The sequence below is a fragment of the Cladophialophora immunda genome (assembly GCF_000835495.1).
Source record: "Cladophialophora immunda strain CBS 83496 unplaced genomic scaffold supercont1.2, whole genome shotgun sequence".
Classification (NCBI taxonomy): domain Eukaryota; kingdom Fungi; phylum Ascomycota; class Eurotiomycetes; order Chaetothyriales; family Herpotrichiellaceae; genus Cladophialophora; species Cladophialophora immunda.
Genome location: NW_015622542.1, coordinates 1,459,770 through 2,486,309, shown reverse-complemented (window position 1 = coordinate 2,486,309; position 1,026,540 = coordinate 1,459,770). Strand labels below are relative to the sequence as shown.

At 53.5% G+C, this 1,026,540-nt stretch overlaps 318 protein-coding genes and 1 non-coding gene across 344 annotated transcripts; 161 read left to right on the top strand and 158 right to left on the bottom strand.

Moving 5' to 3' along the window:
* Positions 1-10,638: 10,638 nt before the first annotated feature.
* Positions 10,639-11,985, top strand: PV07_03155 (uncharacterized protein; the record flags this gene model as incomplete). Its single annotated transcript, XM_016389824.1, has 3 exons — positions 10,639-11,160; positions 11,210-11,498; positions 11,549-11,985. The coding sequence occupies 3 exons, from the start codon at positions 10,639-10,641 to the stop codon at positions 11,983-11,985; spliced, it is 1,248 nt and encodes a 415-aa protein (XP_016251726.1).
* Positions 11,986-12,317: 332 nt separating this feature from the next.
* Positions 12,318-14,728, top strand: PV07_03154 (uncharacterized protein). Its single transcript, XM_016389823.1, has one exon. The coding sequence runs from the start codon at positions 12,533-12,535 to the stop codon at positions 13,694-13,696; it is 1,164 nt and encodes a 387-aa protein (XP_016251725.1). The 5' UTR covers positions 12,318-12,532; the 3' UTR covers positions 13,697-14,728.
* Positions 14,729-14,883: 155 nt separating this feature from the next.
* Positions 14,884-17,619, top strand: PV07_03153 (uncharacterized protein). Its single transcript, XM_016389822.1, has one exon. It carries the CDS (start codon positions 15,074-15,076, stop codon positions 17,222-17,224), a length of 2,151 nt encoding a protein of 716 aa, XP_016251724.1. The 5' UTR covers positions 14,884-15,073; the 3' UTR covers positions 17,225-17,619.
* Positions 17,620-17,876: 257 nt separating this feature from the next.
* Positions 17,877-20,284, top strand: PV07_03152 (uncharacterized protein). Its single transcript, XM_016389821.1, has 3 exons — positions 17,877-18,579; positions 18,823-19,275; positions 19,371-20,284. The coding sequence occupies exons 1-3, from the start codon at positions 18,456-18,458 to the stop codon at positions 19,874-19,876; spliced, it is 1,083 nt and encodes a 360-aa protein (XP_016251723.1). The 5' UTR covers positions 17,877-18,455; the 3' UTR covers positions 19,877-20,284.
* Positions 20,260-22,971, bottom strand: PV07_03151 (uncharacterized protein). Its single transcript, XM_016389820.1, has 4 exons — positions 22,571-22,971; positions 22,126-22,505; positions 21,769-22,063; positions 20,260-21,709 (listed from the first exon to the last, which is right to left on the bottom strand). Exons 1-4 carry the CDS (start codon positions 22,785-22,787, stop codon positions 20,745-20,747), a joined length of 1,857 nt encoding a protein of 618 aa, XP_016251722.1. The 5' UTR covers positions 22,788-22,971; the 3' UTR covers positions 20,260-20,744.
* A 772-nt stretch (positions 22,972-23,743) lies between these two features.
* PV07_03150 (uncharacterized protein) lies at positions 23,744-25,633 on the top strand (the record flags this gene model as incomplete). The annotated part of the gene is made up of 3 exons (XM_016389819.1): positions 23,744-24,040; positions 24,113-24,752; positions 24,807-25,633. The coding sequence occupies 3 exons, from the start codon at positions 23,744-23,746 to the stop codon at positions 25,631-25,633; spliced, it is 1,764 nt and encodes a 587-aa protein (XP_016251721.1).
* Positions 25,634-25,695: 62 nt separating this feature from the next.
* Positions 25,696-27,191, bottom strand: PV07_03149 (uncharacterized protein; the record flags this gene model as incomplete). The annotated part of the gene is made up of 2 exons (XM_016389818.1): positions 25,696-26,447; positions 26,781-27,191. 2 exons carry the CDS (start codon positions 27,189-27,191, stop codon positions 25,785-25,787), a joined length of 1,074 nt encoding a protein of 357 aa, XP_016251720.1. The 3' UTR covers positions 25,696-25,784.
* Positions 27,192-27,865: 674 nt separating this feature from the next.
* On the bottom strand, positions 27,866-28,557 carry PV07_03148 (uncharacterized protein; the record flags this gene model as incomplete). The annotated part of the gene is made up of 4 exons (XM_016389817.1): positions 27,866-28,006; positions 28,080-28,263; positions 28,316-28,367; positions 28,419-28,557. The coding sequence occupies 4 exons, from the start codon at positions 28,555-28,557 to the stop codon at positions 27,866-27,868; spliced, it is 516 nt and encodes a 171-aa protein (XP_016251719.1).
* Positions 28,558-29,226: 669 nt separating this feature from the next.
* Positions 29,227-32,223, bottom strand: PV07_03147 (uncharacterized protein; the record flags this gene model as incomplete). The annotated part of the gene is made up of 2 exons (XM_016389816.1): positions 29,227-30,839; positions 30,888-32,223. The coding sequence occupies 2 exons, from the start codon at positions 32,221-32,223 to the stop codon at positions 29,227-29,229; spliced, it is 2,949 nt and encodes a 982-aa protein (XP_016251718.1).
* A 462-nt stretch (positions 32,224-32,685) lies between these two features.
* On the bottom strand, positions 32,686-32,757 carry PV07_03146. The gene has a single exon. It is a non-coding gene; the product is annotated as a tRNA-Met (tRNA).
* Positions 32,758-33,096: 339 nt separating this feature from the next.
* PV07_03145 (uncharacterized protein) lies at positions 33,097-34,969 on the top strand. Its single transcript, XM_016389815.1, has 2 exons — positions 33,097-33,881; positions 33,931-34,969. Exons 1-2 carry the CDS (start codon positions 33,377-33,379, stop codon positions 34,662-34,664), a joined length of 1,239 nt encoding a protein of 412 aa, XP_016251717.1. The 5' UTR covers positions 33,097-33,376; the 3' UTR covers positions 34,665-34,969.
* A 1,532-nt stretch (positions 34,970-36,501) lies between these two features.
* On the top strand, positions 36,502-36,813 carry PV07_03144 (uncharacterized protein; the record flags this gene model as incomplete). The annotated part of the gene is made up of 1 exon (XM_016389814.1): positions 36,502-36,813. One exon carries the CDS (start codon positions 36,502-36,504, stop codon positions 36,811-36,813), a length of 312 nt encoding a protein of 103 aa, XP_016251716.1.
* Positions 36,814-36,868: 55 nt separating this feature from the next.
* Positions 36,869-38,561, top strand: PV07_03143 (uncharacterized protein). The gene has a single exon (XM_016389813.1). The coding sequence runs from the start codon at positions 36,939-36,941 to the stop codon at positions 38,412-38,414; it is 1,476 nt and encodes a 491-aa protein (XP_016251715.1). The 5' UTR covers positions 36,869-36,938; the 3' UTR covers positions 38,415-38,561.
* Positions 38,373-40,187, bottom strand: PV07_03142 (uncharacterized protein). Its single transcript, XM_016389812.1, has one exon. The coding sequence runs from the start codon at positions 40,103-40,105 to the stop codon at positions 38,591-38,593; it is 1,515 nt and encodes a 504-aa protein (XP_016251714.1). The 5' UTR covers positions 40,106-40,187; the 3' UTR covers positions 38,373-38,590.
* A 289-nt stretch (positions 40,188-40,476) lies between these two features.
* On the bottom strand, positions 40,477-42,665 carry PV07_03141 (uncharacterized protein). The gene has a single exon (XM_016389811.1). It carries the CDS (start codon positions 42,637-42,639, stop codon positions 40,594-40,596), a length of 2,046 nt encoding a protein of 681 aa, XP_016251713.1. The 5' UTR covers positions 42,640-42,665; the 3' UTR covers positions 40,477-40,593.
* A 5,261-nt stretch (positions 42,666-47,926) lies between these two features.
* PV07_03140 (uncharacterized protein) lies at positions 47,927-49,293 on the top strand. The gene is made up of 2 exons (XM_016389810.1): positions 47,927-48,023; positions 48,073-49,293. The coding sequence occupies exons 1-2, from the start codon at positions 47,981-47,983 to the stop codon at positions 49,185-49,187; spliced, it is 1,158 nt and encodes a 385-aa protein (XP_016251712.1). The 5' UTR covers positions 47,927-47,980; the 3' UTR covers positions 49,188-49,293.
* A 221-nt stretch (positions 49,294-49,514) lies between these two features.
* PV07_03139 (uncharacterized protein) lies at positions 49,515-51,141 on the top strand. The gene is made up of 3 exons (XM_016389809.1): positions 49,515-49,685; positions 49,797-50,061; positions 50,217-51,141. The coding sequence occupies exons 1-3, from the start codon at positions 49,592-49,594 to the stop codon at positions 50,443-50,445; spliced, it is 588 nt and encodes a 195-aa protein (XP_016251711.1). The 5' UTR covers positions 49,515-49,591; the 3' UTR covers positions 50,446-51,141.
* A 53-nt stretch (positions 51,142-51,194) lies between these two features.
* Positions 51,195-53,070, top strand: PV07_03138 (uncharacterized protein). Its single transcript, XM_016389808.1, has 2 exons — positions 51,195-51,778; positions 51,834-53,070. Exons 1-2 carry the CDS (start codon positions 51,632-51,634, stop codon positions 52,764-52,766), a joined length of 1,080 nt encoding a protein of 359 aa, XP_016251710.1. The 5' UTR covers positions 51,195-51,631; the 3' UTR covers positions 52,767-53,070.
* Positions 53,071-55,589: 2,519 nt separating this feature from the next.
* PV07_03137 (uncharacterized protein) lies at positions 55,590-56,128 on the top strand (the record flags this gene model as incomplete). The annotated part of the gene is made up of 3 exons (XM_016389807.1): positions 55,590-55,715; positions 55,810-56,006; positions 56,071-56,128. The coding sequence occupies 3 exons, from the start codon at positions 55,590-55,592 to the stop codon at positions 56,126-56,128; spliced, it is 381 nt and encodes a 126-aa protein (XP_016251709.1).
* PV07_03136 (uncharacterized protein) lies at positions 56,124-57,627 on the bottom strand. The gene is made up of 2 exons (XM_016389806.1): positions 56,919-57,627; positions 56,124-56,845 (listed from the first exon to the last, which is right to left on the bottom strand). Exons 1-2 carry the CDS (start codon positions 57,256-57,258, stop codon positions 56,232-56,234), a joined length of 954 nt encoding a protein of 317 aa, XP_016251708.1. The 5' UTR covers positions 57,259-57,627; the 3' UTR covers positions 56,124-56,231.
* A 555-nt stretch (positions 57,628-58,182) lies between these two features.
* On the top strand, positions 58,183-61,802 carry PV07_03134 (uncharacterized protein). The gene is made up of 4 exons (XM_016389804.1): positions 58,183-58,765; positions 58,816-59,575; positions 59,665-59,891; positions 59,950-61,802. The coding sequence occupies exons 1-4, from the start codon at positions 58,323-58,325 to the stop codon at positions 60,305-60,307; spliced, it is 1,788 nt and encodes a 595-aa protein (XP_016251706.1). The 5' UTR covers positions 58,183-58,322; the 3' UTR covers positions 60,308-61,802.
* Positions 60,535-61,524, bottom strand: PV07_03135 (uncharacterized protein; the record flags this gene model as incomplete). The annotated part of the gene is made up of 1 exon (XM_016389805.1): positions 60,535-61,524. One exon carries the CDS (start codon positions 61,522-61,524, stop codon positions 60,535-60,537), a length of 990 nt encoding a protein of 329 aa, XP_016251707.1.
* An 8,645-nt stretch (positions 61,803-70,447) lies between the features above and the next one.
* PV07_03133 (uncharacterized protein) lies at positions 70,448-73,260 on the top strand (the record flags this gene model as incomplete). The annotated part of the gene is made up of 6 exons (XM_016389803.1): positions 70,448-71,693; positions 71,753-71,945; positions 71,993-72,163; positions 72,227-72,687; positions 72,753-72,956; positions 73,043-73,260. The coding sequence occupies 6 exons, from the start codon at positions 70,448-70,450 to the stop codon at positions 73,258-73,260; spliced, it is 2,493 nt and encodes an 830-aa protein (XP_016251705.1).
* Positions 73,261-79,125: 5,865 nt separating this feature from the next.
* On the bottom strand, positions 79,126-80,767 carry PV07_03132 (uncharacterized protein; the record flags this gene model as incomplete). The annotated part of the gene is made up of 3 exons (XM_016389802.1): positions 80,203-80,767; positions 79,762-80,147; positions 79,126-79,706 (listed from the first exon to the last, which is right to left on the bottom strand). The coding sequence occupies exons 1-3, from the start codon at positions 80,667-80,669 to the stop codon at positions 79,126-79,128; spliced, it is 1,434 nt and encodes a 477-aa protein (XP_016251704.1). The 5' UTR covers positions 80,670-80,767.
* Positions 80,768-80,923: 156 nt separating this feature from the next.
* On the top strand, positions 80,924-82,543 carry PV07_03131 (uncharacterized protein; the record flags this gene model as incomplete). Its single annotated transcript, XM_016389801.1, has 4 exons — positions 80,924-81,086; positions 81,130-81,627; positions 81,679-81,899; positions 81,959-82,543. The coding sequence occupies 4 exons, from the start codon at positions 80,924-80,926 to the stop codon at positions 82,541-82,543; spliced, it is 1,467 nt and encodes a 488-aa protein (XP_016251703.1).
* Positions 81,372-83,195, bottom strand: PV07_03130 (the record flags this gene model as incomplete). Of its 3 annotated transcripts, XM_016389800.1 has the most annotated exons (3): positions 81,372-81,663; positions 81,740-82,801; positions 82,857-83,195. In XM_016389800.1, coding segments are annotated over 2 exons (347 nt in total), but the record flags the coding sequence as incomplete, so codon positions are not given. The 3 variants fall into 3 exon arrangements, with proteins under 3 accessions (XP_016251702.1, XP_016251701.1, XP_016251700.1); XM_016389799.1 differs by having other exon boundaries at positions 81,372-82,801; XM_016389798.1 differs by having other exon boundaries at positions 81,372-83,195.
* Positions 83,196-83,577: 382 nt separating this feature from the next.
* On the top strand, positions 83,578-87,458 carry PV07_03129 (uncharacterized protein). Its single transcript, XM_016389797.1, has one exon. The coding sequence runs from the start codon at positions 83,659-83,661 to the stop codon at positions 86,980-86,982; it is 3,324 nt and encodes a 1,107-aa protein (XP_016251699.1). The 5' UTR covers positions 83,578-83,658; the 3' UTR covers positions 86,983-87,458.
* A 7,469-nt stretch (positions 87,459-94,927) lies between these two features.
* On the top strand, positions 94,928-96,872 carry PV07_03128 (uncharacterized protein). Its single transcript, XM_016389796.1, has 4 exons — positions 94,928-95,405; positions 95,495-95,656; positions 95,734-95,956; positions 96,016-96,872. The coding sequence occupies exons 1-4, from the start codon at positions 95,295-95,297 to the stop codon at positions 96,129-96,131; spliced, it is 612 nt and encodes a 203-aa protein (XP_016251698.1). The 5' UTR covers positions 94,928-95,294; the 3' UTR covers positions 96,132-96,872.
* Positions 96,011-97,558, bottom strand: PV07_03127 (uncharacterized protein). Its single transcript, XM_016389795.1, has one exon. It carries the CDS (start codon positions 97,405-97,407, stop codon positions 96,607-96,609), a length of 801 nt encoding a protein of 266 aa, XP_016251697.1. The 5' UTR covers positions 97,408-97,558; the 3' UTR covers positions 96,011-96,606.
* Positions 97,559-97,781: 223 nt separating this feature from the next.
* PV07_03126 lies at positions 97,782-99,627 on the top strand. 2 transcript variants are annotated; one of them, XM_016389794.1, is made up of 3 exons: positions 97,782-98,406; positions 98,524-98,823; positions 98,873-99,627. In XM_016389794.1, the coding sequence occupies exons 1-3, from the start codon at positions 98,196-98,198 to the stop codon at positions 99,355-99,357; spliced, it is 996 nt and encodes a 331-aa protein (XP_016251696.1). In that variant the 5' UTR covers positions 97,782-98,195; the 3' UTR covers positions 99,358-99,627. The 2 variants fall into 2 exon arrangements, with proteins under 2 accessions (XP_016251696.1, XP_016251695.1); XM_016389793.1 differs by having other exon boundaries at positions 97,782-98,823.
* Positions 99,628-99,807: 180 nt separating this feature from the next.
* PV07_03125 (uncharacterized protein) lies at positions 99,808-103,027 on the top strand (the record flags this gene model as incomplete). Its single annotated transcript, XM_016389792.1, has 1 exon — positions 99,808-103,027. The coding sequence occupies one exon, from the start codon at positions 99,808-99,810 to the stop codon at positions 102,880-102,882; it is 3,075 nt and encodes a 1,024-aa protein (XP_016251694.1). The 3' UTR covers positions 102,883-103,027.
* Positions 103,028-107,409: 4,382 nt separating this feature from the next.
* Positions 107,410-109,187, bottom strand: PV07_03124 (uncharacterized protein; the record flags this gene model as incomplete). Its single annotated transcript, XM_016389791.1, has 3 exons — positions 107,410-107,957; positions 108,005-108,450; positions 108,508-109,187. 3 exons carry the CDS (start codon positions 109,185-109,187, stop codon positions 107,410-107,412), a joined length of 1,674 nt encoding a protein of 557 aa, XP_016251693.1.
* A 791-nt stretch (positions 109,188-109,978) lies between these two features.
* PV07_03123 (uncharacterized protein) lies at positions 109,979-111,329 on the top strand (the record flags this gene model as incomplete). Its single annotated transcript, XM_016389790.1, has 5 exons — positions 109,979-110,396; positions 110,469-110,798; positions 110,849-111,084; positions 111,140-111,202; positions 111,267-111,329. 5 exons carry the CDS (start codon positions 109,979-109,981, stop codon positions 111,327-111,329), a joined length of 1,110 nt encoding a protein of 369 aa, XP_016251692.1.
* A 788-nt stretch (positions 111,330-112,117) lies between these two features.
* On the bottom strand, positions 112,118-118,706 carry PV07_03122 (uncharacterized protein; the record flags this gene model as incomplete). The annotated part of the gene is made up of 10 exons (XM_016389789.1): positions 112,118-112,126; positions 112,188-112,248; positions 112,298-114,369; positions 114,423-115,206; positions 116,631-116,904; positions 116,967-117,625; positions 117,696-118,031; positions 118,086-118,162; positions 118,250-118,484; positions 118,597-118,706. The coding sequence occupies 10 exons, from the start codon at positions 118,704-118,706 to the stop codon at positions 112,118-112,120; spliced, it is 4,617 nt and encodes a 1,538-aa protein (XP_016251691.1).
* Positions 118,707-119,182: 476 nt separating this feature from the next.
* Positions 119,183-123,256, top strand: PV07_03121 (pyrimidine utilization protein A; the record flags this gene model as incomplete). The annotated part of the gene is made up of 8 exons (XM_016389788.1): positions 119,183-119,908; positions 120,047-120,406; positions 121,741-121,824; positions 121,869-121,906; positions 121,965-122,109; positions 122,165-122,498; positions 122,547-123,091; positions 123,143-123,256. The coding sequence occupies 8 exons, from the start codon at positions 119,183-119,185 to the stop codon at positions 123,254-123,256; spliced, it is 2,346 nt and encodes a 781-aa protein (XP_016251690.1).
* Positions 123,257-124,204: 948 nt separating this feature from the next.
* PV07_03120 (uncharacterized protein) lies at positions 124,205-124,972 on the top strand (the record flags this gene model as incomplete). Its single annotated transcript, XM_016389787.1, has 2 exons — positions 124,205-124,630; positions 124,719-124,972. The coding sequence occupies exons 1-2, from the start codon at positions 124,252-124,254 to the stop codon at positions 124,970-124,972; spliced, it is 633 nt and encodes a 210-aa protein (XP_016251689.1). The 5' UTR covers positions 124,205-124,251.
* Positions 124,973-128,442: 3,470 nt separating this feature from the next.
* PV07_03119 (uncharacterized protein) lies at positions 128,443-129,399 on the top strand (the record flags this gene model as incomplete). Its single annotated transcript, XM_016389786.1, has 1 exon — positions 128,443-129,399. One exon carries the CDS (start codon positions 128,443-128,445, stop codon positions 129,397-129,399), a length of 957 nt encoding a protein of 318 aa, XP_016251688.1.
* A 152-nt stretch (positions 129,400-129,551) lies between these two features.
* PV07_03118 (uncharacterized protein) lies at positions 129,552-131,620 on the top strand. The gene has a single exon (XM_016389785.1). It carries the CDS (start codon positions 129,923-129,925, stop codon positions 131,543-131,545), a length of 1,623 nt encoding a protein of 540 aa, XP_016251687.1. The 5' UTR covers positions 129,552-129,922; the 3' UTR covers positions 131,546-131,620.
* Positions 131,621-131,660: 40 nt separating this feature from the next.
* PV07_03117 (uncharacterized protein) lies at positions 131,661-133,047 on the bottom strand. Its single transcript, XM_016389784.1, has one exon. It carries the CDS (start codon positions 132,894-132,896, stop codon positions 131,757-131,759), a length of 1,140 nt encoding a protein of 379 aa, XP_016251686.1. The 5' UTR covers positions 132,897-133,047; the 3' UTR covers positions 131,661-131,756.
* A 5,408-nt stretch (positions 133,048-138,455) lies between these two features.
* On the bottom strand, positions 138,456-140,764 carry PV07_03116. Of its 2 annotated transcripts, XM_016389782.1 has the most exons (5): positions 140,691-140,764; positions 140,529-140,635; positions 140,190-140,468; positions 139,685-140,122; positions 138,456-139,630 (listed from the first exon to the last, which is right to left on the bottom strand). In XM_016389782.1, exons 1-5 carry the CDS (start codon positions 140,730-140,732, stop codon positions 138,586-138,588), a joined length of 1,911 nt encoding a protein of 636 aa, XP_016251684.1. In that variant the 5' UTR covers positions 140,733-140,764; the 3' UTR covers positions 138,456-138,585. The 2 variants fall into 2 exon arrangements, with proteins under 2 accessions (XP_016251684.1, XP_016251685.1); XM_016389783.1 differs by having other exon boundaries at positions 139,685-140,468.
* Positions 140,765-141,080: 316 nt separating this feature from the next.
* PV07_03115 (uncharacterized protein) lies at positions 141,081-142,238 on the bottom strand (the record flags this gene model as incomplete). The annotated part of the gene is made up of 4 exons (XM_016389781.1): positions 141,081-141,585; positions 141,639-141,811; positions 141,869-142,021; positions 142,062-142,238. The coding sequence occupies 4 exons, from the start codon at positions 142,236-142,238 to the stop codon at positions 141,081-141,083; spliced, it is 1,008 nt and encodes a 335-aa protein (XP_016251683.1).
* Positions 142,239-146,533: 4,295 nt separating this feature from the next.
* On the top strand, positions 146,534-147,777 carry PV07_03114 (uncharacterized protein; the record flags this gene model as incomplete). The annotated part of the gene is made up of 2 exons (XM_016389780.1): positions 146,534-147,076; positions 147,139-147,777. The coding sequence occupies 2 exons, from the start codon at positions 146,534-146,536 to the stop codon at positions 147,775-147,777; spliced, it is 1,182 nt and encodes a 393-aa protein (XP_016251682.1).
* Positions 147,778-151,562: 3,785 nt separating this feature from the next.
* PV07_03113 (uncharacterized protein) lies at positions 151,563-153,438 on the bottom strand (the record flags this gene model as incomplete). The annotated part of the gene is made up of 10 exons (XM_016389779.1): positions 151,563-151,591; positions 151,650-151,731; positions 151,789-151,847; positions 151,914-151,956; positions 152,016-152,125; positions 152,187-152,666; positions 152,771-152,969; positions 153,030-153,078; positions 153,131-153,312; positions 153,409-153,438. 10 exons carry the CDS (start codon positions 153,436-153,438, stop codon positions 151,563-151,565), a joined length of 1,263 nt encoding a protein of 420 aa, XP_016251681.1.
* A 370-nt stretch (positions 153,439-153,808) lies between these two features.
* PV07_03112 (uncharacterized protein) lies at positions 153,809-155,416 on the top strand (the record flags this gene model as incomplete). Its single annotated transcript, XM_016389778.1, has 1 exon — positions 153,809-155,416. The coding sequence occupies exon 1, from the start codon at positions 153,965-153,967 to the stop codon at positions 155,414-155,416; it is 1,452 nt and encodes a 483-aa protein (XP_016251680.1). The 5' UTR covers positions 153,809-153,964.
* Positions 155,417-160,072: 4,656 nt separating this feature from the next.
* PV07_03111 (uncharacterized protein) lies at positions 160,073-161,074 on the bottom strand (the record flags this gene model as incomplete). The annotated part of the gene is made up of 1 exon (XM_016389777.1): positions 160,073-161,074. One exon carries the CDS (start codon positions 161,072-161,074, stop codon positions 160,073-160,075), a length of 1,002 nt encoding a protein of 333 aa, XP_016251679.1.
* Positions 161,075-170,246: 9,172 nt separating this feature from the next.
* PV07_03110 (uncharacterized protein) lies at positions 170,247-173,066 on the bottom strand. Its single transcript, XM_016389776.1, has 8 exons — positions 172,987-173,066; positions 172,834-172,916; positions 171,794-172,780; positions 171,536-171,735; positions 171,345-171,477; positions 171,049-171,276; positions 170,846-171,001; positions 170,247-170,797 (listed from the first exon to the last, which is right to left on the bottom strand). The coding sequence occupies exons 3-8, from the start codon at positions 172,639-172,641 to the stop codon at positions 170,299-170,301; spliced, it is 2,064 nt and encodes a 687-aa protein (XP_016251678.1). The 5' UTR covers positions 172,642-172,780; positions 172,834-172,916; positions 172,987-173,066; the 3' UTR covers positions 170,247-170,298.
* Positions 173,067-179,893: 6,827 nt separating this feature from the next.
* On the bottom strand, positions 179,894-180,889 carry PV07_03109 (uncharacterized protein; the record flags this gene model as incomplete). Its single annotated transcript, XM_016389775.1, has 1 exon — positions 179,894-180,889. One exon carries the CDS (start codon positions 180,887-180,889, stop codon positions 179,894-179,896), a length of 996 nt encoding a protein of 331 aa, XP_016251677.1.
* Positions 180,890-181,480: 591 nt separating this feature from the next.
* PV07_03108 (uncharacterized protein) lies at positions 181,481-183,568 on the top strand (the record flags this gene model as incomplete). The annotated part of the gene is made up of 3 exons (XM_016389774.1): positions 181,481-181,858; positions 181,916-182,894; positions 182,961-183,568. The coding sequence occupies 3 exons, from the start codon at positions 181,481-181,483 to the stop codon at positions 183,566-183,568; spliced, it is 1,965 nt and encodes a 654-aa protein (XP_016251676.1).
* A 667-nt stretch (positions 183,569-184,235) lies between these two features.
* Positions 184,236-185,288, top strand: PV07_03107 (uncharacterized protein; the record flags this gene model as incomplete). The annotated part of the gene is made up of 1 exon (XM_016389773.1): positions 184,236-185,288. The coding sequence occupies one exon, from the start codon at positions 184,236-184,238 to the stop codon at positions 185,286-185,288; it is 1,053 nt and encodes a 350-aa protein (XP_016251675.1).
* Positions 185,289-187,214: 1,926 nt separating this feature from the next.
* Positions 187,215-189,145, bottom strand: PV07_03106 (uncharacterized protein; the record flags this gene model as incomplete). Its single annotated transcript, XM_016389772.1, has 3 exons — positions 187,215-187,388; positions 187,444-189,049; positions 189,100-189,145. 3 exons carry the CDS (start codon positions 189,143-189,145, stop codon positions 187,274-187,276), a joined length of 1,767 nt encoding a protein of 588 aa, XP_016251674.1. The 3' UTR covers positions 187,215-187,273.
* Positions 189,146-195,904: 6,759 nt separating this feature from the next.
* Positions 195,905-196,687, bottom strand: PV07_03105 (uncharacterized protein; the record flags this gene model as incomplete). Its single annotated transcript, XM_016389771.1, has 1 exon — positions 195,905-196,687. One exon carries the CDS (start codon positions 196,685-196,687, stop codon positions 195,905-195,907), a length of 783 nt encoding a protein of 260 aa, XP_016251673.1.
* Positions 196,688-197,266: 579 nt separating this feature from the next.
* PV07_03104 (fumarylacetoacetase) lies at positions 197,267-198,211 on the top strand (the record flags this gene model as incomplete). Its single annotated transcript, XM_016389770.1, has 2 exons — positions 197,267-197,686; positions 197,744-198,211. The coding sequence occupies 2 exons, from the start codon at positions 197,267-197,269 to the stop codon at positions 198,209-198,211; spliced, it is 888 nt and encodes a 295-aa protein (XP_016251672.1).
* A 2,113-nt stretch (positions 198,212-200,324) lies between these two features.
* Positions 200,325-201,175, top strand: PV07_03103 (uncharacterized protein). Its single transcript, XM_016389769.1, has one exon. The coding sequence runs from the start codon at positions 200,393-200,395 to the stop codon at positions 201,125-201,127; it is 735 nt and encodes a 244-aa protein (XP_016251671.1). The 5' UTR covers positions 200,325-200,392; the 3' UTR covers positions 201,128-201,175.
* A 1,850-nt stretch (positions 201,176-203,025) lies between these two features.
* Positions 203,026-204,402, bottom strand: PV07_03102. 2 transcript variants are annotated; one of them, XM_016389767.1, is made up of 3 exons: positions 203,950-204,402; positions 203,638-203,891; positions 203,026-203,561 (listed from the first exon to the last, which is right to left on the bottom strand). In XM_016389767.1, the coding sequence occupies exons 1-3, from the start codon at positions 204,239-204,241 to the stop codon at positions 203,271-203,273; spliced, it is 837 nt and encodes a 278-aa protein (XP_016251669.1). In that variant the 5' UTR covers positions 204,242-204,402; the 3' UTR covers positions 203,026-203,270. The 2 variants fall into 2 exon arrangements, with proteins under 2 accessions (XP_016251669.1, XP_016251670.1); XM_016389768.1 differs by having other exon boundaries at positions 203,026-203,891.
* Positions 204,403-204,787: 385 nt separating this feature from the next.
* PV07_03101 (uncharacterized protein) lies at positions 204,788-206,402 on the top strand. Its single transcript, XM_016389766.1, has 3 exons — positions 204,788-204,955; positions 205,014-205,395; positions 205,453-206,402. The coding sequence occupies exons 1-3, from the start codon at positions 204,836-204,838 to the stop codon at positions 205,575-205,577; spliced, it is 627 nt and encodes a 208-aa protein (XP_016251668.1). The 5' UTR covers positions 204,788-204,835; the 3' UTR covers positions 205,578-206,402.
* Positions 206,403-209,056: 2,654 nt separating this feature from the next.
* PV07_03100 (uncharacterized protein) lies at positions 209,057-209,689 on the top strand (the record flags this gene model as incomplete). Its single annotated transcript, XM_016389765.1, has 2 exons — positions 209,057-209,278; positions 209,342-209,689. The coding sequence occupies 2 exons, from the start codon at positions 209,057-209,059 to the stop codon at positions 209,687-209,689; spliced, it is 570 nt and encodes a 189-aa protein (XP_016251667.1).
* A 5,347-nt stretch (positions 209,690-215,036) lies between these two features.
* PV07_03099 (uncharacterized protein) lies at positions 215,037-217,871 on the bottom strand. The gene is made up of 2 exons (XM_016389764.1): positions 216,417-217,871; positions 215,037-216,361 (listed from the first exon to the last, which is right to left on the bottom strand). The coding sequence occupies exons 1-2, from the start codon at positions 217,311-217,313 to the stop codon at positions 215,510-215,512; spliced, it is 1,749 nt and encodes a 582-aa protein (XP_016251666.1). The 5' UTR covers positions 217,314-217,871; the 3' UTR covers positions 215,037-215,509.
* Positions 217,872-218,559: 688 nt separating this feature from the next.
* On the top strand, positions 218,560-224,110 carry PV07_03098. 2 transcript variants are annotated; one of them, XM_016389763.1, is made up of 4 exons: positions 218,560-218,752; positions 218,812-219,175; positions 219,346-223,555; positions 223,610-224,110. In XM_016389763.1, exons 3-4 carry the CDS (start codon positions 219,495-219,497, stop codon positions 223,647-223,649), a joined length of 4,101 nt encoding a protein of 1,366 aa, XP_016251665.1. In that variant the 5' UTR covers positions 218,560-218,752; positions 218,812-219,175; positions 219,346-219,494; the 3' UTR covers positions 223,650-224,110. The 2 variants fall into 2 exon arrangements, with proteins under 2 accessions (XP_016251665.1, XP_016251664.1); XM_016389762.1 differs by having other exon boundaries at positions 218,560-219,175.
* Positions 224,059-226,006, bottom strand: PV07_03097 (uncharacterized protein). Its single transcript, XM_016389761.1, has one exon. It carries the CDS (start codon positions 225,549-225,551, stop codon positions 224,499-224,501), a length of 1,053 nt encoding a protein of 350 aa, XP_016251663.1. The 5' UTR covers positions 225,552-226,006; the 3' UTR covers positions 224,059-224,498.
* Positions 226,007-226,096: 90 nt separating this feature from the next.
* PV07_03096 (uncharacterized protein) lies at positions 226,097-227,532 on the bottom strand. Its single transcript, XM_016389760.1, has 3 exons — positions 227,387-227,532; positions 227,291-227,330; positions 226,097-227,089 (listed from the first exon to the last, which is right to left on the bottom strand). The coding sequence occupies exons 1-3, from the start codon at positions 227,424-227,426 to the stop codon at positions 226,477-226,479; spliced, it is 693 nt and encodes a 230-aa protein (XP_016251662.1). The 5' UTR covers positions 227,427-227,532; the 3' UTR covers positions 226,097-226,476.
* Positions 227,533-228,061: 529 nt separating this feature from the next.
* PV07_03095 (uncharacterized protein) lies at positions 228,062-231,813 on the bottom strand (the record flags this gene model as incomplete). The annotated part of the gene is made up of 3 exons (XM_016389759.1): positions 228,062-231,471; positions 231,518-231,568; positions 231,642-231,813. The coding sequence occupies 3 exons, from the start codon at positions 231,811-231,813 to the stop codon at positions 228,062-228,064; spliced, it is 3,633 nt and encodes a 1,210-aa protein (XP_016251661.1).
* Positions 231,814-232,626: 813 nt separating this feature from the next.
* PV07_03094 (uncharacterized protein) lies at positions 232,627-233,182 on the bottom strand (the record flags this gene model as incomplete). The annotated part of the gene is made up of 1 exon (XM_016389758.1): positions 232,627-233,182. The coding sequence occupies exon 1, from the start codon at positions 233,158-233,160 to the stop codon at positions 232,627-232,629; it is 534 nt and encodes a 177-aa protein (XP_016251660.1). The 5' UTR covers positions 233,161-233,182.
* A 240-nt stretch (positions 233,183-233,422) lies between these two features.
* Positions 233,423-236,196, top strand: PV07_03093 (uncharacterized protein). The gene has a single exon (XM_016389757.1). The coding sequence runs from the start codon at positions 233,536-233,538 to the stop codon at positions 235,894-235,896; it is 2,361 nt and encodes a 786-aa protein (XP_016251659.1). The 5' UTR covers positions 233,423-233,535; the 3' UTR covers positions 235,897-236,196.
* A 680-nt stretch (positions 236,197-236,876) lies between these two features.
* Positions 236,877-238,885, bottom strand: PV07_03092 (uncharacterized protein; the record flags this gene model as incomplete). The annotated part of the gene is made up of 3 exons (XM_016389756.1): positions 237,921-238,885; positions 237,429-237,852; positions 236,877-237,340 (listed from the first exon to the last, which is right to left on the bottom strand). Exons 1-3 carry the CDS (start codon positions 238,770-238,772, stop codon positions 236,877-236,879), a joined length of 1,740 nt encoding a protein of 579 aa, XP_016251658.1. The 5' UTR covers positions 238,773-238,885.
* Positions 238,886-240,056: 1,171 nt separating this feature from the next.
* PV07_03091 (uncharacterized protein) lies at positions 240,057-242,213 on the bottom strand. Its single transcript, XM_016389755.1, has 4 exons — positions 241,951-242,213; positions 241,555-241,892; positions 241,036-241,495; positions 240,057-240,974 (listed from the first exon to the last, which is right to left on the bottom strand). Exons 1-4 carry the CDS (start codon positions 242,155-242,157, stop codon positions 240,192-240,194), a joined length of 1,788 nt encoding a protein of 595 aa, XP_016251657.1. The 5' UTR covers positions 242,158-242,213; the 3' UTR covers positions 240,057-240,191.
* A 745-nt stretch (positions 242,214-242,958) lies between these two features.
* Positions 242,959-244,340, top strand: PV07_03090 (uncharacterized protein). Its single transcript, XM_016389754.1, has one exon. It carries the CDS (start codon positions 243,015-243,017, stop codon positions 244,314-244,316), a length of 1,302 nt encoding a protein of 433 aa, XP_016251656.1. The 5' UTR covers positions 242,959-243,014; the 3' UTR covers positions 244,317-244,340.
* An 878-nt stretch (positions 244,341-245,218) lies between these two features.
* PV07_03089 (uncharacterized protein) lies at positions 245,219-247,814 on the bottom strand (the record flags this gene model as incomplete). Its single annotated transcript, XM_016389753.1, has 3 exons — positions 245,219-245,244; positions 245,303-246,643; positions 247,511-247,814. The coding sequence occupies 3 exons, from the start codon at positions 247,812-247,814 to the stop codon at positions 245,219-245,221; spliced, it is 1,671 nt and encodes a 556-aa protein (XP_016251655.1).
* A 444-nt stretch (positions 247,815-248,258) lies between these two features.
* Positions 248,259-249,846, bottom strand: PV07_03088 (formate dehydrogenase; the record flags this gene model as incomplete). The annotated part of the gene is made up of 4 exons (XM_016389752.1): positions 249,585-249,846; positions 249,310-249,485; positions 248,682-249,226; positions 248,259-248,605 (listed from the first exon to the last, which is right to left on the bottom strand). The coding sequence occupies exons 1-4, from the start codon at positions 249,744-249,746 to the stop codon at positions 248,259-248,261; spliced, it is 1,230 nt and encodes a 409-aa protein (XP_016251654.1). The 5' UTR covers positions 249,747-249,846.
* A 1,090-nt stretch (positions 249,847-250,936) lies between these two features.
* Positions 250,937-252,921, top strand: PV07_03087 (uncharacterized protein; the record flags this gene model as incomplete). Its single annotated transcript, XM_016389751.1, has 3 exons — positions 250,937-251,263; positions 251,315-252,422; positions 252,496-252,921. The coding sequence occupies exons 1-3, from the start codon at positions 251,244-251,246 to the stop codon at positions 252,919-252,921; spliced, it is 1,554 nt and encodes a 517-aa protein (XP_016251653.1). The 5' UTR covers positions 250,937-251,243.
* A 14-nt stretch (positions 252,922-252,935) lies between these two features.
* On the bottom strand, positions 252,936-254,667 carry PV07_03086 (uncharacterized protein). The gene has a single exon (XM_016389750.1). It carries the CDS (start codon positions 254,169-254,171, stop codon positions 253,032-253,034), a length of 1,140 nt encoding a protein of 379 aa, XP_016251652.1. The 5' UTR covers positions 254,172-254,667; the 3' UTR covers positions 252,936-253,031.
* Positions 254,668-259,503: 4,836 nt separating this feature from the next.
* On the top strand, positions 259,504-261,792 carry PV07_03085 (uncharacterized protein; the record flags this gene model as incomplete). The annotated part of the gene is made up of 5 exons (XM_016389749.1): positions 259,504-259,620; positions 259,687-260,253; positions 260,333-260,478; positions 260,564-261,097; positions 261,264-261,792. 5 exons carry the CDS (start codon positions 259,504-259,506, stop codon positions 261,790-261,792), a joined length of 1,893 nt encoding a protein of 630 aa, XP_016251651.1.
* Positions 260,381-263,747, bottom strand: PV07_03084 (uncharacterized protein). Its single transcript, XM_016389748.1, has 4 exons — positions 263,260-263,747; positions 262,860-263,202; positions 262,355-262,770; positions 260,381-262,208 (listed from the first exon to the last, which is right to left on the bottom strand). Exons 1-4 carry the CDS (start codon positions 263,558-263,560, stop codon positions 262,063-262,065), a joined length of 1,206 nt encoding a protein of 401 aa, XP_016251650.1. The 5' UTR covers positions 263,561-263,747; the 3' UTR covers positions 260,381-262,062.
* A 1,145-nt stretch (positions 263,748-264,892) lies between these two features.
* PV07_03083 (uncharacterized protein) lies at positions 264,893-268,396 on the bottom strand. The gene is made up of 4 exons (XM_016389747.1): positions 267,487-268,396; positions 267,394-267,425; positions 265,880-267,313; positions 264,893-265,823 (listed from the first exon to the last, which is right to left on the bottom strand). The coding sequence occupies exons 1-3, from the start codon at positions 267,591-267,593 to the stop codon at positions 266,493-266,495; spliced, it is 960 nt and encodes a 319-aa protein (XP_016251649.1). The 5' UTR covers positions 267,594-268,396; the 3' UTR covers positions 264,893-265,823; positions 265,880-266,492.
* A 677-nt stretch (positions 268,397-269,073) lies between these two features.
* PV07_03082 (uncharacterized protein) lies at positions 269,074-269,882 on the bottom strand. Its single transcript, XM_016389746.1, has one exon. It carries the CDS (start codon positions 269,520-269,522, stop codon positions 269,181-269,183), a length of 342 nt encoding a protein of 113 aa, XP_016251648.1. The 5' UTR covers positions 269,523-269,882; the 3' UTR covers positions 269,074-269,180.
* Positions 269,883-273,000: 3,118 nt separating this feature from the next.
* Positions 273,001-274,764, bottom strand: PV07_03081 (uncharacterized protein; the record flags this gene model as incomplete). Its single annotated transcript, XM_016389745.1, has 2 exons — positions 273,001-273,929; positions 274,018-274,764. 2 exons carry the CDS (start codon positions 274,762-274,764, stop codon positions 273,555-273,557), a joined length of 1,122 nt encoding a protein of 373 aa, XP_016251647.1. The 3' UTR covers positions 273,001-273,554.
* Positions 274,765-275,891: 1,127 nt separating this feature from the next.
* On the bottom strand, positions 275,892-277,944 carry PV07_03080 (uncharacterized protein). The gene is made up of 4 exons (XM_016389744.1): positions 277,838-277,944; positions 277,761-277,782; positions 277,202-277,697; positions 275,892-277,144 (listed from the first exon to the last, which is right to left on the bottom strand). The coding sequence occupies exons 1-4, from the start codon at positions 277,857-277,859 to the stop codon at positions 276,491-276,493; spliced, it is 1,194 nt and encodes a 397-aa protein (XP_016251646.1). The 5' UTR covers positions 277,860-277,944; the 3' UTR covers positions 275,892-276,490.
* Positions 277,945-278,404: 460 nt separating this feature from the next.
* Positions 278,405-282,311, top strand: PV07_03079 (uncharacterized protein). Its single transcript, XM_016389743.1, has 2 exons — positions 278,405-279,137; positions 279,203-282,311. The coding sequence occupies exon 2, from the start codon at positions 279,622-279,624 to the stop codon at positions 281,980-281,982; it is 2,361 nt and encodes a 786-aa protein (XP_016251645.1). The 5' UTR covers positions 278,405-279,137; positions 279,203-279,621; the 3' UTR covers positions 281,983-282,311.
* PV07_03078 (uncharacterized protein) lies at positions 282,059-284,942 on the bottom strand. Its single transcript, XM_016389742.1, has one exon. The coding sequence runs from the start codon at positions 284,796-284,798 to the stop codon at positions 282,315-282,317; it is 2,484 nt and encodes an 827-aa protein (XP_016251644.1). The 5' UTR covers positions 284,799-284,942; the 3' UTR covers positions 282,059-282,314.
* A 226-nt stretch (positions 284,943-285,168) lies between these two features.
* Positions 285,169-286,585, top strand: PV07_03077 (uncharacterized protein). The gene is made up of 3 exons (XM_016389741.1): positions 285,169-285,426; positions 285,598-286,004; positions 286,096-286,585. Exons 1-3 carry the CDS (start codon positions 285,291-285,293, stop codon positions 286,243-286,245), a joined length of 693 nt encoding a protein of 230 aa, XP_016251643.1. The 5' UTR covers positions 285,169-285,290; the 3' UTR covers positions 286,246-286,585.
* PV07_03076 (uncharacterized protein) lies at positions 286,449-289,196 on the bottom strand. Its single transcript, XM_016389740.1, has 2 exons — positions 288,981-289,196; positions 286,449-288,930 (listed from the first exon to the last, which is right to left on the bottom strand). The coding sequence occupies exons 1-2, from the start codon at positions 289,107-289,109 to the stop codon at positions 286,642-286,644; spliced, it is 2,418 nt and encodes an 805-aa protein (XP_016251642.1). The 5' UTR covers positions 289,110-289,196; the 3' UTR covers positions 286,449-286,641.
* A 185-nt stretch (positions 289,197-289,381) lies between these two features.
* PV07_03075 (uncharacterized protein) lies at positions 289,382-291,103 on the top strand. The gene has a single exon (XM_016389739.1). It carries the CDS (start codon positions 289,538-289,540, stop codon positions 290,522-290,524), a length of 987 nt encoding a protein of 328 aa, XP_016251641.1. The 5' UTR covers positions 289,382-289,537; the 3' UTR covers positions 290,525-291,103.
* On the bottom strand, positions 291,076-292,793 carry PV07_03074 (uncharacterized protein). The gene is made up of 2 exons (XM_016389738.1): positions 292,046-292,793; positions 291,076-291,983 (listed from the first exon to the last, which is right to left on the bottom strand). Exons 1-2 carry the CDS (start codon positions 292,544-292,546, stop codon positions 291,339-291,341), a joined length of 1,146 nt encoding a protein of 381 aa, XP_016251640.1. The 5' UTR covers positions 292,547-292,793; the 3' UTR covers positions 291,076-291,338.
* Positions 292,794-293,153: 360 nt separating this feature from the next.
* PV07_03073 (uncharacterized protein) lies at positions 293,154-298,123 on the bottom strand. Its single transcript, XM_016389737.1, has one exon. It carries the CDS (start codon positions 297,412-297,414, stop codon positions 293,605-293,607), a length of 3,810 nt encoding a protein of 1,269 aa, XP_016251639.1. The 5' UTR covers positions 297,415-298,123; the 3' UTR covers positions 293,154-293,604.
* A 277-nt stretch (positions 298,124-298,400) lies between these two features.
* PV07_03072 (uncharacterized protein) lies at positions 298,401-301,087 on the top strand. The gene has a single exon (XM_016389736.1). The coding sequence runs from the start codon at positions 298,784-298,786 to the stop codon at positions 299,156-299,158; it is 375 nt and encodes a 124-aa protein (XP_016251638.1). The 5' UTR covers positions 298,401-298,783; the 3' UTR covers positions 299,159-301,087.
* Positions 301,088-304,142: 3,055 nt separating this feature from the next.
* Positions 304,143-306,125, top strand: PV07_03071 (uncharacterized protein; the record flags this gene model as incomplete). Its single annotated transcript, XM_016389735.1, has 1 exon — positions 304,143-306,125. The coding sequence occupies one exon, from the start codon at positions 304,143-304,145 to the stop codon at positions 306,123-306,125; it is 1,983 nt and encodes a 660-aa protein (XP_016251637.1).
* Positions 306,126-306,714: 589 nt separating this feature from the next.
* On the top strand, positions 306,715-308,301 carry PV07_03070 (uncharacterized protein; the record flags this gene model as incomplete). Its single annotated transcript, XM_016389734.1, has 1 exon — positions 306,715-308,301. The coding sequence occupies one exon, from the start codon at positions 306,715-306,717 to the stop codon at positions 308,299-308,301; it is 1,587 nt and encodes a 528-aa protein (XP_016251636.1).
* PV07_03069 (uncharacterized protein) lies at positions 308,241-311,747 on the bottom strand. The gene has a single exon (XM_016389733.1). The coding sequence runs from the start codon at positions 311,411-311,413 to the stop codon at positions 309,326-309,328; it is 2,088 nt and encodes a 695-aa protein (XP_016251635.1). The 5' UTR covers positions 311,414-311,747; the 3' UTR covers positions 308,241-309,325.
* A 193-nt stretch (positions 311,748-311,940) lies between these two features.
* PV07_03068 lies at positions 311,941-315,857 on the top strand. 2 transcript variants are annotated; one of them, XM_016389732.1, is made up of 3 exons: positions 311,941-312,501; positions 312,571-315,240; positions 315,304-315,857. In XM_016389732.1, the coding sequence occupies exons 1-2, from the start codon at positions 312,320-312,322 to the stop codon at positions 314,249-314,251; spliced, it is 1,863 nt and encodes a 620-aa protein (XP_016251634.1). In that variant the 5' UTR covers positions 311,941-312,319; the 3' UTR covers positions 314,252-315,240; positions 315,304-315,857. The 2 variants fall into 2 exon arrangements, with proteins under 2 accessions (XP_016251634.1, XP_016251633.1); XM_016389731.1 differs by having other exon boundaries at positions 312,571-315,857.
* Positions 315,858-315,966: 109 nt separating this feature from the next.
* Positions 315,967-317,781, top strand: PV07_03067 (uncharacterized protein). Its single transcript, XM_016389730.1, has 2 exons — positions 315,967-316,942; positions 317,050-317,781. Exons 1-2 carry the CDS (start codon positions 316,069-316,071, stop codon positions 317,271-317,273), a joined length of 1,098 nt encoding a protein of 365 aa, XP_016251632.1. The 5' UTR covers positions 315,967-316,068; the 3' UTR covers positions 317,274-317,781.
* A 762-nt stretch (positions 317,782-318,543) lies between these two features.
* PV07_03066 (uncharacterized protein) lies at positions 318,544-320,337 on the top strand. Its single transcript, XM_016389729.1, has one exon. The coding sequence runs from the start codon at positions 319,032-319,034 to the stop codon at positions 319,848-319,850; it is 819 nt and encodes a 272-aa protein (XP_016251631.1). The 5' UTR covers positions 318,544-319,031; the 3' UTR covers positions 319,851-320,337.
* Positions 320,338-320,471: 134 nt separating this feature from the next.
* On the top strand, positions 320,472-322,129 carry PV07_03065 (uncharacterized protein). Its single transcript, XM_016389728.1, has one exon. The coding sequence runs from the start codon at positions 320,634-320,636 to the stop codon at positions 321,798-321,800; it is 1,167 nt and encodes a 388-aa protein (XP_016251630.1). The 5' UTR covers positions 320,472-320,633; the 3' UTR covers positions 321,801-322,129.
* Positions 322,130-322,144: 15 nt separating this feature from the next.
* PV07_03064 (uncharacterized protein) lies at positions 322,145-323,936 on the bottom strand. Its single transcript, XM_016389727.1, has 2 exons — positions 323,565-323,936; positions 322,145-323,476 (listed from the first exon to the last, which is right to left on the bottom strand). The coding sequence occupies exons 1-2, from the start codon at positions 323,692-323,694 to the stop codon at positions 322,434-322,436; spliced, it is 1,173 nt and encodes a 390-aa protein (XP_016251629.1). The 5' UTR covers positions 323,695-323,936; the 3' UTR covers positions 322,145-322,433.
* A 243-nt stretch (positions 323,937-324,179) lies between these two features.
* Positions 324,180-326,615, top strand: PV07_03063 (uncharacterized protein). Its single transcript, XM_016389726.1, has one exon. It carries the CDS (start codon positions 324,802-324,804, stop codon positions 326,581-326,583), a length of 1,782 nt encoding a protein of 593 aa, XP_016251628.1. The 5' UTR covers positions 324,180-324,801; the 3' UTR covers positions 326,584-326,615.
* Positions 326,616-327,367: 752 nt separating this feature from the next.
* PV07_03062 (uncharacterized protein) lies at positions 327,368-329,033 on the top strand (the record flags this gene model as incomplete). Its single annotated transcript, XM_016389725.1, has 4 exons — positions 327,368-327,417; positions 327,446-327,881; positions 327,947-328,081; positions 328,138-329,033. 4 exons carry the CDS (start codon positions 327,368-327,370, stop codon positions 328,825-328,827), a joined length of 1,311 nt encoding a protein of 436 aa, XP_016251627.1. The 3' UTR covers positions 328,828-329,033.
* A 177-nt stretch (positions 329,034-329,210) lies between these two features.
* Positions 329,211-331,836, top strand: PV07_03061 (uncharacterized protein). Its single transcript, XM_016389724.1, has one exon. The coding sequence runs from the start codon at positions 329,254-329,256 to the stop codon at positions 330,559-330,561; it is 1,308 nt and encodes a 435-aa protein (XP_016251626.1). The 5' UTR covers positions 329,211-329,253; the 3' UTR covers positions 330,562-331,836.
* PV07_03060 (uncharacterized protein) lies at positions 330,293-331,878 on the bottom strand. Its single transcript, XM_016389723.1, has 8 exons — positions 331,658-331,878; positions 331,458-331,599; positions 331,243-331,392; positions 331,091-331,198; positions 330,902-331,042; positions 330,776-330,838; positions 330,648-330,726; positions 330,293-330,594 (listed from the first exon to the last, which is right to left on the bottom strand). Exons 1-8 carry the CDS (start codon positions 331,705-331,707, stop codon positions 330,572-330,574), a joined length of 756 nt encoding a protein of 251 aa, XP_016251625.1. The 5' UTR covers positions 331,708-331,878; the 3' UTR covers positions 330,293-330,571.
* Positions 331,879-332,560: 682 nt separating this feature from the next.
* On the top strand, positions 332,561-334,793 carry PV07_03059 (uncharacterized protein; the record flags this gene model as incomplete). Its single annotated transcript, XM_016389722.1, has 2 exons — positions 332,561-332,654; positions 332,704-334,793. The coding sequence occupies 2 exons, from the start codon at positions 332,561-332,563 to the stop codon at positions 334,791-334,793; spliced, it is 2,184 nt and encodes a 727-aa protein (XP_016251624.1).
* Positions 334,794-335,957: 1,164 nt separating this feature from the next.
* On the top strand, positions 335,958-339,031 carry PV07_03058 (uncharacterized protein). Its single transcript, XM_016389721.1, has 7 exons — positions 335,958-336,402; positions 336,468-336,763; positions 336,825-336,894; positions 336,957-337,105; positions 337,156-337,561; positions 337,622-338,257; positions 338,316-339,031. Exons 2-7 carry the CDS (start codon positions 336,635-336,637, stop codon positions 338,318-338,320), a joined length of 1,395 nt encoding a protein of 464 aa, XP_016251623.1. The 5' UTR covers positions 335,958-336,402; positions 336,468-336,634; the 3' UTR covers positions 338,321-339,031.
* A 410-nt stretch (positions 339,032-339,441) lies between these two features.
* Positions 339,442-339,950, top strand: PV07_03057 (uncharacterized protein). Its single transcript, XM_016389720.1, has one exon. It carries the CDS (start codon positions 339,541-339,543, stop codon positions 339,922-339,924), a length of 384 nt encoding a protein of 127 aa, XP_016251622.1. The 5' UTR covers positions 339,442-339,540; the 3' UTR covers positions 339,925-339,950.
* Positions 339,928-343,102, top strand: PV07_03056 (uncharacterized protein). The gene is made up of 3 exons (XM_016389719.1): positions 339,928-340,412; positions 340,482-341,777; positions 341,833-343,102. The coding sequence occupies exons 2-3, from the start codon at positions 340,691-340,693 to the stop codon at positions 342,831-342,833; spliced, it is 2,088 nt and encodes a 695-aa protein (XP_016251621.1). The 5' UTR covers positions 339,928-340,412; positions 340,482-340,690; the 3' UTR covers positions 342,834-343,102.
* Positions 343,103-343,533: 431 nt separating this feature from the next.
* PV07_03055 (uncharacterized protein) lies at positions 343,534-346,169 on the top strand. The gene is made up of 2 exons (XM_016389718.1): positions 343,534-343,980; positions 344,057-346,169. Exons 1-2 carry the CDS (start codon positions 343,735-343,737, stop codon positions 346,004-346,006), a joined length of 2,196 nt encoding a protein of 731 aa, XP_016251620.1. The 5' UTR covers positions 343,534-343,734; the 3' UTR covers positions 346,007-346,169.
* Positions 346,170-346,840: 671 nt separating this feature from the next.
* PV07_03054 (uncharacterized protein) lies at positions 346,841-348,672 on the bottom strand. The gene is made up of 2 exons (XM_016389717.1): positions 347,480-348,672; positions 346,841-347,329 (listed from the first exon to the last, which is right to left on the bottom strand). The coding sequence occupies exons 1-2, from the start codon at positions 348,280-348,282 to the stop codon at positions 347,125-347,127; spliced, it is 1,008 nt and encodes a 335-aa protein (XP_016251619.1). The 5' UTR covers positions 348,283-348,672; the 3' UTR covers positions 346,841-347,124.
* Positions 348,673-349,037: 365 nt separating this feature from the next.
* On the top strand, positions 349,038-352,345 carry PV07_03053 (uncharacterized protein). Its single transcript, XM_016389716.1, has one exon. It carries the CDS (start codon positions 350,532-350,534, stop codon positions 352,038-352,040), a length of 1,509 nt encoding a protein of 502 aa, XP_016251618.1. The 5' UTR covers positions 349,038-350,531; the 3' UTR covers positions 352,041-352,345.
* A 665-nt stretch (positions 352,346-353,010) lies between these two features.
* On the bottom strand, positions 353,011-354,554 carry PV07_03052 (uncharacterized protein). Its single transcript, XM_016389715.1, has one exon. It carries the CDS (start codon positions 354,373-354,375, stop codon positions 353,134-353,136), a length of 1,242 nt encoding a protein of 413 aa, XP_016251617.1. The 5' UTR covers positions 354,376-354,554; the 3' UTR covers positions 353,011-353,133.
* On the bottom strand, positions 354,534-355,763 carry PV07_03051 (60S acidic ribosomal protein P1). Its single transcript, XM_016389714.1, has 3 exons — positions 355,613-355,763; positions 355,304-355,526; positions 354,534-355,217 (listed from the first exon to the last, which is right to left on the bottom strand). The coding sequence occupies exons 1-3, from the start codon at positions 355,679-355,681 to the stop codon at positions 355,171-355,173; spliced, it is 339 nt and encodes a 112-aa protein (XP_016251616.1). The 5' UTR covers positions 355,682-355,763; the 3' UTR covers positions 354,534-355,170.
* Positions 355,764-356,636: 873 nt separating this feature from the next.
* On the top strand, positions 356,637-358,860 carry PV07_03050 (uncharacterized protein). The gene is made up of 2 exons (XM_016389713.1): positions 356,637-357,080; positions 357,146-358,860. Exons 1-2 carry the CDS (start codon positions 356,697-356,699, stop codon positions 358,790-358,792), a joined length of 2,031 nt encoding a protein of 676 aa, XP_016251615.1. The 5' UTR covers positions 356,637-356,696; the 3' UTR covers positions 358,793-358,860.
* Positions 358,861-359,151: 291 nt separating this feature from the next.
* On the top strand, positions 359,152-363,173 carry PV07_03049 (uncharacterized protein). Its single transcript, XM_016389712.1, has 3 exons — positions 359,152-360,063; positions 360,125-361,994; positions 362,049-363,173. The coding sequence occupies exons 1-3, from the start codon at positions 359,341-359,343 to the stop codon at positions 362,174-362,176; spliced, it is 2,721 nt and encodes a 906-aa protein (XP_016251614.1). The 5' UTR covers positions 359,152-359,340; the 3' UTR covers positions 362,177-363,173.
* PV07_03048 lies at positions 362,001-364,387 on the bottom strand. Of its 2 annotated transcripts, XM_016389710.1 has the most exons (8): positions 364,061-364,387; positions 363,911-363,963; positions 363,734-363,804; positions 363,422-363,624; positions 363,049-363,347; positions 362,691-362,993; positions 362,464-362,637; positions 362,001-362,414 (listed from the first exon to the last, which is right to left on the bottom strand). In XM_016389710.1, exons 1-8 carry the CDS (start codon positions 364,227-364,229, stop codon positions 362,208-362,210), a joined length of 1,479 nt encoding a protein of 492 aa, XP_016251612.1. In that variant the 5' UTR covers positions 364,230-364,387; the 3' UTR covers positions 362,001-362,207. The 2 variants fall into 2 exon arrangements, with proteins under 2 accessions (XP_016251612.1, XP_016251613.1); XM_016389711.1 differs by having other exon boundaries at positions 362,001-362,637.
* A 434-nt stretch (positions 364,388-364,821) lies between these two features.
* PV07_03047 (uncharacterized protein) lies at positions 364,822-366,147 on the bottom strand. The gene is made up of 2 exons (XM_016389709.1): positions 365,303-366,147; positions 364,822-365,188 (listed from the first exon to the last, which is right to left on the bottom strand). The coding sequence occupies exons 1-2, from the start codon at positions 365,396-365,398 to the stop codon at positions 365,072-365,074; spliced, it is 213 nt and encodes a 70-aa protein (XP_016251611.1). The 5' UTR covers positions 365,399-366,147; the 3' UTR covers positions 364,822-365,071.
* Positions 366,148-366,241: 94 nt separating this feature from the next.
* PV07_03046 (uncharacterized protein) lies at positions 366,242-368,790 on the bottom strand. The gene is made up of 3 exons (XM_016389708.1): positions 368,293-368,790; positions 368,170-368,230; positions 366,242-368,099 (listed from the first exon to the last, which is right to left on the bottom strand). The coding sequence occupies exons 1-3, from the start codon at positions 368,550-368,552 to the stop codon at positions 366,360-366,362; spliced, it is 2,061 nt and encodes a 686-aa protein (XP_016251610.1). The 5' UTR covers positions 368,553-368,790; the 3' UTR covers positions 366,242-366,359.
* An 831-nt stretch (positions 368,791-369,621) lies between these two features.
* PV07_03045 (uncharacterized protein) lies at positions 369,622-371,103 on the top strand. Its single transcript, XM_016389707.1, has one exon. It carries the CDS (start codon positions 369,929-369,931, stop codon positions 370,976-370,978), a length of 1,050 nt encoding a protein of 349 aa, XP_016251609.1. The 5' UTR covers positions 369,622-369,928; the 3' UTR covers positions 370,979-371,103.
* A 1,701-nt stretch (positions 371,104-372,804) lies between these two features.
* Positions 372,805-374,106, bottom strand: PV07_03044 (uncharacterized protein). Its single transcript, XM_016389706.1, has 3 exons — positions 373,731-374,106; positions 373,650-373,678; positions 372,805-373,589 (listed from the first exon to the last, which is right to left on the bottom strand). Exons 1-3 carry the CDS (start codon positions 373,782-373,784, stop codon positions 373,037-373,039), a joined length of 636 nt encoding a protein of 211 aa, XP_016251608.1. The 5' UTR covers positions 373,785-374,106; the 3' UTR covers positions 372,805-373,036.
* Positions 374,107-374,717: 611 nt separating this feature from the next.
* Positions 374,718-377,233, bottom strand: PV07_03043 (uncharacterized protein). The gene has a single exon (XM_016389705.1). It carries the CDS (start codon positions 376,706-376,708, stop codon positions 375,035-375,037), a length of 1,674 nt encoding a protein of 557 aa, XP_016251607.1. The 5' UTR covers positions 376,709-377,233; the 3' UTR covers positions 374,718-375,034.
* An 855-nt stretch (positions 377,234-378,088) lies between these two features.
* Positions 378,089-380,551, bottom strand: PV07_03042 (uncharacterized protein). The gene is made up of 4 exons (XM_016389704.1): positions 379,585-380,551; positions 379,377-379,536; positions 378,755-379,330; positions 378,089-378,700 (listed from the first exon to the last, which is right to left on the bottom strand). Exons 1-4 carry the CDS (start codon positions 380,434-380,436, stop codon positions 378,675-378,677), a joined length of 1,614 nt encoding a protein of 537 aa, XP_016251606.1. The 5' UTR covers positions 380,437-380,551; the 3' UTR covers positions 378,089-378,674.
* A 624-nt stretch (positions 380,552-381,175) lies between these two features.
* PV07_03041 (uncharacterized protein) lies at positions 381,176-382,724 on the top strand. The gene is made up of 3 exons (XM_016389703.1): positions 381,176-381,364; positions 381,474-381,720; positions 381,822-382,724. Exons 1-3 carry the CDS (start codon positions 381,263-381,265, stop codon positions 382,295-382,297), a joined length of 825 nt encoding a protein of 274 aa, XP_016251605.1. The 5' UTR covers positions 381,176-381,262; the 3' UTR covers positions 382,298-382,724.
* Positions 382,616-384,866, bottom strand: PV07_03040 (uncharacterized protein). The gene is made up of 2 exons (XM_016389702.1): positions 384,356-384,866; positions 382,616-384,301 (listed from the first exon to the last, which is right to left on the bottom strand). The coding sequence occupies exons 1-2, from the start codon at positions 384,527-384,529 to the stop codon at positions 382,886-382,888; spliced, it is 1,590 nt and encodes a 529-aa protein (XP_016251604.1). The 5' UTR covers positions 384,530-384,866; the 3' UTR covers positions 382,616-382,885.
* A 563-nt stretch (positions 384,867-385,429) lies between these two features.
* PV07_03039 (uncharacterized protein) lies at positions 385,430-386,896 on the bottom strand. Its single transcript, XM_016389701.1, has 2 exons — positions 386,266-386,896; positions 385,430-386,207 (listed from the first exon to the last, which is right to left on the bottom strand). Exons 1-2 carry the CDS (start codon positions 386,583-386,585, stop codon positions 385,703-385,705), a joined length of 825 nt encoding a protein of 274 aa, XP_016251603.1. The 5' UTR covers positions 386,586-386,896; the 3' UTR covers positions 385,430-385,702.
* A 1,398-nt stretch (positions 386,897-388,294) lies between these two features.
* On the top strand, positions 388,295-391,250 carry PV07_03038 (uncharacterized protein). Its single transcript, XM_016389700.1, has 5 exons — positions 388,295-388,876; positions 388,934-389,131; positions 389,187-389,349; positions 389,398-389,611; positions 389,662-391,250. The coding sequence occupies exons 2-5, from the start codon at positions 389,015-389,017 to the stop codon at positions 391,154-391,156; spliced, it is 1,989 nt and encodes a 662-aa protein (XP_016251602.1). The 5' UTR covers positions 388,295-388,876; positions 388,934-389,014; the 3' UTR covers positions 391,157-391,250.
* An 887-nt stretch (positions 391,251-392,137) lies between these two features.
* Positions 392,138-395,011, bottom strand: PV07_03037 (uncharacterized protein). The gene has a single exon (XM_016389699.1). It carries the CDS (start codon positions 394,931-394,933, stop codon positions 392,225-392,227), a length of 2,709 nt encoding a protein of 902 aa, XP_016251601.1. The 5' UTR covers positions 394,934-395,011; the 3' UTR covers positions 392,138-392,224.
* A 170-nt stretch (positions 395,012-395,181) lies between these two features.
* PV07_03036 lies at positions 395,182-397,835 on the top strand. Of its 2 annotated transcripts, XM_016389698.1 has the most exons (2): positions 395,182-395,444; positions 395,559-397,835. In XM_016389698.1, the coding sequence occupies exons 1-2, from the start codon at positions 395,300-395,302 to the stop codon at positions 397,265-397,267; spliced, it is 1,854 nt and encodes a 617-aa protein (XP_016251600.1). In that variant the 5' UTR covers positions 395,182-395,299; the 3' UTR covers positions 397,268-397,835. The 2 variants fall into 2 exon arrangements, with proteins under 2 accessions (XP_016251600.1, XP_016251599.1); XM_016389697.1 differs by having other exon boundaries at positions 395,182-397,835.
* PV07_03035 (uncharacterized protein) lies at positions 397,753-399,049 on the bottom strand. Its single transcript, XM_016389696.1, has one exon. It carries the CDS (start codon positions 398,905-398,907, stop codon positions 397,891-397,893), a length of 1,017 nt encoding a protein of 338 aa, XP_016251598.1. The 5' UTR covers positions 398,908-399,049; the 3' UTR covers positions 397,753-397,890.
* A 73-nt stretch (positions 399,050-399,122) lies between these two features.
* On the top strand, positions 399,123-400,946 carry PV07_03034 (uncharacterized protein). The gene is made up of 2 exons (XM_016389695.1): positions 399,123-399,524; positions 399,569-400,946. The coding sequence occupies exons 1-2, from the start codon at positions 399,220-399,222 to the stop codon at positions 400,872-400,874; spliced, it is 1,611 nt and encodes a 536-aa protein (XP_016251597.1). The 5' UTR covers positions 399,123-399,219; the 3' UTR covers positions 400,875-400,946.
* Positions 400,947-401,133: 187 nt separating this feature from the next.
* PV07_03033 (SUMO-conjugating enzyme ubc9) lies at positions 401,134-402,304 on the top strand. Its single transcript, XM_016389694.1, has 3 exons — positions 401,134-401,365; positions 401,420-401,604; positions 401,659-402,304. The coding sequence occupies exons 1-3, from the start codon at positions 401,331-401,333 to the stop codon at positions 401,910-401,912; spliced, it is 474 nt and encodes a 157-aa protein (XP_016251596.1). The 5' UTR covers positions 401,134-401,330; the 3' UTR covers positions 401,913-402,304.
* Positions 402,305-402,879: 575 nt separating this feature from the next.
* PV07_03032 (asparagine synthase (glutamine-hydrolyzing)) lies at positions 402,880-405,639 on the top strand. Its single transcript, XM_016389693.1, has 2 exons — positions 402,880-403,425; positions 403,591-405,639. Exons 1-2 carry the CDS (start codon positions 403,400-403,402, stop codon positions 405,335-405,337), a joined length of 1,773 nt encoding a protein of 590 aa, XP_016251595.1. The 5' UTR covers positions 402,880-403,399; the 3' UTR covers positions 405,338-405,639.
* Positions 405,640-405,787: 148 nt separating this feature from the next.
* Positions 405,788-407,707, top strand: PV07_03031 (uncharacterized protein). Its single transcript, XM_016389692.1, has 6 exons — positions 405,788-406,003; positions 406,063-406,136; positions 406,224-406,272; positions 406,333-406,363; positions 406,452-406,954; positions 407,081-407,707. Exons 1-6 carry the CDS (start codon positions 405,953-405,955, stop codon positions 407,228-407,230), a joined length of 858 nt encoding a protein of 285 aa, XP_016251594.1. The 5' UTR covers positions 405,788-405,952; the 3' UTR covers positions 407,231-407,707.
* PV07_03030 (uncharacterized protein) lies at positions 407,524-409,058 on the bottom strand. The gene has a single exon (XM_016389691.1). It carries the CDS (start codon positions 408,967-408,969, stop codon positions 408,064-408,066), a length of 906 nt encoding a protein of 301 aa, XP_016251593.1. The 5' UTR covers positions 408,970-409,058; the 3' UTR covers positions 407,524-408,063.
* Positions 409,059-409,197: 139 nt separating this feature from the next.
* PV07_03029 (methionine aminopeptidase 2-2) lies at positions 409,198-411,032 on the top strand. The gene has a single exon (XM_016389690.1). The coding sequence runs from the start codon at positions 409,250-409,252 to the stop codon at positions 410,600-410,602; it is 1,353 nt and encodes a 450-aa protein (XP_016251592.1). The 5' UTR covers positions 409,198-409,249; the 3' UTR covers positions 410,603-411,032.
* Positions 411,033-411,045: 13 nt separating this feature from the next.
* PV07_03028 (chorismate synthase) lies at positions 411,046-412,948 on the top strand. Its single transcript, XM_016389689.1, has 2 exons — positions 411,046-411,793; positions 411,869-412,948. Exons 1-2 carry the CDS (start codon positions 411,397-411,399, stop codon positions 412,744-412,746), a joined length of 1,275 nt encoding a protein of 424 aa, XP_016251591.1. The 5' UTR covers positions 411,046-411,396; the 3' UTR covers positions 412,747-412,948.
* Positions 412,949-413,217: 269 nt separating this feature from the next.
* On the top strand, positions 413,218-416,908 carry PV07_03027 (uncharacterized protein). Its single transcript, XM_016389688.1, has one exon. It carries the CDS (start codon positions 413,520-413,522, stop codon positions 416,649-416,651), a length of 3,132 nt encoding a protein of 1,043 aa, XP_016251590.1. The 5' UTR covers positions 413,218-413,519; the 3' UTR covers positions 416,652-416,908.
* Positions 416,909-417,319: 411 nt separating this feature from the next.
* Positions 417,320-421,005, top strand: PV07_03026 (ribonucleoside-diphosphate reductase large chain). Its single transcript, XM_016389687.1, has 4 exons — positions 417,320-417,623; positions 417,727-417,884; positions 417,938-420,476; positions 420,555-421,005. The coding sequence occupies exons 1-4, from the start codon at positions 417,605-417,607 to the stop codon at positions 420,596-420,598; spliced, it is 2,760 nt and encodes a 919-aa protein (XP_016251589.1). The 5' UTR covers positions 417,320-417,604; the 3' UTR covers positions 420,599-421,005.
* A 483-nt stretch (positions 421,006-421,488) lies between these two features.
* PV07_03025 (uncharacterized protein) lies at positions 421,489-423,785 on the bottom strand. The gene has a single exon (XM_016389686.1). It carries the CDS (start codon positions 423,388-423,390, stop codon positions 422,212-422,214), a length of 1,179 nt encoding a protein of 392 aa, XP_016251588.1. The 5' UTR covers positions 423,391-423,785; the 3' UTR covers positions 421,489-422,211.
* Positions 423,786-423,925: 140 nt separating this feature from the next.
* Positions 423,926-424,802, top strand: PV07_03024 (uncharacterized protein). Its single transcript, XM_016389685.1, has 4 exons — positions 423,926-424,114; positions 424,187-424,302; positions 424,365-424,418; positions 424,483-424,802. Exons 1-4 carry the CDS (start codon positions 424,006-424,008, stop codon positions 424,576-424,578), a joined length of 375 nt encoding a protein of 124 aa, XP_016251587.1. The 5' UTR covers positions 423,926-424,005; the 3' UTR covers positions 424,579-424,802.
* PV07_03023 (uncharacterized protein) lies at positions 424,639-426,837 on the bottom strand. The gene has a single exon (XM_016389684.1). The coding sequence runs from the start codon at positions 425,957-425,959 to the stop codon at positions 424,724-424,726; it is 1,236 nt and encodes a 411-aa protein (XP_016251586.1). The 5' UTR covers positions 425,960-426,837; the 3' UTR covers positions 424,639-424,723.
* A 1,445-nt stretch (positions 426,838-428,282) lies between these two features.
* Positions 428,283-430,633, top strand: PV07_03022 (uncharacterized protein). Its single transcript, XM_016389683.1, has 4 exons — positions 428,283-428,713; positions 428,883-428,960; positions 429,078-429,942; positions 430,010-430,633. The coding sequence occupies exons 2-4, from the start codon at positions 428,906-428,908 to the stop codon at positions 430,308-430,310; spliced, it is 1,221 nt and encodes a 406-aa protein (XP_016251585.1). The 5' UTR covers positions 428,283-428,713; positions 428,883-428,905; the 3' UTR covers positions 430,311-430,633.
* Positions 430,634-432,226: 1,593 nt separating this feature from the next.
* PV07_03021 (uncharacterized protein) lies at positions 432,227-433,384 on the top strand (the record flags this gene model as incomplete). The annotated part of the gene is made up of 2 exons (XM_016389682.1): positions 432,227-432,894; positions 432,990-433,384. 2 exons carry the CDS (start codon positions 432,227-432,229, stop codon positions 433,240-433,242), a joined length of 921 nt encoding a protein of 306 aa, XP_016251584.1. The 3' UTR covers positions 433,243-433,384.
* A 1,032-nt stretch (positions 433,385-434,416) lies between these two features.
* On the top strand, positions 434,417-436,415 carry PV07_03020. Of its 4 annotated transcripts, XM_016389679.1 has the most exons (8): positions 434,417-434,591; positions 434,668-434,717; positions 434,772-434,800; positions 434,857-435,020; positions 435,086-435,393; positions 435,460-435,756; positions 435,811-435,942; positions 436,013-436,415. In XM_016389679.1, exons 1-8 carry the CDS (start codon positions 434,564-434,566, stop codon positions 436,217-436,219), a joined length of 1,215 nt encoding a protein of 404 aa, XP_016251581.1. In that variant the 5' UTR covers positions 434,417-434,563; the 3' UTR covers positions 436,220-436,415. The 4 variants fall into 4 exon arrangements, with proteins under 4 accessions (XP_016251581.1, XP_016251580.1, XP_016251583.1 ...); XM_016389678.1 differs by having other exon boundaries at positions 435,811-436,415; XM_016389681.1 differs by having other exon boundaries at positions 434,772-435,020.
* Positions 436,416-436,776: 361 nt separating this feature from the next.
* On the top strand, positions 436,777-438,887 carry PV07_03019 (uncharacterized protein; the record flags this gene model as incomplete). Its single annotated transcript, XM_016389677.1, has 4 exons — positions 436,777-437,047; positions 437,678-437,838; positions 437,915-438,022; positions 438,168-438,887. The coding sequence occupies 4 exons, from the start codon at positions 436,777-436,779 to the stop codon at positions 438,885-438,887; spliced, it is 1,260 nt and encodes a 419-aa protein (XP_016251579.1).
* Positions 438,888-438,923: 36 nt separating this feature from the next.
* PV07_03018 (uncharacterized protein) lies at positions 438,924-442,626 on the bottom strand (the record flags this gene model as incomplete). Its single annotated transcript, XM_016389676.1, has 3 exons — positions 438,924-440,517; positions 441,286-441,696; positions 441,977-442,626. 3 exons carry the CDS (start codon positions 442,624-442,626, stop codon positions 438,924-438,926), a joined length of 2,655 nt encoding a protein of 884 aa, XP_016251578.1.
* A 3,664-nt stretch (positions 442,627-446,290) lies between these two features.
* PV07_03017 (uncharacterized protein) lies at positions 446,291-447,717 on the bottom strand (the record flags this gene model as incomplete). The annotated part of the gene is made up of 3 exons (XM_016389675.1): positions 446,291-446,692; positions 446,742-447,371; positions 447,424-447,717. The coding sequence occupies 3 exons, from the start codon at positions 447,715-447,717 to the stop codon at positions 446,291-446,293; spliced, it is 1,326 nt and encodes a 441-aa protein (XP_016251577.1).
* A 452-nt stretch (positions 447,718-448,169) lies between these two features.
* PV07_03016 (uncharacterized protein) lies at positions 448,170-450,410 on the bottom strand (the record flags this gene model as incomplete). Its single annotated transcript, XM_016389674.1, has 6 exons — positions 448,170-448,622; positions 448,688-449,604; positions 449,653-449,972; positions 450,030-450,137; positions 450,195-450,250; positions 450,327-450,410. 6 exons carry the CDS (start codon positions 450,408-450,410, stop codon positions 448,170-448,172), a joined length of 1,938 nt encoding a protein of 645 aa, XP_016251576.1.
* A 929-nt stretch (positions 450,411-451,339) lies between these two features.
* PV07_03015 (uncharacterized protein) lies at positions 451,340-453,589 on the top strand (the record flags this gene model as incomplete). Its single annotated transcript, XM_016389673.1, has 1 exon — positions 451,340-453,589. The coding sequence occupies one exon, from the start codon at positions 451,340-451,342 to the stop codon at positions 453,587-453,589; it is 2,250 nt and encodes a 749-aa protein (XP_016251575.1).
* Positions 453,590-453,784: 195 nt separating this feature from the next.
* On the bottom strand, positions 453,785-455,727 carry PV07_03014 (uncharacterized protein). The gene is made up of 4 exons (XM_016389672.1): positions 455,527-455,727; positions 455,018-455,422; positions 454,379-454,935; positions 453,785-454,296 (listed from the first exon to the last, which is right to left on the bottom strand). Exons 1-4 carry the CDS (start codon positions 455,607-455,609, stop codon positions 453,959-453,961), a joined length of 1,383 nt encoding a protein of 460 aa, XP_016251574.1. The 5' UTR covers positions 455,610-455,727; the 3' UTR covers positions 453,785-453,958.
* Positions 455,728-455,821: 94 nt separating this feature from the next.
* Positions 455,822-458,239, bottom strand: PV07_03013 (uncharacterized protein). The gene has a single exon (XM_016389671.1). It carries the CDS (start codon positions 457,709-457,711, stop codon positions 456,581-456,583), a length of 1,131 nt encoding a protein of 376 aa, XP_016251573.1. The 5' UTR covers positions 457,712-458,239; the 3' UTR covers positions 455,822-456,580.
* Positions 458,240-459,937: 1,698 nt separating this feature from the next.
* On the bottom strand, positions 459,938-462,034 carry PV07_03012 (uncharacterized protein). The gene has a single exon (XM_016389670.1). It carries the CDS (start codon positions 461,762-461,764, stop codon positions 460,442-460,444), a length of 1,323 nt encoding a protein of 440 aa, XP_016251572.1. The 5' UTR covers positions 461,765-462,034; the 3' UTR covers positions 459,938-460,441.
* A 1,803-nt stretch (positions 462,035-463,837) lies between these two features.
* PV07_03011 lies at positions 463,838-467,937 on the bottom strand. 2 transcript variants are annotated; one of them, XM_016389669.1, is made up of 3 exons: positions 467,815-467,937; positions 467,430-467,763; positions 463,838-467,370 (listed from the first exon to the last, which is right to left on the bottom strand). In XM_016389669.1, the coding sequence occupies exons 2-3, from the start codon at positions 467,529-467,531 to the stop codon at positions 464,938-464,940; spliced, it is 2,535 nt and encodes an 844-aa protein (XP_016251571.1). In that variant the 5' UTR covers positions 467,532-467,763; positions 467,815-467,937; the 3' UTR covers positions 463,838-464,937. The 2 variants fall into 2 exon arrangements, with proteins under 2 accessions (XP_016251571.1, XP_016251570.1); XM_016389668.1 differs by having other exon boundaries at positions 467,430-467,937.
* A 685-nt stretch (positions 467,938-468,622) lies between these two features.
* Positions 468,623-470,686, top strand: PV07_03010 (uncharacterized protein; the record flags this gene model as incomplete). Its single annotated transcript, XM_016389667.1, has 1 exon — positions 468,623-470,686. One exon carries the CDS (start codon positions 468,623-468,625, stop codon positions 470,684-470,686), a length of 2,064 nt encoding a protein of 687 aa, XP_016251569.1.
* A 983-nt stretch (positions 470,687-471,669) lies between these two features.
* Positions 471,670-473,717, top strand: PV07_03009 (uncharacterized protein; the record flags this gene model as incomplete). Its single annotated transcript, XM_016389666.1, has 2 exons — positions 471,670-471,838; positions 471,892-473,717. 2 exons carry the CDS (start codon positions 471,670-471,672, stop codon positions 473,715-473,717), a joined length of 1,995 nt encoding a protein of 664 aa, XP_016251568.1.
* Positions 473,718-474,443: 726 nt separating this feature from the next.
* Positions 474,444-474,728, top strand: PV07_03008 (uncharacterized protein; the record flags this gene model as incomplete). The annotated part of the gene is made up of 1 exon (XM_016389665.1): positions 474,444-474,728. One exon carries the CDS (start codon positions 474,444-474,446, stop codon positions 474,726-474,728), a length of 285 nt encoding a protein of 94 aa, XP_016251567.1.
* Positions 474,729-474,962: 234 nt separating this feature from the next.
* Positions 474,963-475,472, bottom strand: PV07_03007 (uncharacterized protein; the record flags this gene model as incomplete). The annotated part of the gene is made up of 2 exons (XM_016389664.1): positions 474,963-475,142; positions 475,203-475,472. The coding sequence occupies 2 exons, from the start codon at positions 475,470-475,472 to the stop codon at positions 474,963-474,965; spliced, it is 450 nt and encodes a 149-aa protein (XP_016251566.1).
* Positions 475,473-475,496: 24 nt separating this feature from the next.
* Positions 475,497-476,281, bottom strand: PV07_03006 (uncharacterized protein). The gene has a single exon (XM_016389663.1). The coding sequence runs from the start codon at positions 476,132-476,134 to the stop codon at positions 475,541-475,543; it is 594 nt and encodes a 197-aa protein (XP_016251565.1). The 5' UTR covers positions 476,135-476,281; the 3' UTR covers positions 475,497-475,540.
* Positions 476,282-476,790: 509 nt separating this feature from the next.
* Positions 476,791-477,633, top strand: PV07_03005 (uncharacterized protein; the record flags this gene model as incomplete). The annotated part of the gene is made up of 2 exons (XM_016389662.1): positions 476,791-476,928; positions 477,005-477,633. 2 exons carry the CDS (start codon positions 476,791-476,793, stop codon positions 477,620-477,622), a joined length of 756 nt encoding a protein of 251 aa, XP_016251564.1. The 3' UTR covers positions 477,623-477,633.
* On the bottom strand, positions 477,339-480,375 carry PV07_03004 (uncharacterized protein). Its single transcript, XM_016389661.1, has 2 exons — positions 480,128-480,375; positions 477,339-480,063 (listed from the first exon to the last, which is right to left on the bottom strand). Exons 1-2 carry the CDS (start codon positions 480,149-480,151, stop codon positions 478,063-478,065), a joined length of 2,025 nt encoding a protein of 674 aa, XP_016251563.1. The 5' UTR covers positions 480,152-480,375; the 3' UTR covers positions 477,339-478,062.
* Positions 480,376-481,328: 953 nt separating this feature from the next.
* Positions 481,329-482,812, top strand: PV07_03003 (uncharacterized protein). The gene has a single exon (XM_016389660.1). It carries the CDS (start codon positions 481,339-481,341, stop codon positions 482,698-482,700), a length of 1,362 nt encoding a protein of 453 aa, XP_016251562.1. The 5' UTR covers positions 481,329-481,338; the 3' UTR covers positions 482,701-482,812.
* A 271-nt stretch (positions 482,813-483,083) lies between these two features.
* Positions 483,084-484,268, top strand: PV07_03002 (uncharacterized protein). Its single transcript, XM_016389659.1, has one exon. The coding sequence runs from the start codon at positions 483,130-483,132 to the stop codon at positions 484,225-484,227; it is 1,098 nt and encodes a 365-aa protein (XP_016251561.1). The 5' UTR covers positions 483,084-483,129; the 3' UTR covers positions 484,228-484,268.
* Positions 484,269-485,931: 1,663 nt separating this feature from the next.
* PV07_03001 (uncharacterized protein) lies at positions 485,932-488,276 on the top strand. The gene is made up of 4 exons (XM_016389658.1): positions 485,932-486,781; positions 486,850-487,329; positions 487,390-487,531; positions 487,594-488,276. Exons 1-4 carry the CDS (start codon positions 486,345-486,347, stop codon positions 487,999-488,001), a joined length of 1,467 nt encoding a protein of 488 aa, XP_016251560.1. The 5' UTR covers positions 485,932-486,344; the 3' UTR covers positions 488,002-488,276.
* PV07_03000 (uncharacterized protein) lies at positions 488,128-490,589 on the bottom strand. The gene has a single exon (XM_016389657.1). The coding sequence runs from the start codon at positions 490,477-490,479 to the stop codon at positions 488,725-488,727; it is 1,755 nt and encodes a 584-aa protein (XP_016251559.1). The 5' UTR covers positions 490,480-490,589; the 3' UTR covers positions 488,128-488,724.
* Positions 490,590-490,745: 156 nt separating this feature from the next.
* Positions 490,746-491,895, top strand: PV07_02999 (uncharacterized protein). The gene has a single exon (XM_016389656.1). It carries the CDS (start codon positions 490,799-490,801, stop codon positions 491,540-491,542), a length of 744 nt encoding a protein of 247 aa, XP_016251558.1. The 5' UTR covers positions 490,746-490,798; the 3' UTR covers positions 491,543-491,895.
* Positions 491,896-493,059: 1,164 nt separating this feature from the next.
* Positions 493,060-494,155, bottom strand: PV07_02998 (uncharacterized protein). The gene has a single exon (XM_016389655.1). The coding sequence runs from the start codon at positions 494,120-494,122 to the stop codon at positions 493,196-493,198; it is 927 nt and encodes a 308-aa protein (XP_016251557.1). The 5' UTR covers positions 494,123-494,155; the 3' UTR covers positions 493,060-493,195.
* Positions 494,156-495,019: 864 nt separating this feature from the next.
* Positions 495,020-496,758, top strand: PV07_02997 (uncharacterized protein; the record flags this gene model as incomplete). The annotated part of the gene is made up of 1 exon (XM_016389654.1): positions 495,020-496,758. The coding sequence occupies one exon, from the start codon at positions 495,020-495,022 to the stop codon at positions 496,595-496,597; it is 1,578 nt and encodes a 525-aa protein (XP_016251556.1). The 3' UTR covers positions 496,598-496,758.
* On the bottom strand, positions 496,749-498,487 carry PV07_02996 (formamidopyrimidine-DNA glycosylase). The gene has a single exon (XM_016389653.1). It carries the CDS (start codon positions 498,256-498,258, stop codon positions 496,909-496,911), a length of 1,350 nt encoding a protein of 449 aa, XP_016251555.1. The 5' UTR covers positions 498,259-498,487; the 3' UTR covers positions 496,749-496,908.
* A 179-nt stretch (positions 498,488-498,666) lies between these two features.
* On the top strand, positions 498,667-500,162 carry PV07_02995 (uncharacterized protein). The gene has a single exon (XM_016389652.1). It carries the CDS (start codon positions 499,005-499,007, stop codon positions 499,596-499,598), a length of 594 nt encoding a protein of 197 aa, XP_016251554.1. The 5' UTR covers positions 498,667-499,004; the 3' UTR covers positions 499,599-500,162.
* On the bottom strand, positions 500,040-502,273 carry PV07_02994 (uncharacterized protein). The gene has a single exon (XM_016389651.1). The coding sequence runs from the start codon at positions 502,086-502,088 to the stop codon at positions 500,271-500,273; it is 1,818 nt and encodes a 605-aa protein (XP_016251553.1). The 5' UTR covers positions 502,089-502,273; the 3' UTR covers positions 500,040-500,270.
* Positions 502,274-502,433: 160 nt separating this feature from the next.
* On the top strand, positions 502,434-504,284 carry PV07_02993 (uncharacterized protein). The gene has a single exon (XM_016389650.1). The coding sequence runs from the start codon at positions 502,498-502,500 to the stop codon at positions 504,172-504,174; it is 1,677 nt and encodes a 558-aa protein (XP_016251552.1). The 5' UTR covers positions 502,434-502,497; the 3' UTR covers positions 504,175-504,284.
* On the bottom strand, positions 504,169-505,597 carry PV07_02992 (uncharacterized protein). The gene is made up of 2 exons (XM_016389649.1): positions 505,508-505,597; positions 504,169-505,458 (listed from the first exon to the last, which is right to left on the bottom strand). Exons 1-2 carry the CDS (start codon positions 505,554-505,556, stop codon positions 504,377-504,379), a joined length of 1,131 nt encoding a protein of 376 aa, XP_016251551.1. The 5' UTR covers positions 505,557-505,597; the 3' UTR covers positions 504,169-504,376.
* Positions 505,598-505,709: 112 nt separating this feature from the next.
* PV07_02991 (uncharacterized protein) lies at positions 505,710-506,684 on the bottom strand. The gene is made up of 5 exons (XM_016389648.1): positions 506,509-506,684; positions 506,372-506,451; positions 506,184-506,309; positions 506,051-506,130; positions 505,710-506,002 (listed from the first exon to the last, which is right to left on the bottom strand). The coding sequence occupies exons 1-5, from the start codon at positions 506,579-506,581 to the stop codon at positions 505,942-505,944; spliced, it is 420 nt and encodes a 139-aa protein (XP_016251550.1). The 5' UTR covers positions 506,582-506,684; the 3' UTR covers positions 505,710-505,941.
* Positions 506,685-507,736: 1,052 nt separating this feature from the next.
* On the bottom strand, positions 507,737-508,552 carry PV07_02990 (uncharacterized protein; the record flags this gene model as incomplete). Its single annotated transcript, XM_016389647.1, has 1 exon — positions 507,737-508,552. One exon carries the CDS (start codon positions 508,550-508,552, stop codon positions 507,776-507,778), a length of 777 nt encoding a protein of 258 aa, XP_016251549.1. The 3' UTR covers positions 507,737-507,775.
* Positions 508,553-509,252: 700 nt separating this feature from the next.
* Positions 509,253-511,205, top strand: PV07_02989 (uncharacterized protein; the record flags this gene model as incomplete). The annotated part of the gene is made up of 2 exons (XM_016389646.1): positions 509,253-510,608; positions 510,702-511,205. The coding sequence occupies 2 exons, from the start codon at positions 509,253-509,255 to the stop codon at positions 511,203-511,205; spliced, it is 1,860 nt and encodes a 619-aa protein (XP_016251548.1).
* A 580-nt stretch (positions 511,206-511,785) lies between these two features.
* PV07_02988 (uncharacterized protein) lies at positions 511,786-517,375 on the top strand. The gene has a single exon (XM_016389645.1). It carries the CDS (start codon positions 511,839-511,841, stop codon positions 517,101-517,103), a length of 5,265 nt encoding a protein of 1,754 aa, XP_016251547.1. The 5' UTR covers positions 511,786-511,838; the 3' UTR covers positions 517,104-517,375.
* On the bottom strand, positions 517,247-519,421 carry PV07_02987 (uncharacterized protein). The gene is made up of 5 exons (XM_016389644.1): positions 519,042-519,421; positions 518,504-518,976; positions 518,430-518,454; positions 518,188-518,304; positions 517,247-517,896 (listed from the first exon to the last, which is right to left on the bottom strand). The coding sequence occupies exons 1-5, from the start codon at positions 519,259-519,261 to the stop codon at positions 517,763-517,765; spliced, it is 969 nt and encodes a 322-aa protein (XP_016251546.1). The 5' UTR covers positions 519,262-519,421; the 3' UTR covers positions 517,247-517,762.
* Positions 519,422-519,518: 97 nt separating this feature from the next.
* Positions 519,519-521,838, top strand: PV07_02986 (uncharacterized protein). The gene is made up of 2 exons (XM_016389643.1): positions 519,519-520,931; positions 520,985-521,838. The coding sequence occupies exons 1-2, from the start codon at positions 520,716-520,718 to the stop codon at positions 521,441-521,443; spliced, it is 675 nt and encodes a 224-aa protein (XP_016251545.1). The 5' UTR covers positions 519,519-520,715; the 3' UTR covers positions 521,444-521,838.
* A 270-nt stretch (positions 521,839-522,108) lies between these two features.
* PV07_02985 (uncharacterized protein) lies at positions 522,109-523,635 on the bottom strand (the record flags this gene model as incomplete). The annotated part of the gene is made up of 1 exon (XM_016389642.1): positions 522,109-523,635. One exon carries the CDS (start codon positions 523,633-523,635, stop codon positions 522,109-522,111), a length of 1,527 nt encoding a protein of 508 aa, XP_016251544.1.
* Positions 523,636-524,243: 608 nt separating this feature from the next.
* PV07_02984 (uncharacterized protein) lies at positions 524,244-527,227 on the bottom strand (the record flags this gene model as incomplete). The annotated part of the gene is made up of 3 exons (XM_016389641.1): positions 524,244-524,383; positions 524,438-526,869; positions 526,923-527,227. The coding sequence occupies 3 exons, from the start codon at positions 527,225-527,227 to the stop codon at positions 524,244-524,246; spliced, it is 2,877 nt and encodes a 958-aa protein (XP_016251543.1).
* Positions 527,228-527,699: 472 nt separating this feature from the next.
* On the top strand, positions 527,700-529,078 carry PV07_02983 (uncharacterized protein). The gene is made up of 2 exons (XM_016389640.1): positions 527,700-528,353; positions 528,441-529,078. The coding sequence occupies exons 1-2, from the start codon at positions 527,888-527,890 to the stop codon at positions 529,001-529,003; spliced, it is 1,029 nt and encodes a 342-aa protein (XP_016251542.1). The 5' UTR covers positions 527,700-527,887; the 3' UTR covers positions 529,004-529,078.
* An 834-nt stretch (positions 529,079-529,912) lies between these two features.
* On the top strand, positions 529,913-532,309 carry PV07_02982 (uncharacterized protein; the record flags this gene model as incomplete). Its single annotated transcript, XM_016389639.1, has 4 exons — positions 529,913-531,192; positions 531,249-531,445; positions 531,498-532,027; positions 532,093-532,309. The coding sequence occupies 4 exons, from the start codon at positions 529,913-529,915 to the stop codon at positions 532,126-532,128; spliced, it is 2,043 nt and encodes a 680-aa protein (XP_016251541.1). The 3' UTR covers positions 532,129-532,309.
* Positions 532,310-533,897: 1,588 nt separating this feature from the next.
* On the bottom strand, positions 533,898-535,918 carry PV07_02981 (uncharacterized protein; the record flags this gene model as incomplete). Its single annotated transcript, XM_016389638.1, has 6 exons — positions 533,898-534,244; positions 534,301-534,558; positions 534,617-534,732; positions 534,788-535,560; positions 535,630-535,844; positions 535,909-535,918. 6 exons carry the CDS (start codon positions 535,916-535,918, stop codon positions 533,898-533,900), a joined length of 1,719 nt encoding a protein of 572 aa, XP_016251540.1.
* A 6,799-nt stretch (positions 535,919-542,717) lies between these two features.
* On the bottom strand, positions 542,718-544,604 carry PV07_02980 (uncharacterized protein; the record flags this gene model as incomplete). Its single annotated transcript, XM_016389637.1, has 4 exons — positions 544,075-544,604; positions 543,965-544,019; positions 543,092-543,907; positions 542,718-543,025 (listed from the first exon to the last, which is right to left on the bottom strand). Exons 1-4 carry the CDS (start codon positions 544,453-544,455, stop codon positions 542,718-542,720), a joined length of 1,560 nt encoding a protein of 519 aa, XP_016251539.1. The 5' UTR covers positions 544,456-544,604.
* A 429-nt stretch (positions 544,605-545,033) lies between these two features.
* On the bottom strand, positions 545,034-550,093 carry PV07_02979 (uncharacterized protein; the record flags this gene model as incomplete). Its single annotated transcript, XM_016389636.1, has 5 exons — positions 545,034-547,611; positions 548,539-549,176; positions 549,239-549,361; positions 549,418-549,736; positions 549,798-550,093. The coding sequence occupies 5 exons, from the start codon at positions 550,091-550,093 to the stop codon at positions 545,034-545,036; spliced, it is 3,954 nt and encodes a 1,317-aa protein (XP_016251538.1).
* A 6,793-nt stretch (positions 550,094-556,886) lies between these two features.
* PV07_02978 (uncharacterized protein) lies at positions 556,887-557,387 on the bottom strand (the record flags this gene model as incomplete). Its single annotated transcript, XM_016389635.1, has 1 exon — positions 556,887-557,387. The coding sequence occupies one exon, from the start codon at positions 557,385-557,387 to the stop codon at positions 556,887-556,889; it is 501 nt and encodes a 166-aa protein (XP_016251537.1).
* Positions 557,388-557,455: 68 nt separating this feature from the next.
* Positions 557,456-565,996, bottom strand: PV07_02977 (uncharacterized protein; the record flags this gene model as incomplete). Its single annotated transcript, XM_016389634.1, has 4 exons — positions 557,456-559,346; positions 559,404-561,621; positions 561,674-561,894; positions 561,945-565,996. The coding sequence occupies 4 exons, from the start codon at positions 565,994-565,996 to the stop codon at positions 557,456-557,458; spliced, it is 8,382 nt and encodes a 2,793-aa protein (XP_016251536.1).
* Positions 565,997-567,509: 1,513 nt separating this feature from the next.
* On the top strand, positions 567,510-572,089 carry PV07_02976 (uncharacterized protein; the record flags this gene model as incomplete). The annotated part of the gene is made up of 10 exons (XM_016389633.1): positions 567,510-568,146; positions 568,202-568,830; positions 569,919-570,014; positions 570,069-570,549; positions 570,605-570,702; positions 570,753-570,845; positions 570,902-571,315; positions 571,367-571,527; positions 571,576-571,696; positions 572,057-572,089. 10 exons carry the CDS (start codon positions 567,510-567,512, stop codon positions 572,087-572,089), a joined length of 2,763 nt encoding a protein of 920 aa, XP_016251535.1.
* A 14,173-nt stretch (positions 572,090-586,262) lies between these two features.
* Positions 586,263-588,132, bottom strand: PV07_02975 (uncharacterized protein; the record flags this gene model as incomplete). The annotated part of the gene is made up of 7 exons (XM_016389632.1): positions 586,263-587,102; positions 587,166-587,231; positions 587,281-587,352; positions 587,408-587,536; positions 587,593-587,759; positions 587,816-587,882; positions 587,959-588,132. 7 exons carry the CDS (start codon positions 588,130-588,132, stop codon positions 586,263-586,265), a joined length of 1,515 nt encoding a protein of 504 aa, XP_016251534.1.
* A 613-nt stretch (positions 588,133-588,745) lies between these two features.
* On the bottom strand, positions 588,746-590,001 carry PV07_02974 (uncharacterized protein; the record flags this gene model as incomplete). The annotated part of the gene is made up of 1 exon (XM_016389631.1): positions 588,746-590,001. Exon 1 carries the CDS (start codon positions 589,742-589,744, stop codon positions 588,746-588,748), a length of 999 nt encoding a protein of 332 aa, XP_016251533.1. The 5' UTR covers positions 589,745-590,001.
* Positions 590,002-591,106: 1,105 nt separating this feature from the next.
* On the top strand, positions 591,107-594,941 carry PV07_02973 (uncharacterized protein; the record flags this gene model as incomplete). Its single annotated transcript, XM_016389630.1, has 2 exons — positions 591,107-591,186; positions 591,237-594,941. 2 exons carry the CDS (start codon positions 591,107-591,109, stop codon positions 594,877-594,879), a joined length of 3,723 nt encoding a protein of 1,240 aa, XP_016251532.1. The 3' UTR covers positions 594,880-594,941.
* A 581-nt stretch (positions 594,942-595,522) lies between these two features.
* On the top strand, positions 595,523-596,251 carry PV07_02972 (uncharacterized protein; the record flags this gene model as incomplete). The annotated part of the gene is made up of 6 exons (XM_016389629.1): positions 595,523-595,569; positions 595,624-595,661; positions 595,713-595,808; positions 595,858-596,009; positions 596,058-596,183; positions 596,237-596,251. 6 exons carry the CDS (start codon positions 595,523-595,525, stop codon positions 596,249-596,251), a joined length of 474 nt encoding a protein of 157 aa, XP_016251531.1.
* Positions 596,252-596,906: 655 nt separating this feature from the next.
* On the top strand, positions 596,907-598,207 carry PV07_02971 (uncharacterized protein; the record flags this gene model as incomplete). The annotated part of the gene is made up of 2 exons (XM_016389628.1): positions 596,907-598,063; positions 598,126-598,207. 2 exons carry the CDS (start codon positions 596,907-596,909, stop codon positions 598,205-598,207), a joined length of 1,239 nt encoding a protein of 412 aa, XP_016251530.1.
* Positions 598,208-599,093: 886 nt separating this feature from the next.
* Positions 599,094-600,849, top strand: PV07_02970 (uncharacterized protein). The gene is made up of 3 exons (XM_016389627.1): positions 599,094-599,404; positions 599,486-600,346; positions 600,399-600,849. Exons 1-3 carry the CDS (start codon positions 599,402-599,404, stop codon positions 600,525-600,527), a joined length of 993 nt encoding a protein of 330 aa, XP_016251529.1. The 5' UTR covers positions 599,094-599,401; the 3' UTR covers positions 600,528-600,849.
* Positions 600,850-601,313: 464 nt separating this feature from the next.
* PV07_02969 (uncharacterized protein) lies at positions 601,314-603,265 on the top strand. Its single transcript, XM_016389626.1, has 2 exons — positions 601,314-601,781; positions 601,834-603,265. Exon 2 carries the CDS (start codon positions 601,896-601,898, stop codon positions 602,745-602,747), a length of 852 nt encoding a protein of 283 aa, XP_016251528.1. The 5' UTR covers positions 601,314-601,781; positions 601,834-601,895; the 3' UTR covers positions 602,748-603,265.
* Positions 603,266-603,323: 58 nt separating this feature from the next.
* On the bottom strand, positions 603,324-605,584 carry PV07_02968 (uncharacterized protein). The gene is made up of 2 exons (XM_016389625.1): positions 604,845-605,584; positions 603,324-604,778 (listed from the first exon to the last, which is right to left on the bottom strand). The coding sequence occupies exons 1-2, from the start codon at positions 605,396-605,398 to the stop codon at positions 603,677-603,679; spliced, it is 1,656 nt and encodes a 551-aa protein (XP_016251527.1). The 5' UTR covers positions 605,399-605,584; the 3' UTR covers positions 603,324-603,676.
* An 876-nt stretch (positions 605,585-606,460) lies between these two features.
* Positions 606,461-607,225, bottom strand: PV07_02967 (uncharacterized protein; the record flags this gene model as incomplete). The annotated part of the gene is made up of 1 exon (XM_016389624.1): positions 606,461-607,225. The coding sequence occupies one exon, from the start codon at positions 607,223-607,225 to the stop codon at positions 606,461-606,463; it is 765 nt and encodes a 254-aa protein (XP_016251526.1).
* Positions 607,226-607,964: 739 nt separating this feature from the next.
* PV07_02966 (uncharacterized protein) lies at positions 607,965-609,945 on the bottom strand (the record flags this gene model as incomplete). The annotated part of the gene is made up of 3 exons (XM_016389623.1): positions 607,965-609,372; positions 609,420-609,796; positions 609,856-609,945. 3 exons carry the CDS (start codon positions 609,943-609,945, stop codon positions 607,965-607,967), a joined length of 1,875 nt encoding a protein of 624 aa, XP_016251525.1.
* Positions 609,946-610,376: 431 nt separating this feature from the next.
* PV07_02965 (uncharacterized protein) lies at positions 610,377-611,703 on the top strand. Its single transcript, XM_016389622.1, has 2 exons — positions 610,377-610,807; positions 610,859-611,703. The coding sequence occupies exons 1-2, from the start codon at positions 610,448-610,450 to the stop codon at positions 611,582-611,584; spliced, it is 1,086 nt and encodes a 361-aa protein (XP_016251524.1). The 5' UTR covers positions 610,377-610,447; the 3' UTR covers positions 611,585-611,703.
* A 259-nt stretch (positions 611,704-611,962) lies between these two features.
* Positions 611,963-615,277, top strand: PV07_02964 (uncharacterized protein). Its single transcript, XM_016389621.1, has one exon. The coding sequence runs from the start codon at positions 612,157-612,159 to the stop codon at positions 615,097-615,099; it is 2,943 nt and encodes a 980-aa protein (XP_016251523.1). The 5' UTR covers positions 611,963-612,156; the 3' UTR covers positions 615,100-615,277.
* A 125-nt stretch (positions 615,278-615,402) lies between these two features.
* On the top strand, positions 615,403-617,691 carry PV07_02963 (uncharacterized protein). Its single transcript, XM_016389620.1, has 2 exons — positions 615,403-615,592; positions 615,750-617,691. The coding sequence occupies exons 1-2, from the start codon at positions 615,535-615,537 to the stop codon at positions 616,547-616,549; spliced, it is 858 nt and encodes a 285-aa protein (XP_016251522.1). The 5' UTR covers positions 615,403-615,534; the 3' UTR covers positions 616,550-617,691.
* PV07_02962 lies at positions 617,042-621,074 on the bottom strand. Of its 2 annotated transcripts, XM_016389618.1 has the most exons (3): positions 620,696-621,074; positions 617,537-620,639; positions 617,042-617,370 (listed from the first exon to the last, which is right to left on the bottom strand). In XM_016389618.1, exons 1-3 carry the CDS (start codon positions 620,870-620,872, stop codon positions 617,225-617,227), a joined length of 3,426 nt encoding a protein of 1,141 aa, XP_016251520.1. In that variant the 5' UTR covers positions 620,873-621,074; the 3' UTR covers positions 617,042-617,224. The 2 variants fall into 2 exon arrangements, with proteins under 2 accessions (XP_016251520.1, XP_016251521.1); XM_016389619.1 differs by having other exon boundaries at positions 617,042-620,639.
* Positions 621,075-622,900: 1,826 nt separating this feature from the next.
* PV07_02961 (uncharacterized protein) lies at positions 622,901-624,909 on the top strand (the record flags this gene model as incomplete). The annotated part of the gene is made up of 5 exons (XM_016389617.1): positions 622,901-623,213; positions 623,293-623,512; positions 623,601-623,895; positions 624,005-624,671; positions 624,752-624,909. Exons 1-5 carry the CDS (start codon positions 623,078-623,080, stop codon positions 624,907-624,909), a joined length of 1,476 nt encoding a protein of 491 aa, XP_016251519.1. The 5' UTR covers positions 622,901-623,077.
* Positions 624,910-628,145: 3,236 nt separating this feature from the next.
* Positions 628,146-629,694, bottom strand: PV07_02960 (uncharacterized protein; the record flags this gene model as incomplete). The annotated part of the gene is made up of 4 exons (XM_016389616.1): positions 628,146-628,202; positions 628,256-628,733; positions 628,826-628,951; positions 629,006-629,694. The coding sequence occupies 4 exons, from the start codon at positions 629,692-629,694 to the stop codon at positions 628,146-628,148; spliced, it is 1,350 nt and encodes a 449-aa protein (XP_016251518.1).
* Positions 629,695-634,477: 4,783 nt separating this feature from the next.
* Positions 634,478-636,957, bottom strand: PV07_02959 (uncharacterized protein; the record flags this gene model as incomplete). The annotated part of the gene is made up of 6 exons (XM_016389615.1): positions 634,478-634,848; positions 634,966-635,240; positions 635,372-635,664; positions 635,727-636,267; positions 636,331-636,580; positions 636,636-636,957. The coding sequence occupies 6 exons, from the start codon at positions 636,955-636,957 to the stop codon at positions 634,478-634,480; spliced, it is 2,052 nt and encodes a 683-aa protein (XP_016251517.1).
* A 476-nt stretch (positions 636,958-637,433) lies between these two features.
* PV07_02958 lies at positions 637,434-639,426 on the bottom strand. Of its 2 annotated transcripts, XM_016389613.1 has the most exons (3): positions 639,074-639,426; positions 638,699-638,942; positions 637,434-638,644 (listed from the first exon to the last, which is right to left on the bottom strand). In XM_016389613.1, the coding sequence occupies exons 1-3, from the start codon at positions 639,188-639,190 to the stop codon at positions 637,572-637,574; spliced, it is 1,434 nt and encodes a 477-aa protein (XP_016251515.1). In that variant the 5' UTR covers positions 639,191-639,426; the 3' UTR covers positions 637,434-637,571. The 2 variants fall into 2 exon arrangements, with proteins under 2 accessions (XP_016251515.1, XP_016251516.1); XM_016389614.1 differs by having other exon boundaries at positions 638,699-639,426.
* Positions 639,427-639,911: 485 nt separating this feature from the next.
* On the bottom strand, positions 639,912-641,088 carry PV07_02957. Of its 2 annotated transcripts, XM_016389612.1 has the most exons (3): positions 641,036-641,088; positions 640,659-640,851; positions 639,912-640,593 (listed from the first exon to the last, which is right to left on the bottom strand). In XM_016389612.1, the coding sequence occupies exon 3, from the start codon at positions 640,499-640,501 to the stop codon at positions 640,070-640,072; it is 432 nt and encodes a 143-aa protein (XP_016251514.1). In that variant the 5' UTR covers positions 640,502-640,593; positions 640,659-640,851; positions 641,036-641,088; the 3' UTR covers positions 639,912-640,069. The 2 variants fall into 2 exon arrangements, with proteins under 2 accessions (XP_016251514.1, XP_016251513.1); XM_016389611.1 differs by having other exon boundaries at positions 639,912-640,851.
* A 144-nt stretch (positions 641,089-641,232) lies between these two features.
* PV07_02956 (uncharacterized protein) lies at positions 641,233-644,338 on the top strand. The gene is made up of 2 exons (XM_016389610.1): positions 641,233-641,547; positions 641,601-644,338. Exons 1-2 carry the CDS (start codon positions 641,457-641,459, stop codon positions 643,757-643,759), a joined length of 2,250 nt encoding a protein of 749 aa, XP_016251512.1. The 5' UTR covers positions 641,233-641,456; the 3' UTR covers positions 643,760-644,338.
* Positions 644,339-644,688: 350 nt separating this feature from the next.
* On the top strand, positions 644,689-646,688 carry PV07_02955 (uncharacterized protein; the record flags this gene model as incomplete). Its single annotated transcript, XM_016389609.1, has 2 exons — positions 644,689-645,991; positions 646,042-646,688. 2 exons carry the CDS (start codon positions 644,689-644,691, stop codon positions 646,686-646,688), a joined length of 1,950 nt encoding a protein of 649 aa, XP_016251511.1.
* Positions 646,689-647,074: 386 nt separating this feature from the next.
* Positions 647,075-648,178, top strand: PV07_02954 (uncharacterized protein; the record flags this gene model as incomplete). Its single annotated transcript, XM_016389608.1, has 1 exon — positions 647,075-648,178. One exon carries the CDS (start codon positions 647,075-647,077, stop codon positions 648,176-648,178), a length of 1,104 nt encoding a protein of 367 aa, XP_016251510.1.
* A 39-nt stretch (positions 648,179-648,217) lies between these two features.
* PV07_02953 (uncharacterized protein) lies at positions 648,218-648,987 on the bottom strand (the record flags this gene model as incomplete). Its single annotated transcript, XM_016389607.1, has 2 exons — positions 648,218-648,844; positions 648,895-648,987. The coding sequence occupies 2 exons, from the start codon at positions 648,985-648,987 to the stop codon at positions 648,218-648,220; spliced, it is 720 nt and encodes a 239-aa protein (XP_016251509.1).
* Positions 648,988-649,403: 416 nt separating this feature from the next.
* PV07_02952 (uncharacterized protein) lies at positions 649,404-651,656 on the top strand (the record flags this gene model as incomplete). Its single annotated transcript, XM_016389606.1, has 12 exons — positions 649,404-649,549; positions 649,619-649,784; positions 649,832-649,863; positions 649,913-649,946; positions 649,994-650,396; positions 650,448-650,546; positions 650,596-650,610; positions 650,663-650,797; positions 650,862-650,931; positions 650,992-651,116; positions 651,191-651,434; positions 651,524-651,656. 12 exons carry the CDS (start codon positions 649,404-649,406, stop codon positions 651,654-651,656), a joined length of 1,602 nt encoding a protein of 533 aa, XP_016251508.1.
* A 925-nt stretch (positions 651,657-652,581) lies between these two features.
* Positions 652,582-654,297, bottom strand: PV07_02951 (uncharacterized protein). The gene is made up of 2 exons (XM_016389605.1): positions 653,784-654,297; positions 652,582-653,682 (listed from the first exon to the last, which is right to left on the bottom strand). The coding sequence occupies exons 1-2, from the start codon at positions 654,183-654,185 to the stop codon at positions 652,780-652,782; spliced, it is 1,305 nt and encodes a 434-aa protein (XP_016251507.1). The 5' UTR covers positions 654,186-654,297; the 3' UTR covers positions 652,582-652,779.
* A 1,291-nt stretch (positions 654,298-655,588) lies between these two features.
* On the top strand, positions 655,589-656,382 carry PV07_02950 (uncharacterized protein; the record flags this gene model as incomplete). The annotated part of the gene is made up of 3 exons (XM_016389604.1): positions 655,589-655,653; positions 655,762-656,019; positions 656,097-656,382. The coding sequence occupies 3 exons, from the start codon at positions 655,589-655,591 to the stop codon at positions 656,380-656,382; spliced, it is 609 nt and encodes a 202-aa protein (XP_016251506.1).
* A 378-nt stretch (positions 656,383-656,760) lies between these two features.
* PV07_02949 (uncharacterized protein) lies at positions 656,761-661,541 on the bottom strand. Its single transcript, XM_016389603.1, has 2 exons — positions 661,285-661,541; positions 656,761-661,222 (listed from the first exon to the last, which is right to left on the bottom strand). Exons 1-2 carry the CDS (start codon positions 661,404-661,406, stop codon positions 657,541-657,543), a joined length of 3,804 nt encoding a protein of 1,267 aa, XP_016251505.1. The 5' UTR covers positions 661,407-661,541; the 3' UTR covers positions 656,761-657,540.
* Positions 661,542-663,586: 2,045 nt separating this feature from the next.
* Positions 663,587-664,342, bottom strand: PV07_02948 (uncharacterized protein; the record flags this gene model as incomplete). The annotated part of the gene is made up of 2 exons (XM_016389602.1): positions 663,587-663,765; positions 663,883-664,342. The coding sequence occupies 2 exons, from the start codon at positions 664,340-664,342 to the stop codon at positions 663,587-663,589; spliced, it is 639 nt and encodes a 212-aa protein (XP_016251504.1).
* Positions 664,343-666,152: 1,810 nt separating this feature from the next.
* On the top strand, positions 666,153-669,341 carry PV07_02947 (uncharacterized protein; the record flags this gene model as incomplete). The annotated part of the gene is made up of 4 exons (XM_016389601.1): positions 666,153-668,084; positions 668,527-668,678; positions 668,765-668,889; positions 668,948-669,341. The coding sequence occupies exons 1-4, from the start codon at positions 666,377-666,379 to the stop codon at positions 669,339-669,341; spliced, it is 2,379 nt and encodes a 792-aa protein (XP_016251503.1). The 5' UTR covers positions 666,153-666,376.
* Positions 669,342-670,330: 989 nt separating this feature from the next.
* Positions 670,331-672,889, bottom strand: PV07_02946 (uncharacterized protein). Its single transcript, XM_016389600.1, has 2 exons — positions 672,001-672,889; positions 670,331-671,780 (listed from the first exon to the last, which is right to left on the bottom strand). Exons 1-2 carry the CDS (start codon positions 672,191-672,193, stop codon positions 670,402-670,404), a joined length of 1,572 nt encoding a protein of 523 aa, XP_016251502.1. The 5' UTR covers positions 672,194-672,889; the 3' UTR covers positions 670,331-670,401.
* Positions 672,890-673,039: 150 nt separating this feature from the next.
* On the top strand, positions 673,040-676,105 carry PV07_02945 (uncharacterized protein). The gene is made up of 2 exons (XM_016389599.1): positions 673,040-673,374; positions 673,487-676,105. The coding sequence occupies exons 1-2, from the start codon at positions 673,296-673,298 to the stop codon at positions 675,643-675,645; spliced, it is 2,238 nt and encodes a 745-aa protein (XP_016251501.1). The 5' UTR covers positions 673,040-673,295; the 3' UTR covers positions 675,646-676,105.
* A 248-nt stretch (positions 676,106-676,353) lies between these two features.
* PV07_02944 lies at positions 676,354-682,167 on the bottom strand. Of its 2 annotated transcripts, XM_016389597.1 has the most exons (3): positions 682,031-682,167; positions 677,150-681,587; positions 676,354-677,099 (listed from the first exon to the last, which is right to left on the bottom strand). In XM_016389597.1, the coding sequence occupies exons 1-3, from the start codon at positions 682,038-682,040 to the stop codon at positions 676,919-676,921; spliced, it is 4,629 nt and encodes a 1,542-aa protein (XP_016251499.1). In that variant the 5' UTR covers positions 682,041-682,167; the 3' UTR covers positions 676,354-676,918. The 2 variants fall into 2 exon arrangements, with proteins under 2 accessions (XP_016251499.1, XP_016251500.1); XM_016389598.1 differs by having other exon boundaries at positions 677,150-682,167.
* A 311-nt stretch (positions 682,168-682,478) lies between these two features.
* Positions 682,479-685,861, top strand: PV07_02943 (translation initiation factor RLI1). The gene is made up of 6 exons (XM_016389596.1): positions 682,479-682,742; positions 682,797-682,821; positions 682,894-682,905; positions 682,968-683,370; positions 683,425-683,586; positions 683,645-685,861. The coding sequence occupies exons 1-6, from the start codon at positions 682,723-682,725 to the stop codon at positions 684,835-684,837; spliced, it is 1,815 nt and encodes a 604-aa protein (XP_016251498.1). The 5' UTR covers positions 682,479-682,722; the 3' UTR covers positions 684,838-685,861.
* Positions 685,862-685,962: 101 nt separating this feature from the next.
* On the bottom strand, positions 685,963-689,117 carry PV07_02942 (uncharacterized protein). Its single transcript, XM_016389595.1, has 2 exons — positions 688,697-689,117; positions 685,963-688,596 (listed from the first exon to the last, which is right to left on the bottom strand). Exon 2 carries the CDS (start codon positions 688,554-688,556, stop codon positions 687,357-687,359), a length of 1,200 nt encoding a protein of 399 aa, XP_016251497.1. The 5' UTR covers positions 688,557-688,596; positions 688,697-689,117; the 3' UTR covers positions 685,963-687,356.
* Positions 689,118-690,973: 1,856 nt separating this feature from the next.
* Positions 690,974-694,878, bottom strand: PV07_02941 (uncharacterized protein). Its single transcript, XM_016389594.1, has one exon. The coding sequence runs from the start codon at positions 694,180-694,182 to the stop codon at positions 691,627-691,629; it is 2,556 nt and encodes an 851-aa protein (XP_016251496.1). The 5' UTR covers positions 694,183-694,878; the 3' UTR covers positions 690,974-691,626.
* An 858-nt stretch (positions 694,879-695,736) lies between these two features.
* PV07_02940 (pre-mRNA-splicing factor clf1) lies at positions 695,737-698,181 on the bottom strand. The gene has a single exon (XM_016389593.1). It carries the CDS (start codon positions 698,009-698,011, stop codon positions 695,969-695,971), a length of 2,043 nt encoding a protein of 680 aa, XP_016251495.1. The 5' UTR covers positions 698,012-698,181; the 3' UTR covers positions 695,737-695,968.
* A 111-nt stretch (positions 698,182-698,292) lies between these two features.
* PV07_02939 (uncharacterized protein) lies at positions 698,293-701,220 on the top strand. The gene is made up of 2 exons (XM_016389592.1): positions 698,293-698,703; positions 698,789-701,220. Exons 1-2 carry the CDS (start codon positions 698,374-698,376, stop codon positions 700,271-700,273), a joined length of 1,815 nt encoding a protein of 604 aa, XP_016251494.1. The 5' UTR covers positions 698,293-698,373; the 3' UTR covers positions 700,274-701,220.
* PV07_02938 (uncharacterized protein) lies at positions 701,044-702,932 on the bottom strand. Its single transcript, XM_016389591.1, has one exon. The coding sequence runs from the start codon at positions 702,431-702,433 to the stop codon at positions 701,264-701,266; it is 1,170 nt and encodes a 389-aa protein (XP_016251493.1). The 5' UTR covers positions 702,434-702,932; the 3' UTR covers positions 701,044-701,263.
* A 25-nt stretch (positions 702,933-702,957) lies between these two features.
* On the bottom strand, positions 702,958-705,322 carry PV07_02937 (uncharacterized protein). The gene is made up of 2 exons (XM_016389590.1): positions 704,811-705,322; positions 702,958-704,762 (listed from the first exon to the last, which is right to left on the bottom strand). The coding sequence occupies exons 1-2, from the start codon at positions 704,818-704,820 to the stop codon at positions 703,558-703,560; spliced, it is 1,215 nt and encodes a 404-aa protein (XP_016251492.1). The 5' UTR covers positions 704,821-705,322; the 3' UTR covers positions 702,958-703,557.
* A 304-nt stretch (positions 705,323-705,626) lies between these two features.
* On the bottom strand, positions 705,627-709,417 carry PV07_02936 (uncharacterized protein). The gene is made up of 2 exons (XM_016389589.1): positions 706,920-709,417; positions 705,627-706,861 (listed from the first exon to the last, which is right to left on the bottom strand). Exons 1-2 carry the CDS (start codon positions 708,983-708,985, stop codon positions 706,618-706,620), a joined length of 2,310 nt encoding a protein of 769 aa, XP_016251491.1. The 5' UTR covers positions 708,986-709,417; the 3' UTR covers positions 705,627-706,617.
* Positions 709,418-710,740: 1,323 nt separating this feature from the next.
* On the top strand, positions 710,741-713,038 carry PV07_02935 (uncharacterized protein). The gene is made up of 3 exons (XM_016389588.1): positions 710,741-710,965; positions 711,016-712,703; positions 712,800-713,038. The coding sequence occupies exons 1-3, from the start codon at positions 710,938-710,940 to the stop codon at positions 712,806-712,808; spliced, it is 1,725 nt and encodes a 574-aa protein (XP_016251490.1). The 5' UTR covers positions 710,741-710,937; the 3' UTR covers positions 712,809-713,038.
* A 1,152-nt stretch (positions 713,039-714,190) lies between these two features.
* On the top strand, positions 714,191-716,962 carry PV07_02934. Of its 2 annotated transcripts, XM_016389587.1 has the most exons (3): positions 714,191-715,131; positions 715,229-715,313; positions 715,362-716,962. In XM_016389587.1, the coding sequence occupies exons 1-3, from the start codon at positions 714,970-714,972 to the stop codon at positions 716,666-716,668; spliced, it is 1,554 nt and encodes a 517-aa protein (XP_016251489.1). In that variant the 5' UTR covers positions 714,191-714,969; the 3' UTR covers positions 716,669-716,962. The 2 variants fall into 2 exon arrangements, with proteins under 2 accessions (XP_016251489.1, XP_016251488.1); XM_016389586.1 differs by having other exon boundaries at positions 715,229-716,962.
* A 496-nt stretch (positions 716,963-717,458) lies between these two features.
* On the top strand, positions 717,459-719,417 carry PV07_02933 (uncharacterized protein; the record flags this gene model as incomplete). The annotated part of the gene is made up of 6 exons (XM_016389585.1): positions 717,459-717,539; positions 717,626-717,714; positions 717,765-717,931; positions 717,990-718,095; positions 718,149-719,119; positions 719,182-719,417. 6 exons carry the CDS (start codon positions 717,459-717,461, stop codon positions 719,415-719,417), a joined length of 1,650 nt encoding a protein of 549 aa, XP_016251487.1.
* Positions 719,418-720,645: 1,228 nt separating this feature from the next.
* PV07_02932 (uncharacterized protein) lies at positions 720,646-720,981 on the top strand (the record flags this gene model as incomplete). Its single annotated transcript, XM_016389584.1, has 1 exon — positions 720,646-720,981. One exon carries the CDS (start codon positions 720,646-720,648, stop codon positions 720,979-720,981), a length of 336 nt encoding a protein of 111 aa, XP_016251486.1.
* A 1,824-nt stretch (positions 720,982-722,805) lies between these two features.
* PV07_02931 (uncharacterized protein) lies at positions 722,806-725,593 on the top strand. Its single transcript, XM_016389583.1, has one exon. It carries the CDS (start codon positions 722,905-722,907, stop codon positions 724,777-724,779), a length of 1,875 nt encoding a protein of 624 aa, XP_016251485.1. The 5' UTR covers positions 722,806-722,904; the 3' UTR covers positions 724,780-725,593.
* Positions 725,350-729,257, bottom strand: PV07_02930 (uncharacterized protein). Its single transcript, XM_016389582.1, has one exon. The coding sequence runs from the start codon at positions 727,509-727,511 to the stop codon at positions 726,099-726,101; it is 1,413 nt and encodes a 470-aa protein (XP_016251484.1). The 5' UTR covers positions 727,512-729,257; the 3' UTR covers positions 725,350-726,098.
* PV07_02929 lies at positions 727,967-731,210 on the top strand. 2 transcript variants are annotated; one of them, XM_016389581.1, is made up of 3 exons: positions 727,967-729,235; positions 729,737-729,801; positions 730,229-731,210. In XM_016389581.1, the coding sequence occupies exons 1-3, from the start codon at positions 728,243-728,245 to the stop codon at positions 730,260-730,262; spliced, it is 1,092 nt and encodes a 363-aa protein (XP_016251483.1). In that variant the 5' UTR covers positions 727,967-728,242; the 3' UTR covers positions 730,263-731,210. The 2 variants fall into 2 exon arrangements, with proteins under 2 accessions (XP_016251483.1, XP_016251482.1); XM_016389580.1 differs by having other exon boundaries at positions 727,967-729,801.
* Positions 731,073-734,684, bottom strand: PV07_02928 (uncharacterized protein). Its single transcript, XM_016389579.1, has 2 exons — positions 733,302-734,684; positions 731,073-733,242 (listed from the first exon to the last, which is right to left on the bottom strand). The coding sequence occupies exons 1-2, from the start codon at positions 734,081-734,083 to the stop codon at positions 732,117-732,119; spliced, it is 1,908 nt and encodes a 635-aa protein (XP_016251481.1). The 5' UTR covers positions 734,084-734,684; the 3' UTR covers positions 731,073-732,116.
* Positions 734,685-738,792: 4,108 nt separating this feature from the next.
* On the bottom strand, positions 738,793-742,019 carry PV07_02927 (uncharacterized protein). Its single transcript, XM_016389578.1, has one exon. The coding sequence runs from the start codon at positions 741,482-741,484 to the stop codon at positions 739,028-739,030; it is 2,457 nt and encodes an 818-aa protein (XP_016251480.1). The 5' UTR covers positions 741,485-742,019; the 3' UTR covers positions 738,793-739,027.
* A 354-nt stretch (positions 742,020-742,373) lies between these two features.
* On the top strand, positions 742,374-745,908 carry PV07_02926 (uncharacterized protein). The gene is made up of 6 exons (XM_016389577.1): positions 742,374-744,234; positions 744,284-744,476; positions 744,527-744,654; positions 744,702-744,947; positions 745,023-745,072; positions 745,129-745,908. Exons 1-6 carry the CDS (start codon positions 743,968-743,970, stop codon positions 745,817-745,819), a joined length of 1,575 nt encoding a protein of 524 aa, XP_016251479.1. The 5' UTR covers positions 742,374-743,967; the 3' UTR covers positions 745,820-745,908.
* Positions 745,426-746,636, bottom strand: PV07_02925 (uncharacterized protein). Its single transcript, XM_016389576.1, has 2 exons — positions 746,417-746,636; positions 745,426-746,353 (listed from the first exon to the last, which is right to left on the bottom strand). Exons 1-2 carry the CDS (start codon positions 746,464-746,466, stop codon positions 745,849-745,851), a joined length of 555 nt encoding a protein of 184 aa, XP_016251478.1. The 5' UTR covers positions 746,467-746,636; the 3' UTR covers positions 745,426-745,848.
* Positions 746,637-746,767: 131 nt separating this feature from the next.
* Positions 746,768-749,294, top strand: PV07_02924 (uncharacterized protein). Its single transcript, XM_016389575.1, has one exon. The coding sequence runs from the start codon at positions 746,977-746,979 to the stop codon at positions 749,134-749,136; it is 2,160 nt and encodes a 719-aa protein (XP_016251477.1). The 5' UTR covers positions 746,768-746,976; the 3' UTR covers positions 749,137-749,294.
* PV07_02923 (uncharacterized protein) lies at positions 747,968-750,439 on the bottom strand. The gene has a single exon (XM_016389574.1). The coding sequence runs from the start codon at positions 750,377-750,379 to the stop codon at positions 749,279-749,281; it is 1,101 nt and encodes a 366-aa protein (XP_016251476.1). The 5' UTR covers positions 750,380-750,439; the 3' UTR covers positions 747,968-749,278.
* Positions 750,440-750,546: 107 nt separating this feature from the next.
* On the top strand, positions 750,547-752,622 carry PV07_02922 (uncharacterized protein). The gene has a single exon (XM_016389573.1). The coding sequence runs from the start codon at positions 750,691-750,693 to the stop codon at positions 752,545-752,547; it is 1,857 nt and encodes a 618-aa protein (XP_016251475.1). The 5' UTR covers positions 750,547-750,690; the 3' UTR covers positions 752,548-752,622.
* A 166-nt stretch (positions 752,623-752,788) lies between these two features.
* PV07_02921 (aspartate-tRNA(Asn) ligase) lies at positions 752,789-754,814 on the top strand. The gene is made up of 2 exons (XM_016389572.1): positions 752,789-753,870; positions 753,920-754,814. The coding sequence occupies exons 1-2, from the start codon at positions 752,875-752,877 to the stop codon at positions 754,592-754,594; spliced, it is 1,671 nt and encodes a 556-aa protein (XP_016251474.1). The 5' UTR covers positions 752,789-752,874; the 3' UTR covers positions 754,595-754,814.
* Positions 754,815-754,895: 81 nt separating this feature from the next.
* On the top strand, positions 754,896-755,708 carry PV07_02920 (uncharacterized protein). Its single transcript, XM_016389571.1, has 2 exons — positions 754,896-755,517; positions 755,605-755,708. The coding sequence occupies exons 1-2, from the start codon at positions 755,107-755,109 to the stop codon at positions 755,638-755,640; spliced, it is 447 nt and encodes a 148-aa protein (XP_016251473.1). The 5' UTR covers positions 754,896-755,106; the 3' UTR covers positions 755,641-755,708.
* A 62-nt stretch (positions 755,709-755,770) lies between these two features.
* Positions 755,771-757,196, bottom strand: PV07_02919 (uncharacterized protein; the record flags this gene model as incomplete). Its single annotated transcript, XM_016389570.1, has 3 exons — positions 755,771-756,588; positions 756,641-756,718; positions 756,770-757,196. The coding sequence occupies 3 exons, from the start codon at positions 757,194-757,196 to the stop codon at positions 755,771-755,773; spliced, it is 1,323 nt and encodes a 440-aa protein (XP_016251472.1).
* A 28-nt stretch (positions 757,197-757,224) lies between these two features.
* PV07_02918 (uncharacterized protein) lies at positions 757,225-758,400 on the bottom strand (the record flags this gene model as incomplete). The annotated part of the gene is made up of 2 exons (XM_016389569.1): positions 757,225-758,083; positions 758,180-758,400. 2 exons carry the CDS (start codon positions 758,398-758,400, stop codon positions 757,225-757,227), a joined length of 1,080 nt encoding a protein of 359 aa, XP_016251471.1.
* A 345-nt stretch (positions 758,401-758,745) lies between these two features.
* Positions 758,746-759,513, bottom strand: PV07_02917 (uncharacterized protein; the record flags this gene model as incomplete). Its single annotated transcript, XM_016389568.1, has 1 exon — positions 758,746-759,513. One exon carries the CDS (start codon positions 759,511-759,513, stop codon positions 758,746-758,748), a length of 768 nt encoding a protein of 255 aa, XP_016251470.1.
* Positions 759,514-759,961: 448 nt separating this feature from the next.
* On the bottom strand, positions 759,962-761,182 carry PV07_02916 (uncharacterized protein; the record flags this gene model as incomplete). The annotated part of the gene is made up of 1 exon (XM_016389567.1): positions 759,962-761,182. One exon carries the CDS (start codon positions 761,180-761,182, stop codon positions 759,962-759,964), a length of 1,221 nt encoding a protein of 406 aa, XP_016251469.1.
* An 862-nt stretch (positions 761,183-762,044) lies between these two features.
* Positions 762,045-764,891, top strand: PV07_02915. 2 transcript variants are annotated; one of them, XM_016389566.1, is made up of 3 exons: positions 762,045-762,760; positions 762,816-763,471; positions 763,522-764,891. In XM_016389566.1, the coding sequence occupies exons 1-3, from the start codon at positions 762,661-762,663 to the stop codon at positions 764,515-764,517; spliced, it is 1,752 nt and encodes a 583-aa protein (XP_016251468.1). In that variant the 5' UTR covers positions 762,045-762,660; the 3' UTR covers positions 764,518-764,891. The 2 variants fall into 2 exon arrangements, with proteins under 2 accessions (XP_016251468.1, XP_016251467.1); XM_016389565.1 differs by having other exon boundaries at positions 762,045-763,471.
* A 349-nt stretch (positions 764,892-765,240) lies between these two features.
* Positions 765,241-769,447, bottom strand: PV07_02914 (uncharacterized protein). Its single transcript, XM_016389564.1, has one exon. It carries the CDS (start codon positions 769,301-769,303, stop codon positions 765,512-765,514), a length of 3,792 nt encoding a protein of 1,263 aa, XP_016251466.1. The 5' UTR covers positions 769,304-769,447; the 3' UTR covers positions 765,241-765,511.
* A 270-nt stretch (positions 769,448-769,717) lies between these two features.
* PV07_02913 (NADP-specific glutamate dehydrogenase) lies at positions 769,718-771,245 on the bottom strand (the record flags this gene model as incomplete). The annotated part of the gene is made up of 4 exons (XM_016389563.1): positions 769,718-770,482; positions 770,532-770,587; positions 770,641-770,739; positions 770,792-771,245. 4 exons carry the CDS (start codon positions 771,243-771,245, stop codon positions 769,718-769,720), a joined length of 1,374 nt encoding a protein of 457 aa, XP_016251465.1.
* A 1,457-nt stretch (positions 771,246-772,702) lies between these two features.
* PV07_02912 (uncharacterized protein) lies at positions 772,703-773,221 on the top strand (the record flags this gene model as incomplete). The annotated part of the gene is made up of 1 exon (XM_016389562.1): positions 772,703-773,221. One exon carries the CDS (start codon positions 772,703-772,705, stop codon positions 773,219-773,221), a length of 519 nt encoding a protein of 172 aa, XP_016251464.1.
* Positions 773,222-773,345: 124 nt separating this feature from the next.
* Positions 773,346-775,604, bottom strand: PV07_02911 (uncharacterized protein; the record flags this gene model as incomplete). The annotated part of the gene is made up of 1 exon (XM_016389561.1): positions 773,346-775,604. One exon carries the CDS (start codon positions 775,602-775,604, stop codon positions 773,346-773,348), a length of 2,259 nt encoding a protein of 752 aa, XP_016251463.1.
* Positions 775,605-776,524: 920 nt separating this feature from the next.
* Positions 776,525-776,940, top strand: PV07_02910 (uncharacterized protein; the record flags this gene model as incomplete). The annotated part of the gene is made up of 3 exons (XM_016389560.1): positions 776,525-776,678; positions 776,740-776,842; positions 776,907-776,940. 3 exons carry the CDS (start codon positions 776,525-776,527, stop codon positions 776,938-776,940), a joined length of 291 nt encoding a protein of 96 aa, XP_016251462.1.
* PV07_02909 (phosphoglycerate kinase) lies at positions 776,938-778,964 on the bottom strand. Its single transcript, XM_016389559.1, has 2 exons — positions 778,409-778,964; positions 776,938-778,359 (listed from the first exon to the last, which is right to left on the bottom strand). The coding sequence occupies exons 1-2, from the start codon at positions 778,472-778,474 to the stop codon at positions 777,172-777,174; spliced, it is 1,254 nt and encodes a 417-aa protein (XP_016251461.1). The 5' UTR covers positions 778,475-778,964; the 3' UTR covers positions 776,938-777,171.
* A 263-nt stretch (positions 778,965-779,227) lies between these two features.
* Positions 779,228-781,030, top strand: PV07_02908 (uncharacterized protein). Its single transcript, XM_016389558.1, has 3 exons — positions 779,228-779,672; positions 779,756-779,872; positions 779,922-781,030. Exons 1-3 carry the CDS (start codon positions 779,607-779,609, stop codon positions 780,528-780,530), a joined length of 792 nt encoding a protein of 263 aa, XP_016251460.1. The 5' UTR covers positions 779,228-779,606; the 3' UTR covers positions 780,531-781,030.
* Positions 781,031-781,696: 666 nt separating this feature from the next.
* Positions 781,697-782,910, top strand: PV07_02907 (uncharacterized protein; the record flags this gene model as incomplete). Its single annotated transcript, XM_016389557.1, has 2 exons — positions 781,697-782,518; positions 782,542-782,910. 2 exons carry the CDS (start codon positions 781,697-781,699, stop codon positions 782,908-782,910), a joined length of 1,191 nt encoding a protein of 396 aa, XP_016251459.1.
* A 627-nt stretch (positions 782,911-783,537) lies between these two features.
* Positions 783,538-784,851, top strand: PV07_02906 (uncharacterized protein; the record flags this gene model as incomplete). The annotated part of the gene is made up of 1 exon (XM_016389556.1): positions 783,538-784,851. One exon carries the CDS (start codon positions 783,538-783,540, stop codon positions 784,849-784,851), a length of 1,314 nt encoding a protein of 437 aa, XP_016251458.1.
* Positions 784,852-786,895: 2,044 nt separating this feature from the next.
* Positions 786,896-789,718, bottom strand: PV07_02905 (uncharacterized protein). The gene is made up of 2 exons (XM_016389555.1): positions 789,192-789,718; positions 786,896-789,138 (listed from the first exon to the last, which is right to left on the bottom strand). Exons 1-2 carry the CDS (start codon positions 789,545-789,547, stop codon positions 787,185-787,187), a joined length of 2,310 nt encoding a protein of 769 aa, XP_016251457.1. The 5' UTR covers positions 789,548-789,718; the 3' UTR covers positions 786,896-787,184.
* A 1,838-nt stretch (positions 789,719-791,556) lies between these two features.
* On the top strand, positions 791,557-793,940 carry PV07_02904 (uncharacterized protein). The gene is made up of 2 exons (XM_016389554.1): positions 791,557-791,703; positions 791,774-793,940. The coding sequence occupies exon 2, from the start codon at positions 792,319-792,321 to the stop codon at positions 793,474-793,476; it is 1,158 nt and encodes a 385-aa protein (XP_016251456.1). The 5' UTR covers positions 791,557-791,703; positions 791,774-792,318; the 3' UTR covers positions 793,477-793,940.
* A 442-nt stretch (positions 793,941-794,382) lies between these two features.
* Positions 794,383-796,826, bottom strand: PV07_02903 (uncharacterized protein). The gene is made up of 5 exons (XM_016389553.1): positions 796,379-796,826; positions 796,168-796,288; positions 795,542-796,105; positions 794,889-795,492; positions 794,383-794,833 (listed from the first exon to the last, which is right to left on the bottom strand). Exons 1-5 carry the CDS (start codon positions 796,431-796,433, stop codon positions 794,711-794,713), a joined length of 1,467 nt encoding a protein of 488 aa, XP_016251455.1. The 5' UTR covers positions 796,434-796,826; the 3' UTR covers positions 794,383-794,710.
* A 315-nt stretch (positions 796,827-797,141) lies between these two features.
* Positions 797,142-798,812, bottom strand: PV07_02902 (uncharacterized protein). Its single transcript, XM_016389552.1, has 2 exons — positions 797,723-798,812; positions 797,142-797,672 (listed from the first exon to the last, which is right to left on the bottom strand). Exon 1 carries the CDS (start codon positions 798,583-798,585, stop codon positions 798,061-798,063), a length of 525 nt encoding a protein of 174 aa, XP_016251454.1. The 5' UTR covers positions 798,586-798,812; the 3' UTR covers positions 797,142-797,672; positions 797,723-798,060.
* A 263-nt stretch (positions 798,813-799,075) lies between these two features.
* Positions 799,076-803,642, top strand: PV07_02901 (uncharacterized protein). The gene has a single exon (XM_016389551.1). The coding sequence runs from the start codon at positions 799,230-799,232 to the stop codon at positions 803,553-803,555; it is 4,326 nt and encodes a 1,441-aa protein (XP_016251453.1). The 5' UTR covers positions 799,076-799,229; the 3' UTR covers positions 803,556-803,642.
* Positions 803,643-803,835: 193 nt separating this feature from the next.
* On the top strand, positions 803,836-806,467 carry PV07_02900 (uncharacterized protein). The gene is made up of 3 exons (XM_016389550.1): positions 803,836-804,263; positions 804,313-804,366; positions 804,422-806,467. Exons 1-3 carry the CDS (start codon positions 804,110-804,112, stop codon positions 805,927-805,929), a joined length of 1,716 nt encoding a protein of 571 aa, XP_016251452.1. The 5' UTR covers positions 803,836-804,109; the 3' UTR covers positions 805,930-806,467.
* Positions 806,369-809,017, bottom strand: PV07_02899 (uncharacterized protein). Its single transcript, XM_016389549.1, has one exon. It carries the CDS (start codon positions 808,866-808,868, stop codon positions 806,772-806,774), a length of 2,097 nt encoding a protein of 698 aa, XP_016251451.1. The 5' UTR covers positions 808,869-809,017; the 3' UTR covers positions 806,369-806,771.
* Positions 809,018-809,675: 658 nt separating this feature from the next.
* PV07_02898 (uncharacterized protein) lies at positions 809,676-812,194 on the bottom strand. The gene is made up of 5 exons (XM_016389548.1): positions 811,629-812,194; positions 811,377-811,571; positions 810,964-811,313; positions 810,474-810,907; positions 809,676-810,409 (listed from the first exon to the last, which is right to left on the bottom strand). The coding sequence occupies exons 1-5, from the start codon at positions 811,891-811,893 to the stop codon at positions 809,767-809,769; spliced, it is 1,887 nt and encodes a 628-aa protein (XP_016251450.1). The 5' UTR covers positions 811,894-812,194; the 3' UTR covers positions 809,676-809,766.
* A 6,135-nt stretch (positions 812,195-818,329) lies between these two features.
* PV07_02897 (L-lactate dehydrogenase) lies at positions 818,330-820,137 on the bottom strand. The gene is made up of 4 exons (XM_016389547.1): positions 819,876-820,137; positions 819,730-819,821; positions 819,379-819,665; positions 818,330-819,314 (listed from the first exon to the last, which is right to left on the bottom strand). The coding sequence occupies exons 1-4, from the start codon at positions 820,082-820,084 to the stop codon at positions 818,928-818,930; spliced, it is 975 nt and encodes a 324-aa protein (XP_016251449.1). The 5' UTR covers positions 820,085-820,137; the 3' UTR covers positions 818,330-818,927.
* A 630-nt stretch (positions 820,138-820,767) lies between these two features.
* Positions 820,768-821,208, bottom strand: PV07_02896 (uncharacterized protein; the record flags this gene model as incomplete). The annotated part of the gene is made up of 1 exon (XM_016389546.1): positions 820,768-821,208. The coding sequence occupies one exon, from the start codon at positions 821,206-821,208 to the stop codon at positions 820,768-820,770; it is 441 nt and encodes a 146-aa protein (XP_016251448.1).
* A 1,937-nt stretch (positions 821,209-823,145) lies between these two features.
* Positions 823,146-824,649, bottom strand: PV07_02895 (uncharacterized protein; the record flags this gene model as incomplete). Its single annotated transcript, XM_016389545.1, has 2 exons — positions 823,146-824,563; positions 824,616-824,649. 2 exons carry the CDS (start codon positions 824,647-824,649, stop codon positions 823,146-823,148), a joined length of 1,452 nt encoding a protein of 483 aa, XP_016251447.1.
* Positions 824,650-824,869: 220 nt separating this feature from the next.
* Positions 824,870-826,936, bottom strand: PV07_02894. Of its 2 annotated transcripts, XM_016389543.1 has the most exons (5): positions 826,529-826,936; positions 826,222-826,469; positions 825,370-826,173; positions 825,268-825,311; positions 824,870-825,219 (listed from the first exon to the last, which is right to left on the bottom strand). In XM_016389543.1, the coding sequence occupies exons 1-5, from the start codon at positions 826,707-826,709 to the stop codon at positions 825,021-825,023; spliced, it is 1,476 nt and encodes a 491-aa protein (XP_016251445.1). In that variant the 5' UTR covers positions 826,710-826,936; the 3' UTR covers positions 824,870-825,020. The 2 variants fall into 2 exon arrangements, with proteins under 2 accessions (XP_016251445.1, XP_016251446.1); XM_016389544.1 differs by having other exon boundaries at positions 826,222-826,936.
* Positions 826,937-827,198: 262 nt separating this feature from the next.
* On the top strand, positions 827,199-829,411 carry PV07_02893 (uncharacterized protein; the record flags this gene model as incomplete). Its single annotated transcript, XM_016389542.1, has 7 exons — positions 827,199-827,361; positions 827,461-827,737; positions 827,792-827,840; positions 827,900-828,122; positions 828,174-828,510; positions 828,557-829,065; positions 829,125-829,411. 7 exons carry the CDS (start codon positions 827,199-827,201, stop codon positions 829,220-829,222), a joined length of 1,656 nt encoding a protein of 551 aa, XP_016251444.1. The 3' UTR covers positions 829,223-829,411.
* A 5,347-nt stretch (positions 829,412-834,758) lies between these two features.
* On the top strand, positions 834,759-836,785 carry PV07_02892 (uncharacterized protein; the record flags this gene model as incomplete). Its single annotated transcript, XM_016389541.1, has 3 exons — positions 834,759-835,081; positions 835,130-835,192; positions 835,246-836,785. 3 exons carry the CDS (start codon positions 834,759-834,761, stop codon positions 836,783-836,785), a joined length of 1,926 nt encoding a protein of 641 aa, XP_016251443.1.
* A 2,185-nt stretch (positions 836,786-838,970) lies between these two features.
* PV07_02891 (acyl-CoA thioesterase II) lies at positions 838,971-840,219 on the top strand. Its single transcript, XM_016389540.1, has one exon. The coding sequence runs from the start codon at positions 839,012-839,014 to the stop codon at positions 839,975-839,977; it is 966 nt and encodes a 321-aa protein (XP_016251442.1). The 5' UTR covers positions 838,971-839,011; the 3' UTR covers positions 839,978-840,219.
* Positions 840,220-840,578: 359 nt separating this feature from the next.
* PV07_02890 (uncharacterized protein) lies at positions 840,579-841,513 on the top strand. The gene is made up of 2 exons (XM_016389539.1): positions 840,579-840,829; positions 840,900-841,513. The coding sequence occupies exons 1-2, from the start codon at positions 840,718-840,720 to the stop codon at positions 841,190-841,192; spliced, it is 405 nt and encodes a 134-aa protein (XP_016251441.1). The 5' UTR covers positions 840,579-840,717; the 3' UTR covers positions 841,193-841,513.
* A 5,856-nt stretch (positions 841,514-847,369) lies between these two features.
* On the bottom strand, positions 847,370-848,056 carry PV07_02889 (uncharacterized protein; the record flags this gene model as incomplete). The annotated part of the gene is made up of 1 exon (XM_016389538.1): positions 847,370-848,056. The coding sequence occupies exon 1, from the start codon at positions 847,970-847,972 to the stop codon at positions 847,370-847,372; it is 603 nt and encodes a 200-aa protein (XP_016251440.1). The 5' UTR covers positions 847,973-848,056.
* Positions 848,057-849,049: 993 nt separating this feature from the next.
* Positions 849,050-851,571, bottom strand: PV07_02888 (uncharacterized protein; the record flags this gene model as incomplete). The annotated part of the gene is made up of 7 exons (XM_016389537.1): positions 849,050-849,448; positions 849,501-849,581; positions 849,685-850,002; positions 850,186-850,659; positions 850,707-850,839; positions 850,899-851,035; positions 851,104-851,571. 7 exons carry the CDS (start codon positions 851,569-851,571, stop codon positions 849,050-849,052), a joined length of 2,010 nt encoding a protein of 669 aa, XP_016251439.1.
* Positions 851,572-853,037: 1,466 nt separating this feature from the next.
* On the bottom strand, positions 853,038-855,615 carry PV07_02887. 2 transcript variants are annotated; one of them, XM_016389536.1, is made up of 5 exons: positions 855,026-855,615; positions 854,157-854,932; positions 853,935-854,093; positions 853,336-853,875; positions 853,038-853,286 (listed from the first exon to the last, which is right to left on the bottom strand). In XM_016389536.1, the coding sequence occupies exons 1-4, from the start codon at positions 855,419-855,421 to the stop codon at positions 853,392-853,394; spliced, it is 1,815 nt and encodes a 604-aa protein (XP_016251438.1). In that variant the 5' UTR covers positions 855,422-855,615; the 3' UTR covers positions 853,038-853,286; positions 853,336-853,391. The 2 variants fall into 2 exon arrangements, with proteins under 2 accessions (XP_016251438.1, XP_016251437.1); XM_016389535.1 differs by having other exon boundaries at positions 853,038-853,875.
* Positions 855,616-867,417: 11,802 nt separating this feature from the next.
* On the bottom strand, positions 867,418-868,872 carry PV07_02886 (uncharacterized protein; the record flags this gene model as incomplete). Its single annotated transcript, XM_016389534.1, has 7 exons — positions 867,418-867,666; positions 867,784-868,147; positions 868,212-868,242; positions 868,358-868,535; positions 868,584-868,628; positions 868,766-868,794; positions 868,848-868,872. 7 exons carry the CDS (start codon positions 868,870-868,872, stop codon positions 867,418-867,420), a joined length of 921 nt encoding a protein of 306 aa, XP_016251436.1.
* An 806-nt stretch (positions 868,873-869,678) lies between these two features.
* Positions 869,679-871,567, top strand: PV07_02885 (uncharacterized protein; the record flags this gene model as incomplete). The annotated part of the gene is made up of 4 exons (XM_016389533.1): positions 869,679-869,899; positions 869,977-870,380; positions 870,439-870,650; positions 870,734-871,567. Exons 1-4 carry the CDS (start codon positions 869,739-869,741, stop codon positions 871,565-871,567), a joined length of 1,611 nt encoding a protein of 536 aa, XP_016251435.1. The 5' UTR covers positions 869,679-869,738.
* Positions 871,568-871,888: 321 nt separating this feature from the next.
* PV07_02884 (uncharacterized protein) lies at positions 871,889-872,992 on the top strand. Its single transcript, XM_016389532.1, has one exon. It carries the CDS (start codon positions 871,992-871,994, stop codon positions 872,808-872,810), a length of 819 nt encoding a protein of 272 aa, XP_016251434.1. The 5' UTR covers positions 871,889-871,991; the 3' UTR covers positions 872,811-872,992.
* A 515-nt stretch (positions 872,993-873,507) lies between these two features.
* Positions 873,508-875,858, bottom strand: PV07_02883 (uncharacterized protein). The gene has a single exon (XM_016389531.1). The coding sequence runs from the start codon at positions 875,535-875,537 to the stop codon at positions 873,885-873,887; it is 1,653 nt and encodes a 550-aa protein (XP_016251433.1). The 5' UTR covers positions 875,538-875,858; the 3' UTR covers positions 873,508-873,884.
* A 328-nt stretch (positions 875,859-876,186) lies between these two features.
* PV07_02882 (uncharacterized protein) lies at positions 876,187-877,648 on the top strand (the record flags this gene model as incomplete). Its single annotated transcript, XM_016389530.1, has 3 exons — positions 876,187-876,388; positions 876,451-876,647; positions 876,701-877,648. The coding sequence occupies 3 exons, from the start codon at positions 876,187-876,189 to the stop codon at positions 877,646-877,648; spliced, it is 1,347 nt and encodes a 448-aa protein (XP_016251432.1).
* Positions 877,649-878,552: 904 nt separating this feature from the next.
* Positions 878,553-879,572, top strand: PV07_02881 (uncharacterized protein; the record flags this gene model as incomplete). Its single annotated transcript, XM_016389529.1, has 2 exons — positions 878,553-878,786; positions 878,844-879,572. 2 exons carry the CDS (start codon positions 878,553-878,555, stop codon positions 879,570-879,572), a joined length of 963 nt encoding a protein of 320 aa, XP_016251431.1.
* On the bottom strand, positions 879,388-880,557 carry PV07_02880. Of its 2 annotated transcripts, XM_016389528.1 has the most exons (2): positions 880,366-880,557; positions 879,388-880,298 (listed from the first exon to the last, which is right to left on the bottom strand). In XM_016389528.1, the coding sequence occupies exons 1-2, from the start codon at positions 880,394-880,396 to the stop codon at positions 879,595-879,597; spliced, it is 735 nt and encodes a 244-aa protein (XP_016251430.1). In that variant the 5' UTR covers positions 880,397-880,557; the 3' UTR covers positions 879,388-879,594. The 2 variants fall into 2 exon arrangements, with proteins under 2 accessions (XP_016251430.1, XP_016251429.1); XM_016389527.1 differs by having other exon boundaries at positions 879,388-880,557.
* A 63-nt stretch (positions 880,558-880,620) lies between these two features.
* PV07_02879 (uncharacterized protein) lies at positions 880,621-885,149 on the top strand. The gene is made up of 2 exons (XM_016389526.1): positions 880,621-880,845; positions 880,900-885,149. The coding sequence occupies exons 1-2, from the start codon at positions 880,765-880,767 to the stop codon at positions 884,791-884,793; spliced, it is 3,975 nt and encodes a 1,324-aa protein (XP_016251428.1). The 5' UTR covers positions 880,621-880,764; the 3' UTR covers positions 884,794-885,149.
* Positions 885,150-888,024: 2,875 nt separating this feature from the next.
* On the top strand, positions 888,025-892,131 carry PV07_02878 (uncharacterized protein; the record flags this gene model as incomplete). Its single annotated transcript, XM_016389525.1, has 10 exons — positions 888,025-888,380; positions 888,443-888,586; positions 888,650-889,237; positions 889,905-890,110; positions 890,158-890,483; positions 890,540-890,620; positions 890,682-891,244; positions 891,343-891,525; positions 891,574-891,960; positions 892,041-892,131. The coding sequence occupies 10 exons, from the start codon at positions 888,025-888,027 to the stop codon at positions 892,129-892,131; spliced, it is 2,925 nt and encodes a 974-aa protein (XP_016251427.1).
* Positions 892,132-897,970: 5,839 nt separating this feature from the next.
* Positions 897,971-898,648, top strand: PV07_02877 (uncharacterized protein; the record flags this gene model as incomplete). Its single annotated transcript, XM_016389524.1, has 3 exons — positions 897,971-898,048; positions 898,104-898,154; positions 898,212-898,648. Exons 1-3 carry the CDS (start codon positions 898,036-898,038, stop codon positions 898,646-898,648), a joined length of 501 nt encoding a protein of 166 aa, XP_016251426.1. The 5' UTR covers positions 897,971-898,035.
* A 2,614-nt stretch (positions 898,649-901,262) lies between these two features.
* PV07_02876 (uncharacterized protein) lies at positions 901,263-903,167 on the bottom strand (the record flags this gene model as incomplete). Its single annotated transcript, XM_016389523.1, has 2 exons — positions 901,263-902,616; positions 902,719-903,167. The coding sequence occupies 2 exons, from the start codon at positions 903,165-903,167 to the stop codon at positions 901,263-901,265; spliced, it is 1,803 nt and encodes a 600-aa protein (XP_016251425.1).
* A 180-nt stretch (positions 903,168-903,347) lies between these two features.
* On the bottom strand, positions 903,348-904,517 carry PV07_02875 (uncharacterized protein; the record flags this gene model as incomplete). Its single annotated transcript, XM_016389522.1, has 1 exon — positions 903,348-904,517. One exon carries the CDS (start codon positions 904,515-904,517, stop codon positions 903,348-903,350), a length of 1,170 nt encoding a protein of 389 aa, XP_016251424.1.
* Positions 904,518-904,941: 424 nt separating this feature from the next.
* On the top strand, positions 904,942-908,953 carry PV07_02874 (uncharacterized protein). The gene is made up of 2 exons (XM_016389521.1): positions 904,942-905,430; positions 905,478-908,953. The coding sequence occupies exon 2, from the start codon at positions 905,554-905,556 to the stop codon at positions 908,506-908,508; it is 2,955 nt and encodes a 984-aa protein (XP_016251423.1). The 5' UTR covers positions 904,942-905,430; positions 905,478-905,553; the 3' UTR covers positions 908,509-908,953.
* Positions 908,954-909,200: 247 nt separating this feature from the next.
* On the bottom strand, positions 909,201-911,719 carry PV07_02873. Of its 2 annotated transcripts, XM_016389519.1 has the most exons (3): positions 911,456-911,719; positions 911,181-911,362; positions 909,201-911,107 (listed from the first exon to the last, which is right to left on the bottom strand). In XM_016389519.1, the coding sequence occupies exons 1-3, from the start codon at positions 911,591-911,593 to the stop codon at positions 909,658-909,660; spliced, it is 1,770 nt and encodes a 589-aa protein (XP_016251421.1). In that variant the 5' UTR covers positions 911,594-911,719; the 3' UTR covers positions 909,201-909,657. The 2 variants fall into 2 exon arrangements, with proteins under 2 accessions (XP_016251421.1, XP_016251422.1); XM_016389520.1 differs by having other exon boundaries at positions 909,201-911,358.
* Positions 911,720-913,103: 1,384 nt separating this feature from the next.
* PV07_02872 (uncharacterized protein) lies at positions 913,104-914,239 on the bottom strand (the record flags this gene model as incomplete). Its single annotated transcript, XM_016389518.1, has 1 exon — positions 913,104-914,239. Exon 1 carries the CDS (start codon positions 914,118-914,120, stop codon positions 913,104-913,106), a length of 1,017 nt encoding a protein of 338 aa, XP_016251420.1. The 5' UTR covers positions 914,121-914,239.
* A 5,859-nt stretch (positions 914,240-920,098) lies between these two features.
* Positions 920,099-921,662, top strand: PV07_02871 (uncharacterized protein; the record flags this gene model as incomplete). The annotated part of the gene is made up of 3 exons (XM_016389517.1): positions 920,099-920,750; positions 920,836-921,534; positions 921,613-921,662. The coding sequence occupies 3 exons, from the start codon at positions 920,099-920,101 to the stop codon at positions 921,660-921,662; spliced, it is 1,401 nt and encodes a 466-aa protein (XP_016251419.1).
* Positions 921,663-922,340: 678 nt separating this feature from the next.
* PV07_02870 (uncharacterized protein) lies at positions 922,341-923,315 on the top strand. Its single transcript, XM_016389516.1, has one exon. The coding sequence runs from the start codon at positions 922,368-922,370 to the stop codon at positions 923,187-923,189; it is 822 nt and encodes a 273-aa protein (XP_016251418.1). The 5' UTR covers positions 922,341-922,367; the 3' UTR covers positions 923,190-923,315.
* A 248-nt stretch (positions 923,316-923,563) lies between these two features.
* PV07_02869 (uncharacterized protein) lies at positions 923,564-927,974 on the top strand. Its single transcript, XM_016389515.1, has 3 exons — positions 923,564-924,094; positions 924,145-924,582; positions 924,645-927,974. The coding sequence occupies exons 1-3, from the start codon at positions 923,707-923,709 to the stop codon at positions 927,797-927,799; spliced, it is 3,981 nt and encodes a 1,326-aa protein (XP_016251417.1). The 5' UTR covers positions 923,564-923,706; the 3' UTR covers positions 927,800-927,974.
* A 669-nt stretch (positions 927,975-928,643) lies between these two features.
* Positions 928,644-929,426, top strand: PV07_02868 (uncharacterized protein; the record flags this gene model as incomplete). Its single annotated transcript, XM_016389514.1, has 1 exon — positions 928,644-929,426. One exon carries the CDS (start codon positions 928,644-928,646, stop codon positions 929,214-929,216), a length of 573 nt encoding a protein of 190 aa, XP_016251416.1. The 3' UTR covers positions 929,217-929,426.
* Positions 929,427-930,115: 689 nt separating this feature from the next.
* On the bottom strand, positions 930,116-932,737 carry PV07_02867 (uncharacterized protein). Its single transcript, XM_016389513.1, has 4 exons — positions 932,077-932,737; positions 931,936-932,015; positions 931,457-931,879; positions 930,116-931,397 (listed from the first exon to the last, which is right to left on the bottom strand). Exons 1-4 carry the CDS (start codon positions 932,114-932,116, stop codon positions 930,246-930,248), a joined length of 1,695 nt encoding a protein of 564 aa, XP_016251415.1. The 5' UTR covers positions 932,117-932,737; the 3' UTR covers positions 930,116-930,245.
* Positions 932,738-933,078: 341 nt separating this feature from the next.
* On the bottom strand, positions 933,079-935,444 carry PV07_02866 (uncharacterized protein). Its single transcript, XM_016389512.1, has one exon. It carries the CDS (start codon positions 935,216-935,218, stop codon positions 933,206-933,208), a length of 2,013 nt encoding a protein of 670 aa, XP_016251414.1. The 5' UTR covers positions 935,219-935,444; the 3' UTR covers positions 933,079-933,205.
* A 721-nt stretch (positions 935,445-936,165) lies between these two features.
* On the bottom strand, positions 936,166-937,397 carry PV07_02865 (2-deoxy-D-gluconate 3-dehydrogenase). The gene is made up of 2 exons (XM_016389511.1): positions 937,083-937,397; positions 936,166-936,984 (listed from the first exon to the last, which is right to left on the bottom strand). Exons 1-2 carry the CDS (start codon positions 937,209-937,211, stop codon positions 936,322-936,324), a joined length of 792 nt encoding a protein of 263 aa, XP_016251413.1. The 5' UTR covers positions 937,212-937,397; the 3' UTR covers positions 936,166-936,321.
* Positions 937,398-937,699: 302 nt separating this feature from the next.
* Positions 937,700-939,894, bottom strand: PV07_02864 (uncharacterized protein; the record flags this gene model as incomplete). Its single annotated transcript, XM_016389510.1, has 2 exons — positions 939,530-939,894; positions 937,700-939,473 (listed from the first exon to the last, which is right to left on the bottom strand). The coding sequence occupies exons 1-2, from the start codon at positions 939,772-939,774 to the stop codon at positions 937,700-937,702; spliced, it is 2,019 nt and encodes a 672-aa protein (XP_016251412.1). The 5' UTR covers positions 939,775-939,894.
* Positions 939,895-941,367: 1,473 nt separating this feature from the next.
* PV07_02863 (uncharacterized protein) lies at positions 941,368-942,039 on the top strand (the record flags this gene model as incomplete). Its single annotated transcript, XM_016389509.1, has 1 exon — positions 941,368-942,039. One exon carries the CDS (start codon positions 941,368-941,370, stop codon positions 942,037-942,039), a length of 672 nt encoding a protein of 223 aa, XP_016251411.1.
* Positions 942,040-946,885: 4,846 nt separating this feature from the next.
* PV07_02862 (uncharacterized protein) lies at positions 946,886-949,608 on the bottom strand. Its single transcript, XM_016389508.1, has 4 exons — positions 949,143-949,608; positions 949,069-949,096; positions 948,542-949,021; positions 946,886-948,491 (listed from the first exon to the last, which is right to left on the bottom strand). The coding sequence occupies exons 1-4, from the start codon at positions 949,583-949,585 to the stop codon at positions 947,226-947,228; spliced, it is 2,217 nt and encodes a 738-aa protein (XP_016251410.1). The 5' UTR covers positions 949,586-949,608; the 3' UTR covers positions 946,886-947,225.
* Positions 949,609-950,308: 700 nt separating this feature from the next.
* Positions 950,309-950,891, top strand: PV07_02861 (uncharacterized protein; the record flags this gene model as incomplete). The annotated part of the gene is made up of 2 exons (XM_016389507.1): positions 950,309-950,519; positions 950,572-950,891. The coding sequence occupies 2 exons, from the start codon at positions 950,309-950,311 to the stop codon at positions 950,889-950,891; spliced, it is 531 nt and encodes a 176-aa protein (XP_016251409.1).
* A 1,697-nt stretch (positions 950,892-952,588) lies between these two features.
* On the bottom strand, positions 952,589-955,062 carry PV07_02860 (uncharacterized protein). Its single transcript, XM_016389506.1, has 2 exons — positions 954,624-955,062; positions 952,589-954,570 (listed from the first exon to the last, which is right to left on the bottom strand). The coding sequence occupies exons 1-2, from the start codon at positions 954,691-954,693 to the stop codon at positions 952,913-952,915; spliced, it is 1,728 nt and encodes a 575-aa protein (XP_016251408.1). The 5' UTR covers positions 954,694-955,062; the 3' UTR covers positions 952,589-952,912.
* A 361-nt stretch (positions 955,063-955,423) lies between these two features.
* Positions 955,424-955,777, bottom strand: PV07_02859 (uncharacterized protein; the record flags this gene model as incomplete). Its single annotated transcript, XM_016389505.1, has 1 exon — positions 955,424-955,777. One exon carries the CDS (start codon positions 955,775-955,777, stop codon positions 955,424-955,426), a length of 354 nt encoding a protein of 117 aa, XP_016251407.1.
* A 558-nt stretch (positions 955,778-956,335) lies between these two features.
* PV07_02858 (uncharacterized protein) lies at positions 956,336-957,088 on the bottom strand (the record flags this gene model as incomplete). Its single annotated transcript, XM_016389504.1, has 2 exons — positions 956,336-956,414; positions 956,601-957,088. 2 exons carry the CDS (start codon positions 957,086-957,088, stop codon positions 956,336-956,338), a joined length of 567 nt encoding a protein of 188 aa, XP_016251406.1.
* An 892-nt stretch (positions 957,089-957,980) lies between these two features.
* Positions 957,981-959,822, top strand: PV07_02857 (uncharacterized protein). Its single transcript, XM_016389503.1, has 2 exons — positions 957,981-958,381; positions 958,457-959,822. The coding sequence occupies exons 1-2, from the start codon at positions 958,319-958,321 to the stop codon at positions 959,483-959,485; spliced, it is 1,092 nt and encodes a 363-aa protein (XP_016251405.1). The 5' UTR covers positions 957,981-958,318; the 3' UTR covers positions 959,486-959,822.
* On the bottom strand, positions 959,698-963,942 carry PV07_02856 (uncharacterized protein). The gene is made up of 2 exons (XM_016389502.1): positions 963,680-963,942; positions 959,698-963,626 (listed from the first exon to the last, which is right to left on the bottom strand). The coding sequence occupies exons 1-2, from the start codon at positions 963,846-963,848 to the stop codon at positions 960,175-960,177; spliced, it is 3,621 nt and encodes a 1,206-aa protein (XP_016251404.1). The 5' UTR covers positions 963,849-963,942; the 3' UTR covers positions 959,698-960,174.
* A 148-nt stretch (positions 963,943-964,090) lies between these two features.
* On the top strand, positions 964,091-967,254 carry PV07_02855 (uncharacterized protein). Its single transcript, XM_016389501.1, has 3 exons — positions 964,091-964,373; positions 964,424-964,591; positions 964,641-967,254. The coding sequence occupies exons 1-3, from the start codon at positions 964,241-964,243 to the stop codon at positions 966,533-966,535; spliced, it is 2,196 nt and encodes a 731-aa protein (XP_016251403.1). The 5' UTR covers positions 964,091-964,240; the 3' UTR covers positions 966,536-967,254.
* A 977-nt stretch (positions 967,255-968,231) lies between these two features.
* PV07_02854 (uncharacterized protein) lies at positions 968,232-969,459 on the top strand. Its single transcript, XM_016389500.1, has 2 exons — positions 968,232-968,671; positions 968,729-969,459. The coding sequence occupies exons 1-2, from the start codon at positions 968,414-968,416 to the stop codon at positions 969,224-969,226; spliced, it is 756 nt and encodes a 251-aa protein (XP_016251402.1). The 5' UTR covers positions 968,232-968,413; the 3' UTR covers positions 969,227-969,459.
* Positions 969,460-970,817: 1,358 nt separating this feature from the next.
* Positions 970,818-971,498, top strand: PV07_02853 (uncharacterized protein; the record flags this gene model as incomplete). Its single annotated transcript, XM_016389499.1, has 1 exon — positions 970,818-971,498. One exon carries the CDS (start codon positions 970,818-970,820, stop codon positions 971,496-971,498), a length of 681 nt encoding a protein of 226 aa, XP_016251401.1.
* Positions 971,499-973,164: 1,666 nt separating this feature from the next.
* On the top strand, positions 973,165-976,683 carry PV07_02852 (uncharacterized protein; the record flags this gene model as incomplete). Its single annotated transcript, XM_016389498.1, has 3 exons — positions 973,165-973,351; positions 973,569-974,370; positions 974,430-976,683. 3 exons carry the CDS (start codon positions 973,165-973,167, stop codon positions 976,681-976,683), a joined length of 3,243 nt encoding a protein of 1,080 aa, XP_016251400.1.
* A 670-nt stretch (positions 976,684-977,353) lies between these two features.
* On the top strand, positions 977,354-980,153 carry PV07_02851 (uncharacterized protein; the record flags this gene model as incomplete). The annotated part of the gene is made up of 5 exons (XM_016389497.1): positions 977,354-977,823; positions 977,879-978,264; positions 978,314-978,787; positions 978,842-978,944; positions 979,832-980,153. The coding sequence occupies 5 exons, from the start codon at positions 977,354-977,356 to the stop codon at positions 980,151-980,153; spliced, it is 1,755 nt and encodes a 584-aa protein (XP_016251399.1).
* Positions 980,154-981,128: 975 nt separating this feature from the next.
* PV07_02849 (uncharacterized protein) lies at positions 981,129-984,480 on the bottom strand. Its single transcript, XM_016389495.1, has one exon. The coding sequence runs from the start codon at positions 984,328-984,330 to the stop codon at positions 982,798-982,800; it is 1,533 nt and encodes a 510-aa protein (XP_016251397.1). The 5' UTR covers positions 984,331-984,480; the 3' UTR covers positions 981,129-982,797.
* On the top strand, positions 981,260-982,633 carry PV07_02850 (uncharacterized protein; the record flags this gene model as incomplete). The annotated part of the gene is made up of 2 exons (XM_016389496.1): positions 981,260-981,691; positions 981,833-982,633. 2 exons carry the CDS (start codon positions 981,260-981,262, stop codon positions 982,631-982,633), a joined length of 1,233 nt encoding a protein of 410 aa, XP_016251398.1.
* Positions 984,481-987,516: 3,036 nt separating the features above from the next.
* On the bottom strand, positions 987,517-989,154 carry PV07_02848 (uncharacterized protein; the record flags this gene model as incomplete). The annotated part of the gene is made up of 1 exon (XM_016389494.1): positions 987,517-989,154. The coding sequence occupies one exon, from the start codon at positions 989,152-989,154 to the stop codon at positions 987,517-987,519; it is 1,638 nt and encodes a 545-aa protein (XP_016251396.1).
* A 1,977-nt stretch (positions 989,155-991,131) lies between these two features.
* PV07_02847 (uncharacterized protein) lies at positions 991,132-992,503 on the top strand (the record flags this gene model as incomplete). The annotated part of the gene is made up of 2 exons (XM_016389493.1): positions 991,132-991,249; positions 991,338-992,503. The coding sequence occupies 2 exons, from the start codon at positions 991,132-991,134 to the stop codon at positions 992,501-992,503; spliced, it is 1,284 nt and encodes a 427-aa protein (XP_016251395.1).
* Positions 992,504-993,854: 1,351 nt separating this feature from the next.
* Positions 993,855-995,147, bottom strand: PV07_02846 (uncharacterized protein). Its single transcript, XM_016389492.1, has 2 exons — positions 994,928-995,147; positions 993,855-994,850 (listed from the first exon to the last, which is right to left on the bottom strand). The coding sequence occupies exons 1-2, from the start codon at positions 995,056-995,058 to the stop codon at positions 994,103-994,105; spliced, it is 879 nt and encodes a 292-aa protein (XP_016251394.1). The 5' UTR covers positions 995,059-995,147; the 3' UTR covers positions 993,855-994,102.
* A 310-nt stretch (positions 995,148-995,457) lies between these two features.
* On the bottom strand, positions 995,458-996,548 carry PV07_02845 (uncharacterized protein). Its single transcript, XM_016389491.1, has one exon. It carries the CDS (start codon positions 996,269-996,271, stop codon positions 995,903-995,905), a length of 369 nt encoding a protein of 122 aa, XP_016251393.1. The 5' UTR covers positions 996,272-996,548; the 3' UTR covers positions 995,458-995,902.
* Positions 996,549-996,738: 190 nt separating this feature from the next.
* PV07_02844 (uncharacterized protein) lies at positions 996,739-998,452 on the top strand. Its single transcript, XM_016389490.1, has 3 exons — positions 996,739-997,238; positions 997,326-997,830; positions 997,918-998,452. The coding sequence occupies exons 1-3, from the start codon at positions 996,974-996,976 to the stop codon at positions 998,111-998,113; spliced, it is 966 nt and encodes a 321-aa protein (XP_016251392.1). The 5' UTR covers positions 996,739-996,973; the 3' UTR covers positions 998,114-998,452.
* Positions 998,303-999,776, bottom strand: PV07_02843 (uncharacterized protein). Its single transcript, XM_016389489.1, has 3 exons — positions 998,922-999,776; positions 998,725-998,811; positions 998,303-998,598 (listed from the first exon to the last, which is right to left on the bottom strand). The coding sequence occupies exons 1-3, from the start codon at positions 999,420-999,422 to the stop codon at positions 998,509-998,511; spliced, it is 678 nt and encodes a 225-aa protein (XP_016251391.1). The 5' UTR covers positions 999,423-999,776; the 3' UTR covers positions 998,303-998,508.
* A 463-nt stretch (positions 999,777-1,000,239) lies between these two features.
* PV07_02842 lies at positions 1,000,240-1,001,669 on the top strand. 2 transcript variants are annotated; one of them, XM_016389487.1, is made up of 4 exons: positions 1,000,240-1,000,403; positions 1,000,523-1,000,651; positions 1,000,846-1,000,913; positions 1,001,035-1,001,669. In XM_016389487.1, the coding sequence occupies exons 1-4, from the start codon at positions 1,000,386-1,000,388 to the stop codon at positions 1,001,225-1,001,227; spliced, it is 408 nt and encodes a 135-aa protein (XP_016251389.1). In that variant the 5' UTR covers positions 1,000,240-1,000,385; the 3' UTR covers positions 1,001,228-1,001,669. The 2 variants fall into 2 exon arrangements, with proteins under 2 accessions (XP_016251389.1, XP_016251390.1); XM_016389488.1 differs by having other exon boundaries at positions 1,000,240-1,000,913.
* Positions 1,001,513-1,003,285, bottom strand: PV07_02841 (acyl-CoA thioesterase II). Its single transcript, XM_016389486.1, has one exon. It carries the CDS (start codon positions 1,002,856-1,002,858, stop codon positions 1,001,740-1,001,742), a length of 1,119 nt encoding a protein of 372 aa, XP_016251388.1. The 5' UTR covers positions 1,002,859-1,003,285; the 3' UTR covers positions 1,001,513-1,001,739.
* Positions 1,003,286-1,003,294: 9 nt separating this feature from the next.
* PV07_02840 (uncharacterized protein) lies at positions 1,003,295-1,004,907 on the bottom strand. Its single transcript, XM_016389485.1, has one exon. The coding sequence runs from the start codon at positions 1,004,570-1,004,572 to the stop codon at positions 1,003,550-1,003,552; it is 1,023 nt and encodes a 340-aa protein (XP_016251387.1). The 5' UTR covers positions 1,004,573-1,004,907; the 3' UTR covers positions 1,003,295-1,003,549.
* Positions 1,004,908-1,005,097: 190 nt separating this feature from the next.
* Positions 1,005,098-1,006,262, bottom strand: PV07_02839 (uncharacterized protein). Its single transcript, XM_016389484.1, has one exon. The coding sequence runs from the start codon at positions 1,006,027-1,006,029 to the stop codon at positions 1,005,343-1,005,345; it is 687 nt and encodes a 228-aa protein (XP_016251386.1). The 5' UTR covers positions 1,006,030-1,006,262; the 3' UTR covers positions 1,005,098-1,005,342.
* Positions 1,006,263-1,006,646: 384 nt separating this feature from the next.
* PV07_02838 (uncharacterized protein) lies at positions 1,006,647-1,012,899 on the top strand. Its single transcript, XM_016389483.1, has 2 exons — positions 1,006,647-1,012,578; positions 1,012,665-1,012,899. Exons 1-2 carry the CDS (start codon positions 1,006,794-1,006,796, stop codon positions 1,012,766-1,012,768), a joined length of 5,889 nt encoding a protein of 1,962 aa, XP_016251385.1. The 5' UTR covers positions 1,006,647-1,006,793; the 3' UTR covers positions 1,012,769-1,012,899.
* Positions 1,012,900-1,017,113: 4,214 nt separating this feature from the next.
* PV07_02837 (uncharacterized protein) lies at positions 1,017,114-1,017,884 on the top strand (the record flags this gene model as incomplete). Its single annotated transcript, XM_016389482.1, has 1 exon — positions 1,017,114-1,017,884. The coding sequence occupies one exon, from the start codon at positions 1,017,114-1,017,116 to the stop codon at positions 1,017,882-1,017,884; it is 771 nt and encodes a 256-aa protein (XP_016251384.1).
* Between the last annotated feature and the right edge of the window lie 8,656 nt (positions 1,017,885-1,026,540).

Here is a 1,026,540-nt window from a genome sequence, read left to right as displayed (position 1 = left end):
GTTCTCCTGCTTTTCTCCAGGTACGCACGATTCGGCAAGCCCTACCATAATCTCTCCCGGAATAGTCGCGACAGGCTGTGACGGTTGGGTGGTCAATGGCGCTATCTTGCTAGGAGCGGTTTGAATGCATGCGAATCGCCTCGAAACTGTTATATACTACAATAGTATTCTCTTCTTCTCGTCAAGGTGGAGCTAATGTTAGATCTTGAACGTCCATTTGGCCAAAAACAATATAGGAGTAGTGGAAAGAGGTCGGAAGGAATGTAAGAGGCTGCACCGTGGAATGATGTTGAAAACGGTGTTAGACTCAAAGAAGAAATTTTGAAGTGTCGTAATGCATAGCACTAGGATTTGTTGGCAGACCGTGCGAGCTGTACGGTGAGTCCAGCATGTGAGAGAGCGAGAGGAAGAGGAAGGAGAGTATAGTATATCGTCACCTAGAAACTCTCAACCGTGGGATACAAACAACTGCCAGTTGGAAAGGTGGCTTTTCTCGTGCTCTTGCTTTTGGATTGAAGTATTTTTTATCGAAGGATATTCAAGAGAATTTCAATCTATACGTATGCGGAGAATTTCGACTTAGTTGTCAACACCTGCACATGTGTATGTGAGGCTTCATTGACCGTCCAATCACCAACATCAGCTATAGTTTGGGGTTCAATATCCAGGGGGCTCGTCACAATCTTCCGCTCTGCGTCACAAAAAGTCTCGTTCGATAGAGTCAACATGGACAAACACCTAGCTAGCACTCAGATTGGTTTGCATCCTTTTCCGATGCCTCAGGTGCTACAACCCTTGGCCCTATGGTCCTGTAGTCTGCACCATTCCGTTAGTATCTTCATATCATGAGTTTCTTCTTCCGAGTAACTCACTTTTCCACTTGCGTTTTGGCAGCCCAGAAGCATACAACTCATCGATTTCCCCGAGAGTTCTACTAGCCGTCTCAGGACTGTACGAACTAGTTAGACTCCAATATTTTGAAAGACAAACGATGACTTGCTTACTAGTAAAAGTAGGTCCAGATGATCGTTAGCAACATGAAACCGGCAAAGATCAAGAATGCCTTCGCGCCCAAGTTACCCCTAGATCATATCAACGGACTGTCTCAAATGTTATTGTGTCAACGGTGGGGAAACTCACGCGTCCGGACTTGTTATTTGCGGCGCAGCGAACGAGCTTATGACCGCAGTGCTGTAAGCCCATATCAGCGACCAACTCTGTGCCGGTTCACGTAGAGCCGCTGTAGGAATCTCGGTCGGGGCTAAATAGCAGCTACTACGGGGTCAGCATCTCACGTCCGGAATAGTAGAGGTTCTCGGCTTACAGCGATTGAAAAGAGAGTGCATCAACGAAAAAGAAGATAATACAGAGTGAGGCCAAGGCCAGACGCCGAGGATTAGTGGTTAGACCGGCACATGCTATTCCGCCCAAAGCGACGTCGAGAAGAAAGAGGATGGTGAAGCAGTAGAGTGCAACCGGACGCCGACCGACTTTGTCGACCAAGGGAGGGCCGATAACGGTGCCAATTAGTTGTGCCATGTAGATAATGACGGTAATCTTAAATGGATCGGCGACTCCAGCTTGGACGAGGATCACAGTAGAATAGGTGGATACGAGGATCTGACCACTCGATTGAGACGTACAGTAAAGTGCTCCAGAGGATAAAGTTCTTTCGAGATGTGGTGGTCTCAGGATATCCCAGACGCTTCTCGTCGCTCGTTCGTCTTGTTCGGTTTTTAGAGCATCCGAGGCAGCTGTGACCTCGGCCTCCACCAATGTCATGTTTTCCGCACGTAAAGATGTCAGAACAGCTCTTGCCTCATCGATGCGCCCTTTACTGATCAGCCATATTGGGGATTCGGGGATGAAAAAAGTCAAAACGAATAACAGTGCAGGGACAGCCGCTTGAATCGCCAGCGGAATGACATATTGGCGGTGATCGTCGATCTTTGCGGTCGCCCATACAAACACCGTAGCAAGGAGAGCGGATGCAGCAAAACCTGCAACAGTGAATCCAACGGCTCGGGCTCTAACATGAGCAGGGACGAGATCCGATTGATATATGGTGGTGACGTTGGTCAGTATGCCCATACCGAGGTCTGGCACAAAATCAGAATTCTTTTCATTCGTCACGTAGAATTGAGGTCTCACAATTCCAGAACCTCCCGAGAACAAACGCGGCGAGATTGGGGGCGAAAAGCTGTAAAATGGAGCCGGGAATGGAGAGTATAGCGTAAGCTAGGAGAAGACTCCTCTTTCGTCCGATTCGTCTCTGTAGAGGAGTGGCAACAAACGCGCCGATAGCACCTCCGCATACGGGAAGCGCCACGAGTAAATCCAAGTTTCTCGCCTTGCATATAAGTCAGTAATGTAATTCAAAAGCGGAAGGGGTCTTTTTCTTACGGAAAAGACGTATGCTCCATCAAATCCAGGACCTTGATATTTGGCTACGAAATGTGGGAGCGATATGAGAGGAGAGATCAAAGCTCCATCATAGCCCCAAAGACCCTCCGCAAGGCCGATAATGATCACTGGACACTCATATCAGCTCATCAGTGAAGATAACAGAGATTTGGGCTTATACTTACAATTTCTGAGCACCAGCCAGTTCAACCATTTGTGATGGGGAGTCGGGGAGACTGGGGAATCAATGTTCGAATCTATGGTCTCTCGAACTTCAGCAGAAGCCTTGGTCGTCGCCATTTTGCTTTCCAGGGACGAAGTCAAGTGTGTGCATAGTTGCTCTCGGGATTGTATTGGCCATTTGCAGATACTTATCCTCTAGCAATACCTTGGTCTGGCTGGGTTATCCATATCAAGAACCGGATCCCAAACATACGAGTGATGAAGAGGAATTCCCCCGCCGACTTTGCCTGCTTTTAGTTAGCCTTCAATTAGCCTCCCGAGCATGCCTCCGAGCATGCCTCCGAGTGCCCTTCGATCATGAGGCTAACGTTTCTCTCTGACGTCCTGCATAGAGCGCAGAATGAGGAGAATGAATTGGCTAACCCAAAGAATAGGCAGGAGTTCTACGGATAGCGGAAAGAATGGCGTCTGAAGGGCGAGGGGTGCCAGGGGACTTAATGCTTCATGATCTAATGTGCCAAGTCAGCCGATTATCGACCCCTCGATTCCCACCTTAGAAACATGAACTTCGACAGGCTCTCATTGAAGGGTCAGTTCTCTTCTCGAACATCTGGAAAAGGCAAGAACGTGTACATCAGAAACGCTACTGCGTTCAAGGAATCAGGAAAATCAACATAGCGATTCCTGAAGGATAAAGCCGCTCATTCTCACCCCCCAAGATCTGGGTCGTGCGGTTAACAACCCCGTCATTCGCTGCCGATCCCCAATATCATCCTTCAGTGGCGTCAATATCAGTTTTTATTCTCCTACGGCACTGCAAGCATGGAGCCGCGCTTTTACCCCAGAGACTCAACGCCTCGCAGTACGAAGAATGAAGTTATCATCGGCGGACTGAAAGTCTACGTCTACGGACTAACCGAAGTGAAGCAGCAGGGTCACTCCGAACTTGCGATTCTGTATGTAGCTCATGGCCGAACTGGCACTTATCTCGATGTGGAAGACGTCGCGCATGAAATCCTTCACCAATACCGAATAAACGGGCGAAATAAGAGGGCCGGCCTGATTGCCGTGGCTTTCAATATGAGAAATCACGGAGATCGCATCGTGCGTTAGCATCTCTTCTGCGATCTTCCTGGAACCTAACAAGCATTCAGATTAACCACAAGGCGAATCTGACTTGGAGTGACGGTAACGATATGCATGCGTATGAACGAGACCCTACTGTCGTGCTTTCGGAGAATTCGGCAGTTAGACTGACAAATGGGCATTGAATGCAGACAAGATATGCTCTCTTCCATTGCTGGCTGCGCTCACGATCTTGAGCTCTTGATCGACTATCTTCCGCTCTATCTCCCTAGTCACTTTGAAAACTTTTACAACGTCGTGTCTGGTATCTCCCTCGGCGCACATATTTCGTGGAGGATGGCGACATCGAGCGCCGCAGCACGAGGCAAAATTCAGGGTCTAGCAATCGTTGCGGGCTGTCCCAATCTCACCGCACTCTTTCTTTCGCGTCTCGGTGTCAACATCGCCGAGCTGGCAGTTCCTTCGAACGAACTGTGTGGACTTCAATATGACCAGCTCTCTGCCTGTCTGACCGATGAACAGCGCCAGCGATGGCCACGTGCTGTGAGTGAAATACTGGGCGAGTTGGATCGAGTGACGTACAAGGCTTTCCCTTGTAACAATCCTACCCTCGTTCTTCATGGTATGCTAGACCAATTGGTGCCAAACATAATCACCGAGACCTGGCTCACGAAGAAAAGGGCGGAAGGGGATGCTAGCATCGAATATTTTGTGTATTCTAATGCTGGGCATACATGTACGACGGAGATGGTCGATAGAATTGCGGAGTGGCTGACCGTGTTATTTGGATGCAGCAGCGAAGGAGCATGAATTGCCAAATTCACAGAGGTTTAGTTGAAACAGATGTTATAGTTGGGACGACAGGTTTAATCGATCGCTGGAGGAGCCAGATCAAACCCGCTTCATGCACGCTATCGGGCTCCTGATTGTAAATTAACCCCCTTATAAAACGGAGGTGTAAGCCTCAGAATTCCGAGGCGTTTCATTGTAGTACGACAGGAATAGATGCATACGCAATGAACTTGACGAGTGAATTTTCCAAGTCGAGTCGATGACAGGCTCTTAACCCCCTGTTGGCTAGGACACCAGTCATGCCAACCCCACTATTCAGCCTTGCATAGCCTGATGATAGATCGGGGGACAAGCTGCTCTTCGTGCTGTGAGTTTAGAACCAACCTTTGCTGAGGAAAACGTCAACATCGAATATATGTCATCCGACCCCCGAACAACTGTGATACGAGGTTATTGGGGCGCCTCAGCAATCAGTATGTACCGGCCGCTGATTTCAACACTGTTCGGGGCTGCGTTGTTCTCGCCTGGCGCAGCTTTGCAGTACTTCAACGGGACGAGTTCCAACTCCAGTGTTGCCAATATTATCGATCGTCTGGGCGGCACTGAATCGGCGATTATACGGTCTACAACTGACTCTTGGGGAAATGTTCGAATCCCGGCATTCCACTTGCTTCCAAAGTTTAATCCAGCGGATTCCGAAGGATGGATCGATGTGCCGACTGATGAGATTCCCCCATACGAATCGATCATCGGAGTTCCACTTCGCCAACTCCCTTCTAGTGGCGTTGGAAATTTAAGCTTCACGATAGAAACGGACTATCGTGCACTTCAGGTAAGGTTCCTCTGCTTGGGGATTATATACACTGAGGGAAGACTGACGCTTCAATTCCATGACAGTGCTCTGATTGGATTGTACTCACGGGAGACAACCAAACAGCTTGGCTTGAGCAATTTGGGCCTACTTTTCAACTGAACATATCTGAGAGTCCGTTCTCTTTGGGAGCTACCGGGTTCTTTCTGGCGACTCCTGAAAAGACCTCAGGTCGGTCACAAATCATCCAGGAGAATGATACAACTTCGACCGCAGACGTCAGGCAAATCCTTTTTGGATCACGCGGATATGATTCGACACCGGAAATGAATGTCGTTGCTTCTCTGACGGTTTGCAACGTCACGATGGAATATATCGAAGTTCAAATCAATTGCTCCCGACAGACAGAGAACGGCCAATTGGCCTGTATGGCAACGGCACTTCGGCCATCACAGCTACCTCACATATCGTCCAACTTGACAGAAGTTGATTAAACTCCCAGTTATGTGTACGCCCAACTGAAGTACATTGCAATCATATTTGGAAGTCAACATCAAACGACGTCCTCACCTCAAGAAGTCTTCATGCATGACCCAACCACAGCCTTCACCAGCGAAGCGCTACTTGCGTATGCCGTTATGATGCACGAAGTCCCCATTCAGGTCTTTCAAAGCAGACTGGCCTTGATTTACAACACCCTTTGGCGAGCGACAGTGGCCCCCGCCATCGTCACTGGAGGGGATATCAGTAATACGAGCGCATCCAAGAACGCGCCCGCCATCATGACCGAAACGAGTGCAAGTTGGCAATACCTTATGCCGCGAGTATACCGGCTTCATGTCGGCTGGATCGTACCGTACCTTGTGGCCGTCGCCGTACTCTGCGCCTGCGCAATCGTCACGGTCGCGGTCCGATTTCAACTGCGAGTCCCAGAAATATTGGGCAACGTTTCAACCTTGACCAGAGATTCTCCCTTTATAAGGATTGAAAGCCATGCAAGCGTGCTTGACGGGGACGAAAGAGGAAGATTGATTAAGAATTATTGGATTCGACTTCAGGATATTCAACCTGAATCTCCGGTCGGAAGAATTGCGGTCAGCTCAAACAAATTGCTTTCCAATGTTCGTCTTCAAAGGGGGAGGCTATACTCATAGCGTGGTGTCGAACCGTCCTACGCAAATGGGCTTGAAGTCGTCCTTACAGGGTGGGTCGGAAGTGGGCAGGTCGTCCAGCGTGTGGACCTGACTCCGGGATCAAAGAGCGGCAGTCGTCGATTAGATGTTTATACTAGAAAATGAAGTATGCGTTAGGCTATCGTTCATAGTTTCGACCTAGCCTTGGGCAAGGGCGGGTGGTACAGCGAGGCGAAGACTCGACTCCTCCAACTCCGACTCCGGCTCTTCGGCCACTATACCCCAGAGTCGAGGAGACTAGAGCCTAAATAGGAGTCTCGCTAGTATATGAGAGAGTAGAGCTGCGCCGGGGAGAGAGATGAGGGAGTACGGTAGTAGTGGGCTAGAGCTGTAAGGGAGTAGAAGAGAGTAGAAGGGGAGGTAATAGAGGTAAAGGTGTCAGGAACTCTAAAAGTGTTCAGCCCAATTCATTACACGCGAGAGACAGAGATAATCTTCTAGCAAAGAGACAGAGAAGAGTCTATACCTTGGGAGGAACTGGAACTCAAGCGCCCAGCATGCATGCTCTAAGCGAGTCTGCTACTGTTCGGGTTGGGAGTGGCCTTTATCACATTTCTGTCTCACTCAAAAAGGGAAAGGTGGAACGCAGATCTCTCGATGTAGAAGTGTTGAGTTTGGTTTTTGCTGTCATTCGAAATCACTGTCCTCTCATGGAATAAGAAGCGTATTGTTGGATTGTGCGCGCTTCTGCGGTGTCTGACGTCCTCAACACCACAGACCTCGCTGTCGCCCTATATAAGTTCAGCCTTGCGCAGCCTCGTAACCTACCGAGTTCGGCATGGGCACATTCCACGGCTTGGATATTGTCTCAGTTACCCTTGTTGTGGCGTCTTTGATGGAATATTGTCATGAATGCCCTTGGAAGGACACAGAACCTTCGGTACGCTCCTTTTGGCAGTCTGTACGTATATAAATAGTCCTTTCGAGGCCCGTCTGTCAGACAGGACAACACCTTCAAGTCAGTCAATTCGGACAACACTAGGCTGCACCAGCTATGAACGAGTCAACGCAAACCTCAGCTTCGGTAGGTAGAATAGTATGGAGTGGAAGATTGTAGGGAGAGCTGCTGATGCAACAGGAATGACCAGAGACTGAAAAATCCTCGTTGGGGATTTTAATAAGGTTTTAGGACATCCAGACCAGGGCTAGGTAGACTTACTATGACCCTAAACGGGCCCCTCTAGGAAATCCAAATTGAATGATTTTCAGTTGATCAAATGAGACCCCTGAAAACCGCTCGCATGGAACCCGGGGTTCCAAGCCCACGGTGAGCGTGGCGGAGCAAACTCCTGAGCCATCTGAGCCGAGTGAAACGATCAGAGCGAGCAGTTTGTCGAGTCGCAGTACGAAGGGTTATATAACCGTTGGTGGGTTGGCGTGGCGCAAGGACAGGCCAGCGGCAGGCAGGTATTCTGGCGGGAGACATGTGCCAAGGCTACACGTGATAGCATCGTGGGCGCGACCTGACTCCTTTTACCTGGGTACCAAAGTAGTTGCGGAGTTGGGCTCGAGAGCCTCCCCTTTGGCTACCTTAGAGAGGCCCCGGGGTGATAGCTCACTAGTCGTAGGCTCACTAGGCTCACCCAGCTGCCAGGCACCGGGGTAGTTATTAGGTAGGTATGTACGGACTAGTAAGGGGTGAGTTCCGGGCGGTATCCCCTTAGCCGAATAATAATCATGCAAGGTTGAGCGGGAGCAAGTTTTGACGCATCTTGGCCGAATCCTCTCCGCACACGCACCCTATTTTCTTTTCTTCAAGCATTCTTCACACTGATGATGGTGTTGATGAGTACCACAGATGCTTTGAGGCACAACAAGTGTTTCTAATCCTTGTATCAAATTCCCTAACCCCAGAGTAAGTCCCCAGCGAGCATATCCTCAGCTTCGACTCCTCCGCCTGATGATTTCCAAAGTGAATTCTGCAATTCTGAAAGATGCTCAAAGTCTTGATGCGGAACTTCCTATCTACACTTGATCTGATCCAACCACACAGCCCTTCCGTGATTCTTGCAGCAGTTGAGATGTCTTTTGGCTGACTGTCACTTCGATAGGTGCCGTCGGGCGTGGATGGCCACTTGACGCTGCGTGCACTCGATAACACAGAAATCCTGGGCACAATAATGCCCAGTCCTCGTATGATTCACTGGAATGCCTGCCGAAGTGCAGCATCATCACATCGTCATGTTCCGCTCGAATTGCGAGCCAGATTCCTGCGCCGAATTTTACCTTCACCTCAGCTTCTAGAAGTTATCTCGAACACTGCCTATCTCACAACTTGGCAAGTTGGTTCGCCGCGCGGGCTCTCTTGTCGCTATGCTTCCCTATTCTTACGTACAACTCGCGATGCCCAGAAGACGTGCCATGCACACTGGTCACACCACGAGGAAATGTCGGTGAGTAAAATGTGGCTTTGAGGCTTCAAGCACCACGTGAAAGACAGCTGGCCCTGGGCGGAATGTGCCCAGCAGCGTGTAGCTCAAGATCCTTTGCGATGCTGCATTGTTATTTACAAAAGACCACCCTGCTTCCATATAGAGCATATCCGACATGATTCTCGCGACGTGCACTGGCAGTTTGGGTAGAGATAGGTGAACAGACATATACGATATGCGGGACAAAGTACACACTGAGCACCTAACCTCAGCATCCTTCCTTTCCACTCGGAGACTTGCCGAAGTTCTCCAGATCCTCCCGCAACTCAATGTGCTTGACTAGTCCAGCCTGAAGATCATGGGCTTTTGAACCTTTTCCCTCGTCTGGAAACCCTGGGACACATAAAATGCAGCATAGTGGCATGTGTACTCCGTACTGGTACCACGGAACAGATAGGACGAAAGGACGCTACTTTGCCTGTTCTTCTGGCACTTCTCCTGCCTCGGCGCCGTTGGTCCAGCTAAATTGATTCCCCAATCATCAGCAGCAAGCCAGCCTCGTTTCTTCTTCTCAGCTCCACTACGGAGGAAATATGCATCGGGCAGAGCTTCCGAGCAGCCATCTCCCCTCTCTCTCGTGCTCCCCAACGGCCTTGCAAGCATCCTCCTTTACTCTTTACTCCATTTGGGCATTCGAGCAGGGGTGGTCAGCCAGCCATGTGCCCCTCCGCAGCGCCAGATACCGTTGACGGCTGGTGAAAAACACCAGGGACCACGGCGGGTCTGTCAAAGCTTTACGTGGATTTGGCGGGCTTTCATTTTCGCGAAGGAATCACACATCTCGCGCTCCCCGACGATGCTGGGTCCTGCAGGCCATCGTCACTCGTCACTGTCTCAAATTGTGCCTTCTGCAGACCGACCAAACGTGCAGATTGGACAGGAGATTGGGCCTTTCGAATACCAAGACTCTCAGCCGCAAGCAGCATCTTGATTTGGACCTGCCAGCCTGTCCACTGTCTCCCTCCCCGTGCTACAGGCATCCATCGTTGCCAGGACAGTCATCGCCTTGCCTCGCGCGCTTGTGAGACGCAGACGCTCTCCGGGACCCCGCAAGCTCTCTTGTGGGAGGCGCTTGAACTTTCTTCGAGCCTTTGAGTTCTTCACTGAGTACGGGGAGGCGAGGAAAGGGGCGATCCTCCTGAGCCTTTGACCTGGGGTAGCATCGAGAAAGATTGCGTTCCTGTCATCGGCGCTTTACCCATCCAAGATTAACAAGGTACCCAGGCTGCTTCCACGCGAGCAGAGAATTCTCTCGATGCAACTGCCATTGGTAGAGGCACACCCCCCACTCACACTCACAGCTCGACCCCTTTCGCTTTGACTCCTACGCTAAAATTGACGAAGAGATAGCCTCCTCCAGGACAGCATGGAGCTCCATCTTCACGTACTCGTACGGAGGAGGGTGCTCCACTGGCATGGTGCTACGGCGCCGTTCCAACAATCTAGCAATCCCTGCACGGCGTGAAACGTGCCCTTGCAGACAATGACAGTTCACGGGCCTGGACGCCAGGCCAGGCATGATTCCTTTCCACGCTCTCGTCAGCCTGCCATCTATTCGGCGTTTGCACCTTCCCTTTCCATTGCGGAATCCCGGTGGTGCTTGTGACGGTTGAGGTGCAACTGGCTTTAGGTGCTAGGGTACCGTGTCCATGCTCGGTTGGTATACATCTAATGGGTGCCTCCCTCGTATTGCTCTGTAAGTTGATTCCGCTGTCAATCTGTCGCCCAAACGGCCACAATGGCCGCAAGCTCGTCGGTCTCTCTGAACACCACGTTGGATCCTTTACCTTCAGTCTTGCGGCATGGGCTGGTAGCTGTGGCATTCTTTGGACTTCTTTCACTCATCTCCAGTGTCGCTCTCTTCACCTTCCTGACGTATCGACTCTGTGTATGGTATCACCGAGGGCAACTCAAGGATGGCGCCAATCAGTTCCTGCTCCTCATCTACAACTTGGTGCTGGCAGACATCCAGCAAGCCATGGCTTTCGCGCTGACGTCGGTATACCTTTCCCAAGATAAGATCCAAGTAGGAACCACGACATGCTGGGCCAACGGGTGGTTCGTCTCGACCGGTGACCTTGCTTCGGGAGTCTTCATCCTCGCCATCGCCTTGCACACATACTATGCCGTGGTGAAGGGCAGGCGGGTGGGAAACAAGCTCTTCTATGGCGGTATTATTTGCCTGTGGATATTTGTCTATCTAATGGCTATCGTTGGTGTTGGTATAAATCCCAGAATATACGTCCGAGCGGGAGCATGGGTATGTGCCTAGGCCCTTCTGCCGCTCAACCAAGCTGACGATCACAAAGTGCTGGATTGACAAAAGATACGATAAAGAACGACTGTGGCTCCACTACTTCTGGATCTTCATGTGCATGTTTGGGACAGTTGTCACGTATATCCTCATTTTTGCTTTTATCACAGCCAAGTCACGGAGCCGCTCGAATCCGAACTTTCCCAACGATGATGGCACCGACCCTGCCGCCACAAAGCGTGCTGCGAAATACATGATCATCTATCCTGTGGTGTATGTCGTTTGCACATTACCACTCGCAGGGGGCCGAATGGCCGCAATGACAGGGATTTCGGTACCATATTGTAAGTCTTCTTGTCGCTGCTGCGGGTTGCCACATGACTGATTGTAGCAGGGTGGTTCTGCTTAGCCGGGGCGGCCATCAGCTCCTGCGGATGGTTAGACGTTGTACTGTACGCGGTGACCCGACACGTCTTGATATTTGGCCGGGCTCCTCCACCTCCTCAAGACCTGGGTCTCGACACCTTTGGTTGGAAGGACGTCGGCGACAGTTTCTGGGGAATGAGGACTACCATTAGTGGCCCTCTAGGAGACCCGAACGCTCGAAGGCGTGACAAACGCGACTTCCTGGGGCGAAGTACGTCACGTCCGCTTCGCTCGCGGCAGTCGGATGAATACCACTTTGCCAGCCAGCCGGAGGGAATCATCACGGCAAAGACCACGATCGAGGTTCGATCAGGCCCCATCATTCATTATGCCGACTCAGATATGAGTGCGATTGAGATGGAAGACAAATCAGAGCGAACGCATTCGCATTCTCACAATGAGTAATGCGACGGGACTGGGACATGCGACCACGATCATAGCAATGAAAAAGAGGAATGCTCTGCGAGATATTACGGCCGGTTGCTGCAAAGAGAAGGGGCCACAAACGATTGGGACTGTTCAATATGTCTGTAAATGTGTGACAATTACCTGTGCATAAAGATCGAGTGAGGTTCGGATGCGGTTGGTGAATCCTCATTTGTATACTGAGTAGAAGATGTTGTATGTGGCGGGCGTAAACGCAGCGCGGAATTTATTTGTTCCAGCCCGCCGAGCCCTGGAAGCCTCACTGGCCCAATCTCCCCCGGCTGGAGCCCCAACAACCTAGCTTGAGAGCAGACGGTGCTCGCTTGCTCGGACTCACGGAACTGCGTCAACAACCCTCGAACTGGACGCTTTTTCGTTCCCATCGTCCAGACTCGCCAACGGCCCTGATACTGAGGTATAGCTCAAGAGCCGTCTGTCTGCACTAACCGCCAGTCTATCATAATGTGGTCGAAACACCCTGGCCTCTCGTGAAAAGCGACTTCCTGCACACCCAAACCCCGCAGCCATGTATCGACCTCCTCAAATAGCCCTCTTGGGGGTCAAACGAAGCCTGCGCGCTTTCCGGACCTCTAGATCCTATGTCTCAACTTCGGAACCTGTTCTTCGAACAGCCCTCTTCTTTCCCGGTCATGGCGTCCAACGAAAGGGCATGACGAGACCGTGGATCGAAGCTTTTCCCCGAACGTGCAAACCGTTCTTAGAAGAGATGGATGACATAGTGCATTGCAAGCTGTCCACTCTCATCGACGAAGGCCCCATCCTGCAGCTGGACAAGACGGAAAATGCCCAACCTGCAATAATGGCCGTATCCATCATGATCTTGAAGGTTCTCGAGCAGGAGTTTGGCTTCAAGACGGAGCAAGCGATCGACGTCACGTTGGGACACAGCCTGGGGGAATATGCAGCACTGGTCGCTGCCGGGAACCTGGAGTATGCATATGCTCTCGATCTGGTCCGGAGACGCGGCGACGTCATGGGAGAATGCACAAGAAAGGCAAAAGAGGAATCAGGCGAGGAATTCGGCATGATTGCCCTGGTCTGTGAGCCGGGCCAACTGGACCCGCTGATTGCGGCCGTCAGAGAATTCCTGAGCCAGGGCTCCGAAGGCGCAAAGGACGACTCTAGTGCTCTACCGGCATTCCAACAGATCTCCATTGCCAACGTCAACTCGAAGAACCAAATCGTGCTCAGCGGCAGCTTCCAGCGGATACGGAATCTGCTGGTCCACATCCGAGAATTTGGCGGACATGACCCCCGAGCTGTCGAGTTGAAGTCGCGCTCAGCCTTCCACAGTCCGATCATGATGCCGGCTTTTGAATTCATGAAAAAGGCCCTCACCCCGGATAAGGTGACATTTCCCGGCCGGGTCCCTTGCATCAGCAATGTCACCGCTAGGCCGTTCAGGTCGAAAGACGACCTCATGCAAAATCTTGCCAGGCAAGCTGTCGACACGATCCTCTGGTGGGATTCGATCAAGTATCTGGATCAGCAGGCTGGTTGCCGCCGGTGGCTCGGTGTAGGCCCTGGCAAGGTCGGACGGAATCTTGTATCAAAAGAGGTTGGCCGTTCGTCGGCGAAAGGGGGAGGTGTCTGGTCCATTACGGAACCGCATGAGATCGAAGAGGCCCTGCGCGCTCTGGAAGCCACTGCGAAAGAAGAAGACAAATAAGGGTATCACTGAGGGATTCAGGGAGCAGCTGGGAGCAGTCTTTTTCGCACTGGAGATCCATGCTGCCATGGTCCGGTAACGCCAACGACGCGAAGCGATGGTTGAGACGTGGTAACGGTCACGCCATCGAGGACAGGTGAAGGGAAGGTCGAGTGGCCTTGGCGAGGCAGAAGTGTTAGCAGGTCTGAAGCATTGTACAATGGCTGTCGATATGTCTGGCAGGAAAATTATGGGGCACATGTGATCCCAAAAAATTCAAAGGATATATATTTAATCCAGAGATTTTGTTCACAACACCAAGACCCCTACTGGGAATACTGGACAAATCACTTCGGCGATCCATTCAACAAAGTGAGATGCACAGCTCCTAGTAGGCGATCCCTCGATTCCTCCTCCTTCGATCGACCGAGTCAGAGAGAGTCCCAGGCATGTCTGGATACCTTCAAGGTATTATCAAACTAGCAACCGGGCTAGCAGGCACCATGTCTCGATTCTCCCTGCGACCGAGCGACCGAATGAACGAGCGAGCGACCGATCAATCGAACGAACGAACGAGCGGCCGACCGACCGATCAATCGAACGAACGAGCGAGCGACCGATCGAACGAACGAACGAGCGACCGACCGACCGACCGAGCGGAAAAACCTGCTGCGATTCAGCGGGTTTCACTTCCCATCACCCCCATTCGACGGGGCTGATGGAAAAAGTTTTTGTCAAATGGGAGAGTGGTGGTGGTGGTGGGGGGTTCGAATCCCCTTTTTTTCTATTGTTTTTGTTCTCACTGTGTATATTTTTCTTCATGGGGATCGTGATGTGTGTGTGTGTGTGTGTGAATTTGTGTGGGTGTGGCAGACTGTTGTACTTCTGCAAGGGCTGGTCAGATCGGTGGAGTCAGTGACCATCTTGTACAGCGCAACCCGTACAAGTGACTGGAATTCTGTCTGTCTGGGTCCAAGTGGAAGGATAGTGTACAAGGGAAATAATCAGCAGGGCCTTCTCCCATTGCCAGAGTGTGTTTGTATTCGGTTGGTGCCAGTATGTTCCTCCTCCGATTCTCAGCCTTGCGCTCGCGTGGAGTAAGTGGCTGACGAGGCTGTGATATGTTGACGCACGTGCCACAACACCGGAGAGTCTCACATGTCAACCTCCGACTGAACCGCAGCATCTCTGTGCCAGTCATCCTCCCACGACGTCAGGCCGGCTTCGTCTGGCACCAATGACCCCCTTTCCCCGTATTTCCATTGCTCTTTGCCTCCTACAGTAATTCTGGGCCTCGAATCTGGTCGTCTGCCCTTCCTATTTGTCTGGGTCGAGACACAGACACTCCAGTTTGCCAAATTCAAATCCATACTGTAGCATGCTTATCTCTCGGCTTCAATGAGTGAATATCTCCCCTCGTTCATTGTCGAACCTGTCCTGCGCCAAGCGAGGCGATTCTCCCGCCTCAGCGGCACCACTGAAGAGTCGCCCGGTTTCTTCCCTGCCGTGCCCGACCTGCAACGCTGGAGCCCTTCTCGCCTTTGGAACACCTCCCCTCCGCCTTCGCTCGAAGACCCTGCCGTCGAGCCAGAGTCAGAGCACAGAGAGACCACTGTGCAATCCATAGCTAGGACCATCCAGCTATGGGCCAATCAGCTGAACAGCTTCGACTCCATTCCCTCCCCTCCTTTAGAGTCCGAGGACGATTCGAGACGACCATCATCCGAGCCCTCTCTTCGACAAGAGCCCTCGACCACCGAGTTTCCTCCTCTCGAGCTCGACGCTTCACAGCCGCAGCGCCCCGTCTCTCTCCAAAATCTTCGCACGGACAGCGAAACCTCTCTGAATCCTGCCAATGAGCTGCCGTATCGATCCCGCGTCCACGAAGACAGTGCGCGGCCTCATGCAGCATCTGATCCGCTGAGGGATTTGTCAAGAATCGCAGACGTGGCGGGCACGCAAGACGTACAAGAGAATGGCGGCGGCCGGAGGAGGGATGGGTCAGGAACTCTACCAGAAGACGATGGAATGGGCGCTCTCCGACAGAAGATCAACGCTGTGTGGTCAGGCCCTGGCACGGCTGCGGAGAAATCAAAGCTCGTCCATACGTTGATGATGGAGCGGTATCAGAAGGGTCTCGCTGGCAAAGGCATGTTGTCCAGATCGCTGGACCCGTCTCAAAGACCGGCATCACCCAGTTCGACCATGTCAGGGGCTGGCCAGGAGATCAACTATAACCTCACTCCAGAAGCCCTCCTGCCGACCTATGCACCTCTTGATCCTGATGACATGGACTCGTCGGGTGAAATCTCTCAACCCGTGCTTGGCTGTGTCCATTACAAGCGAAATGTCAAGATGCAATGCAACGTGTGCGAAAGATGGTATACCTGCCGACTCTGCCACGACGAGGCCGAAAATCATACTCTGCCGCGTCGAGAAACCAAAAATATGCTGTGCATGCTTTGCAACACCCCACAAGCCGTTGGCCAGTTCTGCAAAACGTGTCAGGTTCAAACGGCGTGCTATTACTGCCCCATCTGCATATTGTGGAACAATGATCCCGAAAAGTCCATCTACCATTGTGACGACTGTGGTATTTGTCGACTCGGTGAGGGTTTGGGCAAGGACTTCTTCCACTGCAAGACATGTGCGGCTTGCATGTCCATCCAGGCCGAAAGCACCCACAAGTGCATTGAAAAGAGCACCAAGTGTGACTGCCCCATCTGTGGTGAGTATATGTTTACGTCGAATAAACCAGTCGCGTTCATGCGCTGCGGTCACAGCATCCACGAGTCTTGTTTCTCCGAGTGGTGTAATACTAGCTACAAATGCCCGATCTGTTCCAAGAGCATTGCCAACATGGAGAGCCAATTTCGGCGCCTGGACCGGCACATTGAAGAGCAACCGATGCCGGAAGAGTATCGAGACAATCGAGCCTATATCTTTTGCAACGATTGCAATAGCCGCAGCGTGACCAAATATCACTGGCTGGGACTGAAATGCACAATCTGCGAATCGTATAATACAACTCAGCTGGAGCTCCTGGGGGCTGAAGAAACCCCACAACTACAGGAGCAACAGGAACGAGCGCAGCAAGCAGGAACCTCTGAAGCAGCCTTGACAGCCAGTCAGAGCCACACTCCGACAGAGCAAGCGACTCAGCCTGTGGATATAGTAAGAGCGTCAAACCAAGCCGTCCCTCATCCTATCGACATAGGAACAGCGTCCAATACTCCCAGAAGCCGGTCCTCTTGGCTTCTGCCTCACTCACCCACAGCTCGCTCGGCACGATCTGTTTCCCCGGTGGTCGGGAGTTATTTTGGTACCGGGCAACGAGCACCAGGTACACCCGAAACACCTAACCGCCGAACAACATCTATGGATAACGATGACGATGACCTCGATTTCTGGGGTCGGCCCAACTCACCCCGGCAACACGACGCGGCGGAGGTTGAATCAGAGTCCGAGTCCGAGAGTGAGCGTGACGAGCCAATGGAGGAGGATGGAGAGGAAGAGGAAGATGCAATGGACTTAATCGGACACAGATGATGAGCTGGCGGGGGGCATAATGGAGTCCGAGCTACACCACTGGCCAAAGCAGAGAAAAAGAATGAGACATGACCGAAGAAATGATGCGTCGACCCAGGCTTGTCATGGTATGGAGTTTTTGCATATGGATCGGGTTGAAGAGGCAGGCTACGAGTGTAAGCGCTGACTTGGGTGTTGTGATCGTGGTTGGGGTTTGTTTTGGGAAAACGAAGAAAAAGGAGTTTTCGCATCTCCGTCTATACCTACGCACCTGTATCATTAGGGCACGTATTGATGATTTGGTATTGCGAGCAGTTTATGTGATGATCTGGGGATTTCCATGGGCTGGAGGGAGCATGTGACGAGGGCGTCCAAGGCTGTGCTTCGTAATGCTATATCTTGTCCTTCTTTCTTCTCCAACCACGACATCTGCCTCTGTGACTACAGCGCCATCATTGGACGGTAGATTCCGTCCACCCAGCCCATCACCCATCGAACCATGAATTACACCTTACACCTTGGCCCTGACGGGCTGAACGAGCCGGTGACGGTGACGGTTGACGGTGAGCAGATGGATTTTATCTCGACCTAAGTCCGCTAATACCGAATCAGGGCGCCACACCCTCTGCGTCCTTCTCGCAGCCCGTCCATCCTCTGCAGCTCTCTCACTTCTCACTGGACCGCAGCCAGTCCCCCTTGCTCCCTCGCGCACCTTTCTCCAATGGCCCAAACCCTCCCCGACCGAACCGGTAGCACGCACTTGGCATAGCCGAGAGCGCTGCGGGGAACCAGGGAGCTCGAGGAATGGGCACAATCCCAACACCCTGGACGCGAGACTACGAACGAACTGGTCCTCACACGGCAATTGCGACGTCGATGCCCGTGCCCGTTGGCCAGCCAGTGTGTGAGGGATAGGGATCCGCCCTGCAATTTTCCACTCGATATTATCCTGAATTCATCGCGACCGACCGGCCTCCCACCGGTGACGAGACGAGGTAACAAGGTATATATTCGTGGGCTCTGCTCCCAAACACACCTCGTGGGAAAAAAGACGCAAGAAGAGATCCGACACTTTTGTCCCCTCCCCTCCCACCAAGCGCAAGTTCCCCCGCCCCCCTTCGACGAACCGAGTCTTAGACAGTAGTGTTCTGATCCTTTGCTGTGCACGCCATCTCCATTACAAATCACCTTTCCCCCTCGATACAACAGCCTAGTCTATCCAATCCCCTGAAACGCTTCGACAAACGTAAAGATGGGTGACGCCGGTATGCCTCGATCGCTCCGGGAGAGCTTGGACAACACAAAGGTCAGCTATGTCCAACTCGGCGCTTCTGGCCTGAGAGTTTCCATCCCCATCCTAGGCGCCATGTCCTTTGGTGAGTCCAGAGTCTCTGCTTCTCTTCTGGCGAGCCTAAATAGTGTCATCACCCTGCTGTGAACTGAAGGTCACATCCATTCAAGAGCCAGCAGACGTAGTCAGTGAAAAGAGCGATTGAAAAGCTCCAAGGGAACCCTGCACTGCTGTCCCTTCCGCAAATCTTTCATCTACGCACGCTTCCGAGTGAAGAGAGAGAAACCAAACCACTAACTCATTTTTCTCCCCCTTTCGAAAACCACAGGTCACAAAGACTGGCAACCATGGGTCATCGACGATGAGGCAGAGGTGGAAAAGCTGCTCAAGGGCGCCTACGACCGAGGCCTCAACAGCTGGGACACCGCCAACGTGTATTCGAATGGCAAGTCAGAGCGCATGATCGGCCGGGTCATCAAGAAGCACAACATCCCCCGTCATAAACTGGTCCTTCTCAGCAAATGCTTCGGCACCGTCGGCGAGGAGCCTGCCGTTGTGCACATCAAGTACCCCGATCAGATCAAGAAGAGCAAAGACTACGTCAACCAGGGCGGTCTGAGCCGTGCGGCCATCTTCAATGCCGTGGAGGCGAGCTTGGAGAGGCTGGGCACGAGCTATCTTGACGTACTCCAGATCCACCGCTTTGATCGGACTGTGCCGGTCGAGGAAACCATGAAGGCTTTGCACGACCTCGTGCAGGCGGGCAAGGTTCGATACATTGGTGCGCAATCCCACCACATCCCCTTTACTCCACGTCCTCTTCCCCCTCCTCCCCACTTTCGTCCCCTGGACTAATCTTTTTCTCTCGCTCTGCAGGTGCAAGCAGCATGTGGGCGTACCAATTCGCCAAGATGCAGAACTGCGCCGACGTGCACGGGTGGACCAAGTTCGTGTCGATGCAGAACCACTACTCGCTGTGCTACCGCGAGGAGGAGCGCGAGATGAACCCCTACTGCCACGAGACGGGCGTGGGCCTGATCCCCTGGGCGCCGCTGTACCGCGGCCTGCTGGCGCGGCCGCTGGGCTCCGAGGCCACGGTGCGCGAGGAGAGCATGAAGGGCAACCCGATGTTCGGCGGCCTGGACCCGGCGGACCGCGAGATCATCAAGCGCGTCATGGAGCTGGCGGACAAGAAGGGCTGGAAGATGTCGCACGTCGCCCTGGCCTGGATCATCCAGAAGGGCACCATCCCCATCGTCGGCTTCAGCAACCTGGCCCGCCTCGACGAGGCCGTCGCCGTCCGCGGCAAGGTCCTGACCGAGGACGAGATGAAGTACCTCGAGGAACCCTACAAGCCCAAGCCCATTGTTGGCCATTCGTAAACACTCCCCCCCTGCCTCTTTCTTTTCCTGCACGAGCCGTTCTCCCCGGGAGTGAGGGATTGAGATTGGAGAGTAGCGTGTCCATTGGACGAGAGAGAGTGTGTGTGTGAGAGCAGAGACCTTCTCTACGTCTGTCTCGTCAGGGGAAAAGAGTAAACAGGGCAAGAGGAACACCAATGGTCAAACTCCGCCAGTTTTGAGGGATGAGATGGATGGACCAACCAAAGACTCGATGGGGGCCAATGGATGGCAGCACTCCAAAACCAGAGCAAGTAGGGCAAGTCAAGGACACAAACAACCACACAGAAACATCTAGAATGGAAGGTATCAGGGTAGACAATCATCAATGGCCAGAACAAAGTCTCAATCTGAGAACTCCATTCGAACCGAGTATATATTCTTCTTCAACGCGCATCCTGTATTGCTCCGAGGGATTGTGGATATCATTGATACCTGGATGGGGGCGAGGCTGAGTTCTGCGCCGTATTGCAGGGAGATGCTATACTAGCTAGTATCTCACCTAGGTAGGCTTTGCTTTGCTGTGCTGTGCTGAGCTGCGCCATGGCATGATATGCTACATCGCTAGAGCTATGTCCTTCCACCATTGTGGACCTTTGCACATATACGGTGGTGCATGGAACGCTTGAGGATGATAGTGATGGAGGTGCTTCTCTGGTAATTAGGTGGTCGGTCGTGAGTCCCTTTTCATTCCTATCAACACAACAACCCCTCAAAAGTATAGTTGTGCTTGTGATTTCTGATCCTTGGTGGACGGACCATCCTCCTTCTGCGATTACAGCTCCCCTCCTCGGTGCGTGGCCGCCTCCCCTTTTTGGACCGTTGTTACTTCCCATCGCCCTTCTCCTTCCTAAGAAGAAGGAAAAGTAGCCGCGTCGTTCGCCCGGGCGATGCGCCCGCTTCCACACGCGCCAACACGCAGTGTCCGCACAGGGTGCTGTTCAAACACCCACTGCGCGCCGTTCTGCAGGACGTACTGGTACGCGACGGTCTGGCCGGCCTTCAACCACAAATCGACGTACCACTGTGGCGTGGTGGAGGTGTAGTTGCCCGGGTTCAGCGGCAGGATGATGTCGTCGGCGTTGTTCAGTGCGCCCCCCAGCTTCGTGACGTTGCCCAGGATGAAGATGTTCTGGCCAAATGCTGTCGTGGCGTTGACGCTGAAGATCACCTCCGATTCACAGTCTTTCGTGACGTTCGGGGCGCCAGCCGCGAGGGCCGGGGTATAGTTCCCCGTGGCGTTGAAGCTCGTTCCGCGACATTGGGAGCTTGTGAGGTTCGTGTTGGCCAATGGATTCGAGGCGCCCCAGCTCAAGGGGAATTGACCTGCCCGACGGCGTGACATGGTGACGAAGGAGGCGAATGACCACGTCAACTTGGATGCCGAGGTGGAAAAGCCGGTGGTGCGGTCGAATTGTTCCGAGATGCTGCCGTTGGGGGGCAGATGTGGCTGGACCGCAGAGACAAAGCCGTCCGCATAAGTTGTCATGTTGACCAAGATTTGGTTCAGTACGTCTCCCGTATAGCTTCCGACGCTGATGGTGGGAGAGAGATCTTTGAAGAAGGGAAGGCTGTACTTGTCGACTGTGAGTTGCCCGACAGTTCTGATCTGGTGGACTGCATCGTACAGCATTTCTGCGGCGCCCAGTGTGCACAGTGCCCAAGGGTTTCCGCCATAATAGGTGTCCTCGGGGTATCTGCCGATCAGGACCGCGTTAGGAGGCTGCGCGTTGTTGTTAATCGGGTAGAGACTGCGGAAGCTGTCGACCAGGACTTTGTGTGTGGCAAGCATCTTTGAGTTGCACGGCTGGAAGTCTAAAGAGGGATTGGTCAGAAGAAAGAAACAGAACCTGTAAATACCAGGAATTGCTTACCGCTAGCATTGCAAGTAGCGTTCGCATCAAAAACCGAAATGCTCGCCAGGATGGGATCCGAGTTGATACCACTTCGGACAACGTTGTTGACATTCACATCGGCCGTAAGGTATCCTCCTGTGGCATTCCAGAAATTGTTTTGCAAAAAGCAGAGGATTTGAGGGGCCTGCGCGCATGGTTGACAGGTCGTGTTGAGCTGTCTCGCCAAGAGAGCTCCTTGGACAAGAGCGCGGTGCTGATTGGCGAGGGTGAAGAAAGACGAGCCGTGGACTTCTTCCCAGAGATCGTAGCCAGTCTGAAGCGATTGAGAACTTAGCTGAACGGAGCAGTTGGTTGACAGAATGCCGAATGACTTACCTGGTTCCAATACTGACCCACGTATCTGAGGTCGTTGAGGACCAGTGGCCAATAGATCTGTTTGTATAGAGCTGTTTCGTTCAAGTTGAATAAGACAGGGGCCAGTTCCATAAATGTAATGGCTCTCAAGGCGGGACCATCACGCTGTGGCCTACCCCAAGTACCGTCGAATCTGGTCAGATTGGTGTAGAACTTGGCCTCCCCGAGGCCGTCACCTGCTGGCCATAGCGAGCCCGAGGGGTTGGTGACAGTCTGCACAATGGCCTGGGCAGCGGTATAGTCCTCGATGGTTTTTCTGAGGGTCAAGTTACCGAAGATCAGTTCCTCAATGAGCATTCTGTAGGTCAAGGCCGAGTCACGGGTCCAGGTGTAGAAGTAATCTGCGCGCACATATCAGCGTGTCCGCACTCTTCCCGTTGGACTACAAAGAGGCAGTGAAACCCACTTGGATTGACTGTGGAGGGAGACGCGACGACAACCCCAGGGCTGGCACCTGGAACCAGACTGGAGTTGAGGCCTCCGATATTGGCTAGGACACCTTGGATGGCGATGGCTTGCTCCTGGGAAACAAATGTGGACAAGGAAGCTTGTCGTCTGTCCAGGGAAGGAGATGATGCGGTGAGAGTCAAGAGACTCGCCAGCAGCAGTGAGGAACACAGCATTGTGACGAGGGCGAAGGCAGATGAGCAATGTAGCACCAGCTGTTCTAGTACAGGGAGGAAGATAGAGAAGGAGAAAGAGAACGGCAGCAGGCTGTGACTTGGGGCTATGATGATGACGGCTTCATTGTCAAGCTGCAAGGCGTCTTCGACCTGCGTAGGACGGAGCTTATGCAGGTGCGTATTGGGGACAATTTTAGACGGTGAAGCATGCAACAGAGGAAGTTTTCGAGCTGTACGAATAGGCCAGATCTGGGGAAGTAACGGAGCTCCGATGCGAGAATGAGTAAGAAAGCGAGAGGGCATTGGGCATTGGGCATTGGCCCACCAGGGGCGACATTCACAGATTAATTGTACGTAGAAGACGGTGGCCAGCAGCGGGCATTGGCTGCAGGTTGATGGCGGTTGCTGATGGTGGAGGAAATTAATTGCCAGCAGCAGCAGAGCGAGTGGTGAGTCTGGTGGGTGGAAGGCACTGTTGACGTCACAGGCAGACACGGGCAGGCACTACCAGGCACTAGGCACCGGCCCACGGCATGTTGGCGCCAAGTCTTTTCACTTTCATCTCACTTCCGTCTCACTCACTGGGCCTCAATTATGTATATCGTATTCTCTGAGAAAACAGGTGTGTTGAGCTCTGTATCCTCCTGGCTTCTTGGATTACTCTTCTAGCTGCCCCTTGTTGCGATGCTCAGATCTATTCTGTTGGAGAGAGGGGGGAGTCGCCCGAGATGCGCAGCGTCGCAGCCAGCACTTGCATCTGCACCTACAGTACACCGGCATCTGCCCCTGCAAGCACCATCCCAGAACCCCGGATCGCTCGGTGTGCTTCTCGTCCGTCCTCTCCTCCAGGCCTCCAGTCACCCATTGGATACATTGTATAAAATGCCCCTTGCCATGTCATCAGCCCCTCTCCTCTCTTTCTCTCTCTCTATACTGTGCATTGGGTGTCCGTGAAAATGCCTGCAGACTCAACCACTCCTCCTCCCGGTCGCCGTCTCTTCCCCGACGCCATAGATGAAATCGCGGAAAACGACCCGACCAGACCGTGGGCTTCGATTCCTTTATCATCCAATCTATCCCATGGTTATAGAGATGTCTCGTTTCGCAGTTTTGCCAATGCCATCAACCGCGCTGCATGGTTCATCGAGTCGACCTTTGGCCACTCGGCCGATTCTCCAACTCTGGCTTATGTCGGCAAGTCTGACATGAGATATCACATCTTGGCCATGGCAGCCGCCAAAACTGGCTATCAGGTAAGGTGAGAGCGACTGTTGCTTCAGCCATTTCTAGGTCAAACCGTCGCTCACCGATGCTTTTGCCGCCAGGTTCTGTTTTCCTCCCACATCAACAGCCTTGCAGCCCACTTGAATCTGCTCCAACTATGCAAATGCCATCTTTTCTTGTCTGCAGAAGGCGTGGACGTCTCGGACATATTAGCTGCTCGCTCCATGAACCATGCCGTCTGCCCGGAGTTGGATGAGCTCCTTGACCCTTCTCCCGCAGACAAGTACCCGATGCCCAAAACTTTCGACCAAGCTGCCCGAGATACTTTCTTGATCTTGCACAGTTCAGGTACCACCGGCCTCCCAAAGCCCATTCGCATCACACATGCTCAGATGGCGGCCAATGACCAAATTACCCAGCTGCCTGAGGAGTGTCAGTGTGGAGGCCCTGGTTTCCGCAGGCTCAACCCCATCAACGTTACAGCGGGGCGACTGATTGTACCATTTGCCCCCTTTCATGTCATCAGCGTCATAATCCTTATGTGTTTTACTGTCTTTGGCAAGACCGTTTACGTCTTTGGACCTTCGGACCGGAGCATGAATGCATCGGACTTGCTCGACGCTGTTGAGTATGGTAACGGAGACTGCATCTTCTGTGCTCCAGCGCTGCTAGAGAAGTATGCGTCCTCGGAACAAGATCTTGCCAGGCTAAGCCCATTATCCAGCATCACATATGGCGGTGGTAAGATCGAGCAATTACGATTCGAATTTCCTATATAGCTAATTGTGCCCCCAGGCGTACTGTCACCTCGAGCCGCAACCATCCTTACAACCCGCCTCAAGAACACTACCTTTACTCAATTCTTTGGCGCGACCGAGAGCGGGTGGTGGGCTCTGTATCAAGTAGGCACGGAGGATATGGAGTATGTATCGGTAGATGCATGCCATATGGGCATTGAATGGCGGCCCGTAGCGGCCGACAGCGACAATCAACCACCGATCGACAGTGACTCGAAGTTACAGCCGGCCGCCAACACGCTGTACGAACCGGTTATAGTCCGTTTTGAGGATCCTACAGCCGCATCTCGGCAGACCATCTTCCAAACATTCCCGGACTTGAATGAATACGCGACAGGCGATCTCTTCGCGCCTCATCCGCGTCGACCCAATACATGGAAATTCGCAGGTCGAGTCGACGACCTGATCCTCTTTGGCCACGGCATCAAATTTCACCCTGCGGGCATCGAGGCCAGGATTCAGCACAGCCATGACCGGATCCAGGAGGTGCTGTTGTGGGGAGACAGGCACCAACAAGCAATCACATTGATTGAGCTGACGGACGAGGGTCTAAGGGATATGGAGCGCGGAGGGCAAGACGCGGCGCGGCTGCGCAGTGAAATAGACCTCCTGATCGACAAGGTCAACGTTGAGGCACCCCTAATTGCAAAGCTCGCCAAGACGCATGTTATCTACGTCACGCGAGAGAAGCCTCTTCCTCGCACGTCAAAGGGCAGTTTGCGCCGCAAGGGGGCGGCGCGAGTCTACCAGGCCGAGATTGATCAGGTATACCGCGACCATGGAGACCAGATGATGGGTAGCATGATGTCGAGGGTGCACAATTAACCAATCTAGGTCGTTCCTAAACGGGCTCTCTAGTTCTAGAAATGATGATGTAGAGAACTTGACAACCGGCCAACACTACCTGCCTTCTTCAAAACATCGTTGCCTCACAAGAGCCCACGCCCCGCTTCTGGAACAGCACTCACTCCAAACCTCAGTACTGCATGCGCGCCCTCATGGCGGCGTACTCGCGCTGCGTGATGGGCTCGTACTTGGGGGGATGGTCGGCGTCGACGCGGAGACACTCGATGACGGTGTCGGGGTCGGTGGTGAGGAAGTAGGGGATCGAGTAGCGCGCGCGGGTCAGCCTCTCGTCGCCGGTGAACCGGTCCTGGCGGGGCGGGAGCTGGACGCGGTGGGCCGTCGAGGTGAGGAAGTCGTTGCTCCAGCGCATGAGCAGGTCGCCGACGTTGACGACGCAGGTGCCGGGCAGCGGGGCCACGTCGACGAACCTCCCCGACCGGGCCGGGTGCTCGACCTGCAGCCCGCCGCAGTCGTCCTGGAACAGCATCGTCACGCTGCTCCAGTCCGTGTGGGCGGGCATGCGCGCCACGCGCCCGCCGGCCACCTCGCCCGCCGCCACGGGCGGGTAGTGCAGCAGGCGCAGCTGGTTGTGGTGCCCGTCGTGGAAGCGCAGCAGGTGGTCCGCGTCCGCGAGCCCGATGCCCAGCGCCAGCGCGCGCAGGATCTGCCGCGCCGCCGCCCAGCACGTCCAGTAGAACCCGCTCATGAAGGGCCGCCACTCCGGCAGCACGTCGGGAGGCGGCCACACGTTGGGCTGGTCCGGGTTGGTCTCGGAGCCGACTTCGTAGCTTTCCTGTTTGTCCGTCCAAAGGAGAGGGGAGGGGAGAAATTATTGTATTATTCGTAGGGGGGGAAAAGGAGGGGGGAGGGGATGTTCTTTTGGCACGAAAATCTTAATTCAAGATGTGGGAAAGGATGGGAAGGGAAGGGAAGGGAAGGGAAGTGAAGGGGGAGGAGGGGATCTTGACAGAATGCATCCCACCACCAAACAACCCCTTGGTCCTTCCCTCCATAGGCAAAGGATGAAGACAACAGAAAAGAGGCAGGCATGGAACAGAGGAGTAGAATGTACAAACAAAGGACGCGAATGGGTAGTAGGTACTGTAGGAGGATAGGACACACATACCTTGAAATCCTGCACCTCCCTCAACTTCCGGACCGCGGCCTCGTCGTCCTCGGCCGCCATCGCGCTCGACACCTTCTCCAGCCCCGGCCACGAGTAGCCCCGGTGCACGCCCCAGCCGGGCGGGTGCGGCGCCCTCATCTTGTCCTCCCGCGGGAGAGCGAAGAAGCGCTTGGAGAGGGCGAACGCCCGGTCCAGCTCGGCCTGCGGCACGCCGTGGTTCCTGACGTAGACGAAGCCGACCTCGCGGAACGCGCGGACGAGGTCGTGCGCCGCCTTCTGCCGCGCGGAGGGGGAGCAGTCTGTCGAAGGCGCAGAGGAGGTGAATGGGGAGAGGTCGACGATGGGGATGTTGGCGTCCGCACCGGCCTCGCGGGTGGCGCTGGTGTCTTCTGATTGGGAGATGGACCCCATGGTTGCGCGAAGGTTGGGTGGGGGGGTTTCGGATTCAAGCCTGGCACAGTGTCGATGTGACCTCCAGGAGGATGATAGAGAATAGAAAGAATGGTAGACGTCTTTTAAAGGAGAAAACCACCCTTTAGTGATCTCACCAGCTTGTACCACGCTGTGCCACGATCGACACAGGCTCAATAGCGAATGGAATTGCAACTCGCTTCGTCCATGCAAGGCGTTCCACGAAAGCCAAATATGAGCAACAATGCCTAATTCCGGCAAAAATGCTTTTCTTTCTGGCACAAACTAGACCGTAGCTAAAAGGTCTCAATTGGGAAGGTTCGCATTTATTCGTGGCCGGGTTTGCGGCTTTATCACAGGCGATCAAGGTCGACCCATACGTGCTTGTGAGAGGAAATCCACCCAAATCAGTTCAAGGTAATGTCATTGCTGGTCTAAGCTAGCAGATTGAGAGCCATCTGGGTATCCACCACCACAGGGTTGAGCAAACGTCGCCAGAATGAGTGAGAAAGAGAGCCCGCAAAGCACCTTGCCATGCACACCAAGCTGATTTTCTTTTGGAATAGCATATATGATCGTAGTGGATCAGTGATTGTGTAGTGGTACGAAGAGCCGGTCTTGCCGCTCAGCCAGGAGCGGCCTGGTCGTGCACATTGGAGTTATGGTCAACAGGTTTACTCATCGCCACCCTTCTTCTTGGATTTCTTGCCGACTGGGAGCCCTTCTTTCTGAGTGTGGACCTTGAGTCTCGTCCATGACTCTTCGGGGTCCCATTCGAAGCCTTTGAGGTATGGCTCTTCCATCTCGTCATCAGCCTGCAAATCAAAAATGTCAGCATGCATTTCGACCAATAACCGACTTCCATTGGCGACGACGGAGTAGATCTACCTTCTTCTTGAATTGCTTATGAATGGCATCCAGTGCATCCTTTATTGTGACACCTTTCAGGTTCCTTGCAGTGACCTCGAGACCCAAGGGGAAATGCAGATCGATCTTCTTGACAGGGGGAGTAGTGAGCAGCTTCTTCAGGATTGAGGGATCTTCGACCGTGGAAGGCGAGGTGTTGATTTTCCTGACTGCGTCAGCTCCAAGGCGTCAATAGACATGAGGAATGCCACTCTTACCATCCGGTCTTTTGCGTCTCAGCAGCAACGGCGATCTTTGTTCCCTCCTTCTCTGGTCTATTGTGAGCAAGAGTGATTGGAGGTTCCAAGGCATGAAGCTTACCAAGATCATTGATGTTCATGACACCGGGAGCGCTGGATGTTGTTCTTCGCTTGGTCTCCTTGGCTGCCTCCTTGTGCGCGGCATCATCGACACCGATGGCAGAATCGACCTTTGTGAGATCTGATGTGTCGGCAGACATGTTGGCTGTGAATGGAAGGAGGTTGGGTGATGGGTGAGTGAGTCTGAGTAGGGGCTATTGTCAGAGTCAAGAGCAATGAGAGGCGGGAGAGGAGGTTGCCAATGTAAGGTTCAAGTGATACTTACCAGGAACCAATAGGTGAGGTGGGAGGACAGATACCCGATGGAGGGTAGATGGTAATTGATGGGACGAAAGAGTTGGCTACACGCGGGATAGCAGGATGGTTGGGATGAAGAAGGGGGAAGTGAGCGAGACAAGAGGAGAGAGGTGGCCAAGCCAGAGCAATTGAGGGGTAGGACGCAGGACAGAGAGGTACGAGGCATCCCATGTTCCACTGAGAGTCAAGTGACCCGAGCAGCAGCCTTGACGTAGCTGGGTGGTGAGAGCTTCCCACGGCATCTAAACCTCACGCGACAAGCACCTCACCCTCCTCCACTCAGCGCCCAAGTTGCCCCTCCCGGGCCCCATCCAGGCGGCGCCATCCCCGCACTTCCAGGTAAAGGACGCCTAAGCTGCCTGGTGAGACCCACCCACCTACCACCGCAAAGCGTCACAGGCTGCTCGGAGAATCCAAAAATCCGGGGTAATTCCCTCACCCCTTTTGGCAGGCCTTGGCATCAGCATAAGTTTCTAATGTGCGTTTCAGACCATCACCAGCCTGCGCGATATCTAAAAGCCCGCTCGTCTCTTTTGTCCCTTCTTTCCCTTTTTCTCTGCTTGTCTGGTTCCATAAGCACCCCTCTCTGGCTGCGTCATGCTGAATCCCGGGATTGCCCCTTGACCTGGGCCGGTCGTCTGACTCGAACTCGGTGCGGCTGGCTGACTGCTTTGGACTTCTCGCAGTGGCAGGGCGGCGGCCTTTGGTCCACTGCTGATGTCAGGTAGCAGGTTTCGTCGCATCACGACTTCTTGACTGATGAGTTGAGTTCTTTCCAATTTCCGTTGGAGGCGCACCGCAGATCTCAGAGCCTTCTTTCTCTCTTTGGGATTCAACGACTCAGCTGCCATCTCCTCCTGCGCCAGCTTCATCATTTGATTCGTCTGCTGGTAGGAATAATCTTCTGGGTTCTGTTCAATGGATTCTGGAAGATGGACCAAGATGTTGGAGATAGTAGCTTGATGGTCCAGCAATAAAGGTGGCACGTCGTGACGAAATAATGCATAATTGCGCAGACGGGTAACTGCCCGTTCCTCTGTATCTGGGAGAGCCTCGGGCGTCGGTGCCTGTGATGCTGTTGGATCATCTGAGTCCAGACCCAGGGATGGGGATGGACCTTCGCTGTCCTGGGTCGGTGTCCAGTATGGTCCTGGAGAAGCGGGCGGAAGTGCAGCTATCCCAGAGGTCAACACGAATGCGCCGAAGAATGCATCTCCCACTATTTGGCGGACCAGCCTTTCGCGATTGACCCGACCTCGATCTGTGACCTGGTTGGACAGTGGTTCGAGATATTCTCTGACTAAACCCTCATAAATGTCAAGAAGTGTATGTCTGCGTGAAGAACTTGGTACACCTCCTATGACCTGCGCAGTCGGTTCGACCGTGATACCAGCCTGAAGAGCAAGAGTATCAAGCCATTCATCTGAGACTTGAGAATCGTGTTCCACGTCCGTGATTCGACAGCTATCGGTAATATCTGACAATAGATGGATGGGTGTTATCTTTTTCTCAACTTTGAGGTGTTCCAGATATTCAATGACCCGCTGCAGGGCCAATTCGAAAGACATTCTGTCGTCGACATTCTCCTTCAGCACTTCGTACTGCAGAAGACGTTGCCAATCTCGAAAATTGAGAGAAATACGTTGCGCATCTTGCGGAGTTGTTCGTGCAGAGCTGGCGTTCCCGGCAAAATCGTCTGTTCCTCCGCTATCCGGCACCACAAAATCATCTAGATCCTCGTCCATGACATATTTAGCACTGATTGGATAGTTGTCCAGCGACCGTGGCAATGGTAAATGCGAAATCGTCTCTGGCAGGTGATTCGACAGACCAAACTGGCCGAGTTCATTCTTGTACAATGCTTCAATGATCTCTCCTGTACCTAAGCTGGCGACAAGCTTGATAAGGCCAAATCCAACGGCGCCGGCATGCTGATTTTGGTCTGAGAAGGCGACTGGACACATCGTGATGTCAATGACATCCTTCATGCGTCCTTTGAGCTGCTGCGAGAACTGGAAGGTTGAGGGGTCTTGCATGGAGACAGTCGTTGAAGCCACCCCCTCTTGCCCGAAGACGTACAGGATAGCCAAATGGCTGGTGGCTGAATAGAGCAGTACCCACGAATCTAAGGCTGTGTTAGACGCCGCTTGTACATGACAAGAAACACACGTACCTTTTGAGGATTCAAGCACGCTCATGCGGAGACCCAGATCATTCCGGTCTCGGTAATGGTTCCAGGAACACACCAATTCCAGCACTTCGCCTGAGTCTCTGTCATTACCACTGCTCTGAGGTGAACTGAATATCAAGAAGCGCGATGTGGTCAGGACAAATACGTGGTCGCTCCGACGGCCACTATTTTTGACCTCGAGAATCAGGTTCCGATCGAGCTGAGAGCCCAGACGCATGTCGACCTCACCCAAGAACGATCCTGTCCGATCAAAAGCTGCAGCAAAGCGTCGATTGCACACTAAGAGTCTGTCCATAAATCCCTCGGGGTCCGCCAACCAGCAGACTCGGTGCCATGTGTCCTTGTATGTTGAGACTTTTGAGGACAGAGATTGTTGTCCAATGCTCCGTATATTGTTTGAGGCTTTCAGAGATACCTGGTGTAGGATGCGGGCCGACCTTGAATTTCTTCCCGTGACTTTCCAGATGCTCCATTGCCCACTGGTGTCTACAAGTGCCACGAGACTCTGATCATGGGGATTGAAGGCGGCATGTGCATGAGGTTGGGCTCCTGTCCTCGAATGCGGAATAGTGACTACTGGACGTGGGTCTAGAAGCCCTTCTGACGCTTTCGACGTTGACAACATCGGCCGCAAAATGGTCGTGCTGCTCGCCTTGACAACAAGAAACTGTGTGCCCCTGGAATGGCTCGACGACGCCACCTGAAGTATCTCGTCTGTCGAGTCGGTCCAGCATCCTGACACTTTGCTTGCGATGGAAGGTACTATGCACAAATCTGACAGACCAGCCTCGTTGGGGATTGCAACTTGACGCGCCTCGATGACCAAGAGCTGCAGAGTTTCGCGCCTTGAGCAGGATCGAATGGCGACAATAGGAGTGTAGGGTGCGTTATTGTGCAAGGTAGAGTCAAACGGACGTCGAGCATGCCCAAAAGCAAGCGCATTTTCTGATAGTTGATGTCTCCTCGATGCGACGGTGTTTGGCGAAGCGGGTAACTCGACGGCCACGAAGGCAGCATCGGGAACTCGCTTCAGGAAGAAATTTTGTAGTCCACGACCAAGTCTGGCGTCTTGCACTGTTCGAGATGCTTGCGCAGATTCTGGCGCGGGAATCCAAGTTCTTTCGTCTGCCAACAGGAAGTGAGATGAGCCGTTCCAGCTATGCCGCGCTCCTCCTAAGCCATCTGCTTCTCGAAATTGACCCTGGCGCAAGAACCTCCATTCGTGGTGTCGTTCATCGTAAGTAGCAGTACCAAGGTGTCCATAGCTCAGCACCCTTGTTTCGTGAACATGGTGACCGCTGCGCCGGGCATCAGTCATTGGAACGAACTTTTACCAGTTGTGAATAAAGTTGGGCGTGTGAGAAAGACATCGTCGGTCTCGACGCGCTGCTTCAATTTGTAATCGAGATGGAGCGGATTATTCCAAACCAGCCACGATGATAGCCGTGTTGAAAATGAGAATTGAGGCAGAAATTCTGACTAGGGTGGATTTGCCTCTATGGCAATAGGTTAGTGTAGGCTGGACGTACCAAGTCCTCTGCTCGTACCTCCGCTGACCGGATTGTCTACAAGTAGATGAAGACTTTTACTGGCCAAACTCTGATGTCTTGGCAGCCTTGTGCTTCTCCGCACGCATTCCCCGCACGCACTTGCACAATGCGAAATGTGCCTCGCAAAACGTCTCGGGCATCTAACGACTCTTGGATGACTCAACGGGATCAAAAATAAAGCCAATATTTTTTTTTATGGATCAAAAATGGTAGCCATAGGGCTTAAAAAATAGCAACGCTTGGTTTCGATCCAAGGTCCTCCGGGTTATGAGCCCGGCGCGCTTCCGCTGCGCCACGTTGCTTTGTGTGACGATTTGTGAAAGACTTTTGGCGTTACAAGAATATATAGCACCTTTTTCTGCTAGTGGGTCTGTGGCCTGCCAAGGCTTTTTTTACCTCTAGTGGCTGTCGGCATCTTAGTTCTTCCGTCGGGCTTGGCAACTCCCTCCATCCCTCACGTTCTCTTACCCATCACCCGATGTTCGATGATGTGCTTTGTCAGTCTTTACCACTAAGGTTGGTCTTATGATCCAGAATGGGATCGTATCCGTCCTCCAGACCGGCAATTCCCCGTCTCTACAAAAGGACCCTCAGCATACAGCTCGTCCGCTTCGGCCGATTTATGGCAAATACGATGGAGTGTCGAGCTCTGCAAACTCCTAAATCGGATCGTGGATGCTTATTCTGATCCAGACAGATGTATCTCCGTGCTACTAAGAAGTCACTGAATGTTCTCCACCTCCCTATCTGGGTGTGTACATGGAGGCGGTTTGGAGACAAATGGTGCCAATGGATATTTGCCCCTTGTGCAGAGTCCTGCTGCGCCTGGCTCAATGTACATGACCACTCTATACGAGGTGGTTGTACGATTGTGGTGAGGTGATGTTTTGGGGAACATTGTACTTAGGGCGACAAATATAAATGTGGGCGAATCATGAAGAACGGTATGTTGGCTTTCATCTGCTGTCTATTTACTCGAGTAACCACGAAGGCTGCACTACAACAATGTCGACCAACTTCCACGCCCTCGTCTTCGGAGCATCTGGTATATCGGGATGGGCCCTGGTGAAAGAAGCTCTGAGCTATCCCAGTCCCGCCACTTTCAGTCAGGTTACCGCCTTGTCCAATCGACCCCTGTCGATCTCAGATGCCCAGTGGCCTAACGATCCACGACTTCACCTGGCCAGCGGCATTGATCTCACTGCCACGGTCGACACTGTTGTTGAGGCGCTGAAGGAAAAGGTCTCGAACGTCGCCACTGTTACCCATGTCTTCTTGTTTGTCTACCTTGACCCAGGGAAGGACAAAAAGACGCTCAAGGAAGTCAATACCAACCTTATCAAAACCGCGGTGGAGGCTGTGCAGAAGGTCTCGCCTAACATCAAGAGCTTCATCCTACAAACGGGAGGAAAGGCGTATGGAGTGGGTATGTTTGATTTGCGCTGCTCCTGGGACTTGACTAATCATCATTGCAGAACGCCCGGATGTCGTCAAAATCGTGCCTCCGCTCAAAGAAACGTATCCTCGCGTCCCGAAGCCGATTGCGGACGACATCTTCTACTACTCACAATATGATGTTCTTGATTCTCTGTCCAAGGGAGCCTCTTGGACCTTCACTGAAATCCGGCCAGATGCCATGATTGGGTTTGTGCCAGGGACTAACGTCATGAATATGGCACAAGGCCTGGCCTTCTACCTCAGCCTGTATCGCGAGGTCCATGGAGCTGAGGCCAAGGTCCCATATCCCGGTGCCGAGCATGGCTATCGTCACAAACACACCGACACATTTCAGGACATTGCAGCAAAGATGGAAATCTATGCGGCGTTGAACCCAGAGAAGTGCGGGTCTGGAAAGGCTTTCAATGTGGCAAACGGCGACGTGGTGACCTGGGCTGATGTATGGCCTGGGATTTGCGCTTACTTTGGCCTTGAAGGAATTGGTCCTCAGGGCACTTTCGAACCACCAGCGGAGTTTGTGAAGAAGCACTCTGAAGCCTGGACCAACATGGTCAAGAGAGAAGGCCTCAAAGCCAGTCGATTGGACTTGTATTACTGGCCTTTCATGGACTTTTTGATGGACAAGGCGTTCTTTGATCGCCAATACGACCTGAGCGCCGCCCGAGCCGTCGGATTCAAGGAAACGATTGATACCGTCAAAGCCTATGCGATTGCTTTTGACAGAATGAGAGCGGCCAAGATCATCCCATAGGTAGGCAGAAGGACGATATGATGGTATGAAGCTGCTGGGGGCGGCTGACCGGCATGTGTGCCTCAGCTTCCACGTCGGTCTTTCTCAACCGGCTAGCACTGTGAAAGTCACTCATTCTACTCCGAAACAAGCACTCTCTTTGTGAAGGAATAAATCAATCCATCGGCCCGTTGTGGAAAGCAACAAGTTCAAGCTTCGCTGTTGGGGGCTCACCTCTAACTATTCAAAAGACCATGATTTTGTCATTACATTTTATTTCTCAATGTGTTGATATGCTGTGACGTCACAGCCACTTTGTGCTGCTCGTCGTCCGTCACCGTCTTCATTGTTGTGTATGCTATTTTGTTGTTGTGGATTGCATAGACAAGATGTGGAAGAACCAAAACAGACGCTGCCGGTGTATAGGTTGACGATATCGACCATGATTATTCTCCCAGCGTCCACCAATATACTTGCACTGCGGACCTTTTTTGACCAGCTACTATCGCTCTGGCTCTCCATCCAACCCTATCGACATGAGCACTGCATGGGAGGGTCAGCGAGATGAGGAGAAATTGCATTCTCGGCCGATGCAGGAACAGCGGCCGGTGACGAGAGAAAGACTGAATCACTTCACATGGGCGTGGTTCTCGGCGACCATGGCCACCGGTTCGCTAGCTAATGTCATCTACCAGACGCCATACAAATTCCATGGCTTGATCACAGCCGGCAAAGCCATCTTCATCACTGATCTGATCATGTTCGTATCCTTCACAGCAGTGATAACGCGGAGATTCATTGTGGCGTCCGGTTCACTTAGACGATCGTTCATCCATTCTGGAGAAGCCTTCTTCGTTGGCACATTCTGGGTCTCGGTCAGCCTTATCATCCAGGCTGCGGACTCATATGGTCATTACGCTGGTTGCGGCGTCTGGCTAGACACGGCGATCAAGACATGCTTCTGGGTGTACTGCGGCTTTGCCCTGCTCTTTGCGATTTTCCAGTACAACCTCCTGTTCGTTACTCAAAGGATCAATATCCGAGGGATGACGCCGGCCTGGATCTTACCCGTGTACCCTCTCATAGTCGCCGGTCCACTGGCTGGGGTGGTGCTGCAAAACCAAGAACCTGCGGCCGGGATTCCTATTTTTGTCGCTGGAGTTACGTTCCAAGGGCTAGGGTGGATGGTCACCATCTTCCTTTACGCGATTTGGGTCATTCGTCTGTTCGTTGCCGATCTTCCAATGCCATCTCTGCGGCCTGGCATGTATGTCGCAGTTGGGCCGACGGCATATACTGCAGCAGGCCTGGTCATGCTTGCCGAACGTGCACCGTCCATCCTCCCGGCTGAGTTTCTAGGTGTCCAAACTGTTTCGGCACCCGAGGTTCTCCGCGTCACTGGTAGCATTGCCGGAATATTTCTTTGGTTGCTTGCGTTTTGGTACTGCGCCATCGCCACCATCTCCGTCTTCAATGGGATCAAGACTATGAGTTTCACACTCACGTGGTGGGGTTTTGTCTTCCCTAACGCAGGCCTTGCGCTTGCCACGACTGCAATTGGGATGGTGCTGGATAGTCCTGGTGTTAAATGGGTCAGCAGTGCTATGACTGCGATATTGTTCGTGTTGTGGCTCATTGTGGGGTTTGCGCATGGTCGAGCGATTTGGAAGGGCCAGATATTGTGGGACGGTAAGGACGAAGATGCCTGAGTGGCTTCATATATCATTTATTTATCTATACACAAGTAATCACAACAGAATATTGGGGAGCTTCATGAAGGGAGTGGGGGACATAAAGAGGAGGACGCTGGTCAACGGTCTTGACTGCGAGGTGGTCGTCGCGCCTCCTGGACGCTCCGATGATCTCTTTGACCGACGTCTACTGTCATCTCCTCGACAAGGGCATCATCTGTTATCCAGGATACCTTGCGGAGGACCAATCGACAACTCCAGACTCCGCAGTCCATGTCCGCGCCGCCATCACCGGCGATTTCCGGCAGGCCACACGCAGCCTTGAATCCTTTGACACAGCTTCTCACGCCGAGCTGAGCATGTGGAAGCGCCTCACCGCTCGGCAAGCAATGCGATTGGGGCCTAGCAGTGCCCCGCGAATCCCCTCGCTGATCCCCTTCGCTTCGCTGACGAATCTCGTCGACCTGGCCTCGGATTGAGCTCAAACCAGGCCCTCAGGGATCGACCTCAGCTGAAAGCTGCAGCTCTAGCCCCGTGGTTCTCATTCGCTGTCAATCGCATCTTGGTCCCTTTTTATCTCTATTCGTCATCCCCAAGAGCGCCCATGAACTTCCTTCCGTCCTTTCGAAAACCTCGACGACAACAGCGGCCGCCCAACATGGCGCCCCCCGTTACTATCCGCAATGTCAGCAACAATCCGCTAACTCTGGTGCTGGTTGAGCATTTCGATCCTGCACCAGACGAGGGCTTTCAGATGCAAAATGTGACGACGTCGTTGGCGCAAATCACCAATGGGCTGGGCCTAACGAACAACACCACCCGCAAAGCGGTACCCCAGATCCCTGCGGACGCGAAGCCCTTTGCGACGCGAGAGGTTTCGATCAAGCTGCCGCCGTTCACGTTAGTGCCTACGGACATCAAAGCAGTCATCAACAAGCCCAATGAGCGGCTTCGATTGACTTTCCAGACGGAGATGGGAGGGAAGCATCAGATGTACTGCCCTGTGCCGACGGCCGAGACTGCATCGCTCGTGGCTCTGGCTCCCAATCCCAAGTTGCGCTTTACTGGCATCTTCCTGCCCGACACGTCTTTCGTGGCTCTCTACAACACCTCCCACATGGAAAGCTGGATGAAAGACCTCCCGGACCACACCCCGCTCGGCGTCCTCTCAGTTCCCGGCACCCATAATTCGCCTACACACTACCAGGCGGCGCCGTCGGTGCGTTGTCAGGCGGTGTCGCCCAAGGAGCAGTTGAAGAACGGCGTCCGCTTCTTCGACATCCGCGTGCAGGTGCCGGAGCCGTACGACCCGAACTCGGACAAGCTGATGCTCGTGCACTCGTCGTTCCCCATCTCGCTGACGGGCGCCAAGCACTTCCGCGACCTGTACAACCAGATCCTGGAGTTCCTCAAGGCGAACCCCAGCGAGACGCTGATCCTGTCGCTCAAGCGCGAGGGCACGGGCAAGGGCACGGACGAGCAGCTGTCGCGCATCCTGAAGAACCACTACACCAACCCGCGCGAGTGGTACACGGAGCCGCGCGTGCCGGCGCTGGGCGAGGTGCGCGGGCGCATCGTGCTGGTTCGGCGCTTCGTGCTCGAGGAGCCGCTGCGGCACGAGTGGAATGGGCGCGGCTGGGGCATCGACGGGCACGTGTGGGCGGACAACACGCCCAACTCCATGTGCCCGTCGGGCGACATCTGCGTGCAGGACTTCTACCAGGTCATGGAGAAGCCGTCGATCGAGCAGAAGATCGCCTACGCCTGCGACCACCTCGAGCGCAGCGGCTGCTGCCTCTTCCGCGGCCAGAACGTCGGCGACAAGAAGTACCCGCTGTACATCAACTTCCTGAGCGCCAGCAACTTCTGGAACGTCAACTGCTGGCCCGAGAAGATCGCCGCCGAGGTCAACCCGGCCGTCGTCTCCCACCTGTGCCAGAAGCACATGATCGGCAACAACGGCCACGTCAAGGACGGCGACTGGAGCACCGGCATCGTAGTCACCGACTGGGTCGGACAAGGGGGCGATTGGGATATTGTCCGGTGCATTGTGGGCATGAACGCCAAGTTGATCAGCTAGAGACATTTTCCGATAATATACCATACTATTTTGCTTGAAACAACCATGACATTAGCCCTCGTGGGAGCTTCGGCGTCTTGATCTTAAATACTAACGTTGTAAAAGATATTTTACGTATCACAGACGTTTTCAACCCCCCCAAAAAGCTCAAGGATATAATCTATTCCTTTTTTTTATTAGCTCATATCGACAACCATTGTCCCCGGCTCCTCGAGATATTTCTGCACCACCTGCGCCATCCGGGCCATTGTGGCGCCGTCGACGACCCTGTGGTCCGCGCTCCAGCTCAGGTTGACCGTCTGCGCGGGCCTGACGGTCACGCCGTCCTCGGCGAAGACGGGCACGGTCTTGACCTTGCCGATGCCCATGATGGCGAGCTGGCCCTCGATGATGACGGGGCCCACGACCTCGCCGCCGATGTTGCCGATGTTGCTGACCGTGATGGTGCCGCCGGTGAGGTCGTCGCTGCCGAGCTTGCCCGCCTGCCCGAGCTGCGCCAGCCGCTGGATCTCCTGCGCGACGGACGCGATGGACCGCCCGTTGACGGCCTTGACCACCGGCACGACCAGCCCGTTGGGCGTGTCCATGGCGATCCCGACGTTGTGCACCGACCGCATCATCAGCTGCGGCTTCTTGGCGTCGCTGGCCAGGTCCAGCCGCGCGTTCAGCAGCGGGTACTGGGTCATCGCCAGCGACACGGCCTTGACGATGAACGGGAGGTACGAGAGTTTGGGGGTCGTCGCCGCCGGGTCGCGCGCGGCGTTCAAGCGCCTCCGCATCGACGCCAGGTTTGTGATGTCGATCGTGTCCGAGTACAGGAAGTGCGGGATGCTCAGGGATCCCGTCATGCTCTTGAACATGGCTGCCTGGATCGGCGTCAGCCTCTGCGCGGTCTCGGTCTGCTTCGTTTCGATGCTGGGCTTCGATGGTGCAAATGATGCGGGTGCAACAGCAGCGGCAGCGGGAGCTTGAGCCGAGCGTTGCTCGAGATATCGCTGCACATCCTCCTTCAACACGCGGCCGTCCTTGCCTGTGCCCGTGATGTCTTCAATCGCGATTCCGTGCTCCTTCAACATTCCCCTGACGGCTGGAGTGGCCAGAGAGGCGAATTTGCCTAGTGCTTTGGGCGCTGCAGTAGAAGGAGGAGGAGCCGACGTGTCTTGCTCCTTGGGCGAAACGACTCTGTCACCACCACCCTCTGCCGCCTGCTCCTCAGCCGCGACCTTGCCCGGATCGTCCTGAGCCGGAGCGGCGGGGGGTTCCACCTCCTCTTGTTGTGGTTCGTCTTCATCCCCTTCCACCTCGATGTCGAGCATCGCGTCACCCACCTGCACGACGGCATCCTGCGGGAAATGGATCTTCTTGATCACACCGCTGTACTTGGAGGTGATTTCGACCGAGGCCTTGTCGCTCTGCACCTCGCACAGCGGGCTCCATTCCTCGATCGGGGCCCCCTCTTCCACGAACCACTGGATGATCTGTACCTCTTTCACCCCTTCGCCAATGTCTGAGAGCGTGTGTGTTTCTATCCTGTCTAATTGGGCCGTCGCGTGGAAGTGTCTGCTGCTGGCGCCCGCGCGGAGGAAAGGGGTGTATGTTCGAGGGAGACGGGCAGGACGCGTAGCCAGGCTTTGGCTCCGTGCCAGCGTCTGCAGCCAGCGCAGGGCTTGTGGTGAAGGGACGTACTTCATGGTGCAAGCCTGAGGGTCAATTGTCCAGAAGACATCGAGCGACTCCTTCTTTTTCGTCCAGGTTTTTTGGGGGGGCTTCTCGGGCACTGCAAGTATTTGAGCGAGGTGAGATGCTGGAGGCCAACCGCGGATAACCGAGAGGCCGAGTTGGTGGACGATGGGTGCGAAATCGGAGACCCCGCCGCCTCCCCAGGTGGAGTAGGCGATGACAACTGAGGAGTTGTACCTAGACAATGACCGTCTCGTCTCGTCTCGACTCTTCTGCCTCGATGCTGTCGTTCTACATGGCTAAGACACAGTGATGGGTCGTGAGCCAGGATCGCCCGGACGATGAGAATTGCAGCGGATGTACAGCGTCAAGACTTCGTGGATATCAGGTACAATGTGGTCTGAATAACCATGAGATTCACTTAGAGATCTCATAACAATAGAAATTCTTTAGACGGGAGGGACATCGCTCCCACAATCGACCTTGTACTCTGCTTCGACTAGGCACCGCCCTCGGTGAGAACCCTAGTCCAGTCGAACTTCCTCCACGCCTTTCTAAAACCCTCGACTCTACTATCCGTCCCTCGATGCCATCGTCCTTGCCTCTTGATCACATCTGGTTCTAACCCAAGCATGCCGCCAATGATCTCTCGCGCAAATAGATCGCCCCTGGGCCACCGTTCCTGGTCCTCCACTACATGTCCAATCCCACCGTCCAATTCGAACCAGACGTGGAAATATGGCATTTCTTTCACCAGGCTCCTCCGGAACGCCAGTTTACCCAACCCCCCAGTCTTGGCCTTTGCGAGGGTGTCGATGATCTTTTTGTGTTGAGACCACTCGTCTTCCGTGCTCAGAAAAGCTTCTTTGAAGAACGCGGGGGCGGTTTCTCCCAAGCTGTAAGGAAGCGGGATGACACAAAGAGCGGCGTGCGGCTTCCGATGCGGAAACGCAGCATTCTCGTAGAAGATGACGTCGCGTCCTTGGTCGTGGTACATGCGCGTGAGGGACTTCATGAAGTTGCGGATCTCTTCCCATTCGTCGTCGTCGCATTCGAGGAGGTTCGTGCGGTGCTCGGTCGGCACGATCATGGTCGCTTGCGGCGACAGTTCCGGCTCGGTTGGGAGGGTGAGATACGTTCTAGTTGCGAGTGAAACGACAGGAGCAATGGGGGGAGTCTCCGTATCTTCGTGATGGCAGAGCGGACAATTCTCCAGGATCTTATTGAGTTTCTGATACTCGTTGATGGCCACATTGCGGAGGTTGATTTCGGACTTGTGGACCCGCTTGGCCAGCTTTTCGGCATTCTCGTCGAGGTAGTCAAGATCATTGTCGAATTTGGCGTCCTTGGCAATCCTCTCTGCCAGTCGTAGACCCTCGCCTCCTTGCTGTCCCCGGCTGCGACGTTCCTCTCGGACCATGTCTTCAATGCTCATGTCTTCGTTCTCCTCGACCTGGCCGCGCTCTGCTCCACGGCGGTTCTGCACTGCCTTGACTTCATTCCGAGGCGCGGACGAGAGCATGCGATTGTCCATGGCAGAGAGAGTGATGACCGTGGGATCCTGTGATTCGAACGCAGCAAGCGCATCATCGTACTCCTTTTCTAGATCTGCGGCTTTGGGATCTTTCCGGATTTTGGCTCTCATGAGTTGAGCCTTGAGTTTGTTGAGTGCCGTCTGGTCGATTTTTGGGGTAGAAGCAGTGGTTGCCGGAACAGGCATCTGCTCGAGCAATATGTCAGGGCTGGTCTCGGTTTCACGCGGATGAGGTTGTCTGATGCCAGCGTCCATCTTCCGCTCCTGGAACAGCTCTCCGCTAGGCTTGTCCTTGCCTACGTAGCCATCGCCATAGGTCTTGCGGCGATCCAGTTCAATCTTTTCTTCCCTCGCATCGTCGAATTCTCGGAGGCTGTCATACCGTTCCAGGGCAACGTCTTCCACCTTGCGACCTGTCTCTTCAGCTTGCCGGTATACGGCTTTTAATCTGGTCATCCGCCATTGGGAGCCAGCATCTCCAAAGCTGTAATCAACTTCATGGGTGGCGGGTTCGGCTTCGAGGTCATTGACGGGAGTGCCGTTCTTGAGATCGCGCAGGTGATGGTTGAGTTCTCGCTCGTGCATCTTCAGCCCAAAGTCGGCTTCTAGAGAACCACTCTTCGGCTGCAGCGACGGCTCAGGTCTCTTTCTCTGAATGTAATCGATATCAAGCGCCGAAGGGGCCTCCATCCACGAATCGCGCTTCAATTCCCCCGAACCCGAGCTGGTTGCAGGTTGCTTCTCCTCTTCTGTCTCATCCTCCTCTCGACTTCGCCTGCGGTGGTGGTGTCTGTGTTTATGTCTGCTTTCTGATGCGTCATCGTCTCTTGAATGTCTCGTTCTCTTTGACCGGTGCCCATCTTCGTCATCGTAATGCGAGTCGTGATGTCGAGAACTTCGATGGTGGTGTCGGTGCCGGTGATCTGATTTTTCATGTTCTTTGCGCCTGTCGCGCCTCTTCTCCGTCTCTTTCTGCTCTGCCAGCTCTCTCTCGAAGTCTTCTAGCGTCATTCTGACTAAGTGTGGTTGGATGTGTTGGTTTGGTGGTGTGAATGAGCGTCGAGGAAATCTCCAAACTGCGGGCAAAAAAAAACTTTTCGTCTGACGAGGAATTCCGACCCAGCCAAATGTAAATGACCAGACGACCGAAGATTTTCAGAACATCACTCAACGGCTCACTCAACTCCTCAGCAGAGCCAGAAGGGCTTTAGGCTTCGAGGGCCTCGAGCAGACAGCATGATTCCCATTCCCTACCCTTCACGAAAGCGTCCTACCAAATGCGGGTATGCGACATTCACAGTAAACCCTGCGCGAATGAAGCTACGGGCGTCTTCACTTGTGGATCTGGTCACTTCTATATCCAGAGATATGAGAAGGAAAATATGACGGCAACCAGCGTAAGGATCTCAACTTTATCATTGTCTGGGAACACTATAGCTTTCAACCCTAAAGAAGATTTTCGGTACTTCCGACCCGATGCTGCAAAGCAAATATCAGTCGACGCTTCCGCATTGTCCCTCTAACGAGCACTAAGGGCAGGCTGGACCAGATTGCGCTAAAATCACCTTTCTCGCCAATCGATGCAGTCCGCCAACTGTTTGAGTAGGACCAGGTTGCATTAGGCTTAACCGATAGCAGTACAGCTCCAAGAAGTCTGGATGGTGCCACCAGGGCCGAATATCTCCTTGAGGGATTGAATAGCAGACCAAGAACCCATCCCGGAAGAGGCCAAACCACCCAGCGCGAACAAGATCGACGGAACAGTGTAGTACCAGCTCTTGCGAAGACCACGCATGTATCGCGGCCAGCCCTCATCATGACGAGTGGTAACACCGGTATATGGGTCGAAGCCCTCGCCAGGCAGTGCAGCAGCACTCTGGACGGCCCAGGCCACGTACATGATGGCGGGGATACTGTAGGTGAAGTTGAGACTGAGAAGGCCGCCGATGAGATTGGTGATGGCGGTGAAATTGGGGACGGAAACAGCAAGCACCAAGGCAATGATCCAATACAAGGGTCCCAGGGCTAACCAGAAATAGTATCCCTTCTTCGTGCTGATCGGCGGCAATCCGCAGAGCTCCTGACCAACTTCCAGATAGACCGTCTTCATGCCGATATTGAAATACAAGAAGATAGCAAGAAAACCGGTCACCAAGGCCAGGATGTTGCTGACAAGTTGCAGACCGTAGGGGCTGACGACCTGCGTGATGCTGGTGATGGAGTATTGACCAATGTAGGTGTAAACGAAAGCGCCGAAGAAGACATACACGACTAGGATGAATGTTTGAGCAAGAAGACATCCCTTCCAGAAGTCCATGGGATGACGCATCTCGGACAAAAATGCAACGAAGAGCAGCGCCCCTGAGTACGCATAGACGATGGTGTCAATACCATTGAATTGTGCTGCAAACAAATTTGTTGTCTGCTGTTGATATTCGGCAGGTGGCGTGCCAACAAAAGTCTTGACGGGGTCGAACGTTTTCAGAAGGGTTGTCTGGAGAGCGACGGTGGGATCCGGGCCATTCAGTGCAGCAGCGGCACAAATAATGATGAAGCTGACAATATTGAACCAGACCGCGAAATTGCACAACCAGCCAAGGTGTTTCAAAGATCGCAGCCAGCCCGAGGCCATACCGATGACCATGTTGATGATGACGATGGCAATGTAGCAGACCTTGGCATCGGCCAGCTGCGACAAAATCTGTGAGTTGCCCATGAGCACAACGCAGACAGAACACCACATCTGGAAGGCCTGGGCAACGTTGATGAAGTGACGGGTTTTACGACCGAACAGCCGGAAGAAGGGGTCGCCGAAGCTCAACATGGGGTAGCGTGAAGAGTCGAGAGCCAGAAAGACCTTCCAGATCATCAGGCCCGAGGCGGCGGCGGCAATGCCGAAAAGAACGAAAATGCCCACACCAAGCCCGTAGCCACAGCTGGCGAAGACATAAGGAGTCTGACTCCAACCGAGAATGTCGGTGGTGATGAGGTAGAAGATGGTGATCCAGCCAGTTGTGCGGAGGGCACGGGCGGCTCGTCGCCACTCGGCATCCAAGTCGTGGGTGCTTGAAGGCGCAATTGGGGTAATGCCGGTGTCGTTGTTGGCAATAACGGCAGTCCTCTCCTTCTCCTTTTCAAGATGGCCATGGGTACTCTCACTTTGTGTCACTTCTTCATGAGAGCCGGCAATGCTGGAGGCATCTATCTCAGTGCTGTTGCTGAAATAGGCCTTGATGTAACCCATCATGCCTGCGCCCTTGAGCCTGGCCATGTATCGGCGGTATTCCAAGGCCTCCATCTCGCGTTCGATCTTGGCCCAAAAGCTGTATTCCTCAAAGGTCACAGTAGGGTCCAAACGGGCCTGCAGGCCCCAGAGACGTTGGCGGATGCCCGGGTGGGCGCCGCTCTGCGATAGCTGACGAAGTTTATCCGGCTCCTGAAGCTCACTCAACTCCTTGTTGCCTGTGCTGATGGCCATTGGCCCGGTTGGTATGATCGACATCTTTGGCGATGACCAGGCGACGCCGAGGTCGCACAGGAGAATGAAAAGAGTTTGGATAGAAGTGAGAAGAGGAGGGAGAGTGGGAAATCACAGTGGTCGCGAGCTTGCTTAAGTATGGCAAGACAACACACCTGCCGAACAGGTATTGGTGGCGCTTGCCATACCAATGTAACTGGGATGCCCTCGCCAACAGGGAGGCAAGCTCGACCCGGGAATAGAGCCACATGTCGGCTTCCACCACATGCAAGGATTGGCATATTTTGGAGGGCTGGGGTAGGATTGCCACCCGGCAGCCATTCGGGTCGCGATTTGGAGGTCCAGAACGATTTGACCGGACGAACGAAATCACAGGCTGTTATCGAAGGGAAGAAACGATTCACCGGCTGGAACAGATACCTAGGTAGGAGCGCGGCCGATCAGTGGCAACCGAACACATGCCCCATTGATCCATGGACGAAGTGGCACGAGGTATCGAGTACTGCTCCACGAGCGAGCTGGTCCAGAGATAACGGTGCACAGCAATGAACTTGCAAGAACAACGAGATTGACTGGGGTAGGAACAGAGATGTGAACAGTATTTCTTACCCAGTCAGGCAGGTGCGCATGGATTGGCATCCTCGTATGTGGTGCTGGTCCATTTGGCTTTTCGTTTGACGCCGTGGCTCAGCACTACTACGAATAGCCTGGAAGTCCGTTTAGTCTCAAAGGGATTTAAGCTTGTCCAAGCAATCACCAAGCAGCCAGTGAGCGGCGACCAAGCTTTGGACAAGCAGCCGCTAGAAACCACCCGGGATCCACTAAAGATCCACCGGCAATCCACCATGTATACGCCCCTGGTCGCTTGTTGATAAGAGCAGCGCTCGAGCTTGCTCAGGAAGGTGCCATTGGCAGAAACCCGGTGACGCCGTGGTCTGTGCAGCACTAGATCAATTCCACGATGCCACCTTCAGGTACTACAATACCCACTGATCGGCATCGAAGCTCGATGGAATCCCTAGAACCGGCGGGCAGATCTGATAGCGACCGCTCTGTCAGGTGAGGCGCTCCTCAGACGCCTTCCAGATTGAGCGTCGCTAGCACGATTCTAATCTTGCACAACTCACCAGATGCCCTATCACAAACCTTATCGTCGGATTCACGGAACGGAGAGGAACATTTGGAATCTTCCCACTGCGTATTCTCGTCGCCCAGGCCCATCTTCAGGCGAGAATCTCGAGAGTGGCGGCGGATTGTCCTCAAGGCAGGTGTCCAAGAGACTGGTTGGATTCATTTGGAGAGTTCGGGTCTCTCCGAGGTATCGAGACAAGTCAAGATTATCAAGTGATCAAGCCATCCTTCCTCTCTAAGAACAAAGATTATTCTCATCACTTGCCTGAACAGGATACTCGATTACAGACTCTCCAAGCCGAAGAGCAGTCAGCACTTGCAGCTCAGCAGTCGTCCGGTCACAGGAAGGATCAATTCCATGGTTGCCCTCGCAAAGCTCGCCTTCAATGAAATGCCTCTGCTGTTCTTCATCCTGGTTATGGGGCCGGATATTCTCGGCCGGTCACCCTACATATCATCACGCCCATGAATAGAATCCCCACCGATGTCGTGCTCCTTGTCCGCTACGCTGTTCATCATTGTCACGGAAGACTGCCGTGGCATGGGAACTCGGTTAGCCATGTCATCCTTTGGCGAACAGAGCACATCTTCTCTCAGCTCTGGAGTTCGGAAAGGCGGAACGCAGGACAATTGACAGCTGTCTTGGCCTGAACTTTGAAAAACACCAAACTCGGCAATTATAGACTGGGTGCCAAATTGGGGCGTTTCGCCCCCCACCAATGCAACCACACAAATCTAAGATTTACCGCACGCTAAAATTTGAGATTGTTGTATCGTATCTCTCATGTGCTCTGTTGGCATTCTGCTAAGTCTAAAGAAACAGCATAGACAATAGAAAGCTTCGGACAGGTGGAGTGCGTGTAAAGGCGGGAATAATGCTGTGCTGCCGGCTGAGATTGTAAGCGGTAGGAGTATTTGGGTTTCTGCGGCACGGAGCGAACCCCTGTCGTGACGATAACTGCGTGAGATTTCGAGAAGTCTTGATATTCATCGGCATCTGCTTGTGCGAACGCCGAAAACGAATCAGGTTCGCAACGTTAGAGCCTGCGGTCTTTCCATCAGATGTTCTGGAAGTCGCTATGTGCGAGCACCCGTTGTGTTCGCCTAGCGCTGATCGAGACAATCACGTTGGTCTCGGCAGGGTTGTCTCCTGCCCGCCTGGTGGAGCTGGATTGATAGACAAGATTGTATTGCAGAATGAACGGAAGAGATCTTATCGTGAAGAGAGAAGCCCACGAGGAGACAACCAGAAGATAAGGAAATACAATGCCCCGGAGAGAGTGCATGGAACACTGCTTTATGATGTAAAATTTGATCTGGGGAAGGACGTAAAAAACTGCTGGAAGGCCGGCATACTAGAACTGTCACAATACTCGCCTCACGATGTCGTCATGTCGAGGGTTTCCGGATGCTAACTTCCAGCACGTCTGTTGAAAGGTGTGTTTTCTCTCTTGGTCAAGTACTTTTCAGGATGGCGCCCAGATGAACCGCGAATACCTCGTAGATTGTGATTGTGTCAAAAGCGTAGTGCCAGTAATTGTAATGACAAACCTCAGTTTCTCCGCAGTCACGTGCAGCGGGGCCTGTAAGAGCCGAGAGAGAGCTTAGGGCGGCATCGGCTTCTTCCCGAAGAGGGCGAAAGCGCTTGGGAATTTTACAAAAGTTGCCAGACTCATTCAACGTGATCGGATTCCCTCTGTCTACATATAAGCATCTTCATTACCACGGTTCTGATCAGGCATCATGGCGACTTCTCCCGTCGCCGTCGTTTGCATTGGCATGGCTGGTATGGCTACTAGAGGAATTGTGATAGATAAGTTCTAACAGGTCATCAGGATCCGGCAAAACTACCTTCATGCAGCGCATCAACAATTACCTACATGTCAACAAGAAGAAACCATACGTACTCAACCTGGATCCTGCTGTGATCAATGTTCCGTTCCAGCCCAACATCGATATCCGCGATAGTATCAACTACAAAGAAGTCATGAAGCAGTACAACCTTGGTCCCAACGGAGGCATCCTGACATCTCTGAATCTCTTCGCAACCAAGATCGATCAAATCATAACTCTACTTGAAAAGCGAGCAAATCCGCCGGCCGACAGTAAAGTACCACCACCGAAACATTTCTTGGTGGATACGCCGGGCCAAATCGAGGTCTTCGTATGGTCTGCTTCCGGCAGCATTCTCCTCGAGTCGCTTGCATCCTCCTTCCCAACTGTCATTGCCTACATCATCGATACACCGCGCACCTCATCCACATCCACATTCATGTCCAACATGCTCTACGCGTGCTCGATACTGTACAAGACAAAGCTTCCAATGATTCTGGTGTTCAACAAGACGGATGTGCAGGATGCAGAATTCGCAAGAGAATGGATGACGGATTTCGATAAATTCCAGGAAGCTCTCAATGAAGAGCAGAACAAAGGTGTCTTTGGTGGTGAGGGTTTCGGTGGAGGGAGCGGCTACATGGCCAGCCTTCTCAATAGCATGAGTCTTATGCTGGAAGAGTTCTATTCTCATCTAAACATGGTGGCGGTCTCGAGCATGACCGGCGAGGGTGTCGACGAATTCTTTGAGGCTGTCGAGGAGAAGCGCAAGGAATTCGAACGGGACTATCGGCCGGAGCTGGAGAGGAGAAGGAAGGAGCGCGACCAAGAGAGCGCCGCGAAACGAGAACACGACTTGACGAAAGTAATGAAAGACATGAAGATGGACTCTGAACCAAAGGCAGGAGACCAAGCCACTTCAAAAGATGAATCTGATAATGATGACGACGACGACGAGCTTGTTGATGCAGACGATTTCCCCGACGCAGAACGAGACGACGATGAGGAAGGCTTGAAGCAACGATACAAGAACGCCTTGCGTGAACAAGGCATCCAAGTTGATGATGATGATCCAACAGTAGCACGATTGCTGGCAGAGACACGGCGAGCGGGATGAGTGGTAGAGAAAAACAGAGGATGTTTATGAAGAGTTTTCGCATTAGCATAAGATACCCAGGCCCGGAGTTGGGAGATAGGAAATTGATTTTGTTCATGCCACTGAACGCGACTCTGCACCTGCATTTTGAACAACTTACAAATGTGATCCCGTAGGATATGAGATTCTTTCGCAGATTCGTTGGTCAAGAAAATTCAAGTACGGCATCGTTTGAGCGAGCCTCGTGGCGGCCCGCAAGGCTGAGGTGCCCCCTCTCAAAATGCCAAGCCACGCACAAAACCAGTAGGGCTTGGCACTGGGCCTGCGATTTTGGGAATTGGGGAATTTCTTGAAAGTGCGGTTTTCCCGTGCGAGACGACTCTGCGTATCCCTCTCACAATCAATCGCCCACACCGCTGCCCAAGATGAAGTACATCTTCTCGCAAGAGCAGCTGGTCATCCCAGAGGGTGTCAGCATCCACATCCGCTCACGAATCGTCACGGTCGAAGGTCCTCGAGGTACGAAAGACAATACCCATGCCCACCCGGAGAGAACAATGGGAAAAGACACCTGCATTGCGAGGGCCGAACTCGAAAGAGAAAGAGACTAACAGGCTTTTTGTCGCACAGGCAAACTCACCAAAGATCTCTCTCATATTGCCGTCACCTTCACGGTCGGAAAAAACAAGCAAGGGCAACAGCTCGTTCAGATTGAAATCCACCATGGCCAAAGAAAGAACGTCGCCGCTCTCCGAACCGTCAAGTCGATTATCCAGAACTTGGTGATCGGTGTGACCAAGGGATACAAGTACAAGATGCGATACGTCTATGCCCACTTTCCCATCAACGTCAACATTGAGAAGAATCCCGAGGGCTTGTTTCACTTGGAAATCAGGTAAGAGCAGGCAATTTCCCCTCAGCTTTTCTTCGCGCACGCCGACGTCAAAAATTGCTCGAAAACAAGAGGAGGAAAGAAAAATCGCTCAAATGGCATCTGGACAAAAGAGAAGCAGACCGAGCAAAATGCTAATTGTCATTTGTTATGTGTAGAAACTTCTTGGGCGAGAAGATCGTCCGACACGTTACCATGCACGACGGCGTCACCGTGGAAGCCTCGAAGGGTGTCAAGGACCAGATCGAAATCACCGGCAATAGCCTTGAGAACGTGTCACAATCCGCCGCCGATATCCAACAGGCCTGCAGAGTGAGGAACAAGGATATCCGAAAGTTCTTGGACGGTCTGTACGTGAGCGAACGGGGCAACATTCTTGAGGAGTAGAAGGCGGACTTAATCACCTGCTGCATTGATAGCGTGCTTGTGGTTGTGGGTTGGTGCGGAGGGGTGGTGGTCGTGGTGGTCGCATGGGAACAGGGCCGTGAAGCGCGGAAAGACAGCCTTCTCAAACGAAACGCAGCATGCATGATGGACAAAAGGTGGAGGCGTCATGATCTTGCAAAAATGTCCCGCTTGCACGCTCTCAGAAGAACAGTCGTCTTTGCAAGGGAAGTGCCGAAGAGCCCTATGTCCTCTCTGCCCTCCGCGAGACGTTCAGGACCCGGCGAAATGGTCTAGACGAAGAAATCAAAACAAGTTTCAGAGTTCTGTGATTTGAGCAATCGAAGGAGATCTCTTCTTTACAGTTACTTGTTTTCTATTTGCGTGCTTGAACATATGGTGGGTACGGTCTGACAATCTCTGCCTGTTCCTTGGACTGAGAAGGAACCTTGACTGGCACCAGCCTTGGTCAACGTTCTCCGATGGCCTTAGCAACCGTCTTCAAAGAGTGTAGGATCCAGGAGGAGGGAGTGTCTATCACCGTGGTACATACCCTCTGCACTGTAACTGCCCTGATCGCCTGAGTTGCCGAGTCTCCTATTCAAGCCAGCACAGCCAGTTTGTCCATCATTGACCAGCCAGGTAAGTCTGGCCTTCACGTGCCCAACTACGACTGTTTTGGAACAATTTCTAGCCCAGGTACTCCTGAGAACAAGAATCTAATCCTTTCATCTTCATTTAATTACAGGGGTACACACGACGCCTTGGATTCTAATCTTTTTCAGCATCCGCTCGCCCTCCATCGCCAATTGGACCACTGGACGCTGATCGAGTACGGGAGTGAGATGAAGCGTTGTATGACAGCGTGGCGACCCTTAGTTTAGGTCAACGTAACTTCTACCCTTTTGGGACCAGAACGGCATCGGACATCGTGTCGGGATTGCCGGCCTACGCTTCACGCACACATAGTGGAGGGCTTGGAATAGGGAATGCATTCCTCGGGTCGTTAACTCCTCCAGCACTTCATGGACATGACCTGAATTATCTCCGTGAGGGTCTTGTCCAGAAGAAGGACACGACCGTCATATAAATTGACCGGCGGGAACCATGTCCTCCAAGACGTCCAGCCAGAACGCGAACTGTTACATTGCACGACAGTATCACACACATCGATTGGACTTGGAGCAACATGACTGCAGTCACTCACGCCGAATTTCACGCTGACACCGAGAGCTTGGACGTTGCAGACGCCTTTGCTGGATCGATTCGTGGAAGAAGCATCATCATCACGGGCGTCAATAGGGGAGGGATTGGCTTTACTACGGCTCAGGCATTTGTACGAAAATCACCCTGAATTGGTCACTATGGCAAAAGCTAACGGTGGCCGGCAGGCTTCTCAATCCCCCTCCCACATTATCATCACTGGACGTTCCCCGACAAAGCTTCAGGAAAGCATCGAAGCTCTGCGGAAGGAATATCCCAGCGTGCAATATGTTGGGCTCAAGCTGGACCTGTCGAATCAAAAGTCCGTCCGCGAGGCAGCGGCCGAGGTCCTGGCCATGAAAGACGTTCCCACGATTGATATTCTGGTCAACAATGCTGGGGTGATGCTGATTCCGGAGCGAACACTCAGCGTGGATGGGATCGAGATGCACTTCGCTACCAACCACGTCGGCCACTTTTTGTTCACCAACTTGATCCTGCCCAAGCTGATCAAGGCCGCAGAGGGGAGGCCCAAGGGCGCCACGCGCGTCGTGAACGTCACCTCGTCGTCCCCGCTCTCGGCAGGCGTCCGCTTCAGTGACATCAACTTCGAACGGGCCAACAAAACTCTGCCAGACGACGAGCAGCCGCAGTACGAGGCACTCAAGAACTGGGGTGAAACGGACCCGGAGAACAAATCGTATTTCCCGCGCGAGGGATACAACCAGAGCAAAGTGGCCAATCTCTTGTTTTCGATTGGGTTCAATGCTCGCTATTACGACAAGTACGGACTCTTGAGCTTAGCCGTCAATCCAGGGGTCATCGCAACGGAGCTACAACGACATTTCTCGCCTGAGACGGCCACTGCGCTCCAAGCGTGGGCGAAGAGTGGAGCGGTCCATATGAAGACGCAGGGTGCGGGAGCCGCCACGAGCTTGGTGGCTGCCACAGATCCTGGGCTGGGGCTGCCAGTGGTCAAGGACGGCAAGGAGAACTACGGAGCGTACTTGAGCGACTGCCAGATCAATGGCGGGGCAAATGCTCGCGCCGTGTCGAAGAGCAACGCCGACAGGTTGTGGAAATTGTCTGAGGAATTGGTAGGAGAAGAGTTCCCTCAGTAAGGAGAGAAAGGTCAAAAGGGGTGTCTCAATAGACTGTCTTGATGATTGGTGTGGGTGGCGGATTCCTGTGAAGTCGTGATCGAAAGAAGAGGAAACTCCAAATGCCTTGATGGACTCGAGTTCCAACACGAGACCGGAATCGGGACATGAGCCGGATGCAAGGCTGACAGTGGGATTCCTGCTTCCCCGTGGCTTGATCTGTGGTTGAGGGTAGGGGAAGACATAACAGGACCAGAGAAGGCAGCTCCCAAGATTATTGCCATTCCCCTCTAGTCTTTGCTAAGTGTTTGGTGTTTACTCAAAGACCATGGCCAGCAGGTCCAATCCCCCAGCGAGTTCTGCAGAGGATCAGCTACGAAGCACTTACCACACCTGTATCGTGGGCAGCCATATACTGCACTTTCACGGGTGAGAGCTCTCTCTATACCATCTCACCCATCTACGATCGAGTTGTTCTGAAACCTCATTCCAATCCCAGCGTCCTCGATGCGTATGGCCATGTCTCTGCCCGGCACCCGACCGACCCAACCCTCTTCCTCATGCCCTGCAACCTGGCCCCGGCCAACGTGGTGTCGCACGGGGACATAGTCCAGTATCGCATTGCGGATGCTTCGGCGGTCGATCCCGACGCCCCGCGAGGCTACGTTGAACGCTTCATTCACAGCGAGATCTACAAACGGTTCCCCGACGTCCGCGCGGTGGTCCACAGCCACGCCCCAGAGATCCTGCCCTACGCAAACACCGCTGTGCCTCTGCGGCCGTGTGTACACATGGCGGGGTTTCTCGGCAAGTATTTATTCCGTGTTTTGATTGATCAGTCAGTCGCCTGCCCAGAGAAAGCGTTCGACTAACCAATACATGGCGATGTTGGCCCACGACAGGCGAGGGGATTCCGACCTTTGACATTTCCATACACTATGCTCCGGACGATGTTCGAGACCTGCTGATCCGCAACGTGAGACTTGGGCGCGACCTCGCCGAGTATCTCTCCGCGTCTGCCACGGGAGCTGCTTCCCCGGCCCCCGCCCCGGCCCATCCGGTCGTGCTCATGCGAGGCCATGGGTGTACGGTCGTGGGGTCCAGCGCCCAAGAAGCCATCTACCGCGCCATCTACACGAAGCAGAATGCGGCCATCCAATCGGCGAGTCTGGGCCTCGCACGGTCCGGTGGAGAGCAGGTCTCGGGGACGGATGTTCAGTATCTAAGGGAAGACGAGTTGGCAGATACCTTGGACATGAGCCGGCACGGATGGGTGAGAGCCTGGGGATTGTGGCTCCGCGAGGTAGAGGCAGCCGGGCTGTACAGGTACTCAGAAGAGTGAACAGACATCTGCCAACAAATTGTGCGCGACTTTCTTCAATGGGAAGGAAAAGCCACTCTGACGGATCAATCTCCTTTGCTTTTTTTCCAGCTACCTAAGCACCCGACATATTGATATCTGCTGGCGTGGACCGATGTCTAGTCAATTCGCCCCGTGAACGTCGCTGCATTCCTCATCAAGCCCAGCGACTCCACCATGGGGCGGTCATTGATGGCCACCAGGAACGCCGCCTTCCCCTCCCGTGAGGCGTTGGTGTGCGTGACCTTGCTCCAGGCCGGAACGGCAAAGGTGTCCCTGGCGGTCCACTCGATCTTGCGCGCCGCCGTCTCCCCGGGGGCGAGGATGGTCGAGAACCCCTCCCCCTCGACGACGTGGTACACGAACGACGCCGTCTCCTGGGTCTCGGGCGATGAGGCGCCGGGGGCGACCCGCTCCGCCTGCACCGACAGCGTCAGCGACAGATGCGACCCGTCCGCGTGCCTGTAGTCGTAGCGCGCATACTTTCCGCCTGCCGCCGTGAGAGCGTTTTCCACCGGCGGCCAGGGAAACTGGGACGTGCAGCGGGCGACCGGCGTGCTCGGGTAGCGCGGCTGCGGGTAGGGGTTGCCAAAGTTCAGCGGCACCGCGCCGAACAGGGGCAGGTCGAGCCCGTCGAGCCAGATGACCGGGCCGGCGCCCTCGTTGCCGTGGTCGTGCCACTGCCAGCTCGGGGTGAGGATGACGTCGCCGCGGCGCATGGCGATCTTCTCGCCCTCGACCGCCGTGTAGGCCCCCGCGCCGCTCTCGATGACGAAGCGCAGCGCAAACGCCGAGTGCCGGTGCGCCGGCGCCACCTCGCCCGGCAGCACGAGCTGCAGGCCGCCGTAGATGGTGTCGGTCGTGTGCGGCGCGCTCATGCCCGGGTTCACCAGCATCAGCACGCGCCGCTCCGCCTCCTCCACGGGCACGATCCGGCCGGCCTCCATCAGCGACGGCAGGATCTCCTGGAACCGCCAGATGGCCGGCGTCGCGGACGGGTTGGGGAACGGCGGCACGAACTTGTCGAGCTTGAGCCAGAGCGGCTCGACGTGCTTTGAGGGCAGCGATCGGTAGAAGTCTTGCATCTCCTCCTCTTCTGCTGCGGCTGCCGCAGCGGGCTTGTCGTGGATGCCGTTGGTACGGCTGTGCTCATTTAGCGTCGTCATGTTTGCAACAAGGTCGAAGATACGCCGCAGCCAGAGCCTCGTTCTTGGGCCTGGGGGAGCATGTCGCCCAGGTTAAGACCCAAAGGCTAGTCCCTGCTGCTATCAATAGTCTCCTTGGTCGTCGGGTTCCGGAAGCTGATGCCGCGGGACAGCAGACACTTCCGACGACGACATGCCGGTCCAGAGTCGCCTTGCTCCGAGAATCGCAGGAGAATTTTCTCGAGGCCGTTATCAACGTGTCCACGGGTTGGGGTCCCCTCATTGCGTCTCACTTGTACACTGTGTTACCTTTGCTGACTTCCGTAACCTCTGACAGCCATGGCCGAAGCAAGTGGATCCTGCTTGTGCGGCGGTGTCACCTTTGATGTCTCCGGTTCGCCTGATGCCGTGATCCAGTGCTACTGTGAGCATTGTCAGAAGAATGCCGGTGGCCCTTTTCAAATTGTATGTTTCCCAGCCAGTCTCCGCCTCTTGGACCCCCCATCCCCTCCCCTTCATCTTGGCAACCGTGTTATATACTCACTGTTCTTCCGCGTAGGTGGCCAAGTACGACAAAGGGCTGGTGGACGTCAGGACTGGCGAGGACCTGCTCACGCACTTCGTGCTCACCGACACGCAAAGCGGGTACCCGAAACACAAGGTCTTTTGTCGCACCTGCGGGTGCACCATGTGGACGATTCCCATGAGGCATGGCGACCAGTTTCGCATCGTGCGTGTTTCGTTGATTCAGGACGGGTGAGTCGATTTTCCCCCAACGCGATCCTTTGTGGGGAGAAGAGGAGCTGAAGGAGCACCACAGACTGGCGCGGTACAAGCCGAATAAAGTCATGTTCGAGGAGCGCAAGATTGCGGATTAAATCGAGGCTAGGCATCTTATTGCATAGACAGACATACTATATCTCGATATAGAATGCTGCCGGCTTCCATCTATTGCTTCTATGACATCTTCCCGATGAACCGCTATTCAAACTTCATCCTGTTCTTCACCGAGCCCAGCTGCTCAATCCGCACCTCCACCACCTGCCCGTCCTGGAGGTATACCGGTGGCTTTCGACCCATGCCGACCCCCGAAGGAGTGCCGGTCATGATGACGGTGCCCTTCTCCAAGGTCGTGCCCTGGCTGACAAAGGCGATGATGTCCTCGACGTCGAAGCGCAGATCCGCGGTGGACGAATCCTGCATGGTCTCGCCGTCCACGAACGTGCGGATGCGCAGGTTGTCCGCCTTGCCCACGACGCGCGGCGACACCAGCACGGCGCCCACCGGCGCCCACTTGTCGAAGCCCTTGCTGAAGCACCACTGCGGGACGCCGCCCGCGTACGCCGGGTCGCGCTGCCACTTGCGCGCCGACACGTCGTTGGACACCACGTAGCCGGCCACGTAGGCGAGGGCGTCTTCCTTGCGGATGTTCTTGCCGTCCCGGCCGATGACAATGCTCAGCTCGCCCTCCCAGTCGACCTGGTCGTTCTGGCAGATCGGCGGGATCGGCACGTCCTCGTCGTGGCTCGCGATCGAGCCGCGCGGCTTGACGAAGAAGGACGGGTACGGCGGAGGCGTGCGGCCGGCTTCCTTGACTGCAGGGGGTGGTGTTTTAGTATTCGGGGTACTGGTAGTCACCCTTGATACCACTTGGGTGGGGAGACATACTGTGTGCCGTATAGTTCAACCCAATGCACTTGACGATGGGCACGTCACGAGGGTATAGCAGCGGCAACAGCTTTTTGGCCTTGACCTCCCGCGACGTCGGTTGTAGGTCAAACGGACCCTCTCCCGTGAAAACCTTGACGACGAGGCTCCCCTGGTCGACAAGCGTCTGGACATCGTCCGCATTGTCGACGATGGGCTCCCCAAACGCCTCCTGGCCCGCCTCGTCTTCAAACCGTATCAGCCTCTGCCAGGACATGGTCGCTCTGTTTCCTAGATGTATTGGGTGTGTGAAAATCCAGAGAAGAAGAGAAGTCGAGAAATACCGGCATCCAGTCGACATCAAATGTTTCTGGGGGCCGATTTCCGGAGGGTGTGGTAAGAACTATGGCGCCACAGCGATCGAGCCGACGGCTTGACTTGACGGCGTTCCGAACACAACCTCGCGCTTCATCTGGTTCTAGGCTATAGGCGTGCCAGTTGCGTGATCTTTCTGAGGATGACTATCGAGGTCTCTGGCAATTGCATTGACCATCCTGTCCACAGCCGTCTATTGATGTTCTCCTTGCGAGTCGCTGCTGGGCAGTGTTTCCGACGAAGCCATCTGCCGCCCACCCGTCCGCCCGCCGTGTGTTTAGGTTCTATCGAGTTTTTGGTTTTCCTCCAGAAAATGGGAGGGAAGTTGACACCCCATGCGTATTGCCGTGTCGCCTCTTCTGCCCGGATGCCAAAATATATAATGATAAAAATCCCACATTTTCAAGCGGAGAGAAAGAGACAGGGCCGTTCGCGCTAGTCGGCCTCGTTGCGCCCATGGTGTGAGGTTACAACAGCTCGCTTATGAAGTCAACTCCTGAAACCGACGTGCTTGGGGGCGCTTTGTTAGGCTTGAAACCCGCCTGGGGTGCGGGCTTATCGACACATCGCTACGGACAACTAGAACCCTCTGATGGTTGGGATTGGCTTGTGTTGATGGCACGAACAGAAAGCTACTTTATGCCTATCCTGTGAATTTACCCAAGGCGCACATTAAGGGGCCGGGTTGTCTCTGGTCCCTTTTGTTGGGTGTCTCAGCCCGCGTTCGCTTGTGAACCGTTCAAACCAGTCGCGCGGTTTCACCGTCGGGCTGCAGTCAGGCGTCTGCAACAGATGAGACATTGTGATTTGGAATCTCAATGGCCCCCAAATTTTAGGCTCCAAGCGGCTCTGCCTTTCTCCCTCCCGATTTGGAGCGACAACCAACGCGTGAACCACAGCCTCACAGCTGTTTGAGTCTAGATCCTTGACGAAGGACTCCATCGTCGCCGGTGACGATCGTGAGGCGACTCTGAATATCTTTAGAGCAGATAAGGCTCTTCTGAACGACCTCCATCCTTCGAGGGAATTTGGGCAACAGTACTGGCCGACATGGCATCAAAACGCGGTCAGGATGTCGAAACCGAGATGCTTCATCCTGGGCAACACGGTCACAGAGACGGCACAACGCCGCGAGCACCGCGAACATGGATGGTCGCGGCATCGATGGCTTGCTCGATCATAGTTGGGCTGGTGTTCGCCTTGGTTCACCACTTCTTCTACACCTATTGGAATGGCAAGGTCGTCTCAAGCGACTCACAGCAGCGTTGGATCATACGAGGCGGAACTGCTTTTGCCTTTGGCTTAAAAACAGCTCTGGCTCTGGGCACCGGCATCGCTTATGTCCAATACTTCTGGTTGACTCTTTGTTCCAAGGAGTTTCAAGTTGGCAAGATCAACTCGATGTTCAAGGTGCTGGGCAATGCCTTTGAATTGTGCGATTTGAAGCTTTGGCTTCGACTGCCCGTCCTGGCCTCATTGGCCGTTGTAACATGGTCAGTCTTGCAGGAAGTACATCCATTACTAGGGCTAACCCTTGCCGCAGGACCCTCCCTATTGCAGCCATCATCTCACCCGGCACACTGATAGTGACTCCCTCGACTGGGAACAGAACACAACTCCTCGGAGTGCCACAGTTTGACTATCGAGATTATACCCCATTCGCCTCACCCCTCACCTCCGATGACGCCAACTTTGCTGGAGCCAGCAATAAACTCGTCCAACTGGCTCTTGGAAGCGCCACGACCCAGTCCATTCTGTCTATATCGCCGCCAATCGCCAACTCGACTTACTCGGTCAAGATGTATGCTCCTGCCCTGACATGCCAAATACCTGCCCTGAACGATTCGATCGCTATAGAAGCTGCATATGAGAATTTTGCAGACACCTCGGGCGGTGCCGGCGTCAACTATTTTGCCTGGGTCCCATACGGTGACGGCGCCGGTAACGGATGTCAGAATGGAAGCATTGCCATTCCGTCGGATTTCACGAGTAGCAAACTGCCCAGCACAACCGATAGTTGTTATGATGGATACAGTGCCAAACTCAACGTCTTCATCCCCGTGGCGACGGCCAGCGACGCTACCCCTTACGGGTCTTCTGTTCTGCTGAACTGCTCCCTCATGAACGCTTCTTACACCGTAAACTTTGACTTTCGTGATCGCGCACAACTTGTGGGCGTCCAGAGTCGGGAGCTCTTGAACGGAGTCCCAGTTTTCTCGAGTTACGAGAATATGGTTGTCGATGTTGGCTCCACGGCGGTATTCTCACCCATGGCCAACAAGCTAATGTCCTACATCTCCATTGTAAGTTCCTCTAACTAATAACTAATAAGAAACCGTGCCGAATTTTATATTCTTCCCTCATTGTCGATATAGGCTAACGGAATCTGCAGATGGATGCATTTGGGCGCATTATGGTGGGCTCGGTCAATACATATCACTACGGGACTATTACGCCGGCCTATACGCTTGTCCTTTCCACGGCGCTCCAATCGCAATTGTCTCCAGACACGTCTGGCAAAATTGATGCCAGCAACACGACCTTTGCGCGCTCGGTAGAGAGTCTGTTTGAGAACATCACCATGAGTCTCCTCAGCGCCAATGATTTCATTGTTGACTTGTGAGCCGGCCCCCGTCCTCTCCCCCATGCGACTGAACACTACTGACGTGCGCCTTAGTTCAAACGAGACCAAAGCCGCTGGCACCCCCTTGACAGCCGTGACCATTTACTACCCTCAGAACGTTTACACGTACGAAGCGGAGCAGCTTTGGCTGGCCTACGGGGTCGCCATCCTCGCCAACGTCCTCTGCTTGCTGGCCGGCACGTTCGCGATTCAGCGCAATGGACTCTCCTACAACAATGACTTCACAACCATCATGAGAACGACTCGCAATCCGAATCTGGACCTCCTGGTTCCTGAAGCCGAATCGAGCGGCGCGCAACCGGTCGCGCCACGGACGACGAAGGGGACACTCACGTATCAACGCTCAAATGAGTACGGGTGGGCGGGCTTTTCAGTCAAGGGAATGCAATAATCCCCTGTTTGGTTTTAAGTCTTGGGCGTTGATGTCCAAATTAGGGGCTGCGAACAGACGGTATCTCCTGTTGTCCTGGATGCTGCCACTACTTTCCACTTTGATACATCGTCGCAGTTTGCATTCCAGTGCAAATCTGGCGTCTCTACGGGAGAATGGTCAAACAACCCTAGCTCTACAAGGATCTCTGCCCGAGCGAACCCCTTTTCCGCCTGCGTGTCGTTGGATTATCCTTCGCTCAGCCTCGCCTCAGCCTCAGCATATCTTCCACCCTGAATGGGGATGCGTTCAAGGACTTGATCGAGCTTGTGCAAATCCTCCTCGGTCAGCTTGATCTCCGCACAGTTTTCCGCCACCCACTCGGGCTTTTCCGCGCCGGGGATGGGGATGATGACGCCGTTGCCGTTCCGTTCGCTCTGGGCTCGCACCCAGCCGATGGCGATCTGCGGGACCGTGCAGCCCTTCTTCTTCGCCATCTCGTGCACCTCCTTGGTCATCTCCCTGTTGGCGGCCAGGGCGTCGCCCCGAAACCTCGGGTAGCGGGCGAGGTGCGCCGGCAGGTCTCGGTGGTCCCCCAGCACCTGCGTGGTCAGCCCGCCGCGACTCAACGGCGCGTAGGCGATGATGGGGATGTTGAGCTCGGCGCAGGTCTTGGCGACGCCGTTGTACAGGATGTCCCGCGACCACAGCGACAACTCGACCTCGACCTGGGCGATCGGATGGATCTTGGCCGCGCGGCGGATCGTCTCCTCCTTGACCTCGCTCAGCCCGATGCCTTTGATTTTGCCCTCCTTGACCAACAGGCCCAGCACCCGGATCGTCTCTTCAATCGGCGTGTTCGGGTCGACTCGGGCGCACTCGAAGATGTCGAGGGTTTTCTTGCCGTCCAGGAGGCGGACGCACTCGTCGACCGATCGTCGCACCCCGGCCTCGCTGCCGTCGAAGATCAACGTGCCCGGCACGCGGCCCCCCTTGATGGCGAGCACGATCCGTGACGCCCGCTCGGGGTGCTTGGCGAAATATGCGTGGAGGAGATGCAGGCTGTTGTGGTCCGGCGTGCCGTAAAACTCGCCTCCGTTCCAGTAGTGGGCGCCGTGCTCGAACGCGGCGTCCATGGCGGCGAAGGCGTCTTCTTGGGGGATGGGAGCCTCTGGCCTGGTCAAGCCCATGAGGCCGAAGCCGATGGCGTTGACCTTTTGGCCGAGTATGGTCGCCATGGCTGCTGGTTGGGAGGAGATTGGGGGGACAACAATCCCACAACTCGGGTGTGCTCGTAGTTCTAGAAGGCGAGCCTTGAATCTCTGGGCTCTCCGATGTAGTTTACGACCCTCGATCCCTCACCGGTGAGATTCTTCCTGGCTGCAACGGGCACTTAACTAAAGGCCAAGGCCGGCCCGCGGGCGTATGTCTGGATCGGCCGCCCCACTATGGATGTCTGCTGCATGTCTCGAGATTAGGCTAGGATTCCAGAAACGGATACATGTGTACGGCAAGCCCGCTCCCTGTGGCGTGTTCTCCGGAACGGTCCAACGCAGCCGCGGCATGGGGACGCCATCAGCCCGGCGGGGCTTTTAGTCCCAAGGAGCAATCCATCAAGCCTATTCATGGCGGGGACATCGGCATCATTGCAGTAGTTACAATCTCACGATCCCTGTGCACACTCTATACACGCTCTGCACCGTCGGCCGCGTAACAGGGCGATCTTCGCACGACTTCCCCGACATCTACCCGACGGTATCTTATGCTAAGCTCTATCGGCAGTAAGGATATTGTTTCGGAGAATGCGGGTGCCCCGTGGGGATGTATCTACCCGTACCCTCCTTCCCCGCTGGCTGGAAGTCGTGGATTGACAACCTCGAGCTATTCTAGCTTCAAGTCGAATAATGTCGACTGAGCACCCCTTGGAGATCCTTGCTCCAGCCGCTTTGAGACCACCCGTTCAAGCTCTGCGGGTATTGCGGCATGGTGCCGACCAAGAACGAATCGTGCGCGAGGGCGACAAAGACGCGGTCTGTTTTCTCGACCTGCCGGATCTTCGCCAACGTCTCCCCCGCCACTTGGGGGTCGCTGTGGAAGCAGCGGCCCATGGGGCCCGAGGTCACGCTCATCGGGCGGCTGCCCACCAGGATGGAGCGGTGGTGGCAGCAGTCGCCCCCCATAAACACCCACTCGTCCGGCCCCGTCAGCGCGAGGCCGCCCAGATGCCCCGGCATGTGGCCCGGCGTGTCGACGAGGTAGAAGCTGCCGTCGCCGAAGAAGTCGTGCGCGCGCTCGAACGGGCCGAGCGGGGCCCACGGCTCCGTCGCGAAGCCCAGCTCGCGGAATTTGGGATGCTGGACCAGCGCGCTGGAAAACGGCGACTGGGGGTTCACCGGCCACCCTTCGCCGTTGGCCGCCTTGGCTCCGGGCCCGACGATCATCTCCGCCTCCGGGAACTTGGTGCAGTCGCCGATGTGGTCGAAGTGGACGTGGCTGAAGACGACGGCGTCGATGCTCGCCGGCGACACGGGGCCTCGCGACAAAATGTCGATGGGGTCCTCGGCCACGGACGGCTGGATGACGTGGAAAAGACTCCGAATCAGCTCCGGCACTTGATCAAAATCCTGTAACTGGTCAGCACGAGCCGTCAACAGATCCAATATAAGTCGGGCGTACCTTGGTGAGGCCCAGGTCGAACAGAATGTTCTTGCCGGACGGATGCCGGATGAGGAAACTGAAGTCAGGATAAGGGTGTCGGGCTCCCATGACGTCTTCGTCGCCGTCTTCGAAGAGCCAGCGGTCTGGATGGTTCAGCTCGCCGGTGGCAAGTGCATGGACTTCGACGGGTCTTGTGGTGTTGCTTGGTGGAAGCGACGGCATTGCTAATAGAAGTCGATATGCAAGTGAGTGACTGGAGTGGTTTCCTCAGCCCTCGAAGGCGCTGTCAGCGAACGTAGGCCTCAAAAACCATGGGGATTCGACTAATCGATTCGAAACGAGACAGGTCTTCCTCCAAACTTCAAAGCACCAAGATCATTGACGACTTTGTCGCGGGAAATCCGATTGGCTCCGCGGGGATATAGACGAGTATCCGATAGCCGGAACTGGCTATACCCCCGGCTCCACCCCGGCTTCTACCCCAGGCCGCAGCTGTCCCTAGTGGCGTCTTCTAGCCAGTACACACCACGGAGACCCAATAGAACACACATGAGAGCGCCTCTGCTGTAGACGCTACTGCATTTCCCCAGAGGAACTCCGGCTGTTCGGTACCGCTGACCAGGTTGCGGTGTGCAGTTATTGCGGGGCTGCCTCCGGAAACAAAGTCCTGTTGAATCTGGAGTAGCACGGGGTTCTGGTCCACGATGGTCTCGGCTCACAGGTGAGAGAGATAACGTGGTTGGGAAAAGCTATTAAATGCGGGTTGAATCCCTGCCTGGCGCGGCCTTCTCGTGAGACCCTTTCCATCCGCCTCGTTACCGAATCCCAGCTGCAAGTGAGCTCTCAATCTTTCCATTCTCGGAACCTACTCATATACTCTCACTATTATTCCGGGCTTCAGCGACTGAGTAGCCATGGCGAACAAAGAAATCCCTCGTGGAGAAGTGCAGGAGCGTGAGGAGGTCGTATATGATGTCGACGAAGTAGGTATCCAACCGCTTCCGACCACAGAGCACAAGCTGACCTTGAGCAGATTGAACCACACAATGGTGAAGTTCTCTTGACCGTCGACTCCGAGGGTAAGGGTAATTTGCATCTCAAACTAGCCAAAGATGGCCGGGTAAGAGGGACCTCTGATTCTTGCGTGCTGTATGTCGCTGACATCTCCAGACTATCTTGATCCCCCAGCCCACGGATGACCCAGATGATCCACTGAACTGGAGCTCCTTCAAGAAGCATGCGGTGCTGCTCCTCGTTGCATTTGGTTCCTTTGCTGGAGACTTCGGCGCTGGTGCCGGCGTGCCTCTGATCTTCCTTCAGGGAGCGCAGTGGGGGCTGCCACCCACCGAAGTCAACCGGGCAAATAGTCTGGCAGCCGTCATGTGCGGTGTTTCCGGGATCATCTGGATGCCCCTCCTGAACTCCTGGGGGAGGATCCCCGTACTATTCTGGTCCGGCGTCCTAGGCTTCTTCTTCACCCTCGGAGCCGTCCTGGCCCCAAACTTCCCCGTCCATTATGCGATGAGGACCCTTCAGGGAGTGACGCAGAGCACGGGGCAGACCATCGGCCTGGCTTTCATCGAGGACTGCTTCTTCTACCATGAACACGCACGGAAGATCGGAATCTGGTATGCCATCTATATCTGCTCGCCATTCCTGTCTCCCCTCTTGGCCAACTTCATCATCGGCAAGACGGAGGATTGGCAGATCATCTTCTGGTGCACGCTTGCTTGGTCGGGATTTTTGCTCAGCTTGATCCTCCTCTTTGGCGACGAGACCTATTACAATCGTACCGTGCCACGAGAGCGGCAGCCTCACCGGGGCAAGGGACAAATCAACCGCCTGCTGCGCGTGACGGGCATTTGGCAGATCCAGCATCACTCCGGCTATTTCGCCACCGTCCTGAGCTCATACATTCGCCTCGTGACAGTCTTTCTGAAGCCCGTCATAGCACTAACCATGCTTTTCTACGCGGCAGTCTTCATGTGGATGATCGGGCTCTTCCTCTCCTCGGCGGTTCTGCTGGCCACGCCCAAGGTCGCAGGCGGCTACGGCCTCTCATCCATTTCGGTCGGGTGTGTGTTCTTCGCGCCCATCGTCGGCGTTCTCCTGGGTGAACTCTTTGGCCATTTCTTCAACGACTTTATCGTCAAGTTCTATGCCCGGCGCCATGGAGGACACTTTGTCCCCGAAGTGCGACTGTGGACCACGTATATCGGTCTCGCGGTGATCGTCCCCGGGCTGGTCATTGTGGGTGAGACGTTCCAACACCAACTCAGCGTGGCGGCTCTAGTCTTTGGTTGGGGTATGGACGTCTTTGGCGTGTTGGTGACTTCGGTGGCCACCATTGCTTTTGCCCTGGATTGCTACCCGTCAGCCTCGGGAGAGGTGTCAGCCCTGATCAACATGGCCCGTGTGGGGGCAGGCTTCGCAGTCCCCTATTTTATCGAGGAGTGGACGGCCAAGCAAGGGTATGCAACGGCGTTTGGACTTCAGGCCGTCGTGGTTGTCGCGGCGTACGCCATTGTCATCTTCATCCAGCTATTTGGAGCCAGACTTCGCGCGTGGGCTGGTCCCGCTCGCCACTTGCGCCTGAGCAAGTGAGCGGTCCTCATCGGAAAGATTGGTCATATCTAGGATTAGGAGGTCTCGTTGAAAAGCGTCTGCGTCACACAGATACCGGAGACAAGGTGGGATTGCTGCACTTTTGCGTAGGAATGTGCAGAGACAAGTTGTAGGGTGAAGATAGTGCAGCAATCAACGGCGGAAATATGTTCACATACTTGCCCTTTCCTACGGACATCATCTTCATCTAATTGGGTGAGGTCAACTCTTGGCTTCACAAGGATTTTCTATCCTTGCACTCAAGGGACGAAGGCGATAGGAATGAATCTATCGGCATCTGAAACTCGTCAGGCTTCACATTAAAGGGGCAAGTGGACAGCGCAGTTCCCGCAAGGCTGTCAGCCGAGGTTCCGGCCTTGCTGTCATTACATCTCTTGACTCTCCCTAAGTCCCATAGGCCTGGCCGCCTGGCAGCCTTCCCCACATCATACCCACTACGCAGAGATACATGAGGTCTTTTCCTGGAAAGACTGAGGACCACGGCAACAGCAGTGGGCGAAGGGGAGCGAGGGATGTTGTTGTCCAAGCTTTCGCTTTCCTCGGCTCTGGCTCGATTTGCTGTGACCCCCTCCGCTCATGTCTCGGGTCTCGTCCCGCTTGCGTGGCGATTCCGACGGCTGCCGTCCTTTCTAAGCCGACAAGGTTTCTCGGCTCTCCACGTTTTCAGCAAAGGTGGTCACGATAGGGAGGCAGCTTGGGGATGTGTAGCAGAACGGGGGGCCCCAGGCGGAGGAGAAACTTCCAAGCTGTGAATGACTGGCACTCAGTCAATATATATCCTCTCCAAAAGCTATAACGTGGCTTTCCTCGAACTTGGATCATATCGCCGGGGAGGAATTATGGCAGTTCTCAATATGGGTTCAAGCTTGTCGCTTCCCATACCCAACAGCACGCTTGGGCTCACCACACTGATCGTATCCTTGGTAGGAGTCAACTTCATTTGATCCATGTCGGCGCCCAGCCATGATGATGATTTGACTAACAGAACTCCTGTAGATACTTTTTGCTATTGTGGCTTACGGCCTCTACAATGCTTTTGTGCACCCTCTGGCCAAAGTCCCAGGGCCGAGACTCTACGGCGCCACAAACCTGCCGTATCTTTACTGGCTCCTTCGAGGTCGCTGGCCCTTCGTCCTGAAAGAGCTCCACGACGTCTACGGCCCCGTCGTTCGCTTCACGCCAAGCGATGTCTCATTTACCACACCGACGGCGTGGCAGACGATTTACGGCCACAAGAAGGCTGGCCAGCTCTCGTTCCAAAAGGATAAGCGCCTCTATCGCAGTGCACTCACTCCAGCCGACAACATCCTATTAGCCGGCGACGCAGCCCACAGTCGGCAACGACGTCTACTCTCCCATGCCTTCTCGGAAAAAGCCCTCCGCGGTCAAGAGGGCATCTTGAATGGCTACCTCGACCTTCTGATCCGGAAGCTGACGGCAGAGGCCGAGGCGGGAAAGGTGGTGAACCTGGTGCAGTGGTACAATTTCACCACGTTCGATATTATTGGAGACCTTTGCTTTGGAGAGCCGTTTGGATGTCTCGCAGCAGGCGTCTATCACCCTTGGGTCGCGACAATCTTTGACGGATTTCGGCTGGCCGTCTTCAACCAGACTATGAAAAGATTGCCAGTGGCGGCACCCATCTTCCGACGTTTCATTCCGCAATCTTTAGTCAAGGGCCAGATGGATCATCTTCGATTGAGTTTCGAAAAGGCCAAGAAGAGACTAGAGAGTGGCCGGACCGACCGTGAAGACTTCATGTCCTACATCCTGCGGCATAATGACGAAAAGGGAATGACCAAGGACGAGATTGGCGAAAACTCCAATATCCTTATTCTGGCTGGGAGCGAGACCACGGCAACCCTTCTGAGTGGCACGTCGTATTGGCTTCTCAAGAACCCTCGCATCTATCAGACGCTGGTGCAAGAGATCCGCTCGACCTTTGCCAAAGAAGAGGACATCACCTCCGTGTCTGTCACCAACGCCAAATATCTCCTTGCTGTTCTCAACGAAGGTCTGCGCATCTATCCGCCGTCACCTGGAGGTCTGGGCCGTGTGTCACCTAGTGGAGGCTCCGTCGTGGATGGCTACTGGATACCCGAAGGCGTGAGTAACTATGGCCTGGTCCGCTGAGCTTTTTGTCCCTGACCTTTGCAGACTGTGGTGTCCGTGCCTCATTACGCATCCTATCATTCGCGTCGCAACTTCGCGAGCCCGGATGACTTCCACCCAGAGCGCTGGCTCAATGACGCGCGCTTCAGCAACGATGTAAAAGAGGTGCTACAGCCGTTTCAGTTCGGACCTCGCAACTGCTTGGGCAAAAGGTACAGTGACCATGATATATGGACGCGTTGGAGATATTAACTAATAACTGATCTAGTCTCGCCTATGTGGAGATGCGGCTGATCCTCGCTCGCATGTTGTGGAACTTTGACATGGAACTGATGCCGGATAGCGAGACTTGGAATGAGCAGCACATTTTCTCGTTCTGGGACAAAGGGCCTTTGAACGTGAAGCTGAAGCTCGTTCACCGGGATGCAAACCCCAATGCTTGACCAAGAGGCAAGTTGGAGTCACAGATTACAAAAGTGCTGCCACTCGATCCCTATAGCAACGAGGGCTGCAGGGTGATTCTCCTCGATACTAGAGCAGGACATTTAATCTGTGTTGTCTAGAATAAGCGGCTAAAGTGGAGTTTTGGATATAGCAACACGCCCCAGCCGAGATGAATAGTCAAGACATATCATGTCTAACGAAAAGAGTTCACTCCGATCCAGGATCAATAGAAGTCTGAACAACACTGTTGAGAGTTTAGAGTGATCATTTGCATAATGAACAATGCCTCCACTCTTCGTAATCACACGAAGCATTTGATGGGATAGGTATTGTCTACGAGGTTGCTGGCGAAAGAGTCAAAGGGATGGTCGCCTGCACGATTCAGTCCCTCGTTCAGCATGCAGAGCCTCCCCTTGGAGTGAAGACTTGAACCGGACCGCGAATCATGCACTTGCACCGGCGTCGGCTTCCTCATGCGGCCACTTCCAATGAAAACCGCAACAGGAGCTTCTCCGCCGTGGGAAGGGAGTATTCCCGACCGGGTATGTCGGAAAGCGCGAGGCCGGAGGAAGAAAAGGCCCCCAAGGCGTCTTTCATTATAACCATTGCAGTGTCTGTTTTGGCACTACTCATCAATCGAGCCGCGTCCAAAGGGAAATTGTCGGCATTGCTTACTGAAGTTTTCATCCCATTGGCTGTCTGAAGATGAACTTCCCTCTGCCAGAGATATTGCCCACAGTCGAGGAGTGCCTGCCGCAGCATCGCGGGCTCTACTACAACGGGGCATGGCACGAGCCTATCGACGGACGCTATGTCGAGACCTTCAACCCAGGTAAGGGCACGGTGATCACGACCGTGGCCTATGCCGGCGTCAAGGACACTGAAGCAGCACTGGAAGCCGCTCAAGCCGCCTTCCCTGGGTGGAGGGCCACGCCACCTCTGAAGCGCGGGAAACTACTCAAGAAGGCAGCCCAGGTCTTTCGAGATCACGCAGTCGAACTCGCCCTCCTCGATGCCGCGAACATCGGTAGCCCCATCACCATCATGGCAGGCGACGCACATTTCGCCGCCGAGTACCTCGATTTCTACGCCGGCCTGATTCCGGCCGTCACGGGCGAGACGAATGATCTGGGAGAGGCTACCTTCAACTACACCGTGCGAGAGCCCATCGGCGTGGTCGCGAGACTCGTGGCGTCGAACCATCCCTTGATGTTTACCGGAACGAAAATGGGCCCTGCTCTAGCCATGGGGAACACGGTGGTCATCAAGACGCCCGAACAGGCACCCTTGTCTGCTCTCCGGCTTCTCGAGCTGCTAGGTGACCTATTTCCTCCGGGCGTTTTCAACGTTCTCTCGGGCGGTATCGACTGCGGCAAGACGCTGTCGACACATCCGATTGTGAGGAAAATAACGCTCATCGGAAGTCTTTCAACTGGCCGTGCCATTATGAAAGCAGCCGCTGACTCGCTCAAGTTGTCCGTCTTCGAGCTGGGTGGAAAGAATGCTCTCATCGGATATCCAGACGCAGATATCGATCGGCTAGTCGATGGGATTGTGGAGGGCATGAATTGGTCGTGGTGTGGGCAGTCGTGCGGCTCGACGTCGCGAGTGTTCCTACACGAATCTATTTACGACAAAGTCTTGGATCTCGCGAAGACAAAACTTGAAAAGGCCTACGTTCCAGGTGATCCCCTAAGCAAGGCGACGACAATGGGGTCTATGGTCAACAAAGCTGCCCAGGACAGAGTATTGCGATATATTGACATTGGGAAAAAAGAAGGCGCCCGGCTCGTTCTCGGCGGAGAACCACCGAGCACTGAAGATACGAAAGGAGGCTGCTTCGTGCTCCCAACGATTTTCGCAGACGTCGAGCAGACGATGACGATTGCACGGGAGGAAATCTTCGGACCCGTCCTATCGGTCTTGAAATGGACGGACGAAGAACAGATGTATAAGGATGTCAACTCCGTCGAGTATGGACTTACCGGAGCCGTGTTTACGTCCAACATGTCGACGGCACAGAAGGCTGTGCGGAGGATTGAGGCTGCCACAGTATGGGTGAATACGTCGGCCACCCATTACCTGGGCATGCCGTGGGGAGGATACAAACAGTCCGGGATCGGAAGAGAAGACTGTTTTGAGGAAATGATCGAGATGACACAGCGAAAAGCGGTGCACGTGAAGCTGTGATTCCACTACTCTAGACCGTACCAAAAGTAGCACCGCTTAGCAAAGTCTTGAATCATCCTCCATCAATGACAGAAAAGTCTTCTCAAAGCAAATGCAGATGCTATAGGACCACGTGACGCCGGAACCGGGGCTATGATTCCGACGTTCCGAGGCATCGTACCTTCGGACCTCCGCACATCGGATGAGTCCCGGTTCCTCCCCTCCCCCAGAGACCGACCCATCCCCCTGCTTCCCCAGACTCACCTCCCGCAGGGTCGCCAGGCGGATGCTGGATCCTACACCTCGCCTGTACACAGGGACCGCAGCGAGATGGCCTTCAGGTTTGGCTCGCATGAGTCTGAGGACTCACCTGACAACCGGGCAGACCGACGCAATCAACGCCGCTTTGACGAGGACGATGGTCGAGCAAGTAAACGACAACGTACCGCGTTGGCTTGCAACTCGTGCAGGTATCGCAAGTCCCGCTGCAATGGCGTGCACCCCACGTGTTCGACATGCAGTGACTTGGGGCTCGAGTGTGTCTACAGAGGCCCCGCTCCCACGCCCCGATTCCAGTCTCGGGACCTGCAGTCGATGGAGAGGAGGCTGCAGAAGTTTGAGGATCTGTTGCTGGGGATCGTGACGAACCAGCAGATGAGTGGCAACTCGAACAACAACAACATCACCACCCCAGCCATGTCGCGATACCCATCCCAGCCTCAAGGCGGTTCTTACGTCGAAGCACCGCCTCTACAAAACACCTCGGTGCCAGCCTTTCCCAACCTGGTGCGCTTCCAACCAGAGCAGGCGACGGCACAGCGTGACCAACCAATGTCCAAGCTGTGGCCGATGGCACAGGAGGACACCGTCGACGGGATGGGGAGCATCATCTTCGCGGACGACTCTAGCTCGGGGTTTTTTGGTCCATCCTCGAACTCGGCCTTCTTCAGCAAGATCGCCAAGGTCCTGGCTCTGGGAATACGGACCATGCCCGAAGGCAGAGACTCGACGCGAGATCTGGCGGGGGCCTTGTCGCGGCCTGCATCCCCTGCAGCGCAGAGCAGAGGCAGCGCCCGCCCCGTCAACCCTTACAAACTGCCCTCGCGAGCGGAGATCTCTCGAATCACTGACATTTTCTTCTCCCACACTGGCCAGTTTTTCCCTTACATCTCCAAGACCAGCTTGACGGAGATGGTGGAAGAGCTCGAGTCGACCAATTTCAGCAACGTTCGGAAGTCGGGCTTGTGCCTGCTGAACGCCGTCTTAGCCATGGGCACGAGTCTGGATAGAGGGGTGGGTCGTCATCCCAAATCGATCGAGATCGAAGCAGACGTCTTCTTCCAGCGCGCACTGGCTCTGTCTCCGTGGACCATCTCAAATACCGCCAATTTGGAGACCTGTAAGAACACACGCCATCACCCGTCTCTTCCTCTACCGGAGCTGACCCTTGTCAAATAGTGCAAGCGCTCACGGCCATGACCCAATATCTACAAGGCACGTCGAGATCTGCACAGACCTGGAAGCTCCACGGCCTACTTGTGCAGGCGGCGTTCCAACTGGGGGTCTATACCCAGGATCCAAACGCGAAGATCTCGGCCTTGGAACGGGAAATTCGCACCAGGATCTGGTACACATGCATCATCCTTGACCGGTAATTTTCCCGCATCCTCGCATGAAGACTTGGCTGAGCGCTATCAGGGTTTTCAGCACCACCTTCGGGAGGCCACTCTTGATCAACAACGAGCTCATTCACATTGACTTGCCGTTGGACATCGAGCTCGATCAACTCCCAAAGGATCAATCCCAATTCGAGATGCCCCAAAATCCCGAATCGAGGCCTTCGCCGGGTGTCATCTTCATCCCAAGCATGTAAGGGCAATCTTCTGTTCTCCAACACCCTTCTGTACGGACGTGCTGACTGTCCACGTGTAGTAAGCTATACCGTCTCCAGGGCGACATTATCTGCGACATTTACAACCACAACGTGATCTCCTCGCACACCGTGCGGTCCGACGAGCTCTACAGCAAGATCATCCAAGTCGACCACGCGCTGGAAAAATGGAAGGCGGACCTCCCCCCCATTTCCGCGCTGCTGCCGCTCGAGTTTGTCGACAACATGGACACCGAGAGCTGGGCGTACACCAAGGCGCAGACCACGCTGACGCTCCGCTACCTCAACGTCCGCGCCCTGCTTTTCCGCAAGATCCTGGAGCGCTCCCTCGACCACTTTGCCAAGTCGAGCACTTCGGCCGTGCCCCCGAGCGGCTCGTTGCCCATTGGCCAGATCATGATCCAAGCCTGCGCGGACGCGTGTGTCCAGACCATCGCCATCATCCGAACGACGGTCTCGAAGCCGCAGGTGCTACCTGCGTGGTGGTATACGGTATACTACGGTAAGTCTGACAGTGATGGTTTTGAATGATTGGGGAACCCTGCTAAATCGTCATGGTGACCAAAGTCTTCAATTCGGCCTTGATCCTGTTTGGCGTCATCTGCCTGCAGACCCTGGGCAAGACGAACTTCGGGACCAAACCCGCGGCCGAGCTGGTGGCCGTCATCCAAAGCGGCCTCGAGGCACTGGAGATCATTGGGAAGGAGAGGCGCATTGTCCGCCGGTGTTCAAAGTACCTGACCAAGATCATCCTCGTGTCGACCTTGCTGGGTAAGAACCCCTTTTTGTTGTATACGCTCTCAACGGCGGCCACGTAAAGGATACAATGCTAATACTGTGCCCGGTGGGCCCCCCAGTGCGGAACCACGCGTCAGTGCAACAGCTTCCCGCCGGGGTCACGGCGCTGATCAATTCCCTGCCCAACGGAAATCCTCCCCCCTCCACCAGTGGCGGAAATACACCCTCGCCGCTGCAGACGGATTTCGGACAGTTCTTGATCGACGAGGACTACGCCTTCTTGGATGTCTGGACGGACCTTGTTCAGGACACCTCGACCGCATTCCCCAATGCTTGACACGTTGCTAGACCAGGTGTGAGGGGAAGGTTGCCCGGGTGTCATGTGTAAGGCCGTGTAAAAGGAAAAAATGTTACTATAGAACAGGAAAAGGGCTGGAAAAGGAGCGTGGAAGGACGACGAACATGAGCAGATTATGCTCCCGACTTGCAGCCCGCTACTTTCCCTTCACATATATAATGACTATGACATCGAGCAGCGCTATGGAGACGGAAGAGTAGCTGCTCCTCTCTTCTGCCTTGACAGGCAAAGACCTCTTCGTGAGCGAACTTCGCTCAACGATCAAACTTCCCACATCGTGGTTTTACTTATAGTAGCTCGTACGTCTGTCACTCCTGCCGGATTTCGTTGTCTGACTTGGAATGCAAACAGCTTCCGGATCCAGCAATCGGGGGTCGCTGTCCGCTTCGCGCGTAAAGCGCAAGGTACTGCGGCGACCACAGCTGTTGTCGGTGCGCCTTAGGGGCAGGCCCTACAAAGATGAACCGCTCGGGGGACGCCTCGTCAACCGGCCGCACGACGAAAGGGTCCTCGCGCAGGTCGGTCAGGATGAGCTTGTCACCAGGCCTGCAGCTCTCCGAGACGAGGACGCGACTCCAAGCTGACCCCGGAGCTGCGCCACTCTCGTCGATGCGATGCGTTGCGACACCGCTCGCACAAGGCTTCTGGCCGGGTTGACGAGACCGGACGACCGTCCACCCGCGTCATGGAATTGGGAAGCCGGCCCGAGTCGTATATTTTGCAGAATCTCGGGATCCTCTGGCTCCAATCGGTGACCCAAGAAGGTAATCTCAGATCGCGGTGTCGTCGACTTTCGTAAAGCACCGGAAGCGCCTTGAATGCGTTCGTTTCAACAAAAAACAAGACATAAATCCTGAAACACCTGTGATAGTGTTTTCCTGTAGTCGATGTGGAAACGAGCCCACGGAAGCGTTTGGCGTCTGTGGATCCAGTATGTGAGAGGATCCCCAGCGCTCCATAGATGATGGTCCCTTGGATCAGACCAGTTCAGCCACCAACTTGAAATGAAGAGGCGAAGAGGCGTTCCAACCGCGCCAGAGTCGGTCTGGGCCATCTCACCCATCTCATTCCTGAAGTCACCGTTGCCATACCGATTGATCAGATCTATGCTGTCCAGATGATTTTCCGGATCCTCGAGCCGGTAATCGCCTTCAATGTGGAAAGCAATGTGGCTCTTAAGTCGTTCAAATGTCATGAGAGATTCACCGAAGGCCACGAACAACTCCCGGGCGGCGACTTGGCCATGCAGGCGAGGGAGACAAGGCTGGCCCGGCGCAGCTTTCAGAAAAGAGGTCGGTGGTCGGGCGAGACAACGGAGTATCCAAGTCCGTTGTCTATCGTGGGCGTATACGAAATGGGGGCGCAGCTCCTTCTCATATACAGTGGCTGTGATGTTTGGGGTCGATAGGAGCGGACCTCGGACTTACGTGGTAGTAGGAGTGCGATTCAGAACGAAGCTGACTACTAAGCCAGGCAAATGACTGTAACTAGAAAGTCCGTGAGTATCCCTGAATATGTTAACTTACTCTGTTGGGTCTATAGCGCTCTGTAAGAGCTACTAGATCCAACGGAGCCTCTCATCCCGAACCTTCTTCATATGCAGGGTTCTTCGGGCACCCTTGCCCTTCCTCCACGGACCGTCCCGAAATCGTAACAGTAACAGGGAAAGTTGACGATATTTTATTACACCTTCCCTCGTAGAGGGCCCCATCGGCGTTCTCATTCAGTGTCGTTACAAAATTCCGAGTTGAGTGTCCAGTTCATTCTGCGACGCTGCGACGCCGCGCTCAATCTTCTTCAGTGCTTCGAGTCTTTTCTCGAGGACCTCAAGTGCCTCTAGTTCATTAATTTCCTCTTGTGGCATAGGATTTGGTGCAGGGCTTGTTGTGAGTATTGTCGTCTCCTCGATTTCTCTTTGACAATTCTCAAGCCTTTCATGGAAATCCACCCCCCTACTAGCTGCTCTGCCTCTTATCTTTGCTTCTAGGTCCCGCTCTCGGTTTCTGAGTTGTGTAAGTCGAGTTGGGGCTTGCGCATGCCGGTTCGTTTCCGCTAGGATGTTTTTTTTTCTCGCCTCGAGCTCCTCCTTTCTCTTCTTGCGTGCTTTAAGTACAGTTTTGGGCTCCTTCCCGAGCTCTCGAATGCTACGTAGAAGACCGTTCATGGGCTCTTCAAGATCCCGGATCCCTTGCGTTACATTTTGTGTAACTTGCGTTATGTCGGCCATTTTCGCTACTGTGTACTAAATCCGGAAATTAGCAAGACCGATCTCTTTTATAGCGTCAAAGAAAAGTGAAGAGTAACTAACCCAAGTTATGAAGACTCTTCAGTCTTGTTAGTAGGCTTCAGTGACTGGCTTCGGATGCCGTAGCCGCTCCTAAATGGAGAAATATAAATAAGGATCGTATCGACGGGGGATAAAGTATAAAGTTTTAGCCGCTTACACCATTTGAACACCACCAAGAGTCCAAAGACCTATGAGGGTTAAGTAATGGTTCTGTAACAAGCAAGCCTATATAATACTGAGGAGGATAAGTCTCGGGAGGCGAAAATCAGACTCAGTGAAATTCGTCCAGCTTATATAACAGTTGACGCCTTCGTCCCTGGAATAATTGTGTACTCTGGATGCACTGCTGCCTGTTTTTGCGACGGCTGTAGTGATCGGCAAGATTGGGCATTTATTTGTACATTGCAGATTGAAAGCCAGTCAGTCGAAGTCAGCCTCGAAGCATGCCCAATATAAGCGACCCTCCCTTTTGAGAAAAAAAAACCTCACGTCTCTATTGGATAGACATCGCACCATCATGTGCACTACTAGTAGTACGAGTAGTACAGCAGTACGCTAACGACCGGTGAGCAACAAGGCGGCGGCTTCACCCTCGTCTAAAGGTTTCTCCAAACCAAAGTCTGGGGGCCCTTTCTCTCGGGTTTCACGAACTCAAGGCCCTACGAGAGCTTTGTAATCATTAGAAATTTGATGCACCACTACCTGGCAGGAGAGGGTGCACAGTGTCAATTTGGGAAGGGTTCTTCGTCTGTATCCCAGTGTATTCGTCTAAATATTTTCCTGCGATTAGACAAACATAGGACGTATATCTAAATGCGAAAAATATATCATGAGACTACGTCGATTATATTGTTCTAAGATAGTGATGGTTCTCAATCGTCTTGAACGTCAAGGGTCGTAATTTAACGGAGTACCTACCGTTCGTTCGTGACGGTGGACTAACACGACTCCGCCTACCTCGCTTCTCTCCTCTTACTTTTTGGCAATTCGGCTCTTGACTGCAAATCAACTCTCTCGCAAAACAGAGGTTCAAACCACAAGTTGCTAAGGTGTCTCATTGGTAGTTCGATGGGAATATGTGCAGATGAAGTCGATCCAGAGACACCTTCTGCGGTCAGGATAGCGCAAGCATCGCAGCGCGTTTTCGCGCTGAGTCGTGACAGGGATCGACACGCCGCTGCAAACGAGAACTGCATCTAGGACTGCGTCGCACCACGCGTAGGAGACTGCCTCATACTGAAGCACCACGCCACTACTGCGATACTGACGCCGTCGCCATCCAACAAGTCCACATCCAACAGATCGCACCTCACAAGATCATCACCACACTCGGGATGGATATCGAGCACCCGAGTCTGCCGACGTCTTAGCCGGTTCTAGAGTGGATGTGCGACGTCCCGAGCGATGGATTTCATCCTTCCCTGGGAGACAGAAGGGGCTACTCCAGACAGCGTCCACGGAGCTGGGCAACCAGAAGATCAATCAGACTTGTTCACATTTCGAGAGTTCGGCTGTTGAGCTTGGGTGTTTCCCAATTGTCCTACAAATTCTTCGAACATTCGGACCAGAAGCGGTGGGAAGTGGATACTTCAGCTTTGCGATCAGTCGTAACTCTTGAGACGGGAAGTGAATATGCTCTGCTGGGAACCGGATGTAAGCTTGCGAAAATCATCTTCTACGAGGCTGTGGAAGCGGGACAGCTTCCGTCCGATGGCGATCCAGAAGCCCAAGTCGAACTGATAAAGGGCTTGCGGCGGCCAATGATTGCCTGCTCCCTTTGCGTCACGCTTTGAGCAACGGTGTTAAGCAATACCCTAATGGGCTTAAAGGGAGCCATAACCGAACTGGACAATATAACCAAATACTGCAGAGCTCGAGATGGACCACATACAAGTACCGATTTGATATACTGTACAGAGTACCCGTTACTCATCTCCCTTTCCATCACAAGGATCAGCACGTGTGCACATAGCAATAGCAAGCTGCCAGCTCCAGCGGCAGATGCACCCGGCGGAGACGGTTACAAGGACACCATTTCTATTGAAGGTCCAGAACGATTCTTCCCTTGACCTTGGCGTCCTTCAGCCGCTCAAACGCCTCACCTGCCGCATCCATCGGGAGCCGCTCTGTCATGGGCAGGATCTGGTGGTGTGCTGCAAAGTCCAGTGTGTCTTGAATGTCTTGGAGACGGCTGGCATTGACGCCCGTCACGGTGTAGCCGGAGTTGATGATCTCGAGCAGTTGGAGCGGGAGGGTGAAAGGCCCCGCCGGTAGACCAATGCACACGAGGGTGCCTGCTGGGCCCAGCATCTTGCAGGCCTGCTCGTACGACGACGGGCTACCTGTGGGCACGAGCACGCCACGGGCGCCCCCTCCCGTGATGCGGCGGACCTCAGCGGGGATATCGGGTGCGGAGCGGAAATCAACGAAGCGGTGCGCGCCCATGAACAGAACAAAGTCCTCCTTGTCGGCCGAGTCGATCCCCACGACTTGTAGCCCCATCTTGCGCGCGAGCTGCACGCCCAGGTGACCCAGGCCGCCGCCCGCGCCGGCGATGACGATCCAGTCGCCTGCGCGAGCGTCGACCTTCTTGAGCGCCCGGAACATGGTGACGCCGGCGCACAGCAGCGGGCCGACCTTCGCCAGGGGCAGGCTGTCCGGGATGCGCGGGGTCGTGGTAGCCTGCGACGCGACGTACTGCTGCAGCGAGCCCGGCGAGGCGTGGCCGTAGATGGTCCGCTCGGCGCAGAGGTGCTCGTCCCCGCGCCGGCACGAGTCGCACTGCCCGCACACCCGGCGCAGCCACTTGGTGCCCACCCGGTCGCCCACCTTGAACTTGTCGCCCACCTTGGCGCCCACGGCGACGACGTGGCCGACACCCTCGTGGCCCGGCGTCTGGTTTCCCCCCGTCATGCCGAAGCCCAGTTGGCCCCATTCGCCGTATGCAAAGGCCACGTCCGTGTGGCAGATGCTGCTATAACACAGGCGGATGAGGACCTCGTCGTCGCCGTACGAGGGCACGTCGGTCTCTTGAATCAAAAATTTGGCGTTGGGTCCGGCATCCTGGACGACGACTGCCTTCTGGCGCCTCGGGGCGGCCAACTCTGGTTCCGTAGAGCCCATTTTCTAGGCTGTTACTGGAAGCCGAATATCGTGAAATTTTGTCTTTCGGTGGTGATTAAGAGGACCTGGACTGGCCAGACACGATTCGGCGGCCCTTATGGTCTCAATCCACTGAACTCTTCCGCAGCCTTGTCGCGGATACCAGACGAGGCTCCGATCTGGGTTCTGGCGGATGCCATGCATCTTCCTATTGGACAATCGCGCACCTCTTCAAAGTGTTGGATCCACCAGGACCCACTTGTTGAGACCGCGATGGAGAAGGTGGATGTAGAAAGAGGTCACTAACTCTCTACGCATTGTACTTGCATGCGTTGAATATGTCAGATCGAGCAAGGGAATGCTTTGATGCGCAGAAGAGAAGTTTACTCGGCCAGTTCTGCATAAATTAAAATGGTACAAACATGGTTTGCTCGCTGTAGACAGGCGGTGGGTGCTCACGGGCACAGACAGACGTGCTTGTTGAACATGAACTCCTCTACCCCGTATCCTCCTCCGTTGCTCCCCCAGCCCGAGCCCTTGTACCCGGTGACAGGAGCAGTTGAGTTCACGTGGATCGTGTGCGCATTGACTTGGACCTGGCCAAAGTCCAAGTCGCGAGCCATGCGCAGCGCACGGGCGTAGTCCTTTGTGAAGATCGACGCTGACAGTCCAAAGTCCGTGTCATTTGCCATTTCCACGGCCTCGTCGTCCGTAGTGAAGCTGGACAGGGAGGCTGCGGGTCCCCAAGTCTCCTCCCTGTTGATGCGCGAGTCGGCTCTGACCTTCGTTACAATCGTCGGCTCGAGAGAAGAGCGGCCCGTCATCTCATTCTTCCCGATGAGCAACTCTGCGCCCTCGGCCACCGTCTCTGCGATCAGGTCGTGCACGCGACGAGCACTCTCGGCCGTTATAGCGGATCCTCCCGATGGTGTGGCCCTCATGGCCTGGGTGAGTTCCTCCACAAAGGCGTCTTTGACTTTGTTTTGGACCAAGAGTCTTTCTGTGCCGAAGCAGACTTGGCCGTGGTTTGCGATAACTGCGAGCAATGTGGTCAATGGCGAGGCGACATGGCGAGAAACGACTTTGCTTACTTCCAAACACGCATTTTTCCGCCGCCGCTTTCAGGTCCGCATCCTCCAGGATGATGGCAGGACTCTGGTCACCCAGTTCCATCAAAACGGGCTTCAGGTATTTGGCTGCAACGCTGCCGATGATCTTCCCGACGTGAGGGCTTCCGATGAATTCAATCTTCCGCAGCAAAGGATGGCTGATAATTGCCTCGGTAGCAGCCGGGGCGTCCGTCCGCGAGCACTGAATCTGGTTGAGTACACCATTGGGCAGTCCAGCTTCCTTGAAGACCTCGAGGATGAGCTGGTGGGACCAGGGCGACAACTCTGACGCTTTCAGAACAACTGTGCAGCCAGCGGCGAGGGCGGCACTGATTCCTCGGCATGCCATGATCATGACGGCGTTCCATCTGACGAAGGATTAGCAACGCGGGAAGAGACTCGAGGAGAGCGGTGATATCTCACGGCGGGATGATCATGACCACACCCACGGGCTCCTTGAATACCAGAGACGTAATCAGAGGGTCGTCGGGTGGAGGGATTCGGCCTGCAAGGGCCATTGCAGTTGCGGCGTTCTGTCGAATCATGGTGGCCGCCAGCGAACAGTCGAACCTGGGCCAGCCATCCTCACAGCTCGTCTCCAGGGTACATCGCTCCGTCGCCTCCGCCACCTTTTGTTCGAGGATCTCTGCGGCGCGGTGCAGAATATCACGGCGCTTGGTCATTGGAACTCGCTTCCATGACTGAAACGCCTTTCCTGCCGCCTCGACCGCTTTGACGCCCACCTCGGCAGTGGCGCTTTGGGCATAGTGGACGACATTACCAGTCTTCCCCTGAACGACAGCGAAGTTCTGCGATTCGGGCAGCGAGACTGCTTCTCCATCGACCACGCATGGTATGACAGTGCTGGAAGTCGATTGTTGGGTGAACATGGTGACTTGTCATTCGCCAGTCATGTGCTGCAACGGCAGAACATAGCTCCTGGAGTCTGTTCCACCACATATAGCGGCTTTGTCCATATCTGACCGATGTTTTTTCCTCCTCTCTGAGAGCAATCGAGAGGATGGAGAGATTCCAGCGGAGAAGGCTGGCCAACCGGAATCTGCGAGGCTTGCCCCGGAGTGGCGGACCCCGGAAAGTCCCCCATGGAGCCCCGGAAAGACATCCCCGAGCCAATCTGCTAAACATGGGTGAACAGCCTTCTGGAATGCTTCAAAATGGACTGGATGACGCTACCGGTGGCAGTGACGACGAGTCCAGGCCGCCAAATAGAACTCTTCTCGACTGTCTGCAAGGCTGGGCGATATGTCTTCGGCGAACAACCCTCCAGTTAACGGTCAATTTCCGCTGTAAATCTGAATCTCGATAAGTCGGTAGCTGACAATTTCATAGGCAGTGGTGGACCCAACGCCCGTCACGGTCAAAAGCTCAAGATTGTGATTGTGGGAGCAGGTATTGCGGGCTTATCACTAGCTGGACTTCTAGGACGTTCCGGACACAATGTGATTGTCCTTGAAGGAGCCCCAGCAATTGCAGAAGTGGGTGCAGGAATCACCTGCTCTCCCAACCAGACTCGTCTGCTGACTCGATGGGGTCTGGACGGTCGGCTGCGCAAGCACACCGATACCCTGTCGAACGTCATCTTGAGACGGTGGGAGAATGGCGAAATCCTCGGCAAGGCACCTCTCATGCCCCAGGTGGAACAGAAACACGGTGCACCTCATTACGTGATACACCGTGCGGACCTGCATGGTGCATTGATGGAGGACGCTGAGACGGTTGCCGAGGTTCGTGTTAATAGTATGGTTGTCTCGATTGACTTTGAGAAGCCCTCTGTGACCCTGCAGGATGGTACAGTGGTCGAAGCCGACCTGATTGTTGGCGCAGATGGTTGGTTTCTGTCAAACATTTCCTTCTGAACGTTTTCTAAGCTTCTGTCAGGAATGAAATCGACCTGCCGGAGGATCATGTACGAGAAGCTGGGCCTGGTGGACAAGCCTACCCCAACTGGAGATGCCGCGTTTCGAGCTTGCATTCCCGTCGAAAAGGTCACAGATCCTGATTTGCGTGAATTTGTGACCAACCCCCTTGCGACGAGGTGGATGGGCGGAGGCTGTCACATCCAAGGGTACCCAATCCGACACGGCCGTCTCTACAACCTGGTTCGTGCGACCTCCTATGTGACTGAGGGAGATGAGGTAACTAACCCGTGCCTAAACAGGTGATGTGCCACCCCGACCCTGGTTTCACCGAGGAATCTTGGACTACAAAGGCGTCCAAGCAAGATATCCTAAATCAGTTCGGTTCGTGGGATGGTCAATACCTGCGCAGATTGGTGGATCTGATACCAGAGGACAATGTCCTGGTGTGGCATTTGTGCGTGCATGATCCCCTGCCCACGTGGGTGATGGGCAAAGTCGTCTTGCTCGGCGATTCATGTCATCCCATGCTTCCATACGTTGCGCAAGGAGGAGCGCAAGCTCTTGAAGACGTTGCGGTCCTACATCTCGCCTTGGACCAGCTCTCGACGATCGATGACCTGCCCGTGTACTTGAAGGCATACGAATATGCACGCAAACCGAGAGCCGAGCACATCATGAGTATTGCCGGAGTCAATCGCGATGTCTTGCATCTGCCCGATGGGCCAGAGCAGCAAGAGAGAGACCGAAAGTTCGCTGCCGTCGCACAAGGAGGCGAGAATCCCGACCTTCTGGGCCACGCGGAGATTCAGCGATACTTGTGGGGTCATGACCCTGAGAAAGAGTACCTTGACAACGCCGAATGTAGGTGTCTATTCTTCTGTTGATTGACGACTTGCCAATTTCTGACCGAGGCATTTAGCACTGCTTGAGCAAGCTCGCAAGTACGTTCAGAAGCAAGAGCAAATAGCTACCAATCCATAAACGCTCGGATGAGGCCGAAGCTTCTCAAGGAAAATCAGAGTCCCGTGGATGGAGACACTGTTGTTGCATGCGGCAGGCTTGTCCGGTCGCAGCGCCAGCCTGGGCCGTCTCTGTAGCGCCGGCGTGGGAGGAGCAGTTGTCTCGTTGGGTCCTCTAAGAAACTAGGATTGGACAGTTAATATACTTAAAAGATAGAAAAGTAATGTCCTAGGGTACCTATGATTGTGTTTATGAAGCACGAAGTTATCCAGAAGCTCACGCTTGCTGTAGTAGCGGTGCGACGACGACTTCGAAGGACGTTGCTCCCACTCAAGTGACAAGGCTGCGCTGCAAGGGGTGCCTGCGTAACTTGCATCACATCACAAGTTGACGTCTTGACTGTTTCGAAGAGAAGAACAGTGGTTGTCATCGATCTGCCGCTAAGAGGTGATTGAGAACAGCTCTTCTCCTTAAGCTGCCTGAGATTTTGCAGGGACAAGGCCCATTCGACATCAAACCGACCTTGCTCAACGCCTCTATTCCTTGACGCCCTTTGAGGAGAATACCAATATTGCCAACATTTCAATGTTACTTCTTCAACACAGGATCGTCTCTACTTAAATGACGTTAGGTTGAGATTCTGGGGATCTGGCCTTTGTCCTTTTTCCCTCATGTGGACAGTGCTTCCACTGGTCAGCTGCAAAACGGGCGGTGATATGTAAGCCACAATTTAGCCTCCTGGCCTGTCTTGAAGGACAACTCAGCCCCTCCACCGCCACAAAATCCACCTAGCCTTCTCGCCCAGCTTCGGGAGACAATGAGTTGGCAAGGCAGCCACCATCCCACATGAGGTACAGCCTGCCTCCGAGGGCTACTGCGCCACTCCCTGTTCCCCCTCTTTCTCAACAGGCACACGCCTTCAGAGCAAAGGATGTTCATATTTCAATCTGACAGACATCTTCGTCCTGTCTTCCTTATGGCAAAAATATGACATCAGGTAGATCATGCAGCCTAGTTTTCCCGCTGTTTGGCCACGACCATGTCTCGGTTCTCACGCTTCAAGCCGAACAGTTGGGGTCAGAACAAAGCTCAAGCAACCCTTGCCGACTCCGACATTGAGAGCTTTCCTTCTGGGATCAAGATCCTTTTTGACCCGCCAGATGCAGCTTGCGATATCGTTTTCGTCCACGGCCTGACCGGCGATCGAGAGCGCACATGGACGAGCCCCATTACTGGTGCGAGTTGGCCAAGAGACTTCTTGCCGGTCTCTTTGCCTGATGCGCGGGTTTTGACGTTTGGTTACGACGCATATGTTGTACGGAAGCACGGATCAGTGGCACAAATCGACATTTCACACCACGCAAACGACCTTCTGAATGCTCTCGCCAACGAGAGGCAAGGACACGACTCAGCTACTAGGCCTCTCATCTTCGTGGCTCACAGCCTCGGCGGCGTCCTGTGCAAAGATGCCCTCCGCATCTCCGAGGCTAGCGGAGATGCGAATTTGGCTGCCATTGTCCACCACACCCGCGGTATTGCTTTCATCGGAACGCCACACGGAGGTAGCTGGCTCGCTTCTTGGGCAAAGACTCCTGCGGCGATACTTGGTCTCGCGATGCGCACGGATCTGAGTCTTCTCTCATTGTTGAAACCCAACTCTGAAGTACTGTCACGTATTCACGACGATTTCCTCTCCATGATCCGACGCCGAGGGTCACAACACCACGCAGTAGAACTGGCGTGCTTCTATGAGACTTTACCTCTAGTCGGGAGAACCCAAATCGTTGACCAACTGTCCGCCACAATACCTGGCTTTAATAACATATCAATTCATGCAGACCACAGAGACGTGGCGCGCTATCACTCCGCCGAACACCCGGGTCTCAAAAGTATTGTCGGCATACTTGAACGTTGGGCGCGACCTCCTGTTACAGCTGGCGGCTTGAGTGCTGACGCCAAAGCATTTCTTGAGACGCTCTCCTTTTCGGAGATGGGTGTTCGACAAGCTACCATTGAACACGCCCATGCCGGCACGTGTCGCTGGATGCTGGAAGACCCGCACTACAAAGCCTGGGTAAATTGTCAGGACCTCGATAATTCGCACGGTCTCCTATGGATCAAAGGGAAACCAGGTTCGGGAAAAAGCACACTCATGAAATACATTGCATCTGAGGCTCCCAGGCCTAAAGGACTGGTGAGACTTGCTTTCTTCTTCAATGCCCGTGGTGGTGAAGAAGAACGCAATGCGCAGGGGCTTTTCAAAACTTTCCTCCACCAGCTCGTGCAAGAGTCTCCTGCCATGACTAGTCGCCTTTTAACGCATTTTAGAAGGAAGAAGGCTAAAGTCGGCAACCGCTCCATCATCTGGAGCCCCGCAGAGCTGCGAGACATATTCTTTGACACAATCCGATTCAATTCCAGAACCCCGGTTGAGATCTTCGTCGATGCTCTGGACGAATGTAAGGAAGAAGAAGTCCGCACCATCATTGCTGCTTTCGAAAGATGTGCAGCCGAAACCGTGGAGCGGGGTTCTCGAAATATAAAGATCTGCTGGTCAAGTCGACACTACCCTCATATCAGCATCGATCACGGATTTGAGATCAGAGTTGAGCTTGAGAACCTTGGAGATATAACCCTATACGTCCAGCGTCATATGGCCAGGTCAAAACGGCAGCAATCGTTTCGATCTCTAGAGGAGAAGATCGTCGAAAAGTCCAAAGGTGTCTTCCTCTGGGCCGTTCTCGTGGTCCACAGAATATGTAAACTTGCCGATAAAGGTCTTCCCATTGCCAGAATCGAGAAGGTCATCCACGACCTGCCATCAGAGCTGAGCAAGCTCTACTCGGAGATATTTTCGACCCTCGACCCAGAACTGGCAGAGGATACTGCTAACCTGATGTACCTTGTCCTGTACGCAGCCAGGCCCCTAGATACCGACGAACTTCGAATCGGCATCGACTTCATGAGAAGTATCTGTCCTTCCTCGTTGGAAGACTTTGCAGCATTGCCAGAGCAGGTCTCTTATTTTCGTAACTTCGTTACTGAGCTCTCTGGAGGACTTTTCGAGGTCATCGACTCTGGTATTCCTATCGGCACTCAGCATCCTGATCTGGAAGAGTCACTCAACGTAAAGGATTCTGTGTTTGATTGGGACGAGGGCTCTCGGGAAGCATGGAATAGATATATGGCACGTGCAAACTCGAGACGTCCGCTAGCTGAGAAGCAGGACATGGCCAACATTGTCGAAACCAGATGGGTGGTTCAGGTCATTCACGAAACAGTCCGGGGCTATTTGATGAGAGAAGGCTTGTGTCACCTCCCCGGGAAGTCTTTGCCTATCCCAATGGACGCTCGCACCGGGCACCTTCACCTCTATCAAATGTGTCGTCGTGTTCTAGCTACCAATGAGATGAGCTGCGTTTTCCCCAAGAAGGAGTGCGCTGCGCTCCTTCGCTGCATTCCAGATCTTGTTCGGTTAGGTTTACGATGGTTGGAAACGACAATCATCCAATACGCCCTTGAAAATATCTTCTTGCACCTGAGGAGCTCCCTGTTCTTTGGCCCGAAAGATCAGTGCGGGCCTCAATGGGACTTGCTCAGCCCAGCCATTCAACGCGATGTGCACTTAACAGAAATCAGGGAAGCCCTATTGCGATGGGAATGCATTCGAGCTTCTACGTCCATCCTCCAACCGATGAGAGGGACGGCTTCCCACTTGCAAAATAACAACTTTGACTCGATCATGGATCGAGATTTGTCGCCTGTACTGGCGGCAACGGGCCTCAGCCTGGCGGATTTCCAGGCGTGCGCTTCCAATTTTCATGTGGCTCTCCTGACCCTTCACCGCCACTCGTTTTCTTTTGGGGATTCAGGCTTGAAGGCAGCTATTGCTGCTGTAGCACATCACGGCACTGAAGAAGAACTGCGTGTCCTGCTCAAAGATGCTGATCCTTCGGCATGCCTCGGAAGTGAGGGACAAGGGGCACTTTTGATGGCAATTGAATCGCGCAGAACGTCGATTGTGGAGATATTACTGTCGAAAGGCGCCCCGGCAAACCCACCTACTCATGGTGGTGAATTTCGCAAAAAGACTCCCCTGTCTGTGGCCATAGAGTGCCGTGACGTTTCGGTGCTCTCTAAGCTGCTTTCGTATGGTGCCGACGTGAGCGTGACAGCCAATGGTTTTTTACCACTGGCACTCGCCGCCTCTCTGGGGTACAAGGACGTTGTATACCTTCTGCTAGACCGCGGTGGACGGACCATGACAGATTTTTCCGTCTTGAAAAGGGCAGCTAAAGTTGCAATGCTCGGAGGGCACCAAGAAATTGCCACAATACTCATGGAAAGGGCTGCTTGCCAGTAGACCGAGCGCACGAAACAAAGGGGTCACGAAACACTGCAACGCTTGGCTCTGGATGTGGCCCAGCGACACGACGAGACCAATTTGTCTACAGGACAAGATTACGCTCAGTTCCTTCACATTCGTGACAGAAAATGATGTTTGCCATCAATTGAAGGGTGGTAGGAGCGAGCAGCGGCTCATTAGGTGAAGCCTTCAAGGCCTAGATGAGATGTGGTTTTTTTGGGATGTACGCCCTCATCCTCCCTTTCGGATGAGCAAGAATAAGAACCAATGAGGGAGCAATGGCACTACAATGCAGCGAGAAGAGTGGTTGTATATAATTTTGGCAAAGTCTCGGGACGGATCATGGCTCTCTGCTGACCTGGGGCATGCTGCTGTGATACCGGGTCAGCCACAGCAATGGACACAGTATACGATCTGTCCAGCTTTGTAACAGTTGTTCGCACAGCCCATGTACATTCCCTGTCTTGTACCGCACACAGCGGAATCCCTTCACCGGGAATAAGCTTCAGTTAAGCTCCTCGGGTAGCGGTACGGATAGAGCCTCTCTAGGAAACTTAATCGTGTCGTACCTGACTTGTATCCCTCGCAAGGCTGCACGCAATAAGATCATATCGGACCGTCTGCCGACGCAGGCTGCCGGTGTGAGACCAAAACCGCTCTGTTCAGACTCTCTGCCGTCTGTCTGAAGAATACTGCCGTCCCTTGTTGTAAAAGGCAAGGCTGCGAGTTGCGAACCTATCCGGTCCTGCCAAGTTAATACGAGGCTGAAAGTGCGAGCTACCTGTGTCCCGCCCCCGTTTTCTCTCGTTTACAAGCAATCACCACCACCAGTTTCTGTCCTGATCTTGCACAAAAGATCTGACCATCACAAAGAGCACATCTGTCGAGAAATGGAGCCCGACGTCCTCCAGTTCCGGTCATGGGGCTTCGAGCTGTACGTGCCGCCGACGCCCTTCGCCGCGCCGCCCGAGCAGCGGCCCCGCTTCGTCATGCTCGACGACCTCAACGACGTCTTCTACGACGTCGACTACGAGACACCCCTGCTGGGCAACGCCACGCCCTGGGAGACGCTGCGCCTGCACCAGGTGCGGGACCCGGCCATCGCCTTCCCCCCCGAGGAGCAGGACATGCTGCACCTGGAGCGATGCGCCACGGGGCTCCTGGTCTCGATCCAGGCCCGCCACGCCCCCGACCTCATCGCCGCCGTCACGCTCGGGCGCGTCCACGTCAAACCCCTCCCCCGGGAATTCATGAACTGGTCCGCCCTGCGCGGGCTGAAAGGGCCCCAGCTCCCGGCCGAGATGCGCGCGGGCTTGCTGCGACGGGTCTGGGACCGACGGGGCCGCGCCGATCCTCAGCCCGTGCCCTTGGTCACGCCGGGTCGCATCCTGAACGACATGCCGCGGCTCTGGCACCGTGACGGAGCCGTGCTGAACGATGAGCTCGATCGACGCTTCGTAGGCGCGAGACCGTTGGGGCCTCCCTCGCGCTGGAAGGTGTCGGGCCTGGATGCGGAGCAGATCCAAAAGTCCAGGGAGCGGGCGGCGGCGTTCGTGGAGAACTAGTATGCTTCAGCAGAACGGCGGAAGTGTACTTTAAAAGGCGAAGGCGTTGGTCACTGCTATTGTTGCCCTTTTGCCATTCGTTCATCTTTCAGTCGCATATAAGGCTTTTTAAAGAACTATGTCACTCTGAACACGTCCATCCATATACCACTTCGTGAAACCCCCTCCAGCCGACGTAAGTAGCCCCCCCCCTTTTCTCCTCCCGGGGATGCAATCAAACCAGCGTAATCTCCCTCAAGTCGGCCGCCACCAACTTTCCCGAATCTGGCGTGACCGAAAGGCGATTGTGCCACGCATCCGTCTCAACTAAGCCAATCCGCCTGAAAGTGTCGGCGTGACCATGGTCCGCGTCCGCAACCCGATCCAACAACAAGAATACATCGCCTTCCCGGCCGCCATCATCAAAGCTCGCTACCCTCAAACACCAGCACCGGTAGTCCTCCTGTACAGCCACATCCGGCACATCCAGCGTCACCAAAACATTCACGGCCGAGCAGAACCCCGCCTTGACACCCACCTCCTCCCACGCCCGCGTCCTCACCCCGGGATGCCAGCTCTTGTCCACCAACACTTCCTGCAACATCCCCTTGAGCCGAATCCTCCCCCCGCTGCTCACTTTTCCATATGTCCCCGGTAGGACTTCCTCCACCTCCGCGGCCCCTAGGACTTCCAAGTTTGGCGCTTTGCAAGACTCCTTGACGCGAATATCCACGTACGTCAGCCGGCCTTGTACGCTCGCCCAGCTCCAGCTGGGCGTAGGATCGCCCTGGTAGCGCAACAGCGTCTCTGTGCGATTGAACCGCTTCCAAAGAATGCCTCGGACGAGGTCCTGTTGCCATAGGCCCGCGGCGTAGGTCAGGTTGAAAGTCAGGCTAAGGGTCTGGGCCATGCCAGCGACGGCGGGAAAGCGGTCGAGCCGGTCGTAGAGCTGGCGTTCCGAGTACGCCGAGACCCATTCGTACCAGCTTCGGAGGATGGCGTCGCGGACGGTTGCCGTCTCGCCTTGGTGCTGTTTGTCGGACGTGAATGCATCGGGGGCTAGAGCTGAAGCGGCGTTCAAGACATCCCGCCACTGCTTCTTCCACGCAATGTTGTGGTAGCTCTGATCCTGCGCCATCTGGATTCCTTCGGCGCACTCCCACACCATGCCCTCATCCGTGTAGTGGAGCGTGGCGGGACTGACGAGGCGTTCTTGGAACACCCAGCCTCGGCTGGCGAGATATTTATCCTCCAGGTCCAGTGCCGGCAACGGCAGGCCGACATATAGGTCCTGCGTCTCATACCCTCCGCCGTCATCGTTCGTAAACACCACGCGGCCGACTCGGACGGCTTGCGCTGTGGCCCGTCCCAGGATGCCCCAATCGCTATGTTCGCTGCTGGAGGCACTGATATTGAGTCGTGACTGCGCGTAAATCTGCGTCATGGCGGCCGACTGTGTGGCCCAGTCGTCGTCGTCGTCCTGGATAATGCAGACCGAATCGATCCAGAGAAAGTCGAACTTGAGGTGCTGAGCGATGTGGATTGCGCCCTGAAGCGTTCGAGGGAATCGTCCAATGTCGATCCCGGCCTGATGGCTGGCGATAGTGAGGTCTGGGCGAGATGGATCGTGAGCTTGGGTCTTGAGGCGGGAGTGGGTAGAAGCACCCCAGGAGTAGGATACCGTGGCATAGGTGCCTCTTTCGTTCGCAGGAGGGAGGTAGAGAAACACTTTGTTGGTTTGTGCAAGCTGTGCGAGGTCGAGCACGCGGGTAGGGAGTAAGGACTGTTCCATACTGCACTTCGCGTGCTTGAAGAGACAATCCGCCACCCATGTTCGAGCTTGATGCAGTGACTGCTCGGAAGAGAAGTCAAGATCTGCAAGTCGAGGGAGCCTACGGCCGAGTCGGCTCGACGAGTCGTTCGTCTCGTGGACCAATCCCTCCGAATTTTGGTTTCGTGTCCAGAAGGCATCCTTTCTGAAGAGCTTCAATTCGTGCGAGGGCCGATTGGCGAGGTGCTCTCGCCTCCAAGCACAGAGTCGACAGCTAAGACTGTCGGAGGTGGCAGCAGGCTGCGCCAAACGCGAATCACCATCGTGTAACTCGTTTGCCGAGTATCCTCCTGACTCCGGTACCTGCGATTGTAAGAGATCGAAAACAAGATCATTACAGCTCTTGCACAGGGGCTCATCGATAGCAACCCTGATTTTGATGCTGGCGTTGGACCACAGGGAACTTGCATCATGCGAAGGAGGCTCAGGCGGAGATTTGAAGGGGGACCATGGCGTTTCTTGCAGCTTAGGTCGGGAACCAGTTGGTTGCTGGGCAAGTTTTGACACATGGTAATCAAACAAGCTGTATGCGCTCTGATCTGAACCTCCGGCTGCGGCTGGAGGAGCCATAGCAAGGTACTAGGAAAACTTGAAGGTATGAGGGTTTGGAGGGACTATACCTTCGTTGTTGGTTTTTGCGGAGATACTTAACTTGATCCAGATTCGCTCTCACTTGGAGGGTAGTCAGTGTAAACGATGACAAAATCTTGGTCTGAGCTTGAGCAAGTGAGTGTTCTTTGATGCTGTTCTACACCAACCGATAGAACTCTCGCCGGCTTTGTGTCACAGTTCGAGTCGCTTCTCTAGTAGAGGTTGTAATGGCATGGCCTTGAACAAATTTTTGACGTGCATCGGCATAGATTTCCTTTGCTTGATGCCAGAATCTTGTTAGCAGGGTCTAAATTGTGTATAGGACAATATTTGCGTACGAGCCAAGCATATCATCCCAGTACGAGGTGGGCTCGCTGAGCGGTATAGTTCTGTCTAGAAGGGAATTCAGTATCAAACCATACACCTGTGCCGTAGCTTTTCCAGTCACTAACAATTCCAGATTGATAATGTCTGAGAAAATGGTCTCGATGGCAACTTGGTCTCTATCCTGGCCAATTGATGTAGCAAACTGCGCAGCTGAGTGCGACGAAGGAGCGGCATGGAGCTAGAGGTGTTAGACAGTGCTCTGACGACGGCTTTAAAGTTGGGAAGTTCGTAGATCGTCGGTGGATAAGGAAGAGATCTGAGGTCTGTCCTACAACAGCGGCTGTGGATGCCCGTTCTCATCTCTCAGCTGGTATTTGTCCAAAGGCAGCATCCACACGGCGCAGGTCACTGTCGAAAACTTGAGGCTAGCAGGATCCGTGGAAATCACAAGGGTAGTTGGGACTCACTCGTCAGTAAAAGAGATCGCAACATCAATCAAGTCCTCTACTCGTCAAACTACCATGGCCCTCGGGAGATCACCTTCGAGATCGTGGGGAGCAACAAAGCCCCACCGTCATATCAGGTCCCGCACAGAACAGGGACTCCGCTAGTCTGTCTATTGACATGAACCAATTGTCTCAGACCAACCTTCGGAGCTTTTGTTACTGCGTAGCAGGCCGGTCCCAGCAAAGAGCAGGACAGCCTTCATCGCGTGCGCGGGCGACACGGCCAAAAAGAATGACGTCAGGTGCAAGCTTGTTTGGCGAGGCTGACTTGTTGAGAACGAGTACAGCCCTGCTACTATTCTTTGAATCATCCAGTCACTTGATTGAGATCTAGCATGGAGTAATTGAGCACACCAAAGATTTCAATGAATGGGTAACTCAATGCTCTCATCCCATGCACACACAATTTGCAGTCGTGTAACTTGGTGTGCCTTGATACTTACACGTTGTTCCTGCCCCTTTGTGCCATTTCTCCTCTTCTTCCACTCGTTCAATTCAGCATTCACGAAAACTCTCATCTTATATCAACAAGCAAAAGCATATTCCTGTGAACTATTTCTCGTATTAGAGTGCGTCGTGGTTGCCATTGAAACTTAACACTCACAGGCACAGCGCTAAAGCTATGGGTTGTTGCTGCTCAAAGGGGAGCAAAGCCAACCCATCGACCGCCTCGAAACCCATTACCTCCTCTAATTCAACTGCACTCACGACCGCGCCGAAGCCCATCGCCGTCTCTGATTCAACTGTTCGCACGAATCCCTCGGCACCGCATAAGAATGCCGTTCCAGTTCCTGAACCTATTGCTTCCAGCTCTCTCCATGCACCACAATCCGTCGGTAATTCGCATGGCGGGACCAGACACCAGGGCACAACCTTCGGAGTAACATCTCAAGCCTCCCAGCCCCGCCAGTCGTTCGCTACTAAGACAGCGCATGGTATGCATCACGTACATCCACCTCATTACACAATTCATGAAGCGATTGCGGCGAATCCCAATGGGATTCTAGCTCAGCAACAAGACGGAAGATTAGCTGCCAGTATACAAGCCGCAGCGACACCTTTCTCATTTCAACATGGTTGCTCGACATTCCATCACGGTACGCGAAGCTGTGGAAAAAGGTAAACTGTTTCGCGCTGACGAAGAGTAGGCCACCTTGGCTCACAGTTTCATCACGGTACGAGAATTTTTTAGAACAGGTTGCAGTGTGTTGCACTGACGAAGAGTAGGCCACCTTGGCTCGCAGTGTCATCACGGTACGAGAACTTGTTAAAACAGATTGCAGTGTGTTGCGCTGACGAAGAGTAGGCCACTTTGGTTCACAATTCCATCACGGTACAAGAACTTCCTGAACCGGGTACAGTGTATCGTACTGATAAAAGATAATAGGTCATCATGGATACCTTGGAGGATGCTAGCGAAAGCCTTTGACCAGAGACTCAATCGTTCACAATCCAGATTTGGGTGGCTGCAAGAGTGGGAGAGGAGACGCTACAAAGAAATGAGCGGCGTGGATGCAGGCAATACTATTGCATTGTCAACTTCTGCATGAGAAAACAGACTTGAAATACACTTGGACGGACTTGCCAGTCTGCAGTCCACCCAGGAGCAGGCAAAGGCTATCACCAGAATAGTGCTTCGACGACACTTTACCAAGTTAAAGCAACACTCCACAGTTGCTGGATCTAGAAGGCATACTGGTAGGCTGTGGCCGGAAAATGGATCTTGCTGTGAGACACAGAGTGGCTTGGCGCAACAATTCAAGGAACAGCGAGCTGTCGAGCAATTTCTCTCTACGGTTGACAGGAGCTTGGAGGAAGAGAGAGGAAAAGCACACGCAGGACGAATTACACGCCCGGCGTGACATGACGAGACTACCAAGCAAATGATGTATCCGTCGTCAATCGTCATATAAACGGATCACCAGCTGATGAAGCTGTCCCAGAGTGAATCGCCCAATTTGCGGCCAAGCAAGGTCATTCTACGGATACAGTCCTCAGCACGACTATACAAGTTTTGGTAGCTGTTAGCAGCATATAGCCACCCGTGGTTCGGATCTCTCCGATCATCATAAATTGACAAATGCCGGATTTAGAATTTGCAGGCGCTGCCTATGGCACGCACCGAGCGGCAAATCAGAACGGGGACGAGGGACGACAGGTCTGTCGACTGAGACTACCTGGGTAGTGTCGCTAGATATAACATGAATCAACGTCTTTGCTTTCGAATTTGTCCGTTTCTTCCCTCTAGAGGAACTGAAGCTGCAAAAAGGAGCAAAAGCTAACGACAGACAGCCTTTTGATATTTTGACGTCGGCCCCCCTATTCTTGGCTCAGAGGTAGGCGGGCCCGACCAAATCCGCAATCGGGCAACCGAGCCAGAGGTGTTGGGGGAAGAGCTTACTGCCGACCTCAGCCTCGCCCATTTGTCGCAGGATTCGTCGACTATTGTCAGGCACCGTGCTCCATGCTGTGTGCTACTCCTCCTCTCTGAGCCAGGTCTGGTCAGCCGTGGTGGCAGGGATCGCAACCAGCAAGTCAGCGCCGCTCATCGGCCGATCGGTTTTTATTTTTGGCGATGCGGGGCAAGTCTCGGTTGGCAAGATGGCATCTTGAAGGCGAACGGCCGCTGGCAAGGATAATGGTCGTCTGCGCTCGTACTGTAGGTTAGACTGCGGTTCAAGGCGTTCACTGGAGGGGATCCGCGGAGGCAAGACTCGAGGGGTGTTAGGCGAAACAGGCACATGTGCAGGATTGGGTGGCCACGAACAGACCAAAGGTCACCATGTGGAAAGGCGTCGAGATATCGCGGGGAAGGCCACTGGTGTGCATTTCAGATTTGCCAGCGGGATGAAATGAGGTTTGGGCGATTTCCAAGTCGGGCCTTTGGAGCGGGAAAATAATAAATCACTCCACTTTGCGCCGGGCGAAACCCCACCACCTAATTGCTATTGTCAAGCCTCACTAGCCCCCGTAAGAGCCTAGCATTAGGCTGGTGTAGAGGATCCCCCCGTGCAACTTTCAGGCTGGAAATGCATCGCCACGGGCATGTGCTTGCTCAAGTGGTGCCCGCCCAGGGCCCACCCAACAAGTTGTTCACCTGAGGCGACTGGCATTGCCCATTATTTCCATCCACCTCGCCCGCAGCCGCAAACCACACTGCGTCAACGGTTCCGTTGGACCCTTCTTCTTCCTCTTTGTTGGATCTGATTGACATCTCGACTATCTCTACTCCATCCTCCTCTTCGCAGATCTCCTCAACACCTTCCTCCTCGTCTCTATAACCTATTCCTCCTATCCATAGTATCCTTATCAGTCCTCCGCCGCCGTCCCCGCCTTTATCAGACCTCCCTCCCGGCGGAAAGTCTTGCCTCACTTCCAGGTTGTCCGATTCGCAATCTCCGCAACGCTCATCTCGAATACGAGAGCCACTGCGAACCTCCTGCGGCGCGCAATCCTCCCTAACAACAACACCTGTCGACCTACGATAACTCGGCGTTCAACAAGCCCAGGATGCCTTTGTGCGGTGGTAAGAAGGTGGTGCAGCGCAAACTCGTCCTGCTGGGCGACGGCGCCTGTGGAAAGACCAGTCTGCTGAATGTGTTCACTCGCGGCTTCTTCCCAGTTCGTCCTCCATGCCTGTCTCTGCGTTCGACGGCTTGTGGAAAGGCCTGTCCTCCTTTGCGGTAGACGCTGACGTTCGTGCTTCCTAGACTGTCTACGAACCCACGGTCTTCGAGAACTATGTCCACGATATCTTTGTTGACGGCATTCACATGGAATTATCATTATGGGATACTGCTGGACAGGAAGAGTTCGACCGATTGCGATCTCTCTCATACGATGACACGCAGGCCATCATGTTGTGCTTTAGCGTATGCCGCCCTCTTCCACAGCCTACGCTCCTCCTTCACGCCCAACGAGACTGACGACTGAAAATCATGATTTGCAGGTTGACAACCGTGGCTCCCTCGAAAATGTGTCCACAAAATGGATCGCCGAGATAAATGAACACTGTCCCGGGGTCAAGATTGTTCTATGCGCCCTCAAGTGCGACTTACGAGAGGAGCACGAAAAAGACGATGACGAGGAGAATGGGGCTCCCCCGAGACCTATGATCCAATATAACGAAGGATTAGAAGTTGCGCGACGCATCGGAGCGCTGCGATATCTTGGTAATACCATAAGTCACGTCTTATCAGCAAGTGCAATTCTAACAGACTTGTTATGGCAGAATGCTCGGCGATGCGAAACCGAGGCGTAAATGAAGCTTTTACAGAGGCCGCCCGAGTGGCGCTGCAAGTCAAGCCGGCTCGCTCGAAAGACGACTCAAAATGTACGGTGATGTGATGAAGTCCAGGTTCGACAACACTGTCAACTTTTCCACCTTGGCCTCACGCCCAGGCTTTCCTCCTGCCACCTCGCATTTGCCCTCTCAGCTGGGCCTTTTCCCTATCCGCGCCTCTCGAGGACATACTATCTTGTGTACATACCCCTCCCTTCGCCTCATTCGCGCCTTTCGCCGCCTTTTTTTAGAGCAAGAGAAAGATTTGTCGGTTCTTAGCGTTGCAGTTATTTTTGGTTGAACCTTTTGGAAAGCCTGAAGGCATTACGATCTGGCGTTTTGATGTTGGTTGAGTTCCAAAGTTTTGGACATTGCAACGAGACGATGGCGAGATTTTTTGATCGGTGGCGGGGACCCATTGGGAGAAAGAATCTGTCCCGACTCAATTGCGCGGTTCGTACAGCGTGTTGATCAAGCGATGAGGCATCCTGCCACAGCTCGAAATCTGATCCTCGGCACGAAAAAGTTTTGATAGATTCTTCAATCTCTGATCCCGTTCACCAATGGTTGACCATTACTTCTGCCTCTCTCCCCTGTGGCAGGATGCCCAGGAGCACTTGATGGTGGAGCATCTTCATCGACCAGGACCCAATCTTTGACACCTCCCTTCCAATCCGCTATCCTTCCTTCACGCACGGGAACAATGACCACTCTCACATCATCTCCTTCGATATAACAGCTACTGTTCTCCGCGTCGGCATGGGCCGGCTGTCCGCTGAAAAACCCTGCCTCTTGCGTCACTTGACCGCCGAATGTGTTATTCGCCAGATGGGCCTCTTTGCACCACTTCTCCTCCTCACTGCCTTGTTCGAGGAATCTCGCTTCTCCTGCTATAGTGGTTGATATTGAACTTAGGGCCGATGTGTTCAGATTCAGAAGGAGAGTGGCAAGAGACGAGCGAGCGGCGGCAGCGGGCGGAGATCCGGCTCGTTGCTCACCACCCACTGACGTGGCTGTCGGTGGTCTGTGGGACACCCAGTCGTGCACCAGGATCGATACCTTTGGATTGTGCATCAGGTTCTGAGTTTTCATGGACTTTGCATTGGTGGTCATGATGATGACGGGACCGTGGTGGTCGTATGAAGGCAGGAAAGTGTAGTTCATCAAGGACACGTGGGGGGTCGGTGGGCTGGTCTGGCTTGCACTTATTGTTGCAAGATGCAGGAAACGGGCATTCTTGAGGCATTGTGATACTTCTGGGGGTAAAGCCGTGGAGATCAGTGGGTTGGTGGTGGTGTTGGAGGCTTCATAGTTGAGCGGCGGGTTGTGGGCGTCAGCCATGTCTTCTTCAGATGGACTGCTGAACACTGTCGGCTTCGAGTACGTCGGAATTGGTAGTCGATCGACCGTGAAGATGTGTCGAGGTGTGTATGGGCTCGACTTCGCAGGTGGAAGGATGTTGGCGTGGATCTCCAACCTGCGACAAAAAGAGGTGGGCTGATAGAAGGCCGCCAAAGTCAAATCCTCACACATGCGTCTTGCTGAAGCATTGGCAGGTGGCACTGGTGGTTTTCCCCCCCGCAGTGCCCAACTCGCCCGCTCCCAGCGGAAGCTTCCCGCTAACAGGGAGGAGTCCAAGATGCCAACTGGCCCCCGGGCTACGAAGCTCCAAGTGGTGACGTCGATGGTCGCTTCTTCCTCCCTGCACATTGCCTACTTCTGCAAGGTAAACCAGCTTCTTACTTTCCAATCAACACCCATCAGCTGCCACACGCCTGCCACCGACTGCCAACCCCAGGCCATCAATACCACCACGCAGCTCCTCCTCCTGCAGACCATTTTCCCCGCGTTCTGCTCAGAGCCACCCGAACCCCAGTCTCTCACGCCTAAACAATCTGCAACTTCGTCCACGTTGTCTTGACCATTGGGGCTTTCTCCGGCACAATAACCTCGTAGCTCCTCTGCTCGCGTGTTACCTCGAGTCCTTGTTCTTTGTCGGACCTCTCCAAAATTCAACAAACCAACTGTATCGACCAATACAAGTCTCTTTCGACAGATATTGTTCTCAGCCAGCCTCTGCTCTGAGCTTCTTTGTATTTCCAGCTCAAAGACCCCGGGATTTGGCGATAATGCTCGCCCGTCGGCTACTACCCCTCTCTTCCTCCGCCCAAACTCCCTCGTTGTTGCGCGCCTTCACTACTACCTCCCTATTACGAGACCCTCCTCGCAGCCCTGCATTGAGCGATCTGACTTCCGACGGAGCGGACGCTTTCAATACCAAACAGAAGGAATTCCGAGATGGACTTGAGGCTGCCCGGAAGAGAAAAGAACAAGCTGACAGTCAGTTCCTTGATGCTTCTACCTCTTCTTCTGATAGATCCCCAAGTCTTACTGCTGCTGCATCCCGCGTGTCTGAAACCTTGGGCTTGGGCTCACTATCTACCGCACCCTCTACAGAAGAAGCAAGACAAGCCGAAACCGACACCACCACAAAGCGAACCGGCACTCTCTCTAGCCTCATCTATGGCACCCCCGAAGGCCAAAACCTAGACAAAGAGATGGAAAGGTCGTTCTCACAGGTGTTGGCTAGGGGCAAATACGTCCATTCGATCGTCTTTCACGATGTCAAACCGGACAAGGTCGATGACTACGTAGAGTTGGTGGGCAATTGGTACCCGAGGATGGCAAATGACCCGGAGAACAAGGTCCATTTGGTAGGAAGTTGGAGAACAGAAGTGGGGGACTGTGAAACTTTTGGTATACTGCATTCGCCGTCAAAGTGTTTTGACTAACAGGGTATTTGCAGTTCACATCTGGGAATACCAGCGATACACGGGATACCATGCCTCGCTGCACAGCATCGCACACCACCCCGAATTTCCCGCCTTCGAGAAGAAATTGCAGACTTTGATTACATCCAAGAAAATCTCACTAATGCAGGAATTCTCATTTTGGCCGACCACCCCCCCTCGAAAACTTGGTGGCTTGTTTGAATTACGATCATACACCCTTCACCCTGGAAATCTATTGGAATGGGAGACGCATTGGCGGAAAGGACTCAAAGCACGCCGAGAAGTCATGGAAGGCGTCGGCGCTTGGTTCGTGCAGATTGGAGATCTGAACACTGTGCACCATCTATGGCAATTTGCCGACCTGGAGGAGCGGAAATTGAGACGAGAAATGTCGTGGGGCATCGAAGGATGGGGTGACACTGTGCACAAGACAGTGCCATTGATCCAGAGCATGAAAAGCAAGATCCTAATTCCCATGCCGTGGAGTCCTGTGGGTTAAACCATTCTGGAGGGAAGTGAGTGGGTGAGAGATTGAATCTTGGGCAAGAGGGGACGTGATGAAGGAGGGCCAAACACTGAGGAGGACCATGGTGTTGGAAGACGTGTTTTCAACCAGAGTCAAGCAAAAGTGTCAAGCTACCGCTCTGCTCAGCAGGCCTCTAGGTCTGCCAGATAGATATCCAGTCGTCTTGAGGCGGACTGATGGATCAAATCCAAAGCCTCACATATGATAGCAACCCACAATGGAACACAGTTGCGGCAAGGCGGTGTACTCAAGATGGTCGATGGTCCTCAATAGTAGTTCCACAGTTGCCCGTCCTCAACCAACGAGTCGCCCTCTAAACAGCGGGAGGTAAAAAGTCCGCTTTAGGAGACGCGTGATTGGAAGGAAGCCGGACTTTGGCCTGGCGCCAAGGAACTTGGGCAATTGGAACTTTTTTACTCTGCCATGTTCTCCAAGTCGTCCAGAATCACCAGGGACCAAACTGTACAGCCAGGAATAATGCTGAGTCGGGCGAGATCTTCAGGTCTGTGCCATGGCTGTCGCCAGGATTTCCAAGTCTTCTTTGAAAATGGATTTTGCGGACCAGCTGTCACCCTGAAGAATCGAACAACGCCACTGTCCCTGCGTTCGCGAAGGACATTCGCACCTCAACAACTCAGATCCTTCTCTAGGAAATCCACGATTTTCCAACGACAATCTCCTTCAGAATCCGATCAGAGACAGGGAGAATTGGAAAGGGAACGTGTACCCGCAGTTGATGGCGACCTGGAAAAACTGGAAGTCTTGCAAGAGCTGGAAAAGGCTTTGGGGCGGCCTATAAATGAAGCCATTGACGAAGATCGAGCTGGACGCGTATCCATAAAAGACATATTTCCAGACAAGCAAGTAGACCTGGACGATGACCCGGACATCGTCGATGGCGCAAGCGATCCGCTTGCAAGCTTGCGAGCCGCTGGTGCATCCTCTGAAGACATTGCGCGAGAGGCGAGGCAGATCTACGGAGACAGGCTCCCTTCCGTTGCTCTGCGAAAGGAGGAGTTGAAGATGTACACACGACTCTATGGAAACCCTATTTCAACATCTTATGAAGAGTTTCTGGATGAGGAGGAAGCAAGCACCGTCGCCGAGTCTCGAAACCAGCTCTTGGACAAAGAAGGCGAGCCAATCGACTACGACCCAGAGCCAGCTGTATTTGCACGATTGGAAGTCACCAAGCAAGAGGAGTCTGCCGGCAATATCCCGAAGCCTGCGCAAGGAGGCATTGACTTGAGAGTGACCGGCCAGCACAATCCAGCACTTTCGTTATCAGCTGAAGAAAGAGCAACGGAAATAGCTCGGTTGCTTAGTGGCGAGATTGTCGGAGATCAGCAGGAGGAGACTGAGCAGGATGAGCAAGATCACAGCATGCGACAACATCCATTCACTCGGCTTGGAAAGTTCGCGACTGCCCCCAGCAGCGTCCTCCTCTCCCAAGAAGACTTTGTGCAACCCGTTCAAAAAATCCTAGGTCGTTTCTCCAACAAGCATCTGAAAGAGATGTGCGAAAAGACCTTCGGAGGACCTGGCTTTCCTGACTCGCCTTTGACACCTAGATCAGGACGGTCGAGACCCCAAATACCCATCCCTCTCGATGCCTCCCAACATCTGATGGGCGAGATGGAAGCCAATGCATTCATCACCACCATCATGCCACCCACGTACGCTGCCATCATGTCCGTCCTAGTTGAGACACGCAAGCGACTAGGCACCACATGGCTGAACAATCTGATTGCAAAAGACGGAGGACCACGAGTGCTTGATGCCGGTGCTGGCGGTGCAGGTATCCTTGCCTGGCGCGAAATTATCAAGGCGCATTGGGACTCGTTACACACTTCTGATCATGACCCCATCCCTTCACCTCCCCCAACGAAAGCTGTCGTCCTCACCGGTTCCGATACATTGAGACATCGGGCTGCCGCGCTTCTCGAGAATACAACCTTCATCCCACGCTTGCCCGACTATGTACACACTCGCGATGCGCCGACCCTAGAAGACGATCGACCGGCACAACAACGGAAACAGTTCGACGTCATTATCGCACCCCATACGCTATTTGGACTGCAAGAAGATTACATGAAAAAGCAATATGTGCAGAACCTTTGGTCAATGCTCAGCCCTGAAGGCGGCGTTCTGATCTTAATCGAAAAGGGCATACCTCGTGGCTTCGAGGCGATAGCTGGCGCGAGAGAACTCCTACTCGAGAGGTACATTGCTGTGCCGGAAGGCCGAGTGACAGCATACAGCAAGTTGCATAATGATACAGAAGACATTCACACGCGAGAAACTGGTATGATTGTGGCGCCGTGTACCAATCATGAAAAATGCCCAATGTACAATATCCCTGGTCTCTCAAAGGGTCGCAAAGACTTCTGCAGTTTCCAGCAACGGTACATACGACCCAGCTACCTGCAGCGAGTTCTTGGGGCAAAGGATCGCAACCATGACGATGTGGATTTTTCGTACATTTCAGTGATGAAAGGAGAGGATCTGCGACATCGACAAGTGCACTCGTGGCGAGGGCTAGAAGACTCTCTTTCTGCTCCGCTCCATCCAAATCCCCAGCTTGCGGCAGGGGACTATCAAAATTGGACTGAGCTTTCTCAAAGCGGCTTTGAGGAGGTCCATCCAACAACTAACGTCGCTGACGCTCCGTCAATATTCTCCGACGCGGAGAAAATTCCTTCGACTCTGCCCTTTACGCACAACCTCCCGCGGTTGGTTTTCCAACCAATGAAGCGTCGAGGCCATGTGCTTCTCGATGTCTGTACTCCGTCCGGAAAGATTGAGCGCTGGACCGTCCCCAAATCTTTCTCAAAGCAAGCTTATCGCGACGCGCGGAAGAGCCAATGGGGCGATCTGTGGGCTTTGGGTGCTAAAACACGCATACCAAGGACGCTGAGGCTTGGTGGTGAAGATACAAAAGAGGCAAAGAAATCGAGAGGGCGCAAAGAGCGGCTGAAGCAGCAGGCTGAGGAGTTGATGGAAAAGATGCATGAAGAGCAGCTGGAGGAAATGGAAGACCAAAAGGAGATGGAGAGGGCTTTCCGGGAGGGGAGAATTCCAGGTGAAGACGACTATGGATTCGAAGGTCGGGAGGCAGTAGGAAGGACGTCTCGGCCAGGCAGGATCAGGCGGGAAAAATCAGCCAGCGGTGTTGAGAGCTTCCGGATCGAGGATTTCGACATGGACGCAGTGAACCCACCTCTCTTCCCAGCAAAGACACACGGCGCGACCCCGACGTCCACACATGAACCTCATCGTCCTTTGTTGAAGCGATCACAGACCGCCGCAACGGCAGACCAAGACGAGCAGGGAGATCTCACAATTGAAGAACTCCAGACCCTGCAAGAATGGAACGAACAACTCCAGGGAGGAGAGGGCGGCATCCCGACCAAAGGTGGGAGATCGATCCGACGATATTCCAAGTTCGCGCCCAAGGGCTTGAAGACGATCGCGAGGAAGAGTGGGAAAGTCAGATGAACACTCGAGGAAAGAAGGTGATGAATATGCCTTCTGTACAACAAGTGTATTATATATATATTATATGTACATGAATATGTAGTGATACCAGGCACCTAGTCTCCCCTTTGTATATCTGCTCAGCTAGATATATATATTATATACACCGAACAGTACTTTATCCCTTCCTATTTTCGTTCAGGAAAGGGAGCGAGGCCGCTTTAATCGCGCACGTAACGGAGTGTCGAGGAGGCCCAGCCGTTCATGGGAGAGCCTCGTAGGAAGCCACCAGTAGAGTATGGGGGAGCGCGCCCAAGCACTAGGCAAGTTAACAGGGAGCACTAAATCCACCATCCACTTGATGCAACACCCTTGTAAGGACCCCAACCTGGGGCGGTGCCTGGAACTGACCAATCAGAGAGCAGGATTGTCGGCCTGTACAACGAACAGGCAAATCACCCAGCCTCGTCGCTCGCCCATCTACCACCTCAAGCCTCCCAAACCTCTCCCATTACACTAGTAAAGGTCTCGTTAGTATCAATTACCTTACTCCTTCACCTCTAGGCCTTCGATCGATCTTGTGCTTCAAGGCGATAAAATCTATCTCACAATTATCGGCGGGAATCATGATCTTCTCCGCAATCGTAGCCAGAGATCTTTCCGAGCGTGGGAATAGCATTGCTACACATACAGTCTGAGCCAGGCGCGAGGGTGTGATACGGCCAGTCTTGTAAAGTCAACTCGAGGGTGAAAGCGAGAATCTGCCCCGTGATTCAGTGAGCGAAAGAATTCTAGATAATTTTTTTGGCACTGTGTCTATGGTTGACCTTAAGATTGTTCCAACATTTGCAGCGCTGTCTCAAGTGAGATTACATTAACATAGCTCTTGCTCGCAAAACTTTGCAGATAATTTTTGTATTCTTCATTGTAGGAAACTGGCACTTCCGTTACGTTATCAGAGATAACGTAGATATTATAGTCGAGGTCGTAGAGGTGATAGATTGTGCTTATGACACAAGCTGAAATGCTCATTCCAGACTAGAGAGAGATAGAGAGTTAGGGGTGCTCAGAACTCGGGGCCAGAAGACATACGATGATGACCGTGTCAATGTTCTGCGACTGGAGAATACGTTCCAGGGCATTGCCACAACCTCCATACCACCTAATCTTCTGAAGCATAATATCCTTCTCATCCGTTTGAAAGCGGGAGTCAACTGCGACGGCAGGGGTCCCTTTGAGGAAGGGATCGAATTCCTTGATCAATTTCGCAAAAGGTGATTTCTTCTGTAGTTCAAATTGAGAGGCGGTTGACAAGAACATACTTGTGAAAATGGTCAGCGGCCGAGATTCTTTGGCATGCACTGCATCATTCCACCGCGCGCAGTTGGAGATAAACGCCTTGCCCTCGAGGGTATCTTGGATGGCCTCAACGAGTAGCGCCATCAGGTCCAGGTTGAGGACGGCATAGTTATTCCCAAAGTCCGAGGGGTCGTCGACGGAGCGTTGCTGCATTGTCGTAGTGAAGTTCAGATATGTCGCAAATGCAAAGGGGGAATTCAACGCAATTCTGAGGCTACGTAAGGGCACTGGATCTTATATTGGGTAGACTGCCATTATTGACATCCCGCGGTGTCTTTCTCTTTCCACTCTCCTTCTAACCTCGCCGGCACAACTTGAATTAGATAAGGAAGCCGCACTGACATGTCTCAGCGTCTTATCGCGCCAAATCCCGACCGCCGCCCCTAGTAAGTTTATATGGTTGAGAGCCTGTTAAGCCGATATCGCGTCTACACCCGACACTAGGCTCATGAACCAGCACGCTAACATAGCAGCCTCGCTCCCGCCCGACGACTACTCACACTATTAATTTCCAGGCGAAGATCTGGGCTTCGAACTGTGCAGATCATTACTCGAGATTTTTGAGTTTTGGCCACTCGAATCAGGTATTTAGCTGGTGTGCAGTTCCTTCACATCATCACAGCCTACCCATAGACCATAGTTGACGCATACCATCACGGCGCACACAGGGATCACAGCCCGGGCATCGATCAAGTCCACACATAGGACGTTATAGTGAAGATTCATGGCTTCAACGGATCATGATGAGACAACGTCAACTCCATTCAATCCGCCCGCTGCAACTGCGTCCGACGCACAGAACAGCAAGACAATGCCACCAGCCGAAGAACTGTACAGCATTTTCGACGACCGACAAAAGGCCTTGATCGTTTTGATCGTTTCTGTTGCTGCAACATGTGGGAATCCCCTGTCCCTCGAAGCGATCTAGCGAGCGAATTGCTAACACCCCTCAAGTCTCGGGCTTTGCATCAAACATATATTTTCCCGCACTCCCAACTATCGCTCATGACCTGGGTGTCTCGGTCGAACTCGTCAACCTTACTGTTACCTCCTACCTTATTTTCCAAGGCATAGCCCCTAGCCTCTGGGGTCCAGTGTCGGATGTGAGGGGACGACGGGTGGCATACTGTTGCACCTTCATTGTGTTCTTCTGTGCATGTATCGGCCTCGCAGAGTCAAAGAATTACGCAAGCTTGATTATCCTCAGATGTCTGCAAAGTACCGGTAGCGCAAGCACAATTGCAATTGGCTCAGGAGTCATTGGCGATATTACAACTCGTGCTAATCGAGGCAGCCTCATGGGAGTCTTCCAAGCAGGCCTGCTAGCACCAGTTGCTATAGGACCTGTGATTGGTGGAGCATTGGCTGGATCCCTGGGATGGAGGTCTATCTTCTGGTTCTTGACCATCTACAGCGGTGTCTTTCTGCTCTGCTTGATCCTCCTCCTACCCGAGACACTACGCTCCATGGTTGCAAATGGCGGTCGGACGCCGTGGAACCCAATGGCGAGATTCCCTTTACAATTCTACCAAAAGACGACCAAGGCGAAGTGGGATCGAACAGCTGCGGCCTCAAGCCCTGCATCCAGAAAACGTATCGACATCCTGGGTCCTTTCCGCATCCTCCTCAGCAAGCAAGCCGCGCCTCTGATTGTGTTCATTGCCGTGTACTACACAACCTGGCAAATGAGCATCACTGCCATGTCAAGTCTCTTCGAACAAAAGTACGGACTTAGTGAGACACAAATCGGGCTTACCTTTATTGCCAATGGCGTGGGATCTATGGTTGGCACATTCATTACTGGCAGGCTTCTCGATGTTGATTATCGCAAAGTCAAAGCCCAGCATGAGTCCCGGACTACAAAGGCATACCTTGGACGTGATCAAGAAGTACGGAGCGCTCGAGCAGCCGAAGGAGACGAGTTCCCATTGGAAAAGGCCCGTCTCCGTCTCGTTCCCATCTTCTCTGTCTTACAGTGCCTGTCTCTCATCCTGTTCGGCTGGACCATTCAGTACTCTTCTCGAGTTCACATCGCCGTACCCATCATATCCACCTTCATCACCGGATGGACCGTCATATCTACCCAGTCTATTGTCATGACATATCTCGTTGATGTGTTCCATGATCGCAGTGCTGCTGCCAGCGCAAGTCTCAATCTCGCAAGATGTTTGTTTGCCGCAGGCGGCACGAGCTTCATCATGCCCATGGTTGACTCCATCGGTGTAGGCCTGGCTTTTACCGTTTGTGTTGCTGTTCAAGCGCTCGCGATGCTGATTTTGGTTGTCCAGTGGTTATTTGGGGCAAAATGGAGACAGGAATCCGAGAAAAAGAAGCAGCATGCTGAAGCAAAGGAATAGAACCCTGGGAACAATTGAACCGCCAGTGCAATCATTCTCAAGTGTTCAAAGTCTGTAACGTGGTTGGGGGTGTAACTGAAAAAGTCCAAGTTTTGTTATTCAACACCACTATCTCAGATAATTAAATCAACAGATACCATTATGTTGCATTCGAGCACGCCAGATAATAGATGTATAGATTGCACGGACTTCGTTTTCCCGGTGGCTCATTGCCTTTCCTGCTCTCCTCCATCGCCACAATAGATAGTCTTGATCAGATTATCTCGCACCCATGCCGTAAATGACTTTTGAAACCACAGTGCATCAAGAAAAACAAGGGATCCCTTCACAGCTCTTTCCAATGAATTGACCACCCCTACAACCACAAGAAGCAAGTCAGTGTACGTTGTTGTAGGTTAAGATAGCACTCGGCCATGACACAGCAGTCACTATTGTTGCAACACCTGTAGTAATACCCGGAATAGCTTATCGCTATCTCCCAGCTCTACTCCAAAGCACTCTGATAAATCAGCTCTTCTTTGAGGCATAAATTTATCGTATCCTGGTCCTACAACCACTGCTCTATTCTACAGCCTTACATCCTCCGAGACGCCGCTGAAGGGCAAGTTCGCAGGACATTCCCTCACAACCAAACCAAACACCTAGAAGGGCACACGTACATGGCAACTACCCAAAATAAGTCTCGCATGGTTTCGATCCATGACCCCGGGTGAAGTGCTCAAATTCTCCTTGTTGTCATCTACACAGCTGTTCTTATAATAAAACTTCTCCGACGCTCACAATGTGTTCATAAAGCACAACTCAACAAGTCTGTACTATTTCTGGATGCATTTCAGATATTTCGGTTCTCCATGTCAATGACAATCCGTTTCCCGGATGCTACGCCACTTTTTAACAGGTCAAGGGCGTCATTCACATCCGACAAGCCACCTCCCTGTCGCACAATGACCTCGGGTAAGATCAAACCGTTGTTTTGTAACAGTGCCTCCAACCACATACTCAAAGATTCTCCGAGTGCAGGCACTTCATGGAAAGTCTTGATGGGGACGCTGTGATATTGAATATAGTGGTCTCTTTCCTTGGGCAACCCGGTCATTCCCACCAGATGGGCACGAGTGCCGCCCGATTTCCGAATCGCGAGAGTACTCTGGAGAAGGGTAGCTGTATCTCTGCCGACCATATCGATGCCAAACCGAAGATTTCCTGCGGTCACACCGTTGATGATCTCCACAGCCCGGGTCACATCTTGCCGGTCCACCAGGACATCGGCCCCGGCCTCGTGAAGCTTTCCCCCGTGTCGGGCAACGTCGGCCACGCAGACCACCTTCAGCCCATACATTTTGGCGAGTTGTAATGTGATATATCCAGTTGTAGTGGATGCTGGCTGAATTAGTATGTCTCTCAGCTCAAGGGATCGCTTTCCTTACCGCCCCAGATGGCAATCCAGTCCCCTCGTTTCATGCACTCTGATTGCGGTGTGCTGAGAAGGCACTCGTCTCTAACATCTGCCGAAATTTGCTCCCATTCGACCTCCCTTAGTATCTGCCGTAGATTGGGCCCGGGGACATTGGTGTGAGAGGAGAAATCGAGCCCAAACGAAATTCCGAGCGCCATGGCGGCCGCGACAAACGCAACGCCCAATGCAGCGCCGTGGTGAATTGAAGTGCCTTGAGGAATCCGAGTTGCATTATAGTGTGCTGCAATGGCATACTCCTGGAAAGCCGCCTTGCGGATATCTCTGTAGTCGGTAGACGGAACCAGAACAACATCACCGACCTTGACACGGGGCGCTTTCGAAGGCGCTTGGACGACAACGCCAGCTAGATCGCGCCCAAAGACCCATGGTAGACCGGGTACGCCAATGTTGAATGCTCTGTTGTCATTAGACTGGAAAATTCTTGGTGATAGAGAAAATAAACAGCAGACTTACGGTCCCTTCCAATCGATTGGGTTCAGACCAATAGCAGTGACTTTGATCAAGATTTCTTCGTCATGGATGATGGAGGGTATAGCATGGTCATTGACGAGGGTATACTTTTCCTTCAATGCGTAGAGGAAGAGTGCATTTTGGGTGCTCTTGAGGCTTGTGCCACCATTTTCAGCCTCCATATCAACGTCGGTCAAGCTTATTTCGTCTTCAGTTTGCACAATGGCACTGTTCACCGCATCAGGAACGACAACGTCACTGCCAGCGACTCTTTCCTTTTCCATCATAATGGAGTCATCCAGAATGATAGAACTAGCTGGACTGGTCCAATCAGCCTTGCTGGTCGCCGGAGACGTGTTGTATGATGTAGGACGACTGTCTTTCCATAAACCTGTATGAGCTTGTTCCTCCATCATCTGTTTCGTGAGCTTCTGGGCATGGGAAGTCATCGCTTTTCGGTGGTAAGCTGGCCCGCCAGATTCGATAGCCCTCTCTAGGCTGGTCCAAGTCACCGTCGTCGTGGTTTCCAAGACTTGCGCTGTCTCTCCATTCCAAGAAATCAGAGGAGAATTCTGAGCTTCACCAAGAAGCGCTCGATCGTCAGGGAGCAACTCTGCACCAGGCCGCCTTGGAGTCTTTTCAGTGACCAAGTGCCCCGTGGTAAAGCATGTTGTGTTTGGCATAATTGGTGGTCCGTCAAATAGTCCCAGCCTGTGGGTTATCGATGCGCCGCCAGCACTCCACGATGTGTCTTTCTATGTCTGAATATATACCCTTAAATTGTGAGGACAAAATTAGAAGACCCATCAAACTGGAGCAGGTATGCGAACCGGCGTCAAATCCAACAGTGTTGACAGGGAAATCGTCCAGATCAAGGAGAGCCGATACCGTCATTCAAAACGTGTATATCGTTAGATGCCTATAAAATCTTGGCTGCTGATGAAATTGGCTGGGTTGACAGTCCTTCAGCTGCATCTATGGTATCGGTCGGGTTTAGGCGTGGCGCGAGGAGTAGTATAAGCTATAATAGATCTTTGGTCTGGTCGGGTCGGTGTTATGCGTCGGGCGATCTCGAATACGAATGTTTAAACTTTAACCACGCTTTGCTTGTCGATAAACGAGGACGAACCAATCAAGGTATCCATGATAAGATAAGCTAGCCCGTACCGGTGGAACTAGATGGGCTGGGTCGACCAAACCGAAAATGACGGCAGGGGAAACTCGGACAAGGGCGCATCTAAACCTCTGGAACATGCTCGAGGGGTAGACTTGAGCAAAGACACACAGTTAGATAGCTGGTTCTCGACCAGCATTGTAAGAGCCGGGGCCCTTGCCATTCCTGGCTGACTCCCCACGGCATCGAGCCCAAAGGTATATCTTTCCTCCTGGGCGCAGAAAAGAGACGGCTGCTCGTCCTCTCAACACTCAACACTCAACCCAGACCTGCAATTATCTTCTGAAACAGAAGCACACCATGTCGGACACAGCCGTTGTTACGCAGCAGGAGCAAGCCTCCGCCGAGCCACAATATGTCCACTTCCACTACGATGGCAAATGGGGCCACAAGCGTGAGGTGTTGCACGGCGACAAGATGAAAAACACTTTCTCCAAAATCCCAATTGTGGATGTGAGCGGCATGTTTAGTGACAAGTTCGAGGACCGCAAGAATGTCGCCGAGGAGATCACCAAGGCATGTGAGGAGGTTGGCTTCTTCTATATGAAGGGGCATGGCGTGGAGCAGGATCTTTTGGATGAAACCTTCGCCGTATCCAAGGAGTATTTCTCAATGCCAGTGGAAAACAAGATGGAGCGGTGGATCTACACTAACCGAGACCTGAGAGGGTATGAGCCTGTCCATGGAGCAAACCTCGATGCCACCAAGCCGAGGGGAGGTATGTGCCCTGATGATTTGCCTGTGCCGGCAATGATTTCTTGCCTGCAAGCTGACGCAGTGCTGCATTTAGATCGTAAAGAGTCGTTTCTATGGGGCTATGATCCTGAGTACGATGTCGTGAAACCGACACTTACGGACGAACAGAAAGCCTTGTTAAACACCAATTGCTGGCCCGAGGACTGGCCGGAATTCAAGCAACAGATGATGAAATACCACACGAGATTTCTGATTCTCGCTCGTCAGCTGGCCCGCTGCTTCGCGCTGGGCCTGGGTTGCGAGGAAACAGCGCTCGACCACCTGTTGACAGCACCAAACACATCCCAGAAGATCTTGCACTATCCGCCGCAAGATCCAACCGTCAAGGATGACACTGGCATTGGTGCTCACACTGACTTTTGTCGTAAGTTGCTTGCTTGGTCCCGCTAACATGGGTTCTGATGGATGGCTTAGTCTTCACAATCCTCAACCAGGATACCAGTGGCGGTCTGGAGGTTCTGAACGCAAATGCTCACTGGGTCCCTGCAACACCGATCCAAGGCACCTTTGTGGTTAATGTGGGAGATTTCCTGATGCGTCTCAGCAACAATCGCCTGGTCTCGACAGTGCATCGCGTGATAAATGAGACTGGAGCGGCTCGCTACTCCATTCCCTTTTTCATCAGCCCCAACGCTGACGCGGTCCTCGAAGTAAGTGAGCCCTACTCGGTTTTCTGTGAAAGATTGAATCTTACTGTGGCGGCAGTGCCTTCCGACTTGCGTTTCCATCGAGAGACCTATACAATATGAGCCACTTGCTCTTGGACCGGTGCGTCGTTATTTTTGGGCCCAGGACAGAGTCGGTACAGCGGGGCAGCTGACAGATATCACAGTACCACCAACATCGTTACCAGTTGCTGCGTGACCAGTTCAAGGCGAGACAGCTTGCAAAGTAGATTTTATGGTTGACATGCCGAAGAAGGTAACGAGCAATTCGGATTTAACTCTGCTACCCAAGTAAAAACCAATGCCCAACTCCACATTTCAAGCCTCGCCTTAGACCGTAAAGCATCAATGAGCAGTTGATCCAGAGACTAAACCGCCTAGAGCCGTTGATGAGTGCTCGGCCGCTCGCTGTAAAAATCGTAATTCATTCCCCAGGCCGTCGGAAAGATTACCCTTGTCGATGCTTAAACACTCCAGAAGCCAGAGACATGTTTCAAGTGCTCGCTCCAGATGGGCCGGTTTGGGCCCTGAGCTGGTTTCCCTTGCGGACAAGTGTATCAGTACTGCTCCAGACAAAAAGAGGCTGTGGGCAGTCGTCCAGAAGACAGGAAATTTGGGTGAAAAGGTTGGACCCTGACTTCCAGGGGATGGCTCCCGGTACAGGATGGAAAAGCATTCGATAAGCTGAACAGCAAACCCACAGGCCTCATCCGGTGAAATTACCATTCCTCTGGAAGCCCTGTACAGTAATAATGTAGCCTCACAGTAGGAAAGGGTACCATATGTCTCAAGCAACGACAGTTCCTGCGTTTTTAGAGAAGACAGCATCCGTAAAGTGCTAATATGCAAATCCCAGGTCGACACGAACTTATACAAAAGATCCTTCGAAGCCGCATATGAGAAATGTGATCCTGCTTTCACTGAGTTTCTTCCGGTAAGCATTTGAAAGTTTATATCGTGTTTCAAAAGCGCAAGTTGATATAACAAATACGACGTCCGCAGGGTCCCTTGGTTAGATTCATATGATCTGACTTGCTGATTGATCCTCTGTTAGTGCGCCTGCAGTTTTCGTCGTGAAGAAAACTTACAGCCGGGACAAAATCAAGCTTTCGAAGTTGTGACGGTCGACCGTACGCAATTGCGACTTCACTGTCGCCTGTTAGTTGATGCAGATCTGCTTCTTCTTCGAGGAGCTTACCATTCCAGACGGAAGACAGTACAATACAAGGTCCAATCGATCTGCTGGGAACGTAGGGGTGATGAGAGCTCCCATCGCAGATCAGTGCAGAGCCTACAGGCATAGCCCAGAAGACGCCACACATTTCCTGCCAATGGATCTAGCAGTAGATAGAGACTGAGCAGAAGGGTCAGTCGGAGCCCCGTTTCACCGGGCTGCTGACTCAACCGACGGAATGCGTCCGAGTCGGCCATTGCTGTTCGAAGATATGCGGCAGAGATCCCAGCCAGTCGAGAGTCCCGTTTACTTCGCAGCCTGGTCGATATGGCAAGGATTAGCAGTACCAGAATGCGTTCATCACCTGTTGGAGGAGCATGTTCGATATTCTGAGCAATTGCCAACATCGAGGCCATGGTCTGGTCTCCAAGTACAGGGAATAGCCGTTCGATGCTATTGCGATATGTTTCAACAAGTTTTTTTGCAGTTCTGCCAGTTGGGAGGCCTTGAGTCGACGAGGCCGTTTCTATATCATTCAATTCATCATAGTCTTCGATGGACTCGTCGTGGTTGGTTTCCTGAGTAGAAACATCTTCCAGTGCCGTCTTCAAATGATAGATTGGGCTTGAAGAACCGAGGAACGTCGTGTCTGCTGCATGATCCCCTCCAAGTTTCCCAAAGGATATCAGGAAACCACGTGATTCATGTTCAGAGATATTTGCAGTTGGTACTGCTTCTGTTCCAACCAGAGAAGGATTGAAGGACTCCGAAGCAGCGTTGTGGGAGATTTTTCCGAGCAGCTCATCAAGTCTCTGCTTCAGCGCAAAGAGATACGGCCGGGGAATCTCTTTCGACAAGAGAGGGTCGATGATTCGACATTGCTTGCCTGTTTTTACACAGTAGCCACAAGAGGGAAAAACCCTGTCACACCTTATTCGTCGCCGTCGACAGTCGAGACAAGAGGGAAGTAGATTCATGGCCTCCTCAACATAGCCCGAGTCAGGAATGTGCAACTGCTCACAACCGCGCACCCTTTCAGGGGTTGAGACTGGGTTTTGGAGACTCGCCGGCGAGTCTGGCGACAGCAATCGTAGATGCTCTTGGCTAAAGGAATTTGGCAACTCGCCTGCTGTGAGCGTATGAGGCTGGCCCTGAAACCCCCAACTACCAAATGAATTGAAGACATCAGGGGTCAATTCGAACCAACTATTTGTTAGCTCGTCTTCCTCCTGCATATGTGATGGCTTGCGGACAAATGTCTGAATGTCTGTCTGCGACGACGTTTGTGACTGCTCCTTTTCGACGGGCGCAGAGCGAGCCAAATTATCTTCGAGAAAGATAATGTTACGTAACATCCCTAGGAGATCGGGATCTGAACGTTCAAACGAGCCAGTTGAGTGAGCCCGTAGTACACGCGCTTGAAGACTCTCAAATAAGTCTGTAGTGTGCTTTGCTTTCGGCCAGAGTTCGCATATGATCGGAAAGACATCAGAAATCAGGCCGAGTACCTCTAGCGTCTGCTGGAACTCGACGTTGTGGGTCGACGAAAATACCTTGGGGTGCGACATAATGTTATACAAGAGAATAATTCCTGCTTCGAAACAGTTGTGGAGGCCGTGAAACGGGAATTTGAGAAGGCCGTGTCGAGCAGTATGACAGTACGCTGACACCAGATGGGCGGCAGCGGTGATGCAATACTTTATGGACACCAAATCTGGGGCTGAATTGGCAGGACAAGGCCGGTGTAGGATCAACATATTATACCACGGCCCGTAGTCAAACCAGTCTGGTGCTAGTTCCTCCTCTGACAGCGCATTGCGTCTCAACGATAAAATCCGCCCAGCAGTCCGGGTCATCCATTCTTGGTAGTCAGCTTGCGAAGTGACTGGGCGATAGAATTGCTTGGAGCTGATCTCGGATTGAAGTTTGCGGTGATGGATCGCATTCACAAATTGCACCCTCGATTTACGGGTCATATGTCTCTCCCTGGTCACGGTATGTTCATACACAGAGGGGAGAGCGACGTTGATGTGTTCATCAGCGATCACAAACGGGCGTCGAGTGGAGGCGTTGACCGATCTTTCCATTGCGTACACCTGTCGTTGATTTAGCTTGATTTTGCATTTGAGGGGCCCAAAAGTGTCCTAACCTGCCAGAATATTCGTCGGCGAAAATCTGAACTCTCAGCATCCATCTGCATTTCTGGATGCTCAGTGTGGAGTCCCAGTTCAACGGCCATTCTCATTGCTTCTGCAACTAGATGTTCTAGTTTTCCAATGTGAGGAAGAACATATGCCAGTTGGGCAGTGAGCAGAAGGCTCTGCAATGAGGGAATACTGCTTGTCGTGCAATTGAAATGATTTGTAGCTTCCTGACGTAGTGAATCTGCAAGAGACATGGGTTTTCGAAGATCTTCAAATCTCGATGACATGGTGCTTATGGCAAAGATCATCAATATCACAAATACCTCATGGTCGTCTTGCACTCGGCCTGAATACACTCTGTGGTAGATTTGACGCAAATCGCGCTCTAGAAAGATAGGATGGTAGGGAAGGATCTTCTCGACATAGACATTCAAGAGCATCTCTGCCACAGCGCGGGGAATTGTGTTCAAACCTCTGCTAGAAGTGCAGACGTAAAATGGGTCATCGTCGTTGCCATCGCTTTGGAGGGTAGGCTTCGGAAGTTCCGACTCTGCAAGCAGGACGTCTTGGTACACAAGTCCGGTTTCGTGTCGAAGAGCTTGTCGACAAGCATACATCATACATTTTCCAGATGCTTTCAAAACATGTTCCTCAACCGTACCAGCAGGAGATGAGGCAGCCTCCGGAATAACATCGACCTCACACGAGTGATGTGCCGATACATCATTCTGAGAGATGCCAAGTGCTTGCTCAAGTCGAGCCACTGAATCCTCAAGGTATGAGACGAGACTGTACCCGTGGTCAGCAGGATGGACTAGCACCGGCCTCTGACTAACCTCGACTGACCTTCTTGGAACTCCCACCTCTGAATGTCGATTAACGGAGAAGCACTCTAAACCCGCCTCCTGGCAACTACTACACGACGGATACTTGGCATCACAACGCTTCTTCCGCCGAGAGCAGCGTGCACAGGAAAATATCGTTCTTCGTCGCATCTGGCTGGTTCTGGTTCTCAGATGCCTGCAGAATTGACATTCGCTAACGGTCGCTGTGCTGCGCCGGCGGAACAAGAGGACGCGGTTGATCGAAACCCTAGTGGCCTGGGGCCTTTGGATACCACTCAGGATTACATATATCGGCCTTCTGTCTTGCCCCGCTTGCGGTATCTTCAGGCTGCTGCTGTTGTAGGCGGAATTGTTATGAAAGAAAGTGTTGATGGCCAGAGAGGTTCACATCCAAGGGCAACGACTCGAGCGAGCTGTTGGACCAACCATAGCTAAGTAGAGCCCTTATCTTGGGAGTACCGAGTAGAGGAGGGTCCACTGATAACAGGCGCTGGGGCCTCTGGTACATGATGGACTTGTATGTTTCCGGGCCATTGCTCGAGGGAGTTGTTTGACGAATCATATCCAGGTTGGGTTTCTCCGCATATCCACAGATAGCATGGTCTCGACACGTGTGTGAATTCGGCTGTACTTCAATTGCTGAGCCGCGGGTAAATTGATGCATTCTAGAACCCAGAATCTGGCTTCATGGCCCCTCTAAACAGCCCCCGCAGGGGCTGTAGACCAGATCAGAGACCGCGAGCGATTATGTACACTCTATATCAACAACTGTGCTAATTATATCAAGTGCAATCAAATGGTCAGGAGAGGAAAAGCTGTTGCTCGATGCGATGGAGGTATCGGATGGAACGGCTATGGATTGGCTGATTCAATATATTGCCCTCTTCGATAGATTTATTTTAGTTTTTGGTTCACTCTCTACGCTCAAGGGAAATTGGTAAAAGCTCCCTTGGGCTTAGTGCCCCCGCGCGACACGCCCTTAAAGCCTCTGGGCATTCTCAGCCTGACACAAGGACCAGAAAATGTTGTTAATTTTAGATTCCTGTTGTTGAACAAGGAATGGCCATGTCGCCGACGACAGCAGTTTTACTATAACTACACAAGATACTACAATGTTGGCAGATTGTTGGGTTATAGAGGCAGTCATATCTAGTACAATTGACTCCGCAGAGACTCCTGAGATAGCTGGATGACAGTCAGATACACCAGGAAACCACCAGGTTTGGATTATATCTATTACTGAGCCCTGGTTTAGGCTTATATTAGGCTGTCTATGAGTTGATCTTCCGTTCCTTAATAAAAAAGGCGAGAACGAAGGCAAGAGCTAGAGCCACCGAGATGGTGTCGAAGGCGGTTATGGCGGCTAACCTGTAACAGTTGAGCACAGTTTCTGCCAATTGCGGCTCCAGCTGGTTGATATATTCGAGGCTTTCTCTCACACGTCTTTCAAGATCGCCGGCCTGGTTGCTGTCGCCGAAACTATCTAACAGTCTTGTCTTGAGGCTTTGTTGGAAAACAGCCGACAGGATACTAATCCCAAAAGACGATCCAAGCGAGCGGAAAAGATATGAACACGCAGTCACCACGGCCATTTCTTCCTTGGGCGTGTTGGCAAGGAGGCCGACGAGTGTGGTCGTAGTGCCTCAAATAACGTTAGCAACAAGACCAGTGGCAGAGTCCTTGGGTGATTTTCGCTGCACTCACCTGCTCCCTGGCCAATGGAGACGAGTATTTGTCCTATTATGGTTCCGACCATGGAGGCAGCCATATATTGAGGCTTCCAGGCCAGCGCTGTCACAAACACGACAGGACAGAGAAGGCAAAGGCAATAACATGTGATAGCAGCCTTATAATAATGCCCGGTTCTCTTGATAATCAAGCCGCTACCAAGAGACCCCAACACAGCCGACACCGATCCGGGAATTAACAACATTCCCGCCTGAACAGGAGACAATTCGTAAACAGCTTGATACAGCAGTGGCAACAGAAACAAGGCAGCCATGTACCCCGCTGTGCTGAAAAAGTTGCATGCGTAACACGCAAACAATGAGCGATCGAAAATGATATGTCCAGGAGCGAATGGGTGGGCAGCGTACTTCGACTCGACAAGCATGAAGAGAGCGAAGAGGACAGGACTCGCGCTCACAGGCAGAATGGTATGGAGCTTGTTCCATCCCTCATTGCTGCCGTTGTCGAGCCCGATGAGGAGACAGCAGACCGCAGCGATTAGCGTCAAAGCGCCGACGAAGTCGACACACCGTAACTTCTGGGCCCAGCGGTCTGAATTGACTGCTGGCACATCCAGGACGATGTAAACAACCAAGAATGCTAGGATGCACAATGGTATTTGACCCAAGAAAGACCTTAGGGGGCACTATGCTTAGCTCGGCGCCAACCAAATCACAGGAATGATGAAGAGATTCATCGACTTACCACCTCCATCCTACAGAGTTCACAAGAAAACCGCCCAGAGGCGACCCGGTCGAAGTCCCCGCCGCGAATATCAGGTTTAGATAGCCTTGCCAGATGCCCCGTTCTCGCAGCGGCACAAAGTCGCTCACGATGATACTCACAACACTGCTCATCCCTCCGCCGCCGATTCCAGCAATGGCTCTGGCACCCACGAGCTGCGGCATGCTCTGTGCTATCCCGCAGCCCAATGAACCGAACATGAATATCATATACGAGGAGAGAAGGCACTCCTTACGTCCGAAAATGTCACTCAGCTTACCGTACAATGGCTGAAAGCTCGTCAGAGTCAGGAAGTAGCTGTCGTGGCTGTTAGCTCTCTGCGCTCCCTCGATCGGAACACATCGAACTTACGCCGTCGCAATCCATCCTGTGCTGTTCAGTGCTTTCAGGTCGCTGCCAATTTTCGGATACGTTGCAACAATAAGAAGCTGGTCAATGGCACACAGGAAGACTTAGGAGTTCATTCAGTTTCTTGAGCTCGGTACGCACATGACCGGGACTTCTGCGTGTCTTACCCCAATGGCAAGAGCTGGCAGCAAAAGTGGAAGCTTCTTCTGGAAATCAGCTGGTATGTCTGCGAGTTGACCGGGAAAAGTTGGTGCAACATCGATAGAACCGTCGTCCCCCAATACTTTGTTCATTGTTACGCTTGGGGTTTTCATGTTGGGTTTCACTTGATTAACATCGGCAACCGGTGACCCCAGTAATTGCGTGGTCTCCGTTACCACATGTGCTTCGCTGCTTGTCACTCTGGCCGACATGGTTATGGTTGTTGCAATATCAGAACAGAGTTCACAACTTTATTTTCTACTCTAGTGGGCCAAATCGTTTTATATGCACGTCACCTGCGTTTCAAACTTACCCATATGAACTTCCGTCGGCTTTGATGTGTACTAGTGCGAGAGTAATTGTGATGGACTCAATCGCCTCGACGGGCTCAGCTGCGATCGGGTACAATCCGCGACTAGCCATGGCGGGTATGGATCCACCACTTCTTGACTGTCGGCTTTAGGCGCGTTGGTGTGGGGAAGGCTTGCGCGATAAGGCACAAGATACGGAGTACCGAGATGGCGTCGTAGTTGCAGAGAGGACGAGACCTCCCATCCCACACAACCTCCGCCGTTCGTCGGCCAGACAGCGCCCGATGTCCCTCCGCTTTGGCACAAACCTAATTCAAGCTGCGGAGCGAGCACTGACGCGATAACAGAATCTAGGGTCGGTCGAAGCAGAGGAGCGTGCGTGAGAGCAGTGGGTGTGAAAAAGCTTTCACGCCACTTGCACTCATTTCAGACTCTACGATTTCAACATGTTCGGAATACCGTCCGGAAGTCCGGCCTTGACTATATAATTTCTTGATAGTGAAGAGGCGATTTGGACATGTTGTAGCGTTCTGACTCTGTTAATTCGCTCGTTCCTCAGGCTTTTAGTCGCATTCTCCAACCTTCAAAATGGTCAAGCCCCTTGAAATCGGGATCTTCATCCCTATCGGCAACGATGGCTGGCTCATCTCGACAAATGCGCCACATTACAAGCCGACCTACGAGCTCAATCGCGATGTCGTGCTCAAAGCGGAGAGCTATGGCTTCGACTTCGCGCTGTCGATGATCAAACTCCGTGGCTACGGTGGCGTTACCGAGCATTGGGATTATAACCTGGAGTCATTCACGTTGATGGCAGGCATTGCACCTCTCACCAAGCGAATCAAGTTGTTTGCCTCGAGCGCCATTCTGACCCTACCCCCTGCGATCGTCGCTCGTATGGCCGTCACCATCGAGAACATGTGTCCAGGCCGATTTGGTGTCAATATTGTCACCGGTTGGCAAGCCGCCGAGTACGAGCAGATGGGCTTGTGGCCAGGCAATGAGTATTTTGGGTACCGTTATGACTACGCCGAGGAGTACGTCAAAGTGATGCAGGAGCTGTGGGAGAAGGGCAGCTCCGATTTGAAGGGCAAATACTTCACAATGAACGACTGCAGACTGCTCCCAAAGCCATCCACCAAAATTCCAATCATTGCAGCCGGGCAAAGTGACCGGGGAACTAAGTTTGCCAGCGAGTTTGCTGATTACAACTTCACGATCGCCGTTGGAATCAATACACCTACAGCTTTTCGCGAGTCAAATCAGCGATTGGTGGATGCGGCGAAGGCGACTGGCCGGGACGTTGGCTCCATGGTAAGCTTTGCCCTATTGTGGGCATTCCCATATCTTGCAGCGTGTTTCTATCCCAGCATGAGTAACTCACGAGGCTTTGTCGAAACGCTTCTGTCCCCAGTCTATCCCAGTGTACCGGTAGCTGACGAGTTTATCTAGATCCTTATGATGGTGATTGCCGATGAGACCAACGAGAAGGCACAGTCCAAATGGGATCACTATTGCGCCGGAACCGACGAGGGTGCGCTAGAATGGGCTGCCAAGCAGATGGCGCGCGACGAGAAGGCGGATGCACGCTCGACGGCTGGCATTATTGTTTCATCAACCGGCCATAAGGTAAACACGAAACAAGGTGTGTTGGTCGGCTCGTATGAGGTTGTAGCCAGTCAGCTCGACGAGATTTCTGAGGTTGAGGGTGTCAAAGGCGTCATGTTGATTTTCGATGAGTTCTTGCAAGGCCTGGACAACTTCGCAAAGTACATCCAACCTCGCATGAAGTCGCGCGCGAAGGTGAACGGGGTGAGTGAGACTTCGTGAGCACTAGATTGGAAGAAAATCAACAATCACCCACTGTGAGGACGTTGCAACACTTGTTCCACATCAAAATTCAGGATATTGTTGCTCCAGAGCATAAGTCATCATCGTCCTCATAATGTAGGCCAAATCTCAAGACGTGCAAAACCTTGACTATCTCACAACAATAAATGATTCTCTACAACGCAACACCAGGAAGGAGGGAGAAAGGAAAAGGGAAGGCGTGAAATACCGCCGAATCAAGAAAGTAATCGTCCTGGTAGCTCTGCTCACCAGGTACACGGGGAGCCCAATTCCCTCAGCGTTGATGGTTCCATCCCAATAGGAGTGCGATTCCTGGACCGCATCTGCGGAAGCAAACGCTTGGAATTCTTTGACTTGGATGCGTGGTGAATATTACTAGATTGCTCAATTCGGGCAGAGCATTGAGCAACTCCGAGATATTGGCCAAGATAGGCCGATTTTGTAGAATGCCAACACTATTGGCTGCCTACTCTTATCAGTGCTACGGTTCGCTTCTCGTCCTGGACCTGTATTCCCGTTTGACGAAATCTATCAAAGACATTCGACTCGCAAGTGGAGACTTGGACATTTCAGTTGCGCTTAATATTATACACGCAATTGGTTGACCCAGTATTGTTTTTGGCGTATCATTGTCATCAGCAGGGATGTCGGTCCTTAGCGACGGCTATCTTCGTTTTCTTGAGATGGTGTGTACAAGTATGCGTGTGCAGAAAGAAATCCTACTATCACTGGGCTTTAAGCGTTCCGTAGAGTTCAACTGGTCGAACTCCTAATTGTGATCCTCACCCCACTGCTGCTTTATCCCGACGCTTTGATGCCACTAATCACGCGTTTAAGTGCGGGTCACCCTAGAATACTTGATAACCGCGAGACTTTAAAGGCGATGGAGATAAAGGGAGCGAGTCTAGAACCCTCTGACATGACTGTTGTCAGTGATCTAGACATTGATACGGAGAGCGATTTATAGATAATAGCCAGGATCTTTCAACATCTCCTTGCTGTTGTCACAGTTCTGAACAACATCCTTGGTGAACAATCAGTGCTGAGCATCTTCATTTGCGAAATGGGTCCCGAAAACTGGAAGTCTCATCTTCGTTGGCATAGGTGTGTACACACCTCACACCCACGTTTTATTGGATCGAGAGAAGCTGACGTCTGTTGAATGCAGTCCATTTGTCCAGAATACCTTCGCTTCCCTATGCTTGGGTCTAACAGCTGGAATTTATGTTGCGCTTGCATCTCTCGGAGCAGGCGGTGGTCGACCTGAGTCTCAGCACATGATTGACATTGCACAGGCTAGCCTTGATGGCTCTGCTTTTCTTGTCGGTCTCTTTGCCGGAGTCCTCCTAAACCGGCTGGGTCCCGCAGTCTGTATATCTGTAAGTCATTCATTCCACCGAAACAACACTGCTAACGGAAGAAGGTCGGTGCAATGGGATATCCCATCTACGTTGGTGGATAGTAAGCCTCAGCCCTCCGCTTGAAATAAAATTGAGACCAGAAACTCACCAGTGGGTAGCTGGTATTTTGGAGAGAATGGCAGACTTGTTTTTCCCATCGCAGGAGCCGTCATCCTCGGTATGACGGCCAACCTCATCAACGCCGCCGTCGGCTACATCGCCATTTCCTACTCTGAGGAGCGTTACAAGGGATTCTACGTTTGCGTGAGTGAAAACCTTGCTCTGTTCAACACGGCGAGATACTCATCTACAAAATTAGTGGATGCAAGTCATAATCTATACGTGCAGCATGGTCGCATCCATCATTCCTCTTGCGATCGATGCCAATGATCCAAGTGCGGATCGCGTTCCGACCGCGGTCTACGGAACTTTTGTTGCGTTGATGTGCTGCGCCGTTATCCTTGGAGTTTTTGTTCTGCCAGCAGAGAAGATCAAGCGAAGTGACGGGACCGATATTGCCAGAATTCCCCCCATGACTTTTATGGCAGCTATCCGAGGAAGTATCAAATGTTTCAAGGACTGGAGACTCCTCCTTCTTGTTCCTGGCATGATGTCCTCCGAGATCCACCTTGTCTACCTTGGTGTTGCGAATGGTACTTTCAACATCTCATGATGGTGAAGGATTCTGCTGACGACAATAGGTTGGCAAAACAACAGCCGTGTCCGCGCCCTGGATAGCTTTGTCGCTCTCTTCCTCTCGATCCCTATCAATCTATTCCTCTCCTGGCTCTTGGACAACAAGCGCTGGACGCGTAAAACTCGCGCCTTTGTTGGCACAGGCTTCGTCGGCATCTTTCTGCTCGGGTCTTTCATTGCGGAGATGGTGATTGTCAGCAAGTGGCACCGTCACGGCGTGGCTCCACAGTTGGACTGGGACAGCGACGGCTTCGCCGGTCAGCTCATCCTCTTCATTATCGCCTGGAATGCCGGTGGCCTAGTTCTCAATCTAGTGACATGGTATCTCGGAGCTATGAGCAATGATCCTCTCCTATGTGCAAACTACACTGGACTCCTCCGATGCTTGATTTCTGCAGGTCAAGGTATGATGTTCGGCATAGACGCATCGGCTGTTCCATTTGTAAATGAAGCCGGGGCTATGTTTGGGATGTTTGCTATGTCTATTCTTGGGATGTTGGCCTTTGCCACCTTCTGCCTCGAGGAGACCAGATATTTTAAGGAAGAACACGTGAGTCATTCAAAGAAGGGTTTTGGTTGATTGGAAGCTAATGGAGTCCAGGTCATTGTGCCATTCTATGCTCAAGAGCAGCTCCATGGAGAGGAACCGCCAACGGTTGAAGTTGTTCAGCCAGATGATTATACCTATAACTACCCTAAGGGGGCTACATCCTAGGGTAAATATAGCCTAGGGAAGTAGGGCGCTACGAGGAAGGCATCACGACGGGCTGAGTGACGCGGAGGCCCTGAGCCCGGCGCCCACATAGTGACGAGGCGGTGCAATGGCCTACATATCCTCGTCGCTGCCAACAGGCAGAACTCATAATTTCCTATCTATACAAAGTTATCAACGAGGAGTTGATGCAAAGCGGGTGCAATTTATTAGCAATAGTACTCCATTCTACTATACAGGCTCCCAAATAGAAAACTTGGGACGGTGGGACGCTTGTGGAGGGGTTGAGACTTGTCTACCGCACAAAAAATGGGTACAAAGGCTTCAAAGAACTTGATAAAGAGCACGCTTTCTCGAGGCCTATGCAAGCGATATCATTGACATCTTCGGCGAGCGAGATCTCTGCCCAACCTGTTCATTGGCCAAAACTCCCACGGGTACACCACCACCAACCCTATCTCCACGAGCACTTTTCTAGTCTTGCAATCTCTCGACGAAATTTATGACAAACCAAAAGAGAGAGCGAGAAAGAGAGATAGGGTCTCCCCGGCATTCTAATCTGGCGGTCCCGAAAACATGTCACGGGGACTACGACAATCATAAAATCGAACCCGAAAACTTGGTCAAAGGATCTCACAGGGGTTTGATTAACTCTCCAAACGGGAAAGGCTGTGATATTGCGCCATTCTATGGTGAGGGGGGGGAAAGTATAAAAAAGCTGACAGTCCCACATATCGGAAATCTTCAAGTATTGCACAAAAGGCGCGCTTTTAATCTTCCCGTTGTTCACGATAGAGCATCCGCAAGAGATTTTTTGTACTACTGATTATCTTCGGTCACTCTACAAATATCCCGTACAAGTCGGAGAAACCATTCCACCCAGTTGCACTGTTGCACCACTTTCCACACCAGATGTAATGCAACACACACACACACACACACACACCACCAACAAGCTTGTTTCCCAGCCCATTCACGGACTTAAGGAAATCCGAAGCATGGCTTCCTCTCCGTCTCTTGACTTATTCCTCTCCGCCGTCGCGAGCCGCATCTCCTGCTATGCCCTGACCAAACACTCCCCAATTCCGGACTCTGAAATCCACTCCATCGTGCAGTTCGCGATCAACCATACTCCGTCGACGTTCAACGTCCAGTCGGCGCGTGCAGTGGTGCTTTTGCACGCCGAGCACGAGAAACTCTGGGATATTGGCGACGCGAGTCTTCGTGTCGCGCTGCCCGAACAGGCGTACCAGAGCCTGGCGCCGAAAGTGCTGGGGTTTAAAGCCGGCTATGGGACAGTGTTGTGGTTCGAAGACGAAGAGGCCATGGATAAGTTGAAGGAGAAGAGTGCCGGAATTCAGCATCTCATGGATGATTGTACGCGGTTCTCTCCTCTCCTCCTGCCTCCCCAATGGCCGCGCCGTTTTGTTCGATAAACTGACTTGGGATCCGTGTTTAAACCTAGGGTCACTCCATTCTTCGGGCATGCACCAATTCGTCGTATGGACCGCCCTGGAGCTGAAAGGCCTGGGGTGTAATCTGCAACACTACAATTTCATGCCCGACTTCTCAACCCAGGTGGCGCGTGAATGGAAGCTGCCCGACAGCTGGAAATTGCAGAGCCAATTGGTTTTCGGCGCCCCTAAGGATGGTCACCTGGTGAGAAGCAGAGAGAGGACCTATCTGCCTCTGGAGGAAAGAGTGAAGATCTTTGTCTGAGAGAGAGAGAGAGAGAGAGAGAGAGAGAGAGAGAGAGAGAGAGAGAGAGAGCATGAACAGTAGATAGGAGGGACTTGTCTGGAATTTCAGAGCATAAAATGAGAAATGGGTATTCCATCGAACGCTGTGCGGCGAGGAAAGTTGCAAGTTATATTTGAAATGGTATGATATCGTGATTACTTGGGGTGCTCCGCATATACCGGGAAATCTCGTTACAAAATAGACAACAATCCTGTGCTTTGGATACAGATAGACGGACATATTCGTCCGATATTTACTCTTCAGCACTCGTGGCGGTTCTACTTCTTCTCGAACGCCCTCACGGCGTTAACTAAATGACCTATTCGCGTACCCACCCACGACGCATATGCCGGAATGCCTCGAGGAAGGCTAGCCCGGCGCGACCCTGAGAAGTTGCTCAGTGAATGAGTCGACGCACACTCTATTTCGTCGACACATCCCTTCTTTCATGTCGGGTCGGTAGAAACACGCAGTTTGAGGGGCTCCACGCCCGATGCGTTCTTGCTTGGTAGCGTACCAATTAGGAATTTGCATGCTACAGGTGTCTGGGATTGAACTGGGAGGATTCTATTACGATATTACTATATTCTAATAATAATACATCAGATACAGTACAAATACAGGCAGATGATGCCGCCTCAGATCACTATTTCTATGCTACCCGTGCCGTGCCCGTCGCTACGCTACGCTGCCAATGCTAGGCTGGACAACAATCCTTGTTGCCATTTTGGCCCTGTCCCCTGTCCCCTCCTCCGTGCTCCTTGGTCAAAAGAGATGGAAAACAAAGAGATAAATCCCGTCTAAGGGCAGTTGCATGATCCGCAACCCAGGAACACAAAGCGTGTCACGCCAGGGCAAGCGCCCGCAATATTCGGCTCTGCCTCACGGCCCACCAGATGTGGAATCCACCGTCCGCCGAGACGGGCGTGTCCACGACGAAGCAGTCGCTCCAGCTCGCCCCGGCGTCGGCAGTGGCGGTGCCGTCGCCGAGGGTATCGGCCAAGGGCCCAAAGGAGTCCATGTAGAACATTCTGATCGGCTGGGTCTCGTCGAGGACGTGGACCACGATCGTCACGGCCGCGAACATGAGGAGGGCAACGAACGCCAGGACCGTCATGCCGATGGCGCGCCCGGGCATCTTGTGACTCCTGGCCCTTTCGGGGCCGGGGATGGCGTCGTAGCGGAGGTCTCGGCTGCGGGGTCCCGCGCGGTCCATGGTCAGGGCCTGCAGGAGCTCGGACGGGTGGCGAAGGACTTCCAGGACCCAGCGCGAGGAGAACAGGAGGACGATGAGTCCGTACAGCAGGCCGACTCCGCCGACCACAATCTCGGCGAGGACCATGTAGGTCATCATGTTCGGGTCGATATCCTTGTCGCCCGCCGCGTCGCTGGAGAGCAGACACGATTTCGGATACGGCATTCGCTCCAGCCCGTCTGAGCCGGGGACGGTGTTGTTCGCCCACAGGTATTTCGAGTTGCAGCCGACCACATTGGGGAGAGGCTGCGTGAACGCGGCGCACGACTTCATGTTGCGGCCGGTCTTGTAGCCCAGCAGGCACGGGCAGTTTCCGCCGCTGACCGCAAATTCCTGGTAGGACGTGTCCTTGTTGTGGAGGAAGGACAGGAGCCCGAGGACCAGGCTCGCGTAGATGGCGCAGAGATCCACCAGAATGAGCAGGTACAGGATCCGGGGCATGGCGCGAGTGCCCAGGTATGTCTGCACGGATGTAAACATGATCACAATGCTGATGATGCCCGGGTATGTGTGCCCCTTTTCTCCCATTGTGATTTGGATCAGAACCGCGAGCAACGCACCGGCCCGGATAGTCGACCACCCCAGTCCTATAATGCTAGTGATCAAAGCGCAACGACCTAGGCCGCCGTACTTGTTGGTTTCGTCTAGCGACGAGATGGTGGTGCTGCTGCTTGAGCTCAAACCTCGCTGGTGGAGGGGTAGATACCCTTTCGGGTCTGTAGGTGGGTAGAAAGGGATCCCCGTTTCGCTGTTGCTGGAGCGTCGCACCTTTGGCTCCCACGACTTGTATGACGCTTGAACTCCTAGAAATCCGAGAACGATGGAAAGTGTGACACTTGCCAGGACCCAAGGCCATGGGGTTGGATGGTTGATCCAGTCTGAATGTAGGTCTGATGTGTGATCCTGATCGAGGAAACCGTGCAAGACTGCCTGGGAGGTGCCTGATGCGGTAGCCATCTTGGTCGATCTTCCAGCGCGTTGTATTGGGATCGTGCACCTCAAGTCTCTGTGTCAGGATACACCCTAATTCTGAGGCGATGACTTGAAGGTAGTGCCGATGATGAATTTGAAAAAGCAGAGCTCTCCTCTATATATCTTTGAGAACCTCCAGCGTCAATCAGGCTGTAGGCGCCAATTATTGATTGCACACGGTCAGAAAGCGAGGGGGCCAGAATAAAGCCAAACCCCGAGTGCGCCTTGCTGAAGAGCAACAAGAGCCATATAGGGTTTCAGCTGCATTGGGCAAGCGTTCGCTTTGGAGGAATGAATCATCCCGAGAAGTCCAAGAGTCCGGAGGCTCATCCGCGATTCTTGCTGCAAGGGGGCCATTTGGCGACCCTTACGGACATCAGACAGACCACGACTTGCCCGGCGTGGAAAGGGCCCTCGAGTCGCTCTCCTGCAGGCCACATGCCTCTTCACGGCCCAATACGAAGCTCTCTCGCAGTCATTGCCAGTTTGTGCAAGCGAGTTCGCTATGGCCAATGGGAGACAATTCTGGTGTCCAGCCTGACCCCGTATATGCAGCCACTTCCGTCTTGGAGCTGAAATATTGAGAGTTTTGGCAAAGTTCGGCAATCTGCCTTGGGCATATCATTGGCAGTTCCTTGGAGCTAGACGACGTGAGGTCCAACATCTCCCCGGCTGTCACGCATTCGGCCGTTTGTCATAGAATGAGAAGCGGACTGTGTCTGTGAATTCGGATTTTGAGGGACATAGCGTTGTAGCAGCTGATTCATGCAGATGCACTCTTGGACCCGGACCTACCTATCGAGGCATGAGCGCCGTGGATACGAATGTTTACTTTTCGCCCGTATTGATGACGAGTGATGAGAGCATTCAATCACGAAAGCAGAGAATGAGCAACTGGTGGTAAGAAGCACTCGAGTCTCAGCTTGCTCACCCCGAATCGGGACAAGGCCGATGCCGCTCTATGCAGTGCTCTGCTCGCCCGAGTCGAGCTCAGTGGTCAATTGCGTACCCCAAAAGCAGCGCCTCTGAATTTACACATTAGGACTAGCACGGTATTTCTCTCCTAAACTGGTCCAGCCAGGGAATGGCACTCCGACCATCTGCCATCTCACATGGCATTGCCCATGTTCGGCGTACACTTGGTTTATGGACAGTTGAACACACAGTCCCTGATCTATGCAATGTTAGAATCCTGAGCTGATTTCGAACTTTAGAAGGCACAATGGCGAACAACAGTCTCAACAACTCTGCTCTCTGGTTTCGCCAATTTGGCGAACCGCTCCAGGCGCTGACTTTCGAAACAGCCGAGTTAAACAGACGCCCAATGTCAAAATTACGGGTTCGCATGTCAGCTGCGCCCATCAACCCATCTGATCTGATCCCAATAACAGGATCTTATCGCCATAGTGTGACTCCGCCACGAGTTGCCGGCTATGAGGGGGTGGGAACAGTGATTGAGGCAGATGAAGAGGCCGCAGAACTTATTGGGCGTCGGGTACTCCCTTTGCGTGGCCCTGGGACCTGGCAAACCTATGTCGATTGCGATCCCAGTTGGGCGGTTCCAGTCCCAGATGATATAGATGACGCACTGGCTGCGCGGAGCTATATCAACCCCCTTTCAGCATATCTGATGTTGAAGAGATGGCCAGTCAAAGGGAAACGGGTCCTTCTGACAGGAGCAGGTTCGGCTTGTGCTGGTCTTCTTGCTCAATGGGCATATGATGCGGGAGCAACTGAACTTGTGGGCGTATACCGTTCGCCTGAACGTGTTGCCTCTTTGACCCGGCTCGGGGTAAAGCCGATTAGCATAAGATCAGTCGCAGAGGGTCACGCAGTGGAAGAAGCAGACGTTGTTTTCGATGCGGTCGGCGGCGTGATAGGAACATCTATACTGGCCGGGATGAGCCCAGAAGGAGATTTTATATCCTACGGGCTTCTGTCAGGAGAGCCATTGCAAGCCACAGCCAACGGTGTTCAAGCACGACGCTTTCATCTGCGGGATTGCCTAGAAACCACTACACCGGCCGAATGGCAACAGTGGTTCTGCGAGTTGTGGCCTCTTCTTAGACGAGCGGAACTCCCAGACACCACCTCTTTCCCTCTTGAAGCATGGCGGGAGGCTCTATCGCTCTTTAGTGTGCCAGGCCGGTTGTCGAAGCCGGTCCTCACGATGGGATAAAGTGATGATGGACGGCCGCCAAATTGGAAGGGGGGTCTGGGCAGTTTGATCCACCGTAATTTGTACGGCAAGGTATTAATCTGCGCGTTGCGGTGGCAGCTCGTTCCGCCTGCGCCTCGTCTAGCTTCTACCATAGAGTCGGTACGCAGCAACTCACTTGGACTGCTCGGCTCGTCAAGGCCCGATCGTCTTTCTTCATTATCTCTTGGATGTGATGGAAGAGGTTCCATGCTCCTTCATGCCGTCGACGTCCCCTCAAAGTTGCGGTTGAGGGGTGATATCGCCGCTCCAACTCCAGAGCTCCATGTTTTTTTCCACTTGCCGAACAAACACGATGCGGAGGTGGGGTCTGAAGATGTGGATCACCGGCAGATACTGTGAAAATACACCTCTGGCCCCCGACCATGACATGTCCTTCGTGTCAGCACAAGAAGTCTATCGATTCTGGGTGTCGTGATTAGGCAGAGAAAACCACAACCGCAGCACTTGATCACCACTCTTGTCGCCAGTGTCGTTCTGCGAAATGGCCAGCCAATCCCAGCAAAGCCAGGACGTCTCGGTCCAGATAGGCAACTTGGAGGTCCAGGGTCTGATGAACAAAACAAACAAAGTTGCAAACTACCTGGGAATCCAATACGCAACTATCCCGGCAAGATTTCGCCAGTCCAAGCTCGTTGATCACTCAGAGCAGAGCGGTGTCCTCGACGCAACTCAGTACGGACCCAGATGTCCACAGATCACAGTAAACCGACCGGAGACAGCGCACCTATATGAGGGTGTACGACGCAGTTCCGAGTATCCTGTGGATGAGTTTGGGTGCTTGCGGCTCAATATCTATGTTCCCAAGGGCACCCTAGGTCCGTTGCCGGTGTTGGTTTGGATCCATGGCGGAGGATTCATCTTTGGAGATGGCAACTCTGAATTTGACGGAAACTACCTCGTGGAGCATGCCTTGGAACAAGGAAAACCAATTATTTTCGTGGCAATGAATTACCGATTAGGATTCTTTGGATTCCTCGCTTCAAAGGAACTGAGAGCAGAAGCGACTGCGAGCGGTGAAACCCCATATTCCAACATGGCAATGCATGACCAACGAGTCGCTCTCCTGTGGATACAAAAGCACATCCAATATTTCGGCGGCGACCCATCCAATACCTGTATTGCGGGTGAATCTGCAGGTGGGTGGTCGGTGCTCGCACACCTGCGATCGGACCTACCGGTTTGCCAAAGAGGTATCATTTTATCGAGCCCCAACCTCGATTTTCCACGACCGGAAGAGGCTCAGGAGACTTTCGACGAGCTTGTCGCCAGCACGGGGGTGTCACCTACTGCGTCTGCTGAGGAAAAGCTCACAGCTTTGCGTAAGTTGGACTCGATGGAAATAGTTCGGCTCATGGTACCTCGATTGGCTACACCGCTCTGGGACGACAAATGGTTCGTGTATCAAGATGGCAACAGGCCTATTGCAGGCCCTGCTCCATTCGCGCCGTGGGTGAAGGGCGTCATTGCCGGATCCACCAAGAACGAAGCAGCACTCTTTGGCGTCACTCAATGGCGAACTTGGTCCTCCCAACAATTTGTGGATCGTGTGAGATCCTCCTTCTCAACTGCCGAGCTGGCCCAAGAACTGATGGATGCATATGGCATCTCTTCAACGGCGCCTGCCGAGACGTGCCTCCAGGGGTTCATTGATATGGCTAGCGACAGCATCTTCTCCGGCTTGCCCTTCATCATCGCAGAAATCCCCTCTGGATCCTTGCCAATTCATCTCTACAGATTCGACCAGGCCGACACATTCAGCCAGAGCCCTCTCAAAGGATATGCCTATCATGCACTGGACAACTCGTTCTTCTGCCGACTACCAGCCGTTGCTGGTCCCGATGCCGACCCGGAAGTGAGAGAAACAGCGAATAGACTCTCTGCGGCGGTCATCGATTTTGCGCGTGGAACGCAACCATGGGAGACATACAGCTCGAAGCACAGGATTATGGTGTTCAATGGTAAGGAGAGCGGTATTGTGGAGCTCAAGGACAAGGACCGTTGGAGGCGGATTACCATGTCAGGAGACCTGGCGAGAGCGAAGGGAACGTGGAGGTCTGGCAATAAGCTGCTGGGCATCCGCCACAGTTCGATGGATCGAGCGTAAGTGGGTGTAGCCACAAGCATGGTCGGGCCAAAGTCGATAGCATTATCACTTTTCCAGGGCAAAAGAACGACATGACCATTTGTTCTCTGTAATTTGCGGATTTAAGGATACCGAAGACTGCTCCAGCTTTTCCCTGCCTCTGTTTTTGCCAGCAGCTCTTGGTCTTGGACAGGTTTTGGCATAGACCTGCGCCTACCGCTGATTGCTCAATCTACTCATTCTTTTTCAACGGATTCCTCTTGCCCCAAGGCCACGCCCTCTCCTCGGGCAGCTCCCGCGCAATCCACCTCAAGATAGCGACGTTTGTCTCCTGGGGCGCCTCCAGCGCCACCCAGTGGCCGGCATCAATACTCACGGTGGTCAGTTTCCTACAGAAGCTTTTCATGGGCTCGCAGATTTTCGAGTTGTACGTGCCGGCGACGGCGTCGTTCAGGGCCTCGACGAACAGCACGGGGACGGAGACGACGCCTTCGTTGACGGACCAGTCCTCGCACCATTGGAGGTTGACGTCGTGGTTGAGATTGTATGCGGTCGGGGCCCAAAAGCCGCCCCAGGAAAAAGCCTCAACCAGGCTCTTGTGCGTGTCGTCGTCCAGCAATCTCTCGCCCAGCTCCTCGGGCTCAGGCAGTGACTCGGCGCCCCCGAACCACCCTCCGTCCTTGACTACGCTCGCTGTGAAGGCCGGCTTGTCTCTGTCTTGCGCGGGGTCCTTGGGGCGCGAATAGACGAACTTCAGGAAACCCTCGGCGTGCTTGTCGAAGAAGGCCACGGCCTTTTCGAAGTTGTCCGGGTCCTCGTAGAAGATGTGATGCGCCCACTGCGCGTGCGGGTATTCGTCCTCCGGGTACAGCTCGCGGTTGGCGTACTTGAGGAGCTCGCGCACGCCCATGTCCAGCGTGCGGTAGGGGATGGCCATATTGGCGACCCCGAGGCAGACCTCCGGGTTGTGCGCGAGCAGTGCCCACACGACGCCGGCGCCCCAGCCGTGGCCGACCCAGACGGCCTCGCCGCGGCCCAGGTGCCGGAGGAGCGCCAGCATCTGCCACACGACCTTTTCCAGCGCGTAGTCCTCCTTGTCCTTGCGCTTCGGCCCCGACTGCCCGTACCCAGGCAGGTCCGGGGCGACGGCGCGGAAGCCCAGGCCCGCGAAGGCGGTCAGCTGCGGGCGCCAGATCGCGGCGGCAGCGGGCCAGCCGTGGACGAACACCAGGAGGGGGCCATCCTCGGGCCCGGCGTCGAGGTACGAAACGGTCTTGTCGAGCTTGGTGAATTCGTGCCGCGAGATCTCTGTTGTCGTCGTGGTTGAGGTGGAGGTGGAGGTTGAGGGTGTGGTTGAGGACGTCGTCATCATGATTTGAGCATCCCTTCCTACGTATAATCAAACACGCTGGATCGAGGAGTGTCCCATGTCCCGTGAACCTCGTAGCGTCAGACGCGGATGATCGGGCCTTATTTACCCCCTCTAATATGCGAACCCCTCTCCGCCATCTTCCCGGTTAAATACCCAGGTTACTCGCTAATTTCCATTTACACTTTGATCCCCGAGGGTGAGCGAAGGCCGCTTTAACCTGAGCTTTAACTGAGCCTTCAGCTTACGATCGCTGAGGGCTCCCCGAGCACTCCCTGAGCAACACGCGGGGGGCCAAATATGGCCCCTAGCAATCGGCTAAACCTGCATGGCTAGGAAGGAGAGCGGCAAGGCACAAAATTAGTAAGGCAAGGGGATACCATGACTAGTCACGTGGAAAAGTACCAAAAAGGAAAGGGGGCCGGGGTGTTAAAATACAATGGAAGGCAGTCTGACACTAGCGCGCCAAGAAAATCGGTGAACTCGAATCGGTGTCAACCAATGTGGTGGCTTGTAAACAACCAGGGCTTTCTTGCCCTAGTGCTTTCCATTTTGGGGAACAAAGCGTTGCAGGCAACAAAGTCTCCTTTTTATGTTGTAGGAAGCTTCTCTTTGGCATTGTTCGACTCATAGTGCTTAGATCAGAAATTGCTACCATGTCCCAGCGCCGAGTTGCCAGCTCTAAAACTACATCGAGGCCCAGAGGTGCAGCTACGGCTTCGCCTCCTATACGCCAGTCCAAGAAGCGTAAACTCAATGCACTATCGTAAATCATACCTCACCTACTATGGTTTGTGGAGATGTGGGTTTACTAACATAGAAACTTTACAGCATCGCAGATCAGGAGATCGTCACGGTCTCCGTTGAGCCTCGTGGAGAGGAGCCTCATCAATTCAAGATTCACAAACCCGTCCTGTGCAGTCACTCCCCCCGATTCCGTGACTTCTTCGAAGATGAAGCCGAGGCGAAAGTGATGGTCCTGTGGGAAGTCAGTGTTGAAGGATTTGAGACCTTTTCGAGGTGGCTGTACACCAAGAAGCTGGCTGTGGAGGAGATGGAGCAAGAGATGGAGAAAGCTGGGGAAGATAGTGGTGAAACTGCAGAAGACTCCGACGACAGTGGAGAGCGAGGAGACCGCGGGCTAGATGAAGGAGAAGAAAGAGATGGCGGCGACACTAGCCTGACCAATGGAATGCAAAAAAATCAAAACTTTCCTCGCGAGGCTGACATCGAGGCTGACAGCGAGACCGCAAACGACAGCAAGACCCGGTATGCAGGAGTCAACCGCAAAGGACGTGTGTTCGCTCGGCTGTTGGATCTGTACATTTTTGCGGACACGTACAAAACGGTCAGCTTCAAAAACGTCGTCATGCTCGGATTCCAACGTTACGTCGCCTCTTCAGAAATTTTGCCACATCCCACGATCGTCAAACACGCTCTTGACAACCTTGACTTCGAATCACCAATGTGCAAATACCTTACCCGTTGCTATGGTCACTACACCGACTTCAAGAAGGCGAATAAGAAACGCTTCGCCACGCTATCTCCAACTTTTCTCACAGAGGTGCTACTGATTGCTTTCCGAAGGATCGATGCGCCTGATGTCGATGATTGGGACGATAACTGGTGCGATTATCATGAACATGAGAGTGATCAGAGTCGCGCAGACTGTAAAAAAGAGAGGCCTGAGGACGCTGATATTGTGAAGAAGCAGCCGAAACCCCGCCGCCGCTGGGGAGGTTGTTGTTGAACACGTCAGTCTCGAAGACTCGTTTAGAAGTTGGAATGATAGACCTTTCGGATTTGTGCGCTTCCAGCCCTTGCAGCACCAGCAGTGCCGGCACAGTTATTCCAGGAGGGCAAACTGGTCTTCTACTAGGCACTCGAACGAAGTAGGTGGAAATCCATCGTTGCAGCCTAAGGGTATCATAGGAGGAGCCCAACTGTACAGTCTAGGTAGAATAGAAAGGCGGGCGGATTAGGACCTCCTAGCATCCCGAATGAATCCCATCGTGTGAAGTTGACCAAAGTTAGTGTTGAGTGAAGAGGGAACGTCGAGGCTCAGGGGAGGCTCTGGCGAGCCGACGGTGAACAAATCGACGAAGGACTTTGTCACGTGGGGAAGATGGGTCGCGACGATTTTCGTGCGACCCTACGCTGGACTACCTCTATTACTCGAGAACGAAAAACCTAATTGGCATATACGGTTTGATCCTAGAGGGTGGGTGAGGGCTACTTTAACCTGAGCTTTGCTGAGCTATTAATTGAGCATCACTGAGTGCTCCCTGGGCACTCCGCGGGCGACACGTCGTGGCCCAATCTGGCCCCATAGAACCTAAAACGAGAGGAGCGCGTTAGACGTAGTAGTGAGAGAGGAGTAGCTGTTGTCGGGATTCTAGTCTGTTGACCAGCCGAAAGCCTGGACAACGTAGTCCATAAAATCGAGCATCTTGTGCAGTCGACGGGCAACGAGCGCATCAGGCGCCTACCGTAGGTCGTAATATATTGTAGCTCGCTGTGAACACCTAGCCAGGCCTGCTACGGCGGCAGCTATTTGCTATATCTTAAAATCTTGCGATGCGAGGTAAGCTGAGTTTCAAATATCACTTGCACTGCCGCGAAGTCGACAGTACAGTCTCTACGGTGGAAGTACAACACTCCTGCTGACAATCTCCTACATTTGTCGCCACGCATTGAGCCGTACTAGGCGCGATCTTCATCCGTCCCCGTCGATCTCATCGCCTTCAATCACCAGAGAGCACTGGAACTATGCATCGTCAGCTACCTATTGCGGAAAAACTGATGGATCATCTCCAACAGAGAAACAGTCACGTATTGCGGCATAGCCACTAGATCTTCATCAGTGGCGGGCGAGCATCGTGAATGCTACATCAAAGCATTCACGGCGTGCTCGCTTCCGAGCTTTCTTTCTTTCTTTCTTTCGTTCTTTTGCTTAATCAAGTGCTGCCCAGATGAGTCAAAACTGCTTGCACCTCAATGCGGATTGGAGACGGGGTTGAAGCCGCCCTGTGCCGTTATGCCTCAAATCGGGCTTAATGTCCCGGCTAGTCGCCAATTTATTTCATTCAACGTACGGAATACTCGGTGTATAGACCTTAGCTGGATACACATCTATACGCCTCTCTGTTCGTACACGTATATTCCTGCCCTTGTCACCATCATCGGGCAGCCGGTGGATGGCCGCCCCAACTGTGGTGACAGGGTGGATCGGCAATAATCCTTGGTGCAAAACCGAAAGTTCGTATAAGGTAAGGCGTTGCCGAAATTCGGGACCGACTGTGGAGCATTCGGGTAACGCAAACAGCAGGGCATAAAGATCTCAGTTCAGGCTAGTGAGACGGGAGGTAGAATTGCCAGTGCAGTGAATTGTCCCGTGAGGAACGTGGGCCACAGTTACTTGATGTTGATTGAAGACAATCTTTCAAGGTGTACTGTGCTGTGGCCGGTACGAAAATTCGCCGTCATCGAAAAGGCCTATTTGGATAACATCGAACTACTACTACTCCCCGGTGATCATGGTATTGATCTCTAGAATCCAGCTACAATGCAGGTAAAATCCGCCACAGACGAAAAGAAACCCAGTGGTCAATGCGATCTGGTGCAGATGATCCCAATGAACGGCGATATCGATCCTCAGACAGTTCCGACCGTGCTCTCGACCACTATCTCCTCGACGGAGGTGTCTGCCCCTGTTCATTCAGTTTTCACCTCGAATCGAAAACGATTCATCGTCTTCATGGCATCATGGGCTGGCTTCTTTTCTGCCGTCTCAGCCAATATCTATTTTCCTGCCTTGAATAGACTCTCGCGCGATTTGCACGTGTCGGACACTCTCATCAATCTGACCCTCACCTCATACATGGTAAGTTTCGCGCAATTAATCACAACTGATACATAACTTTTGCAGATGGGATTCTAGCTGATTGAGTCTAACTACGTAGATATTTCAGGGTCTGACGCCTGCGTTCATGGGAGATTTTGCAGATTTTGCAGGACGACGTCCTGCTTATACTGGTAACCGCTTGTTCCGCCCCTACTGTCTCCTACTCACTTTGGCTCATGTTCTAGTATGCTTCACAATATACATCGCAGCCAATATCGGCCTGGCCCTGCAAAACAGCTTTACAGCCCTCTTCATGTTACGATGTATGCAAAGCGGCGGTAGCAGTGCGACCATTGCCATGTCCAGTGGGATCGTCTCCGATATCGCAACAGCGGCAGAAAGAGGCAGCTACATGGGCTATACACAGGCTGGATTGCTCCTGGGGCCAGCCATTGGACCCGTTATAGGGGGTTTATTAGCTGCCCGACTTGGGTGGCGAGCTATCTTCTGGTTCCTGGTAATCCTGGGCACTGCATTTATGAGTGTATTTGCTGTTTTCTTTCCAGAGACAGGCAGGTTCAACGATGTCTTCAGACTGCGTAGTCTGAGCCTTGGTCGCTGATATTTTTCTAGCTCGAAATCAAGTCGGAAACGGCTCGATTCCCCCGAAGGGCTGGAACATGTGTCTTATGGACTACCTGGCCCTTCGCAAGTCTCGAAGCTCCTTGAACCCGAACACGCGCGGTTCCCAAGGGAAAATCAAATTACCCAACCCACTCCGCTCCCTCTATATCATATACGACAAGGAGAACGCATTGTTACTGTTCTACAACGCCTTCCTCTTTGCTGCCTTTTACGACGTCACAGCCGCCATTCCATCGCAATTCACAGAGATTTTTGGTTTCGACGAACTTCAAATTGGGTTGTGTTACATCCCTTTCGGTATAGGGTCAATGTCAGCTGCGTTGATAAACGGGCAGCTACTTGACCGCAATTTTGCGCGATGGTGCAAGAAATTGGGCGTTCCGATCCGCAAAGGGAGGGACCAGGACCTGAGCCATTTTCCGATCGAGAAGGCTCGTCTTCAGATCGCGTTAGTCGCCGTCTACTCGACTTGTGTCTTCGTATCCATCTTCGGTTGGTTAATTCATTTCGAGTGCCCCTTGGCGCCTGTACTCGTGGTCCTCTACTTCTCCAGTCTCAGTATGTCCCTTGCGTCTAACGTCACGAGCACGCTTCTTGTCGATTTCTATCCTCGGACCCCGGCGACTGCCATTGCTGCGAATAACTTCGTCCGATGTATCCTAGGGGCCGGGGCGACCAGTGCAGTCGTACCTATGATTAACGCATGGGGACGGGGTTGGACCTTCACTTTCTTGACGCTCTTCTTGGTCACCGCGAGCCCAATGTTGTGGCTACTTTACTTTCGCGGAATGAAGTGGAGGACGCAGCGGAGGCAGAGAGAAGAGAAAGTCCACAAGGAGACTGGAGGGGAGGCCATCGAAACTGCCTAAAAATATCCCCGGCAGTCTTGTATGGACCCTATTGTGAGATCAGACATCCAGGTGGTGAATCAGGAAACGGTCTGGGCGACAAGCACGTGAAGGGATTAAAGGTTGAAGAATCGAAGAAACAGATGTGATGCCGACCCCAGGATCAAGCCTCGCATCACTAGTGGTGAACTGCATGCTCTCTGGAAAGATGGCACAGGGGAGCTCCCGCAATTATCTGAACAAATACGTACATATATACGAAGGACAAGAGCCTGTGCACTGACAACCGAAGGCTTGCTCGGCCTTATGCTGATATACTCACAGAGCATGAGAATGATTCATAGTTGTGACATATCTACTCCCCAGGCACGCCCCACCAAGGCGGCTCCACACTCAAGTCCCAGCACCGCCATGCTGGGTCTGGGTAGGTTGACCAGTCTTGGATGCTGTATGGATATAAATTTGGATTAGACTGAGCCTCGGCCATCGCGACGCCCATATCGTTTGTAGTTGAAAAAGCTGTATCCAATTCCTTTTCCACCGAGCCTGGTGGTCCATTCAACATCGAAGATGAAACGTCGCTTCGAAGGTTGTCCGTGTTGCTGTCTCTCTCGCGGGTTTTCGGCATCGAATTCAACCGGCGCCAGTGGATCGCTGAGGCAAGTAGCTCAAGCCATAGTGAAGCACCCAAACGAGATTCAACTGAGTACCTGCCGCTTGCGGACTCAATGACCCCCTTTTTACAGAGAAGTTCCACCATACCTGCCACTCTCTCATACTCGTCGCCCTCTGTCGTTGAGCACGACTTGATTGCGCAGTGACCGAGACGGATAGAATTATTGACCTCTCCTAGCTCTTGCGGCGAGATCTGATTGAGCATCGATATCTTGAGCAGCGTCAGAAGAGCTGCATAGACGGATCGAAAGTAGAATTTATGACAGTATTTCTGCAGGCATAGTCCGGGATTAGAGGTGTTCAGGGTTGGCAACGGCGAGCTCACGTAGATGTTGATTAGTCGACAGGCGCACTTCGCTACCGAGCTTTGAAGGAGAGTATGATCCAGGTCTGGGGTTGACGCCGAGGGAGGTTGGCGCAGCGAAAAAGCGTACATATTGAGGCGGATGCTCAGGAGGACGAACTCGACGCTGCAAGTCCACTGACCTCGTGCTCGCCGAAGGGTTGCTGCCAAATTTTCGAGGTCCTTGTCCAGCAGACGGGTTGTCCTCGTTCGATAATTGTTGTCCTTCGTCTTGTCTCCCAGAGAATCGTTGATACGACTGATGTAAAGAGCTAATCGCAACTTCGAAAGAAAATCTGGTGGCAGGCAGGCTTCGTCGACGGGTTTAATGTCCAGACTATCGAAAGGGACAAGACAAGGGAGGCCAAATTCACAACTTAGCCTGGAGAATAATTAGAGCTTGAAATATTAGCCTAGCCACGGACGGAATGCTCACATCGCATTGACAAAACACCATGCTCGCCAGATTCGTGTGTGTTTTCGCTCGTCCGCAGAGGACTTGGAATAAGTCAATCCATGGTATTCTTGCTCGTAGCCCACTCGATGAAAGCCCGCTTGCATTGCCATCTGCATAGCCATGCCGCTATGCACCCAGCGCATATCGTCAGATTGACGATTGACTGGAAGAGGCCACATGCTCAGAATAAGCAATGCTTGCATAGTGTGTACAGAGTCATCCCGTTGAGACATAAGCTTGCCTAAAAGCATAGGCATTTTCTTGCACAAGCTTTGAAAATGAGTATGGTGGGACTCAAGATTTCGGGTCGCCGTGAGAATAATGACCCAAAATAGCAGGGGACTCGCATCAAATACTGCGGGCGCATCGATGTCTTTTTCTAACATGGGCAGCTGGTCGTGGTAGTACATAAAGAACCTGGCGAGGTATGGTCAACAGACACAGCTGTCCCCAGGAATTGTGTCCCAAATTGCTGGCTACTCACTCTTGGAAGAGCTCGCCGACGTCACTTTTGGAAAGAGTCAAATCATTGAGCTGAAAGGTTTGGGTCATAGCCGAGATTCTGGCTGGACTTGTCGAGGTAGATTCTAAACACGTGCCCTGCGTGGGAGTGGTATTGACACATGGGTTGGTGTGGAGTTGAATAGACGGGAAGTTGGAATCATTCAGAATGTCAATCTCTCTTTGCTGTGGCTGTCTTTGCTGCTGCCGAGGGTGGGCGCCTGCCATCCTGCAGAGCTCCCGCGAGAGCAGCTCCATTCGGCTGCTCAAGGATGTGTGTTAGCAACAATGGATATCGGTGTAAATTAACCTGGATGCTGACTTCACTGTTGATATCCGTCTGTAATTCGCATCTATCTTGCACGTACGGTTGCGAGACGCACATCGTGCACAAGGGTCTGGAAATGTGGCGGAAGCGTTGCAGCGCAACTGCGGATTGCTTTAGCAAATCTGAGGAGCATGAAAATGTCATACAGGCACCTACCTTGTCCTGGCGGCATAAGATGCATGCAGCAGGTCGCGTCATGATGCCTCAAGAGATATGTTCGTGGTTCTGAGATGGTCTGGTCAGGATGCAAAAGACCGCGCCGTAGGGCGCCATTTCGAGGGGAATAAAAGATGGAGGCGACGCCAAGCTCAAGCGTGCCCCGCGTTGTGGGCAGTGTCTCCAATCCACCCTGTACGATATGCACTTTAAGCATGCAGCCAGAGCGTCCTCAGGGAGAGAAAGGGATTGGCGGATGTTCTATGCATGCTATTTTCCGTTCTATTCATGATGCTCCTCACAAACACAAGGCAGCGACAGACTTTAGCATCCAGGTTTGTAAATTTTCCAAGCGCGTGCATGCTTTTGCTTTTGAAAAACTCGATGTCGTTACATCACCCACCCCGCACCCATCGACATCATCAACGCCGACACATGCTCATATACAGTGAAGACAATTCCTCCGCTGAAAATCAGCCTTCCCAGCCGCATTGTGCTGCCCCGCCAGAAGCCTCTCACCCCGCCATCCTTCCATATCCACCGCACCGCCTCGCTGAGCGCTTGTCCCTGCACGCCCTGCGTCCGCGTTTTGACCGTGTCAAAAGGCTGCGTCGCGTACACCGTGATCGTCCCCGCAGCGGCGCCCATGGCGAACGTGACCAATGTGTTCGGAATCTTCGACGTTACGCCGTCGTTTTTGGTTTGCGAGGCGGCCACCACCTCCTTCAGAACATTGTACGTCCCCATGCGCACAGCTGATGTTGCTGCTTGCTTGAGCGTTGTCGATAGAAGGCCACGATAAACCTCGGTGATGCCGCGCTCTGAGACGATGGTGCGGAGGGCGTGGAAGCCACCTCGATGGCGCTTCGCACCGGCAGAGGATGCGTCGTCGATTCTGTAGTCATGGCAAATCAGCACAAATCTGCCGAAGGATTGGGGAACTCTTACAAGGCTGTCTTGATGCGCTCCGTAGGCGTCACTGCCACAGCACTCTCAACGACACCGGCCACCATGCCGGCCAGGATGCCGCGCCCTGGAGACAACCTTCCATCCTGGTCGATCAAGAGATTCCGTATGGAGTCAAACGACATGAAGCGAACGCCTGCCTTGAACATAGTGCCCTGTTCCGCCGGTCAGATGACGTGGAGAACGACTTCTGGAGACGAGGCTGCACTGACTAGAATCAAAGTCGAGCACCCGGTGTAGATGGCCGACACGCCGTCCTGACGAGCCACCTGGGCGAGAACAGCGAAGGGGTTCTTTGAAACCACGGCCCCAGGTTGAACGTTTCGGTGCAATTGTGACAGTGTCTTGGCGAATTCCATCGGATACTGTAGGACGGCCTGCCGTCAGCTCTCTGTTCTCCGTTACCCAACGATTGAACTTGGTTTTGGGGGAGCGTGCCGTGGCTGTGGCTTCGACGGCGCCTGCGATGGCACCAGAAAGCAAGGAGACTCCAGGAGGGATCATCTGCTTCCTGGCTTTTTCCACTGGGTGAGGGTTGGCCACTGGGGCTGCAACGGGCAGGAAGGCTGCATTGCCAGCCATGATGGAGCTCCCAAGATGTTACCCTTCTTCCCAACTCAAATGCATGGGACAAGTCGACGGGGACTCGAGCTTCGGGGGAGACAAGAAGTGCAGCATCTCTATACACTCAATGTCTTGACTACCACAAGGCTGCAGATAGATTAGGGAGAACGGCTAACACGGGAGATTTGACCCCCTGCCAATGGATCAACTGGCCCACGCACACAGTACAACTCCAAACAACCACTGTCACCCCGCAAATGGCTCATTGCCGACTGCTTGTGGTCCGAGTGGGCACTCGGCCTATAGCCGACTGCTAGTTACCAATTGAATATTCGGCTTATTGCCGACTGCTTATTGTCGAGCTTCAGTGTGGTGATATATGTGTCTTAGCGAACCCTTGAGAAATCCGCCCCAACAGCCTCACTGGAATCAGGGCAGACTATCGACCGATTAGAAACCTAATCCGAAGAAACCGAAAGACCGCAACAGACTACGAAGCTGATATGGCGCCACCGACTGGATCCTCGCTTGGCCTCTTCGTAGCCCTCGAGGGCACTGGGCTGGTTGAGCTCTCATTTGACCCTACCAAATCCACCCAGGAGTCTTTGTCGGTCATTTCAGTTTGCACTGATGCCGGTCACATGCCAAACTGGGTTACTTCGCACGGCAACAAGATTTACAGTATCAGTCGCACCGCTTATCCTGACGGCCGATTCAGCTCCGGCGGCGTCCACAGTTTCCAACACGACGGGACCCGCTTGACTGCCATCAGTCACACGAGCAGCCATGGCAAGGGGGGATGCCACCTCAGCGTCAGCCCAGACGGAAAGGCTCTGGTCGCTTCCAACATCGCCGGGTCTACCATTTCAGTCTATCCCTTGGCCGAGGATGGGTCTATTGGCGAGCCAACCTACGTGTTCGACTACAACAAATCGGATCCCGACTTTCCAGCGGCCCATCCTCACCAGACATCCTTCGACTCATCTGGGCGGCTTATGATAACCTCGCTTCGAACCATGGATTGCCTGGATATCTACTCTTACGAGAGCCCTCAGGACATCAAGAAGATCCAAAGAATCGCCCTACCCAAGGTCGTGGGACCTCGCCATTTCGCCATCAGGTCCATCAATCCTTCCAAGGCCTTCTTGTACGTGCTGAGCGAGAAGGACAATTCGATCCGTGTGTTCAGCTTGGATACGAAGGATTTGGACTCGCAGATCACCGTCGATCTCAAACAGGCCATCTCGACCATGGGCAAAGACCTTCCGCTCACCCCACCAGATTTCAAGGACTTGGCTTCCGAGATTGCCTTCAGCGATGACGGCAAATTTCTCTATGCCTCTAACCGAGGCTTCCAGAGCTTGGAGAATGACACCATCACAGTCTTCTCGATCGACGACGGATCTGCTGAGCACCATTTGACACATGTAGACACTCAACGAAGCTACGGCAAGCATCCACGGATGTTTGCCTTGTCCAGGGACAAAGACAACCAGTGGGTGGCGGTGGCCAACCAGTTCAGCCAAGACCTTGTCATCTTTGAGAGGGATTCGCGAACGGGCCGCCTGGGCAAAGTAAGAGGAAAGATGGACGTCAGGACCGCTGAAACCCGCCAGGCTTCGCCAGACAAGGTCAAGTTCGTGCAAAAGATGAACCTGGAAGGTGTGGTAACTATTCGTGATTGTCTGAAGGGGCGATTGGAGGGGCCCATGTGCGTCTCGTGGAAATAGGTTGGTCGGCGCACCGTCAGAGTCTGCCGCGAATGAGAGACGCGCCTCGTTAGAACGCATCAACCGACACGATGTTCGCGATCCTTTTGCGCCTCTAGCCTGAAGCTATGCACAGGGCTGCCTGATCGTTGCTCAGTACGACAGCTCAGTGAATCCATAAGGGGGGCCTACCTTTGTAAGTCGAGGCGTGCGATTAAACTAGATAGTAAGGGACATACATTTTCGCAGTATCTGGCCCTTTCAAAATCAAATCCTCGCACGTTGACAAATCTATATGTCTCACAGTAAGGAAAAAATCAATTTTCAAAGCATCTGCGCGAGGTGTACGCTGGTTTTCGCCGCGAAAAGCCCGCACATATTTTCGGTGTGCCACAAGGCTTAAAGCACGATCCCGGGGCGGATAGCTGCGAAATAAAATATCATTCTTAGGCAACGGCGTTCCCTTACTCAGAAAATGCTTCGAAGGATTGGGATCAGTTGAAGATCCTTTACTCATCGGATGTATGTTTAGGATCATGCAGAAACCACAAGAGCTAAACGCATGCCTGGTTGTTGCAACTTAACAAAGTCGCAGCACCATGGAAGAAAAAGGATCGGCTACCTAGTCAACTATCATCTGGTCGAAAACCGTCTTGATATCCTGGCTGTCAGCAATAGTGTTTGCAATCTGCCACACCTTGTCCGTCTTTTCTCCCAAGGTCGGACCAGCCAGCTGCTGGAACTTGACCTTGATGTCGTCCCGGTTCATCGGGTTCAAAGGTACGCCCTTGGGGCTCTTGCAGTGGACCTCGCGCGTTGTGCCATCAAGGAACGTAGCAACGGCTCGAATCTGGAGAATGCCAGGATACTCGGACTCGATCTTGTCGTCGACCACGACCTTAACCTTCTGCATCACCTGGCGCACGTGAGGCCTCGAGAGCTTGTCGTCATCGTACGACCGTAGGTCGATATTGCCGTCCATGAGTGCCGTCGTAAAGATGTAAGGGAGACTGTGGTCGGCAGTCTCGTGCGTGGTCGGTGCCCACTTGGCCGGCTCGCTGCCAGACTCGTGCCAGAGGAAGCGCGAGGTGTGCAGCACAATCTCGCGGATTTGCGAGGCATCCAGACCCTTGCGCAGCTCTAACGCGGCCCAGATGCTGATCTGGCAGTTGGCCGTTGCAGGGAAGTACTTGAGTGCGGTCCGTAGGATAGCCCACTTGCCAAACTCCCCCAAATTCATCGGGCCAGCCTTGCCCTCGAAAATCTCAATATATCCGTGGCGGCCCTCGAAAGGGGCTGACGGTGCCGTCAAACCGCTCTCAGCGAGTTTACACGCAAAGACAGCGGCGCGAGAGCTCACCGCGGTCGCCACGCCCTTATAATGGGAAAGCTCACCTGCACGGCTCGCCCGGAGCGGGAGCCCGTTTGTGGCAGCCAGCGACACGGTGGCCGCCGTCTTCGCCTTGTCGTACTGGAGCATGTGCGCGATGCCGGCGGCCGATGCCGTTGCCACGTAGAATCCCTGGTCTATGGACAAATTGTCGACTAGGGCGCCCTTGTGCTTGTAGTATTGCCTGCTTTTGAAGATAAGTAAGTGGAACACTTCGTAAGCGACGGCAATGCCACTGAGCAAGGTGCGGCCAGGAAGCCGGTGGGCGCCAGCGACAGCAATGAGGGGTCCGAACATATCACTAGGGTGGCCACCAGTCAGGGAGTCGTTGCAGTCGGCGTATCGAATCATGGACGTATTCCAGAACGCGGCCATATCGAGTGTCGCAGAGGCCTTGGTGCCAATGATGGTGCCCGGAGTGCCTCGCGGAATGTCGGTTATAGCGGCGGCCACGCGCGCGCCAGGGCATTGGAAGCCTGCATAGGCGCAAGCCAGAGAGTCAAGGAGGATGTCATTCGCCTTTTCCAGCACGTTGGCAGGGATCTGCTCAGGCCGGACGCTGGTGGCGAACTCGGCGATACGTTCCAACGTCGCGTCCATGGTTGTCGATTACTTCGGCTGTGCGTGATCCGAAGGAGACCCGTTGGAATGAGAATGAAAGTGAGCCTCGACCAGAGCCACGTTCGCAACGATATCAGGTTTATGAGACAGTGGTATGTCCTTCCACGACGCCCATTATTGTACAGCGGGCCGCGAAAGTTCTTTAAGGAGTCGGGTTCGGCGAGAAAATTTGCTCAGTCAAGACTAGGCATGGTGCAATGGATGACTCGACTCACTTAAGTTCAGTTTGTCAATCTTTGCCCCGATACACTGCGCTGGGAGCTTCGGCTAACTGCCGTGTTGCTTTGGTTTACGTGCTGGAGCAATGACTATGGCGGCGCGTGCGCGTCGGAGGAAGGGTGCAGCGGTGGCCCTCGGGGTGGGCCGGGGATTCTCCGAAGTCGGCTAGCGTAGAAGTTGAGTTGGTCGGACGATTAAAGGGAATGGACCGTGCAACGAGGTGTTTATGAAGTGTCCATTGGCTTTCCGTAAGTGACTGTCCCCGGTCATTTTTTGACAGTGATACATTGACGTGTTTCGAGCATCAGGCTCGTCGATGAACATTCCTTCGTGGAGCTACACCACCCACGTTCTCTGACCACACGACCTTCGCCATGGCTCACATCGACCAGGTCGGAATTCCATGCGCCTACATTCGTGGTGGCACCTCCAAAGCCGTCTTCTTCCACGAGAAAGACCTGCCAGCACCGGGTCCTTTGAGGGACACGGTCCTCAAACGACTTATGGGCACGCCAGACTCGCATCAGATTGACGGTATGGGCGGAGCGACGACACACACGTCTAAGGTCGCACTTATTAGTCCTCCTAGCCGAGAAGATGCGGATGTCGATTTCACGTTTGTCCATATTTTCATCGAGAGGGACGCCGTATCCTACACCGGCAACTGCGGTAACATCTCATCTGCGGTCGGTCCATTCGCCATCGACGAGGGGATTGTCAAGGTCCACCGCAAAGGTCGAATTATCAACGACAGCTTAACCACTCGAGAGGTCCGTATTCACAACACAAACACTAAGAGCATCCTCATCTCTCACGTTACTGTCGACCCAGTCACTGGATTCTCTCTCACAAGCGGTGCATCCAGCATTTCCGGTGTGCCCGGCACGAGCGCGCCCGTCTTAATGGATTACAGTAACGTAAGTGTCCTATATAGAGACCATGTCGAGTACGCTCAAAGCTTATGGCTGACGCTTCACAGAATACAGGAGGCGTTCTCGGCAGGGGTTTACTCCCAACCGGCGAGGTTCTCAATCATGTCACAGTGGAGGGCAAGAGTATCGAGATCAGCATTCTCGACGTCGGAAACGTCACTGTCTTTGTGCGCGCCGCGGACCTAGGTCTAACGGGCACCGAGCCAGCGGGCCAGATCACCGCCAACCGCGAGTTCATCGCTCGCTGTAAAGAGCTTCGAGGCAAGGGTGCCCGGCTTGTCGGTATGTGTACAGACTGGAGACTCGTGGACGAGCAGGCTACTGGCTTGCCGGTCGTAACTTTGGTGGCCCCGCCGGCACACGAGCAGGTCGACGTGAACGCGAGACTAGTGTATGTGAACCGCTGCCACGACACCATGGCTGGGACAGGCGCAATCTGCTTGGCAGGGGCAAGCCGAGTGGAAGGCACCGTGGTCTGGAACACGCTGAGTGACAGCAGTCGAGCTAGTGATGTCCTCCGAATTAATCATCCTGCCGGTCCGATGCCGATCAAAGTGACCAGAGCGCAAGGAGAGAAGAGGGAACAAGGTGCAGAGTATGAAGTGCTGGCGTTTGAGCGAACATCTAGACGTTTGATGACAGGGATCGTTTTTGTCCCTAAGGAGGTGTGGACGGGGCCAGCATGATCAGACATGTATGAGCTGAGATTGCCTCGTGATCTGTTGAAACCATAGTTATTTTTGATCTATTGTCGCCCTTGACTGTGAACGTCCCATGGATGCATGTCTGTGCATCAATCAGCTTTTTCATGTAGCTTCGGACCGGGTACAACCTCTGCATCTCGTCGTGTCGTGTTGAAGACTTATTGAGAGACGAGATCAGGCCCAGGTATATCTGATCCACGGCGTACTACGACTTGTGGTGAGGAAAATTCTCTTAGCGGGTCACTGTATGCCCAACCAGCTGTGCAGCCTGCAGTCCGCCCCGCCCACTCAGGTCCAAAGCACCTAAATGGCCAAGTGGTGTTGCCTCTGCACTCAAAGAACTGGGACCATTGACTGCCCGAGAACTTCGAGGAACGAGGGTTTTGGACTGTCCAGCGTGGTCCCCGGGCAGCTAAACCCTGATTTTGGTCGACAGTCCCGCACGCACGCAGTATCACTCAACTTATCGAGCTTGGCGCTATCTCGCCGACACGCGGGCACAATCCTGGTAAGTGATTCGTAACCGACTTTACCGAATTGCGGGGCAACATTCGGCTTCACCCCGAACGAGGCAGGGGGGCATCGTCCCCAGAGTTCTGGGCCGTGCCCACAAGTATACCCCAGTCCCGCAGTTGGCAAGACTTCGACCTCAATTCAGTCGAGCATCACATATAATACGACCTTCCGCTCCCTGAGGATTAGTTCACCCAACCTCAACCTGCACTGCCATCCTCCATCCTCTATTCACATCGCCAGCCCTTGTCTCACCCTCCTTGTTCTTCTGCCTTCTCTTCTTGCATCCGCAAAGATGTCTGATCCCGACGCCGACAAGGGCGCGGCAAGCAGCGCTGTCTTTGTCGAGCTTGCCTCTGGCAACAATGGCGAGGTGGATGTCAAGCAGCAGAGCGGTCTGGCTCAGCATGTGAACATCGAGAAGACGCCGGAGGAGATTGCGGCCGAGAAACGCTTCCTGCGCAAGTGCGACATGCTCATCCTACCCTTGCTGTCCACCATGTACTTTCTAGCCAGTCTGGTAAGCATGCCTCCCGAGATACGATGCCACAGCAGGCAAGGAAAGGTCTAACACTCGTCTCAGGATCGTGGTGATATCGGTTTTGCCGAATCAGCGGGCATGAAAGAGGCTCTCAATCTCACCCCCCACAAGTTCAGCAACGTTGTCTCTTTCTTCTACGTCGGCTACATTGTCTTCCAGATGCCCGGTGATATGTTCATGAAGAAAATTACACCTCCGGTTCAGCTTGGCATTGCCTTGATTTCCTGGGGGACCTTCACTACCCTGTATGTTCTCTTGCTTCCTCTCGAGCTTACTTTTCATGTTCCGGATGCTGACAAAGACAGGATCGCTACGACCAATACCTACTCCCAGGTCGCTGGACTTCGATTCCTCATCGGCGTGGGCGAGGCCTTCCTCCAAGCTGGACCTATCTATCTCACGCTCTGGTACAGGCGCGAGGAGTTTGCTTCGCGAAGCGGCTGGTTCTTCGGCACCGCTGCGCTCGCTGGTGCCTTCAACGGAGTTATCTGTTATGGTATCATCAAGAACCTCGACGGAGCAGCTGGTCTTCCCGCCTGGAAATGGATCTTCGTCATTGAAGGTGCGAAGATCGTGAAAATCTGTCCACCCGGGCCCACGTGGCTTTTAAAATAGCCCAGGCTGACTTACTCCAGGTGTTATTACGATTGCGTTTGGGTTCGTCATCTTCTTCCTCCTTCCAGGGGCCCCCGAGAGGCTTCGGTGGGGTTGGACTGCGGAGGAGAAGGAATACGCCATTCGCCGGACAAGGGAAGCCTACAACATTGAGGGAAACAAAATTCACCCCAAGCACATCCTTGACCTTTTCAAGACCCCTAAGCTCTACCTTTTCCGTAAGTATTCACCCTTCTTAGCCGAGCAACTATGACCCTCGACTCATGCACTCTAGTTACCCTCTTCTGCACCCTTCAGATCAACTGGAGCTGCTTTCAGACTTTCTTGCCTGTTCTACTCGAGACATTCGGTTTCTCGAAGCTCAACACGCAGCTGCTCGCTATACCCGTCTTCGTTTCTGGCGCCGTCTCGACCGTCCTTCTTGGTTACGCATCCGATCACTACCAACAGCGCGGAATTTTCATGTTTGGCTGCCTGACATGCGACATTATCGGTTGGATCTTGCTCATTTCAAGCCACACGACTGCACAATCCCTTGTTGGATGCTTCTTGATAAGCCTTGGTGCGTTCCCGGGTATCATACTCTTGCAGGCTTGGGTCAACGCCAACACCATCGGCTTCACCAGAAGGTACGGCAGTCGAGGCTCCACTCAACTTTTCCCAGTGGTTGGATTCGTTACTAACAAGCATCTGCAGGGCTGGCGTTTTTGCCATTCTTTCCATGGTCGCCCAATCCTTGAATATTGCGGCTGCTCAGATCTATAGCGATGCGCCTCACTACTACCGAGGCGACGGCTTCGTGCTGGGCGTTGTAGTGCTTGGTCTTGCCACCGCTATCACCCTCCGGTTCTACTTCATGAGTTTGAACAGGAAGAAGCAAGAGAATTGGGACTCTGACGAAGCCAGACGTACGCGCACTATGGACATTGAGACCATTGGTGACGCTCATCCCGATTTTGTTTACTGGTTGTAAACTGGGATAAGAGCACACGATCAAGGTTCTGGTTCGCGTTAGTGAACCGCCCTGACAAGGCGAGGAATATCCGTCTTCGACACAAAGGCCAATAGTTGCAATTGAGGATTCAGTGTTGCAAGCTATATTTGTAGTCAGTGAGAATATTATCTACGTGCCCTCATTCCCTGGTCCATTCTTTCCACCAAAAAATAGACTGTCATTGTTCGTATATGCACCATTGTTATGGACTAGATCATCTTGTTGCTGAGCAGCCAAGCTGTCTGCCACAGAACATATGAACCTTGTTGTCTTGTCAAAGGGGCTTCACATCTCGCACCCAGCCCCAAGTGCTCACCTCGGACGATATGAGACGGTGCTTTTCAAGCGGGCATCGAATTACCGCATACTGTTGCATATGGTCAATTTATCGAGCCTGGAAATCCGAGTCATGACAACCAAAACGGACAGGACTCATTTCGAGTGAGCAGCGGAACCATGTACATGTCCGAATTTGCTTGTCCTCGGATGCGCCTGTACCGAAGTGAGAGGAATATGAGATCCTTTCCGTGTCTAATGAAGTACATGTCGGTTTTCAAAAAGTCGAAGTCTTGTTTTCAGGCTCAGATCTACTAGGGTGCTGCGACGCCTTTTCGATTAAGACCATGTACATTACTCGTACTCTATGGCGTGAAGGTCTTGGCGTGGAACCACTCCTCACAGACTCGCAACTCCCAGCTATCGAAAGAATTGTTGAGCTATGACTGGACCTCCGAGTCGGGTAGACGACATCTGAAACACTAAATTCCTTTGATTGCAGTGTTCGACAGCTTGACTGTTTGTCGCCTGTCTGATGCGCATCAGTCGTGCGCCAAGCTGCCTTTGATTTCTAGTGTCTAGACCTGCTGAGTACCAACTGCCTCCAGTATAGTTGTTCTGTGTTGCGATGTCGCAATCTTGGCAGCCTGTTGCTCCCATCTCACCTGTTCCTCTTTGCTTTTGATATTAAATCCCTCGTCCAGCCCTCGGGGGCAAGCGCTGTGGTCCCCGGGCGGTCCCATTCAAGGCGTCAAATCTCCTTTACGTGACCAAGGGCTCTTCAAACACCCTTGGTTCCGCTCCTGACCAGGCACGCTTTGAGGCTTTTCAATAGAGGACACGTGTCTTGACACAAGCTGGCAGTCAATACATCAATTTACAACATTCAGTAAGTGGCGGTATGGTCGAACTTACAGCTGAGAACCCTGAGACTCTCGTAAATATTGTTGATCTCTTTGCAGCGTACATCGCTAACATCAGCAACCAAGTATGCCATCTTTGCCGGACATTAGCATATTGGGACCCTCCATGAATCGAGTCGAAAGTTACTCACATCGCCTTTGCTGTCGCTGATTTGCTTATCGACGTTATGATCACCAAGAATCTCATTTACTTTCAGCGGGTCAGCCAAGAGGTCGCAAATTGAAGGCCGAGAGGCCAGGTTGACACAACGCTTACCTCTGCGTAGAACGCCAGGGAAATTGCGATGGATATAGATAATCTGCATTTCCGGTCAGGTGGTGCTCTTTCCGGGCGAGCGCAAAAAATGGCTGGACGAACCCGCACATGGTCTGGTTCATCTAAGGTCAACGAGCGAAGCTGAAGGTCTGGTAGATTGACGCTGCCCAGGGTGATGCCCTGATTAATATAGCGCACGAGGGCGCCTCCAACTGCGGGCTAGTCATCCAAAAGCGATATGGTACGCATTTACGACATGGCAAGATGGCGTACCTTCGATGCCAATGGCTCTTTGTGCTTCTTCGGTATTGCGACCAACATGAGGCGTCAGAATGATGTTGTTGAGGCCCCTGAGGTCATAGATCCACGAGTTTAAGTTGCCGTTGAAGTAGTCGCCATTTTGTGCTGGCTCACTAGGATACACGTCAAGTGCGGCGCCAGCAAGTTTGCGGGAGCGCATGGCATTGACGAGAGCAGGTATGTCTACTACGCTCCCACGACTGGCGTTGATCAGGTACGCCCCGTCTTTCATGCAATCAAGCTGGGCGGTGGAAACCATGCCCCTCGTTTCCGGGAGGTCGGGCACGTGAAGGGTGACGAAGTCGGCCTCTTGAAGAAGGACATCAAGCGTGGGCATTTGTCGTGAAGTACCCAATGCCATCAGGGTCACAGCATCGTAATATATGACAGCCATACCCAGCGCCTCGGCCAGAACTGAAATTTGAGAACCAATGTGGCCGTACCCAACGATACCTGTAGTGTGATGCGTTAGGATTCGCGATGCATGCCAGTATGTGGATATATAGCTGGGGTGCAGAAAGGTAGTGAAGCAAGAGAGATGAGAGAGAGGACCATACCGAGCGTTTTGCCTCGAACTTCCCAGCACTTGGCATTGACCTTGTTCCAAGTACCGCGATGCATCTCGTTGGACCGGTCACCAAGCTGGCGGGCAAGAGCGATGGTTTCAGCAACGACGAGCTCAGCAACACTACGCGAGTTTGCAAAGGGTGAGTTGAACACGGCAATGCCATGAGCCGCGGCGTAGTCGAGGTCGACCTCGTTGGTGCCGATGCAAAATCAACCGAAGACAAGCAGACTCTTGGCTTCTTGCAACACGCGCTTGGTCAGTTTGGTCTTGGAGCGGACGCCGATGACTTGGACGTCGCTACGCACGGTTCGGTCAGCTCAGAGGCTCCAACACGCGTGGCTTGACTCACCGAATCTTTTCGATAAGCTGATCCTCAGGCAGCGATGTCTTGAGGGACTCCACCTGGTAGCCTTGGTCCCTGAGGAGATCCTGCCCCGTCTGATTGACATTTTCCAACAACAGGATCTTGAAGTCCTGAGTATTGAACGGTTTAAGTAACTTAGGCGCACTTGATCGGAGTGAAGCAGCCCCCTAACTCGACGGCGGGGTGCGTAAAGTAGCCGAGGGTGATGTCGAGAAGTTGAGCTGGTCCTAGCTGTTAGAAATAGCACGCTGTGGCCTTTGAACATGATCCTGAACGTCTTGCGCCAAGGTCATGGTGGTCGTAGATCTGTCTAGATCTGGCACAGATCGCTCGTGGTTGCGGAATCCGCTGATCAAAAACTGACGCGAGACTTATTTCCATGTGTATGGCGTGCGGCCACAACAGTCATAGCTCGACAGATCTTTTCGGAGACGATCATTGACTCAGATCGGTCAAGTCCAAAGCAGAGTCTCGCATATTGCGTCGGCACCGACCCACATTCAGCCCCCGGCCCACTTAAGTCGAGTAGCATCAACCATTCATTTTTTGCCGATATTCGGCCATATGCCGAAGATGTGAGCAGGTCGTAGAACGAAGCCGACCGTCAAATACAACCACAGCTGCCGCTACTGAGATCCGTGATGAGAGATCCGAGATCAGAGCTCCGAGATCAGGAACAAGAAATCAGAAACCAAAACCAGAGATCTTCATCAACGCCACCACTGCTCTTGTCGTGCTGCCTTTGTGCTCGACTGTCGCTAGATCTCACGGAATCAACTCAACCCGTGGCACTCGGCGCCCTCCTAGCTTGATACAAACATGTCGCCTGGTGCGGCCACCAACGCCACTGACTTTGGCCCGACCAAGAAGGTGTCTCAATGGATCGCGTCCGTCAAGTTGGAGGACATTCCTGAGGACATCCGCACCCGCGCCAAGTACCTCATTCTCGATGGCCTTGCCTGTGGCCTCATGGCCGCACACCTGCCCACGTGCGAGAAGGCAGTCAATATCCTCGCGGCCCTCGAGCCAGCCGCAGGTGACGCCGTCCTGTTCGGCTGGGCCGGGAAGAAGGTCACGCCGTTGACCTCCGCTCTGCTCAACGGTACCTTCATCCAGGGCTTCGAACTCGACGACTGGCACAGCGAGGCGCCCCTGCACTCCAACAGTATCATTTTGCCCGCCCTGCTGGCGGCCGCCCAGCACTTGAAGATGGAAAAGAGCGTCTCCGGCCCCGAGTTTCTCCTCGCCACCCTCGTTGGCTTCGAAGTCGGCCCACGCGTCGGCCGCGGTCTGCACGGCGCCCACATCCTCTCCACCGGTTGGCACTCGGGGGCCGTCTTCGGCCCTTCCGCCTCTGCCGCCAGCGTCAGCAAGCTCTTCGGCCTCAGCGCTGAGAGTGTCGAGGACGCTCTTGGCATCGCCTGCACCCAGGCTTGCGGTCTCATGTCCGCACAGTTTGAGAGTGAGGTCAAGCGCATGCAGCACGGCTTCGCGGCCCGTAGTGGCCTCATGGCCGCCTTCCTCGCCCGCGGCGGCTACATCGGCATCAAGAATGTCTACGAGAGGGAGTATGGAGGCTTCTTGAAGCAGTTCAGCGGCGGCAACGGCAAGAGCCCCCAGTTCCTGCCGGAGGAGGTCAGCAAGGATCTCGGCATCAGGTGGCAGACCAACTCTATTCGCGTCAAACCCTACGCCTGCGTCGCCGCCGTCCACGGCGCCATCGACTGTGTCCGCTTCCTACAGCAGCGCTACCCGGAGCGTTTTCGAGCCAACCAGATCCAGGACATCAAGAAAATCCACATCAAGTCGGGCCCAGTCAACTTTCACCACGGTGGCTGGAAGGCCGCCCGGCCCCTCACCAATACCGGCGCCCAGATGAGCGCCACCTTTGCCGTCGCCACCCAGATCATCCACAACCAGGTCCTCGCCGCCCAATTCAGGAATGACATGCTCGAGAATAATGACGTTTGGAAGCTCGTGGACCTCAGCGACTGCGAGCTCGCTCCGGAGTATCCTCACGGCCAGCACAGCATGACCATCGAGTTCGCCGACGGCAGCTCGGTGTCGCAGCTTGTGGAAAACTCCAGGGGTGTCAAGCCGCCTCTGACCAACGAGGAGATTGTCGAGAAGTGGAGGAACCTCACCAAGGACATCATGGACTCGGAAATCGTGCGGAAGATCGAGGAGATCATCTTGTCGCTGGACACACTGGGTGACATTTCGCCGCTGTATGAGCTCTTGAGCACAAAGACCACGAATCCCATAGCATAGAATAGTCTCGAGCATTTCTCACGGATTGACTAGGTTTAGCAAGCTTTCCCGTCTTGCTACTTGCCTCGCCTGCCAAGCTGGCGATCTCCCGTTCCTTCAAACATTAAGGTACGATGACTTCAACCGGCGCAGCCACGACGGAGCGTCCTAACGAGTCGTTGCCCAAACGGTCTGTAGTAGGAAAAGAACGTTGATGTGAGGTGTTACATTATATCACGAGACGCGTACCGCGACGCACCCAGCAATGTGCTCTCGGGGGTGATTCCAGTCTTGGCTCTCCTGCACATAATCAGTGGCTCACCAAGAGGTGATGGACGGCGACGCTCTACCCGTCCGTGTCCAATCCCATGCGGCAGACCCTTGAGTCCAGGAACCGCTTGTGCGTCGATGAATGGTGGAGCCGCCCATCGGCCCCGGACTCGGCCCGGTGATTCTTGAACTTCATTCGCTCTAGTCCGGAACTGCACAAACCACCAAACAGGACAAACGAGAGATCAAGCATTGCTGAATAACTATCAATCATTGGCGACAACAAGGGCCCAAGCCAGCATGCTCGTCTCTTGCGTTAAGGGCCCATTTGACAAACGCTGAAGGCTCAATTCGCCACGATCGCTGTTTGCAGATGTACCTGTCGGTCCTGCGTTTACTTGGAACTCGACGTGAGCGACTTCTAACAAAACCACATTCTTACCTCCCGCAGCCACTACCTGCCCAATTACGACTTGGTGTCTTCTTCCTCCTACTCCTCGTCATCATCACCATCATCATCTCGCCTCCGCCGTGGGCTTGAGATTGACTGCAACCTTGCGTCATCGGATCTGGCCAGGTCAAACCCTGACCTAGGTAGCCTAGGTAAGCCCCCCATCGTCGTTTCTTGACCTTGCATGGATTTCCCTACACTTTTATTCCTGTGAGGGAGGGAGGTTGGAACAGCAGCAGCTTCCCTCTTACCTGCATTGCATTCTGTCACGTCAGGCCGGCTAAAGGCTTAACAAATAGCCTTATGTGATACAGCCGAAAGTGTGAAGAGGGGCGCGCTGCCTTTTGTCCTACCAAACACTTTGTGACGCTCGTTCAGGGTCCACCGCCACACCATCTAGATTTTCAACTTGACATAGCCTCGAGGTCGAAAATGGACAAATCGGCCAGTGGCAGGGCGAGGAAAGGCACCACTTGCACGCATTGTCGTCAAATGAAGGTTGGTGTGCCACGTCCATCTCTCATCAGAGACAGCCAACCTTTTTCGCTCACCACTGATCCGTTCTCTCCTATTGTATCTAGCTGAAATGCGATGCTGCCAAGCGGTTCCCTGCACCGTGCTCTCGTTGCACGAGGATGGATAGATCGTGCTCCCAGCTGCCTCATCTCAAGCAGCCAGGCCGAGATCAGATCCCAAGCGGGAGTTTCACTGCTGCCGCGGCGGACGTTTCTCTATCACCCTCGTCGAGTACGGCCATCGTTCCGGTATTCGAGACTCTCACAGATTTTGAGGGCAACATGAGCGACGTGGCAGCATCTATAGAGACAGAGACGCTGGAAGACATTGAATGCACCCCGGATCTCTTCCATCAGCTTTTAGATGAGTGCGTGACTCCCCCAGCTTCTCTCGCCGATGGCATGGCTTGGCTCTGCTCCGAGCATGCTCTGGCCACTGAACAGGTTTGGCTGACAGGTATGACCCTATTAGCTTCTGGACCCACTTCCATCCCAGAGTGCCATTCTTCACTTCGAAAGAAAGCCTCACCAGTGATTGTGTGACCTGTCCGCTCCTGTTCTGGGCTATCGTTGGCGTCGCTGCAAGGCTGCAGGAGGGCCACCGGGCCCTTTACCTTTCCTTACCGTGGCCCATCCGTCGCCTCGCCATGGAGCAGTCTATTACGGTCTTGCCTACGGTCCCCCTCATACAAGGACTTCTGCTGCTGTGCCTCTGGCCCTTGCCCTACGGAGCCATGATCGATGATCCTGGTGCCATCTTCTGCAGCATCGCCACCCAGAAGGCCATGCAGATCGGCCTTCATCGGCCGCAGAAGCCCTCCGACTTCATCTGGTGCCTGAAGCCAGAACCCGAAATGTCGACGACCAGGGCGAGGATCTGGGGTCTCTGTTTCGTTATCAACAAAGCGTGAGTCCTCCTGTTCCTCCCCCCACACCCCCCACCCACGATCGGCACCTTTGCTAAATAGGCTGGCTGACATCGTCACAGCATCAGTGCGTCTATAGGCGTGCCCATGTTAGTCCGACCAGACCACACGATCATCTCTCTGCAGAAGCAGGCCTCGGAGGAGATCGACCCGATACTGAGAGACCTAGTCACATTGGCGCATCGCCAATACATCATCTCGCAGCTGTTGGGGAATGACGACAGGGCTCCGGACGGCATCCGATCCAGCCCCCTTGCTCTTTTGGACGCTCTAGAGCTCAGTCTCTCCAGCCTTGAGTCGTCGCTGACCGAAACGCCGTCTGGTCACATCAGAAGACAATATCTTTTCGTCAAGTTGGTCATCTACGTGTTTGTCTTCTCCATGAATGAAGAGGAGCGGAAGGCGTCCATGGACGCAGCCAGCTATACCTCCAAAGCCTACCTTTCGGCATGTGAAATCATCCGAACCTCCGTGACAGACCAGGAAAATGTGAGACTATGGACACGTCTGGATCACGAGAGCATCCTCATGGCGGTGTTGGTCCTGCACTTTATCTTGAGACAGTACCCCTCGGCCTCAAACCAGGTTGAATCCCGGGACTGTATACAGAAAGCATGGACGATGCTGAAAATGCTGAGCGACGTCGAGGGAGATCACTTCAACCGAATCTGTTCTGTGATCGACTGGATGTCCAACAGTGACTGGACGGCTGACCTGACCGTACTCGCTGACACCTCCGAACTGCTGGTCCGGTCTCGAATGGAGTCAAACATCGTGTACGATGTGATCACCCGAGCCAAAGCCAGATATCTCATGGGGAAAGAACAACGTCGCCAAGAACAGCTCCCCGACCACAAGCCCCGAGACTCAGGGTCCCATGGCATTCTGCGAAGCTCGAGGCCTCCATGTTCAACTCCGGCTGGGTCAGAAACAATCGATCTCAGCACGACTTCGGACCTGACGCCCAATTTGGAACCTTCTTCCTTTGCCGTCTTGGACCAAATGCTATTTCAATGGGAACAAAATCCGTCAGGGCTGTTCAGTGACTACACGTATGGTGTTTGACGCCGCTGGCTAGGCAGCGGAGCTAGCGGATCAGTTCTCAGCCCGGACCCGTCCGCGCATGGAGCAGCCGATAAAGAATGAGACAATGTTAGGCCCCATAGCCATTGGGCTAAATGCCTTGCCTACTCCTGCCAACTCATCTCAGTTATCGTGCCCAACCCTTAGCTAGATACACCATTATACACCCCTTTGTTCGTATACGTATTCTGCATTTGGCCAGAAACGACGAAGGGGCGTGGTGGTTCGCAGTATTTCGCTAATTGAATAGACCCTGCGGACAAGGGGCAACTGGACAAGTCCGTGGGGCGAGGGGCTACCAAAGCTTCGTATTAGACCTGCGGATGGACATCCCCTCCTGAGGTAAACCTCATCTAAGCCGAAATCCTCAGCCACGTTCGCTACTAGAGCCTGTTGCCAAGGACCGCGAGAAGATCTTTGCATGATTGCATGAATAACCCGATCCTGCCCGAGCAGATGGACGGTTTTGTCGACTGAGATCTCGAGGCTGCCCACGTACCACCATCAGCGACATTGACAAACGGCGCGTTGACTTTGCTATGGAACATGGCTTCGCGGAGATGCGCATGGTGACGACTCCCAAGCGGTCCGCCGACATGACCGAGCAACTGGCCGGCGCTTGTGGTGTTGCGGACGATATTGCTTCTCTGAAATGGCCCAGCGGCGAGCCAGTTGGGAAACTGCACGTCACCTTTGAATGCACAGGAGTTCCCTTTTGCGTGTAGAGCGCCGTCTCTGTAAGTTACTCTATCCCCTCACTCATCTCCAATCACCCTCTAATCTTGTCCCCAAGACTACGTAATCAGGCGGCACAGTCACGGTCTCGGGAATGGGTACTCCAAACTACATCCTGCCAATCTCTGAGACTTCGGCCCGCGAGATCGATCTGATCCAGACCTGGAGGTAGGCGTCGAGCTATGAAAAGGCGATTGAAATCATGGCGAACAGCGTCCGCGGGTCTGCCAGGCCGGATGTCGGGAGCTTGATCACTCAATGGATCCATGAGCTGGAGTGGGCCAAGGAGGCGTTTGGGTGGCGGGCCTTCCGCAGGACGATAAGGTGGGTATAGTGATCATGGTCATGGTGCGCAATGGAGATGCCAATGCTCAAGACTAGATGATTGGATCCAGGCATGCATCTTACCACGATGTCTACATACAGATAGGTATCAGATGTCTACATACAGATAGGTATCAGTCCATGTCAATCAGTCAAGTTGACGAAGATGTATCTTGGGCGGTCTTTACACTTGACCAGATTGTAGAACCGTGAGTGGGCCAAGTCAGTCAAAACAATGTCCTAGAAATCTTCCATAATCACATCTCGGCTGTGACAAGAATAGACGCAATCCCATCTGCTATTTTGAAATCTATGGTGTCCAAGCGACAAGACGTCCATAGTCTTGCCAAATGACCCATTAATTCCGGTTCATTCATGGTGTAGGACAACTCTGCAGCATCCTCGCCCGGAGTTTCTCCCACGAGGCTTTGCCACGCCTGGCATTCTGCACGGGGCCATTGGCCTCTTGTTCCATCCTCCGATCAAAGGTTTCCATTGACACCCAGCCCGTGAACGCGATATCCAGGATAAATGCGCGACTGATCTCCTCCACGGGCATGTATGCACCGTACTCGGTTTCGAGGGGAAACGGTCGGGCTTGGTTCGACCACACATGGCCAACCTCGAGAGTCGGGTCGTACCACGGATGGGACTCGCTGTAGGGCGGATCCAGAGGCTCACCATCGGACAACTGGACATAGAAGAGTTTGTCCTTCGGACAGCGCTGGACGAACTCCTGCATCGAGGCCCGGAGTTTCTCGTCGCCGTCCACTTGACGCCCATCCGACGAGTACGCGTCGGCCCACAGCACGAGGGCGATGTGGAAAGTGTCCAAGCAAAGGCCAAAATTGTCTCTGTCGACCTCTTGGACGATTGCGACCGCCTCTTGCCACAAGGAGCATCGTTTGGCCCAGGCCAGGTTTTCATACGCGACTTTGATCACAGGCTCAAACGTGGCGGCCAGCTCGGCGAGCTGTCGAAGCTCCGCGACCATGAGTTGATGATCGTCGATGAACTCGCGCTGGTAAATGGACGGGATCTGCAGGTGCTCAGCGCCCAACAAGTGTGCAAGTTGAAGCCAGTCCCGGGCCTTTTGGAGTCGGCCCTCAATGGGCGACGGGTTGCCTTCAAAGTTTTGAAACGACGCAAACGACAAGACGTGCAGCTTGTTTTCGCGCATCAAGGCCCCAATTATTCGCGCTGTATCTTGCATCGAGAGCCCCTGGCTGTCGGCATAGGTCTCGAGATCCAAGCAGGTGATTTCCAAGCCCTGAAACCCGGCGTCGACGGCTGCGGTGATTTTTTGCGGCAGAGTATGCTTGGCATGTTGACCCAGCGAGACGCTTGCGATGGCAAGCTTGTTGTCGAGCATCATGATGTCCTTGAGGTGATGACACGAACCAAGAAGCCGCTAAAGCCCTCTGACCAGGGCGGCCATCTTCGCAACCTCCAAGGTTTTGACTGGTTGCGAATACAATTCACGATGGAATAGGGATTCCGAAGACAGAGTTTGCGGTGGGTCGCCGGGCTTCTGGACGCTGAACCTTCCCCGCTCCTCCGCACTTGCGCAGAGTCTTCAGGGCCCCCAGACCGGGTAGAGCTTGGCATAGGAAGCAACCTGAGCGTTTTTCCGTGTGGTACTGCATGATCTGTCCGCTACGCACTGCAGTTTCGTCTCATGTCTCAGTGAGCCCTTGCTCATGTCCTTCAGATGGACCGCTCGGCCCTCGAGAGCCAGGAGCCAGTCGGGGATCTCGTACGGGCATTTTCTCCGGATTGTCGCGTTGGTCGGAAGGGACATGCTGGCCGTATTTGTTCTTGTAGCGTCGTGAAATGTATCAAACTCGGCGAGGGCGTTGGCAAGGCTGGTCCGAGGAGCGCGCACTATATTGGCCAACTTGCTCAGAATGGTAAATTCCAGCTTCAGCTTCACACCTCGTGGCATATCAGACCCAAAGAACGCTTGGACTGGCTTAACGTCTGTTACTTACTGCAGATAAGACCCTTCCACGTGCGTTCCATGAGGGTTTCGCCAGAGTATTCTAGAGCTACCAAAGCAATGTCTGCCATAACAATTACGACATTGGTAGCAGACAGTTCAACCATGGCTGGACGTGCGCCTATCAGGAATGGTCTGAGCGACTCAAAAGCTTCTGGAGAGTTAGTCATGACTCACCTTTCTTCTCGGCCACTTTCAGCAGCGCAGTGGTCTCCCACAGGTAAAGACCCGAGATGATGAATTCTTTGTAAACAGAATCCTGCACAGCATTTCAGTTTTTGGTCTGACGGCACTGGCGGGAAACAGACGCTGGCTGACTGGTCATTTGCAGTTTCTCAATGTAGAAGAAAGCATGCAGGAACTGCTTTGGGTGCGATCCGTAGGATTTTTCATACCGGGACATCGTCGTAGAGGTGTGCAATACGCCAGCGTCGACGATAATCATCCATTTGACGGCACGCAGGTTACGACGATCCTGGAGGATCAGGACTATTCGAGAATACAAGACCACAGCCTAGCCGGTTATCTGGCAGACACAGCCGACAGCACTCAAGAACATACACGCCCAGAAGACAAGCAGCTCGGAGTACTCCGTAATGAAGCCGATGAAGTAGGAAAACACGCTGGCGGTCGCAGTAACGAGAGAGACGAATAGCAGACTCCGTCGTTTCTTCACTCGGGACGTGGAAAATCTCGATAGAGTTATGAGCAACGGCTCAAAGCCATTGTACAGGCCCACGGTCGCCGCCGTGACCACGATGATGGAATCCGATTCCTATAGCCGAGAACAGTGCTCATGGTATGGGAGGAAGCAATTACTGCGAATCAAGGAGACGGGGTGAGTCCAGGAGGAAGAAGCGCGAACTTGAATAGACGGCAGCACGTCGATAATAAACGGTCCAGGGAGTCCAGCTGGACGGTTGAAACTCAATATCCAGCTAGACTTCTCTGACTCGCCCATTGGCAATGTGTTACAAGTATCTCGCGTTTTTCACTCGATGAGCGCCTAACTTTTTGGCACATCTGGAATCTGTATATACTTCTATCCGTCCGCAGAACTAATTAGATCTCTCGTTCCAGCCAGTTGACTTGACTGTGCTTGTTTTTTCTTACAATAGACGACCCGCATGGATACCTCCTGTCACCAAAATATCCTCCGAAGTCTGGTAAGCGCTGGCATCGGAGAGCAGGTAGACCAGTAACCCTTTCAAGTCGGTGCGGTCACCCATACGCCGCATCGGAGGCTCGGTGGTCATGATGGACGCCAGATGGGGATTCTTGTCCGCAATGTCCAAAGTCATGTCGGTCATCATGTACCTGGCACACGTGCATTAGTCGAGATAGAAACAATGGCCACATCGCTTACCCAGGCGAGATACTATTGACCCGAATTCCCTTCATAGCTAGTTCCACGCCCAAGGCCCGGGCCAGAGAAACCACGGCACCTTTACTGGCGCAGTAGTCGCTAGTACACTGGCCCTTGCTAGCCACGTAGGCGGCAATCGAGGCGACCATGACAATGGAGCCTCTACATTGCTGATCGCTTAAGGGTTCTTGCCTCATCATCTGCGCGGCGGCAAACTGCGCCGCAAAATAGGTGCCCAAGACGTTGATGTTCATGCACCGCGCCACCGATTCGGGTTTTCGCTCGACGAAGGGCTCGTCGGGGCAGACACCAGCCGCTGTCACGCTATTCACCCCATCAGTTCAAACAAACTCCCATTTCACAGTCTCGTGGACAATGCGGGGGCCGCGGAAAACTCACAGTCCATCGATCCGGCCAAAATCCTTGACAATCTCCTCAAACGTCTCGCCGAGGACTTGATGTTTCGTTACATCGCTCCTGTTTCAAGTCAATAGGTGATTGCAGACACTTCAGGACGAGCCACCAACTTGTAGATCTTGACTTTGACGCCGTAATCCTTCTCGAGCTTGTAGTAATGGGGATGCGGCTCCGTCAGCAGATCCAGGAGCGCGACATTGCCGCCGGCTTCGGCGACAGCGAATCCAAACGATAGCCCAATACCTCGAGCTCCTCCGGTAATGACTATCGTTCGACCCTTGAGCGAGAAGAGATCTTGAACAGTCCGGCGCAGAAATGAGTCGGCGTCTCGATTCAACGTCTGCGCGGGTTGCACCACAGCCCCGTTCATGGCGTCCTTTTGAGGTTGGAAATGGAGGCTGAAGCCGCGGAAGACTGAAGGGATGCACAGGAAGAGCGAGCGTAGTGTAGAGCTTAGGCGTAAGATTTTCTCAAAGTGAGAGGAGGGGTCGAGGAGCCAGTTCATATAACCGGGGGACACGTTCTTTCCCCGCCATTGACCGAGCTTTCCGCGCGACAACATTCGAACTGATCTGCACTTGGGGAGACGGGCAATCTCAAGACGTGCCAGCCTGAATCACGCTCTGTGCATGGGAGTCTGGTTCGCGCACTGAGCTTTGAGACAAGACGCAGTCGTTGAACCATGCCTCGGAAAAAGAGTTCCGATTGTGTTTCTGAGAAAAGAGAAGGGGAGGGAGGGGATATCGGAGGGCCTCACATGGCCTCTGGTCCTCCACAAGGGGGAATTTATATTCCAGCGTTTGGATTTCGTTGGTCGACACGTCTGGAGAAATAATTCAGGCCCCGAGAATAGTTCGATTTTGCTGTTGTAAGTCGCCCCGGTTTTGAAGGCGAGGCTCTATAGTCTGCCCGCCCGGCCTATCGACAAGGCATCTAGTCTCGGTCATTCTAATCATTGAGGCCCCGGGGCTAGCGTTCAAAACTCGTTCGTTCGCTGTCTCCTTGTAGACCAGACCCTACTAACCAGATCTGAGATGGTCGTGTCAAATCAGAGTCGTAAGTTTCCCCACGCCGCCAAACCAAGTAAAGTGCAGAGGCACGGTGCTTGATTCTCCCGGGAAAGGTTTCCCACCTGTCGGAAGATATTAATATGGGACGCCGACCTGGGGAAAAAGGCCAGTCTCAAGAGAAGGAAAGCACGGTAGTCTGTTGAGGAAGATATCAAGGGGAAATCACGCTCGCCAACCAATCCACATGATTGCCACAGGTCAGACCGCGCCTCTTCTGGGCCAGAAGCGCATCATTGTCACGGGCGGAGGTCGTGGCATTGGACTTGCGCTGGTCGAGGCTATTCTCGAAGCTGGGGGCCAGGTTGGCATTCTTGACATCCTGAAGGATCCGCACCCAGACTGCAAACAGCTGGTGGAAAAGACAGGAAAATGCCATTATTTCCAGTATGAACGCCTCTTGTTCCGGGTCTTTTCTTTTCCTGCACCACGACAGAATGGCTAACCAATGCGACTTTTTAGATGCGACATCACTAAACGAGAATCTCTTGAGACTGCGTTCGCCGATTGCGTGACCGCGATGGGAGGTCATCTGGATGGACTGTTCGTCGCTCTTGTTCTGATTGCCTTTTCCACATCTTCTCTGACCGCCTTCCAGGGTTACCAACGCAGGTATTGGCACCGACAAGCCATTCTTGGAGCATACCGTACGCTGCCCCTGCACTCTTGCCCACAGTACGACGCCAAGGTCACTAACCACGGGATTGTAAACAGTGGGAAGATTACGAAAGAGTGGTCTCGGTAAATGTACGAAGGACCAGTGCATTCAATCTTACTTCGGCAGCAAAAATACTGACCCGCCCTCCAGCAAGCCGGAACTTTTTTCCCCGCGCAGTTAGCCGTCCGCCAATTCCTGTCACAACCAGAGCCCGCGCAGGCCGGGACCCGGGGAGCCATCGTGATGATTGCCTCGGCGGCGGCGACGCACGATTGTCCAGGCCACATGTTGACCTGCTACGGAGGGACCAAGGGCTTTGTCAAATCGTTTGGCGTCCAGCTGGCCCACGAGATAGCCAAGACCGGCATCCGAGTCAACAGCATCGCTCCGGGGTAAGCTGCATGTGTATACCTGTTCGCTGGGATCAAATACTGATGTTTTTTTTATTGGCAGATACATCGACACGCCCTTGAACCAGGAAGTCGCCGACAGGAGACCTGATATCAAGCACTACTTTTATAACGCCCCCCCGATGAAGCGTCTGGGTCAACCAAAGGATATCGCAGGAGGAGTGGTGTTTCTGTTGTCTGACACGGCCTCGTACGTGACGGGCCACAATCTGGCCATAGACGGAGGCATGAGTACTGGGAATGGGCTCACGAGATAGTGAAAAGGTGGTACCGGACACCAAGGAATGCGTTTAAATAGAGCAGAAAAAAAAGTGGAGAAGTACTTAAATATCAGATATGGCAAATGTGCTAGTGATCAGTGACGGTTAGTCTGACTCTAGATGTCTACTTTCCGACTCGTAGAGCTGCATCAACCGGTTTGCTATGCCCATGGTTGTGCATCGCTTTGGCACCATTCATACCATGTGGGCGTCGAGAAGTCTTTTCTCGACTGTGCTTTGAACTTCTATACAAAGTACCTTCGTCCCTGGCAGGGATCTTTGGTGTGCCCCTGCACTGTTCTGAACTTCTGACTGTAACTGGTCTCAAGGATATAACATTCGGATTCTGCACCGGAAAAGACGGGACGGAATGTGTGCTACCACAACATCAACCCCGACGGACGTATGACCATCTCTCTCTCTCTCTCTCTCTCTCTCTCTCTCTCTCTCTCTCTCTCGCGCCAGTACGCCTAATCTCTTACTTTCCGGTCCACCACAAGAAAAGCCTCTCTCCTTATCCCGCTTCCGCCCTCTCTCTAGCAGCCCGCCAGGTGCAGCCGATGAAAAGCACACTCTTCGCCAATTCTCATTTTTCTTCCTCGTTCCACCAGACTCCTTTGTTCTTGACCTCAGCTTTACATCTTAGAGTCCTCCACGTGGGCGGGGATACCTTTATCGAACATCTCGGCTGGCGAGTGAGTCTCGGCGGGGACACAGGTTGCGCCCTCGGCTCGGTAGGATTTTTGCATCTCGCGCTTGTCGCGGCGCATTAGCTTGGATTTCTTGACGCCAAAGTTGTCATTGAAGAGCGTAAAGGCTTCGTCAACAGAAAGGCCCTCTGTAAAAACATAAAAAGGATTAGCATTTTATGTGGGACGATAGTTCACCAAAAGTAGCAGGGATCAACTTACTGGTCTCGGGGTAGCAGAAGTAGGCGAGGGCGAGACCGATCAGGATGAAACAGAGGTACAGGCCATAAGTGCCGCTGGGTGTCAGAGTCTCGAGCCTATGATCAGATTAGTTGGATGTCCTCGGGAACAAATGAGAAAAAGAAGATGAAACGTACTCGCTGAGGAAGGACACTGCAACAATCAGGTTGGCCGTGAAGCTGGCCGTGGTGCTGACGGCGCTGCCGGCCGCTCGGATCTCGAGAGCCAGATATTCGGATTGGTACCAGCACAGATGGGCATAAGTCGAACCAAAGCCCACAACGAAGATGACTATGCCCGCAATGACCAGGCCGACCAGCTTCTGCGAGTACTCATGACCTTCAACCAGGAAGCCGCCCGTGGGCTTGCACATGTAGTAAAAGGCGATGAGGCACCAAGTGAGACCGACCACCATGATAGGACCAAACTTCATCAGCAGGCCTCGGCGACCGATACGGTCCACCATGACCATACCGCAGAGAAGGAAGAAAGTGTTGGTGATGGACGGGATCAGCCCGCCTACCGAGGGATTCGAAAGCCCCAGGAGTCCGAACAGTGTGCCAGCGTAGTAGAGCAGGGTGTTGTAGCCGGTGAATTGGCCAAAGATTTGGATGAAGCTGACAGTGAAGATGGATCGGCGGTAGGGCTTGTGCGTCCAGAGCTTCTTGGATCGTTGCAAGAAGGGCATCGAGCGTTGCAAGGCCGTCGTGGCGGCCACGTGGTCTTTGACGACCTTCAACTTGAGCTCAATCGTCTCGGGCGAGGCGTACTTGTAGATCTTGCGCAGAACGTCGCGAGCCTTGTCATCCTGGCCACGAAGAATGTGGACACGAGGAGATTCCGGCATGCTGTGCATGAGGCAGAGCTGCACGACAGACGGAACGACACCCAGGCCGAAAAGGATGCGCCAGTTGCCAGGGACGTGCTGCATGCCGGAGCCGATGGCGACCGCCACGGTCTGTCCAAAGGGGATGCAGAAGCCGTTCGTTCCCACGCAACGTCCTCGGGCAGCGGTCGGGGCCAACTCAGTGATGTACAACGGGCAGATGACGGCTGCACCACCGACTCCGACGCCCAGAACAAGACGGCCGACGATCAGCTGAGGTAGGGAGAAACTCGAGGCAATGATGATGGCGCCTGCAGTGAAGAACAGGTCTGAGATCAAGAGGCAGAACTTCCGACCCCATTTGTCGGCGAACAGGCCCAAGAGGGCGGCGCCAAAGATGGAGCCGATGGTCGTGGCCGCGGTGGCAATCTCTTGCTGCGAATACGTGAGAGTCTTGCCGGTCAGCTCAGTGCCGACATAAGGCAGAGCCACGCCCACGACACCGGTGTCGTAACCATAGAGAAACCCGCCCAATGCAGCCGAGAAGATCAGATAGGCCAAATACGGCGTCATCTTGTCTTCGTTTTCGGCTTCAATCAGGTGCCCGTCCTGAACAAAGATTTGAATCAGTATCGCTTTTGCCCATGGCACACCCGGCGGGGTACTTACCACGAGCGTATTCTGCTCCAAGTGATCCGTCCATGCTTGGGAGACTGAGAGCTTCCTCGACATTCTTCTCTCTTGCTCCATAGGGCTTGCCACCTCCACGATCGAGGGATTGTGGGATGCCATTCTGTCTTTCAGTGATCAGTCCAAATAGTTATCTCGAGCACAAGCGCGTAGACAGAGATTTCTGGAACTCATGGAATCAATGTGGGCTTTCTCGACCTATTTGTATGCACGAACCGGCTTTCGCCCTTTGCCCCCATGGGGATGGAAAGGGGGACGATCGGGGCTTCTAGCCTGAAAAACTTCCGTATCATCCTTGGGCCCCGTCATAGCTTGGGATTAAGGTTAATGGAAGACGTGGATATTGTTCTTTAACAGAGTGTTTAGCCAGCCTGGAATCTATTTTCCCAGTCGCCCAGGCCCCTTTGGGGTTGGTGTGCCGTCATGTGCACTGACCGGCCAAGATTGCGGAGACCCGCCCAGGAGGAATCTAGATTCCAAGGGCAGTTCCCGGGGGGGCCCTCGTGCTGCTCTGGAGCCTGAGCAGAGTGGGTGGTTAGGACAAGCAATATTATCGGATACAGCACCATATCAGGGACAGGAATAAGGAGTAAGGAATCAGATGTAAAATGTTGTTGCCGCCCGCCCGCCACAGGATCCATGGTACGGCTCCGTGGCCAGAGTCCAGGAAGCTCACCGCTAAAAAGTCTATAGTCCAGTCTGGTCTTACGACTTGCCATCGACACCGGGTGGATTTTCTCCCTGAGTCAAGTTTCGTCGGTGGACCGGCCCAATCGTGTAATCATCTCGCTCGAAGCAAGCAAGTTGTCGCGAGCACAGGCGGCGTCTAGATGGGTCAGGGGGGCACAGCACAGCCTTCCGGAACGCTCTCACTTCGGACAATGTTTTCCATACACTCATGGCACAGATCTGGCGTCGGCATCATCCCTGCATGTAATGCCATGCCTCGTATATGAACCATCTTCCGACAACGGTCAAGGCTTTGCTGTGTGGTCGTACCTGCATCAAAGGTTGCAGGACCTCAGGGTATCTCGTCTTCTGATGATCCAGACTTTGCTTTTCATCTCCGTTCCGCTGGCGTCACCTGGCCCCTTTTCTTGTTGAACTTTCCTGCGCCATGTCTCCCCTTTTCACCGGCCTCGACAGGGCACCTGATTACGCTGGGTCTCTGCAGATGCTCAGGAGATGCTTCGACCGAGCTTTGTTTGGTGAAGAGGCTCCCCAGAATGCAAAAAATGCCTTCTTGAAGAGCGTTGATACTGCCAACACCAAGCACACTAGGCTGACAGACCCGAAGAACCAACCGAGACGAGAATAACTCTCTTCTTCCCCAAGGCTTGAGGCGGACAGTCCGCAATTCCATCAGTGAGTCCATTACTTACCAGGGACGCCGGTGCACCCAGGCTCACAGTCGCTCTGTAGCGTGGACAGAATTATAATCAATTTCTCGTTTTGTTGATGGTCGATGTCCTCCAAAGTCAACAGAAAGGGCGATGCGACAGAGTGCGTCCCCTGGTGCGACCCCCGGATCGTTGAGTGGCTCATCCATCTAAAAGGGAAAGTCTGGCACAATTCCCTGTGCCGTCGTCAAAGGCCATGTTTCTTCACTACCGTCTCAGTGTCCAGACGAAGCTTGCGTTCTGGGATAAGCCGGCCGGTGCCGCATATGCGAAGTTTTCTCGGAAACTTTTCAAGAGCATTGACGGGATTGAAGAGCCACACCCGCTTGGTCTGTCGTGGAGTTGATGGTCTCTGACGCCCGAAACGAACCGAAGTAAAGGGTGTGTCTTCCGATGGACACCAGGCAACTGCTAGTAAATTGACGACACTCAAGGCGTTCTTGTAGAAGCATTCGTCCTTCGTGCCTACCTCCACACTCTCAGAGCTCGGCCTGGTAGGCACAACGTCCGACCTTAGCATTCGGTATCTCACAATATATAACTTAAGCATACTTCAGTTGACCAAGAAGCCATGTTACTAGATAAGCTCTGGGCCCGAAGAGACATCCCAAAGCTTTTTTTGCAGTCCACGAGCTCCCATATCCGTCGAGACGGTGCTGCGTCTCTTGCGGCCGGCCCCAGAGACAAGCCTCGACTGCCAGGTTCGTTTAACAATCAGGAGGGTGTCGAGACTTCTCGTGGCATTTTCAAAGTTCTTTCCAAGTTCAGCGAGAGCATCACAACAAGTAGCAAGATGGCCGGTGAGTGTCGCATGACGATGACGGTCAGTCTCCAACACGGACGCATACAACAGGATCAGCGCTGCTGTGAAAGTTATGTAGACGATCTGGGTGTGGGCCAGGCGGACAGCGAATCGTGAAGCATAGTCTTCTAGAAGACGTGCAATCGCAATGGCCGACTCCAAGCACATTCTGCGGGCATGGTGAGGGCCATCTCCCCGCGGCGGGTAAGGTTGCACGCTGATTTTGGAGATGAACGGCCGGTGTTGAATAATGATGAAAACGTAATACTGCATGCTGTGCCATTCGTCAGCGGCGGCACTCTCTATCAAGTGTGATACATACTGTAGCAACAAGACGTGGGGAGTCACCTGAGGCGATTTGTCTTTCACATCGTATCGCAGCTGTGGCGGAAGATCACGCTTCCACTGACGCATGCGCCGGAAGGTTTCCACGCCTAGATCGACAAGATGCTCCTTTGTAGCTACCCGACTGCCATAGCTGGTCCCTGTCAGTCGCAGAATCACGAAAGAGGAAACCAGACTCACAGCGTGGTGGTTAATGATGATACGGTCTGACAAAGAGTGACCCAGTATCGGGCCAATAGATCTCGAGAGCAGTCCAAAATTGGAGGGTTATCCTCGTACTCTCCGCCGCTGAACATTCCTCTGGGTGTCCACACGTGCTGCGTATTTTGAGGTTCTTGAGGGGACGGCAAGGGTAAGCTGATCTCTTGGGTTGTACTCCAAGGTCGCCCAAGGTAGAAACCCCACATTCTAGGAACATGTAAGAAGCTATTCATGCCGGACTGGATAACGAGCCAAGAAGTCTAGGAGAGACAGACCGATCAGTGAGAAAGCTTCCCCAAAACGCGACACTGCGAGCGTGCGCTATGCGCGCCGTCATAGATCCGTCCGTCACCCGGACGGTAGTGTCAAGATGCAGCCCAAGATCTAGGGAGATACGAGTTGCCGCGCCTGTTGCCCTGTGAGCTCTCTCTGCCGCAGGGCTCCTCTGGGTGAGGAGCATTCTCACCCGCGTATAGCCAGCCTCTCGAATCTTTCGTGTAGGTGGCTTCGTGCCAGCTCAACAATGAAAAGGTCTGCACTGTGGTGATTTTGGGGTAGTCTAGCTCGTACTCGACCAACGTCTTGGCCCGATCTGCAAAAAACTTGGACAGCGGTCGAGGGAGCTTCGCATACCGATCGGTGTAGAAAAGAGCGCCCAACGCACATCTGCGCAAGAGGGTCAGCCATCAAGTGGTTAAACTAGACAAGAGTGAGGAGAACAGACATGACGTTTTCCAAAGCCGCACTGTACAATGGACTCTCCCTTGCACCATCTTTGCAGGCTTCTCGTTCTTCATAGAAAATGGGCTTGTCGACCACGTGACAGGAAGGGTCCTGCCAGGTAAAGTATAGGTCAATCAGTTCATCGAGCAGACCAGGCTCGAGGTTTTGTCCCAGGCCATCTCGTTCTAATTTGGCAATTGCTTCCTTGGGCTGGTTTGTGAACGACAAACGGCTCTCGCGAAGCAGTCCACCCTCGGTCAGTGTAAGATTCGAGGTGGGACCATAATATTTCAACTCGCCCGCATCGCTGATCAGTAACTCGCCCAGTCGGGTCGACAGTTGCTCGATGATGCCATCGTCGTGTTCGTCTTCCGACGAAGACGCGGCGTCCCCCACCTCTTGCAAGTTCTGCTGCATACTCCCCTCTGGTACAGACCTGACTAGATCTAGTCGCACTTGACCGGCGGTGGCGGTCTGGTGTGTAGTGACTTCGGTAAGGTCCAACTTATCGCCAGGAAGCATCGGCATGAATGGATTGGTCTGAGGCAGCGACCACATCCAGTCCTCGACTCCCGTAGTCAGATGAGGTTGAAGTTCCGGATTGGGTATCATGAAATCATACGCCTCATGAGAGAGTCCAGATCCCGGTGAGTTCGAATTTAACAGAGACTGCATCATCGGGTTCTCGTCGGCTGCCATCACATTCGAGTCCAGGAAGTAAGGGGGTTGGAGGCCAAATAGCTCAAGACTGTCATCAGCCTGGGTCGTGGATTCCAGGTTAAAAGGAGGCTGGGCCGAGTCCTCTTTTGCCAATTCCGAATTCGTGGGAAGATGGTTGGGCAACTGCATGGACTCGGCAACCTGTCTCAGAGTGGCGGCATCACTCTCACTGGGGGGTGGGGGGATCTCAGCGCCGAGCGACAGGATAAATTGCTCCAACTGGAGCACACGCTTCGAATATGCATCGGACACTTTTCGCAGGGAGAATCTGATGAGCCAGGATGGTGAGCGTGGAAAAAAGCACATAATGGATTCGCTTACTGGCGTCTGTCTTTGCCCAACTGGTATTCGCACTCGTGGCCCTTGGTCAGACAAGTACCACAGGTTGGCTTTTGTCCATCGCACTGCATCACCAAGGAGAATTGTAAGCGCCAGGAATCGCGCTATGAAATCCATGGTGGCAGAATGATGTACCTTCAACTTGTTTTGTCTGCAATTCGTGCACGCTGTGGTTACGTGACTTCGACGTGGTTGCGTCGTCGACTTGTTGGCGGCCGGCATCTCGGTCTGGCTGACGGGGCTGACGGGGCGTTATCGATGTGTGAATGTACTCCAGCCTCCATCACGCATCGTATACAGGGTCAAATACCGACCGTGGCGAGGGGTGCAATTTTAATTCCTACGGAGGTGGTGTCACAATTTCAGAGAAGCCTCTCTGGTTGAGCGAGCTTGAGACTCTAGACCTTGCCGCGTTGGGGTTAATTGAAAGGTCACATGAGCACGAACGCGGGGTTGCGGGGTCGGGGTCGGGATCGGGGGTTCAGTCGCCCTTAGCGGGCGAAGCGCGGGGCGGCCGTTTAGGCGCCGGGTGCCTAAAGGTGCTACTGGTAGATGGATGTCTAATTGTTAGTTGTTGGGTACAGAGTACAAGTACAGGTACTGGGTATCAACTCGAACAGCCAAACCTCGCGGTGATGCTGTTAGCGTTTTTCAATCTGGCAGGCTTTCTTCAATGCACATGCTCTCACCCAAATTTGAATCAAAGCTTGCGATGCCGCAAGGGTGCGACCGTCTGACTATCAATATTTTTTTTTCAAGCCTCGGGAAATGGATCCCGGATTGTGGGCGCCGCCACCACCATCCCGAGGGCTCGTAAGACAAGGATACATCCAAGATATTGAAGGAGCCCATTGTTCCCTAGGTACATAAGGCATGTAGCTCACTCCTTATCAGCGACTTTCGCGTGGAAGAACCCATGGCGCTCGCCAGATCCGCGAATGACCGAGTCCGGTCATACCTGGCCACAGTCACCTCCGACAACAACTACGATGGATATGACACCCCGGTTCTTCGCCAGGTCACTTTCGTCGGCGCCGACGTCGAACAGAAAGCCACTACATTCAAGTTTGTGGTGGAAGACTTCATGTCCAACCTTGACGGCAACCTACACGGGGGCGCTGCTTCGACCATTTTCGACAATCTGACCTCCACGGCGCTGTTCACCATTGGCAAACCGGGGTTCTGGGACAATCTCGGCGTGAGCAGATCGCTCTCCGTGGTTTTCCATCGACCCTTACCGCTGGGCACCTCTGTGGTGCTGAGATGTCGGGTAGTGTCGGCGGGTAGAAGACTCACCCATCTCGAAGCTGTGATGGAGACTGCCAATGGAAAGGTGTGCGCGTCGTGCATCCACGAGAAAGTGAGAGTCGAGGTTCCGACCATGTAGCCTCGTTCCACACACCCAGCACTGACAACTTGAACTTGCCGCTGGAGCTCGGCGACCCGTTCTGTTATCGCGTCTCTAGTCGCGGTGGTCACGATTGCTGTTCCATTTGGGGGTTGGATATGGATTTTGTGGCATTGCAACGGCATATTTATAGGCATACAAGAAAGTGGCAGGAGGACTGCGCCTACTAGATGGTACGAGGTAGACGAATCTGCCCAAAATCAGAAGACAAGCTTCGGGTCATAAGGTTCTTATGTTCGAAAATCAGAACGGCCGACCTTAAGTTAAAGAGAATCATGAAGATATTGGTAAGGCAAAGACCAATTAACCTTTGTCGTGTGGCATTTCTGATATTGACTTGACGAGGCTCCGCGGTCTTCCACATATACACGCTAGAGAGAACGAGCGCTGGGATAATTACATTCTCTGTACAGAAATTAGGACATTCTCCTCCCCCCCTTTTGCCCCACTTGAAAATGATAGTGTCGCTATCGGAACATCGTTTCCTGGAATTTTTTGTCAACACCGACAACACAACCCATCGCAGCCCGGCTAGACAAGGAAGACCCTTTGTTCCAAACTGCACCCATATCTCCAGGGGGGTGTGGATTCCGATTGTTTGGACTGAGGTTACGGCAAGCTTTTCCATCAGATCCTAGAATCACATTACTCAAATACACCCGTCGCATCCGAGGATTATCAAGAAATGTTTAATCCACGGACTTCGCTCCTTCTGGTAGGACGCACAGACATCTCTCACCGCTGTCCGAACAAAGCTTTCCAGCCACGGAATCGGGACTTCAAAATTGTGACACTCGCGCCCAACACCGTCTTGACGCCAACCACCATGTAGACTGGCTGTTCATAATCCATTTGCTGAAATAATTTCTTACCTTCAGTTCCGCTATCGCAGCGTCAATGGACTTGCGGCTCGGTTCAAACTATTCCGTGAGCGTGCACTTGAAACTGTATGTCTTAACGTGCTTCCTATCGTAGTTGATACTCGCATCGCCGCCCAGACCGAAGATGGACAAGAATCTGGCAAAGAGTCCGAATTCGCCTTTGTGACCTTTGCTGATCGTCTGGGAGAAGTCGTATTTGTCGGTGGGAAATCTTTTGGTATCGATTGCGGCGACATCGGGCGTGAAGAGTGTTAGCTGAGGCTGCAATGGGTCGTCAATCACGGTGCCAAAGGGCCAAGGTCAAAAAGCCGACAGGAAAGTCCCATCCTGGAACTAGGAAATATGTCAAGGACCCTGGTTACGGCCACGCTCTAGTAGTGGCTATGTGTCATGAACAGGATAACTGCTAAGACAACCACACCAGCGACGATTAGAGGAGGCCACGGAAGGAGGAAGACCCGTTAGCTGAGCTAACGCCGAGACATTGATGAGACACGAAACGCTGATTAGACACGGACTAAGAGGCTAACTACTCACACACATAAACACGAGAAGCAAGGGGATGAAGGCCTTCACGCATGCTCCTTGCACGAGAGACTCTCCCTCCTCTCATTGAACAGGGGCTAGGCGATCGGCCTGAAGAAGGAGGAGGTAATGAGTATGGCAGAAGAGCAGCTGTAAGAGAAAAGACTGAGCTCATAACTTGATATCTTGCTTGAGTGCAAACTGCTTGGTTGGCATCCGTGTTGTCTATTCGCCTGTGTGTTGCTTCTCTATCTAAAGGAAGAAAAAAGATGAAAGGAAAAGGTATTTCTCAGAGTGCGGCCTTGCGGCCAGAGCCGACCAATCAGAGCGCAGAATGATTTGCCTGTACAATGTAAAGGCACGCTAGCTCAGCCTCGTGTCTCAAAACCTCAGTAAATCATGCTCGAAGTCTTGTTGTAACTTAGGTTAAGGAAGGCTTATAGAGTATGGAATTCTAGTATTACTTTGCTATTGCACTCTGCCTATCTACATAGGCGTTCCTAACAGCGAGGGAGGCGTACAAGGCAAGTGTCGGTTGATACTGCGCCTAGTGTGGGGGGGGGGGGGGGGGTGGTGCGCCTACCACGAGGCACTGCGGTGCCGTCACGTGCTCTGCAGCGCGCACAACCTCTTGTTTGTTCTCTCTCTCGGATATGTTTGATAGCAATCAACCGTTGTTAGTGATTCTCTCTGCGCACACGCTGTGCCCGCTACATGGAGGAATGTTCAGGAGCTCAAGGCCTGATTCAGATTACAGGCAATTTGTCTATATCTCCTAGAGGTTCTACCTAAGCAGAAGAACCAGACATCATCAGCACTTCAATTCAACGATTCCGCAGAGACATCTAAACGCACACAGTCACAGGTTCAGAAGCGTCCCAGATCGCTCACGTGACCAGAACTGTCGCAGTTCAACAACCGGAGGTCAAGGGAAATACTCAACACTGATTGATTACATGATCGTTCGGTTCTGCCTATTCATCGGGCCGATCCCTCACACTGCCACCGTATTTTGAAATTCTTCAAACGTGTGAGCTTCCAGTCTGTCTAGGCTATGCAGTAATTGGTGCTTGAGTTGCCGGGGCTGCAGGGTTTGGTGGAGCTGGTGCAGCTGCTGGAGAGAGTTGTTGACTCTTCGCATTAGAACCGTTCAGGTAAGGCACGTGGCCGAGAAGTTGCCTTGCAAAAGGGCTTCTCTGAAATTTCAAGCCATTCTTCTTTAATGTTTCACACAAGTCAATATAGCTTGGATTCTCATCCAGCATGGCGTGAATGTTCGCAGGGAACAGCTCGACGTGAGCATTTTCGGGTATGGACTCGAGAGAGTGGACCGCTGCCTCTTCCAGAGTATTCCGCTTATCTTCTGGCCAGATCCTCCCACTCGCAGGACGACAAGCGAGTAATCCCTGAGTCAAATGAGACGACGGGGCTTGCCCTGGTACCGGCAATGGTGATGGCCCCGAAGTGTTTGGTGATATCTGTTTTCGGTATTTTCTGAGCTCACACACCCGGAAATTGGTCGGAAAAGTGACAAGACCCATGCCTTCCCGCGCCTTGAGTGACAAATATCCGACAATCTCCAGATCCCGGGAACGCGGAGAGCAAAAGAGCTGAAAACTCTTTTGAATTCTGGAGCCCCGAGGCTGACCACACGGTGTCTCATGTGACCGGGATTTTATGCATTTCCCCGCAATCTGGGGTCCGTCAATTTCGCCTGTGTGGAGCGGCGGGGAGTCGGGCATTCAAGCGATTAACGTACTTGCTCGGTATACTCCTGGTGACCTGGGGGGGGTCATTGAAGAAGAACCCAGTCTGAGGTGTTTCTAGGGTGTCTATCCAAGACTATATCAATGAGTAACTGTTCCCTGGGACCGAGCGTGACAGCATCCACCGATCTTCGCGTTACAGCCGTCACGAACGTCTACACACGTGAAGCAGCCCAAAATGCAATCAACACATGAGGTGGAACTGAAATCCTACGTGGCCCATGAGGATCAAGTGGGCATGGACGAATGTGATCAGGATGCTCATCTCACCAAGCGTGTGACCGATGCTGCACATCTTTTCCAAGGTATAAGCAATCCCACCCTCCCATTGATTTCTTCACTGAAAGTCAGCAGAGGACAGCGAAGGCCATGTGCTCGTGAGACTTCTCATCCCGCGTCCGACCGATGACCCAAAGGACCCGCTGGTAATCTCGTCACCCCATGCTCTCTCGGGCCAAACAAGCACTGATTTCGGTTTGTCGTTATCCTAGACGTGGCACGTGTGGCGAAAATACCTTGCTACGTTCTCCGTCAGCTACTTTATCTTTCTGTCGTACTATATTACCAGCTCTCTCAATCCCATCCTGGTCACTATTGCGACACACTTCGACGTTAGCGTTACAAGGGCGAGCTGGCTCATTAGCTTCAACGTGCTTTTCTTAGGGATCGGAAACCTCCTCTGGATTCCGCTCGCGCAAAAGATAGGCAAAAGACCCGTCATCCTGATCTGTACAGCAATGTTCTTTGCTTCGAGCATATGGTGCGCCGTGGCAAATACCTACGGGTCCATGCTTGGAGCACGAATCATCCAGGGATTGGGAGCCAGCGCCAGCGAGGTCCTAGCTCCGGCTGTTGTCGCAGATCTTTTCTTCGTACACGAGCGCGGCCTCTGGGTTGGCGTGGCCATGTTTAACATTACCCTTGGCAGCTCCCTAGGAGGAATTTTCGCCGGCCTGGTAGCCAATGCCAACTCAAATTGGCGCTGGGTGTTTTGGATGAACACGGTCCTGACAGGCGTCTGCTTCCTCGTTGCGGCTCTGTTCTCCCCTGAGACGAATTTTCGACGGCCACCGGAGAACGAAGGTGGCGAGGGCAGGCACCCTTCGGAGCTCGAAGCTATTCGAGCTCGAGCGAACAGCAGCTGGATGAAGTCCATCAGTGTCACAGGCTGGTACGACCGGTATGATCACATCACCATGGGATCGTAACGTGTAGATCGCCCCAAGCTAATTTCATCGCAGAGAGACCTCCATCTGGTGGCTGTGGTTGAGACCTTGGCTCACTCTGAGATATCCTGCTGTCCCATGGGCCTCGCTTCTTATCGGACTGAATCTTGGTGCGTATGTGATGATATCAACTGCAAATTCAGCCGTCTTCCCAGAATTGTACAATTTTACCTCCCTCGGTGTCGGTAACATCGCGATTGGTGTGAGTCATCGGCTCTTCCGATTCAATCCAATTCTCCATCGGCTGACAATCGCGCAGTATCTCATATCCGGTATCTTTGGGTGCCTTGCCGGGGGGCCCCTCAGCGACTGGCTTGCTTCCACCATCACCAAACGTCGAGGTGGCTACTTTCTCCCCGAGTTTCGCCTGTGGTGCCTGATCCTTCCGGCTGTCTTCGTGCCGATCGGTCTTTTGATGTGGGGAGGAGGGCTGGAGAACCGTTTGTCACCATTTGTGGCAATTGTTGGCTCAGCCATCTCATGTGCTACTACCAATGCAGTCGTATCCACCTGCATAGCCTATGTGGTCGACTGCTATCGCCCGTTTGCTGGAGATACCATCACCGTATTTACAGCGTTCAAGAATACCGTGACATTCGGTCTCACCTTCGCCGTATTTCCCTGGTTGGCAAAGTCCGGCCCTCTCAAGGTAAGCTCAGAAGTGGCGCCTTCGTCGGATTAAGAATTCCCTTACTAATGTCGACACAGTTGTCCGGTTACCTGCTCTTGATAGAAGGAGTAGTGTTCCTGTCTGCCATTCCAATGTACGTCTATGGACATCGCTTGCAAAAATGGTCCACCAAGTTTGCGATTTGAGACCCATGAAGTCACATGGCCGACTATAGTGTCAGTCTGGATCAGAGATTTCGAGATCGAACCAACGCCGATCTCATCCGAGTTGGAAAAAAGGACTTGAACGAAGAGAATGCGGTGGGCCCGATGGAGTGGTCTCGCATCCAGATAGAGGTTGCAAAGACGGGGTCTATATGATTCTTGTCAGAGATGCTGGACGCATCTACAGGGTTCATATGCCGTGCACTTGATGTAACACCCTATGTTGGAAGCAGACGAGAGAGTTGTTTGCCTGAATTTGCGGACTTTAACGTTGATATATGACCTAAAGCTGTAAAAAGGGACGGTCACCACATGGTGCATAGACATACCAACCGTGATGGCTTTGCAGATGATTCATTTCCACTTCTGATCCTCTTAACGCGCTCATTGTGAAACAAATCCTCAGGATATCATGCATATAATCTTGCCTTTGGTAGTATTCGCAGCCAGCAACTCATGAGCCGCTTGAATATCCTTCCAATCGAACACTCTCTCAATGTAGACCTTGAACGATCCATCCACGAACTTGGGCAAAGCTATCTCGATGATGCGATCGCGCAGCTTTCCCTGATATTGCTCATTTCTCGACCGCAGGGTGCTGCCTTCGTACCTTATCCTCTTCTTCAAGAACCGACTGATGTCGACCGGCTGCTGTATCACTGCTCCGCCTAACGTGCCCAGGCTGACGATGTGACCCTCCTGCGCGACGGCTTCGAGATTTTGGTTGAAGTATCCTGCACCGACGACGTCGATTATCAGGTCCACTCCTTTCCCATTAGTGTATTGTAACAAGTCTGCCGCCCAGTCGCCGTTCTTGTAGTTGAATCCTTCGGTCGCCCCAGCTGATTTGCAAAAGTCAATCTTTTCCTGCGTGCTAGTCGTTACGTAAATCGCACTCGCGCCGTCTGCCTTTGCGAGTTGGATGCCAGCAAGTGCAACACCGCCTGCACCAGCATGCCATAAGATACTTTGTCCGGGTTTGTAGCCACCAACGAAATACATTGCCTGAAGAGCGGTGAACCAGGTTTCGGGAATTCCGGCCGCTTCTTCCCAGGTAAGGTTCTTTGGTTTGTGGATCAGCGTATGCGTGCTCACGGCAATATATTCAGCGTACGCGCCTCCATATGCGAGCCCGAATACTTCGTCTCCGAGATTGAAGCTGCCTTGCTCCGTGGCGATGGCTTCGATCGTCCCTGAAAACTCCACGCCCAGTGTTGATGGTGCCTGTGGAGGCACAGCATATCTTCCCTCACGTTGGAGTATGTCCATACGATTCAGACCAAATGCTCGGATTCTGACGAGTGCTTGGTTCCTTGTGGCCACAGGTTTGGGGGCGTTCTCGTTGATAAAGAGGGCCGAGAGAGGCCCTTTGCCGCCTTTGATATCAATTGCTCGCATTGGAGATATCATTCCGCTTCTTGTACTGAAGTGATCTTCCTCCTACAGATATTGGAAGGTGTATAGATTATGACTATGGCTTCATTATCGACATATCACAGCGAGATATCTTGAGGATGGAAAGCCTTCTTGGTAACGAGGGAAAGGCAGAAGGGGATTACTACTCATCACGAGTACAAATACTACTTTGGTAAGCTTCTGCTATGTTTCCTCCAAAACATCCACTTTGACACCGATACATCTTAGACTATGACGGACATAAGAAGGAAAGTTTGAGCCTTCAAAGTTTTTCACCGACACCAGCTCATGACTCCATAGCCAAGTGGCACGTGAACGGAAAATATAAGAAGCCCCGCAATGGCTGCGAGCAGGCATGCCCAGATATGCCCCCAGAAATTCCCCCCAGAAATTCCCCTAGAGCAACACAGACTTGCTTCCTGCTCCACGATCAAGATGAACACTCGACGGCCTCGGACGAGCTGTACAGCATGTCGAGCCGCGAGAATTGGTTGCGATGCAGCTGCTCAGAAGCCCGCTGCTTGTAGCAACTGTGTGCGCAGGGGAAAATTCTGCGACATTAGCACGACTGCTATGCACAATGTCGCACGACGAACCCAGGACGATACGGTCAGCACGACCGCATGGGAGTCATCCAACGAAGCGGCTTCTGAGGACACAGCATGGCACGATTCAAACGATAATTTTATGCCGCAAGCAACGTCGAGAATCTCGGCGGAGGGCATGGCGCAGGACGCGGCTTCTCAATTCTTCGCAGCGAGGCGTCCGGCGTTTTCTGATCCATTTCCCGCTCCAACATCATCTACCTTTGATGCCAACAGCGTCGCATGTCGCAGAATGCATGCAACTATGCTGAATGGTCTTTTATGGGACATATACTTCAAGGTTTTCGAATTGCGGTTTGCAATCTGGCTTGGGAACAGTTGTCGTCCCTATCTGGACTTTACACCCGTGAGGATCATTGCTTCACGCATTCATTACCCATGAGCTGACTCTTTAGCGTTTCAGAAACCCAAAGCCTCCATCATACAACTGATCCTTGAACTGGACGGGTGTGAAGACTTTCATGGGCCCAGTTCGCAGAAATATCTCCCACACGCTCCAAACACACTTCTCGATGACACTCGCAAGAGTGTCGACGCTGAACGCATGATGAACGACGCCCTTCTCACTGCCATCTATGCTTATGCCGTGCGCTGGCTACCATTACAGAGTGCGTATCGAAACACAGATGATCAAGGGGCGTCCGAATGTCAAAGCCGAGAACAGGACGTCCGGTCATACATGTGGCGTCAGGCCAAACAGGCCATTTTACATGCTTTGACTCGACCCAGTTACAGATCCATATTGGCTTTGTTGTTGTTTACTTCGACCGAGATGCCGACCGAAGACGACGATCCGGGATTTGTTCAGTTATGCAACCAGGCTCTGTTCAGCCACTTACATATATTGAGAAGCCCGGTTAAATGGCAGGCAAAGACACTATCACCCAACCAGCTGGCGGCTTCGTCATCCAACGACCGGGTCGTATGGTGTGTCCCGGAGGATGGTAATGCGAAGCATAATCAGGAGCCAGACAATGTATTCTGGCTGTGCGTGGTGTTCGGCTGCTCTCGCGCCCTCCTCCGCCTGCAACCGTCTTTTATACTGCTTGGCAACTCAGGTGACGAACAGGTCTGGAAATTCATTCGCGAACGGACGGTGATATTCGACCAGTCATTTGGAACGTTAAAAGGATCTCAGACCCCGCTGACGCCGGACATTGCAGAGACAGTCCTCCAGCATGCAACAGCGTGCAAGACCATGTACATCGGCGTCATCACCCAACTATGCGACTCTCTTTTTCACCACAAGCTCTTGCCCGTTGAGATAGCATCCCAGGCCGTGATTGATGAAGCCCAGCGGTTCCACGACGTCTTTGACCACCTATTGGCCATGTGCGCCCGTGACTATATGTTCCTCACGTCTGAGAGTCAACTCAATTATCGTAAGTCTCGCAGATCAACATCAACACCACGGTCAACGGGCATATGTACTAACCTACCCTTTATAGTGCTTCTCGTAACTCACTATCATCTGGCCTCGTTAATTCTTGCAGACATTCTTGACAGTCAGGACACCGTCTCAGAACATTTAAAGAACCCGGTACTGTCACGCTCTACTTGCTGTCAAGCCATTGTAAATGTATTAAGCCTAGTTTTGACCCATGATCGACATTCTACCGTCGACGACTTTGCCTACGGAAGTAAATTGCTGCTTGATCCTTCACCTGAGCTCATGGCTGAGGTCCTGCTTCGAACGGGCAACGCTATCCTTGTCATGCATACTTCTGGCGAGATCTCGACGTATACAACGCAGACCATGTTGTCCATCATCTTCAGCGCTTCGACGATCGTATCGGAGATCTCTCGAAAGGCTGCCTTGGTGTTGTCCATCTTACGTCAAGCATGTGCAGCACGCAACCTCAAGGTTTTCGAAGAAGACCCGCGATGTACCTTGAGGGCTCCTACGACCGATCTTGCCGTCCTCGCTGCCTGCGACCTAGAGGCCGTCAGTAGCTTCTTGCAAGAAATGGAAGTTCAGTCCGCCTTGCATGCATCTAACTTGAACAATATGGTCAAGCTTTATGAGGAAAAATGGATCTACACGGCCCAAAGTTGAAGGTGTTTTAGAACGACTGTCAGCTTGAGAAATCAAGGGATTTCATGCGAATATCCATCATGTCTACTTTTTGAGCAGAATCCATATCATCAGGGAGCTTGGAAAAGAGCGAACTTTGTTCCACTCCTCCCGGAGCCTCGTAATTTTACCCTCAGATTCAAACTCGGCAACGGTCGCGGTATAACGTGCCCTCCTTTCGCACACCTCCGTACACGTTCAATTCTCCCTCCAGTGCGATAACGCTATGAAGCCCAATAACGCGTCGCTTCGTCCGAGAGGCTGATGGTAATCCCGTCAAGTTCTCCTATTTCCGACCCGGAGATAGTGCAGAGAATCAAAGACGGCTTTCACATTCCACATTTTCCGTGCGACTGACTCTCCGCGCCATAGCACACCGATTGCGAGCTTTATGCTCAACTAATGCGTTACCTTCGTCAAGAATGCCGCTGCTTATTATTAATGCGTGAAGGTACCCGTCTCGTCTTGACGAATTGATGTCCCGCTCTCGGATCCTCAAGGGTCACCATCTAACCTACACGATTCCATACCGTTAGGCAAGCAGCCTCTTGTACGCCTTCGTTCGGTGTCGCTGTCGTCACGCTCTCTCATCCTAGTCCGACAATCTTCTCTCTTCCTTGCGCTCACAAAATCGCATTGCCTCACAAAGATGAAATCAGCACACGTTTTCAAGACGTCTGACGAGCAATTTGAAGTCCGGATCCAGGACATTCCCATTCCGAAGCCCGAAGCAAACCAGGTTCTCATCAGAGTCGTCGTCTCAGGCACAAACCCCAAAGATTGGAAACATCCACTACGATTCCCAGAAGCTAGTGGGATGAACACTGGTGATGACATTGCCGGGTATGTCGAAGCATTCGGCTCCAATGTCACCGAGTTCAAGGTCGGCGATCGCGTTGCAGCGTTCCACCAAATACGCACTCCGAACGGGTCTTTCGCAGAGTATGCAGTTTCGTGGGAAAAGACGACTTTCCACCTGCCCAATTCGACCTCGTTCGAAGAGGCGGCAACGATTCCCCTCGCTGCTATGACGGCCGCCGTGGGACTCTTTTGTCGACTAGGCATACCTGAGCCATGGGTCACCGTGTCTCAGGCACGCAAAGATGCTCTGGCGGGAGGGGTGGTCGTCTATGGCGCTGCTTCGGCCGTAGGAGCATTCGCTGTCAAACTCCTCGTGCGCTCGAAGATACACCCTGTCATCTGCGTGGCAGGTCGCGGAACCTCCTTCGTCGACGGTCTCATTGATAGATCTCAAGGCGACACCGTTGTCGATTACCGTGCCGGAAACGACAGTGTCGTTGCTGGAATTCGTGCTGCTATCCCCCAAGGCCAGAACCTCATGTACGCCTTTGACGCAGTCAGTGAGAAGGGAAGCTACCAGAACATCACGAAGGTTCTCGATTCTCGTGGGCACCTCAGTTTAGTCCTTCCTGGGCAAGTAAGCCCAGAGACGATCAATAAGACTTTGACCATAGTCAGCGTCGTGCACGGTGGTCCGGATGACCCCACGGATTTTGGGTATGCTTGGTTCCGCCTGTTCAGTTTGGGCCTCAAGGAGGGTTGGTTCAGTGGGCATCCCTATGAGGTTATTCCCGGCGGACTGAACGGAGTGAAAGTTGGGTTAGAGAGATTGCAGGCTGGTAAGGCGAGTGCTGTGAAATACGTATATCGCATCGATGAGACTGCCGGTATTCGATCGTAGTTAGACAGAGGATTTTGTATCAGTGACTACAGGTGCTCCAGGAGCATGGAAGAATGAAGGATTGTTTCCGAGAAGAATAAAGTTAGCTTGTGACTGAGAGCGAAGAACCTTTGTCAATTATTAATAGCAATCACAATCTACCAGCCGCTGGGGCCATGAATGCCAAAGCCGGCGGTATTATCCGCTAAGCTCGTAGGACCCCCATTCAAGTGCCCACGTATCATCTATTCAATCAATTCTTTCAGCCTCAGAGGGACCAATGCCTCCGTTCCACAGGACTGGGGTGATCACAATGTCAATAAACCTCAACTTTTTCTGGCATTGACCATGAGGCGCTCTACTCACTACCATCCAGGGTTTCTCGTGAACAGCAGCCTCTGCCGATCAGTTTGCAAACGCTCGATTTCAGATGTTCGCAACACATCCTTGAGCTTTGGGAACAGTTCCAGGGCATTTGTGCGGCCAATCTTCGCCACATCTGTATGGCTAATCGGCAAGGTGTCCACCCACGTAGCACCTTCAGTGATGTTCTCATAAGGGGTATCAACCGAGAAGAGCACTCGCCCGATACCGATCTCAGTGATTGCATGGGCAAGGGTAGGGGTTGAGAAGAGCCCGGCCGTGGTGATGTAGATGTTCTGCTCGAAGTACTCCCTCAGTGTCTTTTGCGAGGGTAAGTTACGCCCTCGGCTTCTCTTCTCGAGCCAGTGGTCCATGCGAGTGAGGTGATTGAGGATCATTTCGCCTATACATTCGAGAGTGACATAGTCAGCCCGGATCGTCACTAATATTGAAGGACTTCCAGGAAGTTGAAGTAAAGTAAGCTGTGCGTTTGAAGACGTACCCATATGCCCCAGGATGATCTTCACCCTGGGATATCGATCGAACAAGCCACTCGTGCACAAGGCAAGGGCTTGGAAGCTACAATCTCTCGCGAAGCTATACACTGGGCCTACCAGCCACGGTCGATGTTTGTATAGACGAGCAAAATCTTTTGGCAGTGGCAATTTTGGATGCAGATAGATTGGAACATCGAGTTCCTGTACTTTGGCCCAGAAAATGTCGTACTTTGGCTCATCAAAGCTCCATTCTTCGACCGCAGTGCCATCCTCTCTTAGATACTCCTGGCCACCGTTCAACATTGCTCCGAACATACCGAGCTCGTTGACGCATCGGGATAGTTCGGCCACCGCCGTGTTTGGATCGTGCATGGGTAGGGATGCAAATGCCCCGAACCGCTCAGGTGATGTGCGCACGAGGCCGGCCAGATAATTGTTCGACTTGATGGCAAACTTTTCCGACTCAATGGGGTCGTGAATACCCTGAGGTCCGCTTCCGTTTTGCGAGATGATCGCAAACTCGACCCCATTATCGTTCATCTCCTTCAGTCGAGCCCCATGCAGATCGACCAGGGCTCGGAAAAGCGCGGTGCCATCGCGAGCGATGAGGTTCAGTCGACCAATGATGTCCTCGTCAGGCATCGAAACATGTTCTTCGAGGATGATCTTGCCTTTCATTCTGAGCAATCTGGTCTTTGTTACGAAACAGAGCACTTGCAATCTCACTGTTAATCTGTTGCTGGAAAGGCGACACAACGAATTTCATTAAAAGGCCCCCATATAACTGCTCAGTGAAGGGCTTCGGTCTGGCTTTGGAGTGAGCCGCCAGCTTTTGATCTGAAAGGCTTTCACTCCTTGTATTTCCGTTCGGTCAATGATCTGTAGAGGCCGAAATCCGATCACGTGGAGTACCTGTCCTGCTCGAATTTACCTATACCCTGTGCTGTGGCTGATAGGTGGGTATCCACGAACGGAGTATTCAGCGTAGTCTATCCAATCCACATCGGCGCAATCAAAACAATCTGGAATATTCTACAGAGGTTTTTAGGCTCCGTTCTCCCTTGACGGCCACGCGCCATCTTCACTACCTCACTAGCACGCCCGTTCCTTTCCCAGGTCCCGTATTGACCATTTAACGCCCGCCTCTCAGAGACGCTCTCGACCGAGCGTATCACGACGCCCATCTCGTAAACCATACTTCTCCGCAACCTTTTTCCATCCGATTTGGCCCACCAAATACGCTGTTGACTGGGTGTGGTTGCTATTCAAAGGTTAGCTCGCAGCTCTTCAAAAGGAAGACTGGGTATGACTCGTACTTGGTCAAGACGGGGCACACGCTGAGGTCAACCACTCGTAAGTTCTTGACTCCCCTAACACACATGTTTGTATCAACGCAAGCGGTTGGATCGTCTGCTCGTCCCATCTTCACGGTGGCGACAGGATGCAAGACACTCCCAAGTTCTTTCCTAATGAAAGCCAGCACATCTTCTTTACTGTCTGTCTTTGGAGCGTGATAGCGACCTCCAATGTACTTTGAGAGGTGCGCCGAGTTCACAAATCTCAGCAATTCTCTTGTTCCATCGACCAAGGTTGCGCGATCGTAAGGGTGTGCCAGAAAGTTGCCGTCGATCACCGGCACGGCATGAGGATCGTTGGAGCTCAGAATCACACTGCCCCGGGACTGAGGATTCATGAGCATGACACACATGCCTATCGCATCCTCCCCGTTTTGTCTTTCCAGGACCCGCGGGACATCGCCAGCCAGAAAGACTTCAAATTGAGGAGCGTCGGGTTGGTTGATTCGCTGCTGGACTTCGCGAGGGAGCTTGCTGAGTTCCTCTTGCGAATAGAGCTTTTTGTCTAGTTTAAGGAATCCCACCAGGTTTGCCAGTTCTCTGAATGCTTCGCTGCCCGTCCGACTCCGCAGCCATTCCTTACGAGCTGCGAGCAAGGCTGGTTTGTTGCTAGCATATGCCATCTTGTCCGACAACGCAGAAGAGCAGCCCCACCTCAAAGGCAAGAAGACATGGTCGAGCATGTCTTTACCGACCCTAGGAAGGTTGACGCGACAGGGGATTCCCAGCTCCTGCAGTTCGTCCTTGGGCCCGATGCCACTCAATAACAGAATCTTGGGAGTATCGATAGATCCAAGGGATAAAATCGTCTCGGCCTTGGCTCGCACTTCTCGTCCATCGGCAAGAACAACGCCAGCGGCCCGGAGTACGTCTTCCGCCGGATTGTCTTCCAAGATTATCCTGTGGGCGATAGTGTTCGTCCAGATATGGAGGTTTGGTGGCAAATTGCTTAAGTATGCCGTTGCACTGGTTGTCCTGGAGCCTTCGTATGAAGTGGTCGTCACTGCGGCAAGTCCAATAGGATGGCCACTGTTCTGATCTGGATTGATGGGCCAGCCGAAATCTTGAGCTGCTTGCATCAGAATGTCATTTCCACGGGGCCATTGTTTTCGAGGAAACAATTGTAACCCTAGTGGACCTTTTGTGCTGTGAGCGCCTTCCACCAGCTTGACCCACTGGTTCTCGTCATTGTCGTCCTCGAATGACAGATTCTCAATCTCCTTGTAACGTTCGAGGACGTTGTCCCATTTATAAGCGTCATCTCCCACCATCGAAGCCCATGTGTTGTAGTCCGATGCCGCACCGCGTATGTAGCCTAGGTAGTTAGCAAGGCTGGACCCTCCTAGACCTCGTCCGCGGTAGTAAGTCAAGATTCGTCCATCGAGATGCTTTTGAGGCGTTGTTTGATAGTCAAAACGAATGTCTGGATAGTGATGGACACTGGTGTATCTCTGGCTGGGAAGATATAATTCTGGACGCTGGGCATCACCACCCGCTTCGATCAACAAAACATTTGGTGCAGCGTTCGAATGCGCAATTTTCGAGGCGATGACAGCACCGCTATTGCCTGTGATACGTTGAGCGCATTCTGCGCTGTGAGAGCTTTCCCACACTTACCCGCGCCAACGACAATGAAATCAAAGGTTTCCCTGTGAGCGGCCATGTTGTCCAAGAGTATAGTGAGGGATCGAAATGCTCTCCAAGGCCGGACCTTAAAAGTGATTACTGAGACTGTGTCTCAGTCAACCCCCAAAGTCCTCTCATCCACAGACAGCAAGAGGCCCGACTATTGATGCTGAGGCCATCATGCATATCCTGCCACCTATCCGATTCCGGCCTACCAAGTGCCAACCAATCTGGAATCTTGCTCAAAGGCTCCAAAGGAGTTTGGTGGTCATGTAAATTTAGATGACATTGAGTCCCGAGGTTTTTTTGATTCTCCGCCAAATGGAACAACCTCGGGCAACACTGGCCCATTCCCCGGCCACGTGAATTTTCCTTCGTGAATGTGATCTACCTTGCATGGCACGCCAGGTTTAGCTGCTTAGACCCGTGGTAGTAAGATGCTTGGGTCGTCCCCATACCTTTCCGCAGAATCATAATAAGTCGACCTTTCGCAGCTTAGAGTAAAGTTGAACCAGCAATTAGGTAGTACATACCTATGCTTCCTTTAGTTCTTCTTCTCACTTCACCATGGGTTCCATTCAGGAAACGCCGGGAGGAACATACGTTCCCCATTATGCGAAGATCACCAGATTTTCTCTCAGTTCGGACGACCCTGCAGACTTCTTCGAGGTCCACAATCCAGCAACAGGGGAAGTCATCACAACGGTAGCAGGATGCGGCGAGAAGGGGGTAGAGAAGGCTGTAGCCATTGCTCAGAAAGCTTTTGACGATTTATGGAGGTGGAAAACACCAAAAGAACGATCAGAACTGTTGCTGCGCGCGGCCGACCATCTGGCAGCTCACAGCGAGGAATTGGCGTATCTCCTGTCCATGGAGAACGGGAAGCCCGTTACCCAAGCAAGACAGGCCGACATCACATTTGTGGTCAACATCTACCGTTTCTTCGGATCACTTGTTGACAAGCTGCCTAGTGAGCTCTACGATCAAGGCAGTATTTATTCCTCAATCATCCATGAGCCATACGGTGTCGTCGCGGGTATACTGCCATTCAACTGGCCCGCCATTCACTGTGGAGGAAAGTCGGCGCCCGCTTTGGCAGCGGGTAACACCATCATTCTGAAACCTGGGGAACAGGCACCCTTGACCGTTATGCGGATTGTCGAACTCGTCTCCGAGGTGCTACCTCCAGGGGTTATCCAGGCACTTCCGGCCGCTGGAACGAACATACCTGCGAAACTCGTTTCACATCCGACCGTTAAGAAAATCTCCTTCACCGGCTCAACTAGAGGTGGAGCAGCGGTGAGCAAGCTTGTTGCAGACAACATTACACATGTTTCGCTTGAGCTTGGTGGCAAGAACTCTCTCATTATCTTCGATGACGCTGACATCGACTTGGCAGTCCGAAGTGCCATGGACGGCGGCTACTTCAATCAAGGGGAAGCCTGTACTGCTGCATCCAGAGTGATTGTGCAACGAGGGGTCCACGATCAGGTCGTAGCCAAGATGGCTGCTGCCGTAAAACGCCTTGTCGTCGGGCACGGAGCCCGGGAAGAAACACATGTCGGCCCTCTGATTACCAAGGAACATGCGAAGAAGGTGGCAGCTTATCTAAAACTAGGCGTCTCTGAAGGAGCCAAAATCGAGGCGCAAGCAGCGCTGCCTACGGACCCGGCCCTGAGCGATGGCTACTGGGTAGCCCCCACGCTATTCACTAAAGTTACAAGAGATATGAGAATTGCACAAGAGGAGATGTTCGGGCCCATTGTTACCGTCAACGTGTTCGATACATACGAAGAGGCTATTTCGATTGCCAATGAGCCCGAGTACGGCCTCGTCACCGCCATTTTCACCCAGGATACCACCAAGGCTCTCAGAGCTGCACGAGACATTGATGTGGGAATGGTCTTCATCAACAACTACACCAGAATGGCCCTTGGCACCCCTTTTGGCGGCGCTAAACACAGCGGGTATGGGAGAGAGCACTGTATTGAGACCCTTCGAGAGTACAGCCGTCCAAAGAGTATCCGCATTCCGACGGGACGGGCGCCGATTCCGGGTTGGACGAAACTTGGAACTCTCTTTGAGCCTCTGCCTAAAGTCAATGGCGCACATCTTTGAAGAGCGTGAGGAGTAGATTTGTTTTTTTCCGTACCAGGCCAAGAGGGAACCGGTGCTGCTAAACTCAGATGCGCTCAACGTTATCATCTTTTCACAATACACAACGTCCATAGCTAAGGACACGCGTCGAGTTTGATCTGCAACAGGCATTAATGTTGCAGGGCACCTGCGTATTGGACTAATGTATGTAGTGTTTGATGGAAAGGACTTGCATCCATCCAAAGGGGTTTATAAATGAAATTGGACGGGTAAGAGTACTAGTTCCTGTTTCCTTCAAGATATATTGGCACCTCTCTAACAGTATGGTCTAACTAAATCTCATTATGTATCCTGGAGTAGTAACAACATCATCTTCTTCCGATCATAAATGGAAGGTTCTACGCGCTGATAATTGTCAACATCATTGTGTCTTTCTCGATATGCGATATGGGTAACTAACTTGGAATCGAGGCCACGATCTTGCTCTGGTCATAGCCAAAGACTTTCATGGCCCCGAGTTTCGCCTCGTGCAAATCAAGTTTGTCAATTTTTGCTTGTAGTGTTGCTCGCGTTTCCAGCAGCTTCTCGGCCACCTCGGGCCATCCCAACTTCGCCGACGAGATTGGAAGAAGTGCCTCAGCACTAGCATCAGGAAGGATCGGCAACAGCTGTCCCTCCTTTTTCCTGACGATGCCATCAACAATGGTCGTAACAACATCTGCGGGTGTAGAATGCATGACGATAGCCGTGACAGGATCCAGCTGTGCTCCACAGATCATATTTGGTGTCAAGGCATCGAAGACAATAATATCTGCGAGTTTACCTTGAGCGATGCTGCCAATCTGATCATCCATGCCAATTGCTCGGGCACCGGCTATCGTGCCCAGTGCGTAAGCCTCTTGCACGGTCTTGTATACTCGGGCGGGTTTTAGTTCTCGCTTCAGGAACTTCTCGTTCCAAGTGCCCCTGGAGCTCTGTAGTGCCATGCGCATCTCGGCCGGAATGCTTGCGAGAACGACGTTATGGCAGTCTATGCCTAAGGACGAGTGCGACTGTATATCGCGCTCCGGATCGAAACACGCAGGCGTCCCAATGCCCATTTGTAGTTCGACTGAAGGTGTAGTGGAAATGTGGGCGTTTCGCTTCTTGATCAGACTGATGTCTTCTGATGACAAATAGTTCGCATGTGCAAGAACTGTAAAAGGGCCGAGAAGTCCCAATTCATCCATTTTCTGAACCGAAGATTGCGCGCCTAGAAGACTCGACGTTAGAAGAGTGTTGTATTTTGTTTCTTTTTGGCAAAGGACGGGTGAATGAACTGACCATTCTTGGGAGGAGAGTTGTGTGTGGTCAAGTATTTTATCCCGAGCTTCCTGATACTATCAAAAAATTCTGAAAGTGTTTCTTTTGGATGAAACCAACCATCGAAAGCGACACCGAGCTGTACCCTGCCATCCCCAAACGGAGCGCGCAGTGAAAGAGTTTTCAGATAGTCCATCGCCCAAGGTGCGATGAATGGTTGTTCGGTCTTGAACGGGGACCAGCTTTCTACCCTCGCATTAAAACAATAGCCGTAGATCGCGCGGAGCCCGGAAGAGGCAGTGGCAGCGATGGCAGCTTTGGCTGCATCCACAGCGTTATTAGTCGACCTCACCGCAAGTAAAATATGCGTTTGTCAGTAACGTACGGTGGTCTGCAGAATAGTTCAAATGGCTGTGATCCACCACTGTTGTCGTGCCCGCGCTGATGCATTCCAAACACCCGGCTAACTGGCCCCAGTAGATCTCTGTAGGGTCAAAATTTGCGGCTTGGAAAATACCTGCGGTTGAGCATGAGCATATGGCTCTTGTATTAGTCGCTAAACATGGGGGCTGCCGGTTATGTGCATACCTTGGGCGAGGTAATCCTCCATCAGGTTGTCTCCATGCCTTCCTCTTAATGCGATCGAGTACATATGCCTGTGGGTATCGATGAATCCCGGTGCCACTATCTTGTTTTTGCAATCGATGATCTCGATACCAGGTTCTGCTTTGATGTTTGCGGCAATACTGTCGATCCGGTTTCCCTTGACGAGAACATCTACTCGAGTGGCCTTCGCGCGATCTTGTTCATCATGGATGATGACGACGCCATCTTGGAGCAAAATCCGTCGGGTACCATCCGCCATTACGCACGCTGGCTCGGTCGACGAGAGGAGAATCTTTGTTAACAATATGAGCCGCGTTGAATATGCGTCGATGAGAGGCCTCAATTTCTTCTTCCCTCCTGAGTAACAAGAGACGATTTCAAATTCCTTTTTCCTGTGCGGATGGTCGGATGGACGTCCACGTGAGCGTGAAATTAACCCCCAAATGAATTTACCGAGGCGGCTGAATAACGCTGAGATCTTTCAAAGCTAGACTCCCACGAGGATGCTTGCTGCGCGCTTAAGCCTAGTCATTCAAAGGTCATCTTGAAGAGAGGATTTCCCTCATTCCCATCCCACGAGTCAAACTTCCCAGTAGAGAGTGTCTTGGATTTGAACGTAAGGTTCCATAATCTTGCCAGTGAGCTTTAAAAATCACCTTGTCACCATCTGATGTATGACGATGGACATGATGAATGCACTCTTGTACTCTCTCTTGGGGCTTGTCTGTCTTGCAAGTCTATACGTATTGCGAACCGCTTATCGTCAAGGGATCCGGAATGTGCCAGGACCATGGGCGGCCAAATTTAGCATATTATACCGGCTATCTCTAATCCTCAAAGGGAAAGCCCCTGAAGAGTACGGCAAGCTTCACGAAAAGTACGGACACATTGTGAGAGTCGGACCATTTCACGTCTCAATCAACGATCCTGCTGCCATTCCCCAAATTTATGGCATATCTAGCCGGTTTGGAAAGGTAGGCTGTCCAAGAAAAAAGTCCTTCATTCAGTGCTGGCTGATAATACTTCAAAGTCAGAGTTCTATAGCGTTTCTCCACCGTACTATGATGGAAAACAGCTCGAGAACATGTTCACCACTCGGAACCTGCAAGAACATAGGCAGCTCCGCAGTGCGACAACGTCAGTCTACTCCATGACAAACCTCAGGAACTATGAACCTCATGTCGATGAATGTACCGAGATCTTCCTCGGGATATTGAAGAAATATGACGGACAAGCAATTGACATAACTGAGTACATGCACTTTTATGCACTCGACGTCATTGCAGCCATCACGTTCCAGAAGCGCCTTGGATATCTGGATCATCAGCAAGATGTACTTGGGCTGGTGGCCAGTCGAGGTTTCAGCGCCAAGTACTTCGGTATTGTGGGCCAAATCCCCTGGATTCATCGGTATCTTCTTGGAAATAGACGACTGGTGAAATGGCTGGCGAGGTTGTATCCTGACACTCCAGACCCTCATGGAACGCTCTTTGCCGTGAGTTGAGATATTCTTTTGACCTTTCCGGTAGCGCTTGACTAATCTCGTCTACTAGGTGATCGAGAAACAAATTGAACAATACGATCTTGAAAAGAGGCTGTCTGATAGAACCGACTTCCTCCAGCAGCTGAGACGTAAGGATGATCCGGACAGGGCAAACCATAAGCGTGATCTCATGAATCATCTATCCAACAATGTGTACGAGGCCCGCATTGGATTTATTGTTGTTTGCAAACTAGGTGACTGACTTGTTCCTAGTACGGCGGGAGGTGACACGATCGCAATTGCACTTCGTGCCATGCTCTACTATCTCGCCAGAACCCCCGCGGCGTACAAGTCTCTCGTCCAGGAGATTGTGAATGCTGATGCTAACGGGGCACTTTCACCCCTGATCACCTTCGAGGAAAGCCTAAAACTGAAATACTTGTGAGAGTGTGAATGTGGATTTTGGGGCGAAGCTGATAGAATTCAAGACAGGCAGTGATGAAAGAAGCCATGCGGTTACACCCCTCGATCTGCTTTCCCCTGGAACGAGTTGTACCTCAAGAAGGTGCTAATATATGTGGCTACGACTTACCTAAAGGAACTATTGTGGGTGTTCTAGCCCCCTTGGTCAACCGCAGCAAAGATATTTTTGGATCCGACGCTGAAATATTCCGTCCGGAAAGATGGCTCGAGGTTGAGCCAGACCGCTTGAAGATGATGGAGCGAACTTTTATGACTGTATACACTCCTTTTCGATCATCATCGCCTCTGTTGTTTGGAGCTAACTTCTTATGCATCTCTAGTTCGGACACGGCTCGCGTGGCTGTGTAGGCAAAAACATTGCAATGCTGGAAATGTCGAAAATTCTTCCAGAGATCATTCGACGTTTTGAAGTCGAGTGCGCATCCGAGGAAAAGCCATGGACCACGGTGGCAGGCTGGTTCTGGAAGCAAAGAGACATCGAGCTCGTATTCAGTTCGCGCCAATTTCTCTCGTGATGACATCCACTCAGAGGGAGTCCTGGTTGATTTTTCAACAGCGACTGTGATTCTGCCAGTACTTCTCGTAACAGACGGGAGTCTGGGTGTTGAGCAACAGATTACGGTTGAGCATCTGGGCCGTGAGACTCTTCAGACCTAGTTGTGGTGTTGTTCACGCACGGCACCGATCAGGCCTCTAAAGTGGATCTGAGTCACGTAGACGGAAAATGGGAGAATTTCCCTGTTGAAGGATGGTACACCCTTGATCTAGTGCCGAAGAAAACCGCGGTATCTCGTGCCGTAACGCTGCGAACTTCTCCATCATTGTTCAAATTTTCTCTCCAACAGATCTCCGAATGTAGTTCGCAGTTTCAACCGGCATGCTGAGGAAAGGGCTGTGTCCAGACTCCACAACTTCCCCACGGATCCTCAGGCTCGAGCCCATGCTTACTAACGTGTTGTTTGCATCATCTATCATTTGTCGTTGTAGAGACGGCGGCACTACCTGGTCTTTCCCGCAGATCAGATAGTGTGTAGGGATGTGGTGCCATCCTACTCCATGTGCAGAGGGCGGCTTGATGTTGCATATCCATGAATGTGGTTGGAGTCGTGATGCCCACAGACCAGCTTCTTCTGCGGGAAGGTCATTGTAGAGTAGAGTTTCTGGTCCAGCACCACCAACTTCAATTAGATGTCCTGTGCTATCGAACTTATGGAAGCCCGACTCCGAAGTGGTCGGATGCTTCTCTAGCAGCGCTACTAATGAAGTCTTTGGCGGAGGCAAGAATGCTGCAATCATTGCTATCCCCATGACGCCAGGAGATGTCCGGTCTCTGAACGAGTGTGTAGCGCTTGACGCTGGGATTCCACCGTAGGAATGGACAACCAGGAAAACATTTTTGCCTGTCGATAAGATGTTCTCGATGGTCGTGGATATAATTTCCGAGTCTGTGTCTGCGTCGTCGATGGCCGGGTTCGCAGGGTTCACGGTGGCAAGCTCCATGGTCTTGCACGTGTATCCGCAGGATTGAAGACACTCGATCACTTTGCCATAGCAAGCTGATGAGTGCCACGCGCCCGGGACGAAGACCAGCGTCGGCTTCTCGGTCATGTTCCTGCTTATTGACAAGCTTACCAGGGTGGATATTCTAGCAGCACGCCAAAACAACCCTTCTGCTTATATCTTTAGGAGAAGGGACCTTCTTAAGAGATCAGCCGCCCTCGGATGGATGCCGACAACTTACAAGGAGTATCGTTGAAGGTGTGACATGAGGGAGTTAAAAATTCCTGTCTTAAGCCATAAATGTAGCACTTACCCGAACAGGTGCTTGTTTGACTCGGGCACGGATGGAGATGACAATGTTATTGGTCCCTAGAAATACGGCTGGCTCAACCAAGTCAGTGTAGCGATCGCGGAAAATCTCCAATTCCCCGGACAGCATCAACATAATGTGTCTACCCTGGGAACCGGGGCATCCCGTCGGTAAATGCGTCGACTCCCCTTACCAATTACGATGAGCGCGACTGCATGGAAAAACCAGAGCATAAACGGCAAAGTTTTAAAGAAAAAAAAAATCACAAAAAGGAATCTATTAAATTCACCGATCGTCAAAAGTCGCATAGTCAAGGCAATACATAGCACTATCGTGCAGCAATATTCGACCTGAAGGACACTTTGGTGATTGCAAAGATGTCATCATGGGTGTCGACCGATGCGCAACCTGGATTCTCATTACAGAATCTCCCTTACGGCGTCTTCAGCACTTCGGATGACTCGAGGCACCGCATCGGAGTGGCAATCGGGAGCAATGTGCTCGACTTGAGAATTCTCGCTCAGAAGCAGGTATTCAAGCCGTTGGATTTCGACCTGAGCAGTTTGGAGCAGGCCACATTGAACTGTTATGCAGGCCTCGGACACGAGGTACACAACAAAGTACGACGGTTCTTGCAAGAAATATTAAGCTCGGACACCTTGTCTGCCGACATCCTCCGAGACAATGCTGAGCTTCGAAATGCAGCACTTATTCCAATGGAAGAGGCCCAAATGCATCTTCCAATGGCCATCGGTGACTATACTGATTTCTTCACAAGTCCTTACCATGCCCGAAATGTAAGCGCGATAGAGGACATTGCTACGGGGACAATGGAGAGCTGACTATCGCACAAGTGTACCGAGATAGTCAGGCCAGGTACGCACCTACCGCACAATTTCTGGAGAATGCCACTGGGCTATCACGGCCGTGTCTCTTCCATTGTCGTCTCCGGAACCCCTATTCAACGGCCAAAAGGCCAGTTTTTGTCGAATGATTCACCAACCTTCGGACCAAGTCAGAAGCTTGATTTCGAAGTCGAATTCGCCGCTTTCATCGGTGGAGGAAATGAGATAGGAACACCTATTAGCGTTGATGAGGCTGAATCCCACATCTTCGGCTTTGTACTCCTGAACGACTGGTCTGCACGTGACATCCAGAGGGCAGAGACTGGACTCATGGGTCCTTTAAACGGCAAAAATTTCGCGACGTCCATCTCTCCTTGGATTATCCCTTTGGAAGCACTGGAGCCTTTCCGGACTGCACCACTACTGGAGGTCAGTTTATCCCGCGTTATCATTGTGTCGATGGAGTTCTTTGCTTAAGTGATGACAATAGAATTCTCCACTGCCCTACCTAAAGGCAACGCAGACGGAGTCAGTCTACGACATCCCAGTTACCGCTTTTATCAAAGGTAGATGACGCTGAACCTTTCCTCTTGCTCTCAGAATGTATTGACACTATTTAGTCGGATCCCAAGAATACCAGCTCGGCCAGTGCAACACCAAAAACGTTCTCTTTTCCTTCTCTCAAATGCTCGCTCACCACACTGCAGGTGGGTGCCCAATGCGCCCAGGAGATCTCCTCGCGTCTGGCACGTTGTCTGGACCGACGACAGCCGAGCTCGGGTGTTTGTTGGAGTTGGCCAGGGATGGTACAAAACCTTTTGAAGCAGAGTACCGGGGTGGACGGATTAGTCGCCCGTGGCTGCTGGATGGAGATGCGGTGAGCTTCAGAGTTGAAAGAACTCATACAGGGGAAGCGTTCCCGATTAGCTTTGGAGTCTGCGAAGGGAAAATCCTGCCTGCAATAGGCACAAAATAGATTAAAGAGACAGCCTAGACCACAGCCTTCCACGCTAGCATATTTGTTGAGGTACGGGAAATTCGCATCGACCTCGGGAAATGGTCTGGAGAATTCTTGATTAAAACGCTCCATCGACGAAAACTCATTCTCCGAGGCCGGAATGATTAGCAACAAAGAATCACGCAATGCTTTTCGTCTGGGTTCGTGGGATTTACGGAGCATTTACTCGTCGTGAGAGCGTTTCGTGGGACTTGTTCCTTCACAGCTTACCCTCGCTGACTGCGCAGAGTCTCCCCTTGGTGAGCCATGTCTCGCGCTTGAGAACTGGGAAGACCGGTTAAAGTCATAAAAGATCCTTGATCTTCCAACAGGAACACCGAGGGCATCGTATTAGCATTTCTATTTATGCCTTCATCTGCTCCTTCATGACCAAATCGTCTCGACCAGACACAGCGACGCATCTCAATCGCAATGGGCAGCAATAGCAATAGCCTCAACAGCACAATGAACTTCACCGAGGCTTCTATTTCCGGTATTCCAGGGAGTCAGCGGCTGATAACGGCACACAATGGAGAGGGGAAAGCCGTTGCCGGGTCCATTGAGCCAGTCCAATGGCAGTCAATGCGAAACGGTGCAGTCTGCATGAGTCTCATCTACACAACTTCCGAGCCACTGCCCAACCTCAACGAGGATGCGGACATCAAGAAACACAACGAGAAAGTGGCAGCTGGAAAGGTTGGCCTTGTCTCTCCGGGTGGCAGTGTGTGCAGACTCACCGACTTCTCACCCAGCAATGATCCGCAGATGCATCGGACGAAAAGTCTTGATTATGGCATCTTGATGGAAGGAGAGATGGAATTGATATTGGATTCTGGGGAGGTCCATCTCATGAAAAAAGGGGATGTCGCAGTTCAGCGGGGGACAATGCATGCGTGGAGAAATCCAAGCTCGACTCAGTGGGCCAGGATGTTGTTTGTGCTGCTAGATTGTCAGCCTTTGGAGGTGGCGGGCAATAAGCTCGGCGAGGTCCTCGCACCGGGACAGCATGAAATGCCTGCCAGCGGAAACGACACCAATTCTGCGAGAGAGGGTCATCGTTAGATTTTACAGGAAGAACTCTGGATCTAGGAATGGTATTCCAGACCAAAAATAGCGGCCCTGTACTTCTTGGGCAGGCCCCAGATTAAAGGCTCAACATACGCCATCGAATTTGTAGCAAGAACATCAATAGTCACGCCAACTTCTCGTGTGCAAAACGTGTCGAGATTGAGGTTCTGGTAGCACAGAGTATTCAATGCGTAGTATTGATGTACTCAAAAGCCGGCCTCACTGAAGTGATCGATTATACAGTCTGTCGAGTTCTTCTCAAGCTCGATGAAATTCCGCGCTCCCTGTCAACCCGGCCCTTGGGTAGGAATATTAGAAATATTGAACGCCAGGGATACGGGCATGGTCGCAACAGAAGGTCTCATGTGACAGGAAAAATGCAACTAAGCAGCGTCGCAATTCGCCGTTTACATTTTGCACCATTTCCTCTTCATCTGTCTGACAAGCTCATTTGCCGCAGACTCAGCTTATATATTGACGTGGAAATATGCTGAATTAATCGGCCAATGTTCCAGTCTTTAAGCCCTCTGCCGTCCCTGCACTTCACAATCAACACTTTCCACCTACTGAAAACCTAAGAAACTAAAACACGAATGTCTGCTGAGAGAACAATTGCACTCATCTCTGGTGCCAACTCTGGCATTGGACTTGCTGTTGCCACTCAACTTGCCCAGGATCATGGATTCCATGTCATCGTTGGCTCCCGAAGCGCAGATGCCGGAGGAAAGGTTGCAGCTTCCCTGGCAGCAGCTGGAAATTCAGCTTCCTCGGTCCAGCTTGACATCACCTCAGACCAGTCAATTGAAGCAGCTGTTGGGGCTGTCGAACGTGAATTCGGAGTGTTGGACGTGCTGATCAACAACGCCGGCATCATGCTTGATACTCGGAAAGATGGTCGATCGACACGTGAGCTTTTCACCGAGACTTTCAACGCCAATATCATCGGAGCGGCCTGCTTGACGGAAGCATTTTTGCCGCTACTGCGCAAATCCTCATCAACACGAGTTTTATTTGTCACGTCGCGCATGGGATCGATTTCTGAGGCGACTAACAATTCGACCATGTACTACAACCTGGACTACCGGGCGTACGATTGCAGCAAAGCCGCCCTGAATATGCTGGCAGTCAACTATGCCAGGATCCTTGAAGACGTCGGAGCCATGGTGAATGCGGTATGCCCTGGATTAGTGAAGACTAAGCTTACGAACAACCATCCATACGGGTCTTCGCCTGAACAGGGAGCACAGCGTATCGTTGAGTTGGCGACTGCTGCGAAGGGAGGCCCGACAATGACGTTTTCCGATAAAGATGGTGATATCCCTTGGTAGTCATTGCGATCATAGAAGAGTTTATTGGACCGCGAGCACCACCGAGTCCGCCTGACCCCAGATTTTAGCCCTGTTAGCTCCAGGGTAAGTTCTATATAAGGAATCAGCCTTGTTTAGCCTCATAGCTTACGTAGTTTAAAGGGTTCGGAGAACGGTGCGACAGCGCTAATTCTTGACTTATTATACATACCCCGAATGTGCTTTATCCCTTGCCATTTTTGTTCAGGAAAGGAGCGAGGCCGCTTAAATCCGGCACGTAACGGAGCACGGAAGAGGCCTGGCCGAACACGAGAGAGCGTCGAAGGAGCCACAGCAGAGCATGGAGGGGGAGCGCGCCCGAGCACTGGGCGAGCGAGCCTTGAATGGCATAGGTCGAGGCGAGATTGCCAATAAAGAGCAGCCTAACTCTATCACTTGGACATTAAACTCTTACGCCTCCTTCCACCGGCCCTAATAGATGTAGATTAAGGCGAGATTGGCCATGCTGGCCAAACATGCCGGAGCCTCTGCGCATCGCCTTCCGAATTGGTAAGTCACTAGCCACATTGGACTAATAGTGATCCATTAACCGAAACGGTTCGGCACCAATAGGCTCTCTCCAGATGCATCGGCTCGTGCAGTTCTTGACGAAAAAGTGGCTTGAAATTCGCGATAAGCTAACCCAGTGGCAGGAGCGATATGTTGACATTCTAGGGGCGGCATTTCCCACCGGGCATTACGCCAACTGTGCGACATGCCAGGTGCTATCCCCACACGTCGAAGCCACGAAAGGATATCAGCTGACGAGTCAAGAGCATCTTCTCATATGGGCGACTATCCAATACCGAGGGACGTGGTATAGCTCGGCGGTTGGGCGATATGTTGTGGCCGAAAGGATGGCGCGTAGCAGCTTTGAAACTCGAGAGGCGATTTTAGGAGTCAGTGACGCTCAAACCTTAGACAGTATGGCCAGACTCGCGATATAGATGAAATGTCGAGGGAAGTACGAGGAGGCAGAAATGCTTAATCGATAGGCGGTAGCAGGGAGGGAGAAGGAGCTAGAGGAGGATCATCACGAAACGTTAATAAACGTAAACAATCTAGTAGTAGTGCTATAATGTCGAGGGAAGTAGCAGGAGGTGGAGTAGATAAATCGACGAGCGCTGGCGGGGAGGGAGAAGGAGCTAGGGTGGATCACCCCGACACGTTTACGAGTGTCTACTGCCTCGCACATCTACTCGACCAACTCCGGAACTACAATCAAGCATTCGATCTCTATGACCGTGCAGTCATAGGGTATGACAGAGTCCTAGGTCGGACGCATTCCACCACATTGGCTTGCCAGAGACAACGGGCGTCACTATTGGAAAAGTTGTGTCGCTCTTAAGAGGAGAGCAGAGAGGCGAATAGTGCCTATACGAAGCTACGATTGCATGACAGACATGATTCAAGATCGGGACCCGAGATATTAATAGGGAGCGAGTAACGAGACTGTGGCATGAGTAGTGTTGAATAAGGAAGTCTTTTTCAGACGGTTGGAATAAGCAGAGAGTCCCATAAGACATGTGTGCAAATATGATGTGAATATGATACCAGTGCGGAGCCTGACCAGGTGTGTGCGCCTCGGCGAATAAAAGACTACAGCCTTGTGGCGGGTGGCTCAGCCTTGTGCAGGAATGTCAATGGCTCAAGGTGTTTGCATTTAATTGGTCGCGCTGCGATGTGCCATGGAGATAAGCTGAAGTAGGAGGTCCTACTTTCTGGACCTCAATCTAAAATAAGCTCGGCCTGGATCAGGTGTGACCCGAGCATTTAAAATGACTCGTCAAAGTGGACATGGTCAGTCACTTGTAACCGTAACAAGAAGTCAGTGGTTAGTCGTACCGTCTGATACTGAAAATCTTCAATACGAACAATCTGCCAAGCATTGTCAGGGTGTACTCGGAAACAGCCGCCAGACCCGCTCAAACACTCGTACATATGGGCCAGGCGTGGTCGTAGGCGCAGACCAGGCGCCGATGAAGGACGTCATCGGTGTGCCGAGGCCTGGACTTATCTCGACGTCCCAACAAGCTGAAAAAGGTGCTACGGGTATGGCGAACTGGAGCATTGCTATCACCGAGGACTACGACGTCCACCCGACTTAGGTTCTCAGTCTCCCTCCTCAGCTTGTGCCTCCAACGAATACAACCTGCACACTGCCAAATGCTATAGTTGCAGCAAAAATCTCAATTCGCTTTGCATTAGTAAAAATAGCCAGACAAACCGAAAACATTATTGAGAAAACCATAATGACAACCAGGCGCGCTAGAAGATTGTGAATAAAATACAGCCCAAATATTGAAGCACTCGGTAGAAGGGAGGACACCACGATACTAATGACATTAGCGGCGGATGTGATTTTCGAATCAGGATAGTCAGCCAGTCCGCTTTTCTCGTAGGTCGAGACCGATTTCTAAAACACAATGAAAGGTTAGCAACAGTCTCAAAATATGTTGTGAACAATGCAAAGGCCAAAAGGTTGGGTTAACCTTATATCTATGCAAGAAAGATTTGTGAGCCAATGGTACCACGGTCTGAGACACCCATCGGGTAAAAAGATCATCAGTGGCTTGATGTTTAGAAATAGCAATGAGATCCGAACTGTCCAAAAATTCATCTTCAAGGCCACGAAAGAATTGATTTCCACCTTCAGGGCGATTGAGCCAGTCTTTTAGGATTGATCTATCATGGGACCGCGGTTTTGGCAACGAGTGAAGGGCCAGATTCTGAAGTAATGCCTCATCTTTCGGCGGCTGTCAGCACGCGGCAGGCAGTAAATACCCCCCAGAGGGAGTGCTTACTATATTCTCGGAGACAGTTTCGTATCTCAATCACTTTCTTCCATTGATTCGCATCGGCTCCCTGGGCACGCCTCATGTTGTATGCGTATGTTTGAAATGATTGACGTGTTGCGTCGTCAGACTCGCTATCTTCTTTAGCGATGGTGTCCAGCTCCAGCTCCAGATGAGCAAGCTCGCTTTGCATGTAAAGTAGGTTTTGGGCATTGAGACGGGCAAAGCGACGATACATGGCCATTCCCGGATAGTGGCTAACCAGATGTGCATATTTCGGATACCCGTCGAGAAGGTCCATGGTGAATTCGAACTGAGCAGCAGCAGACGCCGTAAGAATCAGAGGGCCGCCAAACAGCTTGTAGATTTCGAACAAAAGGATGGCTTCCAGCTGGAATTTACAGAAAGTGACTATTTACCCGACAACAGACTAGCGCCAAAACTGCCACAACACGAGGCGGGACAATTCTTTACGCGCACCGCCCTGTGAGGGATGGAGGATGAAATTTAAACAATCAGGAGGCTGCCTTACTGGCGCTGTCTGTGAGGCGATGCAGGAATAAAAATTGACCAATAGCAGGCCAGCGCCGACACTGCCACAATGCGGGAATACTCTTTACGAGCACCGCCCTGTAAGGCTAAGGACGATAAGGCTACCCTGGATAGCCATCACCCAATAGCAGGGCTACGCCGAGACTGCCAAGAACGAGGGTGCCCCGATAATCTACGAGCATCGCCATCTGCGCAGAACAACTTTGATCATGTGCGTTGGTGGCATGGCGCTACTCACTTTGCCCCATTCTTTCATAAAATCGGGGGCTCTGCTCATGACACTGACTATGGTCATGTCAAATCCCAACTCTCCAGAGCCGATTCAATATCCTTGTCCATCATTATGGATCCTGTTACTATTGCGGCGACCACCTTGGCACTCCTTCGCCCCTCTTCAGTCGCGATTGCGATAGAATTCATCTCAAAAATTCTTGATCCAGCGTTCGATATTGAAGTAGAAAAGGTAAGCTATAAGCCCACCCAGATAAAATGCACCCAGTACTTAGACATTGTGAGGACAGGTCGAGGAGGATGTAGGTTTCAACCGCGCCCATCTTCAGGTCACAGGGCCAAATGGCAGACGAGGAAAATTTTTAGCGCTATTGGATACTGGTGCAGATGCAAATTTTATAGATGTCGACACCGCCAATCTACTCGATGCTCCAATCAAGAGATGTAGCGAAGGATTGTCCTTCGACACTGCGGAAGGACGCACCATCACTCCAATTGGTGAGATCACAGTTCGGTTCAAAACCGCCACGTCGTCAGTGCACACTCAGAAGTTTTATGTGATGGAGAAGACAAGATATTCTATTATAATAGGTCATGAATTCATCAAAGAAGCAAAGTGGATGATGCGCCATCGTGATTACAGCGTACTGACGCTGGCAAAGCAGAGTGAGGGTCCGTTGTTCACCCCTAACAGCCTATTGATGATTATTTCACTGACGCTCTTGACAGCTTCCAAACAACAAGAGAAAGCCAGAAAGGCCCAGAAGGAGGAGGAAAAGAAGCGTGACAGAGATGCGGTTCTGCGAGATATGAAGAAAGATCGAACGAGTCGAGATACTCAAAGCCGAGATTGACAAGAATGTTGACAACATGCTTCGTGTCAGACGTTAAGCACGGAGCCAGCATCCGCGGGAATCACCCGAGAAGAATGTGTAACGAGAGAAGGATACGTATGAGCCATACACGTCAGGGAGTGATCTCTTGGGGGTGACAGGGAGGGCACTGTTACCAGCGGCTGGAAGCTCGTCAACGTGGAGGGATGATCCACCCCTAGCTCCTTCTCCCTTCTGCCAGCACTCGTCGGTTCATCTCCTCCGCCTCCTCGTACTTCGTACAAGGTTGTGTCCGGGGACAGGTTTGGCTGAGGACATTTGCTTACCTATACTCCCTTACTATATTCCTCTTCCCCATGTGGCTCGAGTACTGCCGAGAGTCCAAATCCGCTCTGGAGCCCGAAAGTGTCCAGACTACATTTATAGGGCGGGACCTTTCCATTATCTATGATTTCTATATGGAGAAGAAGGGTCCATGTGAGCATGCTTCTAGTTTGCTAGCGAGCCGGTCCGTGCCATTCTTCATGATATCCCGAGAGCCAAGCTCGGATGGAGAGATAGGTTCACTGGTGTTCCTGTTGACTTTTCTTGAGCCGATCTCGAATACCCGGGCTGCTGTCGAATACGAGTGCCCCGTCGGCGGAGGCCACCCACTGTGGCTTACTTCTCGCAAAACACTCCAACACCGGCTTTGGTGCCTCTGGGAACAGACCTAACGAAAGGACTGCAAATACAACTAGTCAGCATGCTTGAGGGTTTTGTTCTCGGGATACCCTGTAGCTTACACGACTGTCCCGGGAAAGCAATGGTATACCCCCGGATAGGGCTAATGTCCCGTCATATCAGTACGATGGAGCGAGCTTCGGACTCTATAGGATCCCTCACCATCCGCAGTTGGAGCAAAACTGCCTTTCCAGTTTCCGGCCGCTGTCTGTGTGTTCGTCGATCCACGAATGCGGATTCCCTTCCAAAGAGACATCGGTGTCTGGGAGCAGAAGGTATTCCATACCAGCTAGACATTCATCGAGCAGTATCAGCATCAAGTATTTGGCTGTAGACAGCATTAAACTGGCTGGGTAGGCCACTTACTAGGGCCGCCCACCCTATTGCAATGGGCGCAATGGCACCAGGTGCCACCTTTAACCATCAAGCTGGCGACCTTGGTGTTTATGACGACCTTTATCTGGCCGCAATTGCACTGCCCTTTCAAGTGAAGATCGTTGACGCCAGAAGACTCGTTGACCGTAGTTGCCATCTTGTTCTTGCCACGATAACAGTAGTTGCATTTAAGGGCCCATTGATAAAATTCCTTGAACGCTGCTTATATGCGAAGCGTTCTGCTGCATTTGCAAAAATATCTCGGATTGTTCGGGTCGTCATCCGATGAGGCCACGGCCCAAGTTTCTTAAAGGCTACCCAAGGACCGCTTTCAGGCTGGCGAGGAGCTCTCGCGGTGAGTCATTGACTCATTACTATGATTTCGTGTGGGCTGAACATGATACGCAACAGCATTTCTATGAACTCGTAGCTAGACTCGGGCCGAACGGTACGAAATGATACACATTGGGTCTCAAGATGTCAGGAGTCGGACACACAAGCAATGGGGGGTCCGATCGTACAGTCTGGGGGTTGGTTGACTTTCAGGATGTATATATGAGCGGCTTCTTCATTCGAGCATAAGTGGCTTTGACTTGATCAAAGAAACCAAATCCATCATGGGCTCTATCAATCTGCAGCAGCCACCGCCACCTTACGATCTATACCACAACCCCTTCTCCATTTGCGCTTTGCAAGTCCGTCTGTGCATTTTGTTTGGAAAACTCGCAGGACTCGAAGTACCTGGAATCGAATTTGTAGAACACGAAATCGACATCTACAACTCGGACCAACTGCAGGAATTTTATCTCCGTCAAGTCAATCCCAGAGGCCAGGTAGGGAGACACTCGCTTCGAATATATCCCGGAAAATTAGATGACTGACTGGTGATCGAACAGGTCCCCGCTCTGGTCAATAAAGCGGTTCTCCCAAAACCTATCGCGGACAGCATGGAGATCACATACTATCTTTTTGAGTTGTACCCAAGCCTGTGTCCTCCACAACACGCCGCCACGATCAGGGAATTGATCCAAGAGCTGCATGGGATCAGTTTCCTGGCTTTGGCGTTCTTCAAACCGCGACACCAGGCCTGGATAAAGAACATCACTTCATACACCGATGAAAGGCTGGCCCGCGCCGACATCTCAGTAGAATACAGAAATGCTCTGGAATGGAAACGCAATTAGTCAGTCCCGGATCCCTTTGCGTTCGAATGGCCTGTGTCTCATTCCTGCAACGAGCCCATGGCTGACCCTTTTTTTTTTCTCACAGCGATACGTCCCAACAGCAGCCTCAGGTCGATGACGAGTCCTGCCGCCAAGCGAACGAGGACTCGAGGAAGTACCTTGAAAAGGTCGAGGCGATTCGCGTTCAGCAGGCGACTGAAGGGAGCCCGTGGCTTCTTGGCGGAGAGCATCCCACGGCTCTCGACGCTCACGTGGCGGTATTTGTTGCTCGTTTGCAGGAGACGGAGCATGAGGACTTGGTTCCCGAGGGCATGAATCGATGGGCCAAGCCAATCATGGCTTTGCCTGAGTGGGAAACATTATTGAAGGGGAAGCCGACCCACTACGGCGTGTACAATCGGACGTTTTGAGCAATGAGAAGCCACAAATGTGTTCGCACCTGGCCTCATCCCGTTTGTACTGGAGCACGTCACCTAAATGACGAAGGAATAGCTGGTTGAAAGGGCTGTTAGGGCTGTTTTGAACGACGCGAACTCGTGAGGATGCCCATGCCAAATATGGATGAAATTACTGTAGGAAGAGACTCTCAATGAATCAAAGTCGCCGCATTCGCTCCGAGGCATTGTGGTGTTTATGGTGATGGCTTCCAACTATGACAATGATACCTCCTTTTGCGATCCAGATACTTGCCCCGAAGGTCAGCTCATGCTATAGAATTGAGACAGATGGGATCGTAACAAGCCGTCGTACGGCCTCAGATCACCAAGCCAGGGCCCTTCACCCAAGACCGGGGTAGCAAGTGAGCACGTCCAGAGAGACTTTTAGCGTCTGGTGCTCCGCGTCCCACTTTTTCGGGTCGTGGACGGGCCGGTTACCGAGTGTTGTACATAGCGCACATCGGAGCATGTGTACATACCTAGAGGTAGATATCATGCCATTGGAGAGTGTTGGCCCAGGTGCTCCATTCGGTCCGAACGTCCGAACATTCAGTTTTTAGAAATCGACTCTAAACCTCTCGCTGAAGACAATTCTCTGCCAGCAGTCCAAGGGAAAGTACGAAGTGGCACCGTAGCTAGCTCGTCGGCTGGTGTCTCGTCAAAGATGAGAACAACAATAAGTCATCAGCTTCCCAGAGAAAGGTTTGTCTGCCATTCTCTGGGATAGATGCATTGGAAATCTTGCAGTTCTCTCAGGCTTTGTTACAATATTGCACCAACCATGTCTACGAACCAAGCCATCCCCAACAATCTTCCCGTCGGTAAAAGGCTGATAACCTCTCACAATGACGCAGGCCAAGCAGTTTTTCACACCGTCGACCAAGGTCATCTCAAGCCCGTCCTGGGAGGTGTTGCTCAGTACAACACCGTCTACAGCACGGTAAAGACACCGATAGACCTCGAGAACGAAGAGGACATCTGTGTGAACGAAGCGAACCAAGACGTGAGTACTTAACACTGCACGCTCGACAGTCACAGATGATTGACTCGGAGATCTGTAACATAGCTGCCCCTCTCGATCCGTGGTGGTTCGGTGTGCAGAATCGTGGATATGGAGCCCGGAGGCCGGGCCCCCATGCACCGCACCGAGTCCGTCGACTACGGTATCGTAATCTTCGGAGAAGCGGAATTGATTTTGGATTCTGGAGAGACGCAGTTGATGCGCCCCGGAGATGTGGTGGTCCAACGAGCCACCAAACACAGCTGGTACAATCCGAGCAAGGAAAACTGGGTTCGGGTGGCCTTTGTTCTCCTCGAAGCGCTACCGGTCCGGGTCCAAGGCCAGGTGCTGGGTGAGGAATTGTCGGGGCTGTCGTCAGATCATCCCAGCACGGCGAACTTCAAGAGTCACTAAAGAGATTGTTATACTACAAAAACTTTCTGCCAAAATTGGCGAGATCCAAGGACTGACTTGAATGACTATAAATTTTTCCTGTTATGAAATAGCCTCACTCTATCGATGGTGGGAGAGTAATTGCTGCTGGACCTAGTGGGCAGCCGCTGGGTGTGGCACACGATACTACCTACATAGGCTTGCACAGATTCGGTAAGATCTAGATTTTGCTGGGACCCCGGATCACGATGTCCCTATTCGTTATGATAGGACCGGGGCAGCCGCTGCTGGGCCTCGGACCCGCAGTTATACAACCTGCACGTAATCTTCGGGTCAAGAAGATGCCGTCCTAGCAAGCCAGCTCGCCAGGTCTCGGTGCCAGGTGCGACCAAGGCTCCCCCTGACTTTCCCTCCACCCCTCGATCCCTCGACATCCCTCCCCCTTCTGCTTGTCAGCGACCTTTGTGCGGGTTCGACTGACCTTTATCGACATCACCAACGAAGGCACACCACATCGTCTTGATCCAAGTCCTGGACGTTCCAGATCCGCACCGATGACGCAGTCAGATGTCCAAGATCCTCACTCTTCAAAGTCTGCTACCGCTTGCCAGCGATGCCGTCGCCAGAAGGTACGTCAGCCTCGATTTCCTGGAGCAGGTTCACGTTCACGTTCACCTTCGCGTGGCCCCAGCCGTCGGAATGCTGACGACTTGATGTATTTTCATCATCTAGCTTCGCTGCTCCCGTCAAAAGCCACACTGTACCCGTTGCATCAAGCAAGGTGCAAGATGCGACTACCCTCTACCCCCCGATCGACGGTTTCTCGCCTCATTTCGAGCACTGGGGGCTGACAACGGCCATGGCTCTCGTGATGCCAATCATGACGCGACTCCGCAAGAAGACTATCCAAACGATGGTGCAGCAAGTCAGGCGTCGCCTTCCTTCGTGCGGCGGGAGCAGAATGATATCGAGGTAGTTCCCATGCTCTCTACCAATTTTGATGTTGCCCCGTAGTGGCAGATTCATGCACTATTTCATCACTTACCCCGTTGAGATAGTCGCCCCCAAGCAAACGCGTTCGTACTTCCAACTCCCGTGGGAACCGTGACGATCTAGCCAGGCCTCTTCAACACATTCCAAAAGAGCTTGGCTTGCTCTTGTTTGAAGTCTATTTCTCGCGCATCCATAACGCCGCCTTGCTTTTTGAGCACGAATCTTTGATTGCCAGATATCAAGCAGGCGAACTGCAAGAACATGTCAATCTAAGTATTTTTGCTCTAGCTTCTTTGTACGAGATGGGGCTTCGTCCGCCTCCTTTTTAGCCCGTCCAGTTACTGACAAATAGACAGGTTTTTCAAGAAACCGGCCAACGAGGAGATAAACAGGGCCTCTGGCTTACCGGCATTCTTCTCTCTCCATTCCACTGGGAGAACTTGGGCAGACCGAGCCGGTATCACGGTTTTGCAGATATCCGACCGGCCATGCTTGGAGGTTATTCAAACTTGCGAAAATCTATCTTTGTATTGGCTTGCTATGGGAGACATAAAACGCAGTGGCGTCCATTCCAGTTGAGTATTCCCGTGCTCAGAGAGTACCAAGCCGCGGGCTGGGCCGGTGTATTAAGACTTAATGCCAATAGCGCTGTCATACACTACCTGTCAACTCCTGGGTCTTAATCGACCATCCAAACATATCTCCAACCAGGAAAGAATCAGAAAATCAGAATTGCTTCGCAGATGCTTCTGGGCCTGCTGGATTACGCAATGCGTTCGGGATCTGCCACTTCACCCACGCGACAATATTCGTTCGATCTGTGATCTTTGCCTCCCTGTGAATGATCAGGATCTGGTAGAGGCTGCGACAGACAGTCGACTTATCCCTGGAAACTTGGCTACTGAGAGGCTGTCAGATTCTTTGCCCGAAGAGGGCTGTCGGAGCAACAAGACATCGTTAATGATCCGCGCCCTTACGCTATGGTGAGCCTATAACCTATTCCCGCAACCTTGATCTCTTTCAAAAGATTGCTAATCCATTATCTTTCGCTACCTGCCCAGGTCTGAGATCAAAGAAATGATCAAGGATCAACCCAAAGCAGATTCTCCAGTCTTTCTGTGCAGCCTGTTGGCAGCGGACGGTAAGATTCGCCAATTACAAGAGCGCATAACAACATATACGAACACCATGGTCGAGGAGACAAACTCTTCTCCCGACGCATGCGATCTTTCGTACTGCTTTTTCTATCTGCAGGCTGCATATTATCAGTGCCTCATATTCCTCCACGCATCTCTCATTCCGATTTTCTCGGGCCAACAGCAAGGAGAGGAGAACGTCGATGCTGTTCCTCCATCAATGCTCGAAACGTCCATACGAACCGTTCTCACGGCCGCGACTCAGTTCACATTCATGTTGCTGGACTTTCTCGCCACGAAACCGGATGTAACAAGGATACCACCCTTCATTGGCTACTGTACCTTTGCCGCGGGCTTGGTCCATTCTACTCTCAATTCCCTGTCTCCGAGTCTGCCAGTCGCCGACGCACATTGCCAGCATATGCAGGTGGCACTGTTGCTCCTGGACGAGCTCATAATCTACTGGCCTATACTGACACCTTTGGTAAGTTCTCTCCTTGATTTTCGCACCGCAATGTTGCGGGTCTTCTAGCCGGAGTTTTGCTGACATGTTTCCTTCTTCTCCTTCGTAGCGTGAACGCATAGTAAAAGGCTCGAACTCCACAACCGAATCCTCACCGTCGCTGCAAAGCATCATCGGTCGACTGCCAGCAGAGCTACCAGATCGGACCTCCAGCATCGAAGGTATCTGCAGAGCCGGCTTGATGGCGCTCATGAATGGGTCCTATCGTCACACCATTCGGCGCCATCCCAGGTCGAGGACAACTGCAAGCGTTTCAACCTCTCCTCCTGAAGAACAAGGCCCCCCAAGACTACTCGGCATTCCCTTCATTCCCTTTCCTACTACTCAGATCGAGGGTGAAGAAGAGTCCTCGCGCTCTCCTTCACCTTTAGGGAGCTTTAATAGAAAGAAGAAAAACAAGTCGGGCGTCGGTACTCATCACAACTTTATCGCAAAAAACCTGCAGCTGAACCAGGCATCGTTTCATCAAGAGAGGAACTCGAGCTTAGACGCCGGCGATGATTTCAATCACCTCTCCTGCCCCAGTATCAGTGATTATGCTGTATCCTCTGCCGAGCGCAACGACAGAAATTCCAGCCTTCCCAGTTCTGTTTCCACGAGCCGGCCCGGTCTTCCTGGCGCCAGTACGAACATGGACTTTTCGATATCTGCTTACTTACAACCCGGACTGGAACCAGTGCTTCATCCGTCCGATCAATCCTATGATATCGAGCCCGAACAGTCTCACATGAATTGGTTCAGCGTGCCGGGAGCCGAGCTTCTCTCTATGCCCGAGCTCAACGAGAACTACAGAGGGATGGCTGGAGGGCGTGGATTCGGCGACGTGTGGCAGTAGCACGTTTGATTTGTTCGGCATTGCGAGCTGAGTCGGGGTTTAGATGCCCCATGCGCACTAAACATGTAAAGACTATAGCACTACGGATTTGAGCTTAACCAAGACTTTTGCCTCAATATAGCCATTTGCCTTTACTCATGTGCCGCTCAGCGCAGCTACAGGACCCTCCACCGCTCCCAGCACGACCAGATAGAGCTATACGATCCTGCGCGGTGGCACCGACAGTGTGATCGAGTATCAGGAGACCTAGACCAAACAACAGGCTATACCGACGGCCGAAATAGTCGCTGAGTTGGCCGGCTATGTTGATGGAGATACTGGCCGCGAGAGACCATCCTGATGCCATCCACTTGACGTTCTTAGTGTTGTGTTGCAACTCCAAAGCGATCGGCACAAGAATCGGAAACACCGTGAGCAGAGCGAAGCTCAGGGAGGATTGCAGGGTGAAGACCAGGAAGAGGACCGCTGCCCATGTCGATTCGCTGACTTTGGCGTCTGGCTGCGCGTCTTCAAGGGCTGCGCGGTGAGGATCTCCATGGTCGCCATAAACGTGAGGTCGAGTCGTTCCTTTCCGGCTTCTCCTTTGTGAAAAGACCCGATCGCCAGCTGTGATGTGATGTCTGACACCATGGTGACGAGCAAGGTGCCGACTCAATTGATAGATAGACCTGGAGCAAAAACTTGGGGCCCCACCCGAACCCCTGATCTATAAGCATTGACTGTCTTCCCATTGAAGCAGAACAATAGACGGTGGTCGTTCGGTCCGAATGCCAGATGGCTTGCTAATAGCGAGCTAGGGAAATCGTACTGTGTGGCTAACGCGCGTTCGGTCCAAACAGTCACGTTCGGGAGTGGAATCGCAGAAACGAAGCCTAGACTTTGGTGGCATGACTATCGAGAGTGTGGTCAAACCACTCCAGGTATCAGCAGTCCGGCTTGTGGTTGAGGACGAGGGAGCAGGCGAACAAGTGGACCAGCAAGACGAGCTGGAGAGTTCGACTGACTGGACGCTTGGGTAGGTAAGCCGATACCTACATCACGTGAACTAGTAATGACAGTCCACGTGACACGCGACCTGTTCGCCGTGACTAGATGTACGATTGGGGGCATGTACGAGAGTGAGAGAGGCATTTCCCGAGGCATTCCCGAGGCGTGAGGACCGGTCATTAAATCACGACGTACGATTTAACCACGTATCCTATCGCATCGCTACGCCCAAGCTTACATAGGAACTTAGGCAGCAGCAAAAGGGTAGGGAATCTGCCAAGTTCCCTGACGTCCAGCTCCCTGACGTCCAGCTCCGTGACGTCCGTCTGAAACAGATGCATAGCCGATCGCAAGGGGCCAGATTAGGTCCCGGTGTGTTTGCTTAGGGAGTGTGCTCAGGGAGCAGGCTCAGCCAAAGCTCAGGTCAAAGCGGCCTTCGCTCACCCTCTAGGATCAAACTGTAAATGGCAGATTGGTTTTTCGTTCTCGAGTAATCTAGGTAGGTAGGGTACATACACATATGAACGGGGTAATATGCATTGAGCTGGCGATGGGACCTCAATAACCAGCCGCCCACTTGACCGCCCACTCGCATGCTTACCTAGCTACCTAGCGACTTTTGCAGAGCAGCCGGCAGGGCAGATCATGTCTTGCATGGGTCCTGGGATCGTGCGGAGTCCAGAGTACCGACGCATGTTACGGAGTACGAGGTACAACGTCGCCAATGCATGTGTCCGTATATGTCCCTAGCATACTCCCTGCGCCGCGGGGACCCCGCTCGCTCTCGCTCGGTGGTGAGATTTGCTTGCGAAAAAGAGGGCGGAGAAGGCGGGCGTAGTCGGCCATAGGAGTAAAAGGGGATGACTATCCTGTACACGTACGAGGCAAGGTACTCGTTGTTCCAACGGCTACTCGGGGCTTTTTATAAACTACTCGTAGGTGGTGGACTTATCATCTATGAATGGGCCCGATAGGAGATGGATTCATAAGGATGGGCGAGATCTGTTCAGCCTCTCTGCTCCTCTATCTTCGGCTTCTCCTTGCATAAGAAGTGGCTCATGAACGTCACTAAGAAAGACTTGCGTATGTTGGAGTCCAGAACAGGAACAAGTCTTCCAGACAGTGGTCTATATTCTGTGACGCTGAGGGTTCCCCCGTTCAAGGACCGAGTGTGTTGTTTCTCGACTGCCCAAGCTAGCGTTCGTCCTTCCCATGTCTCGCTCATCCGTCGCAGGACCTGATCAGCGTTCGCACGGTGGGCTGATTTTGCAAAATCCACATTGAGCGTCTTCTTTCTCCCACGCCCAAGTCGTCTGTTGCAACCGCATCATGTTCATCACACTTCCAGCGCTCGTCCTCGCACGTCGCTACGCAAGCGAGAAGTGTTTCTCCTTCTTCCACCCCTCAACCATCAACACCAACGTCTTTGTCGCTGGCTTTTCTTGCAATTCTTTCGGTAGCGTCCTGGGGAAGTCTACTGCCACCTGCCTCAAGGCGGCAATGCCCGCCGCCCCGAAAAACAACACGAACCTTTCGATCGCATTGTTCTCGAGCATGCTCTTCAACAAGACCAGATGGCTGGTCTGCACCTCTTGTGGAGGCGTATTGGCAATGTGCGCGAGACTGGCCCAATAATGCACCGGCGGCCAGGGGTTGGAGACCTTGGCTTTCGAAAAGTTGCGGAGAGCGATCGAGGCGTAGCCCACCCCGAGACCTGTGAGACGGTCATAGTGCTTGTTTTCATTCACAAACGCTTTCTTCGAGTCGGGGTCGTCTGTGATTCTATCAAGACGCCAGCCGAGTCGGTGTTTGCCAGCGGCAGTGGATTCGCGCCCGTAGATCCCGAAAAGTATCGGCGCCGTGGCGTGGAATTTGCTCATCAGGATGGAAATGAGGGAGACGCTGGTCGGCTTGGAAAGCTGTGATGGGTCGGCTGTGGATGGGACATTTCGTGGGAATTGTAGCTCAGGCATCGAGAAGATCTGTGCAACCAGCGTGCCAATGGGTTCGGCCGCCTTGGGGTTGACGGCACACTCACCCACAAACCCACTGATTACAGCCTTACTGAAGATGGAGAGAAGGTACAGCGCAAGCGACGGGATCGTTGTCGTGCCATTGTCGCCCAGGTTGAGGTGTGTCGGTAGGTACTCGCTCACAGAAACGGGAGGTGACGGCCGATCCTTGAGAGCCTGCTGCAATGTAGATCTGACTCGGTCATGCTACCATGGTTAGTCGGAAAACTCGGTCAATCGAGGTGATATCTTCATCACTTACTGCCTTCTTGTTGCCAGCCTTGTCATCTGTCAACTGGCCCACGCTGGTTCGAATGGCCCGTCGCATGTCTCCGACATGGGGCTTCAAGCCAGGATCCTTCTTGGCCGCGACCCAGAAGTCGGCACGGAACTTTTTCAGCTTCTTGTGGAGAACTAGGTAGTTGGCATGTTGTGCCTCGACCTCTGATGCCCGACTGATGTCTTTGCCTGGGCCAAGGGCGGCGGGTTGAGGTGTTGAAACTTTGGCTGCAGCAGCTTTCTCAGCTTCTTGTTTCCGCAGTGCAGCTTCTTGCTCCGCTTTAGCTTTCTCCTCTCGTTGCCTCTGCTCGGCCGCGGCCTTCTCCCTTCGGTCTTTTTCCTCTTCTTCAGCCTTTTGCTTTGCTTGACGTTCCGCTTCTTGGCGGGCACGCTCTTCGCGTTCCCGGCGCTCGTTCTCTTCACGGGCTCTTCGCTCCTCTTCGGCCCGTTTACGTGCTTGTTCCCTTTCCTGGGCTTGCGCCTTTGCCTCTGCCTCTGCCTTCCTCCGTCTTTCTTCCTCCTCTAATCTCCTCCGCTCCTCTTCTTCACGTCTCTGACGATCCTCTTCTTCCTGCTTGATGTAGGCCTGGAGGACCGCCTCGGCCTGTTTCCGTACGACTTCATGCTGAGCTTTCGCGGCATTGAGCTCTATCCGGTGAGCCTCCGCTTGCGCTGATTCCCGAGCATCAAGCTCTTCCTGCTGTTGGCGTTTCTGATAGGCGTGAAGTTTGGAGCGCTCAATCTCGTGCAGATGGATTTGGCTGAGAGCACGTTCCAGTTCCCATTGTAGTTGCCTGGACGGGCTGTCGTCGGTCCGACGACCTCTGGGGCTGTCTCTGGCTGAGAACGGTGAGGATGAGTGAAGCCTTGCCTGGGCCATGGTCAAAGCACGTGACTTTTATTTTCCGCTGACCACCCCCAATTGACACGGTCCAAGAATGTTGGGAAGGCGAGATATGGAGACGGAGTGTCTGCGATGGTCTCCCTGATTTAGGTGATGACACTGGCGAAATGAGGAGATTGTGATGGCACCGAGATCAAGGGCTCGGAAGTTGGAATGTTCTTTGTCGATATGGACGCACAAACCGCGACACGGGTTCGTAAGGAGGTAGCAGGAGACAAGTTGCCTACCGAGGCAAGGCTGATATCCAGTCCAAGACGCGTTAATATTTAGCCCATGTCAATAGAAGACTTCCTAGGCAGAGATAAAGCACTTTTTCAGGCAAGCCGAGAGAGCTCCAGGCCTTCTTGGTGTTCAAGGAGGGATGACTGGAGGACCGGACCAGTGTTGATGGTGGCACCGAAGGTTGGACGAGGGAGCGACACAGCCAATTGACACTTGATGTCTGGGAAGTGAGAGTGCTGCTGTCCAAAGTGCCTAAAGGGCCAGAAATGGTGAAGTTTCATCGAGGAACTTTGAGTGGGAGCAGTGCAGTTGGTGACGAGGTTGGAGCACCAGCCAGAACTCAGACACGGGTTTCAGCTTAGGCAAGCCTGGTGGAGCAGTCCCGTGCAGTCTAGGTGCCACCAAGCTGGCCCTCACCCGGGGGATGTGCGCCAAACCCAAGGCTTGCCTGGCCTGTGGGCTGCTACGCGGCACTAGGCCCGCCTAGGGAGCCAAGGGGAGCCCATTACCGCCCGCAACATCTCTTGGCGCATCAACTGTTCCTCTGTTGGCGGGCGACTGCAACGTGAATCACAACCAGCTGCGCTGTGGTAGAGCAATACATAAAACCATCAGGAGAGCTAGCAACGACCCCGTTGTTCATAGTCCCCGCCCCCTGAACAGCAAGTACGATGTATCAGTCCGAGGACGATGCTTACTCTCTGCATCCCCGACCAAGGATCAAGGTGGTGCCCAGAACGGAAAGATATCAGAGTTGTCGTCCTTTCTAATAGAGACCGAAAGAGGGGGGCCAAAGGTGATCAAAAGCCCAACAGACATGGCCTATAGGGCAAGTCACCCATGTCCAGGTAGCCCTACGCTGCACCGCATAAGCGAGTGAGCAGTGAGAACGTTAACTAGACACCTGTGCTTGGTGGTAGTCTTGAGCCTGCAAGGCCCTTCCGCCCTTCACCAGCCTGCGCCCACTAAAAAGGGCACCACCACCAATTACCCATACAAAGCCTCTACCAAAACCCATCCCTCAAACATTCCCTCTCTCTTCCCCTCTCCTGCCGAGTTGCTTCTGTACCTCTCCCCTTCATCATCCTGTCCCTCTGTTCTGTCCTGTCCTTTTCCACATCGCTTCAGCGTTCACCAGACAGTCCTTCAGCCCATCAGAGTCACTCTCTTGTGTGCTCTTATCCCTCTCCGTTGTGGGCACCCGTCCCCGTCCAGTTCCGTTTTCCTGTCCTTCCCTGACCCAAGAAATAAGTCTTACGTCAAATCGAGCCTGCCTTCCGCAACCTCGACTTATCTGCCTGCGCCCATATTGCGCAGTCTGTGGTTGCAATCACTACCGAGCCCCTCGAGTTGTTATTGCCATTGCGACGGCCATCAGCTCAACGCTACAACATCACCTTCGTCGAGCGATTCCTCACGTTGTCACTGACACCGCCTTGTCACTCCACCCACCACTGCACCCCGGCCCGCAGGCTCTCGACTCGACTGTCGACCGCAATACGCAACTGATTAGGATTCGTGACCATCTTTCGTCCAACATTCGAGATTCGCTGAATCTACAAAACTCTCAAGGGCGTCAAGAGCCGGCTTCGGTATATCTCTCGGCACCGTTCGAGGTGAGTTTCCATCACCGTTGACGAGACTTTATCAAAGATGTTCTGCATTTACCCCAAAATCCCATCACTGTGTTCAATCCTTGTCTTCCACATTCATTTTTCCTGGTTGCCTCTCTACTGGGACTTTCAGTACTGATTTTCGAGCGTACTAACTTTCATTCCTGTTCCAGCTCCGTCTGCTGTCCCTCCTTGTGCACGGATTCACCGAGGATATCATTACTTCCCTCTTTCTTCCCTTTCGAGGGCCTCCCCCGGGCCGGCCAGCCTTAAACCGAGTAAGAGCTAGGAAACACAGCTACTCACTGAGAACATCTCCACAATGGCACAGCCAGGCTCATCTGGTGTGCCCGGCCCTGCAGGGCGCAGACTTCATATCGCCCATCGACGCAGTCCGTCCGAGCTCACTCCGCTCATGATGGAACAACTGGCTCTTCAGCAACAGATCGAGTTATTACAACAGCAACAACAACAAATCGCTGCTACTCATCAGCAGTACGTCAACATGGGCATGATCCAACAGCCCTTGCAAGGTATGCCTACCTACTCTCCCATTCAAGGGCAACCCAATCTTTCCGGAATCTCACCCAACAACACCAATTTTCAATTCCCCCAAATCCAGCAGCAAATGGCTATGCAAGCAAATGCTCCTGCACAGCCCGGTGCTCACCGCAGAAATCAATCCGCGCTTCCGGGTATGGCCATGGGTCCTCCCCCAGCACCATCCGCTGGCACTGCCGGCGCTGCCTACGGCGACTTCAACCAGCAGGCAATGGGCCAGAACCGTGAAAACACCAGCGGTCGTGGCGGAAGAGGAGGTTCTGCACAAAGTGGACATACTCGACGTCATTCGTTAGCTCTTCCCGAGGCAAAGAAGGCCGCTGAACTCGCAGAAAAGAAGCGGACTGCTGCTGGGTTCCAGTTCCCCATTCCAGGAGCCGGAGGTATCGCGGAGAGCCCTGTTGCGGCTACTCCTGCCGATGACCGATTGAACACTCCCATCACTCCCGGCGGAGGCCTAGGCCTGCAGCGTGCTGGCAACGCACGTATGGTCGGTCACAGTCGAAGCCAGAGTATGGCTGCTGGCGGTGTCCGGGGAGGAGGTGCGGCTGGTCGTGGAGGCGGTGCATTTCAGTTTCCAACCCAGGGTGATGCTGGTGCAGGTAACCAGTCAGACCTGCAGCGTCGTGGTAGCCAAAGCAATCACACGAGACAGGGATCCCGCAACTTTGAAGGCAATTGGCGTCAGCAGAATAATCAGCAGACGACAGAGCAGTCGCCTCAACAGATGGGTCAATTCAGCCAACCGCAGGCTATGGGCGGTGGAAACTTCCAGCCAGGCCATCGCGGGCGAGGATCAATGAACCAGTCCATCGGCTCTATGAGCGGATTTCAATATCCCGGCCAGCCACAGCTGGTGCAACTCCCTCAAGGCCAAATGATGATGGCACCTCAGATGTTCGCTGGCCAGCAACTGAACGCCTTGCAGATCGCTCAGCTCCAGGCAATGCAAGGTGCACAGCTTGGTGGTCTTCAGGCCAGTCAGCATGCTCCTCCGATGGGCTTGCAACAGCAGCAACAGCAGCGAAAGACGCTGTTCACGCCTTACCTCCCTCAGGCCACGCTCCCTGCGTTGCTCAATGACGGCCAGCTGGTTGCGGGTATCCTCCGAGTGAACAAGAAGAACCGGTCTGACGCCTATGTCACCACAAACGATCTCGATGCAGACATCTTCATTTGTGGTAGCAAAGACAGGAATCGTGCTCTTGAGGGCGATTTGGTTGCGATCGAACTGCTTGACGTCGATGAAGTCTGGGGCCAGAAGCGCGAGAAAGAAGAAAAGAAGAAACGCAAGGACATCACCGACACTCGCTCGTCGGGTAATACCCAAAATGGCAAGAGTGATACGGCGTCGACCTCTGACACTACCTCGATTGCGCCAGATGGTAGCATCCGACGACGTGGCAGCTTGCGTCAGCGTCCAACGCAGAAGAAAAATGATGATGTCGAGGTCGAAGGCCAGAGCTTGTTGCTGATGGAAGAAGAAGAAATCAGCGATGAACAGAAGCCTCTCTACGCAGGTCACGTTGTCGCTGTTATTGAGCGCGTCGCCGGGCAAATGTTTTCGGGCACTCTGGGTCTACTTCGACCAAGTAGTCAAGCCACGAAGGAGAAGCAGGAAGCTGAGCGTCAGGCACGGGATGGGGGCCATTCACGATCCGAATCTCGCGCACAGGACAAGCCGAAGATCGTGTGGTTCAAACCCACCGACAAGCGTGTACCCTTGATCGCCATCCCTACAGAACAAGCCCCCCGAGACTTTGTGGACAAACATATGGACTACGCCAACAGAATTTTTGTGGCCTGTATCAAGCGTTGGCCGATTACCTCCCTGCATCCGTTCGGTACTCTGGTTGAACAGTTGGGTGAGATGGGAGATCTTCGCGTCGAGACAGACGCCTTGCTCCGCGACAACAACTTCGGGTCTGATGAGTTCTCTGATGCCGTGCTGAAGAGTGTTGGGTGGGATGACTGGTCGCTGAAGGCTGAGGGTGAGGAGAGTTTAGCCGCACGCCTCGACCTCCGCAATGAGCGAACTTTCACCATTGACCCTAACGGCACCAACGAGCTCGACGACGCCCTCCACATCAAGCAACTTGACAATGGTTTAGTCGAGCTTGGCATTCATGTCACGGATATCGCACATTTTGTCAAGGCGAACTCATTGGTTGACCGAGAAGCCAAGAAACGGGGGACTGGCGTTTATTTGATGACCAGAGCCGTCAACATGCTCCCATCGAAACTGTCAGCAGACATCTGCTCGCTGGTTCCAGGCGAGGGCCGTCTAACCGTCAGTGTCGTCTTCAAAGTCAATACTGAGACAGGACAGATCGAAGGGGAGCCTTTCATCGGCAAATCTATCATTCAGAGCTCTGGCAAGCTCGGATACCGTGCAATTGATGCTGTCGTCAAGGGAGGCGAGCATCCTGAATTGAACGGGCCCACAGTCGAGGACATCAAGACTTTGCACAAGATTGCCAGCAAATTCCGAGAAGCTCGCTTTGGCAACCGGTCTGCAAACATTGCCCCTCTTCGCTTGCTTTATCAGCTCGATGACGAGAATATCCCCGTTGAGCAGAATATCTTCAACACATCTGCTGCTCACGAGATCATGGAGGAGATTAGCTGCAAAGCCAACTTCTTTGTTGCGCAGAAGATTTTCGCTGCCATGCCTGACAAGGCGTTTTTGAGAAGACAATCACCTCCCAACCCGCGACGACTCCTGACGTTCGTCGATCGTATGACCCGAGCTGGCTATGATATTGACAGCTCCAGCAGTGGAAGCTTGCAGAACAGTCTCTTCAAAGTGGGAGATCCAGATCTGCGCAAGGGCATGGAAACTCTGTTGGTCAAGACTTTGCAACGTGCCAAATATTACATCGGTGAACAAGTTGCGGAGGAGCAGCGCCAGCACTATGCCCTCAACCTACCTCTTTACACCCACTTCACCAACCCTTCGCGCCGATATGCCGACATTGTCGTCCACCGGCAGCTGGAGGCTGCTCTTTCCAATGGTGCTGTCGAGTTCAACGAAGACATGGAGAGCTTGGCCAAAACCGCCGAGCAATGCAACAACAAGAAAGACTCTGCTCATTGCGCCCAGGAACAGAGCGTCCATATCGAATCTTGCCGACTCATGGACAAGAAATGCAAAGAAATGGGCGGCGACCTCATTAGTGAGGGTGTTGTTATCTGCGTCTACGAGTCTGCATTCGATGTCCTTATCCCAGAATACGGTTTCGAAAAACGTGTGCACTGCGATCAGCTTCCCTTGAAAAAGGCCGAGTTCCGCAAGGAAGAACGAGTACTCGAACTTTACTGGGAGAAAGGGGTCCCGTCATCAGCCTACATTCCTGAGGACGAGAGACCCCGTGCCTCAGGCAGTACTAGAGGCACGAACGGTGCGACCGAGTCCGCTCGAGAACGGGCCAAGGAACGATACGAATCCCAACGCAAGCAGACTGACAGCAACACCATGTCGACCGACGATGTTGATGCGCTCTTTGATGACGAAGACAGTGCATCAGAAATCACCGAGATGGCTGCCGGTGTGTCTCTAAATTCGCCAGTCGAGCGATCGTCTCAGAGCATGCCACCGTCTCCAGCCCGTAACGGCGGTTTGAGCCAAACACCAGCCAGAACGCAATCCGAGTCAAAGATAGTCAAGCCAATTGGCGACATTCCCGAGAATAACCTGACCGACAAGGAGAAGTATCTCAGCTACTTCAAACTCCGGGAAGAGGGTGGTGAATACATTCAGGATGTGACAGAAATGACTCGAGTGCCCGTCATTTTGAAGACTGACCTGACGAAGAGTCCACCGTAAGTGACCCGGAATCCAAATTCGTCCATGCGGCAACTGACCTTTTTGTCTAGATGCTTGACTATCCGGTCCATGAATCCGTATGCATTGTAGTTAATGCATAATTACCAAGTAATTACCCTCAGAGATAACAAATCAACACCAAGCAGGCGATCGGTCTTTACAGAGTGGGAAGGTCTATTAGGTCCAAAGCATCAACAACAAGGCGGCCGACAGTGTGGACAACACATCTTGCATCGATTGAGTTGGAGCTGCATTGGTAGCTGGACACGCAGTCGGCGGCCAGTGGTATTTGGGGGAGGCTGACATCGATGGCGGGAGAATGCAAACAACCTCTTTGGTGATGGGACTGAGAAGAGAGACTGGACCTGAACCCGAACTCCAACCATCACCCAGCATGTACGAGTGGCACAGCACGAAACATCCGTCAAGGCCTGAGCGAGCGTTTGTCCGGAAGAAGAACACGCGAACAGGTCCAGGGGCCAAATCGTGTGTCTCTGGAGTCAGAGTGCCTATTGAGCGTAGTATGAATACAAAAAGTTTTTCTATGTTGATTTTCTCGTGTCGGATCGTTGAATCGTATCTCTGGGCGTTTCTAAAGTATGCTGCGACCATTGTGAATGGCGCCAGTGCGCAATGTCTCCTTATCCATCCCACCTCTTCTAGAATGTAAGTGAAGACTCCCCCAAACAGGCGGACCTCTATACATACTATCTACGAGACCAAGGTAACAATGTCTGCCAGCTGAGACCCTACCGAGCAGAAGTTTCTGCGACCCTAGCTCATCTTGCGGGTGTCACGCCTGTCTCATGAAGGGGGCGGCTGGGGCAGAGGTCGCCGCAATCCCATGCCAATGTGATGCATGCAATCAATCGTGACTGTCTCTCTGCTAGGTCCTCTTTTCCTGTTACCGCGTGCGTATGTGATCGGGAGTATCAGAACTCATGCGCCCTTGGTGATGCGCTCGAAAACACCGACTCCATATCGGCCCAGCGCCGACGCGCATGCGACAGCCTCTGCTCCGACCTTCCGCATCCTCTCCGCGCCGTCCTTGTCTTCCACGCCTCCGACACCAATGATCATGATCTCTTTGGTTGAAGGATCTTGGTCGAGCAGTTTTCGGAACGTGGCGACATTGCCCAATGCGAGGGGGTGAAGTGCTGCTCCCGCCAGACCGCCCAGCCCGCTGCCAGACTCGTTGCTTAGCGCTGGGTCGAGGTTCGAGTTGAGCAGAAGGCTATTGCCCAGTGTGTTGGTGCATGTGATGAAGTCAACCACGGAACCTTCTCCAGGCTCAGAGGATTTCGCATTGCGAAGAGAGTCCACGGCCATTTCGAACTGACCGGTGTAGGTGTAGGGTGGAAGCTTTATACCGACTTTAGGTACCGAATCAGGGGTCGCCATGCGTCCCCGGTACGTGGATTTGGAATCGCTTATCGCCTCAAGGTACTCATCTAATTGTTTCTTGTCGTATGCTGGTGGAGGGGCGGACGCGATATTGGGGCACGAGAGATTGACCTCCATGGCTAGACGGAGATCTTCGTCCATTTCGGCGGCGTTGGCGATGAGAGCGTAGGCCATGGCAATCTCGTCCGGTGTTCCCGTGACGGACAGAATGAATGGTTTCTTGGTCGGCGTGTCGGTGCCCAAGTGGCGCTGACCGACGATCTCATTGATAATGCCCAGGTATTCAGAGAGAGTGAGCGGGGAGTAGCCCAGCGTGTTGAGGGTTGATACTGGTTCTGATGAGTTCGACGAAGAAGGCTTCGAGGCCTCACCTTTCGGGGCGTCGCCGGGGATGGTCTTGCCGGGCGTGAAGAAGATGTATTGGTGGACAGAGTCGTCGTGGGTGAACCCCTCCAGTAAAGAGGTTCGAATCGTCACCGCGCCTGTGTAGGGAGTGTCATAGAGGGCTTTAATGTCCTCGAGGGTGGTGGCCCAAGGACAGGCGGAATTGAGCAGTGGTGGGTTGATCTTCAGTTTTTTGGCCGCCATATCTGAGGATTCCACGACTTTGCTCTCTGGGGAGATGGGAATGAAAGACCGGTCTCGTAGTATGTCCCTCTTTTTTCTGTTTGTTTGATACCGTCCCTGCCCCGCGTGGTGTGTTGCCTGGCTCACCGCTTTCTCCGGTCAGGTTTGGCAGATCAGAAAAGGTTCGAGGGCTCTGACGATACTTGTTGTCACACCGGGCTGTGTAGGTACCTTCAAGTGGTAATGTGAAGAGGCGAGGAACATGCGCAGACGAGGATGCGGTGGCTGGCTCAAACGGCGAGAACGACCATCATCGTACGGAAACTCCACCTCTAACTAAATGTCGCCCTTTCTGCGGTGTCTTGTGGAGGCGAGAAGGCTCAAAGCACACAAGGACGACCACAGACAGAAAAGAAAAACCAGCCCAATGCTGCTATAATTATACCTGCTGCAAAGTCATGGATATGGTTGTGCCGTCTTGCTGGTTATAGAAAAAATGAGGTACGTGGCTGACTGGACGACTCCGGATCTAGCACCAACCAGCAAATCATGAGGCCGCAAAATGTCTCAGATCTTGATAACGTCTTTGCAGGAACTCGCCAAACACACGACACCATCCTCTAACAAGGCTGTCTACGGAGGGGACTACAGGTACCGGAGAAGTAGAGCTGCGCCAGCTGTGGGTCGAGAATGCTCGTCACTCATCTTCGTGGTTTTCTTTTCGTCTATCATCAAGTTATGTAGAGGGAGAATGCCATCGCTCTAAGACAGTCCAACAAAGCCGTGCCAGGCAGGAATCAGGCCTCCACCACCCCGAGACCGGGCAGGGCAAGGCTGGAAACCCCTTGGACAGTTTCGAAATCTCTTGACCTGGTCTCCGTGTCACAGGCAATAAGAGGGGCGCCCGTCATCCTTTGACCTCTTCTCCATGTCCTTGCATGTCTGCTTACAGCTTCTGCATGGCAACGACATCGGTGGACTGGACGTGATCCTCGTCACCTTCAATCTCCTGCTGCAGCTCGTCCAAGGACACCTTCTCGTCTTCGACAACCAAGTTGACCTGCAGCTTCTTGATACCAAAGCCAACTGCGACCAGCTTGTGCGCACCCCACACAAGGCCGTCCTTCTCGATCGCCAACACGTTCTTCACCAACTCGTCCATATCCGTCTCGTCATCCCAGGGTTTCACATCTAGTGTGACGAGTGACTTTGCGGCGGGCTTGGTTTTGCCTTCCTTCTTCTTCTTGTATTCTGCCAATCTCTTCTCCCGCTCAGCCACGACTTCAGGGTCTTCCTCTTCCTCGTCAGAGCCGAAGAGATCAACCTCGTCGTCGTCCTCCTCGGCCTTCTCCGGGGCGTCCTTGGGATTATGGGTTACAGCAACAGCCTCAGGGCCGTAGGTGGTGAAAGGCTTAGATGGGTCGCCGGGCAGTGTGGAGAAGTCGGCCTCGTAGGACTTGACATGGTTGTACCAGCGGTAGGCATGAGGGTAGCGTTCGACGGCAGGGGCCTCTTTAAGAGCCTTGAAGCTCACGACGTCGGCTTGAGATGGCTGGAAGCTGCAGAGAATGAGTCAGCGACCACAATAAACTTGATGTTTTTTGCGAAACTGTGTTCATTTAACCAAAAACTCAGAGGTGCAAATGCATGCGATTGGAAGTAGTCATTTTGCGGTGTCTTAAGCCGCCTCATCAACACGGACCAATTGATTCTCATCTTGACAGTATAATGACAGGGATAGCTCGAGGGGAATCACGTACCCAGCGATGTATGAACGGGTCTTGAGCCAGTTGTTCAGGACTGTCATTGAGTCAGTAGCATGATTTGGAGGGGCTCAAGGGGGCAATAGGACGCACGTGTGAGGCCACTGTCGGAGACAAAGTCGGTGAAACCCATCTTGGCTGCTGTTTCAGATGCTTTTGGAAGACGTGAAGGGGATCAAAAAGCTTTGCTACCGTTGTCGTGAGTGGTTTGGGTGGGCGCAGTCAAAAATCGATTCTTGATCGATGCCCAAATTCGAAAAAAACACGAGCCGCCATGCCAAGGACGGATGCCGCCAGCCTTGCCGCTTTAATTGCCATCTGAATTCTGACCCTAGCCGAAGCCCAACTGGAAATAAAATGACACTGTCCGACGCAGAATATTCGCTGCTCCTAACGACGGCGAGGTGGCTGCTCCGTCCAGCTCTACCAAATACCCGAATATATGAAGGATGGCGTCGCTATTTCCTCAGAAGCGACAGCATTTATTGTTAATGCCAAGAGCCTTTTGCACCTTTGATTGAGTACAAGGCCTTGTTCTATTTTGCCATCAATCAACGCCAGCTCGACCCCGTGCCACGAGCTTTTCCAACTTGGCCTGCGAGCTACCAACTTCGGATGCCTCCTTCATGTAGCTCCGGCGACGAAAAAGAAATATCATACACGTAGGAGAAGACTACCTTCTTCTCGTAGACCTTTCTGAGCCGCCTTGCTCAACCTGGTGTCCATGTTCCGCGCGGTCTGGAGTTTTCAAGGTGAGCACCGTCCACATCAAACACTCAACTTCATCGCTTTGCAGACCAGCTTGTGTCGCCCTTGCTTCCAATCCTTGACCTGGCACGCTTTCGAACAGTACTGAGCGACCTTACACCCGCCGCACTTCAGCAACTTCTGCGATTCGGAGACGTGTCCGTTGCATCCCCAGCAGCCCTGTTTCTTCGGGTCGAGATTGGCTATTTTCCCGTATATATCGAAGGATCCAAAATCGGGAATAACCCTCTCCACCAAAGGAACCGAGTAAGAAGGTGGAATGGCCACGCGGACACAGTATTTCGCTACACTCTCCCATACCGGCACATCTGGCTTGTAGTCCCGCGGAAACTTCCCAAGGCCGCACGAGCAGAGGATGTTGCCGTCGGCGTCCGCAGTGGGAACGATAGAGGGACTCGGTAATGCGTATTCGCATGTCGCGGTGTGCTCCCAGTCGCGACAGCGTTCTGCAAAGGCCGCAGCAGCGTACTTCCACAGAGCAAGTGTTGCGTCATCGCCATGGAATACTGTGGCTTTGTTTTCCATCTGAGTAAGCAGATCCCGCACCTCTCGACCTTCAAGCTTTGCTGTTGAAGGTAGCATCGCCGCGTCAATAGTAACGCTCAGACTCGCCAAATCCAGCCGCAACGACGAAATAAAAACCATGATGAGCGGGACTGTTTCTCCATAACGTGTAAGCCCAAACGCGTTCTGTTGCTTCTTGCCAGCGAGTCCTGCATAGCGAGTGAAGACATTTATGAGCATCTGCTTGAAGTTGAAACGTGGATCCTTGTTTCGCAATTTGTGGTCGAGGAGACTGTCGGCCACCTCCAATTCTCTCGGTGATAGCATCGACATCAAATGGGGATACATCCATTCGACTTTAGAAGTGTCCGAGACGTCGACGGTTGGAAGTTGTTCCAGACAGATGTATCCAACATTTTCGAGGATCGGTTTGCCGCAAACCAGAGACATGGGATAAAGAGAATCCGGGTGGGTTGACAGAACATCTGGAGCTGCAATCGTGGCAATGAACTCAACATATGCGGATCTTCGAGCAATTTTGGTCCTGGAACCAGAAGTGGTCAACGAAACCGGGAGTCGAATCTGCTGACGAAATGTCTTTGACCCCGAACCGATATTGAGTTCGAGGACGAAAGAAGACAACAGCTTAAACTCGATGTGATCCTTCGACTGCAGCAAAGGTTCAGCGTTGGTGGAGGAGAGGTCGATATGCAAAGTGAGCTTCTCTACCCTAGTCGCTTCCTGGTCGAACATCATGTGGAACGACACTTTTCCGGTATCAGCAGTACCTACAGGTTGTTTCCACATAAGCGCGCCAGGAATATATGGACAAAGCATTCGTCCCTTCATGTTTGGGGGGTTTTGCGTGACGAAAACGCTCTCGTCATCCAGGGATGCCGTATGAGCCGTAATGGCCTGGCGAAAAACGTCCGTCGCTACACTTTCCGGGACTGCTCTCGCACCGGGGGGTTCGTGTGTTCTAGGCATGAACTGAATTGCCACCGTCGAGGAGCGGAGATGTTCCAACAGTATGCATGCAGGTATAAGAGCCGAGACAATCAGAAGGTTCGGTGGTTCCATTTCCCGTTCGTCAGTCTCGATTTCCACTGCATAGCTCGAGGTGTGTCTCGTTCCTCTCGTTCGGATTACGCCGAAGCCAATCTGCACGTCAGCGAAGTGAGACCCGCGATCGAGATTTGGAAGTCGCAAAGAAAGCTGGAAAAGGGGCCATGTATCTGGCTTCGGGATAAATAGAAGAGGTAACCACTTCGAATGCGGAACGGCAACACTCAGATAGACTGTTGACGACATGTCAAGCCAGTTTCGAAAGGGATTAGGTTCCAAAGTTTGGGCATTCTCGATATTCTCGCTGTGTATGGTTGGGGTGCACAATCCGAATTCATGCAGATGCAGGTCCAGCGATTGTGCGTACTGTGAACCCGGCATCTCCTGGGCCAAGCCACTGGACAAACAGGCATGAAGACGTTCCAAAAACACTGTGAAGTCGACGAAGTTGGCGTCTTTGATCAAACTCAGAATGACGGCCAGCCCAGCGCGCGTGTATTGCGGAAATTGTATTCGCGCCAATCGGTTGGCGGCTTTTGATGACTGAGTCGTCGGCTTTTCATGTTCGAACATCCGCAGATACATGCTGTACACAAAGCGTGCGAGGTGGTCTGGATCAAATTTGACTCCGAGCATGTTCGCATTCTTCCATACCATGATGAAGCGAGCTTGACCTCCTGTACCCGGTTCCGCCATAGACCGCGCCATGGTTTCTGGGTGTGACGAAAAGGTTGTTGTGTTTGTCCAGAATTGGATGGGATTGAGGCCAAAGAGTAACGATACAGTAACAACATCGCCACACAATAGCCCTTTGGAATACGGCTCGAGACTCTCATCGCGCAATTGCAAAAGTTCCATGTAGATGGTGGAGGTGGTTCCAGGTTTGAGCAGAGGCCTGCAGGCTGCTAGGATATTCAAGGAACCCCAGTGATCGACAAGATTGGAAGTATCAATCACATCGAACATGTTTTCGGCGGGTAGTCTTGAACGATACTCCACCGGGTCAAGGACAAGTTGCTCGTACCGTAACCTATCTCGATATTGAAAGGCACCCTGGCTGTTGTGACGGACCGCATGATGTTGTAACACGTGGCAGAAAGCCAGAGCATCAGAAGACGTAAATCGTATTGTCAAACGATTTTTGGCTCGTCGAAATGTTTCCGCCCAGGTTTGAAACTGCCTTGTAGCGGCTTGGGCTAGAGGATTGAGTCTCGGTAATGTCCTTGAGTTGGGAATGAAGGGGGAGTCTTTCTTCAGCGGCGCATAAGCAGTCGCCAAGTGGAAAGATTGTAATGGCTCCATCGATGCATAGACCAACGAAAGTTCATGCATGGTCGAGAATGTTGGATTAAGGCATGTGGATGTGGCAATGAGTTTGGCATCATGGTCGGTCAACCCAGTCACCCAGTAACCAGGCAGAAGCGATCCCATATGCTCCACGACCAGGTTTGAACAGGGAGCTGCCGAACGAAGAGTCGAAGTATTGCAAGACCATCCCATAATCTTTTCATGAGAGCTAAGTGCCATCCTGGACATGTACTTGAGCCGCTTTTGTTGTTCTTCGAAGGCAGGCCCGTCTTTGATATCAAGGGCATACCATGTCCACAACTTGACCACACGGTCAAAAGTGCTTTGGTCGCAGAAACGTAGGGCCTTCCCGTATGGCTGTTGACGCCAATTCTCGATTGTTATGCCCAAGTCCGCCAACTTCCGCGCCTGCTTTTGCAACAGATGTAGTGAATCTTCGTCCAGCATCGAGTGATAGTAAATATTCCAGATGCGACCTGTGTCCGCGCCGTCCACATCATCAATGAGGAGCGTGTAGAGGAGGATATTTCGAGCTGTAGTGCCATTAGCTCGGCCACCCCTACGGAAGGATGACCAGACCAATTATTTCAGTACTGATATCGCAGCACGTAAAGTTGAGGTGACTCTGATCTTTACGCAGTTAGTCCGAGCAATGCGCGAACCATCTTTTGCACAACAACCCTGACCACTGTAGAGCACTTACCTGACGATGGCCGACAGTAGAGCGTAAATAGTAGGTTGCGAGCATCACCGCAGCCGAGTAGTAACACCTCGGAGTCCTGGCCTGGCGGTATAGATTCTAACACATCGACCGGAGGTGTGTTTCCCACTGGGTAAAACCCCGACATGGTCGGGGTCACAGTCGGTCCTAACATTGTGGACGTTGTGTGTGTGGGAGAAAATCAAGAGCCGTGAAAGAGAGGAAGATGAGTTTTGTGTGATCTGAAGGTCTGTTCAGCTGCCAGACCTGCTGGGGGAACTGACCTGGGTGAGGCTCATTCGAAAGATTCAGTCTCGAGAAGTGAATTGAATATGAAACCAACCCACTAGAAGAAGACTCGCTTCATAACACAAAATGGGTTCTTGAGCGGAGCGAAGCATGACCAAGTGTTCTCGTTTCTTTCCAATACCAGGGTGGTCACAATATCAGTATTTTCTCGTCCTCCCTTCCCTTCCTTCGTTACCGAGGGAGCTCCTTACGATATCCATGGGTTGCAACGAGGTTTGATAGGTGTTGTACTCTGCAAGTCCCTTCAACCTTTGATTTACGTCCAGTCTTGACACAATCGAGGCAGAGGCCGGGTTCAGAGTCCATCAAAGTGGACAGGTCCTTTGTCAATTTTTTCTTCATTGAACCGTCTCGCGATGAAGCGAGTTCACAGCGGGAATACGAGCCGTTCGTGCAAGACGCCTCTCCTGCGAGACTGTTTGGTAGATTCGAGACTTTATCGACTACTTTAAGTAAGCTCAGGTGCTCGAACCCTTCTTCGTAGGGTGCAATTTTCTGATTCCGTAGAGTGGAGAGGTACTTTGTCACTCCCTCGGAGGAGGCTCGACAGGAACAGCCTAAGAGGCGGGAGACCGGATGCATGAGGATTTTCTCCATTTTGCGATTGATCTCGACTCTCCTGGTATTTAGCACATCTGCGCATGTAAGCATTGCGGAAATGTTACATGGGTTACAACCTCTACCAACCTAATAGAGAGCATGGAACAGTAGGGTGGTCCGTTAGACCAGGTAATGTTTCAAAGGGCCCTGCCTGTGCCTGCATCAACCTCCACGAGATATCTGAAAATGCGGTGGGCAGGTCCAAGAGGTACGCCACCAGCAGTTGTCTATTCAGCTCAGCAGCGAGATAAGTGTCTGAAATCCTCTGCAGCCATAATGCCGCACAGTGCCTCATGGCGACGGTGCATTGATATTTGTCACAGACCAAGGCCAGGTTCTCCAGTGAGTCGATTTTCAGCTCTTGTGGAATCTGATCGAGCTGGAAATGGATGATTTTACAGATAAGCTTGAAAGCTTCAAGATCGTCCTCCGGCAAAGGGATGATGCGAGGATTGTCCTCTACGGTCTGCAAGGATCCTTCTTTGAAGCCTGAGCTGAGCATTGCCCCGAACACCGGGGAGGCTAGAGAGAGGACTTTGGACGAGATTCGGAGGCGCTCATCCTCAATCTCAATGACGAGGTCGCCGACGGGATCGATGTCGATAGTCGCCATGGTGGCGAGCGACCTAGTGAGGAGATGAGATTTCGAAAGAATGAAGGAGGAATGGTTTGTGAGGATTGTAGGCAAGTCCGGTCCATGTAGTGCCGCAAGCCAATCAGCACAGGTACGAGAGACCCGCACTGAACCATCAACACTAGACCATAAATAGAATAGATCAGGACGTTTATGAGCTATACTGTATTTGGACATTGTACGTGCGGGATCATTCGATGTGGCTCGAGGCTTCCAGAAGACCCAGACTATACTCGGACCAGAAACTATTTACCACTGCTCCTCAACCGTACGGTCGACATGCCTCCCTTTGTCCTTGATCATCGATAGCATTTCTGAAGCAGCCTTGTGCTCTGCATTCCCAGCAAGACAGCCATGAACACCGCAAGGTCGACGCTCGTCCGACGAGCAGTTCCTTCGCGAGTACTACCCTCATCTCTGCTCCGTCGACGAGCCGCCCCTTTCCTAGTCTCCGCTACAAGCTACCCTGCGATCCCTCGAACCATTCTCCCAGCTGCCACGTTCGTTCGCACGTACGCCAATGGCCGAGCCCATCCACCGGGCGGAACCCATCGCATGAATATGGGAGGCGAGCCTGAGAAACCTGCACTAGAAGAATACGGCGTCGATCTGACAGCCCGAGCCAAGGAAGGGAAACTCGACCCGGTCATCGGAAGAGATGGGGAGATCCACCGAACGATACAGATCCTCTCACGTCGAACGAAAAACAATCCTGTCTTGATCGGTGCAGCCGGAACGGGCAAGACCGCCATCCTCGAAGGTCTCGCGCAGAGGATAGTAAGAGGAGATGTGCCTGAGAGCATTAAAAATAAGAGAGTGATCTCTCTGGATCTCGGTCAATTGATCGCTGGTGCTAAGTTCAGAGGCGATTTTGAGGAAAGGTTGAAGAAGGTTCTGAAAGAGGTACAAGACGCACATGGTGGAGTCATTCTTTTTGTCGATGAACTGCATACTCTGCTCGGTCTTGGAAAGGCCGAAGGGTCGATTGATGCGAGCAATCTCCTCAAACCAGCTCTATCTCGTGGCGAGTTACAATGCTGCGGTGCCACCACCCTCAACGAGTACCGCCAGATCGAGAAAGATGTAGCGCTCGCGCGTCGATTCCAACCGATCTTGGTTGGTGAGCCTTCAGTCCAAGATACCATCTCTATCTTGCGTGGTATCAAAGACCGTTACGAAGTTCATCACGGCGTTCGCATTACAGACGGCGCTCTTGTGGCGGCCGCAACCTACAGCAATCGGTACATTACTGATCGTTTTCTGCCCGACAAAGCTATAGATCTTGTGGACGAGGCAGCCTCCGCTCTCCGCTTGCAGCAAGAATCTAAACCTGACGCAATCCAAAAACTAGATCGTGAGATCATGACCATTCAAATCGAACTGGAGTCTCTGCGCAAAGAAACAGACATTGCCTCGAAGGAACGACGGCAAAAGTTAGAAGAGACACTCGCAGAGAAGAAGAAAGAAGTAGATCGCCTAACCGAGATCTGGGACCGCGAGAAAGCAGAAATCGAAGCCATCAAGCGGACCAAAGAAGACCTGGAAAAGGCACGACAGGAATTGGAGCAAGCCAGGCGCGAAGGAAACTTCGCCCGCGCGGGTGAACTTCAATATGCGACCATACCAAAACTCGAATCTCAACTGCCTAGGGAGGGCGAAGAGGTCACCTCGACGACGAAGAATGGAGAGACCCTCATTCATGACTCGGTGACTGCCGACGACATTGCCAGCGTTGTCAGCCGAACAACAGGAATCCCAGTCAACAAACTTATGGCTGGAGAAGTTGAAAAATTGGTGAAGATGGAAGACAAATTGCGAGAGCATGTCCGTGGTCAAGACGAAGCCCTTACTGCGGTGGCCAACGCGGTCCGCATGCAACGAGCAGGTCTCAATGGTGAAAATCGCCCACTCGGCAGCTTCATGTTCCTTGGACCTACCGGTGTGGGAAAGACAGAGCTTTGCAAACAAATTGCCAACTTCCTCTTCAGCACCGAATCCGCCGTGGTACGGTTCGACATGTCGGAATTCCAGGAAAAGCACACCGTCTCGCGACTCATTGGCGCCACCGCAGGCTATATTGGGTACGAGGATGCAGGACAGCTAACTGAAGCGGTTCGACGCAAACCGTACGCAGTCCTCCTGTTCGATGAGTTTGAGAAGGCCCACCGTGACATTTCAAGCTTGCTGCTGCAAGTGCTCGACGAAGGATTTCTCACAGACAGTCAAGGTCACAAAGTCGACTTCCGCAACACATTGATTGTCTTGACCAGCAATCTCGGTGCCGAAATCCTGATGGGCAGCGGCGCAGATGTGGAGACAGTGACACCCGAACAAAAGAAGGGAGTGATGGAGGTTGTTCAAGCCTCCTACCCGCCCGAGTTCCTCAATCGAATTGACGAATTCATCATCTTCAACAAGCTGTCCAAATCTGCTCTCCGAGACATTGTGGACATTCGGATCCGCGAGCTTCAAGGACGCCTTGATGATCGCAGGATGAGCCTGGATGTTTCGTCTGAAGTCAAGGACTGGCTATGCGAGAAGGGCTATGATCCTCGATACGGCGCCAGGCCGCTCAACCGTCTGATTCAGCACGAGATTGGACGAAGGCTGGCAGACAGGATTATCAGAGGCGAACTGAAGACGGGAGACACCGCGAAGGTTATCTTGGGTAAGGACCGGGAGAACCTGGACTTGGAAATTCAAGCAAAGGCCTGAAGTTTGAAGGCGCACAATGGCTGGACTGACGGTACCATTTTCCACTGCTTTCACACGCCCATGTCAAGCTGAGCACAGCCGGCCATCGCATCTTTGGAGAGGTAAGACAGCATTTAAAAGTTTCGGAGGTTATTTCAGCACGAACTGTACGACAGGCACGATGAGCTCTGACTCTATGGGACGAACGGCGTATTTGTGTTTTGTGGATGATACCCCACTCTATGCTACAAACTTGTAAAGTGATGGGTGGCATTGTATATGTGTATATCAAAATGTACAGCATTTTCTACTCATCAAACACCCTGATTCTCAAGGATACTAACTCCCCCCACTCTACACGCTCCCTTTCAACGATCCTATCCCCTACACTAACAACCATAACGATGGGCCGGCCTTCTCTGCATGTACCTTGACGGCTAGCATCGGCGACTATTCGCTAGAACGTCTCGGGCTTGCTGGCAACACGAGGCACCCGACTTGGACCACCATCGAAAATCAAAGTTTCCACGCGGATCGTTCGGAACTGGTCTTGTACCTGACAGTGGGATTGCTCGACCTTGTTGCCGGGCAATGAGATTGACCTGGAGTTGGATGATGTTGGGTTTACGGGAGAGCAGTGTGTCGCGGAGCCGGTGTGACCGAGGGCCCCGTCGTTTTGTATAACTGTAATGGAAATCGCAAGACCATCTTGGCTGGAATCTGCAAAGCCCACGTTTGCGTTATTGCGAGAAGGGGGAATACGGTCCAGGACAGGCTCTCCCAAACCCCAATTGGGTTCGATCGGGCTCTTGAGCCGGATCAATACGGCCTCGCTCTCTTTCCTGAATGAAAAGGGCAAGGGACAAAGCACCGTTCGGTTTATATGTAATACACACCCATGTATATGTCTCTCTCTCTCTCTATCTATAACTTGAGCCTGTCTCTGCCGCGCAGCCGCTCTATAATCAAAGCCACGGTGATTCTTTCTTTCTTTTCTCCGTTCACTTCTGCACCACGATTTCTCGCTGGTCCTCGTGGACTTTCCCTCCCCCATCGGGACTTTCTTCCTCGTCGCCGCCCCGCGCGGTCGTGGTGTCGGACACCGCCGTCATATCCGAGACCCGCCGCCGCCCGGCGCGCTTGTACGCCTTGACCTGCCTGTCCGCCTTGCGCACGATGCTCCACTGCAGTCTGCTCAGGAGGCCCTTCTTGTCTTCTCCAATATCCTCGGTGTCGACCTCGTCGCTGTCGTCGTCGGCGGGAAGGGCGACCGTGGCCCCGCCGCCGCCGCTGTGGTTCAGGGTCGAGGCTCGTCTGCGCTGCTCCTTGTCCGCGAAGAGCGTGTCGATCGCCTCGAGCGGCTGGCCGCCGGTTTCCGGGTAGAAGAGCCAGACGATGATGGCATTGGCGAGGTTGAGCACCGCCCAGACGATGTAGAACCTCCAGCCGAGGTTTTTGACGCCGTCTAAAAGAGAAGAAGAGTCAGTCAGCGTTCGCATAGATCACAATTAGTGAACCAGAAGGTCGTTTTCTTCTAGAGGGCGGGGCCTTACCCGGCGTGACCTCGACGACGAGAAAGTTGCCCAGGAAATCCGCGCCGGCGGCCAGCGCGGCGCCCTTGGCTCGGATCTTCAGCGGCAGGATCTCTGGCGGGTAGACCCAGACGGTGGCCATCCAGCCCCAGGTGAAGCAGGCCTCGAACGCAAAGACGAAGAACACGGCGGCCACCCCCGCGGAGGTGTTGTGGTAGTGGGCGGCCTCGATGCGGTTGACGGCGATGGCTTCGGCCACCAGCACCAGACACATGCCAAAGGCCATGGAGATGAAGAGGAGCCGCCGTCCCACGCGGTCGATCGTGTACCATGTCAGAAACGAGGCGATAATATACCACAGTTGCAGGAAGCAGCCCATGAGAATCGACATCTCCTGGGTCATGTTCAACGACGTGGTGAAGAGCGTCGGAGCGTAGTATGTCACCTGGCAAATGGAAACCGTTCTGTCAGCCATGTAATGCTCCCGCAGCCTGAGGCGGACAGTGCACTTACAATGTTGATGCCCGACATCTGCTGCATAAATTGGATTCCCAGCGCGAGGTAGAAGCGCTTGTTGGCCGAGATGCCGTTGCTGCGGAACAAATCTGCCCACGAGCCCTCCTCCTTCTCTTCGATGGCAATGGCCTCCATGATCTCGTCCTTCTCCGTCTGCACGAGCTGGTCCTTCTCATCCCGTCCCCTCAGTCGCGCGAGGACCGCGAGCCCCTCCGCCGGGGTGCGATGTCGCATGAGCCAGCGCGGGGTGTCGGGCAGCCACGGAGCGACCAGCATGATGTAGATGGCAAAGACCAGCTGGAAGGCGAGGGGAAATCTCCACTGCGCGCTGCTGTGGATGAAGAAGAAGCCGTAGTTGATCCAGTAGGCAATCATCAACCCGCCGAGCATGGTGGTGAGCTGGCAGCACACTTGCCATCCGCGTTGCGCGGCGGCACTGATCTCCGCCTGGTAGACGGGCGTGACAGACGTGATGTACCCGATGCCTATTCCCGTGCAGACTCGCGAGACCATGAACTGGATCCGTTCGTAGCTGCTGGCCATGAGGACCGTGCCGATGATCAGGATCGTGGTGCCCAGCAGCAGAGTCCTCTTACGCCCCAGCTGCTCGCCCGTGAAGGCGGCGCCGATGGCCCCAAACACGGCTCCCACATCATACAGCGCCGTCATGGTGCCGACCATGAGTGAGCTCGGGTGGTCCATCTGCGCCAGCCAGTACTTGGATATCACCACGCCGGACATGACGCCCTGGTCGTACCCGAACAACAGAAAGCCCGAGGAGCATACTGAAGTGATGGCGGCAATCAGCCACCCACCGACGAGGTGCTTCGTTCCTTGCATCACAGACATTCTAGAGGACACGTTGATTTTCAGAGAGAGAGAGGAAGGAGGAGAAAGCGACAAAACAGAAGCGGTCCATGTTGATAATAGCCGAAAGGGCCGCTGGGCTGCCCACTTTATGGGGGAACCAGGAGTGCGAGCCCAAGCTTTTGGTCAAGCATTGCAAGCATCGCGAAGCACTGCAGGGATCAAGAGATGCGACCTGCTGCATTGGGGACGTGATTGACGTTCTGTGACATTGACGCGGTAATGACGTGTCGGGACGTTGCCGATGGCCAATGATGCAAAGGACAGTCGTGGGGAGAGATGATCGACAGCGGGCATCAAAGGGTCGCAGGGCGGGATGAGGAGATGGTGTTGTGGGTGGTGGAGGTTGTGGAGGTGAAGTGGTGATAGTGGTGATGCTGAGCGTAGATCATTCTTCCTCCTCGGGTGGCGCCACGCCGTTGGCGATCAACGGCCCCAGCGGCGAACAGTCCGTCGGCAATTGACACAGACACCCTTCCTGGTAGTAGCCTTCTATCACGGCTGTCAAAAGGCATTGGAGTCAAATGACTTTCAGATTCTCGGCTATCAACGAATATCTGACTCGGTAAACGAAGAGGGCATCCTTGGGCCTGCACCAACAGAGCCCCTTCGACTGCGCCCCTCGCACCCTTGATCCCTATGCTTTCTATCTCGTCCACTAGCCACGCAAAGGAATTGGCCTGCAACGATGATGGGAGCCAATACAAGTCGTGCAGCAGCTTCCATGACGGACCAGAACCCTGCGCCTTGCACTACTGTCGTCGTCCTATACCACTTTCTCCAACGCGTCGTCTAGCACATACCCTCTCTCTCCTCTGCCTCTTCATAATCCCCCAAGCCTCGCAGAGCGTGGATAGCATTCTATTCTCGATCCCGTTGTGCACCATCCTGGCGTAATGACCCGAGTCGTTGGGGCCAATGCACGCGGTGCAAGGAGACTCCTTGGTGTCTTCTGGCGACTGGTTTGAGGATCGCGGTCTAAAGGCAGGTCAAAAGATCTTTGTGGTCGCGAGCCATAAATATGACGTCGGACGACGAGGACCGGCAACGACTTTGGCACAGTGCAAGCCTGTCGATGATGGACGGATGGCAAAATCCAGAGCCGGAATATGGTGAGTTGCTTTGATTCTCTTGGACATTTGGAAACCAACCTTGCCCTAGGGCTGGATGTTCTCTCAGCACAAGGCGCAAAGTTTACCTGAAAGGGTGATCTTTAAGTCGCAGCCCAAGATCTAAGTCGGGCTCGAGGAAAAATCCAAACCCAACGTATCTCGAACTAAAGAAGTGGCACTGTTCGGCAGGTATAAAGAAGGAACCTCGTTTGATATAGAGAGCAAGAATATCTCCGCTCGATATCGCGCTGACGTGGCCGTGACTTACCATGACCATTCTATGCAGTGCTTAGGCGGAGAGTTCTTCCCTGCTCGCAACGGTAGGTGCCGGTTCCAAGCCGTCATGCCCGGCCATGTCGACCTCTCTCTTGTCTTTGATCCCAGTCCGAGTCTCGGTGTGCTCTTTCGCCAGCTCCTTCTTTGTGACAAGCCCACCGGCAAGAAGCCCACACGCGGCCATACAAGCGGCCATGATCCATATGTTCCTCAAACTCCACGCAAAGGCCTGTTTGACCGCTAGCTTCTGGGCCCGATCTGAGATGGTCGCGATGAGGTCGATATTCGTCGCGGCGTCCGGGCCAGAGAAGGTCTCGACCAGGTCTGCCGGCAGTCCATGACCTCGCAATTTCGACCTCTGCAGTTGCATTCCGTTCTGGAAGATGATCCCGCCGCCGACGATCGAGAGCGCGATACCGATGTTCCGGATGAAGCCGAGAGTTGCCGTGGCGGTTGCGGTGTCGTCTTGGGAGACGAGAGCTTGCAGAGCGATGAGAGGAGGTTCAAACAGAAGGCCTGCGCCCAGCCCGGCCACGACTTCGAACGCCGCAATCGATCCTATCGGGGACGTCGCGTTGAGATAGATGTAGAGCCCGTTGCCGACGGTCAGCAACGCCACACCAACCCAGATGAGCTCGACATAGCGGCCCGCACGGTAAATGAAAAGGCCCGCGAAGATTCCAGTAAGTGCCTCGGTGATTATCAGCGGAAGGAGGAGGAGGCCAGATTGCAGCGGCGAAGCCTCCTTTGCCGACTGGAAATAGAGTGGAAGATAGTACTCGGCCGCGTTGATGACCTACGTCGCCGGTTGTCAGTATAGCTGTATTCCCCCAGAAGGTCTTTCTGCGAACACCTACGAAATGCTGTGCAAAGCCAATCGCAAGACATGCGGCATTGGATTTGTGGCGGAACAGGCCCAGAGGCATGATCGGGTGCCGGGCGAGTCGGCTCTCGCTGAAGAGAAACACGACGGCCATCAAAGCACCGACCGCGACCAGGCAGATGACCTTCGGCGAGTCCCACGGATACGCCGTGCCTCCAAAGTTGAGACCGAGAAGCACCATGACCATGACGGACACGATAGAAAGACTGCCCGCCCAGTCGATCGCCTTGACCCCGTCGGCGAATTTGGTTTTCGGGTTATGCACGTCCAGGAAAAAGAGCAGCAAGCAGAACGCCGTCCCCGAGATTGGGAGGTTGATCCAGAATATCCACCTCCACGAAAGGAGCTGGGTGAAGGCCCCGCCGAGCACCGGTCCAAGGCCACCGGCAACAGCCCAGGTTACGTGAAGGAGACCGAGGAAAAGAGGTCGGCTCCTGCAAGGGACGATTAGAGGTGCTGGGTCATGCGCACGGGGTTACCAATTGGCACATACCTCATGCTGAACAGGTCTGAAATGACAATGGTGATGAGGGAGGATAGGCCGCCCCCGGATACGCCCTGGACACTGCGGCTCGCGATCAGCATGCCCATACTGCTCGAGACGGCGCAGATGATGGAGCTGGCAAAGTACAGCGCCACGGCGGTCAGCAGAATCGGCTTGCGGCCCCATATGTCTGATAGCTTCGCCCATATGGGGACGACAGCGGTGGTGGTAATGACATATGAGGCCCCGATCCAGGAGTAGCCGGCGGCGGAGTGCAGATCGGAGCAGATGGTCGGGATTGCGGTGGCGACGATGGTGGTGTTCAGCGCGGCGATGAACAGGGCAGCCTGGACGGTCACAGAGTCAGGAATGGAGCCAGGAGACAAGAGAATATATATTCCGTACAAAAAGAGCGGCCATGACCGTCAACGTCCTAAATCTACTCCGTCGTTGGCCCGGCTCAGATGAGAGTTGAGTCGGCGTCTCACGAGCCGTGACCTCCGCACTTGGTGTCGAGTTGACAACGGCCGGGGGAAGTGGCCGTGCTACTGGTAGTTCGATCGCCCCGATTACGTCCTCCATCTCTGCGATGCTGCCTGACGCTGTTGCCATGATGAAAATGTATCGTAAAGCGGGAAAGCGGTCGTTGAGAGGGAAGAGATGGAAAGTTGACGTTGTTACTTCTACAAGAAAAGATAGGGGGTTGAGAGCCTTATCTAGATAGCTATACAGACGATACTTTCGGCCTAGCCCAAAATGGCGGCCTACGCCCTTACGCCTTGGCACAAGATCAACAAATGCGCGCCCTGGATAGATTGGCATCAAGGCATGTATATACCTGCCGAGATCGACCTCTTCCACTTTGATCCCATAGCTCCAACATCAGTTATCAATTCCATTAAATGCAGGTTACCTAAGCAATGCCTTATGCTCCGCGACAGTTCAAAGCTAGCCCCCGCCCAGTCTAAACTCTTCTGCCTACCTAGCGGTTCAGCTGTCTAGAATTGGATTCAAGCAACCAGGGACTAGTTCCGAACAAATTTGATCACAGAATCCTCAAGTCCCGGTGAACTTACCAGGTAACGATGAGGCACCCAGAGCGATACCAAACCTCTCCTCTAGGCAAAACGGCGAGGAGGAATGGGAAGCCTTGCACTCCTTAGTGCTTATGCTGCACTCCTTCCGGCTGTCGAGAGTAAAACGCCCATGAAATGTGCCTTTGTTGCATTGTACCTTATACTATCAGCCCCCTTTTCTTTGCAGAAGATCCATCCATTACTGAGTCAGCAGATTGAGGCGGTCAAGAGCCGCAGAAGTCGCAGACCCCGAATTGCTGGGGCTAGCTGGTGATAGATATTGCTGTGAGCGACCCTTCTGATCAAGGAATTCTTTCCTCGTACATGCCTGATCAGTTTGGTATTTGTCTCCCTCATACACCACCGGGCCATAGTCGTGCTTCTCGCGCCGGAATGGAGTCTTCGGGTACCGTTCTGGGCCTTCTTGAAGCCTTAGCTCAGAAAACACAGACATCCGCCGCACAAATCACCCGGTTCCTCAACGAAGCTCACACAAAAGGGCCGGTCGACGGACAGCCTGGCTCGTTTGACATCCCTCTCAACTCGCCTCCCGAAATCAATGCAGCGAAAGCGGCGATACTCGAATCGACCATGCTGATGCAACAGCTGGTCATGTCTGCGACCGACGTCCAGCAACAAATGACATTATATACCCAGCAGATGGCAGCGATACGTTGGATCTGTCGCTTCGACGTCGCGACGCATGTTCCAGCCTCGGGTACCATCTCCTATGAAGACTTGACTGCAGCGGCCAAGGTGCCACAGGGCGAGCTCATGCGCATATGCCGCATGGCGATGACGGCGGGCTTCTTTCAGGAGCCAGTTCAAGGTCACATTGGACATACTCCCATTTCTCTGGACCTCAGATCCTCATCCCCGGTGCACGACACTTTCCTGTTCATGAGTGAGACGGGCCACACGGTTGTGAGCAAAATGCCCGAGATGACCGAGGCCAATCTCAAACTTGGCCCCGGGGCGAAACCCAAAACAGCATTCAACATTGCCATGAACACGGACATCCCTTTCTTCAAGTATATCATGTCGAACCCAGCTCTCGCAAAACAGCAAGCTGCGCACATGAAGACCATCGTGGCTGCAGAGGAGTCCCACATTCGACATACAGTCAGTGGATATGACTGGGGCGCCCTCCCGCAGGGGGCGAAAGTCGTCGACATGGGCGGCTCGACAGGCCATGTTAGCATCACCATTGCACGAGAGTTTCCTCACTTGGAGTTTATAGTGCAGGACCTCCCACAAGTTCTGTCGCAGAGGGCATCGGTTCCAGCAGAACTGGGAGACCGGGTCGCGTTCGAAGCGCACGACTTCTTCCAACCTCAGCCTCCCAGCCATCGTGGTGCGGATGTTTTCTTCATACGACAGTGCCTCCAGAACTGGTCCGACGCCGACGCCGCCAAGATCTTGCGAACACTCCTGCCGGCGCTAGACAAACGCAGATCAAGAATCGTGATTATGAGCGTCGTTTTGGCGAATCCCAATGACGCAGGAGTTGGCCAGAGAGAGAAAGGGATAAGCCGTATGAGAGACCTCTTCATGATGCAAGCCATGGGGGGCGGTGAAAGGGATCTGGCTCAGTGGAACGCGATAGTCAAGGCTGCTGATCCTGGGTTAGAGATCGCAAATGTGAACAAGCCGCGGGGAAGCGTGCTGAGTGTCCTTGAGGTTAGATACAAATGATGAGAAGGAGGAAGTTGACTCGGCCAACGACTACATTGTTGTCTGTAGAGAAGTATTAACCAAGAAATAGCACCGGCTCGCGCATGCGTGGCTGGATGCTGGTACTAAGTAGGCTGATCCGCAATGGAATGTTGGTAATAACTAGTCAAGGCCTTGATCCTCTAGCCAAGCCGTTGCTCAGCATTGGTCACAAGACTCTTGAAGATACCCAACCTGCATGCTGGGGGACTCACGGCACTCCAGAGGTGGGAGGCCGGTAGCGAGGTTCTTCCAGAGATGCAGTGATCACCTCCACTCATTTCTCCTCGTAGACCCGTATCTTCGACCTCCTTCTTCCGGCCGTCGTCGCTTGTATTCAAATGTGTGTGGCGGGACTTTTGGACATTCGTCCCGGCCTCGTCGCCGCTGTCGCCGGCTCTCGAGCCGTCTTTGCTTTCTGGCCTCGTCGTCGGTTGACCAAGTATCGCGGCCGCCTGACCATGCATGTTCCCTCTTTCCCCTTGGACGCCAGTGTTGTGCAGATGGTCTATCCCACCATCTCATGGCATGCCCCAAAACAGCCTTGAATTTCACATTCACCTCAACGTTGTGGTGAAGAATCTTGGATGAAACCTCTGAAACAGATAAACTTCCCTGTCCTGGGTACTCTTGGGTAAGATAGGGATCCGCCCCTTCCCGAACAAAAAGACTCATCATTTCCAAACAGGCTTCAGGATTATCAGGTTTGAACAAATAAACACGCCGCAACAATTGAGCCCACAGTGTGCGCTTTGCTCCCGGAAAATTGATCTCGATATTAGGACTAAGTCCTCTGGCAAACAGCAGACCATATGTTTCCTGCACCAACCCCTGAAGCTGTGAATGCCTGAAACAATCCAGGAGATCTTCCCAAAATTTACAATTCAGATATGCAAAGTCCCGTCGAAACCTTGCCCCGTGTTTGAGCAACAGTGTTAAGAACGACCAGAAGTAAAAGGCAGACGTACCTGCATCGTAGATACCGTAGTCGTCAAGCAGGATGTGCAGTATTGGCTTTCCGTCAATCGTTCCGTTTGGATCGGCCCCATTCTCGAGTAGGAATACAGCCATCCTACATGAAGCTTGCTTGACATCATGTGTCTCGAATCTGGACGACCGCAGGAAAGCTATCATCAAAGCTCGTGCATCGTGGCCCACGAACAGATCTGGTTGTCTTTCAAGTCGAGCTTGAAGGTAGGAGACGTAGTGATACTCAATGGCTTTCCCGAGCAATGAGATTGAATGTTTACCACGGATCTCCAAGCTATTTCTGAATAAGGACAACGGAGCGCATGAGTCAATGACGTCGTCCATCCCGTCCATCAAAGGTGTGCTGGGAATGCCTCGCTCTTCCTCTGCTCTTTGAGCAAACGCAACGAAATGATTCAAGGCAACTTGGCCAAGGCTAATAGGGAAGGATTTGACTTGCTGAATCAACGCTTTACATATGCACACAGACGCATTGAAGTTGACTGCGGAGTATGAAGCAAACAGATGTTGCATTTGCGTTGTGGCTAGAAAGTCGCGAACAGTTCGATGGAAAAAATCGACTTCCCTGGATCCTGGTTCACCAACTGGTTCCAGGAGCCCTTTATAGCGGCCATTCAGTTGTCGACTCATTGCTTCTTCGGTCTCGAAGATTTCCCGATTGGAGAATGAGCCTTTGTCAGTTCCTCCGGTACTTGGCCTGAGAATGTGAGAACCCTCGTCAATAAATGAATAAAGAGTAAGTCGAAGAGGTTCAGGTGTTGCCAGCGCCACTCGGAAAGTGTGAGCCATCCTAGTTCGATAAACCTTATCGACGGATCTGATGAGTTTCTCGAAAAATTCCTCAAGGTCAGATGGCATCTCCACTAATCTCTCGTACAACAGAGTCAAAGAATCGCCATTGATGAGGCCTTCCCTAAGAGATCGTGAAACCAGATACACCCAGAGAAACACTCCTTGGGCGCGAGACACGATTTCTGATATCAGTCGCTCAATCTGGACGACATCTTGTCGTAGCAGTGAAAATTTTGGAACCTCCTCTAGCTTCTCCTTCACGTACAGAACAATGTCATCTCTAGTGAGGTCTTGCAAGTATAACTTATTTTGAGCATCTTGACCAAAGGCATCTTCAAAGCAGTTCCAGGGTCTGCTAGAAGCACAAATTTTGACATTGTCGATCTGAGCAATATTCTGTATTGTTTTGATAAGATCCAAGGGGTCGCCATGGTATTCGTCTAGACCGTCGACGAATAGGCAAAGCTTTGACGAGTTTCCGGGGCTCACAGTCATTAGACTCATTTCGTTGAAAGCCCCTTTCAGTTCTGACAAAGACCATTCAGTTTGCATTTGGAAACCATGTCGAGATGTTGCCCATCTTTGTGGACAGATCTTTGGGGTCCATTCCGGAAAGCTTCTAAGTATCTCGAACAAGATCTGTTGAAGGAGACCGCGTTGAGACTTCTGCATGTCGTTACCAGATATTCAGAAGAAGAATCCGGCCATGACAAGACGGTCATTGTTGGCCCAGACTTGGAGACATTGTTTTGTCTGCTGACAATCACGAAGATACTTCATCAAAGTGCTCTTCCCACTACCGGGTTTGCCTGAGACCCAGTAGATCCCATCACCATGAGTGAACCATTCATGAAATCGTATACGCGACCGTGGATCGCACGATGGCCACCTGGAAGGTTTGAATATCCATTTGAACGTATTCTCGTGCGCGTCAGAAATGGCAGCATACCTAGGTGCCATCCTCTCGAACATTAGACTTTTCAACACACTCGCTTCCTTTCGCAACTTTGTGGTCTCATAATCAGAGCTGCGCAACTTCTGATCAATTTGCGCTAAATACTGCGCTGTGAGCTCCCGACCACTTTGTACGAGGCCACATAGCGATTCGAGCATGGGTTGGATTCTCTGTAGCCGAGCTGAGTCGATCTCTAGACATGCAGTACGAGCACCTTCCAGGGATCGAAGAACCTGGCCCTGGCGCACACTAAGGATAGTCAGGATGAACTGTACAGGGCTTCCAAGCTGAGACTTTTACCTTATGAAAGAGAGTACGTGAATCGACAAGTTGCTGCGTGCATCCTCGAGCCTCCTCTGCAGCCTAGCAATTTTATCCTTTTTCCAGATAGTGTTTAGAGCCTGGCGAAAACTTCGCCACTTTTTGTACGGGCCCTCACCGATTTTGAGGTTCTTGATGGTTGCTAAGAGCTCGTCTGCAATGGAACTAGAAGAGGCTGCGATTTTGACAATCTCCGCTTCAGCCTCAGAGATAGCGCCTTGGGTGGGATCCAGTGGTTTCATCAGCGTCGAGCTGAGACGCGCAAGGTTTTCGGCGACACCCTGAAGCTCAACATTGTCGGCTGTTGCCCCGTTTGCTGAATGATATATCTCCTTGGCATCTGATATAAGCTCACGGCCGAAATCGATGAACTGCACGATATTCGCCGCCAGGCCGATAGCGGAGAGCGGATCGAGAGGCATCTTGCGATAATTGCAAGTGAGAACTCTGATGGAGATGAAAGGAAAGAAGAAGAATTCGGGTTGCCAAATGGAAGGCGTGAGGCTGGAAGTAGGTTCCAGCAAGCTGGGCAGTCGATGCTCACGTGCACAGCCCTCCTCGATGTTCTGCACAGCCTTATCTGCCTCGTTAGCCTTGGGCAGCGTCCCGGATCCATGGTCCAATCGGGCTGCAGGTGAAGGACACATCGACCAGCCTTTTCATCAGACAGACCATTCAGAAAGAGTAGCGTAGAAGACCACGACGCCAACCGTCGCTGCAAGGTTGAACGATTCAAAACACTGCGGGTGTCAAATCACAGACTTTTTCTCCTACATTGAGAGCCCAAACGAAGAACGTGTCACCTATGCTATGGTATATACGGCTACCTTTATGGCCGCCAATCCTAGTTTTCTTCATGTACAGAATCAATTCTTCTTCCTCTGACCATATGAGCGTGTGGCGTAGTCTCCCTGGTATACAATCAGGTCTGCGGGCTCATAATCATGCGTACCACTCAGGTAGCTCTGCAGAATCCTCTTCACACCATCGGCATAGCGCTTCTGGGCGTCCAGCGAGCTGCCCGACATATGGGGAACCATCCCGTTGCCTCCTCCAAGAGGGTTCTTGGCATAGCGAAGCGGGTGGTCTCGTGGCGCGGGCTGAGGAAACCAGACATCTCCTCCGTAGCCGTTCAAGTGGCCCGACTTCAGCGCAGCGGCAATGTCGTCGGCAACCACTATCGCACCGCGGGCAGTGTTGACAATCCATGATCCTAAAGCATATTAGCACTGAGGTCACATATAGAGATACTGCCGTTTCCTAAGTCTCGAACGACTGCAAAGACCTACCTTTCTTCATCTTTGAGATCAACTCCTTGTTGAAGAGGCCAAAGGTCTTTTCGTGTAACGGACAGTTGATAGTGACAACATCACACTGTGCGACCATGTCCTCCAAGCTCTCCACTCTTCGGCACCCGATTTCAGCTTCCACGTCGGGATTGAGAGGCTGGTAGTCGTAGTAGAGCAGCTCCTTGCAGTCAAACGGCTTCAACCGCCGTAGGACACGCTGGCCGATGCGCCCGATTCCAACCGTGCCCACCACCTTGTCTTCCAGGTCGTACTCATTGCGTGCGACTTGGGCAACATTCCATTCACCACGCTCAATCTGTTCGTGGGCTGGAATCCAGTTACGGACCAAGCCCAGCATGGTCATGACCACATGCTCTGCGACGGAAACAACGTTGGAGCCCGTGACCTCTGCGACGGTGATGCCACCGTTCGTCTTATTCGCGGCATTGAGGTCGATATGGTCTGATCCGACACCTGCAGTGACAGCCAGCTTGAGGTTCTTGGCCTTTTTCAGTCGGTCGGCGTTCAGATACGCCGGATGGAATCTATGGGCCAACACATAGATTAGCACATTGTAGATGCAACTGTGTGACCCTGTTGAATATTTGGGGGCGGACGGGTGACGTACGGGGTGGTGATGAGAATTTCCGCGTCCGGAAGCTCTCTCTCAAACACCGAGTTGGGACCTTCTTTATCAGAGGTGGTGATCAGAGTATGGCCCTGATCTTCAAGCCACTTCCTCAGGCCCAATTCGTTCTCGGTTGTCCCTAATAGTCGCGGTTGCTGTTTGGCATGTTCTCCGCCCTACGACCGTTAGTACCCTCATATGTAGACAGGAGTGCTGAGGGGTTTCCCTCTGGCGTGTGTAGAACTGTGAACGGGTAGAAGATGGGCGGGACTCACGTCATATAAAACAGAGAGGATCTTCACATTGCGGTTGGCTGACGCGGAGAAAGATCTGATAGATGATGGTCCAGGCTTTTGACACAGCAACCGTGAACCCGCTTTGGCGCACAAGGTTGAAGAACCTGAGAATCCGGTTCTGACCGCTGCTGTACGAAGCATTTCCGTGGCAGCCCTAATGGAGCAGTAAATTCCTTTCAATACCGGGCGAAAGATCTCGTTGTTGAAAGCGAACGAGTGGGCTTCGAGACTTGATGGACCAGGGATTGAATACTATCCTTCGACTATCAGCAGAAGGTGCCGTTTTTAATGGCACAGCTCGGTGATATCGCGGACAAGGCTGCACTAGAACTGTGTAGAGTATCGAGAGTTTTGGAACTTGTTCTGAAATTCAGCCGGGTTTTAGGTTAATGAAGTCTCTAAAAGATTTGGGATAAACTGTCATCCATGTTAATGGAGTAGGTACTAGCATCTAGAACACAGCAGGGTGTACGATAGGGGTGCTCCTCGCTCAGAGTATCCTGGTCTGGAAAGGTCGACAGAGGACGGCAAGGTCCCTCAGTAGTTGTCACATGGTTCGCTGATGGCCCAAATAGGAAGAATATACTCATTTGGACTTGGAGGCTCTCCGCACTCCATACTGGCACTCCGCAATGAGGTGATAAATGATCAACCGGCCGGCGAAATGCTGGCGAGCAGGTTAAACGTGAGACTGGGAGAATATATCAAGAGACTGGCCAATAGGCATAGTGAGACTGCCGATTCTGCCGATCGCGCCGATTGGCCAGATGCAGTTGGAGGTGGATCTCAGCAATGTTCCTTCTCCATGGTTTCTTTGCCCCGCGTCAACTTCCTCCACATCCAAACATCCCCAGAGCAGTCGAGGCCAGTAGGACTGGATACCTGGTGTGAGGACGAGCAGCTGTTAGCTAATACAGGTGTATTGTTAAATTTTTCAAACTTCTAGCGTCAGCCACAGTCAGACCACTGAGGACGTCTGTGCGCGCAACCCGCTGTTCCGGCAATTCTTTTCGTCTGAGGCAGAACGGGCACCTCCTTATTCAAGCGATCAGCGAGTGAAGAAGTGCCATTTGGCTGCCGTTCTAAGGGCTAGCTGAACGTCAGGCACGACTTGGAGACCTTCTGGATGCGGTTACTTGTGGACAAAAGCCAACCGGAATCGCGAATCTACCTTTCATGTCAGCACGTTCCGCGGCGCCTCGAAATGCCATCGCCTGTGTTCCGTGCCGAACGGCCAAACTGAGATGTTCTCATCATAACCAAGCTCCATGTGATCGTTGCCGATCCGCTGGACGGGCGGCTTCCTGCTATTTTCCTCAAAAATGGACATCCGCTTTACATCGGCAGCCGAAGAAGCCGCGCCGTGCTGTCCCTGTTCAGCAGCCCCGAAAGGACAGTGGACTGGGCGCTTCTGAAAGCTTCATTCCCGCTGATGAACAACCGGGACGACTGGATCCAACCGAAGAGCTGGACACTCTTCCTGCGGAGAAACTCCCAACAGACGGTCCTCTGAGGTGGTTCACAAAAGATGTGCAGCAATGCTATCTGCGGTGTACTTACAAGTGGAGTTTCCACCACAAGCCAAGGCTGTTACAGCAGATCAGGCACGGAACTCTTGATACGGCTTTGGCGTGGGCCATGCTCACACTTGCTTCCAGGTGCCGTCCTTCCTGTATTGCATGTAGTAACTCTTTGTTAATCCCTCTTAGGTATTCACCAACGCCAGCGTGCTTTAGCTCTCCCCTTGAAGCCAGCGATTTCTTTGCGCAGCGAGCGTCACGTGCCGTGCAGCTCCGTATCACTTCCCCAAGTCTGCCCCAAGTACAGGCGCTTTTGCTACTTACGGGACACAAGTGGGGTGCTGGCGACGGACAGAGCGCATGGATCTATCTCGGGATCGCAGTGCGCATGGTGCAGATGATGGGGCTCTGTTCAGAATCCCTGAACACCTCCGACGATGTATCGGCGTCAGAAGCATTCATTCTCGCCGAAGAACGTCGCCGCACTGCTTGGACGTGCTTCCTCATGGAGAGCCTCCTCAGTGGCGGCGGCAGCCGCGCACGTATCCTCACCTCCGAAGATATGAGGATTCAGCTTCCGTGTGAAGACGAGGCATTCATATTTGGGATACCCGTGCAATGTGAACTATTGAACGACGCATTCTCGCAACAGAAGCGCCCTGACACTATGCCAAGTCTGTCTATCCTTGCTTATACGGTAAGAGTGGCAGATATATGGGGTCATGTGGCGAAGTGGGCCTCATGCGACGAGTCCGTCACTGAAAGTCTCGATCATCAGGGATCGAGGGTGCACAGCCTTATCTCGTCTCTGGAGCATTGGAAATTGACATTGCCAGACCGGCTGCGGTACAGCCTGTTCTCGCTGCAAGCCCACAGCGTGCTTGAACAGGGCCAGGGCTTCTGCTACATGCACTGCATATATTTCATGGCCGTGATATTCCTCCACCGCCACGATCTGCCGCACCTGGGTCTCTCGAAAAGCCCGCGGTCTCTGGACGGTCTAGACCAGGAAGCGTTCGGGGACTGGGCGGGCCGGTCGTCGTACACCCTCTACGACACCGCGTCCACGGTGTGCGACATGTGCGAGGAGATCAACCGGCTCGGCGCAGACTTCCGGAGAGGGTTGGTTCCATGGATTGGCTTCACCGTGTACACCACGATCGGCGTCATGCTCTACTTCCAGTCCTTCCCGCTCGAGCCCCGTGCGGAGTTTCTCACCAAGACCAGACACAGACTCCACAGTGCCTACTTGCTCCTCAAGGAGATGAAAAACGAATGGCCCATGGCCAGCCGATGGGTAAGCTGTTGTACCTTCGCATCTCGGTCCCGCTTCAAGAGACGAAACGCTGACTGGATTGATTTCACTTTAGCTCGAAAACATATATTCACTGCAAAAATACCACGCCTCCCGGGTGCAACAAGCCAACCTGTCCGTGGAGGAGCTCCAGAGTTTCCGCAATCTGATGGTCGACTATGGCGCCCTGCACGACACGCCGGTCTCTGATCCCGCCACGGTTTCCGTTCGGTCCACAGGGAATACATTGGACCTGGCTTCAGAATCAAACACTCACTCGGGTCTAGAGGCTAGACAACGGAGCTACGCACAGCTAGGGGATACGCCTCAATCCGCGAGGACTGGGTCAGCGAGCGATGCGTCATTGGTAGACGTCTTGCATGTGCCAAATGATTTCGATGGTGCCGACTATCTCGTCTCAGAGGAGGAGATGGCGGGGATCTTCCAAGAGTTCTGGACCATGTTCCCTGGGGAGGTTGGCGCGGGTAACATGGCTTTATAATGACCGCGCGTGGAATCCAAACAGTTCGAACACAAAGATTGATCACGTTGATCCGAGACGGAAAGAGACATCTAGCATGCTCTATAAAGGGTGGAACGGTCAATATAAGTTCATTTGTGAAACAACTTCAGCACCCCTCTCAGGACCTGATGGGCCATCAGCTGGCTTGGAGGCACTCTTGGACCAGTGTATCCCTTGATAGGCGGCTCCCACATTGGGTTTGCTCCATTGTTCAAGGCGTGCTCAACCTCAGCAAGCTCAAACCATTTAGCCTCTTCCAGCTCCGTCTCTGGATAGGTAATGTTCTCTCCTCCCTCGACGCATTGGCCGATGACGCCGATCAGCATTGTCGACGGGTACGGCCATGGTTGACTCGAGTGGATCTGTACCCTGTCGATGTGGACACCAGTTTCTTCATAAGCTTCCCGTCTTGATGCCGTCTCGATGCTTTCGCCAGGCTCGATGAAGCCGGAGAGACAGGAGAAATAATTGGCAGGCCAGCGCTTTCCGCGGCCCAGGAGGACGCGCTTCGCGTCGGCCGATATGGGGGCGATGACTGCCGTAGGGTCGGTCCGTGGGAATGCCTGGTTGTGAAGCCCGATCCGGGTTGGACACGCACGCTGGCGGAGGACGCCATTGTCGGCAGGTGGACAGACCACTTTCGCTCCTCCATGGGTGGACAACATGCGGCCACCACAGCTAGAACAGTAGCGATTGCGATTATTCCAATCGATCAAGGACCGTGCATGGCTGTATATAGCTGATTGCGCGTGATCTAGTGTGAGGTCAACCCTGGTGGGCACGTATTTGAGGCCGGTGGCTGTTTGCGACTCCTTGACCAGGGCATAATGCTTCGAGCTCACATCGAGAGCAAAATAGGGCACACCAGCATACTCGCCCAGCTGAGCGCTCCCCCCAGCAGTCGCAGATTTGTCTTCCAGGTCCAGGCCGAGAAAGATGAGGGTTGGGTGATGATGATCCGGATTGAATTCAGCTATCTGGGTCTTCTCATCTTTGGCGTAGGGACGACCAATTGCATTGGCAACGTCCTCATATTTGCTGAAGGCAAGCTTCCCATTTGGTGTCCGCAGAGGGTTTAACTCATTAAAAGTGAGATACTTTGCACTGGCGTGGGTGGAGGCTTTGTCCAAAAGCTGGTTATTTAAGCGTACGAACGAGAGACGGGTGATGGGGCCATTGGAGAAGTAGGCGTTATGGCCCTGGCCAAATATCTCTGACAGACTGGACATGATGGTTAAGGAGGATAAAGCAAGCACCCCCGGAGGACCGACATTGTAAGAGGGCGGCGGAGTGGACGGGGTGGGATTTATTGATCGACGGTGATATATTTAAGCGCTCGGAATCGGTGGAGAATGCTTCTGGCCGTGCATCGCTCGCTTCCTGGATGTACTGGATGTACTGGATGTACGGAGGGATTCCGATGTGTGGGATAAATTGCTAAAGTTATTTGTCACAGTCATACCCGTGTCACCCGCAAGGCTGGCTTAGTACGGAGCATCTTGAAGCACCATCTGTAGTTAGCCTTTTCATCGCCATTTGCCTCAGTTTCGTACATTGTCTCTTGGTGGGTTTGAGGCTCCTACAGGCGGCGCGCCGCCCCATGAAATCTCCGAGAAAGTGCACTGAGATCTTGTTGCCGCCTTCACCGAGTCTGGCCTTGAGACTTGTGATGTTGTAATTCAAATGTTCTTTGGGTAGAGGATATCAGCTGGACGGTAGGACGGTCCCATGCTGGATCATATCATCTCGACGAGGTAGAGAAGAGTCAAGGGCTGCTATGTGAACATAATGGTACGCGTCACGTGGTGTCACGGGACTACGCGTCCAAGTCAAAAGGCTTGGCAGACATTGGCGTCTCTCTTTAACGCACCCCGACGCGTACCATATTGTCCGTTTGGCATATTCCGCATTTGAGAAAGGATTCAATCCCAGCACTCGTAAATCACATCAAGTCCAATCACGCCCGCATTGTGACTGGCTGACGTCCCGAGTTCTCCCCCGCCCGCCTCCCTCACGATCGCCTTTCTGATCGTAAGGAGTAGCCTCTCGCGCCGCGGGGCGGACGTCGAACACCACAACACTCTTCGTGACAGATACATCCTTTCGCCATTCGGCAGCTCAAGCGTTCAATGCTTCTCCCAGAATGATTCGGTCCGTTACATAACCTGTGACCGCCGCGAAGACTGCCTTGTGGATCAAATCAATGATTTGCTCGTTGACAGGCCAAGTCCTGTTTTGCATGGGCACATGGAGTCAATGTATGATATGAACTGATGCGACGAAATGCAGGCTTCCATGCCTCTTGAAAGAAAGAGGAGCGGAAGCGGAAGAACGGAGGTGCGGAAAAAGGATATACATACCACGGCAAAGCCCCGACACCCGTCCAATTCTCCAATGTCTGGTCAACGAGCAGCCTGACGCCCATGAAAATATAGCTCGCAAAGGGCCCAACGACGCCGTAGTATGCCATGGTGCCGCGAATGCCCGCCGCGAGCATCCCCTGGCCCCAGTGCATCGCATGGTTCACTCGGTCCGGATGGGCGTGGAAATCGAGATCGAAGAGGCGCGAGAGGGTTTTGCCTGGTACGTACGAGTTGGGCCGGTGCGTGAGCGATTGTTCGGCTTTGGCGCTCAAGGTCATCCTGGTATGTCGGTCAGAGTCAACGAGGGACACGATTAGTAAGTGGATTTTGTGAAAAGAAAGCCCCAAAAGAGGGAACAACAACTACATCATTCTTCATCCGTATCTGGGCTTCGCTTTTTCCCAAGAGCTGTTCAATACATACGCTGCAACACCCACTGCCCCTGCCCCGATCCCTATGGCGATACATTCGAGGAGCGAGAAGCGGATCTTCGGTCTTGCCGAGTTAGTATAATGCTCTGGCATGGCGGATAGGTGGCGTATTTGTCTCCCTTTTCTCTCAAAGGAACGGTGGTGAAGTTCACCTGAAGACAAGTTCCGACGGAGAAAATAGAACAATAGCAAAGCAAAGAAAGAAGAGAGTATAGGCTCTCCAGCGAGGGTCTTGGAGCTGGCAATTCAACCGCGGTCTGTTCATGACGTCTCATGGCGTCGGACACAGATTCCGGGCGTAGGGACTTGACCTCTGGGCTCAATTCCCCCTTTCCACGGTGAGAGTGGTGCTCATTGCTACACTATCAATTGATATACAACCCTTTTCCGTTCCTTGGAACTACTCCTGTGGCGACTCCTGATTGTCACGGACTAAACCACACTGGCTAAAGGTACTTGCTCATGGTGACAACTTAGAACCTGTGCGCCGTACGCGAGTTAGAATAACCCATACCCACCCGTTCGATTGATACGCCGGGTATGAACGCGATACATTCCATTTTTTGCTCCATGTTCCTGACTGCGACATTTCTCAAGATTCGGCAGCAATCTTCTGTCTCGCCTTTGCACTGTCGTCAAAGGGCTGCAAGCCTCCTTTGGCCGGGCCGATGAGTTGGAGTCCTTCGGGACTGAAGCGGCTGCCGTGGACCGGACAGTCCCAGCTCTTCTCGTCGTTGTTCCAGCACACGATCCCCTTCAAATGAGGGCAAACCGCACTCATGCGGTGGACCTTGCCGTCCTTGTCTTTGTAGACGGCCTGAGGGCGCGAGGTCTTTGGGTTCAACACGCCGCCTTGATCTTTCCCGAGGTCTTCGACGTCTTGGATATCCGAATGCAACAGGCGCTTGTATTGCGTGTTGATCTGGACGTCGTGCTCGATCATGCTCGGCAGCTTGGACGCCACGGACGCCATGCGTTGAGGGTTGTACACCTTCGCCCAGGGGTTGTCGACGCCCTGGATCTCATCCGCCAGCAGTCTTCCGGCCAGCACCCCGTGAGTGAGCCCGTTGCCGGAGTCGCCGGTAATCACATAGACACGGTCGCTGCCCTCGTTCCTGCCGATGAACGCCATATGGTCGACCGGCTCGAAGATCTGGCCGGACCATGTGTAATCCACGCTCCCTGCGTTGGGGAAGCGTTCTCGCGCCCAGGTTTCCAGTTCCTTGTACCGCTCGTCCCACTCGTCTTCCTGGCCCACTTTGTGATCACAGCCGCCGACCACCATGTAATCGTCCTTCTCGTCGCAGGCAGTCATGCGAGTATACTTGTAAGGATCGGCGGTGTCATAGATCAAACAGTCCTCGACGGTTCCCTTGGGGATGCGGATGGCGATGCAGTAGGTGCGGTTGTACTCCATTTCGGCCACGACGCTCAGCTTCTGCAGAGGTACGCAGGTGGCCTGTATCGCGTGGTTGCATCTCACTGTATGCCCATTCAGAGTCGAGACTGTCACAGTCTTCGGGCCCAAGTGGACATCCACCAGTGGTACGTGGATACCGCTTTCGGCACAGTCGGTCACACGTGCATGAGTGTAACATTGGAAGTTGGGCTGCTCCTTGAGCCACTTCAGCACGCCTACCAGGTATTTGGTAGGATGGAACGTAGCTTGACGGCCAACAATGACTCCTCCTCTTTGATCAGGTTTTCCTCTCCAACCTTTGACGGTGAGGCTCTCGTCATATCTCGAATCCAGGCCGAGTTCCCTTTGCAGTGCAGACTCTTCCTCAAGTTCCGACATGTCATTGTCGTATTCCTTGGTGCCGATGGGATATTGGGAGAGGTCATAGGCGGGGAGCATACGGTACTCGCAGTCGATTCCCAGCTCGTTTGAAACCTCACCGACATGCTTGAGCGCCCAGTCGTGTGACTCGGCTGCATGTTTTGCCCCGTCGGAACCGAACAGCTTCTTGATCGCCCCATAGCCGTCGTCGAGGTCTGACGACAGGTGACCGGATGTTCGACCACTTTCTCCTGCCACAGGGGTCAATATTATTATATGTCACTTCCCTAAGCTCCAGTGAAGCATACCTGAGAGTATGTCTCTTGCTTCGAGCATCACAACATTGACGCCCCTTCGCACGAGCTGTTCCGCGGTCGAGATGCCTGCAATGCCAGATCCGATGACGCAGACATCGGTCTCCAGGTCTCTTTCCAATTTTGGGAACTGAGGGCGATTGGAATACGGGTCAAGATGGACCCAGACAGAATCATGGTGGCCAGAAGTCCTCATGAACTGGTTGGGATCTGGAGACATGCTGATGGAACGACAGGGAACCGCGAGAGGGTGGTATTTGGGTGTCGAGGACCAGGTAACGGGTTTCCGAGAGAAGAGCAGCGTTCGTGAGAGGTTCGGCACACGAAGTCGCGTCGAGACCGCACGTGAAGCTAGACGTAGAAACAAGAGTCCTGCAGCAAAGCCCATTGCTAGACCCCCGCCAACACAGCTACGAGGAGATGGTCTTGGTTATGTAGAGACTCACCGGCATATTATGAGGCTCGCTAAGAGGTCACTTTGCATTACGGGATTGGCCTCGACTGCAGTTTGTTGTTGACGATAATGACTTTGATTTGAATTGCTCGAGAAGGTCAAAGGTCCGCATGTTGCTTCCGGTTCCTTTCATTGCAGGCAGTTCAACGTCAATGACTCTGGCCACTCAGATGAGTGCTCAATCGTGATCCCACCAAGCCCAGAGCTTCTTGAGTGGCCTTGTCGTAGACCCTCACAAGCAAATCAGCTGCCCCATGCTGAGATAGAACATCACCACGTGGCCCCCTGGTGGCCCGGGGGATGATGCTCGTGAAGCGACTCGCCTGACCTCAGACCGACGTAATCTTCACTTTGTGCGACACAGTCTGCCTGGGGCCTCATCTCCAGCCAGTGACCGGTGCCACCCCTTCTAAGGCTGTGTTTCTGCACCCAACATGGATGCGATTGGATTGGACGTTGGGCGCTGCTCGTTGTCGGTCAGAACCAACACATTCATCGATTGAGGCTTGACCCGTTTGGTCGCTGCCTTCACATATCGATATTAAGGCTACCAGCTGCCATCGGTAAAAGGTCGGGAAATGTTCAATTGATAAACAGCCATCTACCTGGATGTTGTACAGATGCATGAAGACGTCCTTCTCCAGGCGACACTCTTGGCTGCCTACCTGTTTCCTCCTTGTTTGTGCTCCTCCTTTCCCCCTCCCATTTCCGGGCGAAGATGGTTTCAGCGAGGATGAGCAGCCTGGATATGTCAGTATACAGGGTCAGGGACTGAGTGGCAGGGCTGACACTGTGACACAGGCGGGCGCCACCATCCAGACTCCAACCTTGGGACACCCAATCCTTTCTAACTGCCCGCAGATCTCCCGCGCAACATATTTCCGAGGCCACGATGATTGACTGGTAGGGTAGACAGCCTCGGAAGCAATATCCCGGAGGATCTTTGGTGAACTGGGATTGGACTTGTTGGATGGCGGTTTCGTCATAACATCGGAGATCTGGATGCTGTGTGCCAAACCTGAGGTCATCCATGCCACCTGCGAAAAAGAGACTGCGATGCCTGCGATTGCCAGCACTGCGACCACTCCGAAACTCCCATTCTGATTGCCCCCCCCCGAACCAAGATCCATTGCATAACATGAACTCCGTTGTTCCCTTTTGCCCAAAACAAAACCTAACCCTGTCCTTCACTTGTCGGTCGGTTTGAATGGTCGCAATCATGTCCCGAGAACTCGCACCGCCCCCAGACACCGACCTTGAAAATGCGCTCCGGCCCTCCACATCGCGCAAGAAAGTGAGTCTCGCGTGCCTCGCCTGCAGACGGCGTCGGACCAAGGTACGTCACGCTTGATTTCCCGCGCAATGTTGGGTGGTGCCTTGGGGAGTGGGCTGACTGTTCCAGTGTGACGGGGGCGTGCCCTGCGCTTCCTGCCTTTCACGAAATACCGAGTGTGTCAAAGACGAATATGATGATGGACGGCGGAAGCTCGCCGTCAAACGACGGTTGGAGTCGCTGGAGAAGGACCGCCACCTGCTAGACGCCCTACTCAATGCCCTGGGCACCGGAGGGCCGAACCAGCTGCATGCTCTTATCAGTCTAATACGAAGCAGCGCCGGACGGCAGGAGCTCGCCAGCTTTCTAGAAAACGGGTTCGGCGGCATCGGAGAAGTCGGAGTCCAGAACCATCGCCACGAGACGTCGTCGCCGACGTACAGGAGACATCGCGCTCGCCTGGGTCGGATTCAAGACATTGTGAATCCCCCAATATCCGTCCCCGCCAACCCGTGGACGACGGTGACCGACGACGACGACTTTGTCTCGCATCTCATGTCCCTGTGGTTTACCTGGGCTCATCCGTGGTGGCACTGGGTGGACGAGGCTCTCTTTCTGGAAGCAATGAGATCGGGCGACACCTCCAGCCTGATATGCACCCCCTACTTGGTCAACATGATCCTCGCCGACGCCTGTGTCAGTCCCATATCCCCCCCGCGCCAGCAGTAAGCATAAGTATCTTGACAAGAGGCGAACTGACATCCGGCAATTCTAGCTACTCGACACCCTCGAAGAAGATGGCACGGATCCCAACATGGTGATTCGGGAGCATTTCTACAACGAAGCCAGAAGGGGGCTGGATGCCCAAGAAGGCGAAGTGTCGCTGGCCATGGTGGCGACTTTGGGGGTGCAATGGACATAGTACGTCGTTGGTGTTACCCGGTTTTCCCCCTTTCCAGTCTCTTTGTCTTTGCGCTCACAAAGAGGTTCTCTTTCGTCCCTCCAGCCTGAACATAAACGGTCAAGACAAACTAGGGAACGGCGTCCTGTACCAGCAAATCTTCCTCTCCAAGAGCCTGAACAAGTGGCGGCAAAGGATCGCCCAAAGGTCCTCCATGACCCCCGAGTTCCTGGCCAAAATCGACTTCTGCCTGTGTCAACTCGAGTGGACCCTGTACGCGCTCAATCCCCTCATCGGCCTCGCGTTGAAGCAGGTCCGGGTCTTTGACCGGCCGTCGCGACCGAAACCCACCTCCCACTCCGTCGGCTGTGCACAACACCAGCCCGTGTGCTGGACCCCGTACCCGATCCCCTACACGAGCGTCGAGTGGCACCCCACCTGCCACTACCTCGCCTTCATCTCACTCGCGGAGAAGGCCACCTTGGACGAGACGCTGTTCGAAGAGAAACAGCAAAGCGACAGCGAAGTTGCCAAGGACAAGTTTGCAAAGGTCTACCACGAGGTGGAAGACTGGCCGGCGCATCTCCCCGGGTGCATGAAACTGCATGACAGGGCCATGCCCCATGTCATTGCCTTACAGTAAGTTGGGAATCTTTTGCTTCGCTCGCGTAATGACACGCAGCCACTGCCCTAATCTTGGTCAAAACAAGGGTTGATCCTTTCTGCCCCCTTTCAGACCGTACATCAAGAAGCCAAGGTTGCCTCAGTGCTAACCTTCTCTGCCTATTTTTTCGGTTGTTGGTAGCGCACTTCACAGTTGGGTCAACGTGACAATTTCTAAGCAAACAGCTGCCCTCGACGCCGGACACTCGAGCCGGCCGTCACTGGCAGAGACGCCACAATCTAGCGCGCAGAGCCACTGGATGGAAGTGTGCATAGCAGCGTCCAAAAATATCAGCAACCTCCTCGAACAGATCCGGCTGAATTGGGGCGCAGACCACTTCCCCGTCATTATCATGCAGCCTGCGACCATCGCGGCGTTCACCTTGCTCGAACAGCTGAACGACCGACCCGAGTCTCAGGAGGCCTTCTTCAAACTGTGCGTCATCCTTCGCGCGGCGAGCCGGAGGTTCCGCGTGAGTCGGGGAGTCCTGCGTTTGTTGCGACACAAGGTCAAGGAGAACGGCGTCGTCCTGTCCGACGAGTGCTACCGCTTGCTGGCCGACTATGACACCAGGATGGACGTGGATCAGAAGGTGAGGGCAACCATGGATAACATCGGGCTGGAATATCTGCTGGAGAAGTGGGATGATTTGGATCTCGATGAAGTATGATTTGTTATGTTGGCGGTCAATTCACATCAAGGAGTAAGTGCTTCGCGCCCGGGTGATTTTTCGTAGTAGATTTGTTCGCCGGAACAGCGAACAGGGTTTTTCTCGGGTCCCCAATTAAAAGAAGGCGGATGATCTCCGGTCAACTTCAGATACCTCTTGTGTTGTGTTTCAGAAATAGTGATTTGCTTGGGTTCTTCTTGCCGCTCATGGATGCTTCAGTGTTCAGAAAGGGTATGCGTTCCCCCACCAGGCTGCTGGGAGAAATACTCTTCACAACATGCCCACGATTCTGCCCATTAACGTCGTGACCTGCGGCGTGTCCGTCGCGCAAATGAAGGAGTCCGCATGTCTCGGCTGGCCTGGCGACCTGAATCTGTCCGAGATGTACTGGCAAGCAGCCGCGTAGTCGGAGCCGCCTGATACCATGAATCGCCGACGTCAAGTCAGCAACACCGACTCTTGCAAGACCGGGGGGGGGGGGTTCCGTTGGCACATGGTAACAAGAGGAGAAGGGGGGGCAGAGGGGTTGAGTCTGGGAGCGACATATATGCGGGAATCTCACCTTGATAGCCCGGGAAGTGGGCCTCGAGGGGCGAGCGAAGCAGCTTCTCCTGGAAGAGATCGGTCTTGTTGAAAACCAGTTGGACCGCGGTGTTCGTGAACCAGCGCGAATCGCACACGTTGCGGAACAGGTCGATGGCCTCCTGCAGCCGGTTGACGGAGCCGTCCTCGTAGAGGGCCTGGTCGTACTCAGACAGGGCCACCAGGAAGAGGACCAGGTCTACCTCCTCGAAGTAGTGCATCCACTTCTTCCTTTCGGACCGCTGCCCTCCGACGTCGATGACACGGTAGATGGTGTCCTTGTTGGCTGCAAAGGCGAACTCGGCGACGCCCGTGGTCTTGTGCCGGGACCGGAGGATATCTTGGTCATTGGGCACGAAGTCTGAAGCGGCAATTCGATCGATCGAGTCAAAGTAGCTGCGCTTTGGTTTTCAGTAGAGGACTTCCAAAGGGCCATTGAAGGTGAACTGTGTGTCTACTCAGCCCAACAGTGTAAGCCCACGTACTACTGTGCAGAATCGCAGACTTGGAACTCGCTGCAGCGAGAAAAGCACGTCTTCACGCCCGGGTCGGCCCAAAGCACACTGACCGCGAGGTATATCTCAGGAGATAGCGCTGTGGCCGTGATTTTTTGTCCTTGTGACAAGATTGCTGACGCGTGCCGGTCTACCGTGAGGTTTGTGAACGGGATGCCAAAGACGTCCATCGCTTCCAAGATGGCTTGCATCGCCTGAACGATATTGGTGAAGATGATGGCCTTGAAACACCAGCGTTCGTCAACGGAATAACCACCTCCGTTGATGAGTTTTAGTTGCTTCAGCACAGTGGATTTTCCCGAGTCACCAGCCCCTGTTCAAAGTCAGAATCGGAGCAAACCTGAAGGTCCGTGGACATGGACGCACCCACCTAGCATGAGGATTTTGACTTCTTTCCTCCGGGCCCTTGAGCCGTATTTGAGCAGCCTATCGACCTGAATGTGCCCTGTTCTCCTCTCTCGATCCTCCTTTCCCAGAGCAGAACCCATCCCATAAGCAGTACCGGCTCGGTTAGAAGCAGTCTGCGTAAGAAGCCGTGAATGACGGAGGGATTCAGAAGGTGGAGCAGAGGCCTGAGGATGGCGAGGGAGCTTGATGTTGGGGAACTCTTGGGAATCCCTAATTCTTAACGGCATGTTGAAGCTGGGTGAGGCGTCCAGGCCACCTCCCATATTCCCTGCACGACTGCCACCCTTCCAGGCAAATTCGAAGAAAGTCCTCCTGGTAAGTGGAGATCCTCAAGATGGAGCTACGCCTCTGCGCTGTGCCGCAAAACAGTGCCCGAGCAATCAGCGTATGCCACCATCGTCCGCGTCGCGGAGAAATCCAATGGGCCGTGGTCGAATACGACAGCCATGAATCATGATCCTTCTTTTTTAGATCTTCCGGCCCACAGCAACCCCTGGTACTTTCGATCTGGACTCTCCGCAGAAGGGTGATTGAGCTTGGCCCGCGCTCGAGTTCATTGGCCGACTGATAGAGGCTAACGTGGGAAGGGGCGGGCTGTGTCGAATCTTGGTTCCTCGTGGACAGGGGCCACTCGCCAAACTGCGTTGTGGTAACATCTGGTGCCAAGGGCCTAGTCCGTAAGAGGCAAGCATTGGCGAGAAACAGTTCGGAGGGCTCCGAACTGGCTGTCCATGTCCAGAAGGGAATCTCACCCGAGGCGGGGAAGGGAAACAGGCCCGGGGATCGAGCCCAGATCGGGCTCTCAGCAGGTGTGTGGAGCAAGTACGGCGATATTACAGGCATAGATATAGCCCCGATAGGTACTCCGCATGAAGTCCAGGTTCAGGACATACAAATCATGCGTCTGAAAACAGGTTACATTAAGCGCAGGGCTGCGACGGAGGGTGTCAGGAGCTGCTGTGACTCGAATTCAAAAAGAAAGATGTTGGATGTAGTCTCCAGCAATGAAGGAATATCCACGGATCATAGCTAAGACCACAGCTAAAACACGTCCCCGTCCCTGAGTCGAGGAGGAGTGCGCATCATGGGGGAGCACCCGTGGTTCCAGTGAGATCAGACCAGTCCGCGCTGATGCCGCCTCTGTCTGATTTTGGATGTAATGGGGAGATTACCTTGCACGGAATTTTTATGGCAGGCAGAGACCGCCGTATCGCATCTAAACCAGGCAGACCAAAAGTCCGCCGGCTTGGGGACGACTCGATTTCATGCGAAATTGGATTCCCCTCTCTTTACAGAAATGCAAGCGCCCTTTGGGGATTCGATGTCCTGTGACATGTAGCCTTCTCTTGCGGAAAGCATGCCCTCGTCCCGGACTGTTCTTATTCTCTCTGTAGAGCTTGAAGAGCCGCCCCGGAAATGAGAGGCCATAGCAGCGGTGCTCGCAAAGGATGAGTGCGAGCGCGTCTTAGGGCGGGGCACCTTTGTCCCTTGTCATCGGAGCAGTTTGCAGAATAGATTCAGAGGGGTCATTGTTGTCCGCCGCTGAGGGGTGGGTGGTTGTCGTGTCAGAGGGTGCACCGGCAGAAGTGTTAAGCAAAAGTGAAGAAAACGCAAAGGCTGAAAATGTCTTGGTGAAATGGCATGATGAATGTTGGAGTCGCGACGGGAAAGGACACAAGGGCTGTACTAAAGCGGCAGGTCGAGATACATGACGTTGATTGGACCATCTAGTCCTGCTTAAGGCTCAATGGTCGATATACCATTGATCAAATCAACTGTCCATAAATGGTCCAGTCTGAATTCTGGTATCTGACTGGGCGTCTCCTCCAGCCCATCGCCCTCTTCCCTGGGCAGTTGACGTGGTCTTCCAATGGAGCATTTAAGCCACGTCTCTCCTAGACGTTCTCGATCAATATCAGCTGATAGGAGCATCTCTTCGAACCGGTCCGTTGTAATTCTTAGCGTGCTGCACCAGGTACGGGTCCTTTCCACTGAGATAGGAGGATTAATGCCTCATTGACTAACGGGGTGAGCTTTGGTGTTGTCTGGGCCGCCAGTGCTTAGCCCGGTCGAAGGTCTTGTTGATCTGGCCGGAGACGGTCAATATTCGTCCAGGTAAGCATAGGCAGGATTGACTGGATGGATAAATCCTCAGATCTAATGGCCTTGCCTCCATCTGAGACCTGGAGATCCGTCGGCTGGTCCAGAATCGGTCGAGCAAAATCTTTTCTTGCTGCCAACGGATTGTCCTCTCGCGAACTCCAGCCATGACTCGAATTGGGCCCGATCTTTGGACAACAGGGCCCTTCGCTCAATCCATATGGTACTATTGACGTGGAAAAACAGGCCGTTTCGTCATTCATGATGTCGCGCAACTTTCAGCATGATGAGTGTGCCAGATTTGTAATGCAGAAGGTAACAGCAGGTTCTGTACGTAAAATCCGTCAGACCAAGATAACCCAAACGAATTTGTTTCAAAACGCGTGCAACTGCGCTTTTCGAGAGCACTTGATCACAGAATAGGACCTCGAAACCAGTCAGATTGGAAGTAGGAAGCATCATCTTGAGAGAAGCAAACTTACCTTGAAATGGCCATCTCCTTCCTTCCTCATGTTGAGCATCACTGACGGCCTGATTTTGCAGGGACATCCCGCCATCATCCAGGACGTGGTGACTGGACTCGGAATCTCCACAGACCTACAGTCGCCGTCTCAAAGACGCTCTCCAGTCCTTTCCGCGATAAATGCGACGCGAGTTCCTCATGCAGCACGAGACCTCCATGACATGTTCCACCAGTCGAGGGCCAGATCCGATGTTGCACCATAGCAAGCAGGAAAGGGATCTTTTTTTTCCATTATTATACATAAAGGGGTAGACAAGAGTTGTACAGTATGGACTTGGACAAGTTCAAGGGAATCGAAAGGGCGACCTGCGCCCGTTTCCAACACGGAATTGAAGGGCGGGCTTGTCCTGGAGAAAGATTGCGAGATGAACTTGCAACTCGAAAAGGACTGGCTTCTGCCCGTCAAGACATCGAACTAACTTGTAGGCGATGAAGTCCCATCAATATATCCCAACATTGAATGTACCGTGTCCCCAATCTGCCGTTGACCTGACCTGCGCCGTGAGATCAAGACAGTTTTTCAAACCTCGGGCCTGTCGAGAACAAGCACCTAAAACCTGCTCGTCAACTCATCAGTCGTAGCCTGGGAGAATCGAGACTCCTCGTTGACGTCGCCAAAAGTTGGCTCTCTGACCCCATTCAGAGGTGAGAAGCCAGCCTCCCCAGCGTTCTAAAACGCTCGCAGAAAATTCCCAAGAAAATTCATTGAGCCAATCTTCCCCCCATACAATCATCTGTCCTGTATCTTCAATGTCGCATGCTATTGTGCAAGCCTCTGTTAAAAATGTATTGGCATTCGCAGGACCAATCGCAATGAGTCGGTCTCTGAGACTGGGAGAAGGGATCATGTCTATATAGGCATGATGTGGCGTAGACAGCTGGAGCGGCGAAGGCTTCAGAGAACTCGGTAGTGATGGTTCCAGGGCTGCCAGAGTGGCCAAATGCGTCTGTGGATTAGAAATGACGGGGATCTCGAGAAGAGGGGAGAACATCTGGTGAAGTGACCGACGAATTTCGCGGATGTTGTTGGGCACCACAACCACGAGGGTGCTGGGGTCGCTGCTGGCACTCGATAAGGGAGTCGTGGCCGGTTGAGGCACCGAGACTGGAACAGGGCCAGGGACGTATGAAGGAGCTCCGGAAACTGGACCCAGGTAGCCACCAGGCGCAGCTCCATATGCCATGTAACCCGAAGGAGATCCTCTGACCTCACCAGGGCTCATTGTCGGGCCCGGTGAGCTGGCTTGCGACCCGTAGGCGGCCTTCAAGGACTCATTCTCTTGAGCGAGTGCCTGGTTCTCGCGGCGAAGTCGCTCGACCTCTTCCACCTGGATACTGTTCAGTTCGCGCTGGGCGGCTTCAAGTTTGCTCAAGTGTTCCTTGCGCCGCTGGCCTGGTGGGAAAAGTTAGTGCCTGGTTCGGAGGCAAATTTTGGGAGGGCCGTTCCGCGGGAGGCGTAGGGCTACCACTTACGGAACACTCGTTGGGCGTTGCGATTGTATTCTCTGATAGTGTATCAGCGAAAGAGCGAGACAAAGGAATGAGATCAAATGCGTATCTACGCACCTCTTCTTTGCTGCCTTGCTTGCTTCACTGCCCGACTCGGACATGGCGACAATTTGGATGATTTCACTGTTGGTCTGATGGATGATCTCTGTGGCGACCGACATCATTCAAGTACCTTTGGGCAGTCCTCGCATTGACGTGGATTTCTTCCAGCCCGACCAGTACGTAAGGCCGGGCGCAAAGGGGAGGGATCCGCAGAAGCAAAGCGTGGTCGCCTGGCAAGAGAGATCCTCCAGTGAGAGATCAAGGACAAAAAGCTGAGATGCGCAGAGCCCTTGGAGATTGTAACGCCAGGTCTGGAGGAAGCGATATGTCGAGAATTAAAAGGAGATGAAATGGTCCGAATCAGACGAGTGTTGCCGGTCTGATTGGGCAGCCGTGGGAATCGGGAGCAGAATAGCGCAACGGCCACCCTGCGAATAGTCAAGTTTAATCGAATACCGCCAAACGGTTATAGACGAGTCGGGACCTGAGGATCTTGTTTGATTCATGAGTCTGGCGGACACTTCCCTATATCTGTGGAGATACACTGCCCTGAAGACCCAGAAGATTGACACAAATAGTCTACCAAACCTTGGGCAAGGTGAGTGTTCGCAACAGAGACCCGCCCTACCCGTCTAGGAAGCCAGTCAGGACCATGTCCCGCGAGCCAAATGGACAGTGTAGTCAGCCACAGCCCTTTTGGTAGGGATTGGTTTGTCTGCCGTTGGCCGAAGTGGATGGGGACCCAAGGCAGCCGACCTTTGCACAAAGAGACAGCAAACAGCGACCAGGGATCCCAGGATGGCAGTTGAATTCTCATTCGAGTCTCGGCAAAACGTACCTGGTCCAGCTTGGGAATGAGGCACGCAGGGGCATGTAGTGAGGCCATTGGAAAGGGAGGGTACAACGAACGAAGGCTATCGGCCAGGTGAGCAAGGGTTTCTCGCCTAGGACCTCATCCTTGGTCCGAAGCCTGTGTAGGCTTCCCATAGGGGGACGTCAGACGCGAGATCGCCGCAGTCCGCAGGCCGGGGCCGCCGTTCGGCAGAGTGCGGGCTGCTACAAGAGGTAAGACCACAAAGGGGTGGATTCGGTACCCAGTCACACCTCAGGTGGTTGTCGAACACGGGCAGCGCAGGCGCCGCGCAAAAGGCAACCCCGGGAAAGAAGGGGATCTCAGATTTTGACGGCAGGGAGGCTGAGATGGGCATAGTCTGAGAGCCTGTTGCAAAGCCGTGTCCCAGACTGAAGGATTTTAAGTGTGAGGATACCTCACTACTAGTCGCCAGTTTAGTCCTGAGATTGGCTCCCAACCAAGCCAATCAAGCCACTGACCCATGACGAGTGGTCGGTGGGCCTTTTGCTGGTTTTCAGCCGCGGGAGGCTCCAAGAACTGCCACTGAAGACACGAGCAGCCAGACGGAAGCCATGCCAGGAGAAGCATATCCGACGAGAGTTTGGGGAGAATTGCCACGCGGTCCAGCTTGCATTGCAGCGCTGGGCACCGTTAGCTAGTTGTACGGAGCATGGGCTGACCATTTCAGCTGTGATGGTTTGAGATCCGTCGATGTACCCCAAGGCCCTAACCACCCACAAGGGCCACTGGTATGACGACAACAAGGGAATCAGCAACAGGGCAGGCCGTTTTTTTTTTCCGCTGCAAATTCCCCTCGCCCTGTCCACTATGGTAGCGCACCACACCCGTCTGAGCATCAAACTCGGTTTGACACAGCATCCCGGGCCCCACCGAGGGCTTTGGGGGACTTGTTCTCCGCATAGTTAAACCCGTAAGCGAACCTCTTTCTCGGCTCGCCAGGCTGCTGGGGGCTGCCACTATGAATTGACCGAGCCCCTAAGTAGAGGAAGGTGGACGAGGGAGGATGAGCCCCTTGCGCAGGACTGTATATGGTCATGTTGCCGACCAAGACTAGGCTCGCTGGGAGCCGCAGGATTTCGCTTACATCAATAGATTGATATCGACAATGGTGGAGTCGGTTGATCGAAATCAGTTGCCTGTGACAAAAAGACTTGGAGCCGGGGCTGATGTTTCCCATTGTTCTTGAGAGTGGGATAAGAGGGTCTAAGCAACGTTGGACCTGTACATCGCAGGTCAGCTACTGCGTACTAGCTGTAACGATTAGAAGTTGGAGACGGGAAGGACATGGTCGAGTGGATGCTATGAGATAGGATGTGCATGTTGCCTGGGTAGCTAGGGCTGCCACAGCCTGCGCGTTCTGCTGCTCATGTGAATTGTCCTTTCAAAATGCGCATGCTTCTATTTGGGGCACCGGCAGCATGATGCAAAGCTGTTGCGCAGCAGACAGGGGGGCGAAGAGAGTTGCGAGGGGACCACTAGGTGACTAGGAACTGGAGGAAAGCACCCAAATGGTCAGTTTGTCAGATGCATCCCATCATGGATGGTGGGAGGTAGCACAAAACCGAAAAATGCAGTAGAGGAGGAGGGAGCGTGGGCCCCATGGGAAAAAACGACGGCCGCCTGTCGTGCCACGGGCCACGGCGGACTGCAGCCCAAGATGGCTGTGGCAGCCGACCTCACATCAAATTTTTTTTTCCCTTTCCTCCTTGGGTGTTCATGATGACCCAGTTGTTCTTACTCAGAAGTCGTAGGTGGTAACCTCCGGCCCACGAAATTGGGCATCTACTGTGAAGATGACAGCGGGGGGATCCAGGGTGCTGCCGAGCTGCCAGCAAGCCCAATCTATCCGGTGGTGGTAGTGGTGGTGGCCCCGACAACAAAGCAGAAGGACAAGTGAATCCCAGCAGACACGCCCTGCAGCAGCCACCCAAGGGCCCCCAGGGCCTCGACCGGGCGAGAAACCCAGTAAGGTCGTGTCATAGAGTTCATCTTCCTGCAAGCCACCTGCAAGCCCCATGCACGTCGACCAACTTGGCGCAGCGCAGTATGAGCTACTGTGCAATTTTTTTCACCTTGCAAACAAAAAAACCCAGACAGACCCATGAGCACATGAGGACACAAGTTGGATTCCTGCTCAGCCGCACTCAAACTGTCATGTGAACTGCTCCTACATACCAGGCAGACAACGAAGGCGCATGATCCACCAACAGGTAAAGTCGGAAGAACGGTGCACCGGACGTTAGAATCCTCAATGCTTCACTTACAAGTGGGTAGCTAGGTGGCTACCTACTCCATACTCATGGCCCTACGAGCCCTGCCCACTACCCATCTCGATTCCCTGAGTTCCGACAAGGTGCCCCCCCGGGCCTTTTCCGCCTACCAAAACCCAGCCTGAACGGAACCCCCATCCAAAGCGTCAATACAACCAACCAGGTTGGTGTCGGGCCTTTGCAGCAGGGGACGAGAGTGTTTTGAAAACAACATCCCGCGCCAACAACTTTTGACGTTCCTGAATTGCAAGCGGATGCAAAAAAAAAATTTCATTTCACCGCCGCTTCTTACTTCCCTCTACTGCCAAAATTACCAGCAATCATGCCTACGCGGCTCTTCGTGCTGGGAAGAACAGTGTCCCACGGGATTTGCCGAGTTCCTGTACATCGGAGATCGGGATGCAGAATTGGAACAGCCCATGACGAGTAGTGATGAATTGGAAGAGGCAGATTGATTAGCGGGCGTCGACCATACCTCTTTGGACCCAGGGTATCCTCAAACCGCCTCGCCTACGCCTCCATTTCCCGTCCTTCAAGCGAGCAGCCTAGTTGGCTGTCGCTCAGCTCAGATGTTCCCTCTTGGTATGAGCGGCTGGGACCCCTCCTGCTTCGTTGCTGGGTCAAGCGTTCAGCCTTTTCGGCCTGTAACAAGATCCAAGAGGAGTGCTTCCACATACTGCAGAGCAAGCCTAGCGAGCCTTATCGTTATAACAAACATATCGACGCCTGCAGGGGACTTCTGCCGAGTCCTACAGGGGCTTTGCGTTCAAGTTTGCCACTTCACTCCTAGTGGGACATCTTGCCAGCTCATGGGCCGGCCATAGCTTCGAGCTTCCAAGTTGACCTGTTTACATGCCGCTTCCTGTATCCGAGTTGCAAAATGTCGGATTTGAGACTGTGCCGGGCTCCGCTGAGCGGCACATCAATCTCTACTGACGTCGTCAAACATTTGCTGATCTGGATCAACCGAGGATGCCCACACCGTCGGTCCCATTGAGATCACAACTAAGGCCGATCTTTCTTCCATGTTAGCGACGAGTGTGTCTCTCCCGGAAAGGGGTGCATCCCTCGATATTGTGCCCGCCGCAAACAAGTTTCAGGTCTAGTTCAGATCTAGCTTGTGACTGTCGATCATTTCCCAGAATTCCCTGGAGCTGAACTTCGCTTAGGCGATCGTCTTCCCTAATTCTGCCATTCCTGCACCTCTAGACGCCCCCAGCGGTGGCCGCAGCAGCAACCTATTCCGTTTACCGGATCTGGAGACAGGAGAGAGAGCAAAGGCCCCTTGGGAAAGACCACGGTGTATCCTTTCTTCACACGACCCCAATTTGAGACTATGTACGTGAGACGTCAGATTCGGTTTAGTGCCAGCCGGGGCCACCACGGTCGTGTCTGCGCCCAGCAGATGTCGATCTTGACACCAACCACCAGCTAAGCGATGCATCATTGACTCCAAAGACTCCTGAACGCACCCCTTTCGAGTCATCGCCCAGGATTGGAGAAAATTCTCCGGTTGTTCCCTCCCCCCCCACCATTTGCTCGTTGTCTCCCTCACCTGAGTTGCGTATTGCGTGCTGTCTCGGCTGATGACCGACATGTTCAAGCCATCAAAGCCACACTAAGCCTCAACTACACGACCAATCAAAGCCGCCAGTCAAAGAGCTTTTCATCAGCCCGTCTTCGGACACTCCGTCATCAATGCTAAACACTCCGCGGATTCGATGTGTGATCTTGGACTTGTTGTATGTAAACCACAGCCTCCCCCAGTTTTCGACAATCTGAGCTGACCATATCTAATCAATCAGGTCCCATCGGTCACGTCCCCGTGACGCAGCCGGCGAGACCGAAGTCCAATCCTCTGGCATTTGACACACTGAAAATATCCCTCTCCTGGACCCGGCAAAGCTGGAGCAAGGTTGGGGTACCCGACTCACTCCAATGCCTTATTATTGCAACAAAGAGACACGCGCTCAAACTTTAATGATGCCCTGCCTGCGAGTAATCCAGGGCGGAGCAGCAAAAAGAAACACGTTTTGCTGTTCCCCTGCGCAAGAATAGGAGAATAAACTTGTACGTAAGGCAGGAGAAACCGAAGCCGCACACTGGGGGACTCGATCGATCATCCATGCGGATGAGGTCTGAAGATAGACTCGGAAGTCTCATCCAGCTGATATCATGCCACGCATTCAAGCACTCGTGTCAACCCAAGGTTCCTTGACGCCGGCCACCCGGCTCTGGCGCCGCGAACTGTGGGCTCCTGGGAGTGAGGGCAGCTGTAGGCGACTCGCAAAAGCCTCGCAAACTTTATCCCCTGAAGCTAAGGATTGGCAGGAATCTGAATCAGTGGCGACAGAGACGACATGTTAGACTCCTGGGACCACGTCCCCAAGAACCCACAAACAGACCCAAGCCGAGGGGCATTGATGTGCCGTGAGGGAAATTTCTCCATCAATCATTCATCTTTTAAAGTGGAAAACACTTAGGTAGGTACACGGGGGCCGTTTCTGTCAACGGTCCAGCAAAGGACATGTTGATCCATCTACGAGTCATCGTCCGCACCGACTGCTCATTGGACTTTGACTGCATGGCAAGCACGTTTTTCCCTTTGACACCAAAGTGAAGAAATTCCCGCACCGCTGTCCCATTCCAACGCCCAATCCCACACGGCGGCCACCCAAACCAACAACTCATAAGACGACTGCGTGGGAAGGCAACCTTCATTTGCTTGACATAAAAAGGACCCGGCACGCCTAACGCATCCCCCCGAGTCTTGATCCCAGTGAACTTGGTAATTTCCAGAAACCATGAGCTTTGCTGCTCATTGCTCGGCCAATGAAAGTCCCTATCACGGGTCCGAAGGTCCTCCGAATCAAGGAATGCTGCATGGCGCTCTCACCCGCTTTGCTGTTCCTCAGACAAAAGCAGACGAGAGGGTACCTTTACCCTACCCAGACCCAGATGATGCCGACGACCACATCCAAGCCCTTGCTATCGGCGCCAGGGTACTTGAAGCTCCACATGCCATCCTTTTCGTTGTTCCAGTAAGCTCCACTTGCCGCGTGCATGCCTCGACGACCACTCGTTTTCTTTGCATCGTCGCCCGCCGAAGCCGGGGAGGAGACCGCGTGCTGGATGATTGTGCTGTTCACCACGTATTTGTACTGTGGTTGGCTGGAGGCCGACGATCCAGGAGTGGCCTTTACCGTGGTCTCTTCCACGAGGGCGCCCAGGATGCTGTTGATTATCATCGTGTTCCATCGTTCAGTGTCCGGGTGGGAGTAAGACGTTACCCCTGAAAGGGCGGCTTCGCATGCCTATCCGGCCGAGAGGCGAGAAGTTAGCGCCCTGCACAGTGCAGCTTTTGGACACCCTCTCGGTGCCTGGCCGCCGTGGTGTACTTACATTTTCTGTGATCTCCTTGAGACGGGTATAGGGCACGGGAGGGGGAGCTTGTTCCGATGCCATTTTCCTGACTGCGATCTTCCCTCCTGCCACGTATTTGGTGATGTATGTATCTTGGGTCTTGCAGATGAGATGCTTCAATGCAACCGAGGGTTTGGGTGGCGAGTCCGCTTTGAAGAGCGACAGCTGTTCGCTGACACAGAGAGTCGTAGCAGGGTCGCACGGAGCAACTGTTGTCACCGAGGACTCTCTTGTGTATGGCTGCTCGTTGGGCTGGTCCCCTGCAGGTCTGCACGCTTGCTCTTCGGCTTCAGGTCTGGTCTCCTGGGCTGTGCTTTCTCGATGTCCCTGCGACTTAGTGTTTCCTTTTTCGCTTCCCACCAGTGCTAGTTCCCTAAGCTTCTCTTCTGCCTTGATCGTTTGGTCCTGTTCACGCTCTCCCTGTCGCCGTCTACTTCTCAAACTGAAGGTCGAGGCCTTTCGCGCAAGTCGGCGTCGAAACTCGGTGAGAGGCCCGCGGTCAGGGTGTTGCTGCTGGGTCTGGCGCAATGTCACAGTGCTCTTATTGAGACTCGCGTCAAGCAGGTTCGGATTGGAGCGGTGGCGCTGAGAAGATTTTCGCAGTCGGTGTCGCTTTGCTGGCTTGCTTGGACGGTCGACCGGATCCAATGCACCTTGAGGTTGATTATTTTGAAGCGGGTCGAAGACAGCAATAGTTGACCTAACCCTCCGCAGTAGGGTCGACATTTTTCCTTCCCAACCCCCCACGGCGAAGCAGATGGCCCCTGGTGCCGCCAATTGCCAGTGGGAAAAGGAAAGCCGAAGAGCACCCCCCAAACAAAGCTTGGGAGGGGCTGCGCGAATGAGAAGCTTGGATGCAAGCAGGTGCCTTACTTCCCCCGCAGAAGATTGTTTTTTGCTGGTGAAGTTGCCCTGCGGTCACAACAGGGAAAGGGAAAGGGAAAGCTTGTCCATCGAACGTATCCCAAGAAACTTGCACCTTTTGGTTTTCCGCAGAGTAACTCGTACCAATTATTCCTGCAAGGAACGACAAGGATACGACATATGTTATTGCTTTCATAGCTTTTTCACCCAGACCCAAGCTCCCATTACCACTACTGTTCCTAGTTATAGCTACCAGCGACAATGTCCGAACAACCACTTCTTCAAAGCGCCCCCGGTAAGCTCCCTCCGTCCCTGCTCCCGTGCTCCCTCCCCGTCTTTGTTCAACCCATCACAGAAATCTTCCCGGACTAACAGTTTCATCTGGGGGCGCCGCGCACGCAGGCAAACGCATCGCCCTCCCGACCCGCGTCGAGCCCAAGGTCTTCTTCGCCAATGAGCGGACCTTCCTCTCATGGCTCAATTTCACCGTCATCCTCGGCGGGCTCGCGGTCGGGCTCCTGAACTTCGGAGACTCGGTCGGCCGCATATCCGCGGGCCTCTTCACCTTGGTCGCCATGGCAGCCATGATATACGCACTCATCACGTTCCACTGGCGAGCGAAGGCCATCCGAGTCAGGGGCCAGGGTGGGTTCGACGACCGGATCGGCCCCACGGTGCTCGCTCTCGCCCTCCTCGCTGCTGTCATTGTCAACTTCGTGCTTAGGGTGGTCGAGTCGTAAGGCATAGCGGCTCGAACTTTGAGGACAGATGGAGGTCCGCGAGAAAGGAGGGATTAAACGGTGTGGTTGCTGGTGTTGAAAGAGATGGAGGGATAGAGGGACGTGTGAGAGAGACTGTGTGTGTGAGCTCCGCGAAGCGAGCACGGTTGAGGGGAGAGATGAGGAAAGGACTGGCGACAGTTTTATGCTGGATACATTGGTGCGTTGGATGTGCCCCGGCTTGAAGCCCTGGACCCCGCGGCTTCTTGTGCCTTTGCATTATACAAGGATCCCTCATTTGCAGGTGTTCTTTTATGGTACTATATGCAGACCCTGAAAAACAAAAACAAAACAAATTAATAGTGCACGATAAGAGCATACTGAAACCAACGGCAATACCTCCGTAGTCAATATTCACTTCAACTCTGGTACAGTGAGCTATTGTATCCTTGGTCGTAGAAGAGATGACTAGCCAACCTCTGCTGGGGTACTACTCCACAGTGATTGATGTTAGGCTCCGTTAACCGTATGGCCCTTTGCCGGTTGTCCTTTGACTACTATTCAAGCAGAAGAGTCTTGTCAAACTCCGAACCCCAGACCCCATATCGCGCCCGTCTCAAGAGAAAAAGCAAAAAGCCACTGAACGACCCGTGGCTGCACGATTAGTGCCTCGAGTCTGTCCCTCGTTTTGGTGGTGAGCGCGTGACAGAGCTTCTCTCCTTCCCATGTACCTTACCGTGACCGGAGCGGGAGAGACTCAACCCTACTCCACCATCCTGGTCGTCCTCAGTGTCGAGCCCACCGCTGCCATATCCATTCTCCTCGCACTCGAACCCATACACGCCGTTCTCCACCTCCCAATCCGTTCCCTAAGGCGGATTGCTGTAATCATTCAACGCAACGCACACTGCCCCCCTGTGGTGGCCGCTATACTGCCTGATGATCTTCCCCGTGAGAATCTCCCACAGGCGAGCGTAATGGTCGGAGCAGACGGTGACGAGGTACGCGGAGTCGGCGCTGAAGGCGCAGTCCCAGACCCAGCGTTGGTGGATGTCCAAGATGGCGTGACAAGGGAGGGGTCGGCGGATGGAGATCAGGTCCGTCATGGGGCGGAATTGTTGGGAGGCAGTCGATGCGAGTGATGGAGTTGAGTGGGACAGTTTAGGGTCAGAGGAGTCGTCGGCGTTTTTATCAATCTCAGCACTAGGGAAAGAGGGCTGGGAATGTGAGAGCACGATCGTGTTGGGGTTGTTTGGGGTCGATTCAGTGTGGTTGGCTGATGGGTCATGCTGCTGTTGTGATATTGGCGGGGTTTGTGGTTCATTGATGTCTTCGAGATGTTCCTCGTTCATATCGATCTTCCAGACGCGCACGGTATGGTCGGAGCTACATGTCGCGAGGTATTTTATATCTGGCGACAAGAGAAGGCGGGTGAGGTAATCCTTGTGGGCTTTGAATGCGCGGCAAGGGAGCAGGGTGGTTGAGTCGTGGTTTTGGTACACGCGCCAGATGTAGACGTCGCCCTGGAGAGATACTGTGAGCTTTGTGTTGTTCTCGATGTTAGACGCCTTTCGACCTACCAGATTGTTTCCAGCAGCCAGTAGAGAGCCATCGCTCGCAACGCTCACGCTGGCCATGGAGATGTCTTCCACAGGCACAAGTTGATGGGTACATCTACTTGCGCCCAAATCCCAAATGCGAATATTCCCTCCTCGGTCGCAACTGACCAGTTCCCCCTGGTTTGGATGAATCACTACGTCGTTTACCGGATGTGAGTGTTGATAGTTTCTCTGGACCATGCCCGACCTGGTATCCCACACTCTTACTGTGCAATCTTCAGAGCTAGTCACCATCCACTTTCCTTCACAGTGAAATGCGACTCCAGTCACATTGTTCGTGTGGCCCTCAAACTGCATGATTGGGTTCGGGTTGCTGGACTTGATGTCGTAAAGTCGCACCATGTGACGGCCTGCGGCGGCCAGGTACTTTTTGTCTGGGGTAATGCATAGTCTGTTCACCTGGGATTCCGGATGCTGAATTGTTCTTGAACATATCCCTGAGAGTGCTTCCCAGAATCTACAATCCACGAGAGAAGGTCAGTTTGGAGGCAGAGGCGGCGAAAGCAGAGAGGGTGCGCACCTAATAGTGTGGTCATAGCCGGCTGAACTGGGAGTTAGCTTTTTGTCCAAGACTTGCAACGGTCAGAAAGACAGTACCTGTACACAATATGACGCTCATTGTGGCGGCTCATACCCCACAAGCACCGCCTACAGTGTCGAGCTTCGGACAGCCTTTGGTTTTGTGAATGCTGGTGTGTTGATGCACAGGCTGCAGATGGAGATGCGGTGCGGGGATGGATCTTTTAGTGACGAGCAGCCTCGCAGCCATTCAGAGAAATCCCGCCGCCTCAAAGGCGGTACGGCTAAGCGAGCCAATTGACGGCACGCATTCGATAAGGCTTCGTTATCGCCTAAGCTTTGGAAAGGAAAAAATGGCACAGTCTGACAGAGAATAGTTACCGCCTCGGAATCTAGCCAGTCACTCAACGGCGACGAGGTGGCCTCCAGATCAAATATAGCGAATATTATTAATAAGGCTGGAGATGTCACGATTCCTCAGGATAGAATAGGCGCCTTTTTTAATGATGGGTATCTTTGAGTCCATAGTGAATCACTTCTCTTTTGCTGCTGCAGGACTATTTCCCGTCAGACTGTGCCACTTATTTTTGACATCGGCTAGCTCCCTTGTCGTCCCAACTTCATCTGTAAACATCCCTCCGTCTGCTTGTACCTATATATCAGAAATATGTCCGTAACTGTTCCTCACATGGCCACCATCGCTCCCAGAGCTATGCACCAAGTCCCCCACTTACCACAGCACTCCAAGAGACCGTCGGCAAAGTTGACCATCATGCTATTACCCCAGACGTGGACAGCCCAAACGAGGGTCCCGCTCTTGGAGGAGCCAGGCGGGTAAACAACGGTTGACATGGAAAAGATCTGGTTCAAGGCGAAAAAGGTTGCATATGCTGGGTCGAAGAGATGAGTCTTGTGGTTTTTGTGACTCGATATGCCGTGGACTGTTTATTGGTTACTGGCTGGTGGTTCCCGTCGCTGCTGTATGGTACAAAAAGGACAGTCCCAGCTGGTGGACTGTTACTTTGCTAAAGTAAGGAACCGTCCAGCTACCTGAGGACAGTCTGGCCGCCGAACCAACGTCTGCACACGGCACCAAACTATGGCAATTACCCGCAGAAGGTTCCGGTCTGGGGCGCAGAGCAGGCCCTCGACGAAGCAGGTGCCCTTTTGTCAAGTCTCCAGACACTTCTTTCCTCGAACTGTTCTTCATCTCTTCTGTCACAAATCTCCCCATACACGATCCTTTCGGTGTTCAGATTCACCTCATCAGACACAATATCTCCAGCCGGAATCTCCAAGACCACCAAACGCATGAAAACAGCGTCCTCCTCAGCGTCGTTTGCTCCTCCGAGAACCCGAGTTTTGTGAATTTTCACAGGTCAGTGAACTCAACAATATGCAGACTGCCTGATGGGGCTCGCAATAACGCCTGGCTCCAAGCAGTGAAGACTCCTTTATTCCCGAGCCTCGTGCACCAACCGAGCCGTCACTCACTTTGAGACCCACTGGTCAAATTTCGGGACACGACAATCACAGATCTCATTCAACCTGTTCACGGACAACCCCGGCTGTTAGCAGCTACATTGAATCTTTAACGAGTCTTGCGTCGACAAATCCACAGGACCCCTCCAAGCTCTGGTAAACAACTTCAACTTGACCTTGCAGCTAGAAGACAAATACAGCCAATACACAGCTCTGAGCCACGATCCTGGGGCACTGGTCTGGAAACGATCTCACTTGAACGATCTTATCAGAAGTGCGGTCGATATCAGCGCCCATCCAGATTCCAACGTAGACGAGCAGATTGTGGTTCGGAACACTTTTTATCACACCACACGAATTTCAGTCAGAACGCCAACATCATGGGGCCCGACAACAACAATCTTTCGGCAAATCTTGGACCCAGAGCACCAATCACTCAGATCCCGAACCCTTTGAGCAACGGAAACCTCGTTCAAAATCATTTCATGGCAATGCCAAACCCTGGACCCCAGAACCATCTTAATATGATAACTTCTTTTCAGCAGCATTCTATGGGAATTCCGGATCCCATGGCTCAGAATTCAACTGGTAATGGAAGCCCAATCCGACATCAACATATGGCATTTTACAACCTCACACTCCAGAACTCCTATGCGAATGGTAATCCTTTTGGAAACGACGATTCTCCAATCCTGAACAATCCGCTTCACTGTCCGGCCGAGGACGCCGTCGGAATTCATGGCAGGCAAATGTCTACCGTCATGGCCTCAGAGCCCTTCAACAATGGATATTTCACCCAGAACGAGGCTGTGGGCATGCAGGGTCTCCTCTCACAGGACGTGATGAACGATAACGGTTTTCCTGACCTCTGTGTCAATTTGTTCCCTCAGAAGCAGGTTCATCTCGACCCTGGGTTTACGGACTTTCAGGGCTTTCCCCAAATTGATGCCCAGGGAGGCTCTCTCCTTCCGCAAGGGCAGTGGAATACCAACAGTGGAGAAGCGCAGGCCCAGAAGGCTGTGAACAAGCTGCGAGCTAAACTGCAGACATACCAGGACAAGGTCTCCTTGCTTGTACAAGAGCATGGCAAGAAAGTCGCGGCGCTACAACAACAGGTCGACACACTCAAAAGAGAAAAAGAGACGCTGACCAGAGAGAATGTCGTAGTCAAAAGCTTCTACAACATGCTTAAAGGGCATTACGACTTCATGATCGGACCAGAAGGCCGACTCTTTCCAATAATCCCCGATACCAAGGAGCGCGCAGTTCTGGGGCTCAACAAACCAAAGTCACCACTCCAACAGGCATACGACAGCAAGATGCAGCAACTCAAGCGGGAATACTCCGAAGCAATCTTCAAAGCAGATATTTGCTACTTGTGTCCGGAGCACCACGGCAAAGAACTCAAGCTACTAGCTCCACAAGTCGAACGTGCCGCCCTCCAGTTCATTGACCTCACCGGCGACGATCAAGAACCTGGACCAACTTTTCTGAAGGATTCGATTCAAAAGTTTCTGTCCCGTGCTGCTCAGGAGGAGGTATTGGGGAGTAGCAGCCGGGATAAACAGACGATAACTCAGGTGGATGCCACAACTCCCGTTCAAGAGACAGCCACATCGGAATCTACAACAATTACTGCAGCACTTCCATCGGCAACCCAAGCTGCAAGTATCAATGGAGGAAGCACTCAATCTCTTGCAACCGGGTCCACGAAGCGTCCAGCGCCACCCGTAACGCCCCCCTCCGAAGTCGAAGACGCCTTTCTCTCGAAGCATCAAAAACGCAAACAGTCCGAATATGGTTGGATGCAACCAAGCCAGAATCTTGCTTTGAGGAAGGCAACCGGTGATCTTCCTCATCCTCTAGAAGAGTGGAGTTTTAAGCAGGCTGCGGGTGCGGCTGCTGGTGTTTCGATCCGCGAAGTCGTTGCCACTTATAACGTCGCAACAACCGTACCAACTGCGAACCATCAGTCATCCATCTCAGCTCCCACACCAGAACCAGCGGCACCGTCTGCATCTGCTGCTCCCAAGCCTTCAAAGGCTTCAAGAGTCACCAAAACCAAACCTGGAACACCAAAGAAGTCGAACACTCGGGGAAGGAGCAGGGCAAAGCCCAAATCATCTGCAGCACTATCAGCGGCTCTCACCAACGCGCTCGCTGGTTTCAACAGTGCCACTTCCACAGCCGCCAAGATTTCTGGAAACAGCAGCTCCTACAATGCGCTCAGTGTTGACATTCTCCCCGAAGAACCCACCCACTTCCCTGCTCGAAGACCAACCCCTCCGATTCCACCTACCGCTTCGCCAGCAGATATAGATCCCGAATATGAAACCGAGGAGGAGAGAGCCGCACGTATGAGAGATTATGACTTGATGGTTATAGACCACAACGATCAATACCCACTGCCTGATGATGGCGACATGCCTCAATCAGCTCCTTTTACGGATGCAGACGACGAAGACGTGGCAGATATTATCGCTCTGCTGGAGGAGCCCGACGAGCACGACAACCAGCAGAACAAGTCTTCGCAAGCCAAGGACATCGAGAGCGATGGCGTTGAGAACGGCCTCGCACAGGACACAGCGAAGGCTACTGGAGACGTCGAAAAGGAAGCTTCGAACGACAAGGCCGGGGGAGGAGACGAGAATTGGGACGTCGACAGCCTCTTCGGCGACACGGAAGAGGACATCCAGGTGCCATGGCATGATGAGGAAAGCGAAGTGAGCGAGGAGGAATAGGTGGAAAAGAAAAAGACGGAAGAGGCTGATTGATGAGTGATGAATGACGAGCGATGAGAGGACCATTGTGAATATCGTGAAGTGTTGCGCGGCCAGTGGCCAGGGAGCTAAAATTTGGCCCATAGGGCAATGTATCTGTGAGAAGTGTGATGATCGTCATTCGGTTACAGCTGGACAGCAGAGACGGGAAATTGAACGCGCCCTGAGCGGGCTCGGTGGACTTGGGTACTGGTGGAAGAGTGGTGTGCTTGTTCAAAGAGTCGGGCGGCTACATAGGCAGCATTCAATCAGGCCATACAATTCTCAATCAGATCGAGTTAGCTACCGAGCATTCACCGTCTCTTCTTCCTCCCAATTCCACTTCGATTGCTTCCCGCGCGACTTGCCGCAGATATGACGCTTGCAGAGCGCTTGTGTGCGCGTGGTGGAGGGCTGGGAGCAGCTGGTTCTTCATCTGGCTCTTCCTCAGCATCCTCCGAGTCATCGGCCTCTGCTGCGGCGGGGACATCGTCCTCATCGTCTTCCTCGTCCTTGTCTTCTTCATCCTGATTGTCAATGTCGGCTTCATCGTCCGAGCCTGCGTCGTCCTCGTTGCCATTTCCTTCCTCGTCAGACTCTGCCTCGACTTCTGCCTCTTCATCCTCATCCTCATCCTCGTCCTCATCGTCATCTTCATCCCCGTTGTCCTCTTCCGCGTCGCTCTCATTCTGCGGTGTTGCCGCAATCTCGGCATCCTCTTCCTCTTCCTCTTCCTCCTCATCAAGGTCAGCTTGAGCTTCGTCCCCGCCTTCGTCAGAGTCGTCATCTTCCTCCTCATCGACGGCTGTGACTCCTTCGTCGTTCTGCTCATCGTCTTCCTCGTCGTTGTCTTCGCCTGTTTTAGTTCCTTCGCTCTCTTCTTCTTGATCCCCCGGTTTCGGAGCGGTCTCTTGGGCTGCATCTTGATCCACATCCGCTTCCGCGTCGGCATCTGCTTCCTCTGCTTGTTGTTTCACTTTCATAGAGCTCTCGTCCCCTCCAGCTTCTGCACCAGGCCTCTTCTCATCGACCTTTTGTTCGGGAACATCATCCTCGGCTTCAGCGTCCTGGTCTTCCTCAGCGACAGCAATCGAGTCATCTTTAGTGTCTTCAATCTTAGAATCGTTTGCCACCTGAGAATCATCGACTTCCATTGCGTCTGTAGTTGTAGGAAAGGAAGGCTGGGCTGGATTATTAGAAGAAGCAGGCTCCTCTCCATCTTTTGGCAATCCCAACCTGATTCGCCTGGCCTCTTCCAAGATCTTGATCTCGGTCGCAATCTTCTCATTAACCTTCCTACAATCAAGCAGCACGTTGATCTCAGTCACCAATCTCTCGAATTCTCGACATACTCGCTCTGTGGGCATAAGCAAACGAGGTGGAATGCCTAACTCGGTCAACGCCGCTTGAATCTTGGTGGTTTGAGTTTGGCTCTTGGCCATGGTGAGGCGATTGATCTTCTCATGGCGGAATTGCACACCACTTGTAATTCTTTCTTGTGGATGCGAAACACCAAACCTTGCCTCCTCCTGAGACGACAAGACTCGAACACTGGGTTGAGACATCGAACCTTTCTTTTGTGCTCCGGATGCTTCTTCAGTCGCCTGGGTGTCGGTAGTATCCCGCCGATTATATTGGGGCGGGTGTCTACCCTTATCGTATCTCTGCGATTCGGTGGGAGTGGAAGCGGTGCCGGTCTCGATGCTGCCGGGTAAAGGAGGTCGCTTGAGCCTCTTCTCTTTGGCGAGAAGGCTCTGCAGTAACATAGAAAGTCCCCCGGAAGTTTGATACATGGCAGTAGACTGTTCTTCCCCCCTTTCAGTTCTTCTGATAGGCGCCACAGGTTCGAGCCTCGAGTACAGATCCCGTCTCATTTTGATGAAGTCGTCCTCGTTCTTGGTGATGCGGTGAAGTTCTTCAAGAAGAATTCGTTCCTCATCGGCTTCGTCTTTCGTGCGCTCGAATAGTTTTTCCGCCATCGCTTTCCTCATTGTCTCAGTCTTGGCATCAAAGTTGCGCATCTTCTCCCAGAGTTGGAATTCAGCCTGGGTCATTGTGCTTGCTGGCGTCTGCGCTTCCATCAGCTTTGCAGCAATGGCGTAGTATCGTTGCTTGAGAGCTTCCATAGAGCGATTGGGGTAATGAGGTTTCACAATAAGCTCACTGCCATTGGCCTCCCCATTTTGAGTGGCCGGCTTGGGAGCTGGAATATCTTCTGGATTGTACCTGTCGGCGATTATGATCCATCTCAAGTCATAGTCACGGCATAGTTCCATGAGATAATCGGTCTCCTGCCGCGTCCAATCCTCCAACTTTAACATATTCTCATACTGTTCATCCGTGTAGGCTGGTACTTGGACCTTTGCATTCCATTTGTGAGATGGGTACTCCTCCTCAAACCATAGTTCTTGCACCGGCGGGGATGCCTTTGATTCATCTGTCATTTCAACATCGGCGGAGCCATGCGCAACAACCGGGGCGCGGGCGTTCGAGCCAGGAATAGATCGTTTCCAGTGTCTCAGCACTAATCCATCAGTTCTTCCCCCATGCACAAATGGTCTCTCCTCCCAATGACGCGGCTTGAACAATTTCTGAGAGATGGACGGTCTTGACTTGTAGGAGCGCTGTTCGACGATAGCAATGGGAGGGACAGAATCGCCCATAAGAGCTTGTACTTCTCGCTTCACACCAGTGACGCGCAGTTGAGGTTCAACGTGTTTTTTCTTCTTGGGCGCAGGCTGGCGAGGCCCTGCCTGGCCCAGGTTCATTATGTCGCGAATGTCGCTCGTAGAAGCCATCTTGACGGGAGGGTCGAGGGTCGGTTAACTGAGAGCGATCTTTCAAATTCCGCCAGGTACTGCTTCACCCATCGACGAACGCTTTATAGAGTGTAACACACCAGTCAAGCGGTAAACAAATGGGAGCGCAGGCAGGAAAAGAACCCAAGCGCGATGAGAGGGAAGGACTGAATGCAGCCAGAAACTCCGAGATATTTGAAATGACATTTCACGTGACTTCTATGTCATTTGAAATAGAGTAGCGAGGCTGAAAAAGGGCTGCAAGGCTGCGAAGCCCTCACACATGCTGATATTTAATTGGTCGACCTGGAGCATAAAGCAGCGCTCACCTGGCCCGCGAGAAAAGGGGCCTGCGCGCCGCATCTAGTGTGCGTCCCTGGCATTGAATTGTGGACATTTTGTTCAATCGACTTTTCTGCGCCCTTGCCATTGTCCTTCAGAGCCAATACTGCGTTCCAATCAATTGTGACAAGGTGGAAGAAGGAGATCGAAATGAAATCCTTACTTGCGACTTTTGTCGCAGTTACATCCGTCCTCATTCCTTCAACCCAAGCCTTATATTTCTATCTCGATGGCACGACGCCCAAGTGCTTCTATGAAGATTTGCCAAAGGGCACGCTGGTCGTTGGTACGTCAAGAGTCGATAGATGCTCTAGTTCGATTACTCTCGGTCTCCCGGGTATCAAAGCATCGCTATTAGGAACAGCGCCAATGCGAGCCCGCTTCCTCCAGCGCAAGCCCTGAAGACGAGGCAGAACATTATGAGCGACCAGACACTAATTTGACGCTGGAATTGCAGGGACATACAAATCCGAAGCCTACTCCCCTCAAACTCAAACTTTCTCAGCCACGCCCGATCTCAACATCCACTTCACCGTCGAAGAGACCTTCGACAACGACCACCGCGTCGTAACCCAGACCACGCAGTCCTCGGACCAATTCTCGAAATTCACCTTCAGTGCCGCGGACGCTGGCCTGCACAGACTCTGCTTTACACCTTCTGGGCCTGCCGCGATCAGCGTGAATGGGTGGTTCGGAAACGGTGGGAATGGGTTAGGAGGGGTGAAATTGACCGTCGACATGGCGATTGGAGAGACAAGTAAGATTGAGAGCGAGGACAAGGGCAAGATCGACACTCTTGTGGGCAAGGTGAGGGAGTTGAACGGAAGACTGCAAGACATCAGGAGGGAGCAGAAGTTTCAAAGAGTAAGTCCAATCTACCACGCCATCATCTCTTCGTGTTTCGCGATGGCGTTTATTTGTCCTGGAGAGTCGCTGATTCAAAGCGCCTGGATAGGAGCGAGAAGCAGAGTTCCGCGACCAAAGCGAAGCGGTTAACGCGAGAATCGTACGGTGGACATTGATCCAGCTGGGCGTGTTGGGCGTCACTTGCGCATGGCAGCTGTCACATCTGAGATCATTCTTCATCAAGCAGAAATTGACATAGGCTCCCAGTACAACAATGAGCATTTCACGGCGTTGAAACGGATACAATGGACTGCATCCAGTGTTTCCAAATTCTGCATGGGGCTTCGAATCTTGATGTACGAAACAAACGAAACGCTTCCAGGGTAGACCGACCTGGCTCTGTTGATCAGCAAGTCGTTGTGGTCTTCCGCTTTCGAAGCTCGACAATCTCACCATGTCACAAAGAATGCCAAATTTATGGGTCTTGAAATGAGAACAAGTTCATAATATGCAACGCTAATGCAATACGAGGCCCTGCCTGCCGCTTTCTGCTTTCCAATCCTTTTATGCTCTAATATACCACACACAATGAGAATGCCTCCAAACATAAACGTGATAACTCCATACACAGTCTCGCTCCGGAACAAAGTAGCCGTCAAAATTTCCGTCTCGCCCTTGGTCCCGCGATGCTTGACCCAGACGAAGACCCAAGACCCATCCGACTCAGCGTAGCCGAGACGCCTGTGCTCTCATCCCGTGAGATCCTGTTGTCCCTATCCAACGATAGACCATCGATGCCCATTAAGTTTTGATCCAGGCTTTGTGGTTGGCGGTTCCGCTTTACTGACGACCTTGTGCTCGCTACCGCTGACGGAGACTTGGATGGATCAAAGTAATCAAATCGATAGTTTTCCGCTCGCGGGGTCTCCCATGGCCCGGCGTCAGTAGTGGTCGGTATCGACAGTTGAGTTTCGATTGATTCGCTCGAATTTGTTCGTGGAAGCTGAGGCATTGGTGGGGCAACAGCACTGGGGGGTGGATTGATGGACTTCTGTGCCTGCGGTTCAGGGAACGACTGTAGTGGGACGTATTGGTGTGAGGCGGTCGAATGGCGACGTTGAGATGTCCAGTTGTAACTAGTCAGTGCCAGAAACTCCTGAGGGAGCAACAGAGCGACGACCGCAATGGCAAGCTTGTCCCAAAGGTTCCGGAAGAGGTCTCCAAATCGGCCCTGGACCATGGCAACCTCCATCAACATGGTTGCTTCGAACAGATACAGACATATCTTGGAGGTTTGGCCTTGGATACCATTCAAACAAAGAATGATTATGATGTGACCAAACGGTATAACCACACTGAGAAGGACGGTGTAGTAGCCTAGTTGGGAAGTCTTGGTCCTGATAGCAGCTTCAAAGATCCACGCGGCCAAGCCTACTACGAGTGAGAGAATCGACAAGCAGCTGAAGAGCCTTAGCGCCGGCAGATATCCACGCTCGTCTGGCTGCTGGCGACCGGCTTCTTTCGTAGGTGCAGCTCTGGAAACCTTCGCATCCGAAGTGGAACCAGACTCAGGTTGATCCAAGGACGAATCCTGAAGAGAGAAGACTGTGTCGAAGATGTTTTCCAGCCCCGTATCAACTTGTCGATCGTGACCGAAGAACTTTGGTTGTGCTATGGCTTCGCTAGCGGTTTCAGTTTGACGAGGAGGAAATAACGACTTCTGCGACTTTTCGAAAAATCCTGGTGGGAGACCTATGGCCTCTCTACCCGTTCGCCCTTGATTTTGGTTTTTGAGAACTCCCTTTGCGTTTAATGCTGGTATTGTTCCGTAGAAGGGCGTGGGGTCGGTTGCCATATACCGAATCTGCTTGAGGTCCGGTTGGAATGTGGGCTGAGAGGGTGTCCAGTCCATTGCTTCCGCATTGTCCGGCGGAGGAGTGGGAGGATTCCATGCCTGGTAAGCTGGTCGTCCAGGTGTTGCCAGATTTTCGATGTTGAACGGCTGATTCGGTGGTCGCTGTGTCTCTGGTTGTTCAGAAGGGGGTGGAGGTACGAATTGGCTGCTCGACAGCAAAGGGGCTGGATCATCGTGCCAGTTGATTTGAGGGCCAGTCCTGACTGTCGTAATCCCCAAAATCGACCATCCTGCAAACACTGTGATGGCAACCGCGAAACAAGCATGCAGAATTGCTTTCATCCGCAATGAGATAGGGACGTGAAACAAGACTATCCAAGCACTGAATCTCAGCCCCAGGAGGAAAAACTGTGCCAGATAATACTCATTCAGGCCTGACAATCGCCACTCATTGTTAGACAACTTGTGCCGCCACTTTGGATTCCACCAGATGCAAAGCAGTCCAAGCACCAAAGAGAGTCCCACGAGGGGCTCCATCATTTCTAAACACTCGGGCAAAGGGCGCCATTGGGAGAAACACTCAGCAGGTCGGAGTTCCAGATTCAACGAAACGCCGACCACTTGAGAGCCATAAAGATGCCAAAGGACTTGCAAAGCCAGACTGACGGTATAGCCCAATCCGGCTGCATTGAGAAGAAGGCTTCTCCACCCCCATCGACTGGCGACTCTTCTTTGTCGTGATCTTTCCAGGACCCGTCGAAGGTGGTCGCTTCTGGCGTTGTAGGTAGCCTTGTGCAACTGCGCTCTGACTTTAGGCTCGCACCTGGCACAACACTGGGGGTAGCGCTGTTCGAGTCCTTTCTTGTACTCTGGAAGTTGGGCCTCGAGTTTCTCGTACTCGGGGTGGTCAGGATCTGGGAGGAACTGGGAAAGGTTGTAGGTGTATAGCTGCTGGTTCTTGAGGCATGTCGAACAGAATACTGAGTTTTGGGGGGCAGAGTCGTCGGGGAGAGGATTTGCGGGGACGGGTTGGGCGAAGCGCTGAGCAGGGGCAGCTTCGTCCAAGGGGACATCTGCTATCTCGCCATTCTAGAGCATGTGTCAGTCGCATGACATCTTCAGAGATCAAGTGTGCGTACCTCGTCGAAGAAATTGACGGCAAGGCAGTGCTCGCATTGAAACTTGCGACCAGGCTTCTTCCCCGCTGGCAGTTTCGATCTGCGTCCGCAGTAGTGACAGTCCAGGCGCCGGCGGAGTGTAACAGGCATGACTGCGTTTGCATGATTGTAAATGCTATTCGTTGGGTGCCCAGATTGCTTTTATATGGACTTGGCTGTCGGATAGCCCGTTGCAGAAGAAGAGGAATCAAGAGAGACAACGCATCAGAATTCGTCCCTGTTCCAAACTTTTGGAGTCAACGTTCTACTACTTTGGGTTTAGCCCAAGACGGGGATAAAGATTCTATCGCCGAACAAATGAAACACTCCGTCCCTTCTCAGCCTCGTCAGCCTTGTTCTCAACGCCAACGACCACGCTGGCATGGCGATGTCTTTGTTGTGCAAATTGCTATATCACGGAGCGGGTTGACTATGTCCCAAACCTCTCGCTTCGGGACTTGCTCAGCTCCTGGTCAGAAACAAATACAGAGACGTTGACTCAATCTCGAATTTCAGAACGTGATCCTGTCTCTTCCATCATGGAGATCCAGCGGACACAGTTCAGACAAACGCGAGGCATTTTCCCAGGCGGCGCAATGATCTGGATGGCCATGTTCACACCGCTAATCACTATTTCTCCAGGCCGCCAACCGCTACTCTTCACTTTTGCTAGCATTCTCATCTTGTCTAGCCTATCGTTCTTTCGCCTTGTCCAGGTGCTCCGCCGGCAACCAATTTCTCGACGACCTCGACCCTCATCGAGAAATCCCACCCATTTGTTAGTTGTGCTCGGCTCAGGAGGACACACCGCAGAGATGCTCATCATTCTGAGCCAATACCACCGGTTACAGCTTAACTTCACCAAGCGGACCTACCTGGTGAGCTCAGGAGACGATTTCTCTGCAGCAAAAGCAAGAGAATTTGAGGCTGAGATGCTGTCGAACCTGAAAGAGTCCTCATCCTTGTACAGCTCTGAAGAGCCTACTTCAAACTACAACGTGGTAACAGTCCACCGGGCACGACGTGTTCATCAGTCCCTGCTTACAGCTCCATTTACGAGCCTTCGATGTCTGTGGGATTGCCTCAACGTGCTTCGCGGCACACATCGAGATTTCCAATCACAACCAGGAGACGAAGATCCGGCATCCTATCCGGATTTGATCCTGACCAATGGACCCGGAACTGGGGTAATCGTCGTCCTTGCATCCATCATCCTCTTATTCTTCGGCTTTTCAGGCCCCTCCGCCATGCTCCCGCGCTCGCAGGACGCTTCGGCGCGCTCGAGGCCTTCTGCAAATGCTCATTCAACACCCGATACCTCCACTACTGGCTCAGGGGAAAGGGTTTCGCAATCTGGGCAGATGCGGACCATCTTCATCGAATCTTGGGCCCGCGTGAAAACGCTCAGTTTAAGCGGGATATTATTGAAACCATTTGTGGACCGGTTCCTTGTGCAGTGGCCTCAGCTCGCCGAGAATCAGGGGAAAGCCAGGAACGTGGAATTTGTTGGGAGTCTAGTTACTTGATCGCAAGACTGGGCGACTGGTCATTGACCGAGAATTTGTTCGTGTGACGGCATTTTGCTCTGTATATCCCGAAGAATGGGAGACAACAGTTCTTGGCACGAGACGTCACTGTGGTCTTCGCAAGAGGGTGGGATGATGAAAGAGCCTAAGGCAGAGAAGAGCCTCAGATGAACAGTCCCAGATGATTACTTCCGACGGCGAAACGATGGAACAGCTGGAGCAGCCTTTTGCCTGCGAGTAATTAACTCTCAACTTGCATGTGCTTTCCTGCAAGGCACCCGAGCCGGGAATGATCGCAATGAAAGTTTACCTGTCCGAGAAGTCTTGATCCTTCTCGTCGTCGTTGCAGATCGAGACCATATTGCAACCTCTGGCAGTGATTTGGGGTGGAACCAGGATCCGAGCTCGTTATGAGACGAGACACGAGGTGCAAAATGCGAGCCAGCAACGTCACTGAAATCATTCTCAGCGTTGTCCACCGATCCTGACGTGACAGACAAAGCATATGAGGGAAACCACGATGAGGCGATGAGACGATGAGACGATGAGACGAGCTAATCCACAAAAGATAGAGACTACCAATACTACGACTAATTGACCGTAAAACTTTCCGATGCTGTCGTCCAGGGGGAGTGTATAATATTCTAGATGTACAACGCTGTCATCTGGAAGTGACAAGTCTTCCCATCCGAGTTGTTTATTTTACATCCAAATACAAGCTTTGGTGCGCACATCAGGCCCATATAGCCATCGCGCAAGAAGTCGGACACAGAGTTTGGCAATGACATGCCACTCAGCAGTCGGATCTCGCACATCACGACGCGCTTTTCTGTCTCCTTCTCCCCCTTGCTGCACTCATCTCCTCCAATAAGACCTTCCTTGTCTCTTCGCTCATTCCGGCTTGCTTAACTGCTTCAGCCCGCTCTGCCACCGTCTTGAGTTTCTCCTCAGCCATCTTCGCCAAGGGGCCTTGAATTTTTCTCTCCTTGAACCACTCTGCACGAGCATCCTCCAATATCTTCATCCTCACATACTCATCTTCGTGCCATGCTCTGTCTCGCCGATACTTGTCATCTTCTGTCAGGTCGTCAAATATCTCCTGAGAGGGAAGAGGGGGTTGGTAGATTGTGGGCGTCCAGGTTTGCGACTCGACATCGTAGCGTGTAGTATCTCCCTCGAAGGCTTGATACGTGGGAGCTTCGACTTCGGGCCAGGGGATCTGAACATCTTCCCCTGCAATGTAACGTGTATGTCGCGGCAGAGGCGAGTTAGGTTCGCGCTGGAAATACGGAGCGCCACCACGGATGTGTTTGACAACGACATCTCTATCGCGGCCAGTAGCAGGGTCGGTTAGGCGGTAAACAAGACGTACATCGGCTATAGGCACAGGTAATTCGAGGGAAGAGTAGTGTACTTTGTCGCGCTGTTCGCCAAAGCTCTCCGGGATCTCGACATCGGCCTAGTTGAAGTCAGATTATCATCGCCAAATTCGGTGCATAGCCCGGGAGAGGATACCCATACCATATTCAGACCTTCGATTCTCAGCTCCTTGGAATCGTTACTGACATCCTTTACTTTGCCAATCTGCCCGATCAAGCCGTCCCTCCCCTTCACAATGCAAACCCGATCTCCTTCCACAATGTTCCCTTCGTTTCCGAATCCCTCCCACTCTTTCTGATCCTCTTCCGATCCTTCACCTCCGACAGGATCCCAGCCATTACTCCTAGGCCCATGCCTGACATTTGGAGGGAACACTGGTCCTTGGTAGAGCAGGTTGCTCACAGTGCCGTAGAAATCTTGCTTTGTGCCGACGTCTCGTTTCGGTGCCAGAGGTCCCATAACCCAATCCTCCCGCCGGGCTCTGCGCTCTGCTTTGATGTGGGCATTTTTCACTTTCTCCGTCTGGATTAGACGGGCCTCGTATTCTTTCCAGTCTTCTCGTAACTTTTCATAATTTTTCCGACGGGAAGCTTTGAGGGCTTGGTTGCGGGCTTGGAGATTTATCCTTAGAATGCGCTGCATTTTGCAGGTTCCGAATGCGGTCGGTGTATCCCCTTACAGTGCCGCCAGTGACTTTAATTCAGTCACAGCGGTGAGTTGGGTGGTGGAACGCGAGAGAGGAAAAGTGCATGTGAGAGGTGGTCATAGCATGACTGGCTCCTGGTTGGCGCTGCGCATGTAAACCACGACGGAAGAGGAGGGGCGCTGGGAACAGCCTGTATCAAAGAAATGTCGAAGAAGGCTCTGCTGAGTTGTAACTACGGCAAGCATGAGCAATTGCATTGAGCAGATCGCAGCAGCTTGGCACCTTTGCATCTTCAGTCAAGGCACGTGAAGCATGCACCGAGCTCACGTGAGACTCAGCCTGACCCTGCCCCTTTCCCATCCATTCCGACACTCGTGCGCACCTCAAGGCTCAACGTGATTTCTGCTAGGAAGATGTCAGTAGTAACGAGCAGAGCCATGTAATCCCGTTCCCCTCGCACTTCCATGGCAAAGGCTAAATAGCTCCGTCGCCTGTTGAGCATACAATATGGATCACACGTTCTTGCAGTCAGGAATACGTGTTTGATGGCTTGGTTTGAACTTCAGCCTTGTCTCCAACAAGGAAGATTAGGGCTTACGATATGTTCTGTCCAGAGCGTTCTTCATTGGGATCGTCATTGTCATTTCACCTTTTGACCCAGGGCGAACCTGGGGAATATCACTAAAGCCCCCTTTGTCGTTGAATCCCTTGTCGCCCGCTCAAGCTACGCAGCTAAATGTACATGGAAACCTCCTGAGTCGAGATGAAAGACAGCATGCACTTTTCCGCATGTTTGATATACATTGCCCATCAGGACTGTCCCATAAACCAAGCACAGACACCCTACCATTTTGGAGGCCTTTCCTGTTTCCAGCCCCCGCTCAATGCCCATGCACAAAAATGCCTTGCGCTTTACGCCATTGCTTTGTCTCTAAAAGCAGGGGTATCTATCGAAAATTCGAGCCATGTTCCTCGTCGATTGCAAAAAGAGTGTGGAAAGTGTCGTCACTGGTGTTCGTGTATTTTTACTGGAGTTCCTTTATTGGAGAGAACATTAAAACTTCTTGTTTGTAGAAGCCGGCATCATCATTCCGTCATCTGAGTCGTCGTCGCCATCGTGATCATCATCGTGCGTTCTATTCTGCCAGTGCTCAAGCGCCGGGGCGGTCGCGATCTGTGCAGGTCGGCCGTGTTTGGTGATTGTGTCCGCAGTGCGCATGAATTCAGGAAGTGGCTCTTTACCGAGGGCAGACACATCTCTGGGCGCTTCCGTGTATGCTGAACCCAGAAAGCCTTCGCCTGGGGGTGAAGAAGCACCAGAGATGACTCCAATACTTGGATTGGACATACTCTGCGACACACTGCTCGCCCCGTAGTCATCTAGAGACGACGCGATAGTGCTTGCGGACGGCCCCCCTTGAATGGCATTAGAGCCAAGTGAGAAGGCCACTGGTTCACCGGAGACTTGTGTACGCTGTTTCTCGAGGAAGGCAATGTCGTCTGGTGAAGGAGGACATTCATCGGTCACGAGGCTCTGCGGTTTCGAAATCGCTTCCATGGCCGCTTCGAATTGATGATGCACTTCTTGTAGATGACGCCGCTGATTGACTTCTTGAGCTTGTTCAAAAGCCTCTTGGCTTGATGTCGGTGCTCGAAATGATGTTCTATGGTCACCGTGGGTCATCACATGTGGGGTCGGCGGAGATACGTTCTGGTCAGCGGTTAGGGCAGGATCACGAAGGACATCAGGTGGTTCAATAGCACCTGCAGCCGAAGCCGTGCTCATAGCGATGCTGGGCTCTGCGCGGGCGTCACTTTCGGATGAATGTCGGCTCGACGCTGGCGACCGCTCATCTCGCGGGGCACGTCGTTCTCGACTCCCAATGCGTGCCAAAGTTTTTGTAGTTCCCTCCCATAGCCCGTCGACTCTGGCTCTGAATCCTCTGTCGAGGGAGACAGGTCGGTCGTCACGCCCTAGGCCCGACGATGGCAAGGGCAATCGCTGCAGTTGCGAGGCTCTGATTGTCTTGACAGAATCGGCAGTGGATACGGTTGATGTTGCTCTATCGGGACCAGGAGGTCGTGCTTCCCGTATGGCTATCGGAGTGCAGGCTGAAGACGCGGCTTTTTGGGTTGAGAGTGGCTCGCTGAAATAATGTTCCTGCCCGGTGGAGACTGGGCTGGCAGTCTGACTTTGTGCCAGTGGATGCTCGGTAGTTTCTCTCGAAGTCTTCAGGGCCGTTAGAAGTTCGTCACCGCGCAGACTAGATCGACGGGTATCACGGATCTTATCTCGCTCGGTCTTCCCAACGGTACTTGCACTGGAGCCTGCAGGCGAGGCAATGGAGTCGCTAGAGTGGCTGGCCGATGTGGCTGCACTAGGAGCACGCTTCCGTGTATTGCTCCTTCCAAGCAAATTGCCTGCGATGCGTCCGGCCGTGCTGAGCGCCCGCTCGATGATATTCCTCCTCACAACTGCGTGTGACATCTCCCTTTCGTCCACATCCAGGATTTTCTTCTTGCTGTCCTTCCCCAAGTCAGCACCTTTGATCCATTGTGACGGATCCTGCAAGCCCTCGACAACCCATTCATGCTTCTTGGCTTGTTCGATTGTCATTCTCTTTGCGGGATCCTTGATCAGGAGTTGACGAATGAGGTCGCGCACTGCATCCGGGACGACCTCAAATTTGAGTTCATAGTCGAGTCTCTTGTTACTATTGATCGAGTTTGGCACCTCGGAGGTTGGTTTGTCTTGAGATGTGTCAACCGGTACAAGTCGAGTCTTTGGGAGAAAGACTTCGGTCCTGCATACTGCCTCATGAAGTCCCATGGTTTCACTTGCGTAGAACGGCAAGCGGGCGTAAACCATACAATAAAGTGTGATCCCCAAAGCCCAAAGGTCTAGTTCGCCAGTGATCTTGGGCCCTTCTTTTTCTTCGAACATGGATGGATCTTCATAGCAAAGTTCAGGAGCCCAGAAAGCAGGCGTCCCGACCGATCTTGCCAATTCCTTTTCGTCGTCTAATGCAGATACATCCTTCTCAGTCAGCTTATAGTCAGGGTCCTCGGGATCCTTGGGATGTCCGAGGTATGACACGCCGAAATCAGATATTTTGACAGTGCCGTTGCTTGCGACCAAGAGATTTGCTGGTTTGATATCACGGTGGATGATGCCAATAAAGTGCAGAAACTGAAGGCCGGAAAGCGTATCTCGAAAGGCTCGGCGGGCTTCCTCCAGCGTCAAAGCTGGAACATAAGCATGTTCGTCGTCGGTCTCATCAAAATTCCATTCCGACGACATGTGCGAGAGCGCGCCAACGCTGGCTGCGATGCTGAAAGTCCGACCGCGGTAGGCATCTGGAGCATAAGCGCCATACATGCTGCCCGCTAGAGCTCCTTCTGCGTACTCATCATGAGAGCTGGTTCTACTGGGATTGTTTGACTCGTAGAAATGCCGTGATGCAGAACGAGAGACCTCGGATAATTCTTCATCCTCTTCGAAATCCTCACCTCCGTGCTCGAGGCTCCAGTTAGGAGTTGGGTTCGTGTTTAGAGCACGGGCTCTGTCTTGCAGCTCATGGCGTCGTTTAGCTTGACTGACACTGAAAAGATCTCTTTCAGTTGGCTCCAAAGGAAGGTCGATTCCCACTCTCTCTTGCTCGAATCTGGTGTTGTTTACTGCTAGGACCTCGCGCACCCCTGGCTTTCTCCACTTGATTTCGCCCTTTTCGACGTATTCGAGAATGAGGTAGACTTTGTTCTTGTTGGGGTCGTCGATGACTTCCAGGAGACTGACGACGTTTGGGTGCCTTGCTTTTTTCAGAATGGCCACCTCGCGCTTTGTCCGATCTTCTGGGGTTCCAAGACGGCCAAGTCGCCTCTTGCCAGAGTACCTAGGGACGATCTTGACCGCGACGATGGTACCCTTCTCGATGTCTCTTCCGAGTTTGACTTTGCCGTGTTCTCCGCGTCCTATTTCCTCGATAATCTCGTAGTTATTGACGAACTTATTACCGGAGAAGTGATCATGATCGATCTCGACGGTGTGAGTTTCTTTGGGAGGTTGGAGATGGTGTGGCTGACGGTCGGCGTCGCTGAGAGAGGAGGTTGAGGGCACCCGGTCGCCCGAGAGGAGACCGGGACTTGACATTGGAGTATTGTCAGCAGTCATTGCGGTTGGTGCGTTAGGCGATTGTCGTTCTCGACCTTGCCTAGTCCACGTGGACATTTCGTTGTAAAGGAGATTTTGGGCTGGATGCGAGCTTCTCGTGCGGAGAGGCCGCGCTGGCCGCGGAGCATGGAACTGAGCTTGCAGTGCTTCAAATGACTGAATAGGATAGGTCGGATGTTCGCTATTGGAGAGACGGTTCGAGTTTTGAAAAGAAGTCGAGAAGGATTTAGAGTGTGATGGACGACGGCCACGAATTTGGCCGTGGGAGGATTTAGTCGAAAGGGCGCGGTTGATTAGTGAAGCTGCTGAACCAGGCGAGCGATCCACGTCGCGCTCACCAAGAGCCTTCAATGAGTTTGAAGAATTTTGGGTCGACGACGGGAGGGATTGCTGGGACTTGAGCGGGGCAAACCCAGGCGATGCAGCGATCCCATACTTTGAGCTCCAAGTTAACTCATGGAACGCATCCTCATCCACTGGTTCAGTCGGGTGCTGAGCAGAAAGAGCGGTAGGAGTATTTCGTTGAGTATCGGACTCTGTACCGAGACTCTGGGATAGGTCTTCCGACAGGACGTCGTCGTTGACGCCGGTCCCACGACCCCCTTCAATGTCACTGATGTGTCCAACAGTGTTTGCAGTGTGAGAGGCTCGCTGCAGATCAGGAGCCCATTTTATGCCGATGTTGTCTGGCATTGCTCCAAGATCAACTGTGAAAACCTTTGTCCCGTCAAGAGGGCGCTGAACATGAAGAGACTGTGCAGAAGACAGTCTCAAACTTCAGCCGTCAACACCTCTACTCAAACACCAGCCCTTTGGCTAAGATTTGTGACTGCCATCTGAACTCTTGTATGTTCCCAGAGAACCAAGATCTCCCCCCAGAGACCTGCCTGAGGCAGACTGGTTGTCTTGAGGGGGGAAGTGTGTGGTTTCGAGGCCGACTGCACTTATGGGCGAATCCAACACACTGGGCGAGATAGTACGTCAATTGGTCTTGCAGGCTCTGGATCCCCAAGGGAAGGAGGATATGCCTCTCAAGTCGTGGGTGCGAAGGCCCCGAGTTAGTGTCGGGGAGGGGTGCGGACGCGGATGGGTGATGCTCTCATTATCGGCAGGCCGCTAATGGCTGGAGAGGGGGTAGACAGTGTTTGGCAAGCCAACAGGTGATCGAACGAGAATCTTCAATGGGATGAAACACAGAGTTGTTCAAGAGATCTGTGCGAGGTACAAAAGAAAAGGATGTGGAAGAACAAGAAGAGAGTGGGCGTTGCGAGTGGCAGTTGATCGTCAGTCCGTCAGGTCAGTCTGTCAATCAGTCTGAGCAGACTGTTGGATTGCGGATGGGGACAAATGCAAGGACCAGCGGCGATAACTAGCGAGCAGCAGCAGCCCAAGAGTGCCTCTGGGCTGCGGTGGTGTGCAGCAAAAAAGATGACGGAGGGGGGTGGGCTACTTTTGGTGGGATCACCAGCGCCCAGTGCACTTTCAACTGGTGCACGGTGGAGGCCGGACTTGATGCCTAGCCGGCATCTCAGTGCCTATTCAGGGCTGGCGGCCGCAGGCCTAGTTACGTCTGGCACTCTGGGCAACAAATGGGCTGGAGCTAGACTTTTGCCGACAGCACCACAGCACGAGGGAAAACCGCCTGCGGGCCGCTCTCTCTTCACAGCTCAGCAGCCCCGACGGAACACCAGCAACAGCCATATCGATGGCGAGCAAGAAAGACGCAAGAGAAGGACAAGGGAGCAGAGGCGAAAACAGAACGGAGAAGACGGGATTGTTTGCTCGCAAAGTGGCATGCCTCAGACAGCCACCATCCCTCCAAGAACAAGCCACTACTTGACGCCTGCATCGCTACGGCCCTTGGTGTCCTCTCAATCCTTACTCCTCTCACCCACTGCGGCAGGCCATCACTCGCATAATCCCAGCTAGCCCCCGTCGCATTCACACTCGATCAGGTTCAAGGGTACTTGTCAGGGATGGCAACTGGAGAAACAGTGCAGAGTATGGCCCCAAGTGCAGGCGAGTAAAGGAATCTATAACACGGGATAAAGGCGTTCATACAATGACGCTGATGAGAAAGGTAAAAATCTCTCACTCCGGCACGTCGGGCCCTTTTTCTGCCCGTGAAAGGGTGACACGTTCTCGATTCTGCAGGTTGACAAGTGAGGCAGCTGTCTCCGTTTTGAACATGCAGACTGCAGCAAGAATCTGCATTGGCTTTGCCGTGCGAACACTGACACAACAAGTTGGGCTCCTTGGGCTTATCATCAGGGCTACGTTTTGGGACACGCACAGTCGCCACAACACTTCCAGACCACCTACGAATACGAGGTGGCAGTCGACCCAGCACGGATTCAGACCATCTCGATCGAGCTCAGATTGTACTTTGCCTCGACCGACACTCAGACGGAGCCAGCTTGTCGACGTCGTGGCCTAAGCCATCCTGAATGGGGGATTCAACATGCATCCGCATCCCCTCACACCATAAGATGATGTCGGAACACCGTACATTTTATTTTAATGACGCTCTTGTGCCTCGCTACTGTACTCCAAGACGGAGATGCAGTAGCTGCATGGATGTCAAGGACTTCCATGTTCTCTCCACAGGCGTCGCAAGCAGAGCGCTTTGCGTCTGCGGCGTGTTGAGCGCGTGCCGTTCCTGGCTGTCAGAGTAATGACGGCCAGCGAAAAGTGTGGAGAAGATGCAGAAAGTCATGCCAGGGCTCAACATACCATTCCTCAAACTGGTTGGGGATCAAGGGCTGAGCAGCGAATGGAACATGCCGCCGAGAGCAAGCACAGAGACTAGGAGAAAGCCACATTGAGCCAACAAATCCTACTGCTGCTGCCCGCTCTGAACTACTCGGGGCCACCCAAACAACAGACTTTGGCCCTGCCGCCCGACGTCACGTCAAATCCCTGAGGAGATTGGTCCTTGTATTGATGGTCGCAGTTCAAGAAAGAGGAGAGCAGTTGAGCCCCATGCCGGTCTGGTTAACTCTGGTGCGAGGAAGAACGACATGACTACCTATGGTTTGACTCTGAACCTTTCACATGCTTCAAGTTCAACCGTGCAAACCTTGAGCATGCGATCGCCGCGATCGTTTGAGATCAGCGGAAGACTACCCATGGTTTAGCGCACACTGCCGCACCTAGCCCCTCTACCTGTTCGCGTCCAGTGCCGACAGGGTTCCTACGAACCGCGCACAAACTAAGTCTCAAGGCTCATTTTACGTCCATGCCCGATACCGACGTTTCTTTGAGGGTTGATAGTGCTCAACGGCACGAAGAGCCTATCACCAACTGCCTCGAATCATAGGCAGTTCAAAACCTTCGCTGCAAACATGTGTTGGGCTCCGACCGTTGCCACCACGCACCACGGTGGGGATTTGCCTCAGAGTTTCGCCTTCCCTTCGCTGAAGGGCTATCCAACGCCTCCACCGATGGTCTACTTTGTATGAACGAGATCCACCTCATGGTGGACCAGCTTGGCCCCATGTTGCTTCACACATGCTGGAACATGCAATCCCAATTAGGGAGACTCCCACTCTCAGGGGGCCGGATTATGCCCTCCCTAAAATAACAATGAGGATTGACATATCCTCGTGTGCCTAATAGCCCGCCCGCTTGTCGCTCCAGGTATTCCAGTGTACGAGGTATCAACACGGAAACTGAACACTTCTACCACGAGTTATTTCTTTGCGTCAGAACAGAGGGGTAACGACCAAAAACAGCGAAAGAGGAGTTCAGTGCCAATAGCGCTCTGCTTCTTCGAATTCCTTGCATGCGACTCTGGTTGTTTAATCCTCCCATTGGCACGTCCCTAACACGACTGGGTATGGTAGCGCCAGCAAGCTGCTGGCAGGTTATGAAGGACTCCCCGCATTTCTGGCGATCTCCCTGCCCTCTGTTCCGCCACCTTTTGTTTGAACCAAACCTCGGACGGACCTTCGGCTCCATCCACTCGCGGCACAGTTCGGCATCTTGTTTCGCGAAGCCGTCTCAAGCCATCCCAAGCCATTCGCCATCTACTATAGACGAGTCATGCCACCTTCGAGAGCCTTGGCAGTGACCTCTTCAGCCAAAGCGGACACGATCAAGAGGGTGGCGAGCGAGAAGAATGCACACACATCCCTCTCTTTTTTGGCTGACCCATGATATGGACGTTGATAGGTCTTTGCACCAACCAGGTCCGGCTTCCGGAATTGCTGCTGGCCATTAGTGTTGTACCCTTCTGACATATGCCTGTTGGTACGACAAAAAGAGGAGATGGACAACATCCTTGGGCTCTTGATCAGCCACATAGATCCCGCCTGGCACGCTCCACAAGCGCCACTGCGGATATGACAGCCGTCTTATGCGCATCATTGTGTTTCCCCTAGCCATCCCGAGCCGCCCTCTCACTAACTTTAGTGGGTTTGTTCTTTGTTTCATGTTGAAAGGGGGTCCATGTGGTTCCAACACGTGTCAGCGTCGCCCATCCCATTTAACGCAATTTTCTCCCCTGCCGGTCTGTTGAAGGATTTGACGGCTGTTTACATTTGGAGGCTGTCGCATTTGCTGTTAAAGTGAATTTCTTCATACCATGACTGGTCAAGGTAGGTGACCATGCTGTTGGCGGATATCAATCGAAGGGAAAGAGTTTGGCTTGAAGAACACAGCTACTTCAATCCGCCATCGATTTTCGCTTGTCTCGCTGAGTCGAAGCAATTTGAAGCCTTTGAATTGTATTCCCGGTCAACATACCGAAGGTCAGCTCTCAACTGGATACTTGCACCCCGTTGTCTACGTGATGGCGCACTTCTCATTTGATATGGTCCGATGTCTGCAAGGTTATCCCTCCGGGGAACAGCGACAGTACGGGGCGTGAGGAGTCTCGATCAAGTTTCGCAGTCTTCCTGTAACAACTGATGGGTGTACAGGCAGCCTAGCCGCCGCTTCACCTAGACCTATCGGCATACGACTCGGTGAAAGAAGGGCCATGAGAATTCACCAACTTGCACGTCGTTCAGCCTCCATCGCAAGTTTTGGCACCCTCCTTCCGTGGGTGTACGTGGCCCTTTGAACCAAGGGCGCGTTCTTTCTATCGCTGCGTCTATTGCGTGGCTTATATCACATGGCAATGTCTTTCCTGATGGGGATGCACGATGGGAGAACGGGTATACTAGGCTGGACAGGGCAATGTTCCGTCTTCTGAGAATGGCAGAAATGGTGCTGCTCGCGGTGGGTTGAGGCGACTTCGTTCCCCGTGCCTGGCAGCAAGTTGCTGGTGACTTTGAGGACAGTGGCAATAGAACTGTTCCAGGCGAAAAGGGATTCCTTTCATTGAAGAATCTCAGCAGTTAACAAGTCTCTCGACAATTCGAGCTGTCAATGCGCCCGTGGTGGTGTGACCCAGTCCATGTTTCAAACCGAGGAATTGTCATGCTCAATGCGGATTCTCCAAACGACAACAGCCGAACAACCAACGCAACCGCCTTTTCCCTTTCAAGTCAGATGAGCCCAGTACCGCTGGAGGCCAAGGAAGCTTGCATCGGAAATTCCCCCATGCTAACCGCCAGGAGGTCTCTTCTTTTTCGGACGCACTTTGGCCTCTCGGGTGCCGGGCCATATTGCTCGACTGAGCCTCGGGGCTGGTGGTTTTAAGGCTTGTGACAAATGTCTCCCTGCGTATTGACCTAGTCTGGTTAAAGGGGTCTTTTTTGGCTGCTAGAGGCCTGCAACCGGTTCGTGTCTCGATCTGGTGCAGTCACATTACAAAGACAATCAGACAACATTTCCCAATGCGGATATTGCACAAGGCTATATAATAGACCCACTCATCTGGCCGAGATAGAGGCACACTCTTTTGTTGTTTGTCTACAGAAACTCGCTCTGAACAAAATCCCTTCCAGTGGCAGAGAGAAGGCGCCGTCCTTCAGACTGGTCAGTCGTATCATAACTGCTGGCTCTGACCAGAACCACTTTCGTTGAAATCTTCGCCGTTATTCTTCACACCGTGCGTTACCTTGCCAGCATCTGCGCAATGCAGGACCATCCTGTTCAAACCTCGAGTATCAGCCGCACCACCACCATCTCGAGATATGCCATGTCGCGCCTGGGAAACCGCATCCCTGCCACGGCTGGTTACCGGGTTCAGGCACATGACTCGTGTGCGTCCGCGTCGGCTCAGGGAGCTCCAAACATCTTCAGTCGGTGGTGTGGAGTGAATCCTGCCGGGCAAAGTCATCCATCAAGACTCCTTCGAAGCGCCGGCTCGATGATTGACCATCGCAGGCAGGCTACGAAGCCCTTCTGATCCTGTTCCTCTGCGCGAAATCCGGCCGAGAAAAAAACACTACGAGGAAGTGATTTGAGGTTACCGCGTCGCAGGGTCTACAGTCACCCCCAGTCAAGAGCAGGGACTGTCCGCAAAATGGCAGCCGACCAACCGGTCTACTGAACAAGGAATCGAAGTCTTTCACCATGTTATTTCCGTGTTGTTGATCCGGGGAATTGGTCAACGGGCGCTACGGACGCAGTGTGCAATGACAAAGACCAACGACGGGCGGCGCAGCTTCGGCACATCCAAGTTGCATTGGCCAAGTTGCTTGAGCATCAGGGTTAGTCACCAAGGCCTCACAGGTGCCCCTCTCCTCCGTCTCGTTCTCGCTTCTCTGCGCATCCACTGCGCTTCCTCCTCTCCAGCTTAGCTAATTCTGATTGATTACAGGATCACCACTGGGCTAATGGCGACGCTAGACCTCACCAGGAAAGCACACGGCAAGTTTGATTGAAGAGAATGACGAGGGTCTGACTTAAGCAGTTGCGGCGCAGCCATTGCACACCTTCCACGACTGGCGCTCGTGTCCGCCCGATCCCTCTGGTGCCAGACACCAACGAAAACACCACGGTTCGAGCCGAGCGAGCGTGGATTTGAATTCCCATGGGACTGTGAGCACGCTGGTTGTGTCGGCGCATTTTCCGTGGGCCAATGTGCTTATGTCATTGCTCGGGATGTCCTCGATACATGCCACGACTTACTGCATCAAGCAACAGACGCTTGTCTTTCTGGGCCTTAGGCTGCACCTTCGCACTCCCGTCGGCCGTCAGCTGGTTCCTCTTCCGAGAGAAAAAACGGTCGTCTGTGGTCCATCTGGCTCAAGATCGCATTGAAGCCTCTCCTGAAACCTGGGACCGCCTCCAATAGAATTGCAAAGCTGCCCTGCAATTATGGGTTTAGTCCTGGCACCACTGCTCCAGAAATTGGCGCCTCGTGTCTGGACCTCGAGGGCTTTGGAAGATCTGCGATAGCTTCCATCGCAATCCAAATGCTCAGCTAAGTATTTGGAAATCGCTATAGAACGACCTACCGCCTTCTCGCCTGTCTTCATCATGGATTCTCTCCTTCAAAACAGCCGTGTCGACGCCTCGCCCGAAAGATGGCCACTACTCTCGTATATCAGCATTCCCTGGTGGACGACATCGCCCATCAGCTATATCAAAGATCCATGTCCAAGGACAAGCGTTCCCCGGATCAGCCAGCTCCCTTCAAGGGCGAGTTCTCCTTTGTCAACAAGGACGCCGGCAACATTGACTCCAAAGACCACAATGCCGCCGTGTCCTGGCATGTGATGAACCGCTACGAGCGTTGGAAGAAGCAGGAGCAAGCGAAGAAGCTACGAGCGTCTGCCAATGTTCCCGTGGGGCCGCTCTCCCCTCCTTCGCAACAGCCACAACAGACACAACCCCCGCTGCCACAGCTGCCTCTGCCGCCGCCGCAGCAGCAGCCGCCGTCGCTCCCGCAAACACAGTCTGTACGTCCATTTCCATCTGAGCATCCTAACAGGAGGGCGCGGTTGACACGCACCTCACAGTCGAGAGCCATCCCCCCGGTGACTCCGTTTGGATTTGACCCATGGATGGCCGAGCAACCCCTTCAGCTTGGCTATCCTGGCATCAGCTCTGGTCAAGCGTCGAGTAGCGGACTGCCGACGTCGACTACATCGACGCCGTCGACGCATTCTAGCATGATCGAGGATGATCCTACGTCCATGTTGAGTTCGATCAACAGGCCACTAGACCCCGGTTCAAGCCCATTCGAAGCGACTTCCGTGTCCATGACGCCCCTGGTGAATAATCTCATAGCGTTCGCCTACGAAGTCTTCATCCCCCAAAGCTGGCCCAAGGAATCGGATAAGAACGAAGGGTCCTACGAGGTCGCCAGGGGTTGGGACGACACCGCTCTAATCAACCAAGACGTCTGTTACGCCAATGCATACCTGAGCCTTCTGGCAGCTGCCATGGGCGTTCTGACTGAGGATGAGAGTCTTGCATATCAATCCCGATATTTTCAAGGCCAGGCTATGACAGAGTTGAGGCAGCGAGTGGCTCGTTCTGGACCGCAAGACCTGGCCACCCTCAAAGCCATATTGAAGCTCTTTTCGTCCGAGACTCTTGTAGACAACACCTCGGTCGCGCGCATGCACCTAAAAATGCTGCGAAATCTCGTCAATGCGGCCGGAGGAGTCATATTGATGGATGCTTGGTTCCGCGAGGATCTACTCTCCAGCGATTGCTACTTTGCTCTCAAATATGAGACTCGCCCACTCTTCCCGGCTTCAGAGTGGACTCCAGGGCCTTTGAGTCAACCCTGGAAGGCCCGCCTGCTGTCGGCAGGGGTTTTCGGAGACCACGCCGCTACCATTGATCCGCTGGTCGAGCATCCTATCATGAAAGCGGTCATTACTGACTTGCGGGAACTTTTCAAAGCGCAGGAGTACACACAAACTCACGACGTGCCGAGCGACGATCAGTTGCTGAGATGGAAGCAACTGCGCAAGTTCGACTGCATCTCGCGTCTGGCGGATCATTACGTGAATGTTGCGATCTACCCTCACTTGTTCCAGCGGCCACTGACACAGGCTTACACTTGCGTTGCGACGGCGTTGATGACCGCCATGGTCCTAGGCTCACCGGAACCGGTGCGATTTGGGCTCAAGCTCATCACCGATCTACGCAAGAAGTTGACGGAGAGTGCCTCAGAGGATGACGCTGCGCAGTTCCGACGACTGCGACTCTGGGCGCTGTATGTGGGATCATTGGCGGAAAAAGTGCATCCGGTGAGCCCTGCGGACGAGCACTGGTTTCACGAGCAGTATCAGAGTCAATTCAGCGAAATGGGCTTGTCAGGTTGGGAGGACACGAAGAAAGTGATCCGACAATTCCTGTTCTCCGATAAACTTCACCAAGAGGTCGAATCTGGACGAGCTCATCGAGCGGCCGATGCTAGGCAAGGACTCTACACTGCGTCGGGCTGCAGCTGGCGAGAGCCCTGGTCGGATACGAATCTGGACATGCCGGAAGTCGAGGAGAATGTTGGCGGGTCGGTATCTGCAGGCAAGCGGCGCGCAGACGATGATTAATCTGGGCCTGTGGCTTTCCTGAAAAAGTTCTTTCTGGCCGAGATTGCGAGGTCTGGAGACGGAGGTGCATATGCATTATTATTAGCTTCTGTGCTATTTATGCATCCGCAGCAAGAGTTGAGAACCGGGGAGATGGTTGGCCGGCACGATTTGCCAAATCGGTTCTAGAGGCTTGAAGGAGCGCAGGAGACGAGGGGTGAGCATTCAAGGGGACTCGGCGTCGAGCCCAAGGTGCCAGTCATACATATGCAGGTCGGAGGAGCCTGAGGATGGCGGGGGAGGACGAGAGGAGGAGGATGGAGAGGGAGAGTCTTTTTGTTTTGCCAAAGTACGAACTGATACCCTACGCAGCGATGCAAGCAGCCATCCATCCTGGATATTCATGACTATGACTTTTGAGGAAAAAGAGAATCGAGAGACGAAAAGATGCTTGTCGCTCACTGGGCCCCCAAGGCTCCGCTCAACCTTCCCTCTGTGGCCCGTTGGCTCTGCGCGTAACAATGCACGTCTCGGCCTCTGCTGGGCTCTGCGTCTCCAGTGATTCTCCCTCTCATGGGAACTGCTGTTCTCGACTTGGCTTGCTTGTTCAATGCGGCCAGCTCAATGGCTGCTCCTGACCTCGTCGACCCGGGCACCTCTCGGCCGGCCCACGAAGATAGCACGGGCTAGCCTTCGGAGCGCAGTCCCTTGTCGTGTCCATCGTGGCACCAAATCCGACCCAATTCAAGCACGGGATCCCAATGAGCTGTCCCGCGTCTCGCACGAGACGGGCCCTTTCATCTTCCACCTGACCTCGGACAATCCGTACCTCAACCTCTCGATAGAGCACTTCCTGCTCACCAAGTCGCATCCCGACTCGCACATCCTCCTGTTCTACACCAACCGACCCTGCGTGGTTGTTGGCCGCAATCAGAACCCATGGCTCGAAGCGGACCTTCAGAGGTTGCGAGAGGGGATACCTGTTGAGAAGCCCGTGGCGGCGGAAGCATTCAGAAGACGAGACGAGAACTGTTATACTTCGGCGACGGGCTCGCCATCGAGGTTTCCGCACGGCCAGGGCAATGTGTCCTCAGGCGTCGTGCCCGTCGACCTCGTCCGCCGCCGCAGCGGAGGCGGCACTGTCTTCCACGATTCGGGAAACCTCAACTACTCCGTGATAGTCCCGAACAGCAAAGCCTTCAAGAGGAGCACCCATGCCGAGATGGTGGTGCGGGGCCTCGAAAGCCTTGCGAGTGCGAGTGCGAGTGCGAGATTTACGTCCCCGACCTGGGGTGCCACACGCGGGAAATACAGCTTCAGCTCGGTGCGGGTCAACGAGCGCAACGACATCGTCATGCAGCAATCAGCCGGAGCCGAGTGGGTGAAGGTCAGCGGCAGTGCGTACAAATTGACCCGGGGCCGCGCCCTGCATCACGGCACATTGCTCTACTCGAGCCCCTACGTGGACAGAATCTCCGAGTTGCTGAGAAGCCCCGGCCGGGGCCTCATCCGCGCCAAGGGGGTGGAGAGCGTGCGCAGCAAGGTCGGGAATCTCGCGTGGACGCCCGACGCCCGCGAGAGGGAGGCCATCAGAGCAGAGATCACGGAAGCCATCGCGCGGGAGTTTTGGACCATGTACGGAGGTGACCGTGCTCGCGAACCCGGGGTCGACGAGATCACCCTCGCAGCCGGCGCGGAATGGCGCCACGAGCTGAACCCCCAGATCGCATCCGGCGTGCAAGAACTCACCTCGCCGAGCTGGATCTTCGAACAGACGCCCAGATTCGACTTTGCCAGCGGCGTGCTTGAGCGTCACGAGGTCGAACTCTGCGCGAACCGCGGCGTCTTGAAATCCTTGACGCTGCGAAGCCCAGTTCCCGACCCGGAACGGCGCGGAAAGGAGGTAGTCTGGACAACGCGCAAGTTACGATTTGGAAATCAGGAAGGATCAGACAGGGCGATGGAAAAGAGAGCGGAGTCAGAAGAAGGGGTCGAGGTGGTGCTAGATGGGGAAGTCAAGTTGCATGATGTGAAGAGCTGGAGGGACTTGCTCATGGCTTGCGCTGGGAAGGGTGCAAGAGATGGCGCGAGCTCGACGGCCACGGATATCACCACCGTCGCGGTAAAGGCGAATGTGCCGGACGCGCTGGTGCAGAGACTCGAGGCGATATTTCCCAGATATAAACCGGGCCGTTGAAAGCAATTCAAGCATTCAGTCCATCCAGTCATCCATCAATCAATCAATTAAAATAGCCCAAGTTCTCAGATCACGAAATCCCCTTTCTCAAACTCGCTTGCTTTTCCTTTCGGTTTTTCATATCTTCCCAGGACCTAATCCGTACCACTCGCCGCCTTCTCGGACATCTTCTCTCGTGGCATGTGGTCGATTCCTGGAACGAGTCTCTGTAGGTATTGCTTTTGAACTCCCCACGATCGAATCGTTAATGTACAGATAGACGACACCATTCTCCTGGCTGATCATCCCACTCTTGGTCTGTGTATACCTTCGACTCGGCGGTTCCAACTCCCATAGGGCTTAGAGCTGGCATGGTCGACTTCATCCATCAACACCAGTCACACGCCGTCGTCACCGAAAATCACTCCGGAAATCGATCCCCTTTGAGTGTCAGACTTGTTGATGACTCGTTTGCAGTTTTTTCCATTTTGCATCGGGGACGTCTCTCCAGCTGGTCCCAATACCCCAATGGCCCTCCTATTCTGTCATTCCTGATGCATTCTTCTCTGTCCCAGTAGCAGGCATCGTCCAGAGCCAAATTTCAGCATTAAGTGAGAATGTGCCCTTTTACACAATAAAGGCACAACAATATCCGAGACTTTTTGGGTCTTGAAAGACGCAGTCAATGGGAGATGTACCAAGAAGGCCTCAGTACCAAAAGGGAACGTTCGTGGGACCCGTTGCTGAGCTAAGAACATTCACAACAACTCTCTCGTCAGACATCTCGCAACGGCTCGCCGCACCGGCTGATGACTATGAGGATGAGACCACGTCGCAGAGTGTGTGGGTCGAATCTGACATGGACGACAAAGTGGAAGCACCATTCCAACGGAGAAAACTGTGGCCTTCTGGCTGATGTCCTCCAAAAGACGACCTTGGATGAAGGTGCGACTTTCGGGCCACTTTCTGTTTCGACCGTCTTGTCTCGTGCCCTGAAGCGAGGCTCTGGATTCTGTCATATTCAGGCAAAGCCATCGCGCATTTCTTAAGCCATCCCAAAGACCAAATCCTGGGCCCCACTTCCCACTGCACTGGGATCAAATAAATCCCATCCTGCGACGAATCCCTCCGCACTCGCCGACCTTGTATCGCTGACGCTGAATTCCTCCCAGTTCAACGTGCCGACATCAAAAGTCGGTAAGCCGTCGCCCTCAAAACCTGAACGACTACCGAAGCGGAGTTTGTCCAGCTGGGCGGGTCCAGGGTAGAGGAGGCGCGTGAGTTCAGCGTCCTGGGCTGGACCAAACGACGAGAGCGAAGGCGGACGATTCGAAAAGACGGATTCCAATAGTGGTCCCAAAAGGCGCTCGTATATCCCTGCGTAGTTGGAAACCTCGTTCCATCCCTGCGCGGCTAAGGCGAGGAAGTTCGCGGTGAAGACCTTTGTCATTTCGAAAATTTGCTGTGCACTGAACCGTGAGGAGATGGCATCGAAGCCGTGGCGAAGGCAGAAGAGAACGACCATACTATTTTCAAGCACGTGATGGGCGATTAGCCATGAACGCCGGTAGAACCCTGTTAGGATGTGGTCACGCAGGCATTTCGCGCTGGAGCAGGCAGCCTCAAATGCCACCATGAGACTTCTGGCCCCTGGAAAGGGCACTCGAGGTGACGGGCGGTGCAGATTGGTCAAACCATGCGCAAGTGTGAATTCCGTCAACTCATGACCGTCGTTATAATCTTCGTACCATGCCTGGAGACGCCTCTCCATCGAGACAAGCCAGTCTTCCCACGACTGACCGGGTTCGAGCGGCTTGCCCTGGAAATGCACTTCTGTCATGGCACTCTGTAAACGACGAAAATGAACCCATCGTAACATGTGGATTTTGGTTTCAGCTCCTGTCGGGTCGATGCCTGTGGGGTGGATATGCCTGTCATCGAGGATTGTAGGGAAATGTGCGTCTATGGTTTGGTCCGGGATGGAGAGTGGTCGTTGCAGGGCCGAACAGATGGCGCGATCGAAATTATACGCCGACCAGAAAAGCCGTCGTCGAAGATCGAGAGTCAGGGGATCAAAGTTTAATGCTTCTGGCGCCTCGCGGTGGAGGCCGAGCTCCAGGCATGCGCGCATCGCAGCCCCAGTCAGCATCCAGACGTTTGCAAGACGAGGGTTGATGGACGCGTATTGTAGGACCATAAGCGTAACTTGGATCCCGGCAAGGTCGGAGGGAATTTTGGCCTTGTCGGATAGATGTTGAATGCCTTCTTCGAAAAGAGATCCAGAAAAGACCATGTGCTTGGCCTCGTGTCCTGTTCGCGCACTGCCTAATGTAGCCGAGATAGAGAGCATGAGGTAGATAATGAGAAAATCAAAGGACGGAGGAACGGCGCGATGTTTGTCGGGTAATTCTTGCAGGGTCTTGATCACTCGCTCGAGCTGCTGCCATAGCGAGGGAGCATGTAAAACAGGGTAAATCGGGTAGACCCTGGTCATATATTTCTTGATGAGACTTCGCAGGATGGGCGTCGGGATAGATTTCAACATGGTACAACTGACTTCATGGCTAGCTCGTGAGATGGACTTTCTGCGCGCTTCTCTAGGGGATCCCGATGCAATAGCGGTTGATGGCGTCAGGCTCATGCGGACTCGCGAGATGAGATCGGTGATTCCTGGACCTGTTGGGAGGATGGCAAAGATCATGGCCTGCAACTCTCCGCAACTCATGACTTCGTCTCGAATCGTGTCTCTCGGCGCGGCTGGCGGTGAGATAATATCGACATTGAGCGTCAATTTGGGGGTGTCCTCTGGCTTGGTGCTGGGCAGATCAATGATTGGTAATGTGGGATCCTCGATGGGAATGCCGTCGTTGGTAGGCATTCCCGCAAGAATGTCCGAGGCATTGAGTTCCTCCAAGTGGCCATTGCGAGCGAGTTCGCCCTCGACCTTTGCAATTTCGGATTCAAGATGCTGAACGATGCTCCTGGGGATGGTGGGATCTTGGTCCTTGGAACTGAAGCCGGTACACTCCGATTTCGCGGCGATGCACTGGCCGCAGGGGATGGCTCGATCGCATTTGATTTTCCTCCTGCGACAGCGGGCGCACGAGAGGACCGACCGACGACACTCGCTCATGGTGAAGATGGTGAATTAGGCGGTGGTTCGGGGCATTGAAAGTGCAGATGTTTTGCAATGGCGATGGGAACCTGTTGGCCCTCGCATCAACCCATCGGGTATGCAGAAGGTTCAATAGCCGATGGCGGGAGTGATAGTGGCGATGGTGGTTGTGGTGGTGTTGATGGTAATAATGACGATGCTGATGGGGAGTTGGAGAGGGATGAGGAACTCTCTTGTGAGATGGCTTGGCTGGATGGCTAGAAGGCTGGATGGGCGAATCGCGGGAGGCGATGTCGTATGAAGTAGGTAGGTAATGGCGAGGGTAGGTTAGGTTTGGTGGTGGTGGTGATGGTGGAGGTGGAGGAGGAAGAGTGCAACAGGGCGCAGGATGGTTGTGGATGGTGATTTTCCCTTATCGCAATCCACTGACTCAACTGGCCACCGACTCGCCCTCGCAGCAGCACCATGAGCCAGTCACCACAATGAGCCACTGAGGCCCCCGCCAGCTGCCCACTTTCCTCTTTCTCTCCTCCCAATTCTTCCCCTCTGCTGCCTCCGCCTATCTCGGTGCCTATCGTCCTCCCCGTTGACGCCCGTCCTTGATCCCGGCAACCGTACGGCAGACGGAGAATAGTCGTCGTACCAGCGGCCTCTGCAGCTTGAAATTACCTCTTCTTCTTGCTCCCTCCCACCTCGGCTAATGCGACTCCTCCTCCTCCCGTCACCTCGAGTTCCCTCGCCCCTACCTTTGACATGGCATCCAGAGATGGACGTTGATTGAAGGTTGAAACAGGTCTAGAAACGCAAAAATCAATCCAGGCTCGGCCGTTGATGCAAGGCTGTGTTACCAAAGCGCACATGTCCTTGGTTGTATACTGCTTGAATACCCGCCACAACGGACTTGGTCGGTCGCAATAGCACAGCATGGACATTGACCACGCGACCATCTCCGAAGCAGATCTGACACGTCTGTTGCCCACCTGTCAAAGATGCCGTCGTCTAAGAAGGAAGTGCGACACAAATCTGCCTGCCTGTCGCCTGTGTCAAAAGGGCAAAGCTGAGTGCACCTTTTTTGATCATGCCTTGCAGCAGACTCTGCCGCGAAGGTGAGTGTGCCCCTCCCCCCAAATCGCCTGCTGTCATACGGAGAAAGAGAGCCTGACGTTGCGCCAAAGCTACGTCCATTCACTGTTGACACGACTGGGACGCCTGCGTGCTGTTCAAGCATCTGTCAATGGGACAAGCGAGCCGCTGAGTGCCTTCAAACTGCCTCACCATGAACGGAACACTTCGACGGCATCCACCAACCTCGACGCTCCTCTCAACGACTGGGGCACTTACACAAGCGACCTTTCTTTCGACAAGCATTTCATCATCGAACATGCTAATCCCACATGCTGGCAGTTCTTGGGTAGCAGTTCGCCTTATGCGTTGGTTGTCGAAGTCCTTGTACATGCTCAATCGAAGCTAGGTTCGATGGTCCATCATCCGGACTATGCTGGTCCCGAGTTCTGGCTCAATGCCCAGAGCACAGAGGTTGCCGAGCCGTTGCAGCCCAGGGCTACGCCATCGCGGGCTGAGATTCAGATGCTCATCAACTTGTACATGTCGACAACGAATATCCTGACGACCTTCTTCGACGCCGAAGACATGACTTATGAGATCGATACCTATTTGCGCCACCATGGATCAAATGTCAAGTATCTCACTGGAAAGGAAGCACATCAATTTTTCCGGGTCGCCATGATCTGCGCCATCGCTTCAGCGAACAAGGCAAGGCATCACTCCGTCTACGACACCGAGTCGATGGCGTATTACTCCGAGGGTCTACAGTGTGTTGAAGAGGTAACTTCAGATGTATCTCCAGATGCACTTCAAGCGCTCCTACTCCTTATCTTGTTTACTTTATTCCAGCCGCGGAAAGGCGACATCTGGAAGTTGTTGGATTTCGCCTGCCGTTTGAGCGTGGAGCTCAACTATCACACCGAGACCAACGACGAATACGAAGACGAGAAAAGTCAGAAAAAGCGCCGCGGCATATTCTGGGGATTGTATTGTATCGAGCGGACGATGGGACAACACCTTGGCCGGCCTTCGGATCTGACAGAAGAAATCATCACCGCCGAATATCCTGCCTCGTTGAATGAAGCCGCGATGGCCGACCCAGACACGCTTCAGACTATTCTTACCTCTCACTACTACCGGCTGACGTATCTCCGCTCGGAGATCTTCCGCGAGTTATACCTCCCGGCGGTTGCACCTACGTTGCCCCGAATGTGGTATGAGCAAAGTGTCGAATCTATGTTGGCGTGGCGGCGAGAACTACAATTCATCGAGACCACGCCTGGCATGGGCAGCATGACATGCGAGACGGGCTTTGATACTTCGATCTGTTTCCTATTCCAGCCTCTGTTATTGCGAGCACTGGCGGCAACCAAAGACTCGATATTGGGCCCAGAGATCACCGAAGTCATTCCGCGCGAGAGCTACCATTCTGCCGTGAAGGTGGTTGAATTCTACAACAAGCTCTTCCGTGGCGCCGAGGGCACGCCTTGGGGCATGTATCCTATCACCATGATCTCGGCGCACTACATCCACCAAGCCACCATAATCATTATGGCTCACTGTCTGCTGGCAATTGATGGACGATTGCCTGTCGTGAGTTTTTCGAGGGAGCTCAGTGGCGATGCAGAAGGCCCAGTGGATTTCAGTGGTATCCATGAGATATCTGGAACGTGCTTGATCTTGTTGAACACCCTGTCCAAGAAGTGGGCTGGCATGGTGGGTATATTGGATATCTACAAAAGTCTGCAGGCAAAGGTGTTGCCCATCATGATGCGGAGTGGGCTGGGCTGAGGATTGCGCAATTGTTCAGCACTCTGGAGTCTTCAGGCCACCAATGCCATGCAGGGCAAACTGGACACCAACATGGTATTTGGGGCCTGGCATCTGGGTAATCGTTGTGCCTATCACCAAAGAAAAGCTTTATAGCTCTAACCGCGACCCCAACTCCCAGCCTAACGCAAATGCCGTTGGCTGGGAATGCAACATGGCCGCAAATGTCCGAATTAGGCAAGAGAGTCCTCAAAAACGGAATCGCTGGTTGGATGCGGAATGCCATCATTCTATTTGTTCAACAACTACAACAACGTCAACCCACAGCCAGGATTGCTTTGCGGCAATAAGGCAGGCTGACAGCAGAATGCGGAATTATGGGTCTGTGCACAGCACTGTTCTAATTCCTGGATCGGCTCGTCCCTGTTGCTTTGAGGTCGTCCGGTGGGCGGTGTTCATGAGCCTCTTTTCTCAGTCTCATGAATACAACCAGGGCATGAGCGCCATGATGCGTCCGAGAAGGCTTTGTCGTGCGCCCCGACGTTGTCTTGATTTTCTGCTTGATCTTTGGGAGGGGTCGCCAAACAAAGAAACACCGGAACCCATAACTGAGACAAACAAGTTGTCTTCATTCACCACTCTGCCGACAACACGACATGTATCGGATCAAACAATCGATATGGTCAATCGACAAACAATTCCACTGCCCGACGTTTCAAGCGAGAGTCACGCACGTCCTCAGTTTTGAAATTCTGACTCTAAGCTTCACATGGGGAATGATCAGTCAGACTCACCGAAAGGCGCTCAGGGATCTGTAACCAGAGATCCGTCAATTAAACCTGCTTCTCACATCTACTCGTCGATTCTCTGTTTTTTTCGGACCGAACTGAAATCAGTAACAAGCTCGCAACGACTCAGGTCGACTTCAAACCTACAAGATTTGTCAAGGGAGGCACATAGCGACAAAACTCATTCAAAGTCAAACATGGGTGCCGATAGAAGACCGAAAAGTTCGTATCTCTCGATGCCGGATATGGCGGTCGCGTAACAAGGTCAACTGACATTGCAGTTAGGCAGCAGCAACACCAAAGCCCCCAGATTGCGCATGACACTCAAGCTCATGTCTCCATCTGCTTCTTTACAACAGGTCCCAGCCACGTGCCGCAAGGCAGGTTCGCAACAGAAGTCAATGGTGCGCAGCAAACCTCACCTCAGACAACGCAGACATCACGGTAGTGAGCTCCAGGCGATGGGCAACAGGGCAGTGACAGGGAGAACCGGGACAGTGTTGCGTTTCACGATGAAGGATGGCGAAGCCGTGAAGGCTGAGGTGATTGGGTGAAGCAGCTCATGTCTGCCATAGAGAACTTGTGGCATTTGGCGGAATGTGTTTGGAGTCAACTTGGACAGCTGTCGCTTGACAGACTGTAGGTGCTTGTTGGTATATATCTGGGAGTAGCAATTAGGGTCGCTGCTAGGTGGGAAATGAGGATGCGAAGGAGATCTGAGTATAGATTTGTGTTGGTGCGCAGAGATGTGAGCAGACTGGAACCAGCCTGGCCAGTTAGCAGAACTTGTGGCTGCAGGATGATGTATTCTGGGGAAAGACCAGGCGAGCAGGATCAGGAGAAAACCCGCCCGCCATAGCCACCAACGGGGGCAACTTTCCTTGCCGACTCCACCTCCAAGAGGTGTGCGATTAGCTAGCAATTCGCAGATGGAGCTCGTGCCTCCAGAATCAATTTTGCAGCTTCATGCCCTTGGAATTCTTTGGCCTTAAGACACTGTGAAAAGGGGCATGCTCTGAGTTCGACGCATTCCCCAACTTCTCGCCCACCATGGCGTCTCTTGTCAGCTTTCTATCGAGCTCTCCGTCCAGCAGCGACATCCCCCTCACCACGCGCGAAGCTCTGTCGGGTATATTTGGATCTATTTCGCTGGCCTGCTGGATCTTCCTGCTCGTGCCGCAGCTGATCGAAAACTACCGCAACGGCTCCGCCGAGGCCATCTCCCTCCTGTTCATCTTCGTCTGGTTCCTGGGCGACATCGCGAACCTCGCGGGCGCGCTGTGGGCGGGGCTCGTGCCCGTGGTGGTGGCGATCGGCGTGTACTTTTGCATCGCGGACGGCGTGCTCATCGGGCAGTGTCTGTACTATGGGATCATGAACAAGAGGAGGGAAGGCAGGGCGCTGCTCTCTGCGCGCGCGTCGGCTGCTAGTAGCAGTGGTGCTGCTGGTGGGAGTGATGGAGGGGCGAGAGCCGACGGCGAGGCCAGTGCCCCCGGCGGCGACCGGTCGAGGCAGGGGAGCTCGGAAGAGGAGCCTCTCCTCAAGCGCACCCGCACGAACAGCATGACCATCCCGGGATCCATGGACAGGCGGCGCAGCAGTGTCAGCCTGCGGCGCCGACGGAGCAGCTTTGCCGCCCACCACCAGGACCAGCTGGCCAAGATCCTCGAGGAGAGCGACGAGGCCGGCACGAGGCTCTGGTTCAGGAACGCAATGAGCGTGCTGGCGATCGGCGTCGTCGGCGCCGCTGGGTGGGCGTTGGCCTACGAGTCCGGCGCCTGGAAACCCTCCCCTACATCGGGCGCTTCCGAGCCAGAAGAGATGGCGGCCGGAGCGCAGGTGCTTGGGTATCTCAGTGCGGTGGCTTACTTGGGCGCCAGGATACCGCAGATTATCAAGAATGCAAGGGATAGAAGTTGCGAAGGTAAGGACGAATCTTCCCAACCCTATCCTTTGTCCGAGCTATAAGAGATGCCCATTATTGTGTTTGATGTGTATATGCTGATGTTCCAACCCGTCAACCACCCGCAGGTCTCTCGCTCCTATTCTTCATCCTGTCCCTGATGGGCAACCTTACCTACGGCGCAGGCATCCTCTGCCATTCGACCGAACACAAGTACGTCGTGAAGAATCTGCCCTGGCTGATTGGCAGTTTGGGCACAATGGTCGAGGACGTCACCATCTTTATTCAGTTCCACATGTACAAGGTGAAAGAGGAGGATCCTTCGGGGTCACCAGAACATGCGGTGATTTGAAAGGGACGCAAAAGATTGTGAAAGCAGTGTACTTGTATATACTGTGCAAAATTGTGTTTTCGTTACGAGACATATTCGTGGGTTCATTCCTGAGCAGGACGGCGCAATCTATCATGGGTCTCGGGGCATATGGGAGGAATGGGCGAGGTCGCTTCTGCCATGGCATCTTGTTCGCGAGATGCTCTCTTCAGGAGGAACAGAAGTCATCAGTATCATGTGGCGCAAACAGGGAGAGGGTAATACAATATCCAGATCATGTGGCAGAGAGACGGGAGCGGAGGATGCTGGAATCCGGATCATGTCACTGGGGAGGAGGCCTGGAGAATCATCTCGCCCTTGGATCTGAGTAAGATTTGTCGTATATCAGTCGCGTATTGGGCACGTACTGCTGGCATCTCCCAAACCTCAAGCCTCCTCGAAAGGAATTCCCAGATGTGGGCAATCCCAGCTGACTCGTTGAAGTGACCTTTAATCATAATCACGATCCGTCTCGTAAGCGAATTCTCCGAGATTTTCGCTTGAGGGGCGGGATATGCATCTGCTTTGGTGGTACTACTACAAGAACGGAGTAGGCATGTACCATTCGCTGCAACAGCCGCCACCAGAATGCATGCATGGTGCCTGTGTGCGTGGTAGATGCAGATACGAGCTCTTTTTTTGTTCTTCTTCTTCTCGCCTCGGTAACGCATGACATTTTGAGCAAGCCTTTCGCGAGGTGCAGATGGACACTCAGTATTGGTTGTTTCCTCCTCTTCTCTTGTTCCTCCTGCTCCTCCTGTTCGCATGCGAGCCGAGGCGTGAGAGTGTTGCATCGCAGACAGTCGACGCGAGTGTGCTCGACAGAGGTACGTCATCCAATGAATCATTTTCCTTGGGATGCGCACCATGGGACAGGCGGCACCAGGGGTGTGCATAATGGCTAATGCTCGGAGCGGAAACAGGTGATGATGATGGATGCACGGACGGGAACAATGGGAGAAAATTGTTTGTTGGGTTCCAAGTTTGTTCGGGAGCAAGAAACTTGAGGCACTGCAGGGGCCCATGAAGACAGCCGAGAGGGCCAAAGGGCCGTTGTAGCGCGCGTGATTGGTGCAAACCCGCTCCAAGCGGTTCCTGCGTAGGGGCAGTGCGCCAATTATTGCCCATTCAATCCCGCCGTCTGGCTGCTACTGGGCGCCGAGCGACGCCTATGGGGGTCCTGCCAGGCTCTGCCTGGGCTCCTGGGGCAATCCCTGTGTGTTTCTGCCTCTTTGCACACTGCGCCGTAGAAGTGCAACCCTCTCACACTTCTTTCTTGATTCATTCATTCATTCACTCACTCACTCGATCACTTACTCACACCTGACACTGTCCACTTTCATCTTCTCCCATTTTTCCCTCTTTCTCACCTTCAGACCACACCCCATATTTCCCTCGCTTTGTCCCCCCTTTGTCTTATTACCATCTCTTGTTTTAAACCGCCTTCACACCTTTCCTGTACCAAGCGTCAAACAGAGTCTCGCCTACCTTTTGACTCTTCGAGAACACAAACCTCAAACACTCACGCACACGTGCCTCTCGTTCCTCGATCGTTACCGGAATCGGGCCCTTCGATCGCGACCTTGACTGGCCTTCGAGAGAATACCCAACCATCCTTGACCATCCACACCCTCGCTTCGCGCCCTCGAGCCTTCGCAGGACGTGTCTCGATTGTTTCAACATCTTTGTCCCGTTGTCCACCTCGAATCTGAACCTTCCCCTTCATATATTACTGTCAAGATGCGGTCTCTCACCGTAGTCTTTTTCAGCTTGCTCTGTGCATCCGCCGTCTCGGCCGATCCGCTAGACGATGCTATTGCCCTGTTCAAACGACAGAATGTACCGTTGTCTACCGGCAGTTCCGACTCTAGCAGTTCCTCTGATAGTACGTCTGCGTCTACCTCTCCAACCAGCAGCGATGGCGGCGACTCGACTACTTCTGTTACCGTTACGAGCGATACCACCTCTGCGAGCACCGAGACCACGTCTTCCACAATCACTCTTCCCCCATCCACATCGTCTTCAGTAACTGTCGTGACGACTACATCTACGCATACCCCTTCCTCGACTTCCTCCTCTGATAGTTCCTCGGACCTATCCACCTCTACGGAAACCAGCACATTTACTCCCTCAAGGACTCTGATCACTACAAGTTCGCTCTCAGAGGTCGTTACTACAATCACAAGTGTCAGTGCAGGAAGCACCGTGCATCTTACTAGCACCGGCAGCAGCCTCGTCCCAGTCACAACCAGCGTTGATCCTGCTTCTCTGACGGGTGGAGGTGGCAAAGGCGGCAGCTCTGGCCTCAGTGATACAGCCAAGGCCACTATTGGAGGTGTTGTGGGTGGCGTCGGCGGTGCTTTGTTGCTTGCTGGATTGGCATACACTGCCTGGAGGATTTGGGGCAAGAAGAAGAACCTTCACGACGACGATCTCTACGACCCCAACCTCAACCAAGACAAACTCAGCGCCACCACAGGATCTGACTCTACGCCATTCCGTTCCACGCTGGATCAATACCATTCACCAGGGCCTGTCAACACCGCGTCAAACTTTTAAAACCCGCGGGTCACTGAATCAACACATTGACGATCGTTATGACAGTACTTGGTCTTCAACTTTTAGCGAAACAGAAACGCTACGCGTAGATCGTTCTTCACCAAAACATCATCACAGCAAACCGCCCACCCGGATCTAGCCGAGAGGGCAATTTACAGTGAACACTGCTGCTTCCAATGTAGTAAGGGGCTTTAATTTGTGCTGGCTAGCACTTATTTTCACCATTGTCCTATCTTGTCAGAAGGTGTACATAGGATATGGGAAATCGGGGCTAGGCGTGGTCGGAGGCATTGGCTAGCTAGAGATACAAATTTCCCTTTTGTCATGTACCATTTCCCTTTCAAAACTTCACCTTTGATGCGCGTCAATTGAGAGTTCGCGGTAGTCTGAGCTCTGTTTTGGCTTAGGCAAATCGAGAATCCGACGTCTTCATGAGGAGGATTTAGCCGTACGTGACCCACAATCCAGAGACTTACGTATGTGCGAGGTACATGTCCTCGTAGAATTGCCGTGCGAAGGCGTTGACCATCCCATTATTCCGAATGAGGCTAGTGGCGTAACGAGTGGCCGCTGAACACGGTCGTCGCGCTCACGCGTCATTTGGTCCTCGAGTCGCATTTACCCATCGAGCCGTTGAAGACAACAGCCACTCATACTGATACAGTTTGAATTTCTTGTGGAAGGCCGTCATTCCTGTCAATTGAGGCTCTGGCCGTCCACCCAAGATCTCAGATAGGATACTCTTCACAGTCAGAGAAGAAAGACACCAGGACGACGGAGAGGATGTTCTTCCTTTCTTCTCCACCACCGCAACCCAGTCCGTTCCTTGCCACAACGTCTCAACAGTCCCGCCGCCCGAGTTTCTCAAAATCTCACAATCACGACAATATCCACGGGCGGGCCTACGCCAGGGCGTACTACGCTCCGCATTCTCCCTCGCCGCTGCGGACGACGAGGAATGCGAACTTGATGCCTTCTCCTCCGCAGGTGAAGGGCGATTATAGTAATAGCCTCCTGAGTTCGTCACCTTTGAGGGGTGGTTTTTCGGAGCCCCAAGATGAGAACGAAAATGAGGAGGGAATCGAAATCTCGAACGCCTTTGGCTTTCCCACAAACGCCCAGAAGACACCAGCAGGGAAGATGAACCTTGGAGCACATGGGTTGGATGGACAGTCATCAATGGTCACCCCCCCTGATTCAGGCTCGAACCACAGCTTCAACTCCAAGGCGTTATTGCACGACCATTCCACGTTCAAGACCTCTCCGTCAATATCGACGTTCGCCGATCCCGCGAAATCGACCATATCTACGACCTCAAGCCGCCAGAATCCATCGCAGTGGGAACTGCGCTCTCGATCCTCGAGCCCATCATCTCTTCTGACCAGCCAAACTCACAGAAATCGGGAACAGAGAAAGTCGAAATTTCTAGATCGCATTCGGAGGAGAAGGGACGACGACAGGTCTGAGCAAGTTGGGGAGCAGGTGTTGAGAATGGATTTTGTCAAAGAGAGGAGGGGCTGGGAGAGGGAAATGGCCCGCAGAGCTGCAATGGAGGCTGCACAACAGGAGGACATGGAGAGCGATGATGATGACGACGAGGAGCTAAGCCCGACGCAGGAATACGAGGAAGATATCGAGGTGGACGAGTTGGTCAGGGAGTACGAGCGAGAGAAGCTCCAAGCCGTGAGGGATGAGGAATTTGTGGTCGAAGATGACGAGGATGAAGAGTACGAGAGGCTGTTCAGAGAGATGGAGATCCTTTCGCAGCACTCACAGCCTCAGCAGCAAAGCCAGCCGGCGTCTCAACCGCAACCACAAGAGTACGAACTCGCGCACGGTCAACCGAGTCCCTACACGCGGCAGAGTGCTTGTTCGCGCGAGCCGCCTTCGCAGCAGCCCCAGTGCCAGCATGGGGAAACAATTAATGATGAAACAATGGACTTGTCTTGATCGCCACGAAGCGTTCGTGAGAGATTTGTGGGACCGGATGTTGAGGATGAGAATTGTGCGAGAATGGTCCTCCTTCAAGTCAGAAGAGGGATCTGGAACCCTAATTTTTTACACAAGGTCGAGGAATATGCAGGGTGTCCATCTGTGAAACCACCGTGAGAGCGTATACAGCTTGGCATGCTGGTACCGACGTACAGTATTGGGGGCAGTGTCCTGGCGTGGTGCCGTACAGAGCGCCAGAGATGTTTCATGTACCACAAACACTGATTATGACAGCGGTCAGTGGCTGATCTTGATTCCAATACACCAAGACAATATGGTCTTCCTGCAACTCCTCTCGTGGTGCCGTCCCGTCCTCTCTCGTTATACGGTTATTAGCTCGGAACACATTGAAATCCTGTGTATGCTGCATTGCTTGTTCATTTGCGGGCGTCAGATCGTCGTACATGTGTGTATGTGGAGATATCACGGCCATTACAGATTTGCTCAATGCTGAGTTCGCGAAGTGAGGACTCCAGCACCTCCTTTTTTTTCCCCACACGTCCGCTGCGCCCATCGTTTTCTCCATCCCAAGACACCATCCATCATAATCCTGGCCACTGCCTGAGCCCCAAGATCGCTCACCCTCGGCGCTCACTGCGTCGGACAACTCTCGTCCAGGCCCTCTGCTCCCTCGCCTCCCAACAACCCCCCCATGCCTGGTAAGGGGTTGGCGACGAGGGCGTCCGGCGGAGAGCCCTCGGTCTGCATGTCCTGCATCTTCTCCCAGATGAACTCGCGGCACTGGGGGTCGTTGTCGCTGTAGCCGGGTTCCTCGAACTTGGCGACGATGTCGCGCACGATGACGCTCTGGCGCGAGAAGCGCTCGTACTCGGCCTGCGCGAGGCGCGGGGGCCGGTTCGTCTCCAGGTAGTCCGGGAATTTCTGCGACAGCTCCTTCATGGGCTCGTACAGCATGTCCTTGTTGGTCAGCTGCTCCATCATGCCCAGGAACATCTTGGACAGTTCGCCGTCCGACTGTGACTCGGACTCGCCCTCGAGCGCCCGCAGCATCTCGGCCAGCATCTCCTCCTCCGACTTTGGCTGCGACGATTTCGTCGTCGCCGACGTCGCCGCCGCCGAGGACGACTCCATCCGCGCCATCGTCTTGCGGATCGTATCCTCGAACGAGGTCGAGGGCTGTTTCGCCGCCCCCGTTGCCGCTGAAGGATTTACGGCGGTAGTTCCTCGTGAGGCCTCCGGGCTGCGGGATTTGGACTTGGAGCCGCTGTCCCTCCTCGTCGCTTCCTCGTGCGCCATGTCCCCGACTTTCCCGCCGACCTCCTCCCCCAAGATGGCCTTCAGGAGATCCTCCGGATTGATGCCCTCGGCTTCCATCTGCTGCGTGAACTCCTCCAACTCCCGCCCCATCTTGGAGATTTCGTCCGGTGTGGCGGCGCTGGCCGCCGGATCGAGCGACATCTTGGACAGGACGCCGGACATCTCAGCCGTGAGCCGGGCCATGAATTCGTCGTCTGTTTCCGAGGCGCGAGGACCAGAGGGGATGGGCATGTCTGGTGGGAGGGCCGACTTCTCGGTCGACGGTCTGCCTGGACCCGAGGCCGAAGGTGCGGGTTCTGGAGGCTGAGATTTTGACTGTTGCTGGGCGCTAGCGGCGGAGAATTGGTCAAGGACATCTGCAATGGCAGAGTGTGTCAGTATCAGGCAAGATTTTGCTTGCGGGGAAAGAGGGACATCGAATAAGTGCAGCATGTGGGCGCCTACCGTCGAGATCGTCAAAGTCTGGATCTGAATCCTCCTCGACAGCTGCTTCGGGAGGCTTTTGACTTGAGGATTCTGGTATCGAACTCGTCGCGGGCGATTTGGAATCCGAGGACTGAGGCGGTTCAGCCATTTTTTGGTAGTGGCTGGGCCAGCCAAGGCTATACAATCGACCACACTTTGTGTAACAAACGCAGAAAGTCAAGCTGGGTGCTTCTCTGCCGTTTCTTTCGGCTGATATTGACGCAGCGAATACGGTTTGAGAGACGCCTAGGAAAAACCCTGATGTTCTGAAGGTAGGGAGGTATCTCAAGGGTAGAGAAGACGAGTGTTAGTCGGTATTGAAAATTGTCTCGGGCATCTGAAGGACGAGTCTCAACCCGATGCTTGAAACTTGGAACAGCAGTAAGCGGATTTGTCTTGAGCCCCGCAAACCGAGGTACGTACTAGCCGAGTCACATGACGCAAGGGGAAGAGGCTGTATTAAGGCTATTTGACGCATGAAGGACTGGTGCGGATTAGCATACCATACTTGGTAATTTATCACTATCTCTATTGTTTGTGCTTACCTACAAGGTACCTCACAAGCCTCATTTCGAAGAGCATAATCATCGACGTCCTCGTCCCTTCTGATCGAACATGGCAATGGACACAACCACTCGTTTCGCCTGTCCTTCCATATTAACACTGCCATCTCCGGCCCCCAACGGCTATTGCTAATGCCAACACTCAATTGATGCCTATGTCGGAGCCCTGCCTCTAGCACAGTCGATCGAACAACGCCTACGAGGCTAGTCCCCCGGTGAAAGTTGGTTCCTGGGGCTATAAAGTGGATGGGACAGTCTCCGTATCCTTGGCTCAAGTCGACATGCCATCATCAGGCGTCCAAAATTCAATGATTGTCTATGCTATCCTGTTGATAGTGTCGCCACCGGAGCGCCGCATAGAACCAAATCGGGACTAGCTTCAAATGCCATGTCGGCTCTCTCGGTTGGACAAGACATTTGCTCCTCCAAACTCCTTGTCCAATGCAACTCTTCAGCCTAGCTAGTGCAGTCGATCCTGCGGCTTGGAGCTGGCTGATGCTCTCTCTGACGTTGACAACGATGGCTCTGAAGGATATAGCCAAGGACATCTGCCTGGACTGTGCTTGCAGCTCGAGGTGTATATATACCACATCCTCAGCCATGGTCCTCAAACATGAACATGTCCACAAGTATTCCAACAGAGTCATACAAGAATGCAGTTCACTCTGAAAAGTCTCCTTCTCGTCTCAGCCTCGGCCCCGGTCGTTCTTTGCGACTTCCTGGGTCCAACCTATCCAGCTCCAACGGATCTTGCGAGCAACGGCAGCCACGTCTCCACTGCCTGGAGGAATCTCAGTTCGACTCTCAATGGATTCATCAGTGAACCAAGCACCAATTTGTCGACCCCTTCTGGCCTGAAGAACCTCACATTTTCCGTGGGAATGTTCTCAATCCACGACGCCTCTGCTGCCGGGGCGTTGCAGTTCCACCACACATCCAGCGAGATTGCCCATTCGTCTACCGGCTTGAAGAAGGTGGACGGAAACAGCATATACCGCGTTGCTAGCATGTCCAAACTTTTCACGACCTTTGCGGGTATGCTGAATCTCAAAGACGGTGATTGGGATCGTCCTATCACCGACTTTGTTCCAACCCTTGCGGCATATGCGGCTGCACACCCGGCAGAGAATGATATGGTGGATACTGTTGACTGGAACAAGGTCACACTTGCTGCCCTCGCTAGCCAGATAGCAGGCAATCCGAGAGATATCTCACCCTACGACCCGGGCGACTACCTCTTGCTGGACACCACCAATGAGCTGGTGAATACCTTCGGATTGCCACCTCTGAATGTGAGCGATCCACTAGCGGCCCCTCCATGTTTGGTCGCTATGCTATCAGGAAATCTGTCCTGTCCCAGCAACGAATACGCAATTGGTGCCGAAGCTCGACCACCGCTATTCCAGCCCTGGACAAGCCCAGCATATACAGACTACGGGTTTATGTTGCTTGGGACCGCGATAGCGAACATTACTGGCACCTCCATTCACGATGTCTATCGCCAAAGTATCTTTAGTCCACTAGGAATGACTTCCTCATTCTCCAACGTCCCCAATGCATCCCAATACGGCCAATACGTCATTCCTGGCAATGCCAGCTCTGCAGCATTGACACCGGCCGGCGCTCCCGAGGTGACCATCCCTTCAGGTGGCATTTTCTCGACGACAAACGATCTTGCCAAATTCGGGACGGCTCTTCTCAACGGGACGCTCCTTGACCCTGATCTGACACGCAAGTGGATGAAGCCAGTCTCTCACACTGCCATGTTCGAGTATTCGGTGGGAAGACCATGGGAAATATACCGTTACACGCATCCCGACTCCGGACTCATCACCGACATCTACACCAAACTGGGCGACTCTGGCTACTACGGCGGCTACATGGTCCTGATCCCAGATTTTGATGCAGGCTTCAGCATCATTGGTGCAAGTTCTCTGTCAGAGCGATCTACATTGACTGCTTTGCTGGCGGACATTGTCACTGAAAAGATGTTACCCGCATTGACTGCTCAGGCGCAAGCTGAGGCGCGGAACAGTTTTGTGGGCACGTATAGCTCAGAAGACGAGAGCCTCAACAGCACGTTGACTTTGGCGATCAATCCACAAGGGAAACCCGGCTTGGTGATCAGTAGTTTCGTCAGCAACGGCACCGATGTCCTGCGCAGCGGATTAATTGGCAAGAGTCCGGTTCGACTCTTACACTCGATATCTGATCGTCCGAATGGACGAATGGCATTCAGGACCTCTTCTTTCCGAGTTACTTCAGGCGGATTGTTCTCCCAACAGTATAACGCTAACTTGGACTGGCTGGCCGGTGACTCGCCCACATATGGCGGCGTTGGCTTAGGACTTTTCGAGTTTGACCTGGATACTAACGGCAGCGCGGTAGCTGTCAGCCCTGCTGCTTGGAGGGCGAGGCTCGTCAAGACTTCCTGAGCCCGCGCTGGGCAGAGGATCGGAGTCTTTCGTGAAACGATTATAGCCATGGTGCTGTGGTTCGAGCTTGCTTCAGATAGCGACAATATAATCCTTTCCCAAATCCCGTCTGCCGTCCTGCCGACCTCTAACTGAGCATTCTCAAAAACTTGCCTGTATTCTCGATTTCCATCGTTACCTCTTGCTCTTTGAATTTCATTCTCCAGAAAACAACGAATAGATCTCGATGGACTTGTACTTGGTCTCTCAGCGATGGGTTATAGCAAGTAAAAGGAAATGCTCTGCTCATGGTCGCAACGAGAGCCGACTAAACACCCTAATGCCCAGTGGCTCCAATCCCCACCATCTGGTGCCACTGCCACTGCCCCGAGGCGTTTCGGCAGTATTGGAGACGGCCGCAATCCGAGGACGGCTGGGATGATCTCTGCCTACTTTGGAGGTCGTTGGATGGGGCTATGTCGTGCAGTGCTGTCATGGCTGTTCTCTGCCGTGGCTGTCTATCAATGAACCAATCTGCAAGTCTCCTTCCCGTCGGAAATTGCAACGTCGGGCCTTAGCGATATTCTTTCCAACCGCCCTTCACTTCCTGCTCTCGACAGAGAGGACTTCCTCTCGTGTTGCCACGATGGCCACGATACAGAATGCCGGGTGTTCCCTCAGGACGAGGGTGTAATGCATGTCGTCAGCAAAAGAAAAAGGTACAACAGCCGAATGATCCTCGCTTCCCAAGGTTTGTCCAGTTCTAACGTCTATTTACCATGTAGTGTGATTCCACCACCTACCCATGTCCTCGGTGCCGACGCCTCAATATCCCCTGCATCGGACTTGGGCAACGTCGGTTCAAGTTCGTGTCCGATACTAGAGCCTCGACCCCGACCAGCAATACCTCTTTGCAACTCCAGGAACAGGGAACTGGGTCTACAGTGCAAAGCCCTTCAAGCCTCGACACAGTCGCAATATCTCGAGTTCCATCCAACGAAACGACGCGGCTTGTGACCGCTTTCACGGATAGAATCAAACCGACCCTCGGCGTCCAGTACAATCTGGCCTGGACATACGGGGATTACCTCAACCATGTTCCAGCTCGCCTAGGCGTGAACGAGGCTCTGGACAGTGCCACCGACACCTTTTTGGCGGCCGTTGCGACATTATCAGATCCACTCGGTGCCAAAAGCAGTCCTGTGCTCTTCGAAAAGTATGGGCGTACCTTAACCAGCCTCAGAAAGTGTTTAGATGATCCGGTCAAGGCGACAAGCCCGGAAACACTGTGTGCTATTCTCTTCCTATGGAATTGCCAGGTGAGTTCCCTGTTGCATGGAACCCAGCGGTCTATTTTGTGGCTGATACTCGCCCGTCCAACCAGTTCATCTGGCAACGGAATGGACCTATCACCACACATGCGGATGGCGTTGCCCAGATCCTCAGATTGAGAGGCAGTGTCGAGAAGTGTCAGGACCCATTTGAATTGAACTTACTCCTCAGTCTTCGTGCCGTTGTGGTAAGTCGTCAATAGGCGAGAATGGCCAGTCACTCAACTTACGTCGACCCCTCCAGCTCTTTGACTCCCTTTTCAATGGCCGAATCGCCTTCGACGACCAAGAATGGATCGCCATGTTCGACAGCCGGCTCTATGAGCTCAGCCCTGAAGGGCAGGCAGTACAATGCTTGACTCGGGTGCCGAGTCTGATGCGACGGATCAAGGCCGCATTGACCGGCGATCTACTTCATCAAGCCACACTTGCGGACCTAGAGAAAGAGGCACATGCACTTCGCGCAGATCTCGAGCCCGCACTGTCCCGCCTCCGTCAGCGATGGCAGAAAAACTCGTCGGCCACAGATATTGCTGCTAAAGGGCTGCCTCACTTGGCGGGTCTGGGGCATTGTCACTTTCTACGAACATACAGCCTCGGTCTGGCTATCGCCATCTTCATCAACGAGGCACGGCTTGCCCTGTGCTTGGACGCGGCCGAGATCCTGCAAGAGTCGCACGAATTTGCCCTCGAAATCACCCACCTGGCCAGGATCGCGTCTCAGTACCGACCATTGGGGGCATCTGCGGTAAGTATATGTCTCCTCGCGGCCGAGGTTGGGGCAGCCGACGTCGAGACCAAGTCCGCCGCGAGGAGTGTGCGGGTCGAGTATGCCAGCGACTTCCAGGGGTTTCAGGACGTGGAAGTTTGCCAGGATTTGCAGTTGATCTGTGGGCGTGAGTGGTCTCGAGTGTTGACTCGGGAGACGATGTGACGAGAGGCTGCTCTCCATTTCTTGACGAGGAGCCACCCGTCAAAGATCAGAAGGGACCTGGAAGGGATGAGTCGCCATGTTAAAGACGATGTATATACTGAAAGTCCAGCCCGACCAGGTAGATTAGACATCAAGAGCCCAAGATCAGCGACGCTCAATTTCCAGTCGAGCGGCACTCGTTCATCTTATTGGACAAATTAGTACAGTGTTCTGGCCGCTTGAAGAGGTCTTCTCTGAGGTGGCCAATAATTGCGCCACACTTCTAGCCTCCAGCCAGAACGAGTACAAAGCGGCAATCAATGTCACCGCAATCGGGTAGTTGAGCTGTGTGCAGTTTTCGCATACTTCCTCCTTTACTATGCGCCTCGACGTCTTCCACATCAGACGAAAGCCACTCCATCTTCACCAACTCACTCAAAACCACGTATGAGGCATCTGCCATTCCGCGTGGCAACTTGTTCCCCTGTACGGGCTCACGCCGCATCAAAATGGAGCTTCGGGAGCTTCGCCGGTCGTCGACGACACCTGTCCAGTCGCAAACCCGAGGGCGACGACCAACCCCTGAGAATCCTCTTCTGCGGCACCGACCAGTTCAGCGTGGCTTCGCTGCAGGCGCTGGAGAAGTACTCCCGGACGCCCGAGAGTAATATCCTCTCCATTGACGTCGTGACCAAGACCGACAAGCGCGTCGGCCGGGGCCGCAAGCTCGTGCGGCCACCGGCCATCAAGCCCGCCGCACAGGACCTGGGGCTGCGAGTGCACCAGATCGACACGTTCACGGGCTGGAGCCCTCCCGCGTTCGGCGACGCGGGCTCCCCGTCCTGCTGCAATCTGGTCGTCGCCGTCTCGTTCGGGCTGCTGATCCCGCCTCGCATCCTGCGGTCCGCGGCGTACGGGGGTCTGAACGTCCACCCTTCGCTGCTTCCCGACCTGCGCGGCCCGGCGCCGATCCAATGGGCCCTCATCACCGGCCGGCGGAGGACCGGCGTGTCGCTGCAGACCCTGCACCCGACCCGCTTCGACGAGGGGATCGTGCTCGACCAGACGCCGCCGCCGGGCCTGGACATTCCGCGCCCCGACGAGATCACTGCCGAAGAGCTCACGGCCTACCTAGCCCCCATCGGGGCCAAGATGCTGGTCGATGCCGTCCGGAACCGTCTGTACGTCCCGCCTTACAGGGCCGTCCAATTCAGCAGTGTCCCGGGCGTGGACTTGACGCATGCGCCCAAGGTCACCAACGAACTTTGCGCCGTCGACTTTGAGGCGCTCCCGAAATCCGCGATTCTGAGGCGTAACCGTGCACTTCAGTCTCTTCACGGCTTTGTGCGGTTCGGCCCCGACCCAAGCCAGGTGCTCCGCATCAATTTCGGGGCAGACATCAGAGACGTCAAAGATGGAGATATCCCAGAAGAAGTCAGGGGTGCAGCGGAAGCAATGCCGAATGGTATTCCCTACGCAATTGTCCCGACACACGAAAATGTCAATGAGAGCTCGAAACCTCTAATCATCAACGCGCGATTAGACAAGTATCATGAGGGTCGCCAAGTTGTCATTCCGCTAATCACTGTCTCGTCTCGGGCAAAAGGCCCAGGTGCAGGAGCGGCCGCCCGCGCAAAATTCTTCTCAGAGCCTGAAGTGTTTGGCCGGTTTAAGTTATATCGCTTCTCCCACCCTATATCCGGACTACCTGAGCCACCCTTTGTCGAGATCCATGGCAACACCATCCGCACTTAACCCTAGCGGTCTATCGAATGACAAGACCAGAATCTGGCTTTTGTCAGCGACTTGTTTGGGCAGGAAGGGCACAATCCGGAACTTACCAACGACAATCTCCTGGCCGGTGATGGACGTGTTCTTCGCAAGGGAGATATAGGCGTCTGCGCAATCGTCGAGCAGAGTCTGAAAAGATTGTCAGTTGGGCGGATGGATTGTTGAGAAGAGAACACACCTCTTGTTTGAGGGCAGCGGCGTTCTTAACAGCCTTGATGCGCTCATCGCTGTACCTTAGGCCCTATCGCAGGTGTCAATGCCATGTCTGTTTTGCCCTCGGCAGTGTAAGCAGAGGAAGACCAACCCATTCCGTTAGAAGAAGACCCGGAAGGACGGCATTAATGCGGATCTTTGGGCCTTGTGTGGTGGCAAGGCATTTCATCAAATGGAGACCTGCGGCTTTGGTAACCGAATAGCCCATGCTACTGCCCGAACAGCTTATTCCCTGGACAAACATCAGCATACGCTCTGGCCCGAGGAATGATCAACCTACCGCAACAGACGAGGAGATGATGAAAGCACCGCCATCCGGGTTCTTGTTGAAGATTGGGGCAGCTTCCTGCAACAAGACCAGGTGGGACATGACGTTGGTGGCCCAACACTAGGACCGTGAGCCAAAGAGCGACTAATCATTGATCATCATACCTTGTTCCATTCATCATGGCTCATATCATTGATGTCGCCAAAGTTGGTGAACCTCGTCCAGCCAGCATTGTTGATGATGATGTCGAGTCCTCCCAGTTGCTGAGCACTCTCTTTCACCAGGCGAACGGTGTCACCGACGGCTCCAATGTCCTGGCCAATGTCCTGTCAGAATTGCAACTCGTTGCGGGCTTCGACAGGTAGCTAAGCATCCTTACGGCCTGAATTACAACAGCCTTGACCCCAAATCCCTTACACTTCTCGGCGACCTGATCGGCTCTGTCTTTGCTGCTGACATAGTTTACCACAATGTTGGATCCTTCTGCTGCGAACTTCTCACAGATCAGCGCCCCGAGACCTCTGGCGTCTAGCCGTTAGTGAAATGTGTAGCGTTTTCCGGGGCTGATCGAGGGCTTGCCTAGATCCTCCTGTCACCAAGACATTGCGGCCTTTGAGAGAGTATGGCATATTGCTGGGAGTAAAATGGTTAGGCTTCTTTGTAGAGGACTGGTCTCGGGATCTGATTGCAAGGTCAATCGTCCAACTTTCGGAGAGAATATAATGATCTTATAGAAGAAGACAAAGCTGTTAATCCGGCATTTTGATTGATTATGCGGGGCCGTCGCAATCGAGGCGAGGAGAACCGTTGCCTTCGTCCCTCCCCCCACATTGGAGGGAACGGACGCTGAAGACCGCGATTTCACCGTTGATTGCCGCGGCTGTTTGAAAGGCTGGTTGACGGTTATAGCCAACGGATTTTCCATTGTAATCACAAGAGCCGTGCGAAACTCTCGCTGACCACATCATGGATGAGATGGTAAAACGACTGACGGTAACCTCCTCTCAGGGGTCACGGGGGAGCCCCTCGTAGGTATGAAGAGAACAGGACTGTGCGCAAGACCACGACTTGTCTCGAGAAATGTTGTGGATATGGACAGAGACAAGTTTTACGCGCAGAAGAGAAAACGACGATACTAGAGGGACGAGATGATGGTCCATCCCGTTGCTGTGAGTGTGAGTATGAGTAGCATCGCACCGCTCCTTCCCAAATGGCCCAGCATGTTGTCTGCCTGCCACCGCAGGAACCGTCCTGGACCTGCCGCAGCGATGGCTGCAGCTCGGCGGCGATTCATTTGCCTGCGTTGGTGTCGTCAAAGACATTCTGCGGCCTTGCCCAGCTTCGCAGAGCGTGCAGTCCAGCTCCTCTACTGACCTTCCTGTCCCTGTCCTTCGCCTTGCTGTCATTCAAGTCTCTCGCGTTAAGGGTGGCCCCCGGATGATGACCGTCTTGTGAAAACACTTGTTTCGTCGCTGAGCCAGCATGGTTTCCCACACACGGTCTCGGAGCAAAGGCTCATTCTCCATCTTCTCCTTTGACACCATCCGGTCATTCAGTCGTGCTGGTTCTCGACAAGGTAAGAAGTTCCCAAGTGGCTGTTCTCGCCATCTGACCTTCTGTTGCAGCGTCTCGGATCCCCTCAAAGGATGAACTGCGCGATCGGACAGAATCCAGTCTCTCTCATCGATGTGATCCCAATGACCAACCGCCAGCCTCCCCGGAGCCGATATCCCCTGACGATGTCGTGGAGGGATCTGTCAAGTCCACGTCAAAATCACCACAAGGCCTGGGCAACCATGATGAAGGCCAACAAATTCGGGGTGAAGCAGAGACCGCCGTACCGCAATTCCACAGTACACGTCGTCGAGCACATCGGCTGCGTCCCAAATCGTGGCTGTCCTTTTCACGTCTATCCTCCCAAAATCAATACCCTCGCAGCATCTCCACTCAGCTGCCCAAGACTTCTTCTACCTCCACGGTTGCTCGCAGCGTCATCTCTGCTCCCGTCCTTACCAGTACCACCAACGTCTCCGTGGCTCGTGCTGAAAGAGTCCATTGTGGAGAAATATCTGATGTGGCTTTTGCTCAATCCACTTGGAACTCGCAGGTTGGCTGGGTTGCCACCAACAACCAGGACGCCGGAGAATCGCCCAGTGACAGATTAGCTTCTGAGGGAGCCCCTGGTGAGCGTCTCGAACGGGCTACCAATCTGACAACGTCGAAACGAGGACGGATTCTCCAGCTGAGGAATGCCATAAGGAGCAAGATTCGAAATGGGGCCTTACGCCCGCAAGGTATCACGACACAACAGAAACAAAACCCAGAAACTCTTGGAGACGTAGAAGGCGACCAAGATCCGACGTTGAAGAGAGATTTGTCACGTCGGCGTGCAGAGACTTTGAACCTCTACAAAGAGAAGATCAAAGGACTTACAGGGAATGGCCACATTCGACGCAAGTCTCTGAATAACAACAAAGGTGCAGCAGAGTCAAGAGGCGGAGACTCTCCTCTCCTTGGCCATGGCGACATCATAGACGTTCCCACGGCAGATTTGGCTGCCGAACATAGCGATAGTGAGTCTGCCTTTGGCTCACTCACCAGATCTTTCACCAGCGCCGTTGACAAACTTGATTTCCACTCGACCCTGCCACGCAACATGTCCTTCCTGAAGTCCAGGTCGTCCTTCTTTCATTCAAAAAAAGGGGAAAAAGGGGGCGGAAATCGAGATGAAGCGAGGCAGCAATTCCCACCGATTTCGCCTTCCAGGCCAGCGCCTCCAGTAGCTCAAGTGATAGCCGCTTCGTCTCAATCAGATCTCCTGGGGACATTCGGTTCTGGAGCCCATCCCAAAAAGCTAACCTCAGCACCACGGCCTGTTGGATCACACAAACCTGAGAGTCAGGACTCCGGATCCAACCAGGAAGACCACGCATCCCATCGCACTGCTGTTGCGCCATTGGTGTTTTCGGCTGAAAAGAATGGCTATGTGCCCGCAGCCCCGATAGCTGGATACCCAAGGGGCGTCAACCCATTGCGTATGCATCCACCTGCAGCAATGGCTGTGGCGCCATCGGTCCCATATCGAGCAGCACAGGCATTGCCAGTTGACCAAGATGCTCCTTCTAACCTCCCGCGGAGACACACGGCAACCCCCAACAGCGAGGACCGCGAAGGCTCAGATACGGCTTCACTCGAAGATGCCCCGATCTACTCTCCTTCTCTCGGTGATCTTAGTCAGTATGCCCGCGATACACCTCGCTCAACAAAAGCCGTCCCCACCGCAAGCAGTAGAGATCAGCACGAGAGTTCGGCGTCGCCTCGAAGCCCAGTTAAGAAGGATCTTACAATCAAAGCACAAGCCGGTCCATTGAAGAAGAGCAGGAGTGGTGTGGGATTGTTCTCGAAATCTAAGGCGGAAAACACATCAACAACCGCAAATCACACTGGAGGCCGGGCTGAATCACCGGTGTATCAGCGTGATGGCAATCAGCAGGGCAGCTCCGACAGCGGCAAAGGAAAGATGGTGAAGAAAAGTAAGAGTTTGCATTTTGGAGGACTTTTTAAGAGGAAGGATCCGTCTGACCTGATCTCGACCATGGCATCGTCCGCCTTTCAGCCAGCGACTCCTTCTCCACTTCGAAAGGTGATGCGCTTTGGCAGTCAATCGACACGAGGTGGCGGCAATTCACCTACAGCGCCGTCGGCAAAGAAATAGAGTGGTCAAGCAAACAGGGTGGCGCATTGTAAGGACAGACACGGAAAAATGACCCAGCCCACCAGAGGCAAGACAGACAGACACAGAGCGGGTCTAGGATGAAATTGGGCGCGGACTGTTTAGCATGGGTATTTGATACCTTGCATGGCTGTACGAAGATGGAATAAATGTCGCCGCAGCGTGGCCGACAGGGCGGGCCTGGATTTGCGGTGTAAAGTCAAGGGGATGTGTCCCGCTGCAGAGTAACCGAAGAATTGAGTGCATGGTGGCTGCATATGTTCGAGAAGATGGCTACTTGTATTACTCCAGATATGAGGTTTCAAAAAGGGGAGGGAGAAGTTGAACTATGGTGAGATCGACACAGGCCGAGCCTTCGGTTCCATGCATTGATCTGCGTATCTCTAGTCAGTCTGTGGGTTTCACATCGTCGACCAGCCATACGAGGTTCTTCGGACCGAACTCATCTCAACAATGATAGCGATGCCTCATCCGACCTAGCCCAACAGGGAGAGAGAGAAAGGGACGGGTGCAAGTAAAGCAAACCTAGCGGGTCCTCGGACCAGTCAAACGCACAGGCAAGGGCTGAATGACTTTGCCCCAGAGTGTCAGCGCGCAGTCAACCTTGCATTGGCCCGAGGTGGAGATGGAAGAGGTATGAACAAGCAAATGACCAGAGATTACATGATCTTTTCTTGCTATTCTTGCGCTTCTTTCTGTGTGGACGGTTGGGCCAGATTGGTCCATCTGGAAAGCCTGGGAGCCTGGCTTTGGGTGATGAGTTGATCGTTTGATAAGAGGCCTGGTGCGCCTGATGTGGACAGTGGTACCCTAGCACTGGCGGTTAATGGAGCAAGATATGGCCCCTGTGGTTTGCTTGGCCCTGTAGTACGAGCAAGAGCCAGGCGTCGGTTTACCGCCTGGGTATCCCTCAATGGAGTTCTCGCCCTTTCCCCGGTTGGAGCCTCACTAGGATTTAGGCGGTAGGAAGCCATTTCACCGCCCACCAGTGATGCTTCGGCCTACTACTGGGGACGGAGACTTGCACAATTGACGCCTAGTTCACCTACCCACTCTGCCCACCGCCTACAGTCTAGGTGGTCTAATTGATGCCTAAGCTCTCGTAGGTACCCTGCAACAGTGCCAGCGCCCAGTGCCACCCACCACATTGTCTCTGCTGGTCACCTCTTTTCCCCCCTCCCTATTGTGTTATTTTTCTCATGTTCAACTGTTGTCCATCGTGCACTTTGGACGACTTATTAACATATCGCTGCCCACGGTCCTGGGTTACCCCAGCCTTGACACTAGAAAAAAGGCCCGCAAAGGCTCTGATGTCCGGCGTCAATCCGGGTTCCTGACCCAGGTTCCACATTTTCCAGTGGGTGGCAGGCTGCGGTTGTAGCCATCGAGCCCTGCATCCAGCCATTGCCCATTGCCGGCTCGCTGGCTCCTGCGCAGTCTTGGCAGGAGCTGCTCGATTCTGACTGCAGAACTTCGACTCCTTCTTGAGACAACACATCCTGCAGATGGTGCTTGCCTATCTTCATCTTCCATTGATCACCTCATTATCCCACTGCATGTTCCTCTAGCTTTGCCTGATCTCTTTGGTAGCGTATGCTCCTCTCTTCCGCTTGTTTGTCCTTACAAGAATTGCTGCATGGTTACTGACTGCTGCAGTCACCGCGGTGGCGGAGGTGTGAACCGCCCTGAGGCTTCGCACTTTGTACCTACATAGCCTCCCGACGTCGTCCCTCTGTGCAAAATAGCCTTCTTGTCGACAAATCTTTCTCCTCTCCTCACCATCCCGCTCGACACCTCATCCGGATCAATCAATTATTGCAGCCATGGCCTCCTCCTCGTCCAATGTTGTCGGAGTGCATTATCGCGTCGGGAAGAAAATAGGAGAGGGCTCGTTTGGCGTCATTTTCGAAGGCACCAACCTACTCAACAACCAACAAGTTGCAATCAAATTTGTGAGTATCCTACTTGTCAGTGTCGCCATGACTTTTGAAGAGCTAATGAGGTGCGACACAGGAACCGAGAAAAAGTGATGCCCCTCAGCTGCGCGATGAATATCGGACATACAAGATCCTGGTTGGCTGTCGTATGCTACACCTTTTTTACCTCACGAGCTTTAGAACCCGCGAGACTGACCCTGTCCTCCAGCTGGCATCCCCAATGTCTACTACTTCGGCCAAGAAGGTCTACACAATATTCTTGTGATCGACCTCCTCGGTCCCAGTTTGGAAGATCTCTTCGATCATTGCAACAGACGCTTCTCAATCAAAACGGTGGTGATGGTTGCTAAACAGATGGTACTTGGGACCCGCCCGAAACCACTCCCAAATGCTAACCCGTTGTGTAGCTGTCGAGAGTGCAGACGATCCACGAGAAGAATCTAATCTACCGCGACATCAAACCCGACAACTTCCTCATTGGCCGACCTGGTACGAAGGCTGCTAACGTCATTCACGTCGTGGACTTTGGAATGGCCAAACAATACCGGGATCCGAAAACCAAACAACACATTCCTTACCGTGAACGAAAATCGCTATCAGGCACAGCGCGTTATATGAGTATCAATACACATTTGGGACGAGAACAGTCACGACGAGACGACTTGGAAGCTCTTGGGCATGTTTTCATGTACTTTTTGAGAGGCGGGCTACCATGGCAGGGTCTGAAGGCCGCCACCAACAAACAAAAGTACGAAAAGATTGGCGAGAAGAAGCAAACGACGGCCATCAAGGATCTGTGTGAAGGCTTTCCGGGTATGCTTCCGTGGACCAGTTTCTTCAGCTTGAGACCTCCCTAACTAATTCGTGCTACAGAGGAGTTTAACAAATATCTCAGCTACGTCCGTAATTTGGGCTTTGAGGACACCCCGGACTACGACTTCCTACGAGACCTGTTCACGCAAGCGCTTAAAAACACCGGTGAGGTGGAGGATGGTGAATATGACTGGATGAAGTTGAATGGCGGTCGTGGTTGGGAGGCCGTCAAACAACATCCATCGCAACTTCATCTGCATAATGCCAACGCCCCTCCTGATGCCTCTGCTCGTGCCTTGCACGGAGCATCTGGCGTCCGCGCAGATGCGCAGCGACCTTCACGAGACCGAGCAGCAATATCGGCCGACCGTTTAAACGCAGCGCAGCCCCCGCCCCCAGGGTCACCAGCGAAGCCGGGAGTAGCGGCCATGGGGAAGAGCGCTCGAGATCGCACAAGCGGCGCCGCCGGGGGCAATCTCCCAAAGAGAAGTAGTGGGTTGGCCGGCCAGCTGGACATGAACACACCTCCAGCGAGTACCCAAGCACAGTTCCAAAACAGCAATGCCAACCTGGTGAACCAGCAGGTGAGAACAAGCCCCGCCGCCGGGGCCTTGCAGAACAACCAGGGCCGACCTGCACAACAACAGGAACAGCAACCTGGTTTCTTCCAGAAGATGATGAAAGTGCTTTGTTGTGGTATGTTGCCCAGGCATATGAGTCTGTCCTGGATGTGAAAACTGACGTTCTCCCCTAGGTTGAAAATGTCGAACGAGATCATCGCCCAGGCGGCCCACATCTCATTGATCTCGACGGCCAATCTCCCCGCGGTTAACCACTTGATGGATTTTGCGCCTCGGCTCAGACCTGGAGGCATTCATCCTCTGACTCAACGTCTCGAATTTCCTCTATTTGGCATCGGTTGGCTCGGAAAAATGGCCCAAGGCAACTCTTGTCGTTACCCAAAAACAGGCGATACAGGCGAGGACAAAATCCTTAACGACGGATCACGATCACTTTTGTGCATAGCATCTTTCCTTGTTTCCTCATTTTTTCGTTGGTGTGTACAAGGATCAGCAGGGTGTTATCTATGGCAGCATTTTTGGGTTGGGGAGCAGGGTGTTCCTGGCGTCGAATGCACGAAGACTATTGGCGCTCCCTGGTACAACGAGGAGTAGGCAAAAGGAAATTACTACTACAATAACAAGAAGGACAAGAAGAAGAAGAGGATGAGCAGAAGGTGGAGGGGCCACAAATCAGGGGTCTAACGTTCTATCCCTTTGAAAGGCTGAATGAACTGGTGTAAAATAGACAAGAATAACCACAAAGACCCAAAAAAATAACCAGGGAAGAACCACGCAAGGAAGGCGGTAATGAAAAGACAAAAGATTTACAATACAATATCGAATATGAAGCATTTGCTCTGGACCATGGTAGCAATGCACGGAACACGGCATCGAAGAGCATCTGGTTTTACGGTGGCCGGTCTGGGAGGGACAGGCTAACTTGGCAGGCACCGCTACACAGCCACAACCCATGTGCTAGCTGTTGTACCGAGTGGAATTTACTCGTACCAGGTACTCTGACCTTGGTACCTCGCTAATTTCTATCAGAACGGTTCCAACAACGTCACCATGTCCTGGATCTTGCCAGGCACCAGGATCTCGAGCAAGCGAGCTGACGGCACTTTGACAGATATGGGTGGGGAGGGGGACTTTGCATCTATATGAACACACATCAACGCAGGCCTCCGAGGGCAACTGGCAAGGTCACCTACATACTTACCTAGCTAGGTATTTTCACAAGGCAGACACACCACCACCAACACCAGTCGGCGCTGTCGGTCATCAAGGTCCGCCAGGGGGGGGGGGGGGCGAGGGGACGCCAGGTGATTATGGCCTCTCTGGTTGAGTCGTCGGTGGATGTGGGTCACGGGTAGAACATTCATGGACCAAAAGGCAACCAGGACTCAAGGCTAGGGGATGTGGACTTGGGCATCATGTTGCAGAAACTCCCTGTGTGGAATTTGGCAGCTTTTAGCTGATTCGGCTTCTCACTGGTGGTGGCTGCTCGGAGGGTGGTGGGGTGACCGCCGATGGGTGACATGCAATGATGAACAGTCTACTCGGGACGGAGTACTGTATGAGGTACAGAGATGGGAGTACCGAAAGCCTTCTGGCAGGTTGAGCTTTGGAGAGCTGTGGCGCCTATGGTACCTATACTCATGTACCGAGTACCTAGGGCTGCTGAGGCCCCAAGGGATCTTTCGGTTGCCTTTTGGCACCCGTGCTCCTAAAGAATCGAGGGGTCGGGCTAGTCAATGGTACCTAGGGCAAAGATCCCCAGACACCAATGGGAGTGCTTAGACTGGCTTCCCGGCATGGCGCTTCCCTCGTTTCAAGTGTACTTCGTTAACCACCTTTCTTTAGAACCCCCCCATCCGGCATCTCGCATCTCACACCTACCTCGCACTCCTCCATCCCACTGTTAGCTTTCCACTCTGGATACCGCATATTTGTCGCTGCTGAAAGCCAACACCTCTTCCACTTCTTGTCGACTATATCGCCTCTCCTTGTACCCTGGTTGCCATTTTGCCCTTTCGCGGGCTTCTTATCTTGCCGCCATCCATCTCCGCGACTTACACAATTCCCCAGCTCGCCGCCGCCGCCAGCATATCGCACCCACCCAAGTTCTCATCTCGAGTCTACCGCGCACCCGCATCTGCTCTTTTTTGCGCTCTGCGTCGGCGTCGCACCGGCCTGGCGATACTGTGCCTGGACAACTCCAGTCATTGACAGCGCTCTGCGACTACTTATAATATCCGGACTGCGGCATAGCCTCACTGTGCGGCTGAGTATGGCCCCCAGCCTGATCCGACCACGCATCGTATGAGGACATCTTTTTCTGACTTACTGCGCCACAGGCTAGTCTGCAAGGTGTACTTGGATACCACATTCTTACCACCAATTGAGCACAATCTCGAGCCTTATCCCGGCCTCAGACGGCAGTATACTCCAGGAGGAGCCATCGTTTCTCGGCGGCCCCAAGCGCTTCATCATCCTTCCCACCTGGTCCCTTCTCCGCATCTCTTCTAAATCGGCGGTTCGTGCCTGAGCGATTGTGTTAAAAAAGATGGACAATCCCCGAGGGAGATCTCCCTCGAGAGGCAATGCGCAGCACATAAGCCCTCAGCCTTCCCCAAACCATTACCCCGGCATTGTACCTGGAGTAGACCCCTCGGTTCAACAAGCCTTGACCACTGGCAAGTTCAATACCTCCAGCAACGTCTTCAACAATCCCTTCCTTGCTTCTCAGCAACAGGGCGGACTCCAACCCGATCCAAACGAGCCCAGTTTCTATAATAATAGCCAATATCATCAGAACATTTATTCAGATCCTCAATTCGGAGGCCAGGGTCTGGACCAGTCCTTCAGCAGCGGTGGCTTCATGTACCAGGGCGAAGATATGGCCGGTGATTACAGCCAGACCTATTCTTTGAACCAACCCTTCGACATGAACCCTCAGAACAATGTAAACCCGGCAGAATTGAGCAAGGTGTCTTCACCCCAGGATCACCAGTCCCCGAATCTGCATCCTCCCGAGAATCATTCGTCTCAGCCAGGTTCGCCAGCTTCAACAAATGGCCAGTACTACACCCCTCAGCATTCAAGAAATGCTTCGCTCGACCCCTCCAGTGCCTATTCCGGCCTGAGTTTCCAACAGCACCGGAGAGCGCCATCGGAGCATAGCGATATCTCGTCCGCGAACCATTCCCCCTACCTTGCTCATACAGAATTGCACAACCCAGGAGTCGACACTAACCACTCGCCGTATCTTCCCGCACAACCGGACACGAGCAACGCGTTTGGGATGGAGAGCTTTAGTTTGGGCGATCAGGCGCCGTACCGGTCTCCCAGGCTGATGCCAAGTATGGAAGCCAATCAACAGGGTCTTGGACTGGACGGAAGTGGCTTGCGTCTGGGTCAGCCCCTGGGAATTCCAGTGCCCGACGTATATACCACACAGGCGCCCCAATACCAGCCGCCCGTTGTTCCCAGCAATCATTTGCGGAATACCTCGGTCGTCTCGGACATTGGTCAAGCTGATCAGTTCCAACCTCCAACGATCAACATTGAACCGGCGCCGGTGTCGAGACAGCAAAGCTTCGGGCCGCAGGGCGAGGCCACTGAAGGTGCTTTGAGTCCTCCTTCGAATAACAGTATGCCGTTGCAATCCCAGCTGACATTGTGAAGAAAAGCTAACTTGAGATCTAGGGGGCCGTAACCGAAGCAAATCCGATGTCACATTCACACGCCCCTTGTCAAGGTCGAGTTCGCCGGGGCTCACTGCGACTAACGCGAACCGCAACAGCCTCTCTGTCCGATCCAGCACTCCTGAGAGAGGTCAATCACTCTCTCGGGAATCATCCCCTGGACCAGGTGTACAATCTGGGCGCATTGACAAGAACCGCCGAGCTAGTACCTCGTCCATGGGTCAAAGCAGGGATTATATTTTGGATCTCGCCGATCCTACCAGGCCAAACGCATCTCCTTCCGGATCAAATACGAGGGTCCAAAAACACCCCGCTACGTTCCAATGTAATCTATGTCCGAAACGGTTTACAAGGGCCTACAATCTACGATCGCATCTACGAACGCATACCGATGAACGACCTTTCGTGTGTACAGTCTGTGGAAAGGCGTTTGCAAGACAACATGATCGCAAACGCCATGAAGGCTTACATAGCGGGGAGAAGAAATTCGTCTGCAAAGGCGAACTCCACTCAACGCCGGGTCAGCATTGGGGATGCGGAAGGCGGTTTGCAAGAGCGGATGCCCTTGGTCGGCATTTCCGCAGTGAAGCCGGACGGATATGCATCAAACCCCTTCTGGAGGAAGAGAAGGCAGAGCGGCAGAACAGAGCGATGATGGAGCAGCAGCAACAGCAGCAAGCACATTATGCTCAGCAAGGCGGGCTGCAACCCGTTCCTCAGCCAATGATGATTGGCATGGACCCCACGACAGGTGCTGGTGGGTTCGCTTTACCCGCAGCGCTCCTGCAGCAGTATCCTGCATTGCAGAACATAGATTGGTCGCAAATTTCGACCGTCGACGATCAAGGAGACCTCAGCGACGTTGGCGGTATGGGAAGATCAGGGTTCGATGCATCAAGCGGTGGAGAGTACTATGATGAGGACATATCAGATGGCTACGTAAGTGGCAACGGGATGGATTTTTCGAACCCTGCGGCGCAGCAGATGTACATGGGAAGCTGAGTCTATGACTTGGATTGTTTTTGATGTTGCTTTCTGGTACTTTGCTCTTTTGATGATATCCCTGGTTTGGTCCTTGGTTTCCTTCTTTTTCTTTGGCTGGCCTGATGGTCAGAAACTGGTTTCGGATGTTTGATAGATTGTTTGTGTCAATGATCCTGATGACAACGGCGGACGGCAATAAGGAAGAAAGTGCAGGGCTTTGGACAAGCCCCAGAGATACTACCCCTGTAATGATGTCAATGAAATGATGCAGTTGATGGACTCTTAAACGTGGACCAGTTCTCTTATACCGTATCGTGCTGGAAGTATGTCTGTGGTAGGACAAAGAGAGGATCGCAGGAAGCAGACGGTAAGAGGTTGGACAGGGACGATGAGTTCCCAAGTGATATCCAGCTCCTTGTTCCAAGGATATATCTTCGACAAAGGTAGTGCTGGCCAAAAATGGTTCTCGTCATGTCGATAACAGATATTTAGCGAACGAAGAGCGTTCACGCTCAGTATCAAAGCAGCAGAGGACTCCATGCACACAGCAAAGCCACGACAGTGATGCTGAGGACGTTTGGCTCCTCGGTAGACGTCCACGCATCCGGTTCAAGATGGCAAGGCTGGACAAGGCTGCCAAGCCGCTAAGCTTTCCGCCGTATAGAACCAATGTCGACCTCACCCCCTCTGCCTCTAAACCAGTTTCGCCGATTCAACAGTGTGCTCACTCGTCTTCACTGCGGGTGTGGCAGAAAGATGGGTGAGCACACTGTCGCTTGCGCCAAGCGATGGCTTCCACAACCATTTCAACGCTTTGCAGTAGTGACATCTTTGAGATGGTTGATATTGCATTTCTACTGCCAGTCGCACACCCTCAAACCGCTCAACACCGCTGCGAAGCGTTCATACACCAGGCGCGATGGGCAAGAACAGCTCCAAGAAGGCTGCGCGCCATGCCCGCGCCACTCAAGACTTCTTCAACCAGGTTCCGGAATCATCTACTGGAGATTCGGCCAAGACGTCGACCGGGGCTTCTTCAATTTCTACTCCCACGAACGTTGCAGATGCTCTTGGATCCTTTGTCAACCCCGCGAACGCTGCCAATTCCCGTCTCTTGACTGGAACCTTTCAAGCGTTTGATCTGAGAGACGACTACAGACAAGCCGTACGTTTCTCCCATCAACAAAGGTGAAGGTCATTTCAGATCTGCTGATACTGACACAAGTTTGTCTCCGTCTCAGGCCTGTTTACTCGGAGAGCGCATCTACCACACCTTTGAGAGGAACAAGGAAGCCGCTCGAGATCTCCTCCGTCACCTGTTCACCACCGCTTACTTGACTGTCGACAAGTCGACTGGCAGGAGAGAGTGGCGTCTCGACACGGACATCAAATACGAGATCGTTGAAGCCATCCACTCCACGAAACTCATCGGCCTTTTCACTCATCAGAGACCCATCAAGAACTCCAATCCAACTCGCCTTGAGTACGTCATCGACGGCCCATCCTTTCTTGACGAGTTCGACGTGGTTGGCATCATTGTCGACTTCTTCTTGGACTGGTCGGTTGAGTGTGCGGATTTTCTTCGCGAACACCCAGATCTCAGAAGCCTCGACATCTCCCTGCTCGAATACCGTGACAAACACCTTCCATTTGCCTGTATCGGCATCATCGAGATCGCTGCTGCTATCAAAGCCGGAGTTCCTATTGACCTCGACCCTCGCCCTCTCGAATTCTTCATCGCCGTTAGAATGAACAAGATGGCTGGTGAGCAGAACCTCTTCGTCCAGGGAAAGCCAAAGAAGGTTACCCGCAAGAACAAAGGTGAAGGCAAATTGAAGGCTACTGAACCCACTGCCACCGGAATGGAGCACACTGCCGAAGGTTTTGAAGAGAAACAAGATGACAAAGAACATGTCACCAACATGAATGCCACTGTCGAAGATGCCGAAGATGAAGACGATGTCAACAATGGTGATGTCGCCACCACTAGCGCCGCTGCTGAGCCCGCTGTCACCACCATGGAGTCTACTGCCGAAGTTGCCAAAGACAAGAATGTCAACAACGGTGCTATTACTCTTCCTGCTGCTGGCACTGGCGCTGGTGCTGACGCTGGCACTGCTGCTGTCGCAGGTACTACTACTGGCACTCCCACTCTCACTCCCGCTACCGCTACTGGTCTCAACATTCCTGTCGCCCCTGACTCCGTTGCGACTCTGATTGCTGGTGCTCGAGCCCTTTCCATCAACGACTCTCGCCCAGGCTCAGACGATCCGTACAGCCTTCGCACTCGCAATCGTCACATTCGACGAACCATGGGTGCTCGTGGCTTTTACATGAACAACGACTCCACTGCAGCTGGTGACGATCCGTTCAATCTTCGCACTCGTCCGAGACTTCCTCAGGCATCAGCCAACTATGTCGACCCTTTCACTGATGCTGACGCTCCTACCCCCACCGGCGCTCCTGTTCCTGACGAAGATCCACGCCCTCGTCGCGGTGACAGACTTCGTGCAAACACTACCAACCCCGGTGCCACTACTTTTACTTCTCCCATGACTGCGACTGACGCGTCTGGTACTGCCGAGTACACTGATCCTCCTCCCCGTGTCCGCGCAGGTCGTCGCCGTACTTCTGGTGCCACTGCCGGGTCCCGCAACACTTCTTCTGGTGCCACTGCCGGGTCCAACAACACTTCCCCCCCGCTAGGCGAGACTGCGGCTCGGCGCCTTGCCAAGAACCGACTCTACCAGGAGCTTCAGGATCTTGTCAACACCAACTTCCCTTCTGCCGCGGCTCGCCGTACCGCCTTTGCGCAGGCTAGACAGCGCCTTCTCCGTTCGGAGACCGTGGCGGTCGCGCGCGGCGAACAGCCGTTGCGTGCCACTGCAACCAGAGCCACCCAAGAGGCGCTCACCATCGGCCGCGACGATGCGTTGAATGCGGTCCGTCAGCAACGTGCAGCAGAGGCCGCTCGGATGAGGGCCACCAGAACTGGAACTGAGGCGAACGCGCGTGCCCGAGAGCAGGGATTCGGGTTCGACATCGGTGGGATGGGCGGCTGGTATGGCGAGTTGGAGGCCATGCAGATCCAGGCTCTTCGGGGCAAGAAGAGCGATGGCAAGAAGGAAGGCGAGGCCGACAAGAAGGTCGGCGGCGATGAGAAGAAGGACGGCGACGAGGCCGAGAAGTGAGATGATCGCTGCTCAAGGCAGTTCCCTTACGTGATCGTTCGGTTGAAAGCCTGGCCTGTTTGTTTCGAGTATTTACACCAATGATACCCATCAGAGGGTTGCTCACCCCAGTAGAGGGTTGAGCCAATGCACTTCAAAAGTGCCATAAATTCATCAAACTCACAAATGTTTTGATCCCTTCCTTGGTAAACCTTGCCTTGTTTTACTCTTGTCACATCCGTCGCCGCCTCTCTCACTGCTTCTCATCCCGATGACCACGACGCCGACTACGGCTAATGATGATACTGAACATGACGACGACAAGCACGCCGATGACGCTGATCTTGGTATGCGATGAGGACAACGAACCTTTGGTCGCCAGCTGCGCGCGCCGTCACCTATATCCCCGACGTCCTGTTTTTCGTCTCGACTGGACTTCCACCCCTCGCTCCCGCCCCTGCTATGCCCACGGTTCGGGGTTAAACACGGCGTGTGTACAGAGTCTATCTGGCCTTGAAGACTTCGACTACGACAACGACGGCAACGGCAACGAGAAGGGAGTTCTTCGCTCCGTGGTCGCCGTCCGCGGTGTACGTCTTCGATGTCGTCTCCCGCGGTGGTTCACAGGCATCGGTTTCGTGCAACGCTGTCTGCCTGGGTAGTAGGTTCATAGGCCGGACGTTGTGAGCTGGCCAGTGGTTTCACACTCAAGGATCGGTGCATGGTAGATGGTGCATGGATGCGCGCTTGGCTTGTTTGCTTGCTCGTTCGAAAGTCAAGAACCTTCCGTCCTCTGGACCCGGTCAGTGAGATCACCGCACGCTACGCTGCGTTTCAAGAAACAAACAAGACTGTGCCCTTCCTTGGTACATGGCCGTCTATTCCATCTATCGATCCGTTCGTCTATGTGAGTGCGCATGGTGGCCATTGTATGATTGTATGACTGTAGTACAATTCTTGATGTACATTCGCCTTTGTTCCTTTCCTGTCACGACGCCGAGCCTTCTCCTAACGTTTCTGTGTCGGAGGATGTCCAACTCCGGAACACCTTGAGGTTATTGCCATGAAGACATACAACGTAAGGAATAGGAACATGAAAAAGGGTATCCGCAATGAAAACTTTCGTATCGGGCAAACTTTCACGCCTCTTCCCGAGCACCCTTCTCCCTTTCAATCTCGACCGATTCGCCCGGGGGCGTGGAGAGCACGCTCGACGGATTGTACTCCTTGGGAGCCGCCGACACGGTCGACACCGGTGGAGGTGGGATGTATGCGCTTGACAGCCGCGGGAAGCAGAATCCGGGGTGGAAGACCGTCTGGACCAGTGTGGCGATGATGACCATGCTAAAGATGCAAGAATTGAAGAATTAGTCATGCGTTTTCTCCTTGGAATTGTTCTCCTGGACGGTTGTGCGAGGGGTGTGAAGGGTGAGGGAAACCGTGAGAAGTGACAATAGCCTCGAGGAAGGCGGCACAAGAAATTGTGATACATACCATCCATCAAGAGCGATGAAAGCCGGCTCAAACTGCATCACCGGATTCGCCCATCCGCCGGCCATCTCGACGATACGGTAGATGCACCGAATCACGATCGCCGCATACGCGACGATGAACCCGTACACAAACAGCCGGAATTTCCTGTCGTTCAGAAACCCCCGTGCCTCGGCGGAAAGGGGCTCCTCGCGTGCTCGCCAGCGGCTCAAGACGTACCACCCTGCGGCGCCGCCGAAGAAGAACAAGGTGACCACCTGCCAGGCGATACCGGCCATCATCAAGTCATCACCTATGTCTTGCTGGGACTGGTTGTCGTTGGCGGTAGCGGCCATGCCACCACCAATCGCCTGGATCACCAGCGATATAAGGTCCCCGGTGATGAAGATCCACGTGTACCAGTTCGGTTTGATCTTGGAGTATTGCGGCCCGAAAGCCAGGGTGACGTGCTTGAGAACCAGGTAGATGGCGGCCGAGTTGAAGGCAGGACCCAGGATCAGGCAGCAGATCTGGATCTGGAACCCGATCTCGTCAAAGGGATTGTGGTGTAGGATCACACGCCCAACGTATCCGAGCGCCTGGTCGACGCAGGCCAGCAGCATGGCGACCAGATACGTCCACGTCTTGTAGCGGATGCCGAAGAGGAGTTGGAGGGCGCCACACATGGCGAAAATGGCCACGAACAAGGCATTTGCACTGATCGAGGGATAGTAACCATAGATCGAGTGCTCGACCGGGCACCGGGGGGTGACTTCGGTGCAGTTGGCGAGGGGCAGATAAAAGGTTGCGTTGTTGCTGTTGGCCATTGTCTAAGAAATGCTTGGGGGAAAAAGAGTGGAAGAAGATAGTGAACAATGTACCCAGGGAGGGAAAAGGGAATATCAATGGTACCGTGCTCGCAGGAGTCAAGGAAAAAAGAGACCCATAACAGGGATACACCTATATGTACTCAGACCGGCATCCTCAGGCACCAACGAAACCAAGAGCGACGACAGGACCGCAGTAAAACAAGGCTCTCGGATTGCCAAAAACGCGAATACGAAGGATTTCGAACGTGAAAATCCGTCCACGTCGCAAGGTGTACAGCAAGACCGGCGGCAGGGCGAAAGGACCGCCCTGGTGGATACACGAGGGCTGTTTCGAGATCGAAAAAAGAGGCTTGTTTTGCCCTCATCGTGTATGCCGGTCTGTCTGCCATGTGGTTGGGTAGCCCATTGACCATGACGACCATGACCCAATGGGCCTTGTAAAGGCCCGAGCAAGGCTCTGCTGCTGTAAAACTCTGTCCGCAAAGGGCATTGGGCGCTGTGGTGTGATCTCGCAAGCTGAGCCCTAAAGTGGTTAAGGGGAGAAGCAAGAGCGGGACAAGGCTGTATCCACCAGTCCAGCAGCGCGCAATCCAGGCAACAGGGCGGAAGGCGTTTTCCGTGTTCTCTGCCAAAGCCTGATCCTGAGTGAGGATGCTCGGAGTACCGAATAGTAGCCCTTAGCTCATTGTGCGGGCGCATTTACAGGAAAGGACCTCCTTTGCGATGCTGATATCAACGTCGAGGTCGAGATGAGGTCGTCGAGGATCGGAGCGCGGAAGAACATTTCCTCCGTGCCGAGGATCCCCAATTCGGCGCAATTCTTCACAGCGCACAACAATCCATCGACATCTCTCTTCCATTCAGCCAACTTGAATCTGCCTGGGAACCTTCATCGCTGAGACAGACCGCGATCCCTGACTTCAGACACCTTTCGGCGTCTCATTGCAATTCTGGCTCCGATCTCCGAGCAGCATCGCACCCGTCGATCTCGAAAGCTTTTGATGCCGTCCCTGCATGCTGCATCCCCGTATATCGTGTCAGAACCCGAGATACGACCCGAAGGAACCCCTCCTCGACTGGGTCGATGACTCGGATGCGGCCTCATCCTTCCCTCAAACCTAAAACATGGCATATCCCTTGACCAGAATCACAGACAGCAATCATCACAATAGATTTAAAAGAGATGCTGCGCACGACGTTGAAAAGGGGACGACAGGCCCATTGCGTCTCGACAACTCAATCCGTTGTTGAGCTACAAAACTCGAACGACCCAATTCACAGGCGCGGAAACATGTCCTCCCTAGACACAAAACAGATTGCTCTAGAATTACCCCTTGTCAACCTGATTCATGCTTAGCAAATGATCCCATCCTGCACAGATCGTGGCATCTGCACAGATCACCCTGGGGAACCGGCATACCCCCTAGTCGAAATGACGTTTGTGACTCCGACTTATCCTCCAACCTGACGCCAGCACCTCCAGATGGGGTGTAGTGAATGAGAGATTTTCGAAATGGATGCTGATGATAACTACCGAGTGCAGGAGTCACAGCTGCTTCATTTCTTACTGGCAGCTACAATTGAGGTTGACAGCTGTCAAGGTCCCTTTGACACTACTGACGGCAGATGCAGAAAATCAAAACATGTGATGTGAATGGGCAGGCCAGCCATTGAAACACGCCTCCTCGATCTGGAAAGGACGAGCTCCTTGTTCGCAGGCCTCCCCTCACGTGGGTTGATGTCCGGCCACTTTCGCATTCTACAGCCTTCTGATTCATGTCTCCCTCTTTCCCTGGACTGATTGATAGTCCTTTTCGTGTGTGTGCCTCAGCTGTCAAGAATGACGGACACGTTCAACAAGGGCACTGGAATGCTTGGTACGGGACTAGGCTAATTTTGTCCTAATCACCCCGAGTTTGCAAGCCCCTTCACGCGTTGAGCACACCGGCCCATCAAAATCTCAGCAAGGGAGAAGAGCACAAAAATGTCCTGGATCCTGTCTGAGAACTCGCCTTGTTGCCGAAGCGATCCCTGCTCTACTTGGCTGTCGCTCGGAATGTGGTCCAAGTGTAGAGAGCGGGACTTTCGAGATTTTCACCTGGTGTCCATAACTTCATCTAACTCATATCGTAGTACGGGGCTCTTCCTTCGATTCACTGTGCCTGTCGTTGGGTTTTCCGAACTTTGTGGTGTCTTTGTGTTCTTACATCCTGTGGCAGATATTTTGTTGGTCTCATCCGACCAATATGGACCAGTATATGCCCATCCCTACCGAGGCCCGTACGAGTGATCACACAGACGATTTCGAGCTCTCGGACATCGACATAGAAAAGATTAATGACCAGCCCTTGCCCAAGTGGTATCGACTACCTGGCTGGAGGATATCATCGAGATGGGAGGTCCCATCAACCTGGAGGTTCCGGTCAACAGACGACTCCATCAACCTAAAGACCGTCGCAGCTCTCATTCTCGCCGGCGTCATTACTGCACTCCCACGGTTTCTGCGACCAGGAGGGTTGAAGAGGAAGAAAAAGCTACATCCGACTGCATATCTTGATGCTTTGAGAGGCTGGGCAGCACTCCTAGTCTTCCGGTTTCATATGTACTACAACAAAACGTGGCTGCTCGAGCTGCCAGTCGTTCGCGGTTTCCTCAATGGCCGCGCCATGGTTGAGGTTTTCTTCGTCATCTCCGGATACGTTCTCAGTTACCGACTTCTCAAGATGATGCGCAATCAGCAGCCGGACCTCCTCCGGGCTTTGGCCTCGTCGACATTCAGACGGTGGTTTCGACTATTCATGCCGACAGGCATTGGCTCTTTGATCGTCGCTATGGCCTCATATCTTGGCTGGTGTCGAGGGGATCTTCGCCAGGGCACTTTCCTTGCCCAGCTTTGGGATTGGTTCTGGGATTTTGGCTCAACCACCAATCCTTTCGCTGACATCAAAGGCTGGTGGTATCCAAGTGTCTTCCGCACGAAGTACCTCGACCCGATGTGGACTATTCCCGTCGAATTCAGAGGAAGCATAGTGCTATTCTCATTTTGTGCGGTCGCTGCTTTCTTGTCTACCAGAGGTCGGAGGATCTGTTGTGGCATCATTATACTCCTGTGCTACTACTGGTGGACCATCTATGCCGCTTTATTTTTGATCGGTCTAATGATAGCGGATCTTTCGTTCGATCGTCATCCAGAGCGTCTGCATCCCATGCCTCTTCCACCGCAGGACAACGAAGCATCACCAAATCACAGAACTAGTCGGCAAATCCTCACCAAGATTGGGTGCAGTCTCCTTGTGGTTGTGGCACTGTTTCTCTTCGGACAGCCGCAAGACGGATGGAGCTATCAAGGGCCATTCCCATTCGACTATCTCAGCAAGGTCATTCCGTGGTGGTATCCCCTCGATCTCAGTGAATACTTCTGGCTCAGTATTGGAGCCGCTCTTCTGGTTTTCGCTTTGGACAACTGTCGCATGCTTCAAATCCCTTTCGAGCTTGGCTTTTCTCAATATCTGGGAGACATCTCGTTTGGTATTTATGTCATGCATGATATTGTCAACTGGTGCTTTTATGAGCCTATTGTTGAACCATGGCGTGCGGCACACCTTGGCGATGGTTACTGGTCTGGCCTCCCGGGGATGCTGATTACAACAACTGTGGTGCTGTGGACCGCGGACTATTTCTCAAGGATTGATGCCTGGGTTGTGTGGTTTGGAAAATGGCTGGAGTCGAAGACCTTTGTCAAGTTGGAAAATTAAGGGGATGTTGTGCAACTTACAAGAATGAGGTCGTCGTTGTTCTTCGGTTCCGATTCCCGAACCCCAGTGTGCGATAGGTTTTGAGGTTACAGGCCCTTTCCCCTTGATATTTCCTGGAGTTGAGATGCATCTGCCAAAGCATATACCTGGATTCCTAGGGCCGGTGCCAATCACAACTTCTGAAAGCCAGGCTGACTGTTCGTCTTTTCGGATACATTAGGAGCGCTACCCGAATCTCCCATACCCAGTTATCAACTCCCATCATTTATTCTACCCAAGGTTACAGAACTGCTCATACTCAAATTCATAATGCAATCCTTTTTTTCCCGCCGCATCATGCATAATTTGTCACCTGTGAACTCGACATTGGACCTCTCTTTTGGAGTTGATGGTCTGATGCTAAATCTCTCGCCGTAGTCATCTCCACCGTGACCGGAGTTCCCATGGGTTGTGCAACCTGCCATTGCAGCAGTTGTGTCTACAGCTAACGCCATATGTGACACTACAGTTTCTCCTATATCTCAGTTCCTAAGATATAGGATTGACTCTCGTCAGAAGGAAGAGGCAAGCTCTATCAACGATTGTGGTTCTTGTCACAGAGAGGATCGCCGCCCCTGCCAAGCCTCAGCCTTGCCACACATGAACTGGCAGTGTCATCCTCTTTCCATCAGCTCCTGGAAGAGTCAATGTTCGATCACGACAAGTGAAATATCTGCGATGCCAGCATGCATATTGACGTCCACTGAGTGCGATATAGACATGATCGAGAAATCGACGTTGAACCCAGACCATGGGTTGCAGACGCTATAGCCCAGAGACATTCTTATCAACTCCATAGGAGCTAGACTCCGACAAAACGACCGGTGCCTGTGGCTGTCACGGGGCACAGAGGCGTATCGGTGCTTGGTATGGGAGATATCTCACTGAGTGCCAACAACTAGCTGGAAGAAGTAGAGTGAAGGGGTTCATGCTGGAATATCGCGGGGAAAAGGCTGCGGGGGTAATCTGTTGACGGCGATTTACGTCCATAACCGAAGAAGATTTGTCCCTAGATTCCTGTCTACTGGGCAGCACAGACAGCAAGGCCAATCCTTCATTCGACAACCATCTCCAATATCTCCATGACCTGTTCTTTCTCTGTGATGGGCTTCGCATTCGTCTGGATCCAATGGTCCCTGAGACTGTTCTTCGCCAATCCGTCCAGCTTGTCTCTCCCGACGCCCACCTCCTTCAACGTCCGCGGCATGCTGATCTCTCGGAATATCACGTCCAAAACGTCCCCCAGGTCGAGCTTCTCGAGAGTCCCCGGTGCCGAACCGTACTTGGTTTCCAACAACTCCTTCACTACAGGCGAGCGGAGCAACACCTGTTTGCAATAAGCCTGTCGTTCGACATTGGCGCCGACTTTCTCGTTCCACTTGCAGACCGCCGGTAACATGATGCAGCTGGTCTCTCCGTGGCCGACGCCCAGGGGCCCCAACTGGTGCCCGATCGCGTGGCTTGCCCCGAGGGGCACGCCGCTCCCCACGGCGCTCATGGCCTGAATCACGCCCCGCATCGTCTCGTACCTGGCATCCAGATCGCCAGGGTCCTTGTGCGTCCGAATCAAGGCCGGGACCAGTTTCAGCAGCCCCTTTTCGGCCTCGGCATCGCCTTTGTCGTTCGACAGCAGGCTGCACAGCGTTTCGACGCAGTGGTCCACGGCCCTCACGCCGGTACTCAGCCAGATCCGCGCCGGCGTGGTGGTGGTGAGTTCCGGATCGAGCACCACGATGCTCGGATTCCGCGTGGGCGGCTCAAAGAGGCACTTCTGGTGGCTGCCGTCGTCCCTCGTCACCCCCGCGATCGACTGGTACTCGCCGCCGGACAGGCTCGTGGGGATGGCGACGTGGCGGATCACGGGATCCTTGAACGTCTTTCGCCCTTCGGCAAACAACTTCTCCAACCCCTCGGACGTGGTGATGTCATTGGCGAGCATCCACGCGATCACCTTGGCCGCGTCTGTGAGCGATCCCGCGCCCAGCGTCACGATGCAGTCCGGGTTCTTGGGCGCCGCGTCCTGCGCAATCTCCAGGACCTCGTTCCAATGCGTGTGTGGGGTCATGCCGATCCTCAGTCCCACGACCTTGTCGCCCAAGGCGTCTTGGAGCCGTTTCAGCGCATTGGTGTTCTTCGACAGCGAGTTGGACGCGATGATGTAGACCCGGCTGGCTTTGACCGTGTTGGCGATGTGGTACGCGCAGGCTTCGTCGAAGCGCAGCCCCCAGGTGATGTACGGGATGTCACGATCGTCAAAGGCGGGCTCGAGGTGGTCAATGCCGTAGGAGAATGTCATCTTCGAGATGGAATGGTTCGCTTCTTTGTTACAAAGGCAGCCACGTTCCCACGAAGTCCTGGACTGTTGCAGCACAGGTCACGTCACAGAAGCAAATCAATCAAGTACATTTCACGAGCAGAGTAAGAATGATCGTAAAACTGAAAGGGAGATCAACTCCCGGGTTGGAGAAGTGTGGGGGAGTCGAGCGAGTGGGGCATCGACGAGGCTGATGGAGGCAGGGAGCTTTTGGACGTAAACCACTTCACCAACGCGGCAAATGGACCCGTGTAGAGGACAGAACGAAAAAGCAGAGCGATGCGAAGCGCGGAGATGAGTTCTAGGTCAATAATTCCAAACATGGCGTGAGTGTCACGGTCTTCCGGATGGAGATTGTGCCGCACGAGAATCATCCTCACGTACACACATCATTTTTGCATTTCGTGGGGCGCATCAAGTTGTTCGTCCATGACACAAAACCAAACATTCATCTTGGAATGAGTTATTGACATTGGGGTATCAATTCTCTCAATGTGCTGTCTGGCTCGATGAGTCCGCATGAGTCTTAGCTGGCCATCGCTCGTCCCGGACCGGTGTTCTCGACTTTGTTTCCCTTGATTTTGATACTCCATAAAATGTCAATGCTCTTTGGTCTTGTTGCCGTTTCCCTGCCCTATGGGCAATTCACCAGCATAGCAAAGCGAAGCAGTGTGCATCGGTGTGCATGCCATGGAAAAAACTTTTTCGATTGACCTCGGAGAAGTCGTGGTAGAGAAAAGGCGGCGTGTGAGAACAAACTCGAGGCGAAGCAGACGCTTAATCGAAGAGACCGAAACCCATATCCTCGTCGGATTCTTCCTTCTCTGTAGATTCATTGTCAGCAAACGTCTGTCGAGGGAGAGAGAGAGCGGGGCGCGGGCCAGCAAAATCTGCCGCGGCGGAAACGTACCCTCTTCCTTCTCCTCTTCTTTGGGCGCCTCCTCAGCTGCAGCAGCGCCGCCGGCGGCAGCACCACCAGCAGGAGCAGCGGCCGCGGCACCACCGCCTGAGCCGACGTTGAGAAGCATGTCCTTCACATCCTTTCCTTCCAGCGCCTTTGCGAACAGGGTAGCCCAGATGGGTTCGACATCAACGACACCGGCCGCTTTGATGAGGGTGTTGAGTTTATCGGCCTACAGTAGAACACACGGGTGTTAGTCTCTTAGGTTGGAGGGCCCTTCAATTGAGGCCTGGAACATTCAGAAAGGGTCTTGCGTACGGTAATTTCAATGCCGTCGTCGGCGAGGATGAGAGCGGCGTAAGAGCTGGCGAGCTCGGCGGTGGACATCTTGACGATTTCGCTGAGGGAACTTGTCTACTTGAAAGTCGGAAGGTTGTTGTCGAGAAGTTGAAGGTGCGCACAATTTCTCGAAATCGCAGGGCCAAGAACCCGGAATTTGGTTGTGGGATCAAAAATGCCAAGGCCCAGGTTTGCCGAGTGCGAACTAGGCTTGTTTTGGAGAGGGGTGATGCCGCCCTATGCACCTCTGCGCCGCGGGCACCAGAGAAGCGAAGCTGAACCATATCTTGGCACCCGAAGACGACGCACTCGAAGGAACTCAACTTGGCACACGCTCCCCCCAGACCGTGCCGCTTTTAAACGCTGCTCACTCTCAACTCGCCATCTTCCCACTCGCTGGTGCGTACCTGGGCATCAACTAGACAACCATGATGGATTTTTTCCAACTTTCGTGCCTACATTCATTTGTATACAATCAACAATATGGCCCTTCAACAACGCGCAACACGCCAGAGATAACCACCACCTGCAAAAGAACGAAGAGAAAGTAAGTGGAGGTCCTCGAAATACGGTCGTAGAGGAGCGAATGTCCAACTAGATTGCTCCACACTCGAGCTCTGCGTTGTCCTTTTGGTCTTCGCCATCGCACTTTATTGGGTGAAGCGATATTGCTCGCTTGACAACCGAATTGATCCTGAGATGATTAGGCAGCTACTCACTTTCCAGCGAGCCACTAAAAAGCAGTTTGACGAATCGAGCGAGCATTTTACGTACAAGACACCGCGTCTTCGGCTCGAAGGGCCCGTTCCGAGCAACGCCTTTTGCCTAGCGTGAGGCTGAAAAGCCCGTTAGATTTCCCACTCCAGTCAGAGGGAACTGCAGCAACATGAGTCCCTTGAGCCGGATGGCAGGGAAACACAACGATTGGCTGGTCATTGACACCTTTCGCCTGCCACATGTACTTAAATACTCGGTGGTGTCTTGTCCGCTTCCAGGTTTTTATCCTGGAACGCCTCGTGGCCTTGCTATGCGATATCTATTGTGAAGTCATGTTGTTTGAAAGATGACGGGAGATAGCACATTCGAAACCACAGACCGAGAACCCGAAGGCAGGGAGACAAGCAATGACTCCCTGATGAAAGGAGATGACTCGGCAGAGACAAGAACCGAAAGCGAAGAAAAGAGTCATGACAAGCATGTTGCTTCAGCTCAGCCAAAAGCTGTCGCGACATCTCCGGAAACAGCAACAAAGTCAATTGGTGGGTGGCCGCCGAAACCTGCCTCACTCCGAAAGCACGGCTTTGGCCACTATTTCGGTCTAATCGTCGACTTCGCGACTGTCATCGTCGTCTTTCCCTTCCTGGTTCTCGCAGGTGCTGCAGCAGTGCTGAATGGCAAAATTGCTCCCCCTCATCAATGGTCGACGATCTATTCTGCCATGAACGCTGTAAGTCTCCGTTCGAGCTACGTAGCTGATCAAATTTGAGTGCCTGACAACCTTGTCCCTGTTAGACCGTTACCATATTTCCCATAGTCTTCACCGCCATCGTCGCTCGAACCATCAAAGCCTTTGCAACATGGAAGTTCGAGCGCGGGACTACTCTCGGTCTCCTGGAGCAGCTACTGGCGAGCCAGTCACTGTTTGGAGCTTTGCAAACGTTATGGGCGCTGCGGGTGCTCAACATTGCCGGCGTCGTTCTGGTCGCCCTAGCGGCCATTTCACCAATTGGAGGCCAGTCATCCTTGCAAATGCTCAAAATTCGAGACAGGGCTGAGCTCTCTCAACCAGTGCTATCTTATCTCACAACGGGACAGAAAGCATGGTCGTGGTTTGAAAGTGGCGATTACTTCTGGTACGCCCTACCGTCGTTGAACGCCATGTACTCCAGCTCGCTCATGGCACCTGCATCTGTCAAGACTTCAACAATGGACCTCTGGGGGAACGTCAAGATTCCGTACTTATCTAGGCTCGGTTCCGTGGCCACTTCGACTGGATGGCAGGACGTACCTATGGACCAGGATGTTCTGTATTCCTCGCTGATAGGCATTCCTGTTTCGGGCCTGTCAAGATCTTCGAACAGCTCATTCACGATGGAAACGAGCTACTTTGACCTGGACTGTTACAGACTTACAAACGGTACCTGGATTAACGCGACAGTGCCAGAGGTTGCCACGAAAGGTTCTCCTAATGGCACGTTCTATGGGATTGCGGGCTCCACCTACTCCATCGCGATTGACTACATCGTCGAAATGTCGTATGGGAGCGTATACGACTATGTAAGTGAGTCGAATCAGAAAACCGAGACCCACCCTCAGGCGACCCTCCTCTTTCAGTCAATGGCAGGATACGAGAGTGGTTTTACTCGCGCATATTGCCATATTTCGACCGAGTATGTTGAAGTTGCCATCAACTGCACCGGCCTCGCGTGCGGCGTGAACAGTATGAGACCGTCGCAAAACGCTCACCCAGACCCACGGCTGGTTCCATTCGAGTTTGGCTATTATTTCAACGGATTCGGGTGGCAGTTTCCCCTAGCCACAAGCTCACAGGCACAGACTGCGGAAACATCATCCGCCACGGAATTTTACCTGAATAACCCTCTCAATCCATTCGCCAACTCTTACCGTCTTGTGGTGAATCTGTACGAGCTCTCGCGGGATGATATGTCCATCCGGCTAGGCCAAGTCCTCAATAGCTACTATCTCGGCAGTTTGGCGCCCTTTACCATCACTGGCTTGACTGTTGGTACTGGAACTGGAGAGTCCGAAGGTGGTCCAGCCGATGAACCTGGGAACAATACTGTTGCGGCCCTCGCATCAGTCAATAATGTCAGATACGTCTGCCAATGGGGTTGGTGGACGATCTTTGTGCTCTCCTGCATTCTCATGCTGATTACTGCGTCTATTGGCGCTGTGCTACGTTGGAATACCTCTTCACCGGATATCCTGGGGTCTATCTCGTCAATGACGCGGGATTCGCCGTACGTAGAACTTCCAGAGGGTGGCAGCACACTTGGGGGCACTGATCGTACACGCATTTTGAAGGAGTTGAAAGTACAGCTGAGGGATGTACGTGAAAGAGATGATGTTGGGAGGCTGGCTTTTGGATCGGTGGACAAAGCTGAAGGACCGCCGAGAGCGGATCGAATGTATGAATGATAGAGGTCCAATTTTAGGCCATGAGTGTTGCCGCTACCAGCGGTGTTCATTCTAGTGACTGCCTACCGTATATTTGGGCCTCGTCCAAGCCTTTCAGCCCGTACGAGTAAAAGGGTGCTGTGGCGTAGTGTAGAACCTCCCTGAGGCACCCTATTGAGTCGTCGCTTGACCAATAAGAGTCCCTGAAGAAGGGTGCACTAGGAATGAGTAGGGCGGCATTACCCTAGTCCCAATATGGGGTGAGCTCCACGTGAGTATAGTTCGTCTTGGCGCCAGCCTCGGCGGTTCAGCTGAAAGAACGCCCAAGCCTTATCGCGACTCACTTGCGTAACCTTTGTTCAATTCTACTATCGGCCTTGCTTGTGAGAGTCCTCCGCTTCCAAATCGAATTCCACTAAATTACGGAAGCCAATGCGTACATCGACCAGAACACAGATTAGCAATTGAGCACGGTTACCACCCCGGTCGGGTGGGTCTGCCTTGCCGCATGAGAGTTCCCTTTTCAGCCTTGCCTGTCTTGACCAGACACGCAATCCGCGGCGTTCGCAATGGATATACTCCGTTCCTTGCGTCAAGGTCAAGGCAGGGAAGACCATGAGTTCGATAACGCGTGTCAAAAATGGCTTTACAAATTGTATCTCAAGGCCGAACCTCCTGTCGTCCATGATCCTCGCGGGAGCGATCCTCGGCCTTTGCCACTACGAAAGCTGACCGAACTGGAACCAAAGCTGTTTTTCCCTCGCTCAGGGATTCTTGAGCTTGTGACCAGAGACATGCTACGCGAATTGACAGACTGCACATGTCGTAGCTGTGTGTTTGAAAAGCCTATCCCGAAAGAGGGTTACAGTGGCGGCCAAAGGACCAACGTCATCGACGCAATTATGCGTCCAAGAGACGAGCCAAAGATTGTCGTTGCAGTCCTTCTCTATACAGATCAGATATCTCAACTTTACCGGTTATACAAGACTTTACTCTCTGACGAAGGCATTGACGCCATTGACGGTAAAGAGGATATAGCCGAGGATGTCAAGGAGAGAATCCGACATGCGAAAGCCATGTTCAAACCGGAGTGCATTTCGCTGGATCACCCTGAGCGAAACTACCCATCGGGTACTCGTCTACCGTTTTTGAGCGAGGATCCACACGGGAGCGGATCATTTGGAACGGTCTCGAAGGTAGAAGTGCACCCGGAGTACCTTGGCGACGACGTCAAAGAGCTGATCAAGGACTACGCCGGAGCACAACCCGTATCACCTTCAGCGGATCAAAAAGTGAGTCCATTTGACTGTCCGTGCGTTTGGATCACAGACCCCCAAAACTAACGTGGCGTAGTTCTTCATCGCGCGAAAAATGATTCAAGGGACAAGAGGGCAAACACTCGAAAACTCTGTTCAGATGGAGCGAGACTTTCTCGATGTGATCCGTCGACAGAAAGAAGGCAAAGAAAATCTGATAGATTTGATTGCTTTCTACACGTTTGGGGACGAGATCAACCTACTCTTCCCTTACGTGGAGATGAACCTCCATGATTTGCTGTATCACGGCCGACACCCGCCCAACTATACGCACAGGCAGTTTCCTGATGATTGGATCAGTTCCGGCATCAGAGGTATGGCTCAAGGCCTACGCACGATCCACCATCCGCAAATGACGTTGGATAATGACAGGGAGATCGTCGGATTTCACTTCGACCTCAAACCAAGGAATGTTCTCATTACGTGGGACGGGACCTTTAAGATCACTGACTTTGGCCAAGCACTCATCAAAGTCGTTCGCATTGGCATGCAGCAATACGGAGGAGATGACTATCGTGGAGGAGATCCAGAATACGCTCCCCCTGAATCAATGCCTTCTCGCCATCTCGTCGAATCTCGTCATGTGGGCTACGCCAGTAATACCTCCAACGAACGTCCTGACTTTCGTGATCTCTTCAAGTATGACATCTGGTCTCTAGCTTGTATCATGGTCCAGTTATACACCTATGTATGTCTTGGTAAAGTCGATGCAGTGATAAGGTTCGACGAGGATCGCAGAATGCATTCCCCCGGAAGCGAAGTTGCCCCATATCATGTCGACGGGATGGTTGGGCCAGACCTCAATCCAGCAGTGGCGGCACAACTTGACAAGATTTTGGCTTATAGCTTGACTGTTGAATCAACAGCTTTACACACATACATGGAAGAGCTTGTTACGACAATGACGCAAATGCTAAAAATCAATCCATCAGACCGACCTACGTCTGGCGAAGTCGCGGAGCGCCTTACCGTGCTAGTGAACGATTATCTGGCTGCGAGGAACGACCCCAGCGGTGTGCTTCTGGCGGCAAACAATGACGACCTTCGAGATATTCCTCCAGGCTATGTCGAGGTTGCAATGGACACGAACGGCACCTCGTTCGTGTCGCTGGAAGGAGTCCGGATTGTGGCGTCAGATTCCCCTCAGAATGCGGAACTCCCATGCAGGTTGAGGCTGTTTCACCAAAAGGGTGGTTTTTGGATGAAGATATGGTTCAAAACCCCCTCCAAGCAAGATGTCCTTTCGAAACGGCTACCTGAGGGGGAAGTTCGATTATTACATTCAGCGCTCCTCGACGGTGGAAATCGTGGCCATTGTCGAATCTTGAGGTCGGGCGCTGACTGGTTCGAGACGGATTTGTACTTTGAGAACGGGTTGCTTGACTTTCACGCAACCGTTACCCAGTATACCCCTCGATCCTTCGGAATCATCGGCGGCGGCTCTAATGATGAAATGCGGCAATGTTACAGTCTGAGACACCCTGTCACTGTCTCGGCTAGGCGTGACTTCCCCAGAGAATTGTCGAAGATTCGAGACGGCATCGAGGCGAGTTCGATTCAAAAATGGAAAGGTCGGCGACTCACTTACCTCGATGGGAGAACCGGACCTCAGCGTGATGTCGGGCTCAGGCTTATGATCTTCTTCCAAAATCCTGCAGCGGTCTTGCAAATTCCGCTCAGATCTCGCCTGGGTAAAGTTGAAGTTGAACGCCGAGGCGCTACCACCGTCATCACCTTCCGCGGCCTCTCGAGGGAGAAGTTCTTTACGCATGCGGAGAAGCTCGAGAGCGCGGATAACCGTCATCTACAGCTACCGATCGGATCGGCACATTATCCCTTGGGGGATGCTTACAGGCAGCGGGACAATAACACTTGGGAAGTGAAGCTTGAGACCAGGCACGAAGAAGGTGAGACGCCACCATATCGGTATGATTGTTCCTAAGCTGACTGAAGATCTACAGTGGTTTCAGACATTGCAGCGCTCATCCAAGAAGCCCGCGATGGCGGGGAGATGATATCCTGGAGCGATCCAAACGTTGGGCCAAGACGCATCTCTAACCGAAGCCGCAGTTCTACGAGCAAGAGTTAGATTGCCTGTCGACCTGTCCACACAATAATGATCAGACGATGTTGGTGAACACCGGTGTGTCCGGACACACTGCCTTGCCGACCTTCCTCCTCCCTAAGACCTCGCAGATAAGAAGGACCGAGAGTGCGAGCAGGATCAGTGGGAAGGCTATGATGACCCACAGCCACACGTCCATGCTTGCCACAATGTGGAAGTTTCTGTCCTCGTCCACCGAAACGTAGCCCATCTGCAGAAAGTCCTGGCCCCGAGTTAGCGAGGTGAACACCCGACAAATGGAGCAGTCATACCGCTGCGAATGAGGCAGGCACATATATCAGGGCCACGATCGTGAGCACCTTCACTATCCGAGCTTCGTGGGAGCTCTTTGATGTTAGTTCAACCACCGCCCCGGTGCTAGTGCTTGTCGCGGTTGCTATCCTGTTGTTGAGTTCGGAGTTTCGGAAAGCAATGATGTCTCGCAACTTCTAACCATCAGCGATGAGTCCAGACAAGACGCGACTCAGTGTCAACCAACCTGACGGGACAAGTTGTTCCCGCGAGCCAACAACGACCCCGCCAGCTGTTGGAGGAAGTCGTACTCAAGCTGCACGGTTTCGGCGAAAGCAAGAAAGGCGTCACGACGCTCTGCGCTCTCATACCTGCGTGCGGCGTTCATCATGCAGTATATGATTTTGGAGTTCAGGCCCAGCACATGCGACATCCTCAACAGCTGGTCGACGAGGTGCGTGAGTTCCTTCATCGAACTTATGCATTGCTGGACCTTCTTGGAATCGCCGGCCGTCTCCGTCTCGATCGAGAACATGACGAGGACGTCGAACTAACGGCCGTTCATCAGACGCTACACAGACCCTGCAGGAGCGTGGGAAACTCACCAGCTTGGTGATCTGCTCGTCATAATAGTTCAGAGCCTGGCGCCAGTCCTCTGTCCCGCACGACATCCAGACCTTTTGCACCCCGAGCCAATCCGCCACCACTGAATCTCGAGACTCTGGGCCGGTGCTGAAGTTGTGCTTCAGGCGGTTGGTGACCTGGGGAGGCGCCCTGATGAGTATATTTGTGCTCGTCCGCGTCATGCACGAGAAGTTCTGGTAGACGAGGGCCTGGCGGATGGTCCATGGGTGTTGGGCATTTCCGTCGTCGCGCTGCATGTATTTCCACAGAAAGCAAGTTTCTAGCGTTCCCCACAAAATAGAATCAGCATTTGACATAGTATTTTCCCTCGCGGGTCTTCAGGCGGCTGGGTACCTAAACTCTGGCGTCCCTGAAGCCCGTCCAAGTGCTCCTTGATGTCATACGCCGCGAAGCCCTCGTCGCGGGCAAACTCTCTCTCGCCGAACGCGGTCAAGTGCTTAAGAAAGGCGGGAAAGACGTGCAGATGTCGCAAGATCGAACGCATGCTCGTTTCCGACAGCATCAGGCGGCCCCAGCCGAACGTAGGATTCAGGAGACTGTCATCAAACCAGGTTAGAATAAATCGCCACCTTTCCCCCAGTGCTGGGTCCACGTCCAGCGGGTAGCAAGCGAGGAAGTGGTCGGCAAGAGATCAATGGGACGTACAAGAAGGTGGATTTGGGCGACGGCACCGCTCCGGTTAACGAGTCGCGGCTCTTTTCGATCTCGCGTGAAGCCTTTTTCACATCGCTTGTCAGTTCTCTTCTCTGTGCATGTCTGAAGCCAGTTTCCCGAGCATCGCCCCAACCACCAATCACAACACCGACACGGGCGGGGACTCACATTGAGGTATTCCGTGACGGCGCGGTCGTTCTCGAGCACGCAGGTTCTGAGCCCTGCTGGGACGAACGGGTCGTCAGTCGCTGTATGCATGCATGTATCCGCAGACGAAAGGTCGGATCGGGCCTCGCCTTCCGGCTCTCGTTTACGTACCTGTGTCGTCGACTTCTCCCACCTGCACACGAAAAGGCCCGGTGCCGGCTGGGGAGAAGATCCGCGGGGCTGCGTCGTCAAAGGCCCTCTGGGTTTCCTCGACCGAAGCACCGAACGCGCCGGGGATGGAAGAATCCGCTTCGGGCCAAGGTAGTGGTTTCTCGTCCATGGTTTTCGGTTACAAATGATCGGCGAAGGGGGGAGATGATGGCGAAATTGCGAGGAGCTCCAGGATCTATCATGCACAGAGAGACACGCTGCAGCGAGATACAATGCGGAAATAAATCAGAAGTCATGGAGGACAAAGCAGGCGGCTGGACGTCAGGCTGGCGCCATGGAATTGGAAAAGAGGGCTGTGGACGGGGCAGACGGCAAGGCTGAATTCCATCGGGTCTAATACCGATTAGTTTGTGATGCATAGCACGTGCAAGGCTCTGCTGGTGTCTGGGCATTGGACTGGTACATGTCGATGTATGGGTATTGTGAGCTATCAATGACTGGCTGAATGTGAGAAGGCTGCAGCCAGTGTTCCCTCTCTGGAGTGCTCAAGAGCTTGCGCCTCACTATTACCACGAAGTATTGACGAGGAGTGAGGACCTCGTTGACACCGTCCCTTGATTAACAGACTTCTAGGTCGACCCGCCGCAGTGTCCCGCATTATTGCTTCCTACTACCGACCACTCGACCCTGCTGATAAAACGGGGCCTGGTAACGATGGGGGTTGTCGCCTAAATGGTTACATATAGGGGAAGGGAGAGGGCCCGAGATCCGGAGAGTCGAGAATTGGTTATCCTGTAGCTATGTAGATTCCCTCGAGGCGCAGGAACCATCCCTCCTTCTCCTTTACCCTTACCATGAATCAAGTTCCATTCCCATTATCCCGCCCGCCCAGGTATGCAAAAGCGCCCCTCCCCCTCCTCGTTCACAATAGTGCAGTAGTAGTAGTAGGTACAAATCCTCCCAAACCCCTCCCGCTTTCCCAGCGCCCCAGAGATTCCTCGTTCTGTCTCTCTACCAAGCATCCACAAGCGTGACCCCCGAGCGCTGCTTGATCTCCCCGTGCTCCGTGACCGACAACTTCCTCGCCGCGGTGACTTCGTACATGGTGCTCGCGCCGACCTTGATCGGCTGGCCGGGCAGAGCAGCGAGCGTGTCAGTCGTAAAAAGTCATAGAAGAAGAGAACAAGGGTCCCCGCGATGCACCGATAAGGATGAAGGGGGTGGTAAAATGGAAAAACTCACTTTCCAGCGGTATTTGTTTCGTCCGAAGAGGCCGTCCAGGTACGTCACCAGCGCGGACGCGCTGATGTTGTACTTGACCAGGCTGACTTGATCCATTCCTTCTTCTTTGTCTTTTGGGATTGGTACGGCGCGGCGCGGCTTGGCTCAGCGGTGCATGAGTACTCGTATGAGTGTGAGCATCTGCGTGGGCGTGGGCGTGAGGCCTCCTGCAGTGCAGGGCAGGGCAGGGAGAGAGGGTTGGACTGTTCCGGTTGGATCGCTATAGGGTGTTGCTTGTTTGTAGTTGCGCCTGAGGATTATCGGGGGATTGAATAGATGGACACGTGGAAATCAAGATAAGATATGTAGAGATCGGGAACAGTGGCATATGCTGGGTAGATGGTCTGGTCTGGTGTCCCGTTGGAAGTGGTCGTCCTGTCCGCTCCTCGATCCCAGCCCGTACTTGTACTCCGTACACCCTCACCTTTTAATATGTGCATAAAGGCGGATAGATGACTCCCAGGGGCGAGATGGGGGTTCTGGAGATGGCCAACACACCCCGAAGACCCCCCACAGGCGCCATCACTGGTGTCTCTGGTCGCGTGGCCTTGGGAGCGTGGCCGCTTGGGCCTCACTTTGCTGAGTTGGGGGCTGGGTTAGGCGAGGCGCCAGGTTCGCACGCTGGTCGCTGGGTTGCTGGGTCGTGCCGCCGGCTGCAACTAGCCTCACTGAACTATCGACGCCAGAACAGGGCGCAGTAGGAGGGGGAAGGAGGCTAGTGTGAGGCTCAGCACCGGGGCGTGTGTAGGGAGTACCACATCCATTCTCGACGCCTTCTGCGACTAACTTATGGGTGGGTGGGTGACTGATGGATTGATTGTGTAAAGTAGAGCCTCGATCTCCTGACCGACCTCAGGACTCGACGGGCAGAATAACCTGACGGTTGCTTAGATGAGAGTATCTAGTAAAGGCATGTGATAAGGCCAAGTGGATAAATCAATGGCATTAATCATTCTCTGGAACAGTGCTGCCTATCTCTAGTCATACAACCACCCTCTGTTCTGTCTTCCGCGCTCTCTCAGTCATCACTACTACTCCGCCTCCTCCGTCTCAAATATCGCTTCTTGAACTCGTGCCAGGCATCCCCCCATCCGTGCCGGAAATCGTGCCACCGTTCCACCGGGTGGCTCCCGCTGTTGTTCACAAACAGGCTCGACCCGCCTCCGAGCCAGTACAGGATGCCCACCTGCGCGTCCTCGTCGCTCCTGTCGAACGCAATGTCGCGCCGCCTGCCAAACCGTCGCACCTGTTCCAGCCGCCAGTCGTACCCTTCCCACTTGCTGATGGTCGGGCGCACGCCGGCGTACTGAGTCAGGCACCACTGCCAGAACGCCTGCAGTTGTTGGCTCGAGCCAAAGACCGCCAGATAGTAGCACGTGGCCAGGAGCATGACCCCGAAAGTCGTGGCGGGGAGGACCCAGCCTTGCAGCGCATCCTCCTCGTCGAGAGCCACAGGGTAGGGAAACGTCAGGTTCACGCTGGAGCCCGAGTCTGTGCAGGTCAAGGTCCTGCCGTCCGTCGAGTTGGTCCAGGTGCCTTCGGTGGGGAATCCGTCTTGGTCGCGGTAGGGAGGTATGACGCTGAGGATAATCACCCACAGATTCGCCAGTCCGTACAAAACGCAGAAGAATGCGGGCACAAATCGCCACCAACCCCTCCAGTTCCTCAGCCTCAGATCCCATTCCCACCCGTTGCCTTCTCCCTGCGCATCCACCCCTGTGTCACTGTTATGGTCTCTGCTGCTGACTTCTTCGAGGTGCCGTGTCCTCGACGGAAGTCGGAGAACGGCAAAGCCCATGACGGTCAGGATGATGCAGTGTGCATAAGTCTGGAGCAACCCGGGCATACTGACTGATTCCAGGACGGTTTTGATTGATGCCGACGCCCCAATCAGGACCGTCGTCATGATCCCGTGGAGGACGAGACCTCCTCTGGGCGCGAGATACTGGTCCAACGCTTCCACATGGCCCCCAGCCGGGGAGTCGCTCTTCCAGAAATCCGACCACGGGAGGATATTGCCTGAACCTATGCTCTGCTTGATGCGCGAGAATGTGTAGATGATCGAGTTGAGGCTTCCGAAAGAGGAAATGGCAATGAAAACCGACCATGCCTTGTATGCCGCCTCGTTGTTGCCGAATAGCATCGGGGTGTAGTTGATCGCGACAGGAACAAATGGGATAGCCTTGAGAAAGGTCGCCACCAACGCAATGTACAAGATGCTGACGACCGTGACTGCAAAAATGAACCCTTTGCGCAGCGTCACAGGGCTCTGAGGGTCAATCTCGCCAGCGACAAACGTCGCATTCTCCCATCCTTCGTAGGAGAATATCACCAGCAGAAATGCTTTCGCCACTTGGATCTTCGACATGGTTGCCTCAGGCGGGCCACATTCTTGGAAACCTGCTCCTTGGTACGTCTCGACCTGTATAGCGTGCCAGCCAGCACAGAGCACAACCAGCAGCAAAAAGATCTTGACGGCGGCCAGAATTTGGTTGAGCACTCGACCCGACTGAGGGGAGAAGTACTGCAAAAGACACAGGATGAGGAGGACCAGAAATGCAATCACCCGGAGGAAATCGCGATCCGGATCCTCCTGTGGATTTCTCGCGAACAGCAGCAGGCGCCCGATCTGCAGGCAGTTCGTGGCAGAATTGAAGAACGCGACGAATAAGAACGCATACTGCACGTATGCATACAGGCCGTCTCCCAGGAACCGTCTGATCCATGAGCGCCCTCGGCCGGACGTCAGTTCATCGAGCTGCAGACTCCTTGGTTAGCCAGGACCCAAAGTACTAGTTGTTTAGAGCATATTCGAGAGTTCCACTTACGTATACAAGTTCCCCGCCATTATAGGGCATGACAGTAGAGCATTCTAAGTAAATCAACATACTGCTCACGAGTCAGCGTTTGTGTCTTGGTTATTGTTTCTCAGCCTTGCACGAGTTACTCACCTGATCAAGGTGTAGATTGAACCTATCGCCCACAGCGTCATCGTAAGACCCTTGTCGCCGGTGAGTACTAGCACGGTAGACACGTTGGTATAGATGCCGGTGCCAATCATCTTGTTGACGATTAAACTGAACACATCATAGGTCCCAAGCAGAGGCGCGTGTGCAACCGGCCTCGCCTGCGGCGGTTCGTCGCCGTCCAGCGACGGGCTGCGAGATCGCAGGTTGGTCATTTCGACGCCATTCGGAGCGTGCGGCGCCATGTTTACAGAAGGCCTCGGTGGCCCGAATGCGCGGGACGCACAGCCCCAGACCAATCTTATCGGGGGGCTGCTGTCACTGTAAAGTATCGAAGATGACTTTGTGCAACTGTAGACGAGGACGTAGCATGCAAGGCAAGTAGAACAGGCAAGTAAATACCGTCAGGCAGAAAGGAGTAGGGAGACGAATAAGGATGGGGAGATATCTGTGTTATAGAGGAACCCGCTCACAACAAACTGGGAACGGCGCGTGCCAATACGAGTAGACTAGGTAGACAAGAGTGCCAAAGTGAGGCGTTGGCCGCGGTTTCGTCTCGTCAGGCTGAGCCAGACCTCCCAGGCCATGGCGCCGACCATAGTGTGGGATAAGCCCTCTTTCTCCCTACCGGATCCTTGATTTGGTGGAGGCTGTCCGCCGTTAGACGCCCAGGGAACGCCAGCGTGTGTGCCTTGCGACGAGCGTGCACGCTTGCAATCAAAGAGGAGTAGCAGATATGGCGTCTTCTTCTAGAAGGGTGACTCGTGGTCGGCTGGCCAGGATCCTGACTAGCCACCTGCCGGACCCAAGAAGTGGATGCGCTACACCGGTTTGGCGGATCCCGCCCTCGTCATTGGACTGTTGCTTGGACCAATTCACCAGGCATCCAGAAGCCTTGGATCTTTGTGTAGATTAGCTGCGCTCTAGACCGTGACTGCTGCAGGCTGGGGTAGCACAGAACATGCGGCTCGGGGCAGTGCTGATAAATCCAAATGGTCGCTCGAAGACGCGGGCAACAGCACGGCGTTCAATAGGTACCTAGGGATTCCCTGTTCGTACCTCTTCCGAGGGCATTGGCCGCGACACTGCGATTGAGCGCAACCTGGGGATGAGCTTGAGCTTGGAATTCAGAGACTTGCATAACCGGCATGCGACAAGCATGAGAAACTAGCCAGGTGAGCACGTCCTCGATGGTGGTGGAAGGACAGATGCGCTGGTTAAAGGGGCTGGGCGTCGACTGCGGCTGAATTGGGTGAAACCGCCAAGCCGCCAAGCCGATCCGTATCTCCACGTGATGCTCGGCACCGGCCGGAGGTGCAGGCTCGCGGCGAGCCTTGTCCCGACGAGGCTGGAAACCCAACCCAATGGCGTCACTGTGGACTGTTCCGACTTCTCAGACCGTTAACACGTTATCAATCGGTTGATTGTCAACGTTCCGGCACCAGTCTCCGTTCCAGACGAAAAGGTCAAGGACTCGAAGAAGGATATATGACTATCGTGAAGCTTGGGTAGGGTCCGCGCTTATCAGGGGCACCTTTCTTCAGAAGCCAGCTGAGCCAGCATAAAAATTCCTCCGTCACCGGGAGCTGGAGATACACATACTACGACAGGAGACTATATCATGTCCCCGCCAGACCTAGACATGCAGGCCCTCCAGCGACTCAGAACCCAATTCTCCCAAGCACTGAAGGACTTTGCTTCTTCGTCGTCATCATTCCGGGTCTTACATTCGATTCCACCCCCTCCCACGGCCCCGACACCGTCAAACCCGATAGTCACCAAGACGCTCTACCTCCTCGACTCGAGTTTCAACCCGCCTTCAAAGGCGCATTCAAGTCTGGTCAAGACGGCGTTGAGATCCCAAGATGCGAGCCCCGCACCTAGAGACCCAACTCCGAGGGTCCTGTTTTTACTGGCCACCGTGAATGCGGATAAGAAGCCCAAGCCGGCCGACTTTGAGGATCGCCTTGTCATGATGACTTTGGCCGCCGAGGATCTACGGTCTGGATTTACATCCGAGTCTACGACACCTGAGACGCCGGCCCCGATCATCGACATTGGCGTTACGAAGGAGCCCTATTTCGTCGACAAGGCCACCGCGATCGACGCGAGCGGCCTCTACCGCCCTCCAGGGTATGTTCCTCCATCGACTCCCTCCGAACTAGGAGAGCGAGAAGACGGGGTGGTCGAACAGATCCACCTCACGGGCTTCGACACCCTACTCCGGATCTTCACCCCAAAGTACTATCCCAACAGCCACCCGCCGCTGTCCGCCCTGGAGCCTTTCCTACGAAGACATCGCCTGCGGGCGACGATACGCGTCGACGCAAACAGTCCCTCACAGAACCTCAAGGACGCGCAAAAGACTCAGCCAGACTCGAGTCTCAGCGCTAGCTCCGAAGCCCCAGACCTGACGACGATCGCCGGCCAAGAGGCGTACCTGGAGGGCATCAAGAACGGGTCGTTGGAGAAGGACGGTCTCAAGCGGGAGTGGGCGGAGAAGGTCGAGCTGGTGGTGGATGACTCCGGCGAGACCGAGGGCGTGAGCAGTACCAAGATACGGAACGCAATGAAGGATGGGGACTGGGATGAAGTCAAAGGGCTGGTAGGGCATCGGGTAGGAGAGTGGATTAGACACCGGGGTCTGTATCTAGAGGGGGAAGAAAGGTGACTGGGAAAAGTCGTGAAAGAAAAGGCCTCGAAGTCGCCCCCTCCCCGGCTGCAGAGAGCTGCGTGGAAGTGCTTTTACCAGCCCTGTCCGTAAGAAAGAAAGACCAATTCACCGTGCTTTAAAAATCTTTCTCTCTTGCCCTCGCTTTCTTGTCTACCGAGTAGCCCAGCGTTCCTGGAGCTGCCTCCTTCCAGAAATCACCAGCCAATCCCAGCTCAGTCCAACCGCCGGAGGATAGTCCATCGGCTCACGGTTTGGAGGCTGATGATTTTTTCATGATAACTTCGGCCAGACGACGAGGGGAGTTCAATTCCTAGATTCTCCATGTTGCATGGCTGAATGAGGGGGGGGCAACCAGGACGTTCCATGGCTCCGGCGAATGGAAATTTTGCCTCCGATGCATAGTGCAGAAATCGCAGAATCCCAGCCCAGCATGTTGGCCCAAATTCGGCGTGTGGCCCTTTATCGATGCGTCTAGTTTCCACTGCCTCTGCACGAATTTGGCTGTAGAAGGTCAGAGATGGAAACAACGAGCAGTGATGCCTGGAATCTGCGGCCGGCAGCGGCACACTTAGTCTGGATGTGGCCTCCTAGGACGACCAACGATTGGTTGCGAGAGGGACAAGTGTGAAGGGAACAAGTGGGAAGGCTCTGGAGCTGCATGTAGCTGCGAGGTGTAACGAGTAGAGGCCGTTTGGAAGCTTAAGGAAGTACATCCCTCAGAGCGGTTGCAGCGCACAAACCCAGAGCGGCGTTTCTACTTTGAACTCCCCGGTGGACATTGGTGACTTTGGAGAATGGGCAAAAGTCTGATTGGACGAAAAAAGTGAGGCGTAGGCGAGACGGTAGTGACGCAAATTAATCAACTACTGCACGGTTTGCATTGCGCTGGGTACCTCGCAGGTGAACGAATTGGAAGACAGTTGGAGCCGGTTTCTAGGGCCGAAAGGCTGGTGAGGCTTCAGTGCGCGTCCCGAAATTTGTATACTTGCCCGTTATTGGTCTCAACCACATTCAGCCCATCGAAGTCGATTACTTCTACCTTAGAGGTTCATGGCGAACTGGAAATCTATACATTTCGCATGGCCAAATCTTTCCTTCTGACAACAAAGCACGTATGGGTATGGGTATGGGCGTCAGGCAAATCTCTACGACTGCCGCTACTGCTCTTGCCGGAATACAGGCCACAATGTGAGTCTATAAGAGTGTGTCGACATGGCCCTCTGCCTCCGGTTCAATTTCTGTCCCCCAGATCACACTCCCCATCGTCAGCCTCGAAACTCATCCCAGAAAAGAAAGAGAGAACCGTCCGTGTTGTGTCGCTAGAATGGCAGCCGAACTCGTTTGGACCATCGTATTCGGACTCACCGCAACCGTGATTGGCCTCGCGACCATCTGGCAGAACTTTCGAATCGCGCATGTCAAGGTTGCGAGTATGTTGCCCAGCCCACCGCCGTGGGGACCAAGCTGACGCCCTCATGGTTCCGCAGAGCCCGCCATACCGTACGTGGTACGGGTGGGGAGCATAGACGACACCCAGCCTTGCTGTCCCGAGTAGGTGGAAGCCTCGCTGACATTTGTGAAAGGATGTTGCTGACCCAAGGGATAGGGAGCGAACGTTGACTGAAGAGCGGGACCACCTCGCATAGCCAGAGAAGACCCCATCAACCGAAGCAAGAAGGATCACCAAGCATTCGCCGTAGAGACACCAGAGGAAAAGCTGAAACTACCCACGCTGATGCGGAAAAGCTGTCAAAGAAAGTGAACTTCGGAACATGGTCCAAGTGCAAAGCCATCATCTCTCAAGCAAGAAAGAGCAGTCATAGGAAGAAAGTGCAAGTGTGTCCTCAGGTGCACCCAACACTTGAACTTGGCCGCTCCACATCAAAGGATGAAATCTTGGGACAGAGATATATCAAGTCGCCTCTTTCTTATATTCTCTTTGAATGGCCCAGAATCATGTCCAGGCATATTGCTGATCATATGTCTTCTCACACCCCCATGTCAAACCCAAAAAACCCAAATGCAGTGATAAAAGGACATGGCATTTTCTTCCTCCTAGTTCCCAGGCTCAACCTTGCCGCTGCCCTGTTGCAGCCCCGTGACACCTGCTCCCGGCTTACCGTCACCACCAGCAGGTTCCGGCGCAGGGTCCGTCCTCTGCAGACCCTTGGCACCCTGATCTGCCCCAGCCTTGTGCATCTGCTCGCCCACCTCGCCACTGGCTGTGGCCCGAGAACTGGTATCGCCGCCTGCTTCTTTCTTCCCTCCGCCCACGGCGGTCTCGCTGCTGTGTGCAGGCTTGGGGGCCGAACTGCCGTGAGAGGTGTCACTGACCTTCTTGCCGTCCGGGGTCAACCCGAACACGGCACTGTGGCTGCCAGGGGCGGCGGTGCCGGACAGCTTGTCGGTGGGGTTGGGTTCGCCGACGAGGGCCGGGTCAGGGCCCTGTTTGGGGGATTGGACGCGGTCGAGGTCCTGGGAGGTGCCTTGTTGGTCATTGCTGCCGCTGTTTCCTGCCGAGACGGGCTTGGAGGGCGTGTCGGTTGCGGCTGAACCCGTGTCGTTACTGGTGGGCTCATCATTCTTGTGATGACCGGGGAGATGATGGCTAGAGAACAAGAGTCAGCTGTCCGGGTCGCAACGATATGGTGCAGGAGTCCTCTCATACTGAGTGTGGTGAGTTTGGTCGTCTGAGGACTACATGGTTGTCAGTTAGGTCCTGTCAGTGGGAGAAGGGTGGTGAACTCACCTCTTCCTTGTTATACCCCAGAACGTGGTTGATGGCGTTCTTTGCAGCTTCCATCGTGGGCCGACTTCTCTTACCTCGAGCTCAGGGTGATGTGTGCGGTGGGAGGCTATACAAAACAACTCTGTCTTTCGTCGTGGGTGTGACTTGATTGCAGGTAGATTCTCTATGACGAGAAAGGTATCCAGGGAAGGGAGGGGAGGATCACGGACAATATATGAACTTTACGGTTGAGCCCCCCCTCCCCTTAAGGGTCCTGGTGTTCGACGATAGCGACGTGACAGTAGGTGCAGTGCCTTGGGGACGATCCATCTTGCTGGGAAGATCTGACGACATCACTGTGCGTCATAGCTTGAGCCCGCGATGCGTTGCGATGTAGCGAGGGAGGTAAAGGGTGCAAGCAGGAGCTACGTCTCTCACGTGGTGGTGACGCTGGTGACGCTGTTTTGGGGGCTGCATCACCAATGCGGGGCAAAAGGGTGGCGGTTGGTGGCGGGGAGGGAACCCCTACCAGATTACCAGGTTATCCCTAGGCACCTAGGTAGCCCACTAATAGGTAAAGAGCCCCGGCCGCTTTGCGAGCGAGCCACTGGTTACTGCACGGCACCAACGGATACGACGGGGCCCAGGTCATGCATCCACCCATCCACCAATCCATCCCAGCTGACTGAAAGCCAAGTGCCATACAAGCTCGCGAAGAAAGGTACATATCCAACACCGTGTGGGGTTCGCAGTGCCGAAAACTTGGAAAAGGCCGATCGATCCAAAAGCCTCGTCGGCAAAAGAGGCGTGGAATCGATAGGGAGCATGAGAGGCAAAACGACTGGCAAACCACATCACATACACAGTCATCGTCATCGTGCAGTTTGCGACCACTTATCATTAAGATACACGAGTACCTAGGTACCTATAGCTAGCTATGTACAGATAAAAATACAAAACCAAAAAAAGGTGATATTGATTGATAGTTCATTTCAATTGTCATGGCGAGACTGACCAAAAAAAAAAAACATCTGGCGAAGCTGGTTCACGTCGTGGAGTACTGTAACAGCGTTGAAATACGTCTCTCTAAACATCTTTTCCATCTCCGAGCGAAGTCCTTCTCCAGGAAAAACAAATGCTGACAAAAAGGTGGGTTTTTGTACAGGAAAGCAAATACATAGCTCTGTCTCTCTCTCTCCGTGGGTATATCTCCAGCGCCGCCCCTCCCCCTCTGGTCAACTAATGGCCCGCAGTTGGTCTCTTTCTCCCTCTCCAATCTCCGTGCACGACTCCTCACTCCCGCAGGATCCTCGTGTGCGAGCACCTCATGGCTTCAAGCCCGTTGGAGCAACATACTTGGACATGGTCACGAACCCGGAGCTTGCCCGGGCAATCCGTGTGTCGGTGCCGTTCCCAAACCCAAACAATGCCGAGGTGGTGGTGGTGGTACTGGTGGTGCTGGGGGTCGAGCTCGTCGACGAACTGGACACCTCAAACGCGGCCACGGGCGCCGGCGACGTCACGGTGACTTCAGCCGCGACGGGCTTCTCCTCGCTCGGTGTCGCCGTGACGGTGACGGTGCTTTGCGACACCTCGGTGACGGTGACATATTCGATGCTGCAAGGACCTCCGTGGCCGGCGCCTGTCTCGACGGGGACCATCGTGACCGTCTCGGTGACGGTGGATTGCAGAGTGATGGTGGTTGTGGCTTCGCTGCCTGCAGGGGCGTCTGTGGTAGCCGCGGCGACCTCCTTATTGTCGCCGGATCCCTGCTGGCTAGCTGGAGCGGGAGCTGGGGCTGGAGCTGGGCCCGGGCTGCCGGAAGGTCGAGTGATGGTGGCGTAGATGGTGCTCGTCAGAGTCAACGTCCTGGTCAGGTGCATCGTGGTCGTGATCACGGATGCCGACTCTCCCGCGCCCATGGTCAAGGTAAAGGTGGTGTCCTCGACAGTGGTGCTCACAGCAACTTCTTCGCCAGATGAAACGGTAGTAGTTGACACCGTCCATTCTGCCCACTCCGACCAGGCTATTGGCGAGTTCGTGGTTTCTGCAGCTACAGGTGAGCTGTCGCTGGACGTGGCATCAACCGTCGCCGCAGCCACGGTGAGGCCGGTGCTGTCCGACGTTGACGTTGTCTGGTCCGCCAATGATTCAGTGCTGGTGGTAGAAGTAGTAGTGGGGGTGATGACTTCCACAACTGCGTCAATGGATGTGGTGGTCGAGGTCGAGGTCGAAGTCGAAGTCGAAACAGGATCAATAACCGGGCTGACAGATGTCGTTGTTGAAGAAGTTGTTGAGGAAGACGTGGTTGGGTCCAGCGTCGAGGACGAAGTCGTGACGACGTCAATAAATGGGCTGATGGATGTAGATGTCGAAGAGGATGTTAGCGAAGTCGTGGTGGATGACGAAGTCGTCACAACCTCAATAATCGGGCTAACAGAAGTGGTGGTCGAACTTGTCTCTGACGTCGTGGTTGACGACGATGTCGTGACGGGATCAACAAGCGGAGTCATCGTCGTAGTCGTTGAAGTCGACATCAACGGGCTGGTCGTAGAGGACGAGGTTGTGACGATGTTGATAAATGGGCTGATGGATGTACTTGTGGTTGTCGAGGAAGACACCACTGGAGTCGTTGTGGATGATACCGTGGTTGAGGTTAATGCCGGATCGATCAGACCAATCAATGAGGTGGTGGTGGTGGTGGTGGTGGTGGTGCTGCTTGTAGGGATCTCTTCGACAGTGGCGTGGGTTGTAGTTGTTAGTGGACTGGTTGCTGCTGTCAACGGGCTGGTGGCCGTGGTTTCAATGGCGTTGGACGTGGTCGGTGCCGACGCCTCCGCCTCGGACCAGTCTGACCAGCCTAGCAACGCCCCCAACAAGCCCGTGTCATCCCTCGATAGTAGACGTTTAGGTAGTCGTAAAGGAAACCCGTCAGGCTGGGCCTGTGCTTGCGCCAACGTCAAGCACGCCACCATAAGTGACAGAGTCTGGAAATGCATTTTGGGGAGCTTTTGGATCTCAGTCGTTATTTCTCGTCAAGATTCTTTGTCGTCTTTGTCGCGTCTCGGTGCCGTGCAAAGTTGTCAAAACTTCTTCTGCCTGGGGTTGGAACGGTCTTCGTCTACGTCGAGATCAACCCGCTTTGGTGGTACAAAATGAATGTAGTTTGGGGAAAGGAGTGACGGGGGGTATCGAACCGAAAAAAGAGTGTCTTGACGTCTCTAGGACGTCTGAAGCAATGCTCAAAGGAGTGACGGTGAGTTGATGAGAACACAAGAAGCAAGAGAAGAACAAAAACATGTACTGAAGAGCAGGAATAAAGCATGTAAATGATGGCGGCGAGCGGAGTTGCCATTTTGAGGGTGTCGCATGGCAGTGGTGCCAGGAAATTGTAGGGTCATCGGAAGGTTGCGAATTAAGCAGGCCAACCCAGACATTTGCCCCCAGACGAGAAAAACAGAGCGCAGATCCAGTATGAAACAAAAGACGATGACCGACCCAGGAAGCTTGGTTGGTTGAACAGGAGGGTCGAATAGAGTGTCGCACGATGTGCGAAGAAATACAGGAGGCGGGTGGGGCGTGAGAAGCGGAGGGAGGGAGTGAGATTCGCAACATGATTGGCCCGGTGCCGCAAGGCTAGATGTCCACTTAGCCCCTTAAAGAGTTAGCGTCATCGAGTATCCGACTCCTGAACAAGGCTGTGGGTGGCACTGTGGCACCAAGTGGCTGTCTGCTTCCTTCGTCGTCATATCGACCAGGCCCTCAAACACTCCAGTTCCCCATCCAAGCTCCTTCTCCTCGCTCTGGCCACATGGAAAAGGCCGCCGAGCATGTCACATACCAGCACACCCCCGGCACATGAGATGAAGGCGCTTTGGTTTCAACCGACGTGCCTACCGATCTGTACGGAGAATTACCTCGTCTCCAACCTGCTCGGCGTGTCGGATAAGCGATTAATGCTGGTACGTAATTAGCCTGGAAGCGGATATCGACGAAGCTCAAACCATCGTTCACTATGCGACGCATCCGATCGGTAATCTGGGCAAATGTGTAGCGCGAATAATATGCATATCATTTCGGAAGGCCGCGGTTGGCGTGCGTCTAGATACACGAACATTGGTCGCATCTGAGACGCGTTGCTCAAGGTTTCTCTCTCGTGGTACTTTAAAGCGCGACTTTAAGCCATGTTAAATAAGCGACGACGATCATTTTGTTCCCATTCCTCCTTTTGTTGGATTCTCTCTGCGCCTCGGAGAGAAGAGGATAAGGCTATCTACAATTAACTCGGGCGCCATTTTAGTCGAAGCCTTGTCAGTGCTCCCCTGAGGCTCAGTCCTCTACTTTTGGATCACTGAACAAAGCCTCATCCGCTGTCCAGCTCTGTATTCAGTGTTCACGAGAACAATTCTTCCCCCTATAGCGGACCTATATACACTCTGATCGTCACGAAGGCGTTCACCATCCAATTTCACGAAATTCACGATGCCAATTCACATTGTAAAAGATCCTCAGGGGCATGTACTTGGGGAAATTGATACCAAGGAGAGTCCGGCGCGAGTCCCCTCGTCGTCGACTGCTAGCGACAACCAAAGGGGTCCCATGTCTATGCTCTTGGTACGCTTGGCGACATGAAGGTCCAAGGCCACCTGCAAATGTACATGACCGAGTACAGCGCTCCATAGCCATGACCCCCTTTTCGACAGTAGTATCGAACATCGCATCTACATCAGCCTCGGGGCCGACTGCTGTCTTGACTTCGCATTCTGGTCCAGACTCTATTGCGTTTCGGGGGCATGATGATATCGAAGATGCGAGACTGCGCCAAGGATTTTAAAGGAGTGCCCATTTCGGCTGTGGTGAGTGCAAGGAAAGGATCCGGCAAATTACTCATTCTAGTGTTTGCATGGGACAGGGTAGGTGGAACTTGGCTCAGAAATTATGCCTGTCTTCCTCATATCTATCGATCTAGCATTGATGGGGCTCGCCTTCGTCTGAGGAAGCCATGTCAGTGGTGGGAAAGTTGACTGTATCGAGTGACCACTTACTTTTGATAATCTTCTTCATAGCCAGCACCAAACTCACAGTCATAACAGCAAATCCAAATACAATACATGCCACTGCTGGTATTGTCTTCCAGCTTCTAGTACTGAGCTTGATATAACACAATGGCGGTAAAATATATGCCAGTGCACACGCACTGGTCGCTCCGATCAGCTCGAAAACGGCTCCAAGGTCGCACGTGATCAGGCTGATCGACATGGCGCTGACTACCAGGGCGCTGCTGAAGATCAAATGCCGGTTGGGCTGATAGGGTTCTTCGGGGAACCAGTAGTTGTTCATGACCTCTCTGCAGACAAAACACTCAAGAGGAAGAGTGGTGAGCATGTTGAGCCCAAAGCACAATCGAGCGATCTGGACCACCACATGACCCTGTGACGGGAAATTGTTCAGGACGTTGCCCTTGGTCTTGTCACCGAACGTGAGGAAGCCTGCCAGAGCCATGACAAGGCAGGCAATCAGGGAGATGAAGGTGCTGTAATGGGTCACGGTCGAGAATCGGTCTAAAGTAGGTGTTTTGAGAGAACCGTAGATCAGCAGGGAATTATGGTGGCAGACGAAAGCTAGACAGATTAGTATTCGGCAATCACATGTAGAGAGGAACCGTACCAAATGAAATGACTCCAACGGCCTGAAAGAATCCGTCATTGATGAAGAGCAGGCCTGACAGATTCCCCCGTAGTTCTGAATCGACAATGGCTCCCTGAGTGACGACTGTCACAATGATGATCAGCATGCTGATCAACGCCAATGTAGATGCCTTTGCGAGCTGCGGCCGTTAGCTTTGCCCCCAGTCCCTGCATTGAGAGATGCACACCTTTGCGATATCCCTGTACAGACTCAATGGCCAGCTGATACCCAGAATAAAAAGGACAATGACAGCTCTCCGGTCGGTCAGCAGCCATAGAAATGGGACGTCCCTCAGTCCGGGGATCAATGCTTCGATAACGTGCGGAATAGTATCGCCGACAATGATACAAAACGCTATCATCCCGCCAAATGCAAACGCCCACTGTGCGACCGAAATGGCAACCAGCCCACTGGACCCAAAGCAATGCTGCATGGTGGCCTGAAAGGAGTCGGCTCCTGAAAGTTTGCTGTTGATCACGATCAGACGGATTGTCCAGTCGACGGTGACTGTTAGAACCACCAGCAGTATGATTCCCATGGTCATGCCAGCTTGTCGAAAAGCATATGGCTGACCAATAATCCCGGCACCAATGATTGAATTCGCCATGTTCATAAACGCACTGCGCATCCCACTCTTAGGTCTTGCGTCCGGTAGATGGTCCTCTGGTTGGAAGGATTCGGAGAGAAAGGGAGACTGAGCCGGGGGAGTAATGTCTGTCAAAAGGGGTGCGTGCTGGCTGGGAGAAGTGAGGTAGTCCTCGTCGTCAACCCATTCTTCTGGGACTTGCGTACTCGGGGGCTCTTCGATATCGAACCGCACTCGGTTCGTCGTTCGGGGGGTGCCATCGGGGCGAGGATGGGAGAGGGAGGACTGCCTCAGCGAGGGGGGTCGAGTGTCATTGTTGACTGAGCCGGTCGGAGAGCCTGCACTCCCATTTGGCGTATGCTCTGCAGATGCGAGGAGATGCCTGTAGCCCTCGAGCTTGCCGTTGGCGAGGTCTTGAACAGATCCATTAGAATCTTCGTCATCTGCGGTCATCTCGCACGAATTTCATCTCGCCCGCCGGCCAATTCCAAAGAATGTTGACGAGTGGCTCTTGGGAGAGTAAAGCGGACCAGCTGTCATCCTTCAGTGTTGCGAGGCATACGCAGCCATGCAGGTGGAAAGTGTTTGGACAGGCTCAGCACGTGCTGGTTTGGCGCATTGACCTCCGGTGGCCGATTTGGCTACGGACGAGCATTGGGACAAGACCAGGTCATTTCCCTCCTTACTGTGTCGATGCGCTCTCCTCAACTTGGACTGTCTCGAGGGATGGCAGGTGGGCTAGATGCTCTATTCATTGTATCAATCTCATGTCCCAAATCTACAGTGGGTTGAGAGCATGTTTGATTGCAAGCCTTACAATACACTCCTATGCTTCTGCGAATATATCATACTGCCTCAGCCTTACATGTCCACCCCTCTGGGACTTTGATATCCTATGCTATAGCTCTGTGCGAGAGCAGTGTTGCTTGTGAGCACGCGTCAGCCACGAGACTCCTGCTACACCGCCAGACATCCAATAGTCACCGTCATTGAGAATCGACACACTTGCAGCTCATTTCATAACTTTTATGCAAATGACCCCGCATCCCCCAAAGCTCCAAGATGCTTCCGAGTCCAGATGAAAGGCCAGAAGTGCTGATTGGGGCCTCACGCCATTCGGCATTGGCGCCTCTGTTCTGCATTCTGACCCTCACAGGCTTAGCTTATTGCTGACAATCCGTACCCTAGGTGTGAAGAGGTAAGGAACACGCTTCAAGGATCTGCCAAGGGTCCAACAGACCATTGAGCTTGCGTCAACTTGAACGTACCCAGCACCTACATGAGGAGGGGCTTTGTTCTTTATAAACAATGCTCTCGAACTCGCTTTGTGGGCGAGATCATTCAATGCCAGTCTCTCATGATGGCGGATTTCAAGGATAAGGTAAGCCATTCACTCCATGCTCTCGAAGACCAAAGAAACGTCTCACCTCTCGCTTTTTGGGGACCAAGTCAATGTCTCATGTACACTGATGCACCCTTGATTCATACAGGTCATCGTACTGACGGGGGCGTCCAACGGAATCGGCGCAGCGACTGCTCAATTGTTTCTGGAACAAGGCGCCAAAGTCGCGGCACTAGACATTGTCGACGCCCCAGCCTCAGCTGATGGACAACGGCTTAATGTCAAATGTGACGTCTCTTCTGAGGAGTCCGTCAATGCGGCAATCAAGCAGGTCCTGGACAAGTGGTCCACCATCGACGTCCTCGTCAATGTCGCCGGGGTTATGGATCAGTTTGGTGAGAAAGATTCCCCTCCCCTTGACCAGAGCCCCCTCCTACCCCTCTTTCCAACCTCACTGCCTCCACTGGAAAACTGACGCACCTTGTACCACTCCCAGAACGAGTCGGCGACGTGTCCAACCAGATCTGGAACCGGGTCATGAACATCAACCTCAACGGGCCCTTCAACACGATGCGCGCCTGCATCGGCCACTTCCTGACCAAGCCGACTGAACAGAAGGGCCGCATCGTCAACGTCGGGTCCCTGGCTTCCATCAAAGGCGGCACCGCGGGGGTCGCCTACACGACCTCCAAGCACGCCCTGCTCGGCCTCTCGCGCAACACGGCCTGGATGTACGCCAAGGAGGGCATCCAGTGCAACATCCTGCTGCCCGGCGGCGTGAGCACGGACCTCATGAAGAACAGCAAATCCATCCCGGACAAGGTCGGGATGGACATGGTGATGCCGACCATGGCGACGGCGGTGGGGACCTGTGCGCCGGAAGACATGGCGAGGGCGATTCTGTTTCTGGCGGCATCTCCGGGTGTCAATGGGGCCGAGTTGAAGGTTGATAAAGGGTGGTCGACCGCTTGAGCTGGAGGGAAAATCATCTGGGAGAGGGGTTTCGTGGTGACACGAAAACGCTGAACGGGATTAAATGGCTCAGGGAGCAGTCTCGAGAAATAACGCGCAACCGGCTCAAGGCCGGTTTCGGCAAAGGTGTCAACTCAGCGATATACAGCTCTGGCACCCTGGTGGCACACGGCGGAACGAAAGTCGATACATTATCTGCACATCCCCCACATGTGGGCGGTGATTGTAGGAGATTCATCTAAGACCTCTCATTTGGTGTAGACCACCACTTGGTCGAAAGGGACGGATCAAACTCGGGAAAAATCAGATTAACGGAAATTTGAGGCAAAAACCACAATTGGGATTTTTTTTTCTCTACAGTAGGACTGGAGGCCTATCTTTTCGCTTCGAGCTCTAGAAACTAAACAATAGACTAAAAATGGCTGTACAATGTGCTCTCTCTATCCACACATTTCTCTGTGGATGCTGGAATCTGCTATGCATGCAAACAAAAAGGGTCGCTGCTTTCGTTTTCCTGGTTCTGTTCCTCCCTCTCGTCAAACCTGGAGGGGTGACATGAACCAAACAATAAAAAGGGGGGAATCTTGATTATAAAATGAATCCCACCATGAATGCTAAGGCCATCAACGGCATTAAAAGGCTGAACCTCCTGTCCGTGGCGGCGGCGGCAGCGGAGGAGGACGATGATGAAGATGAAGAGGAGGAAGATCCCGAGTCGCTTGATTCTCCAAAGGGGCTGCTGTCGCCTGCTCCTGTAGACGAAGTCGCTGGCCCATTGGCACCGCTCGTAGATGAGGCAGAGTTTGATTTTGACGTCACCGAGGTCGAGATGGTCGTTTGGGGTTTCGAAGAAGTGGCGGCGCCAGAGGTCGCTGCAGGTGTCGTGGTCGATGCTGACGGACCCGACGAGTGAGCGCTGCTTGTTGCGGACGGCGTCGAGCCGGAGGTGGTCGCAGTGTTGTCACTGGCAGGAACCGCTCCTGATTTCGAGCCAAAGCCGATTCTCGCATTGTCAAAGTCCAAGACCGTGTAGACATTTTTGAGAAACACATCACCCAAGATCCAGTCATTCGGCCCAAACGCCTGATGGCCGATTATATTACTCTGGCAACTTCCACTGCTGCCGCTTTGCTTGCCGACATAGTCCTTGGGAGACACTGAGTACTTCAGACCGGATATCGTGAAATAGACATTGGCCGAAGAGGAACAAGGTATCGTGTAGGTTTCGCCGTTGGCAGAACTGCCAGGAATCAGCTGATGCAGAGCATCGGCGTCCGCGGGAGGCAGCAAGATGTATGATGTCCCAGTGTCGATCATGGCGGTTTTGGATTGGAAGCCCACTGACTTGCCATCGACGCCCGCATCGCCCGCGGCGATCTGCCAGCTGTCGCTGTTGATTGTTTTGGAATACGACAGTTTGCCGTTGAATTTGGACGAGTCAATCCCACCAAAGGTGATCTGTCCATCATTCGTCCCGTCCGAGCTTCGCTGTAGGTGGATGCCCAGCACATTGGACGACAAATGCCCCTTGTCGTTTAACACCTGCATGATCGTCGGCGAGCCCAGCGCGTCCGAGGCGGGTCGTCCAAGTCCCAAGATGCCGTCCATGGGATAATTGTTGAAATCATCTGACGCTGAGGAGGCGAGGCCGAAACCCAGCTCAACAGTGTAGTTGGCCAACTGCACCGTGTCTTTGACCACCACCCCCTCCACTTCTCCAGTGCCATAAGTCATACTCCAAGTTTGAGTGGTTGTCTGGAGCGTGCTCGAATCCTCACTGCCGTACGTATTGTGTATTTGACAGGCATTGGATTTGCAATTTGAGCCCATAACCCAGGTATTAGCCGAGCCGCTATCGATCAACATATACATCTCTTGACCCTTGGACCCAAATTTCACGGTGGAGAAGTAGGTGTAGTCGGCGCCGTCTTCGTTGATTGCCATGGCGTTGGGGACGTTAGGAGCCGACGAGTTGGTGACCGGGAACACATTATTTCTTTTCACCTATGCCGTGGATTAGAAATCTGCAAATCACCCTTTACAAAGCCTTTGACTCACCATTGCTTTCTTGATGTCCATGGTTACCACACCCGAGTCATCGTCGTGCGGAGGCTCCAGGCCCAGAGCAATAAACCTTTTGCTGTTCTCATTTCCTCCATCGCCAGCATGGTAGGGATAGAATGCTGAAACGCAGCTGGATAGCAAGGGCAAGGATAACCAACGACGATGCATGGTTTAGCGGCGTTCTTGAAAATACAAAATCACTCCATTTGCGTATGTCGGAAGCTGTTGGTTTCAAGCCAAAGGAGCCTGTCCAGATTAAGTGATTGCAATAAGTCGATAGTCTCGATTTGGTATCCTGCCCAAGTTCAATCGAGGAATGAAAGAGTGCGATAGGCAATACAGTAGTAGCCAAAGGCAGAGCTCGAAGGATTCTCAATCAAGAGATCCCACAATACAGCTCCGAGATAAAGGCACAGCGATAACACTTGGGTAGTGAATGGCAATGCAAGAACGAGAGAAGCAGAATCCTGAAGAGCATGTCACTGAAGTTCTTCCGAGAAGTTGAGCACTTGGTTCCCACCGCATAACTCTGAAGCCACAGCGTCGCCATGCCAAGTGCATCAGCGCATCAATCCACCAGGGAGCGGGTCATCATCCAGGGGAAAACGCCCGAATGGAGCGGAGGGACCAGTTCGCGTACCTGACGATCGTTTTCGTGCTCACTTCATTGGTCCCTAAGAATGCGCTCCGAAACCGTGGCAGGGCCGCTGGCGTCAGTCACGGCTTGGGCTTTTGGCCCGCCCCCTTGGTGGCTGGATCGAGAACTGCCCGCAGGCTTGTCCTCATGGCCAGGTGTTTTATGTTGAGTACTGGAAAAAGGCAATCCAGAGCGGGGTATGGCGAGATCTTGTCTCTAGATCAGATCTCTCTTGTTACAATCGCAGATTGTTGGAGAAATCCTCAGGCACCTCAGCGACTGGAGGAGCTCGCGCGAGTTCAATTTGACACAGGCCAAGCAGGGTGAAGGCGAGGCTCGAGTGTCTGCGAAAGGGGGGGCAACAGACTGGAATGGCCGGATGCTGGGATGCTGGGAGCGGAGGCTCTTGGGTTTGTGGAGTCGCAGAGCGGGTATCATCTGGTTATGTGGAGTCGCATCAGAAACATTCGGCCGCTGGCACTGCCACCGCCAAACGACAAGTGACAGACAGCTAGAAGCCCCAGGCGGGAAAGGTGCGCTGGGCGCTTGATTAAAAGGAAATATACGTCGTCATCCCCAACCAACGCGAGATAACGTGGTATAGGTCACAAAAGGAGAGAAAGGTACAAACACACAACGCTCGTGCTACAACGCTGTCACGACAGTTGCAACGGCAATGCCATCGCTTCAACCCCCAGCATCAGTTATCGCTTGGCTGTCTTGCCCTGCTGGCCGAAGAGATCGTCAAGGAACCCAGTCCAGATCTTGCGGATCGTCGCTTCATCCTTGTCTTTGACCATGTCCACAAATTGGCGGGCACTCTTGCCCACTGTCTCCGTGAGAGCTGTGAGCATCTCCACCGACAGCTCGGTAGGATGATGGCCATCGTGTACGTCGCTCATGGCACTTGCTGAACCACCTGCAACATCCCCAACACTGAAGATCTGCGGCTTCATAATGGTCTCATAACCTTGTGTATCTTGGTAGCCTCCGGCCGCTGCGTCAAGCTCCGGGTGCCTCTCCAAAATGGCTTCGGCTTGCTCGGACTGGATGTAAGGCAGAATAGGGACTCGGATTGAGGGAGAGCTGGGTCCCCATGAGTCTTCGTGTAGCTTGGGAAGGTAGGCAAAGTCAATGGTGGACGTGTCACCTACGGCCTTGTTGGCGCGAGAGGTGTTGAAGTGTCGCTGGGGTGCGGTCTCAGAGGGACTGATGATGCGGTTAGTTTCAATGCTAGCACTAGGGACATGAATGCGCCGGAACATACCCAGAGACCGGCTTCTTTGTTTGTTCGACGGCAATCCGCTTCATGGCAATAGAAAATGCTCGTGCCTGCAAGCTGTCGTGACCAGCCAGTCGGTCAATGAGCTCGTGCTTGGTGCCGGAAGCCGAGAGCGTCCGTTTTTGGCACTCTTGACGGAGGTCCTGCAGAGTCCATGGCATGTAGGTGCTCTTGTGGTTGGGATCGATGGGTCTCGGAGAGGCATGGACACCAGTAATGTGCAGGCTCCGTTTGGCCGGGGTCGACCCGGCCGTGCGCTGGAGGTTGCGCAGGGCTTTGAAGGAGGATGCTCGAGGAGCTGCCATGGTATTGAGACAATTGTAGACTATAAATTCGACAGAAGTATAGAGATGGCGGAGGGTCGGGGGCGTTAATGAATCGTGTGGAAGATGTTGTGATCGATGTAGTCCTGAGGAGGGTTCATATGCAGGGTTGGGGTGTGGAATGATATTTGAAGGGGGGGGCACCTGGACAAAAGGATCGGTGAAGTGGGAGTGAAATGGCGGTCACCGTTGGGTGTTGGTGATACGCAAGCGGAGGGGGTTCGTCGGTGTACGAAGATAGGCAAAAGGAACAGAAGCAGGAGAACAAAATGTAGCTACGTCCGGGGGAGATGATGATGGCCTTATGAAGCACAGCTTTACGAGTTATCTCATTCATCATTCGGCGTTCAATGGGAGAGGGTTCGCTAATGGCGGGCCAGTGGCTCCGGTGGCTGTCAATGGCTGTCCACGGCCACTAGGCGGCGGGATTGGGGCACCCTGGGCACCTTGGGGGGGATTTGGCCTGCAGCCCCCGGGGCCCTTTAAGCGTTGAGCGCAGCCAAGTTGCAGCTTCGGTCTCCGCATTATTGGCCTCTTGACCGATTTAGGGCGAAAGTGGAGTTCTCAACACCCTCTAACCCTTCCCACCCACGGCAAAGTACCATGCCTCGCATGCATGTTTACTTGTTTTGCGGCTTGTTGCAAGAGCGGTGTACACATTGCCCTCACAAACAACGGGACATGGTGCCGACGACAAATGGCAGACGCAGGGATTGGACAGAGACCATGTTCTGGCCTACTGTCATTCGGCTCATATGATCCTTTTCCAAGAACTTCTTCCACCGGCAAAAGCCGTCCGGGGTATGTAGCTGGGAGGTATCGAACCGCTGTTCCTGGATGCGGCAAAACATATAGCCACTCCGCAGGTTGGACTTCTTGTAGAGGGCCTGCTCGCAAGACACAATACTCCGTCCAGATAATCATATCGTATCTCCTCCGTACCTAGTCCGGATACAATCGTATCTCGTTTTGGCGGTCCACTGGTCCGAATGCGAGCCAAATCCTGGCTTCTCCATCAATCTCTGGGGCTGACCAGTTGCTAAAAATGGCCGGGGGAGTTCGGATTTATCGAAGCTATCGACTCCACCACTGCCCAAAGGATCAAAAAGGGTTCTGAAGCCCTGGGGGCTCGGTGGCGGGCCGGCGCAAGGCTTTGCCATTTTCCTTTCCTTGTCCGACTCTTTTCTCAACACGATTCATTTTGCGCCTTGTGAAAACCGCCGTCCTTATTCCATTGTCCAATTGCCAATTGGCTGCCACTGTGAGGCTTGCTCTTGCGCATGAATTGAGTACGGTGGCTGCTTTGACGAGGGGGATATTCTGGTAAGGAGCAGGTCGCGTGCGCAGGCAACGTCGTTGATGATATCCTTGGAGGTTGCGGTCGCGTCCTGGACAGCTGTTCATGTAGGTATTACACCATTGGCAAGAGGAGGGAGACCTTGCTTTGCTCGGGATAAGATGCTCGGCGAATGTGTCGATACGTGATGATTGACGGTGCTCGCGTGCGTCTTGACTCTTCTTCAGAATGAAAGCCTTGGTACTCTGTCTTTGAGAGAGGAAGGAGCAGCCCATCGTTGTATGCAGACTTGGGAGCTTGAGATCGTCGTTGCAATTGGGACCAGATCAGCACTCCATGATACAACGTTGAGAAGGCTTGACAATTGATTGTCTAGACGGGGGGCAAACAGATCCTTTTCATACCTGGTGAAAGCAGGCGACGCAAAGATGTCTTCGCCCGTTGAATCTATGCCTCGCTACTCACCACCCACCAAAAGCCTTTGTCGGTCGCTCTGGTTTGCCCTCTCGCCACTGCCACAGTCGAAGTTTGCTTGGGTCCGGTCAAATGTTGTGTTGAAACCTCCTTCAGAACACAGAGTTGGTTGTCGTGGACCAGTTCCTGTGCAGCCCCAACGTTGACTGTGCCTCCTCCGAAAACACCTGCGCCCTACCCCGTCGACATCAATTTTCCACGACAACACCACCACGCGACTTCATTATCTTCTCCTCGTTCCCCCTCGTCCAGCATTCCGGAAACCATTGGAAGCAATCCATCACTATTCGCCAAGGTCTTCACACTTCCTTCAAATTCGCCTTGAACTTGCGATCTATTCTCACTTCCTTCTCCTTCTTTTCCACCTCCCCCTCCCCTCCCTCCTCTCAGTTGTGCTTCAAAATCCTGGTGCTGGCGTGGATTCTTCTGGAGAGCCACGGTTGTTCTTACATTCAGCATTCCGGGATTCTGTCTAAGCGGACCCTGGGTCAAGTTTTGTGGAGTTAGTCCTGTCCCTTCTCGCATCATGATCGATTCCCGCTGGCTAACACTTTCAAAGGACCTCGGACGGTGCACCTCTCTGCCCATTTCCTTGCGACGTAGTTACGCTAGAGCCCTTTTGAGATTTTCGAAGCTCACCATGGGGCGCGGACCACGTCGCCACCTAAAGGACGAGGATGATGAATCGGAGGACGAGAATCTGCCACCAATGTCTCCCAATACACAGAAGGAACATCAATTGAAAATGATTATGCGAGTATGTCCATCGTGAAACACTCTTCGAAAGCTTCTAGACTGAATTTACTCTCCAGATGGACCTGTCTGAGAAGAACGCAGATGCGATCAAAACAAGCGACTACTCCAGCCGTCCCCGTCCCTTTGCAGCCTCTTCTATTACGCCAGAGTGCAATGTCGAAGGTACTGAAGCGGCCAGGATTGCAAAAGAGAATAGTGGACCGACGTCTAAGTGGCAGAGTGAGGATGCCTGCTGATATGATATCTTCATGGTCTGACCGTTTCTAGCATTCGGGCAAAGTGACGAAGCCGTTGATGCTCTCTTTACCCAGAAACAGATCAGTAATGGCAATAGTCATCGGCATACCATCGAAGAACAAAAGAGAGAAGAGGAGGGACGTCTAGGGCATAAGCTCAAGCTCGAAGACACCTACAACGACTTTGGCGGCAGTCGACGAGCTGGAAAGAGAGTCGCCTCTCTTCATTCTCGCCCTCCAGCAGCGTGAGCATTCTACCTAATGTTTCTTCAAGTCCCGACTAACCTAGGCAAAGGTCTTCTGCTCACTCGATCCTCACCACGCGTTCATTTTCTGCTACGTCAAAAGAATCAACATTTGGGAACCGCGGTAAAGGAGTCCAGGCCGCCAGGCCCTGGCCTCCGCCAGGCCTTGAAGGTACACCATCTATGGCGATTGCTATGCAGATCAGCCAACCCTCAGCCAAAACCAATACGGTCAAGATGTCTGCCATGTCTTCAGGTTCTCAGGTAGCTGCGGCCGAAGCTGATCCTAAGCGACGTGCTCTTGCTCCTCCAGCGAAGTCTCGTAGCTTTGCCTTGGTGGAGGATTCGTCAAAGTTCATGTCATCTATCCAGGGCAAACTGGCAGCTTGGTCGTCGGGGACACAGACAGAAGCCCACGGGACGTCAACTTCCGCTGCGAATGCTGCTCAAACGACGTGGGCAGTCCCTTCAGCCGTACCTGTTGCTCAAGACGAACATACTTCTGCTGGGCATCTTCACGACTCCTCCATTCGCCGAGTGCCAGTTGCCGAATTCTCCTTCTCTGTGGCCAGTACTTTGGCTCCAGGTAATGTCGCGACTCATACAGACGGTGCACCGAGTCCCGCGGCTCTTTCTGGCTTCTCAACCTCAACTGCAGACGATGGAGAGTCTTTGCCTCAAGTTCAAGCTGTCACCAATGACCTGATTGGGCTTGCTATCGAGGATGCTAGTTTACCCGATACTCATCTCACGGTCGAAGTGCATAGCGGGGGTGGTGCTGCGCAGGCGGGCCCATTATCTCCTAGCGGCAGCATTTTGGACTCACCCATTCTCGATCAGGTCAGCAGCGAGGTCCTTCCAGCCGAGGCTGCTAAAGTTGTCATTGTCGGTGGTCTTCGATATGTCCTCGAGTCGGAGCTGCTGGATCTCAAGGCAGCGGTTGAAAACCAACTCAACAGCACGACCGCCAGCCTGGTCAACAACTCTCCAGCTCTTATAACAGCTCCTAAAGCTGTTTCTGTCCCTCAACCGTTCTTGGCCTCTTCGAAGGTCACCTCCTCCGTCGCTTCTACGGCTGTTCGGCCCTCTTGTCCTGTCAATCCGTTTGCTCCTCGCGAGCCATTGGCGACAAACGATACCAACATTGCGGCAGCACAAGTCTCCTCTTCCAATTCCAACAAAGATTCAGGCGGGCCGTCTACCACAGCGAAGTCAGCCTCTCGACCTTCCTCAGTTGTCACAAGCAATACGACTATCATTTCGAAGTGGGCTGATGATCCATCCTCTCGTCCGACTAGCCGTCCCGCTGCACCAGTCATCCGTTCTTCATCACCAATATTCGGTGACCGGAAGGTTTTTGGGCACCACTCGAAAGAGGCCGCCGAGGGCCAGAAATACGAGCCTCCTCCACCCAAAATCAAGCGCACTGTGGCCACCAAGCGTCAATATGAGCCTCCTGGGCCCGGTCTTACATGGCTGTTAAAGGAAATGGCCGACGCGAAACAGAAGAGAGCTGCTGCGGATGAGATGGATGAAGAATTGTGATTTCTGACACTGTGTGGAGGCATGGTAGTGCATGGTGAGGCATAGTGATGCATGGCAGCTCTGACATTACTGAAACCGAAACCAGGTCCAATTTTGGATGGAAAACGCATAGCAATAGTCAGCAATCAGTCACGAAGGAAGAGAAAAATGTGCTTGAAACCCGAAAATGGAGCTGAGAGAGGCTGATGGAGTTGGTAGCAGCAGCTTTAGAGAGTAGCTCCTCATCCTCCCTCCTCTCATCAAGTGCCAAAAGTTTGGTCTCATACATTCAACACGCCTCAGTTTCCATTTGCCGCATTTCGTGGTTTTCCATTCTCTGTCCTTGGTACCCATTGCCCACGGTGACCGTCTGAGCAGCAAGCAACGTCCAATTCGCGTCCGTTCTCCGTCCTGTTTTCGTCCACCACATTCGTCTCCCATCGGCATTCAATCTCGGCTTCGTCACGACGCGGCCGCCTTGTTCCTTGCTCGGCTACAACGCTCTCTTCCCGATGTCGAAGTCCCTGACAAGGTCCACCTACCTCACGGCACAAAGGGCCACCCGCTGCCGCTGCTGTGCGAATGTACTCGGAAACGGACATGGAGGTGGTAATGACTACCCTACCTTTCTGGTCAACACAGCGTCCTATGATCCATCCGTGTCGAACGCCCCTGACTAGGTCCATCCACCTGACACCCGCTGTTGCGTGAACGTCCTCGTTGGTGGACATGAAGACGGTGACGGCCACCCTACCTACCGAGGAAAAAGCATAGCGTTCTGTGATATCTCCGTGTCACACGTACTCGACGACGGCTACGGATTCAGATCCTGTGGACTCCCACTGGTGTACGACCGTGCTTGTGCGCTGTTATGAGGTAGAAACGACCACCTTCGTCAGCGGTGGCCGCGGTGCATTTGCATTGCCATTCATCCGGGGGGTAAAGAAACAGAGGACACCGGCGGGTGCCAGCTCGCATGTAAAAAGTCTCATTCCAGTGAAAGGGACTGATGCGTGTAATAAGGGGTTTTTAGTACATCTATTTCGGGCTTTTATCGTGTGTTCATTAGGTAGGGTATCCTCGCCAAACTCATGCTCCGCGCTCCATCGATTCCCGGACCCGTCTTTCGACTGCCTCGCCGGCCCTTTGTCTCACCATCCTCACAATCCAATCTTGTTGTTTTGTCCCCAGTAATCTCAGTCTGTCCAGATATGTTTGCAACGTCTCCGGATTACTCTGGTTAGATTGAAGATCATTAAGCCCGTTGGTGAGGAGCCAGCGTTGCAGGCGCTGAGGGTCTAGATATTCTTGGTCTTGTTCCGAGGAGGAAGGGGGAGGATGGCTCGTTGCAGCGTCGTTTGCACCCTGTGACGATGCCCGCGGCTCTTGGGTTCGGAGGGTTTGGGCAGGGCGTGTCTGTCTTGGTTGAGGAGGTTCGCGACCTTCGTCCGCTTCTTCCTCTTCCGCGTCCGACTCAACGTGTCGTAATACCGCATGACCGCCAGTCAGGACTCGCCCAGGTGTTCTTTCTTGGGCACCCTCGTCTTCCTCATCCGCATCTTCCACCATGGCTGCATGTGGAGGATGTGGCTGTCCCGTTTGAGCCGTGGTCTCTTCATTGTCGGAAATGCTCTCCAATTCAGGCATACTGTCATCTTCATCCTCATCGGCTGTCGAATTGTTCGCGTTGGCATCCACATAATAGTCCCACCCACCAGCCATTCCCAATCCCTCAGGCGTAACACCTTCGCCTAGCTCCTCTGCGTCATCTAGATGGATCCTCAGGAACTCCTCCAGCATTTCCGGAGGGACGTTTCCCCCGAGTTGCTCTTGCAGCTCTCGAAGTGCTGCTTGGCCTTCCGACTCGCCTCCTGTGTTCGCGTCTTCTGCAGCGGCGGGTTGCTGGAACCAGTTCATGATCCGCGTAAGGAGGCTGCCCGCAGTACCCGCAGTCGCTCCTGCGGCGTTGAAGATGACTTGCATGGTTCCATCAGCTCCTCGCGTGGGGCCGGCGCCGGGTGCTCGAGCAACGAAGTCGGACAATGAATCTGGGGGAGGGAGGACGTCGGATGATGAAGTGGGCATAGTAGTAAACCGACGTGGAAGCAGGGCAATTAGTGACGGAATCTCGAGGAGCATGATATGTCTAGCTTCTTCGAGGGAAATCTCCAACTTCGGTGCTTCCAGAGCAGCAGAGATAGCATCGCTGTAATGAGAAAGGGTCTCTGCAACTTCGGCAAGTAGGCTGATAGTTTCCGGAGTGTTCCACAAGTCTTTTGCGCGATTGACGTAGAGTTGGGTGTAGAGCTTTTCGGCGTCAGTGGACGGTAATTTTGCCCAGAGGGACTTGGGAAGAGGCGAGATGTCGAGTGCCGATGCGAGAGCGGATAAGATGTAAGGGTATTTATGCATTGCGACCGCCAGACGAATACGAGCATCTCGTGGTTTGCCTGATCTTTGATAGGCGAGTGCTAGAGAGATTTGGATATTGGGCAGGAAATCCCACGCTTGGCCATAAGCATCGTCCGAGCAGAGGGCAATGAGTTGTGCATGCTGACGGCCTCTCAAGGCAAGTTGATCGATCATCAGAGTGACTCCATAGGGATCTGTGAGTGGGTTGAGTTGAAGAAGGATTTTGGCCCATTCGAACGCGGTCCGCCACGTCCCTCGCATCTCGAGGTTTCTGATGTACCGCCATATTGCGAGATATAGTTCTCGATTTGCTGGTTTATTGAACGGCACCCGAGCGACGCCATTTCTCAGGGAAGCTGGAAAGCTGCTGTGTACAGACTTGCCGAAGGAGAATAGTGCACGCTCAACAAGATCTCCCGAGACAGCATGGTCGCCTTGATGCTTCGCAATTTCGGAGACTTGCAAAAGAGTGGCAATATGGTACGGATACATGGACAATAGACCAATCATTCTTTGAGGATCCATCGATTCAACGGCCATGCGGAAATGAACTTGCGTCTCGCGATAGGCGTTGTTGTGCATGATGTTGTATCGCTTCTCGGGGGAGTCCTTGGAATCGGAATCCGGTTTGACTAGTTCCATGCTCAACCCTCCACTCGTGGCCAGGGGCCACTCTTCTTTCCCCTGCACAAAGACGTTCCGTCTATGTGCGAGAGACCCTAGCTCTTTGCCTCTGCTGGCGACACAATATCTTCCCGTAAGTGCGGTCGCGAGATCGACCCCGCCCTGCTGGTTTTGTTCACGACGACGTTGATTGCGGGGTGAAAAACGAGATTCTTGTCCTTCAAGCGCAATGTTACCAAAGAGACTCTTCATCTCGTTGACGGGGTTGAGATTGTGCGAATCTATGGCCAGAAGTCTGGTAGCTCTTGACTCCCAGCTCGGTGACTCTTGTTTCTCGCTAGACGCCGCCTGTGTTCGCCCTTCTTTTGCGGCCAATTCTTTCAGTGCCCGGTCAATTTCATCGCCAGATTCCTCTGTCTGCTCCTTCTGTTCTTCTGCTTTACCCTTGCCTTTCTTCTTGGGTTTCTTCTTTTTCTTCTTCGGCTTTGGTAGAGGAGTGGGTGTTGACCCTTGCGGTAGGTTGGTATCGGGCTTTCCTGTGGCTTCTGCGTGTGATATGGACTCGTATTCATGTTCGTCAGATTCTTCTTTATCTTCAACCTCCTCCAGCATGTCAAAAGCGTTCATAGGCCGTGAGGGTGGCTGTGGGACATCATCCTCCTCTTCTGACTCTTCTGCCTCCTCGTATGCCTTTTTCGCAGCCTCGACTTGTCTCTGCAATTCCTGCTCCCGCTGCAGTTTGCGAAGGGCTCGCGAAGACATTTTGGCCGTATCTGCAAATTCGACAACAGAGAATGAAATAGCGAATGTGGAATGGGGGATTAGGGAAAAGCCACTCCGAATGATTCACATAAGTAAAGAACGCCGCCGCATAAAGCGACGAGTGACGTTCGCGAGGGATTTAAGTGGACCTGTGAGATTAATCTCCGATTGGCTCAATCCAGATCTGCGGACCGCGCAGGCTCAGCCTCATCAACTTGTAGACGAACAGATCGAGCATCTGCTCGAGTGTCCGTGTCAGGATCACTGTTGCCGTCGCTCTATCTTCCTGCCTCTTTATTTCTTCTCTAGATGCCCTCATCCTCAAGTACTCTCTTCCCTTCTCCTTGACCTCCATCGTCTCCTCCAATGCGTCGCGCTGCCCTTTTCGCCCTCCGCTCGGCCCGACGCTCTGCCTTTCGAAAGCTCGTCTCCAAATCCTCCCCCTTCGCACCTCCAAACCATGTCGTAGCCTCAGCCAATGCTCATTCATCCTCCCTCGTCCGCAGATACAGTACGTCTCGAACACCGTTTCAGTCTTCTATGCGTATCCCCAAGATACCAATCCTCTTCGTCGGATCCCTAGGAGCGATTGGAGCCTGGTATGCTTACAGAGGTGATGGGCCAGAGCATCTTCTAAAAAGTCAACCATTGTCGGTATCAGCACAGCCCAGGAGAGCTCTGAGCACCACAGCAGATACTGCGCAGCCTACTGCAGAACCTACCGGCCCTGCGTCGGTAACTGCGGGTCCCGAGCCGTATCGGAAAGCACTGGTGGTTGACAACGATCAATTCTTCACGGGGTCCATAGTTGGAGACGGTCCTTTGGCCAAGGACACAGATGACTACGGCAGGAAGGTGTTGGAGATGATGACCCCTGAGCAAGCCACAGAAAGATTACGGAAGAATGAGCAGTCATTCCTGGTCGGTCGAGGACGAGGTGTGGTGAGATATGACATGGTCCAGCTCCCCAGCAACGACCCAATTGAGGATGACCACGCAGAGAAGATTGTCGAAGTTCCGAACACAGTCGCTGCAACGGAGGGCTCAACATCTTCGGACTGGATGTTCTGGGGTGTTTTCGACGGCCATTCAGGATGGACAACCTCTGCCAAACTGCGCCAGGTCTTGATCTCTTTCGCGGCCCGCGAACTTAATCGCACCTACAAAGCGGCTTTATCAGACGCAAAATCCCCTTTTCCTTCGCCCGCAGCCATTGACCAAGCCCTCAAATCCGCCTTCGTCAAACTGGACAACGAAATCTGTTTGGACAGCGTCAACAAACTCAGCAAAAACCCTAGCAAACGGCTCGCCGCCGAAATCCTTGCCCCTGCCCTGTCAGGCTCCTGCGCCCTACTGTCTTTCTACGATTCTCAATCAAAGACCCTCCGCGTCGCATGTACCGGCGATTCTCGTGCAGTACTGGGCCGTCGCAATCCCCAAACGGGTAAATGGTTTGCCACCCCCCTATCAGAAGATCAGACAGGTTCCAATCCGAATGAAGAGGCACGTATGCGCGCCGAACATCCGGGTGAGGAATATGTTATTCGAGCCGGCCGAGTGTTGGGAAATCTAGAACCAACTCGCGCATTCGGGGATGCGTTCTACAAGTGGTCGCGCGAGACTCAGGACCGCATCAAGAAGAACTTCTTCGGAAGGACACCACATCAGCTGCTGAAAACGCCGCCGTATGTCACTGCGGAGCCTGTGGTGTCGAGCACAAAGATAAATCCCTCCGACGGCGACTTTCTCGTGATGGCCACTGACGGGCTGTGGGAGATGCTGACAAATGAAGAAGTTGTTGGGCTCGTGGGCCAGTGGATTGAACATCAGAACAAACTTGCCAGTAGCAAGGCTTCTCCCGGTTCGAATACGGCTGCATGGTTGACGAGTTGGTTCAAATCATCGCCGGGTGGTCTACCGGTTGAGAAAGGTGGCAATATGGACAAGACTGGCCGCATTGACACATCCTATAACCAGAAGGACGCTAAGGATGGCAAAGACTCCAACGCCAACAATGTCGAAAAGCCCATCCGACAGCAGCAGTGGGACATTCCTGCTTCGCCCCCTTCCACTTCCAATCGCTTCGTCGTCGAGGACAAGAACTGTGCAACTCACCTCATCCGCAACGCATTGGGAGGAAAAGATCGAGACATGGTGTGCGCGCTGCTCACGCTACCGAGCCCTTACAGTCGACGGTACAGAGATGATCTGACAGTCCAGGTTATTTTTTTCGGCGAGGCTGGCGAAGCCGATGGCAAGGTCGTGATCAACGACGAAGCAACAGCACGGCAGGTACAGAAAACTGAGGACGGGCAATTGAAGGCAAAGTTGTGAAGGAAGGGAACCTGTTCTTCCGAACAGAGAAATTTGGAGAGCGCAGGACCCTCGAGATCTTGATCACCCTTCGAGTGCTTGCGCCCATGAGGATCCTCGGGGTCTGGTTTGGCGTTCTCATTCATGCCCACCATCGTGCAGTGCTTCGAGCTAAAGCGAAAAGAAGTTTTGATGCTGATGTCTACTTCATCACATCACATTGCCCACTTGATATAGGGTTTTGATGGAGGGCCTACGCACCGCTAGAGCAAGTGCATTGTCTTGGTGTGCGATGAGCAGTTTTAAAGACTTCCTCTCAAACATCTGTCTTAGTACGATATCTGGGCGCAAGGGATACGAGATAGTTCTTGCTCAGTGTAGAACCGCAGGGTGGTCGGAGTTACAAAACTGGCCGGAAGGGCTAAACCGTGTCATTTATTGGTCGCTACGCGCACAGAGGCAGGGCGGTTCAAGAGACATACACGAATGGAGTCGTGCCAGTTACTGAGGCCATTGCAATCTCTCCTGGCGCCTTGTATTATCATTGCTTGCTGTACATTGAAGTCCTATTCATTGCAGAACTCTAAACACCGAAGGCGCGTTTTCGCCGCGCCGATGATACTGTCATGATGGTATAGTATACTTCATTCCTCCGCTTGCCCTTTTCCTTTCGCCTGTTTTGCTTTTAAAAGTGGAAACCGCTTGGTGCTCCCGAGAACGCGCGCAAGAAGAGGCCGTTGAACAAGCTGAGTTGTCGTGGTCCCGATGAGGTACAACACCACCGCTGTAGATAAGTCGCTCCGGATAATCAGATAGGTAAAGACGGTGGGCATCGCTGTTAAGACATAAGACAAAGTCTTGGAGAACTTTGCAGAGAAAGCCCTCAGTCTGTCGGCATCGCCATTCGAATAGCCCGTGTCCGTCTGTTGTTTGGCAGCTTCCCTCACCCTCGTCCACACGCTGAAGGTAGCCAGGGCTCCGTATGTAATGGGCAGAATCCAGAGGTGATCTGGCGAGGCCAGGTCGGGTATCCACCATAGACTTTCAGTCTGGAAGCCTGGTTCCATGGGCACGATGTTCGGGTCTACGGTGCTGCCATCAGACCTGAAGAAGAGCGAGGTCACTGTCCGCTTGTCGCCTGCCATGCGGCGTATGCAATCCATGCTGAAGACCCATACAGGGATGAAGGACAGAGCAAGCACCGGTTCCACCCAGACTGGAAGGTATGAATTGTGCTTCTGTATGGCCTTTTTTCGGGCCTTGAGCTGGCTCGCGACCCAGCTCTCAGCCTTTTTGGCGTCTGCTTCTCTCCCCGAGGGGAATTTTATCCTCGCCGTGTCTTGGTAGGCGATGCGCCATGCAGAGGCCAGCTGCATTGCGGTTTCTCGCCGTTTCCGACTTCGGTGCGTCAACAGCTGGACCGGGATCCAGGTCATGCGCAGGAGCGAGGCTGTCAGAGGGATCGACAGATACCATGGTAGGCTGGTCAACGAGTGCACCTCTTGAAAGATGGTCCCGGAGATCTGGAGGCATTCGGCAGCGAAGGATTTGGGGCTCGAGGCATGAAAGGAGCGTGACAGCGACCGGGGGGATAGGCGAGTCTGACTGCTGCATCGTGGTTCCAACTTGGCCCAACGTCGAAGGGTCCTGCGGCAGATCATTGCTAAGTGTCGGCTGGTAGAGGGAGCATATGGAAATCGGTTTCGTGGCGCATTATCGGTCGATGAAACAAAAGTGCCAATCCGACTCGCCGACGCGCATAGACCGCGGGGGCAGGCAAAAAGCGCGTGGTCTCAGGCTGCGTCATTGTTGGTTGGTGGGAGAAAAGAGGCCACAGGAGCCGCACCTGATATGTACTGCTCATTTCACCCCGTTGGCCGGATCTTACCCCTTACTAAATTGTCCTTCTCGCCAGCCAACGGTTTTGGAAGCATGAGTCTCGTTGACTATTGGTGTCTTCTGCAGCATTGGCAATGGCCGCCTCATCGAGCGTCGTGGCAGTTTTGGCGGTAGTGCCGCTTTTGCCCCTCGTATTTGTCTTGCTTCTACAGTTGTCACTACGCGCGCTTGGCTGGTACCTACGAGCACAGTCCAGAGACCGGAAGGCCGCGATCTTCGAAAGGGTCAGGCGAGAAAGAGCCGCTGTGTTGGAGAATCAGCCTCTGTCCCAGGAAGCCGAAGATGGGTGGGAGAGGGTCGAGAAGGAGGGCACCGCTCAGAATGGCAAGCCTCTTGAGGATGAATGGGGCGGAGTCATTGGATTCTTCCATCCCTTCTGGCAAGTTCTGCCTTCTCGTAGAATTCAGTTCTAACTTTGAGTAGCAATGCTGGTGGCGGCGGTGAGAGAGTGTTATGGGCTGCCATAGCCGCAACTCAGCGACGATGGCCCAACGCCATATGCGCAGTTTATACCGGTGATCACGACATCGACCGGGCGGTGGTGGTCGCCACGGTCAGAAATCGCTTTGGAATCACCCTTCAAGAGCACTCCCTTGTCTTTCTGTACCTTTCGAGCCGTCGTTTTGTCCTTGCAAGCACCTATCCTCACCTCACGCTGTTGGGCCAGTCACTCGGCTCGCTGATCCTAGCTTATGACGCCTTTCAGCTGCTCGTGCCCGACATTTTTGTCGACACCATGGGGTACGCATTCGCGGTCGCCCTTTGCAAATACCTCTTCCCCGACGTGCCTAATGCGGCATACGTGCATTATCCGACCATTTCTACCGACATGCTAGACAGCCTTGAGGACACGACAGGTCTGAAGGGAATTCATGCAGGTGCCGGGCAAGGGTGGAAGGGCAAAGGAAAGAAATACTATTGGCGTGCTTTTGCATGGCTCTACGGGTTTGTCGGCAGACAGATCGATGTGGTGATGTGCAATTCAACTTGGACGCAAGGCCACATCCGACAGCTGTGGAAGCCGAAAAGAGCCTCGTCGTCGTTCGCAGCTATAGTCTATCCGCCTTGCCCAGTCGAAGAGCTGGAAGCACGAATCACGTTGACAGAGGAGAGCGAGAAACAACGGGAAAACATTGTGCTCTACATTGCTCAATTCCGACCCGAGAAGAACCATTCTCTGATTCTCCGATCCTTTGCCAAGTTCTACCAGGCCGCAAAGGAGAAACCACGGTTGGTTCTTATTGGGTCGGTTCGAAGCAATACGCCGGACGAGAAGCACATCTACAACCTTCGACTCGAAGCACACGAACTAAGGATCAAGGACGCCACTACCTTCATCTGTGATGCCCCCTTCTCAGTAATCCTCGAATATCTTCGGAGGTCGAGTATTGGTACCAACGGCATGTACGCAGAACATTTCGGGATTGGCAATGTGGAGGGATTGGCCGCGGGACTCATCCCAGTGGTACACAACAGTGGCGGACCCAAGCTCGATATTGTGGTTCCGTTCGAAGGTCAGCCCGTTGGGTTTCACGCCGAGACAGAAGATGAGTTTGCTGCTGCTTTTGCCCGTGTGATGGCCATGAGTCCACGGGAGCGATACGAAATGAGATTAAGAGGGCGTGCAAGCACCAAGCGATTCACCGAAACAGTTTTCGCCGGCAAATGGGTCGAGCAGATGGAGATCCTGGTGAGGCTGCAGAAGCTACGCAACAGCCATAACATATAGAGCCAGCAGAACGACCGAAGACTGACGGTCGTGATGAGTTTAGACCAATGATACCCGTCTTGCCTTTTCGCCTCTCTCTGCTTCAGCAGTACGCGACAGTGGCAATGCTCCTGCTCGCCGCCACTGGGTGAAGAGCTCCCACATATGTACCAAGCACACAGGTGTCTTGAGGCACGCAGGCCGAAAAGCCCCTCGCCGAACCTTCCCCAAGGAGAAGCGGCGCCCGGAAAATCTCCCGTCGACCTCGCCGCAGCCTCAGCCTTACCATTCACCTGATCCTTGCCTGCCTCTTGTCCGACAAAAGTTCTTGTTCCTTTGTGACTTGCGCTCTTTGAGGAGTCCTCTCAAGCAAACATCATCGCCAAACACATAACATCCTCCTCTTCAGTTGTAAATTGACTGAGAGTTCTCGCTCCTCTCTACAACTCTTCGCTACCCCTCCACCGGTCATTCATCATGACGCTGTGTATGAACCGTCTTCAAGAGGAAAGGTGGGATGCGCAGTCAAGTTGCTTCAACTCCAACTCACTAACACCCGCCTTCAGGAAACAATGGCGCCGCGATCATCCGTTTGGTTTCTTCGCAAAACCCGTTCGAGCCGCCAATGGCGTGGTTGACCTCAAGAACTGGGAAGTTGGGATACCAGGGAAGGAAAAGACCATCTGGGAAGGGGGCCTGTTCAAGTTGACGCTCGCCTTTCCGGACGAATACCCTACGAAGCCACCCAAATGTGAGTGAAAATGTCCTGCTGCGCTGGTGGGAGCAGACGACTGAGCCGTATTAGGCAGATTTGTCCCCCCTCTATTCCACCCCAACGTGTATCCCTCGGGCACGGTATGTCTCTCGATCCTGAACGAAGAGGAGGGTTGGAAGCCAGCAATCACCATCAAGCAAATTCTTTTGGGCATCCAAGACCTGTTAAACGACCCCAATCCCGACTCGCCAGCGCAGGCTGATGCATACAATCTCTACAAAAAGGATCGGCCCGCATACGAGAAGAAAGTCAAGAGCATTGTCAAGGACAACCCCGCACCCTGAGATTCGTGGCATGTCGGGCAGACCGAGGTGGCTTTGCGACGAGCATTAGTTGACGGGATGATGAGCTGTCACAAAGTCAACAGCGGGGTGCTGCAACCAGTCAACTAGCGTGTGGATTTTGAGCGCGGCGTTCTGCAGTAGGCATTTCGACTCCAGATAACCTGTTTACGGGGGAGGGCGGGGATCATGTAGAGAGATTTGGGGAAGAGAGACGGGAATATTGGGCAGCTGGAGGTTTTTCGCGCTGGCGTCCAGGAGTTCGAAGGACCAGCTTGAGCTAGCTAGGGTACACACTCCCACGTGGTGGTGGTCTTCTCCTTTCTTTGTTTTCATCAATGGGAACATGAGCCATTTTCTTTCTCCCCGCCCCTCTTCTGGCCCTTATTCTTCCCACCCTCAAGATAATTTTTTTTTTTGCTTCTGTGCAATAATCTGACTTGGGGGTACCGACGGCCTGAGCACCGGAGGAGTCGATCTCGCCTACGGAGGGGGCACTTCTCTCCAGGCCCGTCAGAGGCTGCCCAAAAGGGCGCAAGCGTGGGGGTGCACAGCCAAGGGGTGGGCGGCGAGGGGCGCAGTGAGGCAGTTAGGCATCGAGGGGCTATCTGCGCCCGAGCGAAAAAGTGCGGGGATTCCGGATATCTGCATTCATGATAGGCATGGGCTCAGGGCCAGCATGTGCCAGAGAACCAACAGGAGCCTCTTCCCACCAGTAATCTTCAGCTTGTTATGTGATACTCGTAATAAGAAGAGGTCGCGTGCCGAACATCGGGCCTCCTCTTCCTCGGGGAACATGCCCCAGGCACGCAAATGTCCATGGTCCGCCTGCGCAAACTCAAACCGCCTCGAGTCTAGCACGGATGGGTCAGTGCCAGGTGGAATTGCTGTGACGGTTCGAATATAGAGGAGGGAGCAAGGGAGCAAGGGACCCAGGGACGGAGGGAGAGGGGCGATGGACCTTATTACTTAAGAACTGCTTGAGATCCGCCAGCCCTCTTATCTCTGATCCGAGGAAAGGCGCAGAAAGAGAAGACAGAAGAAAAAATCCCGTGTGGTAAGGTGGGTTTTTCTGGAAAGTGTGGGCTGATCCCAACTCGTGCCCTCAACCAAACACGAACCAAGACTTGCACGCGGTGTGACCTGAGAAGGCGGTTTGAATGGTCGTCAGTGAACAGCGACAACCACAAAGAGTCAGCTGGATTCGAAGCCCCCAGGCCCAAAGGCCCAGAAAAGTCAGCGGCGCTCCGTCGAGGGCGCAGGGCCGATATTTTCAGCCATTGTGGCCAGCATTGATTGATTGAGTCATCCCACGCTCGACATTTTTGCCTTCGAGAAATTTTGGGACTCGGAGCGTGGACGGTCCTTTTATTTCGTCCCACGCCCACGCCGCCACACTCTTCTCCCATCTTGCATAACATTTCACACCCTCTCATTGCAAGGCCACACCAGCAAGACGCTCGTGGGCAGCGTGGGCATCGTGGGCAGTCATGTGTGGTATCTTTGCCTGCCACGGGTGAGTTTGCGCTTCCCTCGTTTCCTGGTCCCTGAGCAGCCTGGTTCATGGGTTTCTGGAAACCCTTGCTCTGGGCTCCGCGATCGGCGTCCTGCGTCCTGCGTCCTGCTTTTTTTTCTGCTCGTGTCCGCGTTGCTAATTTCGGTCGCCAACGCCCTCTTACAGTCATCCGTCGATAGCAACCTTCAAGACCACTGCCCTGCAGTGTGTCAAATGCCTGCGGCACCGCGGTCCTGACTGGTCCGGAAACTGGACGGGAAACAACACCATCCTCTGCCATGAACGCCTCAGTATAGTCGGAGTGGACAGCGGGGCGCAGCCTCTGGTCAACGATGAAGGCACCATTGCGCTGGCCGTCAACGGCGAAATCTACAACCACCGCATCCTGCGCAAGCACTTGACCGTCCCGTATAGCTTCAAGACCAACAGCGACTGCGAGGTCATCATCCCGCTCTACCAGCAATATGACACGGACGCCCCCAAGCAGCTGGACGGCATGTTTTCCTTCGTCCTCTATGACAAGGACCAAGACCGGACAATTGCTGCGCGGGATCCCATCGGCATCACGTCCTTCTACCTGGGCCGTTCCAGTCAAACACCTGGTGCTGTCTTCTTTGCCTCCGAACTCAAAGCCCTAGCCTCTGTATGCGACAACATCATTTCATTCCCCCCGGGCCATATTTATGATTCCAAGACCGATAAACTCACCCGATATTTCGAGCCAACGTGGTGGGATCCGAGCAGAGTCCCGTCCACGCCCGTGGATTACAAGTTGATCAGGAAGACGCTGGAAAAGTCCGTGCTCAAGCGGCTCATGGCCGAAGTGCCATACGGCGTTCTGCTGTCGGGTGGTCTTGACTCGAGTTTGGTGGCGTCGATTGCGCAGAGAGAGTCCCTCCGTCAACAAGCCCTCGCAAAGCGTCAGACCAACGGCGTTGTCAACGGAGATGTCAATGGTGAAGTCAACGGGTACAGAACCCCCAAGACCGGCACCAGGTTAGTGGGTATCGACGATGACGACGAGTTGTCGACAGTCACATTCCTACCTCAACTACACTCTTTCTCCATCGGTCTTCCTGATGCCCCTGACACGAAAGCGGCCATTGAAGTGGCCAAGTTCCTGGGCACCAAACACCATGATTTCACATTCACAATCCAAGAAGGACTGGACGCCCTGTCAGATGTCATTTACCACCTCGAGACTTATGATGTCACCACAGTCCGCGCATCCACGCCCATGTACTTGCTGTCCCGGAAAATCAAAGCCCTGGGAGTCAAGATGGTCTTGAGCGGTGAAGGAAGCGATGAGATCTTTGGGGGATATCTGTACTTCCACGCCGCTCCGAGCAAGGAAGAGTTCCACAAGGAGACTGTCCGCAGAATCAAGAACCTGCATTTGGCCGACTGTCTCCGTGCGAACAAATCCACTTCGGCGTGGGGCGTCGAAGCTCGCGTGCCCTTCCTGGATAAGCAGTTCCTGGAGGTTGCCATGAACATCGACCCCGCGGAGAAGATGATCACCGAGGACAGAATAGAGAAATATATTCTGCGCAAAGCCTTCGACACCACCGACGAGCCAGATGTCGAGCCCTACTTACCCGAGCACATCCTGTGGCGACAGAAGGAGCAATTCAGCGATGGCGTGGGCTATGGCTGGATTGATGCTTTGAAGGACACCGCCGAGCTCAATGTGACGGATGAGATGATGGCCAACCCCAAGCCGGAATGGGGCGATGATGTTCCGACCAGCAAGGAGGCCTACTGGTATCGTCTGATGTTCGATGAGCACTTCCCGCCGTACTGCGCGTCGACCGTGATGCGATGGACGCCAACCTGGTCGAAGCAAACCGATCCCAGCGGACGAGCAATTGCAACCCATCTTGCGCGATATGATGACGAAGCTGGCTCGTGATAAGTGCTGGCGAATGTACAGGGAGCGAAAGATATCAGCATTGGCTGGCGTTTAGCAAGGAGAGGACATTGTGAAAGCTGCCTCTTGAGGTTGATTTTGATTCATGTGGGGGTTTTAGCAGCAGGAGGACTGTAAGTGCTGTCTCACGTCTGGCCCAGCCATGAACAGCAACATCTTTGAGCTGGATCTAGCTGTGGGAAAAAGCAAACATTTGGTGCTTGAGCTATAGCCTGTCCAGCATGCCATGGTTCCGCTGGCAATAATACTCGGTAGATAGTGCAAATCCCAACAAATCCCCCCCATCCCCCGCGATGCTTTGGCCCCTGACGAGAAGCTGTACGGAGTAGATGGAGATGGAACGGCGACTTGAGCGGCTTTGGCAACTCTGCCGAGCTCCCGGTCACCCTCTTGCGATCGCGGCTGTGATTGGTTGAATCAGCTTTTGCGAAACTGCGTCTCCGAGCCTTTTTCTTGAGCTCCATTGATTGTTTTGCCGTCTACTTGTACGTCTCTGTCTCTCCCTGTCTCAGAGTCTCCGTGTTCGTCGAATTCTCTCTACACTCCTCCACTACTCCCATCTCAACTTGTTCCTTGTCTGCTCTTCAATTGCCCACCATGCCTGGAATTCCTGTCCCCTTCAGCGATATCGCTAAGCCTGCCAACGATGTGAGCATTCCTCCCCCTCCGGTACAAACCACGGTCTTCTTCGCTAACCACTCGAATAGCTCCTCAACAAGGACTTCTACCACACCACCGCTGCCAATCTCGAGGTCAAATCCAAGGCACCGAACGGCGTTGTGTAAGAACCAAACCTCTGAAGATCCTGCCTCTCTCGCTTCGAGAGACACGGCCCGTCGGCGTTCTAATCCGTCTTGTTCTCTTCCAGTTTCAACGTCAAGGGCAAATCCGCGCACGATGGACCCATCTCTGGCTCGGTGAGCTCCATGATAACAAGAGACAGCTTGAGAATATCACATGTTAACGGCAGCGGAAAGATTGAAGGGAAATACACCGACAAGGCAACTGGTTCGTCCCCTCTTCCCTCGGAAGTAATTGGCGCATTTGCGCCTTGATATATCTCCTTCGCCGCTGACCCGGGGACGTTGATGGACAGGCCTCACCCTGACTCAAACCTGGACCACCTCCAACAGTCTAGACACCAAACTCGAACTAGAAGACAACATCACCAAGGGCCTCAAAGCCGAGGTCCTGACAAACTACCTCCCCGCGAAGTCCACCTACGGCGGCAAGCTCAACCTTTTCTACAAGCAGCCCAACATCCACACCCGTCTGTTCACAGATGTGTTCAAGGGTCCCACCGCCTCGTTCGATGTCACCCTGGGCCACGAAGGGTTCTTGATTGGTGCTGAGGGAGGATATGACGTGGGCAAAGCCGCCATCACGAAATATGCACTGGCAGCAGGATACTCGCAGGGGTCTTATGCTGCTGCGGTGACGGCGACGAACAACTTGACCGTCTTCAGCGCGAGCTACTATCACAAGGTGAACACCGAGGTCGAGGCAGGCGCCAAGGCTACCTGGGACAGCACGCAAGGAAGCAATGTCGGCTTGGAGGTCGCGACCAAGTACAAGCTTGATCCCAGCTCCTTTGCAAAGGTACGTCCTCTGGCCCTTTTCCCACGCACAGGCTCGACAACAGCCAATCTTGCTTCCTTCACCGACCGTTACTGGGTGTCCACTCTAGTCGTCGCGGTCGCTAACGCCGAGTGATTGTCTTTTTAGGCTAAAATCAACGACCGCGGTATCGCCGCTCTGGCGTACAACGTCAAGCTTGGTACTGGCGTAACCCTTGGATTGGGCGCTTCCTTGGACACCCAGAACCTCAACCAGGCAGCGCACAAGGTTGGAGCAAGCTTCACCTTCGAGGGTTAAGCCCGGTGCGTCAATTTTCCAAAAAAAGTCAGCGAGCGTACCCAGGATAGGTGAAGTGGTTGAGGCGAGTGGCCGCGAGTGGGACATGCTTCAAGATGGACCGCACGTGTGAGGAAACCTGTATTTCTTTCTTCACACGGGGGGAACAGGAAACAAGTGTTGGTGAGATTTCTCCTCCTGCATCGAATTTCGAGACCGGCACTTGGGTGCCTCTTTGTACAGCAGATGATGGGGGCGGTTGCAAGAGAGGACGAGACTTTTAGCATAGAGCGAGAAAGAACAATTCTGATCTTGATTTATCGCATCGTACTATGGCAGGAAGCTCAAGAAATCACCTTGGCCAAAATCGTCGCCTCTACATCGACTCTTCCGACTTACATATTTGCTTTCCTCTCATAGTTTGGTTGGTGTAGGCCAACGGATCATCAAAACTGCCACCCCATCAAAGGCGATGTAGACCCATATATTCATCTGAACACTCTGTCTATTGTTGTACAATCCAATCCACGCTACACCAGGCGTCGCGCGCGAAGTCTCAGACCCGTGATTCTAGTCCCATATGTAACGTCCGACTCCTCCGTCTGCCCCTTTCCGATCGCTCACACACCCCATTTCTAGGAGTAGATGCTTTGGTGAGGATATCTTTTCCTGCGCCGAGTCGCCGAGCTCATTTGACAGCGCTCGGAAGTTGATGAACCCATCCGCTGAAACGGAGCACGGAAAACTCGAGTCGTGGTGGGAGGCTTCGCCTGCAGACTGTGCGACTACTAGCTCGCGAGCCCCAGGCTTCGCGTCTGCAGGTTCTGCTTTCAGGACTGGGTGGCGATGGACTTCTAGCCTTTCGTCCATTCATTCCTGGCCCCGTCCCTTCGACTGCCATCTCCTCGAATGAGCCCGCCTCCGCGAGGTGTGTTGGCCATGTGTATAATCAATGTTCCGACGGAGACCCCCAAAACGATAATTCCGGACACCACGATGAAGCGCGCCCAGAAGTTGTCCTCCTCTACTGCAGCCTGCGCCGCCGCGAGTTCCGCCGCTCGTCGATTGGCGCGGCGGTAGTCTTCGTGTGTCTGTGTCTTGAAGGTCGACCTGGTATCAAAGGCGGGTCCTCCCTCTGAGAATGCGCCCGCGTTGAAAGTGCCAGCCATGTATTCCTCTCCTTCAGTCTGCTGACCCTGCGTTCGCGCATCAGCTCTCTGTTGTGTCCGCGCGGATGGGTTTCCATGTGCATAGAACGATGGCGGCGGTCCTTTGAAGGTGCTTCTTCGCTTGCTCAAACCACTAGCCGGTCTGTGGCCCGCATATGTCCCTCCCTGTGATCGTTGGCCGTGGCTGCTGTGACCGCGGTGGTGCGGATGATGGGCCCTCATAACGTCACGGTCATACCTCTTGCGCTTCTCCGGATCTGCCAAAACAGAGTAACTCTCGCTTATCTGCGCGAAGCGCTCCGAAGCCTTGGGGTCGTTTTGATTTACGTCAGGGTGCGTCTCCTTGGAGAGAACGTAGAACTGCCGTTTCAGCTCGGCCGGAGTGGCCTGCATGGGGAGTCTAAGGACATCGTAGTGGTTAACAGAGGTGTTACCGCTGGACTGCTGCAGGCAGGGAGAGTGTGAGAAGGGACGTCGGCCGCGTGCCCCTCGGGAAGCTCGAGGTATACAGCATCTTAGGGCGGGATGCGCATGATGAAAGGGGACACCGAGGCCGAGATATGAGGAGACCGGCACCGAACGAACGATCATGCCTCATACTTGACGCATTGAGAGCCGGATTAGCGAGAGAGCTGTGAGGTGAAAATGTTGTCGAGGCCAAAATGATAAAAGGAACCAAGGGATTAGGGTGCGTGACGTCTTTCAATTTTGGGCGACGAGCAGCGGGAGACTTGGGAGGATTTGGCCGCAGTTCCCCCGGTGCCACTCGCTGCCTGCGGCCCTCATCGGCCATTTTTTGTCACTCCATTATTTCAGCCTCGTGTATTTCTTTCACTTTTCCACTCCAGTGCACCCTGCTCTCTACATCAACATGGCGGCAAAAACGGCCGACGAGCTCTCGAAGCTCGCTTTGAACGGCTCCGCCACGAAGTCCAACCCACAGACAAACGGTACAAACGGCGTAAATGGTCATCTATCGGATCAGGACGACTCCGACGACGACAAGGAGGACGACGCCACCGCCAATGTCGGAGGTGCAGACGGAAACACAGCCAGTGGCGCTGCAAAGAAGAAGAAAAAGAAGAAGCCGAAGAAGAAGAAGGCCGCTGCAAAGGTTCAATCTGATCCGCCTCGCGTGCCCCTCAAAGATCTCTTCCCGAACAATACATACCCAGTTGGCCAGGAGGTGGAATACAAGGATCAGAACGCATACCGCACCACGAACGAGGAAAAGCGTCACCTTGATCGTATGAACAACGACTTCCTTCAGGAATATCGCAAAGGCGCAGAAGTGCATCGCCAAGTGCGTAAATGGGCGCAGGCAAATATCAAACCAGGAATGTCCCTGACAGAGATCGCGGAGGGGATCGAAAACGGCACTCGCGCTCTTACCGGGCACTGGGGGCTTGAGGAGGGTGACAATATTAAGGGCGGCGTAGGTTTCCCCACAGGATTGAGCATCAACCATATTGCGGCACACTACACCCCCAATGCAGGAAACAAGTGGATTCTGGGGGAGCAGGACGTGATGAAAGTGGATTTTGGTGTTCACGTCAATGGCAGGATCGTTGATTCTGCGTTCACGATGTCTTTTGATCCCAAATATGACAATCTCCTCGCTGCCGTCAAGGATGCCACGAACACCGGTGTCCGGGAGGCCGGCATCGATGTGCGTGTTGGTGACATTGGCGGTGCGATCCAAGAAGTCATGGAATCTTATGAAGTCGAACTCGATGGAAAGACCTACCCTGTCAAGTCTATTCGAAATCTGAACGGGCATGACATTGTCCAACACAGCATCCACGGCGGCAAGTCCGTGCCCATTGTCAAGAGCCACGATCAAACAAAAATGGAGGAGGGCGAGATCTTCGCGATCGAAACGTTCGGGTCGACCGGACGCGGATACGTGACCGATGACCTGGAAGTCTCTCACTACGCCCTCCGCTCTGATGCGCCGAACGTACCCCTGCGCGTTCAATCCGCAAGGAATTTGCTGAATGTGATCAAAAAGAATTTTGGGACTATCCCCTTCTGCCGACGATATTTGGACAGGCTGGGCCAGGAGAAATACTTACTTGGCCTCAACAATTTGGTTAGCTCGGGCATCGTGGAAGCATATCCACCGCTAGTGGATACCAAGGGCAGCTACACAGCTCAATTTGAGCACACTATTCTGCTGAGGCCCACGGTGAAAGAGGTTGTCAGCCGAGGCGACGACTACTAGCTCCTGCTAGCTGTCATGGCTTTTGAAGGAGAGGATTGGCCTTGAAAGGGATTATTCTGTCTGGTGGCCCCCCACAACATCGGTGCAAAAGCCGCATGAATCAGCGCCCAAACGAAAAAATAAAATAAAATCAGAAAAAACGGCACAATGAGGAAATGAAAGAACAGGTCTGGTCTGAGGGAGACAAAACAGAGCGTCCCGATTTCTAAACACAACGAGATAAATACTATTGATGAAGGTCATCTCCAGATCTATTAACGACGATATTCTACTTTGCTACAGATGACTGCCAGCTACCTATTGTGTATTCCATTCCTTAAATCGGCTTGCCGGTTCGCGGAAAGCCTCAGATTCTATGTCCAAGCTTGAGTGCTTGATTATGGGCCGATTTTGCATGAAGCTGGGACTTCAGCCGCGAGGCTGCGAGGTTACAAGGCTCTCGGCTTAACTTCCTGTTAAGATCTTGCTTCGCAATTTTCTCCTAGACACCTCCGATGTCCGAAATCATCGCAGCAATAAGTGTCGGATGAGGACTTCACAATAAGTCTAGATCTCTGCAGCTTCTATTTGAAAGTCTGTGAACACCCAGAAGATACCAACAAGTTGTATTGGTATCCTTGTTTCGCAATACTCCGTGATCCCGCCGCACTTTCTGTTTTTCGCTCTGAGTCACCACCTCTATCTACCATTCCCAACACTCAAGTATACACCCACGGAGACCCTGATTCCACCGGTGAAGCCAGGACATACATTAGTTGAGTCTGGACAGCTCTAGGTCTCAATAACAACCAGTCATGTCAACCTGGGGACACTACTTCCGGGTGACCACCTATGGAGAATCTCATTGCCGTTCTGTAGGATGTATCGTCGACGGGTGTCCTCCCGGTCTGCAACTCACAGAGTCGGATATTCAGCCTCAGATGACCCGACGCCGTCCGGGACAGTCGGCTCTCACCACGCCACGAAACGAGAAAGACCGTGTGGAGATCCATTCCGGTACAGAGTTCGGCATTACGCTGGGCACGCCGATTATGTTGATGGTGCGGAATGAAGACCAGAGGCCCAAAGACTACGGGAGCGGGACGATGGATATGTATCCCAGGCCGAGTCATGCGGATTTCACCTACCTGGAGAAATATGGGGTTAAGGCGAGTAGCGGAGGCGGGAGGAGCAGTGCGCGGGAGACGATTGGTGTGTATTTTCGACCTCTTTGATTCTGTTTATCATCCAAGAGGTGCAGGATGTGATACTGACTATCTTTTACAGGTAGAGTAGCAGCGGGTGCCATTGCAGAAAAGTACCTGTCGCTGGCTCACGGCGTCGAAATCGTGGCCTTCGTCTCGTCCGTTGGAGCCGAGTATCTTTTCCCTCCAACGCCTACTCACCCTAGTCCTGCCACGAACCCAGCGTTTCTCTCATTAATATCGGAAATCACACGAGAGCAAGTTGATTCGTTCGTCCCCGTTCGGTGCCCGGACGCGGATGCCACCACGCGAATGACAAAGGTGATTGAGAAGCACCGCGACGCGAAGGACAGCATTGGAGGCACTGTCACTTGCGTGATTCGAAACTGCCCTATTGGCCTGGGTGAGCCATGCTTTGATAAACTCGAAGCTGAGCTTGCTCATGCCATGCTGAGCATTCCCGCTACTAAAGGATTCGAAATCGGTTCGGGCTTCGGAGGATGCGAAATATCTGGATCCATCCACAACGATCCATTCATCGCTGCACCAGAAGTACTACCAGGGCAGAAGACATCGAAGCGGAAATTGACGACGAAGACCAACAACTCTGGAGGTATCCAGGGGGGGATCTCGAATGGACAGGACATCTACTTCAGAGTTGCCTTCAAACCTCCTGCTACAATTGGACAAGCGCAGCAGACGGCGACTTTCGATGGAGAGGAGGGCGTACTAGAGGCTAAAGGGCGACACGATCCGTGCGTTGTGCCGAGAGCGGTGCCGATTGTAGAGGCTATGTCTGCTTTGGTGCTCATGGACGCTCTCCTGGCTCAGCAATCTCGAGAAACAGCCAGGAGTCTACTGCCACCTCTGAAGGCAGTATTGCCAGCGAAGGGAAGCGGAACAACCGCGACTGCGGAGAAGGTGGCGGAACATTTGAAAGGAGCTGCTGCTGCACAATGAACCTCGGTCGGGCATTTCGGGAAGCCGCACGAAGATGGTGTACAATAGTATTACGAGCATGTCGCTGATATCAGGGACAAGGCGGTGCCAGTTGGGTCATGAGGGACTTGGGTATGTCGCCGGGCTCAGGCGATTCGCTCACCAGGGATAGTGGTTTGTCTTGTCTCCATAGAGAAAAAAAAAGAAAAAGCAAGTTTCATCCCAAGGGTTCGCCAAGTCACCTTATGCATCTCGCTAATCTTTCTCCTTGACCGTTGCCATAGCGACGACGTGGTCCAAACAGTGGGCTAGTCCACCTGCGATTACGCCAATCCCTCGTTGCTGAAGATGGCGCAACCTTCCATGCGCCCTCCCGAGAAAGCGACTGGACGCCATCAGCACCTCTTGCAGCTCGTGCAGCCACTATTCGCTTCAAGACCCTGAATCCAAGCATTGAGTTTCGGTGTGGCTGGCGTCGAGACCTCTGTTTACACGCAAATGCGCGCATGAACTCCTCAACAACCCCAACCTTGCTCGCCTGCCCCACGAACACAAGCGACTGCACGGCCAGCCTCCCGATGGCCCAGTCTCCATCCAAATCCTGCTGAGCATTTCAAATATACCAGCCTCGACCCTCCCCTCCTCCTTTTGTGTATCCGAGCGCAACCGGGTGAACCTCAATCTTGACCTCGACAGTGGGAGACTTCGGAAGGCTGCAGATGGGTTTGTCTGCCAGTCCAGATGACAATTCAGACTTGACGCCGACGATGACCTGACCTCCGACCGCGCGAAACATGCTACCTTTACTACTACCGCTCCTGTCTTGCTACGTGGGTATTTTCAGTTTGGTCGCACCCGCAGTTGCGCAACAACATTTGCCCTACAATCCCACCCGGGTCGTTCTGGCACAAGATGGCTCCGTCGCGTACATCTTGTCTCCGCAACCCTCATCGTCGCAGTTTTCTCTATCTTTCCTCAATACCTCGAACAGTATCAACTCAGCCTCTCCGGGAACGCGACTGTTCGATACCTTACCCTTTCTATCGAATACAGCCTACGAGGCATTCGTGGCCCTTCCGGACGATGAGGGCATAACCGCGCTAGCTGGGGACTGCAAGGATTCTGCAAGAGATCTAGAACTATGGAGATATACCTTCAGCGGCGACCCCAGGAACGGGACGTGGACTTCTTTGACGGTCACTACAACCGATGGGACGTTAAGCCCTCAATATCTCTCTGCTGGGTTCACATTCTCTCCGACTGCGGCCGCTCACGATGTCTCGTTATACATTTTTGGCGGAATGTGTCCCGATGACGATTCGTCGAATGCAATGGACTGGATATCGGATGCCACCTACTCGAACACAATGCTTACAATCGCTCCCGAATCTGCGGCCGGCGAAAACGCACCTTATCAGTTGTCATTGACGGGATCCAGAGCTCCGCCGGTCGCTGAAGCGGGTCTGACCATAACGCCTCTGACACCCAGCTTTTCCAATGTTTCAGGCGCAGGCCTTTCTCAACAGCAGAATTTTGTTCTTGTGGGGGGCCATACCGAGAATGCCTTCATCAACATGTCTCAGCTCGCCATATTTTCACTACCTCAAGAATCCTGGGCGTTCGTGGAAGCGTCGCAAGCAGACACAGTTGAGCCACGGTCTGGCCACACAGCAATCCTGACTGAGGATGGCTCAAAGCTGGTGGTGCTTGGCGGATGGGTAGGAGATACAGATACGCCGGCACAACCCCAGTTGGTGGTCCTTGAGCTCGGTCAGGGCTATGGAGGGCAAGGGCAGTGGGCGTGGAGCATTCCTACCTCTTCCTCTTCCCCGTTTGCTTCCGGCAAAGGCATATTTGGACATGGAGTAGCCATGCTACCCGGTGGTGTTATGATGGTCTCTGGAGGGTATCCGATCGGCTCATCTACATCAAAGAGCAGGCGGAACCTGGTGGACAATATGCTGTTCTTGAATACGACAACATTCGAATGGATCACTACTTACAGCAATCCAACCCCTGCGGGCCCATCACCCGGCTCGGCAAGTGTCCAATCGTCGGCATCCGGGCTTAAAACTTCGGAGAAGGCAGGCCTGGGCGTAGGTCTAGGCCTAGGACTCGCAGCACTTGCGGTGGTGGTGATTGTTTGGCTCATATATTCCAGAAGACTGAGAGCCAGACGCGCGTTGCGTGAGAAGGAACTCCGCGAACTGGCTTTGGGAGCCGAACGTATTCACTCACCTGTTCCGTCAGACGAGGACCCTCAGAGATATCCAACGGTGCGGAGCGCAAGCTGGGCTGCAACTCTCGAGCGCAAGATTGAGAGCTCGGGCAATCCATATCCTTGGGCGCCTCTGTCCGGACCAGAGCACCAGAGTCAGCGCATGCAGGCCTCAGAGAATGGCGAGAGCAACAGCTCTCGTTATGCTGAGCGCACCGGAGTCCAGATGGAGATCCCAAGCCCCACTAGAGGATTGAGAAAGAATCTGAACACTAGAGGCCCCATGATGTATCACCCTTTCAATCAGCACCCGCCAACCGGACCAGGAGCGGTCTTCCGCATCGAGGAAGAGGATGAGGGTAGTCAAACCGGCTCCGTCGCGCGGACAAAGACTCCCAGGGCCACAGACGACATAAGATCAGCCCCAAGTGATCCGTTCAAAGACCCCCCGCCCATTATGGATGGTACTCGGCAGGACAGTGCCGCAGCAGAGCGCAAGAAGGAGGTGGAAGGCTGGGTTGAGGATTGGCAGTCAGTAGCCGAGACCATGAGCTTGTCCAGGAGCACAAGTCAGGCGCATAGCAGAACGTACTCAAACCTTTCGCAATTCCGCAACCAGCCAGCCATTGGGGAAGCAGCCGGACGCGGCTCACCCGAGAAGTCGGACAGGACTGGAAGCAATCTCTCTGAAAAGAGTATGGTGAGCACCTCTTCTTACGGGAAATCCTTGGCTAGTACGCTATCTCGCAATGTTTCTCAAAGGAGCGCCAGTGCAGGATATGGGCTCTTCGCGGGGGCCGCAGCAGCCATGGGCCGGTTTGGCTATGGGAGGCAGGGCAATCTTGAACAAGGCAATGGCGCTGGTCTCACACGTGCCCCGTCAAACCGCAGTGTCTCGCTCAACATTGATACTACTCGACCGACAAGTTCGAGGGATGGCCCCGAAACGTTCTCATCGGCTCGAAGCAGATGGGGGGCAGCTGTGGCGGGAGAAGATCAAGCACTGCTCAACCGGAACTACCAAAGACAACAGGATGACGAGCGTGACTATCGAACGCTCCCCGACAGTCCAAGCAAAGAGAAGTACTCACGTGCAGGCAGCCTTACTGGCTCCAGCCGACGAGCGTTGAATCTTCTAGGAAGCGTTAGGCGGGTTTTCACAGGAACTGGAAGTGTTGATGTCCAAGATCGAGTTGCCGCCTTCGAAGCCCACAGCAATCAATCAAGCCCGACGAAACACTCTGGGCAACCCGAAATGACAGAGACGACGCCGAAGAGAACTCTTAGTGTTGGAACGTCGTCTTTCTGGCGTAGCAAACAGGGCGCCAAAGACTGGGATGATGACATGGCAGGCCCGAGCAATGCCGCCCCATCCTCAACGCTCCGCAGAAAACCAGTGCCTGGAACGATATCGAGCGACGACCACGACAATCTGGAAGATGACGAGGACTGGGACGTGGAGACAGCTGTGCAGAAACGTGTCGTTCAAGTCATGTTCACTGTTCCCAAGGAGAAGTTGCGGGTGGTCAATGCCGATGTTCTGAGTCTGCTGAGCAGTAACCGAAGCGAAATTGACCAAGACGAAGATAAGGAGAGAGAGCATATGAAGAGGATGAGCAGCGTGAGGGAAGGAGACGAGGACAGCGGTCATGACCAACGCCTTGATGATGATACAATGAAAGGCAAAGGAAAGGGGCGAGCACCTTGAAACGAGATGCTCGTCGCAAATGGAAAATCTATGGACTATGGACGATACTTGGGATGGCATATATTGTGTGTATACCTCCACATTGTTGGATGGGATATGGTGTGGTTTTTGAGCGGGCGGTTTATTTGACCTGGATCTGGTGTCATGTCATTCGTTGATGAACTTTAGAAGCCAGCGAATGTGTTTTATTAGGATTCGTCTTTAGGGAGGCCACAGTACAAATCTGAACGAACTCGAACCGTATGACGAGAGAGAGCCTTTTGATTCTACACAGCATCCCGCTCACCCTGGTGCCTCCATATATGCATTTGTCAGCTTGTTTACAGGACTATCCACCCGCCTCCACCAGGCTCCGAAGTAGCAGGGCTAGCAGAGGTCGTGCGCGACATACTCGGCGTCGAGTTCGAGAACATTGCGAGGAGAGGCCCGAAGGGGATTGGAAATGGCTGGCGAGGCTGCGAGGCAAGAAGGAGGTAGTGGTCGAGGCGGGACTATGCACGGGCGACCTGAGGGATGGATTCATCAAGGGACGCGATGGTCGATGCACGACGGTTGTGTGGCGGTGTTGATAGTGGTTTGTTTGTGGCCTGCGGTGGCGAGATGCAAAATGACATAAGGCTCTGCCCCACGCGCGCCCACGCCAAACCCGCTTCAAATGGGTTTTTTGCTGCAACGCGAACCAGCGCGTCCTAGTCCATCCCAGGCGCGTTTCGCTCCCATTTTATATCTGATGTTTTGACCCTCTTTCTGCTCCTCGTCTTCTCACCGTCCAACCTTCATCACTCTGCTGCCTGCGTCTCTACGGTAACTGGGAGATTACTCTGTCGACTCTCAAGGCCTTTAAAAGAGCACTGCTGTGCGGTCCTTCGCTTTTGTCCTCGACAACTCCTTTCCAACCCCTCCCCCATCTTCACCATTGGAATACAGCAGGAAGACAAGTTTAGTTCACCAACATGTTCGTCATCAAGCGAGGTATGTTCTCTCTCCCATCCGCCGAGGACAGAGGGGATACGCCGAGGACCACCTACGGACCTCTCTTCTGCTGCTTTGACTTCGTTTCTAACGACCATGGCAGACGGACGCAAGGAACGCGTACAGTTCGACAAAATCACTGCTCGAGTCTCCAGACTGTGCTATGGCCTTGATCCAGACCACGTTGATGCAGCAGCCATCACACAGAAGGTCATCTCTGGTGTCTATCAGGGCGTGACCACCGTCGAACTCGACAACCTCGTCAGTATTGCCTCGTGTTGCTCTCGCTTCGGTTGACTAACGTTGTTCAACAGGCAGCGGAGACTGCAGCATATATGACAGTCACTCATCCCGACTATGCAGTCCTCGCAGCACGTATCGCTGTTTCAAACCTCCACAAACAGACCAAGAAGCAATTTTCCTCCGTGGTCTCGGACCTCTACCACTATGTCAATCCGAAAAATCAGAAACCCTCCCCGATGATCTCCAAGGAGACCTACGAATGTGTCATGAGACACGCTGATGAGTTCAACTCTGCAATTGTCTACGACCGAGACTTCAACTACCAATATTTTGGTTTCAAGACGCTGGAGAGATCATACCTGCTCAAGATTGGCAATCAAGTTGCTGAACGGCCCCAACACATGCTTATGCGTGTGGCAGTGGGTATTCACAGCGACGATATTGAAAAGGCCATCGAGACGTACAATCTCATGTCCCAGAAGTGCTTTACCCACGCTTCGCCCACCCTTTTCAACGCCGGAACCCCTCAACCTCAACTGTCCTCCTGTTTCTTGATTGACATGAAAGAAGACAGCATCGAGGGAATATATGACACCCTCAAGACTTGTGCCATGATCTCCAAGACAGCTGGAGGTATTGGTCTCAATGCCCATTGCATTCGTGCCACAGGATCCTACATTGCAGGCACCAATGGCACCTCCAACGGGCTTATCCCCATGCTTCGCGTCTTCAATAATACTGCTCGCTACGTCGATCAGGGTGGCAATAAGCGCCCAGGTGCTTTTGCCATCTACCTCGAGCCATGGCACGCAGACGTGTTCGACTTTTTGAACCTGAGAAAGAACCACGGCAAGGAAGAGGTTAGAGCACGCGACTTGTTCTACGCCATGTGGACTCCTGACTTGTTCATGGAACGTGTCGAGAAGAACCAAGAATGGACTCTCTTCTGTCCTCATGAGGCACCTGGCCTTGCCGACGTCTATGGTGACGAGTTCAACGCTCTATACGAGAGATATGAGAAGGAGGGCCGTGGTCGCCAGACTGTAAAGGCTCAGAAACTATGGTATGCTATCCTCGAGGCACAGACCGAAACTGGGACGCCCTATATGCTCTACAAGGACGCCTGCAATAGAAAGAGCAACCAGAAGAACTTGGGGACCATCCGAAGCTCCAATCTTTGCACTGAGATTGTCGAATACACGGCTCCCGATGAGGTCGCTGTGTGCAATCTGGCCTCCCTGGCTCTCCCGACATTCGTCGACCAAGCTCGAGGTGAATATGACTTCGGTCGTCTTCATGAGGTCACTCAGGTTGTGACTCGCAACCTAAACAAGATTATCGATATCAACTACTACCCTGTCCCTGAAGCGAAGAAGAGCAACTTCCGACACCGACCCGTCGGTCTCGGAGTTCAAGGTCTCGCCGACGCCTTCCTTGCGCTGCGTCTTCCTTTCGACTCTCCCGAGGCCAGGCAATTGAATATCCAAATCTTCGAGACCATCTACCATGCTGCTCTCACTGCTTCTTGTGAACTGGCAAAGGAGCAGGGAACATATGAAACATACGAAGGCAGCCCAGTGTCGCAAGGCATTCTTCAATACGACATGTGGAATGTCACTCCCTCAGACTTGTGGGATTGGGACGCCTTGAAAGCCGAGATTGCCAAACATGGTATTCGCAACTCTCTCCTTGTTGCTCCCATGCCCACTGCCTCGACTTCTCAAATCCTCGGCAACAACGAATGCTTCGAACCGTACACATCTAATATCTACTCTCGCCGTGTCCTTGCCGGTGAGTTCCAGGTTGTCAATCCCTGGCTGCTGAAGGATCTCGTCGACTTGGGCCTATGGTCCGACAATATGAAGAATCGGATCATCGCCGAAGGCGGCTCGATCCAAAACATCCCCAACGTTCCTGCGGACATCAAAGCTCTATACAAGACCGTATGGGAAATCAGCCAGCGGACCGTCCTGCAAATGGCAGCGGACCGTGGTGCCTTCATTGACCAGTCCCAGTCTCTCAACATTCACTTGAAGGAACCAACCATGGGCAAGATCACGAGCATGCACTTTGCAGGCTGGAAAATGGGTCTCAAGACCGGCATGTACTACCTGCGCACGATGGCGGCCACACAACCTATTCAATTCACTGTCGACCAAGAACAGCTGAAGGTTGCAGACACAAACACGGCTCGAGAACGCTCTGCACCAAAGAAACGGACTTCTCTGGGTTTCGCAGCCAGCGTGAGCAACTACAACTCGATCCCGAGACCGATGTATCAGTCCAAGACGAGCAGCTTTAATGGAAGTGCTGGCCCAACCACTTCAATGAATGGAATCCCAACCCCGACGTCGACACCTCCCCCAGGCAGTGAGAACAAGCAGGTTGGACTGATGACTCACAAGCTTGCAAAGACCCATCTTGGCGGAAGTGGCGAGTCCAGCGAGGAGCCATCTCCGAAGGTGCTTCCAACAGACCCTGTCGGTCTGCCACCTGACACCATAGCGGATGAGAGCCTTGAGACCCGTATGAGGGGCAAGCAGGATGAGGACAAGGAGAGCGAGAGTGGAGAAAGAGAGGAGGATATTTACGCACAGAAAGTGCTTGCCTGTGAGTACAGCCTGCTCCCTAAAAGTGTGGATTCTTTCACCGTTGTTTGATATGTTGCTGACTGTGGATGGACAACAGGCTCGATTGAGAACAAGGAAGCCTGCTTGATGTGCAGCGGTTAAGTTTCGCTTGAGAGGTTGGTGGACAAAAACCATCAACCTGCCTGACTTCGCCACGCCTTGAAGCATTTATACAATGAAGTTTCAGAACGGTCAGGCGGAGCGCGAGAGTGGGCCTGAATGCAGCTGACCGGCCCAAAGGAAACAATCATCTCTTCCTCGGTCACGCGTTATGGGTGGGTTTGTTTTGGATCTCGCTGGTTGGGGGTTGGGTAATGAACGGGCGCAATCACGATTGTATATGTATTTTCCTTGTTGTCCTTTTGGCAGAGGATCGGCATCACCCAAGAATACAGAGAGGTGTTTCTAGAAGCGAGTTTGTTTGGTACTCGTGGTGCGTGCACTGTGTGCACCGCGTGCATGGTACGGTTATAGTATCACTATGTCAACATATCACTTGCATGTCCATCTTTCCCATCTTCTCATCTTCTCATCTTCTCATATATTTTTCTCTGTACTTGCTCTTCCTGGTCTGGCGGTCTGGTGGTCTACGAGTAAGTTAGAGAAAATTTCTGGTATGTAGGTACGCATATATGTAGAGAGGTGGACCAACTCGAACTTGGACTTGGAGCTAGAAAGCCAGAACTCGTATACATGCACACGAGGTGCATGCGTACATGCTCCCTGTACGGACCCAGGTACCCAGGTACCTAGGTAGGAAATGCGACATGTACATGACAAGGGAAAGGCGGAGTATGCGTACGAGGTACTGCACCACCGGCGTTCCCGTTATATATATATATCTCTCTCTCTCTTCATACCCTTTTGCACCGCGCTACATCTTCACAGCGGTTCACGAGGACTCGAGGATTGATCTGGTGGACGGGGATATAGTTGGACCAGGCAAAGATACAAACCGTGACAATCATTAGTTGACAGTAACGAAAAAGGCTCCGATATCATTTCATGTCATGATCTTATACAGTTGCTTGCACTACTCTAGCCTTGAATTCTCATGCCCTATGCACAAGGTTCACGTCTCCTACAATAACCATAATATATAAAGATGGGGTCTTGCCAGAATCGCGTGAGATATATACCACCATCTCTGATTCTGCAGACCTGCCAGTATCGCCGCTTAACCTTCGGTGTCTCAAGTCTTCTGGTCTACTCGGGCCTTTGCACAGTCCAGCCCAAGCTCAATTCAACCCCTGTTATCTTCTTTGTCCTTGCATCAAAATACCTCAAGTAGACAGTGCCTTAATTGGACGCAACTTGAATGGGCTTGATGTTTCTTTGGTTCCTTCCGTCTTCTTCACTTCGTTCCCAGCCCAAGATGCTGCTGCAATATTGTGATGGTCGAAATTGATTCGCATGAGTGCATCTTCCACCAATAGAGAGACATGTCGAAGTTAAGTGTTAATTCAGCTGACAAGCGTCGTGCGCCCACCCGCTGTGTCGTCTTCCATTTCTTCTGCTCGGCATGCCTCATGGTTGGGGGCCTCCAAACAATTTGACCCATCAATTGAAGATGAATCCCGACGCCGAAGCCGTTTATTTGTATACCATTGGCGAATAAACTTATCGCTCAAGATCTGGGTTCGGGTTCCAGCGCCTCCAATTCCAGGGCAAGAAGTTCAGTTCATGAGCAAATCAGTGCTTTTTGCTCACACGGGCTATCCCTCAGGCAACTTCTTCAGCTCTTCGCCTTTTTCTTGCGCTCGAGTGATAAGATTACGCAGCCATTCATAGGTGAGCATGGTGGTCATAGCTGCTGGCACCGCACGGATGAGATTTGTGCCAATGCCCGCATAGAATGCACGCCAGCCTTCCTCTTGGAGAATGACCTTGCACATATGCCAGACGCCCGAGTAGCGCGCTTGTACTTTCATGCCATCCGACGTTGTAAGTGCTGACCTGCGTTGTTGTGTTTGTAGACGAGTACGCAAAACTTCGTGAGGGTAGGTGGCTGTCGACGCACAGACTTTGCTCAGAAAGGTAGCAGCAGAGATACCGAGCCAATTTGAGGTGCTGTCTTCGGGTGGATGCTCACCCATGCCATACCCAGTGAATTTCATCTTGAAGAATTCGTACAGCGGAAATTGAACCGCAACATGCGTCAAGCCTAGTAGGGCAGGGGTCAAGCCAGAGTAGAAAGATCGCAGTCCCTCAGTGCGGTACATTTTGCGGGCAGCATCGAGTGTGGAAGTGTAGTGCCAGGGAGCACGCATGCCGTCACTGGCGGTAGCTGATTTATTGGATTGGGACATCAGACGAGTTTTGATGACCCAGATGGGGTTCGTCAGTATGGTGGAACAGGCGCCGGCGGTGAGCGATGAATAGCAGCGAGCCACCCACCAGCTGCCACACTGATCATACCAGAACTCTCGAGTATTCTCATATACCGTCAGATAGACAGCCCATGTTGGTAGATAACCCAATAGCATGGGCCCTAATCCTCGGTACATGCCACGGATACCTTCTTCCCGCCATATGACGCTGCCAGTGCCAATGATGCCTTTGTATGGTTGTTGGATACTGCCATATGGATTCTTAGACTGTACTCTCTGGGTGAATCCGCCCTGCGCCTGAAGCTTCGTCTTTATCACATCAAGAGGACAGGTGACAATACCCGAGGCGAAGCCGGCGCCGGCGCCGCAGATGGGCGATACCCACGCCTTCGGAATTTGTGTCGACTGTATCTGGACGCGGGCGGCAACGGAGTCTCTCGAAGGAGACGGAGACATATTCGATGAGAAGTTGCTGTGGTCGGTCGGCGTAGCATATTGGGATGGCCGGAGAGATTGGGGCGTTAAGATAGCAGGAGTCTGTTCGGGTTCTCTGTCGAAGGACATTGGGAGAGTGGTTTTCTCTGGTCTCAGGAAGGGGAAGACACTAAATGCCCATATGACGAGCTCATGGCGAAGGAGGATGAGCTATAGACAGCAGACGTAAACCCCAGCAGGGCAGTTGCCAGCCTGTGTTGCACCGTTGCACCGTTGACCGCTGGTCCGCTGAAGTGTTGGATTGCGGTTGGAAACTGCGGGGTCTGTCTAGGACCGGTGTGCAGCCGACAGAGAGCAACAAGGCCCTCGTCAGCGATTGACGGATATGGCCATGTAGCAATTCAAGGACGAGTGGGATAGTAGTTGGGGAGGTTGAAGATGCTCGTGGTGGGTGGGCGGAAGTGAGAAAGTCGGGGCGATATGATGTGATGGGCAGGTATGATGCCTTTGGGGGGGAAATGATGTGGATGGATGGAGGGAGAAAGCAAGGTCAATCATTGAAGCGACTCGCTCAAGCTTCCTCTGCAAAACCCGAGCCAGTGCCAAGCTCCCGCCGTATTCGCCAATTGGTGGAACCCGAGAGCTCCAGGCTGTGTCTGCGCGAACCACCTCAACTTCTGCACCGGATTCTCCCTGCAGCTTGCTTGCCATATCCCCTGGAGACATTCTCGACAGCAGCTCAACATGTCCGGCCCCTCGTTAGCACCATACGTTCTGAAGCGGCCATGGCTCAAGCGGTGGATGATGCCCTTGGCCAACTGGTACGTCAACACTGCCGGCTACAGATCACTAGGTCAGTACATTCTCCATGAAGAACAGCTCCTCCTTCTCTGGTTTGCAATCTCCATGTTGACCTTGCTGGCAGGTCTACGCCATGACGACTTGATCCCCGAAGAAAACGACACCGTCCAGCTGGCCCTCAAGCGACTGCCCCCGAAAGAAGCCTACGACCGAGTTTTCCGCCTCAGAAGAGCTTTCCAGGTAATGAATGACCTGCGACGAGAAAGAGGAGGGCAGAATGTAGCTAACGAACTTTGTCCCAGTGCTCTCTGTCGCATCATCTGCTCCCTCCTGCGGAACACACCAAACCTGAAGACGTAAGGATTTCTCCAGCACACGCAAATTCACACGGGATCCACTTTGCTCACCCACTGTCCACAGGATGTTCCATACCTGAGTCCCATCATCGAGGAAATTGAACGGGAGGAGAAGGAGCGTGCTGATCTGGAGTCCATGATTGTTGAACCGAGAAAGTGAAGTGGCAAGTCGAGGCACCAAGACGGGGGTTGGGCTGGAGTCCAAAACGGATGCGAATGCTGAATTATTGTACATACCATACAACGAGACGGAGCTCGAAAGAAAACTCTACATGCAACCTAACATTGCTTAAGACTCTATGCCTCTACGCGAGTGTACTCTGCTCCATAACGTCGACATCCACATCTTCCACGCGCCACATGTACCACATAAACAGACTCCGGTACGGCGCAAATGGCGCGCTTTTCTCGACCATATCCTGCTCAGACATGTACTTCCACTTACCGCCACCCTTTGCTTTGAGCTTTTTCACATCCTTGCCATAAAATGCAGCCATGCCCCTCTGCACGCCCAGGTCACCTGTGGAGAGGATATCAAGCCGCTTCAGGCCGAAACAGGCAAACATCTCGACGCTCCACTTCCCCAGACCACGGACCGCAATGAGTTTCTCCATAACCTCGTCGTCTGAGGCTGTCATGAGCATCTCATTGGTTAGCTCCCCGTTGGTGAATTTCTGGGCTAGGCCTTGGATATACTCGGCTTTCCGCTGAGACAAGCCAGCAAGGCGCAGCCTAGCGATGTCCGTAACAGCGACTTGTGCTGGCGTTGGGAACTGTACTTCCTCAGATCCGTCCTCGTTGAACAAGGCAATGAATTTGTTCTTGATGGACTTGGCCGCCGCGCCCGAGACTTGCTGGCCCATAATTCCACTTGAAAGCGAGCGAAACGGCTCAATTACCTCGGCCAGGCCCTTGGGCGAGAATATATGGCACTGATGTTTCTCGATCAGAGGTCTCAAGCGTGGATCGACGCTGATGAGGTGGGCACAAGCCTGATCCAGGAGCGTGTTTGTTGTCGCTATCGGCCGAGGCAGGCCGGTTTTTGAAGGGGTCGAGTCGGGAAGAGTATTCTCATACGCGACATGCTGCGTGCCTCCAGGCGTGACCAAAGGGGCATTGGTGATGTGTGGCTCAACGGGCCGACCAGGGGGAGGAGTTGCGTCGTCAACGTCCCCAGAACTGTAAGGGGCTCGAATGACGCTGATGAGACTCGGCGTCGGAGTCAATGGTGGTTGCTTGGACTGTTTGGCAGGCACTCTTCGAGCATTTGCCTTCTTGACTGGAGTCACCGGGACTTTGAATTCAGATTCCGCTTGGAGCGCCCCATTGACAAGACCATTCTTTTCCTTCTCAACTGCTGTCTGTTCTACGGCGCCATGGCCCTTTTGTTTTTTCGCTTTCGTCTCTTGGCCTCGGGATGCCAACGGTCGTTTCTTTGGCTCCTTGGCCACCTCTGAAGACTTATCCGCCACCAGAGGGACAGTAATCGACGCGATTCTGCTGGATCGACGCACAGACATGGTGGACAAACGCGCTAGCATTCAACAAATGGAGGTTTGATCATTTATAATCCTTTTCCTGCAACGCAAATTGAGCAAAGTCGAGGAGGGGACGGCTGAGCTTTAGAGAAACTAGATCTTGTGTTCCCTAGTATTGGAAGAACGGTACCAGTTCGGTTTCTGAAGAGTGGACCGAGAGGGAGTCAAGCAATGTACCATTGATGTAGGATGAAGTGACGATATATTCTCCTCCTGAACCATGAAGCATCTTGAATCTGATTGGCTCAGGCGTTCTCGGTGCCTGCTGCCACCGCCGAGAATCTGTGGCTGAGTGGCTGGGCGGTGCGTGGCTGACATAAGCCAGTCATTCACTCCGGACCAATACCCGTCGACATGAATTCTTGGAGATTTCTCGACCCATCTGCTTGCTGTTATTACCTACGAACCATTTTTGTGATCGCTGATGATTTCCCGTGTCCTTGATGCCCGGAAGACCCATTGGGTTCAAACAGGAGAGTGTTCGGGAGTATGCAGCAGAGAACGTGTCATGTCGTGCGATATGTATCTGAGAACGCGGGTTCCCGTTGTGACGCCGTTCTCGATCCGGGGATTTGGTTTTGTAAAAGGCTAGCGGATTACGCGGCCACCAGGCGGGAGCTTCAAGTTTGTCAACGAAGACGGTCGCCCGCCAAACTGTCTTCTCAGCCGGCTTGTTCCAGGCCATGACTTCAACAATCTCTCAGCTGAAGATCGTCCTTGTTTTGCTGCAACGACCTTAATATCGGACAATGCCTCATCAATCCCGAGTGATCCACTAGATCATCTGTTGATCGGATCTGATGGAAATTTGAAGCCTTGATATCGAAAGTGGACGCCCCAAGACGGAAAGGCTCTATCTCTTCGGCGGGAACCTGTCCCAGGATTATAGCAGGGTGCGCTTCGTATCGTACTGTCACCAAACAATGCACTAAAACGGATGGTGGAACAAGTGTGGAGGACCTTAACCCATTACGGTTGTGTCTGCAGGTCGCGCGCGATGGAGATCCGGTGGTGCTGGATGCGCCATGGCTGCGGGAGGTTATCAAAAACCTTGCTGGCGGCGTGGACAGATCAGCGAGTTGCCCGGTGCCCGGTCACCAGAGGGACAAAATAATTGACACTGGATCATCTGCCCACGCTTGCTTTTGACGATCAGGCAAAGCTGGTTGCGAGGTGAGACTCGGGGTTGAAGTAAGAGCAGGGGTCTCACAGGATTCCGCCGATCGGGCATTTAACAGCTTGACATTTACAGATTTCTCTGTATCAAGCAGACGACGGGATTATTGCGAAGTGGCTGCTCTCCCCATTCTGTAGCTAGCAGTTTCTCCATTCCATTATAGATAAAGAACAGGACACCACTGCTCCTCCGGGCGGTAAACCGAATACTTCGATCTTTGTCCCCAGGATATCGAATATCTCTTACTGCGGGATCAACACGGCGTGTTGGATCATGCCACTGGTGGCACTTTATTTCTCAACTAGGCTCGCTCCGTATGTAAACAGCATGCCTCGAGGCGTTAACAACCGTTGTCTGAGTGCAACAAGCTTCGCACGCGACCTTTGATGCGTAGTCCTCCCATATTTCACATGCGGATCGATAGTTCGCAGCTGTGCCCGCAGCGAAAAAGAAAAGCACCACAAGCGAAATGGCGGTTTATCCACTTGGCAAGGGCTCTGCGAGAGTGGCGTTATCAGACGAAGTTCTTGAGTTTATCCAGCTTATCCTTCGTCTTTTGCTTGAACGTGGCTAGTACATAGCCTCTGCTCCATCCTCGAGCGTCGAATGTCTCAGATTGAGGAGGGGTTTCGGCCAAGGTCTGGAGTCTCTGTGGCCAAGAGGGCGATCCGGTTGAGGCAGGAATTGGAGGTTGCAACATGTGTGGGCTGGAGCTGCATGAAGTGGCTGAAGCAGGAATGGGGTTGGTGGAAAGACGGACGACGATGCCGGGGGTCGCTCGATGGGCGCAGATGTTTGTTGTGACAATACAGATACAAGCCCATCTCCTTTTCCTGCCTCTCTGACTTTGTAGGCTGCGCTAATGATGCAACCCCGACTCCGCCGCCTCCACCTGCGACGGCAACTGCAGCAGCTGTCCCCAAAAACCCGACCACTGACAGCCACACCGCAGCTGCAGGCTCCCCTGGTTTGACCGGCCAGTCATCCACCAGCGAGACGAGGGAGGCCCCTGGCTTGCGGGTAGCAGCCCGCCAGACGGTCAAACAAGGGCCAACAGGGCTCTCCTATGGCCCACTAGCCCGCCAGAGCGTGTTAAAGCAAGGCCATTTCGGAGGTGCTCTGCGGTCTCTCGGCCAATCAGTGACCCCCCTGCCAACTCAATCCCATTCTTGCCTTCCCCCCCCATTCTCTTCAATTGCCAATTCCTCGCTGCGTGTATTTTCCTGCCATCCCCCTTCTCTCTTCACGTACTTGCCTGCACCGCACAACAGTCTGTCGTTGCTGCTCTTTTTTCTTTCTACACTTCCCTTCTATCTTCTCTTCAAGGTAGCCAGCCACGCGTTTTGACTCTCGAGGCAGAAAAGAGTCGTCCCTGCCGTCGGCTGTGTTGTGTTAACAGTCTCCCCAAAGCAACAACCATCAACAAACCAGCTTCTCCTTCGCTGAAGCTGAATTTATCCCAACCTCGTTGTGTTCTCACAGCCGACTCAACAGATTAATTCGTTTACTACCAAAAAGTTTCTTAAGGACTGCCGGGCCCAACTTCTCGCCTTATATCGTCTTTTAATATTGCATTCCAGGTGAGTCCGCTCTGACCTTCGCCTTCCCTTGTCCTCGCTCTGCCTTGTTGTCGTCGAGTAACCGCGTCACCATCACGCTGTCACCTCGGCCAACCTCAAACAACCTTCTGTCTGTCACATCGCGCAATGTGCAATGTATAACGACGCGTACTGACCTTTTTGCTTGCAGCGCACCGCTGATATTAGACCACAATGACCTTCGCAAAATTCATCATTCCTACCCTCGCGCTTGCGAGCTCGGTGTTGGGTACGTCCTCACTTCCCCAACAAGCCTTGGTTTCAGGGCATCGTGGTTGAACTGCACAAGGGCTGGTCCTCACAAGCGGCAAAGTTGAGAAGATTGGTTGAGCTAACGTCCCTTCAGCACAGAACGGCGGCAGCAATGACATCTGCAACGGGCCCTCGATCACCATTGTGACCAGCGCCGATGCTGAACAAATTGCCAACTGTGAAACATATGACGGAGATGTTATCATCGATCCCACGGCGTCGGGGCAAATCGCCCTCAACGGGGTTCAACAGATCACCGGCGACTTGACCTGCAACAACGCCACTCAACTGACCGCCATCACCTCGGATCAGATCAACACCATCCAAGGAACGTGGAGCCTGAGTGGCCTCACCATCCTCTCCACCCTGCAATTTGACTCCCTCACCGGTGTGAACAATATCAACTGGGTTGGTCTCCCTGCCCTGCAGAGCCTTAATATGGCCCAGGGCATCCAGAGAGCGAACAATGTCTACATCTCCAACACTCAATTGAACAACATAAATGGCATTGAATTGACAGCTGTTGGAAGCATGAACATCAACAACAACCCCTACCTCACCGATGTCAATGTCAATGATTTGACCAACGTCACCAATGCGCTCTCCTTCTCTGCCAACGGCCGGGACCTGTCCATCTCTTTCCCTAACCTCCAGGATGCTGCCAACCTGACGTTCCGAAACGTCAGCAAGATCGACATGCCGTCTCTCTCCAACGTGGCTGGGTCCATGGGCTTCTACTCGGACAACTTCCAAACGTTCGCTGCGCCGAACCTGACCCAGACTGGCGGCACTTTGGCCTTCGTTGACAGCCCCAGCTTGGCCAGCTTCTCCTTCCCCTCCCTGACAATCATTGGTGGTGGTTTCCTGGTTGCAAACAACACGAACTTGAAGGCCATTAATGGTGTGCCCAAGCTGCAGACGATTGTCGGTGCCCTCGACTTTGCAGGAACATTTTCCAGGTACGTGTTTCGGAGCCAATTTGATGTCCTGATGTCCTTGGGTGTTTGGTGCTAACATGGATTGCAGCGTCACCATGCCTAAACTCAACGACGTCCGAGGCGGATCCAATGTGCAGACGACGTCGACCAACCAAACTATCTGCCAGCTCTTCGACCAGGCTCATGACAATGGCGTCATCAAGGGTGTCAACACCTGCCTCACCAACAAGGCAAACCCTGAGACCAACCCCACTGCCACGAGCGGCGGTACTTCATCCACCTCGACAAGCAGCTCCGGCAGCAGCAGCAGCAACGCTGCTGTTACCTTTGGCCCTGGCACCCCGATCACCGGTCTCGGTGCTTTGATCGCTGCCATCTTTTTCCTCTAAAACATTGGGTCTCATGGCGTTGCGTTTTCGCTCAACTTAGAATAGCTTAATATGCGACGGGCGATGTCTCGAACCTTGTGCTCGTCGGGCCCTTTTTCTGAGCGATCAACTCTCTTTTTAACGAAACACACAACAAGACTGGGGAGGTTTGTGACTCAGTTCTCACAAAACAAAAGAAGCGCGTGCGCATCTGGAGTGTGGGGGTCCTGGGTTTCTTGTGTTGGGAAAGATCTAGTACTGGCAGATTGTGGTTGAGAGCGAACAGAGCTCCTCAGAGCTCGCTTGCGTGTGGATAGGCATACAAATGAAACATGTTTCCTTGACTTTTCAGTTGATGCCATTCTTCTCCTCTTGACATGTTCATGTGTTGGTCTGGCAAGGCGGGTTTTCATTCCGGCTAGGGTCTGCCCAAGTGACCGGTGCCAGAACATGGCATTCAGACGTCGCAGAAGCGATGTTTGGACAGAGATGACACCGAGCTTTCTGGTAGGGCTAAGAGCCGTACTAATACGTTGACTCGGTCACCACCGTCAGCACCAACTGATCTATCCTGATCCTGCAGCTTTGACAGTCATTTCGTGGTCCCCACAACGGCGATAATCTCCCTAGTCCCCCTTCGTGTTCTTAAGGTGATGACAGGAGGCGGCCGCGAGTGAGCCCGCGACGAAATATGGGCAGCCAAGGGGTAGATGAGCGTTCCGTCGGACACTGGACTATTTCGTATTCCACGATGTAGGTCCACATACTTCTGGAGAGAAGAAAACAGTCCAGAACGGTCGAAGACAGGTGGGCACTGCTTCCGCATCTCCCCCGAATCAGCTTACAGGCTCGCGCACAAATACGTTGCTTTTGTGGGAATTTATCCGGCTACATTTCCAGGCTGGAACGGGAACGTCATTGGGAAGAGACTCTTGAGAGACTCGGTCAGCATTGTCCAAAGAGGGATATTGAGCGCACTGATTCTGAGCGCACCTTGAACGAGGCTGTGATTGGCTGTTGCAGACAGGTCGGGCACGCTTTTGAGCGGGTGAGATGTTCTGAATTCGGGCACTTGAGAGACTATTAATATAAGTAGCAATACGGGATCGCGTCCGCAGTCCCCGGTCGAGGCGGCCGCTTGAGCAAGTGATGCTGAGACTCTACGAGGAGGCCAAGAGAAAATCTCACCGTCACGAAGTGAGAGAAAAACGGTAATATAGATGACCTCGTTCTCTCGCCCGAGAGCGGCAAGGCTACGTTATCTGTTTTTGGGGCTGAGACGGGCACGACGGGTTACAAAGACCTGGTTAGAGTGCTGACAAGTGCGGTACCTGTCGACCACTAGACCTTTGATCTCAAGCACCAGATTCGACGTGTATTATTATCCTGTTGATCGAGCTGGGTTTGTAGGTAATGTAGCTAGTTAGGGCGAGCTATGAGAAAGCATTGTCGTCCCGCCTTTCCTCACGCGCTACGTCGCGGCTTCAGGGCCAAAGGCTTAGGCGAAAGATCAGCCCACGAGGACATATATTCGCCTCGTCAGATTGCTTTGGTTGGAAGCCGGTGGATGGGAGAGAGGGCGTTGTAACCTCCCGTTGTGGCGAAAGCTGACTTTGGAGGAATGAATATGGCCTTCGAGAACCGAGCTCGGGTTGCATCCACAGGTCTTATGCGTGGATGGTTGGATGGGTACCTAATATCTTAGAGGTGGGTTAAGAGGCATGGGCTAAAACTGATGTGTGTATATATAAGTGGACGACTAGGGACATGAAGGTATTTCGTGGATGACAGCTCGTGATTACTGGTGCTAGCACACGCTCTCCCGGTCAGCAACCTCGATATAAAGGCTTGAGCATAAGACACAGAGACTCTTGTCACCCTTCTGATTCTACTCCTAGAAAGACGACATCGCAGCGACCAAGCAGCAGCCGGTCAAGATGTCTCGAACAGACGTCTCTTTCAAGACTTCCGACGCAGTCACCCTCCGCGGGTGGTTCTTCACCCCCAGCTCTTCGACGGGGGCCACGAAACTGCCATGTCTGATTCTTACCCACGGCTTGTCGTGCATCAAGGAAATGGGCCTGTCAGAGCTGGCCACCAAGTTCGCCGAGGAACTGCAGATCACCTGCCTCGTGTACGACCATCGAGGGTTCGGCGCCTCAGACGCCGCCCCGGGACAGCCCAGGCAGGAGGTCATCACCTGGCTGCAGAGCAACGACATGCGTGACGCCATCACGTACGTGCAGACCCGGGAGGAGGTGGACAGGTCCAAGATCGCGCTGTGGGGGTATTCCCTCTCCGCGGCCGAGGCTGTGTATGTCGCGGCGACGGATCGACGGGTCAAAGCGGTCGTCGCGCTGGGCCCGGGGATGGACGGGACCGAGATCGTGAGGAGGATGGCGCCGCCTCACGCCGTGTTGGCCATGCAGGGCATGTTTGAGATGGATCGTCTTGCGCGGGCCGAAGGGAAGGATCCGATCACCGTGCCCGTGGTGACCAACCAGCCCGGGGTGCAGGCGACGTTGCCGAGTCAGGAGTCGTGGAATTTCTTCTCTCAGTGGGAGGCCAACGGGTCGAGTTGGAAGAATGAGTTGACCCTACGAAGGTGAGTTTCTGTCAGCCCTCCCTCTTAGGTATCCTCTGGTTGGAGGCTCAACGTTGTCAAAAAATGATTCCCAGCTGACAGAGCTTCCCACGCAGTCTTGAGGATGTCTCAACGTTTGCCCTTCCCGTCTCACATCTCGACAACTTGACTCCGACGCCCGCTCTGTTCGAAGTGGCCTCGAGGGACACCAACAGCCCTCCCGACATGACCATGAGGTGGTACGCGAAGCTGAGTGAGCCCAAGGACCTGGTTCTGGTGGATGCGGATCATTACGAGTTGATGGGTTCGGCGAGGGACATCTTGCATCCCAAGGAAGTGGCGTTTCTCAAGAGGACGATCTGCTCGTGAGATAATTGTGGTCAGAGGCCGAAAGGGAGGGGGGAAAGAGAGGAAGAGAAAGGAAGACTTTGGATTGTCCGTCGGTTTCCACCTGTTGCGGGATGCTTTTGGCTCGGCGAGGTTGCGAGGCTGCGAGGCTGCGAGGGCAGGCATAGCTTTCTCAACCTTCAGCTTCAAGTTTTTCTTTCCCAGTTGTACCATCTTCTCTCACATCTTTCGTCATTCACAAATCTGTGCCTATCCTGTCTCCCAAACACTGCCTTCTTGCTACTGAAGATGCGATCAGGTCATCATGGATACCTCCGCTGACACCGGGTCGCTCCGTTTGATGACTTGCAGGCTCAACTCAAAAGATAGCGTCACGCTTTGACGTCTCGTGGAAAGTCGACGCGATTGACCCTGAATTAACTTTCCCTCGATAACTTCTGATCTAACATCAGAAGAGAGCCGGTCAACACCTCCCTAACCTCAACCGTCATTTTCCCACAATCGTGCCCCGGGTCGACAGTCTTCGCATGGAAGCAGTTCGAGGAACCGTCATGCTTGTGCTCCCTACAAATCTTCCCTGTAACAAATTCAAGCGATTTAGCTTCGAGAATATCTTCGAACGGTCTGGACCGCCGAACGTGGCAGACCGGCAAGATCCATTGACGAACCACCTCAACCATGCAATAAAAATACCAGGTGGCTCAAGTCTTGGGCCGGTGGGAAGATGTTGAGGCCATCAAGGATCGTGAGTCCCAAGACTTTGAAGCAGCTCAGACACTATGGCTGGAATGGCACCAGATTCTGCCAAACAGGAGCTTTGCATGGTGCGCAAGGGTTGTTGATACCCCTGCCTCCTGTTGTAAACTACCGTCCTCCGTGGGCCTTGATGAGACAGATTGCCAGCGTGTCCCTAGCGAATGAGGGTTGCCTCTCTGTGAAACCGTGTCTGGCAACATCGTTATTTAACAGTCATGCTGGCTGCGTCTCGAAACGAGCTCCGACGATACCAGCCAATTGAAGAGCAGCTGGCGCAATGGGGGTACAGCAAACAGCCCTCCGCCTTGCCTAACGCTACCTACTGTAGCTGGCCAAGGCGCAGCATTTAATGTTGTACAACTCCTGCGTGGCAGTCCCAGCACCGCTTGTTAGCGCCTCAAGCCACCCTTTGGCCCCGTTTTCACAGCCCCCAGCAGGCCGAAGGAAAATGCATATATCAGGTCGGTCTAGCAGGCATCCTCAGCCTCATCTCCCAGTCGACCTTCCACATTTCTCCTCCTTGGAGCTTTCAGAGAATGTCATGTCAATCTCCGCAGCGAATTCTCCCGTATCTCGAATATAGGGGATGGCATCTTTAGTAATCCTCAAACAAGGTTCGGGCCCTACCCTGGCACCACCCCCGAGATCTCCAGAGAGCACTGTCGAACTGACCTGGTGGACGCCCTACAGTCGATGGGAGGTTTGAGAAGACCTCTGTCAATGCAAGTACATTTCTTGGGGTTAGTTACTGATAGGATGATCCGTGGCCACGCAAGAGACTTATTGCTCGGCAGACTCGGCCACAGCAGGGTGTTCAGTTTGTGTTAGGCGCTCCCTCCCCGCCGTTTACGGAGCGAACTCTTGACAATTGTGGTCCAGCTTCGCAAAATGGGATCTCTTGGGCAAAGACAACCACCTGAGGGATCTTATATGCTCCGACTGGGCGTATCCGCCAATGCTGTGGACAAAGACCTGCCGCGAAGCAAACGGCTACGCCGGCAGTGCACGCGGCCTCGACAAGGACCAGAAGACGCTGGTGGACAGTAGGCCTCCCCATCAGATCAAAGCGACATCTTCACACGCCCAATGCTAACATATAATTCTGCAGCCTCGTGGTTCCAGTTTCTGGTCAAGCAACTGCGAGCCGGAGCGAATACTTTCCAACAAGAATACGTCTACGAATGGTATGAGATGGAATTTTTCATGTACGTTCTTTCCAGCGGGGCCTCGGTGGCTTTCTGCATCGACACGCCGCCAGCATTCCAGAACGGACTACTCGAGGCCCTGAACTCGGGGCGAAACGACCCGCCAAAGGACGCCATGGCTTTCTTGCAGTGCGCGGTTGTCGCAGAGGTGTCGAGGCTGTACGACGTCTCGGTCTGGACTCTGAGGGATAAGGTCAGGGAGCTTGAAAAGGTATTTCACCACAGTGTGTTCGTGACCCGACAGATTTGCTTATCAATGCTCCGGAATTCCTTTTAGATACGATCTGCCGCTCGCTATCTCGAGTCGGGCCTCGATTTCCCTCGATTACATGATCTGGCTCGACACATCATACACACTTGCGAAGTGCTCTCCGTGGCTGCTGACACAGTTAACACGCTGTTGGTTGACCACCGTTCAAGTTCGGGTAAGGCGTGCGAATGTGCAGGTGCATCTGGCCATTCGCCGAATCCAAACTGCCCTCACACCGAGATGCGGTTTTGGCTTGGACTTCTCCAGAACTTCGGCCGACGAGCGAAGTCTCTCAATGAGAGGCTGTCGCACGAGATCACCCTGGTACGTCGTCTGTTCACTGCCGCTTTATGGATCCAGCTGACACTCAGGACCCAGGGTTTTAATCTCGTGGTCCAACGGGACACTCGGGCGACGATGGAGATAAGCAGCGCCGCACGCAGCGACAGTGCCTCGATGAAGACCATTGCGGTGGTTACGCTTGCCTTCCTCCCTGCGACATTTGTTTGCGTAAGTCCCCTCTTCCCGAGCGCTCGGTTGGGTTATCCATGCAGAGTCGTTAACGAGGCCCCAACGGCAGACGATCTTCAGCATGAGCTTTTTCACGCTCAACGTGGACGACGCGACGGGGGAGAAGCACTGGATGATGTCGGACCGGTTCTGGATCTACTGGGTCATCACCGTGCCATTGACGGTTTTGACCCTGATCTGTTGGTGGTACGGGCAACACCGGGGAGACAAGCAGGGGAAGGCGAGAGAGCCGAGTTGGAAGTCTGAAGGGCCGTAGATTTTGGAGGGTGACAAGTCGTAATAATACATGCCACTTTGCAAGGGTCTGAAAGGACCGAGGCGGTCGATACTGCTTGAGAATCAGTGTAGCCGCCACCAAGCTTGTACGCGAATAGATCGTGTCAATGGCTCGCGCCGTGGCACTTGGCCGGCGCCGCGAGGCTGTAGGTAGAATACGCCTCCCGCATTCCTCCATACACATTCCCGTGAAGTCAGGGCTCCAACTTTGCGCAAACACCTCATCCATCGCCAGTCAGTGCAGACCGCCTTACTACATTCCGACACGCAGGGGCTTTTGGCGCATCATGAAGTCCATGTCGCTAGTCTCCAAGACATCCCTTCACCCTTGCAGCCTCCAAACAGGCCTGAACGCACATGCACGCCCGTCACAGATCCTGGTCGAGATGAGGCTGAGGCTGAGGCCGAGGACGGAGTTGTGTTGGCATGGACAAAGCTGCGGTGAGAAAACCCTACAGTCCATCCGCGCGCGAGCCTGCCGGATCCAGCACGACGCGAGGATCCTTGAAGTCGACCCAGCCGAGCATGGGCTAAATGATGCCGGACAGAGAGTCTTGGGTCAGCAGAGTCGTCCACAGCACAAAACACCCAGGAGAGACACCTCCCATGATTGGGCACCACTCAGATGTCGGCTCTGTCAAAGCCAGCGCACATGAAACAGCTGAACAGAAGACGTTCCTGGTCTTCGGTCACGTCGACGCTGCCCCCGTGATAACAGCTCGAGAGCATCTTGAAGCCGTCGCCGGGCTCGAGCTCGGTGGCCTCGAGGTGGCTGCCGGGGATGAACCTGGTGGTAGCGGTACTCATGGTGAGATAACTCGTATCTTGACTGTCTGATCAGCACCTCCCCCGATGCTTCATGCCACCGTTATGTTGCACACAGGTCGGTCGTCTTATCATCCACTCACTCGATTCGGACTCATCCTGGGCATCGACACCGCGTCAACGAATAGAACAGGGCGCGGGTAAACGCGTCCAACTAGCCCAGCGGCAATCGCGGTTCGCATACCCCAGAATGGCAAAATACACGATCGGCGGACATGACCAGAGTTTGATGGCAGAGTCAACGGAGATGACACCTGGGACTCAGATGGGTTTACCCACCCGCTTGCTAAATGTGGCATTGTTGCAAATGTTCCTGGTTAACAGAGTTGCTACATAGGCTAAGCCCGATGAGAATGGCAGACTGGCGGTACATATAGATATTGATCCAGTTCGAGGCGGGAGGGCAGGACGGACAGAATGTCTGGGTTATCACTATCGTTGCCCTGTCACCCTGGCTGCTATTCCATCTGATTCGCCTGCGATAACTCCTCCGGAGACGTGGCTGGTTGTACCAAAGCAATGTCGTCCGATTCCTTCAAGGGTACAGTACTTTGACGGACTGGCCCAGATCACCGCATGTCCTCCCCCCTGACTAACGGGTGTGTGTTCACAGGATACGCCGTCACCTCGTCCTCCGAATGGTCCAGTCCCCAGCTCATCGACTTCGATCCCGTGCCCTTTGGCAGCCATGACATCGACGTCAAGATCGACTATTGCGGCGTCTGTGCCAGTGACTTGCTCACCGCCCGCGCTGGGGCGGGGAATGATGGCTGGGTGAGTGGTTTCTTGTCCGAGGAATCAAGCGTGCAACAACCAGGTTTGCTGATCTGGCACTCTTACAAAACAACAGCCAGAAACAATGTACCCGGTCATCACGGGCCATGAGATCGTGGGCAAGATAGTCCGCATGGGCGAGCTGGTTGACCCATCCAAATTCCACATCGGACAGGTGGTCGGGGTTGGAGTTCTCTCAGCAACATGTGGTGCCTGCAGGCTGTGTCAGAGCGACCGAGAAAACTATTGTGTACAGTCAGCCCGAGAACTATGTCTCCCCTGGGGAGGAATCGCGGGAACAAATAGTACTGACTCGATCTGATGTGTAGGCGGACCTTGTCGAGACATACAACTCCAAGTATCCCGACGGATCCATATCATTCGGCGGCTACGCCAACTACAAACGATGCCACCAAGACCTCGTCTTTCCCATTCCCTCTACCTTGCCGCCCGAACATGCCGCGCCCATGCTCTGCGCAGGTCTTACGGTGTTTAGTCCTTTGAAGGCGGCGGGCGTGGGGCCTGGAAAGAGAGTGGGCGTCGTCGGAATCGGAGGACTGGGCCATTTCGCCGTCTTGTTTGCTTCAGCCATGGGCGCCGAGGTGACAGCCATCTCACACAGTCCGCGCAAACAGGCAGACGCTGCGAAGATGGGAGCCACCGGGTTCATCGTCACCACCAACGACGTTGACTGGGCCGAGCAAAACAAAAGCTCCCTCGACCTCATCATCTCGACGACATTCGCCAACGACATGCCCTTGGAGAAGTATCTTCAGTTGCTCGACGTCGGAGGCCAGTTTGCCTTGGTCGGCCTGGGCGAGCAGAATCTGCCAGAGATTCCTCCAGGTATCCTGGTGGGCGCCAACAAGGCAATCGTGGGTTCCATGATCGGCAGCAGCAGGCAGATGCGAGAGATGCTCGAGTTTGCCGCCGACAAGAACATCCGAGCCTGGATCGAGGTACTCCCGATGAAGGACGCGGGCATGGCGCTGCGAAGACTGCATCAAGGCGATTGTTCGTACCGCTTCGTCCTGAAGGCCGATATTTGAATGAGTAATCATCGCGCCGGTCGGGTCGCCCTCATCTCACACCAGAAACAGATACATCTGTCTGGCCCGGATCTCATCCTCCCACAGCCAGAAAGCCCGATTATTCTCGTCGCATTCTCGAATCCACCATCCTTTGAGAAAGGTGAGGACTTCGGCGACGTTGCCAATGCCGGACTGATGGAAACGAAGGTCGAGGACCTTGCTGATCATGTCTTGCTGATCATGCTGCAAGGCTGCTATGCCAAAGATAAAGAGGGGGAAGGTCGCGCATTTGAGAGCCATCTCATGGGAGGCGAGAAGTTCCAGGTGTGCCAGGCCTTCTTCGAGAGCGCACTGAACCTTTGCATCGGCGACGCCGTACGGATAGGTGGTCAGATAAAGAAAGATGAAGCAGGCTCGACGGTAGACTTCGCCTAGGATCAGGTCTTCCTGTGAATCGGACTTGATCGTCCAGTTTTGAATCAGCGTGCACAGTTCCAGACTCTTCATGAATTCTTCGGTGTTGACGTCTGCGAGGTTCCGGTCGACCGTGGACTGGCCCAGGGACAGCTCGGGCAGAGTCCGCCGGCGAAGTTCCACAATCTGCGTCAAGATCGAGAGCAAGCTGTGATACGTTTGAGGCAGGGGGCTGTAGCTCCCGATGTCCTCGGACGAGTAGACCGGGTCGATCGGGCACGGGCGCTCGTCGAGCGTCACACATGCGAGCACGTCGTAGTAGCGGTATAGATGGAGGAAGAAGCGGACCGCGGTCTCGTTTCTCGAGTTTGCCGGTGCTCCGCCGTCTGGATCCTTGTCGCTCCACCCTTCCTTGACCCGTTGACGAGCAAGCTCCGACGCGGCGAACAGGTGGAGGCGCCAGTGGCCGTCCTTGCCACTGTCGAGGCAGTCCAGCTGCAGAAGCAGAAGAGTGCTCGCCAAAGCCGCATCTAATTTGACCTGGACGCTGGAGTCGGAGAATGCGGGCACCGACACGGCCGCCATTTTCTCCGCGTGGCACTTCAGAGCTTTGCCGCGTAGTTGCCATCGTGTGCTCTTGATGGATCTCTGTCGCGGTTCGCTCATGTTTGAACGGCCCAGGTTCAGCAGATGGGTCGCGGCAATGCTGAGCAATGTGTAGAGCAGCCCTCGATCGCGAAGAACCAGTGGAATCAAGATGGAGAGGAACGGAGCGCTTCGGATGGTGGCCCAGGAGAAGGCTTGCGGCACAAAGTTGATATAATGGTGAAAGAGCTCGTGCTCTAGAGCAGTCTCGATGCCATGGATCAAGTAGGGCACCGTCGGGGAGAGTAGAGAAGGGGGTGACTTTGAGTGGCAAGACTGGGGCTCTACCTCTCCATCAGCCTTGCCCTGCAGAGAGAAATGCAGAGATGTTGTGGACTTGGACGTTGATGTCTCACGGCGGCTGCTTTGCCCATGAATCTGTAGAGAAAGAGTTCGGCGCTCGGATCTCGAAACAGCTGTGGAGCGGACAGAGTCGTCCGGATCGAATGGCGACGTCTGCGACGCCTGATCGCTGGGAGGAGAACCAGTCAAGGGAGACCTTATTCGAGTCGAGGCCGGCAAGGAGTCCCAGGTAGCATCCAAACCGTCACTTTCCTCCTCGTTGGCCTCGGCGACAGAGATGTTGCGCCTAGTCACCCAGTCAGCACCTCGAAGGGTATTGAGAGTGGTGAGAATTGCCTGCGCCGGTTCCTCTCATTTCTCAGCAGATGAGGCTTCCAGAGGGCCATCTGGTAGTATCCCTCGCATGCCAGGGCATTCTTCTCGCAGTTGACGCAGCTGGGTTTCCGTTCGTCGCATTTCTTGTGTCGCCGCTTGCACGTCAAGCAGCCGGTTCTGGACCTAGATCCCTTCTCCGCAGGGGGTTTCATCGGCTCGAGATCCCAAGAGCCTCGCTGTGCCTATCGTCTTGATGCTGACAAGGCTCTAACACTGACAACTTGATCATTGGAGAAGGAAGGCAAAAGGCATGAGGCACGCAGATGTCGTGGGAGGCTGAGAAGGTTCAAGATAAGGATAGATCGATGACAAAGGCGCTGAATGGGGGATCCTGAACCTAGCCCAGCTCTAGAACTAGGTCCTAATGGGCGTATTTGAAGTACCTAGGTAAGCCGCTTCAGGCTGATGAGGGCTTGAAGCGGGACACTCAGTAACCTTGATAAGTGCCAATGGAGCCCGATGGGTCTGCAAATACGGGGCACTGATAAGAGGGATCCTCGATAGTCCAACCTGCCATCCATCTTGACCACGAGGCCCGCAGATGCCTGGCTAGGCATGCTATGGACTTTATACGCGAATATCCAATCCTGAAGCTTCGTTATAGGTAGAAGAAGAATTGCCTCCGAGTCTTGTGCTAGTCCATTACAGTCCGCTTTATATAGGACATCCGTTCCTTGACGGCTGGCGCAAAGTAAAGGCGTTGGCGTCAGCCTCGAGCTCTGGATCCGGAGCCTCTTTCCCCAGAGTCTTTTGGGCAAACTCCTCCAGAACACCGCCCCATAGATGCCTGAGTTTGTACCTGGAAAAGGACTCGGGAAAGCTGCGCGCATGACTCCATAACAATTCCAGGTTGCGTGGCTCGTTGGCAAGGTCTTTGACCGGCAACACCCACGGATGTATGGTGAACAGGAGTCCTTGTGTCTCGGGCATCCTCATCAGGCTCTGCAGCTCTATCCGAATGTGTACCTGGTCGATGGATGTGCAGACGGGATAGTCGTCCAGAGGTTCTGGGTGGTAGATTGCTGGGGTTGTTTGAATGAATTGGTTATTGCGCTGGACTCCTCCACCTTCTTTCAGCTTGAGGAAGAATCTAAACGACGGTCTTAGCTCTGGGACCAGAAGGGTAGGGTCAGATAGAGGGGTGGACAGATCAGCCATACCTTTCCATGGGCTTCTGCAGTTTCTCTTTCCAGTGAGGCACTGCGTGGTGCATCTTAAACAGCGGATAGCCGATTCGTTCTTTCAGGTGCCAGCCAGGGGGGAAGGAGAGAAAGCAAGCTTTCCTAAGAATTCCAGATTTGGTCAGCGCTTTGTCCTCAGAGAGGTTTGCTTGCTACAAGTCAGTCTGATCGCAGAGGTAGAGTCCTTACAGGTAGTAAATGTCATCCGGTCCCTTCAGCAGCACGTACACATCCTCATACACAATCAGGCCCGCGATCTCCAATGGATGCCGGTCAAAGGGCTCCTGTATTCGGTATGATTCTCCCAGTGGAAGTATATGGAGATAGTCGCCGTCGACTTTGAACATGTCCGGGTATCGGGTGGTAATGTACTGGACGATAATCCCCAGGGCCTCCTTGCTGGCCTCATAGGTGCCATCCTGGTGTTGGAAGATGATGGGACGGACTTCTGGATCTTGTAACCTCTTCAACTTTTGCTTGTGCTCGTCGAGGAAGAGGCTGTCGTATATGATCCAGTCGTCAACATCGAGCTTGCGGATTCCCATGGTCATTTGCCATGGTCCGGGTTTCCAAGCCCGCGGCCACGACGGTTCATCGTGTATGGGAATGCCGCTGTAAGGGGTGATTTTGCCATAGTCCAGTGCCGCTCCTGTTGTCGGTTTGAGTGTTGTCGCCTTCTCAGCGAGATCGAGGCGTGGTTTGTCGAGGACTCGTCTTCTGGATTTGGACAGGCCCCATGCCACAACACACAAGGCGACAGAAAGACACCCAAGCCAGATCCTGCATGAGTCAAAATCCATCTCACAGTTTTCCTCCAAAGCGGGCTTGAAATTGACCATATCACCAGCATCAACTCTGCGTGGGCGCACCCTTAGTGCAGTTCTGTTTTAAAGAGCGCTCTACAACTTCCGCAATCGACATCCCTCACAGCAGACGAATAGCCTGGCTGTCCAGCCATTATCAGAAGACTCTGAAACTGGAAGCATGAAGAGTGTATTGGAATATGTCTGGCCAGTATGTTCGAGGAATCAACCCAACTCGTGGACAATAAACCCACCTTGCACACCTCCGTCCAACCATCTCACTCAGACTGGGCCAATAAACGGTGACGAACACGGGATGTTCTATCCACAGATAGGGATAAGCCTTTCTACGATACGCAGGCGGAGAGCAACGCACCCAAGCTCCATCGGCTCAGGCGCCTCCAGCGGCTCAAGCGTGTCGCTGCTACCGAAATCGCCTAGTTACAACCAGACTCGGCTCTGCTCTCAACCGCGTTTTGCAGGTTGGCGACTTATCATCGGCAAGGCTCTGACCTTCAGTGCCTCGGAAGCCTAACTCCACGTCTAATCAGTGCTTCAATAAGAGAGACCCGGCCTGCTAAGATTGATTGAGACGGTCGAGATGGGTGCGGGATATGTTATCATTCACATCAAGGGGTTCTGGCATCGGGAACATGGCTAGATAGAAGGGTGGTTATCATTGCAATCCCTGGAGAGTGTCCCCCGTGGACATATAATAGCTATCCATCCATACCTCTGGGATCGAGGTGGCCTCAGCTATTGTCATCAAGACTATCCTTCCTTGACATACACACCTCCTGCCTGAGTTGAAGCGAACATTCCCACCATGTCCAAGACAGAGAACATCACCGAAACAAAAAGCGTCAAGTCCAATGACATCCCAGCCACAGACGGCAGCAGGCCGAGTATCAGCCTCGGAGCCATTGACGATATCGACAAGAATGTCCTCCGAGCTCAGGGTCACGAGGCTGCCATGCCGCGGACCTTCTCCAGGTTGTCCTCAATTGCTCTAGGCTTTGGGTTCGTATGGTCTCTTACTGGCATGATTGAGAGCCTCATTGAATTGCAGCTGACTATCACCGGTACAGCATCACCAATAGTTGGATTGCATATCTCAGCAACTTTGGCATCAACGCAGCGTACGGCGGCCGGGTCAATGTCATTTTCTGCGCCCTCATCGCAGCCTTTGTCCAATGGTTCATCACCTGTGGCCTGTCCGAGATTGCTTCGGCATTCCCATCCTCCGGGGTAAGTCTTTGCCTGGTTGCGAGTCACATCCAGCGACCGCTCGTGAACTTCTCGGAACTGCAAATTGACCTCCTCGACCGTCAACACAGGGTCAATATCACTTCGTCTGGGTCCTTGCCACGGGTTCCACAAGACGCTTCGGGGCCTATGTTATCGGCTGGATGACGATTCTCGGATGGTGGATCATCGCCTGCTCTGGCACCGCCCTCTCGGCCGTTTCCATCATGGGCCTGGCCAATTTTTGGCATCCCGAGTTCGTTGCCACGCAGTGGCAGATATGGCTGGTCTACGTCGGCGTGGTCTCTATCACAGGTTGGTCCAATACTCTCGCACACGGTCGAAAACGAAGGGCTAACACGATCACCCAATCCTCCAGTTGCCCCCGTCATCTTCTTCCCCAAGATCATCCCCCGCGTGGCGCAGTTTGTGCTCTTCATGTCCATCACCGGGTTCGTCATCTGTTTCCTCATCCTTCTCGCCATGAAGAAGAGGTTTGTGTCTGGGGAGGTCGTCTTGGCTTCCAATCAAGGAACAAGCGGTTGGGCCGACGGCGTGGCGTGGTTCTTGGGGATTGGGAATGCCCTGTGAGTGCTCCGCGAAGTTGCTCCATGCAAAGTCTCTTGTGAGATCTAACAAGTTGGCCCCTCCCGGGACGCCAGGTTTGCATATGTCGGCACAGACGCGCCCATCCATATCGCCGAGGAAATGCACCAGCCCGGTCGGCGTCTTCCAGAGTGCCTGTAAGCGACTACCATGGCAATGGCCTTCGCATCCACTAATCGGGAGCTGCAGGAACACCACCCTCGCCATCGGAGTGGTCACCACCGTCCCCTTGTTGACCGTCATGATGTTTACCATGCTCGACATCGACGCTGTGACGAGCTCGGCGCTACCTTCCATCGAACTATTCTATCAAGTCACGGGCAGCAAGGGAGTCGCCACGTTTATGCTGGTCTGGATTACGATCATCTATACGAGTACGTACACACATACACCATTTTCTTCTGGGGAATGGAAAGGGAGCTGACTTGCAGTAAACAGTGTGCATCACTCCGCAATGGGTGACCTGTGGAAGAATGGCATGGGCCTTTTCTCGAGATGTAAGTGTTCGACTCTCCTCCCATTTCCCGCTGTCGTTTGAAGGAGATTCTGGTTCCAGCCTGATTTACTCACTCTTCGATTCAACTAATGTGTAGAACGGCCTCCCCTTTTCAAGCTACTTCAGCAAGATCGACCCGCGCACACAGGCCCCTCTCCGCGCGACCATCTTGTCCGTGGTCTTCGTCTGGATCTACGGGCTGCTCTTCATCGCCTCGACGACGGGCCTTTAACTCGATAGTCACGTCGGCCGTCATGTATCTGGTTGGTCTTTCCCAGGCCCCTTGACTCACCGGCTTTCCCCCCTTGACCTCTATACTCCACCGCGTTTCTATTATTGACCCATAATTTCCTTCTCGCTAGAACATCACCTACGCCATCCCCCAGGGCATCCTGCTGTTCCGCGGCCGCTCCATCCTGCCCACCCGGGCCCTGAACCTGGGCGCCTTCGGGCTGTTCTGCAACGCCTTCTCGCCCGTCGCCGTGACCGCGATCGTCGTCTTCAACTGCTTCCCGACCTTCTTTCCCACCGACGTGGCCACCATGAACTGGTCCAGCGTCGTCCTGGTGGGCCTCTTCGGCGCCATCGTCGCGCTGTGGTTCGGCCTCGGCCGCAGGACGTTCCGCGGGCCCAGCGTGGACATGGACATGATCAGCGCGGCGAATCTGCAGGAGAATCAGTTTTCCAAGAAGGAACTTGCTTGACAAAGAACCAGGGGGGAGAGAGGGAGAGGGTGGCTTCGTGTCGAGCAGGATTGCTTCTTGGGTCGAAAGGTCTAGCCTAGGTGCGTTGTTGATAATGTACTAGGAGAATAGGTCTACTGTATCAAATCCGTCTAGATAGTTCGAGAGCAGCTCTCTCGTTGGATGAGTGTCTGTTAGTTGGTGCTGCTGGATATCGGCAAAACTATATCTCGATTGACCATCCCTGTGAGGAACATATTCCGCCCGCCCTATCTTGCGGCCACCAGCACGGAACCCTTATATCCAACATGCAGGTTACTCAACGGCGCCACCTGGTACAATCTGTTATCTCCAATGCCTGAACAAGCTCTGTGACCACGACTCCACTGCTCCCCCGTCCACGGACCGCATCCGCCGGATATCGAGGATATGCCGAGTCTATTACGTGGGATTTTCGAGGGGCAGACACCGCGGGCCGCAGCGGATACTGTGTAGATAGCCAATCCTTTGCACGGCCTCCGCGACGGGGTGACAAGGAGGGGGTGGTCTGCTGACTTGGAATCTGATGATCAAACAGACGGGACTCCGGATCTACGTAATAAGTAGGACTCCGTGATGATTCTCAATTCCACAGTCTAGATATGCACTTTACCCCGGAACGTCCTATCATTCAAGAGACGTGTACTTGTATTACTGCTTCTCTGGTCTCATCTCGGGTCCTCTTCAAGAAGGGCATCACGCTTGTTCCTCCGGTGCCGTGTAACTGTCTCGTCACTGATGCGTCGTCCTGCCCTTTCCCAGCTGGTTGCGTTGAACATGCTGTGGCCAGGTTTGCTCCTTTCCGCTGGACGATGTATGCGGCTGGTGGGCTCCGAGAGGGCATCACAATGTACCTGGCGACGATCTGGATGTGGCTGTTTCGAAGGCGAGTCAAGGCCGCAGTGGCGTCGTTGTACGCTTCTTGAACCTCCATGGAAGCTGTGGGCTGTGAGACATATCCTCGCAGGTTGCTCATTCGTTCAACCTGCGCCAGGAAATCGCGGTGTGACGGTGGCATGTAGTTCCTCATCTCCTGCTCCTTGTCAGTCGGTCGTACAAACATGGCAGCTCGGTGGACCAACTTTTAAGTACCCATCGGGGTCAGTCCCCTCACCCTGCGCCTTAGCGTGGTGATTATTGCTTTCTCCCGTTTCATGATGCTGGACAGCAAGGAAGATGTCGAGGAGCTGGATCAGTGAGCTTTGGGCATTACTCCCGCCACTGTACTGCCTCCATTGGCCCCGGCCCTCGCCTTCGTCGTAAAAGACACCATTTGGCAACCCGGCAGCTGCCATTCCTTTGGAACCGGCACAGAACGGACGAATATTGTGATAGAACACCTGTGGATCACAATGTTCATGCATGCGTTTTAGAATGTTTTCAATTTCTCGGATCCCCTCGGTCAAGGTTCCAAGACAAGCCAAAATCAAGTTGTCGTCGCAGTCATTCACAGCTTGGATGCAGCGAAGCATCGTCAGGATGAGAGGGCCCCCCGTCGCTTCGATGGCGGTGGACACCATGTAGAACCATTCTTCATCTTTCGTGTTGGTGAATGAGAACAATGACTTGAGATTATCTGGGTTTGTTCGATCACTGCCAGGGGTTTTCAATCCAAAATTCAAAAGACTGAGTGTCGAGAACAGTGCGGTGGGCGGCAGCCCCAAGTACTTGGACACTGCCAAAAAGGGGCAGCTGAGTTGAGGCGGGAGTCGCTATGAGAGCGTCAGCTATGTGTCAGGCTGTGTGCATTATCTCAGAACCAACCTCTGCGGGCCGTTCTCCGCCCCAGATATATGCGTGAGTCAAAAATCCCAAAACCACATATGCTCGCCGCCATTCTGCGTCGGTTTGCAGTTGGCCTGTACCAAGGATCGGTAGATGTTCGATCTTTGTCCTGATCACATCGCGCTTTATGAGTTCAGCAAGGTTTTCCGCCAGTGTCTCCCAAGGCTGGTAATAGACGTCCGGTAGGCGTTGTAAAGGAGCGGTGTCAGGAAGGAAGCCATACTCGGCCGAGATCCCGTATCTTTGAATGAATTCACTTGGCGTTTCTCTCATCTTGAGATCGCTAAATTGAGTCAGATAGTCCACCGAGAATTGATTTGAACAGCGGATGAGATATCTCTACCCTGAGAAGATTGGTGAAACTTTGGAGGATGATGGTGTGGTTTTGGCTGAAACGATTCTCCTCTCACCATCATCAACTAGAGCATTCTTGCAGCAGGATTCAGCATCCGTCGGAGGCGGAGACGGATAGGGTGATAAGCATGCATGGTACTCAGGAGAGGATCCTGACCACATTTTGATTGGTGGAGTCCTCGCGAGTCTCGGGATCGTACAACAATGCTCTGGGGCAGGTCTCGTCAATGAGGCATATAGTGGACGTTGGGTTATCAGAAGCCCATGGTGAGGTGAGTACTTGTAAGTATCTGGACGGTTCCTTTCCGTTCTATTACGAGTACTGGATTGGCACACGATGATTAGAAGTAATCATAACAGGTTGTTGCCTGCTAGGTCGGCTGCCCTGAAAGCCACCAATCGTCCAGACTTCCAGCTAGATCTTGCCCTTGTGCAAAATAGCTTTGTGCCAAAATCGACACCCCCTCATTCATATAGTCCACGTTGCGGATTTCAGATGCTCGAGTGTAGTCGCGAGGAGGCAGGGCAACTGCGGACTCGGCATCTTCGGACCGTGGTGTTGTACCGTGGTGGTTGAGGCGAGTAGGCTTAGGTAGAAGACGACTGCGAAGGACTTCTCCAGAAGAAGACGATTGGCGATGAGACGTGAGAGAAGCACCAAAGTAGCCATCTGCATTTTTGGGTAGCTCACTCACAAAGGAGGACTCAATAATCTCCCAAAACAAGCTCAGATCGATGAAGATGCGAGGATCTGGCGGCCTCTGAGATGCGGAATCAAGGAAAGAGTCTGACACCACTTTTTCAAAGTTTTCGATCTTGTCCGCCTGTTGACGATGTTAGACAGTGTTTTGACAGACTGCAAGGAAATGGAAGAAGGGTCAGCACGCACAAGTTGATTAATATAGGGCCAAAATGAGCCCAGATCTCGAATGAACGAGACACACTTTCTGAAACTGGCCTGTTTCGTTGCCTTTACTTCAACGTCATCAGAGAAGCTTTGCTGCAGATAAACTGTGGCAGCAATAGCTGCACAATGCGCTAAGAACGGGTCGAACTGAGGGAAGTCATTCTTCTGGCACAAGTCCAGCACGTGTACGATCCACTCCGTGTGAGTTTCGGTGAGATCGGCCGTGTGTTGAAGGAAGACCTCCGGTACCATCGTGACCCGGAAGTTCCTCAAGCGGAGAAACAACAGAAGCGGATGGTTGAGCAAACAGAGGATAGTGTGGTAAAGAATCTGGAGCAAAATCCAGGAGGCCCAAAAGTCACGATGTTTCTCCAGCTGGCCGCGATCTTGGTCCAGAAATCGGGATGGTCGAAAGCGATACTTGTATGGCAATCGCGTCTCGAGATCCATGAGTTCCGCAGTGATCTGTGAATACTCGGACTGGGGTGACCAGGCAGGAAGGGTACCGATGTTTCCACGTCTGTTCGCAAACCTGGCGGCTCTCTGCCAGACTTGACTTAGCTGCACAACGTACGCGAAGATGCCAAGGTCAGAGGGCTCGTTAGAGGAATTCGGGGCATCTGCCTGCTCCAGGGCTGTATCAGTCATCTGGGAGCTGGTACCTGCTGGAGGTTCGGGTCTTTGGGGAAGCCTCGGAGTCCTCTCATCCTGAACAAATGAAAACGTGCTGGTAGACACTCCGTAGAGATTTCTTAACAGTAGTAAGCTCCAGTAGCATCGCCGTCGCTCGTCGTCAGAACGATCATAGTCGGGTCTCCTATGCTCTGAAGCCAATCCAGAAGATGAGACGAGGTCCATTGCCAGTGAAATGTAGGTGCTTGCCCGTGGAGTATTTCCATCTAGCCCCATCAGCAACCACGGAGAGAGTATTGCCATAATACACTTACGATTAAACTCTGCTAGACTTAGCAGGCATAATGCTTGAATCGTGGAAAGTTCAATAGGCCCGTGGGTAACCCGACTCATTATTAACTCTCTTGCCTGAGTTGCCCGACTTTCGAACATGCGTGATATATCCATCTGGCTAACATTGGGAGTGGCTGTGTCAAAGCGCGACGCTAGGGTCAGCATCGCTAGTATTAGCTCTGGTTCTCGCGAGGTGAAATTCGTCATCAAGACCTCAGGGGAGAACAGTGCAAGTGGCTGGCAGTTGCAATGTTTGAGATACAGCTGGACGTAATGACCGACAACACTCCAAGGTGGAAGTCTGCATGTGAGACTGAGTATGAGCTGGAGTAAAGCGTGATCGGGTCAAATAGCATACCCGTCGCACGGAGACACATCCAAGCTCGGCGTATCGAGATCAATGTGTGATGTAGCGGTTCCTGGCAATATCGATGGAACGGGCTGTGTTACTGAATTAGGCTGACGCCTCCTCATCACGGTCAGTGATCCCATGGCTCACCCACCCTCAAGATTCGCAACGTACTCCAAGAGCTTCCGCATTTCAGCGACTTGTGCTTCGAGGGCGCCCAATCTGTCGGCCTAGCATCCATCGATCAGCACATCACCTTTCAAGGTAACCGCAAGCCGCACATGGCGGATGGGAGCAGTCGCATACTGTGCCTTGATCACCTTGATGCAAAAAGGGAGCAGCACGTTGTATCGATGCCGCATTCCTCAGATCTGAGCCTTGCGGGGCCATCGTACGTTGATCAGGCCCTGTAACATAGGTGCAATGCTTTCCGAGTCGGGCGCAATGAGCGCAGATCGGCCTCTCGCCTGTACATCTTGACTTTTTGCGGCTTTGAACATGGATGAGCGGAATGGGTTCGGCATCGAGTGGCCGGCTCAACTGAGCTTACCGGCATGGCTCACAGGCCTGACGCGTGCGTTTGAGAGGTGTCTGTGCCTCGTTCATGGCCAACGGAAGGTCAATGTACCGATCAATCGGTGGAGGGCTCGTTTAGGAGTCTTAGAAATAGCCGTATCATTGGCAACTGCTCTGCCAGGATGAGTGGTGGGCGTTGGCCCTAACGAATTTGGGCGTGTTCAATTGCAAGATGTCGATGTTTGGGTGTGCTGTGTCAGGCTCGTCGTGTCTGCGTGTCTGCGTACAGACTGCACTTTCCATTGATAATACACTACCGTAGCGGCGGAGCAAATGAGCTGCAATGGCAACTCCATTCTGATTGGCTGCGCAACCACCACCTCCCATTCTTCTCGCTTTCGGACGTCCGCTTCGTTGCTGCTGCTTATGCCTCGTAGTCATTGTCCCACAGCTGGCCACTCGAAAGAAGGCTCCCATCCTACTCTCCCCGCTTTGACCAAGCCGAAAACGTGTCAAGGTCTCGGCTATTTCCCTGATTCTTTCGCTTGGCCATGCCTCTTGCGTGGCAAGATCAGCATCTCCGCATTCATCATTTGGCGAGCTTCCCCATTGATGTCATTGTCGATCGTTTGGCGATGACACCCACCAGCTCATATGCTTGGGTCTTCGAGCTCATTGCTGACGAATGAGTTTCTATAAAAGCCTGTTGTGCATTGCTCTCTGATGTGGGCTCGCTCTTTTCCTACATGCGTGGTATTCGCGCCTTACGTGGCAAGGTAAACACACCGCAGACACTACTCACCATGCTGGCATTTTCTGTTCTCTTCCTCGCAGTGTGGCTACAGTCATGCTGGGCCCAAAATCCATGTCCAGCTGTAACCCAGCACTTGACTGACCCTCCTTATGACAACTACTTCTACTCGGACTGCCACAGTGACTCGCAAGCCGTGGTCACCAGTCCACTTCCCGACTCGAACCTGACTATAATCGGCCCTCGGCTGATCATTGCCTGGCCTGCCGGCAACAGCGGTATATGCACCTTCTGCCAGCCTCAGAATGGTCCGAATGGATCTCTGGCCATAGAGCTCGTCAATTCCACTGTAGGGACGCCATTGGGTCCGGTTTACAGAACGACCCAAGGCTCGGCAAATCCGTTTGTTGGTGTCCAGGGAGTCATCTCATTCAACACCTCGGCCACATTAACCATCCCAATACTGGGCAGTATTAGGACTATCCGAGATTTCACAGAGGGCCCGAGTCTTCTTCGCCCGGTTATTCAGGACGCCGTCAATATCACACGGTCGAATGGAACCGGAGCAACCCTCTCGCGACTTTGGCTGGACAATGTCACCACGACCACTTTCACCATGGTCCCATACCAGAACCCAGGTTCCAATATCACGATAAACCAGCGGAACAAGACCATCAGTTTCGGTGCAGGGTTCTATCTGTTTTCTGCAAGCTTCAACTACCCACAACTGACGCAGCTCCCGCAAAGCCGAGTCCTGAACACCGCCTCGCAGAACCTAATCACTCAACAGCCGGATCAAACAACCTCGCTTTCGTTTCTTTCCTATACTGAAAAGTTGCTTGCGGGAGCATGGAGATTCCTCACCTATTTCGGTCGCGACAGCATGATCAGCGCTCTGCTCCTGGAACCAGTGTTGAGTCAAGGCAATGGTTCCGCGACAGAAGCCGTGATTGGGGCCGTTCTCGAGCGACTCAACCGGAGCGACGGATCTGTCTGTCATGAGGAGACCATTGGTGACTATGCAACCTACCTGAACTTGCAGGACAATGTCACCAGCACTGCGCCCGGTTTTACATACCCAATGATCGACACGGACTACTACCTCCCGGTCCTCATGGCGCAATACTTCAACAGCAGCCCATCTCGCATCGGTCCTCTCCTGAGCCGGAAGGCAGGCTCGATCGATGTCCAGAATCGCAATCTGACATATCAAGACTTGGCGCTCATCAACGCAGAGAAGATCATGAACATCACTGCTGCGTTCGCGCAGAACCAGACGGCGGCCAATCTCGTTCACCTCAAGTCGGACCAGATTGTGGGACAGTGGCGAGATTCTACGTACGGACTCGGAGGAGGTCGGATTCCCTTCGACGTTAACACCGCTCTGGTCCCCGCGGCTCTGCGAGCCATAGGCCAACTGGCACGTACAACGGGCGTCTTCCCGAACAATTCGAGCGTGAACACTACCTCGTGGCGCACACTGGCCGACTCGCGGGCCCAGCTCTGGGAAGAAAACACGCTCCAGTTCTTCGAGACCAACATCACGGCCTCGACCGCGCGTTCTCGCCTCGGACAGTTCGTGGACACGGCTACATTCTACAACGGGCCGACCAACGCCTCGTCGCTCCCGTCGTCGGGCAACGTCACGACGTACTCGATCGCCCTGGACGGGTACAACAATCTGTCGTCCGTCAACGTCCAGCACAGCGACAGCAGCTTCCGCGTGTTCTTCGTCAACGCCTCGTCGTCCACGCCCGAGGCCGAAGCGCAGGAGACACGCTTCATCAACGCCACGGCGAACAGCCTGCTCCGACCGTTCCCGGCGGGCCTGATGACGCCGCAGAGCATGGTCGTGGCGAACCCTGCGCTCTCGGGCTCGGACGTGCTGGTCGCCAACTTCACCAACGCCGCCTACCACGGGTGCGTCATCTGGTCCTTCCAGCTCTCCATGATGGCCAAGGGTCTGGAGCGACAGCTTGCGAGGTGCAACACCACCACTACCAGCACCACCGACGGGGCGAATTCGACTTCCACGGCCCCAGCCTGGTGCGGCATCTCCTCGGTGTACAATAACGTAATCCGTGCGTACAACGTGTTGTGGGACAGCATCGAAGCAAATTCCGCCCAGCTACAGGGCGAGGTGTGGAGCTGGACCTTCAACAATAGCACGGGCGGCTTCGTCACCACGCCCTTGGGCGTGTTGCCGCCGCCACCAGGAGTCGGTGCCGGGACGGAAAGCGATATCCGGCAACTCTGGAGTTTGACGTTTTTGGCCGTCAAGAGGAATGAGAATTTGCGATGAAGACGGGGCGGGTCATGTCTGGGGCGGAGGAAAGAAGCTGTGACCACTGATTGGAGCGAGAGAATGTCGATAGCAGCCACCCGAAAACCATGTATAAGTTCCTTCTAGCCGCTAGTTAGTAATGTGAGCTTGAAAAGTTGAGCCCTGCGTGCTTGTTTCGGAGCTGGAAATTGAAGAGTCTAACCAAAGATAAATGCGGCTGGGAAGTCCTCGCGCATCAAAGTCCCACGCTGCTCGTCTCGTGTTGAGTTGCCGCGGACAAAACAAGATCTGATTTATACCAATTTCTTTTGGTGATTTCAACTAGAACCAGCAGACCGTCCTACAATACATGACCAGAAGAGACAGCCCCCTTTTCCCACATCGGACTCACAGTCTCGCCTGCAGCTTCTCGGCCGTCTCGCCCAGAGCGTACTCGCACGGCGCCTTCTTGCTCCTGATCTTCTCGAAATCGCCGAGCGTGACCCCTCGGGCCTCCACGGCGGGGTTGTAGCCGACACCGCTCGCCTGGGCGATCTGGGCGTCGCTCTCCTTGACGTCGGTGTTCTTGCGTCCATCGGCGCGCTTGTACACGGTGACCACCACGGCACCGCCGAGGCCCAGGTTGTGCTGCAGGGCGACGTCGATGTCCTTGACCAAGCGGCCGTTGTTGGCCCAGCCGCGCAGCTGCCACGTGAGTTCGGCGCATTGGGCGAGGCCGGTCGCGCCTGTTTGTCCAGCTGTGTTAGCAATCATTGGATGATGGGGGGTGGTGGGCTGGGGGCATGGAAGGCGTGGAGATTGGCGCACCTAGGGGATGGCCCTTTGAAATCAATCCTCCCGAGGGGTTCACAATGGGTCCTTTGCCACCGTACGTGATGTCCCCGTTCCTCACCATGAGGTGCGCTTTTCCCTGGTCGCAGAACCCAAGGCCCTCAAGCAGGATGAGTTCATTGGCGGAGAAGCAGTCGTGCACCTCGCACACCTTGATGTCTCGGGCGGACACGCCTGCTTCCTCGAGCGCAGCCTTGGCCGCGCGCTTCGTCATGTCGAAGCCCACAAGGTCCATTGCGGAACGCGAGAATAGAGCGGGAGAATCCGTCATGAGAGATTGCCCGGCCATTAGAACGGCATGAGACTTGAGTTCAGGCCGAGACTCGAGGAAGCGCTGGGACACGATGATTGCTGCGCCCGCGCCGTCAGAGGTGGGCGAGCATTGGAGTTTGGTCAGTGGGTAGTGGATCATAGGCGACTTTTCGATCTCGTCAAGGGTGTAGACCGTGTTGAACTGGGCATAGGGGTTGCGTGAGGAGTGCTCGTGCGAGATGCGGGCGATCTCTGCGAAGTCGCGGGCTGAGGCGCCATATCTGGGGTAGCAGCAGTAGGTCAGTGAACAAGTTCAGCGAGTACAGAGAAAGGAGATCACAATTGGGTGAGATGGGGACGTACTTCTCCATATACTCCCTCCCAGCGTTGGCAAAAAACTGCGCATTTCGCGGCGTGTCGTGCTTCCCCCTGGTCTCTTCCATCAACCTGGTGCCCAGCCCCATGGGACTTGGTCTATCATCCCAGACACTCTTGATCGAGCCGGGCTTCATGGTCTCAAATCCAATCACCATCACGACATCCACGATGCCGCCCCGAACCAACGTCCGCGCCAGTTGCAGCCCCGTCGACCCCGTTGCACAGGCATTGTTTGTGTTGTAAATGGGGATATTGGTCATGCCGAACTGATAGAAGACACGCTGGCCAGAAGTGGTGTCGCCATAGCAATAGCATGCCACTCCGGTCTGAACATCGTCGTATGTGATGTGGGCATCCAGGAGGGCTTTGGTACCGGCTTCAAAGCCCAGTCTAGCGTCTGGTCAGTATAGGGCGTCTACATAGGTAATTACAGGAGGGAGAGGAGGCCCGCGCGTCCCTTTTACCAGAGACGAGGTTGTTTTCTGGACACTTACTCGGGATATGGGCGTAACTGTCGGGGTTTGATGAATTGCGTGAGACCCACGCCGAGCACATAGGCGTTCTGTTGGAAGGACATGGTGGTGCCGTCGTCTGCGTATTGGTGAGGTGAGGGATGTTGAACGAACTCGAGTAGGAACAGATGTCACCGAGGAGCCTGATATATCTCACTCTGCCGAAACAATAATTGATGATTACTCGGACTTTTGCTTTATCGAAAAGGCGTCGACGGAGCATCGACTCCCCCGCAGTTGGGGAAATGGCCCAACCCCGACTAACCGAGGCTCAACAGGCTTCATTATCACACACCACTTCCATGAGGTATGTACTGGAGGTCACTTTTGACGCCGGGAAACAATTGTATGTTGTATGTTGTGTGCTGCGTACTGACTGCCGCTAGATAACATCGGTGTCGGCCAAGCTCGTACATAGCACCTCATGAACTCCCGTTCTAATTGTACATGGATATCTCCAAACACGCAAAATAATATATAGAATCAAACACGTAGTTGGCCTCCATCATGGCACCAGGTACTGGAATAAGCCCAATAATGGTCCAACATTCCAGGTGTATCACACCGAGCTTGTAGCTCAATCCCCCCATAGCATCGATAAATAAAAGCCTATATCCAGCTCTCGTGGTATCCAGGCGCGTGGCTTTCTTTCGATATCATCGACAAGATATGGTCCCAATCAAAGGTAAGAAATCTTGTTGTAGAAAGCCGAACTGTATCCTCGTGCAGCTAACTCATCAACTCATGACTCGTCATCTCATGTCCTTCCACAATCCGCTAAAGGAAAGAAAAGCAAAAATCCAATGGCTTCTCGTGCTGGTACCGGGGCTGGTATCTCTGGCTGCTGCGATAAATCCACTGTGTAGACCTCCACGATGGGTTCATCGTTGACTTCATGCCGCAGGGCTTTAACACGAAGTGTTAAACCAAGAGAGTCATGTCTCACCCAGTCAAATGGTCGCAGGGTGGCCCCCTTCGTGAGTGCGTCTTCTGCTGTGAGTACCTGGGTGGTCCCGCTCGTACGGCTCAGAGGGCGTTAATTGCTCATGTGAGAGCCCGGAGAAAAGAATGAGTGGTTGAGGTTTGAAATGGCTTGGCTCCGCGGTGTTTCCAAAAGTGGGCTTTCGGAAGTGGGAAAATTGTAGTGGTAGAGTCTATCCATATTAAAGGGGAAGCCAGACAGCAACGTATCTGGTTCGAGCGGCCGTATCTGAGGAAAGATAATTTGTGGGCTGGTACCGGACTGAAGTGTGTATGACCCGACAGTGTCAGCGTTCGGGGCAGGCAGGGGGGCTCTCTGCTGCATGGGAGAGGGCGAAATAGATGTGTGCAGCATCGGATTTGCTACGGCTGGCCGAGGGGTTGTTGGCGCGGCAGCACCTCTCGCCGTCCTTGCTGCATCCTGTCCACTCGTGCCGTCTGCACTTGGTTGTCCTGAACTCGATACCGTACGAAGGGACTCGGTAGGGTCGTGGACGGGAATCTCGGCGTGGCATCTTTGCATATGATTCTCATAGTGCCCTTGTCGGGTGAAGGTTCTCTTGCAATTCCTCGACGGACAGCAGAAACGCTTCCCACGCGGCGCGGTTCGACCAGAGTTTGTTGTCGAAGGGTGGCCCTCAGCAGAGGTAGGGCTCCCTGCAGCGCAAGATGAGCCTGCAGCGCGACCCGGATGCTGTGACACGAACGCGGGATGACTCGCGGGGGGCCCAGCAGTCCGGCGAAATAGCCCATGTTGAGACCTTGGGTAAATAGGTATGGAAGCAACGCCTGCCCGCACCGGTGTTTGAAGAGTCATCGAAGGTGCCGGAGGACGAGCATTGCTGATTTGCACTAAGATATCCTGCTTCATGGCGTCCCAGCTCTTGTTCGCTCTGATCTGAAGAACCAAAGAAAAAATCTCCGGCGGAGGGGTTGAGTAAAGGTTCGGAAAGAATTCTTGGAACAGGGGTAACGCCGGTCCGTGACGTATGTTCCTCAGCACGGAAAACTCATCTTCGTGGGCTTCGAGTAAGGCAAGGATGATATGTGAGTAGAGGATGAATTGTTCATGACAGGTCAATTCGCTAAGAACATCAGTTTGCGGGATATGAGGGTTGCCTTGGGGGTGAGTAGGTGTGGGTGGTTGCGACGGCCTCGGCCGATTGCCTCGGGGATGGAGGAACATAGTTCGTTGACCCAAGGCAGGGAGAAGGTATTGGGAGGTTGAGCGGGTTCGATAGGTAGGAAGGGCAAGGACGACGTGATTGCCTGTACTCCAGATTCGAGAATCGAGGATCGAGAACTGATCTGTCGCGGCGCAGGTAGCACAATGGGGGACAGGCCGACAGAAACAACCAAAGGTGTCTCTGCGAGGGAACACGTTCGGGACAGAGGGCTAGCCAAAGAGCGGCAGTGACAACAGCAATCGAAGATGGATATGACCAACAAGGATTAAAGAGAAGCTATGAAAACCGTGTTGGAGAAAGGAAGTTGTAGGTGTTAGGCTGGCATTCATAGAATGGGCTCCGTGGGTAAATGGGCGTTGAGGCATGGGAGACCACGAGGTGATATAAGAAGGATGCAGGTTTGAGAGACCAGACGACAGCGAGAGGGGAGGTACGCATTGTAATAGAGCACAGCGGGCGAACGCAGTTAGGCAAGGCAGATACGGAAATCATCAGGCCTGTTGTTGGATGGCGAGAGTGGTGCTGAGTTGGTGGAAGTGAAGAAGAGGAAAGGAATGATGGAAATTCAAAGTCGAACAGTTATGTCTGAGTTGGGTAAGGCTTGTAGGAGCTGGTCGGGGCTAGGGAGAGCCTAACCAGGCGCCTGAGAGTGCCACCAGGTGCTCAATGGGGCTTCCTTGGGGCAAGGCTAGTTAGCACGGCGATGCCAAATGACACCCCCCACCTGTCTGGCAGTTTTGTCTCCTAGTGATTCGGCGTGGCACCCACGCAACTTTCGCCCATCCCTACCTAAGCAATCCAAAATCTTCTTTCTGGCTTCACAGTGGCGGTCCATCTTGTACCTTGGCATTGTTGTGCGACGACGACACAGATCAGTCGTCTTGCATCTTTGGTATTGCCATCTTTGGCCTCCTTCCCTCAACGCCGCCAGTCGCCTTTCTTCCTGACAGCGACCGATCGCTGCTCTCACCCCAATCTCATCGCAACGATTCACGTCTGCCCACCCAGCTATGTCTTTCCTTCGTGCAGCGAAAGCAGGGCCCCGAACGGTCCACCTAAAGCAAGAGGAACAGCGTATCCGATGCACAATGGAGCCCACCCATCCTCGGACATTTCATGAAACGCGGAGCTGGTGCCTATCTGGCACTGCAGCATGAACGCTCGGGCTGTTCACCCCGTTGGCTCGTGGTTGTGGCGAAAAGGACATCCAACGCCTGCCCGTTGGCTCATCGCCACCCCGGTTCTGCAAGTGTTCGACCTTAGTCCACCCCTACACGACGTCTCCCCCCAAGGTTCCTCAGGAAGACGTGCTTTCCCCCCCAGGAACAAGTTGAACTACCAGTTGCCACCGAGACCGACACGGCGATACCATACCGTACGAAGTCGCTGCTTGGGTGCTTTTACTGTCGTGGAGTTCCGTGAGGAAAATCAATTTCGTCACGTCATCATCGTGGTCGTGCCACAGCGGGGGCACCCAAAAATACCTGCCTGCTCCGATTCTACCCTTGGAAACAATGAGCAAGGATGGCACTTTTGATGGCCCAAGGCCAAAATATGTGCAGATCTGCAGCTTTGCAAGGCCTCGTCCATGACCCGTGTCGAGAGAGCGTTCGACATCAGCACCAGGACTCGAGAGTCGGTGGGGACCTGCATTGGGAGTTCAGGAACCCACAAACCGCGCCGTTGATCAGCTGGGTCGCTCCTCATTCTGAATTTCCCATTGCAGCGCAGCAGTCCATTGTGCAGGTCAACCATCCGCAATGAGAGGCGAATGCGCGTTCCAATAGCTCTAGCCTGATCCCTGCGATTTGATGGGCTCTGGGCCGCAACCCTGGATCCCGCCCACTGCCGTGATTCCAATCACTTACTGCCACGCTTGCTGCTTTGTTCACGTTCATTTGGTTTCGGATGGAGATCCGAATAAGATTCGTACCCGTCCCAGCTGAAGTCAACTATCTATCACCTTCGAACCTCGCTTGATTCTTGTCCCTGCGTCTCCGGGCTTATTCTTGGACTTAGTAGCGCAGTCACAAGGTCGGCTCTTTTGGACACTAGCTTTAACAGGTGTGTTTCAGGTGTCATCCCTCTGCTATATCAACAAATCGAAGAGGAGGAATTCTTGACGAGTTTCATCTCTTTGCCTTTTGTTACGCGGGTATTCCCACCGCCACCGCCGCCGCCTTGGGCAAATATGAACAAAGTTCCATGCGATCTTGTCACCCACTGCCATTACCAACGGACTGGCGGATAGTACAGGACAAACTGCGTACTGGTAATGTGAACACGAGTCACCTCAGACCAAAAATGGCCATTTGCATACGTTCACCCCGACTCGAATGTGTCAACCACATCATGCAGTCCCTGCGGCAGCCCCGTTTTCGCCTCCTGGACGTCTTGATATCCTCTGGCAAAGTCAAAGCTCCCTATCTGACACAGTTGCTGCTGAGCTGGTCCTGACGATACGAACTGGCGGTACTGTCACTGATTGACTCGGAATAGCTCCAAAGGCCGTCTCGATGAAGTGTCTCCCCCTTGCTTCGTGTGCCCTGGCCCGCGGGCCGACAATCCAAGCTTCACAGACGATCGCCTGGACTAACTAGAGGCATGTGAACAAACATAGGCCTAGGCCTCGTCCTCCATTTCCAGTTGCGCCGAGGAGATCTAAAGTAATTATGACAACCTTGCGGTACGGCCTCGCTTTTGTCGGAATGAACCACTGACGAACCAAGCTAGCCTCTCCTGCCTGTCTCCCATCTTCGGTCTTCCATGATTTGAAGTTGACCATATCTAACCTCGTGCTGTGGGGGATAGTGAGACGACCCCTGAATGCCTTCAACGAATGTGAAGGCCTCCAGAAGGGAACTGGACTCCAGCCCGCTGGTTCCAGTCGCTCCTGGAGAGCCTTCACCCATTACTCCTTGGACCACATGAACCTGGAGTTCATCCTGTTCAGCAGTGAAAGCGATGTCACCGATGTCTCTGACGCCATCATCGCCGGCGGCCGCCGTCCCATCGTCACTGCCGTCGTACTCCTGGGACAATCTTCGTCGAATGAAAGTTGGGTCGCTCGCATTGGTAACCACCGAAGTCGTGGCGTCGCCTTGATTGCTCGGCTGAGGGGATGAGGCTGGCACCATAAATGTTGCTGGATGTTGGTGGACGAGCGGAGACTCTGCATGACACTTGCTTATATGGTTCATTATGTTCCCGGCATTTCTAAAATCATCATGCCTACAACCTTCGTAAGAGCATCTGAAGACCACTCCCTTCGGTGCCCTTCCCCTCGCCCTCTGATGGGAAGGACTTTGAAACCTTCTCCTGCCATTCGCCGCAGGCACCGATGTTGTGGATCTTGTCTGAACCTCTCGGCCAGAGCCTGGACTGGACATTGGGGCTGCACGAGAACTGCTCGCCTCAAGGGCGCGAGGGGCCGTCCAACTGCTGGTACCCCAAAAATCTCGCTCCTCACTCCCGGAAGATGCCAAACTTTGCGGAAACAGAGCCGCCGGCGTTGGGAGTGAAGAGATGAAATCGATACAGTCGTAGCGCGAATTTTCGAAATCATACTGATCTCTCAGTTCCTTGAGCAAGTCCCACAAGTCCGGAGGGAGTCTGCCGTACTCCTGGCAGAGGTAGCGTTTCAGGAGGTGATGCGCAGTTGAATCTTCTCGAGGGTTGTACAACTCAGTCCACAATCCGGAAGTCAGACGAAGGTAGCTGCATACCGTGTCTCGAAAGGCTGCAATGTCATGTCGACCCATAATTGAGGCCATGATAGTGTTTGAGTTTGACGTTTGGCGATGTGACTGGGAGGTCTGTGAATTGTCACTCGACAAGGGGAACCGGCTTTGTTCAAAGACCTGTCGCCAAGTTGCTGGTTGGAATGCATGTGCTTGGTCCATTGGGGTGGCGATGGGCGCCCGCGCTTGGAATCCCATTTGGGCAGGATATCGGATTTCCAATTCCGGTGGACTGTCGATCAGTCCGACCAGCGAAGCGAGCGGCTGATGGCCCTCATCCGGGGTCGAGAACGAAATGCTGAAATGATCCATGATGGCAGGTGGCAAGAGATTACAACCAATCAGTCAGCGCGCCAAGGGCAAATCCCACAGCTGGGAAGGACGAAAAGGAAACCCGGCCAGCGGTCAAGGATCAAGGGAAACAACAGGAGCGACGAATGTCAAGGATGTGGAAGGAGAGACTGTGAAGAAAAGCATTTGGACGGATCCAGGTTTCGGAGATTGAGTGCAAGTTGCGAGGCAGATGAGTCTGGGAGACTTGGGATTTTGAAGGAAACGAAGCATTCATCCCGAGGGGTGTGGTTAGTGATATGGACTCGAGGCTGGGCAACCCGTGGACGCGGCCTTGATGTGAGAGGACGTCGAGCCCGCTTGATGCCAAAAGTTATTGGGTTTTGCGGCTCTTTGCTCTGTAGTGGGTTTCCTAGCGGCTGGTGGAGCGGCGCCGTCTGGTGCCGTCATGTCCTGTGGACAAGGACAAAAGGCCTCGCAATAGGGCCCATGTTGCTCAGCCTCAGGCTCATCGGGCTTTCGGAGTCCGCGGAACACGCTGATTGGCCGATATGCGTCAGAATATTAAGGCACTAAAGTCAAAACTGACCCCCCTGCGCGCCAACACCCCAAAGAGGGATTAGGTCAGTTTACAAGGGCCAATCGCAGACAGACGACGCCACACCTTGAGGCTCGTGTGGCTGATGCCCCGATAGATGGATGCTCCACTTGTATACCAAAAGAACCTACCCAAGGCACGTGCTAGGTGCCGTTGCGTGTGTCTTCATATCATTTCACCTGAACCAGGACTAACAAGACATGGGCGGGAAGACTACGTCTCAGTAGGCGTCGCCCTGACCCTGCATTCCGTCGCAAATCGCAATCGAACGCCAAATGCATGCGAAAAGGCTCTGTGTGGCTGGTTCACCAGACGGCAAGGCCACCAAACTGGAACGGCGTGGCTGTGCAGCACAATGTGATCACCGACCAATCCATCCACGCTCTTCCTCCCTCGCTCCGTGTGGTTTGACTCAACGGTCCGGCAAGGCCGTGAGATGGCCCAGTAGACGGCACCAATGGCACAGCAACATTGACGCCAATTTTCCGAGAGAAGACGTAGCTCGCGGACGAGGATTGGTCCTGGTCCTGGTCGACTTTTCCCCCAAGGGAACTTTCAGGCCCCCGCACTGCAGTAGCAAACACACGGGTTCGCGAACCAGCCAGACACACTCCAAGACCCATTGCAAGCACGAACTACTGACTTACTACTCTATCCCCTTTCCATTATTAGCGGGCAGTCGGGGATTGGTGCCTCGGATGTGCCCATTTTTGGGGCCCTGCATGGAATTTTGGGAAGAAAGGTGTTTGGGTGGGCATTTTCTTCGGCGAGCCCTATCTGGCTGGCTGGCTGGCTGGCACCGGCCGTCTCTTTGTGAATGAATGATAGTTTTGACAACCCAGCCCGTTGACGATAGACAGGTGTCGGCGGCTGTTCCAGAAAGAGAAGGCCCGTTTGCGGCCGTCATTGGATGGGGGATGAAGCATGGGGATCCTTCAACCCAGGCGGTCATGGTTCCAGCCTGGCTCCGTTGCGTCACTAAGTACTCGGCAAGTAGTATGCCCCACTGGATTGTCCACCAGCCACACAACCCCGATCATCCATCATCGCGACCACGACCACGACCACCATCGTCATCCTTACCACCACCAGCGCCTGACTACTACGAGGTGCTATTCTTCTTTTCCATGCACCCACCACTCACCACCCACCTCTGCCTCTGCCTGCCGGCCTGCCCCTGCCCCTGCCCCTGCGCAGCGTTCCCACCAGGGAGACCCTGACGCAATTCCGCGGGCTCTGTGAAAAAGCCATCCATAAAGTACCATACTTCTGTGCGGGCTGCTGGCATGGTGAAAGTTATCCATGCGTGCATCCGACCAGGATTAACCGAGTCGGTTGTTTCATCCCGCTCGTGAGGTACGGAGGGCAGCGTGGCTTTGAAGCGGTCTGGACTCTCGCGCCCTTGATAGTACCCTGCGAGACGACTTTTTGTGTACCTACCTACCTTGGTAAGTAGGGACATAGATAGGTATCGATTCTTCACATGGTGGGCTGAGTCGGGCTCAAGCGTCCTCAGGACTTCTCATTCGTTCATTTATTCGTTCAGTTCACATTGACATTGCATCGCAGTGAGTGCATTGTATGCTTGAGTTTCATTACTGCAGTCCCCTCAAACCCATTGCAAACCTCAGCGGACATCGCGACGTACAAGACCATGCCCACCCCGAAGGTCAAAGGGTTCCAGACCCAAGGGCCCCGAGAGCCTACAGCCCAAGGCTCTCCCAAAGGTGCACAGTTCGGCTGGCCTTTCCCGTTTCCGTTTTTCCTTTTCCCTCTCATGCCCCGCCTCGAATTCTCTCCCGTCCTTGCGCCTGTCCTGTTGTCCCCTGCAGGTTCAGAATGCTAAATCCCTGCGCCTTCCACCGCTTCTATACATATTCCATGCCGTGTTCATTGGACGCCACTCAGTGCCTTGGCGTTGCCTAGCATGAGGGTGTGCCACCCGAAATGGAGGCCTTCCCCCTTCTCGTCAAATTGATGGCGGAGGAATAGGCTGTGGACTTGGCTGGAGCCAGGCAACCACAGAACCCCACCAGATCGTGACAGTTTGCCTGGTCTCCCATCATCTCCTAGAATTGTTGGCGGTGTATCCGTCCCCGTCCGTTGCCTCGAGACCCTAAACTAGGCTCTTGGCAGGCCAAGAGGCAAGGCGCATCGCGCTTACAGCTCGAGTCTGCCTCTGGGATGCGAGAAGGGTGGTGAATGGGGGAGCATGTCTGCCTTGGAGCCTTGTTTCAATCGGTGTCTCCTTAGGCATGAGTCGCCGAATGCCGAAATAGATGATGGCTGCAGTGGTAATGGGGGCGATTCGCTACCAGTCTGCTGGATAGATCCGGCACATCCGTTAGTGTCGAGTAGAAGTTAGGGAAATCATCGACCAATACTGGCCACTGCTCTTTTGGCCTGAGCTCGTGTGACCGACAAACTGGACAGCCTCGATGTGAACGAATTGGCCCTGCAGAAAAGGCCGGCGGGCAAAGAATGAATGCCCACCCCTTCCTTGTACTGTTTTGTTTAATATTTCCCTCCCTTTCCTAGCCTCGCTGAGAGGACGGGAGCTCATATCTCATAAAGCCAGCGCAGTGAAAATCATGCGTCATGGCAATTGCGCCGTGTAAAAAGTCGTTGCATCGCTAATCAACCCACTCACGTCCGGCAGCTGGCCATTGCTCTGTTCCCTCTCCAGAATGGCCATAAGTTCCATTTGTTGCTGGGAACTCAGGCTCTGCATCGCATAGTTGCCCGCGCCACCTGCTCTGGTAGCTGTCTCAGGATGGGCACCTGGTATCGCTCCTGTTCCCAGAGGACCAGAAGACCCGGCTGGTCCCGGTGGAGGGAAAGATTGCCCCATGTATCGACTGTACTCGTGACCGAAGGAGGCAAGGTAGGGAAGTTCATCGTAGTTCATGTTGGGAGAGCCCGTTATGCCGGGTATTACTCCTGGAATGAGAGGTGCGGCTGTCCACGGACCACCTCCATCCGCGCCCGCGCCGGTCGTTGCTGGGAAGGAATGTGGGTCGAAGCCAGGCAGACTGTAGTGCATGGAAGTAGCGTCAATGCGGGGAAGTGATGGATGGGTGGTTACAGGGATATACTGTTGTTGCGGATTGGCCATTGGCTGTGTTGATGCAGGGAGCATCTCTGGCTGAGGATGGAATTGTTGCTGCGTCGAATGATCGATATAGCCAGCCGCTGCGTTCTTGAAGTTGTGGTTATTTGCTGAAACATGCACGCTATGAATGGATTGCGGGGATTGTGCACCATAGATGGACGTGTTCGTTGTACTGGCCGGACTGTTGGCAAACTGTGACGCAGCCGCCGAACTCAATTCATGGGTCGCTGTGGAAGAGACATAATCTGATTGCGATGCGGGCGATTCCTTGCTGTCGGCTTCATAAGCCTTGAGACAGCCAAACACGAGGTTCTCATAGAGTTGTTGAGCGGAGCGCACTCCCGGCCAGCGGTCAGCGCAGAGGTCGATGGCTCTAAGTGCGTCCTGAATGTCTATTTGGACCTCTTCCAAGGGATGCTGTTGTCGAATTCCAGGATACGACAGGCACCAGAGCACTGTGTTCAGCGCCATAAAGATGGCTTGGGTAAAGATCCAGGTAATGTCGATCAAGTGTCCTTCCACTTGGCGTTTCTGGAGTCGGATGTTGTATGTGGCTGCAAGATAGCATTTCTGAGCTGCCTGTAGGGACGGGCTGGGGATTTGCGGAGAGGGCCGATACATGAACACGATCATGGTGTTCTTACGGCCAATGAACCAGGCCTCGCTCAACCCAGATCCCTCGTCGTTCTTGGGGCAATCCTGGACCCAGCTGTCGATCTTGTTCAGCATCTGGCGGAACCACGGATCTTGGTCGTGCACAGGGACCTCTCGCTTCTTGAGATACAGAGTCCGCCTGATCTCGGCCTGGAGCAGCCTCATCTTGAAGAAATGTATTGAGATACACTTTTTCATAATGGGGTGGTGGCCAGGCAGCAGTCCGTCTGCACTGATATACTTGTCGTCGCAGAGCTCAAAAAAGTTGACGTTGATGTTGTCCACAGTTACGCCAAATGCGCTGGGCCTTCCAAGACTATGCGCAAGGCCGTACTCCATGGACGTTATGATCCAGAACAATCGCCGTCGCATATCCACCTCAAGGGCATTGGGCCGGGCGCCGGAAGGCGGTCGATGAATCGTCTCTTCTTCACATAAGCCCAACTCTTGACATAACCTTGCCGCGATTCCCACCACCCAGTATGCGGCTGTTCGAGTCGGCGTGAGCAGCGAATATTGAGCAATAAGCGCGAAGCATTGGAGTGTCGACAAATCCATCTTCTGAACAGCGCCTGTCAAGAATGGGAGCGCTGCCAGGTAGTAGCTGTCGGCAAGTCCGGCATATTGCTTGTCGAGCTTTTGCATGCTAATTGCAACAACTAGTCGGACCTGGAAGTTAAGAGTTGGATCTCTTGAGCCATCATAGACAGCCTGGAGCTCCTTGCGGAAAGAGGGTTCGTGGAGAAGCGGGAGCATGTATTGTGCCTTTGCCATGTAAATCTCAACAAGGCGATCCATAAGATCACGGTTCGGGAGGTCTGGCGCAGCGACCGAGCTGATTAGAGGGTACACTTTCGACGTAGGTTTGCTGCTCTCGGCGTCAAACTTATCTTTGATCTCTTGAGCGGCGTGCTGTGGTACGACGTCCTTGATTGTCCTCCGGATCGAGTTTTGTTTCGCGAACTCCATGACAAACCGGGTGATGGCAATGCCACTTGAGGGTCCCAGGAACCGGCATTCATCATTCTCACTGAATTTGACCAGGCCAGCGCCCCGCGCCATAGCCTCGTGGTCGGGTTCATACTCATCCTCTTTCTGCAATGCCTTGAGTTCTTCATTGAGCCGGCGCACAGTTTCCTGCAGGGACGTGATGTATGTTCGCGGAATGGTTCTATTCTTGGTCGAGTCGTAGTATTCGCAGTGCGCGTTGCTCCTTTCACAAGGCTCGCATCGGGGAAGCGCGGGGTCGCATCGTGTCTTTCTCTGCGGCAAGTCAATACAGACTATCCCAAGGAACCCGGCAGGACAAGAATGAGGCTCACTTGTCTGCATCGTACGCAGGCGGTCACCGTGTGGTGGACTTTGTCCCGAGTTCGAGCCGTCTCCGGCGAGTCAGCCATGGTCGCATTTTCGCTGTCTGCCATCAATTCAGCAAGCCGACGGCAGAGGGTCGACGGTTAGGTTGTTATGGATGGTGAGCGCTTTCTGCTGTGGAGGTCGATTTCCATTCCTCATCATGCGTGCGTGGCCTGCCAGTGATAAAAGAAAGCCCGGGAAGTTTGCTCATGATCCGATGTTGGACAGTGCTTTAGGTGAGGCCAGACTCCATTGGATTGCGTCGAGAGTTTGGGCACAGGGTTACCGCCTAGCGGAAAACTGGTGAGCCTGTCAGCAGTGAGAGGTGGACTTCAGCAGAACAAACACTACCCTGCTCGCCTGATAGAGATCCAGGTTCTATGACCAGATGTAACGGTCGGCCATAGATGTTGACGAACCGGAGTGTCAGTCGCCTGTCAAAGGGATCTGGCTCCTGTGCAGCTCAGATTGAAGAATCGACGCGGGAGCTGAAATCCAAGAGCTGAGGAGGCCAGCACACAGCCAAGTAGGGCTGCCTCAACGCCTATTCGCCCAGCAAGTGCTTAGGGCACCACAAAGAGTTTACCTGTAATGTCTGCGTAGGGGCAGAAACTCTTACCTAGGGTCTCACTGCGGTCCAGGCGTTCAGGGATCCCCCTCGGCTGAAGTCTAATAGGGGTTGGTCCTTGGATCACTGCTCCCATTGGGCGGGGAACAGGTGGCAGAGGTGGCAGAGGCCCCCAGCGGCCACCAAAAGAGGGGCCCCCAATGATAAAGGGTCTGTGCCCTCGGTGCCAAACGACCCCTCAATGGATGAGCGAAGGACGGAGATGATCAACTTCGCCGATAATCAGAGAGCAAGACAAATTCATCATCGTCAGCAACTACAACGGACGACGACGACGACAACGTCTTCAATTCAGCTCAAGTCGATCGCTAACCAGACTGTCGAATCAATTGCTGTAATCAATTGATCTCTGTGGAAAGAGCGCACTCTTTTATTACCACCACCGAAAACGCACCACTCAGCCTGCGGCTGATAACCATATTGTCACCCATCCGACGTGTACATCTGTTTCGTTATCAAACAACTCAAAGCGCACCGAACCTACCGAGCAGAAATGCGTTGACTATCACCTCCGAATTCCTTCCTTTAGTCATGGCGAAGACCGAGTCCATTGAGGCTCTCTTGGCCCCGTCGCTGAGAGTATCCAGACCCGTTGCTGCATGCGCACGATGTCGCTCTGCGAAAATCAAATGCGATGGCAAATTACCCGCTTGTTCTGCTTGTGAAAGATCCGGCAAAGCAACCAGTTGCACGAGTGCGAATGATGAATTTGCGCGAGGCAAGGAAAGAAGCTACGTTGCGGCCCTGGAAGCTGCTGCTCAACGGTTACAAAAAAAGATTGATGCTGCTCGAGCAGAGGCGGCCAGTCATCGAGCGCTGTCCGGCACGCAGTCGACGACAGGGCGGCCGACCCAGCGACGAAAGATAAGCGGAGCCCGCCGGAAGGAAGCCTCCGACGTCGACGAGTTGGTCAGTGACTTTGGTTTTCTCACCGTCAACGCGACATCGCGCGATTTCCATGGATTTACCTCGACCATGTCATTTGCAAAGCTTCTCCTTTCAGCGGCGGCAAGAGAGGAGCTACCCCCTCTTGAATCGCGAGGGCTACCCCCACGATATGCCATCACGCCCATGATCAATCAATATCTTGAAAATGTCTACGTCCTGTTCCCCTTCTTCTCCGAGACGGATCTGATGTCAAGCTTGTCTCGCATCTACCATGAGTCTTCCGCAATCTCGTCAACTGTTACACCACTGGACGTGTGGTATGTGCGACTGATTCTGGCCATTGCATATGCCTCGAGCTCGCAACGGAAGGGAGACGAGAATGACAAGACGGCGTTACAACACATGTCGGCGGCCAGAGGACTAGCCGGCTACGTATTACATCCTGGATCAATTGCCGGAGTACAAGCTCTACTCCTGCTGGTTCAGTATTCATTGGTAGACCCGGCACACTATGATCCCTGGTACCTCGTGGGCATGGCGGCCCGCCTCATGGTAGATCTTGGGCTGCACTGCGAGCCATCCCCAGAGACCAAGATCAGCAAGAGTGCATTGGACCTGCGGCGGAGAATATTCCACTGTGTGTACGCTCTGGACCGTCTCGTCAGCATGTCCCTTGACCGGGCGTTCTCATTTACCGACGATTCCGCGTCCGAGGTGCCTTTACCCGAGTCAGCGACAGACCCATCTTCATCTCAAGTTTTTCAGCATTCAATTAAACCATGCCTGTATTTGTTCGACATCCGCCGCGTTCAGTCAGCATTCTATCAGAGCACGAGGTGGTCTTCCCGGTCTCAATGGCCTCTAGCCACAGCGGCTACCTATGCCAGTTCCGTATCGAACGATATTCATGCTTGGTATTCCACCATCCCCTCGACACTATCACAGCGTCATCTGATGCTATTCAACCTTGAAAGGCTGTATTGCCAAATCCTGGTGGTCTCACCTAACCAGCGCGTCCCTGCAAGCAGCATGACGGATCTCAACAAAGAACTTGTGTTCGAATACTCGGCGCAATATGCCGATCTTCTGCAGCCGATCACGCAGGACGTTGGCTGGCATGCATACCTGACATTTGCCGATATCAGTAGAGCAAAATACGTGGGACAGAAATTTGTGGAAGTGATGTGGTCGGATTTTGATCGACTCATCAAGACCACGCATGCTATCCGTGAAGGCTCGCCTCTTGCCAACAATGCACCTCTAGACAATGGTCAACGGGCAGCCATCTGTCTCCGGAAGATCATTGAGATTCTTGACTTTGCACGGCATCGCTGGTCAATGCCGGAGATGCGGGAAAAGTTCGAGCAAGAATCGGCCGTCCTCTTCTCACGACTGAAAACCAGGCAGATGGAATTGGAGACTGCACAGTACCCCAGCACGATCGGTGTCAATGCCCCAGCGGCCACCAGTGTCGGATATGGCAGCATGCCGAGCAACATTTATCCAGATTCAAATGCCTTTCCATATCAGGGATCAACCATGACTCAACTCCCGAGCCCTCCAATCAATCATGATCCCGTCCAACCTGATGTGCAACAACAAGCGATGCTAACGCCACCTGAAGACTATCACATGCCTACCATGTACCCCATGCCACAAGGGTCGTTGCCTCGGCGGAGCTATGAATTCTATGGTGGACGCAGTTGAAGGCAGCACTGGTCTCAACGCATGAGAAATTACATCAGGCCCAACTTACCCAGGAATAGTGCGGGATGAATCCAGTCGCGTGCCTCAAGCTGCAGTCGGTCAGAGGTAACCCAAGACATGGAAGCCATTTCGGGACGGTCTTTATTCAAACCACACACGGTCTCCCCTATTAGAATCCAGGGCCAGGACTTACGAAACCTAGATCAGCTGGAGCGCGACCAAGGAGGGTGTCAGCTCCCGTAAAGGATGGCAGGCGCCCAAGTCATCTGAGAACACAACGAAGCCCACGTGTATTGCACGGTCCTGCTAATTGGCCTTGGGGCAGCTTCACCGCACAGTCAGAGTTTTGGGGGTCGCAGAAGAACAGTGCCATCTTGACCTCCAGGGAGGGGGCCAGCTGCAAGACCAAGCGAAGGTTGTCACGAATTCAGAGCAGATGCGCGGTCCCAAGATCCCGCCATCGATATTTATATGCCTGGCAAGACCTCGCAAGACTCGGTTGTTCACGCTGCTATTTTTCCAGCGGTTGCCGGCCCAGCTCGTGCGCTGAAGCAGGCCGTACTAAGCCATCCGCACACGCCACGTCGCCCAGCGTCCGGTGATTTGCTTCCAGAAATCTCTCACCCGTGCCTGGCCATCGCGCGCATCGCGGGGGCATCGAGGGGCTTGTTAGGCCGTTGCAGGGGGCGGTTGGTCCAATTAGGCTTGCCCAGGGCCCTCGCCTCTTTCCGCCGGTGCCTTGAAATCCGGCCAGTTGAAGCGAGCCCTCATTCGCCGGATGACGTGGGTTTCCCTTGGGCCCTGAACCCATTTTTCGAGGACCTTCGCCCGCGCATGCACCTCTGCCATCAACTGCAAGGGATTTCTTTTCACTCCCAAGATATATCCGTCCAGATTCACCAGCTTCTCGCTCTGTCACTCTCTAATGAAGGTTGTCTGCTCGATCACCTCTAGTCCATGTGACGTCCGCTAGCATTTCCGCCATGGTCCGCCTTGCCAGCTACCTGCTGCTGTTCGCAGCTCTCGGGGCGGCAGCGCCTCCAAACATTCCTTGGAAAGAGGATGGCTCACAGCAAGTGATCGGCGAGCCGTCGACGTCGAGATCGCAGCCTGCACCTAGAAAGCTCCGGGGTAAATTCCTGCACATCACAGGTACCGTAACTGCGGCTCCCGAACTGCCGTGGTGACGCTGACCTTTGCTCCAGACATCCACCCCGACCCTTTCTACAAGCCTAACTCCGATCCTGACGAACAATGCCATTCGGGCCATGGCAACGCCGCATACTTTGGAGCAGAAGTGACCGACTGCGATACGCCTCTGAGCCTGGTGAATGCCACCTTCCGATGGATTGAGGCCAACCTCAAAGACCAGGTCGATTTTGTCGTCTGGACCGGCGACTCCGCCCGCCATGACAACGACGAACGCCTTCCCCGATCAGACAAGCAGGTGCTCAAGCTCAACCGATTTATTGTAGACAAGTTTGTCGAGGCTTTTGGCAAACCGGACAACATAGACGACCCGGACCCAACCAATGATTTCGTCGTCCCCATCGTTCCCACCTTTGGGAACAACGATATCCTCCCTCACAACATCTTCACCCCCGGGCCGAACAAGTGGACGCGAACCTACCTGGACGTCTGGGACCGCTTCATACCACAGGCACAACGTCATTCATTTGCAAGAGGTGGCTGGTTCTTCACAGAAGTTATACCCAACAAACTAGCGGTCTTTAGCCTCAACACTCTGTACTTTTTCGATTCGAACTCAGCAGTAGACGGCTGCGACTTAAAATCCGAGCCAGGCTACGAGCACATGGAGTGGCTCCGGATCCAACTACAATTCCTCCGCGATCGAGGCATGAAGGCCATCCTTATAGGCCATGTGCCACCGGCCAGGACCGAAAGCAAACAGAATTGGGACGAAAGCTGTTATCAGAAATTCACCTTGTGGATGAGACAGTATCGAGATGTGATTGTCACCTCGATCTTTGGGCATATGAACATCGATCATTTTATGTTCCAGGATGTCAAGGAACTGCATTACAAGTTCAAGATCAAGGGTATCGATGACGGACCTGGCAAGATCAAGCGCCTCAAATCACAACCAAATGACACCTTTTCCATTGCCGCCAAGGCACAATACTTGAATGAATTGAGGTCAGGCTGGTCAGAACTACCCAGCCCGCCAGCCGGACATTCATATATGTCTCTGGATAGGGTAGAGATTCCAGATGATATTATCGATGCTCGAAAGAAGGACGAAGGGAAAGAGCTCGCAAAGTTTCTGGAAGCCATCGGCGGACCGTGGGCTGAGAGATTCAGCATGTCTCTGGTGTCTCCGAGCGTTGTGCCCAACTTCTTTCCCACTCTTCGAGTTATAGAGTACAACATCACAGGGATGGAAAATGACCACCCAGCCGAGGGAGCGATTGGAGAACCTGCACTTGAAACCCATCTCGATGACCAGACGAGTGAAGAAGTGATCTCCGAAGATGAGTCTGACGAAGACAACGGCCCAGAAGACGATATCCACGACCTGAAGAAAAAGAAGAAAGGCAAAAAGGGGAAGAAGAAGCCGAAGAAACCCAAGTTCCCAGTGCCGAAACCACCATCCAAAACGTCTCCTCCTGGTCCGGCTTATTCTCCTCAATCGTTGTCTCTACTGTCGTTCACGCAATATTACGCCAATCTGACCGAAATCCACGAGCAGATGCACGCGGACAAGTCCTCGAAAAAGGATCGCTACAAATACTTCCAATACGTACCGGAGTATACTACGAACAATGACAGCGCATATCAGATGAAAGACTTGACCGTGCGGTCGATGCTGGATCTGGCCGAGAAAATGGGACGGGACAGCCTGAGGTCGATCGTTACAGACACCGAGCATGGGGGGAGCGATGCTGATTCCTCCACGAAAAGGGGTGACAAGAACAAAACCAAGCGTCGCAAGAATCACCTATGGAAGGTGTTTATCAAGCGCGCTTACGTGCATACCAAACCTGACGATGAGATCGATCAGCAGTTTTGATGAATGTCTTCTTCAGGAGAACAGCCAGGCAGTGCCAGTGCTGCTTCCGCTGTGCTCCATCTCTTTATGCTTCTATGTACGATCAATCGGATTATGAGCCAACGACTCGACTGTTTTCAAAGCGGACTTGGGTATGGGAAGGATCTATGGCACTCGGGCGGGCTAGAGACTTGATGAGTTACGACATTACAGAGTGGTTGAATGTGCGGTTGAAGTCGCGCGTATACATGTACTAGATACTCGATCTTCGTGTTAATAAAACCCTTGATGGTTGCAACAGCGACATTCAAGCTGCGGGGTATTCACTGGACGTGACAAGATGTGCCCCGACCATGACCCCATGCGATTTCATACATGGACCGAGTATGCGGTATATATGCTCCTAACCTCGTCTTTCTCTTTCTGCCCTATTCTGAGCCACTTTGTCGTCGTCCATCAAGTCAGGCCGACGCTGTAGGCTTGCTTGAGCTCTCTCTCAATCTCTTTGTTCCAAAATGTGAGGAGACTGAAGGGATGTTCGACCTCTAGAGGCAGTTCCCATCTGACAGGTAACGACCCTCTTCCCAGCGACCCTTCCCTTACCTCGCCCACGTCGATCTCTTGTAAGCAGCACTGCAGGACGACGACGGCAACAACAACAACAACAACAACAAAGGGCGTACTCGAATGTTCTACCGTCGACCTCTCCCACTCCAGCCCGAGTTTGACATCTAGCACATTACACCCATGGCCACCACTGCGTCTTCGACACGCCCCTCAACCCAGGCCGACTACCCAACCCTCCAGCCGGCCTTCCACCTCACTGTCGACATCGGCCCTGCGCAGCCCATCGGCTCGCTCTCGCGCGGCAACCCGCTGACGGTCGTCCCGCTCGTTGCCGCCACTCTGGTGAGCGAGCCGGGCTTCCCTGTGAGCGTGGATGCGAGCATGCGCGGCCAGGGCGTGGATTACGTGCACAATGACCCGGACGGAGGCCGGATGCGGTTGAGGAGCGATTTGATTGTTAGGTGAGTGGTCCTGATCTACGGAGCTGGTATGAACGAGCAGGGTCGGCGCTTGCTTTTATTCGCAAGCAGAGCTATCAGCATGAAGGGGACAAGGGCTGATTGGTGTCTTTGGAGAGGAATGGTAGAGATATGAATGGAGAGGTCAGTTTTGTCCCAAGTGATCCATTCCCCATTTTCCTCCGCTTCACTGGTTTTTTTCTCTCTTCGATTTCACGCCGAGGAGCACTGTCGGGAGCCCCTAGTTGACCACCAGGCGTCTCTTCTTCGGCTCTTGCAGATGATACACATCCACTACACCGGCATCGTGGACATCACGAACGAGATGCGCCGGATCCTCGGCCGCAGCGCCAACGCCAAATCCACAGAGTTTGGCCACTCCTGTACGTCCGTCCCAAACCATCCCTAGGCCCGCTTCTTCCTTTGGCCTACTTGAGATACTCTCTCCCTATCAAGATCATTTGTGATGTTGCGGGGTTACGGTGTGGTTGGTGCTGACTTCGGCACCCTCTGGGGTCGCTCCGGGTTGGAAGTCATACAGGTATCGTTTGAGACGGGATCGATGCGGTACAAAGCTCTGGAACAGGCCCTCTTTGTCGGATCGGGGAGGTTTATCGTTGGAGTAGGCAAGCTCACCGTTGAGTACCGGATCAGCAAGGTATGTAAAGGTCCAGGGGCTGCCGGGGAAGTCGGCGGCGGCGGCGGCGATGAGGCCGGAGGAGAGGGAGCAAGTCAAGAGGCCTAGAACCATTCCGCCCGGTCATATTCCATCCCCTACGTATCGATGTAGAAAGACGCGCCTTTGCTAGTCCGGGTGAATCACGCGAGTAATGGTGTGGTTTCGTCTGTTGCTGCTGCTCCTCCTCCACCGGTATCCATCCCTCCTCGAGCCCCCGTCGCTGTAGAAGCATCCTTGCGCGGTCCCCTCCTCCACGCAACCATCCAGGCCGGCACCCAACGGCTCACCCTCCACCAGCCCTGCTTTCTCCCCCTCCACTTCCTTCCAGCCCACCTCCCGAGCCGGACCGCCGTCCAGATCAAGGACAGGCCCACCAACGTCGCGAGCACCGCGACCACCACGCTCACAAAGGTCATGCTCGAGCACCGACAGCTGAACGGCCGGGCGCGCAGCTCCCACCGCTCCCGCCACGCCAGGGGGCAGATCTCGGCGGATTGGAGCGGCGAGAGGATGCCGAACGGGTACGGGTAGATGGTGTTGGGGACGCAGGTCTGCGAGGTCGCGCACCACGAGCACGGGTACGGGTTGGACGCCGACAGGCATGCCGGGCAGTGCGGGCGGATCCAGCAGTGGAAGAAGAGGTCGAGGTCGTCGCCCGGCACCATGCTGGAGGCGTTGATGCTCTCCAGGACGGAGGCCAGGTGTGGTGGAAGACGCGAGTTGCTGTGCGCCATGCGGGCCGTTGGATTTACCCGGGCCTTTACAGGGCGAGCATGTACTTCGGTTTCCCCTTCAATAGGTGTCTTGACAAATCAGCTGGTCCGCTATCGAGGGTGAAGAGGGTTCGCCCGCGAGGCTCGTCGCTTTGGTTGCGGGCAGACTTGGGTGTGATTTAGGCAGGGTGAAAATAGATGAAATGTCAAAAAGCTTTCTTATCTGCCTCGCTGCCTAGTACAAAGCACACTATGATCTACCCCACCAAATAATTGTAATGACTGGAGAGTCCGGTGTATAGCTACCTAACAGAGCACGAGTATCACAGCCAGGCACCGCTACAGAACCTGGTCCTCCGCCCTCCGTGCTCCGAACCTCCCAGGGATCTGCACAACACCGAGGCATCGCATCATCGGTGAGTCCTAGAACTCTGTGAGACGCCAATGTGACACGCACTCCAACGCCTCACCGCGCGCCGATCAGGCTCACCCATTTTGTATCATGGCTCTTGAGCGTGGCCTTCCAATCTCACCCAGCCCGCGGTCGCGCACTGTCACTGCAGGCCACTGCCGGAGCCTCCTCGCATGAGGTGTGTTGATGGAGAATATGCTCACGAGTTGACTGAAGCAAGCCGTCCATTTCTCTGCGTCTGCATCCCTAACTCACCGCCCCCATCATGCCCCGTGAGTCCACGGACAAGTGGCTGTCGAAGTTGCGCCCGGGGAGACCCCTCCTCGAGGCATGGATCCTGTCGGCCATCATCGTCTCCATCTCCAATGCTCTGGCGCAAGTCATCGACGCGTACAAGAAAGAGGTATTGTACAAGCTTCTCTCGCTCGGTCCGATCTGCATCGAGCCAGGAAAAATAAAATTGACGAAAAGCCCCCCAGGAGGCATTTACATTCGACGTCCCCCGTCTCTTGAGATTCCTCTGCCTCGACCTCATCACCGCCCCGCTGAACTACAAGTGGCAGGAGTTGCTCGAGAGGTCGTTCCCCCGGCACGAACGTCCCCCGTCCCGCAAAGACTACCACTCCATCCCGCTTGAAGACCGTGACGTGGAAAAGGACTCCAACGCCGACGAGGTGGAAGATGATGATGATGACCACCGTGAGCCCGCCGTCGCCGGAGGGTCAAGTAGTCCGCGGCGGCAGCAGCAACAATCGCGGCCGCCCAAGCGGACGAAGAAGAAAAGGAAGAAGACGGTGTCAAAGAAGAATTGGAGGAACATCTGGACCAAGTGGTTCATCGACTGCGTCACGCTTGGCGCCATCTTCAACACGGTCGCTTTCCTGGTCATCATGGGCTTTCTGAACGGCCAGCCCGCCAGGATCCCGCACAACCTGCGCACTCAGACCGTCACCATTATCGTGAACGGGTACAAGATATGGCCCTTTGCCAACATCATCGCGCATAGTGTGATTTCCTTTGAGCGCCGGATCCCGTTCTTCGCGACGGTGGCGCTGTGCTGGAACGTGTACTTGAGTTTGGTGGCGGAGAGACTCTAGAGGAATCAGCTTTGCCAGGCTAGATGGGTTGCCCCGTTTCCAAGCTGTCGGAGGCTACAGCATTTCCCTGGCCTCCTTCTCCTTTCTCCTTCCTCCTTCCTCCTGTCGTAGGTCGCCTGCGAGTCTGGTTGTAACAATGGTGCTATGATTTAAGTCCGAGAGTTGCTCTCTCACACCATCTCCGAATCTCTCCAATCCTTGCGATTGAGAATCCTTGCAACTTCTCCATTCATAACGCCTCGCATATAAGCTTGGCCTAGGTTTCGATTCTGGTTGAGGCATGGTCCTGAACTAGCTGCTCAGTGGGAGAGATCCTCAGAACTTGGTTCTTGAACTTCTCTCACGCATCGTCCTTTCTGCTAAAGACTTTGAAAGCCATTTCAGTCAGGTTTTCGTAGTGTGGCACTTGTGAAGGTCGATATCACAAGATGTGACTAGCCCTATAGTCCAAGATTGCGTCCAAAGTAGCCCGTGTCCTGTGCAGGAAGATCCCACTCCATATTACTGTAGTTCGCCCCGCCGCCAAACATGAATTCATCAAGCATAAAGCCTTGCCCAGAAGAGCCTTGTGCATTGAGACCGAAAGTATTCGGATCACTCCCAACGACAAACAACGGAGCTGGAGCAGAATGACTCGGTGTTGCTCCGAATTTGGGGCTGGTAGGGTGATTGCTTTGCGGACCTCCACTTTGCTTCATAAGCTTGGTCACAAGGGTCTGCAAAGTCTGCATTTCTGAAGGGGATATGCCGATCTTGGACGACTGGTTTCTGACGACGGCGGGTGAAGATTGTGCTCGTGGTTTCGTTGTCGAAGGTTGTTTGGTCGCTCTTGGGGGCAACAACGCCAACTGTACTCTTCGGTTGCGCTCAAGCATAGCTCTCCATTTCTTCACTGATTGATTTTTGGGGTTCAGCGGACTCCCATTTTCAATCAAGAAATTCGCAATCTCCTTGTTGCCCTTAGAGATGGCCACGTTGAGCGCAGTGTCTGCCTCTACGTCGGCAGCTTCCACGTCTGCACCATGGCTGACAAGCATGCGCACGGTATCGAAGCAGTTGTGGTAGGCCGCCCCTCCGAGGGGGGTGGTCCCAGAACGCGATTTGGCGTTGATGTCCACCCCTGGCTTTTTGACGACGGCCTCTGCAACCTCACAAAGATCCGGTCGCTGACACAGGATGTGCAGGACGGTCTCATCATCGTTGCCTTTCAGCGTGAGATCAGAGTTACTATCGACCATCCGCAATAGCATTTCGGGTGAGCCGTCAAAAGCCGCCTGATGCACAGGAGTTCTCCCATCCCTATCCTGTATGTCCAGACTTGCACCAGCTTCCATGAGCGTGATGACGTAGTCTTCTTTGTTTTCGGCGACCGCAATGTGGAGAGCAGTAGCGCCATTGTGGTCTTGACGGTCAATTTGGCTGGTCTTTCCAGCTATCGCCTTGACAAGCTCATCCATACCACTCCGGAGACAAGCATAATGTAGAACGCTTTTGCCGCGAAAGCTGCCAACATCTGGATTTGCTCCTTTTTGAAGCAACAAGACAGCGCACTCAAGTGAAGGCTCGACGACCGCACGTATCAATGCAGTTGCCCCGCGGTTGTCCACAGCATCTATGTCTATATTGCCCTGGAACAGAAGTAAGCGTAGAACTTCCAGACTTTTGAATGCAGCGATATGAAGTGCCGTCCAGCCTATGCCACCTCGGGCATTTATGTCAGCGCCCTTATCAATAAGAGCTTTTGCTGTTGTTTCATCATCTGAGAGAGCAGCCCAATGAAGGGGGCCGAGATCCGTTTCTTCTTGCTCCGGCTGCTCTTCCTCCATAGCTTTCTTAAGAAGCTGCTCGACCTGTGTCACTGCGTCCGCATATTTCTTGTCTCCGGAGGGCAGTCCTTGGGAAACGGCTCGGAGAGTGGCGAACGCCTTTTCCATTTCCTTTTTCTTGTCGCCTGCGGATTTGTCGCCATCGTCTTGGTCATCTGTGACCTCTGCTTCGGCTGCATGATCGTTTCTCTCACTCTGGCGGGGCTGCCTGGAACTACTGGCGTCTCTGTGTGGCAGTGACGACCATGAAACAGCTTTTCGTTTCTTCGTCGGCCTTTCTTCTGCTGGAATATTCCTGGAAGATGCGCTGGTGCTGACCTGAGAGCTCGCTGCCAAGGTCAACTGGTCTGGGCCAAGGTCATCCGACTCCAGTTGTTGTTCCTCGGCCGCAGTAGTTGGTACGGCTTCGAGGTGACCGGGCAACTCTTCATCACTCCCGTCAACCAAAGGATTTTGCTTGAGATAGCTCTCAATCTCAGCGGTAGAATATGCTTCTCCAAATCGCTTGAAGGTTACGCAGTGCCCTTGTGCCTGATGATGAAGGAAACAGCGTGCCATGATACGAAGCTCCTCTTGAGGCCAGCATCTCCTAATTTTCCATTCTTGAAGTTTTGCCTTGACCGAGGATCCGCTCGAAAATTGTTAGTCCCTGACGTGACACTTGAGCGGTACAACGTACGATGTTATGAAGCCGACATTGCATAGGCGATGCGCGATTTCGTCATACAACAAGCCATCGGCCACGTATAGCTTTGCCATCAAGTCGCGTTGTTGTGCCCATTCGGCTGGAGAGTGCCCAGGGGCCATTTTCTAGCTTCGAGGCGATAGGGGACGATATCCTATCAACGCAGACAAATTCGATCTAGGGTATGAGGGCGCCCTTTGAAGCCTGCGAAGATAATAGAAGAGAGAATCTCTCGACTTGGGGGGAGGGGGGTGTAGCATCAACATATATGTGGCAGCCATGTGGCAGCGTCAAACATGGGTATTTGCAACAAGATGCGAGGCGACGACTGTGGTCCGCAGATGGATTGGCCGTGTTAGGCCCCGGGGCTGAAAGGTCGACCGTCTCCTGCAAGCCAAGCGAGGCAATGGAATCGAGGTGTTGGCCGTGGGAGGTAGTTCGAGGGCGGTGGCGCAGGCAGATGACCACCTCGACGCCCTGCTTTGCGTGCAAAGCTGGAATAGTGGCAGGTTTCGCTCGCCCGGACAAGCCAACTTCCAAGGTTCCCTTTCATCGTCGGACGCCGACCTGGGCAAGAATTAACGGGGAGCTGGTGTTTGTCTTCTCTGACTGTGGAAGGTAGTTGTCTTCCCCGGCTAGGACAAAGTCTTAACCCGACGTCATTTTTGGTCACTCACCAATGGACGGGCTGAACCCCATTCTTATCCTCCTTCGCTGATACGAGAGGAGAACACAGAGAACACAGAGAACACAGAGAACATCAAAGGGAAAAGGGTGCTTGTCTGATCTAAATCCTTCGCCAGATCGATTGTTCTGTCCAAGGGCGCCAGGATCTCAGTTTGGACGCAACTTGGAAGCCGGTGCGATCCAATATTGACTCTCAAGGAGAAGACTGTTGGCCCCGTCGGTTATCTTCATCGTCACGGACATCGACTGCCCAAGACGAGGTCTTCTCCTCTCTGCCTGCACGACTACACCTCACCTCCCTCTCCCTCTCCCTCTCGGACACAACTTCAGCCTTCTGCGTCGGCTGGCCTGCTCAAGAGCATGTTCACGAAGGCCGTCGTGTCACATAAGCCAAACACGATGGGATTGTCTATATCTTCTTCTGAGCCTCCTCCTGAGCACTGCTCATTTTTGCCAAACATTCGGTACCAGCAAGCCTCCCATACTCGCCGGACCTTAGAACGCCAAAACTGTCGCCAATGCCTCTGCGCGAGATACTCGATTTTGTGAAGTTCATTCCGTTTCTCCTACCAACACTCAATCTGGGACTGGTCCTCCTGCAGCAGAGCACGTCTGGTCTGCTGTTGGCTCTGGTTTCGGCGCTTCATGTCTTCAGCAACCCTATTGACGCCATATGGAGCATTCTATTCCGACAAGAGGTGCTCTATCGATGTCTTGTCCTTTCGACAAGTCATCTTCCGGATGTAAGCCGTGAATTTGCGGCGGTCTTGTTCACCTACGACCAGTGGCTTCAAGATGCCCGATCCCACGTTTCACGAGTGCTGGCAGCTCGACGGCGTTTCTTGGAGCACCGCAATATCGACTGCGCCGTCCTCATCACCGACGAAGAAAAGTACCTTATCCGGCACGCAGCGCTGAGATTACGAAGCTGCCGTCCCGATGGAGTCTTTCACACACGGCTCTCCATCATTTCATTCCTGGCCTCGCTCGCCATTGTGGCTTACAGAGTGCTGAGTTCAAGCGACGGATATATTCAACGAGAGGCCGGACACATTCTATCGCTGATTGCCATCTTCAGCCACCTTGTTTTCGCCATCTGCATCAACGGATACGTTGGGGCTTTCCTGTATCAAGAAGAGGCTACAAGAGTCATCTTTGACCTCTGCACATCTCTGACTGCCCTCCACAACAATCCCTTGAATGCCTTTACCCTGCTGCCTCTACCGCTCTTGGTTATCCCTCGCCGCCAGTCTTCCGTTACCGCCAGAACTCCTGCAGAATTTTTCCGAAGCTTTGCGGCGCGTGGCAGCACGGCCGGGACGCTGAACACTTTACGCGCACGAAACACGGAGAAGATTGTCGACGGAGAAGGCCGGGATACCTCAACTCTCTTCATGATGTCGCTATGCGCGGTACTCATCTCCTGTCTGGGTGTCTTCGCGGTCCTTTTGTTGACTTCGATCAACCCAAGCATACCGGTATTCCTCGCCTTTGGAATTTGCTTCCTGCTTTGGATTACCAACTGGATCTTATCCGCCGTCGTCTCATGTTTCGATCGCAGGAAATCCGTCGAGAACAACGCATACTCTTACCTCCTCACCGGGAGCGATGCTGTTTTTGCAGTCCTCATTCTGTGCTCCTTAGGATGGTCTTTGACTACTTGGCCTGGCACTACCGCGATTGACCCAACAGTGCCCACGTTGACGACCGTCGCATTGCTCGTCGTTATCTTCCTTCTCCCGACAAGCATGCTTCTTTTGGTGTTTTGCGCCACTTTTGGCCGCCGGAATGTGGGACTTGTGTATCTACGCTCGCAAGAGGAAGCCCTGGCAGATATGGACGCGATCTCGATGCTTCCGACAAGACACCTTACCGTCTAGGAGCTTTGGTGGATAATTCTATCTAGACATCTTAACGTTTCATACCTGGGGAAGTTGGTAGAGATGTGGGGTCGTGTATTTTCAGGAATTGCACCATCTGGTTATGTTGTACCATATGCCATAGCACCATTGTATTCTAAATGCATTTTCGAAGCTGCCACGTGTGCTGATACCTAAGATAGAGGTAGATCTGCTCAGGCTTAAGAGTCTGTTTAGCTAGCAAGTGGTGGGCGGGACGGAGAAAGTTATGGTATCGAGACTGACACTGGCGGAACGAACCCTCGCGATGGAGAATCTGCTGTTGGAGAAGCGTCCCAAGTGTTTGTTTGGAGCACCCACCTCATAATTTTGCGGCCGGGCATTTCTACCATTCAACCGAAGATAGGCGACAAGCAGTCGACCTCGACCAACCAATACAGACAAACCCTCATGGTAGAACCCGTCATGGCGTCTTCCACTCCGGCGATCACCTCGGGCTATCGAATAGACCTCACCGCCGGCAGCTTCGATGGCCTCCGACTGGACACTTCCCTGCCCGTGGCGTCCCTCAGTCCACATGACTGCCTCGTGGCCATCCACGCGGTCTCGCTGAACTATCGCGACATTGCAATGCCGCTCAGGTTATACCCTGCATATACCAAAGAAGACGTCGTGCCCTGCTCGGACGGGGCTGGCGTGGTGGTTGCGGTCGGCAGTCAAGTCGAGTCCCTCAAGGTCGGCGACAAAGTATGTCCCACGTTCTTCCAGGACTTTGAAGACGGGTATCCCACTAAGGAAAGTCGCGCAACCAGTCTGGGAGGGTTGAATGACGGAGTACTCAGGAAACACGCCGTCTTCGGCGAGAGGGGGTTGATCAAGTTGCCCGCATTCCTGAGTGCAAGGGAAGCAAGCACCTTACCATGCGCGGCGTTGACGGCGTGGAATGCTTTATTTGGTGTCGAGGGACGCGCGTTAAAGCGCGGAGACTGGGTATTGACGCAGGGGTCTGGCGGAGTCAGTATCTTCGCCTTACTGTTCGCGAAAGCCCTTGGTGCGCATGTTGTCGCCACGACGGGGGACAAAGGGAAGGAGAAGAGACTCCATGATCTCGGGGCAGACCTTGTGCTCAACTACCGCGAGGATCCGAAATGGGGCATCGCGGCCAGAGACCATATCGAGAAACAAGGCGGCACGGGAGCTCAACACATCATTGAGGTTGCCGGTGAAACTTCGATGGAGCAGAGCCTAAAAGCCGTGGCGCCGGAAGGAATCATCTCGATCATCGGGTTCCTCGGCGGCGCAGGGACTGGAGAGAAGAAGACTGGGTTCTGGGACTGTTTCACGAGCGCTTGTCTTGTGCGAGGTGTGCTCGTGGGCAGCAAAAGGCAGTTTCGAGACATGCTCGCTTTCATGGAGGAGAAAGCTGTGAGACCAGTGATAGATGAGAAGGTCTGGAGGTTTGAGCAGGCCAGAGAAGCGTACGAGTATTTCAGAGCGCAGAAATTCTTTGGCAAGGTGGTCATTGACGTTGAAGGAGTGGCAAAGTAAAAAGAGGCTTCACAAGGAGGAGCGCCTCGCGAGGCTGCACTATACGTGATAAGGCTGATGTGTTCCGATCACGTGTTGGACCAAGCCATTTCTCTCTATCCAACAACTACTCCCTGCTCCCTCTCACCCCCTCCCAGCCCAGATGTAGCGCCCACTTCTTCCTCGACAGAGAGCGATGCATCTGTCTTCATCTTCTGTTGCTGTCTGTCTTTGCTCTCAGCAATGACGACATCATGTTCTGGTAGGTTTTCCGGACGAGCGGTCCCAGCAGGCTTCACTCTCGAGCAACATGTGTCACTGCACTGCAGCCTCTGTGACTCCTTCTACCATTCATAGGGATAGATTGGACGAGCCAAAGATGCTGGCCCCTTGAAGAGTATCAAGATTTCTGACGGAGATTATGTGGGTTCATTTCTCATGTGAAGTCGTTGACCTGTCCACGCTGCCGCAAGCGGACCTTGTTGGCGAAAGGAATAACCATGTCAACTATAGCATCTTTAAGAAGCCGAAAATTTGCCGTCAGTGATGTCAACTGATCATGGCGGCGGTCTTTTGGATGCCTCACCTCGGCGGGCTCTTTTAGATATACCCACTGTTTGTCAAACACCAAACGCGTTCCTGGACCAAATGTCCTTTAGAGAGCCTGACCTGGATTGCGTTGCCTTGCTGGAAGTTTCATTTTATTCAGAAGCAAGCACAATATTGAGAGCAAAAGCTCCGCTAGCCGACCGGCGACTCTATCTGCCCCCTGTGGTTTCTTGGGCTGGCATCAGCCAGGCATTGGAGGCGGAATGGGCTGCGGTGCAGGCGATGCTAGACAGACGAGAATCGTCTGTCTTGGTATCCATCTACACCCAGTGCCGCGCCGTCCTCACCTCAGCATGGAGGCCAATGTCTTCTGGGCGGAAGAGTTGTTCTGGGAAACAGTGGAGACCTTCTTGCCCTTCTGCCTTCTCACGTCGGTCCTCATACTTGGCTTTGTGGTGGGAGCACTGGCCATAGTTATCGGGTTAGTCGGCACTTTCAGCTGGCTAGCCTTGATGGGCACGACATTCGGCGCCTCTGTTGCAAGACCAGTGGTCGAACAAGCGAAGAGCATCCTCAGCGAACAGCTGCGCCCGCCGCCTATTTCGTCCACTGACAACGAGGGGTTGTCGAGCCAGCGAGACCCAGAGCGGGTATCTAGCTGGTGAGGAGCAGCTTGGGCTTGGGGGTTGGGGGGAGAAGGAGGTGTGTACGTACGTCAGGGCGGAGGGGTGGAGGAATCAGGGGGTTTACCATCAGTTGGCCAGAGAAATATGGCAACAGATTCGTCAGGACAGACGGGTGGAGGGCTTGGGGGGCTTATGGTCGGTGAGCCAGAGCAACATTGCAGCAGAGTCGTCAGGACGGACGGGTGGAGGATCTTGGGGCATGTTGACTAGCAAGAGGCTCACGGTAGACGACCGAATGAGAGACACTGAAACAGACTGCCGTTCCCTTAATGTTTTCCCATGACTGAACTGATGAAGTGGAAGATTGTTCTCCGTCTTCTTTGCCTGCGCTGCGTCAGTTGCGCGGGTTGGCGGCTCAACTACCAACGACGTCATTTCTTCGTCTTTTCGTCTTTTGATTTCGCTCGGAGACTCGCTCAGGTGCAGGGCGTAGCGAGCCCACAAATATTGATGCAATCCATCATCATTGCTATGCCATAGGGAGCAATGGCTCGGAGGTCGCCTCCATATCGAGCACCTTTCTGAGAAGTTTTTCCACGGAGTTCGCACCACAACTGAAAACAGGGAAACTCCTTGCCCTTCCGAGTACAAGTCCCTCCACCATCTCGCCCATTTTGCCTGACGCGGAAAGACCCAGCGAGCACCGGCTTCGAGAGGCTTCGTCGGTCTTTGCCAGCGCCCGATGATATAAGCGAGAACAGGCGAAGCGAGGCCGAGCAGAACCGCCAGGACATATGGGCCCTTCCTACACGGCTACAAATACAAGAACACGCGCAAGCACAAGGACGGGCACCTCAGCTTGTTTGTTTGAACCTCATCCTCTCTCCATTTCCTCCTCCTCTTTCATTCAGACATTGAGTAAACCATCACTAGTTTATTGACACACGGAGGAGCTCCAGAACCATGGCAGACACTCAGGAAGAGGAAGAACGTTACCTAGAATCACATCAGGGCACATCCTCCAAGCTCCTACGCCCAGTCAATGCCTTTCTCAAAGAATTGGGCCTCGTGACCCTCTACCACTCTCCGTTCGACACAAAAATCCTCATTTTCCAGCGCTTCGTCCGCCTCTTCGCCTACGGCGGCTCAACCTTGATCCTTGCCTCCTACCTCTCCGACCTAGGCAACCAAGATGCCCGGATCGGCTTGTTCATGACCCTGACCCTAGTCGGCGATGTGTTTATTAGTTTCCTACTGACCCTGATCGCCGACCAATTGGGGCGGAGGTGGATTCTGGTCCTGGGAGCCGCATTGATGTCGGCAAGCGGCGTGGTGTTTGCCCTGAGTGGGAACTATTGGATATTGCTGGCCGGAGCCATTCTGGGTGTAATAAGTCCTGCGTATGTCCCTCCAGGTTGTCCTGTTACTCCCGACCTAGGGTATGAGTTACTGATACTTGGCGTTCCAGAGGTAATGAAATCGGGCCCTTCCGCGCCATCGAGGAGTCCACCATCGCCCATCTGACCGCCAGTGTCGATCGCAGCGACATTTACGCCTGGTACTCTCTCATCGGAACCGCGGGGACAGCGTTGGGATTCGTTGGATGCGGCTGGATCATCACGCTGCTGCAACAGAAAAAGCACTACGACTCTATCCAGGCGTACCGCATCATTTTCTTCATCTACGCCGTCGTCGGGGTGGTCAAGTTGTGCCTGGCCCTTATGCTGAGTAAGGATTGCGAGGTTGATGCTCAGCCAAAGTCCGCCAACGCAACCGAGACGGCGCCCTTGCTGGGCAATGACCGAGGAGCGCATAACAAGGACGACGACCTTCAGAAGAAGCGACGATGGAGGCTCCTCCCTGATATCAGCAAAGAGAGCAAAGTTGTCTTGGTGCAGTTGTGTGTTTTGTTCGCCTTTGACAACTTCGCTTCCGGATTGGCGCCATTGTAAGCACTTTTCGGAAAATGAGGGTTCTTATGGGCATTGGCTAACAATTCCATTTACAGATCATGGGTGACCTACTTTTTCAAGCGCAAGTTCGACCTGCCCGAGGGCAAGCTTGGGTCGATCTTCTCCATCACAGGCATCATCTCTGCGCTGTCCATGCTCATGGCGTCCTCCATTTCCAAGAGGATAGGGAACGTCAAGGTAAGAAGAAGCCCTCCAAGTCCCGCTCCCTCAAGAAGCGACAACAGCTGACGGAACATCAGACCATGGTCTTCACCCACCTGCCCTCGGCGATCTGCCTCGCCCTGATTCCCATCCCATCCACGCTCCAGGGAGCCCTCGTTTTCCTCATCGGCCGTGCATGCACACAAGTCATGGACGTGGCCCCACGCTCTGCGTTCCTCGCGGCCATTGTTCTCCCCCACGAACGCACCGCCGTCATGGGAACCATCAACGTCGTCAAGACGTGTGCGCAGAGCATGGGCCCCGTCATCACCGGCGTCCTCGGGACCAAGAACCACTTCTGGGTAGCCTTCGTCGCGGCGGGGTCCTTGAAGGCGACGTATGATTTGGGACTGCTGGCCGTGTTTGCAGAGCGGAAGAGCCGCGAAGAGAGAATATCGGAACGCGGGGATGAGGAGCGGCACGGGGCGACGTCGAGCGCCCGATGAAGAAAATGTAATACAGCATGGCCATCGTTGCTTTGGGCAATTGGCTGCTCGGAAAAGTCAAGTATCTCGTTAGACCAATGTACACCACAAAATAGAGCCAGGGACGACGTTTAGGATTAAGAGGCCGGAAGAAATTATGTTGGTCAACTCCGCTAGCGAGAGTTCCAGCCGTCGGAGTAGTGCTCCTGGAGCAGCCGATGTTCCCTCGCGTTATGTAAATGGTATGTAGTTATAGAGCAAGGATATAAGAAAAGGACGGAGGCAATGGCATTTGGGTATCGTAGTTTCATGATTCTCAATCTTGGGCTTGGGATCTCCAAGAAACCAAGATGCTTTGTTCTATATCATCAGCGACTGCAAATTCTTTTGTCTTTTGGGGCGCAAGGAAACGAGGTCGTGTGCTGCGTGCTGCGTGCTGCTGCTGCTGCTGCTATGTGCAACAACAATAGCTGCCTGCACGGCATGACCAACGCCGCCATGCCACCCAGCCAGCCGGCCGGCCAGCCAAAAAAGGAGGATACAAGATACCCCGCAATCCACGCCGACGCCATGCCAGGTTCAATACGTACAAGTCTGGGAACACGAAGGAGGATGAGGAGGAAGAGGTGGTAGTAGTGGTGGTGGTGGTGGTGGCGAAGACAAAAGGCGAGGGATGAGGAAAGGGGAGAATGGGAACGAGACACAACCTCTTCTACTCAGACACCCTTCCCGACTCACAAATCTTCAAGCACTTCCGTTCGGCTGCGTGGTCTCGGACGCCTTGATCTCGCCCCGAATGCCTCCCTTGCCACCTATTTCCCGCGCGGCGATGGAGAGAGCCAGCTCCGCGTCGACGTTGACCATGACCTCGATCTTGGATCCCTTCTTCAGGCCCCGGAAGACGAACTCGGCCAGGGCGTGTTTGGGCCGCCACACCTTGTCGCGGATTTCTTCGGGCTCGTCGTCTTCGTCGTCTTCATCGTCGTCGTCATCATCATCAGCATCCTCTCCGTCCGCGGCTTTCGTTCCGTTGGTTTCGGGTTTCGGTTGGCGCTCCGGCTGGGTGACTGTGATCTCGCGTTCGCCTTCGCTGATCCGGAAGAGCACATCGCCCTCGAGACCCTCGATGACCTTGGTTCTCCGCGCGGGCACGGCCGTGTCGGGCGGGATGATCACGTTGAGCACGTCGACGGGCTGGCCTGTCACTTGATAGCCGATCGCAGCCGACAGGTGGGGCGTGACGGTCACCATTTCGTGCGTGGATTGATCGATGTCGTCTTTCTCAAACTCCTGGATCAGGGAGGCCTGCAGAGCGGCGCCTCTCGCCGAGAGCTCCGAAGGGTTCAGTGCCGTGGCCGTTGTTGCTGGGGCGAGAACCTGCGTTGACTCCGGGAACAGGGCTTCGATGTTCTTCGCAATCTTTGGTGTGTGAGATGTGCCGCCGGACATGATGACCTCGTCGATATCCAACACATCCAGTCCGGCTTTCTTGATCACTTCCTCCACCAGTCTAGTAAACCGCCCGAAGGTCTTCAACGCCAGAATTTCATACCGAGTTCGATTGATTGTGGACCTGAAATCTACGCCGTCTGCGAGGCTTTCGACGCTGAAGGTGGCGCTGTTGCTCTGGCTAAGAGCCTTCTTGACCGCTTCAGCCTCGAGCTTCAGCTTGGCCAGGCTCCGCTCGTTCTTGCGTGGGTCAGATTTGTGCTTCTTCTCAAATTCCTTGGCAAAGTGGTCAATCAAAACCTGGTCCAACTGCGTGCCGCCCAGCTCGTAGTCGTGTGCGGTCGCCAGGATGCTGTACATGCCTCCTCTTGAAGCCACCACGGCGACATCGGATCGGTTTCCTCCAAAGTCTGCGACAAGCACGATCTTACCCGCGCTGGCGTCCGAAGACCGCGAATCGTAGGCAAGGAGGGCTGCGATTGGTTCTGGCATGAATTGGAGGATTTCCACCTGGATGTTGGCAGCGGCTTTCGTCAGGGCGGCCTTTTGGTCGTCGTTGGTGTCTGTTGGCACAGCGACCACAGCCGACGTTATAGTCCTGCCGGTGAAGTCAGATGCCGAATTCTTCAGGCGCCTCAAATGCCGCGCAGCGATCTCCAAAACCGGCACTTTGTTTTCGGTCTCGTTGTCTGCAGTGTCTCTAATTGTAAAGCAGATCTCGCCCTTTTCCTCGATGGGGTGTGCGGACGCATGGCAAGGGGTGGGATCAATGGACTTGTAGTCTTTGCCGATAAAGTCCCTAAAGAATGCGACCGTGTTCTTGCTGTTGCGGACCAACTGCGCCTTTGCCTGCGTGCCATGAAACTCCTCTCCCTCGATGTAAGAAAGGATGGATGGGATCTGACGGTCTCCCTCTTCGTTCGCAATGACCTCTACTTTGCCCTCTCCTGAGATATGCGCAATTGAGCTGTACGAATTTCCAAACGAGATACCGATAGCATAATGTTCGGGCGGCCCTTGGGGTACAACCCCGTTCGTTTCGTCGCTCATGGCGCGGTTCAGCCGGGGTGGAGTGGAAAGGGACGGACTCGGGGGTTTGTGAAAGACAGTTTATATACACAAGTTTCCTGAAACACTCCTGCTCCTGGGAACCAACAAAAATTTGTGCACTGGACCTCACGAAAACCCTGGGGACTTTTTTTTTGAGCCTTGCGGGCGGATATTCACGGCTCAGGGAAGGTTAAGCGAGCCCGGAGCTCAGCCTTGTCGTCATCTGAAGTCTCTTTTTTCCAGCCTCGTCTTGGTCCTACCCACCCGTGAACCATTTCGCAGGACTTTTTGATATTGAACTCTTCAAGACGTGGAGTCGATGCCTGTCACATCAATCATGCCGGTATTTCTGCCTGGTGATCTGATCCCCACCAGCCAGATACCGACATCCCAGAAGCGCAAAATTGGCCATGGACTCCAACAAAATAGAGAGACAAACTTCCTTGCGACCATTGGAGGATTCTTGGAAATCGACTATCGCAAGAAGACGGCCCAAATATCCACACCGGATGCTCGCTACATACCCAAAGCAGGAGACCTTGTGATCGCGCAAGTACGAATCTCAACAGCAGACTTTTTCCATGTCTACATCAACCCTTACTCGCCCCAGGCATTCTTGCCACAACTGGCCTTCGAGGGTGCCACCAAGAAGACGAGACCTCAACTGAAGGCAAACGACCTCGTCTACGCCAAAGTTGTCTCTGCGCAGAAGAACATGGAGATCGAGTTAAGCTGTGTGAATCCATCCACCGGCAAGGCGGAACCGGATGGGCTGGGTCCGCTTAATGGTGGTATGGTATTTGATGTCAGCCCCGGTCTTGCTGAGAGACTTCTCAAGAAGCAAGGTGTGGTGGCGCTGGAGGAGTTGGGGTCGAGACTTCAGGGCGGATTCGAGATTGCGGTTGGCAAGAATGGGAAAGTGTGGGTTGATTGCCCAGAGGCTGGTGTGAAGGGAATTTGTGCAGTGGGGCGATGCCTGAGAGAGATGGACGAGAACGAGATGAAACAGAAGGAGCAGAAGAAGCTTGCAAACAAAATCATTGCTGAGCTGGAGCGCGGGTGACTGCAACATTGCTGAGCAACGAAAGGAAAACCTCATGACAAGGGCTGGTGCCTCGGAAAAACGAGAAGGAAACAAATCACCCTAGCAGAAATCATCCAGTACGCAGCTGGCGCAGAGGAATGAACCTCTCAAGACCCTCAAATCGCAAACTGCGCCGCCATAGATGGCACACCTACCAACAGGTCGAGGGACTATGGCTGACCGGCCAGGCCCGGCGCGCCAGGACATGCGATGAGAGGGAGAACTACAGCACATTTCAGAATCATGCAGGGTTGCAAGTGGCCGTGGGCCAGGCGCAGCGGAAACGAACTGCGGGCCCGGCCAAAAAAGACAGACAGATAATGACAAAGGAGTCAATTTGCTTTTCGAAGATTTTGTTGATTCGCCTTCTGTACTACGAGTACATGACTATCCACGTTTCCACCACCATAACTTTGGGATTAGCCTGATGCAAGGTCATAGGCCTTCCTCAACATCGGAACCCTGCCCTCCTCACAATACAGCAGTGAAGTGTATGTTCATGCAGAATCCGGATGCCTCATGCCCGGTCATCCCATGCAAAAAAGACTTTTTTTTTTCGCGAAGGGTATTCCCCAATCGTAACTTGGAAAAGGATTCGACGCCGGGTTCGTTGCGGAAAAGAAGGAAATGATCTGTCCGCCATGCTCTCATAAAGTCTTCTTTTGCAAGATATCCGGAACTCCCTGTCGTGGTGGCATAGCTTCTGCGGAATCCATCTTCTATCGAGCAAAATCCTCAATGCCATCCCATTTTCATTCCGTTTTGGTTGTTGGTCGTTTACTTTCTTCGGAAGGAGCAGCCCTCTGTGAGTCGGGCTTTGCCACCGGTGGGTTGGCAAAGCACAGTTGAGCAACCTGCGCAGATGACGACAGTTTGAGCGTGGGAGAAAACGGTGGTGATTGTGAAGCAGCCGGGGCACTTGACGTCCATGAAGAATGATCGAGGTGCTGGGACGAGAGTCTGGAGTGCTTGTTAGTTTTTCTGATGATTTTCGGCCTAGGGACTGCAAGGATCGTAATCGTACCTTGAGCTTGTGCTTGCGAGCCTCAGCCTGAGGCGTTGGGTTTAGGAGATCAACTGCGAGAACCTGCAAACGAAAACGTCAGCGACTGGTCGGGATGAAGATGATTGCGTTGGTGGTGATCGATGTTGCGGTGCTCGTGTGCTTTGTAAAGCCGGGAGGAGAAATTTTGACCACATCGATTTGTTGCATCGATTTGCGCAGGTGTGCATACCATTTTGTTTGATTTTTAGAGGTAACCTGAGGACTCTGTTTGATACTGAGCTGCCGTCTGAAGTTTGAGAGTTGCGGCGAAGATGCAGGAGATCAATTGATGTATTGCGATGGAGGAGCGTGGCGGTAGAAATCGACTTTGAGGAGTCGTCGTGGTTGTGCGGCCAACTGCCAAGACCGCTAAGTGCAGAGTCTCCACAGCGGCATCGTCTTCACAGACTGCAGCCAATCACAGGCCTGCATTTACTTTGTTCGCCGCCTCCTTTGACTCACTGCCAGAGTCATTGAACAAGAGAGAAAGGACTCTAGCAACGTCGTATCTACTTCTAGACCGATCTATCGCTTCTATCGGGTATCAAGTGCAAGGCTAGACAAGGAGATTATCGCGCCAAAGGCCTTCAGAAGGGCACATCCATGTCTTCCACCTTCTCCTCTGTCCCTCCCGCCTCTCCCCGTGACGAGATATTCTGCTTGATGAAACCTGCAATCATGTCCAGATATTGCTTCCCGCTCGGCACAAAGTGTCCTCCGGGGTGTGTCACGACCTGGGTCTTCTCTGCGCCGCCAGTCGCATCGACTAATGCTTGTGTTCTCGACTCTTCGACCACGCTGTCAAGACTCCCAATGACGTGACATACTGGGGTCTGAATATGGGGGTCCTCGTAGAATCCACGATATCTCTCGCCAGGGGCCCGAAAGCCACAGTATGCGGCACAAAATTTGAGCGGCGGGTGACTGAGTCTCTCAAAGGATGCCGGATACGGGATCGCCAGAGGGGATCTTGCTCGTGCCTTTTCAAACGCTTGTTTTCTCGAGTCCCCCTCCAGTAGTGAAGCAACCATGGCGGCTAGACATGCTCCCTGCGAGAATCCGATCACGCCATCGAATGGTCCCTCTGACTCTAGAACTTTGGCGATTGTCTCCAGCCCTTTCTCGAGACCGACGTACTCAGGCGGATCGGAAATATCTGACCGCCTCCACCAGCCATAAGCTTCAATACTGTCCGGGTCTTCAGTTGAACTCAGGTCAAAGCCCGGAACGTCGCTTGGCTTGAGTTGCAGAGGGCCCGTTGGGTAGCTTAACGAAATGCCTGGAAATACTTTCTGCAGGTGCTTTTCCATTGCTCTTGTTTTTGCGTGGAATAGATTCCCATTTTGAGTATAACCGTGGAGCATCAATACCTTGATGCTACTGCTCGGCTCTTTTGCGGATGGCATAACGTGCAAGTACCTCGCTGTCTGTGGCTTCAGGGATCTTGGAAAGTTAACTCTAGACAGTGTTGTGAAAATTGTTGAGGTTTTCTGGTTGAGTTGAAGGCTATTCATAAGACGATCGCGTGGCCAAGGGAATGAAGAGGCTCTAGCCAGGCAAATGTCAAAGCGATGGAGATGGGCGGGTCGTCAGATTCCGACCATTCATCTCCTGCCAAGCCCATGCCAAGCTCCTGCAAATGCTCCGACACGGTCTTCCGCCCAACGACCACCAAAGCTTTCTTCTCTCCTCTCCACTACCATTGTCTTTCCAAATATTTACCAGCCTCTGGCTTCGGACTGGCCAGATTGAAGACTTCGTCAGGGTGCCCTTTGCCTGCTGAAGCCGCCGACGCTGCCCCCAGTTACCCTCCGTGGGAACCCGCTCTCACCTCCGCCTGGAGAAGCCAACATGATACCCACCATCTTGCTCCCCGTGGATCCGATGGGGCACGAGCGACCATATCCCCCGTTTGAGGCAGTTGTCCCAGTGCCGCTCATGGTTCATGCTGATGTGGTCCGACTACCGTGCAGTCTGTTCATCATTGAAGCCGCAATAGACAGAACCAGAGAAAATAAGCCTTGGGTTCCCATGGTGCTGCTACTGTCCTTGCCTTCTGAATGGCTCGCCGTCAATATAGTTCAAAACACCTGACACGAGTCTGTGTTTGCGCAGCGAAGCACGAAGATCTTGGAAGAGGTAGGTCCTCGTCGCACACTGTGCGTCCCAAGGTATAAGAATATGCTCTTTCGTCTCTTTCTCTTTAGCCTCCATGCTTCCTGTCTCTTCATTCTACGTTGAGAAGTGAGTTTACTTCCTCTTCATATCCGGCGTCCTCTCCATATCGTGCAGATATTCTATTTGCAGCAGTTCATATACAATCTCCATCAATTCACCTCCAAACTCCAGCCCTCTGCTGTCTCGGAACACCTCCCCCCCTCTCAGCATCTTGTTCACATATCCTATCCGAAATGGTCAACTTCAGGCCCGTCTTCGAGCGCATCAAGCGCCTCGATGTCCAATACAACAAACCAACCAAGGAGATCCGTGGACGGGACACCATCCTCCCCATTACTCTCACCTCCATCTTCATCTTTTTCATGTGGGGCCTCGCCTATGGCCTGCTAGACATCATGAACTACCATGTCAAGGTAGCCATGGGGATCGGCCGCCAGAAGGCCGCCATTTTGGCCGCCGGGTACTATGGTGCCTACATCCCCGGCGCGCTCTTGATCGGTGGGCCTCTAGTGAAGAAGTGCGGCTATCGAATCGCCATGACGACGGGCCTGTTTGTTCTCGCCCTGGGCAACGAGTTCATGTCCATTGGGGCAAGTCGCTGCAGTCTTGCGGGCATGGTGGCCGCGCATTTCGTCATCGGTTTGGGTGTTTCGACCTTGGAACGCTCAGCAAATCCATACGCTGTCAACTGTGGACCGCGGCGGCAAGCCGCTCTGCGAATCTTGATGGCGCAAGCTTGGGCTGGTATCGGCACTGTCGTGGCCCCGTTCCTGGCCAACGCGTTCGTCTTCAATCCCGACACCTCTACAGCACGCCCGGACCCCGACCCTCTTCGCCCCGGCAAATGCCAGATGCCGACGATGAAGACCGCCTCGTGCGCCAACCTGGGCAGCGTCATCACCTTCTACCGAGCCCTGGGCGCCTGCGTCTTCGCGCTCACCGTCTTCGTGGCAGTCCTCTTCTTCCGCACCAACTGGTTCCCGGAGGTCGAAGTCCCCGTCTCCGCGCCGGTCGACTGTGGCTGGAAGAAGTGGAAGCACCCACTGGTGTCGCGGCGCTTTGCTCGCATCTGGTGGGGCGTGGCAGCCAACTTTGTCAACCTCGGCTGCCAGGTGACTTTTGCACAGTTCTTCATCGAGCACATGAAGGTCAACGCCTGTGCCAGCGACCGATGGGCCGCGTACTACATGTCGCTCGCGCAGACGGCGTTTGTCATCGGCCGCTTCGCCGCTGCGGGCCTCGTCACCATGCCGCGGGTCTTCAAGCCCCGCTACGTGCTGATGTGCTTCATGGCCGGCGCCGTCGCGACGACCGCGGCCGGGACGGGCATCACCGCGACCGCCGCCATTGCCGTCGCCATCATGGTCATGTTCTTCGAGGCGCCGTCGTTCCCCATGATCTTCGAGAGCGCCACAGCCAGCTTCGAGGAGTGGACGCCCACCTGCGAGACGCTGATGATTGTCAGCATCTCCGGCGGTGCGCTGCAGCCCGCCCTGATGGGCCAGCTCGTCGAGTCCGTCCACATCTCCGCCGCCTGGTGGCTGACGGCCTCGTGCTTCCTGCTCGTCTTCACGTACCCGGTCGCGACGAACGTGATTCCCTCGTTCAAGATTGCCCTGGACAAGGCCGAGATCGGTCCCGACGCGGTCGACCAAGTTGCCGACGAGGAGCATGGGCTCCAGCGAGCCTCGACCTCCAAGGAAAGCTTCGCCGTCAGGATCGTCGAAAAGGTCACTTTCAGGAGGAAGAAGTCTTCAGAGACTGGATCTGCTACTCCCCAGTCTAGTGAGGGGCCGGCTCAAGGCTCATAGAATGCTGTGTGGTAGTCTTTGTCGGCGATTTGGTTGGGATTCTCTATTGGGCTTTGCGACATCGCAGAACGAACAAAGGACTGTGGATGAGCATGGTGAGGGCGTTGGCTACTTAGAAGGGCAGGAAGGAATAGGTTGTTTACTTTGGAATGGGTTTTCTTGTTTTTGGCCTGAGGCTTTTGAGTTCATACAAAGTCGCCCCGCGCGAGATGTTACGTGCCAACATAGGCAGTATCCAACTAATAGCAACACAATAATGGCACTTGAGAAAAGACCCCATGATTCCAAAGTTCGCCATCCCGCAAGATTGATCAAGACCTGCTTAATCGACCTGACCGCCTTCTCCCCGTGTCATTTGACGCAGCCTCCGGGGCTGAAGGCTTTGCTTTCTTCCCTCGAGTCCCCGTGGACTCTTCTGATTTGAGTGGCTTGTCTTCTGCTTTGCTTGCTGGCGCGTTAGCAGCCTTTTTCGCCTTTGTTGGTGGCTTCATATCCCCGTTAACCACGGGCTTCAACTCCTCCCAGTCCGGTTCTGTCTTTGCCTGCGCCTTCTTGCCCCTAGCAGTCGTCTTCTTGGGCATCACTTCCTCTTCATCGTCATCGTCCTCCTCTTTTGTAGTCGAACTGCGGTTCTTTCCCTTCGTCTTCTTGGGTTCAATCTCGCCATCTCCGTTCTGCTCTGCAGCCTTGCGCTTTTTGCCCTTGGGCTTCTTCGGGAGATCGCCGTCGTCATCTGGCATCTCAGCTTCACTCATCTCCTTTGCCACAGGTCCAGTCTTCTTCTGGACTGAGGGCACTACAGCACTGGTCCGTCCACCCACTGTAAGAAAAGCAATCTTGTCTCCGTTGGGCAATGTATTCGAGGCATCCTTTTTGCCCTTCCCCCATCGATGCTTGAACAGCCAGTCCTCGGGGAACTTCTCCGAGTCACCCAACAGCTCCACCGCGGTGTTGCAGATGTAATGAATCGACTTGTGGAGCTGTGTGATCTGCCCATCATTCAAAGTATTCGCGTATTGTTCAGGGTGGATCTTTGCATTGTACATGATCTCATCGCCCACCCAGTTGCCGATGCCGCTGATGTTGGCTTGATCCAGTAGCATGGCCTTAATGGGGACCTTCTTGCTTTTGCACTTGTCCTTGAGCCACTCGACGGTGACCATCTCCTTGTCAATGACCGGATCCGGTCCGTTCTCGACCAGGGGTGAGTGCTGTCGGATCTCCGCAGCAGGACAGTCGACAAGTCTGACCCGGGCGAATCGCCGCATGTCCACGAAAGCTGCCTCAATTGGCTCTTCACCGTCCTCTGCTTCGGTCTCGAGCATGAACTTCATGAATTTCGGGGGCCACGCCTCGTCCTTCTTGCCCTCTTGCGGCTGGTAGTAGTAGGTGTGCTCAGACTTGAATTTCAACCACCCCGACATGCCGAAATGCATGACTGGGTGAGGGGGGCTTGACATGATCATCCAGAAGTATTTCCCTTGTTGGCCAGCATCGATGATCTTCTTACCAGCCATGTGTTTCTCAAATTCGGCAGCTGAGGTGCCCACCTTGCCATAGACGCTTGCATCATCGGTGGCCGTGACTTTGGCGATGGTTTTGCCAACCAGCAGTTTGCGAATAAAATGTACTATGCGAGCGACCTCGGCGATCTCAGGCATCTTGATCAAATTGGTGTTCGTGAGGCTTTTCCGGCGGAGAAGGTCGTCCTTAAACAGAGCGACAAGGCGGTGGAAGGACGCCTCTTGAGACTTGTTGCTTTTGAATTGGCCAATCCACCCAACTTTTGCTCGAGTTGGTCGTTGAGGCGTGACAGGAGAAGAAAATGAGCTGGAGGCAGTCTTGAGGTCGATAGAGATGAAGGGGCTGGCGCTTCGACTGTGTGGCTATGTCGACGATTGGTAAAGCTGGAGGCTGCAACGCGTATTCATTACGAGACGACACGAACCAACCGACGCGTTTAGTGGCTTCAGCCTTCCGAGCAGCGGCAATGACATAATATATGCCCGGCGGTGAAAAGCGCAGCCTCGTCTCCGCTCCGCAGGTTGCTTTTGATACGTACCGAGCATAGCAATCTATGTCCATCGTAATACCAGTAAACACTAATCTCATGCAAATATCTGAGTCTTGCATCGCTCTCTACATGAATTATATGCCCCCGTCAATGTCCACCTCATCTCCAACCTATTCCACCATCTAATAAGCAATCAAGCTGGCGTGGTTTTGGACTTCACCTGTGTCGGAGACGAGCTCGCCCTCTCCTACATCCACCTCACAACCCAACCACCGGAGTACTGCTGCTGGTCTTCCTCCATCCCATCGACCGCACACGCCCTCCTCCATCCCTGATCAAGCTCCGCCCGCTCGGACTGGAGCTCAGCTCCGACCCCATCCCCGACCTCTAATAATGTCCAAACCCACAGCCCCTCCAACAAACCTCACGCCGCAGTTCTGCTTCAACACCCGCGTGCTGCGGGACTTTCTTCGTCTCTCACGAGCCAGCATAGACGACAGCATCTCCACAAACTTGAACGCCCTCATCACGCCCTCGACGACGTCGCCCTTCGACCCCACCTCAACCTCGATCCGGAACCCATCATTACCGTCCTCACTCACTCGAGCGCCCATACCTCGAGAAACCAGTCGGACCTTCCTGCACTCAGTTCTCTTCCCCTCGTGGAACGTGAGATCCGATGTGATATCCTACTGCACCAGTGTGGCCACGAGTCCGGACCCGAACGACCCGGATCTCATTGAGCGCGAAGCGCTGAACAGGCGAGACGCCGAGCGCATAGTGAACGAGCGCCTGGATCCCTACTCCGGAAGATTCTTCCCGCGAGAGTCGAGGGCGGAGATGCTGGCAGGTGTGCTGCGGAACGAAAATGCGGTGGAGAAGATTGTGAGAACAAGGACCTGGGGCATTGTCCAGGAAAGGTGTGAGGGTGTTGAGGAAGGGACGTGGGAGGAAGCAGTGAACGGGTGGAGGGAAGGAAAGAGATGAAGGCCCAAAAATGCCAATCTGGGCACGCAAATCTGGCAACAAACGACATGTATAACTGGGTCTTACAAATGCAACCCCAGACGGCATATGGTATACTGGGGCAGAATCGGCGAGCCGAGGAAAACCAACTGGCGCGGTTCTGACAGGGACTACATGTTGTCTCCAAGCAGCGGAAGAGTTCTCGATCATAGCGTGGTGGCCGCTCTATCGAAGCATACCTCATAGTATCGATGAACCGATAGGCGGCAGTCGGACGGATGATGGGAGGGTCCAGTCGGATGACAATCTCTGTACGAGGACACTTTGTCGATACTTCTCGAGCCGGAGATTACTTCGAGAGACTTGAGGACGACATCAGACCGACCGTCCACCTTGCGTTCGCTAAGAGGAAAAGCGAGGGCAAAGTACGAGACGCGAACAATATGAACGAGAAAAGGAAACTCCACTCAAAGATGATATATCATGGTCTGGAAATGTCATATAGATCATTCCTCATGTACAAATATCTATATCCCAAGGCTCAAGATAGCTGGGGTATCAAAATCAAATCTATCTCTCGATCAACTTTGGTCTCGTCCATTGTGCAATGGCGGCATATATCGCCATCTCCATTGGGCCCCATTCACAAAGCAAAGCACATCCAGTGCGTCACCACCTCCGTTTAAAGTGAAATCACCATCCACCACCGCTTAATCCGGCAATGCTGGCGATGCGCTCCGTATCGCTCATCTTGCTGGCGGGCTTGTTCTTGCCGACATCGCTGTCGACTTCTCGGAAAGTCGTGTATGCGAGCTTTGAGACCGGTATATTCACGAGGCGGGACCAATGATACAGAAAATCGTGGACTTCGGTGGTGTTGATTCCGTTGATAATCGTTTGTTCGGCCTTCTCGTGCCCGTTCAGATAGCCAATGCCGTTGGTCATCGGCACGTCCTCTCCTTCTTCACTTGTTTCCATGTCCTCTGAAGAGTCAGCCGAGTAGTAAGCTTCATCCACGAGTCTCAGCCACTCCTTCTGACTCTGCGGCCCAACCACACTGTTGACCACATCTTGGCTCCGCGTCTGGGGTACTGTCTCTATCACGTCGTCAACTTTAATTTGTCCGCCCCCGTTCGTACAACCCCCAGGGCAAGCCATGACTTCCACATAAGCGTAATCACTTGCGCTTCCACTTCCACCAGCCGGATTCATACGTCTCGCTGCACCAGGTAACTTGCTTTGCCTGGCGGGTTTCAATTTCCTGACGAGATTCTGAATATTTCGGAAACCGTAATATCTTGCACACTTCATCAGAGCTTGGCCTGTGGGCGCCACCAGGGAATATTCCACGACGTCAGCGTTACGTCCGCGCTGCACGGAGATTGTAGACCCTGGGTGGCGCCATTGTTCTGTTGAGAGAATGTGGTAAAGGTAACCGCCTGAAGAGCCAGCAGTCACATTCTGCTCTTGGTTGTGCCGTTGGCGTTCTTTGGGGAAGAGGAAGCGAGAGACGTGGGGGTCTGGAAACGGAGTGCGTTCCACGGACGAGAGTGGTCTGCATGGAAGGCTGGAGAGTTGGATACCGCGAGCCGAGGCGAGGGAGAGAAGTTCGCGGGAGGTAATCACACAATCAACGTCTCGTACGGGAGATGCGGATGTGTCTGTGTGGTCGGAATGTCGCCACCAGCGATCTGTAAGTTCTTCCCTGCTGGCCTCTAGTTTCTTGTCAAAGCAGGGCATTATCGCCAGATGCCATATCTGCGAAGGGTGGATGCCCAGCGTCTTGCTCAGCACTGATTTGAGCAGCGTTCCCGACAACGCCTGTGGAGATTTCAATGCTGAGAGATGCGGAAGGATGTGAGGGTGTGTCTTCTCTGCGTAACAAATCCAACCGGGACAAGCTGAAGTTAGTACCGGCTTCGGCTTCGACTTTGCTATTATTGAATCTGCCACCTCTTCAGCTCCTAGAACCAGGCATGCTTCCCGTGCCCGGTTGGTGTCCACCACATAAGTAAATCGATTATTGTGCTGGCCACCTATCCGCAAGCCCTGTGAACCGCTAAGGAACTGTTCGATCATAAAGCCAGCCCTTCGTTCGGAGATGCCATATGTCGCAGCCAGGCTAGCCCGAACCTGCGGGCTCACACTGGCAACGAAGACCTTCGCGTTTGAGGGCGGGGATCCGTGCCCATTTGCAAGGCCAATCTGCTTGTTGATAAGATACCGTACGTCGAGTGGCGGATAGGACTCGAGTGTATTCAGAACTTCAGTATGTGATTGTAACGAAACCAGAACAGCTTCTGCAGAGGTAACACATCCGGAGCAGGCAAGGCAATCGGTAAGGGAAATCGAGGCAGGCGCCGGGTTCTTGGTCTGGAGCTTATCTTCGGTGGTCACTTCGTAAGGGTTGACATCGTCGTCCTGTTTCGGCAGTGTCTCGACCGGTTTTATGCAGGCGACGCCAGGGGAAATGAAGTCGTTGAGATCGTCTGCGGAGAGGATGGCGCTCATGGTTGCCAGTGGGTGGCGACCACGGCTGAGGCGAGGAGTTGGTAGTGGAAGGGGGCAGTAGCACTCTCGACGTCCGCTTTGGAGGAGGGAATTCTGCAGCGCATAGATGGTCTAAATATTTTTGGAGGACGCCCAAAGTCACTATCTTGGTCGTTCGTCCGCGGAAGAATTATTAATGGCGAGATGGTGGATGGGTGCGAAAGTCCGATCGTCGGCCTCCCGAAAATCAAAAGTTCTAGAACTTGACGTAGGTGGGTGGGTGGCTGGGTGACTAAGAACTTAGGTAAACAGTTCTCCAGATGTAGCCGGCGATGGCCGGGAACTTGAAGTCCGCAGTCCATCTTTCTCCCCTGGACATGTGCACGCGACCAGCAAAAGACAACGAACCATGCTGTTAATATGACACTTCATGCTCAACAATCGAACAGAAGGAAAAATAGAAGAGGTGGAACTTCGAGACATGCCCCCTGTACACGATGATACATCTCCAGACGCCCCGCTCATCGCAGACCGCGGGCAAGACGACGGCCATGCTTCTCCGACCACCACGGCAAAGTCCTCCGCAAACGCCTTCATATGGGTTTTGACAGTCTCTGCTTGCGTATCAGGGCTGCTCTTTGGCTACGACACAGGGGTTATCAGCAGCACCTTGATCTCGATTGGTACCGACTTGTCCTCCCGCCATCTGACGACCTTGGATAAGGGACTTATAACTTCTTGCACAAGTCTGTTTGCGCTCGTTGCGAGTCCCGTTGCCGGCGTCCTGGCGGATAGGGTCGGGAGGAAAAACATAATCTTGTTCGCAGACGCTCTTTTCACACTGGGCGCTTTATGGCAGGCTGTCACAGTGTCTGTCTGGGGGATGATACTCGGCCGCAGTATTGTGGGACTGGCCATCGGAGGTGCCAGTCTCATCGTGCCTTTGTATATCTCTGAATTGGCACCCAGCCATCTAAGAGGCAGACTCGTCACGGTTTCTCTTCTTTTCATCACTGGCGGACAAGTCATTGCCTACCTGGTCGGATGGGCCTTTTCCAACATGAGAGGTGGATGGAGGTGGATGGTCGGGTTGGGCTGTGCTCCCGCACTCGCGCAGCTCGTCATGTTGGCATTCATGCCCGAGACACCTCGCTATCTGGCCAAAGTACAAAGGGAAACCGAAGCCCGAGCGGTTTTAAAGAGAGTCTATCATGGAATGGCAGACAATACCACCAATATCGTCAATGAGACCATACACGCCATTAAAAAGGAGCTGCTTGACGAAGAAGAGGCACACGTCCAGCTCCGTCAATCAGCACAGTCCAAAGCCAGCTTCTTAATCTCTCCGACCCTTCAATCTCTTCTCCTCCATCCTCCGCATGCCCGAGCACTAACAATAACATGCACCTTACAAGCCCTTCAGCAACTGTGTGGGTTCAACAGCCTCATGTACTTCTCGGCTACCATCTTTCAGCTCTTGGGCTTTCAGTCACCTACCTTGACATCACTCAGTGTCGCGGGGACGAATTTTCTGTTTACCATTGCTGCCTTCCATCTGATTGATCGGCTGGGCCGGAGACGAATATTGCTCCTCACTATCCCGGTCATGGTCCTTGCACTTCTCCTGTGTGCTGGAGCTTTCACCTTTGTTCCGCTACACTCGGGCGATAGGATAGAAACAACTGTGGATAGCCCTTCCGGAACCTCCGTTCCCCAGCTCCCCGCCATAGCCATCCTGATAGCCATGCTCCTCTACGTCTCAACCTACGCTATGGGACTTGGCCCTGTCCCCTGGCAACAATCCGAGCTCTTTCCCCTTTCTGTCCGCTCTCTGGGCTCCTCGCTGGCAACCGCAACGAATTGGCTCTGCAACACCGTCGTTGGCCTGACCTTTTTGCCCATGATGGATTTTCTGGGCGCGCAGTGGACCTTTGTCACGTACGCGGGCATCTGTGCCCTGGGCTGGGTGGTCGTATGGTGGATTTACCCGGAGACCATGGGACTAAGATTGGAGGAGGTCGGAGAGTTGTTGAAGAACGGCTGGGGAGTCGACGAGAGTTTGGAGCGGTTGGAGAGGTCTAGAAGGCATGATACTTCGTGTGACTAGGATAGACTGTTCTCGGCTTAGTATACCCTAGAATTAGATTGCAACGAGTTTGAATTTTGGAAAGGACTCGACCACTATCGTCAAGATTGTACAAAGGTACACAGGCCAACTTCATGCTCGGCGTGTATATCGATTGCCCATCTCACACTCAGATACAGCAAGGGTAGCGAGGGCACCTTGTTCTTTCGCGGACTGGACGTTTTCATATGAAACCAGAAGACACGCTGCTCACTGGCCCGTCGCGCTCCTCGGTCCCACAGATATTTGTCGCCTGTTTCCGCGCCATCCTCCGAGCATGCTTCCGCTCCCTCCTCTCTTTTTCCTTCATCTCTCTCTCCTTCAAAATGACCCGCCAATACTTGTCCCCTAGTTCCGCGTACTGACGTCCACGCGCCTGGACGGCCTGTTCAAGTTGTCGGTCAACCTGGCGCAGTGCCCATGTCCAGGAAATCCCCGGACCGGCGAGATCGGAGCGGGGTGTCGGCTGATTATTGTTCTTCTCATCCCTGCTGCCGTATCGCTTGGAGCTGGCAAAGTGCGTTTTGATCCCCGATGAGGTCTCTGTAGAGTCTTTATCTGCCGGTCCTCCCTGCAGCCCTAGCTGACCGCTTGCGGTTGCGGCCTCGTGTGACTCCCGGACACCCTGCTCTCGTGCAAGGACGGCGTCCCACTCATCTTCCCATTCACCAAGCTGAATCTTTGCCGCGAGGTCCAGATGCTGTGCCCACTTTCGGACACCCCACTGGATCTTACTCTTCAACACCCTATTCAACAACACCGGAGTAGGGCCAGGGTATTTCAGAAGGGGAATCCCCTGAGCCAAGATCAGATTGGGCACTTTGCGCACACCCGATTTCACTTCAGATATCGGTCTCGGATGCTGAAAGATGCGTGGGGTTTCGGGGGTGGAGACGTGATTTGCTTTGTCGGCCACGCGGCGCAGGTTCTCCAGATGGGCACGCCGGCTGGGCGGAGGCGGTTTCCATCGCGAGGCCAGTTCGGCGCGGTATTTCGATATAGATTCGGCTTGTAGAGCTACACGCTCGAGCGTCTGGCTCAGCTTGTTCAAGGCATCGCCCGATTTACAGGCGCATTCGCGGAGGAGGGAGAGGGCGCCACGACCTGCATCTAATCCGTTGGCGACCTGTGATGGCGAAAGCAGCTTGCGGTCTCGATGAAACCGGAAGCGGATCAAGGATTGAAGAGTTTTGGCGACGGCAGGATTTTCGACCGCGGCGCCGACCCGCGAGCTCTCACGGAGCAGAGCTTTGTATAATGCAAGGCCTAAAGCGCTGTCAGCAGACTCCGACTAGATATCAAATTTCGCACATACATGCTAGTCGATGAAGCCCCGATTTGTGCGGAGCAAGAATACGTGGCATCCGCACATCTCAGGTGAAATTTCTTGGGTGCAAACGGACTTTGAAAGCGATGAACCACTGTATCTGAATACATACGCCCAGCCTCGCAAAGACCAATAAATATCTCTCGAGGCAGGTATGCCGATAACGAGGCTGAAGTCGAATGGAACCCGGAGGGAATGATTTCTTGCTCACTCAATACACACAAGTACTCGAAGAAAAATAGAAAAACACAAGGGACTGATATTTACTCCTAGATGCGTGTTACTTTCCTGTCACCGCACTCCTGCAGCTAGAGTGGTGCTGTGAACAATACCCGACGCCAAGTATGCATTCATAAGAGCTCGTGATTCATCGCCGTACGTTTAAGCCCAACTCCATAATTCCATGCTTGCAGTTGCATCTCTTAGAATGTAGTGCCCTCTTGGGGTTGCGGAAGTTTCTTGTGCTGTGGCAGAGCCATGTACCTGCAGACATCAGCGACCCTTCTCGCACAAGGATATTTCCCACCATACCTTCTCAGCTCGATCAGAATCGTCTCCATAGTGTAGTCTCGCTTCCAGTTCGCCAAACAAGGCAGCCTTGATGGATCAACCTTATTCCTGTGTGTTAGAGTTTGAAAGGCTCATTCCTGGATGATATCCTCACCTTCCCAGTCTTTTGATCGACGCAAGGCAGATTTACCCTCGACACGAACTGAATGGTAGGTGGGAGGTCAGGATATTGGTCGCCGCAATGGATGTTGACGCTGTAGATGCGATTCTCGTGGACGCTCTGGATCGTAAAGGGTCAGCTTAATCTGCCCCTCAATGGAAAGGGGAGCGTGGGTGCCATACGTGAGGAGGTCCGAGGATCGTGCCGTTCCAGTTGGTCATCATCAAGTCATCACTGTCGGCCAGTCCGTACGAGCACGCCTCTGCATGAGTGTTAGAACCGCTGTTCCTCGAGCACTAATCGCGGGCGGTTTGCGAACCTGCGCCCAGTCCTTTCTCGCCCTTTTCCAACTCCTCCAGTAGCCGGAAATTTCGAGGCACTTTGGCTCCCATGTTGAGATGACAATTGCGTACGATAAATGTTGTGTAAGAAGGTGAGTCGTTCTTTCTCGAATCAATACTGTGGCCGGTAAAGATGGATACTTGAGATCTTGGGAGGGGTGAATGGAGAAACTTGAGAAGGCGGGCACGCGCCGCAGCCTCGTTAGTTGGTCACTCAGCCTTGGCGACTGCGGACAACGGACGCACGTGACCTAATTTGCTATTGGCTTGGCGAAACCCGGCTCCCGCTCCACCCCTTTACAGTGGATAGAATACACCTAGCTGCCTTTGTCTGAGAACTTTGTTTTCTCAATCACTGCAGCTGGGCAGCATACTTACTTGGTCGTGCACCTATCCTGCTCTCTCGTATTCTTGCTGTGCCTTTACACTCGAGACGACTGTCCAGAATGGGAACCCGTCTTTGGGAGAACAGAGGTGGCGGCGTTCCTGGAGCCTGTCCTGCAGTGCTTGGCTCTCGTGGAGCCACTACAGCCTGAGCTTTGGCTTCGAGAGTACTTCGTTCTCACCATGAAACTTACAGCGAAACTACACCTCGAGTCCAGGTCAATCCGATAATCGTCTCAGAGTTGGTATCCTAACTGACCGTGGATCGCAAATTGACCTCTCGAACAGACTCGTCGAACAAACACATCGACGCCCCTTCATCAACTCAATCTAGCTATTGGGATCGTAAAATCAAAACTACTCAAGGCTTCACAGGGGCGATTGAGAAGGATCAACTGTCGGTGACATATCGCTGACTCTAGCAACAGAATTGCCTTGGCTACAGCATCTCGACTCTGTCTCCGTGCACTGATATACATATACTCCAAAGCCTGTTGGTCTTCTTGGCTCTTCACGCCGTCTACTTTCCTAGGCAGCCCAGCACAACGGGCGTTAGCCAGCACAAGAGCAAGCCACCAAAAACGATTAGCTTGGGGAGCTAATGTACTTTTTCACGTACATCGACCACCTTAGGCATTACTACGAACATTTACTCGGTACTCGTGATCAGCTTACTGGTTCGACACCTAACATTCCCGGAAGATTGGCGCTGGCGCTCATTATCAGCCATTTCCCCTCCAACCAGATGTTGTCGGGTCTCCTTCCTGGTCCAGGCCGTCACTGATCGTCCTTCAAAATCTGCTGCAAGCCGTTTCCAGCAAGTTCAACTAATCCCCAACCGGAACGAAGGTTCGTATTTTCTCAGGAACTCTTCTGCCGCTTTTTGGCAGAGCCAGCGTTCCTTTTCCTTGCCGAAGCAATCCAGATGATTCCTCCCATCACGAAAGAAAGGCAAAGCAGCACAATTGCAAAGATCTCATACCACTTCAGCTTCTTCCTTTTGGGTCGGTAGATCAGAGGGGATTGCCTCGACTCAGAAGTATCGTCCGTGGAGCCGTAGAAAACACCGGTGTCCACCCCTTTCTGGGCCAATGCAGCACTGACACCGCATTGGTCCGTTAGCCAGTCCTTGATGGCCGTTATTTCACTCTCCTTGTGGCAGTTGGACTGGCAATCGAACAGACTCCCGTGGATACAGAAGCAATTGCGACCCTCGGTGATGCAGCCGTAGTAGACAAGCTTTTGGCGCAGACATCCTTGCGCGCAGGCTGGCAGACCGTCGTATGAAAGGTCGTCAGAGCCTGGGCCGCACTCTTTCACGAACCAGTCTTCGGTGGCCATCCAGTCCCACCAAGTGCAGAACGACCAGGCACAGTAGAGCGGATCCTTGAGGGAGCAGTAGCAGCTTCTATTGTATAACTGAGTCGACGGCTTTAAAGGCGTGCACGCGTCTTTGGGTGCGGTTCCTAGGGGATCGGTATCGCAACTTGCGAGCAAACAGGACGGGATTTTGGAGACATCGATCGGCTGGGTGTTGTTGATGGGTTGGCGCTGAGACGACTCCGAGCCCGCGTATGTTAGGTCTGTAAAAATGTACAAGATGGCGAACAGCGCGTATACCCTCAGGCTGCCTGACATTCCGTTAAGTGCTCTGTAGGACTGTGAGAATTGGGCAAATGCTGGAAGCAGCTCGAGGGTATGTATCTCAGACCAGCATCTTGTATTGACGAGCGAGGGAAGCCGAACGCCCGGATTTTGCAACGACAATGAGGCTGAGAATGCACATCCTGCCACCACGCTTCTCACCACCTCACCCCGTTTCCATCCCCGGCATGATCCGGTCCGAGCGAAGCGAGCAGAAAGACGCCAAAAGTCCGAGTCACACGGGCCTTACAAACGGACGAGCGAATAACATGCTGCCAGCAACGCTTGAGGAACGAGGCTTGCAATGCAAGCTACCAAATCGGTGCGCGGTGCAGCTGAAGCTCGCCCCCAAAAGAGCATGTGCGCTGCTTCTCCTCGTCCTTGTGGTTGCTTCAAGCACACCTGCGCGATACCATCGCTTGCTGCTCGTCCAATCCTAGGGCCTAGCGGCCCACACTTCATAAGAAGAGGAGATTCTCTCACTATGAATACACTGCCGGGAAGAAATATTGGGCCATGCAGTCCATGGTGTTCCAAAGAGTCTGAGCCAGCCTCACTACAGACAAGCACCACTGAACCTATAAGGTGCGTGTCGGCACCTTTTACTCGAGTGAAGAACAACGCGTACAGAGGTCAGATAGGTGTGGTGAAGAATTCCGTGTCTATCTGACCTAACAATTCAATAACGCCCAACATGGCATTCCCAACAGGTGTCATTCTCTCAGCTCTGCAGGCACCGTTATCAGCATTGCAAGCCAAGCGGCCAGGGATATTGCTCATCTTGAGTCTTATCATTGCTTCGGCGTCTGCTTACGACAGTAATATCTGTTGCTTGAAGGCCGCTCGATTGCCTGATGTACGAATACCACTGGACCAGTACCCGTGGGATGTTTGCAGCCTGAACGATACCGAAACTTATGCTGAAGGGACCACGTTCCCTTCGGTCAATGTCACCATGGGATGGTGCAGAGCACATTGTCCTGGCAACCGGCAGAGTGATTTATCACAGTGGTTGCAGCCGCTGACCAGTTGGATTGTACCTTACATAGGTCTTCTCTTGCTGTGTCCCCTCGGCGACTTCAAGCCACCCTCTGAAGCCTACAGATGGTTCTGGCAGTTTGTGGGCTATACTCTGGAATGGATCAATTTGTTAGGCGACCCAACGAGTGCCATTTTTGGTTCGTTTTCAGAAATCTGGTCGGATGCAACAATGCTGCATACGATTGACCAAACGCCTGAGGAATCTCACGAACCGCCTCCGGGTAAAATCACCAGCCTTTCGGCCTCGAAATGGGTGGTCGTCCTGGTTGGCGACACCGAGTTCGACCGAAGAAAATTCCGGGAGAATGAACAATACACTGAACTAGAGGGAGGGCACGAACAAACCATTGAAAAGCAAAGCCCCTCGCTGCCAGAAAAAACGGCGTCTGAATCCAACAGATTGCTTTCATCAGTGTCAAATGAAGAAGTCGATGACCTCCCCACTGATCTAAGAGTGCGGGTGAAGAACGCGATTAACACTCTTATCGAAGCCCGCACCCACTTCAAAAAGGCCATCTTCTTGCCAACAATCCTGTTTCTTGCAGTGACGGCATCAGTCTTCTATGATGCTTACAACAAACTCGGTGATAATGACACTGCAGACTGGTTGGCTTTCGGAATCTGGTACTCTTGGATGGTGATTCTCTCCGTGGCTGCAAACTGTTTCGCCAGCAGTGTGAACGCGGGCGTGACACAGACCACACTGGGTCAATATACCCGGCTCTCCGACCGAAGTGTTCCGCTCCGCGAGCGCTATTTCAACGGTTTGCTGTGGCAGGAATGGTTGACGCGAATCCATAAGAAACGACGGCTGGCTGTGCCCGGGGCGGCAAAAAGGGGTGGTTTGTTGCACAAACAAAAGGCTGAGAACAGCGTCAACTTCGAAGAAAGCCATCACGCCAAATACCCTTTCTTAACTTTGAGAAAGGCCGTTGAACTGCTCATCGGCCATATCTTTGCATGGCTTTGCGTCGCGGTGCCCACGGCCTGTGCCATTGTTGTCTCATACGTAAGTTGGCTTGATTCTAAAGACCTGCATCAGCTCCAATGGGGACTTTGTCCCGCACCGAATATGCCGATACTGACTCTCCATGATCAACAGAAAACGCCTACTGTCGGCTGGGATTGCCGATCATTCAATTTCCTGCTCTATGGAATCCTAGCATTAGTCGTTCCCGCCGTGCACATCGCCTATCAAAGGGTGCCTTACGACGATAAAAAAGACGACAACAACGAAAGAGAAGGTTACAAATACCTGAAAAAAGGACTCAAAACCATTTACTGGCTTCTGGCGTGTGCGAATGCAGCTGTGCTCACCATTGGCACCATTCTGCAACTAGCAGGTGTCTACAGAAGCTGCCGATGTCAACTCCTCTTCGCGCCGGATTCTGCACTCGTGGAAGTAAACCGAAACACTCCCCTTGCGGTCGATAATGCAAAAAGATACTGGCTTCAGATAGGATATCTGGCATTTGGAATTGTTTGGGTGGTTTGTGGTGTCGTGACGGCAGCCAGGGCCTATATTTCTGCTCGTCTCGAGCTTCCTGATGATCCGAGGAAGCAAGAGGAGCAGAAGGAGCTCGATGATATTTGGAACCAGGCATGAAGAAAGCGACAGCAGAGGCAGAAACTGGGCAGTGATGTGTGAGCTGTTGCCCTCCGTGGTTCGAGGTCGTTTCGGTCATGCATACTGTATCCTAGCAGGAGTCTTGATCAAGCAAGCTGAGAGATATACTAATGTAGAACCCTGCAGCTCCGAGTGCAAAGAGTTATGACTAGAAATGGCATGCAGCCGAGTTGAGAAGAAGAGCGAATGTTGTTCTCATCCCGAACTGGCATGCCGCTCACCTCGCGCCATGCCGCCTTTACGGCTTTCCCATTGCGATACACCTCTACGCTCAACTTTGCACCTCATTCTACGAGAAACTCCTCTCCTGTCTACGAAATTCTAGGCCCAGACCTTTCCACACTACCAGCTCCATCCTCCTTGCTCAAAAGTTTGCTTGCTTTGACCCAAGGTAGCCTGTAGCTTGCACCGGCACAGGACCTATCAGACGAGGCTGTCAGGGGAAGCGGCATTAAAGCAGCACCGACTTTGTTCTAGAGTGGGACGGGCCTTGGCAGCATCCTATTTGTTTGCCCTCGAAAGGCCACCTTGAGCCACCCTCCGCCTTCTCTTGCACCGACTACTATCAGCAGAACGATCCTTTCTCTCTGCCCATGATGAGGCGAAGCAGGGATGACACATGCATTTCTCCAGTCTGAGTTGGCGAGCCTCATATCAGACTCGAAACGAAGATACAATGACGTGCGCGCGGCTTCCGAGCAGTCGCTCGCTGACCTCAAAACAATCTCGGTGACATCTGAAACCCAGCTGGCTGGCGACCTCTACCGTCGGCCTCAATTCATTGAACCCTTTATTCTTGCTTGCAGATCCAAGAACAACAAGCTAGCAACTACAGGAACTGCCTGTATCCACAGATTGACTGCAAGTAGTGCACTTGCTCGGACAAGGCTCCCCGATGTCTTAGACGCTTTCCGCGATGGAGTTGCCGCAGGCTATGAGCCTCAACTCAAGATTCTACAGACCCTCCCCTCTCTGTTGCAGCTCTATGGCGATGACATACACGGAGACCTGCTTGCCACAGTCCTAGAACTATGTGCATCCCTCCAATCCAGTCGGACGGCCGCTGTGAGCAACACAGCTGCAGCAACTTTCCAGCAGTTAGTCTCGGCGGTGTTTGAAAAGGCCGTGGAGAGAAGAAATCTCGGACCATCGGGCGAACGCCATGGTGGGGATCTCTCAAATGAGGGTTTAGAAGTTGCCCCTTTGGACGACGCACTCCGGCTCCTCGACGACTTTTGTCTGCTGCTCGACCACCAGAGACCCCAATACCTCAAAGTCGAAAGTCTCCCTGCTGGCTTTCTGCTCGAAACTTTGCAGACAATCCTGTCAGATTACGACTCGCTTCTCACATCTGAGAAACTCAACGATCAGAGATGGGCCGAAAGCCTTACGCACGGCCTGTTGCGTGTTTTGGCTAGAAAGGATGCTTTTGGTATGACAGCGCGTGCTCTGTCTATTTTGCTCCTACTTTTCCAAGCCCGTGCCGAGGACCTCCGAGACCAATTGACGCAGATGACGCCCTTACTTATCGGCGCATTAGAGAAGGACGGCAATCCACCATGGAAACGTGCTCTGTTCCTCGAGTTCTTCCGTACCCTCTGTTCCGACTTCAGCGTTTTCAGGGAAACCTTCCGCCTGTTCGACAAGGGGAAAGACTCGGTCAAGTTAGTAGGCCAGCTCATGTCTGCATTAGTCCGTATCGCAGCAGAAGATCCATCGTTGATTGGGCTCGGGCGCCAGTCTACTGTCCCTGTTCAGCGCATAACCGACCCGAAGAGCGAAGAGGCTGCATCAATCGAAGCGCAGGGTCTGGGGGGCGCTATTACCTCCGTGACCTCGAGTGATGCAAGCGTTACTGGTATAAGCGCCGATTGGAGTGTGGTGGCGGTCCGGCTCATGGATCAATCCGAAAAGAACGCTCCCCCAACAATCCCGAGCACTTACATATACACTCTAGTCCTCGGTTGCATCTCACATTTATGTGATGGTCTGTCAAAGTTCATTATGCCATTGAGTGTCCCGAGCCGAGCTTCGCAACGAGAGTCATCGGAAATCGGCCGCAGAGATAGCTCTGCCACCGACCGAACCGACGACGAAACGGCACGGAGATCCATTCGGCCCGCATCCTCCTCCCAGAAATATCAGCGGCTCATAAATCCTCTGACCTTGACGAACCATCGACTATTCACCCAGATTCGCACCTCTGCTGAACTCATCGAGGCCTGCTGGCCAGCCGCGCTTGCCACTTGCTCCACGTTCCTCAATGCGGCGTTGGACTCCGAGTTTTACCATATACTGATTCGATCAGTTCAAAAACTAGCTCAAGTTTCCGGTGTGCTCGAGCTCTCCACGCCTAGAGATGCTTTGCTCACGACGCTGGCGAAGGCCTCCATACCGTCTAACGCGAGCAGTTTCATCGCGGCCTCTCAAAACATAAAATCGCCTCGAATCGCAAGTGCTGAACATGGGGTGCTCAACGACGTGCTGAAATCCCCGACTGAGCAACCACCGACACCAACCTTCCAAGTCACCAGCTCACCGCTCAATGTCAGGCATCTGCTGTGTCTTCGGGCTTTGTTGAACCTGGGTATCGCTCTTGGGCCGACCCTGGAAGAAGACGCATGGTTCATCCTCATCGAAACCATGCAGACAGTTGAAGCTTTGATCGCAATGCCGAGCGCCACCAATGTGGCGACGTCACAATCAGGAAGTCCGAGAATCGGTGTCTCTGGTAATGATGGTCAGACAACTCTTTCAACCGAAATAGCCGCTGTCCAGGCGGCAACGAAGAGGATGCTCGAGAGCACACGAAGTTTCAGCGCCGATTCGTTTACCGTGATCGTACACGCCTTATTCCGCTTGCTTGGGCAGAGCGATGCGGAGAGCGATTCGCAACCCTCGCAGCAAAGTCTTGCTTCTCCCACCTCACCCACTCGCCTGGGAGCTCCGAGGCCGGCACATCATGTGTCGCGGAGTGTTTCTGGTTTGTGGACAAAGTCAAAAACTCTGGATCTGGAGATCGGGTTTGTCCTTAACAAGCTCAACGACTTGTCGCGCATCAACATATATCGGTTCGCATCTTCTGCAGAACAGTCTTGCTCCTGGGATCTAATTGCAGATCGTTTGCTGCGCGTCTCGCAGGATGGTAGCGTGGCTGGTACTCATCGCATACAATCTGCCAGCATATTGGACCTGATATCCATGGAAACAGTAAAGTTACTGGATGACACGCGTTTCGACACCAGCGAGGCAGACAGCATTAGATCCCGTTGCCTGCAATCGCTCTTGCAGCAGCTAGAGTTCTTTGACGAGACTCCGGGTCGGAGGTACGATGCTGTTGAGCTGGAAATCCATAAGAGGCTTCTTGATGCTCTAGAAAGTATGCTAAGTCATAGCGGAGAGTCTCTGAACAACTGCTGGCCTATCGCACTCGAAATACTGTCAGTCTCGTTCGCGAAAAGTGGACAGGCAACGCCACCGCCAGCCGATGAATCGATGGAACAAGGCGACAATCATGTACAGACCGCCCAGATATTAAGGGTTGCCTTCAGATCTATACAACTAATCACCTCGGACTTTCTCGGTGTCCTGGATGCTAATTCCCTGGCAAAGTTGGCCCAACTTCTGCGTCAATTTGGCTCTCAACATTATGATCTGAATGTGGCGCTGACAAGCACCACTGTTCTGTGGAGCCTCGCGTCCCAGGCTTTATCAAGGATTAAGACAATCGACATCACTTCTATGCCAGCTCTGGAGGGCCCTATAGAATCGTTCGCCTTAACCTCCAAGTCGTCTTCTGGAACAATCTGGAGCGTTATTCTGCTACAGCTGATCGAATTGTGCAAAGATGAGCGTTCAGATGTTCGAAATGCAGCCATTAAAGTCCTTTTAAAGATGCTTGATGCCTCGAGCGAGGCCCTCACCCCAAACACATGGTCAATCATGCTCGAAGCTGGCCTATTGGACACCGTTCGGTTTTGCATCACGCAGTATGCTGCAGACAAGAGTGACCAGAGCGAATGGATGGCATCAGCGGCTCAGCTGACGGAGGGCATCATTCAAATCATATCTCAGAATCTAACGGTGATCGCCATACATAATGACTTCGGAAATACATGGCTTCGCACTATGGACGTTTTGAAGTCTCTGTTAAGCACAAGCTCGCTGGCTGCCTCTTCGTTGGCTTTCTCGAATCTGTCGAAACTTCTTTCCGCACTGTCGGTCCTAGAGGATGCGGACGAAGACCTGATCGTCCCTCCAATGCAGCTTTGGGCAGACTATCATCCTGCTAGGATCGGACGAGACTCTCAATCTCATCGTGTGGCCGGTGAAGAACCGCCGAACCAAGAAGCCTTTACTTCCCATGCAAATGTCTTTGTTGAAGCATACAAGACCAAGCCTGTCCCCGTTTCGAACTATATGCAAAGGCAAGCCCCTATGTTGATGGATTCCATCGAGCGCGGAATTCTATTGTGTGTGCATCCTCCTTACACGAATGACGTGAAAGCTCTGGCACCGGAACAAAAGGAGGCTTTGCAGTGCATGGCTATACTAAAAACCCTCTTGCGAGACCAAGTGTCAGAATATTCCCAATTCGTGCTCAGAATATTGAGTCTCTCTCTGAATATTCAGGATGGGAGAGTTGGTGCCCAGCAGAAAAAATCGGCTATATCGAAATCTGCACAGAAGCCAACGTTCATGGCCTTTGCGTCCTCGTGTTTAGAAAGCTTCCGGAATTTGATTCTGGAGTATGCAGAGGATGAGCATTTCATCCACACCCTGGCCGTGCAAAGGGCGTGCCTTGTACTTTCCGCTATTATCAACACGAAATACACGAAGATCCCCACAAGCAGCCAAGCACCGTTATGGAGGAATGCCACCGTCACTGCAGTGGTCATGGTCGAAGCTTTGCAGAAGTGTGTGGGCCACAGAAGGTCACGGCCGGGGGATTTCTCTCACCTAGATGGTCTGGCACTAGACATCACCTCCATTACGGTCAGTATCCTGAGCTCTGGTGGTCTGTCCAATCCACCTGGTCCAGATCACACAGAAGAGACAATCATCGACGATGAAACGTTCGACATCGAACACTTTCGACTGCTACACGAGGCCATCGTACCCATTTTCCAGTCTTCACAAGAAATCAAAGAAGACGCATGCAACGGATATGGAGTTGTCCTATTCGAGGCTTCGCTGCTAGCGAAACCTTGGTTCTACGACTTTCCAGATGATGTCAAGAATGATCCGTTGAAGGGCTTGCCACAGACGAGGCCTGGCAGTGTCCACCGGCCTATATTTGCTGTGAGACGGAGAATTTGCTACGCGGCGCTAGACGCGCTGTTTGGGCTCGTCTCGTGGCAGGAATCTGCGCATTCGAGCGAGGCCCCGAAGGATATTCGGGACGCAAGTTCTAAATTGGCCTGCGCAGCGGCCCCTTATCTCATATTGCGTGTAGCACACCCCTTGAAGACGTTTCTAGCTGACCAGCGGCTGCGAGGTCTGACTCCGCCGCCCGAGCCCCAGCAAGCGGAGCTACAGGTTGTGCTGTCCAAGTTCGTCGAGTTGAGGAGCGATGGCCAGGCGATTGCCAGAATGACGCAGGCTCTTGAGGTGAAGCCTTCACAAGACGACGCTTCTAAAGGATTGCTCGTGGCTATGCGAAGATTAGGAGTCGGCGAGGTGGACGACGGCAAGTCCCACCTCCGCATCCTCTACGGCATGATGCTGCGCGTCCAGAAGTTCTGGCAGGGACTGCCGAGATTGAAAGGTCCCGGGGCACGGGCGTGGCAAGACGACGAGCCGGGCAAGGCGGTCGAGGCAGCGCTGGAAAGCTGGGGAAGCGTTGTTGGGCAGGATTGGGGGTTTCACGGGGTTTGAGCAGATGGGCGGAGGGAAGGGTTTCGAGAGGGAAAGGATGGGGACTGGGCCTTGCGCAAATGACTCCAACGACGATCCGAAGACCAGAATCGGAGTGCATCACTGATTTAAGAGAACGACAAAAAGGAAATGAGGATAGAACTCTCGAGACTGATTGGTGCATGGAACAACAGTGCGCCTCGATAGATCTAGGCTTTGATAGTTGGAGCGTAGACGGCCATCAACTGAGTAATTGTGGGACGATGCGCATGCGGTCCTGAGGGAAAAGCGATGCATAATTCTGGCAGCTGTCGCCGTACGACTGCCTCGTCGAGCAAGACACGCCATGAGGACCACCGGAGTGAGACCCTGGCCTTGCTGGGCATCGTACCAGATATCCGGCGGTCACCCCGTACCCCAGAATGACACTCCACAGTGAGGCAGACTCGCATTGACACCAGAGGCCCAAGGGTTGGACTCGTATCTCGTAGAATACTGCCACTTTTGAGAGACGCACGATCGCCATCCAAATCCCACTGGACGGGCAAAATTGCCCAGTTTGAGTCGAGTTCCACGCACTGTAACCTTATGCAGGCGCTCTCAATTACTTTGGGAAACCTTTTCCCGGCAACGGTCCCCCCCACGGCCAATGAAGAAATGCTTGGGAGAGGGCTCCTGGATTAGGCAGGTGTCGGCGGAGTATGGATGGGCAGCTTGCCGCCGGCGCCAGGCTGGTCTGTCGCTAGCGGGGGAGCCAGTTCGGGCGCCTGTCGGTAGAGAACTATTTCCGACTGCTTGAAGTAGCGGCGGGCGTCTGTTTTGCGAGATGTCAGCTGGGTCCAAAGTTGGAATTGCGCGCCTCTGGAGGTCCAGCATTGAACGGGTCGTCAAAGGCCGGACACCAGGCCTAGTGTGGGGACATGCGGGTGCCGAACGGGTGACTTGTTGCACGTGTCGGCAAATGAATATGGGCACTCGAGTGGGGGGCAGCCAGAGCATGGAGGTTTGCACAAGCAAGGCTGATGCTCACAAAGTCTCCTGCGCTCTTACTGAAACCAATCCTCGGCAGGTTGTTCAGAGGGGCGAGAGTGTCATAGAAACATACCTTCGTCAATCAACACTAGACTGAGGTAGTATCTGGTGGAATATTTCTTGTTCACCTCTCGGAAGGTGGGTGTCAGGTCAAACCCTCCTAGAAACAGTCGGATAGGGATTGTTTCACCTAGACTCTTGTCAGTACATCACTGTTGTTCGTGCTTGGCCTCCAAATCGGAGGACTTCCCAATATGTGTGGTATATATCGGCATGCCATTCCCACACATGGCGTGGCAGGGAAGGGAATCGTACCTCTTGATGGTGAACCATCCATAATCTGATAACAATGTTAGCAGCTTGAACATGCAGAACCACGAAATACACACCTCAAACCGCACCAGCGTCTCGCTCTCGTTGTATTGGTTGGGGGCGACACCGGTCGTCTCCCTTCGGATAATGGACAGCTCCATATGTTTGATCTTCAATCTGACCAGCAAGAAATAGATCCGTCCGACGATGACGTCCTTGAGGTGGTATTTGCTCTTGGAGTATTCGAATTCGATGTGCAGACAGTCTTCAATCCCGACATCCATCTTTATCGAGCTGTTTGTCTCCGGGGGTATTCGGTAGGAATAGACCCAAATGTCCTTTTCCCGGATGACATCGGCCATCCTTCTCGAGACTGTGACGCGCACAAAGTATCGTAACTTGACGTTGATGCCATTGTATGACTCGTACTGCTTTTCGACGTTCTTGAAGTTGAAGGGGAATGTCTGAGGGTGTTGCAGTTCTCCCGGCGCGGCTAGTTCCTGTCCTAGCGACAAGAATTCGTAATGGTTTCCTCGGTCGAAGAACATTTCTAGACGAGCTAGGGTCAGGTTCCAAGGCTTCCCCAGCTCAAACCTGTGTTTTATTGTGGCGTACCTATCAGTCCGATGAACTGGACCTTGATGCCAGTGTGTTCCAGTCTTTTCCCATCCTTTGGTCTTATTGTGACTGCGCCTTTGACGGATTCGCCATCGAGATATAAGGGAGCCTTTTCCCGTCTGTTCTTGTCAAGCTTGACATCGACTGTTTGCCGCTCGTCGGCGTCTTCGAGGACGATGTCGATATCGACAGGTGTAGAGAAGAAGAATGCTGACATAGTAGGAAAGGCGGGGGGATGGAAGGGATGCAGCGGCTGTGGTGATCTAGCGTATGGATGTTAATGGGAGGATGTCGTCTGTGGATGTGGGAAATGCAGCAGAAATGTCGTCGCTCTCAAAAGATGAGCTGCGCGACAATTGTATGTAGGAGCCTACCTGTTACAGCTGCGCTCAGTTGCCCCAGATCAGTGCCAAGCCCCGTCAGGTTTAAGCGACAAGCGACTTTACATCTATCTGGTTTTGCCTGCACTTAAACCTCATTCACAACTCAACGCCACAACCTGTTCAAGCCATCGAGGGGCTCGGACAGCATACGCAAAGGCATGGATTATGCGATACCTCAGCATCTGTTGTGTTACGAGACGATGGCCAACCACCGTTCACACCGAGCCCACCATGCCCTGGACCAGCTTCACTGTCCTTCCTCAAATTGCTTTCCCTTACATCAAACCACGTGTTTGCCTCGAGACGATCTCCATAAGACCTGAGTCATGTGCGAGAGCAACGCAAGGCTGTGACACTCTCGCCGTTGACCCAAGACAAGACAGTTGGACGCTGAGAAGCGCGCTGTGGCGGACCAAGAGAAGAGTCCTGAACGATGAACAACAAGTGGCCGCTGTGGAGTCTGAGTCCATCTCTATCCGATCGCTGTCGCTGTTGGCCTAGAGCCTCCCTGCCCTTCGGGCTTCCTCGTCGTCTTCTACCTACAAGACATCTTTGTTGGGATCGGCTACTGACTTGACTGCCCCTCCGGCGTCAAAATCTGATGGTTCAAATGCCGATCACTTGGGTTGCTCGTTCCGTCTTCCCCGCAGACCGCACATTCTCCAAACTCTCTCACACCATTGACTCGTCGCGTCGCTGGTCTCCGACGATTTCGATCGATACGAGCATTGCCTCCCCGGGCTCGATTCCACCCATTTCACCTTCTTCTGAAGCTGCATACGGCCATCTCGGTACCGCAGCCCAAGACCGTACCTGATTTGCTTGTGCCACCCGCACGCATGGCCAGATTTTATCCGGCAAGGCCGCCGGTCTGGGTGGATTTTCTGGGTGTGGGGTAAGACCGGGCAACAGTCACCCTGAATTCAATCCAGCTCTGTACGACGTCCATGGTGCTTGCCGTCTCGCCGTCTCGAGACTTTGATTCTTTCCCATCCAACATTCCTGCACTGACCGCCACCAAAAACAGCAATTTTGGTGATCCTGACGGCAATCTTCAAACCTACCCCCCCTCATGAGTTACGTCCTTATATCTCACCTTTCCCCCTCCCAGTAAGTGATCGGTTCTTTTCCTCTTCCCCTTCCTTATGTTTAACTTCCTTTACCCCCACGCACTTGTCTTCTCGTTCGCTGCTTCCTGTTTGATCGCGTGTCTATCCGGCCCTAAGTGCCTTCTCGTGTTCGCTTCAATCGTGACATCACCCGTTTGCTTTGCCTGACAAACGCCGCCATGCTGTCGACAGAACGAACTCCCAGACCTCATCCCTTTCGGCACCCTCACCGACCTATTTCTTCGAACTACGGGACCTCCCCACGAGTCATGCAAAACGGTACCGACCACCTGGAGCACATCTGGATCGTTACCGGTCCTGCAGGATGCGGAAAGACGACGGTTGCTCAGCACCTTGCTGCCGAGTTGTCGTTACCCTACATTGAGGGTGATGACGTATGTTGCTCTCTACCCTTGACTCGCCTATGTTTAGGCTAATGCTAGCACAGTACCATCCCATAGCCAACAAGCAAAAAATGGCCTCTGGAACCCCCCTTACGGATGCTGATCGCTGGGATTGGCTGATCACCCTTCGAGAAGAAGCCATCAAGAAGCTCCAAACCTCCAACTCGGTCATTGTCACATGCTCGGCTCTCAAGCGCAAATATCGCGACGTCATCCGAGTCGCCAACTATGAACACCCTTCCGTCCAAGTCCATTTCATCTACCTCAAGGTTGACGAAGCAACGCTGCAAGCGAGAGTCGCAGCGCGAGTCGGACACTATATGAAAGAAGGAATGGTCCACAGCCAGATGGCCACGTTGGAGGAGCCGGAGGAAGAACTCGAATGGGATGTCATGCAGGTCGATGTGAGGGACGACAAAGAGCAGGTCAAGCGACATGCACTAGACCTAGTGCAGCGCAAGCTGAAAGAATATGACGAACTGGTGGTGCAGCAACAAGCCTAGTGACGGCGTCTTGGGTGTAGGCAGGCATTTGAATGTCTTGGGTACCGGAAGGATCAGACCATGAAGAGAAAATGATTTGAGCATGGGCGCAGGGCGTTAAGCAACGGATTGGAATAAGGCAAGATGGCTGGCAGAAGACGCCAACATCCAGAGTGTACTAGTAAGGGACGGCAAAAGAGGATCTAAACGAGAGGAAGGGAGTAGCAAGGACGATGGCTTTGGGCGTCACTCTGATACGTCTTGGAAACAACGCGTCAAATGGTGCTTCTTCAGGTTAGGTGACCGCAGTTCAGGATATTTTGTTACACACAGTGCAGTACGAGCACGGGCTCTCACAATGGAAAAGGCTATTGAATACCTCAGAACTGAACAGGGTCAATCAACGCAGAGTCCGCAGAGTTGAGAACAAGAACCGGAACCGATCCTCGGCGCACACAAAAGTAAGTCTATTTGTCATTATGTGTTGTCCGAAACGGACTGAAACCGGCCACGGGGGGCTATCAAGCGACTCTGTCGTCGTCGTCGTCCCTGGCAAAATGTGCAGTATTGTGCCGGTCATGTTTGCCGTGTTGTCCAGGAGGCAATAACTCCACTGTACATACGAGAAAGCTCCTCCCGCCCCGAAAAAACACCCAACCAGCAAAGCCAATGGGTCCTGATGGCGATCAAAACACCAGCCATATGCCCATGAAACTCCACAGTGCACCGCTCCAGAGACGCTCTCCCTTGCCTGCTGCCACATTCGGCGCCTCCTTCCCCACGCCGTTCCCTCCCCCGGTCACACCGGCGGGGACGCTACAGCTCGTCGCGCCGCAGACGTAGCCGCTCGGACAGCACCCGCCGCCGACGCTCGGGGCGCAGGTCGACCAGCCGTGCGCACAGTCCCCCGTCACCTGGGTGCCTGGCGCGGTGATGCCCGAGCCGGTGGGCGCGACGATCGTCAGGGTGCTGCCCGAGACCAGCGTCGTGGAGGGCAGGGCGGGACAGGACGTCGAGTCGCAGTCGCGGCCGATCTGGCAGCATCCGCCCGGGTAGTAGGCCGAGCAGGCGTAGAAGCCCGTCGGACACCCGGTCACCGGGTAGGAGGGCGACGTGGAGTGGGTGGTCGTCGTGGTTGTTGTCTCCACGGTCGTGGTGAGCGACGTCGGCCGCACGGGCGGCTCGGGCGTCGCGGACGACGACGTGGAGAGCGGAGGACAGTTGGAAGAGCCGCATTGCCGGTCCGTCGGACAGCACCCGCCCCCCAGCGACGCCGGGCACGAGCGGAAGCCCGAGGAGCAGGTGAGTGGCAGCGTGGTGGCGGAGGTGACCGTGACCGTGAGGGTGACGGTGGAGATGACTGGAGGCAGCGGCGTGACGCTGGAAGTTCGGGTTGACGTTGCGGAGGTGGACGTGGTCGTGGATGTGTGTGTCGTCGGCGTGGGCGTCGAGGGCGAAGGCGTGACCGTCGTGTAGCTCGTCACCGTCGTGGTGGAGGGCGTTGGATTCGTCAAGATCGTCGCGGTCGACGTCTGCACGCATCCGACCTGGTAGCACGCGTACCCCGGAAGACAGCAGCCACCGCCGGGGTCGTTCGGGCACGAGGTATACCCGCTGGCGCACGACGTCGAGAGCGCATTCCCGCACACCTGACCGTCGGGACAGCATCCGACGTCACCCAACCCGTTCCCCGTGTCCTGAACCAGTTGGCAGGTGTAGCCCGTTGCGCAGCAGCTGTTGGGTCGATCGATCGAGGTGCAGGCTGATGTGCCCGTCGGACACTGGAAATCTCTCTCTGCAAAGAGATGCCAGCCTGGGAGTAGTCGCCGGAAGAGGCGTGGACTCTGGTAACTGTCGTGCACCCGGACTGGGTGATCGAAGGATGTGAACAAGGTCGCGTTGGCCCAATCTAACGAGCAGTTGTTGAAGTCCTCCTCCTCCTGCTCCTCAAAGCCCCAGTACTGCAGATAGAACTTCTCCCCAGGATCTCCGCTCATTTTCCTCACCCCGGTCGGGATGCTCTTTTGCAGCTTCTGCTGTACTTTCAAATCCCGTTTGACCATCAATTCATCTTCGGGGTAGTATTTCGAATCTGGGGGGAGATCGTAGGGCCACTGTAGGGCCAGACCTTGGGGGGAGACTGGCGGAATCGAGCTGGCGATAAGGACCAGGAGCGACGAGGGTAGCGCTGCCAGTTGCAGCCATGGTGCCATAGGCACTGTGCAAAAAGGGCCGCTATCCGGCTACGAAGATGAGAGGCGGCGCAGGTGATTTGAGAGGACGATGTGAGGATGGCACAAGTGCAAGGGAGATGAGGGAGACTGGCAGAGAGAAATCCTTGACCAGACCGGAGTTAGTGCTACAAAACCCTTACAGTGACATTTACGACAAAAGTCTAGAGACATGATGAAGCATCGGAACTTGGTGGCATTTGTTGGCAGTGTTGGCACAACGAGATGGCTGGGATGATGGTTTCCTGCGGCCTTTGGAGAGATGGAGCTGCGCGGGTGAGACGCGACCATTCGGCTGGGCGCATTTTGGTGTGGCTCCTCCACTGTGTCCCACTGCTGGACTTCCGTGTCCGCACCCTTCGACCCTTTGGCTATACCGAGTATCCACCCATCCTCGCGTCCTCATCAGCCTTGCATGTGGTCGTCTTCGTTGGCACATGTCTTGCATCCTGCATCTCACACACATACGCACCGATATCTGCTTCCTTCTTTTGACCACGGCTCTGCTGCCAATTCCAAAAGACCAGACCGAAGGGTATCGCCGGTACTGCTGATGCTCGGCGGCCTCCTAATATTCTCGGATCCATGGCCTAGTATGTGCCTGCCTTCAGTCCCTTCAATGATCCCAGGCTCAGAGCCAATCCTTGTGACCGTGACCGAATCCGAATAAATCCCACAATCGAGTTGTCCGCCGTCTTTTCTATGCTCAAATTCGCTAATGCATCCTCCCCTAGATCCAGAGTTAGGCACACTCGAGCAGTTCACACAGAGCATAATCACTTACCGAAAACACTCCTTGCGTATAGATTTGCACTCAGGAATTGACAGTCGCCTTTCAGGCTGGCTTCCGGTGTCAGACACGTCATATTCGTGCTCTTCATGAGCTGATCCAAAAACTCTCGCAGCGTCTTCGTGGTCGCTTTGCTGTTGATATTCACCTTGTTTTCCCATTCAAACTCGGTCCACATTGTCCGGAATGCGGATTCAGAGCATGTTGCTGGCTGAATGTAGTCCATGATATCCGCATGTACGTCGTTTAGGATGACAACATGCGTGTCTGTTCCCGAGGGTGAATCATAAACGACATTGCCAAAAATCACGCCTGTGTCTGTGCTTGACACTTTGATGGTTGATTGCACGTTGAGGAAGTCGTGGGGTCCGAGATTGTGTGTAGTCGGTCGTTCCACCACCTTCAAATCACCTAGAGTAGCAAACTCCACCGACAGGTTCTGGAGAGTCTCAGTCGTCTGATTGACCAGCAGTACGTCGAGGATAATGTCAAACTGGTGCACTTTGACATATGCCTCAGCGTATACAGGATCTGAAAATCCAGTAAGCTGCACCACGCGACTCAGCTTGGATGACAGATCTTCAAACGAAGCATCGCCGCCTGTCGCTTTCTCCAGGTCAAGCTCCATTTCATCTGTGCCGTCGCCCGCATTCTTCTTTGACAATTGTCGTATTGAAAGAACATCGTCCACTTGGACGGCTGTCTTTGCCTTTTCTACTGCTTCTTTCGCCGCCCGTTTCTTCTCTTCGGCCTGAACCATGGCCCGGAAGGCCGTCCTAGTGTCGTCCAGGAAGGATACCTCTAGTTCTTTGCGCTCCGTGAACTCGGCCAAAGCTCGTACACAAGACATAATTCGATCCACGGAATCCTCGTCGATGGGCGCTTTCACAAACTGCGACTGGCCAACTCGGACAACCGAGATCATTATCAGCATGGCCTCAGCACGCAAGGCGTTGGTGCGTGCCTGGTCCGTTGAGATCTCCGAGTGACGCATAACTAGTTTTGTCAAGGTTGAAGAAAGCACCGTCGCCAGGTAATAGTCACCATCGAGGATCAGCTGTCTCAGCGGAGGTTTCTGCGCCGCCTTAACTGCCTCTAGTCTTGCCTTTGCAGCGGAGTCGCTGGTCAAGGCGCTTTCTGTCGCATATGTGCCATCGGCAAGGATTTTCCGTGATCCACTGGAGGCTGGCTTGGGCGCGGAGTGGCCATTGACCTGGTCTTTCGGTTCGCCATCCTCGTTCGACTGCTCGTCTAACAACCGTTGTTCCGAGGCGAGTATAGGGATTTCCCCAAGGCTCGCCCGGATCCGTTTCCAGGCCTCCTTGATGTCGTTCTCTTGCAGCGAATATTCGCCAATCACCCAGAGCGAACCACGATATACCTTTCCTGCACGGACCTCGCCCAATGTCGACACCAGCCGTTCCACGATGGATGATCTCAGTTTAGGAAATTTCTCAACTACCTCCTTGACAAAGGAAATAACGTCCACTGCGGAGCTATTGTTGAAGTCTGCAATGAAGTCCATCAAGACGTCGACGACGCTGGCCGCAATCTCCGAGAACTTGATGGCGCAGTGGTGGATAGACTGGATGAGGAGCTGTCGGTATTCCGAGTTCTTTTCATACTGCTCAATCACAGTCTTGCTCAATTCTTTCTTCAGGAGCATGACAATCTCTTGCACATTCTTGCTGGAAACCATCTCCAATGCAATCGCCAATGCCTTCCTCCGAACGTCCAGGTCAGGGCTAGATAGAACTCGCAGGATTTCCATGGTGAGATCGTCCAGTACGCCCTCGTTTCGCCTCCGCAATTGGTCAACGCGATCAAGCACGATAAGCTTGACGTTGTTGTCCGCCTCTTTGATGCTTAACTCGATCAATTTACCAGCAGCTGCTTTGACAGCCACCGGATTGTTCGTTAGAGCCGTCAGTGAAGTCGCAGCTTCATAGACAACCGTGCTCGTGTTGGCTTCCAACAGATCAAAGATTAATCGCAAATAGCGCGCCTTGTTTGCTTGGTTTTGGACAGCGTCTTTCCGGATAAACTCAAGTTCGACCAACTGAAGCAACTCGTCGGCGTTGGGCACTCCGTCCAGGACTCCGGTGAGATATTCCAACGCTTTGTCATGGCTTATACTCATCAAAGCCGCAAAAGCATTCCTTTTGCAGGTTGTGTCGCTCTCGCCAGCGAGGAACGTGTGGAGCATCTCAGGAGCGTCCGGGATCAGGTGCTGGGCGTTCTGGTATACAGAGGCCAAGGCCCATACCGCGTTCTTTCTCACGTAGGCATGCCTGTGGTCAAGGCAAGTTTGTGCGGCAGAGAGGAGGGGTTCGATCAATTCGGGTTCTCGGAGTTTAGAAAGGAAGCGGAGCGTGTTGCCTCGAACGAACTCGTTAGGATGCTGGAGATCGTTCCGAATGCCATTACTAGCGGCTGTCAGTCTCAAAGTTCTCATGTTTGCAGAGACAACCAAGCACACCAGACAAGAATCATCTCCTGCTTTAACTTCCCACCGGCGTCCAGCTTTGGGCAGATCTCGTAGTAAAAGTAGAGCAGTTTCTTCAGAGACTTGCTCTTTGAGGGCATGACAAAACGGATAATGTGCATCAATAGATTGGGCATGGGATCGCCATTGAGCATGATTGTGAGAATCCTCCGCATGGTTTCCAGCTTGGTCTCATCTGTGCCCTTTTCTAGTTGTGTCTTGAGGTCCTGTTGACTCGGCTGGTCCGCTGTGTTGTCAAGGTGCACGAGACTGTACGAGTTCTCAAGGAAGGTCGCCATGGTCGCGGGACTGCCTTCAGCACGGACGAAAGAGATCAGGGAAGGACTCTAAAGGCGATTGAAAGATGTCGATGCCAGTTGCGCGGAGGATGGTGGGCTGTGGAGGAAGGACTCAAAGCATTGTCGTAATTCTCTGAAGGCAGTTCCGGAAGCGTCCCAGAGATCAAGAGATGGACCAAGGGTAGAAAGCGAGAGGGAGGACTTCTGTGAAGCCGTTGACAACTTGTCGTGGGGGAGACTGCGACCACCAGACGACGCATACATAGTGATCTGTCCAAATGTGGATGGCCTTGGCGGTCTGTTTGTAGCGGCGAGGGACTGTCCCTGAACTAACTAAAAGTAGCGAGGGCCATGGCTGCTATACTGCCGACCTGGGCGAGTACGCCAAAACAGCCTAGCTCATCTTGGCATTCTTTTGAGCTTGAGCAAGCGATCGAAAGGTCATGTCGGCGCTCCCCCACAACTAGTTATCCTCTTCTCTACCGTATACGCCGCGTTCGGTGGCACGGGTAGCAATGAGAGGTTTCGCTAAGCTGCGGTGGCGCAAGTACAATGGCTGAAAGGCTCCGGGATGCGACGGCTGAGGATTGGCAAGCTGAGGGTTATCTCCCCGGGCTCGGTCGATGATACCGAGCTTCAACGTTCTAGACGTGTCCCATAATGGGCCAATGGAAGAACTCTGAGTTGTGCACCATCAGACGAAATCCAACAATTGAAGTCTGGTTATTTACCAAATTGCTATCTTCACATCAATTGGAACTTTTTCATTGCTCGTCGACTTACCGATCCCTCAGAGTTGGGGCTCTGTCAGTTGAGCCATCTACGCGGAGTCCTCTATTCTTCAACATTCCTTCGCGCCATAAGGAGGCAGCCATGACGGGTTCGGTCGATTGCGTCACAGATCTGTCGCAGGTCTCTCCTGTCTTGCTCCGGAAATATATCGACGGCTGTCACATGCTACATCAACATGATCTAGTGGACGCGTATGGCCATCTTTCCGTCCGTCTGTCCAATACGACCTTTCTGATGTCCAGGTATCTGGCGCCGGCTTTGGTTGCTTCTCCTGAAGATCTTGTCATATACAATATCGAAGATGCACAGCCTGTGAAACCAGATGCCCCAAGAGGTAAGTAGAGGTCAATAATACTTTTTGGACACCGCGAACTTGCTTCTGTTGAATACTTTGGATACCAGTTTAACGCAGACGACACAGGTTTCTCAGAGCGTTTCATTCACTCGGAAGTGTACAAAGCCTATCCTGCTGTCCAGTCAGTGGTCCATTCACACAGTTTGGAGGTCGTACCGTTTTCAATCTCCACTGTTCCGTTGTCAGCTTGTTTTCACATGGCCGGTTTTCTGGGGACTGCTGTTCCAGTGTGGGACGCGGCTTCAGTGTACAAAGACCATCCGTCCGACAACCAGGACATGCTGGTCAGGAACATCAAGCTTGCCTCCTCGCTCGCAAAGGCGCTAGGGGAGAATGGTCAGGTTAAGCATCCAGTTGTGCTCATGAGAGGTCACGGTATGGTGGTGACATCCGAGAGCCTGGAAATGTGCATCTTCAACTGTATTTATACGCAACAAAATGCACGGGTTCAACGCAGTGCCATGGGGCTGGGCGGTGAGGTGAAGTACTTCACCCAGCGCGAGGCACATGATACAGGAACGACAACCGGGATGGGAGCTGTAAAACCATGGCCGCTGTGGGAGCAGGAGGTTGCCAACGAAACCATGTACCGTAACCAAATATCTCAGCCCGGGTCAGGACGGGACTGACTCAGTTGAGTCTGCGAGACAACTCGGATATGCCAAATAGCAGACATTGCAGTGTCTCAAGAACCCCTGTCGTCTAACGAGGCCATACAAGGAGGGCAAATGTCTCTACTAGCAACATTAGGTTTGGCCTTCTACAACTATCCATTGCAAGCTGCCAGTAACAATGAATGACGAGGCGGGAAGAAGATGATGTTAATGCCAAGCCTGATACCCCACCCTCCGCTCTATTTCCCCGGCCACCCCGGCACAGCGTTCCGAGGGCGGAAATGAAGATATCTCCCCTTCCAAAATCATCTCTACTCCGCGTTTTCCAACCTGGTCAGGAGACAAAGAATCACACAACCTACGAACTGTTTCCTGCAGGATGATAGCCGAGTCTGCTACTGCTTCGCCTGCGGACAACGAGCAGGATGCCACTAAGCAACCCTCCAAGAGACGCCGCATTGGCTACGCCTGCGACCTTTGCAGGTGGGACTTCTGACCCCAGACTCCACCTGGACCGTTTGCAGGGATGTGACTACTGACGCCTTTCAGACTGAAGAAGAACAGATGCGATGGCGAGCGACCGTCTTGCCAGCAATGTCGACAGCGTCGGCAAGAATGTGTTTACTCTCCACAAAGAGCGCGAGTGAGCGTCACACAAGAGTAGGTAGTCCCGTATCGTGCACTGCGTGGTCTCCCATATTACACAATCTAAACGGCAAAATGCTAACACTGATATTCCAAAGCTATGTTGAAGAGCTCAAGATGCGAAATGAGATGCTCGAGAGACAACTTGCTGCTACGCAACAGGCCAATTCACGGCGATTGTAAGTGCTACCGTCAGCGCCGTAATCCACTCTGTATAATGGCTCACGCATGAGAAGTAATGTCCCTACACTACCGGGAGAAATGGAAGGCTCTGCCACGATGCCCAGCAATGATGGACAAACGATCAATCCTGGTACCCAATACATGTCGCCCTCACAGAATCAGATACCGGACCGCCCTCGTGCAATCGATCAACAGCAAGCCATACGATTGCCTAGCGAAAGTCATACCGCTGCGTCTGATCCAGCGACTGTCTTGAGTGACGCGAATAAGGGTACTCCAACTGAGTACTTTGGCGAATCTTCGACTTTCGATTTCATGGCAAAAGTCAGCTCACCAGAGAAGGAAGTATCGACTGGTCGGTCAGGTGGTCCAGCCAGTGGATCTGCTCTAAGAGACCCTAATACGTCTCTCGCAGCCTCTTCGCCATCAGTCCCGTTGTTCGAGCTCTTGAGCGCCGAGTCTGACGATCCATTTGGTTTGCCATCCCGATTCGTGGCTGATCGTCTGGTCGACGCATATTTCAAGTACCGACATCCGCTCAACCCTTACTTGCACGAGGGGACGTTTCGACAGAGATATCGGCGATTGTGGCTTAGTCAGGATCTAGGTGGGGAGGAGGCCACACAGCAGAGTCTGGCCTGGTATGGACTTGTCAATCTTGTGTTTGCGTTCGGAAGCGATCACGCCAATGTCACCGGCCGTTCAGCTGGTGATCGGTCTCGTTACTTCAAAAGAGCAAAGACACTGCTTGTGTCTGGGATGTTGCAAGTCAGCACCATCGAGCTCGTTCAAGCTTTGTTACTCATGGGTCAGTACCTCCATGGAGCCCTCGAGCTCAACAACTGCTGGACCGTTATCGGACTTGCAATACGCACAGCACAGGGACTAGGGCTGCACCTCAACCCTGTCACCTTTACTTCAGATATGATTGAGCAGGAAGTACGCAAGAGGGTGTGGTGGGGCTGCTTCGTCCTCGACCGAGTTTTAAGCATGAAGGTCGGTCGGCCCACGATCCCGGACGGTCCAGGAATCGAAGTGGGAATGCCACTGGCAGTGGACGACGAGTTCCTGTCCAACGAGGAGGGACAGTCCGTTCAGCCTCAAGGCGTGCCTTCCAAGCTGGAGTATTTCAACCAGGTCATTCCGCAGTGCCGGTTGATGGAAAAGATTTTGAAGACTCTGTACAGTGGCGATGGACCCGGAGACAATACGCAGAAAGCGAGGCCAGTAATGGATACCACTCAATTCCTGGCCTTGTCGATTCAGCTCGATGGTGAGTTGACCACATGGCAAGAGAATCTTCCTAGTCACCTCAAACCAGGAGCAGAAGGCTTAGAGTGGCACTTTGAAAGGCAGAGAAATGTGCTGCTGATGAGGTAGGCATCATCCACTCTTGGTCTTTTCGCAACGGGCTAATTGATAATTCTCTCAGATACCTCCACGCGCGACATCTGATCCACCGTCAAACTCTGCTGCTTTACATCACGCGGCGAGTCACAGACCCTTTCCAGCGCGAAATTATGCTTAAGTGTGTCAAGCGCTGTGTAACAGCGGCTTACGACTCGATCACTCAGATGGGGAGCTTGCATCACCAGAATAAGCTATCGTCGTTCTGGCATAATTCACACTGTAAGACGCTCTCTGGTTGCTGTTCTGACCGACGCCACTGACTCTTCTCTAGACGTCTTTGCGGCACTTGGTGTCTTGCTGGTATATCAGACGGTGGAACCCCAATCTAAGGCAGATATCGCTTTGCCTCCCAATGTGGACGTTGACCATGCTGTCAGAATAGGCCTGGAGCTGCTCCAGCGCGTGGGTGGTCAAATGCACCCTCTTGCATCTCGATATGTCCAAGCCATTCAACAACTGCGAGCTAGGCTGCAGGCCCTGCCCTCATCCAGAAGCAAGCCCCCTTCGAGAGAACCAAGCAGTTCTGACAGGCCCGGGGCGCCATTAGGGGTTGCGACTTCTGGCAACGGCAGTCAGCCACCAGTACATGCTAATGCTATCGGGTATCAGTATACTCATCAGACACCGCACCAGCAAGCTGTGAACACTCTGTACCCTGCCTATTCACAAGAAGCTTATCAGCCGACGCCGGGTGAAGGATCTCTGAGAGCCGGATTTGAGGACGAATTCGCAAACATTGAGAGTATGCTCATGGACAGCACGGGCTGGACAGGTTTGATGGACGATTGGAGTGATAATCCGGTACATACCCCCTCATACCCCGGTGATACCGCTGGACGCCTGACTAACTGCTTGCCAATCCTAAGACCTACGCAAGATTCACATACAACGGATTTGCCTGAACCTCCCGGCTCCACGCAGTCCACGGTCTAAGGACTGTCTTCACGTTGATTCCAGTACAATCCGCCACCTCCTCGTCATCCAGGAACGTCAGATCTTCTTCGTCTTCATTGTGCTCATGGCTGGCATCCGATTCCAGCTTCAACGAGCTTCTTAACATCACCGCCGTGGTCTGGACAATGGCATTGTTTCTCGTATAGATCGAACGGAAAACGCAGTGCTCGATCGACGTTGCAGCCACAGTCATCCCGTGCCCCCGCATCAGTACCACGCTGCGGTCTAGTTGGCCGCCACTACTGGCTGTATTGGTGAATAGTGCTGCAAGTGCAGCGCCCAGATGCTCGGACCGGATCAGAAGGTCTTTGATGTCTCCTGGCCTGAAGTGTGGACGTGGCTCAAAGATGGGCGTTTCCTTCCCTGCGATCAAATTCAGCTTTCCAGTTCTCGTAAGTTTCGCCTCGTCGTACTCTTCATCTTCCTCAATTTCCATGATGATGGTGATCAGACGGAAGAAAGGGGGCTAGAACTGCCTTGAACGGCGGTTTTATATTATAATCGAGACTCACCCAAAAATCCACTCGTGTTGACGCAGGCCTTCAGCCCCGATCCCTTCCCTGCCAACAGACCCCAAGGAATGACTTCCCGCGCATGGCTATGGCAGACACTCCTCACCTCCCCAAACCTTTTGTACAGCTCCGAATGGATGAAACGTTCCGTATAGCCGCGAGGGGCATGCGGGTCCACGGGTTCCGCGTCCTCGACGCGGTACTCGACGATGTCATCGGGCGAGGCGACCAGCGCAGCGGGCACGTACCGCGCCATCAGGAAGACTGACGGATTTGCCGGGTGCCGGACGCTGATGTGGCCGTAGGCGTCGAGGACTTGGCCTTGGTGGTGGAGGATGTGGTTGGCGGTGATGAGAGTGCGTTTGGCGGTCTGGATGTCCATCTTCTTCTGATCTTTTATCCTCCGTAGAGAGTGACTTGTTATGGATGAGAACGAAATGTTAGTGGCAATAACGACGACAGCGATGACCACGGCCGCGACCACGAGTATTTCCGAGATAAAAAGAATGACCAACACCGTTTCCAATGGCCACTTAGACTGGTTCTCTTCGACTACAAAACAATCAGACCAACCCTCGTACCAGATCCAAGACCAATGCGAATTACTGCAGAATATGTATTCGCCCAGCTCTGTAAGTCGACAGCGCCGCACTCAGTGAACAGTCTCCTGATACCTATCTTCCTACATACCACACAAACAAACACTTAGTCCCTTAACTGGTTTTTTGGCCGGTCGAAAACCACCCAAATATTTATCTCCCCGGATCGCCCGCCACGCAGCTCCGCCTTTTTTTCCCCATCCGGCAAATTCAAGTAGGCCAGAATACGTAGCTATCCACCTCTATTACTATCCGGAACCCAGACTGAAATCGTGGCGCTGTGGTGGTCTGATCCTACACAATTTCCGCCTTGTCGGATCTTCATCGTATACAACCGGCGTGGGTTGCCAGCCTTGTACCGGCGTCACGAGGAGAGCGCGAGGAAGCAGGAGAAGGAGTGTGGCATCATGACTGCCGAGGCACTCATTCTCAACGCCGACAGATACGGTGTAGCCATGTCAAATATTGCGTGTGTCTTTATCAGTAAGAGCCCTCTTCCGCTAATCCATATATTATCATCAAGCTTTGAAGCAACGACACGGACCGTTTTATTTCTATCCACGTAGCACCAGGACCCATCAGGCAAGGCTGATAGCTTCGGGACAATCATGCCTTAACCTCTTCAGGCGCAGATGGCGTTTCGACCGGAGGCTTCGTATCCGGCACGGGCTCATTGATGGACCTCCATTCTGCCGCAAAGGCCGTCAGGAAAGCAGCGCCACTCATCGCAGTCGTGAAAACCCATGCGTCCCTGAGACCGATCATGTACGAGGCAACAACGGCCGCGAGGTCTCGAGGGTTTGGGAATGCTTGTCGGAGTCCTGTAGCGCCTGCAGCCAGCACGTGCGCAGGGGTGACAACCGAGTTGCCAACGGGGAGCGTGTCAACCAGGCGATTGTTGAGGATGGCCTGGCCAGCCGACACACCGAAACCGCCGCCAACAAACTGGGCAACTGTGGTGATACATCAGTCTCCGCTCCCTACCGACTTGTAAGCGACCATGACTTACACATCATGATCCCCACAGTGACAGATAAATCCTGTCGCGTCGAGACCCTCTGTGCTACCATAGCAGGTAGCTGGATGACGATGCCCTGTCCAACACCTGCAATGACCTGGTATCCAATCCAATGCCCAGCCGACGAACTTGGATCCAAAGTATAATATAGACCAGATCCAATCGTGATCAGGATGCCACCTGCCCAAAGGAAGGGCTGGTAATACCCAACCTTCCCCAGAAGGATGGCGCAGCTGAAAGTTGCGAGCGCTTTGGTAGCCGACGTCAGTACAATTTCCTTCAAAAAGAGAGCCTGGCTATTTCATACAGAATGATAGCACGCTGGGAATTGTGCGTACACCACTGTCCGACGGTGAGACTCCTTGGACGGCCTGAAAGTAGATTGGAAGGGTGTATGTTCGAGAGACACCACCAGCATTAGAGCTGAAGACACGAAATGGTTAGTCTCAACATCCACCACCAAGCTTCTTGGACTTACACGAAGCTATAGACGGCACATGCTGCAATAGTACGACTCTTCAAGAGTCGCTTTGGGATTGTAGCCGCGTCGCCCTGTATCCACTCGGCGACAACGAAGGCGATGACAAAGAGCCAGAATCCAACGAGCAAGCCAATGGAAAAGCTTGAGTTCCAGGCGTGCTTTACGCCACCATCTTGCAGCACAAGGAGCAAGCAAATCCAGGCCCCCAGCCCCAGCGCAACTCCCAGAGCATCGAACTCGCGCGGGTATTTCCTCCAAGACGGCGCTGTGACAGAGTGGGAATGTGACGGTGTGGTGAAGAGAAAAAGAATGATGAGAAACGTTGCGGCTCCAATGGGCAAGTTGATCCAGAAGCACCATCTCCAGGTAAGATCTTGGGTGAATACTCCACCAAGGACGGGACCCAAGACGGATACACAAGTCCAGATGGCGCCAAACAGTCCCATGACTATGGACAGACGCGAGGGCTGCATAATCAATGCGGCAATGATATAACATCCCGAGGTCAGGCCTGCTCCTCCGAGACCCTGGACGGCACGACCAGCAATGACGGCAACGCTATTGGGAGCCAGAGCGACCACGAGACTTCCAACTTCGAAAGTGAAGATACAGCAGAGGAAGACGGTCTTCTGCGGAAAGTACTTGTATGCCTTGCTCCAGACACCTTGAAACATGGCCAGGCACATCAGAAACGCAGAGCCATACCATCCGACCTGGTCGATACTGTGGAACTCCTTTGTGATGGTGGGAATTGCCGTGGCGATGACACTCTATGTCGAGGATTCACGATTAGCTTTTGCTATGTCTCGGCTAGAAAAGACGAGGTGTCTACTTCGTACCGTGTCAAGGCCAACGATGAACGTGGCGAGTAGCAGGGCAATGACTAAGATCGCTTGTTTGAGCGGGCTTGGGTAGGATGGCGCCGTTGCTGGGGGTGCGGGATCTTTTGACGTCGTCTCTAATCCCATTTCCGCCTCCAGAGTATCTCCCTTGCCCTGGACAATGTGGTTGTTCAGGGACGGCGCTTGTTCGGGGCGATGGTCCGAAGGGTGGTCTGTCAGAGTCGCTCAGCTAGCTGTCCAGCCAGATAATCAGAACAGATGAGGGCCAAACGGTACCTTCTGCCATGATGAAGCGAGCAGCGCTTCCTCGACAAGAAGCCAGAAACTCCAAATCAGACTCAGGACAGGGGGTCTGATTCAGTGAGAGTTGATTCGAGTGCAGGAACCGGAAGTGTCCAGAGCGGTAAATCCTTGGAAATCATCGGTTGTTGTTGGACAGTCGATGTGTTGTGTGGTTGGGACTGGGTTCTGTCTCTGTATTACCGCCCTGCGAGACCTCGACGGGTTATCAGGATCCCTATGGCAGGATATCCGTCATAGCCTAGTGATAGAGCCAGACAGCACAAAGCTACAATGCTCCTCAGAGCCCATAAAGATGGTATATCCAATAATTGTGAAAGAACCTCAATATCCATGCGAGCAAATATTCAGCTAGAGAGTTCGGGCTGACCTCATAACAGCCAAAGGCTAAAAATATCCGAGACGCGCGGAACAAGTGAAAGGGGTGGCGTCTCTATCTACTCAGGTCAATTGCTGATAAGCAGCTTACTCGGGAATCATGGCACTGGTGTGGCGCGGGCGGTTGGCACAAGACATGAGACGTCGATAGTGTCGGATCAACAACGTCTCAACAAACGCACAGATTATCCTGCCTATTGCTGCTCTCCCCGAAAAAATCCCCAACCGATCGTGCGAAGTATTCAAACCATACGGGGTACGGAGTACTGTGAGCGGAAGACGTCTCGAACCCTGCCACCAAAATCTAGCTTGCCACGCTGTCCGGATGACCTCAAGTTCGCCGCAATTGGCGCTCTTGTGACAGGGATCCCCGAAAACCAACAGGTGGATCATCAATACCCTACAGCATCATGACCCGACTTCGTTTAGTTGCATGCCCCTCATCGGGAGATGCCAGCCTAGTGAAAGACGCTAAGCCAACATAGGCTGATGGGGAATTGATATTGTGGAGAAGATCTCATACCTTTAGCCTCTTTCGACTAGTAGCCACCTCACTACAAGCAGGTGGGCATTCGCCGAAAGCAGGGGCTTGCCATGGTGTCCAGGAACCAACAGTGCTCCCTTGCACGCTCTATCGGTGATTCCTCCTGTGCGGCACCGAACAGTTCAAAAGCTCGACGATTTCGGCGGAGACACCCATGCTAAGCACAATTCGCCGAACCTCTCGACTTTTGCAGTGCCCTCCTCGTCTCCCCCAGGCAATCGTAGCGAAACAACATTTTCTTCACACCCGCCAGTGTCAAGTCTGGAAGTTCCTCCTCAGACAGGTATTCCCTCACCATGTCTTGTGTCTCCCTGCTGAGGTCGTACCCCACCCCCGTCGTCCGACTCAAAAGTTGTGCAGCGCTTGCCCTTGGTCTCCGCACGCTATCCCACAGCTCCAACCTTCCTGTCACCTCGCTCACGTCGGCGACTCCCTCCATAACCACTCCTAGGGCTCCTGCATCCTCGATTGCCATCCCCGCGCCGTTCCCGAGGGTGGGAAGCATTGGGTGCGCAGCGTCGCCGAGGACGATCAGCCGGTCCTTGTGGTACGTGGGCAGGGGGTCGCGGTCCGCCACTTTCCAAAGGTACATGTCCTCTTCGCCGCAATGATTAAGTATTTTATGGAGAGAAGGGTCGAAGCTCTGCATGCGGTCGCGGGCAACTTGTTTTGACGACTGCGTTTCTACTTTCTGTTCGCTTCCGGGCGCGTCGTCGACGGCGGCATAGAAGCCGAAGTTTTGGAGCGTATTGCTATAAAAAAACGGCCCTGTCAGTGGAATCTCTATCAAACTGAGCGAGATGACTTACTCCCGACAAGGGTACCGCAGAATCATCCGATCTGGTCTTGTGCCTAAAGTTACGGAGGTTCCATGGGGCGCAAGCTCCATAAACTCTCTCAAGTCCTCGTCCTCCACGAGTGCCTTGGTTGGCACGCAAACCCGCACATTGCTGATTCCGCTCAGCTTTGCCAGCCGCTCTCTGCCATCTTCCACAACAGCCTGGTGGGCTCTGGATTTCACGCCGTCTGCCCCGACCACAAAATCCGCCCTCAACACCTCCCGGTTATGCAGCGTGACCGAGCCAGCAGAGTCGAGATGCACTGCTGAAACTCCCTCTACAATTTCCACCGGTACACCTGCACCGTGACTTGAGGCTGCCAGGTTCCTCAGGCAGTTGTGCAGATCTGCGCGGTGCACAGTAGTCGATGGTGCCCCGTACTCTTTTTCGAGATGGGCTAATGATGACCGCAATAGTACTTGAAATGGCCGCTGGCCTGGTGCTGCTTGGATGAACACGTCTTCGGTGCAGTGCACCATACGAGCACCCTTAAAGTCGACCCCTAGACTTCGTAGGACCTTGTTTGCATTGGGGGATATACTTACAGCGAAGCCGACCTCGCGCTTATTGCTGTGCTTTTCCAGGACGATGACTTTGTGACCGGCTTGACGGAGTGCTACTGCAGTAGCCAGACCACCAATGCCGGCCCCGATGATTATCACGGTCAGCTGAAGAGTCATTTAGAAGACCGTCTGAGTGGCACAAGAGAGGACAGATGTGGGATTGAAAAGCAAAATGTATCTCTGAATGTCCCGAGGACCTTGATACTTGTGGAGAGTGAATTAAGCTTTCAACCGAACTCTTGATTGGGCGTCTTATAACATAACAAGTTGTAGATGATAGAGATATATCAGCTGTGACTTCCCTGGGCCCCTCGAGAAGCTCCGGCAATATGAAGGAGGACCGAAACTGGCTCTGAGGACCATGTCACGCAGCACGAGACAACCCAACTTCGGCGATTTCGGGGTTTGCAGGAAGGTCGTACCCAAGTATGCTTTGCTGGGCTCCCAACTTCACCTATAAGGTAAAATCAGTAACGCTATGCCATCTCAAATGACCTTCAGCGAGCCTTTCTCACGTTGAAAATGCTTACTCTCTTGTTTCTAGCTTGCGTCGTTGGAGGTGTTGTCTGGTTTTTGGCAACACCTCTGCGGACGGGATTATGGCGTTTTCCGGGACCGTGGTGGCGCAAGTATACAGGTAGCCATATCTCACGTTCCTGCTGATGCCATGGGTCGAGTAGGTCTAACATCCCTTCAGATCTGTTTCAAGTGCTCGATACATACCACGAGCGAACACGTCTGACCATCGTGCGGCTGCACGAGGAGTACGGTCCTGTGGTCCAAGTTGGGCCGCGAACCCTGCTTTTCTCGGACCCAGCCATGATCGAACAAGTATATGGCAACAGGTCACCGCTTCCCAAAGTATGTATTGGCCAACTGCGTGCGTATCCACCGAGCCATCGCTCATTCGGAGCAAATATCCTCTTAGAGCCATCACTTTAAACCACTACGACATGAGCTGAACGGCGTCGTATACCCGAACATCTTGGCGATGGAGAGCCCCAGAGACCATGCAGCCATTAAACGGCCGATCGCGGGCATCTATTCCATGTCCAACGTCACAAAGTCGGAACGCTTCATCGACGAGTGCATCTTCCAGTTTGTCCACCAACTCGACAAGGAGTTCGTTGCCGCGGGAAAGCCCCTGCCTGTCTACCAATGGGCGCACTTTTGTGGGCAGAGACACTTCCGTTGGTCTGCTTGTCGACCGCTAACATGCCCAAATAGTTGCGTATGACACGATCATGAAGATCACCGCATCCGTCGACTTTGGATTGATTCGAGGCGAGGCTGACCGAGAGGGCATGTTCAAGGGCTTGCATGAAGCTCAAAAGTTCCGATCTATGGTAGGCTCCGTAAGAGAGAAAAGCGATGCTTGCGGTCTGCGCTGACGTGTATGCGATGATCCAGGGCGTCTGCATGCCTTGGGTGTTTTCACTTCTCAAGAGGACTCCGTTGGCCCAGGTCATGATCAAACGCATGGGCTCCTTCCCGCGCCGGGCACGCGAGCTCATCCAAAGTAGGAGGGCTCAGGGAAGGACGACGACAAGACGCAATGACCGCGAGGACCTCCTCGACCAGCTCCTGGAGACCAAGGAGAAGTTCCCGCAGACCGTCGACGAGCTGGTCCTGCATGGCTACGCCACGACGCCGCTCTTCGCGGGCGGTGAATCGGTCGCCGCCATCGTCACAGCGGTGGTTTACTTTCTCGGCCAGCAGCCCTCCATCGCCGCCAACCTGCACGCCGAGCTGCAATCCTCCGGCCTCCAGATGCCGCCCCTCTGGGTTGAGGTCCAGAAACTGACCTACCTTGACGCGGTCATCCACGAAACTTTCCGCTGCTTCCCCCTCGGCGCAGCGCTCTCTCGCCGCGAGATCCCCCCGGGTCGAGAGTTCATCCTCGACGACGGCCGCCGCGTGCCAGCCGGCACGGCGGTCGCGATATTGGGCGGCGCGACGCATTTCAACAAAGACGTCTACGGCGCCGACGCACAGCTGTTCCGGCCGGAGCGGTGGCTGATGGAGCCCACAGAGAGCCCGGATGCCTACGCAGAGCGGCTGCGTTGGATGAGCAGGGCGGATTTGACCTGGGGCGCGGGTGATCGCGCTTGCATGGGAAGAAACATTGCGCGCTGTGAGATCTACAAGCTCGTGGCGACCATGTACTCCACGTTTGATGTGAGTTGAAGTGCTCTCTGTTTTGCCTTCACCGCCAAGATATGTTTGTTCTGACAGAGACTGATCGTTTGGGCAGATTCGACTCGTAGACCCGACGAAGGAATGGAAGCTCAGAGAGGCTTTGGGGGTGAAACAGGAGGGTGTGGAAGCGACGCTTAGTTTCCGACCGAGTGCAAGCCTCCACCAGCTTCGAACGGCGAAGTAAGAGATTGGTCTCAGCTGCCGCTCACCCGTAATCTTGAAGCACAGGAATCTATCACGCGCTCTCACGCAGCTGCGAGAACTATATATACTGAAGAGAGAAACGGGTAGAATGGATAGTTAGCCGCTCACCTCTATTACTCGAGAACGAAAAACCTACTTGCTATTTACAGTTTGGTCCTAGAGGGTGAGCGAAGGCCGCTTTAACCTGAGCTTTAACTGAGCTCTTGGCTGAGCATCACTGAGGCTCCCTGAGCACTCCCTGAGCAGACACACCAGGGGCTTATTCTGGCCCCTTCCGGTCGGCTGAACTTGCTTCTCGGTTAGGCACCCGTGTCAGACGAGCGTCAGGAACCTGGCAGATTCCCTGCCCTTGCAATACTGCCTAAACTTCCATGTGGAAAGTGGCGGACGTGTGGGTTGTGCTGATCTGACAGAGCCGAGAATCAGAATCCTACTCAGAGGGGTGTGAAATAAGATCCCCATTAACAGGATAGTGGGATCGGGTTGAGTTTTCCTTTCCTTGTCAATACTATAATGTTTTAGTTTCACAATTCTCGCCGATTGCACAGATACGTTTATCAAGAAATTGGCATCGATGAAAGTGGGTGTGTTGGGACTCGCAGAGCCCCGGTATAATAGTCACGAATCCATAGGAGACAGAAATAGGCAGCAGTGTTGTCGAACTTCCCACCGACATGCTCTTCACTTACTCTATGATGGCAGGCCACCGATCACTCTGGCTTATCACACTATTGTATGTCCCCATGGCCTATTAATAAGAAACTATGTACCTAATACTTCTAGCATCTTCAAATGTAATCGCCTTATTTATTCGAGGTATCTCATACATGAGACATAGACATATTCCAATTCCGAAGAACCCGATTCTCACACCGAGCAACGTGATGACTGTGATTACAATACTCTGGGAAAGCCTCCAGGCTCTTTCGGAAGGAATTCAGTACCATATAAAAGCTGGAACTCGGTACATTCGATATGCGCTCTTCCTGGTATTCTTGGTGCGGTTCAAGCTCCCTGGAGTGGAATAAAAAGAGTTGAGACAAAATTAGAATTGATGAATTCCAGGCTAGCTGTGCAAACAAACGAGAACAGCTTACATCCGCTATTGCCCATATTCCTCAAGAACGAAAGGAGGCACACAAAATTATTGTGTTTGCTGACGACGATATAACATTCCCTGAGAAATATACCCCGATGAATACTTGCGTCTTTCGAGCTGGACAAAGTTTGTGGAGCAGGAACATGTCAACGAGCAAGACGGCTCGCAACTGAGTCACCTCTGCAGTGAACTATCAATTGGATCTTCGCCGACTACATTGAACATCGAACTTTTGAAGATTTGGCAACGTTGAGGATTGATGAAGTTCCATAGTACTAGGAGACTCGAAAAGGGTGCCAGCAATAGCTTCAAATGCTTCGCGCTAAGTCTGCAATCGCAAGAAGAGAAATTGAAGATGTTCGAAGGAAGGATGGGCTAACCCGGAATATCTCACACAGCAAAGAAAAGCACCCGATTACTTATCCCGTTGACGAGACTCTCGGGTGGGTCCGCATGTTGAACCGCAGGACGGATCCAAAGGGTCTCCGTCGGAACGAGGATAGATGCGAGAGGCGAGAATATACGAGCTGTCCACCGGCGGTTCTGGGCTTTGAATGGTTCGTTGTAAGCGACGCCCGGCCTATATCGAGCTGCAGCAAGGGGGGAGAAGATGCCCTGGGACTTTACGGTGTACAACACTCGCTACACAGAGGTATGTAGGAAACTCACCGGCCGTATTTGCCGCTCGTACACTCGTCCGAGAGTGACTCCAGTATCAATACGTATTCCATATACAGATATATACATAGAGTCCGGGGCGAAGACTCGGTGAGAGCTCTACATCACATCACAGAGCGCTGAGCAAAAGAGGCAGCGATTGTAGTCAAGGCTGGCGATTGGGGGCCAACTTGTAAAAGGCTTCTTGCCGTGGCACAGAGATTCGCTCCCGAGTCTATTTCTTGATGTTCAGGATACTGGGTAGCGGGGTTCGTCGGTCACTTGCAAAGGGCTTCAAACAGTCAGGTCCGCCGGCCAGCCACTGGAGTCTTGTAGTAATGAACGGTTTGCGCGTTACAAAAGCCTCGCAGTCCTTCCGTCCCCAATTCTCCTCCAAGTCCACTTTCTTTTTGACCCGCACAGTACGCCTGAGCCAGGGGTCTTTCGTACCCGTTGATCCAAACCGTGCCAGCTTCGATCCGCTCCGCGATGGCATGCGCACGATCAACATCGGCCGACCAAACCGCGCCTCCGAGACCGGTGTTGGTATCGTTGGCCCTTTTGATGATCTCTTCTTCGTCGTCCCACCTGAGGACGGGCACGATGGGTCCTGTGGACATGCGTCAGACGCTGGCAAGGTTCGCTGATAGCCGCTGTCAGAAAAGAGGCGACTCACCAAAGGGTTCCCCTCTAACAATCATTGACTCGTCCGGCGGGTTGTCAATGATGGCAGGCCGGATGAGGAAGCTTTTCGATCGAGCAGAAGCGTCGGCGTCGATCGGGGAGCCAAGGGCAAATTTGTATCCGTTGTCCTCGGCATCCTTGAAAAACCCTCGAACAACGTTGTATTGATTTTCATTTTGTACAGGACCAAGCATGGTTCCCGGCTGGAGGTCCGAGGTCTCTCCAACGACCCAGCTGCGAACTGTGCCGACCATGGCCTCCAGAAACTCGTCGTATATGTCGTTGTGCACGTAGATCCTCTTGCTCGCGACACACAGTTGGCCGGAATTGAAAAAGGCGCCCATCGCGATTTGAGGAGCCACGACCGCTGGATCGACGTCTGGACACACGATGCTCGCACTGTTTCCCCCGAGCTCCAGCGTCACGCGCTTCAGCGTGGACGCCGTGGACGCCACGATTCGTTTCCCTGTTGCGATAGATCCGGTGAAACTGATCTTTTGAATGTCGGGATGCGAGCACATGAGAGGACCCAGCTTTTCATCTCCATTCAAGGTCTGCAACACGCCGGGAGGGAAGAGGTCCTTGACAAGCTCGGCGAACTTGAGCACACTATAAGGAGTGAAGGGCGAAGGCTTGACAATCACACAATTCCCCGTCAGTAGCGCGGCACAAACTTTGGACATGGCAAGGGCCAAAGGGAAATTCCACGGGCATATGGCAGCCACAGTGCCCATTGGCGCGTACCGCAGCGTCAGGCGGAGTTCGTCGTCATCTTGGATCAATCGATCCTCAAGCGGCTCGTGGGTTGCTGCGGTCAGGTCAGCCATCAGTGCCGCCTGTGTTCTTCGCGTGGTCTAGTGCAAACCGTGAAAGTCAAGAATAGCAAGGGCCTGTTCCACCTCAAGCGCTGCAAATTGGATCTGCCCAACATTCAGCGATGTAGAGGCCTATCGTGGGAAATGCCAACAAGATTACCGGCTTGCCACCCTCCCAGCTCAACAGTGCGGCAAAATCCTGCTTTGCGGAGTCGAGGATACTCTTTGCCTTCTTCAATCCATCTTGACGTCTCGCCCAGGGAGTGCGTGACCATGTCCGGAATACCTCGGTAGCCGCTGCAGTCGCGGCGTTCAGGTCGCTTTCGGTTGCGATCGGGACATCCCAGAGCGCCTCTTTGGTAGACGGGTTGATGGCTTGCTGAAACGGTGCACAATGCCTGAGACGGCCGTTGATAAGGTTCGCAAAGGAATAAAACTGCTTGTCAGGCCTGATCGGCTGCGAGTATGCCCGGGACTGCTTTACCGGCACCGGCGCCAGCATCCGGTAGCATCTTCGTGGCAAGTTACATGCGCCGGCCATGCTCACATATGCGGACAGTGAGTCAAATGTATGGCAGCGAGTCGTTGGATCCCATGCTGCGAAGTCGCTGAAAGCTCCTTAAAGCAAACATTCGTTATGCCCGTCAGGGCTCGAACGGACCGTTGTGGGACAAGGTCCAAACATCCCCATTCCGTCAGCTCCACGCAAAGCCGCAGCCTGCTGAGAATAATCTCTATGTGGAGGTGGGGGTGGAGGTGGAGGGAGAGGTGGAGAGGTTAGATTTTCTCCGTTGCAGCACAAAATGCCGATGATGGAGCTCTTTCAGTCAATGCAGTGGCGCCCTCTCATTTCGCGACGAAGCTGGGTAGGCCAGAACTGTGCCATTCTCATTCAGTGCCGTGTCTTGCAGGCTGTGCTCTACCAGTCATTGAAAGACCACCTGGAGGAAGTATCTGCGGCGGACAGAATGGTGTTTCGTTTGCAGCATGAGTCCCTGGCCTCTCATCTGTAAATGAGAAGGGTCTAGGGTCTCTGGAGGTCGGGTATCGGCAATGATTCAAGGTCGAGTTGAAGTTGACATCACAAAGCAGGGCCCAACCTCTACCCCCCCTGTACCCCTACGGCTGGCGAAAGCTCAAGCTCCGAAGAATTGGTAAATATCTCTCGGCATTCCACGTTGCGACTTGTCTCACCAGGGTCAAGAAGGCGAGGAAGATTTGTTGGGCAGACCGAAAACCTCCGGAACAAGCAACGCCTTCGAAGGACACCGGGAGGCCATCTCGGATGAATCTTCTGCTTGGAGATTCTCCAGAAACCATCTTCGTCACGAGTCCGTCCTCGTCCGAATAGCTCAGACCAAGCCCACCAATGTCGGTCCAGTCCACGTCGCTCAGAAGCTCAAACTGTTCGCAAGGCCCACTGTCTCGCTGAGTCTGTGGTCTCACGTATGAGTAGAGTCCCAGAACCAAGGCGGACTCGAACAAAGCAGTTTCGGATTGGAACATCATGCCATCGGAGATGCTTCGACGACTCAAGAGTCGGAACGTTTGTGCGGCGTGCAGGCATGCTCGCCGAGCGGCGGCGGTTTCAGACCACTGTGTGACAATTTTGAGGGCGGCTTTCGCACGAGCGAGTCCGTTTCTTCCGGCGGCGTCTTGGAATAGAAATCGATCTGCAGTGAGATTCATGCAGGTGTTGTGCCAGGAAACCAGACAGTTGGGATTCAGCGAGTCGAATATGCCTCTGTAGCAACCATGGACCGCCGACAACACCTTGACCGCAACTCGGATCTGAGGATCCTGGGAGAGTGCTCTTGCAGAGTCGACATACGGAGAGTGCTCGTCTGCAAGTGCCGAGAGACGATGCCGGCCCTTTGATATCAGAGCCCAACAAATCGCGAAGAGGCCATGCATTTCGTAGTCTCCGGTCGAGCGCGGCAGACTCAACACATGGAGTCTCACCTCCTTCTGCGAACCATGTAATGAATTGCGCCAGGCGTCTGCGTCCGGAGCGTCGAAAGATGCAATGTTGTAAGGGGCAACGTACTTGGCTAGTTCGAAGTGAAGGATCGGTTTTCTTTCGTACTCGTGAGAGAACATTGCGTCGCCCATTGACAAGCACACGCATAGTCGTTTGATGCTTTCGACGCGGGCCCACGCCTCCCATTCCTCCTGGCCGTTGGTGGTGTTTTGAAACGCCTGCAAGGCATCATCGCCACTGCTTACGGGAAAAAGGCTGTGGCGTTGGGCCAGCGATATGGCTTCAGAGTACATCATCCGTACACAGCCGTCAAAGAATTTGGCCGGTGTCATGCGTGAGACACACAGCAGGAGCATGGCGGAAGCTAGGTAAGCCAGAAGCTGAGACGGCTTACTCTCCCAATCTGTGCTCGAACCCAACCCTTTCCTGCATCTCCGAACAGCGGCCGGCAACAACAGCCCCACGCATCTGTGTGCGTCCTTGTCATCGAGATAGGTGAGACCTACTAGACACATGGCAAGGAGGACGCTCTCGTCGCATGTGCTGGCCCGGAAAGTGGCACGGTGGATAAAGGGCATTCGCGGGTGAAAGTGGCGGAAGTAGAGGTTCAAACTCACTGCTAGGACTTCTGAAGATGGAAATGGGACGTCCGGCAAGCCCGAGGAATTTTGGCCGCCGTGTTGTAGTTCCAACTTCCGGACAAGTCGTGACCGACATTCGCGGTCGAAGCCACAATAAGACGTGGCATCAAGCGCTTGCACTGGCTGACTCCTTTTCCTTGCACTGGAGTCTTGTATGGAGAACAAATTTCCTGTGCACTCGACAATGATGTGGTTCCACCACTTGGGGCACAATAGGTGGTCTTCTAGCCTGGCGTCGGACGGCCAAAGACGTTGACTTCCAACAATCTGTCTTGCGGATGCGGCGAAAGCCATCTCGGGGGCTATCGTGGTCTGCTTCGACTGCAGGTCACTGTATGTCATTGATGTTGCAAGGCTATCGACTCGTGAACATTCTGCCGGCAGCCGGTCGGCTGCATCGACTCGCCCATTGTGGTGAGGCAGCAGCATCGAACGGTCGCGTATCGAATCCGATGGCGGCGAAACATATACGTCCCGTTCGTGCTGAAGCTGACAGGCCCATTCCAACCATAAGAAATCCTCCGTTAGCCGAGTAGTTTCGTGGCCGTTTAAAGGTTCGAGTTGGTCTACGCCGAGATCGGCCGTGGGAGGGAGAGATGTCGAGCTCAGGCTGTCATCCAGACCAAGAGAGGTCCAGGGAGCCATGTCAAGCATGCTGGGCTCATTGGACTGCCCCGATAAGAATTCTGCGTAGATGGAGTCTTCGGAGGCTTTGTAGCTACCCAAGCTGGACGTTGGACGGCCGTGACGAGAGGAGGCAGAGTCCACAACCCCGCTGTTCTGAGCAATCGACATTGTAAATTGACTCAATCCGGAGTCGTAAGCCTCAAAGGGAGCCAGGCTACCACACAGGTCATACCGATCTAGCTCGGGAGAAGCGTCAATGGCTTGCAAATTCATAAGAGACCGCTGAACGTCTTGTCCGAAAACCCCCAGCGGATGGTCGTAACGCCCTGGGCCCGAACACTGCTCGACATTCTGGATAGTGCTGTCTTGCACCGTAAACGTGTTGAAATTGTCTGATCCTTCGCTGGCACCATCGTGGTGATCTTTTATGTGCCGACGAAGAACATCACTGGATTGGGCGCGTTAGCACGCAGGTTGGTTGGCGGGGATTTGTGCATTGGATGATGCGGGAGCAATATTGCCAGCGGCGACTGACCTTCTTCCATAGGACTTAGCACAATAAGAGCACTTGAAGGGTTTCTCTCCCGTATCTTCTCCCACGTAAAAGTCAGCTGCCGCTTCCTTTGCGTCCCCACGACCACCTGGGCGTACTTACGGCTCCGGAGATGGCGACCTAGATGCTCGGCCTTGGAGAATCGACGGCCGCAGAAACGACACGTCTTATCGACTGGGAGCCGCATCTTGGTGACTGAGAAAAATCCTGGCCCACCAGAGAAGGCGTTCTAGACTGGAGGCGTCGTCCTCGGAACACTTAATTCATGCTGACAACTGCTACTCTCAGAAGGGCTGAGGTGTATGCAGAGTGCCGGTTGCGCCGCGATGCAATGACACCTGGATATCCAAGGACGAAGGGAGTTACGACAAGGCTAGACGAGTCGATTACGGAGGAATCTCCCTCCCCCGCGAACTGGGTTTTAGAGAATGCGGGGCAGCTGACGCACATTGATTACAGGGCAAGTCATTGGGCAGTCGGGGCCGGTACCGGGAAACTAATAGACTGTGTTCATACTGCGTATGCATTGCTTGTACAGCTCCGTAAGCTCCGGTGAACTCGGGACTCGGCAGTTACACGCCCGCGCACCATCCTTGTGCAGCCGGACCATACATAGGGCATCATCTTGGCCCAACCCTCCCGTTTCTATGATTCGATCTACACTTGGACGGAGGGTATCTGACCGCTCTGCTGGTGCCTCAATCCGCTGCCCGTCGTCGTACGGTCACCAAGAGTGAACCGTCCAGGTCTGCGACTCCGAAACTGGACGTCGGCGGCATCGACGAGTCGATGCTCGTCTTCTCTACCAGAGAAAAGTCGTACTTCGCAAGAAGACTGACAATCAGTTTTCGGATCTCCATCGTCGCAATGTTCCGTCCTATGCAAGCGCGATGGCCGGAGCCAAATGGCATCAGATATTTGGCCTTGTCATAGTCTGCATCCTGCCATCTTTCTGGGCAAAACTCTTCTAAACGCGGGCCAAAGACCTTCTCGTTGTGATGCAGAACGTAGTTCGAAATGCTCACGTCTGTGTGGCCAGGAACGAAAGAGCCCGCGATCTCTTGTCCACCTCGCGGTACCACTCGTATCAGTGGCATCACAAAGACCGGATTGATTCGAAACCCCTCGCTTATGCAGCTGTCAAGATAGGCGAGGTCTGAAATGGAGCTGAACGGATAGATGGAGGAATTGGTAGGGGTGAGGACGGTGTCTATCTCATTTCTGAGTTTTTCAAGCTTCGCAGGGTTGTGGAGCAGATGCCAGAGGAGCAGTGTCGTGCTGGCTGCGGTAGTATGCGACCCTGCGATGATGAAGCCGAAAGCTTCGGTCTGTACATCCACCAAGTCAAAGGTTCTGCCTTTCGAGTCGGTGCCGGAGTCTAACTCTTCGAGCAGCCGCTCGAGCAGATCTCTGCGATCTCGGGGAAGATTCAGTTGGGCGTTGACGGAATCGATGGCCCTCTGGTAAGGGTTAATGAATGACTCTCTGTCTAGAACGGCGGTGGCTCAGTACTGCCACTTACAAGTCGTAACAACTGTCGCCCCGAGATACTGTCACGGATCTTGCGTATTGGAACGTTCTGGAGGTATTTCTGCACATAAGGGATGACCCAGGGGATCTGCCCCGACACCATGGCCAGTTTCACCTTGCTTGCCGTGAGTCACCGAGTGACGGAAGGCGTGTAGAGCACCGAGCACTTACATGGGTCCGTAGACTTTCGAGGATATCTGATCCTCCCTTTTCGAGGGCCCCGAACGAGCGTGAGAAAGCAAGCTCACCCAGAACATCAATCACGAAGAGGGAAATCCAGTGCTTCAAGTCGATTGTCTCGGAGTCCTTGGCCGCTAGGTCCAAGCGTTTCATCAACTTTTCCATACACTGGTCCATGTAGATTTCCATGCTCGACACGGACTGGATCGAAAAGCTGTACGCGACCGCCTTTCGTCGTGCGGAATGGACCTCTTCATCTCGTGCGCCGAAGAGGTTTGGTCTCAGGGCGGTGAAAGCGTCGTAGAAGTGACTAGATGTACCTGAGTAAGTACAGAGACATAGCATGGAGTCTGAGATGGCTTGCAGTGTACCCCTTTTCGAAAGAACGCCCGGCCCCGTATATTGACTTGAGCGCCCCACCGTCGCTCACACTCAGATGGTTAGGACCGATGCGAACGATTGAGCCGTACCGCCTATGGAGAGACAAGAGGGTGTCCTCATAGTGCTCGCCAAGGACCTGCTGGACTTTCCAGAGATTGGTAATGGAAGCGAGAAAAGGCCCGGGGAACTGGCGGAGAGGGTGGAAACAGCATCGGTGGACAGCCAAAGCCACCAAGACAAAGATACAGACGCCCAAGCCTCTGATCAATATACTAAGCACGCCCATTCTGAACGGAAATATGGACTGAGAATAGATTGTTCCATCAAGAGCTCGGCCAGATGAGTATAGGTGAATAAATAGGGAACCCATTTTGCATGTGGCGCTCCTGAATGCCGAAGCCTCTACCGTGAGGGAGACTGCACGCTACCAAACACCTCCGCAGTCGGGAAATTTGGCGATACGATATAGATGAACCTGACTATACCATTGTACAAGACATGACAGCATCGGATTGGCATACGCTAGAGACGCTATGTTTTCAAACAGCTTGCGCCAGCTCCCAAAAACCTGCAAGGTGCAAAGACCGTCTTGACATCCTCGGTGTTGTTCTCAATATCTACGTGAGGACTGAGAATGTAGGGACACGTCGAATCGAGCGTGGCCAATCAAGGTCTTGCCCCGGTGCCCCATCGACTTGAATCCTCTGGATGGCAAAGTGGTGGCGGAAACGGCGGTAGTGAGGTCTCCATATGGGGACTTTTCGGCCATGGTGTTGTACGGAGAATGTGGGGATCAGCGATCCGGGGAGCATTCGAGTGCCCCTCAGCACGACCGCGTAGCAGGACGGATCTCAGTCATCGGAACATTATAAAAGACAACCAAGCTTGCGGAGAACGACAGGAGCAGCACGCACAGCCTCTGGGGCAGAAAATACAGATCCTACGGCCACTCTAGTCTACAACACGCAAACATGGTGAAAGCTCATACTTTATACGACGACTTTGCTGCAGCCTCACGGCCGTTCCGAGCCGATGCAAGCATAGCCGACGTTGAGGTCGAGGGCGAGATCCCCAAAGAGCTCGATGGCACCTTTTATCGCGTACGTGCAGAGATATCCATTGTCGCTTCGTCGTGTCATCCAAATGCTGAGCGCAGGACAGGTGATGCAAGATCCTTACTACGACCGCGACTATTACCTTGACGGGGCCAAGACCATCGCGTTTGACGGGGATGGCAGCATCAGCGCGTTCCGCATCAAGGACGGGAAAGCGTCCTTCGAACAACGCTATGTCATGACAAAGCGTTTGGTCGCCGAAAGGAAGGCTGGCAGGTCTCTGTTTGGGATGTATCGAAGCCCGTTCTCGCACCATCCGTGTGTCAAAGCGGTCGCCGATACCACTGCAAACACCAACGTGATCCTCCACGCGAACAAGCTGCTTGCCTTGTGCGAACACGGGCCAGGATATGCGCTCGATCCAAGTGAGGTGCCCAGACTCTCTCTGAACAGCTCGCTGACGCCTGGTAGACAGCCTGCGAACCATTGGACATGACATCTTCCCAGGCCAAATCGATCCCGACCTTCCTTTCACAGCACACCCCCATGTATGCTCCATACTCGGAGGCGCGAGGAAGTACGCGCATAACTGATGGACACGACAGGTTGACCCCACGACCGGGGAGCTATGTGCCTTTGGCTACGGCATGAAAGGCCTCGGGACCCCTCAGGTAGGCTTCTTCTTGCTCCCCGAGGAGAATCAAGCAATAATTTCTCGCGCAGATCTCGGTCTTCATCATCGGCCCGGATGGGAAGAAGAACTATCACAGAGACCTTGAATTTGACCGCGAGGCTGTCAATGACTCTGGGATGATCCATGACTGCGCCATCGTGAGTTGCCATTGAAGAGCCGTCCGTGTCAATGAAGGTGCTGATCGGCCACAGACGGAGAACTATATCATTCTCTACAGAATTCCTTTCGTCGTCGACACCAGAGATATTGAAAAGCCGGGGAACCACCAGTGGTGAGTCGCGGACATAGCTTGCAGGCGTTTCAGTTTTCTATGAAGTTGACAAGGCTAGGTATTACGACGAGCAAGCTCCCGCCTGGTTCGGTGTCGTCCCGCGTGACCTGTCCAAGCCTGTGCGGTGGTTTCGATATAAAAACTGCATGGCTATCCACAGTGGTGGATCGTTTGAGGAAGACGGGAAGCTGTAAGTCTTCCTATGCTGTCCGAGGCAAGCCTCGAGCGCCCTCTGAATACGGGTCCAGATACTTCGATGCAACCGTAGCATCTCATAATGCCTTTGCTTTTCTACGTAAGTGGCAAGACCGATTTCTCCTACGGCAGAATCCGGGCACTGAACGCATAACAGCCTGTCGACATGGGCCAAATCCTGCTCCGACCGACATCACTGTCAACTACATCAGGTTCTGCATCGATCCAAATGCCGCGTCTGATCAGATGGAGGATCCAGGTAAGTCTGCACTGCGCGGGCGAGGGATCTTGTGGAAGCTCATTTTTATCATCAGAGGTCCTCTTGCACATACCTTGTGAATTCCCCCGTATCGATGAAAGATTATTGATGCGGAAACGTGAGTATCCAATTCCATGTGCTGGTGTCGCCGCTTACGATTTGTCCGCCAGCTCGATACACCTTTCTCGATTGTTTCAAGCCGGACGCTGGAAAAGAAACTCAGCTCTATCAGGGCCTCAACGCATTGGCCCGCATTGATTCGAAGAAAAAGGAGATCGAGTATTTCGTGCCGGGCCCAGAATGCCTTGTTCAGGAACCTACGTTCAGTCCCCGAAGCCCGGAGGCGCCGGAAGGAGATGGCTTCTTGATCACCATGGTGGACAACATGGCTCTACACAGGAACGAAGTGGTGGGTCTTCATCAACACATCATTCCAGGACAGGATGTGACAGGCCTCAAAGAAAAAAAAAAAAGGCTTCAAAGAAAAAAAAGGCTAACACATCAACAGATCATCCAGGATACTCGCGATTTCCAGAAGATCGTGGCCAAAATTGTCCTGCCTTTCCGTCAGTACTTTCAAGTATTAGCAGGCAGACCTCGGGACTAACTGTCAGTAGGGCTCCGGTCCGCCGTCCACGGCAACTGGGTCGATGCGACGCGTATTCCTGAGACAGAACCAGCCATCGTCCAGCCCTTTGCCGACATCTATCCAGAGGTTCCGACTGTCAAGCCCGAGCAACGCAAGGTTACCCAGAACGGGAACTAGAACGGGACCCAGAACGGGTGGGCGCATTCCAAGGCTTAGCTTTAGGGGTTGGACGACGGCCGGCCATCCACCCCGTCACGAGTGCTCTCACTATACCCTGATCGTATTCCTTTGCTGTTGTCTATGTGACATCCAACAATTTACGGGTCTGCCTAGGCTAGGTGGGCCATATAGTGGGAAAGGGTCATGAGGAGAGATATGATGTTGGAGCTATGCCAACCCACAACCTCATTGATATTCCCTAGTAGCTGGAGTCATTTCGTAGGCAAGTATGTAAATCACGACGAATGCTTCCTTTTTTATTGAGAATGAAGTCTGTCCTGGATAGTCACATTCCTTCGACGCTAGAAGCTCCAGTCTAAATGGTCTCCCGGGTTGTCACCTATATTTTTGCCGGAACATCGCAGGATTCACAACCGGAGGCCTGGCGTGTAGTCGGCAAAGTATAGAACTAGGGAACAAAACCCTCTTATAGGGACCTGAAAGTAGCGTCTCCCGAGTTATCGCTGATAATAGAACTTATCTTAGGACGGAGCTTCAACTACTGTGTGTTATTTGAGAACCTCGACAAGTCTCGACTAATTCAAAATATTAGAGCGGCAGTTTGCACGTAGCTGGTTTAAACTTACTCGTGACCACGCTGTGAGGGCTCTCTAGAGGTCACCAATAGATATAGCTATATAGGCTGCGTGTCACGGCCGGCCAGGCCTCCCCTTGGATCCACTAGGCGGTCCTAGGAAGTGCTAAGAGCGCACGCCCTATTCCTACTTATCGTAGACTAGGAGCAACCTAAGGGGTTAACTCTCCTAATAACCTAGATAATCTATATATTATATCTCCTATAGCTACCATCTATCAGTTGGAGCGTAGCCTGTATCGCTATATCTATCGGTGGCCCCTAGGGAGCCCTCACACTGCGAGCCAACTGATAGATGGCAGCTATAGGAAGCTGTAAAAACATAGATTATCCAGGTTATTAGGAGAGTTAACCCCTTAGTTTGCTCCCAGCCTGCGATAAGTAGGAATAGGGCGTGCGCTCTTAGTACTTCCTAGGATCGCCTAGGGGATTCAAGGGGAGGCTTAGCCGGCCGTGATAAGTGGGATCTATTTTGGTTTGCTCTCACTACATTACCCTTACATATACACTATTACTGAAAGTCGGACAGAGGCTCTTAATGCGTCACTAAAGATCTGCAATGTTCAGAGACGATTGTTTCATTTGTCCGAACCGCAGCAGCTAATCAAAAAGAGAAGACGATAGTTTTTCGTCCGCGACTACCCGGTTAGCTTCACAACACACTTCTCCCCCTTGAGCTCCCCTCCCCTCACCATCTCCATACCCACCAACACCTGCTCCAGATCGCCTGTCAGCAACCTGACCGGGTGATGTCTCAAGCGCCCCTCATCCAGCAGCTGCTGTGCGATCGCCCACAGCCTCTCCCCAAGTGCCAGATCCTCGTTGCTCGAGGGCCGTGCGTATGGTGCCGGCCAGACGCAGCCTTCACCAAAGAGACAGGGCCCCAAAACCCAGTCCGTCTTGACAATGGCGCGCGTGGCGACGCTCTGCTCAAACGGATCCAGCGAGACGTACTTGCCGCCCGCCCGCCCGATGGCCGCGAAGCAGAAGGCGGTGGATTCGACCGACGTGATGCAGTCGAGGGCGTAGCGCAGGTTGTTTCTGGTATAGGACTTCTACCACGGTGTTATGAGACTGAGAAACTTGAGAGTCGGGACAAGGGTTATTTTGCTGGGCACTTACTATCTGACTAGCGCAGTCTTGCTCATGATAGTCGAATGTCGCCTCGACGCCGTAAGATTTCAGCCGTTCGTAATGCACGGGCGAGCAAGCCGTAATGGGGATCATGTTGATACTAGCCGCAAATCAATCAGTGAGACCGGTCTGTAACTCCACTCATGTCAGGAATGTAGTGGTGGTGTTCCTCACAGTTTGAGGAGCTGAATGGCAATGGTCGCCGTTGCTGTCCCGCCGCCGTAGACGAGAACGTGCGCGGGCTTCTGCACGGGGGCGTCTGGAAGCGGCAGGCCGAGACGGTTCAAAGCCAGACCCGCGGTGCCAATGGCTGCGCTCATTGTGGCACCGCCTTCTGTGGTGATGGAAGGAGGCAGTTTCAGCCAGAACGGCCCCGTTGGGATGTTGTACTCCCCAAACGCCGCACGGTAGGGTCTTTTGGCGTTCATCTCGTACTGGGCGCCGCACACGCGGTCGCCGATCTCCACGGCCGTGACCGCGACGCCGCGAGCGACGACCGTACCCGCGTAGTCAGCGCCGAGCATGGCACCGGGCGTCACGAAGTCGCCGCGCATCTTGGTGTCGCTGGGGTTGAGGGACAGAGCCTCCGTGCGGACGAGGAATTCATGACTTTGCAGCGGAGCTAGAGGCGTGGCTTCGCGAATGCACACGCGGTCTCCTGTCTCTGCAATGATTGCACGTTGAGTCGTTGGCGGGAAGAAGCCAGCGGCTGTTTCAATACCCATGGATCCCATTTTGGCACACAACCAGAGATCAAGATGGTGTCGCGAGTCTTGTGCACCGGGTAAAGCGACGCTCTCAGGAGCGAGAGCCTGGATGCCTATTAGATTAATATGAGGTGAGGAACCTACCAAGTAGAAATGGCACTCACAATAGGTGGTACTCTACCTCCACCATTAGCGATATCCCTGGCCGCAACTATACAGAATGGCCTGTGAAGGGCGTGATTGGTCGGCCAAATAGTCTTGCATACTGGGGCAGGCCTGTGGGTCCACGGTGGGCTGCCTTAGCCTAATGCAGCCTTTCGGTGATTTTAGGCTTTCTTCGGACAATCACCTGGGATAGCGAAAGACATGGACATTTCAAACTCTCCAGAACGAAAGGAAAGATCCAGAAATCTATTTCGTGGGTAGGGGACGAAAGAAGTGGAAAACCCAGAGACAACCAGAAATGACGGTCAAGCAGGCTCCCAAAAAGGCCCTTCTATGCTTCCATGGGACGGGCGCAAAGGGGTCGATCTTCAACGTGCAGATGGCGAGGATCTGCTACCAGCTGCGGGATGTGTTCGAGTTCATCTTCCTCGAAGGCCCGCGCGAGTGTCCGCCAGGGCCCGGGGTGCTGCCCATGTTCAGCGGCCAGGAGCCGTACCGCGGCTGGTTTGGCGGGCACGACGTGACCATCGACGACAGCATACGGGAGATCAACGGCGCCGTGCAGCGGGGTCTAGACGACTGGAGACACGGTCGTCCGGACGCCGAAGTTGACATTGTTGGCGCCATCGGTTTCTCGGAGGGCGGGCTCGCGCTGGCTTTGATGCTCTGGCTGCAGCAGGAACAGAAGCCGCAGCGGGAGCAGCACAGAGAGCACCAAGGCCCATTCTTGTCGCTCCCACGACTGCAGTTCGCCGTTGTCAGCTGCTGCTTCTTTCCACGGGAGGCATCACTGTGGCTGAATGCGCGCGCTCAAGCCCAGGGCATGGCTGCTGCCCTCATCGACGTGCCGACACTGCACATCCACGGCAACCGTGACTTCTGTCTCGGCCGCGCACGCCAGCTGGTGCGCAACCACTACCGACCCGAGTGTGCCACAATCGTCCAAGTCGATGCCAGCCATCACATGCCCAACCAGAAGGACGACGTCGCCGAGGTTGTCAAGCACATTCGGAGGTTGGCGGGCGTACAAGCCAACGTAGCATAGATTCTCGTTTCTCATTAGCCCGGCGAAGAGGCCTCACAAATACTAGAGATGGTCGCTAGACCCCGAAGACTACGGAAATTTTGGCTGTTATAAGATATGCCGAAGATACATCTTCCTTTCGGCGGTATCGCTGAGATCCCGACAACCTATTTCAAGCCCTGGCTTTGGCTCCCTGATCCAACGTGGCGTCCGTAACTCTGAGGACGGGGTTCCTCGCAAAGGTATTCAGGATGGACAGATATCCCTGCATTACCACCTCAGCGGCTCCAGGCCCATAACGTTCCTTCCTCAGCTTCACCGTAATCAACGGCTCTCCTTTGCTCGGATCATCCCCCATCTGCAGCGTGATATCGTACGGAGTGCCAGCTCGAGGAATGTCAGTTTCAATCATCTTTGCCTCACCAATGCTTCCGCTTTCTGTCTGGCCTTGCTTGTAGTCGAAAATGGCCTGGAAGAGGGGTGCCTGAGAGGAGGGGTCGTTGGCACAGGGAGTAGTGGGCAGGCCGAGGCGATCGAGGATGACGGGTAATGGGACAGCGCTGTGGAGGAGAGCGGAGCGCATCTGTTCCTTGGTGGCGCTAAGGGTTTCATTGAAGACGTGGCCGGAGTCGTAGGCCAAGCGTAGAGGGAGGTAGGTTGCGAAGAAGCCCATTGTGGCTTGGTCGATTAGGGAGGCGCGGCCGGAGTCGGCAACGCCAATTGTGATATCGTCAGAGCCGGTTAGCCGAGCGAGCAGGATGTGGAACGAGGCGAGGTAGAAGTGCATTGAGTGGCTTGTTGCTTGCGACTACGGTCCTTGATACGAACCGCTACCATACGGTTGAGCCTTGTGGAGATCTCGTGCGAGGTCCAGTCGGGTGTTTCCGAGCCGGATGGGTTGGTAGCGGCGAATGAGAGGCTGGGCAGGCGGGTTGGCAGGGTTTGAAAGAGGTCAGACCAATAACTCAGGTCGGCATCAAAAGAGCCCGAAGTGAGCTGTGCACGCTGCCGGATCGAGTAGTCGACGTAGCTGGGTGCTGATTCGAGCGGGAGACCGCTGTAGAGTTGGCTGACATCGACGAAGAGGTGTTCGGTGGTCCAGCCATCGCCGACAAGACGATGATAGGCAATCACCAGAAGATGATCAGTGGGCGTCCAGAAGTAATCGATGATCTTCAGTGTGTCTCCCTTCTCTAGTTCGTAATTCGCCCCTTGGAGGTCCTTGAATGCTTCGTCGGCAGCGTGTCTGTCTGACACTTTGATGGATTGAAACGAATTTCGGGGTGATTTCATAACTGCTTGCAGAGGCTCCTGGAGTGAGGGGTCTGGATCAGAGATAAAACACGTGCGAAAGGCGTCGCTTCGCTGCAGTGCCTGCTCAAAAGCCCAGGCGAGGCGCGCTAGGTCAAGAGGACCTTGCATGTACATGCCAATGGTGCTGTTGAATGTGGTCGGATCCAGAGGAAGCAGCATCTGTTTCCACGTATATTCTTGCATGATGGAAAGCGCTGCCACGCGCTGAAATCCATCATCCTCGGCTTCAGATGCTTGGGACGGTGGCGTTGGAATGCCACTACTTTGCTCAATTGAGAAAGTGGCGCTTTCATTGGACGTGCCGGCGGTCGATGACGGGGTTGTAGGCGGCACGTCCTGGGTTGTCTGCACCGTCTCCTCTAGAGATCCAGAATCAACCAGCGGAATCAAGTCGGGATTTAAGCGAGAGACAGCTTCTTCGACCAAGTCGGCAGCAGAGGCGCCGCCTAGGATCTTCAACAAAGGAACGTCGAGGTTGAGATTTTTGGCGAACCACGAGGCCACCGTCACGGCACTCAAAGAATCCACTCCCTGGTCGATCAACGGAGCCGTCAGATTCAGCTCGTCGGCCGTGGCCAACAGCAAAGCTCCACGTATTCTGCTAGACACGCCCTCGAGGATGATGTCGCGGACCTGATCTGGGGTCTCAGCCTTTGACAATTGATCCTTGAGGGATGCGACAGCTCCAGTGGCTTCGTTGCCAGTTGTACGACGGTCAGACAGTTTGAATACGGTAAAGCGAGGGTCGTTATACCAGGGAATTCGATCTCGGTCCTTCTCGTCCATATGTACCATGCCGGTGACGAGCTCCACATCGTCGAGCTCCCTATTTCGGCCAGCCACAACAGCTTCCGCAAAGAGTGCATGGAGCTCCCACTCTTTGACTTCGTCGGCGAGGAACTTGCGGGTTTGGGAATCGTTCTCACGCCCGGCGCGGGAAATGAAGCCTACCCCAATGACAGCACCAATATCGATAGTCGATGCTGCCATGCCTCGAGCGCGTCTTTGCTGGGTTATTGCGTGGAGGTACGCATTTGCAGCACTGTACGCGGCTTGCCCAGGGTTTCCAACAACCATCACTATAGACGAGAACATGACAAAGAAGTCCAGGGGCTTTGCAGGATCAGACAAACGCTCATTCAGCAGGCGAACACCTGTTACTTTGGGCGCCAGGACCATCTCCATCATCGGGAGCTCCATGTTTTTGAACATGACGTCCTGCAGTAGGAGTGGCCCAAATGCCACCCCGGCGATTGGAGGCATCGACGCGTGCACTTCTGCAAGGCCTCTGTCGACGGCGGCTTCATTGGAGATATCCCTATTTGCTCGTAGTTAGCATCTTCTAGAGAAGCATATGGCCAGGGCTCCGACATACATGGGAAGCACCATCACTCTCCCCCCAGAACGAGCGATATCGTCGATCCAACGTTGGTCAATTTTAGGGACACGACTGGATAGCACGAGATGGCGCGCGCCATGCTCTACCATGAATCGAGCGATCGAACGACCCATATCACCAGCGAGACCGATCAGCAAGTACGTTTTGTCTCCTACAAATAAGTCGTATGACTCAATGGGGCGGATACGACTTTCGATGAGTTCGTCTGTTGTCCAGTCAATTATTGCGTTGATTAACGAGCTGCTTTTTGAAGCTAAAACTTCATGTCCAGCGAGGATAGGCATTCTGCCCATATCTCTGCCTTTCCGCACCGCTTTGACAGCATTCGTGAGAATCTGAGTCGCTGCGTGAATGCTCAATGTCGACACTGGTGTTGCGACGTTCTGGAACAGGTAGTCGGGGCCAAGGATTGAGCAGGTAGGCGGAAGACACTTGACCAGTCGACAGCTCAAGCTTGCCGGGTTCTGCTCGGCGACCAAGTCGTATAGTACAGAAATATTCGTTGGCAGTCTCTGGCGCAAGCTTCGCTCGGTCTCCTTTTCGTGTAGATGAATCCACCGGACACCGGACACCTGAGGTGCATCCTTAGTGGAAACAAATGTCAGTGAGACACCAGCAGCTGCAGCTTGGTCGCGGAGACTCTCAACATAATAGCTGGGAGGCTCCATGACAATGACACCAGAACCTTGGACGAGGTCGGACATCAGGGTGACGGCGACAATATTTGCTGAGACGTTAAGAAGCGGCAAGTTGTCCCACTCCTCTTTTTTTCCGACATAAATGACTTGACGAGAAGGAATGAGAACATGCGAAGCATTGCTGCTCGACAAAGCCAGCACGACTGTATCCGTGGAACCGACAACGCTGCCCTGAATTAGATGGTAGAACCCAAGTTTGCCGACTCGGACAGCCTTTGCGAGCGAGTACTGCACCTGGACCTTCAACAAGGTCTCGTCAAGTGACGAGGGAATAGATTGCTCCATATTTGCTCTGAAGTAAGGCGTCCCAGCTTCGTATTCTAGGCTCAAAATCTGCTTTCGGGGGTCTAAGCTGGCTAGGATGGGACGGCGGGCGGAGTTGAGTCGATTGTTCCTGTCTACATCGCGTTTGAGACGTGGTATCAGGACCTTGCCACCAGAAAAGTAGAGCTCTGGTTCTTGCGTCCATAAAACGCCGCTGTCCTCCCATTTTGCGCCAGTTTCCAGACGCAGGACGGTCTCGCCCAGGAAACAAGGTTCCAGATTTTGAACGCTGTCAACATCGAGCAGTTGGATCTGAATGTCGGGATATTCGTGACGCAGTGTTCGAAGGAGACCGATCGTCATCGCTTGCTGAGCATTTGCAACCCAAGCGTCTTCAGTCACCCACAAGACATTGTGAGCAGCGTTGAAAATGGTCTGTAGAGCATCAAACTTTTCGTCGTCCAATCCAGCAAAAGTGGGCTCATCAAGCTCTGAGAGTACAATAAATGTTGACCCGGGTTGTAAGTCGGCGTTGATGATCTCTCGAAGGCTTGGGACAGTATCCAACTTGCGTGCCCGGAAGATGCTGTCGAGTTGACTGAGGAGCTCTGCGGTCTTTGGTGAGGAGCCTCCAACGATAACTAGAGGGCTATAAGAGTCCTCAACAGGTACTGCCAGGGGCGAGTCCAACTTCTCTATTAAGTCGTCTACCGCGTGGGTGAGAAACACGCCGCTCGGGAAGGTCGTACTGTCTGGATCGAGAGAGCGGGTGTCGATGCCAGAGAACCCGGATCTCTTTAATATCCTGTCCCATTCAGCGTAAGGAACGAAGGGTCCCAGCACGCGACCTTCGTCATGACCGGACCACCAGTCTGGGAACAATCCAAAGATGAACCCGACACGAGTATGCTGGCGGTGTGCGATTTCAATGACAATCAATCGACCACCAGGTTTCAGCAGAGACCGGACATTTGCCAGAGTCGCTTCGAGATTTGGTGTGGCGTGGAGCACATTGGATGCCGCGACCAAGTCATACGAATTGGGCTTGAATCCCTGTTCGCTAGGGGGACGGCGGATGTCAAGTGGTTGAAACTCCATCTTTTCTGCGTGTCGCTCGAACTCTTTGGCGGCTGGCTCGAAGAAGGTGCGTGAAATATCGGTAAAGGTGTAGCTGTTGAAAGAGAGCTGATCGTGGTTCAAGAACAATCGCGTCGCTCCTCCTGTGCCCGCCCCTGTTGTCGTTGTTAGCCATCGTCATGGTTAGAGGCCCTGGTTTATACGTACCGACTTCAAGAACATCCAAGTTAGGGTATCGGTGATTGATTTGCTCGAGAATTCGTTGGTAGTAGTAATAAGATTGGCCGTAACTAATTTCCCCGCTGTAGAACTCGGTAAGCAGGCCGTCGTGGTCCAGCAGGTCGAAGGCATTCTCATCGTTGCGAAATGTGTCCAGAGCGGCTTCGCCAACTCTCTGGATGAGACGCACGAATGGCTGGGATATATTCCTTGACAATTGGTCAGCCAAAGCGTCTTCTGTGTCTATGCGAAGACTTACTCTCGAATCATTACTTCGATATCAGCGCGTGTATCCTCATCCCAAGCTGGTGTGTACCATACATTGCGACCGGCCTGGGTCTCACTGAGCACATGCTCACACCACTGGATATACTTTGCGAAATGGAAGGATGCTTTGTCACGATCCTCGGCGGTCACATTGTCCAACACAAATCTGATATACCAATATGTGATCCGCTCAATGATTGCAACGTCCCTCTTGTCCTGTTCTGTAGCGTGTCTGTCGACCTCGTCGAGCAACGCATCAGGATTCAGAGGACCCAAGCTCCACTTAGTATACATGTTGTGATCGTCTTCAGCGGAGGGCGGGAATGTTGGTTTGAAACCTATACCTTCGATGTGGAGCATCGTTGCCTTGGTCTCGGGGTCGAATATCTCAATATCGCCTTCAAGATTTGTGCCGACGCTTGCTACAGTGGTGGAAATAAAGTCTACTTCACTCGACAAGGCGTCGATCTGATCAGCAACCCACGGGTTCAAAGCGATGCGACCGATTCCCGTAGGAACGAGCAGGGATCGTAGACGCCCATCACCCGGAGCACTATAAGCCCCAATCATGCTCTGAAAGGCGACATCGAGAGTGCTAGGATGTATGACCATATTGCGGTGGCCATCTTCTAAGCGATGGAACTTGATGGAACCATGCGCCTTGCTGTCACCGCGTCTGAGACTGGTGATTCCACGAAATTGCTTGGTATAGTTATACCCAGCTTGGTCGAGCATATTATAGAACGGGTCGATGCCAACATCGTTAAGGTGAGCTGGTACGTCCAGAGGAGTAGGTAGAGCATCACGCATTACCGGCCCGTAAGTGATGGCGAGCGTGCCAGCGACGGAACGAGTAGGCCCGGTTTCTCTAGCGAGGCACGAGTTGATGGTGAAGCCATACATTGCATATGTATCCGTAGTTTGCGATTGGTCCACGTCAAGACTGAGGTTGAGTTCGACCATGCTGTTCTCATCCTCAAAGGTAACTGCCTTATCAATTTTGAGGTTCAGAACTTCCAAAAGCCGAATGCTTCGATCGCCACTCAGTTTGACGGCGGCTTCCATGGCCATGACAACGTAGCCTGCTCCAGGGAATACTGTCTGTCCTTGAAGTGAGTGGCCGTCGAGCCAGTCAATATCACGTGGCCGTATGAAGTTCTGCCAGTGCAGCGACGACGGAGTGCTGTGGGTTGAACGCCTGCCGAGTAAGAGATGAGGTCTTTCTGCGTCAAGCAGTGCACGTAGGGCGCGGGATTCCTTCCTGTATGAGCGTGAGTGATCCCAGGAGTAGCTCGGAAGCTGCTTGGACACATCACGGACGCTGTGTGCATCAATGGATAGGTTGCTATACAGCTTGTCAATATCAACAGCCGCTGAGCCGAAGTGCGCCCATAAGTACCCCAAACATGACGAGAAAGCTTCAGTGTCGTCTTTCTTCCGCTCCATGCAGCCGACATATGGAAGGTCAGACCCGGTACAGTTCTGGATAGTCTGCAGCGTCGGATTCTTCAGGGCAGGGTGAGCGCCAACTTCGATGCACATGTCAAGGGGGGTATGCTTCAGGACTGCTAGCTCAACTGCCAAGGAGAAGAGAACTGGGGAGAGCAAATTCTCTTTCCAATACTCGGCACTAAGGTCCTCGCGCCGCATGATCTTCCCTTCGTACACGGAAGAGAGCCAGGTGCTTCGGGGCGCGGCGGGCGGAGTGGAGGCATCACAGCTGCAAGCTCTCAAAGCAGCAACGTACGGCTCTGCGCAAGGACGCATATGGTGCGAGTGGTAAGCCTTGTCAACTTTGAGGACTCGAGCAAATCGCGACTCGTCAATCAAAACATCGTATGCCTCCAGAATGGCATCTTTATCTCCAGATAGGGTGACGCTCTCTGGGCCATTACTTGCTGCGACGGTCATTCTCCCTTCAAATGCCTCAAGAACGCACAAATCATTCGCGTCGTCGAAAGAGGTGCCTGCAGCCATCATGGCACCCTCTATACCATCTGGACCACGCGCGTATTCTGCGGTAAGGCCGCGAAGGTATGCTATGCGGATGGCTTGCGACGCCGATATGAAGCCAGCAGCGAAGGCGCATGCTATCTCTCCGGAGCTGTGGCCAATGACGACCTTGAATGTCACCCCTGCCGCTTCAAGAAGCTTGATCAGCATGATCTGGACCGCACAGCAAAGTGGCTGAGAAAAGGTAGCGTCGTGCACATTGGAGGCTTCTCCCTCGAGGAGAAGCTGATCCACGAGGTTCCATCCAGGTCGGTATTTTTCTGGTAAGCTCTGAAGACTGTAATCAAGCTCTGAAGCGATGCTCCGCGCATACGCAACTTCAGAAATCAGAACCTTTCCCATAGCTGGCCACTGAGCACCCTGGCCAGTAAAAATCCCTAGGATTTGGGGTTTTCTCTTCACATCCGACAATGTTGTGATAGCTTGTTTTCCCGAGACCAAATGCGCATCGCGGTCAAGAGCCTCGCAGAGTGCTGGCACGGTTTTAGCTTGGATGGTATGCCGGACTTGGAGGGTCGACCGCTTTTTCAGCAGTGTCCAGGTCAGATCTCGCAGCTGGAGGTCTGGGTGGCTGTCTAGACTTTGTTTGAGATCGTCCATGTTAGCTCTGAGTGATGCGATGGAGTTTGCGGAGAGAACAATCGGGGCCAGGCAAGGTGTTGGTGTTTGCTCTAGTGCTTCCTTCGAGACAGGGATGTATGATTCCACAATTATATGAGCATTAGTTCCACCAAACCCGAACGAGTTGACGCTCACACGTCGAGGTTGATTGAACTTGAGCGCAGGCCACGCCCGTTGCTCTGTCACGACCCGCAGGTCCGAATAGAATGGAGCCACTCTCGGATTCAGCTCATTGAATAGCATGTTTGGTGGTAGAACGCCATGTTGTATCACCTGCGATGCTTTAATGAGTCCAGCGACCCCTGCAGTGCCTTCGGTGTGGCCGATGATGGTCTTTATACTGCCCACGTATAGTGGGTCTTCGTCGACGGCACGCTCTCTGTCCCCAAAGAAAGCAGACGAGATGGCACAGGCTTCTTGTGGATCTCCTGCTTGTGTTCCCGTTCCGTGGGCTTCAAAATATTGACACCGGTCCCCAGGTTTCGTAATGTCAAGACCTGCCGTGTTGTAGACTTGACGAATGAGTGCCTCTTGTGCCGCAGGGCTCGGCATTGTTATGCCAGGAGTTTTGCCGTCTTGATTGATGCCGCTTTCGCGTATTATACATTCGATGGTGTCACCATCTGCGATTGCCTGCGATAGAGTCTTGAGCACCACAGCGGCAATGCCCTCACCCCTAGCGTAGCCGTCCGCTGCAGCATCCCACATCCGAGACCGGCCTGTGGGTGAGAACATATTGAGCTTACTTGCAGTGATAAAGGGGGTGGGGCCAAGAATTAGGTTCGAGCCGGCCGCAACAGCAACTTGACTTGCTCCTGTTCGAAGCTGCTGCACGGCAAGGTGAACGGCGACCAGAGATGAGCTGCAAGCAGTATCGATAGTCATACTGGGTCCATGCCAACCAAAAGCGTAAGAAACTCGGTTGGAAAGAATAGAGGCCGCGGCGCCGGTGGCTGCATAGGTGCTCAACGCATCCAGGTCATAGTTCGAGTTATCAAGAAAATCTCGTTGCATCAACCCGACATAGACGGCGGTAGGAGAGCCTCGGAGGTCCTCCATCTTAAGTCCCGCCGATGTGAGGCTGTCATAGACGGTCTCCAGGAGGAGGCGTTGTTGAGGATCGATTGTATCGACTTCATTGGGGGAAATGTTGAAGAAGCTTGGATCAAATGCGTATGGGTCTTCTTCGAGAAAGTATGCGTATTGTGCATTTGTTCGGCCATGATGAGCTCCATCAGGATGATAATAGCCCTCTATGTTGAACCTTTCCTTGGGAACTTTCTTCACCAAGTCTCTGGGCGATTTCAGAAGCTGCCACAGTCGAGAGGGGTTGCTCGCGCCACCAGGGAAGCGACAACCACTGCCGATCAGTGCGATGGGCTCTTTCTGTTGAGCTTCGAATGGACTCATGGCAATTTGGGCGAGGTACTGTGCCACGCGGTGCCTGTCTCTTCACATGGCTGAGCTTCTTGCGCATGGTCGACTCTTCATCATTAAGAGAGAATCGGCGTGGCAGGCAACTTGCCTCTAACGCCGACATTTCGGCCTCATTGGCGCCCATGTCGCCTGGAATTCTGCTGTGTAGCAGAGTCGCCAAAAGCGAAGCATGCACGCCGATCCCTAAAGGCAGTTGCATATCTTCCTGGGAGGGTAGGCGTGGTAGGATCAAGCAATGTCGTGTTGTTGCAGCAGGATTTGGCGAGGTTGGTTAGTGGCTTGGCTCCGGGCTAAGATTGGCGTCTTAGCGGACGGGGACCGACGGGTCGCGCCGACTCAGAGCCTTTCCATACTCATTCCAGCTCTGCCTATGCAGCTCTATGGAAACTACTGTAGAACTAGATCCTTGCGGCACGGGAAGCAGAGCTTAGTGGTCCTCGGTTGTGTCCCCGCCGATGCCTGGACACCTGTCAAGGCCACCAGGCCAAATCCCTGAAGATGTCTTTCGCAAGGGAAGAAGAAGAACAATTGTCAATGTAGATCATTCAGAGTCTCCCGAACCGGGGGGTCCCCGACGACAGACTCAGGCATTCACGTCGTCGGCTGCACCCCAAATGCAACTCTCTATTCTTCGTCCCACTTCTGAGAATGGGAAGGAGTCGTGTTATTCGATGGATAAGTGGTAGACAGGTGCCCCGACCTACACCGTGCAAGTATGCTCTCGTTAGCTGGTGGTCCACATCTCGTACCCCTCTCATCCATCCTGACCAACACAGGTTGAATATTGAGACGTTGTTATATCTCCGAACTACAGTGTAAAGCTTGGTGACAGGGGAAGAAGTAAGTGTTCCTGTAAGAGATATCTATACTGTATACAGTTCCAGGTATAAGACGAGGAGCCTCATATACAAGAGGCATAGAAGTAGTAATGGTCTATCTTCGATATAATGGGTGTGACTCATGAGTAACATGAGAGTGGGTGTTATCCGTTGGGTATATCGTGATTGTAGCAATGGAGCGGGGAATCTTGAGAAGTGCATAAGGGTGAAGCTACTATTGCATGCAATGATAACGAAACTGCACCTGTATATGAATTATCCGTTCCACATCCGGTCTTCCTAACAGTGGGGCGGGCAGTCCTGCGCAGCATACAAGGGTGAAGCCGCTTTTGCAGGCGGCTATACCGAGACTGCAGTTGCTTATCAGCAACGTTGCAAAGCAGCAGTAGGGGGATGCAGCCAATAAAATACGCTTGCTCAGCCATACTGATCACACTCGGTGCGTTGCATGCGACTTTTCGAGTCCACTTAAACTCTTGTACATTAGTAGGTTACGTGGACACTGAGATGTACTTTTGGCTCCCCGAGCCTGTCGGTCAGTTTATGGACAGGTATAAGTGTATCATGGGTATCGGCATTTTCACCTTCATGGTCTGTCCGGCGTTTTTCTCCTCCCATTCTGTTGTGTTATTTTCGCCGAGCACCGAATGTCATCGGACCGTCACCCGGACTATGTGTCGGCAAGGGCTGACTACCCAGCTACTGCAGACATCGCCATTATTCGACGTGCCGATGGTCGAACATTGCGGAAGTCGTGCGACAGGTGCCACCAACAGAAGCTACGATGCGTAGGAGATAAGGCTTCGTTGACTCGATGCAAACGTTGCCAAAGAGCTGGACTCGAGTGCGTCTACGGGGCCAGATCAAGCAAGAAGACTAGCCAATGCAGCGTCGAGACTTTTGTCTCCTGGGAAAGCTGGCCCGCAGATGCCGCGATCCCGACACTGGACGACCCTGTGGGCGAGCTGGACACGATGTTTGGTCTTGAGTTGACGCATTTCGAGGACGTCTTTCCCCTTTCTCCCTCGTCTCGGCCCAGCACTGGCGGGAGGAGTGCCGCATTTGGCGACCCCAATTCGTCCGCGTTTGAGCAGAACTCTGAGGCCCTAGTTAGCTCAGCGCCAAACATGCCATTACTTCCCTCTGGGGGCTCATCTAAAGCATGCGATGGACTCGTATCTGAGCTTTCCGAGCCGTCGGCGGAGCTTACCAAGGCTTTCCAGGAATTGGAGGCGACTTTTCTTGGGACGGCAGAGGATCACACGAACCGAGGAACTCAAGATTGTACGGCTTCAATTTCGAGCACCAAATGTGAATCTTGTACTGACACCAGTTTCAGACCCCGTCGGCGAAGCCTTGAGCGCCCTTAGCAACTTTTTGGCCGTTTTAAAGCTTAGCAACGCGGAGGAAGCAGGCATCCATCGCACATCTCAAAGTTCACACGATGCCCACTTGCGGAGCAAACGAGCTTCAATAGAAGCTCAAGGCTATGTGTTGAGTGTCAAACTTCTAACGTCGCTGTTGGAACGAATGCTACAGAGTCTTTTAGCGTCGCCATCGCCATCGCCAACGGCGTCCGCCAACTCATCCAGTCCTGACAGCTCTCAAGATGCAATCAATCTGAGAACAAGTCTAGGAGCATTGGGGAGCAAATTCGCCGATGCAAGTCACGTTCCATACAGTCTTCGACTAGGAGACCTGTTCGTGCCTCCAGACCATTTTGGCAACGCTTTGAATTCAAGCCTTGACTTGCTACGCATTGGCTACAGCCGGCTCAGCGAGATGGAAGACTTACTCGGGATACCATCTACGCAATCAGGACAGAGTAAATCGTCCCTGGCGTGCCTGGAGCGCTTGGGCCTCACACAGCCAACGGTGCCGGATAACGGAGTTTCAAGACCGTCGTTACCAGCTCGTTTCGTAGCATCAATATGGGAGGACGAGACAGGCATCAACAAAAGGTCCTCTGTAGTGTGCCTACACCGTTGTCGTGCTGCAATTTTGGGTCTTATCGAGCATTGTGCTTGACATACACTGTAGTAGCGTCTAGCGGCGTCTCGGTTAGCTGATGTGGTATGAGCCTCACTACAACTTTGACCAATTACTTGGATTTGGAACGCCAGCTCGACCCATACATTCGATAACGTGTTATATGATGATCTATAATGTGCGCTGTCTAGATGGCTACAACCTCCTACCGGGCTTTCATATATTCTCCTTAGCTTCAGGCCATGAACCAGAAAATGACCTCATCCACGTGAACGTTACATGTCACTACCCGCAATTCCCCATAGTTACTGCCGACCGAGTATAGACCTCTTTTCTTACGGTATCGTTTTGTTCGTACGGCAAATAACTATAGCCATTCATGATGATGTCCCCTATAGAACATATAGGATCAAAGTGGGGCCGTCTCGCCGTTACTTGTTTCGGCAGTACTTGTCGTCGCGCGAAGATCAACTCGGAGAGAATCACCAGTCACAGTAAATGCCATCAAATCATTGAAATAGACTTTCATCAACCGTAGTAATGCGAACAAACGATGGAAATGTACAAAAGCGACGAATCTCACAAACAGTATGTTTTGGGTGGTGGATGTAGCCAGACTACACAAGTACTTCAACTCTTCAAGTCCATATAGCGCATTACCACTGAAGCTGCGTGGCTGCAACCACTGCTGCGGCGAACTTCACTCTAGAGATTCAGCCATTGTCGTACAGTCACAGCTGCTGGTCCAATTCAGATCATTTGGGAACATTTCCTTCTCAACGGTGTGAATACAAAACTTCGACTGTGAATAACGTTCATTGCGGGACACTTCCGGAGTTGGTCAAGGCTTAAAAGCCATGAAACTTTCTGTTCAACCTTGATTGGTACCTGTTCCAGTCAAGACATACCCCGGATATCCCGTTGGTGCAGAGCGGGATGCTGTCCGCTCGGAGGGATGTTCTCCGCCGTCCCTCGTGCTCATATAGACATTGGAGGTTTTTGTAGGCTCATTTCGGAGCCATTACCTGCTGACATGAGAGGACGCTCACAGTACTTCTCAACGCCAGGACAGCATGGCCATTCTGACCATCCTCCGAGAGACGTCGTCGTGCACCTTCCTTGCCATTGTGTTCCTTGGCTTCCTTATTTATAGCGTTGTAAAGGTCAGCCGTAGTAAGAATCCGTCTCTAAAGAATCCAATATTGACAGGTACGTAGTACACCTACCGACTGTGGTTCCACCCTTTGGCACGGTACCCGGGCCCCCTCCTCGCCCGAGCATCCTCTTACTGGGCGACATCGCATGCGCGCCAGCTTCGCAAGGCTCACGCTATCCAGCAAGCTCATGAGAGGTACGGCCCCGTGGTTCGCGTGGGCCCAAATGAACTGTCGTTTGCCTCCCCAACGGCATTGAAAGATATCTACGGACACGGACAGGGACTGCCGAAGGCCGAATTCTACAAGGCCGGCAAATTCACGACGGAAGATAGCGTTTTCAGCATCCGCGACAGAGCACAGCATGCGGGGAGGAGGTCACTCATGGCGAAGACCTACTCTCAGGCACACGTCTGGACCTACGCTCCTCTCTTGCGCGAGAAGATCTCACAGACGCTGGACCAGCTTCACGAAAGATCGCAAAGCGGATCCGAAGCTGTCAATGTCTACCCCTGGCTTCACTTCCTAGCCCTGGACGTTGTCTGTGAGTTCTGTGACTGTCCTCAGCATGGAGTGGCGGCCGAGTAACCACCATCTAGTTCACTTCTCCTTAAACCACGAAAGCGGAACACTAAGGACAGGTGAGGCGCACCCCGTCATTCGGGAGCTGGAGGCTTTTCAAGCAGCGTTTGCCTGGGTATGTACGTCAAGACCAATCCTGCGAAACGATGAAGCTGATCAGCACAGACGGCATTATTTCCACCACTTCGGTCCTTTGGACGGTTCCTCCCGTGGGTTTCTGTTAGCGAGCCGTTTACCCTTCTAAATGAATGGATAGAGGTAGGAAATCTCCCGGACAAGATCCAACTTCACGTAAAGTTGATCGTTTTTGTCAGTTCTGTGTCAACATCGTGCAGCGAGAGCGCAATTCGGACAAACGCTCTGCTGTGATGACGAGCCTGATCGAGAAACCGGATGCGTGGCTGAAACGGAAACTGACCGATGTCGAAGTCGCGGAAGAGCTCCTGGCAATCATGATTGCCGGGAGTGGGACGTCGGCCAACACGATAGTCTTTCTGATCTGGGCTGTTGTCCGCCATCCAGGAGTATACAAGAAGCTCAAAGCGGAGGTGTATGAACGGATCCCGCATCCACGGGATGTACCCGACATTACTGCAGCGAACAAGTTTCCGTACACGAATGCCGTGATTATGGAGGCTCTCAGAAGGTATCCAACGATTCCAGGCGGCCAACCCCGTGTTGCCGTTGACAATGGCCTCGTGGTGGATGGAAATCAAATCCCCAAAGGAGTGGGTGGAGTACATTGATCTTGAGGCATAAAGATGGACTAACTGGGACAGACCATCGTGGGGGTTCAGAACTACTCGATACACCAAGATCCCAACGTATTTCCCGACCCCGACTCCTTCCTCCCAGAGAGATGGCTTGGAGAAGACACATCAAGACAAAGAGCGGCATTCAATGGCTTTGGCACTGGATCACGAGCTTGCATTGGGCGCAAGTAAGTTGCTCACCAGTGTCCCATCGTGATTCGTAATGACCTCTATAGCCTTGCTATGATGGAACTTCAGCTCGTAGTCCCGTCTTTCTTTCGTCGGTTCGATGTCACGATTGCACCAACCACGGCCGATTCCGACATGATAATGACGGATGGCTTCAGTGGCGGTCCGGTGAGCAAGAGTTTGAATCTGTACTTGAAAGAGAGCAGTCAATAGTTGAAACAAGTCAAGGAATATGTGCTGCCAACCTGCCATCATAACTGAGAAGCCAAAGGTATAGCTCTAACAGGAAGCAAATTTTCGCATGGATCAGTGATTATTCCTGTGACTCTGAATCGCTATTCGAGATACCGTATTAGAGAGCAGTATTTTCCACAAGTCGAGCTCCCCGACATGCAATGATATGTCGCAAGGATGATGACAGACGTTTCGGGACGCAGCCGAGTCCCTATCGCTTGCAGTTCCAGCAGAACTATCTCGGCCCAGGGCCCGCAATACCAAAGCTGACTACTGAATCTACTGACGCTGCAGATGAGCACTCTGGCAATCGGTGGCTTCTGGTGAACGGGATTCATCCGATTCGAGCTTTTTCCGTGCTCCGCGTGAATGCACCGGTCACGAACATCCTGCCTCCTGTCCTTATCTACCACAACGACTATATTATTCCGCCAACGCGAGGCGCGATGTTCCGTCTTGTAGCCGTAAGTCTAGGCGGGGAGACTGTCCTTAGCGATATCATTGGGGGTTATGAGAGACGGGGAGTTGGAGTGGGAGGAATACTTAGAGCCGTCCAAGGCGTCTTTGGTGTATAAATGAGATCCATTGCCCAATCTGCCCACCCAGGTCGATTTCCGGACGACAAGGACGACGGATGCTCCGCCTGCCGGCTCGGCCTTAGCACATTTGCTTTCCTTCCCGGCTTTTTCGAGAGTCTGTCCCTCTACTCGACCATGTCTCGAATCACCGGTGTTGACGAAAAGGATCCTGACGCCTCAAACAACGTCGAAGAGCTGTCGAGAGAGGCATGCCACCACGAGAACTCGGCCGTGGTCAAGCTCTCTCGCCACGGGCTCCCGCTGGACCCTCAGCCCAGCGACGATGCCTTCGACCCCCTGAACTGGCCGACGGGACAGAAACTGGCCATCCTCGCGGTGCTGTGTGTCTGGGCGTTTCAAGGACCCCTCAACATGATCGCCATCGCCCCCGCTTTCTTTGTGGTCGCGGAAGACCTCCACTGCGGCCTCAACGTCGTCACGTACCTGGTCGGATCGCCTCTGCTCGCGTACGGGGTTGCATCGCTGTTCTGGGTCGCGCTGGGCAACAAGTTCGGGGTGCGGAAGTGCTTCGTCTTGTCCAGCCTCGCCGGCGGCCTGTTCTCCATCTGGGGCGCCAAAGCGGACTCTTTTGGCTGTCTCACAGCGGCACGGACATTGGCATCGGCGTGCATGGCGTCGCCGGAGACGCTGGGGCCACAGGTCATCGCGGACGTCTTCTTCCTGGACGACAGGGCCAAGTGCATGGCGCTCCTCACCCTCTTCGAGGCCTCGGGATTTGCCATCGGGAGCTTACAGGGGGCCTACATCACTGCGAATCTCGGCTGGCGCTGGATCGAATGGATCCACGTGATTCTGTCGCTGTCGTGCTGTTTCTTGCTGTTCTCCCTATTCCCAGAGACCCAGTACACTCGAGAGTCTGCGGTTCAGCACGGGCGTCAGCGGCGTCTGGTGGACAACTGGACGTTTCCGGCGGTCAGTGGAGGCGGACGAAGCAAGGTCAACAGGTGAGTATGTGCCTGCGAGATTGCCGCCTGACAACGTGTTAACCTCGAGTTCCAAATAGCTTCTGGCGAGCATTCGCCTATCCGTTCCGCTACATCCCGCACCCGGCCGTGTTGGTCATGACCTGCCACTTTTCCATCTTGTTAATGGTGGCAAACTACATGTTGACGTCCAACACCTTCATCTTCGAGGGCGAGTACGGATTCGACATTAAGCGAACCGGCCTGACGGCTCTGTCGCCGTTCCTCGCCACCTGTCTCGCGATCCCATACTCCGGGTTCCTCAACGACTGGTATGTCGATCGACATCGCCATGCGGCCGACTTCCAGCCAGAGTGGAGACTGGTGTTCTTCAGTGTCACCGCGGTTCTGGCGCCGGTGGGCTGTATCATCGTCGGGGTATGCGCACAGAATCATGATCACTATGTCGCGGTGCTCGTCGGAGAAGCTTTCAGTAAGGTTTTCCCTTCCCTCCTCTCTGCTGCTATGGGTCGAGTTTGACTAATATTCCTAGTCATGTTTTCCTTTCTTGTGGCGTGCAACCTTACCCAAACCTACCTGGTTGATGTATACATTGCGCGCGCGGATGCAGCGCTGGTCATTCAGAACGGGTTCAAGAATTTCGCGGCCTTTGCCATTTCCTACGCCATTGTCCCGTGGAACACGAGTCAAGGATATGCCATCCCGTTTGGTGTGCTCGCAGTCATTGCGTTCGTGGCCCACATCCCCATTTTTATCTTCTGGTGGAAGGGACCTCGTATCAGAGCGTGGTCTGCGAAGATCTGGAAGGAAGCTCGTCCGTCGCATCACGGTGACAGTTTCTAGTCAGGCGAGATCAGCGGAAACAGCAGCAATAGGGAGGATAGTCGGTGATGGGAGAAGTCACATACAGACAAGATGAGAATTATGTCGTGCTGCCATCTAAGCTGATGCACACAGAAAGGGCCACAAAAATATTGGTCTTCCACCCATGTACATTGTATTTCCAACGAAGACAACCACTTTCCCCGTGAGCATTATGTCGGCGGGAATACCTGCTGGTCAGCCCCCTGCTCTTCATACCATCCGGCAACTGAGGTATCGATGTCGATGGTGGGATCAAAAGGTATGTTGGCCAACCACTCCATATCCTGAGCATCCAGAGCCAAGTTGAAGCTCATTCCACCATCGGCCGAAACATGTAAGTCTGGGTCAGCAAAGATCTCGGTTTCTGCCACAGTGTCAATTGCTTGGCTCATTCGTCCCTGTTGACGGCTAACAGTCGCAGAGTTCGCTAGGCCGGTGGAAAGCGCATGCACTAGCAATCGTTTAACGCCACAGAACTTCGTGTCCTTAGTGATATGCATACCGTGGTCCTTGGCTCGAAAGAGCTGCTTGTTCACCAATTCAAGCACTTTGAAGCACCGCCTCGCCACCACGCTTTGAGATTTGTATCTATGAAGACCTCGAAGGCACTTGTCCCAGCATTGTTGCCATTGGTCTTCTGCCTCCAAAGGCATGAGTGGAGGACAAAGTCGCTGCGCTACAAAAATAGTGGCAGCAGTATAAAAATCTGTTCGTGGTCAGCACGGTCGAGGCCGGAAGGATATATGTGGTCGGGCTGACAGAAGACGTTGTACCACCAAGCAGGCAACGTCACATCGCCGGACATCAGGCTGTCATAGACGAGGTTCGTGACATCTTGAGCTGCCTGGATACAATGCTTAGATATCTTTTCCAGCGTGGTCTGTCGTAGCACTATTTGCAGTGCATCGGCCGAAGTGTATGTGCTGGCTGGAGTATCAGTGTTCGAAAGAAGCACGGTCAGAACGGGGCGAGACAACAAGATTTTCACATGGAGGAATCTGTGAAGGAGCGTGTCAGTGAGTTTGCGAGTTGTCACCTGCGGGAAATAGGAATACCGAGCCTGTAAGATCTTGGCCTGCCGATGAAATATGGCCAGAAGCTCGTGGGGTATCTCGGCTAGGATAGGGCCGCCGTCAGGAGCAGGTGAGGTGCGAGTGCCAGTGGAGGCTGTTGTGTACGTGGAAATTTGAAGAAACCAGGGAAGATCCTCCCGCCACTTGGTCAACTCAGCATCGAGCTCCAATATGCCCTGAGCATTTCCTGTCTTAATCTTCTCAATCAACGACTTAGCCGAGCCCATTCTGGGAGTTGGGGTACTGGCACTAGACTCCGTGTCATCAGTCGTGTAGGCTGCACCACCATATATCGCATCAAGCACCTCCCCAACGAGTTGACAAAGCTTGACAGCATGGGCGAAGAATGTGATGTAGTTTGGCTTGGCGGAAGGGTGTAGACCCGACGATACTGTTACTTTCATCAATTCTTCCTCCTCGACGGCAGTCGGGAGGCTGATGCCTCGTATTGAAGCAGGAGGCAGCATCAGCGGCCGTCCAAACATCATGGACGCAACTCTGTTAACAGTCAGTGCAAGACTAATGAGAGAATAGACAAAGCCTCATGACAGAGCATTAACGCTCTACGAACGTCATCTGGCGGAGTGGTTGAACAAGGATTGAGTACCTGTCTTGGATAATGCAGCCTCCCCACAACCTTTTCCTGATCTCTTCATCCAGGCGGCTTAGTGGCCTGCTTGACACATAACGATAGACTGTTTTATCCAACCCGATCGACTGCGATGTCCGTATAGCCAAGCCAACGATGTTCCAGCACATACTGGATCTGTCGGTACTCTGGAGATATAGGCCCATAAGTAGAAGCGCTTGCACAAGTGTTACTTCTCCATACTCTAGGCTGTCAAGATTGATAAACCCTTTCGCCCGTTGGAAGAAGACTTCGCCTGTCTCGCAGCGTTCGTCAGGGTCAACGACAGGGCTGTACTGCGCCCCAAGGGCAAAGACAAGATTGATTATACAGAAAAATATTGGCTCGTTGGAATAGTAGCCCTCTACGTCAGTGTGGTCTTGTAACACGAACCTCGAGTCAAGGAAAGACGCGCAAGGAGACTTCTCGTCAGGATCGGACCATAGCTTCTGATAGCGAATATTCAGAGCGGTCTTGAAAAGATATGGATAGATCGGGTGGACATGATTCCAGTAGCTCGAAAGCAATGCATTTGCCAATGTTTTAGGTGGAACGACATAGTGACGACGACTGAAGGTCTGCGTGGTGGCTTTCCTAAATGCTTGAGTGTAACCTTGGAAGCTCAGCAATGGTCTTCACCTATCGAGGGAAAACTATCCTGCTCACCAAACCGCTCATTTTTTGTGTTCTTGACAACTTCAGCATTGTGAGGCTGCAGCACAGCTTGGATATGCTTCATGAAGCCCAAAGTGCTGGAGGGTCCGAAGTATGCTCTTTCGGGAGCATAGGTGCCAGTTGTGGAAGCTTCGTGGATGGAGTTGGACGCTACAGCACCCATACCATCGACATCAGCATCGGAATCGTCGACCTCATCTAGATCATGGTCAAGCGCCGTGGCGCTTGGACGATTTGGAGTATCTGTAGCTGGAGCACAATCTGCCACAGACGACTGCACATCAGTAATTTGATGAGTTCGGTCTGGGATATGCATGGCATGGGTGGACGGCTGCGGAGGGGTTGGCGAGCGGTCCATCGTATTGTTCAAGATAAAAGACATCGCTCCGGGGGCGTCGCCGGTTCCGGTACCGGTAGAAGCATCAGGGACAACTAGAGGAGACGGTTCTGAAGGTTCGACCGACCCTACTGGCGGTTCATAGGCTGGCACATCGAAGCTCATCTGATGCGTGTCGGTTTGTGTGACAAGAGGCGCAGGAGATTGTCGTGCCAGCATGCTCTCTAGTTGTCGGATTCGCGCCTGTAAGGACATTACATACCTACGACCAAGCGCAAGAAACGTCAGTATTATACACACAGAGGCCAAAGCCTTCACAGGCATGCCTGGGACGATGGCTCTGTACGTACTGGGAGTCGTGGAATTTGCCTGTCTTGTCCGGGTCCCATGTGCAAGTCTGCTCGCCCTTGGATTTGATGGAGCAGGCTCCGCAGACAGGCCTTTTCCCATCGCATTTTCTCTTTCTGTCTCGACATTCGTTGCAAGCGACTGCTGTCTTTCGTCGTTTTGGTCGGCTTCCGGCTGTCGCTTCGGCGCCGCGCTTGGTCGAAGGAACTATCGAATTATCGAGGCTAGCCATATTCTTTTGACAAAGATGACAGCTACCTGTAGCAGGAAGATGGGAATTCGTTTATGTCTCCTACCATGACTCGATATCCGATAATGGGATTTCGCTGTCAATCTACAGGGAAAGAAATTGGGAGAAGACATCATTGCAGAGACTTCCGGAACCAGGTACGTCAAGCTTGGGTCTTGGAATCAAGTGCAACATCCGGTCGAAACTCCAGACATGCGGGGCGGGAAACCCGCTGGTCCAGCCTACAATGAGCTGTACCTGGCTAACGAAGTTATGGGGACGACAATCAGGCTTGATGTGCTCGTCATTACGAGTCTAGACTAGCCGGTCAACCATGATGATGCAGAGGTGGTCTTTGCATTTTGGCCACTTCATCATTCTAGGCCATCAGCCCCAAATCCCTTGGGCGCAAGGAATAGAAGAAACAAATTCAAAGCTGGTAATGGTCTAGAATCATGCCCTCGCTTCGCTGTGCCTCCCCGTACTCTTCCCCGCCTGGAGAGGTGCACCCTGGGATGCTCGTCAAATAAAAGATCAGTGCGTCTCCACCTAGACCGAACCTGCGGGTGTCATCCCATTGGCGTAGGTGGTCCCATTACATTCGCTTTTGGGCGATGGCGCGGATTGAGACCTCGGCGAAGATGTACGGCAGTGTTGAACGGGAAGCAGTCTCCAGGATGTTAGATAATTAGGGCCATGTGCTATTGCCTGTCCAACCGCACAACCACCTTGTAAGTGTGAGGCATCTATGGTTCTACCGCTCAGAGATCCGAGGATCTTCACAGTTGGCCTCAATTTTCATGATCACACATTTGCCCATGATAGAATCGGCTTGATTACCTGAAGTTGATCAGTGTCAGAGGGCAAGCATGTATTTCCAAGAGGTCAAGCAAGCCTTACCGAGCCGCGTTTGAGGTCCTTCAATGCACTGTCGATCGAAGAAGCGGGATAGACCTTTCCGAGCTTGTCAACTGGGAACCTCCCCTGCTTGAAAAGCTCTATAAGCTGAGGCAGGAACTGCGCGAAGTTCCATGTTAGCTTGTTCTGGCAGAATGCTCGTCCATTACATACCTCTGGAGGATTGCACCGTCCCTCGATGACACCAATGATGTTCTTACATGAGAGCATGATGTCAAGGGGGTCAACCTGGATAGGTGCATCAGGTCGAGGAAGCCCTACTAAGGCAAGGGTTCCAGCATGGCTGAGCGCCTTGATCCCTTGCTCAATCAACGAGGACACTCCGGTTGTGTCGATAATCTGGTCCACCCCTATGTTCTTCAATGCTGAGACAAGATCTTGCACTTCGGAGGTATTAATCAGGTGAGTGGCTCCGAAGCCGGCTGCCATGTCAAGCTTGCTCTGCAAGATGTCCACAGCAATCAAAGTTTCCACGCCTTCTGCTTTCGCTGCCAACATGGCTGCAACTCCCACCGCACCAACCCCGAAGACAGCAAACTTCGTCCACTTCGCTGGCTTGAGGGCGTTCAGGACAGTTCCTGCGCCTGTCTGATATCCGCAACCGAGAGGAGCTAGCAAGGCCAGGGTATCTTCTGGCAGGTCGCACGGGACCACACAGTCTTCTGGGACGATTGACATTTTGCTGAATGAAGAGTGTCCGAAGAACTGCCCTCGCGCAGGGCGCCCATCCACCAGTCTCGCCGGCGCGCTCCCATCGGACAGTCTTGTCCCTGTAAAGTTGCAGGCCGTCATCTGAGGACAAGTGCCCCAGTTGCCGGCCTTGCAGTAGACACAATTCCGACAAGTGTGAAAACTGAGCAACACGTTTTGGCCTTCCTTGAGCTGTTTGTTCTTCACCGCGCTCCCGACTCGACGCACAATCCCCGCCCCTTCATGGCCAAGAATGGCGGGATAGTCTCCAACAGGAACGCCGTTATGTTGCACCACAATATCCTTGAGCGAATGTTAGCTTCTCTGCTCCAGCCGATGTGGACAACCAAATGGCCTCACTGTGTGGCAGACTCCCGAGTATTTCATCTCGATTAGAAGTTCATCATCTCGCACCTCGTCCAAGATGACGTCCATCAACTTGAAAGGTGCATTGGCTTCTTCGACAACCAGTGCCTTAGTCCTTATACTCTGCGACGGAAAATCGGACCCCATTTTGTGACGTTGAAATAGTTCCGAGGGTTACAAAGTCTGTAGTAGCACCCAAATCTCAACGACATCGGCGGGTCCTGACGCTTTATATTATCCTTTGGGACAGAAAGGAGTTGCACGTTTCGAATTCGGTGCATGAGCCGGTGTCCGGAACGACGACCGAGAAACCTAGCAAACTGCACTAGTTTCTGTGGTCGAGTTTGTCGGCTGGACGGTTCGGCATCAAAGCTTGGTGCTGGCTAGTTGGGAGCACGCGGACGGGAGATACTTGGCGTGTGTCGAATAGATTGGAGAAGGGACGATCTCTAGGAGATTTACCAAGATTATTTACATGTCATTTTCATACAGTACGTGGCTTATTCTGGCCCGGATCATGATATGTAAAATGATCTCAATTGACAATGCCCGACAGGAACCCGGCCAAGGGAAAAGAGAATGCCATCTAGTGCAACTTGGCATATTCTTTCGCCAGTCGTGGGAAGAGCTTAAGTGAGTTGTTCCTCACAATGTCCTCCATGTCTTTGTCGCTGAACAGGCCAGATTTGTACGGTGCATCCCATCCTGCTTGATAACAGCTGGTGGAGTCGCCACGCCTGGTATAGGGAAAATCCGTGGCGTAGAGAAGACGTTCAGTGGGAATACCCAGTTTCTGCAGAAGCGGGTACTGGTAGGAACTTGAGATGCTGGTGTCTAGGTATATATTCTTGGTGGATAAGATGTCTCGCATACGCAGTCCGTTGTTATTCTTCGCAATTATCTCGTCAATGTGCTGGGCCCCAATGCGATCGGCCAGGAACGGGAATGCACCACCGTTATGTGAGAAGAGGAATTTAACGTTTGGATGACGGAGAAGCAGACCAGAGCTGATCACCGTCGTGATAGCCCGACAAGTGTCAAAGGGAAACTCCTGGACAACTGTGGCGGTATCAGCAAACGTCCTCTTGTAGATTTTATAACTAGGGGTTTGCCTACACGGGCCGAATGGGATGCCAGGCGGCATGACCGTGTCTGCAGGATGAACGAATACCACTGAACCTTGTCGAGAAACCTCTGCCCATACCGGCTCGAACGCTGGATCGCCAAGGTACTTCTCGCCTGAGAAGGGATCAGTAATTCGAATCAGCCGATCTTGAGAAGGCATACCCATGGCCGTAGTTACGCCCCATCCGTCGGGGGGATGAGGCAGGGTTGAAGCCTTCTTGATGAAGGCGAGGCATTCCTCGATATGAGGCAGGGGCAAAATTGCGAAACAGCCTTGACGAAGCCTTGTCAGTTCTATCCAGGTCCCCAAGAATTTTGGCCCGCCTACCGAATCTCAGAGGGTTATAGGCAACATAGTCAAGCTGCGCTTGGAGGGAATCCTCGCACAACTTCAGGAATTCATCTTTGGTGAACTTGTTGTGCCATTCGTTCTTGATTGACGGAGTCTTGGTATGGCATCAGTACCAACATTCTGGCGGTATCTCAGACCAACTTACAATCACTGCCGTTTGCACGCCCACCTCATCCATGTACTGAATGTGCTCTTCAGGTTTGACAGGGAAGTCCGTGAAGGCAATTCCGAATTTGTTGTCCTGAAACTCAGACCGTAGTTCTGGGACGGTGGCCGGGAAGCAATGATGATGTACGTCTATTCGGCCAAGGCCTTCGAAGCGCTTAGAGCGCAGAGCTGCAGAAGACATTTGAGCGTGATAAAATCGAATTTTCGAGACGATAAAATGTTGTGATCCAGCTCGCTCTGTGTCCGGAAAATTGTAGGCATCAGTAGAGTCTATTTAAATCATCACAAGGTGAACAGGATCATGCCTCCGGCTCAATCATGCTCTTGACTATAAAAAGGTGGATTTGGTGCCTTGACCAACCTGGTAGGACTCATCAGGAACTCTTCCGCAAATCCTTCGTGCAGATGCTTGCAACCAGTGTCATGATCCATTTGCTTCGCACGGCTCAACCCTGTGGTGAATTCGATCAATCGGAATGATCCCATCACCCCAGATCTCCACAACCCCATGCCCTCATGCGGCGGGATCATTCCGTAAGATACTCCCCCAGACCACCTTGAGGGGCTTGTTTATGAGATATTGGAAACCTGACTTGCCAGAATACAAAAGGGGATATTCGAGACCAGTGAGCTCGCTTGTTATGAGATATTGTTTACAGCAAATCGTATCTGTGTGTGCTTTTGACAAGTCTGTTGATGATGTCGCGACCCATGTATCGACCCTGCCCGGATGGTACCAAGATGTGGGTCTGTAGGGTCTTCTTCTTGCAATGCATTCCCACTTACAGTACGTTATAGCTGCTTAATCTCGGCACCATCGAGATCGATGCCAACTACGTTCTTGCTGGACATCCAAACGGTAAGATATCGAACTTCAAGCACGTCCAAGCTAAAGAGATGCTCATTCCACTGACCATTAACACCAGCGGGCTCCGCAAGCAACCCGAACCCGAAGCATGAGCGCATTGATCTCGTTCTGATAGCTGTTCTCATTGAGCATCCCAAGGAAGGGCTGATCCTTTTTGAGACGGGCTGTCACGATGATATGGAGGAACAATGGGGGCCAGTAAGTCGTATTCGACTGCTTGTGCCTAGATCGCTGCAGCAGCTCACAATTCGCACAGATGTACGATGTCTCCCCGCGCAAAAACTACACTGCGCACAACACATTGCCTGAGCAGATCGCCGCCACAGGGCATGACATCAGAGACGTGAAGGCGGTTTTGATGGGCCATCTCCGTAACACCCACGACAGAGGATTTGAATCTGTCGTGTATTGGCTGATCGTGCATGTTCTAGATGCGGACCACTCAGGAGGGTTGATGCATTTCATCGATACCAACGTCCCTATTTACGTCCACGATGAGGAGCTCCACACGGCGCTGTGGTCCCTTTTCACCAAGGTGGGCTGAGCCAAAATCCCATCCGACGACGAGAAAGCACTGACACGACCCTTCCAAGGCCGATCGAGGCCCATACCAAGCTTCGTACCTGACGCCGCGACTGAACTGGCAGACCTTCGACGGCAAAGTGTCAGAGATATTCGAGGGCATCTCGATGCACCACTGTCCCGGGTCGGTGCCGAAGATGGTCGTCCCGTCAATGTCAAATGCTAATGCGATGTTGCTAGCCACACCGCGGGACTATGCTGCATGCAAGTCGACCTCAAAGACGAGGGCACGTTCGTCTTCACCGGAGATCAATTTCATGTCAAGGAGAACTATACTCGGCGCCAACCGCAGGGTAAGTACCGACTTCTTTGGGGGCAAAAGGGCTGGCACTAAATCTCGACGGGCTCTTAGGTTTTCTGGGAAGGGACAGGACGACATGGCTACAGTCTTTGACCTATATTGAACGATTGGAGAGACTCCTCAACGCCAAGATTGTATATGGACATGACGCGGGCTGCTTTTACGAAATGAAGCAGCTGCCGCAGTTCTATACCTAAGAGATGGCTAGGCTTGAGACGGAAAAATGGACTTGAGATCTTCCTTCGGCAACCTAATTCAGTTGTAAGACATAGTCACGACTCCAATACTACCATGGACGTGGTATGGCGAGTCCTCTTCTCGTATACTTGTCAAATTCGACAGAATCTGTTACTCCGCGCACAGGTTCTAGAAGTCTCGCCCCGGTCGCCGCATTTCTTTCAGTCTCGCGCTTTGGCAAAGTGCCCCCTGGTCCTTCTAAGTTCTTCCATTCCCTCTGGTTATAACACCGTAGCACGCCAACCGGCACATACTATTCAGACAAACACAGAACACGCAACCCGAATTTCAGAACTCCAATCGGAGACGATAGGGGAAGAGAAACCCAAAATCATCATAGCCCACAAACAGGCCTCTGCGCCGGGATGAGGATGCGATCAGTAGCAATGCTGCTCAGCGACGGGAACCTCGTTTCTCGAAAGAAGTCGCACGAGAAAAGTCAAGTCCTGACTTCCGGACGCGGTGATTCCGCAGCTCATGCCTCGACTTCCTGGACATTGACTCCCGGCTGAGTTGCACCGATTTTGCCGTTTGTCAGTCCATTCGCTATTCCATGCACAGCCCCGTTCGTCGGAGGCAATACCTTCGACTGACTCTGCACGGCCAACCCGGCATCCTCACGAGCCTTCTGGTAGTCGGCCTCGAGGTCATGCCCCCACACCCACTTCATCCGGCCGGCGAGCTTTTCGCGCACGATCGGCAGACAATCTTCGTAGGAGGTGATACCTTCGAACTCCCGGCCCTGCATCTCGTACACGTCGCCCGCCTGGCGGCTGGTGATCTGGGCCTTCTGGGCGCGGGGTCGGCGGACGGCTTGATACAGGGCCGTGTATGCGGCCACGCCGGGAGCGGGGTTGGCGAAGTAGTCCCTCACGACGAGGCCCAGGATGTAGGCGTCCTCGATGGCGTGGCCGGCGCCGGAGCCTGAAGTTACCGCGAGTTAGTGAGATGAAACTTGAGTCGGCTGTAGGCAGAAAACAACGAACCTTGATGTGGCAGCATCGCGTGAGCGGCATCACCGGCCAGGACGACCTTTCCGTCGAGGTAAGTCCACTGCTCGAGCAGCTCGCGGTCGTTGAGACGCCACTTCCCCGGGCGGGCCTCCATCTCGCGAATTACCGCGCCGACCGTCGGTTCCCAGCCTGCGTACTCGCGCTCCAGCTCCTCGCGGGGTGCACTGCTGGTCCAGCTCTCCTTCAAGTCGCCGAGCTCGCTCTCCGGCTTGGTCACGAAGGCGACAACGTTGAGCGTCTTGTTTTGCGAGATGGGAAAGACCAGGAAGTGCTTGTCCGGGGCCAACCAGCTCACGGCGTAGCTGGGATACGGCCACTTGTCGCTGATGGCGCTGAGGGGGAGGAGACCGCGGTAGGCGATACGGCCGCTGTATCGAGGCTTGTCGAGGGCGAACTGTGATCGAATGGTGCTGTGGATGCCATCACAGGCGATCACCAGATTGGCTGTCTCCGTCGGGTTCGTCTCGTTTGCAAAGTGGATTGTCACTTGGTCGCCGTGGTCCTGGGGCAAAGGCTGGACGTCAATATAGGTGCCATGATGTGGGATGGCATTGGAACTCGTGGGAAAAGACCCGCCAATGGGCTGGGAAGATCCAAGTTCCTGAACTCTGCTTACCTCGACTTTCGTAGCCTTCATATCCGTCTTCAGCGTGACCCGACCGTTGTAGCTGTGTCTCAGTTCCTGGTACAAGACGTCCAGGATCTCTGCCCGATGCACGCTCAACTGCCGGACACCACCGTCGGCATCCTCGTCCATCGCACCCACCGCCACGATTTCCTCACCCGTGTCATATCGCCGACAGCTTCGGTGCACGCCATTGCGCTCGCCGGATATGGCGTTTGCAGCTTGCCAAACACCCAGTTTCTTCAAGATACGGGCCGCGTTCACGCCGATGCCGATGCCGGCACCGATCTCTTTGTACGCCGGAGCCTGTTCATAGACCGTGATGTGTTGGAGAGTGGGATTTTGATGGGCGATGCTGAGGGCCGTTGTGAGCCCCCCAATTCCACCACCGATGACGGCGACTTTGAATGTTGCCGGGTCGGTGATTGTGCCATTGCTGAGCGTTGCTGACGGCATGTTTACAGGAGTTGGAAACTGATCGAGACTGGCTACCGGAAAATCAGATCGTGGAGTGATTGCTAGTCTCTTAGAGAAGAGTTCGATGATTCAAGCCTTCCCTCAGTTATATACCTTCTTGGCAGATCTCGAGCGAAGATTTCGAAGGCGAACTTGTCTAAGGGCAAGCGTAAAGAAGACAAGCCTGGGAAGCGAGGCAACACGAACCGTTCATCAAGCTTGATCGGCCGGGCGTCGCTGTTGGGTCGAGAACCGTGGGGTCCGGGAAGGTCTCCATGTTTCTGGCACCACTCGAAGGTCTTCCGCGGCGAGACTGGGGGAGTCCTGGGGACATTGAGAAAGGTTTAGAACGGTCCGGGTTGTCACACCGACAGGTTCCCGAGAATCTTCGCAGCGTAATATGGGTTTGCCGAACGATACGTGGGAAAATCTTGTTGTCCGGACGTCGTCTCCGGCCGGGGAGAACCAGAAGGACGGTAATACGCAAGAGGGGCCGGGGAGATAAACAATCGTCAGACATAGGGCTGCGTGAAAATCCTCTGTCCTCCCACATACATTTGTCTCTCTATCCTATTCCTTGTCTTCGCCGGAGTTCTCTACCCGGCAGACGGGAAAAGACCCTTTGCTTTGACCCGTTGAACGGTTGTCGGCATCTCAGGTCCCACGTCAACTGTTCGACGTTCTCGCGGAAGGACTTGTGATCAGAGTTCGCTTACGCCCCAGTTTGTGCGAGGCGCGGAGAGACGCCGGATTGCAATTGATTATGCCGGCAGTGGTATTTCGCTACCTAGGCCAGGTCACCAGACCACCCGACTACTCTTTGGTCTACCATCGCCATGTTTTCGAAGTGGAGAGCTCAACAGACCGAGACGACCCCTTGTAGCTAAAGTGTATAGCACATAGCACCATCCAATGTACTTAAGAGACGGGTAGAGCAGACATTCTATGCGTATAGACAATGAAACGCTGCAATCGACTAAATACTTGTACTCTGGTCACTGTGCTGTCCAAAATGATGGGACTTTGTCCAGACAAGACGACGTTGCCTAAATCCCAATCCAGTCCCTTACATAGGCTCTCCGACCACTGTTCAATCGGAAACCAAACCCGCAAAGGAGACGCATCACAGGTCCTTGTGAAGATTCGGCTCACCTTGCGCCTTCCTGATCTTTTCGCCTTTCCAGATGAGGAACAGCAAACCCAACCAGGTCACGAAGTTGATGGCGGCAAAGGTGCCCCAGGCAGCGCCGAAGCTCACACCCTCCCCGAAGGGTAGCGCGTAGAAGCCGATGGTGAAGGCAAAGATTTGGCGGAACAGATTGATGATGGTCGACACTTCTGCGGCCTGAGGCTTGTAGCAGTCCGTGCAGTAGGCATAGGTCAGAGTCGTGCCCGCCTGAACACCGACGCTGGCGACCGTCATGCCGACAGCGAGACCAATCCATGGCGTCTTGTTGTTGACGCAGAGGCCATGGATGATCAAGCCAGCGGGCAAGAAGAGACCGAGGAAGCAGAGGTACAGACGAGCCTCGGGCTTCCTGTAGCCATCGTGACGGCGAGCGTAGCGGTTGATCAATTGATCGGAGATCCAACCAGTGCAGGATTCTCCAATCAGACAGCCGAGTGTCAGGGGAATGCCCAGCAACAGACCGTTTTGGGCCGTGTTGAAGTCGTAGAGCTTCTCGCTAATAGATGACGCCGTGAGAACGAAAACGATGGAGCCGTAGGTGTTGGTCGTCATGTAGTAGATGCAGGGGATTGTGATCGCCACGTATTTGAGCATCTTGAAGTTGGCGGAGAAATCGGACGCGGTCAATTTGCGGTCCAAGACCTTACCGCGGAAGGCCATCTTGTGCCAGTAGGTTTGGTTCTCGAGTTTGCTAAAGTCCGTGCGGGAGAAGAGTGTCTCGGGGAACGAGACCAGAAAGATGGCCAGGACGACACCAAAGATGATGGCGTTGATCTGGGGGCAGTTAGTCACATTCGTCCTTAAGTGTAAAATTCAGTCAATAGTCGTAGCACATACGAAAAAGATCCATCTCCACCCCAGATTTAAGGCAATATAACCGCCGGCAATCGGACCAAAATGGGGCTGTCAACTTGTCAGTTGCTGATTTGCCTATGGTTCTATGTTTACTCACGCCATTGGTGACAGCCAGAGCGTAAAAGCCCATATACTTTCCTCGTTCGCCCTGAAAGAACATATCGCAAATCTGGTGCGTGTTAGTCTTGTGGTCAGGAGATAGCGAGGATCGCGCTTTGGCTTACAGTAGCACCGCCAATGGCCAAAGCAACACTGGCGCCAATACCGACGAAGCATCGGCTGACGACCTCGCGAGCATAGGTGGAAGCGTATCCCGACCCAACATTTGCACCAATTGCGATCAAAGTAAAGATCTGCGGTCCTTGTCAGAGGGACTTCATCCACGACGCAAGATGCCTGGGTTACTCACCAGATATGCAGGTCTTCGACCATACATGTTGACATACGGCGTCAACAGCAGAGGCGTGATGCCACCAAAGAGCGTGTACGATGTCGTCAAGTAGCTGGCTTGCTGGTGCGTAACCTTGAAATCTTTCGCAATCACTCCGAACGCTGCAGGAACCATGCCAGCCCCAACTGTTGCCCAGTCAGCACCACGCGCCATCAGCCACCAAGACACCGATGACGCTTACATTGAACGCAGAAAGCGAGGAGACACAGCAAGAAGAGCACGTAGTACTTGTACCACTTTGGCCAGTTCTGTGGTCGAGATCAGTCCCAATGCTTCGTTTTTCGCACTTGCCTGGCGACAACAGGGGTCAAAGTCAGGACATACAAGTGGATCAGCCTTGTGATCGGTAGGCTGCGGCACAAGAGGAAGGCCGTGCTCATCAAGCTTCAAGGGAGGTCTTTGGCCGTGTTTTTCGAGCTCGATGTCGATGCCGTCATTGTCTTCTACGTGCGCCAGGACCCGCAGGCTTTTCTCCTGGCCAACTGTTGCGGCAGCCATGGCGGCAAGGTAGAGACGAAATCTCAGACAAGGGTTCCTAAGGAAAGGGATTCAGGTGATGGCAGAGGAGGCCGTAATATACAGGGGGTTCAACCAGGCCGTTGGCGATCAGCCAGTGTAAGCAAGCACTCCGAGGTGGGAAAGGAATGAAAATAAAAAGGGCGAGAAAGACTCATCCAGCTCGACGAAAGAAAGTCGTTTATCTTATTTATCACCCTGTTCCGCCTCGCGACGCCATGGCTCGAAAGACCCTAACGCCAGCAGCCGGATCCAGGGAGTCCTGAGCTTCGAGCAAACGTCGAGGTGTGGGCGAGGCCGGAGTGTTCAACGCGCGCCCTAACAACAGGAACTAATGTCTGGGGAACAGGAGGTCGACCAGGGTTTTTCATAAGCGGGGATGCAGTTCCGGGGCAGTCACGGGGAGAAAACAAGTGCGGGGGAAGAGTCGGGAATAGGTGTCTCCCCGATCCAGGAATCCCCGGCTGGGTAGCCCGACCGACACCTATTAATGCTTTGTCTTAGTCCGATAGTAGTCTCAGTGCAGTTCGGACCATTGTGATCAAGTTTATATGGCGCAGAGCCCTTTGTGCGGACGAAGGAGATGCCCTGTCTATTAGCCTATCCTGAAGTTGATCTTCCTCACTGGCGCAAAGAGCTCCTCAATAGGCACCTTCGTCTCAATCATCGACTGGTCATACAGATACTGCACCAACGCTTCCAGAGTCTTCCGGTTCTCCTCGATGCCGTAAGGCCAACAATCTTCTCCAAACACCTCGTGGATCTCATCGAGTTCCTGAGGGAGCCATGGAAGCATGTATCTGAGCGCGCCCGTGCTCTCCATCCGCTTCCTGGCCAGTTCCTTGCTGTCGTTCAGGGCGTTGTACAAGGCTGAGGCCGCGAATTTGTTTTGCTCGTAATAATCTCGGCGCATGGCCACCAGATGCATGATCGGGAAAATGCCGGTGCGCTTGTAGTAGTCCATTTCCACTTTCTTGAAGTCTGGGAAAAGACGGTCGATGTGCGGTGCTTTGCCGAGGCAGGCTGGGATATCAGCGCCGATTGTGGCGTCAATCTCGCCGGCCTCAAGAAGATCGGAGAGGGACTTGGTGGGATTGGTGTTCTGCGTGATTTTGATCGGCTTCAGGGGCTTCAAGGCAGAGGGCTTGCCGTGAGGGCCGGGTCCCTCCATTTTGCCTTCCACCCACTCGATGGATGATATGTCGACGCCGTACTCATGTTGAAGTAGACCTCGGATGAAGACGGCGGCAGTCATCGTGTACAGTTGCACTCCGATCCTCTTACCATTGAGGTCCTTCGGCTCCCTGATCCTCTCCTTGTTCACGACGATGAAACTGTGCCGGAAAACTCGAGAAGGGAAAACCGGTAGCGCAATGAAGGTGCGATCTCCAGCGACATGGCGAGTGATGTATTCCGAACTGGACAACTCCGAAGCATCAAATTCCTGGTTTGCTATCATCCGATCAAAGATGTCGCGCGGGTGATGAACGTCGATGAAGTTCACCGATAGCCCCGCTGGTTGCACCTCGCCGACCGCAAGAGGTACCATGCGGTCATAGAGTGCTGAGGCAAAGTTGCACCGTACAGGAGGCATGGCAAACGAAGCAGTATGCTAGTCAGTAGGCGATGCTCTCAGATCCGATGCGTGAAGTCGTCGTTCGTTCCAGTTGGTGATATACAAACACGTTTCCGCGAGATGCCTCTCGTAAGACTGTCGCAGATCTCTAGCGTTCTAGGTAAGGTACGTAGACTCGCCGAGACGGGGAGCTCAATTCAACAAAGCCTAGTAATAGGACTCTTTTTGGCAGATAATAGAGCCTCAAAACATATATCGAAGGGCATACATGTCGATGATTACGTCTATCGATTCGGGGAGAAGTCACCTCGGGGGAAAGCTGTCGAGACTCAATAGTGGTCGTGCTCCCCGATCGGCGATTCAACCCCGGAGGACTAACCGGAACAAGCTTATCCACATTAAAATGTATGCTGGGCGATGCCTCAACATCCCACTATTATTTCGTTGCTAAAATGTATTGTTTCCATTACATCCTTGCCTAGACTTTCGCCATAGCATTGCTTAAAATCGGAATGGACGAATCTACCTAAAGAAAATATAGAAGCAGAATCTTCTCCAACCAGGTACCCAGGTTTGGGGTAAGTCTCCCAAGCTGCCAAATGGTCATTCGAGTAGCAAGTTAGTGCTGCCTTAACAGGCGCCCCGAGCAAGGCCCTAGCACATGCCAAGGCGCTAAATTGCACCAGCCTCTTAACGTGCTAGAGGATAGGGCGGCAACACTGAATTGCCCAGTTGCATGTACATACGAATAGTCAGCCAGCAGGCCTTTTTCCTCGAGATAACCACGAGGTAACCGCTAGAGTAACTATAGCTGATATTGCTAATAAGGATAGGGGCACCACTGTGCATAATAACAGAGTACATATCTCTACCCATGACTAGTATCTCGGAGCGGTAAGTCAGAGGACACCACTAGAGAACCATCCTCATCCTGTTCTCGCCAGCCTCTGCCATTTATTTTGGACGTCGGCTCGCGCCCTTCCGCCCTTTGGGACGCGGCTGATGCCGTCTTGTTTTTTACCCCCGCGGCACCCAAGTCAGAGTGTAGAACAGACGTAGGACGCATGTCATGGGCTAGCTGTCGTGAAAACAACCTCCTGGAATAGATTGCGTCCTGGACCAGGTTCTGTGCTGGATGAATTGTCCCGAGGACGTCAGGCCTGACTTGTTCGGACTAGGCCAGCCGACCGTCTCTGTGCACTACTACTACCTACGGTCGGCAGACCTTCTTGGAAAACCACCCGGGCCCCGCGCTGCTTCCAAGAGTTTGAAGGTGTTTGCCTCAGCCTCAGCCTGGCAGTAAATTCCTCCATCTCAGAATGATGAGTGTTCGGAGGCATCATCGGCGGATCTGGTCTGTCCGTCAAGTTATTGGCATCAATGGATTCTACCGAGACGCTTTGCCCTGTCAACAACACTGGGTTTACCTGCCTGTATGAATCCGGTCACCCTGAAGCAGAGTGAGTAAATGGACGCCTTTCCAGACTTGAGGCAGCTGAAAGGGACCCAGCATCATTTTTGTGCATGGCATCCAAGGTCATCCGCGTAGGACATGGACCAGTAAACCCGTGCGAAGTCCGATTCGACTCGGATTCAGGGAACGCTTGGGGTGGAAAAGGTCGACCAACTTCAGTGAACAAGCCAAATCGACTACATCCCATAATCTTGAAGCCAAGAAGCTCGAAGCGGCTGTCGAGGCCGTATTTTGGCCACGCGACCTGCTACCGTTTGAATGCAAGAGCACTCGAATACTAACATGGGGTTACGACTCGAACGTTTCGAGGTTCTTTGGCGGGGCGGCTGACAAGGGCAACATCTTTGACCATGCGAAGAACCTCTTGTATTCTCTCAATAGAATTCGCCGAGAATGTGTCAATCGGCCGATCATATTCGTTGCCCACTCGCTTGGAGGCATCATTGTCAAAGAGACGCTCAGAAGATCCTACGGTGACGAAGATCCGGAACTCCAAAACATTGCCAACTGTACCTCTGGCATTCTTTTTCTAGGAACTCCTCATCGCGGAAGCTCATGCGCTCCATACGGTGAGATGCTCAGGAGGATTGTGTCAGCCGTAGGCTTTGACACGAACGATTCGAATATACGGGCCTTGCATTTCGACTCCCTGGAGCTGCAGCTATCACAGGAAGAGTTTTTGAAGATATGGAGGAAGAAAGGCTTTACGGTTCGAACCTTCCAGGAGTCGTCCGGCGTCGCAGGCGTCAGAGGCCTGATGGAAAAAATCGTCCCAGATATCTCTTCAAGCTTCGGTGACACCCGAGAACGCGCTCAACATCTTCCCGGAAATCACATGGGCATGTGCAGATTTAACAGTCGCACGGATCCTGGCTATCTGCAAGTGGTAGGAGAGTTGTCAGATATCCTGGGAAAGCTGACACTCCAGCAACAACTAAGTGAACCAGAAGCCCTGTCTGTGGTCTACACATCTAGAAGAAATGAGACAAACGAGGTGATCTTGCAGAGTAAATGTCGACAAATGCTCGAATCCCTTCAATTTCCCCAAATGGACGATCGCCAACGCTTGATCAGCGAGCCGTGCCACGGAACCGGCATTTGGCTTCTGCAGACAGCAGAGTATACGGAGTGGCTCCAAGGTGCACATAAATTCCTCTGGCTGAAAGGAAAGGCAGGATCCGGGAAGTCGACGTTAATGAAGAGAGTCTTGCAAGACTTGCAGTCTCGATATCACAGCGAAACGCACACGATCGCCGCTTACTTCTTTGACGGCGGCGGCTCTGAGCTTCAAAGGTCGACTCTAGGGTTCTTCAAGACCGTGCTTTATCGGATCTTTACGCAAAACACACGCCTGCTGGAGGAATTCGTCTCGGCCTCCGAAAACGGGAAGTTTAGCAAGGGGAAAAATCTGGAATGGAGATTGGAAGAACTGATGGAGGTAACAAGGACGCTGACCAAACTCAAGCATTGGAAGCCGACCATTCTTTTGCTGGATGCGCTCGATGAAGGCTCGAGGGACGACGTTCGAAACCTGCTACACTTCTTCGAGCAGCTCTTCCCTCACGAGATAGCCACATCTGCAGTCAGCTTCCGAGTCTGTCTAGCCAGCCGACATTATCCAAACATCACCTTAAAGGATTGCCCCGAACTATGGGCAGAAAGACATAATACTGCGGACATCGAAGAATTCACCCGGCAGAAGCTGTCCTATATAGTCAACACTTTCGATAATCGCCGGTTAGTAGATGCCATCCTTCAACAAGCTGAAGGTGTCTTTCTCTGGGTCGATCTGGTCACGACAGCCATGTGGATCAACGATGATGACGGCGAGTCCTTTGCAAGCAAGATGAGCTCACTCGCTAAGTCTCCGAACGGCGTTGACGCCCTGTACACACAGATATTCACGAAGCTCTCGGAAGATGAACGAGTGCAGACTTTCCACATTCTCAAGTGGGTGTGGTATGCTTCCCGGAGACTGACGCCGGTCGAACTGTGCCTGGCGGTACAGTTTGAGTCCGGCAAGCAGATGGCGACCTTGACTTCGTGGAAGCAATCTGACCATCTCATCGAGAGAGGTGAGCAAATGGAGAAGTTCATCCGCAGCCGCTCTCGTGGCCTTCTCGAGGTTCGCCCGATATCTGACCGGGATTCGGCCTCCCCGGCCTACGAAGTCGTTCAGTTCATTCACCAAACCGTTCCCGAGTTTTTACAACGGGTTGGCTTCGCACTGCTGCAGCCATCCAACCTCGCCTCAACTCACGATGGCAATTGTCATCACCAAATTGCCACAACTTGTTTACTTTACTTGTCGCATAGAGAAGTACGGAGATGCGCTCCCATGACTTTACTGAGATACGAGGCGGATAAGGCAGGGGTGCCATTTCTGCAGTCCATGACACCAAAAGTGACGGCGGAGGAGGCCGAGATCGCCCAGCACACCGTTGAGCTGAGTTGTGCCTGGGAGGATCAGAAGACTTCCACAGCATTAAAGCAGGCAATGGCAGTTCGGGGTATGTCTCTGATCACGGATATTGTGTTCTCGGAGCTTCCACTGCTGAAGTATGCCATCACTTCGCTCCAGAACCATTTGCGCAGGGCTGAAGAAGCTCGAATATTCCAGTCATCTATCGTCGATTTGGCATTCGGTGGGAACACTTGGTGGCATTATATATGGTACACCTTCCAGAATGCCTTCTTCCTTCCGCGTCGGCACCGCTTCCATCAAGTCAATTGGGCAGACTTCCTCCAGGCCTGCGTTGCGCTGGGTCTAGGCTCTTGCATCCACGAGGTGCGAAACCGCGTCCTAGATGCGACATATCAACTGCCACCTGCGTGGAACTTTTGGAGCTTGGAGAAAGCGTTGGATATCGCGGTCACATTCGGCTTGCGGGAGATTGCGCGCGATCTGATAGCATGCGGAGTCAACCTGGAAGCCAGGGATACTGCCGAACTCTCATTTCTCGACAACGCATGCATCCGTGGGGACGTGCCTATGGTGAAAATGTTTGTTCTGAGCGGGGCAGCTGTCCGGGCAGAAAACCTGTTCGGCATGACGCCTCTTCATCACGCTGCAAAGAGGGGCGTCGTGGATCTCCTGCACATTCTGTTCGATGCCGGTGCAGACATTGAGAAGCGCACTCGACAGGGAGAAACCCCTTTACACTTGGCGTTGATGGCTGATGATCCTCCAGATGCATCAATAGTCGATATATTGGTTCGAAGGGGAGCATCAGTCCATACACAAAACGATATCGGTATGACACCTCTTCACTACGCTGCGAGGCGGGGCGTCGTCGACAGACTTCGCGTCCTGTTAGATGCCGGTGCAGAGATTGAAAAGCGAAACAATCGAAAACAAACCCCCTTGCATTTAGCAGCGGCGGCTGACAATCTCGAAGCCGTTCGGTTCTTGATATCTCATGGAGCCGACAGAGACGCTACCGATGCAGCCGGGCAGAGTGCTTCCAGGGTGGCCGAGATTAATTTCAGCAGGAAGGTGTACGCTTTCTTCAACCCTGGAAGTCCAGAGATACCAGGGATGGTCCAAGAGGGGAGCAAAGACATTATTCCCAGGTCAATGACTGCCTCCCCTAGTCCCGAGCAAATGAGGCAGCGAGAGGGCGCGTTCGCATTAAGCTTGGAGCGTATACGATTGGAATCGATTATGGGGATCAATTAGGTTTACTTACGAACGATATTCGTGTTTGTGCAGCTTGGGGCAGTCTTCATGCAAAGTTCGTTGTGGTGGACTCAGGTGGCCTTCCTGGCTTCCAGTCGGCTTGAACGAATTATTCGAACAACGTAGGGAATTCTTGAATCGTAGCTTATTATCTAAGGCATTAATTGCAGTGGGAAACTCCTTCAAGGCTCAGCTGAGAAACTGTTGGTCCTCTCTATTCAGCGCTCGGAAAACACTCGATCCTGGGATTGCACCGAGGGCTCGGCGGGTAGATTGAATATTGAGGGAGCCGTGGACAACACGAGGACTCGGTACTTGTGCTAGGTTCGGAAGGTTCACAGAACATGGCGATGGTGAGATGCCGCGTGCACTGAGTGCGTGTTTAATTAACTGGAATGAATGGGTGTTATTAATTACACAGTGGGTGTCAGAGGGCATGCATGGAAGTGGCGACGAGGCTCGGAGGTTATGAAAGCGGCGCTTGCCTGGTCAATTGCACGTGAGCCCCCACGCAGTTTTTCCTCGTCTTTAATACCTGCCAAGTTGACGCTCAAGGGAGACTACCACCACTTGCTACACAGCATTGCCCACTCTTGCCTCGTCAGCCCTTGAGCTCGTGTCTATGCCGAACTGATTGTCTGGAATGGCGAACTTGAAGGACATAAATGAGCCATTCTACGTGCGATACTAGTACGGATTTGAGTTCCTGCGCTTGCATTCTCCTGAGGTACTGACCATGCGCAGCTCTGGCCATTCCGGCAGATTTGGCCATGAATTTCTAGGTGCGAAGAGCTCAATTCTCCCAGGTGTGGCTTTCACTCACAGCTGGCCAGAGTTTGACTTCAGAGTGATTGGAGACGGCCGCAGTGCCACAGCGAGATATGCAAACAACTCCAATTATCGCAATGATTCCCTCATTCGCAAAGAGAGTACGGACTGTACCTTCGGCGTCGCGTGTGGCTTCTGACGTGTGTCTAGTGTGTGTGAGCTCTCTCCTCGTTTCCGAAATCAAGCGCATCATCAAAGACAGCGAGATCATGAAGGAGGACGATTCCCGATGGCCACAAAAGAACAAAGATGGGAGACAAGAGCTGGAGATCAGGTTAGGAAACGATCACATTCAATTTGAGGTGGGTGGGACTTTCTACATTGGTTGCGACTAGACTGACGGGGGACAGACGGCGAAGATTGGTTCTCTGGGAGACGTGACGGATTCAGCCGACCCAGAAGGACTGCGCGTGTTCTATTACCTGGTGCAGGATCTCAAAGCTTTGGTCTTCTCTCTGATATCTCTCCACTTCAAGGTAAGCTGCTATCTATGGGGGGTTGAAAGACATGCTAAGCAAATGAACCGCAGATCAAACCCATCTAAAATCAACCTGTCTGTGACCCGTATCTTCAATACCTAATAGACGCCGAATCCCCACGCATCGAAGCCAGTTGAGCATCAACCTCACTCGAAGCAGGAGTCCGTGAAATCGGACTGGGGAAGAAGTCTTGATCTGGAAGAAAACATCATACAATGACTTCCGGACGGGGTGTCGGCTGGCGGAAGCCGTAAGCAGTTGGTTGCATATAGAACACTGCGATCCGACAATGATCACCTCTGGTCAGTTGGGATGCGTGAAACCAAGGAGTCTCTGGTGCAAGGACGTCAGCATGAGAGAAAGAGCTCACGACAATGTTTGTGAAGCATGGCACACTGCTTCAACGACTTGTACCCCGCAAAAGGCGAGGAACCTCCGAAAGCCGGGGCGGGAGTTTTAGTTCAACAAAAATTGGGTCGTCGATGGACTTGAGCGAGTGCGTCTCCAATCGACTAGATTCCCGCTGCCATCCACCCGTCCACTGTTCTCCGTCCATCTCATCATTCTCCTCTCATGTATCTCGTGCTCTGACGAAGGGGTTTGTATTCCCTCGTCTTGCGATTTCCCTGGCGATTCTATCCCTCCGCGCCTCTCTCCCAACGCTCCACCATTTCCACTATCCGCTCTCCATATGATAACCTTCCGGTCTCTCACCTTTCAATGCCAACCCATGCGCCCGATACGTCGTTTGGTCCTCACGACTCCGAGATAACTCAATCCAATGTCGCGTGCCCTGCTCCATTGACCCCACCTCCAGAGAATGACGGGAATGAGGCCACAAGGCGTCTAGTCGCGCAGCAGATACTTGGCGGAGATGTAATCGATCGGCGACCTGTCAGCGACAACACCGCTGCCGGCATGGCCCAGATGCAAGAAGAGACTATGTATACCACCCCGCCAAGTTTCGAAGAGAAAATTCACGCCGAGGGCGCCAGCGAGACACCTATGATAGGTGGTATCGATGATGACCTGGGCTTGAGCGAGCGCGTGGAGGACGATGGCGAGCGAGAGACGGGTCGATTTGATGCGATGGTTACCACACCCGTCATGTCGCAAGGCAATACTCGACAAGATATCTGTGACACGATGGTCCCAGCGGATGAGATAGGGCAACAGAGCGGCCAGGGCGAGCTGGGCACATGGTCGCCTCCGCTGATGTCGTCTGCGAACGACCGAGCTGGGGGCTTTCCTCGAGCTGGGGACCATTCCGGCAACCCGGGGATCGACCAAGAACTGGAATGGTCGAACAACGATTTGAAGGAATGGGACTTTTCTCAACGGCGACTTCGACCACAGTATCCCTCGGCAACGTTCCAGCCCTATTCCAAGTTCAAAGGCACTCAGCAGTCCGACCGGCAGGTCTACAACGTCGAAGTGACCATTCTGACCGTGGACATCGAACAGTGCAGCATGTCGGGATATCTTCAGATCTGTGGCTTGACCCCGGATCATCCAACCCTGACCACCTTCTTCACCGGCGAGATCATCGGCGGACCAAACCAGAAGTATAGCTTCAGGACGCGGGATCCCGCATGGGGCGCGAGCGACAAGACCGACCTGACGCACTGGGCTCGGTTTCCCGCATGGCGACCGCTCAGTCTGCACGCGAAGCGCAACATCAACTTTGTATACCCCATGAACCACGAAAACTGGTGGCAGCAAGACTACATCTTCATGAGGTGGAAGGAGCATTTTCTGGTCCCCGACTACAAGTTGAAGTCCATCCAGGGAGCCAGTTTCGAAGGTTTCTACTACATCTGCTTTAATCAGATCGAGGGGAGAGTGAGTGGCATCTATTTCCACTCCAAGAGCGAGAAGTGAGTTTGTTCCGTGCTTCCTTTGCTCCGAAAATACTTAATGGCTAATGTTCCAGCAACAGGTACCAGCAGCTCGAATTGAAGCACGAGGGACAGCCAGGGGTCTGGAGGATGGGCGTCTGTCCGGCAGTCGAGTTCAGGTGAAAGACGTATTCAGCCACATGTTTCACAAGCAGCTCATATGAGGAGGGATCCAACGCGCGTTCTTGTGTATACTTTACATCTGTAGATGACCATATTGCTGGGGGTGTCTCTTTTTTTTCCCTTGTTCGTTGGACGGATAGATTTTTGATAATGGCCATATCACGACCTTGAGACTTTAGCCGCCGTTCATTGCTGTGGTAGAGGAGAAATCTAATCTGTTTTATTATTTGGAATCGTCTTGTTCCTCGGCACTCATTTCCTCGACACCAGGAACAGGCATGTGAGACTGATCCGTCATCGAGCAGGGACAAGAAGCTTGATTTTGGCGGAACTTTGCGAAGCTGAGGGGGAGAAAGGATGCACATGCCTCTTCAGCTAGTCGCAACAAAGTCAAGGCATGATGACAATGAACCTTGTGGCCCAGCGTGATGCATGATGTATGATGTATGATGTCGAATTGTAGGGTGTTGGACCACGTACGCACAACCACCGTGGAGAGGTAAGGACCAAGGAGAAACCCCGAGGCGTCATGCCTGGATGGTTTGGGGGTTGGGAGAGAGCCATTGGCAGCAACTGGGATTATTTTGGGGGGCGAGGGAGGAGCACCCAAGGAGGTTCACTAGTTGGTTGTAGGCTTCACTAGCCTGATCGATCTAGGGGCTTCTGCGCCTCTGGGGTGACTTTAGGTGGTTCTGGGCCCTGCTCGGTACCTTCTCCGCGCTGCCCACTCCCAGGCTCCCGTGCCTATAACGCAGGGCCAACTGCACGCCCGTTACAATGTTTCCAGCACAGCCCACCCACCTCGCCGCTTATCCCCTCAAAGGGCTCATCGTGCCTTGTGGCCCCCCCCCCGTCGATTTGCCGCACGCACCAAGTCGGTAGACAGAAACGTTTATTCATGCATCTAGCCACCGCAGTCTCAGTACAAGTACTATTATTCCATCCCCCTCCTCATCTGCATCTATGGCATCTGCGCTCTAGTATCTCAAACCCAGTTGCTGCTGGCCGTGCGCTCGTTTGCGGCTTTGCGTCTTCTCATTTGGTTGTTGCATGTTCCTGTCCGACCTTCATCTTGCCGTATCCCATTACGCTTCACGTGAAATTGGCCGCAGATGACACTTACCATTTCCAGCTCGACGATTCAGATCATTTGATGACGACTGGACCAGGGCTAGATATGAATTGACCTGCACCATGGTATTGCAGCATCTCTCCCCCCGCGACTTTTTCACACTGACTGCCGGTCGGATTGCTCAATGACTGATGCTCGCTTCCTAGGGTTGCTGTGCATCGAGACCGACAGACTCGCGTGATCCAGACCATGGACACCCACATGCCCCTCCTCAGACTCGACACTCCCCCCAGGCCATAACCTCCCAGACAGCGATCAATGGTGCATCCCACGACCCCGACCCGCGCAATTTCGCGGCCCCTTCAGGTCTGTCCATCCATCAGAGTGAAACCTCCCGATCGGCGCTGTCCACCCCCAGAGACTCGGTCAACCAGAACACGAGATCACGGCAGCACCGGCAATTGTCCCTAGCAGATCATTATAACCTGCCGCTTCAGCCACCCAAGCCGTGGAAGAGCAAAGACAGGACATGGACACACTCTCAGTTACAGAGGGAGAGGTATGAGTTCTTCGAGACCCGTGTCACGGGGATCCCAGAGATCTGGAGTGGCTTGAAGCAGGCGATTCAATGTCTGCATGAAGGTGACCTGGCCGACGCCCAGGGGATTCTCGATGCACTCTCCGTGACACTCCCAACCGGGAAGCTCGAGGAAGGGGCGTATGATGAACATGGCAATCTGTATAAAATACCCCAAGCCGTCATTTCAAACCCCATCGACGTTCTCGAGGACAACACGGATATGGACTCCCAAACAGTCACCGGTACAAGCGACATTGATACCCTTGCAGCCAAATTGGAGGCGGCAGAGGGCGGTCACTTGGACGGCAGCAAGGATAGCTCTAACGAGGAAAAGGTGAAGGAAGCCAAGGGCAAAGCCCCTGTCCCCAAGGATGCGGTTAAGGTCAGATGCCGGCTTAGCGATCGCGGAGATCCTGATGTGGTTGTTTTGCTGGGCAAGAGCCAGAGGGTGAGCGCCCTGGCTCAGAGGATCCGGGATGAAACAGACGTGAGAGCTTTAGACACCGGCCCGCTGCTACATTCACTAACGTGTCACACAGGTCCCCAGCAAAGCCAACATACGGATCGCATACCTTGGCAAGATTTTGGACGAGAAGCTGACCTTGGTAGAACAAGGCTGGAAGGAAGGGCATGTGATCAACGCTCTCGTGGTGGGAGTATATAGTTGACCTGCCTTTGCCGAAAGGGGGCTGAGTAATGAGTGCTGCTGGGAAATTCCAGGAGCTTTTGCGGAAAGAAACGGCGCAGTGTCCAAGCCAGCGATGATTGATTTCAGATACCCTGCACAGTGTGTGTATATCTATCTAATGAAGATGTACAAAAGGCTCGATGGCGTCAACGTCCAGGAGGGGACCATTGCAGAGAGCACAGAGAAATCTGTAGGGAGCAGCTGCTTTTGATAATATTCTAATCACGCTTACGAAACTGTCCAACGACCTAGAGGTTTTGCTTTGCTCCAGGGCATTCATTTTCAGAGGTGGTAAACTAGGCTCATGCTCATTCTTGAGACCTGGCGAGTCCACTTGAGATCCAATCCTTTCCTGATCTACGGGCTTAGAACCTACCGTATACAGTTGTATGTCGGCAGGCGTATTGACGGTGGGCAGGTGGGAGGAGTTATGGCGCGAGGCTGGGACACAAAGGAGGAGGCACCGACTCGAAACAACCCACGGGAGAATATCACAGGTAATAGGGTTGCGAATCACCTCCTCAATTTGATGATTTGGCCACTCTTTGGAGACTGTTGGATACCTTTCGAGGTGATCCTTCGATAGATTTCGTGCCCGCATTGGAGCACAACGAAGGGCATGTGGTTGATTCTGCAGGCGTCGACCGGTCATTGCAACAAAATAGCACGGCGGGCAAGATCTGCACACAGGGTGGTGTGACGGGGTTTTCCCATCAGAGGCCAACGGGCTAAAACGAACTTCTCCCCCGCATCTTTTGCGCCGACAGGAATGCTTTGCTGGAAAAACCCACTGATTTTCGCCCGTGTGCAAGAGAACCTTTTGAGATGTGACGGACCGTCGACGACAGCCAAAAAAAAGGGTTTCTAATGGCCACCCGCGCATCCATCTATCTGTCCATCATCTTCTTCTCCCTAATCCTGGGCCTGAGACGGACCTGGGCGACTGTTCAGGCACTTCTGGCGCGCACAGCGGTCGGGGGACGCACGGCCGAGTTGCTGCAGCTTTTCTTGGACGACCAGCAGAACTGTTGGAATTTTCTGTGATTGGGGACACCCGGAGAGGCTGGGCGATTTGAGCAGCTGGTCGAACAACGAGGCAGTGGTAAGAAAAAACGGCGACGAGGGAGAAAAGAGCAGCAGGTAGAGAAGGGAATCAGAAAGAGAAGGTCAGCCGCGGCGCAAGTTCGGGTGGCCGAGACCAAAAAAAAGGTTGCGACCTCGACTCAACGTATCAGTGCGTATCCAACCCACCATACTCGGTATAGGGAAAGTGGTGACGGTGATAGATGGCGTCCAAATATCAAGAACACCGCCCCGAGTAAAAAGACGCAGCGCGCACATTTGGACCATGCTTTCCTCAACCCCTTCGTCCACGGCTTCGACGCCAGCCACCGCCTCCGCCGTCTCAGCACTGATCAACCACTCAGCCGCCCAAACCGCCTCGGAGTCTCTGGCCATCACCATCCTGCAGAACCTGCAGTACCAGCACGAGTGGACGGATCTGAAACTCCACCTCGTGTGCCCCGGCCACAGCTCCCCTCCTGCCCCAAACGCCACGGCGGGTCTGATTGACCTGGACGGCCTCAAGTTCGTGCATTCGAATCCTTCGTCGAGGTCGACCTCACCGTCGAGGTCCGGGTCATCCACGCCCACGGGGAGCGGGAACTCGTCGTCATCACAACCGTCCACACCCCCGGCGAGCGCTCCGGGCGGAACAGTGCCCGTCATATCCGGCGTTCCTCCCAAGCACGCCTATCTGCATCCGGACCTGCAGACGTACCTGATCAAGCACGACATCCAGGACTCGGAAATCCCGGTGCAAAGGGAGTTCGTGCTGCCCTTGGCCCTGGGCGAGAAATGGAGCTTGGCCAGGCTGTGTGGCGTGTTTGACCAGCTGCCGGAGAGGGAGGGTGTCCGGGTCCGTCGTCCTGACCCGACTGGCGAGAGGCGGAGCAGCGGGAATGGAACCGTCAACGGCGGGGATTCAGCAGCACCGGTCGAGGGAACCGCGGACGGACCAGCCCCGGGAAGCGGAACTGGGAAGGCCGGTCGCGGCGCCGCTACCCGTGCAGTGTACGAACACAAAGACGCCAAAAGGGTGCTCTTGGGCATGCGTGCTCGCGAGGGCGGCGGCGGCGACGGCACCGTCGCCTACTACATCATGCAAGAAGGGGAGGTCAAGCCCCGACAGAACGGATGAAAAACCCGCCGACAGAGGCAACCGCCATTACACCGTCCAGTACAATCCCACGGGCGACCAGCAGCAGATCCGGAGACCCTTTCCCCAGCGCCTTAAACAAAACTGCCGGCAAGAAAGGCAAAGCTACCAAAATCCTCCGTCGTTCATCTTGGGCTTCCAAATGATACGGTTCGGAGCTGAGCGGACAGCAGAGTCCAGCCTGGAGCAGGAAGCCAAGTCGCCGTGTCTAGCGCGCAGACAAGCCAACAGGCGGCTTTCGAGGGCTCTATACGAGGTTCCGGCCGTCGGTGTCGTGCACGACGAAATCACCATTCGGCTTGCAGGTGTTGGGAGACACGAGGCCATTTGCGAGTTGCGACGCACACAGCGCCATGTGCCCTCGTATGCTTCCGACGACCACCCGCCACGTGCACGGTGGACCGCGCACGCAGCGACATGCCTAGCACCACCACGGCACGGCTGTCTTGCCCCGATGTGGATGTGGCGTTGAGGATGCACATGTTCCGATACCCTAGCTGGAGGGAGGGAGGGAGGGAGTGAAGGGAAAAAAGAAAGGGACACATGAAGAGAGCAGAGGGAAGGCAGGAGAGATGATATGCGCAAGGACGACGATAGATTATTAGCTAGATTACCTCGTACACGTCCAAGGCTCTACCTACAGTGCGCGCAGGGTATAAGGAAGGATCCTCCTGGACTTTTTCGAGAGCGAGAGAGTCTTGCACCCAACTCCGTGCGAACCGACACGAGCAACCCAGCTAGGCGAATGCTGTGGAACACCCTGTAAGGCCAGCGCGTTTCCTTCAATTATGCCCAAACGGAGACCTCCAGGGATTCCAAAGCGCTTTCAGACTGGATCGAAAATTTCCAATGCCCACGAACCAGAAACGCTCAAAGTGCACGGTCTTTTATCCAGCCCATCCGAACTGCTGCTAATGCCGGGTGAACCACTGATGGCCCTTCAACTTCTCCGACCTCACGACCTTGTGGCTCTCTCCATGCCTGAAGTGGCGGTGATGCTCGTGCCGGGCCATCTTCTTCGCTTGCTTCGAATCTTCTTTGGCCTTTCTCTCCTGGAAATCCTCAATCGATTCCAGAACGTCGTACTCTTGCACCGGAATGCCTTCAATCTTCTTGACCTTCGACCCTTCGATAAAGACGCACAAGCCAGCGGCAATGGCGACCAGACAGCCAAACGTAATCCAAACACCCGTGCCCCACGAAGGTCGGGTGAACCGGTTCCAATGCCACATCCAAACACAAAGGAGGACCTGGAAAAAGGTGTTGAGAATGTACATCCACACGACGAAATCGATGGTCCAAGATTTGGAGGGACGAGCGCGCAAACCTGTTAGGGGCGGCTCAGGCATGGACGTTGCCGGGATAGGGATGGCAGGGTTCTCCTCCATCTTCGCAATCTCTTCTTCTGTGTAGGGGGGAGGCGCTTCCGGAGTTCGTGGGTGGTCTTTATTGTACATGGGGGGAGGGCCGATATGTTCCTCGAGCTTGTCAGACCCAGGGAGACGGTACCAACCCCGATATATGCCTGCGAGACGGCGGTGGAAGCGTTCGTTACCCCCCATCCGCCAGCGCATGAGGTAAAACCAGTCTCGTGCTCGCCACGGTAACAGGCCGAAGGCGGTCACGCAGAACAGGCCGTTGAGAATCTGCGAATCGATTTCAATCCACTTCTCTCGGGCGCTACTGTCATCGTCGCAAGACGGGTGACACATGGCCGGAGCGGCCTTGAGGAGGACGAAAAAGATCATGGCGCCCCATCCAACGATGTTGAGGCCGTAGATGGTGACAATAAAGCCGAAAGGGGTGAGGAAGAACTTCCAAAACGCGCGGAGACCGATCATGGTAGACTGGGTCCAGGTGTGTTTCTTGGGGAAGCGGTAGCCATTGGGATATGTGCCTGTCTCGTCTGGACCGCTTTGGATTCGGACTGCTTGCGGTTCGCTGGTTGCTTTCGAGGGGGTCATTGACGAGTCTCTCTCTTGGGTTTCCGCGGTCTCGGTGTGCTTCTCCGTGCTAAAATTGGTGGTGTTAACAGGCGCTGAGTGGGATAAGAATGGAATCAGAAAGAGAAGAACTCACCCCTCGACTTGCTCGATTTGTTCTGGTTCGCCATGCGTTGGTTGAGGAGCCACTGCCTCTTCTAACAGTGGTTCCTGCACCATGGTGGGCGCCCTTTTGGGAAAGAATTCATGTCTCTCTTCTGCAATGGGCGGCGGTGCATTTGCTGAAAGCGAGCTCTTTCTCGTCCTCGTGCTGGCCGAACTCGTCCTGGCCACCCTTCGGGCGTGGATTTCATGCGGATTCGTCCCTCGACGTTCCATCTGGCCCTCGTGCGTCCAACCTTCCGCGGCAAAGGCGCCATTCCTGATCTCTGGCAGGGTAGGGATTTTGGAGCCAATTTCACCCGTGGCCTGCCACATACCCAGAGGAGGGTTACTCTCGAGGAAGGACTGCGTAAGGGAGCCCGTTCGCGTGCGAGACCGTACAGAGGAGGGCGCTTTCGAGAGACGAGAGACGATAGAGGGTCTCCGGCTCGGGTCCCTCGTGCTATCTCCCACTCTTTTGAAAGGCACATCATTTACATCGGGCACGTAGGAGGGGAAGGGTTCTGATTGCGTCGGAGGGGTCGCCATCGTGGCTGGGAGGGCAGAGTGGACAAGGAACGCAGCTCGGTCGAGAAGCACTCGACTGGGAATTGGGAGCAGCCAACACCGTCAAGTAAGTAATGGTCGAAGGGCGGCGCAGTGAGGGCGGGCGGCATTATAACAGAAAAGCTGAAACCTGCGTGGCGCGGTGCCATGGTGATTCGTATTTCAAGGTCGACGATCGCACTGGATCCCTAGTCTGGACGCTCGACGCTGGAGGCATCTTCCGCTGTCCGCCCACACTGCCACCTTGCTGCTACGGGCGCATCTTTGGTGGAGCTCGACACCCAAACAACCCAATGGTGACAGCAGTGCATGCCCCCCCAGTCCCTGATTGCCACACCGGATCCTCTTCTTGTCCCCAACTCCAGCCTCTTCAGCGCCCTTCTCACCCACTCTGGTTCCACCTGTATCGGCCTGGAGACTGCTGAGCTCAGCAAATCTGGGCTGCCCTCAGTCCGACGTAGAACCCGTTGCGGTAAAGGGCCCAAGACCTGCGATGAGTGTCGAGTTAGTCATGGCTCCAAGTCTTCACCCTGTCTTCGTCCCTTGTCCAATGGCCTTATTCGACCCAGGCCCCTTTATGCATCTCGCTCAGCACATTCGCCATCCTTCGACACTCATCTGGAAGGGGGCAGGGACTCCTTGAGAGGGCCAATACTCTTGTTGTCTTGTCTAGGTTTGGTGTTTGCGCCCCGGTGGCCACTGAGACGAAGTTCCATTGCAGGATAAAACTTACGTTGAAGCAGTCTAAGCACAGCGCGAATACCCTGTAAATTAAGGCCTTCCGCGATGAGAAATATGCTCTAGCTGGTGTGCTAGAGTCATGCGCACTCTTGTATCGAATACTGCTCGCTCACTCTTTAGGACTATCGTCGTTACCGCATTGGACAGAACATTGTGGAAGACTTTGATTTCTCAAGAAAACAAGGGTATAGGATGCGTGCTATCAATAATTGCATTCGAGGAACTCGTCACTTTGGTGGCTGACATCCTCTAGAAGAATATTCTCCCATGACAATGCCTGGCCCTTCTGCATCTCTCTTCTGCTCAATATCCATCACTCGTCTTGACTCTGGGATCCAGCTCGTTGAGGAGCTTGCTGTTATGCACGGTGCTACCGTGTGTACCGGTTGTTGTTCCTTGACCGACAGCGCCAGTGATGCCCGTTACTCCTCCTGGCCGTGCAGTCGTACCATATCCTGGGTCAGTCGAGGTCACGCCAGCACCACCATAGGTCCCTTGAGCCTCCCCATAGCCGCCAACCCGGCTAGCGGGATTGTTGCGGTGGTCTGCATCGCTGTCCACTAGAGGATCAAGCTTGTTTGCGAAGTTGGAAGAATGAGGACCAGCAGTTGTGGTTGATGTTGTCCCATATCCTGAAGTCCCATATCCTGAGCTGCCATGTCCTCCGACGGTGCTGTGTGGATTTGCGCGGTGATGAGCATCGCTGTCGATTCGAGGATCAAGTTTGTTGGCAAGGTTGGACGAATGAGGACCGGCTGTGGTGGTAGTGGTCGGTCCATATCCTGAGCTACCATATCCTCCAACATTGCTGTTCGGGTTTGCACGATGATCCCTGTCCGAGTCTACACGGGGGTCGAACTTGTTGGCAAGATTGGACGTATGTGGCCCAGCGGCGCCGGTAGACGTCCCCGTTCGACTGTCAACGGTGGGATCCATGCGGTTGATAGTAACAGAATCATGAGCGCCAGCTCCTGTGGTGCCGTATGTTGAAGAGGTACTGGTTGCAGTCGTATCATGTCCTTTGTGGCCAGAAAGAGCATCCTTGGCCTTGTTGATGAGATTCGACATTGCGGCTAGGGTTCCTTTGAAGTGCAAGGTATGAAGGAGGTTGAGGCAAGTACTGGGTTTGAATGGTGATACAGAAAGTCCTATCAATGTTGGGTTGGAAATAAGTGTCTTGAATCGTGTTAATCGAGGTTCAAGCTGGGGAGGGATGGAATGCTGACTTATATAGGCAGTGCGAAGCAGCGCATGCTTGAGCGATCCTTCCGCCTTCCGGGTATGAAGAACTTGAGGAAGTTGCGTGGTTGCATCACCCACTGGTGTTTCCTTCTCGATTCAGCCATGTCAGAGCACGAATCACTCGAAAATGGTATCATGCTTGACGCACCCACCCCGAGACTCCTTGCTTGAAGCATTCAGATCAAGACATCAGGGCTCCGCTGTCGGGTTGTGGCTGACTGTGTGTGATTGGATAGCCACAACTGGCCCGACTGCCCTCGCGTCATTTGTGCGTCATGGGCGTCACACGGCAAGAACAGGCTCGTCAGACTGGGGAAGCAATTGTGGCGTCGAATTTTCCGATTTGTCGATGTTGATTTTCATCCCCCTTTCCAGATTCTGGGGCAGGGAAGAACGGCTGACGAGGGTCTCTAGAGAACCAGCGAGCCCACATTTCAGAGGTCAGCCGCGCGAATGGTCCAGTCGTTCTGTGAGCGGAACCCTCGATGCCGAAATACTTGGATCGCTGAGGAGGTCCCTTGCTGGCTGAGGCTCAGTTGCGTGCTTTCAGGCTCCTGTGGTACCTTCACTCCGCCCCTCCATTGACGACGTATTTCGTCACCGCGGCCTTCAAAACCTGGATCTCGCGCTGTGTCTTGACAAAGACTTCACGGTACTGCTCCAGACTTTCTTGGACCACCTCAGTCCGACTTTTCCTGCCCTCGCAGATCGCTTTCATTTTCAGCTCCATCTCCTTACGGAGGAAAGGTTTGCTGACACTGACGTCGAGGCCCACATTGTCATACCCTTCAATCAAGGCAACACCGAGCGTAGTGGGAATGAATTCCTGAACAGAGTTGCGACTGCCTCCAGAGCGTCTTGTGTCGACATAAGATCGATCCTTGATCTTGGCAATGTGCTCGGCCATCGTCGCGTCTGTCCCAATGCCATTGGCATCCATCAGGGCAATCAGTTCAGGTTCGGTAAGGTACCCAGGGGCCGTGGTCTTTCCGTCCACCATGTTTGCTTCTGATGGCTCAAAAGTCTCGCCGAGAGTGAATTCAGGAAGCTGCTGGCTGCTTTCCCATTTGTCGTAAACATAGACATCGAGGTAATTCCTCTCCAGGACCAGCAAACCATGAGTATGAAAGGTCTCAGAGCCCCAGAGGATTTCGATGTCGGTCGCCTCTCCCTTGGCATCTTCTGAACAACACGCCAAAAATCTTCGGGTGACAAACTCGTACACCTTTTTCTCCTGGGCATCCAGAGCATCGCTGGCAACGTAGTTGACCGGGTGGATTGGCGGATGAGCTTGGTCGTTGTGGCGACCTGATCGCGGAGTCCTGAACTCGCCATCAAGCAGCCGCTGTGCATATTGTCCCCAATTGTTGTCCTGGGTTTGTCGTTGAATTATGGCGTTGAAGTCGAACTCTCGCGGAAACTGATCCGTCTCGGTTCGGGGATAGCTGATGAAACCCCTTTGGTAGAGCTTCTCAGCGACCGACATTACTTGCTGACTGGTCATACGAAGAAAGCGGCTGCCTTGCATTTGCAATTCCACAGTGGTCAAAGGAAGCGGTCTCCATTTCGAGGTTGGCTTCTTCTGAACCTTTGTGACCTTGGCATATTTCGCGTCAAGACAGGCCTCGAATATGATGGTCACCGCTGCTCGATCGAAGAGCCAGACTCTCCGCCAGTTGAAGTTGACCTTGATCCTGTTTCGCACGTGGACCAGCTTGATCAGCCAAAAGGTCTCGGGCTTGAAATTCCTGACACGATTGTACCGGTCCACCACGAAACCCAGCGTGGGAAACTGGCAGGAACCATAGGAAATGGTTTGGTCTCGAAGGTTGTCGCTTAAACGCTGGAGTTCTAGACTTTGTAGCCTGGTAAAGGAGGCACCTATCCGCAGGTCAAGCTCGATCCTGGCTGCCACCGCACTGACTTGGCGCTCGTCCATATCAATGGGAGAATGAGCCGCATGGATAACATGGCTGGAGCGGTTAGTCTTGGAGATCCAAGACAGAGGAGGGACACTCACGCTCTTTCAGTATTGCTGAACTTGGCTCGCTTCACTACAATGGCCGGGTTGCCCTTCTTGGCCTGGTCCCGAACTTCGCCGCCAATGTGTTCTCCTTCGCGGTCACAATCGGTCCAAATGAAGAGGATTCTGGCAAAACGGGCCTGCCGTTGAATATTCTCGGCAATGGACTGCTTGTCTCTGTCGATGGTGATCTTTGTTTCAGCTTCAAACAGTTGGCTTGGAGGACACGACTTCCAGTTTTTGTACTTGGGGTCAAAGTCCAAGCCAGTCAGATGGCCCAGCACGCTGGTCATGGTTACCGAGCAGTTGCCCCATTGTTGGAAGTGGAAGTCGAACTCGTAATTCTTGACATATTGGTTGCCGTTGACGGGCCGCTAGAGGTTCATGAGATACCGGCCAAAGAGTGAGGGCCAACGAGTTTGCACTGGCTTACCGTTGTTACTCGGCCACCTGCTAGGTGTTGAGCGACTGCCTTGGCTATCGCCGGTTTCTCTGCAACGCAGAGGATCTTTTGACCGGGCATGGCTCATTTTGGGCGAGACTCATATTCAGTGGTCAACGAGTCACTGGCGTATGTGGTTGAAGAGAGGAACGCAGGCAGAGATCCATGAAGCGACGCGTCTGAAAAATATGGCGACTGCGGACGGACGCGGCACCATGTGATCCATTGGTCAAATAGGCGGTCGGGGCAGCAGTGGCGCCCGCAGCGACATTCAGCCTGGCGGTAGTGGAGAGGGGCGGATCTGGGCCTTAGGGGGGGAGCTCCTGGAGTCATTGGTGACCAGATCTCAGCCTAGGGGCCCCAGAAGCTTACCTAGGTAACAAACTCTCACTGATGTGCTGCCCGGTGCTGGTTAGTCCCCCACAAAGAATAGAAAGAATAATAATGATTGCGTCATTACATTTTGCTCGCAGGCTTGGGTGAGGCTTCATCAACAAAACCACTTCTCCCTCGTCCTTTTCGACTCTTTACATTTTCCGTTGGATTCTGCATCTGGGGTTGTGTTTCTTTCAACTGCTGCACAATGTCTCTACCCGTCGTACTCAGCCTGGTTGACTGTGCCGACTACAGCAACACAGTTGCCCCCTACCTCTCCCAGCTTGCGCCTCTCCCAAACATTTTCTTTTCATCCATCACCAATTCCGCAGCCTTGAAACAGTTGTACCTCAACACGAACCCCCTCGTTACCGCCATTGCCTTTGGTGTGGCTCTGGCTCCCATCTTCCTTCTGGTCTCCGAAATAAACAAGAACTACTCCCAAGTAGACCGGGTCTGGTCAATACTCCCGGCAGTCTACAACTTGCACTATGCAATTTATTCTCACCTTGCCGGCGTACATACAGCGAGACTGGATGTCCTATGTGTAGTTAGCTTCCTATGGAGTGTAAGAACAGCCCTCACTGCCCTCCGTATCATGCTGATTCTTCTGTGGTAGGCTCGACTGACCTACAATTACTATCGAAAAGGAGGCTATTCGATTGGCAGCGAGGACTACCGCTGGGCCACCGTCAAGGAATATGCCGGGCCTGTGTTGATGTTCCTCTTCAACATCCTGTTCATCTCTCTGGCGCAGTCCCTGCTCCTAGTCTGCATTACCGCACCAGCCTACGTCCTCTTGCTGACCGAACGCCTGGCGACCTATGACGGCCCTATTCAATCCTGGAATGTGGTCGACACTGTTGCGTCTGCCATCATGTTGACCTTTGTAGCCATATCGTACATGGCAGACCAGCAGCAGTGGAATTACCATGCGGCCAAAGCTGAGTATCGCCAGACGGCCAAAGTACCACGCGGCTGGGAACGGGCAGACCTGGACCGAGGCTTCCTCACCAAAGGCTTGTTTGCCTATTCGCGGCATCCAAACTTCGCGGCAGAGCAAGGCGTCTGGGTCACATTGTACCTGTGGTCATGTCTGGCCACGGAAACCTGGTACAACTGGAGCGGGATTGGAGCAGCATCCTACCTCCTCCTTTTCCAGTCCAGCACATGGCTGACCGAGCTTCTCTCCTCGGGCAAGTATCCAGAGTACAAGGTATATCAGGAACAGGTCGGAAAGTTTTTGCCCAGCCCCGGCTGCGGGCCGCCGAGCTTCGACGAACATCACACATCTCGGGTGGATGGCAGGGGGTTGAAGCAAAGAGATGTGACAAAGACAAGGTAGATGATGGGCTCGGGTAGGAATAATTCATATCGAGGGGCTTTATTGGGTCATCAGCTTGTTTGTTTCTGAGATCCCTGCACGGTGTATCCCGTACAGCTGGTACGGAGTATCGTAGTCTGCCTCGGTCAAGTCCGCCAATGATCCTCGCCTGCGCCCCAAAGTCATGACGAGCACGACTTCAATCCCTATGCGATGTATGACCCGTCCATCTCTATTTTTGTGTCCGCCAGAGCGCTGCAGCGTGGTCCAATATGAACAACCCCTGCATGAGGCGCCTTTGCCATGGCTGATGTGCTGGATCGAGTCGAGCTGCAACAGATCGCCATCTGGCATTCGCAACTTGTCCCATCGTCATCGGGTGGCCTTCGCGAATCGGAGCTGCAGGCAAGAAGCTACTGACTCCTCAGACCACCACATCTGCTTTTCGCCTCCCGGCCGCCCGCTGATAGTCGTGATGGCATCTATTCTTTAGAACGTACATTCCTCCCGTCGTTGCTCCTTGCCATCCTCTTCATGGTCTCACCGTCGTGGGATAAGCTGGACAGGCCCAACCTCAAGCAGGTCCCGTCGTGATGGACCTGGAGCGAATCAAGCAAAGCCTCCGCCTTCGTTCCGGTCGGTCCAAGAAAACTCGCAAGCCACCCACCGAGCAGTCAACCGCTGCTGCTCGCCCTAGCCAGCCACCTAGTCAGCCGGTCCAGAAGAGCATTGCCAACGGTGCGGTGAAGGATCCTCCCCGAGTGATCACCAAACCCAGGGCGAGTCCTCCCACAAAGGTGCCTGTGGTTCGCAAGTCCCAGCCAAAACCAGAGATTGCTGAAGTCCCAGCCCTGAAACAACGAGACAGCTCAGTTCATCGACCCAAATACTCGCATGCATCAACCGAATTGGACCTGAAAGCATCTAGGCCAGTTCCAAAACCTCGCATAGAATGTCCTCGCCCGGACCCGGAACAGAAAGAACCGGGCACCAACCCATCCTCGCTGCTACGCACCATGTCCGAGGCAGATGCTGGAGTCATCCTAAACTCTGAATCCTCCTCTGGTCTGGATTTCGACTTGCACCCGCCTCCTCCGCCGTCCAGGCCGAAGCCGCCTTCAGTCGAGTCACTTTCAGAATTGCTCTTTTCTTCGGGTCATCTCAACACTCTCCTCCGCGATCCCCAGTACTTGGCCCGCTTCACTTCCTTTCTGACAAGGTATCGACCGCAGTATCACCCTGTTCTGCTGCGATATCTCGAAACACAGAAGGCCATCAAGGCCATTGAGTACGCGAATGCTGTTGCTGAAGGAATCTCTCCCTCTTCAGACGATGGCGACGCTTCGAATGCAAAGATTTCTATTGCAGCAATCCTCGACCGGGCTTTTGAGGAACTAAGCAATTCCTCCTTCCGCATCATGGTCGACTCTGCCCTCCCGATGTACGTCACGTACAACCTGGTGAAAATGGTAACCGAGTGTCTCATAGACGAGATTACGGGCAGTCGAACTTCTCCTACGAGGGATTTGGTAGGTGGCTTGTCAGAAGTGTTTTGCCTCACCGATCCGAAGCAGGAGGATAATCCAATCATTTTTGCCAGTGAAGAGTTTTACCGACAAACTGGATACGGTCCTGACGACGTCATTGGGCGAAACTGTCGATTTCTACAAGGTTCAAAAACCAACAGAGAGTCGGTGGCGCGGCTGAGAGAGAGTATTGCGAAGGGTGAAGATATATGCGAGACTTTGTTAAATTACCGGAGAGATGGCAGAGCTTTCTTAAACCTACTGATGATAGCACCTCTCCACGACGATAGAGGCAACGTCAAATATCACATTGGCGCCCAGGTGGACGTCACAGGAATGGTCGAACGAGGAAAGGGATTCGAAGGGCTGAAACGATACCTGACCACACGAGAGATCGAAAGACGTGAGAGACAGGTCCACGGCAATGGAATCAGAGGAGACGATCAGGGCCTCCAAAAACCGAAAGCACTGGCGAAATTGCGCGATCTAAGCGAGATGTTCGATCTGGAGGAATCCATCGTGGTGCGTTCAACTGGGAGGTCTACTTCGACATCGAGGGACGATGATGAGGGCAGTGTTGCAAGCAGCCGTAAGGTTCCTCGACGAGTATTCGACGATGCTGATGCGACTTCCGATAACGGAGAGGAAGAGTCTGCCGAAGATGAGGACAAAGCTTGGCAACTAGGTCAATCGGGACGGTCTGGATTGTCAGGAAAGCTGCCAGGCGTCTACGACAGCTACATGCTCGTCAGACCAGCACCTTCCCTCCGGATCGTCTTTGTATCCTCCATCCTACGCCGACGCGTGGGCAATATCGTCCAGCATCCATTCTTATCACATGTTGCTACTTCCGCAAATACATTGAAAGGGCTCAAAGAGAGCTTTGGCGTCGGTGTCCCCGTCTCCGCCAAGATTAACCTGCTGCTGGAAGCTGGCGGTCGACAGGATGGGACTGCAACCCGCAGTGGAAGCAAACTCCAAGATGCTGGACAAGGCAGAGTTTGTTGGATTTCTGCAACGCCACTGCTTGGAAGTGACGACAAAATTGGTGTCTGGATGGTTGTGATTGTTGAGAATGCGAAAGTACCCAAAAAGAGCAAACCTGAGAACTTGGCGAGCGCGGCTGAGGATCAGGTGTTGAAACAGCCTAGATCCGACGAAGTTACACAGATCGCCACCTCTACCAAGACCAGGTCACCGAAACAAACTCGGTCTGCCTCAGTTGATGCGTCGAAGAGCGGTACAGAATCCGCAGGCGCTCCAATTGAACCAAAACTCCCTGACGACACGCCTGACCATAATCAAACCGCTCCATCATCTTCGCCACCCGCTATAGAGGACAATATGAAAGAGGGGATGTTGAGACAAGAAGGCCATCAGCAAGTTTCACTTGAGGACGAAACACTTGTAGAACCGGAAGAAGAAAAACCCGATCTCAACCACACGAGCACTGATCAGCCTGAACATCTCCCTGAACTCCTCGAGGATGAAAACGATGATTATGTACGCACAAATGGAGGGCTCTCCGAATCGCCGAGCCCGCAGTACACCCACGGTCAACCCAATGATCATGTTGAACCCAGGACGCCGACACCAACTGATGTCAATGATGCCCTCGAACGCGCTTTGTCGGGAACGAAGAAGACGGGGTTCTGGGCAACGCCCGTTTCACCAGAAGACAGCAATTTCACCAACGGGCTGAATGGGCTCCATAACTTTTCCGACGACGAGAAAACGCCCGTCAACCCTCGAAATGCCGGGTTTGGAGATTACACGCCTTCTCCCTCCAGGCCGGGCACCAGTGGTCTGGATTCTTCGACCGGCAAGTCAAATAGCAAGCACTACATGGACTACCTGCGCCACCCTGGCAGTCGCCCGTCGTCTGAATATAATCGTGGGTTGTCAGGAAGCTTCATGTCCGCCAAGTACAATGCAGAAGACGATTCCCCAGAAGAAGTGGATGACTTCAACGATTCCGAATGCGCGAGGTCACCGTACAGTGTGGATTGACGTTGCGGTGTAAGTACGACGGATGAATTTACAGTCTTTGGTGGATGATTCCGTTTTCTGTACACATAGATGTTTTTTGGAAGCTGCTCCTAGAGATTTGGTTTCTGGTTACGGCCTAAGAAAGGATATTTGGTTGCGTATAAAAGTGAATTGATGCACCAGCACATTTACAGCCTTGTCCAGCCTTGTCCAGCCTTGTCCAGCCTCGTCAGCGCAGCCTCGTTCCGGACGCCAAGGCTCCACTCCCTCCGATTGGCTCTCTGAATCGTCAACTTTTTTCATCAGGTCGGATTTCTGTTTCCCATCACATCACATCGGCTCCGAGAAGAAGGCTTACGGTGTATTGAGATCGTCAAGCGGGCTCTACGACTTCCTCCGTCATAGTCACGCCCTATAGTTTCCCTCCCCGAGACCTGTTCCACCGAGTAGCTAGCCATGGCCCAGCACGCCGAGGCGTCGACGATTCCTTCGGTCAAGGATCTTGCCAGCAGCGGTATGTCACCCTTCCATATGAGAAGACTGCATACCCTATATTCGAGACCACATCCCGCGAGGATAATAGCCCACGTTCTGGTCGTACCACAGACAGCCAGTCGACCAACGTCATTGGATTTGCGCTCGTCCTCTCACTGACCCTTTGAAAAATGCAGAAGCATCCAAGCGACGCGCGTGTCTCAACACCGTCCTCGCATTCCTCAATGAACAGAGTGCCGCGTCGCCACCGACGCCGACCGAGTGCCTCCAGCTCTGGCGCGGCTTCTACGTGGGGCTGTACATGCACGACAGCAAGAACGCGCTCTCGGTCCAGAGACTCGCCGCCGAACTGGCCGGGACGCAGAGGATCATGGACGAAAAGGACCGCGAGCTTTCTCGTTCCGCCGCCTCTTCCGGAGTCCCAGACAGCGGTCAAGACCAGCACTCCCACCACCATCACGACCCGTGGCTCGACGTGTGGGCGAGCGCCTTTTGGGAAACCGTGTGTCGGGAATGGGCCTCGATCGACCAGTGGCGCATGAACAAGGTGCTCCTGCTCGTGCGTTTCTTCGTGCGGGAGATGTTCAACATCGCGCTCGGCTGGGCCGCGCCGAACAACGACGAATCATCAGCGGCCGCGAAAGGCCGGATCGCGAGTCAGCTCCAGATCCTGGAGTCCTGGCCGCTCAGCCCGCGCGAGCGCAAGGTGCCGGACGGACTGAGGCTGCGCGTCCTGGACGTCTGGGTGGACGAGCTCGCGGGCCAACTCGGCGCAGCCCAAAAAGCGGTTGACGAGGCCGGGCAGAGTGACGGCGGTGACGGCGGCGACGGCGGCGCCAAGAAAGCGGCCCTCCTCGACACCGCCAAAGCCTTCATGGCGCCCGTCCAGAAGCTCAGTAAAGAAGCTCTCAGCAAGGGAGTCAAGGTCAGGGCGAAGGAGGCCGTCCAACTGGCCGAGGAGAAAATCTCGGGATGAGAGACGCAGGGGCGCGTCACCTCTTCCTTTCCATCCTCCCAGATTATCTATCCACTGTCCCGGCGCAGTATTGCTGGACAATTGACCGTCTCGGATTCAAAGAGAGCGGGACATCGCCTCTACTACTCCGTACTCTCCAACCTTCAGTGGTGTGTGGCTCACGGAACCGTGATCCGGAGATAGCGCCAGCCACGGATGATTGTCGATTCTCCATATTTGATCAATCGGCCTTGCGCAAACAAGTTGTTCCCACCAACAACGGCGTTCTCAACATGACGGGGGAAAACGGTCCACGAATCTCTAGGTCTGGAATCTAGAAGGCTGAACACAGGAAAAGGAACATCACGTCTAGAGACCGCAGATGGCGAATCTTGTCAGCAAGGACATCACCAACTCGAGAGTGGTCGATAGCACCTAATGGGGGCTTCGAGGTCATATACCAAGACCGGACGACGACTCTACAACAGCTCAGGAAATCTAAGATCCTTTCAGTTTTGAGAGCATCAAAAAAGCCAAAGATCGAAATTGTCCGCCGGAGGGCAGGGGCAAAATTATGTCAGAACTGTATCCACGCACAAAACAAGAATCATTCATGGTCCACAACTCCTCGCCTGCCAGATTATGCAAACCAACAACCAGAAAACAGGTCCTTTGACAATGAATGTTTAAAAGTTTTCAGCTGGAAAAGACAGCGGGCTGCCACCAATTCCCACTCGCCTTGTTGTCCTCCTGTGTGGCTTTCTCGTGATCGTGATCGTCGCTCGCGTCCTTTTTGGCTCCGTCCTCAGTCGCTTCAGCGCCGACAGTGGGAGAAGAGGAATCTATCAAATACAGAATCGCAGAAATCAGTACCAAAATCCACAAACGCTCGAGATTGAGACTTCAACCAACGTTGAATCAGAAGTTGAATCAGAAATTGTAGTCGCATTACACCGTGGAAATGCCATCAACCAGTCTCACTCATAGAATCACGGAAAAAAGACGTACCAACTCCCTGATCGCCTTCGCCTTCTCTGTCCCCTCCGATCTGCGGTAGCTGTGGTGCCTCTGTAGAAGTTGGGGCGGCAGTATCATCAATCACAGGCGCAGGGGCCGGTTCCGACGAGGAGGCTTCGTTGGGCGACTTGATATCCTCCTCTTTCGCGTCCTGCAAAGCGCTTTCCCCTTCCTGCGAGATCTCCTGTTCCGAATTCTGCTGTATAGTGCCGTTCGGCTCGGCTGGAGATTCTGCTGCTGCTGCTGCTGCTGCTGCCGCCGCTGCCGCCTCGGCGGCCCGTTTCCTTTCCAATTCAGCCGCTCTAGCTTGTTGGCGCTCCCAGTTCTCCTTCCTCGCCTGCTCGTCTTTTAGTTTCCTGCGACGTTCCACCTCATCCATGCCGCCCGTCTTCTTCAACTTCCCTTCTTCAACAAACTTTTCGACCTCGCGTTGGAACTCGCCAACCTTGCGACTTTCCAACTCGCGCTGTCGAACTTTCTCTGCTCGCTCTATTGCTTCAAGGCGGCTTTCGTGATTCGGCTGCAAAGCCCGAACTTCATCCAGCATACCACTTTTGGCCTCGTGGGGGTCCACATCCGTGTCAAAGGCAAGGTTTCTAGAAGGCTGGCGACCACTGCTCGCGTTCTGCAGGTTCTGCTGCTTTGTAGCTTCCTCCACGAGCTTGAAGACACTTGTAATATCCTCAAGGTCCCCGTCGAGGTCATTCATCAACTCATCCTGCTGAGTCAAATCATCTCTTTCTGTCATGACGACTTGTAGTTCTTGCTCCCATATCTTGGTCCAGATAGGCTTCTCGCGCTTGACAAAGTCTTTGACTTTGCTGAGTTGTTTCGCGGCTGCACTGATCTCCTTGCTGATATCCTCCAGTTGTCGAGGAAGTGGCCTGACTCCTCTGGTGACGACGTCCTTGCGCAACTCTTCGACAATATCTGACAGATCGTCGACGCGGTTGACAAGAGCCTCGGAGTCGTCAGACAGTTGTTTTTTACCTTCATTGATATGGGCCCGACCAGCGTCTCCTTTATATGTGGCATTGGCAGTCTCTGCAGCAACCGCCTTGACTTTTGCCGCCTTGGCTTTAATGTCGCTCATGGCTGCAGTAAAGTCTGAAGACATCGTCGAATACGTCTGGCGTAATACTGCGATCTCTCGACGAAGGCCCTGTATTTCTTGCAGAGAGGACTCGGAAGACGGCGGAGCCGTGAAGTTACCAGAAACCAATGTCGGAGTCCGCGCTGGGTGCTGCGCAGGTATGGCAGACATTCTTGCCATCTCCTTGGAGGTTTCGAGCTGTCGATCCGCAAACCGCTGCATCATTGTACTCTGGCCTTCGAGCAATGATCGGACACCGTCCAGAGTTCTCTGAAGCCCGCCCATGCCTTCATCGATATGCTTTTTGACTTCATCTAGCGCTTCAACATTCAGCACAAGTACGCTTCGGTCCTTGACGTCCGACAAGTCTTCCAACTCATGCCTAACGCCGGAGACAGGATCTTGGACATAGATCTCGGGGAGGTCCACTCCGTTATGCTGAGTGTTCCACGCGAACTTCTCAATGAACGCAAGTTGCAACCTAGCAATAGTGAGTTCGTCGTAGCCGTCTGCGAGCACAAATTTCTTAATTTTGCTTCTATACTGCAAGAAAAGAGTCAACTCCTTGCCTTGTTGAGGTGATGAATCAGACGCGGGAACTTGCGATCGTGGCGGCGTGTAGTTCTCAGGTAGTCTTCGTTGAACTGTCTCGGGCGTCTTGACTTGTTCTGTATCTACGTACCCTTTGTGCTCGGGAAGCGGAAGCGCCACTTGCGAGTCGAGTGATATTGTTGCTTGCAACTCCTCGGGTGGCGGACTGAGAGGGCCGTTGACAGTTGCTCCCATCAGCAAATTATCTCCGCTGCCAGAATCGGATTTCGGGACCGGAAGATACTCATCCGGGGTTTTCACCGTTGGACTATCAAAATTGAGAGACTCTTCGGGTTGTTTCATTGGCGGCACTTCCTGCAGAGTTAGGACCGGGGTCTCCTCTCTCTCCTCCGAAATGCGTTGAGGCGCCTTGACAGTACCGCTCCTGCTGGGCGAAACATCTCCTTGACGAAGAGACTTTGCTCTTGACTGTTGGTAGGAACTTCTTGATCGGACGGCAGTCAGGGATTCGCGCACTTCCTTTCCCCTGTTCGGAATAGGGGAATTTTGAGCGGCGGGAATGACCGGGACACCATTAGGAGAAGCACCCAAATGCTTCTGAATTTGGTAGGCCGAAAACCTTCTTGAGGCCCGTCTCTCCAGATCTCCGCCACGCTGTAATCTAGTGAGGGCATCTGCTTGCTTCGGCGGGGGCGGAGGAGGATGCGGAAAATTGATCTGAGGAACCGAAGGAGACCGGTCAACGTCCTGATAAACAGGTAGGTTAGGAGGGTTTTGCGGGGTACCCGAAGATATAGTCGAGCCGGAATCAGATTGAGGTAGTTGGGGGGCGACATCCTTTCGCATGGAGTGTCTATTTATAGACGATCGGCCTGGCTGTTGCACGGCCGAAGTGTTTGCAGCAATCCATGGCTGGTCGGTTGTTGCGTTATTTTGAGGCGACTGAGCACGCATGCTTCCAGAGGCACTGGGTATATCGTCAAGAATATTCGTGAGCCCAGTCTCATTGCTTCCTGTTGTCGAAATGCTAGGCTGTCTTGCTGGAGTAGTAGGCGGTCTCGATTGCGTTGTCGCAGAGGCTTCCTTCGTGGTTCGACCGCGTAGTCGGCTCTGCTTCCTCTTGAGGCCATGTAGGAGATTTATAATGATGTCGCGGATGCGAGGCAAGTAGTTATCAAGAGCCTGGGGTGACGCGGGTTGGCTCAGAGTGTCTTCGAGGATGTTTCGCAAGAGATCAGGAACAGGCCCGAGGTCGGAGGTTTCGACGCCTATTGAATTGAAGGCGCGGCATGCCAAATTGAACTCGTATCCCAGCCGAACATAGACATCCGACACCTCCTCTTCCTGCGCCTGTCCGCGCGACCACTGTGTCAAAGTTTCTAGTAATTGTTTCGTGGCGACGAGTAGATGAGTGACGCTCTTCTCTATTTGCGATATTTGCTTGTCGGGCTGCACAATGCTTCGGTCAGAGCAGAGATCTGCAGCGGGAAACAAGGGACACTCACATTGGCGCTCCTCTGCGAGCGGCCAGAACCCGAAGACGACCTCGTTTGAGAGGCGGAGCTTGTTGTAGGATTCATGGCCGAAGGTTGAGCCTGGGAATACATTGCGTCGGGGAAATCTTGTTGTCGACGCTGAGACTGCGAAGGCCGTTGGGCTCCTGTGATGGCGGATGACTGCATCGTGTCGTTATTGGATAGGTGTTGATTCCCTCTCGCCGGACATGATTGAGAGGGCTTCTAGTGTGTCACTTCGTTCGAAAAGATTACATGGTGGGTGGAGGAGACACCGGGTCCGCTGGTAGTAAAGGGGAAAGCGACGAAGAAGGTGATGGGGGATTAGGTAGAATTGGGATTGAGATGGAGATGGAGACAGGAGACGGGCACAATGGGTGCGTTGGAGAGCGATCAGCGTTGGTTTCTTTTCCTTTTCCCTTTTGGTGCCCGAAAGCGCGACGGGCGGCGTCTGGGGGGGGAAGGAGAAGCTGCCAATGAGGCGCTTTGCGCCAAGCTAATACTTAGCCAGGTGCTTTGGCCGGGCCTCGTAGGCGCCGCCACGCCTAATGACTTCTCGGCCCAGCTACTGCACGTCACTGAACCCTCGCCGCTTTGCTGCGGCTCGGCTCACCTTCCGTTCCCGAGACTCCTGAAGCCTCCCTCAGCCTTGGCATTCATCTCTATCAAATCGACTTGCGTCTCTAGATACCAAGTACGGAGTACAGAGTACTTACTCCCCACAGGCCACGCCATCGTCGACCGTAGATGAAAACAATCCTGCTAGGGCCCTCGTCTACTTCTACAGGCTCATAGCGCGCTCCTAGTCAATGTTCTTTCCATTCTCATTCCCTGCCGGCGGATCAACCTCACCACGAATAGCCATACTGCACCTTGACCAATCATCATTGCCGCCCAGTTTCTCCCAACACTCGTATCGACCCATCTCATCTTCCTTCCGATTCAACGCCGCCATTGTCTCTGATCCATAGCACATCGCACTCTCTCTCTCTCTCATTGTAGGCGAGCCATGGGTCCCCGCCGTTGATGAAGGTTATCCAATGGCGTCCCATCTGCTCTACTGCCTTTGCTAGCTTGTCTGGCAAGAGGTGGTTGTACGTCTGGAAGAGAAAGGACAAGTCCACGGCGTGATATGCCATGCTCTGGAACAGGCCAGGAAACGAATTTCCATAACGCATATGATAGCAGAACGCCTTCTCACCTCCGAAAGACCTTGCAATCTCATAGATGTCGCGGCCAAACTCTGCGTCAGTGCAGAAAGGTTCAAAGTGGATACTGCTTGCTCGCTAGAGAAGTCTGAGAGATTGTAGTAAGAAGTCATACGCTCTACGACCTCAGCAGGGAAATAGGAGGAGAGCAAGGAGCAGATCTTATCTGGTGTCCAGCCAGGTTTGACGATGCGCAGGCCCCAGATGATACCCTGTAGCAGAGGTCAGACGTGTTAAGCCAAGGTAATAAAAATGGATCAGAAGTAGCTGCTTACTTCTTTCTCACAGTCACCAATGATGATTCTGCAGACGTATGGGTCGTACTGCTGGTTCGCTATCGTCGATGAGCGGGGAAGTTTATATAACTACATGCTATGTGATGTGATGTGGCTGCCGCATTAAATTACTTCTAAGCACTCTCCAACAAGCCTTCTTCCGGACGGCATCCTCGTCCATCTCATAGGTACTATTAACGAGGGATCCTATCGGCACCTGTAGACACCTACCTATATTAAGGTTGAGGTTTACCTTGCCATAGGTAGGTAGGTACTCCGTACTCTCGGAATGCTTACTTCCTGATGTTCAGCATGTATACTCCTATCTATCCTCAGTCCATCAGGAGCGACTTCTTCGCTCTGTATGTGCACTGCTCTGAGAGCTAGAGTCCTATGGAAACTGGGCTGGCAAAACGAGTTGTTGGTTGCACTCGTCATCCTGACATGACATGGAGCATTGGAGCATTATCGCTTGTTGGGCTGAGTGACGGAAAGCGACCGAGACTTGCACGACTCGTTGACTCTCTTTACGCCATCCCCCCACACTCGCCTTTCTCCCCATTCATTTTGCCAATTCCGACGGTTTCCGCTGCATTGCAGCCCCAAGGCTCCCCAGCCTCACCATCCGAAGGCGGGGAACGCTGATAGCCGCATTGGAGGCCCGAGGCTCCGACGGAGGTCCTCGCGAGAGAAAAAAAAAAGGCAAACGCATTGAGAATTCTCGAGAGTCGCTGTCGGAGACAAAGAAAGGAGAAGAGGAAAACCCAGATCATTGTCTCCCTCGGGAGGCCTCGCTATTACTTGCATCTAGTCTGCTAGCGCTGTGTGTCACAGTCGTCCTTCCCTTCCGTGCGGGGGATATTGTAGACGGCGACGGCGACGACGAAAAAATGGCACAGACGACGAAACTCGTGTCGGTCGATCAAATCCTGGCGCACAACACGCCCGAGGCCTGCTGGCTAGTAATCGAGGACCAAGTGTGGGACGTGTCCAAGTTTGCCCCCGAGCACCCAGGCGGTGCATCCTGTAGGTTTTACCCCTTTTGATTGCTGAATATTCCTCTCAGCCCGGACCAGCCACTGACGATATCTGTTCCTCACTCTAGTAATCTACAAGTATGCCGCGAAAGATGCGACCGAGGCATTCTCTGAAATCCACTCCCTCTCGATACTCTGCGACAATCTCCCCCCGGATTGCTGCGTGGGAATGCTAGACCGATCCTCCATCTCGGAAAAGTGGAATCAGGCTCAAGCGCAGAGGCAAAACCAGGTCGCAAAGTCCCTGTCGACTTCTGCGAAACCGCCTCTGCACTCCATTTTGAACAGGTACCTATGCTCTTCGACCCCCCTCTTCTCTCTTTCCACCGTACATTCTGGGAAAGTTTGCAGCTGACCTCAAATTCCCATTCTCCAGTTACGACTTTGATGCTGCCGCGGCGGCCTCAGCGCCCAAGAAAGCCTACACCTTCTACTCGACCGCCGACACGGATTGTTGGACCCGAGACGCCAACGAGGCCATGCTCAAGCGTATCTGGTTCCGACCGCGCGTCATGAGGGACGTTGAGGTGATCGACACTTCGGGGAGCATGCTGGGAATCCCCATGACGCTTCCGCTGTTCATCTGTCCCACGGGCCTGGCCAAATTGATCTCGCCGCACGCCGAGAAGGGACTGGCTCGGGCGGCCAAGGCGGCAGGAATCCTCGAGATTGTGAGTCCCAGCTGCGTCGAAAGGAACGGTCGATCTATTCCCAGTCCTCCTTCTTTTCCAACCCATGGTTGTTTGTAGTCGCTCGTATAAAGCTGATTGATTGTCGTAGATCTCCACCAGTGCGAGCTATCCCATCGATGAAGTTGTCGCTCAAGCGCCAGGCTACCCCTTCTTCCTGCAGCTCTACATGAACAAACAGAGGCAGAAGTCGGCCGACCTGCTGTCCAAGGCCCGGTCGATGGGGTTGAGGGCCGTTTTTGTGACCGTGGACGCGGCGGGCCGGGGGAAGCGCGAGTCGGACGAGCGGCTGGTGGTCGACGATGTCATTGTCAACCCCGTCACCGGCGAGCAGATCAGGGCGGACAAGAAGGGCGGCGGATTGACGCGCACCATGGGCAGCTATATTGACCAGAGCTTGAACTGGGACGACATCGCCTGGATCCGGAGCCAAACCGACCTGCCCATCATCCTCAAGGGCATCGGTTGTGCCGAGGACGCGAAACGCGCCATGGCCCACCACGTTGACGGCATCCTGCTGAGCAACCACGGCGGCCGCAACCTGGACTACTCGCCGCCTTCGATCCTCTTGCTGCTGGAGATGCACCGCTGCTGCCCGGAGATTTTCGACAAGATGGAGGTCTACGTCGACGGCGGCTTCCGGAGGGGCGGCGACATCCTCAAGGCGCTCTGCTTGGGAGCAAAGGCCGTGGGCATCGGCCGAACCTTTCTCTATGCGCTGAACTATGGCCCAGAAGGCGTGGCGCATCTTGTGGAGAGTACGTTGCTTCGGGGTGCAGACACAACTAGCTTTCTGCTCCCTTCCCCCCAATTTTCTTCCTTGCTAATGGCTTCGCAGTCCTCCGAAACGAGATGGAAAGTGCCATGAAGCTGATTGGAATCCGAAATCTCTCCCAAGTCCATGGAGGGCTGGTCAACACCTCAGACGTCGATCATCTGGTGCCGGACAGCGCCAACCATCCGTACGTCAAGTGGCGACCGAGTGCCAAACTCTAGGCTCCCGCATCGTTCCAGGAGCGCGTAAGTGATTACTTGGGACCGTGGTGTGCCTTGCCTCGCTTGCATCACCTCGGTGAACTGCACGTAGGAAGGGAAACACGTCGAATACATCGAATTATATAAACACCTCAAAAAAACACCCTGATAGATTGGCACAGAGACTAGCTATGTGTAGAATCTAGATAGGCTAGTACCGGCTCTGCAGGTATTTGGAATATGAACCAGTGGCGGTTTCCGGTCAAAGATCATTTGGACGCTCTCCTTTCAGCTTTGATATTGAGAATCAACATAACAGCCCCACGATGGTACCGGCTCATCTTCTCTTTATCTTGATTTTCCTCTTCTCAGCCCCAGTGCCAGGTTTTAGTTGCCCTATTTCAACAAGGTTTCAGTCATCTCAGTGCTTCCCTACACCCAACCCTGAGAAGCGGGCTTTACTTACGCAAGAGCGTTGGGAATTGAGGAGATGAGCATGGGAAGGAGAGAAACGCACGAGATAAATAGGATACACTGCCATGGGGACTAAATAATCACGGTGGTATGGGGGCTAGGAGCAATCCTTTCCGTGGTATTCCCCATCCGATATTCTCTACAGGCAGTACAAAAGACGCACGCTATGACGATCATGCCCGGATAGTACCATATTAACCACAGGACGAAGCTGAACGAGTCGTAGGGCAGTTCGGCCATTGAATTCACTTGTGGGCTCTTCACAATGGAGGATTAGGTAATGAGCAGCCGGTTTTTGAATGGTGAGATGTATTTCTATTGAAAATGGGTGATAATCTTCGCTTACATTTCGGGAGACGTCAGCTAGATTGCGTGAGGATGGTGGAAGGGGCCAGGAGGAGCGATCTTGACATCGAGGGAAGAAACCATTCAAAAGCGGCGGCACCGACCGCCAAATTCGGCGGACATTTTCTCTGTAACCTGCGCTGAGATGTAAAGAACGCCGAACGTGTCATTGCTTACCATGTGATAGAGACGAATGGCGGAGACAGAAGAAATTGCGGGGTGAGTGGGGCTGCGGAATCCGGGGAAATGTCCTCCTTCGCCTGGCGGGAATCCAATGTTTCGCCGGCTTCCCTACAGAGACTGCTATCGGCACAGTCTTACCCCGTGCCAATCATGTGGAAAGTGACACACCGGGCTGAGTGCTGGGATGGCCGTCGGGCGGGGGGCTTGTGTGAGCGTCTTCAAGGTCGGAAGGGGTTTTGGTAGTTGTCATGCTGCGTGAGACAGAACAGCACAGCCTGCGGGGAGATTCGACAGCGTCGACAAGATGCCAGGTACCGTCGAAGAGCCACTCCAAACCTCCAAGAAGGCGCAGGATCCCATTGACATCCAGAAGATCTTCCACTACACTGACCTCGACACCTCCAGGCCCACGCGCGTCGAGGATCCTTACGACTACCAATGGGGGTTCGGTAATCGTTTCCAGAGTGAAATCATCCCTGGTACGCTGCCCGTTGCGCAGAATCACCCACAGGTACCGCGTTTCAACTTGTATACCGAAGGCCTCACATCTTCCGCCTTCGCCGCAAGCAGAGTTGCCAATGCGAGCACCTACATGTACCGTTGCCGGCCCTCGGTCGCGAATCACGGCTTCCAGGATGTCGTGCTAGTGTCGAGAGCCCATCTAGAAAGCTGCTTCTTGTCCGTCAATCCAAAGGTCAAGATGAACCCGGCACAGATCGAATGGGCGCCCTTTGACCTTCCTCGGGAAGGCGTGGAGATTGATTTTGTGGACGGCCTCCACGCTCTAGGTGGATCCGGAGATGCCAACATGCGCGACGGGCTCGCGCTGCATGTGTTCATGATCAACGCCCGGATGACGCGGAGGGCATTTCTGAACGGCGATGGAGAGTTCTTGATTGTCGCCCAGCTAGGCAACCTGGACATCCAGACGGAGATGGGCAAAATCTACCTCCAGCCCGGCGAGCTCTGCGTAATCCCGCGCGGCATCAAATTCTGCCTAAACCCGGCCGACGGCACGAGAGAGGCGCGAGGCTACGTCCTGGAGGTCTGGGGCTCACGATTCGAGCTGCCGGACCTTGGCCCCATTGGAGGATATGGAAACGCCAACGCACGGGACTTTGCATATCCCGTCGCGTACATGGACGATCCGGAGGAACTGCATCGGGACTGGCATATCGTCGAGAAGATCAATGGAGAGTACCATGTCTTGATGCAGGACCACAGTCCGTTCGACGTCGCGGCGTGGCACGGCAACTGCTTGCCGTACAAGGTAATGCCAGGTCCTACACTTCCGATACCCAAGAAATACTGATCGTGTGTTCTCATATGCAGTACGACATGACCAAATTCGTCGCGCAGGGTAGCACATCCGTCGACCATACAGATCCTTCAATATGGACCCTTCTAACCGCACGCTCGCGCGACCCCAACGTGCCGCTCGTCGACTTCATCTGGTTCGGGCCGCGCTGGGATGTCGCCATGAACAGTTTCCGGCTGCCGTATTTCCACCGCAACAGCGCGAGCGAGTTCATTGCGAACATCTATGGTGCTTCGGGCGGGCGGAGTGCCAATTTCAGACCTGGAGGAGGCGTCTACGAGGCTGGCCACACGGCGCATGGCGGGTTCGGGGACATTTATGTTGCTGAAAGGAGAAAGAAGAAGAACGAACCTAGGATCCTATTTCAGGGTAGGTGGTGAATTGTGCAAGGAGATCCCTTCTTTTCTGCCGATTCTTCTCCCAATTCTTGAAAAGTTGACCACGCCTCCCAGAGAATCCCTGTCTAACAGATAGACAGGCATGATGACATTCATGATCGAGTCGTCGCGGTCCCTCCTCTTCACCGAATGGAGCCGCGCGCACAGCACCACGGACGCCACCCCGCCAGAAGTCTGGGACTCGGTGCCGGACCAGTTCTCCACTGATCCCAAGGTGCGGGCCCTTCTGCAACGGGTGAAGAAGCAAAAGGCCGTGAGGAAAGCCGAAGACGAGGCGTACCATGATGACGAGCGGCTCCACGAGCTTTTGGGCCAAGTCGCTGTGGCGGAGCAGAATGGGACGGGGGCGGTAAACGGGACTTCGGTACATGCGTCCGCTGAGGCGATTCCTCCTGGGATCGATGCGTAGGACAGCGTGGGAATCCGAATTTGATTAGCTCTATCTTTCGCAATAGGCGTCTATGAATGCTCTCCATGTTGGTGAGGTCCCTGATCTCAATAGCGTCTCCGTGGAACATATGGGAGCTAAATGCGACATATCATGTCTTGTATTCGCGGCCGATCGAGCTGTGCCAACATCTGAAGTCCTCGAAAAGCTGTAGTCGGCCGTCAGGAGAATAGTACGCTATACAGTCTGTTTTACTAATACTCTTCCAGCGTCATGCTCCCTGAAATACTCCTCACATTCAACCTTGGAATCATACCCAAACAGCCCGTCGCTCCAACTCTTGGTCGTCCTGCCCGCAACCGGCTCCCACTGCCACGCCCTCACCTGCGTCGGGTCCTTGAGCCTCTCGTCCCGTGCTCGCTGCTCTGGCCCGTCCGGATAGTGGTTCTCGATCTTCTGCTTGCGGGCATTCTGCTGGATCTGCGTGGCGCGGGAAACCCGCAGGTCCTGAAAGGCGGGACCGACGCGGTCAAGGGGCAGGTGAGCGAGGCATTCGGCCAGGACAGCGCCGTCTTCGATTGCCTGCGATGCGCCCTGGGCCAGATATGGAAGCATTGGATGGCATGCGTCGCCGATGAGGACGGCGTGCCCGCGATGCCAGGAATCGAGCGGGTCGAGGTCCTGGAGCTTCCACTTGACGATGGAGCCGGGGTTTGCATGGAAGAGGATGGTGCGGACACTGGTGAGCAAGGCCAATCAGTCAGCGACGTCTGAAGAGTATTAGAAGAGGTTAGAAGCGAGGGTAAGAGAAGCGAAAGGGACTTGACAGACGCTGGACACCAGTCGCTGAAGTTCCGCCGCAGTTCGTCCACGTCTGCTCCTAGTTGCTTGTGCTCGTCACCCAGAGAGCCGTCGTCGGGAAAGACTGCGACGCAATTGAAGAGCTTCTCGCCGCGGCTGCCTATCGGGTCAGCAATTGTTCCTTGCATCGCGGTCGATGCGCGCTCTTACAGAAGGGTTCCGATGACATGTCTCCCTGGTCCCCACCACGCAGTTGCGGCATGGCCTTCCACCAACGGCGCAATCACCGGATCGTCCTTGTACTGTTCAATCTCCAAGGCGAATTGAAAGGCGTAGTCTCCAGTGGGCAGCGCAGGGACCGGCTTCTGCGAGATGATGTCGCGCATCCTGCTCCTGACGCCATCAGCCCCGACGATGAAGTCGCTGTCCAACACCTCTCCGGAGGCGAGAGTCACGCTCGCCTTGACCACGTCGGCATCGACCACTCTCGACCCCAGCCTGATCTCAATCCCCAAGCTCTGCACCTTCTTCAGCATGGCCGTGTGAAGGTCTGCCCGATGGAGCATCCACACGGGCGCGGCGTACTTCTTGAGCGCCAAACTCGGGTCCATATGGACCTCGCTCAGCACCTTCCCGTCATCCCATCTCAAGACCCTCGAGACCCTGCTCTGGACAATGACATCCCTTAGATCCTCTTCGAGGCCCCAGCGGAGTAGTTCGCGCGTCGCATTGCTGGAGATCAAGACTCCGGCACCGATTTCCCGGAGAACCGACGCGCCTTCGACGATGGTGACGCGGTGGCCTGCGCCGTGGATCGCGAGTGCGGCGGCGAGACCGGCGATACCGGCGCCCACGATGATCACGTCAACCACTTGGGCGTCGACGGCGTGGGGAGACATCGTGCTTATGAGGCTGGGTCACATCGAGCTGCCACATCTGCCCATCCTTTGAACTATCAATCTGGCCTTGCGGCTTACGCCATTACGCGGCTCATTCTGTCACATGTTTCGATTCGTGCGGATTCACCTAAGAGACTGTACGGTACAATATTGTCGAGTCCGTTTGCCGTCTGGGGAAAGACGCGAGCCGGGGCAGAGTTACGCAGACGTTGTTCTTGTGGGGTTAAAATTATGCCGACAGGGCGCCACCATATTCCAGACCATTTGACGAGTACCGCATTGCGTTACTAGCAAAACCCTAGCCTATGGTTGACTTAATGGTATCAATGGCGGACCGGTGCCCAGCAAAGTATCGGGCCGTAAAGTCGTCTTGATCCAGGGCAAGTCGAGCCCCAGTGAAAGCGAAGCCACTCAACGCTTCTACCATGTCACCGTCGCGTACAGAGCCTCCCACCAACCGCCTTCGCGTCGTTGTCGTCGGCGCGGGACTTGGCGGCCTCGCTGCCGCCATCGCCATTCACCGGACTGGGCTCGCAGACGTACAAGTGCTCGAAGCTGCGTCCAAGCTCGGTGAGCTGGGGGCCGGGATCCAAGTCAGTCCAAATTGCTCGCGCCTCTTGATCCGATGGGGCGTCGACAAGTACCTGGCCGACAATGTGGTTCTCCCTAGGTTTGGCAGAGTCATCCGGTGGCAGAACGGCGAGGTCTTGAGCCAGGCGCCCATGATGCCGCAGATTCAGGAGAAGTACGGCTTCCCCCACTGGCATGTGCACCGTGCGGACCTGCATGAGGCTCTGAGGAAGAAGGTGGAAGAGCTGAAGATCCCTATCACAGTCAATGCAAAGGTCGTCGCGGCGGACGTTGACGGAGGCAGCGTCTCGTTGCACACTGGCGAGAAAATCGGCTGTGATTTTATTGTCGGCGCGGACGGGCTACGGTCGACGATGCGCGAGGTGTTACTCCAGGGCGAGGACGCAGCGCCGCCTTTCGTAACGGGTGACTATGCCTATCGATATACGGTGCCCACCGAGGACATGGCGGACGATCCTGTACTGGCGGACTGCGTCAAGGTGCCCATGGCCATTGGATGGTGGGGGCCACGAATGCACGTTGTGGGATACAAGTTACGGAGTGAAACCATCTTCAACGTCGTCGCCGTCTTTCCCGACGACGGAACTATGGACAACACCTACAAGATGGAAGGTGAGATCGAGCACTTGAAGCAGCTGTACGACGGGTGGTGTCCGCAGGTCCAGGCCTTGATCCAACGCGCAAGACCAGGCACAGTCACGAAATGGAAATTGATGGATTTGCCGCCATTGCAGAAGTGGCATCGGGGCAAACTGGTGTTGATAGGAGGTCCGTCCGCACCACATTCTCGTCCCTGTCATGACGGGTTTGGATAGACATGACTGATGGAATACAGATGCCTGCCACCCAATGTTGCCTTTTCAAGCTCAAGGGTGTTCGCAAGCCATCGAGGACGCCGCCGCCCTGGCACAATGCCTGCGACAACTGCCCCTTTCAGACGTAGGTTCCGTATTCCAACGAATCCGATACTCACGCGTCACGCAAATACAGAAGTACGCCCGGACACAGCGAGGCAAGAACCACATGCTTGACGGCCCGGAGCAGGAAGCTCGGGATACCGCCATGAGGGATGCGAGTGCAGCGGCCAGGTCGGCGTATGCGTGGAGTTGGGCCGCTGAGGATGGCGAACCGCCGAGAGCTTGGAACGATGGGTTGTTCGGGTACGATGCCGAAGAGGAGGCATTGAAAAGGATCAGGAAACTCGGGTACCCGGTACTCTAAGGTGGAGTAGAAGCTCATCCCCTAACTCGTCGGCCCAGCCCATCATCGTTTCGCATCCTTCTTGGACATTGATAGAGAGACGCCAGCGAGACCGTGTCTTGCGAGCCGATGTTGAAGACAACGACGAGAAAAGTGTTCTATAGCAGTTACCCTACTCTGACATATCTTGCTTCCTGTCTCAGAGGTATCGTCATTTGTAAATGTATTTGCTCGACCTACAGACGCCGCGGCATTTCTATCCCTGTTCACGCTATTAGCTATATCTGACCCGGTGACCGCCTCGTCGCTACTGAGTGACTATTCCCACATTCCAAAATGGCGTCTATTCCGTGTCAGCGGTGTGCCACTGATTTTCCTTTCTCAGAGATACGACGCAGCGGCGACAAGCTCTAGCCGGGACTATCTTCCCTCCTCTTTCAGACAAATGGCGTCCATGTGGAGCAGGGCAAAAGGGATTGCACCGAACATTGTCCCGCACGTGGAAGGTTCAAGAATACAATATTGTGCCGGGGACTTGTAGCTAACCATTCTGGGCAATATCTGGAGGACATGTAATTATTACCGTCTGGGGCCCCAGATTCCACCCCCGCCTTCAAGACGAGGAAGTGGATCAAAACAGTTTTTGTTTCCCTGATCCTTCCTCTGTCCATCTCGTTCTTATCCTTGTAAAGGGTAGCGACTGCTTGAGGCCTCCTCGACAACATACCGTCCGAAACCACGATGGCGCCCTCCCAGAACGAGAGTCTGGCAGCGAACTGGAAATGCTTGCTGGCTTGCCTGCTCATAGCGATGGGACGTGAGTTAGCCCTCTTCACTGTTGACTGCCCAGTTTGCGAAATGCTGCAATGCTGACGCGAGAGAAGCGTTCCAGTATGGGGTCGACTTCGGTCTCATTGCTGGTATTCAAGCCATGGTGGGCTTCAATCAGGTGAGTTGAGTTGGCTTCCCGACGTTCCGTCCGCATTGTCTAGTGATGGGAACATATACTGAGTCTTTTTCTCAGGTCTTCGGCCACAAAGATCCGCTGTCGCCGACCGGGTGGAACCTGAGTCCAGTGACGCAACAGCTGATCTCGTCTTTCATGACAATCGGCGCCGTGGTCGGTTGTGGCTTCGTTGGTGCGTAACCACCTACATTCCTAACACCCTTTCTCTTGTGTCTGGAGAGGACGAAAGATATGGACGCGGTACTGAAGCTCGGCTAAGGCCCTCTATCGACCAAGCTGGGTAGAAAGCAATGCGTCTGGCTCGCAGTGGTATGGTGCTACGTGAGCGACGCCATCATGATGGGCACCACCAGCGTTGCGGCTCTATACGTCGGACGTATCTTGATCGGTATTGGTGAGTGCACAGCTGTGGTCGAGGCCTACATCCAACCTGTACTGACGACAGGGGACAAGCAAATGGCTGGTTCATGACCTTCCCCCAGCTGTATCTTCAAGAAGTCGCCCCGGCACACCTCCGGGGGTTCGTCTACGTCTTCTTCCAGTTCTGGGTCGCGCTGGGCTCTCTGATTGGGACTATCGTTGGTAGGCACACATACGGCCAAAAGGGCAAGTCGAAACCATCCAGCTGACACTTTGGGGTCAAAAAGACAACTTCACCGAGACCATGCCCGGCAAGCAGTCCTACCTCATCCCCCTGGGCATCATCTACATCGTCCCCCTCATCCTCGGCGTCGGCATCATCTTCATCCCCGAGTCGCCACGCTGGCTGTTGACGCACGGCCGGAGAGACGAAGCCCGCCAGGCGCTCCTGTGGCTCAGGCCCGCGGGCGCCAACGTCGACGCCGAGATGTTGGCCGTCGAGACGGCGCACAATCTCGAGATGGAGAGCACGGGCCACGGGTCGTGGACCGACATCTTCACCAACAAGGTCGAGCGGCGGCGGACTCTGCTCTCGCTCGGCTCCCTCACCCTCCTGTCCGCCCCTGGCGCCATGTGTAAGCCCCCAGACCCCACGAGACCTCAACTAACAGCCACTATGTCTGACGATTGTTGTTCACAGTCATGATCATGTACGGGACGTACTTCTTCCAGATGGCCCGAGTCGGCAAGCCCTTCGAGGACAGCTGCATCCTGGCCGCGCTGTCCGTCGTGGGCATCCTTGCCTCGTCCCTGTTCGTGACGCGCCTGGGCCGCAGGACCATCCTGATGTCCGGCATGGCCGTCTGCGGGGCCATGCAGCTCATCCAGGCCTGCGTGTACCGGGCGCAGCCCACGGCCCCGTCGACCGGCAAGGTCGTGGTCGCCATGAACATCATCTACATGTTCTTCTACAACGCCTGCCTGGCTGCCTACGCGTGGCTGGTGGGCGGCGAGATGCCTAGCCTGCGCCTGCGGTCCTTCGTCTTCGGCCTGGCCGGCGTGGTGGGCTTCTTCTGGCCCTGGCTCAGCGTCTTCACCGCGCCCTACTTCATCAACCCGGACAGTCTGAACTGGGGACCCAAGTACGGGTTCATCTGGTTCCCGAGCGCCATGGTCGCCACGGCCTGGATCTATTTCTTCCTCCCGGAGGTCAAGGACCGCACGCTGGAGGAAATCGACGAGATGGTGAGTTTCTTTCCTTTTTTTTTCTTTGTTTCTAGGGACAAACTCGGTGGTTGGAACTGACCAGAGCGCTTTTCCCCCCAGTTTCAAGCCAATCTTGCCGCTCGCAAGTTCAAGGGCTACGTCTGCACGCGGACAACGTTCGGCGTGCGACGGAAAATCGTGGACGAGAAGGGTGATCTAGAGGTTTCCGCCGTCGAGGTGGAGGCCGTCGAGCACGCTGCTCCACCGCATACGTGGGAATAGCAGGCCGAGGACGTTGAAAGCAAATCTTGTGGCAGTTTATACATGCATTATGTTTGGTATGACAGCTGCCCATAGCAGCGGAGAAACTTTGCATACCAAATCATTGGGCGAGTCCATTATAATTGCTCTGAAACCGTTCAAGTACTGTTCCTGTCCAAAATGGATACATGACTTGGTTCACAGGTTTGGAGCATCCAGCGGCTCCGACCCAAGTCCCATGGCCCAGTCGAAGATGTCGCTCGAAAAGATCGCGGCGTCGAGAGTACTCAGTGACGGGCCTGCGTTATTCCCCAGACTCGCGTCCATAATGTTATTGCCTGGACTCTGTCCTTCTGCGATGCCGTGCTGATGGTCGCCTGTAGCAGCGATCCCTCTCGAGATATTACCCCAGCCGGCGCTTCCAATGGACCGACGGGGAACGCTGGGCACGAACTGCGCCGTCTTCTGCCTTGACACGGGATGGGTCGTGACGGGGATGACATGGGTCAGAGGTTCGCTGAAGGGCACGGTGTTGGCTTCGATCTTGCCCGCGTGTTCGGTGAGTTTTTCTGCATGGCGTAGCACAGTACGCAGTCAGTGATGGCCTCTCAGATCATTTACCATTTGTGTCTCTGTGTGTGTATGCGGAAAGCGAAATCACCGGTCAGCCATGGGAGGGGACGGACCTTGCATGCCCCAGTACTTCCCAAACGTGAGCAGCGCCTTGACTATCAGGTCCATGTCTCGGCCTCGGTAGTGGCCTTTGCGCTGGACCAGCTCCAAGAGTCGGACTCGCGCGGCCAGCACCAGCGGGTGAGGGAGGAGATAGTTCCCAGCATGGGGCACGTCCTGGATCACGTACGCGACGTCGAGGATCTCTTCCGCCGAGGCGACACATCGGGACTTGGAGTAGCCGTGCGCTTCTCTGCAGGCTATGGGATGGTGAAGAAGGAGGAGGGCGCTGTGAACTCTTGCGTCAGCAAATGACTTGTATCAATACTTCCTCCCTCGCCGCACATTTACCCTCCCCATTACATATTTGTAGAAATCGAGCTTTGAGCAGAACGAGGAGGCGAAACTGCCTCGACTGACCTGTGGGCAAGTGCCAGCGTAGTCGGGTCAAGCAGGTATTCACCTTCGAGTCGAGAACAACTGCGCCAGCTGTTGGGGAACGAGCCTAGGTACGCTTGAATGAGGTTGTCTATCTTGGACAACTCCTCGCCATTCTCGCTGCTGCTTCGCATCCGACATGTCTGGTTGAAGTCGCTGACCTTGGCGAACAGGCCGAGCGCCTGGATAAACCTGGCAAATGGGCCTGCATCAGTCGCGTGGAGGAGAGAGGTAATTGGCTCAGTGACCGGCCTCGTGGCTGGTCGTGAAGCTGGCTGCCTCGGTTGGGTTGTGATTAGAAACTCTCTACCGAATCGCTGTATCCGGAGGTACTCACGTCGGCAAACCACACCTCATCACTGATGGGGAGCATCACGGTGATCTCCCTCTTGACCGGAAAGCCCATCTCGCGCTCCTGGATCGTCGCCATCCAACGGCTCAGACTCAGCACCATCAGGAACGCCCTCCGTCGGCCTTCCTCCTCAACCCAGTCCACCGGCCGGTCCATCCACCGGTTCGGCCTGCTGCTCTCACCTTCCTCCTGCTCCTCCATCCGCAGCAACCTGAAGGCGCTCGCAAGGGAGAGGGCGGACCCCACCGTCGTCAACGCGTGCACCGAGGAGTTGGGCATCCCAATCTCGTAGATGGCTTGCAAGATCAACGCAGTGAGGGTGCTCATGTCCGGGTTGATAAAGGTCGCCTGGGTCGACTGCTTGGCGAGGCTGTAGAAGATATCGGACTTGGATGCTAGGGAGGGACTGTGGCGCGAGGCCAGTGCGAAGACGGACAAAGACACGTGTGCGTCCTTGTCGACGCGGAAGCCGGGCCTGTACAGGATGGGCACAAATGGGTGGCATCGAGTGAAGTAAAGAGTACAGCTGGACAAGCATCATCAGCTCGGTGATGTAGACAGAAAGCCCAGCAGGGCCGAGCCGACCTACAGGTTGCTTCGATCCTCTGCGCTGAGAAGTTCTGATATTGCGAGTCTGGCGATATCGAAGGGGTCCTGCATCAAGATGTCATGATCCGAGGGCGCGTACGGCGATGTATGGTCCAGGAACCCAGACGGCAAGATGTCGTCGGAAGAGTATTCGTATCGAGTCGTCGCTTGAGCGGTGGAAATAGGATGGCCGCCGCCTTGCGTCTTGCCGTGGAGGTTGCGAAGCTCATCATTTTCAGCTTGGAGGGCGTCTGTAGCTCTATTCAGTGCGACGAAGACATTCAAGAGTGGTCTGTAGAACCATACGTATCTGAGCCTCCAGGTTTCGCACGTAGCCTCGAGGCAATCCCGTCTTCTTCCATCCCACGTACTCGCACACCGCCTGGCCGTCTTCCTGGCATTGTGAGCAGGACGGTCTCCGGGAGTCGCATTTGACCTTCTTCTTCCGACAAGCCGCGCACGCGATTGTCGTGGGCCTGTTCCCACCCTGGGTCGACTGTCGTCGGGAGACCGGTGGGCGTGCGGGTGGCGGTGGGAAGATCTGGTGGTTGGCCGGTGAGGCTGGAGAAGGCTGCATCAGTCCAGGCCGGTCGGCGACCAGAGATACTGGTCGAGAGCCTACATTCATGCGAGCATTGCTATGGAAAAGACATTGATGGAGGTGGAGGCTGGTAGTCCCTCAAATGTATGTAGATCTGCTGCAACCCCACATTTCCCCATCGCATCGAATATGTACCTCGTAGTCCATAGCCGTGTTACATACTCCATCCTGCTCTGCCGCCCCGTTATATTTCCCCACACTTGGTGCCGGGTTTTTAGATGTTCAATCGCACAAACCAAATCAGGGGCGACTACAAGAGGAGGATATCTCAGCCTTGTTGGCCAGCAGACTACGTTGACCCATAGGATCCAGCCGTAACACGGCAAACAAGTTGTAGCGCGAGTGATATAAGAGCCTAAGCACCTAGATGCAATACCCAAGGTAGGCAGGTGAAGTATGAGTCCACATTTACCCCCTTGGGCGTCGGGGTCCCGTCAGATTCAACCTGGTGAGGCTCTCTTTGCCGCACTGGTTCTCACATTTGATACTGTACATAGGGAGGTAACCCGTCCTTCCGTAGGTATCTACCCAAGATATAATGACATAGCCCGCCTGCGTAAATTACAGTGGACAATAGATGCTTTCGTCACCTCGGAGGTATCATTATTGCCTGCTGGCCATTTCTTTCCGGACATACCCAACTATGCCGTGCTCGTTCCGGGTCCCTCGCGAACGTCGACAAGACATCCACAGAGAAATGCAATCATTTTCCGCCTGACCGACTCGCTACACACCATTAACAGCTTCAGGCCGCAAATGGCGTCCACCACCATGTCCACTCGATTCCCAAGCGTGACGTTATTTCCAACCAGGGTTTCGTACACCTCAAATCCCGCTTTCACCACGACCCACCCAAATCCCTCGAGATTGAGCAGGTACCTCCCGAGAGGATCCTGAGCACTGCTCTTGATGAAAAGGTGGTCCACCCGGTCAATGAAGAATTGCTGCTGCGAATCATTCCCCCGCAACTTCCATAGCGTTGACACCATGATGAACAGCGCGAGAAAATGAGAAGATATCTTGGCATACCTTGGATATTCCCATAGATCTCGCTGGATGAACTGTGCGAATGCCCTGGAGAGTAGGGGAGGATATAAGTTTCCGTCCAACGTCAGCTCCAATGACAGAGACTTGGGCTGAGACTTGGGAATCGACGTGGTGCTGAAGACCAACTTCGAGGGGTCAACGGTGTTGTGTCCTTTGACAATAAATAGGAGGACCTCAAGAGCTTGGTCAAAGTGCTCTTTTCGAAAAACCAACTCGCCGAGTGGCAGTTCGTTCACGATAAATGGCATGAAATGGCTCGTGAGCAGCATTGGAGCGGCTGAAGCGAGAAGAATCGCCCTGAGACCTCCTCTGGCGGCAATGACGGCTTCGTAGGCTTTTAGATGAATGTTTGAGACACCCGGCGACGATGTCCGCGACTCAGCCACCGTCGCCATAATAATGCCGTTGATGAAGTCATCAGAGAGCTGGTTCCCCGCGCTCTCTTCTAGCTGATCCTTCAAGGTGAGGTACGCAATTGCCTTTCGGCGGAAAAAAGACGCGGGCTCTTGGCCTCCTCGGAGGGCTATCATAAGACCTTGCGCAGAGACCACCATCCATTGCAGTACGAAGGGCGACTTCAAGGTGTTGATCAAGCTGACATCTCGAATGGAGCTGAAAATGGCGTCGGATCGAGTCCCGTACAGGACAAAGGGGAGATAAGAGATGTCTGTGGTCCGTCGTTAGCATATTCGGCCTCTATCAACCCAACAGAATTACTGACAGAATTGAAGTAGTTGTTGGTCCTCCCTAGGTAGGTCTGACGGTAATACACAGAAGGGATCCAATATTGACCCAATCTCGCTTATTGGCGAGTCGGATGATTCTCTTGTCCACGGTATGGAGGTGTTCGTATCCGTTGACCGCCTTCGATCGGTCAGAGACCGAGGCTGGCCATCAATTTCGGACTCGGATTCGCCAGGTCGCAGTGGCGATTTTGGGTCTTTTTGGTCGGCAGAACGGTTCTCCTTTGGAAGAAAGAGTTAGGATGTATCTCCCCGAAGTACGTAGCAGAGCCCGAACAACACGGAGCCCACACAGGACATCACAGCAACAATGGAATGCCTCGGATATTCAGCATGAATTCGGGCATACGCACCCTCTGCTTTTTGGGCGGCGCGTTTGAGAAGCGCCACGTAGAGAGTGTTTCGTAGCGACGACTGCGAATGGATCGAGATGCCTTGGTTGGACTCGACTTTGGGGAGGCTTCAGACATGGCAATTTGTGATGCTTTCGCTTCATTGCTGGTTGCAAGGCACGGAAGGCGTAGTCTGGATTGAGGGCCCCGCGGCCATTTCCGCGCGTCCCTTGGTGTTGTAGGTGCACAGGACTGATGTTTCAGCCAACCGACAATCTTCAGGACGGACGTGGTATGCTAGAAATTGGTGCCGGCGATTCGTTTCTCCAGTTGGGGTGTGAATTGCATACGGCCGCCGGAGCAATGATGGAGAACTGCCGTGTTGGAATCAATCCTTCTGCAAGGACGACGATACATAACGCCGGAGAGATGATGGTTGATGAACAAGAAGCTCTCGGCACTTGGCGTCTCCGGCGGCATAAGCTGAAGGAATGCTGGGTCGACTTCGTACTTCGTCAAACACGAGTGCGCCAACCCTTCGTTCTCGAGCTCGAAGTTGAATGTCTCTTTTATCAATCGCTGGCGGCCTAGGCTCTGAGTCTTGCCTGGGATCCCGGTTCAGAACAGGATGAGCCTGCCTCTTCGTCGAAGAGGTGTCACCGTGGATTAACAGGCAGCAGTGAGCGGTCCCCTGTCACAGATTCCTGATCTCTTAGCACCGCCAACACCAGCTACCGACAGTTGATTTGAACAGCAGGTTCTAGACCTGTCGAGCGGCGGCGGGTCGAGCTATGTGCAAACCTTCTGTTTCAAAGCGGCTTTTGAACGAGTGAAGCTGCCATCTCCTACTAGGATTTTAGGCGCGTTGTACCGCAGAAGCGAAAGGGTTGGTGGCCGCTCTCCCCTTGGGTTGTATGTCTGATGGGCGCTACTTGGTGCTTTGTCTGCTGCAGAGATGATCTCGAGGATTCGGGATGCTGGCATGGAAGCACCAAACCTCGAAATCGCCGTTCGATTTCATACAACGACGGCGTCTACCTCGACCTCGACCAGCATGTCGCCGTCGATGAACCCACCCCTTCCAAGCACCACCATGGTCGCCGCACTACCCATGCCCTCTTCGCGTACTCCTGATCCAAAAACCTCTCTATACGCCGTGCCGACCATGCTGCAGTCCTCCTGCCTGGCCACGAACATCCGCACTCGACACACATCTTCTAGTTTTCCACCCAAGCTCTCCACCGCCCTGACGCATTCCATCATAGCAGTCTTAGCCTGCAAGTACGCGTTCCCTGGATGTTGGAGCTGCTGCGTTTCAGGGTGAATAGCGGTAGTCCCGGACACAAAAATGAAGGGTCCGCGTTTGACCGCCCGGTGATAGCCGATTTGTTTTTCGTACGGATTGCCTGTGGTGTACAGTGTCTTCGAGGCCGACGCTGTCACCGACATGATAGGATTTCGCGTGGACAAAGGTCGGTCTTGACGTTCTGCAAAGCGACACCCCGGAGTGGAGGCAAAGCAAAGAACAAATTTCGGACCAGCTACAAGTATTCGCGGTTTTTGAGAAAGAAAGCAATAGTAGTGGAGCTCTTAGAGTACCTCGTACGGTTTTTGTATCTCTGCCCGAGAGGTGGGGCGCGCCCTTTGTAGAATACTACCTGGTTCTGGTTCTGGCGTACTCGTATACACGCGCAAAGACGGAAGAACGACAGTGAGGATTTCTAATCCTGGGGGCAGGCTTCCCGACGTGAATGCCTCCGTTGTCGAACAGCTCACACCTGGATATCAGAACATTCGGCCTAGGGACAACTTCAGTCAGATGTATGTGCTCTCGACTTGTCCTTTTGAAGATTAATGCTTTATGGTAGCGATCCATTAAAAGCCGACGTCTCTGATACACACCCTGGCCTGAAAATGATATCGAGATGGGCGATGATTGATCTGTGAGGGGCGTAGATAAAAGAGAAAGTACGAAGTACTTACTGTACACTTGTAGATCTCTATTCCTGCCCATATAAGTCCGTTGCATCTCAAAATCCTGGGACATTACTACGAAAACTCAAGCAGATCACTGACAAGGCTGAACACACCGACGATTGTCTGGTGGTGACAACGCCAAGCCCCGACGAGGCTGTCAATTCCGAGCCGCAGTCGACTCCAGATTTTGAGCAGGGCCATATCCCGCTCCACAATCCCACCCTCAATCGAGTCGCCTGGTGCCTTGTCCCTGTTGCAGAGTGGTGGACGGTTGCTTAGTTTCCTTCTCTTTGAACATGGTTTAGCCTTGTACACTCTTTGAAACGTCCGACTTCTACATCATTGCTACAGCGTCCAGCCTCAGCACACTTTTGCCCTTTGCAGATCATCGCAAGCGTCACAAAGTCCGCCAACTTCAACATTCACCATGGCGCAGTCCCAGCAACAGCTCAGTCACAAAGATGCGGCCTTGTTCAGGCAAGTCGTACGCAACTTTGAAAACAAGCAATACAAAAAAGGTACGAGTCTCGTGCCCTGCTGCCCCGAAAACCCAAAGCTCATTTCTGCCCAGGTCTCAAGGCTGCCGAACAGATCCTACGGAAATCGCCCAACCATGCGGATACGCAAGCGATGAAGGCCCTGATCATGAGCCATCAAGGCCAAACCGAAGAAGCATTTGCCCTGGCCAAGATCGCTCTCAACAACAACATGAAGTCGCATGTCTGCTGGCACGTGTACGGCTTATTATACCGCGGCGTAAAGAACTATGAAGAGGCTATCAAGGCATACAAGTTCGCGCTGCGGCTGGAACCCGACTCCGCGCCTATACAAAGGGATTTAGCACATCTTCAGGTCCAAATGCGAGATTACGAGGGCTACATCCAGAGCCGGAAAAATATGCTGCAGCAGAAACCAGGGTTCCGGCAAAACTGGACAGCTCTAGCCATCGCCCACCACTTAGCGGGAAACTACGAGGACGCGGAGAATGTCCTCACCACCTATGAGGAGACGCTCAAGGCAAAGCCGACCCGGTCAGACATCGAGCACTGGGAGGCGGTGCTCTACAAGAATTCCATCATTGCAGAGTCGGGCGAGCTCGAGAAAGCGCTAGACCATCTGGAAGCTGTGGGAAAGAAGAGCCCCGATGTCCTTGCAGTGATGGAAATGAGGGCAGACTATCTAGCTAGGCTAGGTCGAAAGTCGGAGGCCGAAGCAGCGTACGCCGCCTTACTCGAGCGTAACCCAGATGATTCTGCGTACTACGATGGATATATCGCTGCAAAGGGGCTAACCGATGGTCCGGTATCAGAGATCAACAAGGCGTACCAGGAGCTCGCAGAGAGACACCCCAAAGCCGACCTTCCACGAAGGAGGCCGTTGGATGTTCTGTCCGGGGAAGAGTTCAAGCAAGCTGCAGATCAATACCTGCAAAGAATGCTACGAAAAGGAGTCCCTTCGACCTTTGCTAACATCAAGCACCTTTACACCGACGACTCCAAGAGGGACACTGTTCAGGAATTGGTGGAGGGATACGCCTCCGGGAAAGTACAACCACACACGAATGGAGCCAAGGAAAATGGCGACAAGGAAGAAACACGCTTCAGATCCTCAGTCCTCTACTTTCTCGCCCAGCATTATAACTACAAATTAAGTCGCAACCTCGACAAAGCTCTGGATTACGCCGAAAAGTGTATAGCCCTGGATCCACAATCTGTCGACTTTCACTCGGTCAAAGCCCGTGCTTACAAGCACAAAGGAGATTTGACCAAAGCTGCTGAGATCATGGACCAAGCCCGCTCACTCGACGAGAAAGACCGGGCCATCAATACCAAATGCGCAAAGTACCAACTGCGTGGCGATCAAAATGACAAAGCGCTGGAGACCGCAAGTAAATTCACCCAGAACCGCACGGGAGGCCCGCTGGGGGATCTCGTCGATATGCAATGTATTTGGTATCTCACAGAGGACGGGCAGTCTTACTTACGCCAACGGAAGCTCGGTCTGGCGTTGAAACGATTCCATCAGATCCTCGGTATCTTTGACCTGTGGCAAGAAGATCAGTTCGACTTTCATAACTTTTCTCTTCGAAAGGGCATGATTAGGGCATACATTGACATGCTGCGGTGGGAGGATCGCTTGAGGGAGCACCCTTTCTTCTCTAGCATGGCTGTTTCCGCAGTGAAAGCGTACCTACTCCTGTTTGACAACCCGGATCTGGTCCACGGGCCGATCATGGATGCCGTCAATGGCACAAACAAGACAGGAGAAATGAGCGCCGCAGATCGCAAAAAGGCACTCAAGAAGGCCAAGAGAGAGCAGGAGAAAATGGAAAAGGCCGAGGCAGAAAAGAAAGCGGCGCTGAAGGCCAGTAAACCAACGCCGAAGGCTGAGGAGGGGGAAACGAAGAAGGAAGATCCGGACCCCTTTGGTAAGACTCTTGTCGAGACGAAAGAGCCTCTGAAGGATGCCATGAAATTTCTGAGTCCGCTGTTGGAGTTCTGCCCTGACGTCGCAGAGGCGCAGGAGGTTGGATTCGAGGTGTACTTCAGAAGAAAGAAGTATCTGCTTGCGTTGAAGTGTCTGCTGGAGTTGAAGCGCCTGGGTGCCAAAGAAAGCGAAGTGAAAGAACTGGGAGCGAGATTGAGAAAGGCATTTGAAGAGGGTGAGAAAGATGTGCCAGAACGAGTCCGCGAGATTGTCAAGGCGGAGACAGGGAAACTGGTCCAGTGACAACAAGAGCGCCGCGCATCCAAAGACATGGTGTGACTGGGGAAGTTTCATTTCTGTTCTATAACGCCAACAACCTCGATTCTATGTTACGGCCGGATCAACTCCACCAAGATGATGAGGCTGTTTTCGACAACGTTGCACAAAAGTTTCTTGCACTCCTCCGTTGCTGACACAGACATGGTGGAGCAAAATGAATGTTTGAGACAAAGGGATCACCTTCTTATTGAAAATTTCGCCCGTCGTCTTTGTCATGATCCTTTTCCGGTGCTGCATCTGGGGCAACGTCTGCGGTAGCGTTGATAGGAGTGTGGATGTGTGTATCTGGACCACGGCAAAATGATGGTGCTACTTTCAGTAGATACCTCAGTCCTCAAAGCGACAAGAGATACTGTTAAACGAAAGACCATTCGCCTTCAAAGTCCCGGGCCATGATCTCTGCCCACATTGCATCCAAGATCTAGCATCCATGACCTTCTTAGGTACTATATCGGGCAGGTAGCTCCATGTAGACTGGCTTGTCAAAGTGGAACTTATTGATATACCTCCTCTACTCGTAGCTCAGATATCTGTAAGCATGAGGCCACTATGCAATTTATCTCGTTTATAATGTTTGGAGATGCTCTCTATCACTAATATCTAGCTCGCTGGCATCCGTACGTTACCATATCCCTTTTTAGACACAATTCCCGCCATTCTAACGCCATCCCAATTTGGAAGTGTGGCTGTGCAAGGCTTTGCGAGGCTGGATCAGCTTTGAGAGGCACGGACTGTGGCACGTGCCGGCATCGCCTGACGTCCTAACTTCGTGTTCTAGCAGCTCTCATCCGTGGCATTACCTTCACCCTCTCGTATGTTGTCTGACCAGGACTTTGGACGACTGCGATTTGACAGAGAGCCACGCCGCGTCGTTGGAGTGACGTGGCAGTCCGATGGCATGGTTCTCCCGTCCAGGTAGACCGTGCGATGCATGCCGCAAGAGAAAGATAAGGTGTTTGGTGTCGGATTCAGCTCGCGACTGTGTCCTATGTCGGTCGCACGGGCAGCAATGCACCTTCCTCGAGGCGCCTCCCAAAAAGAAACGGAAGCAGACCGATGTGGTATCCCCGGAGGAGGCTGCCGTCGCCTCAATCTCGCCGGCAGAGACCCAGCAAGAACAACCTCACGATTACTCGAATTGTCCAGAGGCGTCTTTGCTGAGCCAGACGCTTGGCCATCAGCACTTCCGCACGAACTCATACATTGGCGCTACGTCTTCTCCTAGCCGCTTACTGCTTGAACTTCCGAGTACTTCTCAGCCGGGCAGATATCGAGCGTCTGTCTCTGGCTCTGAGGTTCGACGCGTCGGCCAGGACGGCTATTTCCTGATGCTGCCAGACGACCAAGATGCCATCAAAGAGCAACTTGAGGTCCTCGACAAGATCGAGGCTGCTATATCACCATACGGCCCAGCTCTGGTCGAATTGTACTTCCGCATCGTACACCCTAGCTTCCCGATCCTTCACAAAGACGTTTTCCTAGTGAAGTACGGCCGCTCGTATCGGGAACTTACGCCGGCATGTTTGGCCGCCGTTTACATGTTGGCGCTGAACTGGTGGTCCTATAGCGTTGACCTTGCTGATTCCGTGAAGCCTGATATCTCGGACCTCGAGCAGCTTGTTCCAGGCCTCATAGCTTTCGATAAGGCCGCAAAAGTGTCCGATATCCAGGCTGGCTTGCTGTTCCTGCAGCGACCCAGACACGATTCTTGGAGATTGACTGCTCAACTAGTTGCTACTGCCGAAGAAGTCGGTCTGCACCGCGATTGCACCGATTGGGAAATTCCTGGCTGGGAGAAGGGCGTCCGCAAACGCCTCGCCTGGGCTCTCTTCATGCAGGACAAGTGGGGAGCTCTCGTGCATGGACGTCCCTCACACATCAAGGCGGATAACTGGGAAGTCTTTCCCCTCGAACACGACGACTTCCCAGAGAATGTTGAAGAGGATCACGTCGAACAGGGGAGTTCCGAGGTAGAGAAAGGCATTCTGATCTTTATTCATCTCTCAACACTGACACAAATACTGTCCAACGTCATCGATGAACTGTTCACCGTGGAAGCCAGCAAAAGACATGGCAGTACGGTCGCTCTGCTGCAGACAGTGAAGCCAATCCAACTACGACTGAAATCTTGGTATAACAATCTTCCTTCATGTTTAGAACTCGACACTACAACCTCAAGAAAACTGTCGGCCACAGGTATGTAGAGCCTGGGTAGGGTATCGTATTCCGGATTAACCACTGTCCAGGTCAACTTTATCTTGCCTATCTGACCGTGGAGGTGACACTTCACCGAGCGATTGTTGAGTCAGAGATGAAGAAACCTCTAGATGCTGGTTTGCGACAGATTACACGAGAAGCTGCGATCATGAGATTCAAGTCCGTTGTCGACTTTCTGAAGCGGCTGAAGCCGGAACATATGCAAGGATTCTGGCATTTCGCATCGGGGTCTTGCCTGGCTATCATCGGCACGTTCTCGTTGGTGCTTCTGGCGACAAGCACTGATCCAAACGAGTCACGAGCCATCTATTCTCAAATAGCCGAGTTTCGATGGCTGCTTAAGATCAATGGACCCGGTGCTGGCTTCACCAAACCTGCGGTGGATCTCCTCCAATCGAACGCGGGTTTTCTCGCAAGATATCGCCCTCAAGGTCCTACCAAGGTCATCCCTGGTAATATTCAAGGTCGAGCCAATCGTCCCGCGGGTCAGACACAGTCGAAAACACTGTCAAATACTGGAAGCCAGGATGAGGTTGACGGCAACATAGCTAATACGCAAGCCTTTGAGAATATTTCCGAAGACCTACACGCCTCACCCTCAGGTATCGGCTTTAGCCCAGGCCAGGCGTGGCTCTATGACTTCGATGATCTTGTCTCCCAGGTCTGTTCTACATAGGTCCCTGTATGACCGTCAGGACCGGCAGAACAGGTTGCGAAAGGTGCCAGTTATGACAAAACGTCTTTACTTGTAGAGATTGTTAGCCGGGCGTCGACATTGATCCCCGATAGCAGTCGAACGAACAACAGCGCAGGAATCTAGAACAAAGAGGCCTGCAATCTGTGTTCTCGACCTCTGGGCGAGTCCGATAACAGCCCGAATCTCAGGATATGCCCGCGGGCACTTGCAAGCGGCCACGGGCCCGCCAAGCAGCGCCCGTGTCACATGCTGCGGCGTCGCTTCTCTGTCACTCTCTACCAGTGTCAGGATTTGCACATCAATTTGTATGAACTGCTACTGTTCCTCGTGACATCAGGAGACTTCATCTTGAGTGCCTCTTTGTCATGGCTTTGCAAACGGTGGACCACGTCGCTGTCAGCCTTGATGCTCCTAACGTCGACCCCCTACAAGGGACTAAGTACGACTTCAAGAGGGACCTTGTGGGCTACGGGAGAGACTCTATTCATCCGCGCTGGCCAAATGATGCCAAGATTGCCGTTTCTTTCGTCATCAATTATGAAGAAGGCGCTGAGAGATCGCTTTTGAATGGCGACGGGCAGACCGAGAGTGTCCTGTGGGAACAGCCTCATGTTCCAGATCGCATTGGATCAAGGGATCCCAAGATCGAAAGCGACTATGACTATGGCGCTCGTGTAGGGGTCTGGCGTCTTCTGAACATGTTCGAAGAAAACAACATTCAAACCACTATCAACGCTGTCGGCCAGGCTCTTGAGAAAAACAGACCCCTCGCCCACAGTCTGGTGGCAGGTGGCCATGAGATCGCTAGTCACGGTTATCGCTGGATTCCTTATCACAATATGACACCAGAGGAGGAGAAGCAGTACATGCTGCGGCAAATGCAATCCTTGAAAGCCACAACTGGTACATATCCTTCGGGATGGTTTGTCGGGCGATGTTCGTCTCACTCAAAAGCCTTGATTCACGAAGTCCACGAAGAGCTGGGGGTGCCCTTACTTTATGAAGCGGATTGCTTTTCAGACGACCTCCCATATTGGGCTGATGTGCCTGCCGAGAAAAACACGGATCAACCCAAAGGCATGCTAATGCTCCCTTATAGCTACGACAACAACGACCTGAAATACCAGATCGCCCCTGGTACATGGGGCTCTTCGGGCGCCTTTTTTGAGTACCTGAAGAGTTCTTTTGACGTCCTCTATGCTGAAGGACTCAAGGGTCGACCAAAGATGATGACGATCGGCTTGCATTGCAGGATTAGCGGCAAGCCTGGCAGATTCGCTGCGGTGCAGTCTTTCGTCCAATATGTTCAGCAGCAGCCTGATGTTTGGATTACGACCCGAAAAGATATCGCGCTGCATTGGCATACAACTTTCCCTTATGTCAGGAACAATGCACCGCTCGATAGCATTGTGAACGAGCTCAAGCCAGATGTTCCAAAAGTCGACAATCTTGTCTATGCCCGAATTTGACAAGGCTCAACATTGTCGCGATTCACCAAGCAAATCCCATTACTTCTTTCGAAGGGCATTTCGCACCGCAACAGCACCTGCCTCAAACTGGTCGATAAATATGATCTGTTGACCAGCTTTCGGTCCGAGCTGTTCCTGATATGCCTCCCGGATAAAAGGCTCCATTCCAAATAAAATGACACCACCTATGCAAATAGCTGCAATACCATGTCCATACTTGCCGAGTAACTTCTTCACCCCTACTTCCATCTTCTCTTTTGCTGTTCCTCGCGACTCTTCGGCGAGATCATGTACGCCTATGCCTGTCGAAACCACCCCGGCAAAGCAAGAATCCGCTTGAGGCTTGCCCAATAGCCGTACCACACCTGCTTCGAGGTGCTTCTCATATGCTTCTCCCGTGGTCAGGATTGCAAAGCGCTGAGAAGGTTGAAGCACACGCAGAGCCGCATCTACGCTTGCTTCAAAAATACCCACAACCGGTTTGGAGCCGACTCGGGCCTGTAATAGCGAGACAAGTGGGTGGACGGCATAGCATGCCAATAAAAAGGCGTCATAGTCTCCAAGGATATCGAGCAGGAGAAAAAAGCACGTGTCTGCATTTTGGTCGATATCCTGGCTTTGCAAGGCCGGAGGCCCGTCCGGGCACGTCCAATAGGTGGGCAATGTCTAAGATGTGTTCAGCTTCCATCCGCAATACCTTGGTGCAAAGAGCATACATCTGGGCCCAAATGAGGATCGATACCCGATTTGATCAATTGAGTGATCGCACTCGACCCGTTCGGATTGATTATCAGCAGTCGCAGGGGCATAGTGCTGCTTGCTTCCACGCGAAGGAAGACTCGTTTTGGAGAAAGAGACCCCGCGGTTTGTGGACGGCCCCGGACAATATGTCTTTCTCGTACGTGGTTGGTCGAGTCACGGAATCTCGTTATCGCGCAGGGCCCGCGGGCCCAGAGTGATAAGCCCGCTTTGCAGCGCGACCCAAACGACATCTAGATGTGGCTAGGGGCGATAGCCTTGCGTGAGGTGTTGGACGTGGGCTGTGATTCTGCGGTTTCTATCGTATCTATTTATGATGCATTCGATTCCCACGTGGCGGGCCTCTGCTACACAGGGGCCGATGCTAGGAGACACAGTTGAAGCGGTTGAAAGTACTGTGGCCGCACGCAAATATCACGAGTTGGCTTGAACAGTCGTCCCTCTCCCAGGTATTCTGTTCGTCACAATGGCCACGCTTCGCCAATTCCACGACAAGCACATCGTGCTACACCCTCACGCAGGAGCCTTCACCTCCGAGCCAGACGCGGCACGATGGAGCAACAAAGATCTCGATCCAGTTCCTGAAGAGAAGAAGACTTGGGAGTGGTGGCAGTAAGTCTTGCTCTCCATGCTGCTGCCTCGAGCCCCTGAGAGACTGCAGACCTAATGATCCATACTCAGTGTCGGAGGCTTCTGGATTGCCGAGGGCTTCAATCCCGCCCAAATGCAAGTTCCTTCCAGTGCTGTGGCGCTGGGATTGAATCCGGGCCTCGCAATGGTGGCTTGCTTGATTGGAAATCTTCTCGTGACTGGACCGGTGTGCATAGTGGGCTGGCTTGGAAGCAAGGTAAAGCATTTCGTGGACCCAATATGGCCCTGCTTACCTTCGTATAGTACTCGATCCCATTCCCGGTCATTGCTCGAGCGTAAGTGGGAATGGTTTCCCTGATACGGCGGACGCTGAGAACAACCTAGGTCATATGGAATGATTGGCGCATACTGGGCCATGGTAAATACCTCCAGACTGTGCCGAGAAGTTCTGTCTAACATTGGCAGATCATCCGCGGCATATTCTGCGTCATTCTATATGGCGTTCAAGCGACCCTCGGTGGTAACGCCGTTCGATGCATGCTTGAGGCCATCTGGCCATCCTTTGCCCACTGGCATCTGAACAGCCTTCCTAAAAGCGCAGACATCACGGCCCCCGACCTCCTTTGCTTCGCGCTCTTCTGGATCGCCTCGTTCCCCTTGCTCTTCGTGCCCATGTCCTCTTTGCGTTGGCTATTCGCGGTCAAAATTGCAATCATGCCATTCTTCTACGTGGCCTTGTTCACGTGGGCGTTGACGGCAGGCCACGGCGTGGGGCCTCTGTTTTCGATTCCGAACAAGATCACTAGCGGGTGGTCGATTGGATACGTCTTTTGCTCGACGATTCTGGCCACCATCGGAGGCAACGCCAGTACGTATGGCCCGCTCTCGCGAGGGAGTGTCTTGCTGATGGTGACGCTAGCCTTTGCGGTCAATATGGCGGATATCACTCGCTATGCCAAAAATCCCCGGAGCTCGGCCATTGCACAGGCGTTTGCATTGCCCATCTGCATCACGATGAGTAAGTTGAGCGCCGCGAACCACAGTGCCTCTGTACTGACGTGTCCTAGTTGAATTGCTCGGAGGTGAGGAACAGCCTCAGACGCACCTGGCATTACTGACACCTCTTCAAAACAGCACTCATGGCGGCCACGGCTCAAGTGGTCTACGGCCAAGTTCTCTGGAATCCCTTGACCATCATTCTTCTCTGGGACAATAGAACCGCCAAGTTCTTTGCCGGCCTGCTCTTCGCATTCGCGACCATTGCTACCAGTGAGCGGCCCTACGTCCCTGTCGAGCCTCCCGTTTCTGACACATTCCTTTTTTTCCCCTTTAGATATCACCGGAAACAGTATTCCCTTTGCCCATGATATTGCCGGCATCTTCCCGAGGTACATGAACGTTCGGTAAGTATCCAGCTTCCACGCATGGTGGCATCCGAGATCTCAACCACTCACACGCCACAGACGCGGCCAAGTGCTCTGTGCCATTCTCGGGTTTGCCATGAATCCCTGGGTCATCCAGGCGCGAGCGGCTCGCTTCTTCAACTTCGTCGGAGGATACTCGATCTTCCTGGGCCCCTTGGTTGGAGGTAAGCCGACCCTCCACCTGCATTTACCGCCCTCCCGCTCCCTTCCCCCCAAAGATCGCTGAGTCGTCTCCCAGTCATCTTGTGCGACTACCTCATCATCCGCAAGGCCAAGCCCTACAATATATACCAACTGTACCGACCCAACGGGCTGTACTGGTACTGGAAGGGGTGCAACCTCCGCGCCCTGACGGCGTGGCTGGTCGGCGTGGTCCCGCTCCTGCCCGGCCTGATCTACAACATCAACTCCAACATCAAGATGGACAAGGGCATTTTGGAGTTCTACACGCTCGGCTGGCTGGACGGCCTCGTCATTGCATCGTAAGTGCCCTTTTTCTCCCCCAGTCTCAGCGCGCAAATCTGGTCCAGGGACAATGGTCGCTAACACGAAGGGAAATGGTCGTCTCCAGGATCACGTACTACCTGCTCTGCCTGGCCTTCCCGTTTCCGACAGAGGTGGAAGACGGGACCGTCGTTGTGGTCGGGACCAAAGACGTGGAATCTCTGCCCGAGGAGTCTCATCATCCGCGTGGGGAGAAGTAGTCGTCTGCCGTGAGCAGAGGACGGAAAGGTAATCTTGGAATACTGAGGACGTATCGCCCCATCGCGATCGATACCTTTTGGCCTTGGCTCTCATCATACCTGTCTCGGTCGACCTAGTCAGAACTCGTGTGGGGTTTAATTATTTATTTAAGCAATTTAACTACTTCCGGGCATTGTTCATGATTTAATTAAACCGTCAAGGTATTTGATATTTATGTTTGCTAGTAAATATCCTAAGGGATCCATCCACAGGATACCGTGTTGCGAGCTTCATCGTATTATAGTTGCACAGAACCGAGCTTCTTGCTCCGTGCGTACGAAGAATCGGCCAGGATGCCTCGAGCCCGGTGGCGCAAAGAAAGCCGCACGGGCGAGCACAGGTTCGCCGGTGCAACGGGCAGTCGAGACCCTCCAACGCAGCAGCGTGTCTCGTGTCATGGAGAGAGAACTCGGCTTCGTCTTGGGACTGGAAATAGAGGCTCCGCGCCAGGTGACCCTCCTGCATCGGTCCTGAGGCGATGGCGCCAATGAGACAAGTGGATCTGCACATACATACTTGTCGACAAACGTCTGCTGGGCGCGGTCGCTGGAGAATCAGGGAGTTCTATCTAGGACGAGCACACGGGTCCGCCTGGCGATATGTCTCTGCCATTTTCCCAATGGCCCTTCGGTGCGCAGGTTTTCTCTCCTGAGCAGTGCACCTTCCGGCGGCTGATCGCGGTACGTGCGTCTCTCTGCTGTGTAGAGCCTCTCAACGAGCGACTGGATTCGAGACAACTGGCATGCCGGAAGTGCATTTGCGGTGCGATCAGTCCCCAGATCGTCGGACCAACTGTTGAATACCACATTGGACAGGCCAGCGGATAATCACCCTCAAGACGTTGGCGGATCTTCGACTTACACGTGGGATATCGCAACATACTGGGTGTGTTGGTCACCGGCAGAACCAGGTACAGATACACTGATATTGTATGGTCATGCCTGACTACATATATATGTACAATACAAATGCGCCGCTTCATAGATGCATACAAATTCTCCAAAAACATGTCGTCAACCCAATCCCCCGTTCCCGCTTATCCAAAACATGCGGTGCTGGCCAGAGGTATAACTGGAACCCCAACTAATAAGGATCCCATTCCAACCTGCGCTCCAAGAGATACGACTCGATGGGCAGACCCCTCCAGACCGATGACCCGTTGATGACTTTGAAAAACTCGGGCTCGAAGCTCACCTGGGCCCAGCCATTGATGACTTTGCGCCAATAGCAGACCTCGGCTGCAGGGGTGAGATACTGCTCGCGGAAGGTCTTGACACTGTTCGCCGCAATGCGCTCCGCTTCCTTGTCGTGATTCTGCAGCCATGAAATCTTCTGCTCTAGATCCTCAAAGCTGCGCTCGACCTCGAGGTAGTTCTGTTGCGGCCCACTGGACCGCATGAGCGGGTGGTGATGTTGGATCCAGTCCATCTTGTGCGCGACCACGACTGACTTGCAGGCTTGGAGGTACTTCAGCCGCCCGGAGTACGAGTTCCCCTCGGTGTGCGCCAGGTACTTGTACTGGCAGTGCTCGGCCATGGATTTCAGGTCGTGGGTCATGGACTCGGTGTCGTGCCAGTTCAGAGCCTTGACATCCGCCCACGGTTTGTCGGCCGTCATCTGAATCAGTCTTTCGCGAAGTTCCAGCCCCATGGTCGCGCCGCGCCAGAGGAGTTTGCTGGCTTTCGTGCCCCAACTCCACCCCTCGACCTGCTCCGTCAAGGCGGCTTTCATCTGCACTTCGCGCATCGAGCCCACCTTCGTCTCGGGCCAGGACCAGTACCCGAAGTCCGGGATGAGCCAGATGTGTGTGTCTTCTGCACGGCGAGCGTAACCCCACAAGGGGACCGAGGGTATGCGGTCGTCCGTATTGAATGCGAACTCAATGTTGGGAAGGGGTTCCGGGGAGGTGAGAATCGCGCGGTGTAAGGCATGAAGGGTGGCAATCTCGCGGGAGTAGATGCCACCTGCAGTGGCAATAACATAGAGCTGTATCGGCAGCAGTGGTTAGCGACAAGAACCCAGTGGCCGTATGGAGGGTGCCATCGACACCGCTACCTATACGCCAAAAGGGGGTCAAAGGTGCACACCTGTTGATTATAGATCATGGCGCGGACATAGCCATTCTGCTTCGGCATGGCATCGATCTCTTCAAAGGTGATTGGATTGTGCATCCTCTCGTTCACCGGCCTCTCGACCTCCTCGAACAGACCGGGAAACGCCTGCTCACACTGCTGCGAGTCCAGCATCAAGTTCTCGGCGTCCCTGCGGTAGTTCCATTGCCCGTCGAACCCCCTCTTCCGCCCGTACGCGCCATAGTCGCTGTGCAACAAGGGGACCGAAGATCCATGGGCAGATCTATACCATGCGAACAGGGCGAACGTGCAGAAGGCCGAAATCAGCAGGAGGGGGGTGCGGCGGTTGAATGTTGCCAATAGGGGTTCGATGGCGTGCTCGTACAAGCCCCTCCTTGAGGAGGGCATACGAATCATCGGGACCAGTATAGAAGACTCGTTGCTCTCATGGTTAGGAGAAGCAGCGCATCGAATGCAAAAAGGGGACAAGGCCGCGAGTTAAACAGGACAATACAATACTATAGTTACGAGCAAAATGTAGCAAATGTCCGCAGGCGAGGTGTGCCGCTGCCAACTTTCAAGGTTAGTGTACGAGGTGCCGTCCTCGCGTCGTACTCGCTGTCAATGCAACCGTCGTTCACAATAATAATGCATCCATCGCCCCTCTTCTTCTTGCAACACCACCACAAGGTACCAGTATACACCAATGTGAGCCATACAGCGATCTAGGCTACCGCACTGAGACGCTGGTGCCGACTCCATTCACTGTGATGGAAACATCCGCCAGCTGATACCTTGAACCACCAGCGTTCACCATGCTGCTCTCATCTGCTCCTATCTGCTCCTGATTCAGTCTGCATTTGCTACCTCGTCCTCTGTCGACCGTGTCAACTCGATGCCTTCACAGCGCTGTGCCACTGCCGCATCTTGTCTCCGGAAGCCAAACGCTAATTAATGTCTTTCAGGCCAATTCTCGTGAAGGATCTCGAATCTCCCAATCCAGAAGAATTCTTGCGCTGTGGCCAAGAAGCATGAACGAGCACATTCATGAGAGGGAAGCGAAGTACCAGACAATCGAACAGGCGCCACGCAGAGAGTGCCACAAGAGAGGGGCTTTTCGCCTGTCCCCCAGATCGTTCGTGCTATGGTCACACCCCCAATCAGCAGCGGGCTTGCCGGCGATCGCTTGTGACATGGGCATTTCCTCACTTGTTCCATGGGCTGCCACTCGGCTGAAGCAACTATGCAGATGGGCTTAGGAGGAGACAGCGGAATAAGGATGCGGACTCTCCTTCCCGTCTCAACCCAGCCTTGCTATTGAGCAGCTTTGGGGAGCTGACAGAATGCTTCTGGTCAACCTGGATTCCACGACGCCACCTCCCTTCCTGTGAATGGCGGGACATAGAGCTTCGATGCATCTACCTACCGCTACAGCCAAGCTACACGGCATGGTTTCAACCAGAAGATCACGATGATGACGATGTGTGCATGGCCCATCATTCATTCATCCATTAACACATGCAAACATGCCAGCCAACCGGGCTGCTTCCAAAGGACTTTTCGTCATAGTTGAGTGATGCGACACACAACAACCAAGGCTCTTCTCACCAGAGTATTTGCTCCCTCCCCCTTCTTCTACCTCTCTCCTTTCTCCCAAAGGGTTTTACGTCATTGTTTTGCTCACCTTTTCATTTCTGTCTAAGTGAAGCTTTGGCTTTGCTATACTTTTGCTGGTTAGGAACCCATCCAGCGAGTTGTGCTGAATTGGCCCCTTAATTTCCAGAGCAGAATCCAAGCTCCTTTTCTGCCCACAGACCCGGATGTTAGAACCCGACCAATGCAATGACCTCGTCAAACCCTCCATCACCCAATTCGTCGTCTCTTGGTATGCTCCCTGAGTTACTCTCCGTCTGTCTGGCTGGTTGTGGAGAGAATCAAATGAAAGAAATCAACAAGGACACAGATGTGCCAATACTAACCCTCTATCACCCAGCTCGTTGATGGGCTGGCTGCTCATCTGCTACATTCCGCAATGGGGCCGTATCATCTTGCGCAGATCCGCAGAGGGCTTGTCGACGTACTACATCCTCCTCGGCTCCCTATCCGGCGTGTGTGCTGTGGGCAACATCATGATGCTCCCCTCTAGTGCAGTCGACATCGGCTGCTGCAGGACCAACACGCGCTTTGCCTGCATCAGAGGCCTTCTCGGAATGCTCCAGGTCATCTTTGGCATCGCGTGCTTTTGGATCGTGTAAGTAGTCCGCCGCACGTTGCAACACAGTCCTTACTAGCTTCCTGTTGCGGGCACTTCGCTGAAACCTCGCCTAGCCTTTTCATGTACGTCTACTACTCGGAGGAAGAGGCCGACGCAGAATTGCACGGGCGTAGACCGTCACTGTCAGGGCCCGACCGGACATTCCGCCGCGCGAAGCGGGCGTGGAAGGTCCTCATCGCCGCATGCAGCTTCGCATTTGCCGTCCTCCTGGTGTCAGCCATCATCCTGCACCGCTTCCCTTGGTACGCCCAAGCGTGGGCAGACATTCTCGGCATCGCGGTGGCGGTCTTTGCATGCATCCAGTGGGTCCCCCAGGTTCGGACTATTGCCCTAACCTGATTAGGAAGGTTATCCGGCTAGTTTTTACACGCCGGCAAGTCAAACTGCCGTGCGACCGTTCCCACTAGATAGAACAATCAATCAATTCATGAAGTTAGTTCTACACGGACCACATGGCATCTAGGACACTTGGGAAGTCTAAGCCCGGTGTCTATCTGCCTGACTGCGCCAGTAAGTCTTCCCCTTCACTGTTGGTCGTTGCTCATTGCGTTGTTTGCGCCCTGCAAGCTGACAGCTGGACACCATCGGCCAGTACACTTGGATATTTGGAATCAACATGATGATCCGAGTCGGGCTGAAAGGCTGGAGCGCGTGGGTCGTCTACGTGCTTGTGGGGACCATGCAGATCGTCCTGATCGTCTTGGCCATCTGTTTCGCGGTTAGGGACCAGAGGCTGGCCAAACAAGGAAAACAACATTGTGCAACTCCCGCAAACTTCGAGGGATGGAATACTTGGACTCGATCTCGCACCTCATCGGTCGTCTCGCACGCGCATTCCCACCTAGCGCCAGACGAGCGCAGCCCGTTGCTTTACGAGCAGCCTTCATCGCGGCGGCAAACCGTCCCTTAGAACGCAGCAGGAGTCCGCCATCCAATCCAACCTTGATCGATAGAAGGCAGTTCATATTGGGATGACATCAAGTTCTGACAACCATGGCAACCTCACCAACCAGAGACCAGATAGCTGCTTGACTAGACTCAGAGACGCCCGTCCTCTCACACTTGAGATGCAATAGGAATAAATTTGGCTGAATGGACTAGACAACGGCGGGCACAGAGAGTTCACAGCATCCTATAGCATGATAATGACAATGTCGGCACCGGGATTACCGAGTATTTGCTCACGCCCTCAATTAGGGTTATTGGCAGAGGCGGGGAGTCGTCTTTCCCGCTCCTTGAACGCCATCTCTCGTAGATCTGCTTCAGCAAGCAAGACAAGGTCCAGAGATGCATGCCGAAGCGGACTTGGTCATTTTGACGGCTGAACTTGGTCCGCTTGAAGACTGTGGCCGGTTGCCTGGGCGACGCTTCCGACGTGCTCTTGCTCTCCTTCCTGGGCAGATATCTAGCATTGTCGTTGAGAACTTTTTTTTTTACCAGATCCAATCGAGTAGAAGCCCCCTACGCTTGCAGCAAACGAGGTTCAGAAGCATTGGCTCATCTTGTCGAATGCTCTCTCCTCTCTTTCTGCCGATTATGCTGTCGATTCAAGCTAGACAGGAAATGCCTCATTTCGCGCACCAGTTTGTTTTGGGGATCCAGTGTGCGTTCTCGCTCCGCTAATACCTGTTCTGCTAGGGAAGCTGCTTGCTTCACCCTACCCTCTCGCTTGTAGATGTAAGCAACTTCAGCCATGCATGCGAGGGTCTGGGGATGTGTGTCCCCCAGTGAATGCTGACACCGCCTCAGCACTTCCTTGCTGATCTTGTCCGCATCTGCCCCGCGATTGGATTTTCGGTACGTGGAAGCTATGCTGGACATGGTCGAGAGAGTGGAATGGTCGTACGCCCCGAGCGTGCGTTCTTTGATCTTGAGCGCTTCTCCATCCAGCTCTTCGGCCTTATCATACCTGCCTTGACTGCGATAGGTGGCTGCAAGATTTCCCATGGCCGTCAGAGTATGGGGATCTTCTTTGCCTAATATACTAGTTCGCAATGTCAGGACTTCACTTTCAATCCGTTCGGCATCCTTCCACCGCTTTTGCCGCCGCCATGTTGAGCCAACATTGGCCATGCTCCGGAGGGTGTCAGGATGATGCGACCCGAGGACTCGTTTTCTCCGATCCAAGACTTCCAATGCGAGTCTTTCGGCCTCTGCAAGGTTACCTGAATAGCGATATGTCGAAGCGAGGCGCGCCAGTGATGAGAGAAAGACGGGATCGTCCTCTCCCAAAGCCACTCTCTGGCCCTCCACTACGCGGTGAAGAAGCTCCTCTGCCTTCTCAGGTGAGCCCATGCTTTTGTAGGATGCCGCTAAATTGGCCATACTGCTCAACGTGTCTGGGTCATTTTCGCCCAAGACCGTCTGTCTCGCCATCATGACCGTCTGATCAAACTTTAGAGCATCTTTCCACTTGTGTTGTCTTCGCTTCACCGAAGCGATATTGGCAAAGGCACTGAGTACAAGGGGGTGATTAGCAGGCAATGTTGCTGTGTAACCACAAAGAGCTTTCTGGCCATACTCCAATGACTTCTCCAGCTGGCTACAGCGTTCCAAGGCGACTGATAAGTCCGTGTAAGCCTGAAGAAGACTGGGATGAAAAGGCTCGAGTGCCCTCTCTCTATATTCCACAACAAGTCTGAATTTCGCGGTCGCGTCACGATATTTGCCCTCAAGAAAGAGACACTGCCCCACCAAGAACGTGAGCTCAAAGCGGTTTTCCATGTGAGCAATGTGAGGCGACTGTAGAAGTCGAGAGGCATGTGGCAGGTACAATGACCAGGCGGATCTGTTGTTGTGGTCAGGCTTTGGAAAGGTCTCGAGCATGCGATTGAGCGCCCTAGGTGCCCACGTTTGTAAGGCCGATTTTTTGTGCAGCCAACTGCGGCATGCCAGGTGGACGAGGCTGTGCATATCATAGGTTTTGCTGTTACTTGAATCCAGATCTCTCCGTGTCAGGAAGGAGTATCCAGTTAGCAGACCTACTGCATCTATCATGTGCTTCTGAGAAGCAACTTGTGGTAGAAGCCGCTCGGGAATAATCTTCGAGTCGATGCATGCAATCCTTGCCAGGCATTCCTGGGCCAACGGACTTCGGCGTGCAATGTTTTCAAAACTGATTTTCCAGGTTGAAATGATGGAGTTTTTGGCCCCCGGCGCCCGCACTTCGTCCTCGAAATCTTCGTCCAAAAGTTCAAACACGGTTTCCTCTTGTTTGTCGTCTAACAAACTCAGGTAGTCTGAAACGTGGATTCGGTTGAGGTTGATATATGCAGTAGCTTGCACAATCGCTAGAGGAATATAATTGAGACGATCCACAAGAGAGCAGGCGAGATTTCTTTCCAGGGCAGGAGGCGCAGGCTCAAGCAAGGTCTCCAGCAGCGTGAGAGCGCCCTCTTGATCCAAGCATGGGATTTCAATAACGTGGCTGTGACTGAAATTGAGAGCGACTTTTCTGTCGCGTGTGGTGATGAGGGTACAGCCACGGGAGCTTCGTGGAACGAAGGAGTAGAGTGACTTGGAGCGGGCGGTACCTTCGTCGCCAAAGAACAGCCCAAAGTCATCTACATTATCGATGATTAGGAGCCACCGACCAAAGCTCTCTTGACTTAGATGTTGCCTTACCAAATGCTTCAGATCGGTTTGCAATTCCGCCATCGAAGAGATCTGTAATTGACGACCGATTTCAGCGTAGCCATTGTCGAAATTGATGGCATCTGACGCGTGAACCCAGAAGATGGACACATCGGGCGACTTCTCTCTGAGGGAATACGCAAACTCTAGGGCAAGATTGCTCTTGCCGACACCGCCCAATCCAAGTAGAGAAATAGATGAGCAATCAGGTTTGTTGTACATGGCCTCCAAGGCCGCAAGTTCGTTGACCCTGCCTGCGAAACTGACCTTTCGACGCAGTGAAACACACCAAACCCCCAGTTGACGAGTAGGATCTTCAGCCGATGGAGCTTCAGAAGATGAAACCCCAGATGACTGGGAGGTCAGTATTGGACCTGGCGAGCCACGGATGGACCACTGATCGTTGCCATAACCCTGGTATTCCGTCATTTGTTCTGTCCAAAAATTCTCCAGGAAAGCCCTTGCACAGCAGGCGGCAGTGGCGGACGCATAGTGGTGCCAAACGTCGTTCTTGTGGCTATCGGCATAGTCGGCCACTCCCTTGATCACGAGAAATGGGAAATGGTCAATCAACCCTGCACCTTCCATCTCGAAGGCAATTATACCTTCCGTTTGTGCAATAGCATCACGGTGAATGCCTGACTTCATGACCCGATCTCCCGAGGCCATGGTCCCAACGTGGATAGAGGGCGCTCTTCTGCCATCGGAAGACAGGACTGGGGCGGGACGCTGAACCAAGTGCCAGTCTTCACAGCCGAGTCCAGAGCATGGTAAGTTGAGCGCCGCCGAACAAACAGCAGAATCAGTCCCAGCGTGGCAAGTATTACAACTAGTATTTCGATGTTTATGCAGGTACGTTGGCTCGAAAAGGCGGTCGAATTCTATACCAGGATATGCCGTCTTTGGACGCCGGGCCTGGAGATCACATAATAGGTAATTTGACTGCTTCTGCAAAAGTTCTCGGTGATACTCGGTTTCCAACTGACTGAGAGCAGTGCGAAGTTCCAATGTGGTGTTCGCGGGTGACGGCTTCCGCACGAATGCTTCTGGGTATTGCTTGCCGAAGTCGTATGGCACAGGCGGCGGACTTATCACGACATCACCTAGGCGAACGTCTCCTGAGCCGTCAGAACCGCCAGGGACACCTCCACAGATGCCGACCAGCAAAGCAAGTCGGATATCGGGAAAGCTGGTGCTGAGATGCACCGCCACCGCCGCCGCGTTGACTTTCCCAGCACCGGGCATATGGGCAACCACAACAGGCTGCTTCCCGACGGAGCAGATAGTGTATGCAATCTTATCACGAGCTGTCTTACTGAAACGTCTGGTATCATCCCCAGGTCTGTCAAAGACGGCGAGAACTTCATCCGCCTCTTTCGGGAGAGCACATATTATGGCAATCTTGACAGCCTGTCGCTCGTCGAATTGGGCTAAAGGCGGCCACAGTCCATCTGGAGTGTTGAAGGAAGGCGTTCGAGAGTGGGAATAAGGTTGCCCAAGTGGCCATTGGGCTGGTTCGGAGGTCCGCGAGCTGAGAGTTTGACTGCTTCAGGTGGGGGTTTCGAGTCAGTAATGTAGGCCGAAGGGCTCCAAAGCGAGCAGATGCACCTTATGCTAGATGTATGGCGGGAAAGGGTCCCGTAGCCACTCCGGTTATGGCGGCCGTTGGACGATCCTCTCTGGGACCCGTGGCTCCCGCGTCTGTGAGAATGGGATGCTCGCGCGAACATAGCGCGAGGACAACATTTCCGGGAATCTTTTGACTAGTGGCCGCTCGAGACCCGAGGACACATAATGCTGGGGAGAAGGTTCTGTTTCTCTCATCAATGCTGCGAAATAGAGGGTCTGCAAGGATGAATTCACAGACGCAGATTGTTTTAAGCGACTGCATGTACGGCGCATCGTCCGAGGCTGAGGATGAGGCTGAGCCCGCAAGAGGAATCGAGGCTTGGACGTGTTAGCAGCCAATCATGATCAGGCTGGGCAGGCATATGGGGCCACTTGCAGCCATCACAGCATTTTAATCGACATTGCGAGTCGCAGGGGTGCAACGCCACCCGGATGCACATTTCTTTGCGCCCTGGGCACTCAAGGTACGCTAGGCTGGAAAACTAGTCTACCTTCACAGAGCATGGCCGCTGAATGCAGACTCACACGGCGTTGACCACCAGAAAGTGCATTAGCCTGGAACCGCGTGGAGCGTGGACAATCCTGACCTCGTCACACCGGTTTCTTGTCCGCATCATGGCCAGCCATTCCCAAGGCGGACGGTGAGGTTCCCGTCAGCCTCAGGTGCAATATGACATTACGACATAATATCCTTGGACACCTGTTTTTCTGGACTCCTTGGACAAAATCAGTTTCAAGGCCCAGGTCACATCAATCATCCGATGGCAAGGCCTTATTCATTGTTCAAAATATGCGACAAACCCCATGGCGTCACCGCAGGGGATACCAGAGAGTAATGAAGAGATGGCGTTCCACGAAACACTCGATGCGGGCTTGAGAGAATCTGAGGGAAAGCGTACGGAGTTGATCGGAATGCTCTCCAGGTCTGCACCTCGATGATCAAATGATGGACGGGCAGCATGTTGAGTCCAGGTGAAATGCATTCAGAAAGAACAAATAAGCCTTTCGTCGAGTGCCTCTATCTCCTTGGTCAGTAGCAAAAGCGTCTGGATCGCCTACCAGGCTTAATGGCGGATCAATTATATGTGTTTATCCTCTCCTGATCGATATTTCAATTTGCTTCTGCACCTGATTCTGCTGGTACAGCCATTCTTCTTGGATTTTCCCTCCTTGATGAATCATAGGAAGCTTGGTTTCATGTCGTGTCGAAGTCTGAGAGTTGGCCTGTGGCTCTCCTTCCCTGGATTGAGAGCTTTTTTGAGGGTCGACAGAGCTCATGTTAGCTTTCTCTAGATGATAGAGGATGCGGGAATTGTGAGTACTTCTCTTATATCCATGACCTGATCGTGTGAAGAGCCGATAAGGCAACGCTCATACTCCGGCCAGAAGTAGATTTTGGTATACCTGTTCCAGCTGCGTCTCAGAAAAATGCTTCACAATCAAGAGAGGTTCCGTAGCTTTAAGTATGGATGGCAGCACGCACCTTGAGTTTGACTCTACGGAAAGACTGATAAGACCGATGCCATGACTGGTGGCGAACAAACCGGTGTCGAGGGTACGGTGTAGCAGCATGCTGCTCCCAGTATTCAGGGCGCATCCACAGCTCCCCAATAGAGCGGCGCAGTAGATAGATGGCAACTCATTTTCCTCCAAGGCTGGAGAAGTTGTCGACGCAGATCGAAGAGAGAATACAAAGCTTCGCCAACCAGGTTGCGGATATTGTCGCGAGAGTCAGCTCCTGGCGCTGATAGTTAAAGGGTTGACCTGCAATGTTTTCGTCCGTGGTGGGATCAATCACTTCATGAATCCAGGGTTCGCCGTAACCTCCCTTGACCCAGCCTCCGGCGCAGTCACTGTGAAGGAAACTGCCAGCTTACTCCCACGTTTGGATTTCTTGCAAGGCTGAATTCGAGCCAATGACTATTGATCTTTGCCACAGTCAGTTCGTCAAGGTTGCGCATCTTCGCCCACAGTCTCAGTCATTTGCACATCGATCCGCGCGACATTTTTGTCATTAGACGTCAGGCTTCTCGCCGAGTTCGCAGCAATGATTGTGATCTCAACTGGGCCGTGGTCTTCCATGTGCATTCTCGTCAAGGAATGGCTGAGGTTGGCTCCGAGAGGAACAGGATCACCACCGTCACGGGCGAGGAATCTTCTGGCTGAGAGCCTTGTGCTCACGACGCAGCCTAGAAGTTGTAAGCGCAATTCAAGCACTCAGGGAAGTCCAGGAGTAGCCGCTGAGGCCCTAAAGCATTGTTGGCAAGAGTCGACTCCCTGACTAGGCAAATAGAGCCTCATTGGTTGGTGAAATACTAATCCGTGCCGAGTTATAGACGTCATATACTTGTTGCGTCTGCCACTGCTCAAGGCACTGTAGCGCCTCAAAAGAAGTTGTTAACAGACGATTGCGGTCGTCTGTAAAGAACCTCTTGGCCTGGCTAAACACTCTCTCGAGTTCTGCGGACATTGCAGGTATTGAGAGAGTGTCCAAAGCCATCTGCCGAAGGCTAGGGTAGCTGCAAGACATCCACCACTGAAATAGGTTTTGGTTCTTCCATTCAGTCCAGGACTTACCTTCTACCCCACTATTCTCAACACCAAGTTCAGTTGCGTCGACGACCTCATTTTGACTCGTGAGAGCCTTTATTATTATTGCCTCAACCTTTTGTCGACGATGAGTACTGACTCTGATATGTTTCACAATATTATGAAACTTGCCAAAGGACTCTCTCCTGCGCCAAAGTTGCATCTCAGAGTATGCCGCAGATTGGTCTCGGGATGATAACACTATTACCTGTTCAGCCTCTGCGATAAACGCTTCATATTCCTTGCCGTATATGAAGGCCTTAGCGGCAAGATTGACAATATAACCAAAGCACCGACTGCGCCTCGCCGTCACAGGTTCGTCAGGACGAAGGCTCGCAACTAACGTCTTGCAGCAGGTATTGCAGTTGTCTGCGTTGTCCGCAATACATACGCCCCATTTCTGGGCGATTCCGTACGAATGCATCACTCCTTCGATAATTTCGGCCATAGCTGGTCCAGTATGGTGTCCTCGTATGAAATGAAGCGCCAGAAGAGGATGCTTAAGCTCATATACATGGTCTAAGAAATGCGCACAAATACCGAGCATAGGAGTCATTGACGGCGACGTCCAGATATCGAAACTGATATGAACATGTGACCGCGCCTGCGATATCGCCTCTCTCAGAATACCCTCAAGTCTTCGCCTCGATCGAGAACGCGTCCAAGCAGCATAAATGGCCAGTGCTACCAAGTGTACATTTCCCTAATCACTTCCTGCGTTGAACATGCGCATGTGCGGAACTTCCCCCGTCGAGGACGGTGCTGGTTCGGTCGACGACGATCGTCGCTGCCAGTGCATCGTAAACAGGTGTTCTGGAATGGCCAGGGTGTCCCCACCACTCTTGGATCGATTGACCCTGCTTCGCAAGACCAATGCTGTCAGGACAAGTATTGTCAGAGTACATGCCCTGGCATCTGTCGTCAGCACCACTCCATCACAAATCAGTGGAAGAGCTTACATGATGACCACGGATAGTCCGAGAATAGCGGGCCTCCCCGTACGACTGCTGTAATAGATTGCTGTTGCATCTAGACCTAGGGCAACCACGACCCAGGCGAGCGCCCATCGGAAGCTGTGCAGCTTGCAACCATCCAAGAATAAGGACCACCAGAGAAGGCCCAGCACCAAGTCGGTTCCGATCATATCAAGGACCCCAACCGCGATCAAATAGGCGTGTATCGAAGCCATCAAGCCTTTGGACAACCCGAGCGAATAGTTTGTCGTGCGACACATATTATCATTGCCATAGATCTGTGTCGCAAGAGCGTTGGAAATGGCTTCAAACGTGAAAGCTGTCTCGACATCCAGTGATCCATAAGGTATAGAAACGATGGCTCCACTGCACAAGGTTGGTAAACCGCGCGCCCAGAACTTGTGCAACTGTGTAACGAGGAGCAGCCTTGCAACGGTGCAGGCAAAGCTTAGAATCAGGGTCAGAGCCACCGAACCTAGCAGTGGATGGAAGAACACTGCGAAAAGCTCGCGAGGGTCCGCCTCAGGCTCAGGCTCAGGCTCGGGTTCGGGTTCAAGCTCAGGCTCCCGAGGTCGCGCTCTCCTTTCATCGGGTCGGACTGGGTGCTCCATGCTGAGCGAGGTAGGTCACTACAAGCCTTGAAGATAGCTCTTGAATGCTAACAGACGAACAGTTTACATCCCTAGTGAACTTGACGAAGAGTGGCAAGAATAGTGGGAAAGAGGTCGTCAGTAGATCACATCCCCAGTCGAAATCGTAACTGGGTCTGGAATCTACATGCAGCCAATCATCGAGCAATAATAATCAGGTTGTATCTTTTCAACTCAGCATGCAGGCTTGCATGAACACGTACGTGAGTACCATTGCCGGGGCGTTTCACTCTCTCCACTTCTGATTCTGACTAGCACGGTGCGAGCAAGTCTTGCACTTTTGCAGTCGTGCTCGCCACACGATTGGTCGTTGAGCGCTTCTCATGCCCCACACACACTTCAAGTTGATGTTCTTTCTTCTCGCGCCCTGCTTCCTCAAACCCGACGCCTTGTTGAGATGCGAGCCTCGATTATGACTGCCACGAAGATGGGCTGAGCATTAGTAACGAATTTGACTGGTGTGCTAGGTGTGCACGCTATTTCTCACTGGTGCCCCGAGTCTGCGAAGTGGGATGCGATTACGCGAGGACGACTCCTGGCGACCAGGCTGGAGTAGACGGGTCACAGCTGTGCCACAGGCTACTCGACTACTCCCTGATATCATCCTCCCGGTCGGTAGATGGTATACTCCTGATTCCAGACTTGATATGCAGTCCAACTGGAATGGTGCATGGAGAATCCCGAACCGATCAAACCAGCACTGATTTACCAACATCGGCATTCCGCCATCCTGGGCACCAGCCGGCCTGTTCAGCCTCGTCCCTCTAGCCAACAATCTAGCTTCCGTGGTCCAATACAGATCAAGGGCTTCCTTCGATCTCCTAACATTACCATCAGATCAACCGAAGCCCTCTCGCCATGCGACGGACATTCGGCCTGTTTCAGAGAGTGGCGCGATCAGTGAACGGTCAAGCCGAGACTGGGCAGAATTCTTTCACCTACACACCATTACACGAAGCTGATGAGATCAGACTGCTGTATCTTGCGCCACGGAATGTACCGAGTAGTAGTGTTCGCGACGCAATCCAGCATGTCTTTCTCTCCACAGCCCCCTTGTATACAGCCGTTTCATGGATGTGGGGGGCCCTTAGCGATCTGGTCGAATTTCAGGTCGATGGTCAGACAATAATGATCCCGCAGAACTTGTTGAGGGTCATTGAGCAGTTGCGAGCGGAGTCTCAGCCCCGTCGGATTTGGATTGACGCCATCTGTATCGATCAGAAGAGCCTGCAGGAGCGCAATCACCAAGTGCAGATGATGGGACAAATCTACAGAAACGCCAATTACGTCGTCGCTTGTCTCACTGCTAAAGGATCAAGCGACCGCAGACGGCTCAAGCGTGAGGCCGAGCAGCTGCACAAGCTACTGCAAGAAGGGAGGCACTCGACGGACACCAGCCGATACCGCCACTTCTTCGGCAACCAGTATTTCACCCGCCGTTGGATTATTCAGGAAGTCGCTCAAGCCCAGCAGGTCAAATTCTGCTGCGAAGGCTATTTGTTGCCGATGGACATCCTTCGGGATGCCATCAACGACTCTATACTGAAGGCGAAGGGCAACAAAACGGAAGGTTACGCATATTTCTCCGAAGCGCAGCTCGTCGCAGAAAGGCGCGCTATACAGCTGTGCTCCACTGATTCTCGCAGTCCGACGTCAGCTATGTCTCTCGAAGCTCTACTATATCGACACGAAGCAGCCCAGTGTCGGGATTTTCACGACAAAGTATATGCGTTGATTTCCCTGAGCCAGGAAGCTCAGGCGCATCTAATCGTGCAGTATGACATCGATCAGGCAACGCTTATGTTGAAGGTACTGGAGTTTTGCTACAGATATGAAAAGCTCTCAAATTTCAGGATCTTGAGCTTCATGTCCTTTCTACGACAACATCTTGAGGTGGGGATAGGCGTTTTACGCAGCAGGAGCTTCGGTCCGCAATCACCAGTTATCACGACAGAGTTCGTTGTCCGCGGCACCGTTCGCGGCAGGATTAGCGAACTCGCTCCAGGCCGTGGTGCAGAAGATGCAGCTTTGGGAGTTCGCAACAAGCTCCCGACACTATTATTGCGTCATGGTTTGCTGATCAAAAAGCAAGGACATTTTATGACTCTCGAAGACGCAGACGCCTCAGCAGATACGAACAATCATACAGTGATGGAAGTTTCTGGATTAGATCAGTGTCTCTTCTCATTTACCGGCAGCAACCACCGAGATCGACCTTTGAACGCTGTCGATGATGACGATTCTGCACATACACTGTCTCCGGATCCCCCTGGATATTCATTAACTCAAGAACCCCTTCTCGTTGGATTTGCCTCCACTAGAGTCCGCATTGGTGACGAAATCTGGCAATTCGATCGCACACCCGTTGCCATAATTGCACGGAAGACGCCCCCTGGCTTCAGCTTGGCGGGTCGAGCTATCCTCCTCCGTGATCCTGGGGCAGCGAATATGGAAGGTCATCAGTGGCATTTGGAGGACGAGATCGCGTGGATCAAAGACGGGACGAAATATCCACAGTCCACACCGGTCATCAAGGTTGATCTTCGAGGGCTGTATAAGCTAATGAGTTGGGTTAATTTAGACTTGTGAGGCACTGTGCAGGGACTATATTCTAGACCTCGGAAGGCACTGCGTTTGGACAGAACTTGAAGTACACGTGTGTAAAGTGGATGGTTGCCCGGTCCAGAAGCTCTGCAGACCGTGTGCAATCTCGCAGCGCCCGACTGCAGTCGTCTCAAGAAGGAGGCGTCAAGCAAGGCAGACATTGTCTCGAGACAAGGCAGATACTTCGTAGGACAGGCTCCACTGAGTGCTCATTATTGGCTAGTAGATGTCAAGCAGGCAAGTCCTATGGAACGAAAAAGCAACGCTTCATTTGACGCCCAAGTGCATCAGGCTGTGTGTGTATCCTCTCATTTTCAGCCTGATCACAGCAGCTCATAAAATTGCTTCGACCCCGGCAAGTCTCAATCATGACCTTATTGCACGAGAGCTAATTTGTTCACAAGCGCGAAGGCGAGCAAGGGATCAACAGCATGGGTTGGACGGTGGTGACGGAAACCGATACCTCGACATCGACATTGATAAAGACACTGACATCGACATCGACATACTTATTGACAACAACATCGACGACAAGCGTGCCATTACCCGTAGCCGGGTACATGCCTCTGACGGCGGAGGCCTTGACAACGGCGAGTCCTCCACATGGCTCAGCACAAAGCCCAGAGCTAATACCGACGGCAGGATGGAGACACAACCGTCTTCGCCGCCAGCGACTGTTCGTCAGCCGCCAGTACATGCGTCTTCGCCGACCCTATCACCTTCACCGCTGCTCCTTCTACCTACATGTTCAGTGGTAAAGGCCACTGGTGGGTAAATCCCACGATCCACTCGAGCAGAACACAGATACTGATAATATCTTGCTAGGAACATTCTCGGCCAGCTCGACTGCGCCATTGACGGGGCACATACTTATGCACAATGTGCGTGGACGATGGGATCTTACCCTTCGACCGAGATGGCAAATCTCGCCAACAGCTGGGTCACGACCTCTGCTGCGAGCAGTGTGACGATCTCGCCGACGATTTACGCTGAAGGTGATGGTGTTTCTAGCTCGGGTTTTGTGGGTGTGGCATACACTTCGAAGTACCTTATCACAAACTATACCACGAGCCATGTCACGAGCTATTCCACGTACTATGTCACGAATTATATGACGACGTGGGTTGATGGTGGCGCGACAATATGTGCTGGACTGAGCTCCATACGAGCTTCTATAGTTGCCGTCATTGCGGTTCTGTTGATAATAACACTGTTGTAGCAAGAGTAGAAGGCACAGTGTATGATAGGAAGCAACTTCCGGCCGTCGCATTTGATTATGGGGAATACCAGGGTCTAGGCAAGAGAAGGCGTTCAGAGATATACGATCCACTGGAACCAGAATATATATCACCCATTTTGTGGACAGTATGAGCAGTTCAGATGGAATTGATTCATGTGTCTGTCTGGATGCTCAGATTTGAGCATTGAGCTGTGTTTATATACACAATAGCCGTGGCCAAAGCCAGTCGGTCAAACTCTGGAAACTGCCTTGAATGCTGCTGCCTGCGGGTGCCTGCTGGTGCCTATTGCGCCCCGAGGGCCAAAATCCAAATGCCGCAAGGCTGCGCAAGGCTGAAGTTCTGTATAGTCCTTCTCGGTGTTGGAGTGCTGACGTGAGTTGCTGTGGCGTTCAACACGATGGCTTCATAGCCTCGCGGCAGCCGCTCCTGAGCTACAGTAAGTCGACGACGGTCCCATTACTTCCCTTTGTCTACCGAATTCGTTCTGCTCCGACTACATCGACAACGAAGGGTCTTCGGGCCCGAGTATGCTTCCCTCGCCATTACCGGCAGTTCCATTGAGCTCTACGTCTCGCTAACACATCTTGTGTGTGCCTCTCTAGCAATCCGAGACCCAATCCCTCACCCGCGTCAACGTGGGCGACGCCGTACTGCCCAGCGGCGGGTTGGACTCGGAGTAGCAAAGGCGTTGTGATTTCAACGCTCTTCCGGTTTGGTTCCTGCTCCGGTTTAGTATCACATCCTCTTCAATCCAACTGTATCCGGTCTTCTGCATATTGACTCTACTGATTTGTCTAGCCCTGCTCAAGCATTCGATATTGTCTATGTAGGGACGATGACAAGAGGCAGCAAAGATGCTTTGGCAGATGGGGAACGTGCAGCTTCATCCCCCACTGCGAGCGAGTTCCATAGCCTCATCAGATCTATACGAAAAAAAAGTGAATGGACCAAAAGCCTGGAAATTTTGCAAGGTCAGTCTGATTCGACCACCTAGACAATTTTCAAACAGGGCTATGTGCAGCTGGTTACTATACATATCTACACAACTTGCCATGCCACCATGTTCCTGAGGAGGTTCCGCGGGCCCCAGATCTCCCGTGTCATGAACCGTTGGACCTCCACCTCGTCGGCATCACGACCAATTTCATGCACGTTCTCGGCCCGTATCTCGGGCTTCCCGGTGCCGTCTTTCTCCGTCACAGAATGCTTCTCGTCTAGCAGAATCCTCTCCTGCCTTCGCTCCCTTTCACTCGCCACTCGGGCCTTCCATTTCAACTCGCCAACCTTCCATCCTCTGACCACCCATAAACACAGTCCCGCACCAATGTACATGAAGGCCGTGAATATCTGGGGCGGGAGGTATATCCAGCTATCCGTGTTCTTTCGTCGAAGTTCCAAAGCGATTGCCTCTGCACACGTCGTGGGTGGCACCATGACTAGCCACGTTAGCGACAACCCAGCAGGCAAATCCTGGAGGCCCAGGACCTCGGCGCCGACTGGGGCAATGGTCGTCCAGAAAGTCCCCGCTAGAGCACCGCCAACGATAGCGAAGAAACATAACAGACCCATAGGAGACGACACTGTCTCGGCAGGGATCCAGAATGCGAAGCAGAAAACGCCACACAGGAAACTGAGGAATGTGGCGAGGTTGATGCGACCCCAGCGATCAGAAGATAGACCGATGAACGGCCGCCCGAGCATTTGGCCCAGGTTCAAGATTGCCCCCAGAACCGAGCCTTGTTTTGCACTCAGGCCGATGGATCGCGCGTAGGCGGGCAATGAGAAGAGCAGGATTGTGTAACCGAACATGCTGAACCACGACCAGCCTTGGACGAGCAGGAATTCAGGTTTGCGAAGGATCATGGTGTCAAATCCCTTGTGGCGAGATCCGGTTTGTTTGTTGCGGTCACGGATGAGGTTTGACGCTGTCAAATTGACCGCGAAGGAACAGATTCCCAGGATGCGAAATGCCCAAGGGAGGCCCATTGTATCAATGATCCGCTGAGTGACAAGGGAATACATCAAGCCACCGAGTCCGGAACCCGCGGCCGCGATCGAATTTGCCACGCTGCGTTTCGTGGTGAACCATTGAGCTATGATACCGACAGAACCCACAAACAAAAATCCCATGCCCCAGCCAAAGCAGAATCCCTGGGCCAGGATGATCTGGTATTTCTGCGTGGCAAAGCTAGCGCCAATGAGGGAGAGTGTTTCAAAAAAGACGCCCAGGTGGAGGCATACTTTGGAGCCGTAGAGGTGGATGATACGTGTGGCTAGAGGCGCGATGAGCATGGCCTGGGAGATGGACAGGCCGCCGATAAAAGCGTATGCCAGCGCGGAGGTATTGGGGAAATAGTTGTGATTAAGATAATAGGAGAGAAAGACGCCATATGAGGAGTTGATCCCCCAGGTGTGTCCTGTATGCCAATTTGTTAGTGATTGGTGGCAAGTTGAGATGGTTCGAGGCGATAAAATGCTTCGACCCCGGATTGCGTGACGGTGCTAATCTCCAGATCTCCCGTTCTTGATACTTAGCCGCATACCCCAGATTCGATCTCGAGATTGGATTCGACCAGTACACAGAGATTCAAAAGTCGCAAATTGGGGACATTAACTAAAGAAAAAAGCTATCCTCACCATTGATGAAGAAATTGCAGGCCACGCATACCCAGCCATATCCGCCGTCTGGAGGGGAGTCGTCTAACTTCGGCAGAGTGGAAGGGCTCTCCTCAATGTCGACCGTCTTCTCGGATTCATTGTCATGACGCGGGTGAATCTCTTGAGGAGTGCTGCGAGGTTCAGCGACATCAATGGGCGCCGTATCTGCCATCTTCCTTCTCCTTTACCCAGAAACATAGAAAGGAAAAGTAGAGACACAGGGAAAGGGAATTAGGAGCAGGGTCAGGCGAGGAATCGTCACTTTTTACAGGGCACTGGCAAAATTCTGAAGGAATCCATCGAATAAACCTGTCCACCGAGCCATGTCCGGGGCATTTGCCGGCCACGAGAGGGGGGTTTTGAGATCTCGGTCATAGGCCGTGGTGCCGCCTGTGCGAGATGCGACGTCGGGCTTGACTAATAGAATCGATGATTGGGTGGAGGAGGGATTGCCATGTACAGAACACGCCTTTGGGGAGCATCGGATGTACGCAGGACGGAGTAGTCCGTACAGCGGGAGGACGATCGCAGGGAGACATGGCGGTCACAAGTACCTAGGCAGTTGTGGCAGTCCAACATCGTGCGGAGAGTGAAGCGGAGATGGAGGACCTGAGCATGCCGCTTCTTCCGACCAAGATGGAGATGGAGATGGAGATGGAGGTTGATGCTGTAGCTGAAGTTGTTCTCTTTCACATAGGTGTGCGCAGGCGCGGTCGTCTGGCCAAGGCAGTGCACACTCGACGAGCACCCGTCGTCATGTTGTTACCACTCACATTGGGGTGAGAAATGAAGCAGAGAAGGAATCCAACAGCGTGAGATGGGCAGACGGTGTTTTGTACCTCGTAGTGATGGCCATGGCTGACGGCTGATGGCTGATGGCTGATGGCTAATGGCCTAAATGCCTGAGCGCCTGGGATGCTGATGCCCAGCGCAGGTGGAGCCTGATCTGCGGTTGGTTGTCGTCTCAACCACGCAGCCCAAACAAAAAAACCACTGCGGTCAGAGTGTCAATCGCACTGCCCGATGACCGTCTCAACACACTATCGCACCATCTATTGCTTTCGTCGCCGTAGTTCATCTTCTCTGCGCATTTTAATGTCTCCTGTGCTGATCAAGTCCTCATTTTGGTTATATTTTGACTTGCGCCTTGCCTGATATCGCTGTCTTGCGTGATAGTACAGGTGCAAAGTTGGGCGTCAAGATCCCTACGCCGGTTGATTTGGTGCATATGCGGTGAACCCATCTCAGTTCGAAATTCAACAAGATACACAAAAATGTTTCACAAAAGAAACAGCCTGAGCGGCAGAAAAGTCTCTCCGCCCCAACCTACATGCATGACTGCTGAACAGAAATGTAGGTGTCACTTTGGACTTCACCCATTCCCTGCTGCCGTTGTTCTTCACACCCAAGAAGATGCCTCCGCGAGAACCTACGTTTAAATCCAAGTACTCACATAAACTCCCAGCTACCTATCTCGACGATCTCAGAAACAATCGTCCCACTAGACCAACCGGATCCAGGCCCGCGCCTTTTCCCTCCCGGAATTATGGCTCCCTGACGTCGCAGTCTTCGTTGGCACGGTCCGACTCAGCTCCCACGACGACTGGCTCAAAGCATGGAGATATTCTGGATGATGTTGAAAATGACCCTCCAACGGTACAAAAGTCGTATTCTTTCTCTTCCACCTCCAAAGGCCGACCTCTCGCACAACCCCCAACCGGTGACCGACCGATCTTGAACGGAAGGAAGGTTTCTCCGACTGCTACTGTCCAGGTCCCGTCAATTGCACAAGAAGGAGTCTATGTCGAGTCGGTCACGCGGAGGCTAGAAAAAGAGGAGGCACACAGTATACGGGAAGCGTTGGAGCTCATCGACCAAAAGGATGAAGAACGACGGATTTACGATGCTGCCAAAGACGAAGCTGCCGAACTGGTCTGGAAGCATCAATACCCCAAGGCCGCCGAAGAGGAAAAAGTGGCTCCATATCGAAACCCAGACTTGAAGGCTAAGGAGAGACGACAGAACAGTGGAAACCGTCAAATCAGTGGTTCCAGGAAAGTCTCGTTTCCGACTCCGAACAACAAGATATACGAAGAACCAGAACCCGAGGAGGAGCTTCCAAGGACGTCCATTCCGCCGCCCAGTGCAGACCTACCTTTGAGGGCTAAATCACGCAACAAACTCCCCTGGTTGAGAACGAAAAGTCCAGACACGGTGGAGGATCCTGCCCAAATCCCCCAGGCTAAGAAGTTCGATCGCTTCGAGATTCACAGAAATCCACCCACCCAGTCACGTAAGGCCGACTACACCGAGAACACACCTCCGCGGGCACCTGCCATCGATGTGATTGAGGAAGTTGACACACCCAACTCCACCAGTACTTTGGAGATTCGGAGTGAAGAAATCCGAGCAGCAACAAGTATGAAGAGGAAGGACCGGAGTCCTAATCTTCCCACGCCTACCGCTGTCAGTGACCAACTTGGGCGACCCATTGTCAGCTTCGATCCGACATGGAAACGCCCCAGTGACTCACCGAGAACAAGTGAAGACGTCGAAATACCGGTCGTGAAGGTAACCGAATCACCTGCAGTACGACCATTGCCGAAGCCAGCGCCCACTATACCAGAAGTCTCGGTATCTGCTCCTGCCATACCTACGATCAATGCCCCGGACGACGGGCCTGTGATCCCGGTTATCAATGTCCAGGAAAACGACGCGCCTCCGACTGTACCGGCAATTAACTTCCCAGGTGAATCACATCCTGCCCCAACAGCCTCCAGACCGTTACCAAAGCACTCATCCTCCGCACCGACGAAATCCAGCAGCACCGTGGTGAAGACGCCCTCACAGCGCCTTCCTTGGCTTTCATCTCGACAATCTATGCCCACAGTGTCTTGTTCGAGCTGTGCGCTCCCCATCTCTGGCCGCATCGTGACGGCCTCGGGCTCTAATGCCCGCGATCTCAAAGCCCGCTTCCACCCTGAATGCTTCACTTGTCACCACTGTGCCACTCCCCTCGAATGCGTGTCCTTCTACCCCGAGCCAGACTCCTCACGCCTGTCGCGCCTCGGCATCTCCTCTACTTCCGACGCCGATCCCACCAACCCTCCCGCTCTCACGCCAGATCAACTTGCGCTTCTCGAGAACGACCCCCTGAGGTTCTTCTGCCACCTGGACTTCCACGAGTTCTTCTCTCCCCGCTGCCGGAGCTGCAAAACCCCCATTGAAGGAGAAATCGTGATCGCGTGCGGTCACAGCTACCACGTCGACCACTTTTTCTGTGCGGAATGCGGAGACCCCTTTTCGTCCACCACGCCCTTCGTGGAAGGGAATGACGGATACGCCTACTGTGTGCGGTGCCACACGAAACGCACATCCGCCCGGTGCCGCGGCTGTAAACTACCCATCCTGGACGAAATCACGGTGGAGGCGTTGGGCGGGAAGTGGCACGGGAACTGCTTCGTGTGTTGCGAGTGCGGTGGTGGATTCGGCGACGAGGGCAGATTCTTCGTCAGAGAGGTGCATGTGGAGCCGACGGACAAGGAGAAGAGGAAAGGCATTACTAGGAAAGTAGAAGAACGCGCGGTTTGTGGAGAGTGCGAAGAGAGGAGGCTGAAAGCTTGAGCGGATTTGGTATGGTCGGCCTAGAAAAGAGGACGGAGGACCGTGGACCGGGGCTGGTATGGCGCGATGGAGGGCGAGGGTCTCACTTCCTGGAGTCCCGGCATGGATCTCGATGAAGGGGGAAAATAGGTATCGCGGGCGTTCAAGGATGGGATGGGAATGCATGGTAGGTATGCGATGCTTCTACGCTTCTACGCTTCTACCCTGGACGACGTACGGGAATGCGGATCGGAGTTTGTGACTGGATTCTTTCTTCCCGAGCTCTCTACTGCGCATATTGTAGAATCTATCGCATCAGAGCCAGTAAAAAGGAACAGAAGGGAGTCGGCCAGCTCGCTCCTAGCTTGTATCTCCGCCACTCCTTCTCCGCCAATTGGTCCGAAACGCTAAAGATGAAAGTGATGATTTGTATCATTGAGTTCTAGAGCAATAATGGGGGGGTTGCATATGGTCTTCTGTCCGAAGCATCCATCGATCACGACGATCCATGGCATCAACCTCAACAGCAGCCTGGTACTGTGGCATTCCGCTCCGAGCCACCAAGCAGGCAAATCCATATTCAATCCACGAGGCTGTAATGTGCCCAGCTTGCCTTCTCTGGATCTGTCTCCCACTCCCCCACGTCGTCGTCATTCTTGAGAGCGTACATGTCCACGGCCGTTCGATCCCATCACCATAGCTTCGTTCGCATTAACCTTCCCACCCCCCCCCCCCGGGAGCGAGATTCAGTTGTCCATCCCCCACAGGTCATTCCAGCCTTTTCTCCTTCTTCCTCCCAAACAAAAATGGTCTTTGTCTTCATCTGAACTCCCATACTCCTCGCTTGGGCAATCGCTGCGTGTCGAATGACTTTTTGTCCAATCCAATTCAACGCCAGCCCTTCGTTGAACCCCGGAAAATCAAGGACTGAAAAAGATTGTGCCAGCCTCACCCCGAAAGCAGATTAGACGATTGTCCTGCTAAATTCGCTGGTCCACTTCCTCTTCCCACGGTCATCCGGAACTTGTCTTCATCCATCTTCAATGGGGTTGCAGAGTATCTTCCGTGTGCGATACCGTTGACCCTACCGACCGACTCCGTTGATATAAGTATAACTTGTTTAGCAATATTTTCTTTTCGAAGTAAATGCGTTTCCCATATGTGTTTCCCCTTGTAAATGTAAGATGCAAACCCAGTCAAGTAGGTCGAATATTTCTTTTGATACTCATATCTGCGTATCTTACAGCCGTGAACGCACCACCTATCTGGGCATCCTCACGAAAACCTCCGCTTCCTAACGCGGAGGTGAAGTCTGATAGCTCCCGTTCGTCGCTCGACCGTCGACGTTACTAGATTCGTCGTTGGGTGAACCTTCGCCTGCAAGCTTATTGTCCGACGCAACGATCTTGCCGTGGATGTTTTGAAGCTCTTTACCTTTGATGCCCTTGTTGGGCCAATATGTGGCGGCGTAGTCCCTGTGATGTGTTAGCAAGACCCATGCAGGACGTTCATCGACAACACTCACCAGAAGCGCTTCTCCACAGACTCTTGGTTGTCGTCGAGTTCCGCAACTTGGTCGGTGATGAAATTTCCGATCTGCTTGAGTAGGACTCGCAACTCGTTAGCTCGGGTCTGCCCGTCCGGTATTGCGCCCTTTGTTGTGGCTTTGATCTTCCTCAAGCTTTCCCTGACAGGCTTGAACAACATGTCCAAGAGAGGATCCACTTCGGACGAAGCGGCGTTGGCCGGATTTTCAATTCGTCGGTGATCACTGCCGTGCCGATGGTGAGAGCTGTGAGCATGTTCATCACGGTGTCTGCGCTCTTTATGTTCTCTGCCTTCACTGTCATGCTTGACATGGCCGTGACGACCCTCAGATTTCGGGGTCCCATATCTTTCAGAGCTCTCGCGATGAGTCTGGCTGACTGCTCTGTGTCGAGGTTTCTCAGAATCGCGATGTCCTTTGCGATTCACAATGGAAGCGGGAGACCCGGCAGATTTCTCGGCGTGAAATTTCTTGTTGTTGCGGTGGTGGTTTTCCACAGCTCGCCTGGCTGCTGGGTCGTCTGCATACTTGCTCTTTAGGACGGAAATTAGATAATCGGCGCGGCGAACAAGGTGGACTGCACCAGGGGATTTGGCGTTCTTATCATCCATCCTCTCGCGTTCTGCTTTCTTATCGACTCGATGCTCTTCCAGGAAGAATTTGTCTTTCAAGCCAAGGTCGGGATCGTCACGGATCTTTTCCCAAGCACCATAGCCATGTCGAGCAATACCTACACACAGCATACCATCTTCTCTCGCCCCCCAGGGGCAAGAATATCCCGCAGCTTTGGTCGCTTCTGGGATGCGGAATGATTTGTAGTCGGCCTCCTTTGACGTGACATCTCGGAGGAGACGCATCTCTCCAGGCCGTTCAAGAATAGTCTCAGCATTGATTCTTTTGACGCCGTGTAACTCGAACAAGACTGCTTTCTTGTCCTTTTTGGTGATTGGCCGGCTCGATGTCCGTTCAAGGTCCGCCATTCGTCGTTGCTCTTCTTTGAACAGCTCCTCCGACTTGTCCCAGACTTCTTTCATCGCGGCCTTGACAACGGAGAGGTCTCTACCGCGGAGACGAGCTTCTGCCAAAAACTCTTCTTGACGGTCGTCAATGGAGCCGTAGCGGAGATGGCCTTTGATGAGATATCGATATTCACGCTCACTCAATGGACGCGACGGATCTGCCTTCGGACCTTCATCGGATTCGCTCTCTGATTCGACGTCTTTGTGGCGTTGCTCATGGCGTCGAGCTTTGCGCGCCTCACGATCCTCCACCTGGTGATTCCTACTTCGAGGCTTGTTTTGTTCAATGACTTCCGCCAGAAACTTTTCGTCGGCCTTTCGCTGCTCCTCTTTCTTGATCTCCTCTAACTGTGCCTTGGGAATGATGTCGTCCCAAGAAAGTTCATCGACCTTGACGTCGACAAAGTCGAAGCTTCGAAGGAACTCTTCTCCACCGTCAGCGTCGGTGCCATCCGGTTGTTCAACTTTGTAGTCTTCGGCGTTATTGAGCACTGCATCTAGATCCAGCTCCTCGAGCTTCTTCTGGTTGTCAGTTTGCTCAAACATCTTCTGACCGCGTTTCTTGAGAATTCTTGAGATCTCACTAGAACTACCTGGTTCCCCAACCAAGGCGTTCCGGCGAGCCTGTGTCTCCTTGTCGGTGACACCACGTTGTATGGTCAAGAATTCAAGCATCAATTTGTTTCTAGCACGCTCGAGGATTTCTTCCTCGATAGTCTCCTTGGATACCAAGCGGTACACACTTACTGGTCGGACTTGACCAATGCGGTGAGCTCGAGCCATTGCTTGCAGATCCGCCTGAGGGTTCCAGTCAGAGTCAAAGATGATGACCGTGTCGGCGGTCATCAGGTTGATCCCGAGACCACCGGCGCGGGTCGAGAGCAGGAAGCAGAAATCGGTGCTGTCCGGAGCATTGAAATGATCAATGGCTATGCGGCGAGGGCCTGCAGCGATAGTGCCGTCGAGACGTTGGTAGGCATGCCCTCGGTAATCCATATAGTCTCCGAGGATATCAAGCATCCTGACCATCTGGCTGAAGATCAAGACACGGTGGCCGTCACGTTTGAGCTTTGTGAGAAGTTGGTCGAGAAGCATCATCTTGCCACTGCTGGTGACCAAGGCTCGCAACACTTCCTCACGTCGAGCACCTTCCGGAACAAGGCGTTCCTCGGCAGTGGGAAACATGAATGGATGATTGCTGGCCTTCTTCAGCTCCATCATAATGTTTAGAAGCGATTGTTTCTGTCCTTTGGCACCTTGGTTGAGGGCGGCATAGTTCTTGGTCAGAATATTTTTATAATATTCAAGCTGGATGTCGGACAGTTCAACGCGAATGATCTTTTCGGTCTTTGGCGGCAGGTCTTTCTCCACTTTCTGCTTGGTCCTCCGAAGCATGTATGGCTTGATGTCCTCGGTGAGTTTGGCTATTTTAGCACTTGCTTCCTCGTTGGTCAGGTCCATGTTCTCATCGATGTTGACCACACCAGGGTTCAAAAAGTCGAATAAGGCAGAAAGTTCCCCAAGATTATTCTGGACAGGAGTACCGGTAATTAGTAGTCGAGCTGGGGCTTTGAACTCTCGTAATCGGTCGTACAGCTGAGAATCACGATTCTTCAGACGGTGGGCTTCATCCACAGCCATAAACTGCCATTTAATCTGACTCAAGAACGGCGCATCTTGCAACACATACTCGTAGGTTGTGAGGAGAACGTGGAAGCGCGGATGGCGAAAGTTTCCATCGGGTAATAACTCGTAGTCTTTGATGATATTCCTAGCCGTCTGATTGCCGTTGTAGACCACGTAGTTGATATCAGGCGTCCAGAGATCGAAAGTTTCTGCCCAGGCCGGCATAGTGGACAGAGGAACGGTGACAAGGAAAGGCCCCTGCTGACCGCGATCGTGTCTAAGCCAACTCAGGAATGCAACAGTTTGGACGGTCTTGCCGAGACCCATCTCGTCGGCGAGGACAACATTCTTGCCTTTGACCCAGTTGTATGCGAGAAAATTCAAGCCGGTCATCTGGAAATCTCTGAGTGTGCCGCCTTTGATGTAGGATGGCTGATCTCGGACTGGTTGAAACGGGGAACGAGTCGAGGGGTTGCTCTCAGTTGGGTTGGACTTGAACTCTTCTCGCCTGCGGTTGATATATCTGTCGATCTCGGTCTGTGCAATCTGACTGATCAGGGTTGATGCTTCCCAGGTAGCTTGGTCATAGAAGAGGCCTTTCCACTTGACGTAGTATTCAGTAGTACCTTCTTCGCCATCGCGGTCTCCAATGACCCTTTCGACCTTCTTGTAGTCATCGAGGGCATCGATGTATTGTTCACGGTCCAGGATCCACTTCTCTTTATCTTCTGGCGCGATGTTGGGGTCGGTCTGGATGCGAATATCCTCCATTAAGGTCTTCTTGATGTAGTTTTCCAAACGCCGGACGCTCCGGACGCCAGCAAGTGACTCAATCGTCTCCCAGGTAGCGTGGTAGTACGCCTTTTGCTGCCATTTGATGAGATACTCGTACTCGTCCCTCGAGTGCGTCGGCGTGGTAACATCAGCCTTGAGACGATGGTTCAAGACAATGTCAATGGCGGGCGAGTTGTCCTCCTGACCGTTTACCCAGTAGTTGGGTGTCATTGTCTCGGGGTCATCCTCTTCGAACATGTCGTCGTCGTCGTCCTCGTTGTACGTGGATACTTTGGCAGCTCGACGAGTGGAGAAACGGATTTCAGCGTGTTGAGGTGTCAGGCTCTCGGCAGACTGCAACAACCGTCGACGCTGCTTCTTGGACAGCTTTGCGCGTCGACCGCCATAAGCATCGGAATCGTCGTCAGAATCGGAGGGAGACTCGACTATAGGGGTAGGCTGCTTTGACGAGCGTTGAGAGATGTGGCGCGGCCGCTTCCGGGGAGGAGCAACAACGTCCGAGTCCGAGTCATGCTCCTCAGAGGATTCTGCCATATTGGGAACGTGTCGAGCCCTTCCGCTCCGTCTCAGACCATACATTTCTGGGTTATTCCGAATGTAGTCATCTTCTTCGAGTGGATGTGCCTTCCTCTTCGCAGGTCTAATGGAATCATCCGAGGAAGAATGGCCCTCTTCCACTGGTGCACCGTTTACCCGCATGGAGACATCCATCTCATAATCAGCATCACCTTCAGCATCAGGTTCATCTGAGCTGGGTTCGTCATGATCGGGCATGTGTTCATCGTAATCCTCGTTGTCGGCATGTGACGACGAGGGTCCGGCAGCAGCAGGCTCCGCGGGCTCCGACAGTTCGCTCTCACTGTCAGAGTATTTGGCGCCGTTCTGCATGAGGGTGTCGGGCGGTGACGGAGGAGGTTCAGAAGTTGGTGAGGGTTGGGATATTGAGGGAGGTTGCGGATCGGCGAGGGCACCGGAGGCTGTAAGAAAGAGAGCGTCAGCAAGGTCGGGCACACGGAGGAGACCGGTCCTAAAACAACCGCGGGACCAGGTGATTTGGGCTCCCGCGATTCAGAAAAGCTTCAAGAAGGTAACGTAGAGTGTTTGTGAGATGAACAATGGGCAATATAAGATGGATTCGATGAAGTTGGAGGACGACGAGATGATTTAGGTTGTGTAAAAGTCGGGTGACTCTTGCGCGGCTTTCCCTGCCGAATCTCGGCCAAAGACGGTCCTGGAGAGCACAGCAGAACAGAGTATGGCATTTCCGACAAGTTGCAAGATTTCTTCAACCGAGATGTGTTGTACTTGACTGGGGAGCGCTGAGCTTGAAGACGAGGCCGAGCAGCCGCCGATCACAGGAACGGGGACCCGAGTCTGGAAATGGAACGAGCAAAACCAGCGCGACAACGGGATGACTTACACTCCATCATCAGAGGACAGAGCCCATCAGGCACCTGAAGATCGCTTGAGGTCGGACTAGAGCGTGTATATAGAAGTGGTCTGGAAGAGTGGTGTGGGTGTGGATGGAGAGAAATATGGGCTCACACGAGACGAGAGAGGGACGAGGCTTTGGGGTAAAAAGTAAGAGGAAGTGCAAGCGCAGTTTGACAGGGCAAGCGGCAGGGAAGGACCTGCTCCATACCGAGCCAGCCAGCCAGTTAGCGAGAAAGCGAGTTAGGTTTAGGGAGGACCTGCTCGCCGCCTGAACCGCCCAGCTCACCAGACGCCGGGAGGGTCTGGTTGGGCATTGGTTTGGGCTGGTTTGGGCAGGTTAGGCGGGACATGGGCGCCTGGCCCAATCACGCGCCTAGGAATTTTGATTTTTTGGCCGGCCACTGACTGTTGTGTGTCATTCACGCAGGCCCCGTCGAGGACCATTTCTGCCCGTCCACAATTCACAGCCCTCATTCAATTCACTCTCTCACCGCACTCTCAATCAACCACAATAGCCACCTGGCAGGTCAGTTGGCTGCTGCTATTGTTGGCGGTGACCCATTTACGCAAATTTTCCCAATTTCCCTTGTTCAAACTTCTCTTCTTCCCACAGCGTCGTTTCTTTCAGCCATCTGCAACTAGTTCCTCCACCATCGGTCCCCCTCAACTCGAGCCACAATGGCGGACAAATTGACGAGGTATGTTCTCATTCAGTGGTATCCCGACGGCTAAGGGCTGATTGAGTGTCCCAGAATTGCAATTGTCAATAGCGACAAGGTAGGGAGAGCCTCTACTCGCCTCTACTTCACCGTTTGTATGTTGGCTAACAATTGAAAATCTGCCCCGCAGTGCAAGCCAAAGGTGAGCCAAACACCCACCAACACCCAAATTCTGTAGATACCAAGGGCTGACCCTGTCACCAGAAATGCCGTCAAGAATGCAAGAAATCATGCCCTGTTGTCCGAACCGGCAAACTGTGCATCGAAGTCACCCCCGAGTCCAAAATCGCATACATCTCGGAAATGCTGTGCATCGGCTGCGGTATCTGCCCCAAGAAATGCCCGTTTGGTGCCATTCATATCATCAATCTGCCAACAAATCTTGAAACCCAAGTCACCCACCGATATTCGGCAAACAGCTTCAAGTTGCACAGACTGCCTATGCCACGGCCTGGTCAGGTTTTGGGATTGGTGGGGACAAACGGTATCGGAAAGAGTACAGCCTTGAAGATTCTCAGTGGCAAGTTGAAACCCAACTTGGGGCGATATGACAACCCACCGGATTGGGAAGAGATCCTGAGATACTTCCGTGGATCTGAATTGCAGAGTGAGCAACACCACGAGCTCTGTTTGAAGGCGGACTTCTAACCCGGGCCACCAGACTACTTCACAAAAGTACTCGAAGACAATCTCAAAGCCATCGTCAAGCCACAATATGTGGATCAACTCCCACGCGCCATCAAGGGCCCAGTGAAGACAGTCAAGCCGCTCATTGAAGCCAAGTCCGAATTGGGCAATCTCAACCACATCATGGATGTGCTCGGTGAGTGACGAGGTCATGTCACAAGCGAGAAGAAGACAAGGACTAACTACTCTTGCAGAGCTGAATGCTGTTTCCGACCGAGAGATTGGTCTTCTCTCTGGTGGAGAGTTGCAGCGGTTTGCTATTGCCCTCGTTTGCGTCCAAAAGGCGGATGTCTACATGTTTGATGAACCCTCGTCATACCTTGATGTCAAACAACGTCTCAGCGCCGCCAGGACCATTCGCGAACTGCTCAGACCCGATGACTATGTTATTGTCGTCGAACACGATCTGTCAGTCCTTGACTATCTGTCCGATTTCATCTGTGTCCTCTACGGTAGACCTGCTGTGTATGGAGTGGTTACTCTTCCTGCCTCGGTTCGGGAAGGCATCAACATCTTCCTTGATGGCAACATACCCACCGAGAACTTGCGTTTCCGTGAGGAAAGCCTGACCTTCCGCATCGCCGAAGCCGGTGAGGACTATATGGTCGACAAAGCCCGTGCCTTTGAATACCCCTCGATGGAGAAGACTCTCGGCTCGTTCCATTTGAAGATCCAAAAGGGAAAGTTCACCGACTCCGAAATCATTGTCATGATGGGCGAGAATGGTACTGGCAAAACGACCTTCTGCAAGTTGCTCGCTGGCGTGGAGAAGCCCGATGGCACTCAGAAGGTCCCCGCCATGAACATTTCGATGAAACCGCAAAAGATCACTCCCAAGTTCCAGGGCACTGTCCGCCAGCTTTTCTTCAAGCGAATCAAGGCCTCCTTCTTGAACCCGCAGTTCCAGACTGATGTCTACAAGCCTCTCAAGATCGACGACTTCATCGACCAGGAAGTGCAGAACCTGTCTGGGGGTGAGTTGCAACGTGTGGCGATTGTCTTGGCACTCGGTCTTCCGGCAGACATCTACTTGATCGATGAGCCTTCCGCCTACCTGGATTCCGAGCAACGTATCATCGCCGCGCGTGTGATCAAACGCTTCATCATGCACAGCAAGAAAACGGCCTTCGTTGTCGAACACGACTTCATCATGGCCACCTACCTTGCCGATCGTGTCATCGTGTTTGACGGCAAACCTTCCGTGGACGCCCGTGCCAACACCCCGGAATCCCTGCTGACCGGCTGCAACAAGTTCCTCAAGAACTTGGATGTCACCTTCCGCCGGGACCCCAACTCGTACCGTCCACGTATCAATAAGTACCAATCCCAATTGGACCAAGAGCAGAAACTATCCGGGAACTACTTCTTCCTGGAGGAAACGAGTTGAAATTTTCCTTGAACATTCGCGAAGGGCATCTTCAAGAATGAACGCGATCATCGACGCAATGATCGTCATGACGAACACCACGAGCATGAACGCCAGCACCAGCATCACGAGAATAAGAATGACGAATGTAACGAACCTTTCGACGCCGGGGCGGCCTCAAGGCTGAAAAGCACGGGTAAAAGTGCCAAAAAGCGCCGAGGTGGAGTCGTCGTCTCGGACGATGACGAGGCTGAGGACCATGACAATGAGGACGAGGCTGACTGTAGGTGGTTGCGGCGGCGGAACACGACTTGTTGGGTTGTGTGCTTCTCGCCATGTACCGGCTGTCTCAGAGGCCTCTTGGCTGCTTTGATGGGTCAAAATCGAGATCGAGTCGGTCATCACTTACGAGAAGCACAGCTCTGAGTCCAGCTTGGATCGGCCACCGCCGATCGGACTAGCCATCGACATGTGGTATCCTGGGTTGCTTTACCAAAATCCACTTGGCGTCCAACGTCCGACATGAAGTTGTAACGGCTCCGACAGAGCATGGAAGACCGAAAGGGTCAACGTAAGGGTGAGGTCGGCTACGGCGAAGAAACGTCTCCTGCCCGCCGGACCAGAGGGAGGAGGAAGCGTCCTGGCTTTCATTGGGAAACTGGGACAGAAGAGTATATTACAGGATCGCCATCATTCGAAACACGAAGGGAAGATCGGTGCAGTAGTGAGAGATAAAGCGGCGGCTTCGTGTTGCAGGGGATTGGATTGACCCGTAGTCATTCATTCACTCGTCCAGACGGACGCCAGACGGATACGAACAAATATCTATCGCTTCCAGAAAAGGGTACCTTGATCTCTCAGCGTCCCTGCCTTGGACGTTTCCCTTTTCGTGCGTCAGTACTGCGCCCAATTCCTCGCCTGTGCTATATATCGTGGGTGATGGTGGTGGTGGTTGTCCTCTGGACGCTCATGCCTGGATCCCCGGACCCCTACCCCTCGATCCCAAAGTTCCCCAGTTCCCAACCGCCCGACCGATCCATTACACCGGCCTGCCGATCGGCCCGGCCCGATCCAAGCATCCCTGCATCCCAAGGCGCGTTCGTCTCCCATTCTATGGTCATGGGCGTGCCTTTGCCAGACGAGTAGACGGGGGAATACAGCAAAAGGACGAAGAGCAAGACTGGGGCAGAAGAACGTTATTCCTGGCTGATGGTGAATTGCATTGACTTTGTCCCAACTGAATCGTTGTGGAAACAACTAGGTAGCAATCAATCAATCAATCAATCTTATCCCAACCATTTCAACCTCGGACAGTTTCGTCTCGGTATACCGAGTAAGTATCCTGTCTTCCACCTCACACATTAGGTGCTTCGGGGTAGTTGAAACCAACGCCCATCTTCACCATCTCTTCCCTCCTCTATGCCCTCCGTCTCTCGCAAACATTCGCGCACATACGCATCTCACCCCAAAGTGCCGATATAGAGTCGCCGGAACACCTGGTCGACCAACGAGCATACTCGAAAAAGCCAACACCAGGAACAAAAGAAGTACATTAACAAGACGAAACGGCCTCTTCCAAAGTCAACCTATCCTCAGTGCCATCTCAGGTTCACCTCCTTGTCTGTCCGAGGTGTTTCTTCTTGTCCGTCCCTTCCGTCTTTTCCAACTTGGTTGTGTGTCGAGTGCTTCAGGCGACTGCCCTTGAGAGTTGGGTGGGCAACCGCATACCCAGCAGCTCAGTGTCTCATAATGAGTGAGATGCCGTCTCCTCCACCATGAACAAAAGAAATGTTTCGATGTAGCTATTGTTGTAGGTATACCCTTTGACACAATACCTATCATCCGCGTCATTACCGTATGTCGACGACAAGATACCGGTTGAGAGACGATAATTCTCCGGGCGACGCAACTCATCACTCCGTGCAATAAACTAATATGACAGAGCTGCAGAACCATATTCCCAGTACGATCAATAAAGAGGACCGGCGAGTAGAGCCCCTGCGAGACGAGTTGTGTGCTCTTCATCATCCCTTTTCGTCCTTAGTAGTTGTCGGAATCGCAACCTGCCCAGTCTTGGTCTGGGTTCTCCCGCTGTCAAGCGGTAGCTGAAAGATGCATTACAAATGAAATATCGTGAGAGGTAAGGTACCGTGCGCCGGCAACGTGCGAGTCGATAAGCATCGCTGTCCGTCGACAAGGCCAAGATCGAGCTGTCGATCGGGAGAGAAGTGAAGTCGAATAACAGCTTTCGCGGCTGTTGGTAAAACCAAAACAAAGAGAAGGGATCATCCACCGAACCGAGCCAGCTTTGGTCAGAGGCTCAAGGTCGTCAAAAAGTCATTCATCAGTGGAGTGCGGTGTCGTAATAAAAGATTGCCAAAACGCCCAAAAATTTCGTGACCTTCGTCAAGAAGTCACGAGTGCAATGATTGAGTACCGTGCATCCCAAGGAGGGCTTGCAATGTTGAATGCCGGCCAAATTGCGCGTCGACCGTCCAACGGGAGGAACCGGTCGTTTTCTCCAAAAAGTCATCATAATGTTACATAGATCCCAGACTCAGGAGGGCTTCGATTGCGGCTCGTTCCTGAGAGTCATTGACGCCAGCGCCGTTGGGAAATGCAAAAGTCGTCGAGTGGTTGACGGGGATCGGGTTGGTTGGGGCAGTTTGGGCGACATCGCCTGGTGTTTTGGAGCGATACCTTGGCCGGTAAGAGTAGGTCGCTATGGGCTGATATAGTCTGGCTGGACCAGACACCGACCTGCCTTGGTTGGGGAGAGACCTGGCTCGAAGTGCTGCAGCGCCAATACTGGCCCAGTCCTCTTCGTCCGTCATCTCCCCGTCACCGAGATCCTCATCAAAAGGTTCCGGAGCGACGGAAGAGACGTAGCCGTCGTCGTCGTTGTCCAAGGACATCTTGTCGGCTTCATGCTCCAGCATATCTTGGTCCTCATAATCCATCTCGGAGTGGGAGAAGACCGCTGAGTTGCCGGTGTAGCTGGTTCCCAGATTTTCCGAACCCGTACGCCAGGAACGTTGGTTCGGCACTTGAAGGCCTGGTTGGGAGTAGGAAGATGGTAAACTGCCTGGAGGAGTGATGGTAGAGCCTTGACGCTCGCGAGGTGGCTGGCCCTTCATTCGAGCGTCCCATCGCCCCCATCCGACCTTTTCAAATATAACGTCGCCGTCGCGGCCGGCACCTTCTAGCCCACCACCTTTGCCTTCAAGCGCCGCCACGACCAAGCGACGCGCTTTGGCCGAAGTGATGCGAGAGAAGCCGGGCACCGAGGTTGTCAGATAGCCCATGATGTGCCTGATGGCCAGCGGGCCGTGCGACAACAAGATGTCGGGGAGATGATGTTTTGCCAACATGCTCGGGGTGATGGCGCCAGCCGAGTCCAGATCACCTAGGCTGTCAAGAGCTTCGGCGCTCAACGCGGTCGGCTTCGGGTTATCAGGCGCATCTTGCAAGTCGATGTCCGAATCCAGCGCCGCGCTCTTGGGCGACATGGGACCGTGCTGGTTGCTGTCTCGACGACCATGGCCGCGCGGTGGGAGATTCGGGGAGATGGAGTTTGGAGGAGTCGGCAACATGCCAGAACGCTTCTTCGAGGAGGAGTTGGCCGTTACAGCAGTGAAGTTGTCCCGGCCTTTGAGGGCATCGCGAGGCTTTGGAATGTCGACAGACGCGGACTTGCCGTTGAGGGCCATACCCAGAGCCGAAACAGACGGAGGAGCCATTGTTCTTGGTATGCTGCGATGAGGAATCGTGCGTTGGATGCTATGCGATGTATGAGTCAGCTGGTGCAGCAGGGAGAGATCGCGACGCGTCATAGGGGAAGATGGCCACCTAGTGATATAGATGGATGGCTATGACTCACCACACGACAGTATTCAGTATTCGACAGATACAAGTGACGATAGCAGTTATCGGGATCGGGCGGTGGTTGAGGACACTGGTTGGGCAATGTTGCGCAGAGGTCAGATACCAGGCCAAAGGTGGTTTGTTGGGTCAGCGACGCAGGGTTGGTGAGCTTCTGAGTAGGAGCGTGGCGAGAAGAGACGACCTGGACGGTGGTCTCCCTTTGCAGCGAAATCTTCCCTTTGGATAAGGAAGATGTAGAGGGGAAGAAAGAGAGAAAGACAAGACGATGGAAGTGAATGGACGTTCTGATAAACAAAGCGGGGGTGGTGGGCGAAGTTGGTTGCGCAGTGGTTGTGCAGGTGCCGACTTGGTTGGCAGACAGATTGGGTAATGCTGGGTTTGTTGTATGCAGAGTTGCAGACGGGAATGCGAGGATGGGGGGATGGATGGAGATGAGGACCTGGAAGTCTTGGGAAGGGGGGTGCCCTAGGTACCTACTGGGTAAGCGGCTAGGCGTGGTCACTGGTCACCACTTGTCCCCAGGGCCCTCGAGAAACAAAGGCCCTTGCCCACGAGCAGGTTCCAAGGTCCAACGGGGAGGAAGTTGGTTGGGGGGGCGAGGCGTGGGAGGGCGTCAGTCTCCCAGAAAGGGCCAATTCGGCCACAAGCTGGACGGAGAGCCTGCAATTGGCATGGGAGAATTGGGCCAGCTGAACACCCCCACCCACCCTCCGGGAATCGGTGGAGCGGGCTGGTCGGAAGTTGTGGCCATCACGGGTTCATGTACGAGCAGCACCGGGCACCAAATGGCTGCCTCCCGGGGCGCTTCTCCTGGACCTGATAGGCCTATAAGCAGGAACTCTGGGGGATGCCGCGTGGCTACAGATCGGCGCTCTGACAGGCTACAGACGAGCAGTTGGGCTGAGACCGAGGGCTTGTGGGGTCCCAACCCAGTACCCAATAAGGGGCCCTCGAGACCAACACATGGGCATGATTCACAGAATCGAGTCTTCCTCACCAAGCACCATCGCCTGCGCAAACCCCTCCGTGTCCCCCGTTCTCTTTGGTGCTCATCTCATATCCTGCTTGCTTGACGCTCCGACCACACTAGAAAATCTCTGAAATGCATGCGACAAACTACCGCCCTCCCAGCCCGGGTTGAACCGCCACCACTCGCAAAACGCCAGTTGTGGGCTCGTTATCTTTGGGTCCGGACGAGATAAGCCAGAACCTACATATTTGATACGGGCAAACACGGAGGAGTGGCCACATCCCCGAAAGAGTCCAAGGACTATTATCAGAGAGAGAGAGATACGGAAAGACAGCCAAGATACGAACCCTGTCGCACAGCCAATGTCATGATTGTCTCGAGGTTGGCCCAGACAAGCAAAGAACAGCCTCGTCGCCGAGATCGCCTTAACGTCATCGTCCCTCCTCGTTCGAATGCCGACCGCCGCGCACCCTGCTCGTCTCTTCCTTGCTTTCGTCACTCTCAGGCCCGGGAACATGACACGCAGATGAGGATGAGGAGAAAGGAAGAATGATGATGATGATGATGCTTATGATGAAGTAAGACAACTGTCTGATCGCTCAGCTGATCCATGATCAACCGTCAAGCACAGGCTACAACAAGTGGAAACACTCCACCTCCAGACTGCCCGCCCTGGTACTATCCTTAGACTCCCTGCCCGCTTGTCCCTCCGGCACGTGTGACAACCGCATGGGTATATCAATCCTGGTGGTTGTTGTCACCCTCGCCGTCGATGCCCGGCTGTCCCCATCCCTACTACCACCGGCTTGACGGCAAGCAAGCTTGCAGCTTCGTGAAGAATTCTGCCCGGTCTTCTCCACATCAAAGCGGGAAGAGAGACCAAGAGGAGAAAATTGCAGACATGCGTCCGGTATGAGGAAGCGTCTCTCTGTCTCGGGAGTCCACATTGCCCCATGTTGCGCCATCTCCGGTCAGGCCTCGCCAGGCTTCAACAGCAACCACTCCGCACATTCACGCGCGTCGATCCTGTCTTTTGATTCGCGCTCCCCAGACGACATGGCAAAGTTTTCCTTCATCTCCAGCTGTCTGCGTTGCATGATTTATTTGGGAGATGGGACGGTCTCTTCCCTCTCCGCAATGAATCCTCCTCCAACTCGCTCGCCTTCTGTAGCTTTTACCTCATCGCATTGACAACTCTATGCCCAAATGCAGAAAACTCGGTCAATTATGTTTTGCTCTAGGATTGCAGGGAATAGAAGGCCAAGTTCCAAACCGCTCAAGAGGCTCCGACCATGTTGTCTACGGAATCATTACCATTATCACCTTGCTATCTTGAAACTAGCTCTGGCAGTATCGTACACTAGTACATGAGTCGGACATAGATACAACATCATCGTCATCACAGATCTTGAGCCCCCTTTGCACAGTAAATGAGCGACTTTCCACCTCATCCAGCAATTTTGCCGGCTCTGTTCATGGCGCTCCTTCTGAAAGCAGCAGAGATGTAAGGATCGAAAACGCCAGCTTTGTGCAGCTGTAGTACGTCGCCCCCTTTTTGCCTCCTCCCGTTCGCCTCTCCCATTTTACATGGTTAGCCTCTTGCTCTCCCTCGACCCTTCAGTCCTCATGGATTCTCTCCCGAGTACCACCCGAGGAGGCAACGTTGGACTGTCCGGGTCAGGTGGCAGAGCCTCGTCCTCCCAGACCTCTCCTTCCTGTATCGTTTCCCTTTTCACCGCTTGGAGCGGGTAATGAAACGCATGCGTGCGGTTTTTCGGCATGGACTTTGTTCGAAACAAGCTCACATGCTTCTTCGTCGTTGTGTCGGTGACCCCACCCTGGCCCTCAACAGATCCCTCGTCCTTACTCACTCGCGACGCCTTGCTGCCCGGCGGCTTCCTAGCAACGTCATCGAGCAGGAACTGGTAGAGCACCTGCGAGAACCGGCTGGATAGTCACCGGCTCGGCGTGCCGAGGTTGAGCCAGGACATATCCGTGTTGACGTTGGCGTGGTTGTCTGGCAGTTGCCGACTGTTGCTACGTTTATGTTTATGGGCTGCGCTATAGCTGAAATAGTCGTGGGGTTGACTGCGGGGTGGCTGTTCGTGACTAGGTCGAGTCTTTTCTGGATGGACTGTTGTACTGTTGTTGATGGCGGTCCCTTCACTTCCTCCAGGCTGAGCAGATCGAACCGAATTGGGCATCGGGAAGGAGGGGATGGATGAATCCAAGGTTCCCGCGGTATCACTGGTCTCGTTTGAGCTTATCGTCGGAGGCGAACGTTGCGCCTGCGCCTGTGCCTGTGCTTGCTGAGCCGCCAGGTAACTGCTCGGAGGCCGCAGCGGTCGTTGCGGCGGGCCCGACCACGTATTCCCTACCGGCGTCCAGGGCGTGTCATGCACGCTGGCAGGGATTCCACTTGAGAACGCTCCGTCAAAGACTTGCTCATCTTCATAGTCGTCGTCGTCATCGTCGTCATCATCCGTGGAATTTACCGTTCGCACAGAGCCGGCATTGGAAATTTGCCCGGATATACCCTGAACAGATTGCAAGCCCCTTGACTGAGGGTTAGGGGGTCCATGTTCAAGACTCGGGCTCCCAGCTGCAACATTCTGCGCTTCCAGAGGATTGCCCACGCTGTCCCGAAGTATGAACTTGGGAGACCGGCTAGAGTTTTCCAGGACGCCGGATCCAGGCCAGAATCCGCTCCTTGCGCCAGAGCTCCGGGACAAGAACGTTGTTCGGTTTCCCGAAAGCGGTTCGCCCTGAAAGTACTTGCCCCATCCCTCGTCAGTCTTGCGCTGAGAAGCCTTTCTTTCGGAATCTGCAGCACCTACCGGTGCGCCAGGAGGTGTCGCTTTCCCAAGTTCAATACTCGGTCGCGCTTGGTAATCGTTCAAAATGGGCATCATGGGCTTTGAAATGGACAATCCAATCTTCTCCTTCTCCTTCTCCTTTTCTCTCTCTTTCTCCCGCTTGAACAATGCCTGTCCAAACCCTATGCCTGACCCACGGTATCCTGACGGAGCCTGATCTGAAGATACACGTCTAATGAGCATAGCCGGCTCAGGTTTCGAGTCTCCAAACATGGAGGCACTGTCTGCTTCGGGGATATATGCTGAAGCAATCGGACTTCGTCCCATGGGCTGCCCAAGCCCAGCCAGTGGACGAAGCCCCCGTTCTTCATAGTTGAACTCCCCACTTCTCTTCTTGTCGTCTGGGTATTCTTTGCGTTTCTCAGATCCTGCCATCCGCCTTCTTCGAACAGATCTCAGCCAAAGGAGGAGGATGACCAGGATCGCCAAAAGTCCACAGATACCACCTAGGACTGCTCCGAGTACAGTCAAACCTTGATTCTTATTGCCAGAAGAACCTGCTGTGGCTGGAGTGCTCGACCCTGTGGGAGTGGCAGGGAAAGTTGGGAAGCTCGAAGAAGTCGGCGAGGGCGTTGGTATCCTACTCGATGATGACGCCGGCGGCTGCTGTTCATTTCCAAAGAATTGGGACGACGCTACCCAGCCATTCCCAGACTGATTGAAGAATAGGACCGGGCTATCGTCATTACCTCCCACTAAAGCCACCAGTCCATTGTCGCCCTGTGCTAGATCAAATCCCGTCCGAGACGCTGTAGGGGCCAGTGTATCATTGTACGCGGGGTAGGTGCCGAGTGATACTTGTCTCTTTGTGATTGAGGAAGTTGTGGAAGAGGGTGAGGGAGTCTCTGTAGTAGCGCTGCCTCCCGCGGTCTCACCGAATGCGGCGGGAGCACCCCCTGGATTCAACAGAACATTTGTCGTCACCGTTGGTGGTACTTGACCAAGGTCAAAGGTTTGTAGAATGATGCTGTTGTCAGGCAGGGTGAGAAGGGCGCTCTGTGCTATTGAATGATCCGGTAGTGGAGCCGGCAGTGTAAGACCAAGGTCTTGCCAGCCATCTGATGGACCAAATGTAAATACTCTATCATTGGTCGAACTGCCGCCCACCATCAGGGTATGATCCTGGCTCCATGGTAACATAAAAGGACTGACTGTTGGCGGTGCGGTCGAGCTGTATGCCAGCACTGAGTAAGGAGGAAACAACCCGATTGTAAAGGTCTCTGAGGACGGCCCAGCGTTGTCATTCTGGGACCCGCCATAGACGACCAGTGTCGATGAGGCATTCAAATAAGCCGCTCCATGGTAGAGGCGATTTTGGGTGACGTTGACAACAGGGACGATAGTCTGCCATGATTTGTCCTCGAATGAATATCGCTGTAAGCCAGTATAATCCGTTGTCGACGCATTTGTCGCGCCACCCACAACATACAAAGCTGATTTGGAGTTGTCACCATCCAGGCCACCTTTTACACAGACTGCTCCTGTTACTGACACGCCATTTGCCTCTTCTTCCCACTTGGCGCCCTCTTTCAACGCCAAGGTCTGAAACGCGTCTGGCGAATAAACGTAGATGACTCCGTCATGAATAACGGAGCATTGATTCTTGATCGCAACAGGAGGCTTGGGCACTGACATCTCCAAGGGACTGATCTGTCACCGAACGCAGGGCGCGGGCGAAAGGTCAAAGCCGTAGTGGCATTTTCTCCTCGAAAGAAATCGAGAAGGTCTATTCTGTAGGGTGTGTAGTGCGTTGGCGACGGACTGTGTAAAGGATTCAACGGCCAAAGAAGGTCGAGGTGGTCTGGTCTTGCCGGTTACTAGAAGGCGAGGGTACGCTATCGTTTCGTTGCCCAAGCAAGGGTTACTTTCGAGAGGCAATCGAGCCCAGTCTCAGCCACTCCAAGAAGCGCAGGAAGGCCAAAGCAGCAGGACGTATCTTCGGACAAAGTCCAGTTCGATTGAGGGGATGCGGTCAGCGGGTGGGTTGAATGCGAATTGAGGTCTCCAAAGGGGTTGTTTTCGGCGCGCAACAAGGCGTGATGCTGATAGTGAATACCGATTGTACCACGACTCGACAGCTTTGGAAATGACTGTGCAGTTACTGTGAAAGCTGTTCTGTGAGGGCAAGTCGCGAAAAGGGAGTCACCTTGGGTTTGAAGAGGCGCTCAGTCGCGCCGCAACGCAGGTGGGCTTTGGCTTTGGTTTAGTCCGGGCCTGTGGGTCGGTGGAACAGCTTTGCGCGTGGGATTGTCACAGAGCAATGTCGATCGGCCCTGGGGCTTGGCCAAAGGGGAAAAAGTGAATGGATTATTTGCGGGTAAGATGTTCCTGTGGCTCCAGCTCGAGAGAGGTGTGAAAGTGAGCAATGTCCATCAGGGAGGAAGAGAGAGGTGTAGGAAATGCAGAGGGGGGAGTCCGCAAGGGGAGGGATGGCAGCACGACTCTGGACGCAATAGTTGTCAACTAGTGAGTTGTGACTGCGGGAAGCGAGGTGCCCAGTGTCGGAAAGAAACACAAAAGAAGGCTTTGGAAGCGCAGGTAGTGAGCAAAGACTGGTAGACTGGCCGGATAGACTCCGTGCCACCGTGCCTATGGGCCGTAAAGAGACATAGCTCCCTGCAAGGCACTGCGAGCCAAGTCGACGAGTTACGACTGATCAATGCGTGGCTTGAAGCTGGAGCGCTTTCTTGGTCTCGTATTTTCCTCCTCTTCCAAAATCACCCGCGAGAACAGCCAGACAATTTGCCCTGATCGCCTCCTCTTTCTTCGGTGCGGGTGACCCGGCTTGACGTGTTACACCCAACGCCTGTGTGAGGGCGGGAATCCGGCTTGGTTGGAGTGACGGGGAGGAGAAGAGGTGGTCGAGGTGTTTCATGCCGTCGACTTGAAGCGCGGGAATTGGCTGAGCCAGAGGGATTTGATCTCCACAGCCGGGAGAGCGTGCTGCAGGTACGGATACAAACAGGCAAGCCAGGCACCGAACAGGGGCGCGAGGGGCGATGACACGAAGCTAACTTCCAGGGGTAAGCGAGCCAACGAGCCAACGAGACAGCAAGCCTACTGCGTGAACAGCCAGGAGAGTGGAACAAACCTGTCACCAATTGCAGGAAGCGAGGCCTGAAGGGGAATTCTGTCGCTCGGCAATGTGTGTGAGAGAGAGACACAGAGGGTGGGCGAAAAGTAGTAGAAGGGAATAATATTATCGACACCCTGGTCCCTCCCCAGGCCAACTCACGGTCTGTGACTGCGCTCGTAGACTAGCAACTGCAGCCAGCTTTCCGCTGCACGATGACATACTACTAGCTGTTGAGCGATGTAGCCACCAACCCCGTACCTCCACCATGTACCTCGTCCTCCGTGCTGTGCTATTCTACTACGAGGATGGAGAATGCAGCCAGTACTCCTGGCCTCGCCCCTAGCTTCACTCCGCGCCATCTGCACTGCCGTTGGCTTGCTGTTTCGACTTCCATGCATGCGCCATCTGCAACAGTTTGGACATCTTGGCTGCACTCTCGTCGTCGGCTGGGAAGACATAGTCAATGTACTCCTCGAACCGATCCTCCTCGATCTTTCTCCTCTTCTTGACCTTGCGAGGCATCTGCTTCTCAATCTTGTCAATATCCTCCGCCGAACCGTGCGTCTGCTCAAATGATCGCCATGCATTCAACAGGTCCACCCGTTCTTCTTTCAGCTCTTTCGACTTGAACAAGTCGTGGGCCCGTTCAAAGATCTTTCGTGCCCGTCTCTTCGCTTCTTCGCTTACCCGTTGCTCCTCGCCCTCTGCCGGCTCGGGCTCGTTTGGATCCGGGACGTTGATCTCGAAGCGTGCATAGTTGATCCAAACTTTGACGTGGTCCGTCTTCTTCAGCAACCGCTCATATAGCGCCCGGGCCCGATCGTACTCTTCTTCGTACTCCTCAAAATCAATGTACGCCTTCCAAACCAGCTCAGGCATGTCCAGGGTAGGCTGTTCGATCCCCAGTTCGAAAATCGCTCTTGCTCGGTCCAGATCGTCCAGTCCGCGCTCCAGCTCTGCGAACTGGATCCATGCCTGGCTATTGGACGGGTTCCATTCGATCTGCTTTTCAAACAGTGTCCGGCACCGCTCGAATTCGAATAGCTGTTTCTCCAGTTCAATGTAGCTCCGGAACAACTTGTCCTTGGGACACATGCCGATAGCTTGCCCAAGAGTCTTCCTCGCCGCTGTCAGCTGCATTTGCCGCACCTCGAATTGTGCTTTCATGATCCAGATTTTGGCAAAGGTCCATTTCTTGTGCGGAACCAGCTTCAGACATTCCTGGTAGACTTGCCTTGCCCGTTCCACGTCGTTGTTTGCCATTTCCTCCCACAGGGCATAGAAGATCCATAGATAAATGTATCTTCGCCAGTGTCGTTTTTCCTGGGAAGGCGGAATTTGAGCGATTGCCCTTTCGTAGACATCTCGCACCCGTTCCACATCGCCCCCGGTCTCTTCTAGACGTGCAAAGTCGAACCACACGTCGTAATTTCGAGGGTTGGTCTTGAGTTGCTCTTCATATTGCACCCGTCGCTTGGCGAGGATCACATCCTCTACTCCCTCCCGATTGCCAAATTGTTTCTCGAACTGTGTGTATGCTTTGTGTAGTGCCTCGGATCGAGAGCGCGGCAGTCGGTCCAATGCGTACTTGTAGATTGCGCGAGCTCTCTCATACTCCTTGAGTTTGGCCTCATAGCGAGCATATGCTATAAAAAGCTTCTCATCCATGAAGTCCTCCCCCAGGGTCTCGATGGCGACGCCAAAAACATCGCGAACCAATTGACTAGTCCCATTCTCCTCTTCGAACTTGGCCCATCGGATCCAGTTGCGCGGTTCTGGGTGTACAATAGTGAAGCGTTCGTAGATGGCCCGCGCGCGGTCATACTCTCCGTACCTCTTCTCTAGCTTAATATAAGCCAGCCAAGCTGCTTCGTCTGGCTCCCAGCTCATCCACCTCTCGAACACCTGTCTCGTCCCGGCAATGTTGCCAAGGGTTTCTTCCATATAGACATACTTGTACCAAAGCTTATCGATCCGGGGAAGAATCGACACCGCTCTGTCCAGAAGATTTCTGGCGTGGTTGATGTTTCTATTCTTCATCTCCGCCTCGATGTAGCGAATCCACAGGACCACACTTGTGCTGTCCACGTCCAATGCCCGCTCAAAGATCGATCTTGCTCGGCGAAACTCTTTCTGTTCCAGCTCCCATTGCGCATAGCGCATCCAGTTGTTCATATTGATTCTGTTACGCCGAACATAGTCCTCGAATTCCTTGCGCTTCCGGCCCTGGAATTCATGCAGTTCTTCCAGGTCGGCAAAGCGTTGAGTCGGCGCTTGTAGCCCAGTTTCTTGTCTGTCGACAGCTTCCCGAAGCAGTTGCTCCGCCGAAATCTGCTGGGGGGCGGCCGCCTTGTTTTTGACCCTGGGAGGGCCTCTGGTAGAATCCATCTTCGTGAGCGCAGGCGGGAGTGGGAATTCGAAGGGTAGATCAGGACCAATCGCTCAGTGCAGTCTCGGTCTTGGGAATTTCAAAAGGGCGACCGGAACAAGGCGCAGAGAGGATGAGACGTGGCTTGGACGATAGGACATTTACAGCAGACGTCTGATGAACTTTTGTTTCCATCCAGAGATGGCAAGGCAGTGACTGCGGAGAAATTTTGCCAAGGTTTCCGTTGCCCAAGTCCTAGTAATTTCCATGCCAGGCTGAGTGTTGGGACCAACTCCGCACTCGACCTTTCAAACTCCAACGAGGCTTCAACTTTTGAATAAGGCCGAAGTCATTGCCAACCACTCTCACCAGCTACCTGGCAATGGCGACCTTAGCAGACGAACTACTTAACGACTTTGAGGATTCCGGCGACGAAAACAACGACAACGCAAATGGTTTTCGAGACGGAGACGAAGCAGACCATACAAATAGCCTGGAACTCGCGACCGAACACATAGAGAGGGATGGCGACGAGGAAGAGCTGGAAGATGCGGAGGAAGAACTTGCTGCTCAGGAGGCTAGCGCCAATGCCGTCGAGGCCGTCGACGATGAGGAAGATACCAAGGCTAAGGTTGAAAAGATGCGACTGGGAGGCGTGCGCGATGTCAGAAGCGTAGCCGGTCTCATGAAGACTCTAGAGCCTGTTCTCGAGGTAAGATCATGCCCTTCCCCGTAGATCAAAGCCTTGTCCGTTTACACAATCCGAACACAGCCCTGACGGTTCCTCCACCTTGCAGAAAATAGCACATTATCAAAACATACCGCCCGATCAACGGACGACGACGGTCGGCTCCGTCGAAGATAACCCCGAGTACGCCCTCTTGACTCAGGCAAACTCCCTGTCTACACAGATTGACAGCGAAATCATCCTAGTCCACAAGTTCATTCGCGATCACTACTCTGCACGTTTCCCGGAATTAGAGACCCTCGTGGCCAACCCGATCGATTATGCCAAAACAGTCGCGATCATCAGAAACGGTCCTATAGACAACATCAAAAGTTTAGCCGACTCTAGCGATAACATTGTCGGGGCTCCTCTGAGGGCTGTCTTGGACGGACCGACGTTGATGGTTGTCACAGTGGAAGGCACAACAACAAAAGGTCAAGATCTGAGCGAACAAGAACTTGAAACAACCCTTCGGGCCTGCGAAATGGTTCTGCAGCTGGACAAAGCCAAGAAGATCTTGACCGAATACGTGCAGTCAAGAATGAACGTCTTTGCTCCAAACCTCACCGTGCTTATTGGTTCGCTTACTGCTGCTCAATTGCTCAACTTTGCCGGTGGGCTCAAGAACCTCGCAAAGACACCTGATCGCAACGTCCCTGCAATGGGTTCAAAGAGGCAGAGGCAGAGTGGCTTAGCCACCAATGTGGGGATTCGACAACAAGGTTACCTCTACCATTCACCCCTCATACAAGAAATCCCAAATGATCTAAGGGTGCAGGCGATGCGAATTGTGTCAGGGAAGCTCATCCTTGCTGCTCGAGTCGATAGCGTTCATCAATCCCGCGACGGCTCAACAGGCGAGCAACTACTCAACGAGTGCCTGCGGCGGCTCGATAAGCTAACCGAGCCCCCACCGAACAGAGGTGTGAGGGCTCTGCCCGCCCCCGATGACAAACCAAGCAGAAAGCGTGGAGGAAGAAGAGCCCGCAAAGCGAAGGAAGCATATGCCATGACCGAGCTCAGGAAACAACAGAACCGCATGGCGTTTGGTAAAGAAGAAAGAGAAGTGGGCTACGGAACCGGAGAGGAGACAGTGGGACTTGGCATGATTGGTGCTCAAAATGAGGGCAGGATACGAGCCACACAGGTCGATCGTCGAACCATGGCGAAGTTGAGCAAAAAGAATCCCGGCTGGGGTGTCTCTGGTACGGCAACAAGTTTGAACAACGGCACAACCACTTCCCTGCGAGGCTTTGGATCTTCTGTTGGTGGGGGAAACGTTACTGCACTCCGAGCTCAAGGTCTTCGAACCAGTAGCGTTGGGGCAGGCACTGCAAGTTCGATCGCATTCACACCCGTCCAAGGCCTTGAGTTGGTCGATCCCAAAGTGCAGGCCGAGCTGAAGAGGAAGCGCGAGGCTGAAAGCGCGGGTTACTTTTCAAGTGGCACCTTTACTCAAGTCAATTCTTCAGCGTCAAATGGAGGGTTCAAGGTGCCTGGATTGCCTCCGACAAAGAAGACTAATATGGGTCCTCCCGCTACGCCTGGAAAATGAGCTGGGAGAAGACACTGTTATTTTCTTGCTGCTGGGCGCCGTCTGAAGCACGGGCCTTCGAGACATCTTCAAGTAACAATGCAGTGAAACCAATTTTAGAGGCAACACAGTGCTGTGGGAAGCACTATGTTGGAAGAGCCTCCAGACAGCTCGGTGGTTTGCAAGTGAGGTATGTACTCGCTGACGCACGGCATGGTACCTCGATTTATCAAGGTATAGCTACGGAAGCAAGGCATGGAGCATTCCGGAAGGAAGCACAAACAAGGGGCCCTCGCTCTACCCGTCCCCCGGTGTGCTGGGGCCCAAAAAACAGAAGAAACGATGAGAGCGTCTGGTGGACCAAGTTGAGAGACAGCCAGGTTGAGGTAAAAGGTTACGGTAGAGCATGATGCTTCGAACCCGTTGGTCTCCCTCAGCCCGTCTCGGATCGTCCCATTTCACCGAGCATCTGCGGAAGGAGAAGCACGGGCGGAGAAGTCGGTCTAAGCCGCTTGTTCGAGCATGTTTATGAACTGTCTACAGTCGATTTAGCGAGGTCACCGAGTTATATCGGATTGGCAGTGTCCAGATGGGGGGATGAGTGAGCGGACTGTGACGGCGTGGGCTGGTTGCGAGAGCAAACAAAGACACTACACGGGAAGAGCCTCGGAGCCTTGTTCTTTCAGCACAGTGGCCCCAAGGGTTGATCCCCTCTCCGGGTCTCCTCGCCATGGTCGAATGGTCATGTCAGTCCTCGAGATACGAAGCAGAACGGTGTGGAGAGTGACAGGCGAGGGTGGAGGGATATCACGCTCCCGGTTTTCGATGAACAATCCTTTTTGGGTGTGGGACCCTGGGATTGTCCTTTCTACGTACACAGAGAGGTAGGTAGGTATCCAAAGGTCGAAAGCGTCCCAGATCGATAAGAGTGAAAGACAGCGTTATTTATTATGTCCCCATCATCATCATCATCATCCCACTTCTGCTGGCCGCCCATCCTTCCGTCTCTAGCTAGCTAGAGATATCTCTGCTTTTCCCTCTCCCACGGGGCAGCCCGCCTCCTCCTTTCCCTCTCGGCACGCCCCTCGTGCGCAGCTGTTCGGGCAGGTCGCGGACGGCGCCCTTGCCGGCCTCCCAGAGCAGGCCGAGGCCTTGCTTGACTTCGACGGCCGCGGCGAAGAACTCGACCGGCACGAGTTTCTCGGCCTTGGTCGTGTCGGCTGCTGCGTCGGAGGACTGCGCGGCATCGGCATCGGCGCTGGCGCCGGCGCCGGCGCCAGCAACCAGGCCGTCGGAGAGGATGACGCCGTTCTCGCTCCGCCACCATTTCATGGCCGGGGCCTCGGCCAGCGCCCTGCGGATGTCCACGTAGATGAGGATCTGGGCGTCGCCCCGCATCCCGCTGATGACCTTGTTCCTGCCCAGCAACGCGCCCAGGGTTCTGGGTTTGCCGTTGTCGTCGCCGCCGTCGCCACCGCCCGCGGTCGATGATGCGGGTGGCAGGACCTCTGCCAACGAGGGGCCCGTCGCGAAATGGACGTGGTTCCTCGTCATGCTCTTCAGCCCGCCGCTGCGCAGGATCTTGTCCCACGCGCCGTAGAACGTGCCGTGCACGACCGTGTCCGGGACGCCGGCCGGGTCACCCAGCGAGATCGGGGTCAGCAGGTGCTCGGCCTCGACGGCCTTCATGCTGTGGCCCTGCGTGGCGCGGATGAAGAACCTTCTTCTCGTGTCGGCCTCGGCCTCAGCCTCGTCCTCGTCGTTGCCTAGCGACTCAAATGTTGAAATTGCGCGCTGTGTCTCTGTTTCCGCCCGCGTCTCGTTCGTGTCTGTCTCGATGGTCGGCGTCTCCGTCTCCTCGACCTTGGCCCCAGCATCGGCAGCCGTCTCACCTTCCTCGCCGGCGCCGGCGCCGACGTACTTCATCGCGAACCTCTTCTTGTCGTTCTCCCTGACAACCTCGACTACCTCCGCAAACGTCACGGGCGGCTTCATGTTCCGTAATTTGTGCCATCCCAGCAGGTGATCCATCCGCACGTATCCGTGGTTGTCGATGGGGATGCGTTCCTCCACGGCCGCATGGCGCAGGAGGCGGGAGAGCGCTTTGGAGACCAGCACCGAACGAGGCAGCGAGTCGTGGCGGAACCCGCCCCGGCCACGTCCACGTCCACGGCCTGGCATGAGTAAGTAAGTGAGTGTCGGGGGCGACAAAGGCACCAGTAAAGAGCCCCTGAGCAAGGAGCTGTTAAGTGTAGACGTCGAGACGTGAGGGGAGACACAGAGTCCAATATTTTCCACCGTGAAGAATCAGACCGCGCCAAGTCTTTATCACACGCTTGAGGTCGAAAGAAACAGTCCGGAGGCGAGAGCCAGAGCTTTGAAGGGACGATATATCGTATCGACTGATCTTGGCCCCCTGACAGGATCCCGAGGGCGAGGCTTGTACACAATGAGTCACGTACAACACAGGACACGATGTGGTGGTGACTCGAGGCATTTGGCCCCGGTACCCTCGTGGAAGCCGAGACGTTGCCTCTGATCGCTCGGGATCTTGGAGATGCAACCAATGTCCGCAAAGATGAAGATGCGTTCTTGTGCCCTGCGACAACTCTCTCAGTCTCGCCAACGTTGAGTCTGAAATGGACGAGGGCTACCTCAATTTCTCTGGGACTCGAATGCATCACACCTTGGAGCCAATATTCCACGTCGCACAGAACAAGGCTCTGCTTATCGATACGATTAGTGTCAATCTGTCAGCCTTGCGTTAATTTCAAGGATTGGTTGGCTTCTTCTAACGAGTCGTGATTAGGATCGAACAGAAAGATGTCAAAGTGCAGAGTAGTCTTCAAGAGGTGGATTCCCGATCTCGCAGGACCATATTGATATCGGCTGCACAATCTCGACCTTTGTCAAGGTAACTTCTGCTGGAACTTAGATACATCGACCGTCGACAACACCCTGTCGGCCACCATTGCTGCTCCTGATATTTCGCAGCTCGCCCCTCCCGTCTCCGTAATTACATGCTCAATCCTGAGCGAATAAAATGTGTGTATGCTGCCTTTGAGACTCCCGGAAGATCTCGTTGGATGGCCAGCCAGTACTCCAGGTGAAATGCGAAATTCCCATGATCCATAAGAGATTCGTCAAATGTCAGCGAAGGTAACAGTGCAGGGTATAAGTAAAAAGAAATGGCGGGTGAGATCGACCCGAAGAAAACTGCCCAAATGCTTTTCCCAAACTGACGATGCCTCCCACAAATCCACATCAAAAAGAATCCAACAAACAAAATCACTTCTTAGATCGGCTTAAAAGTTCTGCGAAATTCCGCCCTGAGCTTGCGGGAAGGTTGGTGCTCGCTCGATGCGGGTGTTCCTTCGTGCTTGATTGTCCCGGATGACTGGTTGCGTCCCGGCTCCCCCGTACGAACCGTCGCCGTAGGGTCCGTGGCCGGCGTTTGCTTCGTTGTATATGTTGTAAGGGACTTCTTCCTGATAGTATGGGCCAGGCATTTGAGGCGCCTCTGAAGAGGCCTCGGAGTGGTGGCCCGAAGAATATGCGGACGAAGCATTAGAGGGTCCACGGCGAATGTCTCCTGTCCCACTGCGATGCCTGCTGAGTCCTCCGGTAGTCCCCAGGGCCGCGACGCCATCGCCGCTCTCCGGGTGACCGTTCATCAAGGGATCTGCAGAGTATTGGTCAGAAGTGGCATTAGGTGAAGCCTGCGTAGCGTAACCCCCGGGTTGACTGCTGCTCTCCGACAGAGCAAGACCTCCAGCAGCTCGTCCGTTGGAACCTAGCGTGGTCGAAGCTTTCCTATTCGACGATGTTGCTCCCCATCCGCGATATCCACTGGTGTCATCTTGTCCTTCAGATTGATTGTCAGTGTAGGCGGCTGCGGCGACTCCCAGCGTCGGATCGCTGTTAGGATTGAAGCCATATTCTGCCATCTCGCTCTTGCGCAGTTCTTCCGCATTCTTCCTGGCCTTCCGCTTCCTCCAGCAGAAGAACCCAATCAAAAATAATGCTGCAATCACCGCAATAGGTATGATGACCGCTATGGCGATCTTGGCACCAGAGCTGAGACCGCTGGAGCTGGAGCCGGACCCTGAAGCACTCAATGCTGACGGAGTGGGAGATGAGCTGGTGGAGGGAGTGACCGTTAATGAGGTAGTTGCAGTGTTTGAGGTCGGGGTGTCTGGGGAGAATGTAGAGGTGACGACAACAACCGTAGGGCTCTGATTGCCTCCTGGGGACGATGAAGGAGTTTGAGTGACAGTTTCTGTGGCGATAATGACACTGGGACTGGTATCAACAGGCGTGGTAGAGGCAGGTACCACGGTAGTTGAGGGAGGAATCGAGATAGAGGAGGTGATTGTACTCTGGGAGGTGTCGGATGTGGTATCGGACGTCGATGAATCTGTGACCGTGACGGTGGTAGAGAAGGACGTAGTAAAGCTGGTCGAGGTAGTGCCGATAACAGTCGTGATGACCGAGTCGGTCGCACTCGTATCTACCATCTGTTAGGTTGGGAGTTGAGGCAAAAGGAGCCTTTCCATACCAGTTGACATTGTGGCCTGAGGCTGTGGAGGGAGTCTTGATGGCAAGCAATCCCTGCCTCACCACCTCCCACGCGTAGCAACACCCACTCTGCCGGTCTTCCAAGAGGTCCTCAAAATGGTTGTAGGTGATTGAATTCCAAAATATCACGACCTCCCTGTTGTAAAGTGAGAAACTCGAACTTGCCCGTCAGCCGCAAAAAGCCAGGTAGGGGGGCAGACAGAGTCGAATTGATGTGTCAGGACGCGAGGGCTGTGAGTGTGGTCCCTAGTCCGTCCAATGATACATGCAGGGAGATGATGATGACTATGAGGATCGACTGCGAACGATATCCGATCAGACGGGGGAGCTATACAGTGAGGTAGGGGACGATATAATTATGCAATGACTTCGAGAAACACAGACAAGGAGAGACGACATTTCAATGTCGAGCGAGAGAAGATGAGCTTGCCGGAAGGCGCAGCAGTGGCGAGCCCGAGACAGAAAGAGGCCGCAGAGGGAAGCGAGGAAAACTGGCGACGATGGAAACAGCAATAGTTGAGGGCTGTGGATGATGGGTGCTTGGTGGTGGGGCTCCTATGATTATTATTGGGTAAGCTGCGTGCTAAACTTACCAGGACTCCAGGAGCTTGCAGGACACCGGGCCCTGGGCCCTGGCACCAACTGGCACCTGGAACATGGCCGCCAACTAAGAGGTTAAGGGCCTCTGCAGTTTGCTGCTCTGGGGCTTCAACTACCTACTTGTAACTGTCCACCCAAGGCGACTCCCGCGCTATTAGGATTTTCAGTTTAGCACCCTCTTCCAACACCCTCAGAGCCGAGATTCCGTGCAGACTGAGATTTGCACCAGCCGTGGCGGCCGTTGTCGAGAACAAAACTGGGCACTACCCTAGCATTCATCACGCCCGTCTGCCAGGATCCTCCTCATGGCGTTGGAAATCATCCGCATCATCATACGATGATCGTCCCATTGATGAGGGGCTCCAAGGGCATGGACTGCGCCAGTACCGGTACAATGTATGTCCTGTGGTGCGGCTCTTTGCAGCTTCGGGACCGATCCCATGCCCCATAGTACTGAGTGCGCTGTGTATCATCGACGACCCGATGAGGTGAGACTGCCGCCGTCACAACCAAAATACAGTCCACCTCCCTTTGTCGATGTGATACACAAGCTGCTCCGAAGCCAAGGTATTGTACGACCATCAGCCCCTACCATTGGGTCCTTGGTGCCCATATTGAGCTGTTCGGGAAACGCCAGTCCTGCAAGGTGCCGATTCTCCCAGCAGTCCTTCCTGGCTTTCTGGATCTGTTTCCGCCTCTCCGCTTCTGCTTCCCCGTATCAGACCTTCCGAGCTGCCCGATTCTGGCTGGTTGCTGCGCTTAGGGAACCTCTCCTCTACCCATTGTCCACTCGGATAAACTTGGAACATGAATCCCGAGCTGCAAGAGCGGCTTCATGCAGCTCGCATGAATTCCGTACGAGAAGAAGCAGAACAAGCTCGCAGGAGGGTCGACCATCCAATCACAGAGAACGCTTTTTTGCTTGGTCTCCAGTGAGGACCGCAAAGATCTTTAGGGGCGGGAGATAAACTCCCCAATGTGATATTGTACATGTGAACTTTTTGATAAGGACAGTGTGCCCAAGAGACACTCAGGCCTCAGATACCCCGAGCGAGAACGACGCTCCGCCGAGAGGAGCTCTCCAAAACGCCACTCGCCATGCTTAGAAAAGTCCCATATAGAGTCATCTCCTTGAGTCAAAGATGTCGGTCAATGTAGGTAGATACATCACGCTCCGTCAAGGGTATTCATCGGTTTAGATCCCACTGTGGCCTCAACGCTGCCGCTAGCTCGTCTCTGGTCCCTGCAACTTCCTTCGGTATGCGACTGACTCGGTACGCGCCAGTCCGGATGTTATGGAGGTGTACAGCCGATATTCCAGATCGATTGCTGCGAATACTCCCCGTTTCACTCGCCGTATCGTTAACTCGTAGTCGCGACGGCGGTGCAAAGTCAAGGGCGGTGAACGTGGATGACTTTCTCAATTGATGCCTGCCGATAAATTGATTAGCCACGATCACCCATCATATGATTTTGGAAAAAGACTTACGGGCTGGGTATGACTGCCAGGTCATCGAATGAAGATGCCAGTGGAATGTGAGCTCTGACTGCTGGGGAGTAAGGTCTCAGTCCTCCGCGAAGAGTATCCGGAGTACCAGACCTCTGGTTATGAATTTTCTGAGGGGGAGCGAAATCAATCGGCAAAAACGTGTCCTCCTTGAGTTTGGCCGGTGTGGGCAGGACGTTCAGCGGCTTGGGTGGCGGCAAGTTCTTCTTCGGTGGCATACGAGGATATCCTCCATACCGACCCGACGCCGATGAAAATGCCCTGGGACCTGTCTGGTAGCTTCCATTAGACACCGTAGCGCGATGTCTTCCATAAGTGCCGTTTTGTGACATTCCTCGAGGTGGATAATACGCCGCTTGATCATAGTAGTCATCTTGATAGGCACCAGGCCCATAGTTGTCCTGGTAATAACCTTCAGCACCGTCATGATATTGCATGTTCTGAGCATGGTTTTGTGGTTTGGAGTCATCAAAGTATTCCTTGTAAAATGATCTGATACGGTTGGCGCGCTGCTCGGGGTTTTCGGAGGGATCGTCGGGAGGCAATGGTCGCAGGCCCATTGTGAGTCGACGAGGATCGTACCCAGTGTAGTCATCATAATCTTGGTAATCGTAATACCCGTGATCGTCATTGTATTGTTGATCCTGGTCCCCATACGCCTCGTATTCCTCGTAGTAGTCGTCTTCCTCTTGTTGAGCCGGGTGTTGACCCTGCGACGGCTGATTATGCGAGTGTTCTGAATGAGAGAGTTCTGGTGAAGGAGCATCATGGACCTGGGGTGTCTTCGATGAATCGAAAGTAGTATGAAGGTCGTCTTTGGGTGCCGGAATCTGATGTCCATTGCCTGAGGAGTCGATGAAACTCAGTTGGGGTAGTCTTGGTTGACGCTCTTCTGGTGTATTCAACGTAATCCCGGGTACTGTAGGTGTCTGCCCCTGAGATTTTGAGGTTGCGGGCAGTGGGAGTGAGGGTGGAGTGTCTTTAAGTACGGCCGCAGGAGGCGCCTGGACTTGCACAACAGGTGTCTCAGCGGGGACCTCTTTCACGGACAGTATGGGTTCTTTCTTGCTGGGTTCCTCCTCAAATGCTCCGCCGCCACTAATGAACTGGCCAAGATAGTTGTTGCTGGCTCTCAGGGCATTCACCGCACCATTACTACTCGCCGTGCTCACGAACGAGTCTCGTACGGGATCGGGCATGGTAGGAAGAAGCAAGTTATTGTTTTTGCCTGCTGGCATAGGATTAAGACCCCCCGGTGCTGATTCTGCTGGAGTATTGCGTCCGGAAGGGGGCGGCCCATTTGCAGGCTCTTGAGCATTGCGTAGCAAATTCTGCTTCGAGTCGAAGGGAAATCTGCGGGTGGAAGACCCGGTATAGCTTGACGAATCGTCCACCGGACTTCTGAGACTTGATGGTGGGCGAATAGAACCATCGTCAGGAATGAATGTGGTGGCGCGATATTTGTCGTCACCAGTGTTTATGGAACGAGACAGCGAATGCAGCGACTCCCGAGAATGATGGAGTTCAGGAGGCAGAAGATAAGGGTTGTTCGCACCCATATCAAGCGACAAGCCACGTCCACGTCTACCGCCCGTCTCTTTCTCACCGGCCATTGACATCTCTGGAGCTTTTCGGCCATTCTTCTTCCCTGGGTTGCTCTTCGATTCAAGGAGGCCGAAGTCGAGGGATTTGTGCTTGTCTTCTGCATCTTCCCGCCTCAGCTTCTTCACATGCCTTCGGTGCAGATATAGCAGCAGGATCAACGCAATCCCTAGAGGAATGACCACCCCCAAAACAATTGGCAAGGTTGTACTCGACCCATCGGACCCGTAATATTTCTCACATGCGCCCGAATTGTCGTTTGGACCACATGAGGTTGTAGTTGCCGGGCTCGATGAACTTGACGATGATTCGGCTCTCTGTACCAGCGAAGGGGGTCTTTCCAGGTAGAGGCCTTCTAACCGGATATCGGGGATGGGACCTGGTCGAGCAAAGGGGTTCCTGGGCTGGATTTGCGGTTCATCCTCAGGGAGAATGGGGGAGGACATGATATTAGGGCGGATAGAGGGTTGTTTGTCTGCCGACAAGGGAAAAGGCGTCGATTAACAATTACTCTAGCATGACATGGTGACGGGCAGAGAACTGTAGCCTTTGGTGATCCGGGAGGGGTGAAGTTGTGTTGGTGGTCAATGTGAGGTCCAGACTGCGGCCGGAATGAAGGCGAAGGGCCAATCCACAACAGCAGCTGGAGTGCTAATGCAACGAATGACTCTGGTGAGGTACCAAAAGAATGACTGCAGTTGGGGGAACGAGTGACAAAGAGAATGACTGAAAGGAAAGACGACGGATGGCGGTCTTGCTCAAAGCAGAGCACAAGATGCTGAAAGCAAACGATATTGCATAGGTACAAAGGAGACGAGGAGAAGCAACACTGCAGACTGCCAAGGCTCCATGTGCAATACGCAGTGCTGGGTCCTGGTGAGATCGGAGCCACGGAGGGCTTCCTCATGGTGCCCCGACGAATGGGTCGCTTTAGGCGCATCAGAGATTCTCGTTGAGCGGCCACTAGCCTGACTGGCCCTGACTGGCCCTGACTAGCCGGGATCAGGGAGCTCCAAGCTGCACGGGTTAATGAAGTTAACGGAGTGGCTGCGGGGACTGAATTTCGCAACCCCCGCCTGAAATTTGGGCAAAACGGCAGCGCTGCGCAGGTCCCCGCTGATCTCAAGCGGCGCCAGGAACAAGCCAGTGCCTCCAGCGGGCGCCTCTGGGCTTGCGGGTGGCTATTGAGTAGTGGGCTTTAGTAAGGGTGTCGAGAGCTTGAAGGAACATGTATGGGGTTACATGGTATCTGTCGATTCCTCTCGCAGCGTACCTGATTCCGACTCCTCAACCAACTCCATCAGTCCAGCAAACTCTTTGAGAGAGAAGCATCTTCCTTCTCTGCAGCAACAACCACTCACAATTCCCTCGGTCGGCTCTCCAATCGGGACCTCAGGGACATGTTTATTGGCATCGCCACAATGGTGACATCTGGTTCGCAGTCACGGCTAGTGGTCAATCAATTGTCAATTTCCGACCCCCAACTTCGCGCATCCACTAACCTCATCCCAGGCTCCCTCGTTACACACTGCGCCCACTCCAATCACATTTCTCTGGCCACCGTCTTTGCCCCTGCAAATTCCCTCGTCTTTGATCAGACTTGAATTGCGTCTCCATCGTCGAATCATCCATTCATGTTGCAGGTGATAATATTCGTTCGATGCACCTGCGTCCACACATGGCATCAAGCTAGGCCAGCTTCAAGACGTTCTCGACCCCAGCTGGACAAGATGAATCTCTGCTCGCGTGTCAGGTCGGCTGTCTTCCAATCGTCTTACACTTTTCGTCATCAGCCATCATCCCCGTCAATAGCGCCTTTGCCCTCGAGCCTTCCCCTTGGCTATTGCATCGGGTCACTGCGTTAGATCATCTGGATATCGACAATGTGCTCTCTGAGCAATCTTCGGCGAATCTCCATTACGATCCGAAGTGTCTTACCTCGGTGAAACCACGGAGGACAACGTACGGAGTATAATACGCATACTGGGACCCGAAGAGGAACATGCTTGGGTCCGCACCTGAGGGTTGGCATGGGCAAGAGATGTTTGTTTGTATAAAGCTCCTCTGGGCAAAAGGTTGTCGATCCGTAAACAGATCCCCGCATCAGTTTCGACAGAACAAGCTACCCGCTGCCACGTGACTGTATTTTCGTCTAATCTCAAGCCTGGCATGTTGAAGCGTGCTGCTTCTCACTCTACCCAGTGTCTTACAACCATGCGTCAGCATTGTAAATCCTGGATGCGCCATCAATGAGAATATGACACTCTGAGCTTATCCTGGTAAATACAAGACCTACTTAGCCAGAATTGCGGAATTCCGCAGTCACACCGTCACCCATTGACAAAGAAATCTACACCATCCACTCATTGTCCCAGCTTAACATTGATGCAGATAGACAATGTACGACTTAGTGATCATTGGAGCCGGTGAGTCGCCTTGTGAGGGTGGGTCAGAGAACGCTTCTGAACTCGAAAAGGCATCCATGGGCTTATCATGGCCAAAACATATTTGGATGTGTATCCAGCTGCTCGATTGTTGATGCTGGACTCGGCTGAATCAATTGGAGGAACGTGGTCGGCCAATCGACAGTACCCAGGCCTTCACTCGAACAACCTTGTAGGCTCTTACGAATATTCGGATTTCCCGCTCGATCGAGCTACGTTAGGAATCAGCGCTGGAGAGCACATACCAGGTCCGAAGCTGCACCAATACCTTCAGGCATTTGCAGCTGAATTTGATCTGACTCGGCGGACGAAGCTCAACTCCAAGGTTGAGGTTGTTGAGCGTCTATCTCCAAACGAATGGAGAATCAGCTACCGAGATATTTCCAACTCCGTCGTGAGTGTGACTACGAACAAGCTCGTCATTGCTACCGGGCTGACAAACAATCCATTTGTTCCTCAATTTCGCGGTCAGGACAATTTTGAGGCTCCCGTCTTCCACGTCAGGGATCTCAAGGGTCGTGTAGAAGGGCTGGTGAAGTCGGCGAGGAATATCATTCTCCTCGGAGGCTCCAAGTCTTCGTACGACGTGGCATACACCTTTGCCTCGCAAGGGGTCACGGTCGACTGGATTATTCGTGAGTCTGGCCACGGCGCCAATTGGATGTCACCACCCCTTGTTACACCTTTTCAAAAGAGACTTGAAGGCTTGGTGGGCGTGAGGTTTCTCACCTGGTTCAGCCCGTGCATCTGGGGTGCCCAAGACGGCTTCGCCTGGGTTCGCAAGATGCTGCACGGTACCTGGATCGGAAGATTCTTCGTCGACAGGTTCTGGGACGTTCTAACGGGCGATCTGGATGAGCGGACCGGATATAACAAGCATCCCGAGACCGCAAAGCTGAGGCCAAAGCTGCCCACTTTTTGGCATGCCTCGTCGGTGTCAATCTTGAACTATCCCACTGATATTTTCGAGTATGTCCGCAACGGCACCATCAAGGTTCATGTTGCCGACATCGATCATCTCTCCAAAGGAACCGCCCATCTGAGCAACGGCACAACAGTCAGTGGCGACGCTTTGATCTGCTCGACAGGCTGGCACCATCGACCATCCATGAAATTCCTACCTGAAGGTATAGACGCAGAGCTAGGGATTCCGCATGATTCTACTGAACCAGAAACCAGCCTCGTCAGTCGCGCTGATGAGGAGATTCTGGGTCGCTTTCCACGACTTAAAGACCAACCAGATGTATACCAGAACTACCAGCCTCTGCAGCCAGCAAAGGATGAAGCCGTTGTCAATCAACGTCCTTTCCGGCTGTATCGCTTTATGGTGCCACCCACAAGCATCAATACTCCATCCATCGCTTTCCTAGGTATTCTTCTGACGATTCACACCGTCCCAGTCGCACAAGCCCAAGCTCTCTGGCTCACTGCTTATCTAAACAACCAACTCTCCGCTCAACGACTCAACCCCACGAAAAGTTTCGACCCCGATGCTGTGGCCTACGAAACAATCTTGCAGACACAGTTCGGCAAATGGCGGTACCCGGGCGCGTTCGGGAAGCAATTCCCAGACTTTGTATTCGATGCGGTGCCGTACATGGACATGTTGCTGAGGGATCTAGGATTGAGGTTCAGGAGGAAGAAGACCTGGTGGGCGGAGATCTGGTATCCATATGGCCCAGAGGACTACAAGGGTTTGGTGGATGAGTGGCGGATTCAGGTGAGTTGAGAGACAGCCGCACACGGTATACCTTCGACTGGCCTGTCGCCGGTTGGATGTGGTATGTACCTTGGACCCTGCTGATGTACTCTTTAGCAAGCGTAGGCGAAAGCGTTAGACACAAGAATGTCGCCGAGAACGATGGGAGCATGCAATGAGAGTGCTTAGTCCAGCAAACGGGCATCAAGCTGTCTATTGTTCCTGGCTCTAGTGACCATGCTGATGGATCACTTTGCAGAGCACCCTCTGAAACGAGATATTGTCGACGGGCAAGGCGAGGCCACCGAGACTATAACCAGGCCGCATTCTAATTCATCTTGGGCTGGCGCTTAGAGTATTCCACATCCTCGCTACCTTTTCTTCTCCCCTTATCAGGCCTCTTTCCAGGGCACTTTTGACCATCAAAGAGGGCTAAGATTTGATCCGAGATGTCTGAAACATGAGACCATGGGCCAAATGCTGGGCGTCAAATTCCGATCCAAGAGACTATACAGCCGAGCAAAGCGACAGCGCCCTAGGGTGTCGCCTTGGAAAGGATGCACATCCACCTGCGGCTCGTGTCCAGTGCTCAGCCAAGAATTGAGGCTTCCCCCAACTTCCCTTTGGACGTGGTTTTTCCTCTGGAAATGGCCCTCGAGGGTTTCAGACCGGTGAATTGAAGCAGACATCGCGGTTCTGAGAGAATGGCACGCGAAGCGAACTCGGTGGCACCGAGCTAACCGCCTTGCTCAACATTTGAGGTGATGAACGCGGAGTCACCGGGGGCCAGGATGGTACCGTAGTGTACGTAGTAAGGGCAATGGGCTGACCATCGCAGAGGGAACATATTCGTTATTACGTGTGTCTGTTTTCCTCGCTGCGGTCTTTTGGGACGCGTGGACGCTTGGATGCAAACTTAGTCATGGATCGGATTCCTCGACCCAGAACAACTCACCTCCCGGAGGCTCGCCTGCGCTGTATCATCAACTCAAGTCCACCACCATCAATTCCCACCACCTCGGTGCTCCAATGTGTTTCTTGGGCCAAGACGCCAAACATAACTCTTCATTGCAGACTGAGAGGATGGGACGGTGGCATATCCCGCAGATTTATCCACCTTATGCAGAGGAATTTGCATCGTTGCAAGGCACCGCCTGACCATAAGGCACGCACCAAGTGTGGACGAATGAAAAGGATGCGTGGCTGCGTTTTGGCCCTACAAGATTCGCTCTATTATTGACAATTGGGCAGATGCTAGCCAAATCAAACACCCTTCAGCAGAACGGCCCTTGACGCTTCGGGACGTTGGTGCAAACCTACCTCGCCTACTCGTTCATCCACTTGCAGCTGGGCTCTGCGACCCAGCCTCTTTCGATAGGGTTGATCGACCTGAGATGTGGCGGCTATCACGGCGACAAGAAACCTTGCGCAACCATCACTCTTGGGGGCTGGAAGTATGTATTGTGGTAAAGCCGCAAAAACATCTCACGTCTGAGCCGACTCGGTTTCGAAACGATGCGTTTCTAAAACACTTACAAGAAAATGGTCACTTACACGCGACCCCACTACCTCTCCGTCTAGACTGCTTCGGTCTTCCGAGGGCGCCTTGTTGAAGGGGGCATTCGTGGTACCTAAGGGCGAACTTTGTTCTTCTGTGCCCTCTCCCAATCTCCCCCTCTTGCTCGCAGCCCCAGAAGGCCCGAGGAAAGGGTCGGGTCGCTCAGAACGTGGTGGACCAGGCCCGCCACGACCATTATACCTTCCGTTCGCAGTTGGTTGTGTCACCGATGATTCATCCATTGTCCAACGTTGACGACGCAGCTGAGGCTCGGGTTTGAAAGAGCGTTGTGAAACCCCCCTTCTGCTGTACTGCATCTTCTTGTGTGGCTTCTTTCCCTTTCTGCCTCTACGCTTGTCTCAGCGGTCATGACTCTTTCCACGAGGCTGTGTCATTGATGGCACCCCTCAACCAGCGACTTTGTGCAGCAGCTCATGATTTCACATACAACCATTCTGACTGTACGCCAACTATTCGTATTGAGGCTTACAATCTCTCAAAGCGCGGATACATACGGACTCTCGGCGATTCCACCTGTTGGGCGATTCAGTATACCAGTCGGCGACAATGCACGGCGCCGTATATCTGCTGGTACTTGAGCCTCGCCCGTTTTTCAGATGGGCCATTCGCTCTGCACATATAACGACTGTGCCCCTTGTTCCTTGAAATTAGTCCCAGGATCATCGACTCGAGTTTCCTTACCTCTTCATTCCAACAGCAACAGGCACCATGAAAATATCTTCGGGTTTTCTCATTCTATTGCTTTCGGCATCAGGTGGCGCGCAAGAAGACAGCAATAAATCCGATGACTTTGTCTCATGGCAAGATTCTCCCAATCAGCGAGGTACGATGGATATCGTCTGGTCATGCTTGTTCACCGTCTTCATTTGTGTATGTACTTTTCAAATCGCCTATCAGTGTTCTGATGAGCTTTGGCGGACGCCCTGTATATCCCGACCTGATTGACTAATGCTAAAGGGAACACTAGGTTTGGACCGCCGTCCATCTCAACGTGCCGGCTCCCCCTGATACCGACACAATGTTCGCCTTGTGGCTGAGGAGGATAAAATGGGGTTCGCTCCCCTTCATTCTTGTTGAACGTCCAACTAACGCATGCCTAGTCGGAAACTGCTGCATGGTTCCCGAAATCGTTTTACTGTTAGCTGCCGGCCAGTGGTCCTTGGCTCGTGCTTGCTGGCGCGAAATGAGAGATGTCATCGCCGAGCTTGACGAGGCACATGAAATGGAGGCTGGCGAGAGACTGAACGCAAAGTCCACGGCTACCCCAACAATCGAGCTTAGGGGTCCCAATCTTGAACCTGATTCGGAAGAGGCACCGGAAGCAGAGAGGACACGACCAAAATTGCGCCGAGCTGAGACGTTTGAAGAGCTGAAAAGAAGGAAACATGATGAGAGGTGGACATTGCGGCATGCATTCTATGCCAACATGGGTGGCTTCCGGCTCAGAGACAGCACGGGCCAGGTGTACATTGTCACCGCCAAACACATCAACCACCTGGTTCGGAAGAGATACATCGACCTGCCCAAGATAACGCCCTTGGAAATCAATGACCGAAGCAAATCCGACAGTCTGGCCAAATTCTTGGCCATCTTGCAAGTGGGATCGCTTGCCATACAGGTGATCGCCCGAACCATCCAAAAACTGGAAACAACGACACTGGAGGTCACGACTTTGTCATTCGTTGTTTGTACGTTAGGCACTTTCATCGCCTGGTATCGGAAACCCTACGATGTGCAAACTTTTATTGTGCTCGATATGCCGGGCTATGCCATCGAAGACATCGAATTGAAATTCGTGGAGAGGAACGGCAAGCAGCGAGATTTGCTGCAGGAATATATCACAGGACATCAAACGAGTAACGTGGTCGACAACGATGGCAAACTCCTGGCGCCGTACAACAAGCTGACGATCATCGATGATGGCCTCCCGACATTTACCGCCTCATTCACCGACGTATATGGCCATTTCTGGGGGCGAAAACCCTATGATGCAAATCGAATTCGCAACGACCGCCTGCCGGTGATGGAAAAACCAGTCACACTTGTCTGCGCTATCACAACGCTTGCTTATGCCGGCCTTCATATTGCAGCATGGAATATACCTCTGGCGACCAACATTGAACGATTGCTCTGGCGGATCGCGTCCATTGTGCTGATAAGTTGTGTGGTCGTCTGGTTCTTCATGGACCACTTTGAGGAGTATTTGGCCCACAGAAGAGTCAAGAAGGGGAAGGTGACTGATGGAGTGATTGTCCCTTGGTGGAGAATCCCGGCATCGATCGCTGTGGCTTTTGTTTATGGCTTGTCTAGGCTCTATGTGCTTGTCGAATCATTTGCGGCGTTGAGGTGGATGTCGAAGTCAGCATACGAACAAGTAGACTGGGGGAAATGGGTGCCGCACCTGTGATCACCGACGGCGCTGAGACGGTTGCCAAAGTCAGCATACGAACCATTAGACTGGGGGAACTGGGTGCCGCACTTATGTTGGTGTCTTGATGAGGACAACGAGTGATGAGAGAGGAACCTTAAAGAGACGGCTAGTATGGGAATGGCGAATGATGAAGGAGTTCTGGGTGCACATATCTTGCCCTTTGGGATGGGTCGGGTCGATCTGGCGTTTGTTAGGATCCAGGGTTGTTCACTGGTCTTCTTTTAATGCTTCTGTTGTTGCAAATTGAGGCCTGCGAGTCATTCGATTTTGTGTCGCTTTTGTATTGCAGTAGTTGTAGCCTGCACCATCTTCCGCAGGAAACTCTTCGCAACACCTCCATCATCCCTGACTCCAGTCTGATCTTGACTGCATTGATTCTCTCTCATGAGGTGGCAGAAATCGTCAAACCTCCCAAGACATGACCTGCTTCTGGTATGGTTACCAGCCCATGGTCAAACCCGGCAGACTGCGCCACTCACTCGGGGCTAATCATGTACCTACACGCCAGTGCCTACCAGAGAATCAAAGACTTTACCGAATTCCGCAACAAATCCGACCCTCAGGTCCCAGGTCTGTCCTCAATTCTTGTCTCTGAGAGACCATGGACATCTCTTCCACCTGTCACTCCCGGTGCCATGGAGATACAGAATCATAATTACCATTTACCGCTTTTCCAACGGCGCCTATTGTCTTCTTAGAACAGCACCCGCCGCCTTCTTTTACCGAGGAAAATTTGCAAAAGTCTTGTGAATGTGAATCTAAAACAATGGATACATTCGGGGCCTTACTGTTGTGCTCGGCCCTATTCCTCGCGTGGGCTGGGATGGAACGATGGAAACGATGGAAGGTACAACATACTCGCATACCCGCGGCCCCATACAATTCTCATACGGGACGATATGTTTGGCTATCGGACTGACCTGGCTCCTTCAGGACTTGTCAGCGTTTGCATCCTCCAACGGCTGCAAACCAGCCCAGAGGCATTTACACAACCCGTGGTGGCTACCCTTTGGCCTGGACAAGTATCATCTATTGAATCCCTACTGTTTGAGCCTCATCCTGACAAGCCTAGAATGCTGCCGACCCTCAAAGCAGACCGAGCAGGTAGACTGCCGGCGTTCATGCTGCAAGAATTCGAGAAACATGGCCACACCTATAGCCAACGAGTGACCGGCCAGCTGGTGGTTTTGACCAGATCCCCAGCCAATGTGCAAACCGTGTGCAAAACCCGCTTCAAAGGTTGGTTGTGCGTCAACCTCGCACGACATAGCAGGTCGTACTGACCCTATCTTCCCAGACTATGAGATTGGGTCAGACCGTGCGGGAAACTTCGGCGCCCTCATCGGCCACGGTATTCTGGCCTTGGATGGTCGAGAATGGACTAGATCTCGCGCCATGTTGAGGTCTGTGGGCTTTCCGAGATCATAGGACGATACTGATATCAATATTGGTGTAGACCACATTTCACGAGAAACTTTGATCAAGACTTTGTACAATTGGAAGGCCACGTCCAGCATCTGCTGCGCCGGCTGAACGACGTGGCATCCAGGAACATGCCCGTCGACATTGGCGACTTGTTCCTGAAGTTGAGCACCGACTTCGCAACCGAGGCAGTCTTCGGGCACAGCACCGATTCCTTGCTCTTGGACTTGAAACACTGGTCAGGAGAGCAGGATAAAGGGAGCGCAGGAGATTTTTCTCTGGCCGTCGATCACGCTCTTCACATGCTAGGGCAGAGAGGTCAGCTCATCAACTTCTATTGGCTTCGCGATTCACCTCGATTTCGACGATCTTGTCGGACTTGTCAAGCATTCGTCAACCGATACCTGGAAGACGCACGACAGTCCCAGTCGCAGACGATCGTCGAAGACCTGGGAAAAGGAGGTACCACGTCGTTCATGCATTCACTGGTGGCCAGGGACAATATTCCCGCCGATGTCATAAGGGATCAGCTTTTGGCTTTGCTGGTGGCAAGTAGGGATACCTCAGCCTCATTCGCCTCATGGGTGATCTATGCCCTGGCCAGACATACCGAAGTCATGGCAAAGCTTCGGAGCTTGATCGATACTCACTTGCCCAGGGGTAGGCTTCCAACGGCGGCAGATATCGCCGCTCTCCCGTATCTCCGCCACGTCCTGAACGAAACACTGCGGATCTTTCCTGTGGTACCCCTGAATGGGCGTACGGCCAAAGTCAATACTATACTCCCAGAAGGGGGCGGTCCTGACGGCAAAAGCCCGCTGTTGGTACCGGCAGGCACCAAGGTGGCCTTCAACATTTATGCATTGCACCATCGACGAGATATCTTTGGGATGGATGCTGACGCGTTTCGACCAGAACGATGGGAAGAGGTTGGCGCTGGCACAGTGGGTGACTTCGAGGGAGCCTTCGTGCCCTTCATACTCGGACCCCGCGTCTGCCTGGGCAGTAAGTCACTGTCGATTAGCGTCGTTGAGTTTAGCCCTGAACAGACTGACAAAGTGTCCCAGAGAACATGGCAATGATGACCGTCTCCTATCTGATCGTCCGCATCCTGCAGAAGTTTGACCGCCTCGAGGCTGTTGACAGTCCCGCATCACAAAGCCTACCGAGGGATTCACGCAATTGGCCGAGTGAAGACACTCGATACGATATGGAGGATAAGGAGACAACCTTCAGCATCGGCGTAACGATGTCTCCTCGTGACGGTGTTTGGGTGAAACTGCGATCGGCAGGAGATACATAGGGGAGGATGATCCAACAATAAGGATACCGATGTTTCAGTGCATACCATATCTTTGAAAAGGGGATTTCTTGCTGTGCTCGAGTTCGAGTTTTCGCCCACATGCCAGGCGGGTGGACGGCACTCATGCTGCAGAGGCATGGCCGGCGACGCGACAGCGTCCACGCAAGAATGAGGAATTTTTGGTGCAGATGTTGTCATCTGGCACCATGGGCGCCCTGAACGAGAGCCTAGGCCAGTCCAGGTCAAGCCATCGCCAAAACCTGGATCTCCATTGGGCTTGAAGCTCCTGGTGGATTGCACCCTGGCCGCTGCGCCCCCCAAGGCCTGGGAGCGGTGGGCATCTCCACTGATGTCCCAAAACCAGTGATCAACGTCACACAAGCGGCCCTGAGCGTCCCCAGCGACCTCCCAAAATGGACGATACTTTCTTGCCCAGAGCAAAAACACACAATGAGGCTGGCTGGAGGCAATAAAACAATCTGAGAGGAACTTCCGACAATAAGGGGCATCGTGGAGTCCTCAGTGTCTGGAACGGCACATGGCCTGGCGATGGGAGAATGTTAGCCATCGCATGACCCAAGGGCTCATTGTTCCAGGCCTTCAGGATCGAAGTCTCGCCGAACTCAATAGCATTGGACACCCACCGCCCGCCGCGGCCCCCGAATCGAACTATGCGCTGAGACTCCCATCGGACAAGGGAGAATAGTAACAGCTAGCGCACCAGTTTGAGGCTGCTGTCATGCGGAGAAGGACCATGGACAATGATGGGCTCTATTTACGAACGCCTCCAGCCGGAATCCTTGGGGCGCTTCGAGTGGCTGCCGTGGTGAGATGGACTTGATGGATCTGCCATCAGCCTCGATCTCGCAAAGCCCTTTTCCTCAAAGCCTCCTGTGTGCTGTGGAGAGGCAGACAAAAACATATATACACGTGGTCCTCCCCAAGGGCTGCATCACTGTCTACTTGGTTCAACCATCGCCCATCAACCCAGCCCAGCCACCAACTTTGTTTCCCCCCAACCCACAGGACTGACACCCGGCACAGCCGCGCACACCCCTTCGGAGAGCAAAGACATCATCCGATCCCGCAAGTCATTCCACTGCTACTGGGTCCCTTGAACCCCCCGCATCGCTACCCAGTTTTTTGGAAGCAGCTGATGCAAGCGACGACGTCGACATTCCACCCCACTTGCTCGCACCACTCCCAACCTCAAGGGGTGGCCATATCAATGGCAGCATATCTGCTCGGCTTCGTCTTGTATGCTCTTCTCTCTCTCCCTGTCTCTCTCCAGTTCGACCACACCCTCGTTGTGCACTACCCATTGGCGACCATGATCAAGAGTCTAATGCGATTGCTCTTCAGCACCGGGTTCTCGTTTGAGAATCACCGAGACGACGATTTCTTCAACGAGCCCTCGACTATGCGGCCTCGATTGACTGCTGCAGCCGCCAAGGAGGATGGTTCCACGGAGCACCTTGCATCGCTGTCCTCGCCCTCGACGTACCAGGTGGTCGCCAGAGGTCTGCCCGGCGCAAAAATCCACTATGCAGCACCGAGTGCCTGACGACGTCACACCTTGACACACACACACACTCTCTCTCTCTGTCTCTCTCTCTTTTGCGACAGCATCATCCACAAGCTCTTGACCATGAGCAAGCACCATTTTGTCCTTTTCTCCTTGGTACCTAGATAGCATTGGGTGCGACACCATTTCCAGCCGAGGCAAACCCTTCCTGCGAGGCCAACATCTCGTGCGACAGTGGCCAAAACCCCTTCCCGAGCATGACGACTGCAACATTCTTGGAGCTTGGAGTGCAGCTGGTGGATCTGCCGGCACCACGGACGACCAACAACCACAACTAGACATTTTTTTCACGATCCCCGCCTTTCCAGCGCTACGACGGCAACAGTTGGTCATCCATGTTTCGTGGTCTTTGCGAGCATGGCACCACACTGGGACGCCACTGTCTCGCTTAGAGAGCTGGTATTCGCCCATTTTCTCGCATCCACCGCAGCCCTAATGCATTGAAAAAATACCGGTTGATTGACGCACGGACCTTTATCGACCACACACGCACACACACACACACACCACACACACGAATTTCCTTTCCGTTGTGAATCACGCAAAGCCACCAAGGCTAGGCTTCAGAGCACGACGACTTGACGATTGCATACAACCATGATGATATGATACCACACGATATGAGGCTGCCATGGATATGGCCCCCGGATTCCCGTCAGCGTGTTATGATGGCAGCCAGTATTCGATTCTGGGATTTAGAGGGCAGGGGAGATTCTGCGATTTGATTTGTTGGGGAAAAGATGGATGCGGAAATATAGGTAGTTTACGACGCCAATAGTATTCGATGTTAATTGCCTGAGTCTTGTCCCTATTGTACTCCTTTGTGTAGCCGATATTTGTTTGTGTGTGTGTGAGGCCGCGAGCCTGAGTAGACAGCCCAAAGGTGTGCAGCAACTGAACGCATGAAACAGAACAGAAACAGAGAGCATTGCGTGGCTGGGAGGCGCAGCACCACCACCACCACCTTGTTGCTGTTTTGGATGTTTCGAACTGCGCCAGGATCATTGTTGATGAGGCTGTAGACCTTCTTCTCTTCTCTTGATCCGTCCAGCCTTGCTCCCTCCAGAGCAGTCAACTAGTCAGCAGCCCTGCCCCGTCTCTGCGTCTGTCTCTGGCTCTATCTCTGCCTCAGCCCCCCTTTCCCCCCCAACTTCGCCCATGACAACGACTCTATATTCGTCGACACGTGCATCAGTTGAACGATCCCATCTCACTCGTCGCCCATCATGTCTCCACGTCCCCCGTTTCAGCCGTCGTTGCATCTCACCCGGTCAATAATGAGGAGCCGTTGTTGTAATAACATGACACCCAGCATTTGCCTAATACGGCCGTACCGCCCAAGATGCTTGGTTTGTGCTTTGTTCGTCGCCACTGGCTCAAAGATTGCCGTCCGGCTTCCCGTCCACATGGATCCTACGCTGTGTACACGAGGCAAGTGGTCCTCATTCACCAAGCCATTCATGAAGACCGCAAGAGGCCTGCTATTGGCGTGTCTGTGCGCCGTCGTCGGTCCTCCTGCAAGGCCATCTCCCCTTGCAGGCGCATTGTTCAGCCCTGATGACTATTGCCGTGTTCGGTAAGAGAGACTGTCGCGTTGGTGTCTTGAAGGTTTTCTTTTTGGTCATCATCCGCGCCTTTTCTGGTGATGAATATCGAAGAAGAGAGCGCTGTTGCTCTATCATTCACCAAGGACGAGAATACAATCTGCGTCAAGGAGTGAATGCGTTCATCCCTGCAACAAGGTAGAGGCTTTTCTATCTATCCTGTCTTTACTATTGCCGTCGTGCCAAACAACCAAGGAGGGCGCCACAGAGAGCACTGATCGAATAATAGCATTCGCACACCGCCATGATCTGACTCGCTCCTCAGGCGAATGAACATGCACTGACCCGTGGCCGTCCAATGGCTGCGCCCATGGCATTTCTCTTCGTGGACTCGTCACCAGCTACCACCGACGTAAGAGACAAGGAACTGATCCGAGCTGAAGCTCGATCTCATGCGGCGAAAGTCTCTCATCGCGCAAGTCGCCGGGTCGATTCCACTGGGCTTGCTCACGAGAAGGGTGCTGTCACTGTTCAGAAATTCAGGAAGCCGGCTTTCAACCAGCAAGACGCGATCGCATCCTCATGCCCCCATGTTACGGACGGCACCGGGCAAGAACCCAGGCCTCGTCCGAGTCGCGAACGAGGAGGTACGTCTTGCCATGTGCGACGCTGGCGTCTCGGATATCAGGATTCATCGAGACAACCTGACACTCGCACTGACTCTCTCCTCAGCAACAGGTCGACCCGCCACTCTCCTGAGAGTACTCGGACGACCATCCCGGTTTACAAGGGAAACTCTGACCCGTTCGACTGTACTGCCGTCCCATTCACCGCTTTGGACCTTTCTCTGGTCAAGGACGACCGGCAGAGTCTGGTTGACATCGTCTGGCCCGCCGAGATTTCCATGCGCAGAAACCACCCGGCCTTGCTGGACCGGATGTGGAATGTCATGCCCAGCATCCTCGATTCTGCCGCCGTCGTACACGCCGTCATCAGCCACGCGCACCACAGCAGGGCTTTGCGCCATCTTGCCTGGGGCCAACGCGACCACAGTGCGACCGTCCTAGCCGAGCAGCATAAGCTCCGGGCGGTGAGGCATCTGCGGCATCTCCTCGAGAGATACAGCCAACGTGGCGGTCTCGATGTGCTGCAACAGATCAGAGGTGCTTCCGCGCAGCTCGCGGCCTGCGGTGTCATTTCGGGAGATGCTGGCGCTGCGCAGATCCACTTCGCCGGCGTGAAGATGGCGGTCGATCGCTTGGGAGGCTTGAGGAACATGGGCCCCGGCCAGTCTGAGTGCCTGGTGTTTTCGCAGGTGGCGGGCGCCTGGTTCAACCGCTCCCGCCCGATCTTCCATCCCGACGAGTGGGATCCGGGGCCGTGGGCTGAACAAGGATTCGACTTTGGCGAGCTGCCCCCTTCAATGTCCGGGAGGAATCCTGCTTGCGTCTGCGGCCCCTGTCCTCGGCCATCGACCATATCCCCCGGCATGCAAGTTACCATCGATCAAGTCAGGGAGCTTTTGCGTGTTGAAGACCTCAAACTCGTCCTGGCGGCTTCGGGGGATGAGAGAGCCACGCAGGTGTTCCGCTGGTCAGGGCTGCGCAAGCTTGCCGTCCGGGCCCACAACCTGTGTTTCTGGTGCGACATCGACGAAGCCGTCAAGTCCACCGCGGGCGGTTGGCACCCAGGCGGCAGTTCCAGCAGCGGCACCATGGGGTATCGTCCGCCCGTGCCTTTCGACACGGTCCTTTGCCTGACGGTGCGCTGCTTCGACCGAGCCATCTTCGAAGAACACTATTACGCCGCCGCCGACGCGCCGTTTCGGCTGAGCCGGATCTTCCTCGCCGAAGTGGCTGGCTGCCTCCAGCGCCTGGACCCTCCGTTCCCTGACGTCGCAGGACCGCAGGGCGCGTCACCGCACGACCGGCGCATCCGGGCAGACGAGCGAAGGTACGACATGCTCTGGGTCTGCTCCGTCGGGGCACACATTGAGGAGCACCATCTCAGCCTGGCGGCCCGACAAGCTCCGCCCCTTCCATCGTCCTCGATCTCAGCCACCGGATCGCGACCCCAAGACACGACGGGTGGGAGTGGACTCTTCACGGCCGGATTCGCGAAGCTGGCACGGACGCTGGGCTTCGAAGGGTTCGACGACGTCGCGACCTTCCTGGCCGAGAGGTACTTGTACTGTCCGCGCCTCCAGGATGCGACGTTGAGGAGGCTGCTTTGACGCGGGACTCCTCTGAGTTTATATATAACGGGCCAAAAAAAAATGGCCCTGTCTAGGCCTGTGGCCTCCATGCTCAGCTTGTCCCCGCGGTGGTCGAGGAATTGGACAAAAACCCTCAGCGAGAAATTTCGAGGGATACCGACTTTAAGTCTAGTCAGTGAGGCAGATTTCCAGGCCGCCGTCGGAAACTGTGCCTTGGGTGTCGGGGCTCTCACTCTTGCGCGCTACTTCCTGCTGGATGGGAGAGGGGGGGATGAATACCTTGTATACCCTACCCGCTTCCTGCTTCCCGCTTCCCGCATCGTGGAATCAGGCCTCCTTTTTGGTCCCGGCCCAGCCTTCCATGGTAGTAACAGGCAAATATATGCGCGAACGTGGGGGCAATGTCGGCGTCCCAGCAGAGAGTGCGGAACGACCCAAGCACACCGTCGCACTCGCAGCAGCATCAGCAGCGCATAATTGGACACCCCGTAAGGAACGCCGCCTTCACAGCTGAGCGGGCCTGGTCGCCACGAGGAGGACATACTAGAGCCTAATACGAGGAGATAGATGGTGAAGCGGCAGGGAATGGAAGGAGACTAAGATTATATTTGCCGCGAGCCATGGTATGGCATTGCCTGCGCGGAAAGGGGATGGGAGTCGAAAATCTTCGTAACATCATGCATGCCCTGCGAGTTTCTGCCCGTCACTCTCAAACTCCGTCACCTCGACTTTCCCAAGACCCTTTGACAACGAGAATGCTACATATGATACATCCCACTCCCACTCCCATCCAACATCCAACATCCAATGCTCGGACAGATTCCAACAATGGCTGCCCAAGGCTAGTATATGCCAGTTTTCTATAGCGTCTGTTCTTACAAACGAACTTCGCGGACTCCGATGTGCCGAAAGAGCGACTTCCTGCTTGCCTCCCGACCATGTGTCTCGCTGAAGACCAACTAGCTATCCAAGCACCGAGAAGACAAAAGCTGCATTGTATATGGAATGACGATAAATTGAACGAGTCTGGCCGATATATCGAATGGTGCTTGCTCAAAGGGGGTACCGAGACCCCAGGACGGGCGATCCTGAGTGTCGGCTTTTCGACGTCGGGCCCGGCTGATCCCATGCAAATGTGAGGACATGGCGATCTCTAAGTTATCCCGGAACTGATGACGATAGATCATGGCGGACCGTCAAGGACCACGTGAGGGAGCAGCGCGTGGCATGGCCTTGGAACCACTCGTCAAGCGATTCCTGGTGCAGGCTCTGGAGGACACAAATCGCCTGATGTAAAGGTCAAATGTCGTAACTTCGTCTCGCTCGTTCATTGCACATCAAGTAGCCAACACAACGCTGGTTGGCTTGCACAGCTCCCTCGGGAAGTAGCAGAAGGGTCCGATAGGGCCCAGCTCGTCATGATCCCATTGCGTCCACAGCCCAAACACGCCCCCGGATCTGATGCCCCCTGGCTGGACACCTTCCAACTGCCACTGATCATGGCCGGCGTAGTTGATGATGAATTTCCACCTTACCTCTCGTCCACCCGGGACAAGGCTCGCACAACCTCTGACTCCGATGGCCGGGCGGTGCATCGAGGTGTGGCTGTGGGAAACGCCAGAGAAGTGTAGCACGGGTAGGTCAGTAGACGCGGGAAGCGATGTCGCCAGGCGTGGATCTGACGCAACGGTGTCGTCGAGCCGGAGTTCGAGCCTCATCAGTTCGCCACAGTCTTCGGGTTCGTCGTCCAGGGTCGGCTGAGTGGCGATGTCATTATTCCAGGTGTTAAATGCGACGAGGTCATTGTGGTCGATCCAAGAGTAAGTCCCCAGCCACGTCCCGGTGACCCGGGCCCAGTCATTGGGGCTGGTCGGGTCGGCCAGTGTACGGTGCGGCAGAGAATAACAGAAACCTTGAGGCAGGGCGAGGCGGCCTTCGACACACATGGAAAAGTTGCGGCTGATGACGCTGACTATCGCCTCGAGGAGCGACCAGTCGACCGTGCCGCTGCCATCTCGCCGAAAGGGGCTGTATTCATTGTCCGGTCCGCTCATACTCCAATTGTACACTTTCCGCCTGGCCGCACCTCTAGCCCGGTGCTCGATGCGCTCACGAGTAGTCAGACCGTAAAACACATGGAGCCTTGAGGCGGATTCGGGCCGGTTCTGGTCATTTGTGCTCGCGGCCATGCTCCTGGTGAACCGCAGTGTCGCACCCAACAGACGCTCGTCAGATCTGGCGTGCCGCAGCGTCCTCTGCATTCCCGTATCGTGGATGAGACTTTCGATGCCATCTCGATGGGCGGTCAGGGCGGAGAGGACTTGGAGGTTCAGTGAAGTTGTCCGGTCGTCCTCTCGGGGAACTTTGCCACTAGCAATGTCCCGAGCATTGAGTTCGAATTTGGCCGTGTCGCGGATGTCGAGTAGGGTGGTGAGATAGGCTTCAGCCTGACTGTCAAACCCACACTGTTTTGACTGGACACCTCGCAGCGCCATTAGTCTTGTATAAAGTTCATGGTGCCAATCCCACTGGCGCTCTGTTGCCAGTGGCGTGTGGCCGGGCATCATGGACCAAGCATCATTCGGATCATCAAAGACATGCAAGAATGCAGCTCTCCAGAGAGTCTGGTTTTGAGGACGCACAAAGTCATGTGCAGCCTTGCAAGTTCGACCCAGACGGACAATGTCCGCAGGGGGCAGATACGACGAGATATGTTCTAGGATTTCCTTGGGCAGATCTAGGAGCTGCATGGCTAGGCTGGAGAGGGAGCTCCTGAGATTGAGGTCCAAGTGAACAGATGGCAGAGAAGTGATGGCAAAGGGAGGACGGAGAGGAATGAGGTAAAAAGTAGGTTGCTAGATCGCCAGTATTCGACTTCGCCAATCTCTCAGCAGGGCAGCGTGGCCATTGCTCACTGCCCCTCACTTGGCTGCTTCGAGCCAAATGTTTCATCCCTGGCAGGGAACCCAAGCCTGTCAGTGGGTGTCACAAACAACAATATGGCGCCGTGGATGCAAGGGGGATTGAAGAGCAGGAGGCTGCGCCGGGCGCAGAACTGATTGAACGCTCAATGGCCACCAGAGCGCATGATCGCCATCTAGCAGCTGTGGGAATGGTGAATTGTAGGTAGAGAAATAGGTAGCTGTCGGGGTGGTTGTTTAGGCCCCCGTGCACCGCCATGCCTCAAGACACGCCGTCAAATTCCCCCTTCCAAGACACCAACAAACGCTGCCACCACTGCCAATCTCACCCCCAGCTCGCCAGTAACCGCTCGCACAGCCGCAACGCAGTCGCATCCAACTCTTCTGCCTCGCATCCTCATGTGGAAGTCCTGCATGCATATTAAGAGGTACTGTCAATATCGCAGCATCTCCTGACCACCTTCGCCCGCCAGCTCTTCCTCAAAAGCCCTTCCACCCACCCCACAATCTGTGTCGATTCCACCCTAGAGACTCTCCCCCATCCACCGCTACCGCCTACAATGCCTCTGAGAGACTTGCTCAAGAAGAAGGACAAGATCGATAGTGATGTCGCTTTTCAACCGCCTCCCCTGCCTCAGGCGACCGAATTCACCTTTGTCCGCACCGACACGCATACAGAAGAATACATCAAGCCTCCTGGATTTGAGGATGACCCAGAGCTCGCTGCGTCCGTCGAACCCAAGAGTCCTTCTCCATCGAGACGCTCATTTGGTCGATTCCGAAAGAGCCACAGTCCCGGTGCTGCCGACGTGTCTTCCCCAGAGAAAGAAAAGAAGGAACATCGACGCCTGTCTGAGCGGCTGCATCTGAATAGGGATCGTTCTGCGAGCACGAGCTCGGTCAATCTGCCTTCTGATCTCCCCGAAATTGACGAAACATATGCCGAATCTGGTGATCGTCAAGAGACAGAAGCGAAGTGGGAGGAACGTGCGACCATTTTGGCGAGCAAAAGCCCTGCCATGCCAGCTCATTCTTTGACAGGCGAGCTAGAGACGCTCAATTTGGGCCTCCCTGGGCAATCTCCATCGCGGCCTCGAAGCATAAACGACCCAGAGAGCGACATTGACATCCAGAAAGCAATCCAGCTCCACGAGTCTGGTGACCTCAAGGAGGCAACCGAAATGTTCCACCAACTTGCAGAGTCAGGCAACGTCTTATCCCAAGTCCTCTACGGCCTGTCGCTGCGGCATGGCTGGGGCTGTGAGCCTGATCCTGCAAAAGCAGTCACCTATTTGTCAGCTGCAGCGTCCAACTCTGCCACCATTGAATCTGATGCTTTGAAAGCCGGAATGAAAAAGGGAGGCGCCGCCAAGGGCGAGCTGGTGCTTGCAATCTTCGAGTTGGCAAACTGCTTCCGCCACGGCTGGGGAGTTCCGGTCGACAAAGTTGCAGCAAGGCAGTATTACGAGACGGCGGCAAATCTAGGAGATACGGATGCCATGAACGAAGCTGCGTGGTGCTACCTCGAAGGATTTGGGGGCAAAAAGGACAAGGTGAGTTTCCGCGCTTTTTTCTTCCTCAAAGCTTTGCTTGGAAGCCCAAAATACCGCAGGCGCCTTGGGATATCTGCGTCTCTCGATCAACGCGTACCCCCCCCTTTCCCTCTTGACACGTGATGGACGGCAGCGGCGGCGGCAGCAGCAGCAGCCCAGCTGAGCCTCATCCGCCCCCGAAAGCGGTCCGACCATGGAGGTTCGGGTGTAACGCAGTCTGACCCATATCGGGAGTGCTATTACTTGGAGGGGGCCCTTCTGACACAAACTTGGGCGTCGTGCGGCCCCCAAATACGCGAAATACCCAAATACAGCTCCCTCTCAATGGCAGCTTCACTTTGGGCAGCAATGCAGAAGGCCCTCGTCCACTCAGCAGCCAGCCTCAGCCCCCTTGTCCCCGTACCTTGCATTAGTCTCAAGTCATGCTGAACTCCGCGAATCACGATCGATGTTTCTCTCGGAGAAATATATGGCTACTAACACATGGGGCTTGCGACATAGTTTAAAGCGGCACAACTTCTCAGATTGGCCGAAAAGAATGGTGCAAAGACGTTGGGAAATTCCTGGTAAGTCATGGTCTCATGTCATTTTGTCCCAGAATTGCCTATCACCCGATCACCTACGCCCCTCGCCTGGGCCCTTCATCACACCCGCTCTGCCTATTTTCACACGAATTGGGTCGAAATTCCGGCGGTGTCCTATACCTCGATGCCAAGAGATGCCTGATTGGCGGTCAAACTTTGGAGACACTTATGCGACCTGTTCGGCGACCCGGTCCTCCACCATCAACCCTGCGAAATGGTTCGTGCTCAACGCTCCAACTCTCAAAGGCGAGGTGGCTGGGCCGCAGTCCTCGATGAGGCGTAACAATCCAAGGCATTGAACGGACCGGCTCTTGACCTCAACGAGAACGAACAATGTTTCATTAGTGACCCGGACAAAGAGCGGTGATGCGTGACTATGTGCTGACGTCTTGGTGTTTGTGATTGTCAGGATTTGGAAGGAGAAATATGATCCACCAAAATGAGACCGTGGCCTTGACCATCCTCAGTAGCATGTCGAGGTCACCTTGGACGATGGCCTGATGATCTCTCGATCCAGAAACCAGGAAAGCTGCGCGATATGACTCAAAATCGAGACGAGGGAGCCGATGAACCCGACAACAGATAAGCAAAATGAATAATGACCTTGCCCACGACTGGCTGCTTGGGGCCTATCTGCCCTGTTCTTGCATCCCTCGCCTGCGGTCTGCCCAGGCAACCCAGATCGGGCGACAGCTCTACAGTGCTCTCCTGTTGCCACTTGTTGATATCTAACTTCAGAAAGGATTCGACCCGTGAAACGCCCAGGCACAAGGGTAGACATGGGCAGCGCCACGGCCCTTTCCCTGCAATCTAGGTCAAGTTGTTGGTCAGCCGTTGTGGAGGTGGGTGAGGCCGTGCCTGCATGACGCAGGGGACTTGGAGGGAACTGTGTCTCTTCTCGTCCCTTAGTCCGGGGATGAACATCTGATCACGATGGTCCGTTCTGGCCGCGCGGTTCTTTCAGGACACGAAAGGTCCCATCAATGTTGCCTTTCCTTGGTCAGACCGCGGACCATTGAAGTTTATCACGGCCATCACCGAAGAGTGGTGCCCGTCGACTTGGTTGAATATGGATGGTCAAGCTCCAAGCGAGCAAGCTCGGTGAAACAAGAGACGTCAAAGCAAGGCAAAGCACATGCCCGTGACAGAATGTTCACACGGCTGGCCGCCCGGCGGGTTTGGGCCCTCGAAATCTTCGAGCCTGTTTGGCTTCCTTTCTCGACACCCAGCTCTAGAGAGATGGTCTTATATTGGGATACGATATAGAATTCAGAACACTTTGGATTGTCATTGAAAGAGCTCGCAAGTGGGCCTCGTTTCCCATTCCAACGATCCTATCTGCTGTGCTCGAGACACTGTGCTCGGTGCCCTTTCCTGTGTCTTATTCTTGCCCGAGGCATGTTTATACGGTTGCTATATGAGAAGGCGTTATAAAACTGTACGTCTGGTCGTTTTGGTCGTAACATCGTTGCGAAGGCTCTTGATTTGCCCTCAAGTTTCATCCTTTCATCGATCCATCCACCCAGCCCAGCCATATCTGTGGCTTATTTCCCTGTGCTCGGTCCCTATCCTTTCATTTGCTCCCTTGGAGCGTCATCTGGTCCAATAAAGCCGTTCCCTTTGTCGGGTCGTCTTTCTCCTGATAACTCAGGCCTCATGGTTTCCTGTCGTTTCCTCCCCCTTGTATCTTGCTTGTCTCCTTCCCCTTTCCCCACCTGAACCTCATGACTTTGTCATAGCTATGTGTATGTGCAACTTTCCACCACCCTCTCCCAACTTCAATTCCATCCCGAAATAGTTAAGAACGCAGGAAGCATAAAAAGGAAAGAATTTTTTTCATGTCATAGGCAGGCCGTTAAAAAGTTTCTGGGTCATCATAAAAATCAAAAAAAAAAAAAATCATGTCGTAATCCTATCGTATCAACTGATTCCCAGATCCCGATTCCAAAAAAAAAGTATCCCTAAACTGTTGTGAAAGAGATAAGGAAATTGTGCCCTGAAGCATATGAGTCTTTTCGCTTTCGTAGGTTTGTGTTTGGTCTTCATCATCAGACCCTGTTCCGTCTGAAGAGGGAGAGAATGTAGCTCCACAAAAAGAGAGAGAGAGAGAGAGAGAGAGAGACGACGACGAATAGAAAGAACCATAAAGGGAAAGATTTTCCACCACTCCGAACAAGAAACCCCCTCTGTGATGAGAGAGAGAGAGAAAGTTCTGGTTCGGATTTGTAACAAATTTTCTCGTGCCGGTCGTTCCAGAGAGATCGTAGAGCCTTTCCTGGAGAGTGTGTCTGGCTCTTTTACTCGACCCTGGCTATCATTTCGCGGAAATCTCGTAGGACTTTCTCGGGGACGCGGTCGAGGAGCACGCTCCGTTCCCGGGCTTTGCCGCCGAGGCCGCTCATCTTCTCGAGGCCGTCCCTCTCAGCTTGCATGTCCGCGAACAGTTGTTGCAGTCGGGTCGGTTTGACTTCGACCACATCGTCATCGTCGTCGAAAGCGCAGTCGGGACTGCTAATGTGGTTGTAGGAGGCGGCGGAGAGGGAGAAGGCCGCGGCAGCTTGTTGGCGGCGAGATGGCGTGGTGAGGGACGCGTGGAGATTGCCGAGTGGAGTGTCGGAGGGCTGAGGGGTCATGCCAGACACACCCGAGAGTGCGTGGGGAAAGCCGTTGTTGTCTAGCGAAGGGGCGGGCCGGCTGGGGAGAACCTCGTGTGTGACCTCGGGCCCGGAGGCAAGGACCGCCTGGAGCACGTTGCCGGCCTCAGCGCGATATTCGTCGGAGAGAGCAGGCATGTTGGGTGCCACGACGGCAACAGAGGACGCGGCACTGGCGGCTCGTGATCCGGCTTGCGACATGATGAAGGCGCCGGACAACAAGCACATGTAAAAAGTCTCCCAGCTGAAGGTGGCGTCGACCTTGACATCAGACTTGGTGGTAGTGTTCGGCTGGGTCGAAGAGGTGGTAGGTCTGGGGGTGGCTTGTCGCTGCAACGACTCGGATTCCTCCATCTTCATGTCTTCGTTGCCCATCAGGCCGAACTCGTCGTTCCACTGGTCCTCCAGCCCGAGATCCTTGAAGTTCGAAAAGTCGTGCGAGAAGGCGTCCGACGGGTTGGGGGCATAGGCACGCGCATGTTGGTTGCGTTCGAGTTCCCGGACGGTGTCCCTCAGGATGGTGTTCATTCGTCGAAGCTCGCCGGTCTCCAGAGTCGACGTCCGAATCAGATCCTCGTTCTGATACTTCAGCTCCGAAATACACTCCTCGAGCCGCTGACGTTCGAGGATCCACTGTTGTCTTTCATGGTTGAGAGCGTTCTCGAGTTGGCCAATGACTTCCTCCAGGTCGTTCTTCTGGCTGATGAGAAGCTTCTTGTCTTGTTCCAACTTCTCGGCATTTTGCTTCTTGCGCATGCGAGAATCCAGTCTGCGGAAAAGATGGTTAGAAGGCCAACGACGACCGAAGGGGTTAGGGATGATACATACGCGGCTTGACGATTTCGCAGCAAACGTTTCTGCTGTTTGAGCTCCTTCTTCTCCTCCTCGTTGGTGGTCGAGTTGATCAAGGCGTCAATGGTGTTGATGTTTCGTTCGGGAGGGATCTCGAATTTGGCATTCTTCTTCCTGATACCGTCGGACCTCAGCACCAGCAGTGGGGACGCAGGTCTGTATCTGTGTCGTAGCATGCGACTCGACTCGGCAGCATCTGACGAAGTGGTCGAAGCCCATCCGCCTTGACTGGACTGCGGCGACATGGAAACGGCAGAGGCAGGGTCTTGCTGCGGGAAACCCGAAAAGGTGACTGGGCCCCCGGTATATTGAACCTGCTGCTCAAAAGGCTCTTGCACCGGACCGAAGAAGGGGGTGGGAGTGCTCGCTTCAGACCGCCCGGACAAGTGCCACGGTTGGTTTGGCATGAAGCCGGGACCGCAGTTTGTAGGGTTCATCTGACTGAAGAACTGGCCATTGGGGGTTGACATTGGGAGCGAGCTTTGCGAGTAATGGCGGACGGGGCCCATGACTCCATGCGGCCTCTCCTGCCAGACATGGGCAGATGCGGGATAGTCATCCTCCAGCTTGGGGACTGAAGGCCGTCGATTGTCAGAGGCATCGGCAGCAGCTGCCATGTCGGCGGGGGTGGAGGATTCAAAGACCTTGTCGTCGAGGATCGAGGAGGAATCGTCTTCGGTGAGAGCGGGTTTGACGTCCTCAGGCCACTGAGGCTGCCCGTAAGGGTAGTAAGTTTGGGGCTGATATTGCATCGCCATAGGTGCGACAGAGATGGCAATCGACGATAAATTGGTTTTTGTTGTTGTGCCGATAGAATGGATGGACTAAGTGGCGGTGAGCGAAAAGGTGGGGAAAAGGCACTTGGTGGGAGGGTGTTGGGTTTTCTCTTCACAACGAAAGTGTCAAGTCTTCAGCAGTGGGTGAGAGAGCCAGCCGCAAAGAGCATATTGATAGTGTTTGAACTTCAGAGTCAAAGAGTATGTCAGATGTTCAGAGATGGAAAGGGAGGAGGGAGATGCAGCGGGTTTAGTACTATGTATTGCGAGCAGGACCAAGCAGCACTGGTCCGGTACAATACAATACCAGTGGGAGAAGAGGCGGAGGGGCAAGGGATCCAAGATCAGAAACATGGAGCCTGACGAGGAACCGTCAATGCCCCATTTTCCGGTCTTTGGACGGGTCTGGGACGGGTGATGTGAGAGGCAGGGAGGGTGAGAGGAGCGACGAGTTGCAACTGGACCGAGGGAGGGAATCGACCAAGAGGGAGAATTCCTGGGTGGAGAGAGTGAGGAAGAGAGGAAGAGGGCGCCGGAAAGGTCTCCAGTCTGAATTGGCCCTTTGCCAGGGCCCTTTTTTCCCCCTTCCACACACGCACAGTGAGAGGGGAGAGAGGGAGCGTAGCAAAAAGCAGCGAGGAGGCCCTCGAACAGGACACGAGGAGAGAGGAAGCCATGGTTGGGCGGACGAGATGGAGCCAGGGTATGGATTGGATGCTCTGCGAATCCCCAAGCACTGGCACTCGGGGCTTGTGCTTTTTTCCCTTTTTCCCCCTTCTTCACCTGCCGTTTGGTCTGCTTCGTTTTTTGGGCAGCGATTGTCCCCCAGTGCCAGTAGCAGTGGCCGGAGTCGCGGTGCGTGCAGCGTGCAGGAAGTTTGCTTGCTCCCGCGCCACGAGACTGGCTGCCAGCGACTCCGCCCAACGGCCACCCTTCATGCGACCACCTTTTAGGTCGCTTCAGCTTTTCAGCTTTTTTGCCCTCTGCTTGACTTCTCCTGATTAGGCACGAATGGGATCTCGTCCGCCTCAGAATGTGAGCACCCCGTTGCTCCCCTTTGCCGAATCGAGCCCACGAGAGTGGTCCTCACCCGTGGTCCTTTGGTGGCTTTGGCGGGTGGTGTCTGAAGCGACCAGCAACCAGCAAACCAGCAACCTGCGACCCCCGAGCCCTCGAACCTCGCCAGCCGGGCCAGAAAGAGCATGATGAGGCCAGAGGTCAGAAGACAAAGAGACGGACCAGTGACCCAAGAGGAGATGCGGATGACCAAGAGGCCAAACCGCGTCCCATTCCGACCATGACAATGCTCAGAAGTGATGGTCCCAGATTGTACGCGACGTGACCTGCTCAGCCGATGGCCTGCGTGCCTGGCGAGCTGGGAAAAACAAACAAAGATGGCGGCATGGGCCTTGCTTCCCGGGGGCTGGCTTCCAGGCCACTAGGCTTAACTGTTTGCTCTCTAGGCTCGGTTCGCTTCCCCCCTTGTGGTTCTTGTAGCGATGGGCGGCGCTGGGGGGCTGGGAGCATTGTGCTCGGCCGGCACGGGCCTTGACTCGTAGCTGCACATCACATCACGCTTGCACTTGTCCTTGTGAATCGCCCTCCTGACCTTCCTGTCCAGGCTGCGGCGATTTGGGGGGCCACCGATCCATCCCTCAGCTTGGCAACGCAGCGAGCCGATGTCAACAATAAGTGGCACAGTCTGACGAGAAATACACAGAGAAATGATTCATTATTGACTGAAGAAGGTAACCATCATTGAAAAGGGCATTTATCCTGTCCTTAGGCATGATGGTATCCTTACCCTTAATTAACAACATAAGCTATTTGATCTGGGGGGCCACTTCGTCGCTATTGAGTGACTGGTTAGATTCCGAGATGGCGTCTATTCTCTGTCAGACTGTGCCATTTTTTCCCTTCCAGGGCCTAGACAGATCTCGTCTGTCGATCTCCCAACGCTCATCAATCCATTTCGAAGCGAATCCATCACGGCATTCTTTTCACCTCTACTACAAGTACAAGTCCTGCTTTTGCTTATGCTTTCAGTAAATTTGTCATATCCCGGTCCCCTCTGGCCATCTCCCGATTTCCTCGCTGCCGCCGCAACCCTAAAGCCCCCCAGATGTTGACCGCCCACAGTCCGGTGATCCTCAATCTCATGATTTGCTTCTGCACTGTGTCCTCGAACCTGACCGCCCTCGCCCTCAATCCACACTAGCTGGAAAAGGTCTCACTGGAGACTCTGAATAGAACAGAATGTTTGCGGGCCCTGACCCCTGCATCTCTCGCTGCATGCTGGACACTGGATGCTGGGAAGGGCGAAGCCCAACACAGACCACCAAGGTTCGATGCCCAATCCCATGGCCACTCACGTGACGCCCACAGGCATTCAAGGTGCCGCGTCAAAGCCCACGCCCAGTACACGAGAGAAGATGTGACCCGCTCGATTACCAATGTGCGCTCATGCTTCAACAGGGCCCTTTGGACATGAGTTTGGACGACGAGACGGAAGCAACCGCTACCACCGACATGGGCTATATCCGCCATTGCATACAAATGAAGTGAGAAGAAAAGAAGGCGAACTCCGTATCCTATCTCAAGATGCCTGGCCTCTTCGAGTGGATGCGTGGGATATCCGTGGCCACTACACCCATATCCTTCTGTGAGTCACGTCAGCACCCATTCGACACCCCCAGCCACGCTGTTGGCAGCAGCGAAACATTTGCAGGGCTGTGAAAGTTGGAGGTTGGCCGTCGGTCTCCTACGACAGTTGATGGACTTTATTCGGGGACTTGTCCTTTCCGGCAAAGACTGTGTGTCCTCGGTACAGCTTATCGCGCAGTATTGTTCTGCCTTCTCGTCTGCCACAGCGTACGTTTCCTCGTGACGAGTAGATCTACGCCTCCTACATGGCGACTGAGGTGGGATTGGGCTTCCCCCTTTGCCCCCTTATGCGCTGTTTCTTGCTTCCGAGAAGCCTCCTGGAAGTCAATGCTGGCCACCCGCCATTCGTTGGACATTTGAACAATGAGCTTCCCGCCCAGCATTGCCTTCTCTACTGTGCCGAATACATTCACAAATCTTTGTAGTTGTTGATTATCGAGCTGGGACGGCAAGAACATTCGTTTTCAGTGGCCCAACAAGATCCCTCAAGTGTTTTTTATGGGGCAATACAGCGATCAGCTTTCTGCGCCGTGGATTCGCTATTGAGAGAGACTGCTAAACAAATGTAATCGGTTACAGACACTCAACGCCTACAATTTCAGAGCAGCGATGATCGGACCTCCAGGCCCTCCCTGCACCAGAGCAACCCTTTCGAATCCGTCCTTCTTGAAGTTCGGCAACATGACTCTCGAAATACCGCCGTTCCACTCTCCGATCTTCATCAGCTCCTTGACGATGTTGCGATGAGGGATCTTCTTCGACTTGTTCGGGCCAGCACGAGGCTTGACAGTCTGAACCATGGGATCGTACTTGACGATCAACACATCATACACCATATCCGCTTCTGGTACCTCAGACGCGAGCCTCAGCTCGTTTCCCACCCGGTCAATGCCGAGCGCCCAATTCATCCCATTTCGCAGTTCCATCGCTTTCATGATGACCTGGTCGATATTCTCCTTTGTTGCCCCAATTCCATCAGAGGCGCCATCGACCACGATCTGCGGCGTGAAGAGACTATTTCTTCCCCACTTGGTTAGGTACTGGCGTTGTCTCGAGTCCCATTGTGTCGAACCGAACGTGTCTTCCCACCCGCTGGATGGGTTCCAATACGTCACATCGTACGTGAGAAGCAGGAGGTTCGGGTTGTTCGTTGCATCTTGAATGAGTGGAAGAGCTGGTGGGCAGGACGCACACCCCTGAGACTGAAAGAGCTCCACAACGGAAAGGGGCATGATCTCGACGAAACAGGCCTGGGTGTGAGTGTGGCCTTGATCAAGAGACATCACACAGGCGAGTGGTGCCTTGCGCTTCTTGAAGAGGCTGAAGAAGGAGGCCATGGTCGAAGTGTTGGATCTAAAATGGTCGCTTTCCGTGAAGAGGACAGGCAGTGAGGAAATCCGAGGAATGGCTCAAGATGAAAGTACCAATGTCAATGGACGTGAGAAACAGATGTGCGCGAACTCGGTACTTATAATTCTACAACCATCACTACCTGCCGGCCACGATTTGAAACACACCGGGCGATGCCCTGCCTCCTGAGATCAATTCCAATTGTACACTCAAAGCCTCCGGCCTACAGCCCCCAGAAACACCCTTGAGGGCGATACGACCAAGACCAATTACCGCTCTCGATCTCTCTTTGCCGAGTAGAATTCGACTCAGGCCTCCCGAGCTTAAGAGTCGGTTCCTACATGGATCATCTCAAACAAGCAGCCTAGGCTTGCAGTGTACAACACTGTTCGACTTGTCTTGACCATGAGTCCAATCCAAGGAACAGCCTCACACGCCTACGGACACCCAAATAGGTAAGATCCGCTGAAAGCACTAAACTCAGTCGGGTTATATTCCTCGAGATGCGAGATGAGCACTACGGGCATGCTTGATGGGAGCATGCCAATCATATGAAGTTCAGGGGCTAGTTCATGAGAAGCCCCTTCGCAGCCTCGCATCTCGAAAAGAGGCCGACTTTCAATTCGACGACCACTTTTAGGAAATGCTTGCGACTCTCAGCTCGTCAAGCAATCAAGGGCGAGGAGGGTTTGATTAGCACCGCCGTGATTGTGCAAAGGTGCTCAATTTGGGGGGGTATCATCCGCTATACACAATCGCTGCCACGCCTATCAAACACGACAAAACAGCCATCAACACTAGAAAAAGACTGGAGACACCACATCTTCAGAAATCATCGTAACTCTTGGCATAATGCATATCCTGCTCAATCCATCACATCTCGCCCCTTTCCAACATCTCCGTAGGCTCAGCTCAGGCCTCCCCTTCGTCCACGATACCTCGTTTTTCCACAACGTGTCCGTACAGCCTCCCTGCCTGGGCTTGCGGGTGCTTGGCCTTTTCCTCAGGGCCGACCACCATCTCCAAATGGCCTGGGTACGTCTCCCTCACAGTGACGACCTGCCTCCATGTTTTCGCCGCTGTAACCCCTGCACAAGTGTCTTGCAACCTGGGTGAGGGCGTCGAGTTCATTGCGAGCGTTATCAACTCTGCGACTGTGGTCCAGGAGGTCACCAGCCCTTCCTTCAGGATGACGACCTGATAGATGACGAACAGGGAATGGATGGCAGCAACAGCGACATGAATCAAAAGGACAATGATTCCAAACTGGACGGTCTTGGAACCTTCCCAGCGATAGCCGTACCCGTAGCGGTCAAACACAGGGTCAATGCGAAGCCAGTTGCGGACATCGGCGGCAGTGGAATTCAATACGGTGTCTTCACCGCCTTGTGCAGTGCTGACAGGGAACCTGCCCACAAGACTTCCGTCCTCAGTCTCGTTGGTCAAGAACATGGAAGCGGAGTAAGGGTACAGTCCGTTACCAGCGATACGGGCCAGACCATCGGTGATGACGCCTGCTAAGATGGTTGATATCATCGTGGCACGGCTCTGACGGACCTCGTCATCAGTGAGGTTTGCGTTTGCGCCCGTCTTAGCGCTTCCGACAAATGGTGATTTGAAAGCGTTGAGCACTTCGTCCGTAACCCGGTCGTCCGGGAAGACTGCTTGTTCAAGCATGCCTACAAAGGCAGGGGTGTCTCCTGTAACAAAAGTGATGTTCTGGTTGATGGCGTTAGCAAAGTCCATGTCGATGGTCATGTTCCTGATGGGTTGATCGACCGCGGCATTTTCGTGAGGCAGCGAAAGGCAAGTGTTGGCCAATTTGCCTTTGACGTTGAAGGCCACCTGATCGCTGGTCCGTGGTTCGTAGAAGACATCGACGGGAACCCATTGGGCGTAGATGCTACAGGCATGGATCTCTGTTGCTTGCCTCAGCTGATTGTTATCGTCCACTTGGATATATTCCCAGGGAACTCTGACCGCCGCACCGATGGCTGGATTGTCCGCCCCCGCTGGCATTTGAACCCAGTCGAATGTCGTGTCGTTGAGGGTACTGTGGTATGGCAAGATGTAGTCCTTGCTGGGAAGCTGCTTGTCGGGTGTGAAACTGGGAAAATTGACATGGGTGCGGGCTTCGACCTCGGAAACATTGTAGAAGTCGAACCCGTTGCACATGACTTCGACCTTGGGTGCGTAGATGGGCCCAGCGAGACTGAGCTTAGGCTGTGCAGTCATCAGAGCAAGACCCTGCCAGTTGTTCTGGGCGAACGTCCAGTAAGCCGTCAATGCTCCGGTGATGAAGCTGTTCAGCGACACGCCGGATGCCCTGCCGTCGAAGTCGCTGGTGCAACTCTGCGTGGACAGCACTCTCCGAGTATCTCCGCGGGCGTCAGGAAAGCTGATGTTGGAACCAGCGCTGGAATTGGCAAACAGCAGATTGCCTACCCAGCTGTAGGTGTCTCTGAAGCCTCCGGCCGGACAGGCGTCTTGCTCGGTGGTCGTTATCGCAGCAGTAACGCAGTCGATCCCTGAATCAGGAGCATTCTCGCTCGCACGAGTCACGGCGTCTGGCCATAGGACAGTACTCTCGTTGAAGATGTAAAAGGGGAGCACATCATTGTCGAAGGGCTTGTCCACGCTGAACCAGTTGAGGGACGGGATGACTGCAATGGCGGAAGACGGACCAACCAATGTCGCTAATAATGTAGCCAGCACGGAGAGCAGCCAGAATCGCCAGTAGTGCGCCTTGCCCGTCCAAATCGAGGACCAGAAGCCCTTTGTCCGCATGTAGTCCCCTGAGCCGATCGCGAAACTGTTGGCGAGCATTCCCAACGGCAGTCCATGGTTGCCCACCAAATGTGCCTGGGCGACGTGCATGACAATCGTCCCCAATGAGGCAACCAGGATCAACTCATGGAGCTTGGCCGCTAGCTGGAGGGCGTTCATTGCGCCGCCCTGGGTGATGCCGGGGAGGATTTCGACATTTGGGTCCATCAGATCCATCCAGTACCGATTGCGGAAACTCAACTGGATAACTGCTACCGTGACCGCGCTGGCAACCAGATGAGGTAGCAGCTTGTGCGAATTTGGCCAGAACCCTCTGCGGATTGCTTCTTTGGGCCCCTCGAGGGACTGGCCGAATGTCGGGGCAGGGTTCGGAGTCGATACATCGCTCAGTTCGATCTTCTCGTACTCGATGAACCTCTCCTGCGGACTGGACAGACTCTGAACAGTATAACTTCTTTTCGCGGCCGGGATGATAGGATCGAGGGATTGCTGGGAATCGAGCGCAGCCGGTTCTCCGACGACATTGAAGAGTTTTCCATACAAAGAACGAGAGGCTCGGCGGCCCGCGCCGATGTGATTCATCGTGAAAATAAAACAAAAAAACAAAAAGAGTGTGACTTGGTAAACGATTATGCTGAAGAATGGTTGCCCGCCACAAATAGAAGCAGAAATGCCCGGAGTATATGCCTCTGGCACCACGACGGAAATATACTTTGGGAGCGTGCCATGAGCGTTTGAGGGCAGGGGTCGTCGCACAATGAAGTGGCTAGAGCATTTATCTCGACGACAGTCAGCAAAGACGCTCGCCCTGGAAAAGAGTCAGCCCAGTGAATAGCCCCTCATATTGCGACATTATTGATATGCTGAAGACGCCACGAAAGGGTTCAGGCCCAGGTCCCAAGGGGCGCCATCAGCCTCACCAGGCGAGAGGATCCCACATAGCTCTTTACAAAGACACAGGCGTGCCAGGGAATGGACGATGAGCGTGAGAAGCGCTCAACTCGACCCAGTTTCGAAACTTAGCGAGCGAGCAAAGGAGGTCGTGGTAAGCACTAAGGCTGTTTGCCAAAGGTGGCCCACGTTTCAACTTGGGCCTTGCGCAGAGCACCGTCCTAACCGTCCCCTCGGGAGAGATTTGCGGTTGCCGGAAAGAGCATGACTCTGGTGATCCGAAGGCATCGTGGATAATATACGGAGTACTTGTAGAGGAAGGGCAAGTCGTCGACACACACGATGGAATGTCAATTTCCGGGTGGTTGGAGATTTTGTGCGAACCGACCCGAACCGAAACAACGTTGATGTTTCCATAATTCTGCACTGCACTGCACACCTTCGTTACCTACTACTAGATACTACTATTACTGATCAAAAGAACCTCAGGGGCCACAACTACCCGACAAACCCCGAAAAGAACGTGTGAATCCTACGAGGATCAGAAGTCCCACGACGAATCAGCAGCACACCTGGTGGCGCCCTCTGTCGGATGCTGGCTTCCTGGCACCAGGGCAGGTTTGCCAGCCTGATAGAGGAGCCGTCCAGCCCTTCGGGTCCTTACTCATTCTCTCTGAAGCTGACCTGAGGCAGAAGATGGGGGCCGAATCGGTCTTTGCTCTGGTGAACGAATACGGATTCCATCAACGAGTCGCGCCAAAAGCCTCCTGCAAACCTCCTTGTTCCTTCCCTCTCCCTGTGGCGGTTAGGATCTGATTGCGGCCGAAATGCTCCCTCGATCACGCGTGCAGCCTGCATTCCCTCCTCGCTCCCAGGCGGAGGAAGGATTCAAAAAATTCCACATCGCGTTGGAACTGTGGCTCCATTTCTGACCCGGCGCCAGGGCTGCTGATGTACGTGTCCGGCTTTGGATCCAGAGCAGCTTTCCTCTTCTGCTTCACCATGCGTGTCTCCTCGAGGCTAATTGACTCCGTGCGCTACTCCTACATGGCAGGATTGCTCGAGGTCAGCTGGACATCGCGTACGGTGCGCTACCTTTCCACCGTCAAGTCTTCCCCTCACACGATCCTATGAAGAGAATGTTATCGACTAGCATTGTTTTAGGCTGCACTTAGACTGTGCGGGCAGCCTGAGTGGGAAGCAGGACGTGTCAGGGCAGAGAGCAACGAAGATAAGCCAAATGTCCCTCGTGTGAGACTGGAAATTCTGCTCCACCAAGTTCGTCGACGAGTTTCTGCAAACGTGCCATTGATTTACAGAGACGCTTTGAGAAAGAAACTGCCTGATCCGGCTACATCTGGATCAGAATGGCCCCGGGCAGACAAGCCAGAGGTGGGCAATCTTCTGACATCGCAGCGGCTGCGAGTGCATGAATGAACGCACCATAGTGCCGGGTTTCACGAGCGATATTCCGAGTCTTTCCACGCTCCCGGGGACGTCGGCGGTCAAACCGATCTTAGCAGACTTTCTCAAGGGCTGTTTATTGACCTCTCAGAGCAGTGCCGAAAGACGTTGTACCCGATTTTGCGACGAGCTGCTTCTTGGTGATGGCTCTTATCCCCACAATACCAACACGAGGGATCTGCGCTGCAACCTAAGAAATGCGGGGGTTCTTCCCATTCGATGTCTGCGAAGAACATGCCATGCAACAGCTTGGTAGCATTGGCTTCAAGTCTTGAGCGACAATCCTCCTTGGCTTGAATCAGTGGCGTCGAAAGCCAAGATGGAAGCGTCACCCAGCAGCTATGGTTGGCATAGACGTTATCGGATCGACCAGACCGTCTCAATCACGGTCAGAGAAGAGCAGGATGCGACGGCCCTTGGAGAGACCTACACAACGTGCTTCACACCCCTGCACTGCAGGTGCCGGTCGAGGCTGGGCGTCAATCGATGATCGTGCTGTAAGCGACCTTATGGCTGATCAACATGGCAATGGACGCGTGCTTGGGACTTGCAAAGTCCCTTTCTATCTTGCATGGATAAGGGGAAGAGCATGACACTATCATCAGGGGCAGGGTCTTGAAAGGTATTTGAGGTCGACTTCTCCAAGTAGGACGCTGCATTCCTTCCTTCTCTTCTCAGATCTTCTTTGTTATTGACTTCCGGCCTTCAATATGTATAATCATATGGCAGCAGGGTGGTTTTACTCACCCAAACAGATTGCCCGCTACTTCCTTACTCGACCGACCAGTCTTAAGCCCCCGCGGACCCGACTGCGCAATCCATACCATATCCTCAGAGAACTCGACAGGCATCAATGGCTTATGTTTTTGGCAGGCTTCCTTGGATGGACCTGGGATGCATTCGACTTCTTCACTGTTTCTCTTACCATCACTGAAATCGCAAAGGACTTTGGCGTCGAGAACTCGGCGGTCTCATGGGTGCGTGGCTCTCTGTTCTTGAATGCTCAACTCTCTAAACCATCGGCAGGGCCTGACTGTGACGTTGATGCTGCGCAGCGTGGGCGCCTTGACGTTTGGAGCGATATCCGATCGATATGGCCGCAAATGGCCCATGATCATCAACCTGTCCCTCTTTATTGTGCTGGAACTTGCCTCAGGATTTTGCAACACCCTCCCTCAGTTCCTCGGGGTCCGGTCCTTGTATGGCATTGCCATGGGAGGTGAGATGGCTGTGCCTCTTGTTGAAAAATGCACTCTAACTTTGTGTTAGGTCTTTTTGGCCCTGCCGCAGCAACAGCTCTTGAGGACTTGCCTTACGATGCTCGCGGGCTCTTGTCGGGTTTGTTTGAACAGGGTTATGCGACAGGCTATCTGCTTGCGTCCATCTTTTATCGTGCCGTGAGTCCAACATGCCCTCGATTCCTACTGTCGCTCACTACTTGCAGCTTGTGCCCACCACCTCCCATGGCTGGCGATCGCTCTTCTGGTTTGGGGCTGGCCCTCCAGTCCTTATCATCGCTTTCCGTTGGTCGCTTCCAGAGACAAATATGTTTCAAGTCATGGCGGCCGAACGAGAAGCACAGCTCATTGCGGACAAGCAAACAGGCGATCATTCGCACGTCAAGTCTGCAGCTTTCAAAGCATGGGTCAGAGACTCCTGGGTGGCTATCAAGCAGAACTGGGTCCTCTTTGTAAGCCTGATCTTAACCTTTTGGCGGCCGGCTGGAGCCATACTAGATTGAATGTGCTGACAGATTGATTTGAAGGTGTATTTAGTTGTTTTGATGACCGGTTTCAATTCATGCAGCCATGGAAGGTGAGTCACTGCCTGGCACTGAAAAATGTCGGAATAATGCTCATGAAACCATTCAGTCAGGATTTCTACCCGACCTTCCTCAAGAATCAAGTCCTTCTAGGCCCGACCGACGTGACCATAATCAGCTGTATCGGTCAACTCGGGGCTCTTATCGGCGGCACTACGCTAGGCTATGTGAGCACATTCTTCGGCAGGAGACTGACCATGCTCGTGGCTTGTGTTTGCGGGGGAGCGCTCGTGCCGGCGTACATCATACCACACGATATGAGTCTGGTAGCTTCGGCATTCGCGCTACAGTTCTTCGTGGGAGGAGCCTGGGGCGTTATACCAATCCACTTGATGGAGGTTGTCCCGGAGGCTCTTCGAACCACGGCAGTTGGACTCACTTATCAACTGGGTAACTTGGCATCGTCGGCGTCCGCGACCATTCAAGCAGTTATCGGGGAGCGGTATCCACTTCCACCACATAATGGAGAGAAGCGCTTCGACTATGGAAAGGTGATTGGGATCTTCATGGGCGCAGTGTGGGCATATCAGATTCTGTTCTTGTTCTTGGGACCCGAAATGAGCGAGGCGGAAAGAGCAGAGTATGCGTATCAGGCGAATGAGCTTGAGAGACTTCGACAGGAAGGACGCAGTCTAAAGGATATTGGAGTTGAAAGGGTCAAGTCCAGGCAGGCAGAGAAAGGGACGAATGCTGAAGCTACTGACAAGGCGACCGAGGGAGAACATCTGGAGGTAGCATGAATTGACCGCCGTCAGGTTGTAGGGCATCTTCAGGCAATCCTTTGGCCGAGATAGAAGCCGTACCAGACCATAGCAACCCATGACATCAGGTTCACCAACGAAGATGTGCCATGCAGCGTCTGAAATCTCTTATTGAGTGCTTGCATCTCTTCGCTATGCGGCGGCGGATCATAGCTCTTTTTCCCGTCCTTAGTCTCCTGGTGTTTCCTCTCCCGCATACATTTGGTCGTTGCCGGGCCGAGGTATGCCATGTTCATCAGTCCCGAGACGAGCATGGTCACCAGTGGAGTGAATACGTGCAGCCTGTTTTCTGGGAGGAGCACGCCCGCCATGCTCGCCGGATTTGTTCCGATCGCAGTCCTCTCGGCAGGAAAGGTCAGCGCGAGAGCCACGGGCAAGGCGGTCTGCATGGCGAAGTATATGGGAAATGTCGCTTGCTGGAGGGTCGCAAACTGAGGTCGAGGAAGCGTTTTGAAGGCTACGATACCGCCCACGAACGATTGGAAAGTCGTCGTGCCCAGGAGCACACCATAGCTTTGAAGGGACGACATTAGCCTGGCCTGGAAATCAATGCTGTTACAACGTCGGCGAGCTCACCTAATGATGTGGTAGGGTGCTGCCGAGTAGAAGATTGATGTCTCTGGCATATCGAGTGAAGATCCTGGTACCGGAGTAAGTCTGGAGCGCTACAATTAGCCGCGTGGAATCTTTCTCGACAACGAGGCGCGTTGGTAGCGTCAATGAATGCGGTCTGGGAAAGTAATAATGGCGTGGCCTATTTTACGATGTAGGTAATCCCGTGCGAAAGCCCTGCTGCACCCATCTTCCCCACATGACTGACACCTCGCCGTCTCTGGCAACAATTTAGGGTTTTCGTTCGCGTGTAATCTGGGGCTCCGTACACGTGAAGACGCGAGACATTCGTGACCGTTGCCTACTCCCCGCTTTCGACAATCCCACCAGCATTCACCATCGCAAGCACCCCACGATCTAGTCACACGTATCTCTGCCTGGCCTCTCGAAGCTGGCTTGTCCGATATTCCTTTCCCCTTCATCCTGCCTGGCTCCTCACACATGTTCCACCCGCAGCCCTGGTCCAACTGCGGATTTGATGATCCGAGGGAACTTCAGCCTGCGTTGGCAATATCGTAGCCAAGATGGAAAAGGAGGTGACAATATACATTGTTGACCTGGCCCGGTCGATGGGCAGGAAGCACAATGGTCGAGACCAGAGCGATCTCGACTGGGCTCTACAGTGGGTTTACGACAAAATCACCAACGTGGTCTTCACGGGTCGTAAGACGCTTCAGGTCGGGGTTGTTGGACTCGGCACCGACGATACCGACAACGAAATGCAAGGGGACCCCAGTTACAGACACATCAGCGTGCTTCAGCCAGTTGCCCAGATCCTGATGGCCGAGTTGCAGAACTTGCCCAGGCTTCTCAAACCCAGCGGGACAGACGACCGCGATGTTCTCTCGGCCATCATCATTGCCGTCGACATGATGATGAGGCATTGCAAGCATCTCAAGTACAAAAAGAAAATTGTCGTGATCACCAATGCGACGGGAAGTCCGATTGACGACGACGACATCGAAAGCACGGCGGAACAATTCAAGAGCAATAACATTGAATTGGTGGTGTTGGGCGTGGACTTTGATGATCCAGAATATGGATTCAAGGAGGAAGACAAACCCGAGCTCAAGGGGAAGAACGAAAGGATTCTGCAGAAACTGGTTGATCTCAGTGGAGGAGTGCTGGGAACGATGCAAGAAGCCATCGACGAGCTGTCCCGACCGCAAATCAAGCCGGTCCGACCGACGCCTACATATAAAGGCCAAATGAAACTTGGTGATCCAACCCAGTATGACACGGCCTTGTCTATCGATGTCGAACGATATTTCAAGACGTCTGTCAGACGACCTCCCACGGCTAGTGCATACGTCGTAAAACCCAGCGACGGCGCAGAGCAAGACGACGCGGAGAATGTCACTAATGTCCACAACCTGTACAAGTATAAAGTCAAGGGCGAAGAGTACGAAGGCGGAGCCAAGGTCCTGGACCGCGAAGAACTCGCCAGAGGGTATGAATACGGGCGAACAGCGGTACCGATCTCGGAGTCGGAGCAAAATATCACCAAATTGGAGACAGAGATGACATACGATATTCTGGGTTTCATTCCAGCGGAAAACGTGGAGCGATACATGCTAATGGACAACACAAACATGATCGTCCCGCAAAAAGGCAACGACAAAGCGGCACTCGCTCTCTCCTCCTTGATCCATTCCCTCTACGAACTCGGATCTGTAGCCATCGGCCGTCTTGTTAAGAAAGACATGGTGGAACCAATCCTCACGCTCTTGTCACCGCTCGTCGAAGCAGACTTCGAGTGCCTGATCGAGAACATCCTCCCCTTTGCAGAAGATCTCCGATCCTACCGCTTCCCGCCCCTAGATAAAGTCCTCACTGTCTCCGGAAAGGCATTGACCGAACACCGCAATCTTCCCTCTGAAAGCCTATTGCAAAGCATGAGTGATTTTGTGGACAGCATGAGTCTACTCCGAGATGAGGACGAGGAAATGATGGCCATCGATGACACATTCTCACCTCTTCTCCACACGATCGAGAGCGCGATCAAATACCGGGCTGTCCACAGCTCCGATCCAGAGAAGAAAAATGAGTTCCCGAAAAGACCAGAAAGATTCGACTCACTTCAAGAACAACCTCCGGAGCTGCGGGAGCGTGGTAAAGGAGCGCTTAGACGCCTGATTGAGGCAGCAGATGTGAAGAAAGTGCCCAGTAAAGTCAAAGGGAGAAGACGATATCGCGATAGAGAGGCAGAAAAGCCTTTATCGGGACTCAATGTGGAGGAGTTGTTCCGCAAAACCCGACCATCTACCGAGCGCGGGAAGGTCCATATTTCGCCGGACAACGCAATTCCAGAGTTCAAACAATTGTTGGAATCGACGGGTGATATGGAAATTGTAAAGGATGCGGTGAGACAGATGCAAGAGATCCTGGAGGGATTGGTGAAGAGCGATTTCGGCGGCCAGAACTACCCACGCGTCGTGGCGGGTTTGGGTGAGATGAGGCAGGAGCTAATCGGATATGAAGAGCCAATGTTGTACAATGCCGTCATGCGCCAGCTCAAGGAGAAGATCTTTCGCGAGCAGTTGGGTGGGAACAGACGCGAGTTGTGGTGGACCATTCGCAAGAGCAAGCTCGGATTGATTAGCAAGGATGAGGATGACCGGTCGAGTGTTGATGCAGTGGATGCAGAGGAGTTTCTGAACAAAGTTCCCAAGCCGCAAGGGTGAGCCATTGTACCCTAGAATGGACATGGATCCAGGGAATGAGGGCGGTTTCCAAAAGTGTTGTTTTGTGTACCAGATACCACGAGTGATGCATGCTACGACGATTACATCTCTCGAAGCAGGATGTTGATGATAGTCATGATGGTCATGATATCTTCCCGATCCTCCGCTTCGCAATCTGGATCTTTCCGTGGACGCGATCGACGTCCTCATCTACCATCCTCAGCATCTCGTTCTGTACCTCCAACTCCTGATTGATGGCAATTCCCAGCTCCGTTTGCCGCTGCACAATTTTCCGCAATTCTTCAACGTCGAGGTCCTGCTCGGCCATCTTTTGCTTTTGGAGTTGGAGGACGCCTTGATTGTCGAGTTCTCTCGTTTCGGCAGTCTCCTTGCCGAGGACCCTGCCTCCGCCGACCTTAGGCTTGTTGTTACCGTTGCCCATGAGATGTTGGGTCTCTTGCATAGAGGCGACTGCACTATCGAGTTTGGACTTCGTGGCCATGGCGTTCAGCAGGTTCTCGAGGCCATCTTTGTCCTTTTTGGCTGACGCGATCAAATCTTTTCTTCTGCGGACTTCGCCCTCTCCGAGCTTCTGTCCACCCCATCCTCCCTCTGTAGCATTTTGTATGTTGGTCAGGCCTTCCTCTAATGCAGCAATCAAAGATCCCGCCTTTACGAGATGGCTCTTTGCAGCCGCACTTGCTTCGTGTTGCTTTTGGGGTGTGGATGCTTGGTCACGGTTCGTCAAGTTCAGACGCGCGTCCTGTAGCTGGGCCTTCAGATCACGATGGACATCAAGCCAGATAACCGGGTCTGTGATCGGAGCGCCTCCCCCACCAGGACCGGATATGACAGAGTGTAGTGTGCCCGCTTTACTTGATGTCTGAGTCGCAAAGGAGGATGGAAGGTTGAGAAAGGCTCTCCACACACTGGTCGAGCGCCACCGTGAGTCGTCAATCTCGTTGATGGTCTTGAGGTATGTCTCTAGCCCCCGCCGTCGTTCTTCCGTCAGTTGCGGATTGGAAACAGTTCGCTGAAACCATGATTTCGCAGGCAATGTGCAGGGCGGTGGTGAGCCGACCTGGTCGGTCAACCCATTGTGCAGGACAAGGAAGTCGGAGTAGCGCTTCTGCACGGTGAAGGATCGTAGGGGTAAGCGGAGCGTGACGTTGTAGATGGTATAGGGTTTTGAGCTGCCAGATATCGTGGTGTTAGGGATGGAGATTTCGACTTGTGGAGCCATGGTGCACAGTGCACACAGATGCTCAGTCAAAGCTGGACCCGTTGGTGTAGTCGAGCCTTGTTTATTCAGGCTGGCACTTTGCGAGATGGAGGCGCATGCGGCATGACGTCGCCTTGTTCCAGACCAAGACCCGCAACACCAACAACTAGAGACGAAGGGACATACTCCGTACAGGGACGGGCGATCACCACAGCCACACCACGAATCACCCTGATAGAACCAACCATGCTATCACCGGCGTGAAACAACCAGGCAGGCATTTCTTCCTGTCTCCGTCATGCTGAATCTTTCTCTCCAGACTTCCTGCCGCCATGGCAGCACAATCGAAACCCCCTCTTCCTCCCAGAAACCCATCAACCGCTTCCAATGGGCTTGTGGGCTATCTATCGCCCTCCATCAGTCCAGATCCCAACTCATCTATCTATCTCGGCGGTTTACATGATCCACGGGCATCATCAACCCAGTCGCTCCAACCTATCAAACCAGTTGGCGACAATCGCCGCACGTTGCTCGTTGTGTATATCCATGGCTTTCTCGGCACGGAGACCAGCTTCAAGAGCTTCCCGGCTCATGTTCATAGCCTCTTGACTCCGGCTGTGGCAGAAACCCATGTTGTCTACACGAAGATCTATCCTCGGTACAAGTCGCGTAGGAACATTTCCTTCGCCCGAGATGATTTCAGCAATTGGTTGGCTCCTCGCGAATCGAGTACCACGGATGTGATATTGGTCGGCCACAGCCTGGGAGGTATACTCGCTGCCGAAGTGGTCTTGTTACCCTCCCATTTTCCTCCGGGGAACAACAGTCTCTTCCAACATCGTGTTCTTGGGCTCATTGCCTTTGACACTCCATTCCTGGGGATGCACCCTGGGGTGGTGGGAACCGGTATTGCCAGCTTATTTCGGACTCCTCCTCAGCTCCCAGATTCACAGCTACCTCATCCAAGTCCCTTTTCAGATGCCTCGTCAACGTCTCAGGATCCAACATATAACCCCGCGTACTCCAATGACGTTCATCTGGCTAACAGGAAAGGCAAACTGCGAAGAGCCTGGTATTTTTGGAACAAGCACTGCGGAGAATTGGCGAAAGCAGCCGGAGATTATGTTTCTTCTCACCTCGAGTTTGGTGGCTGCCTTGCAGACTATCCGGGCTTGAAGAGGCGCTATAGTGCGATTCGCGCTCTAGAGGACGTTGACGAGACGTTAGAGCCAAAAACGCCTGAAGGGAAGCTGATGAAGCGCGTGAGGTTTGTCAATTACTATTCGGCAAGCACTGGGCCTATCAGGGAGAGATCGCCTTCTCCGGGCAAACATCAAACATTACTAGAACCTCCTACAACGGAACTTCAGGATATGTCCACACGACGGTCATCCGGAGAAAGTCTTCATCCCTCAACCCTCTCGAGCCCGCGCCTGTCTCTCGAAGAACATCGTGACGGTGAGGTCATTTCAAAAGACGTGGCCGAGCTCAAGATCGATCCAGATCCACCAGTTTGTACTCCTGTCTCCAGCGCAAGTGAGCACACTTCGATTTCGGGTTCAATATGCGATAGCCGGGGCTCGGCAGAAGCCCTGTCTGTTGAACTGGGGTTACCACCACTTCCAGCATTGCCGGAGCGACCGGCGGAATTTGATGCCAGCCAATATCACGACGAAGACACCCTCAAATTGGTTCAAAAAGAACATGAACGGCAAGTGCAGGCATATGAAAGGGCGGTGAAAGACTGGAACAAATCCGTCAAAGAACGCGAAAAGCTATCGCGAAAACGTCAGCGCAAGCAGCAGGAACAAGCGCTAAAGTCCACCACAGAGCAAGGAATCCGGCTGCAAAATGAGTTCCTCAAAACATCTCCCACCGTGAACCCAGAAGACTATGAGAAGCAGCTGCGGCAAGATGCAAAAGTCTCTGGGCCTCCGCCAAAAAACGGAAAACCTCAGAAAGACCGCAAATTTTGTGCTCTCCCCGCGGTAGATCCGAATACACGCAAGCGAGACGCAACATGGATTAGAGTATATATGGGAGGGATTGATGAAGTGGCCGCACACACTTCGATGTTCAACGAGTCAGAAACTTATGCAAAACTCGTGGGAGACGTGGTTGAGAGAATTGAGACGTGGGTCGCTGAGGATGCGTCTGTACGGACAGTTCTCGCTGCGATGGAGCAATGATTCTCGATCCAAAAGCGCTGTTTAATTATTGATGAGCACATAAGATACCCCAATATCTGAATGAAATGATTAAGCTCGTTATGTGTTCTTGTCGTTCCGGCTACTCACGATCCATCAAAGTGTATATGTCTTGGGGCGGTTTGGCGCGGCGAGGCTGCCAATTCTCGCGAGGCTGGCATTCTCCAATGGTACCCCCACTATGATTTCGAACAGCCCACTTTTCATCTCATGACTCAATTCCAGTCTTTCCTGCTCTCAAAATTCTCCCGCAGTCACATTGGTTGCGTTCTTTGTCTTGTTTCTACTTTCTGTAATCCTCAGACCAAAATGGAGAACAAGGAAGCCGCATTACCGACACATGCGAAAGACAACCCTAACGTGTCCGCCGACGGCGCACCCTCGAAGAATGCGTTGAAGAAAGCGCAGAAAGAGGCAGAAAAGGCCGCAAAGAAGGCCGCGGCAAAAGCAAAAGAGGCAGAACAAAAAGCAGCTCAACAGGCACAGGCCGGCGAGGACACGGCAAAGGACAAATATGGCACGTTGCCGCAAGACGACCCCGAGATAACCCATCTCAAGAAGCTAGGAGAGGAGCATGTCGACAAAGAGGTCACCGTGATCGTGAGAGTTCACAATTCCAGGAGCCAGAGCGCAAAACTAGCATTCCTCATGTTGCGCCAGCAAGGTAAAACCATCCAAGCTGTCGTTGCAGCCACAGGGGAAGCTGTGTCCAGGCAAATGGTGAAATGGGCCGTGAGCGTCAACGTCAACTCGTTCGTGCGCGTCTCAGGAATAGTCAAGAAGCCCGACCCTCCTGTGGCCTCGGCCTCAATCAGCAACCTCGAGCTGCACGTCACAAAAATCTACCTCATCGCTTCCGCTGCCGAGCAGATTCCTATGCAAGTGAAAGATGCAGAACGGCCACCGCCACCATCAATAACAGGGGAAGAAGAAGGACCGGCGGTCGACGCTGAGGGAGCTCCTATCGTCACGTTGAAAACCCGTCTCGACAACCGGGTGATCGATCTACAAACGGAGTGCAACCAAGCGATCTTCACCATCTCCTCTGGCGTCGAAGGCTTGTTTGAAGAATTCATGCGCAAATCTGGTTCCCGCAAGTTCAACACACCCAAGCTCCTTGGTGCGGCAACAGAGGGTGGATCTGGAGTTTTTGAAGTGAACAACTATTTTGGCAAGAGCGGGTTCCTCGCCCAGTCTCCGCAGCTGCACAAGCAGATGCTTATTGCGGGGGATTGCGAGAGTGTCTTTGAGATTGGCCCGGTCTTTCGCGCCGAGAACAGCAATACCCATCGCCACTTGACGGAGGTATGACTTCCGACTCACTCCCTTGAGAGCAGTGCTAACCGCCCCTCAGTTCACCGGTCTCGACTTTGAGATGGTCTTCAACCACCACTACCACGAGGTCCTAGAATTTGCCGAGAATCTCATTGTCTTCATCGTCCACGAGCTCCAATCTCGCTTCAAGGACGAGATTGCCATTGTGCAAAAGTCCTTCCCCCGCGCAGGAGATTTCCACATCAAGGAAGGCAAAGCCTTACGGTTGAAATATTTCGAAGGAATTAAGATTCTGAGAGATGCAGGCGTGGACACCACCGAACAAGATAACTATGTCACAGACTTGACGACAGCCCAGGAGAAGAGACTGGGACAGTTGATCAGAGAAAAGTACGATACGGATTTCTACGTGCTGGATGAATTCCCAATGGTAGTCAGGCCGTTCTACACGAAACCACACCCGACCGACCCGAAATTGTCCAATTCCTACGACTTCTTCATGCGGGGAGAGGAGATCATGTCCGGTGCTCAGCGTATCAACGATGCCACCGAGCTAGAAGCATCTATGATGCGCAAAGGGGTCGACCCGAACGCGGAAGGGTTTCAAGACTATGTCAACGCGTTCAGGCAGGGGTGTCGGCCTCACGCCGGTGGCGGATTGGGTCTGAATCGTATTGTCATGTTCTTCCTAGGGTTGGACAACGTGAGGCAGGCGACACCTTTCCCGAGAGATCCGCAGAGATTGAGGCCTTAGACTTTCTTCATTCTGTCCGAGGCTTGCATGGGATGGTCGGTGGATTTTCGGGGTGGGAGGTACCGGGAGGTAGGAGTCCGAGAACCCATTTGCTTCGACAGGCCATGTTAGGTTCAGAGAAAGTTGAGGAATAGAGACAGACAACCACATGGTGTGGGATGACCCAGATAGATCGTAGTCTTTAGACAATTCTGGATTGAGAAAGTCGCGCAACTCGAAACCCTTCATTCTTCGCCAAACCCCACAGAACACGCCACAGCCTTGCGGTGGCACCGAGTATCCTTGTATATAGCCTTGGGGCGCTATCCGGTCCCGCAACCCCCTGCCGATGCGGGGGGACGTCACCCCGGTTCCCCCTGGACGAAATATATCCCACGAGAATCCGAGTGCTTATACTCGATAGCCCGTACATATTCTTGTCTCTTTTTCACTTCCTCTCACCTTAATTATCTCTGATTCTCCCGCAGAACCCCCCTTCCCGAGCTCAATTTGGAATTCCCCCTTCCTTCACCATGACGTACACGGGCCAAATCCCCCCCTCGCTCGCCGACAAGATCGACCCCCGCATCGTCCCGTTCTTCGAGCGCTTCTACGAGGTCTCGGACACGCCGACCGCGCACGACGACTACGCGGCCTCCTTCCTGCCGGACGCCGACTTCGTGATGGGCTCCAAGGCCGTCAAGGGCGCGGACCAGGTCCTGGCGCTCCGCAAGGGCCTCTGGACAGGGCCGATCCAGAGCCGGAAGCACTCGCTGCACAAGATCTTCCCGTTCGGCGAGGGCGGGCTGGAGTGCATGCTCTACGGCACCGTGGACTACGGGCTGAAGAACGGCAAGCAGTTGACCGTCGAGTGGGCCGCGAGGGCCGTGTTGGCCGAGTACGAGGGGAAGGAGTTGAGGTTTCGGCTGTATCAGGTCTATTTGGTAAGTATTTACGTTTATGTCCCGGCTGGGTGCGACGGGGGAATTGGTCAGGAGGAGAAAGCGGGAGCTAATAACGGGGATTCACAGGATTCAGCGCCTGTCGCAAATGCTGCGAAGGATTAAGGGCAGGCAAATCTAGAGTGCGAGGAATATCCATGCGAGCAGCTCTTCAAGATCCCTTTCGAACACTCTCCGAAATCACACACATCGTGATTCGCGTAGGACCCACCGTGATTCAACCCGTGTCTGTGTGTTATCCGGCCATCTCGTAGTACGTTCCTTTCCGACCGGGCACCCTCAAACCACCATCTTGCGTAGGTCTCGTAGGAGACATTCGGACCGGGCTGCCCTCGACTTCCGCGCTCTGGGGTCTCTGGAAGTCCTGGTATCGTGGGGCCGGCGGCGACGCACTCGTCACACTTTCGTCGGCAGGAAGTTCTGACTTGTGGCCTGACCATGCCGGACTCCTCATCCCGGGGTCGGACGGTCTTCTCTCCACTTGCGGTAGCGTGGGTTCCCTCATCGGCGCTTCCTCTTTCTGCCCCTGTCTTTTCTTCGCGCTGCGACGGGCGGCTGTGCATAATAACCAAGCAGAAACCGACAGGATTGCTGCTCCACACACTGCTCCAAATGCTATTCCTATCTTTTGTCCTGTGTTTAAACCGGAGTTGGTCGATGCTCCTGTCGATGTTGCCGCTGGTGCAGAGAAGGTCTGAAAAGAGGTGGAAGGCGGAGGGAGACTAGAACTTGCTGCAGTACCGGGAGTGCTAATCATTGAGCTGGAAATGGAGGTTGAAGTGGTGGTCTCGGTATCTGAGGAATCAAGCGTCGAAGTAAGAGAGTGTTCCGATGAGTACGCATCCGCGTCTTTCCAAGTGACGCTGCCGCCCACAGTTGCTGGCAAGGACATGACATTCGTGAGAACGGAGGAGTCGGTGAAGGCAACGGTCCTCGAGTCGGTCTCAGGACACCAGCAAGGCAATGGAGTCGTAACTGTGCTGCCTTCATCTTCGCACGCGACCCATTCATTCGAAGTGCCATTGCAGTAGACCAAGCCGGCCCATGGTTGCTCTGCAGGAGTCAACGAGTGTGGGACGGACTGGATACGGATCCCTTCCCCTACCTTGAAATTCTCCTTTACGCGGACAGACGGGGTCGTCGTAACTAGAATCTGTGCAGCCGGCCAAATATGTGACGCCAACTGACCATCGTTAGAGCGAGAGATCTCAGGGTAGCAAAGGGTGGCCCCTACATTGACCATTATAGCAAGCGTGCGACGACAGACACATGTCCAGGCTCTCACAGCATGACTTGTGGCCGAGGGCGGCATTCCCACAAGGGATATACCTGGAATCGGCCTGCATGCCATCGTCGTAGTAGCAGGTGCCGTTGGAGATATCCGGGTTGTAATCCGCCATGGCGTGCCGAATGATGGTTGGCATGAAGAGGACGAGGCATGTAAATAGCATGGTTGCGGTGATGGAACAAGGCAACCCAAGACTGTGTAACCCCACGAGACGTTGTTGACAGATGGATGCAGTTGTCAAATCCAGCACCGGGTACCGGCAGCAAGAGGCTCGTTTGTGGTAAGACAGCGGAGGGCTGTGGGTGCGGTTTCCCGTCGCCGGATTGAGAGGGGATAACGTACTCCCTGGCAGATGTGCGGCAGTGTGTCTCATTTATCAATTCACTTCATCTCACTTGTCATCAGTCAGTCCATTTGCTCCGATGATCCAGCAAGTCTCTCTGGCCGTAAACCTCGCCGGCAACCGTGACGATCATGTCCAAGACCACACTGACACACTTTTGTCGACTCGAATCCTCAATGATTTCAGCGAGCTCTGCCTCTCCATCCCTATTTTTGAGAGTCGGTGTCTCTTCAAGACTGTCATTGGCGCCAGCATCTGGCTTTTCACTTGGAACCTCCTTCTCGTCCTCGTCCTCACCCTCACCCTCTTCCTCAGTCTCATGCCGTTCGCCTCCCGTCTCCTGTAACCGAAGCGCCTTCTGCGCCAATTCTCGGATATCTCCCACTTCTTCGCTCGACAACTCCCCACGATCTCGGCACTTCCCGAGGACTGCCCACGTCCAAGCTCCGATTCTCGTGATCCTCGCCATGTCCCTCGTGTGAAGCATCTTGTCCAGCTTTGCCGAAAGGAACCTGACCAACTCCACGACGGTATCTGTGTCCATACATGCCACCTGAACAGGATGAGGATCCACAGACAACATGTGCTCTTCCCACTGCTTCCGCACCTTTCGAGTATTTTCCGGAAATGATATGAACTGTGAGGGGCCAAGTGCTTCAACGGCTGGAAGAGGTGGTAGACATCTTAAGGTAGCACGGACTAGTCTGAAATGCGCAAGGAGCGAGTTGTAGTATTGGAGTTGGGCAGGCGGCAAGGGCGTTTTGGCTTCAATCCTGGAGAGAGTCTGGTTGACTGCTGTGTATGCTCCGTCATAGTAATACCCGCCTTGTTCTACCTCCTCCTTATCCTTGAGTCCATCCAGATGGCTGGCGGATATCTGTGTAGTTATAATCGACGGGACACCTTTTGCCTCTGACCTGCAACATGGTTTCAAATATCAGCCCTTGCTTGTCCTTGACCTGGAATACCAGACATTCAGTGACAGGCGACCGAGGGATACTGGGAAGACTTACCGCACCATCCTCAGGTAATCAACTCCATCACTCGCAGGACCATAAAACAATTCACCCGTGTCCTCTCCGAGCCCAGGAAAGGCGCCGACCTGGCCACTAAACTGGTCGACATACGGGGCTTCGTCTGCCTCATCCTCCTCTGAATCGCTCCGGTATCGACGCTTGACTGGGGGAGACTCGTCCGGCTCGGGAGAGGACGTGTTGCGGCGTTTGCGCGACATGGTATCGGAACGCTTCAAGTCATCTTGCGCCGAATGACAAAATAACACAATCCTGGGGATGAAAGTGAGCCCCAAAGACCAGTCTGCTACAAAATGCGCATTCTACGCGTCTGAAAGCCAGTATTTCTCCTACGGCGGATCACATAATGTTATGACGATTCGCAGATTACTCCTCGTTGTCACCTCTGCCTTCCATGAGCTGCAGTTCTTTATTGAGAATGCTCTCTGATTCACGGACAAATTATCTGATCATAGTATGGAATCTTGACAAGTCATCAAAGAATACCGCGCGGCAACTCAAAGCAATAATGCACATCAATATCCGCCACTGCAGCTATGCTGCAGCTAAGCAACCCCGGCGAGCACTATCATCTGCAAGCATCGTCTCCGATCAATCTCTTTCTTCAGCATCACCAAGCATGTGGCCACGATTATCGCCTCATCGAGATGGCTTGTCGCTTCCTGGTCGAGTCTGAGCTGCCCGCCATTCCCAGCGCTGCATTTGGAAGTACCCTCCGTCCGTGTTCCATCGGATCTGATCAACTGCGCCAGGATTGTTCCCGTCTCCTTCTGGCGCAGCGCAAGGATGTTCACTTTCTTGCCCAAGACATCTTTCATGTGTGAGTAACTCCATTCAAAAGAATGCCCATCTGTAGTGGTGAAGGTTGTGGACCGCGAACCCAGCTTCCCACAAACTTTGATTTTGTCTGCAGCGCCGCCTGGACCAGCCTGGTCTTGAATGAACCTCAGTTCCGGCTCGCGCTTGGGGCCAAAGAAATATGATGTGCTTATCAGGTCGCCTAGTTTTGCGTGGTTGAGTACTGCATCTCCAGAACATCGCTTTGCCTTTGTCGAAGTATATGCCAAACTCCCGTCATCGTGAAAGACTTCAGTTTTCAGCTCCGACGAAGGGCACGGAAACCGGAGCACGCCAATTCCACGAGCCGAAATATGCAGGATCGTACCGGCGCGGAAGTTAACAGGGTCGAGGAGTGTAGTTGCGTACGAGACATTGGAGAAGAGGGAGGCTGCTGCAGATTTGGCATCCACCTCAACCGCCTTCTCGGTTGAGATGGGCACCTCATGCTTGTACTCAAAGTAATCGGTGGTCATTCTGTTGTGGTTTGACGTCTCTCCAATGGTAGATAATGAAACTGACTGACGGTGACGGCACAAGAGTTTAGCTCTCCCAGGCTGTGAAAATCTAACTGACATACACCTTCATGAGAACACCAGTGAACCAGACCCAGGGCCTTTTATTGCAAACATCCCAGGGAAAGGCCAGGGGTGTTGGCTTGTGCGCCAGGCTCTGTCGTCGTATTCGGAAATCCGTATCCAGACTGGGTTGCGGAGGCTGATTGTGATTGGCCAAAAGTGCAAGGCAGATTCCCAGGCGCAGCATTGCAGGCTGGGCGAACTCATCGAATCCCAAAGATAGAACCAGCCTCTCCCATCCTCGGCTCGAACAGATCGACCTTCTTGTGGAAAATCGAACAATTGCGGCTGCCTGTTATCGACTTTTTGTGCGCTTCGGGCCCTCCGTTGCAGAGCCACGTTGTTGTCAATCTCGTCCGCCCGCCGCTTTCACCACCTTGATGTCCGGCAAGTCTCTGATGTCGGTTAGCACTCCCGTTGCTGCAGCACCTTCCTCCACTTCTCTGACTAGATCTACTATTCTCATCGCGTCGACTAGTAGTGTCCCGACCTCAAAAGCGACCATCTCAATCTCGCTCTCATGGCACTGGTCAGGGGCCAGGGGACCAATCCGCAACTCCGCCGTCAGGGCCAGCAGATCAGTTTCCGGAGGAACAGGGTAGGAGTGGTGCATGGCATAGACGACGTTCTCATCGACAATCGCCTGTGCTATGTCCACGTCCTCGCCCTCCTTCGTGTGTCGCCGCTCGCTTGGGTGGAAGGAGGCGGTGGATGACTTCGGAGCGTGTCGTTTGGCAAACATTTGGGTCTGGGTAGTTTGTCGCTGAATCCGAGGTAAAGGAATGATGGCGATCTTGGCAATCTTCTTAGAGTTGTTCATAACCAGGACCTTCCACGTGAATGGTTCGCCAACTCGTACAGGCATGTCGAGAGCTGTGAAAGATATTGACAACCCACTCCTCGAATCAGCATCAAAGGCTGGTTGTAGGCTGGTGCTGATAGCTGCCAGGGACGCTGCTGCACCATTGTCAGGGTGGACTGGGAGGCTTGTGGGTCGATTCGGCCGTTGTATCGGTTGTGAGGGAGGGCCGAACGAGGGGTTCAGGGCTGGAGTGAAATCGACGTTGGTAGTCCAATTCATGAGGAGAATTGGATGACATTTCTCATTCAACTGGATCGCCAGTCTAATCACAATTGACAGGACGTCAATGTTTGGGTTAGCGAGTCCAAATCCAGGGGCGCGGTTTGGACCTTGTTTTTGATGGAGTCTATACAGGAATGTTATGCAGTCCCCTGAGTGGGCCTGCATAGGCAGAAACCCAGGCATCAAAGATTCGGTCCGACCATTCTTAAGGGAGAGATCAACATGCTCAATTGTTGCATCTACTCGCACAAATGGAATGATGTCCATGTCCAGCAGAGCAACAGTGGCTGGTGTCGTAGCAGAAGTGTTCACCTTTTGATATCGGATTCGTGACATTGTCGCAGGTACTGCTCTGTGTCGTCTAGAAGGGACGTGTTGGAGGTGAACCCGTTGCTTGTGAGCTGCCGTCATGGGAAGTACTCGTTCTAGCCTCGAAGCAGCAAGGTATGGAGGATTGTCCTTGAGTCCCGGGAGAAAACGCATGGGCTCAAGAACATTTGCTTCCAGGGGCTGAAAGGGTGCGAGATCGTCGTTCTTCTCGATTGCGTCCCCCTGAGGAGAATTGATGGTGGCAGAAGGGATCAGGATGATGGCAGGCTGCGGAACACGAAACCTTGGTCGATTGAGGGAGATTTCAATTTCCCAGACAAGAGTTAGGGTCTGACCACGGTTTGCATCCTCACTGACCAGGACTATAGGTTCGTTCTTCTGAATCGATTCCGCCGAATACACCAGGTCTTTGGGAGGGGGTGCATTGGGTGTATTTTGTTCACTTCCTGGCGACTCCTCGATGGCCCACACGTCAATCTTAAAAGATAGTTGTGAGAGAAACAACTTCAAGACGTCTTCGTTGCAATGAGGCAGGCGGATCGCCGCCAATGTCCTCAATCTTTCATCTGATCTGGGGATGAGTAAGACAGAATTCCCTGGACGACTTGCGCTGAACATACCAAAAAAGAGTAGCTCTCTTTCCTTGATAGCGAGAAGCTGGCTGGAATCATTCTGAGCCTCCGCCCCTGCTTGTAGAATCTCGGAGACCTCGGTCACTGTGTCTTGCGGGATAATCGCATCCACCAAGGCAGATTTGAGAAGTTCAGCTTCCATCGTGGGAGGTCAATTCGGGGAAGATCTTGTCAGGCATGTCTTCCCTGTGACTACTCGAAGCCACAGAGTCGCGATATCATTGTGAGTTGCTCGCTTGAAGGCCTGAAGGAGCGATGGTCGTCAATAGTTGGTGCAAGACACAATGTGAAGTCTTTGGGAGTTGAAGCCACAGTGGGCGAGAAGCTTATGTAATGACGGGCTTGGATTTTCCCTTTCTACTTCTTCACTTCTCACTGCGATAACCGTAGCTCTTCCTCCACCGTCAATGTCTGACTCGGGCCCGTCGCTCTTTACTGTTATCGTCACTATTTTTCTCGTATGATCGGTCAACACCCTTGAGGCACGAAAATGAACGGGCTTCCCCCAACACCAGCGCAATGGCGAGAGGCGCGCGCCCCCGACGGGCGTACCTACTACTACCACACGGTCACAAAGGAGACAAAATGGACCAAACCCGCCGAACTCATGAGTCCGCTGGAAAAGGCGCTCGCCACTCAGCCATGGAAGGAATACACCACTCCCGAAGGCCGGAAGTATTACTCAAACTCGGAGACCAAGCAGACGGTGTGGGAAATGCCACAAGAGTATCGGGACGCCCTGAATTCCGTCCAACTTCCTCCAAAACCGGTCCAGCAACCCCCTGCCTTCGTCGCCGGCGGAACTACTGCCCTTTCCGCCTACAATAACGCGCGCGAACGAGACGATCACACGCCCTTCGACTCGAAACCTCGACCTGAGAGCGCGCTCTCGGTACCATCCATCACGAAGGAAGTGGTGCCCGATTACTCTAGCTTTGAAGAGGCGGAAGCTGCATTCATGAAATTACTGCGACGGTCTAATGTGCAGCCTGATTGGACATGGGAGCAGACGATGCGGGCGACGATCAAAGATCCTCAATACAGAGCCTTGAAAGACCCCAAGGACAGGAAGGCAGCTTTCGAGAAATATGCGGTCGAGGTTCGGCAACAAGAACGGGAGAAGGCCAAAGAAAGGCTGGCTAAGCTACGCACAGATTTCGGTAATATGCTGAGAACGCACCCTGAGATCAAACACTATAGTCGGTGGAAAACAATCCGGCCCATCATTGAAGGGGAGACCGTTTTTCGATCTACTGACAACGAAGATGAGCGTAAGCAACTTTTCGAAGAATACATTGTCGAGCTTAAGAAACAGCATATCGAGCAGGAAGCCGCCGCCCGCAAATCAGCGTTGGATGACTTGGTTGCTATTCTCAAAGCCCTCGACCTGGAACCTTACACCCGGTGGGCACAGGCCCAGGATATTCTTCAGTCCAGCGAGAGGGTACAGTCGGATGAGAAATTCAAGCTTCTGAGTAAGTCAGATGTTTTGACGGCTTTTGAGAACCATATCAAGTCGCTCGAGAGGACCTTCAATGATGCACGTCAGCAGCACAAAGCTAGCAAAGCAAGACGCGAACGACAAAACCGCGATAGATTCGTGGAACTGCTTCAAAGCTTGCGAAGCCAAGGCAAGATCAAGGCGGGCACCAAGTGGATGACCATATTGCCCGAGATCGAAGAGGACCCGAGGTATGTTGCAATGTTGGGTCAAGGCGGCTCAACACCTCTGGATTTGTTCTGGGACCTGGTCGAGGAGGAGGAAAGGGCTCTACGAGGAAGAAGAAATGATGTGTATGATGTGCTTGAGGTAGGCTGGGACCCCTTTTATCTACACAGTATATGCTAACCCACGTGCAGGACAAACGATATGAAGTCACACCTCGAACTTCCTTCGACGAGTTTCTTGATGTCATGCTTGCTGATCGACGAACAGCCAATATCGATCGAGACGCTCTACAGCTCATCTTCCATCGTCTACATGACAAGGTGGTCCGTCGGAGTGAGGACGAAAAGCACGCTGCAGACCGCCATCAGCGCCGTGCTGTGGACGCACTGCGCTCAAGGATCAAGCATCTAGAACCTCCGGTCCGCATTACTGACTCATGGGAGGATATCAAAGCACGAGTGGAAAAGACAGATGAGTATCATGCCGTCGAAAGTGAGGAACTGAGAAAGTCTGCATTCGACAAGGTGATTAAGCGGCTGAAAGAAAAGGAAGAGGATGCCGACAAGGACCGAGAACGAAGGCATTCCCGACGAGGTGATGACCGAGATCATCGAAACGGCCATCGCGGCGAAACCAGATACGGCCGACTCTCCAAAACCCCAGAGCCCGATGCCTATGAAGCAGACCGCCGCAAGGCACAGGCAGCTCGGGAGAAACAATATAGAAAGGCGAGTGGATTCAGCCCACCGCCTTCACACGCTCGCGAGCGAAGAGACCGCGACGAGAGACACGGTCGCCTGGATCGTGACAGAACCCCTCCAACTCGACGCATGAGTACTTACGAGCGTGAACGCCGCGAGAAAGAAGAGGAACGAGAGCGCCTATATCGCACACGAGCCGAACCGCGCAGCAGCAGAGATGAGCTCAACTATGGCGAAGAATCAAGGAGTATTACGGGCAGCGATCGACGACGGAGACGGGAGGGAAGTGAAGACAGTGTTGAGAGTGGACGGCGTAGTGCAAAGCGGAATCGCCGAGAGAGAAGATCGCGGTCGCGTGAGAAGGGAAAGAGTAAAACCCCCGAACCGTCGTCGGCCAAGAAAGACAAAGACAGTGACATGCTGCAAGTCCCGGAGCCGAGTGGAGTGCATTCAGGAAGTGAAGAAGGCGAGATCGAGGAGGATTGAATGGTGTGGTCAAGCGGAATGGCCCTTGAAGGAGGCTCCATCAGGTCAGTCTGATACGGCGTTCTTGCGCCTTTCCTTGTTACTGGGGACTTACAGCAGCTATGTCTTCTGCTCCTTTCTGCACACGCGCAGGATAGACTTCGGGCAGCAAGCAAGCTGGAGTTGTTCTCTCTGGTAGAACGCTCGCGGCAAGCTTCCAGTTTGTCTCCTCCGAAGCGCCACGTCGAGATCTGCGCATATTGTTAGGTACGTAGAGCCCTGCATCCCAGGCTTCTAATCATAAAAATCCCAGTGTTTGTTTGCATTGCCTTGCATCTTCGAGGTCTGTAAATGGTCCTATCGTTCAAGGTGAATGGCTTTCCTGGAACCATTCTGTACCCGCGTCTGTGTTCTCGTAGCTCTTTCTTTCCTTCGGCCCAGCGCCACATTAGTCGGGTTTCATGACTGCCTGACATAGATGTTCACTGGCTCCCATTGCAAGGACCCTCCTCTGACGATGCTGGGCGCATGTGGCACGTGTGACGGACGGGCTTAGGATTCGAATGGTGGATGGTAGACGATGGACGCCTAGAAGGGCATCTCGCATCTCGCATCTCGCATCTCAGGACCCAAGATCACGCACGCACGACTGCCTCCGTCCATGGCTTCATACACACATACACATACTCGGAATTTCAGGGGACGAGCAGAAAGCAGCCCCAAAAGAAAGGGGAGGCGATGAAGTAGAACACGAACAGACATAAGTTGGAAATCCACGACGTATCTGATATCTGGTATCTTAGAGCCCATCACGACGCACGCCGCCCCGCAGCCCGCCGCCAAAGATGGCCGGGCTCGATTGAAATGGCTAACCATTTTCATTTCGACCTACATACCTAGGTAAAGCGCCAGGTCTTGCAGGTTGTTGTGTCATGGCCTTCAAACTCGCTTCCGTGCAGACAATGCGCAAGCATTTTCGGTGGACACACACATAATACATGGCAGCTCAAACGGTTCAAAATTCCATGGCGTCCACTCCGCCTCGACCTCCATTTCTCGAAGAAAGTTTCGATAGATTCAATCTGGATTGGCTCTGATCCGCCATCATCTCCTCGGTGTCTTCTTCGCTGTCCTCGTCTCCGTCGACTTCAAAGTCGAAATCTCCACGTTCGATCCGACTACACCGGTCCAGAATGGCTTGGTATTCTTTCCGCAGGTCTTCGAGCGTGACGATCACCCGCCGCCGCTTGGGCATCTTCACCATCAGTCCGTCATGTTGCTCGTCGACGTCTTCTCCGTCCGTCTGGTTCCGGGCCGTCTCGCTGTCCTCGGTTTCGACAAGAATGTACGCGTCGTCTGGTGCCATGCAGGCCATAAGATTGATGAGAGCCAGCAAGACGTGTCTCAATGCGGTGGCTTTGGGATCGTGTCGAGCACGACCGGATTTGCGGATCAACTTTAATCGATCATAGAGGACAGTAACCGCACCACGGTAGTCATTTTGAGAAATGCGGATGGCATGCATGATGCTGAGGTAGTCAACTTTGCCGTTGTCGGAACTCAGGCTCGATGACATCAACTGGGATTTTGCGAGAGAAACGAGGTGTGAATCCATGTGGCGGGCAAGTTGAGGATACATAGCCCAAGGAAGAGACTGAAGAGTCCGGACCACACCTTCAGGCCCGAAGACAGATCCACTCGAACTCAAGATTGAGTTGATCAGGGCCGTCACTGATGATCGCTGCAATGCTTGGTCTGGCAGCTGGACCAAAGCACTGTAGGCGCGATCAAACCTAGACAGTTTGAGCTCTGCGGTGACCAATCTAGACAGCACCTCGGCCCGGAAATTGTGAATTGGCTCCTTCTGCCCAGCGTCCAGTGATTCTAACGTCAAGTGAGCAAATTGAGCTGCTTGGTTGTAAGCTTTTGCAGTCTCGAAAAGGGTCGTGATATGATGCAGGTAAACGGGCAGGCCGTTGTTGAAACACTCCGCTTCGATCAAGGACAACAGTCCTGCTGAAAGGGCAACCAAATTTCCAACCGCTTTTCCGCATGCTAGACCATACGATGCCTTCCGGAAGTAATGTGCTGCCACATCGTACTCGCCTTTCGCGGTGGCCAGACGTCCTTTCACGTAGCTTGACCAGGATGTCGAAGGTTGGTACTGTAAAAACTCTGTGGCAAGGTCGAGTTCGCCCTGCACAAGCAGGTCACATTGGAGGTAGACGGCACCTTCTTCTGGATCCAATGTATCTTTTCCAGAAGCCCAGTCGTCTATCTCTGACAGCTGGTCTGTGATTAGATACATCAGTGGTTTCTCGACGGCGGGTTGCGGTCGGACGGCTTTGCTCAACGTGTCCTCCATTATGGTAACCTGTCTTTTGTTGTCTGCGACGGTATCAGAGCGCCGGCGGGAGGCATTTGGGTGTCCATCAGCGCCGAGGATCTCTAAAGGTACCAGCCTTGAGTGCGACACTAGCCACAGATTGCGATTACACAGCCGAAGAAGGGGTGCAATCTGATCATATAACTCGGACGCGTCGAATATTGTTGATTTCGCCTCCTCCTGGCTCAACTCGCCCTCCACAAAAATCGCCAGAGCAAGAAGGTCCATGAGCAGTTGATTTTGGGAGGACAAAAAGTCGAGCACCCCGGCAGACAAAAGAAGATTTCCAAACAGGGTAGTCCTCAAGGCGCTTTTCGCTCTCCTACTCTTCAGCGCAAAGAGCTCCAAAATCGCGAGAAAAAGTTCGTTATTCAGCCCAGAAATGCCACCCATAGGGGAGAGATCAGACTGAAGTCTCTCAAAAGTATCATTGGATACAGCGTCGCCGAATCCTGTACTGTCATAAATATTGAGTGTTCGCATTGGAGTGACATAATCGGCACCAACGGACATATCGCCTTCGATTGTAAGCGCGAGATCTTGAGCGAGATCGGGAGAAAACGATTCTCTGAACGTCCTCGCCGCGGAGATGAGGACAGCCAGGTCGAGGAAGGGTTCTCCGTCTTCAGTACTGACTTTTCGGTGAGGCCATAATCGAGCAGTGGTGTCTTCGAGATCCTTTATGTCGGCGAGGGCGTTCTGTTGAAGGAGTTCAAACTTGCTACATTCTCGGACCGCACAGCATTTGTCCGCCATGGTAATCCACACCATTTCGCTGAATGCATCGTACGCCAGGCTCAGCGGGGCATTGCGGCCGTCATTGACGTTTTCAGCTATCCTGTAGAAATTGCGCCATTGGGTGTCGGTGTCGATGGAGAACCGATCAAAGTCCATCTCAGATTCTCCATACTTTCGCAGCGAGATGTTGGCCGCCACCGTAGCACACATACGTTGTCTCAGGGGAGCCTCCCTCTGAGAAGCGGTCAGCTTCGCCGAAGTCGCATCCTCAAATATGGATAATGCCGTGTCGAGCGCAGCCTCAGAGTAACGGCCAGGATGGAAGAAGAAGCCCAACCATTTGGACGCCGGATCTTCCTGGTCGCCTCTGACAAACTCCGGAGGGACAGTCTTTGCGGATACGGTTGCGTTGCATTTGACCCAATTTGACTTCCAGGAACTTGCTAAGCTGCCCAATTCAAGTTGACAGTTGTAAAGTTGGTGGTAGTTGTGATTCCGCCAAAGCACCCAGAGCTGCACAGACCTGTAATTGGTGCCTGGATCGAGCTTGAATCCGATCATGGACCAGACAGTGTTCCCTGACGGATCTGGATCTGGAGCGCTGAGCTTTGTCTCTGGATATCTGTCTTCCACAATAAGCGAGTCTGTGAGGCTGCCCTTAATGTCCCAGAATTTGAATTGCCCTCCTTCTTGAGGGCTGTAAGTCAAAACTGTGGGAAATTTCTGCGCTTCGTCTTCTCTGAATACTTGCAACAGGGCGTCTTCTGCTGGGTTCAAGTGGGTTCTGTCATTGGGGTCTCGCGTCAGGCCCACCAAGTCCTTCGTAGCAACGATTCTCCCATTGTTGAGGTTCCAAATTCTCAAAGTATGGTTCAGGCACACAGTAAAGAGGAGATCTCCATCCGCGGAGACGGCCATGGTCTGGGCGGTTCTCGGATCCAGTTGCGTCGAACCAAATTCGATAGCGTGATATCCTCTTCGGCCGACGAGCCCTCGGATCGATGCGCCCCATGACCGGTCATCGTAGTTATCCTGTTCCCAGCTGTCGTGTACAGACCTTCTCTTCAGTCTCTGTAGTCTTCCGCTCGCAAAAGATATCACCACAACCAAAGGGGTATTGGCGTAAATGCGGTAGACCGTATCTATTCCAAGGGTGGAGCTTTCGAGCGGCTGGCACCACTGACTGAGGTTTTCGCTTTGCAGGACATGTGAGTCGCGGAAGGCACTGGTGGGCATTCGAAGGTTGAAGATCTCATTTCTGTCGGTACAAACAAAGGCGCTAATCTCGTCGATATTCTCTGAATCTGCAAAAGTGACGCCTCTAGGGATGATCTGGTCTTGGAACTCGAACTGAAGGGTGAGGTAGGCCTCGTGCAAATCGGCTTCACTTCTTGCAAAATCCGCGCACTGTACGTGCAACACCCTTCCGTTGTTCACAACCTTCCAGTAGAATGTCCTTGGATATGTTTTCGACGCCCGGAAATATATCGAGCTTTGAGAGGCTAGGACATGGGAGGAATAGGAGTGTTGATCGCTTCTCCACGCTCGGCCATTCTCAGACCGGCTTGAGGAAGATTTGGGCTTGTCATAAGAACCATTCTTTCTCGGAACTCGGAGGCGTATCACGGAGTCTGCGCTTGGTGCAGTCACTTGGAAGGCCGTCTCAGTATAGAGGTTGAGCATGGCTACGGCTGTTATCTGAGTCGCATCTGGTCAAGGAGCGTCGTTTTGAGGTACAAATCGAAGGATAGTTGCCATGACAGTGGACTTTGCGGAAGGGCTTGCGCAGTTCAATAGCAATAGCAAGAATTCTGCGACGCGTCTATTCTCCAAATGTCGCGGTCAATAAACGCCAAGCGCAGGAAGAAGAGCCAGCCTCGCCAGCCTTGCGGCCTCGCCAAGTCACGAGCGCTTGGCGGCGAAGGAAGGCTGCGGGATTGGCACACTGGGGGCCGCGCTGGCAGATTGTGCCTGGCGTCTTGTTCGTTCTGGTTCATTTCATTGATAGAGACTCCGTCCTACAGTAGGTATCGAGGGCTAAACTCATATTTATATCATAGGTATCGTTTGTTTGTCTTTCCAAATTCCGTCCGTCGTCTACCACCAGTCGCCTTGATCTTTCATAGCTGCTGCGACCTTGGTGAAGCCAGCGATGTTGCTGCCGGCCACCAAGCTGGGGAATTCATCTTCCTTCGGGGTGACATATGTCTTGGCGGTCTGCAATCCGTTCTCGAAGCAGTTCTTCATGATGAGCTTCAGTTTCTCGTCCACCTCTTCGGCGGTCCATTTGATGCGGGCCGAGTTCTGAGCCATCTCAAGCCCTGAAACTGCCACACCACCTGCGTTGGCAGCCTTTCCAGGGGCGTACCAGACCCATTTCTCCTTCTTGAAGTTTCGATGTGCCTCAAAGGCGTCGATCGCATCTTTTGTGCATCCCATGTTGCTTCCTTCGGCCACAAACTTGCATCCAGCTGCGATGAGACCTTCGGCTTCCTCACCAGACACTTCGTTTTGCGTCGCCGAGGGGAGGGCCACATCGACCTGACCCACGTGTAGCCACGGTCGCGCACCGTCGATGTATTTGACCTTGCTGCTGAATGCGGAGGTGTGGGCGACCTCGGAAAGCTGTTTCCGGTCCACCTTGAGTTTCGCAATGATCTCGATCATCTCTGGGTCAATACCCTGAGGGGTGGTGGCGATGATGGCACCTTGACTGTCACTCAGGGACAAGACAGTCCCTCCTAGTTCGATCACTTTCAGGGCAGCATACTGGGCCACATTTCCAGAGCCCGAGATAGTGACCTTCTTGCCGGAGAATGATTCGGTGCCACCAGAGGCATATTTGATCATGTGCTCAACGTACTAGCAACAGTCAGCCAGACTCTCCCCGCCGCGATGGAGGAAATCTCACATAGACGACACCATACCCGGTGGCTTCTGGTCGGATGAGAGAGCCGCCCCAGCTGCCTACAATTTGTCAGGATTTGTGTTTTCTTGAAGAGTGTGCAGTCCAAACTTGCCTCCTTTTCCAGTCAAAACACCTTCCCACAGCTTGGTCTGTTTCTTGTATTGTCCAAAGAGCCAACCGATCTCTCGCCCAGACACACCGATGTCGCCCGCTGTCCGCATGATCAGCCTACCGAATCGAGCAAGTGGTCGCGTGGGGCTTACCAGGAACATCAGTGTCTGCGCCAATATGCTTTCCGAGCTCGCTCATGAAGGCACAGCAGAATCGGCGGATCTCATTGTCTGATTTACCCTTGGGGTCAAAATCCGCACCGCCCTTTCCACCTCCCATGTTCAGTCCCGTGAGCGCATTTTTGAAGATCTGCTCGAACCCCAGAAACTTCAGGACAGAAAGGTTCACAGTGGGATGAAATCGCAGGCCGCCTTTGTAAGGACCAAGCGCCGAGTTGAATTGTACGCGGTAGCCGCGGTTCACCTGGAGTTGGCCCTTGTCGTCTTCCCACACCACTCGAAATTGGATGATTCGTTCGGGGATGGAGCAGACCTTGAGGGCTGTCTTGTACTCTGGGTTCTTCTCAAAAAGCGACGAGTTTTCGAGACTAGAAACAAGCTCTTTATATGCTTGCTCAAACTCGGGCTCGGACGCAAGGTTGGTCATGGTGTCAGGTCAGGATGAAGCGACCAGGACTTAGGGAACAGTGAACTGAGACCGGAACTTGATGAAAAGTTGGTGTTGGGGGTGGAAAGAAAAGTGGGAGAGGAGGAAGGGAAAACGGTCACAATATAACGGCCAGCACTGAGTCTTCAACAAGTTGCAGGTCGGTCTGGATTGATCTCTTTCTGTAGTCTACAACCACAGCTCATCACCTTGGCAGCAGAAAAAAAAATCTATCAGTACGTCAGTTCGAAAGGTGACGACATCCACACCCTTTGCGCAGCCATGATGCATGTGCAGCTAGCAGGGCCAGCATTCTGCTCTAGCTTATCTGAGGTCCCAGGAACAAGGAGGTCTCGAATCCAGCGTATCGACTACTGTTCTGTCAAAGCTGATGTTGACAAAATTTTGTAAAGGCTGAGAGTGAGCGCGTCGATTGGTTCGATAAGGGAGGGCATGCTCGTTGATAGAGCTGCAGTGGGGACTGGGGAGGGGACTAGGGGGCACCTCAAGGGGCCCCAATGGGTAGAGGCTAGCAGGGACGTAGAGGCCTGGCACCATGGGCACAGTGGGTAGCCTTCGGAGCTGGTGACAATGACGAACCTGCAGACTCAGTGATGGTCGCCTTGCAGCGCCCTGGCTGCCGGGGGCTGCTGGGCCCAAATTCTATCCACGCGCCTTATCGAGACCCCTCGTCCTTCCGCCCACTGGGCAGTGGAGTGCAAGTATTGAGCGGCTGGTCCTGCTTATTCCGTCCAGACGTTGCTCGATCCGATGTCGCTGCATCGCTTGCTTTCCCCCCCCAAAAGCTTCTTCTTTGCAGCAACCCTAACCCATCCGAGTCCAGTGTCAGTGCCTCAGAAGCAATGCCCCTCGCTAAAACTGGCCGCTGCAGGTGGGAGCAATTTTTCTTTCTCTCGCTAAGCACATGAATGAGCGATTCGGGTGTACCCGAGCTCGAGCTCTAGAGCCTGCTGACGAGGAGGAAAACCCATCCCACCAGATCCCGCGTTATAGAACAGAAACCCCTGTCCATCATGAAGATTTTTCTCCACGAAGTCGGGCCACACGGCTGGCAGTGGGACACGTGAAACAGAAAATTCTTCCTCGACTTCCTCCCCATCCCTGCTTCTGGGAGCCAAAATTCCCTCCGGAGATGTCTGGGTATCAACTCCAAAGGCGAAGCGGCACGATGCACCGGAGTGGAGAGGGTTGACACATACCCGGAGGGGGCCACATCGCCCCGGAGCCTGGACCTCCCACAGTTGAGTCATACAATCCGATTGCCTTGTGTGCCAAATACCAGGACCCCAGAAGCAATGGCTGTTCAAACAAGGACCGAGACCAACCTTTCAAGCATTGTAGCCCGGCTTGACGATTGACTGGGTGCATTGCCATTTGCTCGATAGCTTGTGCACTTTTACCCTTCGCCGAATAGACATAACCTCGCCGTGTTCCAAATGGCCAAAGCAGCAGCCAGCTTTTCCATAACTCCAGTCCGACTTCCAGACGACTTGACAGATACCATTTCCCTCTTTTATGCGTATGCAGGGTCGTTAGGCTTCGACCTAGCTTTCCAAAATTTTGACAATGAAATGGCGGGGATGCCGGGGAAGTATTCCCCTCCGCAAGGAGAATTGCTTTTGGCCCGGAATGAGGCTGGGGTCGCCATTGGGTGTGTGGGACTGCGTCCTCTCCCCTCTGCTGGAGTGACAGGCAAGGTCTGTGAGATGAAGCGCCTCTACGTCACGCCAGCAGGGCGAGGCACTGGGGTCGGCAAGGCCCTGGCCTCCACCATCATTGACGCAGCAGAGAAGCTCGGGTATGATGAAATGAGATTGGACACCCTTCCGAGCATGGCCACAGCATTGAGGATGTACCGACACTTCGGGTTTGAAAACATTGCCGCATATTATGAGACACCTCTGGAAGGGACTCATTTTCTCAGCCTGAAGCTGCCGAGGCAGGCAAAAGAATGAACCCGACCCCAAAAGAGGAACAGTTGATGGACAAAAATGACCAGGTCGGCGCTAGCACCTCGATTGACGAATATCATCGAAAACTCGGCACCAAGCATGACGACAGATGGCATCGAATGCATCATCACAGTGCATTTGGATGTTTCTGTTCCCATTTCTTCACTGCGTTGAGAGCGGCTGTGATTTTCAGGCCCAGTCGGGCATCAAGCTCGTACTTCTCCCAGCCTTTCGCCTTTTCCAGGTGGTGTTTGGCTTCTTGAACCAATTTTGCATCATGAGCGAGGTCGAGTGGAGGTAACTTCTCCGTGGGCTCCCCAAGGAACGTGGCCCCGTGTTGCTGAGTGTACGCTGTCCGCTGCATCCACAGATTAACCGCCATTTCATGATGCGCGGTTGGAGCCATCCAGTCGTCCTTGTTCGAACCCCTGAACTCATGGGCCCCTTGAGCCAACAACTTTCTTTTCAGCAGAGTCTTGGATTCCTCGTGCCGGCGGAGATTTCGGAGGATGATGGCTTTGAGGACATCAAGAATCGCGTACTCATCGACATCTTCCTTACTCCAGTTGGGTGTGCTTTCAGACCATGCAAGATTGTCCAAAGATTTTTGCAGCTGCGATTCGTTCATCTTCTTGAAACCGTTCCAGAGAAATATCATCTCGTCGAGTGGACTCACACCGATTGCATCAACGAAACTGCAGTTCCACCGAGAAGCACGTTCTTCCCACTTCGAAATCTTGCGCACCACGAAGATGTCGAAGGGCAGTTGCCTACCCATCATCTTCTTCTTTCCGACTTTGGTTGGCGCTGTTTTGAACAGTTCTTCGGCGAGCTTGGCATGCTTTTCTCTATCCTTGCTGGAGAGAGTTTCATCATGGCGGTAGAAGCAAAGGTGGGCGGCTCCTGCAATGTAGTAGTACAAAGCGCGAGACCACGCGTTGAGGTCCACGCACGCGAGGATGGAGTCTGCACACAGTTGGTACCTGTGGGCGTGCATAGCGCTCAAACTCTTTTCAAACATATGCAGCGCTTCGATCTGCTTTAGTTGGCTCTTGCCAGGAGAAGCGAGAATGGCCAAGGCTTGATCAAGGTTTCGTTTCGAGGCTGCTGTCCTTGCTTCCTCCACAACCCAGAGATTGCTGTTGGGATATCTCTTCCTCATGTCGACCAGGAGTGCCTCCAAGCGTTTCGTAGGATACGCTTCGACATCGTCCGGTTTGGAGGGATCCACGTCGGCAACGATATCGCAAAAACCGACCAGGCCATTGTACCAACCAAACAAGATTAAGCCCGCCATCCCACCATTAATGTTGGGAAACCTACTTGCCTGCCATAACATCCGAATGCCTCGTTCTCGATCACCGCGGAATCCGACGATGTACAGAAGTTTGCTGAACGCTGGGGGAATGATGGAGATGAGCAGCGCCAATAGCCCAGACATGAGGTTCGTGCCCGAGTGGATGAAAACGTCGAGCGAGTTGCTAAAAACCTCCGATTCGGGCCCTTCTGTGAGCATTCCCAGTGTTACTGTGGTCGACCGGCTGAGCACGCCTTCTGGAGGCAGTTCATTCATTTTTTCAATTTCCAGATCCAATTCCGTCGTATGGTCCGATTCCACTTCCACCTCCAAGCGGCCGTGGTATTCGTCTGTGACCGCGTTCGTCTCGTCTGCCTCATGGAATTCATCGTCAGAAACGCTATCTGGCGTAGCATCAACGGCTTCCGCATTCCTGAGGGCAGATGGATGTGCAGGCTGGATTTGGTGGTGAGGCAGGGGTTCTGAAGCAGCAGGGCCCGACTTTCCAGAGGTGGATGAGTGCAAGCTGTCAGTGGACTGATCTCTCGAAGCTGACAGACTGCTCGTCGACCGAGTGCGGTTGAAGTTGATTTCCATCTGCACGAGGCTGTCAAGGGTAATATATGCTTTGCGGAGTTTATAGAACCCTCGCAGAGACTCGGTCAGACTCTCATTGAGCACGCCAACCACGGCAGACATGATCTGGGCCTCTGCCTGGCACAATGCAAATTCCGAGCCTCTCTCGTAGATGGTGGACTGGAAAGCACGCGAGTCGTGCTGGGCGCGCGCGTGACTGGCTGAAGCACTCGATTCGGCCTCATAGAGCGTTTCCGAAGCCTCCTTCATGAATTCTTGCTCGAATCCCAATGCTGCCTTCATGAAGGCCAGCGTGCCTTTGGCAAGCTTGTGGAACGAGGAGTTGCCGTCGGCGAGGCCCGCCTCAGCACCCTTGATGTCGTCATCCATGACTCGGTCTACGGCTCGCATAGCAGTCTCGAGGTTTTGAGACTCCTCGAGCGAGTCGAGGCTGTGTGTTGAAGCATTGATCGAGGGACGGCCGCGGTCGAACCATCGTCCGACTCTGTGCATGCTGAAGTCGAGAGGAGGGGGGAGTAAGGGCGAAGAACCTCTAAAGCGCTGACTGGTTAAACCAAGGGATCTAAGAAACGGGGGGCAAAGTTGGCCACAGCAATATCTCAACACATCATATTGGAAGATATCAAGTACTTCAAGCAGATAGAGGACAAGATACCTCCCAATATGAAGCACTCAAGAGAAAGAGGAAGAAAGGGGTGATAAAGAGAAGACGTACAAGGAGGGAGATAGATTTCAGCCTAAGAATGAGGATGAGGATCGAGCTTACTTTGTTTCCGGCCCCCGCGTGCTGGCTGCAAAAGAAAGTACCAACGGGCATATACTACGGAGATGGGTTCGTTGTGCAATTGAGCTGAGGTGTTTTGCCTTCAAGAGGATCAAATGATGACGAACATTCAGGCAGGATCTGTGGAGTTTGCGTGTTATGCCCGTCTGAGGCCGCCGTGCTGCGGCTGCGCCATCGCATGCCCTGCTGCATTTGTGCCTGTTTGTGCCTGTTACAAAGGCTTGTCTTTGGCCACTAGTAGCGTCCTGGCTATCCGAGCCCGCAACGGTCCAGAGCTGGCTAATCACAGGGCCGCACGACTCCCCCAGCAGGCGCAGGCTGAGAGATCGCTCTTCAAAGCACACCTCACTACTACTACCGACTGGCACGGGCCACAAAGTACATCAGCATTCCTCATTCGTTAATTTTTTTGGCCTGTACACAGTGACGACTCGAAGCAATTCCCTCATCGCACCAAACCAAGGCTGAATCTCCCTTGCTAGAGAAAGAGTCTGCATTTATTTCCGACCACAGGTTGCCCTACTTCCAGAAGGGAGAAGTTGTTTGGCTGCTTTTGGCCACCGCGATTCGCCGCAAGAGACTACCTACGTACTTGACCCGCAGCCTGCGCTCACCTTCCAACAACACCATGTCCTCGTCCGGCTCCTCCAACGCACCAACGGCGAAGATGCAACCGACGCAGAAGACCGAAGTCGATGCCGCCCAAGCATCCAAGACAGCCTCGAATCCAGCCCCGGCCATGCTCGAGGAAGACGACGAGTTTGAGGATTTTCCGGTCGAAGGTACGAAACGCGCAGACAAAATGCAACAGAACGGGGTCCATGTTGACATAATATCGAACAGACTGGTCGCAGGAAGACGCAGAAGTACCCGGCGGGACTACTCATCTCTGGGAAGAGAGCTGGGACGATGATGACGAGAACGAAGATTTCAGCAAGCAACTGAAGTGAGTCCCGGACAACACTGTGCCATCACCACTGCAATTTTACGAGGCTGATTTTGTCACACAGGGAGGAGCTGAAGAAAGTCGAATCAAGCAAATAGAGCTTGTTGTGCGAGAGCAGTGCATTGCATGGCGTTCTGGTATCATGGACCGAGGGCATCAATGGTTAAAGATACGGCATGTTCCCTTCTAGCAGTTCGTGGGAGGAGAAAAAACTATCATACAACAATGGACTGTCTTTGTTTTGCATTGCCCTCAGAGGTTCGGTCTCGCAGTACCGCTTGCTTCGATACCAATCAATCGTGCGCGTCGTCGATCATGGAGGATGTAGACTACTTACTAGACAGGTTGACCACGCCTGGCAGAGCTTTGCCCTCCAGCAGTTCCAGGCTTGCACCACCGCCCGTGGACACATGGCTCAATTTGTCCTCCACCCCATACTTGGCTGCGACAGTTGCTGTGTCACCTCCACCAATGATGACAATCTTCCCAGACTGGGCTGCTTTGACGCAGGCATCCAAGGTCTGTTTGGTGCCATTGGCGAACTTGTCGAATTCAAAAACTCCCGGAGGACCGTTCCACAGGATCGTCTGCGCCTCATCGATGGCTTGCTTATACAGTTCGATGCTCTTTTCGCCGCAGTCGAGACCCATCCATCCATCGGGGATGCCTTCAGCATCCGTCGCGGTGCCAGTCTGGGCATCCTTGTCAAATTTGTCTGCAGTGATATAGTCGCAGGGTAGGACGATCTTGACGTTGTTTTTCTTGGCCTTTTCCACCAGCTCGGCACATTTTTCGCTTCCGGCTTGATCGAACAAGCTGTTGCCGATCTTAACACCCTCCAGAGTCTTCTTGAACGTGAAAGCCATGCCGCCACAAATGATCAGGATGTTGACCTTGCCGAGCAAGTTGTCGATCAACTGGATCTTGTCCGAAACCTTGGCACCGCCGAGGATGGCGAGGAATGGCCGCTTGGGGTTCTCAAGAGCTTGAGCAAAATAGTCGAGTTCTTTCTTCATCAAGAACCCAGATGCCTTCTCAGGTAGCTCTACTCCGACCATGGAGCTGTGGGCTCGGTGAGCGGTCCCAAAGGCGTCGTTGATGTACACATCACCCAACGCGGTCAGACCCTTCCGGAAGTTGGCAACAGCGGTTTTGTCGGCTTTGACTTTGTTGCCGTCCTTGTCCTTGGAGCTCCCTTCTTCCTCGGCGTGGAAACGCAGGTTTTCGAGCAGGATGACTTGGCCACCACTGGCTTTGTTGACAACCTCTTCCACCTCAGGACCAACGCAGTCGTCGGTGAATATGACACTCTTGCCTAGAAGCTTCTCGAGCTCGGGGACGACCGGCTTCAAGCTATATTTGGGGTTCTTCTTCCCGTCCGGGCGACCGAGGTGGGACATGAGGATGACGGCTTTGGCTCCATGTTCGATGGCGTATTTGATGGTAGGTAGAGCGCCCACTATTCTCTGGTTGTTGGTGACCTTTTTGTCGGCGTCAAGCGGGACATTGAAGTCGACCTGAAACCGGTCAGCAAGAACAGGACGATGGCATGTGAACCAGACATACTCGGATCAAGACACGCTTGTCCTTGAGGTCGATGTCGGTGATCGCGAGCTTGTTAGACAGAGACATGTTGAAATAGGCCGGGTAACAATGAGGCAACAGAAAGAAGCGCTGCTCAATGTGAGAAGGGAAGAGAGAGAAAAATATGAACTTTGGTTGAGCTACGGAACTGTGCACAGAAAAACGACTGACCTGTTGAACTTATTGGCACTTGTCGGAGGGGTCAAGTCGGGTTGGGCTCAATACAACGGAACTGGTGGGGTGATTGGAAAAATACAGGCTCGCAGGTGCATCGGCAACCGACGTCACAGGCTGCTTGACTTGAGGCCGTTTGGGGGGGTTAACTTGTTAGCAAGCAGCATCTCAGCCATCGCTCGCTCTCGCCTAGTATGCTTGTTCAAGGGCCTGCATGAGATTTGAAGCTTTTGCTGCTTCGCCGAGAAAATGGGTGTTTTGCATGCCTCATATGTGCCAGTCCAGCTTGCACATGCACCTTGCACATGAAGGCAGCCGTCGCGGGACCGGAGGACTTGTGCTGACGACTCTGCTCCTAGCCACCCCCTCGTCGATATTTATACGGAAGAGAGAAATGGGAATCCCATCTGCGACCACAACAATATCTTTTCCTCTCCATTTGCTCTAATCCAATCCCAGGTATAAATCAGATCAGGTGGATGGGCAAGATGGGCCATCGTGGGCTGGTGTCGATGCTGACTGGCGGGGAAGATGGTCATGCGGACTTCCGACACTCCGGCGAGCAGACCCTGGAAACGCAGGACGTATCGAGGCTCAGTTCCTGTGTAGGCGTAGCTCTGGCATCTGGTGAGCCTGGTGAGCCTAGCGAGCCCTTTCCTTCCAGGCCTGGCCCATGGCCCCCTTAGTGTTTGCTGTCAACCACCAACCTCACACTTTCGTTCACTTTGTTGCGCACAGCATCTAACGACCTTTGACGGATAATAGCCAGAACCTTGATTGCCAGTAGCACAAGACACCCCCTCGTCACTGCGTCCCTCGCTCTTTCAGCACTGTCGCGACATATCCAAACGACTGGCGCTTTGTCCGCCGGAGCCTGCGCCCTAGTTAAGACCCTGGCGTCACGGACGTCCCTCACTTCAACTCGTTGACCTCATCTTCCCACAATATTCCAGACCTCTCATCTCGTCCATTTTCGCACCTCCTCTCCGACTTCCTCCTCCTCACAATGCTGGAAACCTCGAGACGGAAGTCGTTGGCGTGGTTGAACGGCACTTATGTATATGGCAGAATCGTGCGTCAACCTCCTTTGATTCCTGAAATTCCACAGCCTTTGTTTTCCGTGCTCGAAGCTGACATTCTCCTGTTCTTCAACAGCCATTATTACACACTATCCTTTTCCTCGTCGAGTTATCAATGGCTGCCCGACTCATCACCAAATTCAACTCCTACTATGCCCAGAAACCTGTTCTCACTACCATGATCACGAATGCGGTATGTGGATAAACCTGTAGCGGTTGGATGATGGCTGAAGGCGGAACAGATTCTTGGTGGCATTGCAGATACGGTGGCACAATCAATAACTGCAGTTCGAAAGAGACAGGCCATGCTGTCGACCACGACTGATTCGAGTTACCTCATCTCTTCCGGGGTCGAGCTCGAGGACCTAAACGAAAAGCCCGCAAGATTGTCGCCTGGTCTCTCTCCTCGAAGCAGCGGACCTCAACCTTTCGACTTTGAACGTTTGACTCGATTCATGTCTTACGGCTTCTTGATGGCTCCAATCCAGTTCCTTTGGTTTGGTCGACTCACGAAATGGTTCCCTATTACCCCCAAGAGTGGCACTGTTCCAGCACTGAAGAGAGTGGCCATGGATCAATTGATCTTCGCACCGTTTGGCCTGTGCTGTTTCTTCACATTCATGACGGTGGCCGAAGGAGGTGGAAAGAAGGAGGTTGCGACCAAGTTCAAGGACGTTTATCTGCCCACCCTGAGAGCCAATTACATCCTCTGGCCGGCCGTACAGATCCTCAACTTCCGGGTCATGCCCCTTCGATTCCAGATTCCGTTCGTGAGCACCGTGGGAATCGCCTGGACAGCCTACCTCAGCTTGACCAATTCGAGCGACGATGAAGCACAAGCTCTCCAGTGACCACGGTCATGCCTTCCAACATCCATCAGTGACTAGATACCCATGATCAGCATCAGCGGCGTTTTGAGGTGGAACAATGATTCATAAATTGTACATGGTCGGAGCGCAAGCCCATGGAGCATCAATCTATTCTCGTCGTTTTCATCATCTCGGTGGGAAGACTTCCCGCCTTTCCTTGCTCAGCACAGGACACTTGTAAAGGCCTGCTTTGCTTTAGCTTATGCCCTTCAGACAACGTACTCAACAAATACAGAAGCCAGGGTGAACGAGAGGTCACTGTACTTCCAGCTTCGGCATCTTATGATTATGTACGTAGTCTCATCGCCCACCGTTATCCCCCTACGGTATCCCTCAAGCAATTGCCTAAACCGGCGCTGCATTTTCTATCTTTCCCTCACCGGGATGTGTCTGTTCGCTAGAGCAGGAGGAGCTGGTCGCTGATCGGGAATGGCTGGACAAGGCTGCGGCTGACAGCCTTGTGTGAGCCAGACACACTAGGCTATCCTGGTTATGATTGGCCCAAGGCTGGGCTTGCCGTTGTCCTTGATGCCGAACCACATCTCTCTCTTCTTTCTCTTATCCCGCCTCCTCCCCAACAATCCTAACCCCCTGTTTCTTGTTTTAACTTACCGTAGGGCAAAGAGACGGATGCACGCTGACAGAATGGCGTACCCTCCGGTAGGATCGGGCGGTGAAGCAGTTCAACCACTCCTTTGGAAACCTAACATTTTTGGGCTTCCAAATGCAAAATCCAAACTCTTCGGAGCATGCTGGTACTCGCAAATTTTACTGTCGTGCTATACAAGCTCCTTCAAAGTCTATCATGCCTTCCATATGTATCACCTTGCAAGCGTCACTGTCACTAATGGTCCGCTCCCCAACGTTTCGAAGTTTCTTCCGCTTTTCGCTGGTTTTCTCAAAGACCATCTCCCTAGCGCAACGCTGGTTCGTCGGATCGAATCTCAGTATGTTGGAACAAAAGCGTTACTAGGTCCTCTAACCAAAGTCTATATCCTGGGCAGGCACTTATGTCAGTATGAAAAAAGCCTGCAGCGTCCCTGCGGCAGAGGAATTGCGAAATCCCCTAGCAATTCCTCGACCTTGACCTTGGATACCTCCTCAACCGCAATCAACTTTACGTGGTGCTCTCTGCAAAGGTTACCGTTATGAAACTCCCTCTGATTGTCTACAGTGTCCTGCTGGTCGCCGTCTGCACAACATATCCCTTCTGTTTTGCACAAGCGGCGACTGTTATCACCTCGATACTGACGACGGAAACCATCATTACCAACCTATACACATCACTACTGGCCGGGACGGTCGCCCAAACGCCCGTCACTGTGACCCATGTTATACCAGCGCTGGTAGGGCCAGCGTCTCCGACGGCCGCTTATCCTCTACCCTACCCTCAACCAGCCCAGCCTGGTGGACAGGTCGTCTCTGGTGGGCTCGGTCTGCCAAACCCGTTTGATGACATAGGAGGCATTGTTGGCGGCGTAACTGGCGCTGTTGGCAATATTGTGAATGGTGGAGCTGGAGTCGCTGGTCAAGTGGTCGGCACTGCTGGCGATATTGTTAAAGGTGCCGCTGGAGGGAACTATCCAGCACCGTTACCAGTGCCGGTGCCTATCCCAGGAACACCAGGAGTTCCAGCGGTGCCGGTGCCTATCCCAGCAGCACCGGGAGTTCCAGGGGTACCAGGAATACCGGGAGCACCAGTCATACCAGGGATTCCAGCCGCTCCAGGGGTACCAAATGTGGCGGCAATTCCAGCAGTCCCTGGAGTCGCAGGGGGCGCTGTGATTATTCCTACACCTGTCCCTACCCCAATGCCACCGCCAGTCGCTCCAGGGACGTTAGTACCGACATTTACCAGTCTTGGAGGACAAATCCTTGGCCCTGCTATAACTGTTCCTTCAGAGTCACTGGCGATTCCTAGTGCCGGGTCTATCGCCAGTTTTGTAGCTGAATCTCCTTCAATACCTCCAGTGAGCCTTTCCTTCACAAACAGACCAACAAATGCTCCATCGATGTCATTGGGACCAAGGCCGGCGCCTCCAACTTCGAAGGTTATAACCCCAAGTTCGGATTCATCTTCAACGACCGCTTCCAGTCCAGTCTCCAGTACATCAGGACCAGCAATTGTTTCTTACTTGACAGAAACTCTCACGAAGCCAGGAACTCTCAACGTCCAGGTCCATGGGACGGTGACGCATGTTTTTCGAGGCAGTTCGTTCTTGTCGCTGGTCTCGTCACGGTCGTCTTCGCAGCCTTTATCGCACTCCTCATCACATACCTCGCCACAAGCTTTGCCAACACCAAGGGGATCCGTCTTGGTCGGTCCCTCAGATTCTCGGCCCCGAATGACCCGCACATTTGATCCTACCCTTCCTGTACCGACGCATAGCTGTCCACGAGATGCTATCGTAGCTCTAGCACACTATCGTGACTATTGCAATGGCCCTGGGGCTGACCTGTCGGCTCAGCGGAGATACTGTGTGGGAGAGCCCAAAATCGAGTCGTGTTGTGGGCTATGGACTCCAGCATCTGATGGAACGGATGCAAGATATGAAACTGTTCGTCTCCGAAAGATCCTTGAGTCACCAGACCCGAAAGCCCCCTTGGTGTCCCGGCCGTTTGAATGGAATCTGCAGGAGGTTAAAGATGATGCGGGTAACATTCTCCACCGTGAGGTACGTCGTTGACTGTCCCATGTGCTCTTCCCTGTGGACTTCCTCCCCTAGGGTTGTTCAAATTCGATGGCATCGCCTCCAATCCCGCCACACATAACTTGTGGCAGCCATGACTGTGTCCTCAAGGCGGATGCCCAACGTCTTCAGCATATCTTGACCTTTGAGAATTGCTAAAAAAAAAAAGAGACAATCATTCAACCAAAAGAATCCACTGACAATGATTGAAGGTGATCAAACAACTACCAGACGAGTTCAATTTAGAACCCAGGTCCTGTCGCGTATGGAGAACTACCAATGACCAATTCGCCTTTTACATGCAGAATCTTGACAATTTCGGTGTCTACGATGTTGACGAGACCGGGCGTTCAATTGGTACCATAGACTTCTGGGAATGGGAACCAGAAGGGCGTTGGCCGCCTTATGAAGAGCATCGCAAATGGAGAACCATCGGGGTCAAACCCAAGACAGAAAAACCGAAGCCGGGCAAAGGGAGCGACGCACAGCCAGGCCCTCCGCCAACCCTGGACGACTTGATGGCCGACTACGACAAGCGCAGAGAGTGGTTTAAGGAAAGGTTTAGAGAAAGTGAACTGCACCTTCACGGTGTAAAGGACAAGACAGGCGAAGGATGCTCTAAGCGCCTCTCACCAGGCAACTTCGCGTCCCGGATCGAGAAGTTTGGCATGCGCACTGACGCCTTGAATGACCATTTGCCTCCTTGGCCCTCGAAAGAGGTGTGGCAGCACAAAAGAGACCGGGAGTTGGCTCGTCTGGTCTGGAAAGATTTCTTCACTCCCCTCAATGTTTGTGCCGGAACCTTGGAAGGTCGCCTGCCTTCGAGACCGCAACGTTCCGAGTACGTCAGCGAACAGAAGTGGATGACCTCTGAGAAGAACTGGATAAATCTCTTCACTGACGAACCGGCCGAGGAATACAGAGGCACCATTCCGACGCCTGACCGCCCGACATGCCCAAGGGCGGCCATGAAGAAACTTGCCCAACTTGGAAAGCACCTGAAAGACGTGGAGGGCGTGCCGAAGGAGGACGAGAAATGGGCTTTGCTGGATACCTATGCGTCCGAGCTGCTGGAGAAAAGGATGTGCCGGGACCAAATCCTCGTGGTCCTGGCCAAGCCCAGCAGGAAGGCGTACTCGAGCCTCCGGGAATGGTGGTCCGACCGGCGCAAATGGAACAAGTACATTGCCAGTCTCGAAAAGGGAGAGGATGTCCCGCTCCCGAAACTGGACATTGACTCCGTCGGAAAGAAACAGCCTGCGCGAGACCAACCGGCAGAGGGAGAACATGACCGCGCGAAGGATCAGCACACCACGAAAGGCAAACTTCGCGGCAAGGACTTTCCGCGGACGAGACTCGATACCATCCCCGAAGCTGGGGCGTCGGATGAAGGCGAGGAGCGTGCCGGCGGAGACGACTCCGCAAGAGATGAAGGAGAAGGAGGCGTCCAGGACCACGAGATTGATGACCACGGCGTGCTGGACACCATCCCGGAGCGCGACGAGATTGAAGACAACGCGCCCTCCGAAGACAGCACTGCTGGTCCTGGAAGCAGGAGGCGGGGCAGAAATAGGCAGGGCGCGGATCACATCAAGAGGTCCTTCAGTGCATGAAGAGCTCGAGGCGAGATCGAGGTTGAAGAGGCGGCCTCCTTTGTTCCAATTATTCTCGATTACTCCAAGTATCACAATCGTGGCCACCCCCCTGATCGAGTTCTGCGCTCGGGAAGGGACTGTTGTCTGGAATTCTCCCGTGAAGATGGTTCTCCCCGATTGATGGAAGCTCAGTCTTGATGCAATGATCAATAGCCATCGCGTAGTTGTGCAGTTCATTTTTCTTGCTCCAGCCACGAGCCAAACTTGTCCAATCTGCCCCCTTCGTCTGCTTCTTCCTCGTCCTCGTCCTCGTCAAAGCTGACCTTCTTATCGCTCGATTTCTTAAACTTCTCGCGACCAGTCGCAATGTACGCCTCCAGTTGTCTCTCATCGAACCATCTTCCATTCATCAGCTGTCCTCCAAGTTAGCATCGACCGTGGAAAGGGGGGGCCCAGCACCACATACCTTGACGCAGGCGGCAGCAGCCTGTGCGTTGGAGAATCGGACACTTGCAACGCCTTCTGCTTCCTTGTCGAAGAGAACCACGTTTGTGACTTCGCCGAGCTTTGCGCATTCTTCGCGGATGTCTTCTTTGATTTCGAGCATCGCCGCAGGGTCCTCCTGGTTTCCTGTCAGTCTTTGCCATCGCTAAGCCTGCTGCGGAAGCGCGGCTTACCTTTAGCTCCTGCAGTGTGAACATATACTTCAGGATAACGACCTTGTCCCACTTCGAGCTTGTCTCCTGAAGTGCCTGCGGGTCATCGTCGTCCCAATCCATGAGTTTCCTGCACGCCCGATCAGCATGAAGTCCCATGATTGCCTCGGTGGAGCATACGCCTGCATCTTCTGTGTCCGCTGAATGACCTTCTTTTGCTCCCTCTTGCTTGTTTTCGCCGGGATGTCTTGTTGACTCTTGTATGAGAAATCTGCTGCTTGGACTCGCATCTTGCCCATGGGTCCTTCTGTCCCCAACCGAAAGTCTGTGTCGTCGAGCATCTGCACCGCGAGATTGACCGATTCGGGTCGGAAGTAGACCACAAGCGCGTCGCCCTTGAACTGTCCCTTGTCGTCCTCGTACATTTTGATTCGTGGCTTGCCGGAGTCGATCTCTTCTGCGATGACGCCGCACTTGGAGAAGACGTGCTCGATCTCTTCTTGGTCGGCGTCGAGCGGTATCGAGGTCACGTAAACGGCCGTATTGACTCGAGCCTTCTTGGACTTGTTGCCAGACTGCTCAAGCCTCGATTAGTATTGCCGTTGATATACCTCGAGGGGTCAGATCCACGTACCTCATCGCCGTTTGGTTGTTTCCGTTTCTTCTTCTGTGATGTAGTTGCCGCATCCTCGTCGACCCCTGCAACCTTGTAGATCTCGCCTTGTTGGTCCAAGAGTGACTGGTCCAGCTACAACGAAGACACACGACATGGAGCAGGTTAGAATCTGTTGCTTACACCGTAGTGCAAGAATGTTGTGCGGAAATCATGGAGGGCGCGATATAATTTTTTTTTTCTCGGAGGTTTCTCATGTTTGCGAATTTTAGCCTACCACTGGAATCCATCTTTTCAGAGCAGTGTCCCATTCGAACTCGTTGCCCTCTTCGGTCTCGAGGATGAATTTGCTGTCGAGTTTCGACCAAGAGATTCGGGGATCAGCGTCGAATGAGGACGGGTCGAGGGGCAGACCGGTCTGTACGCCCTCTGTCGAAGGACGATCCTCGTCGGCCATGTTGGCGCGGGTTTGCGTGCAGTATATCCTGATTCCAAGCAGCGTACGCAGCAGGCCGGGCAATGATGCAGTCCAAGTTGTGACAAAAGCAGCAAACACGCCAAGTCCGAGTTTCAGCCTTGCCGGGAAATGGCAGCCTTGCCACCCCTAACTATCTCTCAAAGTTAAGCCTACTCAATGCACTCACAAATCAATATATGTGGATCCGACAAGAGATGGGTTAAGAAGACAGACGGTTCCAGTGATGGGTATCCAGACAGCCCGTGAGTCGCAAGGGGACACCGAGACTCGTTATGACATATTCTACGGCATGCGACCAATGCTTCTAGTTTTGCAGCCGACGAAACCTGTTCGACAGAGATTTTGTTGACGGATATTATTTCTGCTAGCAGCAGTGCAGACCCGACCGCTCTATGAGCTTCCTAGGTCGGAACTTTGAGTCCACAGAATAAAACATATAAAGATTATTTTGCTATCAACTCATTGCCTCCGTCGCGCTCATACCCGTGTCGTCCAGTCATAAACACGTAAGGAAAATGTCAATGAAAGCCCTGTGATATCTCTAGACAATCCATCGCAGAGAATGGGAGCGGTTTTCAAGTCCTCTGGCCACTCAGGCACCGTATTATATCGTGCGATTCCCCTGCTCCCCTATATCGATATCCTCTCCGGAAACGCTTCGTGAAGCTCTCGGCCTGTTTGGGAGAGCGGATTGATCCTCACCGTCTGGTGATGGCAGCGATGAAGCGCTGCTGACATCAGAGGCCTTGCGCTCATGCGCAGGTCTCGAGTCCCGCCGGAGATCAATTGGTGAAATCGCTCTGTCAAAGCCCGTGGTGTGCTCATTCCCCAGTGCCATTTCGCCCTCGGGAATGGGTGCAAAACCAGAGCTTGCGATGCCTACTGACGTGGTGTTTGGTGATGCAGGCGCGTTGGAATCTCCTGATTGTGAGACTGAAGAGCTGCCCATTGCCCTACCTTGGCCACCGCTGACGAAACTAGGCGGGTACATGGTCATGTTACGAATATCATAGTTGATGTCGTCAGGGCGGGTGATTCGAGAAGAGCCATGAACCTCGTGAACTTCGGTGTCTGGACCCTCGACCGGGCCATCGTATTCAGCTCTAGGTGATCGCACAGGTGTAGATGATGACCAGCGCTCCTGGTTACTTCCTGGATCACTCCTGACAAAGTAGCCCCCTTCAAGCTCGTGAGGCGCAATTTGTGCCATCGATGGTGGAGAGTGAGGATGGTCCACCTCAGTGACGGATGACTCGGTTCCAACGTCTTTGCCAGGCGCTCCTGAAGATGTCGACCGCAACCACGACATGATACCACTCTTCCTGTTGTTCGCTTCGGATACCTCTTGCTTTTGTTGGCGGTCTTTTCTTGCCCTCCGGCAGCAGAAGAATATGAGGCCGGCAAAAAAGGCAACACCAACCACAACGGGGATGGTGACAGCAACTGGGACGACCCAGCCCCTGTCGTGATGCGGTGATGGGGTCGGAGTGTTCGTGGCAGTGTTCGTTGACGTCGTGGTGGTGGTTGCATTGTAAGGGGCCCAGGTTCTGATCAGGTCCTTGTTGTACGCCTGAGCGAACCAATTGGAGACCTGCGAAGACATGCCGCTCGCGGTCGGGGTCGCGGAAATGACGCTGACTACGGTCGGAGCGGGCTTGTAGTCATCATGAACAGCGGGATCGTATTTACCTGTCCAGCTGAGGTCGTTCAGATTGAAGACGTCGACGCTGTTGTTGCTGTCCAATCCGGCTCCATAATCTCCCGTACCGCCAATAACAATCATTTGGTCGGGGTATGGAGACACGCAGACATGGCCCTGTCTTCTGGTCCCATCAACGTTTGCCCTGATCCATGTGAAGGAAGGCACGCTCAAAATCCACACATCACCATTCGAGAGGCCTCCGTTGCTGTCCCAACCTCCGTAGACAAAGATTTCATGGTGAGAATAGTCGGCGCTGGATGCGACAACAGTGCAGAATTGTGCCAGCGGACCATCTGGTATTGCAGATCCTGGACTAAGCTTCTGGGTACTCCATGTGCTAGAGCCGATATCGTACACCGGAAATTCGGTCAAAAAGCTCTTCGCCACCGTGATGTCGGTTGCGTTGTCAGTCTTGAGATACCCGTTCAAATCTGCAGGATAGACGACACCCCCAATCGCAATTAGGAGTCCTTGTGTTGAGGCAGGAATCCAGACAAGAGCCCCTTCGGATCGCAGAGTGATGTCGCTGAGTGTCAGGTCCTCTCGCGACCAGTCCGCGTGGCCTTGAAGGCTGGTGTCAACCTTGATGAGCCATGGGGAATAGTCCTTTGGTGGGTCGAAATAGGAGAAGGCCGTGCCATCTGCATTGTATTTGCCGCTGAAGTAGAAGCTGAGGTTCTCACTCGGAGCATTAGCGCCAGCGCCGTTTGTTATGTCTTTAATGAAACTCCCACTCTGGGGGGAGTATGCAACATTGGGCACGCCTGCCACGATGTTCGAATCCGGGGGAATATCGTACAGAGGGTCGTTCACTGTGCGGTCTGTGATAGTGTCTCCAGAAGTGTAGTACATGCCCCTTGAGAAAGTGTCAACTTCATGGCGCAACAAAGTAGGAGGCAAGGAAGTTACCCGTAAGCGTAAAACTCATCATAGTCGGCGAACATATATCCATCAAGGTAGTAATTGCTGATGGGTCCCTCATTGATCGATTGGAATACGGCGGGGTTGGCCTTGGTGGTATCAAACGCGTCATGCATGCTGAGTTTGTACAAAAAGCCCTCGGACGAGGTGGAGGATTCCAACGAATTCCACGTGCCATTGACATAGATTCCAGTTTGCATATAACCACCTTCGAGATATACATTGTCTCTGATCAGAGCAGCTCTTGGTCTGTCCCAGAGACCTATGTTGGCAGAGTTGTGGTCACAGAAAGCGAAGCCAAAGAGGGTAAGTACCCACGCGCTGCATTGTAGTAGGGACAACATGATTGCTGTATCGATTTGAAACTGACCTCGAGGGGGTAGAGTTCAAAATCGAACCACGAGGCTCAGGTCGTCCCTCAGGCTATAGATACGGCCTTCCATCGGCTCCAAGGAAGGTGAAGGTGCCAGTCAGAGCCTCCCACTACTACCATACATGAACGGCTCAGATGATCGTGGTCCCTGCGGCAATGGCACGTCGGCTAGAAGAGTCTAGTTTGTGGCGAAGAGGTCGGAGAGACAGCGTCCTCGGGCTCTTTTCCGCCATTGAGGGCCTCCTCGACCAGCCATCCACAAATATCTCAGAAGAGTGATGATCCAGACTACGATTGACAAGGGTGCTGATGGTCGTGCATGAGTGCTGGTTGCACTCTGGCCCAAGAAGGGCGAGGATAGCAAGCGAAGTCCCCACAGCCAGCAGCAAGAAAGAAAAATAACAAAAAGACGGGAGGTCGGGCGCAAGAATGAGCCTGCCTGATTGGGGAAGCGTGCAAAGCGATGCAAGGGTTTCTGGGAGCAAGCAAGGATGCTCACTGCATGCACTGAGCCCAAGGGCCGTGGCCTCGAAAGAGCGGGCAGCAAAGGAAGGCTGGGGCAAGCTAAGCCCCTCGGTCGAGCTGCAGCTGGCGTTGGTGCTTTCACCAGAAAAAGATAGCTTTAACTGAGACGCGTAACAATATAGCCCCCACGGATTGGTCAAGAGGAGTATGCTCCGGGCCGTAATCGATGACAAAGACAGAAGGACAACCATAATTGGAGAGATAGAGAGTAGTCGTACCGCAGGATAGAGCTCAGCCTCATCACGACTCAGAAGGTCAGCGGCAATGGGAGTGGCATCTGTCAAATCCTTCACATCGAGTCCTTCTCGGTGGTCTACCTCTTGTGCGCCATCAGGAAAGTCATCTTTTCTGTTGTATTATTTCCCTCCTCTTGTGAGAACCCTGGAATCGAGCGAGCAATCCTTTGCTGACAAGGAATGGGGAGGGCGATGGGGTGAGGTGACGGGTTTCCTGTTCGGTCTGTGGGTTGCATCCACACTGGTATGTGGTTCAAGGACGGTTTGATGCTGAGTTTGATGTGCGCTGTTCATTGCCAGTGTGGGCTGCGAATAGTGTTGGAGCCCCCGCACGGGACGGCGCAGGGCGGCAACACCAAAACGCTGCCGGCTGCAGGAATTCAAGCCTAATCATTCGCTGTCAAGCTTCACGTGCCGTGACTTGCCGATCTTGGGGTCTGGGCAGCTTCTGCGCCCGGAGCTGAGACGCCCATCACCTAGCACCGAGAGCTTTAGGCGGGAGGCCTCGTATTTTAGTGAGCTCTTGCGTCCACCATGCCGCCACCGAGCTCCCCGATGCGCAGGCCTGATGAGTAGTCGTAGCCTTTCCGGAACCACCTAGCGAGTTGGCTATTACCTCACCCTCACGAGCCTCCACTTGACCATGGCGGCTTCACCAAGCAACCCTCTTTGGTGGCGTCCCCCGAAGACCAGGTCCCATCATCAGGCTGACAACTCTAAATCTTGTCGGCATCCTTTCGACTTCGACGGAAAGGCCAACGAAGGACGGAGTATTCCGCATCCATCTCAGCTCATCGCCAAAGGGAAGATGAAGGGTTGACTTCGTCTACGTTCACACTGCCCACGATGCCCAGATGCTGTGTTCAAGCAAACCGCCGTGCAGGGACGGGAGGTAGCTATGCGTCCTTCTCGCACCTCGCCTCTCGGTGCAGCCGTACAGAAAGAGTTGGGCCAATACTATCACACCAACAAGCCGAGAGGCTTGCATTGTGCATGGGTCTGGGGCAATGACTGCTCCAGCCGACCCTACCAATGCCGACAGTGTCTCTGAGAAAAATCCCGCTTTGCTTCTCACACCACCGGCGTCACTGGTCTGCTTTTTTTCTCCGCATCCATACTGTACCAGGAATTCTCAGCCTCATCCCAACCACCTTCTCGACCCTCCGAGTGGATCTGTCCCGCGAGCCATCTTCAAGACAGTCAAGGCGCCTCTCTTCGGCATTTGTCCGTTTCTCAAATGGATACGTCTGAGTTTAAGGCTTAGATCAATTGGTAACCATGTCCGTTGTGATCGGGGGATATTCTCTTGGGTCCGATTTCTTGGGTCACGGTTCACAGCCGCGTCCGCTTTTGTGCTGCGATCAATGTGAGCAGATTCGAAAATCCGCCCCTACGACTCCCTGCTCCGCTTCTGACGCAAGCTAAGAATATGAAAGAACAGGGGGAAACCCATCTCTGTGCTCGATAGCCTCTACCGGTCGTCCCAGCCCTTCTCTTCGCCCGGCGGACCTAGGGCGCCGAGGCGTGAAGACTGTGGCTTCCTCCAAGAATCATGGTCACTCATCGATTGGCGGCCTTTGAGGTCCAACTCCTCGTCATTCGCTGGGACAAAGCAGGTTTGATCCCCGTCCCGCAGTCAGTGGCTGCCTCGAGACAATACTCGCGACCGGGGTGGTGAAAATAGTTCATTGTACTTTGTACACGTGCACCACCACGGCCCAACGCTGGCCCGCTCGACCATGCCCGATATGCAAGCCATTGATCTGACGGGACTAGGTAGCATCGCTTCCGTTGAGACACCGCTGATTGTGGTAGCCATGACGCGAGAGTGAATAGGAACAGGACAGGACCTGCAATCCTCATATATCAGACATGGTATGGATCATCTCCCCAGATTTCCTCCCATCTCTCTCCCTCTAGAGACTGCATCCCCCTTCCTGTCGCTATTCATTCACTCGTTGTACATTCGTTCAACTCCAATATGGACATGATGAGGCTGAAGCTTGTCGGCCTTGCCGCCTCTCTTCTTGTCACCTTGATTCAGGCTGGGGACACCGGAGACAGCGGCTGGGGCTCAAGCTCCTGTGCTACTGTCTACTCTACCGTGTGGTCGGTGTCGACAGAATATGTGCCGACCACAACGACCGAAGAGAAGACAGTTTACTCCACCGAGACCGACTATGTGACCATCACGACCACCGACACAGTCTATATCACCGACACAACCACCCAAATATCGGTCCAGCCAACAACCATCGTGGATGTCACCACTGAGACAGACGTCGAATCCACCACTATTGTCAGCCCTACCACCATTGTTGAAATCTCCACCGTCGTCAGCGTCCAAGCAACCACTATCACAGACATAGTCCCTACCACCATCATTAGTGTGAGTGCAACAACAGAGACAGTCTCGACGTACCCAGGGCTCGTTACGTGTACCTCGAGGATCGTCAACCCCACTTATACACCCAAGGCTGCCTTGCCCACCAACTACCTTTGGGGATGTGCTCCTGGCACCATCTGTACTCCTCCACAGATTGGCTGCAACTGGGAACAAAACCCCCCTGCTGATACATACGTCTGCGCTCCGGAGGAATGCAAACCTGTTCCCGAGCTCTTCTTGCCGGCAAACCTCAGCTCCCTCTGGCCCAACCCGACTGACAGCACCTGCGCTTGGGACGAAGCACCCCAAGGGTACTTCCACCTCAACCCACAGCACTTTGGACTCAGCTTCGCCATCTTCGATGTCTACGGCCAGCCCCTTTGCCCGGCTCCAACCACGACATCCACTTGGGCCGACTGGGTTCAGTCTACTCCTCCACCCAAGCCCACATCTACGTGGGCTCCCAAGATGCCCAGACGTGGATTGATGGCAAATCCAATCGCTGAGATTGTGAGCCGACAGAACTTCCTTAGCGCTCCAGCACAGTGTTACCGCATCTATGATGCTGCAAGTCAAGTTGGCCAATCGGTCGGCCTGGTCTATGACCTGCTCTGCCCCACCGGCACGCAATTCCAGGACGCCCTCACACAGTGTCGCGCATGCTCTCAACAATATGCTAGCAGTGCGACAGGCACGGATACCTTCCCAGAGCTCCAGAACTACTTCCAATATTGCCAGACCCATACATCGTAAAGAATAGGACTACATCTCACAGGCACCGTGGATTCAGCCTTGCCGACTCAACCACGACACGCCATCGGCGGTCTTCAACGGGTCGTTGAATCTCGACAACGCAGACCTGGATTGGCTCATGATGTCGTGGTTGAATTTTATTGCCACGCCTTGCAATAAAATGGTTGCGAGGCACGGTCGGGCCGCTATAGAGCATCAGGAACTGTGAAGCAACTCTTTTCATTGTTGTATATACCCCTTTCCTACACTATCTCCTCCCAAAGTTGCTATTTTTGTTGCCGGGCAAGCTTCGCGAATTTGACACAAAAGCATTTCAAAGGGGGTTTGTTTGGCCCCGATGAGACTCAATGACCTGGTTGATGTGGAAAGACAGAAAGAAAGAAACGACGTCACTCCTTCACGATGGACCATGCGCACAACTCATATAATGATAATACAAATGGCGAAAAGTCATTGCAGTAAAAGCCTCTTCTCTCTTTTTGACCTGTCTCATCCTCCAAGAACGTAGAATGGTAGGGTGCCTCAAGCTGGGCAGGAGAGTTGTGGGCGTCGCTGTACGGGTAGACGCATCGGCCGGCAGCAGACATCGCCCACGGTGGCCATACAAATTTCACGCGTCTTGAATCTTTCCAATCAGTTGAAGATTGCCCTCGAGGCTTCTCGACGCGTCCTCGGTATCTCGTAACTTGCTTGCAGAATGACGAGCGCGGCAAAGAGTACAAGGTGCCTAGATGCCCGGTAGGCTGCCTATATGCATGCCCGCAACCTCTCCGGGGGCACGGGGGCTGTATACTCTATTGCCTAGGACCTCTTGCTGGTAGGAACGTTATGGAGGGGGGCAACCGCGATGACATCCTTCATTTCAGGCTGTACGAGAGGTCCATATGAGAAGGACGTCAAGGGGCATGTCCTGAGCTACGGCTGTTGACCGAGTATAAGACCAAACAACGAGCAGGCGCAAACAATCTGCGCGATTCCGACGTACATAGAAAGACAGCTAACAACAACCCGGGACAAAGATTGGACGCTGCTTCTTATAATCTCCAGGGAACTTGTGATGGGTTTTGATTAACAGTGTCGAGGATAATTTTAATGAGCTAACTCAAAAAGATGAAGGAAACTCTTATCTATTCAATACAAGAGATGGTCGGTGAATGGGAGCCATCTGTAGAGCTGTGGGTACTGTTTGTCACGTCTTTGAAAATCTATCATCTCCTCCCACCGTCCTCCTCGTTCATGGTGAATGGGGTACATTTGCCGGCTTCTCTGGGTGCTCGCCATCGGAGCTTGGGGCTTCTCGGTGGGCAGGAGTGTCCTGTTCGAGACCATTGACCACGTCTCGGGACAACTCGACATACTGTATAAAGAAGTCAGCTACTGCAATCTGTACAGATTCGGCACGAAAAACTCACGTCGTATGCAAATTCGCCAATCTCGGTCTCGTCCATACCCATGATCTCTTCTTGTTCAGAGGCGCGAAGATGCAGGCCTGGGATGAAGTTGAGGACGAACAAGATGATGCAGCTGAGGACGAAGGAATACGCCATTCCAGTGACACCGTCGCAGAGCTGGTAAGCCAATTGGATCCAGTGGTGATTGAGCCAACCACCAGGGATCTCGCTGAATCCGTCCAGATGAGCGATGTAGTCCGCGGCGAAGAACCCCGTCAAAAGATCTCCGACAAGGCCGCCGATGCCGTGGATGGCAAAGATATCGAGGGAGTCGTCGATGTGGAGGAGGAACTTGAGCTTGGTGGCATAGTTGCAAGCAGCGCCACCCACAACACCGAAAACGACAGCAGCCCACGCCGGAACGAAACCACTGCCTGGAGTAATGGCGACCAAGCCTGCGATGACACCGCTGCAGAAGCCGACGGTAGACCATTTGCGTTCCAAGCGGTAGTCAAGAATGCACCAGGTGAGGCCACCGACGCTCGCTGCCAAGTTGGTGACGACCGCAGCCATGATGGCACGGATATTGGCAGACAAAGCGGAACCAGCATTGAACCCGAACCACCTGAGGAGCAATTAGTAGAGCTCGGAAAAAGCGCGAACAGACCACGTACCCGACCCAAAGGAAGACAGTGCCAATAACAATGTGTGTCACGTTGTGTGGGCGATAGTTCAGCTCGTGAGTACCGTGGCCACGACGCTTTCCCAACATGAGAGAGTAGGCCAGAGCAGCAGCACCGGAGGAAATATGGACAGGGGTACCGCCCGCGAAATCAAGACCACCCATCTTAAAGACCCAGCCGGACGAATTCCAGGTCCAGCAGGCAATAGGGTCGTAGACGACGGTCGCCCAGATGAAGGAGAAAACCATGGCGGGCAGCATTCGTCCACGTTCGGCAGCGGCGCCGATAGCGAGGGCGACGGTGATCGCAGCGAACATTCCTTGGTACACGGCGAACATGAGGTCGGGGATCTTGCTTGATCCGACCGAGGGAGCACCCAAGACATTGCGGAAGCCAAAGTTTTCGAGATCGCCAATGAATTTGCCGGCCGTGTGGGAGAAGGTCAGGGAGTAACCCCAGAAGAACCACTGAAAGGAGATCAAGGCTGTGGCTGCGACAGACAGCCAGATGAGTGACAGGGCGGACTTCCGTCGCGCAAGGCCAGAGTAGAAGAAGCTGTGATTCGCTCGTCAGCATCAATCGGCCACCGCCGAACTCGACGGGAGCAGCGCGCGTACCCAACACCAGGAATCATGAGCAACACCAAGGCTGTGGCCGTGATCATCCAGGCGATGTCGCCGGCATTGTAATAGACATTGAGATCCTCCGTGAGAGAATCCCCACCGGTCATCGACGTTCCTGCAGCGGCGAGATGGTGTTAGCTGGGACATTTCTCGACGCGCCTAGGCAACGATCTGCCTCGTGGAGGACAAGGAAAACGCATCGTACCATTGTAGACGTCCAGCGGAACGTAGGGAAGTGATCCCAAATCGTCAGTCGACATCTTGACCGAGTGACTGCTCTACAAGATGTAGGGTGGCGGCCGAATCTCAGGGGCTCGAAGCGTGTAGGAGAGTGTATGCAAACATCAACAATTGAATGGCGATGGAGGCAGAAATCCCTGTGACAATGCGCACCCAAAAGTCGACACCAGGGAAGAGAACAAGGCACAGTGTCGAGAGGTCAAAGGGAAGTCGGAACTGGAGGGAAAGGGAGGGATTGAAAACGAAATTGACTCTGGCAAAAGGAACGAATATAGCAGCACAGGGAACGAGAGCGTGTGGTGAAGTGCCCTGCGTGCCACCATGTTGACCTGATGGTGTCACCTGCAGGGCTTGGGTCAGGCTTCGGGCGGCTCTTGGCACGTACTTTGGGTGATACGCCCAGCAGAGTTCGCCGGACAGCGCCCGTCGAGCCCCGCGAGCCCCTGACCCAGACCGGACGGGTGGCGGTGATAGGCTCGATAGGGCTTGATAGAGACCCCGGGAAGAGCCGGGCTAAGGCCCTGACCAGACGCCACCCAGCGAGCGAGGGAGATTCAATGATGATAGTACTAATAGTGGTGACAAAGGCGCTCAGGCTCGCCCGTGGGCTGATTCAACTCTGTGCAAATGGTTTGTTGTTCCAGGCACATCAGCCAAGAGGCTACGCTGTGGCCATCACTGCATGCCTAGAAACGCAAAGAAAGACGCTCGCCTTTCAATTCCAGTCCCCATCGACAGCGGGGTTGCTCCTACGATTCCTTCACTTCCCCTTCCCGTCTTACTCAGAGCACTGGCACTTCCAAGTTGTCGCAGGCTGCTGGCAATGTGAACGTCTTCTCGTCGTGTCCATCATTGACACCCCTCAACGATCCCCTGCTCGTGTCCGTGTTCAGCCCAACGGTCCAAGATATCCGGGCTTCAAGGCTGCCTCGTGCTTCTCGGCTACTAGTTGTCGCTAAAAATTGAAGGTTGCATAAGCCCCAAGCTCCGACTTCGCCAGGCACATTACACAAATCTGGGCGAGATAAGCAACAGACTGTCCATTGGCTCATACCCAAATCGAGGCTTGGGGCCGCCATGGCGACTCTCAGCCCATCTCCACACAGATAACGATTTGGACGTTTCTGGCACTGTTTCATCTCCTTCGGCTGCTGGTGTTGCCGTGCCACACCTCCAACTCTGGACGGAGTACCTGCGGACCAACTCACCACCACGCTGTTCTTACGAGCGGGGTTGACACATCCAGCAGTGTCGTTGACCTACAAGTACTCGTAAAAAGTTATTTTGCGAGTCAGGAACGGATCCATACCTGCCGTGACATTCACCTGATGCGTATGCTGACCGAGATGGTGGTGGCATCTGTGTGTCTTTGGGATGCACCGATGTCATCCAGCAATTACTCCATCCCTCGCTTACAAGTAGGTTCATGGCCGGATGCGACGGCCTGCCAAACTTCATCTGCTCTGGAGTCTCTGGAAGTGGTGGCCAAGCACATTTAGCGGAGAGGAGGCACTTGACAAGACAGCGAACGGAACTCGGCTTCTGCGTCGACGTCCTGGAGACGTATCCTACCTGTCCATCGTTGGCAACACAGCTCACTTACCGATCGCAGCCAAGAAATGCAAAGCAAATATGCAATTCCATCCATCATAGCCAAGAAGGCTGCTGCAACTCGCAAGCCTGAGCATCGCGCGGGGTGTTGCAAATGGTCTGCGAGCCTAGATACTTGGCCGCAGTAAGACCTCGAGTAGGCTCCTTGTTCACATACCATTCCGAGCTCCGTGCGAGGTGCGCTGATCCGCTGTCTTTCCCTCGTCTGGGCACCGAACGGTCGGTTGTTCTCTGTTTGGTATCGGTCTTGCTATGTAGAGCCTGTTGTGTTGCACTCTGGCCATCCACTGGCTTCCCAAGACGACCGACGCATATTGGTCTGATGACCCTCTTCCTGTCGAGCCTTGCTGCGAAGGTGGACTCGCTCAAAACCGACTTGTTGAAATGTACTTGCCTGCGAGCAGGTCGGGGGATTGGAGGTCGCTTCTTTTCGAAGTGGTGGCAGTGGGTAGAGTCTGCTAACGCGAGCACTTGCGGCGTTCCTTCGACTGCATGGGAAAACACTGTTTTGCTTGGGGAATCATCGGTGAGCGGACGACGAGTTTTCTCCCAGGTAGACATGTGCGAAACGGTACCAATTACTTGTACTTCGTGACACTGAGGAGGACAAATTGTCTAGTAGCATAAATGTGATGAGTTGAGTATCGCATGGCATCACAGTGTTGTGGCTTGGGACACCCAGACGCAACATCGTCGGGTTAGGTCTGTTATGGTAAAGGATCGGTGACCGAGTTGGAAAAAATCGTGACTTGGTCAATAGGAGATTTAACACAGCATGTCAAGGGCGCCAAAACGCTTCAGGAGAGCGATCTCGCCATCCTGCCAGGTTTTTGTGTCAATTGAAGTGGGATGGGCGAATAGTGGGCGGGTAGTAAAGCAGGCTGCCAGCTTGATTTCCTCGTTTTCTATGCTCGGATCACAGATCCAGGCAATCAACCATCCTCCATCGGCGACTCATCGATGGGGAGGCGACAACGGGAGGCACGGCACCGGACACCATCGTGAGACGCGTGCCCGTGGAGATTGGCGTCGACGTGATACTGGGCCTCATTTTTTTTTTGTCATTATCCTGCTCTGAAGTTGCCCGAAATCCCTCTTATTTCTATCGATATTGCCCTTGCAACCCCCTTTAATGCAGCGGGATAGAGTTTCAAGAGGAACTCTTCTCCGCAGCAGGGGACAGCCAGTTGGCACTCATTGCAGCCATGCCTCAGTCAGCAGCAAGCCAACCAATTCCAGTCCCAGTTGGAGTTGTTCATCAGCCACACATTGCGGCCGCCACGAGTGCCAGTGCTCCTCTTCCCGCAACACCCGACTTGCAGCCAGTATCGCTACATCCAACGCTCTCCCAACCAGTCCAGAGTCAGCCTCAAGTCGTCGCTCCCTCACCTGTGCATCCCGTCACACTCTCGAGATTCGGACCCCGTGCTCCCAAGACTGAAGGGCAACGCCTCGAAGAAGGCCGCTTGCCCCTCGTCATGGAGCATGAAGAGATGCCAATGCATCGCCCAAGCGGCAACTCTTCGTCTGGCTCGGACGAAGATGCCATCCCGCCCTCTGCCTACGCATACCCTACTGCTTCGTACGACAACCCCGATGGCCCTGTAACGTACACTCCTACCTCCTCCATCTCAGCGTATACGCCCTCGACCGGCTTCTCCTCTGGACTATCCTCCTGGGGCTCATATGGACCCCGACCAAGAGGCGGAAGCGGAGGACCCCAGAACATGGACCGATCTTTTTCGGAAAGCGCCCAGAGTGCGATCGCAGACCTGCGAGGGACGAGGCCTGGGGCTCCTCTCCGGACCCCCTCAAACACCTACGCACCTCCGCGAAGGCCGCCTCAATTTCTATCCCTCAATTCTAAGAGAATGCATTCGTCAAATACCATGCGGAGCACGCGGAGGGACCCGAATGCCCAGTACAAGGCGCAGGAGAAGGCCTATGTCCAGCGAGTCCGGCAACAACCACAAGATTGGCTTGATAATGATCCTCGGACTCCCAGCATCGGGTACAGTACGGATGACGAGACTGACGATGAATCGCCCTCCGGCGAACACGCGTTCGACGACCCGTACGACCCCGAGACACTAATGTTTCTGGGCAACGAGGAGAATCTCCAGCCGACAGAGGAGGAACTGCGGAATTCCGAGAACAGAGAGCGCCTCGAGTGGCATTCGATGCTGGCTTCTGTGCTTAAAGGTGACGTCGTCAAGCAGGAGAAACAGAGGTTGATTGGCACAACCGAGCAAAAGAGCAAGGTCGAATTGGGTGCCGAGATCTGGCTGGGTGTCAGAGCAAAGTATTACGGTCGGCCGTTGCAGATGCAGAAGAAGCTCATAGAGGAAGGCCGCTCACATATCGGCCCCATCATTGAACAAATTATCGCCTTTGAAATCAAGGGCGAGACGGTGGTGGGCAAATCGCCGCTGGAACAGGTTGAGGAGGCAGTGGCAAATATCGAGAAGTGCGAATGGCTGTATCCGTCCCGGAGGGAACTCGAAGCTGCCCAGAGCAGGGCTGCCTCTGATGCTTTCAAACAAAGCTGCGACGCCATCATCTCCTGGCACAATATCACACAATCCATCAACACCGAACTGGCCGTCCTTCAGGCCTGGGTCGGGAATTCCGACTTGGATTTCACCCGGCAAAAACGTCGGTCTAGCAGCGATGGCGATCTCTCGGACGAATCATCGTTCATCGACCGGATCCTGAAGGAGGATGGCCTGAAGTCGCTTCAGGGTGACAAGAGCATGTTCCTGGCGATTAGCGAGGTCATCACGAAGGCCAAGAGCACTCTGATCGAGAACGCGGAGGCCTTTGCCGCCCGCCACCTTCCTCCTTACATCGAAGAGCTTTTGACTCTAATCAACTTCCCTTCAAGGTTAATCCAGGAGATTATCCGTATGCGGTTGTCTTACGCGAAGAAGATGAAGGAGTCAGCGCAGCAGTCCGTAATGATCATTGACCAGATGATTGCACAGTTTCAGATCCTCATGCGGCTCGCCTGCCTGATCAAGCAAGAATACCTCACAATGGCGCATCCTGAACCAGGATGGGACTTGCCTCCTTGTATCGACGAAAATTTCGACAAGGTCATTGTGGAAGCTCTCAAGTTCTATTTTAAGATGCTGAACTGGAAGTTGGGTGCGAACAAGAACACATTCCGCGAGGCTGAGATTCTCGAACAGGAATGGGGCTTTTCAAACGAGATAGGACGTCAACTTGAGGGTGGCGATATCGAGGTCGCCGAGCAGTTCAGTTCCCTAACAGCCAAGTCGCTACTTCGCCTCACTGGTTCATTCGAGCGAGAGCTTCGAAGCAAACCGGACGAGAGTCAGCAGGAAATGGAGAAACGCTACAAGGCGATTTTGGATTCTGTCCGTGTTCGACAACGGAAACTGTTCAGATTTTCGCGGATTTTGCGGCAAAGGTTCGAGAACGCGACCGAGTTCAATGTGGGAATGGGGGCAGAGCAGCTCCAGGCATTTGCCGAAGCTCTTGTCTTGTCTGGACACTTCCTCGTGGAGCCGAGCATAAACACTCCGAATGGGATTCACTTTGTCGCTTCAGCCTCCCTTTGGAACAGGCCGAAGGAGGTCCAGTCGATGCTGGGCACATCATTCCATGAGGATGATGCGGCGGAAGACCCCTCAAACCCTTACATCCTGATCATCAGACCGGAGGATGACATGACTTGGGAGGGACCTCGAATGGAGCTCGACACTTTGGAATTGCCTACTGACGTGAGACTGGGTAGACTCCGTCTCGTGGCTGACGGATCATCGCTTCGGCTTCAAGGTGCGCGAATGGAATTCGCTAATGCTATTGGTAAAGAGTTGGACGTGGTCATCGAACAACGAGCCAACTTGTCTCGGGTGAATCTTGAGCTTGGGAAAATCAAGAAGACAACCTTCAAACTGTCCAATACGATCATGGAAAGTGTGGAGGTGATTCGGTCGCAGAATGGTGGGATCGCCAGTCCAGAGTTGGTGCAGTCTTGTTTCGCCTTCGCAACTGAATTTGGGAAACGATCTCTGACGTACATGGATGCCAATCGACGCATGATGAACAACATGAAACTGACTCGACTTGCTCTGGACTGGGTCAGCTTTATTTGCGACGATTGTGATGCGGCTGACCGAAGGACTTTCAAGTGGGCAGTGGTTGCATTGGAGTTTGCGATGGCCATGACGCGCGGCAGAAACATTCTGGACATCTCGGACGAGGACTACAAACGTATTAGGATTAAGGTGGCGGGCTGCATGTCTGTGTTGATCTCTCACTTCGACATTATGGGTGCGAGATCGACCTTGGCTGCGCAGCAAGAGAAATCGCGAATGGAGGCGTTGACGGGCATGAACAAGCGACTTGACTACAACAAGCTGCGCAACGACGAGGACTGTCGTAATGAAATGTGCCAGCAGAGACTGACAGAGCTGAATGCAATCGACGAGGTTCGCGAGGAACGAGGCACAAAGACCACTCTTGGGCGGGTGTTGGAGGGATCAAACGAAGCCGACCGGTCGCTCACGTTCCTCTCTTCGTCTGCAACTAATATCACCATGAGATGGCAACAAGGCCAATTTGTCGGCGGAGGCACTTTTGGCTCGGTGTATGCGGCCCTCAATCTCGATACAGGGACTTTGATGGCTGTCAAAGAGATTCGTCTGCAAGACCCGCAGCTGATTCCCACCATCGTCAAGCAGATTGGCGACGAGATGGGTGTTTTGGCCGTTCTCGATCATCCCAACATTGTGTCCTACTACGGCATCGAAGTCCATCGCGACAAGGTATACATTTTCATGGAATATTGCTCTGGTGGTTCAGTGGCCGGCCTTCTCGAACATGGACGGATTGAAGACGAGACCGTCATCATGGTCTACGCGCTGCAGATGCTGGAAGGATTGGCTTATCTGCATTCGGCACATATTGTGCACCGGGACATCAAACCAGAGAACGTTCTCCTGGATCACAATGGTGTCATCAAATACGTCGATTTCGGAGCGGCAAAGATCATCGCACGACAAGGACAAACAATGATGGCTCCAGAGGCACCACAGCGCGCCAACGCCGAGCCTGGCCAGCTTCCACGGCAGCCGCAGAAAACCATGACGGGAACACCCATGTACATGTCACCTGAAGTCATTCGCGGAGACGGCCCAGCAACCTCGCGCTTCTCGGGAGCCGCCGATATTTGGTCATTGGGATGTGTGATTTTGGAGATGGCCACTGGCCGTCGCCCTTGGTCGACGTTGGATAATGAATGGGCCATCATGTACAACATTGCTCAGGGGAATCCGCCGCAGTTGCCCACCGAAGACCAACTGAGTCCGACGGGGATTGACTTCTTGAAGAAGTGCTTCGAACGAGATCCAGCAAAGAGGAGCTCGGCAGCGGAGTTGTTGCAGCATCCTTGGATCGTGGAGATTCGGCGCATGGTGGTGGATGATCCAGATGCGCAGACGCCCAGGAGTGAGAGCAGCGGAGGCGTGTCTCTTCCCAGCCGCCAAAATTCGACAGCGTCGTGAGAAGAGGGGTCCCGACAGCTTCATGAACGCAGTATATAATCTATTAATACCTAAGGAAACGTTGTACGGCCGAACAGGTGTCAGTCGCAGCCCCTTTTGGCTGATTGTTCTCCATCTTACGTGATAGGCCCGTGTTTCGTGTTTTTCTCGTACATTGAGCCGGTTCATTTACTCGGGCAGGGATGCGGTTCCTGGGCTCTGATGAACTGCAGGGTCAATGCAGCTGGAGTCGAGATCGGTTGGTGTGGCACAATGCACAACACGGCTAGCCGCGCCGAAACAGGGAACCCTGACGTTGACGTTGCCGGACTCATCGGCTTCGTGGATGGAAATGGAAAACAAGACTCCATCGGGGTTTGTGGGTTGTGCCTGGCTTCTTACCTGCGTATCCATGTGTTCCGAGTCTTCCATCCTCCATTTACTTGGGTGCCGGTGAGCGGATACCCGGTATCGTTTTGCAGACCACTCCTCCATTCATTCATTTTTATTTTATTGTTGGCCAGGGCCGCCCTACCTCTGTTCCACCCTCATTATGCACGCCCGCTGCCTCCGCAATGGCCAGTGTTGACGTTTCCAGTAATGCCCCGTCCGATCCCTTCTCTGATCGAGCCGCAATCCAAGACGAACGCGAGACGGTCGCAGAGTCCACGCTGGGCGTCGGTCGCAATGCCACGCTGACCCTCGGCACTGACGCCGTCATTGTTCTCGGTTCGTTCGTCCTCTGATCGCGCGGGGGACATTTCTGACAGCTTCGCAGATGAAGGTCTCCGCATGAGCGAAGGATTTGATTGCTTTGGGCTCTTTTCTCAGAGTAGGTCTTGAGAACGAGAACTGGGGAGTGCTGGACGACTGACTTCGAGGACCAGGAACTACCAACACCCGATCCATTCCTTACTTTAATGTCCTATGGGCGGAAATCGTAAAGAGCGAACTCACCATTCACTACGCAAAACCGACCTCCAAGTCCGCAAATTCCCCCGTGCGCGTTGCATACATCAACTATACCCTCGAAAATTCTACGGCGATACTGGAGAAGGCAGAAAGATGGGTTGAGCGTCTGTTACGACGGGCCTATGGCCAAGCTCAACGCAACAAAAGGATAAAGGTTCTGATAAACCCGTTTGGAGGGAAGGGCAAAGCAGTTAAAGAATACAGTAAAGAGATCGAACCTATATTTGCGGCAGCGCGATGCGAAGTCGACGCCGAGCAAACAACGCATCGTGGCCACGCGGCCGAGATTGCTCAGAACTTGGACATTAATGCATTCGACGTGATTGCAAGCGTCTCCGGAGACGGACTGCCCCATGAATGTATCAACGGCCTTGCAAGGAAACCGAACGCGGCCGAGGCCCTCAGAAAAGTGGCAGTCGTTCAACTTCCCTGCGGTAGTGGAAATGGTATGGCGTGGAATTTGACCGGGACAGGCGAGTGCAGCACGGCCGCTTTGTGCATTGTGAAAGGTGTACGGACTCCACTGGATCTCGTCAGCATCACACAGGGAGATACCAGGACGCTCTCGTTCCTGTCGCAGTCGCTCGGGATAGTGGCAGAAAGTGACCTGGGAACAGAGAATCTTCGATGGATGGGCGATGCCCGGTTCTACTTTGGCTTTCTCGTCCGGCTCCTGGGTAAGACGCTTTATCCTTGCGACATCGCCGTGAAGACGGAGATTGAGGATAAGCAAGAGATCAAGAGGCACTACGCCCAGTACATGGCCAAAAGGACGACCCAGGCCCCGATCTCTTATTCTGATCTGGACGGTCCGTTGGATGTATCCAAAAGTCTTGGACTCCCGCCGCTAAAGTATGGCACAATCAATGACCCTCTGCCCACCGACGCGGGCTGGACTCCCCTAACCTTTTACCCCAACCTGGGCAACTTCTACTGCGGCAATATGACGATGATGGCACCGGATGCGCCCTTCTTCCCTGCTTCCCTCCCGTCAGACGGTCTGCTCGATCTGGTCACCATCGACGGCGACATCCCGCGACGGAAAGCGGTCGACCTCCTACTTTCTGTTCCCAAGGGTACCTTTTTCGACAAGGAATGCGTGCGCGTCAGGAAAGTCAGCGCTCTCCGTGTGATTCCGCGGTATGGGACGCTGGCGGATTCCGCGGGCGAGAACGACCAGCGACCCAACAAGCCGGACCGGGCGGCCGGCCAGACAGAGACTGGCAAGCACGAAGATCGAGATGCTGGCCATTTCTCCGTCGATGGAGAGAAGATGCCCTTTGAACCTTTTCAGCTGGAAGTTCATAGGGGTTTGGGCACCGTCTTGAGTCGGCGCGTAGGGGTCTATGAAGCGATTGGGCCGAAGGGCTGGGAAGAGATCGATGTCGGTGCCCCTACCACTGCCAATCCACGGTCCCAATGAAGGTGAGCTGGATCGACGGATGCATCAATACAGGAATCCGCCACCAAACATGGTGGTCCGTACCAGAGAGGGAATGAGGATTCCGCCGCCATCATCCGACTAATTCGCCCATCCTGAGACCGTGGTCAGCCTTGCTTCGGAGGCTGGTTGTACCGTCGCTATCGGGATGTGGTTTCTTCTGTTTGCGACGGGTCTTGGTCTACAATAGCAACGAACAGCATTGGAAAACGAAACAACAAAAAACAGCAAAGCTGGCGCACAAGGCGCAGCAAAATGGTGCCATCATAAAAAGAGATACCCATATACGCACGCAACTCTGCCGATTTTTCTCGCGAGCATTCAACACCGAGTGGGGGTGTAGGGGGTGGGTGGTTGTATAGTATCTCTTGCTCTCGCTCTTGTTTTTAGAGGACATAGCGAATATTATAGATGCGGATGATTCTCCAGGTTTTGGAAATTGCAGAATTGCTTCCGCGGACTTTGGATTGGTGTTCTATACCTATGTAGTTCCAAGTAGACAAATCGTACGATGCTGGAGAGATTTTTCTCTATACCGTCCAAATTCCACCCCAGGCCTTGCATGACATGTACGTATGAATGTATGGGGGAGAGAGTCACCCGCCTTATGGAATTTTGCAATGTCCCAACCCAACCAAAACGAGTCGTGAGCGCGGAAAGGAAAGAAGAACAGCATAACATAGCATGTCATAACATCACATAGGTAGGTAGGTAGGTACTTAGGTAGGAGGTATTCAAACACATACATTTCAGAAACGCACAGGAACCCCTATTGGATGAATGGATGGATGGATGGATGCATGGATGGTTTGGGGGCGGGGTTTTCACAATTTGCTCCGCAGATCTTTCCGCTCGTCCTTCCTGAACAGGGTCTTGGAGTCCGGGTACGGGTCGAAGACGACGCTGTTGAGCGGGTTCAGCTCGCTCGCGCGGTGGAACATGTCCTCGTAGACGTTGCCGTCGTACCGGCCCAGGGACGAGTCGAGCTGCCAGTCGGAGAACTTCCACGCGTCGACCAGGCGGACCGCGTGCGGGCGGATCTCGCCGAGCAGCGTCATGACCGTCTTGGTGCGGGCCAGCGTGATCTGCCGCACCGTCACGGCCGCGGACGAGTAGAACTCCGAGGCCTCGCGCTCGAGCGTGTGCAGCGCGTACAGCCGGAACAGCTTGTGCAGGAGCGCCACCGTCTCGCCGTCCAGCTGCTGCTGCGTGCCCGGGTCGCGCAGCGCGTCGTGGAAGTTCTTGACGATCATGTACTGCGCGTGCGCGGTCGACAGGCGCCAGAAGTCCACCAGCAGCGAGTTCCAGGACTGCTTGTCCTCGTCGCGGTGGCGGAGGGCCTCGAAGGTCAGGAAGGAAACGCGCCACGCGAACGCCGCGACCAGGTCTTCGTCGTTGCCGATCACGTCGAACGCACAGCCAATGTCGCGGCGGCGGATGAAGTCGCCCAGGATCCGCGTGGTGTCGTTCTTGGGCGCCTTGCCCTGCAGCACGCTCCGGGCGGACTTCAAGAGGTACCGGGAGACTTGCTGCGTGAGCATGTAGTTGTCGCCTTCCCACGTCACCGTGGGGAGGTAGTCGGCGTACCAGGTGCCGATACCGGAGAAGGACGAGTACCCGTGGCCGCCGCAGGCACGGCGGCAGACTTCCAGGCCTTCGGCGGCGGTGGTAGAGCCATAGGCTTTCAGCGCACAGCTGGTGGAGTGCAGGTCGGCCAGAAGATCGGTGCCTGGATTGAGCTCCTCGGGTCCTGGCCCCCGAGTCGAGTCGGACAGTTTGCCGGCGTCCCCGGCGCCCATGCGTTTCTGGTTTTCCTGATACAGTCGGATCATGCTCTTGCCCGTGAAGTGGAGGGCGTAGGTAGCTGCGAGCAGTGGAAGCAGTCGAATCTGGACCATGGTGTAGTTGAGGACTTGGTTTTCGCCGGGCTCGTGGACGTCGCGATCTTGGAATTGTCGTCGTACGGCGCAGTAACGAGTGGCAATGGTGACGCCACGGGCAAGGGTAGAGCCGGCTTGCAGCACAATAGTGCTTCGAACAAAGGTGAGGGTGCCGTAGACGAGAGAAGGATTTGAGGGTCGGACGTATTTGTTGCTATTGGGGTCGACCCGGGAGAAGCGAGCCAGCATGTTGACGTGAGGAATCTTGACGTTCTTGAACAGCAGGAAGCCATTGTCCATCGTGTTATACCCAAATTTCGGGCCAATATCGCCAACATGGACGCCAGGCAAAGGCTCGTGGGTCTTCATATCTCTAACTTGGACGACAAATGGATGAGGACCGTAGGGTTTTCCGTCGATAAAGAGCTGGGCCATGACAATGGCATAGTTGGCGGTTCTCCCGAGCGACCCGATCCACCATTTCGAGGCAGTGAGATAAGGCGAGTTAATGATGAAAGTCTTGTCGTCGGAGTTCCAGGTAGCAGTGGTTTCCAATCCTCTAACATTCGAGCCATGACCGAGTTCAGTCTGAGCATAGCAGCCGATGATCTTATAGGCCTCCGCTTTCTCCAGGAAGAGCTTGTGCTGTTCTGGAGTACCTTGCTCACGGAGGGTGACGATGAACATGCTCGAATGCAGGCCGTAAGGTGTAGGTTCGCTAATGAGGTCACTGGCGGTCTGATACTCATCTCTTGTCCATTTGTGTTTGACCTGCAACTGTTGCAGTCTCTTGCCCCTCGCCAACGCAGCTTCTATCCGGCTGGTTCTCCCTCGAAAGTAGTTCTGTGATTTGTCGAAAACGGGGTCGGCTTGCAGAATCTTGAGTATGTGTTCATTCCTTTCGAGGATTTCGCGCGTAAACATGAAGTCGGCGAGCTGGTTGACATTGAGATTGGATTTGGCTCTTTCTTGTGAGAGCAGCTCAGAACCCTGAGGGCCGGAGGGCTTGAGGGCCTTGACCCATTCTGGATTTGTAGGCATTTTGGGGCGACTGCGGAGGATCCGGAAAGCAGCAAGAGAGAAGTGAAAGAACGGAAGAATCCAGTCTCGATGGACGTTAAAGGCCCAGAGAATAGGCAGTGTTGGTATTTAAGCTGCTCGGTGCCGTGAACCAGCAAGTGTAATAATCATCGCAGGCCGAAATTGTCTTGTGTCGTGATCGGAACGGTTCGCCAGGTGTGGAAAAGGTCACGCCCTGTGCACAGATGCCTCGGTTCAATCGACGGTGGCCTTTACTCTTTCGAGGATTAGTGAGCCCCGCGAATCTCGACCTTCGTGCGTAACGCACGTCTGCGGCGTATGCTTCGGCAATCCAGCTCCATTCTCATTCATTGAGTGCGACCGGCGACCGGCATTACCGAGAGGCTGTCCCTCCTGTCATGTTGATGGATATATTGAGCTTGGTTCGCCACCTCCACGCCCGGGCATACTCGGATTCCAGGCTCTCCATTTGCTGTCAAGAGCTCCATGAAAAATCCGTCGAAGAAAACCATCCACTGCAAGCTCCAACAATTGGAATTCTGCCTCGGTCGACGAGACAAGCCTCGACACAGGCGTCTGTCGCGTGTCGGGTATTGACTCAGTGACTATCGGTCGCCGTCAGAGCACCGGGCTCATATAGCTTGGATCTGCCGAACCACGACCGCTTTCAGGAGCTGGGTGTGATCAATGGGTCCAATTTGGTCGGTCAGAGCACGGAGCGTTGCGAAAGAATGGCAGCTAGACAGGAATGACTCCCGGGGTTTGAGACGGATCACACACAGTCAATGATATGAATGCACGAAAGAATTCGTTATTCGCAGGGATGAAGATGTTTGAATTGATGAGGATTTCTTCCCAGCTACTCTGGTCTCTCACTATCTAGCGGTGACATCTTCACCTAGTTCTTCTCTTCAATTGTATGTGGCTGAGGCTCGCTAATCGAGATCTCCTCGATATCCTTCTGCGCAACAACGAAGCCTTCGGGCAGCAAGTTGAGTTCATCTTCCTGTTGATCAAGGGACCAGAATTGCCAGATGAACAAGCAGCCACCCACAAAGGCAACAACAGCAAAAACCCCGTAGTTCCAGATCAGCAAGGGATCGCCCGAGAGACGGTTCAAAGCCTCTGCGATGGCAGCCGAAATGGCATTGGTGAAGAGAGCAATAGCCTGAACCAAAGACCGCATGTTCTTGGGCGCCTTGGAGTATGCGTACTCCAGGGACGTGATTGAGGCGAAGATCTCGGAGAGGGCAATGAGAACATAGCAGCCTGTCTGGATCCAGACGTTGAGTGGCGCCGGGTTGACGGTACCATCATCATTGAAGCAGCTGTTGGCCTGGTATCCGCAAGGTGATCTCTTGTAGATGTAATATTGGACGACTGCAGCCCATACCATGGCTGCCGCTGCAAGCCAAAAGCCAGCCGTGATCTTCTTGAGCGCAGTGAAGTTAAAGCCGAGTTTTCGAAGACCAGGATACAGGAATGAGTCGCAGAGAGGGATGAAGATGATGAGGGCGAAGGGGTCAAGGTTGTTGACAACACTACGTGAAAACTCTCGTCAGCATGTGTCCAGAAGCAGCCGGGAGGAGGCGAGGATGAACTTACTCGTTGGGCACACCATTCAGCTGCATGGTACCGGCTTGAGCAGTGAAGTTGTTGGTCAGTTGACCATACGCAAGCCAGTAGAGTGGATAATAGCAGAAGACGGCACAGGCGGCAAAGCCACGGCGGACTTCATCAACCCAAGCATCGTCGAACGTCATCCACAAGGGTCGTTGAGAGGGTTGGATGTTGGACGGCTTAACCGCTTCCCAGATCGAGCCGTTGCTAGTCCGCTTCCACATGGTGACAGGGTTGAAAGACCAACGACCCTTCATTCCGTAGAAGAGGCAGCGGAAGGCTTTGGTGACGACGGAGCCTGCCGGGGGTCTTTGTTGGTATCGCTTGCGTCCCCACCACATGACAAAGGGTGTCGTCAAGAATGCCACGAGAGGGAGCAGGAACGAGAGCCAGAATCCGACATATTTCTCGGCGTAGACCTGGATAGCACGGTAAGCTTTGAACAGTGGACACGCTTCATAGGAAAGGAGCATACCATGCCAATTTGGCCAACGAGCGCGCCAATGTTGATGAAGAGGTAGAAGTAGTGATAGATTCTGCTCTGCGTGATGATGGGATCGACAATCACGCGTTCTCCGGAAGGGAGGGTCTTGACGAAGGCTCGGGTGACGTCGATTTGCTCGACGATCAATGGAGAGATGTTGGGCTTGAAGCTACCAGTCCCAAATCCCATGATGATCAAACCGAGCATGAAGACGGCATAGCAGGCAGTCGTGTTGGTGATGACGGGAGGGATAGCGGAGATGACCAGGATAATGTGACCGATGATGGCAATGGCAATAGAGACACAGATGGTCTTGTATCTTCCCCAGTGTTCGTCGGCGACTGTTCTCGAGTTAGTATCAACGTGCGGAAAGCTGATGTTGACACCGTCACAGGCAAACTTACTATAAGCACCAAGGAGGGGAACGCAGTAGACCCAGAAGGTGTTGAAGGTATTGATGCCGTTGGCAGTCTCAGGGCCTTGACCAAGAGCCCCGGATATGCCCTGGTCGGAGCCACCACCGGCTCCAGTATTGTGGTGAGATCCTGGCGGGCCATCGGGGGCAGGAAGTGGAAGCGAGTGGTTCACAAAGTTGGAGTCTAGGTAGCATGCTGATCAGTGGTCTGGAAATGCAGCAACTTGGATTGGAGACGTACAAACAACTTGAGTTCCATAGTAGGAGAAACGCTCGCAGAGCTCCACGAAGGCGACGGTGTAGACGGCCCAGGGAATGGGGGCGGCGACTCTGCGAAGAGCATTGGGCCCATGAAGCTCCTCTTGCGTGGGCACATTGTCATATTCCGAGTCGCGGCGAGCGAACTGCACGACCTCATTCTTGGAGACGGAGACGCGGCGACCATAGTCGGCGTCCAGGTGCTCCAGACCACCGGCCTGAATAGTCTCGGGGTTGTCAACAGGCATGATGTGCGATGGGCTTGAGCGAGAAGTGAAGGAAGAAGGAGAGGAAGGATGAGCTTCTGATCAGCCATCTTGGGCCATGAAAGGGCTTTATAGCTCCTGCCACATGTTCAAGTGCCATCGCCCAAACCGGCAGGAGCGAAGGGCGATATGGCGGACAGGCACGTAGCATCCTGTGGCATCCTGTGGCATCCTGTAGCATCCATCCGATGCATGCGCTTATCGACGGCGACATGATGGGCAGTTCTGGGCATTCAGATCCTCCCAGCGACCTGTGGCAGCCATTGGCCGGAGTCTGGACGAGTTCATCTCAGGTTACATTCTCCCCCGTAATTGATATGGCGACAGCGAGGTTTTTCCCTCCATGATTTGAGAGCGCAGGCTTGGCAACGGCGGGCCAAGATCCCAATGCAGGGCTTGTCTGGCTTGATGCTGTCAAGCTTCGTTGGCGAGTGTCGGAGCTGCTAGGCTTGTCTGGGGGAAGCGTCCGAGCCGGGCTTCAGATCGTTGCAATGATCGACCAAGGAACCCGGGCATGCTGAGTGGCGGCATGTCTAGCTCGCTGCCCCAGAACAAATTCCTTCCAAACTCTCTTTCCGACTTCATTCGTCGGCCCCGACCGATTGCAACATCCTTGAGCCAGTGTTACGTTGTGATAAGTCCAGCCAGCTGCCACCGCTGCCACCGCTGCCTCCTCTTCTTCCTCCGCCCATTGTTATTGTCTGTCGCTCGCTTTATCACTTGGCAACGCCAGGGATGCAAATCCTTGGTCCCCGGATTCCCGAGCCACTGCCGTTCTCATTATCGGGCGGCATTTCCTCTCCAATCCTTGCCTTGTAAGGCAGTCGTCCTCCCGACTCTGAGCGTCAGCCAAGCCTCGTATCAGGAGAAGAATTTTCGTGGGCAAAAGCAAGGATCGGGGGATGTCTGCATGCTGTGAGGCGAATCCAGAGGCGAGAGGGATTTGCTTCGGGCCTCGAAGAGCTCCACGATCTCAGCCAACTTCACCCTCCCTTCCTCTTTGTGTCTGGGGAACAAGCCCCGGCAGCTGCGGAGATGGAATGACAAGTCGTCGCGTGAGCATCAGCAAGCGAATGACAATGCGAGTGCCGGGCGGCGACTTCGTTCTGGAAGAACGGGGTGGGGGAGTCTAGAAGCAACAAAGAGCAAGGTATATGCCCCGGTATGCCCTCAGTGGATACTAATCCAAGTCTCCACAGAGTCTGACAGGGGGGCTGGGAAATCAGTGTTGCCGGTAGAATTCCTGCAGCTCAAGCGCAAAAGGATATGCCACACAGTTCTCACCAGGGCCAAGCAGTGGCATCTCAGTCGTTCCCATTGCGCCGATTGAGAACCGAGTAATGAGATATTTCGGTTCGTGTCAGATGGGCCTCGGTGCGAGATCAAAAATCCGTCAGTCTAGGTCAGCCCTGCCATGTTAAAAGGTTGGTGGCGTTCAGATGGAGCCTCAAACCAGGCAGGATGAAAGAGAGATGTGGCACCAGTTTGGATCAAAGCGCGACGTCTGAACGCTGGGCATTCATCGTGGCTCTCAGTGCCAGGCCCTAAAAGCTATTGCTTCTTATCCCCTGCCCCCTCGACACTTTTATAGATCTCGTCCTGTCCCAACCCAAGATCCCCTTAGGGTCAGGGTCAGGGTTATTCTAACTGCGCTTTTCAACTAACATGCCAGCCAAAGATCTCTATGGAGATTAGCATTGGTCGATGAATCTGCTGCTCCCTCATCTGTGCGTGCTCAATCTAAGTCCACATAGCGAAACAGACGAACATGCGCAGATGGATCAAGAATGATGTCACCTCTTTTCAAGCTCTTTCCGTCTTCATCTCATTATGACCGTACTGAAAAATCTCGTGTGCTCAGGGAATGAAGTTGGAGAAGGAGATGGACCAAGCTCGGGCTCTGCTCGATACATTGGATTGGGTCAGGTTTTCGATGGTACAAGGAACTGTTCTGAGCACTAGCCAAAGAATTCTCTTCCAGTTACTCGCACTTACACGCGCCAGCTGAGAACCTGGATCCCGTCTGTAACATCTGAGATCATGTTGGCTTCACCTTGTTTTTGGGGTCAACATTGCTGCTGAGAAACGGGTGGAACCTGACTGGCGACCTGGCAGGCCGCCAGATCAGGAAGTGGTGCTGGTGTTGTGCGAATCTACTCCGTTGCCCCCTCTTTGGACGTGGATGGTATTCGCAGCAAGGGTTTGAACTGCAGCTTGCTGCCGCGTCTATTCTTCCATCTGTTCGGCGATAAACTGATGAAACCTTTCGGGCCAGTCGATGTATGTCAAGTGGCAGCGCACGGGACACGCCACAGGCAGGGCGGATGCATTCAAGTAATTAGGCATGTGTCCAGGACCAAAAGTAGTAGTCTGCATGCCGCTGACAGAGAGTCCTGGCTAAACCAGAGTATGCTTCCACTGTCTTCTTGAATTGGGCCCAGAGTCCAGATTTTCCCGTCTCAGAAAAGCCTCTAAGATAGAACTGTAGGCTTGGCTGGAGGTCGTACTCCGGATGGACCAAATCGAGCCAGTATTGGAAAATCGCTTTCGCAGTATCCGTATCCGTGGCTCCGATCAAATTCACAATATGCGTTGTGGAGTGCTCGATCTTCTGTGGGTGATTGAAGGACGGTGGCATTAATCACCCTCCAGATGCCGACCCTGGAGATGTTCCGGGAGTTCATCTTCGTTCGCCCAGGAATCCAGCCCCTCCTCCTCGTGACGATAATGTGGCGGCGAAACATCAACTACTCTTTCAACCTGAGCCGCCACAGTGTGGAGCTGGTCCAGAGCTTTCAGACTTTGGAATATCTCCAGGTGTTAGCACTTGGGAATAGAGTGCGTCTATCGTCAACCTCTTCCCCTCCTCGCCCAGATCTGCTCAGATGCACATAAAGTCTCGGGTCGACGATGACCAGCAAGGTACGTAGAGCGAATGCCCGACGTCGAGGCGTGGGCTCTGATTCGGTGTTGATTTGGATAAAACGATAAACAAGATTGATATTCTCCGTTCACCAAGTTCCAAGCAGGCAGCGTCCAGCACCACCTTTGACTGCAAGGTCTCTCAACATACGCACGTACGATGGAATTATTCGGCATATCGACCAGAAGACGGGCTGCGAAGTGCATCGCCTTCGACTGGCTCACCGCACGAAGTTGGCTTGATCTGTCACTAGCTGTCCATCAACGAAGACTGCTCTTTATAGAGCTCTTCCTCTGGCATATCAACGGATAACCGCTGTTTAGAGTGCTATGCAGTGGGGTTTGGGGAAATACAGGTAAGAAATTTATTTGAATACACTTGGTATTCAGCGAGCTTCAAATTTCAACGAGCGTTTGTATTCCCTGTGTCCTATTCTGCAGCGCTTACTGGAACACTGCAATGGATATAATTCTGAGCGACAGTGCCTCTCCGTCACTGTCCATACGCGTCTCGTGCTACTGACTGTAATCAACAGTCGTTTCTCAAAATCGAAAACCACGGCTTTCATGCCCGCCCCCTGAGTATGCCGTGCCGACAAGGACGGACGTATCCGCAGTATAAAGCTTTGTGAGTGATGCTTTGCGCCTGATATCGCGAACGTCCGTGCTTAGGTCGCGAAAACCGGAAACGGAGAGACGGGATCGTGGGCAGTTGTAACACCGGCAGCGGCAGCCCCTCTCTTCACGGGAGAAGCGACATCGTGGGATTCGTCGTCCGCTTCGGCCCCGTAAACGGCGTAGATTCCCGCGCTGCCCATGTCATCGCCCCTTGGATTGACAGCCTGTCGACCATCCCGCTTGATCATGTTCTTGGCAGTAGGGCCGCCACCGCTTCCATCGGCAGACCGCGCAGACGCATGTGCGAATGTAGGTGGCGACAGAGCATCGCCTTCGCCCCCGCGTTTGGAGATGTAATTGATGGCCAGATCGCCGGCTTCTTCACTGGCAATTCTGGTTGGCAGGCGACCGTCATCACGTTTGAAGATGTAACTTGCGTCCAGTTCCGCAGGAGCCGGTGCACTCGCAACAGCAAGTGGCGTAAGGGCGTCTTCGCGTCTGTAAACAGTATTTCCGGCCATGCTCCCGGTAGATGACGTGTAGAAGGGCAAATTGTAAACCGCATCGCCGTCAGTTGCACGCTTAGCGGCGGCGGCCGCAAATGGAGTTGTGCCGAGTGCTTTGGCGACGGGAGTAGCATCATTGGAGGACGAGAGGTCTTGCTCTTGAGCCTCGCCAGCAAGTTGAGCTGGAGCCAACGGGGCGGCGAGTGTTTGAGAGAAAAGAATGCCAGCAAGGGCGGAGAGGAAGATTTCGGTCTTCATTCTGGAATGGAGCTTGAGTCTGCGGAAAGGTCGTTTTGGTGGAAGAGGTTGGTGGTGGGAGGGACTGGATGATGATCTTGTGCCGTTGTCTGTAAAAGTAGATGAGAGATGGTGCTTGAAATGGAGGAGGACGTCTCTCCTTATATGCTTGATTTCTTTCAAACCCCCAGCTCTCGATATGCAATGGTTTGTATATCGTTCATGTTGGAAGTGCCAAGTCATTGTCGTGCCATTCGCAAGGGGGGTTGACGAGTCGTTGTGGAGCTCGCATGAAGATTGCGAACCTTATAGCATAACTTCCCAGCTATTGAATATACGCAAATACAGTTGAGTTGTTGTGAAGTTCCTTGAAAGGCGAAATGCGCAGCCAACGTGCGGTTTAACACGTCCACCCAGCGAGGTGAGTGGCATAGTCTCAGCCTCGTTCGCGTAACCTCAGCCAATCGACAAGACTCCAAGCGCCAAGAATACCCCGGATTGCCAAGGGCCCATGCGACCTCTGGGGTTGCTCCACCGATTGCGTAGTCTCCTCGCATGGAGCCTCAGCTGACATTTACCCTATTATCCGCAAGTCACGTTGCATTATCTCTTCGCCTTCAATGAGTCTAGAACATTGTCTTCGGCCTTGGTCCAGTCGCTTTTTATCGACTTGCTTGTGATAGATCCGCGGACACTCCAACGAGTGGCTGTGCGAGGCAATAATGTGCATCTGCCAATTGGACTGTAAAAGCGAAGGAAGTTGAGATGGGCTGACCGTGCGGCACCTTCATTTTATCAGCACCAGGAGGACGGGAGAGGGGAAATCGGGGCTTGTATCGCAGACTGCGTGCCGTGTGTACGTCTACGTCGAGTTTCTGGACCCTTCTTGACCGATGATCACGACACGAGGATGAAGCCGGACGAGTTCCTCCTGGACCTACCATTTCCTTTGGACGATCAATTCACTCCATTCTTGTATCCGGAGGAGGGTACGAAACAGAAAATTCAAGCAGGGTTCAGATCGAGTCTAGTGTGCGCCTATGTTGTCTTGGGCTTCATTGTCAAAGTCGGGAATGCCTTACAGTCTACAGTCAAATACCCAGAGGAGAAAGGCGGCCCATATGCTGTCAGCCTAGAAGTATTCCATCAATTCCATTGTATGGTGAGCGTGCTCGTTGTTGGCTTGCCAATAGCAGATTTTGTAACAAATGGACCGGAATCTTCTGCGGAGGGCGACCTATTTCGAATACTACGCCGATAAAGGGACCATGTTCAAAACAACACCTCACATGATTCGGGAGCACCTTGGTAAGACAAGGTGGAGATCCCACCAAAGAGCGGCGCTAAGGGCACGTACAGACCATTGTATCGACATGTTCCGCATCAGTCTCCAATGCACCAGCGACCTGAACACCTAATAACTTTCAGTGTCTCAACGCATGAGTTTCCCAAGGCAGGACAAATATCTGACTTTTACGCCAACGACAGATGCAGAAACTTTGAGCAAGTCCTCGAATGGTACAATGAGTGTCAGATTTCTTTTGACTAGGCGAGCACTGGGAAGGTGCCAGATGCTTCATGCAAATGACCACATCTCTCTGACAGAGCAAGCAATAGTTGCCATCGGAGGATTAGGATATCTATCTAACTGTGACAAGTCTCAAGAGCCCGCACATAGCAATACATAGCTCCTGACAAATACGGTGCGATCCATACGGTGCTCTTCACTCCGTCTTCCCTCTTCTTTTCTCCTCGCCGCCAGCTCCGAGAGAATCCTGAGCTGGATTGCCTGACAGGGCGTCAGGTTCCAGCTGAATGGATGCGGTGACAAGGACAAAGAGGCGGTGGCAAGGATTGAAGCTGCAAGAAACGACAGAATAGAGTTTCGACTGTTCTTGCGAGTACAACGCGTCCGAGTTAAAGTTGGGGTATTCTTCAATCTACCAATGTGGTACTCCACGTACCACAGCTGCGGGTGGATGTGATGAGGGCCAGAATGCTATGGGTATACACCAACAACTCTAAATATATTGGCGCAGATATTTGCCTTGCGTATCTCTCGGTGGGCTAGGTTACAACGAAACAAACATGTGGCTAACCGACTTGGGTACCCAGGGGAGAAGCTGACGAGTATAAAGGATTGCAGTTATGACTTGGCAATCTGCTTGAAATTGACTCAAAGATATATTGACAGTCAAGAAAGTACTTAGGAACCAGGAGGCGACACAACCGACTGTCCTGAGCGAGCAGTCATCCACCTATTGAAGTCGGCCGGCTACGATCCCTCAGTATGACCTCGAGCGGCGAATCAAACCACCATCAGCGCACCAGTGACCGCGACATCCCGCCCGAGGCTTCCCAGCATACAGCCCGTCAACAAAGCCCGATGGACAACTACGACGACGACGTCGAGTCCCTGTACACTTTGCGGGAAATGCTGTCAATCCAAGACCAACCCACCTGCAACGGAACAGCCTGCCCCTTTCGGGGTTCCGTCAACACCTCGACCGAGACGGTCATGTCGGAGCCGCCTCCCGTTGGAGTTTTGAAGGTGTCGAGACTTTCTCGATGCTGGCGGGGCATCAAGCGCAGATTACCGCGAAGACAAAGGAAAATGAGCACGGATGGAGTGAAAGGGGTCTCGTTGAATCTTTGACCACTGGGGTAATCAAAAGCGCCATAAGCGCCGCCGTGAAAAAGAAACAATATCCCGACATATCTTCCGACTTTGCCCTACTTCTGCGTCTGCTCTGCTTCTTGAATCAGCTTTCTCAGGGTGTCGGCGCTCTTGAGCAAGAGACCCTCCTCCTCTCGATTCAGTGGGATCTTGAGGGATCTGACGATCCCGCGTCGTCCGAGGACCACCGGCAGGCTCAAGCAGCATCCCAGGTCGTCGACCCAGTGAGAAATCGGACGGACGTTTCGCTGGTCGAATAGAATCGACTTGCAGATGGCCGCACTCAAGGCGCCGATCCCGTAGGCGGTAGCCCCTTTGGCCTCGATGATCTTTGCCGCTTTGTCTTTCGTCTCCGTCGCGACGGCTTTGCGGTCAATCGACGTGCCTGGCAGAAGACATTGGTCCAACGGCACGGCACCGATAGTAACGCAAGACCAAGCAACCTGTGGTGTATCGTCAGCTGGTCGAACCCGACCCGTTCGTTTGCCCCCCTTTGATGTTCCTTACCATCTGCGATTCTCCATGTTCACCGAGCACGTAAGCGTCGACACTGCCAGCGTCGACGCCGAGCTTGGCGGCCAAGATGCCCCTCAGCCGGGCGCTGTCGAGGAAGGTCCCGCTCCCGATGATCTGGCCTTGCGGGAGCCCGGAGAACTTCTGGCAGAAGTAGGTCAATATGTCCACGGGATTTGCCACGAGCAGAATGACCGTGTCCTCGCGGAACGGCTTCATGTCGTCCGTCGCAGACTTGAGAATGGCCAGGTTCCGACCGAGCAGATCGGTCCTTGATTCGCCTGGAAAGGATCGCATTCAGTGAGACGTCTCCGCGCGGCCGTATAGGCCAGTGGGCGAACTCACCATGTCTCTGTTTCGCACCGGCGCTGATGACGACGATATCGCATTGTCCCGCCTCCTTGTGGGTTGCGGACCGAATCCTCACGCCGCCGCCACTACAGGGAGATCAGTCGGCCGTCGAGCCCCGCGCATCATCAGTAATAACACACCCAACGGCACCGTGGTAAGTGGTGGTATCCTCGAGGTCTTTGACCTGTGCGTCTCGTTGCTTGGTGTTGGGGTCCACCAGCAGAATCTCGCTTGCGACGGGATTCAGGATCAGGCAGAGTGCTATTGCGGAGCCCACGCTCCCCGCGCCGAGGATTGCAATCCGCGATCGGTCGGTCGCCACTTCGGGGTCCATGGGGGTGGGTTCCATGTCGGGCGTGTTTTGATCAAGAGTCAGCTCGCGGATGAGGATTGTTCCCAAACAGCGAAAGGGAGAAGCAAATGAAGATGACGCTGGAAGAGGAAGGGACTCAAGGCTGCCACTCTATATGGGGCAATTTGAGGATCATTTGAGTGGCGGAGACGAATTGGCGCGGTGGAAGTGGGATGATGTCGTCGTTTGGGCTTGGTCACTCTGGATGGACTTATGGCGTCCAACCAATCGAGATCCTACCACTGATTGTAGCATGTGCAACGAGGGGTAATCGACTCCTTTGTAAGATAGCGGCCACGTGCACGTTTTTGGCCAGCGCAGTGCTTGGTGATTCCTATTACCCTACTCATTGGTCTCAAACACGGTACGTTAGATCCCTTGGATCTCAGGAACAAACAGGTCGACGCATAACAATTCGAAATACACGCAAACCCTAGATTTTCGAGCATTGATAAGAGATGGGAAAGCCTGCGTCGACCCTTGGAGTCTCTAGACTCCCTTTCAACCACGAGCCAGCTACGTTTTCCTCCTTCCACAAAACCATCACTACTGGGCACTTCTCTTCTGGAGTGTGTGGAAGGCTTTTGCTCTCAATATTGGTCCTTGCGCCCAGCTCCCATCTTGATTCCTTCGTGACAGCCAAGGCAGGAGACGTGAATTTATCACAAACACTTCCACATTTACATTTGCTTGATGGGTGGCAGCTTCGTTCCACATCCATTGCAGAACTTGTCACCGACCTTGCACTGGGTGCCGCAGGTGGAGCAGAACAGGACGTCGACTCCAGCGTATGTGGGCGGACCACCTCCTCCTTGTTGTTGTGGTTGTTGCTGGGGGTATTGTTGCTCAGCTTTGGCCCGGGCCTTTTCTCTTTCTTCGAGCTCGACCTCCAGCCTCATCCGTTCTTTCTCGTTCTGCAGTTCCTTCTCCCGCCTCTTGTCCTCCTCCGCGCGTCTCTGCTCGTCCTCCCTTCGCTGGGCGTCCTGGGCTGCCTGCCGCCTCTGGAACTCGTATTCCATGGCCTGCTGACGTTCCGCCTCGGCCTGCATGCCACGCCGTGCTCCAGCCCTCGATGCCCCATAGACTACTGCTGCACCTAGAAGCGGGCGACGTCTGAACATTTCTGCCAAATGAACCCTATTGGAAATATCCTAATGCCTTCAACTTGATGAATGCTCTGGCAGAGGACGAAAATGGGATCTTTGCTCAGGGAGTTCGAGACCCTCACTCGAAGAAGCGCTACCACGGATGTTGGTGGCAGGAATTTTCGTATACTTGGCTGGGAGTCGGGGGTGTAGGGTGAAGCGTAGATGTATTAGGATTCCGAGCACCAGTTGCGGGTGGAAAGGGTAGAGAATTCGTTACAAAGTCCAGGTGGTTAATTGAAAAGCGAGGCTCATCGACTGGTTTTATCTCCCAGTCCTTTCCTTTACCTTCAGCTGAAGCCGAACGAAGTCAGTTGGGGAAGCTACATAGAGCAGTTCTAGCCCGGCTAAGCCATGAGAAAACACCAGTGGCATGACTTGAAGGCTGTGACCTTGCTCGGGACATCCGAGAGGGTGTGATCCAAACGAGCTGTGCGGGATGAGGGTTGGTCGAGGGGTTTGCAAAAGGTTACTTGGGGCAGCTGAAGAGCGACTTGGAGGCGAGGGACTCTCGGAAAGTTTCTTTTCGCTTACGCCCCCTCAAGTACGTGTGCCGACAGCTTGCATTGTAAACCGTGCTCCAAGCCATCTGACAATCAATAAGGTTCATGTATCAGACGGGTTTGCCTGGGTGTGGGTGGACTGCCAATGTTCCTCCATCTGGAAGGGGTGGCCGGGGTTTCGGGTAGAGCTACAGTGCTGCATTTCCATAGCCGTGCGACAGACCCTGGAGCATTCGGTAGCCAAATCGAACAGAAATCCGGGCCAGCCACAAGCCATCTCTTCCGCGGACAGAAAATCTCTGCAGGCCCTGAAGGAAAATGTGCACGTTATAGACATCGTCTCATGGGCCTGCACGGTTGATGCATAGGGCTTCAACTGTCAGTCTGTCGAAGGTAACAACCGAGTCACCCGTGCTGTCTGCATGATGAATCATCGCTAGATTCCTTCCAACCATAGACAAATCCGAATTCGCGAGCCATGTATGTCGAACTCTTGCCTGGACACTGCGCAGATTTCGAGGGCGAACTTGTCGGAACTATGTAGCAAGATCTTCAGAGATACGGGTCATCGATCTTGTAAGGAAACTGCATTATTCCGATGCTGAAGTGGCTGCAAGATGCAGAAAGGCTTTCTGGATTTTGTCGAAGTTGTTGTCTCCTTGCATGAGATCAGCCGCGGACCTGAAGACGAGGCGTGGATGTTCTCTCTTCTGGGCTCCGCGGACCAAAGCCTCCAACAAAAGGAAGCACATCCTGATCAAGTCTGCAGTTCGGTGCGACTTGCTTGCGAAGAGTCAGGGGTCGAACTCGCGGACTTGCCGGCTGTGAAGCAGAAAGACCTCGGAAAGTGTGGTTTTTGCGACTGCACTGCCCATGGATAGTCAACTTAGCTTCGAGCCATACCTTCTGATGTGGCTCACCATATGCTTGAATCCATGTGATCAGGCGCGTGCAGTTCAGAGAGGCAGCGATTCCCGACGGCGATTCATGTCGGCCGATGCCATCTCAGGAACCTGGCCAATGCGAACGGCCCTGGTGCTCGCATGGCGACCAAACTCACCATTTCGCCATCGGCCAGTAAGATCTGATTCCCAGGACTTCTTTTCAACCGCCGGAAGAGAGCGGGGAGGTGGGCGGAGATGTTTGGGGAGAGATGGATCTGCCAAGGAAACCTTGGATTTCCGGGCAATAGATGTCTTGCCATTGGAGGAAGAGCAACATTTCGCCTTGCTGTATTCTCGCAAGTCTCGGAATAGGCCGGCGCGCTGAAAAAAGTGGGCAAAACGTTGTGCCATTCCTGAAGCATCCATTCTTTGTTGCCTTACTTATCCTTGCATGGTATGAATTGACCGTTCATCAGGCCAGGCAATCCACCTTGGAATCCAAGGCGGAGCTCAACGCAGGACCTTGTCAAATGATAAAGACAGGCATGACCTCTGGGAGAACCTCGGTCCACCTTCTCTCCGATTGGACCTTCCAAAACTCCTGCAAGGCTGCCAGCGCAGTCGGAATGTTGTGGAATCTAGTGCGCGAGAATACCTCTTGCAGTCGCATTGTGAAGAACTCGCGATGTTCCAGTGTCGAGCTTTCCGCTGCAGCAATAAAATACACCCACACGAGCGTATGATGCCCCGGAGTAGCCGGAGGGATTCGTTCACACAAGCGTTTGAGGCGTTCGAGATCCGCGATAGTCTCATCGTGAGGTGGGCCGCTTGTGACACGTTTCAAGTATAGGTTGCAGGCCATATGGATGGCGGACTTATACATTCCGATCTGAGGCGCAAGCATAGGGTGGAAAATGGCTGCGTTGGAAATGAAGTCAAAGTACGCGGCAGGTCGGGTGGTCAGAGTCAAAGCGCCGGAGCTCTCTCCTAGGAGAGGTTGGGCAAACAGCGTCATCATGCGAGTCTGTTCCGTCAGAAATGAGTGCATCACGCTGTCTCGGCCGTCTCTCGTGTTTGCATCGGCGAGGTGTTGAAGGATCTTGAACAAGTAGGGGAGATTGGTACCGCCGGTGATCGTTTCGCCGGTCAATAGGATGATTATCGTGGTCCAAGCGGAGATGTCGACTAGATCGGCTTGAGTGGATGTGCGCAAGCGAAGCTCAGAAATGATGGATTGGAATCCGGCTTCAGCACGAGACTGCAAACCTGGCCGTTGATGCGCGAGGTGGTGCATGGCGACGACGCACACTGCAGATCTGACCAGCGGATCTTCAAATGCAAGTGGAAGAATGAGATCACGGTAACCATTGAATTTGCCGTCCAGGACCACCATCACCGGTGCAATCGTTGAAGAAAAGTGCGCAAATAATTCTCGATATTGCGGACCGATGAGCTGGAGGGATGTTGGAATCTCATCGTGGCAGGCTCCATCTTGATGGATCGAGTCACACGAGGCGCAGACTATGGGTTCGAGCGATAAATCTGACGAGTGCCCTGCAAATGCCCCCGCGAATGGAAGAGGCTCGGCTCCGTGTGTAGTATCATGTTGGAACGTTGCCAAGCTATTGTCTCCGCCTGAGAGCAGTTCGATGTCCTCGAAGTCGTGGGATACCGACACGGGGCTGAGTCGATCGGCAGTCGAAGTGGTCGTGCCATCTGGCCACAGTAGAACGGGGGCTGTTGTTTGCTCGGGTCGTCTTTGAATATTTGCGGTCGGGTCGATGGGGATTGTGCGCCCTGCAAATCTACCACGGGAAGCTATCCCATCATTAAACCTATATCGGATTCCGTAGCCGGGACAGTCCAGGCCCTTGCGCAAGCACTTGTTGCATTTTGGACGGGATTGATCGCACTTGATACGTCGCTGCGAGCAATTGTGGCATCCTACTTACTCCCTCAGCGCGGATGTCGCGTTGGGCAAACGTGGCGAACTCACCGGTCAGCTCCTTCGGCATTTTATCTGTGCACATCAAGTGGCATCGCAGTGCCTTGATTGAGAGGCATGTCGAGGCAGGGCTTTATGCGGCGAGACTGATGGGAGGCCAGGGTACTGCGATGGAATCGAGGAGAACGTTTGATGGCAAGGAATCTAGATGGTCTGAGGTGTTGATCGAGGCCCACGCCACCAGCCGCCGATGTCTTGGCCGAGATTTTCTTGGCTGCGCCTCAATTACATGGTACGCCACACTCAGCGAGTCAACCTACTCAGCCTTATACCTCTCGTCCGCGAAGACATGGCTTGCATTGTGACGCGAAAGGGGGCAATATCGAAAGCTATATAGAGATACAAATATGTCATTTCTACGGCATCGAAGATTTCAGACTATCCAGTTGTCATCTGTCATAGCCGGCTTGTTCTCGAACCCGGTCGCAGCTCCTGTCGGACCGTCAAGGCTGCCTCAGTTCCCGATTGAATGGCACCATCGATAAAACTCCTCCATCCTCCAGCAGCCCAATCCGAGTTAGCAAACAGTACGGGTCCTTGCCGCTTCCTGAGAGCCTCAAGGTATTGCACCTCCATACCCGGTCTGTACCACACCCTGGACACCGTTAGAAATGTGGTGTAACTTGAAGAGCAGTCTCCTTACCAGGCTCCTTTGGCAAATTCATCCTTGGACCAGTTGTGAAATACCTGAAGTGCAATTTTGTCAGCCAGGTTGGTCTCAGATTCTGCAATGCTTCGCACTCACCAGACGGTCAATTTCCATGGGGCCAAACTCTTTTATGGCCCCCAGAGTCTGGTTGATGTCCTCATCTGCATGCATGTGGTTTGCATCACATCCAAAAAAGACACAATGAGTTTTTCCTGCGGGAGTTGTTCCATCTGCCACTCCGATAACGAGTTTGTTGTGGGGGTAGGTGACGCCGCTCCAAGACCTCATTTCTGGGTCTTTGACATCCGCGTGGACCTTGACACACTGATTGACATGCTTTAAGGCGGCAGCCTCGCGCTTCGCTTGATCCAAGGGTGGATTGAACTCGATCTGCTCGAGTACATTCAGTGGGGCCGTGCAAATGAGCTTTTTGGCCAAGAAAATTTGACCGTCCTTGGTCCGGATTTCCACCAGCCCTTTTGATGAGTCGATACGGGCAACCGGCGTATTGAAGGAGTATGAGAGGTTGCCGCTCGCCAGAGCCTCTTCAAAGAAGCGTTTCGCAAAGCCGGATTGGCCGCATTTCAGCTTGAAGACAATGATGGTGTCCAGAAGCGTTTTGTAGTCGTAATTGGCAGCAGCCCACCAGCGGAGAAAGTCAAGAAATGCCGAGTTTTCCGTCGTTCCGCCACTGCAAAGGAGCACAAAGGCTTCTACAGCGTGCCTCTCGTCGCTGGAGAGATCGTGGCTGATTTGGGCGATTCTCTCTGCGACGGACAGGTTTGCATATTTCAACACGTCTTTATTCCAGTATGCGTTGAATGGGAATGGCATCACGGTCCTACCAAGGTTACCGTCGACGTTGACGAACTTCTCAACGGCCCGAGCGAAAAGAGAGTCCTGAATCTGGTCAGCCATCAAGCAAGAATAACAACTGTGCTAACTAACCTCTTCCTCGTGACTCATGTTCCTGTCACCAGATGCTGTCTTGAAGGTGAAGAAGTTGTGCTTCTTGCTGTAGTCGGTGGAGTGCACGAGTTGGTCTTTCATGCCATATCTCGACAGTTCACGATACACATGTGGCTGAAACCAGTGAACCCATGTGCCTCCCATTTCATAGGGGTACCCGTCAATCTCGGATGACCAGGTTCGGCCACCGATTCTGTCTCGTCCCTCTAACAGCAGCGTCTTCAAGCCTGGTTTGTGGTCAGCCGAAGTAAAGACCAATGCAACCTGTCAGCTCAGGGAAACTGACCGCTGGTTGACGTATCTCTGGCCGCTGTAAGGCCTGTATACCCTGCGCCAATAACAATCACATCAAACACGTCTTTGGGATGCTGGATCAGCTGTGACGGCTCGATCACTGCAATGGAAGGGATACCGGCTTGGAGCCCGGTGCCGGGAGTCCAATGCCAACCTTCTCGTGACCTTTGCATGTTTGCTTCGTGTTTGTGATACCGTCTCGGGTGACTGTTTCTGAGAGCTGGAGAAAGACTTTTTATCCTTGTGAAGGAGGTCGAAACGTGGAAATAAATAGGCTTTGAGGCCGACCGTGCGAAATTCCGCCACAACCCTGCTCCATCGTTTTAGGCAACAGAGAAGGGACTCTGTTACGCTTTTCGATGATAAACAGATCAAGATGCAGGCCTTTGATAAACATATCATCGTCCTGAGACCTTTATTGGTTTGGGTTGGGTGGCAAATCATGAGGACTTTCCTCCGAGCTTCCCCTTCTGAGAAATAAAGTTTAGCTCGGCGCATGTACCAAGACGCTTGTCTAACACGGTTAGACCACTCACTTAACATTCCCCTTTTGGACAGCCAAGTCTGGGGTGCAGGGTGGGTGGGTCGACGGGCCCATTCCGCTGCTCTCCATTATCGCATTCGAGTCCTCGTCCATATGTCTATTAAAGCGTCTGAAGGTCATGACTCTCGGTGTAGACCTGGTCAACTCTCTTGTCCCACCCACTGCATCCTGCGACTCTGATCAACTGCTAGTACAAAGGACCGACAAGATGAGCTCTGTTGAGAAAATGAAGGCTGCGACTCAGGCATATGGAACCCAACCTTTCAACCAGCTTGAACAGGGTATGCACACAACTTGCTTTTCGCCGGTGATGTCTCTGTGGCTCCTTCTATGCAATCCATCATATATATATGACTGACATGGCGCTCGTATCATGGCAGTTGAGACTCAACATCAAGGGACGTTCCGAACGGTCGAGCTCTCCACCTTGGGTCTCCGGCAAGAGACCCAGCGGGACATCGGACCTCTCGATACCATCTGTGTCGGTTGGAATATCTGCAACAGTTGGGCCGGAGTGGCAGCGACTTTGGCTTTGACAATTGCTCAAGGTGGCTCAGTGACGCTCATTTATGGGGTTGTCGTCTGTTTCATTATGGTTGGGTGCAGCGGATTGACCATGGGAGAGCTTGCTTCGGTCTACCCGACCGCTGGAGGACAGTAGGTCATGTCGCCTTCCTGTTCAAGACGAAGAGGACCATAACCTGTTGCCAGGTATCATTGGACATCTATTTTAGCTCCCCCAAAGGCGAGCCGGTTCTTGGTATGCTGTTTTCAGGTTCGCCAAACCCAGCAAATGTCCCCTGCTGACTGTACGGACAGAGCTATGCATGTGGTATCACCAACGCCTACGCTTGGATTGCCACCACGGCTGGCATCGCCATCATTGTTCCGCAAGTTATCCTGGCCATGGTCATCCATTACCAACCTGACTACGTGCCTCAAACCTGGCATTATTTCCTCCTTTATCAGGCTGTCAACTTCCTGGTTTGCATGCACAACATCTTCTCGCTGAAAAAGACCATGTGGGTCAATGACGTCTCATGTCAGTAACAGTCTCTGCGGCCTACACGTACTTAGCTAACCTCCGCGATAGTCGTTGTCACTCTGACTGGCTTCGTCACGATCATCGTTACCTGCCTCGCCCGAGCACCCACGAAGCAGAGCAGCGAGTTTGTCTGGACGAATTTCGTAAACGAAAGTGGCTGGCCGGCTGGTATCAGTTTCCTGACTGGCCTGGTGTCACCTAACTACATGTACGCCGGGATTGACGGCGCAATCCATCTGGCGGAAGAATGCAAGCAGGCCGAGAAGGTCGTGCCCAGGGCTCTCGTCAGCACTTTAACCATTGGCTTCATCACAAGCTTCATGTTCGCGGTGTCGATGACATACTGCATTACGGATTTTGACGCCGTGCTTAGCACACCTACTGGGTGAGTATGCCCGGCCATGCACAGGGCGATTGCTAATGCAGGATAGTTTTCCCATCTACGAGATCTGGCTACAGGCGACCCGATCCAGCACCGCAGCCACAATCTTCATGGCCATTCTCCTCACAGCCGCCACGGTAGCCCTCATCGCCGTTCAGCAAACGGCCTCACGCCTGACCTGGTCTCTCGCACGAGATAAAGCTTTGATCTGGTCCGGATTCATCGGCCACGTCCACCCATCCCTGCAAGTTCCGGTTTGGGCGCTCCTGGCCAACAATACCATTGTCTTTATCATCGGCTTCATCTTCTTGGGATCTTCGACCGCCTTCAATGCCTTCATCGGGACGGGCCTTATCCTACAACAAGCAACGTATGCCATCCCGGCAGCCCTGTTGGTGTATCGAAGGCGGTCTTCGATGTACCTACCCATCAACAGGCCATTCAAGCTATTCAGCCCGTTCGGCTGGACGGTCAACCTCTGCACGATTGCGTTCGCTATCGTGGTCCTGATCTTCTACGACTTCCCCGTTGTCATCCCCGTGAGCGGTTCAAACATGAGTGAGTTTTACCATACACTTGCAGGCTTCGAGTCGAGATTGCGGACTAACTTGGCGCAGACTATACATCTGCTGTAATCGGGGTTATGGCCTTATTTGCTGTCATTAATTGGATCCTATATGCTGGGAAGTCATACCACGGCCCAAGGTTGGACTAAAAGAAACAAGTGCCTCAGTGATGCTGGTGGTGGCTGTCCGCAAACACGGCATTAAAGGGGTTGGGAACGAAAATTACATAACGTGCTTGGAACGATCTCCATTAGAAGGAGAAATGGCTTCGCAGTTTAGCACTCTCCTCGGTTGATGCTTGTGCATTGAGTGTAATGACAATTAGCTCGCATATATGGGAGCGGCCAGAGAAAACTCTGGCCACCTGCCATCATATAGGTTGCTCTGAAGCAAGATCTCTTCCTGACCTACTGCTCTCGCGAAGTCAATCCAGATTTTCAACGAGTGATCAGACCTAGTTCCAAGTCGTCTATCCAGCTTCCAAAAGGATCCAAGTCGCTGAAGAATGGGTTGCTCTGCCCAGCCCCGAGATCTTGCGGATCCGATGGTTGGTAGTCATCAACCAGATTGATGGAGACCGAGCTTGAGTGCAGCGATGGTAGTGGAGGAAGAGCTTCCGTCGCGGAAGCATGCTGTTCCAAGAGCTGGTACTGCCTGCAGAGCTCGGGACCAAAATCCTCAACAAAGGGGGCCAGCCTTCCAACATCACAGTCGGGTACAGCACCCAGGCTTGAACTCCGCAGTGTGAGCCTCTTCATCTCTGCCAAAGCGGCCAGGGCACCCTCTGCGGAACCCCATTTCTTCTTCAACTCTGTCAGGGATGATTGGATGATGGACAATGATTCTTCGGCGGTCGAAACGAGAGAGCTGTACCGGAAGGCCAAGACCTGGGCGAGACCGGCTGCAAAAGCGTAAAAGGTAAATACCGGCCCGCAGTGACAGAGCTCGCCTCTGTTCAGGAGATCCTCGAATATTCCTGCCACAAAAGAGGACGCCACGAATGACATACGGATGGACTGCTTTCGCGAAGCCGAATGTCGAGCCAAGATAAACAGAAACACAAAATAGGGGATCAGGAGCTGCCTTCCTTCGAAATTGTAGGGTCCCAGCGTTTTCGGTGATCCTTGAAAGAGTTGAAATTCCACCGGCAAACTTTTGATCCAGCGGTAAAGGGCATTCTCTAAGGAGGTCTGTATTCTCTCGGTCATAGTCTTCCGCCGAATGTTTTCGGTTAGATCTGCGAGAAGACGAATCATACCAGAAAATGCCATGAACAGGCGCGCTTTTGTGTCTGTACTCGGAAAATCGTGAGTGGTTAGAGGGAGGACGTCACTGTCGTCTAGGTTGATTGTCCTAGGTCGCCCCGTCCCTATAGATATAACATCATCGCGACACTGCCAGTGTTCAACAAGCGGCAAGGGCATATCGATGCGACAAACACTTACCACAATTGACCACCATAGCCTGCGACGCAGGGACCTGTCCTTTTGCGTGGCGGGCTCCTTGTGAAGTCCGATTTGGTACGCCAATCCAGCCGAGATGCGCACCCAAAACCCACTCGTGCTAGTTGAGATGTGCTCTGGGCCTGTCGGATTGTACCATTGAAGCAATGTAACAGCGATGATGGAGGTAAGGGCGTCTCTTTCGTGACCCAAGATGAACAGCAACCTCGCTTTCCGGTAGAAATCCTCGGCGGAAGCCGATAGAATATCGCTCGATGCGACCCTGCTACCGGCCAGAAGTACGGCGTTTAGTAAGAGAGGCGAGGTCCCATTGGCCTGGAGTTCTTCCACCTCCGGAGGCTCCAGGACAGGAGTCCACGGAGAACAATACTTGAAGTAGCTGTCGATGAGACTGGCGAGTACAGACCTCCGCGGTAACTCGAATGCGTTTTGCAGTCGCAGTAGTTCAGAGTCCGTCTGGGAGAGTCGCGAAGTGTCACTCTGGACCTGCGCCATTTCCTCGCGAAACCTGATGTCGTCGCTCCCAATGTAGTCACTTCTGCCCACGTGGCTTTCCGTCGTTGCCACATATTCAGGCGATTCGATGCTTTCTCTGTGAGATCTGTCTGCCAGTTTCTCTGCTGCTACCCCGATATCCGCGCTCCCCCACTGCGTTTCAGACCGGTCGAATGGGATTTGGATTTGGTTGTGTGCCACAGTAAAGGGCTGGAAATTCCGCCCCGGTGTTGGCGCTGATGCTTCATCGCCATGGCGCTCGGTAGAATCTTCCTGGCTCTGTGGGCTTGTGTGGCTTGTTGATAAGTATCGGGGACGCTTTCTTTGATGTGGTTTGCATGGAAGGCCTGCCAATCTGCAATTGGTACATGGTTGATGGCACGAGCTGAAGTCACATTTGATCTGAATGATTCTGTCATCAGTTTACGCAGCCAAACACCTTCTAGCGTTGTGTATCTACTACCTTTCTTCGATGGCATATGTCACATGCTTTCTTGATCCTGGTGGACGCTGACATCTGTGTCGCGTTTGTCTCGGAGCACGAAGCTGATGTAGAGAAGACGTTCAAGTGCCGAAGCCGACATTATCTCCTCCAAGCTCCCCTCCCCAGTGTGGGGTTTCGGCATTACGAGCCGAGACAATACGAGGTACACATTTGTTCAAGTTTCGCCCTCAAATGTCTTGGCTGGAATCAAAACTTATGAGATGTCGTCTCCTTTTTCAAACTGTACGTCGCTGGTAGAATCGGAAGTTACGCCGTGCTACGTAAAAACTGAAGAAGTAGCGAGTTGCATCGTGTAGAGCTGGAGATACTGCCGAAGGACGTTTGTCTAATAGATTCCTGCCGGTAATTCCCAACCACTTCAAGAAAACCTACAAACGCCTGGGTCTCGAGTGTTGAGACTAGTATGAGAGACCCATTTGGGGCACATTTACATGGAGAGGAGCAGGATATTTGAATATAGATTGACCAAAGCTACCCCTCGCTGCGATGGCAAGCCTTTCCGCCTCTATATCGCCATCGACTTGGCCACAAAAGATAGCCGCGACTAAATCATGTGGTTTATCGCGAGACAGCAAAGCGATAGAAAGAGGACAGTGTCTATTCATCGTAGCCGAAGATTTCAAGATGCCGTAAGAAAAATCTATAGTCTCGGCACGCTCTTATAGCCTTGCGCGCTCTTGTGGTTCGAGATGGTAGAAATGCTGGAATGCTTGCAGACACCCTGGATTGATCACAGTGGAACTTATCGTCCGTGGCATCTTCCCGGTAGAAATGACCTCTTTGACAAGAGTCTCGACCTTCTTTCCATTTGAAGTCATCGGAATCTCCCTCACTTCGACCACAAACCGTGGAACGTGCCTGGCGCTGAGGGACTTGCGGATAGTGTCCTTCAGTAGTCGCTCCAAATGGTTGGTAAATGGGTGGCCAGCACGCATGACGACGAAAAGAAACACAGACTCGTCAAAGTCAAGACCATGCCTCTTTCGACCAACGCAAAGGGTGGTGGCGATCGTGCTTAAGAAAGGAGCCGCTTCCGTGATGGAGTAGATCTCTGCGGAGCCAAATCGTATGCCTTGTGGGTTAAGAACGCCGTCACTATCCAAGTCAGTATTATGAAACTTAGTAGAGAGCGTATAATGTACCTTCTCCCATGCACTATCCACCCCTTGGTGGCAGGGTTGACACTCGCCCAATCATGCTGCGCCCAACAGGGGAACGAGTATCGACTGAAATACGATGCTCGGTACTTTTCGCCTTTTGTATCGCCCCACATGTAGACAGGCATCGATGGGAATGGTTTTCGGCAGACAAATTCTCCCGCTTCGCCACTGTGCTTGATAGAACGACCATCAACCGGATCTGCTATATCGACATCGTGTCCGAGGATGGGCATTTGGATTTCTCCTGGGAAAAGCGGACCAGCAGGATCGGTTCCACACCAGGAAGTCACCAAGTCCGTCCCTCCAGTCACACTTGTAAGATGCACGCCGGAGGGAAAGACTTTGTAAAACCAGTAATACTGGTCTGAAGCAAGATGAGAGCCTCCGGTCTGCACCATTCGCAGACTCGAAAGATCGTAATCGGCCTTGGGCAGACACCTTGTCGATTCCAGCTCTTTGAGGTACTTTGGCGAGGCGCCCCAGTAGTTCACTCTAAACTTTTCGACAATTTCAAGCATGCGCTGAGGCTCTGGCCAGGTAGGAGACCCGTCATAGAGGATGAGAGTAGTCCCCATGGCTAAGTGGCCGACCATAATGTTCCAGAGGACCCACGACGTACTCGAGTACTGGAAGACAACTTCTCCCGGCTTCAGGGAATTGTGAAGCTTTCCGATCTTCTTATGCTGTATGATAGCCGCGTGACTATGCACAAGGCATTTCGGGGGACCCGAGGTCCCGCTGGAGTATAGAATGTAAAGAGGTGTTGTGAACGGGAGCCTGGCAAATTCTAGTTCGTCCCCGTCTTTCGACCTGTTCAAGAAGTCTGATAGCGGCTGGAACGTCGTCGTAGGTCCCGTGGGTACGACAAATAGCTCTGGGTTTGGTTTGAGTAGCTTCAGTATGGCAGAAATCTTGGCAGCATTGGACCGCTGTTGACCTTTGTAGGTGCAGTGGCTATCGGCGAACAGTATAGATGGTTGTACTTGTTGTAGTCGAGATATACATCCCTGAAAGAGTTAGAATCGCCCCAAGGCTCTTTTCGCAGGGTCGTACCTCAAGCCCAAGATCCGGAGCAATCGAAGTAAAGATGGCCCCAATGCTCGCCGAGCCAAGGAGCAAGGCAACGGACCAGACTGAGGTAGATATCAGAGCAGCCACTCTATCACCTCTTTGAACCCCACTTCTGACGAGAGCGCTCCTGATTCTTCGCACATTTTCTCGCAACATTGACCATGTCCAGACCTCACCATTGAGGTGTTGACTTTCCCTCAACCCGATCAGAGCAGGGCTCCGGTCGTCAACCAGTGGTTGGGTCAGCACGTTTTCCGCGTAGTTGATCGATGCTCCTTCGAAGAATGGCGGGATCTCCGATATAGGAATGGCTGGGTTGTAAGCATGCTTTATTCCAGGAGGTAACGCAGGTATCAAGCCCACACAGTCCCAGAGATCAATCCAGAAAGCCTGGGGGTCTGTCACGCTCCATTCCTGCAGTTCGTGAGAGTCTTTCAACTGGAGATTGAATTTCTTGTTGATATGCGCTCTGTAAATGTTCATGGGTATCTCACTGGCAGGAATTGTCGGCTTCCAGATTGGTGTAAGTTGCGTTGCCTGGTATTGAAATTCATGTTGGGAAGGCAAGACATTGTTCACTCTAGAAGCAGCCATCTTGATAGTCACCGGAGCTTTCAGTGACCAACAAACATAGAGCTAAGTTTCTTCACTGGCAATATTTCAACTCAGAGCCGATATGAGAAGTCATGCAGTGTTTGAAGCATTGATGTTTATGCTCGGGTACGCCTCCATCAGCTACTTACCTTTCGCCGTTTTACGCCGAGTAACGGCCATACAGGGAAAAAGGTCTCTTTCTCCAAAGGCTCAAGTAGATGTCTGTCCATGTGACGTGACCCTCCAAACGCCGAGAACAGATCGCGCGCTAGGCTTTCAACGGCGCCGTTCGGCACCTCGGGATGCTGCGCAGAATGCAAAGGGAGCATTTAATGTGGGCAAACAACCTCCAACTCTGCGAATGAACGGTTGGACCATCACCGGCAAGATTGAAAGTATGTCTCCTCTCAAGCCTTCCACCGTAGACAGTGGCTTTGTCTTAGCTCCGCCTGCTCTGGAGAATCCTTTCACGTCGGACGAGTCGTATAAACGGGTTCTCGAATGGTACCTCCCACCGCATGTCCTCGAGGTCGTCAATCATCGTCTCACCAAGTTTGCGGAGGAGGCCATCTCACCAGAGATCAATGAATTGATATCAAACGCCGAGTCGCAGCAGCCATACGTCAAGACTCATAATGTGTGGGGTGCTCGTTACCCATATGATCGGTTGGTCACCAGCCACGGGTGGAAGGAATTGGGAAAATGGGGGTCGAAAAATGGGTAAGCCGTCGTCCAAGTATCTCGATGACACGGCCTGATGGGCAACAGAGTGATAGCACTCGGCTACGAAGAAGAATTCAAAGAGTATCGGAGGCTCGTCCAACATGCATTGTAAGTCTTGTCTTATACTCTGCCTGCTAAGGAAATCACTAACAACGCCGTAGTAACTATACGTTCTCTGCCTCGTCCGCGGTATACTCATGCCCAGTTTCAATGACTAGCGGAGCTGCACGGCTCGTGTCGAAACAGTTGAGCTCAGTGCCTGCCGATCATCCGTTTCACGAGATTTATCGTCTACTCATCGCGCGAGAAGGGAATTGGATCTCGTCTCAGTGGATGACCGAGAGACCAGGTGGCAGCGATGTGCAGAACTCTGAGACCGTCGCCGTGTATTCTCCGCTGCCCAACAAGACAGGGCGCTACGGGAGCATTGAAGAAGGAGACTACCTTGTGTCCGGGTTCAAGTTCTTTTCCTCTGCTACCGACTGCGACATGGCTCTTATTCTCGCCAAAACAGAATCCGGTCAGCTCAGTCTCTTTGTCGCGCCAACCAGAAGGACTGTGGATATAGACGGGAAAAGACAGCAGGTCACAAACGGTGTCCGCATTCATCGTCTCAAGAACAAAATGGGCACCAAAGAACTTCCGACGGCCGAATTGGAACTCAACAACGTGAGAGCACATCTTATCGGTCCCTTAGACCGCGGAATCGCTACCATCGCACTTCTTCTGAATGTCACCAGAACCCACAATTTTATTACCGCCCTGTCCTGCTGGCGTCGGGGCATGGCTATCGCGAAAAGCTTCGCCAAAATCCGAACCACGATCGATCAGCCGTTGTGGACGTTTCCTATGCACCTCCGAATGCTGGCGAACATGGAAGTGAAGCACCGAGGCGCTCTCCAACTAGCATTCTTCACCACCGCACTGCTGAGTTTCGCTGACAATGGGTTCCCACCTGAGCATATTCAACGAAAGGGCTACGTGCCCCTGCCATCTCCCGGGGAGCAGACCGAGATCATCCTGAGGACTCTGACTGCGACGGCCAAGGCTGTGATCTGCAAGACTGGCACCCTTTCGCTGCAGGAATGTCAGGAGGCCATGGGCGGCGTCGGATATATGGATGAGCCCGACGAGCCGGAGTTCAATATCTCGCGCCTCATGCGTGACACAGCAGCTAACATGACATGGGAGGGCACCACCAACGTGTTGAGCAGTGAGGTGGTCAGGCATCTTCTGAACAAGAACGGACGACATCTATCTGCTTTCGGCGCTTGGATGGACAAGGCGATTTCGCGAGTTGAAGATGCCGAGCTGAGAAGGAGGCTCGGCCGGGCTTGGAGCGAATATTTCCAGATCCTGGACGGAAAGCGTGATGACTTGGTCTCTGCTCTCGCCATGGGCCGGCAGTTGATGTTCACCCTCGCGTGGCTTGTGGCGGGCGTGTTGCTTGCGCTTGACGCAACAAGAGACGCGAATCCGACCGCAATGGAGATCGCGCGACGCTGGATCCTCGAAGGCGAAGGAAACATAGGCGATTTCCATCTTTCGAACGTGGTCAAAGCGTCGGAGCGTGAGTTGGCGGTCAGTGATAGGGACAAGATCAACTGGGACTGCCGAATAGTCTGGGAAGTCGACCTGCCTGAAGGTTCTGCGATAGGCTATCGGGCACAAGATAGATATACATCGCGCCCTAAACTTTAGGTATACTATGGACCCCCGAGCCCTGACAGCGTTGGCTCATTGGTTTCCGAGCAGCACGTTAGTAACGCCGGATAGAGCAAAAAATAGCCTTGACGTCTCCTGAAACTGCAGCCTGGCCACGCAGCATCGTGTTTACCGGGAACTACAACGTGACTTGAGAGTGTGTTCCTCACCTTTTGCTCTTTAATTCGCGGACTTTTCCCCGACCGTGTCCATTGGAGGTCGTCTTCGTTGCAGAAGCACGATTGGAAAGCCTGTATTTCTCAGTGACAGCTGTGTGAAGTAGAAAGGACAACAGATGTTCCTCGGCGCCTTGCTCGGAGCAGCTGCCTGCCCCTTGCTTCACCATTTTCAGGTCTTCGATCCGAACACTCTCTGAATTTGGACATCCGGAATCAAGGAGAGTCGTTTTGAGTGAGTCGACTTCCCGTCTCTTTAGTGGTGGTCCGCATTTCAGGGACGGGGCCGGTACGGTAACCACTGTGTGGCCTTCGCTGGCTGTAGCGCATTCAATCTGCCCTGAGAACCCAAGTCTCTTCGTGGTGATGATGCTTGGTCCTGGTCAACTCTCGTGAGGAAGAGTGCGTTTGCCATCTCTGGCTCCGCCTGCAAGATGCTCGGAGCTCGAGACTGCGCTCGGCCGGATCTCTGCTCGAGGCTTCTTCCATTATTCTGCACCAGTACCGAACCCTCGTGCGAGCGACCACCCTGTGAGTCTAACGGCCTGGAGGGCGGCACCCTCGGGGCAGTAGTGGATGTTATGAAATTGTCTTGTACAAGTGTACTGTGATGTGCGTGAGAGAAGGAGGGAAGGGAAGGACGTAAGTGAGAACGGGACAGTTGTTGTCACCTCGTTGATTTTCTTGGCTGGAGAATTGCTGCCACACGAACAGATTTGATTCTTCACTGTCCGGTCCTATCTCCAGCCCAATAGCGCACCTCAATCTCTCAGAACCAAGTCGAGCTCACGTTTCCCCACAGTCTTATCTGGCTCTGGCGAGATCCACGGCAAGCGGCAGCCATGAGACATTCCGTCAATGTGAGATCCATCCGAATGCGCAACCCCGGGAATAGTCTTACAGCTTTGCAGTTGACAGACCTACCGATGGCTCGTCTTGCCAAATGCACAATATGTCAACGCTAGCTTTGAGATCTCCTACCCACAACCCAAGATGACCGAGATAAGCCTCCACAAATTCAACGCCCGGGCGGCACTTTCTTCTCCTGTGACGACAGCGGTGTACCTACTCTGTCCATTTAGGCCAATATCAATATGTTCGGTATATGTCTGCCCATCAACAGTGCCAAAAAGTCTTCCGATATAATTTGATGTGAGCCTTCGGGGGCGAAGAAGACCACACGAAGGCGACGATGTTGCACAAATATGGTGAGCCCGTTCAAAATCCTCCTGTCAATCCTGGTTTGGAAATGCACGCCCTATGGGTGCTGTGATTCTGGACAAGTCAGCACCAGGGCAATATTCCTAAAGTTAGACGATACCATGTTGTTCCATGCGAGTTTACCGTCACAACGAAAGCTGTGGCGCAAAGGGCATTCTGGGCGTCAGTCAACAAAATGATGGCTCCTGGCATTTCCCAACCAAGGGGATCAGCAATCGAAAAGGATACTCATTGTTTGACAAAGACTTTCGCTCGGCATATCTAGCGACTGCGGCATACGAAGGCCTCAGCTCGAGACTTGTACCTGGAGACCTTGCAATTAGAGTCTCTCGAGTGGAATTTCCGAACACAGGTGGGTTATACATCAACCACGTTTACGATTCATTGCCGACTGTCGGCACGTCCCGCAACGGAGAGGCGGGACTGCAAATTGAATTGTCAGGATGTCGATTCCGTATTGCTCAAACTCTGCACATTGAAGGATTGATGCGGAGTGTGGATCGCGACTTCCATTTCAAGCGAACTGTGAGAGTTTACCGTGTTGCAAAATAAGAAGCCATGGCTAGTTTCGCATCCCTTTTGCTTCTGCCTTCGTACCTGGTATCTGTTCTGATGAAGTTCGAGATACCGAGTAGATCTCGGTCAATAAGGGGGAAAAGGGGGCCTCCAGCTCAAGTGAGCTTTTCCATTTTGGTTAGCCGTTGCCGAGCCTCGGCTGAAAACACCTGTCGTCGCGATTCAACTTCATTGTACGTCGTCTTCTTGAAGATTTTGGATTTCAGGTGGTTCAGGAATTAGAGTGATAGACTTCGCAAGGAGCATAACGATGGCGACCACTCTGGCGGAACAAATCGGTGTCGAAGAAACCGGTCCGGATGAGTTTATCTCACTGTTTCCACCCGCTCGAGGAGGGAATCAACTGCCAATTGCGTACGGTGGATGTACAATAGGCGTTGGTGTCCACGCTGCATTTCGCACTGTGAAGCCCGGCTACAATCTCTATTCAGTCCTCGGACACTTTCTTGGGCCATCAAGGACAGATCAAAGGTTGACATGTCGAGTCCAGCGGTTGCGAGACACGAGAACATTCGCGACTCGGAGGGTGGAAATATCCCAGAGCCTTCCGAACGGAGAACAGCGGCTCTGTATGACGCTGCAGGCTGACTTCCACGTCAGTGAACCAGCAATGATGGAATACTCAGCGCCCCCAGAGACTCGATACAGCGACGTCAGTCAATGCCCGTCGGTGGACAAAATAGCCGAAGAGCTTGTGTCGAAAGGCTACATCACCGAAGAAGCTGCCCGTTCTTATCGCACTGCCACCTCCATCTTACTCACATTCTTCGAAAATCGATTCTGTCCCGAGGGAATCTGGGGGCAGACTCTCGGTGGATTGGCAAAGCAAATCCGAACGACACAAGATCACCTGCCAATCACCTCCAAAACCTCTGGGGATTGGTTTCGAGCAACGCAGCCTCTGTCCTCGACAGCCGAACACCTAGCAGCTCTGGCGTTCATGATGGATGCTGGACCGTCTTTCATGCCGCTGATACACAACAATAAAGGTATGCATGATGCTGGTGCTGCCTCAACGCTGGATTTCGCTCTCAGGATATTTGTAAACGATGTCGATACAACGCGCTGGCATCTCCGAGAGCGGATGACCCGGACTGCCGGAGTTGGACGGAATTATGCGGAGTCGAGGCTATGGGACCAGAATGGCAGGATGGTGGCTTCCATGACACAGCAGTGCATCCTGCGACCCAAGCCTAACCCGAGCGCTTCGTTATAGACCATCCTCACCCGCCCTGTCGCGCCTCGACGTGGAGCTGAAGCGCAAATTTCCACGTGTCATTGGAAGCATAGAGCCGAACACAAGTGGATCGACCACCAACCCCCAGTATTTGAAGCCGGAGACAACTGGCCGCATGTTCTCTTGACTTGACGGATAGACTAGAGATAAGAAGGAGACATTACGAAGAGGCTTATTAACGGGTTGGCTTGAAATCTCGGTTGAGGGTTTCTTATTCGTGCTCAGACATAGTCTGTCCCTTTCCGGGAGCTCGGTATAATGCGATGAGAAAGCAATCGACCTTGTCGGTACCGCCATTGGACAAGCGGTACAAATGGCTCGACTCAATTTGGCTTACCGCCCAGGCAGATAGTCTCAAGACAGTAACCTTTCCGTGCTTTGACAACAGGCATAACAAATGCAATGCAGGAGGAATTGCGTATCCATGGATGCCTGCCGCAGGGGCGCCGAGCCAGAAAAGGAATGTCATCCTGATTGCTCTTAGTTTGGCCAAGAGAGGATCCATTCATGCCATAGCTACAGAGTGATAAGAGTTCCCATCCAGCCTTTGCGCTGACTAATTACCAAAGTCAATTGTGATCGAGAATCAGGATTGTAAATTTAAAGGATATTGTTCTCGCACCGACGACGAAGAATTGTGTTTATACCGTTTGTCAATTCGCAACTAAACTTCGGTCACTCCAACTCGTTGACCTATAGCCAAATCAGTGGTCTCCAGGATGTCGTCGCTCCAGTACTATGCCTACAAAGGCGTCGGCCAGCAAAACAAGGAGAAGTACCGCTACAGCCAGGCGGTAAGGGTTGGCGATCGGATCGAATGCGCTGGCCAAGGTACAGAGCCCGGTTTCGGCACCCAGAGAGTTGTGTGTGTGTGTGCTTGCTTGCTGACTTCGTTCGCTAGGTGGTTGGCACCCCGAGACCGGGGTCATCAACACGGAGATCAATGCTCAAATAGACCAAGCCTTTGCCAACGTGGACCTCAACCTCAAAGACGCGGGCGGGAAGGGCTGGTCTCAGGTCTTCCGCGTCAACTCGTACCATGTGCCCCTCAACGACGAAGCGCTGGGCGCGATGGTGCGCAACTTTGCCAAGTGGATGCCGGACCATCAGCCGATCTGGACGTGTGTTGGTGTAACGCGGCTCGGCATGGACGATATGCGGGTCGAGATTGAAGTGGTGGCTCTGGATAAGTAGGACGCCCACGGGCCTACACTTGCCTTCAGCAAATAAATAGGCAGCGTTACGTGCGGATGGTGTTATACTGTTCAATGAACTGGGGCGATTGTCGTGATGCTATTTAACCACCCACATAAAACATTTGGCAAGTGAATTTCAGAACAAAGAGGGGCTGAAGGGGCAATGTGCATTGCTTGTCGTTAGCTCTCACGCAAAAACATACTTGTTAGTCCACAAGCACCGAAAATGATTGTTGCGGTTGCATTTTCTTCTTTGCGCTGTGCCGGCTAGTAAGAGTAGTCCATAAGTATGCCAAGAGGATTGTTCTCTATGGACAGGGAAGAACCTGATGGTCTAGGAACTAGCCTGGAGCTCATGAGTGTGCAGTCTTGGAGTATCGCATGGGACTAGCGAGGGCATACTTTATATTGCACCTATCTTACTTTCGTCCCTCCAAGCTCCTGTTAGAATTCTCCTTCGCACACCCAATATTGGGACCAAAAGTGCGTCAGCACACTGCCATCTTCAGGAATATCAAGATCGGGGCCAAAATGCACAAAGACGTCCATTCCCACATCACTGTACATCAACCGTCCCGCCTGACTATTTTGACATTGATCCCGGTCTGCTTGTTGAACCAAAAGTTATGGGTCTTCCACTCCTTCTTTGGCGCGACCAATTCAAGCCGGTACCGTCGCAGCATGTTAGGAAGCATCTTGTGGATCTCGGTAAGCGAGATCTAGAGCAAATCGCGTCAGCAAATCCACACGTACAGGGAGCACCAATGGATATCCACTTACATTTTTCCCAACACATGTGCGTGGACCACCACCAAACTGAAGCATGTAGCGATCCATTTGCTCCGCGCCTGGCTGGAACCACCGGTCGGGATTCCACTGTTCGGCATCTTTGCCAAAAATGCTCTGATCGAAATGTAGAACGGCGGCGTTGACTCCGACGCGGCTGCCGGGGGCAAAGTATCGGCCCGCGATCGTCTTCCCAGAGTCTGGCACATGCCTGGGCATGGACATACCCACGCTCGGATGCATCCTCATGCCCTCTTTACAGCACGCCTTGAAATACGGAAGTTGCATCGCTTCACTGTAACGGACGGGATCACTCAGCTTGCCTTCTTTATCGGCCATGTCGATCTCGTCCATCAGCTTGTCGTACGTGTCGGGCGATTTCATCAGGTGATACAGAATGGAACGCATAGCTATCGCTGTGGTATCTGAGCCGGCGAAGATCGACACCCAAGCTTCTGTCGTGATGTCGAGGATGGTGAATTCTGGCTTGCTCGTGCTGATGTTGAAAAGCTTGTCTAAGAGATCGGACCTGAGCATGAGATATAATGAGCTTCCTACTCCTGTCGCATCGACGAAAATCAGCAACCCTACTCACCGCTTGACTTGTCCTTCCCTCATCATGTCCTCGCGCTTTCGCACCGCATTCCTCGCAGCCACCACAATACTGTTGAAGCACACTAGTGCTTCATGGAGCGAGGGGAGAAGATGCCCAAGGACTTGGAGAGGTCGGACGTAGGAAGGAAGGACGCAAGCAGTTGCCACGGCAGGGAGAAGGATGTCGAGTGAATTGATGTAGCCACCGTAGTCATGGGAGTTTTGCATGAACCCAAATGCCTGGCCGAAGAACAGCTCCCCGATGACGTCGAAGGCGTACATCTGGAGCCATTGTCCAAGGTCTATGGTCTCGCCCGATCTGGCAAAGGCCTCAAGCCGAGCCATGAATGTGGCCGTGCAAGCATCGATGTATTGTTCCGACTCCAGAATGCTGGACAGGGAGTATAGATTGTTGACGAATCGGCGTTTGTGCGCATGGATCTTTTCGTCTCTCTGGGTGAAGAGATCCTTGGTCGGCGATATGTAACTGTCAAAGGGAGTGTAGAAGTCGGTCTTGGTAAAGCCCGCGTTGACTGCGTATATGATCTTCACAGCCTCAGGGTCTGATATTGAGACTTCGTTCGGAGCAATGCGGACGATAGGGCCTGGTCCACGTCAGTTTGCTTGCGTCTAGTGTGTGAACCCAAATCCAACTTACCATATTGACGATGCAATTCTCTTTGGGCTATATCAAGGTTGCCTTTCAACACCTGTCCAGCAAGCCAAAGCCTCGAGACCTTGGCCCAAAAGGGTCCCGGGACATCAGCGTAATGATGAAAATAGAGCGAATACACCACAGAGCCCAGCCAGGCAATGACCGGCAGAGCCGCGATCAAAGTCCAGTTGGTCAAGTATGAAGTGCAAGTTGAGATATGTTCGACAATCATCGTTGCAGATGTTGGCTCTAGAGGCATCTCGGGCATGGGCAGTAGCTGGTTGTTAATAAAGTCTCTGATACCCCATCCAAACTGGTCTCTTACCCACACTCTCCGACGCCATATACACAGCTGGCTTGCAAGCACTCCTGTTCCAGACCAAACTAGCAATACCCCGGAATTCCCCCCCCGCCGCCCCCCTCTTCCCCTTGCCTCCCCGTTCCCATGTCCTAATGTTCTGGGGCACCCATCTGGGGGTAGAGAGGCCCGTATAGACATCGGCAGGGCTAACACCTCCACCGCCAATTGTTCCTACTAGCTCCGATACGCGATGTGACAAAACCACCGGCAGGAAGTAGCAAAACGTACAGGTTTCGACTCTCATCCGTTTAGGACGACTTTCGATCGAATACCCAGAAGCTCAGTATTATTACTGGCTCTCGATTAGATTGGACCGATGCTACAATAATCACGGCCCTTTGCCGTTTTGACTATAATAAATACGTTGGGAAGTATGATAATACAGAGTACTTTGACATGTTGACAATACTAGCAAATACTAGTACTGTATTAATACTGTTTGATGCCTCGGGTATCGATACCAGGGGCTCCGTTCACCAAGAGTCTAACTAACCCCAGATTTCTAGAACCCCACTTCACCTCTCCCAGGCGGAGAGGAACTCGACCTGGTCCTTTACCATGTTCTTTCGAGCATCATGGCTTCGAGTCCGATTGACAAGTCTTGCCCAAAAGCGCAGCAACCGGAGACCTATCGCTGCGAAGTCTGCTGGAGATCCTACAAACGACAGGCCCATCTGCGCCGCCACGCCGCATCTCATCACAATGAACGTCGTCATCGCTGTCACATATGCAACAGCACCTTCCAACGCAGTGATGTGCTGAAGCGGCACCTGCAATCCTGCACCGCCAACCCGAGCAGCCCTACCTCTCCAGCTTCCAGGCGACGGTCGTGCGATCGATGCGTCAGGCTGAAAAAGGGTTGCGACTCCCAAAAGCCCTGCCAAAACTGCCAGAAGAGGGGGGTCGAGTGTTGTTACTCTTTCCGAGCTAACCTGGGGGAATCCGAAGCACCGCTTGTGCCGCAGGAGGCTGTGCAACTTACCTTCAACACCGACGAATCTCCATTCTGCTCTGCCCTGCAGACAACCGAGTGGGGAACTTCAGAGCAAACTTCGTTCGAAGACTTGACCGCCTTCACTTTTGAAGACTTGACCGATTGCGGCCTGCTGGACTATGCGGGAATCGGTTGGGAGGACTTTCTGAACCTGAGCGAGGAAGCTCATCAGATTAACGAGGACGTCACCGGCCACATCGATGGCGGCCAGAAATGCTTCGTATTCCTGGACGAGTTCACGAGCCGAACGGGCTTTATATCCTCGTTTGACTGTGGCAGCCCGGCGTTGAGAGCGCAAGTCGTGGCCCAGTTCCTGCAGCTCGACACTATCGCGAATGGCGCAGACGAGAGCGTGGTCGCGACCCGTGGCTTTGGCAATTCGAGCCGGCCAGAATGGTCCCCCTCCGGCGTGCCACAAGGAGCCAGCCTCTACTCTCCGGCGAATGCAGCCGCCTCGTTGTCCAGTGCGTGGCTATCTGACCCGCTCTGCTGGACCGTGCACCAGGTTGTCGTTCTCATCAAAGAGACCTGCATTGTGAAGCCGCGGAACAGCACCGTCACCCTGACGTGGTCTGCCGTCTCGGAGAATGCCTGCCTGCAGTTCTTCTCGCCCTTCCATATCCGAAAGTTCCTCGAGCTGTACTGGGCTAGCTGGCATCCCAACATCTCTTTCATCCACCGACCGACCTTTGACCCTGTCTCGTGCCGGACGATCCTCCTGATGTCAATGGTGTTGATTGGTGAGTGCCTGATGCTAACGTCTACATTGCGGTTGGCGCGCTTACGCTGCCAGGTGCGTGTCTGTCACCCGATTCGGCAGACAGCGAAGCCGCGAGGATCTGGTTCAACTGCGTGGAGGAAGCGGCTTTCATGGACATCGATTTCAGCGGCGATCTGCCTTCCTCGTCCCATGGTCTCCCGTTCGACCCCGTGTTGAACAGGCCACGGCTTCAGGCCCTCCAGGCGGCTTACAACGTCTGCCTCTACCAGAACTGGGAGGGCACCGACGCCAGCAAAAGGCGCATCCGACGCTATCGATTCAGCACGGTTCTCTCGGTGAGTTTCCCAACACACATATCAGCGCCGAAAACTAACCGACTGGCCTGTTTACAGGCGGCCCGAGACATTGGCATGTCCAATGCGAGGCACTCGGTTCATGGTCTACCGAGGAACAATTTTGACTGGGCACAGTTCGTGGCCAGGGAAGAGCTGGTTCGGTATGTGCCTCATCCCTCTTGGGGCATTACCATCAATGTGACACTGGAACTGACTAACGGACACTGTACAGCACGTTTCTTTGGATCGGGCTATTCGACGTCGCCTTTGTCATGTTCAACAACCTCCCCCCTCGGATCATGGTCAAGGAATCCATGTACAATCTGGCCTGTCCCGAGGCGTGCTTCCAGGCCCCCACGGCCGAGGAATGCGCCGCCCAGATCCGGCTGTGGATGAGCGGGGCGGACGCCATCTCCCAAACGACGTTCTGCGCCGCCGTCGAGACGCTCGGGACCGAGACCTTGTCGCGCGAAAAGCGTCGCGAACTGGCCTATCTGGGGCCCCTCAATCTGTTTGCGCTGACATGCTGTGAGTAATTCCACCTGTTTCGACACAACAGGAGTATTACATGGCAACGGGTTGCTAAAATATAGGCTGTGCCCCAGCGATCCATACGCTGGTCTTCCAGTACCGCAACTCGTTCGGCGCCGAGGGTCAGCTCACGTTTATCCAAAGCGCCCTGAACAACTGGCGGCACATCTGGAAGATCTACGCGGACGAATTCTCCCACTCCGCGCCGCACGCGATGGTCACGTACGACAGGATGACCATCGAGACCATGTGGAAGCGCGTGGGTTTCGTGCGCCACGCCCCCGAGTTCTGGCTGCTCACGAGCGTGGTGGTGGGCAGGATCAACTCGCAGAGCCAGATGCACAAGCCGCGCCATGGCGGCGAGCCGGGCACGACGATGCTGAGCGCGTCCGCCGCGCCTGAGCCGATCTTGCAGAGTTACGACCAGACCAGCATGCAGCAGGTCAATGAGCTGATTGCGGAGTTCAAGAAGGTCATGATTCACTGATCGGTGCAAGTGGTATTGATCCAGACAATGCTGGTACTATTCAATGCTGGTACTATTCAATGCTGGTACTATTCAATGCTGGTACTATTCAATGCTGGTGCCATCCAGCCCTGGCGACCCCGGATCATCAGTGATGCCTCCGACACCACGATGGCGTCTGAACCCACCCCCTCCTCCGACTCTCTCCGCGAGACCCATAACCCTCTCCGACAGCCACAATTACGTCACGACGCATCGGCGCCACCACCCCGCGCAGCATTGTATTGTATCGTAGATACGCCGGGCATGTCAAACCCTCGAACCAGACGTTGGGGGGGTTACGTTTGGGGCCTGCCTAGGTAATAGTCGGCATGTCCAGTCCAAGAATCGTCCAAACTCGTACCCTAGCCAAAGTGATCGATTGGGCATTTACTAGCGGCCGTGCATGCAGGCAGGCTTGAGACAGGACATTACATATTTCTTGAGTTATATCAACGCGACTCCAGTCGCCACGGACGGACATGTCTCTCAATGCAGTTACAATTATCGAGGCGCCGGCGTGCATTGCGTTCGGCCGGGGCCAATCCCATCGTTACGAGGCGTTCTGTTCAACAATTTTTATATGCTTTTCGCCTTGATGGGAGGAACCCGCTCGGGAACACTTCAACCTGGGACGGTCCCCAGCCCATCCGTCGGCTTTCCGTGAAGTACATATATATATATATATACCCTCTACCAACCCCCGCGCCTCTGCGCACTGGGCTTGCTGCCCTCGCCGTCGGCCGGGATGCTCCTGAGATCCTCGATGTGGGCGTTGAGGAAGTAGCCTCGCAACTGTTCGCTCGTCAAGTCCTTGGCCCCGCTGATGCGCCCTTTGCAGCTCCGCGTCCCGCAGTGGCACTGGAACGGCTGGTCCATCTCCCACTCGGTGCTGGGGTAGAAGAAGGTCAGCACGTCGCCGGGCGCCACGCCCCTGGGGTTGCCGTTTTCGTCCCGGCGCGCCGCGACCCGGACTTCGATCACGGGCTCCTCGGAGTCCGGCACGACGTGGAACTCCAGGCTCGGCTCGCAGCTGTGGTTGATGTACAGGAAGTCGCAGTTCAGCTCGACGTGCTTGTTCTCCGACACCTGCACGCTGGACCAGCGCTTGTGGTCCGCGAACGTCAGCGGCGGGCTGGTGAGCCGGGCCATCAGTGCCCCCGGTGGGAGAGTGGTGGTAGATACGCTGTAGGAGCTGAAGTCGCCCGGTCGGTACACCACCTGGATGACGGAGGGATGGGTTGGTTGTCGTGAAGATGAGGCTGAGGTGGCCGGGGCGCCCTCTTCTGAAGCCATTGCTACGTCTGTGAATTCGAGCGTTGCGACCTGGGTTAGAGACGATCAAGCGGGAGAGGGTGCGAAGGAACGAAGAAGCTGGGCTGAACCGGGTTGTTGTTCACCTGAAAAGAGAGAGAGAGCTGTGGATTTCTTGTGTTTCCTGTGACCGGCAGCGAGTGGAGAGCACCAAGACGCCGGCCAACGCCTCGCATGCATATCAGAACAGCACCATGAAGGCAAACTTTTTTCACAGCCGACCGTTCGCAGAATCCGTCTCGCCCTTCTCGTCATCCGAAATCATGTGCGCTGTAGGGCCGTGAAGCTCTCTTGGGGGCCCCGAGATGCCCAGCTGCAGTGAGACTAGCCCAAGTTTCTTTACCCTCCGAGGCGTTGCTTCAACCTCGGCGGGTGTGAGCCTCAGCCACCTATCACCTCCAGCTCCGAGAGGTTTTTAGCCGGCGACTCCCTTTCATCGTACCCCACATGTTCTGTGGTGTGGAGTTGGCCTTCGCGTCTTCACACGAGGTTGTGGCTGGGCGTCAGAGTCTGGCGCGCGACCGTTGTGGCCCAGTTGATCGCTGTCCTGGGCGCACATGTGCCTTTCGTCCGCAGCCGGGCCCACGGGAGCAGAACTCCCAGTGCCGAAACTGAGCATCTCGAACCCAACCTAGGTGACAAGTGACAAAGGGGGAAAATTTTTCTTTCTGGCCCAGCAGCAGTGCTTGTTGTTGTGCAAACCAGAACTCGCCGGCAACTGGCTCCGAATCATCCCGCTTCGGAGCAGCTACTGTACTCTAGGCGATCGAAGACCAACCGGACCTCAGCCGAAGTTGTTGTCGAGCTGCCGTATGCGAAGAGCCCCCAGGGCAAAGGAGGCGGTTCTCAGGGCTGCGATTTGCTGCACAAGGTGTTGCCAGTGCATTAGTGCGGCTATTGACCAACTTGCTGAGCCGCCAACATTTGCCAGTGCGGTTGCTGCGATGTTTGAACGCTCCATTTGATATTGCTTCTGCGCTGCCGTCCTATCCAAGGGTATTTATTCCAAACACATCATCCTCATGACAAACGCAAACCATCGCACCAGGTGTATTGTATCTATGTTCCACAGGGGAGGTTTGTGGCGCGGCGCAGACGGAAGAAGATGCCTCCCCGTGGGACCGATGGAGGACCTCCATTTTCCACATCTTCGTGGATGCTTGTCGCCTCCGCCCCGGAAAGAGAGCTTTCGACGCTTTGCACATCGGGCGACGCTTCTATTGCTCCGTTATAGCCTGCCCCGCCTCCAATTGAAGCCACACGAGCTATCTGGGCCCAAAAGTTGAGTGACCGGTACAGCTGCATGAGATATCCGGACGAATAGTAGATCAACCCCCCCGACACCGTAAAGATCATGATCATGTACACGAACGAGGCAAAATTCGGGCTCCGGAAAGGGATAATCTCTTTCTGCATGGAAAGAAACCCTACCGAAAGTGCGATTGGCGAGATGAAGATCTGAAACATTAGAAGCCTTTCTCTGCCGTGTGGGGGTTCTTCGTTGACTTACCATAGCGGTCACCGACAGTTGTGCCAACTCATTCTGGCAATTACTGACTTGGATCGCCTTGCCTTGTTGGAGAGATTTCAGCTGTATGTTAGAGAACTTGTGAGTACAAGGCAAGTTTGGAGTCAAGGTGTATACGCCTTCTCTGTGATAAGACCCATATCGTGCATGAAAGGGACCAACTTACATTGTCAGCAAAGCCATCACAGCTCTTTTCCAGGGACTTAAGCTTCCTCTTCAACTGCCTGTATTCCTTCAGAAATTGTGCTTCGGCGCGCAGCAAAGCAGGTGTCCTGGCCAATGCCGCGGTCCTTTCGAAGTCAGATGCGTGGTCCCGACAGAACGTCTCACAAGCCTCAACAGTGTCGAGTAGCATGCGCAGCATCTTGCTTGTGAGACTCTTGACTCGGAGAACGAAACTTTCGGCCCGTCGGACGTTTTCCTCATGCTCTTGGGTTGCTTTCCGAGATATCTTTCCGTGTGACTCTAGCAAGGCGTTGTGACTCTTTCCGACAGGTTAGTAAGAAGCACTTTGTAAATGAAAGAGTCCCATTGAACATTCATTTGCGGCTCCTTCAAGGCTTGTTTGCATACCCGACTTCGGCAAAGGCCACAACATTGTGTTTCTTGAGATTTGCAGCATCCGAAGGAGGATCTCTCATCAAACAAGGAAGGAAAGACCACCCACCTGTGCGTAGTTTTCAATACCCGCTCTGAACATTTCCACCAGTATTCGCCATTCTCTAGAGACCTCTTCCAGGCGAACTTTCAACACCTCGAGAAAGTACACTCTGGGGTCATGGAACTGATTATCGCTGATCAATCTGCCGTTTCTGAAGGGATCCTTGCGACTTCCTTCGGGGAGTGGCTCTTCTTGATATTTTGACTCGGTGGTATTTTCCGATTCGAAGAAAGAATCGGCAAAGCAGTAGGCGGTCCACGTCCAATCTTTCGGGGCAATTATGATGCAAGAGATTACAGCCTCATATAGAAAGATGGACGATTCATAATCATTCCAACCCAGGAAGGAGACGTCTTGCGATTTTCTCAGATGACTCCTGTCCTTATGTTGGCGCTGGCCACTCTGTTGGACACTTGACTTCTGACAGACGTAATATGGCAGGTGGAACGCCATATGTAATACGCAAGGTCCTTCTGGCCCCTGTTCTGGTAAGCACGTGCTATTGAACTTTCCACTGGGAGACTCACCGTGGTTTCCCAACCAAAGAATGGTTCAAAGATGAGGTGTTTGTACATGCCCTCGATGAGAGATGGGGCTTGGTATATGGAGGCGGTACGGAGGAGGGCGTAGATATACGAGGGGTTCAGATTGGGGATGAATCTGACAGTAGTTAGCGATGGAGCCCTGTATACAGTCTGGTTAAGGTGAGATTTCAGTACATTGATCGACGTTCTGCATCCAGTTCGTCTTGAGGCTTTGCGTCTTGGTCTGAGGGGATCGAAGCCTGATTTGTTGCGCCGGCCGACGTTTGGCGAACAGACGACGCCTGTGAATTGTCGAAGGCGCTGGGAAAGCGCTGAATAGGTCAGCATCAAACATTGTCTCTACAGATATCGCCGGATGGAAAGAGCCCAGAAATCTTACTGGTTTGCTCAAACGGTCCAAGAGAAGGGCGGGACTTAAGCGACCCGTGTCGGGCTTTGAACGGGGGACTCCTCCGTTTGTGCTCCGGTCATATATCCATGCACTTTGGCGCCGAGCCTCATCCGTTGCGGCTGCCCGAACCGAGGCAAGGTCCGTCCCTAGGCAAAAGCCGTCAAGCGCGTCTACCATAAAAAGGCAACCATCGGGCTGCAAGCAGTCATGGATTTGGCGAATGATGGTTTGCTCTTGGGCGTCCTGGTCGGAATCAGCCTCACCAGGTTGGCTCTGAGTTTCCTCTCCCTCATCTTCTTCTTCTTCTTCTTCTTCTTCTTCTTCCTCCTCGTCGTCGTCCCCCTCTTCCTCTGCAACTTCTCTAGTATTCGGCCAGTCAAGGATTGGTAGGTTCTCGGTTTTCAAACTGAAGTGGATGTCTGCTCTGCCAGAGAACTGTGGCGTCCATTCACTCATGATGCTGGTGACGAAGAGACCTGGAACAATTTCATGGAACGACCAAAAAGCAGTAGAAAAGGCATCCTGTGCATGGTTCGAGGACGAAATGGGGATATAAAGCCTTCCCGCGGTAAGTTGTACTTTTTCTGAATTGGCTACCTATTTGACAGCGCTTCCCAGTAGAGGACATTGTGGCCGACCACGATGCGAACACGCAGTACTTGGGCGCTGTCGTGGTCTTCTCGTCGATAGGCGACCCGGTGCGCGTGACCTCCTTCGAAGAAAAGCGATGGAAGCTGGCTCGCTGTGTTACCCTCCGCCCGTCTCCCACCTGTTGTCTCATTTGTTCACTTTCTGAGTGGTACAGTATTGGCAGCGTGGCTGCGAGCAATTTGGGCAATTGCTGGTCTTGATATTGATCGGGGCGTGGCCGCACTTGCACTGCCATTCATTAGCCTGGACGGTTGCCTTCTTGCGGGATGGATGAGGTCCAACTTACGCATTGCCACACAAAAACGGTGACTTTCTTTTTTCCCTTTGGCGGCAGTTCCCTCTGGCCGCGGCTCGATATGTCTTTCCAAGCAGATGCCGGCGGCTCTTTCCACCGTCGCAGATCCTCGCATGGAATGGTCGCAGTTGATCGCCGCGAGATTGTCGAGGCTGTCGTGTAACCGGTTGCAGGAGCCGTGTTGCAATTGGTAGCTTTGCCTTGGGCAGCATTGGTGCGTGATTGGGCTCTATTGCGAAGGATCGCGACTGGATGTTCTGGAGGGGAAAAGGCATTGCAGCAGTAATATTCGGAAATGGCTAGATTCAGGCCCAGCGGGACTAGCACCGCCAACCAGTAAAGTCCTAGAACTCTCTCCACCAGAATCCTGTCAGCCCGCCGCGACAATCTCAAAGACGTCTCTTCCCCTCGCATGCCGAAAGAACCCCCCTAAATTCGATGTACTATGAAATACAGCCATCTGCAATGGTTTGGGAGACTGCTTCAATATATCCTGCCATCCTTTGTGGGGCCAACGTGATCTAACCTGGCTAGCCTTCCTAGTCGGATTAGAGCAAAAAAACCCTTAGACCAACCTCTGCATTCAGTGAGACAGTTGTCGCCATCATTTGGCATGTAGCTCCTCCCAGCCACGTCGGCCAACGGAAGCTCGCACGGGGAGCCTGACTAGCGCTCAGCCGCAGGTCGGGGAAATCACTAGCCTAGGCGGCGGATCCGAGATTCAAGCCTACTTGGGTAACCGCATAGCATATCTAATAGATAAAGGTCACTGGCCAGTGCGGAAATTGGGCAAGCAATTTAATATTCGGACCGAGAAGTGTTGAACCTCCTTCGCCCTCCAAGTGAGCCCCTTGCTTCGTTATATTAGCTCGGCTGGGCTGGTTGTGCTGCCGGAGTGCTGCCTCGTTGCATAATTAAGTCGCTCGCCGGTAACCCTATGCGACGAAGAAGGGAAAGTCGAACAAGGCTGAAACCACGTCCCAGTCTCGAGCAAAGGTCGGTGGGACCTTTCAAGGGTTTGCCCCTTCAATATGCCTATATTAGCTATGCTGATAAACTTCTTGATTCCGGCACGAGTGTTTTATTGAGCGCCTGGCACAGAAGTGGGTGATCGATTTCATATTACGAGTCGTTCAGACGCAACCAACAAGTGGCAGCGATGTTTCGAACTTGGCCACGCCTGCCCACTTTCTTTGTTTTGGAATTGCCAACAGAACACGAGGTCCTACCCACTGTCACGAGAAGTTCCATCATCATCGGAATGGCAAGCATACCTAGCCCTGTAAAGCAACAGCAAACCCCAAATACGCTCACTGCAAACAGCAGGTTTTCAAATCTTCAGCTTCTCTCCCTCCTCGCTCCCGCTCGTCGTGCTGTCTCTCACGTCGCTCTTGAACCCGCCTCTCTCGGCCGCGCCCGCTCCAGCCATCGCCTCCGCAGCACTGACACTGTCACCGTCCTTGCCGTCGAGAGTCATCCCAGGTGCACCAGCGGGAACGGTGTTATGCTCGACGTCCTCATACGGCCGCCAGAAGTCCTTTTTGCCCTTGGCTGCACGCGTGACCCACGGTGGGAGGATCCCACCCTCGATCTTGTACGTCCAGGGGTCCTTGTACTCCTTGTCAGCTGGCCTGATGCGGCCGCCGGAGACCTTCTCAACAATCCACACAAAGGTGTTGAGCACGATGTAGCTGATGATGCCCGCGATAAGGCCGTACGCGATGCTGTATGTGAATGGCATAATGGCGATTGTCAGGAATGCAGGAATCGCATCGCCAATATAGCGCCAGTTGATGTCCTTGGCGGCTTTGGCCCTGTAACAGACGATCGTCAGTCGAAGCAGGGGGGGAAGCCTGGGGAGGTGTTGACTTACATGAGCGATCCAACGATAATCAGAACACACCCCGTAGCGTAAGGCGGGATTGATGCAAAGATTGGTGCAAAGAAGATGGAGATGAAGAAGCACAGTCCGGTGGTGATTGCCGTTAGACCAGTGCCTCCGCCTTCTGAGATACCGGCACCGCTTTCGATACTGTTGCATCGTTAGCATTAATGTCGTTGGAGGGAAACCTGATGCTTCGGTTTGGGTACTCACTATGCAGTGACAGGTGGTGTTCCAAAGAGTGCACCAATGGAAATACCAAAAGCGTCAACAAGGTATGCCACTGCAGAGCCTTCGAAATCTTGAGTCTTCTCATCTATGGCGCCGCAGAAACGAGCCATGGAGTACAGTGTGCCGGTGCAGTCAAGGATATCAACGTAGAGGAAGGTGATGAAGGCCAGGCCGAACTGTCCTCCATACCCCGAGATATTCCACTCCTGCACCGTCAAGATCTTCTCAATGGGATGGAAAGTGACGACCTTCTTGAAGAAATCGAACATGCTGTCGCCAAGTTCCGTGTACGGGAAATAGGTGACAGGCGTGCCTCTGGGCCAGGAGATGATGCTGACCAACAAGATGCCGAAGATGATTGCGCCCTTGACTCGGAACATCATGAGCATGACGGTGAAGAAGCCGCCGCAAAAGATACCAATCCACATGGTGGGACTTCGCATTTTCTCGGACGAAGGACACAACCCCATCTCGTCCTGGAATTCAGCTTTGCAACCAGCCAGTTCGAGCGGAGTAGCTTGGGCGCCGACAACGGCACCGATACCAGCGCTGTACGTCAAACCGATGAGAGTCAGGTATAGTCCGATGCCCACGCCTGTGGCGAGTTTGATCGACGCGGGGATCGCTCGAGCAAGCCATTGACGCAAACCAAGAATTGTCAGTCCGACAAAGACGAAGCCTTCGACAAAAACTGCAGTGACTGCAACCTGATATGGCACGAGACCCGATCCGTGGTATCCAACGACAGTATAAGCGAACTGCAGGCTGTCAGATCACTGCCAGGGAAGCGCAGGTTGCCGCACCGAGAGGCACACAAGGGCACATCTCTATGGACGCGGTAGGGAGCTTACATAGGCATTCAAACCCATACCCGGTGCCAGGGCGATTGGCATGTTGGCAAAAAGACCCATGCAGAAAGTCGTCAAGGCAGAGATGGCAGCTGTTGCCGTGACCAAATCTCGCTGAACGCCAGCCACGCAGATCATGTAGTCTGGGTCACTGTCGCATAGATCAGGACTATCAGGCGGACACACACAGGTGCCGCCGGACTGGGACACAATTGTTGCATTGACGCTGATGATGTAGGCCATGGCGAAGAAGGTTGCCAACCCAGCTCGGATTTCGGTGAAGAAATAAGTCCCCTTTCGTTCCCGGCGGTGGCCCGAGCCATCGAGCCGGAAGCGTTTGCCCACGAAGGAGCGCGCAACCGCCATGTTGGCATTGTGAATCCACTCGTTGAAACCCATTCTTTCGACTCCGCAAGGGTTGCTGACACAAAGGAAGAATAGAGAAGGCAAAAGGCAGACAAGGTCAGATCGAACATCCACCTACCTGGGGTTCATCGAGGTTGTTATAACGTGGTGATGCTAGGCATCTCCAATGTCCACGCCCAGCTTGGAATCTCCCTTGGCAGTGACGCTGATAAGAATCTCCGCACACTGTGAATGGGTATTTGTGTGATTGCAGTCGCACCCGAGGAACGATTCTCAGTGGCTCGGAGACTCGCTGCAGTCCATCAGCCAAGACGATGGGCGGGTTCCGCTTGACCTGATGGCGTTCAGTCGGACTTGGCAAGACTTCTTGACAGTCGACCCTTGATAACTGCGTGCATGATTGTTGGTCGAGTCGCCCTGAGGGCTGTTCGGCGAGCGGCGATGCACTGGGGCCATCAAGATCCAGCCTTGAATGATCTTCCTTTTGGCGAGGGACTCAATCTGATATCGAGGAGTTCCTCCAGCAGCCGAATGCCAAGACCTCCCGGACGCCGCCGACAACCTGGATGTGACCGGTACGAGGACTCCCTGGCGGAGCATCGAGCCTGTGACAGTGTAGTGGACTTCCGGTCTGAGTTGGAGATGGCTTAAAATGCTGGCATAGATCGAGGTCCCGCTCTACCTTGGCCTCGTGGTGTCTTTGCTGATGAATCGTGTCGTGTTGTTGATCTAACCTGGTCTGCAGCCCTGCAGAATCTGGCTGTCTCATGTGGAGCCAGACTCGCCTCCCGGCAGAAGCAACTTCGAAGGCTTGATTTATGCCGAGGTAGACACCAATGAAGACGCCCAGATGGATGTCTGGTGACAAGACCTTAGACTTGAGGCACAATTAACGTTGACCAGGTAGGTTTTAGGGGAAGTGAAAGAACCAATAAGACTAGACGCGCGCAGGCGAAGCCCGGAACCTCCGCGAGCCAGTCATTGCGGTTCCTTGCCATCTTACAGAAAGGTCACCAGAAAGACCCAAGACATCATGCCTTCGTGGGCTATTCCCGACATGCCATGAACCAGTGGTTAATTGCTGCTGAACAACCTCCAACACCTATTGCGAGTCAATTTGCCGCAGTGGTGTGCTGAATCTCACATCTTGGACGTGGTGGAAGATGCTATTGCAATTCTACAGAGGTATATCCATTGATGAACCCGTACTGGGCGGACTAGCGCCAAAGCTCGCCTGATCAAGGTGTCATCATACGCCGGCCGCACCAGTTATCGTGCAGATAATATACGTAAACAGGTCAGAGGTCAGCAGGCTGTATATCATTGAAGGTTCACAAAAATCCCGCCATCTGTGAAAGTGGCCACGTTATCAAAGGAGTTCATATCGTCCCAGATAAAAAGGTCACTTACCAACCAATAGCTGGGCACCAGTCTAGAGCTCGTGAGCAACCGAATCAGATTCATTAGATCAAGGCAGAAACTTGCTTACCACATACTGCGACAAATCACTGGCAAGGAACACTGCCGGACCAGCAATCTGGGGATCTCGTCAGCATCGCGGATCGAGGAGTCTGCTCTACAATCCCACATACGTCTGCTGGAAGACCAACCCTTTTGAGACATGTTCGGCGCTCAACCTCTTTCCATTTCTCATTGCACGCCAGATCGGACTTGTTCAACTGCGTCCTGATCGTCCCGGGAAGCAAAGCGTTGCATCGAATTCCGTACGGTCCGAGGGCAACGGCGGATGATTGCATCAAGTTGAGCACGGCAGCTTTGGTTGGCGTATAATGCACAAGGCCGCCGCTCCCCGTGAGAGCAGAAACGCTAGATATTCCAATAATCGAGCCTCCGGTCCCTTGCGCCTGCATGATCCGGCCCGCGGCACGGACGGTGTAATAAGTTCCCAACACGTTGACTTGGACGTGGCTCTGGATGTAGTCGTCCGGGGTCGACAAGAACTCGTGGAACTGAGCAACCCCGGCATTGGCAACCACAATGTCCAGACGACCGAACTGCTGCGCGGTGCGGACCAAGAACGCCTCCGCCACATCTGGTTCTGAGATGTCCCCGGCGTAAAAGAACAGCGGGAACTCCTCCTGGCTGTTATCGTTGCCTACTTGCTTGCACAACGAGCGTTGGTCTTTCTGAAATGCCACTCAACCGTTAGTATCAGATGGCCGTCTGCAGCACTGTCATGAGAGGCTGCCGCTGTGTTACCCTCTCGGAAAAGCTGTCGGGTGCTCACCTCTTCAGCTGGTAGACCGAGATGATTGACGGAAACTTTTGCTCCTTGCCTGGCGAACTCGACGGCTATTGCCCTCCCGATGCCTGTAAGGCCGCCAGTGATAGCAGCTACCTTCCCCTCAAGAAGTCTCGCCATTATCGTGGTTGAGCGAGACCTGCATCTTCCGCGACAGTCCCTTCCCTTTTCTGTTTCTTTTAATGAGCGTCGCTCACATTTGTTCCGAGACGAAGATAAGCGGGCTACACCTCTTGGAGGTTCCTGCAATGAGAAAGTGTTTCGAATTCTCTTCCCAGGGAGGCTACCTCACGCCAGCCTGCCCGAATCGCGTACCGGAAATATGCAGATGAGAATTGCTGGCTTCGTAGCCCGAGGGACGCCGAAAATTGCCGACCTTGGTTTAGCTTGGATCTACAGAACTGTGCGCTCGGCAGAGCAGGGGAAAATGCGGGGATCCGGGGAAGGGGGCAATTGAAGGTCATATGCTCACGCAGTACCATTCGTCAAGACTCTATCGCCTCTGCCTAACTAGGTGCCTTTAGGGGTATCTCACGACTCTAGATAGGAGCGCTAAGGGTGGTTGGGCAAAGGTTAGGGATAAGGCTTCTCTCCAACAGGGGTCTAGTCACCAGCGACAACCGTCCAGCCGATGTCAATCTCCGTTCTTGATATAATATGTCATCCTTCCCTAGCGCGCAAGGCTTGTTGCACGTCTCCGTTTGATCGCTTCGCTTCATCTGCAGCCGAACGAGGTACTTCGGCCCTCGCTCATTCATCCTAAGGGCTCAAGGTTCCTTATGTGACTCCCGGCTCGGTCAAGATGAGACCGAAGTATATCCTTCGTCTCCTTCACAACTAGGTATAAAGGATCGCTTCTGAGCTCTCATGTCCTTTCCTGTGATGGTGCCATGTGAATATCGTATGTGCTGATCCTCAACTTATATCGACATTCTCGTCGCTGCAGTCCAACCGACTTTGTCCACCATGTCTGCCCCGATCTACTATGAGAAAGACGCCACGCTTGACTTGCTCGACGGGAAGACGGTTGTTTTCATCGGGTACGGTAACCAAGGACGTGCCCAGTGCCTCAACCTCAGAGATGTCAGTGACTCTAGTTCATCATTCTAAGCATTTCTTCCATTCTAAATCCCTTGATAGACCGTCTCACAGCACCAATTCCAGCAACCGCCCAAGATATTGGCATCCAGCCTCAACGACAAGTACGCAGCGACATGCCGTGACGACGGCGTCGACTTCACCACCGATTTCCGGGATGCTGCGTCCCGGGCGAACGTGCTCTTCCTTTTAATCCCGGACCAATTCCAGCCAGACCTTTTCAACCACCAGCTGGCGCCCGTGCTCCAAAAGGACGCTGTCGTCGTCGTCGCCAGCGGATACAACTACTTTTACAAGAAGCTGAAGATCGACCCCACCCAGGACGTCGTCATGGTCGCTCCTCGCATGATCGGCACCAGCGTCCGCTCGCTGTTCGTCAAGGGCCAGGGGTTTCCGTGCTTCGTCTCCGCCGAGCAGGACGGCACGGGCCAGGCGCACGAGTGGAGCCTCACGCTGGCCAAGGGCATCGGCGCGCTGCGGAAGGGGGCCATCGGATCGAGCTGCCGCGAGGAAACCCTGATCGACCTGTTCGCCGAGCAGGCGCTCTTCCCCACCGTCATCACGGTATTCGAGCAGGCGTACACCGTGCTGAAGAGGCTGGGGTGCAGCGACGAGGCGCTGTGCTTCGAGCTGTTCCTGTCCAAGGAGCCGGCCGAGATCTTTGAGAAGATGGCCGACGACGGCTTCGTCCGGCAGCTCGTCCACCATTCCACCGTGAGCCAGTACGGGCAGCTGAAAGGGGCGCTGAACTTCCCACAGGACATCTTGCGGCCACTGGTCAAGGAGTTCATTCGCGTGGCCGAACAGCGGGTTCTCAGTGGCAAGTTCGCGGAAGAATTCACCTCCTTGGAAGAGGGGACTACCAACGGCGTGCAGGCCGAGCTTGATAGACTATACAAACAGGCCGAACAGAGCGACTTGGCCAAGGGCGAGGCCAAGGTCCGGTCGAGGCTTGGATTGTGAGCCTTCGAGGGGGCTGATATACTTTAGCTGTCGGATTTGGAGAGCAGATGTAGATTGTTGCCACAAAGACATTGAGTTTCAACGATGACTACCTTACAAAGAAGTGAATATGGTTACGTTACCTAAAATGCAACTAGAGGGAGGCCGACACACATGCGATTTGCTCATGCATGGGGCTGCGGGTTCAGCCTAATTTACATCAAGCACACCATATCCAGCTGAGGTGGGGATAGAAACTCAGCATTTGCAAGGTCGATCACAGGTAGACAAAAAGCAGATAATCGAGACATATATTACATACATTAAATGATTATGTGCAGCCTTGTCCACATTTGTCACTACCTTATAATGACGTGCCCGTGCCTCTTTTATATTAGAACTCATTAGGATCAGAGGGACAGCAAAGAAGACTTGTGATTCTTTCGATTGCCTGCGCCGTGTGTGTTCGAGGGTGTGTTATGGTCGCCTACTCGACCGCGTACTAGAGTCATTTCATTCCCCCTTGTCTCACATGCTGCATCTGTTCTCCTAAATCTTCTTGCGAGTATTGCCCTCCTCGCGCTCCCTGCAACAACACGGTGCTCGATCACCATCACTGCGATATACTTTCGAGGTGCTGGCTCGAAGTACTTTGTGTCATAACCTTGGCATCTCCGACAAAATGCTCCGCTCGGCCGGTAACGGCACCTGTTTCGAGGTTGTGTGGACGCTTCATCATGCTTCTGAAACCTGGCAGTGTACGGCCATTCTTTCCAACAACAACAAGACGATCGCAATCTCCAAAGTACATGTAGTCGATTTCTTCGAGCGTTCGACCGGAGGTCTCTGGATAAAACAACCAGACCACGACCGCCATGGCGAGATTGATGACGAAGAAAATCATGTAGGTCTTCCATCGGATGTTCGAGATACTGATGGGCGTGATCTGGACGATCATGTAGTTGAAGATCCAGTCCGCCGCGGTGGCTATGGCTGCTGAGTGCGTACGATGCCTGAGCGGCATGAACTCAGCAGGGTAAAGCCAAGGTCTGCTTATTGTCAGAGGACATTGACTGGTACATGGGTTGGTGAGGATTGTGCTTACATTGCCAGCCAACCAACGGCAAAGATAGCCTCGTATGCGAAGAAGAAGAACAGGGACGCTTTTGCCTTTGCGGGCGTCACATTCCTCTGTAGCAATCCAGCCTGTGGTGTGGTCAGTACAAGACATCATATTGAATGCGAGTTCACCCACGCAAAGAAAACAGACAGCTTGTAGTACTGCACCAACAATCAATGGTCTCCGACGGCCCATCTGGTCCAAGAAAAACACTTGCGAAAAAGAGAAGACCCAATACGTGACAGCGATCCCGGCTGCAACATATAGAGCCTCTTTGTAGCTGAAGCCCATATCGGTCGTCAGGGTGTGAGGCGCATAGTAGACGAGGACGTTGACTGTTTCTCTTGTCAGAAACGGAGACACAGCGGGTGTGGGCTTCCAAATCTTCTGCCACAGGTTTTTGTGAATACTTACTACCGCTCAGCTGCTGCATAGCCTGGATGCCAATCACCAGGATGTACCGTCGGCGGATCTTCAGGGGACCATTTTGGAAGATTTCTGTGATGGTCCAGGGTCCGCCCTCATTCTCGATCACCAGAGCCTCGTCAATCAACCTCTTCTGTTCAAGGACGGCAGGGAAGTCACACGGCGTGTTCTTTCCGTGTAGCTGCGCCAGGATGTCTACGGCCTCTTCGTGCCTGCCATGTTTGATAAGCCACCGCGGAGATTCTGGAAGAAACTTTGTCCATATTAACTGCAATATGATAAAGACGCCTTGGAAAGCGATGGGCAATCGCCACTGAACCGGGCCTGATGTGTAAGACAGGCCGATATTGAAGTAGTAGGCAATGATGATCCCGAAGGCAATCAGGTTGCCGGCAATTGACACATCGCGGCCACGGCGTTTTGCTGGAAGCAGTTCACAGAGCCATAGAGGTGTTGTGGCGGTGTTAAAGCCATTGCCGATACCGCTTTAAGCGATCAGTAGTCATCTGAGGCTTGAGCAGAGATCTTGCTTACCATATAACTCGTCCTACGATCATCTGTGGGACTCCAAAAGACGAAGCCTGCAATGCGGCACCAATGAACATGGTAACAGCACCAATGTAGAGGCATTTCTTGCGTCCCAAAGACTCTCCGCAGATAAACACAGCGATAGCTCCGGCACAGCACCCAATTCTGGGATTTGGTCAGCCGGACGATGATTGTTTGCAAGCGGGCGCCTCACTCGTATATGGCGTTGATAGTACCCAGGAGACTCGAAGATGGGTGGTTGAATTGATCAAGAAACTCTTCTGCGGCATTCAGGCCCTGGTCCTCTTTATCAGTCATATCCGTAGGTCCTACGAGGACAAGAACTCACTCCAAGAACACCTTGGTCATAGCCGAACAGAAGGAATCCAATGGAACCAGCAATGGCAATCTGCACAGCCAACAGTCGCCCTTGTGCCCCGGCAAAATATCTTCTTCGAGGTATCGTGGCATAATTCAACTGCGGTTGCGGAGAACCGCTCCTAGGAGTTCCTTCCGAGGTAGTAATCTTCTCGTCGCTGGCCATCTTGCAATGAAGACGGAGTGTTTGGTCTTTGGTCTGGAGTGAGCTGGATGATTTGGCATATATCTACATCAGTGACGATCATGTCACATTTATACGCCTCTCACGCTTTCGACCTTGGGAGTCTCAGACGGTACACTTAACTGTGTCACAGGCACTAAATTTGAAAAGTACGCCGAAAACTTCCGAAAACAGTATAGAGATGCTCGTGGCATCGGTTCATCTCTCCACGACCAGATGCGGAGAGTCTGGGGTGCGTCCCTTAGCCCCCGGACAATGAGCGGGGTACAATGCACGATCACAGCAACTCTGATAAAACGCTTGCCTCCCTTCCCTCGACAGACCGAGTCGTGCGGCAGAAATCACTCAACACAGTAAATCTCGACGCAGATGGAAGATCAATGCCGAAACCTCGCCGGACTGGTTGGTACGGGACTATCACGCTGTGATGAATGAGAGAACATCCCACTGACCAGCTTAGTGTCGCCTGCCGTGAGCGACATTTACGATGCAAGTGCACGCCCATTCTCCCCATCGCCTTTACCTGCATACCCACCACCGAGTACTAGTGCCTGGCTGGGTTTCGAGGTCTAACACTACACCTCCTAGGCGACCATGCGGTTCCTCGCTGCGCCAACTGCGCCAACTCCAAGACTCCACGGACATGTATCTATGGTGGTCTGAAATTAAGACACAGCAAGTATTCTAAAGCGAGAAGCGGGCGAACCCAGTCCCCGGGACACACCACCTTGCATCCCGTAAGTCCTGGTAAGGAATCTCGCTCAGGTTCATTATCCCTTGGCGTCTCATTCCTCAGATACTCGTCTCATTCAAGACTAACGTTCAGCCAGCAAATGGTTCAGAGTCTTGGCCTGCAGAAGGCTTCATTGAGGCAATTCAATCCGCACAAGGTCCCGGTACAGTTGTCGACTCAAGCTCGAACCAAGCCCCTGCACCAGACCCCTATGGGACCCCGACCGCAGGGACGGTGGACAATAGTCCTTCAACATTCTTTAGGCATGAGCTACCGCCAGGAGATCATGTCCAATTAACAGTCGACCCGAGCAGTGAGACTCAAGGTGTCAATGCCAGCGACACGGAATGCTCTCTTTTCCAATTCTACAAAAGCTATGCAGGGGTCTGGGTAAGTCCCGAGCAATTTCATTCCCCCAGCTTATCGAATCACGGTTGTCGACGGCTAATCGGCGTGCTTAGCTTGACATTGTCACTGCAGAGCGTCATCTCAGTCAAACTGTTCCGAGGCAGGCGGTGACGAGCCCAGTGCTATACTATGCTTGTCTTTCCTACGCCTCGAATATCATGAACGCAAAGGAAGAGCTGGACGAGACGGTCAAGGAACAGTACCACAGCAAAGTCATCCATATTCTCATTGACTCACTCTCCTTATCGCCTAACCCGGCATATGACTCCAATCTATTGGCCACAGTGGTCATTCTCCGCATGTCGGAACAATTTTGCGAGATTGATAAAGACGTGCGCCATCATCTTGCCGGCGCGTCTTCATTATTCACGTTGCGAGGAACCATGCACAGGTGGTCGGTGCACGACACCGATCTTGCAGGGACATCGTTTTGGATATACCTTCGCGAGAGCCTCCGACTGTGCTTTCTCAACGAGGAGATATGCCAGTTCGATTTGGACCTGATTGAAAAGGAATCTGTGTTTCTTGCCACTTCCGAGGAGGCCTGGACTAACCGGATCACCTACATCTTGGCTTTGGTGTGTAATTTCGCTTTTGGGAAGCAGACGACAGCCCAGACAGTGCCGGACGCGGCAGAATTGAGGAAATCCATCGATCTATGGGCGAGCAAGGTCCCAGCGTCGTTTCGCCCTTGGAGTTTTAGAGAGGGCAAGACCGCTCCTTTTCCGACGATTCATTTCCTAAGCACATGGCATGGTAAGCAATCATCCCTTTGAAGCTGTATCTTTGGCCCTTACGGAATGCTGATACCGATGATGATTAAGAGGTGGCATGGCAGCATTACTATACCGCAAAGATCATGTTGGCCGTGCAAGGACTCCAGGTGCATGAAAGCACTAGTATTCTGGAGCTGAATCGATACACCGAACACCAGATTCTCGGGCCGACGAGGAAGCTTTGTGGTATTTGTCTGGCCACGAAAGAGGTCGGCTCACAAATCAATGGCAGCCACTTGGTATCGTGGTGCGGACAGTTTTTCACGGGCAAGCAGGAGCAGAGACAGCTCGTCGATTGGCTGGAACGGACAATGCTCGCGTCCAAGTGGCCCAACAGAACCTGTATCGAGCGTCTGCAGCAGATATGGAGCGGGGTGCGGTTGAAGTGGGCAGACGCACCCATCTAAACAGTATCTTACTTAGAAGCCGCCCATTTTGTACATTACAGGACAATCACTCGCAGCTAACCACATGCTAAGTCGAGATAGCCCAGCGCGGGCTAGGACGCCCTGCTATATTTCGGAATTTGGGTGGACACCGTCGCCCCCTCAGAGATGCAGTTTCCGCGGGGCGTTGACCCGTCGAAAATTGCCATATTAGGAAATCGATATGTGGTTCCCTAGGTCTAGATAGTAGGCCACAGTCCAGTCTTGCCTCTATCAACAAGGAGCGAGCGACTCGAACGAAGCTGCTTGTGCGTCATTCAAGTACTCAATCTCCCACTCCTTTTGCGTTGCGAGTCAACCTCGAACAAACATATGAATATATGCTTTCAGGTTCTTCCTTCTGAGAATCATCCTGTGTTGGGAAGAGAATAAACAACATTGTCCGGACTCGACGACAATGCACGTTGTTGGTGGGTGCTTCACCCTGCGGTGTCGTGGCCATGCTAATAGTCTCCGTGAAGCACTGATCCTTACAGCACTGGCAGCCTTCGCGCTAGGTTTGCCGATATGGTTCTTGATACAGTGGCTGTCAGATCCGCGGAAACTTCGACGATTCCCTACGCCATCTGTTGCGGCTCTGACGCCGTTCTGGCTCATGTATCATAGCTCCTGCGGACGAAGATACGCCGCCGTTGACGAGGCACATCGCAAGTTGGGCCCCGTCGTGCGCATCTCGTCAAACCACGTCTCCTTCGCCAGTCCCCAGGCCTTCAAGGAGATCTACAATTACGGGAGCAAGATCGTCAAGGACGACTTTTACGAAACCATCGCGGCGGGCAATCCCTCGATGGCTCAAACGTCAAGCAAACTCGAGCACGCTACCAAGAGACGGAATCTCTCCCATGTGTTCGCCGCTAGACACATTACGGAGATGGAGCCACGCGTCATGCGTGTCGTGGAGAAGCTTTGCAGGAACATCACAGCGAAGTCTCAGGGGCGGCGGATTAGTGATGAAGACCACTACCAGTGCGTTGACGGGGCATTTGATCTCCGTCCGTGGCTGAACATGGCCTCCTTCGACGCCATCACGTCGATGTTCTGGTCCCATGAATACGGGTTCCTGGACCGGGGAAACGACACGTGCCTGACGGAGTCGGCATCGGGCTCCATCACGCAGGTCAACGCCATGGACACCTACCATTCTGCGGTCCACTTCAATGCGTGGCTGGCACATCTGCCGGAACGGTGGTACAAGCTCGGACGTCGGATCTTCCAGTACAGCCACGGGCAGCTGGCCGGCGACCACTTCAGCGGCATGGCGAGATATCTGGTCAACGAACGACTGCGGTCACGGCCTGCCGAGCCGGACCTTTTCAGTCCTCTGCCACTCGAGGCGAGCGAGAAAAGGCCAGTGCCCATGACGTTCGACCAAGTCCACGCCGAATGCACGACGATGCTGGACGCTGGGAACGATACGACACAGACCTCGCTCACGAATTGTATGTATCAGCTCGCTCGCCGGCCCGACAAGCAAACGAAACTGCGCAGGGCGCTGTTACAGGCGCTGCCGCCCTCGAAGCGCCCCGTGGTGAGCTACGAAGACCTGCAAGGCATCGAATACCTCCGAGCCTGCTTGGACGAGTCGTTCCGCGTCCGCACACCGCTGGGCTTCGGCCTTCCTCGCAAAGTCGTCGAGCAGGGCGTGGTCATCTCAGGCCACGACATCTGTCCCGGCACAACGGTCAGCGCCCCTCTCTATTCCCTGCATCTGAACGAAGCGCTGTTCCGGAACGCCAGAGAGTTCATCCCCGAGCGCTGGCTGCCGAACGAGAGCGACCCGTCATTCCACACCTCGGACGAGGAGCGCCAAAATCTTAAAGACTACGTTCTTCCGTTCAGTCTGGGGTCCAGGGCGTGCATTGGCCGCAATTTGGCGTACATGGAGCTGAGCATCGTCATTGCCGCGCTGGTCATGTCTTTCGAGTGGCAATTGGCCCGCCCGGATGAGGAGATGGTGACCATTGAGAGGTTTAACAGCAACCCCAAGGAGCTGTTCGTTAGAGCCCAGAAGTTGGATTTGGCTTGACGAAAATTGGCCGGCTCAACGATTCAAACAGCCCTCCGGTCCCGTTCTTGTGCACTTTCGGGTCTGTATGCACTCTTATTGAGACTCAATATCCTAATACCTTCCGCAGATGGTGCCCCGAAATCGGTCTAGCAAGCTGTGTCGGTCAGCCGCTCCTAGGTCCTAGTGTAGGTTATTAGGAATTCCTGGAGTCTCCAGAGTTTGCAACGTCCTGCAAGTCTGTGGCCGAAAGCCTTCGCAGGAATCTCTAAATCAAACACATTTACATAAGAGGGAGACTGTCCGCACCTATGTTCTCGCCGGGATGTGGCGAGCCAATATAAACTTCAAATATTTGATCGTTTGAGGAGAAGAGACTAGTAGAAGGGAAGTCCGCAGGAGAGATATCTCCTGTTGTTAGGATCCCTGTAGGAATGTGACGTCGTTCTGGTTTGAGGTCTCGGAAGATGTTCAATAGTCCAGTGCGTGGGAGACTGGAAGGATAAATGTAAGTAAAGGCGATTTGAGCGGTAATAAAGCATTTGAAGCATTCTTCGAAAAGGAAAGTAAGATGCGCCGCCTCTTTGAGACCAATTCGTAAATGGAACATGATCACAGGTGCCGTCCTCAATCAAGATAACATTCGCCGAGATCAACTGCTCTGTGGATGCGTTCGCATGATGCACAACCAAGCCCCCTTGCAAAATGTCCGTGAATCCGCTTCAGAGATCTCCAGGCCCCGTCCCTTTCCTACCCGTGATGAACCAGCAGAATGTATAAAGATGCCGATGTCGGTCGTTAAACTCTTTTCTTACGTTTTTAAGCATGATCTGGACTTCGGCTTCTGACCAGCCAAGTGCTCGCGTCAGATACCCAAGGGTGACGGCTTCGACTGCTTCGTTCATCTGTGCTTGGAGATATAATCCTATCTGACGCAGTTTCGCGTCTTTTGGCCATGTGCCTATGGGGGTCTGGGTCCCATCATGTCAGTCGGGCCATGAAAACCATATTTCGTGCTGGTGGTGGAGAACGTAAGGCTGATTTTGGAGTTTCTCAAGCCGCGTGGACGGGCAGTCTCAGTCACTTACCTTGATTACTTGCGTCCGAACGTCGACAAACCCGGCTTCTTCGAGGTGCGCTTTAAATCGGGATGCATAATTCAGGCGTCGGCTAAGTGCGACACTGCCATCGTCGATCAGTTTCTGCCATGTGGCAATGGCAGAGTCTGGCGACAAGCCCCCAGGCAGCTGGGAGTAGAACCAGACTTCGAATTCCTGGACCTCGAGCCAGCCGCCGGGCTCGAGATGAGCCAATGCTTGCTTGTACATTTTGGACCAGTCTCCGATGCTGCCGGACATGCTACGCTGGTGAATGTAGTCGAATCTGCGACTGGATGGGTAGGCCCATTCTTGCTCCAAGTCGTCGATCATGAAGGAGCAATTTGGAGCAACCCTGTCGGATTTTCAGTCAGACATGGATTCTTCAAATTTTGACCTAATTTAACAATATGGCATACATTTGCGGCTGAATGGGACTCATATCAACCCCTGGGACAGTCAGTCACGAAATTAGGCCCAGGCTTATGGGCGATGACCTTACCGAGGACGGTTGCCGAAGGATACTCGCTGGAACCACATCAGTATATGGCACACGCTGATAAACTCAAAAAGGCACAAGAAGCATACTCGGCAAAGTCTAGCGCCCAGAGTCCCGTTCCGGTCCCGATGTCCAGCACTCGCTGTGGGTTCCCGATTGGGGCGACGTGTAGCCGGCCATCTAGTACGAGGCGATAAATATGGTGAAGCATATCTAATCGCTCTTGCTCTTGCTCGTCGTTGGGCTGGGGCAGGTTAGCATCCTCCACGTCTATCGGGTGGGAAGCTCGCACAAAAATGTAAGATCTGTCGTCAATTTGCTGATACCTTCTACCATTCTATTCCGTGTCGTCAGTGAGACCATAGCACCACAGCTCTGCATTGAGGACTTGCCTCGTATCTGCATCCAAATTAGCACATCCAAAACGGTTCGTTATACAGATGTCAACTTGCACGTAATTCAGCACAGACGAACGAAGCGTTGTTGTGATTGAAGCTGCGTCGCTGCAGCACCATCAGCTCCAGTGCAACGACATCTCCCGAGTGCGCGGACATACCTTCCCCCATATCCTGAATCGTCATCATCTGCGCCGTCTTCGGCTATCTGTCCGCCACTTGAGCACTCGCACTGGTGTGTCCGCCTTCGCTAACTTGCCTGGGCATCAATGTGCGCAGCCTCCTCCATGGGTGCGAGCTCGCCAGATTCTGATCCTGAGCGTAAGTGCAGGTCAAACACATCACAAGAAGCCTCCAAATGGATAGCGCTTGAAGGAAGAATTGCCGACTTTACGAGATACCGACGTTGGTGCTGTTCGCGAGGTCTTAGCTAGTGTGGAGGGGATCAGAAGCACCAAATACAAAGACTGGGTGGTTCAACGCGCCTCACCTGTTCACGTACAAGTAGGTATGTGACTGGTTGGACTGGGGAGAGCGGACACGACGTGCGTCTGGAAGTCGCCTGAGCGCACCGATAGCCAATGCTCGTTGGATGAAAGTTAACTATCTGGGCTTGCGGAGGAAGCCTAGCGCCCGCAGTGGGCTTGGTTAACGGACGTTTATTAGCCAAGTAGAACCTGGCTTAAGCTGAAGAAGCCTAGCAGCTGCAGCGGAGCTTCTTGGACGACTTTTAGTGGCTTACTAGCCCGGGGAGAGTGATAAGTCTGCCAGCGGGCAATTCCTATCTGTCTTAGCACAGACCCATTTGCGGCCAGCTGCGTCTTTCTTCCGTTCCCGACTTGTATACTTGCATGCATATAGACTGCCGACCACGTGTCTGGCTCTCCCCTCCTCACCGCCCTGCATTTCTCCGTTCCCCCCCTCAAGCGATGGCAGCTTATCTGTCTTGAGTAGGTACATTTACGGCCATGGCCCAGCGGCAAGATTAATCTCGCAAAACAACGATCAGCAGGCTAAACCATTTGTTCACAGTGCAACCAGAGACAGGTGCCATGGCCTGGCTTCAAGGCCCGAGTGCCTCCCCTGCTGAATTGGTGTACGTGTTTGGACCCGTCCTGGCAGCGACATATCTCTTTGCCCTGGCGACCTGGCGCCTGTATCTCTGCCCTGCAGCGGACATCCCTGGACCGACACTGGCCAAGCTCACGTACTGGTAAGAGACCAGTGTTCACAGACATTCCAGTCGTTCCATTATTAGTCCCCAGTCTCTCAAGCCGACTCACCACGTAGGTACGAGTTCTACTACGATGTCGTCCTCGGCGGCCAATATATCTGGAAGATCCGAGCCATGCACGAGCAATACGGCCCAATCGTGCGTATCAACCCCGAGGAAGTCCATATCCAGGACCCGGACTTCTACGACCAAGTGTACGCGGGATCGACGCACAAGCGGAACAAATGGACCTTTTTCACAAACCAGAGCGGCCTGCCGCAGTCGGCATTTGGTACACCAGACCACAATCTCCACCGCATGCGCAGGGCGGCGTTGAACCCCTACTTCTCCAAGGCCAAGGTGCGCATCCTCCAGCCTCGCATCGAGTCTCGTCTGGACAATCTGCTGGCTCGGTTCCGCCAATTTCGCGAGTCTGGGGATCCCATGACGGTGTCACTGGCTTATGCCGCCCTCACGAACGGTTGGTCGGTCCGTGCCGCTCAGTGCTAGAACCGTGGCTAACGAACGAGGCGGCGCAGACGTCGTCATGGAGTATGCATTTGGGCGCAGTGACAATCGCCTGTTGGCCCCCGACTTCGACCCCAGCTTCAAAGAGGCCGGTGAGGCCGGGGCCAAGCTGGGTCATTTTGTCAAACAGATGCCGTGGGTGTTGACCCTGATGAAAATACTTCCCGACTCGGTGCAGATTGCTTTGAATCCCGTTATGGCAAGCTATATCAATCTCAACAAGGTATGGATTTCCCAGAAAGCCCAGACCGTGTCGTCCCTTCCGTGTCAAATGCCCACCGAGGATGCTAATGAACAACCTAATAGGATATCATCCGCCACGTCTCCGAGATCTATTCACATCGCGGCGATGCCCAGAATAAGTACGGCTCGCAAACCACCATCTTCCATGCCATCCTACAGGGCGATTTGCCCGAGAATGAGAAGTCGCCCGATCGCCTTTGGCAGGACGGGCAGGTCGTGGTGATTGCTGGCACACTGACAACCGCCGCGGCGCTCTCGGAGATCACGTACCATCTGCTTCGACAGCCCGGCGAACTCAAGGCTCTCAAGGATGAGCTGACAGATGCCATGCTCGACCCGGTAGCGCTCCCGGACATGGCGAAGCTAGAGCAACTCCCCTACCTCACGGCCGTTATCAAAGAAGGCCTCCGTCTCAGCAGCGGCATCAGCACCCGCCTGCAGCGCATCGCCCCTGACGAGACCCTCTTCTACCGCGCCACGCTCCCGGACGGCAAGAAGAAACTCGCCGCCCGGGACAAGACATATACCCTCCGTCCGGGCATCCCCCTCTCCATGACCGGCCTGCTCATCCACCACTCACCGACGTATTTCGACGAGCCCATGGCGTTCCGGCCGCAACGATGGATCGACGACCCTACCCTCGACAGATATCTTGTCCCCTTCTCGCGCGGTACCCGCGCCTGCGTCGGCATCAACCTGGCCTACGCCGAGCTGTATCTCACCGTGGCGGCCGTATTTAGACAGTACGGGAGCCGCGAGGTCCGCTTTCCCGACGACCAGGGATTCCTGGAGCTGTACGATACGAGCTACAAGGACCTCGAGATCATCGGCGACGGAGTAACTCCGTTGTATCGGCCAGATAGTAATGGAGTCAGGATCCTAGTGCATGCAGCATGACCTTTATTCCGGACGTCGTGCGGATAGATGTCCGCCTTATTCAATTGGGGTAGCAATATCGAGAGTCCACACTAGCCAGGATCCCCATTTCTGCCGTGATCGTCTCCATAGTCACGTAGGCTATTGACTCCAAACGTGGCTACGAGACGCTACGAAGCTACCAGGTGTTCATCTTCATTCCCCAAGGCTAGCATGCTTTTCTCCCCCTTTGTCCAACCCGCCCACTGGCCAAGTAGCATGTCCTACAAACTTCTGATACCCCAATGATGCCATGTGAAAATCCACGACGGTGTTAGAATGCCGGTACATCTTTGCTCCCCACACCAACCAGGATCCTTTGATTCGTCCATCTTCTGCTTAGTGGTGCCGAGGGTCGTGGTTCCTGAGCCGATGCGGGGAAACAAACCTCTGGGATAGAACAAACATGGAGAACCTGCCACGCCTGCGCCGTGAAGAAGACAATCTTCTTGTATTTCCCCAGCAGTTGCTTTCAAGAACTATGTCTCACGATCTCGACATCTCGTCCATCTGCGCCGAGATCGCTCGGTCCTACTCGCCCTGCGACGTGTCCGACGCGCTGCTGAAACTCCACGTCCCCTCGGCGGGCTTTCTGCGCGACATCTCGCCCATCCCCGCGCGCAATGGCTCCCGCGTCCGCCTCGTGGCGCCCATCAGCACGGTGCTCTTTGTCGACAACGCCCACACGCCAGGCGCGCAGTACGACGGCCTGATCGTACCGCCCGAGTCCAACATCCCGCACGATAAACACTTCTCCGACATCGCCCCCGCCGGCTCCGTGGTCCTCATGCAGCAGCCCGCGCACCAGATCGCCGCTCTGCTGGGGGACATCGTGGCCACGCGCTACAAAGTGCGGGGCGTCCGGGGCTGCTTCATCGACGGCCGGTCGCGGGACGTCGTGGGCTGCGGCGAGCTGTGCCAGGACGGGACCTTCCAATGCTGGTCCAAGGCGCTCTCGAGCCCCGGCACGAGTCTGCAGGGGAAGCCGTGGGCGGTGGACGTGCCGATCAAGATCGGGGATGTGGTCGTCGAGGCCGGAGACGTGCTGGTGGCGGACGAGGCGGAGATGGTCTGTTGTGTGATTCCGCGGGCCAGGTTGAACGAGGTCGTGGCGCTCCTGCCCGTGCATAAAGAGGCGGACGACGGATTGTTGGAGGATGTCAAGGGTGGAATGGGATTCAAGGAGGCGATCAAACGGTGGCCCAAGCATTATAGCAATCATTGATGAGATGCCGGCCGACAGTCGGAGAGTCCTACCCAGTATCTTGCAAAGAGTGTGCGCTTCTCAGTCGACCAATCTCCATTCCACGGACTTTGATCACTATCTCTGCGTCTGGGGAGCGATCCAGAGGAGGATTCAACTCTTAAAGACAGCTTCGTTTACGCTTCCGGCTGCGTGAAGCAGACAGCCTCGGGGATGGGAGTTATAGTTGCAGCACCGGCTTGTCGTGACAACGTTCCATTCAACTTGGAAGAAAGCGGTGAGTTCGACCAGTCCGTACCATTTCTACTCCTCGAGGTCAACAGCCACTATTATCAGGAGTTGTTCCCCAGGCACAATACAGAAGCCAAGTATCACAGCTTCAGATACGTGACTACTCGGACCTTGCGCCTTCTATACCTAGATTGTACTATTGGGGATATACAACCGAGGAGCCCATTTAGCTGGCATGATAGAACAAGTCACTAACTCTCAGATAAGTTTTGTGAATCCTTCCAAGCATGAGGCGAGATGGCGGCACTCTTCACGATTGTATCAAGACACGCAGGTCCCGTTCCTTTCATTACCAACCATGCGAGCTATTGTCAGATGCCTTACTCTCTGGCGAAGTAGTCAAACTAGATTGGACTCTGGTAGATCCCGGTTTCTAAGCTTGTACTTGTTGAACATTCACAGCTTGCTTAGGACGTTTTCTGAGCAGTTTATCGGCGAAGCATTCAATTTCATCTTCATTGTCTCAGTTACCTAGGTATCCAGCTGTAAGTTCATAATCTGTCAGTCTCCCAACAACAGCCTCTTGTTACTCCCTCACACATTTCAGTTCACGCATCGTACCTCCAGCCACCGATGCCACAATGTTATGGACTCGTTAACTATTCCAGCAAGAGACTTAACGCTGGTATCGTCAAGCAAATCAAAAGCTCGTATACGTGGATTGGGCGTTTGTCGGAAACAATAGCAGCTTTCGGCAGCCCGATACCTATTCGTGGTCCTACAATTCCCAGGTTGGCCCATCAATCTGTGTTCGTGAACTATTATCATTAAACACATCAAAATCCGGCAATGAGGCCCTAAGGCTCACGCTTTTGGACTCTTCTGTCCTCCGCCGCACCAGCATCGTTGCTCGCCGTCCCTCTCCACCTGTACCACGACATCCATTTTCCGCTGCCGCAAATACATCGAGACTCGCTCCCTGACGTCTTCTAGATCTGCATTCTGCGAGGCGATGATGTGGATCACACCCAAGACCGTGGGATCGGAATTTTCGCCGTCACACTTCTTGCCGTCACTGTCTTTATGAGAGTGAGAGTGAGAATGCGAGTGGTCGTCAGATGTATGGGCATGGCCATGATGGTGATGACCGGGTTCCTTCTTGATATCTTCGAGCCAGAATTTCGGTACCGTGTAGCCTACCACGCCGCGAATCTCGGCCACACCACTGAGAATGTCTCGAAGGTTGTATTCAATGTCGGAGTTGAGTGACAAGAGGAGGGTCTTCGTCGTCGTGGTGACCAGAGGGATGGTGGACGCAAAGATAAGAACGGCAATGATACATGACGCAAGGGGATCAAACCCACTCCATCCGGTCCAGCGGACAAGAAGGGTCGATCCCACGACCGCCAGAGAGCCAAGGGCGTCGGCCATGATGTGAAGATATATGCCTTGCATGTTCTCTCCGCCATGGTGATGGTCGCTTGCTGCGCCCTGTTTGTTTTTCATGGGTGAAGCCGAAGCGGTCATGGGAGCTTCGACCATTTCGTGGTGGCTGTGATCATGTTTGCCCTCATGATCGTGATCATGGTCATGATGGGCATGACCATGGCTGTGACTCCCATGATCATGGCCATGCCCATGTCCGTGATCGTGAGCGCCATGAAATGCAAAAATGCCGACCAGGTTCACAAACAAACCGATGGTGCTGACCACTAGGAGCTCCGCAGTTCGACTGACATCGGCACCAGAAAACAATCGTTCAATCGCTTCATACACAATCTCGATGCTGATGAGCATCAAGAAAATGCCGTTACCCAACCCTGCCAGGGTGTCAATCTTCCCGTACCCGTACGGAAACTTGAGACTGGGAGGCCATTTGCTCATGACCGCAGCGCACACCCCGACCAGCAGGGCCACACAGTCGAAGAACATATGGATGCTGTCACTGATCAGGCCCAAAGAACCCGTGAGTATGCCATATGTTGACTGGACCAACATAAAGCAGAGGTTCAATATCATGAAATAAAATATCCGCCGGGACTCGTCATCTTCCAGAATCCCATGTAGTAATGAGTAGCTCTCGGTCGAGTGCAGCAAAAACTGGGTGGGTTTAGAGAAATTCCTGTTGAATGTCGGCCGCCTGGTTGCGCCCGGCGACGAGTATGCGGTCTTCTCTGTATCCCTTCTCTTTGGCAGAAACTGTGTACCTGAAGAGTCTTCGGACGGAGCAGGGCTGACATGTCGATGTTCGTGAAAATGGGTGTTCACAGGAGGTAAGCGGTTGACGTTCATGGCAGCCTCATTCTGCTCAATGATGGATTCGGAGGGAATCCGTGTCAAGGGAAAGGGCGCTGTGAGGCGGCTTCCCGTCCGACTTCGTTGATGGGAGCGTGTGTTCAAGCTCGAATTCGAATGTAGAGGAGAGTGGGAGTGCGAGTGCGAGTGGGAAGGACCATGAGGATGCCCATGCTTGCAGTTGTCGGCAGTTGCAATAGGCAGGGTGAAGGTGGCGCTCATGGTCCTTTCAGATGGTGCTGAAGGTCGAGGGGACACTTTGGTGTAAGCTCAACATCCACCTTCACTGTAGCTACCACAGGAAAGACTCGAAAGAGGTGGTGCTACAGATGTTGCTATCTTCTGAGCAGAGGGCCGTTGACGCGACTAAGCTGGCTTTGATTTCTCGATAGGCGCAGGCGGGGGGAGGAGAGAATTGGTCTGGGGAAAGAGATTACAAGGATAGCTGGGTATACATTTCTTGTCTAGTCTGCTGCCCCTGGCCAACGATGTCAGTGGGCAGCAATAGCAACAGCGGTGGCAGCAGGAGCAGCATATTTCAAGGGGTAACAAACTCACAAGGGGTGGAGAGGCGCATCCCGTCCAATGCACTTTTTGCATCTCGCATCTCGGCATGCAACTTCTCTTGCACCCATGATTGGTTGATGGGGGCGCAGGCAGTCGGTGCGCATCTCCTCTTCCATGCCCCTTTTTTCTGGCCTCTTCACGCCTCCTCAAGCCTCTTCCCACAGTGCCACCCTTCGAGTCTAAACCACTTCCATCAATCTGACCACCCTGGACAATCTGACTGGTCGACGTCATTCACTTTTCACTTTCGGTGCTTCTGAGCAAGACGAAAGCAGCGAAAGAAGCAGCGAAACCTCCCAGGAGGATGCTACTGACGGTCTTGGTGGCCATCTCCACCCTTGTCACCATCCTGCTACTGCTGTTGCCTTCTCCGAGGCATGCTGCTGATCAACAATGTTCGGTCCAAGTCGTGGTGCTGGGCGACCTGGGCCGCAGTCCGCGGATGCAATATCATGCTTTGAGCATCGCGACCCATGGTGGCAGAGTCCAGCTTGTTGGGTACAGAGGTGAGGAATATAGCTGCTCGGGATAGCCAGTTCTTGTACCGCTCTAATTCTGTGTCTCCCAGAAACTGATCCATTGCCCGACCTGGTCGCCCATCCCGGTGTCACGATCGTTCCGTTGACACCGGCTCCACGATGGCTCCAAACCCGCAACAAGCTATTGTTTCTTTTATTTGGACCGCTGAAAGCCCTTCTGCAGACATGGACGCTTTGGAACACTCTGGGCTACGCTACTGCTCCCTGTCAATGGATGCTTGTCCAGGTATATCTTTCCTGCTTCATTGTTCCTGGCTTATGCTAATGAATTCTCTGCAGAACCCGCCCTCAATACCTACCTTATTGGTTGTTACTATTGTCTGTTTCTTTCGTCGAACCCGGCTCATCGTGGACTGGCATAATTTTGGGTATTCCATTCTGGCTCTGAAGCTCGGCGCAAGCCACCCTCTGGTCCGGATATCCAAGCTGTATGAACTCAGTCTGGCAAGGGCAGCGACTGCAAATTTTACTGTCACAGATGCCATGGCTCGGGTTCTGAAGTCGGATTACAAGATCACTGCTCCCATTTTGACACTGCATGACCGGCCAGCAGACTTGTACCAGCCTCTTACAGCTTCAAAGCGAGTCGCCTTCTTGCAGCGTTATCCCCTCATTCGAGAGCAATTCAATGCTATTGTAGAGGCAAAGGTCAGGTTGCTCGTGTCTTCAACCTCTTGGACGGCTGACGAAGATTTCGGCCTGCTCCTGGATGCCCTTTGTAGCTACTCTGCCAGCGCCACCTCTTCTCATCCCCAGCTTCCAGAACTTGTCGTTGTGATCACAGGTAAAGGTCCTCAAAAGCAATATTATCTCGACAAGATTCTAGAGCTGCGGTCAGCACAAGCTCTGGAAATGGTGCGCATTTATACCGATTGGCTTAGCTTCGAGGACTACGCTCTTCTCTTGGGCTCTGCAGATCTCGGTGTGTCCCTACATACCAGCAGCAGCGGGGTTGACCTGCCCATGAAGGTAGTTGATATGTTTGGTGCTGGTCTTCCTGTGGCAGGCTGGAGCAGATTTGCGGCATGGGTGGAGCTAGTGACGGAAAACGTCAATGGCAAAGGCTTCGGCAGCTCAGAAGAATTGGCCGACATTCTTCGTGCGTTGTTTGATCCCGGGTCACAACAACTCACACGGTTAAAGCAAGGAGCTATAAAGGAGAGTCAACGTCGATGGGGCTCCGAGTGGGATCCTGTGGCTGGCAAGCTTTTTGGTCTTGCAGACTGATCCCATCATCCTCCGAGATTGAAACATGATGAGTCTTATTGAGATGCAATCCTTGGATACCAACCGCCTCGGCCCCTTTTGTCGTTGATGCAACTATACCCCGAGCCGCTGAATGAGAGACACAGTTGCTGTCTCGATCTACAACGAACGACGTATGGAAAGCCAAGGGCATCCAGCGAACGCCTTGAGAGCGGACGCAAAATGCAAATGCCACAGCTTTGAATCTCTTTAGAGATCTTGTTCTGGATTGGCCCATCAGTCTATATTTGATGGTTCGGACGGCGACGGAGATCAGCACGGCAGTACGTTTTCATTTTCACACAATCCTATCACATACAGAAATCATCCGAGATACCCGAGCGACAATAAAGCCAAGACACCAAGGCGAATGCTGCAACTGGCATGACGAGTGGATGCACGCATTTATGCCCATCCTGATCATTAAACTCAGGGTATTATGTCGTTTGGTCCCGTGGAAGTTGTCAGCCATGTCTATTCCGCTCCCGCTCTGCATTGCCAAGGGGAACGGAGGAGTCCACCATGATCACTTCCGATAAGAGTCGTCGTCAGCCCCCTGCTAAGGACCAGGCCATTCCGGACTTTTGGTGGTTCGATTACATTTTTTAACGCGGAAAATCATTCATTGCGTGAGGCCATTGCTTCCTCGAAGAGTAGGCTAGCTTACTTCGATCCCGTCTGCTCAGAAAATCTGACGCCACAGAGTCTGGTCCTACATCATGGGAGATCTTACGGCGGTAAGTTTCTGGAGAAACGATTTGGCGCGAGTGCCAGACATACTTCTATATCTTGGCCGTCACCCTATGTGCCCCCCGCATTGCGGGTTATTGTCGTTACTTCTCATCTCCTCGCTCAGCATCGCTATTGAGGAACAAGAACTAAGCTGATGGCGTCAATCCTCCAGCACGCGCGACGAGTGGCATTCGACAGCCACAAGGGTGATCATATCTCAAGCCATGCCGTCAGAAAGCTATCACGATCGGCGCCATTGTCCCTATTCATTGACGCATTGGAAGCAGATGGGTGTGTGATCGTCAAGGACTTTACCGACAAAGCCACGCTTGAGAAGGCGGACTGGGAGGTACGGCCGTGGCTTGACCAACAGGCAAACGGGGTGAAAGTAGGAGGCAAGTTCTCCTCAACCATACAAAACTACCACTCTTCTCTATCTAACTAGCTTCCAGCACTTCAAGGCAAAACAAGGACGGTAACCAGACTCATTGGGAAAAGCGAAACGGTACGGGAGAAGTTCTTTGCCGACCCGCTGTATCAAGCTTTGTGCGAACATTTTCTGGCACTTGAGACGACCCATTATTACGGCAACAAACCCGTTACGACAACCAGTCACCCGCTTCTCTCAATCTCAATTGCATTTGATATCCCTCCGGGAACTTCTGCGCAGGGTCTTCACCGCGACGACAAGAACCACCATGCTCGCCATAGCCATGCCGACAAGTACGCAAAGGGTCGCGACATGCTATTAGGACTGTTTGTCCCAGCATGTGACACAATCAAGGCCAACGGTGCCACAAGAGTCGTCCCTGGCAGCCATCTATGGGGCGATGAGATGCCTGACTTTGGTGCCGACGGAACCCGTGGAGTTGTCGACGCAGAGATGCGCATGGGCGAGGCGTTCATCATGCTGGGCAGTCTTTATCACGGAGGTGGATCGTATGAAAAGCCGCTGGGGACAACAAAAGACGGTGCTAGAGAAAGCAGGACGGTTTATGCCATGTTCTCATGCACTGGCGTGCATCGGCAGGAAGAGATATCATTTCTGTCATATTCGATCGACGAGGTCAAAACCTACTCAAAGATTGTGCAGGAACGTCTGGGATGGAAGCAGAGCGAGCCAAACTTAGGCTGGGTCGACCTGAAGAGCCCAGAGTTCCTGTTGGCGCAATGAACGACGCAACTGTGCCTCTTCATCAATCATCAAAACTCGGAGCAAGCACGGTACAGCTGAACCTGACGTCCCCGCTACCTGCCGCCTCCTCACGTTTGAGGAATGGAAGGGGCCCCAAACCGAGCGCTTTGTCACTCAATACATCCTCATCTTTCTCGAGCATACCACGATCGACCGGCCCTTTTCTTCTTCCTTCCAACTCCCACAAATGTCCGTCCTTGCCCTTGACAAATGCGATGAAAGCATGGCCGGGATCTTCACCCAGTGGGGGTGCTGTGCTGTCACCGGACTGGGCGGCTGCGGCGTGAGCAATTTCCAGCATTTCTGAGTCGTGAAGGAACTGAGCTCGCTCAGCGGGTTTAAGTGGAGTTGTATCTTTGACCAATTTCTCGAGGTCACTCCCTTCTTGGATGAAGTCGGCTGCCGTCCCATTGGTGGTGCAATGGAGGAGGCCGATGAGGCCACAGGCATGGTGAATTGTTTGGTGGTAGAACATGACGGGCTCTCCGGGGCCTGAGCCATCGTAGTCTGCTTCGGCCTCATTGGTTTTGCCATAGTGGGCTTCAGCGGTTGTTGTAACTGGGTAGGTGAACAGGAGAGCGCTGGCCGGTCGAGGTAAGAAGGCCACCAAGTCGGGGTCAGTCAAGCTGTATGCATCGTGGAAAGAGAGTGCTGGAGACAGCCCCAGTCGATGGGCCAATTTGGTCATGACTCTGGGGTTGTTCTCTGTGAATATAAGACAACGTGGATCAGCATGTTGCTCACACAATCTTGGGCTCGGGATTGAGTTCACCAAGCGGAATGAAGGTCTTCTGAGCAGACATCTTGGGGTTGTAGACGCAATTAGTACTCTTCTGTTCGTTCGTCTAATGAATCCGGCTGTCTTGAAGCAAATGTGAAGTTCGTGACTCGAAGGTGAAGTTCTGGAGAAAGCCAGCATTCAAAGCGAAAGGCAGCCTTGCGTGACGTACTCAGTGGGATGGACCCCAAGGCTGAATTTGGAGTCCCTCCTCGACGCGGAGAAATTGGCCCTGCGGTACCTTTATCGCGTCACACCATGTCCGATATTCACGCTCCCCATTGCGTGACTACGTCGTCGACTGATATATCACCCTTGTGAATTGACGACAAGCCAAGTTTGCGCTCGAGCATGCGGTTCAAACAATAACACTTTCCCCTTAATATTGGTCCTATGCGAGCCATCCTGCCTGGGCGACCTCAATCCAAGCGACAGGCCCTTTGCACCGCGCAGTGGTGTGGCCTGCGTCTGGTCGTGAGTTGTCTTGTTTTCTGCTACTGTCAGCTACAATCTTGACAAGGTGTTTAGGCATATATCTCCGGCAATGCCGCCGTCATCCTCAGCGGCCCTCGATCGATCCTCCAGACCATCTACGTCGACACCGTCGATTCCCTCACTGCGATAACCATCGAAGAGACTACTGGTCGGATAGCACTGTGCGATGCAAACCATGTCTATATCTACAGACCTGTCGGTCGCGATGAGGGTGTGCTGAGATGGACTCAGGTCCACGAGTTGAAGAATCCTGCTGAACTGCGGGTGGAATCTTTGTCCTGGGGATCTTCTCAGGAACTCTTGCTTGGTGGTTCGAGGCTTGTCCTGTGGTTTATACCTGAATCTGGTTCCCCTGTCATCGCTTGGAACCAGCCGCTGGCGTATCCCACAGCACTCGCATACCTTTCTCCCGACAGTAGCTTGGTCGCCTCAGTGGGCCAGTATGACCGACTCGTGAAGATATGGAGACGGCTTTCGTATGAAGTTGAGGGCACCAGATTCGATGTTTCCTATCTACCACATCCGGCTGCGGTCACAAATTTGCACTGGCGGAAACCATGGCACGAGGAACAGAACCTGGACAACCTTCTCTACACGTTTTGCTCCGACAATCACATCCGCGCCTGGACCACCTTCGATCCCCACGCCCTGACCGTTCTACAACTGGTCGGCGAGATCAACATGAACGCCTCGATCCAGCCACGGAGGCTGAGTGCCAATTCCATCAGTACCAGACGATATGCCTTCATCATTGACAGCCGTGACTTTTCGACGGCCACAGAAAAGGCGGTCCAGAGCTCTACTACCAAAACAGCGGACCATGCCCTTGAGCATCTCATCGAGATTGCCAATCGAAGCCCAGAGATCTGCGTCGTCCTGGACAGTCTGGGCCACATGTCTGTGTGGGGATTAGAGAATGCCGGGTACAAGAACAGAATGCCTCCTTCGGTGTTTCACATTTCACATGTCGACGGCATGAATATCCATGTTCCACAACTCAGCGACCCGTTGGAAGATTATGTACAATTCTGTATCTTCGCTGGTGGCGCAACTCCGTCATCGTTGTCAATCCTCCTCCACTCTTTTGCGGGTGACATTGATTGGTATGACAGCCAAATCACGCATCTCTTTGATACAGCCGCGAGGCGAGATAGGGCCGAACTGATTTCAACACTGGCGGGACACGGTACGCCAGTTCGACGAATCGTCCGAAATGTAGTTGGCAACGTCGTCTTGTCCAGTACAGACGACGGCAACACCAGCATCTGGCAGCACGAAGGAACTCTATCCAGGGCTCCTCTCTTGCGAAGGAGTTCGTTCAACGTCAACATTGAGATCAAAGACGCGGTGATCTTGTCTCGCGGGCGATATGCGGCAATTCTGAGTAGCCATGGTCTCGAACTATGGGATATTCGCGAAGCAAAAGCCAAAAGGCTTGGTGTCTGGACTCCCGAGGGGAATCGTTTCCCAGAGCGCATTACGCAAAGTCGAATCGCCAGCGAACGAGAACTGACCAGTCGGGTTATCGTGGGGTATTACGCGGACGGGACTGTTGAAGCCTGGGAACTGCTCCTTCCAGCAAAAGAACCCGGTGCAACAAACGGTTATCGCGAGATGATACGATCATTAGGGGATGTCCGGCTGCACGCGCACAATCGGTACAACGCCTTGATTTCTGTTTGTGACAACATGAGCACCAACAACCGACCGGCTGATCCACGTGAGATCAACGCTCTAGGCTTTGCTGCAGCACTTGCCAAGGAAGGCACCTTGGAGATGGTCAGGTCTCAGGAAGAACCAGATTCTACAAAGCCACACCTCATATCTGGCGCTTTGATCGAGACCAACATTCGTCAGCCGCGAGCGATCAGTGCAAGCGGGTATGGTAAGATCGTTGTTGTCAATGATGACAGCACCATGCTCAGCATATGGGACGGCAAGACCGGCTCGTGGGAGTACGACCATGAGCTCGATGGGACTGACACCGTGCATACATTTGCGTGGGCCGTCTCACCACAAGGTTTGGCCTTGGTTGCAGTCTGCTTTGACTACCACATCGTCATTCTAGGCCAGGTCCGATACGCCTACCCAGGTCGTGAATCGGCATGGGTAGATTTGCGGCACATCAGAATAAGGGACTATACCACCCACTCAATTGGAGACCTATGCTGGCTGAGAAGCGGCGATCTCGTCGTGGGAGCCGGCATTCAGCTTTTCGTCTTCAAGGGATACGCGAGTAGCCACCACAATGAGTCTGCCAAGCCACTTCGAGATGTGCGAGCAAAGATGCGAAATAAAGAAACTTTCGCCCTGATGGCAATGCTGAACGCCTTGGTTCCCGTTTTCCATCCGACATTTCTCGCCCTACTTACATGCATCGGAGCGGTGAAGGCCGCCAAGAACGTGTTCAATCACCTTCATCGGGATCTGAAGTACTTCAGTGAAGGGGATGAGTTGTCCAGCCTCCTCAACATCCGGCCTGACAGAATCACAAGTGCCGCGAACAAGAGCCAGCCGGTTGACAAGCCATTCTATACCATGAACGGTGATCTGAATGGGGACACCGAGAACCCCCGGCTTTCAGATTACGCAGAAAGTCTTGATGGTAACTTGCGACGGTATAGACTGTGGCAGCTGACGAACGATGAACAAACTAAACTAGTGGAACAGGTGGAAGTGGTCTCAGAGATAGAGAAGCACGAGGAGTCAGTCGATGCCAACGGTCAGCGCTATCTTCAGGCACTTTACACATGCGGCGAGAAAGGTGTTCCATGGAGTGCAATTGCATTCGCCTCGCTGAGCACCTCCCAGGAAGTTCTTGTTGACCTGGTTACTCGCTGGTATGGTGGTAAACTCACCTGGGAAGCAGCGCACAAGTCGGGACTATTTTGCTGGCTCTCTGATGTGGAAGCCCTTCGGCAGCAGATGGAGAATGTTGGTCGAACCGAGTTTACAAGGAACGAAGACCGCAACCCAGTGGATTGTTCCCTATATTATCTTTCCCTTCGAAAAAAGTCCGTCCTCTTGGGGCTCTGGAGAACGTCGATCGGGGTTAGAGAAAAAGAAAACACCATGAAGCTGTTGGCTAACAACTTCGACGACCCGAGATGGAAAGCCAGCGCGCTGAAGAACGCATATGCCTTGCTTAGCAAGCGACGTTTTCACTACGCGGCTGCCTTCTTCTTGCTTGCGGACAGTCCCTGGGACGCGATCAATGTCTGCATACATCAGCTACAAGATTTGCAGCTCGCCATTGCCATTGCAAGGGTATACGAGAGTGAAAGCAGCAAACAATCCTCTACTTTAACTCGGTTATTGGAACAGACCATTCTCCCCTTGGCCGTTGACAGCGAGCAAGGACGGTGGATGGCGAGTTGGGCGTATGCGGCAATCCTTGATCACAAGGACGTGGCCATCCAGGTCCTCGTACATCCTGTGCACAAAATCGTGGGCAAGCCCCTACTCGACGGATACGAGGAGACAGGAATGGTTGGATCACTCAGCTACGCCGCCAACGACCCTCTTCTGGCCCTACTGTACACCCAACTTCGGGCCCAGCTGGCGAAGCGAAATGAATGGCGCAGCGAGGTCCTCAGCGCAAGAGATGAATGGAGTTTCGTCATGCGCTGCGTGAGGCAGTATCTCCATATGGGGTGCGACGTTCTAGCACTGTCCCTCGTCAGAGACTGGGAGTTTATCGCTGAAAGCCCAGCCAAGCAAACCGTCAAAGCGACCGTGGACGAAGTTCCCCTACCACCCAGCCCGGGCCTCCAGCGCCGAAAGACATTCTACGATCTCGAGAAGGAAGAAGACGAGGAGAATATCCCGCAGGCAGAGAAGAAGAAGGAGCAGCAGAAGAAAAAGCCGATGCCGACCATGTTCGAGGAGCCGAGCGCGGACAGTCTACTCGATAGTTTTGGATTCTGATGATGTTGGTTCCGAAGAGGTGATGGGAATCAATGGCTGTTTTATCATTTAGACCTTTGTCGTCGGCAGTTTCTTGTCGTTTGTGATTGTGGCGTTTGGTGTCATCTATGTATGCCCACGGAGAGAACTCTGGATCTTGCTCAAGGGAAAGACAAGAGGAGCACGCCGACTAACAGTCGTCAAAGATCGCGTGGCTTTCAATGAGCCGGACAAGCGAGCCTTCCCGACATATAGACTGTCCGTATGTGATCTCTATCAAGCCGAATAGCCGAGATATATTTTCTTCTCGGTCGTTAGTGTTCCCACCAAAAGCCACTTGGACATTATGCATCTCGACATACATAGTAGACGTCTCTTCAACCCCATGGGGATCATTGCCCCGGTTTTCTACTCTCTGTGCATTACCAGGTGCTTTGACCGTGACCATGGATTTCCCAAAACAAATCGAAGTTGGGCAGGTCGAAGACGTGGCCGATCTGGAGTCTTCCACCGAGAAACACTCAGATCTGATCAACCCCGTCGTCGACGTTCAGCATGAGGACGAGAAGATCTCCTGGCGACTTGCCCTTGCGTTCATCGTAAGCTTGACTTCATCTGCGAACATGCGAGGAAAGGCCTAACGTCCGAGCAGGCCTTGGTATTTCAGGTGATCTGCTATGAGACGACACTTCTCATTCCCTCGACCATTTTGAGCTACATTGAAGCGGACCTCGGGCCTGACCCTTCGTATACCTGGATTGCGAATTCGTGGTCCCTTTGCGCGGCCATCATTGTCAGTATTGCTGGCCGCCTGGGCGACATCTTTGGCCGGCGATACTTCATGCTATGCGGTAGCACCCTGGCCTTTATTGGAACAATCAGTATGTACCACGATGGGTAGATTGCCCTGCGTGTCTCTTCTACGACACTTCTGCTGACCATTTTCTTTGTCGGCCCCCCAGTTGGTGCCACGGGAAAGAGTATTCCCCAAATGATTGTCAGCGGCATCTTCTTCGGCATCGCGGCGGGAATCCAGGAAACTTACTATGCATGCCTGATGGAACTGGTGCCCTACAAGAAAAGGACCTTCTTTATTGGTAAATTTGCAATGGCTATGAGTGTGACTCCCACAGCCAGCTGACATATGTGTGCTAGGTCTGGGATGCGTCTGCGGTCTGCCAGCTTTGGTGTCTCCCCTGATCGCTTACGGTATCATGGATCACTCTGCTCTGGGCTGGAAAGCCTGCTACTGGTACATGTGCGCTGTCGCTGCCGTTGCCTTCTTGCTCCTCTTCTTCTTCTACCAGCCTCCGAACTTCGAGAACAAGTATCACGGCACAAAACACCGGCTGGAGCTTGCCAAGGAGATCGACTACGTTGGGCTGCTTCTCTTCACGTCTGCCGGGATTCTCTTCCTCGTTGGACTCAACTTCGGCGGTCGTCGTTATCCCTGGAAGTCGCCACAGACGTTGGCTCCACTGGTACTAGGGCTCGTCCTCTGGGTAGCGTTCGGCGCGTGGGAGAACTGGACGAATTCGAAGCTCCCTCTGATGCCCCCTCGATTGTTTCGCAATGTTCGCTCGTAAGCATGATGCACGGAAAAGCAGATGTACTGATACTCACCGTACTACCAGGTTCGTGGTGGTTCTCGTAGTATCCTTTGTGAGCGGGATGTTCTACTACAGCCTGCCGGTGCTCTGGCCTCAGGAGACTGCACTTCTTTTCGTTCCTGCCAATGCCACCATACTGCGCGGCGTCTACGCAACAATCACGAATCTGGGGACTTGGGGTAAGCCATCCAACACGAATCGTGATTTTTTTTGGGAGACTGATCTTCGCCTTACCAGTTGCTGGCATCTCCATCGTCCTGATATTCTCGCGCCTGAACCATGAGCGATGGCAAATTGTCTTTTGCCTCGTCATTCAAATCGCCCTAACCGGCTCTCTTGCGTCGCTGGGCGTCAACGACAACGCACAAGCGGTTGCCACCGTCTTCATCCTCTCGTGCTTCGTTAACCAGCCCTTGTTCCTTTCCTTCCCCATTATTTCGCTAGCTCTAGAGGATCAGGCTGATATGTAAGTAAAGGCTTTCCGTCTTATCCGGCTATTGCGTCACACACGACTGATCTATCTTGCTTCAGTGGTGTCGCATCAGGAGTGCTATCCACCATTCGCCTCATGGGAGGGGCGATCGGGGTGGCCATCTACAGCACGATCCTTTCAAACGCCTATTCCGGTCGGCTGGTTCGAAACATCAATGAAGTCGTGGCCGCCACAGGATTTCCGAAGTCGGAGACTGCGTTACTAGTCACAGCTGCCGTTGCGAACACTGCCAAAGCCTACAAGACGGTACCTCACATCACCAACGAGGTTATAAGCCTGTGTGAACTTGCGGTCAAGAAGGGCTACGTGTATGCCACTGGTGTGGTATGGCTGACTGCCGTTGGATTTGGCGGGCTGGCGGTTATATGTGCCTGTTTCATCAGGAGCACGCCGCAGTCTCAGAAGACAGGGGCAAGGGCTGTAAAGCTGTTGAACGAGCAGTCGACCGTGAACGACACAGGTGAATGAACAGCAGCATATGTACGAGCAGTTGTAGCACTGTCAGGACATGAGGGCGCGACCCTCTTCATGCAAGGCATCGTTTGGACGTCGTTGAGAGGGCCGGTCGCGTAGGTTTCTTCGCCGTCCGAAGAAAAGCAATTTGGCTAGATATTTATGAAATACCGCTTCGTGATCGAAACACAGCCCATCCAGGAAGACATCATAGGCCAATCCCGGCCGCTCTCCCCCTTTTCAATCGCTCACCCAAATGCATTCGAAGATATCTCTCAAGAGACTAAGGATCGGATCACCATATTCGATGGCAAAATGGATTTTTCAGTACTGCCGAAGCCGCCTCCATATCGTCCGGCATGCTGCTGGTGAGAACCCGACGAGGCAACAAGGCTGTGACCGAGGTAGCGCTCGGTTTTACAACAACGAAGTGATGGTCCACGACGGGGGCCATGAATCAATCCGTGACGAGTCCACGAAACCCTTTTGCCGAGTTGGCCGGGATGGAGGGCAACGTGCCGGCTGCGACAGCCCTCGTCTGCAACCAGAGCGATTGCCGTGTCCCAAGTATGGTACATACAGTATAAGTAGTTGGTTGGAAGGCCCTCACACTATCCCTGTTGCAGCAGATCCAGGAACCAACTAATTACCTCCTTCGTTACTTATTTCTCCGTCCAACACTTCGCCGCCTCGACAATGTCCCCAGGAAGACTACAAGGTCTTCAGATCCCGGAGTCCACCGTGGCTATTACCACGAAAATCATCGACCTGACGACCATCTCCGGCTCCTCGGCCAACAACCTGTACCACCCGCCGATTCCTGGCGTCGAGCGCGTCAGACCCGTGCCCTCGCTGTCGTTCCTCCTCGAACACCCTTCTGGTCAAAGGCTGTTGTTCGATCTCGGCGTCCCGAAAGATCTCACCGTGCTCGGACCAGAGGTTGCCGATCGGCTGAAGAAGGTTGGTCATCGTATCGAAGTGGAGAAAGACGTGGCGGAAGTGCTCGAGGAGAACAACATTAGGCGAGACGAGGTTAACGCGGTGATTTGGAGGTGCGTTTAGGGAGGTGCACGCCGCCATGTCTCCAAACACGAGGCTGATGGTCAGGTCGCAGTCACACTCATTGGGATCACAAGGGCGATGTGGCTCTGTTTCCCCCAACGACCACACTAGTCCTCGGCCCTGGCGCACAGGAAACCTTTTTGGGCCCTGGCGGAGGCAACTCGGGAGTCGGGGGCATCAATGAGAGGGACGTCAAGTAAGCGGTTTCGTTTTCTATCCATCGCAGGGAGCGACTTCGGCTAAAACGGACGGCATGTAGAGGCAGAAAGATCCACGAGCTCAACTTTCAAGGCCCCGGGTCTTTGGAGATCGGCAGCTTTCGCGCCTTTGACTATTTCCTCGACGGCTCGCTCTACCTCCTCGACACGCCGGGACACAGCGTCGGCCACCTGTGTGCTCTGGTTAGAACGACCGCAGACCCCGCCACGTTCCTCTTCTTGGGCGGCGACTGTGCGCACCACTGCGCCGAATTCAGACCCTCAGCACCGCTTCCCCTGCCGGCCTCGATCCTGCCCAACCCTCTGCCGTCAATGGACCGGGCGGTGCCTTTCTGCCCCGGATCGTGTTTCGAGGACCTGAACGCCTCCCGAGGCCGACCCCCCAAGGGACCGCTGTGGCAACCAAAATGGGGGGCTGACCTGGAGGAAGCCATCCGTACCATCGGCAGGATGCAGGAGTTCGACGGCGACGACAACGTGCTGGTACTGCTCGCGCACGATTCCTGCGTGAGGCATGTAGAAATGCCTTTCTTCCCCGAGGCGGTGAATGACTGGAAGGCGCGCGGGCTGGGGAGGGATCTCAAATGGGAATGGATAGCTGATATAGAGAAGGGCCTCCCTGCGAGGAAGTAGTTGGTCCTTTTACAATATGCATAGACAAAGTCCCTACCGTTCGTGGAGAGATGACATGCGAGATGATCATTTCCCCCTCGGTGGGAATTAGACGATACAACGAAGCCCACAATACTATCCTGCGCACTTCCCCAACGGAGAACGATCATCTCATTGTCCTGGTGCGCGAGATGCTATTTGCGTTGTTGGTCCTCGTTAAACAGCATTCTCCTCACCCTTGGAGAATGGGCCTTGTCAGGATTAATGGGGTTGTTATACCATAATGCCGATGCCTCGGCTCCTCATCCTTGGACCGAGATAATAAAGGAGTCGTGAGACAACTTGCAGTCAGTGATGGCATTGAGAATCAATCCTTATCTCTGCGAACGCTAGCGGGCTTCTGGGTGTGTGCCGACCAAGCGGTCTGTCCGAAGAGCCTCGACACATGAACGACGTCCGCGCGGCCGACGGCGTCCCATCTCCCGGTGGACGCGGTCGACGACGAGCCAAAATCGCCTGCCGCAACTGCAACTCGAGGAAGGTTCGTTGCAATGTTGCTGCTGTTGGACGGCCATGTGCGAACTGCTCGCTAGACCGTGTCGAGTGTCAGGTGGTCCCTCGCAAGAAAAGAGGGTAAGCGGTATTCACCTTGTCTGGGAGACTGATGCGAATTCATGGATATAGTGCCAACAATGCCGGAGACAACTCTGACTTGGCACCCGCGAGGTCTGAGATGCTCCCTCACCTGCACCCGACCGGTGCCGATGGATCTACTCCACAGCGCGAAGACGAGTGTGAGGTCCTGAATCGCGCTTCCAAAGGGAGCGCATTTCTTGCGCCTTCACAGGGCAGCCCGTGGCCAATAAACCGTGCAGCCCTGTCATATACAGGTAGAGAAGATCCCCCAACCCGGGAAATACCTCCTAACTTCGAACAGGCGACGACGGCGAAACAGCTGGATCGTTGGGGGAGCTGCTCAAGCCTGTGGATTCGGCGCAGACGTTCATCTTCGAAACGTACTTGGTTCCAGGCTATGCTGCGAAGAAGACGCCGCCGGAGGAACTTGAGTTCCTGCGAGTCAAAGGCGCCTTCTCTATCCCCCCTAAAGATGTCTGTGACAAAGCAGTGATCGCTTTCTTTCGCAATGCGCACCCTCTCCTTCCTGTTCTCGACGCAAAGTCCTTTTTGGACCAGTACTCCCGGCGTGGCTGCGAAGGCGTCAGTCTCATCCTGTTATGGAGCATTCTCCACGTCGCCGCCAGTGTGAGACCTGATCTCACCTGCTTTCATCCTTCGCCGTCTAACACTGCAAAAAATAGTTCCTGCCCATGGAAACGGTAAGAAAGTCCGGGTTTCAGACGAAAAAGGCCATGAAGCTCGCAATGTACCAGCATGTCAAGGTTCGTACGCTCGAGTGGATGCGCAGGGTGACATGAAATCAGTCTAACCGCCACTCCAAAGCTGCTTTACGACAACAACCAGGAGACCGACCACTTCGCATTGGTGCAGGCCGTTATCATTCTGGGATACTGGCACCCAGACAGCCAGGACCGGTTTGAGGCCTGGCACTGGACGGGAATCGCGATCTCAATGGCTCAGAGCATGGGATTACATCGCTCCGCCTTCGGTGAGAGGCCGCGAGGTCCCCTACCGGCCGACAAGATACGTTTGGCCCGGCGAATCTGGTGGTCTTGCGTGGTCCGAGACCGATGGCTTGCCTTCATCAAAGGGCGGCCGATGAGGATTGATTTGGAGGACTGCGACACGCCCTTGCCAAGTCCCTCCGACGTCGCTGAAGACCTGGATGCGGTTCCTCGCCTTGTAAAGGAGAAGTGCATCGTTTATTCGTCGAACGTCGTTGGCGAGCTATGGAGCAGCTTCGCGAGGTTAAGCATCTTGTTGGGCAGAATTTTGAGGCTACATTCGAAGAATCTGGGACGAGTTGACGCCGCAGAACTCGAGAAATACGAGGCTGAACTGCAAGAATATGCAGCCCTGGCCACGATTGGGCAGTCATCGAATCCGTATGAGCAGCTCTTCGCTTGCCAGGTTCGACTTCATCACGAGTCATTTCTCCCCATTCCCTTCCCTCCCACGACAGCCTTTGCTGACGTATACATAGAGCCATCACAATCATGCTGTTCCGCCCGTTTGTCCTGTCTCGCCCCAAGGATCCCGTGGATGCGGTGCAGTCGTCGCACAGGACCAAAGCAGCCCAGAAAACGCGAGCTGCTGCAAACAACATGAACGCCATTCTGGAGCAAATCATGAACTTGGACCTGGTCGATGCTATAAGTCCCGCAATGTGGGTATCTAGTCTGTCCAACCACTCCAAAGCTGAGCCGTCATCTAGCATCAGCCCCTTGGTCCTGGCCATGCAGATCCATCTGCTGGACTGTACGTCCAGTACTCGTTCGATCTCGCGCCTTGGGCACCACAGGTTGCAGCTGTGTATGATCTTCCAGGCGGAGCTGAAAGACACCTACTGGGGTGCCGACGGAGCCTTCCAGATGTTCGAACGCGCGCAAGAGAAGCTGCTGAAGACGGCCGATCGAGCGGGCAAACAGAATCCCTCCACCGCCTTGCCGAATCCCGAGTCGGCGCAACCGCCTACGACTTTGACACCGACGTCCAACGACCTCAGTCAGAGCGAGATGATGCCCTCGGTCGATGACATCCTGGCTTTCGACTTCGCCTTTACCGGGTCGCAAGACTGTTTCATGAATGGCATTGACTATCAGTGAGTTTCTCGGCCCGAAGCCCTCTCGTGGCTTGGACGTCCACGGATCAGAGCTAACCAAGCCATCCCGAACCCGACAGAAACGACGGGTCTGACCTGCTGAATTCTTTTTTGGGCCTGGAAGAATTCAACGAATTTGTCGAGACCAGTCAGGCGGCGTCTACTGCGTGAGACGGTCGTGTCTGCACCCGCCTATTCGAAACAACAACAACAAAAACAAATCTGTATGAGAGAATAATCTGGACTTGAATGAGGGGATCTCTCGTCGTGCCGTTTTGTGAGGATGGATATCACGGTCGGCCGCTGATCTACAAAGTGTACAAGCAAAATTCCCCGGTGGAAAAAAAAAACGGCGTTCTCATGCTGAAATAGCTGTGCCTAGTAACAGGATATGCTAATGCTTATAAGAAAATGGCGCTCGAACTGCTGACTAACAGCCTCTTGTGAGCCACATGGTTCAACTTCATCTGGACTGGGTCGGAGAACTCTCGCGTCGTTCAGTCTACTGGCTCCCTTCGACAACCCTCCGCGAAGGGGTGTTGCCTATAATGAATACTGCCGAGGTCAAATAGAGCAGGATCGAGCCGAGCCCGAATTGCCGGCCACTCTGATTGGTTTGAAGTCAACGACCTCCATGCCGCGATGTTTGGTGTGCTCATTGCTCAACGCGGACGCCGTGCAGGGTCAGGCTGCGCAGATGGCGAACTTCCAAGCACATTCCGACGAAACCCGCCCCGGAGACCGCGTCGAGGCTGACTCCCAAGCAACGAACGTCTGATGCCACCTACAGCTTGACCGTGGACTGTGGCGGAGTAGCGTTGTCCGAGCAGCGAGCGATATGGTAAGGCTGGCCCGACAGCGCTTGATTTTCTGCAACTTACGTACCGCTCACTGATTCGGGCCAGCGCTGCTATATAGTAAATAGAGAGAGAAGCCTCTGCTTCTGCTGTTAACTGGATGCGCTCCTTCATCCGTGTATCTCCTGCTGCCCATGACCACGACCTTGAGAGCCGAGCTGTCGGAGCTGTTCCACCAGTATCACGGGGACCTCCAGCGACCCCCGCTCCGTCGCGGCCTTGCGGCGTTCGTAGCTGCCGTCGAACGGCATGCGCACGCGCCCTTCGCCCCCGGGCAGCGTCTGGGCGGAGCGGAGAAACTCGCCGTACTCTTCGGCCTCCCTCTTCACCTCGTCGAGCGGCCGCAGCACGGCCGGGTCGAACATCAAGGCCAGGAAGCCGAAGCCGCTCAGGGTCGCCGGCACCGCGCTGCTGCCGGCCGCCATGCCCAAGAGCTGGACCATGACCGCGAGGCCGCTCCCCTTATGGCCACCCCACACCGTCATCGCGCCCTCGAGAGCGGCGGCCGGGTCGGTCGCTGATAATACCGCCATCGCCATGGACGATCGATTAGCCTGGTTTCTCGGAACGTCTCAAATCGGCCGTCAAACGGGCCATACGTACTCGGCCGGCCATCCTTGCCGTACGCGGCGCCCTCCGGCAACGCGATCCCCAGTCTCTGCGCCCGCACGATCTGCGCGTGCATGACGTTGCTCGTCCCGACGTCCCAGATGACGGGCCGGTCGACGCGGGCGGTCGGGAACCCGATGCAGACGGGGTTCGTGCCGAAGCGGGCCTCGACGGCGCCCTGGGGGGCGACCAGCGGCGACGTGTTCGACGCCAGCACGCACACCAGGTCCTGCCGCGTCGCCATCTCGGCGTAGTGCGCCAGGTTGCCGCTGTACCAGAAGTTGTGCGCGCCCACGACCGCGACGCCGGACGTCTTGGCCTTGGCGATCGCCAGCTCCGTCGCCCGGTGCGCGACCATGTACCCCACGGCGTCGTGGCCGTCCAGCCGGACGAACGCCGCGCCCTCCCGGACCACCTCAATGTCCTGGGAAGATCGGGGCTGCGAACCCTGGAGCTGTTCGATGATGCTGAGCGCCCGCGCCAGGCCCGCGAAAGGACCGCCTCGGAGCTCCGCGTCGACCAGATGCTCGGTGATCATAGCCGCATCGCCGGCGGAGTATCCGGCCTTTTCGAGAGCTGTCTGGCAGATCTGGGACGCCTCTGAGATTGAGAGCCGGACCACGGCCACGTCCTCGGCCGAGTGCTCCATATTTGAGAAGAAGGGGGTACTAAGTGTTGCCGGGACTGAATAGCTAAAAGGCGACTTAACATGCGAGGCAGTGAGAGTGGTAGGTAAACCTATGATCTATCGCCCATTTGGAACCGGTATATATCCTGCTTGGAACGTCACTCCGTCTAGTAGTACCGGCTCATCGGTTGTTTCCGGTACTTCTGTTAATCCATTGTTCTCACACCTCCGCGATCAACCTGATGGGTACAGATCACAGAGACCTACGTTAAGGGTCCATTACGCTTTCAACTCCAGCTGTAGAACTTACGTCTGCCATGAAGAAGCCAGTCTGGGTTCTTACGACGGTCGACTGATTTAGAAGACTCAAGGACATGATTTTCTGTCCCTTGCCGAACCACAGTTTGCGACGATGTGTGAATCACATAACTACTTATTTTCCTTCCTATTTATTTCACGTGGCAGGTCGTTCTGGCCTGCCGTTCTCAATTGCGCGTCCATCCTCCTCTGAAAAGAGCTTATACAGGCTCCTGTACTCCTTTCCCTGACACAACGGACTATCTGATGGCGGAGGTAGAAGGGTCAGCAAATATTTCCGAAAAACAAATGATTTCTGCACGTACTGGCCGCACGCTTCCAAATATCTCTCATAACATCCGCCATCACAGACTTGGCATTTACTTGAGACATCAGATCGACAGTCATCTCTGTGCTCTCAATAGCCAGGTCGAACCCTGGACCCCCGTCAGGGCCGCCTTTGAAATCTCGACTGGCTGATGACGTGGGTTGCACTCCCTTGATGGGAGACATATGCAATGAATTCCAACACATGCCACTGCTAGCGTTGATGACATCTGGGATTGTCAGTCAGAGGACCAGCGGCGACAAACGTCGAGAGCACAAGCAGCTCTAGGCACTTCTCACCAGTGAGGACCTTGGGATCAAGACCAAATCGGACGCCAGTATTCATTCCTTCGTAAGGTCAGCTGAGGTTACTGCAGGGTTGGGTCTGGGTGTTGAGGGGACTGCTCGAAAGTACCTTCGCACAAAGCCACATAGCTAATGGATGCAATGTAGTTGTTGATGATCTTAGCTGCGAGCCCAGCGCCGGGAGGTCCACAGTGATAGATATGGTTGCCGTCCGAAAAGGTCAGAACGATTGGTCGCACTCGATCGAAAAGTTCCTTCGAGCCGCCGATCATAGCACTCAGTTCACCTCTCTTAGCAAACTCCATACCGCCCGAAACCGGACAGTCGACAAAATCCCCAAACCCGGAGCCGACGATTTGTTTGGCGACCTTCAACGAACTCTGGACGTCCATGGTAGAAGTGTCGATGACCAGCTTGGATCCATCGCCGACTTTGGCCGCCACGATACTCGTGGATGGATCGGTGAACACTTGCACAATCGGCTTGCCAGGAGGCAACGAGGTGATGATGATATTCTGGTTTGACACACCATCAGCACACGACGTGCTCGGGTAGCGCAGCCTGACCAATAAATCGAAGTATCCCTCCTCGACGGACTTACACATTGTTCAGCAACTTCCTTGGGCGACGAGGCAGCCTCCGTAGTACCAAGCAGCCGAGCCTGCTCGAGGAAGTCTTCCACACGCGCTTTGTTGACATCACACACGACTAGCTTTGACGCAGCTGGCATTTTGGCCCGGAGGTTGAGGGCCATGGGAAACCCCATTCTTCCAATACCAATGAAGCCGTAGGTCTCCCTCTGCATCGCCTGAGGCTCTTCATTTTGAGATGCTGATGGCATTGCTTTTGGATGGGAAACAATCTCGACGCGTAAGAGCTCGTTTCTACTTACGAAATACAATTGATCTCACCGCTTTGTTGATATATTTGTTGCATCGTGTGCCACTGCTAGTAGACGCACCGGTTTCATCTTCGATGTGAGTACCGAGACCGAATCGATATCCGCGGAAGAATCGGGCAGAAGTCAGCCGAGCTCATCGACCTTGGATCAGGTTGCAACTTCGTCAGGGAGGCTACAACCTGGAAGATCAACGCAGCTTGGATCAACAGCATACCCAACAACCCGGCTAGCATAGTTACGGCCATTCGGCAGTTCGGTAGTTCGGCTGTCCAATGCTGAAAGATGTGTGAGATCAGGTCTCTTCCACAAACACCTGACGGATGGGCCGGCCGTTTCATATTTTTCAAGACAAGGGTGTCTCTTCCATGAGACAGCAATGCTCACTCTGTGTTACGGTATCTCCAGATCTCCGAATTCGTGGATATTGACCGTTTGCTCTCTAACAGAACCTCCACGCTAGTAGCCCTTCAAAATGTCGGACCTTTGGCATGAGTACCGCGACCACTTGACCGGTGGTTGGAAATGCATCTCATACGAAATTTATGACGGACCGTCACCGAGTGCAAAGCTTGTGGCACGACCCCATGGGAACAATCCAATGGGGAGAAGTTACCTCAGCCGCAACGGGTATCTGGCAGCCCACCTAGCGACGCCAGATCGGATGAAATACTCCGAGTCAGACGTGCCATGGGCCAAACGAAGTGACGCTGAAATCGCGAATGTGGCTCGCGGGCTGAGCATGTACTGCGGGTATATGGAGCTATTCAAAGACGACAAGGGTCTGTTTTGGAAGACAAAGGTGGAAATCGCCAGTGATCCTACCCGAGTCGGAGGGTTCCAAACGCGCAGAGTAGAATTTTTGGAAGAAAATGGTGAGGCTTTCAAGGTCCTCAGGCCCGTTGATCCGATTGTGCTCGAGGTGAGTGACCGAAACTTTTCTTCTCTTGATCTTCCTAACCGACGCCCAGGATGGAACTCAGGCTTGGGCGGTGGTGAAGTGGCAGAGAGTGGAATCTGCGTAGAAGTTGAGATGAAGGGGAAAACTGTGCTGTGAGGCTTGCCGGGGGACGAGGTCCTTCCGTCCTTCAACTTGAGCAGCGTCTGAACCAGGTCGAAGCCGTTGCATGTCGAGATACGTAAACCATGGTGGATAGTTGTCAAGAGACTTGGTCGATGCTTTCACATGACGGGAGTGACATAGGAAATGATGGAAGCTTGTCGACCACCAGGGGTAAGAAGGAAATGCTGAAGGTTATGGTTGACCGAACGAGACAGACTTACATGTCGCAAGCAGTACCAGAGGGATATTATGAGGCAGTCCCAGGGTAAATACGGGAAACTGGTCAAATTGAAGGCATTCCAACAGAATCCTAGAGGCGTGCCCCGGTTCCAGAATAGTCAAAAAGCACGCCATATTTCTCGTGGACAACTCCTCTCTTGAGCGTATCCACGCACAGTGGAGCACGGGGAAGTCTGCAGAGGCATGCTCGAGCATGACAGTTTGTGAGCGACGCAGTGTGGTGACCGCTGCGATCCGGCGCATTAACGACTGCAAGCATCGAGAACGGGTCGATCTAAATGCCGCACCAAGGGAGCCCATGTTTACCGAAGGAGGCTTCCGTGTGCATCTGCGCCGCGGCTGGATCTGGAATTCGGACATGGTCGTGCAGAAGGGGAAGTTGCGTGTAGTCAGTATAAGGTAGGTGTGATATCGGTGAGTGCGAGAGAGTTGGCGAGTAGAGTGGGACTGCTCACCTTCAATTCCTGGTGAGCCCGCCGCATCATCTTTTTCCAAATCATTGGGGGGCTTAGATGCGCTTGTGCGGTTGTGGCGCTGACTCGGGCTCTGCACACGCTGGATCAGGAAAGTGTGTGGGAACTCAATCTAGAAACACCGTCACACTAGCACATTACACGAATGACGCTCGCTTGGTTAGTTTGAGAAATCGACCAGAACGCAGTGGAGGTGAGGGCTCTTCACGGCCATGATGCCATCAAGCTGCTGCTCACCATGTTTCGGAGTACACACCTATATATGTGTGCCATCTCACTTGGAGACCCGACTACAACCCGAAAGCATTCATCAGAGTCGCAACGCTTAATCTCCCGGTCTTCTGAACTTTTACTCGGTCAACAACACTGAAGCCGATATGTCGCTGCCCAGTGAGTTTATGTGGCTTCTATTGAAGTATCTCTCAACTGATAAAATGGACAACAGCAGAAACCCCCCTCTCTCAAATACTTCCTGTGACAGCCACGTTTGCTCCAGGTACATCTCACCCATCATCCATGCACAATGAGTCCACTGGCTAACGAGGACCATTAGCATTCGCTGCTTACTACGCCCTACTCAACCTTCGTGTGAGCGCAGTCCGTGTGTCGTGCAATACCATGATGGGAACCGAGACCGCAGACAAGAGTCAATCCACCACCTCAAAACCCGACCCCAGCAAGCCATCAACAGGACCCGACTACAACAAGGATCTTCTCGTCAGTACCCGTTGCCACGCCAACTTCGTCGAGAATGTGCCCTTTGCTCTCCTTGTTGCGTCCTTTGTTGAGATGAATGGTGGAAACACACTGGCACTGACGGGTTCACTGGCTGCGCTGCTGTTTTTCAGGATTGCGCATGTAGAGTTCGGTTTGAGGGCGAAAGACTCGATGGGCTGGGGGAGACCGGTTGGCTACTTTGGAACCCTGGGTTTCGTGGTTGGGATGAGTTCTTATGCAGCTTGGTTGGTGAGGAGTTATTGGAGAGCATAGAGTGATAAGCTCATCGGGAGCTGGGATTTCTGTTGTCAAATCGTATATTGATGGAGGCCAGTCTGCTTGTCGTCGTGTAAATGGAAGGTGGAAAGAGCAACTTCCCATGTTCTGACCTGACAGGCTCAACTCAGGCTCTCTTCTTTCCTTTCCAGTTCAACCACTCGTCCTCCCACTCGAACCGCATGCCTTTCGCTTCATGGCATACCCGCAGAACACGTTCGCTCCTTCAAGGTCCTTATCGAATCCCGACATATCGCTATCATCCTTTCGATCCATATCCAGCACCCTCTTTTCACCCCCACCTCTTCCGGCACCGCCCAAGCCGCGGAAAAGGCCTGAGCCCACGTCTGAGCCATCCTCTGCATTCCTTTGTACCGTCTGCTGGACTGGGCAAAACTCGTTGCCACATACCTTTGGCCTGGAAGGTCGCATTGTATGTGCCGATTGTTGGACATGGATATACAACATGAGTATCTGTTGGCGCTGTGGAGAGGTCGTGTTTCGAAAGACTGACGCGGTGAATTTCGGATGGTGCTAGTGGCATTGGAGTTGCTTCTCTTGCCTCATCTGCGCAGTATGGCAGAGATGGACACGCCCATGGCTGCCAGAACCCGCTGACGGCCCATCAGTCTCCTCTGCGCCCTCCTCCCTACCTTGATTGCAACTGTGAACCGCACAGGCATGGCATGATGGTCAAGGACCCGCCAGTCTGTTCCCGTTGTATCGACCAGCCAGAATCCATCACGAAGCTTGAGCAACATGTTAGAGCTCCGAGGAAAGGCTCAGACAGCGTCACGCCTCCCAAAGGACTATTGGATGGAGCATCCTCGAGAATATCATTGACGGACCCGCTGAATCCAAGCGCCAACAAGCTCGGGCCTGCAAATCAAAGACATCGAATGCATCCCACATGGATGACTCTTCTGCCTTCGTACAGACAGTCAGAATCAATTCCACCATATCATCCATGGTCAATTCAGCACGAAAGTCCACTGCAGAAGCAAGGCACAACATCTTCCACGCCATTCGCAACGCCTCCACAGGCTGCTGGGGTTCCGGAAGCGGTATCTCGTTCGAAAATTTCACATCTGTCTGAAGCAGATTTGTCGGGACGCCTGCCCATACCATCGCAGAAGTCAATGAATGCCTCCCACCTTCACTCGGTCGATCATCCTTCCGCAGAGCCCTCGAACTATCAAGAACTCCAAATCCCAACTTTGACACAATCAAGTGCCTCCCCTTCTCAGCGTTTAGCCACGCCACCATCAGGTGACGCCAGTAGATCGCGATCCTCCTCCAAAAGTCGTATCCGACGCAGCTTCTCAACCACAAAAGCGATAAATCCTTTTCGAAGATCTTCCACCGCAAAGTCTTTTCTCGCCCCTGCCGGATCATGCGGTCCAGCACAAAAGCATACTCCACTGCCTTCTCAAGACATTGCCCCGGCAAGAACTCCCTTCTTCAAAGAGCTTTCGGGTTTCTTTACCTCGCGTTCCAAGGCTGGAAATTTCGTCTTCCCAAGCCGTGTCATTCCCGCCAGCACGAGAGTCGACGAGAACGGAAGCAGCTCATTCGATAGGAGTGTTCTGGACCGAGCATGTGAGAGATGTGGTGTGGACGTGTCTGATTGGGGGGCAAGGCGCGAGTCGGGTGCACATAGTCGCGAGGGTGAGAATGAGCGAGGTCGTATGGATCGGATTTGCGAGACTTGCAAGGCCGCTGGTACAGTGCCCAGAGCGATGCCCGGAGCATGGGACTGAGAGGCCGTTGTCGGTCTGTGCTCAAAGAATCTCTTCATTCGTACTTCACCGAAAGCGCTCGAGCAGAATATCAGCAAAAAGAAATCACACTGCGCAAAAACATGCTATCTAGTAGCGCGTGATCGCGATACACAGAGGGAGACAGCTGCGAGAATCTCCTCCGTACTGGAGCCAGCGGTCTAGTGAATATTGCCAGGAACACGACATAAGAAGATGAAGGTAAAGACAACTGTAGACAGTGCGAGGCGGAGGTAAGCCCTCCATCTCGGTTTCCTTATTAATGTCTGAAATTTTTGACGCCGAGAAACACCAAAGCTGTAACTTTTGACATATAGGGTCGGGATCGACCTGCAGTCGATACCCATTCGTGAAGCAAACAATCTCCGTGTGGTCCAAAACCCGTAGAAGGTATTATAGCTCAAATCGGACCTTCTAGCTATGGTTGTGGCTGGCATCTGAGCGACCAACTAGATATTTTGATTAATCTCGAGATCGGATACCACATGATGCGACATGTGACCTAAGGAAGAGCACAATTCCGCGTCTCAGAGGTCTTGATGACAAAGCCTTGCTGTTCTTGGCCTGTGTCCAGCCTTGTGGTAGACTCAAGTTATATCCACCGCGCGATAGGCCGACAGAACGCTGGTAGTAGACATGGCGGGAAAACTAGGAATGAATATATCCAAAATCGACTAGGTGAGGCGTGAGGCCTGAACGTGGTGGCGGTATTCTGTGCCATTCAGAAGGCTCTCGATTCCAGTCCCGAAAAGGAAATTTGAAAAGGTCCATGGGCGATCTGATTGAACGTAGAGTCATTTGGGGGATTTCAATACTTTTGGGGATGCAGCCATTTAATCACCCCACCACCTCACCCCAGGAGGAGCCTGACGGACATCATGAAGATCGTTTCTCGTAAGCATCCAGCCATCAGAATCTGGTAGGTATATCTGCGGCGTGTTGAATCGCTTGATTTCGCTCCGCATCCGCCGGTGTCCAACCCAGGTTTGGCAGTGTTTGTAATTTCGCGACCTGTGGCCGGTCGTCAGGACGGTCTGATCGCCTTGTTGTGTGACCTGCCAATACATGGTGTCAATGTCGACAAAGGATGGGGCTGCAGCGATGGATAGCAGTTGTAAGGAGTGGCACTCTCCGCGCAATTGATCGAAGATGCGGACCGCCTGAGTGTCGGAGACCGGAACGCAATGTTGCACCCTCCCCTCGGTGCGCAGGCTGGAGCTGGCTATGAAGGGTGGGAATAGGCGGAGGAATCGCAAGTGCTGGAACTTGGCGAGTGCGTTCAGAAAAGCATATTGTTCCACATGCACATCCACCCCGGGGATTGCTGTAGGGTGCCACAAATGCTCGATATAGCCTATGTCCAACTCCAGCCGCTCAAGTTTGGGTGCCAGTTTCGCCGCCGTCATAATGTCAGTGGAGCTACGCTGGCTCTGCTTGCTGTAGACCGACGACCAAGAATCCTCACAATGCAGCCGGAGGCGGCGAAGCTTGGGGCCCACAAGATCTGTTATGGGGATGTGGTTGCATATCCCATCGACTTCCAGCTCTCGCAACTCTGACATCTGTGTGAAGTCGATTGCGAAAGCGTTACGCAGATCATCTTCAAACAATAAGACGGGAGGTTCTCCATAGCTACATCCTGGATGATAGTCCCGTGGGTGATTCGCACGGATGCGCAAGGCCTGGAGATGGAGGAGCCGAGGAGCACTCAGATACATGAAATCGTTGATGGGCACAGTTAAACCCCATTCAATGGAGAGTCTCTGAAGATTCGCCCACGGAATCACGGATGAAATCAAACTTTCTGGCGACCGGGGAGGGAAGGTGAAGGCTCGTGTGATATTCAATCGTAGCTCGGTCCATGAGGGGCCCTCCTTTATATGTGGCGTCTCCGACTCATCTGCACTCGAGTGTCGCAGCAGCCAGTCTATGTGTAGATCTACAGCAGTGGCTTTTGCTATCGCATCGTAGGTGGATTGATCGGGCTCAGGGTATTTGAAGGGAGGTGCACCGAACGCGCCCAGGGCGAGCTGATGGCGCTGAGCAAGAGAAACCATAGCAGTGGTGGCTTGAATCAGGTCTGGCCAGGGCGAAGATGTGTAGAGATGGTCAATGATAACTTCATATCGCTGATCATGCGGAAGCATTTTTATCACCTCGTATGCTGCAGCCGCAGAGCAGTCCAGTCTGGGACACCATTAGCTTCATACACGATTTGAAGCCGGTAAGCAAAAAAGGTCACGCCCGATAAGTTTTTTGAAAAGACAAACCCCTATCGCAAGTACATACCTGATACGGTGAAGCCGATGCATGAACGGCAGACTGTCACGAATTTCGCCAAGGTCAGAGTAATAATGCTCGCGACTATCTGCAGAGGCCGCGTTGTCCGGAGATTTAAAATCTGGTATTTCCAGCGGGCGTTGTACATGCAGTGTGTGGACATAGCCAAGGAGATGGTGATCATCGAGGAGGCAACGAAGAAGCTCGTGTTTCCGTTGGTCCAGTCGATCACGGACAACGTGGGACACGGTTCCGAACAGGAAGGGCAATGCCGATTTTCGAAAGTGGCGTGCAACGAGAGAAAAGGGTAAAAGCGAGCTCAATTGCCGGCAACTACTCTCATAGAGCAGCTCAGCGATTAAATCTATGACCTCTGACGGGAGTTGGACTTTTGCTTTTGTCGCGTGCCAGGGGTCCGCGATAGAATAAGGCAGCCTCATGGACTTGAGTGCCAACATGTTCGCCGCCTGCAGGCTTGAGAGTTCATCCAGGCGGGAGACTCAGATGTCGTACCAGATGGTCCAGATTCAGCTTGAGCGGGATTCTTGGTCGAATGAACATCAGATGATGAATGAATCGAAGGTGGTGGAGGAGTAGGGTCGAAGTTCTCCAGCCTCCTTGATGGCTTGGGCTGAGCGTCACCACGTGAAAGAGGAGGGGAAGTCTGGCCGGATTATCGTTTCGCCGGAGCGCGGGGCCAGCCATGTAGAACCCGAAGCGACCAGCAATTCAGAGCGTCGCGCATTCCTCGCAGCCAGTTTCGCGAGATCAAGAGAGATCCAGAGCGGGACGTGGTCGCTATGCCCACGCTCTAATGCAGAATCCAGAATGTCAGTCCCGGTGACAACGCCCGGGTCATCCACCAAGGCGTGGCTGATAATGATCAGGTCCACTCGATCACAGCTCGCGCCCCAAGCACTTCCACGCGGGTAATACGTGAACTTCTTGGTGTTTCCGTGAGTGTGCCTGAAGATATCGATTCCACGCATGCCATTGGGTTCGTCGAAAAACTTGGAATTGAAGTCAGCTCGGTTCCTTACATGTTGCAGAGGTGACGTTCGTAGATTTGGGTGGCCGTCAATTCGGGATCTAGCGACGTTCATGTCGCCAATCAAGATGACATGGTGGCCCTCTGCCTCGTGTTGGAGGACCTCTTCCAGCATGTGTTGATGAAAACGCAACTTGTGGTCATGTCGGGTACCGGAGATCTGACCCGTTACAGGATCCCGATAGGGAATAGAAGTTCCGTTGACCCAGTAGCCGTTGACGATGACCAGGCCGACCTCGTGTTCATGTATCAAAACTCGACCTTCGAGGTCCCATTCTGGCCGCCGGGTGACACGAACGCCCGAGGCGAAGTCGTCTCTGAGGAAAGAAGCAACCCCATGGACTTTGCCGCCGAATCCAGTAGCATTGTACTGGTCTCTGGGAAGAGAGAAATGTACCGTGTACGTAGGTTCTCCAGCAGCGTGGCCGTGATTGGCAGCCTGATGCAGCTGTCTTTGGGTTCCGACGTCTTTGGAGCTCACTTTGACTTCTTGTAGACATAGCAGCTGAGGCCACTGATGGCGTTTCAAAAATGATCGCAGCGGGGACAGGGAACCAGGGCCGAAGGACAGGGGCGTCTGAAGCAGTGGACCGACGCCATTGACATTCCAACTGAAAATTCGAAGCTGGCCTAGATGTGCAGGCCATGTGCTGGCCACGTGTGCATCTTCCTCAGCTGTGTGTGAAACTTTCCTCCTCAACGCAGGCGGACTGATGGACCTGCCGGTGCTACTGAGGGATCTCTTTGCAGCGGCGGACATGGGCACCGGATGGGTCGCTCGATAGCTTCTCTTTTCGCGCTGATATGGCTAGGTAGCCTCGAGTCTTCCGTGAGATATTCGCTGCCGATGCAGGTGTGCATTGACAGGCCGTATTTGCCGACACAAGGCGACGTCATGAAGGAGACACCAGTCCACTGCAGTCTGGCAAGCCCACATTAGTATCACCGGGTTTCCAATAGGGCGAAATAAGCTGCTTGACACACCCTCTGCTCTCTGAAAGCAACTAGAGCGCCCTCACCATCTGCGGACCGAACCGTTCAGGATGGGTTCATCACCTGTGACGCAGCGACTTGAGTGGTGAGCTGAGCTGCTTCGGGATTCAGGGCCTCCAGTCACTGACCCTTTAGGCAGCCCCAGACACAGCCAGAGGCCGGCCCCGTCAACTCCTCAATTGCGCTTGACAGTTGATCTGCAAGGTTTCTTGTCTCGTTTAGGCAGGAGAGCGACGCAGCCTTCTTCCGGCAAAGCTCCGAGTCGCCAGCTTGGGGTTCAGGATGGGGCTCTGGCGGTAGGTTCGTTGGTGGGGTGGGTGATGGACATGGTCGAAGGGGAAAATAGGAGGCGCGCTGTCGAGGCTCCAAGCATCCCCAAACGGTCAAGCAATTCTCAGATAATATATTGCGGCTCGACTCTGCCTCAGTCGCATTTGTCGCTGACCATTATCTCACAGGCGTTCTGCTTCATTTGATCACACGAGCTCGCCCATTCGTGCTCTCTGACGTGAGCATTGAAGGACTTCATTGAGCTCCAAAAGAGTCGAAACGCGGCACGCGTGGACCTATATCGGCTGCCATTGAAAGTCTATCAAGGCTCGCTCTATCGGAGTTGAGCACTCGTGGCAGGTTTCCTATCAGTCGAACAGTTCCTCCTACGCCTACCTGTTTCTCTCTAGGTCAGTTAAATACCTCTTCGAGGTCGATAGTGTTCTGATCTGTACAGACTTCCTCATATCTCGAGCCCAACGGCCGCCGCCGCTGCTTCCAACCCCATCTGTTTACCTACCACCTTATCAGCCATGGCCCCTCAGCCAGAGCTCTATCCTACCCTCCACCGAGTACGCGATCTCGAGACTGCAGGCATCGAGGACCTGCAACAGATTATTCAGACATTCCCCGCCATCGACAACCATGCCCATAATATGCTCACCGAGGAAAACGCCTATGGCAGTGCGGAATATCCTTTTGAGTGTATCACCTCAGAAGCACAAGGACATGCTCTGACGGATCATGTCCATACGAGCCTTGCTCACATGCGCGGCGTCAAACACCTGGCAGAATTCTACCAGTGCCCGGAAACACTGCAGGATGTCAAGGCTGCCCGGTATGAGTGGGTGCGCAGAGACTACCCGGGTCTGATCAAGAAATGCTTCGAAGGAACACATGCGATCATGATGGATGATGGACTGTCGCCCGAGATCATCCATTCATTCAAGTGGCATAGACAGTTCGTTCCCACTGTGTCACGGATCGTAAGGATCGAGGCGGTTGCGTCAGAGCTGCTTGAACATCTCGCTCACGCAGCGGGCTTTATGAGGGTCGGCCTCGATGCTGACTGGGACATCAGCCAGACCGAGAGTTTCTTGGTGCGCTTCAACACCGTCTTCAGAAACCAGATCCGCACCCTGGCCAACGATCCAGATGTCCGGGGCTTCAAGTCAGTCATCTGCTATCGTTCGGGTCTGGACATCGGCCTGGAGAGCAGGAAGAACTTCCGCCCTCATCAGTCCCTGACCGAATCATCCCTCTTACAATCTTTCCATGACTTCCTGCAGAAGGCAGTCCGCGATCACAAGTACCGCATCCAGCAAAAGGAGGTCAATGACTTCCTGGTTGTCGCAGTCTGTGACGTGCTGGAAAAGCTTGTAGACACGGATGGTGAGAACCTGCCCTTCCAGTTTCACACCGGTCTCGGCGACACAGATATCGACTTGGTCAAGGCAAATCCAGCGTATATGCAGCCTTTGATCGAAGCTTTCCCCCAGGTCGACTTTGTCATCCTCCATTCATCGTATCCGTACACGAGGGAAGCAGGTTACCTCGCAGCCAACTATTCCAACGCTTGGCTCGATATCGGAGAAGCATTTCCGATGCTCTCTCGCGATGGCGAGGAGTCTGTTTTACGACAGGCCCTCGAGTTGACACCAAGCTCTAAGATCCTGTGGAGCACAGATGGACACTTCTATCCCGAAACATACTGGCTCGCCAACAAGCACTTCAGAGAAGCGCTTGAGAGATTGCTTACTTCCTATATTGCAGCGGGTGACGTTACCGTTGCCCAGGCCATCGACATTGCTGTCGATATTATGTTCTGGAACTCAAATTTACTCTACAAGCTTGACGAAGAGCGTAAATACCCCGAGCTGCTCCGAGCTTGTGGCAGAGAAGCTGTAGACAGTATGCGTACGCTTGTGAATGGTGGTTCCAAAGCTCCATCTTTCAAGTCATATGCAAGCACGGCTGTCGCTGCTCCTGCTGGAGGTGCATCGTCATCAGCGGCTGCTGCTGCTGTAGCACGACCGGGTGCGTCTTTGAACGCGGCGTCATCGACGAGCCTTTCGCTGCCCCTCCGCTCCGGGAGTGCGAGTGCGCCGTCCGGCCAAAACTCCACTGCCATCCTCGCGCAAAATGTGACGGTTTTCGATGCCTTTTTGCAAACAAATCCGGGCATCAAGTATATGTGGGTTCAATATCTGGACTATACCGGCACTCTTCGTAATCGTATGATGACCGTCCAACAATTCAAAAAGCAGCTGTCAACCGGAAAACCGCTCTGCTGTACGACTGCTCTGACACGGCTGATGCAGGACGACTATCCTGCAACCGGATGCTCGGCTACTGGCCAATTTCTCATGATTCCAGACCTGTCGACCCTCTCATTGAACAAGGGTATCTCATCTCCGTCCGCCACCGTTCAGACATGGTGGATGGCGGACTCGGAGCAAGTTCCCCTCGTTGAGCACTACGACCGCTGTCCTCGCTGGCTTCTGCAATCTCAAGCTGACGCTCTTAAGTCAGAATTCAACATCTCCATGCTGGTCGGCTTCGAACTCGAGATCATTTTCATGAGGCCAGTGCTGAATGAAAACAAGTCCGACTTTGTGGAATTTGAGCCGTTGCACATGGTTCATTCGTGGTCTAACATGACGTGGCAACAGATCGACATGTTACCGATCATTGAAGAAATCGTGGAGAACCTGGGCGACCTCGACATTCACCTTTCGCAATTCCATTCCGAGGCCGCACCGGGACAGTGGGAGTTTCCCTTGCCAGCTTTTGAACCCGTGAAGGCTGTTGATGTCTTGTTCAAAGCCAAAGATGTGATTCGCAATGTCGCCAAGAAGCACGGCCTGAAAGCAACGTGCTATCCGCGTCCCTATGCATTCAGCCCGGGCAGTGCCAATCATGCCCACTTCAGCATCAACGGACCCGGTGACACGGTTGAAAAGTATGAAGCACCTTTCCTCGCCGGGGTTCTGGAACATCTACCAGCATTGATAGCGTTCTTGCTACCCTTTGAAGAGTCATATCAACGCGTCAACGCCGGGATCTGGGCAGGCGGAGAGTACGTGTGTTGGGGAACACAAAACAAGGAGGTCCCACTACGAAAATGTGGACCTGGACATTTCGAACTCAAGACTGTGGATGGCATGGGCAACTCTTACTTGTCCATGGCAGCCCTGCTGGCGTCAGGACTCCATGGTCTGCGCCAAGATCTCAAACTCGAGCACAAGGATTGCACGGGTGACCCGACTGGGATCGGCGAGGAGGAGAGGCAGAAACTTGGCATTACAACACAACTGCCCAACACTTTGGAGAAAAGTCTCAAAGCATTGGACCGTGACAAAGTCCTTCGACGTGCCCTTGGGTATGCGGTGGTTGACGATTATCTTGCCGTCTCGGAGAGTCTGATGGCCAAGTTGAGGGGCTTTGGCGATGAGAAGAGACGAGTGTGGCTGATGGCGCGGTACTGATGCGGGTTCTCGGCGTGTGTGACGAGCCTGGCCGTGAAGGCCATTGATACTATCGTTGTTGATTGCAATACCAAAGCAAGGCATACCCACTCGCCAGGTTGTGGTTACAACAAGCAAGGAGATGATGTCGCGGATGAATCGCCCGCTGTGACCGGGAGACGTAGCAGTGTCTTGATTGAGAAAGACAATCCAACCATGGACACTGCCACCCGTGGGAGGCTTGAATGAATTGGAGATGGATGGTCCCTTGCTTAGATTTGGGGGGGGCGAGGGTTGGGCTTGGTGGGGTCTACTGAAGTAAGGAGCTAGGAGCGCAGGTATACCCGGGCGTGGTCCAGGTGGGAACTCTTATCGATTTGGGAGCAAGGGGGAAATGCGAGGGAGATGGTTAGACAGAGAGATCGCTAATCGCTATGGAATAATGCAGTTCGGCCAGCGGCTCGCCTTGTTTACTTTCTTTTTCTGTTGGCATGCGTCGTGTATTGTATCTACGTAGCGCAGCGATGGTGCAGCGCAGGAAGACAGCGAGGTGTGGAAAGAAACGATGTCGTGTACAGTAGGTGCTCTGGAAGGAGGAAGAGGGAAAGGGGGTCTGAACAATCGGCGTGGTCTCAAGAGTACTCGTACGGCAGTATAGGCCAAGGTAAGGAGTAGAGATGAGTCCCTCGGATCGCAGTACGAACACAAGGATAGAGAGTACCAGGTCCATAGACCAGAGACAAGCCCGGTTGACCGATTAATGAGATTGGTCTATATAATTACCCCCGCGGTGATATTGCCTTCAGGTGCGCCTGCGTGGATTAAGGATCCGCCATGAGCCTATTATCTATCCTGTCCGCGCCCTGGCAAGGGGGCCCTGGTCCAAGAGAGGTTTATGCAAGCCGTGCCGTGGGCTACTGTAGGACTCCTCGCCCTGCGCTGCGTGCGCTGTTCTATGTATGTATGACATTCGCCAAGCGACTTCGACGTGTTTTTCTTCCTTTGTTTCATGCTCACGGACGAGGCAGTCGTGAGCATCCGTGAATGGATCCCAGAGGTCCGAGGATACCAGCGCAGAGCAGACGGAAAAAGAGCAGATCCGATATCCAACGTCCCACATACTACTCTTCCGGGATTTTCTCCGCCTGTTGTTGATGCGATATTCGACGTTCATGAGCCCTCCTCAATCTGCCCGGCCCACTCGGCGGGCTGGTCGAGCCCCGGCGCGCTCACCAAGCTGCCCTTGGCGGCGTCCTCGATGTTCTGGCCGCACTGGACCTTCCAGTTCTTGGGCACGTAGCCGTCGGCGACGCGCTTGAAGGCCTCGAATGTGCACAGGGACGCGTCGCCGCGGTAGTTGTTCCCAGGCTGCGCGCAGGCGGGGATCTTCATCACGCGGTCGTTGTACCGGATCCGCACGTAGTAGCCATCCAGGCGGCGCTTCTGGGACTCGGAGAGTTCCGAGTGAGGCGTCCGCGCTATGAGGTCCTTGGGAGGCACGGAGGGGGATATGGTGGAGGAGCGGGACAGGGAGGGCGTGGAGAGAGGGCTCAAAGACGAGGTGGCCGAGGTGTTCGATGAGGGGTCTCTTGAGTTGGCGTCAGTCGATGAGGACGGGGATCGAAGGCCCAGGAAGGACGCGAAGAATCCCGGTTTCGACACCTGATCGCCCTGCTGTGGCTGGCTCTTGGGTTCTGTGCTCGCCGGTGTGGTTGGCGTAAGGAAGTCTGCGTCGGAAGGATGTCCCTTGGCCGCGTCTCCGTGGTCTTTCTCCTTAAAAAGTTCGAATGCGATGTGACTCGTGTAAGGCGGCCATTTCTCCCCTCCAAACGCCCCCAAGCTCGTCAAGATGCCCGCCAGCGTGGTATCGTGACACCCACTCAACGCAAACCGGATCCCTGTCTCCCCACCTCGACCCATCCCCAACCGTCCATTCTCCCCTCCGATCTCGTTGATTGAGAGGCCCGCGCCCTCGATCTTGGAGGTCATCCGCTCGACGACGTCGCCTATCAGGCCCCCTATGCCTAACATCCGATACTCGCGGTTCTCATTGTACCCCGAAAACCACTCCTCGACGCCGATCCGCTCGATGATCTCGCGGGCGCGGGAGTCGTAGAATTCCTTGGGGAGACGAGTTTCGGGCCCGTGCGCGAGGGTCGAGTTGATGGTGTCCATGATCCCCGAGAGACGGGGGTGCGAGTCGACCGCAATCTTCTTGTCACTGCTCTCGGGCATCCATTTCCCGATCAGTCTCGTCAGGTACTTCATGTCGTCGGAGTCGTTCCATCTGTCGGCCGTGCGCTGGGCGAAGGCCCTGCTCAACTGCGCAAACCTTCGACAGTTGCCGTCGTTTGGAAAGAGGGTTTCGTCCGCGGGGGTGCGTGTCACGATCGTCGGCGCTGGGAATGCGGCCGTGCGCGACGTCAAGGGATACATGCCCCAGAACGTCTGCTGCACCGATTCCAACGCGCGGGGTAGAGGGGTGGAGCGCAGGTAGATCAGGTCGGCGTTGGCGATGAGGGAGGGCATGAAGTGCAGTTGGTCCACATACAGGGTGCGCAGGCGCGTCCCCAGGGTGTATGTCGTTTGGCGACCTGGGTCGGTGAGCTCGCCGAGTTGACTGTATCATGACAACAGAACCAATGAGTACAGAGATCGTCTCAAGTGAGAAATCGGTAGGCAATTGTCCATACCAGACCCCGTCAACCTCTCCCTTGGGCCCAGCCGCGATGACCGGCCCATCGTCCTCGCCAAACCTCTCGAGTCTTCTCCGCCATTGTAGAGAGTTCCACTGTGCCACATCTTGCGGGGTCATGGCGACGGAGCGCAGTCGTTGCGCCGCACTACAGTAGGGCCAGTATGCTGGCAAGCCTGCCTTTTCTCCCGGCGGTCAGCACATGCCACCAGCCTTGCGAACAACACACCGACACTGGAGCAAAATGTACGGTTTGTTTATGGAGGGACTCACATTTCCAAATCTGGCTGACACGGGAGCGCGTTCTCCATGGCGGAGGAGGACCTGGACCAGTCGCAGTTCTAGGTCTTTGGGGTAGAGTCTGTCGAGCTCTTCCTGCGTGTACGGTGGGCGGAATTGGATCGACGTCATTTTGGAGGGACTACACTGTGTGTAGAGGGAAATTTAGGACTATCATAGGAACGGAAGAGAAAAAGATATCATCTTGAACCAAGACGTATTTAGGAGCGGTCGAAGCGTTGGGCTTTGAAGGGGTGGGGAGGCTAGTTCAGTCGGTGTATCAATCTCGGCGTCATGGCGGTTCGAGGTCAATCGACGCCGAAGCTCACCTCGCGCCGCTTTTAAACACCACACCACCCCGTCATCTTTCCCTCACGTTCACTCACCCACGACCCTCTCTCCCCCTCCTCCTCGACGACCGCTTCTACCGCTCGCAATGCGCACGACGTTGCAAACATTGGACTGGGCTTGGCGGGAGAAAAGCTTCTTCCTGCGACCGACAGCTCAGTACGGTTTCTCACTTCCCGGCAGTGTACAGGGTTCCAGGCCACAGAACATGCGATAATAATCCAGTTTGGCCAGAATGGCGGCTGACGACAAGACCGGCCTCTGCACCTTCATCGAGGGATCGACCCCGGAACATGAGGCGATCGAAGTGTCCAAGCCCGACTTTCACCCCAGCAGAACGTCTTGAGTGTGAGTCGACACTCTTGTTTAGATGATGGCGCGCCCGTTGCATTTACCCCGGACAACAATGTCCGTGCGTTCCTCTTCCCAGCCAAACGTCCCTGATCCATTTCCTGGTCTTGTGATGCTGCGGGCTGCGGGTCAAGGCTTAACGACGAGAAACGACCAACCTGGCCACTGTTGACAGCGATCCCGTCAAGTTGGAAGGAAGGCAAGGGTCAACCCCTTCGTGTGGGTGATTCCGGCAAGCCTGGAGAGCAAAACGACAATTTGCAGGTGTGGCATCGCAAATCAGTGCAGAAGACACCCTCTCGACTGCGGCGTTTGGCTTCGATCGTCTGAAGCGGGATGGGCACACACGTCCAATGACACTGAGGAACTGAATTTGGCTGGCTCTGGGGACGACCAAAAGGCGTCGAGATTGCAGGGGGACCGGCCAGCTTCTGGGAGAATTTTGGGGGGTCAAGCTCCGTCTACAAGTTCCAACTCGACGGGTGGAGTACGTCTTTTCTATATTACCCACGACCCCGTGGTGAAGGCATCAATCATCACTCATGGCACCAGAGACTGGGCCGACTACGAGGCTACCGCTCACAAGTTCACACGCGCGCCGGCGGGAGTGGCTATTAGGGTCCGCGGACTCAATCAAGATGCTATGCGGTCATGTTCCTCTGGGGTGATCACATAGCACTGGTCAAAGCACGGGATGAGAAGCGCTTCGAAGTGACGGGCATACCTTTCGAGTGGGAGCAGGACATTCCTTATTGAGGTCAAGCTCAGGGCCACAAGGCAACGCCATCAGTTGGGGATGTTGTGTTTATAGTAACAGATGACGAGGACCAGGGCGGCGACATCGGCTCGTCGTCACAGACGGCAAGCTCTCCCGTCCGCGGCCAACATCGTCATCGGGCCTATTCGAGATATTTAGTGTCTTCGTACATGGCAAAATCTCCATCTACAGCTTTCCGACCTCGTATGGCCTGTTTTCCCGCCAGCACTGTGCAATCTCCCCCCTGGTACACACCCACACGTCCTGTTTCGCGGCCACGTACTCACAGAACCGCTTCAGCTCGGCAAACCGGCCGGGCTTGCCGACGATTCTGCAATGCAGGCCGACCGTCATCATCTTCGGCTTCCCCTGCTGGCCCTCCTCATACAGCACGTCAAAGGCATTCTTCAAGTACGTGAAGAAATCTCCCGGCCCACCAAAGCCCGTCGGCGTGTGGAACTTGAAGTCATTCACGTCGTACGAGTACGGCACCATCAGCATGCCGACACAGTTTTCCTTGCTGCGCTTCCCCTCGGCCACCATGGCCTGCTCCACGGGCACGTCAACCCAGTAGGGGATGTCATCGCCGTAGCTATCACTCTGCCACAGTAGCGGCAGGCCCATCTCGTCGTAGACGTCCCAGACCAGCGCCCGGCTCCGGCTCGACAGCCGCCCGTAGTACCAGCCGACGGGATACTCGCCCGTGACGGCCTTCAGGCTCTCGAGGCCCTTCCGGATCATCTCCTTCTCCTGCTCGGCGGGCATATCCTCATAATTCACCCACCGATAACAGTGGCTCGCGACCTCCGCTCCGCTCCGCACCGTCCGCCTCGCGACCTCCGGGTTCGCCTCCACCGCCTTCCCCACCGCGTACAGCGTCCACTTGAACTTGAGCCGTTCAAACAGCGCCATGATCCGCCACACGCCCACGCGCGATCCGTACTCGTAGTCGCTCTCGACGTTGACGGCGCGCTGCTGTTGCCGCGGCGGGTACCGGCCCGCCGACTCCCAGAGCGCCGCCTCGGACGTCGGGTCGCCGTTCAGCACGCTGTTCTCGCCGCCTTCCTCATAGTTGATCACGAACGAGAGCGCCAGTTTCGCGTTGTTGGGCCATGGCGCGGCGGGTGGGTCGGGCCCGTAGCCGACCAGGTCACGGGGGAAGTCGTAGTGGGAGTCCCATTTGTAGGGTGCTATGTCGGGCATGGTGGTGGCGATATGGTTGTTGTTGTTGGCGGTGGTGCTGCTAAGTGGTAGATGAGGGCGTCAGGGAGGTGAGAAAGGGAGATAAGATAGGTACTGTATGTTCTTGGGCCTGGTCTGGCAAGCTCCTCAAGGCTGGCAGACGGCTGTGTGGTCTTGGCCTGTACTTGCGGTATTTCCCCTTTATGTGGAATGCTTCAGCGGCCCCATTTCATATCGTATTGTCACTTCTGATTATCAAGCCCGCGGTGAGTGACCTCGGGTACCCCGCTGCGTGACGACGTCTCGCAGGAGATATTGCTTGCCCGAAGGCGGCTCACCACGATGGACGACAATCGTAGGATTCGCCAACCTGACATCTCCAATACCGGTACAAGCATGTCTGGAGTTCTCCGCCCTGTCATGGATCTAGATAACATAAGAGTAGCTCGGTGATTTCCTGTTACGGCACGGACGATGTTTCTCGTGGCCGCTCAGTTGGAGATCCCCGTTGGAGGCGGCGCACGGCAAGTCGCGCAAGTACGAACTTTGTAATGACGGACCATCATTCCTCGCAAGGTGAGTAGTCTGTATAGCCACGAGCTCGTTCATCGAACGGCACCCAATAGAATCGGTCGCGTTCGTACTTGGTAAGCGCCTTGCCGTGTTTCAGGCGAGACACGAGATCAGGGTTGGACGTGAAGTAGCGGCCGATACTGATCGCATCGCCCGCGCCCGACTCGACCACTCCCCAAACATTCGTGTCGTTGTAACCGCCTGAGACGAAGAATGGGGTCGCTCCCATGATTCTGCGGAAAGGCTCGAGGCTGATGCCATCTCCGAGGGATTTCAAATATGAGTCTTTGGTGGCAGGGTCGATGATCTGCTCGAATCGTGGCTCGATGAAATGGATGTACGACAAGGCTGGTATCCTCTGCTTGAGACCTTGGCATAGATGAGACCAGATTTCCATTCTCTGCTCGCCATATGACTGCAGGAAGAGACCGAAGGGCGATAAACGGAGAGCAACGTTGTCTCCTCCCACTGCCTCCGCCAAAGCCTCCATGAGCTCCAGGGGAAATCGGCAGTACCCACCCACGGTGCCACCGTATTCATCTGTCCGCTTGTTGATGTTGGTGCTGAGAAACTGCTCAACCAGATATCCATTGCCACCGTGGACCTCGATGCCGTCAAAGCCACATTCAAAGACAGCACGCTTGGCTGCGTCCACGTAAGCTCCTATAGTTCGCTTGATGTCTTCGTGGGTCATCTCCTTTGGCGGATGATCGCTCATTTGGATGCCTTCTCCGCGACCTGGTGCACCGCTGTCATCGTCAGGAGGAGCGTAGCGCGACTTGTGATCTCCCTCGAATGAGGTAGCACTGGGGCACAGTGCGGGCGCGCCAGTGAAATGAGGCAAGCACGATCTTCCTGCGTGCCAGAGTTGAGCGTAGATGTAGCCACCCTTGTCATGCACGGCATCGACGACCGCTTTCCAGCCGGGTACCTGTTCGGGGAGAAACAATCCCGGCGCACAGGGGGAAGCTGACGCTTCCACCGTAGGATAGATGCCTTCTGTAATGATGAGGCCGCCGGGGGTGGTTCGTTGGGCGTAGTAGGTAGCACCAAGCTCATCATGACCCCAGGCACGGTTGGGTTTGCTGACGTATAAAGGAACCCCACGATTCCGGGTCATTGGCGCCATGACAACACGATGGGAGAGTTGGATACGGCCATTGGCAATGGACAGCGGCGTGAAGAGGGCTGAGTTACCACGATCATGCGAGTGAAGACTCGGTGGTTCTCTTGTGTCCGTCAAAACTGCTGTATTTTCCAGGCTCACAACGGCATCTGCGGGGGCTGTCGCCGCAACTGGGGGAACTGGAGGAGCAGGAGCGGCGGCCATATTCTGACGGACGAACAGAACGAGACTAAAAGTGACCTCTATCTAGGAACTCACTTGGTTGATATAATAACGGATGGAGATGACAGACATTGGCCGAGCCTCGCCCCTGTATTGAGAGGAATGAATGAATGACTTGGCAAGCTGCATCCGGCTATGTAGGTACATGTAGTATTACGTGCCCCAGAATGTGTTTGGTCATTACAAAGCCCCCCACTGCTATCTGTTCAGACGGTCTTACGGTCGGTCATGCGCGATGTCCTGGCCTGTAGGGAAACTTGGCCCTAAAATGCTTCGCAATGTCGCGTCTTGTGGCTACCCAGACGCCTTCGTGCTCCTGGATGTATTTCATGAAGTTCCGCAAGGCTTCCGAACGGCCCGGCTTGCCAACTATGCGGCTGTGCATCGGGATGTTCATCATCTTGCCCCCTTCGCGATATAGCATGTCGAATGTGGCCTTCAGATACTTCTCATACATGTCGCTCCCCACGAAGCCTGTTGGGAAGGTCAGCCAGCTACAATCTGCCGATCAAGGGACTGAGAAAGCTTACCTGGACTCATATGAAACTTTCCGTCTGCCGACGGGTCAGTGCTGTCCTCTGCTTGGGTTACTGTTATGTTGGGGGAGACTTACCATTGCAATCATAGTTGTAGGGGATAATGAGCATACCCTTCTTCTGCTCGTCCGGAAGGTCTTTCTCTGCGGGTAGATCAGTCCAGTATGGCACGTCGTCATTGTACGCCTCCGAATTCCAAAGCATCTCGCTGCCAGCCTCCCTGAATGCCTCGGGGAAGAGTGCTTTCGTATTGGGGGTTCCCCGTCCGTAGTAGGCACCGACAGGCATCTCCCCGGACACATCCTTGAGAGCCTTCAAGCTCTGAACGATATAGTCCTTCTCCCTCTGGAGATCGTAGTCCCATATGTCAAGCCAGCGAAGGCCGTGCGTTGCCATCTCGTGGCCATCCCTCACACAAGCCTTGGCGAACGTCGGGTTGAGTTGCATCGCTTGAGCAACCGCGTACGTCGTCCACTGGTAGCCGAACTCCTTGAAGAGACGCAAAAGCCGCCAGGCGCCAACACGACTCCCGTATTCATACTCGGATTCCGCGTTGACATAGGGGGCGCCTTCCTTGAAGCCCCCTGATGCTCCTTTCTCCCATAGGTATGGCTCGGAATGCCCGTCGCCGTTATGATAGGTGCGCTCCGCTCCCTCTCTGCAGCAGCTGTGAGCATGATGACTCCAGCGCACAGATTCCACCTACTCATAATTCAGCACAAAGGACACGGCGATGCGGGCTCCATTTGGCCACTGGGGATCGAACGAGTCCTCGCCATAACCTGAGCACCATCAGAGACACATGGTATAATAAGCCCTTGGGCTGGGCGACTTACCCTCCAAGTCTCTCGGTATGTCGTATTTGGGATCGAGGTTGACCATGATGGCTTGTGGCTTGGAAGATTTTGACACAATGGTGTTCGTTTCCAACTCTGCTCGCCTGTGCTCCTGAGCTGAATAGCCAATTCAGCCACCTGATCTCCAAGTGCGAGATTCTTCAAGGCGCACGGGATCAAAATGGTTTCCATCCCACCGAGGCCGTCATCACCACGACGTACAAGTATGTAATGAAATTCGGGTTCGGTATCACGGCGAAACCATACAAGGGAATCTCCGTGGAGCTCCACCAATCCATCCCATGCTGCTCTTTCCCCTTGCAACATGCATCTCATCTCCAAATCCGTCTTATCACCGCTCACAATAATAATAATAACGTTCGTGATCCTGGCTGGCAGGCCTTTATCTGTCAGCTACAGCCACAACCGGCCAGTATCGTGGCTATCATAGTGGCTTCACCCCACGAACATCTTGTGAGCCACGACAATGTCTGTTTTTTCACTCGATGTGTCCAAGGATAATCCGGTGACTACGGACGACCTTGACCGGGCATGTGAAATTCTCGGAGTCTCTATCAAAAATGAGGAAAAGGCAGAGTATGTCAATCTCTTGGCTGTATACCACGATTCTATGGCCAAGTTGATGGCAGTCGAAGGTAACATTGATGTCTGTCCACGAAAATGGCGACAGCTAGCTGACTTGATAATAATAATAATTCTAGACTACATCCCACAGGTTGACCATGAGAGGTTCGAAAGGAGGAATGTTCGTTTTCCTGAGCCTGCTGACAACCCCTACGGAGCGTGGGCTTGGAGGTGTGAGATCTCCGATAAGACTCCCAATCCAAAGGCACTCCTTCATGGCAAGACGGTGGCACTGAAGGACTGCATTGCGGTCGAGGGCGTTCCAATGCTGCTGGGCACGAACTTCTTTTCCGACTATACTCCGAGCACTGATGCGGCCATTGTCACTCGTATGTTGAAACAAGGCGCGACCATCTTGGGCAAGTCGGTTTGTGAAAACCTGTGTCATTCGGCGACATCACATACAGCATCGACGGGACTCGTGCATAATCCATACGCAAAGGGGTATGCTTCTGGAGGTTCCTCGTCCGGCTCCGCAGTCTTGGTCTCTCTTGGCCCTGAGAATGGAGGCGTGGATTACGCCATAGGGGCAGATCAAGGCGGGAGCATTAGGGTCCCTGCGGCGTGGTGCGGTATCGTTGGATTGAAGCCAACCTTTGGTCTCATCCCCTGGACTGGCGCTGGCAGTAACGAGCCTACGAATGACCACATGGGACCGATGACACGCGACGTCCTCAGCAATGCCCGGCTGCTCAAGGCTATAGCAGGGACAGACTTTGTGGATGATCGGTCATACGGTGCTCCGGCACCGGACAAGATTCCTGCCTATCATGAAATTCTGATCGGGCAGCAAAAGCCTCAAGACCTAACAGGTATGAAGATCGGGATTCTGGTCGAGGGTCTCCGCACCCCTGCGCTCGATCCCCGGGTTAAGGAGTTGTTCCTCGCTGCGGCGGACAGGTTTCGAAGCTTAGGTGCAGAAGTGGAAGAAGTGTCCGTCCCTACACATGCGACGGCGAGTGCGGTATGGACCGGCATCTCGAAGTTGGGAGGCTATGTGAACAAGACACTGGCGCTGGGAGGCCGCAGAGGCTATCAACTCAACGATCTCAATCAGAAGCTATGGCCGATGACTCAGGACAAATGGGACAATGCCATCCCATCGACGAAAAACATCTACCTGAACGGCGTCTATGCCCAGGACATGCAGAAATTCCCGGGCTTGTTTGGTAAAGCAACAAATCTCTCCATCAAGGCGCGTCATGGCTACGATGCAGCGCTCGGTGACTGGTCGTCAATATCGACCTTTGTCACCGACTCCAAACTCGAAGAAATGAAGCAGCGGCAGAAGACATTCGACGTCTTGATCTTACCAACATTGCCATTCGTTGCCAAATCACACCCTGAGCTCGGCGAATCAGGGGCAATAGGCAATCCCTTGTTGCAGCTGCAGAAACAAGTCGGTCTGACCGGAAACACAGCTCCTTTCAATCAGACCGGCCACCCAGCCCTGGCCATGCCTGTCGGGATGCTTGAGCCTACCGAGGGACCCCTGGCGGGAACTCCAACCAAACTGCCCGTCAGCATGCAGATTGTCGGCAAATGGTGGGACGAGTTGACCGTGCTCCGAGTAGCATACGCGTGGGAGACTGCTGCTGGAGGTCCAAACGCCTGGAAAGAGTTCTAGACCACTCCCCTCGCTTTCAAAAGTTCCGTGCGCTCGAGTATCTTCGGCAGATGAACTGCACGAACGATGGGCTCGTCAGCACGAACGCCCCTCCTTCCAGCCAGGCAGCCAGCCCGCTTGAGCCTGAAACGATGTACATAGGCCTGGCACTAAACAGCGACCGTATCAGCAAGCCTCTCGGGAATTCCCACATTGGGAAGGTCCATCTCCACTTTGTCGAGGCGACTCTCCGTGCATTATCACTGTTTTGGCGGGGGTGGTCAAGCGTCTCTCAATGCCTCGACCGTCGCGCATATCCAGAACTCATGGTCTTATCATACCTTTTCTCTGCCTTACCTGTATAAATACCGCGCCTAAGAACCATATCGCCGGGGCCCGGTTGTCGTCTTACACTATCCGCCTTGACGTCCTCGCCGCAATCTCGCTGTGCAACGATGGACACCAAACAGGACCCCGAAAAGATCCAGACCATTCCCAGCCGCGACAGCGAAGAAATCATCAAGGAGTCCGTTGCGGAGCATGAAGTCTTCCAGATCACCGAGGATGGCGTCGACTTTCGAACCGTCACTTGGCCACGCGCTGCCATCGTTTTTCTAAAGATCCTCTTCGCTACCGGCGTCCTGAGCATTCCGGCCGCTATGTACGAGATCGGGGCCGTCGGTGGTGCTCTGGTTCTGCTTGGGTTCGGTATGCTGAACTGCTATGTCGGCAAGATCCAGGGCGATTTCCGAAACAAGCACCCTAGTTGCCATTCCGTTGCGGACATGGTGGGAGTCATGGCCGGCCCTCTGGCGAAAGAGCTCATCGGCGGGCTCTACATCATTGCCTGGGTCCTGTGTGCCGGCGCGGGCATCAACGGCACCAGCGTCGCATTCAACGCACTCTCCGACCACGGTGCCTGCACCGTCTGGTTCTCCTTCGTTTCTATGATCATCGTCGCGTTGTCGGCCTCGGTTCGCACCTTCCAAAACCTCGGCTGGGTCGGATGGGCTGGCTTCATCTCGATCTATGTCGCCGTCTTTATCCTCGTCGTTGCCGTCACCCAAGTTGACCGCCCAGCTGCAGCCCCCAGTTCGGGGCCGTACGGTAAGCTCCATCACAGCCTCTACCCTACTTATTAACCAACGACACCCGCGCGATTGAAAGAATGCTAAGATCTCGTCAATTGCAGACCTAGGATACCGCGCGATCGGCAGCACTTCGTTTCACGGCGGCATAGTCGCCACCACCACTATCTTCGTCTCCTCAGCCGGCACCTCCGCCTTCATCCCCGTCATCGCAGAGATGCGCCGCCCCCAAGACTTCAACAAGGCCCTCTACGTGTGCATGTCCTTCGTGACCGCCTCTTACATTACTTTCGCCTCGGTCATCTATGCCTGGTGCGGTGTCTGGATCACGGCGCCGGCGCTGGGCTCCGCGGGGCCGACCATCAAGAAGGTCACCTACGGCATCGGCCTGGTCGGGCTGATCGTGTCGGGCGCCTTCTACAACCACGTGGCCGCCAAATACCTGTTCGTGCGCCTCCTGCGCCGCTCCAAGCACCTCCAGTCCAACTCGCTCGTGCACTGGTCCACCTGGCTGGGCTGCACGTTCGGGCTCGCCGCCATCGCCTTCATCCTGGCCCAGGCCATACCCGTGTTCAACTACCTCGTCGCCATCACGGGGAGCTTCTGCTTCGCACCCCTCGCGCTGATGGTGCCCGCGTGGATCTGGATGTACGACCACCCGCACTACCGCCGGGGCAGCATCCTGCAACAGGCCTGGTACGCCGCCCACATCCTGCTGATGCTGTTTGGCGCCTTCCTGTGCGTCGGCGGCACCTACGGCACCATCCAAAGCATCATCGATGCGTATAAAAGCGGTACCATTGGTGAGTCCTCTCCCCCCCTTTTTTTGGGCTTTCCACCCCATGTTACTCGGTGATATAGTCGCGCTAACATGCATCCAGGTGGTGCATTTTCGTGTCAGGACAATTCGGGGACTGTGCTGGGGCACTAAGCGGGCTGTGTTCAAATAGTTTGATTCGAATGAACGTAAGGATGCTGGGCCGATGTGGGCTGTGCTTTGAGGGGTACTGTGCAGTGCAGTGCCAGTATCATTTCAACGAACCCTCATTCTTTGAAAAAGGTTTTGTTTTTCCCTTTGAGAATGATAAGATGCGAGCCAGAACCACGAAAGCTACAGTACCCATTGTCTCGGTTCTGCCATGGTATGTAACCCTTGTTCGATAATGGATTTGTAGCCTTGGCTTCCCGCGCCACATCTGCTTGTGACCGTCTCTGGGTGGCACCAGAGTCGAATATTCAAGCGGATATCTACCCGGCTCTAGTCCCTATAGTACACCTTCACATGCCTGTAGCAAAGCTGGTGTCTTTCAAGCCCGATTGTCACCGTCCAATCGCATCTTCCCACGTCTGCGCACCCGGGTTGTGAGGGAAAAGGGTGTTGTGAAAAAGATGATCTTATTGATTCATAATCCGCGACAATCATGCAAGTAAGTGTGCTGTCAATGCACCATCGCCAGCGAAGGCTGGAAGAGGTTGAGAGAAGACGCCAAGTTGTACCCCACCATCCGCACTCTGTGCCGAGAGTTTGTTTAGCCCAGCCCCAGGCAGTTTAGGCTTTATTTCAATGTATAGAGTAAACTGTGTGCAGACATTAGATCAGACCACTGCGCTAAAGAAAACTTTGCAAGAGGTCGGAATGACAACTAACAACTCCAATATAGCCCTCCTGATCGACGGGGACAATGTCTCGCCCAAAATCATCGCTGGCCTCATGGCTGAGATCGCCAACTATGGCGCTGCCAGCGTGAGACGAATTTACGGCGACTGGACGAATCCGTCCTTGAAGGGCTGGAAAGGATGCCTGCTAAACCACTCGATCACGCCAATGCAACAATTTGCGTATACGACCGGAAAGAACTCCACTGACGGCGCCATGATAATCGACGCCATGGACCTACTATATACGGGTCGCTTCTCTGCCTTCTGTATCGTTTCCAGCGACAGCGACTTCACGCGCCTTGCAACCCGCATCCGCGAGCAGGGCGTGACCGTCTATGGCTTTGGAGAGCGCAAGACCAATACCGCCTTTATTGCTGCCTGCCACGAATTCATATACTTTGACGTCCTTCACGTAGAGCCCGAGGAGTCGCTTGCTGCACCTCAATCAACGCGGACAGCCATGGCGCCGGTTCTGGCTCGCACACAGCTGACTCCGAGACCTCTAGATCCGGCGGCACTCCAGGGGTTGACATTGGCGGTGACCAATGCACCGATCTACAGCGACAATTGGGCCAACCTAGCCGACGTCGGCAGCTATCTGAGCAAAATCTCACCTGATTTGCGTCCACGCAACTACGGATATGAGCGTCTTCGAGACTTTGCGGAAGCGTCTGGAATCGTGGAATGGAAGTGGAAGAACATGGGCGACAAGCCTCCGCTTGTCCTCGTCCGCCTCAAAAGAGGTGCCCGGAGCCAGGACGGGCAACTGCTCGACATCGGGCCGGATCAGGTCAGATAGTGAGGTATCTATGGGCGTCGTTGCTACTTGCCAAGCTCAGTGGAATGAATCTGCCTTGCCAAGCTCCACCCAGACAGACTCGACACGTTGGACGGCGAAGCAGGGCGCAAACGTCTCATCTTCTACTGTGTAGACCGTCTGCTTTGATCAAGCGAATCCAATGGCTAGGCTGCGCTCTGCGGCTGCCGATCACAGCCTGGAACTTAGCGAATAATGTATCGCACGAGCGGGACAGTGGCCCCCAAACGGCCCCGTCAACGTTGAAGAACTCAATTGGAGGGCTGAAAGTTGGGCTAACGTCTAGCCCCAGTGCTGGGCATACAAAGCTTGACCTTGAGGTTTGATTCTTCTGCTTCGCGCCTTTCAGCCCTGTCCTCGCTTTCGTCTACTGTTGGTATGTTCGGAGAGATTCTTCCCAGCGACATGTATATTTCGCTACTGATTGACAGCGTTGACGGCTGTCTGGCATGTACACTGGATTTGCTTCCATGACATCTTGCTGGTATCGTCTGTGGGAATGGATAGCCGTGGGAAACCACTGCCGCGGCGGAAGCCTGTGCCCACGCATCCAGCTATTCGATTTGATGACTTTGACCTGCGGCCACTAAATCCTGCGTATCTAGAACATACGGGCACGAAGATACATCCTGCAGAACCTAGTGCAACGCAAAAGCCTGGCCTGGATGCGCGTGGTCGCCACGTCGAAATCCCACCTCATCATGCCTCTGCAATACAATTTTGGACGCCGTTCTTCCGCAGGCGCGTAGTCCTTGGAGGCTTTGCTGCCCTCTTTGTCGGCTTGATGATTGTCTTGGCCGCGCTTTATGGCTACTCTCAAGTGCATCAAGGCCTGAGCTCCGCCAATCAGAACAACTATTACCTTTGGACATACGGGCCAACAGCAGGTCAGCTTCAATCTCATGTCCTTTGGTATACCATGTTGACTTCGCCGCAGCATTCACCCCTATTGCCGCCTTCTGGGGTCAAGTTGTCTACCGAACACTGCAACTCGCGCCATGGGAGGCAATGGCTGCTCGACCTCAACCGGCTACAAAGAGTGTGAGCCTCGACTACATCTCTCCAATAAGCTTGGTAGCTCTCTACAAAGCAGCGAAAAACTTGCACTATCCTGTGTGTCTTGTACTTCTCAGCTCTCTTCTCCTCACAGGCATCACTGTAGTCTCTACAGGTCTGTTCTCCCTACAATACGCCGAGATAGTCACCCAAGGGGCTACACTGTCAACAACGAACAAATTTGACATCGCCAACTTCGATTGGTCTACCACAGATGCACGTCCAGCTGCAATTGTGTACGCTGCATTGGACCTCGGACTTGCATATCCTTCCGGGACGACGGCGCAATACGCTGTTCAGGATATCTTCAAAACTGGAGGTGAGAACATGCACCGTTCCTAGAAGACTCTTCTGGACTACACATACTAATTATTATGGTAGGTTCTGACGTAACTTTGGAGGCTACTGTCGACAGTTTCTCGGCATATTTGGAATGCGAACCTGCAAGTCTGACTGTCGTTAACGTCAGCGAGCTTGCTCTTGAAGCCCACCTGTTTCATTCCTCGGCATTCTTCACCTTCAACTTTACAAGTTCTTCCTGCACGGCCACCAACGAGACTCTTATCCTCCCGGTGTCATTCGATCTCAACACACCATATAATGTGACGAGTGACTTCATCTGGGGGTTTGGTCATCTGATCGATTGCATACAGGAAAGTCAGAGTCGAGTCCTTGTATCAGTAGGTACATGCCGCGCCGATGTGATCTGGAATGGAACGGATGCCGATGGTCAATCAAACCTTCTATTGCCTTGGAATCAGATGTTCAAAGTCATCAACTCCACCAATGTCTTCTGTACACCCAAGTACGAAATACTGCCAGCAAGAGTAAGCAAAATATCAAACTCGACTTCACCTGAGATCCTTGGAAGCATTACACCCCTAGGTCGAGGCACGAGTCTCCCTGGAAAGGGTATGGACATAGCTCGCGCTGTGTTTCAGTCTATCAACCAAAACACAAATTTGATTGAACCAATCACGTATGTGAATGGCACGGATTACACCAGCGATTTTGGAGAGTATGGGACCGAGGACACTCTGTTTGCGATCCTGGAGCGAGAAAATCCATTCTATGGTGACGTAATAGCCGCCGACGAGTTTTGGCTTCAATCCAATAACTTGGTACGCGAGACAAACGTCGTGTATGGATCTATTGCAGCTCAGGTGGCGGCTCAGAAGCTCCTCGTGGCGTCCACTGGAGATGTCATCGGCAAAGTGACATCGAATGAGCCACGTTTATTCGTGCGGACTTTTTCCTTTGCTTTGATGGAAGCGGGTCTGGGTCTAATCTCCCTGCTTGCGACATACCTCTCATTGAGGGTCCCAAAATCAATTTTGCGTCAAGATCCCGGGCCTATTGCTGGTATGGCTGCCATTTTGAGTAAGAGCCCGGACCTTATGGAGCTTGTTAGCAACACCGCGACGCAGCCCAGCACCGTGACGAATGCTCTGCTCCTAGATCATACGTACTATACTGATATGCAGCATGGCACCCCAAGAACCGGTGGCATTTGTGTCTCTAAGGGTTCTGCTCGTGGTGATCAAGTCAAAATGGCAGAACCGGAACCCAGAAACACGTCGATGACGTGGTGGCAGCCATTGATTCTCCGCAGATGGTCACAACCATTGGTTGTTTTGATACCTCTGATTTATGCTGCGATCTTGGAGATCCTCCTTAGAGTCAGTGAATCGAACGACGGCTTGCTCGGGATCGATAACAATTCATGGGTCCACTACGGCTGGACTTATATACCCGCTCTGCTGATGGTGTGCGTTCAAATGCTATACGCATCTGCCAGCTTCAGCATCAGGCTACTCAGTCCCTACTTCATGCTGCACCGTGGCTCAGCTCCAGCACCCATCAGTGTCACGGACCATGCAATCTCGAGAACACCCATACACGAGCTATTCGTCTCTGCTCGGCGAGGCCAAAAAGCTGTCGTTGTTATCACTGTCGCCATATTGCTCGCACCCTTGCTTACGATTGCCGTCTCTGGTCTATACAACCCTGAGACTTACGTGCAAAATGTAGGAGTGCGAGTGTTGACTGGCTGGAATTTCAACGCGGCGCACTTTTACCCAAATTCTACTCTGGTCCAGAACGTATTCGATCACATGAACGAATCCAATCCCGCTGATGTTACAATGGAGTCTTTGGGCATGCTAACGACGGATCTAATAGTCACAGCCAATCTGTCTTACCCAAAGTGGTCTTACGAAGAACTTGCTCTACCTGTCATTGAGGTCACGAGCAGGGACCATGATAATCAAATTGTTTCCTCTCAAGGTACTTCTTTCGAGGTTTCCTTACCGGCTGTTCGAGGCGCGCTTAACTGCACGATAATTGAGCGTCAGAACGTCGAAATCACCTACGCAACCTGGAATTCTTCCTTCACCACTTGCACATACAATTCTACCACCGACATCCAAATATGCCCCGCTGCGTACAATTTCACCTACGGGGCTGGCATGGCCGGAAATCGGGCTTGCCTCAACTCCCAGTCTGGCACGGACGGGTGCCGCGTTGCAATCTTCAGCACAAACACCTCCCAAGAACTCGGCGGTTGCACATTCCCCAAGGAAGTGGTCTTTTTGCCAAATGGTACCACGGACGCCCAAGGGTTTGGGTACTTCGCACCCCTCTACACAACACTGTACGGACAGAGCCAGACCTACTGTCCGCTTTATGGCGGGATGGTCGGCTCCACCACCTCCACCGAAGTCGAAGATTACACCTGGTTCGTGTGTGCAACAACCGTCCAACGCGTCACGGCACACGCAACGTTCACCCTACCCAACTACGACATAACCCAAGCCTCGGCCGACGAAACCACCGCCTCCCCCATCTCAGGCAACGCCACCATGGAAATAAACAACCTCCCCACCGTCTTCACCGGCGCCAACGCCGCTCTCCTCTCCGACGGCTCCGTCGGCTCCCCAACCGACGCCAACACGCTGCTGACCTTCTACGACACCCCGACCGGCCAGAATCTCGATAACTTCGTCTCGAGCCTCGTCCACGGCACCCACGGCGTCCCCCTCGCCCAGCTAATCGGCACCGCGAACCACCCGCGCCTGCTGGCTGCCGTCGAACACCTCTGGCGCGTGATCTACGCGCAGACCTTCCGCACCAGCGCCTGGTACCTCTCCGCCAACGCGCGCGATGTGGCGGCGTGGACGCCCGCCGAGCCGCTGGGCGCGACGGTCGTGGATCCCCGTGCACTGCGGTTGAGGCAGAGTGTGCTGGCGACGCGCATCTTGCAGGGTATTCTGGCGGCTGTGGCGGTCTGTGGAGCGCTGGCGTTTTGGCTTATCGGGTCGCGGAGGCTGTTGCCGCGTAGTCCGTCGTGTATTGCTGTTGTGGCGGGCCTGTTGGCGGGGAGCGAGATGCTGGGTATGGCGGGTGAGGGTGGGGAGAAGGGGGAGCGTGATGGGAATCGGTGGGAGGGCTATTTCTTTAGTCTGGGGTGGTGGGAATCGGTGGGCGGTGTGAGGAGGTTTGGTGTTGATGTTGGGAAGGCGGAGAAGATGGGCTAGTGCTCGCTCTCAGCTTGAGCGTCGCTTTTAAGCCCTGCGCAAGCTGGTTTGTCTTGATAGAAATATCTCGCTCCTGGCACTTCAGTCTCCACTGGAGGTGACGAGGCCGAGAACGACAGCAGATGCTTTTTTTTTGAGCGACCAGGAGGCCGAGCATCCACCAAGACAGAAGCGCGACCTCTCTAACATATTCCGCGGTGGTAGGTCTCACTATGCCGCTCTATGTGTCCGTGTGTCCGTTATTCTTGAGACCCGCGCTTCCGGTTCCTTAGAAGCGAGCCTCCTTCTGGGTTCAACCCATCACAGGATTAGAGCCCGAACGAGAGCCTCCCTAGTAGGCGAGGGAACGTCGTAAGAGCGGGCTAGAGTCGTAAGGGAGTAGAAGGGAGTAGAGGGGAAGGCAGAAAGAGAGGGAGAGAGTAGAATTCCAGAGGACCTGAATACTCGGATGCAATCACCAAATGTGTAAGCAAGTTTCACCTTCGGGATCCGGCAATGGAATCACTTCTCGAAACGTCGTTGGCCCGTCGTCCGTGCGAAATGAAGGCAGAGAAGATTCAAGCTGAACCACCCATGACCCATTCTTACAGAAACTATGATGATTGGTAGTGAATGGCCAATCAAAAGGGGATTTTCAGCTGCGGGATTGGAGGACAGGCTCGAACAGGGCACAGCCTAGATGTGTTACTCCCGACTTGATGTTTTGGCCCCATCATTCAGCCTTGAAATACCGAAAAGGGGAGTTGGTTATACCTACGAGAAACCCCACTGCCGAATTCGGAAAGATTTGTGACAACGCCCACGAACGCAGTACTTCGAATTCAAGATGCGGTGATAAGTCACCATGCATATATATATGCCCATACCATCCGCTCTGCTTGAGAAAGCGAGAGAGAACAAATTGACATTCGATATCTATTTCGCGAAGCAAGCAGCATTTCCAATCCCTATCCCCCCGGACCGTCCCGTTCAACCGAGCCTCGGAAAGATGAATATCAAAAGGTTCCACCTCCTGAATATCCCGCTCTTGCTAGTCAACGTCGCGAACTGCTTGACCGTTACATGTGACACCGGTGGCAACTTGGTCCTGACATCCGACTACGAAGTCCTCTCCAACGACATCCTGAGCAACAACTTCAATCCTCCCCTTTCCGATCCCATCAAGCTCGGTCCCACACAAGAACAACCGTTTCCGAGAATTGGAACCGCGGGAGCTTGCCTCCACAACGACTTCCTGTTCCGAAGCGCCAGCATCGCCCTGAGCGACGTGCAGGCCGCAGCGGCGGCGATCTTTTCTCAATGCTTCTTGGTTCCCGGGTTGACGGTAGCAACTGGCGGACAGGCTACTCTGACTTCGAACGATGGCAGTGGGATCACTGTCATTTTCGAGGTCGGGCCGCCTGCTCTGATATGTTAAGTGGCGCTAGACCTGAATGTGTCCAGGGTTGAAAGAGGAGGCGTAGGTGACGCTGCAAGATCGGACAGTTTCGAAATCAGCTTTTTGATTAGTGAAAACACGAGCAAGAGACATGTACATAACTTGAGCAACATCGTGACTCTGCACACCTTTCCGCACGTTGTCCCCGTCTTCACCGCAGTGGCATAGATGGTAATAACACAGATAGCTTATGAACAATGTGAAGTAAAAGCTTCCCTCTGACAACCCGAGCGTCAATCGTCTTGGTAATACACACGCCCTCGGGAAAGAGCGCAACGACATTCGACTTGCAGGTGTGATTAGTTCTTCGAGCTGTGGACCGTACCGCGTGCCCTTGGCAAATCCTCTCAGGAACGTGTCGACCATATTACGATAGATCAGGACGGGTTCATGGATAAAGCACCAAGGTGCGCCACGCATCAACGACGAGTGGTCATGGCGGTTATGACGGTTAGGACATAGATGGGGGGAGGGTGGTATGTTGCTCCACACCCGCAGGCTGGCTCCTGAACCTGCTATGGGAATAAGTAGAAAGTCAAAAGAACATGTACCCGGGGCTGTGTGAGTGGTCTCTAACATGACCATGTCTGTCTGTGACAAGTCATTACACCTTTACGTAGCCTTGCCAAGGCGACGGTGACGGACCGACGTTGTATACGGCCAGTCAGCCAGCCCCGCAGCCTAGGCGGGATGATCGCACTAGGGCTAAGGCAGACGACCACCCAATAGCCAAACACAGAATAGCACTGGCATGAATGGTAGGGCAGCGTCACCTTGGTCTGGAAGAAGGCTCCTCTTGGCGCGCATCTCCATGCAGCTCCGGGGCAGCTTCGGCTGCGGTGCCATGCCTGGGGTTTGATACGCGAGCGAACCTCGAATCAACAAAGCATGCGGCATCAATTGTCAGTCATTCTACATAAAAGATTCGGAAAGCAGCAGGCAAGGGTATCTGTATCCTGATTCTCTAGCCCAAAGCCCATTAACGTCGTCACAACTCGGCGCTCGCTTTCATATATGTAAATCATTCATTCTTCGGCCCACGCCCTGGGTCTCATCAATGGGGCTCACGGGGTTGCTGCCGTAGGCACCGCCCGACGGGTACGATGACCTCCCATTCAGCGCCGTCGCAGAAGAAGGCGGAGTACCTCCATGCATGGTGAGATGATCTGCCGATGACTCTTGTCGGTGGATGTAGCTCGGCGTTGGTTGGTACCCTGCACTGTAAGGCCCAGGCCGATCGCTCGGCAACTCTTGTGGATACTGGTGCACGGAATATTGCTGCGGAGGATGGGGCGAGGGGGTGTTTTGAGCTCTGTCAAACAGCGCATTCGATCTCGGCTGTGGTGGTGGAGCTCCATACCCGTCGTCGGCAAATGGGTTCTCGGCTACCCCGTAGTCGGCACTGGATGAATAGGCGTGCGATTGTGGGCGGACCCGGGTCGGGACAGGAGGAGGCTGATCAGGCGCGGAGTAGGCAGAGGAAAAGGCGGCGGCATTGGAGAAATCATAGGGGTTCTGGTTCGTTGGTGGCGGTGGATTTGGCGGTGCTCCTACTTTGCTGGGAGGAGGCCCAGGCGGCGGCGCATATAGCTCTTCCTCCTCTCTCCGGAGTGGACTCACCGGCGTAGGGATCGTGTTTTGTCGACGCGGAGGTGAGGAAGAGAACGGTCCGTGGTCAGGCGGCACTGACTGAGGCTGAGAGGTCTGAGCGTAGACATTTTGACCAGGGACGTGCTGCTGAGGCGCGAACATAGGATTCTGTTGAGGCTCTGGTTGCGGTTGAGGGCTAGGTGTTGCCAACCCCGTGGCTTTCCGAGCTTGCAGGACCGCTCTCTGATGTTTCGACATGGCGATGTTCAGCTGATCATTCGTCTCGATCAGTGTGAGCGTCGTGTCAGGGTCTGGCGCCGGATTCTGGGCATTCAGGTATGACTGGATGCTCCTCTGCATCGTCTTAGCTCGATCCGCAAACTCTTTGACCAGGTCATTCGCCAACAACTCCGCCTGAGGGGTGGACTGGACAGTCTGGACAAGCAGTCGAGCCGTCGTCTTTGCTTCTTCGATCCGTCCGGCCAACTCTTCGGGGGGTGGAAGTATGTCCCGGCGTCTAGACTGTTGCTGGTGGTAATGGCCGGCGTAGGCGCCAGGGGTTTGGTGCTGCTGTGGGGACGATGATCAGCTTTCGTTCGCGGAATAGACATAGAGACATTGTATCTTACCTGAGGGCGAAGAGCGTTTCGCTTTCCCTTCTCCTTCTTCCACATCTCCATCAGCGGCCCAAGGCTATCATTTCCAGGCGCTTTCTCGAATTCAAAGTAGTCCAACGTCTCCCTGAGTATCTGCTGCACGCTGGTGTCCTTTCCTTCCCGCAGCAGCTCTTTCACCGTCGCGACAAACTTGTGGTCGAAGTTTTGAGTGAAGGCGTGGGCGGGATTGTCGGTCAGGATGCGGGTGAGCATGACGGCGTTGTACTGCGCAAATCCTCTTTGGTAGTGATCTTTGCTCAGGTATCGTCGAATGGTCGCAGCCGCCTCCTTCGCCGCCGTAGGGCTCGACTCGGCGGCATCGACAATGGCTGGCAGGTGGAGGTATTCTTCGCCGGCGGTATCAGAATTGGGGGCGCCTGATTCGCAGAACGCTGTCTGGACACGGGCTTTTAGCTGGCGATAGACGACAAGATGGAAGCTGTAGAACTCACGACTTCGCGCACCACGACAGCCTCGGGCGAGTCGCCTTGTGGCAGAACAAAAGTGGTGCTGCTCCCATTCCGCTCGGGACCTGGCGCAACCATCTCGTCAGCCTCAGTAGAACGGGACATGGTGGGGGTTATCGCGCATACTCGAGCTTTTCTTCTTGATGTTTCCCAGGAACTTCTTCATCGCGGCGGTTGACCTCTGACTTCCACCGTTTGATCCTCGTCGCTCGTCGGGTCTGCACTGCGGTGTGCGAATATGGGATGCGACAGGATGGAGGACTCGTAGGTCAGCGTGCGGCAACAGGCGGCGTGAAGTATTATGCTTTTGTGGCCCAATATGCAGGCTGGATTATGGGTATGCAGGAAGTGGTTGGGGCAGCACGGGCAAGGGACAAATGGCCGATCTCCCGCAGAAGCAACTACTGCACGGCGCCGGGGTTTCGTCTTCCGCAGCTCGGGAGCAAATCTCGAAAGCCTGGAGGCTGTGTGGAGAAGTTGAAGCAAGGGACAGAGAAGATGTGAGATCTGATGAGAGAGATGGTTTAGTACTTGAGGCTGCGATGCATCTCGCGTCTGCTGGGGTCTTGTAAGATGGCGAAAGCTTTGCCGGCCGCGTCTCTCTGCCACTCTCGCACCCACGACTCAGCCTTAAGACGAGCAGAATGAATGAGAATCTTTGCCCGGTCAGCCGCGCACTTTGGCTTCTTGGAAGCTTGGGGCTTGCACAACCTCTTCGTCAGCAACCGTCTTCCGATTCCGAGCGACGCGATCTACCACAGGCATTTCCATTGCCAGAACAGCGTGGATATTGGGCAGCGATGCATCCCTCGTCACCCGCAGCTCCTGGATTCCCCCAGCTACACGCCGCATTCTTCCATCCCACCACCCAATACATCTTGCGCGGCACGGTGCAAGTGGAACGAGGCTGTGTCACTGAATGCACATCATCTGGTTGCCCCCAAGAGCCTAGAAAGTCTGTATCCCGGAACTCCTCCACCATCTCTACCTTCTATACGTAAGCATCACATCGTCATTCTCGCCACCCGTTGGCCACTCGCAACGACCCACCGATAGAGTGCGAGGTGACAAGTACTTGTAGATCTAAGAGGAGACCAAGGAATCTAGGTGTTTGCAACAAGAATTGTACTCGTAATAGCCATCTATGTTTGCGACAGTCCCTCCCCACCATCAGCGCCAGGCCGAAGCATTCAATACTATCCAGGCGCCTGAGCAAAGCACATGTTTTCCTTTGCTCGTTCTCTACCTCTCCAAGCTACCACGTAAAGCTCTCCTCATTCAACTCCAAATTACCCTGGTGTATCCTGCTCCTCACTGCCGCCCGCACCTCGTCTGCCAGCGCTCCCGGCCCACAAACACTTACCATTACAGCACCAACTCTCACCGGAATCACCTCATCTAGCACAGCTCCGGGATCAACTCTGCCCTGAACAATCTGCATGGTGGGCTTGCTCTTGCTGTGGTTGATCGCTCTCGTCGGTTTACTCACATGCACTCGGATCATGAGAACGTCTCGCCGGCCTTCCATGTGTAGAATCTCGTTCATCCACGGCTTCACCCACTCCATGGACTCGGTGTCGCGGATCGACCAGACAAGCACAATCTTTCGGGTGGCCACGGTTTGCGACCGTGCCCCTGCTAGGAGGTGTCGGATCTGAATGAGATGATGGGTGATGCCACCGCCTCCAGCAAACATGACAACCGTACCGTAACTGACAAGCGAGTCATGTCCGGCATATGGGCCTTCAAGAAACCCCCGTAGTTCAAGCTTGCATCCGGGAGCAGCGCGAGCCTTCCTGTAGAGTTGTCTCGTCATGCCAGTTCGTGCGACCATGATCAGCGAGACAGTCGTGGGTGCCTTTGATGGTGAATGGAAAACTGATTGCCTCTCCAAAGAGTTCGGGCTTGATGGTCTTTGCAATTCAAAATTGTGGCCACAGACGGGAGGCTCAGACTCGACATTCGTCCATGCAACGGAGAATGGATGTGACATCCAAAGCGAGATCGATGGGAGGTATGCATACATGTGACTGCCGGGCCGGATCGTGATGCGCCGCGGTAGTTGAAAGGTGACACGGCATGCATCACCTGGTAACGCCTCCACGACAGTAGTTGTGGTCCCGCCTGATCGGGAGTAGTTAAGATATGCAATGCTGCCCAAGCGCCAAATTCTCTCAATGAACAAAAGCAATACAGCCGTCAAGATGGAAGGATAGGCGGGCAGATGCATGATGTCCAGATGGACATATACCCCGAGCAGGGCCAAAAAAGCCAGGCTTTGGTGAAGGTGAAGAAATGTTTCGTAGAAGGCATGTCGAATGGGTGACAACGAATGCAACGGCAACAACACTATCGCAATCAATCCTAAAAGGCCGTAATCGAGGAAAGGAGCGCCATGAAAGATTCTGATTGTTGCTTGGTTCCCCTTAGCCAGCTTGTAGGCAGCCAGCCACGCGAAGAAATGAATGGCTGATAAAGCGGCCACAAGCCTGCCGATCCAGCGATGGAAGAGGTTGAATGTGTCGAAGCTGACCCTCAGGAGCGGGATTGCGAGGTTGTTTCTGCCCGCGAGCACAATAAGAGGGATGAGGTTGACGGTGGCCAAGATGCCGCTGCGTCCGCGTAGCTCCGCGTACAGCGCCCCCTTCTGTGGATTGCCCCAATCGAGCAGGAGACAGTAGATCAAGTTGGTGATGGCATAAATGATGAGGAGCAGAGAGTGGATACGGCTGGGCAGGGTGCCGTAGTTGACCGCACCAGACAGCTGGAACTCGCGATTGTGTCGTTTCTTCCAGAGTGGAGCATAGATGATATGCTTCTTCAGCCAGCTCCAGATTCTGAAGTGATCCACACCATAGTAGTTTTGTTGGCAATGCTTTTCTGTAGTCATACAATAGATGTTCCGGATGTAGGATACAAACAACTGTGATAATCGCAAAGCAAACACAATTGTGAGTGCGGCGATGATAGAAAGCCACAGCATTCTGACCAATTGAGCATCCATTTCCAGGTTGACTCCGTTTAAGCCGGTGTAGAATGGAGAGACGGTGGGGGGATTGCCACCAGTCACCACAAGGTTGGAAAAAGTGACAGTGGGCTTGGTGCTGTTGAAAGCGCTTCGGGCAGCTTGGAGACTCATGTTGCCATCCGCTAGATCCCGTCTGGAGTGATGGCCCCGATGCGGGTTGATTTGGTCATTTGCATAGTTCCGCAGTAGGTGCGAGGCAGTGTCAAGCACGTTGGAAAGTGAACGGCCGATTTTGTCCATTTTGTTTCGGTCTGATCTGGTTCGAAGAGATGGGTTCAGGTTTCGAGATGGATGTTTGTATCGTGCCTGGGGGGTGAGCAGACGATATGGGACTTTTGTCTCGAGTCAATGAATTCCGTGAAAGAGAACTTAGCAGTCGTCTCTCAACTCCTTCAAAGAGGGTGTAACAAAGCAGTTCTTTGAACTTCAACAATTACGTTGTCTCGAAGAATGAAACCACCACGGGAAAGGCACAAAGAGCGGACAAAAGGAAATCACCTGGTTTTGTATACTCATGACCATGATGTCTCAATCGCTGACACCCGTTGACGATTGAATAACTGCCTCAATAACACTGACGTTCACATGACTTTTGGCGCCACTGGCTGCAGTAGTCTGGCCTATCGCTCAATAACACAGACTGATTGAGCGTTATTGAGGCGTGCCAGGCAGGTCTCCCGAGACATGCTGCTTCTGACCCTCTTTCACCGTTTAAGTCAGGAGGGAACGTGTTGAGGCATGTTTCGTAGGACGAGCGACGAAAGGACAGGATGATGGTAGCTAATTGCGGTGGTCCCAATCTGCCAAATTAATTCGTGGGTTCATCCCTAGAGATTTTTTCACCCTGCTGACAGAGACAACTGGCCTGATAACTCATGAGGCGATCACTGGAACATGTCAGAGTCAGAAGCATGGCAGAGGTACCGGTAGAATCGCCTGGCCTGGGAAAAGTCACTGTAGCAGGTTGTGGCGGAGCAAATAGCTTCTGCCGTACAACAACCCATGTCGTGAAGTTGTGTACTGATGCTCAGCAGCCTTCAGAGAGGCTGGAACCGCCGAGACAGAAACAAATGAGCTCAATGCCGTTTGCAGTTGGTATATGTGGTCAAGATGGAGGAAAAGGTGCAAGGAGCTGCGGCAAACTTGCCAAATGTTTCTAATGACGAGAAAATTCTGGCCATTGGTGTGTCATTTCAACATCCTCTCTGCCCTGGCTTTTGCCCTCTCTTTGCGCCGTGACGTGAAGTGAACGAGAATACATCATCTTGCGGTCTAATCAAACCCCCTCGGATGGTCTAGACAAAGATAAAATTGAGCAGCTAACCTCTTCTGTTGTTTCTCCGTCACCGTCCCATCCACCCTCCATCGATGGTCAAGATTTCACCACTCACGTACCGACTCGCGTCGCTGGCCAAAAACACCACGGCGCCCTTGAAGTCCTCCGGCGTCCCCCATCGTCCCGCGGGGATCCTCTCGAGAATCTGCCTCGCTCGAGTCTCATTTGCGATCAATGCCTCATTCATGTCCGTATCGATGTACCCCGGCGCAATGGCGTTGACGCTGATCCCCTCCTTCGCCCACTCGTTGCTAAGCGCTTTCGTGAGTTGAGCCACGCCGCCCTTGGACGCCGCGTACGCTGGCACGGTGATGCCGCCCTGGAAGGTCAAGAGAGAGGCTACATTGATGATTGCTCCCCGTGACTGTGACGGTGAGGTGGGGGCAGGTTTGGACAAGAGATAGGCGCCGAAGTCGCGGCATAACGTAAATACCGTTGTAAGGTTGACTTGTAGCACCACGTTCCAGTCATCCAGAGGAAACTGGTGGGCAGGATGTCGTTTTTGAATCCCTGCGCAAGTGATCAGGATGTGCATATCATGGCCGGCCTTCACCAAGTCCGGGATGGTCTTGGAGACGGACGTCTGGTCGGACAGATCAGCTGTGACTATCGTGGCCTTTCTTCCCAGTTGTTGGATTTTGTTGTATGTGTCCTTGTTTTTTTCGTCGCGCTATTTCAGCCCGTCGTAGTCAGCATGAATTCACAGATGAGGCGGACTTCGAAACCAAGGCCGCAGTCTACTCCGCAACCATCAGGTTTCTGCCTCACCTGGATGAGAATGATATCTGCACCAGCTTCAGCCAGAGCGATAGCCATGGCTGCCCCAATGCCTCGACTGCCGCCTGTCACCACGGCGGTTTTGCCAGCAAGCGAGAACATCTTCGTTAGCGCTTCCATTTTGTTTGTGGGTTTACAGCAAGTCAGGATCAAAATGCGCTGGTTCTGCTGTTCCACAGGATCTCTTCCCACGACTTTCTCAGCAGGAACCGGATCTAGAGAATCTGCCTCGCTTTTGAAGGATGCAGAATCCTTCTCGATGCGACTTTCCCTCTCCCAGCGCCTGGGGCTTCACTGAGACAAAACTAGTAATTCACGGCGACACGGCCGGCTTTTCAGAATCATAGTCGATCGGCAAATGAAGCTAGCTAGATCAATTGCCGACATGAGGGGCAGATGGCTGATTTCCCCTGACTCTTCCCCAGCCTTGTCCGGCATCGGCGAGAACGACGATAGTCACCGGCGCGGGGAGAACTGGTACGGCTACGACTGGAGAGGATAATAATTTCATACTTGTCTTATTGATACGTCTATCATCATGGCCCTCTTGGCTCACCCGCATCTTGTCCGCCTGGCAGTCTGCTCAACATTTCGTATGACGCGCTCGATCACAACAAGATCGAAACTGCTGTCGCCTCTGGGTCCATCACATCATAGGGCTTCGTCTGATCGTCCATGTCTCTGCTGTTCTTCTTGAATACATCTGCCAACTGCATCAGATCCGCATACAGCTGTGCAGCTGCAGTCGCAAGCTGGGTCTGGTTGTTCAGCGTAGCGAGCTTGGCCGTAGAGAGGGCAAAATTGAGCATGTTCTGTTCCTCGGCCACTCGGTAGCTGAGGAGATAGGGGACGTGGGAGGCCAGAAGCCATTCACGCGGATGCTCGATCGGATACGCGGCAAGCAAGTCTTTCTCCTCATATGCCTTGAGATCGTCGAGATTCTTTGGCAACGTTGAGAATAGAGCCGAGGGCTTGCTGATAACGAATGTCTGGTAGTAACTCTGAAGATAATTGATGGCGGTGTGTTGAGGTGAAGCGATATGAATGCACATTGTGACGGCGTCGACGAGGGCTTCAAAAGTTTTGATGGCGGGAAAGGACTTCAACTGGCCACCATCGTCACCCTGCATCTCCTTTGTCCATTTATCAATCTGCTCGTCTTTCTCCACCTGTTCATCCGATTGGATGTCAGTAGCAAGAACCGCCGAGACGAACTTGCGGAGCGTCTGCCACATGAGAATCATGTTCCGGGCATAGGCATAGTTGTGAAACTTCGGGTTACTGGCCAGTTCACTAGGGGGGAAGCCTCTCGCCGTGAGATCGTTTGGCACGTATTTTCCGGTCCAGTCGAAGCGATTGTACGCATCCTTGATGAAAGAATAAAGCTGGGGATCCGTGACACCCACTATCTTGACGATAATGTTCGGAACGAGGGTAGCCCGAGCTGCCGCATTGACTGACAAGGTTTTGAACCAATGAGGTTGAAGAAGGCGATACACCGGGTGATCCGTCGAAAAGGCGCGATGAGCTGCAACAATGGTGACCTCTTCCACCAGATGGGTATTGACCAGGTGCACCGTGACTTCGTGTCTCAGCCAGTCAGAGACCTGGGCGCATGTCTTTGCATACCGCCATGGCCAGTCGTCTTTGGACTCTGAGGCGGACGGGGTGGATCGCCTGTTGAATATGACCACAGAGTCCGCAAGGCTGCCCTTGTAGTCAACGACTATCGCCAGTGGATGAAAAACGCCTGCGTCTGTGAGTTGAAAGAGAGTCACAGTAGCGCACAAACGTCTCATTCCGTCATTTGAAATCAAGTCTGCGTGCTGCTCTGCCCCGACAGCGGATCGGAAGTAACTACAATCTTGGACGTAGAAGGATTCGGGGTTCCCACTCGACAGAAGACTATAGATTTCGGTGTTTGACTGGGCGGCATCGGTAAAGCCCTTGAGCCATTCGGGCGATGCCTGTTGAATGGTGGTTGGGTTGGTGCCCACGAATTGCTGTTGAGCAAATACGGCATCAGTCCACCAGTCAGAACGATTGCCAATATTCTCCTCGTCAAAAACATCTTCCTTGTTACTGTGGAGCTCGTTGTTGCGGGCCTCAATAGCATCAACTGTGGCACCCTCCGGATGGTCGTGGATGAAGTCAAGGATAGTGTCCGGAATGAGGGTACCGACGAGAGTTCCGGTATCAAGAAGCCTCATGAAGTCAAAAATCTTGAGCAAGTTAACCTGGTCCACTTTTGGAATGACGTCCAGATGCGGTGGATAGTTGTCACTTCCTGGCTTCTGAAAGGTGTAGAGCTCCGTTGGCTTGACAGCGAGGCCCAATGGGACACTGGTCTCAAATCCAGCTACGTCGAAGAAGGATTCGAATCTGTGTTCATTCAGCATTCCTGCCACTTGAGCAGATATGGGGGTCTCTCGAGATACCTTGTTTCAATGCGCTTCATTATTTGAGTCAAGGCCAGCTTGGTTCCTCGATAGGTACCAGCCTGGAGCGGAGGAGGCTTCCCGACATCTTTTGGAGGGGTGATCTTTCTATCTGTGTCGGCAGCAGAGATATCTCGTGGTACAATCGATTGTTGCAGCAGCTCTGAGGTAAATGCTCCCTCGTCCCAGCCAGACTTCAGCGGAATGGCAGTGACAGACTTGACCGGTGGTTGAACGCTCCCCATAGTGGATGCTGATAAAGACTTCTTCTTAGGGATGCAGGATAGAGATTGAAAGAAATGCTGAATTCTCTGTAGGCTTCGGTGGACGAGGTCTTTAAATGCATCTCGAGTGCAGGTGAACGGAGGTCTGTAAGGTTGGTGCCGCTCTGTTCTAGACCTGGAGATGGACAGACAGGACTGTGAGGGTCGAGAAGGAGGAGCAGAGGCACTGAGTCCGACTTGAGAATTGAGTGAAGCCACAGACTCTGCAGGCGAAACGTTCGTGTTGGACGAGTCCAGCCGCAGCTGAGGCTGCACCTGCGATTGGTCCATTTGGCTGCAGGGGATGTGCAAGCGGCTTCAGCGCAGGCCTGGACACGAACTTTACACGAACTTCTCGCCCTGTGTCAGCTCCACAAACTCTTGTCGCCTCACCAATATGGCGAAATCGGTGTGCTGGACTGAAGCATGGCCAGTCAAGATTGCAAGGTTGAGTGTCACAACGCTTCTGACTTTCCCATTAGACTTTGCTGTCTGTGCTTTCCACATGTCAACTGATCGACCCTTCCGCAGGCTCTCGACCGTGAACGACCTCCGACCTCAAACCAGCAGTTACTACTGTGCGAACTCTTCTCCCTTACTTCGTGCTTCTACATGCTGCGGCTGAGGTGACAGGAGACGTGCTTACAGGTGCCTGTGTAACAACGGCAATCAGGCACCCACCCTCCAGGGGACGGACAGTTGCAGACGAAGAGCTGGGCTTTTTCGTCGACGCACCATCAACAGAGCCAATCTCAGTTGAATGATACTTGCCTGCCCGCCCTCACAGTCTCTTGCTCTTGCTCGATGCTCGCCAACGTTGACGGAATCGGGACAGCCTGCTGAGGCCCCTCGTGTCCCAGGACGGTAGAGTGAGAATCACGAAGAGTTTCGATAGTTTCCGTTCAGGATGAAAGCCTCGTTTTCGGATGTCATCTTGGCGAACATGCTACTTCACACCGGCCAAGAGACTGGACAGGGTCCATCACACCTCTTCCAAGCTTGGAGACTTGGTGTTTAATTTCCTCGGGTGGCACAGAACGCCTTGCTTGACGTACCCTCCTCCCAAGGCTGGTACAACTCGGTAAGTGGTCAACTGGATGACGCTTTCATATGTAACTCCTTGAACAAGAAGCACCCATGACATTCGGCATTAACAACAGTCTCTACCAATTGGTGTACTTCGACGTGAGTATATGCTTCAGCCTGAAGGAGTAGGAGGGGTTGCGTCCAACTTTTCTGCAGTCTCTATCCTCCCCCCAGCCTTATGAGATTTGCCTGAACCCAAAACTAGGCATCCAAGACCTGGCGTCTCGTATCAGGATCAGCCCTCCTTGGCCTTGCGGCAACCCTGTTTCTCAATGGTCCTGGAATACGACGGTGTGAGTGGCACCAGGCACTGGACCGCCAACAACCTGACAGTTTGTCAATTCGAATTGCTAGCAGCCCCGTTATTGAACCCCTATAAAGGCTGCTCATCATGGCCTTTCTACTGGGCCAGCAACCTGATTTCTCGTCTTACTTTCAAATTCCGGCCTGTGACTCTCACACATTCCCTTACAACCCAAACAAGACGCCATGCCTATCCCACACTACGGCGTATGGAAAGGCTTCCCCGTTTCGTACCAAGTTGATGGACCGCACGACCGCACTCCTCATATCAATCTATCCTTCAAAGATGACAAGAATGGAACCATCGAGCGGAAGGCAGCAATCAATGTCAAGTCGCAGGGCCACCCAAACGAACTTGTCTATTGGTTCGACCATAATTTCTCCCACCCTCTCACCCAGGACCTCGCACGTTTAGACTACGGCTTCCACGCCATTGGGTCCCGTGACCGTGACACACGCGACCTTGCACTCGACTATACCCGGACTCGCAGCCTGCTCCGAATCCCCGATGGGAGAATCTTGCCATTTCTCGAAGACGGGCCTGACAATGACATCCTCGATCAACTCCGACCTATCCTCGACGAGGCTATCAGTAACGAGGCAGAAATCTACTTGTACGGCTCGTCCTTCGGCTCTGGCATTCATGACGTCCATATGAACCAAGGAAGTGTCGGGTTTGACAACGGCGTGCGACAAGACGGAGCATTCTTTCTGCAATTCCCGGATCTCCATTGGGAAGCGGTGTTTCTGGCCTTCGCTTCGCAGCAGATTCCAACCGATGACCGAAATGGGCAGCCAACGCCTGACAGCACATCGCTGCAGAGAATCATCGGAAATCAAGGGCGCGCTCGTCTCTGAAGGGTGATCCCACGGATCATAGGACTTGACAGATGGGCTTCTAATGGATGGAATCTATAGGTGACCAGCGGAAAGTTTCGAATAAACAATTGCCAAAGGGTTGAGACTGTATCTAAATTGAAATATATCAACAGTGGTGCGCGCTTATCGAATCTTTGATCAATGTTCCATGATGCCGAATCTCCAGACATCCTGTAACATCCTTGTCATTCGCACGTAGCCACTTGGCCCTGCGGGCGATCCAAGATTATCGTGTTTGAATCAGTCTCTTATGTTTCAGACTTCCCCAAAGTCTCCAACATGGCTTGAGAGGGCGCCTTCGTCGCCGGGAGGCACACCTTGCTTTCTTCAGCCGTGATTCAGCAAGTGAGGGGGATGAGCAGACGAATCTCACTGAACATCTCTGAAGTTCTTTCTGATCCAATACTTACCAGAATCCTGTATCCTCTTCGGGGTAGCTGGCGTTATTGAGCCACTGCGCCAAAAACCAATGCAACGAGGCTGCCACCTGGAGAGGACAAGGCTGATGAGATTCTGCCGCCCACCTCTTGTCATTCATGTGACTTGAGACCCACTCACCAGTGCTTCGATGATATATTTTATTGTCGTCAAATTTCTGTCGCCGAGGGGACTGAAGAGCGGAACCGAGGCAGGCTTTCCGGCAGTAACCACTTGAACCCCTTCCAGTATTCGACCGACTTTCTCATACTCAGTGAGAATGCGTGCGTCGGAGACACGGTTTAAGGAGGTGTCCCCCTTCCAGTATCCAGCCTCCTTTCTCATTGAGATAGCGCTGGAGAGACGGGCCCTAGTTGCTGCCATCTAAAAAACCCACCTTCGTGGAGGGGTTTCTTGGGTCGAGGCTCGCCTTGAACTAAGTTTTTGCCTTTTTGTTGGATGCTGGATGAATTTTTTTGATTTTTTTGGTGTGTGTGCGTGTATGTGTTCGTAGGTTTAGTTCCCTTTCTGAGATGAAGTAAAGGAAGTGAAGTGGTGGTGGAAAAGGTGCGGTAGCGGCGGCAAACGCAGTTGTGCCTGATGAATGAATGTCAGACCCAGATCCAAGACCTTCACGAAACAAACTCTTTCAATCCATGATCCCTATAAACCTTGTCTCTCAGTACCGAAACAAGTTGAAGCCTCTGATTCCTTTCCCTTCCGTGTCCGAGCCTGAAACGTGGATCTCGGCAGCGGCGAGAGAGACAGTCGCAAAGAGAGTCAAGGCAAGTCTCAGTGAATAACGCACCTCGCTGCCTGCGCATCGAAGCTCTCCTCTGACGGTGAATATATAACGCGCAGCATTTAACTGACATTCCTTCTCCCTCAACAGCAGCAACACTCTGAGGATCATTCTTCGTCCAATACTATCATAATGTTCGAATTCTGCCGCAAGACCGGCCGCAACTTGTCCACCAACAATGAGCTCCCCCTTCCTATCGTCAAACAGAAAACTGCCTCGGGCAAATCTCTCCTCAAAGCACCTCATGCACGACATCAGTATGGTCGACACGCTGTAAACATCGCTTCGAAGGCCGCATGCCGTCGTCGCTCCAATCGCCTCGTGTCTGAATGGTCAGGAGTCGGAACAGCGGTGCTGTTGGCACAAGTAGAGGAGATTTTCAAGCGGCTATCCGTGGCCCCAGTCGACAATCCTCCAAACTCGGTCACGCCACACGGCTTTGTTGAACAAGGCTGTCCTGCGACGCTCTCTTCTTCACCGATCCCACAGCCCCGGAAGTTTCTCGTGCCAAAAGGTTCGGCTCGAGGGTCTTCCACCTTGGTGATTCCATTCCTCCACTTCCCCGCCGAAATTCGACTCCAAATCTACAGCAATTTTCTCTTCACCACCCCCGAGAAAGTATGGCAGCCGTGCGATCGAAAGGAGCAACACGAGAGATTGCTTATCAAGGTATCAAGAAAGAATCTCAGACGTGTATGCCACCAGATCAGTGGAGAATGGGACCCGCTCTTTTTCTCGAACACAACCATTACCGCGAGAAACCTGCATTCTGACTGGGACTCGCTCTCCGTGCCCAGCATAGGACAAAACAGACCCTTGACGAACTTTGCGGATATGTGGCACAAAGGCGCTGAAATGATTTACAATCTTCCCCAAACGCGCCCCATGGGATCTGAATTGCTTCGACAAAGCTTTCTCGAGAGGCAGCCTCATTACAAACTGAATCGCATTCGAAGGCTACAGTATGTTATCAGCGGTTCCTCTGTGGATTCCATGGACTTGGAAGACTTGAAATCCTTTGCACGAGTCATACAGGGCACCGGAGAGGAAGCTTTGCAGTGGCTTGAAGAGGTTGCGATTTGCTACAGACCTCTAAACCTTGTGGGGGGCTACGTGACGGTGGACAATGTGTGGGGGAAATGCAGTGAGTGGTCCAACAAATGGGACAAGGTTAAATCCCTTTTCCAGCCAGGAGACGAACTTGGGTGTTTTAGAGAATGGGCCATCATACGACGCATATGTTTCGACAAGAAACTCGTTCCTAGCTATCGCACCGCATTCAATCCAGGCGTGAAGGTCTACGAACTCCAATTAGTCTTTCGCAAGTCGCAGCAACCTACAGCAGCAGTGAATTCGGAATGGATGGAGCTTCCTGGCGATAGAGCGATGGACCTCTCGGGATGGACTGTTAGTGCTTGAAGGAGAATGGTCTGTGGGAAGGAAGAATGGGACTGGGTTAGGGAGGTCGAACGGCGTGGGAGGATAGATTCCAGCAGGTTCGTGAGCCGCTTTACCGCAGAGCAAGTCTCTAGCAGGAGGTGAAGTATTTCTCAGTTATCAGTTCGGCGACGAGAGAGCCCATAGAGCAATGAAGTGAAATTCTTCAACTCCAGTCCACGCACTGGCAATGAGCATCCGTATTTACTCCACGAAAACCATTTCCTTCACCGACTTGAGCGACAAGTGAGAGAAAGGTCAGTCTAGCAAGACGCAGTATTTGCACGATAGAGTGGTTTGAAGAAGAAACTGCTGAAGTAGTGAATTTCTTCTAACTAACATTAACTTTAGTACTCCTCCCTACAACCACCAACTGTTGGACTATCTCGCCCTCTCCCACCTTTCATCTTCTCGTCAACTCCTCAACCTTTGCCCCTTTTCTCACACCTACACTTTAATACTCAGTTCACGGTCCTATATCCTCGAAGCCCCCAACTCGACAGCCTCTCGAACTTCTTTTCCCTGCGTCACCTCGAAGCGCACTCACATCGTAATAATCAGTGCTGAGACAAAATGCCCAAAGTCGAGAAATCCACTCCTCCGAAAGGTCGCACCAGGGGTGGTCCTTACGAACGGAGGGAAGCAGCGACAGAAACAACGACAACCAAAAAGCCGTCGCAGGAGAAGAAGCCCTCGTCACTGGCGCGGGAGACACCAACTGATCTGTCTGAGGGGGAGGGCCAGAAGAAACCACTTTTATTCCTCGATCTGCCGACTGAGATCCGCCTCAAAGTTTACGAAAACTTCACCTCCATCCCGCCGAAAACAGACGATAAGGAAGGGAAGCTGGAGAGGTCCAACGTTATTCGAACCAGGCATTCCCTCCAGCTCACATGCCGCCAGATCAACCGGGAATTCTTGCCTCTCTTCTACGCTACGACTACTATCATCGTGCGGGGCGTTTCGATGGTTCCTGTCAGGGGACCGCCCGAGCAAAGGAATGGTCTGAGACGCATCCCTAGCGAATTTGAACTCGGATTTCTTAAACCTTCTCTTCTCGGCGTCCCTTCACCGAGCAAGTTGACCAGAATCCGTAGGCTGATTTACGAGATCCTGTGGGACTTATTTGAGCCTCGAGGACAGAGGGTCGACTCACTGTTCCCCGTTCTCGAGCGTTATGCAAAAGCTCTCGAGTCTTTGGAGGAAGTCGTCCTGATCGGCCTGCCGTATCCGAACGACACAGATTACGCCGATGATAAGAATCAGTGGGAACCAATTTGGAGCCGGGTCAGCGATCGAGTTCAAGGTAGAAGCTGGACGAAGCTGGAATGTCACTTCTTCAATCGACTTCGTCCACATGGGTACGACAGAACTTGGTCGAGTATCCGACGGATGCATTTTGAGTATTCTTCGAGGATGGTCAGATCCCGCGACTGGGTCGATGAGGTCCAGCTCGTCTTCCGCAAAGGAGTGAAACCTCTGGCACAGCCAAAGGATGGATGGGTCGAGCTCCCAGGCAGAACCCCGAGTGTGTGATTACTTATCAGTGGTCAAGTAAAATCATGCAATATCCAATCGCGTCTTCCTCCGGGGTGAGGAAGCAGCAGGAGAGACATGAGCAGTCAAATGTCCAAGAGATGGAAATCAAGCGAATGAAAACAATACTCAAGAGTATTATGGCAAGGAGCAAGGAGAATGATCGAACGCGCGCGCGGAAGCCATTGGAGACCTGCTCGTGTCTGTATGCAGAACATGGAACGTGACATGCAATTCAACATTGGTGAGCAGCGCTTGATGTGGCTGAGGGTATCGAGCATATTGGAAAGACTCACAGGAAAAACCGGGCTCGACTAGCGACATGTGGAGCTGACTGTGTTCGGGACAAAATGAGTAATGGCCCATGGGTATTTGCTCCGAGAGTAATAGGTTCAGAGATATTTCAATGAATGACCCGATCAGAATCTCAGCAGATCTGCCCATTCACACGTGTTCATCTCCCCAGGTCCTGAACGGGGGGGTTCGTTGTAGATTTCGACGCTGGCTTCCCTCCATCAGCTGTGCCGCGAGCAGACACCCTCCTTCGTTTCCACCAACCCTGCGCTATCAGAGATGGTCTGCGAAGGCGAGGGTCTTTCAGAAAGTCACGGAGAGTCTCTGGACATTAGACCTCCTTCGATCGTCCGGTCACTCGAGAGAAGACATCGTGGATGGACGATTTCCATTGAAGACTGAGCTGAGAATTGTGTTCATTCATATAGAGTAGATTCAAGCGGGCACACTTCCTCATGCGCGCCACATTATACCAGACCGTGAGAGGGGAGCGTTCCTCATATCGTCATCGCCAGAATAGACTGTCGCCCCTTGTAGGCAGTGTTATACAAGTCCTCCCGAAAGGGACATAAGGGAAGGCGTCATTTGACAATGCAATGCGCCTAGAGAGCCCAGCCATAATTGCTGGGAAGAATCCACAATCACTGCCCTTTCACCAAATGCGGTAACCCGTAGGAAATCAGAAGCCTTCCCAGCCAGGCTGTCCTCCCAGCCCGGTCCAGTCCCAGTGGCGCACGTGGCCGCCCAGCGCCTCCTGGCCGGGCACGATGATGTCCATCTGCGGACCGAACAGGCTGAACGCATCCTGCATGCCATTACTATACAGCGGGCTCTGGTTCGGAAATCCCAGCCGGGTCGGCGTAATTGTCGATGTTGGCATGGGATGCTCGTCGATTTCGGGGCCTGTAAACACGCTCGGCGGGGGGTCGGTGTCAGCATTCCGTGCATGCGGCGCCATTTGCGCCAACGAGTTTCTGACGGAGGAGACCACTCTTGGCAGGACCAAGATATCGTCAGATTGCTCAAAGCCGGAAGCCGCTTCACACGCCTCCCACGCCTGAAGGATCAACTTGGTGAAGAGCCGGAAAAAGGGACTGTCTTCTCGAAACTGGTGCCCGAACCAGGCGTCGTAGTTGTCGCTCATGGCTTCCCAGGCTGGCCCGGCCTGCTTGCCCGTCGGCCGGCTGCGCAAGTCCTGCACGATCTGGATGTAGGCAGGGAACGGGAAGTAGAGGTGGTTCAGCCAGCGGAAGCCCTTGGTCAGCGGCGAGCCCATGGCCTTGGTATCGCACTCAAGCACCCTGAGCGCGTGCGAAGTAGCGGTGTCTCGCTGTGCGTCCGTCTGCCGCGCAGACGAGCTCGAACATCGTGAATGGTGCTCTAGGAGGCGATATTTGGCGAGGTGCGAACGGGCCGTCCAGATCGTCATGAAGTGCAGCGGGTGCTCTGGGTCACAGTGTTGGAGGTACTGGTCCTCAATTATCTCCTCAAGCTTGGCCAGCTCGGTGCCATCTCCTTCAAATCTGCCTCGGGGAGGGTCGGTATTGGTCTTCAATGCCGGAGTAGTGAAGTCGAGATGGAAGGAAGAGTGGCGGACCACTTCACCCAGCTCACAGCGCACGACAGCAAAAAGCGCTTCGGTGGTATTTCCTTGCATCGCTGGCGGTTTCTTCGTCTCCGGCCGTAGGTCGGAATCATTCACATTGAGAGGAACCCTGCAATCCCAAGTCGGATCTAGCGTTATGGGCTTGGAGTTGGAGGTCTCGCTGATGCGCGAGTCAAAAAGAACCAGCGACCACCACAATCGTCGACGCATTTCCGCCTCGAGCGTAGTGTGTCTTGTCAATGCCGACTCGCTGTGAATGCCCATGCGTTGGGCAATGCGAATTGCCACGGCCAGCATGGATGACAGAGACTGAGGAACTGTGTTGGGTCTGATGGAGATCTGACATTGTCAAAAAGGAAGAAAGAACTTTGGCTATTGGCCACACTTACTAGGTAGAGATATAATGCGGTCAAGCACTCACGATCGTTGGTCCGTAAGAAGGAGCAATTGAGCAAAGCCTGCTGGCAGCCGTGTTGATATCTTATCAAAAGATCTTCTTTTGAAGCGCCCAACTGCCTTTGACAATCTTCCGCCGCAAGGCTGAGAAGCGAGGTGCAGTAGATGCCGAACATCAGGGCTTCCAAAGTGGGACTGATGTTGGATACATTGCCAACAGCTTCGATGATGCGTCCCTGCAGGGTGGGAGTGTGTGTCACCTTGAGCAGCGGATTTACGTTGTCCAGGTAAATCTGCCAAAGCCTGAAAATCTGAACAGGATCGGGATGTAAATTGGAGAGGTCAACCTTTGGTCCACTGGTGCCAAACAAAAGGTTGTTGTCATTTACAGCTGATTGATCCCATGCTTGCTTCACAGCAGTTTCAAGCTCATCTTCACGCGAGGAAGCGCTGTCACTATCTGGTTCCCGATACTGTTGCAGCAGTCAGCAGAGCTCGCAACTAAGGTCGGTAGTTGTACCCCCTGGCTCATGACATGCCATACGTTTCTGGCAGAATTAGTCACCTGGCATCAACTCCTTGGAAGCAGCATACTTTACTCTATAACTTCTTCCGGACCTGTGGGTGGTCGATGGAGTTGGCATGTCTGAGTGCATGGATTCGGGATGTTCGCCATCCGAGTCAAACCCACTCTCCATATTGGAAGGCCCTTTCTCCCCGGCCGTATCCCTATGGAGTGGTTCGAATGGGACATTGTTCTGACGGAGCAAATCTTCGTACTTGCGAATGCGTTCCAGCAGGTCTCGCTGGGGGATTCTTCGTGCCCGCCGACGCTGGACTACAGATCCAGGAACACATTGCGCTCGAGACCTGACACAATTCGCGCAAGGGAAGATGCGATCGCATTTCACCTTTCGCTGCTGGCAGAGAACGCAGGCAAGCACCCGCTGCGGCTTCGAGGCTTGGGACGATGATGAAGCTGCGGCTGGGGATATACCGGAGATGCTGTGGTCCAGAGGTTGTAGCGCGGTCGACATGATGGGCGATGCGCCATCTAGGAAGAAAGCAAAGCCAGCGTCTTGAAGACTTCAATTGTCCAAGAGAAGAGACGTCGATCAACCATGTGTGCCTGGAACAACAACTATCCAATCAGCGGCTGCACAGACCGCTGTCATGTGATGGGCCCACCTCGGATTTTCTAATTTTCCGAATGAGCATATCAATCTAACTTCTGCCAGGCTGTGCAACTTCCCGAGTTGAAGAGTTTCTTGTTGCTTGACGTTGGCAGGGCATTATGAAGCGGCCGTCTCTGGGACTTGTCCTTCCAAGGGGTGTTTTGACCTGCTGATCCTTTCTTACTCTTCAACTTCTTCTACGGGACGTGAATTACCTGGCTGGACAAGGACAAAGCAAACAGATATTGCTAACTGCCATTCTTGAACGCCGTCTCTATCGTCTGCGGCAGGCTGCTGAAGGATCCACTCCGGCAATGACGTTGGGACAAAGAGAGCTGCTACAGCATCAAGCAAACTTGATGACACGTCCAAATGCTTTGGGGCAGGTCAATTCGACCGTGGAAAGGTATAAGTATGCGGCATGCTCTCAGTGTTGGACTTTCCCCCGCAAGAAAACAGCAGCGACAACTTCTCTAGTCAAGCAGATCAGACCAACGGTCCATCTACAGCGACATTACCAAGTTCCGTTCAACCACCCATAATCAACAACTTCTTCCCTTTCACCAATTATCAACAGTAGACAACATGCCAAATTCCATACCCGACGAAGTCCAACAAGACCTTGAGAGGATGGGACGCCTTATGGTCGAGACCTTCGACTTCGCAATCGAGTCAGGCTTTTTGACCAACCTTTTCACGGAGGCTCGCCGCAGACTCGTGGAAGGGATGCCTGCCTGCGATACGGCTGGGTCGACCGACACCGTGCCAGGTGGAAACACTCAAGCTGGCCTAGATGGTAAGAGTGACGCTGCTGTTGCGAATGAGCACGCTGACGGGGTCTCAGGCAGTACTACTCAAGCTGGGGCTGCGGTTGAGGCTGGTGCCACGACCTCTGCTCCTCCCGCTCACGGTGAACGCGACATTGACCGCCTCGAAAGAGAAGTCAGAGAGAATCTCCGTCGTGCCCGTGCCAGTCAAGCCGAGATCTTGCATGGCGGCCCTTCGCGTCGTGGGCGTGGTGGCAGACACAGAGGCCGTCGTGGGTGAGCCATACGCCCTCGAAGCACCTTGCTGGATATCAGATATCGTGGAAAGTTGGTTCAAATACAAACACTCAAGGCTCGATGTTCGAGGTGGCTGGGATATTGTTTCATGTCTCCTTGGATAGGGATTAGCAATACGAGCGAGGAATGTGTGGATGGCCAGTATTGGGTAAGAATGTGCGGTTTCCGTCGCTCGGAGGAGAACAGAGAAGTTGATCTGCTTGAGTAGGGATGTTGATTGGTACGGAGTTCTGATATTGGTGATGGTAGGACAGTGCTGAAAGAAGCATAAAGCTCAAGCCAGCAAAAGAATAAACTCCAATCGCTCTCACTTCTATTTTCTCAATCTTCCTTCTATTCCCACTCCTTTTCGCATGAATCCCTTCTCCTGTACAAATCCGCCAGCCGCTACAGACTGACAGCTGGTGTAATTGGCTCTCCCGGTAAATGGCAGCACCGCCATGCTTGCCCTTTCCAACAATGCTTGCCCTTTCCAACAATGCCTGCGTTTCGCACATAGGACTACGTTTCTTTGTCGAGCCGCTTGAAGGCGGCGTGTTGCCTTTGTTCATTTCCTCAAAAACTTTTTGTTGCCGATATCTTCTTTGTCAACTGTGATCATACCGACAAAGCCTCAAAGGAAGCGGCAGGTACAGCCACAGCAACTGCTGCGTAGTCTTCGAAGCCCCCTGCTCAGGTGTGTTTCATCGACCCTCAAAGAATCAGCACAAGATGTGAGACACAGTGGCAGATGTCTCAGTTTTCAATGCGATTGTCATCGCCTGACGGGCCTCGAAGCAGTTGTCTTCCATCGAACAGCCCTCTTTGCAACGATGCTGGAAGGGCATAAATACCTCCGTACTTCGACCTTCGTTTCACACCTGGCATCATCTACCATAAAAACAAGCTCCTTCGCAAACAACAACTCCACCATCTCAAAACTGACAAGCTTCTAGGCCATTGAAGGTTTCTTGAGTCCTCTTACTAATCCAAGCAGCACCCCCAACCACTACAGCTCAAAATGTCGCCCAGACTGTTGCGTACCATCAAGATGGCCCGCAAACTGTCCAAGCACAAGTATTTCCTGATCTGCCCTACCGAGTTTGACCTTGCTCCTCCCCATCACGACCACGACCCCAACGTCGACATTGAAATGACAGCTGGACTTGACGACGACTTCGACTATGATGATATGGAAGACTGCCGCCCTAGCAGCGCTTACACGTCCGACGATTCCAAGACCCAGCTGCTCTCCGCACTCGAGATAGACCTACCCCGCTGGACGTGGAAGAACACGGTCAAGTTCTGGATGTGGCAGGCCAGAGCCAATGTGACTTATGCGATCGAGAGCTACAGGATCAACAAGGCCTTTGGCCCCGAGTTCGACTACTGATGTCTACGTGGAGTAGGTAAGTGGATGAAGACCAATGGGGACGAGTGATCCAGGTCTGTCTGCCTGTAGAGCAGCAGTTCGAAAATGCTTGACCATGAGATCCTTGGGCGGTAGGTTTCGGCTTGGTGTGATTTTGGTCGAAGAGGACAAGGGATCCCAGGTAAGTTGTTGCAAAGTTCATCCACGCTAGAATGCAAGTATAAGGACAGCATATGAATACATCTAAAACAAAGATACATTTTCTACTGACGCTTTGATCTTTTCTTTCTCTCGTTTTGGTACGCTTCGATCATGGTCTCTCCTGTCTCGGGTTCAACAATCGGCGAGAAATGGGGGAGGAAACAACTAGCTAATCCCATGGCTGCTTCTCCTGATCGATCAGGTCGCGGAGTAGATGTCTAGAGAACCAGGTAGGAGGCATACTGAACTGTGGAGCCTGTGGAGGGGAAGATGGCGAGACAGTCGCTCAAAGCCTCGTTTATCTCACGAGGCTGTGACCTCCTGGATTTGGCATCTCAAGCCAAAATTGTCCCAGCCGCCGTCTGACCTCTCGCATCGCCAAACGCGAACCACGTATCTCTTGGTATGCGAACGAGAGGGATGCAGGATATAACAGTCGACAAGCCAAGTTACCCTCAAAATGTGACTTCCTTTTCTATGCCAGAAACTCCGCGCTATGTATATCTCATCTCCAGCTCTTCTATATGCAGTGTCTATTTCCCCCAAAAATGCCATGTCCTGTTCGTCCATTCATCATACCCGATCAAACATCTTTTCATCGTCCTTCTCCCTGTTCCCTTCTGTTGCTATGTCGCCGTTCTCAACCCTCAACCTTTCCTCCCTCTCTTGTTCTTCGTCCTCTGCAGCTTCCCTGGCTTTAATGTCCTTCAGCTCCTTGCAAAACTTACTGTTATCCCGGATCCGGTCACCAAATTTGATAAATGCAAAGGGTATAAAACACATTCCCAAACTGAGGAACGCAAGCAAGCTGCACGCCCAGGCGATGCCCAAGTGGGAGAACATGCTCTGTGCAGCCAGTGGCAAGAGCGCACCAAACACACTTCGACTGGTACTGGTGATACCCTGTGCGCTGGCTGCAAATGTTTCGTAAGCGTCGGTAAGGTAATTGAGCAGGGCCATGAAGATGAGTAAGAATGCTGCTCCAAAGATGATTCCTGAGGCGACCGGTGCGAGCCAATAGGTGCCGGGTTTTGCACTCCACCCAATCCAGAATAGAGAGACCACGTAGAGCGGCCCTCCAATGCAAGCCAGCGGCAGTCGCCTATACTCTTCCTGTTGTGCCCATTTTGCTTGCCGTTTCTGCGCCTTGGCCAGATATGAGTCCCACCAAAGATATATAGGTGCCGCGAGGAGTGATCCAAGTCCAATGGGAATAAATGCGAGACCAGCAAGTCCGTATGACCATTTGTACACAGAGTCTGGCCCCTGGAAAATGATAGGGTATGCTTCGAAATACAGGTAAAAGATTGCGTACGCCAGAGAGCAGTATGCTGCCACACACATGACAATGACTTCCTGGAACAGCATGCGATACGGTCGGGTCATGACAACGGTGACGACGTGACGCAACGTCTTCTTCTGAAGATCTGTTTTGGCGACGATCTCCGGATCACCTGTTTCTTTGCGAAGTCTTGCTGCTTTGCGACTCAGGAGGACTGGGGTGTACGTCTCTGGCATAAAGACAATAAACGGAATGGTTGCCACCGCCAGCAGTGTGCCTACGGCAAATACCCATCGCCACGAGGTGTTCTCTGCGATGAACCCAGAAATGGCGGGTGCTATGACGGGACCAAACGTTGTCGCAACCATGAACCAAGCCATCGCCAGACCACGCTCTCTTGGATCGTTATAGACATCGGCGTATAATCCTCCCGTAATTGCAACTGGCCCAGAAAACCCCACCCCACACATAAAGCGGAAGAATAGGAGACAAGGCCAGTTAGGTGCCACTGCGCAGGCCATGCTAAACAGGGTAGACATGAGGAAAAATGATAGGATGACTCGTTGTCGACCATTATTCTCAGACAGAGGGCCACAAAGCGTTGGCCCAACCACGTAGCCCGCCAGGAAGCATGATATTGGTAATGGGAGCTGAATTTCCTGTGTGACGCCAAAATGCTTTGCAATGAAAGTGATTGCTCCGCTCGGTAATGACGAGGAGATGGTGCTATTCATAACAGTTATGATGCCAGTGAAAAAGATGTATATCTTCTTTCTCCGCGGCCAATTGTAGGGATTCTCCGGGTCACTCGAGCTGAACGATATGATCTTCCTCGAGTCTTTTCTCTTCTTGGGCTCGTCGTCTGGCGCCACGCTGGGAGCTCGCCCGCTCGTGAGGGTATCTTGAGAAGCATCGCATCGGTCGAGATCGCGGCGGCCGGCTTGAGTACCTGTTAAACGTCAGAGTGCTGCATTTGTAGACACATGCAAAAGGGGAGGATACCTGGTAAGGACTGCGGTGCAACAGTGGTATTCACCGACTTCTGGTTTTCATTGTGAGCACCAAGACCCATGGTCGGGTCTGTCTACCAAAGGTAGTCAAGTCGAAGTGCGAAGGAAGGGTACAACCAGCACGCAACAGAAAAAAAGGAGACGGGAAAAGGAGCGATCATGGGAGCAAGCGTATGAAGACACCAGCCTTTCCGGGAGACGGAAAATGGGCGACATTGCAGTGTGCCTATGCGGCTAGATGAGGGGGTTCGATTAAAAAAGTATTCCAGTATGCATGACGGTGGGAGGAACGGATCCAAGCTAGTCGCGGGGCGCGTTTACGGCCAATCCGCGGCGGCCAAGGAGAGAGGGAGTGTATATTGATAAGCCATTGATCATGAGAATGAAGCTCGCGACAATGAAAGACTGCGAGATCGGTTATGACGGCAGAGAAAGTGGAAGCAGGTGGTGCAGGGAGATCTCCAATTCCCATCAAGTCGAGTGTAAGCGGTGGAATGGAAGCCGAGCGACGCAGGGGTATCATTAGTAGCATCATGTGATGCCTAGTCTATCTGAGGCAAGGCTCACGCCAACATTCTGCGCTAGTGATGCTGCGGCTGTTAACGACACAAAGATCGCGCCCTTTGACCATCTTGACCCCCTACACTACTCGTGTATACTATGCCATTAGAGCAACATGTACGAGCAGAGACCATAAATGCTAGTACAATTGGTTCAACCTGCCGAACTGTCCCTCAGCGCTGTCCCAGCAATCGACCTCAAGTACGCGCACGCCCTTTGACAAATAAAACCTCACTTGCAAGCACAAGGCTGTGACACATTCATTTGCGTTCTCTCCTTGACGACCTCATCAGCCCATCGAGCGGGAATGTCCCCGCTTTCCCGTCGCTCACCGTCGTCCGTACTCTTCCGCCTCTGCCCATTTCCACTGAGGACGGCGGAAAGCTCGTGCCGGGTCTCAGCATGCCCACTGCCTGGCTTGGCTAGAACGTGTTGCTGATGGCTGCCAATCCTACTGGCATGTTCATGCGCCAAGTCGCGATACCGCTCCTCATACGCTAGTCTCTTCTTCTCGCGCTGTAGTTCTTTGTGTTCGTGGAGTTTCTGTCGGAGAAGAACAACGCCGGCGACGAGGAGATATGCCATTCTTACTCGCCCTGGCAAGGTATTGCTATTTGGCGATAGAAGAGTGTGTGGGATAGCAAGCCAAAGGTTAGTAATGGAGACAGCTATGAAGATCTGGAAAAGTGAAGTTGCAAATTGGATCTGCGCGCCGAGGGCAGTCCAGAGTGTAGCAGGGCCGGGGGATCCTGGGACCATTCAGACAAGGATAAGTAGATGGACCATGTCTTTTAACATGCTGGATTCGACTTTCGGCAGAATTCTCGGATGGCCAACCGTTGACACAGCAAAAGGCGTATTCGCGTATAAGGCATTGACCGCTTACGGATTGGGCTGCGTAGACGGGTACGCGCTGCTTGATTTGAGGAAAGTCTGATACATTTGAAATTCCACCAGTCCTGGTAGCAGGACTAAATGCGAGTCGCCGAACGCCTCTGCTCAATTCTGAAATATTGTACAATGCCACAATAGTCGTACAGATTCGTTAAATCCTGCTTGTGTTTGATATGCTGTCCACCTCGTGCCCTAGATTCAACGCATCCCTGCAAGGACCAGGTCCATCAAGGCAAAGTCCTCCAAGGGTCAAGTTAAATCTGCATCTGCAGGGGCGGAAGCTCGGCTTGCCAATCGTTGGGCAGCCGGACGGATTTGCAAGTCACGCCTGTAGCGTTGCCCAGAGCAAGCACAGCTGCATCGTGTCAAGGTGTATGGGAAATAGTCCATGTATTTCTCCGAGGGGCAGTCACGCTCCACGTCAACTGACTTGTTGTTAGAAAGAGATGAGAGAAACGAAAATCAGCCAGAAGAGTAGTGCTCCGGGTCCAATATGAGAGCCATGGTGACTTACCCAAAGCACATGAATCTCTTCCAGCCCTTGGCTCCCTCCAATTTTCGGTTCATTCGTAGATCGGCAAATCTCTCACCACGCGGTCCCATCACACGATCGAATTCGTTGGCTGGGGGACTCGAAATTGGTGCGAGAGTGGGCTTCTGTCTGGAATTGACCACGGCAGCGTAGACATGAAGTTTGGTGACGGGGTTCTTTTCACTGTCACTCCAGAACGGCAGGTCAGGCTGTATGGTAGGGCTGTCTTCATCTATGGCACCGAGAAGTCGTGACGGCGGTGTTAAACGGCGGGGGCGAGTGCCCAAGCCGCTGTACATGGATGGCGGAGTTGCAACTGTTAGCGAGGAAGGTGAAGGTGGTGGTGAAGAGGAATCTGGAACTGGTGAGATGAGAGTGCTTGTAGATGACAACGCGCTTTCGACCGAGTCGGGTGGTGAAGGGGATCGAGAGGCCGATCGACCGTCGGTCTGGCGATAGCGGGCAGCCATTTTGGTTTCTCCTGGAGAGAAGTGATGACTATGGCGAAGATCCGAGGCTGGGAAATTTGATGGAAACCTCGCTTGGTGGTGGTTGCCGAAGAAGCGACAGTGCTATAGAGGAGTGGCGCGGTGGGAGAGCGCACCGCAGTCGTATTGACATATGATCCTGGTGGCAGTGACTTCTACCCGGTAACAGCCTGCAAGACACGATGTGAACTCCAACCAGTCCTCCAGCGGCCAGCCGAGAGATATCAAGTACCTATATCATCCGTCAGTAACGACATCAAGCAGAGGGAAACTCTAGAAGGCGACACAGGACGCAGGCTGGTTCAAAAAGCCACCGAGCTACACCGTACGGGGCTTGTCGAACGGAGCATGTCATCTCATCATGATGATTGACCCTCCACTGACGGCGGTGTCGTCGATCACTCGCTTGAGGGGAGCTGGTGGTGGTGTTGGCACTGGTGGTGCTGGCACATTTCGTCGCTCGTCTGCGCCTAAAAGCGCCATCTGGCCGTCCGGGGGCCTTGATTGGGCCCTGCAGCTGTCGCTAAGCCCGGAATCTAGGGGTTACAGGAGCCAAGAGACCCCGGAACTGCGGTAGTGGCCCAGGGGATGGGCCTTTCGTGGCCCTTGCACCCCCAACAACCCCCCCAACAGCCCCTCCCAAGCCCCCGAAGTCCCCGAACTGACCGTTGTCTGCCCGCTAAGCCCGCCAAACAGCAGCCACCGACCCCCAATCGGGGAAACAATGGGCGCATCTAAACTCAATTCGACCCTGGAGCTGCCTGAAAGGATCCGACTTTTGACAATGGCTGGTGTCAATGACGCCGATGGCTTGATATGCAGGGTCACATTTCTCAAAGGATGTTCAACCAGCTCCGTCCACACAAGCAGCTTCTGACATGCTAGATTGGGCATGTGAAGACTGTGTTACGAGTAAGAATGGCAATCCCTCTCTGAATGCCGTTCAAGCAAACAGGTTGCGAGTGTGATCAACGAGAACAGCAGCTTCTGGTCACGGGAATTCATCGGTTAAAAGTAAATCCGGGCCGCTACCGGAATCCCCATTTCGGTCCAACCCGCGCCGCGGCACCTGCACAGAGTCGTTATCGCAAATGCTCGCTTCGGTTCTCGTTACTGTGATGGTATAAGCATTCTTACCCATATGGAATCGCAAGAACCCAACACAATAGCACACCTGCCTAGAAGGCTCCCTGCACACTCACTGTCGCCAAAATGGCGCGCCCACGACGAGCGTCTGCCGCGTCAGACCTTAGTTCCGTACCGGACCAGAACCAGGTACTTGCGCGCTCTCCAATACTTTCCCAGACCATTTACATAGCTGGGCGGCCTGTAGTAACAAGCTGCCTTTAGGAATTAGGAAGCATGTACGACTACCTGGCAAAAATCGTCCTCCTTGGCCCCAGCGGCACCGGCAAATCCTGCCTCCTGCACCGTTTCGTGAAGAACGAATGGCGCGTCCTCTCTTCTCAGACCATTGGCGTCGAGTTCTCCTCGAAGATCATAAAGATTGGCACACCCCCCAATCGCTCGAAACGAATCAAGTTACAGCTGTGGGACACGGCAGGCACGGAGCGATTTCGAAGCGTGAGTCGGAGTTACTACAGGGGGGCAGCAGGCGCAGTCCTGGTGTACGACGTTGCGAGTATGGCCAGTTTTCAGGCGTTGCCGACTTTCCTGAGTGACGCACGGGCACTGGCGAGTCCGCAGTTGACGGTGATTTTGGCGGGCAACAAGTCAGATCTGGCAGACGAGTCGCTACAGGCACAGGGCCAATCCGGTCAAAATCACGGGAGGACGCAGGCGGTGCACATGAACGGAAGCGCCCACCACCATCGCATACAGAGGGAGGATGAATCCAGCACCCCAGCCGCATCGAGCGCGTCAAGTCGACAGTCATATTTCCCCTACGATTCGGGAGGCGGAAGCGTCACCGACTCGGTGAAAACGACATCCAGTCGCTCTCGCGGGGACAGCATGAATCTTTCCAAATGGACAGCCACCCAATCCGCCGAAGGCCGCGAGGTGAGCGCCGAAACCGCCTCACGATGGGCTTCGAAAGTCCACATTCCCGTCACAATGGAGGTCTCGGCCCTCACTGGTGAAAATGTTGATGCATTGTTTTACCGGCTGGCGGCCATGATCCTGACCAAGATCGAGCTGGGAGAAATTGATCCGGATGATCCGGCAAGCGGTATCCAGTACGGTGACGGTGCTGTGGGAGCTGACGGAGACAGTATTACCACAGATGGAGGCACTGTGAGGAGGCGGAAGGGAGGACGGGGTGGCACGGTACGGAACGGAGTGCTCACCAGTCTCGGGGAGTGGGAAGACGTATTTCGCAGACCGGCCTCGAGGGCAGGAAGAGGACGGTGCTGTTGACGAAGAGTTTGAAGGATATGTTGTTGTTCTTTTGCGACGGGCCACGATTATGAGATGTTCTTCTCTCTCCCTCTCTGTCTTTTTCTTTCTGCCCCAGCAAGAAGCGCGTTTTGGAAAGAACGAAAAGCAAGCACTACGCGAGCAAGCGAGCAAGCAAGCGATGCATACAGCTTTGTTGGGTTCACTTTGGGCGAGTCTATGTACGGGTTATACAGTTCTCTTGGTTGTCACTACTTGTGTTGCACGATCAGGCATGCGGATGCCCTGGGATGTTCTACTCTTCTGCAACGCGGGCATCCCGACTAATGTCTAATATGTTGGATCCTTTTTACCATCGCATCTGCGGGCTTTCTACTGTATACCCCGAGTACTTCCCTTTCTTGTCTGCTATTCCGCGAATCCAGGCGTTCGTCCTTGAAGACATCGCCACCATGCGCACATCAATTCAGACGTCCCTCCCCCAATCGGGCGGATAGGCCGTGTGTCTAAGGGATGGATTGGCAAGGGTAAGAAGAAGCTGGCGCTCATGGAAAACTGTCAGGTCCAAAGCAATACGACCATGAGGCACTCAAGTCAGAAACGTGATCATACTCGTGCATCTGATCTGAGATAGTGTTCCAATACCGTAAGTTGTAGCCCTGTGTGGATGGAATGCCTTGTGGCAGCTTCATATGTATGTCATAGCCTTATCAGCCTCCTCTGACATCTACCTCTCGCGCCTCTTCAAACCCTTCCTGACCCCGTCCACTGCCCCCATCCCCTGTCTCGACTTTCGGCCCGATTTTCTCACACAGCTCGACGAACTCGACCTGCCCTATGAGATTCTGCGCCGCGCTCAACGCCTTCATGATCACGAGCTGGTTCCGCTCGGTCGTGGCAGCACGGAAACTCCTCACCAGGAATTCACTCAACATCTCCACAGTCCAATCATCCGGGATGTCTCTCAGAATCCGCAGAGGGTCAAAAAACGTGGCGAATTTCCCGAGAAGGTGGGATGTGCGTTCAAGGCGGTCTTCAATGTCGGAGATGGAGAGGAACTCGTGCAAGAGGAATGTGAATAGTTCGATCTGGCTCGTTCGGGAGGGCAAGGTGGAAGGGTCAATGGGATAGGATGAGGGGGCAGAGGGGCTGCCGAAGTAGCAATATCGTGTGGCCGTGTCGTAGTCGCCCAATCCGTGGGTTAACAGGCGGAGGGCTTCTTTGTGACGGCCTTGGCGGGCATCGAGGATAACTGATTCTGAGACAAGGTAGGAGGAGAAGGGTGCCATGCGCTCCAGGACCATGGAGACCGAGTAAGTCAAATCGTTCCCAGCGTCATTTGTACCCGTCGTTGCGTATGCGCCAGTTCCAAGAAGCTGGAGGAGACGAAGGCGTGACTGCCACCATGGCTCTTGAGGGGCGTTTTGGTGGATGAAATCCAGGTAGGTCGGCTTAGGCGACTCAAGCGCTCGGTAGGTCGAATAGCTTTCTGCTAGCGACGAACGGGCAGATTCGGACTTTTCCAAAACGGTGAGGACCGAGTCGAGGTAATAGCCGATCAGGTCGTCGGCGTACTGGCCGAGATGTTTGCCGAAGACGAGGTGTTCCAGGTACTGCTGGACTGCTCCTGGCGCTTGTTCTTTGAGAAGCTCGACCACTTCTTGAGGTCTGAACTTGACCCGTGCAGCGTCATCTGTGAAGATTTGGACAGCGAGTTCTGGATTCCGCTGTGCAAGCCACAGAGTATAGCTCTGAACGAGGTCGGCATCTCGAATGACTGTCAGGTAGCGGCGCAGCTGACCTTCCACATAGCCAATATTCGAACTGTAATCCACATCCTTCTCTCCGTCTATGATCCGCTTCCACGTCGCAAGGACATCCTGAGCTTGCTTCCTACTCTGGTAGAGCCGGCTTAGGACGTATAGTCGATTGTACCGTTCCAGAAGCAGGGTCGCACGATCAAAATCGCCCTTCCACTGATCGACGACATTGTGCAATTTAGCTCGCACTGATCTCTGGGCAGGGCTATCTGTCGGCAACGCCTGGTCCAAATAGAGCAACACATGAAGAAGCGCCGCATCAACGGAATCAAAGACATGTTTGTCATCTGCAATGCTCCCATACCCGCGCTTCTCTTGCCACAGCATCAAGAAATGTCTCATCATCATCCAGAACTCAGTCGGAGCATCCTCAAAATTAGAAACGGGCGATTGACGGTCCTGCAGGAGCTCTGCCATGCCTTGGTGAAGCCAGATACCTTCCGGCCCGTACAAGACCTCTGACGAGAGTGGAGGTAAAAGGAGAAGCACGATCCGCGGATCCAATCCTCCATCATGTAGTGTATTTTCAATGGCCCGGAATATGTCTTGAAGGGCAGAGGCACCCGGAAGCTGTGTCTCCAAATGCAAAAACAGTATCAGACTAGCCTTTTGCCTGATATAGTTTAACGTAAGGAATTCTGTTTCGTCCTTCGGTTCGCGACCGTGTATACTGGCCAAGAAGCCAAAGATTTGACCAGGGATTACATTGGCAGGCTGACCGTCAACCATATACTGCATCAGGCGATACTCGAGCTGCGAAATCAAAGGATTCTGCAAGATCATGAGAAGATCTTGTCCGTGCCAGACCAAGTTCCTCGTGAAAGCTCGCCCGAGGCGACGGGCAAGCTTTTCTTCTTCGACAGCACGCTTCCTCACGAGTTCATTCGACGGTTCCACGGGCGTGCTCAAGGATTGGCTGTCGAACAGAGCGCGCTCTTGCTCCACCTGTTCCATGGCCGATTGTGTCCTCGGGTCACTCTCGCGTTGGGTGCTTTCTCGGTGATTCAATGACTTGATGGAAAGTGGCGCCAGTTGCAGGAGTTCTCCGGGGGTTTTGAAGAAATGGTTATGCGTACTTAGCGTGTGGTGCAAGCCAGCGGGAGCATTCTCGAATCTGCTTGATGGCAGTGCGACACAAGTGCGAGGGTGAGCCAGTTCAGATGCATTCTCGACCAGCTGTATTTCCAACTTTCTCTCTGTCATGCCTTCCTGAACTTTTCGCAAAAGAGCAAAGATGATTTTGCCTTCATCTTCCGAGCGTGGGGCACCTTCATTTTCTGGTACAACGAAGTTGTCCACGAGCAGATCTTCGGGATAACTCTCAAAGTCAATCGTCCCTCGAACAACATCACCATCCAGATTCACAAACATACCAACACCAGGCTCGGATTCTGTGGTGCCAGTTGTTAGCATGAATTCCGTCGGAAAAGGCGAGAGGATGTGCGGCTTGAGACGCTTGTCAGAATGCTTGCTGTTAATGCCAGCGGCTGATCTGGAGGGGAGTGCCTCGGTTGACGCACGGGGGCGCGCTCTTGGACGTGCGCTCCCGTCAGCACTTCCGTCGGGGCCTGGTATGTTGGTAGATGGTGATGCGGGTCGGCCTGAACCAGCTGATGTCGTGTCCGGAGGCATTAGATAGGGAGACTCCTGACGCCCGTGAGGACTCTCCTTCCTGTCCTCCGTAGAGCCGATCAGGTTTCCCATGCTTGTGCTTCGGCCATGACCCGCTGCTTCTACAGGTGGGGGAGACCGTGCTGGAGACCTCCCCCCATTATCGGCCGGAACATCATCATCGGTGGGCTGCGACGAGATGGGAAACAGCGGGATCTTCTGCTGGTGTTCGACCTCTAGGAGTGCATAACTCGTGTCATCAGCCACGCATGCGATAGTCTCTCTTCTGCTCGATCTCAAACAGCCGGGATATTCGATGTTATTTCTGATTGCTCGCAGCTTTTCACCCACTCGGACCAAAATGATTCTTCGCGAGTTTGCAATCATCACCACAGGCCCCTCCGGATTCTCTTTGTCTTCATTTTCGTCGATGCCACCAATCCACTGGACCCCAGTGGGTTCCCTGTTAGGAAATGCCGGACTAAATTCTGGAAGTGAGTAGAACGAGACCACGCCGTTGCACAATACGCAGGCTTTCAGAGGTCCAGGCAGGACAAGGATCTGCTGGATGCCTGGTGCATTTGGCGAGTCGGTTGATACGGCATGGCCGCTGGGTTGAAGTCGGGAGGCTAGAATGAAGGTCGAAGCAGCATTTTCGTCGTCCTGTTCAGAAGGGATCGAGACTAGATGCAGGATTTCGGCCGCAGACGTTCCGATGTATAAATTGTTGTCTGAAGGATCGTGAGAGGCATGCGGGAGGTGTAGGGTATACAGCCTCACCTACTCCAATATTCTACACAAGTTATCGATACTTCTGCTTCACCGTCGTCCGCCGCCAGCGGAATGTCCTCGAGCACGGCACGAAGGACATATGGACCTGGTTCGGACGCGGCCAGCTTCTGTCGCTTTGCAGGGCGTTGGTCATATGGGTTGGCTTCATCCATTGGACGCATCAGGTTTCAGGGATATTGAGGGAGAACATCCATAGCTGCGAGCAGTCTGGCAAGCTTGTGTTGAACAATAGGTACGGTGTCGGCCTGCCTCGTTACTCTTCGTGAGGTCGAATCGTGGTTATGAGTGGAAGCGGAGCAATGCGGCCCAAGCGCAGTTACTGCGGGATATTCGGTTTCGAGGTGCAGTCTCGGGGTCAACCCCAAGGCCAGATCTTCCGTCTCGTCGTCGCTACTGTTGACGCGTTCGTCGTTAATTCGAAGGCTCCTATAGGCTCAGACCACTTTATTTGCTCCATCGACAGAGGTCTGCCGACTTACTACTGCTGATGGAGTCTCCAAGTCGGCGGAATTTCAAACTGGAGGATCAGTGAATCCACACCCCTATTGACGGTATGGATGCAATAGTGGTATCAGAGGTCAATGCCCCTCGGGCGGAGGATGGTGACTCCCATCCTGAAGGTATACTCGAGCGGCCGCCTGGTGAAGCAGAAAACAAATTCCAAAAGGCAATCGCAGCATGGCGGAGTAAGTTCATGTCCATCACCTGGTGTCCACACAGCGGGCTAACTCATCAGATATCGATCTTTCCTCGTTGATGGCCCAACTAGATTCCACGGCCTCGGAAATTGTCGCCCAGCAGAGGGACGCGTTGCTCGAACGGAAGGAGCTCGCCCAGAAGACGAAAGACTTTCGAAAATTGGAGGATGCGGCGAAGTTGACTGAATATAAGACTCTCTTGAAATGTTTGTGTACCCTCCTGCAGGAAACGGATCCGAAACTAATCGCTTGCAGCGTATCAAACTTTCATTGACCTGATCACTGGCCATGGCAAGACTTCCTCGTCCGCATTCCTCCAACTATACCAGTCGTTGTCCGAGGCTCCGGATCCATTTCCTCTCCTCGAAGCTTCAGTCGACTCTCTAGTTGCCTCCGAGGACACGGTGCCCAAGCTCACTACTGAGAATCACCAACTGCTCGCTAGGGTCAGTAAATTGACTGCTCAGCTCGAAGAAACGGAAAGAAAGTTGCAAGACGAAAGCAAGGCCAGGAAAGCTGCTGAGGCCGGAACAGGTACCCTGGTGCAAGAGGTCGAAGCCAAATGGGAAAATGTCTTGGAGGAGAAACAAAACAACTGGGCCGCAAAGGAGCGCTTTCTGGAAGACAAGGTCGAAAATCAAGACAGGCTACTCAAAGAGTTGAAAGCCAGCTACGAAGTGTCTCAGCGACTTCAAGATGGGTCGGCTGAAGCAGCATCATCTAAAGCTGCCGCTGCAGAGCTGGAGATGATGACCTACGAACTTGAAAAAACAACTGCACGTCTGGCCGAAATTGAAGCGAGGAATGAACAGCTTCGAGTCGACCTTGCTCGAGCCACTTCTCAGAGCGTTGAAAATCACAATATTGAAGACGATCCTTCCTTTTTACGCCTGCAGTCCGAAAACTCTTCCCTCCTTCGAAAAATTGAGGCCGCAAGGTTCGAGAGAGAAACAGAAAAGAGAGATTGGGACAACAAGCTGCGTCAAGCCGATAGACAGCGGTCTCAACTCGCAAATGAGAACGAGGAGCTGCGAACGAAGGTTAATAAATGGTCCGATTACGAAGATCTGAGACGGGAACTGGATACTCTTCGGTCAATTGAACTGTCAATTGGCGACGATGAAGACGGGGACGAGGCTGTTGTGGACGGATCGGTGGACAACAGTGCGAAGCAATCTTTGGAAAAGCTGCTCCTCGCACGTAACAAAAAGCTGACCAACGAACTGACTTTGCTGCGAGTCTCACACCAAGACCTCCAGCGCCAGCTTGAAGATCTTCAAGAAGAGCTATCCCGGACGAATGCCGAATTGGAGAAGTCCCAGAAGCTTTCTTCGACCCTGGAGAACGACCTCATACGCGTGCAGGAGGAGGCGGCCAACGTACTTCCCTCTTCGGGCATGTCTGTGGCCGGGACTTATGTGTCTCGGCTTCCGACGGGCTCTCTGCGGAGAGGAAGGGCGTCACCCACATCCTCAATCATTTCGGGCTACGACATGCAGCCGAGAACCAATACCTTGGAGTCACTGCGAGCGGGAGATGCGCTTGGCGGAGGATCTGGCATTTTGCCGATGATCCAGGCTCAGAGAGATCGGTTCAAGCAGAAGAACCAACAACTTGAGGAAGAGCTATCCAAAACTTACGCTACGGTCACCTCCCTGCGTCAAGAAGTCGCCTCGCTTCAGAAGGATAACTTGAACCTGTACGAAAAAACACGATATATCTCCGCGTACAATCGGGGCCCAACCACATCTTCAGCTTACTCCGCGACACCAGGACACACCGCGATCCATGTGGATGACACTACGACCGGCCGCTGGAAGTCCCAATACGAGGCCAATATTTCTCCTTTCGCCGCCTTTCGTGGCCGAGAAGCTACTCGTGCTTACAAACGCATGAGCTTCCCAGAAAGAATAGTATTTTCGCTGACGAGGGTCGTTCTCGCTACCAGGACTTCGCGCAACCTCTTTGCCGGTTATTGTCTTGCGCTCCACATGCTGGTTTTCGTGATGCTCTACTGGATGGGCACTGCAGATGTTGATCGAAATGTTGTCCATCTGGGCGAAGCAGCAGTCGCCGCAGCGGCGGGCGGCGCAGGACTTGGATCACCTGAGTCCCACGACCCTGACTGGCATCAGCAGGAGTTCGGATAACTTCTGGTGAGCAAAGTCGCTTTGCTAGAGGCTCTTCTTTGTTCCTACGGCGGGTTTCCAAGGACTCCGGCTTCTTTTTTCGTCGGACGGAGTATCCTGTTGCTTCTCAGAGGTCGTTCCATTTCTATCATCTCGCTGCCTTTCTTTAGAGATGAGATAATGGCACGCTCCACACGGGTCTGTCACGCGTGCGCCTTCTAGGAGGCTTTGATGCAATGGAGTCTGTCTTAAAGCCAGGGCACTCCTCCCTTGACTATACAACATTATTTACAACTCCAGGGTGACAACAAATTAGAATCCTCCAATTTCAAATCCAAGGATTACGGTCATTCGGGCAGCCGGCCGTTTCTGGGGCGGCTACACGCCAACTAATATTTATGCGGGATCCATCGAAGTGAGCACTAGATCGCAGGAGGCAGGGTATCGCCGCGGATGATAGAAGGACTGGCTGCGACTTTCTACTAGTAGTACGACCAAGACTCCAGCACCGTAAACGTTGCCTGAAACGACTCCAAGAGGCAAAGTCGAGGCTGACGGGAATGATCTATCGACGTTGTCAAGTAAGCGCAGAAGACGGGCAACGTGGCATACGCACGCAACTCCATGCGAGCCACGGATCTTCCTTGTCTCTGTACAGAATCTCCAGAAACCACGCTGGCTCCCACAGTCAGCTTGATGATGCCTCACGGAATCCAAGAGACCTGTTTTGCGCTCCGTGGGCAATCCTTTCGGGGACAACTAGGATCCAGCTCTCCAAGACATCGCCTGCCCATGCTGCACAGTATTGGTAATTGCGCCCATTTACGTCTGATGGCATGTTTCCGTACTTAGCACTGAAGAACATCATCCTACCTAGCGGAGCAATTCGTCTGCGCCGTCGCCACTGCACACGCGTGGTGCAAGGACAGTCTACGCGGCAACTTGACAGATGACAGTGTCATAGTTGTGTTGGTGGAAGCGCCTCAGAGACTTGCTTGCTCTCGCCCAAGCTGCCTACGCATGGTTATAAGCCCCAAGACAAGCGCCAACACGGATTCGATTGGATGCCGTGTCTGGAAACGTGAAACGAACACCAAACGCCGGAAAGGGGATGTCTGGGCGCGGACAAAGAAGACAACGACTCGGAGAGCGACTTGGACGCCTCCTCGACAAGGCGTATCCGCTTTGCGGGCTGCATATGCACGTCATCCAGCGCCCAGTGGACCAAACACTCTGGGATTGGCCTCTGGGATGGAGGGCTGGCGGCAGGCCGGCGGCAAGGAAATGACCAGAAGAACATCCGAGGACGCCTGAAGGAAGCCGATAGGAAGACGGAGCTTGGGTGTCGGAGGCCAACAAGCGGCCAGCCGACCAGCATATCGAATGCTTGCTCGCCAGGGCATCCTGGGTCCCAGCCTAACCAAGAGGGCACAAGAGGCTCCAAATTCCCTGGTCCTCTGCTGCCGTAGGCGCCAATTGCCCATCTATTATTACACCGGACCCTCGTCGATCAGACACGCAGCCGACAAATCTCCCTTGCCGCCTCTTGCATCTCTCATGCGGCCAAGAAGCCTCCACCGTGGCTGGCGAGCCAATTGCAGGGGCAAGGACCTCAAGATAGAAACACTGCCTTCTCGACCGCGATCCACCGTCAGAATAGCAACCATCCTATCCGTGGTCGGTATACCAGTCCACTTTACAAGTTGATATAATGCGGCGGCTGGTCTCGACAATGGCCTCTGATTTCTTGGGTTCCTCATATACAGTCTTTCTTCTCAGTCTCAACGGCTTCTTCCAGCATCTCATTAATCAGTGTGAATCTTTCGTTGCAGTCCCAACAGCATCTGCGGGCCAGAAAATTCCCTTCATTAATATCAATCACGACTTTCTTTTACCAAAATGAAGTACTCGATACTCCTCGCCTCATTGGCGCCTACGATGATGGCCGCACCACTCACTCGCGATACGTTTGAATGGACGCCAACATTAGCTGGTTACTTCGACGTTGTCTTTCAATACATGCAACAAGCTAAACAACCTGGCCAACCATCGCCAACTTGTGATCTGTCAAAAGCTGCTATGCCGATCGCACCGTCACCACTACCGAGTCCGGCGGGTTTGGTTCTTGAACATGTTGCCGTAGGCAGAGGTGTTCAGGTACGAGTTCTTGTCTCCATTTCCTAGCCAACGACATGCTGACATTACATTGAATAGAACTATACGTGCGCCAATGCCACGGCCACTCCTGCAGCAGTCGGAGCTGTTGCAAGATTCTACAATGCCTCGTGTGTGGCTGCCGACTATCCAGATCTCCTCGGTCTGATCCCCAACCTGGCATTACAATACCCTCTGCCAGCCGATCCATCTGCTCCTCTTGCACCCTCGGAGCTTCAGCTTTCATCTCATCACTTCTTTTCCAATACCACCACTCCGGTTTTTACTTTTGACACTCCCGAGTCCCCCGACTTCGGCACTATCTTTGCACAGAAAGTGCACTCCTCCGATGCACCGGCCAATGCAGTCCCCGGCATCAGCGGTACTGGCAACGGTGCAGTCCCCTGGCTATACCTGACATCCCGATCCGATACTGAAAGCGAAATCAAGGCCGTCTACCGCTTGAGCACGGCGGGTGGACAGCCACCGGAGACATGTGCAGACATGCCTGCGGCTTTCAGCGTGGACTACTCGGCGACGTATTGGTTCTACAAGTAGGAGAGTAATGTGCTGTCGAGACTGATTGTGTTTTCACTTTGCACGGCGTTGGGGTCATGTACATAGCATTTCTGGGGGCACTAATGCCCATAGTGGGCGGTATTCTTCATGGATATTAAGATTTTGCGAAGCTGTCGGGTAGTTCATATTGCTGGAATATATACCCCCAGATACATCTGAGAAAATGGCAACGCTTCCCCACGGGATGATATTACAGTTATGCTCTTCATCCTCACCACCGTCCATCATGGAAAGCGGAATGGAATGAAGTTTTTCCGTAATTGATCCGAACTACACATCATTGCGGCTATCGTGTCTCATTCCCTCACTTCTCTCCAGCGAAAAGAGCAGCCATCACATCTACTACCATTGTGCAAGTTAGCGCTCGCGATGAATGAGCAGGCTTCTTCGATCAATCTCCGTGCACCATTCGGGCCTCTCTGCCAACAGACGCTCTCGCCTCGTCGCCTATCCATCTGAAAATGCTCCCCAGTGTACACCGTGAAGTTCCGGTTCACGTCGCGATTGCTGGCTGGCAGACCTTCGAGAACCAAGGATCCCAACATACCTTGTCTATGCCTGAGCATTCGCCGCCCCTCCCTTTCTTCCAATTTTCCCGGGTTGACATAAACTTCGTGTCGAGCCTGGTCGAAAGCCTAAGAAGGTGGACGGTACTCCACTCACAAGATCTTGAGAATCTGGCGGACGCTGAGGTTCAGCGTGCTTTATAACGGCATATATGCTTTCTCACGACGGCTCGCTCAGGCTCAGGCGACCAGCCTGACGCCAAACACTGCTATACTCTTGCTCTTGAGGTCTATGTGCATCATCCGGTTCGATTGCAGATACTCTACCGTCGACCTAACGTGTCAAGTTCCGAAGGCTAGCAGACATTCTCTGCGTTCCGACACGCAACCATGTGCACTGCAAACCTTGCCGCGTGAAGGCTTCTGCGAGGGGTTTGATTGGGGAGACTTTATTCACGCTCGAGCCTGTTTACCCCGTTGCCAGATCAGTCATCACGATATCTCCAGTATCCGAACGCGATGCTGCTGATCCAAGGCTGGATAGTCAAACGACCCAGTCGACGGAAAGCCTCTTTCAGAGAATCCAACCAATAACCAGTTGGATGAGGTATATGGGATGGTACTCCTTTGCTCAATCATGGCAGTGACCAAACTTGGTGAGACTTCGTGTGTATGGTAGGTCTTGAAAGAACCTTTTCCACCGCTTCTCCTTTGCCCAACAATACAGTCTTGGTACAGAGGTGTATGAACCATTTCCCGGGCTTCCTCCCTTCGAGTATAAATTGCCACAATGCCGCCCCTCTCCTATGTCTGCTGTCCATAGACCCAAAATACCAACACACACACGGCACGCTCGACGGCAGGCAGTATACAACTCAGCACAGTCTAGCTACATTCGCTCTCCCAGCAGCAAATCCTACAGCACACTCGTTCTCTACAGATCCGGATGCACCAACGGACACAAATAGCTCGGCACACCACTCATTTTGGACAAATCGTTCGAATTCATCCTCAATCTTACGAAATCCACAGTTATCGACGCATATTTGTCACATCTATGCGACATGGCTATCCTCAGTCCAGAATATGGAAAGATGTATGGTCAATACAAACAAGCTACAGACAACGTTCTGTCCTGGATCAGGACTCTCTACAACCGACCGAGCACAATTCCCCTGAATAATCATCTCCAGTTGGCCGTTTCAGCTGTTCGAGACGGAATCCAAATGCCCGACAACATTCTCGAAAATCTCACAACAGCAATCGACCTACGAAGCAAAACTACGGAGTTGCACAGACAAAGTGGCACATCGGATCACGGGCACGACCACATGATCACAGTTCTTCAAACAATCTCAACAATATTCTCTCCTTCGAGACTAGCAACACCAGAACCGACTTCTGCATGTGCTACACTTCCAGCACCCACTCCTTATTGGCAGGAGCACCTCACACCTCGACCTCTTACTCCGCCTCATCAGGGGTGTTTACCACCATTTCCTTTTCAACAAGAGTGGTACCCTCCCTCGTTTTGTGAATATGATCACATCTATCAATATCAACAACACTGCTACGGGGACTTCTACTCGCCTCTTCCCCCTCCTCCACTACTGCCACCGCCAGGCCTGTATCCGATTTGGGGGCTCCCTCAGCATCAATATCCTCATGTCAACCCAGCCATCACCATGAGCACTCACAACATGAATATGCCGGCTTCTATGTTTGAGCGTGCCCCTGGCTATTGATTCAGAATCTCAGATGTTTCCCATACAACCAATTCACCACGAACCCAGTCAGCAATAGATTCAGCCATCAAAACCGCCGTGTCTATCAGATGTTCATCCTATTTGTCAGAAATATACGTCAGTTACAACAAAGCCAAAATGGCAAACCCTCTAGCAATAACTCAACACATACCACGACGACATCGAGACTGAGTACATTTGATCAAATCAACCACAACTACCGCCGCCGCAATTGCATCAACAGTTCCCACACGAAGGACACAATTACAATCCTCGTGCCGGTTTACACCTTTGGAAAGATCCAACAAAGTATGAGTTAGTGCCGGTCCGACAACGCTTATAATTATTGACCGTCTCCAGTCTATTCAGAACAAGCCTCAGCACGCAGCAGACACGAACGCGCGGGTGGTTGGAGAAAGGGAGGAGCCAGTCACAAAAAGCTACAAGTCAACGCGAGCTGCTAAGACGTACAACTCCGCGCGTCGCTTGAAGTGCGCCTATGCGCATTGAACGGTCAAGTCTTTGGAATGGGATTTGACGTATGGATCTAAAAACGACAACGAAGAACTCGATGAGCGAGTCATATGTTTTCATAGTTGACTCAAAGCATCCACTCAGGAAGGTTTGGAAAATCGGTCCTGCGGGACTTTGGAAAGAGGAGGACGCCCTGCGTCAGAGAGGCACCTTCTCGCGGTGCAGGGTGTGAGTAGCAGTTTTCTAATTCGTCTAGAGACTGCGAAACCAAGACCTCTCATTTTTGCTTTAAGGTTCTGGCCGCCATGTGACGGTGATGCGAGGCAGTTTGGGTAAGAGATATTGCTGCTGCACGTTGGTGTTCAGGGGGAATAAGCGAGACAAGTTCCTCTACAACACAGCGGGTGGAAGCTTCCGAGTGTGACAAAGATAATTAGCCCTCAGTGCCTAGCCGCTGCCCTCTTGACTCCAGGTGAGGCTGAAAACCAGAGATTCTCCTCCAAGCAGTAAGCCCATGTGACAGATACCATGCAAGTTTCCGCAACTTCTCAGCCCGTGGCGCCCAATGGACTGCTGGCAAGTGGTTCCATTCAGCCTAATGAGCAACACCCGGCGGTGGCTGTACATTGCACAAGGCATCGCCCTGCTGCTCTGGGCTTTTTTCGATTCAAGACCTCACTTTCTCCCTGCGAGCCATTCCTACTTGGCTCACTCTTCACCTGCTGTTGAGCAATGTCGGAAGTCTTGTATACGTTACTTGGTCAGGTGACTTCAGGATTGGACAAGCAGAGCTCTAATACTCCTACGACCAGCACTTGTGAATCCCTTCGCTATGCCTCAAAAGACTCAGCTCTCCGCCGATGCCTACACTGTTGGAATTATCTACGTCAAGTCTCTTGAAATGAATGCAATCACTGCGATGCTGGACGAACACCACGAACAAGAATGAAGGATCGGTATAAGCGTCCCCCCATTCGCGATCGGTTATTCCGAGCAGACTGTGACCACGAAAAAGATAGCAACTGCATTGACCACAATGATGATTGTGAAGTGCAACGGCCTGATCGCGACCCTCCAGATGAGATCCAGATCCACTATAGCACGATCCTATCAGGCGACTTGGTCATGAAGTCTGCAAAGAAGCGAGACGAGCGAGCTCAGCAAGAGATTTTACAATTCACTCTGTTTCGAGATGGAAGCCGCTGGATTGATGGATGTCTTCCCCTGCCTGGTTGTCCGCGGCATTTGCGCTTATTCGGATTCTCACAAGAGCACAGAGTGGCAAGAATATGCAGCGGCAACGGCCGCTGCTTATGCTCGAGAAGTTCTTCTTGTGATGGCTCCAAGAGTCGTTCAGGGGCTCGCAGAATCAAACCGTGGTCAGTCAATTTGATATTCCTGAAGCTAATATCTCCCGTCCACAGCCACGAAGATGACGGGTGAGCAATTTGTGCACTATCATCTTTCCCTTGGCAACAAATTCTTCGTTACGTCCCTGGGCATTCGGAGATCCACCGAGCTGCGGACTATCTGAAAGGCCAATTGATTCTGTAGTGGGCTGGCGCTGTAGCATGCGCTGACAATTGATGCAACTAGGTCGACTCGAGTCATTTGACGAGCGTAGCTACAGTGGTAGGCGATACCTCCAAAGCCCCTACATCTCTGCTTACAGAAATTCCACAGATTTTCTGAAAATGCTCTCCTTCACTGAGATGAAAGTTCGCCAGGAACAGGTCGACCCTGCATATAAAGCCACCTACAGGTGGGTGCGGACATCCACCGAGTATCTATCTTGGAAAGCTTCGGACCCGGGAAAGCTCCTCATTAAAGGAAAAGCTGGCTGTGGAAAGTCTACGTTGATGAAACATTTGCTGGATACCGAAGAGGCGGAAAGACCTCCCGACACCAACTTCGTCGTCTGCGGGTTCTTCTTCAACGGTAGAGGAGTTTCAATGGAGAAACGTCTTGATGGAATGCTGCGAACCATTCTACACCAGATTCTCTCTCAAAATCCTCTCGTCTTTCAGTGTCTCGAACCATTCTACCTCAAGATGAAAGCGGCAAGGGGATCTCAGGTACGGTCGGTGGAATGGACAAAGGAAACCCTGGAGAAGATGCTCAAGGAGGTAATGCATTTCCCTGAATTTCGAGCGTTAATCTTCATAGATGCTCTCGACGAGGGTGAAGGGTTTCTGGCGCCCGACGTGTTTGAACTTTTGGAAGAGCAGTTGCAGACAAGCCAGGACCAGTCGACGGCAGCTATACGGATTTGCCTGTCAAGCCGGCCTGATAATTTCACCGACCACAAATCAACATGGACCACGATTGATCTTGGCCGATGCAATTTTGAGGGCATCAAGGCATACGCACATGCCAAGCTCAGCGATACTGCGAATCAGTGCTCTAATACAGGATTATATCCCTGGTAACAGAGCTGACGGATGATATTTTGCGCAGAGCCAACGGCGTATTCTTGTGGGTCAAGCTCGTCATCGATCAACTGAGAGAAGCCATGGTTGATTGGGAAGAAGTATCCCAAATCCGAGCAATACTTTGTGCCACGCCAACTGATCTCTACGACGTCTTTCGAGGAATGTTGAACAAGGTCAAAGCTCAGCATTGCTCCGCAATGCAGTTCATATTGCATGTCATTTTGGTAGCAGAAAGACCTCTGTCCATTGGGGAGCTGATAGGACTCGTGGAGTCGCGGTCATTATCATCGTCGAAGCCCTCCGACAACCCATATTGCGACACAACACCTGCCAGGTCCAAATCTACAGAGCAGATGAGAGTCTGGATTCAAAATCGATGTCGTGGACTTGTCGAAGTCACCGAGCCAGTCGACAAAAATAATTGGCGGTACATACACAATAAATGGGCAACAGAAGTACAATTTATTCACCAGTCCATCAAGGACTTTCTCGGAGCCAATCTTCTTCTGGTCGACCAGAACAACTATCCATCGTCGAGCAGCGAAGCAAGGGGTCATGAGCTCATGTTCGAATGCTGCCTGGCGTACCTTGAACAGCCAAAGATCTTATCCCTCCAAGACGGTCTTGTCCCTTCCGGTCAGGACGATCGGCGAATGTCTGAAGAAGATATTGTAGCGAAATACCCACTGTTATTTTACTCGCCCTTCTGGATCAAGCATCTCACGAGATTCCTTGAAATTTGTCCTGAATATGGAGACAAGCAACAACTTGAGCGAGCCAAACAAGTCTTCACCAAGTGGTGGGCATTCCCATACTATGGAGGCGCACATAAAACCTCTACAGGTCTTTACGTAAGAGAATATGACAGAGAGTACGGTTACAACCCAAGAAACTACTCGAGCCTCATGTCATTTTCTGCCTATTATGGCTGCATTGGGTTGTTTAAAAGCCTCCTGGGCTGCTGCGGATTGCGTGCAGAGAGACAATCCCTTGGTGAATTGTTGCTGATTGCATGCAGTTTGCAGAGCCGGAATTGGCGTTGGGCCGGCGGAACGCCTTTCGGCTCTGAGGACACTGTATGGCGAGCTAAGGAGCAGATAGCTAGCCTGTTGCTCGATGAGGGTGCTGATGTCAATTTTCAGCTGCCTGACTCCGAAGATTACGCCTTTGGATCGCCTTTGATTGCCGCTTGTTATCACGGGGATACTAGACTTGTGTCCACATTGATCAAGCATGGTGCCGACGTGAACATGAGAGTTGAAAATGGAGTCTGCAAATCTCCTTTGATTGCAGCCTGTGACAGTAGAAGTGTCCCTGTGGCTGCGCTGTTAGTTGACCATGGAGCGCTGGTTAATGTTCACCTTGGGGTTGGGGGAACTCCCCTCGCCGACGCTGTTTGGACAGGGAATCAAAATATGGTAGAGTTCCTGATCGGAAAGGGGGCAAATCTCAACCCGCCTCGCGAATGGTGCAATTATGGGTCTCCACTGATTATTGCAGCAAAACGGGGAGACGTGGAGATGGTCAAGTTACTCGTTTCTCGCGGCGCAGATGTCAATCTTCAATGGAAATACAGGTTCGGCTCTCCTCTGATCGCGGCAGCTGCGTATAAGAAGCTGGAAACAGTGGAATACTTGGTCAAGGCAGGTGCAGATGTTGATCTGCTTCCTGAGTTTGGCAGTCATGGCTCAGCCTTGGCTTGTGCTTGTGCCGGTTCCGGAAACAAAGGAATGGCCGAGTGGCTCGTTACAAATGGCGCCAATATCAATCTGGAGCTCAAGAGTGGAGAATACCGATCAGCATTAGCTGCTGCAGCGGCGCAGGGTCATGTGGGTGTTGTCAGGATGCTCGTTGACCGTGGGGCCGAGATCAATTTGACGCTTCGCACAGGACCACACAGATCTGCCCTGGCAGAGGTGGCCTCCTCATACAAGAGTGGAATCAAGCGGCGTATAAAGGTGATGGAGTTCTTGATCGCGAAGGGTGCTTTTGTCGACGTGGTGCTGTGCGAGAATAAGTTTGGCGCTACATTCCTTCGGGTGTTGAAGGGTTTCCAACAGCGCAACGTTGAAGTCGGCACGAGCAGCCAGGGAAACCGGTCGGTGGATGACCTCTTGCTTGAGAACAAAAAGATACTCCATCCCTGGAATTGGATGGACTTGAAGGCATTAGGGCCTTCAGGAGTATTAGATGACGATGGACCGGAAGACGCAGAGGGATGGCAAGAAAAAGTCGAGAGCTTTGCCTTGGAAGAGTTGTTCCTATTGGAAAAGGACTGAGAAGCTCCTCGACTTTGCCCCTCGCTTCGAGCCTGCAGCTGTGTTAACCAGGATTTGCAAAGCTTGCCAAAACGAGATCGATCATGGTCGCACTGGAGATTGAAAGAAGCTGTCGAGTCTGCTTTTGTCGTGTGAAGGACTATACTAGCATATCATATACAGCTGACTCGATGAGGCAAGCAGTGGCTTTTCTGTCCTCCGTCTCCAACAAGTAGAGGCTCTATGCGAGTGCCGGTGTCTCATCCTTGCATACAGCATGTAGCAACATTCCGCTAGCGACTTTCATATGGCAGCAAAGAACCTGGATGTTGGCGCGAAGGTAGGAACTATTTGCCCTGGGCGAGCATCCATCCCCGATCATGGAGTTCCGCCCGATATCATGGTGGGATTCACATCAGGCTTAGGCCACCCGTATCCGAGAAATTACTGCATTTGGACGCAGATGGCCTCGTCATATATGTTACGTTACGGGCCAGGCCTTTGAGAGACTCGCTGATGTCGCAGCTGCGTTGTTCTGACATATAAGAAACAAGAATCCAGGACAGGAGGCCTGAAGGCCTGATCTATGTGACTACAGGCTGGTGTTTCGACAAATATTTATACTTGATCGCCAGCTCGAGAGTGGCTGTCATGACTGCTGGACAGTAATCTTCAGCTGCAAATCTCAAACATGTATCTCCAGAGATCCCCGTCTGGTGCCGCTGTGGTGCCCAATGTTATTGGAGGCGAGGTTGTGTCTTTGCCCGAATCCCAGAACTTCCCCGTCGTTCAAGGCTCGACCGGTGACACCATCCACTACGCCCAGAGCGCGACCGTCGACGTCGGAATCAACGCTGTCGAAACCGCGGCTGAGGCGTTCAAGACGTGGAGGAAGACTCCGCTCGCCCAGCGCCGGGCGATATTGGACAAGGTCGCCGACATCCTGGACACCAAAGCGGAAGAGTTGGCAAAGAGGGAGATCCCCGAGACCAGTTGTGACCCGCACTGGCCAGAGTTCGAGGTGACCTGGGCGTCGAAGTTTGTGAGAGAGACGTCGGCCCATGTTTCGACCGTGTGCGGGAGCATTCCCGACTCCGAGATACCGGGAACGACGTCGTTGGTGTTTCGAGAACCCGTTGGCGTCGTCCTGACCATCATACCGTAAGTACATTCCACTCCTTGAGCAGCCCGCACTCTCTGACCAACCCGGTGGCAGATGGAACGCTCCAACTATTCTAGCCTGCCGTGGTATCGCGGCTGCCCTTGCCGCTGGCTGTACCGTGGTGTTCAAGGCGTCTGAACTGTGTCCGTGGACCCACCAGCTGGTGCTCGAGGTCTTCGCCGAAGCAGGACTACCAGCCGGAGCACTGAACAAGATCCAGTGCTCCCGTGCTGACGGCCCTGCCGTCACCGAAGCCATCATCAGCCACCCGGCCCTGCGAAAGGTCGAATTCATCGGCAGTGCCGCGGTCGGGAGGATTATAGGGAGCGTGGCGGCCAAGCATCTCAAGCCTGTCTTGATGGAGCTGGGGGATCAAAGCCCGACCATTGTGCTGGAAGACGCCGATTTGAAGGCTGCCGTGCAGAATTGCCTGCAGGCAAGTATGTCCCTCCTCTCCTGTCCCATCACGCATGTCTCAACGTGTGTTAGCGATCGCCCACCACGGCCAGATCTGTTTCGGCACCGAGCGAATCATCGTCCACGAGAAGGTGGCCCGGGAATTCACCCAATTGCTGGTTGAAGCCGCGAAATCCGTACCCTCAGCTGGCCACGCCATCACCGTGGAGGGAGCAAAACACGCCCACGACATCCTCGAAGCGGCCGTGGCCGACGGCGCCAAGTTCCTCGTCGGCAGCGCCAAATACACGGGGCGCACCTCACTTGAACCCTCGATCTTGACGGGCGTGGATCCCAAGTCTCGGCTCTCCCGCGAGGAGTCGTTCGCGCCGTCCGCGAGCTTGTACGTGGTCAAGAGCGACGAGGAGGCCCTGGCCCTGGCGAACGACACCCCCTACGGCCTGTCCGCCTCGGTCTTTACGAGGAACCACGCCAAAGGACTCGCCCTGGCCAGGGACTTGGAATTCGGCCAGGTCCAGATCAACTCCCACACCATGTCCATCAACGGTAAGAAAGTCCTTTCACGTCCATGTTGAAGATGGCCACTGACAGCCGATGAAGTCGCCGCGCCACAGACGGGGTTCAAGGGCAGCGGATGGGGAAGCAACGGTGCCGCTTATGGCATTGGGGAGTTTCTGTTCAGCAAGCACGTTTCGCTCGCTCCGTAATTAATCTTGAAGGAGCCATGTGGACGACCGAGGTCGGTGCGAGAGCCCGCGCGGTCGAAGCAGCGGATCAAATGGACCTCGCATAAGGAACCACAAGGCACACTGACTGGCGCCCTGCTAAGAGAAGTAAAGACCTGAACACCAGTTTTAGAGCAAAAACGCAACGTTGAGCATGTCGTGAGTGGAGAGGCCCCTTTTCTGGCATCCCGATTCGGGGCTGGTGGGCTCAGGGGCGGTTGAGGTTCGAATACGAGTACTCCGTAGAGCGCCATCCTTCCTAAATGGGTCTAAACCTGTTGGCTCTGGGGTCCACAGCCTTGCGCCGCATGGCGTTGTTCGATGCGAGATCCAGTGGTCTTGTTCACCCTTGCGTATTGAGCTCGCCATGAGAAGAGATACGCTCACTTACTCGTATTAGTGTACAGTTGCGCTTCCTAAATTGGTGGTCCGGACCATCCAGTGTCCCGAGACTGACGAAGAATAGCCAGCCTTCGAGCAATGATTATATCCATATCCCCTCCGTCTCAATAGCTGGAGGATGTGCCTCGAGACTCCCATCAGCCAGCCCAGAGGCCAATAACGAAGAGTGCTGGCAGCACCTCTGCTAGGGGTACGAAAAAGCCCAAGAGCAAATAAGACGCAGTCCTCGAGGACTCGCTACAGCAGTAGTTCTCCGACTGCGGGTTTGGATCATGACCACCAGACGAGCAGGACAATGCCTCTGCCCGCCCCCCCCCCCCCCCCCCCCACCCCCCCCCCCCCCCCCACCCCCCAACTGCATCTAGCTCTCACAGCACTTCGATAAGTATCTATACTACGTCTAGCTCGCATACTTCTTCAACTGATGCCTAAACAGCATCCAGCACGCCTAATCTCTCGACAGGTGCACATCCTACGTCCAGTGCTCCCGATACTACCTCAACGACTATCCATCCAGCCTCGACAAGTACCAATACCACAACAGCCGATGGCACATCAAGTATCAGCACCTCTTCAAGGACGACCTTATCATCGAGCAGCAGATCCATTGCGTCGGCTGGGGGGTTGAGTTCTGGCGCCAGCCCTTCATCGTCCTCTATCTCTTCGTCTCCCCCCAGCAACCATCTCGATGTCTACTGGCCCAACGACATCAAGCACTAGCATCACGTCTACTTGATTACCAGTCAGTCTACGTCGTCATTGAGCACCTCGCTCTCGTAGCTTGATATCTTTTCTTCGTCTGGACAAGCTTTTGGATTGGTTCCTTTGTGGGCCGGTATCCATTTATTTCCCTCTTCCATCCTGTTTGGCGACACAGCCACAGAGAAACTACCCGTAGGTCTCTAGCCAGATAAGCCACAGGGACGAACAGGGATGATGCACCGCCACCACATCTTCAACCACTCCGAAGACACAGAATGCTAAAATGACATCATGTTGCATGTCCCCCACGCGTCCTTCAAGCGAGAACAAGGTACATGCCAGGCTTTGGAAGGGTCGATGATCTCTGCAGAGCGCGATGATGAGGCTCACTAGGGCCTGCCTGGCAACCCAACCGTGGTGTGTCTCCGACAATCCTGCAATGGGGGAAGATACCCTCGTATCTTTTCACCCTCACCTTCGTCCGGACTGATCTACCTCTTTGACGCGTGGACGTTTCTACACTCACGCCTGTCTACTGTCCTAATTATCCTAAGCTGATATGATTGCGTGCCTGGGATCGACACCGAGTTGACCAAGAATTGGAAAGATAAAACCTGGCTGGCGCAGCTCGGGCATCGTTCTGATATACCAGCTCCGTAACCCAGCCAGGAGCGTTGTTTGTGCGCCTTGGATCGCGGCTTCCCAAACCCCCAACAAACGAGTCCAGAGATTGCGAAAAGTTCCATTGACCTTCCCCAGCTGAGAGCGTTCCAAGGCCTAGACACAAGGGAAGCAAACAGTATTATTAGACTCACACCTTCAGCCCACCAACCTGGACCCCTCCACGACCTCTGGTGCCGGGGTGCGCAGATATACCCTGGGAAACCCACCTAGAGCCAGTCTTGATACAACTTCCATCTCATCTCGGGGCAAGATAACGGAGGCGCATCTATTTAGGCACGACTTTGAGCGAATATTATCAGTCCGATCGCGTGGAGACGTCCAAGGAACCACCACCCACCGTCATCTCTAGCTCTACAAGCCTTTACGGACGAGAGGGATCATCGATAAGGCCAGAACGCAGGGGGAGAGTGAGTGCATGCACAAGGGGGTATTCGCTGTTGCCATCACTTTCCAGCTATTAGCTATGGCCCGAGACCGGTGTGCAAACGGGAAGAAGCACCCCAAGATGTCCAGCCCACGAGACCATGTCCAATTCCACACGACGTCGTCCCACGCACCATTCCCGCTCTCCGCCCTCGTCGCCGTCGTCGTTCTCCTCCTCCTCCTCTCCACCGTCCAACTCGCCGCCGCGGCCGCTGCGGGGGACGTCCCCCTGCTCCCCCTGCGCGTGACCAACAACTGCAAAGAACCTATCTGGCCAGCCATCCTGACGCAGTCCGGCACCGGCCCCGCGAGCTCGGGCTTCCTGCTCGCCCCCGGTGCCACGAACCCGCAGACCGTCGGGCTCGACTGGAAGGGCCGCGTGTGGGCGCGCACGAACTGCAGTTTCCCCACGACGGGGTCGGGGTCGGGGTCCGCGCCGGCCCCGGCGAGCGGGCAGGGAGGCAGTCCGTGCCAGACCGGGGACTGCGGGATGTTTTTGGAGTGTCAGGGTGCGGTGAGTGCCTTCTGCTGCTATTCCTTCACACATTGCAGGAGTGAACGGGGGAGGATATTAGTCGAGGGAGAGTCGGATATTGTAGGAGACTTTTGCTGAGTGGGATATTTTTGCTGATTTGGATATCATGCTCTGCTTCAGGGTCAAGCACCAGCAACACTGGCCGAGTTCACCATGTCGTCCGACACCAACCAGTGCTTCTACGACATCTCGCTGGTCGACGGCTACAACATCCCCATGGGCATCATCTCCTTGCTCAGCCAGACCGGCGACGCAAACCTGACCGATATCCCTCCCAACCTGACCAACCCCGTCTGCATCGGCACCTCGTCCCTTCTCGCCCCCGTGGGTGACGCCCCGGACGCCGACTTTGGCTCAAATTCCACGTACCCCCTCCCGCTCGACCAGGCCGTGACTTCGTCCTTCGTGCAGGATTGGTGCCCGTGGCCGCTGCAACTCACTCCGCCCACCAAGCCGGGCGACGGCGTCTATCCTTACCCCGATGACAACATCCAACGACCCATCTTCAACCCCTGCCTCAGCGCCTGTGCAAAGTGGAACAAAGCTAAGTACTGCTGTACTGGTAATCACGGTACGCCCGCCACCTGCTCCCCGAGCCTCTACTCGCAGCAAGCGAAGAAGCTGTGTCCCGATGCATACAGCTATGCCTATGACGACCAGACCTCCACCTTCATCATTCCCCAGGGCGGAGGATTCGAAGTCGTGTTTTGTCCTGCGGGCCGGAGCACCAAGATCCTCGCCACGTTTGGGGACCAATTGAGGCAGTTGGCACAGACGGGACATGCAACGAGGGATATCATCTCGTTGGCGCAGAATGTCTCCTATATCAGGGAGAAGAGTGCTGCTGACCGGGTCACCGTGCCGAGCACTCTGTGGGTTGTCTTGGTGGGATTGCTGCTCTCTTGGGTTGGAGGATTTTGAGTTTCGCGCCGAGTAAGAAGCGGAGAGTGCCTGCGTGCACTGGCTGCGCAGGAGTTGGGTCTCGGTCTCAGCATCGGATCCTGTCGCATTGTCGATGATACCCTTTGAACGCAGCAAGTGGAATTTATTGTTTTCAGTCATGGCGATCCACCCACCCCCCTTTCTCACCCCTTCTCATCCCCTTTACTGTTCCAACTCCATCCCAGCGTCTTGTGGTCCATCTCGTAGCTCTTGTTCTGCCACTGCAGGGTGGTCACGCCGGGGATGATGGCCGAGCACGATCCGGGCCACGGGGCCTCCTCGCCGCCGTACAGTACGGCCCACAAGAGCCTCAGGTCGCGCGTCGGGAGCTTCTGCATGAGCACCTTGGTGGCGGCGACCTGGATCTGCTTCTTGCGGTCCTGGTCGTCCTGCGCGAAGACCAGCGCTTGGTGTTCGCTCAGGTAGCTGTCATGCTTGACCGGGTGCGCTTTCCAGCGGCCCGACGGGGTCAGCGTCGACAGTCGTGGAATCGCCGGCGCGGCGGGTTGGGAGGGCGCAGCTTGCCCGTCGGTTGGAGCTGGAGCTGGCGCTGAAGCTGGCGCTGGAGCTGGCGCTGGAGCTGGCGCTTGAGTTTTGGGTCGAGCTGGAGCTGGAGGTTGAGATTTGGGTTGAGTTGGAGCTGGCGCTGGAGCTTTGGGTTGAGCTTTGGGTTGATCCTCAACTTGCGACTGAAGCTGAGCTTGGCCTCGAGCTTGAGCTGTGACTGGGGCTTGAGCGTTAACCACTGAGTTGCCTTCACCTGGGGCGTCACATTGACACGGAATTTGAGATGGATGCCTCCCTTCGGCCTTCAGCTGGGCTTGTTCCGCCGACCAGGCTCGAATTTCCGTCCGAAGTTGAGCAAGAGACTCGATCCGAGCCTGGAATTTGGCCTGTTCTTCGGGGTCTGGTTCAACTCGACCGTGACGCTCAGCCTGAACCTCAGCCTTGATTTCAGCCAAGGCCCGCTCTGCTTTCTCCACCTCGTCTACGATAAGCGTGTAATCGAATGTTTCGGGGTCGAAGTTTTCGAGATCGAAGGTCTTGAGGTCAAAGGTTTGTGGCTCTTTGCGAGTATGTTCTGCGTTCGAAGGGGCCTGACCCGAAGGTCCAGATGATGTGGTTCCTTCCTGTTGCTGCTGTTTTGGAGGTTTGTTCTTCGGCAGATCGATGCTCTTGTCCACTTTTTCCAGTGACTTCTTTGCAGCAGAGCCTGAGGTGGAGTTCGTAGACGATGAGGGTTTGCCATTGACAAGTTCCACTTCACTCTTACTTGCACCAGCACCAGCGTCGGTAACCGAACTCGCACCCGCAGTAGCACCTGGGATGGCGCTGCTTGGATTTGCGACACTTGCTTGTTTTGCCCTTGCCTTCAGCCGCATTGGAGTGAAGTAATTTTCCAGCGCCCTCCAAATATCTGACGCGATCTCAATCGGCTCGGCGATCTTCCATGCTTCACTCCCGGGCACCAAAGTTGACAGGATCAGAGCTTTCGCGCGGGCATTCTTCGTCCAAAAGTCATCCGTGAGGCTCGGCGTCGGGAGGGTCAGAGGGATGTAGGGAGTTGTTTCTTCGACAGCTGCAGCGGGTGCAGAGGGCGCCGCCTTGGCCGGACCAGGCGGTTGAGCAGGACTCTTGCCCTTGGAGGCATTAGGCTTGGATTTCTTGTTTGGCATGATGTCTGTGTTTGTTGTGCGGTGGGAATCTTTTGCGGTTCTTCAAGGCAAGGAGGTGGCCTTTGCTTGAATCCCCCCAGTGTCCTGGCATAGTTGATGTCACAGCGACTGAGCGGATCACTACGACAGCGCTGAACAAGAAGTATGGTCCATTTAATGTGCACAAAGGCGACGTGTGGGAGTCTTGAATATGCGCTCATGGGGAAAATACTTGGACGAAGAACAGTGCGGTGGTGCAAAGAAGCAAAGAGTGCATTTCACTTCACGACTTCTTCCCTCCCTCTGCCTATGTCTGATATTTGAGACAAACCACCCACAGACAATGCCAAACTTATCTTGTAGTGAAGCCTCTGACGATGCTACACTGTCCATGCTTGCGCTACGAGCTCGGTCGCGCCCTTTTGTCATCGATTTAGAGCGTGTATTTGAATCCCTCCTGCCCCTCGATTGGCTTCTCTAGAGTCCCAGCATCGACCTGTCCATTCTTCTTCCAGAAATACAGCGTGGTGCAGCAGACAGAGCCCAGGATCCAGAGCTGCAGCGCTGCAGTAGTCCACAACCCGCTTCTATAGGTCGGAGCCTCGTTCTGGGAGAAGGCCGTGGATGCGATGATGCCGCCAATAGCTCCGAACCCGATCTGAAGAGCGCTGCCTACGCTGCGCTTGGACTGCATCCGAATGTTGTTGGACTGATATGCGAGGATAGCTGGGATATTTCCCTGGCATCCAGCGATACCAAGGAAGATTCCGAAATATCGGACACCGTCAGAACCGTGATAGGCGGTGATCATGAGCCCCGTGATGACGATAAGTGCCTGAGTTACAATCACAGGGGCACGCTTGTGGTATTTATCGCCGATCCAGGCGAATGTCAAAGCACTGATCACCGCAGCGCCAACTGGAGGCGCCGATAGTAAATTAGCGATCCCGGCCGTGTATCCCATCCCCTGCCACAGGTTAGCTCAGGCTTCCTTCGACAAGTGTCAGCGCAACGTTTACCTGAATGATGACTGGTGTGAAGTATGCAAATGCATAAGCTGGCATGGTCGTCGACATGAACATTGTCGCACTGGCAAGAGTTAGCCGAGGAGACAGGAGACAGCGTGAATTGGTCCACATACAAGGCCCAGAGTTTCCAGTCTTTGAGATGGTAGCAGAACTTTGCCCATGTCAGAGGATCGGGGATGGCATCTTTCCGGTCATTCTCAATCCGTCGCACGATGAAGGAAGCTTGCTCGTGCGTTAAAAGACCCATTTTTTCCGCCTTGTCTGGGAAGTCAACAATAATGAACCATGCAATGGTGGCAACGACCACCGTCATTAAACCTTCAATGATCTGTTTTCCATCAGCCGTGAGAACACATCAGAGACTTATAGTCTTACAAAGATCCATTGCCACCCGCGCAGGCCGCCGACGCCTTCCATCTGCATCAGGCCATACGCAAGGATATTCGAGAAACCGCCGACGAGAACTGACAGAATATAGAAGAAAGCAAGACTGCAAACATTAAGCCTTTACGATTTCAACCAGGTTCCCAGACACATACCGCTTTTGAACCTCATATCGCACATACCAGCAACTGATCAAGTACACACATCCAGGAAAGAAGCCTCACAAGCACTGCGTTAGTTCGCTCCAAATATCGATGAAGTCTTTCCTTACCTGCTTCGAACAGACCCAGCAACGTGCGGCAGACGGCGAGAGCCTCATACGACTTGACGAATCCCTATGCCTGCGTAAGCCACAGAAGACACCGACAAGGCTGAAGGATGTCTTCTACTTGGCCTATCATGACGCATCCCCAAGAAAAGGCGATGAATGAGAGCCAATTGGCGCTTCCTACCCGGCGAAGGACGATATTCGACGGCAGCTGTTATGCGTTCAGTTCGGAAGTTTGAGAGACACGTGAGGAATCGTTACCTCGAACAAGAAGTATGGGGGGAAGAACACCACCAAGATGACAGTATATCGGTTTCCAATCTCCAAATCAAGGTCCTCTCCCATGCCGGCGACCCGTGCATTCGAGACCTGGTCAAGTTAATCTTGACGGCATTCCAGAGAAAAGTCTGGGATTTATACATTGACACGATCAATGAGGGCAATTGAGTACAGAGCCCCCAGAATTGGAAGCAGTCGCCAATCAATCTTCCGAATCAACTTGTTCTCCGCATGTCTGTCGTACTCCAGTTGGTCTTCATCCAGACTTTGTGGCTGCTCGCGTGCACTCAGATCCGACAACTGGCCGATCGAGTCATTGTATTTCTGGTCTGTGGACGACATGATGTCTCGAGATATGTCTTCCAATCTCGAATTTGTCTTGGTTTGAAGTCTGCTGGCCTTCAATCGTATGCTTTCACCTTCAGCTTGAGTGAAGCTCTTGCAGGAGCTGGAACTTGGAAGGTCGGAGTCTTATGGTTCTTGCTCCATCACCTCTGCCCAGGCATGGCAGACTGGGGTGAGGAATGAATTCCTCGTCCAAGACCCTTGGCTGTTCTTGTCAGGCGCTCTCATGTCCTTTCCGACCATGTTGTACGGTTTACCCCTCTTCCTGGCAGCTTGGCCCTCATCATTTAGATGAGTTGCCGCGTTATTGCCAAGCACCAACGCTGGCATTTGCTGATGCGTTCCTGGACATGCCGATGTTGTCGCAATACAACAGTTCTCATGCCTCGGTGCTGTGAGGCAGGTTAACGAGCTTTCTCGGTATATTTCCGTACGTGCGACTTTCCAATACCCGTATTCCGGGTTAGCAACAGAGACCGCATTTGAAAGACTGCGATGGCCAATAGGAGCGCTACCCTTGCAGAATCCGGGGATAGCGCTCTGCGTCTTTAAAGTTCAGTCGAGGCGCTCTTGAAGCTGGGACCAATAGCTGTCAAGCCCTCCGTGTCAACATTCCAACAAATGGTACAGGGCAATGCCCGGGTACTTTCGGTCAGATTTGGAGGTATACATTCAAAATGTTAGGATACGATTGCCAAAACGACACAATCGATTCACGAGCGTGCGAGAAGGACAGGGGATTAGATATGATAGCATCTACAGCGTTTCTTTGGCAAGAAGAGGAACTGCTCTTCTGCTGATCTGTCACCAAGCGGACCAGGAGAAATGCCGGTGGCGATCCTTGAACTCCTCTACCCCGAGGGTATCACCGTCCAACCTCGCCTAGTCAGATAAACTGGACTGTTATTTTTCTTGCGTGATCAAATCCGCGGCTTGGGCAGCAATGGCATAGGTCGCGACCTGAAGGTGTCCACAAATTGGCAGCGGAATCACGCTTGCATCCACGACTCGCAAACCGCTGACGCCCTTGACTCGCAGCTCGGTATCCACTACAGAGCCCATGCTGGCTGTCCCCGCAGCATGGAAGAAAGTGCGAGCTTCGGATCGCACCCGAGCGTCAATTGCTGCATCAGAAGACTCAGAGGTCAAAGCTTCGAGCGGAGGCGGAGGGGTCTCGGACTCGATCATGTCGGACATGGAGCTGACGGCTTTGAGCAAGCGGCGAATACCATAACGCATGATAGTGCGGTCGACATTGGTTGCGTTGTAGTTAGGATCGATGACCGGAGGGTCTAACGCTGAGGCCGAAGATATGCTGATCCAGCCACGGGACGTGGGAGACATAGCCCCAAGCACGGCGCCCATATGTGTTCCGTCGAATGGAACATGCAGGTTGGTGATAGGTTGGCCGCCAGGGGCGTATATTATGATTGATTCAAGGTGCGCTGACCGAGGATCGAGAAGAGACACGGCATACTCGTCTTCACCCCGAGAGGGATCGCCGGCCGTGTCTTTCTTCACAGCCTCCTCCAAGATGGGCCTTGGGACGTTCTCAGTCACGATCCAGTCCCCTGGAAGGCCAAATTGGTATACTGGGTCCCCCCAAGGACCAGCTGCTCCTCCCATGGCAAGACCCAACGAAGGGTCTTTGAGTCGAAAAGCAAAGCCGACAAGGAGGTGATCGTGGAAGTTCTGGCCAACCCCAGGCAAGTCGAGTTGTGGTGGAATGGTTACTTTCTTCAATTCTGCAGCTGAACCAATCCCACTCAACATGAGGAGCTGTGGCGTGCGAAAAGCCCCTGCCGAGAGGATGACCTCTTTTGATGCCAGAAAATGTCTCCCGTCGTGAAGTTGGACTCCTGTCGCGGTAAGCATTCCTTGTCTTTCCTCAAGAAGGACCCTCTGCGCCGCTGTTTCCGTCATGACTTTGGTGTCTCTCAAGTCGAATGCTGAGCTCGTCAGCTGCCTTTTCCCGTCCTTCCAGTTCTCAATCAACTCGCCGACACCTAGGGGATTGCCGCTGTTGGCGTTCTCGATTTTGTCCAGTCCGAGGTCAAGCCATGCTTTCAAGACTTCGTCTCTCAAGGGATACTTGCGGTTAGGGCTGCTCTTCGACACCGTCACAACCGAGATATGGTCCTTTTCGGTCCTCTCGAAATAAGGCAAGAGGCCATCATAACTCCATCTTGCGTCTCCCACCAGTTTACCCCAGCGGTCGTAGTCGACTTTCGATCCACGAGTCCAGGTGGCATAGTTGGTTGCGCTACCGCCACCCAGAGCCTTCCCACCGGCTTCATATAGAGACCGATCGTTGAGGTGCGGTTGAGGCACGGTCTTATAGTTCCAGTCAATGTCCGATCCGTGTGCACCAAAGCAGGCCAAGGGAGCCTGGGTTAGTGGATGAGCCGACACATCAGCGCCAGCTTCAATCAACAGCACCGAAGGCGTTGATTTTGATTTTGACAGGAGAGAGGCGAGCGTACAGCCGGCAATGCCGCCGCCTACTATAATGTAGTCAAAGGTGCCCTCAGCAGCAGCCATTCAGAAGGCTTGGAGAGCAGTGGAGAAATGGAGGAATCGGATTTTCGAAGTGTTTTCAGTCTTCGGCGCAACCTGTCTAGACTTCAGGCAAGGAAAGAAGCGGCGAGAGTGAGGTTGGGATTTCCTGCCGATGTCCGGACGGGCGTCCTTATAAAACCTCCCCGACTGGTGTCCCTTTACTTCCGCCAACTGGAGCGTTGGAGTCGACAACGTTGGATTCGGGAACAGAGGTCTTGAGGCAACCCATGCACGAGATGAATAATGCTTCGACCCCCCGGTTTCTCCTGGCCACCCACACAGCTGTCTGGGGATCGCTGGGTGGCCCGACCTTGTTCTAAACGAGTAGGCATGAATTGCCGATTTGATGAGCATGCTCTGGCTGGAAAAGGGCAAGCTGAATCGAACAAGTTTCGATATTTTCGGATAGTTCCAGGACCTAGGACGCCTCCACCTCCCAATCCAGGCTGTTTGTGCTGTATCTGAACGACCCGGGATTTCCGTCCGTGCAAAGGCAAAGTCTGAGTTTTAGGGCTCAGTAGGTGGCAGGCTGAGCAGGCTGAGGCTAAGCTCCCACCATCAGTTGCTGATCTTCTCTTGGGCGGCTTCTGTGACGTATCGTCTATCATGTGCAAGTCCCAGTCCACTCCGGGGCACAGGTGCTCGCATCCTCCAAAAGGCCAGAACCGATCCGTTACCGCTCGTCCTGACCAAAGGTCTCGCGAATCGTCGCAAGCATTTTTACCGTGGAGAACCCGGGCCAGTCAGGCAAGAGTTACTAAGCAGACCTGTCGCTTTTGGGCTTGAACACATTCCGTGGGCATTCCCAAGCATATGAGAAGGCTCCTTTCTCCATCCCCCTGGTCACCTCGACGCTGGAAGAGGCGGCTTGCCACCGTGGGATCGAAGGCCACAATGACCGGACTGGCGAACACCAACTAGCTGCATTATTAATCAGAACTGGCGAAGTCCAGTTCGTGCCGGCCACTCAAGTGCCAGTCGCCGGATCTCTCAAATGGATACGCCGGTGTGGTGTTTCGAACTTCTGCAGGTACCGCGGGATCAGCGAATGGGAGCAAAATCTCTCGGAGGTTCTAACGACACATTGAGACAGCCAAGAACTCGGTGCTGCAATGGCTAGCTCGACAGTTTTGTCCCTCTTGCCACGAGTCAAGCCAAACATCTCAGGACCCTTGAAGCCCAGCCTTGCTCGCGCCAGATCCATCTGTATCCGCGTCCACGCTGGCGCATCTTGCGACCCCGCCGGTAATCGCCACAATCTCGGGGCGAAGAAGCAACGCTAAGCTTGGTTAACGATGCTTGTCGGGTGAATGCTGGCTATCATGTAACAGTGTGATCTCGGGCGAGGAGGCTATTGGGCACCCCTCGGTCAAAATAGAACGCACTATCGGGGGTTGCACAATGAGACGCCTCTGTCGATACGTTTGCTATCTATTAAGGGATGTCCCTATGATCCCCATCCGAACCCTTACCTGCGTTGCAAAAGCTTCAAGCAAGGAGACTCAATGGCCCCTCAGCAACATTATCTCTGGGTCAGTGTGGGCTCAAAGGGAAGAGTTGGGAGTTCAGACCGACAAAACAGCACCATCAAGTCACACTGTGCGCAGTACTATCACAAAATCAATCGGCAGAAATTACGGACTGCGTTGGTCGACCTGGCAGTACCTGAGCCCACTTCAACCGAATCGTTCAGACCGTCACCGGCTTCATCTATATCATCTGAAGAGGAGGGAGAAGTGACCGTTAGCCCCAACCGACAAGGGGCCAGAAGGCTTCCCGCAGGGGAATCAAATCAGCAGATCAAAGCGCAAACAGAGCTGAAGACCGAAAGCAAGTCACGGATTAGAAAAAGGAAGCCACAAGAATGGCGAAGAGTCCGATGCCATAGATTTAGAAAGGTATCTATGCTCCATGTCTACAAGTCGTGTCTTGATGCCAGGGTAACACTTGAAAACTAACATGCGTCAGCAATCTTACGAGCGAGCGCCTAAGCCCGATGCTTGCGACACTCAACAAGAGGTTCCGCAGCGCTTGTCTGCAGAAACAGATTCCAACTCATATGCGACGCTCAGATCTTGTACGTTTGAAGGGAGAGGCACAACACTTCTTGCTGGCTACGAATTTAAGACGTTGTAAAGTCGCGATTGTCTGACTTGCTCGAGCAGTGTATACCTCGTGGCTTCCACACCTACACCCAGATGAGAATCCCGATCTCAGCACACAGGACCTCGATTTTGATGCAGGGCTCGGAGACCCCTTGACACTCTGTGTTAAGCTGACAGCCTTTTTCTCCCGAGCTGCATTCTTCTCAAGTTCCTCGCGTCGAAGCACGATTGCCAACAACGAGCCGTTCCCTATTCAACGAGCATTATACCTCTACAAACTTTCTGCAATTCAAATGATTCGATCAAGACTGAGCGAGAACCCGCAGAGCCCGGACCAGAACATCTTCTTGGGTATTGTAACTCTCGCAGGCTGCGAGTTCATGGCCAACAACCCAGAAGAAGGTAGATTACATCTTGAGGCTTGCTTAGAGATCGCGCACGCTCGTGGAGGTCTTTGTACGTTGTCCAGTCTTGAATTGGAGCTCGTGTGCCTAGCGGAATTCGACATTGCTGCTCTATTAGGGAAGGCGCCTTGTGCTCCTCTCCAAGAGATGGAAGCGGCTGTATATTCGAACATCTCCAAAGAGCGAATAGTGCCAGCTTGGGCGGAATCTGACCTGGCAAAATTAGACTGCTTGTGCACGGAAGAAGCTTCGCAGACCCGCCAGGGCCTTGCATGCTTGCTGCAGTCGACACATGGGCTCAACGGTTCGAAGTCTTCGAAATCACGCGCACGGAGCCAGGACAATCTCGTCCTGCGTGGTCTCTTTGCGGGCTTCTTGCTATGCTCCAACCAACCATATACGACCCCGTTGTACCTGACCGAGGACATCGGCCTCTACGAACCGTTACGAGTGGCTGGCATGCTCGTAGTTGCGGCCACATGCCTGAAAAACACGCCAAAGGACCACCTACTCGACCGCCTCACCACGGATCTGGCACTACAGCTGCAGCTGATGCCGTTGCCCTTCTACGGTCCGCGGCCTGTGGCCTCCGCCATGCTGTGGATCTACTTTGTGGGCGCCCACGGGTCTCCTGCGCCCCAAAAACGGCTGTTCTTCCAGCAGGGGGTCGCGCATGTGGCTCGCCTAATGGGCCTGGAGACCTGGGAGGAGGTTCGCGAACAGTTGAGGCGGTTCCCCTACGTCGATGGCGAGTTCGACGGCCCGTGCGAGGAGATTTGGAACTCGGCTATGATCTTGTCGAGCTTGACGGCACGGCCATGACCCCATCAGGCTGGTCCTGCATGGGGGTTTCGAGGTTCATTTTCTTTGAGCGTCCTTGACGTCCTGTATCGAATAGATTTCTAGACTCTCGGATGCCCTCTTTCCAACCCTACATTTGCTTTTCGCTCCATAAATGATCCCCTTTCGGCCATTAATCTCATCGACACAGGCTCCTATAGTATACCACCTTAGCCCGTACCTCTCTACATAAGTCACAGAGACAATGTGTCTCGAAGATAGCACCACGATGTTCTTGACGCATCTACCAGAGATCAAAGAACCGTGCGCGGGTTCAATACAATCACTCCACCCATTCACTCGAAGAGGCATTACTCCCTACCTCGTACAGACCAGGGCACAAAGATCGCATGCTACGCACCACCGATCTCCCCAACACCCTCCCTCTCCCTTTTCCTCGCTATGTCCAACGAGAAGCACCCACGGGCAGCATTGTCGCGGTGGTTCAGTCATCAAGGAAGATAATGACACTATTCCGACTTCAGCAAACGCACGGTCCGTCTGGTTGGTGGACTCCGGAACGAGGCTTCCGGGTTTAGCACGGGGGCTGAGGGTTGTTGGAATGGAGTATAGCCCCCCTTACCGAGTACCAGGAGTCCTAGTCGCGCTACACAGCGCACAGGCTAGTGCTGGACCCTGGCCTCTCTTTTACCAGGTACTTGTACTTGCAGTCAGCCCTGACCGGTGACCGGTTCCGGCGACCGGAGGATACCTCCTGGGTGACCACAACTCAGTACAGACTTGTTAGTTAGTAGTAGGAGTAGGAGGAGGAGTTGGTGGCCCTGGCACTGGCCCTGGCACAGCCCCCGGACGGTGCAGTCCATTATCATTCGGCGAGCCCGCACCGCACCGTAGTACCTCGCACTCGGATATCCGGCTCGGTTTTCGTTCTCGTTCTCCAGCCCCTCGAGAATATGTATCCAGACTAATTCGTGTGCGACGTAGCATGCAGGGCCACCATGGCAATGCTGAGATATCCTGCATTCCGCGAGCGCTTTCTCTGCCTGATTACAGTCAATCATAGTGTATTCGATGAGGGTAGTACTACAAGTACAAATAGAAAGTATACTACGCTGCCATCTACATCTACTTAGGCTAGGCTGTCAGGACGACCCAGCTGAGCGTGCAGGAAGGAGGCTTTAGCCTAGGATCTGCCATGACTCTGTGATGTGTGAACAGGGGGGGGGGGGCGCTGGGCTGCAGAATTCTGAAACCCACTGCCTGACGCTCTCTAGAGCTCTGTCGAAGAGCATTGGAGGCTTGGCCGCACTGTCAGTCGCGGGTATGACTACTCGATTGTCTTAGTTGGCACGGGGTTTTCAGCCTCGTCGCGGCCCCTCCAAGTCAAGTCAGCCAGAACACCCCGACCCTTATGCGCTGTGTCAGCCTAGAAGTTTTATAGATGTGGCCAGTGAATTACAGAATGATCCCTTGAGTTCGCCTAACCGCATGCTAATCTAATGCGCCACCTTAGAAATCGACTCGCCGCCTCTGGCTCTGCCATCCTCAGACCCCGATTGTCCTGCTGGTGGCCCTTTGTCTTGGAGCACAGCAACATGCTACTACCGAGTCCCAGCTCACTCATGGAAGCCGAGCCATCACTCGCTGGATGCAAACCTCCTTGGCTTCCTTCTTAATCTCCTCGCTGGCATTGGGCTTGAGCTTCATCCCCTTGGCGTCGGTCCCGCTGTCCACGGGAACCTCGGCCAGGAGCTTGAAGCTCAGCCGCTCGTACGCGCGGATGCCCTGCGCGGTCGTCGTGTCGAGGATCACCGGGCGGTCGGGGAACTCGGCGAAGTGCTGCTCGATCTGGTGGGCCAGCAGGGCCGACGCGTAGCGCTTCCCGGCGTACTTGGGGTTGCTCGCGATCATCTGGACGAAGGCACAGTCCTCCTCCTTGATCCCGCGCGGCGGCAGGTCCGGCAGCGTCCTGGTCCACATCTTGTGGATGTTCTCCTCGAAGACGAACTGGATGCGGTAGAAGCCCGTCAGGCCGTAGTGCCACGGCAGCATCAGGCCCAGGAAGCCCGCCTGCCACAGCTTGAGGAGGTCGAAGGCGCCCATCCGCTTCTTGGGCGGCAGCCAGAGCAGGATGGCGCCTATGTCGGGTTGGGTGGTGGTGGTGGTCGTCGTCGTCGCGGTGCCATCATCGGACGCGTTGACTTCGGCGACCAGAACCAGGCCGCCGAGCAGCCTCGTCACCTTGATTAGACTTCGGTAGAAGCGGACGCGGGTCTTCTGAAGGCTGTTCATGTGCGGTTTGCTGGTGGGCGTGCCGATCATCACGGGCTCCAGCGGTCGCGATATGCCCTGGAACCAATTGTGGTTCCTGCGCAGCGTCAGCGGGCTTGGTCCATGCCGCGCCACCCAGCACGCCAAGAGCCAGAGGTATCACTGTCAACTTACCAGAGTGGAAGGAATGCATTGCAGAGTATCCTCGAGAGCATGTCGTCCTCTTCTGGCGGTGCGGGCCGGAATATAGGGGTCGCCTCTCTATCGGGGGCGGCCGACGTGTCCTCAGCCTGGTTCGCCGCCATGTTTCGAGCGTTACGATAGGCGGCGATAGAGTAGGGAGTTCCTTGAGCAGTTGGAAAGTAAGAAGAGAGGCGAGAGCACTCTTATTGAGAAGTCGTGAGACGATGGTCTCGAGATAACTAGGCCGCCAGGTACTAAGTTCTTTGCGGACACCGGGGGACGAGCGACATTCCAATTGGCGGAAGCAGCTAAACGAGAAAAATACGATATACGACCACAACACTTCAAAACCCAGGAGAAATTCCGAGTCGCTTGTTTTCCTAACAACTTGGCCGTCGGTCTGGAAGAACCAGCTGTTACAGCACTTGCGAGGCACTGCAGGTACGAGGTATACGAAATACCGGCGACGACACCAAAAGTGCCGTTGGCATGGGCACAAGAATAGGTGGTTCGCGCAGATCGGAGCATATGCCTTGTAAGACCTCAGCTGGAAGGAATCAGGGTCGTGATGGGAACCAAGATGGGGTTTAGCCTCCACCAGGCGAAGAGAGTCTCGTTCATCTCTCCCAGACCGTCAATATTCTAGTTAATTTTGCCCCGAGGCAATGATGCAGCTTTGGGCTTGGCCGAGTCTCCAAGCGCGCTCAAGTATGGGGAACCGCGTGCTTGACTTCTTGTCGTGGCCCTGGCTCTTATCCCAAACAGGTGCGGACTCATCGTGCAGAAAACAGTCTGCGCAGATGCCTCCCACTTGCTAGTCGCTGGAGGTGAGGTATGATGCTTGACAGACTGATTATCCGCGTGCACACCATCGGTTTTGACAGCCTGGAATCGATCAACACTCGTATTCTTTTCGGTGATGTGCACCATGCGAATCAGTGACAAGTCCTGGCTGTCTTCGCCTGATCATACTCCTCCAGCAAAGGAATCCAGCGATCTCATCCGTGAGGACGACGTTGTCCTAGTCGAATCAATGATGGAGCTATCCCTCACCGTCGCGGTGTATTTGGCACCATTCGGCTGATTTGTGATGCATGCTGAATTTGTAAGTGAGCCGCTGCTCCGCCTCCCTGAACGTGAAGGAAACGCCAGGACATTCGACCGCGCGTTCTGTTGCAGCAATCTCGAAACGGTACAAACGACATGACGTTGAAGCTTGGTTCTTGGTTCGACAAGGCTCCCGATTCCCTTGACTGTCGCCTGCGCTAGGATCCCAGGAATCAAGCCGACACTGGGCCTTTCACACGCACGAAGTGAGCCAGAGCCAAATCTCATCCATCCTTGACAAACACTATCCTTCTCTTGCGGACACACTTAGACCCTACATGGCCAGGGCCGAGTAGAATAACCACCTGATGTCTAACGTGGGATAGCGTCGTGCAACTCAGCTTCGTCGATTACATCCAGCACACAACCAGTGTTGAGCTTGGCCTCGCATCGAATGAGGCATTTCGCGTGAGACACGGCTGGTTCGAGCGCAAGGTATCGAGGAGAGGACACGATCAAGTCTGCAAGGAAGACACGTCGAGTGTCAAGAAAAACGTTGTCAATTGGAGGGGAGGGGGCACAGAGGAAATGCCCGTAGGCGTGACAGCCCCTACAATGACGCCTGGAAGCACCAATAAGCCGTCGCTCCGGGCATAAGCATAGGGCGGCATCATCCTCTTACCAAAACAGGTGGAGCTCGGAACGGCTTTTGCTCACCTTGGCCTCCCGAGCCAAACTGTCAGGGTTCAACGATTCGAGTCGACAAACGCAGGCAGCGAGAAGGTCATACTCATCAACCCTTCATCTTCTCCGGGATCCAAGCCGGCCAGCTGCAAGGCAGAGCCCTTTCACTCCCTGTTCAATTCTCGCCTGTCGTTCAGATACCCTTGATGTTTTGGATTCTCTCTTGCTCCTCCTAGACGTCCACGCGATCTCGTCCCAATCCAAGACCGTTCTCACCTTCGTCATCTCTCCACTGCCTCCGCAACCATGAAAACGCCAGTTTACTCCCTCTTGCCGCTCCTCCTGTCGCTATCACATCTAGCCGCCTCTGTATCAATAGACTGCCAACATATCCGGGTCGACGGCAAGAAGTTTGACCTATCGAAGCTCGCGGGTCGTCATTCCGTCAATGTCCACGACACCTCTAGACCACCTGCGGAATATAACACCACATGGACGATTGACCTTTGTGCGCCATTAAAGAAGCTTGAGGGCATAAGAGACCAAGATCAATGTCCGCATGGAACACGAGGTAAGTTTCAGAGTCCAAGCTGGTAGACCGGGGACGAACAAGACTCGGGCCCAGTGAATACGAGCTCGTTTAACAATTTGCGGACAGTATGCGGCGTCGTCAGATCCTGGAACCCTGCCGACGACCCGGAGAAGAAACACGTCGAAGTCGAGAACGTGATTCCTGTCGCAGGAAACTTCGAGTCCAGCACGGGTGCAAGTCTAGACCCCAAGGTGTCGAGACTGAAAGCGCAGGATGCGAACTCGGACGGCCTCCAGATTGAATTCAACGGTGGCAACTACAACCACATGAAGCAAAAAGCCGTGGTCCAGTTAACATGCGACAAGGACCGGACGGGCAACGAAGAGAAGAGGAAGCGAAGCCTGAAGCAGAAGCGCGACGGCGAGGATTCCGAAAAAGACAAGGACAAGGACAAGGACGAACAACCAAGCACGCCCAGCCTGACATTCGTGAGCTACGGCCAGGTCGAAGGAAAGGATAAGATGGAGGTTCTCAGACTCAATTGGCGGACAAAGTACGCCTGCGAGGACTACGCCGACAGCGACGAGGCGAGGAAGAGCGGTTGGGGTTTCTTCACCTGGTTTATTCTGATGTATGTGCTCTTCTATGCCTTCCGGCACTTTCGTCTTCCGTTGTTCATCCCGACGTGGTACCTGTACTGACCGAATGGCTACAACAGCGCCTTCTTGGGCATCGCCGCCTACCTCATTTTCGGCTCGTGGCTGAACTACAACCGCTACGGCGCTCGTGGCTGGGACCTGCTGCCGCACGGGGACACGATTCGCGACATCCCCTACCTCTTCAAAGACTGGTCCAGGAAAGTGATTGACACCGTGTCAGGAGGAGGCTCTAGAGGCGGGTATAGTGCTGTATAATCAAGATAGTCTTTTTTTGTTAAACCTTGGTCGGGTTTTGGAGGCTTTTTGCCCAGGCCCTTCTGTCTATGGGAGCACTGCCAGTTTTTATGGCTATGTGTGAGGCTCCATCAAATCGGGGACCTGAAATAGGGGACTGAGAACACCTCTGTAGAAATAAGCGAAAGACTGGGTACGGAACTTGAGGGAGAAGGGCCTCTCTCGCATAGCGCGGCGCATGAATTTGGAGAGTTTTTAATATGTATTCCTTCAGTACCTAGCCTGGAGTCGATTCGTCAAACGCTTCGACTTTCCCCAGAGTCATGCGCATCTAGCCTCCGTAACCCTGATACTCTCGCGAAGATTCTTTCGGTCCGGCCATAAAGGGATCACTCTTTGACGCTGAGCCGGAAGCTTTACAACAGCTGGTCTTCGCCGGGGACGATGTCCCCGAATTTCTTTGCCGAACCATGACTTCTAGCGACGATGCCATAGGCCGGGAAGTACTGTGTGGGGAAGACACAATTCAGCGGTTTTCTTCTGGGAGAAAGGTTGCACATCCAGAGAGGAAGTGAATGCGGGTATAAGTGTGCACACCGCAGAGTGGTGGTGGAGGAGTATTGAACACGTACCTTGTCCAGGAATGGAAGCACCTCGGCCGTGCCAGGCGTGTTGCGCCAGTCTTTCATCAAGAACATGGCGATGCCGAACATGCCAGTCTAGGTGGGCGCCGGGGACAGTCAGCCTTGAAGGGGGATTGAGAGAAACATGTTCGAACGGATCTTGAGGCATAGGCCGACATCTTGGCTATCGCCTTGGGCTGGCTTACCAAGTGCACACCGGCATTCTCCATCCTCCGATTCGCATCCTCGGCCAGCTTGGGCGTCGCCGTCCCGCTGGCTTCAGTGTTCGCCCACACCGAGTAGCCCGCCTCTCTCAGACTCAGCGCCAGAAACATGGTGCACACCTCCGTCACGATGCCCCCTAGGATGACCTGTTTGCGCCCCGTCGCTTCCACGGCCTTGCGGAAATCCGGATTGTCCCAGGCGTTGACCTCGCCGTTTCTCCTGATAAAGGGGGCGTTCGGGTACATGTCCGTGATTTCCTTGGGGAGCGGTCCGTTGGGTCCGGTCTCGGCGGAGGTCGTCAGGATGGTCGGCAGGTCGAAGAGCTTGCCCAGTTCGGCGTGCGCCAGAACATTGTTGCGGAACTCGGCCGTGGTGTAGTCCTTGACGAGTTGAAGAAGGCCCAGTTGGTGGTCAACGATCAGGAGGATGGCCTTGTCTTTGTCGAGACGTTCGAACTTGTAGGGCGGTTGTTGGTAGGCCATGACTGCTGTGTATTAAGATCCGTGTACAAGAACGTGAGACTCTTGGATGAGAGGCTGAGATGTTAGGTATGGTAGACGACTCGAAGTCTCGACCTAGTAAAGACAATCCATTAGGGAGGCAGAGGTGTGGCGGAATATATAACATGTTCTCCATTTGCTTCTTCTTGCTTAACGCCGCATACAGTAATCACGTTGCTTTCCGAGTGCTCGTCAAATATTGGGTACATGTTGGGCAGTTCAGAATCTGGCACATGGTCAACGGCATCAAGCGCGCGAGGCTCGACGAAAAGGGCGATTGGCTTCCCATTTGAGGCTAGAATCAAGGCTTCATGACTAAGGGCTGGCGGCTTTTGCACGACACATAGCGGAGCTCTGATGTGGTAAGCTTGGAGTAAGTGGTGGGTGCTGTTCAAGCAAATGAAGCCTCATCGAGCGCTTGACTGATGGAGATTTGTGCCTGTTTCATAGTCTGTGTGTTGGTGGCCGCATACGTAAGTACTGGGCGCTGAGTAACCAGTGGCTTAAGGGGATAACAACGACATGCCCGTGGGCAGTTGGGTTGGAAGTTAGTCTGCATATGAAGCTGCAAGCCGTGTGCGTATCATTACTGAGTGGCTTGAGTCAATAGTCAACACTGTGGTGAGAGGCGTAGAACCGTAGATGGAGGAAAAGTGAGAACGTGAGTGCGTCGCAGAGAGTCTAGAGACCGCAACTGCGGTTAAGAGCTTGATACGCCGCCGTAATAAATAGTGTTCTGCGGACCATAGTGTCATCTGCCGCGTCATGTGTTGAGACACCAACCAAGCGTGCCATGGCATCGATTCGACTTCGTGGATCATGGCACATGGATCAAACCTTGGGACTAAAACGACGCAACCCAAATCTTTCGACTACTTTCTCGAGTGTACCTCCAACAAACTAATTCAGGGTGTTGGCATCGAGCCATAACCTGCCACCTTCACCATGCTATCCAGAAGAGTTGTAAGTCCCAATAATCCCACGGTGTAACCACGCTTCAAGGGTTGGCCCCACGAGACATCCCTATTACTTCCTTCTTTCTGTGTCCGGACGGGTAAGTTTCTAACTTTGGCCAAAAAAAGCTTTCGAAAGAAGAAGAATCAGAGTCCACAGACGCCGAAGTCACAAAGGAAGACCAGGAAAAGATCAATACCTTTTCCAGATTGCATAATCGGAGTAAGGCCCTGGAGGAGGAGTTGGGCTCGAAACAAGTAAGTCGGGATTTGCGCTTATTCTCTTGAGCTGTTGTTGTGAATGGACGTCGTTGGGACGACAGGAGAGGCTGTGGTTCAAAAAACATGGCTCAAGAATAGGCTGGACATCTTCTAGCCACCATGGCTGTTTTCATCCCAGCATCCTCCCCCTGCATCCAGACATGTCCAATCCACTCACTCATATCCTACAGAAAGAGAAAGAAGACCTCGAAGAACTGTCCACCGAACTGGAGCTCGCCGATGAGGACTCGTTAATCCCGTAAGCTTGGCCCCGTTTCCGTCCCTTTCCTACCCCGTACCACATCGAGAGTCTCTCTTGCCTCGTTCTCCATACGTATCGTCCTCTCCGTTTCCGCCTCCCACTGACACGAAAACCCCAGGTACAAGATCGGCGACTCGTTCATGCACGTCCCGCTAGGCGAGGCGCAGGAACTGCTGGCGACGCAGACGACGGAAATCGAAGGCGAGGTGTCGACGCTCGAGGAGGAACTGGAGACCATCAGGGAGCAGATCCGCGGCTTGAAGGCGCATCTCTACGCTCGGTTCGGCAAGGGGATCAATCTTGAAGCCTAAGGGTGTCATTCCCACCAAGTATGGGCTGGCCCGTGAGAGACAGGGGGTAGGAATCTAGCCGTGGTTACTCAAAATAATCAGTGGCGAGTTTCGTGAGATGAAAAGGTGATCCGGACGGCGTGTGCTCATGTTGGGCCTACAGAGTCTCGTGGGTAAGTGGATGAGTGAGTACACCATGTGGCTATTCACTGGAGCTGCCGCGAGAGTCGTGGCCGACGGCCCGACGGCGTGACGCCTCGATCCTGGAGAGAACCGCGACTGCGATTGAAGAGGGAACGCGTGAAAGAAAGCGGATCATCATGCTCGGTTCCAAGGTCCAGAACGGAAGCGACGGATTTGCTCTCTCCAGATCCAGAGGCCTGTCTATACCACTATACATTCCGATACCGTGCCGGGGTGAAGATAGTACAGAAAACAATCAAAAGAAGACAGTCGTACCGTCCACCGCCCAAAATCATCGTCAAAACTCACCCGTTAACGGCCAGAGCGCACTCGAAAACAGCAGTAATATCCTACAACTTACTGTCCGTGGGGTTCTGAACCAGCCTAACCACGCCCTCCTGGGTACACGTCGCGATCAACACCCCGTCCTTGCTCCAGATTCTCTGCATGACCAAACCTCTCCCGTCGCCGGCCCATGGACTATCCATCTCCGTCAACATCCACTCATCCGCCCTGAACGCCCGCGGGTTGTGGAAAAATATCGTGTGGTCCAAGCTCACCATCATGCCGATGCGGCGGTCGTCTCTCTTGGTCAAGGCCATTTCGGCGTGCTCCTCTTCTTCCTCCTTGGCAATGTCTTCGAGGTACTTTCGCATCTCCTTCTTCTCTTCTTCTGAGCCCCGGAAGGTACTCAGTGTGCGTTCGATGTTGCGGCGGTTGGCGAAGCGTTGTAGAGTATGCACCCGCGCCACCGTGCCGATAAAGTATGAATCACTCATGTAGGCCAGCGCGCTCAAATGGGCTTGGTGGTTGTCGCCAGGCCGGTTCGCCCGCTGGCCGGACTGCAATTCCTCTTCGCGGACGTTTGGGGGACAGTCGGAGATGCGGCCGCGCGCGCGGATCCATTGTCGCAATTTGCGCTCCGACGGCGGTCCACTGCGGTTGGTGATGGGGATGCGCACCGATTCAAACGGCCGGTCGTCGAAGCTCACGTTCTGGCGGTCCGAGTCTGCGTCCGGCGGGGGGACGACGTCCGTGGGCATTCGGGTCGCATGCTGGACCGTCTCTTTGCCGCCGGAACCCTCCTTCATAAAACTCAACGTCGTGGTGAAGATACATTTTCCTCTCTGGCGCGCTTGCACGGTCCGTGTGATGAAGCTCTTCCCGTCCCGGACTCTCTCCACGTGGTATAGAATAGGGATCTCGCTGTTGCCGGCAAGCACGAAGTAACAGTGCATGCTATGGACGGTGAAATCGGGCGGGATCGTGGCTTGTGCGGCGGAGAGGCATTGGGCAATGGCCGCGCCGCCGTAGATTCCCCTTGCGCCAGGAGGGTGCCAGAGTGGCCGGGCGTTGGTGTAGATGTCGGGACCGATGTCAATGAGGGGGAGGAGGGAGAGGACGTTTTCGATGGGGGAGTGATGCGGGAGGGATTTCGGAGGCTTGATGAGCGTTGCGTGTTTGGACATTGTTGCAGGAAGATGTCAACGGGGAAAAATTGTTGGGGCTATGGCAATCAGATACCTCTCTGTCTGCACCTCAAGTCAACGTCGATATGACGGGAGCAGGCAGGTAAGAAGGCTGGGTGGGCTGACGATGGACGACCGCTGCTGTTAATATGGTCTTCGGAGCTTGTGCTTATCGTTGTATCGTTGCCTCAGTCGGATGATGCTAGTATAACCGCAGTCGACAAATCGTTCAATCTCGGTTGGTCTGCAAGATCTCGGAACAACATCAGGAGTGCGCTTCGGTCAATTTGCATCTGATGGCAGCATGAGAAGTCGAGGGCGTTGGTTCGGCCGAAGAAATCATTGGTCGAAGTCGCCAAACAGCCGAGGCTCGTCGCAACGGCGAGCCCGTCCAGGCACTCGGCACGGATAGGAAAAGCCAGGCCATGGGTCTAGACGGCGGACAGCGCATGTGGTATTATCGAAACAAAGCATAGACAACCTACACCAGCAACCTAGTTCGGATGGCCATGTAAATATCCACCGGATTGATCCAATAGCCCCCAATATGTCCCGGCCCATTGCCCCGGAGGTAGACGTACATTTACATTTGAATGTTGGCAGAAACACCATATATGCCAAAAGATCCATACATCAGACCGAGACGCCTCGCTAAAGTCCAGATTTCTTTTTGGCAACTTTACATCATAACCTATGCATACCTCGTCGACCCTTTCCAGACCGGGTTTGGAGAATAAGAAAAAGTCTGAGACTGTGATGACCCGGGGGTGTGCGGCCAGGTACCATGTTCGGTTCCTGGCGTCAGCAGGATTGACGATCTCTCGATCTCTTCCCGCCGCCGCTCTCGAAGATCCCTGGAAGCTCCGCTCTCAGCAGTCGGGCTTCGATCTCTTGACAGCTTGTTTAATATCTGCCATTTGTTGGTGGTGGTGGGGAGACTGCCGCTTCGGGGTCGCGTGTCAGGCTGGACCACTTCCAATCCGTCAGATATCGTGTCGTCGCCTGGCAAGTTGATATGGTAGGTGCTCTGAGAATTCCGGTGATTGGGCGACTCTGCCGAGTCTCGAGTGAGCAACAGTCGTAGAAGTTGCCGACGCTGTGCCTCGTCCTCGGGTATGTTGTTTGCAGTCCAGGGTGTCATAGGTATCAGTTCTGTGGTGGAGGCAGCATCGCCATAGCTGACATAGGAACTTCTATCCCATCTTTGAACATGTTGTCTTCTCTGCCTGTCCAACTCTTTAATTTTGCTTAACTTTCTGTAGGTGATGTAACTGAGGACTCCGGACCCTACCGTGGTGGCACATGCGATCACCAATGGTACATAGATATAAACCTGAGTTGGAATAGGAAACGTTTTGTGGAGAGCATGGTTCATGACCGTAACGAAGACGCCCAAAAAAGAAGAGGTCAAGATCGGGAGCAAAACGGCGTCGAAGAGAAAAAGTAGGCTGCGACTGAAATATGCGACTGCTGTGATGGCGCCGTAGCCGACAATGAGGAGCACTGCGGCGAGAACCGTCAGAAAAGTGCGTGATACTTTGATATTATCTTCGGCAGAGGTGAAGACGAGTGAGAATACAATGTAGCCGCCTAGAGCGAGCCATGAGGCAGTGATGGCGATGGTTCTGAAGTACCACGGCAAGGCATCGCGTTCCGTGTAAAGATCGAAAAGGGTCTCTCGCATTCGCTGGTAGTTGCGTTGCATCCTCTTCATGAGAACCGGCAGGGCAAGTCTCGAGGCATCCAGAAGAGAATCGTTGGGTTAAGAGAGCTGGGGAGCATGCAAGTGTGCTTCGGGACGCTCAGCTGGTTGACTGTGGCTGCTCAGACGGGCACTGGACTGCTGAGGCTAGGACGCCTGGAACGCAAGGAGGAAGAGTGGACTGGTCAATCAACCAAGCATTACGGAGTACTGAAAGATATCTCAAGGAAGAAACTGTATGAAGGTCGGCAGCAATAATAGGAAGAGAATGTGCTGACGCCGAGAGCGTGGTGAGCAGGAATGAGACATCATTATTGCGCCTGCGCTCAAAAGCAACGCAATCCAGGTCGTATCGCATGGAGGCGTCAGGGCGCGAAAGTCAATTATTGCTCCAGAGCCGTGCGCCCACTAGCCGGGACATGCGGTAAGGCTGGGGGGTGGCCAAGGTGGGTCGGGATCAGCTGAAAATGGGGGAGACATCGCTGGCTTGTTATAGGCGGGAGAGTGCCTATGGTTAAGAATACCGGGCCCTGACGACGCGACAATGGGCCCTAAAATAAATCTCGTAGGGCTGGCAGGAACCCATACCCACCTAGGTAGATATCCGCCTGAGTACCCGGGGCTGCCCATTGTTTACGAGAGCGGGTGTCACCACGCCTTTATTCCAGCTGACACGTGCGACAATCCCACCATCATTCGCAGAAGACATCTATCCACTGCCGACTTGTATGCCACATCTCCATACCTGGTCGAGACCTCTGCGCCATGGTTTCATTATCTCATCATCTTGTCTTCTGAGTGCCATTCACCCGTGTGGCTCGACGTAGCAGCTCGTCATTGACGTATGCACTGTATGTCCCTCTTAACCCAAGCACAAATCCAATCGCCAACGAAACTCTCAACACCAAATGTGTCGCCGCCCAGCTGACCCATCCATTGTCCTCTCCGATCAATACCGGCCAGTTGTCCCAGGAGCAAAAGATGCAAAACAACTGCAATGCCACAACCCAGTGCTCGATTCGGGTCTGGACCCATTTGGGGATCATGGCGGGCGGTGTGTATAGGGAGCTGGGATGAGTTTCTGTCAGAAACGAGTTGAGCATCCGGAAAAAGATTTCCTTTTGACCGTCCTCAGGCACCGTCCATTCACGGACCACGAGGTCTTCTTGCTCCTCATCTCCTGCAATCCGGCGCCATTCATGCACTGTATATCTCGGTACTTCGATTGCGCCATCCTCCGCTCTATAGACCGCGCATCGATTCCCAAGTCTGACAAATGCGCGTCCTCGCAAGATCTGAAGGAATTCGGTATGAGTCTCGTGCCAGTGTGGACCAGAAGTCCAAGTAGATGAAACAGGCACAGTGATGGTCACACTGTCAGCCCTTGAAAGATCATAGGTGACGGCCGCAGGAGCTGTCCTTTTAAACACTGTGATGTGGGATGTCTGTTTTCTTGGGATCGCCATCATTTGCTCAGCAGTGTGTATCTGCCACAACCCCAGTGGTCAAAGCCATGACCGATCTCTTATAATTGCTTCTAGCAGACTGTTGAGAGGCTGACAAAAGCAAATACGGGCACAATTCCGCCGCGCGACCTCCCGAGCTCACCTACTGACGAAGATCAATTCCAGATTAGCACAACATATGTCGAATACCGAAAGCCAAAATCTACTGATGGAAAGTGGTCTGGGCAGATTCTGGCATGATATACATCCACGATCGAAAGTTGGCATAATCCCTGTGGCGAGAACTGAGGAAACAGCCTCACCACCCTTTTCAGGAGGACGAATCTGCCTACGCTTCGCCTTCGAAGGCGATTCCAACCCCTAGCGCATTGGGGGCCAGCCACGTGAAGCATTCCGATTCAGTGCGAACCCTTGGCGTGGCCGACAGAGGACGAAAGCCATTGGTAGCGCCCGCAGGACTAGCACAAAGCAACGCCCCATTGCAGAAACGGACTCGGAGTCCCATTGTCCACGCCTCGCTTCCTGCGCCCAAATTCTGTGTATGAATCATTTGATTGGGTTTCTACAGCCACTGTCTCAATGCTTGCCTAGAGACGCCTCGACGCATCATGGCCGTTTGGGCCTTTCCCCCATGGTCCCCCTGGCGGATGTCACATCAAAACCTCTATTATCCATGCCTACTGCCCAAAAGGTTGCCGACCTCTGATTCTCTGCATCTAGATCTCATGTTTTCTGGGTTATCCTGATGACTTTGGCTTAACCGCCCAATGCTGGCACACAAGTCTGCAAGGATTCGACAACTGTCAGGCGGGCTTTATGTTGAGGAGCCGCCTCTTCAGCGGATCGGTCTTCAGCCTCGTTTCCGCGTCGAAACCATCAGTCAACAAGACAAGGCCTTTGCCGAATCTGTCCTCAAGAAAGAAGCATCGGCTGCCAGAGGGTCTCAGCCTCTCCTTCGAAGAGTAAAATCAAAGTTGAGCCGGCCGGATAAGGCTGTGACTTCGAATGCGCTATATAATCATGTTCAGGCAAACGGTTCCGCCGAAGTTGCCCAGATTTACGTTGACAGACTGTTCCTCGATGCCGCACAGTCGAATCTACAACTACTGTTTCCAGATGTTCTACTTGTCACTGCTGTGAAGAATGCAAACACCAATCTTGTCCGACTCCTTGCTCCTTTCACCGCGATTGAGGGAGTCAATGCAGTTCTTGAATATGCCGTCCTCAGTCAGAACCTGCATGTCGTCGCAGCTTTGTTGGAGTATGGCGCGGATCCGAACTGTTTGAATCACGCCTGTTTACTTCGACTGGCTGAAACCGACCTTCAACTTCTTCAGCTCATCCTTCGCGCTCCGAGGCAGCTATGGTACGAGACTTTCTGCAATCTGTGTGCCGCTGCTATCCGAAATGGACTGTCAAATGCTGTCAACGTCATCCTTCGCAGCATCGCTGACTATCCAATATTCCGCGACTCGGCTCCTCCGTGGAATCGAGACAGTCTTCTCGGTGCAGCAATCTGTTGCCCTGACAAGAGTATGTTTTTCTGTATTGCCACGGCTACGTCTGCATGGCCCTTGAAGGATAATCGCCTGTTTTTGCATGTGTTGGACTCTACGGCGACAGATCGCTTGCAGGCTAAAGACATGGTGGAGGTTTTACTCTGCCTGAGTGGTATGTCGCCAACATTTCACTCGAGTCCAGAGATTGAATCCTTTTACTGCCGGTGTGTACAAGAACAACTTGAGGATATACTACGGCTCATGGGATCCTACGGCGTTCCTGTCCCGGCGGAGACTCTTCTTCTCGCATGTCAAAATCATGACGAAAAGGTCCTCGACGTCCTCCTTGCCGGTCCTATTCAAGGAGAAGAGCGGGTGGTTGCTCGCACCTTGCACTTACGGGGCACAATACAAAGGGATATGCGTCAGAAGATCCTCAGGCGTCTCCTTGCGAGGGGAGCTAATGGGGTGTGGAAGCATAAGGAACTCGTCACGGCGGTTTCGCTTCAGCAAGTCCAATGGGTCGAATCACTCATCAACGCAAATGCTTCAGTGGACTACCACAATGGCGCCGCCCTTCTCAAAGCTGTTTCATTGGGGCACGTTCTCATTGTTCAAAGACTTCTATCTCGTCCTGTATCTCTCGAGAGCTTGCAAGCTGCCTTTCCAAGCATCAGTCAACTCGAAACTTTGCCCCGACGACTGCTCACGAAGCTTTTTATCAGTCGAGGACTCTCCGGTAAATGTCTCGATGATGCTCTGAATAGGGAACTTTGCAACTATTCATACCACAGAGATCCTGAGTTAGTCGACATATTGATCACGTCGGGCGCTTGCTGTAATGATGTTTCCCTCACAGTCATCTTTGAACACAAAGATGCCCCGATCTTCGACAAAATAGGCCTCTCCAAAACAGTCCTCCATGAATCTGTTACGGGATGGTTCAAAAGCTGGCACCGCGTGCTCCTCCTTCACATTGAACGGAAAGACGAATATTCGCTCGCGGCCTCTTCGTGCCTCAAGTTAGTGTTCAACAAACTAGACGTGGCCGAAACCCTCTGTGATGCTCATGAAGGCAATCGACGACTTGAATGCTTTCACCAGTTTCTGGAACATGGTGCAGTGGACGTAGATCTACTATCAGCATGGCTGAATTGGGCACAGCAAATGGACAGCAACACATTAACCGAGATTGTGCTAACAGCAGCTTGTTTCTGCGATCTCAGTAGACTCTATTTGATCGTACGATCCAAGCCACTGACCAGTCCGTCCCCCATACCTTTGGCAAACTACATCGGAAAGCTTGAGCGGGATTCTCAATCGAAGACAACAGATATGTTCTCATCCGTCCAACTACCCCCACTTCCGCAGGACGCCCTCAAGTTCTCAGATACAAGGAGCGTCGAAAACTTGAAGGTCGTCTTTCGCCAATATTTTCGGGATTCCTATGAGACTCATCTTGCAACGAGACTCCTCCAGAGGCACCTAGAGCATTGCAGCGAAGCCATCAATGAAGGTGAAATCTGGCCGCTCCTTACCCTACAATTTCTTCTATCCCAGCCTATTGAAGTTACACTGCCAGAATTCCGCTCCTGTTTGTACATGACCATCGCTTCTCAGCAGTGGCTCGTTCTTGAGCTGCTTCTTGATCGGCAACTACCCCAAGAGATGGTTGCTAGCTTCTTCCTAGTCGACACGTCTCTACTTGCACCTCGTGCGATCCAAGTGCTTCTTGAATCACAAGCAATGGCAGGGATGGACGATGAATTCTTCTCTGGGCCCGTACAGCGCACTTTCAACCATGCATGCCATGCACAAGACCGGGAAATGGCTATTCTCCTATGCTCTAAGTCTCGCTGCAAACTTCGCCTCGGAGATGTATTGTTGCCTCTGCGACAAGCAATTGATGCCTCGGACCTCCGCTATATTTCCACTATGATCAGCGCAACATCTTTTTCGAATGATGACCTTGAGATACTTTGGAAGCATATTACTCAACAATGTCAAAGCGCCAACTTCCTCGCACTTATGGAGATATTGCTCAAAGCGGGCGCTGATGGCATTTCGATTGGCGTCACTTTGGTGGAAGCCGTGGAAAGAGATAATGAGTCTCTTGTCGTGTTCATTCTAGCACAATGGCAACGTACACGGTGCCTGCAGTATCGCGCAGAGTTTGACTACAGAGGACGCCAGCCAGTCAACCCAACACCAGAACTTGGATTTGACGCCGAGTACTTTTCAGCACTTGCCCGCGCCCTTACGGTTGCTATTCGTTTAGACCGAGCACCCCTTTGTCGGCATCTTTGCACAGCAGGAGCTCCCCTTGTTTGTCAAGGACAATCACTAATTGAGCTTGCAGTGATCCTAGGAAGCCACAGCGCCCTCGTAGAGATGATCACATACTCGAAAACGTGTCCTGGCATGGATGGGGCTGTTAGCTTCGCTCTACTTCAGGTGGTGGTGCACCACCGGGAAAGCTGGGTGCAAGGGCTAGTACATCAAGGTGGATCAATCGAAGCGTACGACTTCGAGGGCCTGAAAATTGCGGCGGGATTTGATCATCCCGGTATGTTGGCAACGCTTCTGTCCCATACCGGGTCACTACCTGGATTTCACGCAGTGTGCCAAACACTTCAAGGTCGTCTTACCGCGAACGAGGGCGATCTGGTAAGCATTTGCGCCATGTTCGAGCAACTCCATGAAGTAGGCTTCCAGGACAAGGAGTGGTACAACGAAGCTCTTTTCGCACTGTTGGCAATCCGATCTGCCAACTCAGATCATGTCGGAATCTTGATCAACTGCGGAGCGTCTATCGAGTACAGAAGTGGAGAAGGCATGATACAGCTTTGGAGACAAGGTAATGTACGACTCTTCCCGGGCCTCATTCGCCACTGCAACCAGCAGTCTATAAGAACACGACTATTCAGTGAGGCATATGCCGATTATCTGCAACAAGAACAAGATCGTTTCAGCCTTCCAGCCACTGATACGCTGCTTATTCTGAGTGCCCTCCTTGACATGGATATACCTCAGGACGCGCGTGATATGGCGCTAGATACAATTTCCAGGGCTTGCCACCATAAGCTCAAGCCTGGTCCAATCCTTCGACTGTTGCTGGAAAAAGGGGCTCGTTTCATTAACGGGGCTGGAGTGTCACTCTATCAGGTCTGTCGCCTCGACGATCCCCAAATCACCTCCCTAGTTATCGACAGTCGTCCGCATATCCGAACTCGTTTACTAGCTCTCCACCGCCTCTTCTTCAACCAAGGAATAGGATTCTCGAGTACCGCAGGGGAAGAAGCTGGCCAAGAGCCTAATCCATCAGACCAGGCTTGCCTATACAACATCTATTTTTCTGCGTCGACAGCGCAGAATCTCGACTTAGACGCCTCAGATGTTGTCAACTTGATAGGTTCAATGCTGAATCCGAAGATTGCAACTACGGGGACTAGCTTGATGTTCACGTTTTTCTTCATGCTAGGAGGTCTTCACTTGCTGTCGTCCCAGCCTTGTTCAGATGGCGATCGCACTGATGTGGAGCAAATGTTTGTTGCCGCCATCATGAACTCAGAACTCAAAGAACTAGATGATCGGATCGAGTTCCTGCTCAGGGTCATGCAGGTTGACGCCCCCTCCTTGGTGGGCCTTGCTGCAGAGCCGCCTGGCCTCGCCTTGAGAAAGAGTTCGCTGAACACGCTATTATTATTATCACTGGAGCGCAAGAAGTTTGACTTGGCCAGTACACTCATGGAGGCTGGGGCCGACGCGAATGCAAGAGATGAAGAAGGTCGGTCTGCACTGTTCCTGGCGACATTCGGGAAGTCTCTAGATACAATGAAGGCCTTGATCTGGAATGGTGCCGAAGTAGACGATGGAAGTCTGCACATTTCGACTTGCTGGCAGCATCATGAAGCAATGCAGCTACTTCTCGAGGCAGGCCACGAACCAGGCTATGGTTCCGAACATTTCTTTAGAGCTACGCCGCTCGAAGCTTTCTTACGGTTCAGGGAATCGGGATCAGCACCTGACCTTTTCGACATGACACTGGCGGTGCTGCTGTGCGATGCCGAGGTCCCGATAAGCTTCTGGACGAGCGAGCCCAATCTATTGTCTCTGGCTCTGATGGGTTCATGGCCATATCAGATGTTCAACGCGCTGCTGTGTTATCTACCTCCGGAAGTGGTTGCATTGCCTCTTATTCGCCGAGACCGCTTCATGTTCTCAATCCTCAGCCTTGTCGAAAGAGGAGAGGAAATCGAGTTATCCGACGTCGAGCGGGTGGAGCTATCTACGCGTCTAGAAACATTGGGGTTCGAGCGAACTTTTTATGCTCTTGAGGGAGATCAACCCGAAGACGCCATCAACGTGCCAGAACACCTCGATATCCCCGAAGTGAAGGCGCGCCGTCGTGCTTGGAGAGAAAAAGACTGTGCTGTTTGTGCGGAAAAGCCTCCAGATCGAAACGCGATTCATGCAGCGTTGTCCTTGTCATGTGAGGAGAACCATGGGTGGGAGGACGACATTATCTGTACCGACTGCCTACGAGGACATCTTGAGTCGCAGATGTTCCCACAGGGAGGCGATAAATTTCCCTCAGCCAAAGTCAAATGCTGGGCTGCCAATTGCTCAGAAACGCTCAACCACTCGGTGCTCCAAGTCCTTGCGGACCGTAAACGATTCGCCATCTACGACGCTGCTCTTGCTCAAATGCTCCTCAGCGGCGGGGAAAATATGGCCAAATGTGCGAAGCGCAACTGTACCGGTGCGACATGGCTAGGAGACGAAGACAAGAACACGACCATTTTCACCTGTGATGTGTGCGGTGAGTTTACCTGTATACAGTGCAATCAGCTGTACGACAACCATAGAGACGAGCCATGCCCCCAGGGCGAAGAGGCAAAAGGCATCGAAAGACGGAGGGAAGAGGAGGCGGCTACAGCAGCCCTGCTGGCAAAGGGGAAGAAGTGTCCGCAATGCAAGCTGCCCTTCGAGAGGATTGAAGGCTGTGATCATATTGTATGTGGCAGAGACGCGCACTCGAGCGCGAGAGGTCGTGAGTTTGTCCCGTAATCCCATTTCTTTGCTTCTTCTTCCCGTTGACTGCAAGAGCTACTGCTGACTTGTATCTCTTGCCTCTAGTTGGCTGTGGATTTGAATTTTGCTATATCTGTGGCGCCGATTACAATGCCATTCGCAGGCAAGGGAATACGGCACATGCCAGGAGATGTGATCACTATGCATGATTTATGTGGCAAAGACAGACGAGACGCTGTGTGGTTTCTTAATTGCAGAAACGCAGAGATGAGACTTTCCATGTTATAATTGTGATAGACTATACTAGAAGACCATGACTGACTTGCCCTTGTATCGTGTAGTAAACCTATTCGGTCCTTAGGCGATAACTGCTTGATCATGAGCCATGCGGTCGTAGAACTTCTGGACATAGTCGCCGTTCTCGTCGAGAAAGCTCCGAGATTGCTCCCAAATGCTATTGATCTGGGCACGTTTCCCCTCACTACGGACAGTGATTTTGCACCTGAACATTCACCAAAGTTAGCTGATCAGCTTAGCTCTCTTTGTCAAAGTCCCAAATCTCGAAGATGGGATTCTGTTGCGGATAGAACGCTTACTTGAAGGGAACAGGCGAGGTGATGAATCCTGGTTGGAAATCATCTTGCCCAGGCACCTCACCAGCAACGCTTTCGAAATCGAACGCCCAAAGGAGTCTTGACATGGCAATGAACAGGCCTCGATCCGCGACGTGGGTGCCGGGACAGATGCGACGACCAGCACCGAAGGTGAAATGGTCGCGCTTGGAAGCATCTGCTTGGATGGCCGACTCCATTGTACCCCGAGAATCCTCGATGTGGCGCATAGGGTCGAATTTCCGAGGGTTTTCAACCCGATTGTTCAAGGCCCATACCTGAGCTTCGGTTATTCTCTGCAGAAAAGACAAGGGCCGAGACTGACGAACGTTATTGACCAGCCCGGCGCCCGCTGGGATGATATATCCCAGATACATGTCGTCTTTGGTCACCGCGTGGGGCATACCTCCGGTGATGGTTGGTGGATAGACTAGATACACTGGTTAGTAGAGTGGCTTGTGGGAGTCTTTAGTCAACCTCATGCTTACACCGCAAAGTCTCCTTCATTACACTGCGCGTGTACCCAAGAGCGTGCCAGTCAGACCATTGAGGGAGTCTGTCGCCTCCCACCACACCGTCAATCTCTTCCTGGGCTCTTTTCTGGCACTCAGGGTAGAGAATCATGGCCTGTGTTCGACATTAGTGTCGTAGTACAGCGAGGTGTGCGTGTCGCGGACCTTGACAAAAAACCAAAGGGTGTTGAATTGCGTGTCACTGTCTCTGCGTCAGTGGGTTTCCGGCTTCGTGCGACAGGCTTGCAGCGCACCTGGCGCCGGCCCATGCGTGGCCGGCATTGAACTTGAGCTCCTTCTCGGACAGGAAGTCGGCCTTCACGGTGTTTGTGACGATCATGTCTCTGCAGAAACCTACAATAGACATTAGAAATTCCACATGATCGAGGCAGTAGTATAGCGAAGGAAGTATCGTGGAAGCCACGTACTGGGCCTCACATGGCCCGACTCAATTCTGTGTCGACAGATCTGGTATTGCTCGTCCCACAGATCGGACTCCACATGTTGCAATCTCTCGACCTCTTTCAAGAAAGCTATTGCCCCAGCGGGTAGCCGTCGGAGTATGAAGCGAAGGAACGGCCACCAGTCGGTAACGGCCAACCCCATCCCAGCTCGAACCTGACCTGCCGTCCACTTTTGTATTTTCATTAGCCATGGAAGCAACCGGAGACGTTGGTGCTTTCTCTCCTCACCTCGAATAATGTTCTCGCGGCCCTTTTCTCTTCGATGGATCTTATGCGCATCCCATAAGCAATTGTATATCCCACACTAGTCGTGTAGCGCTTGAGGTGGTCTTCGAATTTGTCAGGGCTGCTCAGCAAGTCCTGTAGGAGCTGCGTTGACTCGAAGGACTTGTCTCTCGTAGGTTAGCTTACGACCGAAGGACGGCTATCGCGGTTGTCCAAGGCGTGGGTTACCTGATACGGGACATAGATGTCTGCTTGTTGACCGTTGAGATTCCGATGATACATTCTCCGCTGCCGTCTCCAGGTCTCATCGTTGCTAAATGCCAGTGTCAAAGAAACCCATGACGGCTTCGCAAGGCGCAACCTTTACCTCCGCATCAAAATCTGGTTGTGGCCTCCAAACTCACTCAAAAACATGTCCATCCTCGCGGATGTATTTTGGCTCCTTCTGTCCAGCAGTTCCTTGACGGCCATTTCATCATTCAGGAGGATCAACGTTTGAGACCCGAGCTTCAGGCTGACGACCGGTCCATCTGGGCCCGGTGAGTTACGACAATCCAATGGTGAGAGAAGTGAGCGTGGGGTCCTGACATTGGTCCGCCCATTCTTTGAATTTCTCATGCAAGATACCATTCTGGGGGAACTGATGGAGGTTCCCAATAAGCGGCAAGGTCGGAGGTCCTGCGTGTCGACTTCAGTCAGTTGACTCCTTGTAGCGTCAGGGGATTCGACGGGCAGCTGTACCCGGGGGATATCCCTTGGGCCGCCGCCCATACCGGAGCACTCTGATAATCGATACAACACCAAGGATGGCGAGCGCGAGCCAGTAAAGTCCCATTGTGCACGAGGCCTATTGCAAAACAAGAGTCGATCACTCCATATGTTAAGTGTAGCGCCCAGAGGTGGTAATGAATAGGACGGCCAAGTTGAAAACCTGATGGACGTCGAACACGAAACCACGAAGGTGTGATGGCCGTCCCTCTCCAGAGCCCTGATATCCGAATTCCGCATTTGTTTCCTCGTACACAAGGATTCGGAGCTCCGGGGAGTGGTTATGCCGGCAGCTTCTATGCCCCAGGAGTGAACCAGCTTCAGCGTTGACCTGCATTGCCCGCATGTCGGCGAAATGCTACACACCTTGATTGAAGATCTCCTCTCGTTGAAACCGTCAGTCTGAATAACGACCAATATCTTTACCAGACTCAGTGAGCCCACAGTTATGGATCTAAAAATACCTTGGCAGATTATTATATCTGATTGGCCTGTTACCAAAGATTCTTTGTGCCGACTTTGCATAACTAGTCGGATTCGATGGTGCGACGATGACATCGAGTACAAACACAATAACAGGCCTGAGCACAAGCAGTATGGGGTGAACTGGTGGATATAATCTTGAATAACGAATGTAATCTTCCATCACTACATGTCGATTTCCATCGCTCAAGCTCTGAATGCCAGAAACTCCTCAATGCTCCGAGGTTCTGTCCACGGCCTGTCCTTGTCCATCAGCTCGGTCATCGCTGCGAGGCAGTCGCGTGCTGTACGAAGCTTTTTAACTTCTCTCACAGTTGCAAGGATCGTGCGACCCATCGCATAGTTTCCAGAGCTCCAGATCTGGCCGGTATATGTGTTCTCCTCACTTGCGAGAGCGAGAAGTGGCGGGATATTGGACTCGCCGGTGAAGGTGCTCTTGAAGCCCTCCTGCTGGTCCGGCGGTAGATCTTGGATCACGTCTAGGACCATGCGTGAATAGGCTGACGGTCCGATTGTATTCACGAGGATGTTGTGTGGCTGTCCCTCCAGAGCTAGCGTTTTGGTAACCCCCAGCATGGCACCGCGGGACAGCACATACCCGGTACTGGAAGGCATGCCAAAGACGGAGTCGGAGGTGAAATTGATGATGCGCCCGTACTTCTGCTTCTGCATATGTGGCCAGGCGTAATGACAGAGTGCTATCGCGCCGAGCGCGTTGACCTCAAACACTCGTCTGATATCTTCGGGCTCCTGAGCCTCTACGGGGCCGTATGTGATGATCCCTGCGTTGTTGACGATGATATCAAGACGCTTGAATCGTTCAATTGCCAGCGCAACTATTTTGTCCGCATCTCTGGCCACGTCGTGCGTATCTGCCACGGCGGAGAGTCCTTGGGCCACAATTTCAGCCACCACCTGCGCAGCTGGAGCGCTTGACGAGCCCTGCCCTGCCGTGGAGCAACCGTAGTCGTTGGCGATTACGTTGGCGCCGGCTTTGGCAAATGCGACACATAGCGGTTTGCCTATGCTGCCACCAGCACCGGTCACGATGACTGTTCGATTCGCGAACGAGGGGTCTTTGGAGGCCTCGGCCATCTTTGGCGTCGGTGATTATTGCTCAAGATTTTGGATAGCTCAGTCCATCCAGGCACAGCGCCTATGTTTCCAGGTATAGAAATGGTCGACAATCTGTTTCCCTCCTCACGGAGAGCTACGTCGAAGATGCCGGTTCTTTGTTGGTCCCCGGAACCCGTACCTGCGTTCGCCGGAGGATTGGACACAGCTTCCCGTTCTCCGAGTTTACTTCGTTTACTAATTTGGGCCGGCAAGAATGCTCTGCGTACCCTGTTTTGAAGTTGGTGTCATGAAAAATTGTCGAATCTGACAACTGCTATTTTACGATGGCAACACTTCTTGCTTGTTTCATGGAGATCCTCGACTTCAGTCGTCTCCGCGGGGCGCGATTTCCCCCATCAACCGTTGAATGGCAACATGTCACTACCGTTTCAAGATAAAGTTGCCTTCGTGACTGGAGGCGCATCTGGGATCGGTTTTGCCATAGCTCGAAAACTTGCGGAACTTGGCGCCAAAGTGGCTATTGGCGATGTCAATCTCGCCTCAGCAATTGAGGCAGCTGCGTCTGTGGGCAAGTCTTGTCTGGCGGTGGGAGTGGATGTGGCAGACGAACGTTCTGTCCGAGATGCAATCTCCCAGGTCGAGGATCGGTTTGGAGGACTCCATTTGGCTGCCAACTGTGCTGGTGTTCAATTGCCTGTAGGTCCGATTGCCGACCTCGGCGCAAGCAACATAGCAAAGACCTTGGATATCAATCTAAAGGGCATGATATACTGCCTGAAACACGAGGTCACTCTCATGAAGAAGAATGGGGGACTAGGAGGCGCGATCGTCAACATTGCAAGCGCGGCCGCATCACAGCCTCTCGCTTACAACGGACCTTATTCGGCGTCGAAAGCCGGCGTGGTTGCAATCACCAAGTCGGCGGCCGCTGAGGTCGCTCCAGATCACATCAGGATCAACTCGATCTCTCCAGGCTACATCGACACACCCATGATGCGGCGGGTGAATATCGACACCGACTTTGCGGCCGCGAGGACACCGATTGGAAGATGCGGCGAGCCAGAGGATGTCGCCGACCTGGCAACATTCCTTTTGAATGATGGAGCCAAGCAAATTCACGGTATCGACGTTCCCATTGACGGGGGTATGCTCCTCGGCCAGATGGTGAAGCCGCCAGGTTACTAGCAAAATTGTCGAGAGATCTTCCGAGCTTGAAGCTCAGGGTTGATTGCAGAGGTCTATTGTGACTCGTCAAGCCGCTGGCGCATGTGCGGTGCGAAACGAGGGTGACAATGGATGAGGAGCTGATTCGAGCGCCAAATACACACACTAGATCTTCCATGATGTTTCTGTCCACCTTCGGCTGCAGTGCGACAAACCTTTACCTTCCAGATGAAAGCAAGCTTGCGAATCATGATGATCCTGTAGTTTGAACCTTGGACTGGCAGACCATTATTAGACTTCTATTGGCCAGCCACGAACTAACTTCTTTTGGTACGAGCTGTGGAGACCCCGCCTGCAAAAAGCGGAGAATATCTGAATTTCGGGGAGAAGCACAATAAAACCCCGGACACGAACATCAATTCCGGGAGGGAAACGATCAAGTCCGGCCAGATTAAGACACTTGATCAGACGTACCTCGGATGTCGATTGACATTGCTGCAGACTTCGAGCGCGTTAGGGTTATCTCAGCCGCTCACGCCGTGTGAAAAGCGGACGGCGACTGATTCGGGATGAAACCATGGCTCATTGCTGGATTAGAATTTTGAGAACTTCCTTGTTGATATATGTATATCGCAAGGTATGTGATCCGTGCGTGGCCAAAGTCAGATCTCCCATCCCATAGCAACACAAAGGAGAGAATACCGAGCTTATCAGACAGAATGGATACCCTCGAGAAGCATGAAGTGCAGAACACTCACGAGCACGTAGAAGTCGATGAGACCCTGGACAGGGTGTCATCCACAGCTCTCGGAGACAACCTACCCAGGCATTATTACAGAAGCCCACAATTTATTGGGTCTTTTCTTGTGCGTCACCCTGAGGCGATCCTCGTCAAGAAGAGTGCCCGCTGACTACCTTGCAACAGTCGATGGCCATCTCGTACCAAGGAGCATTCCTGGGCTATGTTATGGCAGCAAATGTGATTACAATCATCAATCAAGATCTAGGTATCATTACCTCGGTGAACTCTCAGAGATGTGCACATAGTAATCGACATTTCTTCACAGGCCCTGCTCCAGACTACATATGGATTCTTCTCGTTTACGTCCTATGCCAGACCGTCACCTTCACTCTCTCTGGCCGATTTGGGGACATTTTCGGGCGGCGCTGGATCTTCATTGGCGCCAATGCTCTCGCCTTCATCGGCTATATGGTCAACGGTCGAGCCAAGAAGATTAATACCCTGATTGGGGGGGTAAATTTTGCACCTCATGTGTGTCGACTTCAATTTGCTGACCATGGCCCATTCTGCAGAGCGCCATAGCAGGCGTTGGAACCGGAATCCAGCAGACTATGCCCGTCATCTTTGGGGAGATGGTGCCGAACCGCAACCGGAACACGACGCTCGGACTCCTGTTCGCACTGTTGGCTCCCCTCTCTACCATCGGACCCGGACTAGGTATGTTTTGGAGCTTCTCGTGGTCTGCAGAACGCAAGTTGACAGTATTTTATCCTAGCTCGGGTGATGGTGGACAATGCTTCGTGGCGCTGGGTGTACTACTTCAGCGCCATGATGTCGGGAATAGCTGGCCTGCTTCAGCTATTCTTCTACTTCCCTCCAAACTTCCGCCAGCTTCATACCGCCTTGTCTAAGCGTGCGGCTGTGATGAACCTTGATTTCGGAGGCGTCGTAATATTCGCTGGCAGCGCGACGTCGATTATCCTGGGCATTTCGTGGGGTGGACAGAAATATCGTAAGTTCGACGGTGCCCCTACAAGATTTTCGTCCGTGGTATTCACTCTTTTCGATCAGCGTGGCATTCCGGTGAGGTTATATCCACAATCGTGGTCGGAGGGGTTGGTCTTATCCTGTTTGTCTTGTGGGGTAAGTTTTGTTCTTCTGAGTTCGTCTCGGTGAGGAGTGATTGACTAAAGCTCGGTCAGAACGATTTGCTCCTTTGAAGGAACCGTTGATGTCCCTCTACCTGTTCCGAAACCGGAACTATGTGGCTTTGACGGTCGTCGCCAGCGTTGGGTCTATGATATTCTACGCACTAAACATCGTCTACCCGCAACAGATTGCCGCCGTTTATGGAAAGTCTGTTCAAACTACCGGCTGGATGAGTGTAAGGAGATCTCCAGACATGCCCACGTACGCAAACTGACCGTGCACCAGTGTACTTTGGTGGCGGGCGCGGTCTTCGGCCAGTTTCTCGGAGCGCTCTCGAAATGGACCCATAAGTGGGTGCCCTTGAAATGGCAGCTGGTCATCGTCTGCGTCTTGTTCACAATATTCACCGGCGGCATGGGCGCTGTTTCGAAACAGAATCAGGGCCGCGCCATCGTGTTCAGCCTCATCTCCAGCACCATGATTGGATACATGGAGGTCCTTACCTTGGCCGGCGCCCCTCTTATGGTGAAGCCGGAGGACATTGGCTTGGCGAATGGTGTCGAATATACCTTGAGAAGTGGCTGTTCGGTCCTTGCAGGTGAGTTTCGGCTCGTTCAGCCATTTTGATCATGCTTGTGATCGCTGACGGTTGCGGTGAATAGACTCGGTCTTTGTGACAATTGTGAGTATTGGGCTCAAAATTTTCGAGGAAACTTGGTGATGCTAACGTCTTGTAGCTACAAAACAGATTAGCGTCCGATCTCAAGAAATGGGTTGTTCCAGCCATTGTAAAAGCAGGGCTCCCGGCAACGTCGGTCGTCAGCTTCCTAACGGCACTCTCGGGGGGGAACCTCGCTGCACTCGAGAGAGTTCCCGGCGTGACGCCAGCGGTTTTACAGGCAGCGACCACCACGGCACTTCGCTCTTACGAGGACGCATTTCGACTCATCTATCTGGTGAGCATTGCTTTTGGCGGTTGCGCAATCATTGCAGCCTTGCTGCTGGACTCGAAGAAGATGGCCGAGTGCATGACGCCGGATGTTGCGCGTAAATTGCAACATGTCCACCCATACAACAATGAATCTCCCAATCAAATGGAGAAGCGTGGCATACCAGGGAGTGACAATGAAGCTTGATCACCCTTACATATTGGGAGCCGAGCTGTGTATTTGTGAGCAGGGTGGTGGGCGTGTCAGTACAACATATTGCGCAAAGCAAATCTTGAGTTAAGGCAATGGAGGGAATGAGGATGGTTGTATAGCAATATAACGTTCGCCTCGCGCATTCTGTCAGAGCAAGCACCCTTGTGTGATAGGCCAGGGGGCGAGAGTACGTTATTCAAGTCAATGTCGACTGTCTTGGGCGTGGCCTGTCTTTCAAATGAACTTCTGAAGAATCGACCGCTCGAAGTCATCTCCTGGGGAGGTCTACCTTTGCCTTCGTCGGGCTCAGGCCATCAATCATTTTGCGTCCAAGTGACTCCTATGCGCGTATTCTTGTCCTTGGGTTAGCTCTTGATGATTAGGCAGGGAATATGCCTAATAGACGACAAAATCCTTGCTTGTTTTACGGTCTGAATAGCAAACCATCTTGTATTCAAATCTATTGTACCGGGGAATATCAGTCAGCTGGTGGATGGTAGTGCTATCTATTTTGACACAGCCAGCCCTGAAACCCGAGTACATTCTCGAATTTCTTTGCGTGGAGTGGAAGATTCAGCCAATTTCATCTTGTCGTTGAAGTATTTCCAACACATTCTTTGACCAAAAACATCCTGATTGATTCTCTGTCGAGGAAATTCATTTCATCCTTTATTATCTTCTCCCGAGCCTCTGGAGTCGACGCATCGGCCTGGAACTTCGCAAAGTCCTCCTCGGTCTCAAACCACGCCTCGGTGACCACGTCGCAGACGCTTGATGATAGGCTGTCCAGATTATTGAAGGTCGAATCGGGTTTGACGTAGTTGCGCACGTATCGCGATATGGACGGCGTGACGCTCAAGACCAGTGGGACGTGGTGCTTTTCGTAGTATTCTTCAAAATCTTGCATTGATGTCCCTGGCTTTCGTTTCAAAAATGCCACAAGCTTTACCGCGGGCACCGATGCAGGAGACATGGTTAATACTTCAGGGTATAGGAAGAAATACTCTCAGCAATTGCAAAGAGGCTGCATTAAATTTTGTTGTGGTAAGGTGTTCAGATTTGGCGTCCAGTTTAAAAACTTTCCTCAGTGCTACACTCCGCCTGATTCTAACCCTAAGCGAATCCTGTGTGGACCACAGACTGTTCACATATTCTATTGCCAGATTCTAAACTCAGACTCGCCGAATATCTGCGCTCGGCCTTGCCGGTCCAAACGCCGGACCACTTCTGTCCCGCGTGACATGCGTGAATTACTCGCCGTCAGCTGGTACCAGGAGCCACAGACCGCCTGGATTTAGCAAGGGAAGAGAGCTGCCTTGTCGCTCATAAGAGACTGAGTCTCCTATCATTGTACTCCCCATACCTGAAGGCCTCGTCTCTTTTACGTGCCGTGTGAAGTCAGATGCCGTGAAGAGTGCAGCTTGTGAGTGAGTCCTCCATGGTTCAGTCACTGGGTAGCTCAAGAGCAGGACCGGGCCAAATACACGTGGACCACAAATCCGTCAAAGTCTTCTTTGTATTTGACTCTGTTTCACACCTGGTGGTGAGCATCTCACCTTTAATGTCTCGTGTCACCGTTAACTAGATATGTTGTCTGTTTGTTCTCTGATAAGTACCACCCTACGTTGCTGGGTATCAAACACGCAAATACTCGTAGCTCAAGACCTCGAGACCTCTCAACACACGAAAGAATTGTGCGAAAGCTGCCATTGATTTGAGACAATCCTGGAGCCGGTGGCTTTTCGGCGGTGAGATTGCAGATTTCTGCTCATTGCTCGCGATATACCCGCTAGATCAACAGCTCCTGTGCCGATCGACGAAGACGTGGTCTTTTCCGGCAAAGCATAGCATAGATTGCGGCCGCATAAAACCGCTATTCTCATCATTTCTGATCTCCAGCATTGCATTGCGATAGACGTCGTTGGTGGTTGAGATGCGTTCATCGAAGAGCATTGTGGCACAGATGTCGTACGGCGATTTGTCGATTCCGAAGTCCTCTGACAGTCTCCCCAGTCCACGGGGCTGGATCTGGTGATTTTGTACGTAGACCACCAAGCCCATCGCTGCAGCCCAGCGTTTTGTCAATGCTGAATGGCAACGGCCCCAATATTCGACGCTCTCCGTACCCTTCGCCGCCTTAGCAAAAGCTACCGCTCTGACAAGGTGGTTGTACTTCGAAGCGACGAGAGTGTCTGAATTGCTAGGGCAAACAAATGGCCTCTCTTCGACCATGGAGACGTGACACTGGGAAAGGTTCAGATGCTTCTGTATGATCTCGTTCAACGCCTGCCATGCCTGCCGGCCATTGGGTGAGTCGTAATTCTCCAAGAATTCGTCGATTGTACCGTCAAAATAGAACTCGTCAACAATATCAAATGGAGGGCCAGGCTGCACGAGGTTCGCGCGGGTCGAGCGGAGTGAGTTATCCAGGTCGCCTGCAGTCCGAAATATTTGAACATATTTGGCCAAGTTGAGCGGTGTCTGGAGCGATGCAACGAAGGGCCCATAGTCCTCTCGCCAGATTTTCTGGAAATCGTCTGTTGTGATCCCTCCCTTCTGACGAAGTGCCCAGATCAACTTTACCGTCATCGCTACCGCCGCGCCCCTATTTTATATATAGATATAAGGTGCCAGACCGAACGGTAAGAGCTGGTGACATGTACACTGATATTTTTAATGGCCTGATTCCTATCTTTTTTTTGGAAGACTGATTTTCCTTAAGTGAGACCTAATCAGGGTCGGCTGGAAGCAGTCTAGCAAAAAATCCATTGGCCTGTGTTGAAAGACCGTTGCAGGTGTAAGCCGAGTAGATCTTTCCGGCGAGTTGACCATCCAGTGTCAAAGTTTGTTTTCGACTCTATCAAGACAAACAGTCTACGATCGGAACTGCCTGGTCTGAGTACCATCAGCCTAAACGGCAAATCACGTCTCTTGCAGAGCTCGTAAGGCTCTTCGAGACCGAGCACACCGCAGAGTCTGCATGAGGCCGAAAATACGACCAACAATGTCGAAAACTGCTCCTTTACATAGTGATGACTCGATCTGATTTGCACCGGCACCAGCCCAGAGCGTTGAAACTTGTGTACGAAAGATAGGCTACGCTGCCGTTCAAGACAATGCTTTCTTCAAGCCAGCCATGCTTTCCTTCATGAAGCCCTCATAGATCGGGACCATTTCGGCGATGCCGGTCGGGCTGATCTCTTCTGCATCTGCAATCCAAGTAACCTTGGTCTTTCCCTCCCCGGCGCTTTCGAGTTTCCAGTTGCCGAATCCGCCCTTCATGGGAAGGACCGGGCTGTCCTTGATGCGATAGGAAATGTAATGGGTGTCATTGTCGAGGACTTCGAGGGTCTCTTGTTGCACTCCGGCCATGGACATGATGGTTCGAACGGTTCCGACACCCTGGCCGTTGATCGTGCACCACTGGATGGACGGCATCCAGGCTTGTATCGCGCCGAAGCTGGACAGCAAACTCCACACATGCTCCACGGGGTGGTCGAAAATGTCTTCCTCGACACGGATCACCGTTCTCGCCATTTTGGTCCGATGTGCTGAATGGCCTGAAGGTCTAGAATGATTGGATCACACCAGATGTGCGATCTATGGTTTGGGCTTATCGACTTTGGCCACACACCAGATGGGAGTTGTGGGCTGAGACTTTATTGACAGAGGCGATAGGTCGAACTTCCGTCGATGTACAAGACAACACAGGCATGGAATATGATAATACCTATAACTGTGCCCTTTTAACTCGGGGTATCGGCATTGGGATTGCCTTGCTCCGGATATTATACCTGAGCCAGCTCCGAAGCCGAGTATCCTCGTAACAATCCTCGTATACCATCTCGGAGTTTGAGAGGCCGAGATACCTGGGAAACCCGTAGCAGGCAGTAATTCTCGTGTCGTAGAACGGCGACTGAACATGGAGAATAGGTCTTGAGCAATGCTTTGCGTTCTTCAACCTATTATCTCCACCACAGATTCGCCGCCATGAAAACCGGTGGCCACCAGCTAAAAATTCATTCCTCAGCTTTTGCAACCTGAAATTCAGCGACCAGAGTGTGATCCCGGGTTGCAAAGTACCAATACACAGGTTTCTATACGCAGAAGCGAGAGTTCATTCCTTCGGAACCTGGTACTCGGAAAAGACGCTTTTTTCCGCCTTGGCAAATTCGTCCATTATCGTTGCTTTCTTCGAATCGGACCGGACTTTGATGCTGCATTCGAAAGGAAGAGGGACCACAATTATGCCGTCTCCGTAGCCTTTCTCACTCAGGTCCACTTCTACAGGCTTGCCTTGTGCATCGAGAGCTGGTGAGATGTCGAAGGCCCAAAGGATTTTGGCAACTGCCACAAACAATGCCCGCTCCGCTACATGAATGCCGGGACACAGCCGACGGCCAGTTCCGTAGGCGTAGTGATCGCGTTCGTTGTAATTGGCGGCATGAGAGTAGTCGTCAGCGAGGCCAGGCTTGTTGACGAAATTATCCAGATTCAAGGTCTCGGGATCGGGGAATCTCGAAGGATCGCGGTGCAGCCCATAGATATTGACTATTATATCGCTGCCCTTGGGGAGCAGCTGTCCGTCAAGCCATACATCTATCCGAGTAGTCAGGGTTTGTTCGTCTCGCACTCTTCTCAAGGGCTCACTTACCTTCGGCGAGGGCATGCGGAAAACCCATTGGTGCAATCGGTCGCAGCCGAAGGCTCTCTTTGATGACGGCGTTGACCAGAGGAAGGCGACTGAAATCCGCAAAGGTAGGAGAGCGGTCGTCGCCTACGACTGAGTCGATCTGATCCTGGATTCTCTTTGCCACCTCAGGATATTTGATCATAAAGTGGATGAACACATTGAGAGAGCCAGCAATCGTGTCAGAACCTGCCTCCATCAGCAGACCAGCCATAAAGTATAGCTGATGCCAATTCCACCCCAGTTGGTTTTGCTGTTCAATGAGCCGGTCAGCGAAACTGTTGCGTGAGCCTTCCTTCTGGCGGCGCTTGACAACCGTGTCCAGATACCCAGCGTACAGCGCATTGATTTCTCGCTTTGTATCTGCGACTTGATTTCTCCAGTTGTTCCATAGTCGCTGTGGAAAGTAGCTGAGAAAAGGGAAGAGCTCCACCGGTGGCACGGTTCCTGGTTGCAGCAGTGTCGTTGTCTTGCTGAGCACCTTCTCAATGTTGACCATATGCTTAACCTTCGTATGTGGCGTTCGAATTCCGTATCCTTCAGAATTATTAGGAGGTTTGTGCTCGAAGCGAGACAGTCTCTTGATCAACCTACCAATGCTCATCACAAAGCTGTTACCGAATCTCTTGGTGTGTTTTAAAAAGTCAGCGGGATCCAGGCAAAGATCTCTCAACAACTGAGCGGCTTCCGCCTCCATCAGTGGCATATGCTCCTTCTCGACTACCGAGGCCATGAAGTTTTGGTGCAGAAATTTGCGTGCAATTCTGAATTGAGGGTTACTGGCTTGCATCAACAAGATCTCGTCATGCTCATAAAGGATCTTTTCCATGATGGAATAAGGCCGATTGCTCGAAACGGAGCTCTTCTTGTCCATCAACTCCTTCACGAGACGTCGATCTGTGAGGACAAATGCATATTTTGTTGCAAACTTGACGGAGTAAAGCCCCCCGTATT

Excerpts from the sequence above, each read along its gene's own strand:
- PV07_02930 (XM_016389582.1), bottom strand. The coding sequence starts at position 727,511 with ATGCAGCTCCTAGATCTGCCCAAGGAAATCCTAGAACATATCTCGTCG.
- PV07_02873 (XM_016389519.1), bottom strand. The coding sequence starts at position 911,593 with ATGACGTCGATCCAATTCCGCCCACCGTACACGCAGGAAGAGCTCGAC. Across the intron at positions 911,363-911,455 it reads TGTCAGCCAGATTTGGAAAT|GCAGGCTTGCCAGCATACTG; the intron begins GTGAGTCCCTCC and ends CCGGGAGAAAAG. Across the intron at positions 911,108-911,180 it reads GGAGAGGTTGACGGGGTCTG|TCAACTCGGCGAGCTCACCG; the intron begins GTATGGACAATT and ends GTCATGATACAG.
- PV07_02998 (XM_016389655.1), bottom strand. The coding sequence starts at position 494,122 with ATGAATAGCCTTCAACTCAACCAGAAAACCTCAACAATTTTCACAACA.
- PV07_02854 (XM_016389500.1), top strand. The coding sequence starts at position 968,414 with ATGAAGTACTCGATACTCCTCGCCTCATTGGCGCCTACGATGATGGCC. Across the intron at positions 968,672-968,728 it reads CCGTAGGCAGAGGTGTTCAG|AACTATACGTGCGCCAATGC; the intron begins GTACGAGTTCTT and ends TACATTGAATAG.
- PV07_02941 (XM_016389594.1), bottom strand. The coding sequence starts at position 694,182 with ATGTCAGTGCCCAAGCCTCCTGTTGCGATCAAGAATCAATGCTCCGTT.
- PV07_03011 (XM_016389668.1), bottom strand. The coding sequence starts at position 467,531 with ATGGCAGACAGCGAAAATGCGACCATGGCTGACTCGCCGGAGACGGCT. Across the intron at positions 467,371-467,429 it reads CCTGCGTACGATGCAGACAA|AGAAAGACACGATGCGACCC; the intron begins GTGAGCCTCATT and ends GACTTGCCGCAG.
- PV07_03036 (XM_016389697.1), top strand. The coding sequence starts at position 395,300 with ATGCGTCGCGCTGCCCTTTTCGCCCTCCGCTCGGCCCGACGCTCTGCC.
- PV07_03038 (XM_016389700.1), top strand. The coding sequence starts at position 389,015 with ATGGGGCGCGGACCACGTCGCCACCTAAAGGACGAGGATGATGAATCG. Across the intron at positions 389,132-389,186 it reads AATTGAAAATGATTATGCGA|ATGGACCTGTCTGAGAAGAA; the intron begins GTATGTCCATCG and ends TTTACTCTCCAG. Across the intron at positions 389,612-389,661 it reads CATTCTCGCCCTCCAGCAGC|GTCTTCTGCTCACTCGATCC; the intron begins GTGAGCATTCTA and ends ACCTAGGCAAAG.
- PV07_03054 (XM_016389717.1), bottom strand. The coding sequence starts at position 348,282 with ATGGCCAACAGCAACAACGCAACCTTTTATCTGCCCCTCGCCAACTGC. Across the intron at positions 347,330-347,479 it reads TTCATCGCTCTTGATGGATG|CATGGTCATCATCGCCACAC; the intron begins GTATGTATCACA and ends TTGCATCTTTAG.
- PV07_02920 (XM_016389571.1), top strand. The coding sequence starts at position 755,107 with ATGACGTACACGGGCCAAATCCCCCCCTCGCTCGCCGACAAGATCGAC. Across the intron at positions 755,518-755,604 it reads GGCTGTATCAGGTCTATTTG|GATTCAGCGCCTGTCGCAAA; the intron begins GTAAGTATTTAC and ends GGGGATTCACAG.
- PV07_02900 (XM_016389550.1), top strand. The coding sequence starts at position 804,110 with ATGGCCAGTGTTGACGTTTCCAGTAATGCCCCGTCCGATCCCTTCTCT. Across the intron at positions 804,264-804,312 it reads TGACGCCGTCATTGTTCTCG|ATGAAGGTCTCCGCATGAGC; the intron begins GTTCGTTCGTCC and ends ACAGCTTCGCAG. Across the intron at positions 804,367-804,421 it reads CTTTGGGCTCTTTTCTCAGA|GAACTACCAACACCCGATCC; the intron begins GTAGGTCTTGAG and ends TTCGAGGACCAG.
- PV07_03004 (XM_016389661.1), bottom strand. The coding sequence starts at position 480,151 with ATGCAATGTCGGCTTCATAACATC. Across the intron at positions 480,064-480,127 it reads AATGTCGGCTTCATAACATC|GCAAAACTTCAAGAATGGAA; the intron begins GTACGTTGTACC and ends TCCTCGGTCAAG.
- PV07_03027 (XM_016389688.1), top strand. The coding sequence starts at position 413,520 with ATGCTACCTTTACTACTACCGCTCCTGTCTTGCTACGTGGGTATTTTC.
- PV07_02855 (XM_016389501.1), top strand. The coding sequence starts at position 964,241 with ATGGATGCAATAGTGGTATCAGAGGTCAATGCCCCTCGGGCGGAGGAT. Across the intron at positions 964,374-964,423 it reads GGCAATCGCAGCATGGCGGA|ATATCGATCTTTCCTCGTTG; the intron begins GTAAGTTCATGT and ends CTAACTCATCAG. Across the intron at positions 964,592-964,640 it reads ATATAAGACTCTCTTGAAAT|CGTATCAAACTTTCATTGAC; the intron begins GTTTGTGTACCC and ends AATCGCTTGCAG.
- PV07_03049 (XM_016389712.1), top strand. The coding sequence starts at position 359,341 with ATGGATATACTCCGTTCCTTGCGTCAAGGTCAAGGCAGGGAAGACCAT. Across the intron at positions 360,064-360,124 it reads CACCTTCAGCGGATCAAAAA|TTCTTCATCGCGCGAAAAAT; the intron begins GTGAGTCCATTT and ends AACGTGGCGTAG. Across the intron at positions 361,995-362,048 it reads TGAGACCAGGCACGAAGAAG|TGGTTTCAGACATTGCAGCG; the intron begins GTGAGACGCCAC and ends GAAGATCTACAG.
- PV07_03139 (XM_016389809.1), top strand. The coding sequence starts at position 49,592 with ATGAAGTACATCTTCTCGCAAGAGCAGCTGGTCATCCCAGAGGGTGTC. Across the intron at positions 49,686-49,796 it reads CACGGTCGAAGGTCCTCGAG|GCAAACTCACCAAAGATCTC; the intron begins GTACGAAAGACA and ends TTTGTCGCACAG. Across the intron at positions 50,062-50,216 it reads TTGTTTCACTTGGAAATCAG|AAACTTCTTGGGCGAGAAGA; the intron begins GTAAGAGCAGGC and ends TGTTATGTGTAG.
- PV07_03138 (XM_016389808.1), top strand. The coding sequence starts at position 51,632 with ATGACTGCAGTCACTCACGCCGAATTTCACGCTGACACCGAGAGCTTG. Across the intron at positions 51,779-51,833 it reads TTACTACGGCTCAGGCATTT|GCTTCTCAATCCCCCTCCCA; the intron begins GTACGAAAATCA and ends GGTGGCCGGCAG.
- PV07_02958 (XM_016389613.1), bottom strand. The coding sequence starts at position 639,190 with ATGTCTGAAGCCTCCCCAAAGTCGAGTCCAACCAAGGCATCTCGATCC. Across the intron at positions 638,943-639,073 it reads CGCCGCCCAAAAAGCAGAGG|GAGAACCGTTCTGCCGACCA; the intron begins GTGCGTATGCCC and ends TTTCTTCCAAAG. Across the intron at positions 638,645-638,698 it reads CCAACAACTACTTCAATTCT|ACATCTCTTATCTCCCCTTT; the intron begins GTCAGTAATTCT and ends GACGGACCACAG.
- PV07_02935 (XM_016389588.1), top strand. The coding sequence starts at position 710,938 with ATGTACGACTTAGTGATCATTGGAGCCG. Across the intron at positions 710,966-711,015 it reads CTTAGTGATCATTGGAGCCG|GCATCCATGGGCTTATCATG; the intron begins GTGAGTCGCCTT and ends GAACTCGAAAAG.
- PV07_03117 (XM_016389784.1), bottom strand. The coding sequence starts at position 132,896 with ATGATGACGACGTCCTCAACCACACCCTCAACCTCCACCTCCACCTCA.
- PV07_02945 (XM_016389599.1), top strand. The coding sequence starts at position 673,296 with ATGTTTCACAAAAGAAACAGCCTGAGCGGCAGAAAAGTCTCTCCGCCC. Across the intron at positions 673,375-673,486 it reads CATGACTGCTGAACAGAAAT|CTACCTATCTCGACGATCTC; the intron begins GTAGGTGTCACT and ends ATAAACTCCCAG.
- PV07_03079 (XM_016389743.1), top strand. The coding sequence starts at position 279,622 with ATGGGGCCCGACAACAACAATCTTTCGGCAAATCTTGGACCCAGAGCA.
- PV07_03126 (XM_016389793.1), top strand. The coding sequence starts at position 98,196 with ATGCTCGCCCGTCGGCTACTACCCCTCTCTTCCTCCGCCCAAACTCCC. Across the intron at positions 98,824-98,872 it reads GGGGGACTGTGAAACTTTTG|TTCACATCTGGGAATACCAG; the intron begins GTATACTGCATT and ends GGGTATTTGCAG.
- PV07_02995 (XM_016389652.1), top strand. The coding sequence starts at position 499,005 with ATGTCCAAACCCACAGCCCCTCCAACAAACCTCACGCCGCAGTTCTGC.
- PV07_02866 (XM_016389512.1), bottom strand. The coding sequence starts at position 935,218 with ATGGACAAAATCGGCCGTTCACTTTCCAACGTGCTTGACACTGCCTCG.
- PV07_02862 (XM_016389508.1), bottom strand. The coding sequence starts at position 949,585 with ATGTCGACCGCGCTACAACCTCTGGACCACAGCATCTCCGGTATATCC. Across the intron at positions 949,022-949,068 it reads GGCATGTCATGAGCCAGGGG|TATCGGGAACCAGATAGTGA; the intron begins GTACAACTACCG and ends CTGCTGCAACAG. Across the intron at positions 948,492-948,541 it reads CCGCATTATATCTCTACCTA|ATCTCCATCAGACCCAACAC; the intron begins GTAAGTGTGGCC and ends TGACAATGTCAG.
- PV07_02934 (XM_016389586.1), top strand. The coding sequence starts at position 714,970 with ATGAAAATATCTTCGGGTTTTCTCATTCTATTGCTTTCGGCATCAGGT. Across the intron at positions 715,132-715,228 it reads TGTTCACCGTCTTCATTTGT|GTTTGGACCGCCGTCCATCT; the intron begins GTATGTACTTTT and ends AGGGAACACTAG.
- PV07_03029 (XM_016389690.1), top strand. The coding sequence starts at position 409,250 with ATGGCGGCAAAAACGGCCGACGAGCTCTCGAAGCTCGCTTTGAACGGC.
- PV07_02867 (XM_016389513.1), bottom strand. The coding sequence starts at position 932,116 with ATGAAGAAGTTCCTGGGAAACATCAAGAAGAAAAGCTCGA. Across the intron at positions 931,880-931,935 it reads CTGTCGTGGTGCGCGAAGTC|ACAGCGTTCTGCGAATCAGG; the intron begins GTGAGTTCTACA and ends GCCCGTGTCCAG. Across the intron at positions 931,398-931,456 it reads GAAACGCTCTTCGCCCTCAG|CAGCACCAAACCCCTGGCGC; the intron begins GTAAGATACAAT and ends TCGTCCCCACAG.
- PV07_02924 (XM_016389575.1), top strand. The coding sequence starts at position 746,977 with ATGGAAAAGGAGGTGACAATATACATTGTTGACCTGGCCCGGTCGATG.
- PV07_03058 (XM_016389721.1), top strand. The coding sequence starts at position 336,635 with ATGGCCTCCTCCTCGTCCAATGTTGTCGGAGTGCATTATCGCGTCGGG. Across the intron at positions 336,895-336,956 it reads CAAGATCCTGGTTGGCTGTC|CTGGCATCCCCAATGTCTAC; the intron begins GTATGCTACACC and ends CCTGTCCTCCAG. Across the intron at positions 337,562-337,621 it reads TCTGTGTGAAGGCTTTCCGG|AGGAGTTTAACAAATATCTC; the intron begins GTATGCTTCCGT and ends TTCGTGCTACAG.
- PV07_03050 (XM_016389713.1), top strand. The coding sequence starts at position 356,697 with ATGACGGGAGATAGCACATTCGAAACCACAGACCGAGAACCCGAAGGC. Across the intron at positions 357,081-357,145 it reads TCTATTCTGCCATGAACGCT|ACCGTTACCATATTTCCCAT; the intron begins GTAAGTCTCCGT and ends TGTCCCTGTTAG.
- PV07_02946 (XM_016389600.1), bottom strand. The coding sequence starts at position 672,193 with ATGGCAGATACGGCGCCCATTGATGTCGCTGAACCTCGCAGCACTCCT. Across the intron at positions 671,781-672,000 it reads CTGCAATTTCTTCATCAATG|GACACACCTGGGGGATCAAC; the intron begins GTGAGGATAGCT and ends ATTGGCATACAG.
- PV07_02927 (XM_016389578.1), bottom strand. The coding sequence starts at position 741,484 with ATGAATCACATCGGCGCGGGCCGCCGAGCCTCTCGTTCTTTGTATGGA.
- PV07_03060 (XM_016389723.1), bottom strand. The coding sequence starts at position 331,707 with ATGCCATACTCTCTCAAAGGCCGCAATGTCTTGGTGACAGGAGGATCT. Across the intron at positions 331,199-331,242 it reads GCCATGATGAATGGAACAAG|TGTTGGGCCACCAACGTCAT; the intron begins GTATGATGATCA and ends TCACGGTCCTAG. Across the intron at positions 330,839-330,901 it reads GTCTTCTTCTAACGGAATGG|GGCCTAAGGTACAGCGATGA; the intron begins GTTGGTCTTCCT and ends CACCTGCGATAG.
- PV07_03043 (XM_016389705.1), bottom strand. The coding sequence starts at position 376,708 with ATGCATTTCCAGACTCTGTCACTTATGGTGGCGTGCTTGACGTTGGCG.
- PV07_02905 (XM_016389555.1), bottom strand. The coding sequence starts at position 789,547 with ATGTTGTCCCTACTACAATGCAGCGCGTGGGTACTTACCCTCTTTGGC. Across the intron at positions 789,139-789,191 it reads GATGAGTTTTACGCTTACGG|GGGCATGTACTACACTTCTG; the intron begins GTAACTTCCTTG and ends CACTTTCTCAAG.
- PV07_03083 (XM_016389747.1), bottom strand. The coding sequence starts at position 267,593 with ATGATGTCGGTCGCCACAGAGATCATCCATCAGACCAACAGTGAAATC. Across the intron at positions 267,426-267,486 it reads AGCAAGGCAGCAAAGAAGAG|AGAATACAATCGCAACGCCC; the intron begins GTGCGTAGATAC and ends ATACACTATCAG. Across the intron at positions 267,314-267,393 it reads CAACGCCCAACGAGTGTTCC|GCCAGCGGCGCAAGGAACAC; the intron begins GTAAGTGGTAGC and ends TTTTCCCACCAG.
- PV07_02970 (XM_016389627.1), top strand. Across the intron at positions 600,347-600,398 it reads GGATCCGGGATGAAACAGAC|GTCCCCAGCAAAGCCAACAT; the intron begins GTGAGAGCTTTA and ends CGTGTCACACAG.
- PV07_02936 (XM_016389589.1), bottom strand. The coding sequence starts at position 708,985 with ATGTCCTCCCCCATTCTCCCTGAGGATGAACCGCAAATCCAGCCCAGG. Across the intron at positions 706,862-706,919 it reads CTGGCAGTCATACCCAGCCC|GCATCAATTGAGAAAGTCAT; the intron begins GTAAGTCTTTTT and ends ATTTATCGGCAG.
- PV07_02838 (XM_016389483.1), top strand. The coding sequence starts at position 1,006,794 with ATGCTGGCACACAAGTCTGCAAGGATTCGACAACTGTCAGGCGGGCTT. Across the intron at positions 1,012,579-1,012,664 it reads GCACTCGAGCGCGAGAGGTC|TTGGCTGTGGATTTGAATTT; the intron begins GTGAGTTTGTCC and ends TCTTGCCTCTAG.
- PV07_02962 (XM_016389618.1), bottom strand. The coding sequence starts at position 620,872 with ATGCAGTCATCCGCCATCACAGGAGCCCAACGGCCTTCGCAGTCTCAG. Across the intron at positions 620,640-620,695 it reads GCTCGCAGAGGAGCGCCAAT|CCCGACAAGCAAATATCGCA; the intron begins GTGAGTGTCCCT and ends AGCATTGTGCAG. Across the intron at positions 617,371-617,536 it reads CGAAGGCGATCAGGGAGTTG|ATTCCTCTTCTCCCACTGTC; the intron begins GTACGTCTTTTT and ends TGTATTTGATAG.
- PV07_02894 (XM_016389543.1), bottom strand. The coding sequence starts at position 826,709 with ATGCAAAGGTCACGAGAAGGTTGGCATTGGACTCCCGGCACCGGGCTC. Across the intron at positions 826,470-826,528 it reads CAGAGATACGTCAACCAGCG|GCTTGAAGACGCTGCTGTTA; the intron begins GTCAGTTTCCCT and ends ACCACAAACCAG. Across the intron at positions 825,220-825,267 it reads GAATTTGCCAAAGGAGCCTG|GGTGTGGTACAGACCGGGTA; the intron begins GTAAGGAGACTG and ends AACGGTGTCCAG.
- PV07_02865 (XM_016389511.1), bottom strand. The coding sequence starts at position 937,211 with ATGGAAGCGCTAACGAAGATGTTCTCGCTTGCTGGCAAAACCGCCGTG. Across the intron at positions 936,985-937,082 it reads CAGATATCATTCTCATCCAG|CGCGACGAAAAAAACAAGGA; the intron begins GTGAGGCAGAAA and ends GGGCTGAAATAG.
- PV07_02849 (XM_016389495.1), bottom strand. The coding sequence starts at position 984,330 with ATGCCAAACAAGAAATCCAAGCCTAATGCCTCCAAGGGCAAGAGTCCT.
- PV07_03127 (XM_016389795.1), bottom strand. The coding sequence starts at position 97,407 with ATGGCTGACGCCCACAACCCGCCGCTCAACTATGAAGCCTCCAACACC.
- PV07_03047 (XM_016389709.1), bottom strand. The coding sequence starts at position 365,398 with ATGGATCAAGTCAGCCTGGTCAAGTACAACATCAGCGCGTCCGCGCTG. Across the intron at positions 365,189-365,302 it reads GAAACAAATACCGCTGGAAA|CCGATCAAGGTCGGCGCGAG; the intron begins GTGAGTTTTTCC and ends CTGCCCGGCCAG.
- PV07_02969 (XM_016389626.1), top strand. The coding sequence starts at position 601,896 with ATGCTTTCCTCAACCCCTTCGTCCACGGCTTCGACGCCAGCCACCGCC.
- PV07_03041 (XM_016389703.1), top strand. The coding sequence starts at position 381,263 with ATGAGGAGGGGCTTTGTTCTTTATAAACAATGCTCTCGAACTCGCTTT. Across the intron at positions 381,365-381,473 it reads TGGCGGATTTCAAGGATAAG|GTCATCGTACTGACGGGGGC; the intron begins GTAAGCCATTCA and ends TGATTCATACAG. Across the intron at positions 381,721-381,821 it reads CGGGGTTATGGATCAGTTTG|AACGAGTCGGCGACGTGTCC; the intron begins GTGAGAAAGATT and ends TACCACTCCCAG.
- PV07_03073 (XM_016389737.1), bottom strand. The coding sequence starts at position 297,414 with ATGCCAGACAACATCGGCATAAAATGGGCTCCTGATCTGCAGCGAGCC.
- PV07_02901 (XM_016389551.1), top strand. The coding sequence starts at position 799,230 with ATGCCTCAGTCAGCAGCAAGCCAACCAATTCCAGTCCCAGTTGGAGTT.
- PV07_02940 (XM_016389593.1), bottom strand. The coding sequence starts at position 698,011 with ATGGATTCTACCAGAGGCCCTCCCAGGGTCAAAAACAAGGCGGCCGCC.
- PV07_03046 (XM_016389708.1), bottom strand. The coding sequence starts at position 368,552 with ATGGCGCCGCACGCTCCGAATGGCGTCGAAATGACCAACCTGCGATCT. Across the intron at positions 368,231-368,292 it reads TCAATCTACACCTTGATCAG|TATGTTGATTTACTTAGAAT; the intron begins GTGAGTAACTCG and ends ACTCGTGAGCAG. Across the intron at positions 368,100-368,169 it reads ATGGCGGGGAACTTGTATAC|CTCGATGAACTGACGTCCGG; the intron begins GTAAGTGGAACT and ends AGGAGTCTGCAG.
- PV07_03101 (XM_016389766.1), top strand. The coding sequence starts at position 204,836 with ATGGATCCTGTTACTATTGCGGCGACCACCTTGGCACTCCTTCGCCCC. Across the intron at positions 204,956-205,013 it reads TCGATATTGAAGTAGAAAAG|GTCGAGGAGGATGTAGGTTT; the intron begins GTAAGCTATAAG and ends TTGTGAGGACAG. Across the intron at positions 205,396-205,452 it reads GCTGGCAAAGCAGAGTGAGG|CTTCCAAACAACAAGAGAAA; the intron begins GTCCGTTGTTCA and ends CGCTCTTGACAG.
- PV07_03093 (XM_016389757.1), top strand. The coding sequence starts at position 233,536 with ATGAACACCGCAAGGTCGACGCTCGTCCGACGAGCAGTTCCTTCGCGA.
- PV07_02902 (XM_016389552.1), bottom strand. The coding sequence starts at position 798,585 with ATGTCTACCTGGGAGAAAACTCGTCGTCCGCTCACCGATGATTCCCCA.
- PV07_02857 (XM_016389503.1), top strand. The coding sequence starts at position 958,319 with ATGGCGCGCCCACGACGAGCGTCTGCCGCGTCAGACCTTAGTTCCGTA. Across the intron at positions 958,382-958,456 it reads CCGTACCGGACCAGAACCAG|GAATTAGGAAGCATGTACGA; the intron begins GTACTTGCGCGC and ends AGCTGCCTTTAG.
- PV07_03103 (XM_016389769.1), top strand. The coding sequence starts at position 200,393 with ATGTCTGCTGAGAGAACAATTGCACTCATCTCTGGTGCCAACTCTGGC.
- PV07_02949 (XM_016389603.1), bottom strand. The coding sequence starts at position 661,406 with ATGTTCGCGCGAGCATCCCATTCTCACAGACGCGGGAGCCACGGGTCC. Across the intron at positions 661,223-661,284 it reads CGCCATACATCTAGCATAAG|CAGTCAAACTCTCAGCTCGC; the intron begins GTGCATCTGCTC and ends CCCCACCTGAAG.
- PV07_03118 (XM_016389785.1), top strand. The coding sequence starts at position 129,923 with ATGGCCAGCCAATCCCAGCAAAGCCAGGACGTCTCGGTCCAGATAGGC.
- PV07_03075 (XM_016389739.1), top strand. The coding sequence starts at position 289,538 with ATGGAGATCCAGCGGACACAGTTCAGACAAACGCGAGGCATTTTCCCA.
- PV07_02956 (XM_016389610.1), top strand. The coding sequence starts at position 641,457 with ATGGCGCAGTCCCAGCAACAGCTCAGTCACAAAGATGCGGCCTTGTTC. Across the intron at positions 641,548-641,600 it reads AAACAAGCAATACAAAAAAG|GTCTCAAGGCTGCCGAACAG; the intron begins GTACGAGTCTCG and ends ATTTCTGCCCAG.
- PV07_03022 (XM_016389683.1), top strand. The coding sequence starts at position 428,906 with ATGACCTTCGCAAAATTCATCATTCCTACCCTCGCGCTTGCGAGCTCG. Across the intron at positions 428,961-429,077 it reads GCTTGCGAGCTCGGTGTTGG|CACAGAACGGCGGCAGCAAT; the intron begins GTACGTCCTCAC and ends ACGTCCCTTCAG. Across the intron at positions 429,943-430,009 it reads TTTGCAGGAACATTTTCCAG|CGTCACCATGCCTAAACTCA; the intron begins GTACGTGTTTCG and ends CATGGATTGCAG.
- PV07_03097 (XM_016389761.1), bottom strand. The coding sequence starts at position 225,551 with ATGGCGGCCAAAAAACTGAAGATCAACCCACCACTGCTCAATTCCGCC.
- PV07_03082 (XM_016389746.1), bottom strand. The coding sequence starts at position 269,522 with ATGGGAAACATCAGCCCCGGCTCCAAGTCTTTTTGTCACAGGCAACTG.
- PV07_02844 (XM_016389490.1), top strand. The coding sequence starts at position 996,974 with ATGAAAACGCCAGTTTACTCCCTCTTGCCGCTCCTCCTGTCGCTATCA. Across the intron at positions 997,239-997,325 it reads ATGTCCGCATGGAACACGAG|TATGCGGCGTCGTCAGATCC; the intron begins GTAAGTTTCAGA and ends ATTTGCGGACAG. Across the intron at positions 997,831-997,917 it reads TTCACCTGGTTTATTCTGAT|CGCCTTCTTGGGCATCGCCG; the intron begins GTATGTGCTCTT and ends TGGCTACAACAG.
- PV07_02983 (XM_016389640.1), top strand. The coding sequence starts at position 527,888 with ATGGGCCAATGGAAGAACTCTGAGTTGTGCACCATCAGACGAAATCCA. Across the intron at positions 528,354-528,440 it reads GAAACCAGATGCCCCAAGAG|GTTTCTCAGAGCGTTTCATT; the intron begins GTAAGTAGAGGT and ends CAGACGACACAG.
- PV07_02926 (XM_016389577.1), top strand. The coding sequence starts at position 743,968 with ATGTATAATCATATGGCAGCAGGGTGGTTTTACTCACCCAAACAGATT. Across the intron at positions 744,235-744,283 it reads AGAACTCGGCGGTCTCATGG|GGCCTGACTGTGACGTTGAT; the intron begins GTGCGTGGCTCT and ends AACCATCGGCAG. Across the intron at positions 744,655-744,701 it reads CGTCCATCTTTTATCGTGCC|CTTGTGCCCACCACCTCCCA; the intron begins GTGAGTCCAACA and ends CACTACTTGCAG.
- PV07_03026 (XM_016389687.1), top strand. Across the intron at positions 417,885-417,937 it reads CCGTCGAACTCGACAACCTC|GCAGCGGAGACTGCAGCATA; the intron begins GTCAGTATTGCC and ends GTTGTTCAACAG. Across the intron at positions 420,477-420,554 it reads CGCACAGAAAGTGCTTGCCT|GCTCGATTGAGAACAAGGAA; the intron begins GTGAGTACAGCC and ends GATGGACAACAG.
- PV07_02856 (XM_016389502.1), bottom strand. The coding sequence starts at position 963,848 with ATGCGTCCAATGGATGAAGCCAACCCATATGACCAACGCCCTGCAAAG. Across the intron at positions 963,627-963,679 it reads AACTTGTGTAGAATATTGGA|ACAACAATTTATACATCGGA; the intron begins GTAGGTGAGGCT and ends ACGATCCTTCAG.
- PV07_03069 (XM_016389733.1), bottom strand. The coding sequence starts at position 311,413 with ATGAGCGAGTGTCGTCGGTCGGTCCTCTCGTGCGCCCGCTGTCGCAGG.
- PV07_03063 (XM_016389726.1), top strand. The coding sequence starts at position 324,802 with ATGCAGTTCACTCTGAAAAGTCTCCTTCTCGTCTCAGCCTCGGCCCCG.
- PV07_02963 (XM_016389620.1), top strand. The coding sequence starts at position 615,535 with ATGGCCCAGCACGCCGAGGCGTCGACGATTCCTTCGGTCAAGGATCTT. Across the intron at positions 615,593-615,749 it reads CAAGGATCTTGCCAGCAGCG|AAGCATCCAAGCGACGCGCG; the intron begins GTATGTCACCCT and ends TGAAAAATGCAG.
- PV07_02839 (XM_016389484.1), bottom strand. The coding sequence starts at position 1,006,029 with ATGATGGCGATCCCAAGAAAACAGACATCCCACATCACAGTGTTTAAA.
- PV07_02964 (XM_016389621.1), top strand. The coding sequence starts at position 612,157 with ATGGACCTGGAGCGAATCAAGCAAAGCCTCCGCCTTCGTTCCGGTCGG.
- PV07_02860 (XM_016389506.1), bottom strand. The coding sequence starts at position 954,693 with ATGGGTCTTGGTGCTCACAATGAAAACCAGAAGTCGGTGAATACCACT. Across the intron at positions 954,571-954,623 it reads TGCACCGCAGTCCTTACCAG|GTACTCAAGCCGGCCGCCGC; the intron begins GTATCCTCCCCT and ends GACGTTTAACAG.
- PV07_03096 (XM_016389760.1), bottom strand. The coding sequence starts at position 227,426 with ATGGGTTTCACCGACTTTGTCTCCGACAGTGGCCTCACAC. Across the intron at positions 227,331-227,386 it reads CTCCGACAGTGGCCTCACAC|TCCTGAACAACTGGCTCAAG; the intron begins GTGCGTCCTATT and ends ACTCAATGACAG. Across the intron at positions 227,090-227,290 it reads ACCCGTTCATACATCGCTGG|CTTCCAGCCATCTCAAGCCG; the intron begins GTACGTGATTCC and ends CATTCTCTGCAG.
- PV07_03025 (XM_016389686.1), bottom strand. The coding sequence starts at position 423,390 with ATGTCCTTCGACAGAGAACCCGAACAGACTCCTGCTATCTTAACGCCC.
- PV07_02883 (XM_016389531.1), bottom strand. The coding sequence starts at position 875,537 with ATGAGCGCCACCTTCACCCTGCCTATTGCAACTGCCGACAACTGCAAG.
- PV07_02938 (XM_016389591.1), bottom strand. The coding sequence starts at position 702,433 with ATGCCAGGCCGTGGACGTGGACGTGGCCGGGGCGGGTTCCGCCACGAC.
- PV07_03057 (XM_016389720.1), top strand. The coding sequence starts at position 339,541 with ATGTGGACTTGGGCATCATGTTGCAGAAACTCCCTGTGTGGAATTTGG.
- PV07_03014 (XM_016389672.1), bottom strand. The coding sequence starts at position 455,609 with ATGTCCTTCCAACAGAACGCCTATGTGCTCGGCGTGGGTCTCACGCAA. Across the intron at positions 454,936-455,017 it reads GGGAGGGAGTATATGGAGAA|ATATGGCGCCTCAGCCCGCG; the intron begins GTACGTCCCCAT and ends CTGCTACCCCAG. Across the intron at positions 454,297-454,378 it reads TTCAAAGGGCCATCCCCTAG|GCGCGACCGGCCTCGCCCAA; the intron begins GTGCGCCAATCT and ends CTGGACAAACAG.
- PV07_02929 (XM_016389580.1), top strand. The coding sequence starts at position 728,243 with ATGCCTCTGAGAGACTTGCTCAAGAAGAAGGACAAGATCGATAGTGAT.
- PV07_03090 (XM_016389754.1), top strand. The coding sequence starts at position 243,015 with ATGGAGTCTTCGGGTACCGTTCTGGGCCTTCTTGAAGCCTTAGCTCAG.
- PV07_03099 (XM_016389764.1), bottom strand. The coding sequence starts at position 217,313 with ATGGCCCAGGCAAGGCTTCACTCATCCTCACCGTTCTCAGCCAGAGAC. Across the intron at positions 216,362-216,416 it reads AGGCTGGCAACAAGAAGGCA|CATGACCGAGTCAGATCTAC; the intron begins GTAAGTGATGAA and ends TAACCATGGTAG.
- PV07_02944 (XM_016389597.1), bottom strand. Across the intron at positions 677,100-677,149 it reads TCTGTGGAGAAGCGCTTCTG|GGACTACGCCGCCACATATT; the intron begins GTGAGTGTTGTC and ends AACACATCACAG.
- PV07_02993 (XM_016389650.1), top strand. The coding sequence starts at position 502,498 with ATGCTCAACAATCGAACAGAAGGAAAAATAGAAGAGGTGGAACTTCGA.
- PV07_02992 (XM_016389649.1), bottom strand. The coding sequence starts at position 505,556 with ATGCCACGTATTCTTGCTCCGCACAAATCGGGGCTTCATCGACTAGCA. Across the intron at positions 505,459-505,507 it reads GGGGCTTCATCGACTAGCAT|GCCTTGCATTATACAAAGCT; the intron begins GTATGTGCGAAA and ends ACAGCGCTTTAG.
- PV07_02879 (XM_016389526.1), top strand. The coding sequence starts at position 880,765 with ATGCGAGCCATCCTGCCTGGGCGACCTCAATCCAAGCGACAGGCCCTT. Across the intron at positions 880,846-880,899 it reads GGTGTGGCCTGCGTCTGGTC|GCATATATCTCCGGCAATGC; the intron begins GTGAGTTGTCTT and ends CAAGGTGTTTAG.
- PV07_02846 (XM_016389492.1), bottom strand. The coding sequence starts at position 995,058 with ATGGCGGCGAACCAGGCTGAGGACACGTCGGCCGCCCCCGATAGAGAG. Across the intron at positions 994,851-994,927 it reads AATGCATTCCTTCCACTCTG|GAACCACAATTGGTTCCAGG; the intron begins GTAAGTTGACAG and ends GACGCTGCGCAG.
- PV07_03037 (XM_016389699.1), bottom strand. The coding sequence starts at position 394,933 with ATGTCTTCGCGAGCCCTTCGCAAACTGCAGCGGGAGCAGGAATTGCAG.
- PV07_02957 (XM_016389611.1), bottom strand. The coding sequence starts at position 640,501 with ATGTCGGTGACAGCGTCGGCCTCGAAGACACTGTACACCACAGGCAAT.
- PV07_03064 (XM_016389727.1), bottom strand. The coding sequence starts at position 323,694 with ATGGCTGAACCGCCTCAGTCCTCGGATTCCAAATCGCCCGCGACGAGT. Across the intron at positions 323,477-323,564 it reads AGACTTTGACGATCTCGACG|ATGTCCTTGACCAATTCTCC; the intron begins GTAGGCGCCCAC and ends CTGCCATTGCAG.
- PV07_02890 (XM_016389539.1), top strand. The coding sequence starts at position 840,718 with ATGTCGTCGCTCCAGTACTATGCCTACAAAGGCGTCGGCCAGCAAAAC. Across the intron at positions 840,830-840,899 it reads GATCGAATGCGCTGGCCAAG|GTGGTTGGCACCCCGAGACC; the intron begins GTACAGAGCCCG and ends TTCGTTCGCTAG.
- PV07_03053 (XM_016389716.1), top strand. The coding sequence starts at position 350,532 with ATGGACCAGTATATGCCCATCCCTACCGAGGCCCGTACGAGTGATCAC.
- PV07_03091 (XM_016389755.1), bottom strand. The coding sequence starts at position 242,157 with ATGGCAACAGCGTCAGGCAGCATCGCAGAGATGGAGGACGTAATCGGG. Across the intron at positions 241,893-241,950 it reads CGGTCATGGCCGCTCTTTTT|GCTGCCCTGTTCATCGCCGC; the intron begins GTACGGAATATA and ends GTGACCGTCCAG. Across the intron at positions 241,496-241,554 it reads TCAGACCTGTTCAGCATGAG|GAGCCGACCTCTTTTCCTCG; the intron begins GTATGTGCCAAT and ends CGTCCCTTGCAG.
- PV07_03136 (XM_016389806.1), bottom strand. The coding sequence starts at position 57,258 with ATGTCGACTGGATGCCGGTATTTCTCGACTTCTCTTCTTCTCTGGATT. Across the intron at positions 56,846-56,918 it reads GTTGAACTATACGGCACACA|TCAAGGAAGCCGGCCGCACG; the intron begins GTATGTCTCCCC and ends CACCCCCTGCAG.
- PV07_02943 (XM_016389596.1), top strand. The coding sequence starts at position 682,723 with ATGGCGGACAAATTGACGAG. Across the intron at positions 682,743-682,796 it reads ATGGCGGACAAATTGACGAG|AATTGCAATTGTCAATAGCG; the intron begins GTATGTTCTCAT and ends TGAGTGTCCCAG. Across the intron at positions 683,371-683,424 it reads CCGTGGATCTGAATTGCAGA|ACTACTTCACAAAAGTACTC; the intron begins GTGAGCAACACC and ends CCGGGCCACCAG.
- PV07_03074 (XM_016389738.1), bottom strand. The coding sequence starts at position 292,546 with ATGCAGCGCATTCTAAGGATAAATCTCCAAGCCCGCAACCAAGCCCTC. Across the intron at positions 291,984-292,045 it reads GAATCGAAGGTCTGAATATG|GCCGATGTCGAGATCCCGGA; the intron begins GTATGGGTATCC and ends GACTTCAACTAG.
- PV07_02870 (XM_016389516.1), top strand. The coding sequence starts at position 922,368 with ATGACAACTAACAACTCCAATATAGCCCTCCTGATCGACGGGGACAAT.
- PV07_03045 (XM_016389707.1), top strand. The coding sequence starts at position 369,929 with ATGTCCCCGCCAGACCTAGACATGCAGGCCCTCCAGCGACTCAGAACC.
- PV07_03001 (XM_016389658.1), top strand. The coding sequence starts at position 486,345 with ATGGCAGACACTCAGGAAGAGGAAGAACGTTACCTAGAATCACATCAG. Across the intron at positions 486,782-486,849 it reads CTGGGTGTAATAAGTCCTGC|AGGTAATGAAATCGGGCCCT; the intron begins GTATGTCCCTCC and ends TTGGCGTTCCAG. Across the intron at positions 487,532-487,593 it reads AGAGGATAGGGAACGTCAAG|ACCATGGTCTTCACCCACCT; the intron begins GTAAGAAGAAGC and ends ACGGAACATCAG.
- PV07_03065 (XM_016389728.1), top strand. The coding sequence starts at position 320,634 with ATGTTCTTCCTTTCTTCTCCACCACCGCAACCCAGTCCGTTCCTTGCC.
- PV07_03086 (XM_016389750.1), bottom strand. The coding sequence starts at position 254,171 with ATGTCCAGTCTGTCAGAGATATTTGGCCAGGGCCATAACGCCTACTTC.
- PV07_03035 (XM_016389696.1), bottom strand. The coding sequence starts at position 398,907 with ATGATCTGCCGCAGGACCCTTCGACGTTGGGCCAAGTTGGAACCACGA.
- PV07_03023 (XM_016389684.1), bottom strand. The coding sequence starts at position 425,959 with ATGCTAGCGCGTTTGTCCACCATGTCTGTGCGTCGATCCAGCAGAATC.
- PV07_02999 (XM_016389656.1), top strand. The coding sequence starts at position 490,799 with ATGCCTGTCACATCAATCATGCCGGTATTTCTGCCTGGTGATCTGATC.
- PV07_02903 (XM_016389553.1), bottom strand. The coding sequence starts at position 796,433 with ATGTCGACTGACGATTTGGGATCACTTCCCTACGTTCCGCTGGACGTC. Across the intron at positions 796,289-796,378 it reads TCCGCTGGACGTCTACAATG|GAACGTCGATGACCGGTGGG; the intron begins GTACGATGCGTT and ends TCGCCGCTGCAG. Across the intron at positions 794,834-794,888 it reads TTGGCGAATTTGCATACGAC|TATGTCGAGTTGTCCCGAGA; the intron begins GTGAGTTTTTCG and ends TTCTTTATACAG.
- PV07_03098 (XM_016389763.1), top strand. The coding sequence starts at position 219,495 with ATGGCACAGCCAGGCTCATCTGGTGTGCCCGGCCCTGCAGGGCGCAGA. Across the intron at positions 223,556-223,609 it reads GACCTGACGAAGAGTCCACC|ATGCTTGACTATCCGGTCCA; the intron begins GTAAGTGACCCG and ends CTTTTTGTCTAG.
- PV07_02991 (XM_016389648.1), bottom strand. The coding sequence starts at position 506,581 with ATGGGAGCCAAAGTGCCTCGAAATTTCCGGCTACTGGAGGAGTTGGAA. Across the intron at positions 506,310-506,371 it reads CGATCCTCGGACCTCCTCAC|AGCGTCCACGAGAATCGCAT; the intron begins GTATGGCACCCA and ends TTTACGATCCAG. Across the intron at positions 506,003-506,050 it reads ATTCTGATCGAGCTGAGAAG|GTACATGGCTCTGCCACAGC; the intron begins GTATGGTGGGAA and ends TGATGTCTGCAG.
- PV07_03154 (XM_016389823.1), top strand. The coding sequence starts at position 12,533 with ATGTATCGACCTCCTCAAATAGCCCTCTTGGGGGTCAAACGAAGCCTG.
- PV07_02840 (XM_016389485.1), bottom strand. The coding sequence starts at position 1,004,572 with ATGAAGAGGATGCAACGCAACTACCAGCGAATGCGAGAGACCCTTTTC.
- PV07_02887 (XM_016389535.1), bottom strand. The coding sequence starts at position 855,421 with ATGGGTTTCAACGAGTGGATTCACAATGCCAACATGGCGGTTGCGCGC. Across the intron at positions 854,094-854,156 it reads ACACCACCTGTCACTGCATA|TATCGAAAGCGGTGCCGGTA; the intron begins GTGAGTACCCAA and ends ACGATGCAACAG. Across the intron at positions 853,876-853,934 it reads ATTATCGTTGGATCGCTCAT|GGCCAAAGCCGCCAAGGACA; the intron begins GTAAGTCAACAC and ends CGTCTGTTACAG.
- PV07_02914 (XM_016389564.1), bottom strand. The coding sequence starts at position 769,303 with ATGCTCAACCTCTATACTGAGACGGCCTTCCAAGTGACTGCACCAAGC.
- PV07_02925 (XM_016389576.1), bottom strand. The coding sequence starts at position 746,466 with ATGCCAGAGACATCAATCTTCTACTCGGCAGCACCCTACCACATCATT. Across the intron at positions 746,354-746,416 it reads GCACCCTACCACATCATTAG|CTATGGTGTGCTCCTGGGCA; the intron begins GTGAGCTCGCCG and ends GTCCCTTCAAAG.
- PV07_02908 (XM_016389558.1), top strand. The coding sequence starts at position 779,607 with ATGCTGGAAACCTCGAGACGGAAGTCGTTGGCGTGGTTGAACGGCACT. Across the intron at positions 779,673-779,755 it reads CTTATGTATATGGCAGAATC|CCATTATTACACACTATCCT; the intron begins GTGCGTCAACCT and ends GTTCTTCAACAG. Across the intron at positions 779,873-779,921 it reads CTACCATGATCACGAATGCG|ATTCTTGGTGGCATTGCAGA; the intron begins GTATGTGGATAA and ends AAGGCGGAACAG.
- PV07_03151 (XM_016389820.1), bottom strand. The coding sequence starts at position 22,787 with ATGCTGTGTTCCTCACTGCTGCTGGCGAGTCTCTTGACTCTCACCGCA. Across the intron at positions 22,506-22,570 it reads TCCCTCCACAGTCAATCCAA|ATTACTTCTACACCTGGACC; the intron begins GTGGGTTTCACT and ends ATGTGCGCGCAG. Across the intron at positions 21,710-21,768 it reads CGCTACTTGCAATGCTAGCG|ACTTCCAGCCGTGCAACTCA; the intron begins GTAAGCAATTCC and ends ATCCCTCTTTAG.
- PV07_03061 (XM_016389724.1), top strand. The coding sequence starts at position 329,254 with ATGAGGCATCTGCCATTCCGCGTGGCAACTTGTTCCCCTGTACGGGCT.
- PV07_03068 (XM_016389732.1), top strand. The coding sequence starts at position 312,320 with ATGGACATTGACCACGCGACCATCTCCGAAGCAGATCTGACACGTCTG. Across the intron at positions 312,502-312,570 it reads CAGCAGACTCTGCCGCGAAG|CTACGTCCATTCACTGTTGA; the intron begins GTGAGTGTGCCC and ends GTTGCGCCAAAG.
- PV07_03006 (XM_016389663.1), bottom strand. The coding sequence starts at position 476,134 with ATGGCGCACAGCAACTCGCGTCTTCCACCACACCTGGCCTCCGTCCTG.
- PV07_03002 (XM_016389659.1), top strand. The coding sequence starts at position 483,130 with ATGGTAGAACCCGTCATGGCGTCTTCCACTCCGGCGATCACCTCGGGC.
- PV07_03072 (XM_016389736.1), top strand. The coding sequence starts at position 298,784 with ATGACGCTGATGAGAAAGGTAAAAATCTCTCACTCCGGCACGTCGGGC.
- PV07_02968 (XM_016389625.1), bottom strand. The coding sequence starts at position 605,398 with ATGGCGACCCCTCCGACGCAATCAGAACCCTTCCCCTCCTACGTGCCC. Across the intron at positions 604,779-604,844 it reads CAAATCGAGCAAGTCGAGGG|CACGGAGAAGCACACCGAGA; the intron begins GTGAGTTCTTCT and ends CACCAATTTTAG.
- PV07_03076 (XM_016389740.1), bottom strand. The coding sequence starts at position 289,109 with ATGCCTGTTACACTCCGCCGGCGCCTGGACTGTCACTACTGCGGACGC. Across the intron at positions 288,931-288,980 it reads CCGTCAATTTCTTCGACGAG|AATGGCGAGATAGCAGATGT; the intron begins GTACGCACACTT and ends CACATGCTCTAG.
- PV07_03116 (XM_016389782.1), bottom strand. The coding sequence starts at position 140,732 with ATGACGCGACCTGCTGCATGCATCTTATGCCGCCAGGACAAG. Across the intron at positions 140,636-140,690 it reads TCTTATGCCGCCAGGACAAG|TTGCGCTGCAACGCTTCCGC; the intron begins GTAGGTGCCTGT and ends AGCAATCCGCAG. Across the intron at positions 140,123-140,189 it reads GTCGGCGAGCTCTTCCAAGA|GTTCTTTATGTACTACCACG; the intron begins GTGAGTAGCCAG and ends ATACCTCGCCAG.
- PV07_03153 (XM_016389822.1), top strand. The coding sequence starts at position 15,074 with ATGAGTGAATATCTCCCCTCGTTCATTGTCGAACCTGTCCTGCGCCAA.
- PV07_02988 (XM_016389645.1), top strand. The coding sequence starts at position 511,839 with ATGACACATGCATTTCTCCAGTCTGAGTTGGCGAGCCTCATATCAGAC.
- PV07_02909 (XM_016389559.1), bottom strand. The coding sequence starts at position 778,474 with ATGTCTCTGTCTAACAAGCTCGCGATCACCGACATCGACCTCAAGGAC. Across the intron at positions 778,360-778,408 it reads ACAAGCGTGTCTTGATCCGA|GTCGACTTCAATGTCCCGCT; the intron begins GTATGTCTGGTT and ends GACCGGTTTCAG.
- PV07_03033 (XM_016389694.1), top strand. The coding sequence starts at position 401,331 with ATGACGCTGTGTATGAACCGTCTTCAAGAGGAAAG. Across the intron at positions 401,366-401,419 it reads AACCGTCTTCAAGAGGAAAG|GAAACAATGGCGCCGCGATC; the intron begins GTGGGATGCGCA and ends ACCCGCCTTCAG. Across the intron at positions 401,605-401,658 it reads CCCTACGAAGCCACCCAAAT|GCAGATTTGTCCCCCCTCTA; the intron begins GTGAGTGAAAAT and ends GAGCCGTATTAG.
- PV07_03142 (XM_016389812.1), bottom strand. The coding sequence starts at position 40,105 with ATGAAGTACGTCCCTTCACCACAAGCCCTGCGCTGGCTGCAGACGCTG.
- PV07_03077 (XM_016389741.1), top strand. The coding sequence starts at position 285,291 with ATGAAATCCTTACTTGCGACTTTTGTCGCAGTTACATCCGTCCTCATT. Across the intron at positions 285,427-285,597 it reads AAAGGGCACGCTGGTCGTTG|GGACATACAAATCCGAAGCC; the intron begins GTACGTCAAGAG and ends CTGGAATTGCAG. Across the intron at positions 286,005-286,095 it reads GGGAGCAGAAGTTTCAAAGA|GAGCGAGAAGCAGAGTTCCG; the intron begins GTAAGTCCAATC and ends GCGCCTGGATAG.
- PV07_02921 (XM_016389572.1), top strand. The coding sequence starts at position 752,875 with ATGGAGAACAAGGAAGCCGCATTACCGACACATGCGAAAGACAACCCT. Across the intron at positions 753,871-753,919 it reads CCCATCGCCACTTGACGGAG|TTCACCGGTCTCGACTTTGA; the intron begins GTATGACTTCCG and ends ACCGCCCCTCAG.
- PV07_03084 (XM_016389748.1), bottom strand. The coding sequence starts at position 263,560 with ATGGGAGGTGGCCTGGACGCCTCACCCAGCTTCAACATGCCGTTAAGA. Across the intron at positions 262,771-262,859 it reads GTCTGCGATTCTGCACAGTA|CTACTTTGACTCGATCGATC; the intron begins GTACGTGGGCTT and ends ACCAAAGCGCAG. Across the intron at positions 262,209-262,354 it reads CCACTTCCCGGGCTATCAAG|GCGGCTCCGACTACGCGGCT; the intron begins GTGAGATTCCCG and ends TCATGGTATCAG.
- PV07_03028 (XM_016389689.1), top strand. The coding sequence starts at position 411,397 with ATGTCAACCTGGGGACACTACTTCCGGGTGACCACCTATGGAGAATCT. Across the intron at positions 411,794-411,868 it reads CAGTGCGCGGGAGACGATTG|GTAGAGTAGCAGCGGGTGCC; the intron begins GTGTGTATTTTC and ends TATCTTTTACAG.
- PV07_03145 (XM_016389815.1), top strand. The coding sequence starts at position 33,377 with ATGTGGGCGAATCATGAAGAACGGTATGTTGGCTTTCATCTGCTGTCT. Across the intron at positions 33,882-33,930 it reads AGGAAAGGCGTATGGAGTGG|AACGCCCGGATGTCGTCAAA; the intron begins GTATGTTTGATT and ends TCATCATTGCAG.
- PV07_03055 (XM_016389718.1), top strand. The coding sequence starts at position 343,735 with ATGGGCAAGAACAGCTCCAAGAAGGCTGCGCGCCATGCCCGCGCCACT. Across the intron at positions 343,981-344,056 it reads GAGACGACTACAGACAAGCC|GCCTGTTTACTCGGAGAGCG; the intron begins GTACGTTTCTCC and ends TCTCCGTCTCAG.
- PV07_02880 (XM_016389527.1), bottom strand. The coding sequence starts at position 880,512 with ATGCTGGCTTTCTCCAGAACTTCACCTTCGAGTCACGAACTTCACATT.
- PV07_02884 (XM_016389532.1), top strand. The coding sequence starts at position 871,992 with ATGGAGAACCTGCCACGCCTGCGCCGTGAAGAAGACAATCTTCTTGTA.
- PV07_03024 (XM_016389685.1), top strand. The coding sequence starts at position 424,006 with ATGTCCGGCCCCTCGTTAGCACCATACGTTCTGAAGCGGCCATGGCTC. Across the intron at positions 424,115-424,186 it reads TGCCGGCTACAGATCACTAG|GTCTACGCCATGACGACTTG; the intron begins GTCAGTACATTC and ends CCTTGCTGGCAG. Across the intron at positions 424,303-424,364 it reads GCCTCAGAAGAGCTTTCCAG|TGCTCTCTGTCGCATCATCT; the intron begins GTAATGAATGAC and ends ACTTTGTCCCAG.
- PV07_02904 (XM_016389554.1), top strand. The coding sequence starts at position 792,319 with ATGGACATGATGAGGCTGAAGCTTGTCGGCCTTGCCGCCTCTCTTCTT.
- PV07_02939 (XM_016389592.1), top strand. The coding sequence starts at position 698,374 with ATGGCGACCTTAGCAGACGAACTACTTAACGACTTTGAGGATTCCGGC. Across the intron at positions 698,704-698,788 it reads CTCTAGAGCCTGTTCTCGAG|AAAATAGCACATTATCAAAA; the intron begins GTAAGATCATGC and ends TCCACCTTGCAG.
- PV07_02869 (XM_016389515.1), top strand. The coding sequence starts at position 923,707 with ATGGATAGCCGTGGGAAACCACTGCCGCGGCGGAAGCCTGTGCCCACG. Across the intron at positions 924,095-924,144 it reads GACATACGGGCCAACAGCAG|CATTCACCCCTATTGCCGCC; the intron begins GTCAGCTTCAAT and ends ACTTCGCCGCAG. Across the intron at positions 924,583-924,644 it reads GGATATCTTCAAAACTGGAG|GTTCTGACGTAACTTTGGAG; the intron begins GTGAGAACATGC and ends TTATTATGGTAG.
- PV07_02899 (XM_016389549.1), bottom strand. The coding sequence starts at position 808,868 with ATGCCTACAAATCCAGAATGGGTCAAGGCCCTCAAGCCCTCCGGCCCT.
- PV07_03000 (XM_016389657.1), bottom strand. The coding sequence starts at position 490,479 with ATGAGCGACGAAACGAACGGGGTTGTACCCCAAGGGCCGCCCGAACAT.
- PV07_03003 (XM_016389660.1), top strand. The coding sequence starts at position 481,339 with ATGCCTCTGCGCGAGATACTCGATTTTGTGAAGTTCATTCCGTTTCTC.
- PV07_03034 (XM_016389695.1), top strand. The coding sequence starts at position 399,220 with ATGGCCGCCTCATCGAGCGTCGTGGCAGTTTTGGCGGTAGTGCCGCTT. Across the intron at positions 399,525-399,568 it reads GGATTCTTCCATCCCTTCTG|CAATGCTGGTGGCGGCGGTG; the intron begins GCAAGTTCTGCC and ends AACTTTGAGTAG.
- PV07_03012 (XM_016389670.1), bottom strand. The coding sequence starts at position 461,764 with ATGGATCATTTCAGCATTTCGTTCTCGACCCCGGATGAGGGCCATCAG.
- PV07_02874 (XM_016389521.1), top strand. The coding sequence starts at position 905,554 with ATGGCCCCTCAGCCAGAGCTCTATCCTACCCTCCACCGAGTACGCGAT.
- PV07_03110 (XM_016389776.1), bottom strand. The coding sequence starts at position 172,641 with ATGCAGTTGCCCAACCATCTTCCCACGAATTCGGAATTGGCAAAAGAG. Across the intron at positions 171,277-171,344 it reads GGAAGCTTTCTCACTGATCG|AATGTGGGGTTTCTACCTTG; the intron begins GTCTGTCTCTCC and ends ACATGTTCCTAG. Across the intron at positions 170,798-170,845 it reads CCCCACGTCTTGTTGCTACA|CATGCAGTATTACGTTTTCA; the intron begins GTATGTATCACA and ends CGAATGGCACAG.
- PV07_03102 (XM_016389767.1), bottom strand. The coding sequence starts at position 204,241 with ATGGACCTTCTCGACGGGTATCCGAAATATGCACATCTGGTTAGCCAC. Across the intron at positions 203,892-203,949 it reads AAACTGTCTCCGAGAATATA|ATGAGGCATTACTTCAGAAT; the intron begins GTAAGCACTCCC and ends AGCCGCCGAAAG. Across the intron at positions 203,562-203,637 it reads CTTTCTTGCATAGATATAAG|AAATCGGTCTCGACCTACGA; the intron begins GTTAACCCAACC and ends ATTGTGTTTTAG.
- PV07_02843 (XM_016389489.1), bottom strand. The coding sequence starts at position 999,422 with ATGGCCTACCAACAACCGCCCTACAAGTTCGAACGTCTCGACAAAGAC. Across the intron at positions 998,812-998,921 it reads AGAATGCCGGTGTGCACTTG|ACTGGCATGTTCGGCATCGC; the intron begins GTAAGCCAGCCC and ends GCGCCCACCTAG. Across the intron at positions 998,599-998,724 it reads TGCTTCCATTCCTGGACAAG|TACTTCCCGGCCTATGGCAT; the intron begins GTACGTGTTCAA and ends TTCCCCACACAG.
- PV07_03031 (XM_016389692.1), top strand. The coding sequence starts at position 405,953 with ATGCCTGGAATTCCTGTCCCCTTCAGCGATATCGCTAAGCCTGCCAAC. Across the intron at positions 406,137-406,223 it reads AAGGCACCGAACGGCGTTGT|TTTCAACGTCAAGGGCAAAT; the intron begins GTAAGAACCAAA and ends GTTCTCTTCCAG. Across the intron at positions 406,364-406,451 it reads ATACACCGACAAGGCAACTG|GCCTCACCCTGACTCAAACC; the intron begins GTTCGTCCCCTC and ends GTTGATGGACAG.
- PV07_03042 (XM_016389704.1), bottom strand. The coding sequence starts at position 380,436 with ATGACCGCAGATGACGAAGATTCTAATGGATCTGTTCAAGACCTCGCC. Across the intron at positions 379,331-379,376 it reads CGTTGGAGTCATTTCATTTG|CTTTCGTCTGCCACCATAAT; the intron begins GTACGGTTCCTC and ends TAATCTGTCTAG. Across the intron at positions 378,701-378,754 it reads TATGAAGAAGATTATCAAAA|ACGAAGGCGAGCCCCATCAA; the intron begins GTAAGTGGTCAC and ends TGGCTTCCTCAG.
- PV07_03020 (XM_016389678.1), top strand. The coding sequence starts at position 434,564 with ATGGCATCTTTAGTAATCCTCAAACAAG. Across the intron at positions 434,592-434,667 it reads TTTAGTAATCCTCAAACAAG|TCGATGGGAGGTTTGAGAAG; the intron begins GTTCGGGCCCTA and ends GACGCCCTACAG. Across the intron at positions 435,757-435,810 it reads TGTCGCACGAGATCACCCTG|GGTTTTAATCTCGTGGTCCA; the intron begins GTACGTCGTCTG and ends CTCAGGACCCAG.
- PV07_03129 (XM_016389797.1), top strand. The coding sequence starts at position 83,659 with ATGTCTCGGTTCTCACGCTTCAAGCCGAACAGTTGGGGTCAGAACAAA.
- PV07_02845 (XM_016389491.1), bottom strand. The coding sequence starts at position 996,271 with ATGAGATTTGGCTCTGGCTCACTTCGTGCGTGTGAAAGGCCCAGTGTC.
- PV07_03067 (XM_016389730.1), top strand. The coding sequence starts at position 316,069 with ATGGCGTCTCTTGTCAGCTTTCTATCGAGCTCTCCGTCCAGCAGCGAC. Across the intron at positions 316,943-317,049 it reads AAGGGATAGAAGTTGCGAAG|GTCTCTCGCTCCTATTCTTC; the intron begins GTAAGGACGAAT and ends AACCACCCGCAG.
- PV07_02986 (XM_016389643.1), top strand. The coding sequence starts at position 520,716 with ATGCTGTCGACAGAACGAACTCCCAGACCTCATCCCTTTCGGCACCCT. Across the intron at positions 520,932-520,984 it reads CCTACATTGAGGGTGATGAC|TACCATCCCATAGCCAACAA; the intron begins GTATGTTGCTCT and ends ATGCTAGCACAG.
- PV07_03030 (XM_016389691.1), bottom strand. The coding sequence starts at position 408,969 with ATGATCGTTCGTTCGGTGCCGGTCTCCTCATATCTCGGCCTCGGTGTC.
- PV07_03143 (XM_016389813.1), top strand. The coding sequence starts at position 36,939 with ATGAACTTCCTTCCGTCCTTTCGAAAACCTCGACGACAACAGCGGCCG.
- PV07_02923 (XM_016389574.1), bottom strand. The coding sequence starts at position 750,379 with ATGGCTCCACAAGTCGAAATCTCCATCCCTAACACCACGATATCTGGC.
- PV07_03128 (XM_016389796.1), top strand. The coding sequence starts at position 95,295 with ATGCCTTTGTGCGGTGGTAAGAAGGTGGTGCAGCGCAAACTCGTCCTG. Across the intron at positions 95,406-95,494 it reads TCACTCGCGGCTTCTTCCCA|ACTGTCTACGAACCCACGGT; the intron begins GTTCGTCCTCCA and ends CGTGCTTCCTAG. Across the intron at positions 95,657-95,733 it reads CCATCATGTTGTGCTTTAGC|GTTGACAACCGTGGCTCCCT; the intron begins GTATGCCGCCCT and ends CATGATTTGCAG.
- PV07_03039 (XM_016389701.1), bottom strand. The coding sequence starts at position 386,585 with ATGGCAGCTCCTCGAGCATCCTCCTTCAAAGCCCTGCGCAACCTCCAG. Across the intron at positions 386,208-386,265 it reads ACAAAGAAGCCGGTCTCTGG|TCCCTCTGAGACCGCACCCC; the intron begins GTATGTTCCGGC and ends CCGCATCATCAG.
- PV07_03013 (XM_016389671.1), bottom strand. The coding sequence starts at position 457,711 with ATGTTCCTCCATCCCCGAGGCAATCGGCCGAGGCCGTCGCAACCACCC.
- PV07_03078 (XM_016389742.1), bottom strand. The coding sequence starts at position 284,798 with ATGGCTTCTACGAGCGACATTCGCGACATAATGAACCTGGGCCAGGCA.
- PV07_02951 (XM_016389605.1), bottom strand. The coding sequence starts at position 654,185 with ATGATTCGTATGCCCTCCTCAAGGAGGGGCTTGTACGAGCACGCCATC. Across the intron at positions 653,683-653,783 it reads CCATGATCTATAATCAACAG|CTCTATGTTATTGCCACTGC; the intron begins GTGTGCACCTTT and ends CTGCCGATACAG.
- PV07_02842 (XM_016389487.1), top strand. Across the intron at positions 1,000,652-1,000,845 it reads AGGAGTTGGGCTCGAAACAA|AAAGAGAAAGAAGACCTCGA; the intron begins GTAAGTCGGGAT and ends CATATCCTACAG. Across the intron at positions 1,000,914-1,001,034 it reads GATGAGGACTCGTTAATCCC|GTACAAGATCGGCGACTCGT; the intron begins GTAAGCTTGGCC and ends CGAAAACCCCAG.
- PV07_02915 (XM_016389565.1), top strand. The coding sequence starts at position 762,152 with ATGAACGGGCTTCCCCCAACACCAGCGCAATGGCGAGAGGCGCGCGCC. Across the intron at positions 763,472-763,521 it reads ATGTGTATGATGTGCTTGAG|GACAAACGATATGAAGTCAC; the intron begins GTAGGCTGGGAC and ends ACCCACGTGCAG.
- PV07_03140 (XM_016389810.1), top strand. The coding sequence starts at position 47,981 with ATGGCGACTTCTCCCGTCGCCGTCGTTTGCATTGGCATGGCTG. Across the intron at positions 48,024-48,072 it reads CGTTTGCATTGGCATGGCTG|GATCCGGCAAAACTACCTTC; the intron begins GTATGGCTACTA and ends ACAGGTCATCAG.
- PV07_02942 (XM_016389595.1), bottom strand. The coding sequence starts at position 688,556 with ATGGCTCCTCCGTCTGTTTCGGCTCTGGGTATGGCCCTCAACGGCAAG.
- PV07_03051 (XM_016389714.1), bottom strand. The coding sequence starts at position 355,681 with ATGTCCACCGCCGAGCTCGCCAGCTCTTACGCCGCTCTCATCCTCGCC. Across the intron at positions 355,527-355,612 it reads ACGACGGCATTGAAATTACC|GCCGATAAACTCAACACCCT; the intron begins GTACGCAAGACC and ends GTTCTACTGTAG. Across the intron at positions 355,218-355,303 it reads AGAAGAGGAGAAGGAAGAGG|AGAAGGAAGAATCCGACGAG; the intron begins GTACGTTTCCGC and ends ATGAATCTACAG.
- PV07_03152 (XM_016389821.1), top strand. The coding sequence starts at position 18,456 with ATGGGTGACGCCGGTATGCCTCGATCGCTCCGGGAGAGCTTGGACAAC. Across the intron at positions 18,580-18,822 it reads CCTAGGCGCCATGTCCTTTG|GTCACAAAGACTGGCAACCA; the intron begins GTGAGTCCAGAG and ends CGAAAACCACAG. Across the intron at positions 19,276-19,370 it reads GGGCAAGGTTCGATACATTG|GTGCAAGCAGCATGTGGGCG; the intron begins GTGCGCAATCCC and ends CTCGCTCTGCAG.
- PV07_02897 (XM_016389547.1), bottom strand. The coding sequence starts at position 820,084 with ATGGAACCCACCCCCATGGACCCCGAAGTGGCGACCGACCGATCGCGG. Across the intron at positions 819,822-819,875 it reads ACTTACCACGGTGCCGTTGG|TGGCGGCGGCGTGAGGATTC; the intron begins GTGTGTTATTAC and ends ATCTCCCTGTAG. Across the intron at positions 819,666-819,729 it reads CGGTGCGAAACAGAGACATG|GCGAATCAAGGACCGATCTG; the intron begins GTGAGTTCGCCC and ends GATCCTTTCCAG.
- PV07_02994 (XM_016389651.1), bottom strand. The coding sequence starts at position 502,088 with ATGAGCGCCATCCTCTCCGCAGACGATCTCAACGACTTCATTTCCCCT.
- PV07_03048 (XM_016389710.1), bottom strand. The coding sequence starts at position 364,229 with ATGGACGAGAAACCACTACCTTGGCCCGAAGCGGATTCTTCCATCCCC. Across the intron at positions 363,625-363,733 it reads TCGCCCAAATCCACCTTCTT|TCTCCTGAATCCTACGTTCG; the intron begins GTACGTCCCATT and ends GTTTGATGACAG. Across the intron at positions 362,638-362,690 it reads GGAACAACTTGTCCCGTCAG|TTGCGAGACATCATTGCTTT; the intron begins GTTGGTTGACAC and ends GATGGTTAGAAG.
- PV07_03052 (XM_016389715.1), bottom strand. The coding sequence starts at position 354,375 with ATGACATTCTCCTACGGCATTGACCACCTCGAGCCCGCCTTTGACGAT.
- PV07_03044 (XM_016389706.1), bottom strand. The coding sequence starts at position 373,784 with ATGGAAGCTGCAAAGAACGCCATCAACCACGTTCTGGGGTATAACAAG. Across the intron at positions 373,679-373,730 it reads TGGGGTATAACAAGGAAGAG|TCCTCAGACGACCAAACTCA; the intron begins GTGAGTTCACCA and ends ACAACCATGTAG. Across the intron at positions 373,590-373,649 it reads GACCAAACTCACCACACTCA|CCATCATCTCCCCGGTCATC; the intron begins GTATGAGAGGAC and ends CTTGTTCTCTAG.
- PV07_02931 (XM_016389583.1), top strand. The coding sequence starts at position 722,905 with ATGGCTGCGCCCATGGCATTTCTCTTCGTGGACTCGTCACCAGCTACC.
- PV07_03032 (XM_016389693.1), top strand. The coding sequence starts at position 403,400 with ATGTGTGGTATCTTTGCCTGCCACGG. Across the intron at positions 403,426-403,590 it reads GGTATCTTTGCCTGCCACGG|TCATCCGTCGATAGCAACCT; the intron begins GTGAGTTTGCGC and ends GCCCTCTTACAG.
- PV07_02928 (XM_016389579.1), bottom strand. The coding sequence starts at position 734,083 with ATGGCGATGCAATATCAGCCCCAAACTTACTACCCTTACGGGCAGCCT. Across the intron at positions 733,243-733,301 it reads CTGCGAAATCGTCAAGCCGC|ACTGGATTCTCGCATGCGCA; the intron begins GTATGTATCATC and ends TCTTTTCCGCAG.
- PV07_02891 (XM_016389540.1), top strand. The coding sequence starts at position 839,012 with ATGGCGACCACTCTGGCGGAACAAATCGGTGTCGAAGAAACCGGTCCG.
- PV07_02841 (XM_016389486.1), bottom strand. The coding sequence starts at position 1,002,858 with ATGTCCAAACACGCAACGCTCATCAAGCCTCCGAAATCCCTCCCGCAT.
- PV07_03080 (XM_016389744.1), bottom strand. The coding sequence starts at position 277,859 with ATGAGCGTCATATTGTGTACAG. Across the intron at positions 277,698-277,760 it reads GGCTATGACCACACTATTAG|ATTCTGGGAAGCACTCTCAG; the intron begins GTGCGCACCCTC and ends CGTGGATTGTAG. Across the intron at positions 277,145-277,201 it reads TGGCTGCTGGAAACAATCTG|GGCGACGTCTACATCTGGCG; the intron begins GTAGGTCGAAAG and ends GTATCTCTCCAG.
- PV07_02996 (XM_016389653.1), bottom strand. The coding sequence starts at position 498,258 with ATGCCTGAGATCGCCGAGGTCGCTCGCATAGTACATTTTATTCGCAAA.
- PV07_02965 (XM_016389622.1), top strand. The coding sequence starts at position 610,448 with ATGTCTCTACCCGTCGTACTCAGCCTGGTTGACTGTGCCGACTACAGC. Across the intron at positions 610,808-610,858 it reads TAGTTAGCTTCCTATGGAGT|GCTCGACTGACCTACAATTA; the intron begins GTAAGAACAGCC and ends CTTCTGTGGTAG.
- PV07_02987 (XM_016389644.1), bottom strand. The coding sequence starts at position 519,261 with ATGTCAGCATTCTTCTTCTCTACACCTGTCGATATCGACATCGTCCTC. Across the intron at positions 518,977-519,041 it reads CCAGTTCATCGGACTGATAG|AAATGTTCTTCGACCGAGGA; the intron begins GTACGCCACAAT and ends TAGCTCGTCTAG. Across the intron at positions 517,897-518,187 it reads TCTAGTGTTGATTGACGAAG|ACGCCCGCCGCTACTTCAAG; the intron begins GTATGTTTCTAT and ends CTCGCAAAACAG.
- PV07_03040 (XM_016389702.1), bottom strand. The coding sequence starts at position 384,529 with ATGCATCGTCGTTGGTTATCCTTGCCCTTGCTATCCAGCTGCGTTTCA. Across the intron at positions 384,302-384,355 it reads TGGACATCAAGAAAGCAATG|GTGAAAAGAAATAATGTGTT; the intron begins GTGAGTCAAAGG and ends TCCACGGCATAG.
- PV07_02898 (XM_016389548.1), bottom strand. The coding sequence starts at position 811,893 with ATGCCTGTTGACAACCCCGAGACTATTCAGGCCGGTGGTCTGGAGCAC. Across the intron at positions 811,572-811,628 it reads CTATGGAACTCAAGTTGTTT|ACTCCAACTTTGTGAACCAC; the intron begins GTACGTCTCCAA and ends CATGCTACCTAG. Across the intron at positions 810,410-810,473 it reads CTGAATGGTGTGCCCAACGA|TGTTGTCAACAACCTTGACC; the intron begins GTAAGTTCATCC and ends GTTTTCACGTAG.
- PV07_02922 (XM_016389573.1), top strand. The coding sequence starts at position 750,691 with ATGGCAGCACAATCGAAACCCCCTCTTCCTCCCAGAAACCCATCAACC.
- PV07_03066 (XM_016389729.1), top strand. The coding sequence starts at position 319,032 with ATGCGGTCTCTCACCGTAGTCTTTTTCAGCTTGCTCTGTGCATCCGCC.
- PV07_03134 (XM_016389804.1), top strand. The coding sequence starts at position 58,323 with ATGGCATCAAAACGCGGTCAGGATGTCGAAACCGAGATGCTTCATCCT. Across the intron at positions 58,766-58,815 it reads TCATTGGCCGTTGTAACATG|GACCCTCCCTATTGCAGCCA; the intron begins GTCAGTCTTGCA and ends CCCTTGCCGCAG. Across the intron at positions 59,892-59,949 it reads AATGATTTCATTGTTGACTT|TTCAAACGAGACCAAAGCCG; the intron begins GTGAGCCGGCCC and ends CGTGCGCCTTAG.
- PV07_03141 (XM_016389811.1), bottom strand. The coding sequence starts at position 42,639 with ATGACGCTAGAAGACTTCGAGAGAGAGCTGGCAGAGCAGAAAGAGACG.
- PV07_03056 (XM_016389719.1), top strand. The coding sequence starts at position 340,691 with ATGGACAATCCCCGAGGGAGATCTCCCTCGAGAGGCAATGCGCAGCAC. Across the intron at positions 341,778-341,832 it reads GAGTCCTCCTTCGAATAACA|GGGGCCGTAACCGAAGCAAA; the intron begins GTATGCCGTTGC and ends CTTGAGATCTAG.